This window comes from Xiphophorus hellerii, chromosome 14, assembly GCF_003331165.1.
Source record: "Xiphophorus hellerii strain 12219 chromosome 14, Xiphophorus_hellerii-4.1, whole genome shotgun sequence".
In the NCBI taxonomy this organism is placed as follows: Eukaryota; Metazoa; Chordata; class Actinopteri; order Cyprinodontiformes; family Poeciliidae; genus Xiphophorus; species Xiphophorus hellerii.
The window spans coordinates 18224055-19348272 of record NC_045685.1 but is presented as its reverse complement, the minus strand read 5'-3'; the positions used below and the strand labels follow the sequence as shown (position 1 = coordinate 19348272).

General features: G+C 38.7%; 23 protein-coding genes, 4 long non-coding RNA genes and 8 other non-coding genes across 57 annotated transcripts in view; 20 read left to right on the top strand and 15 right to left on the bottom strand.

The window, feature by feature from the left end:
- The first annotated feature begins 10396 nt into the window (after nucleotides 1–10396).
- Nucleotides 10397–14995, top strand: plin2 (perilipin 2). Its single transcript, XM_032584298.1, has 8 exons — nucleotides 10397–10513; nucleotides 10705–10750; nucleotides 10853–11048; nucleotides 11783–11865; nucleotides 12020–12305; nucleotides 13060–13235; nucleotides 13348–13464; nucleotides 14321–14995. Exons 2-8 carry the CDS (start codon nucleotides 10721–10723, stop codon nucleotides 14783–14785), a joined length of 1353 nt encoding a protein of 450 aa, XP_032440189.1. The 5' UTR covers nucleotides 10397–10513; nucleotides 10705–10720; the 3' UTR covers nucleotides 14786–14995.
- A 412-nt stretch (nucleotides 14996–15407) lies between these two features.
- On the bottom strand, nucleotides 15408–19662 carry cdca9 (cell division cycle associated 9). Its single transcript, XM_032584027.1, has 10 exons — nucleotides 19329–19662; nucleotides 19082–19213; nucleotides 18006–18046; nucleotides 17880–17931; nucleotides 17729–17796; nucleotides 17580–17647; nucleotides 17414–17509; nucleotides 17113–17188; nucleotides 15670–15756; nucleotides 15408–15571 (listed from the first exon to the last, which is right to left on the bottom strand). The coding sequence occupies exons 1-10, from the start codon at nucleotides 19426–19428 to the stop codon at nucleotides 15530–15532; spliced, it is 762 nt and encodes a 253-aa protein (XP_032439918.1). The 5' UTR covers nucleotides 19429–19662; the 3' UTR covers nucleotides 15408–15529.
- Nucleotides 19663–22808: 3146 nt separating this feature from the next.
- Nucleotides 22809–22971, top strand: LOC116733518 (U1 spliceosomal RNA). The gene has a single exon (XR_004342042.1). It is a non-coding gene; the product is annotated as a U1 spliceosomal RNA (small nuclear RNA).
- A 910-nt stretch (nucleotides 22972–23881) lies between these two features.
- LOC116733519 (U1 spliceosomal RNA) lies at nucleotides 23882–24043 on the top strand. The gene has a single exon (XR_004342043.1). It is a non-coding gene; the product is annotated as a U1 spliceosomal RNA (small nuclear RNA).
- A 2440-nt stretch (nucleotides 24044–26483) lies between these two features.
- On the bottom strand, nucleotides 26484–70535 carry dennd4c (DENN/MADD domain containing 4C). 2 transcript variants are annotated; one of them, XM_032583042.1, is made up of 34 exons: nucleotides 70287–70535; nucleotides 52125–52435; nucleotides 47791–48043; nucleotides 47633–47702; nucleotides 45934–46103; nucleotides 45604–45845; nucleotides 45440–45506; nucleotides 43623–43681; nucleotides 43206–43350; nucleotides 41421–41596; nucleotides 41063–41163; nucleotides 39586–39810; nucleotides 38610–38755; nucleotides 38415–38453; nucleotides 37827–37957; nucleotides 36910–37042; nucleotides 36620–36826; nucleotides 36407–36535; nucleotides 36149–36299; nucleotides 35268–35390; nucleotides 35030–35149; nucleotides 34447–34572; nucleotides 33294–34360; nucleotides 32485–32677; nucleotides 32296–32393; nucleotides 32042–32217; nucleotides 31806–31961; nucleotides 31181–31379; nucleotides 30992–31102; nucleotides 30769–30906; nucleotides 30394–30511; nucleotides 29411–29567; nucleotides 29273–29337; nucleotides 26484–28437 (listed from the first exon to the last, which is right to left on the bottom strand). In XM_032583042.1, the coding sequence occupies exons 2-34, from the start codon at nucleotides 52421–52423 to the stop codon at nucleotides 28301–28303; spliced, it is 5727 nt and encodes a 1908-aa protein (XP_032438933.1). In that variant the 5' UTR covers nucleotides 52424–52435; nucleotides 70287–70535; the 3' UTR covers nucleotides 26484–28300. The 2 variants fall into 2 exon arrangements, with proteins under 2 accessions (XP_032438933.1, XP_032438934.1); XM_032583043.1 differs by lacking the exon at nucleotides 38415–38453.
- On the top strand, nucleotides 70336–70694 carry LOC116732704 (uncharacterized). The gene is made up of 2 exons (XR_004341863.1): nucleotides 70336–70469; nucleotides 70546–70694. It is a non-coding gene; the product is annotated as an uncharacterized LOC116732704 (long non-coding RNA).
- A 2028-nt stretch (nucleotides 70695–72722) lies between these two features.
- Nucleotides 72723–80934, bottom strand: haus6 (HAUS augmin-like complex, subunit 6). Of its 3 annotated transcripts, none has more exons than XM_032584300.1 (17): nucleotides 80813–80931; nucleotides 80515–80717; nucleotides 79980–80075; nucleotides 79826–79904; nucleotides 79134–79266; nucleotides 78890–79034; nucleotides 78456–78518; nucleotides 78326–78383; nucleotides 77758–77931; nucleotides 76705–76901; nucleotides 76068–76197; nucleotides 75874–75976; nucleotides 75731–75791; nucleotides 74851–74983; nucleotides 74681–74773; nucleotides 74476–74605; nucleotides 72723–73592 (listed from the first exon to the last, which is right to left on the bottom strand). In XM_032584300.1, the coding sequence occupies exons 2-17, from the start codon at nucleotides 80619–80621 to the stop codon at nucleotides 72991–72993; spliced, it is 2304 nt and encodes a 767-aa protein (XP_032440191.1). In that variant the 5' UTR covers nucleotides 80622–80717; nucleotides 80813–80931; the 3' UTR covers nucleotides 72723–72990. The 3 variants fall into 3 exon arrangements, with proteins under 3 accessions (XP_032440191.1, XP_032440192.1, XP_032440190.1); XM_032584301.1 differs by having other exon boundaries at nucleotides 80816–80927; XM_032584299.1 differs by having other exon boundaries at nucleotides 80515–80934.
- On the bottom strand, nucleotides 75576–75706 carry LOC116733534 (small Cajal body-specific RNA 8). Its single transcript, XR_004342057.1, has one exon.
- Nucleotides 80935–82138: 1204 nt separating the features above from the next.
- plaa (phospholipase A2-activating protein) lies at nucleotides 82139–90530 on the bottom strand. The gene is made up of 14 exons (XM_032583337.1): nucleotides 90278–90530; nucleotides 88876–89069; nucleotides 88684–88784; nucleotides 88208–88328; nucleotides 87126–87293; nucleotides 86208–86343; nucleotides 85942–86111; nucleotides 85714–85865; nucleotides 85417–85636; nucleotides 84403–84468; nucleotides 84246–84317; nucleotides 83498–83605; nucleotides 82966–83136; nucleotides 82139–82830 (listed from the first exon to the last, which is right to left on the bottom strand). The coding sequence occupies exons 1-14, from the start codon at nucleotides 90424–90426 to the stop codon at nucleotides 82262–82264; spliced, it is 2397 nt and encodes a 798-aa protein (XP_032439228.1). The 5' UTR covers nucleotides 90427–90530; the 3' UTR covers nucleotides 82139–82261.
- A 1299-nt stretch (nucleotides 90531–91829) lies between these two features.
- On the top strand, nucleotides 91830–99717 carry zdhhc21 (zDHHC palmitoyltransferase 21). 3 transcript variants are annotated; one of them, XM_032583343.1, is made up of 8 exons: nucleotides 91830–91940; nucleotides 93188–93386; nucleotides 93476–93574; nucleotides 93660–93771; nucleotides 95754–95892; nucleotides 96039–96155; nucleotides 96884–96927; nucleotides 98362–99717. In XM_032583343.1, exons 2-8 carry the CDS (start codon nucleotides 93233–93235, stop codon nucleotides 98492–98494), a joined length of 798 nt encoding a protein of 265 aa, XP_032439234.1. In that variant the 5' UTR covers nucleotides 91830–91940; nucleotides 93188–93232; the 3' UTR covers nucleotides 98495–99717. The 3 variants fall into 3 exon arrangements, with proteins under 3 accessions (XP_032439234.1, XP_032439235.1, XP_032439236.1); XM_032583344.1 differs by having other exon boundaries at nucleotides 91832–91940; nucleotides 93168–93386; XM_032583345.1 differs by having other exon boundaries at nucleotides 91832–91944.
- Nucleotides 99718–114387: 14670 nt separating this feature from the next.
- LOC116732832 (nuclear factor 1 B-type-like) lies at nucleotides 114388–207539 on the top strand. Of its 5 annotated transcripts, XM_032583340.1 has the most exons (13): nucleotides 114388–114539; nucleotides 114622–114732; nucleotides 120007–120538; nucleotides 169689–169745; nucleotides 172211–172279; nucleotides 176738–176858; nucleotides 177952–178070; nucleotides 182191–182325; nucleotides 183358–183542; nucleotides 191004–191142; nucleotides 192323–192405; nucleotides 197759–197847; nucleotides 204521–207539. In XM_032583340.1, exons 2-13 carry the CDS (start codon nucleotides 114715–114717, stop codon nucleotides 204651–204653), a joined length of 1680 nt encoding a protein of 559 aa, XP_032439231.1. In that variant the 5' UTR covers nucleotides 114388–114539; nucleotides 114622–114714; the 3' UTR covers nucleotides 204654–207539. The 5 variants fall into 5 exon arrangements, with proteins under 5 accessions (XP_032439231.1, XP_032439232.1, XP_032439229.1 ...); XM_032583341.1 differs by having other exon boundaries at nucleotides 114389–114732; nucleotides 182194–182325; XM_032583338.1 differs by lacking the exons at nucleotides 114388–114539; nucleotides 114622–114732 and adding an exon at nucleotides 116255–116865.
- Nucleotides 207540–264294: 56755 nt separating this feature from the next.
- On the bottom strand, nucleotides 264295–284760 carry LOC116732067 (B-cell scaffold protein with ankyrin repeats-like). 2 transcript variants are annotated; one of them, XM_032582003.1, is made up of 15 exons: nucleotides 284666–284760; nucleotides 284110–284499; nucleotides 281676–281818; nucleotides 281439–281577; nucleotides 281198–281343; nucleotides 279552–279666; nucleotides 276433–276632; nucleotides 271140–271194; nucleotides 268922–269104; nucleotides 267446–267508; nucleotides 266657–266841; nucleotides 265667–265724; nucleotides 265533–265562; nucleotides 265206–265285; nucleotides 264295–265101 (listed from the first exon to the last, which is right to left on the bottom strand). In XM_032582003.1, the coding sequence occupies exons 1-15, from the start codon at nucleotides 284676–284678 to the stop codon at nucleotides 265075–265077; spliced, it is 1827 nt and encodes a 608-aa protein (XP_032437894.1). In that variant the 5' UTR covers nucleotides 284679–284760; the 3' UTR covers nucleotides 264295–265074. The 2 variants fall into 2 exon arrangements, with proteins under 2 accessions (XP_032437894.1, XP_032437895.1); XM_032582004.1 differs by having other exon boundaries at nucleotides 276433–276629.
- Nucleotides 284761–290721: 5961 nt separating this feature from the next.
- LOC116732205 (serine/threonine-protein phosphatase 2B catalytic subunit alpha isoform) lies at nucleotides 290722–386623 on the top strand. Of its 5 annotated transcripts, none has more exons than XR_004341736.1 (15): nucleotides 290722–291042; nucleotides 334539–334739; nucleotides 349909–350033; nucleotides 350603–350714; nucleotides 352273–352418; nucleotides 352984–353123; nucleotides 360459–360536; nucleotides 361446–361540; nucleotides 372696–372821; nucleotides 374408–374479; nucleotides 376243–376269; nucleotides 377343–377427; nucleotides 378214–378311; nucleotides 378643–380376; nucleotides 384649–384794. XR_004341736.1 is itself a non-coding variant. In XM_032582237.1 (15 exons), exons 1-15 carry the CDS (start codon nucleotides 290982–290984, stop codon nucleotides 384855–384857), a joined length of 1605 nt encoding a protein of 534 aa, XP_032438128.1. In that variant the 5' UTR covers nucleotides 290723–290981; the 3' UTR covers nucleotides 384858–386623. The 5 variants fall into 5 exon arrangements, 4 of the variants coding, with proteins under 4 accessions (XP_032438128.1, XP_032438130.1, XP_032438129.1 ...); XM_032582237.1 differs by having other exon boundaries at nucleotides 290723–291042; nucleotides 380347–380376; nucleotides 384649–386623; XM_032582239.1 differs by lacking the exon at nucleotides 378643–380376 and having other exon boundaries at nucleotides 290724–291042; nucleotides 384649–386623.
- Nucleotides 337450–346166, top strand: LOC116732206 (uncharacterized). Its single transcript, XR_004341737.1, has 3 exons — nucleotides 337450–337460; nucleotides 338380–338386; nucleotides 345933–346166. It is a non-coding gene; the product is annotated as an uncharacterized LOC116732206 (long non-coding RNA).
- Nucleotides 386624–390615: 3992 nt separating the features above from the next.
- Nucleotides 390616–400675, top strand: LOC116732849 (putative protein TPRXL). 3 transcript variants are annotated; one of them, XM_032583380.1, is made up of 11 exons: nucleotides 390616–390862; nucleotides 393762–393809; nucleotides 394865–394897; nucleotides 395085–395195; nucleotides 395632–395766; nucleotides 395928–395993; nucleotides 396247–396333; nucleotides 398048–398152; nucleotides 398259–398283; nucleotides 398365–398447; nucleotides 398983–400675. In XM_032583380.1, exons 1-11 carry the CDS (start codon nucleotides 390808–390810, stop codon nucleotides 398991–398993), a joined length of 759 nt encoding a protein of 252 aa, XP_032439271.1. In that variant the 5' UTR covers nucleotides 390616–390807; the 3' UTR covers nucleotides 398994–400675. The 3 variants fall into 3 exon arrangements, with proteins under 3 accessions (XP_032439271.1, XP_032439270.1, XP_032439272.1); XM_032583379.1 differs by having other exon boundaries at nucleotides 390619–390862; nucleotides 398980–400675; XM_032583381.1 differs by having other exon boundaries at nucleotides 390629–390862; nucleotides 395677–395766; nucleotides 398980–400675.
- A 2225-nt stretch (nucleotides 400676–402900) lies between these two features.
- On the top strand, nucleotides 402901–408423 carry LOC116732850 (DNA damage-inducible transcript 4-like protein). 2 transcript variants are annotated; one of them, XM_032583382.1, is made up of 3 exons: nucleotides 402901–404095; nucleotides 406101–406222; nucleotides 406600–408423. In XM_032583382.1, the coding sequence occupies exons 2-3, from the start codon at nucleotides 406132–406134 to the stop codon at nucleotides 407082–407084; spliced, it is 576 nt and encodes a 191-aa protein (XP_032439273.1). In that variant the 5' UTR covers nucleotides 402901–404095; nucleotides 406101–406131; the 3' UTR covers nucleotides 407085–408423. The 2 variants fall into 2 exon arrangements, with proteins under 2 accessions (XP_032439273.1, XP_032439274.1); XM_032583383.1 differs by lacking the exon at nucleotides 402901–404095 and adding an exon at nucleotides 405581–405864.
- A 7631-nt stretch (nucleotides 408424–416054) lies between these two features.
- spag17 (sperm associated antigen 17) lies at nucleotides 416055–445812 on the top strand. The gene is made up of 48 exons (XM_032583356.1): nucleotides 416055–416264; nucleotides 416832–416975; nucleotides 417721–417780; nucleotides 418142–418270; nucleotides 418412–418583; nucleotides 419708–419911; nucleotides 420000–420160; nucleotides 420280–420426; nucleotides 422224–422302; nucleotides 422422–422543; nucleotides 422673–422876; nucleotides 425599–425700; nucleotides 425898–426048; nucleotides 426148–426336; nucleotides 426410–426447; nucleotides 426562–426678; nucleotides 426913–427067; nucleotides 427306–427406; nucleotides 428141–428205; nucleotides 429472–429720; nucleotides 429819–429933; nucleotides 430060–430200; nucleotides 430828–430929; nucleotides 431079–431191; nucleotides 431326–431458; nucleotides 432673–432830; nucleotides 432984–433071; nucleotides 433150–433304; nucleotides 434365–434482; nucleotides 434570–434841; nucleotides 434923–435096; nucleotides 435656–435786; nucleotides 436949–437079; nucleotides 437191–437321; nucleotides 437396–437572; nucleotides 437661–437774; nucleotides 437937–438106; nucleotides 438182–438232; nucleotides 440413–440506; nucleotides 441491–441629; nucleotides 441732–441771; nucleotides 441848–441912; nucleotides 442160–442296; nucleotides 443878–444056; nucleotides 444176–444236; nucleotides 444373–444508; nucleotides 444621–444753; nucleotides 444842–445812. The coding sequence occupies exons 1-47, from the start codon at nucleotides 416166–416168 to the stop codon at nucleotides 444740–444742; spliced, it is 6135 nt and encodes a 2044-aa protein (XP_032439247.1). The 5' UTR covers nucleotides 416055–416165; the 3' UTR covers nucleotides 444743–444753; nucleotides 444842–445812.
- Nucleotides 421877–421948, bottom strand: trnam-cau (transfer RNA methionine (anticodon CAU)). The gene has a single exon. It is a non-coding gene; the product is annotated as a tRNA-Met (tRNA).
- Nucleotides 422946–423016, top strand: trnag-gcc (transfer RNA glycine (anticodon GCC)). Its single transcript has one exon. It is a non-coding gene; the product is annotated as a tRNA-Gly (tRNA).
- A 2583-nt stretch (nucleotides 445813–448395) lies between the features above and the next one.
- LOC116732840 (transmembrane protein 151B) lies at nucleotides 448396–470523 on the top strand. The gene is made up of 6 exons (XM_032583357.1): nucleotides 448396–449970; nucleotides 460365–460706; nucleotides 461348–461482; nucleotides 462635–462774; nucleotides 462900–462939; nucleotides 464386–470523. Exons 1-6 carry the CDS (start codon nucleotides 449902–449904, stop codon nucleotides 465589–465591), a joined length of 1932 nt encoding a protein of 643 aa, XP_032439248.1. The 5' UTR covers nucleotides 448396–449901; the 3' UTR covers nucleotides 465592–470523.
- trnal-aag (transfer RNA leucine (anticodon AAG)) lies at nucleotides 463851–463932 on the bottom strand. The gene has a single exon. It is a non-coding gene; the product is annotated as a tRNA-Leu (tRNA).
- Nucleotides 470524–531811: 61288 nt separating the features above from the next.
- Nucleotides 531812–910717, bottom strand: pcxb (pyruvate carboxylase b). Its single transcript, XM_032584098.1, has 27 exons — nucleotides 910251–910717; nucleotides 891431–891567; nucleotides 886963–887056; nucleotides 885544–885634; nucleotides 883017–883182; nucleotides 882631–882776; nucleotides 875890–876007; nucleotides 874678–874745; nucleotides 873172–873255; nucleotides 836158–836276; nucleotides 803519–803681; nucleotides 742187–742369; nucleotides 623222–623366; nucleotides 622626–622715; nucleotides 600088–600309; nucleotides 587727–587883; nucleotides 584486–584726; nucleotides 577807–577974; nucleotides 577260–577341; nucleotides 567795–567952; nucleotides 565614–565700; nucleotides 556847–557026; nucleotides 550709–550883; nucleotides 550118–550191; nucleotides 535871–536011; nucleotides 534951–535052; nucleotides 531812–533555 (listed from the first exon to the last, which is right to left on the bottom strand). Coding segments are annotated over exons 1-27 (3543 nt in total). The 5' UTR covers nucleotides 910253–910717; the 3' UTR covers nucleotides 531812–533405.
- LOC116733301 (leucine-rich repeat and fibronectin type-III domain-containing protein 4) lies at nucleotides 658743–712538 on the top strand. 2 transcript variants are annotated; one of them, XM_032584101.1, is made up of 9 exons: nucleotides 658743–659816; nucleotides 660578–661215; nucleotides 684637–684835; nucleotides 685315–685929; nucleotides 686022–686184; nucleotides 689962–690132; nucleotides 690732–690893; nucleotides 691907–692641; nucleotides 709517–712538. In XM_032584101.1, the coding sequence occupies exons 4-9, from the start codon at nucleotides 685341–685343 to the stop codon at nucleotides 710814–710816; spliced, it is 3120 nt and encodes a 1039-aa protein (XP_032439992.1). In that variant the 5' UTR covers nucleotides 658743–659816; nucleotides 660578–661215; nucleotides 684637–684835; nucleotides 685315–685340; the 3' UTR covers nucleotides 710817–712538. The 2 variants fall into 2 exon arrangements, with proteins under 2 accessions (XP_032439992.1, XP_032439991.1); XM_032584100.1 differs by lacking the exon at nucleotides 684637–684835 and having other exon boundaries at nucleotides 658745–659816.
- On the bottom strand, nucleotides 895890–903633 carry LOC116733302 (uncharacterized). The gene is made up of 3 exons (XR_004341996.1): nucleotides 903447–903633; nucleotides 896749–896753; nucleotides 895890–895899 (listed from the first exon to the last, which is right to left on the bottom strand). It is a non-coding gene; the product is annotated as an uncharacterized LOC116733302 (long non-coding RNA).
- Nucleotides 910718–915940: 5223 nt separating the features above from the next.
- On the bottom strand, nucleotides 915941–942907 carry LOC116733379 (transcriptional-regulating factor 1-like). Of its 3 annotated transcripts, none has more exons than XM_032584208.1 (11): nucleotides 942827–942907; nucleotides 924749–926061; nucleotides 923424–923644; nucleotides 921717–921919; nucleotides 920751–920911; nucleotides 920546–920649; nucleotides 920346–920406; nucleotides 919005–919093; nucleotides 918109–918231; nucleotides 917880–917980; nucleotides 915941–916679 (listed from the first exon to the last, which is right to left on the bottom strand). In XM_032584208.1, exons 2-11 carry the CDS (start codon nucleotides 926028–926030, stop codon nucleotides 916154–916156), a joined length of 2871 nt encoding a protein of 956 aa, XP_032440099.1. In that variant the 5' UTR covers nucleotides 926031–926061; nucleotides 942827–942907; the 3' UTR covers nucleotides 915941–916153. The 3 variants fall into 3 exon arrangements, with proteins under 3 accessions (XP_032440099.1, XP_032440100.1, XP_032440098.1); XM_032584209.1 differs by lacking the exon at nucleotides 942827–942907 and adding an exon at nucleotides 929517–929626; XM_032584207.1 differs by lacking the exon at nucleotides 942827–942907 and adding an exon at nucleotides 929245–929498.
- An 11470-nt stretch (nucleotides 942908–954377) lies between these two features.
- On the bottom strand, nucleotides 954378–961344 carry slc3a2a (solute carrier family 3 member 2a). Of its 2 annotated transcripts, none has more exons than XM_032583604.1 (11): nucleotides 961212–961344; nucleotides 959975–960179; nucleotides 959697–959881; nucleotides 957424–957597; nucleotides 957246–957337; nucleotides 957026–957159; nucleotides 956204–956313; nucleotides 955908–956107; nucleotides 955619–955660; nucleotides 955302–955512; nucleotides 954378–954943 (listed from the first exon to the last, which is right to left on the bottom strand). In XM_032583604.1, the coding sequence occupies exons 2-11, from the start codon at nucleotides 960169–960171 to the stop codon at nucleotides 954804–954806; spliced, it is 1485 nt and encodes a 494-aa protein (XP_032439495.1). In that variant the 5' UTR covers nucleotides 960172–960179; nucleotides 961212–961344; the 3' UTR covers nucleotides 954378–954803. The 2 variants fall into 2 exon arrangements, with proteins under 2 accessions (XP_032439495.1, XP_032439496.1); XM_032583605.1 differs by having other exon boundaries at nucleotides 955625–955660.
- Nucleotides 961345–968446: 7102 nt separating this feature from the next.
- trnam-cau (transfer RNA methionine (anticodon CAU)) lies at nucleotides 968447–968518 on the top strand. Its single transcript has one exon. It is a non-coding gene; the product is annotated as a tRNA-Met (tRNA).
- A 1660-nt stretch (nucleotides 968519–970178) lies between these two features.
- On the top strand, nucleotides 970179–976126 carry snx15 (sorting nexin 15). The gene is made up of 7 exons (XM_032582151.1): nucleotides 970179–970399; nucleotides 971094–971250; nucleotides 972026–972141; nucleotides 972755–973034; nucleotides 973115–973288; nucleotides 974044–974241; nucleotides 975642–976126. The coding sequence occupies exons 1-7, from the start codon at nucleotides 970301–970303 to the stop codon at nucleotides 975773–975775; spliced, it is 1158 nt and encodes a 385-aa protein (XP_032438042.1). The 5' UTR covers nucleotides 970179–970300; the 3' UTR covers nucleotides 975776–976126.
- Nucleotides 975446–975527, top strand: trnal-aag (transfer RNA leucine (anticodon AAG)). The gene has a single exon. It is a non-coding gene; the product is annotated as a tRNA-Leu (tRNA).
- A 13781-nt stretch (nucleotides 976127–989907) lies between the features above and the next one.
- prox3 (prospero homeobox 3) lies at nucleotides 989908–1006179 on the top strand. Of its 2 annotated transcripts, XM_032582148.1 has the most exons (8): nucleotides 989908–990481; nucleotides 993972–994043; nucleotides 995803–997472; nucleotides 997556–997663; nucleotides 999751–999863; nucleotides 1000770–1000875; nucleotides 1003566–1003730; nucleotides 1006088–1006179. In XM_032582148.1, exons 3-8 carry the CDS (start codon nucleotides 995805–995807, stop codon nucleotides 1006109–1006111), a joined length of 2184 nt encoding a protein of 727 aa, XP_032438039.1. In that variant the 5' UTR covers nucleotides 989908–990481; nucleotides 993972–994043; nucleotides 995803–995804; the 3' UTR covers nucleotides 1006112–1006179. The 2 variants fall into 2 exon arrangements, with proteins under 2 accessions (XP_032438039.1, XP_032438040.1); XM_032582149.1 differs by having other exon boundaries at nucleotides 989910–990481; nucleotides 1003566–1006179.
- A 3075-nt stretch (nucleotides 1006180–1009254) lies between these two features.
- On the top strand, nucleotides 1009255–1015497 carry tmem179ba (transmembrane protein 179Ba). The gene is made up of 6 exons (XM_032582150.1): nucleotides 1009255–1009341; nucleotides 1010703–1010902; nucleotides 1011679–1011875; nucleotides 1013421–1013555; nucleotides 1014722–1014800; nucleotides 1014900–1015497. The coding sequence occupies exons 2-6, from the start codon at nucleotides 1010804–1010806 to the stop codon at nucleotides 1015077–1015079; spliced, it is 690 nt and encodes a 229-aa protein (XP_032438041.1). The 5' UTR covers nucleotides 1009255–1009341; nucleotides 1010703–1010803; the 3' UTR covers nucleotides 1015080–1015497.
- Nucleotides 1010875–1011772, bottom strand: LOC116732160 (uncharacterized). Its single transcript, XR_004341717.1, has 3 exons — nucleotides 1011658–1011772; nucleotides 1011356–1011470; nucleotides 1010875–1010998 (listed from the first exon to the last, which is right to left on the bottom strand). It is a non-coding gene; the product is annotated as an uncharacterized LOC116732160 (long non-coding RNA).
- Nucleotides 1015498–1021515: 6018 nt separating the features above from the next.
- Nucleotides 1021516–1029215, bottom strand: brms1 (BRMS1 transcriptional repressor and anoikis regulator). Its single transcript, XM_032581977.1, has 10 exons — nucleotides 1029083–1029215; nucleotides 1027600–1027819; nucleotides 1027437–1027527; nucleotides 1025983–1026110; nucleotides 1024969–1025048; nucleotides 1023773–1023869; nucleotides 1023250–1023339; nucleotides 1023106–1023170; nucleotides 1021834–1021873; nucleotides 1021516–1021758 (listed from the first exon to the last, which is right to left on the bottom strand). The coding sequence occupies exons 2-10, from the start codon at nucleotides 1027811–1027813 to the stop codon at nucleotides 1021751–1021753; spliced, it is 813 nt and encodes a 270-aa protein (XP_032437868.1). The 5' UTR covers nucleotides 1027814–1027819; nucleotides 1029083–1029215; the 3' UTR covers nucleotides 1021516–1021750.
- Nucleotides 1029216–1030946: 1731 nt separating this feature from the next.
- On the bottom strand, nucleotides 1030947–1065192 carry ppp1r14bb (protein phosphatase 1, regulatory (inhibitor) subunit 14Bb). Its single transcript, XM_032583070.1, has 4 exons — nucleotides 1064555–1065192; nucleotides 1036012–1036095; nucleotides 1035898–1035930; nucleotides 1030947–1035810 (listed from the first exon to the last, which is right to left on the bottom strand). Exons 1-4 carry the CDS (start codon nucleotides 1064753–1064755, stop codon nucleotides 1035742–1035744), a joined length of 387 nt encoding a protein of 128 aa, XP_032438961.1. The 5' UTR covers nucleotides 1064756–1065192; the 3' UTR covers nucleotides 1030947–1035741.
- A 9286-nt stretch (nucleotides 1065193–1074478) lies between these two features.
- plcb3 (phospholipase C, beta 3 (phosphatidylinositol-specific)) overlaps nucleotides 1074479–1124218 on the top strand; it is a 68334-nt gene continuing 18594 nt past the window's right edge. Inside the window, exons 1-7 of the mRNA XM_032583041.1 lie at nucleotides 1074479–1075009; nucleotides 1092823–1092909; nucleotides 1116986–1117054; nucleotides 1122692–1122826; nucleotides 1122942–1123021; nucleotides 1123401–1123454; nucleotides 1123959–1124031. Of these exons, the coding sequence (XP_032438932.1) occupies nucleotides 1074911–1075009; nucleotides 1092823–1092909; nucleotides 1116986–1117054; nucleotides 1122692–1122826; nucleotides 1122942–1123021; nucleotides 1123401–1123454; nucleotides 1123959–1124031 (597 nt within the window). The 5' untranslated portion in view covers nucleotides 1074479–1074910. The remainder of the gene's footprint in view (nucleotides 1075010–1092822; nucleotides 1092910–1116985; nucleotides 1117055–1122691; nucleotides 1122827–1122941; nucleotides 1123022–1123400; nucleotides 1123455–1123958; nucleotides 1124032–1124218) is intronic.

The following is a 1124218-nucleotide window of genomic DNA, read 5'->3' as shown; positions in this document are numbered from 1 at the left end:
AGCATGCAGTGTGTAATCCCTCAAGACATGAATAGTTTACATTCAGTGCGACTAGCAGTGCATAGGTAAGCTATGCCCTCATGTTACAAATGTTACTCTTAGTGATGGATGTACTCTGTAGGATCACTTGTTCAAAGATCCCACCTGCAGACTTGCAAAATCAACCCTCTCTACCCCCCAAGATGTATTTTTAGACTTTACAAGCCTAAAAAGCATCTGTCATGTCTTTACTCAAGACATATTACAGGATTTCTGTGTTCCAGCACGACAAATAAGAGGTTGAAGCATCGGGTAATGACAGTGATTAAGCTGAGATCTTTTGTTTGACTGCTTTGATGGGCTGAAGGGTCTTTGGCTCTCTTTTCTTTACATGTCCCAGTCCTTTTTTAGAAGCAGAACACTTCAGGAATATAACGAAAAGGGTTTAGATTTCTGTTACTGTGAGAAGAAGTAGAACATGAACAAATTCACAATTTTTTCAAATGTCGACACACAGGTGTCAGAAACCAAAGCTATATGTTCTGAATCTATGACATTTCTTTGTTCAACAAAGATTTCTATCAGCTAAGAATCTTTCAAATCTTTCCTAAAATATTTTTTTTATCTGTAGTTATTTCAGATTGTGTTTTATTTCTACTCCAGTTTATTTTCTGTATCAAATTATTTACAAAACCCCATGGTTCTGGTGCTACGAGTATTACTTGATCAACGTTCACATTTACATTTGGGAAAATGTAAACATTTCTAACCTTCACCAAATGTGATAGATGTAAAGTTCATCTATAAAAACATTTTTATTCAAATAAGAGTCGCAAAACTCTAATATATTTTCACTCAAGTAGAAGTATAAACTATGTAATTTGCAAAAATAAAGTCAAAATTTAAAACTCCTGTGGGTAGTAACCAGTTACAGGTAAATTAGTAAATTGTGGAGTAAATATGTGCTTTTAGGAGTAGTTTCTTTTTACTTTTTCTTGAGTACTATTATTATGAAGTATCACTACTCTTACGTACTACTACATCCACTGTGAGTAACTTTCCTGAATGGAGTTTGTGTTGAAGTGAGACCTCTTGTTTTCTTCACAAGCTTTGTCGTCCTAACGTTATTGCTGAGCCTGGTTTATGAAGAGCCATTAATTTTGGCTGAAATGGCTCTCCATACTGGTTGGAGGTCAAGAGAATATCCAATAAACAGTAGATATCATCACTGGATATACTTTATGCTGTAACATGGATAGATATTACTGTAAGTTTTAATTTTCATGCTGAATAAAATATAGTTGCAAAAGTCTCTCTTTTGCCTACATTTTTATTAGTCGTGATGCCAGAAGTGCATAAAGACATCATTTCAAAACACTAAATTAATGCTATGAACGCAGTCACTCCTTATTTCAGTAATCTCCTTACCAAATACTTTTTCCACTCTTGGATGGCTGCTTTTTACTTTTACATGAGTAAAAATATGAATATGAAAAAAATATTTTACATGAGTACCAGTCTTACTCAATACGATTGGTATTCTAATCACCTCTGGACAAATATTAGTTTTTTATTCTGAAGTTATTGTCTGTCTGCTGAGCCTGTTGTACCATTTGGAAGTCAAGTGAATATTCAATAAACAGAAGGTATTCTTGAATTTCCCATTAAATGTGGCACCTGGTGAGAACTTCTGTTTCTTCTTTAAGGTTCACACATGTGTCCAGAAAACGAATCGTAATTCTGGGTTGTCTGAGTTGCTATTAACTTTCTATTCTCTCACTTCTGGCACTCAAAGGGATGTACACTGACATCACTCATTGGATATTTTCTAACATCTGATGCCCTAAATATTATTTTTTTCCTCTGTAAAAGAGTTTGGTTTTATTTTGTGCTTTTGAAGATGTCTGCAAATTTTACAAAAACAGAAATGCAAAACCAAACTTCAGCACACCGGTGCCACTTCCTGCTCTTCGGCTCACGTGTAGGAACACACAAACAGGCAAGCCTGGGGCCGTGGTATGTACAGTACATGTGTTGGTTTCCTCTGGCTAAACACATTGGAGCAGGCCTGCGCCCCACGCATGAGTAACCTGGTTGTCCGGCCTTAGCTGACTCCAAACACCGCTGTTTGATCAGTGACATCGGGCCTCAAAGAGCCGCTTGTCGAATGTATTCAAAAAGAGGGCAGGAATTTCCCAAATATGTTACCAGGAAGGAAAAACAACCCTCATGGGATACAGAGTAACTTGTTTTTATCGAATGAATCAAAGCAGCTGCAGAATTTCTTTTAAAAAAAAAAAGAAAGGACAAATTAGGGGTTAAACATGTCCATTCCTCTCAGCGCAGCTCAGTGCCACTCGCTTGCCTTTCCTCATCTGTCCTGATCGCCTTCACAGCCCTGTGGAATTTGGCACGCGGGCTGGATGTGTGCGTTTCTGCGTGTGTCCGCTCATGCCTGAGACTCCAGGGGGAAACCAAAGCCCCCGGCCACTGCCGGGCCTCCGTGGCGCTGGATGCCAAGCTCACTGAGGGTACAGTAACCCGACTGTCTGTCAGCTCAGATTCGTTTCAGCTGAGGGCATTACTTTTCAGTGGGGTATATCAGAGCCACCGCTCTGCGTCTGGAGGCTCCCAGCAACAAAAGAGTCGAATGCAGACGGCAGAGAGGACCCTCTCTCGCAATGTTGCCAACGATCAGTCAACTTGTCAGTGAACTCTGGGGTTTTATGTTTAATCTTTCTGCTTTAGAGAAGTGTGGAATTACAGACAAATCCTGGCTCACAGCTAAGATCAATATTCATACAATTGCTTTGACCAGTTAGGTGAATAACTTTGTATCAAAATCTTTCAAATTATCGCTTCAGATTACACAAAATAACCTTGCTCATAATGATATAGTATCTGAGACATGTCTGCCAGATTTTCCAGATAACACAGTTTTGTGCTGTGAAAGTAAAATCGGAGCTGCATTTTAAAAAGGAAATGCAATACTTAGGACTTTTTTTTTTTTTACTTTTAAATCTTGTACAGGCAGAACTTTCTCTGTTGGAGCATCATAAATTAAACCAGTGGTGTCTAACTCTTTGCCATAAGTGAAAAGCTTTTGGGGCCACCAAAATTATTTGTTTCTGAGTGAAAATTTTCAAAAATGCATATGCCCAAAAATGAACTAAACATGCAAAATTGATGTAAAAACAAACAAAAAAGAACTGTATAATATTGTAGATCCAAAACATAATTGTGTCCTCATTAGGACAAAATTACAATTTTAAAATTTTAAGGATTGATTGTTGTTTTTTTGCTTGTTTATTTGTTTGTTTGGGGGGGAAAGATGTATGGGATTTTTTTTCTGTCTAGGCTCTACAGCTAGAGAGCCTAGACTAGTATTTATAAAAGTTTGAAGCACTTTAAAATTAAGATGAATGTAGAATCCTGGTTAATAAATGAGGATTACTTTGTGTTACACCAACGCTTTCATTTTAACAGGCATTCCTAATTTTTATCTGCATGACTTCCTTCACAATCCTCATGATTTGTCTCCTTTGTTTAAAAGGATTGCAAAAAAAAAAGTGGGTGGTAATAAAAAGAACAGAGGGTCGTTGCTGGGCTGCAGAGACCACCTGAGCAGAGGTCCGTTCGGGTGCCCGCACAGTAAGTGTCTGGAAGCTGGAAAAAAGGCCCAGAAAGACGACAGACCGGTTTGGCCCATCTGTCAGTTGCCACTCTGTACTTATTACAGCTTCTCTCAAGTCCAAGAGGGGTTTCTTCTGGTTTCTACAACGTTCTGCAATCCCCCAGGTGATGTTTTGGAGACCAGCTGACAGAAAGAGTCCAGAAAATTAAAAAACGAAGAAAAAAAAAAAAAAGGTCCGGATGGAAAGCAGAAATGAAGTACTGCTCTTTTCCCACGTTGTTCTTGGCTGCCGTCTGCCCCCGAAGACTTAAGCGAACACTTCCAAAACAAAGAGATTGTCTGTGTAGGTGCCCAAAAAGCCGGCCCACGCATGTACGCACACTTGCACAAAGACAGAGCCACACTCACATGCTGAAAAACCTTATTTCAATTGCATCTAAGTGCCTGTTAAAGCAGCTGTTTTCAGTAAACACAGCTTCAACTTAGACATTTGGTTTCAGATCTCTCTAAATTATGGCTTAATCACCAGAACCTGCTGAGGTTGTCAGCAAACAGAAAATATAACAGTGAATGGATGCCCTCATTGCCAGCTCCAACAGCCGGCCTGCTAATCCAGGTTCTGTGAAAAAGCCCTGCGATGGGATCCAGTAGAAGCACCGCAGGGTCATGTGTTGGAACCGCATGGGTCTAATCTTCCTGTTTCACATCTGCCCCTAAGTGTTCAACAACCAGCGCAAACACCTCTGATTCTGCAGCTTTGGGTTTGTTTTGTTCTCTCAAAATGAAAAATTGTTACTGGAACTCATCATTAAGGTGGAACTGGGGTCGAGGCACGATGCCACAGGAATGACAAAGATCTCAATCTTCACAATTTGAACTATGACGGGTTGTTAATTTTTTTTGTTTTTTTAACTCGATACCCACAGCGGGAGACGTGGATGGTTGTCCTTGCTAATGAGCCAAAGTCATTATTTCAGGATTATATCTAACAGGTGCCCAGAGCCCGGATTAACAAGACTTTTGTCTATAAATGTGTGCTGGATACCCCACTAAGCATCTATTGTCTGCACAGATCCTTCTTTTATTAAGGGCTGAAGTCATGATGATTTCAGAATGGTGAGCATCAGGGCATTTCTACATGGAAATGTCAGGCTGAGGCAGAAGCTTCATCAAATTTAGATCCCAAAATATGACAAGGATGTCAAAACTCAGCCAACATCTGAGTCCTGATGAATGTTTCTGAAGTTTTTACAATGTACTTTAAAATTATTTTTAATAGACTAAGACAAGAGATCCTGGCTGCCTGTTTTCATGAGCTGAAATTGTGTAAATATAGCTGAAATTCTCCTCTTTATTTACCATTTTTGAAAATGTATTTTAGCAAGCTGCATATATACATAAAAAGGAGTGGTTACAACACCACAGAATACTGTGCAAAAAATATCCATTATTTTTTCACATTTCCTTTACTTGGGGCAGGACCACAAGGAAAGCACTTCACCCTCTTCCTGCCAACAAACTAGAAAGTTCTGACTCGCAAAAAACCTTCTGACAGTTTTTCTGGTGGAACCTTCATCATGAGATCCCGGTCTGATGAAGCCAATAAGACCACATCATCTGCAAAAAGCAGAGACCCAATCCTAAGACCACCAAAACGGATCCCTCAACACCTTTCCTGTGCCTTGAAAGTCTGTCCACAAAGGCTATAAACAAAATCTGTGACAAAGGGCGATCTTAATGAACGCCACCTCTCACTTTAAGCTGCTATGTTGTTTGGTGCACTTGTTCAACTGCTTGTCAACAAAGGCTCAACCGACCAGGGTAGCAACTTAATGCACAACTCAGAATGAGAAAGGTCAAGAGCCAACAGTAGTTCAACTGTTACAATCAAGCTGCTCATATATTACATTCTCTGAACCATGACATGTTGTACGATGAAGTAGATAGATGGCATCCATCATCTCTAACCAGGCCTTCTATGTTTCATCCACACTTCTATCGGTTGGTGGATATTTCCTCTCTCTTTGCTCATTCTCTGTTAACCAAAGAGTTGGTGCCACTTTCAAAGTCACCTAAATCCTCTTCCTGTCTCATTTTGATACTCAGTCGTGATTCTACAATCAAAGCATTAGTTTACAATTGTTTTCCCCAGATCAGATTTGTTTTTTAGTTAGCTTCTGCTGCGTATGTCACTTTAAGGGTGGATAAAATACATCTACAACAGAGATCGTGTTTGAGGTTGTAACATTTAAACTTAGAGCTGATCATCAGTGAGTCATATTTCTAGTCAGGTTTAAAGCCAGATCTCAGCCTCATTCCCCTGTGATCTTCAAAGCCTGAAAGGACAGCCGCTCTCCTCCTGTCTGCTCCCTGTCTTCCAGCAGCGTCTCTCGCTGTGTGTGATCCTGAGGTGTGACACTTTCCCAGTAGCCCACAGGTATCTGTTACCCAGCCAGGAGGGCTGGCTCACCGCCCAGATCATCTGCCTGTCTCAGAGGGCACAATGGAGCTGATTGATCTCCAGTCCCTGGGGGTACAGACTCTCTTGTACCCGCCATGCCAGCTGCACACCAGCAGAACCCGCAGGAAACAGATACAGGTCTGACTGAATTTCCTTTCATCGTTCAATGCTCCTCAATGCGTTTCTCCTAAAATATGATTCTGCTGATTTAAACCTCCAGAGATCTAGGCGGTCATTCTCTAAAAACCTAACCTTCATGTTTCTGGACTACGAGAGGAAGGCGGAGTACCCAGAGATAACCCACGCAGGCACAGGGAGAACATGCACACTCCATGCAGAAAGACGCCAAGCCAGGATTTGAACCCAGCGGCACCCAGCGGCTTCCTGTGGCAAGACAGAGCAACTGCGGCAACGTGCAGCTCATATTAAAATTAATCTACAAAGTATTACTGTCCTCTATCTAATAGGTGGTAGTAACAAAAATAAAAAGTACAGCTCACTGCAAAACCAACATTTATGTGCTAAAGGTTTAAAACATGAACAACGTATGTAGGTGTTCGCAGAAACCGTCAACATTGGCGCCATCTACTGGATTAAATCTGGAAGTACTACGCTTAACACTGCCGTTTTACTTTATTTGATTGCTAAATTCATTAAAACCCTTTTTCTGGGCCACTTGTTGATTGCGAAATGAACTGTGAGATCAAATAAGCAGCACATTTTCTGGCACATCCTAGTGTTTACCACAGGAATCTGCACCCTGTAAATCTGACGTGAAACGAGAACTGAGACAAAATGAATGTCTTTCTTTGGCTGGACTGTGGCAATGTCGGTGTGATCTGAAGGAAGTCGAGTGGGGACAGTGAACTCAAGTTACCCCAGATAATGTCACTGAGGGTTTTATTTACCTAAGGTAGAAAGTCAAAGGACTGTGCCTTCAGTCTGCATAAAAATGTTGTACAAACAAGGATTAGGAGATACTAAACATCCACACATTTTATAAAGCTGATATATGACGCAATTGCAAACTAACTTTTATAAATTGTGTGAGAAAATTTGCTTGGAAATAGATGTTTGAAGACACAGGTCTGATTTGTTATTTGTTTGCCAGTGAGAATTCATCCAGTGTTCAACTATTTAACCTGAACAGTTCCATGCAGCCCCGTCAAAAAGCTGAGTTTGTGATATAAAAAATTAGATCATAATGAATAAATTCAAAGCAAGTTTTATCCCACACAATTCAACTAAAAAACAAGCAAATATATTTGAAGGATAACAATAAAAAGAAGAATTTATTCTGGTTGCATTAGTAAACTTTGTTGAAATACCTTCAAATTAAATTTTTGTATTTCTGTTTCTTTCAAGACAAACCTCAGATTTTTGACTCGGTCATCCAAAACATTAAATCTTCCCAGTTTAAGTCATTTTTTTCTGACTGTGGATGTACGTTTGGATTTACTGTTATCCTAAAAAAAAATGTATTCATCTTCAGGTTTCGAGTATAGAACTGAAGATTTTTATTTAAAGTTATTTGCAACAGTTAATCTGTTAATCCACTTTGACAAAAACACCAGTTTCAAGTAGAAAGAGGAACAGATCCGTGTACAAGAACAGTGAAGGTCAGAGGTCATGTAAAGTGTGGTTGAAGCTTTGCCAAAATGCAAACAGAAACTTGGGAAGAGCAAAGTAATGACGTGAAAATAGAAAAAGAAAACTTACAATATTAATATTGTCTAATATCTCTGCTGCCAGTCTAATGCAGTTCATTTCATCTGTGATATTTTAATTGCTTCAGTGTCAAAGTGAAAGTTTAAAAAAAAGTAGAAAAAAGTATTAGACCTCTGACCGCTAAACAGAAGTTTTTGAGATCTCACGTCGTCATGCGAATGAGTCACAATCAAGCGCTCTTTGATTCGCATTGAAGCCGGCCCGGGCCATAAAGGGAACATGACGTGTACCATAAAACACGATCCGATCAATGTCCAGTACAACGTGGAGTCACAACCTGCTACGTGTTCATTAACGAGACAGGGGTTCTGTTTTAGATCCTGCAGCAAATCAGAACCAACTTTAAATTTTTGATCCCGACAGACTCTCTGTGGTTTTCTGAAGCCAACATTTTCATATGGGCTTGATTTGATCTACTTACAGGCTAATAAATTGAGCCCAATGGTCCCAGTGCGTTTGCCAGCTGAAGAAGCGAAAATGTGAACGTGTTTCACCATCTGGCCTCCAAATGCAAAGCAACAGTGATTCTGCACAGATGACTGATTCAACTTTTATTAATGTGTATGAAAACAGAAATATGCACCAGAAAGAGGAAAGAGATAGTTTTCAGTGTATTACACAAGTCAAAAAAGTGAATGTGCACCACAGTTTGTACACTTCTCTGTAAGCTACACTGAAATCCCTCCATTCTAAGCAACTGATTATAACCTGAAATAAACCAGATTTCATTCTGTACCGGATGTTACAAAGGGTAATAAAAGACGGGGATCAGACTTGGAACTGGAGCATGAATCATGCTTTTATGTGTTTGTATTGCAGCAGCTAACCTGCTGTCATCCTGGCACGCAGCTTACTGGGCCACACGGACAGAAAAAGGTCATCTGTTATAAACTTTGCAGTCACTGTCCCTTTTATTGCTGATGATTACTGAGATGCAAACGGGATGATAAATGTGTCTTATTATGCCTGACTGTGGAATGTGGACATTTTTGTTACATTACACGCCTAAATTAAATCTGATATAGACAGCTGCTTTAAGAGGTCAACTTTTTAGTTGACAGAGTCCACCTGTGTGTAATTTAAGCTCATTGTGACTGCAGGTGCTCTGTGAAGGCCACGGATGTTTGCTAAAGAACATTAGTGAACAACTAGCATCACTAGCATCAAAAGTATACAGAAGACAAATGAGAGAAAAATATGTGGAGTGGTTCAAGCAGAATCATCTCCACCCCTAACAAAGTATTTGCTGACTAGGTTGTGCAAGACAGAAGAAAACTCTCTAAAATAACATCTTTTATTCTGAAGGTCCAGAGAGCCTCTTGTGGCTCTGGAGCCTCATGTTGCAAACCTCAAATGTACACCACACTTTTCAGAAGTGTTTTGGTGAAAGGGAAACATGCATCATACTTAGTCAGGTTATTAGCTGTATTTGTATGATTCAAACCAGCAATAAATGTGATCACTGGTCATTGCTATGCTATTACTGTTAGTCATAAGTAGAAACACTTAGAAACTAAACTATTATTCACAGAGTATTCTGTCTTAATGCTCTGTATCTGGAGATTTTCGTCTCAAACCTGGGGTATTAGGAAGCTTGTGAGCTCAAACCATGAGAAGAAAATCCCCAGGGGACTAGTTTCCAGAAACTTTACTTATGCAACAGAATCCCAGAATAAAATCATTTGTTACAAATTGTAACAAATGATTGTAACTGAGTTTTAATTGTAACTTACAATTAAAACTCAGTCAGGAAGGGAATGAGCCGAGCACAGCCTTGAAAAAGAAAAAGTTCAAGTGTTTGGGTCTATTAGAGGTCTAGGAGCAATAGATTTAATAATGTAGTTGTAAGATGTTTCATTTGAAGAAGATTAGAAATATTTGATAGATTTCTAATATGTGGGTCAACTAAATAGGGTCTGTGATTTGTGATTCTTTATCTGTCAGAGGTGACAGTGGGCGAGGTAGTGTGTGGGTGGATGGCCGTTTGTCCGGTGTTCCCTGATGACGGACTGTGAACTTTTCCAGGGTAGACCCCACTTTTCACACAGTGACTGCTGGAGAGAGGAACCAATCCTCCAAAGTGAAACAAAGATGTTAAGACATCTGTAAATTTTCATCCATGGATGAAATGTGGTATGCCTGCTTGCCCATGGATAGTATCAGGGACTGAATATGCAACAAGGGTATTTTTATTTATTTGTCTGTTTTATTTATTACCTATAACAGATTAATTTGATTAAAATCATATTCTAAAAATGTATCACATCATTAAAACCTATTTCGACAGGTGTGTGTAAAAATGTAGTAACACCAGTGACTTTGACTTTCAACTATATAAATAAAGGAAAAATTCAACAACAAAAAAAACAAGTTCCTAAATGGATAACACCTGACGTCATGGTTGAAAATTCACATTTTTTAATGTCAAAATATTTCACTTGTCACCGCTTTGAACTTTAGCTGACAGGTGAAAGTTCGTGAAATCAACCTGCTGAATCGCCATTGTTGCCTCATTAGAAATCCCCGACTAACCAACTCCTCTCTCATTCCACCTTCTCGTCGTCACCTTTGTTCTAGAATCATTGCGTCACAGCGCCACGCCTCATCTCGCGATATTTTTTTCAGAGCGAATAAATACAGCAGCCGTTGCTTCGTTCACATCATCCGGTGAGGAAAGTGACGTTTGTGAGTTATCTCTCGCCTTTAATTCGGTAAGTGTTTTGAACACTTTATTGAGAAACTGCCTGCTTTTAGCTGCGGTATTTACAACAGATACCGGAACTACTTTTAAAAAACGCTGTACTGCGGAAGTAACTGCTTATTCCTATAATGGTCTTTGCTTTTGTTTTTGCATTTCTTCAGAAGAAAAGTTGTTACAGTAAGTCTAAATATGTTTTTACAGATTTCTGAGAGCAGAAATGGCAGCAGCTGAAGTTATGCCAAATCAGGTGAGTTTAGTAAAGACAGTAGTGATGCTGTTGCTGTAAGAATCTCACTCGTTCAGTGTTAAGAAATTGGTTGAAATTGTGTTTCTCTATATTTGCTCACAGAGTGTGGTGGAGAGGGTAACCAGCCTCCCTCTGGTGAGCTCCACCTACAGCCTGGTGTTCAGTGTGTATTCAAACACCAAAGACAACCATCCTTACATCAGGAGTGTGTGTGAGGCTGCAGAGCAAGGGGTCCGCACCATCACCTCTGTGGCCCTCACCACGGCCTCGCCCATCATCGGCAAGCTGGAACCTCAAAGTAAGATTAAAGGACAAGCAACACATACTAAAACCTTGAGGGCCATTATGTGCTGTTCAGCTGAGTCACATCACTAGAATATGAAACAGGATGGTTAACCCAGACTCCTGACTCTTAATCCAGTTGATCTTTCACCTCATTATGAGTCAGTGTTACATAAGTATTCACAACTCTAGAATTCTTCAGATTTCGTATTCAATTTGGATTTTTTTTTTTGATGAAACAAGACAAAGTGGGTGGTTTTTGAAATATTAAACAAATAAGCTTGATCTGCACCCCAATCTCTTTACAAGTGTTTTTCCAGGATTGGACATGATTTAGCTACACCCATCTTTTTCACAACAGAAGAAATAAAGCATGCCCACAGCATGATGCAGCCACAACCATATTTAACATTATTGGGGATTGGTGCAGTGTTATTTGTTCTCCACATAAAACCTTTTGGATTTTGGATGTGTTAACTACTTAGATAACAAGTAGTGGCCCTGGGTTTTATTTTTGGCATATCAAAGTAAGCTGGACTAAAATCCAAATGGAAGCTATGTAACTTTTTGCCTCTACTTTTCTGTTACGCACTGTTTTGTGTTGGTCTATAGTGAAATCCCACTAAAACACATTCATATCGCTGGTTATAAAGAAGAAAATGTGAAAAAGTTTAAGGGATGCTCAAGTTATCTTGACTTTTTTGCTTCAGAAAGTCTCACGATAAATTTTCTCTTTTGCTCCATCTACAGTTGCCATTGCCAATGACCTGGCCTGCAAAGGTTTGGACAAGATTGAGAAAACTCTGCCAATCCTCCATCAGCCCTCTGACCAGGTATGGCAACAAGCCCAGTTGCACAACACTGATGTGAGCTAATGTCCTCAAAAAGCATTGATCATGTTGACCCATGCCTTTTCTTCCATAACCTTCCACTTTTGGCTTCAATCATTTAAAAAAATAAAAATTCCCCATCTCTCTTTTCCCCCAGATTGTTTCCAGCGCCAAGGATGTCGTAACCACCGCTAAGGATGTTATGACGGGAAAAGTCTCTGGCGCCAAGGGCACAGTCTCTGACACTCTGAGCACCGTGGTGGAAAAGACCCGGGGCGCGGTCCAGGACGGGATGGAGAGGACCAGGGCTGCCGTCAGTGGGAGTGTGAGCACAATGCTGGACAGCAGAGTGGTGCAGCTGGTCAGCAGCGGAGTGGACACGGCCCTCACTACGTCCGAGAGCCTGGTGGAGCAGTATCTGCCTCTGTCAGAGGAGGAGCTTGGTGAGTGGAAGTTATTGGATAAATGCTTGGAAACCAATATTCAGGCACCTCTATTGTTTTATGTTTTGTCACGTTGCAACCAAAAACCTCCATCTTATTGGGATTTTATGTGGTGGACCAGCATGTACAGTAGTTATGAAAGGGAAAGAAAAATGCAATGTGATTGAGAAGCAAATCAGATGATGTATTGTCAAAACCTTGTTGCCATAGTTATGTATCATAACTGTTCAAAAGTAAAAAAAACTGAGACCAAAAATCCTTCCAGCTGCACAGCATCCAAAACCAGAGGGAATAAATGTCCAAACATGTGACGCCTCAACCAAAAAAAAAAAAAAATCATAAGAACTAAAGTCTTATAAAAAGAACAAATCAGTACTAATGTAACAGAGCCACTTCAACATGCTGCCACCATGAGCAATGCAATTCCAACATTGTAAAGAACTAAAAGAATATCTTGCAGTTACATAAAGCTGCATCATGGGTCAGATATTAACAGGCAGCTAACTTTGGTTCCCAGAAAACCGGGCTTATGAGATAAACGCAAATGTGCATTAGCTGCTTTTTCCCCACCAGCATCACAATCAAGAGTTGTTCAGACTGACACTCTGGTACACTGTGGTCAGAGTTCTTCTCAAGGATTTAAAGCTCAGGCTTTCTAACACTGATTTTACTTTCATGACTGAAAACCTCACATATGCAGTGGCTTGTGGCACCTAAATATAGTGTGTTTTTGTTTCCCCTCGCCTTGTGACAGAGCTGGAGGCTAAAGCCGTGAAAGGCTTCGATAATAAAGAGAGCTACTACGTCCGCCTGGGCTGCCTGTCCACCAAGCTGAGAAAGAGAGCGTACACCAGGGCCGTGGCCAGGATACAGGAGGGCAAGGAGCGCAGCACGGGGTTCATCTCTGAGCTCAACTCCACTGTTGACCTGGTGCGACTTTAACACAGCTGCTACTCTTAGATACTACGAGAATCGATTTAAATTATTCCCTTAAAGTGTGAAAAAAATGCTGATTCTAAGATTTAATCTTTATTCTTTCTAGATTGAATACGGCAGAAAGAACATCAACAATGCTAACCAGATGGTGAACAACAAGCTGAACTCAATGGTCCCGTGGAAATCTGGTAGTCAGAGCCAGGAGAATGGTCACCATGCAGAGGTAATTCGCACAGGAAGCCATGTTTTGATTTGAACAAATTTCTTTCAGTTTAACCAAATCCAGCCAGGTGGCTTAACAGTCGGAGCCTTGAGGAAAAACACATTTATCCTTTTTGGCTTCTCACCACATTAGGACTTCATGTAAAAACTGTACGGATAATTAATGAAACTCTCAAAGTCCTGGCCACGTCTTACATGAAACCATTTATTATGCTGCACAAGACCTTTGGTTGCATCATGAAGGTTTACTAGTCGTTCCAAGAGGATTTAGGTCCAGAACGGGAGGGAGAGCCAACTCCCTCACAGCCTTTAAATCTACCATGTTTGAAAAGGCTTACGTTTAATTAAAGCCACTAAAATTTATTGCCACACCCTTGTAAAGATATGTGAAAATATAAACTAACCTTTTATTGGAGAAACATGATCTAACTGTGAAAACAACATAACATTTATTTGAGATTACCAAAAAATAAAAGTAGAAAAATGTTTTAGTTAACTGATGGCATTATTTTTTGTGGGATTGAGTAAAGACGATATTAAACATGTATTTTCTTTAAAAAAAAAAAAATGCATTCAAATTTTAAATGTTTTTACATTTTCAGTATAACATTGGGTTTTTGCAGTTAAAAGTATTTTAGGGCTAATACACATTTCTGCCTCAGATATTAACTGCTTCCACTGCTGAAGCAGTTTTTTCTTCATACCAGTTTAATATCCGTTTTATGACTGGTTCTCATATGCTAGTTATACATTTGCAAATATTTGTTGTAGGTTTTACTGCAAGGCGATTATTATTATAAAACTGATAAAAGACCAATCAAAAATGTTAATTTTAAATTTTTATCCTCTTGCTGCAGGTGATTGAGTCTCGCACCTTGGCCCTCGCTCGTTCCCTCACCCAGCAGCTACAGACCACCTGCCTCGTTCTGGTCTCCAGCCTGAAGGGACTCCCCAACCACATCCAGCAGGAGGCGCTGTCCCTCAGCCATTCGGCAGCACAGGTGTACAACAGTTTCAGCCGAGCCAAGGCGCTGGGAGACCTGCCGGACAGCGTGTTAACCAGCTGCAGGGTCCAGCTGGGCAAGATGAAGGAGTCCCTGGACAATGTCATGGATTACCTGGTCAACAACACGCCGCTCAACTGGCTGGTCGGTCCTTTCTACCCGAGGATGAGCATTCACACCGAGTCGTCCGCAGCCAGCAGCAAACAACCAGAGAATAGAAACGCCCCGTTCACTCAGCCGCAAACCGAGGAGCCTATGGAGGTGGAGATGGAGTCACTACATTCCCAACAACAATGCACTCCAGATTCAGACAGCTGAAGTAATTTTACTACAAAGTCCCTAATTAGCACTAAATGCTTGATGTCTGAGTATGGAGGTTAAGCAAACTGCACTGTTGCTTTTTTATTCTTGCAGAAGTTTCCCTGTGATCATTTCACTCACATGAATGTCTTTATTTTCAAGCCTTTGGATTTAACTTGACTAATGCTAATCTGTTTAAGCCTTCAGAAAATAAACTGGAACTATGAACTTCTGTGTTTTTCCATTCAACGTAATTTTAAAACTTTTAATCCTATGCCAATGAAATTGAACATTTAAACAAATGGGAGTCATATCTGACCAATAAGTTTTATGTCACTTTTAAGGGGATGTCACTCAGATTTCATCGATACAAGAGAGCCTGCAGGTTTAGATGCAGCTCGTCATTCCCGCAGCATGACATTACCACTACCTTGCATTATTACACAAATATACGGAAAAAAAAAATCTGCCATTTAGTTCATTTCACATTCAAAAATGCAGCACAGCTTTTATGCAGCCCATTTCTGCCCACAATTTCCCCAGTCAGCCCATTTGAAAACAAAAGACTTTCATAATTATTAGCTATTCAGTTTGAAAAGACCTTGCAGGACATTTAGGAGAAAGAAAGATTTCACAATCATACGGTATCACCAGTAAACTTTATTAGATTTTTTTTTTTAAAAAAGCAAACCATGACTGGTTGTGCACAGATGACAGACTTAAAAACGAAGTCAAGCCCAACTGGCTGGTCGAGGTCAAATATCACTGAATGCGACTGCGCTGCGATAAATACTCCATCAGACTCTGAAATTCCCAAATCCAGGAAGAATAAATGATTACTACTAATGCACAAGATTTCAATGCACTCAATGTGGAAATCCTGTAAATCATAAAGAGCTCACCGTAAGCTTCTGAATCTGGCACCAAGCTACATCATCAAGCAACTCCAAGTTGATTTCCTCCTTTGTCTCTTCAGAGAACTGTAACATCTAGAAAGAAGAAAAACTTTGCATGTTAAAATATATATATATATATATATTTCAATTCAAATTACAAAAGAATTGCAATTTAAACTACTTAATCTGAAACAGCATTAAACCTCTGACAATATGCAGGTTAAAAATAAATGTAAACATTTAAAACCCAAAACTACTGGGGAGCTTTATGTCCCTCTTAATACTGAAATCTATGAAAAGACTGCAACCCAAAGATCACAAAAAAAAAAACAAATCTTTGATGATAGCAATTTAAGTGGCTAGCATAAATGTCAGGACTTGCAGTAATCGTTACTGTAAAATGTGATTTTCTCATCGTTTAAAAACAGCTACAGAAAATCTTCCGCCTTAAGGCAGAACAATATATGCTGCTTACTTTCATTTACAAAGAAAAAAAGTTAAATTCTGACATTAGGGTGAAAACTATTTCTAATTGCTGCTATACACTTGCACATAAGGATTGTTGATTTTTGAGAGCATTAAATAAGACTGAAAAAAAATAGTTTTCTAAATCTTCAAGCTCAAATATGTTTAAGATTTTTTTTAGGATTTCAAATGGATGTTACAGTCATTGGGTTAATTACTAATAAATTTTTAATTAATGTTGGAATTGCATTGCTCTTGGTGGCAGCATGTTGAAGTAGCTCTGCCACATTAGTTCTGATTTGTTTTGCACAAGTTTTATCAGCCCTTCCATTAATAGAAAGACTCTAAAAGCAACAAGTAGCCTGGATTCAGGTGCAACAAGATGTTAAGTTACACTTTTTCTTCCTCTACAGCAGGAGCGTCAAAGTCATTTTTATTTCTGGCCACATAAAAATCATGAACATACTCAAAGGGCAAAATTTATTGATAAAACTTCCTCTTAAGCTGTTAAAATAAGAATAGGCGTCTCTGCATTCGACGAGTCCTTAAAGTTAAATAACTTCTTTTCACATTAATGTAATTTGGCAGGATACAGATAAAAGCTGCTTTGGTTAGATTGATAAAATAATTTAGGCACTCAACTGAAGACTCTTTTTGTGCCTGTTTAGAGTCTAAAGGGACACACAAAAACTTATGGTGGGCCAGATTTGGCCCTTGGGCCTTGAGTTTGACGCATGTGCTCTACAGCATTGGTTTCCAATCCTTGTCTTCAAGGGCCCACTGTCCTAGATGTTTCGCTGCTCCAGTATATCTGAGGCAAATGATTACATCATCTCCTCCACAAGGAGGCCCATTAATTACCCATTTATTTAAGTCAAGTGTGTGAAGTCAGGGAAACACAGAAAACATGAAGTAGGCGAGTCCCGAGTCCCGGGATTGAGAAACGCTGCTCTACAGCTGCAAGTAACAAGTATGCACTTTTACCTGTCCCTGCGCCGTCGTCACGGTGATGTGGGCTGCAGATCCTGAACAAGACAGCTCACCAGCAGAGAGAACCGACCTGTAACAAATGGATAAATAATCCTCAAGTTGCCAATAATCTCATTTTGACTGTTATTTTGTTGTAAAAATATTCACATCTTACTGCTTTATTATACATAGGCTTCCCTGTCTTACAGACCATAATTTATTGTCTATGCAGCACTGCAACCAGGAGAACCCAAATAAAGCTCCGGCTCATCAGTGGTAGGTTTCTTTTTCTGCAGTACAGACAATAAAGACAGACCTGAGTTTAGGCGTTTTCTGGTTCTGTACTGGCTGACTGGCAGTTTTGCGACTCGCCACATGGCTCTGGGTTCGTTTGACCATCGCTGAGGAAGTCCTGTAGGAAAAAGAAGTACATGCAACTCTTTAACCTTCAGTCTCTATCTGGTTTAGACAACTGGTCTTACCTGAGGTTTCCAGCGCTGTTGCTGACAGTTATAGTTCTATTTCTTTTTGTGCCTGTTGTTTTGCCGCTCTAAAAAAAACAACAAAAAAAAAAAAAACAGTGAAAAGCCTGTTTGAATCATTGTTTTACATCAAACGATTCACGCGTCACCTTTGGATTCCTGGCAGAAGACCTCTGGACTGGGGAGGACAACACTGACGCAGAATCAGTTGATTTTACTTTGAAAATGAAAAGTGCAAAATCATAATCATAATACAGCAGCTAGTGGAATATCTGATGCATAAAGAGTACAAACAATTACATGGTCCTCTGGGGACTCGCTTGAGGGGTTGAGCCATTTCACGGGATTCACTCTGGGGAAGGGAAAGGAAATTATTTATTTAATAAATTCTTTCATATGAAGCATAGAGGGAAGAAATAGACTCACCTGAATGGCTATAGACACCTCACTGGCTGAGAGGTCCTCCTCTATCACAGAAGACAATAAAAATTAGAGAAAATCCCCCCCCCAAAAAAACAGCAGTTTTGCATGTACTTTTTGCTACAAAAAACCCCAATCAAAATAAAGTACTTGTCTTATAAGTTTTAACAATTACAGGAATAATAAATAATTTTAAGATACTGACAAGACTGAAACAAATAAGTTAAGAAGCTCTGGCAACAGGGAGTATAAATTGTTTATGTGTCCAGCTCATTCTGCCACACCCAAACCAATTAAAACCCAAGCAATTTCCAGGATCATTCCCCCCCCCCCAGCAGTTAGCAGGTAACTCATCTTCCCGTACTCAGCAGGAAGCGAGAGAAACTTACTCCATGCATACAAAGTAAAAATAAACGTGTTCACGTCAGATAGGATTTTATTTTCCAGTTTTTTGGGAGAGAAAAACTGCCCACATACCCTATCAAAAAAATGCTACCCACCAAGGAATCCATTTTCATTTTGTCAAAAAGAAAACAAAAAAAAACAAGACAGGTCAAGAAAGTAGTTCATACAAGCAGCAGTCTTTTTCCAAAACCTGGACTGAAAGTTTCAAAGACTTAATTGATTTTGTCGTAGAAATAGTGAAAATAGATTGTCGTCAGTCCATTATCTCATTCAAAATTAAATATCAGTGTGTTGGGTATGAGCTTGGATTAGAAAGTTTTCAATCACAATGTCTAATTTTGTTTATGCCTTCTATATTGGATGTGAAATTGTTCCAATTTATTTAAACCAATTAAATAAACCCAACTCCTACATTTTTCTCTTTATTCTAGCATTGTTTTTCGTTTTGTTTTTTAACATGCTGGTCATCTTATTTTATCTTTCTTAAAACTTGATACAGTTTAGAGGGAATTACACCAATTCCATTCTTTACTGCCCCTGTTAAACAAATGATAAAATGTACCGCCCGTTATGTCACCAGACTTTAGCAACATTTGGGTTTGTTCAGCTACATCTGCATCAATTTCAAGTATGTACTTTTAATAAGATCAAGTGCAAATCATGACTTAAAGACTTACGGCTGATCAGATCCCCTACGAGAGTATTTTGAAGAGAAGGAGGCATTTTCATCAGCTCCACTTTAAACACTTTGTCAACTGTTGCTAGTAGACTCTCCAGTTTGGACTCCAAGTGCCTCATGCGGTCCTGTGCTGAAAATGCATTAAAAATAAATAATAATAATAATAATAATAATAATAATAATAATAATAATAATAATAAATGTGATGTTCCAGCTTGGTGTTTAACACCTTTGTTGTCATCTACCTTCTTTCTCAATCTGTTGGATAAAAAGCCCATGTTTCTTCCGTCGCATTTCCCGCTTGTTCTCAGTATTTGCTTCAATTTTCGCCCGTCGTTGTGACATTTTGTCTCCTTTTCCTCTTAGAAGTAAAAAAATAAAAAAATCACAAACACCCAACGCCAGGAAAACACACCTGTGCTTCCAGCTGATTTAATCTTCCTCTTTTTTCTTCTTCTTCTGTTGCGTTTTATGGCAGTTTACAGACTTTGTGCATTACCGCCATCAACTGGACGGAGATGTAACTTCAGAAATTAATTTTTTACTATACATCTTCAAATAGCTGATTTAATTAAAGGCTGGGTCCAATTTCAAGAGCCGATTCGCCGCGTCCTTCTTCAGCCACGAAAACCGGAAGTCACCTCAGTATTTATCCTGTTGGCTAGCAACTATAACGATGCTTAACATAATCTGGTCAAAATAAATAAATAAATAAATAAATAAATAAATAAATAAATAAATGGCGCTGGAAATCTTACTCAGGTTTTTTAATCACAAATCATTTAATTATTTTTAAATAATTAGAGGAGTTAATTCTTTTTTCCCCCCAAATGACTAAAGACTATCAACACGAATTTGCTTATTTTTTTTGTACCGACAGATTTTAATATTTAAATGGCTTGAATAATTTGATGAAACAAAAACCTCTAGCTGGGAAAAGACAGCATACTATCACCATGTTTCGTTGTTCTATGCAAAACTCCTGCATGTTTTGTTTTCTGCTGCTGATAAGTTATTTTTAGGCAGCGTTCATTTGACATCCCATAAACACCCAGGTCCAGAAATATTATGTCAACTCCTCAGAAATTTCAGTGACACCAATGTTGTGCAATTTCTTTAATATTTATATGGTATACTGGAGATGGAAAGTATGTTTCCACACTTTTTAAAAGAAAATATTTTTCTGTATCAGTACAAAAAAAAATTTTTTCATAATTTCCACAGTTTGTTTTTGCATTCATATTAACTATAGTCCAAATCTCAAATAACGGTAATCTATTCCTCTCTTACTTAAGCCTTATCAGTTTGTGAATTTAAGTTCTTGATGAGTTAAAATGTCTCGACTGTAGCATGACACTGTTGGTGTAACGTTACTTTTACCTTGTTGCTCAGTTCTGAATCCTGCAGCAAAATACACAGATTATTCCCAATCTGAGCTTTGATTGTTGGAAGAAGTCCTTCTTGGAACACATTTTGATCCTCCAGACAACGCCGTGCTCTCTGGCAGGATTGTGAGCAAGCCCACTCTCTTGGATGAGAAGCAACCCCACACAAAGTGCATCAAGAGGCTTCGCTGTTGGCGCAACACACAACATGGTTTTCCAGATGTTGCAAAAAAAAAAGTGAGTGGCTCTGAGAAAATAACTTAGCACCATTCTTCTGTGTTAAGGTATTTATGGGGCAAATTGATTTATGCACTTTTGCTGGGCTCTTGAGAGAAATGCAACTGGAGTTGTGAAATTGGACATTTTTCCCTGTCCTTCTCAAATACCTCAGACTGAGGCAATGAAAAGTGCTGTGAAATTTCTGCTAAAGGTTATTTGCTGTTGTGCAGACGTCTATCAAATAGATGACTATCAAAGACAAAAAACAGATATTAAAACAATTGACATCTATACTGCTTTGAATGTACAGTTGGGAACCAAAGTCCCTTAGCTTTTTCTTTTTCTTGAATATGTTTATCTGTATTTATCTGTATTTGTTTTTTCTTGAGGCATAACAAATTTTTCACTCTGTCGTTATACAGTGTGTCTGTGAATAAAGGTTTAAAAAAACATCCTCCTCCATCCAACAGACTTCTTGTGGCTTTGATGTGAAGCAGTGATGTCACACATCCTGTCTGTGGCACCACTAGTGACTGTCTTCATATTCCCAGATTCCACAGAGAAATTCATTTGCAGTTTAAGGTTTGACCAAGAAAGGAAAGATGGCAGAAAAAGATTTCTTGTTGAACAAAATAGAGATTTTGCAGAAGAGCCGCGTGAAGCTGCACAAAGAAAACGAGCAGCTTCAGAAGACAGTAGAAAGCCAGAAGAGAAAACTCGAGCACCTTAACAACAGCAGAGATGACGATTTTTAAATTAAAGAACAGAAACATTGGGGGTCGCTGGTATCACAATGCTTGGGGGATAGCGCCAGCAGAGAGAGACTTTGGGGGTCGCTGGCACCAGGAGGCTTGGGGGATAGCGGCAGCAGAGAGGGAAACTTGGGGGGTCGCTGGTACCAGGATGCTTGGGGGTTAGCAGCAGCAGAAAGAGAAACTTGGGGGGTCGCTGGTACCAGGATGCTTGGGGGTTAGCAGCAGCAGAGAGGGAAACTTGGGGGGTCGCTGGCACCATAATGCTTGGGGGTTAGCTGCAGCAGAGAGGGAAGGTTGGGGGGTCGCTGGTACCAGGATGCTTGGGGGATAACGGCAGCAGAGAGGGAAACTTGGGGGGTTTCTGGTACCAGGAGGCTTGGGGGATAGCGGCAGCAGAGAGGGAAACTTGGGGGTCGCTGGCACCATAATACTTGGGGGATAGCGGCAGCAGAGAGGGAAACTTGGGGGTCGCTGGCACCATAATACTTGGGGGTTCGCGGCAGCAGAAAGGAAAACTTTGGGGGGGTCGCTGGTACCAGGATTCTTGGAGGATAGCGGCAGCAGAGAGGGAAACTTGGGGGTCGTTGGTACCAGGATGCTTGGAGGATAGCGGCAGCAGAGAGGGAAACTTGGGGGTCGTTGGTACCAGGATGCTTGGAGGATAGCGGCAGCAGAGAGGGAAACTTGGGGGTCGCTTGCTCCATAATGAAGTTTCTTCCAGACGACCTGAATTGTATCCTCACCCTGCCTTTCAACAGAGGATACGATGTAAGTTTTTGTTCCGCCGCACTACTGAAAGATTTTTGGACACGTTACGAAAACGCTAAGACCCAGTTTTCAGCATTTGAGGTTGAGAAACTGACTGACAACTCCCTGAAAACAGTGATTGTCAGGATGTTCAATGAGACTGTCAGTGCTGAAGATATCTGTATGTGGCTGGGAGTAGTGCAAACTGCAGAAACAGCCAATCAGAGACAGGAGGCGGGGCTTAACGCTGTCAATCACTCATTCAGGTATGTCCTGCTAAATTTGCTAATAGAGAAACAACTTAGAGTTACAGTGAAACCGTTTATCCACGGCCATTCGTGGCTATGCTAACTAGCCTATCATTCATGTCAGGCTATGCTAGCTGTAGCTTAAAGAAAGTTTCTTAAGTTAAAGTTTGAAAAGTATACAATTTTAGCATTTTTGAGTTTTTCTAAATTTCTCATTTTGAATTTTTCATATTTTTATTATTTCTCTGAGTTTCTGAATGTGTTTAGTTAAATGTTAAATCCTAAAGTTACTCAGGGAATATTTTATTTCCCACCGTGAGTCAGGACCAGATGTGTGAAGTTGTTAATCGTCAGTCAGAGGAATGACCGGCATACTTACCTGGCAGGGGTGACTCCACGATCCTGTAGGTGGGTCACCCAGGGTGAGGATCAGCCATTGCACTGCGGCAATCTGACCTCTGTGAATTCTCCACATGGGAGAATCTCAACTGCACAATTTATGGTAGTGGGGGACTGTGTTCGTGCTCTCCCCTGGTATTAATGTTAAATGATAAATTATGAGATACTGTCTGAACTAACCCATACATGATGTTAAAGACAGAATCTCATACTGAAAACTGTCTGCTTTAAATGTTACTTTGAACTCGCTTTATTCTGACAATCAGCTAATTGGTCAAACCAGTAAATAAAGCAGCACTAAGTAACATATTATAAACTTATTTCATTGTCATGTCAGTATAATCTGTAGGAGGCGTAACAGGGCCATCATAGATTAAAAAATAAATTCTGCCAAAATTCTCAAATTTTGAAATTCAATTCAGAAATTGTCATGGCATTTTATTTAAATTCCTTTTTCTTAAAAGTCAAAAATTTCCATTTTTTTTCCAGAAAATTTCTGAGGTTAATCTTAAAATCCGAGCTTAAATTTACTACTCCTTTTTTATTATTATTTCAGCCTCAAGTTGCTGTAATACACCACTGTAAAAATGAGACAATCTGAAATAATCCAGCTGCTCCGCCTACTGCCAGTGCTTTCAGTACAAACAACCAATCAGAACCAGGAGGCGGGGCTTAACGCTGTCAATCACTCATGTTTGTTCTTGGAAATTTGCTAATAGAGAAACAACTTAGAGTTACAGTGAAACCGTTTATCCACGGCCATTCGTGGCTATGCTAACTAGCCTATCATTCATGTCAGGCTATGCTAGCTGTAGCTTAAAGAAAGTTTCTTAAGTTAAAGTTTGAAAAGTATACAATTTTAGCATTTTTGAGTTTTCTAAATTTCTCATTTTGAGTTTTTCATATTTTTATTATTTCTCTGAGTTTCTGAATGTGTTTAGTTAAATGTTAAATCCTAAAGTTACTCAGGGAATATTTTATTTCCCACCGTGAGTCAGAACCAGATGTGTGAAGTTGTTAATCGTCAGTCAGATGAATGACCGGCATACTTACCTGGCAGGGGTGACTCCACGATCCTGTAGGTGGGTCGCCCAGGGTGAGGATCAGCCATTGCACTGCGGCGATCTGATCTCTGTGAATTCTCCACATGGGAGAATCTCAACTGCACAATTTATGATAGTGGGGGACTGCGTTGCGCTCTCCCCTGGTATTAATGTTAAATGATAAATTATGATATACTGTCTGAACTAACCTATACATGATATTAAAGACTGAAAAAAAATTGCTTTCAGTGTACTTCTAAATCTGCTCCTTGGTTGCATCTTTTCAGGCTTGCTACTGCCTCTAGTGGCGTGGGGTGGTAACACAACTAATGTAATTATATTACTAAATCAGAATACCACAAAGTCTTTATTATTTACAGTTAATTTCGGCGCTACTGGCAACATAAAAGATAAATGATCTTATAAAACACCATATTTTTTCATTTTTTTAAGGATGTGGAGCTAATTCAATGACATAAACAATACTTTTATACATTACATATATCTACATATCTCCATCAGTTATAGGAAGAACAAAAGAAATAAGGAGACATGAAAAACAACACAATCAACTATAATGAAAACACAATTTGCAATGTATACGTCAGAAATTTAATTGAGCAAAAGTCAATAACAAACAAATTAATTCTGTACACAGCAGAATAACAACCCGGGTAGTTACAACCAGGGTTGTTAAACAGATATAAGCAAAAATTCACATTTTTGTTTTTACTGTGCCATGTATATTATTTAGAGAGGCATTTTATTGGTAGAGTCTTATATATAGGAAAAAATAAGATGAAACTATTTAGAATATCAACGTGGAAAATTTCCTTCGACTCTAAAATGATCAATCATATTCATAGAATCACATTATGAACAATTTGTGAATAGAGCAAAACACTTAGCACACTATAGGTAAATGTTATCATTTAGGTGGTTAAGAATAATTATTGCACTGTCAATAAATGATTTCTAATAGATGTTCTTAGTTGCCAGAGGAACACAGTAATGCCTTCATGAGCTCAGAGGTTCAAACTGACAAAAAACAAGATGGTGCTCTCTGCTATAATATTCCTGGCATCGTCCATGTTCCTTCAGCAAACAGTTGTGACAGAGTTGTTTTTGGTTTCACCACCATTTACCTGCTACTTTACCTGCCATTGAAAGTATTCTCAAAAGATTGTCTGTTAGTCTGCAGCTCATGTGACCAAACCAGCTGAGGAGATGAAAAGTTCAAACTTGAGTTAAAATGTTGTTTTAACTTGAATTGAGTTAAAACTCAAGTTAGAATGTTAAGTTTTAACATTTTAACTCGACAACCTATACCTAACTACACAACCTCAGGTTGGGTAACCCCAAGTTCACTAGGTCTTCTTAAAAGATAGAGTTCTTAAAGATATAGTGTTTTCAGCAAAGTTGAGCTGACTGTCCAGGAATAACACAAGGAATTTGAAATTTGCCACAGTTTCCACAGGTTGGCCCTCAAGTGAATCTGGAATCTCTTTCAGGTCTTGTTTATCTCATTTAATTAGCTCTACTTCCTTAAGAAAATTAAAAGGTATGTTCTTTTCTGAGGGAATTTATCTTTTACTATTCCAGTAATGCCAGAATTAATAGTAAATAATAGGGACGTTGTGGTATTCTGATTTAGTAATGTAATTAGATTAGTTGTGCTACCACCCCCACGCCACTAGAGGCAGTAGCAGAGCCAAAATGATGCGACTAAGGAGCAGATTTACTCTCTTAAGTAAATAAGAGAGTGAAGTTCAAAAACATACTGAGTGAAAATCCTTCCTAAAGGTGAAGATATATCACATATTTTAAAAGAAGATAAAAACGGGAGACCCCGAATAATATAGCTAATAAAATAGCTCCCCCTTCTCTTCCGGAGTGCAATGGTCCCATTTCCAAATAAGGTATGAGACTGACAGCGATCTGTCCCCGCCCCTTTCTGTTTGCTGCAGCGAGGTGTACTTGGCTCTAACGGAGCCTGAGCCGTTCAGCGCTGCTGTTGCTCCTCCTACACTTTGGACTGAACCATTGTTCTAACAGTGGTAGGGGGGACCTAAAAATTAAAATTCTTATTTTCTTCTTAGATAGATGGCAGATTTATTTCATTTTTTGTTTCTATTGCCTTTTTATATTGATATTGTTTAAATACAAAGACTTAAACATGATTTCTTTGGGGAGGACAATTCTAGACTTTTCCAAGAGATCCAACTTTGCTACAAAACAGCCTAGCAAATTAGCGCTTCCTAATTTATCTGTAAGAAATAATTAAGGGAAAGCTACATGCGCTAAATGTATTCAAAGTTAGCAAAACTGCTAAACAAACAGTTAGCGCCACTATTAGTGGAAGTGGGCTCAAAACAAGTTTTGTCTATAGTGCCCACCACTGAAGAGAAACATTGGACAGATGGAGGAATAAGTTAAAGAGGGATGGATGGGTGGAAAGACTGATACATAGATAGATGAATCACTTTGGGATCTTTTAATCAATAACAATAATATATATTTGTGGAAATTTCTTTAATTTTGCAGAAAATGTATGTGAAAAGTAAAAAAAAAAAATTGTAGGAACCATAGCATTGACAAAACATCTTTGTTTCCAATCAGTTCACAAACTCATTTATTGCAACGCTTTTAAGGACAGACATTCATTTCCTTTCCACAGGATGGTAAGAGATCACTTTCATTTGTTATTTAAAAAAAAAAAAGTCTTCGCTGTACAACCAAGAAAAACTAATTTACATAGTTAGTACAGGATGGAACCCCCTTTATAGATACATTTAAAGGGAACAGGATGCTGTTAGTTATAAAAATTCTACATTACCAAACCGTCTGCAATCCAAATGTGAATAATACAAAAATAAATAATCAAGATTTTTTTTTTTCTTTTTGTTTGCTCTATGATGTGGCTTAATCTTATCATCACAATGGGCTAAGTTCAGATCTCACTCTATGCAGTGCAAATGGAATAATTTACATGATTTCTTCTGTACAAGTCAAGCTCCCAACTCAAATCTAAAAATAGTTCAATCTAAGGCCCATTTCCCAACAGGTCATCACAGCACTAATCTGATTTACCTCATGCTTCAGCATTTAGTGGAATGTCACCTCAGAGTTTCCTGGCAGAGTGTCAGCAGTAATCAACAAGTTCTGGTTTCCGCAGCTACTTTCAAAAAGGGGTTGGACCGACTAAAATGACGTCCAGTCTGTGTGTGAGCAGAGCGCCTGGTGGGAGGATTTGTCTCATCACAACGGCAAACTTAAAATCATTTCATTTAAATGTCGAGTGATAGACCAGCAGAAAGAGGTCATATATGTGAAGTAAAAGAAAAAGGATGTACAGGTTTAATTCAGCTTTAATTTAATACTAATGCAGCAATTTACAGAATTTAATTTTAAAAAAGAACATTTTGAAAACCATGCACCATTTTCCTTCCACTTCTCAATTATGGACTACTTTATGCAAATGTAAAAAAAAAAAAAGAAAAGAAAAGTACAAAGGGTGTGAATACTTTTGAAATTCATTAAATTTTTACTTTAGAAAGACGTGAAGGCTTTATTTGATGAAGGAAAAAGAGAATAGCCCAACTACATATCAGCTCTACCACAATAAGGCCTTCTAGAGCAACTAGTGCAGCAAGTTCCTGTTAAAAAAAGGCAGATATTAAAAGCAAACCAAGCTGCCGTTTAGCTTTCCTTGCATTAGCATGGTTGTGTTGTTTTTGGATCAGTAGTGTGGCACTCCTACGTTGAGGAGTCGGGTGTTGTTGCAGAGATCAGTACTGGTGTAAGACATGCTCCTGGCTGCAGGGTGATCAGGAATGTTGTGAATCCATTTTAGTGATTGATACTTAGTGATTGTCTGTAGCTTCGGTCACTGAAACAAACATGAGCTTGTATATGTACACTTCAGCATCTCCAGGATTCATTAAGACTTGGAAAGAACAAAAACAACAACAACAACAAAAAAGGCAACTCTGGTTTCAGATTTCTCATTTGAATGAAAAATATGTACAAACAGGTGGTGGAGCTCGGTATGTGTGTTATTGTCTGCTTTAGAAAGTGCAAATACAGAACACTCTGGTTCTGCACTCTGGGACATATCTGTCTCATCTGATCTAATCTGGGAGAAGTTACAGGACAGAGGAAGTGACTGCGGCGCGGGCAGACAAAACGTTCTGTTAGGTAACGAGTATTTCTGAACACCACGTGTGAAGAAGCGCGGCTCACGTCGTCCCGGGAGGCAAAAAACATTTCCAACCGAAAGCCCTGGCTAGAAAACATACAAGAAAAAAAAAAAAAAAAGCAGCTTTAAAGTACCATGTTCAGCAAAGGGAGAGGCTTAAAAAGTTCACTGTTCCCCTCTGCTGCAGATGACCAGTGAGAACGCTACGAGATGCAACCGTTGTTCAAATGAAAGGGGCGCCAAAACATTTCAGACACCACTGGATGCTGGCGCTGGGCGGGCGGTCCATGCGGTGCAGAGACTTGAGCTGCTCCGGGCTCAGCTGGTCGTAGGCCTGCCGGTACTCCCTGTCGAAGGCCTCTGCAGGACACAAAGCAGCAAAATCAGTGAAGTTTCTTCAAAAACCCAACCTTTGATTCAAGTAATATTTATTTATTTTTAAACGGGAAAATAAAAACAAATATTCTACAAAATTATTTGAAACAAAAGTATTCATAAAAAATGTTTGACTTCTTCTTTACTTTAAAGAATAGGTTTTCACGGGATATAACCATAATATGAAGGCCAAAATCTCACAAGACAAATGCAGGTGCTTTTTTAAGTAAGACACGTGTGTTTATATACTGCTCAAAAAAATAAAGGGAACACTTTAAGTGTTAAACACCTGTTTAAGTGTTCCCTTTATTTTTTTGAGCAGTGTATTTATAATCCCGAAAGTGGAAACAAGAAAAAAAAAAAGTCTAAATTTAGCATTCACTCTTGCTGATTGCGTTTATAAAAGTCCGTCTGAATGTTATTTGTTTAGATATGTGACTTCATAACTGCATTTAATGAATCACTGCAGCAATGGTCATGTGACCTACATGCTCCCTGTTAATCAACCAGCAATGTAAATATTTATATATAAAGTATTATGTTAATGTAATTAGCGAAAACATTTTGTTACATTACTGAAAATCTTCAACGTTATTGCATTCAAAATGGCAAAAAATTATTAGACTATTCGCTTGCACTGAGTTTTTGGCCATTATTCAATAAATCATACCATGAGATTCTTTTTTTTCACTTATTAAATATACTCAAACCAAAAGTTGGGTTTTTCTAAAGAAAGGCTTTCAATGTCCGTTAAAAGCTACATAGGATGTGATTCAGTTAATGGAAAGTAAAACTCAATTTGTCTGTAATTGTCACTCACCTATGTCAATGTTCTCTCGTCCCAAAGCCACCAGTGAGAGAAACAGAATTTCTCTGTAAATACTCCTGAGAGAAATTCAGAGAAAGTTTACACATCAGGAAACAAACATCCTTAAAATAGAAAAGCGACGAGGCTGACCTTTGCCGTTTGACGCCGTCTGGACGGCGTTTGATCTCCCGCAGCAGCAGGTTGATGGGACCGTAGACGTCGTTGGTCTGGATGTTTCTAACGATGGTGTTGAGAAGGGTTCGGATCTCCTGATGATCTGTTGGAGCTAAAGTCCCCTTTTTCTCCACTAGGAGCAACAAACACCAGAATCTATCAGGAAACAGACTCAGCTCTGACCTCTTCGGCTCATGCAGGAAATTAAAAGGTGAATTTTGTTTTTTTATTTGTCTCTGTAAGGTTTTCATATTGGTGCAAATACCCAGTTAGAATTTCCTTGACAGTGTGAATTTAAATGAAACCTAAAATGCAAAATTCACATTTTGCACATCTTTGCCTTCCGTGTGGGTCTTAAATGTTTCTAAAAACAGCTCAGCTTAAAAACAACACAAACCAAAAATACAAACAAGTAAAAAAAAAAAACACCTAGCTGTTTTTGGAAATAAGTTAACGTTTTGTTGGTATCTGGAAAATGAGCTGTTTCAAAAACCTGCCGATTGTTGAGTCACAATCAAAGGCACTGCTTTGTCACCTAGCAACCCAAGCTGAACTCCGGCAGGTTTGGTCAGCTGGGTTTACCACTGTATGTGCTGTTCATTGGCTGCTGAAAAAGACAAGTGTTTTGTTGTTGACTTACCATTAAGAAATCACTTGCTGCATTGTTGTTGGTTGTGCAGGAGGCTCTACTAATGCTTTTCAAACATGTACGCTTGTACAATTGCACATCTATTTTCAGCCATTTTCATGTGCGAGTGTAAACGTCGAGTTGGGAGTGTGGCCTGCAGCAGCTTATTTGAATCTAAGGTGACAGGAGGCCCTAAAACAGCTCATAAACATCTCATTGTCTAAAAATGATTTTGTATAGCCCCTAGACCTAACTTGTTCAAGGAAGCATTAATAAGAGGTTGTGTTTTAGTGCCCGTTAGTGGAAGCTGTAAATATCTGCATGCACTCACAGAAGGTCCTCCAGAGGAGGTAGAGCGGTTCCTCGGGTTCCTGATGCAGGTTGATGTTGTCCCACAGCAGCTGGACGAAGACGTGCTTACTATCCTGAGACAGCGACGTCAGGGGGAGCTGCAGTAACAACAGCTTGTTAAATAAAATCCACAGCTTATGACTCTTTATTGTATTATTTAAGTCACAAACATTATTTTATAGGGACTTTTCTCACTCTGATAACCCTCAATAAAAACCCAGGGTAAGTCACTTCTAATTAACTTTGCATCGACACGTGTTAAACTTTTAAAATATGAAGAAGTTAAAGGGTTTTGAATACTTTAAGGCTTAGTGTGGTTAAACTGTGACTAAATTCGCAGTAGCTTGTTTTGAACCTGGACTCCGTTGTTGCAGTGTTCAGAAGTCAGGATGAGGCCCGGCAGGTGAGACGGGAGGTCCAGGCGGCGGAAGTACCACACTAGGTTCCAGAAAATAATTGGATGCTGACTGAGGAACTTGTGGGTGTAGATGACCTGGACAGAGAACATCCTGTTTTAGTACCAAGTGTCGTTTCACGATGGATGACACATGAAAAGTGCTGAGAGATTTTAATTGCACCTGGTCTCCTTCGTTCTCCAACAGGGTCTCCAGCTCCTTGCGCAGGACCAGAGGGCTCAGGTACGGGACGGACACTGGCTTGGGATTTGGACGTTTTTTGCCAATGACATCCTGACAAACACAAAGAATCCAACCAATCAGTTCCAGTACAGATGCGACCTTCAGCTGTGTGTTTTAATAATCACTGACCGACACTTCGTGCAGGCTGCAGGGCAGGCTGGTGGTGGAGACGCCGTGTCCGGGTCTCAGGGTGTAGTCCAGGCTCTGCAGCGGACCCCCGACGCTGTTGCTGCGCGTCAGCGACGTCCCGCTGCTTTTCTCCTGCTTCCCTGCTGCCGGGTGCACCAGGAGGCCCAGGGGGTCCGACTGGACCGGCTCCGGAACCAGACTGAACGCGGCACAAAGAACAGAGGAGTCAGGGGGAGGCCTATGAGGGACGGCAGCCATCTTCCACCAAGTTCCTCTAGTTTTGAATTACATAATTACTGTGTCAATGCACAACAGATGTTTCTCCTGAAGTCTATGTGCACAAAACACAAGATGGATGGATGAATAAGTGGAGGGTGGATGGGGAAAATGTAGGATGAATAGATAGATGGATGAATAAAATGAAGGATAGATGGGTAAATATAAGGAGAGATGTACAGATGTAAAATGAAGGCTGGATGGACAAAATGAAGGATGGATGAATAAATTGAGGGATGGGTTGACCGACAGAGGACAGATGAACATGAATGGACAAACTGACAGATGGACATAACAACTAGGGTTTAACACACACGGCTGCATGGATGACCTTCGTATTTCGCTGTACCTCTTATGAACTGCAGGACGATTGTCTGGCGTCTCCTTCGTCTCCTCTGAGAAAGTGATGAGGTCGGGTGTCTTTATGTCGGCCAAGCTGCTGGCTGTGGGCTGAGCGGTGTTGCTGTGAATGCTTTCTCCAGACGCACTCGGATTCATATAAAAACTGAAAAAAGAAAAGTTAAAGTTCAACCTTTGGCTCTACGTTCAAGCAGAAGTAGAAGTATTATCCTACAGGAGTCGTACTCGGGGGTCATGCGGAGGTCGTGAAATTCCACATGCAGCAGCGGAAGGAAGGCTGTCCGGCAGAACGGACAGTTGGTGTTCAGGTTGGAGTCGTCCGCCGTCCAGCCTGCCATGATCTCCTCGTCGTACACCAGAGCCTCGCAGGAGTGGCACTGGGAGCAGCTGGACATCAGCACCTGATGGCGGGAACATTTAGCCGTTACTCCAGACAACGAAGCGTTCTTAAAGCGACAGTGCCTTTCTGTGGGCCAGACCTCCAGAGCGCAGTTCTGGTAGATGCTGGAGGAGGAGGCGTGGTGGGAGGAGCTTTGCTCAGAGTCGGGGCCCCGGCCCGCGCGCCCTGGAGTTACATCTGCAGCCACAAACACACGGCGTCAATAAAAGCCTTCCAAATGAACGAACGGGTCTGCATTTTCCTATCGTTTCTACGGAGCCGTGCTCACGCGTCTGCTGCGTCCCTCGGCCCGTATCGCTGCTGCCGCTGCTGCTGCCCAAGCTGGTGCTGCTCTGGTTAAGGCCATTAGCGACCAAACCGGAGACGGTTCTTTTCTCAGGACTCTCGGCCAAATCATGTGAAGACAACATGTGTTCATCCAGACCGCCAGGGAAACCGCCCGCGCCCTGAGGCTGCTCATCCTGCCGCCAAAAGTCAAAATTAAGACACTTCTTCATGTTGCAATTGGGAGAAAAGATACATTTGATGGATTACAATTTTGTCCAATATCTACTGTAGTTTTTCTTTGACAACAACCATTATAAAACAGCGATAAATCTATTCTCAGGTTTAGACTGTCTTGTCATAAATGGTAAGATGATTTACTTGCTACATAAGAAGGAAGCAGTCACGATGAAACTGCTGTCAAAACCAGAAGAAATGAGTATCAAGTTTCCATTTTAAACCATTTTTAAAATCAAATTTTTTTAAATAGCAAGATTAGTGCAGCTACTATTCAGTGGCTCCCAATCTAAATTTGGTAACACTTTATTTGAAGGGGTAAGACTGACATGAAACTATTATGACATGACATAACACCAGTCATGAACATGAAGGAGTCTTCGTTAATGTTTATAAGTGTTGTCATGAAGTGTCATTCAGTAATCAATGACACTTTTAATGCAAAGTTGCTTTAAAAGTCTATTAAAAGTGTCAACGTTGTATTCAGTGCAACTCTCATTTAAATGCATCCAAATGAAACAAGATGCAACGCGAAGGCTTAAATACCAAAGAAAAAGATTGTTTTCCGGGACTCACCTCGTCATCTGAGTAAGTAAAGGCTGATGCCATGGCCCCCCACATTTTACTGCCCACATTCGCCGCGTGCTTCATGCTCGACTTCAGCACATCGATTTTGGCTCCTGACAGCAATGAGTCCATTTTGATGCCTGAAAAGGTGTTGATGACGGATCCCAGCGATCCCGCCTGCGAGGACTTAACCAGCGCCGTGAGCGAGGAGGATTTAGGGGCGGGGCTCGCTGTAGCGCTCGCAGATGTTTTCATCTTCACAGCAAAAGTCTTGGAGCGAGTGACGGTTTTCGGGCTGCGTTTGGGCGTGTCGGCCGGCGAGCTGCCGGCGCTTTTGACCGGATGAACGGGGAGGCTGGGCCTCCGCTCCAGAGGCTTTTCGGGCTGATTTACGTCGGGGGCGTCTCCCTGGCCCTGCTGCAGCTCCATGCTGGAGGACTTCGACCCCAGTGGGCTCCTCAGACTCATGTACATTTCGATTTCCTCGGCCAGGTTGCGGGATACAACGGTAGGCACAGAGCGCGGGGGATCCTGGCTGCTAATGGACGCTGATTCTTCATTCTCCGACACCATGAGGGAGAGCGGGTCGGCCCCCGCCTTCACATCGGCCCTCTCCAGTGTGGCTCCTCGCGCTCCGGACTCATCCTCATGCGACTCCGTCTGCTTCCTCTCTCTTTTCTCCTTCTTGATCTCAGTGACCTTCACCTTTGTCTCCTCATCTTTAACTTCTCCTCTAGCCTCCTCCTTTGAAGGGTTTTTATCGTCCCCTGACTCTTCCTCCAGGTCTTCGAAAAGTGCTTTGGACTTGCTGTGTGGCGGCGGACTCTGAGTCCCCGAGAGCGCTGCGGCCAGGATGCGGGCGTCTGCGCCCATCTGGCTGGCCATGTGGTCCACACCTTTCTCCAGGAGCATCCCAGCACGGGTTTCGGCGCTGAAGCTGCAGCTACGCTCCAAGAAGGCTTTCTGCCGCTGATGCTGGGACGGTGGCGGGGCGTCCCCCACTGCCAGCGAGGCGTCGGGATCCGGCAGCGACACGCTATCCGTCTTACTGAGATTCCGGAACAGCTTCCCAGGTTCTATAGGGGGCAAACATTTTAAAATTGTGATAATTAAAATAACTTTATGGCTTCAAAGGTTGAAACAGTTTGTAAAACTGACTTACTGGTTTCCCTGCCACCATCAAAGCTTCCAGTGGAGAGCCTAACAATGCTGGGGACGGGTGAAGGGACATCAACAGGACTAAGGGGCTCTGCCACTGCGCTGTCCACTGAGCCTGCAATGTCGCCACCTGGAGGCAAAAACAAACACTGAGGGGTAATGCTGCGCTCCAGTTGAAGTCGGAACTGAGAAATTCTGGCATCCCAGTCAGAGAAAATCAACTCCAAAGTTAGATTCCTAAATGGAAAACTGGGAGCAAAAGCAACTACACCCAGTTACAGCTTGTAAGGTGGATTCCGCGTTTCAATATGGCCACTCCCCGAATCAACAGGAGTTAGTTTTGGTGGAAACATGTTAATTTTACAAGACACACATATGAATGTGTGTCTAAAATCAATGCTACATGTGGCAAAACAGTAACTGGGAAACTGTGTGGATCTTTTGTATTAAAGGTGAGGCAGGGAGAAGAACAAACTCCTGTTTAAAGACTCTGGAAAAATAAATATGTACTCCATGTTCTCTTTCCATACTTAATTCATACTTGAACATCAAAGTTAATTCAGGCTGAGAAAAGCAGCTTGTTTTACCATTAAGGGTCTTTTCATCAGAGTTTCTCTGGCCGGCTGAATGCTCTTCTGTAGGTGAAGGCTCTGCCAGCTCCTGGTGCAGCTCATCCTTAGAACCGTATCCTTGGTCAGACTGTCTTCCTGTTACAAAACACCAGGCTAGTATTTTCATGTTTTTTACGCATTTAGGGGTTGGACAGGTTTTTCTAATTTGCTTCAGGTTTCAGAGCTCAAGACCTTCATTTAGGTGACACTGTACCTGTGTTGCAGCCGTCTGCTGTGTCCTCGTTGTGCTCCTCGCCGTTCACTTCATTGGAGCTGTGAGCGCTTCCGTGGCTCAGATTATCAGCATCTGTGGCTCCGGACTCTTCTCCTGGTGCAGCTGGAGGACACAAAATAGGATACCAAAAATGTCACTTTTCCAGACTCAAATTTCTAGATTCCCCTCTTCCTCCAAGCATTCTGTCGAATATTTGTGTCTGCTTGAGTATGAACTTTACTTCCTGATCTTATTATCTGCATGTCCCACAATGATGAAAAACATGCTTTTACTGCATCCAAACTAACTTAGATCACCTTCATTTCTCCAAAGACTTCTAAAATAGCAGATGTAGTGCTTGTTTAGCTTAAGAGCAAAAGGCAGACTTCAATTTAGTTTTCTAGATGAGAAACAGGCAGCAAAATTATCACTTTTTTTAATGAGTGTTCACTCAGGAAGCATGAGAACCAATTAAACATAAACACAAAATGTTTATAGTTAATCCAGGTGTGATTTGGCAAATGAAAGTTAATGCATCTCCAAATTGATAAATCCAAGTGCAAACAATTGCATTCATGAAAGTTTAGACTTTTGACATTTAGAACAATGAAAAAAACGGAAAGAAAAAATCTGAAAAATCAAACTATAATCCATATTCAATTTTATTTTACTATGTATTCCCAGGCCTGAAAAATGATAGAAGCAGATTAAATTAGGATTACACCTAATGGTTCAGGTGAAAAAACTAATTTAAAATTGCGCCTTTAAAGATCGGTGATCGGTAAGAATACTGCAATCGGTGCATCACTGACTGCCATACTTTTCTACACTGTGGGAACTTTGAGTGCAGACAGGCTGGATGAGAGACGATTGTTTCTCACCTGTGGTCGTTATCGTGGGCGTCTTCTTCTTGGACGATGTGTGATTTTGGATTTGCTTGAACTGGGCCACTCCACGAACGATGTTACGCAGCTTGGTCCACATGAAGAGGCCGCTGCGGTTTCGACTCGGCCAGGGGCTTTCCAGGACGGCCTGAGGACGGAGAGACGAGGATGTTTTCATTTGTCTTGATGTATGAATGGTTCAGCAAAACAAGGAGAGATTTGCAAAACATATGAAGTGTTCTTCAGAAATAAAACCTTGTTATAGTATCCGTATGTGATGGCGTTCGGATGAACTCCGGCTTTTTTCATCTCTACCAGGACTCGCACAGCCATAACAGGGAGACCCCACACACCGCAGAGCTGCATCACCACTCTGTAGCACACCTAACACACAAACACAAAAAGTATCTACATCTAAAATATCTATCTAATTTTTACTATCAAAAAACATGAGAACGGATCAGTTACCTCGTCCAGAATCTCCACCTCAGTGGCCCTCATCTTCAGCAGCACGTTGTAGGCCTGCTGCATGGCTCGGCTCTTGGACTTGGCCAGTCGCACACCTGCAGGCAGGCAGATGAACCACATGCTGTAGCAGTGGCTGAACAGGCAGCGCGCCCACTGCGGCGGGTTGGAGTAGAAACGCTTCGCCAGCTTGTAGGCCAGCTTAATCTCCTGTTAAATAGGGATAAAAAGGCATTCTGAGTTTCAGCAGCCTAGAAGTGGTAAAAGCACTTTAGTGTCTGCTGTGCATGTACCTGCTTGGTTCTCTTAGCCAGCAGTGCAGGGCTGCTGGACAGACTGGCCCCCGCTGCTCTGGTGCTCAGCGCAGGACGCAACTCTCTGGGCCGGTCAAACAGACTCAGCTGCAGTCTGGGGAAACCTTTATATCTGGAAAATAAGAACATTAAAGTCACAAGGGAGGAGGGGAGAAAAGCCTCTTGAAGTAAAGTCTGGCGTGGGCTGGTTTCAAACTTCAAAAGTTACATTTTTTAAAGTCACTAAGCAGAATTCAGTGATTGTTTTTTCTATCAAATCCATAATTCTGTGGTGCCACTTTAGGAATATTTGCATGGAATTTTGCAATATTTTTTCCCCTCATTAAAATCCCGTCCAAAATCTAAAGATAGGAAAAAGAAAAAGAGATTAGGAAATATAACCAGCAGGCAGATCGGACACACAAACATTTTTATTCTCTAAAGAACTTAAGTTGCTTGATTTTGTGTTTCTCGTCATATTAACCAACTTGCAGAAGTAAAAGTAAGAAATACTGCCACCAGCAGGGGGCGTCAGTCACTCAAACCCAAACTTTTAGACTATCTTATCAATAAACTCACATTTATGCATTAGCGCAAAAACATGTAGGTATCTGTTGATTTCCCACAAAACACTGGAGGGACTGAATAAGATTTTCCGTCATACTGTTCCTACAAGTGATAGAGTGACTGAAGTGTTCTCTTGTTGTATGCAATATAGAGTAGCGATCCCCCTCCCCCACCTGCTGCTGCACACCGTCAGTCAGAAAGGAAAGGAAATTCTGAAAAGACTCGCTGGGGAAAATATCTTTTTGCAAAAATGGAGTCAGTCTTTACTTTGACAGAAACCAATCGATTAGTTCATGTCAACATTTTGGTCTTAAACTTTGGTTTTAGTAATGCTAGACTGTAAAGCTTACGTGTATTGAGGGGCGGGTTCAGATCCGTTGTCGGCCAGAGGCTCTGGAGGCATTACGAAAACCGTGTGCTCGCTCTTCTGAGACTCATCCAGCTCCAGCAGTTTGGTGTCCTCAGATGAATCTCCTTCAACCTGCAGCCCAAACAACAAGCAGATCAGAACCAAGAACTCTGAACGTTCAGTCCTTAAATATCAGAAAGATCTGCAGACACTTTTTTTTAATATTTTGCTTTCAATGCTTTTCAATGACCCAGATATTATCCGTTTGAAGTAATCATGAACTTTCTAAAGTCCACATTTGGACTTTAGCTGCCATCTAAGTAATTTCTAATCCATTTTTTCATAGAAGATACCGAATTATTAGCACAACAAAACTTTCTGCGCAGTATTGTCGTACAAAAGGCTTTTGCAATCACTAAAATGTGCATGTTTGATTGTAGTGAGGATTAAAGGATGAAGAGAAAATCAAGTCCAAGCCCCTTATTGTACACATTCACTGAAGAGGAAAATGTAGCATGCTTGTCTGATTTTATGTCAAACCAGTCTTCAAAAAAGAAAACCGGCTGCCGAAAGTGTGATTAAACATTACCTTGGTACTCTTGTCGTTGATTTTATCAAAGGGAAAAAGCTGCAAGAAGAGGAAAAATAACAAAGGCAAAAGAATGAATCAGAGGAAGCTCGATCTCGCCCCTTCCCCAAGCGTCCCAGTGTTATTTTGCCAATAAAGCGACGTCAAACAAAGGCCTCCTGGAAGGAAAGGGAAATACCAGCAGCTGGTTGTTACCTTCTCCACACAGTCATCGAAAAAGGCCAGGCCGGTGTCTTTGTCGCTGACGAAGGTGCATTCCTCGATAAAACGGATGAATATCTGGGTCTTTGTGAGCTGGGAGTAAAACTTCTGATGGGCGCGGTCTCTGCTTTTTAGGAAACCTGCAGGGAGACACAGGAGCTGGTTTCATGATTGCGTTTTGTTCTGAAATACAAAACAACTTCACTGAAATGTTGAGCAAACATCAGCAAACAAATAAAGGGGAGCATATTTGAAGAGACTGAAACAATTAAATTGGTTAATCATGATTAATTGATTATTGAGATAATTGTCAATTAATTTAGTAACCGAATAATCGTTAAGTGGAGTATACAGAGTCAAAAAAATGTGCTTGAAGAACATCATAGTCAGCATAAGACTGATATGACGCTGTCACAAATATGACATAACACCTGTAATGAACATGAAGGAGTCTTTCTGAATGTTTATGGCTGTGGTCATCAAGTGCCATCCGGTAAATAATGGCACCTTTAAGGCAAAGTTGGTTTAAAAGTTGCATTAAAAGTCCATTAAAAGTACAAATTTGGCATTAAACTGTATAAATTTACCAAATAATGCAAAGTTGGCACTTTTAATGGACTATTAATACAACTTTGCATTAAGAGTTTCGTTATTTACCAAATGTCACTTCTTGACAACAGTCATAAACATTCATAAAGACTCCTTCATGGTCATGACAGATGGTATGTCAGATTTATGACAGTGTCATATCAGTCATATGAACACCCCTTCAAATAAAGAGTTATCGCATAATCAGTTTCTAAATTAATCATTAAATGGCAGCCCTGAAGCAGACAAAAGAGGATTCTGTCCTTTGATCGATTAGTGGTTCGGGAAGAGAGAACCAACTGGGAACCATTTTCCCAGCAACGTCGATTAATAAACTCTTATGACACCTGATGGGGCCGGCTGCTGAAGGCCCTCTGCTTACCTTGCAGGTCGTAAAGGGAGTCCGCGGCCGTGGCCTTCTCAGAGGGCGCCTGGGTGATGGGTTTGAGGTAGGAGCGGTAGCCCTTCAGGATGGAGGCCATGAACCGCAGGAAGGCTTCCTGGATCTCCATCTCCAGGGACATCTTCTTCTTGTGCCACGTGAAGTCCGCGTCGATGGGGGTCAGGTCCAAAGCCGAGTCCTCGTGTGGAGTTTGGCGAACTGCCACTGAAAACCCAGAAAGAATCAGATGATGCAACACTTTTACTCGCTTTGATTCAATAGCTTTACTTGGCCTCTTTATGGTTGCTATAAAAAAAAACATATGAATACAACTAAAATTTCACTGTAATTCTGTTTTCCAACAACTGAAGCAGTGAAAAATGTAAATGAACAGCTTTATCAAGAAGAGGAGAATAATGTCCTCATTTATGAGAGAAACGTAATCAGGGGAGATGAAAACCAATTGGTAAAGTGCAGGTTGTTTTGCGGTGGCAGATAAATAAATATGATAAGCTACACATGGTACTATATCATAGTTAATTAAACTCTGTGTAGTAAATATGATTAATGGATTAGAATGAATTCACAATAGGATGTGAATTTGGCTCGGGATGTTAACATTATGAACTATGAACATACATTTATTCTGTTTTAACCTTTGATATGAACTTAGAAGCAGATGTTGTTAAGTTGCACAATAAGGGCCGTGTTATTATCCAGGTTAAACTAACTGACAGACCTCCAGAGGATAAGCAGGTTAAGTTTGACATCTGTGTCATGTTTTCAACTTCTACAATCTCTTCTGTTCTCATGTTGTTTATTTTGTAAATTTAGTGGCCGTTTCCATTGATTAAATAAAAATGTTTACTGATCTAGCACAACAAAAACATTAACATAACGTTAAATACTGTAATTGAAAATCATTGAATTCAACAATGGAGAAATTAAATGTTCTTCTAATTTAATTATCCAAGTATCTTCACAGAAATGGTGATACTGTGTTCAGGTGTAGCAGTCACTCTAGCAAAAAATATAAAGAGGCCTCTGACTGAAGACAACTGCTTTATGATAGTCTCATCACTGTCACGACATGGCAACAGCTCGTTATCTGAGAGGCAGGGATAATATTGCATAGTAAAGTTGATTCCATATGTAAAAACAATACATTGTTGGCATGGTTAACTATAATAAGTATTTGAAAGAGGGAAAAAAAGAAAGCAGGAATCTTTCCAGCTGCTAAGAATTCAAAACCAGAGGAAATAATTGTCCAAAATCACCTAAATATATAAAAGTTTACAGAACAAATTTAGAATAACAGAGCTACTCTAACATGCTGCCATGAGCAACAGCATTTATTTATTGCTATATTTCTTGGACACCGTTGTCTTAAAATACAACAAAAGTTATCAAGTTTTCAAAAGTTTCTTTTTGTCTTTGACCAGTTGGTAAATGATAGGTGCTGGGATGTCATTTGTACCTGTGACCAGCTGGTGGTGCAAGTTGCTCAGCGAGTTGATCAGACTCTTGCAGGGCTTCTTTGGGAGGTACTTCCAGTTGCTGTGTTTCTTTTCATCCGACCTGTGACATTAAATACCACAGAGTCAGCCAGCTAGAAGTAAGAGAAAAGCTCAACGAACATCTGAACGGTGCTCTCCCTTTGATTTTTTATACAGCAACAAAACAATTAAATATGAGCTAAAAACAAGAGCAAGTTGCATAAGAAGATTTTTCTTTTTTTTATTTTTAAAGAAAATTGAAATTGTTCCAAAGGAATCAAAGTGGCTAAACTCGTTGCTGCAGCCTCCTGCAAATAAAACAATCAGAGCTCCACATACAGATAGATGGTGTTGGTGTCCAGGTCCACACAGACAACATCTGGCGGGGGGTCGTACAGGTCAAAGTAGCGCGAGTCGACGCCCACAATGAAAGGACATGGCGCGTTGAGGACGCCTGCCAGAGACAGGGGGCACAGCGGGATGTAGGGGCACTGCCACTGGAAGGGGAAGATCATCTAAAGAGATAAAACACAGGATTTATGAAATCAGACAGCTTTGAAATGTGTTTTTAAACACTATGGTAGAGTGTAAATTTTGTAACATCACTGATTTCCAAACACAACTGGATCAGCATCTTCTTTTAGCAGCGATATTTTTTTAGGTTTGCTTTGATGAAACTGGTTTAAAGCAACAGGTGGGTTTTTGGAGATTGTGACAGTAGTGAGTGTTTTATGTGACGACACACCGTCCTGTCCTGGAACTAGATGGGGGGGAAAAACAACTAACAGGATAAAGGTCAAAGAGCTAAACTGCTACCTGAACATCAACATGTCATTTTATTGTTAAATTAGCTGTATTACTGTTAAAATGGACAAGAATTAAATCGATTAGCTTAAAAAAATGATTGCAGTCTAACATTCGAATAAGTCACAGTTTAAATAGCACCTCTATCTAAGTACTATTTTTTTTATGTGAAAAACATGCAATGAGGTCAACTTGTGTGGAAGCTAAAACACTTTCACAAATGCAGACAAACATGTTCAATGTTTAACTTGCTTGTGAAAAATCAGAATTATTTGAAAGAAAAAGCAACAAAAGGCTACATGTGATTTTTTACAAGGATATCAGCTCAAATTACATATTCCCTTCTCTTAAAAATGCTGGAAACAGCAAAACCGTATGTTCAGTATAAACCATTAAATGTAACTGGCAGGATGCTAAAGCTAACAGCGAGTGGTGCTGCCATGGTGATGATGGAAAGCAGGAGGAAAGTGAGCTAAAAGTGATTTAATTGCAGCTGGTATTGTAACTTTAATATTGAACAATAACTTCAGAGCAGGAGATTTTTCTTATAATGAGCAATCCCTACTAGAGATCCAGAATATTCTTGAATTTGAGCAGCAGCTATTAAAAAAATGTTTTTTCCACTTATTTTTTGAAAACAAAATGTGTTGTTATGCTCCTTAAAACAATATTGAGGTTCAAAATTACCCAAATAAAACTAGAAAACACATCTGTTGATAAAAACTGGTCTCTGAAGTTATGATATACTAATCTTGTGACCATTTTACCCAATAGAATGTGTTCTTTGTTAAGTTCTTCCTTTTTTGTGAATGTAGGAATCACTCCTTTACTTTGACATCACTACTCTGTTTACCCTAATGTTAAAAACATTTTTACTAGTACGCCATCAATATGTAACGGTTACTAACATAATTTAACTTGAACACTTTAAAGTGTTATCTTGTCTACTGTTTCGCGAAACACAAACGTGACATTTTTAATACGCTTTAACCTACATTAGGAAGGTTAAGATGTTGTCATATTGTAATTAATCATATTTTTTTCTCTTAATTATAAAAGCTAAAAACAGAGCACATTTCTTTTAACCATGACGAATATACAGTAGCACTATAAAATAGTCATGTCGATGCTTAAAGTGGAAACAAGATGAGCATAACTCATGTAGTTCAATTCAAGCAAACTGATGCATCAACAACATGTCAGACACATCAGTTTAGTTTTACACTTAAATTTTCTTGAGCTAAATTTCTAATTTTTTCCTCTTGATCTTTTATAAAAAAAATAAATAAAAATAAATAAACAATATGGCAGAGTACTCACAGCTACCACAGCCTCAGCCACTCCGGTGAGCACGGCGGGCCTCAGCGAGTGCAGCAGAATCTTGCTCTCCAGCAGGACAAAGTGCAGCAGCGTGGCGCAGTTTTCTGCACCCAGATTCATCAGCAGAGTGCCGTAATCTGCCCCACTAATGGAGAAAAAAAGAGAGGCCGAGAAAAGAAAAACAAAATAAACAGAAAAGGATGTAAAATATGGAAAGGTGCAGGCAATAATCATACATTTAGTCTGACATACAGCCTGCAACTGAATGAACATTTTGGATTTTTACTCTACTGTAAATTAAATTCATCAATCCAAGAATCCTGCTGTGCTGTCCACCGCAAGAGTCCCTTCACTGGTAATACTGGTCTTATGCTTTTCTCCTGCCAGTTTTTCTGTGAGTGCATACATGTGTCGTACCTGAGGGGTAAGGGAGTACACACGGGCTGAGACAGTATCAAAGTGTCATGTGCTGAGAGCTGCAAAAGAGAAAATGTCAGTATTAGAAAAGTATAGAAATAACGTCAAAATCGCATTTGTGTAGCACAGGTGGCGTGGAGGTAGAGTTGGCACCCCATATACGGAGGCCATTTCCTGTCTGAAAGCAACAAAGGCCACTAGTGCCACAATAGAAAAACTAAAAAAAAACTCGTCTTTGCATTTGGGATCAAAGAAATTAATATTATTGATATACATTTCATTTGAAAACAGAAAGTATTCCATTTGTAGGAATACGATTTGTTCAGCTTTGAAAACAACATATTGCAACACATAACAAAAGAAAATCACTACAATAATAACATTGCTGAAAATGAAAATAAGTGAGTCAAAAATGTGTAAATCAAATAGATAAGAACAGGTTTTTCTAAAGATTCAGTGGTGGGGAAAAAAGAAACTGTGTGGTGACTAGAATTGAATGTTTTTTCAATACTTCAATCAAAAACTAACAATTAGATTTTATTCCCTAATCTGTCAACATTCCATACATCAGGTCACACTGACAACCCTCTTCAGTGTGGACGTAGTTACTGGAGGAAGAACGTTCACAGTCAGCCATTTTTACCATTAATGACATGTTTAAATTAAATTACTGAAGTTACTGAAGCAGTTAGACAGGAAGCTGCTGCAGGGGTACGTCTGCTATTAATAAGAGCTGATACTTTTAGCTTCAGATAACAGGAAGTGTAATGAATTACAGTAAAGTTGGTCCACTTCCTGCTCTTGAAGAGTCCAAACCAATCTACCATGCAACATGCTAAATAGAGATGGACTCATTATGCAGTTATCTTGCTGCAGAAGCTAAATGTATTTTTGCTGCATCACTTCTGCAGTCATGTTTTTGGTTTTAAATCATGTTTACTGCAGAGCTGTGTGACACACTGCTCTCACTCACACAGTGTGACATCTCCTCAGGTTCTAATATAAATAATTGTTGAACATTTTCAGCAGAAAGATCACTCAAAGTAATGAATGGATGATTTAACAGTCTAAAGCAGGGCTGCCCCTGTCCAGTTCAGCTACTATCCTGAAACTTTTAGTTGCATCACTGCTGAACATGCTTCCAAAAGGTGCAAGATAGTAGCTCTAGGCCACTGAAAAGAATCACAGTAAAAGTAAATCAGAGATTTTCTCAAAGATTAAGTTGAACACAGCTGATTTAGTCTTGAACATAATCACATATTTAGTTTGTAGACATACAGACTAAATGTGTGTTGTCTTGCAAGCAAAACACCAATTTTAACAGATTAGATTTCAGGTGTGCAAAAATAATAATAAAGGGTTAGCTGTAATCCATGTACTGTTGTAATTCTTTTTATTATTTTCTTTTCCTATAAGCTGGAGGACTTTCACCGGTCCATAGAGAGAGATGGGTCAGTAACTTTGTTCTTGAGAAATAAGAGTTTTGTTTGAGCATGACATTTTAGGACAGTTATATTTTCCATTTATTCAGAAAATAGTAAAACATCTGTTCTGAAGGAGAGGAAATCAGGATAGGCACATCAGTCTGATTTGAATTTCCAGTGCCTCTCTGCTGAAGAGCTCCACAAATATAACCTCAGGTAGAAGTGGAAAGGGGCAAATACTCCTCTGGATTTCATTCTTAAACTTTGTGATCCAGGTAAGAAAACGTGTCTGAAGGTCAACAGCTTTGGCTTTTAAAGGGCAACCTTGTTTCTTTTTCAGTTATTCTTTGATGACTTGTTTATGATTGAAATCAATGCAAGGAAGTGTCTCACCTGGACAAGGATTCTGGGCCTTTGAGGGGAAGGAAATGACACATTGTGCATGAAGTGCGAGATGTGCCTATGGAGGAAAACATGGAGACGATAAAAAAAATAAATAAATAACTCTGCTTTGATGTGACTAACGACGCCTAAATAACGACCAACAGGACTCCTACTTTTCAATGGGCAGTGGATGTGGGCCTGAGACCGAGAGCTTGTAGATAAACATCAGGAACTTGCGGAACGATTCGAAGAAGGGCCAGCGGGACAGCAGACAGATGCATTTGTTGGTGTTTACGGAGCGGTTGGGGATCATCTTCTTCTCTACAGCGGTGAGCAGACCCAGCTGGATATTCTGCTTCTCGCTCAGAAGATCAACAGAGTACGGTTCGTAGAACTGGATGGCTGATCCGTAAACCTGCCACAGCAGAAGGGACAAATTATCAACAAAATGTGGGGATTTTCTCTTTTGGCATTCTTCATTTCTGCGTGTTAATCTGCACCACCTTTTCACCAGAAGAGATGGTTAGGACAAACGTAGAGAAGACCGGCAGAGGGTCGCGGGTGTTCGGCGCCCAGCATTCGATCTTGGAACCCATTGGCAAACAGAAAAGAGGTACAGACTCCGACAGAGGAAAAGATTCATAGTCCTCTTCAGGGTAACGAAAGATTAAACCTGCAAAAGAAAAAAATACTTGCAATCCTATGATGCAATAACATCATGAAGTAGAACAGCATTGGACAGGGTTCCTCATTCCCTTACAAGATCCAAAAGTACTTCAAGAAAAGAGAAAACAACATCTTAACGCTCAAATGTCTTTACTGTGAGTCATCAAAACAACTATTCTGGATTGATTTCAGGAAATGACTATTGACTTCAACTTCAGTGCTGGGTGAGATGCCATTATGACAAGACACAAACCTTCCTGTGCTAGCATGCAAACACGCAGACAGACCTGCAGGCACTGAGATTAAGGGCGTGGAGGGAAGTGCAGTTGTCTTGAGTAGAATAAACAGCTCCTTCACAGGAAGACAGCCGGCACAGAAAGATAAAGCCGGGCTGCACGGGTGTCTTTGTGTCAACGTTCTTTTATACGTGTGTCGCACAATATAACGTTCCAAAGGGCAAGTTGTTCAGGAAGCGTTCAGTCAGTGAAAATGTCACGAGGGTGAAAACAACAGTGCGAGCTGTAATGAGGAGTTGTGAGAGATAAACAGTGAAAGTGCTGCTCGCTGGAGCTTTGACACAAAAACATCAGGGCGGTTTAATACAACAGAAAAAGCTGCTCCCTTTAACACTAAACCACATTTATTTAATCACCAAATGTATGTGCATTGCAAAAAGTAGGATGTATTACAACAAATTTATTTTTGAAAAAATATATTGTTTTCTTTGAGATTGTTTTCTTTATTTTGTTTATTTTTTATTAAATTCCCCAAAATTAGGTGTTTAAGGATACATTCACACAGCAAGATCTCGCTTTCAATTTTTTGCTGAAATGCGCTTATTTTTTGTACAATAGTTGGTACTTTTAATCAGACTTCTTTGTGAACGGCTTAACACCCCAAAGTGACCTGCATGGACAGAAGAAGAACGTAGACGTCACACAGAAGCACAGTTTGCGGATGTAATAATAGTCGCCGCAGACTGTGGATCAATTCTGAAGTAGAGCAGTGAGTGCCAATAATGTCGTAAAGATCATAAGACAAAGAAAGCTAATAAAAAGAATCGCAGCTAATAGCAACAACATTTTGTGATGCATTGAGTCAAATCCAGGAGGGTAGGATTATGATGTGAGGAGCTTCACTGACACAGACTATAATCCTCAGCCATCGTTTGCATCCGAATTCACTGCGTCTGGCTTATTCTGGTGCTGAATTCTGATGCATGTCTCATGTCAATGCTGAAAAAGTCAGGTTAAATGCAACAAGACCGTTGAGACTTGAGACACTTGGCGGCACAAATCTGATTTTCTTGAGGTGAAAAGGTCAGAATTGCTGCTGTGAAAAAAGGAGAATATGGGCTGCATTTGCCTTCTGTGGGAACATCTATTGAGAGTTAGTTTAATAAGAATTTTTCCAGGTTTGAATAATTACAAATGTCACACTTTACCGAACTCCAAAGCAACCTTATGATCACTACAAGGCACTAACTCCTGCAGGCATATTGGCTCAAACTAAATTTGAGAAATCACAATTACTCACCTGCTTTGTAACTTATAGAGTTGGACGCCGATACCGATTTCTTGTAACACAGGAACACATTGGAACCCCACTGAAAGAATTTAAAACAGAGTTTCCTCCATCAATTCATTTGAGACTTTATTAGCAACGGTTGGCTCAGGAGAAGGTTTGTGACCCACCATGCCACAGTTCAGGTTCCTGTCCACTTTGCAGAAGGTGTGTGGCGGTGTCTCGCCCTTGCTGGTGATGATCACGCAGATGTCCGTCACTGCCAGGGAATTCTGAGGCTGGACCGGAGGGGCTCGGCGCAAAGTGACGAAGATGCGCTGCGAGTTGGCGGAGCTGTTGTTGACGTTGGCGCAGCGTCCGTACGGCGTGGCCTGGATGACCTCGCAGCCCTGGATCAGACGGTCCTTGCCTTCATACAGCACTCTGTAGTAATCAAAATCAGAAAGATGCTTGTGAGTAAGAGGAACAGGCAGTAAACAGTGCTGACCACCACACCACTGACAAACAGGTATTGTGGTTTTTATAAAAAGCAGAGGCAATTTCACACAGTGTGTGCAAAACTAAGTAAGTAAAAAAATAAGAAAAATAGACTAAACTTGATATTTAGCATCTTTACGTGCCAATTAATGTAATTAGTTCAGCTATCACTGCTTTCCTTACTCCAAGACTTGCAAAAAGCTGCAAAATTCCCAAATCCAGGATGCTCCATGTCAGGAGTTGAAGCTCAAAAGGATATAGTAATGTAACCTATTCAAATCAGCGGTAGGAACCGCCACTGATTAAAACGGCGCCAACCATAAAGCACTAATCATAAATATTAGTCCCAATAACACTAAACCACCATATTATCATGGTATTTAGTTGACGCTAATGCTAAAGCACTACATTCAATCATATTTACACCATCAATGTTAGAAAATGTCTGACAACATAGCATATCTATGCATTGTGGGTACAGAAAACATATAATTTCCTGGTGGAATATGTGAGCTGCTGCGTAAACAGTCAAAATGAGAGCCTGAAAATAAACGTCTAGATACTTGATAAGCAAGTATAGATAACAGTCGATAAGCAAAAATCGACAGCTATGAATCCTTCAACAGATGCCGAATTTTCTTCAACTGAAAGTTGAACAAAAATAGCCAAGAAAATGAGCAGTTTTCAACACGGAAGAGTATTTCAGTTTCAGGTGACAAGTGTTCTGGTCAGCATATTAAATCTCTTTGTCAGTAAATTAGCTTTTCCTGACTCCGTGATTCAAGACATTTTTCCACTGACTCATTCAAGCGGGACAGTTAATAGATCCTTACATCCTGCTCATAACAAAACAAAAACTTTAACACCTCCAGCCCAAATATTGTGCATCTCATTGCGTTAATCCATCTTACATGCAGTCAACAAAGCAACCAGAGCCCCACTGTGTTAGATATTTTACATGACTAGAGGGCTTCTATAGCAGCATGCTTTCCATCTGGACAATGCCATGTGGGAGGCCAAAAGATCCTACAGCATCCCTCTTACACCAAGACTAAAACACACTTTTTTTGTCATCGTAAGCCGGCATGAAAGCCAGCCTTGGCAGATATAAAGGTACTGAAATACCCCATTCATCCTGAAAAGAGTGCAGGACAAACCTAAAGAGGCCAGGAAGGAACAGTTGCCAACAAATTCTCATTTAGGCAACAAAAATGTGCTTCTAATGGGCACGGCAGAACGGGATGCTCCAGAGCCCCGGGGCTGGGAACGCTTCCCTCAAAGCAGAGGTAGCAGACGGAGGAATAAATGATTCACCGTCTGCAAAATTTAAACCAACTCTTTTAAGGAAGAACTAGACGGTTTGACAATTGTCAACTATAAAGTCTATAAAACGTAAATTAAAGCAATGAAAAGAATTAGTTTTTGACTATATGCTGCTTCCTCCCCCTGAGTACTCAAATTTTCCTCCCATTTTTCTCTGCCCAGCATTTTCTCTTTGAGGTACAAAACCTTACTGTTTGAGTGAATTATGTCTGGTACCACTGAGAGGGCCACAAATTACACTGTAGTTTGTTATTCTTTTAAATTTAAAATGTTCAGAGAAAAAAAGTTATTGTTTCCAAAAAGAAGTGCAAACTATCACTACTGCAGTTTCAGAGATTAGGCAAATTCATCCCTCAGTTAATTCAACTGAGAGAAATGAGATTGCAAACACCTTCTTAACTGTCAAGTGTCTGTCGTAGCACATTTGAAATAAACATAAAGGGCAACGTTCGGTTGCAAGTAAATAAACTTAAAGATGCTTTTTTAAACAACATAAACTAACCAATAATTCTGTTACAGTGCTTATATTTTACAACATATGTAGAGTAAAATCCAGCCCCATAAAACTCACACACTTTAGGGATCTCAACAAAACAGACAATTGTTACTCAGACCACAGAGTTCTAGTTGCAATTACAACTCAAGGTTCAAGAGCAAAAATTTGTATTTCACAGTGGTGAACACATTTACCCTGATCTGCTAATAGCAGAGCTAATTTTTCATTTAGCACGTTAGTATTTTTGCTAACTTTGAAAAGATTTCGCACACTTAGCTTCTCCTAAATTAAGGGCTTTAGCATTAGCTTCCACTAAATACCTTGTTGGTGTACGGACTGTGTTAGTGGAACTAATGTTTATGATTAGTGCTCAAATAACGTTTAGTTAGCGGTGCCCACCACTGGCAATTCACAAAGCTTACAAACTGAAAGTGGCTTAAAACACATAAATAATAAATCAGTGAGATTTTTTCTTCAGGCCTAAAATTTAAATAATTTTTAAAACAAGCTTAAATTCAGTTAATTCACATTCCTTGAGAGTCGACATTGTTTTATTTTATATCCCAAAAGCTGCAAAGCACACTAACATTTCCAGATAATCCCTAAAATATGGCTTTGATGAGAGTGGCTACCACTGAACACAAGTATCTACACTTCCTTTAAGTGATATTTTGGTTAGACTGTTTTATTTATGCACTCAGTTGTAAGCTCAGTGATATTCCATGAGTGAACAGGGTTTAAAATGTTATATTTGCAACCAAAACTGCTGCTTTCACCTGCAGTGTTATTTAAAAACAACAAAATAGCTATGCAGTTGCTTAATTTGGGAAGTTACTGAAAAGCAAAGACAGACAAAAAATTGTTGACACCCTCCGGGTTTCCCTGGAAAAGGCAGGGAAACCACAGTATGGTAACTACAGTGTGGTAGACTACTCTACTTCCTGAAAAAGTTTTCCACTGAAAAAAAAAAAAAGAAAAATCACCTTTATTAAATCAGTCACAAGAAGTCGGAAATGTCAGAATGACTGAACACCATGACACTTCTCAAAACTGGAAACTCTAGTTTTTGTTAGTGGGACAAACAAAACCTAAGGTGTGGAGAACTTGGATGCCTCCCTCAGGCTGCTGTATTGTCGTTCTGAATGAAGCCCATTGACATACATGTACCGTTCATTCACACCAGTAAGATGCTGAGATTGATACGGTATTTATGATTGAAAAGGTAGAATAAATGTTTTCTCCTTTGTAAGAGGAAATCTATATTTACTCAGGTGATGAGGTTGAACATAAAGTCCCCTTTAAAAAGGCCGATGAATAGGGAGATGGAGGTGTGGCTGCGAAAGAAAAACCTTTGATGAAATCGGAAGGAAATATTAATCTAATCACAACACTTTCACCTGCAGCTGAAAAAAAAACTGCTCTTCTGAATGTGATCTATGTTTCATTGCCAATCTTCCCCCACAATATAAAACTCATGACTCACTTTGATTTTTTTTCTAAAACAGAAAAAAAACAAAATAAGATATTTCAAACTGAAAAAACAACTCCAAACACTGTTGTGTGAACAGATAATGGACTGTCAAACAACCTCCAAATTTTAGTGTTTATTTGTAAAAAGACACTTAGGAATTCTGTACATTTCCCTATAGTGATTGCCGAAGTGTTCGAACCCCTGCAGTTTTTCACATAATGTCATGTTACAACAACAAAACTGCGTGTATTCTGGGGTGTTTTTTATGTGACGGCCTCACACAAAATAACACAAAATTATGCTACTTTATGTGGATGCAGGGCGGATACTTTGTAAAACCACATTTCAAGTGTTTCAGGATTTTGTTTACACATCAATTTGGGTCCTTTGTTCTTTGGAGTCAGTTGGACGGATGGAGAGTCTCTGTGAAGCTTAATTTTTCCAAATCTTGCTGCATATTTTCAGATGGATTTAGATCTGGACTTTGGTTGGGCCATTCTGATACAAATACACTTTGATCTAAACCAGGGGTCTACAACTGCAGTCTATGCTTCTGTCCCAGTAATTTTTCTCCATGCTGGGTTTCCTTTGCAGGAACAAGAGTCAAATCTCAATAAATGAAATTCATGGTTGTAACATGAGAATGTGAAAAAAAAAGATAGCAAGGTATGAATCCTTATGATTGACACTGTACATATATGAACTTTCTAGAACCTTCCAACACATTTCTGACTCACCCTATGTCAATGAGCGGCGGTTTCCCCCGAACCCTTTTGTAGCACAGGAAGAGCTCTGGACTCTTGAGGCTGCCATGGTTGAGGTTGGCCGGCTGGCCACTGTAGGTGGTCTCGATGCAGGTGAAGCCCTCCGGGGCAGTTTCACCGGCGGACCTGTTAATGACAGCCAGGTCGGTGATGGGCGCCTTTGGCCCGCCGGACTTGGTTTCCGACAGGTCCTGCTCCAGGGGCGTGGACTTGTCAGTCAGGCCCGCCACCACAAAGTAGTCGGTCACACGGTGACCCTTGTCCTCGATCATGGCTGGGCGTACCTGAGGATTGAGAATCAGAAAATGAATTGGGTGGGGCAATTAACAAAGCAATATTTTGTCTTTCTAATGAAATAAAACCTCCTCTGCTACAATCTCAGGAAATATTTGAAAATGTATTTTACATCCTAATCTGGGTAAAGCTGCTTGCGTATCACACTGCAGTCCATTCATCGCCAAATACACCTACACCTAGAATATTTGACTCAAAGGTATAGAGGGATTGTTTGTTTGTAAACAACGAATGCACGCAACTTGACTACAGCAAGATATACAAGATATATTTTGCTTGCAAAGGACAAATAAAATATAATAATTTTATCCTATTTTGGTCACAATTTGCAGGAAAATGAAGACATAGCGCCATCCATCAAGGCAGGCAATAAACTAAGCCTTCAGAAATTAAAAATGCAGCGGGTTGAATGGAAGGTGGTGCGACGTACAGAGGCGCTGTGCTAAAAACAAAACTTCTGATAGCTGCAGATGCCTCAAAGCTGCATGGTATAGTTGCGTCGTTCGAAGAGAGGTGATCTGCAATGGCGGCAAGTTGTCAATTATTTTATTAGTCTAATTGTAAATAGTTTAAATAGTTAGAATAATGTACTTTTGGTCTACGTTCTGAAGGAGACATTCGCAGTAAAGTGGCTGCTGACGTGAAACTTAAAAAGCAATGTGCTCAAACCTCAGACAGATGCAAACACACAAGGATAAATATTGTGGCTAAGGCAATAAAAGGATCCCTTAAAACTTTAGCACCACAACAAAGTAAACAAACCAGAACAACAAAAGCAGTGGCAAAGAAACTGGATCTCCACAAACACTCTTGTCACTATATATCACAGAGCCACTCCACACACCAGGAGAGTTAAAGCTTTGGTGGCAGCAGAGAGTCAAGGAAGAGTCATCGAACTGGGAAGAATGCTAAGAAACTTCACTTAGACTTTAAATCACAGGACGTAAAGCAGCTAAAATATGTTATTCAATGTGGCTTGAACAACTGGAAACCACAAAAATATGTTTGTTTTCAAGCTGCAACATTCCTCAAGCCCGCAGTGAATATTTTACTACTACTATAGGAAGTTCCTTGTTCTTAATTAAAACTGATGAGCAATGAGACAAAGCTTCCCCAGCAGTCATGACTCATGGATCAGTTACACAGTTTCCGTCTGAAAAGCAGCATGTTTCAACGAGTTACTTAAATATGAGAGTACATATTTCTATGGCACATAGCACACAGGGAAATATAACATTTATATTGTTGGCATCAAGTTATAAGTACATACTGGTCGCAGTGTTGAAAGAGAAAACCATGATGCCAGTCAATTTTGGAACATTTTAACCAAACATACTTGAACTAATTCATCCTAACAGGTGAGAATTGGGACAACTTAATGTAGTGTTTTAAAAGTTAAATTAGGCTGGAATTATTTAAAATTAATTGGGTTGAAAAGCGATTAAATCCAATCCAATCAAGGTCTAGTATTGAAGGAAACCATTCAACTTACACAAAAAGCTGAAGCTATTCAATATAAAAAGTATAACAAAATGGGTCAGTTTCTGGCTTTAAGGTACAAATATTTTTAAACAGTTAATGTTTCAAAATTACAAAAAATATTGTTAATACTGTTTAAAATCCTTTAATGAGACTTCACAGAAAATGCTGCAGCAACTGGAAATTTCTCCAGCTGTAAGGAGTGTAGAGTAACTACGTTCGTCATATTCTGTAACTAAAACATTACACAGTACTTATATTTACTTAGCAATCCGAAGCAGTCCATGAACATCTAAACAGATTTGTGGCTTCAGCTGAAAAAGCAGCAGGTGATGGTAATAAATGCCAGTGACCACCTGATAATAAACAGGTTTGATGGCCTGGAGAACAGCTACCCAATTTACAGTAATTAGACATACAACACAGGCTAATTTACCTTGCATATATTAACATCCATTTATAATTTTGTTTGTCTATGTTGATATGAAAACAAGTTTAAACAATAAAATCTGTTGTATTTTCGAAAACGACAATAAAGTGGTTCGTCTTAAAAGAGCGCCGCTATTACTTTCTCTTTATTAAAATTAAATACTTCCCATCCAATCATTACATTTATTTAAAACTGCTGACCACTTATTTATAGCCGTTTCTAATTTCTAACAGTTTCTACATCTCCTTTTTGTAAGTGTTACCGGCAATTCTTCATATCGATGAGACTCATTAGAGGCATAAATGTGCATTTCTGCACACTAAATGTGAATTTTCCCACTCTTGATGCACCATGCACGGAGGACTCAGTGAAGATGGATGTGCAAATTATACCTGATAATATCAGTCAGTACTACAGGATGACAAACTGTTTCTTGTTGCACTAAGAAGCCAAATGTGATCAGATAAGAAATGCAACACATTGAAAAATTTAATTGCATGCCATATAGAACAACACGAGTATGACACTTTTATTGTACCACCAGTCCTTCACAGAGCAACACAGAGAACACCCACAACTAGGCGAAATTTGGTGAGACCAGTTGGCCTAACACTGAGTATACCTTAATATAAATGATTATGCACAGTGGAAACTGTCTTTGCATTACCACAAAAGCTAACATCACCACTCTTGGGTGTTCAACCAATCAGCTCAGAGAAAAATAAATGGCGCTACTGGATCGGCTGCTTTGCAAATGCCAGCCAATAAATAGCGTGTTAGGTTATACTTTAGCTTCCCAAACTGGATTTTTCCTTGAATATTTTATTTATACTCTGTGTAAAATAAGTAAATATGCAAATTTTCCCCAAATAAGTTAGAGTTGCGCTCCCCCGAAAAAATCTGTACCGTAAATATTGAACTACGACTAGGAGATGGTCAACAATAACAATGTCAGATACTGACATCGGCCCAAATTTTGATAACTGTTATCAGAAATGAACTGCTAAGTGTATACTGAATATCTATAATGACTTCTGCCCAAAGTCTTTGGCCATAAATAAAAAAAAATGGTAGCAGTTTAAGCTTACTGCCGAATCAGCAACAGTGCATATTAAACAGCCAAGATAGTGTCAAAAAGATAGAAACTAATCAGTTAAACTTCTTTAATTCCAAGAGCTGTCTCTCTCCCCATTTTTAGATCATTTGCAACGAAATCGTTTTGAAACCATGATAAACAGAGAATGACATATGAAAAAAAAAACAATGCACAGACTAAAAAAACATTACAACTGTACTTTAAATCGAAAAAGAGAAGCCAGTGAAACTAGCGAAAGCCGGCAAGAGAAAAGAGAAAAAGTCAAAACGGTTCTACAGAAATAAGTCTACCAAAAAGCCAGCACTTCATTTTCAAAGAGCTTTCAGAACCACCACAGGAAGTTCATTTTTCCAGCAGTGAGTCAGCTGTGGCAGAAGGACAAAAAAAGAAAGCCATTTGGATGGCCACTGCAAGCTCAACACCACAGGCTGCACAATCAGAAAACGGTGACATTTGGAAAGGTGACGAAGTTGAAGAAAAATAAATAAATAAGTAATACAGAAGTCATGAGTAATTGCTAAAGTTGTCTCTAAGCTGGAGACGGGAATGCAGAGGAGGCTCCACTGGCTGATGTTGAGTTTTACTAACTTTGTGTACAATTACTTAAATTTATGCTTCTTTCCTTCGGTCTAGTCTTGGCCACTTGCATATATGCACTTGTCAAATAGATTCAATTGAAGTTGGCTTCATTTTCCCCCCAGCAATTACAGTCGTTAGCCAGAAATAAGCACCTGTTTCTTTCTAAGTCAAAGAAACTCTTAAGAGTGCAATAGATAGATGTATAACAGTGTCATAAAAAGTAAACAAAAACTCCAAATAGCTCCGCTGAAAGTGCAATAGATCACCAGATTCCTTTCACTCAAATTTGATCAAGTTGAATGGAAATCTATTGTTTAGCAGGCATCCTGTCATCCTCTTCTGGGTGCTCCTTCTAATTGACTCCAGATGTTCTTTTCCACGACACAATAAAGAACCCTCTTAGCGACATGCCTCCCACTAATTCTGACTGGCTCCAGCTTTCATTTAGATCGTGATGCACAACTGCAGCTTCGGAGCAAAGACTTGCTGCTCTGAAGAGATGTACTGAATCATATCCATGGTAACAGCTCACCGGTCAAACCCCTATTCAAAAGGAAGCTGCTTGTTAGACCCGTGGTTTTCTCTGAGAAAAAATAAAATAAAATAAAATGGAAGTCCTGTTTAACATCCTTTGACAAATGCTGGATAATTTGTGTAATACTGATCATTTAGGCAGTGAGTGTCTGATCTTCTTTTGTATGTGGGAGAATAAAAAAGTCATGCAGTCAAACAGGAACGGACAGCTAAGTCTAGACACCTGTTACTTGTTGCCTGCAGTTCAGATTTGAATATAGCTGACTCTGATATTCTCATCTGATTCTGAACTACGACTGGCACTGAAAACGTTTTTTTAAAGCTTCAAATAGTCATTCCTGTTTACAGATTTAACCTCTGAACTGGACAATTTTCAGCTCGACTCACCCCAATCAATGATTGACCAATCGGAAACTCAAAGGGGTTATCTTTTTAGAAATTGGTCAAATGTACCACAATAAGTCAGACTGGAAACACCACTGTTTGGTGTTGAAGTTTTTCTTGTTTCCATTGTAAAAGCAGCTCATACAACCAACCGGTACCACACTATTCCTAGGCCCCCTTCAGTTGTAGGTCTGTAGGACGATGGTACAGTAGGTACAGGTTAGGCTGGAGCTAGTGGCACCACACAACACAGTCCATTGACCAGGCTACAGAAAAAACATCAGCCTACAACATAGTGATTCAGATTTGTCGTCGCTGTAGCCTGGCGCCGCATTAGGCGCTTGGGTTTAACATCTCCTTGATCAACCAATCCTCTGTGGCAACAAGGCATAATAACCAACAATTACTTAACTACTGCTGATAATCTTTGCATAGCCAATGACAAGCTATGCAAAGAAATGTGTTGCACCGCAGAATATATTTCATCTGAAGGAGCACAGAGTGTGAAACCAACCAAGGCTGATGCTTTATTTCAGAAATAAAAGGACATTTCTGAATGCCCGTCTGAACGTCATTTAACGCTTTACTTGACATCAGGAGCTTTATCATCCCTGCTGTATGGCTGGGCATTATGCACAAAGAACGGCATCTTTTCAGAGCTTTATGTTTTCTAATAATAATGTTACACCGAATTCTAGACTTGTCGGGAGTATGCACAACCAACATATTGACAGCACTTTTGTTGAGGAAACAAGGTATAGGTTTTTTTTATATGACTAAACAAAAATAAGGAAATATAACCAACACGGTGTTTAATTAATGTCAAGTAGGAAATGTATTCAACATGGAGTATAGGAACGAGACAATCTGTCCATTTTGAGCACCAACATAAATGACATTTCACTTCCACTGCAACGGTAATGTTAATATATATGAAAAAAAAAACATCAGGACTGTGAGTCATCCAGTTCTCTGAAAGCCTGAACACAGCTGACCACAAAGAATCACAGCAGGGGAACAAAGTACATTTAGCAGGAGAAAAAAAAACACACACACACTTTACTAGGCAACAGACAATTCTGTTAGAGCTTGAAGTCTGAAAAACAACTAATAAAAAACTAATAAAACAGAACATACTTAACAAGAGGACATTAAGAAAACCACACAAACCTCTCTTATGCAGGATTTTAATTATATAACCAGATCCACTTGATTTATTTGTGCAATTAAGCTCATATTGACTGAAAAAAAACAAATAATTAAATGTCAACAACTAACGAAACTTTTCATAACACACACAGCTGATGTTTTTGCCTCATCTTAGTTCTACACAATAACAGACCAAACTGCAGGTGTGTGTGCCATCAGTGTATAGAACAGCCTCATGCCGACTCTTAAATAGGGTGGAGGATCTGTGATGCAGTGGGCCTGTTTGTTTTCCAAATATCTTGAGAACCTGGCAAAGAATCAGAAACTACTTAAAATGCCAGGATGATGCAAATAAAAAAAATAAAAAAATTAAAAAAATCAAGTGGCCTCTGGCAGAAGTATAGGTGATCATTGGGTCTTTCAGCAGAATTATGATCAAAAACATGCATTTTTTTCCTTTCACTGAATAGATTAAATTAAATTAAAAGTTGGATTTTAGGACTAAATATCCAGTCTGGTCTGGGAACCCCTTGGAATCTCCCCAGAACGAGCTGGACGATGTCTGCGGAAAGAAGAACGTCTAAGGTTCCCTCCAACATGAAATGATCTAGATAAGCTGAAGAATGAAAGTTGGGTTTTTCAGTGTTTTCAGCACAACATTACGCAGTTGCAAAAAATCTAATTAATTAGACATTTCACACATCCAACAAAATTTATGTACAGGTTTTGCTGAAAAATGCAGATTTGGTCATGGAAAAATAGGATTGTGGATTGATAGTGTTGATGAATATAGCAAAGCTGTTTCATATCCAATAAAGCTGCATTATTGCTAAAACATTATGATGACTTGCATTTTTTCTCTTCTCTTTCTGATCTGTTATAGTGACAAACTAATGAAAAATGTGTAGCTCAGTGAAGGTTCATCTGATCAGCCATCTTTGATCTAACTCAAAGTCGAGTTATGAAACCATCTACCAGAAAGGAGAGAAGGCTTTTTTTATGTTGGTTTTATTTTGTGCACAGAAGTTTTCTTCATAAAATCAAGATAATGTAGGAACAACCCTGAGCATCCTCTTCAAGACACTGTTACAACAACAAAGTGTCTTCGGTCAGAGTCACTGGAACGCAGACCTCTACAGGAGATCGTTCCTACCCACAGCCATCAGCATTTATAACAATTCCTTGAAGAAATTTTGATAATTTGACTTGCAACATTAATTTTTCCCTTTAGAATTAATTCCAATAATTGTCATAAAGAAGCTCCTTATTACTGCATTATTTGTTTGTTTTTAAGGAAGACAATTTGAACTTTTTGCTAAAGATGGATCCTCAGCAGGGACACCTCAGACACGGTGAACTAAAGGAATACGTTATTTGTCATTTGATTCAATCTGACAGCATTTCTTAGTCGTAAAAGGACTGACCTTATACAGAGCTTCCCAATTACCACTCAAAGAGCTTTTATGCTCGAGCCACATTCACCCAGCAGCACTCACATTCACATGAGATGATGGGAGAGGGGAGCTGGAATCAAACCCACCACTTTCTGGTTGCAAGTGTCTCCAAAACTTCACAAATTACCACCACTGCTACTAAAATAAACCGACTCCTGACGGACTTCACACCATCCACCGAGCTGAAAACCCCTCAAGTCTCAACCAGACCCCCCACAACCGTAAAATATCTCTCTCTCTCTCTCTGAGGTAGTCCATGATAAATAAACACTGATGCTGCCATAGCAACCGGCCTCCAACAATGCCAAGCTGCCGGCCCGGAGCAGAGTAGTGTTACCCTACCTCAGGAAATCGATCTCAAAGTTTACCCTTAGCGTAGCTGACGTTCCCAGGCGTCCGCTCTCAGACTCCAAGGACATTTAGACACACTTAGGTTGCAGCTTTAGATGTGTAATAAATAAAATGGTAGACATGGCTTCCTTTAACTATCCACTTATTGTGCAGGGAACAAATAAACCCACAGTGGTTCCCAGAAATGGAAGGGGAATTAGACTTAAAAGCTTTAACAGGGATTGTAAACAGAAGTAAGCACAACATAAGGAGTCACTTTCAAGCCAAAAATGATGAACAAAACTGGGTCAAAGGGTAAAACAATCGAGTCAAACTTGCACATTACATTTCCTGGATATAAATGTCTGTGCTGTAACTTGAGCCGCTGCCTCTAAAGGCTGAAAGGTGGTGTTGTGCTCCTCCTTGGCCATCTGAAAACCTGTTCCTCTGGAGCTGCTGATGATCGAGTGTCACCGTTTTGTCTGGGCTGCATTCAGTGTTGCAGGGTCATGATGACAAACCAACACAACACACACTATGCAGCTTTCATTGAAGTCAACGTTCACCAGTAATCTTCCTCAATATGAAGTAAATGAATTGCTAAAGCTACTGCATTTGTCATAGCACTACAATGATTAGCTTGATGTATATGGTTCTCTATGAGGATATTTTGAGACAATGATCATTTTATTATCAATATCCATTTATATGGAAAATTGGTAATCAAAAATGGATGCATGCATATTTATTTACAGAAATCAGGCAAATCTTTCATTTGAAAACATCATACTTTCAAAAGTTTGGATCCAAAAGCTCACTAAAGATTTCCATAAGATATTTTTACAGTTGTCAGGCTGTAAATATAGAACCAGAAAACACAGACTGTAAAGAATTATGGAACAATAGGCAGTGTTTATTCTCTTTAAGAAATTATTTTAAGCAATTAACAGATCATTCAAGTTTTCAGAGCGAATCTTTATTGCTTTGCAAGAGCTAAGCGTTATCTTCGTCAGCTGAAGCCAAGAGATGCTAATAAAACCCCAGAATTTCCCCCAGAAAACTTGCTAATCCTGGTGCTTGGGGCACTAGGGCAGTCATCCAGCCGGCTGCCATGTTCTTGACTTAAAAAATGTTTAAAGTTGACAAGAAATTTGAAAATATGACTTGATAGTTATGCGTTATTGGGAGACTAGAAGATTAATACCTAAACGCAGATTAAACAGCAATTTAAAAAAAATTAAAATAAATAAACAATGCCAAGTCTGCTGGGGGCACCAGTAAAGCCTGGTGGCCCGCCAGGCTTACAATACACCGTGGGAAACCCTGAAAGCCCCATCAGGAAGTCAACATTTAACTGCTTTGGGAGTCATTTACTGATATCTAAGTATCTGAACAAATAATCCAAATATATGCCCAAGTTGTGTCTTGAAATTATTTATTCAAATTTGTAGAAAACTCAAATGGTAGAAAAAATCCTCAAAAGAAAAAGCATTTAAGCTCCTCCCTGCTCAGCAAAACAAAAACCCCATTTGGAGGAGGCTTGTCTGTGTATCTTAAGATAAAAGCATAGAGGTAATGGGAGGCTCCAACATTAAATAAATCACGACTTCCAGTATAAACAGCTTTTCAGCACAAAAGTAAGGAACTGGTACAGTTGTAGGAGTCATAGGAGTGACCAAACTGTCTGTCTAAGATGTTTAAGAATTGCTGAAGGAACGTGGCGGAGAACGTCGTTCAATTTCTACTTCTAACCAGTTTCTTTCTTTCTTTTTTAATTATTCATTTCCATCAATCCTTAAAAAATATGTAACTGACAAAATAAATATCCTACTATACATTGTAAAAGCTATGGGCAAACTGGTTTGTTTACAACCAGTTTGAACTGCCTTGTTGCTGAAATGTGCTGTCCAAATAAACTTGAACTTTACAGTTATGATACAAGAACACATGGTTACAACAACATGGGTTTATATAATTAATTTACACTGAGGTTCTTTTTCCAGAATTAAGGATAAGATTGTTGTTAAACTATGTAATTTTTTTTCTCCAACAAAAACAGAAAAATTGTGTTTGAAACAAGAAGTGGTACAAAATTTAATTTCCAATGACATTGATGACGTTCTCCGTAAACTTTCTGAAACTGCTGAGAAGTTGTTAACATGCTGAACTAGTGTTAAGATTATGCCTTTTGCATCACTGAATTCCTCAGTTTTCTATTCTAGTGTCTTTCTGATCCTCAAGAAACGTAATTTAATTTGTCTATTGGTTATAAGACAAAGAGAGAAATGATCCTGCAAACCCTCAGGGTAGGAAAAACAATCAGGGAGCCATCTTTAAAATTAGGCTCATCCTTACATGCTTACATTAAAAACTACATTTAAAAATATAACTTTTTTATGTCATTGTTTGTTTTTATGTATCTGGAGTAAGGTCATACTGCATCCCCTCGTGGTTTGCCCCAGGATGATCTCATCCGTTTCACACAAAAGAGTCTGGAGGCTCGTTCCCCAGGCGTGAAAGAGTCTCCCTCTGTGCACAAGCCAGTGTGCAACGCCGGACAACAGATGACGCTGCGCGTTTACGTTATTTCTGCACAATCTCTTGCCATGCACATCTGATCACAGCTTTTCCTTACGCAGCTGCTGAAGTTAACAGCGAATAAGAAAATAAAAAATAATTTTCAAAAAAAAGAAGTATGCAAATGCTGTAATTATGCTGCAGACAGGTTGCTCCATTCATAAATATGCAGCCAAAATGGTTCCAGGATGAGATAGTGTGTAAACCCACAGTCTACTTCAAGTGGCACTTTGTAGCTTTGGGCTTTGCAGGATCTGGAGAACAAAGTGGCGTTCCCTGCCACCTGTCAACACAATATGGTGTCAGCAGCGGTGGCCAGACTTAGTGCAAGCTGCCAAGGTGGCAAAACCCAGATACCACAGACAAAGCGAAGCTCCACCTGGGTGGAAAAAAACAACCAGAAACTGTAGATGTTCCAGACCTGTGGTGAAATAAGCTAATAACTAAACATGTTAGTAAGGCACAACAGACAGCATTAAGACAAAAAGAGTTTTCTGTATATCTGCTTTATGGCTGGGGATAAAGTTGAGTGATATGCAGACATTATCAGCTAAAAACATCAACATTCTCCAGAGCTGAGCGAAAAAAAATGTTTCTGCAAAAAGCAGAAAACTTGTAGTCCACAGCAGGTCTTTATCTCTGCTTTTTAAACCCTGGCAACTATTTAAACCACATATTTTTTATTGCAATTAGAAGTAGTCAACAAGATATCTGTGTTAAACAGAGATAAATGGATAATAATGCTGCATGTTAGGAATTTAAAGTGCCTGGCAAAAAAGTCTTCATACTCCTGCTAAAGAAAAGCTTCCCCACTATGTTTCACTGTGTGTGTGTTTATGTTAGGTTTGTGCCAAAACAAAGTTACAGTGTGGTCTTGTCTGGCCAGAGAACCTTCCGCCACACATTTGCCGTGTTGTCTTCATGGTTTGTCACTGACTTTGGTTTTCTTTCAGCGTTTATCTGAATCTTTCCACTCTTCCATAAATGCCATTAGTTGTGCATCACTAATGCTTTGCATCAGAGCCTCCTAGAAGGATTGTGGATCTCTGCAGCTCCTCCAGAGTTGCGTGGCCCCTCTTGGCTGCTCTAATTTCAGATGATGGATCGAACAGTGTTCATTAAGCTCTTATCAGCCTTGGATATTGCTTTAGAACCATAGCCCTGCTTTAAGCTGCAGGTTCTGCACCATAAACCCTGACCTGTCTGCTGCGTTCCTTGGTCTTCACAACGCTGTTTGTTCATTGATGTCCAATAAACTTTTAGCGAACAGCTGGATTCATACAGATCACCAAGTGAGTTTGACTGCAATTGCGCTGGATTTTATTTAGTGGTGTCATAGTAAAGATGATGCATGTCACACTTTTTGAAAACCATGTATTGTCTTCTCTCCACATCCCAGTTATAATTGCAATTTAAAGAAATGTTTAGCATTTATAATTTCGTACAAAAATACTTGTCATTTCTGCAGTACGACAAACGTTTAAGAAACTTTGCCAGAACGTTTTGCTCCCCTCTGGCACGGGTTTCCTGGTCAATACTTTAGTTCAACGGTAGTTTTTTAAAATAATAGCTCCAAAGCTAAGCGCAGGTTCTCAAAAGCCAATCATTGTCGATGCATGCATAAACTGCAGAGGCACGTGTTTCATGGGTAGGTGTGGTTTCTGAAGCAGAAAATGACGCACTTTAAGCATTTGATGATTTATATCAACAGTCGACGCCTCCACGTAGGCGGCACATGACTGCACAAGGCCAGCACCGAGTCCAATTCGCTGGCTGAAGTTTGCTCTTAAATATAACCTTTTGAAGTGGAGCAACAATGCACCAGGAGCTGCAGAGCGGAGCAGCTACAGCGTGACAGCCCCGGCAGACAGAGAGCATTCTTTCCACTGCGAGCAGGAGAGCCTGACAAGCCAACTTTACTTCTTCCAGCTCAGCCAGAAAACAAGTGAAGCAGCACTGCAAAGGCCGGAGGAGGGAAACCGGTTAGCTAAAAAAGCTTGTTTCCTTTCTTTAGATCACAAGATCCACCTTGGTGATCTCTGGCTAGACACAGTCTGTCTCAAGTTAATATGTATTAGGATGCACTGGACCGTTTCAGGCACGGCAGGAACACAAAACCTCCACTGAAGCATCAAATCTGTAATCTATTTAATCATTTAAGGGTAACAGAATCAGATGATAAAACCTCCTGAAGGATCCTCGAGTCAAACAGCTCGTCTGTACAGGCTGTAAACAGCAGAGCTCAGTACTCATTGATGTAGGAAATGCTAAAAGCACAAAGTAGCAAGACGTTAGCCCATATTTCAGGAAAAAGATATAAAGATTTGCCGTTTAAAACAATAACTGAACATGCTAGCAATCAGCTAAAACACAAATAACTACCAAATTTTAAGAACTGCTAAATTCCTCTTTCTACAAAGTGCTGAACTACTGGAGTATATTATAGAAGCAAATATCAGGGGCGACATACCCAACTCGAAGTTGATGCAGGTGAAAATTTACACTAAACACAATAGTGAGTTTGCAGACTACAAGAATTGAAGTTGAAAATTGTTCGACAAAACTGTTCCGCAATTATTACTATTCAATTGCTATAAAGATTTCTGCTTCAAAACTGGTATCGACCCACATACAACAAACACTTATACTGAAGAGTCAGAAACCTGAAGAAAATGCAAGCAGTTAGCAACACCTGCTAACTCTTGAACATTTCAATAAATCAACAGAAGCAAGGCGAGAGGTTGCTGAAGGTTTTCTTGCACCACATGCCGGAGCAGATATTCCTTTAGGTAAACATTCAAGCAAACTTTTATTTCTATTGAAGCAGCGCAGAAAAAAAAGAAAGTGTGTGGGAGCAGGTGGATGATACTACAGATGGGAGAAATAAAAGTCCTGATCATTTTATGGACGTGAGCGCAAGGATTTACTGTCTGCAGGTTTTATTGTGTCACATACTTGGTGTCGAGTTAATCGTCAAAGAATTTTTAAAGGGAGATGTTCCCTAAAAGGTGAAAAAACATGATTGTTTTGCAAATATGATGATTAAATAGTTTTAAATACCTTGTAATAATTCAGTGTTCTGCTGTACCACAGTACTTTGCTGTATTTGTGAAACGTGAACAGTAAATGCGTACTTCTTTGAGTATTGATATGTCTAATTGTTTAATTCATTCCATAGTTACAAACTTTTTGAATTGACAAAAAAAATTATTAGAACAAAAAATGTGGAATTCAGAAAAATAAAAAAAAAGGGAAAAAGTGGAATATTTGGGGGAGGGAAAGTGCAAGGTTTCCATCTTGTTGTTGTTTGTGTTTATGTGTTTCAGAAAGGGGAAAGGGCTATTTGTCTGGTCATGTGACTGAAAAAGCGATGCAGTTCAGGACTGTGGGGTGTTCAAATGGAACAGAGAAACAATGTCAATGCTGTGACTGCTTTTTCCTCAGTGTCCAAAGGGTAAAGAAATACATATTATATGAGTAAGTATCAGATGTCCCCATTTTCAAGTCAGGGCATCAATAATTACAAACCGTTTCTAAGCAACCACCAAGAAATAACTCATCTGATAAACTTGCACAACAGCAGCAACAAGATATAATAAACTCACTGCAATATCAGTTAAATATCTGGCTTGAAGCTGCTATGAGTACCCAACATCTTCAACCCCGAAGAAACTGAATGCTCAACTCATTACCCAACAATTAACAAGGCACTTACAACTGTTCTTCAAAATCAAAGAGGACAAAATATTACAAAGTCTGAAGGAAATTCAGGAGCTCAGGAATTGTTTGGTTTCAGAGAAAACCACCGATTTGGTGCCGATCACGACCGTGGATCAGCAACACCGTGAACCGTGTGGGATAAGATCTGGTTCTCTGTGTTTGCTAACTCTGCCACCAAACTGGATTCAGTGCTGAATCGTTTTTATTTCTTGCTTACACTCATAACATACGGCTTCAGTTTCCCATGCTCAGTTAATAACATCCTGACTCTTAATTGCAGCTTGTGTTTTGGATTAGAGTCAGCGTGGATTTGCAGAATCAGACAACCTGCTTCTGTGGTCAGATACTTCTTGTTTCCAATCCCAAAAAACTGAACTGGCTACATTCTACTGTCATCAGGGGCTGAAGGTGGAAAACAGAGGCAGACACCTGTTGGTGATTTCTATTAACAATGGCTCACAGTGCCTAGTCAGTGGAATACAAGGTTGTCTGCAATAATACCAGCAATAATCAGAAGCAACAGAGAAGGTGATTTGTGACTCTAGAGAAGCTGAAACTAAATAAAATGAAAGCTAAAACAAAAAAATAGTCAGAAGTCCTGCTTCCAGTTTTCCACAAGATCAGATGAGACACACAGTGGACATCCTGGCCTACATGCTAAATGTCTACACCATTACGCTGTGAGAATACTTCATATATAAAGTTATATAATTCAAGATATTTGGAAAAGCTTGAAGTTTCTTTGTCCAGTCTGACTTAGCCACCCTAAAAACCATTTAATTGTGAACTGGACAATTCTGCGTCACTTTGTGTTTGTTTATCAAATAAAATCCAAAAGAAACTGCCCTGAAGTTTGTGGTTTTGATATAATAAAATATGGAACACTTAATGAATTGGAATATTTAACATGACGTGAGCTGTATATTTATTTATATTAAATCTACTTGGTTTTGAACAGCTGAATGAAAAGAAAAGAGCTGATTAAACTCATATTTCCACAATGAAAAATAAGGGCTTAACAATTCAAAACAGAGCACAGAGATGAATTCGATTTGTTAAGAAATGAATCATTCATTGAATCAAATCAGGAGTTCGGTTTTGTTTTTTTGCAAGAAAGTTAAGGTGCAAGTGAGCATAATAATGAAACCATCATTGCAGTGAGTGCAATAATGGTTTCACATATGCTTGAAAGTCCCTGTTCAAGCACATGCTTTCTTGGTAATGTTGCTTTTACTTTAATTCCCCATTCGATGGTCTCTTTCTGAAGGTAGCTCTTCTTCTCCTTTAAATCTGTAGAAGCTAATTTGGTCTTAATCTCAGTGGTTTGCAACATTTGTTGTTGTTTTTTTACATACAGGTGTAAATTTAGACTTCCATAAAAAAAAACATCTGCAGTTAGATGTGAGAATTGCTGTGGATGCTTTATGCTATTTGAGGGATAATAATTGAGATCTGACTAAAGCAACTGAAATGTGAGTCAAAATTGAAAACCAACCACTTGAAATTCGAATTTGCATCTCATTCTTCCGCAATAATTACCTGTGGCAACTCTCACACTCATCCAGATCCTTATTTGACTTCTGCCTTGGCAACTACTTCTTCTTGCTCCTGCTGCTCCATTATCCAGCACACTTAATTTCCTTAGTCACCTGACAGAGGCTTAGGACAAGCAGCGGCGGTGACAAAGTGCAAGTTCAATGTACACAAAGCCACAGTGCAGCCATGACCCACTTTCCACCTGCAGCCTGTGGCAGAGCGACGCAGCACAACCGTCCCTACGTCCGTCCACTCCTCTTTTCCATCCCCTGTCGAGCCGAGCTGAGGTCGGCTGAGAAGTTAATGCTGTGTGTGTGTGTGTGTGTGTGTGGGTGTGTGTGTGTGTGTGTGTGTGTGTGTGTGTGTGGGTGTGTGTGTGTGTGTGTTTCTACGTGGCATTTGCTCTCCGAGTTCAGCGTTTCTCACACTCCACAATTATCCTGTCAGGATGCAACATTCCTGCAGCAACCTCAGGTGCCAAAGCACGACACATTCAGAAAACCAGGAATGCTTAATGAACATACACCAGGAAGTGGCAGACACACACACACATGAATCACCGACACTATGATGAGGAGGATCAAGAAGGAATCTACCCTTGGGGCTTCCACTCACGCCGGCTGGCATAAACTCAAGAGCCGAGGCACCTTGGCTCTGGATTTAATAGCATTTGTCCTAATTATTCTCCCACACAGTCACAGTTGGGAACAAAAGCTTCCCAAAGACGTATGATTACATAAACTATATGCATTATCAGTGCATATCAGAAGCTCAGACTTATCAGCACGGACATCAATAACTGTGGAGTTTTAACTTCTTTTAAAAATACTTTACTTATCCCAAAGGGAAATTAAATATTGTCGTAACTCATCGTTGCAGAGCTATTGCGGATGGTGATGCTGAGGAAGCAGTCAGTGTTCCAGCAAACCTGAAGAAGCCTCTGACTGCAGACAGTTGTTGTGTGACAGTTTCATGACTGGCTCAATATCCGAGCAGCAGAGATATTATTAGTAGTAACATCTCCTGCTAATCCACCTCGTGTGCTTTTGCCACTTCTCTTTAAATCTCAATCTGGCCGTATGGTTAGGAAGTCAGTCAGGGAGACGTCAGAGGGTCGTTACTCTGTAACCACCATCAATCTTTGTCTCCTTAGTCTCTTTTAAAGTAGTCAGCCTTTTGGCAAGGACCTATTTTTTCAAACATGTTTGGGATTGTGTGCACTGTAGCCATGTACCTCCAGGTTTGGTTCACTTAAATTGATTGCTTTGACAAATTATTAGCTTTTAAAACATACCGATGTGCTTAGGATAATTGTCTGGCTGGATCACCGAACTGTGTCCAAAGATTTTGACCATCTGATCCAAATTGGAAATCTACAATGAAAGGCAGCTAATCAAGAAGAACCAGCGAGATTCAAACCAAATGCTTAACTCCAATAAAACTGTAAACAACACCGTCAAACATCTAAAGTTGGAAGCTACCAACACTGACAAGCCAAATAAATGCCTTATGGAGAAAGTTTTTACAGTCAATTCACAATAAATGACAAGAATTACATTTTGAGGAGTAAATGTGACGATTTAAAGCCTAAGAACATCGCACCAAATGGTCCTATGTAAGGTATGGCAAAGGGCAATTCTTCAACAGAACAAAAACCTAAAATCAACAGCTTGATTAGAAAGTTAGGAAATTACTAGATGTTCAAAAATGAATAAATGTGCCAAACACACAAAAAAATGGTTCAGGAATTAGTTTTTTTAAATGACTTCAATGTCATCTTTATTGACAATTATGGAGCCAGGACACCGTGGTAAAAGATGGAGTCAGAATTATGCCAAGCACATCTTGATGGCACCTAAAAGTGCTTCTCTGCAACAGACTAAGAACCATTTATCCAAATATTACTGGGGTTGACCTTATTGGTATAATTTTAGTACTTGTTTGTGGAAAAAAATCAATAAATTCAAGCTTTTATAAGTCAACCTCTGTTCGGGCAAGATAACTTTTAGCCAAGAGACCAATAGAGCCGCATAAAGAGTGATAATTATCTGGATTAACGCCAGTCGCTCACTTCAAAAGGAAGTTACCAGTTCCTCATCATGTGCACAGCTGCTACCATAGTTAAACATCAACACCTACCTGGCATAAATGGTAAGTTACACAAGGTTGTATTAAAATTCAAGCAGGAAGTTCAGAGTGGGAGCGCGCCTGAGAGCAGACACCTGCGGAGGTTCAGACAGGCAGATTATCAGGCGTCAAGGAGGGCCCGAGGAGGAGGAGGAGGAGGAAGGGCTCCTGGGTTCCCAACTGTTGCATCCGAACCCATAACTAGGTCAACGTCGATGCAGGAAACGCACACCGCCGCGGCCAAAACAAAGCCAGTTTCCTCCTGAGCGGAGATACGTGGCTCTGCCTGTTTCTCTTTCCGCGGTGAAAAGTGGAGACGCAACACCGAGGTCAACCGACACGAGCACAAACAGTCTCCTTAAAATACTTTCGTTACCATTTATAATCCCTGCAATTTACTCCGTTTAGTCAATAGTTGCGCCATATTGTAAAACGTGAGAACTCACCAGCTGTTTACGCTGCAACAGGAGACTATGTTGACATGTAGGCAACTTGCTGTTTCACCGCTTTATGTATTCCGTTTCGACGAGGACTTTGTGCGCAGAGAGAAGTCGATGCTGGTTCTTGTACTCCTATCAAAGTTTGCAGCCCACTTCTTCTCACACTTTCATCTGAAGTTGTCGGCGGAGGTAGGCGCCATGTTTTGTGACTGCGCTGATAGTTTTGTAGGCGATCTTTCTTCCTAAACGCCCCTCTCTCTTTCAGCCTGGAACCGCCCAGCGAAGAGGAGCGGCCACAGCCTGTCCCTACTTTAACTGACACGGGCTACTTGCCAAAACTGTTAGTAAGCCGACGTACGTCAGACCGGGTGCTTCCGGAAGTTTTTTTCAAAATAAAATTCAAACGTTTTCATCGGGCGGGATATTTCTTCCGAATCACCGAACAAATTGTGTATAATTTATTTTAAACAATTTTTATTAGTTTATGCTACATGACTTCATTAAAAGATATGTCTTTTGATCGACTGGCTAGAGGCGGGGTACACCTTAGACAGCTAGTTACTTTACATTTTAAATGTATTTAATAAATTATTTAACATAATATGAATACGCCTATAATTGATCGCATAATTGAAATCCACAATTATTAATTAAAATCTGAATTCATTATGTGCTATCAAAAAATAGTCTAATCATAAATGATCTAATCGTTCTTCATAAGTTTATTATGCAATTTTTTACACTTTATTTATTAATTTTTAGCTTTTGTTCTTTTTGTTGTATCAAGGCCCAAAAGTAACACAATCCTACAAATTCTATTCAATTATTCATAAATATTTTATTGATCGAAAAGGGAAATTAAATAAATCAATGAATAATAATGTGTTGCCTTGAAATAAAAAATGTTTTAGAAGTATTGAATAAGTTACCTAAAATGATATGTCAGTAATTCATAATATAATTAAATGTCACAATTCAATTAAAAATTACATTCATAATGTGCTTAAAATAAAGCTTAATTTCTAAGTTATTCAGTACAAGATGACAAAATTATAGTTGCATAGCTGTAGGTTTACCTCAGTTGTAGAAGTATTTTGGAGGCAAGATCTTGACTATTAGTTGTTCAGATTCGTAACCACTTTGGGAAGGTCTGGACTGTAAGAAAGCCAAAACGTTTCCCTGAGGATAAAGGAAATTTGCTTCAGTTTTCAGGAACAAATTAACCACCAAGTTTCAATCCTACAATTAACAGGAAACTGCTGAAACACTGGTGAGTGTTCAGGGTGAAACAAGCATGGCATTGCTATTAATGACAAGGTGCTGACCAAGAACATAAACCACTGCTACAAAAATGTAGCTCCCTCTAGAGGAAAAGTCTTATAGTCAGACAAGACAAAGACTGGGCTATTCTGGAGAAATCAGTGAGGCTTTTAAACATTAGAGCACTGTTCTGTCAAGAAAGGTGGTAGACCTGTCATGCTGTGGGACTGTTTAGCTTGTTGGTAGCAAAAGGAAAGAGCTCATCACGGTGAAACCTGAAAGGGTCATTTAACCAAATATTAGCTGTTGCATAACAATTTCAACCAAGGAAAGAAATGACTAAATAAAAAAAGAAACTCATGTGTGATGAGTTTTGACTTCCGCTTATCTGCTTCTCATCTTTTGCTCCAAATTTAAATGATCAATTCTGAATAATTTCCGCTGCAGTTTTATTTTTCACATATTACAAATTGTCTTTTAATGCACTTTTTTTTTGTACTTTAATACCCAGTTGCATATTCCTTGGATTGGAATATGCAGTTTTTGATAACTGAACAGTATTTTGTTGTATTTACTGTACACCATACTAATTTTGTTCTATTTTTGTACTTTTGTGTGAACATGTCTTGATTGTCGCTTTCCTGCTGTCACATCCAAACTTCCCCACTGTGGGACAAGGATATATTCCCAAATTTGTAGCGTTTTAGAGAAATATCCTTCATACTCATTTAAACAGCCAGTCCAAAAACTGTAAAAATTCAGTTGTTTTATCTCGCATGTGGCAAATGGGACGCTATTAATTTACAAAGTAGCAGTAACTTTCGCTTAAAGTTCACATCAAAGCCGAGACGAATGGGTAATATAGACTTCCTGTTTTCTCTCGGGTTTTTGCGCCACCTTGACTTTCTAATACGCCACCTTGTTTCTGCAGCTTCTCACGCCCCCATCTTCCAAATTGTGGAACTACAAGAGGAACAAGTATCACGGATTCTTAAAAGTTGCCTTTTTTAACTTTAATTCAAATTTAAGAGTTGGTATGAAAATATTCAGGCCTTCACTCTCATTTGTTTCAGCCTCCCAACCAAAATGAACTTCAGTTCAATAAGATTTTTTTTTTTTTGCAAAGCTTCAACGTTTTCAGAAGATAGTTCAACACAAGCCAACTCAACAAGCTAACACAAGTTTTAAATTTGCAAAGTTCACTTTATTCACATTTTCCTCCACATTGAGCTACTTAGGATGAGAAAGGTTTATAGAAATTATAAATCAACAAATCTGTTTATTGAACTAGTTCATGAAATATTCACTCAGCCCAAATTAGAGCCAAGCCAGAGTGCAACAGATGTTTCATTTTTACAGCTATATACATTTCTTACATATTTCAAGTGCAACACAAATTAGAATAAAGAGTCCAAACTTTTAAAGAGAAGGAGATTTCTCTTAAATGCAGCTAACATTTCATGTCATCTATCGGGGAGAAGGTGATCAGAGTCGGCAGGCTGTATTCTTGCTTCGTTGGCGGTGAATCCGGCGAGTCCAGAGAAAACACCTTGTTGCGTTTCCCTTCTGATGCTGCAGGTTCAGCCAGCCAGCTGTCCTCCACACGAGACGTCTTGTAATCTGGTGAGGTCAGTAAGGTCTGCTTTAGCGTCGTCTTTAAGGTGGGGACGAGCACCTCTTCGTCTTCCTCGCTCGTCAGAGCCACAGCTTCGTCCTCGAGATCCAGACTCTCGCAGCTTGGCATTTCAGGCAGGGTTTCGTAGTCGAGGCTGAACTGAACGGCGCTGCTGCCGGTGCCGCTCGGGCTGTCGTGGGCCTCGGTGCTCAAGGTGTCCCAGAGGGGAGGAGACTTTGGGAAGATGAGCTGTTTGCAGAAAGAGGAGCTGCTCTGATCTGCGAGCGTCTGGGCGGAAGAGTCGGGGATGGCGTCCTGCAGCCGGCCGACAGGACTGAGTCGGTCCGTTATGCTGTCCTGCAGCTCGGCCGACCAGTATGCTTTTTTAGCTTCGTCCTCTTCAACGGCTTTTCTCCAGGAGCTTTTCACATCCATTACTTCAAAAAAAATAAAAAGTACAAAGAAAAATATTTGCTTAAATATTTAAAGAGGACATCTTATGAAGACAGTTTGCCATGCGACAAGATTTCATGACAGTGAATGAATCATAGGAGGTGGCAGCATCATGCTGTGGATAGAGTTCCTTTAGCAGGGACAAAGTCAAGAATCTGTCCTCCAGAATCTGTCAGGACTGGTCTGACAGTCAAAGACCTGAGGCAGAGGTTCAGCTGACAGTGACCCAAACTATAGAATAGTTTGTTTTAAAGCATATTCATGCATTAGAATGGCCTAGTCCAAGGGTCAGAAAGCTTTTCCATTTAAAGAGCCACTTTTTGCCCCCAAACCTACAAAATCAAACTCACCTAGAGGTGCAAAAAATAAAAAATCTAAATATGTACTGCATAAAAATTAATACGAATTAAACTAAAGTGACTCAATTTTCAGGTTTTAGAAAGATTACACAAGAAATTCTAAAAAAAAACAAAAAACAACTTGATTATAATGATGCGAGCCTTTGATAGGTCAGCATAGTACAAAGCTAGTTACTTTTACGTCATTGTTGATATTAAGAGCAGATTTTGCATAGGTGCCTACAGAAAAACTCTGAAAAATGCCAATTTCTTGTTGGATATCAAATCAAAAACCCATTTTCCTATTTTGTAAGAAGTGACGGAATCACCTGTGGTTCTGGAACCACAGGTTGCAGGCCCCTGGTCTAGTCAAAGTCCAGACTTAAAACTAAATTTGTTAAGACTTTTAAAGTATCAATTTCCCTACTTTATATTGGTTTGTCACACAAGTCCCAGGCGTATATATGGAACTCTTTAACATTTTATATTGCAACCAGAGATCAGGAGGAGTAGAGACGTTTTAACTCACTTAAGCTCTCCGGTGTGCGCGGCAGCTGCGTCCTAGCAGTGAAGGGATCCCTCTGAAGGTTGCCGAGGAGACCCTCCAAGCCCCTCACTCCAGCCTCAGGAGGACTGGTCATAGTTACAGCGTCTGCAAACTGATGAGAAACGATTGTACAGCATTACTAAAAAAACGATTTCGTAATCATTTCTGAGAGCAGCCATCAACATACCTGATCAGCCAGGTTTTCATGCTCCAAGTCTAAAATCTCAGTTTTTGTCTTCAGTGGCGCCACCTTCTGATGGGTTGTCTTGCAAATGTTGGCCTTGCGTGAACAATTAAAGACATGATGAAAACACACAGAGTAAATCCAATACAATTGGATTTTTAAGCAGCACTTACCGGAGGCGGCGGCGGGACAGCTGAAGGTTTTTGAGGCGGTGATGCCGGAGTGTCAAAAAGCCAATCCAGAGACGCGTTTGCCCTCGATACTTGAGGGATGACGGGACGTTCAGAGGAACCAGACACAGTTGGACTAAGAAAGGAATTATTTTAAATATATTGTGCTCAAGAATTTCCCCAATTTCCTTAAATCATGCATTCCAGCTCAGGTAAAGTTAAGCTGGTGCAATGAGGCAGCCAGAGAGCAATTATAAATTTATACATTTTGATTGTCTTCAAAACATAATGTTTAAGGTACTAGTTGAAGGGTGTGGACAATTCTGGAAGCAGCACATGTTCAGTTTGTTTAATAAGTTTTTAGTTCATCAGTCTTTGTCTTCAATATTTACAAAGACTGATCTGCCAAATTTGGACATTAACTTTTCTGTTGTCTGAAATAAGGACATTTCTCAATCAACTATGGGCAGATTTCCCAAAATTAAAGAAATCCATCAGTTTACCACAGTTAAATGTGGAAAAAGTTTAAAATTTATGGCATTTTACAGAATCACAACATTTCAAGACATGAATGCTTCTAAAGGCCAAGAAAAAAAAATGGCTTTACAACTGAGCAACAAACAATACACAAGAGCTACTGATGGAAATGGCTCCACCTGATAGGTAAGCTTTCCTCTAACAAACCTAATGAAGGCATTAGGAATGATTAAATTTAAACAAACATGTCAAAGTGTCTGCTCCGTATCTGTCCGTGGCGATTTCTCTCAATTCGCCGCGGTCATCAGAAAGCAAGGATGCTCTGGGGAGGGCTAGTGACGGACAGACCACTGCTTGGGTCTGTCCAGGTATCTGCCTCCCATCAGCAGCCGCTCAGCCGGCTTACCTTCTGATGTCAAGACGCGTTTTCACATCTTCCGTCGAATCGATCTCTGCAGGCTCATCTTCTGAAATCAAGCAATTAAAAACTTTTTTTAAAAATTACAATGAAAGCATGAAACTGATTTGAAGTATTCCAACTCTGCTCACCAAGAAATTTTGCAGGAAACTGATAAAAGACGCAATGGCTATAAGAAGCCTCAGGAGCCGGTTCAAAAGACAATGGAGCCGTCGGTGAAAGGAAACAGAGAGCCTAAAAGAAAAAACAACGATCCAGCTGCAGGGTGAGTGGAACTGGATAAAATGCTAAATTAATCCTCTCAGAGTTTGGAGGGTCAACTCACAGGATCTTCATTCAGGAAAGACACGAGGGGTTTTTCTTTCAGAGTTTGCATCCACCTCTGGTCCCATTCGGCCTGAAGCTCTGCGATGGCACTCCTGACTTCTGGAATTTCCTCTTTGGAAAGTTTCTGCCTGAAGAAATAACACAGCAGAATGCCCAGCTTTCAGATACAGAAGAAGAATATACAAATAAATAAACTTCTGTGACTTTTATAGAGATGGCAGTGGCGCAGTTGGTAGCACTGTTGCCTTGCAGCAAGAAGGTCCTGGGTTCGATTCCCGGCCGGGGTCTTTCTGCATGTTCTCCCTGTGCATGCGTGGTTTCTCTCCGGGTACTCCGGCTTCCTCCCACAGTCCAAAAACATGACTGTCAGGTTAATTGGTCTCTCTAAATTCTCCCTAGGTGTGAGTGTGTGTGTGCATGGTTGTTTGTCCTGTATGTCTCTGTGTTGCCCTGCGACAGACTGGCGACCTATCCAGGGTGTACCCTGCCTCTCGCCCGGAACGTAGCTGGAGATAGGCACCAGCAACCCTCCCGACCCCATTAGGGACAAAGAAAATGGATGGATGGACTTTTATAGAGCACTTTAAAAACAGAAGCTGACTTAAGTGCTTTCCAATTGAGTTAGCAGTGCTGACCTGATGAGGTGCAGGTCCTGCAGCACCCGGGACATCTGGTGGAAATGTTCCTGAAGGCGGTGCGCAGCGGGCGGGGGCTCTGCAGCAGGAGAGACCCGACTCCGCTCCTCCTTCAGGAGCTGCATCGCATGATTCAACAGCTCCATCACACACAGGAGGTTCAGCTGGCCCGCCTCATACACACTGCCTGAAATTAACTGGGAGGCAGAGATGTTTTTAGATTGGAGTACTTTTACACAATATTACAAGAATAGCCCCCAGTAGAACAGAGGATGAAACAAATCTGATAATACTGTAATACTGAAACTGTAAGCACATAAGTTTTAAAATTACAGTCAACAAGACTGATGCCATTTAATAAGTCAGATTAATTTAAGTGCGAAGTTTTACACACACTTTCTTCAGTAGTTCAGTGATGCCAGCCCAAACAGAACCACCATCTTGTATTTAGTTGGACTTTGAATTCAGGTCGACTCCCAGAAGGGATGAATGAAATAAAAGTTCTGGAAAATAAGTACTGTCATCTGTAATTTTCCATAATATTAAAAAAAAGAAAAAAAATTGTCATCATGGTGGTATGCTCCCAGTCATTTTCCCTTTAAAACACAGGTGTCAAACTCCAGTCCTCGAGGGCCACTGTCCTACAGCTTTTAGATGTGCCACAGGTACAAAACACTGGAATGAAATGGCTTAATTACCTCCTCCTTGTGTAGATCAGTTCTCCAGAGCCTTGCTAATGACCTAATTCTATTCAGGTGTGGTGCAGCAGAGGCACATCTAAGAGTTGCAGGACAGCGGCCCTTGAGGACTGGAGTTTGACACCCCTGCTTTAAAAGAACCATTAAATGTGCGCTGGTTCCTTCTGTAGCAAAACCTCCCAGTAACCCAGCCAGTTTCCTCCTAATGTAATGATGAAAATTACATCAAAAATTAAGGTATTCATCCCAGAGTGAATTTGCAAACTTCTTCAAGAAGGTTCTTGAACGGCATAAAGGCTGCATCATGATGCTAATACTAACAAACACAAATCCAGCTATTTACTCCGATTCTCACCTGCTGTGGGAGACGCTCGATTCTGTCCAGCAAACAACGAGGAAGCTTGAGGACTCGGTTTGTCCCATCTAGGACGTACTGGTCCACATCCCCTTTCAAAACGCTTTCCACTGCCGCCTGCTGCTCCTTGATAGCAGAGAGCATTCCTTCGATGGCTGACCACAAAGAACGAACCTTACAGGGAAAAAAGGAGGGCAGGTGGGGCTTTAGTTCAACTTTTCACAAAGTCAAACGCAACAGAGTTTTATGAAGAATTTAAAATAAATGTACAAATCACTGAAATCCTCAGATTTATTCATGCAATCATTCACAGATGAGGAAACACCAGAATGACATCAAAATTCTAAAAATATACTTCCAACATAAAAGGTGATAAATTTAAGCTGGCATGAAAGTAGACACAAGACATTAGGATATACATAAAGAAAAAAAATTCAGAGCCATTTATGGAAAGTTTTTTTGTTGTTTTTAAATAATCACTGCACCTCTTTACGCCTGGCAACATTATGCTCTGATTTAGAAAGGCAGAATCTACAACATGCTTCAGTTGTGAAAAAACATCCCGTACCTTTTTAATCTTCTCAGAGAAGGAATCCGCATCCCAGGGAGCTTCAGAAAGGTGACGCCTGAGAGAAAGAAAACCCTCGTTAATGTGATGAAGAACTAGCTGAAACTTCAAGGAAACAAATTCAACCTACTTTAAGAGCTGATCGTACTTGGAACCATCCACTTTGAGGTCTCTCATGGACTTAACCACGGCCCTAAAATTTAAAACAGAAATAGAAGATATGCATAAAAACAACACAGTAAATAATATCTTGCATAGATAGCGCAAGTCAAAGCTTTAAATCCAAATAAAACAGTTGAAAGACAATCAAGGAAGAGATTTTCCTGTTTTCCAATGCCTGTTGATGGTGAATGGAAAAGGCTGCTGTTAAAAAAAAGTATGTGGGTGGAGTTTGCTGATTGAAAATAGCTCCAGCTGCTACACAGTGACCTCCACCTGATTAAATTATGTTGAACAGGTGAGACAAGAAACAGAAAGTAAAACTAATCAAATTTAAAGAAAAAAAAAAAACAGGGAAATGAGAAAAAAGACAAAACCTCTCTGATGCGAGGTTGAACGACTTACTGAGCTCGTCTTTGGTAGTCATGGAGAAAACGATCCTGATCCACTGCGGCTTTCAAAAACCTGCTGCGCACGAGACTCAGCCTTTCCACTGCTATATGTGGGGTGGATGCAGGCATGGCTGCAGCCTCAGGAGCCCAACTCTTATCTGACCACAATGAGACAGGAAGTTAAAGTTCTAATGGAAGGAAAACCACAAGCTGCAGAGAGTAGGTTAATTAATGATAGAGTTCTCCAAATGCTCTACCTGTGACAAACGTTTTCATGTCCTGATGCATCACATGGGTGGCCAAATAAAGCATCAAGCTGACGAACTTGGGACCACCAGGGGACAGAAACAATGACATCACCACTTTAGATCCAGCGTTGGCCATTTCATCCTGGAGTAAATCACATGGAGCAAAGCATGTGAACAAGGAAATCGCTTCATTTTTATCCCCGTCCTGCGTTGTGTTCAGGCCAACTAGCAGGAAATTTGAAATTAACACATGATTTTTGAGGTTTGATGAAAAATTCAGGGTAAATATCTAATTTGCACCCATGAGAACTCTTCATGCAAAACAAAATGTGATAAAGCTCAAACTGGATGAGCTTTTTCTCAAGAAACTGGATGGTTGGGGCTTGACAAAGTTTGCTTCGTCTGCAGCCACCAGTTTAAAAAAAAGAAATCAAAAAGCTTTGAAGAATCATTACACTGAGAATTAAAAGTATCTTGGTTTTCCAGTGGGGAAGAAACATTTTAAACAAGGGCTGAAAGCTAATGTAGCTTCCATTTGTCAGTGACAAAAATTAAAGGAAGTAAGGCTGAACTAAAAATAACTAAATGAAACTTTTAGAAAAAAAGTTTTAAGTAGAATTCATTGTAAGTTGTTTCCCCCCCTTTTTAAATGTTTTAACATTAGAATTCATATATAATATTATGTAAACTATAGATTTTACCATAATTTCCCGCAGCCAGGTACAAGTAACCTTCCGGAACTCGGTATCCGCTTTGTGATTCACAACAGGCCAGCAGTGCCTAAAACAAAGTACATCGTCTATATTACCAAATTTTTATTGAGCATCAATAACTGATCACATATCCTACCTTTACCTGTACGATTCGTGAAAGCGAACAGGATTGAGTTTCTCCAACAGGAAACGGGTTACCAAGTAGAAGGCCTCTTTGTTCGGTTTGTTGAACATATTCCTGCTCGCCGTAACAGGACAGTAAACACGACCAGAAACATTAAAGATGACAGTTAGCATCCTTTTCAGGACGTAGACAGTTGTTTCTGTTTTTGAAGAAATTATTTAATCAGTGACTCGTTTGAAATCGAAGGTAGTTTTATGACTTAAACTCGAAGTTGCATCAAGAGTGACAAATTTGTCAAAAACACAAAAACCATGATCAACGTTTTATACAGGGCTCCACCGAAAGTTGTCAACATACAACAACAAAAAAAACCGTTTGTATGTTGTATTTTGAGTTTTCAGGAATCACAAGGTCTATTTCAAACCATACACACCATAAAATATGTTTTAAAGAATCTTTAAGCAATGTGCTCAGCTTTAGCCTAAGTTTAACCTGAGCAAAATCAACGACTTTAAGCGTCCTGGTTCTCATCAACCAAAAATAATGAACTTACGGTCCAAGGTTGAGATGTTTGATGTTGACTGGTTGAAATCCCAAACCGAGAAGAGCAAACCAGAGATAATGTCCGTTTTTCTTCTGCATTGGGATCGAGCTGGCCATGGCTCGGAGCTGGAGCAATCTGATTTGACTTCTTTAAGCACCCACAAGCCACGGCTAGCTACCGTGTTAGCTAACTATAACTTCAGCGTTTACTCTCTGTTAAAAGTGAGGTTAAAAAAAACAACATTTAATCCACTCGAAATGACAATAAAACCCAGCACACTATCGATTTTTGCCCCGGTAGCACTCACAACCACTGAAAACAACGTCTAGAAGGCCATCTGTTTCAATCTTTCTCGGTTAGAAACAGGAACAGGACAGCAGCACGAACACAAACCGCCAATTTTTCCAATCATTACCCGGATGTTGTTTGAAAGTACATCCGGTGGTGGAAGAGCTTGTAAAATAAAAGCACCTGTGGAAGTCGGCAGAAAAAGACGGAAATATTATTTGAGTCTTTGTTTTATTCTCTCTGTCTTCCAATCCAAACCAAAATCAGAACGTAGTACTGTACAACCGTTGGTGTCTTCTCACCTCACCTTCTTCCCTTCACAATAAGAGCATACATTCGGGTGTGAAATATATATCTACATCGTATACGCCACACATCTAATTTTCCCACCCCCGCCTTAGTACAAATAGAAATTGTATTAATTTTATATTTCATTCACGTCTTCATTTAGAAAACGTGAACATTTAGAAAACGTGAACAAATGAAAATGTTTTGAAATAATAATTCGGTACTGAAGACAATTAGCGTGGGTTTTTTTTCTTTTAAAAAAAGTGTCATTTTGTCATTTCTGACACCAATTCCGAGAAAAGATTTACATCAGAATTCTGAGTTAAAGTCTGAATTTTGAGATAAAGTTCAGTATTATATTAAAGTCAGAATACATATTCTGATTCTCAATGCCTCTAAAATAAAAGCATCCACTTTTTTTTTTCTTTTAAGTATAAAAACTTAATTTATACTTCACTGGGATAATTTCACAATAAAATTGAGTACAACTCAAACCTTTATTCTGGATATAATAACTCAGTATTGAAAACAATTTATTTTTGTTTGTTTTAACAAAAGCACCAGTGTAATTCTGACACTAATTCTTATAGGTTCTGTACCTCTCCAGGCACCCATTGTGTTCTGATTCACCAACACACAGAGCAACTTCAAACATTCTCTCCATACTTCTACTTTCAAAGAAAATATCACATCTTTTGTGCATTCCTCACACAATCTCTCTACTCCCCATGACTGTATAAACAATCTCATTTTAAAAAAGAGAACACCTCAGTCCCAGACGTTTCCATCCCCCACTCCACACACAGTGGTGTAATGTACTATAAAAGAAGACGGTTACAAAGGGCAGAAATTTCAACACTGAGATGACTCGGAGGACTTTGGCTCCAATATGAATCTGTATTTTCCTTGCACTTCCTGCATGTGTGGTCAAAGTTAAAGTGTAACAGGATAATGGAAGTGGCTTACAATACATTGGAACTTTATAAAATATATCATTATATTTCTTTTATAAATAAAAACAGATGGCAGGCTGTATGAATAAAACACAGACTAAATGTATAAAGAAAGTTTGCTCTTTTTATTGCAGGCCATACAAGTGTAGCATTTCCATCTCAATCAGACTGTATAAGGAGAACAGAGTATCGGAAAGTAGCGCTCCTCTTATCTCTAATTCTTCTCATCATTGTAGTTCTTTTAAAACCAGCTGGCAACACTCGCCCAGCTTCGACGGCTCCGACACTGTGGAATACTTGGAAATCTGAGAGCCGACGCCCAGGGAGCGCGCCAAGTCCTGGGCCGTCTGGTCCGAGGCCACCGTGGTTCCCAAGGCAACAAGCAGCCTAAATATAGCCTCCTTGTCCTGTACCGTCTCCAGGGCCCTGCTGGCCACGGACAGACACTGAGCCTTGGCGTCCAGGTCGGGCTGAACGTGAAAGCAGCCCGCGTAGTTCAGCACCAAAGTCGCCAGGGCGATGTGGATGTTCTTGTTGTAGACGGCGGCCAGGTCGGCGGCACGCGACAGCACGGCTTCGCGCTGCGACACGAGGAGAGCTCGGCCGTGTCTGCCGCTGAAGCTGTTGCACAGGGTGCGCAGCGCCAGCAGCTGGTTGGCGGGGCGACCCTCAGGCCTCATCAGGCTCAGCAGGTGGTTGCACAGCTGGACGCCTTCTGCCTCGCCGCAGAGGCTCTCGTTAACCTGCGGGTGGCGCACCGCAAGCCTCAAGATGTCCAGGACAGGGAACACAATATCTACAATCCACAAAAAAAAAGAAAAACAAAGTAGAACAGAGTTTTTTTTTTGTTTTGTTGTGATGGAAAATAAATGAAAAGGGAACAATATTCAAAATAATTCCTACAAACTAGAAAAAAAAGATGACTTTTTACCTTCAGGCCAATGCGAGACCTTCCAGAGGAGGCTGATCTGCTGAATGGTAGGAGGAGGTTCAGGTGAGTTCGCCCCACACACCGCCAGCAGCAGCTGCTCAAGGCTTTCCATGGTGTCGTCAGAGAGCTTGTGCTCCCGAGGGGCCCCTTCATTCAGCTCCTTTAGCTTGGCTTTGGAAACAGCAAAACAACAACATCAAGGGACATCATTTCTCCTATGAAACAAAATGTGATTATTCACTGAAGATTTATTTAGTCAATTTTCATCTTGAAACTCATCTCTCTGCCTTTATAAGATTACAGGTTAAACATGAAATAAGCTAAAAACTGAGTAGTGCATGCAATATTTCACCTGCACAAAAACAAAAACATAAGGAATATTAGCTTGCAAGTTAAAAATGTGTTTAAATCTCTAAAATACCAACTTTAGAATACTTTAAAATACCAATGTCAGCTGTAATTTAGGTTTTGACTTGACAAATGGCAACAAGAACAGCGACAAAATGTTCACATCTGCATTCAGGCAACTCACCGATAATCTGAGGGGCATTGGCTTGCTCAAAGGTCACGCCGTCAGTTTTAGGGAAGTAGATGTTAGTTGAGGTCTGTCTCTGGGCTGCTGAGGAGTACGCGCCTTTTCCTGCAGAGCGGAGAGTCGGATCCAGTAAGTGCAAAATCCAACTCTGAAAGCAGTTTTCTGATTTATCCTGTTATGCCAAAGCTGAATTACATTTAGATTACTGAGGCTATGAAACAGTTTGTGCAACATGGTTTCTCATGGGTCTGCAAGCTTTTCCAACAAGGTAACAGAGCCAACAAACAAATGACAAACTTTTTTTTTTCTTTTACAAATAAAAGGCCTGAAAGGTTTGGTGTGAATTCAACAACCTTTTCACTAAAACCCCTGGATAAAATCCATTTATGAAAAAAACAAATTTTCTGCAGAAGTCTGCAAGATTGTATTTACTTCACAATTCAATCTCAGTATGAATCTGAGTGTTTTGTGAAAGTCTCAGAGGTTTGTTAGAGAAGAAAAGTTAGTAAAGAAAAAAGAAATCATGAAAACCAAAGAAAGCGTATCAGACAGGTCAGAGGTGAAGATGTGTAGAAGACTAAAGCAGGTTTTGGTTTATTCATTCTATGCCAAAGAACTAAAATTAAGGAAAACCTCAAAGATTTTCTGGATATAAAATAAAAGGTTTACATCTAGTGATTGTTTATGACCTCCTTAGCTCCCTTGTTTCTCATCTTCCAGATGGTCGATCCAGGGAGTAACTCACCAGTAAATGGATCTGCCACACCTGAAGGAGCGCTGCCGTTGGAACTTGACCCTGGGATGTAACGCCCAGCGCCTGTGAGTAGAACAAATAAGGCAGTGGAACCATATTTACCAATAACGCTCATAATGTGAAAAAGCCCAGCAGTGAACAGTCTGACCTGTGAAAGGATCTGCGGCGAAGCCGGAGTCGTCGTTAGATAAGCCAGGAACATATCGAGATCCTCCTGCCACAAAAATACACAAACGGTTTAAAAGGTAAGATTTCAGTCATGAAGGTGAACATGTACAGTACAATGGGCCTCATGTGAAAGACCAGAATAGATTCAGGGTGTCATTTCCTAAAATGAAAAGTTTTATGTAGGATGTATAAAACTGTGTGTAGCCTACTTTTTTGGCAGCATCAGTCAAAATGACAGATCATGGAAAAGTCTAGAACAACCTCTGCTTAGAGCAGGGGTGTCCAAACTTTTTGTCAAGTGTGCCAAAATCGTTGTGTCAAAAGTTCTTGTAGGGGAAGAAAATACAATTAAAATCAGGCCAATAAAGTCGTTTCATTTTGTTTTTGTTTTTATCCTAAACTTTTCTTTCAAAACACTTGCTATATTTAGCCACGTTTAATAAATTAACCAAGATTTGGATGTAGCAAAGTCTCTAGATAGAGGTGGTTGTATGTATTATTTAAGCTTAGTCATAAAAAGACAAACACTTTGTGTTGTACTTAACATTTTCCGTTATATATAAAAATATCTTTAAATAATTTTTTCCCAATCACAAATAAAAAGTTTTCTTTTGCATCAGCCACCAGGTTAAATTTGTATCATTCTTGAACTGCAGTTTGGGGGCCACACTTTAAACACCCTGACTTATAGAAAAAGCAAAGATCTACATTCTCTAGAGAAAACACAAAGATTGTTGTCCCCTTTCTAAAAGGCTGATCCATGATGGTTTTGTCTCTGTTTTATAATAATTGTAAAGCTGTTTTTTGATGTCACCTATGCTTCTAATGTAAGAAATGCACCATTTAGGACAGGAGAAAAAAGAAAAACAACATGGCGCTTATTTCTTACTGTTTTGTAGTTATTGAAGACAAAATGAAATTGGCTAACAAGTCCGAAATTAGACATAAAACTCTCAATCTGGGACACAGAAGTTGAGATCCAGTTCTGCCTCACCTGTGAAAGGATCGCCACCACCGATCTGAGCAGGACCCACCACGTGTCCTTTAGTGTTCTCGATAATGAAATTAGCAACTTGGTCGAGGAACATGGGGCTGAGGTCATTTTTCTGCAGGAAGTTGTGCGCCACCAGCCAGGGGTCGTCGGTCACGTTGTAAGGCAGCTTCATGGATGGCCCTTCCTCGTTCACGTCGATGGTGAAGACGTAGTCATACTCCTGAGGTCAGAAGGCGACTCGTCAGTCAGAGCTCTGGTGCAGCGTTCTTCTCCACAGCGCTCAGCTTGTCGTCTTACCTTTCCTTCGTACACAACGCTCTTAGAGGTCTGCTGGTTGGAGCCGCCGACCACGTCCCCGATTTTCACCCAGCGGCCATCGCTGACGCTCCACTGGTACGCCTCCACCTTCTGTTCGTCTTTGATCAAACGCGTCTGCCCGTCGCGATTCCCTGTAATAGATTTAATGTTAATCTAACATGGGTAAAAAAAATATGCACCGATGCCATCTGATAAAAATATTCCTACCGGGCTCGTTAAGGTGTTCTCTTCCAGGAAGGTCTTCCAGTTTGATGTCTCCAAGATCCCCCGTCTTCGGGTCTATGGTGGCTTTGGCGAGCTCGTCCTCAAAGGCCTGTAGATCTTCGGCGCTCGCCATGCGGTCCTCAGCTTCCGTAAAAATGCGAATAATGCCATCGCTGTGGGCAAAGAGGAAGCATTTCAGAAAATAAAACAGAAGAGCAAGTATTAAAAAAAAACATTCAGAGTGGATTGGATGCCACCATTAACATTACCTGGCACCAACAGCAATGTCGCCATTGGGTAGAACACAGCAGCACCAGACTGACTGGGCCGGGAAACGGATGGTCTGGCAGCACTCCCCTTGCCTCCATATCCTTAACGATCTGTCCTCTCCTGTGCTTATAAAATCTGAGACGAAACCACATCAGCATTAGATTTAGTGTCAGATAGAAGACATATTTTCATAGTAAGTGCTCCTGGATTTGTGTTTCTGTTTTCTCTGAGTCACTTCTCTGGACAGAGCAACGGACAACACATTTAATGTTAATAACTTGGTCTGTTCTTTTTGAGATTTACCCCCCCATAGAAAGTATTCCTCATCCAGAATTACTGCATTATGTTCTTTGTGTTCACATCGCAAGATTTAAAGTTTTCGATTTGATTTTCAAAACCTGAGTCCCCAAAGATAAAAATAAATAAAATCATAGGTGTAACAGGTTTGTGTAAAGCCACACGGCAGATACTACACTGACAAATTTCACTCACAAACATTCGGATGTCAGATGGGAACTCTCACACCAGATAATTTTTTAACACACCACACATAGCAGAAACATCTCATAAAATTATCTTTAGAGACATTGTGACAATCGGAGCACCCTTATCAGAAATGAGAAATGGATGAAAAATCTAAATAATTATCTTGCTGTGTGAACCAGGCATTAGTCGAGACAGACCATCTCTCATTCTGAGCCTGGTTCTGATGGAGGTGTGGTCCTCTTAAAAAAAAGTTGGTCCTCTTTACTGTTGTCACATACTTGATTAGAATAAATGAAGCAATCGCCTAGTATACCATAGCTTTTTACAATCCAATTTAGTCCAAACAATCTCAAATTGAAATGATAATTCAGGCTATCACGTTTGCACGTGAATGGGTCCAAATCTTGGAAACATGGATATAGTAAACAAACCTTGACTATTGGGGAAGACAGCAAGGCTGTAGATGTAGTTGGTGTGACTGTAGTAGACCTGTATGCATTCGCCAGTCACCTGCCACCTTCGGACACTTTTGTCATTGCTGCAGGATAAGAACTCTGTGTTGCTGATGACTGCCAGTCCCCTTACACAGTCCTCATGTCCTAAAGTGAAACACATAAGCTTTGATAAGCATTACACTCCCACAATGCACACGCCAAACTATTCAGTTTCCTTCCACTTCACAGTTAAGCACCAGTTTGTGTTGTTGTGTTACATGATTAAAATAAAATACACTGAATTTTGTGTTTGTAACCTGACAAAATATGCAAGAAATGAATAAGCAATAATAAGCAATTTCAGTCTTTCAGACAACATCTCATCGAATATAATCACTTGGAATTGTTTTAATATGTGGTGCTTTTCATTAATGTAGTTTCATGCGTCACGTTTAAGCATATTTAAAATAAAATTTACTTACAAAAAACAGCAGTTCAAATTGTTTGAACTGCTGTTCAAGCAATTTGAACAGCAGTTCAAATTGCTCTTTGTTCAAAAATTGTTCAAAATTGTTCAAAATTGAACAATTTGAACAGCAGATTGTTCAAATTGTTTTGAACAATTGAACAATCAGAAACAATCAGAAAGTTGCTTTCTGAAAACCTTCATTTTTAAAATGATTTATCAACTACATTCCCAATTTCAACCTTGATTATCTTACATTATCATTATTTGGTTCAGCTGGAACAGTTTGGAAAGTTAGTGTTACAATCGCTTTATGTTCTTAACATTTAACTTGCTATTAAAAAAACCCCACAATGGATTCAGTAGCAAAGCCAAATTTGTGTCCTCACGAACAAAAGAAAAAATGAAAATTAACCTAAGAATAATTCGGAAATGTTTCATTTACAGACAAAAATTTGGAAAATTAAAAAGCTGCGGCACTAATTACTTATAACATTTAATTATTAATATAACTTTATGTTCAGCTATGCTTCTGAGGTGAAATAATAAAAAAAAAAATACAATGCACCTTTCTAGTAAAAGAAAGATGAAGATGGCTCGATAAAAGATTCACCTGTAAACGTTTGCTCACATCGGCCAGCCTTCCAAAGCTTTATGGTCTTATCTGCTGATCCTGAAAGCATGAGGCCTTGTTCAGGTAGGATGATCACTGTCCACACAGCTGCAGTGTGTCCCTGTAGAGAGATCAGCCAGCACCTGATGAGCTTTCACTTTCAAAGCAAACCTTCAACAGGCTGTTTTCAGGTCATCTAATATAATAATACAAAAATATTGAACAGCTCGATCGCATATTAAACTGATCTGTCACTCAATGATAATTAGGACTTAATCAGAGATAGGAGAGTTTAAAATATTCAAATCAAAAGGAAATTAAAAATAACACATTTGCTCGAAGGATATAAAATATCTCTTTTAGCACTAAAACAGCTTTAATCAATTCAGTTTTTCAGAATATTTTCAATGAATTACTGAATTTTCAGTGCTTCAATGAAAAACGAAACTTGGAAAAAAAACAAAACCTTTGCATACCTGCAAAGTCATCATGCACTTCTCGTTGAGCCAGACTTTGGCCGTCGTGTCCCAGGAGCCACTCAAAAGCGTTCCAAATTTCCCAGAGGACAAAGTGCAAACTGAAAAAAAAAAAAAAAAAAGTATATTACAAACTTGAAGTCAACATGCATTGTCAACGTTCTTGATGCAAACAAATTAGTGAAAACGCACCTGTATTTTTGTGACCTTCCAGGGTGTAGAGGGGCTGCGGCCGGTCCAGAGTAAAAACACAAATGTTGTTATCATTCCCACCAGTGGCAATCAGCCCTCGGGGGTACGTTTCATTGGGTGCAATGACGCATACGCAAGATACAAAATTTGAGTGTCCAGACAGGCAATGCATCTCAGAGAATCCTATATCTGGGCTGTTGAGAGGAAAGTGACAAAAAAAAAAGACATAATTTGTAAATAAATCAGATTGTAGAACTAATAATCGCTAAAATATTTGTCACATAAATATAATACATCTTCATTCTGTAAGCAAGTAGTTATCTAAGGGATTACCCACGGATGAATACGTAAGCTGGTTCTCACATTTCTTTACAATATTCACAATGTTATCCATGGCTGTCTGCTGTATTCCTGAATACAAAATGGTTGTTTAGAAATGCCCTCTATCAAACCTCTGAGGCCTTCACAGAACAGCTAGATTTAAGTGACACACAGGCAGATTCCATTTTCTAATTAGGTAAGATAGGAAAACATTTGGTGCCCCTCGACTTTATTTAAGTGCATCAGAAAAAAGCCACAAACCATCTTTCAAATCTTTCACAAAAGAGTTCCGGTATTATTTTTGCAAGGTCCTGCATTTTCATCAGTGTCCACGCCTGAAATGTTAAACCAATGCTATTAAACTTAAGTAAAAACGCACAGGCATTCATCTGAGTCTTTAACTTTCTACATTAATAATATCTTTGAAAGCCTATCCTATATCTAGGCCGGATAAATTGAAAAGTTACTTTTAGAGGCATTATGCCGATACCTGTAGATACGTACATACTTTAACTCTTTATAACCACTTTAATAGTATTTGTCATTACATGAATATTAGATGATGACTATTTTGTTCGTATGCCAAGACATAAAAACCAATTTTAGGACAAATTTTTTAAGTTGTTCGGAACCCAACACTATTATATTCTTACTATTTTATTAACACAGCTTTCGGGGGAATTAGTCCAAATGACATTCACCATCTTTCCTCTCTCCAGAATAATGCATGTTCATGGACCAAAACAGGCGACTAAAGTCAGTTTTATAAATCTGCCATTAGCTACTATTCAGACTCGGGATCATCCACTGAAACGCCGAACTTCTCCGGCATTACCCCGACCACAGACAGGTGCAGCGGAATGAATGACAAAGCTAATTTCAGCGAATGTTAGCTTCCTGGCTAACCGTTACTGAACAAAGAAGATGATAACATGGATGCTTATGAGAGGAACTTTTCTTCTAAATGCCATTTTTAAGTCTCGATGCATTCCTTTGTCCTAAAATGACTTGTTAAGGGGCGTAAAGTGTTAACTTGGCAGCATAGTTAGCAAGCAGGAGGTTAAATGCTAATGCTAGCTACCTGGAGTTCGGTACCCAAACTCTTCCGGTTCGGTCTCTGGACACGGACACGAAAGCTCCCTCTGGAAAAATGGCGGTCGCCAGTCCCCTCACGTCCATCTCGTGGCCCGGGATGGAGCATCTGAGTTTGAACGAGTTAGATGATGCCATGTTTTTGACAACGACAACAACAAAGTGAAACTATGACACCAGTGTTAAAGCTAAGCGGTGTCGCTGTCAACATCCGCCGCTTCTGATTTCCGGAAAGGGAACTGTGTCACGCAAACGACTCGGTCTTTCAAAATAAAATGACTATTCTGTTTGTTTTATTTGGTAATTTGATCGCAATTCAATTCAAATACACTGTATTTGTGTTAAAGGGATATACATGTTGTAGTAACTCATAGCATCCAAGTATCTTCGAGTCGTGGATGGTGATGCCAGGGGCAGGAAGGATCTCCAGTAGCAGTCATTCATGCAACGATTCTGAAGAAGCCTCTGACGAAAGACCTGTATGTCTTATGGCTATCATGACATATGAACAGCTCAATATCCGAGTAGCAGAGACAATAGGCTATACCAAAGTAATATGGTCTGAATGACAACAATCCACCTCATTTACATTTCCCTGTACTTCTTAAATCTCTGTCTGGCTTGGTTAAAGCTGGGCAGAGAGACGTTGGGGTTTGAGATATGATTTTTGCCCATCATAATCAATGGAAGAGATGGTTTGAGTTTTCTCCTTGGTCCTGCTTTGTATCCTTGAAGCCTCCTTTTCAAGTTCTTGGAGTTTGGGGGTCAAGGTTCAGTCAGTATATCAGTTTTTGTGATGCTAATCAACTGCAACCAGCTCATAGTTGCAGCATGTAGTTCTGTTATGTTGGTTCTCATTTTGTATTTTTGGTTGAAGCATATCTCTCTTAGCTTTCTTTTTATAATATATAAACATGGAAAAAACATATGTTTTTAAACTAGGAGCAGCTGATTAGCATATCAAAAGCTAAAATAATATTTGAACTTTACAACCCCAACTCCCTGAGGACTTGAAAAAGAGGCTTCATGGCTGCAGAGCAGAACCAAGGAGGAGAAAGAAAAGGAGGAAGCTGAAACCATCTCTTCCTTTGATCATAATAGGCAAGAATCATATCCCAAACCGCAGTGTATCCCCGCATGTCTTGTTAATTATGCCAGACATAGATTTAAAAGGAAATAGCTTAGCATTGCTTGCCAACAACCTAAAGATGTCATCCAGGACATATTAATGTGGAATAGCATCTCCTGCTTGGATATTACGTTGCTAGCATGATTTAGAAAACAGTCTTCAGTCAGAGGCTTCTTTAGATTCATTGCAAGATTGACTGCTAATGGAACTACTTCCTGTCCATAGCATCACAATCCACAACAACTCTTTAAAGATGGATGATGAGTTACAACAATGCTTGGGTATTTTTGAATTGAATTGAATCGAATCAATTTGCCAAAAACAACATTTTCCCTTTTAAATTCACATGGGTGAGTTTTAAAAACGGCGTCCATGCCTTTAATTTCCTAACCGCGACTCAACCGGAAGCAGTACTGCTATTGCAGGTAACCAGGATTTGTCCAGCCCACACAGAGTCGGATGAGGAAGTAGCCGCTGGGTTGCTACATGCACTCCGCAGGGCAGCGTTAAAGCAAAGAAAAAAGTAAGTCGTGTTTTCTAGCATATAATAATATCATCACTGACACTTCAGGGGTTTAATAGTTTATTCTTACATCGTCATAGCTGAGTGTAATTCCGCTGGGCCCAGCTGTTAGCTAACATTGTTGGGGTTAAATGGAGCCAAGCCCATCACGGTGTCAGGTGTTATCAGTATGAATGGAGATGGAGGAAGCTTACCGTAACTACTTTTCGGTTAAAAATCCAGCATTTTTAGATTTAACTCACTGCTTACACATTATGGGCTTCTGCTGTGGTTTTATCCTCTTACCTGAAAAGATAAGATGAGATTCGTTTGTAAATGTGTCCGAGGTATCCCCAAATCTCTGTTTTAATTGACATCTGCCATTTATTTATAATGAATTTATTAATTGAAAATTCAGGAGACTGGACACAAGATTGTTGATTCTGACGCTCATACAGGTGTTATAGTATTTGCTATTAAAAGATTGATGTCAAACGTAACAGGTTAAAAATCGAGGTTGTGATAAATACAATATTTTTTTAAATCACAGCGTATATTTTTATTTTTGACTCCTTCTATTGCCTCAAGTGTAACAGAAACATTTTAGGCAATATATCTTCCAATTATTTCCAGTTATGATGTTGAAAACGCCATAAAAACAAATTGTGTTTTTTTTTTATTGTTGGAAGTGTTATTTTAGTATTAGAAGTAGTATTTTACTATTTTCTCCACTATTTTTTTTTTTTTTTTTTTTGTGAGTATGTCGATAAATATCAATGCATTTCTAGTGGTCATTGGTTGAGAGGCAGGGTGCACACTGGATGAGCCACCAATCCATGACGGTAACATAGAGACATGCAGGACAAACAACAATTCACATACTTGTATCTAAGGACAATTAATAGTGAACAATTAACTTTTTATGGTCAACATGGACAAATAGTTTCAGCTACAAGTGAAATGAAGTGAAGCACAAAACAAAAGGAGGCTCAAGCATTTCTTGTAACAAACAATGCAGATAGGATAGGACATCGCTGAAACGTCCTACATAGCAACCAAAGGTGACAATGAGCCAGAAAGCCCACAGGATGGCTGGGCGGGTCGGTGAAACTCGTTTAAACACTTTTCGAGTATTTATAAGCCTAAAACTTTCACCAAAGAAGCCTTTCTAACAGGAAACGAAGCACCTTTAGGAACTAGAGGAAGTCATCTCGGTCTAATCTATTGCGGTATTAAATATAATCTCAGGGAAACTTGGTTTGGATTAGTTTCCAGAGGCAGTGGGGATCCATTGAGCGGGAGCAACAGCAGAAATGAAGCTTCGCCTTCACTTCGTAGTGGATCCGATGGGCTGGCTCTGCATCAGCGTGGTGTTTGGGATCTGGCTCTACAACACTTTCTTCGTTCCCAAACTGGTGCTGCTCCCACACTATGACGAAGGGCACATCCCCTGGGCCTTAGTTGTTTGTGAGTGTCGCTGTTTCTCCTGAGGATTTCAGTAGCGGTCCAGTGAATGGCTCTGGCTCATTAAGCCTCACGTCTATATGTATCCACAGGTTATTACCTAGCATCGGCTCTATGTGTGATGGCCCTGCTCAGAGCTTCCACCGCAGATCCTGGACGTCTTCCTGTGGATCCACATATACCTCACTCTGGTATGGAAAGCCTTTCTTTCTGTGTCTCTTTTAGTCTATCATGAAGTATTTGCAGCTCTAAACTATAGATGTATTTGTCTCACAGAAAGAGAACAGTGGGAGTTGTGCAATAAGTGCAACTTGATGAGACCGAAAAGGTCGCACCACTGCAGCCGCTGTGGCCACTGTGTGCGCAGGATGGACCACCACTGCCCCTGGTGAGCATATACGGTTACTCTGATCTCATTTATTCACAAGTGCTTGCTTGACTTTGTTTGACATGTTGAATAGCAGTAAGGGTTTCAGTAATCTACCTTCTGTATTTACTGACTGAAATAGTCTTCGCAAAAGTATTCACACCATCTTGAACTTTCTTGCATGTATTTTATTATTTTACAAGTAAAAATCTGAAAACTATGTTTAGCATCTTCTGAGTCGACACTGTGTGGAATCATGTTTTCACTTACGGCTGTAGGTCCTCTATAGTACATCTCTACCACCTCTGCCTAGCAGCAAACTGAGATTGTTGCTCAATCTTCTTCGCAAAATAACTCAATTTCACATAAGACTGAGGCTGTCAGCTTTCTACAGATTCTCAACCTTAATTGGACCATTCTAACTATCCATCCATCCATTTTCTAACACCCTTGTCCCTAGTTGGGTTGGGAGGGGTGCTGGTGCCTATCTCCAGCTAACGTTCTGGGCGAGAGGCAGGGTTCACCCTGGACAGGTCGCCAGTCTGTTGCAGGAAAACACAGAGTCAAATGGGACAAACAATCACACACACACACACACACACTCACACCTAGGGAAAATTTAGAAAGACCTGACAGTCATGTTTTTGGACTGTGGGAGGAAGCCGGAGAACCCGGAGAGAACCCACGTATGCACAGAACATGCAAACTTTGTGCAGAAAGACCCCAGGCTGGGAATCGAACCCAGGACCTGCTGCAAGGCAACAGTGCTACCTACTGCGCCACTGTGCAGCCCCCATTCTAACTAATGGATATAATTTGATCTAACCCCTGAACCTCCACCGCAGGCTGAGGACTTTTCCATCCTCAGATTTCTTTAAGTATTATCTTATATTTAGCTTAGAGCTGGATGATATGGCTGAAAAACCTATCACAGTATAAGTGTTTCCTATCAGTTGATCATTTTTCATTAGTTTTTGTTTTAAATATCTGTAATGATATTTAAAACAATATTATTATTGTTTTAATGCTTTACCCACATTCTCCTCTCCAGCTGTTGTACTCACTTTCTCCCTTCACTCTTTGCTGCTGTTTATTATTTTTAAACAGTTGAGGTGCGGTGGCGAAACCTGAAATTGCTGCTGCACAAGTTCCTCAACAGGTTGTTGCTAGGTAACGAAAGAGTGAATGAGTTAGTACAGGGGTGCCCAAAGTCGGTCCCTTGAGGGCCGGCATCCTGCATGTTTTAGTTCTTTCCCTGGTGGTAGTAACAACCTTTTCAGCATGTCAGTGTTCTCCTAAAGCCTCTAATGAGCCATCATTTATCCAGGTACATTAAACCAGGGAGAGAACTAAAACACGCAGGATGCCGGCCCTCAAGAACCGACTTTGGACCCCCTGAGTTAGTAGATTAATAGCCTAAAGCCTTTCCTCTTACATCTCCCAAAATGCTTTGTGATTCTGGATTGGAAGTTCAGTGAAGTTATTGAACTTTCGATTGGCCGTATTATCAATGGATACTGATCATGTGTGTGTTGCCGAGCCACAGCTACATCCATCTTCCCACTAACTGTTATCAGCTTCCCTGTTCCTGCTGACAAAGAGCATGCCCACGTCAGCTGCCTGTACTCGTGCAGCTCCATAAGTGATCCCTCTCATACCCTGTGACAGCCAGTTTAAAGGTTCCAGTTCCTTTCAAATTGGATCCGTTCATTTCCTGTCTCTGTTCTGCATGTATATTAAAGTCGCCTCAGTTTTGTATTTTTGTGGATTCTTTTTGTACATTACTTTCAAATTTTTCTCTTGTGTATTGGCGAAAATCAGAAGCACAAACTTTACACATTAAAGGAGAGCTGATTCTTGAAACTTGAAACTTTTTTTTTCTTTTTGAGGTGCCAGGGTGCCGACCAGCCTCACTGTCTCCTCTCTGATGATGTTGTCCAGGAATACATCCATCCTGACGTTCAGAAAAGTTCAAACCCTTACTCCCGTTTCCTGTCTTGCAGGATCAATAACTGCGTGGGAGAAGACAACCACTGGCTCTTCCTGCAGCTGTGTTTTTACACTCAGGTCCTCAGCTTATTCACACTGGTGCTGGACTTTTGCCAGTACTATTATTTCCAGCCCCTGACAAGACTAGACCAGGTGATTTAATGTGTTTGCATCCTTGCCAATATCTAGAAATAGCTTTAACTTGTACATAAATTATAATCAAACACAGCTTCAAGAAAGAAAAACAGAAAATCTGGAGTTGTTTATTGTATTTACTGGGGTTTTTTTTCACCTTTCAGGAAAAGTTTACGACACGTCATGAACTGGCTCTGCTGCGAGTTTCAGCGCTCATGGGCGTTGTCATGTTCGGTGGCATGTCGAGCTTGTTTTACTCGCAGATGGCTGGCGTCCTCTCAGTGAGTACTTTTAAGGACATTAAACTGCTGCTGCTCTGACGTTGCCTTTTCCTGTTATTAAATTATTCTACATACAGCAGCCTGCAATATTAATGGCATCCCAGTGAAGGGGTGTACATATTGACTTGGTGACCCCAACATGACCTTGTTTGCCTTTGAGGTTTTGATTGAATATTAACTTCCTTGTATACTTGTCCAGCTGTGTTCTTCACTGGTCCAGTTGCTTCAATCGCTTTAATTTTTGATCCTACTGAAAATACGAGCAAATTTATGAAAGTGCTCACCATTTCCTGCTTTACTTGAATGACATTTTTTCACATCTTTCCTATTTGCAAAGAGAAGGCTGGCAAAGAGAAATCGGCCTCGCTCCTCACAGAAACAGAAAATTCTGGATTAGAATTTAATTAGAAGTCTTACAAACTGTCATTAGCTTCAGCGAAGAATAAATTATATTATTTATAATTTATTTAGATAATTTATATTATATATTTATATTAAAGGGCTTATGAAGAGCGCCAAAATGACCTGAGTGAAGTTGGTCCCCCACCCTCTTCAAATCAAGCAAGATTGGTGTCAAATGTTTGTGCTGCTATCATTTTAAAAATATTAATATCCAGAGGTCATCAAAGATCAACCAGCCACCCACATTTAAAAACACAAGGTTGCTACTTTTTTGTGATACAGTGGAATAAATAATCATATATGATTTCTTTTGTTATTTTTTGCAGGATATGACCACTATTGAGAAAATGTCTGAGTTCTCCAGTGAAACGTGAGTCTGTTTTTCTTATCTAACGGATGGTTGCAGCTTGAAATTCATGCAAATAAAAAGAGGTTCCATTCAACAACTTGAATATCATTCAAATCATCAGGTTCTATATTATTGTTTCTTCTGTTTGTTTTAAACCTCAATATGTAGGCACATATCAAGCTCCAGGAGTTCATATCATATGTACATTCATAGAGTAAATGGTTTTATAAATCAAAAAAACGTGCTTTAAAGCACCTACAGTATATAGCATCTATATTTTAGGACTCATCCAAGTTTAAGTTGGCTTTATAGTTAAAAAAGGAAAAGGCTGTGGGGATTTTATGCTTTTTACAATAAAGGTTGTGTTAAGAAAATGAATGTTGATTTTTATTAAATGTTATTTGTTCAAGAGAAAATATTGAAACAAATAAATTGAAGTTTTGCCAATGTGATTCTTCAGCCCTGTGTTATCAAGATCAGTCAAGTTTATGTGCACAAACAAGAAGTTTGACTTCAGTTTCCCATGCTCACACTGTACAGATATTAAATATAAATACATAAACATTAAATATGATTAAAAACCAGCTAAAGAACACTGTCAGGTTTTCCCTCTGTGCATTGTCCCTCTGGCCTGGCGGGCCACCAGGCTTTACTTGTACCCCCACTAGGCTAAGCATTGTTTGTTTATATGTTTCAGGTGTTTTGTGGCTTTTATAGTTTGTGTTTAGGTATTGTTAATAATGTCTTCCAATAACACATAATTACTTAGTGATATTTTAAATCTTTTTTTTTTAAACTCAGCAACTGTATAGGCTGCTGAATGACTGCCATTGTGCCCTCACCACTGGGCTTAGCAAAATTTCAGAGGGAAATCCTCACTGTGTTTATATATTTTTTGTAAAAAATAGTACAAATAGGCTTATCTTGTTTTACAGCAGAGAAGCTGACTATGTAATGTGAATGTAGCACAAAATGGGAGACTTCCAAACACAGCTTTAAGTAGATTGCACAATATATTGTGTATATAAATAAAGATGTGTTATTCCTGTTTAGTTTTCTCTATGCTGTTTATATTGTGAGTTTATTGAAAAAAAACACAGAAGCCCAAGGCTGACCATCAAGCATATAACTTTCAGATTTTCAGATAGGTTTCAGATTCTGTTTGGGTTCAGATCAGCCTTTTGATCTAAACCGGCTGTGGTCTACGACAGTTGTAAATTGTGATCAACACAGCAAGGGAGCTTATGCCTTTTGAACATGTTGTAGAAAATAGATTTTGGGTCACAGCTCACACATCGCTATTTGCGCTTTTTGTTTTTAACAAATATTCATGCCGTCCCCGATGCCGTGCCGCTCTGGGCAAGGAGCTAATTTTCTCAAAAGCAGCCACTTAGCTGTATACGTAAAACAAAACTTCCAAATGCTTTAAGGTGATTAAGGTATTTTTCTGCTTAGATATGGTACAAAAAGAACGTGGCAGTGGGCGCTCGCTGAGGTTTGTGGCACTCGCTGGAAACTTCTGTGGCTCCTCCCGCTGCGCAGCAGACAGCCTCTCCACGCCGGCCACCACTACCGCAGCCACGTGTAGCTCTGTGACTCTACATTCCCCTTCCTGCCTGCACTTTCGGTAGAAGTTGCTACAGTTGAACACTCCACATACTCCTAAAACAAATCTGTGTGCACACCTTCACCGCCCTCTTGCTGCGCTACGAGAGCTGGGCAGCAGATACTTGTGTTGTTTTGTTTTGGTTTTTGCTTGGTTTTATTCAGTTTCTCTCCAGGAACAGGGTCACAAACACTATTTTGGAATCTTGTTAAAAAGTTTTGATCACTGTGACTGCTATTTTTAGCATCTGGAAACCACCTTTAATGGTTATTTACATGATGGGGATGGAAGCAGTGGGACATCTCTCAGGTTATGTCATAAAGAGCCTTCACTAGTAATTAGCTACAGACAGAATAACTACAAATCTGTTAGAAGTGTTTGATTTTTGTATAAAGTTTGTGCCTTGTTTTTGTTTTTGGTATTTACCAAATTTTAGAAAAGGATCTGAAGTATGACTATCTTCTAATGATTCATGAATGTTTTCTTTGATTGTTTTACTATGGTTTTAACTACAATGTGTGTATTTTTAGGAGCATAATACCACTGAACAAAGTTGATAGCTTTCGATCTAGAGATGTCATATGACTGCTGAGAGCACTAACGCAAAATCAAGCTAATATAATCACTCCTCGATAGTGACTTTTGTAGTTAATCCTGCTGTTAAATATGAGTTTAATATTCACTGATCAGTAGTTGATGTTTGCTGTATATTATTTGTCAAATTATACTGTTAGAGATACCTTGAGTCATGAAGAGTTCAAGGTACAGTCATAAGATAAAAAAAATCTATCTCTTATACAGTCATGGGAAAAGCTAAGTACACTCAGTGCATAATTTATTAGCTTGTAGAACCACCATTAGCAGCAATAACCTGACTTTATCAGTCACTCAGCATCAGTCCAGTGAGGACTATAGCTCTTATTTATGGCTCATCCACTACACCATATCAATTAGATTGAGGTCAATAACCATAGCAACACATTGATTCTAGTTACCTAATTGGCTAATTTTTCTATCTGTCTGACCTTTACTGTTGGATAGATTAAACTTTGACATACAGAGGAGTTCAGGGTTCTGTGGCTACCAAACAAGCCCAAATCATTGCTCTGATTGTCATATGGTATTGGGGTATTTGTCCTCACAGCACCGTATTTATCAATACGGCGCTGTGTGTTATGGTCAAATATCTCTGCTTTAATCTCAATTACAGTACAGACCAAAAGTTTGGACACAACTGTGTGTCTAAACTTTTGGTCTGTACTCAAAACAGACCAAAAGTTTGGACACACTTTCTCATTGAATTCAATGAGAAGGTGTGTCCAAACTTTTGGTCTGAACTGAGTACAGACCAAAAGTTTAGACACACAGTTGTGTCCAAACTTTTGGTCTGTACTGTATGTCTTGGTGGTTTGTACCATTTTTACCATTCCGGGAATGAACTTTTAACATTTCACATACAAACTGATGGTTGGAGAACCTGCAATTGAGCTCTTGTTTTGTTTTTGTCAATTTCTTTGAGAGTGAACAGTCTGAAATGGAAAGTTTTCTGGGATGTCCACTCAGGAGAATTGTCAACTGACTTAAAAGATTTCCACTCTGAACAATCTTTATCTCTGTAGAGTGAGGAGCTTTAAATTATCCTGGAAGTGTCTCTATAATTCTTCTGAGGTTGACTGATTGAAACAGGTGCGTCTTTCTTCATTATTGCTGATGATTTTGGTCCTTGTCATTGTGTTAAAGGGGCAGTATTATGTATTATTTAGCTTTACTTCATGTGATAATCATATTACCTAATCAAAAACATACCTGGAGGGTTACTTTGATTCTTTCATGCATGTTTGAGAAATCCTTGAATCTCCCATGGCAACCATTCAGCTATGTAAGACGTGTAGTCTCACTGAGTGACGTCTTTTCCGCGCAATTTCCCTATTCAGCTCCTCCGGACTAGCGGCAGCAGCAATTAGCAAACAGCTAGTGGAAGTATGAGTCTGCTGAACTCATCATATGAACTACTTAGCAGTACAGTGCTGCTTAAAACATTGTAATGAGTGTCAGAAAGAGCAGGAACTTCTTAAAGAGACATGGGGCCAATTTCAAGGTGTTCAATTGCAAAGTCAAATTTATTTTAAGTAATTTTTGATGTATATAGCATTTTTCATAATAACAAAAGTTAACATATTTACTTTATTGTGCTGTAAAATGGCACTATGTACCTGAAAAAGACATAATACTGCCACTTTAGCTCAAACCTGTAAGCTTTTATAGAGGTGGTCAAACTTGCTGATGATCAGTTGCAATTACAAAACAGCACCTGACTGCTACTTTTTCTCTAAAATCTAAAACAAGCATCACACTAATACTTAGATTTTTCCCTTGACTGTGCTGACAGTTATGGAAACTTGATTTCTTCCACCTGTGTAAGTAAAATCAGTGTAACAAGTCAGTTTGCTGCTGAATAGATAGAAGAAATATAGTCATTTTCACATTCAAAGAATAAATATACTGACCACATTGGTAATCCGTTATTTTAAATCAACTTGCTGTATTGACCATAGCACTTGCAATACAGAGGATTGGTACAAATAGTTTTCCTGTGGATTTTGAGACATGACATTTGAGTCCTGTAGTCCTGTATTTTTTCTGAATGTTTTTAATTTATAAGTGCATATTTATATTTCTGATAGGGAAGCTCACAGATTAGGATTGTTGTGGAAACATACATAGACAAAGCAGGAACTATACATTTATTTCTAGAAACAGGCATATAAAGGAAAAAATAATTCAAATTAGCAGAGCAAACCATAACATGCTGTCTAAAATACAAATAATATCAATTTCCAACACTTTGTTACTAGACATTCACAAAATGGCTATTTCTAGCAAAAGTGAAGGACTGCCAGTTCAGTTCCAATTTACAACAAAAGTCATTTCAGTTCAATATGATTAAATTTTATAGAATACAAACCCACTCCACTCAATCTAAATTATTCCAGTGAAACCCATTTGGTTCTTTGTAGGCAGGGATTTGTTGTTGATTTATTGTTGTTATGCTTTCTTTTTAAATTTGTTTTAGGTGCTATGTAGCTTGATAATCAACAATCCTATCCCTATTAAGAACTGTTTTCTACAACAAGTTATGTGCTAAGATTTCTGTTCAGTCTTAATGCTTACCTAACTATTCTGTGCTAACAGTTTGCTAACTGTGCCGTGCTTACAGCTTGCTGTTCTATTCTCACACTAAGCTGACTGTTCTTCTTGCTAACTCTTAGCTAACCGTTCTATGCTAACACTTGGCTAACATTTGCATTGTAAAACAGAGCTAACTGCCTTGCGAACAGCTAGCTGCTCTTCTTGCTAACACTTAGCTAACAATTCTGAGCTAACATTTGGCTAACATTTGCATTGTATGAGATCCTTCTGAATATTTAGCTTACTGTTGACGCCTGACAGTTTATAAATTGTTCTGTGCTAAACTTAGCTAACTATTTTGTGCTAACACTTGGCCATCTGTTTAAAAACAGGAACAGTATCTTATTGTAATGAGAAACTTTCTTGTTTTAGCTTGTTAAAATGTGTTTTATGTTTTAACAAGATTTTTGATTTCAATAAAACCAAAATATGTTCTAGTCATAACAGTACATTTCCAACAATGTAGGGTGTTTGCGTTTCATTTAGAGAAAATATTGAAAAGATGGAGAGTGAGAGGAAAACCTTTATGCCTTTTTAAGAAGTGACCTGTCAGCTACGTATTTTTGTAAGTTGATGAAATGAGAAAGTTTATCCATTATAATGAGATATGAAAACGAGTTTTGTTTCTCATTTTGACAGTAAATTTTTTTTGCTTTAACAAGACACTGCTCTTGAATTTATATCCTAGCCCTGGCAGTTAAATTCTCCTGTATTTTCGTGCTAACAGCTAGCATCAAAATGTTGCAAATGCATGTTTTTTGCAGTTTAGGCAGTGGTGTTTGCTCTGCTAACACTGTATAATTTATTTATGATTGTTTTGTTATATCTGTTTGAAACTGCTGGAGACTTTACTGATTTAATTAGAGAAATAGGTCATGCCATAGTTATACTAGCTTTGTGTGAGCAAGTTTCTTTGAAAAACCTGTATGTAAACAAAGCCTATCGTGTGTGGAGAGAATACTATATTATCCAAGTAATTTTAAGTGCCTGTCCAGGCCACCTTTTTTTTTTCTTTTTTTTTTAAATGTTTTTTTGCCATCACTGTACACTCCACACCGACCAAAGATCTGGGAAAATGTTGCAATAGTCAGCAAGCATTTATTAAATGCATGTTTCACCAAGTTTTTGATGGTAGCGGTTCAATAATATGCACTGAATTTTATGCTAGCACACAGTCTGTTTTAATGTGAAGACTTAATTTTAAAAGGAAGATAATTTAAAAAAAAATAAGTCCTCACTATTGGTACGTGTTGAATTTTTTCCGGTTTGAATTTGCATGAGCGTGGTTTCATATGTTTGCTCATCGGTTTTTATAGCTCATGTTCTTGGATGTTTGAAAACTTTTTATCATGATTTTTAGGTGTTTGTGGAGGCAATGCAAGGGAAAATGTATGTTTGATTTTTTTTTTGATAAGTTGTTTTCTTTTTCTTATTTGGTTTCAGATTTTTGAAGCAATAAACATTGTTCATAATTTTTCTTTGACCGCTTTTTTTTTTTAATGTATTATTACGTTTACATTCTGGCTGATGAATTTGGACCTATGTCTGAACTTTAATGATGGCTGCCAAGCTTAACATTACAAGTCACCGCCTTGCACTACATCACTCTCAGTTGTAGACGTGAATATTTCCATCAGGCAGCTGTTACTTGGCATCTCACAGGAGATTGGAGTTTGGACCTTTGGAATTTTTTTTAACTTTGTTCTTTTTAGGTTTCTTAATATTTTGTGTTCAAGCCTTGTTTTGTTTTAAGTCAGATCTCAACACTGGAACATTTGTTTTATGAATGTGTTACCAGTTACTTTTCTGTTTATAAGTCTTATATAAAGTTGCCAATTTATTGCGCTGCAAATTGTGATTGTAGCAAACATATAGGTATTCATATTTGAATAAATTACATTCTGAATATGTTTCTGTCTGTTGCATTTTTTGTTTTACAGTATGTGATCTTTACTTACAATTTTGTGCAACATATTTGCAATTAACAGATTTTCCCCCCATAATTTAATGTTTCAGATTATCAGACAAATGTTAATACCAGAAAAGATTAGCTGAGTGAAAACAGAAAAGCAGTTCTTAAACATTGTTTTTTTTTTTTTTTTTAAAGCTACATGGCATTAGGTACATGATTATGATTAGGAGAAGTCCAAGTGGTATGAATACTTTTGCAAGGCAAATGTGGGTATAAATGTTGATATAATACTAGTTTCAATCACACATTTTTCTAAAAGGCATCATTACATTATAGTCTGAATCTTAAAAACAAAATGTGTCAAATGTTCTGGGAAAACAAAAGTTACAAAGAGTGAAAATATTTCTCAATTTCACTTGAATCCATAAATGTAATATGAAACAAAAAGCAATGCAGTTGAAATAAAAGATAAGAAAAGAAGCCAACTGAATTGTCTTTGGCACCTTTACCTTATTAAAGATATGAGGATTAATCGAGAGAACAGATTTAACTAAACCATGTTTCTTTTTTAAACAAAAATAATTAGCATGAATGTTGCACAAGTGGCCTGAGGCATCAGTTCAGCCGTCTCTAATCGGTCATTGTCCTGACAGCATGTTTTAAGTCTCAGCGATGCGTGCCAAATGTGTGCACAATCTGTGAACACAATCCAAGTGTCCTGTCTAACATGGCTTTATGCTTTTAACATAGTCTGACCCAAACACACACACTCATTGTGCCACCCTCGGCAAACTCGATGGTCCCCAATTGTTCTCAGCTTGAAGGAGGTCATGACACCGCAGCGTGATCGGGAGGATGGGATCAGTTAATCTCTGTGCGACTTTTGTGTTTATCATCCAAGGTTGAGTCATTATATGTTAAACTGCGCTGTTTGACTTTGCTTAATAGCTCCCAATTATTATTAATAATATTTTAGAAAGACCACAAATGGAAGTGGCGTCTTTAAAATGGTTAATAAATGATTTTCTGAAACAAAAAAGGCTCTTATGAGCTTGCTGGGGTTTTAATAAGGGTTAATGTCACAAAAACAAGGGGTTTCTAACACATGTAATTTGTCAGCTTTGTCTCTCATGATGGCGTTTAAGGGATCCAGTGCAGATAATAGCAGTCTACTGCAGTCTGCTTCTAATCTGTTGTAATGGTTGGGTCTGCTGGGCTAATTAGATAAATGACCACCTGCTCTTTCTGTCATCTATGACATCTGGCTGAACAAAAGAAAAATAATTAGCCACATGCCTAACAAACAGCTATGCCTCGAACAATTACATCTCAGATGCATGTTTACCTGTCTGGTATTGGAGTTCTGCGACTTGCCGTGCTTTACTGCTATTTTGCCGAGCTTAGACTCGGATTAAAGTATCTGAATTTATTATTGGGTCGCTAGCCATCAGGACTGTGATTATTTAGTGATTTCTGTCCATGATGGCTGTAGATCTACCTCCAGAGCAGACTATGCTTTAGGTGTCGTTCTCACATTAAGATCCTTCATCTTTCCTTAAATCTGGAAATATTCTGTCATCAAAATAAGGTTGCATTTTAATTTTCTTTCGCACCCTTATCACAGAAGGTAACTGATTTAATGTGTCTTCTCCCTAATAAAGGCGTAATTAGATTTATTAGACCTCAGCAGGCCCCATTCGTGGCAGGTGTCAGACGAGTTCCTCCATTTTGCAGTTCCACATGCTAAACTTCCTGAACACTCGGGTTATTGATTTTCAAATGCTGCGTCATTTTAGAAAGGTGAAATCCAATTAAAAGTTGAAGTTAAAACAGCTAATCCAATCAAGACGATGAAATGTATCGATTCCAACCTTAAAATCAATATCGTGGGCTGCTCTCATGCAGGGACTGAAACATTTTCCATTTTGCTCCCTGAAAGTACGAAGCACACTTCGACAGCCGGAGAATGCATCTAAGTTTTTATTTTTTTAATAAGTGATTCAAGTAAACAAAAGATTTCACTTGGGTTGTCTTCTGTAAACACTTTGATTTGTTCTTTTTTGTTTGGATTCTTTTTATGTTTTATGATGACAATAATGGTACTGCTGACTTGTTTCACTGTTTGTGGTGTACATGAACATTGTATTAAACTATGCTAACATATATTTGATAAAGTAATCAGGTTTATGCATTTCCCTATTAGTCAAACAATCAATCTGATGTGATTTTTTTTCTTTTCCCTCTGAATTCTCTCAATTATTATCGAATAAAGAAAAAAAAAAGTCAGTTTGAGTTTTTTCTTTGCTCTGTAATTTGTTTCTATCGGACAGATGGATGTGTTGCCCAAACCTTATGAGACAAATCTGCTTTAACTTATACTGTATTTACAGGTTTCTATTTATGAAAAACAGCAGATTTAACTGGTGTTCCAACAGTTATTGGCAGGTTTGAGCCTGCCGATAACTACCAGCTCTCTTTTATCTTTGGACGATAGTTTCTTCCAGATCTTGGTGGTGTCGACATATCCAGATAACATCCGCCTCTTCACAGCTGTTTGGACCAATGATCTTTGAATCTACTATAGTTTAGAAATGGCTCCATAAGACATTCCCAACTTGTGTGAATCTGCAGTGCTCCATCTTGGATCATCACTCAGATTTGTGTCCTGAAATGTTCTAATGAGTGCTTTTGAATAAATTCACTTTTACACAGGCAATCATGGTCACCAATAGACCATGAGCTTGTCAAGTTAAAAGACTTTCAACAACCTTTGGCGTCTGTCTATACCCACTTATCCTTGCAGGATTGTGAAATATCCACAATAAATTTAAACGAGCACGCTGGAAAAAGAGCTATTCAAATAAATCAGAAAGTCTCCAAATTGATAGAAAATGTGCTTGTAAACGTCTGACCACAACTTTATTTCTAAAGTAAAGAAACACTTATTTTAATTCGATTCAGCCTTCTTGCCCTCTCATTTCAACCATGTGTGATTACATATGCTAAGTTACTTTTTCCAAGTCCACCCACAGTCGTTGTGGGGAAATCCAGCTGCCACCGAGCGACCGCGCTGAGGAGGATTGGAATGTAGCAGGAGAGAAAAACTCTTTTCAGATAACATTTATGTGCACACGCAAAGCTGCTTAGTTCACAGAATAGAAAAAAAACCCAGCTGGGCACAGATGGTCTTAACATGGTCTCCACCCCGCCCCCGTCTGAACAAACACTTTTACAAATGACTTCTGTTTATATTAGATCACAGAAGACGTTTAATAAAACTATCGCAAATGGAAACTTTCCCACCTGGGCACAATTTGTTCATTGTTCGTCCGACCTTGTGAGGAGCATTAATAAAACTTTATTTTAACAGGTGTTCTTACAAATTCAGGTTCTCACATTTTGTTACTTCACAGCTACAAACACTTTGGGTGGGATTTTATGTGAAATGAAAGGAAAATGAGACATGGTTCAGTTGTTAATGTTTTCCCAAAATAATAATAATTAAAAAATCCATTGGCTTTATCCACCTATCTTTGAAGGGTTGCAGAGGAGCTCGTCTCATAATAATAATCAAGTGCCTTGAGCGGTTGTCTAGTTAGTAAACGGTATGCACTCCTGTACTGCAGGAATAGCTGACTTTATACTGCAATAGACTGGAAAAGAGCATCACCGTCCAACCCAAAAAACAACCCTAAACATATGGCTTAACATTGTGTGTCTTTAATTGTAGATGTAGATGCCACAGATGGTAGCGTACAAGCTGGTATTGGTGTCGTTCCACTGGTTGAAGTCTTACTTTCTGTGGTGGCATCAGGAGGTACTGCAGACGTCATGGCAGAAGGGGGTGCTGTGACTGGGCGCCAATTGTTTTGGAGGTTGCAGAGGTGGGTGGCTTGGAGGTGACATGAGATGAGAGGTTATGAACAGATGCAGGTGGTGGTGTTCAATTTCCCTTCGTTTCCCTGACCAACCTTCAGTATTTCCTCTTGCCGGTTATATCCACAGCCACTTCTTCCTCCATCAACATGTCCTCAACTGAGCCATCAAGCTGAATAAATGAAAAACACAATGTATCAAGCATTTTGTTCTATTTATGGTAAAAGTAGAGAAAACAAAAGTAGGATTTAAAAATGAAAAATAAATTATATATATATATATACTGTATGTACCGTATATAGGTTAACTGGCTTTGCATCCCCAGTGGCGATGACATGCTCTGCTAGAGAAGTGCGACCGAGGTGACCATCAAACAGATCACTGTAGTTTTCTAGCAACCTTAACAGTCCTCCTTTTTCCGCAGAATTTAAGTTAGCTTTGTCAACTTTTTCGTTAAGTGAGAGCTGTGGAGTGTTCTGCACAGTCATCGTTCCACACTCAAGATCAGCCTAATTTTCACAGGGTTCATCCAGAAATGGGGGATTGTCATCCATAATCACTGTTCTGGTTGGAACATGAATTGTTAGTTAAGTGCGAGTCATAAAGTCCATCCCAAGAACTAAGGGGGATGACAGGTCCTGCACTACCACAGATTGTTGAAAGATTGACTTGCCCATAAAGCCAATGGTCAACCAGGTTACTCCTAATGGATTGCAGTCAGTGCCGTTGGCCAGTCTTATGGGTGGGGAATTCCATTGATTCTTTAATGAGATATTTTGGGTCTTTTCAGGTATCAACTCTGCATTTACAGCTGAAAGCGACCCACCTGTGTCGAGTGTGGCCTCCAACGTGATTGAGCATAGGTAGTGAATTTGGGACTGACATAGGCAATGAGGGCAGAGTTACTGACTGGGGGGAGGGTTAACCCTGTGAAAAACTCTCCCCCCCGTGAAGTTTCCCTGCTTCCTACCCGCTAGTTTTGTTTCTCTTGCCACGTTAGTGGTTTCTGGTTCTGCAGTCTGTGTCACAGGATGATAATCTGCAGGTGGAGTTTTTTGGACGCTCTCAGGTCTTGGAGAATGTCGAGCTCCATGATAATCAGTGGGACAGTTCGGGCATGTGCGGGATGTAACACCAGGCAGGGAACATTTAAAACAGTAGGGTCCACCATCAGTTCTACTTTTCATCTGGACTCTTGATGGCTGTAACAGGCTGGTGCCGAGAACAGAATGTAGCTCATGGGCACGCAGCACCAAATCAATTACTGACCTGATAGGTGTTCCATACAGTGCCACTCTGTACTTCTCAACTGCATGTTTACAGATAAGGTCAATCTGCTCTTGCTCAGACGGAGGGTTCCTCAGTCTTTTGAACTCACTGAGCCTGTGGGCCGCAAACGTTGGTAGAGGTTCTTCGGGGTGCTGGAAACTGTCCAAGATACCTCTCATAATATGCTCCTGGTTGTCAGCAGGTAAGAACAAAGTTCTGAAAAGTTCACAAAATTCAGTGCAAGTAGATACATGAGAGTTGAGAATACTAAACCTCTTCCTTAGTTCCTTAGCTAGAAAATGTGGTAATTCTTTGAGAATCTATGTGTCTGTTAAGTACAAAGAGGTCTTGTAAGCTTTGACAGACTGCAGCCATTCCTCTGGGTGAAGACCACCATCATTAGTGAACACAGAGGGTTCTAATTTTGCTTGGTGCAAAGTGGCAGCGAGGACTCTGGTAGTATTAATCAACTGTAGCGAATCCGAATGCAAGGCGCTGGAAAAACAGCAATATGCAATTTTTTTGGTCAGGCATAAAGACTGGAAGGACAATTACTATAAAACACTTCCAGAAAGCAAAGAGAAGCGTTGATGAAGACCTCTTTAAAAGGCTACAATAAAGCAATATAAACTTTCTTTCTCTCTCTGAATTTGCATAACAAGCGTAAAGGAGTTAGAAACGGGGGAAGAAGTTTGTGTGGGAGGATGAGACGGGGCGGGCGGGGGGGATAGTTGAAGGTTGCAGGGTCAGGGGACGTCTAATTACCACTGTCAGGTTCGAGTCACTGGGGTCAATCTGTTGCTGATCCTTTTTTTTTCATTTTCCCATGATGCAGCTTGGCGAAGGACTGGCCTACATGTGGCCCAGCATGCTTCCACTGATGCCCCTTTGATTAGCTGTGTTGTCTCCCACCAGGGCAAGGAGCGCGCTCAGTGATGGCTGGGAATCTGACAGAGAGGTCCATTAAATGGCAGCTTTGTTATGACATGTCGGCCCGGACGTGGTGGATGGTGAGTGGAGATCTGGAAAGATGCGATCTAACAAGCCGTGTAACTCATTTTGTTGTTGCCGTTAGGTTGAGGCAGAACTGATGATGATGTCTGTACACCTGATGGTTTCTGCTGTAGCACTAATGAGAGTCTGTTTTCATAGAGGAACCTTTAAGGAGCACGCTTGGCTCTACGATGAATCCGCTTGGTGATTTTAAACGCTTTTGTTTGGCTTCAGATATTTGAAGATTTTTGAAGATAGACACAAAGCAAAAAAGTTGGACACAAAAAGTGTTGTTTTCTTTTCAACCGAAGGACGAACCCAGCCTGCTTTTAGATGAAGAGCTTTCCTCAAGTGCACCTCTCTTTTCAGCGCCAGCTGTGTTAATTTAAAGCTGGACAAAGAGCTCTTGTCCTGCCCGCGCCTTTCCCAGGCTGAAGAGGCAACGCTGCCTGACATTTCTTTCTGAATATTTATTTACTCGTCTGACTACAGGCGAGCTTTTATCGCGCCCCATCTCCAGGGTTTAAGTTGAGGGTGGATTCTTCGCTCTGGATGCTTGAAGGAACTCCAGTTCCTGCACAAGCTTCACTGCCGGTGAACCCTGACCCCAGCCTGGATATGTCCTTTTGTTTTGGCTACATTCCAGTGAGAGAAAATCAAAATTTGCTTTGTGGGATACATATTTTAGATCACATTTGATCGCTCTGTGGTTCCACAAAGTGAGGTCAAAAGTCTAGATGGGGTCACAAATCAGCACATTTGGGATTCTTTTTTTAAGAAAAAAAAATCCTACTAAGGAAGATAAATAATAGAAACAATGCAAAAATTTTTAGAAAATAAAACAGCAACAGATGGCATCAAAATTTCAGCTGTCTAATCCTCTTTTATATTGTCATTAAAGCTGAAAAGTTTAGTGATCTTTGTTTTTGAAGCAGTTGCAGCTACAGCCCTCTGCAAAAATAATTTAAATAACTTTAAGTTTTCCTGTTTGGTTGCAGCCAAACAATATATGAATTCAAATTAGACTTGTTTCAGCAGGTAGCTTGTATCTGGAAAATATGTATTTAGAAACATGTTTTCTGATATGCATAGGCATGATTATGTCATTTTCAACATAAACTTATGTAATAATATTCCTCAAAGCATTACATAGTGAACTAATATATTACAATAAAACTCTGTAATATTAGTTACACTTCTAAAATTAATATTATTTTATTATTATCTAGTTTATTCGACATTATTATTGTTTAATCACAATAATGAGACATTTGATGAGCACATATGACAAATGTCAAATAAAATACATTAAACATAAAAAATATTTCTCTTTTTGCAGCTTTCTGACTTACATTTCAATGATATGCATTTTTTCCACAGACTAACAATAATAATAATAATAATAGCTTTCTTTAATGAAAATCCATTTTCATTTTGCCTTGTGGTAGCAAGAAAAAGTGCAGAAGGAAAACATCCGTTAAAGCTTAGATTCCTGTCTGCACTGAAGATTAGCTTGGAGTTTCTGCTAACCTAACGCCGGTAACGAACTTCAACAAAGAAAAGTGCTTGTGGGTCCTGATTGACGTGCCGTTGCACCGCAGAGCATTATGGGATTTGTGGTATTAATGGTGCTAGCTCTAGATATTTGGCCAATTTGTTGTTTAGTTAGATTCCTTTATGTCTTGCCATACTCTATTCGGTTCCCTGTATTCATTATTGTCCAAATGTCTTGCCGTAGAAGTCTATTCTTTGTATCTACTTTCTTAATTTACTCTAATCTGTTTATTGTGACTTTGGATTTTGCTCTCTTAGATCAGTGTTACTCTTCTCCCCCTGATTAGATGTTTCTATGAGTTTTAGTTCAACCTGTAGGTGTTTGTCGTTCATCTTCCCTCAGTCTGCCACTTCTTGCTCCCTTCTTCAGCTGTTCCCAGTCAGCTGATTGCCTCGACTGCATCTGTTGTCATTCTCTACTCATCCCTCAGTATTCCAGCTCTCCAGTTTTCTTTGTCCTTTGCTGATTCCTCCTGTCTCGTGATCAGTCTTTTATTACTATTACTTACTTTGGATGTCCGTGTATGCTGTAAGTTCTTCTATGTTTCTTTGTTTGTTATTGCTATGATTTGCGACAGTCAATCTCTACGCTTCGGTCAGCTTCAAACATCAAATAAATATCCATCTAGTAAGATCTTTTATTTTGGTGCTTGTGTTAACAATATTTTTTTTAAAAAAAGAAAACACAGTAGCTACAGTTATATCTACATTTTATCACTGTATATATATTTCTAATATTAATTTATTCAGTAAAAAATAGTAAACCTGGAAAACTGATTCAGTTTTTTGCATGATCTTATCAGCATTTTAAAAGATTTCCTTTTGTTTTTCAACAAAAATGATAAATTTTTATTATTACATGTTGTTCTGATATTCCTACTGAATGAAGCCTCTGGACCAAAAACCAATATTTTTTTTAAGTAAATGGTACAATTTGCAAAGCAAAACATTTTTACATGTATATACCAGAGAAGACATTGTTAAACTTAAGGTATAAAATGTTTAGGAAAACAAATAAAACCATTTTCTGTTTTAAACCAATTGACACAGTATCTTGCTGTTAATACTAAAGGAAAATGTCTCCAAAAGAGCCTCACCACACTAACACCAAACCAAGTTATTTCATAGATATTACTAACTTTGGAAAATAAAGAAATCCGGAGCAACTTGCAATTTTGTTTGCTTCCACATGGTGGCGATAAATCCTCGCTAACCAAACTGACCCTTTGAGATGAATCTTGAAGCATATACAAATTCAGCGGAGTAAAATGAAATTAAATCCGCCTTATTCGCATTAATTAACACAATTATGAAATTATTTAAAGTTAAAACTATTGTAAAAACTTTTTTTAAATATGTTGAAACAATGAACCACGCTGTAACATTTTAAAGATAAATAGGATCTAATTGGCAAGAATAAAGATCAGATAACATCAGTGAAAACTAGGCTGAGCTCTTATCTGTCAACACCTTAAACAGGTAAGTCTACCTCCATAAGGAACTGGGTCCAAATAATAATCCAGCTTGTCCAGCTACTGTAAACGGCGTGTTGGTGTTATAACAAATGCGCTCTGGCGCCTCCATTTAGGTCAGGTGATCCCATTTTTTCGTCTTCTATGATGCATAAAATGTCTAATAGGGGCAGCAACAGGAAAGTTGAGTCTGTTTATAACATTACAGGACATCTGCTACAATATTACTCACCACTGCTGCTTGTTGTTTTTCTTATTTCAATGCAACCTTCTACCGAGTCATAAAATAAATATATTATAAAGAGTCAAGACATGCAAAAGTTTGTCTTTATAGCAATAGGTCATAATAACAATAGTAGTGCATGTCATTATTATTATTATTAGTAGTTTTATTAGTAGTATAGTAGTAGTATTTTATTTTATTTTTTTATTCATTAGTGCGGTGTAATGTCCGCCACCATCCGTCATTGACCTGGCTGTCCAGCAGCGGCTCGTTAAACAGCACACAGCCCGTCAGACGAGCGGAAGTGAGGGGCCCAGGGTACATAGGGTCCCGGGGCCACCGCTGCTGGCCAATGAGCAGCGAGAATGTAAACGCTATTACAAAACAGAGGCTGTGTGAAGCTGCTGAGAAACAGCTAGATAAACGCCAGGAACTAGAACTTTCAAAATAAGAGCTTGAGACAAACCGTTTCACCCACAGAATGAGATATTCATATTTTTTGGAATGTAAAATTTGGATAAAAGTGCAAAATCAATCATTTTACCTTTATATTACTTGCTTAATCTGAACATATAGAGTAATGTTCATTTTAATATTCCACATTTCCCACAGCTGCTTTATATAACAAATATCTGCATGAAATGAACAGTGCATGTGTAGCCGCTTTAATATGTGCACCTTGCACACAAGAACGCCTACATTGATGCTATTGCCAATGAAGATACCGCTCATAAAATAGATTATTCATTTAATTAGTTCTTTTAGAAGGCTGAATGCATGTAAACAAATAAATTGTGAGATTTCTATACTTAGAAACTGTATTGTTAATTAGAAACGGTTTAGAGACAAAACCGACAAAGCTTTTTCACATCAGCTAGCTCTGTTTTAGAGTTTACTTTTTAAACAGATACTTAAAAAGTCATGAGTAGTAAAATTAAGTCTGGATCATCTTACGCATAGGCAACAATTTAAAGTTTTGCCCTTTTATCTTCAGCTTGAGTATTGAGGCAGGATTGCAGTTTTCAACTGCAACCTTTGGCTTACTCTTAATTATTAACCCTCGTTTTACACCCCCAAAACATAAAATGCAAAAGGAAAAAGAAAATACTGGCTGCCCTTTGGGTAAATTTGATCCAGAACCACCACTGGATGCATAGGAAATATTTGGGATTCACTACTTTCCCAATAGCTGCCTTCTATAGTCCGAAAAAATACTTTTAAAACAAAACATTCATAAACAATTTACTACAGTTTTCTATATAATCATAGGTAATCTTTTAATTGGGCTTTTATTTAGAAAAGCCGCCTTATACTTCTTCCGGCAGGGCTTCTGTTTAGCCTAACGGCTGTTCGCTGAGAGCCGGAGGGGCGGCAGTCAGTCAGTCAGACAGTGAAAGTGAAGGCGGAGACCAGCCCAGCGCCGAAAACTCAGCCTCTTCTGGATCGCGTTCAACTCCCCCCCTAAAAAAAAAAAAAAAAAACCCCGATCCAAAAACTGAGACCTGAAGAGGAAGGAAAACAAGGGGAAAAAAAGACGAGGTGCTCCTAACTTCTTTTCACCTCTGTCTGCCAAGAATTGTCTTCCGGTGTTGACTTTTTGTTGTTGTTGTTGCACCGCAAGAGAAAAGGGGCTCCAAACAAAGTTGAGCGTGAGAAATGTGAAGCTACCGGCTTGTGTGTTTCCAACCAGGCTCCAGGACTCCCCCATTAATCCATGCAGTACAGTGCAATGGTACGTGAACATGGGTTATATTACTGCTTTCAAATGTTGCGATAACGCTCTGTGTGTAATTTCCATTTGTATTCATGTGATATCTTTATATGTTGTCCTTTCTGCCGCTGCGTGGCGGAGAACGCAGCAGAAAGTTCCCTGAACTTGGCGCAGATGACCTCCTCATTCCCTCTGGTGTGTGTGTGAACTTTGTGCGGACTGTTGACAGCTCTGTAGGACCCGCAGAAACACGTGCGCGGCTGCAGAGCAACAATGTTTAACTTTAGGTGCCTTTTTGTGCAAAACACAACCGTATGCGTGCAAAAACATGCGCACTACGTGCACGTTTCACTTGATTTTATTAAAAGCAGGGGCGCAAAACAGGGGGGGGCTTTCAAGGGGGCTGTTTTCATACCCCAAAATTAGCAGAACAGGCTGTCTTAAGTGTGTAAACCATTTAAAATATGCAATTACGTAATAAAAATAAAGGTTAAATTAGTTATTACCCCTTCTTTTTCTAGTGGCACCCTCAGCATAAAGCGTCTATTAGAAATGGATAAAACATAAATGTCTTGTTTTTGATCCAGTCACATTTTCTAATTGAAAACCAGTTATTAAAAAAAGCATTTGATTTTGTTTTAAAGTACAACAAATTTAGATTTGAACTAAAACAGCTGAGCAAAAAATTTTAATTTACTTATCTCCAGTTTAAAATAATAAAAACCTGTGACTGTCATATATTTTTGACCATAGGAGGCGTAATTTCTCTTCTACATGTGTTTCCTTTTTATTTCAACAAAAACAAATATCAACAATCAAGAACGTGGGAAATTATTATTTTAAACCAGTTTTTGTTGTATTTTTAAATCGCGCTCTGTAGTGGCTCTCTGTACTACGGACAGTGACGTCACGGGGTGAAGAGTTCACATTCTCAAAACGAGCTGAGGTGGTCCAGGTGTAAGAATATGAGCCATTTTATGTTTTCTAAACCAAAAAAAAAGAAGAAAAGAATACATTTTTGCTTAGAGAAATTAAAATGTGCTTTTACTAATTTATTTTGTATTTCCATACGCAGTTTATTAAAAAAACAAAATGCTTATTTTGGTTGTTTGTTACCGATTTTTACTAATTTGCTTGTAAATGATAATATTAGTAAATTATACACCACCCATATAGGGGCTTTATTAAACGTATCCTACTACTTAAGAACAATAACAAAAAAAAGTGAGGTAATGTCAGAAACCCAGACGTGCACATGAAAAGTTTGCATCAACTTGGGAGCGACCTAAGCTGGGAAAGGAGGTTGGAAATGTGCTTTTTTTTATCCTCTGTGTGGCCGAAGCTTTGGTCCAAAGTCCCCGAAGCTCATAAAATAATTCAGCCAAAGTGAGGGGAGTAAATGAATTGTGTGCTGAAGGAGAGGAGGGAAGGTGCCGAGGGGGAGGTGGATGTGACTGAAGGAGAAGAAGGAGAGGGAGGATGAGGAGGAGGAGGAGGGGTGTGACTGTAATTACGAGAGAGAGAGAGAGAGAGAAAAAGAGAGAGAGAGGACGGGGGTTAGAAAAAAAGAGGGGAGAGGAAAAAAGTTGGATCTGATTTGCTGGAATCGCGCAGGACCGACTGAAGGTGGAAGCGCTCGGTTTCATATCAGCTCTGGCTGGAAGCTTTTAGCAGGGGGCGAACCGTCCCGGCACTCTGCGCCCTGCGAAGCTCCGCGCAGAGAGAGAGAGAGACAGAGAGAGAGAGAGGAAGAGAGAGAGAGAGAAAGGGAACACGTCGTAGCGGCGGAGCACGCACAGCTCCAAGTTGCTTCTCCTTCTACTTTTACATGCCAGCTCCTGCGTATTAAAAACACAAAACCTTTTTTTTTTTCCCCCTCCGCGGTGGCGACAATCTTTGGATCGAGACTCTTCATGGATATTCTTGGATAATTTCCCTTCGGATTGCTGCTCCACACGCGTACACACACCCACACACACACACACACACCCACACACGCGCGCACACACACCGTCTCTCTTCTTGCATGGTGCGCACCGATCGGTCCAGGACGATGGAGTGATCGGAGGAATAAGTCCACCTACAATCACTTTTTCTCTCTCTGTGTGTGCTCAGCGCCGTCTCGACATGTATTCTCCGATTTGTCTAACTCAGGTACTCGTGTCTGTTTCTTCTCATTTCCTTTTTTTATTTTGCTTGTTTTGTAAAGTATGCAGTTGGGGGCGAGTTTGGCACATGTAGGTTGGATACAAGGTCCTGTATGCGCGCTCTGAATCTGCAATGTTGGAAACTCTTTTTATTAATTTCAACAAAAAAAATACCTGAACATGAAGGAATTATTATTGATAAAATATTACCTCGTTACTTTGGGGATTTTATTGTAATTTATATGGTAAAATTAAGGCCAGCACGTCAAAAACAATAACGGCGTTTGACTGTAAAATCAAACACTAATTTATTTACTTACCTTGAATAAAACGCAGGACAAACTGTAATTTATGTCACCTCTCAGTTGTGCAAACCTGGTGCATGTTTCTAAAATAATGCAAAGTTGACTTATTTAGTTCACCTTAAATTAAACTTGCTTGGAGTTTTTTCTTCCTTCCACCAGAATGCATACTTAAATCTGCAGCAGGATCATTAAAACCAATTATCCAGTGCAGAATGCAGCAGCTTTACTGTAAAAGAATCACAAACGGTGGAGTGGCATGCCATTGCCTCAGCAGTGCAGAACCGTCCCGAATCCAGTCGTTTAACTGTTTAAATAACAAACAAATGGCTTTACAGTGACTGATTAGGTCGTAGTTGAAATGTGACTACAGTGCCTGGTGTTTTAAATTCAGCTGTAAAATGAATGTGCTATAAGGCGTCAGTGGCAGCTGAACTGGAAAAATCAAACAGTAATTTCCAGGTTTAAATAAACTGCTTTGAATGATCATTACATTTGCAACTTTTTTTTTTTTTTTAAATTCTTGTTCAAATTAAATCATAATATTTTAGTGAGTAGTATTGAACAGGGTTGTTTTACAGTCAGTGTCATTGTAGTTTACAGCTTTTTCCGAGTGTATTTAGCAGAAGTGTGGATAATTTGCTAGTTTTACTGTAAAAAAATAATAAAATAAAATAAAGTCTCCACGGTGAAATGCCGTATATTACCACAACAATGAATGAAGCTTTGGCAGTGTATCAATTTTAATACTCAAGCAACAAATAATTTCAATCCCTCTTAAAATGATCACTCTAGTTGTGTATTTTTAAAAAAAATCACATCTATTAGTTCTTCAGTTCTTATATTTCTGGATATATATATATATTTCTTTCTTTCTTTATTTTTTTGCCTTATGTGTGAACATGCATGCTCTCACTTACCTCAACCTGCTGCTGTGACGCCTGAATTTTCCCACTGTGTGACAATGCAGAACATTTCTATTTGATTCCATCCTTATCTGTGTATTAAGTTCATTTTTGATAAGCTTCCTCATTAGTTTACTTCCAATACGCACGTTTGCTTCATTTCTCTAACTTTTCACACACTTCCCAGGCTATAACCTGCTCTGCCTTTACGTGTTCCCCCAGCCCCATTCCCAGAAAAGTATGTATTTTTATTCCAATTAAAACCCTCTTCAGTGGTGCTGGGAGAAGATAAAGCCACTTTCTCTTTAGGAAGATCACATGCACCGATAAGGTTGATTCAGCGCTTGGACAGGGGTTGCTGCAGACTGTTTTGGCTGACTCAGTGTGACTGTTTATATTTTACTTGGCATAAGTTAGTGATTGACTGAGATGCGGTTTAGTTTGTGCTTAAGAGGATTGTGCTTTTATGGCTCTAACTGAAGAGCACCGCTCAGGCCCTGGCCAAGTCATTTATCTTCACAGCTTTAGGCTTTGTTAGCCCGCTTAAAGAAAAAATAATAATGATTGTTATTTAAATATTTTAAGTTGCTTCATGAAGAAGAAAGGGGTTTTTTTCTCTCTCTTTTTTTTAGAAAGAGCTTCTTTTGAGGACATTTAGTAGAATTTCAAAGTTTACTTTTGTCGTTTTTAATTGGAGGTGACATAAAAAAAATAAGCTCTGATGATCATTTTTGCAAATGGAAAGCTGCACAGTTTTCCCTCAGCGTGACATCTCGCTTTTAAAAATAACAATCTGCGGGCTTTAAAAAGCCGCTCTCTGCTTCGGCTGACGAATGATTACATTGTGCGATTTGGACGCTGAAGCAAAGTTTGACTGTGCAGAGACGATTTGTGGCTTTCCAGCGGCATGCAGGCACACACACACACACACACACACCCCCACGCACGCACACACTCGTACACCGAGAGTGGATTTCTGTGGTTTCCCATCGCCCGCTTTGCCTGACTGCCTTCAAAAAGAACAATGTGTGGTTTGACTCCTCAGAAGCCTGCTTAAACAAGAGGAGGAGGGCGATGGGGGAGCGGTTGCTGCTTACGCTTATTAAATTTGACATTTTAATGACCTGAAAGCTAAGATAATTCCACGTTTCCGTTTCTCACCTGGAGGAGCTGCAGTTTGTGATCGGATTGTTCGTACAATCCTGACGACAAAGAGCAGCAGTTAATGAAAACTGTGTCAGGATTACTGAAGTCTTAACCTTATTAAGAAAATAAAATAAAAATAAAAAAAAGGTGAAAGGGTTAGTAAATCATGAAATGTGTCCCTTTTGTTTTTAAATAGAATCTAAAGAGACTCGTCAAATGCAAAAAAAATTGCAAAACCATTGGTGTTTTTTTTTCAAAACAATATATACATATGTTTTCGAATCAGAGTTTTCAAAGTATGCCTATCACAGTAGGAAAAGTCACGTAAAAAATGTCGATTTTTTTCTAATCTTGGAATTACTTATTAGAATAAAGTAGCTTTGTAAATATTTAGAAATTATTGCATAGTTTTGTAAAAAAAAAAAAAAAAATTGAGTTTTTGTGTGAAAATGCATAAAAACAGCTGAAATGTTGTTTCCCATCTATCCATGAAGAATCGTCTTACCATCAGACTCTGCAACACCATCCTGTCCAGAAGCTTATCCTCTGTTCTTAGTGAGCGGGATAAGTTCACTGTGGAAGAGGGAGAGTTTGATGAGCGGCCCGCAGCATGACCAGAAAATACAAATTCTGGCATAATTTGGTTTTTTTGTCAGACTTACAGAAAAATAGTTCAACATAAAATAATTTTATTCGTGATCTGACTTCCCTCCTGTTAATTTAAAAAATAAAATAAATTTTTTTTACTGAAATGATTACATTTCTTCCGTCTCTTTTCCCCTCCGACTCCTCCAGGATGAATTTCATCCCTTCATCGAGGCGCTTCTCCCTCACGTCCGTGCCATCGCCTACACGTGGTTCAACCTGCAGGCCCGAAAGCGCAAGTACTTCAAGAAGCACGAGAAGCGGATGTCCAAGGACGAGGAGCGCGCCGTGAAGGATGAGCTCCTGGGTGAGAAGCCTGAGGTCAAGCAGAAGTGGGCCTCCAGGCTGCTGGCCAAGCTGCGGAAGGACATTCGGCAGGAGTACCGGGAGGACTTCGTCCTCAGCGTGACGGGCAAGAAGCCGCCGTGCTGCGTTCTGTCCAACCCGGACCAGAAGGGCAAGATCCGCCGGATCGACTGCTTGCGGCAGGCCGACAAAGTCTGGCGCCTGGACCTGGTGATGGTCATCCTCTTCAAGGGCATCCCTCTGGAAAGTACGGACGGCGAGCGGCTCGTCAAGTCTCCACATTGCACCAACCCAGCACTTTGTGTCCAGCCTCACCACATAACAGTATCGGTCAAGGAGCTGGACTTGTTTCTAGCATACTATGTCCAGGACCAAGGTACGTTCAACCTCAGACTGTGTGTGTGCGTGCGTGCGTATGTGTGTATATATAGAGATGTGTTTGTGTGATGGCTTGGTGAGGTCAGGGGTCACATGTGTTAGTTTCTGACTCAGACTGGGCTGCGGTCATCGCTGTTTGTACCAGACAAGTAAACACCAGAAATGTGAGCAGCAGAACTGCTGAAACACGTTCAGGTTTTTTTTTTTTTTTTTGTTTTTTTTCATGCACGACTCATTATTGAGCAAAAAAACTAAATGTGTTTCCAGTATGAAACATTTCTAACTTAGCTGTGCCGCTGCAGCAGCTCCTGCCCGTGTGAAGCCATTGTTGCAGAGTGTGTGTTTGTCTGCACATGGAGCCACGCTGGCTTGCACAAACCAACACACGCCCTTCAGTTCTGCCTGTCGGGCCGGATAAACACTGACATTTACAGAGAAGCTGTTGCACGAATGCAGGAACACACAAGTGGATTATTTTCTGATTATTATTGGTCAAAATTGCATTTTTTTAAATCTTAAAAAACTCGTTGGTTTTAATAGAAAGCAAGAGAACAACACGAATTAGGACTATTTTTAAAATTGATTATTTCTTCATCTATATATTTGCTGTTGAGAAAACGGCATGAATTACTTTTTAATTTTCAGCCATAAGAATTGACCAGTTTTCCCCTTAAAATGCTCTGACTGGATTTTGGCAGGTCGAACAAACTCAATTCAGTTAAAAAATTTAAAATTGCCTCAGTTGGTAACAAATATGGCCTTATTGCATTTGTTTGAATCCAATCAAACAGACAGATTTAAAATTAGTAACATTAATTCTGATTAGTTCTTATTATCAAACAATTCAGGCAACTTCTGTGGCAATAAAGAGTCAGATCATTTTAATGTAAAGCTGGTTGATTCTGATGATTGAAAACACTAAAATAATGCTGAAAAATATAGATTTTTCACCCCATTCATTGCAATTCTTAAAATTAAGATTCCACATTAATCTTACTCTCTAAACCATCTACACTGGCATGTCCTTTAATGTTTTGATTAAATTAATGTGAGAGACGTTAACGGGAATAATCTTGTAATTTCGTCATTTTCTGTCAGATTTAAACTGCAAACCGTCATCAAAGACCCTGCAGAACAAATTGTAGTCGCTGGGAGGAAAAATACAAGTTGATTAATATTGAATTCATCAGATCTAACCTCCGAAAAAGACTAGAAATCAGGATCAGACAGGATTTTTAAGATATATATTTTTCCATCTCAATTCTTTCTTGATGCATATCAAAACACGTCCATGTAGGAACATTCATGCTGACATAGAAACCTTTAACATTTTAAATTACTACAAGCTCCTCTTGTTTTGAAAAGAAATAATTTGGAAAATAATTATATTTTTTCAATTTTGATTTAGTTTTAGAGATCTGAGTCAGAGTATTTGTAACTGATCTGCTCCGACTGGTTATAGCAGGTAAAATATATATTAAAACCCATGTTTTATTCCTTTTCATTAATTGCATGAAAACTGAGATTTCCCACTAATTTTAGTCTGTGAATGCATCAATCAAAATGTTTATTTTTACGCATTTACATAAAATAATATAAATGAAATAAATGGGAACATCCCTATATATATATATATATATTTTTTGATTCAAAATTAAAATTTTCCGTTGATGAAACTGCAGAACATTTTTTTTTTAGCTTTCATGACAGAAATCTTCAGTATCAGGCAGAAAAAGTCTGATCATCTCAGATGTTTTTGTTCCTATTTCTAAACACACCTTCTTTAGATTTGTGCTGAATTGTAAATTTGTCACATTTTATTAATTTCTTAAAACCTAATTTAAGAGTTGAGTATTTCTACGTATTGCATGTCGTGCTGGAATAAATTTAAATAAGTTAAATTGAAAAAGAAAATATTTAACTTATTAGAGATTACATTTGTAGTCAGATTTAATTTTTCTCTTCAGTTTTCACGAAAGACTTTACTTTTTTTGCTAAAATCTTCTGTGATTTTGCAACTTTGCATGTGACGAGCTGTAATTTCAGCAGCCATCTGAACAAATGCGACTCCTTCATTTCCTCATACCTCATCGGTCTCACTCTTCTAAAGTTCCTTTTCTCTGCTGACGGCACAGGAATGCCTCCCCTCCTGGGTTTGCTCCACGATGAAATCCCCTTTCATTGAATCTGTAGCTGCAGCATCGAAACGCTCTGCCATTGAGAGGAGGAACGGTGGTTTAGCTAGCTCATTACCATCAAATCCTGGGCGCCATTTTGTGTTTGATAAGTGCCAGGGAAAGCAGAAGGCACAGCACGGAGACAATAATGGTTGCCACTGGCACCGGGGTTGGCATCAGACCCTCCTTTTGTGTCCTTTGTAGGATGCCACCGCTCCCCTTGTTCTGCATCTGCTGCGTTTTAACCGCTCCGTGCCAACATTTAAAACACCGCTCTTTTAGTGAAGGTTTTTTTTCTCTCTCTCTCTTTTAACTGTCAATATCAAAGATTTCTCCTAAGAAAGATGTTTGGTTTTTTGCGTGAAGTTTGAAATTTTGATGATCATTTTTAGTGTTTTCACTACAAGAATTGAAAAACATGTACACTTATTTGTTCCACTTGTAAGTGTTTTTTTTTTTGCAAAAATAAAAAGTCTTTTCCCTCTTCCTTTAAGTCGCCAAGCGCTGCCCAAACCCAGACGGCGCAGCCATGTTGTGGACGGCAAGGCGCTGCGCCGCCATTTTGTTCCACACGGTGCCAGGGAGGCAGGGCGGATCGCCGCCCGACGGTTGTTAGAGGTTCGGAGGTTGGCATCAAACCCTCTTTTGTCTGCGTGCAGCGTGCCTTTGATTCGTCGGTTGGCATCCGCAATGCAGTGGGCACACTGGAAAGTTGTTTTTTTTTTTCCCCTCGATGGTGGCAGAATGGAAGCCGCCGCCGCCTTTTGTTCAGCTGCAACTGCACGAAACAAACAAACATACAATCAAACACAAAGAAACCAGCAAATCGGGCTCCGGCTGAAAGAGTATCCACTGTTCAGACTGTGCTTTTAATATATTGTTCTTTTTGTGTCCTGCTCTGCTGAGCTGCGTAATCGAGTAACAGAAATGATTTCGCCTCCTTTATTTTTGTCGTCGGCGTTTTTAAGAAATAATAATAATAATAAAAAAGGGCTGTACGTTTCGAGTGGGTTTGCTGTTAATCCCCGCTGGTTCGTGCCTGAGAAAGGTCGGCAGGTTGGCAGCGAGAGTCCCTGGTGAATTTTGAGAGGGCACTCACAAAAATTCACCCCCTTGTTCTGGGGCACAGACGCGTTTAGCCAGGCTCGGCTGCAGCGCCCATGTGCATGCCCAGATGAATGCCCGCTGGGAAGTAGGCTGAGGGCCTGGAATGAGGGAAGGAGGGGGTCGGGATTCATGGCATCCATTGTGCCAACTGGCTGTTCAAACTGACTCCTAGCTTCTCACACACACACATGTTCTGCACAGTCACTCCGTTGCGCCGTTTTATCTGATTAAACCAGAAGTGCAGTTCTTTTCCCTTCTCTTCTTTCAATCATCTCCTCTCCACACCTGCGCTTGTGTTTTGCATATCCATTTTGACAGCTTGATGGAATAGTTGCAACAAGGCATGCAGATACTCATCGTGTCGGGACGTGTCGCGGGTTCTGTAAGCTTCGCTTTGTGTTTTGCTTCTTCTTTTTTTTTTGTGTGCAGCAACTGTACGTCTGCAGGACGGGAACAATCTTCTCTTTCGTCTAATCCCGAACCCTTCAGGAGGTACGGGGCCATTCTTTTCTGACATCACAGGCAGCACACAAACAAAACGTACATTTTTGGCTCCGTTACATGTGTGATGAGTAGTCTCTCAGATTAGGGAGCTCCAGTCTGGGCACTTTCAATCTGGTGTGTCTTATTGGCTTGACAAGCTCATAGATTACAACAGAATTTGCATCTCGATGACAGAAGAGAATAAACATTTTCAAACGGATCAGTCCAGAGATGCTGGATTGCTAAATTGAAAACAGGGATCCCTAATGGCTTGAGTGAAGCTTAGCAGACTTGGCGTATGTCTTCACTCAGTCTGGAGTTTAGTAGAAAGTTTGCATGAAGGACACGGTCAAACGAATATTTCTACTGTAATTTGTGAGAAAGCAGACTCTGTGTCGGTGAAAAAAAACAAAAAAAAAACAATTTTCCTCAACCAGACCCTAAAAATAAAGCTCTACAGTTGGGACTTTTGGTACGTTTTCAAGTGCGAATAAATAGTAATCACTGTAGCTATAAATTTTAACGCTGAGTTGGGAAGCCTATAGAGGTCGGGGTCAAGCTGCGTTCCCATTACTCCACTGCTGAAAGTTAACACGGCCATAAAACATCATTACCTTGACTTTGCAACTTCTCTTTTTTTCACACCGTCACGATAGTTTTAGTAAATGGATAGATTACCTCTGAATGCAAGCTGACATGTGAATGGAGACCCTGTTTTACGATCACCAGACTTAACCTTTGGCCCCCACGACCACCAGCAGCCCCGTCACTCCCCCCAGTCTCATGGGGTCAGGACTTCTGCGGAGGGATGTGGCACCGCGTCCTCTGAAGTTTAATTGAGCAAAACAGATCGGTGAGAACACGAGTTTCAGGGCACGTGGAGGAGGAAGACTTTTTTTGTTTTGTTTTGTTGTCTGGCGATCCCCTCGTTGACCTCCTCAATCAGGGTCAAACCGCAGCGGTCGAAGGATCACTCATGGTCTTTTGGCAACTGTTTGTCTCCGTTCTCACCCCTCCCACCGCCCTCTCCTGCCTCCTCTTCTGGTCTGGCTGGTGGTCCCTTGGTTCACTGGCCTAAGTGAGGGGGAGTAATAGGCAGCGCTGGCTTCCTCCCACATCCCTCAACCCCTCAGCCAGGTTGCGATCTTTGTGACCGGCCATTGCGCGCTTACCACCCCGTGAGAGCTAGCCGTTTGCATGTTGTTTTCCACCCGGCTGCCTCAGAAGCTGTTGGTCAGACGCTTGGTGGTGAGGTCCGACCTTCTGGGTCACAGCGGAGGTCTGTGACTAAGCACAACATCCAACCCTCCCCTTCCTCCACACTTCCTCTTATCCTCCTCAGCCATCAGAAATCACCCCTGCGGCACGCTGCCCAGCCGAATGACTCTCTCTTTCTCTCTCTCTGCTTCTTTTTCCAAGTTTCTTTTTTTCTTTTCTCGCTCCCTGGCTTCCCCTCAAGTCTGAGTCTGCGACCCATGACAGCTGTCCTAGACCCAGGCGCTTGGCCAGAGAAACAGTGGCTGAGATCACGCCAGGAGCGTGTTCTGAAGACACCGGGGCCAACCTCAAGTTAATTTTTAAATTTGTTTGGAGGGGTTAGGTTTCTTTTTTACAAGCCGAACAGGCTTTGATACTTAGAGATGAATTTTAATTTAGGGAGAAAAAAAGAGTTTAAGCTACAATTCCAGGAAAAAGCCGTATGGAAGAGATCTCCGCAGTGAACTGCGCAACCCTTCCCTTTAGCTTTCCTTCGGTCTTCCTTATTAGTATGCAATAGAGCCTGTGGTGTCTCGCTACGTCTCTCTCAGAGCCATAACCTATCGAACACTTTCTCTCAATCTAATCCACTTAGAACTCCCTCCCAGCTTCACCGCTTGCCTTATTGATTTCCGCTTCCCACTAAATGTCTTCCCGATCCTTTTTCCCGGGAGCTATTTATGTTTTGCAATGCACTCTTTCTTTGCTCGGTTTTCTAATGCCTCCCTACCTTCATCTCTTCTCTGGGATCTTTGGTTGGTTTCTGACTTCCCCCGGCCTCCTCCTCTCCTCTCCTCTCCCCTCCTGCTCCCTCTCCAACACCGACCTGGGTGCAGAGCAGCCAGGTTGCCTGGCTCAGTATGAGGCTTGTGTTATTAGCAGCGGGGCTTTGCTCGAGCAAATACCTCAAGGCTTAAACAGGCCGTGTTACCTCCTTAGCCCTCTTTTGTGTTCCCTGTGTACATAAATTTCCATGGAAACAAGGCAGCCCGGAGCAGAGGCCACGGAGAAATGTGGATGCTTTGCTTCTTTTTTTTTTCTCCTGGCTAAATTTACAACTCCCTCTCCTGCTTCGCTGTGCTGTGTTTAATGTGCTTGGGTCACAGTTTGCCCTGTTGCATCCAAAAATGGGACAAGGACTTTTTTTTGTTTGTTTTTGGCAATGCAAGCTAAAAGTATTTTGCTGGAGAGTCTGTTTCCATGTAATTCAGGAGGAGATGGAGTTTTTGCATTTTTTGGACGCTCTTGTTGAAGGACTGCAGTTCGTGTCATTAGTCCACGGTTAAGATCTCAGCCTCCCAACACTTTCCCAGGCTTTTTCCAAGGACCCCAAATGCATTTCAAATCCCCCTGAGGCCACTTGACTGGAGGACCAGCACCTCCCACTCCCCCCACACCGGATAAATTTCCCACCCCCACCCCCTGTCTGCCAGTCCTCCCCAAATGAAGACAAATGGGTACATTCACCCCCCCTACCCCAGCCACCACACCGTACCTCACTGTCCTTCCTCACAAAGCAGACCCTCTCCCCTCTGCCTGAGCTTCTCCATCCAGAGACTGCCTTCTCTTCTTTTTCAACGGAGAAGCGTAACTGCTTGGAAAAACTTAGTGTTGTCCCATCTGCCTGCAAGACTGATCAAGTAAGGCAGCAGGATCTGGGCTGAAAAGAGGGATAAGAAGGTTCAGACGGGAGACACAAAAGTGTCAGAGAACTTGTAAGAGGATGTTTTTTTTTCTTTTTTTCAAGTTGGTCAGGAGAAAAGGACCCTCAAGTATCAGAATGAGACTTTCATGCAAAAGCCAGTTCCTTTTAGCCCGGACGGAGGCTGCTGAACGACTAATGAAGGGGAGAGAGAATGGGAAGGGGTGGTAGGTGAGGTGTTATGGGGGAACTTTGAGCAGGAACAGACAATCACTTTGGTTTCCCAGGAGACACTGACTTCTCCCTGCATCACCCCCCACATGCACACCCTTCTTTGCGCCGTCAAAGCCTCTTTTCAGTCCAGACAGGGTCGATCCGAGGCTCAGAGTGATGGGTGTCTCTTCTTTTGTCTCTCAGTACAGTACGCCCCATTGCTGCGACGGCTCGACGAGGTCTGGGCGAGACAGAAGAAGAAAGGCCCGTCGTTGCACTGCTGTGCGAAGTGTACTTTAGCCCGAGCGTTTTGTTGTTGTTGTTGTTGTTTGGCCCTTGGGTTGGGTGGGGGTTGTCGGGTTGAATCCCCCAGAGGATTTCTTTTCAAAGTCGATGCAGCAGGTTGTTGAGGGGTTATGGGGTTTAAAGTTTGGGAACGGCCTGCTTGGGACTGATTCATCAGGAACCCCATTGAGTTGTCAGAAGATGTGCGCTCCTCCCTCGCATATGCCAGGTTGACGTCTAGAAATAGTGCCAAGTTTGGAAAACAATTGTTATAGCAGAAGATCTTTGGTTTCTTCAAGCTTTACGTTCATGTTAACACCCTTACCTACTCAAACTTGGAGGACTCTGAGCTTCTTAAGTTGTTGCTCTAACCTGTGGGTCAGCATCCCTTTTAAGAAAATGATGGCTTAACAACAGAGAGACTCACACAACATGTTCTTGGACTGTGGGAATCGGGAGTACAGTGAGAAAACCACCTTATGCAGAGGGAGAGTATGCAAACTCAACATTCAAAGACGCAAGCCAAATAACTTTAAAGCATTCCTATGGTCCTAAAGTGGACAAGGTTTTCTATAACAGAGACGTAGATAGAGTGACATCGAGGTCCCTCACATGCAGCTGTAACATATTACAGTTCCTCCAGGATTTTGCGATTGTTTTTGTGATTTCTTTGCATTCAAAATCACAGGAAATGTTTGCAAGGAATTTTGCAATATATTTTCCTCATTAAACCTCTTCCAAAAGTACTTGTTGCATAATTTCCTGCCACTCTTCAAGAGCAGAGGGAGCCTGCTCCACTGTCCTTTGTGCTTATGTACGATGGTAAATGTGTCTTTTTGTTCCTCGCCCATCAATCATTAACTATAACTTGACATCAAGTAAAGTGGAGGCAGCAGTGTAGTCAAAGTAAGAAATACTGCTAGTTAGTCACTTTTGCAGAAAATATAGATATTAATAAGTCAAGACATCAAGATGAAGACATCTATTAATGTCTGAATGTGATTAAAAAGTTTTTTTATGTTGACCTAACAATCAAATCAAGCCCAATTTTTAATGTGGTTGCAGAGAAAATCCTACTTTAATTGATCAATTATTGCAGGAAAGGTTATGTACCTGCAACAAAACCCAATAAACGCTCCGACGTAATTAGGAAACTACAAAGAAACTACATAAAAATCCATCACTTCAGGAACACCAAAACAGCAGATGTTACAGATTTTCTACAGAACAAATAATATTCACCCTTTCCTAATGAGTCTTTTGTTCTTACATAAACATAATGGGGGGTTTAATATCGGTGTCAGAGATAAAAACACTCACAGCCAACAACGGTAAAACTGTAAAATCTCAATTCACGGCAATTCCATTAGATTTGAATTCAGCATGACAATCAAAACCTTTAATCAAAGTTTGGATTGTTTCTTATTCTTTAAAAATGTCAGTTCGGTTCTGAGTTAGCTTTTAGGCAGAGCTCTGTAACCAGGCCCTGATTTTCAATCGAGGAAGAGAAAAGTTTACCAACCCTGTGCAACTTTGCCTCTAATTCATTGAAATCCCCTCCAGTTTTTCCCTTCTTTCACCAACATCTCAGGGCTCCAACTGGTTAGAACTCTGAGGAAACCTCTCCTTAATTTAAATGCAAAAATGCACGTTAAGACACGCTATTGCTTACATATGCCTTTAATCTTCTGCGTGCAGAAACAAATCGACTTCAAACATTAGATTATTACACACTAGCAGTTTAAAACGTGGCGTTTAGAGTCTGTTAGCGGCTGCTCTTTAGTGCTCTGACATCTGTGAGGGAAAACACGGAAAGTGAGAGTCTTTTAAAAGCTTGTTCCAGATTTACCATGTGTAGATTGTAATTAGGCCTTCAACATGTGTGCGTACCTACAACCGACAATTATGCTGCGGATTTGTACCAAAAAAACAACTCTACCCTTTTATAATGAGTTATCAGGCTAAAACAGTCTGGTACGTGCAAATAAAACACAGATCCTGGCTAATTTCAGGTTTGCTGTGATGTAACAACAGATTTTCACTGTTAACTAGCTTAGCTGTTCTTGAGAAGTTGTTAGAGAAACCCTTCCTGACCTTCAGATGAAGAATGCACAACCTCATCATTTCCCTCCATGGGATCCCAGCCGGGTTTGCTCGGTGTTTCCGGGGAACATCTTCATCTGCTTAAACAGGCCTGTTCTGCAAATGTTTTAGACATTTTTCCTCCTTTTTTTTTCTCCCTCTTCTTTTTGCAAAACCTCTGGCTGTAACTTGGGGTTGCCATATGTGTCTTGTTAAAGGCAGTTATGACAAATGGCAGCAGCTGTACAAACTAATCTCTCTGTAGCTTTCACACATGGCGCCCAATTAACAATGGGCCACTGTGGCCCTAATCCATGGTGCAGCTATCCTCTGGTCCGTCTTGCAGAGCCTAACCGCCCCTGGAGACTCTTTCCCTCCGCGGTCCGACCAGCCAGCCTACCCTTTTTACTACGCTCGGAGGGGAGCTGGTGGTGGCGGTGGCGGTGGCGGCGGTGAGCTGCCCTGGGCCTCTTGAGATGCAGTAGCCATGTTGTTTGTTTCCATCCTGGGAATCCTGGTTCCTGACGCTCTAGAGTCTGGGTTTTAAATGTCACTTTGGAGCTCTTGAGGATTAGGTTGCCTCCCTGTGAAAACACGCCGCTCTTCTAGGCTTTAACTATGACACATTTGGGCGCTTTGACTCCTACATGTGAAGTGATTCGGGTTGTAAGGAGTACAGTGCATGCTGGTAGAGATCGATTTATGAAAGTAAACTGTGGGAGGGGAAGATTTGCTTAAGCCATGTGAAAGTCTTCATATCCCTTGAATTTTATTTCTGTTTTTGTCAGATTTCAACCACAAACTTCAGTGTGTTTTATTGGGATTTCATGTGATACACTAAGACAAAGTAGTTCATATATATTTTATGGTGAATGGAAAAGAAGGGTTTTTATTTCATTTTTTCACAAATAAACATCTGAAAAAGTAGGAAACATTAAATAAAATGGTGTTTTTAGTTCAGAAATTACCTCACCAGTTCGTTCTAGCGTCCATGTAATTACATTTTTAAGCAAAGTCAGATATGGTGATGGCAGCAGCATGCTTTTTTCCTCCAGCCTGTAGAAGGGAGAAGGTCAGAATATTGTTCACAAACATTCTTTGGCCAATTTCATGAAGATTAATGTACTTTATAAAGCATAATTGCAGAAAAATCTGGTTGTAGTGTGACAAATATAAAAAAATTCAAGGGTTATGAATACTACTCCGAGTCACTGTACTTCATTCTCTTGTCTAATGGAACTAAAGCATTGACTTCCTTTACTTAAAAAGACTAAGTAATGTTAGCTGATTGCTGCTAACAAGACTTTTTAACTTATTAAATGACCAAACAACTTTTCATAAATAACTTCATAAATCTGCTTTGCGTGAACGCCTTTAATTTAGTGAAATCTTCATCTCTATCCGAGAGCATGCCAGTCGAGCATTACTTGACTCTGCTTAAGTATCTTCTGTTCAGAGTTAGATTACAGTTAATAATTCAAGATATGTTGGGGTTCAACACAAGAGGCAACTGTTGTTTCCGAATTTTCTTCACCCTGCTTCGAAACAAAGCAACAGAAGGGGGAGTCTGCGACTCGAAAGGCGGGCGCTGAAAGGTTGACGGCCATCAGGAAAACATTGCTGGACACTGCCAAAATCCATGACATGAATGAAACAAATGGACGACGGAAAATGAAAATGGTTGGGGTGTGAGCTCTGGCAGGCAGAACAAAACCAGTGCCAATTGTTATGAATGAGGAAACTGCTGCTGAGCTAATGTAAAAAAGAAAAACAAAAAAACTTTGTTCTTTTTTTTTTTCAGCCACAATTTAAGAATAATTAGGCGAAGGCTGGCCTACAGGGTGGTGGTTAGAAAAAACCACATGTGCAAAGGCAGACAGTGACACACAGAAGACAAACAAAGGAAGTTTAATGGGCCAAATTATCTGATTGTTAGTTATGTTTATGTGTAAAAACACGACACATCAATCCTAAAAGAGCTGAAAGTGGCATTTCTTTACACCTATTTAATTTATTTAATGAATGTACGTTCATTAACCAGCACAGGTGGTAAAAAAGCCTTAAAATAAAATTGGTTGCAGCTGCATATCACACTGAAGAAATTAATGAAAAATCCAACCTTAAGCAAGAGAGAGAGAAAGAGAGAGAGAGAGAAAGAGAAAGAGAGAGAGAGAAATCTTTGTCATTGTTCCAACATAAAATGTGAAGTAGTGTAACAAAATTAGTCTACCGAGCCACATAAGGTGCATAGAAAAATGCTTTGACAACCTCCCTACCCAAAACCTACGCACAAAATAAAATGCACAGGTTAGAGCACAGAAATAGTGCAGCCATAAATAAAATTTATAAAAAACAAAAGTACATGTATGTGAGGTGGAAGCACATTTTGAAAAACAATAAAGCAAACATTTTTTGCTCCTTCCTTTAAAAACTTGTGACAGAAGTGTAGTTATTATTCCGTCTTATTTTTTAAGTTAATTTGGATATTTAGAAACTTTTAAGTTGTTATCCAGAGCATTCTGTTTTCCTGAAGTAAACAGAATACATATGCTTACTATTCAATATAGGAAGCACAAGTAAACATATCATTGAATTAAGTCAGGGAGTTGCTACAAAGTATAGCTAATCATTTAAACTAACCCAGATTTAAACCTGTCTTGCCAACACTCATGGTATGGAGAGGAAGTGAGGCAAACAAAAGTATTGTAAACTTGAATCTAGAGAGCTGCAGAATATTTGTTCTGTTAGACTATGGTACAGCAAAAAGTTACTAATTTAAAAACGTCTTATGCATTTTTACCAGGGGTATGCAAATCTGTCTTAACAAGCTTGTCTTATTTCTTATTTTCTGTTCATGCTAACATTGTTGTTTTGCTAAGCTAACTGGCACTGCTTCATTTCACCCTTTAATCCACAGATCCAAATAGTTTCTGAAAAACAAACATGAATTGTTCTAAAAATGAAGAATTTTAAAAAACTCATTCATCTATGAATTGTTAACGGAGGTAAATGTTTGGAGAAAAAGAGATTGAAGCTCACTTTGGTGTCGTTGCTCTGTGTATTAGCATCTGTATGAATGAAGCTGGAAAGAAACGGCATCATTTATTGACTATTAAAATTTAATTCTGACATAGTCAGCTGATCCTTTCCAGGGTTTCCCACAGTGGGTCACCAGGCTTAAATTGTGCCCCCACCAGGCTTAGCATTGTTTATTTATTTTCATTTTCTTTTTAATTATTGCCTTTTTTAAAGACTTCATATTTGGTGTTTTGGTATTAATCTTCCCGTCTTCCAATGACACATAACTATCAAGTGATATTTTCAAATTTCCTGTCAACTTTAAACATTTTTTAAAATAATAAAGAAAAGAGACTGAAACATCACAGAAAGCAACATACCGTGTCATGACGAAGCAGAACTGTGAATTGCACACCTTTAATCACAGCACAGAAACACTTAGAACAGCACCAACATCAGAGTGCACGAATGTGTAAATAATTGATTATAATGTAAAGCACTTTGGAGTCCTAAGACTTGATAAACTGCTATTCAAATACAGGCAATTTACTCTTCAACATATTAACAGTTTGAACCTGACTGAATTTTTCTAAACTGAAAACAGATTCCTTAACGTCTAGTGATTTATGCAACCTTCACTTTGTGAAGAAGCTCCTAGTTTCCCCCAAAGAAAATAGATGAAATCTCGTCCCATCTCCAGTATTGACTCATAAGCTAAATTTATTGCTTTATACGTTCTGCCAGGTCAGGTTGTTTGGTAATGGAGCTTTTTGGTCTTGTGTTTTTTTTTTTTTCTTATACACACACATAAAGACATATTTTTAAAACTAACAAGAGTTGTGCAGGCAGACCCTTAAAGTAAAACAGACCTGGATTTCCCCAGCTCACCTGTTTTGTTTGCTAGCACTAATGTGTGCTCCTAAAAGTAGCAGTTTTAATATATTTAGAAAGAATAAATTTGAGTTCAAGCCGGCCGAGCAGTCCATATCTTCTCTCTCTTTAGATTTTCTTTTTAAAGAAAACAGCCAGACCAAAACGCTCCACTTAAAAAATAGTAATCCGTTTCAGCCGTCCTTCTCCCGAATGTCCTGTTCTGTACGCGTTTCCTCGAGGCCTCCCTGGTTGTAGTATATATGACATGATGGAAAGTACAGAATAGGGCCCAGATGTAGGTTTATATTTAGGACCAGACAAGAGTACAGCAGGACATGACACCAGGCAGCAGGGTTACATATCGCCTGCACGTTATCACGTACGCTGCAGCCTATAGTGATAAGGACTGCAGTGCATGTACTGTATGCAGAGCAAAGAAAAGAACAGCTGCTAATGGAGCATGATGGGCCAGTCCGTTCCTTCGTCATGCTGCAGGGATTAAAGCTGGAGGAAGGTGCAGAGGCTAATTACAGAAGCCAGAAAGTGTGATTTCGTAAACAGAAACGAACTGTAAAAAAGTAAATAAATCTGAGTTTTCAGTTGTAGTTTTTGGGCTTTGTTTTAGTATTCTCTCACCAAAAATGCCTTCAGGGATCAGCTTTTATTTTAATCCCTTTCGCTCCAGCAACAAAGTTCAGCGATATTCCATTTGTTTTACCGTTTAAACTTGTTTGATTTGGCCTCTTCTGATGCCACAGACTGACAAAGCGCACACTGTTTGGGGGCAAATGTGCGAAACAAAAAGCATTTCCCCCCACTATCTTTTTTTTGTGGGGGGTGGGAATCAAAGCAACCTTATCAGCGATCAACATATTCACACCAGCAGACAGTGAGGAGAAGAATGCCCCATTTACTGATGCTGCCCGCCAGGCCGCTCGCGCTGATCTGCTGAAGAAAAGACCTCTGTGGCTGGCGGACCCCACACTCCTCCCAAATGCCTCCCCTCTCTTTGCCGTCTTCCCTCCATATATGTCTCAATACTCCTTAAGAAAGAGGCGTATGGGGAGGCAGAAGAAAATGCGAGTTGTATTGTCAAGCTGCCGTGGGGTGGGGGGCTCCGTCCCATGCTGGCGGTGTAGCTCGGGTGGGACGGGAGGGGGCTGCCGTCACCTGCCAGACTGCAGGAATGTTAATGCCACGGCTCTGATAATTGGATTTTGTACACACCGTCTATGAGGAACATCCAGCAACTTTCCGCCCCCCTCCCCACCAGCGCTTATTGTTTGACGCGGGCCCCGGGCCCTTCAGTAGGGCTCGTCTGTGTTTATACAAGAACTCATGTCTCAATAAAGACTGTTTACAATGTGTGTGTGCCTGTGTGAGCGAGTGCGCTGATGGATTTAAGAATCAAAGTGCAATTGTGCGTGACTGAAAGTGAAAAGACGGGACTGTGATTGTGAGAAGTTTAGGAGATATGTTTGGACTTAAAGTGGGATTTCTGGACATTTATGCTATAGAGCAGGAATGTTTCCTAGGAAGTATGAACTCACCCTGAACTTTCCCACATATTGTCGTTAAGGCTGAACGATATGGCTGAAAAGTGTATCACAATATAAGCGTTTCACATTAGTCAGTACTGATAATTATTGATTAGTTTTTTGTTTTAAATATCTGAAACACTGCCAAACTGGTGACGTGACTTTTCCTGGTTTATCCAGTTTCCTCTTCCGGTGTTGTACTTATTTTCTCCTTTCACTCCACGCAGTGGTTTTTTATTTTCAAGCGGTTGTGAGGCACGATGGAGAAACATAAAACTGCTGCCGCACAAGCTACTCAACAGGTCGTTGCTAGGTAACCATAGAGTGAGTGAGTTGCTAGGTAACCAAAGAGTACATGAGTTAGTTGATTCCACCAACCTTGCTTAGAAATTGAGTGGCTAAAGCCTTTCCTCTGCCTACATTTCCCAGAATGCTGTGCGGTTCTGGATCGGAGTTCCGTGAAATTATTGAAAATTCTATTGGACATATTTTCTGTTGACATTGATCACAATTCTATCGCAATATTTAATGCTATTGATTTATTGCCCAGCTCTAATTGTCTTCATGTTTACAGTTTGGATTTTTATGTGACAGACAAAGTTGACCAGAATTGTGAAGGGAAATAAAAATTAGACACATTTCCTCAAATAAAACTGCATAATGGATAGCATGCATTTATATTCACTCCCCTTTACTCTCACACCCTAAATGAAATTTATATAGATTTCACCTGTGTGGCATTTATTCTGAGTATAATTCCAGCTGTTCAGTGAACGCCTTACAGGTTTGTTACATTACATAATATGCTAAATGTGTGCAGGAAAACACTGCACATGATCCTGAACACACCATAAAGCATGGTGGTGGCAGCATGCTGCTGAGGGATTCCAGTTTTGTATTCTGAACTTTCACATAAAGAGCATTTACCATTGAATCTTATGATAATTTCTGAACTGCTTTAATGTAGTGGTTGACCAGTAATCCTTTGTTTTGTGTCAATGTAAACAAAAATGCAGCATCTGGTGGCTTTCGTTTGACAGTTTTAACTTAATTCAGTTCAGTTCCGTCATTACATTTTTTTTTGCAGAGTCAAGCTTATTATGTTGAGAAAGATGCTTTATTTGGACTGAACCAAGAAAGTTGTAAATACAAAACTGTTTTGTGCCACCAGGTTGTAGGTTTCTCCAGTAGAAGGATGGAGGTAAATAAAGGATGAAGCTGAATCTGAACCTGCAGCAGAGCAATGATCCTGAACATAGAGGCAACGCTACAAGTTTAGTTTAGATCAAACATATTCAAGTTTTTGAATGGCCTAGTCAAAGTTTTAAGTCTGCTTGAGAACCCCAGGCTGCTGATGAACATATACACGCCACAAAAAGGTGAAATAATTTTCCTGCTTTTTCACATTTATGCACCCCTTTGTGTAGGTCTGTCACATGAAATCGTATAAAACGCACAGATTTTTACAGCTGCAAAACGCGAAAAAGCTCCGGGAGGGTCAATACTTTTACAAGACGCTGCATGTTGTTCAGAAAATGGATGTTTCAACCGTGTTTGAGCCTCACACAGAGTCAGAAAGTGGGCACTCCCACACAGAGGTCAAAGATGAAGAGGAAGCGTTCCTTATTGGTGGAGCATGTGCGAGGCGTACACTGTACATGATCCCAGATCATTAGGGAAGTTATGGCTCTTGTTTGCGTTGGAGTGGGAGGAGGTGAGAGGGAACGGGTGGGGGTGTGTGTGGGGGATTTCTGGAATCGGGCCGGGTGGCTGTGACGCGCTCGTTTCCCTCTCCCCCGGCCTCCCGTGCTATTTCCACCCGGGCCGATCTGGTTGAACGTCTCGGCTGCTGTGACCTGAATTCCTCGCCGTCACCTCAGAAGACCCTGGCCTTAGCCAGCCGACCGTTCGCCCCGGTCCCCGCAGTCCCTACATGCAACGGGCATATGCTTTGTTTGTGTTGAAGGCCTCCTTCCTGTGTTTAAGGAAGCCGCGTTTGAAAAAACATGATCCTATTTCCAGCTGTAATCCCTCTGAGAAGAGCTGCGAGGGACAATGACAGAGGGTTTTTCCTTTGGTGGAATGACTCGCTGCGATTGGATAAACAGCCTCTAATTATGTTTAATCTGTGTTAAAATAAGGCATTTCGAACAATTACTTTGGTATGTGTAACAGACAGCTGCTGAGTGGACAATTTTTTCAGGGATATTATGACTTCAGGTTCACCTCTTTAGTTGGTGGGGAAATAAAGAAAAGTTCTGCATTAATCTGTATTCAAGCTCCAGAAATAAGAACCTAAACTTTACACACAGATACTAGAGCTAGTATCTGTATTTACTCATTACATCTAGGAAACAGGTGTTTGTTATTAAAATCAAATCATAAATCCTAGTGTTACTGTAATTTTCCAGGATATTTTAAATCTTGTTTTTGGCTTGTACAAAATTTCTGATTCACCTGTTGCAAATTTTTTGGGCCAATTTTAAGTTGAAAGAAACTTCACTGTAATGCCTTTAATTGACACCAGTAAATGTGTATTTTTCAAGTTTCTGATTTGAAGTCAGAAACTTGGAGTTAAGGACTTCAGCTGTTGGATAAATACTTAAGATTTCCTCTAAAAACACTTATAACAGCCTATTTTAAAAGTTCAAACTCTAAACATAAATTGTCATTAACACGCAGAGTGGGAACCGTCTTAGCACTTGTGCAGAGGTCAAGATCTATAGTTATCTTCACTATAATAGTTCAACTAATCTGCATAAAGCAGCATTGTGCTGAGATATTTCATCTTCCTAAGCTGTGTTTTTGTTCCAATATTTTAGATATGCTCCACGAAAAAAATCTGCAAATAGTCGAATTTTCCACAAATAATTTGGAGTTAGGTTCCACTGAAAAATCAGCGAATCAATGGGGGGGTTCACTGGATTCCTGTTATAATGACGTTAATTCCCTTTCATTGGTTGCTCATTTAATTTTGATACACAGATGTGAGTTAAAGATATAAAGTTAGCCGTTTCAACAGATCTGAAGCCGTCGGCTTTTGGACGTTAGTTTAAAAACAGGGCTACCTTAACAGGAGCGATGCTTTAGGCAGATTTAGTTTCCACATCATGAGTCTCTGTGCTTTTTGTGGCCAGATACATTTCTCTTAAGTCGGAGAGGGAAAAAGAGTATTAACTTTCAGCAATGGGTGAGGGAGGGGCAGCAGAAGACTTAGACATGCTGGGGGACAGAACATTTTAAGATGTTTGAACACTTTGATACTGGTAATCAGCCCACTCTTAGCATGTAGTAAAATAGTTTTGAATAAAGCTGACGGTGGATTACAGAGTTTTCCTTTTATGTCTGTGAAACCCGGAGCTACTCCGCAGAGATAATCAATAAAATCCCACTTTTATGTGCGTCTCCCATATAGTTATTCTTTTAATTGACCAATACGTCAACATATAAAAATGCAAGTCATAACAAGATGTTAACATAATTTGCAACAGAGTCGGACATAATATTGAAACGAAAGAAAAACATCGACCAATAGAGTGAATGGCAAAAATGGGGGACACTAAAAATGTAGGGATTTCACGGCACTTAGTGCACTTTTTTTTGGAGTTTTAGACTTTTGAAAAAATGTGAATAAGTTCGCAATGTGATAATTTACTGATTTTTTGCCTCAATCAAAAGTCCTGCAGCACATTTTGTGAGTTCATCTCTACATGCAGAAATGCTAAATTATTAAGTTCTCTCGTCTTTAAGTTTTATTACAGCTGCCTGCATTTACTTGTACCTACTTGGCTGCCAAAGTGTTTGTGCGTGGGTTTCAAATTGCTAATCAAAAGGAAAAAAAAAAAAAAACCCAAAAAAGAAAGAAAGTTTCAAACAGCAGCATGTTGGAGCCATTTATCCTCCCCTCCTGTCTTGCTCTTTTCCTTTTTAACCTGGCAGTAGCGTACTGTTGCATAAACAATGGTCTGGACAACCACCTTCAGGCTATTGTGGCCCTCCGCTGGGCTGAACTCTGGCCAAGTGGATGTTGTGGCAGGAGACCGCCTCGCAGGCGAGCGCGCAGGCCAACCAGAGGCGTCCGTTCCTGTAGGCGAGCCCCCAGTGGACGGCGGCGGAGGATATTACACTGTGACGGCCCCTGGATCGTGTGTGTGAGGGGAACGTGACTTTGAAATTTAAACAGCCTGGGAGGGGGACGGCTTGGCCCCGACAAGCAAAATAATCCCATCCCTGCAAATGTCAAACTAAAATTGAAACCCAAGCCACCTTTTTCTCCTTTTTTTTTTATTTTGGACTTGTATGTGTGTGTGCAGCTTGTGTGATTTCACATGCTGCTTGTGTTTAGTATTCATAATGAGGTGTTGCAAAACGCACGCTCTCCGCATATCTTTCTCGGCTCTCGTACCACCTGTATAAACAACAGAGCTGTTGCGAAACGGTTCCAAGAAAAGGCTCTTCCCGGGCTTGTTGTCAGAATGAGGTCAGCGAACACACTACTCTTTTCTCCCTCGGTCTCTCCTTTCCCTCCTTCTCTCTGTCCTTTCAGAGCACCGGAGGAATAAGGTCACTGGAGCGTCCCGGAGACACTTGTGCATCTTTTTATTTGCTCCAATTTGCAGAAATCTAAAGACATTTCGCATCCCAGCAGGCACAGGCCGATTGCGCAAGAATGCAAATACTGTAGCAGTCCGTACAAAAACAATGGGGGGAGATTCGACACGGGAACACCTTGTGTGTTTTCTGCAACGAGCCGCAGCGTGAAATCATTTGACACCCCGCTGATCAGCCGAGTCCGTCCCGGGACACAAAAGCGAGCCTCTGAGACGTAAAGGAGTTCCCGTGTATCATATGTTTTAGAGTCGAGGAAGCGGCCGATCTCCTTCCCAAAGGCACTGGTGGTGGACCGCGTCGTGTCTGGAACACTGAAACAGGATCTCCAGAGAGGAGCACAAAATGGGGACTTTGTGTCCAAGATTTGTCCAGACAAAGCCAGATAAGGAAATCCAACAAGGGGTTGAGCAGGGAGCTGTCTCTCTGTGACTCTGTGAAAAAATAAAAAAGTAGCCTTTAATGTAGGCCATGCATAACCTTCAGTAATTATAATAGTGCTGATAGAAGTAATAAAGACAAGATTCATTTGGTTGCAAAGTTTTGTTTTTACAGTAGACTCAGATTTTTGGGGGGCTTTTAGAATCTCATAATTCTCCATTGACATCTGCAAATGTTAATCTTTCAGACGGGAACTCTGAGCAGAGTCAGTGATGGCCACTTTGCATTCTTAAAACTGGGAATGTTTTAGTTCAAGCCTGCACTCCTGATGAGACTTGTCCACAAAACCTGCAAAACTATCTGGAGAAACAGCTTATCGAGTTTTACAAGTGTCCCGTTCGCGGCAGGATGGCCTCTGCTCTTCCTCGTTGAAAGAAGTCCAAAATGACCAAAAATGATCTCAGTGCTTGAAATGAGCTTCCTTCTTACAGTGGCTGGACTCTACGGCGAGGAACTCCGTCATCTGGGCGGAGTTTGGAGTCGTCTGATATGGTTTGAGCGTCTCAGTAGGGGGAGACTCAAGGGAGAGACAGGAAGACCTTTAGATCCTGTAGAATGAGCTGGAACGAGCGGGATCTTTCATAATGAAATTTTAAAATGTCTTTTTAAACCTTTAAGTCCTAAACTGAGCGCAGGCAATGCAGGCAAATTTGCAGTACTGTAATTGTGCCACACTTTGCGCTATCTGAAATATTCCAACCATTTCTGAAAGTGGAGGCGTTGCTTTCCAAGCAGTATTACGGTAATTTCACCCCCACCGTAGCAGGAAGTGAAATTAATATGAGGAGCGCTCTTTTAATGGACGGTAAATTGTGAAAATAACTTGCTAGATATTGAAAGTACCAGTTGTTATGGATAAATGGGCAAATATATATTTACTCACAAGACATTTAAAGAATTGTGTATAATTAAAATAAGCAAAAAAAGCATTTAAATTTGGGACATAAAAAGTTAATAAAGCTATTTTTTATTAAAGCAGTCACAATTGTATTTTATTTTTAGGTGTTAGAATAAAGAAAAGCATAAAACCTAAAGTAAAGGTTTGTTCTCTTCTATTCGAACTATTTTGAAAACACAGAAAAACTGCTAAAACCAACTGTCACCAGGCGCGCCTTCAGATCCCCCGTTTGCAGACGCCATGTCAAAATATTTTCCAAAGTTTCTGTTTGCAGATGCTCCTCTAAGCTGATGATTTTCTTCTGATGCTGATGAGCTCTCTCGCCTGCAAATAAACTTCTGCCAGCGAGACTTGTTATATTTCAACATCTTTTACAGTAGCAACAAGCCATCCTGGGTGGAAACAGCATCGTGCAGGTCAGCGGAGAACGCGGAGAGCACTGCGAAGACCAGCAACACTCGCCCTCGCTTGTTTGCAGTCAGCGTTCCCACAATGTCTCCCTTGCTGGTAAAAAATCTTAACAAGAGAGGAGGATAAATGTGGGAAAATCATGGAAAAGTCTCCTCAAAAAGCTCAGTGCAAATACTTCGGACATTTCTGTTCTCACACGCCGCTGCTCTGGAACATTCCTGAAACATTTTATCACTGCAGCACATGTGTGAAAATCGCTTTAGTCAGTAAAAATTTTCCCATCTTGCGATTGAGGTTAAGGGTTAAGCAGTAATTATCTAGATTTATGATATCAAAGGATTTTTTTTGCCCTTAAAGGAGAATACCTTATTTAACTCCACTTCCTTGTTGAAATTTGGTCGCTTCTGCCCCCAAAAAAGACAAAACATGGTGACTTTAATCTGATTTTTGAGGCATAAAAGTGGTCGTTCTGACGCTAAAATCCATGTTTTAGCAACATTTGAAGATCCTGCTATCAGTAGGAACATATCTGGATATTCATGCAGAGATATCTATTTATAAGAAGTAAAAGCATATTTTTTTTTTGCCATGCAACTGAATGGTGGGTGAAAACGAAGGTGTTTGGTGCACAGATGGCAGAACAATTTCAACAGCTAAAAGCGTCGAATTTTCACAGAACCTCCTCCACACGTTCTTGCTTTATTTAACACGTGGCTCACCCATATGAACCGAGTGGTTAAGTGAGCACCCTGATTACAGCCGTGGCCTGACAGAGCCTAATTCTCTTAAAAGTAATAATAACTCCCATATATGTCCGCTCATAACTGTGACGGGCCCCCGAGGCTGCATTTGTCTGCCTGACGGTCTCTGCGGAGTGGGTTCTCTGCACGGGACCACATGTGTCTGCAGACCAGAAAACGCTGAAGCCATTACTTGTGAAATTGAAAGCAGGAACCAGTAACAGCAGCAGAAAGAGACAGTTTTGACTGAGCTTTTGGAGGAGAGGAGAGGAGGGAGTGGGGTGTATCGAAGAAAAGCCCCCATCAGATGGTAATGCTCAAGCCGACTTGTTGACTGCAGCAGGCTGCAGACGATTTAGGTCTACTCATCATTTCGGCGACCCCTCCCTGTCACGACCTCTCGGTGATGACGCTCGGCGACGACTCACCGTTTCAAATTTGTTATTGCGACTGCATGTGTATCTGGTTATGGCCAAGGAGAGCCTTCAATTTTATGGATGCTGTGGGAATTTTTTGCATATTTTTCCTGCTGTGAGAGTTGCAGCGCTGTCAATAACACAAGGTTCTGGCATTCTCAAGTCTTTAAAAACCCTTAAAAATTACTAAATTTGATTCAGATAATTTCAAGATCTGAATAAAAGTATTTCAACACCTTTTCTGTTTTGCTTTTTGCACTTAAATCGTCTCAATATATTTCTAAACATGAACAAACAAGACCGCTGTCTCTTTTGACTCCACCAGAATGGTGTAATTTATTTATTGGTTGAACCACAACAACAACCGATTTTAGCCAGAGACTCCACCCTGACTAGCAAAAACATCAGAATCTCTTAAAGAGACAGTAACCCTCGACTGAGAGGAACACAATACACCAGTTTAGAAATAAACACAATCTGTGAAAACATTGAAAAGTGTGAATTATACCTTTAATGCGTCTTTTAAAATATAGTGCAGGTGGTTTCAACCGGACCATCCATGCATTGATCCATCTTTATGTCCGTTCTTCCAACTTCCCATTCAGCCAACCAAATTTAAAGCCTGAGAGCTGCAGAACTATCAGCCATAAACATGTACTTTACCGTTAAGTTTTACTCAATAAGAAGAAATATGGATTTTGAGTGTAGAAAAGTGTCGACTTTTTAAATCAAGAATGTATTTCAACCTTGATTAATATTGAACTACTTGCGTTAAAGTAAAACAATCATCCTTTCAGCCCAGATTTGCTGCCGCCCCGTTTCACTTTTCAGTTTTCCTTTAACTCGCCGCGCTGCTGTTAGCAGGAACCAAATGCATCTATTGCATTAGTTCGGGTTATTGTTTTACATGCCTCACACATGATGCATTGTGATTGTCGGTAATTTATGTGCCGCACGAGACGATTTATAGAAAATATGCTTTTTTTTTTTCTCAGAAGTTCTCATGCTTCAGACAGCTGGTTGGTTTTAATAGTGATCACTTGCCTGTTTTTGTACATATGTACATGTGAGTCCAGGTTTTACTGTATATTTGTCATCTGTTCTGAATTTTCCTCCACAGTGACTCACTTGGAACAAGCTAATTCCTCTGGTTTTAAGTATGATCTCAATGCAGTGCATGTAAAAAGGGGGTCGCTTTCTCATATCACTGCCTTAAAGGTGGGGCTCAGCGCTGTTGTTGGGTGTTTATTTCTTTATTTGGTCGGGCGGCGGGTGTTTCCCCGGATAAGGGCCCGTGGAGAAGACTTATCTTCAAGCGCACGTCTGTCATCTGCTGCTGCAGACAGAGCGCTCTTTCATTCGCTCTGGTGAAAGAGGGTTCATACAGATTTAAGGGCCAGCATTGTTTGTGCTCTGCGATGTTTAATCACTTTTGCTCGGACACCGTATTAAAAACTTGGGCTCTGGATGAGTAGAGAGGCTCTTCGTCGAAAACAATTGGGTGTTTCTCTACAAAAATGGGGAGAGAAAAGAAGCACCGCCGACGCCTCACAGGGTGGGTGACGAGGACAAAGGCACACCTTCGGGGTGAAGCCAAGAAACAGATCAGATCGGATAAGATCCTGAACGTTAGTTGCTGATATTGAATTTTGTACTTTTAAAATGTTCCTGCTTTAAACCCTCTAAGAGGTCTTGCAGCTTTGTCTCCAGTTTCTCATGTTTTATTTACTTTAAAGAGTAAGATGGTGGCTTATTCCTACTTAACTTTCCCACACTGCCTCCCTTCCTTTTGCACTGTATTTCACTTTAGCCACTGATTACGCGTAGTGTTTACATATTCCATAGAGCTCTGTGACAGAGATAAACCTCTCCTGATGCTTATCCCCTGGCCACAATGTGGAAACCACTAAGATATAATGTAAACCAAACGACGCAGCTGCCTTTTCATGTCTCAAGTGCCAGTTTGACTTGCTGAGCGAGATTTTCTTGAGGACTTGGGTCTAAGTGATATTAGTAACCGTAACTCTAAGGCCGTCATGTTTTCTTCCGTCTTTTAGTAACCTTGGAGAGCTGTATTTATGAGTCTTTTCTCATAAAGTCACTGCTTGTGTGAGATGCATTCTTGGTCGACTTTGTCATTCGAGAAACGTTAACGTTAAGCAGTGGGAGTGACTATTTCTGATTTGAAATGTGATTAACGAACCCTGCATCGGCGCTCCCCATAAATTCGGTTGTAGGATTATACTGAGGGCTGCGCTCGGAGGACTCCTTGGCATTAATTGGCCCGACTCTCCCGTGGCTAAGAGTATTGCTCTCACTCTACTCAGCAGACTGCGGTTTGTGTGTGTTATCACTCTTGAGGTCCTTCGCAGTAAATGTGTCACAGGCAAATTGCGTCGGTCTAATAATACCCTCGCATCGTCTCACGTTGCAGAGCTTCTTGGGCTCCGGGCTCTCAGGACTCGCTCCTGGAAAAGTCCCTGCAGTCAGCAGTGAAGTTCAACTCCTGAAACTAAAAATGCTTTGAAATGTTTCCACTGCGGTACCCGGTGTGCACGAAACGCAAAGAAGAGAATCCCTAGTTGCTCATCACCCTCAGTGTGGTTTGTACCTCAATCCTTACGATTTGTGCTTTCACAGCGAAGGTCGGGCAAAATATATTTTATGGTTACCCTTTTAATACTAAACAGTGTGAGCTGCTTTGCAAAAATGTGCATGAATGCAAGTATTTGCTTTCTTAAAATAGTTTCACACAAAAAATGTCTACTTTGAAATATTCTTTTATTTTGGTGAGTTATCTTTCCTTGTCATTGACTTAAAGCAATAATAATAAAAGTCTTAACTAAAAATATGTTGCTGTCATGCCAACCAATATAGTATTTGGTTTGATATATGACTTTTGGCATTAGTGTTGGTTTTTGTTGAAAGCAAACGCACCACTAAGTAAAAAGTTGCTTGCATTAACCGTAAAGCAGTAATCATAAACATAGTTTCTGCTAACGCTAATGCTAATTTCTATTAGAAAACCCTTATGAAAGATGGGAAGTGACGATCCCTTATCAAACCAAAATAACTGCCAGCAGCCAATTGGTGGTAAATATTTTCTGTGTGAATCCTCAGCTGTCACTTAAATTGAAGTGGGTGCAATTTAATGTAAGATTTGTCTTTTTTTACCCCAAAAACATCTGTTATAAAATGACAGAAATGGTGAAGAGTTAAAATTTCCTGGACCACTTACTAATACCTTTTATTGGAGCTCTGTAAAAAAAAATTGTCAACATCACATAGTCGTCGGCGTACAATGCAATTTGTTTTGTATTGTATTTCATTTGAGTAGAATAGCTGTAATATATTTTTACTAAGAATTTAATAGATATTTTTAAAATTATTTCTTAAGATATCAAAGGTCAGACGTATGAAGTTGCCTCTGTTTGACACTTGAGAAAAGTCAAGAATGACAAAACTGTACAAGTACGAAAAGATACAAGGCTGAAATTACCTGATAACTTTGAAGTAAACACACGCATAGTGTTTTTGTCAGAGTTCCAATTTTTATTTATTTTTGTCAACAACAGCTAATCATCAACAAGTTTTTAAGCAGTGTTAAAACAATATTTTAGGTACTACTCTAGAATACATCAAACTAGACGTTCTGTTAGCGGAAATAATTGTGACAGTCAGTTTATAAGTAGTGAAGTATCATACTTCTTAAAGAAGGTCAACAATAACAACAAACAGTGCATTAAACCAGATGTTTTTCTCCTTTACTGACTAGTTTTTGTTTTATTTGGGCGCTAAAGAAGCCCAACAAACCAGCCGGTCCAGATTTTTTGACTGCAAATATTTGTGTAGACGCTGTCTTAGTTTAGCTAAACAACTAAAAATAAACAAATACATAATAAAAAAGGTGCAGTTTCTTTAATAGCTGCAGTAATTTTGAATCCAACAGAAAACCAATTTATTCATCAAACTAGAGGTTTCTAATCTGTCTGATTTTCATTTAATTTGAAACAATGTGCATTCAATAAAAGGTTTTATATTGATGCATTTACAGACATGAAATAAGTGGAAGTTTCTAGCGTTGGTGTATTTAATGAAGAGTATTCATGACTTGACCTGTCACCGGTCAGAACCGGTTACTGGAGTTGTGTATCACTAGTTGAAATGTGACAATAAAATGCTATGGGTAGCATTTTAATTCTTTTTTTTTTTAAATGCAGCGCCCAAAAATGTCCATTTTTAAAGGAAGTCAGGTCACCAAACATCGTCCTCTATATTAGGCATTCATCTGCAAACTTTAGAAATAGAGCAAAGTGTCTGATGAATGGGATGACATATCTTTGGTATTCAGAAAGTGAATCACTGCAGAGCGTTTACTGGAAGGAGGCTCATAGTTGGGATGCATAACCAACTAGCAATGCAAACACTTTCCGATTAAACAAACAAGCGAGAAAAAAAAGGGTAAAGGGTTCAAACAATCACTACGGGAACTGATGTCCTCTTTAAAAAGATGTGCTCTGTCAGGTTGAGCCGGTTCGTTTTCTATTTTGACTGTTGTTGTTTTTTAAGTTACAGATCCACGCAGCTTTGACAGACTCATGGCCTGTTATTGAGCTCCAAGAAGCTAAAAGTAATCCACCAAGCTGGAGCTCATCCCTCTTAATTTGTTTGCCCGCTTTACATCCACTGAGATGTTCTCCAGCTCCATCTAAGCCATCACGTTGACAACCCCAAGCGGCGTCTAATGCTCCAATTGATTCTCCTCTATAGCCGCTTTGATGCTGCTCTTTTATTATGTCGGATGCGGCGGTATTTTTCCCCGCCTCCTCTTGTTTATAAAAGAGTCTCCGATAGTGTAAAAGCGGAAAGTTGCACTCTGAAGCTTGGCCACTTGGGCAGCGCTTTTGTAACCGGCGAGGCACTTTGTCTGGTTTTCTTTGGAAATTAAGCAAGATGTTTTAACAGCGGCAAACCCGTTTCCTTCAATCCGCTGCGTTAAATCACATCTCGAGGTTATTTGTCTGAAAGCAGGTCGAAGTTGTTGTAAAGCAGAGCAGTTGTTCTGTTTTACGAGGCGCTAATGACCTGCCAATTCAAGAGCAAAGGCAGAGTGACCAGTTCATTATGTCTAGTGTTTACTACCTGTTGCCCTTTGACCCCTGTTTGAAGCACAATCCTGGTTGTTGTTTTAGCCTTTAGAGTGTTTGATTCTTTTCTGCCATCTTGGCTCTGAAGTGGCGGTTTAGCATGACAGCTGCTGATCTGATGAGATCCACAGAGTGAGGGCATGATAACAGCCAGGGTTTGGCTTCTGTCCTGTTGTAGATAAAAAGCACACGCCTCTAAAAGGTCTGGGGTTTATGACTCAGCGCCTCTGGCACAAAGTCAACAATAGAAAGACTCTGTGTGCTCGCAGAGATGCACATTGTCCTGCAGAAGTATGCATGCCGCGAGTAAATTATCACTGTTGTGTTGCATCAACAAACTGCAAAACTTTTATTGCTGTTGGCACTGACATCAAAACATGGTTGTTCAAGGGAGCATCAGAAAGAGAAGCACTGTAGGCACGGGGCAACTATGGAGGAGCTGCAGAGATCCTCAGCTCAGGCGTGAGAATCTGTTGACAGCAAGAAGAAAACCATGTAGGGAATGAGAAGGTTATACTCTGTGGTGGAATCCAAACACGGCACGTCATCCTGAACACGCCATCAGTTCAGACGAAGTGTATTAATGTGTGAGAGTGGTCCAGTCAAAGTCTACACCTTAGTCCAAATGAGTGCTTGTGGCAAAACTTGAAAAGTTGATGTCCGATTCTGACTTCGCTTGGACTAATAAGCAAAAGTTTCAAACTGCAGAAGATTTGGAGGTTAAAGAGTCTGACAAATGCACCCCACACTTTTCAGATTTTTATTTGCAAAGAAATCTTAAGAACTACTTGTCAATGTTTCATCTGATTAACAACTACAGACAACTTTTATGTTGGTCTGTCAAAAAAAAAATTGCTGCTAAAATACATTCAAGTTTCTGGCTGTAACTTGAGAAAATGTAGGAAAAAAGCGCAGGCGGTGTTGCCGGGAGAGTCCTCTGGATGCGTATCATTCAATCAGCTAACAGCCTCACGTCTGATGTGTTTACTGGGGCCTTGTTGTCTTTATCATTTCCTCTGGTGATACGGGTGTAAATGGCGGCAGATAAACCGAGAGGTGATTTAGTGTTCGGGTCTCGATGCGGCGAGCTCTGGCGGCCGGCTTCCTACCTTTGTGTGGCGGAGGGCTGTGGGGGGGGGGGTTAGGGGGCGTGGAGGCGCGGCAGCGGATATGCGGCCCGAGCGCCTCCGAGGAGGGAAGGAAACCGGGAGTCAAAGGTGATCGCATGCTGCTCCTGTTATGTGAGCCCGCTGAAACCGGCTTAATGGATTAGATATAAAACGTTCTGCTGCGTGTTATTAATTATTGCAGCATCCAGTGGTAGCCCTGTTGCACGTGGGCTGCTGCCGCCGCTGCAGCTGCATGCCTTCGTCCTCCCGCTCCTCTCTTCACACAGGCCTCTCCTGTAACCTTGAGAGAAGCCTGCTCAGGCCCCCCGAGTTCAACGAGTGCATGAGGCATATTTTCGCTGAGCGTGCTCGGACCGCCCTCTCTAAACCCCTCGACCCCCTGCCACTAACTCACTCACTCTCCCCCTCCCTCCCTTCCTCCTCGCCATACATACAGCGTTTTCCCTCCTAAAGAGGACTCCCTGTAGGCCTCGCCTTTCACAGCGCCTGCAAAGGAAATACATTATGTGTAAAAAGATTTCCATATGGTGTCATACGATCTGTGTAATTCCCCCGCGATTGATAAAAAAAAAAAAAACAAAAAAAAAAACGTACCTTGTACGCACAATCAACCCTTTGTTCAGCTGTATGCGCTGACCTGAAATGCTAAAAACACTGTAAACTGCATTGCATTGAATGCTCGACAGTGATGTCTTTTTTAATTAAAAAGCGCAAACTGAGCACGAGCCAAACCAGCTCAACCGGAACGCGCAGATATAAATAAATCGCTTCCTTCTCCCTCGGTAAATACTTGAGAGTCAGTTGCAGCCAGTATTTTTAAGGAGGAGTGGCTGACATCAGCTGCTGGAGTTTACAGGAAGGCCTGCATGCATGTATGCCTGTCTTGGCTGATGATTTGGAGTTGGTGTGTGTGTGTGTGGGTGTGTGCGTGTGTGGGGGTGGTTTGGGGTGAAGAGTCTGCGGCAGTCCTACGGGCAGGCTGTTCCAGGTGAGCCCTGCCAAGTTCAAGTGGCTTGGACCTAACCCTGCGCCACAGAACGGGAAGTGTTTCTGCAGGCGCTGCCAACCTCTGCGAGAGCTGCGACTGTCAGTGTCAGCGAGGAGATAGTGTTTTCTACAAGCACACGCACGTTCAAGCCCAGAGAGAGAGAGAGGGGAAAAAAAAAAAGTTTGGCAAGGACGCATGTATATATGTAGATGCTTGCCAGAAGGGGGATTACTGGAGTTTGCTCCAGTGGTGGCCCTTTGATGTTCCTTCCAGTTCCCATGATGCAACAGTCTGGCAAGGACGAGGAGATTATTTTTATGACCTTTAAACAGATTGCGCATCAAATTCTGTGCAATTACGATTTGAAATCTCAGAGATCCTTTAAGTTCAGGTCCGTTTTTTTTTTTTTTTCTTCACAAGCCCGTTTGTTTCTATGAATGAAGGTAAAAGGTTTTCACACCTCTTGAACTCTTTAACACTTTTTCGCTCTGCAGCCACTAATGTCAGTGTACTTTCATGGGATGATTTTATGTGATAGATAAACACATACTAGTGGAAAGTGGAAAGAGAACAAAACTTGGTTTTCAAAATTTATTACGAATAGCAAGTGTTAAATACCCTTTACTCTAATATTCCTAAATAAAATCCAGTACAGCTTGCCTGCTTTAGTCACCTAATAAATAAACAGTCCCCACGCGTGAAATTTAATCTTATTCAGCTGCTTTGAGAGGTTTTCTAGAGAACATTAGAGAATAAACAGAATCATGTAGACCGAAGCACACATTAGACAGACCGGAGATGAAGGTGTAGAGAAATTTAACGCAGAATTAAGTCGTAAAATAATATCCAAGACTTGGAACCTCTAATAGAGCCACCGTTAACCTACTAAGAAATGGCTGTTCACCTAAACTGAAAGAACAGGCAAGGAGAGGATTAATCGAAAGGAGCCAACAGGTCCTTGGTAACTCTGGATGAGCTACAGAAATCCACTGCTCAGGTAGAAAGCCGTTGTTGGCAAAAAAAATATGACTAAAAAGAGGTTTTCCACATGGCATGTAGCAAAGAATATGAGTTGCTTAAAGTGATGAAACGTGGAAAACAGTGAAAAACTGGAAAATGTTGGTGGCAGCATCATGCTGTAGAGATGATTCTCCTTAGCCGAGTCGATGCGTAGATGGATGGAGTCAAACACGAGACAATCCTGGAGGAACATTTGGTAGAAGTTGTACAAGCAGCTGGAAAACGACCGGAAATATCAGAAGTTTTTGCACACAGTCAAGAAATTTGACTTAGGTTCACTTCTGCTGTCAATGAAGACATTTAAAATACAAAAATATACAAAAGGCAAAAAAAAACCAAAACAAGTTTTTCCTTTGTTGTAAATGTGTACATATGCTGGAGACAACATTGATTTAGTGTAAATATGCATGATATCAATCTGGTAATTTGTGTCCAGTATGTGTGGGATCTGCAGAGATGATAGCTGCCTTTTTCTTGACCCTAGACCTTTGTAAGTCCTGGAAACATACTGCCAGAGCTACAACAGATCAAATTAGATTTGGGTTACAATGGTCCAGTCAAAGTCTAGACCTCAATCCAATTAAGAATCTGTAAAAAAAAATAAAAAAAATATTAAAATTAAAAATTTCCAGTTGCTTTCTGTCCAGTCTGATTGAGCCAGAGCTTGTTTACAAAGAAGAATGTGCCGAAACCTGAGCATCCTACATGTGCAGAGCTGGCTGAGAGACTTGCCTGAAGACGTGCAGCAGCTTTTGCCGTTTCAGGGGGTTCTAGTATCGACATGCGGTACATTGATGTTTGTGCAGACGGTCAGTGGGATATTTTTATGCAGCTGAACCAGTATCCCTGGGGGGGAATTCAGACGGGGGCAGCTTTTCCATGAATTTGTTCCTTTAAGCTCAGAGATGATCCTCCCAGAAACATGAAACATAAACAGAGCGTTCCTGTCAGCTCTGCTCGCCTTCCTGAGCTGAACCAAGGCAGAACAGGAACTACCTCAGCTATCCTGCAGCCCGCCCACTCTCCCCCTAACCCCCATAACCCCTGATCTCCATGGGTGAACTCTTGGCATCTCCGATAAAGTGAAAGCAACTCTCTCTGATTGTTGGAGGATGGCTGCAGGGCGGGTGTGAAATCCCCCACGATGAGTCTCCGAGTGGACAAATCTTAGCGTACTGAGGAAGTGGAGGAAGGCTTATTGGGGTGTGGGGGTTGTTACAAGGAAAAGCGGCAAGAGGGGAATTCCTGTTCCCGAACCGATGGAAAAAGTGACTGCTGGGCTTCGCTCATGCGGCTCTGTGTCAAAACAGCCGAGCGCAGCCGTCATCTGTGCAAATATTTCAAGAGATTATAGTTCGGGAGCCGCGTGGGAAAAAAGCTGCAGCAGCAACAGAACAACGAGATTTAGGACAGAGAACCCTTCTCATCCGAGCATTATCAGGCCAACAACAAAAAACAATATGCAAAATGCAAGGTACATGGAAATGAACACAATCCTGCCTGGCAAGGGTTGATCATCATCCTAAAGTCTTTGGCAACCACCCAGAAGAAAATAAAGTAAAAACAAACACATTTAAGTTGCTGGCTGGAAAGCCACCAGGCATATCTTCATGCCTTCTGCACTCCTTTCATTACAGTTTCACTTTTGAACATTGTGCAATGTCAGAAGTTCTTATGAATGGCTACCTTTGTTAACCAAATTTGAATGTATTTTTTTCCCTACATAATCTCCCTCGACATAATACTGTGACACTGTTTTAAACACATTGTGTGGAAACACCTTGACAGCGGCATTAAACTGGCTGCAATAAGCTGCTGATGTAATGTTTTCAAACCCTGCAAGCAAACCATTCAGCGGCCTGCTCTGTGGATGCCATTGTTTATGACTCCCAAACAACAAAATGTGAAATTAATTTAGCGCTTCTCTTCTTCCCGCTGCAAGCTGGCGCTGTGCAGCCAAACCACATGTTGTTACTTCCCTCCATCAAGCCCTGGTAGCAGAGAAAGGATTTGTGGATTTGTTGTCTGAGTTTTTTTTTTTTTTTTTTTTTGCCATGAATGTGGGATATAGTTTCTCCCGTTTAGATATGAACATCTTGAGTCAGGTGCTGCTGATCAAAGTTTGCTGGTGCGCTAACACAATGCCACGCTGGAAAGACATCAGCTCTGCACCTTATAGCAGTTGTTTCCAAAGAGTTGGAAGGTCGACATTTAAGATGGTGTTGAATCTTCTCAGAGGTAGATGTCAAAAGGTTAGACCAAGCAACAGCCCAAGAGCTCAGTTTCCAACTATGGAGGTCTTGCTTAGCATGTTAAATCTCCAAAGTTCACGACAGTGTACTTAGAAAAAGGCTGGACAAGAATTGCTTGTTTAGAAATGTTGCTCTTTTCTCTAGAAGACAAACCAGGCAGCTTGAATTTGCATAAAGACGACTAGAACAATGTGCTTTGATCAGACGATGAGATGTTTTGGCTGAACAAAAAACAAAACATAACACAGCATATCAGCGCTAACACTTCATAACACCTGTCAGCTACAGTAGTGGAGGAATGATGATTTGGGCTTGTTTTGCAGCAACAGAACACGAACGTCTTGAAGCCATTGAGTTGAACAAGTTGACTGAAGTATTCTAGAGCCAACGTCAAGAATTGTGCAAGCCGTTAAATCATGGGTGTGCTTCAATTTTTTCATCTCTTAGTTTTTGCCATTTTGGATGAAGTAATGGTAGCATGGATTCTGTTGTGTGGTTTTATGCACTTGATGCAGTTGAGAAAACTTTTAAATCCTGATCAAAACCAGATCATTTCTGGTACTTACTAATATATGAAATGCAATGGTTGGCACACTCCTGCTAATCTGCTAATGTGCTTATAGTGGAGCTGATTTTTCATTTAGCATTTAGAGTACTCTAGCTTTGAAAACGCTTAGCACACTTAGCTTCCCCTAATTTCTAAAGCACTAATTTACTACACAGTTTTGTAAACTTTCAGTTGGATACATTTCGACATCCGTGTTATAGTTGTGGCTTAAATAAACTTAAAACGGTTGACTTTTGTAACGACGCTCCTATTTTGAAGCGTGCAAAGAGTGTGTACACAACAGCTCTGCTTCCACACAGCTAGCGTTTAGTTAGCAGTGCCCACCATTGATTAAAACCTTCAAACTAAAAGCGAGTACTCTTTCTTTTTGCAGTGAGGGATGTTTTGTTGAAAGACACAGTCTGTTGACTGTACACCTTGTTGCTGTTGCCAGGATGTCTCCAGTCAGTCAGAGGATCCACAAGGAAAGAAGGAGCTCTGCTGTCTTTGGAGGACTGCCAATGGCGTGACCTTATGACAGGCACAGAGCCACCGGCCTTTCTTGGGTTACATTAGAATCTGCTTGACGGCACCGTTTTATTACCGACTGGCATCAGACTCACCAAATAAGCATCTACCTGGTGCATGGACTCCAGATGTTTTCAAGAAATCGCTCTTTGAGTTTGCCTTTAAAAAAAAAAACTTCATTCAGGGGTCTTGTGCCAGTGGAGACACCACCAGGCTCCACTCTCCCCCCGAATGAACCCTCCTGCCCCAGAGCCTCTCTCCCCTCGAATGCTTTGATTTGGGCCAGCTCCGACGGGGGCCTCTGAAAGCCCTGTCTCCAGGCTCATTAACAGGAAAGGAGGGGTTTTACTAGCCATGCGGCATGCAGCCGGCTTTTAAACCACCAACCAGCTGAACAGCTTACAGCCTCAGGAGTTAGCACAGCTTTCCATCATTACTGGACCCTTCCAGGTAAGGAGTTGGGCAAAAATGTGGACATTATTAGGCCCTTTAAGACCAGCTTTCTTACCAGCAAGAAAATTAAATTGCGCATTAATCTGAACAATCTGATCGAAAGTTCATATCCCGCTTTCGGTTCTTGGTAGAATAAAGTCAGCAGTAAATGCATTGAGATTTGATACCCAGCTTGATGCATGTTTGCGTACTAAATGAGAAGAAATGATGATACAGCAGCACAGGAGCATGGATAGTAAAGAAGAAAGCACCATTTGCACCTGCTGCTTCATTCCCTACTGGAGTTGTAATGGCAAAAATAAACTGGCTCGACATCTGTTGGCAACGTCAGTAGTCTGTTTTTATGCTTGTAATGACACATTAAACTCTGTGGTTGATTCCCCCCCCCACACACACAAACCCCTCCACCTCCTTCTTCAGTCTATATCCCGTTCCAGAGAAGCAGTGCCAGCAAAATTGTCCGAATGAGTGCACGCTTTGTTTTCTTTGTCTGTTTCGAGCCAAGATTTGGTCTTAGATGTGGTGGCGTTCTACGATCGCATAATTCCTTCCATGTAGCCAAGCTTAAAGGTGTGCGTGGGCGTGTGTGTTTGTGTGCCGCCCGCTTGGCACGGCTCTGAGAGCGCAAACAGCGACGATGGGTGGCAGGGATCCTCGGTGGCCTCAAGCCCAGCTGGAGGAGAGCCATTTTTTTTTATTTTTTTGCCCTCAGTGGGAGCGCCCAGTCGTGGCCAGTGGGAAGTCCTCTTGGCTGAGGCTTGACACAGTCGTGAGCTCTGACAATCAGTGACACATCACAGGCGGAGGTTGATCAGATCCAGTGTGACGCAAGCACAAGCTATCAGACCTTGTCTTTGAACTTGGCCCGTAATCTAAAGGGATTTTCGTCTGCAGCTATAAGTGAAAGCTACTAACAACTTGTCTTTCCACTGTTCTTAGTTCAGTGTTTATTCAACTCCAGAATGCAGGCCGCGTGCTGGTGGTGTGTTAGTGGTGTTGCCTTTCAGCAAGAAGGTCCTGAGGTTGAATCCTTTCTACATGGTGTTTGTTCCCCCCAAAAAGTTGCACTTTTTGAACCCTGTTTTGCATTGACAATCTGTCCAGGGTGTACCCAACCTTTCACCCTTTCAAAGTTACACCAGACATCAGAGCCCCACAGGAAATGAGGAGGTAAAGTGATTAAATGGATTGCCATCATTGATTTTCAGTATAATTTCAAATGATCTACAGTTGCATTTTTGCAGACATGCTTGTTGAAAGCTATCAGGACTTGTGACTGGTGTGAGATAAAGTTGTAGATAAAGCAGCCTTGGCCAACCATTCCTTCTTATCAGTGCCAACCAAAGCACAATTAAACACCTTCTGGGCTGAGTCCTTTCCAACTTAAACACTTACTAATATGTTGTTTTATATATTAAACAGTCATTGCGGTGCAACAATCTTGAGGCATCCCCAAGATTTTGATATTTTGCTTTGAAAAGTCTTGAATCTCTTGTTGTCTTTTAAAGCGGTTTAGATATCAGGGTTTCTAAAGGTCTTCTCTAGACTTTGGCTGCTTTTTCACTCTCTTCCTGTTTGTTGTAAGGAGACAAAATGCCTTTGAAGTTTGACTTAGCTGTCAATTTATGCTCAAAACGTCTCCTAAACCAAAGGGATGAATCAGTGATGTTTCAACGCATACCAGGCAGCTAAGCAACAGGCTTTTAAACTGGAATGTTTAGGCTCTATGTTACTGATTTCACTCACAAATTCACAATTTGCTCCAGTTTATTTGTGGTAATATTTAATAAAAACCAGCTATATAGACCTAAAATTGTATTTTAGCCAAAATAAGGCAATTCCCAAAGAGTTTTAAAATACCAGAAAGAGTCCAAGAATGTCTGTGTACTTGAATACAAAGTCTGTGTGGTTTAATACTTTTGCATGGAACTGGGTGTTTGTAAACCGTATTTATTTCATGCATTGTGTATCCAAAGAGGCTGCGTAAAGTATTCAGTGAAAGTCCTGTTGTCCTTGTTAGCATCGCCACCGGTTTGCCCCTGATCTATGATCTGCGGACCAACTTGTCTCTCCTGGGAGAGGGGGGAAATTCCCAGACCCCAAATATCCCCCCTCTCTTCTCGCCATCCCTCATTCCTTCTGTCCCCCCTCCCTCCGGACCAGTCGAGACGTGCAGGTCTGAACCCTCTCTCTGTGTTTCTGGCCTCCAATGCCCATTGCCACTCAAGCAGCGGGGGTCCAGTGCATTTGTCTCATAATTATCCGACTGGACAGGGGGGTTTCTCTGAAGATGAAAGAGGCGAATCACAGAGCTCCTCTGTCAAAGGTCTGTCTCGCTGACTGGGCGGGGGGGGTACGGGTCGGGACAAGGGGGTGGGTTTGGATCTCTCTCCGCCGTCCTCTCTCATTCGTTGCTACCCACACACAAATCTCCTCAGAGCATAATCGCCAGCAGTGAACGCTCGTGCAAAGCCCCCTCCCTGCTTTCAGCCACCCCACTGATTCATTCACAACTACAAAACTGCAGGAATACCCCCCACTCTCACATCCTGAGACTCCAGTCCCCCCCCCCCCCATAAACTCCTCCCACCATCATCTAGCCACCTACCTCACCCATTTGCCCACTCCCTCATCTGCCTCCTCTTGTCCCCTCCCTTCCTCCACCTTTCTCCTTCTTCTCCTCTTAACTACTGGCTAGGAGTTAATGGACTGTTTTGGCTGGTCTCCAGACGGTGAGTGTCACCTCATTAGCCTATAGCGGCTCGCTCCCAGACTGCTGCCTGTATGTGTGTGTTTGTGTGTAGGAGGAGGACTACAACGACGGAATGTCATTGGTCTGCCCCCTCTGCACCCCTTCAACCACCCCGCGTTACACCCCTCGCCATCGCTCCTTCCCACCGCTACAATGAATGGGAAAACACGCATGCATAATTAAATCCATAGTCTCGTCCTCACTCCACCCGCCCTTCCCTTCTCCCTTAAAAAAAAAAAAGAAATGCTCCTGCTTGGAAGTTTGCCACCAGGGGAGAAAAAAAATGCTTGGAAGTAAGAGAGACGTGGCCAACCTCGCACCCTTGTACGGACCTTACTCCCTTTCATCCAGGCCCGCCGAATGGCAGGGTGGCAACAGCGGGCGAATGTAAATGCCAGCCGGTCCTGCCAGTCAATTACACTGCAACAAAGCTAATTGTTTGTTTGGTGCATACTGAAAAAAAGAGAAAGAGGAGAAAAAAAAAGATGCAAGTCTGGCTGTTGATGGGGCTTTTGTTTCAACACAGATGCAAAGTTCCTGTTTTTTTCTCACGGGCCAGACAAGACGCCGACTGAACGTGTGAATGGTGAGACCACACTTCAGTCGCTCACTCCTGGAAAACGTAAAGACGGATTAACGCGCGCACGCAGTTATTACATTCAAAACCAGGGAATTACTGGAGGATTTAGATAGATTCTATAAAATTTAATTAAAAGTTAAATTTCTCACAACAAGCTATGCATCCGTTTAGTCCTGAGTATGATGATTTAAAGTTAACAGTGTCGGATCAACCTTTCAAAACTGCAAATTAGGTGTACCACAGGGTTCCATTTACGGACCACTGCGTTTCTGTTTCTATGAAAAGTTCTTTCTCAAATCGCAGCAAAACTGTCAGTAGTTTTTGAACCTGATTTTTTCTCAGCTCGCTCTAAGCGAAGCAGGAATATTTAAAGCCAACAAAGTGGCATCATCATAAAATCTGGAAAATGCAACACTTTAAGCACCTTCTCAGCTTTGGTGAGAATTAAAACAGTATGGGCCGCTCTTTTCATTGACTGTAAATTGCGAAAATAAGTTGGTAGATGTTGAAAGTTCCAGTTATTGATAAATGGGCAAATATATATTTCCTTACAGGACATCTAAAGAACTGCGTACAAATATCCAGGCGGAGATTTGTAACTTAGGTCATAAAGGGCTAATTCTGCACTGTCTGGCCTTACACCGTCTCGGTGCTGCCTTCTGTGGGTCGAACGGTGACCGTTGCAGATGAATTTTCCTATTGGTCAAAACGATACAGCTTGGTTGACGTTTTCGTCACTCAGCCCAGCGTTTGGGTATAAAATCATCTCACTTAGACACACATTGATCAATAGCATTTCTAAACTTTTCACATGTGTGATTTATTTGCAGTGTTTGCTGCAGGACGTCTGTGTGAGACTGATTGCCGCGCTGAGGAAGCGATGGAGGCTTACAGCAACTCTCGCTCCTCGCTCAGTCTGGACAGATACTGCAGTTTTATTGTTGCTTTCATCGTCAACATTTCCAGTAACAAAAAAATAAAAAGTTGCTAGATTTGTGACTAGTTGCTTTTTTGAAAAAAGTCACTATAAGCATCTGAAAAGTTGTTTGGCTTAAGTTTAGTGTTATTACTGCTTTAACATAAAGCTGAGTCTGCAAATGTGTTTTCTGCTGGAGGGTCCATATGCTTGACACAACAATTGCTTTTATCTAAATGTAAGATTTTTCATGTAGTTTCTGATGAAATACATTTAAAAATGCGTGATATTTACAGTATACCTAGTTAAGCCAAAAAACTTGACTCACCATTCAGATATATTACAAAAAAAATGTTAAATTTAAAAGTTGCAATCATAAAACTTTATAAACTTACATTTTATTGCTAGAAATACTAGATATGTTTTAAAAAAATATGCATAAAATAAAAGTTTAACTCTACCGTGTGGGTGTAAGTGACCTGCTAAAGAGAAATGTTGCTTGTAAAAATGTTAAATAAGCCCAATGTTAGGCTTTAAAAAGTCTTATTTGGAGTCATAAGCCGATGGGATTCAAGCATAGTGAGGAAAACAATAATTTAAAGTAGCTTGAACAATAAAGCTTTAGAACTGAAGGCATAATATTAATAAAAGGAACCCCCCACTTCCCCCCCTTTAATACGGTCGTCAGGTTCTTGTGAAAGATCGCCCAGTTGGGGCAACAAGCTGAGAGCAAAGTGACAGGAACAGAAAGGGGGAAAAAGAAAGGAGTGTAATAAATAAGCTAAAGGAAAGACCACATTGTGAGAAAAGGGCAAACATAGCGGGAGCGGGAGGAGGTGGAAACATTAAGCGGGGGGCGCGGTGTGCTGACTGGAGACCAGCCTGCTCATTTTTCATCAGACAGATGAGCCACTGTGTCGCGTTGTGTCGCTGCGGTTTGTCTGCAGCCCGCTCGCCGACCGCCCCGCGCCGCGGCTCTCTGCGGGGCGCCCGGTGCGTGCCTCCGTGTGCGCACACGTGTTCTGTATGTCACTGCGTGTACGTTTAATGCGCAAATGTGGCATGACTACATGAATGGAAGCGGCCTTTGAGCGCCGGCGCAAACGATGCGCGCATCTGCTCAGAGGTGGGTAAACTTTACATCCTGAATTGAAAAAGGTGGGGAAGTTGAATTTGGGTGGATTAACCCTCATCTGCATCCTTGGTTTCCCTGCTTTGTCCTGGCCAGGTTTTTTCCCCCAGTCCTCATCCTCGGGGCCGGTGTGGCTAATGATCTGCAGGGCCATTCAGCGTGCCATTCGGGACCCACTCGCCGCAGAATGAGCTCCCTCCCCATCCGTGCTGCTCGGTGACCTCAATGAGGAGCCTGTTGTCCTCCTGGCTCAGTTAAAACGCTCGCCTCTTTTCACTGCCGTGAGAGTTTACGGAGGAGAAGGCACGGAGACTCGGCGGGGGAAAGAAGAAAGAGGGCCCGCTCTTCGCCCGCATTAGTATGCGGTGATTAGAAACAAACGCACACACTGACACTGAGCGTGCTCTTGTCGGCGGGACCAACATGGACGCCGAGAGATACAAGTGAGCTGGGTCACGCACAGTCGACCGCGCTCACACACAGCGCTCTGCTCGGGTCCTCATTGTTCCAGTCTGGGCCGGGATCCCACTTGATTCCCCTCGTCTTCAAACCCTGACAGACGTACAGAGTCTTGAGTGCGCCTTAAAGAAAAGAGCGCAACATTTAATTGTTTGTGCAGACGTTTCAACTTTGCCCCTTCTCACCTTTTTTTCCTCCTCTTTCCTTTTTGTCACGTTCATCCATGTGTTTGCGGTTTTCTCTACCTGCCAGCGGTTACTTGATAGGGAGGCTTTCAGCTGCCGCTGTAGGGCCAATAAGAAATGCCTCCCTTGTTCCAATTATGAGATAATCATTATGGTGTCACAGAGTGTGAAGCGAAGTTGGAGATGACTTAAGATTTCTGCTATTTTCTTCTGCCTGGGCAGAGAGTTTCAACGTCAAGATGTCTCTGTCTTTGGCACAAAGCGCATCCCTAACTGTACTATTAAAATCAAAAGCGAAGAACCAGTTTGTCCACAGGTTCAGAGCTCTCAAGTCATCATCGTCTCGTCCGGTAAATGTTTAAACCTCCCTCTATTGTGTTTTGAATTTCTGCAGAGGATCGCAGCCGACAAATCAAGTTATCTGTCACCGGCTCGTCAGTAGAGCTCATAAACTCTCTTTTTAACAGCAGTCAGGATTCATAAACACCTTCTGCAACAACAGTGATGCCTAATCACAGGATATGACAATGATCTTCAGATTTTTTTTTATCATCAGTTCAGTTTATAAATGCCAATCGTGTTCGTTAATGCTCCCACCGACACTGCGGACAGGATTTAAACACACCCCTTCAAGCAGGAGGTATTCAGAGCTACAAATGACTTTTCAAGTTCGGCTGAAAAAATGTGAATGTAAATGCTGAATACCAGTGATATTTACACAGAAGATGGGGAAATAATCTTTAAATATCAGTATATTTGGGCACTGGGTGGTTCAGTTAGTTGTGCCGTCAACTCAGGTGTCCTGGGTTTAATTCCTGGTCTCGGGCCATTTGCTGCACGTCTTTCTCTTCTTTCCAAGCCCTATTACCTGTCAAAGGTCACTAGGGTCAACAGCTGTTCAAAAATAATAACATATTAGCATAGTTTACAAACCATTCAGTCACTGTTCAGTGTCTCAAATCATGATTTCCAACATCGCCTGAGAACGGGACGATCTGGAATTATAAACTCGAGCCGGAGATGTTGATAGATGAGTCGGGGTTTATAAACAGATCTGCAAATGTCTTCATTTAAGTTCAGTTAGTAAGACAAATTCAGTCTAATGTAGCATCACATTTCAACAAATATCAAGACAAATGGGCCGAGTTCCATCCAAATTTAGTTCAGACAAATCCAGTCACATGTAAAAAAGTGTTTTCCCGATTCCTGATTTCATATTTTTAGGCATGTTTGTCACACTTCAGTGTTTCAGTGAACGTCAAGCCAATTTAAATGTTAGTCGAAGGCGACACAAGTTAGCACAAACTGCAGTTTTTAGATGAAGTATTTCATTATTAAGGGAGCAAAAAATGTAAATGTATATGACCTTGAAAAAAAAATGCGATTGCTCCCTAAACCTAGTAACTGGTTGGACCGACTTTAGCAGCAACAACTTCAATCAAGCGTTTGTGATAACTTGACTTTTGCAAACCCAGAAATGGTTCAATGCAGTCGAAACTCAGAGGTTTAGAAAACACCGCCGGGTAGAAAGTTGCTGGATCTTTGACTCTGCAATAGTCCCTCACACAACACTGATACAGAAAGAACCTGCAGCGTTGTTTTCTCTTTTGTGGTCTGTTCGGTTTATTTATTATTTATTTCACCAGTAGCGACATGTGTAGCCGCATGTCTTCTGGTCTGATTAGGAGAGATGGCATCCGTCCCACTTTGTGGTGACAGAAAACTGGAACTCGGTATCGGGTCCAGCGCAAGCCTGAGCGGTGACTCTCTACCGTAAAGTGGAAACGGCGTGTCTGCGGCGCATTCTGCTCCTCGGTTCTTGATTTATCGCTCGTCGGGAGAGCACCATCTCAAAGATGGCGCCCCCTCCGTCGAACGGTTCGTCTTCCCGTCACCCCTGCTTTCCTTTCGGCCAGGTCAGGTGCCAGCTCGTTGCGGCGATGCCAAAAATTGGCATATTAATGTGTGTGTGTGAGATTTGGGGAGGGGTTGGCGGCGGCGGGGGGCATCGCCAGTTGGCAGGCTGGCACACAAAGGCTGGCACGATAAGATCCTCCCCTCTTCTGCGGGCAGATTTTCTCGCCCATATCTTTTGTTGGGCTTGTTTGGGTTGCAGCTCATCCTGATAAAGGCCACTTTGTTTAGACAACAAAGCGCGAGGGAGGGAGAAAAGACAGAGATAGAGAGACAAAGAGATAGAATGAGAGAGGGACGGGGGTCGTTTAATAAAGGCGGCAAACGAAGGAGGGAGGGGGGGGGGGGGGGGGGGTGTCACCAAAACAGATGGAAACCTTAAAGGGACAAAAAAGCAGATAGGGTCTGAAAATTAAGGAGGAAAAAAAGATGATGTAGCTTGAGCTCTTCGCCAGATAGGATACCCTGAATAGTAGATGTTGGCATGTGAAAAAGATACAATGGAGTCGGGATACAGTTGCAGGCGCGGGGACAGCGATAGGCAGATAGCGAGGAGAAGAAAGAGGGATCTGGGAGAAGGGAGCAGGTTCTGCTGGCTGCCTGGAAGCCGGCCTGAGCGCTGTGAGGTCATCCTCCAAGCTGTGAATGATAGAAACCAGGAGCACAAGAGGACACGAGACAAACACACACACACACATTACATTACATTACATTACATACCAGCACATGTACAGTCAGGGAGCGGCGCGGCCCTGCTGCACACGTGCTCACGCCTGCAGGTTTCCAAGGAAGGACAAACTTTCCGGAAGAGGAGAAAGTCTGTTTGGCCACCTCAAATATTTACTCAGGAGCAGATGTATTGTCGAAACATTACGCATCAGAGCCGCTCCGTAATTAGGTGGATATTTTTCTCCCTGCTTCTCCGGGAGTCGTCCACCCCGCTCTCTCCCTCCACCCCGCCTCCCGCCTCCCCGAGGCTGCTGAAATGCATCTTGGCTCGGGACCCGCGCCTCTGGCAGCCAGAGCGCTATACATGTGCACAGAACCCTGCTCGGCATATAAAATGGCTGCCAGACAGGCTTCTCCTCCTGAAATGTCGACAGCGGTATGCATCTGCAGGGCGTGCGTGGGGCCCGAGCGAGCGAGCGAGCGCGTGCGTGCGTCGCTGTTTCTGAACGTGTCTGCAAAGTGTTTGCGGGCTGCAAAAACTCGCACCGCCGCCATCAGAGAAGGAGGAGGAAAAAAAATATATAGCAAGAAGAAGGAGAGAAAGTTTCCCAAACTATGTGGCCAATTTAACCCACAGTCTCTTCATATGCGTGCGTGCGTTTGCGTGTGTGCGTGTGTGTGTGTGTGTGTGTGTGTGCATATGTGTTCCACGACTTAGTGGGAACAGAATGGGTACAGTGCCAGAAATTGAGGAGGAGGGTGGTTTGGAGCCAGAGTGTGTGAGTGTTTTAGTGATTATAAAATCCAGGCGAGTAACACACTTGGGTGTGGAGAAAACCTCATAAGCACTCAGAAACTTTCTTGCCGAGCCAGATTTCTGTTGCCATTACCGCTAATTGCCCTAATCGTTACAGTGGTATGATAAGTATCCCACCGGACAAGAAGGTGTAAGAACTCGTGGACACATCCAAAAATACCCACAAGCCCCTTCTGCTGCTGCTTTTTTTCCCCCACCCCTTCTCTCTCTCTCTTTTTATTTTTATTTATTTTTTATTGCTGAGTAACAGCAGATAATCTGATTCAAACGCTGTGCTGTTTCTCCCCTTCCTTCGTGAACCGGTTTGTTTATTTAAACAAGTGGCGGGGGAAGGAGGGTGCCAAGAAATGTTGTTTTTGGAAAAGAGCAAATGTGTGTGTGTGTGGGTGTGTGTGTGGGCGTGTGCGGGGGTGTGTGTGTGACTCGGTGTGTCGGGGTGTGTGTGCGTGCGTGTGTGTGTGGCGTCTGGCCTTGCCAAGCTCCCAGGGCAAAGCTGAGGCTCCTCGACCGCAACTGTTTATTTACAGGTTACTCTGCTGTTTATTTGAAGACTATCAGATCGGCTGGACCTCTGCACAGGACACCTTTTTAGATGCAGATAGCCGGGCCCCGGGCCCCGGGCCCCTAATAACCCAGTACTCCACTGTACTATATATGAGCAACCTTATATAAATTTAAAAAAAATTAACAGTTTGTGTTTTATATTTAAAACAAACAACAGGCGCATCTAAATAAATCATAAAAGTTCATTTAGATCAGTATTCTAAAAGATTGTTTCATATTTTTATGTCAAAGATAACCTGAGTAAATACAAACAAAAGCTATTTCTGGAATTATGTTTTTTGTTTTTTTTTACTTATTAAGTAGAAAAATGCTGCAAAAACCCACCGGAATCTATAGTTCGCCAAAACAGAACCAGTTTGGCCCAAAAAGTAACTTTGATATAAAGAAACAGATGAAATCTTTTACATCTTTTAGGGTTACAGAGTCATTTCTGAGCCGCAGTTGGAGCCAAATGGAGAAAACATGAAGCGGTGGTTGGAAATAAACTCATATTACTGCAAGATAATTCAGGCTCATTCAGGAGATCTCAACAGAACAACATCTGAAGAACTGAAGGCCTTACATGGCTCGGTTAAGGTCCGAGTTCACGATTCAACAACAGGAAAGATAGAAAAAAATGGCATATTTGTTGGAGCGCCAAGGCTAAAAGTAATACTGGTGAAAAAGAACGCAAAGTTCGTCTCATGTTTCCCAAACAAGAAGGAAAAAGTGGGACATTTTGTAAGGTTTCTGCCCCGACAGCATTTTAAATCGATATTCTCATACCTGTAGCTAAACAGGGTGGTTGCAGTGTGATATGGAGGTACATTACTGCCATTATTGATGGAGCATTGAATTGTGTTCAATTTGTAAAGAGTTCACTTTTTGATCTCAAGCTTAGGTGCACTTGGGCTGAAAGACTAAAAGAAAACAGCATGAAGGGTTTGCAGTGGTCTAGTCAAAGTGTGGCCTGAAGTTTGATGGAGATGCATGACGTTAACCGGGTGCTCAGATTCATTAACAGCGAATAAAAACACTTGATGTGAGTCGTTTCTGCTAAGGCTCATACCAGTTCCTAGATGCGGGAGGTAATTAAGTTTTCACAGCGCAACAGTTTTTTTTGGTTGACTGCTTTACTTTAATATATGATTTATTTATCAACAGTTTCCTTGTCTTTTGTGTTTTATGCTTTTCTTGGGCATTATTTGCAACCTTTCAGTAAAAACTTGGAGAAAATATGTAAGGGAGCCGACACTTTTATCCAGAAGAGAGTATTTTGCAAATTTCTCCTTTCACTTTTTCAACCTAATTATGACAGAAATTAACCTTTTGATTCTAATACATTGACCTGGACATGTAACTGGACTGTGGCAGGAAGCTGATTTTTAGCCAAAAAAACACTTGAGTGTCACCAAGGGGGTAAAAAAACCCCAGAGAGCCCAACGCTGCCCTTCTTGGGTCAAAGGTAAAATGTAATGCAATAGGGGAGGTGTTCCCGGCTCCGGCTCAGGCCTGGCAGATGTGCCATATGCTTGCATCCCACCTTGAGTCATCCAGGTGGTCTCTCCTGGTGCTACAGCGGGGCCTCATGCTGGAAGATGCCGCCTGCGATCTCTAATTGCTGCGACCATCTGCTCTTTTTGTCATGCCTGCCTGTTCGGCTCACAGAGAAGCAGGAGAAGATGAGAAAAGCACAAACAAAAAAGCAGAAAACTCTGATCTGATCGAACCGAGCCGGAGCGTCCCCCCGTCTCCCACCTTCTGCTCCACCTCTCTTTACCTCGCCGCTGCGCTTTTCTCTCCGCCCGCCTGCGTCGCTCCCTCTGCGCGGCTCCCGGGGAGGAGGCATGGAGTTGGCAGTCGTAACTAGACTGATGGATGACTCTGAAAGTGGAATAGAGACGGGGGGGAGGTGGAGGGGCGGCGAGGGGCGGGCGCACCAAGTTCCCTGCAATCACTTTATGGACATGTGCTACAGTAAATCCACACAAACCTCCACTTGCCCACCAAAGCTCCTTCACACACCACGTCTCCGTGCAGCAACTCTCGATTTATTGATGCAAAACGTCGGATATTAGTTGGCTGACAACCGCTCTGAGCGCGAAGTGAACAACTTGCGCAGATTTTAGTGTCAACGACGCCTAATCTTCTGGTAAATTTGATGATTTAGTTCTCCTTAGTTTTACCAGATTTACAATGGAGCCCTTCCCACAATTTTCTGGACGCAGCTTCTCAGCCCATTCGCATTGCTACTTTTATTTGATTTTATTGATTTACTTTTATATTTTGTAAGGAAAAAAATGTGACAATTTAAATAAATTACTACTAGAAAAAGCTTAAAAATCATGTATGATAATTAATTTCAGGAGCGAAACGTCACGCTGACAAAAGTGAAAATCTCTGAAACAATTTATTAATTCCTATAAAATAAAGTCTAGGAAAGCCTTTTTTACTTCATTGTTTGTGTTTCTAAGTTATTCAAGGAACATTGGATTAGTAATAAGTTTCTGGGATTCGAAAGTTGTTTGGTTAAGCTCAACATAATCAATTTTAAAAGCATTTTCTATTGATTGAAACATTTGAAATGTCGAGGTATAAAAACGATGGTCAAAAGTCACGTTTTACAGTGTAAAACCTCCCGATTTTAATGTGTTTTGAATGAAAAATGCCCAACTCAAATGCCTTCTTTAATTTTTTTGAAGCCTTAGATGTTTCAAGGCTCCAATTTGTAGATTAGTCATTTGTTTTTAAACCTAAGTATACTGAAAATAGAGGATTTTTTTCTTCTTAATGTATGGTCCTCCTCCCCTCCCCACTTTGTCATTGTTGAGCTCCAGCCAAGAACATTCTGTTTTTGCAGTGCTGTTTAATAGTCAAATTTAGGAGCAGGGGAACAAGACAGAGCGGGAAAGCGACACGAAGAGAGAACAAGAAAGGAATAAATCTTTTTGGATTCCCCCTCTCCCCACTAACCCGCTCTCCTTTCCCCTGCATCCTCTCTCTTTTTTAATTTTTTTTTATTTTTCCTCCCTGTAACACAGCTCATAGGAGCCGCAACAGGAAAACGGCTGTTTTTGCAAAGGCGAGGGTATCTGAGTTCACCGTCTCTCCCTCTCTCTTTCTCATGTTAGATCCGTCACATGTTGAAGGTGTAGATGATAATCTCCCTTCTGGTTCCCATTCTGTCTCGGGGGCCATGTGTGGGCCCCGGCCAGTTTGATTCGTCGCTCAGACGCTGCTGCCATTAACCGCCTGGCACGACTCGGTCCGAGTTCAAGGCCTCTCTCGGGCTGAGTCACCGTCGCCGTACACGCCGATTTATGTCTCCGATTCGGAACTTTTACAACTTTTGTGCCGCGTCACATAAAGAGCAGAAAGATCCCGGTACTTGTCCGAAATTGACCGGGAACTAGAGAGGAATCGTATATTTCCCTGCTTCCCACTAAAGGACGTCAGACGCAGCAAATCCTGTAGCCGGTGGAAAGAATTCAACTCATGTTTCCTTGTGTTTCCCCTCCCCTCCCTGTCCTCTCTCGCCTTTTTTGTTTGTTTTTTTTCCTTCTCATGTTCTCTGCTTGTACCTTGCACAGCGGGGCCGAACACATTGTGAATCCCGGCTCCCCTGAAGCCCCTCAGACTCTCCTCCAGCCGCTGTGAAAAATGACGCGCAGAACAAGAAGCGTCCAGGCCCATCCTGCGTCAGACGCCGAGCTCCCCGCCTCAGTTTGCTCTCCCATTAATGATAATACTGTTCAAACAAAGCTGACTTGTTTGACTCTGCTGCGGGTGCACTGGTACAATCAATAAGGAAAAACCTTCGCTTTCTCACCTTGAGTTCATTCAAAGTGAGAAGATCGGTGAAGGTTTCATGACAGCTGCAGGTTTTTATCTGAAAAAGTGGAAGAAAAATCACTCATGCTTACAGATCTTAAAAGTGTGGTGTGTATTTGTATTTAGCATCGTTTACTCGGACACCTTTTGTTTCAGAAGTGACCTACTTAGTAAATTACTATACCATTTTATCGCCACCAATTATTATTTTGCCTGTTCAAAGCCACACGTAGTTTTGTCTGAAGAAAACATTCGATTTTTGTGACCAACTACATGAGTCACACAGATAAATCTTCCTGTGACTTTTTTCGCTGCAAAAATAAGTATTTTTGTCTCGTTCCCATTACAAAAACATCTTAGTACAGTTGAAATGAGACAAAACTAACGTACAAGTAACGTAGAAGCTTGTTTACGTCATAAACATACTCAATAAGTCCTTGCTTCACTGGCAGATTATTTCACCTATACCAGCATATTTTCCCCATGCTATTAGTGAAATAATCTTCCAGTGGAAGTAGCACTTTTTCATCAATATTAAGGAAAACAGTTAATTTTCCGCTGTGAAAACTTAATTACATCCTTAAAACAAGCTTTTATATCTTGCTGAACAGTTACTCTTAAGTTAGTTTTGTCTCGTTTCAAGTGTACTAAGAAATTAGACCAAAACACTTAGGAGGGTTTTGTGTTTTTTTAGTCTTGATGATGGGATTTGAACCCTGACCTTCTTTCTCACACCTGAGCTGTTTATCTCTGCAGCTCCTCCAGAGTCGCCATGGTCCTCTCAAGCTGCTTCTCTGATTTTTGTCATGTTAGCTAGAATGCTGGTTCTCCCTGCGCTAGCTAAAAGCATCGCTGTTCACGACGCTTTTTGTTCACTAATGTTCTCTATCAGGCCTTCACTGAACAGCTGGATTAATACTGAGATTAAATTAAACACTTTGTTTTCTTTACATGTCAAAATTATGGTTCCAATGTGACAAAATGCAATTAATGAGGGCTTTTTTTTTTTTCAGGACACAAACCTCTAGATTACTTCGAAGGTTTTTTGTATTTCTCATCACTAACTCCCCGCCCTTCTCTCTCTGTGTGTCCGCAGACTCGCAGCAGTCAGGAAGTCCGAGTAACAATGAGCCAGGCAAAACCCCTCTTCCAGGTATGTAGAGCGCCGCTCGTCCTCCCGCCCTTCTGTCATCGCCGCATTGTTCCTCTGCGGGGCGCAGCCGCTTTCTCAATCCTGCTTGGGAACGCCGTGACTGGCAGGCGGGAACGGCGGAGCGCCTCTCGGGGCCGCGGGCCTACGTGCAGAGGCATGAGCCGCTGTCAGGTCTGCAGGAACGCATCAACGTGCAGCTGAGGGTTTTGTGTCAACACGCTCGTTGTTACACCCGGCAAATTGACGTATTAAATGTAAATCATGACAATCCTGAGTCGGTACTTAAACCCCGCTGTCATCGTCGAACTGGAAGCGTCAAATACGGTTTTCGGAAAATAGACGGCGACATTTGAAAGTGTTACAAAAGACTGTTGACGTTGTGTATTCTGCGTCTTTTCCCCTGGCCTGACCTGTGCCGTGTCGTCACGGCGATGGAATGCAAATACTTTCAGAAGTATAATTAGTTTTCTACCTCAAGAGCAGGTTCTGCCGATGCCGGTGCCAAGGAAAACACGCAAGCCGAGCCAGTGACTCAGGCCCGGGAGGCCCTCGGCGGGTGGCACAGTTCCTTGCGAAAGAAAAAAAAAAAAAAAGTTGGCTCATGACAGGCGTTAAGCTTCGTAGGTGCCAGTGGAGATATTCCTCCCGTCTTTCTGGCACGGTCTGAGCATGGTCTGAGCGCCGTCGGCCCGCGAATCAAAGCAGAGATCGCCTCGGTCGTCAGGGGCCAAATTCCCCGTTTTTCCTTGACCGACGAAACTCTGGTTACTGTCGCTACGTCCCTGTAGGTCAAACAAGTGCCGCAAATGCATCCACCATGCAGAAATATATGTATATATTTATCAGAGCTAACATTGGTTGAGTCTAAGAGAAGTTTTCTAAAAACAGGAGTGGAAAAAACTGAGGATTTGCCACAGCAAGCTTGATTTGCAGGAGGCAAGTTACATCAGGTAAAATGAAACGAGTTCACGTGATCGTCTCTGTTAAAACTGATGATTCCTGGTATGACTTGAATATTGTGTTTAATTAAATATTGAGCTTTCCTCAGCTGTTTTTACTGGGAGTTGATACTGGTCTGTGCTCAAATAGAGGCAGTTTCAGCTTCTACTGTCGATTTCTAAACAAAAATGAACAAGCTGGAGGAGATTTTGTTTCCAGAAAAACGATTGGTGAAAGATGCAGATACTTAAAATGTCTGTAACTTTGTTCAAATCATTTCTTGCTAAATGAGCACAGGACCTCGTAAAGGCATTCCTATTCTTGATTCAGATTTTGTCATATTGCCCACACAAGTTGATAGAAACTTATAAACGTTAAGTTGATGGAAACTGGAAAATTCAAAATGTTTCCCTCAATGTTGCAAAAGAAGCTCTTTACACTCGCTTCAGGTTTTCGACTCTTTTCCAAAAAAAAGAGTTAATGTGTGAAAGGGAAGATGGAAACATATTTACCAAATTAGTCCGACCCTTCAGCTCAGAAAGGAGGACTTTCTCCGTTTATCTGAGATGTGTGACGCTGGTTTGCAATCTACTTTCTACTTTCTTCACAACCATGCATGGTGTCAACATCTGACAAAATGATTTTTTGTTTCTCCCGGTTCATTCGCCCTGAAACAGCAGATGGAAACTCGTCTAATTCGCTCAAAACTCACATGACATTTGGATGGGATTGTAGCTAATGCATTGTCATTGGGACTTTGATAGACCAACACAAAGTAGAGCATAAATGTCAAGTGGAAGAAAAAATGTTTTCAAAGGTTTTCTACAAATTAAATTATTTTTAAAAAGTGGCCTGCGTTTGTATTCCGCTCTTTTTGCTGTAATTAAAGTCTTTTGTGGCACGTCTGTAACAACTTTGCATATCTTGACACTAAAAATGTTGCTCTTCGTCTTAGAAGTAAAGCTCAGATTAGATGAAGGGCACCTGTGAACATCTTGCCTCCAAACTGTAGCTTTAACATCGGGTTTGAGCTTTGACTAGGCCATTTCGAGGCATAAATATAGCTCAAACTAAAATGGTTTGTTCAGCGTGATCTTCGGTGCTGAAGTTGTTTCGTGTTTGTTATGTAACAGAACTTCAGGTGACATTTTTCAACGATGACTCATGTTCTCTAACAGCCTCTGAAACCCTGACACACCTGCAATTATACTGGGATTAAATTAAACGCAGGTGAACTCTGCTTACTAATTATGCAGCTTCTGAAGGCGCTGTAGTGCAAATGCATGTGGCACTCTTCAGGCTTGTAGTTGTAAAAAAAAATGTAAACCCATTTAGGCACTACTACGTGTTGCTTTGTCATAAAACCTCCACAAAATTGCACTCAGTTTTGAGCTTGTGACAAAATGTGCGAAAGTTGAAGAGGTGTAAATGCATTTCAGAAAACGATCCACATGCACGTGTGTTTTATTTTTATTTCGAAGCGGTTTAACTAATGATGGGTGTACTTCTCACCCTTGTTTCTGCAGTGTATTTGGAAGACAGCTTCATCAAATCAGGAGTTTTCAGTGTCACGGAGCTGGTGCGAGTGTCTAGGAGTAAGTACACGCTTCCTTATTTGTTTTTGCTTGTTTGCTGTCGCTTCAGCACCCTGCCTACCTGCAGCCCGTCTGAGCTGCTCTTTTGTGTTCTGTGGAATTTCACTGACATAGTTGGACCGCCTGCAGACGGCGTAACAGGTGCATCGGAGTTGATGTAAGAATCAGGAAGCTGTCAGCTTGCATAAACTCTCGCAGTCATTAATCAAGTGTAATCAGGAAGATAAACACACCTGCGTGTTTGTGCAGAAACTCGTGGGTTTGGCGGGGTTTTTTTCCCCATAAAAACAGTAAGAGCTGACCCAGAAAAGCCTCGCCTTCGACCCCCACACATGGAAAAAAACAAAAAAAAAACAAAAAAAAAAACCCCGGTTTTCCTTTGTAATCTCTGAGCTGAAATCCCAGCACACAGCACACAGCTGTGCTGCGGAGAATCCAGTTTACCCAGCCTCCTTTGCTTTAGGATAACTCTTGAGTACGCAGCTGTCTTCAGAGCTTCATCTGCATGGACATGTCTCCTCTCCTCCTCCTCCTCCTCCTTTTCCTCCTCCTCTGTAGAGCCGTTGACGGTTGTTCTCCAAAGACTGCCCTGACAGCCAGGGGCACGTCAAGGCACAGTTTACCTGTGCAGACTCTGAGCTGAGGCAGCAACTGTAGCGAACTTGCCTGCGGAGCACAGAGACTCCAGTCACCCCTCCTTTTCCTCTTCCTCCTCCTCTCTAACCTGTGTTTAAGAGAAACAGGCCGATGCTGTGTGGCCTGTGTGTTGCAGCATGCAGCAGTCGGCTCCAGCGGTTCATTCCCGCTCCATAGTCGGGAATGTCAGCAGCTTTCTCAGGACAACCAGAGGCTGCAGCCAGGGTCAGATTTTATGACGGGGTTACGAAATCACTTCCACTGTAAAGATAAAGTCACAGATGCTCCATTTGTTATTCTGGTTTTGTAGAGTAAATGTAACAGAAGCAGTTTTGTATTTTAAGCTTTGCGGGTTTTAATTAAAGCTGCCGTGTGTAACTCTTATAAAAAAAAGTTTGTTGAAACTGTCATTAAGTTATGACGGTAAAAGGTAATCTGTGAAAAATTCTAAGTCCTACTTAGAAACCAGAATCAGAGGCAGAAAGAGGGTCTTAGCGCTGTTAATCACCCCTCGTGTGGTGCTGCTCAGCTCCTCTTGCTCTCTGCTAGCTGCAGCTTAGAAATGAATGCTCAGGCTAGTTAGCATAGCCACTGATGACAGCAAATAAACGGTTTTCCTGTAAAACGGTAGAAGTAAAACATTTTTAAATTTATTCTACGCCTTATAAACTTGTATTTTACGTGCTGATGTTTTATTTAGCCACTTGGACAGAGTTTCAGGAAAGCAGATGCTCACAATGGACTCAAATGGTGTTGCTCAAAATGCTAAAGGTTACAGACTTATGTAAGAACAACAGGAAAGAGAGAGGAGATCGCAGTAACATCGTGCAGTCATAGACTCAAGCACCGACGTGTCTACGTTACTGTCACAAGTCAAAAACTGTTTAAAAACATTAAAAATCTGCCAGAATTATGAATAATCCAATCATAAGATCGACTTTTCTCTTATAACTATGATGAATTCCAAAAATTGACCATTTCTGCAGGGTTTCCTCTAATGTATTGCGGGCCACCAGGCTTTACTTCTGCCCCTACCAAGCTTAGCATTGCTTATTTAAGTTTTTTTTTTAATGTTTACGTTTTTTAAGACTTTATAGTTGGCATTCAGATATGAATCTTCCAATAACACATAATTATCAAGTGATATTTTCAAATTTCCTGTCAACTTTAAACATTTTTTAACTGAAAAACACGGTGGAACCGCTGAATGAACGACTGCACCCAACCACCGGGCTTTCTGGGGGAAACCTTGTTCCTGCAAACAAATCTCAGACTTTTGTCAGTTTGATGGCAGTTCTCAGTTTTTAGTCACCAAAAATAATAATTTGATTTACAGAAACATTCATATTAGACTTTATTGAAATCTACAAAGTCTATGCATTCAATCTGCTGCATATCCAAATATATTCTTCACATTTGCATGCAGAAGAGTTCGGCTAACGTTACAGAAGAGGAAATGTCTGATCTTTTTTTTTCCATCTTAAACCATAAATACTTCTAAAGCCTGAGCCACATTGTCTCGTTTTGTGCTCCAAAAGGCACTAACTACTCCTTTCAGTGCTCAGACACAGAATATCCCTTGGAAGGCCGTGTTTTTGTGTAGTGTTTAATTTGCCCTCTGACCAGATGGCCTCTGAGCCGCCACATTTGCTCTCATGTGACAGAGGCCGGCTTCAGCAAAGCCGAGCTGGAATTTTAAAAAGGTCGCCGGACACACAGGAATTGTCACTCACTCAGCCGGTCGCTCCCTGGGAAGATATCTAAGCAGCCGCTCGTCCGTCATCGCGCTCCTCTCCCGACTCTCTGAGCTGTCGAGACATTCTTTGAAGTCCATCAAAGGGAGCTCCAGAGTTCAAGGCTGAATCGCAACCCGGCGTTTCGACTCATTAATGCAACACGAGCCTCGAGTTCAAGTGTAAAAAATTCATTTTTTTTTCAAAACAAAGCGCGCATGTGCCCAGGCAAAAGAAGCCGGTTGATCTAGAGCACAGAAAATAATTATGTGTGTGGTTTTTTTTCTTTTTACTGAATTAAAGCCAAAATGATTGAATAATTGATCGACAGGGTGGCAGACTGGCACTGCAAAAACTGCGCCACACCAACAGGGACGGCCAGGGGGGGTGAGGGGCTGTCCTAACCAGCGAATCGAGAAACAAAACAACAAAAACAATGATCTGGTATTCAGTGTCTTCGGGCCGGATGCATTCCTCCACAAACAGCCCGGCGTGGGTAGCAGCGGGTAGGGGCCGCTGCCAACGCTGCGGTGGGCTGCCAGGGCGGAGGCTGGCGGATCGGATCGTGCCAGTGGTGAACCTCAGACCACAACAGACGGCGCCACACACTCCATCTTCTCATCCACTCCAAACCGACCGAGCACTCGAGCGGCAGGCGGCCTCACGGGCCACACACTGGTGCGAGGATGGGTGGTGAACCCCTTTTGTTCTGTAAACACAGGCACGGCCTCCCTTGAAACAATATCCTTCACCTCAACCGCAGCGGGGAAAATATCACCTTTTCCGCAGTAAATCATTATCAGAGGAAACGGCAGAGAGTTTTACTGCTGGGTCTTTCTCTGCACAGTGTTTTTTTGGGGGGGTTTCTGATTCACTCAGCATAAAAAGATTTAACCATATACAGTTTTACGATAATCCGTCTAAGTACTTTATGCCTTAAATCCAAGGAACCAGACCTGCTGGCAATTTTTCAAATCGATCTCGATCGCCCGACACTGCAAAAACACAAAATCTTACCAAATAGTTCGGGTCAAATATCTGAGCACACTTGCTGAAATACGTTTTCAGCAAGATATAGGAGCTTATTGTAAGTAAGGAAATCCTTAATATTGATGAAAAAGTACTGGTTCCACTCAAATATTATTTCACTTATTATATATTCATTCCCATGTTATAAATTAAATAATCCGAAACTTGTACTTTTTAATCAATATTAAGGAAAACAAGATCCTGTATTCAGCAGAAACATTATTTGTACGTTTTTGTTTAGTCTTATTTCTACTGTACTAAGATATTTGCACCAGAAACTAGATCAAAAAGTCTTGGTATAATTTTTTGTTTTTGACTTCTTGGCTTTTTTTTTTTTTTTAGTCAGATGTTTATCTCATTCATATTGTGAAAGTAACGTTTTATTGTATGTAAGAGAAGAAGAAAGCATAGATTGGACTTCAGTTGATCCTCTCCTGAAACATCTTGTTGGTGATAAGATACTATTTTTCACTTTAAAACAGTTATGTTTTGTATTTTTCATAGATTCAGTTAAATAAATGGGAATAAATCTTGTTTTTGTGACAGGATGTTGGTAGCAAGTCTATAAAAATTAAATTTGTCAATAGCCTTAAGTTTATGAGGCCTTTTATGACTGAATAATTTATAGGTCAGGATTAAGTGGCTTAAACTATCAAATAAAAAACATCATTGTGGATAATAGACAGAAAATGAATGAAACAGAATTTAGAGAAATGCTTAAAAATACATAGAAAACCTGCAGAACTCTTCAGGATGAAGAAAACCTTAAGAAACTTAAGATCATTCTGGAAAAAAAATGAACAAATGAACAATGACTGAAACCATTTGCAGTGTTAAATAAGACATAAGAAGTACTTAAAGTTTCCTGAGCAAGTTCTCCACATGCAGCGACTTTAGAAACACTCAGTAAATACAAAACACCTTGGACTAAAAAGACAGACACTCCACCAATCATGGTCTGCGTAATAAATCACCTGCTTCTAGATGCAAGGATGGAGATGCATCTCTCAACCAGAAAGCAGAGTAACCTTGAGCTATTTTTTTTGTGTGTCCTCTTCAGTGCCGATCACCCACGGCGCAGCGGTACCCTTCTCCATGGCGGACATGCCCAGCCAGCCCTACTATCATGACCTGAACTCCAGCGTGGCACTACAACGCTCCCTGTCCTCCCCGCCTGGCAGGTCAGTGGGACGCCAGCGAAGCACAATAATCACACAAAGTTTCTTTTACAAATATCCTCTCTTGTTGCTCCATATAGTTGACTTTGTTTGCTGTATTCTTAGGAATTGAAAACATTCTCCATCTTAAAAAAAAAAAAAATATCCCTTTAGACTTGAATTATCCTAGCTTAGCTTATTTTACCTTAACTTATTTAGCCTGTTTTGGTTTAGCTGAATTTATTTTAGTTTAGCATCTTTGCTAAGTTTAATCTAGTAAACTTTAGCTTGTATTAATTTAGCTTATATTAACTTGCCTACATTTTTTAAGTTATATTCAATAAATTTGAATATTACTCAAAAGTTTGTGTTTCAGTACCTAAATTCTCTAGTGAAACACATTATATAGATTACTGTAATTACATACCTACTGTTTTTAAGTCTTCATTTCCAGTTTGTGATGATTTTTTGCTTGCAAGTAAGATTAGAAAATTACATCAAACTAATAAAAAAACAAAATGTGGACTTAATGAAATGTATGTTTATTACCTGTGTAGCTTTAATCTGATAAATAAGCTTTTTATTTATTGTAAATTATTTCGTCTTAGTTTAGCGTACAGTAGTTTAGCTATGCTTATTTGAGCTACATTTTTCTAATCTTATGTTAGCTAAATTTTATTTATTTTCCTATAAATCAGTATATCTGAGCATAGATTAACTGATTTGCAACAAGTTAGTTTGTTGTAAATTAACTTAGCTTAGCACACCTTTTTATTTTTTTCATTTTAGGTTAGCATAGGTCCTTTTAGTGTAGGTTAGCTTAAAGGAGCTAAACTTTCAGCTCCTAAAATAATAGCTTAAAATAATTAAGATATTATTTTAGCTTAATAACTTAAGCTAAAATAACTTAAGTCTGATTTTATCTAATTACTGAGATTATATTATTTCAGTTTACTATGGATTATATTATTTTAAATTAGCACATCTTACTATAGCTAACATAACTTGTCCTATGTTAGCTTAAATAAATAAATATTAGCACCTGTTTCAATTGATATGATTTGTGATGCATAAAACGAATGATTGCATCAAGTAATAAACCTGACTTTGTGTTCAGCAAAAGGCCCAAAACCAACATGGAGGAGAACATGGATACCAGCCCGACGGGACCCGACTTCTACTCGTCACCCAGCTCACCAGCCAGCAGCCGGGCGAACTGGCACGACAGAGACGGAGGTGATTTCCGCTTTTTATTTACTTCTAGCTGCTTTATCTGGTAGTCAAATGTCAGACTGCGACTTCACCATTTCCCAGTTGCTGTTGATCGTTTTGTAGCTCAACTTACCCTTAGCCGTCCAGCCGTCGGCCATTTTAGCAAGACTTTCTGCCTCCTTCACCGTCTGAACAACTTGCAGCGCTTGCATGTTGTCTGAGTCTTGTCTGTCAGTCCGTGGCCTTATGTTGTTCCTTCTGGAAACCCAAAAATTCTGCCAAACAAATGATTTAAAAATAATTGGGTTGTCTTATATTACGACTTCATCCGGCAAAGCCTCGCTGACTCACGAGATGTGTGTTTCAAGATCTTATCACACCCAAACGATTCACAAGATTGTTGATATTGCTAAAATAATCTATAAACTTTCTATTTTCATCCCATGCAAAAATTTTAAAAGTGACTTAGTGTATGTTTTCCTTGGTAAACAAAGTCAGACAACCATGTTGCAAGCTGCTCTGCATTAGTCTTTCCACTGATTGTAACAAATAATCTTCAAGGACGTACTTAGTAGATGGTTCTAAATTTTAAAAGAAATGGCAATCACAGCAAAAAGTGAAGCAAATACTTTGTCAGAGAAAATCCATCAACCGCTGTGCAAAAGTTCAAAATAATCTGAGTAGTTCTTTGAATATAATCTGTATTACGGAGAACCTGAACCCTCATGAATTATTGAATAAAAGCAGGATGGATTCCTGTTTCCATTTCATTTTTGCAAAAATTTTCTCCTCACCATCTGAATATTGCAGTTAAGAAAACAAAAACCCGGATCTGTTATTGTCCAGTTTTATTGATCCTGGGTGAATCGTGACATCAGTTGCTTTCGCCCATTTATTTAAATGTTTATTGTCTGTACTGTGGATGTTAGCAGTAATTATTTGTCCTTCTGCTCTGGAACACAGAGGACTCTTGCTGATTCGCAGTACGGCATTTGCGGATTTTCTGCGGAAAGTGACTCCAAATTACTTGCAGAAAATTAGCTTATCTGATTTTTCCATGTAATATCCTAAATATTGAAAAGAAAGTTCAACTTGGGATGCCGAAATAGTTGAAAAACAATCCAGGATCGACGTTTGTTTTCCTTGCTGTTGATTGACTGAACCACCAGGAGCGGAGATATGGAAATGTCTGGATGTTTGCTTCTGTGGAAGTGCTAATATGTAGTATTAATGCATTTTATTGTATAATTGGTGATTTAACTATTAAAATAGGCAGTTGACCATTTCTAGAAGGGATCTCTAGTATTTGAAGATTTTTAACTTTAGTAAGTTGTCTTCAAAATGCATTGGGTTGCTGCCATGTGATTGTTTGAAGTGGTCGGAGAATGTACTGGACTCCTCTGGTATTAGTTTAATGAGAGCAGAGAAAAAATACAGATGTGTACTTATTTTATGTTCTGCTGCAAAACTAAATCCTGTTTCTGAAACTTTAGCTTGTATTAATTTAGCTTATATTAACACGCCCACATTTTTTAAAGTTATATTCAATAAATTTGAATATTACTCAAACGTTTGTGTTTCAGTACCTCAATTCTCTTAGGGAAACACATTATATAAATTACTGTAATGAAAATCTGTTAATCATTCCCACCCTTCACTCACTCCTGTCTACGTCTTCTAGTCGTATTTTACCCATAAGACCAGGTAAGACACATTTTGGTCTATCTGCGACACACATAAAATCATTGGAAATAAAGCCCTTTTTTTTTTTTTCCTCTCCCTGCACAGTGGTTTTTAGCTCCGGTTTGAACCCAGACCACCTCCTTTTTTTAATTTAATATAATCAGTGGGGAGGCTGCGAGAGGAAAACACCAGATGACACACAGGAGACGCAGCAGTGGTGGGATTCAGCCGCAGCCGCAATGTGGGTACACGAAATTCTAGCGTGTCCCTCTGCACAAGGCCCGAGAGCATTGCACTGCGTAAACTTAGACACTTGGGGTGAGGAGGAAGGGAATGAAGTGGGTAGGAAACTCTCCAAAGACAGCCATTACTCTGTCAAGAGAGAATAAATGAGAAGTGGGCCGATATTAAACCCATATGAGTCCTCCGAAGTGCCAAGGATTTCATTTCTTTCACGTGGTTGTCGTTCAGGCTCTCTGGTAGTGCTCTGGTCTGGGAAAGCATTGAAATGTTGGAGTTTATTACACACCAGCACACATTTACTCAGCCAGTACAAAACAAATCAGTCCTTTAAACATGACTAATAAAGTTTCAAGGCAACGACGCTTCTTTAACTATTCAAAGGATTAATTAATTGCTGTAATTTACTGCAATTCCTTTTTCTCATCCTTGAAAGTCTCCTCTAAGGTATTTCTCTTCTTTGACTGCAACATGAAACGTATCTCCTTTCCAAAATCAGGCTGGGAAATCCCCTTAAATTCCCACCACCTCTCCTCCTTGGAGATAACAAAGTTTTCCTGTTGCTTGTCCGGATCTCTCCCCGCCTCTAGTCAATTCAGGGAAGGAAGTTTAACAGATTTAAATTGCGAAATAACATAAATCCCCCCCCACAAAAAACCCCATCTTTTTCTGAAAGAAAAGAGGCAGATGATGTGAAAGTTATACGAGTGTTCATCGTGGAAAAGGCAGAAGAAGACATAGGCCACCGCCTCTCGCATCTATTTGTTATCACGTTCCCTTCAGACTCCACGTCTCAGCATGGAAAATTGAAAACCGCGCAGCCGTGACAGCAGAGCGTCGCTCTTAAAACTGGGGAGCCGCAATAATGAGCAGCTCGCGTGTTTTTTTTTTTTTTTGTTTGTTTGTTTGGGTTTTTTTTTTTGGTTCACTTTGTGCTCACACGTTCTGTCGTTAGCAACAAACGAACTTCCTCAATAGTTTCCACGTCTTCAGCGGCGCTTTCCTTATTATTCTTGGGGAATTACAGTTTGTAAGGCAGAGAGTGTTGCTCTCTGCTTAAGATTACGTGAAGGTCTTAAAAGTTTTAAATCCTATTTGGGTCACTTTAATCATCTGCTCTGACGTGATAAAAGACTTGTTTTTTTAAGTTATTGAGGAGTTCCGGTGATTTATTATGATTCCAGAAATTGTATGGGATTTCCCCTCAGGGAGGAGATTATTTTCCAAATGCATTTTTCATTGTGTTCTGCGTTTCCTTTTTATTACATGAAGCCCTCAGGATCAAATTCAACCCCATTTTAAATTTTTTTTTCATTAAATGAGGCATTAGGATAAACCTTTCAGGAATTACCTGATTAATTTACGGCAATAATCTGAAATCTTGTGCATCGTTTTGTGGTAATCATGTCCCTTTGTCTTTGTTCGTACATTTGGAAGCAAAATGCCACGACTAGATTTGCATTGATCAGGGTTTTTCTGGCCGATGCCAATTATCGGGTCTCGAATGGCAAATTTAATTCTAAAGCACTTAAAAAACAATAAAAACTGAGCTCAGTACTTCATGATTTAGCCCAAAAAAGCAAGATCTGATCAGCCACTTTTAATCTCAACCTATGTTGATTTTTGTCCTACTAATTAGAATGTCCTGTAGGCTTCATGATAAAGTCAGTAGGTTTGAATTAAAGGAAAATAGTGACAGTTCTTTGTTATTCTGTGTTTAGTGAGAATGAAGGGAAACAAAAAACCTGATTGTTCAGCGTCTGTCCTGCCAATCAGGGAGGAACAGGAAAAAATTGGTCGAGTGATTCCTGCTTTTCTTAAAAGACGCGACTCGTAATATTAAAAATGGCATTTATTTAATCAACGTGAGGTTTTAGGGATTAAAAAATGTGAAAATATACAACAGATATGTGTAGATTGACATGCTAAATATAGAAATTTGAAATGATACACTGACAAGAAATATTCCTGATTCTTCTTTTTATTTTTTTTACAGAAACTCAAAATAAAAATATCCTGCTGTTTCTGACACATCCAACAGAAAATGAAACCCCCTGTTTTCCATCACAGCATATCCTCCCAAACTTTATCTCATTTTTATTATACTCGAAAAAACGTACAAGCTGTACAACCTCTGCTTCTCCTTTTGCTTTAAACTATTAAGAAGAGTTGGACACGGTTTCAGTGACATGCATGGTTTCGTTTTGCTTTTCTCTGCCAGCAGAGATGTCCTCTCCCACAATGAAGAAGCCAGAAAAGCCACTGTTCAGCCCCACTTCCCCGCAGGACTCCTCACCACGACTCAGCACTTTCTCTCAGCCTCACCACCCGGGCCTATCAGGTGTGGGACACAGTGGTGAGTCAAAGCACACTTTTTCTTCATAAACATAAACAAATAAATCGGCGCAAATCTAAGCTTGCGGTCATGATAGAAAGTACTCTCTCCTAGTTCTTGGATCTTAACCAGGTTACAACGTCACTTACAGCTCAAGTGTATAAACAGTTTTTTAGTGCTGTCGTTATTTAAATAACTAGGCTGGGATAAAAAAAAAAACTACATCTGGATTTAAGAGCGCTGCTAATCGAAGCGCTTCCTTATTGATCTTCTGTAAGTTTGACCTCCTCTATAAAATTAGGAGGTTTTGGTCCAGAGCAGAAAAGAGCGTGTCAAAGACGACTGCAGTTATTTCAGAGAAGCAAATTCACATCTCTAGTCAGTGAAGGGTTGGACAGATACTTCCAAACAATTAGAAATCTGCCCTTGTAAAGAGGAAAAAAAAACTTTTCAAAAGTGGAAAACGTTTAGGACGGCCGTCAATCTTTTCCAGAATGGACATTGATCCAAATTTGGAGGAATTGGGAACAGCCCAAAAGCTACATTTTACACTACTACCCTCAGTTAGCAGGTTAAATGTCAAAGTTTGTGTAAAAAAAAAAAAAAAGGAAATAAAACCCAACAGATGCAACTTGTTTGGAAATGTTGGCAGGAGAAAGTCTTCTAGAGAAGAGAAAATGATGGCTGGACAAAGGTTGCATTTAAATGACTAACAACCCGTCTGGAAATCTCAAATTATACCAAAGTAGAGATGCAGAAACTCTATGCGTCAACCATGACTGTGCACCAATGTCTACAACAGAATGGCTCAAAAAGAAAAGGCTGACGGTCCAGTCAAAGTCCAGATGAAAATACTAAAGAGAGCGAGACATCAACGAACTGAAAGACTGTTGTTAAGAATAGATCTGACTTCAACTTCAACTTATTGGTCCTAAATGTGGCTCCAAAAGCCGTTAACCCACTGAGTGAACACTAGACTTTAAAGAGAGCCTCATTTTATCTGAACCCTCTCCTCTCTCTCCGTCTTTCCTGTCTGTGTGTCTTTCCCCACAGTTATATCATCGAGGAGCCCCCCTTCACACTCGCCCCTGCAGTTCTCAGCCTCGGCCATCCTGCCTCCGGCGCCGTCGTCCTACTTCTCGCACCCCACCATACGCTACCCGCCTCACCTCAACCCCGCCGATCCCCTCAAGAGCTACGTGCCGTCGTACGACCCGTCCAGCCCACAGAGCAGCCAGGTCGGTCTTTTTCTGTGTGCCTGCAGGTTTAAAGTATTAGTTTGGGCTTACTCACAGAGCCTCCAGCCTTTGTTCTTTATCTTGTTGGGCTCTGACCTCGAGAGATTAAAGATAAGATAAATTACAGCACGCAGTATTTCATTAATGCCTTCAAGATGCGCTTGGAAGTTGGGAATATGTTCCTGTTTTGCTTGAATTTCCTAAATTAAAAGACATTCCTGTTAGTTATTGCAAAAGTATTCACACCCCTTGAGAGATTCCAGGTTTTGTCCCTTTACAACACGCGTGTCAAACTCAAATCAAAGCAGTTTTTATCTGTTTACTGCCAAATTACGTCAATCAGTCCCTCCACTTTCTTGCGAATTATCGTGGAAATTCACGCAAAATCAATAAATCCCTCCACTTTTTTTGTGCTTAATGCATAATTGTGAGTTTATTGCAGATTTCTGGCAAAAATGGTGAAAAGTATTGGATTTAAGTGACTGTTTACTCCAGCTCACAGGTGGATGTGTTTCTTACTTCTACTAAACATCTACCTGAGCCTTACTTGATTTATAATCCATAATAATACGGCGAATAATAAAAAAGTTGCATTTGCCATCATACATGAGTGCAAATATTTCTGAATTAGTACCACAAACGTTTTTACTGCAAAAAAAATCCCAATTGTGAAATCCTGGACGAACTGAAAAGACATTCAATCTTACTTACGTTTAAGAATGTATGTATATTTTAACAGTTAGTTTACAGGTTTCAGCAAGACGTTCTGGCACAACCGGCCCTTTAAGAGCATTCAAGATCTTGATTTGGCCCAAAATGAAACTGAGTTTGACTCCCCTGCTTTACAATCTCAAGCTTTATTTTACTAGGATTTCATGTGATTTAAAAATACAAACATTATCATTTAACTGCAATAATTGCAAAGTGAGTGGAAACAGAAATCTGAAATGTGTGGCATGCACATGTGCTTTGCTCCTTTGAGGTAGCACGATGCTTTTGGAAGATGGATGCAGTAAATTGTTGTTGCTGTTTTATCTGATAAAGATGTACTATAACACAAAACTCTCTCAGGTTTGGAGAATTCGGTTAAAATGAACTCAAAGTTTATTTTAAAAATTCTCAATACCATTATTACTTCACTCTCCATGCTACAAGTGACGACAAGAGTTGGCAGGAGTTAAGCCAATCTAGTCTAAGATACCATTAAAGGTCACATTTAGGCAATGTCTCATGACTTTTTATGACATTTGTTTTAAATTGTTGCCGTATAAATAAACTGAATCGAATTAAACACAGAATGTTAAATATTCAGTGGGATTGTTAAGATTAAAGTATATTCCTGCGGTAGAATGGACCAGTCAAAGTCCAGAGCTGCACCCAATTAAGAATCTGTGGCACAACTTGAAAACTGATGTTCAGAGATGATCTCCATCCAATCTGCCTGAACTTCACGAGCAAAAAATTTATTTTCTGGATGTGAAAATCGCCCAGAACCTTAAAGCCGCAGTGGCAACAAACGGTGGTACTTCAAAGTATCGACCCGAGGCTGAACACCAGCACATTTTCAGAAACAAAAAGTGTAAAATGATGTATGTGTCATGAAGTGCGGGTGGTGAGAGTGGTGAGGCAGAGGCAGCGGACCCAGGTATGATGAATTATGATGGTTTAATGAAGAAAACTAGTCCAAACAACGAACAGCAGGCACATGGAAACACTGACGACGAAGAAGCTAACATTGACGAGGACCCGACAAGGAACAAGGAACACAGGTGGAGTTAAATACATGGGAGGGTAATCACAGAACGAGACACACCTGGAAACAATCAAGGGGAGGACAGGACAACGAAGAGACTCAAGGACACAGAACACTCTAAATGAACACAGAAAACACAGATCCTGACAGTACCCCCCCCTCAAGGGCGGCTACCAGACGCCCACAAAACAAAAACACAACAAGGGTGGGCGGAGGGCGCCGGACGGGGGGCCAGAGTCCAGAAAAAACAAAAAACAACCCACCATTGTGGGCGGAAACACAGGAAGGGCCAAGAGTCCAAAAACAACAAAAAACTACCCACAGGGTGGGCGGAGGCAAAGGAGGCGGGAACCACGGAGGTGGTCTGGCGGTCGTCCGCGGCGGCGGGAACCACGGAGGTGGTCCGGCGGTCGACCGCGGCGCTGGAGGCGGGAACCACGGAGGCGGTCCGGCGGCCGTCCGCCGCGCTGGAGGCGGAAACCACGGAGGCGGTTCGGCGGCCGTCCGCCGCGCTGGAGGCGGAAACCACGGAGGCGGGAACCACGGAGGCGGTCCGGCGGCCGTCCGCGGCGCTGGAGGCGGGAACCCCGGAGGCGGTCCGGCGGTCGCCCGCGGTGCTGGAGGCGGGAACCCCGGAGGCGGTCCGGCGGTCGCCCGTGGTGCTGGAGGTGGCGACGAGGAGTTCCGGGGGCCGCCCACAGACGGCGACGACGAGCCCCCCGAGGCAGGGTCTCTGGTGGAGAACAGGGGGTCTCAGTTGGAACGCGGGGGGTCTCGGTCTCGGGTGGAACGCGGGGGGTCTCGGTCTCGGGTGGAACGCGGGGAGTCTCGGTCTCGGGTGGAACGCAGGGAGTCTCGGTCTCGGGTGGAACGCAGGGAGTCTCGGTCTCGGGTGGAACGCAGGGAGTCTCGGTCTCGGGTGGAACGCTGGAGGTCAGGGTCTCGGGAGGAACGCTGGAGGTCAGGGTCTCGGGAGGAACGCTGGAGGTCAGGGTCTCGGGAGGAACGCTGGAGGTCAGGGTCTCAGGAGGAACGCTGGAGGTCAGGGTCTCAGGAGGAACGCAGAAGGTCAGGGTCTCAGGAGGAACGCAGAAGGTCAGGGTCTCAGGAGGAACGCAGAAGGTCAGGGTCTCGGTAGGAACACTGGGAGTCTCGGAAGGAACACTGGGAGTCTCGGAAGGTGCGCCGGCTGGAACGCCGGCTGATTCGGCCTCGGGTGCGCCGGCTGGAACGCCGGCTGATTCGGCCTCGGGTGCGCCGGCTGGAACGCCGGCTGATTCGGCCTCGTGTGCGCCGGCTGGAACGCCGGCTGATTCGGCCTCGGGTGCGCCGGCTGGAACGCCAGCTGATTCGGCCTCGGGTGCGCCGGCTGGAACGCCGGCTGATTCGGCCTCGGGTGCGCCGGCTGGAACGCCGGCTGATTCGGCCTCGGGTGCGCCGGCTGGAGGTGAGCCGGAGCGGAGCCTCGGGGCCGGCTGCGGAGGCGAGCCGGAGCGAAGCCTGGGAACCGGCTGCGGGGGCGAGCCGGAGCGAAGCCTGGGAACCGGCTGCGGGGGCGAGCCGGAGCGAAGCCTGGGAACCGGCTGCGGGGGCGAGCCGGAGCGAAGCCTGGGAACCGGCTGCGGGGGCGAGCCGGAGCGAAGCCTGGGAACCGGCTGCGGGGGCGAGCCGGAGCGAAGCCTGGGAACCGGCAGCGGAGGCGAGCCGGAGCGAAGCCTGGGAAACGGCTGCGGGTCCGGAAAGCGACGAGGGGCCGGGTCTGCCGGCGGCTCACGTCGCTGTCTCCGAGCTGGCAGCGGAGGTGGTAGCTCCGGAAAGCGACGAGGGGCCGGGTCTGCCGGCGGCTCACGTCGCTGTCTCCGGGCTGAACGTGGAGGTGACGGATCCGGAAGGCGACGAGGGGCCGGGTCTGCCGGCGGCTCACGTCGCTGACTTCCTGGACGGAGGAATCGACGGGGGCCGAATCCGGGGGGTGCCAACACCAGTCTTGTCCCCCGGAATAGCTCCCGCTGCAGGTCGGCGAGGGCTTCAGTCAGCTCCCTCTCCTCCCTGCCGGATCTCCACCTCGGTCCGCTCCGCCTTTTGGGAGGGAACCTCACTCCAGCTGCGTCCATTTTGCGCAGCCTCACCGTTCGGTCTGGTCGGGTCCTTCTGTCATGAAGTGCGGGTGGTGAGAGTGGTGAGGCAGAGGCAGCGGACCCAGGTATGATGAATTATGATGGTTTAATGAAGAAAACTAGTCCAAACAACGAACAGCAGGCACATGGAAACACTGACGACGAAGAAGCTAACATTGACGAGGACCCGACAAGGAACAAGGAACACAGGTGGAGTTAAATACATGGGAGGGTAATCACAGAACGAGACACACCTGGAAACAATCAAGGGGAGGACAGGACAACGAAGAGACTCAAGGACACAGAACACTCTAAATGAACACAGAAAACACAGATCCTGACAGTATGATTTTCCTTACACTTCACAACGACGCTCTTTGTGTTTGTCTGTCACATAAACATCCAAATAAAACACGACAAAGTTCTTGAAACGCGACAGAATGTGAATGAGATCAAGGGTTTTAAATGCTGCTGAAAGTTACTGTCACTGAATATAATTGGTTAAAGACACTCTCATAAATCCCCACTGCAAAGACTGCAAAGACTATTAGTCTGCTGTAATTTACACCGAGTTATGATAATAACTAAGACGATTATAAACCCTTGAATGTTTCTGTCCATATATTTTCAAGATGACATAACGCTCGGGGCAAAAGGTTATAATACACTTGGAGCCTTATGTTTGCAGTTAATTTAAAGGGAAAAACAACCGCATGACTCCATAAAAAAATTATAAAATCAGCCAAACTCTTGCGACTGCAGTCACATGTATGACACGCAAATCCCTATCAGGACTCGGCTGTAAATCAGACTGCTTTCTGCGCTTTTGTGCGTTTCGGCGAACACAGTGCGGGCCAGTGTGCGCCGCGAGCGAGCGAGCGAGCCCGGCGTCTGTATAGATGAGAAAAGCCGTGTGATATTTATGTGAGTTTTATTTCCCCGCTGTTCTCACTGTAAACAAAAGCCTCGTAGACGACTCCAGCTCCAGAACGGCGGGGGGCAGAGGTGGGGGTGTTGCTCTAGAGAGAGAGAGAGAGAGAGAAAAAAAAAAACCACGGGGAATGATAAAGGTTGTAAATATTTGCCGTTGCCGGGGCCGTGCTCTTGTGCAGAATTAACTGGCCCTCTGCTGGGGTTCTGGAGAAAGCAGAGCTGGAAGACCAGTGGGGGGATGGAGGTGGTGGTGGAGGGGGTTCTGCAAATAACACAGCGCTTATAATCCCATGGACGAGTGCCAGAATGTTTTATGCTTGCTTTAACGCAGATTATATTACACTCTAATTAAACATTCTATTCACAACGAAGGGAACCCTGCGGATTCGATTCTTCTCCGAAAAGGCCTGGTTGAGTTTTGAACTCGGGGCGGCCCCAGAGTGAACGGCCCAGACAGTCTCCAGCCGTCTCAAAGAGCAGCTCCCACTTGCTTCCTTTTATACAACGCTCCCCCACCCCTCTTATATATAGTCCCTCCATAGCGGCGCATTCACACCATTGTAGCGGGTCGCGCCGCAGTCCTCTCTGGCTTTTCATGCCCCTCGTCCTCCTAAAGTCCATTTAATCATTGTGAGGAATGATGTAGGAAATCCATTGTCGTTTACACCTCACCCCCCACCCCTTCGGCTCTTTTTGGGTATTAGTAATAACTGTGACAAGACGGCAAATGAAAGGTCTAAAATCTTTAAGCGAGAGTTTTTAGTTGGGCATTTTAATTCTGTCAGGTCACTTAAAAACAGGGGCCTTAATCAGGGCGAGCTGTTTTGTTAAAATGCAGTGGCATGCTCGTCTTATTTTATTGAGATCGGGCCAAGAGCGCGTTTACAAGCAGAGCCTGGGCTTGTAACCATAAGTCACTGTGCAGAGGATGTCCTCTTGTAATGTTATGGGTTTTGTTAGGAGACAAAACGAGTGTAGTCCTGCCATGTTTATGGTTATGGTACAGCTTCTTGATTCTGAGGTCTTATCCCGCTCCACCGCGCATCATCGGCTAAACGAAGGCAGAACAAGTCATGGAGCTGTGAAGACGTTGTTTGGTTTCGCTTTTGTTTTTCATCACACTTAAATGTTTTATACCATCAGACTAATTTTCATATTAGGCATATTAGACCTGAGGAAATACAAGCTGCATTTTGTAACCGGTTGTGCCACTCTTGCCGTTAAGTGTTTACAATAACTGGTGGTGAGTTTTTCACATTCCTATGGAGGAATGTTGGCCCAATCTTCTTTCCAGAACTGTTTTAACTCGGGCGTACCGGAAGATTTTCAGCCATGAACAGCATGTTTAGGGACGCAAAGCAGCATCTCAATCAGATTTTGGTTTTCTAAAGAGAAGACCTAATGCTTCGATCAAAAGCAGCAAAGCATTCCTCGACAATCACACCACCACCACCGTGTTTTCCTGGTCATTTGATTGTCTTTTTTTTAAAGATATTTTATAACAGATTTAACAAATTACTCATTTTCCAAAAAAGTTCCACACTTGTCCCATCAGTTGACAGAATATTTTTCCCAGAAGTCTTGGGGATCACTAAAATATTAATATGAAAGACATTATGCTTTTTGGGATCTTAATGCCTACTTCATGTTGTCAGGCAGCTTCTGTTTGTGTTTTAGATAATATTTCAGTGACAATTGTTTATGTAGCTGGTAAAATTTAACTCATCGGTCCAAAAAAATGCTATGAAAGGTCTGGGAGATGCATCAACTTCATCGATTAATCAAAGTTTTGGCTTGTGAGGATAAAATTTTTTGGGAACTCTGGATGTTTTTCCACCAATGCACTCCTTGGGTTTCCATGTCCATCTTGTTTGCAACATCAATTTATTTGGACTTTGACTTCAGGTCAGCTCTATGACAGAGTACTAGTATTGTTTAATTACCAGAATAAAGTGGTAGTTTTATGAGAACGTTGGCAAAACATTTAAAAAAATTAAAATAAGGAACGTTGAGCACCTTGTAAAGTTATAGTCCATTTACAGATAAGAAGATACTTAATCTTTTAACACATCAGCATCAAATTATGAAGCAATAGAGCAACGGCTGAGTCTGTTTTAAAGAAAGAACTTTTTTCTCAATAAAACAACTTTTTTCTTCATAATTTTAAGACATTTTTCTGGTATAATTGCATCTTTACTTTGCTAATATTATGACAATATTCTTGCAATTAAGCAAAAAACATCTCATAGCCTAGCCCTTATACTGTCATGCAACTCCCAGAAGGGATGATTGAAATATTTTCTGTAATTTGTCAGAACATTTTTAGAAAAGAAAGCAAGACAAAAAAAATCCATTATAAAGGGAAATCAAATCTGGTTTGAAAAAAAATCTGATATTTTGCTTTTACGCCACTTTACCCACCTCTGTTTTAATGCCCAAGTTGACAAGAGGGCGATTACTTTTTCACACCAGTCCAGATTGGTTTGGGTCCCTGTTTCCTCTTATAAAATTATCATTTAAAAATCCAGTAATTGCCTAATAATACTTGTCTAAAGATCTGAAACTTTTACGTGTGACAAAAAAAGGCTTAGAGGGCAAAATCTTCTTCATAAGTGATTTCTTTATCTCTCCCTCCGTCTGTCTCTGCCTCACATGCAGCCTAACAGCAGTGGTCAGGGGGTTGGGAAGGTCCCAGGCCACTTCACCCCGGTTTTGGCTCCATCCCCGCACCACGGCCCGGTGCGACCCGTCACTCTTTCCATGCCCGACACCAAGCCCATCACCACATCAACAGAAGGTAGGCCGGCGCCGCGTACAGGCATCTACTGCATGCAGCAGTTCCAGTTTATGATTTATGAATATACTGAAAAGATTTTGCCTTGAGTTTTTCATGAAGGACTATCTACTGCAACATTCATATATTTATGGGTCAAAAGATCTGAGAAGTCCTGATTTAATTTCTGACTGAAGTAAAAAAAAATCACATTAATGATGACTAAAAGCTTGTATTGACAACATCAGTACTATTTAACATACGTATCTGGCACTAAATTGTTTTTACTTCCTATAATGTGACACTTTTAGGTGGCAAGAGCATTATATTTTATTTTTAAATATTTTTGTAGGTATTGTTTTTTGTTCTTTTTATATATTTTTTTATTTTCATGCATTTATATATTATTATTATAAATATTAATATTTTAATTTTATTGTAATACTTTATATTTACTATTTCATTTTCATTTTTTTGTTCAGAAAAAAAACTTTATTCCTCATTCCTAAATACAACAATTGTTCACATGGCTCCAGTGATAACATTTAAAGGACATGTTATAATACACAAAATAAATGAAAAGCATTCATTTACTTTTATAGGGAAAACATTACATCTATAATAGAAACATCCATCCATCCATCCATCCATCCATCCATCCATCCATCCATCCATCCATCCATCCATCCATCCATCTATCTTCCAGCACCCCTGTCCCCAGTGGGTCGGGACGGGTGCTGGTGTCTATCTCCTGCTAACGTTCCGGGCGAGAGGCAGGGTACACCCTTAATAGAAACATAAGATTGGTATTTTTCCAAGTTTATGTAGTGTTTGTTGGAATTACTGAAGAATCAGAGTGGGCCAATGAATGAGCCTTGTTGGTCTCCTCTTGTTTTTTTTTGTGTTGGTAGTTTTTTTATTGATATTTCTCACACTAACAGTTGCTATTCTCTCTTAGCTTATTGTAACTATATCATCTCTAAAGACTTTATTTACAACCTATTAAAATGTAATTATTTTAGAAAGTTGTGCTTGAAAGTAACTAAGTGGTCTGACAACTGAGCCCTGTGGGACGCCCCCAGCTCTTTTTCTATGTAGTGCTTCCTGTTTATGGTGGCAGATATTTAATGATGTCAAATTCACTTTTATTCAAAGCTAACTGGACCAAAATTGTCTCTTTTTTTTGTGATAACTCGTCACTCAGGCTACTCAACTCCTGGCACACCAACGTCTAATCGTTTTGTAGGCCTGAGCCCTAGAGATCCCGCCTTTCTCCACCAGCAACAGGTGAGCTGTTATTCTCTGTTTCAGCTTTAAGCTGTTCCTCTTAGTCTGATTATTTTCATCCCCCACTTCTGAAAGATATATATATATATATACATACTGTATATATATTTAAAAAAAGAGCAGATCTGAACAAACTGGCAGAACAGCTTCTTTCGCAGTTGATGTTTAATGAAGCTAAAAACAAACAAGCTATTTTTTCCTTTCTTTTTAATGTCATCTTAGCACAGGTTAAGATTTATATTTAAAAACACTTTGTCAGTGAGAGAGTGTGGCTGCGATTTAACAGGATAGTTTAGAGAAAAGAAAATCAAATCTTTTGCTCCATTTAGAGAGAGAGACACACAAAGGTGAAGGGTCACTGTCTTCCTTGTCTCCTCTGTTTCCTTTACACATTTCTTTAGACACTTCCCCCTTTATTTACAAGCTGATAATAAAAAGGTGCCGTCGTGTTACTGTAGGATGTCCTCGGACAGAAGTGGCAGCCCTTTGTGTGTGTTTGTGTGTTAGATGCGTTGCAGTTTTGGGGCGTTTTCGGTCGAGAAAGAGAGGCTGCTCCCCTCCACCGTGTCTTATTGAAAGAGCTGGTCCGAGGCCAAGGCTTTTCCAACCACAACTAATTGAATGCATCTGCACACGGCTACATAATGATCGCCGGGTTTCTCCCCGGCTCGGATCTTTATGTTTCGTAAAAATCACAAACCTGGCCTCTGTTTTCTCACTGTCTGTCTCTCTCCATCTTTTATTTATTTATCATGGGATTTTGAAAAATGTTGATTTAAAATAGAGGGGGACAAAAGGGGGAGATGTTAGTTTTTTAGTCTGGTTTGGGACGCTTTTATTCCACTCGGGAAAAGAGAGAGAGGAGGAGGAGGAGGAGAGGGAGGAATCACTTGGCTGATGTCGTACAGTTTGTCTTCCACATTTTCTGGTAGCCGTGTTTTTTGTGGGGCATGAAGCGAGCTCAGAACACAGCAGCGATCCGAGTGCAGCTGCTGAATTTCATCCAGCGATTTGCTCTCAGACTCGCTCCAGATTTTAAAGCTCGAATCAGCCAAGATGTATAAATATCCCCCAAAGAAATCCAGCAGCAGTATTATTGACCACAGTTTGGAAAATACCTAAAAATGAGACAATTACAACTTTCCTCAGGATTATTAGCTCGTGTTCCCGAAGGTTTTTTCCTTCCCAGCGACTCGTCTTGTGTCTTCTTGTGTCTGTTTCTGTTTTGGTTGTATTTGAAGACCTGGACTTTGGCCCCTCGGGGCAACAAAAAAAAAGGAGACTCGATCAGAGCCAAGTCTCTCAAGACTAAACAGTTTCTCAAAATACTCCGTCATTGTCTTCATCTGGCAGTGGTGTGTTTATTGTGTCAAGCCCATGAGGTTTTTGCGCTTCGAGATGATAAACTGTGAGCGTTTTGTTGCAACGCTGAGCAGCACTGGGCCTCTTCTCCTCTTTATTTGTGCTCACATCTAAAAGATTTGCGCAAAGACCTTTTTTTTAGATTTCAAAATAAAATAATTGGGATGAAATAATATTTCTTGCAAAAAGCATTCATACTCCTCAGACTTTGCCATATTTTGTCATGTTTCAACCACAAACTTTAAAGTTGTGCCTGTTATGTTTAGCTGCTCAAAGCTTGGGGTATTTTTTGAAGAACCTTACCACACTTTAAACTTCTCCGTAGCTTCATCTCTGAGTTGTCTGCGGAGCTTCTTGTCTTCATGATGACCTCCGAGGCCTTCACAGAACAGCTGGATTTATGCTGCGATTAAATTACAAGACAATTGGTTGCTCTGGATTTTATTTAGCAGATTTTCATTTTTCATTTCTACTCTTACTTTGCCATGTCCATTTAAATTTTCCACTTGTGGGACTAATAACAAATTATCTTATCCTTTTACGTTTTAAAATTACACATTAATAATATTCTTCCAATTCACAATCATGTGTTACTTTGAGATCCCTTGACATTTGTGAGAGTAATGAGACAAAATGGGAGAGGCGCCGCATGTTATTTGTTCAAACTATTGTTATTTGAGCTGGAATTGCTAAATTATTCTAAAACAAACAGATTGGAAGAGTTTTACAATTAAAGGGGGCCCTTAAAATTTACGATAATGATAAATTACACACACGACACATTTGGCTTAAAGACAGAAGAAAGAAAAAAACCCACAACAAAAACAAAACAACAACATCACACCTGCTGTACGAGTCGCAGGCAGCGAGCGTGTGAAAACCCCTCCATTCATCTCCTGCCTTGGTTAACCCCTCGAGGGAATGCCACCGTGGAGCATTCCACAGGGAGAGATCTGTGATCAGATGTCATTTGGTATTATCTAAGGAAGGATCCTAATCCACAATCTGCCCGCATCTGTTTGCTAACGTTCCCCGGCTCCGTCCCCCCCTTTCTTTTTCTTTTTTTTTTTTTTTTTCCTCCTCCTTCTTCTTCTTCTTCTTCTCCCCTGCTGCCCTGCGCCGCCGCTCTGATGTGTTGGTGCCAGCGGACAGATGGCGAGCCCCTCGAGGAGCGGTGGGCACGGAGCGTCTGGCTCAGCCCGCATGTCCTCTCCGAGCTATTGTCAAGCCTCCAGAGTGCGGGAACGACGGTGGGGGATGGAGAGGGGCGCGGGTTCACTTTCCCAACCTTCGATAAACAAAAACACTCTGAATGGAGCAACTTCTCATTGTGTCCTGATTTAGTTCTCCTCAGCAGCTGTTGATTAAAGGGACAAATTTCAGTTTTCACTGCTGCTGTCTCACGTTTAGCTCAGTAACAGACTGAGGATGTAGAGAAACGTCTCCCTGAATAGAAGAATTAAGCTGTCCAGGTGCTAAGAGAGAGAGAAAAAAAAGAAAAAACCAAGAGCACATATCTTGACCGCTGCAAATGGCTCTGAATATTCAGCGTCTTTCTGATTAAATCTCTCTTAAGAGCCTCTGCAGAGCGTCCGCCGCTGCACAAAGAGTGCTAACGGTGCACTTTTTATCCCGATGCATTACTAAATGAATGCGTTGACCACAGGGCAAGGTTAGGTTGGTGTTTGGCAGGGATAGCTCTCAGCTGGATTGCAGACACGTGCGGCCGCATAATGCATGCAGGGGAGACGACGAGGTCTGTGTGTGTGGCTTTTATGTTGCAGTAATTTGTAATCTGTATGTAAGGTTGGCGTGTTTTGAAATGCAAGATGAAGAAAGAGTGGGGAAAGGGAGGGTTAGCAGTACGTGTGAGTGCGGGCGTGTGAGTGCGGGCGTGTGTGCGCGTGTGCGTGCGTTTGTGTGTGTGGTTTAACTTCATTGCACTGTGACCCCAAATCAATAAAAACAGTTAGCTAATGAAAAAATAAAGTCTGCATGCTGGGGGGCATGCGCACTCCGTCCCAGACCGGGGAGAGCGCTCTGCAGTGAGGCGGTGGTTATCGACGGGGTGCATGAGTCGAACGTGTTGCACGGCTTCAGCAGGTGGAGCCCGTAGTGACTGCGCGCAGATGAAACGCAGTGCTTTGCAAAACCGCTCATGCAGCTGGAGCTTTTCCACATTTGGTCACATTGTGACAACCGCAAGATAAAATGGTTTTTTTGGGGGGGGGGAGGGAGCGGGGGGAGTTTTATCTGATAAACCAACACAAAGTGGTGCATAATTGTGGCATAGAAGGGAAAATTGTGGTGAGCATTTTTGTGTTTGGCCCCTTTCACTTTGACACTCTTAAATAAAATCTCATGCAACCACATTAATTCCAGTGTGAGTCCAGCTGTTTTGTGAAAGCCTCAGAACTTTAGTGAGCAAACATGGAGACCAAGGAGCACAGCAGACGACACATCAGGGGAAAAGTTGTGGAGAAGCTTAAAGAAAGAGTAAGAGCATAAAACAATTAAAAAAAGTTTGGACTTCTCACTTTTATCTCAATCCATCGTCTGAAACTGGGAGGTGTACGGTGCAGCTGCAAAGCTACCAGGACATGAATTTAAATCAAAGGCTGGCCAGTAATCAGAAAAGCAGCCAAGAGCCCCCTGACAACTCTGGAGGAGCTGCACAGATCTACAACTCCAAATGGAGAATCTCTTATCCTGAGGACTATTACACTGCAAAAACACACAATTTCACCAAGTATTTTTGTCTAGTTTCCAATGCAAATACCCTGGTACACTTAAAATAAGAAAAAAACACTAGCAAGTAGCTTTTCAGCAAGATATAGGAGGTTATTTTAAGTCAGTGGTACTAGTTCCACTGCCAGATTATTTCACGTAAAAATGTGGGGAAAATGTTTTGTTATAAGTGAAATAATCCGTCAGTGGAACAAATACTTTTTTTAAGCAACATTAAGGAATTATTCGCTTAAAAGAAGCTCCTGTATCTTTCTGAAAACTTACCTGTAAGTCAGTTTTCCCTTATTTCAAATTTATTTAGATACTTGCACTGGAAACTAGACCAAAAATACTTGGTAAGATTTCGTGTTTTTGCAGTGTAGTGGTGCATTTTCTGATTATCGTGAAAAAGATACAAGCAGAAAGCCTCTGGTGAGAGAGAATCTCTTAGAGAGAGAATCATAAGAAGTGGAAAAATGTGATAAGGTCATCTGAAACGGAAGCAGAACTGAACAGCGGAAAACTAACACCTGAACGCAACACCTCCATCTTGAAACACAGCGGCGGAAGCATCATGCTGTGTCGATTCAGTCAAGACTTAAAAATGGACGTTCACAAAGGCTCTCCATCAAATCTGACTGAGGTGGAGATATTTTATAAAAGACGGGAGACCGTTTCAATCTCTTAATGTGCAAAACCCTGAATTAAACCCGGAACAGGTTGAAATTCTGTGACATTTAGACTCGATATAAACTCACATCTCATTCTTTAGACTTTTATTTGTTTAAAACAAAATGAAAGCAAAGCATAAGTTCCCTTCTATTTGACCATTGCTCACTACTTTGTGTTGTAAAATTCCAATAACAAGGTTTGTGTTTATGACATGACAAAATGTGGAATAATTCAGAAAGCGTGAATACTTTTGTAAGGTACTATTTATATATGCCACTCACATTCTCTAACCAACTAACTACGTAAAGTTTTTCTTAACTTCCAGGTTAGCTGCTGCCACTAACTCTAACTGCATGCCCCCGCCCCCTTCATGTCTGCTCTTAATTTACTGTAATCCCCTACTACACCAAATTACATATATATAGAAAGAAAACTACAGTTCATCAAGTACATATGTTTTAAATTTCGGGCCCGTTCTGAGGTCCTGCCCTTGTCCTGCATGCGATGTGTGTATACAGTGTTGAGTTGTAGTGTAATCTGAAGTGGAAGTTGTCTTGGCCCAGTGATCTGACCGCTAGGTTTCAATTGACAGCTGAGGAAGTGTGACTGGAGCGTGACTCAAAACGGCAGGCATTATGGCCCCAGTGCCACTGACGACACTTTGGGGATTGCTTGGCAAAGGTAACCTTTTCGTTCTTTTCATCTGCCGTCTCCCTTCTGTCTCACACATCACATGTATTTACACTTTTGCCCTTTTAAAATTTAATGTCTGCTCTTTATTTTTTGACATCCTCATATAAAACATTTAAGAAAGCGATGTTCTCGCACATGAGTTGCGGCTCCTATTAATGCCGCAATTACTCCATGCATTTCTTTGATGAAAAATCTTTTAAAGTTATTGCCTTTTTTTTTTAAGTGTTTCACTCCCTCCTTTTTGTTCTTTTCTCCCCTTTATTCTGACTTAAGCACTTCCCTTGCAATTATGAAGCGTTTTCTGCTTTGCTAAGTCATGTTTAGAAATGCATTGCTCAGGCTTTTACCGGCGATAAACATTTCCAGTTTTCTTTGAGGTCTGGGCTGATCATTTCCACTGCAACACATGCAAACTCACCTGTGTAGACTTTACTTTAGTTATAAAAGCAATTGCAGCAATCATCGACCATAAAAGACAAAAAGTACTCCATGTTCCTTGGTTGGAGACTACCTCAATCAAGCCAAATGGGAGTACCTTTGGTTCGAATCCAACAGGAATTAGTGGGACTCCCGCTAAAGATGTGTAAAAAAAAAACAACCTTTAAATATAGTAATCATTTTATTACCGTAGCTTAATCTCTCTTCTTTTTTTAAATCCAACATTTAATTTGACTTCATTTACTAAGTGGGAATAAAATCCTGAATTAAGAAACATCTTAACTGAGTTTTTTTATCTAACTCAGCCATTCAGCGTTTATCTGAGTCCATAAAATGTAAGTGAAGCCTTTTAAAATTTAGAATCACATTTTTTAAGTTGATCAGACATCTGAGATTCTCATTCTGTGTGACTTAAACAAAATCTCCCAAAACAAATCTATTCAAGAGAACTGCAGCAAAGGAAAAAAGCATCTTACCGTCACCAGCTCTGCTTAGCAAATGTTTAAAAGCGTCTGCTAACTTTTCATCCTACCATTACAAAGGTAAACGACAGGGGCGACAGAGGCTCCAAGTTTAATGTAAAGCAAGAATGAGGGTGTAGAAAAGCACCACATTGCCACTCTCAATGCATGGTGGAGGATGAGTGATGCTGTGGGCCCATTTCTCTTCCTAAATCCATGGAATTAGAGTAAAAGTTAAAATAAACTCTTTGAAACATGAAACTTTTTGACAAAAACGCTGTGGCTGTTTTCCCGTGGTTTACAGCCTGATCATTATAGAGTGTTTCAACCAAAGCTTAAGGCCAAATCAAGACAGGAATTGGTTCATCAGACACAAAATCAATAATTTGCAATAGCCATTTCAGCCATCAGATCTTAATCCTACAGAAAACCTGCAAAGTGAAATGATTCTATCTTACCTTATTTTCCCCTCCTCCTTATTTTAAGCGTGAAATGACGCTTTAGTGTTAGAAGGTTGATTTATTTTAAGGGTTTTCACGCATGTCCATCAGGTGCCACAATAAACACTGCTGGCACTGACTGTCCCAAACCCTTATTTGATTTGTGGTGGACTTATAATGGTTGGTGTGTTTACCGACCGCTAATGTGGAAAGTTTTGAGATTACTCCATTTAATGAACTGGGGGGGGTCCAATGTTTTAATATTTGTTTGGTGCAGAATCCCTTTAAGAACATTCTCAATTTACACAGAGAATAATTAAAATTCAGCATTAGTGTTTCTGCAATGAAACGGCAAGGAGAAATCATGCAATGTAATAATTTTGCAAGATTTTTTTTCCTCCTTTTTAAACAAAAAAAGCTTCGTTTCAGGTACATAACGGCAGCCATGCAGGAATTATCTGGTCTTTGCTTCATCTTGACCCAATGCTCTGTTGTGTTCAACTTAAAGGTACAGATCACCTCCTCCATCTTGTTTCCACATTGTGTTTCTCTCTCCTCTCTTGGGGGGGGGGGGGGGGGGGGGGGGGGGGGGGGGGGGGGGGGAAGAAATCCTGAATCGTTTTCAGCATGGCAGAGCAGGCGAGAGCTGAGCTAAGCCTTTTCCTGTTTGCCTGTACCTCCTTTTCCCCTGGATGTGCAGACCTATCCGTGTGCAGGCGCGTGTGTGTGTGAGTGTGTGTACAGGTCAGTTTGCATTTGGTGAAGTTATAAACACAAATGCACGCAGCACAGACCCCCTTAACAGGCCTCTTAATAGGTGGGTAGAGGTAGCAGAGAGACATGCCTGCTCTTTTTTATTTCCACTCACACTCCATGTGACTGTACAGTACAGTAATGAGGACAAATCTGTCCTCTGTTTAGCTGTCCAGCCCATGGAGCTGGAATCCATCGGATCTCTCTTTTATCTGTGTCGCCCTTTAAACTGAAGCGCGTCTCTCCAGCACCGTAGCGTCCAAATTGAAAAGGCTGCCAGACTCGCATGTTGCCATTGTGCAGGAAATGGGTCAGCAATCCATTAAGATGCCATTAGATAATCTAATTTAGTGAGCTAATCCTTAAACGAAGCACGCTGTACGGCCGGGCTGTGCTTTGCGAGGTTTGGGAACGGCGAGTTAGTTAGGCTGTCTTAAAGGTTACCTGAGGAAACGCAAACATGGAGGTCGGGTTGCTTGAGTGCAGGAATAGCTTACATATCGCATAATATCGTGAACTGCAATAAACTGGGAGCAACTTAGCAAACCCGTCATTTTCTGTGTCCTTTTTTTCCCCCTCCTAGTTACTCAGCATTTATTTTAAGCCCATTCAAGCTAAGTCACCTCTTGAACTTTTCAACATGTCATCATCTTGCAGCCACAAACCTCAGTGTATATTCTGTGGCAAACCACCACAAAGACGTGCATGACTGTAAATAGTGCAAGACGATACAAGCAAATCTGAAAAGTGTGGTGTGCATTTGTACAAGCCCACACCACGCCAGCGAAAATCTTGTGTTGCCTTTTGAACATAATTAGTGAATTGTGATTTTTTTTTTTGGTTATTTAATCATATTTTAAATCCAGCTTTTCTTTGAAGGTTTCAGAGGTTTGTTGGTGAACATTAGAGACATTTGGCAAGAGTAAAACCCCAAAGGCTACGGCATTACAAGTTCCCAGAAGCCATGTAGGGGAAGAAGGTGCTCTGGGTAAAAAACATGCAAAATGCTGTAAATGGAATTAAAATAACACTGCACATCGCCTTGAACACACCACCAGCATCATAGGGAAACACGGTGGTGGCAGTATCATGCTGGAGTTAATACACCTGCAAAAAACACCTGAGACATGGGAAGAGGTTCACCTTCCAGAAGGATGAGCCTAAATGTACAGCCACAGCTGTTAGAATGACCTAGTCAAAGTCCAGCTATTTTCCAAAGGAGAGTATTATATAAAAAATATATAGATAATTAGGAAAAGACACGCTCCAAGAGATTTGCAATAGCAGCTACAAGTGGTTCTGCAAACTTTTACATTAACCCCAAACGTTTGGAGATTATTTTACGTGTGGAGTATTTTGAAACCCGGCCTCCATGGCCTGCACACGCCAGATCCTGAAGTTTTGTGGATTTAACTTGATGGAATCTGTCAAAGTTTAGGCGGTATGAACACTTTTGCAAAGTGCTGCGCAAGCCTCGGAGGAGGAGCGGCGTAGCTTTTGGTTTATAGGACGCAGATACGGCCTGACAGCCATCGATTTTAATGAGATTAAGAACGATTTGCACACAAAGACCCGCAAGTGCCCTTTTGTAGCTGTGTGGTCTCCCCCACCCCTGTATTAATGTAAGCCATTACATTAAAGAAGTTTCATAAGGAAAGAGAAACAGGGTGAGAGAGAGAGAGAGAGAGCTGCAGCCCCCTGGCCCGCTCTGTGCTCTCTTTGTTTGGCAAGGTAGGAAAAATTTAATCCCTCGTTTCCTGTCCGATGATTTTTGGCAGGGCTGGAGGAGAGAGGGAAGGAGGGAGGGAAGAAAGCAGGAGTAGAAGAGCTGGTCGGCCAGGAAAAAAGAAAAACTGTTAGAGGATTAGCCTTCAAGTCTTTTTTTATTTAACTCTTTGCGAGCTGGAATGTAACAGAGCTCTTGTGATTTTTGCTTTTGTTGTGAACACATCTCCGCTGCTTTCTCGTTCCCGTCTTTTCACTTCATCGTTCAGGCAGCTGGTGTTTTCACGCCCCGAGGTGAATTAAATTTGCACTTTCTTTGTTTTAAGCGCAACAACTGCGGCTAGTGGTTGGTGTGAAACTCAGACAGGCTGAAGAGTTGCTTTTCATGAGACTCTCTCTCTCTCTCTCCACACTCCTTAAACATTTCACTCTTTTTACTTGAAATCTGCGTCGCAGGTATTCTCATCCGAGGCGAGGGTGACGCGTTGGTGCACACTGAGGAAGAAAAGGAGAGTAAAGAGGACGAGGAGGAGAACAGGGGGGGCTAATTATCTGACATCTACGCAGCGCAGCACCCCTCGGGAACAACATGCCGCTTGTTCCCGCTCGCGTTTTCAGTTAGCACCGTTGCTCCCCAGGAACAATCACCGTGTTGTTTTGCCATTAGCGTGAGATGAATAGGGATGGGGCAGCTTTGTGCACAGACCCCCACTCTCCTTTTTTTAACCCCCTCTTCTACTGTGCAGAGGAGCGGGCGCTGCGTCACGACCCTCTCACATGATCCGGGATCACCTCCGCTTAGTTCAAACCAGTCGTGTCACATGTCTTAGTATGCGATTCTCACGGTATTAGTAAAAATACTGCGTTTATATATACAGTACAGACCAAAAGTTTGGACACACCTATTAATTCAATGAGTTTCCTTTATTTTCATGACTATTCACATTGTAGATTCACACTGAAGGCATCAAAACTATGAATAACACATGTGGAAATATGCACTAAACAAAAAAGTGTAAAACAACTGAAAATACCCCTTATATTCTAGTTTCTTCAAAGTAGCAACCTTTTGCTGTGATTACTGCTTTGCACACACTCTGCATTTTCTTGATGAGCTTCAAGAGGTAGTCACCTGAAATGGTTTTCACTTCATAGGTGTGCCCTGTCCGGTTAATAAGTGGGATTTATTGCCTTATAAATAGTCATGAAAATAAAGAAAACCCATTGAATTAGAAGGTGTGTCCAAACTTTTGGTCTGTACTGTATATATATATATATATACATAAAACACAGTATGTATATGACACAGTATGAAAGCAGTAACATGATTGGAGAGAGAAGAGACGAGGTTTCAGTGTAGTCTAAAACCTACACTCAACAATTAAAGCGGTTCTAACGCTAAAAAGTATCTCTTTTAGCATTCTGACAATTTGAGTGGATATTTTTAGAAATTGATAGACATATTTTGTATTGGAGGTGGTTAAATGTTTCCAGATTCATAAAGAAACTTTAAAAAATCGTTTGAAATAGCACACTAAGTAGCAAAATCTAAATTTAGCATCGTTAGCGGCAACTGGTTAGCCTTCTACCTACAAATTCAGATACAGCACCTTGTGTTTCTGTCAATTTTTTAAATGTTCTGACAATTTGAGTGAATGTTGTTAGAAACTAATTCATATATTTTGTAGTGGAGGTCATTAAATGTGTTCCAAATTCATAAAAAACTGGAAAAAATTGTTTAAAATAGCAGCTAAGTAACAAAATTGAATCTTGGCATCGTTAGCAGCTAATTGTTAGCATGCCACAGTAATAGTCAAGAGTATCTACAAATTCAGACACTGCACCTTAAACACACCATAGCCACTGGAACCTGGAGGTAGCAGCATCATACTGAGGGGATGGTTGTTTTCAGCAGGGACAGGGAAGCAACAACCATTACCACCTTTATGTTCCTTATTAATTACTGCGGTAACAATATTGTGGAACATTAATCCAATATACAACAAATACTAAATTTAGCAGTAGTTTTCAAGTGCTTATTCCACAATATACACATTTTCCCATTGCGCTTTTTATAAACTAACACAACTGGTTAGTTATCTGCAGTTAGCTACTTAACAGACAAATCTGCTAGTTGATTGTCAGATTTGTGGCTCTCCTTTAGTTTCCATCTCTTCTTTATTGTTTTTTTTTTTAACAATTTACTTCAGCTAATGCTCCTTCAGTTAACATCAATCATTGTGAAAAAATTAAGCACTTTTTCCCCTATGTCGATTCGAGCTACATTTTTGTAGTAGCCGCTAAGACAACATTGGTGTTGTGACGACTCTACATTATAATTTTAGAGTTGTTAGGAATGCAGTAGCTGTTGGCTACAACATTTAAGCTATCAGGGGTTCATATTTTTCACGCCAGTGCGACTTTCAGCTTGTTGGATGTCGTCTCCTTGCAGTAGATGCCCACAACAATAAGCGAAAGAAAAATAGTGAGCAAAATATGGAGCAAAAGTTTTATTATTAATGTGGTTTCTGCATGATTTTGTAATAACATGCAGCCCTGTTAGCAAAGTTATTTTTTTCTTGAAAAGAAGAAGCGAGTGACAAACATAGCATTCTTCTATCAGCCAGCTGACCGGCAATGCCCTGCGTTACTCAATGCGCCACTGAGCTGGAGAAAACTTGAGTCACTTCACCTTTCCCTGGAAAATAATTAAAAGGATTTGTTAATTTCTTGTTTTTGGTTCCTCATGTTCATAATAACTGCATTAATCTGCAAAAAGGAGAAAGCTCCCAGCATGTCGCTAACCATTATTTCTGTGTCTTTTTGTGTGTTTTCTTTTTCCAGTCCTGGTACCTGGGCGAGCTTAGTTCCATTCCAAGTGTCGAACGGGACTCCGATTCTGCCAACAAATGTCCACCAGAACTACAGCATAAACATCATTGGTGAACCGCTGGTCCCCGCCGAGTCCGGGAACTGAGCTCATCGAGGCTTGACCCACCTCTGCCCTCCCCCCACCCAGGGTGGAAGTGTGGGGCAGAGCTAGCACTACAGGTGTCTGCAGCCATGGATGAAACCAGCAAAGCAGCAGGTGCTGCATAAACCCCCTCCTCATCAATCTCCTCACCTTCGACCTCCCGACCCCCCCAGTCTCACCTCTTCCACCTCCCCGCTCCCACTCCTCCTCCTCATCCTGATGATGATGATGATGATGGACAATGGCCCTGAAGTAAAGATGATGAGTGGACGGCTCAGAGGAAGGAAGAAAAGCTTCAGGTCTGATGTCTCCTCGCACACATCCACCCACCCACCAGTCAGTTGTTGCGTTTGCAGAACTTTTTTCAATCCATCTGAATACTGTGATGTATAGATGCCTTAATGTTTAATTGCATGACACTCTAGACTCTTGGCAGTAATTCCTACTTATTGTTCAACGTCAGAGGAAGGTGAAAACCATTTTGAACGCCTCGCAACACACACACACACACACACACAGTCAACCGAGGGGGGGTCTGCAGATACATCCCTGCCTGGTGGATGGCTAAGAGACTCTGAACGAACGAACGATTCACTGTGTACACCGTAGGAACAAAAAAAAAAAAAAAAAATTGTGAATTCAGAGTGTTTTTTTTTTCTTCCGTTTGATTTCAGTTTACTGTGATACGACTCTTTGTTTTTAAGGAAAAAAAAATGTGTTGACTTTGTTTCTTTACTGCTACTTATTTCAAGAACTAATGTAAACACTTATGGGGAGAGTTGAGAACTCTCGATGCAGTTTTTTTTAAAAAAAAAAAACACTAAATGCTAACAGCTTGACATTGGACCCCTCCTAAAAAATAAAGAAGAAAAACGACTCGCAAGTCCTTTTCAAAAGGAATGTAATAATAAAAGAGGAAGAAAAAAAGAAAAAATTTGCGACAGAGGCAAGTGCAATTGAATTTTTTTTGAAGGGAAGCTATCAGTCTGACTGCCCTAAGACTCTAAAGGAAGGGGGATAGTTATTAAATGTTTAAGAATATGATTTCAGCCACATATCCATCTCTTCGCATGAGTAAAAAGTGTGAAAGGCAGTTTGAAGACAAGCATAAAGCTACCTGTGCAACAGAAAAAAAAAAAAACAGCACTTAATCTGATCTGAGCACTTCCCATCACGATGGGCAATTTCTTTTTTCTTAAACAATCTAAAATAAGTCGAGAAATTACACACACACAAAGTGTGCGTGAAAGAGACATTTTGTTTCAATTAAAAAGTATTTGGCCGTCAGCTTATAAAGCTTATGTGTACAGTTATTATCCATGCAAATGTACTGTAATCTTCATGGGTAAAGCTACAGCTTGTGCAAGGCAAACTCTAAAGTGGAAGAGGGTGAAAACTGAAATTATGAATCCAGGTGGTGGCATATCCCCGAAATCAAGATCTCTGCATGGCAATCCCGCAGCTGTTGCCCCTCCAGTCCAGACAACACACACACGCATATATATATATATATATATATATACACACACACACACACACACGAGAAAAAAAAAATCTCTCCGATACTCCTAATTTTGCACGACGACATATAGTCCACATTACGTGCCTTGCCTTTGAATATAGAGACGTCACTACAGTTGTTTTTGCTGCATTTATCATTATAGAGAGAGAAAAAAAATTAACATTTTTATGATAAGAATTGTTTTGTACTTTGAATGAAATTGTTGATTTTTAACTTCATGTACTACTCTATCTCACAGTTACATTGCATATCAAGGCTGTGTATAGTTGCTGTTTTAAAGTTTGTAATCTACCAGCATTTGGTTTTTTTCCAGTATTTTGGTGGTTTTTCTGATAACCTTTCATCTTTTTGTTTTCTCTCTTATCTTCAATGCTCATTTCCTTCATCTTCCCGTTACTATTGTGGAGGGTGGAATTCAGAAATATGAAAATTATGCAATACCAAGTTTTGCCTATGTAGGTAGTGCTTATAGATGTGTCAATTATTAGAGGCTAGTTTGGAGATAGAAAATATGGTAATGCATTTATTTTGTTGATGTTGTTGTCCGTCGCTGTTGTTGTTGTTGATGATGTTGTTGTTGTTGTTGTGGGTGTTTCCTTTTTTTTTTTTTTTTTTTTATTGACCAAAGTGGGGACTGCTTTCTATGCAGTGTAAGGCAAGGTCTGATTTTTTTTTTTTTTTTTTCCTTGTTTTCTCCAGCATCTACCGAATGACAGTCAGACATGTTTCAGTGTAATATATTTTTTTGGAAAAGGGTGAATTTTTTTAGAAGTATGTATAAAAAACATTAGAATTCACCCTATGTAGGTCTTACTACGGCTGCAAAGTCACTAATTAGTCTGCTGTGACTAGGCATGGGTCGGTTAGCCATATCGAGCTACTTGAAGTTTTTAAAAATTTTCACTAACCGCTTTTGAAAGTTTGAAACGTCTTAACAAGAATTAAAATCAGTTTTTCTCCATCTGTAAGAAGCAGCACTGTCGCTATCCCTTCACAGCTGGTTAACTAGAAAATAAAATCTAAAATACCTTTACTGTACCTACAAAAAACATAAATTAGGCTGTTTGAAAATATTTCCAGTTGTCCAAAAACTCATGAAATGGTAACTAAAGGACTACCCACCTGTCACTTCATTCCGACACGTGCAGGATGTAGCCCGATGAATTAACTTGCTAATAATAGCCTACAATGCTCCGAAAGTGGTTTCAGACATTGATGGAAATGTTTGATAGTCTGTGCATTAAACACTAAAACTACTGGTAAAATTAGAGTATGTTTTTTTATATATATTTTTGCCTATGTCTGCGCATAAAAATAATGCTTAATTAGTAGGTAGCTGAATAAAGGATGCTACATTTACAGAGAAAAATTCAGCTGTTTAGAAACAATTTTAAAACATGAGACAGTAAAACATAATAGTTCCCCAATTACCTTTAAAGTAAGTCAATTATAAAACTACAATTGAAAAACCATACGCTGATGATCTGACTAATTTACTAGCTAATGTTAGCTAGCTATACTCCTCGCCTAATTTACTAGCTATTGTTAGCTAGCTCTACTCCTAGCTTAATTTACTAGCTATTGTTAGCTAGCTCTACTCCTTGCCTAATTTAATAGCTAATGTTAGCTAGCTCTACTCCTTGCCTAATTTAATAGCTATTGTTAGTGATAACTCAAAAGAAAGAAAGTAATTTGTTATATTTAACAAAATAGACAAAGAACTGACACAAATAAGAGTATTGTATATAACTGTTACACATGTCGTGGATTAGCTGTATTAAGCACCAAACAATAATTATTTTCTTAACATTAGCTAGCTCTACTCCTTGCCTAATTTAATAGCTAATGTTAGCTAGCTCTACTCCTTGCCTTGGGTGTAACATTTGCTGCAATACAGTCGTCTACTTGTAAACTAATAAGTTTACTGCAGGATTTTTCTCAATTTTTGCTTAAGTCCACATATCAAAATCAAAATAATAAATACATTTTATTGACAACTTTATAGCTGCAATAATCTATATGTTAAATTGTTTTGGCGGCAGCAAGAATAATTCTTTCTTTTGTTTTCTATAAAAGCAGTCATGTTGCTTTTAAATGTCCCTGTAAATGCCGTAGCCACCGTGGTGTTTTCACTCAAACCCACACCGGCCCATGCCTAACCGTGACTCTTTCTTTCAACTTTCCACCTGGGGTGCTAGCATGTAACCTTTCGAAAGGAGCTCATATATTTTACAGGAGAGACGGCTTGACTTGAGCACGACAATCATTGTAGGAGATCATTTTTTTTCTCGTAGAATCCCGGTCGGTCTCAGATCCCGGAGGGCTTCAGCCAGGCCCTCTTGCTCTCTTTTTTTCTCGGGAGACGTCAGCCGAATGCAATTCCCGAATAGATGCCTTAACGAACACATCAGCTAAGTGGCCTGTGACCTGCGCAACAATCACACACCAACTAATGCTAGTGAGACCTGTCCAAATCAGTTCCAGACAGGCTCAGGCAAGCCTTTAGAGAGTATTTTATACTTAGTAGATTTGTATAAATGTATATAAACACACATACTCCCCCTTGCAGAACCAGTAAAAGTGTGTTAAAGTAATTATTGGACTAGAGAAGAATGTTGTTTTAATGGCCGACTAGAAGCTTAAATAGAATCCACTAGATAAGGAAAAATATATAGCACTTAAATAGAGCACATAGGCAATCATCTTCTTCCCCGTGCAGTGTTCAGAAGTCTCAATCTAAACCTCTCAGGCATATTACAGGGCATTATGTATATCAATCATAATACAGTCGTTAATGTAGAAATCAGAGTTTTCTCTCAGAGAAAAAGCAGCTCTTTTGCACTCTTTCCCTACAATCGTGAAAGAAATATTTCCTTTTCTGAGGGGCGAAATTTTCCCGAGCGCTCTCTGGTGTGAGCAGCAACAAAATGATCCTCAAGTCAAGCTCAAGCTCTTCGTCTTCACCCGGATTTATTATGCAGATCAAAAAATATATATATTAATTTTGAAAAAGTCACCCCGTTCTATGTGCACTGTTCTGTCTTTTTTTGTTTTATTTTTCTTTTTAAAAAGAAAAAGTGCTTTGCAGCCTTCGGCCATCAGAGACCCACTGAAGTGCATTGTCCCCAGGGGTGTTTGTGTGCGGGGTGTGTGTGTGTGTAAGGGTCACTGTACTGTCAGTGTTTGGTAAAATCGGGAGACTGTACATAAAGGTAAATATCCTGATCGTGTTGCTGGCTGCGGTCCGCTGGGGGTTAAACTCTGCCTCTGCAGCTGAAGTGTGCATGCAAGGCGAGAGCGGCTGTGTTGTTTGTGAGCTGGACGTTCTGAGATCGAGTGCCTCCGACGGTACACGAAATAAGAAGATGAGGGTCTTTTTGTTCAAGTAAATAAAACATTTTTTGTTTTTCTTTTTAACATCCTGCCGTAGGACAGGAGTTTGTACACTGTAAACTTTTCTGGGGAGCTCTTCTCTTGAAGATTGTATTTGTAAATCTTCATTTCTGGGGGGTTGGGATGGGGAAAGCAAGTCAGTTCCATTTTAGGTAAAGAAATTAATTAGCATTTAGTTTATTTTTTTATTTTAGATGCTGGATTTGAGTTAGAACTCTCCAGGTTACCCCGAATAGTGTTGTCATCACGTTTGTATTCCTGTATGTAAAAAAAAATAAAAGAAAATGTGGCAGGTTGGAGAGATGTGAGATCAGTAAGAATAAAGAACAACAACAATGAAGGTTTTTTTTATTATTACTATTATTAATGTTATTATTTCTCATTATTCCTAGTGCTTAGATATAACTATTTTTGGGGTGGAAAAACTCCATGAATATTTGAATTGTACTTTGATTAGAGTGGCCATAGTAAGTGTGATGTGACGTTTCTCAAAATTTGTCATTTCTTTTCTCTTTCTTTCTGTTTTATTTGCTTTTTTTTTTTTCTCAAAATGGGTGTAAATTCTTGTTGAACAAGCGAGTGGTGTGAATGTGTTTGTTGTAGCAGCTGGGAGGGTGATGTCACTTAAACCAGTAAAAAGCAAACAACAAAAAAAAAAAGAAAATGTATAAAACAACAAAAAAAGAAAATATATAAAACAACAAAAAAAAAAAAGAAAATGAAAGGCCACAGATTGCATCTGACATTAAACGAATGACGAGCAGGGTAAAATCTCCAGTGACAAACGTCCTAAAAAGAATGAAATATTTAGTTTCCTAATGGAAATGTGTCAATCGGTGCTAGCTGCTGGTCCTTTTGCCCCTTCTCTAATTTGTACTTTTGCAGTTTGGTTGTGCCATGCCTGGGTCTTCCTGCTACTGCGCTCTGCCACGGGACACTTCGTTTAGTTTCGTTCTGGCTAACAGACAGTTTTACACCCACTGCAAGTACATCAAGATGCTCTCATCTGCCTCATGATTTAACTTACCATTTGAAATAAAAACACATTATTAAGATTTTGTGGCACTAGTGGCTTTTATTAATCAGTAGCCCAATTTAATATTTTCAAATTGAAAAATGTTTAATTGTTCCTTGTTTGCGCGTCGATAATCATATCCTGTTTATGTATTTTTTTTCGTCAGAACAAGTGCACTAATCCGTTTTCAAGAATATTCATCTCCACAATAAACCAATGGGCAAAACTTAACAGAACATGAGTAATATATGACAAATTAAACAATAGGCAGGAACACATGTGGAATGGTTTTGTTTACAGGTTTTAAATGGTATAAAAGAAGCAACAAAATGATGGTTCATGTTCGAACTTGGTGTATAAAGTCAACAGCTGACCCAACATGGCGGTTCCCCATTTTGTGCGTTTTGCGATTTAATCCCATCCGACTTCCACTGAATGCCTGTAAGCAAACCGCTTTGTTCTTCAAACATTGCAAATTCACTAAGTTTTATTTTCATTACAAGAAGCATTTTGATGGATATCATTTGTTGGAAAAATAAGTGCATCCAATTGATGCGGAGTCAAAACGAAATGCCCTGTGGTCGTTAAACCAAAACTGCTAAAGCATGAAATGACAAGGGAGCAAAACAGCCAGCACTCTTATCTAATTTTACTGACCAATTTGTGGTTGATCATGGTCAATAATTAATTGTCTTCTCAAGAATGTCCTACAAGATCAGTATCTACACATCAGTCATTTTGCACTTTTCACATGCTTGATGTACTATATAGAAATCCCCTCCTTTGTATAAATTTAAGGTGCTTCACTTTAGGGTACTTTACTTTTACAGCTGAGGTATATATTTTTCTTTTGTTTGTTTTTCAGTTTGAATGTCGAAAACGTCCTGAAACTTTATTAAAAAATAATGTAAACAGTGTTCAATCTGTCCGCAGCATCATGTCAGATCATTATTTTAATTTTTGTCTAAAGTATTACAACTCTAATCATGACAGAGGAACAGGGCAACCATATGCAAGGAGGACCTGTGGCACTCATGCAATACGTGTGGTTTTATTTTTTGTTTTACGTCGAGCGTTCTGAAGGGACTGAGAGGCGTGCAGGCGTAAAGGAAACTTCATTTTCATCCCACTCGAGCAATACACATCCTCCATACTTTTGGCTAGCTGCTAGTCAGTCAACGTCAGGTTATAAAGCAAACATTAAAACCAGCATTTTTACAGGTTGTAAACTCACCAAACGGAGATGAGAAGCTAGCAGTGCCTGTTCAAGCTGTCCAAGTGTCTGTTGTATATAACAGTAGAATGTGATAAAACATAAATTGCGTCACTCAGAGGAGAATGTGGCGTAGTCATCTGGAAAATGTGCTTTTCATTACACGCTTATTGATTTTTTTTTTGTTTTGTTTTGTAATGTTTTCATATTATAAATATGTCAACACACATGTCCACATCAAACTTGTTTAAAATCTAAAATAATCTTCCTTTTCTGGGGAGTCGGAGCAAAGAGGGTCAGTGCTACATTATGTGCAGTGAAAGGATGAAGTAATGTATTTTCTTTTCTCTGCAGAGCTGATTTGTTGTTTATGGATTTGGGGTTTGTTTTTTTTTGTTTGTTTTGTGTTTTTTAAACGGGAGGTGGGTAGTGGGGGTTTTGTGGCACTTTCTCTTCCCTCTGCACACACATTTCACTCTGAGGAACTACGGCGGATTTGTACATAACGAACAACAACAACACCAACAACAAAAACAGTATGTAAGCAGTCTCCAGTAGTGATCGTAGTTACACTGCAAGTGTGTTCAAGGTCTATGTATGTATCTGAATGTATGTTTTAGAGGAATTTTGGAAACCTGTTTTTTTTTTATTTTTTTTTTATTATTTTATCTTTTTAATTTACAGTCTAGGAGCCACAGGTGTCCATTGTGAACTGTATAGCGAAGGCCTTGATATCCCTTCTTTTTATTGATTTTTAGTAATGCGAAGCATTTAGGCAATGCCTTCAAGCTGGTTACATTTGATGCAGGGGCTAAAATTGCCACAAGATTAAAAATCAGTGTAAATAGAGGCTCAACCTTTTGTGATTGTTACTGTTATATCCAGCCTATACTGCTAGCAGCTGTTTTTACTGCAGTCAATTACTGGAAGTGGATATATTTCCTATGCAAAACTGTTTAAACAATAAAATGAGCTATGCTACAAAAACGACTTCACAACTGTGACTCTTTCTTGTGTTTACCTTTAACACGTGATTAATGAAATATCTTATTTCGTTTTTTTTGTTTGTTCTTACTGTATGGCTTGTGAAGGAATGTAACTAAAGGGGCTCCTCAGGGATCAGTGTGGGGCCCACGTAAATTATTTTTAACTTTTGAGTGATAACGTAGTGAAACAAAGTAGTGAAAGTATAAAAGATAGAAAAAGAAAACGGACTATGATAAACGTTTTCTCTGTCCAACTGTCTAAACCCGTTAATTCATTCATTCATCTGTCTATTTATCAATACAGTTGTTTTTCTAATTCACCCACCCATTTCTCCATGCATCCATCTATGCATCAAATTAATCGTCCATCCATTTGTGTTTCCTTCTATCTTTTTTATGTGGACAGTGCTACAATTATTTGTATTCTACCTGTTTTGCATTTTTTGTCATTTACTTCTTCAGTTCACATTTGCATTTTAATGGAAACAAAATCATAACCCATGAGGCAGATGCAAAAGAAAAAGAAATACAAAAATAACTCCGTTATTATTATACATATTTCCAGGACTGGTAGTAACAAATGTGTATTTTCAAAAACATTTTCCAGGTTTTCTCAACAAAAACCTTATTTATGTTTATGTGGGGTCAGTAGGCTTTTCCAAAATATTAGTTTTGGTATAGATCGGGTATTAACGCCAAAGTCCCTGGAGCGAAACATTGGTTTTCTCAACAACATGGCAGCTGAAAATCTCTCTTGCTAAAGAGAATCAAATATTTTATACCATAAGAGAAGACTCAATTGCATATCATTGTAGTTAGGATTAGGATTAGGGTTCTTTCTGCAGTACAGTACAGACAAGTCTTCCAAAACTTGAGGTCAATCTGATTGCACACACTGTTACTCTCCTTTATGTTTATTCCCAGAAATGTGGAGCACTGAATGTTTTGCAAGGTGAAAAAAGGTTTTAAAAGAACCTTAAAGCGGATTTGTGGTAGGAAGGAAATAAGGACAGTATGAGATCAGAGGGGGGAAAAAGTATCTTAGTACAGTAATTGGATTTCCTTTGATTCTCCGAAGTATCTGTCACAGTAAGGCCTGAACGCAAACATCAGTTTATGTCCAGCAGCGATCCTGTAACTCCCCCACACCCATTTTCCATTGTGGCATTACTCTCGCTAATCTGCTGTAACACCCCAAATCCCTGGAGAAAGGGGACACGGTGTTTGGACCTCAGATTTAGTCCATCAAAACACCAGAGTGCCACACCAGGTAACATCCATATGGGTCAGTGGGTCAAGTTTGAGAAGCTCTGATTGAGTAAGTCCTTCTAATGGGATTGAGGTCATTAGAAGGGGCAAACGTCAGGTTAAAGCGGCAATTAAATCTCATTATGGAGCTGTGTGACGGGCTTTTCTGGACAGTTGACGACAACAACAGGAACCGTCGGCGCTGCCCTGCAGGCCAGGTGGCTCATCTGCTGCATGGGTGCCCTCCTAACGGTGATTAAGGCACTACATGTCGCACGCCAACACCAGAAAAGCCCACCTGGCCTCGGGCACAAATCAGACTTTATTTGGCTTCCATTTAAAAGGGACCAACAATGTGGCATGCGGATATAAAATTACTCAATCTATAATGGTAATCATTATGCCATTTATCAAAATTGGCCAGTTGAATCAACATCTGGCTTCAATAGGAAGCTCTTGTCGGTGAGGGTCTTGGCAGCGTCTTGTACCCTACATATTTTCCATTCTCTTTTATCAAGGCCTGCTGTCAGTGATTTGACGAAGCTAAATAGATGATGATTTGGTCTTATTATGTTTCACAGAGCTCCAGCAAAAGGAGATTTGTTGATTGCCTTTGTGTTTGTCCATTTTTCCTCCTCTTCCGCGTACGACTCCGGGGGAAAATAACGGCGCCTCACGGCTGTCCGACGTGCGGCTCCACTGTGTACCGAAGAGGGGGAAAAAGCACAGCGAGTTCTCTCACACAAACCTGTGAGCGCAGAGGCTGGACTGCACCGTTGGAGCCGAGCCAATGCCAGCACAAAGAGCTCTGTCACGTCTTAAGGTTGAAACGGAGAAATATAAAATTTGTCTTGCGTGCTGCTAGAATTAAGCCGGAGAATTAATCCATTTCCTCTTTTGGCACAAAATTGTGACTTTAACGCACTTTATCTAGCAGGAAGCAAACACAGCAGAGTTTGTTCAGATTTATTTTGTTAGTGTTTACTTATGTAGATCTTAAATTTCCAGTATGATTACATAGCATTGCAGCAAACACATTTATGCTGGGATTATGGGAGAAATATACTAATACTTCTTGGCATTGAAGAATAAGTTAATTTACTTTACCAGGAAGCGGCCGAGGCAAAGTTTCGGTTTAGTGATCTCGGCCATATGTTTTTAATAAAGATTGAAAAATTGCATGAAGATATTTTTGTGATTACAAAACAAGACAAATCATTAAAGATCTTGGGAGTAACTCAGGCCGCTCTTGTGTACGTTCACCACTGTTCCATGTTTTCTCCACGTATGTTCAATGGCTCTCGGTAAGTTAATCACATTATTTAACTTGTTGCGGTTTTATTCAGAGTTTCAAGTTGGTTTCAATAGATAGAATCGTGATTTGAAAACTATTTCTTTATTTTATTCCCTGATCATTTTCAGACTAAGACATTTTTCCACATTTCCCCCAGCTTTTGGTCACTGCCGTCACTTTTATCCTACAAGTATGATCGAGTGATTTATTTTTTTTTACTTTTTTGTACTCTTGTCTTGACTGACACCTTTCTAACCTGTCTGCAAACTTTGGCTTCAGCTACAGATTAAGTGATTAGTGAATGTCAGGAAAATCCTGCTAACACAGACAAACTTCTTACAGGTTTAGTGTAAGCTAAAGAAAACTAAATGCTGAAGCTGAAAATAAAGAAAATGCTTCAATACAGCTTTAGTTTAAGGATTTGCCCTTTATTGCCTCTTTTTACTTTTTAAATATCTATTCCTATAGTAAATTTTATTATTTATACTGAGATTGTGACGGTTGCATGTTACATTACGTGTGAAGACAGTTTTGAAATGATTAATTGTGGTCTCATGTCCATTTAATTTACAAAAACGTGAGAGATAATACTGGATATCAAACAACAGCAGTTATCTTTATCTACATGCTGGGTGGTTAATTAATTTAACTGGAGTAAAACCTTTGAATTTCTTTTGTTTTTTTAGACTTGATGTAATACTGGGGCTGTTTAGCATTGTAGTGGAATCCACGAACATTTGACACATCCTGTACGACCTATTTATAGTTTAATACCTAAATATGCATTAATACAAAAACCAATTTAGTGGTACTACAGTATTTTTTTATTTACTCTTTTGGATATACAGCCAATATAAAACAAATGCTACTCCTGGATTGGCTGCTTTGTAAACACCAACCAATAGCATGTCAAGTAGCATTACATGTCAACTTCTCAAACATTTTCCTTTGAATATATTCCGTTTGTTCTACGAAAAAAAATCAGCTGATACTCAAATTTTACTCAAATTCTTCAGTCAAGTTCCACAGAAAAATCCACAAAAACTGAACTGCGAATAAGTTCAGTTTTTGTGATAAGTATTTATCAATCACTTCGTGTCAAATTAATTACCTAAACACAATAACGACAGATTTTTCCCTCTGGGATTTCTGACGAGCACCAAAACTTTCAACTCTAGCGCTTTAATGAAGAGACAACCAAAATCTTATCCTGCATTTGTTCGCAAAAAGAGAGCTTGGGGGATGAAGGAGGGATGTCCAAAATTAAAAAAAACCATCTCTGATCCTAAACGGCACCCTTAGCTCCAGTATTCCCACACAAATTAGCATAAATTTCATAGTCCGAGTCATGAACCGTGGCTGGAGCGTGTTATTAGTCTATCTTTAGGTGGAAGTACAGGCCGATCACGCTGCGGCTCGTTGTTATCTCATTGAAAGCGCCCTGGTATCACACCCCGCGGATTGACGGTGGGTCTTAAGATCGTGGGATTTGCTCACATATTAATTCATGTCTGTTTAGATGCGCAGAAAAGAAACAGGTGTTCGGTGTTTATGTGCGTCAGAGTGGGAAAGGAGTTGTGTGTCATTGTGTTTTTGCTGTGTTGTTTGTTTGAAGGCGCACACGGGACGCCTGTGAGCGCGGGGGTGTGCGTGCGCGTCGGGGTGTTTGTGTGTGTATGAATTGACAGAAGGGTGGGGGTGCTTTATTGAAAAGTGCTCCTCTCCTCCCCTGTTCAACATGCTGGATTAGCACCAGCAGTTTCCCATGGAGCTGTCCTTCCCAGCCCCCCACCCATTTGCATAAGGCGCAGACAGGCGGAGATGTGACAAACAAACCTGGCACACACAGCGCCGGCTGGCATCTTTACATGAACTCTTTCACTCACTCCCACCGTGACGAGAAAGACGAACAAGACAGCGACCAAGGAAACCCACCTGTGCAACTTCTGCAGGGTAAAACGAAAAACAAGAAAAGTTTAACGCCTAGGCTGTGCCACAACTGGGGTTGTAGCCGGATTCAGTGTCATGACAAAGTATCTGCTTCCTGCACGATTTCTTTTGTTTACTTAAATGTTAAAGGTAACCAAATACATTTTAACATCGGTTTATAAACAGACACGCAGACATTCTCCTTCAGGATTAACTACCACCATGTTTGACTGGAGGTATGATGTTTGTTTGTTTTAAATGCTGGGCTACTTCTGTTGTCAAAGAAGTTCTACATTTGTCTTGTCAGTTCACAGACTATTTCCCCAAAGGTATTAGAGATCATTAAGATGATGAGATTTAGTTCTTTTTGGTCAGCAGTTGTTTTGGTCAATCTGATGCAGGGGTGTCCAACTCAGTTTCATTTTGGGCCAAATCAAGATCATGAATGCTCTTAAAGGGCCGGTTGTGCCAGAATGAACTAACTACTAAAATATATATACATTCTCAAAATTAAGTAATATTGAACATCTTTTCAGTCCCTCCAGGATTTCACAGTTGTTTTTAGGATTTTTTAAAATAGAAATCAAAGTGTTTGTGGTTCTAATTTAGAAATATTTGCACTTATGTATGATGGCAAGTGCGACTTTTTTATTATTCGCCGTATTCTTATGGATTATAAATCAAGTAAGGCTCAGGTAGATGTTTAGTAGAAGTAAGAAACACATCCACCTGTGAGCTGGAGTAAACAGTCACTTAAATCCAATATTTTTCTCAATTTTTTCCAAAAATCTGCAATAAACTCACAACTATGTATTAGTGCAAAAGGGATTTGTTGATTTTGCGTGAATTTTCACAATAATTCACAATAAAGTGGAGGGACTGACTGGTGTAATTCGGCAGTAAACAGATAAAAACTGCTTTGATTTAATTGATAAAACAATATTTAAGCACACTGTTATGTGACAGTTCTATTTATGTGTCACTTTAGAGTCTAGAGGGCCACATAAAAGGCCCCTGGGCCTTGAGTTTGACACATGTGCTCTAATGGATGCCCAGCCTCTTTCTAGTTCGGACCTTAACTCAAGAAAGTGAGGCTGGCACAGCTTTCCAAGCTGTTCTTGTGTCTTTAGTGACTTCCTAGATGAGTGGTTGATGTGCTCTTTTATTCACTTTCGTAGTTTGACCACTGTTAGGATAATGGCTCCCACTGTGGTTCACTGAAGACCCCAAAGCCTTGGGAAGTGCTTCGTAATAATTCTCAGACCGATAGACGTCAATAACTTTGTTTCTGATCTTGAATTTCTTTAGATAGGTGCGAGATGTGTTGCTTATTGAGGTATTTTAGCCCTATTCATGTTGAAACACAGGTTCTGTTTGAATCATTTTTGGATTCGACATATCATGTAGTGAAAGAATTTAACATTTTGCATTTTTTGCAACACCCTTTCTATGTCCACATACAGAATGTACGTCTTTGGAAAGCTAAAATCTTGAGATTTCAATAACGTGTGCCAGTAAAAGATACAAGTCATATTTGTAGACACGGTAAATGCTTTCGTCAAACAACTCAGAAATACTAAATGTATTATTTAGTCACCATCCGAAGCCTCTTATTGACAGAACAGAGCCATCTCAAACCAAAAAAGCCAAATTAATGCACTTCAAGAAAAAAAAGTAGACAAGTTTTATATGCACAATCCAACATAACCTACCACTGAAAAAAAAAGTTTTCATGCTAACTTTCATTTTCTTTCATTTGAAAGTGTTTTGGGTGAAATTTAAGAGCTTCTAACAATGTGACATTTTGTTGTTTTTTTTACTCAGGTTCAGATTAGTTTCCTTTATAGATGAAATGATCATTTAAGAACTGCTTTCTTTATTTATATTTGTCAGGGGAAAAAAAACTTTAATTTGATGATCTGAAACATTGAGGTGTGACAAAAAGAAATAAGAAACAGCCTAAACCAGTAACTGACACTGTATAAATAGCCTATAGCCATCACAGCAATCATAGTGATTCACAAGTACAGGAATGCAAAAGGCCAAAGGAGGTGAGACAGGTATTCATAGCTCTGTCATTTACTCAAAAACTCCCCTCGAATCAAAGTATCCTCCCCCTGGCTTTTTTTCTCCTCCACCAAGATGGTAATGTTCACCTTAAAACATCTTTACTGTACCGTGGCTACATAACGCCGCTCTCTGCGCCGCTGTATGGCCGCCAAGTTCCCATCAAGCGCCTGATTTATGGTGCCTGATGCATTCCTTGGCCCTGCCGAGGAGGCAGTTTAGCTGAAATATGAGAGCAGATGCAGAGAACACACTCAAAGTGAATTTGACTTTGGGCCCCGGCCTGTAAAACTGCAAAGCCGGTGCAGAACTTGAAGGTTTTGTTGGTGCAGAAACACACCGCAGAAAGTATTTTGGCTATGTGACATGTGTTTGGTGATAGCAAAAGGAGTCTTTTTTTTACTAGATGTGGAGTTCAGCTTTCGCCCTGTAAAATTACACCAGCATTAAAAAGTACACCTCCTTCCTTTTTCCTGACATTTACATGCACTAAATTGCATACAGGTGGGTATAGGATAAGAGCCCGACACCTTTTCCGTCAGATTTTCAGCAAATAGCTCTCTTGCTTGTACTGCGAAGGCCTGTAATCAATCATTACAACTTCACAAAGCACTTTGTCTTCATTTGGGCCTTAAAGCAAAATTGCTGATAAACTAAAAGCAGATAAACAGAACCAGGCATTAGTGTGCGAGGGAAAAGTCGCCTTATGAAGCGGTTTTCTGCGAGCCTGCGCTGCTTTGTCTGCTCCCAAGTTACAACAGCGTGATTACATGCTTTATTAAGTGCTGAAGTGCTCTCTCTGAGTAAAAGCAGATGTCACCACAAGGTCTGTCACTGAGTCTGGATCTGGGTGCCTGTGGTCAGTGTCTCGGCCCGCTTGCGACTCGCTGCGGTTTCCCTGCAGCTTCAGCACACAGAATCGTCACCGAGCGAAGTGGGTGAAAAACGTTCAGACCGGCAAAAGTTGCTGTATGTTTCAATTTCCTGAGACAAACGCAGTGCAAGGGTACAGAATGAAATACGTTTAACGGAGCGAACAGGCTGAAGTCCTTTAAGGTCTGGTAAAAAAAAAAAAAAAAACCCAGAGAAAACATCAAGATGGTTTTTAATGTAATGATCACCACAAGGCTGCTGATCATTATCAACGTCCTTTTGCTGCCACAAACATTCAGACTGCTAAAAGCATCATGGACCCACCTTTGCACTATTTTACACAATTATCACAAACTTCATTGAGTTTAAATGAGATTTTAATTAGATTTTAGAATCAGAAGTCCAGATCTAAACTCAATTGGGAATTTGTGGCAAGATTCACAGACTGATTATCGGAGATGTTGTCCATCCATTTTGAGGTATTTTGTAATGAAGAATGGGCAAAAACCTTGGTCTCTTGACGCTTCTGCACTTGTTCAAACATACAAAAAGGTGATTTGACAAAGCTTTGATTCAGGGAACACAACATATAATTCCTCCCTCATATCAGTATTTCTTCTATATTTCTTCAGTGAAAGCCTGTACATTTTTTGGAAAACAAATCTTAATGACGTTTATTTCTTTTTCATAGTTCTCCACTACTTTACATTACAGTATTTACCAACCCTGGTCCACAAAGCACACTACCCTGAATGTTCTTCTTCTTGTGGTTGGCAAACAACTAAATGGTGCATTACTGACACCAACTGGTGAGGAGTGTTTATATCGTTGTACAGAGACAATATTTAACACTTAATGAACCTTTTAGAACACAGGTGTCAAACTCCAGTCCTCAAGGGCCGCTGTCCTGCAGTTTTTAGATGTGTCACAGGTACAAAAAGCTGGAATGAAATGGCTTAACTACATCCTCCTTGTGTAGATAAGTTCTCCAGAGCCTTGCTAATGACCTAATTATTCTATTCAGGTGTGGTGCAGCAGAGGCAAATCTAAAAGTTGCAGGACAGCGGCCCTCGAGGACTGGAGTTTGACACCCCTGTTTTAGAAGGAGATACACATCTGTCTAGGTTACAGCAAAACATCTTTAACAGATCTGGAATTGGTGAAAACCAAGTTTAATAATTAAGTACGTAGAATCAAACAGGATCTATTTCAAAATAAATGAATATCTGTTTAGGTCCATCAAACCATCATGGGCCTCCAATAGATGCTTAAATTTCAACCCGCAAATCTAAAATGTCTTTTTGCTGTTGTTTACAAAGACAAACAAAAAATGTGAATATTATGAAGTCTCACTTCATGGTTTCAGCATCAATAAATTACATATTTATTCTGGAAAACTTTTTAAAAAAAATCTTCATAGTTTGGTTGTTGTGTTGCCATGGTTACAATCTGGCACCATGACTTTAACCTTTACTTTTTGTTTGAGCATGGGTTTGCCCATAAGCACATCTCAGCAAATATTAACCAATTATCTCTGATTACATTAGGCTCCGCCCCGTCTGACAGAGGGGGCGGAGCCTAATGCTGTTCTCATCAGTAAATGTACCTTTATGTATCTTTTATTTTCTTCTTCTTCCCATTGGTTCTGCGGATGCAAACTTGATCGTTTGCTCCGTTAGCAAACCTGATTCAGATGATTAGGAACAACCTGTTAATCAGCCATTGATTGAAATCATGTGTGCAGAAGCAGGCGGACGTCTAAAAACACAAAGGGCAGTGTGCCTTGAGAAACTGGCCTAAATTCAATTAGACGTCATACTCTGCAACTAATTAGTGTAATGTGACAAAATCTGAGAAGTTCTAACAGATCGCAGCACACTGCAGAAGGAAATCAATCATGTCTACTGCCATGTTTAGCTGAAGGAAACATGTAAATAATCTGTTTAAGGTAAGTCACTAAAGCTTGTGCTCTCTTTTCTAAACAAAAAAAATCAATTTTCATTCTATTCATGTAAGACACAAATTTCTGAACTAAACTGAAAGAAAAGAAATTTGAATGAAAACAAGTGAGGGAGGATAATAACTGACATGCTGCAGGTGTGATGGCTAGAAACCAGGTGTGTGTGAGTGAAAGGGAAACGGAAACAAAGGAGAGTTAAAATGATTCACTCATTCACTGAACAGTTCACTACAGTAATACCTGCCTCGTTCATAAATAGGATAGAACAACAAGGAAGAAATGGAAATGTATAGCTTTTCACCAAATTTAAGAGTCTCCTAATTTTGGGGGGAAATTATTATTTGAAAAGTTCCTAAATAAACAAATATATCATTTTATTGTAAAAAGCAATCACTGTGAAGTTTAAGTCACACAATGCTCACCAACATGACATAAATTACTTTCTGGCTAAGTTAATTTAGTTTTGGACATTTGAGTAAAATGAAAATTCCCCAAAGTGAAATTATACAGACGCTGTAGAAAAAAGTATTTGTTCCCTTTAAAGTTTTTTTTCTTTCATGTCAAACTTAAATATTTCTGATCATCAAGCGATTTTCAGCGACGAGTTAATTTGGAAAAATCTCCCCAAGCCAATCTGGTCCCATCTCAAAACAGTAATCACAGTATTTGATTTTAATATCACTGTTTTATGCAGATCTGTTTCTGCCAAAACTGTAGACTCAACAAATCATTTAAATAGAACCCGTCTGACTGCATGAAGGAGGTGAAGAGACTGGAAATCAAAATAAAAAAATGAATCAAAAAACAAATAAATCTCAATATTTCAATCATCTATGATTAAAAGAATTTTATGCTAAAGAATATTTACTATGGGGAATGAAAATCTATTCATGGGGGAAAGTATAGTTGTTGTGTTTTTTTCAAATTTAACAGGAACCTGAGTTTAGGTGAATCAGATTTCAGGGTAACTTTCACCTCAGTTGCTTTAATTTTACAGTCTCTTTGTTTATTTTGTTTTTGTTTGCTATGAAAGCTACTTCATTTGATTGATAAAAAGTTAGAAAGCTGCTAAAATTTCTAGAAACATTTGAGCACTAATGTTTTTCTGTCCAAAATTTGAGTATCTTAAGTCCATAACAGATCATTGTAGACATAAAGATCATTTATGGAGGGCTTGAGACCAACTGGAAAATTCTGCCTCCATCTCTGTCTTGGTCTTTGAAGATCCAGTCTTGACTCCATGCCCATTATGACAAATCTTTATGACTCACTCATTGTTGTTTTTTTATATTTATCATGCAACTATTGTGAAACGAAAGCTAATGAATCCGGTTTAGAGATTGCGTACCAATATAAAACTGCATTTAATAACTTGAACTGTTCAGGTTTGTGCTAAAATAAAGTTGCAAACTGATCAGGTTTCCGTAATCTTCGAGCTTTGATAACCACACACACTAAATCCTGACACTAAAGCACAGTAGCTAGGGGAAAAAATGGTTTCAAGGGAAGGAATCAACATTTATGAAATCCCCCCCTCTCTGCCATATGTGCTGCTTGTGGGAGAAAACAATGTATTGCATTTACGTCTCATTATATCAATTAATCGTTGCACATCTGTAAGCGTGTATCCTCATTTCGGGGCCTGTTATGTATGTTTGTGTTACAATGGTACGTTGGTTCTTTGGCACCTGCGCCGCATTACAAAGCTAAAGGCTTGGATAATATGCTGCAGGTGCAGTCCTGGCAAACGGGGAGATGGCAGAGTGAGTGTGTTTGTTTGGAGGCAGGAGGAGGAGGTCACCTGCTGTTGATGGTTGGCACTCAACATTAGAGCAAACGGATGACGTCAACCTAGACCCTCTACCTCCTGTGGACTGCGTGTTCAGAGAACCTTTCATCTCCGGAAACAACACCTCTTCCACAAAGCTGGCCTCACAGAGCCCGACGCAGGAACCGAGGGCTCTTTCTGTCCATCCTGCCTCCCCATCTGCAGCGCTGTCAATAATTATTGAAGGTAATTACGACGCCGATTAGGAGCGTTCTTTTATGGCTGCGTTGGCAGATCTGCAAAGTAAAGATGGGCTGATGGAGGCAATCACAGGAGAAGCATCTCAGAATGACATCCAATAAGCAGTCGTTCTGCTTTGCAGAAATCTAATTATGGGATGGCTGATCTATAGTCACTGGCACGGCGATGTTATTCCGCCCTGGCACACCGTGTACAGTTGCAGTCGAACTCAGTCATATGGTCATAAATCGCTTGTAGATATTTGCACAGATCGACTTTTTCCTTTAGGGATTGGCATCATCGTGGCTAAGAATAACATAAAGCTACAGAAGACACTTTTAAACTACCTAACTCTAATGCCCCTGAATAAAATCCACTGCAAACTTTTCCCTACAGAAGTAGGCTAATTAGTATATTGTGTCAGCTTGAATAATTTAATCTTAAGATTGCAGAAATGCAGGTGTTAAACACTGAATTTTCACAATAAAATTCAGTGAAAAAGATGCGACAGAGTGTAAAGTTTTATTCTTTTGCTGTTAAACTGTCTAGATATGTCCTTAAGGGACGGTATGTTTTATATTTCTATGCATGTTGAAACATTTTTGTGCAAAGTGGTGCCCTCTTTGGGTTAAACAGTGGCTACTGCAGTCAGATTTTCCTATTGGTTACAACCACATAGCTTGGTTGATGTTTACGTCACATCCTGGTATAAAACCATCTCACTCAGACACATGATGAGTCAGGAGTTGGAATAGTGAGCATTGATCGATAGCTTTGCACATGTGTGACTCATTTGCAATGTGGACTCGGAGTAAACTGGATCTCTGCTCTGACTGTAGTGCTTAGGCAGCAGGAGGGGCTCACAGCAGCTGCATGCTCTCTCACTCAGGACAGTTTCTGCAGAGAGATTGCTGCTTAACTTGTTGCCTGAAAAGCCTCCAACAACACAGGGGGGGAAAAAGTTGATAAATTTGTCACTAATTACTTTTTTTCAGAAAGTCACTAAGGGGTCTGAAAAGTTGCTGAATATAGCAACAGTATGTTTCCTCTTCCTGGCCACGCCCCTCTGTGGCTCTTGGTCCCGCCTACTTTGACATTTTTTTAAAATTGTCAGTTGTGCTAAGAGGGTTAGCTACACTTTAAAGCAGAATCAGGTTATGAAACAATAATCTCTATTCAGTCCATCATCTGACAATAAGATTATTATTATTCCAAGATATGAAAGTCTACCTAAACTTGTAGATTAGGTAAGGAGGTTGCTTTGACAAAATGCCTTGTTGAGGTCAGAGGTTAGAGTAGAATGGGCAGACTGGTTTGAGATGACAGCTGAAGTGGTGGTTGCCACTCCTGTCAGCTAAGAAGAGGTTTGAATGAATGCCAAGTGGATCGGAGACTGCTTCAAAAGCAGGAAGCTGACTATGTTGCCAGGAATTCTGGGTAAATGCAACCAAAACAAACTTGCGAGTCTACCGCTAGCAGGAGTAGCGGCTTGATGTCTTTTGCCGAAGACAAAAGAAAAATCCTACAGCCACAAAAATCTAAGGTTTTCATGTCGTTTCCTTCAGTGGTTCTTTGTGCAGCACCTCCACAGACAAGAGGGTGAACAGGCTTTTCAAACGTTGCAATTTTGGTCCCCAATCGAACCGAGCCAATCAGTTGTATCTGGAACAAACTTCCAGAAAACTGTAAAACAGCCAAAACACTGACTTCCTTTAAATCTCAACTAAAAAGCCACCTGTTTAGAGTTGTATTTGAGATGTAATCAATTACGAATGGCAACTGACTTAATGTAATGTTTTGATGATTGACTCTATGTTGTGTGACTGTGTTTATGATGTAAAGCACTTTGAAATGCCTTGCTGCTGAAATGTGTTATACAAATAAAATTTGATTGATTGTAAAAACATCCTAAGGCAGTTCTGTTGGGGAAAGGAGTCCAACCCGGTTCTATCAGGGCGTCTGTAATACAGCAGGACAGTGTGGCCTTACGTCATCCTGAATAGCAGTGTCAAGGGACCTTAAACTGTTGAATTGCATACTCAGCAAAGATGAACACTTAGTGTACTGTACCCTTCAACATCAGAGCTGCTGAATTATAAAGGAGGTGTAATTGAACATGCATCTCTCCTCAGTGGGTCATAGCCTGGTGTAGATTTGCATAAATGCTGTAAAGGCAATGAAGCTGATCGGTAAAGTGAATAACCGTGATTACTTTAGGAAAGGATCTTGACTTTACCAGATTTGCAGAAACGTTTTCCTCTTTTTCCCTGCTAATGACTGAATAGCACAGAAATTATAAGTCTTGAGTGTCTCACCTGCCTAATGTTTTCTCCACTTTCTGTTCTGTTACAGTTTCTGTTAACGACTTCCAGATTACAGCTCGGCTGAAGCGCTGTGGAGGAGAGAGAGAGTCTGAAACTGTGACTTAGTCGGATGTGTTGGTACTGTACGTTTGAGGTGAACCTGACGACCGTTTGTGGTTTTTCTTTCAAACTTCGTACTCTAGCTCTAAAGTGCACTTGCTCTGTAGCCGTCTGTGTTGTACCATCAGCCCACCTCAAACATGTTGTCTGTTAATGAAATGCAACAAAGTGACAAATTTGAAATCCTTGATTTAGAGGAAAGACAGCGTAGGAAGCGCTCAGCATATGGCGCTGCGTCTTCAAACTTGGCAAGAGGCTTAATAATGAAGATTTGCTCTAAATTAAACAAAATCCCTAAAGGGAAGAAAAGGAGAGCCGTTGGAAGTACAGGAAGGAGTAACCTTCACTTTTAGGTGCGCAAGGAAGCTAGCAAAACGAGACAAGGAGACCTTTTTATGTTTAATACATTTTCTAAGGTTTGTTGCTGCATTTAGAGAACAACCAAACGTACATTGAGCTCTTGGATTGAACACCTTTCCATATGGCATATGGATCTGGGAACAGATCGAAGGATGAAATGAGGGGGGAAAAAAGGAGTCCCATGTGTTTTTTTTTTTTCTCTTCATTAGATCCCAGAAAAACAAGAAGCGCCGCAGCAGCTTGATTGAAATTAGAGTTGTTAAAGATGTCAAAACGGGTGCGGCTCATTTGGAGGAGCCCCTGACAACCTGAACGTGGATGTTCGCAGATCTTTACAGGGCGGTGACGACGCTCTGAAAAGCCTGCTTAATTATGCGTAGATTGAAATATTAAGATGTATACATAGACTGCTGCTTGAATTATATACATTTTGCGTCCAACTATAAAATACTTGGGCTGCACAGTGGCGCAGTTGGTAGCACTGTTGCCTTGCAGCAAGAAGGTCCTGGGTTCGATTCCCGGCCGGGGTCTTTCTGCATGGAGTTTGCATGTTCTCCCTGTGCATGCGTGGGTTCTCTCCGGGTACTCCGGCTTCCTCCCACAGTCCAAAAACATGACTGTTAGGTTAATTGGTCTATCTAAATTCTCCCTAGGTGTGTGTGTGTGTGTGTGAATGGTTGTTTGTCCTGTATGTCTTTGTGTTGCCCTGCGACAGACTGGCGACCTGTCCAGGGTGACCCCACCTCCCGCCTGGAACGTAGCTGGAGATGGGCACCAGCAACCCTCCCGACCCCATTAGGGACAAGGGTGAACAGAAAATGGATGGATGGATGGATGGATGGATATAAAATACTTTCTCGTCATCTTTGAAAAAGCCTAACTTTCTGCTGTTTGTGCATTCGTTGCTTTTTCCTTCATTTTCAGTCTAATATCTGACCTTATTAGATGAACCTTTTCTTGCTTATGAATCCACTTGATTTCAAGGGATAAACCAGAATCTGGTTTAGCAAAAAGCCAATTTAGAAACTAGATCTGTAGGCTGTTTGCACCCAGCATCTGTTAGAAAGACCCAACTTGTTTCTTTTTTTTTTTTTTAAACAAATCAAATGAACACCACTTGACAAAGAGGGAAAAAAAACATAATTTTAGCTCCAATAGAAATAGATCATGTTCTTTGCTGTCTGCTCCTGTATGTTTCTTGTTCGAAATAAAGTTACTGGCGAAAAGAGAGAACATGAGGAGAGGAAACGGAACAAACGCTCTTCGCGCACTTCAAAATAAGAGCGTGAAGATGAGCTTTTAACTACTTGAAGAGTTAACAGTGGATAACCAAAACTTGAACACAGATGTCAAACTTCAATATCAATTAAAATGGCACTTTTGAATTTATCTGGAAAAATTAAATTGGGGGAAGCAAAGGGCGCGAAACATTTTCAAGGTTAGCTAAAGCACTGAACAAAAAATTAGCTCCGCTATTAGCTGATTAGCAAGTTAGTGAAAATGTGTCTGCTGACCACTGCTAGCCTTTAATTAATGCTAGAAATATTTATATCTACCTTTTTGAAAATGGTCTTTTACTATTGAAGGACAGTGCAGAGGTGTGACACTTTTCTGGTCAGCCATTTGAGGTTGAAGTAGCTAATATCTATCCTCTTCCTTTCTTTACCCAATCACTGTTAAAGAAAATAAATGGTGGTTTTGGATTGGATGCTTTGTCAAGTAGCATTGTATCTTTATTTTTCAGCTTCCCAAGCTGCAATTTCTTTTATAATTTTTCAGATTAAAAAAAAATCTGTAACTTTGCAAATTTTCCGCAAATAATTTGTGTATTTACCGATTTTTCATTCCATAGAACAAATCTGCAAAGATTGAACCGTGAACATGAGGTGGTCCACTGTACCATTAACACACAAATGTACATAAAAACATACATGCTATTGTTAGTGAGAACTCTGAAAGGGAGTCCTCATTTACCTTTAAACACGTATATGTGCATGCATACTCCCCAAACAGTTAGTTTAAAGACTGCTGAGGCACTGTGCTGTAAATCTGTACAAATCATAAAAACCAGAGGAGATGTAGAGAAGCATTTGGGAGCCAATTTTCTTCTTTCTCTGCTGAACTTTCATGTCACAGTTACACCTACAGTTCAGTATAATCTACCCAAGTGTCGTCTCTAAACTGATCACGTTGGCAAACACAGTTGCCTCTTTATGCGTGAAACGTACACGAAGCAGCATTAGCATTCATGTCGTCTGCAGGAACAGTTTAGGGTTGAAACATTCCTCTGCGGTCTGCATGGCTGAAGCCTCAAAACGTCACGATTCGATGTACTTCTAAACCAACCACTTAGGTTCAATCCATTAATGCCACAGCTCTTTTCCAACCACAGAGCCCCCTCTCTCCTCCTGTTGGTCTAAACAAAGTATCTTTTGTACTCATGTCCTCATTCTTCCCACTACTTGCCTTCAAGACTTCCTCCAACTTAAACTAATTTCTTGAAGTAATCCTATAAACATCTTTTTTTTTTTTTTAAACTAATCAGACATCATGACCTGCTGACTTGACTCCACTTACCTGAGTCATAAACTTGTGCGTGACCTCATTATCCAGGTGGACATTTTCCTCCATAGATATCTGAAGTTGCAGTTATTTTAAGCATAAGACTTGACGTCGGTACGTGAAAAGAATCAGATTTTTAAGGTATATAGGTATCCGCAGCCCTCCTGACCTCACTAGAGGACAAGGGTGTTAGAAAATGGATGGATGGATGGAATTATCTGCTTTTTGCCACATTACAACCACAAATTTTAATGTATTTTATGGGGATTTCCCAAGTAGTAAAGGAAAATTATATCATGGAATTTAATGTTTTGCACAAATAAGCAGTGGTGAGCCCACTTCTAATAATGTGCTAGTGTCAAAACTAATTTCTCATTTAAGGCGCTACCATTTTTACTCACTTTTGATAACATTCAGCGAACTTAGCTTAGCCTAAATTAAAAATTGAAGTGCTATCTTGACTGTTTTGTAAGCTTTCAATTTAATAAAGTTTTAAATCTGAAGTTTTAGTTGGATTGTTAAAAATTCACGTAGAAGTAATTGTAAAACCTTTGTTTGTTTGCCCAGGCAAAATGCCATTACTGCGGAAACGAAAGGCCAAAACATAAGGAAAACATTCGCGTTTTGCTCTGGTGTCGTGTAAATGGGGCTTAAATCTATTGGAAAGGTTGTACTACTTGACGAAGTTTGAGGTTTGATTCTCAGTCTCTGGCCTTTTGCTGTGTTTCTTCTCCCCCTTTACTTCCTGTCTATTTACTGTACAATAAAGGCTGACAGAGCCTAAAAATCTTTTTTTTTTTTTTTTAATTTTTTTTAAAAAGGCTAGTTGTGCCAATCTTACCTGCTTCTGCTGTAATCAGTACATAACCCTAGTGGTGATGAAGAAAACAACAAAAAATGCAGCCAAACCTTGTAGAGACACAACCCAAATGGAGCTAAATAGAAAAGCGTGCCGCACTTTTCAGATTTTTGTTAAATCACAATTTTACATGACATTGAGTTGATTTATTGCACTGAATTCCAGCAAAATATACATAAATTTGTGGCCGTATTGAGAAAAAATAAGTAAAAACTTTGGGGATATGGATAATTATGCAAGGCGTGGTACGCTGGGTGTTTCTGTCATCATGTGAGCATCTTTATCCACAAGTCTCTCTGATTTAGGCCGATATGACAGCTCTTGGGGCCCCAACAGGAAATTCCAGCATCCTAACCCCATCCAGGTCTGACAGCTAAACCCCCCTGCCTCCTATTTTTTTTTTCTCTCTCTCCACTGAAAAGCACATTAGCAATATTTCTTATCATACCGACAGCATCAATTTGCGCACAGCCTCCCCTTTGACACATTTGCCTTTGCCCCCATGAGAGGAGTGGCCATAAATTCACCGCAAGTGTCGACACCAGTGAAATACGCTGTTGCCTCAATTAGCCGCTCAGATCTTGTGTCAGAGCCACGGAGGACAAGAGAGAGAGAGGGGTGGTAGGGGGGAAATGATACGCTGCAGCTGAGCTAAAGTCATTTACCTGTGGGGCCTGGTACTGTCTCGCCATATCAAGGGCCTTTACACAAACATGCCTCTAGCTCTTTTAGCAAAAACCCAACCAAAATGCAGGCCTGGGGCCGGGGAATGAACCTCTCTTACTGGGGTCAAAGCCGACATGGAGCAAAGGAGGGGGAAAGTTACAGCTGATGCGGCGTTAGATATTCTCCAAAAAAGCTCGATTGGAGGAGAAGAAGAGGTTAAGGAGCATTCTGGTGCTGTATCTACGCTCCGGGGCATCCTGCGGCCCGGAGGAAGCGGCGTGGGCAGAAAGGGGGCAAGCGTTTCTCCCTGCTACCCCCTAGCCAGCCTCCTCCAACTGCCATCTGATGTGAGGTAACATGTGAGGGCGAGCTTCCATCTGTCCGCAGTGTACGGCAGCAGAAGGTGCAGCTAATGAGGCTTGATTTGCTGCTGCACCTGCCTCCAATCTGGGGCGGGGGGATTGGTGGTGGTAGCTGAGAGAACGAGATTCTGTGTCTTAGTGTGTGTGTGTGAGCACATCCAATTCCCCCCCCCCATCTCCCCTTCAAGGTGTAATCATTGGTTAGCGTGTATGGGAGCGCCTGCAGGTTGATGGATCCTGGGAATTCATTAGGAAGAAGGTGAGGCCTTTGGGCTGGAAAGACCTTTTGACCCGTCTGCAAACGCTTTAGAAAGCCGAGGACGACTCAAAGGGAGAGGCTCGTCTCTGTTTTAGACGCCTTTTGTTAAAACCCAACATTTCTGTGGTTGTATTGTAGGCTTAGTTGACTCTTCATGAGCCAAAAGTGATCCTTTTGACCAAAAATATATATATGTTGGTAGTATTTTCATGCTTTTTCTTCCCCGTCCCAGATGTTGTCAGGAAGAAGTGGTGCTCACATGTTAAATCAGGCATATTTATCCCCCCTCACTGTTCCCTGTCACAGATACCATTTGACACAAGAGCTCTTCAGAGGCCAGTTATTCCAGGCCATTGAATCCAGACCAAAAGCTTTTTCCATGTGTTTTTTTTAAATGTTTTAGTTTTTCCTTCTCTTTTTCAGTCAGCTCCTTGCCTTTTCCTGAATCTACAGGAGGAAAAATCTCAGACTAGATCTCCAATAAAACCTTCATGTTTTGGGTTGTTATCAGTCAACCAACCAGAGGAAAACCGCTTACACAGCATGATGCTACCAAGAAAAAACAGAATTAGTCCACTAGTGTGTCAGTCTATCATGCAAATGTCAAGTTAGCCAAGTTGCTAATTGTCCTCAACAATTTCTGACAGGGTGGTGGTAGAAAACAATTTTAAAGCATTAATTGGTAGTAAATATGACTGCAAACACTGAAAAAATGACATTATTTAGCCTACATATGACAAATTGACTGGCGGTGTCTTATGTTCTTCAGAGCTGTTGCTGTAATAGCAAAATATAAACTGCAATAAAACAAAAAGCTCGCTGCTCAAAGTCACTTTTCCTACGTGGGATCCTTTTATTCTCCAACTGCCTGTTATGGAAAGATTTGTTGTTTTTAATTAGAATTATTCATTGGAGGGTCAGCACTGTATAAATATACAGAAATTAATTGAAATTGAATTTAGGGGCCAGATCATGCAAAATGTGATCCTTTTTGTAAACTATCAAAGTATTTAATTCTGTTTCTACAAGATAATTATACTCCGTTAAGGCTTTAACAGAAGAAATGATTGTCAAAAATTGGAGATAGTTTAATAAAATCTAATTTATTGGATGTTTTCAGATGTATGCCTCTTTTTTTTATAGTGAGCATGTAAAATGTATAAACCTCAACAAGTTTCTGAGAAAAGTAGCACCTTTGACCTATTATTATTCTTTCTTGAACAGATTAAAATAGGTTTATGGGCTACAGAAAAGATGTTCACTATGTTTTTTTTGCACAAAATTATTCTTGGATGATGAGATTTTAGCCTGGCCAGTTCCGCAAGCAGATGTACATATAAGTCACTGTATATATTTGAAAAGCAGAAGTGGAACCTCATGCACAACCAACAAAATGGGGATTTTTTTCCCCCCCCATCGATGCACTCCTTGGATTTCCATAGTTGAGATTGATGTCAGCATTCTCAAATGCCGCCATTTTGTTTGCTGGACTTTGAAGTCAGGTCAACGCAGACATAATATAAAGGTCTAAAATTTTCTCTTTTTTTTTCTTTTTTCTTTTTTTTATTACAAGAGTAATGCGACCGTATTGGAAGAATATAGTCGTAATATCAGAATAAAGTCTTACTATTACCAGAATGAAATAGTTATATTAGGAGGATGAAGTAGTAATTTTGAGCTATAGCAAACAATATAAAAATAAAATTAATTATCCAAACCTTTTTATTAAAATTACTTTTTTTTTCTAGTAAATTTGCATCTATATTATAACTGTTCTTGCAATTAAACAAAATCTTGTAGTCAGTTTGCTTTCATCAAATCCGTTTAACTGTAACTTGCTGAAGAAAAGCCCCCCCACAGCATAATACTGCCACCACTATGTTTCACCATAGGACTGCTGTGTTCATGGTAATTTGCATTGTTAATTTTCTGCCTTTTGTGACGTTTTGCATTTCGACTACATATTATGATTTTAGGTATTTTGTGAACTTCGTAAACAAGCACTTATTATTATTCTTTTTCTGTCAGATTTTCCCACCTGAGCTGCGGATCTAGTGGCTCCTCCAAAGTTACCATAAGCCAATTGGTTGATTCTGGGATTAAAGCTCCCTTTGTGGCAGCATCATGCTGTGTGAAGGACAGAAAAACTGACCAGACTTGGTGTTTTAATACAACGCACAACAAAATTCACATTTCTTTTATTGGTTCTCAAGGATTTTTTTTAAAAAAATAGTGTTTATGTCTATTTTGCTGCTAAGCACCATCTTGTGTTTATGTAGCACAACGGTCTGCAACCTGTGGCTCCGGTTCTACAAGTTGCTTTTTGGACTTTCTAAAATGTCTCTTAGTAACTTTTGCTAAGGATAATAAATACCCAACCCATGGTTTTCCAGAATGACACTAAAAGTAACAGTAATATCTGTTTAAATATATTTTTTCTCTGACACTATAATGCAAATATTAATATTCCGAAGAAAAAATAAATTATCCATGAGGTGTTTGGAAAGGTTTTTTATTTTAAAACCTACAATTAGAAATAAAACGGTGATTCTTTAAAAGTAACACATTTCCTCTAGTAGATATTTATCAAAAGTTGTTTTTCAAAAGGTGAGGTGACCTTTCTAAATGCGTTTTATTTAGCAGAGCAAATCCTGGTAAAGTGAAGTTTGTGGCTTTAATGCGACAAAATGAAGAAAAAACTTTTGTAGCTCAAGTCACAGATGAGGAAAATGTTTTCAATAGGCCTTTTTGTCCACATTTCCAGTAATGCATGCAAAGTCTGTGACCTGGCAGGGACAATATAAAAAAATAAGCTTTATTAATTGCCATCTAATGCCACCCCGTCTCCTCTTCAGAAGCTTAGAAATGCTGCGATGAATCAGAGCTTAGTCACCAAAAAGAATCAGAAGCTGACAGAGAGGAGCATAAATCTGAGCCCGGTGCTGAAATTACGAGCCAGCTCCATGGGAAAAGAGTTTATGCTGCAAATCTGAGAGCGCTGATCATCCCATCGGGCTCATTTGTTTACTTTCAAATTCCCTCTTTTGTGGGTTTGGAATTAGAGCTGTGTTTGTGCTTGCTTTGGCCCGAGGATGGAGGGGTGGAGGGCGAGGGGGAATCACGAGGGGGAAATCACTCGAGATGTGATTAAGAAAATTTATACTGCCCTCTTCTGGCAGAAGCGATGATCACCTCTCCGTGCAAATGTAAAACTATTACTGCATTCATCAATGGAGTGCAGTGGAGAATCACTAATGTGCAGCTAAACATGACATAAATCTTCATTTGAGCTTTTTCACAGCATGGAGAGGATTGTTTCTTCCCTGCTCACTACGATCTCATGTGCAAGGGATTAATTTCATATGAGGAAAAAAAAAAAGGAAATAAACTAACTCTAAATCCAGAATTAAAACCAAACAATTGTTTGTTTTTAAAGAGGAGTTTCCTGCTCCAAGCAGGTAATTGTCCGTAGCTTTAATGACCGATGCGGGTCGTTCATTAAAGCCCTGCATAAATCCCATATGTCTTCCCTCTTGTGTGTGATGGTGCTCCAGTCTTTGCGGCTGACGTGAGTCGGATCTTCAGGCAGGTGGCTGGGAAACGGAGGCAGATGGGTCGAGTGTACGCCACCGCCGAAATCTGTGAAGTTCTCTCTTCAGTTTCAAGCTGCACCGATGGGCCCTTGAATTATTACCGGGGCCCCCCTATTCATAATTAGCCCGGGCCTGGTGGGGACCAAAGCCCCACTAATGATGCCTTTGTTGCCGCTGATCTGTGCTGCACAATCAACAAGAGGGAGGGGGGATGTATGACTGAGAGGAGCGGTCCCACATTGAGCGATAACGTGCCTTTAGGGCAGCCTCTCTAAAACAATCACGCATGGTTTCAGCTCTCCCCTCGTTAAAGATGAGTGTTCACAAGGGGCGTGAGACTTGGTGCGTGTGTGCGTGTGTGTGTGGGGTTGTGTGTGTGAGAAAGAAAAGCTTGTAAGTCTGCAGATATGCCAGTTCCCACAGGCATTATTGGATATTTGGTTTCACAGGCCTGTGGTCTCTATTTGTTAAAGATGCCTTTAAAAAAACAAACAAAAAAAAACAAGTAATTTCTTTGACTTAATCAAACTTTTGGTTTTCCATCAGAAAGTCTCTAAATCACTCCTAAATTTGCATACGTCTTATTTTTCAAAGCCCAAACGAATCCTGAGTTTTGCTGTTGATTTACTGACCTTAAAGTGAAAGTAGAGTTGGTGTCGGGTTGTGCTTATATTTCTTCACAGTACACAATGTCTCAGCTGGTGACATGTGCTTGAGTGAAAAGGAACTGTTTTAACTTGATACCAGAGCTCAGGTATGCGTCGACGAAGGCTGTAACCTGAGCGGACGGACAGAACAAGAGATTCGTCCTATTCAGTAACGGTTAAATGTATCTGAGTGAGCCGTGTTTAAAAGTGTAAATTAATAAAGTGGAGAAAATGGATTTTATGTGAATGTTAAAGGCAGAATTATAATATGGCGCACCTTCCAGGGTGGCAAGAATGCAGGGGCGCCACAAGTATTATAAAGAAAAAAAAACAGTGGATGTCGCTACAAAGTTTCTGCACATAACTTTTACTTTTTACTCTATAATTGCTCATGGTGGCAGCAGGATCATGTCGCGCTGCTACATTAGTTCTGATTTGTTCTCTTTGTAGACTTTTTGGTTGAGTCATGGATGGATTTTTAGGATGTGTAACTGTGGCAACAAGCTATTGTCTTTACAACTGGGAGCTCATGAGTAGCATCCCAAAAGCTTAGATAACACCTGAACTGTGACCCAAATTCCCAGAGCAGAAGAAAAGCAGAACCAAAGAGCAGAGAGAGGAGGAGGAATAGACACTCATCATATCTCCAACTCCAGCTTTCTAACTATACAGCCAGACAGAGATTTAAAGAGGAATGGCAAAAGCAAGTGAGGTGGATTAGCAGTGCTTTCCAATCATCCAGGACATGATGCTGTAAAATATCATCTCTGGGTGATCTTGAGCAGTTGGAATATTATGACAGTTATGAGACTATCATTCAGCAACAGCCTTCAGTCAGAGGCTTCCTCAGATTTGCTGCGAGACTGACTGCTGCCAGAGCTCCTTTTTGCCCACAGCATCAGCGATTCTTTGAAGATACTTGGATGCCATGAGTTGAAACATTTATTTAATTCCCTGTGCATTTACATTTGACTGTTCATCCAACAACATGGATGCTTCCAGGCAATCTTGCTACTGTTTGGGGTTCTGTGAATCGACTATTAGAAAATACTATTTTCGTGACTGGCAGAACACGAGACGCTGACCATGAGGACGGAAACTGTGGCTATAAAACAATAGGAGTAATATACCGAGTGGCATCCCATTGGCAGGCAGACACTATAAGATTCAAACAGTATCATAACCCTGATAAAGAGAATACCACAGGTCCACTTTATGACAGTCCTTAGGCAAAAGAAAAAACCTCACCTGACAATTGTTAAAATGATAAATAATTTCTAATTAAATTTTTATGCGCAGTCGACAGAAATCTAAAATGAACACGGCTTACCTTAGTTGTAGTTTTCAAGTACTGATTGTGCAAAACAAGCAAATACTAGATTTCATCTGGTTGGGTAGAGCCTGCGTTTGTCTCTGTAACAAAAGCTGCAGCTTTAAAACTGTGCTGTATTCATGAGAATGTCGTTTGAGAGCGTTGCTTTTTCGCATTGTGAAATCTTTCCAAATGCATCTTTCTTTTTTGAAAAGAGGCAGAAGTTCAGTGGTTTTCTTTCAGTCTGCTGACCTGCAGTGTGCAGCAGCAGGCTGCACTGCGTTACTCTCGTCTCCATTCGGCTCCAGCTTTTTTTGTATCTTATTAAAAATATACTTTAGACTAAAATGGGGAAAAAAAACTTTTTACTTTTGAAATTACTACTTTGTTATGAGAACGTAATGAGTGAAAGGCAATACTAACTAGCGAGTAATGCTAATATAAAAACTAATATTGCTCATTAATACCCAGCATGTATGATGATATAATGATAAACCCACCAAACCCAAAAGAAATGCGCTAATTTCTGGGTTTTTATTTGTTCCCAGAGTCTTAAAGAAGTTTATTTATCTCGTCATATTTCTAACTTGGCTTCAGGCCTATTGCTGCCTCTAATAACACCCTCTTGCTAGTAGTGATGATTAAGGCAAAGAATAACCCTTCACCTCATGTTCACTGAATTTATCGGGTTTCCATTTGCTGTGGGTGACAGTTCTTCACTGTCTTAAACGAGCAAATTACTTCTGAAAGTTATTTCTCAATAAATCAGCTAATGAGCTTTTATTATCAATCCATCAGAGCAAATTGTGTTTGCGTTCAATACTACCGTAAGTTACAAAACAATCGAATTAATTAAATAGCAACAGCTTTATCTAAAGAATGTAATTGCCTGCGCATGACTTTTGATTATTGTTGCACTCCACTGGTTTTGGAGCAACAAGTTCACTTTCAAATGAGCTAATCAATGGATTTTGAATGGAAATATTAAATAGTCAGACATTTGCACTATCACTTAAAGTGGTTTCGCAACAAGTTATCTTAAAACGAAAGTTAATAATTAGACTTTTTTAAAAATCGTTGTCAGTTTATGTTTGTAAACTCAAATGGAACAAATATTTAGTGAAGCTTAAAAGCTAAACAGTGCTCCCTCCAGCTGACAAGCAGCATTACATCTCCGAGCGTCGTGTTTACAAACTTCTTAGATGAAATGAGAATTATAACTATTTGGATGAAGGTTGTCAAAGGGGTTTGTTTCAGTCTGTGCTTTTGCACAGTTCTGCCTGTAAAGATACATCAGTGATAGGAGATTTGAAACATATTGGCCCTTTTTGTTCTCTTTGTTCCAAAATGTATTGTTTATATTTATTTTGACAGCAATGGTTTCAGACTCATCTGTTAGCTCTCTGCGCTGCTTTTTTTTTTTTTTTTTTTATTTTACCGTCAATAAAACAGCTCACATTTTTGTCAGATTTCAGATGCATCCTCCCCCTCAATGTGGCAGCCTTTCTTTATTTAAAACACACAAAAAGCAACCCACTCCCACAAAAAGTGCTGCAGCGAGGAAAGGTCACGCTTAGGTTTGTAAATACCTCTTTGTTCCTCCAGGCCATGATCGGTTCTTTTGGTGAAGGCTATTTAAGGTCTTAATTTTGTTTCAGAAAATGTTCTTTTTATGCCATTTCACATTCTGTGTTATAGAATGTTTTCTTGAGATTGTGCACTTGAAAAAATGGCTACTGAAAAGACTACGGGTTTTTTTTGTGTTGTTTTTTTTTGGCAGCTCCATCATGTTGGCAGCACAGTGGCATCGGCATCTGTCTCTGGGTTCACGGTGGTGAGGAGGAGCTGGAGGAGGGGATGGATTTACTCTTTTCTGCAGGATCAGCCGAACGAAATGTCAGTGAAATGTTCAATCTCCAGTGGATCCCAACGTCTCGCTGCGATGATGGCGAGGCTAAGTGCCCCTTTGTTTGCTTCTGAGGAAGTAGATCAAGGATAAGGTGTTTGGTTAGTTGGAGGAGTGCGTGGGAGAGCAAAACGCAGCCGAGGACGGGGACTGTTGAAGAGGGGGGTGCATCCGAGAGTCCAGAAACTTGGCCTGTTTTCAAATGAAAGTGTATTTATGCATTTATTAGTCCGCATTGGCAGCCTGTGTTGAGCAATTGCTCTCCTCCTCCTGGTTAAGTCAGGACTTCTTTAGAAGTCGCACATAGATTTTCGATCGATGAATGCAAAAGTAGTGGATGAATGAAAATGTAATTTATTTTCACAGACGAAGGGGATGTTTCAGTGGCTTTTAAAGGAGCAAAGGCAATAAGAAACTGGCTATTTACGTACAGATGAGAGCAGGATCGGCTTCTGAGGTTCAGCAAGAGATCAACCAGAATGCCTTCTTTTATATTTCATTGAAAATGTAGAAACTATTTTTATATGTATACATTTAAATTATGTTAGTACTCCACCATTATATTCTATAAAATAGAGAGGCAAAGCCCACTGCTAAGCATGCATTTCATTAACATTAGCATGTTTTGTGTTTTTATAAAATACAAAGCCCCCTCACCCAAAAGGCTGATTTCTAATAAACCTAAATACTGGAAGAAATTGTTTTGGTATATAAATTTATGTAGGAATGTTGTTTATAGCACTAGTTAGCTGTTTAACCCCATTTTTAATCTTTATTTGAAACTAGGTGAGAGGGGATTTTTGTTATTTAGCTGCTAATGTGGGTATAAATAAAATATATGCCAGATTTTTGCTGACTATGATCTATGGTATTATTTGCAATTTGATAAAGTGATTAAGTCGTTTTACGTCTAAAATTAACAAATTTGCTCATGTCCAAAGTCTCTATGGTTCACTAATTGGCATGCTTATCATTAAGTTAGCCTTAGCTTCCATTGTGTGTCTTTTTCAATAAATCCCATCATGACATATTTTTAAAAATTTTAATAGTGGGACAGTAGTGATGACTTGGGAGTAATGTTTTTGCAAAATTCTCTGTAAAACTGACACAATGTTTGCTTAGCATTCATTGTTGCTAAAAAAAAAAAAAAAACACTCTTAAGTGTTTGCTATTTTAGTTTAGACCCAGCTAGTTAGCATTTTGGCATTTAGATTTTTTTTGTAGTTTAAGTAGTATGAGTATTGCCCAAAGTTGATTCATGCCTAATCTGCAAAACCCTGAACAGTTCTCTAATTGTAGGGGTTTTTTTCTAGTTAGCAAGCAATGCTAGCACAGTCGCTAGCATTTAGTCAGCACTAGCTAACTACAGAGAAGGGGGTCTATTTTGCTTAGAAATGTGCTTGTAAAAGCTCTGTTTGTGGCCCTGGTTGGCTTCCTAATTAAAATTGTCCCAGATTTTAGGTATTTAATCCTGTGAATGAATACTGGGGATTTGTTTTATTTAGCTTTCAATGCTCTACACATTATATATTGGAGACTAATTAACATGTGTAGCATTTAGTTAGAAGTACCGGTGAGTTTTGTGAGCATTAAATAATGCCTTTATGTGAGGTAACTCATTATGCTTAGGTTTTGACATAAGCAACTCTTAGCTTTCTGCAAGCTCAGCATTTCTGCCGTCTCTAAAATAGTCACTGGTACATTTAGATGATCTAAAACCATTGCTGTTGTTTTTATTTTTAGATTTTATTTGGGTCTTGAAACTGCTTCCCTGTCATGTCGTCCAGGTCATGTGGTCTACTATTTCAGCCTTTTGGAAGGCATCTCGTTTGAAGCCGATTGTTAAGATGTTGTGACAGTTGTGTGAACCCTGTGAAATTAACAATGTCTTAGAGGCACAGCTCACTGATTGCATTGAGACTAAGATGTAGGAAGTCAGCTGTGGAGAAGCCCTTCATGTTTTATTTTTCTTGTGTGAAGGGGCTTGTTGGAGAGGCTGTTTGCTGGGAATTGTTTGAAACCCTGTTGTCTCATAGATCAGATCAAAGAGCACTCAGTGATGCAATAAACTGGTGAAAAGAGGACATTGCTTGGATTTGCAGGATTGGTTTTGATCTTTTTTTTTAGCACAAAATTCCCTCAGCTTTTTATGATACCGGTTCTATTTAAGATCCAGCTTCTCAGGTTTTTATGCTGCCAGTAAAGCACGCACGTTGAAATCTGAAAATTCATAACGTCAAATGTTGTCCTTTTTGTTTCCATACACACACCTTCTGTTTAGCCAGCCTCTGCTGCAGCTAGCAGTTGAGACTCCTCCACTTCTTGCCGTTTCATCCCATCCAGGTGCACAGCGGGAACGCTGCCATGTACGTCCCTTGGTGCACGACAGTACAGCACAGCTGTGGAAGCCACCTAAAATTTGATTCCTCTCGCCGTAGCCTGGCAACGGCGGGTATTAGCGCTCGCAAGCTGGATGGGTGCAGTTCTGGTGCCAGAGGATGGGTAGGATGGGCGCCTGGTTGCAGCTCATTGGCAGATGACATTGAGTGAAAGCTGGCATTCTGAGATTAGGGGATCAGATGCTCACAGTGCTCCACGCAGGAAGTAGTATAAAATGTAAAAATCAATGCCAGGAGGGCTTGACGGGTCCTTGTGTCATACATTACACAGCACATAAACCCACATCACATTCATTTTTTTTAAATTTGTTTAATTTATCGAAGGCTATAATTTCATTTTTGGAAGATTCCCATATCTGGGATGATGAGTAAATATTTGCTCAGCTGAACAAGCCAAAACGTTTCACTCTGTGGCTTGTAAAAGCACTTTAAGATTTGAAGAAAAGCACTGGCATCTTTTTGAAGGTCACAGATTTCACTTTTTTTGTTACTCTCTAATAAAATACTGTTTGAAACATGCCAAAGATTTGGAGTCTAGTACGACTGGTTTAAGTAGGCAAACATCACTAACAACAGCAATTAAACAATGCAAAAATGGTCCAACAGACACAACCACAGTTTTGTCCCCCAGCTTATCTCTGCTGTTTTTAACTACTTGTAACATCTTTAGCTAAATATGCTCTAAGCTTATATTTAACCTGAATTATCAAACTCCTTGTAACATTGCATTTTTTGACTGAATTTCCAGTCATTGTGAGATGCACCTCCGGTGACTAATCTCACAGATTCAGTTTAAATTTGTTGACATCACCTGATCTATTCCCAGGAATCCTTCCTTGTTGGTTTCATCTATTCTCTGTCTATTCATCCTACCTGCAACAACATTGTCAAATAGTTGTTTGACAGTTAATTGTGTCAAAGTATAATTAATGTAAAATATTTATAGTTTTTAAATTCAGAAAAACTGCAATGCCTCTCCTGCACTTTTTATTATATTTTTATTTTATTATATGGTCACTACTACTCAGTTATATGAAGGAAACTATTAAACCTTTCCTTCACTTAAAAGAAAGACAAACATGGTTGTTTGGAAATATGCATGCAAAAAACACAGATGTGATATGGAAAAACTAGAGGAGCTCCTAATAAGTTAAAGGTGTTTCAATAATGGTAAAGTACCAAAATTATATTTATTGTATAAAAGAGACAACTCTGCCATAAGCAGAGTTAGCTTTTAGCTTATACTTTTGTGGAAGTCTATGCATCAAAGTCAAAGTAGGATTTATGAGGTACCACTAATTTAGCAGCACAGGGAAAAATTGTAATGTTTCTATTTCCAAATAAAGGCAAACAGATTGTTTTATTATGGTGATTTAGTCATACTTTCAGATCATAATAATCTGATATCTGCCCATACTGTGTTGCCACATAGCCAAAAATAAATAAAACAGTTCAATAATCATATCCCAATGGATTGCACATCTCTCAGGAAGTGATAACTCTCAGGAATTTTCACTTGCTGCTTTTCTGATCTGCTGTAGCAACGAGCTGTGCTGTTCAAACACTAACTTGGACATAAACAGGAACAACAAATATCAATTTTCAGCTGCATTTTTACATGTATTCCTTTATAATAATGCTCTAGGCTATTAGCATGTCAAATGTGCTTTTTACATATTTAATATTGTCACCATGTTGGGAAGGTATATGAGACGAATATGATTGAGCTCCTCCACCTCTTAGCTAAGCTACTGTTGTTGTTTGAAGAAATGCACCACTCCTGGCCAAAAATAACCAATCAGAGCCAGGAGGAGGGTCTTAGTGCTCTCATCCTCATGTATGCGCTGCTCATCAAATGACTTACCATTCCAGAAAAACTGTTTATCCACAGTCATTGGTGGCCATGCTAACTAGCCTTAGCTTTCATGGCAGGCTCCATTTCGGTGAACCAGCTGTAGCATAGCAGAGAGCAAGGAAGAGCCTGAATGTTGTACATGAGGATGATTGACAGCACTAAGCCCCTCCCCCCACCCCTTCACCTCCTTGACTCTGATTGGTTGTTTCTGACTGAGCGGCATATTTGTTCAGACCACAGCAAGTCCTTAGAGGTAAAGCAGAGGGGCTTGTTTTTTTTCCCTCCCAACACATGATCAATCTCATATCAAATAAGAAAAATATTAAAACATTTTTAAAAACATTTATGATGGTCACATGCTGCTGCTTTAATACTGTAATTTGTTGAAGCTCTGGTAATTTTACTCACGATTCCCAGACCTTAACTGGCAGTCTTATAATTAATAAAGTAGAAGCAAATCTTATAAACAAGTAAAATTTAAATTGTTATGCTAAGAAACCACAGTGGCGACCAAACCCCGATGTAGGGTAATTATCTGAAATTGCTTCTGATCAGCCTCTAACCACAAATTTTGTCTCATAGCTTATGTTTTCAGTTTCACCCACGAAAATACATTTCCTGTTTCGCTTTAACCCACCCTCCGCCTCCGACTCCACCATTTCAAGATAATAATAAAAACAAACAAACAAACAAAAAACACCATGTGGATTTAAAACACCACCAAGTAGCGTCTCTCCACTCGCTTGAGGCCACTGAATGGGGGAAGGCGGCTCTTCCCCCTAAAACGTATTGGCACACCACGCCAGCTTCTGCTTGCTAGAATACCAGATGCCTCACGCCACATGCTTCGACCACTTTGATTTCGTCTCTGTGCAGTTGTTGATCAGATCCGTCTCTGCTTGACACGACCTGCCTCCCGTCCTCCTCGTAACTTTCATCTTCTCCACGCCGGGCAGGCAGGCGGGCGGGCGGCTGCGGCTGTCTTGAGATGTCACACGGTGACGTGCAGTGTCCATCTGGTGCACGTTGTAATGGGGCTGCACGAATGAATGGCCAACCACTCCACTGCTCCCTTTATGAGTCTCAGCAGTGGCGCTGTCCAACTTTGATTCCCCAGTTATTAGGGAATTGAATTTCCCACTGCGGCGACGCCCAGAGGAGAGGAAGAGAAAGAGACGCACAAAAGGAGTGTGAAATCTGTGGCAGTGCTACAGAACATGCTGCACAGCCCACCACTGCTCTCTTCCTGGAGCCTCTTCTTCCTTTGTGAGTGTGTCTGTCAACACTTTTTCACTGCAACCAGCGCTCTGAAAGGAGGTCAGCCTATTGAGAATTGTTCCACAAAAAAACACAAAAAAACAACAACCCAATGAGTACTATAACAATGTTAAGCTGTCATATCAAACCATCAACCACTGTAAATGACTTTAATGTGCACAACTCGACCAGTCCCACTGGAAATAAAGTCTGATCATTTTTGTAGCACTCTATAATCTAATCTAACAATGTCAAAACAAACAGAAAAATGGGGAAAAAAAGGAAATGCATGCATAGATATGTACAGTTAACAAATGTGATGCCAGTTTGAAAGACTAAGTAAATGCAGTTAATGTCATGATGGGAAGGAAATATAAAAAATTAAAGAAGCACAATTTCAAAAATCCTGATGAGTGTTAAAACTAGACCAACAAATGGGGTAAAAAAAAACAAACAACAACAAATAAAATGAAATTCAAAGCTCAATGTTTATTAGTTTTAATAAAAATATTAAGGCAAAAGTATAATGAATAAAATCAAATTAAAAGTGTAATAAAATAGGAATAAATCATCTTGATTACTGAAAGTCAGTTAGAAATCAAACTCTTAAGTTTGCCTTTGAAAACGTCAATCACGCTTCGGTACTCGGGTCAACATGAAGGCAATAATATAATAAATTGATGCCTCACTGTGGGGGTTTGTTATAGCTTCAGGTATCATCAAAATACTTTATTTTCTCAGATGGACAGAAGAAAGTTGACTCACTTACTTGGAAGGATGCTGTGTTTTTCTTGCTGATGTTCGGATCAAACACAGAAAACCAAATTTCACATAAAATGGAGCTGTGATGGGAGCCTGCCAATCAATTTTTATGTCATGTATGGTTTATAAGATGCCATGAGCCTAAAGCTAACCAATCAGAGTTTCCAACTCCACAAAAAATTTACCTTTTTAAATAGTATTTTTCAAAACAAACTTTTGGTGCCTCTTTATGTGAGCTGCTATTAAAACGAACAAAGTTGGATTTTTGTAGAAAACACATGTCTAAATCTTTATAGATACAAAACATAAACAAGGCCCACAGTTTCTAAATTTTGGGGGGTTGATTGTTTCTTCTGATAAGTAATTTTTGCTTTTGAGGGGAATTAAGTGAATATTTGTGGGTTTTAGTTACTCCAAGATTAAGATGAATGAAAAACTTTAATAAATGAACCTAATATTTTCTTTATCTGTAAAATGCGTTGAAAACGTTTCCACCTGTATCAACCACCTCAGGTTACAGGACAGACTTGCTCCATTTAGGCCACCCAAAATCTGTCAGAGAGCCACAAATGGGACCGGAGCCGCACTTTGGGCACACAAGGTTTAATCTATCAGGAAGAATGATTATTTGGAAACTAGATTAATGCTTTACTTTGGCTAAAGTATTGGTTTATTTAGGTTACAGGAGAAAATTAAGCAGCTAATTGGAAGTGGGCAGCAGAGTAAAAAGTCTTTTCAAAGTTCAAGACTCGGTTCATGCTACATTGTGATGCTAAATCTTGACTTTTTAAGGAAAATGAGGACTGAATGCTGTTTAATGAGCAGCGGTTAAGCCAAAATCAACTTTAAGGCCTTGGTGGATAACTCTCTGGGGATTTTCCTTCATCTTTAAAAGTATTGACCGTTTCCCTCCGAATTTAAAGGGCTCCTCCTGGATCCCATCACGAGAGGATTATAGAGGAAAAGGGCAACTGGGATTGCTTGGAGAGCCGACCCCTTCCACTCGAGCCAGCACTCAAGCAGGGATGAAGTGGAGGTGCAGAGACGACCCAGAGGGAGAGAGCACAGAGGGAAGGGAAAGGCAGGGAGGTGGCATACTTTGGATTCCCAATATGTGTCCGGGGAATCCGATGTGAGGCCAGATGGCACGGGCCTGCCGGTCTTTGGGAATCGCAGCATACGGCTGTGGGATGCGAGGCAGAAGGTAGCGAGGAAACGGTGCCGGGGTCAGCTCTTGATGTTGGACGCTCCCCGGAGCTGTTCCTTTCCCATCCCTTTGAACAAGAGAGCATCTCCACACAACTGTGCCGCTTCTCTCTGCTTAATGCGACGGTTTGACTTCAAACACAGCGCTATTCCCCCCTGCCCAGAGCCTCCTGAGTTCCAAACATATGTTATCAGACCTGATGAAAACACCGTGCCAATAACATGCCACTGAGCTCCACGCTCGGGCATATGTGTGCCGTTTTCATCTCGCACAATTCCACGTGATAACGCCAAAACAAACCGATGCAACGCTCGCCGTCCCGACCTGCTTTTCCGTTCAGACGACCAGGATAGGATGGAAGTCAATTACGCCTGTCGACTCTCTCAGACAGATGTCCAGCGTAACCTGGTTAGTGCTAATAGGCAGGTTTTTAAACAAGAGCAATTATTCTTCCTCGCAGACCAGCAAAAGAGACGGATGTTAATATCTGATGCTGAATGTGTGTGACAGGTGTTGCCTCCAATTTCTCCAAGTCTCTCGTGGCAGCCCACTCTGTGAAAACATCCGAAAACAGGCTTTCAGCCAACATTGCGGAGATCGCACACATTTTTAGCACATACTCTTTGACTTCGGGAAAGAAGGGGGGGGAAAAAACATGTGCATGTGTGCAATGATCATCTCTTACTATTTTTGTCTAAATAAATAACAGTTTTTGGAAGCCAAGTGTGGTGTTATGCTTGTTGTTGCATCTCCATATCCGTGTATAGACTAAGATCCTCGTGCTATTCTCATTAATGGTCCATCTGGCATGTTGGCAGAAACACACTGGTATGAAGCTAGCTATGATTAACATTTAATCTATATGATTTTCTAATAAAAGCAAAGGTACCACACTTGGTAATGAGTAATTTCTTTTACTTAAAAAAATAAAATAATAATAATGAGACAAGTTGTTGGTTGCAATTGTCCGTAACGTGAATTTCCTTTGGTGCTTGTTTGCTTGAGTCACCTTTGTGCAGATAAGGTAAATTAAAGCCTAATTAAAATATGTATAACTAAACTCTAGATGATTGCAAGCTCTATAATAATAAACTAAAAATTCAAGTAAAAAAAAAAAGGATTTATTAAGGTTGTTTTTGCTACTAATTGCAAGTGTGGTTCTGTTGGAGCAGTTTAAGTCATTAAAATGACAGAAAATGTCTAAATTAATCAAGTAAGAATGCTTAATTACAATAAATTGGAGGAGGAAGAATAAAACAATTGGGGGAAAGAATTGTATAATGGAAAGAAAAATATAGGCTGTAACTAAAAATCTTGTTGCTACAATCAGTCTAGAGAATTTAATAAATAAATTAAAGAAAAAATAAATTCCCCTGCTGGATGTGATGAAACAAAAGACGGTGGAACTGCAATATTTTCTTGTTTTAAATAGTTGAAATTATTCATCAAACCTACTGAGAGAATAATTTAAAATACATTTTCTGTTCTAGTTACATTAAATTGTATTAACTCTATATTTTCACTTAAAATAAAACTAAAATTTGCCCAGTTTAAGATGAATGCCTTACAGAACAAACTCCACGAATCTTCCTGCACATTTCTATCGCCTTTTACTCGCTACTGTGATTCCTGCCTGAAAACGTCTTTACAAAACAAATGGCAAAAAAAAACAAAATGCCTCTACTTGCTTCAGATTATAGATGCTTTAAGACACCAGCTCCATGTTTACTAGGTTTAAAAGAACCTAGTAACCTTCCATAGACTCTCTCAGACATCTGCTGTGCATGGCAACAAGAACAGAGAAATTGGCTAGGGTTCAAGGCTCAGTGAGCGCCTTTTGTCGGCATACAGGCCTTTGTGGTGGGATAGGAGGATGGTGTTTACGGTTGCCACTACCTCCGTGGCCCCGACACACAGGGGATAATGAGATACAGTTGTTATCAGTGACAGCCGAGGGCCACGAGAAGTCGTATCGGCCGGGTGCCTTCACTCCGAGCCTGCCAACTTAGGAGATGAGATTGGGATGATGCTAATGTCCAACTGAAAGCTCTTTTTAATTGCTTTCTAGTACAAACCAACTCTGGAAGATTGTGTTACCCTATAGAAGATTACTGAGAAAAAAAAAACCCTGCAGTAATATAGCCTCTGCTAATGTTTAGATAACCAAAGTAAATGTATTTGTTCTAAATATCAAGTGGCTACATAACTCCTTTTGCAAATTTTGTTCCTATAGATGAGGAGTGTCAAACTCATTTTCGTTTTGGGCCAAATCAATATCGTTCATGCTCTTAAAGGGCCGGTGGTGGCACAATGTATTGATAAAACCTGTTCACAAACTGTTAAATTTATTAATCAATTGCTAAAATTAAATATTATTGAACGTCTTTTTAGTCCCTCCAGGATTTTGTGATTTTTTGCAATAAAAATTAAAGTGTTTGTGGTACTAATTTGGAAATATTTGCAATATTTGCACTTATTTATGACGGTAAAAGCAACTTTTTATTACTCGCTGTATAGCTCATGGACTATAAGTACAACTGTTAAGTACAAGTAAAAAAGTTTTTGACAATTTTTGAGAAAAAGCTGCATTAAATTTGTTGATTTTGCATGAATTTCCACAATAATTCTCAAGGAACTGAAGGGACTGATTGATATAATTTGACAGTAGACAGATAAAAACTACATTAATTTAATTGATAACATATATTTAAGCACACTTACTGTTTAGTCTAGAATCTAGAGGGCCACATAAAAAGCTATGGCGGGCTTTGCAAGTGACGTCACTCTCTTCGAAACTCCGCCTGCTCCTGTAAAGCCTGTCAAAAAACGCACGTGGTGGCCTAATATCGCTTTTATTTAGTTGATTTCACTTTAAAAATGGTCACATTGTGCTGCGCAGTCGACTGCACAAACAGACAAGGGTGAAAACAAAACTTGTCATTTTATTGTATAACTTTTAACGAGGAAAGATGGACAGCAGCCGATTCGTCATTCAAAACGACTGGCAGCCTTCGGTGTAACCGCGGATTTGCAGCAAACACTTTTTACAAGGTGAGAAGATTAATGTTCATATGCTTTATAAGTAAGGATGATTAGAAAGATTTCAAATATTGCATTATGAAGAAGTTACGCACGTCTAACCATTAGTAGTAACTATGGAAACAAAGCACCGCCATAACATGTACGTATGGAAAAACGGGTTAGCGTCTCGTCTTCTGTACGTTTTTAATGCCGCTACGCTGTAAGGGGAGACGCTGTTTACGACAGTGACATAAATCGTGTGGTGGCAAGTCGGTAAATTGATCAACACATCATGAGGACCGCAGGAAGTACGGGTCGGTTTCTAAGCTAGCTGTTTCAAGCTAGGAAATATCGCACCCAACCAGGTGTGTTCAGAAACAAATTAGCTTAACTCGAACAAGAAGAAGCTATGAATAAACTGACCAAAACAACTTCAGACCCTCATTTCCGACGTCCATCATGGCGCTTTGAATGATTAAGTGACGTAGTTGCAAAGGGTCTATACTTGCCCTATGGCTAGTGTTGACTTCGAATTCTTAAGTAACGTTACATGAAGATGAGCGTAACCATGGAGATGTTAACTGTAGCATATTGTTAGCCTATGAAAGACTTTTAAAAAGAAAGGTAACATTGATTTTTAGAGCAGTTCCTGTACAACAAAAACGTTGGCTAACGAGTCCAAACTGTTGTTGAAAATCAAAAACAAAAATCAACAGTAGTTTCGTTTCTTAAATCCTCCAAAATTGTTATTTTTGCTAGCAGGATTTTTTAGTTGACTTGATTATTCTAGATACATTAGATGTTTGAAACTAGGGGTTACCTTGATATTTTGTGAGGAGTTTTCAAATAATACTAGAGATTTAATTGATTAACTTGGAAGACTCATACCAGATGCTAAATAGTGAATGCTATCTGAATTATGTTTGCTTAGACTGCTGAACATTTCTGACCTGGATATGGAGAACTGCTTGATTTGACATAGTGAAAAATCTGAGTGGAATACACAAAGGAAACTACTGTTATTGCCAGCCAGGTAAGAATATTTATTTAACATTTTTTATTGGTAAGCACTACAAGCCATTAGCATTCAATTTGGTAACCTACTAATCTGTGAAATACAGTACACCAAACCTGAACTCAAGATGTTCTCAGCCACCCTAAAGAATCGACTTGACAGTTTATGTCAATGTGCACGGGTAAGAGATTATTTTAAACAGTGTATGTTATGAAAGTAGATAGCCAATTCACATTTTAAATGTATTGTTAGGCTCCATATCTAATCCAAGAAAATCTTTGTTCATGTATGAAACCCCCCCACAAACATATTTTCCTTTAGGAAATATGGTGGTAACTATATTTATAGAGAATAATCTGATATGATGATATGGTGTTGTAATCAACCACATAAAGCCTCCTGTTCCTCCCTTGCTGAATTAGATCATCTTCATCTTAATAATTCCTCTGTTTACTTATCCAGATTATCCTTTTGAATGATAAAACCTGTTCATTTGATTTCACTGTTTCTGTTTGCAACAGGACAGGTGCTTAATTTACTGTAAAAAAAAAAAAATTGTTTTCTGCGTGACCTCCAGAGTTGCAGACAGGAAATTTGCTGATGTACTACTGCAAACACCCGATAAAATCTGTTCTTTAGCTCATGAATTTGAGAGAAAGAAAAGTCACAGTTTCAGTTAAAAGTGACAAACATAAAATTTTGTTTTTTGAATCTCCCAAAGAAAGTTGAATTTGTTTAAACATTGTAAAAAATAAAATAAAATAAAATTTAAAAAAAGGTCAAAATGTACAAAATTGCTAATGTTGATTTAGCTCTGGTTTCCAAAACCTGAAAATTGCCGGTCTGAATTCTGAGAATGAAAAGAATTAGTTTTAAGAGTTTGTAGGCATTTACAAAAAAATCATACATATTTAAAGTGTTGCATGATGTTACATGTAGTATAAAATGGGTCTCATGGAGCTTTCAGAAAAAGATAAAGAGTATGAAAGAGCACTGACTGTTTTCTGATGTTTGAACAAAAACAACTCTCACAGTAGATAAAAGCTAAAAATAAAACTGAGTCACTTTAAAACATATTCAATTATAATTTAATTAATCTGAACACTAACTTTGTTCCATAAATCCTCAGAGAGACGCTGCATTTTGTCACAATGGGTTGGCGCTATGCTAGTGTTAGCTTAGCTCTGGATAGCAAAACTGAAAACCTTAGCTTTGCCTACGACATTAGTTTAACGCGGCTTTCAAAACTTAGTCAAAACAGTTAACTGAGTAAATGTTTGTAAAATATTTTTAAATATGTCATTTGTAAAGCAATTTGAACTGAATTGTTATTGAAATACAAAGAAACTTGATTAAAAAAAAAACTTGGTTTGTTTTAGTGGAACCGTCTAACAACGTTGTACATTTAATCTGCTTGACTTTTAAAGTATTTTAGTATTTTACATATTAGGGCTTGAATGTATCACAGAAGAACAAAATGTTCTGCCCAAATTTTATGGTTAGGAATATGAAATAAAACAAGTTAGCATTGATTAGTCACATCATTGAAGAGATCTACGCATTTTAGCTCAGCTGTTTATTAGGGGGAAAAAACACACAAAAGATCTTGGGACTTTATTTTTTACCTTTTCTTGGTTGTTTTCCTTAAATACTTCATTAATGTTAGGCAATTAGAACTTTTAGTTATCAAATATTTTGTGTATTGCAATTAATAAAATACATTAAATTTCCATCACTGCGCTTCACAGAAATTTGTACTTATCTCAGAGCTCACACTAAACAAAACCGCTAATTAGCAGTGGCACATATTACCAAAAACTCATCTTAAAACTTAATGGATTTGTTCCAAAACCAGATAAATTGACTTTAAGAAAATTTTTTGTTACATTATAAAGTCTGCACATGAAGCCCAGAGAAACACAGCTTGTACTGTGAAGTCTGACAAGCAGCCATGCGCGTTGTTTGTGAACAAATATCATTGTTCATGGAATTTGGGGTCGACGCTCACGCCCTTATAGATGATTTATGCACTGAGTGAAGGGATGGGGGAGGATAGATGGGCAAATTTCATCTGGCTATAGAGAGCTTCAGCTCAGCAGGCCTTGAGAAGGCTTAAACATAAGCAGGATGGGTGCCAGGTCCTCTCCTCGGCCATTGTGCTTTAATTAACCTACATGGAGCTGACTGCTAAAATGTGCAGTGATAGATAAGGCTTCTTGGATGATTGATTTATTTACCACACATGCTGGTGATTTCCATAAAATTACTGCTCCCATTACGAGCCATATGGACCACAAACGTCATTAATGCACAACGTATGTATGGCCACGAATGTACAAACCATATATATATAAGGCATATTTGGTGGAAACTAGTAATTATGAATCTGGAAAAGCCATCACTGCTTCGGTAATGGTAAATATTCTAAAGGAGGGTGGATGCATGACTTTCTGGGACTTTTCTGGCTTTGTGAAGTGAAGTCTGGCACAGGCCCAGCGCTGGTCGGAGGCTGTGATTGCTGCCGAACATCTCCATCAGAGAGCACTAGAAGGTAACGCTGGGATTAAAATGGGCACTGCTGGCACATGCAGACGGGCAGGGGGCTTCTTTTTTTTTTTTTCTCCACTAGGCCATTGTTCCATATGTGCTCCACCTGCGCCTCTCAGAGCCTCGCGCCAAGCACACGGCCAGCAGGCTCTACCAACCTTGATGATTGGAAGTTGCCATAGCTACGCTGGAAGCTGGTGCTGGAAATGAGTGTGGAAAGGGGGTGAGGCGCTGTAAATCTCAACATGCTATTTTTTTAATTTAGGAAATTGGCAAAGGAAGTGTAGTAAATGAATCGCCGTTAATAATAATTCACATATGGGACAAAACACAATTAGGGCTGTTTTTGGCTACAGGCGAGGAGGAAAGCGGCTCCCTCTAAAATGTGATCTCATCTCATCAAAGGCACTTCAGCTTTCCCAGTAGTCCTGATTGAGGAGATGGAACGACTCTGTCTCCTAATGATGTTTATGGAAATAATATCACTGGAAATTATTGTTGGACACAAAGAGCAGCGAGATGGAGACATCAATCATGCCATCATGACCCATAAGCTGGTTCCTTATCAGCTCATGAAAATGGATGGTAGCGGTGATTCAGTGCGCTGTTTATCAGACAACTAACAGAAAACTCAAATTTATTTTCCCCCCTCTGGGAAGCATACCCTCTTCTCAACGCTGTTTTGTTTCATAAGTCTTTTTTTTTTTCCCCATAAATCGTTTGGAGCGCAGAGGAAAAGGCGAGCAGCAAAGCTCACCCGTAGCTTTTAATAACACGATGGCCACCATCCAGCTTCAGATGAGGCCTGGGATTGGCTGATCTCTTCACACCCTGGCACCTGGAGCAGCTAGAAGACTGTGTGTGTGTGTGTGTGGGTGTGTGTGTAGGGGTGCACTGTCAGTGTGTGTGAGAGGGTGAGGGGAGAGAGAGGGTAAAAGAGGCTTTTATTGGTGGCTGCACTACTGGAGGCGTGACATGACAGGAATCAAAAGGCCCTCACCTGCAACCAAGTGCGAAGAAAAATCATTAAAATGGTTTCAGCCCAAAAGCTTTTTTGCATAAAATCCGGAAAAAAAAAATTCTATAACATTTTCAGCTCAACATTCAAAGTTGGTGTAAAAAACTGTTTGGTCTGTATCGAGTGTTTTCCCCCTTTCTAATCGCTTCTGTTTTTCCCTCCTTTTTTTGGCACAGTCAAGTGTTTCTGATCGTCAAAACATTTAATTTTGGACAAAGATAACCTGAGTGAATACAAAGTTCCCAAATGATTATTTAATTTACCCAGGGAAATGGATAAATTGCAATCCAAGGCAACCTGTTCCGCTATAATATATGTAATTGCTCCCCAAAATGTATTAATTGTACCACTTTAGTGGGAATACCTGCCATCATCATTACAATAAATGGCAATGAATTTATTTACATTGCTGTGGAAGAATACTTGGCCCACTCTTATTTTCAGAATTGTTTTTTTCAGCTACATTGGAGAGTTTTTAAGCATGAAGTGCTTCTATAAGGTCCCGTCAGTCCAAAACTTTACTAGTTCACCCTAAAAGCCTTCGCTTTACTTCATTCGCCTTCACAGAATTCATCAGTTACAGCATGTCCAGGTCCTGAAGCAGAAAAGCAGAACCAGACCATCATACTGCCACCACATTGTTAAACAGCTGGTATGTTCTTTTCTGAAATCCTGTGGGAAGATTTTATACACCATTCGAAAAGTGCAGCTTCTGCCTCAATAATCCACAGAATATTTTCCATAAAGTCTTGGCTCATTAAGATGTTGGTTTTTTTTTTTGACAAATGCAAGACGGTGCATTTCTGTTATTTTTGGTCAGGAGTTATTTTGATTTAGGAATGCCTCCATGACTCCCAATGTTGTCCTGTCTCCTGTTGAATCATGAATGTTGACTAAGTGAGGGTTACCGTTCTTATTTGATGTTGTTCTGGGTTCTTTTTATTGACCTCATTGCTGATATGCTCTTGGAGTAATGTTGGTAGGCTGGACACACTTGGGGAAGGTTGTTTCATGTTTTCTTAATTTGTGGTTCTCTGGAAACTTCAGGCCTTAAGGCCCACACACACCGCTTGCATCCGACTCTTTACACTTGGATCCGACTTTTTTGTCCTGACTCTGACATGACGGTACCTGTACGATTCAACTCACTTGCAAGATCAAGTATTCTTGTGAGAGTATGTACCGGTAGCCTGAACCAACCCCTTGTTCTACACTTTGCTTTGTACAGAGGGTCTGGACCTTTTGACTATTGAGAAACGATTGCTTGCTGGAGATGTGAACTCTGTTTAAGTTTTACCCAATTGCTAACGTTTGCCCATGGCGTATATACTACGTCAGTTGGATGCTAGGAAGCTTACCGGAAATTGCAAACGCTGTACACAACCATCATCCATTGCAAAGAGAGTAGTGTTGAGCCGAACGAGGCGGTTGTTGATGTTAGTTCAATATTTGGAAGCGTGGCCAACATGGACTGAATGACTTTGTTTAGCCATTGCTAACACTACAGACAAACTACGATTCTAAAACAGCGCAGAAAATCAACGTCATCGCTCACAACTTCTTCTGTTCGCTGATTGGCTCGGTTGAAATTCTACAAGACAAATCCACTTCAACGGGAGGAATACCAGACAGAGAACTGAAGAGAGATGAGAATTGGGTGTAATTACGTAGGAAGGCAATGGCCAGGCTAATGTACCAGAAATCTCACCTGCATAAGCACAAACCGGACCGGCAGTAAAAATCAAACCTGCTCAAGTAAAGTTATCGTTTCACTCTTTCATCTTTTTCTGTACTTCTGAGGTCCCGCCATGGATAACCACACTGCTGCTTTTGTGGGTACAAAATCCTAGTTTGTGTTTTCCCCCAAAGCAGATGTGTTTTACTTTGCCACACTCATGACATTCTCGTCAAATTGCTGCCTAGTCGGACAGTCGGAGACGTAGTTGCAGGGAATTGTTGGCGGTCTGCGAGGCCCCATTAACTTTAACGTGGATCCAGTGTGTCTTGGCCTTTAAAATGGCTTTGTAACTCTTTCCAGACCCATAGATGTAAATGTTTCTCATCTGTTCCTGAAATTTTGGGGTTCTTTTTAGACTTGGGTATGTTATGTTTTAAGATCTTGCAGTGGTTTCAAACTGCATTCCTCGACGGCCAGAGTCCCATAACTTTTAGATGTGTCCATTGTCCTTCACACTTGAATTAAATGGTGAAACTACTTCACTAGCATGCAGTCAAGCTTTGCAGGAGTCTGCTAACGAGCTAATATTAGAGCCAGGTGTGGTGAAGCAGAGAAACATATAAAATTTGCAAGACACCAACCCTTAAGGACTGGAGTTTGAGACCACTGTCTTATAGCCTACTTCATTTGGACATAGATGTTATATTTAAGTGATTTTTTTAGGTCTGACAGTAACAAATCCTAATTATGGGAAGTTGTATTGCTCTCCGATTTCCAATAAGATGTGGATAACCAGTACATTTCTGTTTTAGCAGGGCAGAGATCTTGTTGATATCCCCTAAGAAATTAGATCATCATTTAAAAACGCTGTTTGTATTTATTCTGTTTGTTTATGTCTGGTTGTGAAATTTGTTGATCTGAAATTCTTTGGTATGACAATCAAACAAAACCGGAGAAATCTGTAAGGGGGTAAAGACTTTTCCACAGCATTGTGTGTTTAAATGAGACTAACAAATCTGCTCGGCTAAAATAACCCAAGTGTTTGTGTATGATTAGTACCTCTTTCCGAAAGCGGCTGTGCAAATATGATATGTACATTTGCATGCATGTCATCGTTGATTTCGGCATTAATCCATAAACCAAACTGAACTGAGAGCAGACTGGATTGTGTGTTTGATTTGTTCAGCTGGGCATTTTGGGTTACGATCACCACACAGATAAAGGCTGATGTAAGATTTATTTTATTTTTTTAATTCTGGGGTTTGCAATTTTTGCTCCGAGTTTGTTTTTGTTTTGTTTCCTGGTCCGGATGTGACCTTTCCGAGCGATTGGAAATGCAGAGCAGCAACAGACAAACTGACCTGCGGTGGAATTAGCCGCTGCTCCTTTCGTCTCCGGCAAACCCGACAGCTTGAACACGCCTGGGCGCTGCCTCACAAAGGCGCTCTGCGGAGGAGGCCTATTAATCTTCCCAAAGCCTCAAAAAGCAAAGAGGCCAGCGAGGGCCCCCGAGTCTGGTGCCCGGGGCCCACAGACAGGGGTGCTTGGCAGGCTCTGTTTGGTCAGTTTTGACCCACTGTCAAATGGCCAGGGGTCATAGAGGGGCACAGGATGGAGTAGTTATGCCCTTTAGCAGATGCTAGGCTGCGATGAGGTCAGAGGATCATTCCTGGTGTTCATGGCCTTCACATCACTCAGGATGTTTCTCGATCAAAAAGGAGTCAGGAAGTAATCAGGAAACCTGTGTGGCTGTTTTCATCCTTCACTGTCTGTTTAATTAGAATCTACATTAGGAGACGTGTAATGAGTTTGATCTCTTGATACACAAGTAGCGCAAAAATAAGCCTGCCCGCTAGAATCTTGAAATCATGGTAATTGCTTGCAGGCTCATGCATTTCTTTCCATCCATCCATCCGTAGTTACTGGTGTTAACTTGTGTGAATGCAGCAAAAGAGCAAGCCAACCTTAGCTAATTGTTTGAAACTATTTTTTCACTTTGGTTGTATTTTCTCTAACATCCATCCATCCATCCATCACTTTAGTTTAATGGTTTCCAGGTCAGGGCAACACGCAGCGATACACCATTGACATCGTAATGCATGAAGTACACTGAGATGTTCACAATTGGATGAAATCTGTTTGCCTTACACTACTGACTGACTTTTTTAAAAAAATGGCTGAATAAATAATCTCTTCTCAGCAAAGGTACCTGTTGCATGAACAAAGGAAACATACAGGAAGCAGAAAAACTTTGCTTCACAAAAGATTCACAATGGTTCACAAGAGTTCAGATATATCCCAAACTGAAACCCTTACAAGTCATTTGCAAAACTCTCCCACAAACAAACAAATCTGTTACATGGGAAATTTAAAAAGGTGCCATAAATAAGTTGAATAAGCGTAAATAAAACAATGCTGAAGTATCTCTTGGTTCAGTTTCAGCATTCAGTCTTCTTCAGTTAAGCACTCCTGGTTTTCATTATTGGGTTACAGCTGAAGTTTGCAGACAAGTTACCAAACAATCAAAATACTCTCATTGTACAAAAGTAGCTGTCAGATTTAAAAAGCTGCATAACATATTTGTCTCCCTGTCTGATACTGAATCAGACTAATCTTTTCCTGTTTTAGGTCAGTCAGGATTAGCAAAATCATTTCTCTTTGGTAAGTAGAATAACAGGAAAGAGGAGAGGGTTTTAATTTTTTAATCTCTTCAAATTCTGTTCTTCTGTACTTCACAGTTGGTTTTTCTCATCTTCGAAGCGTTCCCTGTTTTTCCTCCACTTCAATTTTAGTTTCATTAGACCATGTCTCCAAATCTTGTATCTAGTGCATATATCTTATTACACAAAAAATAAGACAAAACCAGCTGAAAAGTAACTTATCATCAAGATATAGAAGCTTGTTTTAAGTCAATTCCTTGATATTTTTGAAAGAGTTCTAGTTCCACTGGCAGATAAATTAACTTTAACACGTGAAAAATATCTTATTATAAGTGAAACAATCTGCAAATGAAACTAGTACTTTTTCATCAATATCAAGGAATTATTGACTTAAAATAAGCTTCAATGCACTGATGATAAGTTACTTTTAAGTTAGTTGTGTCTTCATTCAAAAGTACTAAGATATACGCACTAGAAACTAGACAAAGATAGTTTGGTGTTTTTGCAGTGTTCCAGAACCCATCTCGTTGTCTGAATGAGTTTCTCAAGGGTTCAGAGGTGTGGGATATTTTCACAAACACGATAGACTAATGTCAATATCTGTAACCGTTAGACGTTTTGAAGTAGCTTACTATATGCTCAGTGTTTAAAACATGAGAAGAGAACTGCCCTCTTTATGAGAAACATGTAAGCTCTGCATAAATCATAGCTAAAAGCAAGCAAAATACCACAGCTGTCTTAATTTATCAGCGAGGTCCATACTGAAACATTGAATTTTGTCACTCGCATGATGATCTTTCCATATGTGGTTTGGCCACATTCCCAGTTAAATACCAGTTAATAAAGATGCTGCTTAAATTGAGAGGAAGACGACAAATACTAAAATGAAATTTCCTGATGTGTTAATATGCACAGCAAGCGGGAAGCATTTTATTTTCGGTTTCATATCTGCCAAACAAACACCCTGAGACGCAACCATTAAACGACCCTGTTATCTTGTTGGAGCTTCAGCTGGGTCCATTTCCTCTTAAACAAACAGACCTTGCTCAGGCCTTTTTCAGAGTGTGCATAAGGACTTGTCAGAATGGATGTGCCCCGCTGCGGCGGCTGCTCCTTTCACCCCTCAGCCCGCGAACAGAAACGAACAGAGCTCCACTGTGCCTCGGCGGACATTGAAATTCTCCCGGCGTTTGTACAGTGAATTCCATTTCCGTGCCTTTTGATTCATGGGCCCTTCTCTTTTTTTTTTTTCCTCCATGAAGTACCTTTTTGTCCCCTGTTTGAACTTGAGTGAAGAATTGCTCTGCAAATGGATGTTGGGGTCAGAGAAAAGAGGTGCACAGGATGACTTGAGAAGGAGGAGGGGGTTCTGTGAAGGATGGGGCAATGCTACAGTAATAAAGAACATTTAAAGGAAGTCAGTACAAGCTGGCCTCTTATGGCGAAGCTTTTACAGGAAATCAGCTGCCTTCAAGTAAACAAGAAGTAGCTTAAACTTTTGAATACATGCAATGAGCTTTGAAAGCTACTTGCTGCTTTTCTGGTTAAATATTTTCTAACTAAATACATTTGTTTTATTGCCTTATCAATGCACATTTAAACAGCCATGTCTCTCTGCTAATGTCATATAAAGTTAAACTCCGCCTGTGTTGGTAATTGAGATTGTCCCTCTGTGCTTTGTAAAGCTGTTGCAAAATGTGCATACATGAAAACACTTAATCTATCTGTTGATTTATCATCGTGATGATTATTAAAACCATATATTCGTCACCTGTTGTCCACTCATCCCTGATTCATCATCCATTCACTTTCTTCCACGTTTAAAGCCTGTCCGCTGCTACCTAAATTCATATCAAACATTTTGTCACTATTATTTTAAAAACTCTGAAAAGAAAAGAGACTCTGAACTCTGGCAGCTTAGAATTTTAGAAAAATATTTAATTTTTACACAAGGAAATGTTTCTGGCTTTACCGACGTTAGTTGAAGATTGACCAGATTGCAGCTGATTTCGTCTGTTTGAATTCATATGCGTCCCAACGTTTTCTCTGTACTAGCACATCATGAAACTTTTGCAGTCGAAGCCTGCAAGCAGAATACGACACTTATATGTTGTTAGCATATAGGGAAACTAGTCAGGTGGGAAAATACAAATGGTAATTTAATTTTGTCCAGTTTAAGTTCTGAAGATTGTCACTCTTCTTTTCACCAGTTACTGCAACTTTCCTTCGTTGAGGCTCAGCAATCACTGGAGTCAAACTCCACATTAAACAAACAGTTTTGAAACCCTTAATCTGTCTGATCTTCATCATGTTTTCTTCATCAAAGTGGTATTTCTTTGTGGAAATGTCCAAATGAGAAGATGAAAACACTTCAGAAACTGCTTCGGTACGAGTCGAAAGGTGTTTGTTTATTCTTGCACTCTGGTCTTCAGTCACTCTGTAAATATGATTTATTAACTTAGTTCTGTGGCTGTTTTCTTGACCATTAGTCAATTTTTTTAACCATATTGGCACATCATGAAATTGTCAATTGCTTTTCTTTAATGAATTGCACCTCTGAGTTGTATGATCACAGTTTTACCAGTTCAACCTACTGCTAAAATATTAGAAACCACCATTGTTTTAGATGTTTTAAGATTTAATCCTTGCCTCACTTTACTAACTAAATAAATCCAGGAGATAAGAACAATTTGCATTATTTGTTTTTGATCTGGTACTCAACATCTGTACAACTGTACCCATACTGTCTGGAAAGGTCAACTCCAAAAAGCTTGTTCTCATCCCAGTTAGGTTCATCTTGAACTGTGAGCTGCTCGTGGATTAGGGGATGAAAGAATGCCACCGACTGTGAAATTGCCTGATTTTTATCTAGGATGTTGAGGGAGCAGCTGTGCACAATCCTCTGCCCTAATCTCGAGGTTGGAGACAGGACTGGGTGAGGGAGTTTGCGTTATGCTCCTGCAAAGGTGCACAGCACAGTGGTGGTGAAGGGTCCTGTTTATGCACGCCTCTTCAACAGACTACTTATTCCTGATAAGTTAACGAGTGTTTTTTCCAGCAGTATGAAAGAGGTTTAGGATATGAAGCGACAACTTTTGCTTTTTATGTTCCAGCTGATAAAGGCCATCGCCACTTAACAGATGTGTCATAACGTTATTACTGATGCATGAAGCGTTTAATCCTGCCGGTTCCAACCAAAGCCTGAAGGTGGAAAATAGAGATTGAAGGAAACAAATTGAAGAATTTGATCCATTTATGTTTAGAATTTCTGTTCATGATGCAGGACTGTAAATTTAACTTTCATTTAGCTTCCAAAAGCGCTCCCAGCCCTCCATGAACGCAGATAAAAATACTTCTTGACTCAGTTCTTACAGTGTCTTGTAAAAGTATTCATAATCCTTAAATGTTGTCAAATTTGGATCATAAACTTAAATTTGACAGGCCAAATTTGTATTATTGTTTAACTGCAGTTGGGGGCCACAAATATATCAAACTGTTTTCACGTTAAATGATAAGCAATATGATAAATGCCCACCCATAGTGGTAACAAAATAATACAATCTGAGAATATAAGGAGGCAATTTTAGTAAACATTAGTATTGCATTTTGGTATTGAATCTGAAATCTGGTCATCAATTTCTGGAATAACTGAAATTTGTGTGGCCAGCTTAAATAAAAAATGGGATTTGAGGTTCTGTGCTTCAGAAAACATCCTGATATTTGTGTCAAAGAGCAAACAGTACGGGTTTGTCCTGCGTTTGATTTGACTGCTTTTGAACGGCGCTGCCCACATCCAGAAACGTGTTCACCATCGTGCCACGCATGCCAGCTGAAGCTCCCTCTGCAGCTGGGGAGGACCGTCCCTCAAGGTGGATCTTGGATATTTGCATACGCTTCGATCCGAAGCCTCTCTCTCTCTCTCTTCCCCGCTCCCTCCACCGCTTCTGATGCTGAGATATGCTCAGCAGGCGACGGGCAAACATATGCCTGAGATGCCACAGGGTGCTGAAGCCGGATCATCTCCAAAGGCTAACTGGCAGGTCTGAGCGGGGACGGCGTTGATACATATTATTCACAAAGAGCATGGCTGAACAGAAAAATGTGCCCGGCATGTACCCAGCTGCTTTGTTGGCACGAGGTTCAGCCTCTGCCTGGGTTTCAAGACCGGGCTCTGATTTAGCCGCACATTCACCGAATTCCCCATGCGGCTCCCATCCTTTCATTCATTCATTCATTCATTCATTCATTCAGCCACAGGCAGGGCTCCACCAGTGAGCTAATGTTTGTGTTTGTGTGAGAAATCGAGAAATGACGGCAAGCTTGGATTTTTAACACATAGACGCAGTGGAGTCTGATGAAGCACAAAAAGGCCTCTGTGTGTTCAGACCATCCAGGTGGGAGCTGAACACAAAATCAATTCTTTGACCTTTAGGAAAACCCCTCTGTGAGCATTTTTTTTCTTCATCACAGTAAACAAACGCAGTTTTTTCATTTTTCATCTCATTCACGGATTCATTTTGACACGTACTGGCTCCATACAAAGCACAACTGAACACATGCTTCCCGTTTGCAGCCAGACACAGCAAGAAGCTGTTCCCTGATCTTCTCACCCTCCACATGGGTGTTTCTTTCTGTAGCTGTTTACATTCATAAACATGGATGGATGGATTTTTCCATAGCTTGTCTCTTAGCCAACAGGAGGTCAGCAGGTGCTCCTGCGCTCACCAGATGGCTTGTTTGCCTCGACGTCACCGATGAGGAATGTTTAGAGATGTGGCTCCCTCTAGAGGGGAAACTGTGACATTTGCTTAATCTTAAATGTCAGTTTTAGGGCAATAATTTGTGCATAGTTGAATATACACTGTGCACAATTATTAGGCAAGTGACTATTTTGACCATATCATCATTTTTAGGGATTTTTTTTAACTCCTGGCTAAAAAAAACCCTGAATTCTTAAAGCATTGATGTCCAAACTTTTTTTTTTTTGCCAGGAGGGCTAAAATTAAAGTAAAAGTATTTGAGATTTTCAATAGTAGGAATGTGTAATAATAGCGAATTAATGATAAAATGTTGATGAGGTCCAGTTCCTCCAGATAAGGGGCGTGTACTTCGGTACAGTTAGGGACCACTGATTGGTCAAATGGAATGATTGACAGGTGCCAGACGGCATCAAATGGCACATTGGACACCACTTGGTAACGGTGTGGGTTGATATTATTAAAGACGAGCTGGTTAGACCTTTTCGGGTTGAAAATGGGTTCAAAATCAATTTCCAAACCTGCGGCCAGTTTTAAGAGGCAATGGTGCAGGAATAAGTCTGCATCTTTGAAAAAGAGAATATTTTTACGCAGGACAATGATCCGTCACATGCATCCAAGTAAAAGTGTGAATGGAAGGCAGATCACTGTTATTAAATAGAAGAGTAGCTATATTGGTCACTGACTTTTTTTTTCTTCTTTTAATGTCAGAAGTATTTATTGGAAAGTTTGAGGTGTCTGTCTATAATTCTCACTTAAATGGGTGAAAAAAGAAAATGAGATGGAAAATTTGTGTTTTTTGGAGTAATTCTGTTGTCCAGTAATTGTGCAGACACTGTATATGTGACTCTCAAGAGCCAAAACCTTACTTTTACTTTGTTAAACATTAAATGTCAAACATGTTCGACATTTATTAACATTTTGGATGTTGATGATTAACAAAAATAATCCACAAAAATACAACTTGTAGACACAGTGATAACGTTTATTAGATCATTTAACTTCTTAAAGAAATGAATAAACATTTGGAATATCACAAAATCATAAATAAAATAAATTATAATGAAAGAAAATCATTAAATATATGTAAAGTTTTAAGATTGAAATGATGCTTAATTAAATGCCACAATTTATATACAAGGAGACAAACTTCATTAAAATCCATTCAGAAGTCAAGATAACTACTACTGACTTTTCTAACACTTGTAAAAGACATTTAAATTTGACAGAAGAGGTTTATTTTTATACAGCAGCATAAAAATCTGCTGTGCAAAGATCTGTAAAAACTTACATAAATAAAATTACTTTTTTTTTTATCTTTACCTTTACTTGATTTACATAAATACCACAGCTATAGTGAGTTCTTCTAAAATAATGTGACATAATTTAACAGTGGCGGTTTCATCGTGTGCTCTAACCTTCGTAATTGTGACTTCTTAATACTTTTTAAGGACTGTATAGTCATGGTAAAAAATAAGGTATGCCCTCTAATAAACATAGGGTTTGAATAAATACATCAATGGTCCATTACTAGGTTCTGAAATCCTTTAACTCTAACCTAAAGTGTACAAAAAAATCTAAATTCAAACAAATCCAAAAAAACCCTGGATGCATACAAAAAATGTAAAAACTGAATTCAGTGGGGTGTGATTTCCTTTTTCAGAAACTGGCCAATTCCCATAGCATAGAAACTAAAACAGAAAACTTTGGTTTTATTGGATGTTCACATAAAGAAGAGAAGCGTAATTCGGAAAAATATTTTTATCGCGTAAATAATGTTGACATGTACGTTCACTGTTTGTCAGCTCTCCGAAAGCTCTGCAAAAAAAAAAACAAAGCAAAAATTTAAAAATTATAATTTTATTAGTTGTACTTATCAAATCAAATATTTGTAAATAAAACAGATAAATCAAGCTTTTCACCTGCTGCTCTTTTAGTGGCTTTGTATAAAACCCAGAGTCAGACGGTTGGTTTTCTCTGCGACTCTCATTCACCTGATAGCCTGAAAGGTGGGAACATTACTTTGTAACGTGCAGAGGACTGGTCATTCTGGGAAATGAAAAACTCCCTATTATTGCTGCTGAAACTGTTTACATCTAAAGTCAGCACTGAGGATTTGACTAAACAAATCCCCGGCCTTCTCAGAGGATTAAATCCACCCAGCACTAAAACTGGGACTGCAGGAACTACAAAGGCATGCAAACACAGGCCTCCACTGTTCTCCGAGATAAGGCTTTTAAAGGACTCACTTGGTGTAAGGTGAACATTGTTGATTTTATCTGCAAGGGAAAGAGGAAAGGCATTTACTACTTGCAGTTTGGGACGTTAAAGCACGAAGTCTCTCTGTGCTGACACCAAATTTTAAGGAGGGCAGAATATTTACCGTACACACAGTCGTCTCTGTTGTTGATGACGCCGGCTCTCAGGTGACTCAGCTTCTCCTGCGGTGATAAAAAAACAGCATCTTCTCTCGTAATTTTCCTTTTGACACCCTGAAGTGTCTGCAGTGTTTACAGGCTTTTATATGGTGTAGCTGCAGTGTTCTCAAAATGACACTTAATCAACTTTTATGAGTTTTTATTCCGTGTTTAGAGCAGAGCTCAGCATCTTTCAGCTCTGTACTCTTCAGAAGTTAAATGATAACAGAGCAGTTATTCTTTTTAAATATATTTACCATTTACAATTTACCATCAGAATTACACAAAAAATATGTGATACATTTTACATATTTTCATTATGATGATGATGATTATTATTATTTTCATTATGATTATTATTATTATGTTGGGAACTACTTTATGCGCCTCTTTACGTAATTTCCCATAAATATCAACAATATGTAGAACAAAAAGTAGCAAAAGTTTAGTTTTTCTTTATTTGACAAAACTATACATTTAAAGGAAGTTGTTCTTTAAAAATACAACTAATTTCCTCTAGTAAACATTTTCTAAACAATGTACAAAAAATTTAGAGCCACACTACAACATATGCCAATATGACAAAAGGCTTGTAGAAACTGTCTTGGTTAAATTATTTGCTTCTGTTTATTCTGCTAATAGTTTCTTGTCCTGCATTACATCTGTTGCATTTTGTTGCATGTGTTCCCATTAATATTCTATACATTGAGCTCAACTATTTACAAAACAACAGAGTAAGAATAAATAAGTGTAGTAGTTACCTTATATTTCACCTAAATGACCTTTGGTCAAAGCGAAAATGATGTAAAACCGTTTAAATGTTACAAGAGGTCTAACCGAATACACGTAAAGCTTTCTGCTCCATTTTCCAACAATGCCAGTAGTTCTACTGAAAGAGCTAGACGAGGTTATAGATACATTTCTTTTTATCCAGCCGGACTGCTCTGAAGTCCTACCTCCTGCCTGTTAACCGCGCTCTTTTGGACCTGCTGCTGCTGGTCGCTGATGTGATTGAGAGCCTTGTCCATAGAGAGCGAATCGGTCTTTATCCTCTGCTGGAGCTCCGCCAGCTGCTCAAGCTTCATCTTATTGGGTACGAAGGTATCGTAGGTGCCAGAGGCGCTGCCTTCTTGTCTTTGAGCTGCAGTGCACAAACGGGCATCTTTTTCTGACCAGAACATTTCTAATAAAGTAAAAGAGGGTTCTATAAATCAAAGTAAAGTCTCTATTTCAAATTAGTTCTCTCGTATGAGTCCACCATGTTTACAAAAGCAAATTCTGCTATTCTGCGTTTTAGACGCAACTCTGTTGATTAAAGGGCTTTTTTAATGTATTTTTCTAACTTACTGACACCTTTAAGCACCAGTTTCTAAAGTGACTCGTTAAGTGACAGTTCTCCTTACAATTTAAATTCAACAAAATACAATAAATGTTTCTGAACAACCAAGATTGAAGTGTGCTTGAATGTACGTCTGAGACAGAGTAATTAATACATTTGAGTAAGATCAGTGGTTCTGATCCACTAGATATGGATGGAAAGCTGGATGAATGTTATATGTATGGATGGCTAAGGGATTATTGGATGGAAATGTAGTTTGATGAATGGATGGAAAGATGGATAAATCTTGGATGGGTGGTGCAGTTAAAAAAAAAAAAAAAAAAAAAAAATTCAAATAAAAACACAAAAAGCACTCTATTTCTTTCCATGTTAATTTCAGAGCCCTGCTGGGCAACCCATCACTCACCCTGCTTAGATGTAAGTGAATACACATCAGTGTCCCCCCCGGGTATTTTCTTCTTTTTAAACACTGTAGAAAAATAACAAGAACCTGTTTAAAAAACATTGCAGATCCTGTTTTTACTGTAAATAGGCTTTTCATCCACAAGATGGAGCCAGAAGCTACATTTTAAAATAAAGTCTAAGGACAGAAAAACCAATACATCAACTATGTCTGCTAACATATTTGCATCTGGTCTGTATAAGCAGGCACATACAGACTGATACACTCCTGGGTTGAATTGTGCACCAATTAAATTATACTTTTGGTTAGCAGAATGAAAGACTACACTGTTCAGCTGTCAAATACAATGAATCTGCATCTTTGTGACCAATGTTGGATAGTGGTTCCACATCCACACCCTGGAAGATGATCTGACATCATGGCAGCGTACAAAGAAGGGCTTCTTTTACAGCCAAAGGCATAGAAAAGAGGCATTTTTATTTTTAAAAAAAGGCTTAACTTAGATGTCTACTTTTCCATGTTAGTCTTCAAATATCAAGGAAAGTCTACTTCACTTGTGCATCTAGTAACTGGTCTCCTCGCCTAATCCGGGACCAGGCCTCGTCTCTCCTTTCCCATCTCTCGACTGAATCCTCTTGTGGTTTAAAGCTGCACTGTCTCAATAGATGGAAACCTCTCCTTTTCTCTTGTACGCTCTAGGGACAGGCGAGGACGGTGGAAAACATGTGTAATGACTTATTCTGGCTGACTTGGCCTTGGCCTGTTCAAGATTGGTTGCAGATGGTGGTAGCCCCAGTCCTTTTCTCTCTCTCTCTCTCTCTCTTTCTCTCTGTATTACCGAGAGGATGGTTTGGAGACAGAAAATCCTTCCAAACACTCAATTTCTTGTTTTGCTTCGTAAGCTCCATTGGGAACAGAAGTGGCTCAGCAAATGCATGCAAGCTCAATACAAAGAAAATAAGCCGCATGAACGAGAGAGTTTGTCCACTGAGCAATTACGATCCTTACTTATGGGTTCTGCATGCAGGTGAAGGTGAAGAACAGGTGTAATGTTGTTTTGTGGGAGTAAAAATTTATTTTTGAGCATGTGTTTGGATCTGCAAAACAAGTTGGAGCTGATTTAATGATTTATAAGCCTTAATAATACCAGTCACTTCTCAATCTTTCGACTTCATAAAATATTCACGCAGCTGAAATTGAACAGTTAGGGAACATGCAGGCTCTTGACGCAGGCGAACGTGTCTTTGTGTAGCCTCATTCTTGTTTGTTTTGCAACAGGGAGCGACCATGCTCATGTGGTTTATGGAATCAAAGCAAACCACGTAGTACAAAAGGCTCTTCACCGTGTTCGGCAGCACTCCAATGACAATGGTGGTGCAGATTCTAGGCACTTCCTCCCCTCCTGCATCAAACACTCCTTCACAAAAGTATCTCTAAATGCATCTATAAGCAGATAAATCAGGCAACAAAAGGTGTTACCTTGTGCAATGTATGGGGTTCTGCCCTCTTTCAGCTGCATGCACTCAGGCCTGGGTGTGGGTGCTGGCGGACGGTTGGTAAGGTCTAAGGTCTTTTCAGATTTGAAGTTGGAATTCGATTCGTCGTTCACCTCGAGTGGCGTGTAGAGATCCTCGTCCTCCCCCTCACATTTTCTCTGTTTGCCTACAACCATGATGAAGAGAGCACACAATATTTTTGCTGCATGTATTTTGCTTGTGCTACTATTAATTCACACCTGAGCAATTGGTGTGAAATCTCTGTGCATGGCCAATGAGGAAAGATCTCTAAGGTCATAGAGATGAACCTTTGCTGTCCATCAGTCTTAAGCTGTGTTTACATTGCAGCCTGAAGTGACCCAATTCTGTTTTTCTTTGACATAATGCGGCCTGTATCTGATCTTTTCATGACAGTCTGAACAACACAGGTTGGATTCCTTTCGAATGCGACCCAGGCCGCTTGGATATCCGATATGTATCGGAAATGCGACCTATTGTCCAGGTCGCATTCATCCGACCTGAACGTCACTGATACTCGACAAACATCACTATTCTGCGACCTGATTATGCACAAACGGAAAGAAAAACAACAACCATGGCGGACCATAATGAGGATTTAAGTTGTTAACATACTGGCCCAAGTCGGACAACAACTTCAAATGTGTAAGCTATGCTCCACCGTTAGCATCTATGTTTACTTCCACAAACGCTGAGTACTTCTTCTTTTTATGGTGGTTGACAAAACACTGAGAACACTGACGTTATTGTTTCCTCTACTGCCATTGTGGGACACTTTCAGGTCGTTTGCAGCTCACACTAGAGAATACATACAGGGCGCATATATTTGGAATTGTGAACAACCACGGCAAAAAATCTGATTTGACAAAAGATCGGATTTAGGTAACTTCAGGCTGCAGTGTGAATCCAGCCTTAGATAGATTAGAAATTATGTCTCAAATCAGAAATTATTATTTACAAGGCAGAGGACAGTCTTCCTAGGAGTGGAAAATCGCCAAACAGATCAGTCTGCAAATCTATGTCGGATTATTTAAGCCTCTGTTTGAATGTTGGCATGAAAACCACTGAACTAGTCTGGCTGGTTTTGGAAAGCCACAAGGGGACAGGTGGCCTCTGTACATATGAAAATAATACAGCAGCAGCAATTAATCTGAATGAACTGGACCAGTGTCTTTTTCACAGCTAAGACAGAAGTAGAGATTTTTGGAGAAATAATAATTTAAAAAGCCTGAAACGCTTTACTTTGCCTGTACAACATGGAGGTGTGGTGGAAATGGTTTGGTCCTGATTTGCACTCACAAATCACAAATGGGTGCTTCGCAGTAAAATGAGTCAACTGTTGATTCATTTTTAATCTCAATATTCTTTAGTCAGCCTAAGGCCATCTGTATAAGCTGAAGATCAACCCAAACTGGGTCATCAACTAGACAAACAAGAACAAATTAAGAGAATGTCTCAGACTAATACTATGACTGGTAAAATCCTAAACAAAACAGTTAGAGTTGACTCCTGCCTATTCGTGGTTCAGTATTCATAGGTTCACCTATTCACAGATTTTACTGTGTAACACAACTCCAAATTATTCTAGACTATTTTTGTAGAGCACATGTACATTTCTTTTAAAGAAAATACAGTTTGGGATGTTAAAATACTTAGCGGCAACGCTACTTGATACATTATTGGCAGCCAAACTAGGAATAGCATTTATTTTCTTTGCCAATGATTATCTGTTCCCAAAGTAGCAATTTCCCCTTAGAGATCAATAAAGTACTATTCTTCACTAAAAGCAGAGATAAGGGAGACTATAGATGTTAGCATCTGTGATGTTGCTAAGATGATTTCCACTGTGCCCGTTATTGCATATTAAGGTATATTTGTTGTTTGAACTATTAAAATAGGCAGATATGAGCGACTTTAGAGGGAATCTCAAGTATTCACAGATCCAGCTATTTGTGGGCGACTGTGGTACCGAACCCCTGTGATCACCAGGAGTTATGACTGCTGGGAGTATCAGCTGCTAAATCATGGCTGTGCTTGGTTTTTCAAAGTCAGCTTTTCCATTTTGGCTTCGTTCATTTTTAATAAATAACTGTCACATCTCTTGTGTGGTTTCATACTCTTGAGATTAGTTTAAAAAAAAAAAAGTTAAAACCTGGTGCAGACCACTTACAGTCCTCACTTACTTGCATTGCACATCATTTCATACACACTGTTGTCGTCGCCTGAGCCAAGCACCTTCTGCAACAAAAAAAGCAGGAAATAAACTTTATGTCTCTCATAAGTCGCAAAAGAAACAGTTCAAGCGGGGCAGTTTGTGTTCATTTTAATTCACACAAAGCTGCTGTTCATCTCTTGTCTTTGCCATAAGGCTTTTTCAATGTGTTCACAAATATTACACTGTGGGCTCATAATTTTCAGAAGAAATGTCCATTTGCTGCAGCATCTCCCGAAGCCATAAAAGTAGAGAGGGCTGTCCATAAAGCCGGCTGTGCATCCGCACGGTGATGAAATATTCAGTGTTGTCATAACCGTTGTGACATTAATAATTAAGGGTTCTCACTTCCTTGCAGGACTTGTAATTTCAGGGCTGTAACTTGATGTTCAGGAGGTGTACTGCAACGCTGCTCCTGGCTCAGAGAAAGCATGTTTTTTTGGGGGGGGTTTCTGTCTCACTTTGACAACAGAGCTGCTCCAGAGTCGGCCTATTTGCTAATTGCATGCTGAGAGACTGACAAGGCTATGATCAGGGTAATTATGAAATCAGACAATCTTCCCCTTTTAGTTCAAACATATCATTTAGGAAACAACTTGAGGACTGTGGGCTGATTCAGACTGCATCCAGAATTAGAACCAGATTATTATGGGCAATAATTTGCTGCTTTTTTTTCAGCTTCTGTGGACATGAAGCTGTGAAGAGTTGCATCACTGACCACAAAACACACCCTGAGCACTTCCTTTATAATCATTTTTTGAAGTTCAGCAAAAAAAAAAAAAAGCCTATTTTAGTAGTCAAGGTCCTTCTCTAATTTATACATTCCCTGTTCAATAACAAATGGCTGTAGAGATCTGCAAAATTTATGAGACATAGCTCACTTGGATCAAAATATCACCATCCAGCACGCTGAGATCTGTCTGCAGTTTCCAAGCAACACAGCCAATCATGACTCAATTACGACGCCGCGCTGTTCCTAGAACTACAAATGAGCTATTGGCTACCATGAATGCATTAATTGACAGTTGAGATTCTTTGCAGACCCAACAGGTTGAAGGAGCAGGAGGGGGGGGATAGAGTGGCTTATTTACCAACTGCTCCAATGCAGAATTTTAATGGCCCGCCTCAGAACAGCGTGGCATTTTCAAAAGAACAAGAGAGGTATTTATTTACTAACCACAAATGCTAAATCATTTTACAGATGTCTGAGATCTATGGAGCCTTGGGCATTCCATTCAAATCTAGTTTCACTGCTGCAATGCGAGCAGACAAAGCTGAGGCATGGATTTTTGTTACAATGGACAGGAAATCTTGAGAACATTTTGGAGCAAAAAAGGAAAGATGGAAAACCTGGTCAGTTTAAAAGCAAGCTGGTTTTGACTATTAGTGGCAACCTGCTGTTGTTTGTGTGGGTTTTTTTGAAATATACACTAGTGTCGGTCTGAATACACAACTCTGGAAAACATAAGAGCCCACTGCACTGAACCCCACTGAAAACTTCGTAGTTATTCCAGCAAATATTGATTTCTGAACTCTTCCTGCGTTAAAACATTAGTGTTGTTGTGTCTAAATGAATATGAATTTGTTTTCTTTGCTTTATTTGAGGTCTGAAAGAACTGCATCTTTTTTGTTATTTTGACCATTTCTCATTTTCAACAAATAAATACTACATTTTGCTTGGAATTTCAGAGACATGTCAGTAGTTCATGGAATAAAAACGCAATGTTCATTTTACTCAAACATAAACCTATAAAGAGTATAATTACAGAAACTCATCATTTTAAGTAGTCTCTTAATTCTTTCTGCGGGTAGATAAAATTGTGATCATCCACAGAAAATAACCGTTAAACAGAATAAGCTTGCATAATCTCATTTAGATTTTTTTCCAAATATTTTCTATAGAGTTCTCCAAGCTTTCTGGTGGCATTTTCAAGGTTTTCTTTTGGACTTTGGCTGCTTTTTTTCGTTGTTTAATTTATCCCCAATTTGTCTCAGAACTCAGTAAGTTAGATCCATTAATGACATTAGACTTTAGATGAACTTGCTTCACAAACAAGTTGGAAAACCATAAGGATTTCATTATTTCCAAAGAAACAACTTCTAACAATACAGATCGCTTTTGGCAATTCAGTCCCATATTTATGTGTTTAACTGCCAGAGCTAGGACATAAATCCAGGAGAACAATCTCCTTAAAACGAGAAACTTTCCTGTTATGGCAAGATAATAAAAAAAAACTTGCTATGATGAGAAACTTTCTTAATTTGACCATCATTATTACAAGATGCAATACTAGTCATGACAAGATTTATATCTCAATGAAGCCAAAATATATTCTTGTTTAAATAAGAAATGTCATGTCCAAAGGAAACCGAATGAGAAGACAAAGGTCCTTTTTAAGAAGTTGTAATATGTCAGTAGAAAGTTTTTTTTATTTGTTTAAAATATGACACAAACTCATTTTCATTCTAATGACAGAATAATTATACTGTGAGAAGTTTTATTTATATAGCATTTTTTCAGCAACAAGGCAGTTCAAAGTGCTAGCATCAATACAAGTTTCTGCTAGCAAAGCAAACTAACGTAAAAAAAATAAGCTGATGTAGTGCAGAAAAGGAGGCTTAATTTGGTGCAGATCAGTGGAAAATACATTGATTATTTGCTCATTTTAATATATGGCAGCCATATTGAATGAGGAATTTAGGGTAAATTTGAAGACCTCTGACATCAAGAGTATTTCAATTTCATTTTTTGATTTTATTCTGAATAAATCCCTTAGTGTTAGATTTCACATTGGACTCAAATTGTAAAACTTTGCCACTAAGTACATTAGCAAACCAGCGTTAACTGAGTTGCCATGACGATCAAATGCATACAGATTAGATTCAATGGCATGCATGGCACAAGCTTTCAAGTCAGAAGCTAATTTAATCAGTCTAATTCATCTTTCTTTAATGCTCCAAAGATAAATGAATCATCCAGTCTCTTACAGTCTAATCTGGGTGAAGGAAACAGTTTCCTCAAACAGTCATTCAAATAATAAACAAATCTTTGGCGTTTGCCTGGCTGAACAGTGCTGCAAATGACACTGCAAACGCATTATGCATAGCAAAGTCAATGGACTCGACAAGTCCCAGAGGAAGGAGCAGTACTATGGCACCTCATTCGGCTTCCCCTGATTTGGATAGGATTATTCATTGCACAAAGGCTGCGTACTGCACATAAACAGCTGCTTGTTCTCTCTGAGAAACATACAGTTGGAAACTAATTTGTATTTATTGAAAGAGCACAGTAAAAACTCCAACCCTGATTAAACGGCACTCATAAATTTAGGACATAATGTGCATTTATGCCTGTAATTCGCCAAGCATGATCTCGCAATACAAGGACACAAAACATTATGAGTAACAGTGCATTCTCTGTATTTATATTTGAGTTCTGTTCTCCCTGAATAATTCAACTCCCTCTGCCGCCCCCCCGCCGGAGCGGTTCACAGCTAATTAACTAAGAAGTGTGAAGCCATAGTCAGCTAGTGGACGTGACGCTGGGCCCGTGAGTGATTCAGCCTGTGAACGAGGCAGGGGACTGATCCATCTTGGATTTATTGACAGAGCAATGCTCCGCTAGCGCACAAATCACTGACGCATCAAGGGCTGATTAATTGGAGGTTGGGGGAGACGTAGCAGATTGGTTAATGAAAGTGCAGAAAGCTCAGCTAGCAGCCAGGACCCTGAGAATTTTTTGCCAGGATACATACGAGCGTGGACTTGGTGCACAATTTGGGCCGCTGAGATGAATTTTAATCACCCTAATAGAAGATGCGTGCTTGTGCATGTTGACTCTGTTATGCTACAGCTATAGGCTTGTTCGGGTCCCTGTGGAGAGACCTGTGTTTGACTCCAATGCTCCCCTGGCAGCTCATCCTAGGCTTACAGCAAGCTCTCTGCAGCAGTAGTCTGATCAAATCACGTTCAGTCTGCAGTCACTCTCAATTAGCTGTGCTGCTGAGACGATAAGTACATCTCAACAGCTGTTAGGGTACAATTCTCCATATGTTGACTTGAGGCATGAGAGAAAGTCAAAAGTTGTTGCTGGTAAGGATGAAGAAAATGTGTGGTAAGAACAGAGCTTTTGATGTTTAATGAGACAATGTGGCATGCTGTTATTGTTGCAGGCTGAGAATGGATTTTGACAGCTGCATTTAAAGGACTGTTTAAGTGTTGGACACTCAGCCCAGCTAGCGCCCCTTGGAAGTACCGTCCTCACCTCAAGGTGTGAAGATAATCAATGGAGAGCAAGGCAGCACCTGATACTCCTCATTATTGATATATTGATCTTTAGCTGTGAAAGTTTCTGTTGTTTGATTCCGTTCCTATCATAAAATCTATCCACCAGCTAACCCTCCTAGACCAAACGGATCGGTGACCATCCAGCCAAATTTGCAGTACCATAATTCCGCCACATTTTGAGCCATATAAAAAATTCCAACAGTTTATAAAAGGGGAGGCATTGCACTTTCCAGCCAATCTCGGTATTGCAGTAATATCTCCCCCCGTTCCCTCCAGCAGGAAGTGAAATTAATCTGAGGGGCACTCTCTTAATAGATGGTAAATTGTAAAAATAACTTGCTAGATATTGAAAGTTCCAATTGATATGGATAAATATGCAAATATATATTTACTCACAGGACATTTAAAGAACTGCGTACAAATAAAATAGCAAACATATCCAGGCAGAGATTTGAAACTTAGGTATTAAAGGGTTAAAGCTGAGTTATGTAACTTTAATAAGAAATATTTTTTACACATCTGTTGAAACTTTTACTGTTATGATGACAGCATGAGGCAGACAATCTATCTCCTCTGCATTCCCCCAGTGTTAATTAGAAACAACCAATCAGAGCCAGGAGAAGGGCCTTAGTGCTGTCAATCAACAAAATATGGCGCTGCCCACCCCTTCTTGTTCTCTGCTACGCTACAGCTAGCAGAGCTGGTTATGAATGACATTAACAACGGCTTAACGGTTTTTCTGTAATGGTAAGTTGTTTCTCTGAGTACATGAGGCTGATTGACAGCACTAAGACCCTCCTTCTGGCTCTAATTGGTTTTTGAGCAGGAGCGGAGAATTTCTTCAGATGACAATACCTCAGGGAGAAGGTGGAGGAGATGGCTCTTTTCACAGATTATCTGTCTAGTACCACACTGTCACAACAAGTCAATTCCAGATTTAACAACAAGAGACAGGAACTGAGTTTGGAAGGAGTTACCAGCTTCTCCTTTAGAATGACGTGAAGCTCTTTATGGCCGTGACTTTTGGCGATCTCTGCAGGAGTCTGTCCGTGTTGATTAGCCATGCGCAGAGCTCGTTCAGCGCCCGGACACTGCAGGAGCAGACCCGAGACGCTCCTGAATCCATACCGAGCGGCGAAGTGGAGGAGTGAGGGCATGTCCCCATGGTGGACCTCTGCTGTGAGCATTTAAACAGATGTGAAAACCCTTTCAAATCAGCAAAGGAAAGCCTCAAAATGAGCATCTGCTCCTCATCCTATTCTACTTTTAGCTTGTTTTTTAGCAGTAATGTCTATTTGGAGGGAACATGAGGGTGATGTAAAGCAATGTGGTCAATCTGAGACATCCAGGAGAGTCAAAGAAAGATGGCTTGGAGGCACTTTATTGACCTGTTTGTCATGGCAACATCTCCCTCTGCCCTTTTTAACAGAGTAAAAGATCAATCCCACAAGCTGATGAAGCCATCAGTCTTACCACATAATGAGCTGAGAAATAATGGAAAGCCTATTTTTTCTCCCTTATGCTGGATAATGTTGATCATGCTAGAAGAATGTGTTCCCACTGTGCTACATGTTTATTTTGTCCATTTAAATTGGCTTGTGATGTTTTGTCATTTAGTTGTATTATTTCCTAAATAACACCTTATTTTTTCACATTAAAGTATAAATCATTTACATGTTTTGGAAGATTTATACTCCAAAACATAAAAAGAAGAAGCCAAACAATTCAGACAATGCCAAAGGTTCTCAAATAGATCTCAATGTGGACTCTCAATGATAAAGGCTTGAGTTCTTATTAGTCTTATCAAACTTCTTTTAGGTTTTCTTCCAAAGAGCCAGATTTTCTTATAACACCGGTCAATAGCCAAAAAATTTGTCTGGGGTTTTTCCACTGTTTTAGGGTCATTTTGATTTACTGAATCCAAAAATCACATTGGTTTTGCTCATCAGGCCAACTTTCTGGACTATGGATGAAACATCAGCATCAAAATGCATCACTTGTTTGCACATATGGGTCGGTTTCCTGAGAATCTGGGATCAATGAGTGATAATAAGGAGAGATTCCCTCAGGACAGAAAAGAGATGGAGAACTTTGCACAGTGAAGACGAAATGTTCAATTTACATATCCTTACTATTGTCAGTAGTTATTATTCAATTTACAGAAATCCAAGTTTGTAACATTTAAATAATATACTCTGTTAGAAAACTTATTTTTTCTTCACCTAAAACGTTTTTTGGATGAGAAATATTAACGGAAATGAACTGATAATGTCACTAAAATGTAATCAATTTAGTAAAAAAACTGGATTTTTCTAAATCAAATTAGAATAAAAACCTACCCTGATTGAGAAAAATGGCTGTCATTTTTTGATTCAGTGATGCAAAATAGTCCCAATTAAAAAAAAACCCATAACTTCCAAAAATGTTCTTTTTGTAACCCAGTGTAATCTTTTAGCCTATATTGCTAACTTTGCCCATGCAGAAGTGGGAGACAGAACTGTAGTAAATGTTTTCCACCCAATGCATGAAGCTGCAGGTGAGCTGGAGAGCTCCTTCGATGACATCCCAAGTGCACAAAGTTGCATTTAAAGAAGGTGCTTCCTTGGAGTAGTTAGACTTTATAAGCATCACTGTGTCCAACAAACTCAGTGTTTGCATCTTTCCTTCCATCTGCACTGTTATTTGCATAGTTTTATTTATTTGAAATAACATTTCTGATGGTATTTGCACATCTCAGTTGCTTGCAGGGATTTGGTTTCAGATCTTGCAAATAGTCTTTTTTTTAATGCACAAATACACCTGCACCTTTGTATTTTTAAAGTATTTGACTGAATTGCAAATTCAGTCAGATACTGAAAAATATTATTAATGTTATTTTTCATAACTGCCCAGTGTTTTATGTAGTAATCTTGTCTTTACTGTACAGCAGTATTTCAAAAATCTGAATGTTCTTTAAAGGCCAGTTGTGCCAGAATCTATTGATAAAACCATTGAACTGTTAAAATATCAATAAATAGCTGTTTGTTTCAGCATTCAATAAGTGTTTGTTAAAATGAAATAATATTTAACATGTTTTCACACTGATCAGTCCATCCAGGATTTTGCGATTGCTTTTGTGGATTTTTTTGCAATCAAAATCATAGAATTTGTGGTGCTAATTTAGAAATATTTGTAAGGAATTTGTATGACAGTTGTGCTAATGTATGTTGTTAAACGTGACTTCTTTTTTTTTAAATCACAAAATTACAATTTCACATCAAGTAAGGCTCAGGCAGCAGTCACTTAAACACAATGTTTTGGGGCAATTTTGAGAAAAAATTGCAGTAAAATCAGAAACAAATGTGGGGATTTGTTGATTTTGTGTGAATTTTGCGGATTTGTGAAAAACTGGAAGGACTTATTAATGTAATTTGGAGCCTAGAGGGCCACATAGAAAGCTACGGCGGGCCAGATTTGGCCCCCAGACCTTGAGTTTGACACATGTGCTGTTCAGTATATGCCTCTTAATTTTGTTTTGGCATCTTTGTGTGAACAGCCTCGATTGCCTGTTACTTGGAGGCTCTTATGCCTGAATTTCCTCACTATGGGGTTAATGCTAACAGTAGCTTGTATTGGAAATAGAAGATGGTATTGCTACTGTACTTATTTGATACTACTATTTCCAAAAGTAGTGCTTACCAAAACAGTTTAACCCAAAAGAATTGGTCAAAAATTAAATATAAGCAACATCCAAAGAAATAACTGTGTAGGGATTTAGCATTTTAGCACACTTCCTGATGTGGGAAAATTATGTTCCATGTTTCCTGATTCACTCTTTCTTGGCTTGAGCCAGATAAATCCTGACATTGTCATGTAATCTAACTGTGATGGTTGTCTAAAGATATAAAAACTGCTTTCTGCTTTGGTAGCTTCTTAGCAGCTATAACAAAAATAATTACCTCCATCAGGAGGCCATATTTTCTAGTTAAATCCATTTGGTGATTCGTTTTTGGTCACGCAGTGTGTTTTAGAGATTCTTTTGATGTTCAAAGTCTGAATAAAATTTGAAGTCAGTCCTACTTGTCCAGGCTTTTTGCATTGCTAAGCAGTGCTGTACCTCTTTCTTGCGTGTTTTCTACTTGCAGTCCCTGAAAGCCTCCTGTGGGCATCAGCTCTAGCAGCATGGAAGACAACTTCTGATCCAACTTTTCCACAGAGCAAGCCTGAAGAGCCTGCAATGCAAACAAAGTTTAAAATGTTGTGTTGAGTTATGACTCAAAAAGCAACTTTTCTATTAAGGGCAGATGTGACTCCCAGAATAAATCTTGGATTAGATGCACCAACTCATAAAACAGTGGTAGTGGTATTGGAAATCCATTTAGAGAGCAAATAAAAATGCCAACTTTAATTTGACCATGCCAGCATCAAAGTCCTGCCTCACTTTTAGTTTGTAAATTCTTCCTCTTTCATTGCTTAAGTTTGCTGCTTCAGCAAAACTGACCTAATCAAATCAAGTGTTCAACACTGAAAGACAGATGTAATCTGCTCTCCCCTCAATCCAGGAGGTAACAGCACTTTGTCTAAACCTCAGACATATTTTCATTCAATTCTGTTTTCTTTTTTTACTTTCATTTATTTTTTATTTGCATATTTCTGTCGACTATAAATCAGCTGCAAGGGAGTTGTGAAATAGCTTCATGCGGATTATATTGTGTGTGTCCTGCAAAAGTTGTTTAAGATATGAAAGTTGCATTGAATCAACCTCCTGCATGACCAAGCTAATAATTTACTTTGGATATATGAATATTTTTATATGACTTGTGTGTTTGTTTGTGATAAGTTTCAAATGTAAAAAATCAAACAAAAATGTTACTATTGGTTTGATGGTCCAACTATGCATGTTTCACTTCCAGCTCTTAATTTTTAGCATTCAGTTTTAGATCATACTGTACTGGTCAGAATTGTATTAATAAACAACTCCAGCGATTATCTTTTGAGGAAACAAAACAACAAAAAATATATAAGTTTAAGTTTTGATATATACAGCTCTGAAAAAAATCAAGAGACCACTTAAAATGATTAGTTTCTATGATTTTACTTTTTATATGTTTGAGTAAAATGAACATTGTTCTTTTATTCTATGAACTACTGAAAACATGTCTCCGAAATTCCAAGTGAAAATTTAGTATTTATTTGCTGAAAGAGAAATGGTCAAAATAACTTAAAAGATGCAGTGCTTTCAGACCTCAAATAATGCAAAGAAAACAAGTATATGTTTATTTAGAAACAACAAATAAAGTTTTAACTCAGGAAGAGTTAAGAAATCAATATTTGGTGGAATAACCAGGAGGTTTTCAATGGGGTTCAGTGCAGTGGGCTCTTGGACTTGATTGCCCAAAAAACCACCCAAGAAGCCTGTTGCAGATTTTACTAAGTAAGTAAACTTTATTTATATAGCACTTCTTACAAGTCAGAAAGTGCTTTTGCAAATATAAGACGTAAAGACGTAAATAAAGATCTGCTCTCAGTTTTTCCACAACCAGCCTGGACAAAAGCCTCACTACTTCCCCTCAATCCAAGCATTGATAATTGGTCAGACTTAACTATATATCATCTATCAAAAAGCAATATATGGCACAGATGGCATAATTATAATTAAAATAATGCATTGAAATGAAGATTGTGCTTCCAAAATTCTCATACTGGTTCACAGCTAGTCTAAAATTTGTTCTTCTTTAAATAAAAGGCAGTTGAAGGTTTTACCTGACACATGAACTCTACAGGGTCTGCCACACTTGACAGAAGATGGCTGAGTTCTTCAATTCTTGTGTAGTACTGCAGTTTAGAGCTGGTGAGGGTTTTTCCACCACTGTAGATAGTCATGCTTACATTTCCAGCAGGAAAATCAGCTGCAGAAAACATGCAGGAGTAATAACCAGGCAAAAAAAAAAAAAAACAACTGAAAAGTATTTATTCAGTCATGCATTAATCATGTGTTGTCTACCTGGTGTACTGACACACAGGATGCGCTCACTCCAGCAGACAGGCTTCACTCTCTCTATCTTCCTCTCTGCCTTGAACTCGACCTCGCAGTCGCAGCCTGCCAAGTCATTTGTCAGGAGTACGAAAACCTCCGACGAACTCTGCCAGACAGGACAGTATAGGGGATTGCTGTGTTAGTCGGTGTCATGGCTGCTTTCTGAATAAACGCATGTCTTTCCAGAGAAGTGTCTTCTCTCACCCCACAGGGAATCCTGGAGGGAGTGATAAGAACCCTGGATTTGACCCTGTCGGCTCCAGATGACTGCATCTCCTCGTCCCTCTGCTCTGATCCAGATGGTCTGTGTGTCCTGGGGTTCACATTTGCTGCCATTGCTGATCCACCTGTGAAGGATTGGTGCAGAATGTTACGGTTTAGCAAATTGTATTTAGATACCTGGAGCTAATTTGGAGCAGCCCCATGCAAAAAGGGGTTATTCCCTCATAGATGTATATGTTATTTTTATTAGCAGACATTTCATTCCAGTAATATCCATAAATCAGCAGTCAAACGTATTGTAACAAGTACCAAAATATATAGGAAGGGAACAGTTCAGTGATCATTTTCACCCCATGTTTACTTGATAAAAGCTGTCAGAGTTGTAGTTTCTGTTTTATGTTGTGTCCAGATATTTCTGTGGGAATATTAGTTGTTGATTTCTTTTGTTTCTTGAAAGACTGAAATGGACATTTGAAGATAGTCAAACTACTTCATGATTTCTTGACTTTTGAATCACCCTTTAAAGTTTAATGATTTTGTACTCAGAGGCCACATTGAAGAAAGAATCTACTTTTAACATTTTCAAATTGGAAAGTAGGAGATTTATAACAAGCCCTGATGTACAAATATAATGTGGTACACGGCCTGTATTTAATTCTGAGGACACCAAAGTGCTTCACTCTACATTCAGTCATTCACACATTCAAACATTGATAGTGGCAAGCTACTACACTGTAGCCACATCTGCTCTGGGGCAGTCTGAAAGAGGCTAGCAAGCATGTAAAAATAGTCAAATTAGCTTAAATTAGGTAATTATTTGCTTTACAGTGTTTTATATCTCAGTAAAGCAAGGACATATTTAATTCTATCCAGTATTTATCTACTAACATCTTCCTTTAGTGCTTGGATGCATAAAATAATGTACTACCTCTATATTAGCCAAACAGTAGTAGTCACACGTGTCAAACTTTGGCGCTATGGTGTTAGCTTATTGCTGTTAGCATAACTGGACCTGACTGCAGCTTGTCAGAAACTTTACACCAAGAAGAAAAAAAAAAACAAGATTGGTTGCAGAGATTTATAAGAAAAATGATTTTTAGTTCAGTCTGGAGCATGTTAACATTCTGCCATTAGCTTGGCTTACAAGACAAGGAAGTTAATTGCTTCAACAATCACTTATGCTTGTTTTTTTTTACTTAGTTTTTAAACATAAACTGAACAAATATCCTCTCCAGGTACATTAGATATAGTATTTAAAAAACAACATCCATCTGTGTCAAAAGCAGAACTACTCCTGAGTTAATATATAACTGTTCGTGGGCGCCCAGCCTGAAACACTTCACTGTATCACTGCATTGGAGTGAGGTAGAGTGCTATTGAATTTGCATATCTTGCAATGAGTAATCAGTGAAGGCCACATTTGCATCGAATGTTCCTCCTAGCACACCTGTTTAAACACAAGCCCACTCCTCTGTGTTTGGATTTTAGACAAATTGTACTTTGAGGATGGAGAGATTGATGGAGCAGATGAGAACAGATACTGTCTTTTCCCCTAAAAACGCTTCATTCTCAGGAAAAGACATGAATATGTTTCAAAGAGGACAGCAAGAACAAATCATTTGTTTTCAGTGTTTCAAATATTTTATTGTGGCTTGAGTTGCCTGTGTTGCAAATGAAAAACTGATCATCAACAAGCACACATGTCCTCTCATTAATTTACATCTGATTTTATTTGGTTTACATCCAAATAAAACATTAAGTGGCACACAGAGCATTTTAACACTTTTAGTTCACACCAGAAATGAAAAGCAATGCAATCTGAACCTGTGATCTAAAATTGAAATAAACGTGAAGGTAAAATTTTTTTGTTTTTTTTTCTCATAAAATTGCATTTCTTAGCCTCAAAATTATATTTTTAAGACCCAAATAATGTAGAATACAGTTATTAGATTCCTTAAATCTATCTAAAAACTGAGAATATTTAAAAAAAACCTGTCTTTATTTTAAAGATCTGTAATCATGCAAACTATACTTTTCTTTCTTCTGTTGTTAATGAAATCTTTCCTCTCTATCAAAACACAGCTGAAGATTTTTAGTTTTACCTGCATTGTTCATTTTGTTTCTGAAACTTTTACAGCAAGGTAATAGATTGTGATGTGTTTTCTGGTTCTTTTATGTATTGTTGCTATTGTTTTTGCTTTGCACATGACTGATGAACTTCTAAATGCTATTTAAAAATCAACCTAAACTGATTTAACATGAGCATTGAGTAGAAGCAGAAAATGTCAGCTATTTTCTATTGTCAATTACTGGAGATACTAAATCTTCCTACTTACAATTAATCTAAAAAAAAAACAAAAAACCCTATGTTGAGTTAACCAAATTGGAGTAAAGGTGATTGATTTTTGGATCGTACCTTTTTGTATAATATCCATCACATTGCTCACATACTCTGGAGCGTCTTGCTTGCAGGAGATCTGCAGGCACTCGCCACCGTTGATGGGCACCCGGTCCAGCAGCGGGGTCAGACTGTCCACGCCACACAGCAGAACCACCACACAGGCTGCAGGACTCAGCACCCTGGACAGGAAGAAGCGCCTCATGTGGTGAAGACCTTCCAGCATCCCCTTGGAAAGGATCAGCAGCTTGCAGGCGTAGTGAGACAACCTGACAAAGTCGTCTTTTCTGGACGGCGTGTTGACGTCGTAGCAGCAGATGCCATCCTCTGGGATTTGCCCGGTGAAGGCTGACTGAAGGTAGGTGGCCCACTGCTTCGCCTCCGTCTCATAGATGATGAGCAGTTTCTCTGTGGGAATGCCCGACAGTTTCCCTTCATAGTTGAGCAGCATAACCCCAATTATCCCTCACTAACCCGTCATTTACGATCAAGACATATCAAAACATTAATCTTCTTCATTACTTAAGATGTGCTGTAATTGGATGATAAACTGTTAATATGAAAGGTCCTTTACCTGTGCGGCTCATTTCTACAGAGCTGCTCCTGTTGGCAGGTCTCACTTCTCAGTAACATCAGAACAGAACAGCTATTGTTATGTCAGGAGCAGTTCAGATAAGAGGGTGTTTCCTGCTACGTTACAGTGAACTAAATGAGTTTTTTTAGGACAACATGGATCCCTGCCCCTGCCCTGTTTAGTTAGGACAGGCTTTAACACTATATATGTTTTGCTTTTCATTTTATTTTGATTTGTAACAGAGTGGGATGAAATATGTTGCCTCTTTTCCAGGTAATAACGTTAGCAAAATACTGAAATAACTACATGTAACAACAAATACAAGTTTTAGCAGTTTTTCAGGCTTTTTTGATGGAATGATTTTGTCATTAGGTTGGAAACGATGGCATAAATATGGAAACTTCAAAGGAAATACAGGCAAAGGAAATACAGGATTCTTCATATCATTTTCTAAACATATCAACATTGCAATGAAGAAAATGTATCCACCCCTTTACTGCAAAAGTGTTGCATCTTTCTTTTTAAACCTAAAATTGGAAGTAAAATTATGGTTCTTTAAAAGTGAGAACACATTTTCTATAGTAAATATTTATCAGAAATTATAAGCAGTCTGTTTTTTGCAGCTCTAAAATTTTATTTAGCTGGACTGAAGGCAAAATGTCTCTTTTGATTTTAAAGGTTGCAAACCTTTGGGATAGATCATTAATATTCTTCCTCATTTATTCTGATACCCCTAAATGAAAGCTAGTGCAACCAAATGCCTGTGGCCAACTAATGCCAACTAATTAGTTGGCATTAGTTATTTCAAAACAATCCAGTTTTGAAATAATTTAAGATAATGTTTTGGGAAGGGAGTTTTAGTTTCCACTCTACAATTGGTTTGTCCCAACCAAAGAACTGAATCTTGTTGAAAAAGTTAACCGTATCAAACATTTAGCTGTTTCTATAGTTTGAAAAGTTAAATTTCTTCTCTCTGGCAAGTCGTATATTTCCAGGAAATAATCAAATAATCATGACTGGTTGAAAGGAGAGGTGCAGTTTAATGAAAAAGGTTCAGTGTATTAAAAAAAAGAGGATATTTATAAATGAATTTTTATTTCCAACCTAGTTAAATTCAAATACTGAAACTAAAGCCCACACTTACAGCTCTGCTTGTTATTCTACTGTATTTTCCATGCAGACAGAATAGGTGGGAGAGTATGCAAAGAGGGAAGATGGCAAATAACAAAGGTGACTGCCTTTCAGACAACAGGTTACCAGGAAAATAAAGAGCCCGAGTCTCAGTCCAGACCCGAGTTTAATTAAGTTTGCATCCAAAAGAAGCTGAGACGTGCTATAACTAATGATCTGTGGAAAATGTCTCCAGTGCAAGAATAGTTAAAAGGGGACGCCTTGACCCGGACACGCACGCTTACCCTGATTGAGGGAAACGTAAAACTCGGTGCTTCATTAACCGCTGCAGCACCAACGTCTTGCTAATACCAGATTGGCACCATTTATTTATAGTGTGACTGGAGCGAGAGCACAAATGTGAGAGGTGAGGTCTCCTTTACTCAAATCTCTGAATGGTTTTGCTCATCGACCCGCAGCAGATGACAATCCTCCCGTTGCGTGCAGACAACGTCACACAAGGTCCGTCTGCCACGCTGTCACGGTGAAATCTTTAAAGTCTGTGGTGGCTTCGGTTGAACAGATCCCTTCTTGTACGACTTGTAGTCACAGCCGCCAAAGGTGGTGGCATAAAGACAAACATAAATGTAGTGTCGGTCACGGTGTTACCAATGTAAATAGTGAAACTGCAAATGCTGTCCGGAGGGTGGTGCCAGCAGAAAAGATATGGGGGCATTTTGAATCATAATTCTGTTCATGGAACCATGAAAACTGACAAAGCTGTTTTGTGGGTTTGTATTGATTAAAATAGATACATAAAATCACATTATAAAATTTTTATATGTAACAACACATGGTGGCAACATGTTTTTGAGTAGTTCTGTTACGCTAGTCCCAATTTGTTTTGTAGAGTTTTGTTTATTTTTTGGGGGGAGGGTTGGAAGGATTTTTGCTCTAACTTTTTTAATTTCAGACAGTTGCTATAAAGCATACCCGTGGCAACAAGGTATCACTTTTACAAGCAGCTAATGCAGGATATTATTACAGAAATGTCAGCCTGTTGACAACTCATGTGCTGCATGATGATGAGCTTATCTGGGGGGCAAATACCAAGCAGCTGAGGAAGAACATGAAGCAGAGGCTTTATTTCCAGAGGATTCTCACGAATGTTTTACACTAAAGTTGCTCTCAACTTTCTACCGCTGCTCCATTGAGAGCATATTGACCTAATGTAATGTGTACATAGTTCAGCGGCTGCTCAGCCTCACAGAGGAAAACCCTCCAGAGGCTTATCAGGTCTGCAGAGAAACTAATCGGCTGCCCTCTCCCGCCCCGGAAGAGTTCTTGTTGTGTCAGAAAATCCCTGAATATTTTTTAAAAAACCGTAGCGCTCTGTTTCAGCTCCTCCCCTCAGGAAGGGAAAAGTTAAAACTCACAGCACTTGTTTTAAAAAATAATGTTTTAACTGGAAGAAATGACACAAGATGTGCATTACTTGTTACCACGTGATACTAAAATACGTAAATATTTTTGTGTTTTTCAAATTCAGTTTTTATCTTTGTTTTTTGTGTGGATGCAGTAATTTTATTTGGAATGTAATTCACCTGAACCAACCTGCACCGCATGTGGTTGATAACAAGAATAAAGATATCTTATCTGTACAGTATGTGCAGTCAACACTTCTTTTGCATGAATTACATCATGCACAGTGACATCATGGTCATTAAATGGTCATGTATTCACAGTTTTAGCAGTGTGGGCAGGTGCAAAGTCCTGCTGGGAATTAAAATCTCCATAAAGTTTCCCTCTGTTTTATCTAAAACCAGAGAGAAGCTTGAGCTTCCTGATAGATGACTATAGTGAGTTTGGACTGATTTGATTATTTATTTCTATAAATAAATTTGATCTGTTTGCATGTAAGCAATGTAGAAAACTTCCTCCTTCTACACGGCTTTCCTTGTTATGATTATATCAGTCTGTGATCATCTTTTTTTGACTGCAAAAAGAAGGTCGTCAATAATTGCTTTACCATAAGGAGTCTATAGAACATTTCTGTATTAAAAATCTTTTTTTTCTTATATGACCGATCAGACCACAGACCGTGTTGCATCGGGAGTTTTCATTAGATCATCAAAATAGCTGTAGTAAATAATTGAACTACATCACTACAACCACAATAACATTATGAGTATTTTTATGACTATTCCCAGCCTGTTTCTTTTGTTGTTAAATTTGGGAATACTTCTTAAGTTTGTATTTTATGTTCTTGTGGGAAAAGAAGTGTTTTCTTTAAAAGATCCAGGAGAACACGGTCCCATTTCCTCCTGAACCGAAGGTTGGGTGGATAGTTAACTGATAACTACTAACTAAGTAACTTGTAACTAATCTGTGGCACTATTCTAACTAATTGGAAGACCGTAAAAGAACAACATAACTTTTCCTTTTTATCATGTTCTGGTATGTAGCATCAATTCAAAAGAGAATGTCTGCAAAACAAGGTACTGTGACCAGAACTGATCTGTCCTCAAGGTGGTGCTAGAGAGAACAAATAAAACGTCCAAAATTACTACAATATTGTTTCTGGTGTTTAACTTTCTGACGTCTTCTGTGAAATCTAATTTTGTTTAATCAACCATTTAATCCCATCATAACAATTTATTTTGTGTACAATTTTAAAAGTTTGAATTTGACTCTTAAAACATTAGAAATAATTGGATTTATTATTATTATTATTATTATTATTATTGTTGTTGTTGTTGCTATAGTATTAATGTTAGTATTAGTAGTAGTAGTAGTTTGATATTCATCCATTTATAATTTATTTATTTCCTTGTTTAAATTTTGAAATTTTGTTGAATATTTTCCTGAATTCATTAACAAACATGCAAAAAGTTAAATGGAATAAATTAATTTTCAGAATATTTCAAATGTAAAAGTAGTAAAGAGGTAATGCTAAGTATAATAATGATAGTAATGTTTTTTAATTATTTGTGTTAGTGCATTTCTCTCAACATTTGCACAACAGCTAGTGCATTTTCTCAAAACAACTAGTACAAACTGCAAAACCTAGTTAAGAACCTCCAATGTGAGTCACTTGCTCAAAATGAATCGTTCATTCCTCAAAAGCAAGTATTTATTTCAATGAAAGTGTTGGTATCAGGAAAGTCCTGAAATCATTGTTTATGAACAAGATAGTGAAATTCACGTTCTCATTATGACAGTTCACTCTCACAATGTCTTCGAAAGCAAAAATGTTTGATCTTGGTAACACGACCTGAAGATGCTCGAGACATTTCTAAACATTACTTCCACAATCACTTGAAATCCATAGTTATATTTTTCTACATTGCTTTGGTGCATTTCACTGATCAATTAAGATTCCCATAACTTTTAGTTCAACCTCCACAACATTTAGTAATTTGTTCTGATCATAGTAGCCATTTCTAATTCCTTCCAACAGATTGCAAATCCTTTTGGACATGAATCAATTGCTACCATGTAACTATCTACTGCTTTATATAATTTTCATTGAAAAGTGGAAATGAACTACTCTTCTGAATGCTGAATAGTCAACTAACAGTCTTCAGTTCATTGCGCGAGTCGTAACAAACAAAAATATTCCGCTGGTTGTCAAAATGTGTCAGTTTTTTGCGTTTCTTCGTCAGTCTTTCTTGAAAATGTTTCCCTAATTAAACAATTACTGTCAGGTGAACCTCGGCTTTCACCGGTGAGGACGAGTGTGTGAAACATTAGTTGAAACCAGTGATGTCACATCGAGCGAAATCCCGTGAACCCACAGCTGGCGAGCGTATTTGACCTGGAAAAAATTACAGTATGCAATTTATGTTGTATGTACCCATTCAGTACCAATGTACAATATGTTTGTACTTTACTTTTTCACAACATTGTAAACAAATTAGCATTGCAAACATCACATGCTGTAACAATGTGAGACACACAAATTCAGGGTCTTGTACTCATTTACCTCATGATATAATGATAAAGAAATGCATAAAAATGACATTTTGACATGTAGTTCAACATATTTGCCTGTCATGACTCAAGAATTGAAATGAAGAACATTAGCTTTATAGGAAATGACTATTCAGAAATCAGAAGTACGGTTCATTTTGAATGGCATGACTGAAAATGATATAAGATGGTAGAGAACTGCATAGTAGCAACTGATGCATGTCAAAATGGATTTGCAATTTGTTGGCAAGAATGAGAAACTGCTACTATGATTATCCAGAATGGCTCAATGATTTAAAGGTTGAAATCAGAGTTTTAATTCTTATCAAAGAAATGCACCAAAGAGATTGAGGAAAACTATTGTATTACAATCAGTAGCAGTGGTAAATATATTACCTTTAGTATATGTCTTATATAAATTCTGATTCAGTTTGGCTTCATAAAAAATAAAAATAAATGTACATAAATAAAAATAAATTATTTTCAAAATTATATAGGCTACCATATAATATATACCATGAATTACTACAAACTACTACTATAAATTAAATACTATATATATGTACACACAATGTTGCCAATAACAACAGTTATTATTATTATTAAGAAGTTGTAGTAGCTCTGGTAATAGCTACCAAAATCGTTTATTTATTCAATATTATTAGCTGTATTGTATAACTCCTTCCAACTGACTGTTATTTAGAGAGTCGACATTAAAGTCAAACTCTTATTTCACAAATGAACTCAAAACGACGAGAATGCTCTCTCGATAACAACATTCAGAGATAAACGACACTCCTTTGCTTTGTTGGTGTTGAAGTTTATTGCGGGTTATTCGCAGCAGTTGGAAGGATAAAAGAACGAGAGAGGGAGAAAAAAATCTTTCGATAAAAGTGAGCGTGAAAGACAACAGTGGCTCTCCACCAATAGGAAGCCTCTGGGGGCGGGACTTGAGGCGTCAGCACGTTAGAGTGCACACTGCGCTGAGCCAGGCAACTTGGCTCAGAGTAACAGTAAATCAGACAGAGCAGCTCCTAACAGCTCCTCCAGCTCCTGCAGTGAAACTGTAACCCCCCGTTGCAAGTATTTTTGGCCGCTCAGAGGAACCCGGGTGAGATCACTGCGGTCTCTTTTCCTCGGACACACTCGAAGAGTTGTTCGGCAAGAGCAACGCAGGGACCCGTTTTCAGTCTCCTTTCATATTACACATCTTTAAATTCATATCACACTGGAAATGTCCGAAAACAAGCCGAATGATGAGCCCAAGTTATCTACGACGGACAGGGTGGTGAAATGTAAGTGGGATTTATTTTATTTTATTTTTTTATTATTTTTTTTTTATGTGTTACGGTCTCTGCGTGTCTGGAAGAATTTCGTCGCAGCGGCAAAAAAAAAAAAAAAAAATGTAGTCGAAAAATTGTTCGCTGGCTTATGGAGGAAGAAGGGTGTTAGCCGAGCTGTGACAGCAGCTGTAAACTAGGAAGTGAGGAGAACTTCAGCCTGCAAGAATCTCACACATACATGTTTATCTATTATAAAAATAAGAATACCCTCAAATTACACGAAGCGTTTCCATGTGACTGCGCAGCCTACAGGCTGATGGTCTGGATTTATATGTATATATGCATTTGGTGCACAGTATGCATGCAGATCAGGCATTGCAATCAGCACCAAAAGCGATCTCTCCCCCCCCCCCTGTCTTTATTGTGCATGCACCATCAAACAAAGCTTTATCTCTCCCGTTTTAACAATTGCACAATCCTGCTTGCTCGATGTATGTTTGGTTGTGGGGGTTGCTTTCACTGTTCATGCCACATGGGGTGGCTCTTCCTGCCTCTTTCTGTGTTTACAGGTCTGACATTCCACCTTTGCAGTCTACCATAAGAATGCAATAAAGATAATAATCAGTTCGACTCTACCTACCCAGCTCGCCCAGCGTCGTTTCACTTAAAGGCTGCAGACTTTTAACTTTGAGACAATTCATGCACACAGATAAGAGCTATTAATGCGTCACTGAATGACTAGAGCAAAGTAGGATGACAGAATCTGTGTGTGTTTGTTTGATCCAGCTCTAGCTGCGGATCAGTACTCCAGTTTTTGCTCTGTACACCACAACAGGCATGTGCAGGGACCACATTGGGAAAATGAGGGAGATATTTTTCTTATTTGGGCTGAGCTTCATCGATTGAAATGATTTGAGCCAATAGCTGATCGGGAAGGGGAAATTAGTGGCAATCTTGAAGTTTTAGTGGTTGGAGTAAGCAGCGAGCGGCTCTGTTCTGGCCATATTTCTGGTGGAAAGTGGAGGGTGGGTTGGTGGGTGGAGTGAGTGTTGAGAGATCCACAGAATGTCTTGGGTGCTTTTGTTATGAATTTTTTAAGAGATCATACCCGTACAGTCTCCAGCAACGTGAAGGCTAATGAAAAATGGATTTGACAAGATTCGGCTATAAAGAGATGAAATGGTTTCACTGGGAAACTGGGACTGGTCACGTTAGCTACAGTGCTTTGTGAAAGCATTCATGCCTACTTGAACTTTTCCACGGTTTGACCTGATATCATTAAAAACACAAAGTCAGTGTGTTTTACTGATTATTTGCACGCAGTAATCTTAACTCAAGGTGCTGCATAGTTAGGAAGCGGAGAGAAAAACATAGTGGTGGCAGCATCATGCCCTGGAGATACCCTTTTTTCACCAGGTAGACACAGGCAGGAATGAAATATCACAGGTCTTAGCCATAAGAAGTCCTGTTTGTTGTAGGACCGAAATGATTAATCGTGATTAATCGGTTACTGAAATAATTGTCAACTGATCTATTAGTTGTTAACTGGACTATAGAGAGCCAAAAAGAGGCCATTTGCTAAAACAAGAACATACTCAAATCAGCAATTAAGCCAAAAATGCACTAAAAAAAAATATAGATTATGTATTTAAGATGAAAGCTCTTGTCTGTAATTATGTTCTACCCTAAACACCCCCCAAATTCTGTGAAAAAAGGAAAATAATCTCTTATTAAGCAACTTTTGTTATCCAATTATTAATCGTTTAATCCAAAATATTGTCAGTTGATGTTAAGTCAAGCAGAAAGGGCTGAGCTAGTTATTTTAGCATACACTAAAGGAAGGCTATGTTATTGGATTTTAGGCAGTAAAGTGTTTATTTTCTTATTTTAAAACACAATTGAAATCCCCAAAAAATTCATTTCTGTGTCTGGTTGTGATGCACAGTCCGACTCCCTTGACTTTACAATGCTGCAATGCTTAGTAAAGCTCCGCAATTATCTTAATCAGGTATTGATTAGACATTAGCAGCGGGTTGTCAGTCGACATGAGAGCCCGGATCCAAAAGGCGTCGGCCAGAGCTCCTGGAAGTAAACCCATCTTCTGAGTTTCCAGAAGTGCAATGTTTTTTTTGGGTTGTTGGTTTTTTTTTTTTGGTAATGCATCAGTGTTGTGACAACACAGGACGCTGGCTGCTGTGTACATACAAAGCATGAACGTGGCTGCAGGCTACAGGTGTGAGGTAATTTGTTTTCAGCTGCCTGTTTTGCGACGCTGCGAGGCGTCGGTCCAGCTTATCACGAGCGCGCCGCAGCCACCTGTTTTCAGAAGGCATTATCATAACGCTCCTGAAAGCCAGTGCTGCAGAGTAATTACTCCATCCTCTTTAATCAGCCTCGGCAGGCCACGTTGGCGGGGTCCGCGCAGGGGCGGGGAGGATTCTTCATGTTTTTAAACGCTACAGAAATAAATATAGGAGGAAATGTCAGTTGGGAAGCTTTTCACCTTAATGAACTATGTGTAGAAATCTGGCTCAGTGGTGGACCATTACTCCAGCTTTTAAGGCTTACCTGATTAAGTAGCTGCTGGATGGGGATTAGTCTTGACCTGTGATAATCCCTATTATTTTCCCAAAAGTTCTAGTCATCATCATTGTTAATGTGTTGCTAAATGTGTTAGCTGTACTGTAGAGCTATTTCCAGCGCCGATTGATAAATGAATCCAGTTCTTGCCTGGTCACCGACTAGAACAGAAACAACAGGAACTGAATGAAGGTCCGTGAATTACAGTGGATTTAGCATTTGGAAAGTGGCAGAGGATTTTATCGTAAATGTAGATTTAGCTCAAAGTGCAAGCATTTGCTGGACTGAATTCGCTTTAGTTTTACCTCTTCATATTTCCTGCATATTTTCAAATGTGTCATCATCATAAGATGAGTGTGTGGGATATAAATATTGAAAAGGACTGTTTACGGTGCAATGTCTGCAGGGTATTACACTGCTAATACAGCGAACCCCCATCTATTTGCAGTTCAGTTCTCATGGATTTTTCTGTGGATCGTGACTTCAAATTATTTGCCAAAAATCCACCATTTTGTGCATCTTTTCACAAAACATGTCTTATAATATCTTGTAAAGTTCATATATCCTCAAATTATACTTGGGATGCTGAGTTTCAGAAGCTGAGGAAACGTAGAGGGAGCTAGAGACTCCATAGTGGGGTGAAGGCTCATCTTCCAGCAGGACAACAATGACTTGGTCATTGCACTATAAGTATTCACAAGCCAAAAACAAATCCCTTTTTGTAGGAAAGGGATGTTGTAGATCCAAAATGTGAAAAGGATTTTGCACGTTGGCAAAATTCTTCCTTTTAAAAGCATTGTAAACGAAGGGACGCTTTCTTTTAAAACGCTTTCTATACTTAGCCAAGTTTAATAAATTGAATAAATGTTGATATCGGTGCAGTAAAATAGACTTTTCATTAAAAGTCTCTGGATAGACGTCATTCTGCTCATTAATAAACCTTGGTTATAAAAAGACAAACACGGTCTGTGACATTTTCGATTATAAGAAAATTATGTTCGTAATGATTCACACTTGTGTCATTTTTGAACTGTATTTGTGAGCCGCACAAAATCAGTCCAAAGGCCACATTTGGCCCTCGGGCCACACTTTGGACACCCCTGACTTAGAACAAAGCGTGTATAAGTGTTAGATCGATCCAGCCAGGATGTATGACTTTGAAATTGATGTCCAGATTCTCTCCATCCAACTGAGCTATTTTGCACAGAACAGTGTGAAGGAGTTTCAGCATCTAGATGTGGAAATCTGGTATAGAAAACGCTGTAATTCCAGCAGAAACTGGTTCTGCACGCTGCTGAATACAAATGCAGGCCATGCATTTTCCTTCCACTTCAAAACTACGCTCTAACTTAGAAGTTTGTGGTTGTAACCTGTAAAAAAAAAAGTCCACAGGGTATGAATACTTTTGCTTGGGAATGTAGTTAGTAATTTGGTTGCCATGACAGCAGCAGCGCTCCAAAGCAGAATAAGCATAGTAATGATGTTTTTCCATCGCCGTGCTGAGACGCGGGGCCTCCCGCCTCCTTTGGCTTCTCCTGACGCAGCGCTGGGTGCTTTTCCTTCTGAGAGCGGGGGATGGATGACATCTGACATTTGACTTTTCGGAGAGAAGGGCCCCTGCGCTCAGACCCGCGTGGGCAGGAGAGGCTGTGCTTGATGACAGCGGCGCGATCCCAGCTGGACGGCCCGAGTCATTTATAGCACTGGACGCTAAGCAACGCCTCGTATCGTCGGACCTCTTCCTCACCTGCACACCTGCCTCTTGTTTGTATGCCAACAGCAGCGTTTTTTTTTTTGGTTCTTATCAGATCTGAACGCAGCGGTGTGCAGAAATGAAAGAGTTTTCCTGAAGGTCATCTGACACTGAGAAATATTTACTCAAAAGCTTCCACACACACTTTGCGGCACAGTGATTTTAAAACGGGAATTCATAGTAGTTACCTTTAGTTCTGTGTTGATTGTTTTGATGAGGAATTTAGATTTCCCTCCATAAATGTGAACAAATCAGGACGTTAAACCATCTTTTGTTTTCAGGAACAATACTGTACTTGTAGTTCCTCCTTATGTTCAGTTGTAATTAGTTTTATTTTTTTCTAGCAGTTTAAAACACCCAGACAAAAACATTTACATAAATCTGCAGAGCTAGGTGCTCAGGCGGCTAAGTTCTCATAAACCTAGACTTTAATAATTAGTTTTTAAAAATCCCTGAAAGTAGCAAAAAGAAAACTTTAATGATGCGAAAACAACCGCAAGAAGTACGAAATTCAATTTAAACAACCCAGGCTTAAACAGTTTGGGTTGACGCTATTCTAGCTGCATTTCCTGGAGAAATGTCTTTTTTTTTCATGCTAAGAATCTCATGTTTACCAGCTGATGTAGGTTAAACTGTGTGACATGTAAGAGTTCCTATCTACATCATTTTACTGTTGAAAAAGTAAGAGAATTATCAGATGAAAATAAGTTTATATAAACATGTTTGAGTCATCAAATCAGATTTATCTGTAGCTCGTATATTAAAGAGTAAATCTCACTGCTTAAAATTGGTATCAAGATAGATCATTATGCATCTGAGCCTTCATTCACAGGCAAGTAAACAAAAAATCTGAAATATAAATTTGGAAAAAGGACCTAAAAGTAAATCTAAACCACTAAAACCTAGAAATTATCATTCGATGTTTCCTCTATTTGGTGTCGTTTTACTAAAAAGAGGATCTTCCCAATGATGTAATCTGATTTTTGTTGCTGTTGTGGATTACATTGCAGAAAGACTTATATTTTTGAATTTTGCTTGTAGGTGATTATATTTGATTATATTTTCGATGCCCAAAATGTCAATATTGTATTTGGTCAATTGGATGGCTCTTTACAGCCTTGTTCGGATTTCAGTAAGAAAGATGAAAAGGTTAAGAGGAATGGTTGGAGCATTGTGATTTAAAAAAAGACGAATGAGGAAAATGTAGGTTAATTGCAGCCTACTTTGTGATCACATTATCCCACAATAATACTGAAATTGCATGTTTTTCATATGTCCTGCAGCTCTACTGGAAACGGACGCCCTAGTATTACCAGCTTCATTTATAAATGCTATTTTATGGATGCTATTTAGAATCTAGATCAGTATTTCTGCACTGCAGACAGTCCTGCAAAAATGGGCTTCACACAATATTTCAAAAGTGTTCATAAACACTGGCTAATAATGCTAATAATTTTTGATAGATTCAGCTGAAAACAGCAACTGATCTACACTGATGACATCACTGCTGTTATTAAAACAAACAATGAAAAGATGAAATTCAGTGTTATTAACGCAAACTTTTGTGTTTTTATTGCTTTGGTTTTAAATCAAGAAGATAAACATTAATTTTGGAGTTCTAAGCACGACTCTCAGAACATTTGAATTGGTTGTGGATCCGCCTCCAGCGCCGAGCTAACTGTTTCTTTCCTCTGGACCAGCTAATAGTAAAGCTGAGTTAGCGCCTTTTCCACAGTGCCACAGTCTGCTCTTAATGTGAATTTTTGTTTTCTAGCTCTCATTTTGAGAAATTACCTACAGTACACCCACTATTTCAGTTACACTGGATGTTATTGGAAAGATGTTAACTCAAACTGATTTAATTTGAAGGAAGCAGTAATGATGCTTGTTTGCACCTCTGTGGGACTGAGGCAGCTTTAGCTCCGTTTGTCAACTTGTTGTGTGAGATTGTTGTTTTTCCTGCCAAGTGAAATATTAAGCTTGGTTAAGTATATGATTCATGGTTGGTTATGTCTTATTTAGAATATTTCAGTGGACAAATATCTGTTTGGTTACTATGCAAAAACACTTTGCTGTTTTATGTAGCCAGATTTTTTATTTATATTTTTCCATTGAATGGCTAAAGTAACCGTTGCCTCTCCTGTGTTTTAAAAGGGAGCATATTTAATCTGACACTGACTGGTTACACAATTGATTTGCTGCAACAAAGCAGACGTTTTAGTGGCTGGTTGTCGATAACGTTCCCGGTCAAGGTTAATTGTTTGCACAAGGGAGAAAACCTGCAAGATAAGTGTTATTAATTGTGCTGTCATACTCTGCTATAGAAACTTCTTCAGTATACAATGCAGCTTCTAATTTACTTGTAATAGTCAAGTGAAGAATGTCCAGTGTTGTATTTATGAAGGTGTTTCTTCTGTTGACAGCCATCTTCTTGTACAGTTCTTAATAACAAAAAGTGAGGAGTGAAATAAAAATAGAAAAATGTGTATTTACTCTGTGTGAGTACCACAGGATGAATGTAGGAGCTCTTCTGATAATATGCTAATATAAGCATAGCTCTAGTTAGCTTCAGCTAGACTGCTAAGATCACATGAGCAATAATAAGCAAATATACTAACATTTTTATGTTATCTCAGATTACCTAACATTAGCTTCTGTTTTCATTGCAGCCTGTATAACAGGATTGTCCAAAATGTCAACTTTGGCTAAAGTTTGTTAGCTAAACAGAGTAATCATTTGCTAATATTTGAAAATTAGCATGTTAAGTCAGATAAATTTACTCTAGCGACTGTGCTAAAGGCGGTCTATGCATTGGCTTTACCCAAAATGCCAGCCTTAGTTAACGTATGCCAGTTAAAATTGCTGAAATGAGCTAATATGCTGAAATTAGCCTGTTAACTCACGGTATCTTACATTAACTGTTATGTATATTATGGCTTATATATTAGCTTTAATCAAATTTGCCCAAACTTACCTGTCTTCATGACAGGCCAATGCATGTAAACATTTTGGCTAACAATGACTAAAATGAGCAAATATGCTAATAGGATTGATTCATAGCTAATATAAACATGTTAGCTAAGTTTAGCTAACACTTGTTGCTCTGCTTACATCAGTGTGTGTGTCATCAGTAGCCAAACCTTATCTTAGCATGTTACCTAAATTTTAGCTAACATTAGCATGTAAAGATTTTAATTTACAATAATAAACATTAGCTAATGTTTATCATTGTTAAAATATGTTAAAATGGCAACATTAGCATATAGAATACCAATTAAAATTGTAATATTAAAAAAAAAAAAGTAAACAATATTTAAGTGTTTAAAGAAACCGGAAGCATTTAGCTTTCAAATAAGATGTTAGGATGATTTGAAGTTTCCCCCATTATTTTTAGGGGAATAATTGTAAAAAAAAAAAAAAAAAAAAGAGTTAAATACAAGTATAAAAGTTGTAAATGACAGAAGTTGTAGACAGCTGAAAGTTGTTATATTTAAGTTGTTGAAATGACAGTAGTGAATACAAAAAACACACTTTGTACCTTTCACAGAACACGCATGCAGTGTCTCTGCTGCTCCCACTTACTCTTGGTTCTTGATTGCATGACAGTGCAGGTGTTCAGACCTGAGCTGCTACCTCCGTTAAGTTGTTCTTCTGAGATAGAACGCTCTGTGGTATTTTGATCCGCAATAAGTGCACCTTTACTGCTCATTAGATTAAAGAGAATTAGACTCTGTTGTGGATTTGGGGCACAGAGAAAGCAGTGGATTTGGACAGATTAAGATCCATATAGGGGGATAAAGGCAGCTCTGCTCTGGGGTTGTAATCTGACTCCATGCATTAGCTGCTGCTTTTGCTAATTCATGTGAACAAATGGATGTTGGGTGTTGATGAAAGGAAACGGGGGAGTGAAACTGTTTACCTACGCTGGTATTTTTTGATCATTGCTAATCTAAGTAAGCGCGGTTAGCGGCATATTCAAGCCTTGAAGATCATACTGTTGATTTACCTCCCTTATTACACAATAAAGCTGTATTTTTTATTGCTTATGCAATGTGGCGATGGAGGCAAGTTTTCAATGTTACTTTCTACTATTGTCTGTTCATTAAGAATTGTTATGAGTACCACATGGAGCTTATTTTCTTTGTTTGCGTTGGACAAAACAGAGAAATTACACTCATGATTGCTTGTACCCACAGTGGCCAACTATGACTGAGGAGATCATAATGCCCTGCTCTCATATTTCATGAAAATCATCCTGTGTACAAACAAACCCTCACTACTCCCCAGTTCAGATGGCAGACAGGAGCACACAGTTGGGAACAAAAGCCATTTGGAGCAGAAGTGGCAGTTGTGTGTCATTAGATAGCTCTTTAGAGTGGGTCACCCAAATTAATCGATACAGTGTCTGCTGCGCATTTAACCGCGTGTTGGGCAGCCAGTTTGCAAAGAGAGGGGGAGGAGAGGATGACACCGTGAACCGGGAGCAGGAAGGGTTGCTAGTTCGGCTTATGGAGCAGGGCCTTTGGTTCCCACCAGGAGAGAAAGAGAGGGAGAGCGAGCTGCAAATGCACTGCAGTTTGTGTTTACATTAGTGCAATCGTGTTCACACAAACATTCGGGCACGCATGTGTGCACATGGGTCACTTCAAAGCGAATGAGAAAGCCGACGTCTGGGGAAATCAGATACTGGAAAACTGTTTTTTTTAATCAGTTGCTTATTTTAAGGAAGATTTGTGAGACGAATGTATCCAATTAATAGCGACGAATCGATTATGGAAATAATCATCAACTAATTTAGTAATCGATTAATCGTTAACTGAAGTATACAGATTAAAACAAGCGGTTTGTGTCGAGAACAACTTAGTCAGAGAAGTCATTATGCTAAAGCTGTACAAAAAAATTCTACATTTTGCATTTAAGATATAAAAAAGACCTTTGTCTGTAAATATGTTTTACTCAAGTGGCATCATTTAAGCTCCACCTCATTCAAATTCTGTAATAAATATGAGAAAATCTCCTATTGAGCACGTTTTGCTATCCAGTGATTAATTGGTTAAACCAAAAAATATTGAGCAGGTTAGTCCTACACCGTATTGATAAGTTAAGCAGAAAGTATTTATTTAGCTACAAATGCATCTTTTGAGATGAATCATGAAGCGTTCACTAAATAAATGTTACGTTATTGCATTTTAGGCAATAATATGTGTTTTTTTTCTTTAAAAAATTAACTGAATTATTTGTTTATTTGCATCTCTTAACATTGTATAAATTGGCGTAAGTGGTAAAATGAAAAATCTGCAGAATGGACCAGCTTTTAAATCCAATTATTAATCATTAGTTAATGCAGCCCTAATTTTTTGACCAATTTCTAAAGTGTAGTTTATGTAAACCTATGTAAAAACTAACTTCTCATATGCATCATGTGTCTTTCCACATTAAATTGGAGCATCGTCACATTAGTTTGGATATTAACTGTAGGCTGACATTTATTTAACTCCACAGGTTCATACATCCTGCCACACATTTAGACGTAAAAGGGACATTCCCCCGTTTTAGACCTCAGAATTGACTCTGTGGATTGGGACAGGCCCCTGCGTTCCGCTGTGTACCAGATGCAAACACAGACACACTTCTGCATCGTGCCGGGCGGGTATTTGTATTTAAATATGGGCAAAATGAGTAAGCCTGTTTGTGGGCTGCGTATAAATGGTGAATTAGTAGACTGAGAAAAGCCACTGCACAGGAAAAGATGGCTTTGCAGCAGAACAATGTATGGTATCTGTCGGTAACTGTCTGCTCTCACGGCCTCTGAATGTGCAGGATGCGGGGATCCGCATCTTGATTTCTGTTTACAAAATCCAACTTCTGGACATTAAAGTGAAACCTTGACCAGAAATGGACAGAAACGGGAGCAAATCATCTTTTAAATCACCGCACTGGAGCAAATCCCACACATTAACGCCTGATTTTCTCATCTCATTCAACGTGGCACACTCATTATTTATTTCTTTTTTCCTCTTCTGCGCCTGTTTGATAAAGCCAGTCGGTGCCTCTAACTGGATCTCACAGAGAAGTCCCAGTTGTCTTCAGGGCATCGCTTTGCTTTCCACTGTCGGTTTGTTTTGGCGGGAGTTTGGCTTTGGCACATTGCTTAGGAGCATGAACAGCCAAGATGGCAGCATCAACAACGTGCATTCAGACATGCAAACCCTCCCCAAAGTTGTTTCTGGCAGCCGACGAGCTATAGTATTTAAAATCCAGTGACGGATTCACTATGTTTGACTTAATACCGGGGAAGTGAATCATATCAAATGTCTTGTACTTTCCTGTTGTTTTCTGCAATAACTCAGCAACTGACTTAAAGGCAATGCAAAGCTGAATTGGTTTGCCGTTCTGCACTATAATGTGCATTACTCTCAGCAGTTTGAGCCTCTTAGTGTTTCTTTTCTTCCCTCCCACTCCCTTTTAGCTCATATGTTGTCTTTTAACACATTTAAATTCTTAAGAAAGCTGTTTTAAAGCTGTTTTGACCAGCTTTGTGTAATCTTTTAATGTGGTATTTAACGGATAGTTTCCCAGGCTTTCTAAAACACATTTTTTAAATTTAACTATAAGCTTTGGCTGCTTCTCTTCCAACCCCCCACTCATTTTGGGTTGGTTTATCTCAGCAACTGGACAGAAAAGCTTCTCAGAAGAAGGAATGTATTGGCAAATTATTGGTAAAATTGCTCTAATAAGCAACACCACTTACTGGTGGCTTTTGGTTGTTTCAGAGAAGACTTGGTGTGAGTGAAGCAGGTCAGAAACAACTTTCCAGAACTGGGTCTGACCTGAAATGATGTGAATCATCAGCTGTTTCCTTTCTCAGCCTGCAGCTGACTGGCATCTTCCCAGATATGATTTAATATCCCACATCTCCCCAGAGATGAAAGTAATTCCCGGAAAGTAGCCCCTCTGCTACAGTTTCTCTCCCTGCAGAAAGCCACCACAATAATTTATTCTTGTTTGCTTCTTGTTCGCTCAAATATCGAATTACAAATATTAAAATTAGGACCGCACCAATCGTTCAGCTGACCCCAATTTCCTGCATTTCGGGAGCCGATACCGATCTTATCTACCTCTGCAAAGGTCTGAAAATCAACCACTGTCGCCTGATACTAAAACAAGTTTGTATTGTTTCATGGGTATCGTTGAATAGTTTTAGATAAAATAAGATTGGAACATTGGAAGTGAGCTTCGCGAAGCTCTCGATTTACCGGTCGATCTACGTTCCCACCCTCATCTATGGTCATGAGCTTTGGGTCATGACCGAAAGAACGAGATCACGGATACAAGCGGCCGAAATGGGTTTTCTCCGTAGGGTGGCTGGGCTCTCCCTTAGAGATAGGGTGAGAAGCTCAGTCATCCGGGAGGGACTCAGAGTAGAGCCGCTGCTCCTTCACATCGAGAGGAGCCAGTTGAGGTGGCTCGGGCATCTGGTCAGGATGCCTCCTGGACGCTTCCCTGGTGAGGTGTTCCGGGCACGTCCCACCGGGAGGAGGCCCCGGGGAAGACCCAGGACACGCTGGAGGGACTATGTCTCTCGGCTGGCCTGGGAACGCCTCGGGATTCCCCCGGAAGAGCTAGAAGAAGTGGCCGGGGAGAGGGAAGTCTGGGCCTCCCTTCTGAAGCTGCTACCCCCGCGACCCGACCTCGGATAAGCGGAAGAAGATGGATGGAGACATTGGAAGTGTATTGTGAAATTTCAGCACCTGGCTGTATCTGCGTTTCCATCAACCATAAAATTGCACAAATTGAAATTACAGAACTAAATTAATTTAATAGAAATGCAGTAATTAAAAAAAACAACTCACTGTAACAAAGTGGGTTTGAGGTTTAGATTGCAAGAGTCACGTCTTCATCAAACATGTATTTTTCTGGACAAATTCAATGACATGAGCGTTACAACTTAGATACGCCATATATAACATTATTTTTTTGTACTGTGGAAATAACTAATCCAGAAATGTTTACGCTACAACCCATCAGCACTGATAGAGAATCACTCACCTCAGCATGCCAAATGCTTGGAGGACTAAACTCACCCAAATGAGTGAAATTTTTCAGTTAACATTCTTGTTTTATTTTCATTCTGCCTGCAAACATTTTATTGTTTAAAACTGTCATTTGTTGTTGCTTGTGAATTTACCTCACTTATCTGTGTTCCAGGTACAAAAGGAGAAATTGCTGCTCAACTTCCTGTATTCATAGGTTTCTGGGAAGTGATGTCACAGGAGGGAGCAGAAAACTGAAAAAATGACTGAGTTAACTTCAGGGATTTTGTTAGCATTAGTTTTTATTTATGTTTAGTGTAAAAATAAAATGGCTCGACTGCTTAATATTTACTTGTAGGATTTAAGACTCCAGTTGTGTCTGAGTGGCTTGAAGGCATTTAAGTACAACAAGGCAGTAGTTCATTTTTTTTTTTTTTTTCTAAACATTTTTGGTCACATTCTTTACAGTCTTTATTGCAAAACTGCAATGGAGGCATTTTTTTTTTTTGCATCATGCCAGTTTTTTTTTTTTGCATCATGCCAAAAACCCTTTGCGCACATTTGTAATCGTCATGTCGCGATAACAAAATTTACTAGGTGATAAATTATCCCAGAAGTTATTGCAATAAATGATAATATTGTTGTTTTCAGACCATTTTCAATTAATATAACGGTAATGGCATAATAATGCAATAACACATTCCCAAAGATCAATGAACTTTAAATTCTAATGAACATTTTAACACTGGGGCTGGAACACATTTACAACATCCAAAATAAATAAACAAAAACAGAAACAACAAATAAAATGAATCATGAAGTCTCTGTAAAGAAAATTGTTCTTCAGAGAAAACTTTTATCATCCAGTTTAATAGAAAAACGATAAATTATGCAAATGGAAATTATGGATTTTGTTTTAATTTATCATGCGATTAATTGATTTGTTGTTTATTGTGACGAGCCTATGTGCAGCTAGCATCAATTATTTAAAATAATTGGAATCGGTGGGTCAGGCTTCTTAAAGATCAGTGATCCACCAGAAAACTGCATTAAGTGCACCTCTAGTTAAAATTTAGATTTATCTCTACAACAAAAAGGAGTGTTGTAATTTTGTGAAGGACAGTTGTTAATATAAACCACAATACAGTGATGTAGTCAGAAGAATGGGATTCCTTTTCAGTAACAGACCAATCTGCATTTTTTTTCTTGAGGTATATTTCACATTTTTAATGAACCCTGAGGATAAACTCGGGACTCCTTTAACCACTTTCTGCTGTGTGTTGGATTCTCTTTAGTCACACGGCATTTAAATTCATTGTCACACTCCTTAGTGAAAGGCAAAAGGCTATTCTCAGGCTCCTCATGGAACCTTTTTATTACTGCAGATTATATTTATTGCTTAAAATAAACAAGCTTAATTGGAGTAAGCCCTTTCAACAGATGGGTAAATAAGCAGATTATGTGGCATGAGGTTTTCCTGTGTTCGTCCACCGTTTATCCCCAATGAGATAAATTATATTTCTGGGAGAGTTTTCTTTCAGGTGTTGTCAGAATACGGGCTAAAATAGCCAGCGTGAGGCCGAGATAGAGAGAGACTTGAGCTATACAAATACAGCTGGGGGTGAGCTGAGGCCCCAAGGTTTATTTGCACACATTCACATGCGTTAATTATAGCTCACCTGGCTGAAAATTAACCCTCTTATTGTACGTGGTGGTAAATTTGGCGACTGGTTATCTTAGTTTATCGCCGGAGGAAAAGAGCTGTCATTGGACAGTCTATAATTGACCTGACAGGATGTTTAGAGTTTGTGTGATCAGACCTGACAGCCCTGGATGTTTGCTGTCCACGTGGATGTATTAATGACAATCTATGGCTATTTTAGGTCATATTTTTCTGCCTGTGACTAAAGCGGAGAGGTGCAAACAGGCGTTAATGTTTGCCTAAGAGCCGATGATGGGACTCCTCTCCCTCCTACATGGAGAGGTGAGGGAGTGCGACTCGCTCGGAGTGCCCCATGGAGGAGTCGTGACTGTGGGGCTCTGTGTGCGTGTGTCTGGGGTAGACTACCATTAAATTACTTTTTTCCTGAGAGGATAATTGGGGCAAGCTTGTTTGATCTTGCTTGTTTATACTTAACTGCAGAAAGTTGGTTTGCATTCTGAAATATTTGCCTCCACAATCATCAATCTAAAGTCTACAGTGTGCCTCTGTTTGCCAGCTCAGAGATGGGATTGTGTGCTTTGGCTCGGATTGATTCATCGACGTACAGCCTTACATTACAGTGACCAATCGGCTGAACTTTAATGTCACCCCATTTCCTGATGGACCACTGAGAGTACATCCTACTGCATCTTTTCGTTGGTAAATGGACCAGTTGCATTATTGATTGTAAACAGAAAGGTCCTCCGCTGGTTGTGGTTTACATACAGTGGCCTGCAGAAGTATTCACACCTCTTAAACTCTTAACACATTTTGTAATGGTTTGCACTTCAAGGTGTTTTATGTGAAAGGCCTATATAAAGCAGTGCATAAATGTAAAGTTGAAGGACATAATAGCCTTACTTCAGTACTTGGACATATGTCCACATGTACTCCGCCCCCTCTACTGTAACACCCCTATATAAGCACGATATTATCGGCATGGTATTGGTATCGGCCAATATTAGCTGTAAAATTTAATACCGGACATCGGCCATTCTGTCAAAATAACTCGGATATTAAAGGTGTTGTTTTTATTTGACAAACCAGTGTCAATGATGCCTGCAGCACCACACAATGCCAAATCTGCACTGTTTGAGTGTTGTCATTGTATTAGAGAGAGCAAGTGTCATGAATAAATTTAACATTAAACATAAAGCTAGTTAAAAGTGTTGCATCATCTTCAGCCTCCTTTTTAGCTTTTGCATTTGGTAGCAGGCTAAATTGACAAAGATAATGCAGTATTTTAATTCCAGTAGAAAGACTACTCTTTCTCTACTGTGAAAGAGTAGAGTATATTATTGAAAATCTATATTTTCAGGTATAGGTATAGGAAATAAAATATTGGTATTGGTATCGGTTAGTGGCCAAATGAGTTTTAGTATATCGGCATATCAGATATCAACCAAAAATCCAATATGGTGCATCTCTAAGTACAACTAATAGCTTCTAGAAGTCCATGTAAGTATGAATCCATCTGTTCTGTGAAGGGTCTGATTTGTAAGAGAAGTCTGCTGAACAAACAGCATCATAAAAGTTGTAGAGACATTTAAAGCAGGGTTAATACAGCGGACCCTGGTATTTGTGGTGGTTTACGACCCAAGTCGCCTGGAAATATCAAATCCCTCTCTAAAAACATTTACAGCAGCCTATTGTAGTAGTTCACACATTAAATATGCCTTAATATGGATTAATATGTACTACCTGGGAAGCTAACATCTACACTCTTTCTATATTTCGACGTCTCTTGGGGAACAGCCTGTCAGCACCAAAGAACAGGATTGGCTAAATTGCAATCTTCAGCTAATAGCGTGTCAAGTTGCCTTATGTCTAGATATTATTTCCTTTCCAATTTTTTTAATACATTCTACAATAAAATGCATGACCACTTTGGAGTTATATTAAAAAATATGTCCTCAAATAGGTGGATCTGAAAAGAAAATCTTTGTCAACACCTAAAACTTGATGTTCACAGATTTTCCATCCAATCTGACTAAAGTTGAATTGTTTTGCAAAGAAGAAAGGACAAAAACATCTGTCTCTATGTGCAACACTAGTGATACAATAACTGTAACAGAGCAAAAAGTAAAAATGTCAAAGGGAATAATAATTTTGATTAGAATTAGTTAGAAGAATCTCTTGCGCTGACTATCCCTCAGTTTAGGACAAGATGTCCGAGGAGCGTTAAGATCGATTAAAACTGTTAGGCCTATGAAATATTGCGAATCCAAAACTGTTCCTCAGAAATGAATAGCTGCACTATTCTTAGTACGGGTTCAGCTCTTTTAAAGGGAAGGCCATGCCCTTATTTCACCTAAAAATCCTGGGACAGCACCTTCAGAGATTGAATGTTTATTACACAAACAGAACGGCAGATGTGCCCATGACAGTTTCTGTGTGCACAACACATGCAGTGTATTTAAAGCACCTTTAAAAGAAATTCCTACTCCTAACTACACTTTGTCAACCAAATATTCAATGTATTTTATTGAGATTTTGTCCAATAGAGCAGCTCAAAGTAGTGAATAATTATTTGTATTTATTTATTACGTTATAAATAATCAAGCCGTTTGTGACAGTATGTCATTACAAACTTGATATGTTAAAATATCTTTATCAACAACACATAAAGGACGGCTTGGAGAAGCATTGTTGCGATAACATGATGAAGTGTTAGACTTAGACTTAGACTTAGACTTGTACTTTATTGATCCCTTGGGAAGACTCCCTCAGGAAATTGAAGTTACCAGCAGCTCCCAGGCAAAAAACAAAAATAACACACAGTAAGCAAAAGTGCAAAAGAATACAAAAATACAAATTAAATACTAAGGTACACACTAAATGTGAGTAACCAAAACCTTAAATTATGCAAGAAAAACCTTAAATTATGCAAGAAACAAGGAATAAGAATATAGAATATAAATGAATATAAATACAACACAAAAAAAATATAAGAATTTGGCGGATGGATTGACCAGTGATATCGTATTGCACTATGTGGTTTGACCTGATAAGTATGGAGAAAAATACAAGGGGTCACTACTCCTTCTACCCTCTGTCCTGTGTCACCCCCCCCCAATGAGGAATTGTACAGTCTGAAGGCATGGGGGACAAAAGATTTCTTAAATCTATTGGAAAAAGTGCAAGGTTCTTAAAGAAACAGGCCAATTTTAAGGCATCGTACATGGCTACAATGCAAAGTGAAATTTATTATATGTTGTTTTTGATATACACAACTCTTTCATAGCAACTGGAAGTGAGATAGTTCAATCCCTCCAGTTTATTGTGATTCCGTAATCGCAGAAATTCATGGAAAATCAACAGATCCCCACTTTGTTTTGCGCTATTGCATAATTGAGGGTATATTGCAAATTTTTTGACAAAAATGGATTAAAACATTTGGTTTAAGTGGCTAACTCCCACAGTGTTTCTTACTTCTACTACACTGCAGACCCAGCCTTACTTGATGTTAAGTTAAAGTCCCTGATCAATATGGCAAATAACAAAATACAAGCTATTTAAATTACTTAAAAATAAAAGTGTCTGCTTTTTTCCCCCTCATATTCTTTCTTTTATATGTAGTTTTTGGAAGAGGTTTTAATGAGGAAAAAGTGTCTAAAGTAGCACCACAAAATCTGATTTTGATTGCAAATAATCACAAAACAATCATGAAATCCTGGGGGGACTGTTAGTCAGTTGATTGTTGTATAGAAATGGGAGTATGTGCCTGGAAAATACAAAATACTGCTCCTGAAAATGGTTGTTGCCTGAAAAATATGAACAAGTTCAATAGGTATAAGTTGAAGGTACAGAGCTTCACTTATATTTGGTGAATTTGTAGAAACTACTAGATAAATTTTAGTCAAAAGTCTGACTCCTCTATGCCAGGTAAATAGTATCATCGACTGTCTGCAAAGTTATACCTCCTTCATCTTTTCATGTTAGTTTACTTATGGACTTAACTGCACCTTTAAGATCCACTAAACCGAGAGAGAAGGTAGTTTTATTCTTCTAGTGAAAGAGAAATGTGTTTTGACTGATTTTAGCCCAAATCAAACATTACTGTTCTACTCCAGACTCTATCCAGTCTATGGCAGGTTTTATATAACACATTCAGCTCCCTGTTCTACACCTACATGCATGATCTTGCTGCCTGTCACATTCCTGCCAGCTAGGTTGTTTTTTTCTATATCATACAAACTCTAAATGGTGGTCTACTCTCAGAAAAACTGCAGCTCAGTTACTGGAGGTTTATTTTCTGCATCCATGTCAGGTAGTCTGAAGAGTACTTAGGGGAGCAATGTCTTTGACAGGCTCTCTACCGAGGCTCGACACTTACCTCTGTCAGCCTAAAGTGGAGACATACTGTACCAGACCAGTTTTTTTCCCCCTCACATTGACTCAGAAGTTTTCTCTGCCTGTATTTCAGCTTCTCTTGCTTCTGTCTTTACATGTTTGGGTTTTTTTTGTTGTTTTTTTTGACTTCCTCCCTTTTCTTTCAACCACATCTGCAGTCCTTCGTCTGAGCCGCACGGCGTCATTCATTCAGCGTTTCTTTCCCTTTGAGTGGTGTCTTGGCCAGGCGGTGTTGTAAGATCATGTCTCCCTGTATAGAATGTAATAGGACCCCCCTCCTCTCTCTGGAGGAATGTGACGGGCCTTGAGGACGTCCAAATCGAGGTACAAATCAGCTGGCCGCCTCAGCAGACGGCCCGAGTCATTTCAGGCCGGGGCTTTGAGAGCTGTTTGAAGACTAAAATCAGCTCTTTATTTCGGTATGCTGGACTCAATTCACAGCTATATTTAATCTGAAACACCCCACAGAGGTAGTGACGCGAGAACAGTTGTGAGCTGCATTAAACATTTGTTGAGTTTTCTTTGCTTTTTAGCCAGCAGTTAAAAAGGGCAGTCATAACCAGATGGTGTATGCAGCACAGAGCTGGGCAGTTCTGCTTCTTTAAAAAGCCTATTTGCATTTGTTAAAAGTAAATATAGTGTGAGTGTCATGGGATCTAGATAACGTAAACACCCTTTATATGCAACGGTGTGTTTTGTCACTACTATATGCGAACAGTGCAATTATTCAGCAGCTCCTTTGTGTAATGCAAGCAGCAGGACTGCAGCGAAAGAATTTGGAAATACTGACTAATCGCATCTCTGGTCTCCAAGATTTGCATGCGCAGCCAGTGAAGTGCAGCTGAAGAGAGTCGAGATTTCCCCCAGGCATTCAAGCTGTCAAGTGGACTGAGCTTACTCGCTGACCTGTCCTCAACACATGAACCCTTTGCCCCTTAGGGATCGGGGCAAGCCCCTCGGCTGCTCGACCCGCGCAGTACAGACGCTTCCCGGAGTCTTTCGAAAGCTCTGGTGCTCTCGTATCTGTCCGGATTGCGACCGTGGAGAAGGCTTTGGAGTGTGATGCCTTAACTGCCTTTAATCTCACGGCTGCTAGTAAAGCCCGGACAGATGGTGCCCTCAGCATAATACCCCGCTTGTGAATTTTGAGAGTGCTTTCTCTGCAATATGGAGGTCTGGCTTGCAGCAGAGAGGGATGATTTACTTAGCAGTGGCTTCTAGTCCTGAAAGGTTATACGATAAAGGCAACCTCGGGTGGGGGTGTTGTCGGCTGTTCCTGTTGTACAAAGCTTATCTGGAGAAACAGGGCGGTGAGACGAGAAATGTGTTTGAGGTTCATGCTGACTCAGAATTCCTATGGTCTGTTGAGAAGCAATTCCTTTGTTGCCCACCCTTTCGCTTGTGTTGTTTTTTGCTTTTCCGTCTTGGCAGCCGGGTACCCCTGCTGGCACGAGAAGCAACCACACCCCCGCAGTCATGGCCCAGAAACAGAGCTGTGCTTTAGAGATGGGTGTGGGGAAGGGGAAGAGAGCTCTTTGGGGGCCTTGTTGTCCTGGCAAGAGGTGGGAGGAGGCGGCTGACTGGGCCATCCCACTGCCTAGCCACCTGTCCTCTGCAAAGCTACAGTCACTGGGCCAAAGATGCAAACTCTGAGTCCTTGCTACAAGGGATGCACGGAGAAATGGGCAGTGATTTTCAGCTTGTTTGGTACCAGGAGTGACTGGACAGTTAGAAACTCAACAATTTGATAATTGGAGATGTTGCATATCTGTAGAACAAGAAACACCTTGAAGCAACTGCCTGGGTTTTGACTTCTTACCCATTTTCTGTTGGAAAACTGCAATCAATTAAAATGTCATCATCATAATAATTTTACCTTATTTTACACCAACAGTCTGACTCAGCAGCGTTAGGAGGTGACTCACATCATCTTTATCGTATAGCTGTTAAGGAAACATCAGCATACAACGATTCCAATTACAGTTGGCTCACATTTTCCTCACTCTTCTGTCTCTTTCATCACCATGATGTCCCCTCATCATTGTTCCAAAGCTTTAGCACCTTGGTCTTTAAGACCCAAATCAGGTGTAGGTATAAAGGTAATTGTTACGTTTACAATGCATTGCTAGCAAAATTTTTATAGCTCACCATTATTGGATTCAATCACTATGTTGAGGTTTGGATATTGTGCAACTCCAGTTGTAAAAATGGCGATTGAGAGTCGGCCTCAGCTTTCTAATCCATGTATTAATTCTTTAGAAAACATGCCTTCTTTTATGATCAGCTGACACAGCCCTGTTCCTTTGTTACTGCATGCAGGAATGCCACTTCATCCATGTGATGTGGCTATTCCTGTACAGTCAGGAGGGTTTGCCCCAGTCCACAGATCGTTGTGATAGTCAGCAGCCCTCTGTCCGTTTTTAAGTGGAGCAGGTAAATCTTCCGAGCCGGGAGGGGTCAGCGTGGGTGGGTTAATTAACGAGGAGGAGTGTTATCCACAGTTCATACACTGTTTTATTTGGGTCAACCTCAGGTCTGTCGTGCTCCCTTTACCGAACACTGGTGCAAATATAGACTGGCCTCAAACCTTCTGTATGTGTCTAGTAATTGCATTCTAGAAATGCCAACATCAGACTGCCAAGTAGCCCTCCTTGGGAGGTGCGATCACGCCTGTTCAGGCATATTATCTCAGAAGCAAGCTGTGAATGACTACAGAAAACACTGAAGTCACTCGGAGTTTCTGGAACGTGACAGCGTTTTTCCTCCTTATTTATGTTTCATGATGTGAACGGGGATTTCTAATCTGTGCTTCTTTGATCATCACTTATTGGGAATTTTAAACAAAGCAACAATTTCCACAATGTCTTAAAATGGGTAGAGTACAGATTTTTTTTTTCTCCTTGAACTTTCAAAAGTTTGAGGTTCAAGCCTCAAACTTTAATGTGTTTTTTGAGGATTTTATCCAATAGAGCAACACAAATGTGTGCATAATTACAAAGTAATAGAGAAATTATACATGACTCTCAATTATTTTAAATAAAAGTTTTAAATACTTTAAGAATTGCCTTGAGCTGCAAGAAGAGGTGTTTTGAGTTATGCTTCTCCTATCATTGCACAGCTATAAATTACAATTTTATCTATTTTCTTTTAAAAACAGCTGAATCTCAGATTGGGCGGAGATCATGTGTGAACATTAGTTTTTAAGTATTTCCATTGATTATTATCAATCTAAGCTGCGGGTGACCAAACGTTTTGTCAGAGGGGCCAAAATCATCAGGTCAAAATAACTGGAGGGCCAAAACAGTCTTCTGTTGCCTTTTCAACAAAAAAGTAAGTATGCTATACTTTAAACGGATAAAGTAGTCCTATTTGTTGTTGAAAAGGGATGAGTAAATTATTGAAAACTTTTACAACTATTACAAACTGTGTTAATAAACTAAACCTGGACATTCTTATAAGTATCATTTTATAAACCTTTAAGTCCTAAATAGAGCGATCCAGCCAAATTTGCAGTACTGTAATTCCGCCACGGTTTCAGTGGTTTATAAAAGCGGAGACATTGTGCTTTCCAGCCAATATTAGGTTATTACGGTAATTTCACTCCCATCGTAGCAGGGAGGGAAATTAATCTGAGAGGCAGTCTCTTAATAGATGGTAAATTGCTAAAATAACTTGCTAGATATTGAAAGTTCCAGTTGTTATGGATAAATGAGACGCAAATATAAATTTACTCACAGGACATTTAAAGAACTGCATGCAATTAAAATAAGCAAAAATATCCATTAATATCCATTTAAATTTAGGACATAAAGGGTTAATAATTTGCTTTGATTGTCACTGTTGCTTTGCAACAAGAAGGTTGTGGGTTAAAATCCCAGCCTGGTGTCTTTCTGCATGGAGTTTGTATGCTCTCCTTGTGTGTCTGTGGGTTTTTTCTGGGTACTCCGACTTGCTCTCACAGTCGAAAAGCATGACTGTTGGGTCTAAATTACCCATAAGTGTCACTGTGTGTGTCTGTATGTTTTGTTTGCCTTGTGATGGCCTGGCATCCCCCTCCATCCAGGGTTTACCCTGCCACTCGCTCGACAGATGGATCTAAATCTAACACTACATTGTGTGAAACATAATATAATATTTCCCTATTTAATCCAAGACACCTGGAACAAATATTTTCAACAAGCTGAATTTTATTTTGCCTGCTCTCCCCCGAGGCCTACATGCTGTATGAGATATGAGGTTTTAAATATTTAAAAGGGGGGCTGGGAAGTCTGCTTCAGCGTGACTCTAGCTGGTTAACTACTGCAAGCAGTGAGGCAGATGGAAATATATTTAGCTGCAGCTTCAAAAAAACAAAACCAGGTGCAAAATGTAATATTTTTTTAGTGAGCTAACACCCGACAAACATTTCAAAGCTCTCGTGCAGATGTTCCTGTCAAGCTGCCTGCTTTAATTCTGCTGGAATACAGAATTATATTTTGACTTGCCTGACATGTTATCATTATGGTATTTAGTTTCACATGCTTTTGAAGTCAAGATTTCTGAGTGTGTCATTGCAGCTCTTACCCCAGCTGAACTGCATGCCGCGGATCTGTGTCATGTCCAGCCACCCGACAGCATGTCAGCGCTCACGCACAGAACAAGCCACCAACAAGAAGAAGGCTTTGTGTACTAGCTGCCGGTGCGCCTGCAGGGCTCTCCAGGGCTAGTGAGGACATATGGTCTCGATAGACTTGTGTCGTCAGTCCTTCCTAACACAAGCGCGAGTTGACAGCATGATTGAGAGTGGCTGAAGCTCCACACAAAGGTGGTTCTGTACAGTACAAGGCTGGGTTTTGGACCCAAGTTGAATCCAAGCAGTCCTTCTAAATAGTGTGATTTTATGTTTTACCAACTGGGGAAGTAATGGAGTCGTAGCTCAGGAATAATTCGGCACAGATCAAAGTCAGCGGATCAGTTTAATCTACAAACGATTCTTTAAGATGTTGTATTTTGAGGATCGTATGGATGTTCATTCTTGGAGCCAGTTGGTGGGCGTGCACTTTGGCTACGTTCACACAGCAGGTCTTGATGCTCAGTTTAATTTTTTTTTTTTTGTGGTCGTTCTTACTGACCACAATCAGACATCTGTTGGAACAATTTACGTCCCCAAAGCGATCCGCATGCGCAGAAGAAGAACATTGATGTCACACAGCAGCGCATTGTTTACAGGGGTGGTAATGGATGGATTTTAAAATTTCCTGGAAATGTGTGGCCATGTTGCCAGAAGATCATAACACAAAGGAAGATAATAAAAAGAAAGAACAATTAATAGTTAATAATGTTTTTGTGGAGCATTTACAGCAATTTCTGTAGAGAAGTCTGTTCGGATGCGAACCATAAGTGGTCTGATTCCTAATGTGATGCGCTTTAGTGGCTCAGAATTATATCATAAATTCGTAATGATAATTATCAGCCATTGTTTAGGTCTGAATTTACACTGTCTTGCTTTTTCTGGTGCAGAATTATGAGGCATGGCTCACAACAGTGACATAAATGACTATTTAATGTGACATGACTGTAAAAAAATTTATTTGAATGTAACCTATGACCAGCAGACTTCTGGTTTCCCTTGAATCTATAAATAACAGTAAAAAAAATTCTGACTTTTGTTCTGTCTGGAAAAATGGCTGGTGACTGGATTTTCAGCTGTAATTCTAATTCAACCCAAAACAAGGAAGGAAAAAAATTTGTTTTTAAAATTTTTTTCATTAGTGATAAAGTGAAAATTGGCTGAATTTGAAGTACTTCTTCTGTGATTAAATCCTGGTCTGTTTCCTTTTGTTAACAAAACTTATAGATTCATGCTTTAAAATATCAACAACAATTGATGCTGGTCACCTTATCACCCTTCTATCCTGTAGTCTGTTACCCCAACACTGTTATTACTAGTATTACTTGATGAACATGTAATACTAATTAAACTATACACTAAATATGTTGAACACTTAGAAAGTTAATGACTCCATGAATAAGTATTTGTTCTTGACAACCAACAGATGTAATTATGGTCTGTCCTCTTGCAGAGCTGCCATGATTAAAAGTCTTTGATGGGTTCGGGGTCTTTGGAGAGACGTCAGTTAGAGACAATTACATAAAAGTCTTTGAAAGTATTCATTAAAATTTGGAAAGTCCAATGTTGCAATGGACGGCAGCGCATGGAGCGGTTACAGCATGTTTATAAATGCAGTTCGAATTGCAATAATTAAGTTCGTCTTGCTTTTCTTTTTATTAGCAAGATTCTACCGCTGGTGTGGCTTAAATAATTATCACATAATAAACTTTTAAAGAGATAAATCTATCTTTAAATTGATAATATTGCAAACAAGATAAAAAGCTGTAGTTGTGTTGACGCTCCAGACAAAAGTTGCACATCACAGAGATATAGCTAATTCAAAACTTTGCCCGACTTTTTATATTGGCGAAAGGAAGAAAAATATGAGGAATGTTGCCACAGATGCCTTTTGCTGTTAATGTTAAATGTTTCACCAGAAACTCGTCCTTCGGATAAGATTACCTAGTAGTGTCAGGACCCTGAAAGACAAATGAAGTAATTAACGTTTTGCGGCGGCTCTCTTATTTGCTTTCCTAGTCATTAAAGTGATCTTTAAGGCAAGGTACACAACACTGGGGGCCGTGCAGATAAGCTGCAGTGACATTATCTCTGCACTGTGTGCCACAGGTTACCAACAGCCTGCATACAGCTGAACACGGCGCTATAGCCCTCCGTCTTCCTGATCCTTTCAGCCTCGTCCATTGTTCCGTCTCCGCCATGCTCCAAAGCTGATTACAGCACCTCCTCTAATGAAAGCTAATCCTGTGACACGGTATTGTGAAGGAAGAGGGGGAGGAGGAGGAGGGATGGGAGGGGTGTAGGATTGAGTGGGGAATATCTTCTTCAAGACCTGTCAGAGCGGCTTTTGCAAAAAATGCCAGAGTGGTAACGTCTCAGCAGCCGTTGAAATCCATGAGGAGTTTTTGGCCATTTTTCTCCTCTGTTCTGATCTGCTGTCAGTTTAGCTTAGCTTCACAAAAATCAGCCTGTTGGCAGAAGGTCGCATCTTCAAACCCATCACGCTCTGCATGCCTGCCTTGAGTTTCAGTGGTGTAGGAAAAAAGAAACAACACTCCAGCTTTGCCTTGTTATGCATTTGACATTGTACCATGCATAATTTATACACCAGGTAAGGGATGGAGAGGCAACACATTTTGCTGGACGATAAATTGCCCCAGAAGTTATTGCGATGAATGAGAATAGTGCCAATGAGAGTAATCTCTCAAAGATCAATAAACTTTAAATTCCATTAAACATTTAGCACTGGAACTGGAAGACATTTTAGATATCCAAAATAAGTAAACAAAGCAACAGAAACAAAAAATAAAATGAATTATGAATTTCCACACCTGTGAATTTCACTCAATGGCTTCGCAGATCATTTTAAGTCCCACATGTGGTTAAATAATTGTAATTGTGAGTTTCAAAAATATTTTCTTTCTCAAGTCAAAACCCCAAAATAATAATAATAATAAAAAAGAAGTCAAAACTGGATAATTCTGTAGTGATTCTTAAAAAGACTGAATGACGATTGGTTAAACTTTCATATTATTTATAAAAACACAAACAGGAAGGTGTCAGTGTTTTATTTGGCATTAAGACAAAAACAACTGACTGCATTAATTACAGTTTTTATGTTTTCCCAGATATCAGACAGTTTTTAAAGAATCTTTTATGTTTTAAGGACTCTGGTCATGTCAGCCATCGTCTTGGTGTTTACGAGACAAAAAGTAACTTCACTGATTAAAAATACATTTTCTTTATCTTGACTTATAAAATATTCAAATTGTCTGAGAAATTGAATTTGGGGTTTTCATCTAATTATCAAAATTAACAAAAACTAAACAGCATATCCCTCTCTGTGTGTAATGAATCTATTTAAATGGTTTTTTTTATTGGTATTATTAAAATATATTATTTTTCATAATTTATTCAGTTGCACTCATTTGCGATGCAACACAAAGTAACGTCAGACGTGTTTCCTGTGGTTGAGTCATTCTCATTTTGTTGACTAATTGTTCATATCTACTCCAGTCACGTCCGTTTTACCCATTTCCTGTAAGAGTCAAATTATTAGTCTGGAAAGCAAAACTATTACTCGGATTGCGTCAACTACATACATTAGCTCAACGTGCTGCGAGTTACTAAAACCTCAAAGATTCTTTGCAATCTTGTGCCGTAAACAGAAAAAAGCAACAATGTTCACAGCTTTCCTGTACATTAGCTTATGCTAAGTTAAAAACATAACTATATTGCAAGGATTTATGTAACTGTACTCCAGTACAGAAATATGACACTCAGAAGAACCATAATGCATCGCCATTTAGTGCTGCCCTTTCTGCTAAGAGGAGATGTGATAGCTTTTTCTGTTAAACGTTGCTTTTCAGACACTGCGATGGCTGCCATCGGAGCATGACCTATAATTTGCGGTAGACTGTAAGAACTGTAAATCTGCAGGGACATCCCATCACTGCACTGTGAGTCAGGGTGGGGTGTTATATTGGCAGATGGCTGCTCTCTTTTTCTTTCTTCGTCTTCTTTCTTTTTGTTCACGTCCATTTCGATGCATTTTTATGTCGCTGATCGATCGCGTGACTCATGCCCCTCACCTGGACCCGCTCCAAATTACTGCAGTCATTTGCCTGGTGTGATTCGGGTCCCCGGTGGCGGCTCACGGAGCCATTGATCTGCAGCACACACACACACCAAAAGGAAACTCACTGCATGGACATCCCTCAGAAAATACCTCACCAACCCCCACCGCCGCCTACTCCCCTCCATCCATCCTCACATGCATAAACATTCATCCATTCCTACATTCTCCCACGTCAGCCTCCCACGCTTCAGCCCTAGCCCCGCTAATTACTCAGAGAGGCAGGCAAAATGCTCTCAGAGCTGCAGCGAGTTTCCATCTTCTGCTTCTGCATTTATTATCCGCATTTATCTGCTAAAACCTGTTAAGGCGGAATCAGGACTTGCTTTTATTACTTTATCACTCATGCCGTCATCGCGGTCGGCCTTTAAAATCGCGGCTCTGGGCCGTTTCGTCAGATAACCCTGGTGACCAGGATTGTTGTCAGTTATGCTGTTGAGGTATTTAGCACGCAGCCTATCTGTTTTAATAAGCCGCATACCTACATTACTATCATCGACAGGAAGCTGTGCAAAGACAGATGTTAATGTAGCGAACAGCTGTCGTTGCGCCGGTGTCTAATTTAGCACCAGGTAAGCGGAGGACGCACCACGAGAACAAATCCACGCCGAACGCAACGTGCTGGCAGGGACTCACCAGTATTTTGATGGATGAAAGATTAAGACTCCACTGCTCTGTTTCCTTGGCAACCCCTTGACTCACTTTTATCTCTCCTGTTTGTTGATGATGATGTAAAAGCTTACATCTCTGCAGCAGATGATGGCGATGGGCAACAGCTTTCAGAGGCACAGAAATGATCTCCTGAAGGCCTTTGACTGGAGGTGTGCTGGTCTGAAGGGATCTGGTTTATGTGTCGAGTGCTTCTAGACAGAGTCGGGGTCAGTGTGTGAATGGAAAATGACAAAATCTGGCAAAATCAAACAAGGAATAAAGACACTGTTGGTTAATAGCGCTGAAACAATCCAATGAATCTCCTGCAAAATTAAAACTGCAGCATATAATCTTTGATTTCTTGCTTTGCTTTGTCCACATTAGTTTGTACTGTTTACTGTATTATATAGGAGCAACAAGTTTACATTTATTATGTGGTGGAAAAGAACAAGGAGAAAGTTGTTGAAAAAACACCCCCATATGTGTAAAGTTTTCAGCTAAATCAAGCTAAAGACAAAGAATCTTCCCACAGTTGGATTTAATTACCTCACGATCATAACACTAAGTCAATAACTTTTAGCAAACACTTTGCTTCTGCATTTTTAATCCTTCCTTAGCATGAAACCAATAAGCATATTGAACTTATTGAATCATTATATGCAAGCTGCAGTAAAGAATTAACAAAAAAGTTCAACAGAGAGCTGTAGCAATGCATCTAGATGCTCTAAAGGTGTAAAATGTGTTCGGCCTTACAGGGCCAGGTTAATGTTGGACGGAAATTTTAGTGTTTTTACAGTTGACATGAATATTTGAGGACGAAATTTCCATTCTGGTACCTGGAAAGAGACGAAACAAAAAACATTTTCGTACGAAAACGTCGTTTCCACGTGGAAGCCAGACGCAACTAACAACTTTCTAGTTTCAGAGAAAACGTTCTGGTGTTCTGGGGACTCCGAAAAAAGAAAATTAGGAGTTGGTCGACTTTGTAACGTCCAAATATCTTTTATTTAAATGAATAAACTTTGACACTCTTGTCCATGTCTCAGTTTTTTTGCTACTCCTCAAAGACGGCACGCCATTCATGTAATGTTCACTTCATAAATCGGTAAAATTGCAAGAGGAAAATACTGAAGATGTTCCAACCTGCAGTCAAAGCAGCAAAGTTTGTTTAAAATAACTGAGACAGAAAAGGTTGGATGAGGACCAGAGTTTATATGAACCCCACACACGGTGAGGAGGATGAAGGTAATAAACTCTCCAAAGCTCACTGTGAGAGCGCTGCAGCAACCAGGTCTCCATAATTATCATCTAATGTAAGCTTTTTATATACATCTTTACCAAGTGAGGTGATGATACTGCAGTGCCTACATGCAGCATAAAAAGAAAACTTAATCTTCCACTTGTTTGTTTTGAACTTTTCGAATAAAAGGAGTGAAGAAATTACACCAATTACAAAGTTTTGGCAAGCTTTTGGCCTGAATAGTTTAAAAAAGCAGGATGTATTATTTCTGATGCAGAGATAACGTGTGCAGGAATGACGAGCCTCACGTCTTCATGGCTCGATGCGGCTCGGTACCCAGGGTTTCGCTGCTGCGTGCCAGCAGCCTTTTACATTTTTGATTTCCTTTCTGTCTCTTGGAAGGTAGACGTCGGCGTCGCTGTCTTTCCCTTTCCTCTGTCCGTTTCCACAACCACACACGGATAAAATCAGCATACTCAGAGCTTATGCTGCGCTAAGCGCTTCGTTCAGAACTGGCTTCTGTCCCGACTAATGCAGGCTAAAGAAGTTCATGCCAATTTCTACTTGACCTTTTTTATTTATTTATTTATTTATTTTTAATATTTGCCTGTGAGCTTTTTGAATCTGTGGTCTGCTCCGGCTGAGCAGATGTGTCCTTGACGCCCTTTAGGTTAATTTAATACACCTTCATGCAAAAGGAAATGGGAGTGTGGGTCCTTGTGATACTTAGTCATGCAAACTTTGTGCCTGAATTAGGTCAGTGACCCAGAAATATGCAAAGATGTGCAGTGAGGTTTTCAACCTTAAAAAACAAGATTTATGTAAAAAGGAAGAATGGTACTTTAACAGAAAAAATCAATCTAATCTAAGATTAATTACTGATCTTTTATTAGATTATAAAATTATTTAAATTTAACCTTCATCTAAATCAGATCACAGATTATATCAGGTCACTGATTATGCAAAGATGAAGGAATAAAACATTTTTTAAAATCCCTCAACTCCACAATGCGGGTGATAAAGTTACTGAATTGGTGCCACGATGGTAAAGCATTCACTCTAATTAGGCTTTAGGGATTATAATTACAGATTTGATGTTGCTTTAATGTCACTAACACCTTTTGCACATTTATTAAAGTCTTTTACGACTTTTTGTGATGTTACATACATTAACTCTGTAAAATAAAATAAAAACTCTTTATGTGTAGAGGATTCCAACAGTTGGATATATTTCATTGCTTATCTCAACTGTATTTAATCATTTCTTTTCAGATCTTTAAAAGTCTTGCATATTCAAAGATTTCTTTTTCTGAAATTGTGGTTTTCAGTTGCAAAAGATTGGGTAAACAGATTTTGATATTTCAAGGATGAAAAATATGCAGATACTAAATGCTAAATATGAGGGAATAGGGCGGGAAGTTAGTAACTATGTAACATATTTAACTTTCTTTTTAATCAAAGCCAGAAAAGATGCTTTTTAATCATTTTGTAGTTGTAATTTGAGTTAATAATTAAAAAAAAAAACCTGAAGGGCTTCAAGATGATAGATTTGTACAAATGAAGTCCGTGTGAAAATATGGTTTTATAAAATAAATAAATACCAACACTGTGATAATTTTCCTGCTTCATATTTTTTTAAAAATATCATTTTAAGAAATCCGTGTCAATTTTTGATTTAGTTTTTGTGTGTTTGAGCCAAATGAATGAGCATTTATCTCTGTTTACCGCAACGATGTGGAGCGTTTATCACCTTATTTTTCTTTTAGATGAAGCAAAGATATTTTAAAAAGCTAACCTTGACGTTTAGATGTGTAAATGTTTTTTTTTTTTTGTGGCTTGTACATTTAGCAATTTGTTTTCTACTTCAACATATAGAATAGTGATATATTTAGACTATTCCTTCACCTTCAGGCTGTTTTATGCTACATCTGAATTCTCTGTAGTTGCATTTATTGTAGCAATATGACTTAATACACAAAGGTTAATATACCTGCTAGATCTTATAATGTCTATTCTTTTGTTTATGACACTTTGAGAGTAAAGGATTTTAATTTAGTTTCAACATTGCTCCATATGTGACTTGGAGCTTTTTGCAGATGATTTAATCCCATGTGCATATAAAGTCGTGGCAGGTTCAGGTTCTGCGGCTCATCCTCGTCAGGGAATAAAGCCATACGATCTCGATCTTTTGCATAATGCATGACGAGTTAATCAGCTACCCACCATCTGAATGCTGTAATACAAAACACAGCTATGCTGCTGCTGCATCAGTTTTGAAGTTGTGGTACTTTTTGCACAGCCTGTCTTTTCTTTCCCTGCCGCCCACAGAAGCTCGTGCATTCTGCTAATCCTGTTCTCCTGTCCCACTCTAATTCACTACTGTTATGTAATTTAATTAACAAACTCTGGCTGTCAGCGGAGAGAGCTGCACACACAGCGCTGTGCATGCAGCGCGCGCAGAGGGTGGCTCATCACCAAAAGGTGTCTGAACAGAACAACCATGCGGTTTGATTTTCTGTTTTTGGGCAATCTGATGTTATTATGCGCTCGCATTTTAATTTTTCATGTCGAGGTGACGATGGCAAACCATCGGCGCTACGCTCCACTCAATTTGTACCTTTCATGTCAGTTCTTATAGAGATCTTCCCTCTGCTTTTCCTTTGCTCAGAGCAAAACGACAAACGTTTGCTTTTGCATGCTAATGCCTTCTCATGCAGCCAAATTACCTTTGTCGTCCTATACTTTGTATAAAGTGACCTCTGTTTGCTTTTTAGTCCAGGGGTCAGCAACTTGCGGCTGCTGAGCTGCATGTGAATCTTTAAAGTTTTTTTTTTTAAAAACACTTTTTAAGACTGTTGTCATTCTCTCATCATAAAAGTTTTTTTATTTCTTTCTAAATCTAAGCAAGCCAGTTAAATACGATGTTACATTTTTAAAACGTATGGCTTTTTTTGGCGGCTCGTGTCAGTTTGGCAGGTCAAGACATTTGTATCTATTAGCTCAGCTTCTGCAGGGTGTTTACACAAGGAGGCTGGGTGGCTCCAGTTTTTTATGTAGCGACAGAACCGGCTGCAACGATGGGTGTAATTTTCTGACTGTGTGACAACCTGAAATGAAAACATCAGGTTGATATTTTGCATCATTTTTTTAGACAAAATCTGTAACGGGGTCTCAATCAGGAAACCGTTGTTGGCAGCGTTTTCATTTCTTGTAAATAGTTTTTTGCTCACAAATATGCACATTTTGTAAAAAAAAAATGTTTAAGTTATCCTACTCAGTTGCACATTTCTTTGAATCAGAGTATGATGTTTTTAAAAATCACAATATTTTGTTGTCCTGTTGTGATAATGATAAACTTGATATGATGAATTAGTTCTTTTTTATTTTTCTGAATGGCTGTGAACGAACCTCAATCAGGCCTCAAACACAAATACTGTTTGTTTTTTTTAAAACTACCATCTGTAATGTGCTTTTTTAGTAAAAGAAATCATAAAAAAGTGATTTATGTCAGTAAACTTCACACAGTAACTGCATTTAATCATATTTTCAACTGTATTCATACTCCCAGTGAACAAACAGTGGAGAAAATACTTTTTAAAAAAAGCAATCCCGACAATACAGACAGTTTTGGGGGTTTTATACATAATTTAATTGGAATTCATGAGAAATTTCTCACCATAAATGATAAATAATATAAATGTCCTTCCCCAGCTGTAACGTGTTTTTTTTTGTGTGTGTGTAAATATGTCTTAATCTAAGAGTATTTCCACTCTATTCTATTTCATTGAAACAAAAATGACACCTTCAAATCTTTCGTGAGCTACAATCGTGATCTCACATTGAGTTGACACATTTTTATACATTTTCTCATCAGGATTTTTATGCACATTCAAGAGAAATTAAATTAACCTTTGATAATATTCAGATCTAATGAGAAACCTCTCCAGATGATCCGTCCATCCATTTGTTTGTACCTGCTTGTCCTTGCAGGGTCTTGGGGTTTTAGTGCCTCTCTACCGTATAGACTAAATGATGTGAATTTTACCGATTTCTTTTATTTACCAAAAGCGTTTCCTTCTACACCTTCAAATACCGTCGTGCTGATGTTGGTTCTTTATACACTGCCTGGCCAAAAAAAAAAGTCGCCACCTGGATTTAACTAAGCAAATAGGTACAAGCCTCCTATTGGATAAGTACTGCATAGGCGATTATCTTTCAGCTGGCAACAAGTTATTTAACCCCAGCTGATGCAATGAGTAACTCCTCATTTCTTAAACAACCATGGCAAAAGACACATCCTGTGGTCGTGGAAAAGACGTTAGTCTGTTTAAGAAGGGTCAAATCATTGGCATGCATCAAGCAGAGAAAACATCTAAGGAGATTGCAGAAACTACTAGAATTGGGTTAAGAACTGTCCAACGCATCATTAAAAACTGGAAGGATGGTGGGGAACCATCGTCTTCCAGGAAGAAATGTGGTCGGAAAAAAGTCCTGAATGATTGTGATCGGCGATTACTTAAACGTTTGGTCAAATCAAATCGAAGAAAAACAACAGCAGAACTCAGGAGTATGTTTAATTGTGAACGCAAAAGCATTTCCACACGCACAATGCGAAGGGAACTCAAGGGGTTGGGATTGAACAGCTGTGTAGCCGTAAGAAAACCTGTAATCAGTAAGGCTAACCAGAAAAAAAGGCTTCAGTTTGCTAGGGAGCATAAAGATTGGACTCTGGAGGAATGGAAGAGGGTCATGTGGTCTGATGAGTCCAGATTTACCCTGTTCCAGGCGCATCAGGGTAAGAAGAGAGGCAGGTGAAGTGATGCACCCATCATGCCTAGTGCCTACTGTACAAGCCTGTGGGGGCAGTGCTATGATCTGGGGTTGCTGCAGTTGGTCAGGTCTAGGTTCAGCAACATTGTGTGCCCAAAGAATGAGGTCAGCTGACTACCTGAATATACTGAATGACCAGGTTATTCCATCAATGGATTTTGTCTTCCCAAATGGAACGGGCATATTCCAAGATGACAATGCCAGGATTCATCGGGCTCACATTGTGAAAGAGTGGTTCAGGGAGCATGAGACGTCTTTTTCACACATGGATTGGCCACCACAGAGTCCAGACCTTAACCCCATTGAGAATCTTTGGGATGTGCTGGAGAAGGCTTTGCGCAGTGGTCAGACTCTCCCATCATCAATACAAGATCTTGGTGAAAGATTAATGCAACACTGGATGGAAATAAATCTTGTGACACTGCAGAAGCTTATTGAAACAATGCCACAGCGAATGCGGGCTGTAATCAAAGCTAAAGGCGGTCCAACAAAATATTAGAGAGTGTGACCATTTTTTGGTGGCGACTTTTTTTTTGGCCAGGCAGTGTATATTTAAAGCTCACCCAGCTGTTAAAAAGTCGGGAAGCCAAAGACGGACGATGATGTGCAGGAACTGCAGACACCTGAACCGTCAGCTCGGCCCAGTCTCCCAGTTACACTTCATGTTCTTGGGTAAATGAATCCAGGTGCCCTGAGAGCTCTGCAACAGTATCTCACTTTCTCCAATTAAACTGATCTGTCCAGCACCACATAACGGCGCGCCTCCTGCTGTCTCATTCCTCAGAGAAAGGTGTATTAGCTCTGAACTGCAACCAATTTCAACATTTCGAGCTGCCCGTTCTCCCTCCTTTTCTCGACGGTTTCAGCTCGGCGGCTCACCGAGGCGCAGACTTAAAATAAAAAGAAATTCACACCTCAGAGTCTGCTCTTTTATATTTTTCTCCCACTCGCTGCGTGAACAAAAAGTCGGCTGTCATGATTCGAGATTTGAGAGTAATGACCTCAGACTCATCAAATCATTCAAATTTGCCATTAAGCAACTGAATGCAGGATGGCGCGATTAAATAAACTTTAAAGCTTATTTAGCACACCCACCAGACATCCAGAAGTTTTACTGGTCTTAAACCTAATGGCTGATGGATGGTTTTAATTTGGAACTCGGAAATTACAACGCTAATCTGAGACAAATTACCACAGAAAGTTAAATTAGACCCCAGATTTCTTTTTTTTTTCTTTTCCTTTCAGCTGCCCAGACCCTCGGTTTACACTTTTGTCATTTCGCTCTCGTGTTAAATTTTAGGCTTTGGTGCAATTTCCTCATTATGTAACTGAAGGGAACAGGGTAATGATGAAATTAATGAAGGTAATGGAGGCAATTTCTGACTCACTCAAGTTTCAGGCAGACAGGAGAGAGATTTTCTTCAAGTTTTTTCTTGAGGCATGAATGACTTTGATTTGACAACCTCTGACCTGATCTTGATCTTTTCCCCTTTGCTCACACTTTCATTTTTTTGTCATGAGAGTTTTCTTTAGCACACAACCCACCATTACAATGTGCTATGTAATGTTTTTGGCAGAGGGGTGTTACCCTCGTTAATAAGAGGCCTGGTAGAAATTCCTCAGGAGGAAAATTCACAGAGTCTCCATTGTCATGACTGCAGGAAACAACGGAGCGATTCGTTCACATAAACAGCATCTATCCTGGCTTATTGCTGTTGTCAAATATTATTATTTTAGAATATGTAATTTAGGAACGATGTAACGTCTGAAATACAGTGAATGTGACTAAAAGCTGCCCTCTTGTTGGAAACAGTAATCATCTCCAGTCACCTCAACGTTTGCTTGTATTCAGCATGTTATTGTTCATGTTTCTTTTACTTACTGATAATATTTCTTTATGAAAACTAAAAAATCATGGATGAAATTTTATCCCTACATAGTTACCCAGAAGGCAACATAATACAAATATAGTAGCAGTGGTAAAATTGGACTTATTTACTTTAGAATAACATATTTTTGTTCTGCGCTGTCTTGCAATGTGATTTTTAGAAACCAGACTAAACTTTCAACTCAGTAATTCGATCAGCTTCTAAGTCGAGGCGAGAGCTACAATCGATTTTCTAGCTCCATATGATTCAATAATTGAGTTGATAAACCACAGGTGTTTGTACTTTGCATGTTAATTGTGCCAACATTTGTACATTTTACTTTGTAGAGTTTATTTTAACCATTGCTGCTTTTCCAGCAATAAATGCTACATAACACAGATGAGTATTCTCAGTTTTAGTTTACAAAGAGGCGATGGGGAATGTCCAGTGTTAGCTTTGTGAAAAAGTCAGATTTTGGTCTCATGTGACCAGAAACCCTTCTTCCATGGATTTCCTGTCTCCTCTACATGGATTAGGGAAACCTATCATCCTATCCACCCAAAGAAAGGGAAATCTATGCTTGTCTGGCATTGTTCTGTTGCATAACTGTGATTGTGCTCTTCAGTATTTTGGGTTCATTAATTGACGCACACAGTTGCAGATGTTATTTGTATTTTTCGCTCCTTTTTCCTCCTTTGCTATTCTAATGAGTGAGACGGAGAACAGGCACAAGGGGAGGACCACGGCAGGGTGAACATCCACAATTGGCGCCTTTTGAAATTTTCAAATATATCATGGTATTATCACAGTTGGCCAGATGTGTCTCTAGTACACAATCGTCTAAAAGAAACAGTGTGACACAAGTTAATGACTTGTCTCACAGAAGAAAAGAAAGTACCTGGATGCACTTTTCTCTGATGGCAAAATTGATCAATTAAAGTGTGATATTTGTCAGGAGAAATGTGTTATAGGCCTGACTGGCTTCTCAACAGAAAAATGTAATTGTGATACTATTACTGAAAATTGAAATTTCAGTATCAGCTGCGGTTATCTCACTTTAACCACTACCATTACACAATATCTCCACCGCTGTGGTCAGCTGCGAGGTTTATACGTGAGGTTTGGGTATTAAAAGCATTTATTATAGATATGTAAAGTAAATTTATAACACTTGAAGTATTGTACCCTTTCATATATTGCTCCCGTTTATTTTTTTTGCTTTGTGTTTATGATAGTGTACAGCTCTATTAAAAATATATGTAATGAGCCAATTATCTGAACAGTTCTTTGATTGGAAAGTCCAGGTTCTTATCCCATTTCTACACTTCATCCAGCGGTAGTTTATTTATTTGTTTATTTTTAGCTTACATTTATTTTCTGAAGCTTGAAACTCATTTTAAGACATTAAAATGACCTTTAACACCGACATTTTAACACAGAATACTCTAAAGTGGACGTAGCATCCAGAACTCACATTTAGTATGTTTTTGTACTTCCATTTAAGTTTCTACCGCTTATAGAAAATCAGCCTAACGTAACATTTATGGGTTCGGCAGCTAACTGCGGCTACAAAAGCAGCATCAGAAGAGTGTCCTTTAAGGAGCCTGAGGTGTGAAAAAAAACAGGAGGCAGTGCTTTTAGTTTTGGTGAATGTATATTAAGTGATTTGAATAAAAACATACAATTACAGCAACACGATGAGACACGTGAGAATTGACTCAGAATAAATTGATTTCCAAATCATAAACTCCATAGTCCATTCCTAGCTCGCCATCTTTCGACCCAGATGAGGATCTGATCCGACAGGGAGGGGGAAGGGGGGAAACCCGACCTAAAAGGTCAGAAAACCCATTAAGTGTTTTATCAAAAACAATTATGTACAAATATAATACAAAGGAAATAATTATTAAATTTAAGCATCTAGTTTATGCATACTAAATGCAAATGCAATAGTTAGATTCCTAATAATTAGACAAACATTTCAATCAGGTTAAATTAACCATAATTTAAATAAAACAAAACAAAAAATATCATTTCAAACTAATCAATTTAAAGTTAAAGTGCACTTCCAAAATATCAATCAAGAAAAATAAAATAAATTAATCATCAAATACTCAAGCAGAGAGAGGGAAGGGAAAAATAAATAAATAAATAAATAAATATACTGCGCAATATCAACTTAAGTGTAGCTACATTCTGTTCTGATCAATTTTATTTTAAACTTCAGTGCCTCAGCATCAATGTAAACTTGTCAGAACAGGCACAAAATTCAACAAGTTACCTTCTAGAAGAGAGTAGGGCGTACTGAGCCACAATCAGCCGTGACAGAATCCCGGTGATGGTCCAGGTAAACAACGCCAATGATTCTAATAAAGCAACGCTCCAATGAGCAATCGAGCAGAAGTTCCACATGTAAAAGTAATATTGTTGTCAAATAAACTCACCCAGCAATCAAATCAATAGGTTTAAAGATTTTTGGAGGAATTCCTGAGGAAGACGCCAACAGCAAGCCACAATCACAGTGGAAACAGGTGAGGATCTTTAAACTGCGCGCTGGAGGCGGGGCTTTAAATAAGCTAGCAGAGTTTGGGGCAACACAGGAAGTGGCCCCGCAAAAATAAAAGTCCTTAACTAATTGCGGGTTACACTAAGCACTTAAAAAAACTCACCTAGCTGTTTTCTGGCAATAAGTTAATGCTTTTGGTTTCTGGAAAATGAAACGTTTCAAAAACCTCTGGAATGTAACGTTGCAAATCAGTTGGCACTGCCCGTCACCTAGCAACCCCAGCCAAGCCCACCCCGTTCCCTAGCAACCCAATCTGAGCTCCAATACATTTGGTCAGCAGATTTTGCCGCTTTATGTGCTGTACAATGGCTATTTTGTGTAGCCCACAGACTTATCCTATATAGATCATCTTTAATAAAAGTAATTTCTAAACTGACGATTTAAAAGTCTGTTATTTTCTGAGTCACTTTGATATTTTTATTTGATATTTTTAACCTAAATTTACAATATAACTCGTGTTTAATTTTCTTTTTTTTCTGTTTTCAGAATCTTGTAAGAAAGTGCCTTAATGCTGGTTTAAATAACCCCAAATTAGTCATATAGACAGATCTGGCTACTGTTGATCAGCCTGTGGGAGCCACATACGTGACAGTTTACTTAGAGCTTTGATGTTTAAGGAGAGAATAATTATGCCCATTAAAGGGGCTTTTATACAGACATCAGTGTGCAGAACGTCAGCATGCTCTGCCCCCTCTGACCGTGCATCAAACCATACTGCAGCTGAATGCCATCCGGAGCTGGAGCCAGAAACCCTTTATGGGTCAAAACCACCAACAAAGGTGGGGTTGATATGAAATATAATGAACTGAAAATAAACCTGAAAACATAAAAACACCAGTCAGAACTTGTTAAAAATAATGTTACACAGTGGTGTTCGGTGTGTTTGTGGTTTTTACTTGACTTTTCAGTAAAAAAGTCAAGTAAATGTCTAGGGGTATGATTCTCGCTTTGGGTGCAAGAAGTCCTGGGTTCCGATCCCAGACGAGCCCCCAATTGTTATGACTGGCTCAAGGTCATAACAAAAACGGGAGACCATGCAGTGGTTAAAGTGCATAAAGAGGAATATTTATTAACACAAACAACAATGGATTGTGAATGTCAGTATCAGTGGTGTAATGCAAATGCTTGGATGTGATGTATGCGTGCATATGGAAGTGCTGAAGTTCAAAAACAAAGACAAACTCAAATGTGCAAAAGGAGGGGAGCTGAGGCCTGGCAACAAAACACCACAAGCATCAAGAGCAGAGTGGACGCCAAAGGCGACCCAGAAGGTGGAGACGGCCAGGTTTAAATGCTCTGTGCTCCAAATGAACAAATCAGCAGCACCTGTAAAGGGGAGGAGCACAAAGACAGACAACAAGACACCTGCAACCCAACCCATAAGACCCAGAGCCGTAACGACACTACAGTCTTTGTCCTCACTGCACTTTTTATTTTAGCTATCCAAAAAAAGCTATACCAAGTTTAGTTAATTCTAAAACTTGGTAAAAAAAATAATCTTTAATGTTTCACCTCTTATACATGTGGGAACAGAGTTTCTGCTGAGATGAACTCAGACTTTTCTAAATCTGAGATTTGAGATAATAAAATACTATGTTCGAAATCGCTTTCTGACTCTGACATTTTCAAACAATACTTTCTAAATCTCCGATTTCAGGAAAATACTTTCTATGTCCGAGATTTTTAGAAATACTTTCTAAATTTTGAGATCTTTAAATGTGAGATTTAAAAAGAGTACTTTCTAAATCTGCAAGTTTTAGGAGTAGTGTCTAAATCTGAGATTTTTTACATAAATATTTTCTAAATATGAAATGTTAAAAACTCTTCTAAATCTCTGATTTTAAAAATGAAAAGAAAGGCATTTTCAAATCTAAGAAATTTGAAAAACTACATTTCTGATTCTTCAGTGAACGTTTGGGTAGATTTTTATCACAATATTCCTAAACTATACTTTCTGTATTGTCTGTATTGTTTTTAAGAAAATCATACAGCAGAACATGTGCACCTGAAATGCACCAACTAATTAGACCAGAATTAGCCAGCTATGTGATTTTTATTTTTATTTTTTTAATGATCGCTCCTGATTGGTGATCGGCAGATCCAAAAATTGAAATCTGTTTTCCTTTTGTTTTTGTTTTTCCTCGTTTGTTAAGTGCATCAAACTTTCATACATATAATGTTAATTTTGCAGGTTAACAACTAATACGTTTTCAGTAGTTTATTTATATTCTGCTGTCCGGAAATCTCCTTATGCCACTCTAATAAATATTATCTTCCAGCAGGCGGATACTCAGGGTTATTTTGGTTTCATCGGGGGTCATAACCTCTCATATTTCATAAGTCAACCGTCTCATGTGCTGATCAAAATTGCAATTAAAGGAAACGGAGCGGAATACAAACTCTTCAGAGATTTTAATACTTTTTACTATCGTTATTTACCCCCTTAATTTATTAGAAATGCCTGTAACTTGAAAGAAAATAAGCTGATAATGAATAGTTGAGTGCTTTAAAATGGAAAGTATGTCAGTAAAACATATTCAGTTCAGTGTGTTTGGACTCTTAAGTTGTTAAGTTTTCTTTGAACGACAATCACTCAGAAGTTAGTTTTCATACTGATTTTCTAAAGATTTTTGACCAGCTGTCGTTTGTACTTTGCAGGAAAAAGGCCCAACAAGTGTTTTTAAGTTTAGAGAGCATTCACACTGCGTCTCTTCAGCATCTCAGGGGCCTTAGCTTATAGAGATTGTGCTCCTCTAAGGAGTCCAAAGCCCAGCGGCCCCGGCCCCGAGCCGGAGTTGTGCAGCAGGTGCTCATAGGAGGCCAGATCTGGGCCTTGGGTAATTCTATCCAACGTGGGGATAGATCTTGATTTGAGAAAAAGCCATTTTGTAAGACATTTTTTCATTCTCTCTAAGAACATTCAGTGTAATGTGACTTTAAAAGGAAGAGAAACGGTTCTGTTTATCCCCCTCCTTAAACATTTGGGCCACTAAAGTGCATATCTGTGACTGTAGAGAGCTTAGCATGGGATCCAGGATGCAAGCGTGCAACTTCATTAAATATGTAATTCAACGTGCATCCGTGTGGAAGTTCAAATTACTGCAGCTTAGATTGCAAATATTTTCTGTCAGCAAGCGCACTGTGACGCAGATGAAGCGCTGGTGTGATTACATCCGATCTCACCTTTGGGAATGATAGTTGTTAACTACACAGTATTTGTTACTCACTTCACCGACATCCTTGAGTTACAAGCTGGGCCCGAGTGACACGAGGGACATTTTTTCACACTTTGACATATTTTATTGGAGTTTTATGTGACAGAATAGCACAAAGTGGCAAAATGATGCATGCTTTTTTAAATGTGTTTGCAAGTAAAATCTGAAAAGGATTGCATGCATTTACATTCACCCCATTTAATGCTGAGACTGCTTAATAAAACCCAAACAGCTTTCAGAAGTCACCTAATTAGTATAGTCCCTCTGTGTGTAATTTAATCTCAGTATCAACCCACCTGTTCTCTGACGGCCTAAGCAGAACTTCGCCGTACAGCTAAGCCAGATCTATACACCCCAAAGAGCTGTTTCCCCTCAGTCCAGCTAAATAAAACTCATTTAGAGCGCCAAATGTGGCAAAAACTTCCAGGTTTTGATAAATATCTGCTATAGGAATTGTGTTATTTAATAAAAATTACCATTTTATTTACATTTTTAGGTTTTAAAATTAAGGAAAACTCCTAAATTATGGAAAAAAAGATGATAAATAATCTTTTTTTGTAAAAACATATGACAAGACTAACAAGAAAAAGAGATATTAAAAATATTACTGCTACATTTATTGATAGTGAAGGTAATTATTCCATAAAAAACAAGCAAAGAAACTGTTTAAACTTGGTTTATCATATCTTGTTAAAACTTCAAAAAGGAAACGGGGCGGAATATAAAATCCGCCGCGTATTTTATATTATTAACTGGAGTATTTAATAATAACAGTAATTATTTATTTACTTTTGAATAAAAATCATTTGTTTATGTATTGTTCTACAAAAAAATACCAATAATAAAACACATTAAAAAATGAAAGTTGGTACTATATTCCACAAACTAAGACCAAGGCTTTTCCAAAATATTTGTGGCTGTAACTGCAGTAAAAGGTGGCTATATTTGTGTATATGACACTCTTTATAGGTTTATAAATAAGAAAGATAATATCATAAATAATTTTCAGTTATGCTCCACTTCTAAAACATAAAATCCCAACAAAGTACATTTTAGTTTACGGTTGTTTTATATGTGAAAAACTTTAAGAGGAATGAATACTTTAGCATTTATTGATCAATAATGAAGTTTATTTAATTAAAAATATAAGTTTAATGACTTTAAAACAACAGAAAAAGTGATTGTTTCTTATCTGCTGGTATTATTAAAGTGCATTCTGCCTCTCGGCTGTTTCGGTGCATCTGTTGCTTTAAAAGTCGTGCAGTCGATCTGCGGCACGGTCCTTTAAAAGCTCTTATTACTGACAGTAATGGACTGCCGAGGATTTGATTAGTCTTAATTTTTTACGATGCCATCAGTGCTCTCAGGAGTTGAATTAAATTGAACTCCTTGGACCCAGCAGCAGGTCTGCATCTGTCCATTACAAACGCAGAAAACGCGGCGTGTTCGCACGGCGCACACATGAAAGCCATGCGTGTTGTTTAGGCTTCGCCCTCGGGCGAGCGGCTTTTTATGTAAGTAAAACAACAGATGTCTCGGCTCTCTGATTCACTGTCAGAAGTGCCATCTCATTAGCTGTGAATATTGCAGAGCAAATCTGCGGCTCTGTCATAAATATTGAAAATGAAATGAGTCACGGATCACAGCGGCGGTGTGCTAAGTCGTCTCCGAGGGTGAGCTGAAAGCGCAGCGGTGACCTCCTGCAGGGAGTCGAACCGCGGGGAAGATGGAGCGTAACTGCTAATCAAACGGCTTAAATGTCGCTCCTCATCAACGCCGGTTTATCCTCACGAGTCTTTTGTTCGCTGAAATTCATGGCTCTGTAAATACGTTATGAGAGGATATGGAACCCATAGCGCTTCCATTCCCGCTATGGGTTGTTTTGTTGCTTTGTTGTGTAATTATTATTGTTTGTTTTGTTTTTCTGACCCTTCCCTCTCCTTGCCCTCTCTCCTCCTCCTCCTCCTCTGCAGCTGTCCCCTTCCCCCCCAGTCACCGGCTGACGGCTAAAGAGGTGTTTGACAGCGACGGGAAGCCCAAAGTGGATGTGCTGAAAGCTCACCTAACCAAGGAGGGGCGCGTGGACGAGTCGGTGGCCCTCAGGCTCATAGGAGAGGGCGCTGCCATCCTGCGCTCGGAGAAGAACCTGCTGGACATCGAGGCCCCTGTGACAGGTCAGGAAAACACCCGAAATGAGCCCCCCAAATAAATAAACACCAAATCATGAAGCCTGATCAGCAAATATTTAATTTACTTTTGTAAATAAGTGATTTTTCCTTTTACCTTCTCTGCCATGAACTACACATGCAACATTTTAGTTAGTCATTTTTTGAGGTGAGAGGATCTGTAAATCATTGCTGAACACATGAAAACGTTTTTTAGGCTTTTTTTATTAAAACAGGGATGTCCAAAGTGTGACCCGATGGCCATTTATAGGCCTCTGGATTATTTTTTTCAGCCCCTCAGTGTACAATTCAAAAATGGAGCCAATTTGTGATGAATTCTTAACCCTTCTAGGCTGAATGTGTCGACGACGATCCAGCCAATTTTGCAGTACCGTAATTCCATCACACTTTGCGCTATCTGAAAGATTCCAATGGTTTCTGAAAGGGGAGACGTTGCACTTTCCAGCCAATATCAGGTTATTACGGCAATTTCACTCCCGCCGTAGCAGGGAGGGAGTGAAATTAATCTGAGAGGTGGTCTCTTACTAGTCGGTAAATTGCGAAAATAACTTGCTAGATATCAAAAGTTTCAGTTGTTATGGAGAAATGGGCAAATATATATTTACACACAGGACATTTAAAGAACTTCATGCAATCAAAATAAGCAAAAATATCCAGGCGGAGATTTGAAACTTGGGGCTTAAAGGGCTAAAGGGGCAGTGTTATGTATTTTCAAGGCACATGGTGCCACGTTATAGCAGAATCAACCTTCATTTGTTATAAAAATGCCACAAATGGTACTTTGACCAACCCTGGTGTAAATAAATACTAAAATAAAAAGACGCTTCCATACCCGCTATGGGTTGCTTTATTGCTGTTTTAGTTGGTACCAGTTCAATCACGTTACAGTGCCATGCAAAAGTAATTTTTCAACTTATTTCCTTTCTTATTTTTATTTTTTTTGTATCCCGCCAGGGGGTCTTTTTGTGGGCTCTAGTGTCCCTTATTTTTTGAAAGTAGGCTGACAGGAAAGTGGGAAGAAGAAGGGGGAAGACATGCCACTAATGTCGCCGGATCCAGGAGTCGAACCCTCGACGGCTGCGTTGAGGACTCAAGCCCTCCAAACATGGGTCGCGCTAACCACTACGCCACCACGGCACGCCCAACATATTTACTTTTTGTCAGCCATGTGTTTTATTGGGATTTTAGGCGATAACCCAACACAGACCAGTGCGTATTTGTGAAGTCGAAGGAAAATGATTCATGTTTTTCATAATGTGCAGCTCTACTAATAAGTTGTGTTAAATTAGTCTCATTGGTATCGGAGTAAACGGACAAATACACACTGTGCTTTTTAGTGTTATTTATAAAAATATTGGAAATCGTGGATTATTTTTCCTCCCACTTCACATGTACACAGTACTTGTGTGTTGGACTCGTGACAAAATGTGAAAAAGTATGAATACTTTCATAAGGCACCATGGATCACTGTCTCACCCTGTAAAACCTGTTTTATTCTGTTATTCAGTCAGGAAAAGTAACTGCAGTTTCGTGTGTTTGGCAGTTTTATTTTAACGGCTGTTTTACTTTCATTTTCAGCTTTCAGTTCTCAGTTTCAGTTTCCCATTTGGATAGCTTTCTGCTTGCTTACAGTGATTGCCAGTGATTTAGATTGTTGACTGAAGCTGTTTTCACATCAGAAAATATCTGGATAATGTGCAAAGAAATTTGCTTTGAACTTTTTTTTTTTTCCCCCTCTCACAGTCTCTGTTCACAGATGCACTTCGCAGCTGGAGATTTTCCCCATGAGCTGCTTTTTCTGTGAGAAATGCAGCAAAGTGACACTTTTATAAAGGGCACAATAGGACACGATTAGGGCTGTGGACCACAATGTTGTGTTTACAACCAGTTTTTCTTTTCTTTTGTGTTTGGAGATATCAAACAAGGAATGCAACATACACAGGTCTGGCTGCAATCACTCAAAAATGCTCCACAAGATTAGATTTGATTAAAGCAGCGGTAAATTATGACCTGCTTATCTTGTAGCTGATGTGTGACTTTGGAAGTTAAATTACAAAATTTTTACCCATATTAGCTTCTTTTTTTTGTTGCTTTGTTTTACCTGTTTTTCAAAAAATAAAGTCACAAATATCCATAACTAGCTAGCTCTAAGTGTTTTGTATCCTAATTAACCTAATTATGGCCTTAATGCCAAACATAGGCTGTGTAATTAGCCGTAGCGGGCTTGTAGTTGAAGCACAGATGTTTTCTTCAGTTTCACATCAGAATATTTGAAGTTATTACATTTTTAATAAAACGCTCACTTACTATTGGCTTAGAAAACTTTTAAAAGTGTTTTTTGTTTTTATGTTCTGTACTGAAAATCACATTTTCAAACCTCTGATGATGGCAACCAAAACATTTATTTGTTTAAACTATTGGTACCAACTCAAATCTCATTTGGCTCAAAAATGTCGCGACTCAAATCTGGTTTCTTCAAAGAGTTGCTGTGGGAGGAAACGAGCTCCTGTAGCAGTCAGTCTTGCAACAAATCTAAAGAGGCCTCTGACTGAAGCCTGTTACTATATGATAGTTTCATGACTGCTATGACATGCTAACAGCTCATTATCTATTCCACACTAACATGTCCTGGATGACACCATCAGTTGTTGGCAAGGTTTGCTAATCCACCTCATTTGCTTTTGCCGCTCCACTTTAATTGGTGATACGGTTAGAAAAACTGGTAAAGACACGGAGTCGGGGATGTGATCCTTAACCGTTCTGGTCGATGGAAGAGATGGATAGAACTTCGTCCTTCTCTCTCTGCTCTTTGGTGCTGCTTTGCATCCAGTCCTCAACCTCCTCTGGGACTCGGGGTCATAGTTCAGATGGTATCTGATCCTTTGAGATGCTAATCAGCCGCTCCAAGTTGTAAAAACAATACCTCGTTGTTGCCACGGTTACGCATCACTACCAACTGTCGAAAAGCAAAAAAAATAAAAATCAAAAGGAACAGAGTTACTCCAACATGCTGCTGTTCTAGAATAAGTTAAAAACAAAACAAAATCCCCCAAAATAATAATTTATGTTTAACAAGATCACAAATATGTTTCATTGCTTATCTTGCTTGTTTGTCATTTCAGAAGGTAAGAAAGTTAGATCCTCAGAAATCAAGAGTATTTGTTTTATTTTTGCCATTGTTTTTTAAGTAGCACATTAATGGAAAGTTGAGTGGAAGAAAAAACTATGGCAGAAATTAAAAAACATACTCTGATGTCTGAAGATCTCTTTCTGCCACAGTTTTTTTCTTCCACTCAACTTTCCATTAACATGGTTGAACTATTGTGAGTTACCCAGCAGTATTCCCCTAGATTGCAGTGAACATTAAACTTTGTTTTAATAACACTTCTGTATTAAATGTTTGTTTCATGTAGCATAATTATCCAAAATAATAAAGTAATACACTCAACATGTTTAAATGTTTCATTTTTTGAGCTGATTTACTGAAATAAATGAACTTTATTTCATTAATATTGTGATCTAGGTGCAGTTGTGAGCCATCAGGTGACAGATTTGTAAAGCACATCCAATCCTGGTCTCAGGTTGGCTGGAATGACGTCAGTCATTGTTTGCTCGTACACCAAGAGAGCCTAAATGTGCATGCGGTTGTTGAACAGTAGATGCACTCAAGCCTGCAAAATGTTGACACACAGGAAATGCAAATAAGAGTCTAGTCCTTGAATTTAAACACTTTAAGTAAAAATCTTTGTAAAAAGAAAAAAGAAAGTAGAAGTGGTGATAGCTGTTTTAGCTCTAGAAATGATGAGATTTCTCTCTTCCAGAAGTTGAATTTTAGTTGTTTTTTTGTATTTTTTTTAATGAACACGGCGCCTTGAGGTGGTTGCTGATGCATATTCATGCATCCACTGCAGCTATTGTTGTCCTTCTGCCTGGTCAAGTGTGCTGCTCCTCCATTAGACTTTCTGATGAGGCCTCTTTGATGTTGGTGTAATCAGAGGCAGAGGCCTACTCAAGGGATCTATGGTAACCCATCATTTCCTAATACCAGATCATTTCCACAATATGGTCCAGAGAGGCCTGTGTTCGCATTAGGCAGGAAATGCACTCACTTAAATTCATGAATGCATGACCCTTGTGTGCCTCCAGTGCTTATGAAGGCCACCATGATGGGGGGGAAATGTCTCGTCTGGCGGTTTTGAGGCAGCGACGATCAACAGAGAGATTAAAACAAGCTGCATTCTGGTTCTGATCCGTGTTTACGGAGGTTGACGTGTGATGAAACAGAGCTGGATGTGTAATCATTCGGCTTTTGGCGACTGGAGCTCACAGGCTGCTGAAGATAAACACCGATGGAGGCTGGATGGAGGCCAGACGGAGGTTGGATGGAGGCCGGATGGAGGCCGGATGGAGGTTGGATGGAGGCCGGATGGAGGCTGGATGGAGGCCGGATGGAGGCTGGATGGAGGTTGGATGGAGGCCGGATGGAGGTTGGATGGAGGCCGGATGGAGGCCGGATGGAGGCCGGATGGAGGTTGGATGGAGGCCGGATGGAGGTTGGATGGAGGCCGGATGGAGGCTGGATGGAGGTTGGACAAGCTGGGTGCCAGATTCACTTCATTCACCAGAAAATAACGATCTAACTAGTGAGTGAGGAGAGAACTGACTGAGGGCTGAAAACTAGATGGATATATACGGCTTTCATCCATTCATCTTTCTTTTTTCATCCATCCATCCAACCATTCATTTGTCCATCCATCCATTCATTCATCCATCTCTGTCCATTCATCCATTCTTTCATCCATTAATATTACTTTCATCCATCCAACCAACCATCTATCCATCCATCTTACTCTTATCCATCCATCAAATGTTGTTGTTCTTGAGTTCATTCATGTTTATTTCAGAATTTAGCAACAAAAAGGGTTTTTGAATTAAAAACATTTCTTTTGTTTTTGGTGTGTGTTACACGCACTGTGTAGATTGGATTAAAATGTGATTGATTAATTTTAGACCCTGCCATTAACCAGATAAATAATTTTAATCGAGTCCCACCTCTCATAGAAACTTCACAAATTGCAAGTTTTAAAGGATTCCGTTCCCTTTTCCACATAGAAGACGTTCCGTTTCCGGTCGAGCTAAACATCGTCCGATTCCAGAAACCTTTGGAGCGATCGCTGCATCCCTCCCAACAACCTGATCTTGAGCTTTTGTTTTCACAGACACATTCTGCTGACCTTTTCCCACCGGTCGTACTGTCTTTTTAAATTCTGCAAAACCACGTTGTGAAGTCGTCATCCGTTACGATGTTTTATTTATTTATTTTTTAAGATTTCACTACAATTCAAGTGTTGGTTGAACAGGTGAACCTGCCTGCTTTTGTTGTGCTACACCGAAATGCCGGACAGTTTCTGCTCTGATCCTGAGGAGCAGGCGTGTGCGTGTGTGTGTGCGTGTTCATCGGCGTGTGCATGCGAGTGCAACGGCAAAGCACTTCTTGCCCTCCCACTCAACAACCTTGTCTCAACCCCTCTCCCACTCATTAGTCTTTTTCAGCGAGGGCTTCTCTGCTGCTTGTGCTCATTTTCCCGCTGTGTTTACCTCCGTTGTTCTCCTGTTCTCTTCTCTCACTCCTCTAACTTTCTCTCTCTCTCCTTCCCTCTGCTGCCCTCCATTCCAGCATGACACATGGTCAGCAAATTAGTATGTAAATATTTATCGTGGATGCAAAGCACCATGACATGTCAGCTATCTCTCTCTCCCTCTCTCTGCTCCTCACTCTCGCTCAGTCACTTCCTTGTTGGGCCAGATGGCAGGTGGGTTTTTTATTTATTAATTTATTTATTTTTTTGAGAAGGGAGGAGTGTGACAAACGGTGCTGGCTTAGGATGCTGAATACAAGCTGCTCCCGTGGCCTTCGCTCCTCTCTTGCCATCACAGGAGCTCCTATAACCACATCACCAGGCAACGGCAAGCTCTTACATACCTCAGTAAGCCTCTGCAGAGAGCCGGCTCCACCGTGAACGCGCCTCCTGTCTTATTAAAACACAATAAAACACGTTTCCCCACAACTAGTAATACCATTTTTATGAAATCTTATGGTATTACTGCACAATGGACTCTAAAACATCCGATCCACTCGACTACTCTGAGATGTGATGAGGAAATACGAAGACTTTGATTGTTAGACTTCCTGTAGAAAAACCTCACTTTAGACCTTGACGATGACAGTTTAACAAATGTGTAACAAAATCCTCGAATAAACGGGAAATGTACACGCTCAAGTGAGTCCTTTTACTTCTTCTTATACGAATTTGGTAATAAGCATGACCATCAAACAATGCTAGAAAAACGATTTCATTAATGAAAAGAAAGAGGGGACACATCAGCGCACTGAAGCGGCTACAAGCTGCCCGCTACATTTAATAATCAATTGTTTTCCTGAAATCATAGTATTTTACCCGTCACTCTTTAAGTTTTTACAATTAAACAACGAAACAGTCAAATCTAAGTCCATAACCCAGCCTATAAATCAAAAGAAAAAGAAATAGTTCATCAATAATAATAGTCCATCAACAAAGTCCATAATTAGGCAATCCAAAAAAAATAAAGTTCCGTTTGCGCAAAAAAAAACAACGTTGGGGCCCAAAAATATTAATCCGTCTTCGTGCACCAAAAATACAAGAAAGAAAGAAAAAAAAATTGGAAGGGTCTCACCGGGTCGGCGTTTGTGTGCCCGGGCGGTTCCCTTCGTCAGGCCTGGATCGCGAGCGCCTCGGGTCCGGTCAACGCTCCGTGTGGCTCTACCTTGCCTCCAGAAGACTTTTGACCCCTTTGTGAATTGCTCTGGCCACGCTTTTAGTCCAGCAGTCAGTTCTCTCCGGGCTAATCTTGCAAGCTCCTCGGACCGTCGCTCGGCGTCTCTTCCAGCGTGCTGCCACACCCCTTTCTCCTCTCAATCAAGTGTCCTCTGTTCCTTTTATAAGTTCCGGTAAAAGTTGTGACCCAGATATATTTTTACTAAGTGGACTTTCACAAATACATACATACAAGACATCCTTGTATACATATCAATACAACAAAAATTATGTGTATTTTATTAACCTATATTTTATTCTCGGAGGTTAATTTTTTTTTTTTTTTTTGCTTGGGATACCTTATTTCATTGTGATGTCACAAATGTGCAAGTTGAAGCATTTTGCTCCTGTTAAATCACATCTGTAGATTATTATGCAAGACTTTTTCTTCCCATCATCCAACCTTTATTTCATCCATTTATTATTTTTTCTTTCATCCATCCATCCATTTATCCTTAAAACAATTTATCGATCTGTCCATGTTTTCTTTTTTTCTATCATTCATCCGTCCGTTACATTTTCTACTGTAAAAACTGGGGAAAGATTTTTTCTTAAAAAATCTCAATTTGTTTGTAAAAACTATGAAATTTTGATAGGAACATTTTCATTTTTCTTCCTGTGGATGTAAAGGGGCTTGTTCAACCTTTTGTCATTTCAAATCAACTACCTTAGCTCTAACTATTAAAGTGTATTGTTTAATTTCTGCTTTTCAGATTGCGCTCACAAGCACGGCAGACGTTCATAAACAGATTGTAAGCTCCGCCTCCGCCTTTGCATAATGCCGTGCCGTTCAGGATGTGGGCTCTCGGAGAGAGGCATCATAAAACCCCGGGTATTGTTACTGCGCCCCGTCTCAATCAAAACACGATCTGGCACGGCCGCTCAATAAGCTTGGCCTTTCGGAGTGGCCTGTGTAGGTTCTGAAGCCAGGTTGTGTAATGCCCACCACCCACTCAGTAGCTGCTGCCCGCCGATACGCTGCTACTCAGGGGGAATCACTTCAGCACACAAGCAGGAGATGGCCAGAACGAATTGTTTCTCACTCCAGATAATGTACTCCCACCTGCTCTTCTTATGTGGGCTTTGCTTCTCACCTCGTTTTTGTGTGCTGTGTGACAAGAGGGAGGGAGGCGAAGCGTGTCTGTAGGTGTACTGGAGCAGAGCGATGGGGAGGGTTGTGTGTTTGCTGCTGATGAAGTGGAGTGCCGAGCTGGAGGAGGGAGCCGCTGCTTGTGTTTGACTTCCATCGATCAGCGGCGTCCACAGATGCATTGACTGCAATTCAGAGCGACCATCAAATCAAGTCTTTGGCTAGAAATTGAACCGTCAGCATCAGCTTCTCATTTCTTATTGTCCCCTAAAGGTCAGCTACATGTGCACTTCTCACCACACTGTTGGAAAAAATCACCATTTTTAACATTTTGTTCTACATAAATCCTTAAACAACTCTAAAAAATATTCCTGGACGATAAATTGTCTCAGACGTTTTTGTGGTAATATTGTTATTTTGAGACCATATTCAAGTAATATAATGTTAATGGCATAATAATGTATTCCCAAAGATCAAACAACTTTAAATTGTAATGAACATTTAACACTGGAATTGGAAGAAATTTTAAATATCCAACAAAACAACTGAAACAACAAATACAAGTATTTATGAAGTCTATTAAGCACCAACTGGAAGACTTTTGCCTTGCAGTTTTTGGTTGAAAAGAGAAAAACAAAACGTAATCCAAATGAAAGTTATTAAGGTTGTTTTAATTTATCATGCGATTAATTGATTTATTGCTAATTGTGACAGACGTACATGACGCTTTATAAAATATATGACTACCTTTTTCATCAACAGTAGCTGTGGCATTGTGTGATTTATGTCCTTTATCAGGTCAGAAGCAGCCCAGGTTAGTGTTTTCTTTTTGTTTTGTTTGGTTTGGTTGACGCTACCATTATTGAAAGGATCCAAATCCTGGGATGTTTCCATGGCAATAACCAGCCTTAACGCCACAAAAACCTCAGGAGAAACCAAGATGTGAAGCACAATGCTTCGTCATCGGGGTGAATCCTGTGACAAATGTAGTCGGATTATACTAAATTAGTGATATAAATTGGGAAAATATGACTATGCTCACAATTAGAAATTAGTTAGATTTTTTTGTGTAACTTGATGCAAAGCAGGTTGGGATTTTAAAGTATCAGTGCTTTAAATGCTTTTAATGTGATTCTACAGTAAGTGTAACATTTTTTAGACTTCAACTCCTTCCATGGCGTTGCTTATTTCAATTTTTTAATTTCCGTGTCTGTAAAATGAACAAATTACATGAGAATTAACTTGAAAGCATTAAGTTCTCTGCTCCCAGTGTGACATTACAAAGAGCGAAGCGATTCGAAATGGATTTCTGATGATTCAAAATTTTTTAATTAAAGCCACAGCTTCATTCTTATCCTTGGATTTCTCAAAAGATGTAATTAAATGTTGCGTTTCCCAAGTTTTCTTTACAGACGTTTTAAAACCGTAATATAACCGGATCTGGAGTGTATTTGTGAGTTATGTCTTTATATTAGAACTGCAACATTTCAGAAAATATTTAAGGATAATAATGTGTCTGGAAATTGGAAGAACAATGTCTCCACCATTCCCCATGACTAAATACGTTGTAGAAGCCTGTCACAGTAAACAATTGGATCAATTGATCAATTGATTGTATGATGAATTAAAGTGAGCTGAATAATTTCCATTCTGATTATTAATATTTTTAAAAGACAATTTTGTTTGCAGAGACTTTATATTTCATTTTTGGTTTTGGTTTTGTGTCTGTTTTATATTTCTGTTTTATTTATTGTTTTTGTGTCTTTTTGTTTTGGTTGTGTTTTATTTTGGATATTTAAAATGTCTTCCAGTTCCAGTGCTAACTGGAAGACATTTCATACTGTAACAAAGTTAAAAATGTATTGGTCTTTGAGAGGGTGGACTTTATGACGTCGTTATCGTTACTTTAAAATGGTTTCAAAATATCAATATTGTCATCTATTGATGGACAATTGATTGGAGGAAGTTCAAACCATCACAGATATTAAACTGTTTGGTCTTCAGTCAGAGGCTTATTCAGATTTGTTGCAAATTGTTGATTTTTCTGAATCTAATTTATTTGTTTCTAAATTGATATTATTGACAAACAGTATTAAAGCCTGTTGCACAATTGAAAACAATATTTTTGTCCCTTTTTTAATGTTTTTGTAAATACAAACAGTGAAAGGTCAGAGCTGTTTTTAAGAAAATTAGTATTCTTGGTATGTCTGATGCAAACAAAAGAGAATAATTATCTTGCCTAGAAATGCATTGTTTGACTTGATTTTTTTTTCTCGCTGCTTTTAAAAATTACACATTCAATGTCTTTTTTTTTTTAATTCTTCCATTAAAGCAGTTTCCTCTGAAGCTTAACAACAAGTCTAAAATAGGCAAGTGGTGCGTGTGTCGTGGACGCAAATGGAGAGGAAATGAAAAGAATGACGATATCTGCAGAAATCAAACGGAAAATAATAAGGTTCCTTGAAGTCAGTCCCTGCTGTGGATTTAAACGGCGTTACATTGTGGGTTTAATAAAAGACGACGGGTAAAGCAGAGGTTTACGATGCAGTCAAGGAGAGAGGATTCTCAGAGCCGTCTCACGAGTCTCATAACTTGGGATAATTGCTCTTGAACGCTGTCCTCCCGCTTCGTCTAATTGGGTATCACAGCGTCGGTTTTTCTCTTTTCTACCTGAGTCTAATTGTGTTTCTTGCTGTGAGATTCAGTTCGTAAAGCTTTGAGAAACGCAAGTTCTTTTTACAAATTGCAACCAAATCTGTTAACGCTTTGGGAAACGTCTCCGTTTCTCCCTTACGCGTTGACTAGATGACCTTAAAACGTGGAGATATGAAGGATCAACCTCTTGGTTGTTGCTGTTGTCTGTCCAGCTGGTCCGTGAATAAATAGAAATAGTGAAAGGTCAGATCATGATTTTAAGAAAATTATAAATATTGTTTATATTTACATTCGGGTGAAGATTATTACATCGCTCAGGGAGGGGAAAACCTTTTCTAAAGTTGTTGCATGAACTGGGAAGGCTTTATTTAGATCTATTAAATGTAACTGTTGTTTTCAACACTGATAAAGATGACAAAATGAGTCGAATTAGCTGCTTCATAAAAGACAGAGAGCCAAAATAACAAAGATTTACCTGTTTAAATATTTAACTGACTCTTGACTCATGACTGAGGGTCAAGTTTATAAGTTTGTAAAAACAAGAATAGCACTGCTTCTGTTTTAGTAAATATATGTTTAGAGCATAGGTGTCAAACTCAAGGCCCAGGGGCAAAATCTGGCCCGCCGTGGCTTTTTACATGGCCCTCTGGATTCCAGATTACATCAATAAGTCCTTCCAGTTTTTCACAAATCTGCAAAATTCACACAAAATCAACAAATTTCCAATTTTTGTCCTAATTTTACTGCAAATGTTCTCAAAATTGGTCAAAAACATTGAATCCGTAACTGATACAGCGAGTCACGTTTCACATCATACATTAGTGCAAATATTGTTAAAAAAAATCCTTACAAGCATTATTTAATATTCACCACAAAATCTGTAATTTTGACTCCAAAATACACTCCAAAAAACAATCCCAAAACCCTGGAGGAACAACTATTTATTGATATTTAAATAGTTTAATTGGTTTTATCAATAGATTCTGGCACAACCGGCCCTTTAAGAACATTCAGATTTTTGATTTGGCCCAAAATAAAAATGAGTTTGACGCCACTAGATTAGAGCAAGGGTGTTCAAAGTGAGGCCTGGGGACCATTTTGCAGCCCCTGGATTCATTTTGAGCGGTCCCCGACCTCAATGCAGAGATAAATTAGGACAAAACTACAACTTTTAAATTAAAATCCACTGACAAAAATGTCACATGGAACACAATGTGCTCATATTTTCAAACCTTTTTGGTTGCCTTCTACTTTCATAGTAAATATTAACACATCTACTCATTGATTTGTACTCCTGTGTGAACGGTTTACGACCCCAAAGCGACCCGCATGCGCGGCAGAAGAACGTCGACGTCACACAGCAGCGCATTGATTGCAGAAGTATTCACGGATAAAATGCTGACCGTTCGGACTGCAAACGCTTTGAGAACAATCAGATCGGATTTAGTTCCACTTAATGGAAGCGGCACGATTTGGATTTAGTGACTGAAAACCTACAGATTTTCACTTTTATACAGTTAAATGTATATTTACAAAAACTTTAAGTGCGTTATTTCATTCTTCATTTTGATGGCAAGCAGTGTTCATACAGCCGTGGCCATAAGTTAGTACATCCTTTTAGACATGTTTATGTTTAAATAGATAATAAACAGTAATCTGGTCTTCCTGGGGTTCTTGGGTAAATTTTACTTTCAATTATTTAAATATGATGAATGCATAACTCCACTTTATCATTATTATCTATATCAGAAATGCAGCAAAAACAGATGCAGTGTTAGAAGCCTCAAGTATTCTTGTTGAACAACTTGGAAAAATCTTTGAGCTGCATAAAAGTGAAGCAGGTCTCTCTTGTTTTTTTGAAAGTCTGATCACAGATCAGCTGTTTGGGGAAGTGAAGCACAAACAAAGCTGATATCAGGGATGCTGAGATAACATTTGTTGTTTTGTTGTTCAAAATAATTCAGAATATAACAGATGACAAAATCAAACATTGAAGTCGTTAAGCTTGCAGGGAGCATATGTTGCTCTAAAGTGTCTGATCGTTTCTGTGTTGATGCAGCTGCAGTGAAACCTCAGATTGCCTATGCCAAGGTTACGCTATACCATCCCAAAGTGCCCCATTTGGATGGTGATTATGGGCCACTCTGTATATATTTCCCACAGAAATATGTAGGTTGCCAGTTTTTTATCTTCCATGCTCTCTTTCACTGAGATGATCCAGATGCTTCTGAGCTGAAAGCAGTGCAACTTTTCCTCCCATCCTGGATTCTGTTTGCAGAAAAGGAACGTAAGAATCCATGCATATTTACAAATTAAACCAAATTATTGGGGGAGGGGAAACCATAAGGTGATTGGCTCTTGGTGTGCAGTGAAACAGAAAACCAAGGTGAATGCACCACTGTATTTACTTAGACTGTTCCAAGAACTTGCCACAGTTCTTCTGAAAATGTAGGGTGTGCCTCTTCCTTTTCATGCGATCCCAGACGGACTCCGTCCTTATAAGTTCATAGGGCCGTATCATCTGTTGCAAGGCTTTTCATGACACTGCCGGAGATACTTTTGTTATTGCTTCAGTTCTGACGTTATGGCAGAAGTAAACAAAAGTGTCTCGTGACTTTTGTGGTATCAGATGTGTGAATGCCTTGGAACTTTTGAGTGATTTTAACCCCAAGCAGTTTTTTTCTCTACGTTAACGGAGCTGCAGTTGTCATGCAGCAGTAGGAGAAATGTCTGAAAGTAAAAATTATCTCATTTTTATTCTTTTTTGTTTCATTTATATTCAGCAGAATTGGCTTCCCCTAACAATTTAGATTAGTTTTTCTTTTCTTTTATTAATTTTCAGCTCTGCTTAACCCTTCCAGACCAAACGTATCGCCTAATTTGTAATACCGTAATTCTGAAAAATTGCAACGGTTTCTGAAAGGGGAGACGTTGCACTTTCCAGCCAACATCAGGTTATTACGGTAATTTCACTCTAGTCATAGCAGGAACTGAAATTAATCTGAGAAGCGCTCTTTTAATAGATGGTAAATTGTTAAAATAACTTGCTAGGAATGAAAGTTCCAGTTGTTATGAATAAACGGGCATAAATATGTCCTGTGAGTATATTTACTCACAGGACATTTAAAGAACTGCATACAATTAAAATAACCAAAATATCCAGGCAAAGATTTGAAACTTAGGTCTTAAAGGGTTAAGACTAACTGCAACACAACTTCAACATGAATGAGTAAACATTTTGCAGAGGATTTAAATATAATTTTTTTTCTAAATTAGAATCAAAGTCATTATGCAGGAATAAATCATCTGACAGATGAGACAAGCAGAAGAAAAAATAGTAAATTTCGGGATGCCCCACCCTTGCACTGACCTTTTATTGTATCTATAAAACTGGCAGCTGTATGAAAGGCTTTTTAATCAGACGGTTTCATATGCAGCCTGACAGTTGGCGCTGCTGTAAGCAGCAAATCTGCTCTGGCCTTGGCTGCTCCCGTCTCCACAGGGAGTAATAGAGTATAGAATCTCATAATGTGATAGCAAGCTGATCTGGGGTGAATCACTTGTGGTAGCCCATTTCTGACGCAGATGTTTTCATCCCAGAAAGCTCCCCTGGTGGTATTTAACAGCTGCCCGCTCTGTTGTTAGTAACTGTACGTGTTATGTTGAGCAGCCATGATTGCACTGGGATTCCAGGTAGTAACACACTTCACCGTTAACATTGGCTCAATTTTCTGTCGGTAATCGCTGTGACGAACAGAATTTGTATTTAGTTAACACACCCACACCCACAAACTTGCATGAAAGGTTTAGAAATCAATAAAATTGATATCTGTTCTGCTGTCTCAAAGAACAAAAACAACACACGTTTAAGTAAATGCAGAACAGTTACAGTAAAGCATTTATATGGAGATGCATTGTTGAAAATAGATTTGTCGTGAATTATTATTATTTTATATAAACTAGGAAGATTCCTAAAGCTGGTGCTTCCAATGTGTTTCATTCTGTTAGTTTTATTTCTTTATTTAAAATCTTTCTGTAAATGATACCATTGTATTTTTGTCTAAGCTTTTCATACTGAGACAATCTCTTGCTGACTGCACTGGACATGCAATACTTCGATGTGAATCATCCCACATTTCTTTATTTTTCTTTTTATTTATTTTTTTTTCCAGACATACTGTACCGTAATGTTTTAAACTTCTGAAGAAAACTTTTATAATTTTCAGAAATCCTGAAGAAATGTCAGTCAGGGCCATTTCAAAATATGTCTGCTCCTTTGAATTAAAAGCATTTGGAGTGGATTTGTACAGTACTGGACATAAAAAATAAATGTCATATCTAGCCTGAATGAAAACAGGAACAGCAGCATTTAAACTAGAGTTTGTTTTCTCCTCAAATGTACGACTTCAGAAACCTTTCTTATTTGATTCTCAGCTCCTAACTACCAGATGAAACCCGTTGAAACATACAAACACTCTCTCACAATCTTAATGTTATTTTCATCCATTGCCAGCCTTTATACTGACACACTGTTGTCTTCTTCCTGACATATTTCCAGTTTGCGGAGACATCCACGGCCAGTTCTTTGACCTAATGAAGCTGTTTGAAGTAGGAGGATCACCAGCATCCACACGCTACCTTTTCCTTGGGGACTACGTAGACAGAGGGTATTTCAGTATTGAAGTGAGTCTGTTTGTTATTGTTCTTGTGCGGCCGTAATTGAGCATGATGCTCGCCATGTGTGTGACAGAAGCTTGGTTTATTAATAGCTTTCTCTGATCGTAGATGAAATCAGGCTGCAGATATTGCAGTGATAAAACACTTTTATGATCGTTTCAAACGTAGCCTGGATCGCAAATGTCACAGTGGAGCTGAGGATTATTTTTAATATTCCACAAAATACATGTTTGAAGTATAGGACTTTATAACCAATATACAGTATATGTTTATTGCGGCCTTATCTCTGGAAATGCTTTGTTTAATAATAAAAAATACATATATATGAAATATATTTATAGCGTGTGCTATTCTTGTCTGGTCAGGTGTTTCATTTGAATGTGATGTTTCATCTTTCTGTGTCTTGCAAGCCTGAAATGCGCCACAAAATGTGCTTCATTAATATTTCAGTATGAGCAGAGTTACATGCATTTCTGTGAAGCTGACGATGTTTGACATGATAGCTTTTGATTTTAGCATTAGGAAAGATGAAAAGCCAACTGTTCTGCTCTTATTTTTGTTCCTTCTTGTTGCAGTGTGTGCTCTACTTGTGGGCCTTAAAGATCCTATACCCCAAAACACTGTTTTTGCTGCGTGGGAATCACGAATGTCGACATTTAACAGAGTATTTCACATTTAAGCAGGAATGTAAGTAAAGTATTTTTAAGTTTTTTATTGTTCTTAATGTTTCTTTGACAATATTTGGATGAGCTCATTTTGGATATACAACTATCTAGAACTAACAATTACTTGAAGCCATGCTAGCCACTAGCCTGAACCAAGCTAACGGCTAACAGCTACCTGGAGTCAGGCTAAAAGACACCTGGATCCATTTTACCCTAACAGCTACTCTAATCTAGCAGCAGTCCAGAAACTGATTTACATTGATCCAGAGTTGAGCTAACGGATAACCTACGTTGATCAAATAGTTTTCAGGAGTCAATCATACAGTCACACGGAGCCAAGCTAGCAGTTTCTCTAAACCGCGCTAGCAGCTAATCTGAGCATGGCTAGTCAAAACAGGGCTTACAACTAGCTACAACAAAGTTGAAAGTTCCTCTAAGCCAGATTTAGTTATTTATTTTGGAACTAGATAAACAATTACTTGGAGCCAGGCTTTATAGAACCAGGCTAACGACGAACAGCTACTCAGAGTCAGGCTAAAAGATACGTGGAGCCATTTTATCACCCCCTATTGTTTGTTAGGATAACAACTACACTAAGCTAGGCTATTTACAGTTAAGTTAGCAGCTCTCCATAACCTTCTTTACATTTATCCAGAGTCGAGCTAACGGCTAACAACTCTCAGGAGTCACATAGTTACAAAGAACCAGCCTAGCAGCTTCACTACACTGGGCTAGGCTAGTCTGAGCATGGATTACAACTAGCTTGAGCCAAGTTGAAAGCTATTTCAAGCAAGATAAACAATTACTTTGTTCCAGGATTTCCAGAACCGCTAGCAGCTTTTCTTAGCCACGCTACCAGCTCTCAGTTCTAGGTAGCTGCTAGCAATTAATTAGGCTTCTGAGTCATTCAACTTCTTTCCTGGCAGAGACTAAAATATATTAATAAGTTATTTATCAGGGTCAGTGAATGCTTAGCTGTGCAAACATTATATTTAGAAAATATTAACAACTACTTGGAACTAGGCTAACAATTACAATTGTGAAAAACTGTAATGCAAAAGTTACATTTGGAGTAAAGATCATCTGTTGCAAGCAAATGTTTTTACATTAAACTGCTTTAGGGGTGGAAATTTGCTCCTCAAATTCCTCATTTCTGTCTTTGACATTAAAAAGTTGTGACTACTGTTCTCTGCATGTAAAATACTGGCTACTCATAACCACTCTGCAAAACCCTCCTCAAACAACCTAAACTATCACTTTCAAGTCCCTGCGCAGGTGAAGTAATAGTCTCTTTAAAAAAAAAGCCATATTTTACCTTTTATTGGTATTTACCCATGTCAGAGCTGTTTTTATTGGACTCAGTCGCTGCGGGTAGGAAGAGAAAATCAGCATAAATGACATTTACATTGTGTTCTTCTAAAACTGTTTTCGGGAAGTTTTTTTTTTTTTTTTCGCCAGTGTTGAGAAAGCATTTCCATCCCCGACCAGGACACTGCACCAGTATTGGAGAGCAGGTTTGTTTGACTTGGCATGCTGTTTTCTTGTTCCTGCCCTGTGTTCCCCTCCCTCATCCCTGACAGGTAAAATTAAGTATTCAGAGAGGGTGTATGACGCATGTATGGACGCCTTCGACTGCCTTCCCCTGGCTGCACTTATGAACCAGCAGTTCCTGTGTGTACACGGAGGACTGTCTCCAGAAATCACAAATCTTGACGACATCAGGAAAGTATGTGTATGATCTGACATAGTTTTATAGCTGTTTTACAAAGCTGTGACTTCTGTGTTTGTTTAATCAGCAGATGTTTCTTAATTGCTTTAGAAATGGGACAAAGATTTAGTCAATTTGCTTGTAATTCATAAAGTAGAGTTGTGTCTCCAAACTTGGATACGTAGCATTGCTGTCTTTCTTCTAAATGAAAGAAAAGTGGAAGGAAAATAAGTTTCTTCTCTCAGACTAATTCAATAAATCTAAATGGAGTTTGTGGCTGCAATCAGAGGGCATGCATAGTAGCATTTGCTCCAGCAAAGTGTCCATCATGCAGCCCGCGTAGTCACGAACAAGCGTCAGTTTAAGAAAATCATCATTTCCTGAAAGTAAAGACGTTTATGCTGGTAGAAAAAGATTGCCGTTTTTTTTTTTTTTTGTTCATCCATCTCTACACTGCAAGATTGATTTTTTCTTTGACATCCTCTCTGTATATGGTTTAATATTGATTCAACAGCGATTTAATTACGTGCTAAGCTGCAGTTAAAAGGAAACTTTCACAGGAGCCTCATGTTTTCCTCCACAGCTAGACAGATTCAAAGAGCCGCCAGCTTACGGGCCGATGTGCGATCTGCTGTGGTCAGACCCTCTGGAGGACTTTGGGAACGAGAAGAGCCAGGAGCACTTCACACACAACACAGTGAGAGGCTGCTCCTATTTCTACAGGTAGGCTCTCCATCTCCCAGGACGTTTATTTTATGTGTCGTGGTTGTTCTTTCTCTGCCTCTGAACGTTGCCGTCAGGATTTAGAGAGGGAGCCAGTGAGTTAGGAGCTCAATTCTGCTGCTGGTATTGAACTGCTTATGCAAGCCACAGCTATGTTTTACAGTATGGTGAAAAAGTTTAAATTATTCCAATACCCTTTCACACTAGTGTGAATCAGCCAGTCATTTCGAAGGCGTGGTATGACTTAAAGATTCACCCAAATAATTTTTGCACATCTGTGACTCTGCATCTTACAGGGTCACACCAAATGAGACAGATTTTTTAATATGTCATAAAAGTCCTGCTCCTGTCAACACATCCTGTACCACATGTGTCAAACTCGAGGCCCTTGGGCCAGAACTGGCCCGCCATAGCTTTTTATGTGGCCCTTAAATAGTAAATATTATGTTATCAATCAAATCAGTGCAGTTTTTATCTGGTTCCTGCCAAATTATATGAATCAGTCCCTCCAGTTTATTGAGAATTATCGTGGAAATTCACGCAAAAATCAAAAAAATTCCCGCACTTTTTTGCGTTAATAATTGGGATTTTATTGCAGATTTTTCTCAGAAATTGTCAAAAACTTTTTTACTTGTACTAAACAGCTGCCTCAACCTAAATTGATGTCAGATTATAGTCCATGATCTATAGAGTGAGTAATAAAAAGTCACATTTACCATCATAAATAAACACAAATATTTCCAAATTAGTACCACAAACACTCAGATTTTTGGGGGGGAAAAAATCACAAAAAGAATCGTGAAATCCTGGGGGACTGAAAATATGTTCAATAATATTTAATTTTAGGAACTGATTGATATTTTAACAGTTGTGAACAGGTTTAATCAATACATTCTGGCTCAACCGGCCCTTTAAGAGCATTCATAATCTTGATTTGGCCCAAAACGAAAATGAGTTTGACACTCCTGTCCTTTACCATGACTGTCTAAAATTATTTTAAAAATAAAGTTATTTCACTACTTATGGCTCTAGTGGTGCAATAAAATTTTATTCCCACATGATCAAGTTGATTCTTATTATGGAAATAAAATAAAGTGAGAAGGAAAAGTAATGCACCTGGTCATGATTCAGCAGAACACTGTACACTTCACCCCACTGATCTCCAATATACTGAGGCATTTCACAGTGAGGCATTTTAAGACTTCAATTTTGAAGCTTTATAATGTAAACAATACAAAAAAGATAGATGTAAAAAAACCCAAACATTAATTTGACCTCAAAACTTCAAGCTCTATGATGCGGGAAAGTAATAAGCTTTGTTTAAAGAAATTTCTTTCTAGACATTCAATTTTCCACTCAACCCTGTAAAGGTATTCTGCTATTAAAATTGGCTTTTTGTAGTTTTTGGTAATTAAATCAAAACACTCTTGTTATATTATTCACTCTTGGCTCCATCATCATGAAAACATTTTTTATTTGACCTAAAAATACACGTTAGACACAAATGTGTCTAAAATGTAATGAGATGAAACGTCTTAATCAGGCGTTGGGGCGACAAGCCCCTCACACGTGGGAGCGGCTAAGTTTTTGGGAAATCATAGTCACTGATTTTACAGAAGAGCTGTGAATTCAACCCGTTGGAATGACACGCAACATTTTATGAACCGTGCGATGCTGTGAGCGCTGTGGTGGAGCCAGCTGCTCATAGTCAGAAAAAAGCAAAAGCAATTCACCGTCCTACCACTTCCTGTTGTCTTCTTTGTGGTTTTCAGCAGTAGTCGCATCTTGATCTCATGTCTCCATTGCAGTTTTCCCATTCAGCTGAAAAACCACTTCATCCTAGAGCAACAACTTTTTATCAAAAAACCCGTGTGTTTTCAAAATGTATGTGTTTCTATCGAGCAAGTTTATTTTCAAAATTTGAAAATAAATGCTATGATTAATGGCAGTCAGTGATGCTGCGTTTCAGAGGAATTCCTGAGACTTCTCCGACTGTCGACAGTACTTCTGCAGCTGCCGTCGGCTGAGCCGAATAACTGAACAGGCAGAGGAAAAGCTGGGAGCAAGCAGCTTGCACTGTAACAAAATGTAATGAAGTGGCACATTACCACAAGGCACAGTCCTTTCTCTAAATGCATTCCCTTCTCCCTCCACTCCAATTATTGCCTGAGCGACTCTTATTTGCCCTCAGTGTGCCACAGGCAGGAGAAGTAGTGAGAAATGCCTCAAGGCTTTAAATGAGAGCAGACTCTTTTTATTTATTTGATGGCAGGTGTTTTATAGCTGCCTCCCTAATTGTGTTTCAATGTACCTGCTCATAAAGTGACTCATTGTGTGTCGGTTGTGGGCGTACATTGTTGTCTTTGCTTACTCTAAATGAGCTGTTACATTTCAGATCCACAAGTGGTTCTGTTTTCTCAGGAATGTCCATCACTGGGGGGTTTTATGCAGCTGAAACCAGAAAGGAACGAAGGGTATGCAGTCCCCTTTTCACCTCAAACACATCACGCTAATGTCAGAAATCATCCCAGTTAACCCCTCTGACATTTTGGGTGGAAATTCCTCCCGCATCGTGTTTTCATCAGCGTCCGACGCCTCGTCTGCCCAGGGGACGGCCGCTAATTGGCTTCACACTGGCTTTCTGTATTTTTGAGACAGTTTCGGCTCGAAGCTGAAGGAGAGAGACGGAGACGCTTCTTACAGCGCTCCCAGTCAGAAACCATCAGCCTGTTTGGTTGTGACTGTCTTGCAGATTTTCCCCGATGCCGCCGGCTTGCTTCGAACACGTTCACAAATGCAACTCAGGCATGAAATTGCGCATGCTTCTGAAAGACTCGCTTTTTGTTTCAGGCTCCACAAAGCGCATAGATCGGTCAACCTGAAGGAACCTTTTCTTTCTTTTTTTTAAATTCTTTTATTGATGCTATTTAATTAAAGAAAAGAATCTAAAGTGAAATCAGAAATCTGAATTATAGTCCAACAAACCAACATTTGGCTCATGCCTTCTTCTGCTGCTGCAGGAGGATTAGAGAACAAATAACACATTAGTTTCTAATAATCTGCTGGAATCTGCTTGTAGCTCGTTATCGTTTGTTGTTGCTACAAAAAACTCAAATGTTCTTTCGCTGAGATTGTTGATGATTCTTATGCTAATTGAATCAGTTTCTATGGTTAGCTTCTCTACCAATCATGAAAGCTGGCAAAAACAGCCATTTTATATATCTTTATTTATTAATGTGGGCTTGATTTCTGAAGAATTATCTCCACTAAACGACTGCATGAAGAGGAGCAAAATATCCAAAATAATTCAAATTGCTGGAACTTCATTACATTTTGTCTCTGTGCAGCTACAGAGTTTAATGTATTTTACTGGAGTTTTGTACGATAGCTTTAGCTAAACAACTAACGATTGTTTTTGTAATCGGTTATTCTAATAAATTATCATTTAAGAAAAATGTGTACATTCTGCAGATTTTTCATTTAATCACTTTTAAGCTTATTTCATACATTAGGCTACATTAAGAAAAGGCAAAAAAATTATTTAATTCATTTTTCAAATGACAAAATAAGCCTTTCATTGCTCAAACTGCAACAGCATGGCCTTCCTTTAGTTTATCTTGGATCATTTGTAGCATCTGCAGAACATTACAGGCAAAAAAGGTGGGTTTTGTTTCTTAAATGCAAAATGTTTATATTTTTTGTGTAGTTTTAGTATAATTACTACTGAGTATGCTGCTCTTTCAGCAAATTGTCTTTTTTTTTGAGTTTCTGTGCTCCAGTTAGCAATTTATTACTAAATTAGTTTGTTTATTTTCATAAATTAATCAAATGAATCGTTTCAGACCTGTGATAGACCAACACTAAGTTGTGCATGTTTGCATGCAGCTCTCTCTATTGTAAAATACCCCTAACAGAATCGACTGTGAAGCCCCAGAGGTTTGTTAGAAAACATTTGTGAGCAAAACAACATCATGAAGATCAAGGAAGACAGAAAACCGGTCAGGAAGAAACAAAGTTTAAACCAAGGTTAGGTTATAAAGCGCTGCAGCTTTAACAGGATTTAACAGCAGCACTGAGCACTCCACAAATCTGGCCTTGATGGAGGAGTAAAAAGAAGATACCTGCTGTTAACAAGCCAGTTTACCACCATTTATGTTGAGAAATAAAGAATAATGTGTTTTTTTATGAAGGTCTGGTCAAATAAGACCAAAACCAGAAGAAAAAATTGAAACATGTGTCAGAAAACTAATACTTCATTTCACCCTGAACTCACCATTCCCATTGTGAAACATGGTAGTGGCAGCATCATGGTGTGGGAATGCTTTTTTTTTTTTTTCTCCAGTAGGATCAGAGAAGCTGGTCAGATTTGATAGGAAGATGGAGGGAGTTAACTACAAATGAATGGCCTATTCAAAGTAATTTCAACAAAACGGATTACATTTCTTCTCTATTTGATCTAATTGAGCTACTTTGCAAAAAAGAATATACAGAAATGATGTGTAGATGTATGAAGATAGAACTATTAACAAAGGGGTGCCCAAAGTCGGTCCTGGAGGGCCGGCATCCTGCACATTTCAGTTCTCTCCCTGCTGGTACCAACAACCTCTTCAGCAGGTCAATGTTCTTCTTAGGCCTCTAATGAGCCATCATTTGATCCAGGTGCGTTAAACCAGGGAGAGAACTAAAACATGCAGGATGCCAGCCCTCCAGGACTACACCTGCCAGATTTTTCAGATTTTTATTTGTAAAAGTAAAAATTTTAATTAAACCATATATGGTATTCTTTCCACTTCATATTTGTGCACCAACTTGTTGGTCCATCACATAAAATCCCAGAATAACCCACAGGTTTGTGTCTGTGACGTGACGAAACGTGTAAAAGTTCAGTAACCATGAATAGTTTTAAGAGGCGATGCATGTCATTATGAAACCACTGTGTTTTCTTGATTGCAGAACAGGAATTACATTTTAAAAAGCTTCTTTGAAATCAGCAGGATTCGCCGCAGAAGAAAAACGTGCGGCTCGGTCCTGATTGCAGCGTGTGGGAGTTGAGTTCATCTCCGAGCGCCGTTGTTGCAGGGGTGTTTGAGCTTGGATCGCAGAACTTAGTTTTTTGAGCAAGCGCAGCAAATTACTTGATTGAACCACAAAACGTTTTGATATCCGAGGGTGTTTGTGTATTTTTGAGATTTTCCAAGTGGCTATTTATAACAGACACTGAAGTAGAGCCGGTGAAACGAGCACAAAGTGATACGTTTTCTTTTTAGACTAACAAACAGCCATATTTTCAAGTAGCAGCTGATTTGAAATAAAACGTTTTTGACACTAAACACAGTAAAGAAGCTCGGCTAACAACACTGAGTGGCTGTTATGTCATCAAACCAAAGATCACTTGGAGAGACAGTCTCCATTTTTGATGGAAGAAGTTCTTCCACATTCATGTTTTTCAGATGTTACGCAGCACCGTCGCTCATTCATGCAAGCTGCGCTGACTTTATTCATTACAAATGATTCACAAACCCCTGACATCCTCTGGGGGTGTCGATCGTTTTTCTTCTCAGAAACTCCGTTTTTTAAAGTCGGATTGAGACGACATCAAGTCATGCTGTTTGCCGGTGACATTTTTTCTTGTGCTGTTTTTGCTGTGAGCAGAGGAGGCTGCTGCTCCTGCGGGATGAAAGCTGCCTCCACGTGCTCCAGTTTGATTGTTGGCAGTGAGGCTTTTGGTTTTACTGCTCGCAGACTAAACAAGCATAAATCGGCATCTAATAGTTTCCAGAGACGGCTCTTCTTCTTTTTTTTTCCCTTGAAGAAGCAGCCTAAAATGAATCATCTCCCTTTTTTTATTATAATTTCATTGAAAAATAAACTATTTAGCATTTAAGAGGGGTCAAACCTGGTGCTCCTATACAGCATATTTGAAAACGGCAAACATTTTATCAGCGAAAGAAATGTGGGTCTCCTGTTGAGGATACAGTGTATAAAAACACTAAAGCAAACTAGTCTTTTATTGCTGCAGCATAATTTTGCACTAAAAAAAGATATAATCAAGCCAAAAAAAGAAGAAAAAAATGTTTATAAAAATAAGGAAAATGAGAAAAAATATATATTTTTAGACTTTTATGTCCATTTGTAATACAAACCTTTTCTAGCTAGCAAAATATTTTTAGGATCCTTTTGTTGGTAATATGCAACAAATAGATATTTTTTTGTTAGAAAGAAAGGACGTCTTCACAGTAGGAAAGACAGGAGAACATTCTTTACAAAGTAAGTCATTTGTGTGTTGATTTTAAAAGGTCAGAAAATGGCTAAAATACTAGTCTTATTTAGTGGAGGAACACATGTCATGTTCTTATAGCCTAGATTACATCTAAATTGATTTAGATTATTTCTGTATAGAAAACATGTTAGTAGATTTTACTAAAATGTTGTACATTTAGTTTGTTTTTCACAATAACTAATTGATTAGCTAACTACTAGCTAATTACGATTATGTATCGATAAGACAAACAGAAAAAGATTTAAGACTAAAATGTTGTGAATAATGAAAATAAACCAATCAATTCAAAAACTACAAGCAATTCGTATCAGTCAATATCGATAATAACCAATAACGATAATTTTCTCTGCCTACATCTCCCAGAATGCAGTGCGGTTCTGGTTTGGGGTAAAGTGAATATTCTACATTGAATATTGAACATTTTATTTATTAATATTGATCACATGTCTATTGTGATAAATATTGTTATTGATTGACTTTCATTCCCACAACATCAAAAACATTTTCCCAGTCGTATTCACTTGTGGATTAAATGTAGCATATTTTAAATTTAATCTCTTTCATTTTATGAGGCAGTGGTGCAGAAGCTCAACTCTCGCTCTCTCGCTCTCAGCAATGTGTGATTAAGGATAACAAAGTTCAAAGCAAATAACTTTACAAAGCAGTAGAAAAAGTTTAAGTTATTTTTCTTCATATCAGAGAGAAGGCAACTAAAGAGGAATGGTCAGATATCTCTACTTCTGTTTGCTCTAACTCGATGAAATAAAGTGATGTATTGGCAAAAATGAATAAATGTTGTGAAAATGCAGTAGATAAAGATAAATGTATATATTTGTGCAGGATGTTTTGTATATTTTACAGAAAATTCTGGGCTAAATGTCTGTAGGAGCTGCAGTTGGTGCTGGAATAAACTTAGTCTGTTTGTCCGATGTTTCTTTGAGCTCAATCAGTAATACCTTTGGCCTTATTTAGTTTTTGCTATTGATCGTTTTTCTTGGGGCTTTCTGGGATTTTCTTGACGTTTGAGTGAGCTAAAAGTCTCTTTTCTTCAACAGCTACCCTGCAGTCTGTGACTTTCTACAACACAATAACTTATTATCTGTCATCCGGGCCCATGAAGCACAGGACGCTGGGTGAGTGTAGCTTTCTTTGTCTTTTCCACATCACACTGCCACGCAGCCGAGCGGCTCAGGGCAGGGAGTGAAATGAGAAATCTCAGGAGGTTTCTTTAAAGCCTGTCTGGGGAGCAGGATGGGCGCAGTGTGAACTATGCGTTAATCCAAGAAATGAAAATGAATCCAGCTTGGGAGACCGAGCCGGCCACATGTGATGCAACACGAATGAGTCATGTAGACATTGCTGAGCTCTGATTCAAAAAGTTAAGGTTGACGGGAACTCGCAGTTACAGCTGCTGCACAGTGAAAAGGAGGCACAGCAGGACGCGGAGGGAGAGTTTACCCTGCTTTCATACATCAACCAGACTCCACACTCTTTGAAAAGATGAAAAAATAAATAAACGGGTTACTGGATGTGTTTAGCTGATTTTTTGTTTTTTTTTCCTCTGAGGAAGGTGGGAAGGCTCGGCACAAAGTTGTTTACCATTGCACTCCCACTGTGTGGCCACATGGGACGCCTCGCCGCTTCTCGGATATGAATCCGACCGCACGTCTAATTGCACTACTCCGCATCACTTATGTCCAATAAGAAACTCACAAGGGGCCGTTTACCCTCAGGTGTAGCACGCGAGACGTCGTAAGCTGTAGTCGCACTCAGACATTTGCGGCTTTATCGAGAAAGTCTGAACTTGACGGCTAGATTCAGTTACTGCCACCTCGCTTGAGTCGTAACACTGGGATTTGCTCTCCGCGGGGGGGGGGGGGGACGGGGGGGGGGACCAAGGTGTCCACAAATATCAGCTCCGGACAAACACACACCCAACATGTACAAACAAAAGGGCCATAAAAATGTCACCGCCGATCACATCACGGCGGCCCGGTTGTTCTAAGATAAACTAAATGCCTCTCTTTTGGGTGTTTCCCCAGATACCGCATGTACAGAAAGAGTCAGACCACTGGCTTCCCGTCCCTTATCACCATCTTCTCAGCTCCGAACTATCTTGACGTCTACAACAACAAAGGTAGGTTGAGTGACGCTGTCACTTTTGTAGGCTTTGAAATTTCAGGACGAAAATAGGACCTGCTTGTCTAAGAACGTCCCTTGAAAATAGTTTTGCATAATGGCTGATTTGGCTTGTTTTGGACTAAAATTATATGTCAGAATATATTACATTACCATCTGCCTAGAATTGCTTCTCATATTGTGTCATTACTAATGTTTTAAAAGCTTCATAAGGACACCACAATTTAAACGGGGGATATTTTTGTGAAATATTATGGAAACGTATGTTAATAGAATTAGTCTGTTGAAAATAGATATTTATGTTTTTAGTTACTTGCTACAACGTTAAGATTAAGCTAATCTTCAGTATTTGATATAATTTGACAGCCTTTCAGCTGTAGCTGCTTGTCCCATTTTCCCAAATGAAACATTTGCTTCCTTTTAGGATTCACTGAATTTTTCTAATTCTTAATATTAATTGTTGTTTTTTCAGTTCTAAACAATCCAAAGTGTTGAGTTAAATATTATATTTTTGTTTATATGTAGTACTTCTTAACATTTTGAGCATCATATTCAGACTCTTTATGATTTTATTGAAAATAAATCGCATCGTGTCACAATTACAAATTTTTCTGGACGATAAATTGTCCCAGAAATTATAGCGATAAGCGATATTATTGTCATTTTGAGACTATTTTCAACTAACATCATAATGATTATGGCATATTACTGCAGATATACCCTCTTAAAGATTAGAAAAACTCATTTCTGCCGCGGCCCCAGGCTTCCGCCGCGGTGAGCACGGAAGCCTGGGGCGCGAGCCCGGGTGGAGCCGCCGCGGGTGCAGATCTTGGTGGTAGTAGCAAATATTCATTTAACACTGGAAAACATTTTAAATATCCAAAATAAATAAGCAAAACACCAAAACAAAGATAATTAAAACAGATTAGGAAGACTCCATAACCACAATTGCATTTCAAAAAATATTAATTATTCGGCTTAGACTAGGAAAACAGGCTAAAGAGGAAGGTAGTGCAAGCTAATTACTTACTAAAATGCCAGCTTTTCAACGATGTTAAAGGGAATCATCTCTTTATTTATTGTTATTCAAATGGAAATGATTGTTCTCATTTTAGTTTATCATGAGATTAATTGATTTATTGCTTATTGTGAAGAGGCTTAATCATATCCATCGCCCACATTATCATTGTGTTACAAAGTAGCTTTGTTCCCGTTGCACATTCTGGTGCCTTATAAGCTGTGCTTCTGCCTCCAGCACCAAACTGGGTTGGCTTTGTGCTGCAAGTCGGCACCGGCCCCCTCCCATCCGCCCTCCAGAACAGACAGTATCTGCTCTTACTGGACGGGGGCGGATAGAGGGTGGGGTGGACTATGGGATGGATGCGGCGTTGGGCCAAGCACAGGAAATAGAAGTGGGAAGGAAAGAGTGATGGGGCTGGTGCATGCAGTTTTGCAATCCATCTTGTGATGAAATGCCATAAGGCTGCAGTGTGGCTGCTGTGAGGACCCAACACATAGGAGCCGGGGGTTTTCCTTTCTCTGTTTTCCCCTTTCTTTTTTCCTGCCCTGTTTTGCAGGTATGCAGTCTTTAATGTGAGCTTGTATTACCTTCTCTCCATTTTGTTTTTCTATTTATTTTTTCCCCCACATGTTGCCTCCTTCGCAGTACCATAAAGACAGAAATAGCGCAGCTGCCAGGGTCGTTGTTTATTCTTAGGGAACCTTTTTGTTCCATCCCAACTAATCTTCCGATGGCTCGCAGTCAACACAATACAAACAAACACACTTGTGACAGGCTTGTATTGGTTGTAGTTTTGGCTTTCTACCACTTGGAAAAATCCTTTGCATGCTTTGAGCACCGTTTGGAGAAGTTAAAATATCTCATTTTGGCTGCCAACTGGACTGCAGTGATTATCAGATGGGATTGCCGTTTGTGTTTGGTTGTCACTGCTTACCTTTGAAAGGCAAATGTTACCTATTTTTCTTATCTTTTGATGCCTGTCAAAACTTTCTTTTTGGCTGTCTCATAATGACTAGTTTTTGGCTTCCTGTTATTACCAATGTAATTATTTGTTTCATCTGTCTGTTTACTTGACTTGATCATTTAGATATATTTTTCTCTCTCTGTTAGCTCATTGTTTGTCTTATTTTCACCAAGTAAGCAGCAGCAGCTAATGTGTTGTTTTAATCTGTTAGTAAGTGCAGGTTTTCTGTCTCTTCTAACATTTATTGCATAAACATGCTTCACTATTGGAGTTTTTTAAATCTATCACCTGGAAATCTCCATCAAGTGATAGAAGGCCAACTTTGTAATTGTCTTTATGTGTTTCTGAATGTTCAAGTCTGAATCTATCACCGCTCAGAGTTTTCGGGTGTGATCATTAGTTTCTAGCTGTAATAATTGAAGCTGACTCTTGATCATTCCCTTTTTAGGTCCAAAGATAAGTTCAGTTTTGGTTTCCTTCAGCTGAGTTGATTTGTTTTGTGCAGCTTAAAGGGGTTCAGTGTCATTTGGCGACATTATGATGTATAATGTCTATCATCTGCGTAGTTATGACGGCTAATCCTATTTGAAATAATCTGAGCTAGCAGGAACATATAGATGTTGAATACGAAGGGCCCAGAATTGAACCTTGGAGTAACCCGCATGTTGACCCATACTTTAGAGCACATGTGTCAAACTCAAGGCCCATGGGCCAAATCCAAATCCATTATTGTAGAAATTCATGCAAAAATCAACAAATCCCCAGACTTTTTTGTGCTAATAATTAGGAGTTTATTGCAGATTTTTTTCAAGAAGTGTCAAAAACTTTCTTACTTGTACTAAACAGCTGCCTCAGCCTTAACTGATGTCAGATTATAGTCCATGATCTATAGAGCGAGTAATAAAAAGTCACATTTACCATCATAAATAAACACAAATATTTCCAAATTAGTACCACAAACACTTTGATTTCCATTGGAAAATAATCACAAAAAGAATCATAAAATCCTGGAAGGACTGAAAAGACGTTCAATAATATTTAATTTTAGGAATTGATTAATAAATTTAACAGTTTGTGAACAGGTTTTATCAATACATTGTGGCACAACCGGCCCTTTAAGAACATGAATGATCTTGATTTGGCCCAAAACGAAAATGAGTTTGCCAGCCCTGCTTTAAGAGCTTACAGAGGCTTTTTGGCGGTGGGGAGAAAAAAATGCCTTTCTGTGGACTTTTGGGCTGCATTTTTATTAATGTGCACCACATTCAAATATTTTAAAAAATATCCTTTTTGGAACCAAGATGGAGCATTTTAAACTGATTTTCCATCAATTCATACCTGCAGCTGTGTAAGCCTAATAATTTTCTGTAATTTGCATAAGTACATGGTTTATTATTTTCGTGGACAAAGCACCAAAACTGGCTCCAGCCCAGGGGCCTTTAATCTTCTCAATCCGGCCTTGCCTCATGTGATTTTAAATTTTTTTTTGTCTGATAAAACGTTACCTATTGACACTAAGGCGGCAGCCTGACGCCTCTAAATCACTTCACGTTGCCGTTCAGGTCGGCTTTCTATGACGACCCCTCCTACACTGAGGTGGCACTTAATTGAGAAACAACACAAATCGTGAATCCAGATCCACTTTATTTACAAAGCTTCTTTTTTTTTTTTTAAATGTGTTCATCCAAAGAGCAGCACTAAAACGGGTCAAACCAAGACACAAATTATAACTAAATGGAATGAAAACAATAAAAGCAGAACAAAATGTACTACAAAGACAATTAGTGTGTGAGAAACACTCTCACAGTGTCAAAAGTCTCTGAAATTTAGTGTTTTTAAGAGAGATTTAAAAACTGCAAGAGAAGAAGCCTGTCTAATATTTAATAACATCTTGCTCCATTGTTTTAAAGTCACGACTGAAGAGGTCTGATCTCGTCTGAGCTTCAGTTTAGGTTTAGGTGCCACCAACAAAAACTAGTCAGCTGATCTTAGGGCCTTTGAAACATAAGACTGAAGCAGGTCATAGAGGTACAAAGCAACAAGACCATTAATGCATTTAAAATAACAAAAGAAGGATTTTATAAGTCACTTCTTTGGCACACAAATCAAAGGGTTGCAAATCTTAAGTTTGTGTCTAATATTAAGGTCTTAAAATGCCTTAAATCAATTTAAACAGTAAGTTGGTCTTAAATTTCTTGGCAGAACTACTTAATATCTCTGTATAATGGATATTCTTTTTCTTGAGGACCTTTTTGTCAGGCAGAAGTTTGAGTTACACTGGTTGAGGCTATTGGTAACTAATATACCCTGGTATGCTAGCTAGCTAGCTTTTTTGTGTCTGTCATCTAAGTGCTAGTTTATCGCCAGTTGGTTGGAAAAAGTTTGTATGTTTCTGTGGGGATATACAGTAGATCTTAAACTTCATTCATATTGGTTCTATAAAAAGATCTTAAAAAGTCTTAGTTGGCGAAACGTGAAGAAATCCTGAGTCGTGTAGAGCCAAGAATATGCTAACTGGATAGATAAACTACTTGCACTTGATTTTATTTAAGTGTATCGGGGTGAAGATAGAGTATATACAAATGCACAACATGTTTTTTAGTTTGTTTGTTTTGTTTTTTTATTCAATTTGAAAGCTTTTGTCATTTTCTTGCAATTACACACAACTTTGTATAGGTCTGTCTCATTAAATCCCAATGAAATAAGCAAATTATTCAATATTTGTAAGATACAGTTTATGCGGGAGATCTGAAAGTAGATTTCCAAGCACTAACCATCCAAGTTCTCATGTTACAAATAAACAGTTACCAGTCCTGCTGATTCTCCTCCAGTCAGTCATGTAGGTGGTCTTCATCGGTAGAACCCAAACCGGCGTCATGAATCGCAGCGCTCTCCGCTTCGTCCACCCAGCTACGCCCCTGTGATTGATGGCCAGTCGAGTGGGCGCATAAATCTTAACGGCGAAGGAGGGAGGCATCAGCAGCTCCCATCAATCCTGCGCCGGCGGGGGGGTGAGGAATCGACCAATGAGACGTCTCCACGTGGGAGGAAAATAATGTAGCGAAAAAAATCCACCTCCGCTCAAAGTGGGGGAAGCAGGAGTAAATGGAAGTTGTAGCTGAGGCAGAATAATCAAACGAGTGAATGATCAGAAGGATGTGACTCTCTGAAGAAGCCACCTGTTGCTTCTTCACCCTGAAATGTGGAGCTTTTAAATGAATCTGTAGAGTGTTTAGTTGATGGCCGGCTGTCCGTCAGCAGTCCGCTCGTTCCGGCAGAGCCTTGTAAGAGGCTGTTTTAGATGGGGTAAAAAAATGGCTGCAGGGATGTGACAGATTTCCTAGTTTCTTCCTTCTCAGTTTTAAGTCCGGAAGGCTGTGCAGTGTAGGAGGAGAAAGGTCGACAGGTTGAAGGAAATCAACAATGCCTCTTGGACTCCTTTCATGTTTAGTAAAGAGATAGCAACAGGGTTGATGGAGTGGAAATTTACATGAAGGGAAAAAAAGTGAAAGGATGCCAACGCGGAGACGACAGGTATCGGTTTATGCTTCCATTTCCTCGCTGCGTTCGGCGAAATGGAACGGGATGATCGGCCTCCGGCTCCTGCCGCTGGAATACAGAGTAGGCCGGAAGCTCGAGGCGATGAGGATGCAGGAACGCTGCGGGGAATTCATCTCTCCCCTCTCACATCGAAGTGCCAGGAAGAGAAGAAGAATATCCCCTGCCTGCAGATGCCTGTCCATCTGTTAACACTCCGGCCCATTCTGGGCGTCTCTTTCGGTTTACTGTAAACTAAACTTTTCACGTTCAGTCCAACGAGACTAATGAGCAAAAGATGCTGGAAATGCACCAATACATCACCAGTATTATTAGACAAGTATTAAATAAATCAGTTAAAATTCTGGTTCCTATATCGTTGCATTCATTAGTGGGATCAACATTTTGTTGAGTTGGGCTTTATATTGTCACAGTCTTCCGATTTTGTTACACTATAGGCATAAACTTAAATATGTCTTACCTGGATATCTGCTATTATTTAGACAGGGATTAGGGCAAAAAGAAGTTTTGACCTTCATGTAAAGGTTGTGGCAGAAAAATAACATCAATATGAAGATCCATGGAACTAAATACATGCCAATGCTGGAAAAAAACACAATTAAAGGTCAAAAATCAACTCAATGCTGGGATGGAAGGTCACCTTACAGCAGGACAGGAACCTCAAACATACAGCCAGAGCTTCAGTTGAGTGGTTTAGGTCAAGGGTCATGATCGCCAACCCCTCAGGGCCGGTAACATGAAACGTTTAGTTGTGTCTCTGGGTCATCACACCTGGATCAAATGGCTGGATTACCTCTTTAGTTTGGAGTCGAGTTCTCCAGAATCCTGCTAGTGATGAAATTATTTGATCTGCAGCAAGACTTGAAAATTCATAGGTTCATAGTTGCTCTGACACAAGCTGATTTCACTCACCAACATCCAGATGTCAGATGGGAAATCTCACAAAACTTCTTGAGTTCAGAGTAAACAAACATGGCCGACGAGGAAGATCCAATTGCGATAGTTTGTGGACTATTTTTAATAGACAAGAAACAAAACAAATCCGGCGGATTTGTTCTGTTTTCTGGTGCACCATCTTGCTTTCTGATTGAAAGCAAGATGGTCTTGCGTTCTGATTGAAAGCAAGATGGTCTTGCTTTCTGATTGACTGCATGAACATTGAACGGTCTGTATGTTTTCCCTCGAGGAACCAATGCAATCCAACAATATTGACGATGTGAGATCAGAGCGGTCCCGATGTTCTTCCAAGCAGACTATATCTTAGCGCTGCAGGACTATCTCCTTAGATTATCTTTAGAACCATCTACAGATAAGATGGTTCTTATCTCTTGATCGTAGTGTCAACACTATCAAATTGGCGGGAGGTAGAGACAAACCCTCTGACACATTGGTTTCAATTCCAACCCTGGTCCTCAAGAACCAAACCCTGCATGTTTTAGGTGTTTCCTTGCTGATTAACAGGCTACTCCATCCCTCGATGGCATGCAGAGGAGGTCATGCAGTCATTTGAAGAGTGATCCCTGAGGACCAGGGTCGGGAACCACTGCACTGAAAAACCTGCAGCTACAATTGTAGCAACAAGTACTAATACTATTACCCAGATGATAATTTATTTCAACATTTTCAGACAAATTGTACATACTCTGTTGGTTATGATGTGAAATCCCATTAAATTATATTCCAGTTTGTGGATTTAATGGGATTACATGTGAGTAAATAAATAAAGGGGTGTGAAAACATTCGACAGTCACTGCTGGTACAGCATGTTTTGAAAAAGAAACCATCCAAAAGCTTGACTCTGTTTAAATCCAGTGTAAACAAGCGATGAGAGGTGCAGTAAGTCCCTCCCATCCACGTATTTCTCCGCTTCTGTGAGCCGAGGTCTGAACGTAACAAACCCAGAATGCCTGGATGGCCGCCTTTGAATACTAACCAAGTGAAACTTTACACTGCAGGCAATGCAGACAGATATGCAGGCAGCATTTAGTGCTGGGGAAAGACGGTGGGAATCTCCCTATGGTACCCAAACAGATTTAACAGTCCTCGTTACCAGGGAAACCGGCTGGAGGCACTCCCTGTTGAATAATTGATGAGCTGGTGTCGCCTTACAATCTCCCCGTCTCTGAGTTTGTAGCGGATTTGAGCCTCAGTCTGAACCCGAATGCGCTGCCGGAGCAGGAGAGACCTCTAGTGGCTGAAATGTAGAGTTGCAGAGATCAACAAAGCTGTTCTGGAAAGAGAAATGGAGTTGTTTTCTGATAATAAATGAAGCTTCTGAAAAATATACTTTGTTCTTTTGAATGACTGACAGCAGGGGGAACTGACCTTCGTTGTTTTCCTCCATCTGGACTTCAACAGCTACATTCAATCAAGTCGATGTTTATGCGGCAAGTGATGTTTATGCGATGTCTGCCCACGTGTGCAGCTGCCTTCACCGCCTACCCAGAGCTCTGACTGAGGGACGGACGTCAACTTTACGACAGATTCTGTTGGTGTTTTTGATAAAGCTTTAGGTTTGTGCTTGAAGAGAGAGAAGTCACCGCTGTAATGCTCTGATTGTGGCGACTTAACACTATCAGACAAACCCCGTAGTGGTCTGTCCTGATTTGTGTTGCACCCGAGCTAATAAAATGGTTTTGAACCAATCTTAATTTCTCTTTCTGTTTCTCAGGAATCAGACATTGTTCTTATTTTTTTAGAGGTTGACTTTTTGATATTTCTCCAAGCTTCAGAAGGTTTTCCAAGTTTTGCTTTGGACTTAAGATGGTCTTTATCTGCTTATCCATGCAGGGACGCAGTGGTGGTTGGTTCTTATTTTTAGCAGTCATTGGACAAAAATCGCCGATTCATCACAGGGCAAAACAAGAGAAGAAGTCCATTGACCTTTTGTTTAGGCACTAAGGATCGCCATGTACTCATACTATGTAAAAGCAGTTTCCTTCGTAGGATGGCTGGATTGAGCCCAAGTTACGAAGAGACTGTCCATCCTTTCTGGACGGGTCTCTCCTTTGAGGCGTCCGCAGAACGAGCAAGAGAGTTTAGTTGGAGAACAGGATATGTGGGTTTGTCCACCTGGACCCGATACTTCCACAAGCTGATCTTGAGTAAGCAGAAGACAACAGATTGATGAATGAAAAGTGGCTGAGAAAAGACGTATTGAATCTGTAAAACTATGAAAACTGCATCTCATAACAACTTTGATGGTACCAAAATAATATTTCTAATAATCAAACTGTGTTGTCTTTGGTTTAATTTAAAGATCCAGATAAAAAAAAATAGGAACTAATTGTATCTGTGTAACAAAATGTCTAGTTCTAGATTTGCATAAAGCGAAACATTGGTTCTCCATGTTTGATTCATGTTCTGGGTTGCTAAGTTTACGACCTTTTGTTATGTCTGATCAAATCTTGGTTCAGAATTAAGTCGTTTCCACAGCAAACATCTTTCTGAAACCGACCAGGCTGGACTGACGGTGAAAAGGAGAAAAACGCGGAGGACTAAAAACTGCAACACAGCCCGTCTGGTTGGAAGCTTAAAGACAGAAGGGATGACTCAGGAGTTTTGCACGACTTTGTAGCTCCGCGTTTCGTCTTATTTGCTTCTAAAACCGATCCGAAGCGGGAAAGTCCCCCCACGGTGACCTGGCCACACGGTGTCGGCTTTCCTCAGTCTGGCCTTGTGCGCTAGAGAAGCCGAAGCTTCTATATACAGATCAGATATATTTATGTTTGGCAGCTCTCATGTCTGCGCCTCAATCACGGGTGAGCTCACATGCACCAAGCGGTTATCATCTGAAACAAATAAAATCCTGGCTTGTGAAGGGAAAACAATCAGCCAGTGAGAAATGTTTTGATGCTTTGCTTGACACGCCCTTGTTGTGACCTTCAAGCTGCACCACACCCACCTGAGTCCATCCTGTTGCATGATTAATACAACATCTTGAATAATTTAAAGTCGCTGTGTGGATTCTTTTGAATCATATTGACAGGAGAAGCAGTTGTTTTTAATGCTTGTCGGTGTTAAATGTTGAGGTAACTGCTTTGTTTTCTTATAGTTTAGAGGGAAAACATGATGACAGCAAAGTGAGGACCCTCCCGCTAGTTGTTTTAAATAATAGGTGTGAACACGACACTGAGATTTCATGAGAATTTAAGAAAACTTTAACTTGTAGAAAAGGTTCAAACTGTTAAAAAGTTAGATTTTCAGTGTTTTATTTATGGGGGAAAATATTTATTCCTCTCCATCGCATTGTTTATCACTTATGCACAATTTCTTATCACGATAAGAATTTTGATTTATCCTCATGATAAATTTATTGATGTTAAATAAAAAATAGAGAGATGACAGCATGATCTGAAAAGTGTTTTTTGCTCTTTTCCCCGCTGTTTGTTCAACAAGAGCATCAATAAATTTAAAATAATGTTTGCATTTTAGTGATAAAAAGCACACTTTCTTAAGTAAGTGGTGTCCCGAAGAAGCTTGAATGTTTTTCAAGAACAATGTTTGTGTTTGTGGTGCTATGAATGCTATGCCATCCAATTATCACCCTGCAAATCTATTTATTACCTAAAGGATAAGTAAGAGTAATGAATAGTGTTTTTTTATTGATATCTTTATCATTATCATAATAGTACCACAAAATATTGTGACAAAATTAGCCTTTTTTGTCATATTCCAACAATAAAAGATGTATTTTACTGTGATTTTATATGATAAACCAACACAAAGCACAAGTGCCTTTACTCTAACATCCTGAAATAAATAAAATCCAGTGCAAACAATTGTTTTTCCACATTCTGACTAGATACATTCAAGCTTACGATATAATTTTATACCCTAATCTTGCTTTAAAGTTGTGGTTGTAACATGTTTGCTCTAGCTCCCAATACTCATGTATTAATGATAGAAAAGCTGCCATCTCACTCAGTTTTGCACAGTAATATCTGGCGAAACCCACTGAGACTCTGCTTGTTATTCAGTTTTTTAAGAACAAGGTTTTTTTTAAAAAAAAAAAAAAAAACGATAACAGCACTCCCTCCTACTGGGTTAGGCAGGGTTAAACAATAAACAATAAGCAGCAGACACGTTTACTGCTGTAATTCTGATTATTGGACTGTTTGCTAACCTTATTTTTTTCACACCCCAGAGTGTGATTTTTGCACCTAAATTATTTCTGCTGTCAAAGTGAGAGATTGACAAAGACGGTGTGAAACGATTGGCATTTTTATTAATTCTTTTACTTGTTTATTCCTATTTTTGTGCAGTAGTCTATCATGTAGCTCTAATATCATTATCAGAGGTTGACTGACAGAAATCTTGAGCTGCAGCCAGACTCTCCTTTGAATGATGGATTTGGATGCTTCGCAGTTGGACAATTAGTCTGCCAAACAAATATCTGTGGTGCTTTGACTGTTTTCTAATTAAACATAAAGTCTTGTAGCTACTGAATATTCTTTACAACTTGAGAATAATTAATTGAGCCTCTTGGGAAAAGCTTTAAAGGAACTAATAAGTTGAAAAGTGCACCGTTTTAATTCTTCGTTTTGTTTCATGTTATTTCTGCACATTTGCTGATGATTTCATGAAGATTTTTGTCGTTTCCGTCCACAGCGGCTGTGCTGAAGTACGAGAACAACGTGATGAACATCCGACAGTTCAACTGCTCACCTCATCCTTACTGGCTGCCCAACTTCATGGACGTTTTCACCTGGTCTCTGCCGTTTGTCGGGGAGAAAGGTGAGTGCGCAGTCGCAACATATTAAAGGGAGTTCATTTAAATTTCCTAAAGAAATGCAGCGAAGGCTCTGCTAGTTTGTATGAAGCAAAAAGCTGATTGATTAATAACTTGCTGCCGCTTCTTTAGATGAACAATAAAACCAAAGTTTACATACAGATTGATTACTGTCTCTCTGAATGATGAGGGAAAGTCCAGGTTGTGATGTCACTGCTTTGGAGGCTTCTGATAGGTTAGCTGACACATTTGAGTTAATTGCCAAGATATCAGGAAGAGAATTGTGCAGCTGCACAAGTCTGGTTCACCCTTGGAAATGTCCAGCTACTTTATTGTCCAGGAAGGAGTCGGGTTCTGTATCCTAGAGGAGAAAATGTTTTGGTCCAAAATCAAATCAGGCCCAGAAAAAAAGACCTTGCCTGAAGCTGGTGAAACAGAGTCATAATGCACAGTGAAACATGTCCACAACCAACATAAAGAAACAGACTGCAGTTTGCAAGTGGACACAGAGACAAATATCGTCATTTTTGGAGATATGTCTTGTTATCTTATGAAACTAAAGTGGAACTGTTTGTCCAAAATGTCATTTGGAGGACATTTGTTTCAACCTGTGATGGTATGTGTTGATCTGACATTAATTTTTTCTCTTTTTGTGGATAATGCTGATCATTTTTGAGTCTGAAGAAATTAAAAATGCAGTTATCTATATTTGCCAGCAAGTGGCATAACCCGCCTTAAAAATCACAAATAAATTACTACACTGAAAAGTTTTTCTTGTACAATAAAATCTTCACTCTGTAAATCTTTGAAGCAGTTTTTTTTTAATAACCAGTCTTGCATTCACTTACACTGGGTTTCTCACCAGAGTATGACATCTTCTGTCATGACAATGAAGAAATTCTGGGTCATATATCTTCAAAAAGAAAGATTTATATTTATTTCCTTTTCCTATTCCAAGTTATTTTCCCATCAGAAATGGGGCTGCAGTAAAACCATAGAAGAAGAACTGCTAAAGCAGCAGAGAGCGAGGGACCATGATGCAGTAGATTTTTTTTTTTTCCTATTCAGGTTCCTGACGGATTCATATCAGCAAGGTTAACAAGAAGTCAATGCCTTTTTTAGTTAGTATATCCTTTAGTAGCTGTAGTAAAGTAAATAAGAAACATTTTTAAAAAATACATGTATTGTCCTCCCAGGTTACTTTGTTTACAGCAAATGAAATTGAAATTGTTGAAGTTCTTTGTCGTGTGAAAGCTACTTTTTCAGGAGTGAATTAATACAATAAAGTTAATAAAGCTTTTGGCAGTGGGTCAATATGTATCTGATCTTTCTGCACAAAAATCTAAAATGTAGATTTTCCCTGAGTATAGCTGTGCGGTCTCCTTTTAAATGCAAATATGCAACGATTTAAAGAGAATGTCTGGGTTAATTAATAAAAATACTTTGTGTTGGAGCTTGTTTGTGCACAAAGGACCTGACTCTCCTCCTGCTGAAGTTAATCACTCCTAAATAAACGGTTATAAACCTTAGGTTTGACCCTCTTTGTTCTCCTCTGTATTCAAAACCTTTTGTTGTTTTTTTTTATCTTCAGTGACTGAGATGCTTGTGAACGTGTTGAGCATTTGTTCCAACGATGAGCTGACGACTGACGAAGAGCTAGACGGTGAGTGCTGCTGAAGTTTTGCTTCAGCTCCACTAGAGGGAGACATTCTTCCACTCATCTGTTTTCTCAAAACGTAAACTTTCTTTTCAGGTTTAGGTCCAGAGAACCTTTGACTTCAAAATGAAAAGCATTTATTTATCTGTAAAGTTGCTAGTGTTGCGTAGTATTTCTTGGCTGCTGCACGTTTTTTGTCATCATGTCAGAGGAGGTTCAGTTTATCTCCAGTCACATTTTTTCCAGTTTTCCTCTGCCTGCTTTGACCCTTATGGGCAAACAGGAAATGATCTCACCTCCTCTTCCTCCTCGTTTTTGGACGGGGATTCGGCGTTTGGCTGTTTCTCACACCGGTCGCATTTTCTAAATTTCTTAGTTTGCGAATCGAAAATGTTGCTTAGTTGAATGAGTTTAAAGCCTCCAGCAAACATATTCACTTTCTCCTACTTTTACACCTATTGTCACGTTGAAGAGCTGAAAATCGTATGTATTTTATTGAAATTAAGTAATGAATTAATACAAAGCAGTACATTGTTGTGAAGTGTACATAAAATTATGCTTAAACTCCGTTTTCTTTACTCTGATATCTCTAAATAAAATCTATTGTAACCAATTGCTTCAGAAATCACTTGATTGGTGATTTAAATAATTGGTAATTTAAACGCAGTATAAATAAAGCATTTCTGTTGGAGAACAAAGTTTAAAGCAGAGTTTGATTTTAAAATAATGTCCCAAAACATACAGTAAATACCGTATTTCCTGGACTCTAAGTCACAATGTTTTTACTAGTTTTGCTACTCCTGCTCTTTCGACTGATCTGACTTATACTCCAGGAAATTCAGCAAAATAAACTGCATTAGATAAAAGCGTGACTATGTGTTAGCGTGGCCTAGTCAAAGGCCAGACATTTGGTCCAGTCGAGAATCTGGCAAAGCATGAAAGTGGCTGTTCACAGATTCTCTCTAGATGCTCAAAACTGGCAGACATACCACAAAACGTGCATGCCACACTTTTCAGATACTTCACTGGAAAGAAAATCGTAAAAAATATAAATAAATAAAATAAATAATAAAATACAAGAAAAATGGTTGTGACAAAATATGAATAAGTTCCAGGCGTGTGAATACATTTGCATGGCTTTGTAAATCGGCCAGAAAATGTCCTGATTTGTTTTGTATCTGGAGCTTTAATTATAACAGTTTTTAGTATAATATTTATCCACGTTGACTCAGGTAAATTTTATTGGCTTTTATTAGTGTATGCAGACTTCAGATAACACTGTATGAATCAGTTTTTAGCCGTCCTCTAACATCTGTTTCATCGACTCACTCCCTCGGTGATTTCAGACTTTCTCACTTCTTTTCTTTCTTTGCTTTTTTCTTCACTTTCAAAGCCGTTTCAACTCTTTTTCGGTTTCAGTTTTCAGTGTTGCCCTTCAAGATGTTTAATTATTTTCCTTCCTCGCTCACCTCCACCTTTCCAGTTCCCTCATAATCTCTGACCATCTCCTACCTGCTGTTGTTTCCATGATTCCCAGTTGCGTCCTTCCTCACTCCATTCTCTCGCCGCTCTTCTAATGCTGGAATATTATCACTTCTTTGGTTTCACTCATCTAATCTCTTTGTTTCTTCATGTTTTGCAGAGTTTTGCCTTTTCATTTGTTGTGCTTTTTCTCATCTCTCCCTCCGCTCATCTTTCATTCTGCGGCCATCCACTGATCTGTCTGTCCTCTCTCTTTGTCTTCTCTTCTGGGGTTGTTTCATGAGAAGGACAGCTAATATATCCCCCCAAAAAAGGTACAAAACGCTAGTCGAGTCCGTGTGTGTATGCAGCGTCAGCTGAGACTCCTGCCGTTTGTGAACTAACTTCCCTCTCCTAACAATCTGTCCTGAATCTCTGTTGTGGAAGTAGAGGATGTGTAATAGTTGGACGAACCAGTTTCTAGCTAGCAAAACGCTGAAGGTGAAAATCAACAAAAAGGTCAATCAGTTCTCTCATTTTTACTCCACTCCCATCATTCTTTCTTTTTTTAATTTCCCAAAACTGATTCCCCGACGGATTCAAGCTGTTCAACCAAAAAAAAAACAGGAAAAATCCACAGAGCATGGGGTCGTCCAAACATGCCGATCTGACATGTTTAGACACAAACCAGGCTGTTTTTACAGAGGATGCACGCTGCTGCCCTGACTCTGGGGTTTTTAGCAGTTTTTAGCGGTTGGCATGGTTGCACCCAGTGCTGAGAAACACTCAGGTGCTGTGATGTGTATAATCTGGGTTTTGGGAGTTTAAATAACAGCATTATGGTTTTCATGTGTTGCTTTTATTGTTAAAACTAATAGTCCAACAAAACGCTCTTCCTCTGTCCACTGTCTGACGGCACCAGCCAGGTTTTTGTCGGATTTTCTCGTAGCTGCCATTAGCTGCCTTCAGTTACTTATTTTTCATGAAGGAATGAAAACACAACTTATCTTTTTTTTTCTTTACAGACTTTTGATCATTTGTTGATTATATCCAGCTCTGGAAAAAACAAGAGCAACACTTTATTTGAAGGGTTGTGCAAAAGACTGACATGACACTGTAAACATGAATTAGTCTTTATGAATGTTTATGACTGTTGTCATGAAGTGTCATTTGTTAAGTAGTGGCACTATTAATGCAAAGTTGCTTTAAATCAGTTTCGGTCCGATAGTTAACCCAATTGGACAGGAAGAAAAACATTGAAAAATGACACTTTTGGATTTCAAGTCTGACTTCTTGGAAGGAAAACATGTAAAACCAGATTTGGTTTTAGTTTTTTTTTTCTAGTTATCAACTTAAAAGCTGTTGTTTTTGAGCCATTTTTGTGACCTCTGACCTCTGTTTTTTTTAGGTGCCACGGCTTCTGCCAGAAAGGAGGTCATCCGCAACAAGATCCGTGCCATTGGGAAGATGGCCCGGGTATTCTCTGTGCTCAGGTAATCAAACATGCCCAACCTCAGCGCTGCAGGGCGCAAAAAGATGTAATTCTTAAGCGCCCCAGTAGTTTCCTCAATAGTTTCCTCAGTAGTTTCCTCCTGTTTTTTTGTGTTTTTTTTTTTTTTTTTTTTACTGAAAGCTTATCAAACTATCCAACAACCAAGAACTTTGTTTACTCTTCTCCTGCCAACATCAGTTAGAGAGAGGAAGGGAAATGAATCAAGGCGGCAGCGTTTTCCTGCTGTAAATCTGTCGCTGCTGTGTTTACGCTGAAGTTTGAACCTCAGACAGTTTTAGATGAACAGCCAATCAGACGGACAGGAAGAGGCAGGAGGAGACAGGAAGCTGCGATGCCCAAGAAAAAGAAGAAGTCTGATGGTCAGAGGAGGAGAGGAGCGAAACGAGGATTGGTTCCTCATCCATCCATCCATCCATCCATTTTTCATCCATCCATCATAAATTTAAAAAATGTTCAATCTTGAATCTTAGATTTTATGAATTTTTCCATAAACTCAGACTTGAACTTCTGGGCCTTGGTCATGAAAGAGCGCCAGGCCCATAGTAGAACATGTTGGTGGCAGCATTATGCTGTGGGGTTTCATTTCTTCAGCTGGAACACAGTTTCTCTCTTCCTTTGTTGATCTGATGAAGCTCGCCGTCGCTCCGACTCCAAATAACAGAAAAGTCAAACGAGTCCAGATCTGGAGCAGACAGCGGATCCTCGGGTCGGCTCCTTTACTGAACACTGAGCTCAGGTGTGACTCCTGCTCTCCTGTGTGTTTCAGAGAGGAGAGTGAGAGCGTGCTCACGCTGAAGGGGCTGACCCCGACTGGCATGCTGCCGAGCGGAGTGCTGTCCGGTGGCAAAGAGAAGCTGCAGAACGGTAAGACCGCGACCTCCGACCCCCTGACCTGGTCTCAGGACCAACAGAAGAACCCTAACCAGGCGCCAGCTCAGTATTGGAATATCATGTTATAAGTTTAACTGTAGCTTCTCTGAGTTAGTTAAAGAGAATTAAAAGCTGTAATCTTCTCTCCCAGCAGCTACATTCAGCATATTTTCTTTGGTTTCGTTGTTTTCTTCTTGAATGTGTCCTCTCTTAACGTCCGGCGTTACTGCTTCTGTTTTTCAGTCCCTGTTTGCTCACTTCTGCTGGTTTTACTCAAATATTACCCATGTGTTTTCTTTCTCCTCTTTCTCTCTGGAAACTGCAGGTACATTCGGTTGTTGTGCAAGTATTTCACTGTGTTTTGTCTTCAGATGTTCTGTCTTTGGATTTATGTTCACTCTCAGTTTCACAAATTTTCTCTGCAGGCTTTAAGAAGCTTTACGTATAAGAAATCAAAACTAAAATTTTAAGATTATCTATCTTCATAGAAAAAGTAAAAATTACCTCTTTCTCAACTTAAAAGCAGATTTTTGTATATTTACAGCCTCATTGTCCCTCTAGAAAAAACACTAAAAACCAATAAAATACATTTATACAATAATGCATTAGTTTAATCTTACTTTAGAAATAATTGTCGTTCTCAGATGTTTTTTATGTAGAATTGAAATATACATTTATCAGTCGTTAAGCTAATTTTTTGTTTGGCTCTTTGAACTTTGAAAACATTTAGCGCAGTTAGCTTCCACTAAACTAATTTTTCTGGATAAATTCTAAAGCGCTAATTTGCTTGGATGTTTACAAGTAAACTTTATGAAACTTAAAGTTGAATACATTTTGATATCTGCTGCAGTATTTGTTATCGACTTTTAGGAATTCTTCAAGTAGCTGGTCAGTTACATTCATGCTCTTATTTTGAAACCGTTTGAGCAGTTTCCTCTCCTCATGTTCTCCACCTGTGAGGCAATGCAGGAAATTACAGGTTTTCTCTACCCAGAATGCATCAGTATTTATTTTTGTATCGCATCTTATGGTTGTTTTGGAGTCCTTTGTTTTATTTAAATATTTGGTTAAGATAAATTAACTTTGCGAGATTACTAATTAAATGTTTCTGAACTTTTTAGGCCGTCTAAAACAAATTAAAGTATAAATAAACTATTCTTCAGTCATTTAGGTTTCTATAGGGATTTTTAGAGTTGTAATTTCTTTTTCTACTAAGGCTTTGGATTTTTTCCAGAAACATCAGTGTGAAATATGCTACTGCATACATATTTACCATAGTTGCTGATGACATTTTAATAAATCATCTCTTACAATAATATCTTTAGACAGGCTCTTCCTCCCTATTTAACCAGGATGTGTAAAAACATTTGCGTAGCTTCATCAGGGCTCTCCCCTCATTTAGCTGATCACCTGTGATTTTCCATTTCAACCACGTTTTATTTGTGTTGTTGGTTTAGTTTGAGCTCATCCTCCTGGAGCTTTGTGCTGTTTTCTCGTGTCTGTAAACCTCGGCGTCCCTCCTTTATGTTGTGTTTTATTTAAATGTGTAACACTTAGTAATCGGTAAGTGGCTGGAAGGTTTTCTTCCCACTCAGCCAGTGATTTTGATATTTAGCATCAAAGGAGGCTGAACCTGTGTATTATTATCCTGTTGTGTCCATCTGATCCAGTTCTTCATTTGTTTCCAATATTTCTAATCACATTTCTAGCAGAAACAAATGGTTTTCCAACATTTTTGTGTCATATTTTCTCTAAGGATTTTTATTTTTTTTTTACATTCATTCGTTTGACACTTTTTCTTGAACTTTAACCCTTTCTCCATGATATTTGCTGCCACTTCTGCTCCTCCTCTTCCTCCCTTTTTGCTAACATCCTCGTATTCTTTTGTCATGAAATGTGGAGATGCCGTTAACCTTTTGTTGTCGTTATTGGCTGTCTTTGCTGCTCATTGACTTGTTCCTGGGACACAATGACCTCCTCCTGCTCACCTCTCTCGTTCATTTTGCAACCCCCCTCTTCTTCTCTTCAGCTACTATTGAAGCTATTGAGGCTGACGAAGGTAAATGGGTCTAGCCGCCCTCTTCTGTTGCTTTTTCATGGCAATAGACAGTCGGTGGGGAGGGAAGGAGGGAGGGAGGGCGGGTTTTGGCCGGGTTCTTCCATTCATCTCGCTGGTGCTTGAGTAGAGCTGTGGCGTAGTTTAGAGCAAGAAGTAAGTACGTTAGATCATGTGGTCGAACGTTTTAAAGGGGGACCAGCTTTTCATAGCAGAGATTTCATGATCACAGATTGTCACTGTGATTTATTGTTGTTGTTGTTTTTCTTTTTTGTTTGTTTGTTTGTTTGTTTTTAATTAATCGGGTGAGCGCAAAGCAAAAAGACAAGACACCACTGCAGAGTTTGTGACTGAAAATGTTTGCTTTACATTTCAGAAGAATTGCCAAGTGACGTTTATTTTCGAAACGCTGGTTAGCGAGAAAACTGCCAGACATAGTTGCACTTGAAGGAACTCATTTTTCACCCTCACAAAATGTGGAAGGTGTGAATATGTGGGTATTATCAGGTCCTCTGGAAGCGCTAGCGTGAATTTCTGCTGCCTGGAAAACACAGTGGCTCCTTAAAAACTGATTTTGTGCATTAATTATTGCTTTCTTGTGATAAACACAACCAAATAAATGCTTAGGGATTTCAGACATACCCTATAAATTGGGGTTTTTGTTCAAAGAAAAGAGCGCTAGTATAGTCAGAGAAATTGCAATCAATTACAGAACTGTGCAGAAGTTTTAAATCGCAACAAATGTCTGTATTTTCTTTCCACACTGCCAGACATTCTTGTAATTATTTGAAATGTGCTTGACCAACATTTCCTCTGGCTTTCTGAGTTTCTCTTTTGACTTTAGCTGCTTCTTCTTTTTCATTAATTTTCAACCCATTTCAGTGTCAACCCAAATAACGTTAGTTTTGTTTGTAGTAGTGGAAAACTACTACATGACAGTTTTCTGTTTAATACAATAAATAATTCTTCCCTGTGGTTCCATATTTCACATTATTATCCATTTAATGTGGTGCTTTTCTAATTTCAAGTTTAAAAAAAAGTGCATTTGAAAAAGAGTAGAAAAGCTAATAATTAATTTTATTTCACACTCTGAAGCAGAGTTTCCAACTCCAGATTCTCCTGCAACCTTTGGATGCATCCCTGCTCCAACGTACCTGAATCAAATGGCTGAATTGCCTCCTGGTCACTAACCATTTATTTGATCCAGGTGTGTTGGAGCAGGGATGCAAACAAACGGCTGCTGGACAGAGACATTTAGTCCCCTGATCTAGCGGATGTTCTGGACTATCATAGGACCAAATTCTTCTCAGGAGCCCTGTTCGCGTCCAAACGAGTGGTGAAAATGGGAGAAAAAAAATAATTAAAAGGAAAAAATCAAGTCCTGATAAAAAAAACCCCTGAGAATTGATGGTTTTAATGTCAACAGGAGACAAAAAAAAAAACAGACAAAGTCTAAAGAAAAACCCCAAAGAAGTGTCTTAATGACGCCTACAGAAGTGTTGATCAACAGCATTTTTGATGCTTACAAGCATGTCTGTCTTTTTGGAAAACTTTTGCACAACACTATAAAATAAACGCCAAGTCACATTTCCTCTGATGGAGACTCAGCTTCATCGTCTACCTCTTGCGCTGCCCTCACACAAACTTATGAAATCTTGCTATGAAAGCCTCTTAGTGTTTCGTCCCCTTTGAAACGGCTGAAGCAGTTGTGCATTGTTGTTGCTGTTGCATTTATCCTCTAATTGCTTCCGAGCTAAAAACCCAAAGCTCCTGGGGAGAAATCTGCATTAGACTCTCCCTTTTTGAAAAGGATAACAAACTGTTATCTGCATCGCTTTTTCTTGGTTTGCGCAAGAACAACCTCAACTGCGAGCTAAATAGTAGTGCGCCCAGCTGCTATTTACATTGAACCTGTCGGGTACTTCCTCTTGAACCCCACAGAGGACAATCCACTGTAGTGTCCAGACTCTTCTTTGCTTCTCTCTCTCTCCATGTCGGTCTCCTGTGGCCCTGCTGTGTCGTGTTTCCTTCCTGTGAGCTGCTAATAACTTGTGTGTGACCTGTGCTATGCAGCAACACAACTACGCTACCCATCATGCCCTTCTTGTAGAATATGACGCCCCTGCTTCCTCGTCTTAACAGAGGGTCATCTTTTGTTTCTTTTGCGTCATTTTAAAGAGGCTTTATGAGAGGTGGAAGTGATTAAACGTGAAAGTTTTTGCTCCATTTAGGCCTGGTGGTCACTTCCATCCCTCATAGCTCCTGGTAAATCCTAATTGCTGCATGCTCCAAGCAGACGTAGCAAGTCGTTAGCACCGTCAAGTGTCTGTAGTGTTTCAGTCTCAACGTGGTTTCTATTCTGTGGTAGTGTCTCAGTGGACTCCACTCTATTATTTTTTGTTTTCCCCTCCTCCCTTCGTTCGTTCTTTATTTTTCTGTGTCTCTGATCATTGTCTTCTCTCCTTTTCAAACTGTGATGTGACGACAGGGCGATCTGGATGTTTGGGGTCCTCGGGCTTTGTCTTAGAGCCGTGTTTTCTTTTTTTTATACTACCTGAAAACACAAGACTTGCCACGAAACAGAACACAAAAAAAAACAAAAAAAAGAAAGAAACAACAGCAGTGCAACATGTTCTACGATTTTCTTTGTAAAGCATGTTTTGGTGGTAAAGTGAAAACCTGTTGACCCTGATGCCAGCAGCCCCTTGTTATAGATTTAGAAGGATCGTTTGATCCTTTTGTCAAAACCTGTTCCTCTCTTCTCATCTGGTAAATGATGTTAAGGTGATGTCCTGTTAAATAAAATGAGGTTAAGGATGGCATATGTTTTTACAACACATTTAAGCAGTTTTAATTGTGTGGAAGGTTATTGAAATGTTGTAAAACAACAGTTTTGGTAAACGTAGCTATAATTTTTTCTGGATAGAGTTACATGAGAAGCTATTTTGTTAAAAAAAAACACCATATAAACTCACAGGAGCAACAGTAAAACATGCAGGTTTAGCTGTTGCTACGTTACGTAGCACTCATTTTAATGCTCCTATTCACTTTGAATTGTTCTGCACAAATTCAAGTCATAAAGTGATTCATTTTAGTAAAATCCAATTATGCCCTGCAAAAACACAAACTCTTCCCAAGTATTTTGGTCTAATTTATATTGCAAATTAATTGTTTTGAAAAAAGTCAAAATTATAAATAACCTTTTAGCAAAATACGGGAGCTTAATGTTGAATTATTGACTAGTTCTACTGGCACATTATTTCACTTGTAACATTGGAAAAAAGTCTTACTATAAGTGAAACAATTTACCAGTGCGACTTGTAGCTTTTTTTAAATTAATATTAGAGAATCATTGATTTAAAACATTCTGCTATAATGTGCTAAAATGTTACCTGTAAGTTAGTTCTGTCTTATTTCAAGCGTAATAAGATGTTTGCACTAAAAACTGGATAGAAATACTTGGATGTTTCTGCATTGTATAGTCCAATTTGATTCAAACTGTAATGTAAATTACGAAGATAAACAGTTAATGTGTAACTTGATGTGTAAAGCAAATAAATGGCAGTAATCACTGAGTCAATGACCTTTTCATTCAGAGAGAGGAAAAGAAATCAAAGAAGCACTGGAGAGTCAGGTGTACTTTCTAATAGAAAAAAGCAAAGATAATGTCAGCAGCAGCTTCTTCATTGGCTCCATCAAGGAAACAAACATGGCTGCACACAGAATCGCTGGACTGTTTGCTCTTTCTACGGAAAAGCAAATGTGTAATTAAAAGAAAAATAATTTCTATTGCAGTTTGCAAAATAAACCAATTTATTTTGTTTTATCAAATACCTCATTTGATAAAACCTTTTTATCAAAAAATAAAATGAATGTGTTTCCATTAAGCATATTTATTTTCGAAATGTTAAATTGTGACAATGGAAACGCAGCCTGAGGAAATGGCAGCATAAACACAGAGGTCAGGTCAGGTCAGGAAAGATTTAGAGATTTATGAATAATTTCTCATGTAATTTTACCCAAGAAGGTGAACATGAACATTTTTGTAAAGGTGACTTTAGGACTATCATCCTGCGCTCATTATTAGCGCAAGGTTTGGCTTTAGTTTTATTGTTTTATTTGTTTTGGACAAACTCTTGTTTTGATTTCCAGTCTTCAAGCTTACAAACCAAATCAGCTACTTTTATGATTCTCACAATTTCATTCCTCCCCTTTTTAAAACCGCCTCTGATTTCCTCGTCTTTTCCACTTTTCTTCCCCTCCACGTCTCGACAGCCATCAAAGGCTTCTCCCCTCAGCACAAGATCACCAGCTTCGAGGAGGCCAAGGGTCTGGACCGCATCAACGAGAGGATGCCGCCGCGGCGGGACGCGCTGCCCTCGGACGCCAGCCTCAACTCGCTCAACCGGGCCCTGTCCTCGGAGACCAACGGCACGGACTCCAAGGGGAGCACCAGCGCCGGCAGCGGAGGCAGCATCCAGTGAAGGCCGGCAGCAGCAGCAGGCGCCGCCTCGGCCCGCGGGGCTACCTGGCCCCCAGCCTCACCACGGCCCACCACTGCACAGGAGGCGCAGGCGGGTGAAGGGGAGGAGGAGGAGGAACGTTGGGGGGGGCTGCAGTGTGGATGGGGGAGGCAGCTGTGGCTGAAACTTGGGGGGGTCATCTCACTTGCTCTAGTCTTTTAAAATGCCTTCATAATATTAGTTCCTAGTCAAATCCTCTAAGTTATTTGCTGGGTCACATTTCCGAGCGGTCAGCCGGGCCGCGCTTCACATCACAGTCCGTCAGAGAGAAACAGGGAAAAGAGAGAAACCGTAGAGTTTGTGTGTTTTTTTTTTTCTTAAACGACCCTTTTTCTCATTTACACCGAAACGGAAAGTCGTGTAACTTCTTACTAACTATTGTACGTTTACAAGAACACAGCACTAAAAAAGGAAAAAAAAAAAGAGAGAGACAGGGACAGAACATGAGAAAGGCGATGTTTTTAAAGATATGAGGGTGTACAAACTAAATAAGGACTATTTATTGATGACTTTTGTTTTTGCTACTCTTATAAAATAGCTCTGAAATTAATTAGGCAGTCTTAAAAATATATTAAAAAAAAGAATGTTGCAATGTTGTCGAAATGCCAAATAATGGAACGTTTTATGGTTTTTGTACATATTCTGCTTACCTCAGGTTCTTTTGGTGTGTGCTTGAACCTGATTTTTCTGTATAATGGTTAAATAACTCGGTAATTAATACCTATTTTCTTGAGTTTCATAACTGGAATTTACACTTACCTATCTATCATCTGCAGATATGTTTATTTTTTGTCTCTATCTGAACGGTGGGGACTCCAGGTGGGAGGGGGGGGGGGTATTTTATTTGTTGTTGTTTTTTTTTTTGTTTTTTTTTTGTGGCTTGCTGGAATTGAGTGTTAAATTTTTCTCTTTTTAAGTATTGCGAACAAAGTAAAAATAGAGAACCTATATTGTGTAAGAAAAAAAGACAAAAAAAAAACAAACGGAGTATGATAATAAAGTGTCTGCCTATGCATGTTTTATAAAAAATCAAAAGGAATTAGAAAACCTGAATACCTTGGCTGTGGAGGCCTGTTTTGAGATATATTGCGCTTTAGTGAACATATACTGGAAACGTATACTTGCATACTTTGAATTAACACCAAGACGCTCTATGCCTTTGACTCTCCTTTTGTTTTGTAATTGAAGCATTTCATTATCGAAGATGGATGAGAAATCCTATTTTTAACCTGCGCTTGTGAGTGCATACAGTCCAGTTAAGCATGTTTGACAATTCTCGTGGGGTGTGTGGTCACATGTGGATCTCCCAAAAAAAAAAAAATGCATGATTAGCTGTTTGTGTCCTATAAAAGGTGAAAATCAGTTCCTTTTTGTTTTAAGTTTTGTTTGTTGTTTTTTTTTGTGCCACAGAAAGTGTAATTTGATTCCTCTTATAATCTTATTTGGAACTTTGCTTTGTATATCAGTTACAGGTTTGATACTGCTCAATACTTTAAGATGAAACAACAACAAAAATATATATATACATATATACATATACTTAGATCTTTTTTAAAGAACTGCTTTAAGTGCCCAAGTAATTCACTACACGACATGAAGCCTTGCTTTTTGTAATTTAACTCCGAAAACTGTTGGCTGATGATGATGAGGCATGCACGTGCAACTATGAGAAGTATTTTATATAACTGTTCAATAAAAATGTGCATGAATTTCAACATGAAATGAAACCTGTGTTGTGTGTGAGTGTATATGAACTCTTAAGTTTGTTTTAAGTAGAGTTTCCAGGTCAATTTAAAGTATGGGAGAACATTGGTGTCAAATCATTAGTTTGGTAAATTTGTCCTTAGGCATAACAATTTAGTAATCTTTATCTAAAGGTTTTGTTTTATGTTTACAACACACCAAAACATACAAGTTCATCTTGATAACACAGAGTATTACTGTAATACTAAATGTATTTGTCACTATTTCGATACAAAATGTGCAACATTTTATACTATACAGATTTAGTACATTCACTCAATTAAGTTCTTTCTCTTAATTTTGATGGCTATTGCTTAAAGCTAATGAAAACATTCAGAAAATTTCAACTTTACACCTTAGAACATTTCAGCTGTGAGCTTCATTCACAAAAACTGAACCTTATGAACACTTTTAATCCCACATACTTGTTCAATACATGGACATATTGACCAAATGAAGCTGATAGTTCAAGTTCCCTAAAAGGAGTTTGTTAAAAGTTTGACATGTCTGAAACGTCAGAAACAACCAAAAATAGCCTTTTAACCAAAAATGATCAACTTCCTGTTGGGTTATAGACTTTTCTTTCTTGTTTCAGGGGGTTCTGAGTATGTACCAATTTTCAACTCTTTAGCCTATGAAACGTTAGGGGGCGCTGTTTGGCCCCGACTATTTTTTAATTCCATTAAAATACTGACGTTTCACAAGTTTGGTGTGTTTTCCTCCAAAATGGTATAGTGTTGGTGAAAAATAAGAAACATTTGAACCAATAGGCCTAAAAAGTGCTTTTGCTGCTCAGGTTTAAATAGACTTGTACTGTAGAAATGTTAGACTATTGAGAAGATTGTCCATGTATTGTACGGTATACACTAAGTACATGGTGGGGGCTCATTTTGCCTGAATTACTGGCATGGAGGTAATCAGTCCTGTAGCTCTGACCAGGCGTTAAGGAAGCCAAAGTTGCTTTAAACTGGTTTAACTTTTATTTAAAATATATATATATGTTTTTTATGTATTTGTTAAAACTGTCACTATGTTGTGATAGTTTGTTACGAGACAGATAAGCTGTTAAAAAAATTAAGTACATTTTTAACAGATGGGTATTTCTGTAGTTAGCACTGGGAAAAGTGCTAATTGTAATTAGCCTTTTCCCAGCGCTAACTACAGAAATGCACAGCTTGCTCAGAAACAACCAATCAGAGCCAAGAGGAGGGTTTTACTGCTGTCAATCATGACCACAGCTTCCGGCTTGCTCTCGGCTACGTTACAGCTCATTCACCATCACCACAACAGAGGCCGCCGCGGATGCTAACGCTAGTTAGCATAGCCGCCGATGATGGCGGATAAACGGCTCTCCTGTAATGGTAAGTTTTTTCACCATCATTAGCATATTTAGCAGTGTGGGCCAGAGGTTGCCTAAGTCTTCCTCCTGGATCTGATTGGTTGTTTTGGGGAGTTTTTTTTACCTGCAGCGGTGAATTTAGCAACAACAGTAATAGCACTGGGAGAAGGTGGTGAAGATCTTTACACAGATTATCTGTTTCATAATATACTGTAAAGACCTGGGGACAGTTTTAACAAATATGGAAACGCTTTTTTAATATTTTAAAGTTACATACCCCAGTTTTAATAATCACCTTCAGCTCGCTCGCATTGTTAGCTGTGACGTCAACCAACTTCTCCATAGTTTCTCTGCAGACGTCTGCGCTGTCTTTGAACTTGATAAAACACTGTGGACCAATATCACCAGTGCTGGACCTCAATAAACTTATGTGTTTTTTCCACTCTTCCTCCAGGCTTCAAACCCTGACCAAATAGAAAAAAATAAATTTTTTCCTCCTTAGTCAAGTTATTAAGGTTAATGAATCACTAACACAAGAGATGTGGCAGTTGTAGTATCAGCAAACTATATTAAAATAAAAAAATCAAATGTTGTATGAGACGACTGATCAAATTTCAAGCTTGAATTACGCTGTTGAGAAGCAATTTGCTCATGAACTACAACCCAAAATCAATGGGATGAATGTGCTTCTGAAAGATTTTAATAGAAAGCGTTATGTCTTTGGTTTCCCGTTGTGATGAGTATTAAGTTGCATAATTAACATTTTGAAGCAGGACCTCTAAACACGTGTCCCAGATCGCTCTCCAAAGCAAAGACCTTTCTCATTGTGAAGCTGACAATCGGTCCACACATTCTCTTTGTCTTGCTGCAAACCTCGCTCTTTTAAAATATAGATCCCCAAAAAACAGGATGTGAGCGTTCACTTCCTATGATTCGAGTATTGTGCTTTGAACAAAGCCGGAAAAAAAAATAAAACCTGAGAAATTGAACTCCTCTTTACGTCACGGATAGACCACCGTATTGCTTAGGTTTTTCACTTTTGCATAAGATAGACTTGTTTTGGGGAGAACAGGATTGAGGTGTGTGAAAGTATTTGAGTGAAGGAGCGGATATTTGTGATTCTTGCATGGTGGTAAGGTTGTGCATTCTTGGCTTTGTCTTCCAAGTTTAATCAAAGAAGTCACAGAGGTTGATTGGGAGGAAGCACCTTTGTTGAGAACCTGCCAGAGAGCAATTTCCCCTCAAACAAGTCGACACCTACAGTATTTATTCAGTTCAGACGAACGGTGCAAAACAAGGGGAAAAAAAAACAAATCAACACAAACCACAGCTAAAGACATGAGTAGATGATGCGTGAGTTGGTTTGATAGTCAAGGTTTCTGAATATTTTCCTTCCACATCCTTTTCTAGGCTCAGTTTTCACCGATTGTGTTTTCATTGCTGCTTGTAACGAACAAGCTACTGCTACTTTGTCAAACAGTCCACAGAATATCGTAGCAAAAGTCTTCTGGGTTGTTGACATTTTTTTATTCGGCCGACATGAAGTTGCACCAGGGATGAGTTCAGGTGACTGTAATGCAACACAAGACCTAAAGTTAGCAGAGTCATGCTACGGACCGCAGCTATAAATTGATTCAATGTTCAACAACTCTTCTTCTCAGATGAGGCCATCGACATGCAACTCTTGAATAAATGAAGAGCCCACTGCACTGAACCCCACTGAAAACCTCCTGGTTTTTCCACCAAATATCGATTTCTGATGAGTTAAAACATCAGTATTGTTGTTTCTAAATGAACATGAACTTGTTTTCTTTGCATTATTTGAGGTCTGAAAGCTCTGCATCCTTTTTGATCATTTCTCATTTTCTGCAAATAAATACTAAATTTGTGCTTGGAATTTCACAGACATGTTGTCAGTGGTTCATAGAACAAAAGAACAATGTTCATTTTACTTAAACATTTACCTATAAAGTGCAAAATCAGAGAAACGGCTCATTTTAAGTGCTCTTTTAATGTTTCCCAGAGCTTTATGTGATCTCTGTTAATAGTTATAACGACCAAAGAATTCGAATAAGTGCATAAATCTTTCTGCAGCCTGGTTGCTATCAGTACACACAAACGCTAACATAATAATTTTCTCTAAATCTGTGAATGGACATTAATTAGGAACTCTCCGTTTGAATAGATAGCATGTCGCTCAGTTTATTTATTGTTGTTGACTCATTTCTGCAGGCTTTAGTGAGGGATTTAGATGTTCTGGGTTCTACTGGAACCTCCTGGATGATTCGTTTTGAAGTAATTTCAGTAGGAGGGTCCATCACTGTTTCCTGTTTTCTCCATTTGTGGATAATGATTCCCCTGTGGTTCTTCTCTGGAGTTATTAACGGCCTATACATGCAAATAACTTTGTTTCTCACCTTTTCTTGAATTTATTTTTGCTTTTTTTTTTTCAACCTGATTTTGGTTGTCTGGCATGTCATTTTTCAGACTGTCGGGATTCTGCAGGTGTGGCCGACCCATCCGACGTTGTCAGAGCAGGAAAAAATAAACGATGGGAGTTGCCTCAGACTAACGGGTCCAAACTGAGATTATTGTTTAAAAGGCCTGGGGCCGTGCTGCGACTCGCCACATCCACCCACTTTACGTCAGAAAGGGAAGCCGGCGTGTTTCCTCCCCTTCTCTGTGTAAAGGAAGTGCGAAAATAAGCATCAGCGGCGGAGGGACCAGGCTTGGACACCTCTTCTTCTTCTTCTTCTTTTTTTTTAGCTTTCGTCGCAAAGTCCACCCAGCTCCAGTCCGAACAAGTCGGAGGAGATCCACGCCGTCACAATGAAGTCCATCAGGGTTTTCATCCTGCTGCTGCTGCTGGGATCAGCCACACCAGGTAGGGTCTAAATTGGATCAAATCCTGTAGGAAGTGTTACGGTTCAAACTTAATGGCTAAAACAAATTAATTTGAACAAGAAAGTTAAATCTAATGCTTTAATTTGAGATTTTTAGTTGGTTTATGTTAAGACTTTATTTCTCTCGGTGCGATTTAGTTTTGGTTTTCGCCGGGACAAAGATCACATGTGCAAAGAAAAGACTCACACCTTGAGTTTATCTTGTTGGTTTCCAGAAATTTTCAATCTTGTGCAGCTTTCTCAAAGTCCCGTTTTACTGTATTTATTATTTTTGCAACCTCTGTGTGACATCTAGCCTTAAGAATAAGGTTTAACCCGACTGAGGGAGAGAAGAAATGGACTGGCTCCTGGTTTGTTTTTCCTCGCAGCAGCCCTGCGCCAGTCTGATAGGTGATCTAACCTCAGATAACCAGTGGGAACCGGACTGCCCCCTCTGTCACAGAAACAACAGATTATTGTCCTGCGACCAAAAAGGCCCCTGATGGAAACAAACCGACTTCCAGCAGTAAACATCTGGAGGAAACACCCTTGCCGGGGCTTTGTCATGAAACTGTGCAGACTCAAGTTTTGACCTCGCTAAATCAACATAAGCTCAATTCTTTTTTTTCAATCTACCAAGACTTGTTAAAGTAAGACCTCGCAAAAGTATTGATGCGTCTTGAATTTTGTCGGATTAAAATCACAAACTGCAGTGTGGGATTGCAACTAATGATTAGTCTACTATTTACCTCATCAAAAAAATAGCTACATTCTGCAGATTTGTCATTTAACCTCTTCAGCCTTTTTATGCGATATTAGAAATACTGTAAAATATGAAAATAAACAATTAAAAAATTTAATTTTTATAGACGAAAATCAACATTTTCTTGCCTAAAATTCAAGAAAAAGTTGCATTTTTTCCCCCTCAGGCTGATTCAGGGAGAGCATTAATCAGTCGAGAGGCTGGTGGGAACTCTGTCGGAGCTGCAGAAATGAGAATCTGTGGAGATTATAAACCATTAGCAATTACTTTCATAAATCTGGCCTTGATTGAAACATTGGCAAGAAGAAAGCTACTGTTGAAAGTCACAAAAATTCCCATTGAAGGTTTGGCACAAGTCCTGTAGAGAGACGCATGAGGAAGAAGATGATTTAATCAGATAAGACCAAATTTTAACTTTTTGGCCTGCCTTCAAAATGCAAAATGTGTGAGAGAAAGATTTCACTGTGAACACGTCACCCAGAGGTAAAACACGGTGGCGGCAGAGTCATGCTTTGGTGATTATTACTATTCAGAAGAGACGAGGAAGCTGGTCCGACATGGACGCAGCCGTCCTGGTTGAAAACCTGTCAGATTTAAGACTTTTACTTTAGAGGAGGTTCACCACGACCACCAACATTCAGAGCTACAGTGGAGTCGGCCTATTCAAAGTTCACTGTCTGTAGATTTTTATGTGGTACATGGCTTCAAATTATTTGTGGAAAATGTGCAAATTCACAGATATTTCTATAGAACGTAATCTAAAATCAGTGCTGGGCACATTTCCACTACGTGCCAATAGCAGAGCTAATTTTTTGTTTTGCTCTTTTGCTAACTGAAAACGTTTAGCACACTTAGCTTCCTCTAAATCAGCGAGCGTCCAAAGTGCGGCCTGGGGCCATTTGTGGCCCTCGAAACAATTTCATGTGGCCCCCGACTGCAGCTAAAAGAACGATACCAGTTTGGCCCAATAGTGGACACTTTAGTTACTTTTAGCATTAAAATTTCCTTGAAAATTAGATTCTTCTTTAATGGAAATTTTTAGATTTTCTTTTTATAGTCGCATTTGTTTTTATTTTGATTTCATAGCAAGTAGGGCTATAAAAATCTAGCAATATTTTACTAAAAAAATGGACTAGAGAACATTACTTCTTCTACTAAACTTGGTTAATAGAGGAGGGTTTTCTAAAAAAAAAAAAAGTTCTAGTTTTTGTTGTTTGGAATAGACTAAAATTTTTTCTAGACCAAATAAACTAAAAAAAAAGAGAACAAAATAAAATATGCACAGAAGAGATGAAAATATAAACACATGAACCTCTAAGGGCATCTCAAAGTAATCTGAATTATGTTGAGATGTTCAAGGTTTGTAGTCTTTCCAGGGTAGGTGTAATTTGAATTGAAGCTAGCGCCTTAGCATTAGCTTCGACTAACGGGCATGTAGGTGTAGCACTTTAGCGCTAGCGCAACAAACTTTTAAGTTAGCGTTGTCTATAACAAAGAATATTCATTTCTGTGAAAGTCTAGACCTCAAAAAAAGGTCATATGGTATAAATACTCTTGGTTAAATCTTACTTGGGTTAAATGTTTTTAAGGCTATAACCTTCCAAACCGTTGACTGTTTCTGAGTTGCGCTGCCCAGTCTCTTATCTTTATGCTGGTGAATATGAATGAAGTTGTCGCAGACAGAGGTTAAGACAGGAAGCCCGGCGCAGGCCAGGGGGCCGGCAATTGTCTGTCTGTAACAGGATGCAGCTTCTCACTTAGTGAAGAGGATGTCCACCCATAAAACACCAAAAAGCCACGACTATCTTGACTTTTCCTCCCCAGCCTGACAGAACATGCAAGTCTTTGTCTTTGACTTTTAAAGCTCTGCCAAACAGGAATCCCACAGAAAGTGAAGCGCGAACCTTAAAATAGAGAACATGTCATCGGAAATGTCGGACGCATAGAAAGTGGGACTTGAGTTTTTGTGCCAGATTAGTTAGGAGGATGTTGACAACACCAGGATGATCTGGCTCGTGTTAAAACATGGCAATATGTTAAAAACCTTTAGTTGGAATATACTGTACCAGCAAAATCAACTCTTTATTGTGTTGCTCTAGCTCTAGCTTTAGCTCTAGCCATCTCTCTCTACTTTACAGTTTCATCAGCTGATTCAATCACACGACCTCCAGAGAAGACGACTACTGGTGAGTATTGAAGTGAAAAATATAGTCCAGAAAACTTCTCAAGTTTAATAAATTCACGTCATGTTCTTTAATAAGCTCTAACTGTGACGAGTGGCCTTTAATTCTTCCATTCCTAACTTCTCACAGCTTTTCAATCCTATGAACATAGGTACATTGCTTTGACATTAGCCATAGCTTCATAGTTCAGCAAAAGTAGAACTGAAATCTGCAAGAAGTACTCATAAAGTAGCTAAGATGATTTCTACTGTGTGTATTGATGCATATTAAGGCAAATTTGGTGTTTGAACTATTGGGATAGGCACTTATAAGTTCTTCAAATCGCCAATTTTAGCTCTTAGCAAGCAGCTGCGGTCCCTAAATACTCCGATGTATGGATCCGATGTATAGTAACTATCTACCTACATCAAAGAATCAGTAAACTAATTCTTTAAAAAAAAAAAGTCTCACAACCTTTAAACTGCTGCTTTTCTATGCTTATGTTGCAGCTAGCTGTGCTGCAATTCTTACACCAGGGAAAAGTTCAGTTTCAGCAGGTTTTTATTATTTCTGTCCTCTTTTTAAAAACAGAAACACAGATATGAACATTCAGTCATGGTAAAAACACCACACCCTCCATCTAGTTTATACTTTTAATGTCCAAACTATCTGTTTACCAGCGTGTTTAAGTATTTAAAGCTAACCTCAAGTGTACAGAAACACACGTGAAAACTAAATATACCTCAGTAACACTAGATATATTCAAAATACATAAAAACCCATCATTTATATTTTGAAATAACTTTGTGTTTTGATGTGACTGTATATCAGTGCATTCATCCACTTTCTGCCTGGTGTCCTGGATTTGAGCAGAGACGCCCCCTTCCAAATTATCCAGTTTTTCAAAACTGTCCCAGAGATGTAATCTTCCCTTCAAAGTCTTGGATCCAACAACAAAGCATCACTTTGGTTTACATTGGGCAAAATGAAACCTTAAAATCCCAGTAGACGGAGCAAACTATGAAAGCGATGGCAGCTCCCCTCTCTAAGATAACTGTCCTGCTTCTGCTGCTTTACAGGTCTGTCAAATGAATCCACTTCAAAGGCTCCAGGTGAGTCAAGTAGTTAAGATAATTTAAATGTCTTTCCTTCATTTGGTAGATTTGTCAACAAGCACTAAGAAATTGTAGAAGCTAACCTTGTTAAATCTACAGACAATTATTTTTAAGACATTTTTGAAATTATGCGCTTTATGTACTGTTCAATTCTTGATATTTTCTTGTTTTTAATCACTCAAAGTTTTTAATCACTCAACAATAAAAAGTCCAGCAACATCCCCATCTTTAACAGCTGCCAGTGCATCAACTCTGTTGACAGCTACATCTGTTCCCAGTGGCTCAACCCCCAAACGTAAGTTTGTTTTTGAGTCATTCTACACTCTTCCTCCATAATTTTGCTTACTTTCTTGCTCATAAATATTTTTATTCATTTGTAACCAGAGACTGTGTACATTTTGTCATTCGTTTTGTAGTAATATGTCCACATTTTAGGTTCAGTCGTGTTAGCATGAAAGCTAAAAGGCGACCATGTTGGTGACAAACAAGTTTTCTTTCATTAATGACTTTACTCTTGTCAGGTTTCTGACTCATGTTCAAAGCTTGAAATATTGTTTCCAACTTCGAACATTACTTTGTCTTGGTCTATCAGATTGAATAAATAAAAATCTAGACACTCTGGAGATTGGACACCTGATTATTAAAGGAGTTTTTGTGAGAATGTTTGGTTCAGAAAGTGAGTGATAAATATAGAAAACATATTTAGTAAAGCATCCTTTGCTAAATAATAGTAAAGGATGCTTCCCTTTTTTCTTTTCTTCTTTATTTCTTTCAAGTACCGACTGATCCTACATCTTCAACGAATATGACGACTGCTCAACCACCCAGCCAGAGCACAGCAAATAACAATCCAAACATCACCCAAAGTTAGACATTTCTTGATATTTTACTGCTTTTGTTTCTTTAATTTTCTTGCTTTTATTTCTCTACATCTTGTGGCCTACCGCTGATGTGAAAGAACATTTCAACGTGCGATTTAGTGTTTGAAAGATTTGTATCGTCTGTCTTGTTTTTCTGTTTGTATTAGCTTTGACAACAACAAGTCCTGGATCCAAAACCCCGTCTATAACTAACAACACAAAAGCGACTGCAGGTGAGACACGATTCCACCATGAGGAATCGTAAAGCAAAGCTAGATGCAATTTTTGAAGTGTGGCGGCCTGGCTTAAAAGACTTCCTGGCTCTGAAAACATTAATTATTTATTGTGTTCTTTAAAAAAAATCATTTATACCTGCTGTTCACAGATTCAGCTATCTCCACTGCATGTTCTCTTTATATTTGATTTAATTTCTTTCTATAGAATCCCTCATTTTTAAGGTAACATCTGTTTCATTAATTAATTTAGCCACAACAGCAAATGCGATGACCCAGAATACAGAACAGAAATCCAGTGAAAGGCAAGAAAAGGAAGCATCTGAGCAGAAAGCTGCTGGTAAGTTCAATGCTTTACAACGCTGTAGTTAGATGACCTCACTAAGATAACGCTGGTATATCATTTAAATATTCAGACAGACAGTCGGACATTACCGGCCCATTTTAAAAATGTCAGATTCACTTTTAACATTTTGATCAACCTGCTTCTCCTCTAACTTTACAAATATTGTGACATTTTAGAGAAAACTCTTAAAAACACCAAACTTTTGTTTGTTGACAAACCGTATGGCTTTTTTTTTTTCAACGATACAAAATTGGTCTTCACTGATTGGCTGGCTGCCGAGCATTTTGATTGGTTTAATTTCTGAATATTGTGAGATGTTGTCTTGAAGCATTTGCAGTTTACCAATAAAACATCTGGAAAGATGACTGGTGCTGTCAAAAAGTCGTTTTTTTTTGCTCTTATTGCTCAATCTCAGATTAAATAAATCATGTTTTATAGTTAATTTTACCTTCCAAACACCTTGGTTTTTCCCAGAAGTCTTTGGAATCATCCAGATTATTTTGGCTAAATGTGAGACTGTTTTTTTTAGTGCAACCCTTTCCACACTGATGGAGGTCAGGGACTTTGGTTCTCATCTCTTCTTGAGTATTTTTGAATCGGGGCATCATGTGTTGCCTTTTGAGATCCCACTGCCTACTTCATGCTGTCACTCAGGTTCTGTTTAAGTGATTCAACAGATACTGTAAGCAGGTCTGGATGCTGCTAGTGAAACTGAACTACATTAAGGTGGATAATCGCAGCTAATCAAAAATTTTTTACATGAGCTTAGCTTATCTCCCCTAAATCAGACTAGTGTCCTAGTAGAATACATTGGACTGTGGTTGCCACTAAATACATCCTGTATTAATTAGTACCATGTCATTTTCAGTTATTATATATGCATATGTTGCTTTTTTCTCTCTTTCTGCAGGTGTAGAAAGAAACGTCTAGGATATTTTTTTGTATTCTATTTATCCTTCTTTCCTTCCCTTTATCGCCTTCTTTTCCCTTTTAATGTCTTGCCCCTCCTCTCTCCTTGTCTTTATTCTCTTTCTGCCTTTTTTTGGAAAAGATTTTGGTAACACTTTATTTGAAGGGGTGTGCATAAGACTGTCATAAACATAAACTGTTTACAACTGTTGTCATGAAGTGTCATTCGGTAAATAATGACACTTTTAATGCAAAGTTTCACTAAAAGTTGCATTGAAAATCCAGTAAAAGTGTAAACTTTGCATTATTCAGTCAAGAATGAGCCTTTTAATGTAAAGTTCTATGAGAATTTGCATAAAACGTCCTCTAAGTGTCAACTTTCCTTTAAAAGTGTCGTTGTTTACCGATTGACAGTTCATGATCAGTCATAAACATTCATGAAAACTTCTTCATCTTTATGACAAGTGTCATGTCAGTCTTATGCACACCCCTTCAAATAAAATATTACTGAAATTCCTAATGATGTTTCTTATACTTATATTACGTGGCGCATTATAGAAATAGCCTTAACTGGGATTCTCCTTGGCACTCAGACAACAATACTGAGTGCTACTCTACCAAACAGGACACATTAAATAAAGAGGGTTTTATTGATTCAACCCAAGTGGATCCTACATTAGAAGTCCAGCCCCACTTTGTAAACTGTTTTATCTCTTTCCTTGGTTGAGATATTTCTACTGATTTACTATTTGATATCTAAACAGACGTGTCAGACTGGATGGATGTTTTCCTCTTGTAGGTTCAGACAAACGACTGTGGTGGCTTCTTCTGCCTGCTGGCCTGGTTGCAGGTGTAGCCGCTCTTTTCTTGAAATTCAAAAGTAAGAAGATCCACGATCACACAGGTACAAACCAGCTTTTCTCTCAAATACTTCCCTCACTTGATAAGTTCAAGGTTTAATCAGTCATTGCTTCACCCAACGTGTCACTGTCTTGTTTTCTGCTCCGCAGAAACGATCGACACTGGAACTGAGAAGTAAGTTTGGTACTGTAAGGCGTTAATTATGTTTTTAAATGTCTATATCCCAGATACTCATGCATCCTTTTGCCCCCAAAGTGCATCGTTCCAGAGCAGGCCGGAGAGCAGCAAAGATGGAGTCATGCTCCTAGGAGTGAAGTCATCAGGCGGCGAAGAAAATGGTGAGCCGCCGTCCCACTGCTTCCTGTGGCCAAGCGCTTTCTTCCAGTCACAATCTCCCAGTTATTCCAGGGAAGTCACTGGCTTTTAATATCTCGTTGTGCTTCGTTGTGCTTCGGCGGCTCTGCCGGGCAACAGAAGGTGTTTCCTGTGATTTCTCGCCCCCGCCCTAAAACAAGTAGCTGGGATTGAAAGATAGCGACTTCCTTACATAAACACTGATTCTTTTAGACGGGAGCTATTGTGTAGGCCTGTAAATGTCAGCGCAGCCCAAACACTGGAGGAATGTGTCGATGCCTGTTCTCCACCTAAAAAAATTAAATAAATCTGGGTAGGTATCCTACTTCCCTTCCCTACCACTTGCCTTGGCTCAAAGCTGCAAAAGGAAATGGATTCATGCCATAGGAATTTTGCAAAGGAAGAAATTGTTTACGTTGTTTCAAACTAAAGGATGTCTTGAGATTTTTCAGACAACCTCATGTAATTCCAATTCAAGCTTGTTTTCCATCATTACTTCTGTTATCTGTGTTACAGCAGCTGCCAGATAAGGAGAGGAAAGTCTTCGTAAGTCTACATCTGCACCTCCAACGTACTGCTGATCTGAAGCCAACGACTGATTTTGTTTTTTTAATTTGTGGAAATACTTTTGCAAAGTAGGGAAATCTCTGAAAAGTGTAATTCCACACATAGAAAGAGCAAGTTGTGCTTTACAACAGGGACTGTGAGGTTCTGTGCATGTTTTGGTGGATTTTCCCCATGAGAAACCAGCAATAAAATACATTTTGGTTACGTTCACATTCCAGCCCCAAGTGACCCAATCCCGACTTTTGTGGAATCGTTTTTTTTTTTTTTTTTGGCGTGGTCGTGTACTTCCAAATATATGCGACCTGTATGTGTTCTCCAGTGTGAACTGTAAACGAAAGTGTCCCGCATGCGCAGAAGAGGGCGCAATAACGTCACACATAGAGAGCGTGCTCAGAGTTTTTCCAACCGCCATAAAAAAAAAGTATGTTTTTTTTTACCGTTTGCGGAAGTAAACATGGATGCTAACGGTGGAGCGTAGCGTTGCGATTCTGAAGTTGTCCGACTGGAACCAGCATATAAACAACTTAATCCTCATTATTGTCCGCCATGGTTGTTGTTGTTGTTTTTCTTCCCGCTTGCGCGCATCAGGACGCAGAATAGTGACGTTTGTCGCCTATCAATGACGTTCAGGACCGTTAGGATTCAGATCACGTTTGAAAAGGTCGGACAGATCTCAGACAGGGGCCTGGGTCGCATTCGATAAAAATCCGATCTGTGTTGTTCAGACTGCCATAAGGAGATCATATACAGGTCGCATAAAGCGCCCCGCCCCCCCCCTACAATGGATGAGTATAAGTTTAAAAGTGGCTTTTGTTTTCTTGTGAAATGTAATATAAGCTTAAAATTGATATCCTAAAGGATTTGTCAAAGATTTTTTGAAATACCCCTTCACCCAAACACATTAAATTTTAAGCATGTACTTTTATTTTATATATTGTTTTTACCCGGATTTGTTAATTTTTAAACGACTGTTAAAATGCACATAAACGGCGCCTCCTACAGGTTACGGTGTGTCTGGATATGACGCCTGTTAAGGATGAGGACAAACGGACACGTTTTTATTTGTTTAAAACAAGCAAAATTATAACAGAGTAAAAGCTTGTATTTCATCCCAATGTTTTGTATTTTAAGACAAACACTAAATAACCCGTGCTTGCTTTGTGTTGTTTTTGTTTACTGGTTTCTGATAAGAACATCCACCATGATCTCCACAAAAAGCAACGCTTAAATGAGGAAATTATGGTTTATAATCTTTACATTTAAAATGACTATTATTGCTGTAAAGCTAACTTCTGTCTGCTGTGAAGTTCAGTCCACAAACACATTTTCTCTACAGTGCACTTACCTCAGAATCCTCACCTGTTTAATGAAATAAATCACTTTTTTGTTCAGCCTTTTATGTTTTTGCTCTTGATTTATCTCTTCTGGGATTTTTTGTTATTATTATTTAGGTGTTTTTTTTCTGTTTTATTTCGGTGTAATTGTACTTTCCTCAATTTTGATAGAGAAATGTTGCTGAATTTTTCTTCGATAATCAACATGAAGTAACACAATTGTATTTACTTTAAAACTACTGGAACTGCTTTGTGCTTTATGTCATGAACTTTCGGCCACAGTTTCGTCAATAAAAGTTTGGATAACGGTTCATTTGTGCAACAAATGTGTCGTGGTGATCATAAGAAATACTTTTTTTCTGAACGTGTGCTTTGTGCTAATTTTATGTTAAAAGACTTCAAGAGCAAAATGAATCTTTAAACATTTGCTTTGTTTTTTGGCCACCAGAGGGCGCTGGGAGTGAGCAAGTTACTGTATTTGCTGAAGAATTTCATAAGGCTGTGTCACCTGATGTCCCCGTTTGATCTTCACAGAGTAGCTCAGGAAGCTCTGTCAGGTCACAGATATGATCTTACTCCATCTGTGGGCTCTGTAAGGTGAGACCAGAGGAACACTGGGCGCTCTTCCATCAAAACCGAGCGCTCATAAAATGCAACTGAGGCCTTACCACCTGCAGTCTGGGCTCAGTTACTTAATGTAATTGCAGGTTGTTGTTTTTGGAGTTTTTTTCTGTAGCTCTCAGCATTTAGAGTGCAGAAACTAATCTGACCAAATGTTTAGAGTCCTGCTGGAAGGTGAGGATCCACCACACACAGACGAATCCTACAACCAGACTGTAAGCCAGAGAAAATGGACTGGACTGGTTTGTCAGTGGTTGTAACCCCAGCAAAGTTTGCATTTATGTGGAAATCAAGGTCTCAGAGTCTGGGGGAAATTGTGGAAAGGCGCAGAATCCATGTTGCTTGAAGTTCAGCGTGAGGTCAGTGATGGTGCCAAGTCGTCTGCTGGTTCTTGTCCTCCAGATTTCTGATGTCCAGACACAGCCGTCTACCAAGATGTTTTAGAGAAGTTGTATGTAGATACTGATGCCGCCAATAGTACCAAAAGCTAGTTCAATGACCATGATGTCACTGTGTTTGATTGTCCAACAAACTGGTCTGACCTGAACTCCATAAATTGGAGGAAGACGAGAGACTCCAGACCCAAAGCTTTCCATTAGAACCCTTGGTATTTTTCCAGTTTCTCCTGATCTAAACTGATGTATTCAAACTTTTATTTCTATAAATTATGATGATTTTCTTCTTCCAGCTGGTGAAAACATGACATTTAAGATTAGCTGTCAGAAGTGAACAGCATGATGCCATTTTTTAAATGTATATAAGTTTTTCCTCCCCCTAATTGATCCATGTGGTCTTCCAGTTTTCTGTAGATGTTTTTTTTTTTTTTACACGAGGGCTTCCACCTCTCACATGAGCAGCCGTGTTGATGTGTGAGGATCACGTATCACCCAGAGCATCATCTGCAAAGGAAAACAGCTGTCTCTCATTGCAGTTAAGTGCAACTCAGAAAAGGCCTCTGCAAGCGGCACGTTTCACAGAGCAGAGAGGTGCCAGCCGCCATGCCAGGTGTTTTCACATGGACCACAAGAGCTTCATCTGGACTGCGGCTGGTTGGTAATCCGAAACGCAGCTCCTTTCACCTTCTGGGTCTTTCATGGAAACAGTAGGTGGAGAATTTTCAGCTTTGCTGCACAAAGCAAGAACAAAATGTGACATGTGATGGGATGCTTTTATTTCAGGAGAGAAAAATGACAGAGAGCCAAGATATTAAGAAAAAAGATGGATAAAAAAAAGTGTTCGCACCTTTGTTAAACCTGCTAAAATGAGAGGCTTATATGATGTATAAAAACTTACTGGTGTAAATTATTTTCAAACTTTCGCAGCTGAGCGATCAAATTAGCTCTTATGCAATGTGTTTCATAAGTCTGCACACCCTTAGATCAATATTGTTGAAACATCTTTTGATTCAGTCATTTAATGAAGGTTATCATTATGGCTTGGTGATAATTGCCGTCTCTACCTTGCAGACATTTTTTAAAATCTATCAGATAGTGAGGACCCCACAGATAAAAATCCTTCTTCATTTTAGGCTTTTCATAATTTCATTCACTTTGGAAAAGTAAAATCCCAGTTCCATCTGAAGAAAAGGAATCCTCACAGTATGATTCTGGTCCCACCATGTTTTACTGTGGGTTGAGTGTCCCAGTAGTTATTGGCCTGGATGTTTTTCTTAGAATAACAACTTATTCTAAGTAGCCCTACCTTTTTGCGTTGCTCTGTAGTTTTTCCATTTGACTGGTCAGTTGATTTCTTGAATTGTTACCTTTTTCCTGAGAGGTTTACCCACTGTTTGGTTGGTTGGTAGATTGATTGTTTGGTTAGCTGGTTTGCTGTTGATACTTGGTTTGGTTGGTGTGTTTTTTGTTTTGGTTGCTTTGTTGGCTGTTTTTTGTGGCGGTTGGTTGGTTGGTTGGTTGATTAAGTATTTTTCTTGGTTGGTTAGGTTTTGGACAGTAGACAGCTCTTTCTTTTTGCCAGCCTGTTAAGTTTGTGGTTTGTGGACATTTAAAAAAGCACTCTTTTATTTTTATTATATTGTATGTTTAAAGGTCTAGCAATATATAAGATTATGTCTAATGAAGAAATTGTTGTAAATTAGAATGAAGGAGGTCTCCCATGACCGTGCAAGGACAAGCTGTTATAGACAATAGATGAATGTTGGGAAGCACAATGCTAAAACTGTGGATGGGTTTTCACCAGGCAAGAAACGACAAAGAACTAAGTGGCTTAGATAAATATAAGATTAATTTTAAGATATACACACTTTAATAGCAAAAGTGGTGGCCAGATTTGTTTCTCTGGATTTTTAAAAATTTTTGTTTATTTGTATCCTTTACATGTTCAGTTTTAAGAAACGTCGTCAGTTATTTAGCTCACTCACAATGTTTCTATAAATCCAGAGATCTGCTGTTTGTCAGTATTGTCTGTCATAATGACTGCACAGTTAACCCACATTGCAGCTGAATCTGACTACAGATCAGGTTTCAGGCGATGCGTCCACAATCAGTCCCTTTTTTAAACGTCCCTCTTTATTGTATGTCGATGAAGATTTCTCACACGTCACGTAACTGAATGAGCTGATGACGGAAAAACGGTTTTCAGGCTCGTAAAGTTTTTATTTGACGGTGCAAACTGTCCGGGACAAACGGCTGTCTCAGCAGAAAGTGAACACAAGTGAGATAAAAGTAGGTCAGATCTGAACGAAAGCTTTCTCATGACGCAGTGCATTCTCAAGCTGAGCTCTGGTTCAGATGCACGCCCCGTCTCACTCCAACCATTTATTAATAATATCTCCATCAGCAGATGAGATTAATATAATGGAACTGCACTTTTTACCCATTTCAAACATTCAAACTGTTGCTGGTATTTACTCCTTCCTTAAGTTACTTCACATTATATTTGTCTGCATTTAAGGGGGGTAACATTACCTAAAGAGTGTGACTTTTTTCCACTCCCTGGGGAATATTTGTCTTCATGTGACTGGGAGAAAGCTATCTGTCTGAGGCGCCCACTGGATTCCATTACCCTTCATTCAGCAGAGCAGCTGGGGGCAAGTGAGCCAGATCCAGTTACAGCAAGAAAATCTTGGTAACGACGGAGCGTGTTGAGAGGTAAGCTGCTGATGAGACGTACTACTGGGCCTGTGCTGCTCCTGCCAGGTCTACACACACTGTAGACACACATTCACACACGTAACGGCAGCGAAAAGGAGCATTTTAGGGTTCCTTTGCAGCTTTTCATTTGTTTTAAACATACAGAAACAAATTGCGCTATATTTTGATTCTAATGAGCTTGAGTTTCTTGTAGTCTTTTGAAGTGGTTTGTAATAATAGACCCCAGGCTTTCTGAAGGTCTTTGAAGCTTTTTCTCTGTTGTTTTGGTGTTTTGTACCTTACCAGGACAGAATATTGGGCTGGTAATTGTCTAAAAAACAACTGAGGAGAGTAAACAGGTGGAGGATAGAAGTGGTTCTAATAGGGCTCCATTTAGATTAACAGAATCTAAAAGTCATGTCTTTGGTTGTGTCTAATTCTTTGTCATTGTGCTTGCCTTGGTGTATTTACTTGGGGTTTTGGTTGTTGTGATGATTTGGCTAGTTATTTAATTTGTAGGCCTAATGGTTACTTGTTTGTTGGTTGGTTAGTTAGTCTGTTTGGTGGTTGGGTTGTTTTGTATTTCAAATGTTTTTTGTTTTTGTCTTGACTGGTTTCAACAAGGGGTCACTGAGTGGTTTATTGGTTACTTGGTTACACTGTTCATTGATGGTTGGTTTGATTGGTTTCTTTTTTGCTTTGATTTGTTGGTTGACTATTTGGCTTGGCTGTTTTTTTGAAGCCAAAACTAATTGGTTGGTTGGTTGGTTTGTTGGCTCTTTGCTCATCTGCTCCCAAAGAAGCTAAAGACTGGAGGAGCAGGAAGGCAAAGAGAAAAGAGAAATGCTGTCTAAAAATGACTGGTCATTTTATATTTTATTAAAACATTGTGCTTGTATTATTGCTTAGCAAGTAAGAATTTTTAATTTGAAATTGAATATATTCAACTAGATAATTTGGTCCCATGTGACGAACAGTCTGGACATGGCTGAAGTACCATGTACTTAACTAATCACCTCTGTCTGCACCTCAGAAAGTCATCCACAAACTTCAGTTAGTCCAGAACTTAGCTTGCCGTATCATCTCCAGAACCGTTTCACCTGGCACACCACTGGCTCCCAGTCAAATGTCACATAATCCCTCTTCTTACATTCAAGGCCATTCATAACCTCACTACTTCATACCTCAGTGAACTGCTGCAGTATTCCTCCATTCACCTCTCTGTGCCCTTTGCTCAGCCATCTATATATCTGTCTAACCCTCTATACATAGACAGACAGACAGACAGACATATATATATATATACATATATATATATATATATATATATATATATATATATAGCCCCATTCAATAAATGTGTATTTATTATTGAAAGAATCATTTAGAATTTACTAAACACGCTATTTAAACGAATTACAACCAGTGATGTTTCAAGCCTTTATTTCTGTTAATTATATTATTGCTAATGAAAACTTATCATTTAAGATTAGAATACTATATAAAACCGATAAGAAAAAACTTGCGATAGATAGATAGATAGATAGATAGATAGATAGATAGATAGATAGATAGAGAGAGATAGATCAGTTCTTCCACATAGCAACACATATATTTTGTCCACCTATAGAATTTCTAACTGAACTAATCTTTTAGCCAATCAGGAACGTCATACGTTAGGCTTTTGAAAGACGCGTTCTGATTGGTTAAATCCTCTGACCAGCTGAGTTGGTGAAGGTATAAATATTACTGGAAAGTTCTGTTTGCATCGAGTTTGAACGTAAAAGGTACGTATTCTGTGAGAGAAAGTGGCGTGGAGTGTGGCTTTATTTCTAAAAACTTAGTCATTTTTGTGGATTCAAGGTGATTAGCTTGCTAGTACATTTTTTTTCGTTTTATCAAGCTTGATTAAAACCTAATTTTTTAGTTAGGGACTGCGGAAAGTAGCGTCAGTTAGCTGCGTTTTATGACTTAAAAAAAAAAGATGCTGGTTTAACTTAATGACGCTTCCTCTGTTTTCCAGGCAGCTGTATTGTGGATAAGTAACAGTCACCATGGTTGCCACGAGTAAATTAAAGATTAAAAACACGGAGGGTGTTTCGGAGCTGGTTGAAAGGCGGTACGACCAGGTGTGCATCGAGAAAGGTAAGCCTGCTGGCGTTTTCTGTGCGTTTTATTGTTGGCGAACGTGTTGATTATTTCCAGCTGCTTGTTTGTCTCTGTGTGGTGCATGGCTGCAGCAGTGGAAGGGGGAGGGATGGCTACATAGGATGAAGTCATCCCTTTAGCCTCTGTGTAAAAAAAAAAAAAAAAAGCTGATGCTTAACCCCATCTGCCTGTCCTAGAGCTTATAAATTTGCTCTGTTAAGTATTTGATTATTGCATTTTTTTAGTCCTCTTCATGACATACCTGTGCACTGGAGCTTGCAAACTTATCTTACTGTTGCATTTACATGCATATTGTTGAAATGACAACGTCCTGTATTTGATGTGCTTTAACTTCAATCCGTGTGGTTTTACAGAGTTTGATTTCTGGGATCACTTCATGGCCGAGCCCCATGCAGACGTAACGGAGAACAGAAGCTGCCACCAGTTGGCTAAGATGTTTGAAAACTGCCTGTCCCGGGCCAAGAAAACGACGTTGCACTGCTCCTCTGTTCTGGTACCAGAGAAGCTGACCCGGAGGATAGCCCGCGAGGTTCTCCAGCTGGCGTCCTGCGAACCCTGCGGCCTGCGCGGCTGCGTCCTGTACGTCCACCTGGAGCTGGAGAAGGGCTGGAAGCAGCTGGAGCGCATTGCATGCGATGCCTCAGTGGTTCCCACGTTTGAGCTGACTCTTGTGTTCAAGCAGGACGGTTCGGCATGGCCCAGCCTGCGGGACTTCCTCTTAATGGGCTCGTGCTTCGGCCCGACCTTCAGGCACGTCATCAAACTGAGTCCAGGTTTCCGTCTGGTCAAGAAAAAACTGTACTCCTCCTCAGCTGGCACTGTGATAGAGAAGTGTTGAAAGTGAGAAAGTGTCTCCCTGCTGTGAAATGCACTTAAAAACTACAAGTGAGACCAAAGCGGTGTCACGTTTTCAGCTCTTTTGTACAAGTTTGTCACTGTAAGGTTAGGATTTTAAATGCTAAACAAACCAGATACTTCTGACTTCAGCTTCATAGTCCTTAAAAATTCCCTCTTTTTTTCTTAGAGCAGTTCCTCACTCAAGCACAATTTTACAATTTGCCTTTTCAAAATGAATGTAAAAGTGTTCACATTGACATGTTTGCAAGAAACTCTTCTGTTAAAGGCACTAGCCACTTTGTAGATGCATCTGTGTTTCCAGATGCTTTGAATGTTAAGCTGCAGTAACACAATGGGAGGTTTTCTTCCAAGAAATAAAAGCACAGTTTTGCAGTTTGAGAGCAAGGCAATTGTTTTCATGCTCAGATATTGCAGTGCTCTCACTCAAAACTCTGCTAAAAAAAAAACAACTTGTAAGCATACGCACGTTCTGCTCTCACTCAGTATGTTGGGGTTGTTAAGATTTGATGCCTCTTGAATCCTGCCGTATATGCTTGAACCTTTGCTCTTTGGTGCTTTTCCTCTAAGCACCAGACAGAACGCTAATTACATCTTTTGGAATAATTAGCGTTCTGTCCAGTTCCAACCAAAATAATATTGTGGCTTCGACATAAAAAGCCTTCTTTAGGATGTGTGTAACATAGTTGAGTCCAAATTTTACCCACAAGCAGAGTACTTTTTTTTTTTTTGAGCAAGAGGCAATAAATTTCATTGCAGAAAAAAAACTGATTCAAGGACAAGCAGAGAGGGGCATTTTCCCCCCAGAGTCAGCAAAGTTGTGGGTGAGAGCAATAGAGTAATTTCATGAATCTGAGGGGAAAATTGATTGAAAATGTTCTCCTAGACTTCTGAATGGAAGAATTCCCATTAAAGGTGTCCAGGCTTGACTTGCAGACCATTGTGTGGTCTTTAGGCAGCCATATGCATCTAGTTGTGATGAAGTGCAAACATTAAGAGCTGTGAAGATGCTGTTATGGGGGAGCTTGTCACACTTGGGAACGTGGAGGCCTTTACTCGTACAACTGTCTGTCCTGCTCTCTGATCACAGCAATGGGCTGTTCTGTGTGAATGTTTTAATGCATTTTTATTTTTATACTGACAGATGCACCTTTACAGAGCAAGAGTCTTTATGTACAATTAAAAGTTTGGTTCACTCAGTGTTGGAGGCTCATCTATTTTTAATTGTGTACTTTGTTTTATGACGTTCTTTTTCTTTTAATCCTTATTTATTGTGCAAGGCAAGTACTTGTCCATTAGCCAATAAAATATTTTATAATTTTTACTGCCTACGCATTATTTAATGTTTGCTCTTTAACCATTTTTATTTTTGTTCATTTGACTTGAATACTGAACACAAGACCAATATCTTTCAGCAACATTGCTAATCAAACTTGATTGAGGTGCTAAACTTTTACTTTAAATTGGTCCAAATTTTCCATACATGGTTTGTTTTAAAACTCTTTAATGGTTTGTTTAAACCTGCAAGTAACTGGCTTACCATGTACTGGAAGGTGTTGAAGTTAATTTAGTACATTGCAATAAATTATTTGACAGGTTATATTCTGTATTTCAGTTTCAAATGTGAAACTCTTCACTTTGTAGTAATTAGTCTAACTTTAGACTTGCTAAATTTAGTTCTGAGAAATTGCAAAAACTACCAAGATTATAATTGATCCTACTTTTTAAAGATTCTGCACTTGGACGAAATGGCGTGCTCAAGTTAAAGGAAAATGATTTACCGTTTAATTTAAGACTGAAACTGAGGAATCTGCTGTTTCTCAAACTATTTGCAAGAACTTGTGGCATTCCTCAGTTATGAAACTGTAATCACTTTAAAAAGACTGTTAAAACATTGAGAGTAAAAATATTATACTGAGATTTTTCAAGTTCTTTTTTGTTTCTTTCCAAAAAATCTTTTTTGTTAAAGTGTTTGAGCCTCTGGAAGAGCTGACCTCATCTAATGGTCTACCACTTCGTATGAAACTGTAACCAATTAAGTTGTGATGTCATTCTTGCACAAGCTACTGAACAGACTGACACTGTTTTTGCAGTTAATGGAAAGATCACATAAGAATATGCAAGATGCAGTGTCATTGTGAAGGACAAAGAAGCACTGATCATCTCCTGAGGCGCACACAGAACCCCTTGCCCTGCTGCGCTAATGTGGGTCAGGACTATAACCCTCTGTTGTTTAGCCTGTCGAAGTCTACAAAGCTGTGGAAACTCTTAAACATGACATAATTTAAAATTGGACAGCATTTTTGTGCTTTTAACTATTAAAATGGTTTCAATTATTGCTGTAAAAGTTTTTACATTATAATAAACATCAAATGTGCTATGGGTTACGTTAGCCCAACTGCAAAGTTTTCTGATATATCATATGATGTGTGAATAACTAAGTAATTAAAACCTTGTGAATACTGTCTCATTATACTGTTTGGGTAGCTTAGGCTAATCATTTTCAGTTTTGGCAGTCTTTATGCTAAGTTGAGCTAGCTTTAACTTGGCTCCATTTTGGTCAGTTAAAAGATTTGGGAGTGGCAAATTAGCTTCTTATCTAACTTGTGTTCAGCTAATGGTTTAAATGAATGAAAAGATTAGTTCTGGGTTATACAATGTTTAGCCAAGTTAAGCTAACTGTAGCTTGGTCATTGCCTTCCTTTGCATTTCTGCTTGATTCTCATCTCCCTTCAGTGCTCTGTCTGGGCTTTCTCCCTTTGAGTTCGATTTCTATGGTAGAAATTTTCTGATCTCAACAAAGATTATTACAGAGCAAGGAGAAAAAAGTTTAAAAAAAAAGCAATCTTGACTTATTTTCTGGAGATCCTGTGAAAGTTTCTCGAGATTCTGTGTACATTTTGCAGGATCCAAAGGGTCAGTTTTGAGAAATAATGATATAATCACAGCAAATACAGACCCATGGGAGAGATTTATTATTAATTTATGTGTTTGTTTATTAATTCATCCATCTATTATATAACATGCTTATCCTTGCAGGGTCTCCAGTGGTCAACAACCAGGAGGCAGGGTACACCCTGGACTTTCTCATAAATAAAACTATTCCTAAGCTTAGCCTGGCTTAGCTTAGCAATGTGAGCTGGATTCACTTTCAAATGTTTAGATTTTATCTGGAAGATTTGACACCAACGAAATGTTAAACATTTTATTTTGGCCCCAGAAAAGTCCAATTCAGCTGCACTTCCCTGGATTCATTTTAAACTTTGATAAATGTGAAAGTGATACATTAAGTTTCTCCGCCAACTTTGCCAAGAAACTGAAATAAAACATTTTTTTTCCCTCATGATTTAATTTCACATATTTCCAGTTACTGAAATGTTTGCAGCATTTTAAACATACAGTACCTCTCATGGTTTTTAGAAGAAAAATAAATGAACAAATTCAAAGGCATCATGCGTCTCTGCTGAAGAGCCACTCCAACTTAACTGTTGTTAACGTAGGCCTGGTGGAAAACTACTGAAAGTGTTTTCATGCTGCTGAAACCGATATAATGTCAGCTCCGCTGTGCTGGCTTGGCAGCTCATTTGCCAAAGCTTATGAATCTAGCGGGGGCACTTGAGATCCTCGGCGTCAGCATGATTCACCTCAGCTTGCACAGAGAGAGACGGCGCTATGTTGTGCTGCCACAGCCTCGCAGGCTGAGTCTTACTGAGGAGGGTGATTGCACAAGCCCTCTGCCTACAGATGTTTACCAACTTTGAGCCACCTTTCTGTCCCCGCGGGGGCTGACAGGGAGGCTCAAAGTCACAGGATAGGCCTGTTTGTTGTGAGGTCTCAGAGATACGCCTGGCAGGGTTCCATGTTTCCCTTCCTCCTGACCCGTTTTACAGCCTCCTTTTTGGAAGAGGGAAATCTGATAAACTTGGCTGGAGAGTGATTGCATGTCACCATGGGACTCCATGTTGCTTATCTCAGTGTGTTTATCTGCCTGCTGTTAGTTTGTGTATATTTTATGTCAACAATGCGTTTTTTCTTTTGTATTTCATCCTTTTTGAATGTTAAAGATGGCGTTGTTATCGGAGTCTCTTTTCAGACTTGCTGTTATAAGCTTTTTAACCTTCAGAATCTTGACAGCAAACTCATGTTTCTATATAAAGTAAGGAATAAAAATAGCAGTGGTATGCTTCCTGTTGTTTTCCTTTTCTTCACCTCTCTAGCTCCACTTTTAACAACCTTTGTCATACACTGTCCCTCCCCATCTTTAAAACTCCCCAGCTTTGCATCTTTATTTTTGCTGTAAATAAACATGGTGTGTCTCTCTGTCTTCTGGATCAGTTGTAGCTCTTTGGCTGTGTTGAATCTTATTGTTGATGTTCTTGTTGACTTCCTGTTGTGGGCGGAGATTTACACAGGTGGGTGCAATCTGCTAATAAAAGGCCACAGGTTGCTCTGGTGAGCACTGCACTCAGGCCAAACGAAACTGAAGGCTATGTTGTTTTTCCTTCGTCACGACCCGGCATTTCCAGCCCTTTAAAGATGGCAGCGTCAACAGGCTGACTTTTTATCCAGGCCTGTTGCAGTGACTAATGCGACTTTAGGTAAAAACATGGATGACTCTTTCTAGATTTTGCTCAGATATTAGTCATTTAATCCTAGAAATGTTCTTCAGGCAATAGAAGGCCGACTTTGTAATTATCTCTATGTGTCTCTGGACGTTCAGGACTGAGTCTATCAGATTGTTGAGGGAAAAGGTTTGATTTTGTGCTCAGTTGTCATCAGGAGACAGTATCAGTCCAGAAGAGGCGGATCATGTAAGTTGGGGATCAGGGTGTAATCTGTGAACATCGTGCTGTACTCCATGGTGACTCCTCTTTGACCTCATCTATCTCTCGCTCTATCACCTCTGCAAACCTCAAGAGGCTCAGAACGGATCCCTTAACAAATCACATCTCTATCTTTAAACTTTTTGTGTCTCCCACTGCACACCTCACTACTGTCTCACTATGATTGCCTTTCTCTTAAACCACTCACATTAATTTGTGGCTCACCTACCTTATAGATATGCTCATGAAATTTGAGCTATTCTTTTCCCTTTGACTCTCTGATCTAAATAAAGCTTTACTCTCGTTCAAAAACAAACACCATTAACACTCATAAAAGGTGGGATTCAAAGATATTTAAAACATAAAAGCTTTTTTACAAGGAAAGGACTTTAAAGACAATAAAAATGTCAAATAAACAGGACTGAAACAACAGCAACATTACAAAAAAATTCCATTAACAATTCTTACATCTCTGCTCACTCAGATCACTTTAGTATAACCTAAATTTGATCTCTGACCAGGTCATTGTGTGACCTTTAATGTTTGTCAGGTTTAGCAATTCATAGAAATATTTGCTGAAAACTTGATTATTATTGATTTGGAAAGTTCCGTATTGAGGTCAGCTAAAACAAATGACCTTACAACATCTTCAAGTGCCTTCATGGCAAATCAATAGGAACAGATAGCACTAAACATACAAGAACATCCAATCTGATTGCAGATAGTGCACACAAGATTACAGCAGCTCTCTCAATTTAACTTTGGATTATTCAAACTTTTGTTTTTAGATTAGATCGTTTTCTTTCCTCCTGACCAAAACCTCATCTGTTTGAGATCTAAACCACCTTTACTTTATTTTTATTTTTTTGTAGTGGAATTAATTTAAAAGGGTGGCCTTTAGAAATTATTTTCCAGACTAAATAACACCATAAAATTTTAACGTGCACATGAGAGCAAATTTGATTCCAAGTAGGAAATGAGAAGGCAAATTAATCCAAATGCTTACACACTGAAGAACTGTTTTTGACAAAAGTAGCTTTAGAAACCAGAGCTTAATCTTAGCATTTACAGTTTTATTGAGTCCAAAAATACTTTATTAATTAAAAGGGAAATTAAATGCTGTTGTGACTCATATTATCCAAGATTTATATACCTCTCTGGAAAAAATGAAGACACCGCTGCACTGAATCCCATTGAAAACCTCATAGATATTCTACCAAACATTGATTTCTGAACTCTTCCTGAGTTAAAACATTGCTATTGTTGAATAAGAACTTGTTTTCTTTGCATTATTTGAGGTCCGAAAGCACTGCATCTTTTCGATATTTTCACCATTTTTCATTTTCTACAAATAAATGCCCAATTTGGTAACACTTTTTTTGCATGGGTGTGCATAAGACTGACATGACACTGTCATGAACATGATATAACACCTGTCATGAACATGAAGGAGATGCTTATGACTGTTGTCAAGAAGTATCATTCGGTAAATAATGACACTTTTAATGGAAAGTTGACACTTTTAATTGGCTTTTATTGTAATTTTTATTGCAACTTTGCATAAAAAAGTCATTATTTACCAAATAATGCTAAGTTGATACCTTTAATGCACTTTTAATTCACATTTACATTCATGAAGACTCCTTCATATTTATGACAGTGTCATGTCGGTCTTATGCATATCATTTCAAATAAGGTGTTGCCCTAAATTTTTGCTTGTTGTCAGTAGTTCATAGAATAAAAGAACAATGTTCACTTTACTCAAACATATACCCATAAAACGTCAAATCAGAGAAACTGACTATTTTAAGTTGTCTCTTAATTTTTTCCAGAGCTGTAGTTCTAGAACTACCACATCATGTTTGTTAAGTTTTGATAAGTAAAACCCTTCAAGCTTTTGCCAAATAGTTTGTGAGAACCTGGATTAAACCTGATGCTTGATATGAACTTTGTTTAGCTGGTCAAAATAACATTAAACCATACTTGTAGTATATTCGAAAAATAGCATCATGACTTGCTATTCTGGTTTTACACAGTGATGCAGAGCGCCTCCTGGCCTGATCAGATTATATTAACTCAGATACGATACATCATTTTGAGTATCAAGTGGGTGCAGATCTTTAATAAACCATCATGAATGCCGTAGAGTGAAATAAAATATCCCTAACAGGCACATGATGCATGGGTTTCACTGCAGCCTACCCCCAAAAGAACTATGGATATTTTGAGATGTTGCCATGTACCACGCAGCCAGAACAGAGTGTCACTCTGTCTCGCTGCTGTTTGACCTTCGTAGGGCACTGCCTCCGTAACGAATGAACTGCTGGCGTGAAAGATGAATTTCTCTGGCATCTAACAGGTGGGCGTTGTCTTGCTTTTGTGCTTTTATAGGCCTCTGTTGGTAGTGGGTTGTGAAAAGAAACACCCAGACAGCAATGTCCCATTTACATTGCATTTACGCTGGTGAAACTGGTCGGAGGACATTGAATGAAATTTAGTGGGAAACAAGGAAGATAGAGCAGAGAGTCACTGTGATAGGACACAATAACCAGAGAAAGAATATTGAGCGGAGTGCACTTAAGCCTTTTTAGGTTGTATTTTCTTAAAGGTGTAATTGAATCACGTCTTTGGCACTAATTTTGTCCAGAAAATCAAAAAAATTAAAAGAAAGAAGTGCTGCAACGCCATTTCAAAAGTATTGTGAATCCTTTTAATGATAAATAGTGTGTAAGTGCAGCAAAGTGGCCTGAAATGCTTCACTCTCCGTTATCATACATTCAGTGAAGTGTCTTTAATTGTATTCCAGTTGATTATGAGTTTAATTACCATTCAAAACGTTCTCTTTATTTAAATAAAAAAGTGCACATGCAGCTTTCTTTCCATTACAGCACTTCCCTGCTGTATTAGATATAAATATCCTCCCTGTCCTTGCATTGACTCAACAGATGGAACAATATCTTTATTTTTTAGATATCACAGTGTATGTGCCCTGAGTTTGTATTCTTAAAATACCCACTGTCGTTGGTTCTCACACAGATATCAAGCAAAATATATGTCGGAATTTTAATTACAACTTACATTTACTTACATTTTAATGAGCATTTAGAGTAGCTGTGTGTATGCTGGAGCTTTTAGGTTTTACACACCTGATACTGATAAGACAGAAATCCTGAGCCCTGACTGGGTGGAACCACGCAAATAAAAAGACAAGCTTCAATTTGTATTGCTCCTGATAACTATGTTAACAAAAACTTTATCAGAACAATTCTAGTCTTCCTACTGCGGGGTTCAGACTCAAACTCTAGAAACTGGGCCCAATAACAGACAGTTGAATAACACTGAGCACAGGATTAGGTGTGCCTGCTACTGCCATCTCGTGGACAACATTGAATAAAACATTTGGGAATTAAAATTAGGAATAAATCAGATTAGAGATTAAATTACTGTATATATTTTAAAATATAAATGTAGTAGTTTTTCTCCACCATACTTTTTACTTTCACTTAAGTAACTTTATTGTGAAATATCGCAACTCTTCCGAGCTATGATATGCTTCAACCAAAAATACCCCAGACACAGCCATCTTGTTTATACGTAAGCTTTATACACAAGCTTTGTTGTTATTATGAAAAGTGTATATTCTGCTTAATATTTATTTTGTAGTTATGTTATTTATATAAGTTTTATCATTTCAGTCTATAATACCAGAAGTTGCTCCAGACTTCAGCTTTTATGATTTGCTTGAGTTACTCAGTACTTGAGTTGCCTTCTTAAGACATACGTCACTTGAGTAATCTCTTGAACGTCTACTTTTTACTTTTACTTGAATAAAAATATGTGGAAGTAGTGCTACTGTTACTTAAGTACAACTAGTAGGTAGGGGATACTACATTTCATAACCAAATTTTAGAAAACAATCTTAACGTTCTGTGTGTAAGATATACAGAGAAGAATGGCCAGTGCAAATAATCAGAAATTATAACAATATTTAGCTTAGAATTGTGTCTAACAGAGCAAACTACAAATAACGTAGTTGCCTTTCTTTTCCATAATTTAGTTTGAAAGTAAAGCTTTAACGGTACTATTAAATGAGGTGCGGCTCCTTTAAGAACTGTGCCTAACGGTGACCTGGTTGCTAAGGACAACACAAACATTCTACATGAAAACTTCATAGTTTTAACTTCTTACACCTGATTTTTGGCGTTGTTTTGTTAATTTTACACCCCCAAACGTTTTCAAAAATGCCACCGGCAGGTAGAAAAGCCTCTGGTAAGAAAAGTTCCCCTGTTCAACCTTTTAACAAGAACTGGGAGGCTGATCTCATCAAAGCGCAGTTCGAGGTTTGTCATTTCGCCTACTCCTCTTTGTGTTCTTGATACTTGCATGTCACCATCACCGTGTTTAGATAGCTCTATGCCACCATCTTTGAGGTGGCATAGAGCCCATATGTCAATAAATTCCACATCAACTGTCGAATATATTGAGGCTTACTTTTAAGCTTTTACTTTGAAAGGTGGCCTGCAACCGGAAGTTTGTCCGGTTGTGATTAATTAATTAATTCGTTATAAATCTCTTTAATATTACACTCCATTCCAGTTCATGGCGGTAATGCACATCTAAACGCTGCTTCCCAACCGCCATAAAAAAGAAGTTGCCGTAGGCAGTCAGAAAATTTGGTACAGCTAAACTTACTGTAGCCAGTCGAAATGGTAGTTTTTATCTGGTTGCTTTTTATCAATTTAAAGACGTTTTGAGTTTCTTTCCTACTTATTACGCTTTAAGTAATACATTTTATGTATTATGACGGAAACATTCCTGTTTCAGGCCTTAAATCACGTGATAGCCTAATTAGCAGCGATGGCGGTTCTTAAATTAAACGATTTACCCCGGTGTCATGACCTCTACAGGACACTTGGCTTGCCTGTGTGTCTCTCGTGGTTGGAGATGGTCCAGAAGAAGAGGAAGAACTAATCAAGTCTCTGGTTTTGAGTTTTGAACGTCCACAGCGCAAACTTTTCTCCCTCATATCGTGGGACAGCACAGTTGAAAAGGTATCTGTTGTTCTTCTTATTTATTTGACCTGAAAAAAGTGGAAGCCATGATATGTTTGAGCTCTGCGCTGTTTATGAAATCATTTCTCAGAAAAATGTTAGGCATATTTGGTTAACCGGAAATTTCAGCACGGACCTGAAATACACTTTATCCAGGTTTCCCCCAGAAAACCTGCTCGCTCGGTGGTTGGGTGCTAGGCAGTCGTTCATGCGGCCCTTCATGTTTTTGATTTAAAAAATGTTTAAAGTAGACAGGAAATTTTAAAATATCCATCCGTCCATCCATCCATTTTCTTACATCCTTGTCCCTAGTGGGGTCGGGAGGTGCTGGTTCCTATATCCAGCTGAGGTTCCGGGCGAGAGGCGGGGTCACCCTGGACAGGTCGCCAGTCTGTCGCAGAGTTTGAAAATATTACTTGATAATTATGTGTTACTGAAAAAACTGTAACACATAATTTTTTTGTGTTACTATAACATCTTAAAAATGCAAACATTTTAAAAAGACTTAAATAAATAAGCAGTGCTTAGCCTGGTGGGGGCACAAGTAAAGCCTGGTGGCCCGCCAGGCTTATAATACACTGGGGTAAACCTGAAAAGTTACATTTTTTTCTCTCATCTGACCAAAGCAAAAACCCTACAAATTTAAGTTTGTGAGTAATTTTTTTAAAATTATGGTGTCTCTTCCAAACAAGTAGATGGCATCTACTGCATTGTTGCTGCTTCTGATTGATCTTTCTCCTCACAGATCAATAAGCTGGGGAATCCCAAAGCAAAAAAGCCAGATAATCTTCCCTTGTTTTATGAGGTAGGTTTGGGATGCTGGACACTTTAGTTTAATAGTTGCACAATATATTGAATCACCGTCATCTGATGTGAAACATTATGATCGTAAAGAACTGCTTGGTTGTGTTATTTGGCAGATATTTGGGCTGGTGGACAGATGTTTAATTCTTGCATGTTGCAGACCAAGATGTCTAAAGTCATTAAGTGTTGATAATAATAATTATTGACACTCCAATAATAATAATAATAATCCAATAATAATTGCATTATTATTGGATGGTTTCCAAATATTGTGCAGCCTTCATATTTTCTTAGATCCATTGCATCTTAGTTTTCTTTTCTAAAAATATTTGTGTATTTGCGTGCTTGTGTACGTTAATTAGTGTACTGAGCCTGCTAAATTGTTGCTGGATGCCGGAGAGGAAATTCCCATCGATCTGGTGGCAAAATTAGTGAAATTCCAGCTGCTGGAGGTTAAAGCCTGTGATCAAAAGAGACGGGAAGTTGAGCAGGTAAATGTTTTGCTATAAATCTCATTCTGTGTGTGGTAATTCTTTAGTTTGTTCTGTGCAGTGGGATTTAACTGCACAGAATTACTTTAGAGCTCACGTTGTCTACCAATGGTTAGTTTTAATGTTTTTTGTCAATTTCAGCTGAAAAGTGAAGAACAAAAAGGAAAGACTCCACCTCAGTCTGATGGCAAGGGCAAACAAAAGGACAAAAAAGAGAAAAAGGGAAAGGGTCAGGCCGCTGGTTCAGACCTCTCCAAGGACAAGAAAACTAAGCTCAAACGCAGGGGAGATGCTGAGACGCCCATATATATAGGTAAAGAAAAGTCCTGTCAGGAAATCTAGCCATTTATCTAGATGTGAGTTTATTTCTTATTTCATTTTTTTCTGTAGCATATTATTCTAGTGATTACAATGTGTCTAGATACACTTAAAAAGTCTGAAATTTGACTTCAGCAGAGAGAAATAACAGGGTATGAAAAGATATTTGTAATTCCTGGCTTTATTACCTATACCATTGTCTAAATATTATAATATTATCATCCTCCTTTTGTCTGTCCTGCTATGTCCTTCGTAGGTTGCTTCCTACCTCATTTCCTGCCTTCCTTATGTCCCTTCTTTCTTCATTTCTTGTTTTTTTCCTTTCTTTCACATTTAACTGGCTCTCTGATTTTAATTCTCTGCACTAACAAAGTGAGTTAAGGGTCATTATTAAATTTGCAGATGACTCTGTAATTGTTGTTAGGTTCTTTCAAGACAAGGAGGTGGGTCACAGTCCGGTTCATCCAGTGGTACGATAATATTTGCTTGCAGTTAAATGTTTCAGAAACTAAAGAGACGCTGATTGATTTTCAAAGAAGTCGACTCAACCAACAATTGAACTGATGAATGGTGCAGTGGTAGAGATGGTCAGCCAGTATAGATACAGGGGCAACATTTTTGGTGAAAGATAGCAGGCGAGCTCTTTGAGAAAACCTTTCCAGCTCTTAAGAACAAGAGCCACTAAGAGGGCAACATTGACCCTTAAAGACCGAAAATTTACAGATGCCCAAAGAGGTCTTTTATTCCTTTAACTCTTGAGTTTTTATTTGATTTGAGATGAATTGTGCTGGTTGGAGTCCTGATGTAATTTTATAAATGTTAGTTTTTTTGTTTTATTCTTTTTTGTATGTGTTTTGTGTAGATTTTGTAGACTTTGCTACAAATTGCCCTTCAGGGAAAATAAAGTATTTCAGTTCAATTGTGTCTGTCCATCCTATGGATATTCTTTCTTGCTCTGAATCCTTCCTTCCTTTTTTCCTTGGATTAGATTAGTTCCTGTGTTGTTTCTCCCTTACATCCTTTCTTTCTTTTTAACTCCCTACCTTTGTTCCATCTGTTTCCTTCCTTCGTTACTTCAAGGTTAGGATCCTAACTTGTCTCTTACTGTTTTTTCCTCAGATGATGAGCCAAAGGATGGTCCCCAACACTATATTCTGATAGTCGGCTTCTACCAGCCAAACCTGATAGGAGTGCTTAATACCATCGGTGTTCATGTTGCGAATGTCATCAAGTTGTGCTCCAAGCACAAAGAAGTCTCTCCAGAACCAGTAGAGCTGGACGTTCAGGAGGAAGCGGAGCAGAGTTTTCCAGTTGTGCCTGCAGGTTGAAAGTCTCCTACAGACCAGAAATATGAATCTATTATAACGTGTTCTGATATTCACCAAATGTTTCTGTTTTCTCTGGTGTTCAGAGGTTCCAGAAAGTACCAGAAAGCTCAACCTGTTCTGGACTCACCTGAAGTCTGTTTTAGACAGCGGCCCACCAGACTCTAAGCTCCATGATGTGATTCAGCTGAACTACATCGTCCCAGATCTCACACTCCCGTTCGAAATACCGGACCCTCACTCTCTGGTGAGCAGAGTCTGAACATTTTTGTTGTTATTATGGCTTTTACGCATTTAAGACTTTTTTTTCCCTCCCTGAAAATGTTTACAGCTGCTTACTGTTGCATGTCGGTCTTTTGCGTTCAGCTGGAGCTGGGAAGCCGAGTGTTTGACGATGTTGCCAGACTCATCTATGACTGTCTGCAGTGGCGCCGGCAGCATCAGCACTACAGAGACAATGTCCGGCTCATCCGTATACCCACAGCTGTAAAGGAGGATGTACATACTGAAGAGGTGAAACTAAAAGCTAGCATACAAAACTGTCTTTTTCAGAATATTCTGATCGATTTCTATTTATCAGTGGATCAAAAGAGCGAAACTTGAACTTGGTTCGATGTTCCAAATGTAAAATGATCCCTGGCACACATGAAAAGAGGTTTGATCTCAACCACAATATACCCTAACCACAATCTGATTGAAAGATGTATATCTAACTGCTCAGTATTTGTATTGTCTTATGCATTATTGCTATTATTATCAATCTTGCTTTTCAGATATTATTAACAGTTAAATATTTTTTCGTGTGAACCTACATACCTTGACGTTGCTGTAGAACAGTGGTTCTTAACCTGGGTTCGATTGAACCCCAGGGGTTCGATGAGTCGGTCTCAGGGGTTCGGCGGAGCCTCTGCCGCGGAGGTAAAGACACATTTGTGTAAAGTCGTGATGACGCGCCCCGCTTGGCCATCACTTGCTGCAGAGGATCATGTTGTTATTATGCTCGGCCAATCAGGGCTGCGGGGAATTTAGTGCACGCAGTATCAGCGGCTGTCGTAGTTGTACATCGCGTGGTTTCTTTCTTAATATTTTAATCCGTACTAAATATGTCGAGCAAAAAAAGAAGAAAATGAACAGACTTTGCTCTGAAGATGCACTTGCCAAGGTGAAGCCACGCCTCTCTGAACTGGTCTCCCAAAAACATCAGCAGGAGTCACACTGATTTGCAGGTATGTAATTTGTGCAAAACTTTATTCTGGCCCCCAAAACGTATTCAGTGGATTCAAAATGACAAAAAACAAATTAAATTTAAAATTAAAAAAAATTAAGTTATTTAAAAAAAATGTATTCTTTGAAAAAATCCAAATTTATTTTTAATTGGTAAAATAGTAAAAAAATACTTTTGGGGGCTGAAATTCTTTTATGGGGCCAAAATATTTTTGGGGGGCCAGAATAAAATAATACTGTAACTTGCTGTGAGTTCATGGTTTTGTTCTTTGAGCAAGGTGAAGTTCATGCATTGCTCATTTTGTGAACCAGCAAAAAAACATATACATACTGTACCTATGTCTTGAATTTTGAAAAAATATATATTTTATTTATCACTAAAGAAGGGTTCGGTGAATGCGCATATGAAACTGATGGGTTCGGTATCTCAAAAGAGGTTAAGAACCACTGCTGTAGAACCTGAATTTTCCTACTGTGGGACAATGAAGGATATTTCTGTTCTAAACCTATGGCTGAAACTTGCATATAACTTAAACGTGTATTCTCTCAAATGCGTTCAGTCACAATCCTCAGCTTGTTTTTGTTTTTATAATTGACTAACCTACCTTTATATTGACATATACTATTAATTTAGGATTTAAGTTAAAAACAACACATTTCTCTGCTTTCATGTAGCTTGAGTCTGATTTAATCCAAACATTGATGAAACATTTTAAGATTAGAGCCACTAAAATGCTGCTAGCAGAGGATGGTTTCGATCCATCGACCTCTGGGTTATGGGCCCAGCACGCTTCCGCTGCGCCACTCTGCTCTGTGCTGCATATGCAGAACTGTACATTATTTACGGATGCAGGAGATCCTGCTGAGTTCTGCAGATAATTTTTTATTGATCTGCTTTAGTAGCAAAGCCACAGAGCAATCTGCTTCTGCATTCATGGGCTGTTGGCAGTACACCACCGCGGATGGTGAATGACATAATTGCCTCTTGTTAAATTTAGATCAAAGATCCTCCTATACTATCTGCTGAATCGAGTTAGTCTGTTTTCTGTTTCTAGTTAATTAAAGCTTCACCTTGTGTGTTTCCAGTTACGTCGTGAGTCCGTTGCTCCGCTGATGTCTCGCTCTAAAAAGAAGCTAACCAAAGCATCTACCTCACCACCTTCAGGTTAAACCTCTTTATTCCTAACTTATCTGTCCACTGTTCATTCATATCCTTGCTTACTTTTTTGACATACCCTGCTGGTAAGGTCTTCTTTTTCTAAAATCTGTCTCCTCTGTGTACAGAAAGCAAGGCGCCTCCAACTGTACCTGTGAACGTGGACATGCGTTACTATAACAGCCTGTTGGACATGGTTCCCCCTGAAGCCTGTTCTGTACCCCTGATATTGCACTCTATGCTGGAACAGGTATGTGTGCAATGTCTCCCTACATTTTTAGGTTAAATGTTAATTTTTTTTTAATATGAAAGATTTCCCGGTTTCCTCTTTATTTATTGTGGCATAAACAGTTTTTCTTGCACATACATTTCTGTTCAGGTGGTGGTTTCCTCAGAGGTGCCTGTGCTCCCTTTGTTTCACATTTCTGAGGAAGAGGACAAACCTGCCACCGGTCCCTGGTTAGATTGTGATCTGGTTAGTTATATGCTCCAAAGCTTCCTCCCTCTGCTGAACACAGAAGAAGAGAAACATCATTTGTTAGATGAGGCCCTCACTACCGTGGAAAAGGAAAAGGACAAGGAGGTATGGCGACAGCAAATACACACATCAGTGTGTTGAAATCTCCACTTAGATGGAGCTACATTATCTGTAGCATTGGTGGTTCAGTGGTAGAATTCTCGCCTGCCACGCGGGAGGCCCGGGTTCGATTCCCGGCCAATGCAGCAAATGCTTTTTAAATTGTGGTCTTCAGAGCAGGCGTCTCATATTTCAGTGGGCAGGACCGACTAAGAGCAGCCAATGTTGTTCCGCTTTTTGTATGCTGCTTTTAAAGCCGCTGAAGCATCATACACGGAGTACGCCCACTCTGACGTCAGCATCGGGGAGGATCATACGCTTCTATGAGAAGACTCGGCTGCTTTCTTTCCTTTGTTTTTTATCTTGAAGCGTGAAGCCACTTCAAACCTTGCCTAAACATACATTTTCTTTCTTTTTATTAAGTGTTCTCACAAATCAGTCAAAACTGACTGCACCATTTAAAAAGAAGAAACATTAGGCAAATTAGCAGTTTAAAGAAGTGAAAAATGAAAGGAGAGAAATTTCTGGGTTGAGTTGTGATCAACTGCAGAGCTGATTCCAGAACAACAGAGATTTGAGAATAGGGAGCTCATCAGATACTAAAGTTAGTGAACATGCTTTGAATAGTATTTAGACTGTTTTTAGCACTAACGTTTTAGCTAAAATGCTGTCCATAACTTGTGAGCAATCCCCAGCATATTCACTAACACAGCCGTAAGACATTCAGTTTGTAAAGTTTAGTTTTTATATCTAAATTAACTAAAAAGTTAATGTTAGTTTAAGTGCTACTATTACCATATAGGCTATCACTAGCGTGTAAACAAATTTTGACTCACTCTCTTGAGTGTGCTAGAGTTTGCTAAAATGCTGTCAATACCATGTGGGCTATCACTAGCATGCTGACTAATGTTGTCCTACACTGTTTACTAAGCAAACTTTAGTTTATAAGCTAAAATTGGCTAAAATGTACAGGTTAGTTAAAAAACTCTTAGTAGCATTTGGGCAATCACCATCAAGCTAATATTGACTTACTCTATCAAGTATAAGTTCAGCTTTTATATCAAAATTAGTTAAAATTTTAATTTTAGCTAAAATGCTAACATTAGCATGGCTATCACTAGCATTTTGACATCAAGCAACATATTACATCTATTGTGAAAACAAGCATAAAAGCTAAAATTAGCTAAACTACTAAGATTAACTAAAATATGGTCAGTAGCACATGGGCGATCACTAGCATGTTTGATAACAGTAACTTACCCCATTCAGTGTAGTAAGCTTTGCTTTCATATCAAAATTAGCTAAAATACTAATGTTAGCTTAAATGCTACCGTTGTTATGTGGGCTATTATGAGGAAGTTGACTAACATGGACTTACTCCTCTTCAGTAATCAAACAGTGTATGTGGTAAAATTAGCTTGATTTTAGGGTTAGCTTATTACTTTCCTATCGACTAACATTTACTTACTCTATTCAGAATGCTAAAGTGTGCTAAAATGCTGCAAGTAGCATGTGGGCTATCACTTGCATGTTGAATAACGTTGTCCTACTCCATTAAGTATGCAAACATTATTCTGTAAGCTAAAATTGGCTAAAATGCCCATGTTAACTAAAAAGCTCTTTGTAGCATTTGGACAATCACCAGTAAGCTAATAATGACTGACTCTAGGGTTAGCCAAAATCCTGTCAGTAGGATGAGATATTACTTTCCTATTGACTAACATTGACTCACTCTACTCAGTATACTAAGCTTAGCTTTTACAAGCTTATACAAGCTCAGTTTGTATAATAATTAGCTAAAATGTTAACATTAGCATAGCAATGTTAGCATAGCTATGTTAACACTGCATTGCAGCAATAGTCAATATACTACCAGTGTCAATTTGCTAATGATAGCATATCATCATGTATGTTAGCACAACATTGCTGCATGTTATGCTAACATAACATGCAATGTTATGCTGACATTTTTGTCAGCATAACAATGTTATTGATGTTATTCTAACATTGCTAATGATATGCTTAGTATTAGTATATTTACATCTAATATTAAACATTTTTACTGTTCTGCAAGTTAATGTCAGCTGGTTACTGGGGATATCTGCTCTGATTGCCAGCTTGCAGTTGGTTGCCTAAAAGATATCATAGACTCTTAGTTGCCAACTTTAGTTATAAACAGCAACATCTGAATAGGAGTGATGGTGACACTCCTTTAGTTTGCATACCATTACTTATTTCACGAAATGACAATCATTCTATTTCCAAACAACCTTTTAAAAATGGTGCTTTTTAAATGGTTCTCTCTTCCTTGTAAAGAGAGAAAAATTTGACCGGCAGTGCTTATTTTAGCAGTTTTGAAACCGTAATCCCTTAAAGCCTTGTTATACTGTGAAACCAGTAACTGTATGATGCTTTCCAGTAGGTTTATGATTTATTTATTTATTTTATTTAAGGGTTTATGATGGATGCCCCCTCTGTCAATTCAAGGTCTTTTCCATAATCTTAAACCACACACCAACCGATTCCACTCATCAATTCTTTGTCAAATAAAGTGTAAAAGTTAGAGAAGAACTAAGTGCACAATCCCTACCCCCAAAAACAAAACAAGATGCTTAAAATACATGAAACTCTTAAATTTAAAGAGAGTGTTCTTGTATGTTCTTCTGTGATACACTGCATGAACACAGTGCTTTCTAAGATCTCTACTTTCTGCTGTCTTCTACGTTAGAGACTGATGAAGAATTATGGGACAGAGCATGCTCAGAGGCCTGGTGACCCTGTGCTTCTCAGATACCACGACGAGAGGGGAATAAGATTACAGAACATCACCGTGAGGGTTTATTCTCAAACTGTTCAATTTTATGTTTGAAGTGTTTGTACACCTGATTATACATGCAAGATTTTCTCTTTAGTCAGTTATCAGCTCCTTACTCACCACTAAAATTTGTGCTAATATAAATAATTCACTCTACAACTTAGAGCAATAAGCTAGCTGTGTGTTCATCTACATGTGTGTGACCCATGCAGGGGTCTAAGGGTTTTAATCCGGCTGAGATAGAAACATCCATTTTGAAGACTAGTCCAGTCTCGAAGCTCATTCAGTCCGTCGCTGAACAGAGAAACGGTGACACCTGCTGGAGGGGAATGAAACAACAGCTGCAGCACTACTGCACAGATGGTCAGAACGGAGCTCACCAAACCTGTTGCCAAGTTATTATATCTGTTCCCTGTTTTCTCTACATGTCTCACAGTTTCTTAACGTAATAATCTCCTATAGAGGACATGCCCTGGCCCGAGGTGGAGCGGCTGTTTGATCAGAGCGTGTTTGAGGCTATGCCACTGACCACAGTGGATCAGCTGGGTGTTTTACTGAATGATGATGAAACACAGCAGACACAAACCGTTATTCCCTGGGGAAATCCTTTGTTATATGCTAGACAGAAGCTTCAAACCCCGCGGACTATAGGTATGTAAGCATGTTAAATCGGTCAGAGACGCCAGATTTCACCTACGTACCTCATACTGTCACTTCTCTATAGAGCCAACGTTTCTCACTGAAGACCCTGGAAACTCAGAGGTATTGTTTACACATTATTTCTGCTGCCACATCAATTTTTAATGTTTTATTTGAAAGAAAATATTAATTTAAAGATTGGCATTGATTTACTTGCCAGTATTTTTCTTTCTCTAGCACCTGAATGGGGAAATTGGCAGCCAGCTGGATTTATGTGAAATCCAGCACTGGAGACAAAGATGTCTGTTTGACTGGTACTATACAGAACATCACAGTGCCACTGTTTTTCCACAGGTGGGTTTTGTTTATGACTCTTTAATTACAAAAATGTAGAACATCTCTGTTTCTGCTTCACTGATTTCATGAAAATCAGTGAAGCAGAAACCGAGAATCAGGTAATCATTGAGATTGTTTAAAAATCTGCTTTTATCTTTGTGTATTATCTGTTTTCTCTCTAAATTTGTGTAGTTTTCTGAATTTTTCTTCAAAAAGAAACTGGATTTGAGCTTTGCACATGCTCTTGTTTAGGTTCTGCAAAAGGCCTCAGAGGAATATTGTTGCATGGACATCTTCAGAGAAAGCTATGCAAACATCTTATATGTTTTTTGCCACAATCCTATGAATTCTCACGGCCTGTCCAAACATTTCTGGGATGAGGCCCTCCACAGTGATGTCAAGTTCAGGTCAGTACTTCCTCCCTCACTGGACGGTGTTTCGTTGTTTCACAATCAGTAGAATTGGAAATAAATACTTAACAATCTAAAGAACAGAGTGTGATCAAATTGCCAGGGAAAAAAAATTGAGTATTGAGTATGCAAAAGTGTTCAGTTCGGAAATAAAAAATTGTAGCGACTATGTCAGGTGAAGCTGAGATTCCTCCAGATCTGCAGGTAAATATGATTCCCTTGATGTTTACCGTAGAAATTATCTGGAGCATGTTGCTGATAAAATCTACGACTGGACAATGGACGAAGAGGTAAAGAGGGAGGAAATGCTGATGAAAAGCCAGATGACTCCAACAGGTAATGTGTTGGTTTCAGAAAAGTCTGTGTTGCATAAATAAATAAGCTGTTATGAAGACTTAAATCAGCATCTGTATTTCAATTTGCCTCATCGAATCCTCATTCAAGCTTTAGTGACTGGTTGTAATGGGGATTGAAGCTCAGTTGAACAGAAAGTCATGTGATGGTTTCACTTTGCTACCACGAGTGGCGAAAGATTTAAGTTGGTGCAAATTTTATTAAGCAAAAACTCACAAACCGATTTCTACTGACAGTTTGTGCAAGGATAAAATTATATTGTCATATATTTACAACATTTTCCTTTTCTGTATTGATTTATTTCAATTATTCTGTTTGTTCAATTTGGTTAATTTAATATTTATTGTAGCATATTTTCTGAATCTTTTCTTGAGTTGTACAGGCCAAAATGTTTGTTCATATATTGTAGAAAAAGTATTTTATGTAAATATTGTAATTGAAGAACCTAAAGATTTGACTTTTTTACCTGAAAGTCAGAAAATCTAAAATTAAATTCACATTTCTAGTCCTGGATTTTTGTTTAGCAATTGCAACAATTCATTTGGTTGTAAACAGGCAGAATAAATCGGTATTTTTTATTATTTTTACTATACTTTTTAATCCATTTGCCATGGGAGATAAAAATATCAAGTTATGTTTTTAGGGATCTATGGTATAAAGTGCATAACCTCAGTATTAATGCGGTATAAAACCTGCATTTGTTTTATTCCTTAAAGACCTTGAACGCCCCGGAGCGGAGGAAGAAGCTCAGGAACCAGTCATCAGAAAGGAATCCCTCAAAGTCGGTTTCCTCAAACTCAACACTGATCTCACACACGGGCCACACAATTATTCAGTTACAGTAGCATGTAATTAACCAGAGCCTGTAGTGCAAAGCCAGTCCATCATTACCAGGACATCTTTTCATTATGTGACTTTAATATCCGACAAACAAGGTCGCCCTTAGCAGCACTGCATCATGTATCAGCTTCTATAATTAAATCCCAGTTGTCTGATCTACAAGGTTTAAAATGGAGTTTAGTGTAAAAGAACAAGCATTTCTGGTGAGGGATGCAGGAAGGGGAGCTGGTACCATATAAAACGGTGTAAATGAAGAATTATTGCTGGGTTATACTTTGCCTTGCAAAAGTATTCACAGCCCTTTAATTTTTTCTCATTTTTTCCCCTAATTGAAACGGCAAACTGTATTTTATTATGATAAGTTATTTGTGAAATAGAAGTGTTATTAAACAAGAAAACATCTGAAAAGTGTGGAGTTCTTTTAAGCCTTTTAGTCAACAGCGTGAATACTTAGAACCAACTTTTAGCTGCAGTTGCAGGTTTTTCAGTGCCTTTGTCTCCGACCAGCTTCCCTGTCCGCACTGATGAAAAGCAACCCCGCAGCATGATGCTGCCATCACCATGTTTCACTAGTTAAGGGAGTGTGAACAGTAGCTGCTTGAGTGTTGCAGGGCTTATACTCTCATCATTCTAACATCTTTTCACTTTCAGGTGACAAATTCACTCTTTCTCACACATATAGTCGTGTCTCACTAGACGTGTGCGAACTTGCATTTACTTTCATTAATTTCTAAATCTCAACCAAAATATTTTCCCTAAACCTAACCACTTTTATATCTAACAATAGCCTAAAAAAATCTCACCCCTGACCCACAAATGATGTTTTTCCATTGAGTGAGTGCTCAAAATGTCCACACAGCTACATAAAAACATTCACAATACTACCACACACATGATTATATATAATCATCATTACCATCTACTTTGATGCCAGAAAGTAATTGGCGTGCTTCATATTTTAGGTGAGGTACATTGTAGTTTGTGGTAAACAGGTATCAGTACTTTTACAAGATACTGAAGCTATTTTCAGATTTTATAAAACGTTTCATCTGCAAAGAATATTATGTAAACTGTAATACCTTCTCCTTCATTGACATACCAGTCTGCAAATTATTTATTTTAGTCAAAAATAGATGTGGCTCTATTTCACATTCCCAAGCAGAAGCGTCACTTCTCCTTTGAAGTTATGGTTCGTGTTGCCTCACAGGCCTGGAAACTGGAGCAGGAGCGACTGAAGAAAGAGGAGTTGGACAAAAAATTAAAGAAGGAGAGTAAGGGGAAAGGCCAGAAGAAGGCAGACAATGACAAATCGGCTGACAAGAAAGGCAAAGTTTCGGCTGATGATAAGAAGGATAAAAGAGGCAGCACAGCCAAGAACCCCATCGAATCGGCCATTTCCTTAGCATCTGCTGATGCTGAAAAGGGAGACCCTCTTCAGACAGAGGAACCGGACAATGTGAAGAAACACACAGAAAAATAGAAATCATGAAACATGAAGGCACTCTGTCCACCTCCAGCTAATATGTAGGTGTTTATTTATTTTTGTTGCCGTAGAGATTCATCGGCTACAGCATGGACGGACAGCTGATTCACGTGTCGGGATGTGTCCAGCAAATCTACACCTCAGATGGAGGACGCGTCACTGTGGAGAACGTGAACTTTGTGGAAGGTATAGATGATTAAGATCAATCTGCGACCGAGAGTTTCTAACACATTTGGTTGTTTAAAGTGTATTTGGTAGTTTGCATTGGCATTCCTCGGCCCTCACCTGAAGTAAACGATGTTCCATCTCCAGGTTCTACCTTAATAAAAGTAGCGTTGAGGAAGGACGGACACCATTTCTACACACACGTCAACCATGTTGTTACCAAACACCTGAAACCTCCCAGCGAGCCGCAGGACAAAAAGAACATGGAGCTGAAGGGTGAAGTGAAAGGTAATTTGATAGCGTCTCATCAGAAGTTTACATAAACTCAATATCTTCATGACTTTATTGTTTTATTAGGTTGATTGATTGACTAATTGATTTATTTGAATCACTCTCCTTACAAGGTTGAATGATTATCTGTTGTATAATTATTCCACCTTGGGAAAATAACTATTATAGTTCATCATTAACTCTATAAGACCTAACTTTTTTGAATATTTTTGCTTATTTTAATTGTATGCCGTTCTTTAAATGTCGTGTGAGTAAATATATATTTGCCCATTTATCAATAACAACTGGAAGTTTCAATATCTAGCAAGTTATTTTTGCAATTTACCGTCCATTAAAAGAGCGCCCCTCAGATTAATTTCACTTCCTGCTACGGCGGTGGTGAATTTACCGTAATAACTTGATATTGGCTAGGAAGCGCAACATCTCCCCTTTCAGAAATTTTTCAAATAGCGCAAAGTGTGGTGGAATTATGGTACAGCAAATTTGGCTGGATTGTTGCGAACCTGTTCAATCTGGAAGGGTTAAAAAGCCTAGATGACTTAAGTCTATGCCCTTTGGATCTGTTCTTGCCTTAATGTATTTGTATTAATATTAATGAAAAAACCCTCTGTTATTGTGTCTCAGTTTTACAGCCAGGAGCAGTGAAGCTGTGCTCCTTCTCAGCAGTCCTTCACAATCAAATCCACCTCTCATACAGTTTCTATGGCGCAACAGGACAATACAAAGGTTTATTACATAATAACCTGGATAATAACATATTCTCTTGTTTGAGTTGGAAACACCTGAACTGTTCCAAATTGGTGCTCTAAATATTTATCATGGACTATTTAATTTTTTTGTGTGAAACAGAAAATCGTATTTATTTTGAGTTTTAGAGAGTCTTGAGGAGGAGGCGGCTAAGGAGGAAATCCCAAAAGCCTCCCCGGAAGAACCCGTCGCTTTGCCTTCTTCCAACTCTATCTCCATGTTGCCACGGCAGTCCAGTCAGGTCAGACTTCCTGTCCCGATCACTAAACACTGATATAAAACATAAAAACACTGATATAAAATGTAACAGCTTTGATATTAAACTCTGAGATGTTTTGCTGTGGTTCATTAACCAAATTGCTGATATGTTTTAAGGAATGTGCAGAGCAGCCAGCTGAGCCGTCGCCTCAGCCACCGCCGTCGCCTCAGCCACCGCCTCCGTTCAACAGCCTCACCCTTTCTGTTCCCAACGGCCTGCTGCTGCAGTTTCAGCTTGACGACTCGCAAGGTCAGTCTGAGCCGGAGGGAAACTACGGCAACTCGCAAGCTGCTCAATCAGCCGCTTCTCCGTTTCAATGCCTCTCATTTCTTACTTTAAAGAAAACCTTTTTTTGTTGCAAAAATATTAATACCCATTGAAGTTTTCCCAACATTTTGCTACCTTACAACCGCAAACTTTATTGTATTTTATTTGATAAATGTTTAAAATGTGTTTATCTGACATCCATTTGTGTTCATCACTCTTAAATAATCCAGTGCAAACAACAGTTTTCAAAAGTTGCCTGAATAGTAAATACGAGTATGCCTGTTTGTATAAAGCTGTTAACAAATAGCATTTTTATTAAGACCGGAGATTTGGTTAGAAAAAAGATCAGATTTTATTTTTAACTCATATCGCCAAGCTTTACCTGGAAATATAAAATAAATTACGGCATAACTGTAAACCTGCCAAAAAATGACTCTCCACCTAAACCTATTTGATTTGTGGGCCAAAAATCAAGTTGAAACAAGGATGATTTATTTAAAAACGCAAATTATTTTGTAATTTTTTAGTTAATTGGCTCACCAATAAATTAAACATGGAATATTTTAGGGAAACAAAGTGGTCAAATATTTGTGGAAAAAGTATCTGTGAATCATTGTAGATAAAAAGGGTTTTGTAGACTTGCCTTTTTAAAAGAAAAGTGAACAGTTTTCTGTTTTTTAGGAAGAATACGGTTGATTTGTTTTCTTTTCCTAGAAGATGAAATGTCTATTCTCAGCAACAAGAACAGAATTGGGTCACTCTTTTAAAACGCTTTCCATATTTAGCCATGTTTAATAAATCGACTAGCACCCATTGGAGATTTCGGTGGCACTCAGATCTGGTTTGAGTAAAGATGCCTGGATATTTGTGGTTCTACTTCTTATGAAATTAAAAGGAAAGCAGAAAAGACATAACATTTACTATTTCAAGGAAAATAACAGATACATATATGCAGGATTGCCCATTGAAAGTTTATATTAGAGAATTGAGGCTTTAAACATACAGCCAGAGACAGTGGAATATTTTATATCAGAGTGTTAGAATGGCCAAATCAAAGCCTAGACACATATGCAACTGAAAATCTAAACCAAACATGAACATTTTTGCTCTCCCTTCAGTATGATAGCACGTGAGTTGTTTCTAGAAGGTTAATATTTACTAAATTAAGATTCTGCCTGGAACTGCTTTGTGTGCAGGAGAGTCGCCTGAATATGGCGTTTTAATCAGGCAGAGCTTTCCTTTCCACTGTAAACCCGGGCTGGATCTGCCGGACAAATCCCTTTCTCAGGAACTGTATCGCATCATTACCAACCAGGGAGTCGTGATTCGTTACCTGAGAGACGGCGCCGCAGAGGTACGCACACAGTGATGCTGCCGGGTCTTCAATCCGGTGTAAGAAAGATGGTCATCGGCATGTTGTCAACTTTTTTTTCTTCAGATTGATATTAGATCACCACCAGGTGATAACATAAACATAAATCCTAATCTGCTTCTGTCTGTGTTGTAGCTACTGTTTGCAGATGGATCGGTCAGTTTCAGCCCAGGTTCAGGTCCAGGTCCAGGTCCAGTGTTGGTGTCTGATGATGAGCAGATAGGTTGGACTTCTTCATGAGAAACTTTAGCATCACTTACAAAGGAAACTTTGTCAAATGTGTTTTTTTGTTTGTGATCAGAGGAGACCTCAGAGAAGGAAGATGAGCCTCAGAAACGATCGTGGCAGACGACCACTTCAACTGGAGAGCGCATTTGGACCACTGGACCAACATACAGCGTCGTACCCACAACCTCTCTGTGCACCTTCTTGGCCACAGACCCCTTCACCCAGGAGGCAAGTTACTTCAGATCAAGTTACCAAACTTCAGTTTTAAGCAGAAGAAATGTCATAAGTGTGGTTTTCTTAACATAAGAACTAAATTATTCCATTATTGTCTAAGAAAAATTGACGATGTTAAGGAGTAACTTTTTTTTACTTCATTTTCACTTTGTGAGATCAAAAACAGAGCATTCATATACAGGCATTTATTACCACGAGACAATTACTTAAAGTTTCAACATTAGACTTCTGCAATTTTCCTACATTGACTCTGTAATATTAGAAATTCACTAAGTGCACTGTAAAAAATGTTAAACCATCAGTATATCAGCAAATGACTCTCAGAGAGTCAAATGTAACATCACCATCATTAGGTATACCTTCCTAGTACGGAACGTTGCAGCTAAAATCTGCATTAATCAGATGGGTTTTTTCAGTCTTTATCTAATCTCGGTGAGCCGGTCTGAATTAAAGCCTCAGTTTTTTTTTCTTACCAGACGGAAGTAACACCAGTCTTCTGCTGCTGTAGCTCATCTGCTTCACGGTCCACAGTATTTTCCATTCAGAAATGTTATCCTGCACACCTTGAACATGTCTACCTATCCTGCTTTATGCCTCTATCATTTCAGACTCACTTCAGTCCACTTCTCATTCTGAGGCTCCATTTGAACTTTAGAAAGTTGAATTCCCCACATAGAGATGTAGAAATGCACAGTTGCTACCAAATGTAGGTATGCACGCAGACGTGCAAACGATTCTCTGTTTGCATGAATATGCAATTGAATAGGCATACCTAATAAAGTGGTTGGTGAGTGTATATAAAAGTGATGAATCAGTTTCTTGTGGTTTTCTTATCCACTATCTAAAAAAAAAAACAAAAAAACCTTTAATGTGTTTAGAGGAAGTTTGAAAACCCTTCAGAAGGTTATCTGGACCATTTTAGGAATAAAAATAATTAATTATTTATGACTTACAAATCTAAATTTATAAACCACCTTTTCATTAATATAAGAAATGATGCCATGAACTAAGCTTGTTATTCATTAAAACTCCTCGCTACACCTGCTGTTGTCAGGTGATGCTGACCCGGGAAGATCTGGTGGTTACGGTCAAGAGCCCAGATGGATCTATTATCGCCGAGCATGCAGATGGAACAAGGATCACCACCCTCTTTCTAGTCACACCACCTAGCGGTAAAACACACACATTTAACCATCTGACACCACCCAGTTTATTCACACTGATGTCACAAACATGGTGGTCTCTGCTGCTTTCTCCAGAGGAGGTGCCTGATTGTGTGACCAAACCAGATGAGCATGAAGATGTTTGTGACAAAGGAGAAAGGATGAGCGAAACCTCGGAAACCCACGAATTGAACGAAACGGTTTCAAATGATAAGAGTGAAGAAGAAAAAGAGTCGACCAGAGAGCGGGTGGTGATTGTGGAGAAGGAGGGCTGCGCATCAGTAGTGATGTACCCGAAACGCCACACAGCTCACGTGTTTTTAGCTGATGGAACCATCATCACTGGGAACAACCAAGCGGAGTATGAGGTCCGGCTCACTGTTTACGCTTTGGTTTGTGTGTGCAGATTCTTTCATTCATCATTCCCAGACGTTGTTTCTGTGTTGTAGGTGTTCCCGTCTAGAGACGGGTTTCTGCACATCCAGACTGATGGGAAATGTGTTTATACCTCTGACCTCGAGCCAAATGCTTGCTCCCCCTCCAACCGACCAGGAGTTTACACCATGAGTCACACAGACGAAGTGGTGTGTGATGTTTCAGACAAGAACGGAAACCACTTCCAGGTCCGATTCGCAAATAATTCGTCTGTGTTGTCAAGGAAATTCAACATCCTGATTGTCATGTTGTCAAGACTGTGGAAAAAGATACAAGAACAAGTTAAAATAGGACATATAATCACTTTTATGTATTTTTCTTTTAATTTGTGTACATTATATTAATATTAGCTGCAATAAAGAAATGGGTAGAGAAGACAAAAATTTGTACTCAAGTGAGAGTAGCACTACATCTACACATTTTTACCCAAGTCAAAGTAATGACTTTAAAGTCAATCAGTACTGAGTGACTGATCTTAATGCCTGATTGACAGTAAGATTTAAAAATAAGGGAATTAAAAATGTACTCTCCATCTTGGTAGCTCTGACTCGAGATGTTTTTTGTGTTAGATGTTTAAAAATTATGTGCTTGAAGCACAATGAGAAGGCTCATTGTGATTTGCTTCAAATCTTCACACTTTTAGGTCTTCTGCCTCTAAAATTTGACACTTACTCATCAAAAAGAACAAATCAATGATCTATGTTGCATTATGACAAATAGTTTAGATTCTATACATCTGTGTTGCAGGTGGTAGAATATGGACAGACTTTGCTGCTAAATACAAGTCCCGCTCCAGAAACTCCTACACAAGAGGAAGAAGAGAAGACAGACAAATCAAGGGCCACGCTTGATGTAAAACACAAAGATCGTTGTCCCAGGTAGCCACTGACACTCTTCATGATTGGTTCTATTCAACTTCTCTAACCCTGAACACACTGCTTTCTTGTTTGACACTGTGGGAAAGCCAAAAGAAATCAGGATATTAACCAGATATCAGGAAGAGAATTGTGCAGCTGCTTAAGTCTGGTTCATCGTGGGGAATGATTTCCAGATGCTTGAAGGTGCAGCATTCATCTGTTCAAACAATTACACACAAGTATAGACATGGTGAAAATCCTGGGCAGGATGGAGATGGGTTGTGTGTCCCATAGATGAATTTGTTTTGGTGCAAAACGTACAGATTGACCCCAGAACGAAAACCAAGCTCTTGTGAAGATGCTGGCTGAGGGTTATTATCCACAGTGATATCACTCAGTGGTTAGGAAGCCATTCCTCCACAGGAAGGAACTGGTGCACTTCATCATGATGGCATCATGAGGAAAGAACATTATGTGGAAGTTAAAGTTTAGGCACAAATGTGGACAAAGACCCTCAGCAACCAGCCGAAGTGGTAATGAAGTGTTTTAGGGACGAAAAGTCAATGTTTTGGCCATCACAAGATCTGATCTCAATCCTGTGGAGAAGTTGAGTAGATCTGGAGAGGCATGTGAGCGAGGCAGCCTACAAACCTGACTGAGTTACTCTGGTTCTGTCAGGAGGAACCGGCCAGAACTCCTGCAAACTATCGACGAGCTTGTGGAAGGAAAAGCCAAACATTTGACCCGAGTCGTACAGTTCAAACACAGTTCTACCAAATACTGAGGAAATGTATGAAGACATTAATTAACCTGTCTCTGACATATTCTTTCTCTCGTTATTGTGGAATTTAGTAAATAGAAATAACCTGGGTAATTTTCTGACCTAAAACAAGAGACGTCTGGTTTAATTTAACTTCAGACAGTGAGAAAAAAGCGGTGTGTGTCTCTCTTTTTTCAGTTTATATAAACTTCAGATTTCAACCGTAAGCTTGAGTGACCTTTATTTGATAGAGGTCAGACTGGAAAGTGGTTTGTGAGCGAGGGAGAAGACATCGGGTCAGGACTCAAACCCATGATGGCCGCATTGAGGTTTAAGACCTTTGTTTATGGGTTGCACTCTTCACCCAAGCGTCACCCATATATAGACGTTTTTTTCAACCTTTCTTTTTTTTTTTTGCTGCAGGATTTTTCTGGTGTATAAAGACGGTTCTGGCACTGAACTGCTGAACTCTGATATTGTAGAGGAGCAGCTCCAAGAGGCGTACTCTGACCCCACCATCGCACTGCTTAAGGAGCCTCTACCAGACAGACAAGGTGCGCATTTAAAAATGCAGTAATCACTTAAGACCCTGCCTGCATTTCGACCACAACAAGCAGTTGAAATTAGCTCCCTGTGTAGAGTGTTTGCTTCATTGTGTGTTCCAGATGAGTTTGGCGTCACTATCCTGAAGCCGGGCCACCCGAGCGTCTGGTCCAAATGGGTGCTAAAGAAACAAAACCCTGATATCACCCCTCCAAATCTCAGGAACCGCTCTGATGACTTCCATACTGCAGAGGTAACATATATCTAAACGCATTGCACAAGGCCAGCATCAAATGCACAATCCATCTGGGTTTCTCTCTCTCCCAGGTCAGCCCTCCACTTGGTTCTGGCACCAGCGTTGCTCTGTCTCATAGGGAGAGATGCGCCAGTTCCTTAGCACGGCAGCGTATCTGGAGCTGCCCGAGAGTCCTGGAGATCAGGGAACTCTCCCAGCACCGACCCTTTACCACGGTGTTCAGAGACGCTCTAGATTCACGGCTAAAGGTTCACAAAGTTCCTGCAAAAATAATCCTGTTTCCTTTGCCTGAAACTTTTAGAGAGATAACAAACGTGCAGTATAATGTGAATGCAGGACTACATCGAGTGGCTGATACAGAGAGAGGTGCTGGCAGAGCAGATGAAACTGAAAGAGCTCCGCAGTGACGAGGAGACTGCTCAAGCCACAGATCTCCTCAGTCTCATTCTGGTACCAAAACACACACAGAGCTCAACCAAACCTACAGTGTAGTTTGAATATATATTTTTGAAGAAGTACAGACAATCTCTTCTTTTAAATTTGGACTTCTAAAAAGAGTCCACATTTCTTATTCATGCGGTGTTAAAAAGCCACCGGGAATTCACTTTGTAGTCTTTTGCAGAGTTGGACGATGAGAGCCACGGTTCTGATTCCAGGAGCTCAGGTGCAAAAACTAAATCATCTGTAGCGGACTATGCCAGTATGTACAGCCAGGGAGTCAAAGCATCAGTTGACTCCCTTGCTTCAGAAGGAACTGACAACTTGGGTGCTGGTGACATCTTGTATGTATGCGTTTAACGAGTGGCTAACTCCCATATGAAGCCATAATTATTTTAAGACTCCTCTCTGTTTTCCAGTTCTACTGCTAGAAGAGAGTCAAGATGGCCTGAAAAACTTGAGCTGCACAGGTAAACGGAGGAGATGTAGACACTATTTTATTTATAAATTTAGCAAATCTTAACTTTTTTTAACTTAAATCCTTACTTTACAAAAACACATAGCCTCACAAGCACCTCAACAACTGGGTCTAGAAATAAAAAACTATGTACACACATGAACAGCAGGAGGCATCAGATACAACAAAATTCAGTCTATTCAATGTCCATATACAATTTTTATAGCTAATCCATTTGCCCCATTTTTCTTCAATGTTTTGTCCTTCAGTCTTAAGGTGAGTGTAATTTTTTCCATTAGAAATATTTCTTGAACAATATCAGTCCTACTTATTATGCGTGGGTGGTTCAGGTTTGAGCCTTTTCCAAATTACTGCTTTTCTTATTGTTGTCAGAAGTATTTTCACTAAGTACTGGAAACGCCAATTAAAAATAAATAAATAAAAATAAGTTATTGCAATAAAAAAATTCACTTTTTCCGCATGTAACTACTGGCGGAAAAGACGAAGACGACAGGAAGTAATGGCAGTTTTTGTGGCCATGTATTCAGACGGTGACAGTGAAGCGATATTAAATCAAACATAATCTTGTACATGCAGTGTTCATACTTTCACTCTGAATCTTTTTACTCTCTCCAGTAATTTTAAGTCGGGCCTTGAGTTGAAACTCCTGCACGCGCTCTCGTGCTTCTCGCTGGGCTACTTGCGTCACTCCGCGGCGTTGGACGCGTTGCCATGACAACGTTTGAGCCAGACCAATTGGAGCCGGTTTGCCACCGGCGTCTTCATCCCCGCGGTGTCGGGACAGAGAAACATCTGCTGCGTTGATCCACCTGGGCGTCGCCTGCGCTGTTGTAAACTCCGCTAACGGCATCCGAATAAGAGATGTCTGGAAGCCCACGCCGCTCTAATTTAGGATCGCCGCCTTCGCCCGCCCGTTTCTACGCTTTGCGGCGAAGTATCACGTCGGGCGATATAAAGATAAAGTATTTTCGCCTACTGGAATTTTCTCTTGCCAAGCCTGTTTGAGTTGATCAGTATCGACCTAGATGCTGCGTTGGGGTTCGGTTTCAGAGTGAACAATGTTTCCGCTTTTAGCGGCGTCTGTCGAGTCGCAGCCATGTTCTTTCCCTTTAGCGTTAGCAGCACTATCCTGTAGCACTTTCTTTGCTTGAACCCGGCGCCTCTATATCCGGTTTTCCTGTCATCGTTTTGTTTTTTGCTTTATTTCCGCCACCCCTTTGAATAGTAATGAAACTAATATTCCGTTTTAGATGTACGCGCAGTTGATGGTTGATAGTTGATCAAATGATGGCTGGTTGGAAGGCCTAAGAAGAACACTGACATGCTGAAAAGGTTGTTGGTACCAGCAGGGAGAGAACTGAAACGTGCAGGATACCGGCCCTCTAGTGGGACTTTTCTGTAAGATATACATTTGAATCAAATCTTTATTAAAATAAATTAAATACAGATTTGGGTGCTCAAAACATTGTGACATTTTTTGTTTTTAAAAGATCAACATTTATTAGTAACATTTTTTTTTTGTCCTAATTAAGAAAATCAATCTCCATAATTTCAGGCCACCATTTTGCCACAGATTGCCAGTTTGATTTAGTTCAGAATTTTATTATGCCATTTCAACATACATTTTGCTTTGATCTAAACTATTGTAGATATGGTTATATACTCATAGTGGTTGTCCTGTCTGTGCCTCGGTGTCTTCCTGCTCTGGTTGTTACATTTTTGGCGTGTTATCCATACACTAGAGATCAACGTGTCTCAGAAGAAACTTTTTTGAAATGTCTTCTTTGCTTTTAAATACAATGAAATGTCTGATTCATTTGTTTCATACTTTCAAGATCTATATATTGTGTTTCTGGAAGAGATTGTTCTCTTGTTTTTTCACAGCTCTACTGTTTGCAGCACTTAAGTTTTTTATGACTTGCATTCTTTAATACTTGGTCAGAATATCTGTAGAAAGTCACAACACACAGAAAAGCAGGCACAAAACTTTCTACTGTGTAATTTCCTGTATACTGTTGTTCATTCAAATAGAGCTGTTTCAGTCCCATCTCCAGATTAAATGAAGATGAAATGAAAGCAGGAAATTATTGAACCAGCATTATATAAGCTGTATGGGACTGACAGGGCAGTTTATTTATGTTTAATTATTTTCTGCTTGATTATGTATTTCAGACAGGAGATGAGTGAAGACAAGACTTACAAAGAGGCTCTGAGGAAGAAGAGTTCTGTTCCTTATTTCCATCCAGAAAACTTTCATATTTACCAAGTACAATATGTTTTACTACTATACAGTACATTCATATATACCTTTTTAACTGCTCTGTACCTGAATTTACATCTAATTGTACAAAATAATTATTACTTTTGTTTTCCCCTTCAATAAGATGTAAAATTATTAGGGAATATTAATTTAAACATTGCACCATGAGTGTAAATGTAGGTATGATGCTAGTTGGTTGCTCCAATGCAATCAAGGAATGAAACACTGTTTAATCTTAGTATGTAGATTTTTTTTTTTTCACCCTGCTATTTCTCAAACAAGACTTTAAATTTAAGCTGAGTTATGTTTTTTCATCGTTAGTGTTTTAAATACAGGTAAGTTTATTTGGTGTGCAGTCCCATGAGCTCCAAGCCCCTTTTTCGCAAAATGAAATCAGTTACAAATTGAATTTCAACACATATTTTTGAACTAGCCTTGGTTTTCATCCTTCCACAAAATTGTAATTAAACAATTCCTTTTTACTAATTCAGTATTACCTATGATTATTCATCATTATTTATGTTTTTGTAATGGGAAGCAATCCTTTGAGTCAAAGTTTTATTGAAATACATGCACAAAGTTTACAATTTTTACAACTTTAAATATTTCCTAATACTAGAGTTATTCATTCCCATACCTTGTTTGCCTAGCGTTGCTAAAAAGCCTCAAACCAAACATTAGAAATCCAACTCAGATTATTCTGAGTTTTTTTTTATCCATATTTAGTGTGGTCTGCTCATTGCACAGTTCAGATTCCACAAACCAGTTGTAGTTCACTCTCCAACCGCTAGAAAGTACCAACACACTTCCAATAGGATCCTTAGCATGAGACCAACATTTACAGTATTCAATTCACAAGGCATGAAGCTAATCAGCATCATCTGTCCATTGGGGGATTATTGTTAGTTTTCTCAAATTCTAAGAATACTTTTCTATTAAAATTACCTTATTAATGGCAAAAGGAACTTGATCAGCTGCCTGTTTTTCCAGAATCTGCTACAGTGCCAAAGACCCAACATAAAGAGTACATCACAGGATCTTCCACTGCCTACCAAGGTGGACAGTGTTGATAAAAGTACCAGTGTGGACAGAGTTGAGCCTGATATGAAAGATGCATCAACTCAGAGCAGTGAGTTATTTATCATGTGCTGAGCACATATTACTTGTTTTAGTTGAGCTGCAGTAAAATATTTGTTGTGTACTATTTTAAAGTTATTTTTTGTTTCTGCAGCTTCACAACCTTATAACCTACCAGTTCCTTCACCAGAAAGGTAGAACAGAGCTTATGTTTTATTTGCTTCATGTTAAAAAACACAAAGCATCATAACGGTTGTTTTCTGTTTTTAGTCAAGCAGAAGAAAGTGAGAGGATGTCTGAAAGGAGACACTCAGACCTCCCCAAACACTCTCTTGGTTGGTTCCCTACTGTGTCATATTCTAATGAGTCCATAATAACACATTACCTCTTCATTTTAACTAGAAGAAAATTATATAAATTAAATGCAGAAAAAAATATTTTGGTTAAAAACTCATTTTTCTTCACTACATATAGATAAAGAATGCATCAAACTATTTTCTGAAAGCATGTTCTGTGAAGTCGAACATGCTGTTGCAAATGTTGCAGCCATACTTTGTTTAGTTTGTGTTTGATTAATAATAGGTGAAAGCAGTCTGAAGAGCTCATCCAGGCGCTGTAAGTCAGTCCAGGTCGATGTGACGGGACAACCCAGAAGTTCGAAGGTCAGACTGCCCGGCTACCTCCGCGGCTCCAAACCCTGCAGCGTGCCAAACAAACATGTAAATATTCACAAGATATCCCTTCAGTTTCTTAGTTTTTGTTTTAGACCACCATTACTTTCTTTCTTTCTTTTCTTTTTCTATCTGTCTTTTATGCAGCCTGTCTGTCTTTCTTTTCTTTTTGTTTTACCTCCTGGATGAGTTGTCAGTCCTCTCCTCTTAATCCTGGTTGGTCTGCCAGTCCAGAGAAGGGCCATCATTTTTCCATGGTTTCGTCATTTGTGGATAATGGTTCTTATGATGGCGTATTAGGTCCAGGTTAAGAAAGAATTACGAGAATAAAGTCTTAATATTATCAGTGTTATATTGTAGTAGACACATTAGCATCAGGTTGCTATCAGTGGCAGGCTTTGTCATGCTACTTAATAGCAACCTTATGCTCTTCTGTTTAGATTACCAGTACCAAAGTATAACTTCACACGATGCTCAACATTCCTCATTGTACTGCAGCTTTAAGACTGCTTTTGGATTGCGCATAATATTAGAATTTTATTCTTGTAAGAGTTTATTTTTGCAACATTATGACTAATTTTGTAATTTTTGACTTTATTCTTGTTGTTTTATTTTTCTTAGTCTAGCCCTAAAACTCTGTTGTAGGCTCTCATCCTCAAATTGACTTTGTAACCCTTTGCAGACTCAAATGTCAGTGAATTTGTAATATGATTTGTAACTTTTTGAGATGTTTTAGACAATTTGGTGTTGTTTAATATGATTCTTAATCAGATTTTAGGGGGCCAGTTATAATTTCAACCATGGCAAGATTGTTTTGGATAACTTTTTTCTCCTAATAAATTAAATCATTATTCCGTTATTGGTTTATTTCTTCTCCTTACTTTTGTCAAATAGTAAAATGCATTTTAACCCCTAAAAATAACAAGGAAAGCAACAGCAGAAATCTATTAACAGTATGTATACCTTTTCTTAAAGTGGCAGTATTATGCAAAATTGCCTTTATACAGCTTTACATCATGTTATAAAGTTATTCCCTTATCAAAGACATACCTGATGTGTTAACCTGATTCTTTCATGCATGTTTTAGAAATCCTTTAATCTCCTGTGGCAACCATTCAGCTTGTAGGATGCCTTTGGGGACCAAGATGCCTCTCCTTTTGCAGTTTCAGAGCTGCAGTTTCCAATCTACAGAGTTTCCACCTCACAGAGCAGACCTGCCCTGCGACTCCCCAACTTAGCTCCTTCAGACTAGCCCGAGCAATTAGCCAACACCGGGTGGAACTGTGCATTTGCTGAGCTCATTATACGAGCTACTTCTCAGTGCATCGCTGATAAAAACGCTGTTCAAGGGTTAATAGAGGAGTGCTGTTGTAATGACTTCCTGAAGGTGGAGTTTTAGAATGAGCAGGATGTTTTAAAGAGATAGGAGGTCTAATTTCAAGTCGTATTTATTTTAAGTCATAACTGAAAGAAATAGCATCTTTATAACTGAAGGTTGCATAGTGATTTGATTGTGCTATAAAATGCCAGTATATTTCTGGAAAATACATTATACTGCCCCTTCAACAGGGGAAAAGTGATAGATACCAGACTTCTGTGTTCTGTCCAAGTTACTTTCTTCTGTTCCAGTTCCTGAAGGTGGAAGAACCTGTGAGGAGGCATTGTCGGATAGCTACCCTGACTGATCCCGGTGCTGCGTTGAGGGGCTTCCTGCTCAACCCATCGCGTGTTGACTTTGGTACGCAGCAAGAGGGCACCTACGCCACCATTACAGTGGCAATGAAGAATTTGGGAGTCGACCCATCCAGGTACACCATCAGAAAACAAACAAGGGATCCAAGCGGGTAGATGCAGATTTTGGTGCAGCTCCATTTTCCAAAGGAATAATATTCTGTATGCATTTATTTTTTCAATCTGCTACTATCAGGTTCACCGTGAAGCAGCCTCCTCCATCCACAGGCCTCAGAGTCATCTACCACCCTGGACCTGTAGGTTTCCACCTGAAAATCAACTGTCTGTACAACAGCTTAAAAGTCCAGTCCAACTTTTTCAGCATGTTTTGATGATGTAATTCCAGGTTGAATTTAATTAATTTCAAACTAAACCAGTTTAATCACTTTGCAGGTGCCCTCAGGTCTGCAGACGGAACTGCAGGTCCAGCTGTTTTCCACGTGTGATGGAATCGAGCTGAAGAAGTACGTCTCCGAAGACATAACCATCCTCACTGAAGCTGACATTCTCTACCTTCCTGTCACTGCTGATATCCTTTGGAGCGTCCTGCGTAAATAAGTTAAGATGGGAATTTTAACTATTTATATTCAGGTGGTATTAACAACAACAACAACAAAAAAACATTCCTTACATAGCTTCACTCATCCTTACTGAGAGATTTTATGTGGAGAAGTCCATGTGTGCATGCAGACAGGCAGGGGCTGAGTCCATCTGCTCTCACAGCTGGCCAGAAGGTCACATGGATGAGCCTTCAGCGCCCTGATCTATTCTCAGGTGAAAAACATTTTAAAAATCACCTTATCTCTGAGATATTAAAGGGTGTGAACTATTAATAGTCTTTTTTTTTGTTTGTTTATTTCAGGCTACACTTGCAGCACATGGACTCCAGTCTGGATTGAACTTTGAAAATATAGTCCCCAACAAATAATAGTGGTGACTTTGCAGCTTTTTCTCATTGCTGGCAGCTTCTTATTTAGTTTCATTTGATCCCAGGTAGACTGGGAAGAAACTGGAGTACCTGGAGAGAACCCACGCATGCACAGGGAGTTCATGCAAACTAAGAGCAGGATTCTTGCTGCCAGGCAACAGTGCTACCAACAGTGCCACCATGCAGCCGTCAAACAGAAATATAATCCAGTTTAAGGGGAAAACCAAACTGGAATTTTGGGGTTGAATTTTTCTGGCATAATTTGAGAGCACACATTTTCAGTCTGGAAGCAGGATTTCATGTCTTTTGTTCTCAAAACTTTTAAAACTTGTGCTTACATTTTCAGTCTGAAAGCAGGACTTTGTCTTTCTCCTCAAAAATTTGTAATGTTTGTACTCAAAACTTTTGCTCTCTTTAAAATATTCTGACCTCTCTCAAACCTTTTTCCTCAGACTTGTCTGTTCGGATCAAATCTCCACTTACAAACCTCTCTGCTTGCTTTCAAATCATTTTCTGCTCTCTCAAAGCAAAAAGTACCGTTGCCTGGCAATGTTCCAGCCTATAGAATGAAAGTGTTATACTGGGTTGTCCTCAAGGGTGCGTTTGTTTCCTTTTAGAGGGTGTCCCTGTGTGGCCATGTATCTGTCTAGATATCTATCTATACAGACAAATAAGAACGGTTGATCTAGATAGATGGATATTAACCATCAAACTGATACAAATCAACAGCCGTTCTTTTGAAAGCAGGCGGTGACTCTTTAAAGTGTAACTCACCTTTCAAGACTCTCTTTTTGGCCAGGAAACTCCCCACAGAAGCCAACAGCATTGCAGACTCACTCCTAAAGTCACTTCAGAAATGATCTAACTCCTGGTTTTGAACTGGAGGATGTAGACACACACACACTGTCAGGATCTGTGTTTTTCCGTGTTTAGTTAGAGTTTTTTGTGTCCTTGAGTCTCTTCGTTGTCCTGTCCTCCCCTTGATTGTTCCCAGGTGTGTCTCGTTCTGTGATTACCCTCCCGTGTATTTAACTCCACCTGTGTTCCTTGTTCCTCGTCGGGTCCTCGTCTATGTTAGCGTCTTTGTTTCGTCAGTGTTTCCTTGTGCCTGCTTCTTGTTACTGGACTTATTCATAATTAAAAATCACCATACTCATCATTCCTGGGTCCGCTGCCTCTGCCTCACCACCACCAACACCGCACATCATGACAGAAGGACCCGACCAGACCGAACGGTGAGGCACGCGATTTTTACTTTTCACCATGGACCCGGAGGAGTTAAAGGAGCTGACGGACACGATCGGGGAATATAGGGAGGCGATGGCCAAACCGTACGCTGCCTGCAGACGGCTCGGTTTCGCCATCCGCTTGGGGCTCCTACTGGACTACTGGGTTCCTCGATTTCCGCACCCGGGCTTGGTGGAGTTGCAGAGGGAGGCAGAGTGGGAGCGTATGGCGGCTCTAGCCGTCATGGCTGGCGAACCTCTGCCTCCCAAGCCGCGCAGTTTCTCCGCCAGCCCGGATCCAGCTCCAGCTCCGGGACCAGCACCCCCAACCGGTGCGGCCGGCGCACCCGGGGCCGAATCAGCCGGCGTTCCAGCCGGCGCACCGCAGGCCGAATCAGCCGGCGTTCCAGCCGGCGCACCCCAGGCCGAATCAGCCGGCGTTCCAGCCGGCGCACCCCAGGCCGCCCGGAGACAGCGACGTGAGCCGCCGGTGGACCCGGCCCCTCGTCGCCTTCCGGAGCTGTCACCTCCGCAGCCGGTTCCCAGGCTTCGCTGCGGCTCGCCCCCGCAGCCGGTTCCCAGGCTTCGCTGCGGCTCGCCCCCGCAGCCGGCCCCGAGGCTCCGCTCCGGCTCACCTCCAGCCGGCGCACCCGAGGCCGAATCAGCCGGCGTTCCAGCCGGCGCACCCGAGGCCGAATCAGCCGGCGTTCCAGCCGGCGCACCCGAGGCCGCCGGCGTTCCAGCCGGCGCACCCGAGGCCGTTTCTGCCGGCGTTCCAGCCGGCGCACCCGAGGCCGTTTCTGCCGGCGTTCCAGCCGGCGCACCCGAGGCCGTTTCTGCCGGCGTTCCAGCCGGCGCACCCGAGGCCGTTTCTGCCGGCGTTCCAGCCGGCGCACCCGAGGCCGAATCAGCCGGCGTTCCAGCCGGCGCACCCGAGGCCGAATCAGCCGGCGTTCCAGCCGGTGCACCCGAGGCCGAATCAGCCGGCGTTCCAGCCGGCGCACCCGAGACTGAGACTCCCTGTGTTCCTACCGAGACTCCCTGTGTTCCTTCCGAGACTCCCAGTGTTCCTTCCGAGACCCTGACCTCCAGCGTTCCTCCTGAGACCCTGACCTCCAGCGTTCCTCCTGAGACCCTGACCTCCAGCGTTCCTCCTGAGACCCTGACCTCCTGCGTTCCTCCTGAGACCCTGACCTCCTGCGTTCCTCCTGAGACCCTGACCTCCTGCGTTCCACCCGAGACCCTGACCTCCTGCGTTCCACCCGAGACCGAGACTCCCTGCGTTCCACCCGAGACCGAGACCCCCAGCGTTCCGACCGAGACCCCCTGTGCTCCACCAGAGACCCTGCCTCGGGGGGCTCGTCGTCGCCGTCTGTGGGCGGCCCCCGGGACTCTTCGCCACCTCCAGCGCCGCGGACGGCCGCCGGACCGCCTCCGTGGTTCCCGCCTCCAGCGCCGCGGACGGCCGCCGGACCGCCTCCGTGGTTCCCGCCTCCAGCGCCGCGGACGGCCGCCGGACTGCCTCCGTGGTTCCCGCCTCCGGGGTTCCCGTCTCCGTGGTTCCCGCCTCCAGCGCCGCGGACGGCCGCCGGACCGCCTCCGTGGTTCCCGCCTCCAGCGCCGCGGACGGCCGCCGGACCGCCTCCGTGGTTCCCGCCGCCGCGGACGACCGCCGGACCACCTCCGTGGTTCCTGCCTCCTTTGCCTCCGCCCACCCTGTGGGTAGTTTTTTGTTTGTTTATGGACTCTTGGCCCTTCTTGTGTTTCCGCCCACGATGGTGGGTAGTTTTTTGTTTTTCTGGACTCTGGCCCCCCGTCCAGCGCCCCTCCGCCCACCCTTGTTGTGTTTTTGTTTTTTCTGGACTCTGGCCCCCCATCCGGCGCCCCTCCGCCCACCCTTGTTGTGGTTTTTTTTTTTGGGCGTCTGGTAGCCACCCTTGAGGGGGGGGTACTGTCAGGATCTGTGTTTTTCCGTGTTTAGTTAGAGTTTTTTGTGTCCTTGAGTCTCTTCGTTGTCCTGTCCTCCCCTTGATTGTTCCCAGGTGTGTCTCGTTCTGTGATTACCCTCCCGTGTATTTAACTCCACCTGTGTTCCTTGTTCCTCGTCGGGTCCTCGTCTATGTTAGCGTCTTTGTTTCGTCAGTGTTTCCTTGTGCCTGCTTCTTGTTACTGGACTTATTCATAATTAAAAAATCACCATACTCATCATTCCTGGGTCCGCTGCCTCTGCCTCACCACCACCAACACCGCACATCATGACACACACAGCCTGGTTATGAAGCCATTTTCACATAATGTAGTCCGGTATTATGCTGTGAAAAAGGCTCTGTGCTGGAGTAAAACTTTAAAAGCAAATGGTTTTCTTCCCACAATTGGAGAATCAAATAAGTTCACCATTCAAGTTCTTCAATTATATGTATGTATAAGAGCTGGACAGTATGAGGAAAGTATTTCATTGCAATACTGTTGCTGAAAATTGTGATACTGATTTATGATTACCCCCATTTTTCTGATCCTTTTTATTTTTTACAATGTCTCCATAACTGTCTGTATGTCTTTACACACCAGCCACTAAATATAGGCATTCAGTGCATTATTTAGGGCACTTATAGTCCACCCAACAGACAAAAGATGATACCAATATAATTGTGATACTATACATCTGAATTTCAATGATGGGGACAAGCTGTCATTTGCTATTGCATTATTACACACCGATAACCATGTGGATGACTTCGAATTGCATTGTTGCTGAAAATGTGCTACAGAAATTGCCTTGCTTCTTGGATGAGGGACAAAAAGTCTTCAAGATATGGAGAGTCAACATGTCGGGCATGAACCATGAGGATTTAGATTGTGTATTTTGTTCTTCCAATGTGCCTTTATCCCATTTTGTTTGCATTCCTTTCGATTATACTGTATTAAATGTGCTTTACAAATTGCCTTGGAGAATAAGTTCTTGATTTTTTTTGTTCCCCTCCCCCTTTTTTGTCTTGCACCTGCTGCAACCATATGAAAGGTATTAACTGTAGGACTTCAGCTGTGATTTCATGAGATGTAGGAGACGGTTTCTTATGATTTAAATGAATTAACTGCTGAACGTAATACTCTGCTCTCTGGTGCACAAAATTGGGGGTGGGACTGTTGGGGTTTGACGTCAAAGGCGACCCAGCAAATGGTGTAAGATAAACAAAGTTTAATTTCTGTCGTCACCTGGTCGTTTCTCCCGTGTTCCCCCCTCTAACAGGTCAAACGACGGGTAAAATTTTCCGCTTCGCGTGCGTTCACTCTCCTGCGCTGCCGGTCACGCGCCCTCACGTGCCACAACTCGGCACGGAGCTCGGTGAGCTCGAGCGGCGGCCGTTGAGACGGTAAACCGTTTGCCAGAGTCGCGACGACGGGGTCCGACTGCGGCTGCTCCTCCTGGTCTCTCATTTCTTGTTTTATCCTTCGAAGCAGGGAGCCGGAGGAGCTGGGGGGATGGAGCGGGTACCGCACCGTCTGTGAGCGGGGTCACAGCGCCGGGAGGAGGAGGAGACGCGGGAAGGACACCATCAGCATCGGCCGCAGCAGCAGATGAGGCTCATTTGCCGCAGGCCCCGCCATCGTGAAATCGGACACCGACTTGCGGCGGCGGATGGGGTGACCGTGCTCCCTGCTTCTCCGTCGTTACCGCCGGGGAGGCCCATGACTTCGGACGTTACCTGCGTGGGAGCTGCCCGTGGTCGGTTGTAAGGTGGAGGAAGGAGACAGGGAAAGGGGAGGAAGATGCAGACGGAGGAGGAGACGGCCGCCGCAGAAGAGCCCATTTTGGAGGAAGGGTCGGGACGAGAGCAGGTGAGGAAGGACATGCTCTGATTTTTTTTTTTTTTTTAATTCTCAAGTCACGTTTGTTTACGCCTGATCAGAAGGAGTCCTTTAGACCCCCTCCTCCCTTTAAGAAAGCATTGTGTCATCCCTGGTGGTTCCCAAACAACCCCTTATTTCTACATCCTGTAGTATCTGCTCTTGTTCGCTGCTGCTCTTTCATTGACAAAACAGCTATTTTTGCTGTGCTCTCTTCATGCTTGCTGTGGTTTACACACACAAGGACACACAGTAAGACCTTGACTTTAATATGGATGAGTGAAAAACGAGTGGTTTAGGTGAGAAGAATTCAAAATCCACGTCCTTCTGCTGCATGATGTGTTGATTTCACGGAATAGTAATACATGTCATCCATCAGCTGTCACCTCAAAACTACACAGGGGGATTACATCACAGTGAAGCCACACACCCACATCACATCCAGAATTACACCATCACACGTAATGTGAGCGTAATCACAGAATAACACATCCCTCATGTGTTTTGGGGCACAGTGCCCCCCACTGCACTGTGCTTTGTTTTTTACTTAAACACCCAAGTGCTGTAAAAATGTATTTGCACGCATAGACATTTAATTTCCTTTCTCCAGCGACATTGAAATGTTTCAAATCCTTCCATCGTCCTTGGAGGGTTGTTGGGGGGCTGGTGCCTATCGCCAGCAGTGATTGGGCAAGAGGCGGGGTACACCATGGACAGTCAATCCATCTCCGGGACACACCATCATGCACACACACACTCACTTAAAGGCCTTTTATAGTATTAAATAAACTAACAGTAATGTTTTTGGACTGTGGGAAGCCGGAGTACCTGGAGAGAAACCATGCATGCTCAGGTAGAACATGCAGAAAGACACCAGGCTGGGATTCAAACCCAGGACCTTGTTGCTACAAGGCAACTGTTCCACCATGCAGCCCCATGTTTAAAATTATCAAAGAAATTGTAGTATTAGACAAAGATAATTAGTGTAGATACAAAAATCTATTCTGTTAACGATAATTTAATGGGGGAAAAAAGTAGGACTCCACAATGTTTTTTTTTTTGTATTGCATCGCTATGTGCATCTCAAAGAATGGGTTGGAGTGCAATAAGTCTAGCAACTTACAACTTTATGTCTGTAATGTATGTGACACATTACAGACATGTTTAATGTTGAATAAAAAGCTTTGGAAGATAAAGGGTTGGTAAAGTGGTCAGGGAATAAAAAAAACAAACTACAAATTTATTTTATTTTCCAAGACAGCAGATGTTGGCTATAAGCAATATTTCCAATAAAACTTTGCTTAGATGGAAAAAGTAGTTTTATTTATTTTTATGGCCTGGATAGACTACTGATTATCTGGGGTATATGTTTGCCACAAAGCCAAAGAAATTAATATGTTTTAATAATTTCTTTTCCTGTTGCAAGTTTTATTATTATTTAGCATTTTTCCAATATTATCAGACATCCCATGTTTTCCTAATACTGTGCAGCCCTCAACAAGCGGTCCAAATCAACCTGGCTGTAAAATAAATCCCCAAGAATCTGTCTAGTTTAGCAACAGCTGCTAGTGAGTCTTTCACTTTGCTGTGGAGCAATCTGATGGACTCTTCTTTGCAGAATTACGGGCTGTTCAAGCATGAACAGCCCGTTTAAGGGCCAAGTCACAGAATATCAACCAAATTAACTCCAGACTTTGACTAGGCCATTCCAAAACTCAAATTTTAAGGGGCTGTTTTTAAGCCATTCATTTGTGAATTTGCTGAAGGGCTTTGGATCCTTGTCCTCTCACATAAACAAAGTCCACCTGAAATCATGCCATCCAAGTCCTGAAATTGCAAAGCAATAAAACAATCTCACTACCGCCACTGTGTATCATCAGTATCATGTTCTGTTTTCCGTAATGCTGTGTTACGAGGTTTTACTCATGCCTTCCAGGAAGTTCTCCTTGTGTCTCATGACTCAATGACATATTTTCCCAAAGTCTTGGAGGGTCATCAATGCCTTGTTTCCACTGAACGGTTCGGTTCGGTACAGTACGCTATTTTATGGTATTCAGGAGAGCTTCCTGCTGGCATTTGGCAGCAGGAAGCTCAGGGGAGGCGGTGTTAAACCCAAATGCCTACCACACTAGTGTGTCTACCACTTGCTGCAAGCAATGACGTTTTTGTTTTTTGTCTCCCAGTCAATGAAGTGTGTAGTGTCACGCCAGTAGCTCCATCCTAACTGTACTGTACCATCCTGTTATCCTGTGGACTTACAAACCAAAGTGAGCTCAGGAATGGTACGATTTACAATATAGTTTTCTGGCTTATCTCTAACTATGGTTCTGTCTCATCTCAAAACTTTACCATGAAAGAACTAAACTGCCTGATGACTTAAAAATATTTGTATTTTTCTACTTTTGTTGAAACTGCAGCAAAAATCATTTTAAATTTAATAAATAGTACAAAGCCTCTGAGTAGTGTTGGAAGCTACTAATTTATATATGCAGTGTTTTTAGCTCTATTTGGCTTTAAACAGGGTGACTTCAGACCCGGAGAACCACTCTGTTTTGCATCTATAAGAGGATTTTGTTTCTGTAACCAAATATCAAAATCAAGAAAGAGGGACTAGACCTCATTAATGTAAGGCGTCAACATGTAGATGGGGTGTTAAATGCTGCCGTTCACTTTATTCCACCACTTTCTCCTGTCTGTGTCCAGGCCTTCATTGCAGACAGTGCGATGTAATCCAATGATGCAGCCTCCATCTGTTTTCTGCCTCCATTACTCTCATCTTCCCCTTCTCATCTCCTTCCTGTTTTAGATTCGCCTTGTGGAGTCTTACTGCCTCTCTCTCCATTTAGCTCTCCCTTTCAAGCTGCACACTCTTACCTCCATTAACTTTATTTGCTCTCATGTCGACATGGGGTTATGCATGTGTGTTCACATAGGCGTAATTACAAATGAGGCGGAGCTGCGTTATTGACAATAAAATGGTAATTTTGGTACACAGATCCCTGCATGGAACCAAAAATGACTCCTTTCCGCATTGAGGTCTGCTGCAGTAAACCAACCAGTACTAATTTATTGCAAAATAATTCTCAAATCATTGGACTGTTCGACTAACTTTCAAAGTGTTGAAAGATTAGATTTTTGGATGTAAAATGTGCCAAACCACACTTGGAGTTTTTGTCTAAATGTTCTGTTAACTTATTATTAACATATGACACACAACAGGTTTTAAAGTCTTAGTTAAAAATATATATTTCTTAACTAATTGGAAAGTTAACTGAATATATTTTAAAGTTAGTTGGATCTGACAAATACATTCCATCCTCAGTATCAATTGTGTGCAATCGCATAAGGCAGCTCCAACGCATCATTTGGCAGGATATTGAATTTCAAGTCATTTCAAGTAGGTTCTGGATGCAAATTATATTTTTGGCCTGTTAGACAGAATTATTTTAAGTGTATGAGATGCTAAATATCACAAAGTGGCAGAGATGTTTTAACTTTAGAAAATAGTCAGAAAGGGTGGGTTAGTCATCTTGATATTGTCATTGTAATCTTGCAGCTCTATTTTCAGCCTATTTTTGTTCGTCCACAAACAAAAAATACAAATATAAGAAAATAATTCACTCAACTATTGATACCCTGATGTTGGGTTAGTTTCTGTGACCTGTGCAGCAACCAATATATAAAAAAAAATTATGACCTTTCTGTATCATTGATTTGCAAAATTAGGTTGACTTTGCCTTTTCTGTCATTCTAACAACTCTAGAATAACAATCTGCATATTTTTCTACCTTTACAACATTCACAGATAAAAAAGAGACTGGATCGGCTGTTGCAGCTCTATCTCTGTCTGTGTTTTGAGTGCAAAAGAGGCAGAGCTTTCGAAAATAATGAGCATATCTTGGCTACAAGCTGCAGAATTATCAGCAACACAATAATCTCATGTTAAAGTCGACAATGGAACTAAGTAGGCATGGTTTCACTGAAGACTGTTGCTCCATCAGATATGTCTTTAGAAACAAAAGTCTGTCCTGTCAAAACCAGAGTAGGGACAAAATATCTGTGACCGTCAGCGAAAATGGAGCCTGCAGCGTCAACATTATTAGTGATCGAGTTAAGCCGGAGACAATCACAATAGTAATGTAGATCGTGTCGTTCTGACGAAAACAGTGTGTTATTTTATCACTCTTAAAAACCACTAAGTTTTGGAGCATAGCATTGGGTTCAATGCAGTGTTGAACTGACAGCTCTTTATCAGGAAATACTTTTTCTATAATGATTCTGGACAAAAAAAGTCCTAATTGGGATATCGTTAGATAGCGTTGCAATCCTGTTGGTGATTCTATAACTTGACAGAAGTCACCAAAGAATTTCTAGAGCAAGATTATTAACTCCGTTTTGTGATATTAAAAAACCGACAGTGATGAAGGTTGGACTTAGTGGGAAATATTTGTGGATGTAGTGGGAAAAAAATCTAAGCGGCACAATGACCTATTTAAACTGTGTAAGGTGAGTAGACTGCAGCATGAAGAGACGGTCAGCTTATGACTCTATCCAACAAAATGCCTCAAAAAGGACTTTACAAATTATTCAAAAAGCCTGTAAAAATTATGATCAAAACATCTTTTTAGACCCTTATGATGACAGTATGTCTTTTTGTAACGTTTGTTAATATTTTTGTTGGCTGAACCATTACATGTTTCGACAATTTTTCCCTCTGGTTTTGGATGAGGTGCATATACAAGCAGCTTTGTCTTTACTTTTGGACAATTATTTTGATGCGTAATCAAGGCATTGCCTTTGCAAGCTGAACTAACTTATACGCATCTAAAAAGCTCAGGTAATCCCTGAACTACTATCCTAGATCCCAGAAGAGTTGAAAATGAGCTTTTTGGATGCAGAACTGGTCCAATGAGCAGAGAGAGAAGGAGGACGTTCAGACCGTCTTTGGGCATAAGATTAAAGTTTTATGTAGTTTTTTTCTGTTTTATTTCTGTGACATCTACAAAAGCAGTTGTTTTCTTGACTTACCTGCTAATACTTTTGTCGAATTACATTTATAGTGGGAGAATTACACCGGATGATCATTTTCAGGCAGAGGGATAATGTTTGTATCACCGTTAGACTGTGGTGACACATGGCTACCTCAGTAAGTGCTAACAATCTATCTGTTATTGCAGCTTGTAGCCTGACACTCGAGAAGGGCTCAATTCAGTCCCAATAAGAGGAAATGGATTTAAATTGTGCTCTGCAGGCATCAAAAGCACATTTTCCTCACTTCCCTACCTCATTCGCCACCCACGCACTGGGGCAGCTAATTATAGCCGCTCCAGTCACACCTAACGAGCTGAATCAGTTCGAGCACAGAATCAATGTGGGAGAGAGTGATTCTATTAAGCACTTCATGTTGGAAAAGGTGTGTGAAAACAGTGTGTACAGTGGACAGATGGAGAACTATGTGCAAAGAGGGGATTTGAAGTACACCTGCTATCAAAACCCAATTCATCAGTAGTTGTAGTTTGTAATTTGTGAAGTTGAAAGCTAATTGAATGTTTTCTACGCTTTTAGTATGAGGAAATATGTTCAAAGCAACTCAGCAAGCATGTTTATGCATAGCAGATGCATTTTATGGCAAAAATTAGTCTGTTTGCAAGAAGAGTAGATCTGCTGTTTGCACAGACTTGTTAAGAGCTTTCTGAACCTAAAATAAGAACCTGGACTTAAGGATCCAACCCTGACTGCTGTACTCTGTTTAATAAGCTAACTGGTGGTTCAGGCTTTAGATGCTCTGAAATAAATTTGGTACTATAATTTGTTCCATCTAAATTCAGGGGCATTGGGACAGATTCTTCTTATTGCTTGTGGGGCAGTTTGGGAAAAAAACAAGAACTGACTCCCCTGAGATTTGGCTTTGTAGATTGTTCTTCTGTTCTTTACATTATCCTCAGGAAGACTGATTGATCATTGATCACTTGAGGCTTGACTGAGGCAACTCTTACAGAATAATAGAAACCATCTTGTGACGGAAAGTAAGATTCCAAAACAGATTCTCCCAAAAGAAAAATGAAATCATAGTGAAGACTTGGAAACCTTCTGGTTTCAGACCAATCAGGCTAGTTAGCTAGCAGCTACAACGCTTTCACTTAATGCATCAAACTCGTAATCCATTGAAATGATTTGCCAATGTTTGGTGATAATTGAAGCAGATCTTTACTTTAACTCCAAAGTTAAACCGTTGCTAGGGCAGGTGTTGCACCACTTTCTTTTACTTCCAAAGCTGAAGAACCCATTCTGGGACCAAAACTGGTTCTCTAGTAGCTACCCAGTCCTTGCTAGGTCAGAAGAAGGAAACCATTGCCCCTTTTGCACTATAACCTTCAGTGTAGGAATTGAAGGTAAAAAGGGGGGAAATGTGTTCAAACTTCAGAGTATCGGCTAAAAGACGAGCTGCAGCATTTTACCGTCACTGGAGACGAGCTGGATGAAGCACTGTCCTCTACATTAGGTACATTACGGTAATCTAACCAAGTGATAACTAATGCATGGATTACTCCTTCAAAGTGCTGCTTGGAAAGAATTGGCTTTATTTTAACCAACTACTTCAACTTGGAAAATTTTAAATTACCAACTCCAGTAATCTGATCTGTCAAATTCAAGATTAGGGTCCATTTAAAACCCCAGATTTGTGACAACCAGCTTATTAAACCTGTCCAAGGAATCTTAAACACTTTAGGTGTCACAGTGGAGTTACCAAAATCCGTCACTTTAGTCTTAATAAATTTAAAAAAGTCAAGTCTGACTCAGCACACTTGAAACTTCAGCAAAATACGCACTACTACGTTGCAATTACTAATGGTTTATAACTGAGTAGAGCTGTGCTGTCTGGGCTTTATAATGAAAAGACATATTTTTGATCTTGCTTTTTTAAGACATTTTCTGCTGCCAAAGTGTTTAGTACAACACTTTGTCCTTCAAGTTAAGAATTATACTTGTGGAAGTTTCTTAATAAGTTCTAGAACAGTCGCTACATTTTATTATTTAAAAAAAAATTGTAATAGACTTGGTTTTGCGATCGTCGTTTGACTATAAACTAGAGTTGTCCTTGTCGGTGCAAATTCAACTCTTGCTTCTATTTTCGTATACGTTTATTTATATTGTTGGCACTGCTGTTGCTTTGAGACGCAGCTCTGATGCTAAGTGACCCCACACCGCATCCTGTTTTCCCTCCCTGAGGGACCTGGCACCGTAAGTGCCAACACGAATAATTTGACTCCTGTCTTGGGGCAGATTTTTGTCTAACTGGCTGCATTGTTGCAGACTCGTGATGAAATTGTTGGCTGGATACTTGCAGGTGTGAAAGATATTTAGTTAAAAACGTGGAGAGAAGGAAGATGGGGAAGATGTCACCAGACGGGTTTCTTGAGGTGACGTGTAATCTCCTACACCTGCTATTTGTTACATTTCCTGTCCCGCACTCATAAAGTTTAGGATAATTTCTGTCTCACATGCTGCTCACCGCTTCACTCTCTGCTCTGCTCTGTCAGCTCGATCAATCCACTTGGAGACAGAGCTTTAAAGAGGAAATAAGAGAGGAGATGTATGGGTGGGGACAAAGGTGGAGGTAAGAGTCAGAGGTTATACAGTGCCTTGCAAAAGTATTCACAACTTTTAAATTTTTTTTTTTTTTTTTTTTTTTACGTTTTTAAATAAAATGTAATTCAACCAATTGCCTTCACCAACTTAGCAATTAGTCTGTGTGTGTGTGTGTAATTTAAACTGAGTAAGCAGCTGTTCTGTGAATTCCTCTGAGATTTTTTAGAGAACTTAAAGCAACTAACATCATCATGAAGATCAAAAAACACATCAGACAGGCCGGGGAGGATGTTGTGGGGTAGTTTAAATGAGAGTTGGGGTATAAAACTGTCATTGGTGAGTAATCAGAGAAAAACAAAATCTGCTCCTGCAGAAACTAAGCTTATTTCATCACAAAAACACAAAAAATAAAATTTAAGCTAACAATCCACTAAACTTCTTTTTTTAAACGGCTCATCAAACCTCCATTTCAGTTTTAACTCGTGACACCAGGGTTTCCTCCAGTGTATTATAAGACTGGCGGGCACCAGGCTTAACTTGTGCCCCCACCAGGCTAAGCACTGCTTATTTATTTAAGTCTTTTAAAAATGTTTGCATTTTTTAAGACTTTATAGTTGGTGTGCAGGTATTAATCTTTCAATAACATAATTATCAAGTGATATTTTCAACATTTCTGTCAACTTTCAACATTTTTTAACTCAAAAACACAACGGGCTGCTGGATGAATGATTGCCGAGCGCCCCAACCACCGGGCTTAGCTAGTTTTCCGGGGGAAACCTTGGACAGAATGATCAAATCCAGCTAACTACTATACTTTAAACTTGGAATATTCACTCCGAGCATCCAATTAAAGTCAAGATAGAAGTATAGCAATAAATTTGTGTTTCATCTCATACTGTCAGTCTGTTGCTGTGCTTTTATCTTTATGTGATATACTTGCAGCAAGTGCTTTATAGTTGACTTCTAGACTTTCAGTTAGATGTTAAAACCAGACACCCTTAAAAACCTGCAGCTGTAAGTTGTGTGGTTCTGCAAAGTGTTAATGCATATACACCACACACTTTTCAGACTTTAAGGTATACGTATCATTAATGTGTATTTCACAATTATACACTACTTTGCATTGGTCTGTTACATAAAATCCCCAAGAAATCAAAGTTTGAGGATGTAACATGCTAAAATGTAAAAGGAACTGTATATTGGGGAAAACAAAGTTAAGAAAAGGAGAACGATTACAAGAGAACGAAAGGAAGATGCTCTACCAGTCTTTTTTTTTTTAAGTGACTGCTTTTATTAGCTGCTTCGTGGGGGTTATTTTCGTGACGGTGAACAGCTGGTTGAGCGGTCCCATTGATTCTGCCTCACAGCGTTGCCCTTGACGATCAGCAGATACAGGAGAAAAATCTAAAGCCTTTGTGTCCAGCTCGCCATCAAATATCACCTTGTGGTTCAACTGTGCTGAAAAGAGATGAGTGTGCATGAGAGAAGGAGCGAGTGGTAGTGATTGAGGGAATGGAGGCTCATGTGTGAGGTAAATAGAGGGATAGATGCTGACAGACTTGACTGAGAGGAGAGAAGGACACTGGTGTCATCCCATCTGCTTTTCTTTCCCAACTCATCATCTCCTTTTTTTTGTCTTCCCACGAAGTGAAACAGGAAACAAACACTCCTTCGTCTTTATCAGGGATGAAACCCAACGTCTTCACTCTTAAACTGTGTGACACAAGCTTTATTTTTTTGCCTCTCTGTCATTGATGCACACATTGCATCAGCACCGACGCGCTGCTGATGTTGGAGCCGAGTCAGTTGGCAGGGGAACCGTCTAGAAGCATCGTTCTCATCTAAATTATTCACATATTCTCCTCCGGCTGCATTACAATGCTGAGATCGTGCGTGTGGACGGAGAAGGAAGCATATCACACCAGCTATGCTTGTGTATTTGAGTGCGCTGTAAACACTGTGTGCGTGTCTAATGTGCAGCACTTACCCTCCGATGGATATGGAGCAGTTCTAATGCGTTCCTTTGGTCCAGGCCTCCGGCTGCACATTTGGTTGGAAACCTGACACTGTTTACCAAACAGGAAGGTTATTAATACTTTACCAGACGTCATCCTGAAGCACATCCTTATTCCTTCCTTGACAAAAAAAAAAAAATCTTCTTCTCATGATAAAATATTAACACCTATGCATGTTACACCTATGCATGGTGGGCGATATGGATTTATTTTATCGCAATATTTACCGGTACTTTTGTGATAACAATAAAAGTGACAATAAGAATTATTTGTTAGATCGTTTTTAGGTAACTGTGTAACTGTGTGTCCGAGCAATTACAGCCCCACAAACACACGCTTAAAAAAACATTCCCATTTGTAACACCCTTCTTTACGATATCAGTCGCATAAAGAAGTGTGATTTGTGTTACTAAGCTATGCATGATAACTGTATTTTAAAATTTATTGAAAGTACAGGAAAATCAATAAAATAAAATAGAAAAAATAGAAAATACAGTTATCAAATTTATTGGCTTTCATTGAACAAATGGTGTAGAAAATAATAAAACTATCAATCCTGACAATGTGAACAGTTTGGGGGATTTTAAGTCGTCATTAATTGGAATTAATTGGAATTTATTGTGACAACGATAAGTCAAAGCTCTTACCATAAGAAATTTATCACGATAAATGATAAACAACACGATAAATGCCTATCCTGTATTGCAGTTTTGAATATCAGGGTGGATGTTGTGTTGCATAAGGAAACATGTAACAGTTAATATTTGTTTGCTCCCACAGCAAAAGCCCACCCAGCAGTCCCTGGCCTCCTCCCTGTGCAGAGAGTCCCACTGGAAGTGCCTCCTCCTGACGCTGCTGATGTACGGCTGTTTCGCCACGCTGGCCTGGTGCGCTCTCTGCCGAGTGCCCGTCCTCGGCTCTTCCTCCTCCATGCCTCTTGGTGGCGCCGACGACGCCACATCCGCCGCCTACTATAATGACATCCTCCACCTGGAGAGCCCGTGCTCCAGCGGCTACGTCTACATCCCGCTGGCCTTCCTGGCGATGCTGTACGTGGTTTACCTGGTGGAGTGCTGGCACTGCTTCTCTAAGACGGCCATGTTGGCTCACGCTGAATTCCAGGTATCTGACATGTAACTGCATTGTTTTTGGTTCCTCTAATGCATTTTTAAGACCATAGGAGACAAATCTTTCCGAGCGGCTGCCCCTCAGATTGTAGGATGCTTTCATGTTATTTCTACTGATTCTTTAAGAAAATGTTTGAGTCATTTATTCAGACTGGCTTTTAACTACTGTAGTTTTATGCTGCATGATGTTATATGTAATCTGTTTTTGTCTTCTGTGTTAGCACTTTGTGGTAATAAAGACCACGCATTCCTACCAGAATACTCCGACTAAAATAAGGAGTTCAGCTAAAGTACACATAAATTATCAATGCATCATTCTCTTTCCTACAGAAAGCTCACTGTTTCTCCAGGAGAGAATATGTAGACATTTACTCCATCATTTCTGGAAAAATGATTGCCTCATCAAGTAGAAAATGACTTGACCTGACTCAGCCTGGCTGTTGTGTTCTGTAATGAAAAAACTTCCTACTGTAAAATGATTTAGTTGCTTCCAGCAAAAAAAAACAAAAAACAACAATCATTGTGATATAATTAAACTTTGTCTTGTCCGCTGTGGCTATTGTACCGAAACAATAGTTGTCTTGTTCCTGCTGGTCTGTTTTTTTAGGAAGTTGTTTCAGTTTAACCTTTTTCTAGGAAGTGTATGAGCGGGTGCAGAGACTCCAGCAGGCCACTCCATGTATTTGGTGGAAGGCCATCAGCTACCACTACGTGAGGAGGACCAGGCAGGTGACCAGATACCGCAATGGAGATGCATACACCACCACACAGGTGAGCGGGCTCTTTCTTTATTCATTGCTTTTCTGTCAAATTTATAACAACAAGTATAAGTATAGAAATTTCTCATGTCAATATGATTCGATGAATTAGCATTTTCCTTCAGCTGTCGGGAGATCAGACATGGAGAGCACCATCTGTCTCATCTCTTCATGCCCAACCAGCAGGCAGAGTTACCTTAGCAAGCTATGTAAATCCTTGGTTAGCAGCGTCTCCATCAACGTAATGTCATAGTCTCCATGGCAACCACTTTCTACACGGGCCAGTAGGTGCCCAGTTTAAAGTGTAGTGCAGAACAGATTACAGGATTTGTAACAGGGCAGGATGCTAACATGTCGCTCCATTAGCCAATCCAGCAGAGTCACTAGCTATCTTTTCATCTAATATTATTGAGAATTTTGAGCAAACCTTTAAAATGACGCAGAAAAGAAAATTCAAAGATTGTGTTTTCAGCTAAAGTACATATAAATCACTAATCTTTTTGTTTGCCCTACTAAAAGTTTAGTGTTTGTCCAGGGAAGCGTATGTACATTTCCATAGGTAATATTATGTTTCCATGTAATTGTGACGTCAATTTTAAGCAAACTTTTACAATGTTGCAAAAAAGAGAAAAAAAAATCTTATAAGTTGTAATTGTTCTGTCATGTCAACTAGCATCAGCAAAGTTACATGCTGTCCAGAGAGGTAAATAAAGAAATGCAATTGTAATTCTAACAGCACAAACAAGCTGATCAGTCAAGTACGGTAAATGTTTGCTATGTCAGGACTTGTTCTGAAAATATGTTTCTATTCCCATTTCTTTAGTTCATTAACTCTTTCGAAAAAGTTTCCATGAACGGAAAAATTGTTGATGCACATCTTGAAGCTGCATTACTTCAAGATGTGCATAAGAAAACATTGATGGAAGCACAGCAATAGAGTCATAAAAAAACACAGCAGTCGTTCAGGTTGTGCACTTGAAGAAGTAAATTATATTTATTGTTATCTAAGGCGTTAAACATTAACAAAAACATTTGTTTTACTGAAACAAGAATGGCTCAACTGAACAAGGCCTTGCATTTGTTTTACATCTATTTTGCTTATTTAAGCAAATAAAGAGAAGCAATTTTGTTTCTCTCTTTTTTTTAACCTTTCACCTTCCCTCAGGTCTACCATGAACGAGTGAACACTCATGCCTCCAGTTCAGAGTTTGACTACGCCCGCTACGGCGTCAAAGATGTGTCAAAAGAGCTGCTCGCCCTGGAGCGCCACCCTGCTGTTCGCCTCCGCTTCACCAAGTGTTTCAGGTACCAACAGACTTCTAAAGTACTAACAAATCTGCTCTGTAGTTGGTTGAATTAGAATTTAGTTTGATAGTGAAGCTGATCTTTACTTGATTTTTGTTTTAATTTATTACATTCCTGTGCTTTAGCTTCTCCAGTGCTCGAGCTGAAGCTGCTTACCTCACTCAGGTAAGAAGAAAAAAGAAAGTGTGCTAAACTCTTCTTCATAGCTGCTTATAAAGTGCCTTGCAGCAGCAAAGTAGGTATTTTATTTGGTGTTTATGAGCGAGACCAACAACAAATAGTACATAATTGTAAACAGGAAGGAAAAGTTACATGGTTTTCAAGATATTTTATTAAGAAAAGTGTATTGTGTGCAAACTGAAATCTTAGACAAGGTCGACTACCTCCCAAAAGTGCAGAAAACATGAAAGATGGGGCTCTGCTTGGGTGAGACCAAAGTTTTAGTTTTTGTCTATGTGCAAGATACTATGCACTGCATAATGTGAACACGTTGGTGGCAGATTCAGGCTGTTGTGATGCTGTTTTTCAGCTAGTAAGGCTTGATGGTTGAAGCCAAATTTTGATAAATCCTGAAAAACCTCTTGTAGGCTGGAAAAGGCTTCAGACTGAGGCGCAGGTTCACGTTCTACCAGAACAATGACCCTAAACATAGAGATAGAGCTTTAATGAAATGATTTAGATCAAAGCATTATGGTGTCAGAACGGCCTTGTCAAAGTCCAGAGCTACATCCAGTGGATAATCATGGCTATTTATTAAAGAATTACATTTATAGTGCAAAGAAATTACAGACAAGATGACTGATCTGGATTTTTTTTTAGGGGTATCAGTAAAAACATATATCCTTTGCTTCAGACTTTATTAATTTTGTACCGTTTTGCATTGGTCTATCACATAACATCTCAATAAAACAGATGAATTGTGACGTTTTAATGTAAAAAAGTAGATTCCTTTTCACTGCAAAAACAAAATATCTTGCCAAATATATTTGTGTAGTTTCTATTGCTGATATTAATAATAATAATAGGTTATTTTTAGTGCCCTTTGTATCTTGAAATCTCAAGATCTAAAATATCTCTGGCAGTGGTGGGATTTGAACCCACGCCCCCGAAGAGACTGGAGCCTTAATCCAGCGCCTTAGACCGCTCGGCCACGCTACCTCACACCAAAATAGAACCTACCATGTCTTAAATTAAATAATTTGTCAGTGGAACTACTACCTTTTCACACTTACTGAGGGATTTTTGACTTAAAACAAAGTTCTTGTATCTTGCTGAAGAGTTATTTGTAAGTTAGTTTTGTTTTATTTTAAATGTACTAAGATATTTGCTCTAGAAGCTAGACCAAAAATACTTTGCAGTAAAGAGCTGTGTAAAGATTTATTTACTATCCATTAGTAGTTTGATTTGTTTGTACAAATTACAGGTACTTAAGCTAGAGGGCAAAAGTATTTTAAAGGTTTTAGTTTTTAACTGTACAGTTGTCATGATTTTGAAACTATGAAAGTAATTCAAAATAATTGAAGTTTAGGATTTTTATTGGATGAAAAGCTCACAAAATTTGTAACTGAATGTTTTTTTTTAAAATTATTTTTAATTTCTCTGTGATTTAAGCGAGCACGGTTCTTTGGGGAAAATGAAGGGCTGGACGACTACATGGAGGCCCGGGAGGGAATGCACCTAAAAAACGTGGATTTCCGGGAGCACATCCTGGCCTTCCCAGATCCGGCCCGTCAGCCGTGGTTCTCTCGCCACCTGGTGTTCTGGCTGGCCTCGGCTTTCCTCCTGTCATGGCCGCTGCGGGTCGTGTCAGAATACCGCACGGCGTACGTGCACTACCACGTGGAGAAGCTGTTCGGCGAGGAGGAGGACGCCGGCGGCGGCGGAGTCGTCGTGGGAGGACAGGGTGGAGGCGGACGAGGCGCTGCGGTGGAAGGAGGGACTGAGAACGGAATCGGGACGGGATTCGGGCTGAACGGGACCAGCTACAGGGCCATCTCCCGCGTCAACACAGTGGACATGACAGAACTGGAGTGGCACATCCGCTGCAACCAGCAGATGGTGCCCAGCTACTCCGAGGCCCTCCTGATGGACCTGGACTCCAGTGGAAGCACAAACCCCACAGCCTCCACGCCCATCTCTGGACCCCCAGGGGTCACCCCCACCCAAGCCCCCCACCCGCCACCTCTGACTCTGCCTGTGGTGTTCAACTCCGCCTACCTCCTGCAGAGCTGCCCCAGGTGCAGGAGAACCACATCAAGTTCCAGTCTTCCCTCCAGGCTGAGGGCTCCGATGGGGACCACTGCCCTCCTCAACGCCACCGTTGCTGGGATCCGGGCAGCGGCGCCGGGCAGTGGAGGCATAGGAGGAAGGCTGGTGCTCAGTCGCAGCGGGTTCTCTCTGGGGAGACTCGGAGGTGGGCGACAGAACAACTTGTTTCATTCAAGAAGCATAGGAGGAGGACTGGGAGGCAGCAGGGAGGATGGAGGAGGGAGCGGAGGCGGAGGAAGCAGTGGTGGCGGAGGGAGCGGAGGATTCTTAGGAATAGGCTCCAGACAGAACAATGAGGAGACCAGGGGGGTGCTGGAAGGAGAAGGCGAGGAGGAGGAGGAAGAGGAACAGGTGAGGAGACGGGAAAACGGGGGAAGAGAGAGAGACGAGGAGGCAGAGCAGGGAGGAGAAGGTGGAGGAGGAGGAGGAGGAGGAGGAGAAAGTAGGGAGGCTGAGAGGGATCGACCTCCCTCCTACCAGGACGCCTTCTTCTTCCCTGTCCTCATCATACATGGAGAGGAGAGCTGCCATGCTGGCGATGACATGTGAGACAGAAAACGCATCAAGAGCAGGTCGGTTTGAGCAGGAGCTGAAAGAAAACGCTGCGCACACAGGAAGGAGCAGGTTCAGTCAGAGCAAAGAGAGAAAGATGCTGTGGTCTGCTGCAGGTAGAACCAGAGGCCCGGAAGAGGGAGGATAAACAGACAAACGGAGGGAGGGGGTGAGCTCACGCAGTGCATCCTGTCAACCATCAGTTAACACACAAGTTCAGGAGATCAGAGTTGTTCCAGAGTGCAGGCACGAGATAAGACCGAGAGCAAGTAAATCCTTAAAATTGCATGCTTTACTGAAAGGAGGTGAGGATGACGGAAGGCTTAGAAATGTGTGTTTCCAGATATATCTATGCAGGAGCTGGAGTGGGGGGGCTAACAGTGCTAAAGATAGCCACTGAACAATAGAGAAAGTATATTCTTTTTACAAAAGAAACAGCATTAGAGGAACTGGGAGTGGATATCTGAGAGGCCTGAAGCATCGATTAAACGATGATTGTGATACAGCGAGATGAGCTAACAATATTTATTATTTTAAACCACAAAAAGCCAAAGGAGGTAAGAGAAAAAAATCAGAGGAAGTAGAAAACACAATGCAAGTTATTAAACTACAGATGATTCTGATTATTTAGAGCTAATAAACCATATTGTTCCATTTCAAATCATGGATAAAATCATTTTTATGACTATGAACAGCACCTGACCAGCTCCTCTTATAGTAATCTGTGCCAATGAAAGACGAGTTACATTGATTTCCTCCTCGTCTCGTCATGCTGTCTTACTTCACCATTAGCTTCCCGACCACTCAATCCATTACTGCTTTGGAGGAGGAGATTAAAGAGAACGCCATAAAAAGTGGAGCAGTCGTTGCCTCTTCAACTCAGCCCCTCTTTGCTCTAGCCATCTTCTGCCATGTTATCACCTTTTCTCATTCACCCCTTTCCTCCCAGAACGTCATTTTAGGATGCCTCTGGTTTGGTTTATTTGAAGAATATACAACTTCAGTTCAGGCTTGTAGCTCTCAGTAGTTATTTTTATTTCCTTATCTTAAATACACAGCCGAGAACGCAGCTGAAATTCCTCAAAGATGTATAATGTTATGCGTAACACAATAACCACCCAAGACGAAAGTAGTGATGGCACAGATTTCCACTGGAGTGTGGCATCATGACGTCAAGAGTTATGTTTTTTTTCAAATTTTCCTTGCTTTCACTGAACAATGTACATTGGAGACCTAGCAGACTGGCACTCTACGCAGACATTGTGGTGAACTCCAATTTTACTGTAATTAGACTATGAAAAAATTTGATTTTTTTTTTTTTTTTTTTTACAAAAACTGTTATTCAAGAGACTTTTATTCTAACAGCATTCAGGTAGACGTTATAATTTCTGCTCCAGTTCTGACCCACATTGTTGGACAGATGCACTCACATTTTTCCCAATAGCTGTGTCAGCAGAATACTGCTGAAATATTTAACCTGATATTTCCCACTCGTAGTTTTTTATTATTATTTCAACTTGAAAGGTTATAGTGAAGCAGAACTAAAAACAGAAAGCCTTTTATGGCTTAAACCTAATCTAGGTAAGTTTCCATTTTTTATATTAGTTCTGTTATGATCTGTAGTATTTTTCCAATGATAAATCTGTATAATATGAACTGAAAACATCCAGAGAAGCGTCTCTCTTGTTAGCATATATATCTAAATATGTTTAGGCATGAAATATCCCTCCCTTTTCTAAGGCCGACATGTTGGACTGCATTGGAAGCTGTCAAGTTATGCTGGCGTTGTTGATTTTTAAAAAGAAGAAGAAGAAGAAATTGCTGAGAATAATAAAATAACTCCCCGGTTTTATACTGTGTATCATTTTCGGCCATGTAGAAACATGCTTTGGGTAGGTTTAGGTCGAGCTGCTACCTCCTCCTGCTTATGGAGAAACAAATCCTTAATATTTCCTTAATGTGACGTGTCAAGACTTTTGCAGGCATAGAAATGCATGGAAACACGCTTACTAGCAAGGTAGCATATTATAGCTACAATCAGCAAAAATATCAAACAGTAGTGATCAATTGGGATTCAGCGCCAACACAGGGACACAGACAGGAATCCTGGGGGATTCAGAGTTTTGTCCTACTTTCTGAGTTTGTTTTCTTGGAAAATGAACCCAGGAAAGGCCGTCTGCACAGACCGCCATCTGTGCTTTCTTTGTATTTACTCTACAAAGCACACTAAACCTGCTAACGTAGCAACAAGAATTAGTTAGGTAAGCTTATCCTGACCGTTCCTGCTGCCTCTGCTTACTTTTTACACATTCATGAAAAAGCACATAAAAAAAAAAAAAAAACAAAGCTGTGTGAAGAGGACAAATAAATAAGGGTACTGACTGTTCTCTCAGTGCAACTTTCTGGGAAAGTGGAGCGGAGACCGCTGGCCTGGTTAGATGTAGGGGACACATCCTGACACACTTTCCCATCCGCTGAATCTGGTTCATGGTTCTAGCCATATTGGAAAAAAAGACATAAAAAAACAAGCTGAAGTGGGGACAAGGAAGGAAGCTGAACTCAAGGAGACCGACGGAAAGTTAACAGTAACCAGGACAAGACTTTCTGAGCAACTAAAGAGCTGGACAAAACTGAAAATGTGACGACATTAAAGGCAGTTATTTTTACAACATTAATCACTACTTCAGTCTCTGGACTTCTGTGTCTATCATAACCAGAAAGAAGCACTATAAAAAGCACTCAACGCCCTGCTGCGTTCATTTGTTTAGGACAACGTGTTGCTTTCACTGCTCTGTTCATCACACGCAGCTGAAACCTGTAAATGTAATGGACCCTCAACGCAGGAAAACTCACCTCCTTCTGTAAATTGCTGCTCACACATCATCTTCATATTTGTGGTTGTTTAATTAAAACACAAATGCCTTTGTAAAGTTTATTTCTTTTTGTAAAAATTACTGTTTTGGTCCACTGCTTATTTGTTCATTTCTGTGTGTTGAAACGTGTTTAGCACTTCTTGCTGAATATTTATACGCAGTTTTATTATCTTACGTGTCGCTCCAGATGTGCCAAGAGGATTCTTTGCCCATGATGTCTTACACAAACATACGCACCATCATGCCTGTTTGCATGCTTAATCACTGCAGTAAAATAGCAAATATATCAGCCTTTTTTCTTACCTGAATGGAAATACGGCAACCCTAGACATGTAATCATCTCCCTCCCCACACACACACACACACACACACATGCTCCTCAAGCATGGCGTTGTGCAGATGAGGTTGCCTTTAGGTTGCCAACATCTTTTGCTCAGGTTCTTCAGTTAATGTATCCTCTTCTGCAAATTCATCAACACGCCAAAGCAAAAAAAAGCAACAACAAAAAAGCAAAGTGTGAGTGCATACAGATGTAAACAGGTTGTTTTCAATAGTCTGGCCTAAGCAGTAGATTTACAGCAGTACATTTATAATACAGAAAGAAAACACATAAATAGTTAAATCATATATGTACAGAGAGCACTTATCAGATGGCCGGTGTTTCTAACATGCATCGTTTTGTTGTCTTTGTTTATGTTATGTATTTGGCCACAGTTTGTGTGTAAATCCAACCAGAATGTTTTTAACATGTTCTAATGTCTTTGGCTTAATTTGAAAGCTGACGTTTTTGTCCACTAGAGGGCAGCAAAGCCTTAATGATTGTGACGACACTGGCATTATAATGTATTTAGAGAGCAAAGCGAGGGTGAAATAGACCAGGAAGGAAACAGCATAGAGACTGAAGTATGTTTAACATCTGCACTTGTACCTGTCAGTGATGTCACACCAGGTGTGTTCAGTGGCTGGAAAACCACTGGTCGACTGGGTTGTTAGTGAGGTTTTTGTCCTCTTTACTGGTCTTACTTTTTTTAACATAAAATTGCTAAAACAAAATTCCTGATTTAGAGATTTTCACTGAACTTTTTACCAGAAATTAATGGATACTTTCTTGGTACCTACCAGGATTTACTTTTCTTTTTTTAAACTTTCTGGACTTTAAGTGGTACTTTGAAGAGATTACTTGGTACTTTCCAAAACTTCCTTGGACTTCACCTGTTATTTTTCAGCTAAAGTATCGCCAGGTATATTCAGAAAACAACAAGTAATTTCCTTTAACTTGTTTATGAGGTATTTTGTGGAACTTGCCAAAGACTTTCCTTTAACTTTCCAGAAAGAGATTGCTGCGGTCCTTACCAGGAGGTTTGTGGGCCTCAATAAATACTCTTTGGACTTACCAGAAACGTACCTGGTAAGATCTAGAAAGTATCTTCTGAGTCATAAAAGTTATAGCAGAGTCTTGTCCCAGATGCATTCCAGAAGTTGCCTGCAAAGTTCTGGAAAGTAACATGTAACTTTTAGAAAGTGACCTGAGTTAAGAACCAAAGCTTATTTTCCAGAACTTACTTTCCTTCAATGTATATGAAATGTAACAGGTATTGTAAAGAAACATAAAAATTACTTTCAGGAACTAACTCTGTACTTTTCTGAACCCTTTCAGGTACTTACCCAGAACCTAGAGGTTACTTTAAATAACTTGGATGGTATTTTCCATAACTTCAGTCAAGTTTATTTGTATAACAAGTACTTGCGTGGAAAGTAACACATGTGAGTAAAGGGAATATACGTACTCTATGTGATGCTATCTTGTTTTCTTTTGAGTTGTGACTGATTGTTTTGCAAAGCAATGTAGTTCATATTCCTGCTTCTGGCTGGACTTGTATATGTTGCTGAACTTATAATCACATGCAATGGGAGCTTCAATCACTGAGCTGGCAGCACCGTTGGAGGAAGACCGTTTACAGTTTGTGACTGAGCCTCCATGTTCCACAGCGTAACACACTCATTGTCTGGCTGTGTTGATCTATATGACACAAATAAAGTGATAGAGTGGAAGACAGTCGGGGTTGTGGTCCTCGTTTTTCACCCACGTCTGAACTGAAACCGTTAGCATGTTTTGTTGCAACTTTCACAGCCAATCATTTGGTTTGATCAGGAAATCAGAACCACAAACAAACAGGAAAAGGGTAGAATATGATTCTCAAAAAACATTATACATTAGATTAACATTTCTTTTTTATTATTTACATAATTTATTAAAATTAGAAGAGAAATAAATGTTCAATAAATGGATTGGAAGTGGGATGGGAAAAAAAATAGGGGTGCCCTGATTGCAGTTTTTATGGCAATCAAGGATCTCGAAAAATAAAACTAATAGGTTTTCTTTGGACAGGCATCCAATTTGATAATTCTTTTGAGGTTGATTGAATTTTATTTTCCCTGCCTAGAAAAGCTTATAGCTTATCCTAAACAATAAATAGATCTATAAAGTCTTCTTTCTTAAAAACGTGCATCAACCATCTGTGCTGGGAGGCCAAATGGCCCTTGGGCTGCTCTTGGACAGATCTGGTCTAAATAATCTTGAGTTTCAAACTTTCTGAAAATATTTAAAAGTTTTCCTTTGGTTTTTGTGGTTCTTTCTTTAGCTGAATGTTTGAAAAAAAGATCCATTTGAAAATTACTCCAAAAGAAACCCCAAACTTTGTATATCAGAACAATCTTAAATGAACACTAGATTTGTCTGCCTGGCAACAAAGTATAAAGATATCAATATCATTTATAGAACTATCCTGTCAGCAGCAGCTGAGTCTTCATTTTCTGCTCTGAGTCCAGCTGGTTTCCAGTGCGGGTTGGGCTCTGCCCCTCGTTACTGATCCTGTTTGTGGTGTTCATTGACAACATCTGAACCTGGAGTCACTGAGAGGAGGGTCTCTGGTTGGGGAACCTCAGGGTCACATTTTTGTTTTTGCTGGCTGATTTGTTTCTGCTTGACATTTTCATGACCCTTCAGCGTACACTGGAGAGATTTGCAGCCGGGATGAGAGTCAGCTCTCAATTTGACGTCTTAGTCCTCCACAGCGGTGGACTGGTCCTATAAGGTCAGGGGTCAGGGTTTGCCTCAGGCGAGGGACTTGGAGTATCTTTGGTGTCTTGTTTACGAGTGGCGGTGGGACAGATTGAGTCTGATGTGCAGCAAGGCTCCTCCAGTTTGTTGAGGTGAAGAAAGGGCTGAGGCAAAAAGAAAAGCTTGATTTTCTTATTTTCCTTTTGCCTGGTCATGACCAGAGGTTTGGTCGTCTCACCTCTGGTCATGACGACCAAACGAGATCGTGTAGGTTGGCTGGACTCACCCTGAGAGACACTTTGAGGAGGTCTGTCCTCTGCAACAGAGTTCACAAAACTTGTACTCAAGTAAAAGTATCACTACTTCAACATATTTTCACTCAAACAAAAGTTAAAAGTAGCTGTACTCGAGTAAAAAAGGCTACTTAGTACTGACTAGCCAATCATAACATCAGCTTAATATTTCAAATTACATCTTTAAGACAGACGTAATGTGGAGATTTTGGTAATTAAATAACATAGTTACAAAACAACAAGTGAAACATTTTTCCAAATCAATTTCTTTAAATGTAAAATTTGTGAAACTTTAAATAAAAACTGCAGGTATGTAGATTTTTTTCATTCAAGCTTGTTCATTCAGTGAAGTCACTCAGTTGGTAGAATGTGTAGAAATTTCCAATTGACTAAACTCAAATGGCTGGGTACGGCAAATCACAACAAGCAGTAATGACTTCAATCTGATTCTGACAGCCATGTAACACATTTCATGCAAACAAACGAGTTGTTTACAGAAAATACAGGCAATAAATCTGTCAAACTAAAGCTGCTGGTGCCATTTAGTGGTTTAATGCAAAACAGACAGAAGAAATGCAACAGATTTCATAACAGTAAATGATAAATATGTTTACATGTCAGTCAGTTTAAACACATTGTAGTTAGAGAATAAAATTATTCTTCCTCTCTGTTTCAACTCCAAGCATTTTATGTACTGCTTTATTTTCTCTGTAAATATTTAAAGCTGCTGGATGCATTTTGTGTACCTCCCCTCCTTTAATAATCACGTCACAGAGTTGTTGTTGTACACAGTGATGTGTGAGGGCAATAACAGCCTGTCTTGTTTATATGCCGTCTATCGAAATGTCCTCTGGGCTAAAAACTAATAAACAACACATATTTGAAAATGAGATCATCAGTAGAGTTAGTCAGTAGAGCTGGTCCCTTAAAAAGAATATTACTTTGTCTGATGCTGAAGGTGTTAGATTTTTCTAAAAGGAATTCTGAAACTTTTAAGATATTTGGTCAAAAAAAAATACTTTTAGGCTTCTAAAGGAAATACATATTTAGATGTTTGTTTAAAAAAAAATCACAATTTTTTCTTGTCTTTTGAGTCATAGACAAACCATGATGCTATTAGAAAATAACCCTCCAACATTGCCTTCCTTTGGCACAGTAGCATGAATAAATCTATGCACCTTAAATGAAGCGCACCTTATTCTACTTTCTGATCACCGTATTTTCTAGAATATAGAGCGCACCTTACTATAAGCCGCATCTACAAAGTTTAAAAAAAAAAAAAAAAAAAAAACTGGAAAGGTACATATATAAGCCTCCTGGTTCAAAGCATGGGGGAAAAGTAGTGGCTTATAGTCCGAAAATTACGGTAATTCTGTTGATTGTTTGTGACCACTAGATGGCACTCGTTGACTTCGCATATATTAATAAACTTTCAGTTTTGGATGGCAAGGTGAACAATAGCTTTAAAAAAAAGCCAATACCTCACATCAAAACTATTTACTTTGAGGCAGTTGCACAATGTACACTCTTTATCCCAATATACCTGCACTATACACATTACTTTCTGTTTCACCAAAACCTTTAGCATCTTTTAACACTTTTAGTCTTTTTGTCTACTTTCCGTGTTTTACAGCAGTAGTGTCAAACCCATTTTCGCTTTGGGCCAAATAAAGGTCATTCGTGTTCTTAAAGGGCCGGTTGTGCCAAAGTGTATTGATAAAACCTGTTCACAAACTGTTGACATATCAATAAATTCTTAAAATTAAATAATATTATTGAACATCTTTTCAGTCCCTCCAGAATTTTGTGATTATTTTTGTGATTTTTTTGTAATTAAAATCAAAGTGTTTGGAAATATTTACGATATTTGTGCATTTTTATGATAGTGAATGCAACTTTTTAGCCATAGGTCATGGACTATAATCTATATAACAATCAAGGTTGAGGCAGCTGTTTAGTACAAGTAAGAAAGTTTTGAGTATTTTGGAGAAAAATCTGCAATAAACTCCCAATTGCGTTAAAGCAAAAAATTTGTTGATTTTTGCATGAATTTCCACAATAATTCTCAAGGAACTGAAGGGACTGATTGATATAATTTGGCAGTAAACAGATAAAAACTGCATTGATTTGATTGACAACATAATATTTAAGCACACTTAGTGCTAGTCTAGAATCTAGAGGGCCACATAAAAACCTAGGGTGGACTAGAGTTGAATTTGACCCATGTGTTTTAAGGATTGCACTCCACAACAAGCTTTTATGACAGGATGTGAGGACTGGATTGAAAATTAATAAAAAAGTTTTAGAAAAGACTCAGAAAGTCCCAAGAACCACTTATCAAGACAATTTAAGATATTGGCTGGCAAATTATGGAGAAAAATGATCAGTACTGGATTAAAAATTAAAAATGCATTATTTTCTGTCTGGTTCTGTTTAATACACCCTATACTATTTAACCATTTGTTAGTGTAGCTGTGACCCCCATTGAAAACGTTTCTTTAACCTCGAAGGACAACAAACAAATACAGATATAGAACTTAGTGAACACACATTTTTGAAAACCAACAAAACAAAAACACAACATTCACTTCACAAAACCAAATATTGTGCAACGAGGTTTAAGTACTTGAACCTCGTTGCACGACAAAAACACACTCAACCTAAAAACAACACATTATGTTAGACTGAAGAGGCCAGAAAACAGCAGAACCGTCCGTCTGTTCTGTCCTTTGTCTTTGAATCTCAGCTTTTCATGGTTCAAAGGTAAGTGTCCCCATCCTCATCGTATGTTGAAATTTACATCAGGTGTTGCATCATGCAGAAGGTCTTTGTCAAACTTTCCTCTTGTGATTGCTTTCATCTCTTCCATCTTTAGAAACGTACTTTAATCCTCACACACAGACTCTCCAGAGACAGGAACTGAAATCTCAGTGGACCTCACTGGCTGCCAGCAAAAGAAATCTTTTCTGAACCTTTTCTATTCAGCTTAAATGTTTTTCTTTTTTTTTTCTGGTTCATATTTGTGTTATGTGCTTCAATGGGCCACAGTACCGAGCAGAGAAGCCAGATTCAATCCAATCTAAGCTTGAAAAGGGATTATTAATCAGTAAGGAAGCCACTTGTTCAATCTCTGTTGGCTCATTAAATTGATTACCTGGACACCTGATCATCTGAAAGGTTAATTAGTGGATTATACTTTGCGTTATCAGTCCTAAGCTGCAGCATAAAGGATAATTCTGACATTTTTTATGGTTCAAAACCATTGATTTATTTTTACTACACCGTTTTTCTGGGCGATTAGTAATTAACCACTTGGTATCTAGCAGTGATAGCATTTCTTCTTTATATGTATTTCATTTTTTTTTGTCACAAAGAAATTTATTAAAAACATTGAAGTTTCTATTCAAAAATACATTATTTATCCCAAAGGAAATTTAAATGTCATAAAGCACATCAAGTATCTTCAGGAAAGATGTCCAGTAGCAGTCAGTGTTGCAGTGAACCTATCTGCTTTTAGAAGCTTTGAGATGCTAATTAGCTGCTCCCAGTTGTAAAGAAAACAGACACATGGTTGCCACGGTTACGCATCGTAACAGTTGTCCAAACATTTTTTAAAAAGTGAGAGCGCTTGTGGTTTAAAAAACAAAGAATATTACCTTATAAATCTAAAAAGTATCAGAAAAACCAACTTATTCCTTTTTGCTGCCACTTTTGTCTTTTGTCGGGTCCAAATAACATCCCTACACAAATTTACTTTTGAATACAGCTTTATAAAAGTCACAAGTGTTTTTATTTTCACAGTGAGAACTGAAGCTAACTGCACTCATAAAACGATTTAAAGATGTATTCATGCATCTTGTTTTTAATGGCAATTTGGAGAGAATAATCTTTTATGTGCCCAAGCGGCCCAGATGGAGCACAAAAGGAACGAGTCCAGAGGGGCAGGAATGAAAGAATTAGGGCTAACCACTTTTAAAGTGCTTGTTTTTATATTCTCTCCTGTAAAATCTTCTTTCATATAGCTGCTGGAGTCTACATTCTTCATGCAGGTGAAATTTCAAACAGAGAATACATGCCGGTATAACATTAAACATTTGTACTGCTCACAATGTCTGAAAAAAAAAACCCTACAATTTTCTTCCAGGAATGATCGAACAAGACAAATAAATAATAACTAAACATGAGCTGCTGCAGTTTCTAATGTCGGTAAGTGGAGCAGAAAGACTTTACGACCGTCTTCTTGATTGGTTGTAACAGAGCTGGAAGTGACACCAGCATAAACAGCTTTTTGTAGCGCTGTCCCTGTTCTGCAGCTCTGATATCTGCGTCTGTTTGCTTCTTTGCAGCCTCTGAGCTGCTGGTGTTGACAGACTCTTTGATGCTGGATGTTGCTTTACAGATCTGCCTTTGTTGTCTGTGCTCTGCCGAGTTCTTGACAACAGCTGCCGGTGTTTGCCCATCTTCTTCTTGACTGAAAGGTAACGCTGGTAAACGGCAAAGCAAGTCTATTTGTAAAGCACCACTCATCCAGGCACTACAGGTAAGAGCAGCAAAGTGAGATTTGAAACAAATTAATAGGAAATGTTTTACCAAGCAAACGGTTTCTGCTCTTTTCAGATTTTCAGGGAGTTCAGAAGATAAGCTATTAGGTTGGCCTTGTTTTGTTTCTGCTTTTGTTCCATGACCTGATGGGTTTTAATGGTTTAAACGGTTTTAACTGGGATGTATGCAGACGTAACATCATGCAGTGCCTTTTAGGCCGTGTTTAAAATCTTCCTTTTTACAAAGAGGGAGCGAGTATTTTGATTTGAAGTGTAACTAAACCCACTGTGGAAGTAAATAACTACGCCTCCAGACAAACTTGTCATAAAAGTGTCATAAATATGAAAAAGAGAGAAGATATATGAGGAGAGAGTTTGAAAAAAATGAGAAAAAGGTTAATTTATTAGATACCTTGAGGAAGAATTTGGGTAGTAACAAGTAATTATTCAATTTTTAAAGAAAACTAACATGTTTCATAGAATTTGATTTTTTAAAATTCATTTATTATGTATGAATAGATCCTCACGAACCACACTACATACCGGTAGGTGGCGTTAATGCCAAAAGATTTTTGCCAACCACCAATTAAAAGCAACAAGAAGAAGAAGAAGACACTGAGCGGCGCGGCCAACGGTCGGCAGAGTGTACTGTAGGGGTTTGCAGTACGTAACTTTTATAAAGAATATATTTTTTAACATCTTTGTTGAAACTGCCACAGAGCTGTCAGTCACCCTCTTTGTGGCTCTGCTGGTTCCACCTTGCTCTCTGAGCCTGTCTTGGATGCTAAGGCTATTAGTTAGCCTCTCCGTCAGTGACGGCAGATAAATGGGGTTTCTTTTTGTGACGGTATGTAGCTTCTCTGCCATTAGCACATTTAGCCTCGAATACATGAAGCATAGCTGAAAAACACTATTGATTCCAACTTCTGACTCGCCATGCGGCCTTTTATCTGAGTAAGATTAGCCTAGCTACCTGATTGACGACATCAATCAAGCTGTACGGCTGTAGAAAAATCTAACTGCTGTAGCCACTGATCAACCCACAGAGGGCAGCACTGAGACAGTTTTAGGCTAACTTAATGTAAAAACCGATTTAAACAGTCTGTCTTTAAGGTTTAGTTACTGTTGAAGGACTGGTTCAGTAGGGAAAAAAAATCATTGGGTCTGTCCAGGATGGTTGAAATAATCAGACTCATTGTGTTCATGTTTCTGATGTTGAATGGTTAGAGCCAAAACAATAACTTAAGTCACTTGTCAAACCCAAGGCCCGTGGGCCAAATCCGGACCGCTGTAGCTTTTTATGTAGCCCTTTACATTCTAAACACTAAGTGTGCTTAAATATGATGTTTTCAATCAAATCAATGCCGTTTTTATCTGTTTACTGCCAAATTATATAAATCAGTCCCTCCAGTTTCTTGAGAATTATTGTGGAAATTCATGCAAAATCAACAAATCCCCGCACTTTTTTGCGCTAATATTTGGGAGTTTATTGTAGATTTTTCTCAAAAAATGTCAAAGACTTCCTAACTGATACTAAACAGCTACTTCAACTTTAATAAATGTCAGTTTATAGTCCATGACCTATACAGCGAGCAAAAAATTTTTGCATTTATCGTCATAGATAAGTGCAAATATTTCCAAATTAGTACCACTAACACTTTGACTTTTATTGCAAAAAATCACAAAAAGAATAGCAAAATCCTAGAGTGACTGAAAAGATATTTTAATTTTAAGAATTCTTTGATATTTTAACCGTTTGTGAACAGGTTTTATCAATATATTCGGCACTACCGGCCCTTTAAGAGCATTCATGATCTTGATTTGGCTCAAAACCAAAATGAGTTTGACACCCCTGACTTCTGTCTTTTCTTCATTAAGACTTTATTTAATTTCCCATTTATTAATTTATGTATGGACACAGTCCCACAGTAAAGAGCAGTTATCATGTGGTCACAAAGGAATGAGAAGATGGGAAGGGGTGTAAAACTCCAAGCTGAGCGGTTCGAGAATGAAGGCTTGGGGAAACACAAGTTCTGGTCAGTCAACTTAGAGTCAAACCTCCTTAGCAGGAGGGCGGTGAAATAAATTATAAATCTTTCATTTCTTGTGTTTTTATAGCAAGTTGACCAACACACAGTTAACAATCATAAAACCACAAATATGAAACGCAATTAAAATTCAATACGGTAAATAAAGGAAGAAAAAAAAACAACTAACAAGCTCACCCATAAAAGTAAAAATAGGACTAAAATACAAACTGATGTTAGTTTAGACATCATTATATTACAGAAATATTCTCTCTAGTTCAAAAGCATTGACCAAGATAAACCATCTGTATTTATCTCAAGAGATCAAACGTGAAATTATGGACTGATATTGGCAGAAACTCATATTCTTTCTTTGTTGAAAAGCACAGATCACATCCCAAAAGCCAGCTGAGCGGTTCGAGAATGAAGCTTTGGGGAGCCACAAGTTCTGGTCAGTCAACTTGTCTCATTGCTCTTTGTTTTCTTTTATTAGTCGACACAAAACTAGTTCATCTGCTGAGTTCAGAACCTTATTGGGTCTAATTAGTTCGTATGTCACAGATAATTGGGTTAACAAACAACAGTTACACTAATTAATCTGGAAGCAGTCAAGTGATGGATGGACAGTTAGTGAGAAAGCAGCCAAAGTTTAAAAACTCCCCAACAAAACATAACTTTCGAAGACCTCCAGAATATTTTCAGAACGATTGATTAAGACCAATATGAAAGATTTAAAGAATATTTATGGGTGATGATGCAAGACTCCTGCAGAGCAGAGTTATTATTTAGGTTATTCACCATGATATCATGCTGATACCAAACATCCAGAGTGTTTTTGTTTTTTTTTGACAAACGCAAATAACAAACACCTCATTATGTCATCCCAGCTGACTTCCTTTTCAGTTCATTTAACACATTTCAGTAAAAAAGGGCGCGTTTTTACTGTATTTTCTTTCACTCTAGTTAAAATGTCAAGTTATACTTTATTTCTTTTTTTTCTCACCGGTGTGATTCTCACAGCAACATGGTGGGAACCAAGTCAGCACCCCCCCTCCAGAAAATCGTGAAATGAATTGAAGCTGCAGCTGGTTTGGACCCTTCTGACCACTTGGTGGCGCCGCAGCTCCACATCTCGTCAGAAAACCTCCTCTGCTTGTTTGGAAACAAAGGAACCAGTGGATCTCCATGTCGAGGGTACAGCCTTTTTGATTTCTCAAATACCAGAAAGACAAAGCGGATTAGAGCCCATTTGGAGAAGTTTATTTGAGTGAAGCTCTGTTATAATTGGTGAAATTAAGCTCCGTTTCACAGACCCTGAGCCATAACACTCAATGAACTGAACTGAACTGAACTCAGCTTCTGCACCAGCTGTGAATAATGTAATTTCAATAAATATTCAGAAGGATTACTGTTTCTGAAATTTATAGTGTCAATCTTGACAGTAAGCAGGAGGATATTTATGAAGAAATAGAAATTAATAGCATTAAATGTGACAGAGGGGAGAATATTTAGAGTTTATGGAGAGCTTCCAGTCTCCAGAGGGGAACTTTTTATTTTGAAGAAACTGACACAAATCTATGCAGGAGAATATTTCCTTCACACATGCAGGCCGGTTTTCCAAATCGTGCCTTAACCTTTTTCACATTTTGTCACATTACCGTCACAAATTCTGTGTTTTTGTTGGGATTATCTGCAATCGACCAACACAAAGAGGTTTATAATCTGGAAGTGGAGGGAAAATACTCGAGGTCAGCTTTGTCTAATCAAATCATGTTGTACAAGCCAGACCGAAAACAGTTAGCAGGATACATAGCAGTATATGAAATCTATTAATCTGTTAATTATGAATGCTTGAAAACACAAAGTTAAGACAAAGAAGGATCTGAGAGAACAATTTAATCTCAATTCATATTTAAAATGATAAATTTTTTCAATGATTCTTCAGCTCCTTTCACTTTGTTATGCCTCATAAAATCCAGAGCAGCTGACTGTCTTTAGAAGTCACTTAATTAAAAAATGGAACATGGACAAGAGGCAAGGAGAAACCCTCTGTCCAAAGAAAACCACAGACATGTGGCAGAAGGTGCTGCGGTGAGATGAGGCCACTGTTACCCTGTTTTTGGTCGATATGCCAAACAGTGTTTGATACTATAAGGATGCTTTTCTTCAGCAGAAAACAGGAAAGACTGGCGGAGTTAATGAAACAGTGGGAATAACCAGAGCTACAATGGTATGGCATTAAATGCTCACCAGAGTTCATTTAAAATTGGAAGTAATTACTTTATTGCAAAGGGAAATTAAACGCAACTCATGTCATCCAAATATTTTTAAAGATACTTTATGGATGGTGATGCTGTGGGCAGGAAGGATATCCAGCAGCAGTCAGTCTTGCAATAAATCTGAAGAAGCCTCTGACCAAAGACTGCCATGCTAACCAGCTCAATATGGTTGCACAAACTGATGGTGCTTGCCAATACTATCAGTTGTTGGCCAACTCTGCTAATCCACCTCACTTGCTTTTGCTGCTCCTCTTCAAGTCTCTTTGGTTAGAAATCCGGGCAGCGAGACGTTGAAATTCTGGATTTGATCCCTGCTCACTGTGATTGATAGAAGAGATGATTTGAACTTCCTCCTTCTCCTCTCTCTGCTCTTTATCCATGAAGTCTAACATACTTTTCAACTCCTCTGATATTTAGTCATAGTTCAGGTCTTGTTTGACCTTTTGAGATGCTAATCAGCTGCTCACAGTTGTGAAAGTAACACCTTGTTGCTCCGGTTACTCATCATCACAAATGTTTGAAAGTGAGAGGAAAAATCTTTCCAACTGCACAGCATCCAGAATAATTGTCCAAATATCCAATAACTCAATAAAAAAAAGACTTATGGACAAATCAAAGCTAATGTAAAAGAGCAACTCTAGCATTGTTCAATTTTTCATTTCTAAAAAATGTCAAAAAACAGGGATCATTTTCCTTCTACTTCACAATTTAGCATTTTATTCCTGTTGATCTACTACATTAAATATCATTAAAATGATCAAATTAGTGGTTATTGTGTGACAAAATGTGAAAAAGTTAAAGTGGCATAAATACTTTACTTCACAGCAGAAATAGCACACCAAGCAGAGGATGAAGAAGGTTGGATGAAGAGCTGTAGTAGTTTAAGCTTCACACACAGCCAGAAGAGAGAAGGATGAAGTGGAGGAATGAAGGAGTTAAAAAAAGAGAGGAATACACAACAAATGTGAAGTGAGATAACGAGTCATGCTTGGGTGCAGCTCAGAATAACCTTCTGATCTAAAAGGCATTTATCTCTTTAAATGGGTGTTTTGTGTGTGTGTGTGTGTCTTCCCATCCTCAGACTTATTCGTGGTTCTCTGCTCCCTTCTCTCTCTCCTCCTCCAGCAGACCTCGTCTCTCTTTCTAATATTAGCCATAATGTGTTATGGTTGTGTCTCGCTCGCAGCAGCTCCACATCCCTTCTCTCTTTCACTCGTTTTACTCCCGTCTTTCTCGCCTCCCTTGCCTCTCCTTTTTCTATCCCACGTTAGCTCCGTCGCCTCTCTCTCTCTTTCCCCGCGCGCTCTGCAGTTGGTGTTAGCTCCCCACCTCCCGTCTTTCATCCCCTCTATCTCTCACTCCTTCTGTTTTCTGGACACATTGTGTGCATGTGATCTCCTTCTTCACCTCCTCCCACTCTGCTTCTCCTTGTGTTGTTTGGTCCCAAATTCCACACACAAAATCTCTGTCTCTCCTTTCTTTCCTTTTGGTTTTCTCTGTTTCTTTTGTACTCTCCTGCAGGAGTGCGTGCACCTTACAGACTGCCTCCCACCTATTTTAAACACTCATTCTTATGTCTTGGAGTCTGCAAGCCCTCCTCATTATATCTTTGCTCTTGCTCTATCTGAGGCCACGCATGCATGCATGCACGTATGCACCCCCTAAATGTTCCCGTCCTCTTTCAGAAGAGTGTGCACACGCTTTGTAGACTCTCATCTTTTTATTCAAATGAGGCAAACTTAGACGTTATTGCAGCTCGTGCACACAATCACACGAACCCGTGAGGGCTGCCTCAAATGAGAGCGGAAATATTTTCTAGCTTCTTTTCAGTGTTCCCATGTGAACCTCATTATTGTACCCAGGTAGGACATGAAAGAGGCAAGCAGACCCTGAACAACAAGGAAGGGAAGGCTGCAGACAGACGGGCGCTCTGACTGACACAGATGTGCTGCGTCAAACAAGACAAACCGATAATAAAGAGAGACGTTGGATTGAAACCAGTTTTTAATTCTCTATTTGAATACTGCGATGTTTAGAGCGTGATGCAGCCATATTATTGATGGATTTTTCAAACATGATTAAACATATTGAAGTAGAGTTGTGGAAAAAATACAAACACATCTAATTTGGAGGAAGCAGAAGATCTGAGGGTGGAATGCAGTTCATATCAAAACAGCAGCTCTGGGAAGGTTTTCTGACATCCTGCAAAGAAATTCAAGCAGAAACTTTCCACAAACTCTCTAGTTCAATGGATGCAAGAATTGTGCAGGTGATATCAAAGAAGGGGTTCAATGTTAACATGTAACTCGGTCTGTTAAGATGTTTTTGATTGAAATAGCTTTTGATTTTAGTACATGTGACCACTTAATGCTGCACATTCAAAGAATGACCGTTTGCAGTTCCTTCCGTTTGCAATCCATAAAATGTTTAGAAAATCTGCTGTGCATAATAATTTGGAACAGTGCATTTTGAGTTTTTTATTTTTGAAAAAAATACTGTTCTTATGGAGAGCTTTGTTCAGTAAAATTGGATTTATACTGTAATAGTTCATGACTTGAAAATTATACTGACCATCATTTGCATTGACCATTTAAGAAAATCTGAGAAAATATCACTTGCATAAGTGATATACAAATTGCATAATAATTTGGGACATGGTGTAGATATTATTGTTTCTTTTGTGACCTCCTGGATGATTCATTGATTCATCCTTGGAATAGTTTTGGTACTCCAAAAGAAGAAGAAAGAAAATGGCTCTTGCTGTGGTTCGCTGGAGTATCAGTGGATTTAAGTTTCCAAAGCGTCTGATGTCAACAACTTTGTTTCTCATAGGACCTTGAGTTTGTTTAGATTAGTTAATGATGTGTTGCTTTATGAGATTGTTTAGCCTCTGACAGGTTGTATTTAAATGATTTATCGAATATAAAGGTCAGACAGTAATAAGACCTCAGTGTCGCTAATGAAATAACAACAAATAATATCTCAGTTAATTAACAGTTTAAAAGCAATTATTCACATAATATAATTTCAATTATACACATTTGCGTAAAGCTTTCTTTCCTTATAAATTAAACCATTATATATCTATGACTGGTATCAGGTATTAGTTTGATGATCCAAAACAATTAAATTGACCCAAAATAAAAAAGCAAAAGCTGAAGCAGTCTGGTGAATGCTTTTTCACTGTAAGTTGAATTTTCCCTGATGCCTCATTATAACTCTGCCTAAACTGAAGACACGTTGCTTTTTCTAGTTTCTGCTCTAGGAAACTTGTTAATTTAAGGGGTAAAAATAAACAAAAACTTGATTTTGTTGAAGAGAAAATAAAGTATGTTTAATAAAACCTTTAAACACAGTTCAAGACCAATTTAACCCCTTTTTACTTTCTAAATATACTTGGTTTTACTTTTATGTCAAACTCCAGTTATTTTAAATATGTTTTTATGATTTTAAAAAAATGTTTTCATAGGATTTATGGCTCTACTCCAGTGCCTTCTTGTCAGAGGATTTCATCAGTAGATTAACTGGATTGGGAGTTGAACACATTGTAGTTAAGTTTCTGTAGAGAAGAGTAAAAATCTTCTCAATCCAAATTAATAATACTATCCCAGTTTGCTATCAGACATGAAGCTGACCTCATTCTGGCAGTCAAATCCAGCTCGATGCTGCGCACATCAAAAATGTAATGTAATACTGTATCCACGGCACCACATTGGAAAGTATGTTAAAGTTCCCCGCACTCATCTCCTCTTTGCCTGATCCTCCACAGTTCACCCAAAATCTGCCCCAGTTTTCTCGACTTTGCTGTCACCAGAACGTTTTGAGCGCCTGCGATCACTCTGAAGTTGGTGTCAGTTTTTCTGGAAGCTGTGGAAGTCGTACTGTATGCACGCTGTGTGGTGGAGACGGCTTTTTAGCTACATTAATAATGCTGTTTATACGTTTTATATAAATTATTTTGTAGTGTCTTCTTGATAATTCCCAATTAATGGCGTCTAAAAATCCCCCAAATCACCAGGATTGTTGGGATAATCTCATGAGAGCATGAATAAATTCAAAATGTGAGCAGGTACAGGTACTTTGTACAGTTATATAAGTTGTTAGAATCCTGTTGAAAATTATATATATATATTTTTTTATTTTTGTTTTTCTTAGCTTTGACTGCAGTCACTTAATTGCTTAAAATATTTCAGACATTTTAAATATTTTATTGTTATGAAAATGTCCCTGCTGTCTTGAGTACCTGCTTCCTCAAACTAATACAAGCAATGAAAATCTTTTTTTTTATTTACTTGAGTTATTTTAGCCCTTAATGTAGTTTTACTCAAAACTTTCCTGTTAGATATTTTTATTATTGTTAATCTTATTTATCAATTGCCATATATATTTTTTAATATTTACCTTTAACATACAGGCATTCATAAATAAATTAGTTAAATCAATAAATAAAGAAAATCTTATAGTCAGGATTTCCCTCAGTGTATTATAAGCCTGGCGGGCCACCAGGTTTTTCTTGTGTCCCCACCAGGCTAAGCATTGCTTTTTTTTACTTTTTTTTTAAAAGTCTTTTTAAAATGTTTGCATTCTTAAGACTTTATAGTTGGTGGCCAGGTATTAATCTTCCGATCTTTTAATAACACATGATTATCAAGTGTTATTTTAAAATTTCCTGCCAACTTTAAACAATTTTGAACTCAAAAAGACGACGGTGGGATGAATGACTGGTCCAGCGCCCAACCACCGGGCTTAGCAAGTTTTCTGGGGGAAACCCTGATAAGTTGCACAAAATACACAAGACGAAAGTGGAGATGAATATGTAAATTAAATGTATTCATTAAGAATTGTTTCAGTATTACTGATATTTTCAATATCAATAATTATTACGGAAATGTGCATAAAATTATTTTTTTATTTTATTTCATAGTGCCACAGAGAACATTAGCGTTAGCAATTTGCATCATTGCTAGCATATAATCAGTTCAGTTTTCTGCAGGAAACCCTGTACTGTACTTGTGAGTTAGAAACTAGAAACCTTAATTATAAACAAATCTTGTTTTATAGATTTGCAATCTTGTGCAGAGGCAGTGCAGGAACCGAATCCGGTTGGAGGAATCTTTACGAGGCTCATTTCTAAAACTTAAGGATGGGATTCTTGATATTTACGAGGAGATGAGTTGTTCAGAAAGAAGGGCTCGAAGGCAGATTGACAAAGTGGCAATACATTTTAAAGAAGTGGGATCAGCGACTGGCTGACTGCGGCCCCCAGAGGGTCCCAGCAGCGATAAGAGAATCCAGAATTAGAGGAGCTGAAAGTAACGAGTAGCAGCTGGAATTACCTAAACACTGGAGAGGAGGCAGGGCTGCTTTACCTCCTCCAAAAGTCCATTAGGGCATCATTAGAGAAACCCAAGGAGATTTTCTCAGAAAAAGAGGTCAGATTATTCAAACTTAAAATCAAAGCTGCCATAACAGACCTAGAAGTCAGGTTTTAGAGGTAGCCTGATTGATACTACTCGTCCTTTTTAACACAAAAAATAGTCCACAAGTGGAAAATAAGTCACTTACGAGCCACTTTGCTCTGATTGAGAAGCAGGTCCAGCGCCGGAGTACGTTCACGTTGCGGTCTGAATAAACCCTGGAACAGTTTCTTATTGCTCCATTTGTACCGTTCAGGCGTTTTTATAACTAACATGTTCTGCAGGCGCCTCCTTGAGTGTAAAAGGGCCTGCTGGGCCTCCAGTGGTATCTGTGCATGATTTTTAGTTATGTTGATTCAAGTGTATAGCCTGAGTGGACCCTTCTCTGCTTCTCACCTGCTGCACTGAAGGTAAAATGGAGGCTTTTCACCAGTCTGGGAGGCTGAATATCTGATGTGCTGACTTCATTTCAGCAATAAGAGCCTTGAGCTCTTATTTTCACCTTTCACTGTCTTTTACTTGAAGAACTGTGAAGGTTTATTAATGTGAAGAGATAAAACATACTTTCCCACCTCTGTCTGTGTGTATAAAGATTGAAACAATTGGGTTAATCATGATGAATCAAATGTTGAAGTTATCGTCAACTAATTTAGTATTTTCTGAATATGTAACGAGGGATGTCAAACTCTTCGTTTTGGGTCAAATTAAGATCATTCATGCTTTTAAAGGGCCAGTTGTGCCAGAATGTATTGATAAAACTTGTTCACAAACTGTTAAAATATCAATGAATTCTTAAAATTAAATATTATTGAATGTCTTTTCAGTCCCCCCAGGATTTCATGATTCTTTTTGTGATTTTTTTCCCAACAAAAATCAAAAGTGTTCGTGGTACTAATTTGGAAATATTTGCTCTTATTTATGACGGTAAATGCGACTTTTTATTACTTGCTTGTAGGTCATGGATTATAATCTGACATCAATTTAGGCTGAGGCAGCTGTTTAGTACAAGTAAGAAAGTTTTTGACAATTTCTGAGAAAAATCTGCAATAAAATCCCAAAATATGTTTTAATGGAAAAAAGTACAGGGATTTGTTGATTTTTGCATGAATTTCCATAATAATTCTCAAGAAACTGGAGGGACTGGTTGATATAATTTGGTAGGAACCAGAAAAGCTGCATTGATTTGATTGATAACATAATATTTAAGCACATTGAGAGTTTAGTCTAGAACGTAGAGGGCCACTTAAAAACCTATGGCGAACCGGATTTGGCCCACGGGCCTCAAGTTTGACACGTGATATAGACCATTTGCCGGAAAAACAACACATCTAGAGGAGCAATTCAGCCAAAAATGTACTTTTTTTTTTAGTAGGGCTGAAATAATTGATCAAATTATTCATGATGAATCAATAACTGAATTATTGTCAACTACTTTAGTAATCGATTAATCGTTAACTGGAGTTTACAAACTCATAAAATTCAATTTACTGAAAGTAAAAATAGAAAATAGTCAGAGCACTAATTAAGCTAAAATTGTATGAAAAATATACATTTTCTATTCAAGATAAAAACAACAAAAAAAAACTTGCATAGATTTACCTCCACCTGATTCAGATACTAAAAAGAAAATCCTATTAAGCGTCTTTTGCTATCCAATTAGTAATCGGTTAATCCAAAAATTAAAAAATCAACAAATTAGCCCTAGAAGATTTGGTCATGAAGTCTGAAAATATTCATTTTTGTTTTTTTAAATCATTTTGCGCAAATATCATTATCCCATAGGAAAATAAAACAATTATAATTATTTTCAAAAGTTTGATTTTTTTTACTTGATTTCAAACCTTAAAAATAGTACTAAAATAATTTTTAAAAATATATTACTTTGAATTGTAAAGCTGGCCGACCCCCTTCTCTAAAATGACCTAGTCAAAGTCAAGACTTAAATGCAAATGAGATTTTAGTCTCTATGATTGGAGATGTGAAAAGCACAAATCAATTTTCAGATTAATTTTTAAATAATACTCATTTAACGCACATCAACGTTCTGGTTGCATGAAACATTTTAAGGGGTATGAATACTGCTGCACGGCTGTATGAAAAACTTCTTCCAAATCAAAGATATGATGCAGTGAAACTCAAAAATGCCCCCATTTTTCATCAGGAACATATGAAGTCCTGATTATTATTTTCTTTCTGCAGGAAGCCACATTGTTTCCCCAAGCTTTTCATTGCCTTTTGATATTTGGTTAATAATTCCTTAATTTACTTTTCCCACTGAGAAATCCGGGTTCGAAATTTTCTGCACACCAAATCTGCCCAGATTTGATTATTAAAGAAAATGATGAAAAGATTCTTGCCCTTCATTCATCTTCTGAAAGATACAGTTAAAGCTCACTTTAGATTTATTATTTTGTTTTTTTCTGGTAGCAGAGAAAGGATGCCAGCTCCACATCACACTCCTAAATCCTGGATTATGCACAGACGTGGGATTAGAGAAGAAAATGGATAACAGGTACGATTAAAACAAACTTGAAGTGTTTTAATGTGATAGGAACTGTTTACACCAAACTTAACGTTTGATGAAGCTGTATGCATTTTCTGCTTCTGACTAGTATTTGACAGGTAAATGCATTCTTGTGTTTGAAGCTGAATTTAGCCTTTAACTTTTATAATTTACATGTTAATTGGGGAACGCTCAGTGTGTGTTGATGCAGTTCCCTTTAAAAGCTTATCTATGAAATAAGCTTAAAAATATGTAAATATATTATATTTGAGTGGCGTAGTTTTAGCTTCACCTGGTTCAAATATTAAAAAAATATCCTATTAAGTGCCTTTTGCTGTCCACTTATTAATTGGTGAATCCAAAAAAATAAATAAATTAAAATTAACAGATTAGTTGTAAAAAATTTGCCCAAAAAGTACCATTCATATATTTTTATATCATTTCGTTTTGGTCATCAGTTTAGAAAATATTATTTGTTCTTTTAAATCGTTTTGCACAAATATGATCTCATTCCCAAAGGAAAATAAAAAATATATATTTATTTTAAAAAGTTAGATTTTTAAACTTTATTTCAATCCTTAAAAATAGTAATAAAATTAACTATAAATAAGCTTGACAATTTTTTCTCTCCTATATTTATCTCTTTTTTGGCTCGTAGCTTTTTGTCTCACCTTTCTTTTATTCTTCTCTTTTTATTTTTTTTTCATCTCCAACTCCATTGAAATAAACCTAAACCTACTTCTAAAAGTTTTTTCATACACCTCCAGTGGAGCGTTATAGCAAAAGCTGTAAAAAGAAACAACCCTGAAAACAATGATGAATTTTCTTTGCACTTGTATTGGTTTATCACATTAAACCTCAATTAAAAACACATGTTTTTTATAATTTTAAAGTAGCAAAATGGGTAAAGTTTTATTTAAGGGCTTTGGATACTTTTAAATGTTTTGTTTGTTCAGTAGTCATGATTACTGTTGTACATCATCTTTATGTGTAGCAAAGGAAAGAAGAGTGAATTTACTCCACAGAATAACTGAACTGTCTTCCTGCAAAACATAGTTTCAAAGACTGATTGGAAAAGGTTTCACAGCAGACCTAATCAGAGAGCAATAAGCAGATGGATCATCCTCGGTAATCAGGGTCCATCTGGATTCAGTTGGAAAAAATCTCAAACACACATCAAAAGGCAAAGTTTTTGTCCATAAAAATCCACCAGATCTTTAAAAAATGACTAGCAGTTCACCTGATTTAAGCTAATTCAGTTCAGGACGTTTTTTCTTCAGGACACATGAAAAGTTGGGACTGTCAAAACGCTGTGACACTCGGGCGGACCAAACATGGAGTTTCGGGTTGCTCCCTCCTTCAGCTCGACTCGACCTGTCGGAAATGTCAGCTCCTTGTAACAATGGAAACTAAGTGCCTAAAGAGGCTGTCATAGTTCTTACATTCATATGTTTGGCAAAACGAGGTTTTCTGGCGTCTCTGAACTTCTTGCCTGTGTGGAAAGTGAGTTCTTAGTAAGAGAAGCAGAATTTTAAAGTATGTGCCAAATTTTGTGCTGTATCGATGTGGACTCCATGTGAATCTGGAGAGTATTTGAAGTATTTCCAACCTTGTTTATGCATGCCCACTGTGTAGCCCAGCACTAATGCAAACATTATCCTCAATCTGAATCTCCATTTAAAAAACGACCAAGATTTTTTTAATGATAAATGTTTTTAGTTTTTTCCAAACAACTGTTGAAGTCCGAGGAAACCCAAACAACAAACGCTAACTTTCTTGAATTTGAGACTACACATGGTCATTATGAAGATACTGTTATATTGATATTTAGAAGTCTAAATGCTGGAATGAAAATCTCATCAAAAATTTATTAATTTCAAAAAATCTACATGGTTTTATAACCAAACGCAGACACCAAAAAACAATAACTTAGAGCCAAAAACAGCTTGGTGGGTACTTTTAAGCGCTTCGGTTGTTTTTGGAAGCATTTGAGAGCCGCGATGTTTCAAGCTACAATTTTTGTCTCGCCAGAAACTTAGAACTTTAATACTCTTCCACTTCACTTGCCAGCCCACAATGAATCTTGGGATATGGGGAAGGACGCACTGGAGCCGTGGTTTAAATCCAGGGCAAAGAAAGTCACGTTTAGAGGAATCTTAGACAGCCTTTGTCGCATCGCTGTGACGTAATCGACCTTCAAATGCGACCTTTGAAGGGCGCAGCGCCTGAATTTGCAGTTATCTCCATACTTTTAGCAGTCCTATGAAATATTAAATAGATGCAAGCCATAATCATCAAAATTAACAGATGAACACTTAAAATATATCTCGCATTTTGAATCGAATTACTAAAATAAATAAACTTTTCAAATGTAATTGTCGAGTATTCAACAGCGCATTATTTGATAAAGAATAACTAGTATACTCTATTGATGTCACTCATCCATTTTTCTTGTATTAGAATCAATGTCTAATCATTACAACAGCATTTAGGGGTGCACTTTGTTTTTAATTACCCTGTTTGCGTTCCGCATGACGAGGTTGACCTTTTGTAGTTCACACAGCGATTTTCATGCATGGCTGGGACTCTCTTCATGTAGAAGCGACGCGCATCTAATAATTCAGGCAAGAACACAAGTTTTATTCGAAAGAAGAAGCAAAAACAGCAAGGCACAAGTGTGGTTTTTAAATTTAGCCACGCAATTTCATCCACAGCGGGAACAAGCTCTTCATTAATTAGCTTTTAGCAGCTGTTGGCTGCCTGGTGACATTTCACCAGGACAGAAGGCATCATTCAAAAACAGCTAAAAGTGAGTTAGCACGCAATCATGATCACTTTTGGAGCTCATCTTCTGTTTTCTTTTATAATCGTCCAAGATTTCTGTTTGCTCATAACAGATTAAGTCTTTTTATTTCTGACTCATGCAAACGTCAATTCATTTTGATTGCAAGATGACAAGCATTAGTAGTACAAATAAGGTAACAGTGTTTATTATAACCTAAACAATCCTTTTAGAAAAGGTTGACTAAATTGGTAAAATCAAAATAAATTGTATTTAAAACACATTCTTCATACCTTCAACCTTTTATTTATTGAGGTTTATTTGACACAAAGTAATGTGTAATTGTAAAGCAGAAGGAAAATTGTACCCGGTTTGGAGTTAAAAAGTGTGTTTTGCATTTGTAAACAACCCCAAGAGTTGATACATTTGCTGCAGTGAAAGCTGCGAGTCTGCTTTTAGACTTTATTTGAGAAACATTTATTTCACATGTATAAATAAACAACACAGTAGAAATACTGTAGGCTGTTTAGTTTTTATAAATTAAAATAAAATATTGTCACACAGATTGTTTTGCTCCTGGATAGTTGACGTATGCTAAGCGCTACAGTGCTAGCGCCCTCTAGCTACAACAGTAATTTCTGATCAATAAGTGACATTCAGAGCTGAAAGACAATGTGAAAATAACAAGTGGAAATCAAGTTGAGGAGGATAAAGAGGAGAGTTGGCCAAAAAAATTTAATGTTGCTTGGAAATGCGACATTAGTTTTCTTAGCCTCTGCTACAAAGAGCTCCAGTTTCTAACTGTTTACAGTAAACATCTGAGTCAATATTTTTTGAAATATATTAGATTAGTGTGTTGCAAAGACTTAAAGATACTTTATTGTCACTTTAAGCATAAATTGATTTGATTTGATTTTGCATTAGCTCATGCTAAAAGTGCTAGCACTAGCTAACAGAGTTAGCTAGCTAAGATACTAAACAGTAGGTCACAACCTGATGTCGCCTCTTTGATTCAAAAAATATATTTTAAGCTAATAAGAAAATTACAACATACTTAGAACAACATGAGGTATTTGTGGATCCCTGTAAAACAACTGGAGTATGTTTCCAGTCTTTTTCCTTCGTTTTCTGTTTAAAAACTCGCTGTGCTTTCTGGTAGGAGATACTGCAGCTTTTATCAAACCAGTACATTTTAAGGATTACTAAATACATTCTGCAACCTTCTAAAAGGCAACTTGTTTAACAAAAACTTTATTTAGATCTAATAATGTCTCACTGAAATAATTTTAAGCCACTTTAACTAGTAGAAAAACCAATGTGGTCTTCAGGTAGCTCCATTATTCATCTCAGTAATGACGGAAATCTTAAATATTTTTCTGACAAAAATGTATCGGCTTGCTGCCAGTTTTACTGTTGATCATTTTTTAGGCTTGGGGTGCTTTATTCGACCTGATCTTGATCTCTTTCCAGTCATTGTTTGTGACTGAAGAGCGTCAGGTTGTGTGTATCTCAGCGCCTGTGTTTTCTCTACGTTGAGCTCAGAACGTAACTCTCTTGTTTCTGTTAGATTCATTCTGAGCAGCCGTTCGGAGCAAGAAATATCTGAGGTGCTTTTTAAAAATGTATACATACTTTTATGCATTCATTTGATCTTTTCTTGTGTGGATTCTCTTTAGCCTCACAGCCACTTCACCTGCCCATGCTTGTTTATTTTTGTTTTTGATTTATATTCTTTTTACTCTCTTGTTTCCTCTGGGCTCTCCTATATCTTCTGGCATTTTCTGTCTGGTCTTTTTTCTTTCTTTCACTTTATAAAGTTTTTCCATACATGTATGAATCTAAATCTGGACTTGATCATACAATTGACTAAATTTATATTGTTTATCTACTTGGACGGATTCTTTTAGCATGTTCTCTGACAGCTGATGCAACGTGCTGCATCTGAATACACATTTAGCCTGTGAAGATGATCACAGATATAGAAGTTCTGTTTGGTAGAGAAACATCCCATTACAAACAGACCAACACATTTCAATAAAACCAGTATCAGGACATCAAGCATTTATCTGTTTAGAAAAGATTGCAGAAAACATGTTTGTATAATCTTTACGCTCAAATAACATTTTTCTTTTGCAAGTTTTCGAACTGAAAAGGGGTAGCAAGTATTAAGTGCTGTGGCTCCTTCAGTCTGGAATCAGCTCCAGTCTGTACTCAAAATGTCAGAACTGATTTAATTCGATTTATTTTGAGCGGTTCTTAAAAACAGGCAACGAGATTCTATTAAACAGTGTCACTGCTTTAAAATTGTTTTCTATTGTTTTATACTTGTGCTTATGTATTAATTAGTTTTATTTTATTTTGCTATGTATTGCAGACTTCTGCCCAGGTCCCTCTTGAAAATGAGATCCAGATCTCAATGGGGTTCACCTGGTTAAATAAAGGAAATCATAAATAATAATTTATCATTCTTTGACAATAATAATAATAAATTTTAGCAGATTTTTGGAGGTCATATTAATCTGATGGTGATTGTGTGCAGCTTGAAAACGCGCAATGTGGAAAACGCGGACAGAGTTAAACAATAAAACGTGGAATCTCACAGAATCCATTAATATTGGCGATCCGTGAAATCTACAGAGTAGCTTCTGTTGTGTTTCTGCCGCTTCAGCTACAGTTAGCCATGGCGATGAAACTCACTAAGGCGCAGACGTCTTCGAAAAAAAGAGAGAAAAAACTCAAAACTTAGCAAAAATTCACGAATTATGAGAAAACTTTTCTGTATGTTTTGTCAGCACACAGTAACTGGAGCATAAAAACTAAAAGTGAAGAGTGACGTCAGAAACGTGGGGAAGCCGACTAGCTAGCTAGTGGGAGCCTGTCACGCCTGCTAGCATTTGAACATTTAAATAAATCAGTAGAAGCGAGGCGAGAGTTTGTTGAAGATTTTGTGCTGTGGGCTGAAGCAGATATTCCTTTAGGTAGAAAAAAACAAACTTTGCTCACTTTTGGTTTACCAATATATCGTGGACAGAAACACCAGGTTGTATAATTGAGATGTCTCAGACAGATGGAAGAATTAAAAATGAACAGAGGTCCCGATCTTTTATCAAGTGTTCACAAAGTTTCACTGTTTGCAGGTTTCATCGTGACACCTTTGGTGTTGAAATCATCTAAATATCTTTAGAAAGGGATATTTTCTTTTAAAAAGTGGAAAACATGAATTCAGTTTTTTAAATGATGGTGAAATACTTTTAAATGCCTTTAAAAGTCATTCTGTGTTCTGCTGAAACACTTTGCTATATTTATGAAACTTGAATCCCAGTAAATGTGGAAATCTTTGGTCATTGATAAGTGGAACTGTTTCAATTTATAATAAAACACACATTTTGGGTTAATAAATATGGTTAGAATGGAAAAAGTGGAATTAAAAAAAAAAATGAAATGGAAAAAGTGGAATTTGGAAAATCAAACAGATTTCATAGGACCATACTTAATAGTTTTGGTGAAATAGCCTATCGTAATTTTCATTTTTTGGCACAATAGCTATACTTGTGATGCTCTGACAATATATGCGCTTTGATTGCTTTAAAAAAAAAAAAAATTATCACTTGATTTCCATCATAATAAATGCAGCAAAATGTTGTCCACATTTCATCCAAGTTGTAAAAAGTGAAGACTAACATTTTTAAACTTCAAGCTCACACAAGAATATTTCGATGTGTTGAGTTTGTGAATTTTTTTTATTTAATTGACGTCAATACGTGGTACAACTAACAAAAACATTTATTTGAAAAAACCCACCTTGAGCGCAGTTGTAACTTTTCAGAACACAATTAAACCCGACGGTGCCTCGTTGTGCTATTTGTCAAGAAACATCTGCAGAGGCAGCACTTCTTGCATAATTAACCGAAAAGCAATGAGGCTGCAAGCGATGCTTTTCAGAGATTTCGCTCTACTGTGGTAGGCGAAGAAGAACTGCATGTTGAAGACCTCCATAAATTGAAAGTGTGGGCTTCCTGTTTGCAGATTGCTATCTGTAAAGTGGAAAGTGATAGCATGGATGGGGGAGGACCAGATGGGCTGTTGATGGCAGATAAACCTCATCAGCAGCCTGAAACCACAGATATACCAGTATATGATTTCAGAGCAGATAAGGAAAAGGCCAAAGGCTTGTTGTGGCTGATGCATGTTTCTAACAGTTTTTTAGTCCCCAAGCGTGAAGAAAAGTCAAAATTATTTTTAAAAAAAAGGAAAAAATGAATTCCTCATATGCTTAAAGAGCTTTTAACATATAATCAACAAGACACTGTGGAGGAAATTGTAATAGAAACTAATTTTATCTGTTAATTAAATAATTGGTTAGTGATTGTAATTGATCAGTGAATGAATGAATTCAGCATGAAGTGCTTTGGGGGTCATCTGGACTTGATAAAATGCTTCACAAATACATACATCTGTATGGGGGAATTTTTCTGCCATAATCCAAGAGCATTATATGTCTCCTCAAAACTTTTAGTACTTGTCCTTACATTTTCAGTTTGAAAGCAGGACTTCCTGTCTTTCTTCTCAAATCTTGTAATGTTTGTACTCAAAACTTCTGCTCTTTCAGATATTCACTGTGTTTTCTCAAACCTTTCTCCTCGCGCTCAAAACTTGCCTCTGCTCGCGTTAAATCTCCGCTTGCAAACCTCTCTGCTCGAAACATTTTCTGCTCGCGTTTGGAACAGAAAAGCACCGTCACCTGGCAACCTCTCAGCCAATAGAATGAAAGTGATCTACTGGGTGTGTTTGTTTCCTTCTAATGGGTGTGCCTGTGTGGCTATCAATTGTAGCAACCTGTGCTGCGCAGAACGGATAGATTAGATAGATGGATTAGATAAAATAGATTAAATTAGATAGATAGATAGATAGATAGAGAGAGAGAGAGAGAGGGAGAGAGAGAGAGATAGATAGATAGATAGATATCTTGTCGTGACTAAGTTGTAACACGGTACAATCGAAAGTAGCCACACAGGCACACCCAGTAGAAGGAAACAAATGCAAACAAATGACAGAAAATATTTTAGAAATAATAATTTCCTGAAATTTCTAAATATCTGTTGTATTTGTGAATGATGTTTTTAAGCCAGGAACTCTACAGATATCGTTATTGTGAGTTTAAGAAAGTCTCATTTTTCTGCAAAAACACAATAAAATAATGGGTACATGGCTAATTAGACCCAACGGCTCCATATTGTGTAATTATATTTAGTTTGTAGCTGTTTAAATGTTTTCTGCTTCATGTTTCTGTACACATGCAGTGGTTTTTCAGTAGGAGTTTCTATTGCTAAAGAGTAAGGAGAATCTTTACTCCCTCAGGAGTAGCCCCATCATCGTTGTGTTGATGTTAAGTACCAATAAGCTTGTGAGCACAGTTTTATTTTAAAATTGTGCTTACATTTTTTGTTTATTTGTTTAGGACTACTTTTGGGATTTAATAAAATAATAATTAGGAGCCAATTATTGAGGTGGTTCTTTTGAGGAGAAAATCTTTGTTAATAATTCTTGTATAGATCCAAATCAACAAAGAAATGTGAGCTTGACGCTTTTAAGTCACCTTAAAAGTAAGGAACGTGTTGTAATAATTCTATACTCAATGAGTTTAGAAGAACTCAAATGAGTTTATTTGTATAATGATAAAAATAAACACGTTTAGGTTTTTTAAAGGCCGTTAAAACTTTGTTTTCTTCACAGAAACAAGTTGTTCACACTTTCATTTATGTGCTGCTAAAAACAAAAACAAGCATTTTAGCTTCCTTTGTGTTCACCGAGGCAACGTGTTGGCATTGAATTGTTTGTTTTTGGTGTGATTAACTTTTTCACATTAGCGTCAAACTGATTATGAGTTTTAAATGTATTCATACTTCAAACTATTTTGCATCTGGGGTGCAATTATGCATTTCTATTTCTATCGGCATTTCCATTAACCATATAATTGCACAAATTGGAGTTATGGAAATAAATTTGCTCAATCGAAATGCCAATTTGTGGAAAAGCTCAAATTTTATTCTAAAAGATTTTTGTGCTAGGATGAGGTGGCTTTTTGTCCGTATCCCAAAAACTGCAGTGGAAATACTTTTTTTTGCATCATACAAGTCATATGATCAGTAACCAGATGTTACTACTTGTGAAAAAGGCAAAGATGACAGGAAGTCGGAGGATGATGGCGGCCAGGTTTTTTAACCGTCCCTTGGTCCGGACAGCGGGGAAGCAGGGAGGTTGTTCCGTCAGACCGTCAGTTCCCATTACTACACAAAGAAAATTGAAAAAGCGCATGCAGGATAAGTGTGACCCCACCAGAAAAAATACTTGAGGAGTCAAATTGAAGCAAGAGGGTTAATGATGTTGCTGAACAAACTTATTCACATGTAATTTTATTTGCGATTTTTTTTTAATGAAAACAGGAGCATTGCTCAATTGTGTTTTTTCAACATTAGCAGAAAGTTTTGTGCGCATTTATGATGGAAACACAGCTAATGTAGGGTTGACAGGTTGAGTGTCACCTATTTGTTTTGAGCTTTGAAGTTTTGAAGCATCATAATTTCCATGCAGCACTTATTCACAGTTGTGATGGAATTTGTCCATTTAAATTTAAAGCTGAGTCTAATCCCAGTCTTCACAAATAAGACTATGAAATGGACCAAACTGTTCAGTTTGTCCTCGAATGTTTTTCTGGATTTTAAAGTTACGCTGAGGCAAAAACTGCAGAAACCTTTAGATTCCTATGAATTGTTTGGCTCTTACCAAACAGAGGAAATTTTAAGCTGCATCATTTCCATATAAATAAAACTGCATCATATGTCCATTGTCTCATTATTTGTGATTTCTCCAGATGGGCCTATGCTGCATTTATGTATTGCTAGTAATTGCTTTAAAAACACATTCTATAATATGGGAGCATAAATGCAGAAAGTGAGTCTGGATCTAAATGAGTTTTCCTGTATCTGTTTATGTTATTACAGAGCGTGATTTGGTGGTATGTGTATTTTGAGGTAGGCGTTTACTCTGTGCTAGTCTTTTTAGCATGCATTGCAAGCACTATCCAAGCGGAAATGACAGTAATTAACTAAATGAGCTACATCTGCATCTGGGGGGCAGCGAGAGCGAGAAAAAAAAACAAAAACAACCCAGCAATCTGCTTCTGAAAGAAATGTAGAGTCTCTACAGAACGAAAAATTATAAGGAACGATAAGGTGAAGGCAGGGAACATGGGTGAACTGGATTCATCAAGCAGAAGATGTACTGTGCGTGCACACACATACCTCACTCCCATTTCTTTCCCCTCCTCACGCTTTCCATCTTTTTTGTCTCCACAAACAGGAGAGTAGAGGGAGGTGCTGCAGGCCCATTAACCCAGCGGGGGGTCTCTCTTCCCTGTTGGAGCCCGAAGCCTAAACTAAAGGCCACACTGGGCTTAGAAATGCTTACCATATCACATTGGCTGGTGACCTAGAAAAAAGTTGCCAAATGGAAATAATTCCTCCTAAAGCTCTGAATTTTATTTTACTTTTTATGTTTTTTGACACTGAAGTCATGGGGATGTGGGAACTGGAATGCGAAGTGCGTTTCTCTTTAGTGTAAAATCAAGCAGACACCCCTCTGTGCTCCAGGCTACGCTGCTCTCCTTCAAAGACCTGTACTCAAAGTTCAGATGCTTCTATATATTTTTAAAAGCTTCGCTGCTGACATAGTTGGAATTCATTTGTTTATCGTGCACGCTTAGTAAAAGTTATCAAACTTATTCTGCCCCTGCATAAAGCTAAAGATGTCGGATGTTAGTGGTAAAGTTAACTTAAAATAGTTTGCAGTGGTTTTGTTGCTGCAGACTATACACCTCTGCTGTTTGGTTTTCTTTAGGTTGCTCATGCATTTATCATAAAAACTGTCCTGTGAGATCCAATAGAGAAAACAAAAGGAAGAAAGGACCTTAAAGGAATGTTTTTTTTTTCTGATTTGAAGGGACTGTGAGGAATACTTATGAGTATCTGACCTGCCTACAGAAGACAGCAGTCACAGCCATACTCAGAAAAAAGTGGAAAAGTCTATCCAGTATTCAAAGCAGAGCCTTCACTTCTAACTTTCCTGTCCTGAACACATCTATAGCGATGTAGCATTAAAATTTATAGCTTAAGTAACTGCAGCATTAGTAGAAACAATGCATTCATCTATCAGTGATACAAGCATGTTGCTCACTTGGAAAACATTTCTAAAAGTGTCAAAAATTTCTTCCAGACAGTCACTCATGTCAGCATACTGTTAAATTCCTCTGGAAATAAATGAAACAAAAACTTCAATCATCAAACACATATTGTACTGCAGTAATTCTGATTATTTTATGTCTAGGATTTAGAATTTAGAGTTTACTTTCTGGAGCTTTTCTGCAACTAATCGTGTGCTGTTCCTGTCACTTGTCAGATATTTTCCTTTAAGTTTTATTAACTTTAACCTTTCATCAAACCCTTATGGAGCTTGCTTTTCATCTACCAGATAAAATCTTGGAATTTACTACAAGTTTTGTTGAACATTCAAGAAACTTGTAACATATTTTCATAGAACATTCTTGGAACTTGTTAGGTGAGGTAATTTTATTTATATAGCACATTTTCAGCAACAAGGCAGTTTAAATGCTTTACATGAATTAGAAGGAAAATACAAACAAAACCAAAAGAAAGACAGAAAGGTAAAAACTAAATATTGGTTCCCCATGTTTATAATATTAAGTAGTCCACAATTTACAAACTAGTAGGTGTTTCCACTTGTTCTGAGTAAAAACATAAAACTACATATTGGTTTCTTGCATTTAATAAGATGTAGTATTATTATAATAAGAATAAGTAGTCCATATAAACCAGTAGGGGTTTCTCTTGACTCTTGTTCTGGTACAACTAGAATAATTAATAGTTTAATAGTTAATAATTGTTATTAACTTAGAAGCTTCCTTGAAAATTTATGAAACTTAGCCGGTACTTTCAGAGAATTTTAGAATAGAATAGAATAGAATTCAACTTTATTGTCATTGCACTGTCACAAGTACAAGCAACGAGATGTAGTTTGCATCTATCCAGAAGTGCTCTACGAGATATAAATATTTATTTACAGATGTACAAGACTATGTATGTATGGACTATAAGGGGTTATAGCAAAGAGATATAGATATTGTGTATAAATATAAATATAAATATAATTTTTCTCGATCATTCCTGAAACGGACAGACACTTTCATGAACTGCTCAAACCTGGTGTGTTTCCAGAAGGTTCCTTATATTCCCTGCAAAAACACAAAACTTTACCAAGTATTTTTGGTCTAGTTTTTAGTGCAAATATCTTAATACATTTGAAACAAGACAAAACTAACTTATAACTAACTCTTCAGCAATAATTACTGACATAATTTATTGATTTTAAGAGTACACATTATTTCACTTATAGCAAGACATTTCTGCCATGTTATGAGTGAACTGGTACTTTTCAATCAATATTAAGGAATTATTTACTTAAAAAAGCTCCAATTGCTTAGTGAAAATTAATTTTTAAGTTAGTTTTGTCTTATTTCAAGTGTACTAAGATATTTGCATTAGAAACTAAACCAAATATATTTGGTAATATTTGGTGTTTTTGCCATTCAAGTTCCAAAAAATGTCGATGAATGTTCCTGATAAGTTCCAGGAAAGTACCAGACCTTTAAGTTCATATTGTTTTAAAATATCTGTTAAGTAATATCTATGTTTTAGGAAAGTTAGTTCTGGACTCACTTTCGGAGTGAGCAAATATTATTATTGACTTGGATACAATAGCAGTGACAAATTATTTGCGTTTTTTTTTAAAGAAGTGTGGGAATACTTGATGTATTTTTTTTGTTTCAAACTTCAAAATGTTTTTCAGTTGTTAAATAATTAAAATAGTTTATTCACAAACGTTTTCATTAGACATGTTCTCCTAGCTGTCCAGAGATCTGACTGCTGTCTGCTACAGTTATAAAATAATGAAGGTTAATGGAGTTAGTTTGTGCCTCCAAAAATTTGTTACAACTTATAGGAGGAATAAAATTCGTGCTTCGTTAAGGGAAGGCAGAAGTAATTGCACTCTTTAGTCAAGAGAGAAAATATCTTATCATCCTTTTTAATATTTCAAGCAGTTTTCACTGCAGAGTTACCAAACTGTTGAAACAGCTTTAAATAAACATAGCACAGCCAGATGGTGGTGTTGGAGCTTTTGAAGTTGTGAAACTGAGTAGCTGTGGCTTTTCGATGATGATGACCTGCGTCTTGTGTATTTGCAGGATGCAAATTCCTGCAGATGTTCACTGTCAGTGGAAAAAAAACACAACTGGGTTTGTAAATGGTAATATGATGTTTGCCAAGACAGTGTGGATATGGGTTAATGATTCAGACAATGAGATCCACCTGTTCTCTCTTGTGAGAAGATACGGCTTTCCAAACTCTCAGTGTTTGTGAGAGCACATTTATTTGTGTGTTCGCTTTGTAGTCTGCTAACAGAAAGTAAAAACCTGATATTTCACTTTATAACTGTTTTATCTCACTGTCTGATTTATCAAACTAAACAATTTGTTTTCAGTTTAACAAAAGTATGTCTGTTTGCTAAATGACAGAATAATGAGATCAATCTTAGCTTCCTTTAATGTTAAAAGTTTATATACTCCAAACATACTTTGCCTTGAAACAGTTGGTGATATCATAGCTGATAATGACACAACTTTGTGGGCTTTTCATTGGTTAATTAACAGCATTAACACCTTTAGAGCAACATTTCAAACATGTTTATTGTGAAGCTACAATTTTCTAGATTTCTGAAGAAATAATATGCAAAGATAAATGGCCAAAGGGTTACCGATCGGTTTTTGTGCAACAAAGATCAACGTGTTTTGGTGCGAAATGTGTGTATTAACCCCAGAACAAAAGCAACAGACCTTGTGAAAATGGTGGGTGAAGCAGAGCGTTATTATCCACAGTGCAATGAGTCGAGTATGGCTACAGGTGAAAAGACCAGTCTGAGAGGAAAAAGCTACTACAGAGGATCCTCACCAGTATTTACTCCAAATTTGCTTGTGAATTTTTTTGCAGAACATATTTAAGATATTCAAAGGAAAATGCAGCCAATCCAGGATCACCATTCATTTTCCTTGGAGCTGATTGGTTGTAACCCAAAGACCCAAAGATTAGGAAGACTGTTAGCTTCTACAGTAAAGCTAACACAGTTTCCATTGTGCGCATTAATGCATATAAAGTTATATTTGGTGCTTGAGCTATAAAAATATTTAGCTATAGGCATCTTATGAGTGGGTCTCAAGTATCGGTGTATTGTGGCTATTTATGGGTGGCTAATGGTCCCTAATCTCTACGAATACTGGGCCAAATTAACCTTCAAGATTAGATTACAGTTTGGAAATACCCTCAGAAACAAATACTTAATTTGTAGGGACTGACAGATTGGTTGTCGTTACATTGAATGGAAAGATTGGGAAGCTTGAAAACCTGAGATCACCATCCATTATGTGGAGAAAAAGTAACTTTAAGTTGTGTGGGTGTTTCTGCTGGAGGAAGGACTGGTGCACTTCACAAAATAGATCATTTCAAGAAAATAAAGTTTCAAAGCATGATTTTGGAAATGGGGACTGAACATATACCATCAAATTAGTTATGCTTAACATGGCTGAGTTTCCATCCCATCTATAGGTTAAAGGTCGGTACAAACTGGATAAAGTTACTCCAGTTCTGTCAGGAAGAATGTGTCAAAGTTCAAGCAAACTTGTAAAAAAAAGCATGTGGAGGGAAACCAAAAACATTTGATTAAAGTCTTATAAGTTTAAAAAGACAAATATTAAAGAAATGTATCTACATCTCTGACTGGAATGGAATTAAAAACATGTTTTAGCAAATTCCCCTTCATTATTCTTGCACTCAAGAATAATTTTGGTAATTAGGATAGATTCAATGTCTGCCTGAAAAAACAGCTTGTTTTATAAAACCATAGCGACATAATTATTCAAGAAATGCCTTTTCCAGCCAGTGTTGATGCGATGAGTTTCACTCAGTTATTGAGCTGACCTCTGAAGCAGAATCTTTGTTATATATTTGGATTAACCATGGTTTATGAAGCTAAATCCCTGGTTGGTTTTGCATAATGAAGCATCGTTGGTTCACACTTTGTAAGCCTTGAAAGTTCTTCAAATGAAAGAAAATTAATGCAAATCATATCTTCAAAAAGAATAATGAATTCAGTTATTCTGAGCTCACTTTGTTTTACATGTTAGTGGAAAAATCAGTGTGTACCCAAACATTTCAATCTTTTGCTTTGCTTCACAATATTCAGTGATGTGATCGAACGATTGGAAATGCATGAACTTATGACTAAATATTTAACCCATGTTGTTATTCTGGTTGATTAAATATGGTAAGGAAGTTAAAGTATTTTATTGTGACATATAAATACTGCTGGTAAAGCAGTGACATAACCATGAAACAGCTGCTTGTCTTGCAATAACACACACACACACTCAAAAAATCAAAAGACCTTGCCTTTGGTTATGATTTGGAGGTGGCAGCTGAAATATTCTACTTTTTGTTCACATTCTTTGCTCTCCATTTTCTTTAGAAACAACTGATTCCGTTTCCTCAATGTCACGTTAGGTTTTGTTGCTCATATCTTGTTAAATATTTGTTTTATTGCTCGTTACATAGCAACCACAGTTCAAGTTCTTTTTAAAATCTTTATATTTGGTACCAAACAGCAGTACTTAGTGGGATTGTCAAGGATTGTCAAAACACTTTCAAGTTAGGTTTAGTCAGTACTACAAAAAGACATAAAGATACTTATTCACAGCAAAACTGATGCAGACTGATACATTTTTGTTGCACTTCTGACAGTAGCGCTGCAGTAACACAGACAGTATCGGCCTTTTTCCACTGGCGCTGAGCATCTCAACTCGACAGTAATGGTGAGTTCACACCAAACGCAATTTAACCGTCAGGCTCGTCTGGTTTGTGTGGCATACACGAAAAGTAATGGTTTCTGTTATATTATTATTATTAATAATATTTTTTTCTACAACAGCGCATGGTTGAGCAGGGACATTGGGTGACCCTCCTTAGCTACGTTTATGCCACTCAGCTTCAAGGTCACACATCAATAATCTGCAGACTCAACAGAATGTTAAAATCTAGACGCTTTTTTGTTGTTTTTATCAGCCCAGCTAATCCTCATGTCTCCCAAACTCTAACGCCGTCTACCAGAGTATAAATCATTCTTATTCTAACGCGTCCATTCTGGTTCTAGGTTTGTCATCGCTTTGTATTCCTGTCACCTGATCCAGCCGTCTGTCTGTGAAGGCGACTCCTCCTCTCCTGTTTCTATCCGTCTATCTGAATGTCTCTCTCTTCAGGGATCAGTCAGATCAATCACCTGTACCCTCAAGAACTAAAAAATCACTTGTTTACCTCTGGCAGCCCAGACAAGATCATCCATCACTCTCTCATTTAGTGTCAACTTCACGACTTCTATTTTGACATACAGTACGCCGTCATCTCACACTGCAGCTGTCCTCTTATCTCCTGCATGTGCCGTCTGTCCATCCGTCTCTGTCTGCCTCCGAACCCATCACTATGTTCGAGCCTTCCTGCCTTGTAACTCTGCACAGCTTCATTACCACAGCAACAGAAAAACCGTCTCCTTTCATTACAGAGCTTGTTAATGCTGAACGCATAATGACTCACACACAAAAAGCTGCTATTGGAGGAGAACATGCATGTTTGCGCACACATCCAATCGCACTTCAATTGAGGTCAATAGATCGCTCCATGTGTACAGAAAAACAACCTCCCTAACATGCAAAGTACTTCCTCGATTCAATTATTACTTTTATAAATGTGTGTGTTCGACCCTTTAACATGCTGCTGGACACACACCGTCAGTGCTGCAGGGCAAACTGTACAGAAAGGAGCAAATCACAAAATGCAAGGAGTCTCTGAATGGCTGAAAACTGACTCAAATCATCCATAATAATACTAGCATAGAAATAATTACTGTGATTTAAAAAAACCCACATGAATAGTTTTACTATTTTTAAATTAAATTATCATTAAAACCAAATGTGATAGTCGCTATAATGAAAACTCCAATATCTCAACAGAGCGCCTCAGTAAAACAGGAATATTCAACCATTAAAGAGGAACAAATGTAAATTTTTTATTGCTATCACCTTTATTAAACGAAGTGAGTTATTAAGAACAAATTATTATTTATTATAACAACTTGGTGGGAAGGGAAGAACAGAGGAAGATCATCCAGCACACTTTTACACGAAACAACAAACATCAGCAAAACTGTTGAGGTCATAAAACAACAAAAACAATACTAATAAAATATGCATTCAATATTTTAGCTAACAAGTGCAGCGAATGCTAAGTAAGGTAGCATTCAGTTTATTTAAAAAATACTAATACCAAAGGTAGATTAACTCATGTAATCCAAGGTTCTTCAAATAGTCGTTTGTTAATGTCAGGAAGGATCTACTGCAGCAGTCTGTATTACAGCGGGTTTGAAAAAGCCTCTGACTGAAGACACGTTGTTGTGTAACAATTTCATGTAGACAAGGCTTTGAGTTGTCTGTAATTGTTCCTTTATTGAACAATAATCTCCACATGTTTCACAGTTGCTACCAGAACAGAACCAGCTTTTTAATGATAACATTAACGGTAATAAGTTTATAAACACATTCAAGAATATCAGACGCATATTGGATAACAACAGCAGTGTTAACGCAAATCGGGGCTTGAAAGACGCAAATAGCTTGGAATTTTTTTGTCTGTAGCGCCACTACTGGTCATTCAGGGAATTAAACATAAACCTGGAACTCCTTATCAAAAATATGAAAGAAATAAAGAGGACATTTTCATTTAAACAAGTTTAAATCAAAAAGTCACAGCCTTACCCTGTGTTTACAGCCTAATTGATCAATTATCTGCTAAAAATAAATAAAGTTGATTTGGAGTTCAGTTGGATTTTATCGATACATGCCCAATTTTCACATTTCTGACTAACATTGTTTCTTGATGGGACATTTTCAGCTTGAATTAGCTGCTAACATAACTCCAGTAATTTAGGCTGAATAAATTATCAGATAATTATCTGTTTTACATGGAAATTAATTTGTTGATTCAGATTTAAAATATTTTCTCATTTTTATTTGAGAAAATAAACATTAGAACCTTTGTCACACTAAGTCAGGGTTGTGTGATATGGATTTAGATTTCTGTAGCAATATAACAACCTTAGATTTCTATAAAAATCTGAGGCCAGTATTATGAAATAATGCAAAATTATAATAGAAAAATAATTTACTGCTTATTTTTTAGGTGACTGTATGGCTGTTGCTGCATTCATAGCACTATAAACACAAATCCTATTTTTGGAAATCATTCCCATTTAAAATGTGCTTCTTCAGGAAACCACTTTTTTAAAAAAGTGTAATAAATATCTAAACTGAACATAGTAATCGTATAATTTACTGATATTTATCCATGCTCTGATAGAACAGGGGAGAAAATAGTCCAAATGAAATTTTCAGTCATAGTTATTTTTTTTTCCTTTACCATCTGTAACTGAAATTTATTAACTAAATTCTAATTATTAAGGAATATTTTTCACAATAAATGATAAACAACACTTGCCCACCGTACTTAAGTAATAAAATGATCATAAAGAATAAACATTCCTGATGTCAATTTTTAGATTCAACTCCTTACATGCGGTTTTTTGAGTTTTATATTTGCATTATTCTAATGAAAATTGATTAAGCTGCAGACAAAATGTTGACTTGAACTGACAGATGAGCTTTTCTGTGGGAGGTGAAGCGCGATGAGGGTGGATATTAAGCTGATGATACCAGTTTTTACCCAACTCAGTGGTCAAGTCAGTTGTCACTTTTTTTCTCTCCTTTTTGCTTTGCTGGGCAGTGTGAACCCTGCCAAGAGAAATTGGCTTAGAACCGTAGCAAGTGAGATTACAGGTGTCAAACTTACCTCAGCTGGCTGACAGCTGTAACAAGCAGGCTGTCAGGAGAGCTCCAGCTGCCTTAAATCACATGCCTGCAACTTATTTAGGGAAGGTTACAGCGACTTTCCTCTGGGCTCACACCGAAGCATGCAGGTGCAACAGACGAACAAACACGAGAGAAGAAAATGTGAAACGTGCGGCGCACAGGAAGTTAAACTAAAAGAAAATCCTGGTGAAGATGATTCAGATCCTGGCGTTTACCCTGACTAAACAGATTTTGCAGCGATTTGTGATGCAGTTTTGTTTATCTTCTGCTGCTGATTGGGTCACATAATTAAGTCATTTTTACATAGATTAGCTCATAAATTGTTGTTAAAAGCCTGCCCGTTGACCATTTGTATCAAACTCAAGGTCTGGGGGCCAAATCTGGCCCGCCGTAGCTTTTTATGTGGTCCTCTAGGTTTGAATTACATCAATAAGTCACTCCGGTTTTTTCACAAATCTCCAGAATTGACACAAAATCAACAGATATCCACATTTGTTTCTGATTTTTATGCAAATTTCTCTCAAAATTGGACAAAAACATTGGCTTTAACTGCTGCCTCAGCCTCACTTGATGTCAGGTTGGTCTGTGCCTGATACAGCGAATAATAAAAAGTCACATTAAACATAACATAAGAGCAAAAATATCTTAAAAAGTCCTTACAAATATTTATAAATTAGCACCACAAAATGTGTGATTTTGATTACAAAAGACAAAAACAATCATGAAATCCTGGATGGACTGATCAGTGTGAAACGATGCTCAATATTACTTAATTTTAAGAAACATTATTGAATTCTGAAACAAACAGCTATTTATTGATATTTTAGCAATTTAACGAGTTTTATCAATACATTCCGGCACAACCGGCCCTTTAAGAACATTCCGAGTTTTGATACGGCCCAAAATGAAAATGAGTTTGAAGCCCCTAGTTTAGACAAATCTTTTAGAGAAAAATCCAGGTTTGATCTGTAATCGGTTTTGTCATCATTTCCACCTGCAGCTTCCTGCTCACCTCCATCCAGGATGTCAGGAGGAGTTTAACTCGCGTCCTCCTCCTCGCTCTGCGGTTAACATGAGATCACTGTGTTTCTTTTCAGCATCAGCAGCTCTAATCTGTGCTCCGCTAATGTTACCCGACATTAGCGCTAACTTCTCTCTTGTGGCGCTGCGGGCAAGCTAGCATTTGTTGGAAGTGCGTTCAGGACGCTTCTGTAAATATTTTTTTCCAAACAGGAGACAAAATCTACTTTGTTTCTGAGTAGATGCAGCATTTAAGAAGGCAAATGTTCAAACTTTATAGCAAACTCAGGGTTTCCCTCCGTGTATTGTAAGCCTGGCGGCCCGCCAGGCTAGGCGTTGCATGTTTTTGTTTTTAGGAAAAAATCTAAAATAAAAGTTAATGCTTATAATCAAATTTATAAGAAATTCTGTTTGCAATTTCATCTTTAGTCCGAGAAAAAAAAATAAATCAAAATTCTGTTTTTGCACCAATGACGAGGTTTTTGTATTTTTTATTATTGGAGGTAGAAACAGCTGAGGCATAATATTATGACCCAATCTAATAGCATGTTGGTATGGAGGGTTAAAGATTTATGAATGTACCATTAAATAAATAAATACATTTTTTTATGCCAAATCAGATTTTTATCTATTTTTTTCTTTTCTTTAAAAAAAATTACAAGAGAAGCAAAAAATAATTTAGTTTCAATCTTTCCTTCTACGAGTCAAGATGGCCGCCCTGGGCAGGCTGACGTCATTCTGAACTCTAAAAATTAAATCTTCTTTCACAGAAAGTTTGATTAATTGATCAAATCGACTTATCGCCCAGCCCTAAGATAAATGTTTAATCAAATGTTTAAATAAACTATTTAATAGGTAATTGATTAAATATGTTATTAAATCATTAAAATGCAAACTAATGCAGAAAATGTATTAAATGTGTCTTTAATAATTTAATAGTTGCTTTTCTAATTTGATCAAACTCGCCCTTGATTGTTAAACTCAAAAGTCGAAAGTCACTGGAAATATTTCTTTTTGCACTTAATTCAGTTGTTATTTTAATAGCAAATTATAACAAAATACAAAACAGTCACACAATTTACATGTCCATGTATAGAAAAATAAGTTTCTTTAGGGAGTTGATGTTTACAGCAGTTCAGTTTCAATATTATAAAGCCTGGGGGCAAAGAAACTAAAGGAAGTCGGATGAGTTGCCTTCAGAATAAAGGTCAAAACCATTAAGTTTGTGGCTCTTTGCTGCCGTCCTTGTTTGCACTTTGAGTTGTGACAGAAGTTATAGGGAGCTGCCTCCGAACGGCACAGGAAGACGGCGTGATTGTCTTTGTGTGAGTGCAGCAGTGGCCTTGCTGGCTACCAGGGGAAAGCCGGCTGATGAAAAGCCATTTTTTGGACTAACACTGTGTGTTGTTTTTCTGTAAACTCTCTGACGGTGCATTACGAAGTGACGGGCCGGGTTGTGGATGTGTGTCACGGTGTTCCTGGCCTCCTAACGGATTCACACACACAAACTAAAACCAGAAAGTCAGAATATAAATATCATAATTCCTTCACATGCAAATATGTGCAGCGTGAGAGAAAGATGATGGAATCTGTTCCACCCCCACTGTTATTACCGGCATCTATTACCAGCATTGATTAAAGAAAAAAAAGAAAAAGAAAGCTTTAATCATTATTACAGAGGAAAAAAATCAGCAGCCTGTCAGACAGAACAGTTCAATAATTTGTTAAACATTTGTTTTGTTTTCGGTAAGTGCCAGACTCCCCGAGGTACGCTTGCAATCAAATATGAAGGCAGCAACAGTCGCAGCGCTACAATATTGATGCTGTTTACGACTCGGCTTTTCAGATTCAACAGAATCCTTCAAATGGATTTACCTCCAACTTGGAAGGTAATCTTTTAAAACAGAGCGGCTTTGCAAATGTGGAAGGAGGAATCGAAGCGGAGCGGCATTCGGGGACGGGTTTTCAGGTGTTGTACAGCAGCCGTTTGATTCCCTCAAAAACAAAAACATTGACAGGACTGTCATATCTAATGAGGGAATTGTTTTTGAGAAAAACTTTTTGCTCTGACTGGCTGATTGTAAAGTATAATAGAGTGCAGGATTCAGCTTTTCTAAAGCTTCTGCCATTCTAGATGGATGTGATCTTGTTCATAAACTCCAGTAATTGGACAGCCGCTGCTTGCAAAAAGAAACTGTCACTCCTCCACAAGTGGGAGTTTGGTTACTCAACGCTTCTTTTCATGCCTTGCATGGAGTACATTTCATTCAATACATTTCTCATAGTGTGTGTGGGCTAAAGTCTTTTTTTTTTTATTGTATGTGAGCGATGAGATAATGATTTTATCTGAAAGGCATCAGACGAAACAAACAAAGCTCTTATAAAGACAGAGAAAATAGCCTAATGCAACTAAATGAAACCATTTAATCAGTAAAGCTGAATGCTGCATGCAGCGCATCGTAAACGCTTTACACCCACTGAACATTTTCACATTTATCTTGTAAATGCCAGTGTATTTCAAAGTGTAAATACTTTGTAGAACCACATCTAGTGGTAATTACAGCTTGTCATAACATCTAGTTCCTTTTTTAAAAGTGATTCTTTTTAGTAAAATTGCTCCAACTTTATCAAAATGAATGGAGAATGTCTATGAATATGTATTTGTCAAGTCTTGCCACATATTCCCCATTTGACTTCATACCGTTTAAAACATTAACATCAGCTGTTGTAGCTTTGGGCCGTTTTCCTGCTGACAGATGAAGATCAGCTCCTGACACTTTTCTTCTGCAGGATCCAGCAGCTTTTTTATTCATACTCCTAAAGAGTATGAATAAACTGTGGCAATTACGATTTGAAACATAAATACTGTTTGCAGGATATCTGTTGTCGTTTTTTTATTTTATTTTGTGAAAAGTGCTGAGTGAAACGAGCTCTGACCTGCAAACTGTCCTTAACTTCTGTCTGTTGTTCTGAAGGCAACTGCGTTTTATTTATGGGTGTTTTAGTAGTATAGCACAGATTTTTGGCACTCATCAGTTTATTTTATGTTAAAAAGAAAATCAGGGGCGTGCTGTGGTGGCGCAGGGGGTTAGCACGCCCCACGTTTGGAGGCCTTAGTCCTCGACGCGGACGTCGCGGGTTCGACTCCCGGTCCCGACGACCTTTACCGCATGTCTTCCCCCCTCTCCTCACCCTCCTTCCTGTCTACTGTACAAAAAAATACGAGCCACTAGCGCTGCAAAAACTCTTCGGAGAAAAAAAAAGGAAAAAAAAAAATCAAAGACAACCCTTTCCCCTTTGGCATAAACTCCCAGTAAAATGCATAGAAGTTTGTGAAATAAGGCCTGATTCCCCCGCTAGGTGCTGCCACACCGGCTGTACGTTTAGGGTTTTTCCTGTCTGACTCTGTGAGGTCTGCAGAGTCAAAATGTTTTCATCCGGTGCTGAGAGAGAGGACAGTATCTGTTTTAGTCATCAGATCAATCAGTGGTTCCGGTCTGTTCAGGTGGCACAGTCCTGAAGATTGATTCTGTTCAGTCTGGATAATACGATAGCATGACTTTGCATATAAATAGCAAGCCGCTCCGCTCGGCACTTTGCATGTAATTCCAGCACATTTTAAGCTGTTTTTGTGTCAGTTTCCCAGCTTGAAATGACAGGAAATTGCTGTGGCAAAAGTTCAGAGTGCGGCGCTGTTCCTGCCGAGTTTTATGTTGTAGAATGATTTGTTGAAATGGAAGAAAACCTGCAACTCGAATGAGATGAAGCAAACAGAACATTATGGTTACAATGGAGAACTGAGGAATGATTTGCTTTTACCACAACTTAAAATGTCCATTTTTTTCTATTTTTGCTCTGAAATCGCTGCCTGCTGCCTCTTGTTCGGTGTCGTAGAAATGACGACGCCTCTCTGTCCCGCTCACTATATTTTATTGCACTGATTTCTCTGCAGTAATGGAGCGTTAGTGAGGGTCAGTGTGTCGTCATAATTGGCAGGCAGTCGGTTAAAAGCTGCTTATCATTCCTGTAAAGTGGAATGTTGATTGTCGGGCCTTTTTAACATTATCAGTGGGTGATTTTATCCATCGTCTGTCCTGGACCGCTGCAGTAGCGATTTCATCTCGTCAAGCACTCATTTGACTTTTCTTTTTGATAAAATCTTTCACCTCAGAGTGGGAGTAAAGTGTGAAAGCCACAGATACTCTTGCCACACACACTCTTAGCGACAGTCCACAGCTCTGCTTGCTCGGTCATGAGGTTATCTTAACAAGGATGTTTGATCTACCAGAGTCAATAAATGTCTGCAGCAACCTGTGTGTGTGTCGCTGCCAGCAATGGAACATGTCAGCCACCAACAAAGGTGTTTATGCATAGAAATCATACACCTCCAGCCAAACACATTATCATTTCCATGTTTACATATGTATGGATTTTCTATCGCGCTGAGCGGTTTGTATTCAGGTTTTAAGAGAAACAGGGATATGTCGTTGCAAAAGTTGCAGCTATTGCGTTCGAGAAATAACAGAATTTTCCCAAAGAGTGTTAAAGTTAGACATTTATTTAACAGGGATAGTAGCTTTGATGTGGCATAAAGAAACAAGCATTTGGCGCAACAACATGTGCTGTTTTTTTGAGAACATTTAAAGAAAACATTATTTTCCTTGTTACCCCTGGTTATAGCGGCAAACCATTAAAAAAATTACCTGAAAAATTCAACCAGATCTGACTTTAGAAGAAAAATCCCCCCATCAGATTAGATTTGCAATTGAGCAAGCATTATTTATCCCTTTGGCGGATTTAAAATTTAAAAGTTGCTTTTATTCAACCAAAAAGTTTTAAAAATACAGCAGTGCTACTCCCGCTGTAGCAGGAAGTGAAATTAATCTGAGGGGCGGTCTTTTAACAGACGGTAAATTGCGAAAATAACTTGATAGATGTCAAAAGTTCCAGTTGTTGCAAATATATTTACTCACAGGACATTGAAAGAACTGTGTACAATTAAAATAAGCAAAAATATCCAGGTGGAAATTTGAAACTTAGGACAAAAAGGGTTAATGATTTATCTTTGAAAATGAGCAGCAACATTTGCGATAGGAAGGCCTCTGTGCCATCACCCTAATCTTTAGATTATCTGAGATTCAAATCAGGAGTGAGCTGCTAAAAAACTTTTAAATATTTCTTTCAGCTTACCTGTTTATCTTACTATACATTAAAGATGGGTATTTTAAACCAAAATAATAAATAAATATGCAGCTGAAACCAGGTGTTTACATACTGAATAAAAAAATCACATACACTTCCTTATTGTCTGCAGTTAAATCAGACCAAATTTAGCTGTTTTAGAAAACAATGAGAGAATATGTCTAATTTATGAGGATCAAATATTTAGAATTTGACCGTAAATTAAATGCTAAACTAAATTAGACGTCCTATTCTCCATCGCTCTTTAAGTCCCAAAGGTTATATATTTATATGCATTTTGTCACAGATTGCTTCTGTTTATTAAGCAAGATAACCAGGATTTTTAAATGTATCCCATTAAAATAATTGATAAATAAGAGGAAAACATTCAAATAGATTATAAGGAAATTTTTAAATAACACTTCAAGATATTGGCAAGTTGTCTATTTTATCCATTTACAGTATAAAATACACGTCGACATAAACAAAAAGGAGTAATTTGACAAAATAAACTCTTATGTAGTCTTTCTCTTAAAGGTCAGTTTGCTATACCATCAGCAACTAATCATTAACTAATCAAATATGCAACTCTGAAAACCCACAGACCTGGATGTCTAAAAATAATGACTTTGCTGATGGACTGAAATTGAATTGGAGTTTTGTGGCTTTCATACGAGAAAAGATCAGTAGCAAAATGTCGCCTTAGCTTGAAATCTCTCTAAAAATCCATGACTCGGGCAGCCGAGGGATGAAATATCTATTGCACATGCAGAAAAAACAGGTGTCTTCTTAGTAAAGCCGGTCTGAATTTGGACTCGTTTTGAGTTTCCCTCCATCGGAAAATGAGCATAATTTCTTTATTTCCTGACTTCGCTCTGCCTTCGAATGGAGACCATTTGAGGCTTTGAGCTGAAACCAAAGGAGATCTATTTGAGTCAGTGAGCTATTTGTGGATCAGCCTGTACCTGTGCAGCTACGCTCGTCATTCTGGTTACAGAAAACATCTTATTCAGCCTTAACAAAGCCACTCAGACTCAAGTCTGCAAACATTTGTGTGCTGCTTGTTATTTAGTTAGTTTATCAATCAACACAAGTGACATTTCCCTCATACAAACACTTTATGCTTGCCGGCTATAATGGGTGGAAATGTAAAAATACAATTTAATGAGATTTATAAAGCTAAGAGTCAAACAGCCTTTGACAGCTATTGTATCTTTCTGGGTTTGAGTCTCAGTGGGAGCTCTGACTGTATCTGCTCAGACAGCTGCTTTAATATTTTTGTTTCTGTGCCTCCACTGAAGGATGAGGTGTGATGTGATTACCAACAGGAGTCTGTGTCACCAAATATTAGATGCTTCTTTTCAAGTTTTTGTTGTCAGACATCAGAGTCTTCTTATATTTGTAGGAGCACAACTCCTAAATTGCCATTGTTGTTGTTTTTCTTACGAGTGCTGCCATTAGTGATGCAAGGTAGCTGAACAGATGATGTGAAGCAGCACGGTTTTACCGCGCGATGTGTTAAAATCACAGGAAAAGTCTGGACTGGTGTGTTTCAGCAAAATGCAGAGGCAGAAAGACCTTGGAGAAGCAATTTCTGTGACCCATCAAATTGGAAAAAGTCATTTCCAAACTATTTTAAGTGAAAAAGATCTGTGGTAAGTCTAATTTGTGATTCTAACCCATCTATGTTTGTCTCAGCTCCAGTAGGTTGACTTCACAACAGACACATTCAGGTTAATTTATTCTAACAAAAGAGGAAGTAAAGATGGTGGTTAACATCAGTCCAGCAGCTTCTGCCCTACAGTTACAGACAGCAACAGAAAAAGGGGCTGATTGTGATCGTGTAGCGGTATTTAACCTAAATTTAAATCATTAATCCACATAAATAATCTCATCTTTAACATAAATAACAATGAATATATATTTTTAGTACAGGAAATGGAATCACATGTAACATTCAAAGACTACCACAGTTGATAACTGAAACGGTATCAAAAATTAAAACATACCAAAAAAGAGAGGAAATCAAGTTGGTGGTTAACATCAGTCCAGCAGCTTCTGCCCCTGTACATTAAATAAAATAGAAAGATACTAGAACATTTTTTTATAAATGTAAACAGGGCCTGCTAAAGTGTGCCTGTCAACTTTCTCAACTTTCGTTACCAAAAAACCACAACAGATTAACATCAAATATTATTGTTCAAAAAACACAAGATCTCTTCTGCACTTTTGACAGAAAAGTGAAAATGTTTTTTTTTTTCTGTCATTGGTGGTAAATATAAAACAGGCATTCAACAAAAAAATAAAAATCTGATTTATACTTTGTGGCAGTTTACCAGAATGAAACGCTCATTTCTTAACACCAAATTAATAAGTAATATTATTGTTTATAAAGCATAAGCTCTTTTGAAATACTGCTTATCTGCTTAGACACAAGAAATTTACAGTTGGTAAATTTTGCAATAGCAAAAATCAGATGTTTACTTCGTTGGTTACCATAAAAAGGCGCCCGTCTCTTAGCAACAGATTACCAACAAACATTGTTATTGTTCAAAAAACATAAGATTTCTTTTGCTCTTTTGAAATGCAACATATCTTACACTACTTAATAAGAATTGGGCATTCGGTGAATTTGGCAGAAAAGTGAAAATGTTTTTATTTATTTATTTTCTAGATGTTTACTTCATGGCACTTGGTTACCAGAAACACACTCGTCTCTTAGCAACAGATTAACAACAAACATTGTTATTGTTTAAAAAACAAAAGATTCTTCTGCACTTTTGAAATACTACTTGTCTTACACTGTACAAGAATTGTGCATTTGGTGAATTTGGCAGAAAAGTGAAAATGTTTTTTTTTGTTGTTGTTTTTGTCATTGGTGATAAATATATTACAAAACAGACATTAAACACAAAAATAAAAATCAAATGTTTACTTCGTGGCCGTGGTTACCAGAAATGCGCTCATCTCTTAGCAACAGATTAATAACAAGTAATATTATTGTTTATAAAACATAAGCTCTTTTCATTCAACACAAAAATTAAAACAAGTTGTTTAGTTTGTGGCACTTGGTTACCAGAAAACACGCTCGTCTCTTAGCAACAGATTAACAACAAATATTGTTATTGTTCAAAAAACATAAGATTTCTTCTCTTTTGAAATACTACTTGTCTTATATTACTTACTAAGCAAGAATTGTGCATTTGGTGAATTTTGCACAGAAGTAAAAATGTTTTTTTTTTTTGTTTTTTTTGTCATTGGTGGTGAATATTTTATACAGCAGAAATTCAACACAAAAGTAAAAATGCGAATTATACTTCATGGCAGTTCGTCACCAGAAAAACCAAAAGTAAAAATCAGATGTTTGCTTCGTGGCACTGCCAGTCAGACGAATTACTTACAAGTGGAAAACTTTCAAGACAGTACAAATATCCTCATAAGTGGTTCCAGCAAATTAAACCCAAGGTCAGACAGGGAAATGCCCCCTGCTGCTTCTAACTTCACCTATTCTTTGGGTTTTGCGTTGCATAATGATCACTTCACGCATTAGGATGTAAACATTGAGTGCAGCATGTCCATAACAGAGTGAAGTATTTTTAAGAACGCAAGTTGTTTTCGCACCATTAACTCTCCAGAACCTGGAACATTTTCTTCCCCTTTTTATAGCAGGTAATGGGTAAACAGAATCACTTTCAACCAAAGCATAAAAAGAACATTTTACCAGAAAAACAATACATCGAGCTGTGTTTTCTGACTGATTGAACGACAACTTCATCATAGAAATGAAGCACACAACATGAGGCAGGAACTGACCTTCCAACCTTAAAACACACGCGACAGTAATGATTGTGCGAAGTGTGGAGTCAGAAAAAGACAATATTATTTCATCAACTCCAAGACTGTTTCTCTGACGTGTAATAGAGCGTAATCTGCTCTGGAGATCTCACCATGGCAGCATAGGCCTTCTGTATTTATAGCACGTATTAAAAAACAATTTTGGGTGGCTAAAGAGATATGAACACCTGTGATGTGTTGACGGTACTTCCAGGCCAAATTACTGGCTGGTTGCAAATCATAAACAAAGGCTGTGGGGTGTTACGGGTCTGCAGGTGAAGTTCTGATGCGCCTTACAGCATCACCGGATTCCAGTAATGATCCAGGCAGCAGGAGAAACGCACATCAGTCCAGAAGAACCAAGAGAGGCAGGCGAGTAACAATCAGGAGGATGCAATTTCCCAGCATGCACAGCTTGTTTCAGACCCACTCATTACATTTGAATATCATTGAAAATGCTATTTATTATAGAAATGGATTATACAGATTAATTACTCAAAAATGGATGTTGGAAAGCCTTCATTTCTGTTACTTAAGATGATTTTCCACTGACAGATTATTCTGTCAAATTATTTGACATTTAAAATTAGAATATTACATTAGACCAGTGGTTCCCAAAGTGTGGGGCACGCCCCCTAAGGGGGGCGCAGTGCCACTGCAAGGGGGGCGCTGGAAGCGGTATGGATGAATGAAAAAAAAAACTGTTACACAAAAGTGTTTCCCTGTAAAGATGGTTTGTAGTTTGTTTTGTTGCAACCTGAAGTGTGAAATAAACCTCAGTGGAGTTTGAAAACAGAATATGTGTTTAGGTTTGTGATACGTGATTTTTATTTATCGTTTTTGGGGGGGATTTTATTGTAATTCATAGGGGGGCACAGAAAATCTTTGGGAACCACTGCATTAGACCATTAGAAAACATTTATAATACAGAAATGTGGGGCTAATGAAAAGTTATTTTCTTCAGGTATTTTTAATCTGACTAATAGGCTTCATATTACTCAAATATTATAATTTATTTGCATTAAAAGACAGTTTTCCAGGTCAACATGTTGTTTTGCATACCCTCTGTAAAAAAGGAAGATTTTAATCAATATCTCAATGAACAAGAACCATTTCCAACATTTTCACAAGGTTGAGTTTAACTTCATAACTTGGATAAAAATTTGGAGTTTTACTCAAATTAGTTGGAGCAAAAGTTAACAAATCCCAAAATAAACCTTTTTTATCTAGTATTCTGTGTGAGAGCTGTGATTTTTAGGTCATAAAAGCACGTAATGAATAATCTGCCGACTTCTGCAACAATCTCTTTTAGAGCCTGGACGCTGAACGATGCTCCACTTGTCTCTTCTGAGTTCCCCATAAATGTTTGAGTGCTTTTAGATCTGGAGATTTCCGAACTTGATGCACAATTCAGATTTTTTTTTTAAAATTCATACTAATAATTAAATGCAACCAGACTTCTGTGTGAACATTTTACGACCCCAAAGCGACTCGCTTGCACAAAAGTAGAACGGAGACGTCACACAGCGACACATTGTTTACATAAGTAATAACGGACACAGCGTGTCTGGATCAGTTTTGAAGTTGCTGAGCAATTGGAGCCGATCGCATCGTCACATGACGAATAAACCTAAGAAAAAGAAAATAACTATCGCGTCTGGTCGAGAATTATGAAAAACAAAAATCAGATAAAACCGTTCAAACTGCAAATTATTTAATCTACCGAATATGTACATTATTCCACATTGATGCTCATTAACATTATTTTATCATATTTTCCTATTAGAAACAATGTTTTTAGATAAATAAATAATGATTTTAATCCTAAATCTACTTGATTTATAAATACTTTATCTGCTTGTGTATATTTGGTGAGTGGTTGCAGATATCAACAATAATAATTACTAAAATGCTTGAAATTGGCTGCAATCTTTTGATTTAGAGTAGAAATATTTAGCATTTAGGTTTGGAGTGAATTTAAGAAAACAAAGTTAGGTATATTGTTGATTTTGGATCAATTGAAACACTCTGCTCCCTTCAACGTTGCAGACATTGCAGTCTCTGTAGTTTTAGTCAATTATTTTTACAGCTAAAATGAAAAGTTGTCACGATCCAGAAACTAACAGAAGGCATTATAATCCAACATAAACGTCTGACGTTTTTGTCCTTGCCCTGCGACTGCGTTCAGGGAAACTTCTTCATCTGAAGCAACATGCATCATCTGTCTTTGATGACACCGTGTCGCAGCAGCGTTGTGATGAAGTGCCGTAATTTACATTTATTTTTCCTTCTGTAACCACTTGTGCTTCACCTGCTTCCCCTTATGTTGCTGATTTCCCAGGATGGCTTGTGCTCTCAGAGAGGGAACAGCTTTGTTTACCTTTTCCCGTCTAGCTGTGGATGAATGGTACAGTGATGGCTGTAGAGTTTTCCAAGTTGGTGAGGAAAGTTGTCGCAGCGTGACGCATCCTTGTAGATGCTGTATGTGCCGCTGCTCTGCAGCTCTTCAAGGCTGAATGTAAGATTATTTATAGGAATGTTGAAGAGAGCCTCTGTTCTCTATTTGAGTTTATTTCATAAATCCTGTGTGAAGATGTCATCCAAAAAATGACGCCTGCAGTTGTGTAATCTTATAATCTTTTAACGAAGTTCCCAGATTTAATAAGTTTCTTTAAACATACCATATTTTATATATATAGTGCTGTGAAAATGTATGTTTTTTCTTCTCTCTTTGCTTTTTCACACTTTAATGTTGCAAGTCAAACACTTTTTAATATCAGTCAGAGATAGCTTGAATGAATAAAAAAACAGTTTTTAAATAATCATTTGATTTATTATGAGAAAAATGATAAAATCATACCACAATCTAAAATAAGTTATCCAATCTGGATGGGTTTTATGAAGTCTCCAGTGATCAGAGGCTTTGTTCACATAGCTGGTCTTGATGCTCAACTGCAATTTCTGAAAATATTTTGTTTTTGCGTGGTCGATCATACACTAAATAAATATGACCACAAATAGACTTTTCTGTGACAGGCTCAACGCTAAAGCCAGTATTCAAACCAAGAGGCATTTTTTCCACTGCCACAATGCTACCAGCTGCTCCACTATGTAACCGCAACCAGTGGCGCCTGCAGCTGTACGGCTGTCCGCACTGTACGTACCTTCAGATTTTAATTTAAATTAGAAAAAAATAGTTGGATTTTATAATCCACTAACAAAATAGTGGAGAAAAAACGTTATTTTGTGTCCAAACATCCTGTACGTAGCATACGTCTGTTTGAGTCTGTGGAGGCGGGAACATGTCTGGACCAAACCTAAATGTTTACTTTTGTGTATGTGGCGGCTTGGCGCTCTTTGTTTAAGCTAAAAATGAATAATGGTGAGTTGGTTTAATGTCGGGTTTACATTCAACGTCTACGTGGAGGCGTTGTGGCGCGTTTTGAGCTTCTAGCGCGGCGTGATTTGCGTTTTAAACATTTGACGTGTCCGACGCTCCACATAGACTTTGACTGTAAACCAGATGCGCCTGACGCTCAAAATGCTTTTGGTACCAAAAGTACACACACAAACTTGAAACGTCTGACGCATGTAACGCGTTTGGTGTGGACACACCATAAGAGAAGTTTTAACTCTCCCATAGTTCTAAGGGCGGTCGAGCGAACCCCGCCTGAGCATTTTACCGTGTACTCAGTTCTGGTGGGGGAGCTGGTTTACCAACTTTTTTTTTTCTTTTGTGCTTTAGCAAAGTGAAGAGCTGACTGGTCACCTGGTTGACCGATCGTGACATCTGCCGCGCTCTTCCTGAGCGTCGCGCTAAGACTGTGGGTTCAACAGTTAAATCTAGTTGAAACCTTTGCTAAAGGAGTAGAAATTAAGCAAACATTGGTGCTGCACTTCCTCCTCCTCTGGAAGTCTCAGACACATCACCTGAACCTGGGAATCTCCTTCACCCTCCTCGGTGGTGGTAGAGTGATAGTGTGGAGCTTTACTTCTTTGGGACTTAGACAATGTGAATTAATTTTGCTTTTTCACCAAAGAAACTGGCAGGATAATGTTTGGCCATCAGTTTGTGACCTTTATCTCAGGTTAAATTGACAGATTTATGGAACTTAAATCTGTCAATTTTCCCTTTCTGGTGTTGAATTGCTGCACAAATTTAACAAACATCTCTGCAATCTGTTTCCACTTATCACACCCTCAGACATTTCGTGCTTGAAAACTAAGTGTTCAGTTTATGCATGAAAGAGAACTGAGGAGAGAGCCGACGGTCATTCCATCAGAGTTGTTAAAGTCCTCTCCAGAGATGCGAGAACCTGCTGAGAGCTCTCCATCAATCAAGCCTTTATGTTTGAGCTGCTAGTCAGAAGCCTGTCTGAATAATGGACGCACGGCGACCCGCTGTTTGCCAAACAGCGCTAAAAAAGCAACCCTGGAGCCTCAGAAAATCGTTTGTCTGACCTGATGCATCAAAAACTGGAATATTAACATGAACCCAAAGCAATGTGTGTCTGATGCAATCTCTTCCTGTGACAGTGGAAAGCTTCTTAGCAGCAGGAAGAGAAGTCAGCGCTGATGTAGCCTGAGTTAGCCTGCAGAGGCTGATGCTAACAGTGATCCTTAACACAGAGCCAGCAGAGTTCAGTGGTTTGTGACTGATCCAGTCAAAGCCTGGACTGAATGGGATAAAGTTGCATTTTATTCTATTTTCCTTTAGTAAAAGCTAAAATCCACACTACATTTAGTTAGTTAGCATTAGCTAATCTACACTATTCCTCAAATGTTTATTATTGTCTGACTTTTAATGACAGAAATTGCTTTTATTGTCCTACAATGGGGAAATTTCAGTGCAACAGCAGCAAAGTGATTTTTCTTATTAAGTAGAGAATAATCTTCTCTGCTCCAACAGAGAGAAATGAGAAAACTCATGTGCCGTTTCTATCATCACTTTAATGTTGGATGAATGTTTGATTTATAGAGAACATTTACAAAGTCTCCAATCAGCTCGCCTCTTCATCCTCATTATTTAATGACTTAAAAAAGAATTAAAACCATCCATCAATCATTTGTCTATTGGTCCATCCATCATCTTGTCCATCAGGTGTAATTTTAGGGTGTACGAACCTTGACCTCTCTACCAACCCACTGACTCTTGTCACCATACGGTTCTCTCAAGTGGATCCTCGTGAACTCCGCTTTGCCGCTGCTGCACGGCCTGATTTTCACTACAGGTGGCGCTCTCACGCTGCTGCTAACCCAAGTGTGACTTCTCACTTTCTGAGCCCCGATCACCAGCTGTGACTCGGTTCTTGTCTGGACTCACACACAGACCATCTGTCCTCGGACCGCTTTAGGAACTTTCCTCGTCTTTCCAGAAAACTCATCTCATACATGTCTGTATGCAAGACAAGTAGAGAGTCATAAAGAATTTTTTCTCATCTTGGTGGGGATTTGGGGTTTAGACTCATTATACCCTGAACACGCTGTTACCATGGTAACAATGCACTTTTTTTTTGACAGAGAGGTGGAGAATGATGAAGCTGCACAAACACAGATCTAATGACTGTCTGTGTTTCTGTGACGCACTGAGATCTGACGCGTGATTTGGCTCCTTTCCCTTTTTACCCGCTTTCTTTCTCCGCGTTTAATTCCGGCCCGTCTCAGTTCGGTGTCGCAGCCTGAGCCCAAACCTCTCTCTCCCTCTCTCTCTCTCCGTCTCTCTCTCTCTCTTGTCGCATTGAATCCTCCCCCCGTCTGGCTGTCTGCACACCTTTGTTTTGGCTCCTCGGCTTCCCCTCTTTGCTGCAGCGCTTTGATTCAAGTCGGACTCGGGTCACACGTCTACAGACGTACGCACACCTGAAAGCAATAGCATGTTGAAGAACAAGCGGATCATCATCATCATCATCAGTGTGTGTGTGTGTTTGTTGACGTGTGGCCTTTAAGACCACAGAGTCTTGTGTTGTGGAGCTATTTTAGCTCTTAATGAGATGTCTCCTCACACACGGTTTACTCTGTCGCCCTCCTTCCCGCAGCATTTCTTTGACACCAACATTTATAATCACTTGCGTCTACACAGCTGCTGTAGCATCAGAACATGTTGACAGAGCCCAGTTCTGGAGGGGCAACAGGAATTGATCCATTTTTGGAATTGCCTCTCAGCCATCTTTTGACGCATTCATTAGAAATTGAACTTGCCAGCTTGGGCAGCATTGATTTCTCCTGTTAATTGATGTGTACATTGTTAATCTGTCGCTCCTGGTTGCTCATGGCTTACCATGCACCGCTGTGCTGCTGACGGTTATCAATGCAGTCGGATCTGGAGGCGGGAACCACGGCGGCCTGAGAGCCCGGAGGTCGGAGGTCATCCCGTCACCACATCTGACAGCGACGTCTCTGCTTGGACAGGGTTTGTTGTGAAGGCCGGGATGTTTTAGTGCTCCGGGAGCCGGAGAGCGCTCGTTCTCAGACAGGTGGAAAATCGGTCCTGAAAGCAAAGTTTGAAAAATGACGGATGGAGGAAAGATGGGATGAGGAGCAGATTCTGGTCAGGAGCTGAAGACGGGAGGCAGGAATCCTCTGGAGACGATACTGAAGAAATATCTAGACCTACTACAGCTTTATTGTCCATCCATCTGTCATCCACCTGTCTTTCCATCCACCTGTCTTTCCATCCATCGGTTTCTCCATCTATCTGTCATCCGTCTGTCCATCCATCCATCCGTTTGTCCATTCATCCATCCATCCATCTTCCCTTTTGTTTATCCATCTATCCATTGGTATATCCATTCATTTGTAAATTCGTCCATCTTTTTTATTCTTCCTTCCCACCCAATATTTAAGAAATTGTCCTAAAAGAAGCTAAAAGTCTGGAAGTTGACATAAAAAATGCAGGGAACCTTGAACTCTCTACAAACCCAGAGTTAAAGCTTACAGCAGCACTCCTTCTACCTACCAAATTATTGACTTAATATCGACAATATTACGTAAATAATTCCTTAATGTTGATGAAAAAATACTTAAAACAAGCTCCTGTACTGGGTACGATTTAGTATTTCTGTAGTGTGCTATCTTGTTAGCACCAACCATAATGCTCATTTACGTGTCAGATAGAGGAGCAGCATTAGGAGGCATTAATGGGTGGATCACATTGTGAATGTGCTGATTGAAAGGAGGCTCAGAGCCTGACAGAGCCGTCCATCCCTTCTGTCTGAGACACATCCTCCTTGTCTCGTCTCTCTTCTTATTCAAGCAGACGGATTACAGCAAAGAAAGCAGCACAGGAAGAAGAGAAGGATTATGAAACCGCAGCAGAGGGATTAAAGGGGAGCGTTGTACCTCAAACACAGCAGCAGCAGATTCACCATGTGGGAAACTCGTGTTCGGGGTTGGAAAGCTGGCGCCTTGGTCAGCTGCGGCATCTCAACTTTATCACACTCTTACCCAACATCTTAAAGGCACAGAGTTCACTCCACTCTGAATATACGCTGCTCATTTGGACCGCTGCAGAGCGGAGAAAGGGATAAGCTAAATGAGAGCCACAAAGAGGACTTGAACTCCGACCCTCGGTTCCAGATCGAAGCTCAGAGACATGAAGAGTCTGGGATCCAAATTAGAAATGAAGTACGGCGCCTGGAGAGCTAGCCGGATGAAAACATTTACTTTTCTTGTGATGTTCAGACCTCATCAAAGCACGTCTTTGACCCATTTAGAGGCGCAGCGCAACAAAAGGAAGAAAAGCTGGAGAACCGTCAGGTTTTCAGCGAGTGGTGGTAAAAAATTACCGTAAAATGCTGCATTTTTATTGGAGAGACTTTGGTGAGATGAGATTTTGAGGATCATTACATCAAGGCAACCTTAGTTTGGTCGCTAACTTATATATCTGGGATGTTGTGCATCCCTTCAAACAACCATAAAACAGAAATGTTTCGATAATATATAATCTAAAAATGTTTTCCTTATTTCCCTCCCAACTCGACTCCTCACTTACCTTCTCCTTTCCTAAATAAGTCACTTTTTCTCCATGAAGCGCATTTTATTTGTTTTACACAATTCAACCTTTTTTTTATTGCAGCTCAACTGCTGTTTTGTAATAATAATAATAATAATAATAATAAAACAGAGAATGCTTTCAAGTGTGTTTGGCTCAACTTACCCCAAAGCTACAATTTCTACTGTATTTGTGCCCACACCTAAAATTCAGCAATTTTATCTTCGATTTACACCCCATCTCACCAATGCATAGCACAATTCACATACAACATAAATTTAAAAATATCTACTTTTAACACAATTCCTATGAAATTTATGACTAAATTTCCTTCCAAGAAGGAAAACAGTTAAGAAATAAAAGACTAACCACTTTACCCAGGAGGTTTTTACATTCACAAACTTCATTAAATGATGATTTCTCCTAGCTATTTGGTCATATGATCAATATTTTTTACCGTTTCCTAGAAACAAGGGGCTCAACTTACCTCGGTTTCCCCTAAAATTTAAGTCCCATTTCTTCCATTTAAATGCAATGAGCACTGAAAAGTAAAAATGTTGGTAAAGGGTTTTTTAACAAACAAACTCTTTTGCTGTTAAAACAGGGCAAAGATACACACAGTGAAGGCCGGTGGGAATTAAAAACACAAAACTTGCTGTACACATCCATAAATAGCTGCTTAGGAATGCACCCTGCAGTGAGAAGAGCTTTCATAGAAGTGCTGACGCTGAACTTGTCTTAACGTGAATCTACTTAATTTGCCTCAATCTGACTTTAATCGGTCAAAGCTTCCCTCTGCAGGCTGAAGTCTCCGTCTCCTGGGCTTCTTACCTTGGATCAGTTTTACATGCCTGCTTCCAGTCAGTTTTCAGTAATTCGGCTGCATGTGTGTGTTGCTATGGCACAGCTACACGCATCAATTTGTTTTCACAAAGTAGTGCTGAACTGTGCATGGATAGATAAAATGTTTTCCACAATTAAAACCGAAATATGTCGAGTCTTTTTCAGCCTGAATCTAACAGGGTCTTCCAGTTTTAATCTGTGTCCATCTTTCCTTTGGTTATTCCACCAAATATGGATTTCTGAACTCTTCCTGAGTTAAAACATTGTTGTTTCTAAATGAACATGAACTTGTTTTCTTTGCATTATTTGAGGTCTGAAAGCTCTGCATCTTTTACGTTACTCTGATCATCTCTCATTTTCTGCAGATAAATACTAAATGTTTGATCGAATTTCAGCGACATGTCAGTATTTCATAGAATAAAAGAACAATGTTCATTTTACTCAAACATAAACCTATAAAAACAAAAATCTGAGAAACTGGTCATTTTAAGTGGCCTCTAATTTTTCCAGAGTTGTAAATCACAGTAGACACAAGATCAATGTCAATAGATGATACATCTAAAAGAAAAATCAACTTCACTGAACTCCAGTTCAGAACTATCAACTAACTCATTTATTCTTTGGTTACCTAGCAACTCCCTCATTCTTTGGTTACCTAGCAACAGCCTGTTAAGTTACTTGGGCAGCAGCAGTTTAAGGTTTGTAACCATGCCTCATAATTGCTTGAAAATATTAAAAAAAAATAACAGAGTGGAGTGAAAAATGTAGATAAAACAGGAAAGGTCATGTCACCAGTTTGGCATTATTTTGGCTTTTTGAAACAAAAGACTAATTAATGATTATCGATTTCGACTGATATGAAACGCTTATCGTGATACATTTTTCTGTCATATTATCCAGCCCTAGAGGATATTATGTGAAATCTAACTTCTTTTTTTTAGCTTTACATCAAAAAGTAAAGATTTTTGATTTAACTTTGCTTTTAATGATATTTCATCATCAATAACAAGCCTGGAGTGTTGCCTTGATTTTCTCCTGGCAGCCATTTTGGGATACCTAAACGTTAGCTCTCACAAAACAATGCCTATTTCCACACAGCTCCTCCTCTGAGCTGCAGTTCCCAGCCGAGGACAGAACCCCCCCCCCCAGCCTCCTCCCAGCTCCTCTAGACTAGCGACAGCAGCAATTAGCAAACGTCTGAAGCTATTTCTCAGTCCAACGCTCATATGTATGCTTGTAAACGGCATACGACATGACCATTGTTGTGATGACATCCAGAAGTCGGAAAGAGCAGGAGTTTCTTAAAGAGACAGAGGCCTAATTTCAAGGCAATACATTGCAAAGCCATATTTCTTTTAACTTACTTTTCATACAGCATTTCAACAACAAAATAGTTCTATGTGCCTATATAGTCACTTAATATCCACACCACTGTCCCTTTAAGAACTGTAAGTATGTTCGTGTTGATGGCGAAATTTAGAAATCTTCCAACAGAGGTTTTCTACTCGCCTCTCCTCCATAGAAACAGATTCCTGGAGTTCATGACCTAGTTTTGAAGTGGGCAGATTCTCCCACCGGAGCTGTGGATCCTAGCTTCCTCCCTCTCTTCTTCTTCTTCTTTTCTCTGACCTCTCAGTTCAAGCGGGCGGCCATGTTTTGGTACATTTCCAGTTATGACCACACACTTTCCATTTCCAGATGATGGATTGAAGTCAAATGTGTGGCAGTGACAGTTCCTGTTGGTCAGCAAACAGCGAGGAAGGCTCTTCTCCAGTAAGTGTGTTTTCTAGTACTGCAGTGAAAACATTGAGCACAGCAGCAGACCTAATTGGAAGTGCAAAGTTGTCGCTTGTTAAGCAGCTCAAAGACAACCAAGAAGAAAAATGTGAACAATCCCTATTATCAGAAAATGTTATCTGAAAACAGATCAGCCACTTCTGCACTGCAGAGACACAAAATCTTACTAAGTAAATTTGATCTATTACACATAAAATAAGACAAAACTGACTTGTTTTAAGTCACTAATTCCTTAATATTGATTAACCAAAGCAGATTATTTCACTTATAACAAGATATTTTCCCTCTTATAAGTGAAATTATCTCACAAAAAAGCTACGTATCAATTAGTATTTTGTTATTTCAAGTGTACCTGAAGTAACAAGAAACTAGACCAGAATTACTTGATAAGATTTTGTGTTTTTTGCAGTGTGGATGTGGAGTTATAAAGAGAGAGAGAGTTATAGACAGACGGCTTATAGACAGTTTTACCTCTTGGCAGCAGCTTGCTAAAGTTTTCGGAGTCCTGCAGTTGAAAGAAATGTGCAGATGTCATTCAGTGAGCTGGCTGCCTGTCATAAATAATCCAACTTTCCAGAAACAAAAAATTCTTGTTGGAAGATAGGGAGGATTTAGGACAGTAGGGAAAGTATTTGGAGACATAAAAACATATTTACGTTGAATGAAATATGACATTTAAGCTCTGTTCAGCTGCTGGGTGAATACCGATTGGGGACAAAATATGAGCACAACATCACCTCCTTTTAAAATGTCTACTTTATGTAACCTGTGTTACGGAACGACATGATTTCTTTGGAGGCGTCCCTCAGGGCTCTTGGCAAACTGTGGTCTGATACGGAAGTGTTTACAAAAACACCTGGAGAAAAATACCTGGACATCTGTCTTGGTTGTAGTTTTTACAGCAGACATAAACAGACAGAAGCGACAGCTTGTGCTCCTTTGCAGAATTATTTTCCACAAAAGATACAAAAGAATAACGATAAAAAGCTTTTCATTCTTTCTTTGATTTGGAATAGATTAGCTTGTTATTGTAGATTAAAAGGCCTTCCATTAATGTGATCATCAAAGATGCATGAATATTCAGTTAAAACAAATTAATGCTTCGACTACAAGGAAGCCACCGGAGGCCTCATTAAGAGAGAATTTAGGACTCTTTTGTTGTTGTAAATGTGTTTCAATCTTTAATGAACGCCAATCATCAATCAGCTCCAATCAGTTGGTGGAAGCTGCAAGCAGCCACACACGCTTTGCAAAAGTATTCATACCCTGTGAACTTTTTCACAGTTTTACATTACAGCAACACACTTCAATGTGTTCATATGTAACGGACTAACACCAACGTCTGAATCGGAAGGAAGATGGATGAATGAATGGCTTTCTAATTTTTTTGCAATGTTTTGGGGGTATATCTAATATTTTTACTCGTTATTCTTTCCAAAACCCGTCATGCTCAATCCTGCTGGTCTGAGTGTGTCTGCAAAGGTCTAGATTCAAGTGGCCATCAAGTGGCTTATCAAACACTTGACATCACTTACTTGATGTCAAGTGTTTGATAAGGAGATTAATAAAATGTTACATTAGCGTGAAAAATTCCTTACAAGTATTTATAAATCAGCACCACACAATCAGTGTGAAAATATGTCTAATATTTAATTTTAAGAAACACTTTAACACTTCAGTGGGTTTTATGAATACATTATGACGCAACCGGCCCTTTAAGAACATTCAGATTTTTGATTTGGCCCAAAATGAAAGTGAGTGATCAAGAGCTTCAAAAACACCTGGATTTATGTTCAAGTTAAATGACAGGAAGGCGGACTCTTTACTAACTAGGTTATAACGGAGGTAATGGGTTGCTCTGGTTTTCATTTGGGGTATCAAAGTGAATATAAATCACAATTTTAATATTTTTATTTGTAAATAGTTTTAAAAACAGTGCATCGTTTCCCTTTTCAAATACGCACTACAAGGTGCTGCAGATAATTTTTACTTGACTTTATATGTAAAGTGCGTTTCTTTGTTTACTTCATCTTCAAAAGGATAACAGTTCAGGAAGGTGTCTGATTTTATTCACGCCCTGAGAAGAATCTGCAAGTTTTAATCTCCGTTCATCTGAAACTGGATGAATGCAGGCGATGCTTCAGCAAACTGATTCAATTATTGCTTTGTCCCCCGTTATCAGCCAGGCTGCCCTCTAGCTCTCAATTCAGTTATGCAGATCTGATATCAAAGCCGTCATCTTGCTCATTAAATAAATGGGTCAAAACACATAACGTCAGAAAATAGCGGCTGCGCTTCTATCTGGTCCCAATTACACATCAGGATATTGTTCAACTCTGCCTGCGTTTCCTCTCTGAACTAAGAGGTGAGAGCGCTCCGTTTCTAAGCAGTTCCTACTGCAAACATTTGATCAGCTTCTCCACCAAACATTTTCAGCTGATCAATAGTGCCAGTTTAGTGACAGACTAGACTGATTTAGAGTGGGTAATAAGCACCGTATCAGATGATCTCCAGAATTAGCTTAAAGACAACAAGGTGTCAGCAGATCCACATCTGAGCACACAGGGATTCACTAGTTTGGGAACAGCACCAGGCAAAGGAAATCCTTCAGAGACGGATAGAGGCTGAATACTGATGAGCAGGCCTGGTTCCATGACGAAGAAAATTAGCTCCAGCAAGCTGCTTGTAAATCACTACGACAGTAATTCGCATAAAAATGCTCATAGCAGCTTATTCTAATAGTTCAAACACCAAATATAGCCTGGTACGCATTAATACACAGAGTAGAAACCATGTTAAGGGATTGGCACCATCTTACTTGGTGCTAATTAGCATCAGAAAAATGATTGGCTGCTTTGCAAACACCAGCCAATCGCGTGTCAACTAGCACTGCATCCATTTCAGCTTCCTAAACTGCATTTTCTTTGGAATATTTTAAACATGCTGGGCATGCTTATATCTGGGCTGCTTATATCACAATATAAGTGTTTCATATCAGTCGATATCGATCATTATCGATAAAGGTTTTGTTTTAAATATCTGCCAAACTGGTCCTGTGACCTTTCCTGTCTTATCCGCAGTTTTTACTCCACATTGTTTGTTTTTAAGCAGTTATGAGGCACAGTGGTGAAAACTTAAACTTCTGCTGCGCCAGTTACTCAACAGGTTGTTGCTAGGTAACCAAAGAGTGAGTTGCTAGGTAACCCAAGAGTGAGTGAGTTAGTAGATTCCACCAACCTTGTTTAGCTAGCAGTGAGAGATTGACCATCCAAAGCCTTTCCTCTGCCTACATCTCCCAGAATACTGTGCAGTTCTGGATGAGAGTTCCGTGAATATTCTATATATTGAATATTCTAGGATAGAATAGTATAAATTGCGATTCGCTCCACATGTCTATCGCGATATATATCGTTACCGATTTATTGTCCAGCCCTATATTTTGAGAAATTCAGAAACTTTTCCACCAATAATTTAGTCGCTGTTGTTACCTTTAGCTACGGTTTTTAAGAGCCCCTGTGATATTTAGTAGTCTTCAAATTAAGTTATTTCCCAGCTTGTTTAAGACTAAAACAAAAACCTTGAGCATATTTCATAATTTTATGAAACCATTCACATGTAGCAAGAGCGTAGCGATATACAACATCTTTATTTCATAACAGAACCGAAAAAAGTGAAGCTGATTTTACTTTTACTCCAGTTTATTATCTTTCTTTCACAGATATGGGTACATCATGAGAGTGAGGCTGTTAAAGAGCCACTGCTGGCTACGACGTACAGAGTTACGGTACAGTTTACATTTATTGCATTAATTAATATCGTCTTGCATGTGCAAATATCTTGTAAGCAAATGGTTGGGAGAGGAGGGTGAAGACATGAGATAGAGGGGAAGTAAGGAGAAGAGGAGGAGGGAACAAATCAAGAACAGTCATCCTGTCTTCATCTGCTTAAAACAAAAAGGCTGCTGACTCAGCACAAAATGAAGCCTCAGTTTCATGTTTCTGCTTTTTCTCAAAACCTCCTCCTGCTTCACTGTAAACAGTAGAAAAATATGTAACCTCTTTGTTTCCAAACTGTGCTTTAAGGGTGTTTAAACATTCATCCAGGACTAGCTTTAACACCGAGTAACCGACTTTAAGACTCATTCTGTGATTTAATCTCCATGTTTTTACCGGGACACGCCCTCTTCGCAGAGTTCGCCTTTGTTTTCCTCTGATGCGTGCGGCACACAGGGGCCAGCAGGAATATTTTTTGAGCAGGCGCGTGTGTGAGCATGAATATTTCATCTCTGATTTGAATGGGTTTTTATCTCAGGGGGTGTGCTTCTGAGGACTCATGGAGTTCATCCTCAGATTTGACTTGTTTATTCAAACACACAGACATGCCGCGGAAATATAACGACAAGCAGGAGTCTCCAGGGCCTCCTATTAGCCCGGCTAATTTCACATCATCTGACTGACAATTTATTCATAAGCTGGTGGGGGTAAGAAAAAAAAAAGAACATGTGACCCCATTAAAGTGACATGCTGTAATCCTATTTAAACCAAGCATTAAAAATCCCCAATAAAAACTGCTCATTGCTTCCTGGCTGTAAAGTGAAAAGGGCAAAACTTGTTTTATGCCACCAGAGACATCAAACGATACGACAGGTTGGGCGTAAGCGGTTCCGTTTGGGCATTTTAAAATGAATGATTCAGATTTTATTTGGGACAAACAAAAAGACTCCAATGCTGTTACTGATGCAGTAACAGGATGTGTTGGTTATTTGTAGTTGGTTACTTGTTGTGCTTTGTGAATACGCTTCCACCCTTAAACGCTTGCAGTGATTACACATTCCCAGAATGCAGCGCGACCTTCAGGGATTCAAATTCTTGCCAAAAGGTGAGGATAAAAGCATCCATGATATTTGTTAATACGTCCCCAGAGATTGCTGCTAGCTACAAACACCGAACCGAGTCGGTCTTGTCTATGGAAACAGCATCCGACGAAGTGGAAAATGTTAATTTCAAGTTGGCGTTTTACGACCCTGTTAGTGTTTCACCTGGTTAGCTCATCGTAGTTAAGACTGTGCAGTGGAATGTATCGTAGGTTTAGATATAAAACACACTCCTGAAATATTCAATGAGGTTAGTGAAGCTGTTTCTACATCCATCAGGTGTCAGGATATGCATAGAGCTTCACCACTTTGCTAAACATAATATTTACAAACCGAGGGCCGGCTCTACTACTTCCTGTTTCCCCTCTCCTCTTCCCTTCCTCCTCCCCCTCTTCCTCACTCTACTCCTCGATCTCCAGGATCAGGTCGTCTCCCTCCAGGGACGCCTCCGGCTCCACGTGGACCGCCTTGACGGTCCCGCTCACGGGGGAGTTGACCACCGTCTCCATCTTCATGGCTGACAGGACGCACAGCGGCTGACCCTTCTCCACCTGCAGCGAACAACAGGTCGGATCTACGAGTTAGAAAATCACTAAAAATATGATTTCAGTTCATTTTCATAGGATTAGAGCAGCAACTAGCAATTATTTTAGTAATCAATTATTCTGACCTTAGAAATTGGAACAATCTGCTAATTTTTCATTGAACTATTTAGGCCTTTTTAATACAATATTAGAAATTAAGAATGCACCAAAATGAAAGTTTGGGTCAATGATGATATCGGACATTAATATTGTTTTTATGGCCGATAAATTCAAATTCAAAAATACTTTATTGATTCCAAAGAGAAATTAAATAATAACCAATATTATATATATTTCACAACCGTTTAAACAGGAAGACTGATGACTCCCTCAAAGGTTAGCGCTTAAAAAAGCCAACTGTTCAGAGAGTGAGCTATCCAATCACATAAATAGAGAAAGGTGATCAGCCTGTGGTTCTGCTGAAGTGCTAAATGGACAAATGCAGGTTCTACTTTTATAAGCCTTAAATACATTTTGTTGTGTTTTTGGAGTCTTTTAGAATTAAGAAAAGTTGGTATCAGTTGTTTCTGTAGTGTGTCCAGGTGCCAAGTGCTGCTGAAAATGACAAATGTTACACTTTTTCCTTCCACTCAACCTTCCATTAATATACGTGGATGCAGCTATGACCGGTTATGATTCCAGAGGCCAAATATGTTTGGCCTAAGCACATAAAAAGAGAAAAAAATGTTTTGCAGGTTCTTTAATCGAGGTATTAAAATTGAGTTTATCTACTTAAAAGCATCACATCTCCATCATTCAGCTCCAAAAGGGTCATTTAACACATTTTCTGATGCAATCATGAAATGAAAAGGAAGTTCTTACTTAAGATAAATTTGATAAATAAATTAAAAAATATATTTTTTATTTCTAAGCACCAATCTGCTTTTAGTATTTAATTGGTGGATTAATTTAAGAGAAAATCTGACAGATTTTAATCTGATTGGTGCATTTCTAGAGCAGCAGTCCCTACTTCTTTAGGAAATGCCTGGTTGTTTCCAGTCACATACAATATATTGTGTGGTTTGGAAACTAAAGATAAACACTGGTGCAGCTGTGCTGACACTGTGAAAATGTCAGAGTCGTATTGAAAAGGATCACCACGTCAGGAGCGGTGGAGCCGAAATCCTGACATAATGACACGAACTAAAGCTTGAAGTCTCTCTAAGTCGGCCTGAAACGAGAGCTGCTCCTGATCTGCAGGTGACATCTTCCTGAAATACCTCCTCACAACACGAGCAACCCAGCTGGGTACATCACAGAGCAGAACGGGTCCAAAAGCTGCGATTTGAGTGATGAATCGAAGATCGAGGAATAACTCAACCCAAGGTGTCAGAAATCCTGACTGAGCGGTTATGAACTGACCTTGGATCCGACTTTAACTTTAACCTCCAGCACTTTTCCAGGCATCGGCGCTCCCACCTGACCTTTGATGGACTTCTGGGCCTTGGGATGGAACTTCATTTCCTGGAAAAAAGCAGTAAAAGTGCGATTCATCAGTCCGCTCAGTCGTCTAAACACAAATGACTCGTTTATCCTCTCAACTGGGTAAACTGCTGGGCCTCCATCCACACTTCAGATTATAACAATGCATATTAATCAATATGTTAGCATTAAGGATCAATGTAAATATGCAGGAGTTAGCAGAACAAAACAAAGCAGAAAATAACACAAACATCATCTGTATAACAATAGCTTTAAATTACAATAAATATAAAATGCCCTAACACACAAAAAAAAAACAAAGTAATCTACTGTACATATTAGCATTGTAGATTACTTCGTATTTTTGGTCTAGTTTCTAGTGAAAATATCTTGCTATACTTGAAATAAAGCAAAACTAACTTCCAAATAACTAAAGAATAATTCTAAATATGCGTAATGCGATATGCAGTATAGGAACGGCAAAGACGTGTACGTAACTTAAACGTATTTCAAAAATAAAAATGCGATTCTCTATAAAATCGATCTTTTTCTGACCTCCAGCCGAGAGACAAACACAGAGAAGTCGACAGAAGTCCTGCTTTTGTCTCCATGAATAAAAATGAGTGGCTCCCTGCGTCGGTGTGGTTTCATACGGTCAGGCCTCAGAATAAAGAGCCTCCTCCTCCTCCGTCTATTAATAGTTCACCCACAGAGATCTATTCATCTCTCTGCCGTCTCATCTATCAGACATCCCTCATTTATCCTTCCTCCGACCGCCGCCATCCGTCAGCATCTGCGTAAACCCACTGCACCCCCTGGGCCGTTCATCCTGGCCGCCTCCCTCCGTGTTTTCGCCGTACCTTCATGGCCACGGTGTCTTTGACCAGCACCGACCGCAGCTGCCCGTTCAGCTCGAAGAACACCTCCCTCTGCCCGCCCTTGTTCAGGTCGCCCAGCGCCAGAGCCTTGATGTGGAGGGTCTTCCCTCTCTCCAGCTCCACCTGGGCAGAAACGAGAGAGGAGGAGGCAGAAATTAGATCGTGCTGGAGAGCGGGAATCACTGCAACGCTGCAGCTGGAAAGAGATTAAAAAAAGAAGTTAGCAACATGAGAAAAGAGCAATGTTCCCCCTTGGTGGTGGTGTTACTGCTACATGTTTCTCTAATAAATTCTGCTAAAGCAGAAGCAGCTTCTGTGCTGCGTTCTGTGTTTTACTACTTCACAGTGCAAAGTTATTAAAATCCATCAAGCTTGAAGTTCTGTTCAAGTTTAATCCATTCAGAGGATTTTGAAAAATGATCAAACCTAATAATAATAATCTTTACATTGATTTATCATATTTTCCTATCAGAAACAAGCTTTCTGGATGAATATAAATGATTTTAAACTTAAACCTACTAGATTTAAGAATACCTCTTCACCAATTTACAAGATCATAAGATGAGCTAATTTAAAGAAAAGAAAGAACAATTGTGATGTGATGCGTTTAAAGGGCCGGTTGTGCCAGAATGTTGATAAAACCTGTTCACAAACTGATAAAATATCAACGAATTCTTAAAATTAAACAACATTATTGATCATCTTTTCAGTCAATAATGTGTAATAGCTCACAGAACCAAATGGCCAACAGCAACAGAGTTGCTACAGCAGCAACAATGGGGTTCAAGGAAAAGAGTAACCTTGTACAACCTGAAGCACAGAGGCAGAATTATCAGTTTGGGATGTTTTAAATGAAGCTTGAGTTATGAGACGGCATTGATTAAAATGCAACAACTGGATTTCGTGATTCCAGGATTTCGTGATTCTTTTTGTGACTTTTTGCAGTGAAAATCAAAGTGTTCGTGGTACTAATTTGGAAATATTTGCTCTTATTTATGACGATAAATGCAACTTTTTATTACTTGCTGTATATATCATGGACTATAATCTGACATCAGTTAAAGCTGAGGAAGCCGTTTAGAGTAAAAGTTTTTGACAATTTTAGAGAAAAATCTGCAATAAACTCCCAATTGTGATCATTTTTGATTTTGCGTGAATTTCCATGGTAATTCACAAGAAACTGGAGGGACTAATTAATCTAATTTGGCATCAAGCAGATAAAAACTACATAGATTTGATTGTTAACATAATATTTAAGTACACTTAATGTTTAGTCTAGAATCTGGTGGGCCGTATGTGGCCCACGGGCCTTGAGTTTGACACGTGTGAATTAACAGAATGGCCTCAGCATTAAACATGAACATAGTTACATCAGACTAAACAATCACTAAAAAGGCTCAAATGTCGCAAACTCTCCAGATGCAGAGTGTAGTCTTAATAGGAACAGCTGTAAGGAGACATCATGCATCATCCTTGCCAAAACGTTCTAAGTGTTTAGACCCAAAGGCGGACAAGAGTTCAGATTGAAGGATGTTTCAGAAAGTAACAGTGAGAGACGAGAAGATGTTTGCCACCAGATGAGACAGACAAAGAGAGAAAGAAAGAGGCGTAATAAAAATGGAGATCAGTGCAGATCTGCAGCGGGGAGTATTTTTGTCTCTGCACCGACACTTAGTTTGGAATATCAATGGAAAGCAGGCAGCTTGAAATAAACAGAAAGGAGAAGGGTGAGGAATGGCGGGAGGGGGAGGAAGAACAAGCCAGCAGCGGACATCTGATAAAAGAGAAGCTGAAATGGGTCGATGAAGGAGCTCGATAGTAAAGATGTAGCAGAACAACAATGCGGTGACACATGGGAGGACTGACAAACGGCGAGGCGTTCAAACAGAATCAGGAAACGTTTCAGACAGACGCAGAGAGGGATAAATTAAGACGTAAACGTCACGGGGGGGGGGAAAGACCTGCAGCAGTGACCAGAGTCAGAGAGGCAAAAGGTGCATCTTGTGTCAGCACACAAAGACGGAGTATAATCCTTATCTGGGGCGGCGGAGCTACATGTTGAAGGAAACTGTTTACAGATCAGCTAAAGACGAGAGAGACGTTTTCATTTCCTCCAGTCTGACAGTTTCTTTATCTCTGGGATTGTCAGTCTTCCTTTCAGATGTCTTTGTTTGACATCAGAGAGCGGCGGGTAAAAGTCTGTCAGGAATAAACACAGCTATTCAGACTCTGGCGTACGTACAGGAGCATCTCATGAGATGCTTTCAGTTATTCAATTTGTAGCGAAGACCATATGTATATCACACACAATGTGTGTAATGCGTCATTAACCAGTTCATTTCGGTTAATTATGTTTTTGCCTTACAAATTAAAAACTAGAAAATAAAGGCTTCTGCACATTTTCTGCAACACTTTTTCCTTCCACACAACTTTCTTCTTTAGCAATGATTTCATTTGGCTTTCACTTACAGTGAAAAGGATTTTTTTAGATTTAAGACAGAAATATCGATGTGCTGGACGGAGTGAGTACTCAATAACTTTGCATCCTCCAGCTCATCTCCATGGTTACGTCGTCTTTTTGACAAAAATGCATAGAGTCTTTATGCACCATGGGCTTAAAGGATCAGGTTCCTCCTTTACTTTTTTTAAAATCCAAATTTTTTTCTTCCACTAAACTTCCTTTGAAAAGAAAAAAGAGCATCTTTTCTAAACATGACGTACCCACCATGTCAATTACCGTCATCTGCAGGCCATAACATGACATTTCTGTATTGGTCTTATTCTAATAATATTTCATCAAAATTAATAAATACTAGAAATGGGTTTATTTAATCAATCTAGATCAGTCGTGTCCAAACTTTTTGACATCGGGCCACAAAATTTATTAAATTAAAAATTAGTTTCCTCCTTTTTTTTGCCTGCTCAAATATACTTTTTTTTTTATCATTGAAGATCCAAAGCATAAATAGCTTATTTAAGTGTTGCCTTATTGAAAGAAAGACAGATTTATTTTGTGTCATTAATTTTTTTCCTATTTTGTCGGTCAAATTTTTTGCATTCTTGACTTGACAAAATTACTTCAGGGGCCACAAATGGCCCCCGCACCACACTTTGGACACCCCCGATCTTTACAACATGAGCTTCAGTTTCTGAGCTGACGTTTTGAAAGAAACTTTTCAGAGATGCTCTTATTCATTGAGATGCAGCTGAAATCACTCAACATGCAGAGTTTTTGCTCTAATGTGACGGTGAACACAAAGCGTCTCCCGTCTCAGGTGAAGCTTTCGGGAGAAGTTTGCACCCCGTCGCTAACAGACCAGCGCCAGACACGAGTTCTTACAGATGAAACTGGCGGTCTGACGCCCACAGCAGCACTTGACATGTTTTCCTACTGCGAGGGCAAATCTGTCTGTCTGGTTTGATCTCTTTTGAACGTCCTGAAAATCGTGCAGCGTTTCTGATGATGACTAACCCCGGCGATGCTGTAGCCCCGCTGCAGATATGCTAATTACACAGTGCAGCCTTCTGCTTCCTGCATACAGATCAACGCTCTCAGAGTGCAAACAGAGCTGTCGGACAATAAATCACTATTTCTGTGGAGGAAGCAAGCTGACGGAAGTCCTCCAGTCAGGGTTGTTGAGCGGACTTGGGAAGAAGTTAAAGTGGAATCTGTTTCTAGTATTTCATTACTACCACTTCTCCTTTTCTAAAAGTTAATCTGCCTTTCTGCTAAATAAATTGCCTAATGAACCAGAGCTGTATTCCTGAGACAGGCACATTCAGCTACTAGCTACTCACTCAGTAGCTTCTTTTCTTTTCACTTTATACTTTTACTTTTCAAAGTAAATGAATGTCTATCCATTAGCTAAACTAAATAACATTCTCAGCTTGCTATTTTGCAAAAAGTGTACACAAATGTTGAGTTATAAAATCTGAAGGAGAGAGTCCGAGTGCAGCTGACTTAAAACCACAGACAAAAGCAATAACACACATCAGGAGTTATTGATATGCCTTTACATTAGCAATCAGCAGTATGTCGCTGCTAATACGTCTCTGTGTTGCTAATAGCAACCCCAAAAATAAACTGCAAAATACAGAGTTTTGCATATGGGAAAGTTTAGGACTCTGATAGGACAAAAGAAAATATATAAAAAAGCTGAAATTAAAGATTCACAGAGAAACTTTGTAGCCGACTTCTGATTAATTAATTTGTAGTTTATTCCAATTATAGTACATTCTAATTTCTCTATAAAAACCAAAAGTTCAAAGAATATTTATATATATTTTTTAAATTATTATTTTATTTTAACATGTGTCTGCCAGGGTGGCAGTCAAAAATTGTTGAGTGCTGTAAGGAGAAGCTCAATGGGTTTATTACTTTCACAAGTGGAGCATCACGGCTTTGGCTATGACATAAAACTTGATATAAAACTTTATTATAAATTTCTTTGGGTTTATTGCTGTATTTGCGGGGGGAACCAATGAGTAAAGGGTTTGTTACTTTAAAATCAGGGCAAAATAAATGCAGTTTACATTTTTTATGTAATACTCATGGAAATGTTTGCTGTAGCAATGGGTAGAGTATCAACAAATGTTCCTCTAAATTATGCTTTATACTACTATTACTCAAATTAATGTCAATAGTACAGCGTGGTGAAAGTACTCCTAATAGTATATACTTTAAAAACTTACTCAACTAAATGTATCCATCTTTTATTACAAGATGTTTAATACGGTTTAAAATATCAACACTCATCAATTTATTCATGTGTTGAAATATTCAACTGCAAAGCTGCTCTCTCACACAGTGTGACGTCACCTCTGCTCCCAATTTAAATAATGATCAATAACCAAAAAGGCTTCTTAAGGCTCCTTATGTTGAATTGATGTCTAATAGCTGAAGTTGAAACACATTAAACTATCAGATGACAAGAGAAAAGATGGTGATCGTTTTATCATTTGATCTCTTCATTAAATCAGGGAATCATTAATGATTTTAAAATCGCTATGATTAATCATCCTCCAGTTCTTCCCACCTCCTGTTTGTGCCTCCTGACAGCATCATGCATGTTTCGTATCAGTGATTCATCTGTGGCGTCTATATACAAGCCTCACATGCTGGGAGCATTTACCTAAAGAGGCCCCCCGAGCGCCCGGCTCCAATCTGTCACATTCAGCTGCTTGTCTCGTCGCCGAGGCTACAACTTTCCGATAGAGCCTGAATCTACTCTTTGATAGGATTTCATTAATGACTCGCGTCACCTGTGGCAGAGAAAGGCTGCCTTCAGAGTCACGGTGTGCACAAGTCTGTCCCTGCGTCTGAAAGCCTGCGTTTATTATTCTGCTCGTATTGTGAGTCATCAGCATAGCAGTTACAGATGGTTCAGTGATCTTTGTCCTTTTTGTGCGACATGTACACCATGTGTGGGTTAATGATAATGGAGAGGGTTGTCATCAGAGTAATGCAAAAGAGGCGTTGCAGGAATTTTAAATACCTTTGGCTGTTCAGCCTAAAATGCTTGAATCCATGGATGGACTGTTCAGCTACTAATAAAACGATTTGGCTTTAAAATTTTATCGCGAAATTTTGTGGTACAATTGTGATGATTAAGATTATGATTTAAAAAAGAAAATTAATTACTTATTTCTCATGGCATGGCACAGCATTCACAGTAGGGCTGTAACGATTCCTCGAATGATTCAAGTACCTCCATTATTAAAATTCCTCGGGGCAAATTTATCTGCCTCGAAGCTTCGTTAAATTACAATTTATCATCTAGAGCGCCGTGTTCTGGCCGTGTGACTGATTATGTTGCGCAACGTTCTTACTTCCACCTCTGAGTTGGATGTTGTGTTAGCAGCATAACATTGAATTTTTAAGTTCATTCTGGTTGAGATTTCATTGATTGATGATAATGTCTGGGTTTTTATTGTTTTTTTGGCAGACCAATTAGCATCCTTAAATTGATTGGCACGATGCCTGCAGTACGGCAGGTAGGTAGGTAATTTTATTGATGTAGCACTGCAGCTTTTCTCCTCCCAGAGCTGCTGCCTGGTGCAGTTCAGAGCGAATGGCAGGGAAGAGCGTGGCAGGTGTATTTATACAGGTGAGGGGATAAACTGAAAATGGCTGGCTGCTGTTCTGTAGTTGATGCTTAACGCAAGTGTAGCTTTATGGATGAACCAGAAAATAAATTTACCACCTCTATAAGTGTTGCTTTACTATTAAATTGCATATAAGTTCATATTTTTGTGTAATTTTTGTCCTGGTTAACTTAAAAATGGAGCTATTATTGTAATAGGTATATTTTCTAACTACAGAAAAGTAATTGTAGGGATGCACAAATATGAAAAATTGTCTTGATATCCAATATCAATACTGCTGTTATGGTAGAAATGACCAATATTTTACTTTATCAAATTTTTTATTAGATTAGTCGTAAGAACAATCGACAGAATACTCGATTACTAAAATAAGCGTTTACAGCAGCCCTAATCTATAGATCCATAAACACAAATATTGCTCTTGAAAAATATTCCCATTTGAAATGGGCTCCTTCAGGTCGCCACCTACTTAAAATAAAAAGTGTGATTTATATCACTAAGCTTCACAGTAACTGCATTCAATTACAGTTACTGTAATTAAATGCAGTAACTGTACTGCATTTAATGACATGCAGTTACTGTACTGTAAATGCATTTACAGTACATTTACAGTACAATTGTATTCATTTACAATATCAGTAAATGAATAAATATTTACTGAAATGTATTCATGTTCTCTGGGGTTAAACAAGAAGCTTTACAGATAGAAATGCCTACTTTTAAACATTTAGGATTTTCTATTAAACTTGACTTCTAAGAGACAGTCATCTTTTGAATAGATAAGAGTTTATTTTGTTATAAAAAATAAGTCTCAGTTTTCCTGTAAAATGGAAATAAAGCCATTCTGGGTAAAATCATTGGAGTGTGAATCTTTTCATACAGCATATCTAAAATATTAAAAACAAAATGCAGCTTGAGCAGCTGAAGTACCATGAGCAATCCTACTTGACAAAATTTGCTGGTGAATTCAAAGGAGCCAATCCAGGAGCAGTATTTACTTTCCTTTATGCTGATTGGCTGATCCTCCAAGGTCGGACACAAGGAAAACTGTACATGTTAGCTTTTGCTAAGAGTTTCTACTGTGCGTATTAATTCATATCAAGATGTATTTAATGTTTGAACTATTAAAAAATAAGAGATTTTGGAGGGATTTTAAAGTATACATGTTTCACTGTATCCATTTTTACATGTAAACAAGAAAATCATAACCTTTGTTGAAATGACATTTTGACAAAAGAGAGTTCCAGAAATTGAAATTTAAAATAAAGTTTGGGTTTCCTGTAAAACTCTTACCTTTAAAATAGAAAAACTAGAGTCCAGCCTTATTCTGAAAAATGTTTCTGCACTGCAAAAACACAAAATCCTACTAAGTAATTTCGTCTAGTTTCTAGTGCAAATATCTCAGTTCACTTGAAATAAGACAAAATATTTCACAAGATATACTGGCTTGTTTTAAATCAATAATTCCTTAATATTGAACAGTTCTAGTTTATTCATTTATTAAAAGACATTTTTTTCCATGTTATAAATGAAATAATCTCCCAGTAGAACTTGTACTTTTCCATCAAAATTAAGGAATTATTGACTTAAAACAAGCTTCTATCTTGTCTTAAGATATCTGAACTAGAGAGTAAAAATACTTGGTAGGATTGTATTTTTGCAGTGTAGGTATGGTTTTATGTAACCAACTGATTTATTTTGGCATTGTGATAGAAATCTGAGTCATCAATGGGGCCAAATTGGTTAGTTTGTTTTTGTACGGTGTTTGTTGTTGCAGTTTATGTTTATTTGCTTGTGAGCCTAAAGAGGTTTGATCCAACCTGATTTGGCAGAAGGAAGCAGAGATGAGATTTAGATTACTCTGCAGAACCTTTCAGAAATACTTCTGAAATGCGTTCATGCAGCACAAAAACGGAGCAGTCCAGTGTTGAGATTTGAAATGAACTACTGAACGCAAGTAAAGGATTACTGAGAGAGCTTTTTCTTTCTTTACACACAACTCTCAGGCCATAAGCAGCTCCCTGCCTTCACTGTAGTGTGGTGCTTAAAAAGATTTGCTCCTTAAATCTGCCCTGATAACCACTCAGCCTGTCTCGGTAGCAAAGTGTTATCTCTCTCCGTCTGTGCTTTGTCCCGACCTCCTGCAGTTCAACAAATCAGCCAGCGCTGCAAAAGCTGCCACGCTCCGCCGCAGAAATAAACGTCTCTCTTAGGAGCGCCTAATAATTACCCAGGCAACCTGACAAACACCGCCACCTACATGATGCGTCTGCTCACACTCCACTGTCTCGTGAGAGGAAGCCGAGCTGAGCCAGTTGGCCCCTCGGTGCCAGTTAGCTCAGATTAACAGCTTTCTGATCACTGGGTCATCAATATTTAACACGCAGATTCAGAGTGATCAAAATACTGTAAAGAAAAAATGCAGTCAGCGGACTTTGATCCAATATTTACTGTAGACGGATGGACTGCTGTAATTAACTGAGCTTTAAAAAATTATTATAAGACCCTTAGCCTGCAGGCAGGAGTTAAATTATAATTTCATGCTGCTTGTTTTAAACCACATACTGTTTTTAATTTACATTAATTTTCAGATAAATCAAGAAGTCTTAAAAATGTAAAGTTGGTTTTTAGTCATGTGAAAAAAATGTTTTTTTTAAAGATAATCTGACACCGGCAGTGATTTTAATTTCTGTATTATTGAAGATAATAAGTTTAACTACTGATATGTGTTGCTACAGTCCATCTAGCTTCAGATGTGGATATTTTTTCTGGAAATGACTTCATGGCCTACCTACGATCCTGTTGCTCATCAGAAAATAAAACTAGTTTCTTTTAAAGTTTTTGTGCTTTTTTTTTTAGGCGGTGACAACATATTTTGTCTTTTTATTTTACACTTTTAAACATTGCAGCAACATGTTTACTCACAATATTGCATGTTTGACAGATTAAGTGAAATGCAGATCAGATGTTTGGGTTTGGTATTACCGCTGCATTGCCAAAGACGTCACAAACACAAACTAAATGCGTTTAAATCCATGAATCACCACGACTCAGTGTGTATTCAAAGAATATGATGCAATTCAGGAAAAGCAATGATACAAAGCACAGTATGATGAGACAAAATATTTGGTTTATTACACCAAAAGAGAACTTAGCAATATTTCTGGGGAAATTGAAGTTTATTTGTACATAAACTGTTTTAGAAATTAAAAAAATTATTTTGTTCAGGTTTGACTGATCCAAATATTCAGTTTTCACTGCTCAAAGCAATGTAAGTTTTAAAATGCTCAATTTTATCATTTCGCAAACTGTTTTAAAGAGTCCCTTTAAGTGTAGAAACATCCAGTTCTGGTTTGATCCATCTAAATATTCCAGAATGGACAGATTTCACTTTCACTGGAAATATCCTGGTAAATTATTCCTGCGAGTTTCAACACATAAGCTGCTAAAAGTAAAATCTACCAAATAAAATACACATTTATCATAAATACACCAAAAATAAATCTGTGGAGTTTGATAAATCGGAAGCTTTTAGCAGCTCAGCAATAATATATTTTAAATTATGAACATAATGAAGGCTTTTTATACCTGCTTTAAAACTGTAAAATCTAAACTTTCTGACATAATTTGATGAGGTAAACAAAAACCTACTTAATGTTACCATAACTGAGGCTGTGGAGAGGATAAATATTTTACAAAATGTTAATGAAATCATCAAAAGTAGTTCAATCCTTGTAGAAAAACAATCTATAAATAATCTTATCTCGCAAAAGAGTAAAAAGAGACTTGAAATTTTGCGTTATTCTAATAAAGTTGTACAATTTTCGGATATTTTTGACCTTCCAGTTTGTCGGGTCGAATTTCCAAAAATGTCCTCCAGAACGCATTTAGTTTTCTCCTGGTGTAGAGTTCAAGATTTCTTACGGTTATTTGGATAAAATAACCTGAAATCTACTTTAAATTGGTGCAACTGTTAAGAACGACTTTAAAAGGTAAAATGAAAACGTTACAACACAAATATAAAAAACAAATTTTCACGACGAGACAGTTTGAAATTATATTTTTTTCAGAAATACAATCTCTTATGTCGTTTGTCATTCTAATGCTGGGATCCTGTTTTGGACAAAAATGGAGGACGGTGTATTTATCTACAGAGGTGGCCCTAAATTAGCAACACCAACACATAAACAGAGTGGAAGCAGAGCTGCCTCGGTCCTCATAAAGAAAGAATCAATGAACATCAGCCTGGAAGCACTCTGCTGAAACGAGCCTGTAATTAAACACTGTTACCATTCGGTCACTCTGAATAAGTAAAATCTCTCCACGCGAACACTGAGAATATAAAAAAAGAATCAAAGTAAACAGAAAACGTGTAGCTGAATGATGCGCTTTCCTTGGTCGTGTTATTTAATGCTGCTGAAAAGATGAGCTTTCTGAATGTTGTGAAAGGCAACTAGAGAGCAGAAAGGTCATGGCTTCACGTTTCCCCCCACCACCACAAAGGCAGATGGTAATTTCATTGGTGAACCTTTTAACTTTGGTTTAAGCAAAATAAATAAAAATATTCATGATATTACAGCGGAGGGGAAAGGCTGTTATTATTCAACTAACCTTGCAGCCAAATTCAGAACATTGCTTTTTGAAAGATCCTGCTAAATGTGGATTTTAATAACTTGTTTAAACTGAAGTACATGCAAAGAAATGAAAATAAGAAGTAATACATGGGGATATTTATTAATGTTATTTTTATCTTATTAAAAGGTGGAAAACTTCATACTGTAAAGGCCAGATGACCACAAAAACATAACCAAGAGCCGATCCTTGATGCTTTCCCACCTCGATGCAGCACACCTCACCAAATCTCAATATTAAGATTTTTTCATTTAAGCCTTTTTTATGCAATATTAGAAATACATTAAAAGATGCAAATAATAAACTTAAATTTCCATTTTAAATAAAAAAATGCGACAACATAGTATCCATTTAACTTGATTATTTGTAGCAAAGGACGCATCTACAGCTAAACATCTAATATCAACATGTGAAAAGCTCAGTCAATAATAATTCGATAGCATAAACTGTGTTTATTTTTACAGTATTTCAATGACGTGAAGCTAAAACTATACGACTTGAGGAGTTTTGTGCAGAATATATTCACAAATAAAGAAGGTTTTCATCTTAAATGCTAATTTTTACAGTTTTTTTTTATTTACTACTCTGACTGTGGGGTTGTTTCAGCAGTTAACCTTTTTTGAGTCCATACTCCATTTAGAGATTAATAAATACTAAATTAAATGACAACTACAGCTCTGGAAAAAAATTGAGAGACCACTTAAAATGATCAGTTCTCTGATTTTAATTTTTATAGGTATATGTCTGAGTAAAGTTAACATTGTTATTTTATTCTATGAACTACTGACAACATGTCTGAAATTACAAGCAAAGATTTAGTATTTATTTTCAGAAAATGAGAAATGATCAAAATAACAAAAAAGATGCAGAGCTTTCAGACCTTAGATAATGCAAAGAAAACAAGTCGATATTCATTTATAAACAACAATACTAATATTTTAACTCAGCAAGAGTTCAGAAATCAATATTTGATGGAATAACTACGAGGTTTTCAAAGGGATTCAGTGAAGTGGGCTCTTAATTTTTCCAGAGATGTATTTCAATAATCGATTAATCTGATTAATCGTTTCAGCCTACTACTCCAGCCCTCCTTATGCAACACCACATCTCCTCTCTCTGCACTTTCTCTAAAGCTGCAGACACAAAGCTGCTCTCTGGCTTCTCTGTACTTTTCCATCAGCATCCTTAAAGAAAAATATCGTCTCCTTCTTGGCATGAAACCATATTGATGCTCACTTTTGACCTAAACCTCTTCACTGTATGACTCATTAGCTTTATTCCTCTATAGTTGCCCCCATTCTGTACATGTTGTTTTTAAAGCTCCTCACCACAAAATGTTCAGCAATATTGAGCATTTTTTTCAGTATTTTCTCTGCTGCTCTCTAAAGCTACCCCCCAGGACGCCCGTCTTCATCCTCTAAAAACAGAAGTCACTGTTGTCTGTTGCTCAGGCTACCGCCAGCTGTCTGTCTCTGTTCAGCTCTTTCTTCAGTCTGGATTTGAACGCTTCAGTCATAACTTTTTGCTCATCAAACAGCTCTCTGCTGTCAGTCTTGTGAAATGCCCCCCACTGAGCTGCACTTTCTGGTTAACAAAAAACAGCCCAGTTCAGAGAGGAACTTTCTGTCAGAATCAAAAGTCTGCAGAATATTTCTGCTGAGTTCATTCAGTTGTTGGGGTTAAACCAGGCTGGCAGCAGATGCCAATACATCAAGAGGAAAGTTTTAGATTTTACTCCTTTGCTATTTGCTCCTCTATTTATATGCAAAAAGAATTTTTCCTGATATTGTGTCCCTTTTTCAATCTATATTCCACCCACATCAAATATAGAGCAGACAAACGGCAATCTTCAGTCAGTGTAAGTTAGTTTTTTCTCACCCAATCTCTCCTAACTTGCTGTTTCTTGCAGTTTATCACATTCGTGTAATTCTCCAGGCTTCTGAGTCCTTTACAGTGTTATAAAATCTAAAAGTACAAACATTCTCTACAAACTTTGGGGAGATATTTCTCAAATATGACGTAGTGCCGATAGAAAGATGAAGCGCTTCGATTGGCTGAGGTTGTTGTAGATGTACTACACAGATAAAAATAAACTTTGACTTGACAATAAGAGAGAAGAAGAAGGACGGAGACCAGGGAGAAGGAAAGGAGGACAGAAACTGTTGAAGGAAGCAGATGAGGACACAAGGAAAGGAAGACTTGAGGACAAAAGGAAGGACACCAGGAAGGAATCGAGGAAGGAGTTAGATAGGAGAAAGGAAGTATTATATTTTAAGGAAAGAAGAAAAGAAATAAGAGAGTTGGGATGGCAGAAAGGACACAAGGATAGAAGAAGAGAACGAAACAAAGTAAAGAAGGAAGAATAAAGTAGAGATATAGTTAGGAAGATGTACAGGAACAATAAGAGTTAGGAAGGCAGGGCTCCAGAAAGGTCATGACATTTAGACAATGGAAAATGGAAGAAGTCAGCAAATAGTAATACAGTTGAAAACAGAAATTTACGTACACAGAATAAAAAGACAAACGTAATTATTTTCTCACTGTCTGAAGTTAAATCAGACCAAACTTTTCTTGTTTTAGTTATTACCAAAATTATTTCTATTTGCTAAATGCCAGAAAACATGGCAAGAACTTTTTTTTAGAGAGAGTGTTTTGTAACTTTCCCTGAATTCAAAAGTTTACATATATAACAGGGTTTTATTTTAACAATATTATGAATGTGAAGTTTGTCAAAATGTTTATTTATTCTTTGAATTTATTTTGTTTAGTCAGGTTGTTTCTTCAGACATTTATTGGTGTCTTAAGTTCTGTTGCGCTGCTCTTGGCAGTTGGTGGTTACCATAGCAACCAGTAACTGACAGCTCCTCCCCCTTTTTTCTGTTGCCGTCGGTAACTGATGTGTATTAGAATCAGCTCTGTGTTTTCTTTACAAGTATTATATCTTAAAATGTAAGTTGGACAAATTTGATAGTGTACAGTGTTTCATGAGTAAACTTGCTATGTTTTGTTTTTAATGTTGCCTATTTTAGCCAGGTTTAATTTTACAAATACTAACTGCTGCTAAGTGCTTATTGGGAGCTATTGCTTTGTAGTTAGTTTAGGGTTTTTTATTATTTAATTTAAAGGGGCAGAAGCTGCTATTTATTTGTTCGAATACATACAGTAAACCCGAGTGTGTTTGTCACACCTACTGGACCTGAGACGAACATTGAAAGGTTACACGGTCAGCATCAGAGATAACTGTCTTTTAAAATGTATGGCTTGTGTTTGCAGCGCATTATAATTTTTTCAGGAGTGAAAACAATACACTTTTTATCTTAAAATTAAGACCAAAATCATAAAACAGAGCTACACAAGAGAATAAAGTCAATGTATAGCAATGCCTGACGGTTTAAATTCCCCTTCAAATAGAAAATATATGCCTTCATAAGATTTTTATTAAATGTTTTAGCTTGCAGATGATATAACAACTGTGTTAAAATCTAAAAATACCTCAAACTCCTCTGCAATCTTGGGTCCATCCAGGAACAGCCTGGTGCTGAGGCAGTCCACTGGGCCAAAGTTAGCTGAATGAACAGAGAAGGAGATAAAATAATTGGGCCTGAAAGTTTGTATTGTTGTTAGATTACCTTAACATTTACATGGAAGTGCTCATAATCACACAAAGAGGCTGTGAGCAGATGCAGTGTGGGGAAAAAAAGAGACTAATATTATAAACCGGAGGTGTAATTAGCAGAAACTCAGATGAGATTAGTTCTGTGACACTGTGTACATTCTTCAGCAAAACTGTGAATGAAGCACCTCGGGCTAATTATCGAGCCTCGTAAAGGAGCAGCGGTGGTTTATAACCATCAGCGCCGAGCTTCTGAACACTGCAATAAAGCTGGGGTTAATCCAGGTATCTGAATGATACCGGAGCTGCCTGGATTCTTCTGAATCATTCACAAGCGCCGTCTCTAAAATGCCAAACAAAATCTTTTCCAGCCAGTGGTCTAATGTATTTCCAGCTACACTCACAAAACATCAGAACTAAGGGTTGCATTAAAAGCTAAAACTGATCTGGTAGCAGGTTTGCTCACTCACAAGTGAACTCCTTGAACTCCTGGAACACCTTGGGGTACATGGCTGCTGACATCACATCCTCCGGTGTGATGTCATCCCCATGCGCGGCTCGGAGTCCGTCCTCCAGGGTCTTGAAGTCCATCGGTGACAGAGAGGCGCCGGGACGACCTTCGATACGTGGAAGGGACTTCAGCACCTGGGATTAAACACAGTGAGAGGATTTAGGAAAACAAAAAAAAACATACATCTGTTTTCTGTAGAACGCCTTTACAAACAGATGAACCAATACCTTGAATCTGAAACCAAGTCTTCCAGAGAAACTAAACCAACCAACCGATGTAACTCTCTAGTATTACACCGATTTGAATGGGTGTGCATAATACAAACATGACACTGTGATAAACACGACATAACTCTCAAAAACATGAAGGAGTCTTCATGAATGTTTGTCATTCAGTAAATATTGACACTTTTAAAGGAAGTTTTAATGCAACTTTGCGTAAAAATGTCGGCCTTCTATCACCTGAAGAACATTTCCAGGACTAAAGGACTAATGTCTCAATAAGATGTAGAGAAACTCATCCATGCATTTATCTTTAGTTGCATCGATTACTGCAACAGTGCCTTCACAGACCTGCCTAAAAAAAATCTATCTGGTTTTAGTCAGAACGCTGCTGCTGCTGGCACTCTGACTAAAACTAGGACGTTAGAGCACATCACATCAGTTCTAAAGTCCTTACACTGAGAGAATAGACTTTGAAATACTGCTGTTAGTTTATAAATCACTGAACGGTTTAGCGACACAATACATTAAAGATCTGCTGCTGTTGTATCAACCTTCCAGACCTCTCAGGTCTTCTGGTTCTGGTCTGCTCTGAAGAACCAGAACCAAACATGAAGAAGCAGCATTCAGCTTCTAAGCACCACAAATCTGGAACAAACGTCCAGAAAACTGCAAAACAGCTGAAACACTTTAAAATGTTTTTTGAAATGTCTTGTTGCTGAACAGTGCTATACAAATAAAATTTGATTTGATTTGATAATTTCCCAGATGACACTTCATGACAAACATTCTTGTTCTTGTTCGTCTTCTGCACACAGATTCTGCGTTCAGCTGCTCTTAATTTAATTCAGTTTTCGCTCCTTACAGACAAAGCAAATTAAACCATCAAAGAAGATGGAGCTGATTGAAGAAAAGAAATAGTCATTTCTTTATCCTTTCTCAAACTACAGTAGCTGCAACATGTTGCTTCACAGTTTGCTTCTTCGGATTTGCATTCCTCCAACTGATGAGATCTGCTGTGAAATCAAAATCAATATCATCTTTTAGTTTTCAAAATGTTTTATTGAAGGTGGAAGAAAATGTGTCGTATTCATGTGTGTGTATTGCCACGCATACTTGATTGAATCGGATCCAATTTATCTGGACTGCTGGTTAAAAACAGTCCACAATCTATCTTTTTACTGAGACTTTTCTAAGCACTTTGTAAGATATGTGACCTTTGAGAACCACTGCAGATCACCACAGATATTCATATTTCCACATTTTCACTCAGATTTCATAAGCAACTTGGTGTTATTAGGAGACATGACAGTTTATATATGAAATCAAACTGGGTTTAGAGGTTTAGCTGCAAATAGTACTGGTACCTGCTGCTCCCTGTGCTGCATTAGCCTCTATAAACAGCATGATGTTCTAGCTCTACTTTTGCACTTCTTTTTCCTTTAATTGGGTCGATAAAGGGGAAATAAGTCAGAACTTTTATCCTTGAGGTCGTTAGTGTCTATAAACCGAGTCCAGCTCCTGATGAAGGCTATTCTTTGCTCTCGACCAGCTAGGAGTTGGTGTTGGAATCGGTCCTGCCTTATGATGAACGAACTGAACAGAAAGACAAACAGCTAAGTCAGAACTGGTTCTTATCTGCACAAGATCCAAGATGCTTGGATGGAAGCATCCAAGCATAATCAGAAAAGGTTTAGTGGAAGAAAAAAAGAGGGAGTGTGTTAGAAAAATGTCCTCAGGTTAATGCTGCTTCCAGTTTGTTACCTGGATTTGATGTCAGATGTGAGGTAACGGCATTCTAGTTCTAGATGTTGAGATTTCAAAATGGCGGCGCCCATAAACATCGTTAGCAAAAGCTTTCTAAACATCATTTTAAACTTTACTTTCCAAAAGCAAACATCACTTTTAATTTGTTCAGTTTAGAGTTATAAAATTGTGAGTCATGTGAGTCTTGTAAAATAAACAGGATTCCACCACAGACTACTAGTCTGGATGAGAGGAGCGGCCATATTGAAACGTATGGCCGCTCCACTACTCCCAGTTAGAAAGTTCTAACTGGGAGTAGTGGAGATGCTCCAAGTTTCCCAATAGGAAATCCGTTTTATAAGTTAAAATGTCTTGTTCCACTGGCAGATTTCACTTTTAATTAGCACTTTTCATCAATATAAAGGAGTTACTGACTAAAGACAAGCTCATATTGCTCGCTGAAAAGCTTCTTACAAGTTATTTTTGTCTTATTTCAAGTGTAATAAGACATTTGAACTAAAAATTAGATAAATATACTTGGTTAGAGCTTGAATTTTTGCAGTGAAGTTGATGGCTGCTGTTAAAGCAAAAGGTCGATGTAAAAAAAAAGGAGACCAGACCAAGTGTTAGCATTCACCGTTCAGTACATGGACATGTGTTTCAGCAGGATGACATTTTTGTGCTGAAAATCTGATTTCTGTTAGTTTTATGCAATATTCAAATTTGGAGAGAATTCATCAAAATTAGGAGAAATATTTTAAATATAAGCTATACATTGAAGCAAGTTATTTAATTTTCCATTGATATCTTTTGTCGTTTTTTTTTTGTCCTGGTTTTGAATATCTGGAGTTTTCAGCTCGTTTCCAGGTGGAAGCCGGAGAGTGGAACAAATCTCCGTACAATTTAATCTCTCTCCCTCAGTGTTTCCTGCAAGAATCGGCTTATAGCTCACCTCCACGGCTCGCTGTACGAGTCAGATTTAGTTAAACAGAATCGCTGCTAATCATCGCCCCCAGCTCACATACTTTTGTTAATTTTGTGTAAGTAGAGCCGTGTGTGTTTAGATAAAGACTCACACGATGCAGTCTCCTGGGTTGACACTGAGCAAGTGTGTTTGAATATCATTAAAACCGCTGCTGTATCTTATCGGTGGGTGCATGCGTGGGTGTGTGTGTGTTAGCTCGCGCCTTGTGGAAATGTGCAGACAAAGGAGTTGGTGCAACGCCATTAGTCACAGGGCGAACAGTTCAGAGATAGCTGAGTCATTTGTGTTTGAGAGAGACACTTCAAAGATGGCAGGCTCGCTGGAGTCCCTGCTCGTTAACGTCTTCTCCTCCGAGGACGTCTTCCGCTGAAACTCGCTGATTGTTGAAGTGTGGGACACGTACAGACAACGGCAGAGTGTGTGGGTAAGTGCCTGTGTTAACAAATGAACCTCAAATTAAAAGGTATGTAAATTAGTCACAGCTAATGCACCAAAAGATGAGTAGTCACAATCAGATTAATACGAAATGAGGCGCTTCCCTGTTGCTAAAAACAAGTGACGGGGAGGCAAAAACAAGCAAATTTCAGGTGATTAAAAAGTAATTACTTAAACACATCGTGGGAATAAAGACGATGATTTCTGTCTCTCTCTGGGAAAATTTATACTTTAAGCAAACTTTTCAAATTAAATGCAAACTTTTGCTGATATTTATAGTTCAAGATTTACTCAGGAAAGACAAAAAAAAATGTTTGCTTTCCATCTGACGCACTGTTTAAAAATGAATGACTCATCAGGACAGAATAAAGAGCAGAAACAAAACTGGAGAAAATGACCTTTCAAATTCAAAAGTGCATCTAACAGCATTGACTGTTGAACACTGCCAGCAGTAAAAAGATGTGGATATCAAAACCGTCCGCCATGTTTTACACACAGATTCAGAAACAGCAAAGCAGTTAGCTTGTAGCAGTTAGCTTGTAGCAGCTAGCGGCTACAGCAACAGTTCCATGCAGTCAATGCAAACACGTATAATCTCATTAGAATCAAAGTTTTCTTTTAGACACAAACAATAAACCTGAATTGTTTTTATTTTTACTTTAAATTCCACCTGCAAATATTTGCCTGCTTTTTGGTAACCCAAATCAATCAGCAAAACTTTTAGCAGTTAAATAAATTCAAAGTTTCTAATGGCACTACATTTCTTCCATAGTTTCAGAAGCTTAATGTTAGCTAGCTTTATACATTTAAAACCCAGTTTTGATGTGTGCTGATAATCATAATCCTGACTGATTACTCAGCTGTGTTCAAGTTTCCACCATCAAACTCAGATGGTGGAAAACAGATTAGGATATTATGTATAATATAGTATATTATAATACTATAGTACTATATGTATAGTATAACATATTATATGTTAAATTAATTGTTCAAATAATTCATTAAAAGCCTAGAGTTAAGATAACATTCATGCTGATGAGTATAAGTGGATAATCATGTCCTGTCCAGGCTGTAGACTCCAAGGACAGTAAACGACAAACATTTGATCCTGTTACCAGCCAGAATGAGGAGTGGGAGGAATAAATGCCAAGGTCAGCAGGATGACAGGAGTTAGTTTCACAAAAGCAACAAAAACGCAGGGAAACGATTACCTGGAAGACTTGACCAGAAACTGGACAGACAAGCCTATAATGCAGCAATTTAGCAACAAATCAGAGTGAAATCAGACATGAAGCTGACAGGAGAGATTATTAAAATCCTTCAGTTTCTGCAGAGATGCAAAAGTGTTCAAACTGTTGGCAGCCTCAGAGCAGAAAAAAATAGTTGACCTTTAAAAAGAGCAGGTATCGTCTCTCAGCCGATATTTTATATTTTACATACAGCTCAGTGTGTGTGTGAGTGTGTAAGTGGGCAAACCAACAGATTTCTTCTTCTAAAACACTATTTTTCTTTCTGTAAATGTCAAGTTCCCTCAGATCTGTTGGATGGAGTTTGGAACAGCGTGACACATTTCTCTTCATTCACGTGTCGAGCTTCTGCGAGGCTGCCAAACGGGCTTCTGGCTGACGGCCTCTGACGTGCAGCACGAGGCTCTACCTGGCTGATTGCTGACGCGGAGGAAGGAGAACAGACGCGAGGATGAAAGGAAGGCAGAGAGAGAGCAGGGCTTTGTTTCCATCCTCAATCTTCTCTGAAGGACTCCGTCAGATGTAAGCAGAGCGTTTTGGGAGAATTTTGGTTTTGATTTTTTTTTTTATGTCAATACATGAGCACAGGTTTGTAAACATGCGTTTAGGTTGACGTTTCTCATGAAAGAGCAAAAGTGTTAAAGTTCAACAGCTGACAAGCATTTTCATTCAACTTTGGTTTTGTTCAGTTAGATTTGAGGGCTGCAACGATTCCTCCAATGACTCAAAAAATTATCTGCCTCAAAGCTTCGCTAAATTATGTTTTATTATTTAGCACACCGTGTTGCCCCGGGTGATTATTTATGTTGCGTAATGCTCTCACTTCCACCTCTGAGCTGTTGCTAAGTGCTAGCAGCATAACATCTTTACATCATTTTTAAATTTGTTACTCCAGCTTCCTCCCAAAACAAGACTTTTAAGTTATATATTTTTATTAACTCATGGTGGGAAAACTGCTGACTCAGCAGTTGTTCAGCAGATAATTACCAACTCCCTCCAGCAGGAGGTTAAACCACATAAAGTCACTGAAACTGAAGCTGGCTCTTCAATGTGCCATTTCAGTGGATATTAATTGAAAGCTTAGTGGAGGGAAAAAGTTTACCTTTACTTTAGACATTTAGATAGCTCTGTATTAAGTAACTTTTATTGGTCTTCTATGATATTTAAATTTGGGGTTTTCATTTGCAACATAAACAGAAAGAAATATTAAAACCATGTTTGATTTAAACTTTATGAACTAAATTATTGTTTTGATGATAGTTTATGAATAAAATGTACCTGTAGATTACATGTAAATAGTAGATATTCACTTAAAAATTGGTTGTCAAAGAATATTCTGCAGCAGATTTCTGCTTTTTCTACCCAAAGCCGTTCAGGATGAAATGATAACTTCATAAATATAAAATGCAAATGAAATAAATGACCAGAAGCATCCATGGATGTTTGATTCCCAACTCCAGTACCTTGGATCTGAAGGGCTCGGGGAATCCACCGTGCGGTATTCCGACGTGTCCCTGCAGGAACTCGACCACGGACTGGGGGAAGGACAGCTCATCCGCCCTCTCCTCCACCTCCGCCCTGGTCAGGTTGTTCTGCACCATGAACTGAGCCAGATCTCCAACGATCTTGGAGGACGGAGTCACCTGGAGAAAGAAATCAGCGTTGGTGTTAAACAGCCTGTTCTAGGTAAAAGACCTGACAGAACATGAAACAGAGACACATTCGATTATCTATGGGTGGATTCAAGCCAACAGGAGGCGCTGTTGTTTGTCTGTTTCCTGGTAAATAACATAAAATTAACATCCAGGGGAAGAACGACCTCTCAACTGATCGTTTAAACATTTCTAAGGGAACATTCATCTTTTTGCTGTCTTAATAATCTCACTGATATGAGAGCTTTATATCTCAGGAACCTCTCATTACTTGCTTTAGATTGTGGTGGTGGCAGCATTATGCTATGGGGATGCATTTCCTAAAAAAAAAAGATTGTTGTAGCTAAATGCACATACAGAAATTCTGGAACAAAGAGACTTACAGCAAAATGGCAACAGTTTAGATTAAAGCACTTTTATGTGTTAGAATGGTGTCCTATTCAAAGTCAGGATCTGGGGAATCTATGTTAAAACTTCAAAATTAATGTTCAGAGTTGTTCTCCACCTAATCTGACTGAACCTGAGCTACTTTGCAAAAAAAAAAGAAAGCCAAATGTCAACATCAGAGGCCAGTTTGAGACACTATTCAAAAGGTTTGCAGCTATAATCACAACTGAATACGATTATACTGAATGAAAAGGCATGCCACACCTTTCAGATTTAAATTAAATATCCTTTGGCTTATCACGTAAAATTAAAATCCATCAAAGTTTGTGACCAAAACTCAAACTCAAAGGGGAAAAATAATTTCTCAGGGTTTAAAAATAAACCAGAACATAAAGCAGCGGAAAACGAAAGATGAATTAAAATCACAAGCAATATTTTTTATGTTCCATAATTACGGCAACAATTCCTGCTGCACAATGTTGATTAGCTGACGCTTTGCTGGCAGAACGAGACACTGATGGGAATATCGACTGGAGAAATTGCTCTTCTGTTATAATGAAGTAAGAGGCAGATTCAAAGCTGCTCTAAACTCTTTCCTCTGGGGAATCAGAGCTTCAAAAAGGGCAAAAAGGGTCGACTTATCTATAACAACCAGGCTGCACCCTCCGCACTGTTCTCCAGTTTTTAGCCAAAACATCAACTTATCAGTGTAATAAGAAAGATTCGAAGAAAACCTTTTAAACTGAAAACTCTGTGCCATGCAGAAAACTAATAAAAAGTGCCTGAGCAGGTGTGGATTCAGAGAAATACTTCCTGAAGCCGACACCTGTTTCCTACGACATCTGCTGACAAGACGTCCTGAGTGAAACCTGAAGCGTTCTAACTCCTCAGGGATTTCCTCAATCTTCTGGGATTTAGGTGCTTGTTGAAGCATGATACAAATAAGAAATACTCCCTGATAAATGAGGAGAGTGTACTTCGCTGCTACAAAACCTACAGCTTAGTTTGACTGGCATTTGAAAAGATAATGATAGATTTCTCTCCCTTTTGTTTGCAGGAAGGCTTAAGTGATTTGAATGGGCTTTTAAAACCCCTAGAGAGGCCATTATGTTGGTGGAAATGCTGAGCAAAAGTTAATTTCAGAGTTGCTTTAAAATACAGCAGAACCATTTGTCTGCCTTTTTCCTTTCACTGCCATGTTGAAATTGGTTTTTCATGTTTAAAATAAATTTTACAAATTGTGAACAGCGTTTTTACAAGGTCGGTCAGATCTGAAGCCTCAGTGTGGATCAAAGCATTTTTAATCATCATTTCTCTGATTTTATGTCAGATTCGTCACTTTTTCCTCTTTAATATTCAAGCCTCTCTTGTTTCCTGTCTTCTTTTTCACAGCCCAAATATTTAATATTCCTGGATCCACAGTGACATCAAGACTGTTGATGAACCAGACACCACCGACTTTCTGGGAGCAATATCAGATATATTAACTCTGAACCTTCAAATATTTTCTTGAAAAAAGGTAAAAAATATCCAAACTTCCTCTAAAAATCCTTTGTAATTTGAGAGATAGCTGAAATAAATGTTCTTTATAAGCTTTTATTTTGTTCTACATTCTACAGTTTGTTTAAAAGAAAAAGCAGCAGAACTCAACTCCATCTGATCTCAATAACGTCGCACCCAGCAAAACCATCAATCCCAGTTATTTTAAGTACAATTATGAGCAGATAATGGCCTTCGAAGAAAAATGTTGGGGTCTGAGAAAGGAGGCAATTACATGTTTCTGATCCTATGCGGCCCAAACATGAGGGCTCGTGTACAAGAATTTCATTTGAAACCAGTTTTTCAGCTTCATGGTGGCTCTGGAGGAATCTAAGGGTGAATGATGTTTGCTGGGATGATATTATATAAATATAACCTACAGAAGGCTGTAGAAACCTCCTGTGTTTCACAGCTTTTCACTTCAATCAGAGTAATATTTGTTGAGACGCCACCTGCAGGTCCTGAGGCCCACCCTATAAAGCATCAGGTAATATAAAGTCAAATATCTGAAGCCCTTTTTGGACAATAATTGGAAAGAAAAAGGCTAAAAATGAACAAGATCTGAGCTCATTTTTAAATATTGTAATTGTTTTTGATGCAGTCACTTTAAATACTTCGTTACTGTTGCCTACAAAGGTCCTACAGGGGTGGATGTTGGTTATTAGTTATGGCTACAAACACTGTGATGCAATAATTAGATTATCTTGATGTATGTTTCTGTATCACCCTGACTGGTTTCTGTAGTGGACAGGATGATGACCACTGATCACAGGCGTTGAACTCATTTTCATTTTGGGCCGTATCAAAAATCTGAATGTTCTTAAAGGGCCAGCTGTGCCAGAATGTCTTGATAAACCCCATTAAACTGTTAACATATTAATAAGTAGTTGTTTGTTTCAGCATTCAATAAGTGTTTCTTAAAATTAAATAATATTGAACATTTCTTCACATCGTAAGGGGAGTAAGGCCGAGGCAGCCGTCACTTAAACCCAAAGCTTTTGACCAATTTTGAGAGAAATTTGCTGTAAAAATCTGAAAAATAAAAATTGGGGGATCTATTGATTTTGTGTGAAAAACTGGAGGGACTAATTGATGTAATTTGGAGACTAGAGGGCCCCACAGAAAGCTACGGCGGGCCAGATTTGGCCCCCGGGCCTTGAGTTTGACATGTGACTTAGAGGGACTCCGCATAACTCGATAAATTTAGCTGAATGATGAATTGTCCCCAAAGTTACTGTTATAAACAACAATATTGTTGCTTTGAGACACAATAATGCACGTTTGTTTTCTCAAAGTTAAATAAACTTAAATTCACTCACTGGTTGAGGAAGATATTTAAAATTTCCCAAATAAATCAAAAATGTATTTTGAAAACAAATTTTCGGGAAAAAAAATCTAATCCATTTTTTATGTATTTTATAATTTTATTAAATAAAATTGTTATTTTATTTTAAACAAAAATTGCATTTATTTGTTGTTAATAAAATAAAAAGAAACCCTACTGACAACCAAAACCATAAAAAACGGACTATGATTTCTCTCTAGACAAAATTTTTCTCTCCCAAAAATATTAATCATCATTTTAATACGTCATGTGATCAATTGATTATTGCAGCTAACTGATAAAACCTCTTGATAAGAACTTAGCTGTCCATTTAAAGCGTCCCAACTCTTCTGCGTCCGTCTATAACCCACATTTCTCAGTAAGTGGACATGCATGACTCCACATCTGCGAAATTACAAAGCTGTAGCTGCAGCAGGACAGGCAGACCGATTGCGTCTGTGTGTGGAAGAATGGCGGCGATATTGTGTGTGCTTGTATGCCTCTGCATTCTGTGTCGGTGTGCTTTGCTCACATTTGCTTTGAAATGCAACTCTATCCAAACCCGGGCTCCCCTAATGGGAAAAGGATTATATCACTCAGAACGGCGAGCGTGCATCTGCTGGTGTGTGAGGGTCGAGAGGCAAATAAAACACACAGACAATAATGCAAGCCAGCCAAGCCGGGAGTGGAGTGAAGGATGGTACCTGTCAGGAGGAGGAGGAAGGAGAGAGGAGTGATAATAAGAGGCTCAGAGGAGGAGAGCAGGAATGATAGAAAGATTAGAGATACATAAAGGAAGTCTAATCGAAATGAGAGAAGATGGGAGCAATTGATGAGGGAGGAGATAAAACTAAATGAAAGAGGAGAGAGATGGTGGGGATTTGCAGCAAGAGTGAGAAGGAGACATAAAGGGATGGACAGATTAAGAAAGAAAGCAGCAAAAAGACAGGAGCCGTCGACATCTACAGCCCCACAGGCAATACAAGACGTGCTCCACCTCCAAGTGTAACAGACTGCGTGTTCGAGAGAGTGCAGGTGAGTGAATACGTGCCTGTAATTGCAAAAGGAAAGTGGCAGAAACACTGAGGCGAACGAAAAAGACAGAGCAGCCGTACAAAAATATACACAAGTCACATCAAGCTCAGACGGCGACGGCTTCAGCAAAGCCGAGAGGAGGAAGGAAGGGTTGGTGAAAAAAGAAGTGCAGCAGAAGTTTGAGAAGAGAAAATAAACAGGGCCAAGGCTTTAGGAGAGCTGGAAAACCTCCAAATAGACAAGTCAATGCCAATTAATGGCACCCTTCCTCCTGTAATTCACTGAATGGTGCAGCATCATTAGCTCTGTCAGAAATTATATTGTTAAAACTGCACCGCTGGGTATCTGTGCAGGTGAGTTCAGCTTGATATTCCTGCTGTTCAGCGAATGCACCTTCAAGCAAAAACGATATCAAGCAGCAAAAGAGCAGAAAAAAGATCAGTTGTTACAATTATCCTCTGGCAAAGAGGCATTTATACTGCAGCCTCACTCTGGGCAGGTTGTTACAGATTCAGCTGGTTTGAAACAACAAACTGGATGAGTTCATCGCTTTTTAAACAATAACTACTAAAGATCACTACTAATCTGTAACAGGACGGATGGATGGATAAAACAATTTCAGGTTACTATCAGACAGTTGTTCTCTTTAATGAAACTATTTTTAGCAGCAGGTGATGTTTACCCTCAAACTGTTGTTCATTCTTTCCTAAAAATATGAAGTTATGGATGTTGTGACATCTTTGTGATTGGATATGAACAAAAATGCAGGAGTCACACAAGCTATAAATTTCATGTGTGTCCAGCTGAGTTGAATCGTTTATGTTCCAGTTCAACATAAATCCTTATGATTTAATTAGAACAGGAGTAAAAATACCTTCAGCCTCTACCAGCATTAAAGGGGCTTTGATCAGTTCAGTCACAGACGTTTTACATCGGACTGAATCCATCCAGTTAATGATGCAGCAGCCATGCAGTTTGCATGTTCAGTAGTTTGGGACCAATTAGCAACAACAGAGGCTTGATGCACAGTTTCTAAATGGGAGGGGAGAAGTTTGCACCAACTCTGAGGATGATGGTGTGGAGGCTGGAGGCATGAAACGCCGGGTTTATGCTCCTGAGGGCGTCCATTGATCTGAGAGCGATCAGTTCTGCACATTAAGTTGGACAATGGGTGACGTTTGTGTGTGTAACCATGAGATCAGGAGATATTCTGCTGTTTGTAGTGGAGAGCCTCCGGTGGTTCTATAAATCTGTCTTTTTTTAATTAAAATGATCATAACTGAGCCACATTGCCAATGATTTAAGCTTTTAGTTCAGCTAATGTCACTAAATCTGTCTTTATGGTTTGTCTGTTATACAAAAGATCCCAAAGAACAATTATTCACATTTTAAGAGTCAGAAAAATGTATTTTACTGATGCATTTATTACAGCGGCTCTGCAGTCTTTATCAAGACTGATAAGCAGTCTTGATAAGATTTTAATTGCATTACAAGAAAATACAACCAATTTATACAAAAATTGGTGAAAATCTACCTTAAATTTTAGTAGTAATGTTTTATGGTGGGAAGATGCTAAACATTTAATTTATGCCATCATCACCTCCACTAGTCATGTTGTCTTTTGACTTCAAAGTTACACGACAGCAGTTCTGTATTTTTGTCTGGAAACAAAACATTTAGATGAAGCCACTCAGTTTCCTTTCACATAAACATATAAAATCAAATCCAAGAGCCATTAAACGTGTATGCAAGTCATCTCATGTAGCAAACTGTACAGTTACAAAATTTGGGGACTTAACATCTTGAAAAAGACACACAAGTGTCAAAATCTTTTCAATGTCAAGACATAAACGATTTCTGCTAGCAATTCTGGGTCATTAGTGTGGAAAGCCAGTGATGATGAAGTAAAGGCCGTGATGATATCTCTCTTTAGATATACTGTATATATATATATATATATATATATATACTGTATATATGCCTTGACCTCCATTCATTGCTATAAAGGCACCAATTTTAGGAAACAAAAAATGCTCAAGTTGCATCAGGCCTGAATGGGTGTGGATGTTCTGCTGCTTCAAAAAAGATTTAAACCTAAAGAGTCTTTTTGAAACAAATTACTTTTATGCAAATACCTCAGTGATGATTAAAACCTCTCAAAAGGAGCTTCGTTTGCGTTTCATTGTTCTTCAAATGAAAAGTTGTGCAAATGAAGTTCTTTGGCGAGCACAATCCTTCAGCCGCAGCTGCAGACTTCAGACATAGCTTTGAGTTTGAGAGCTTTCTGCCTTAAAGGGTATGCAGGGGACGGTCTGCATACTGCCAGCACATTATGTGGTCTGTCCTCTTTACGTCTACATCTCGTAAGCACACTCCTTCACCGTTATAGACAAAATGACAGGGAGAGAGACACAGGCATTGTCAAGCTAACAGGGTGCAGCAGAGAGCAGCGCAGCACCCGTAGGCACACGGAGCCAACATTGGCTTGTGCAGTGAAGCCCACAGAGTCTTAATTGAATTGATAGAGAACATGGAGAGAGAGTGGGGAAGTTGGGGAGAGAATTGATGAGCAAAACAGAAATGGAAAGTAGAGAGGAAAACGGAGGCATGAATCTAAAAAACAGAGGAGACAAGGAGGTAGATAAATAGATATAGAGCTGACTGAGGAATAAACATTTGCAACAAAATGAGAGACCAGAGACCAGAAAGGTTTGATAAAGAGAGAAGAGGAAAACAATTAGAGTGTGAACACAATAAAAGAGGAATGAATCTATTATGAGGATGGTAAATAATGAGGGAAAACAAAGGGTTTAATGAAAGATAATGAGAAACAGAAAGGCAGGCAGGAGGTAAATTCTGGGTGCAAATCAAACTGTTGAATGGATAATAACGTTTCTCCACATGATAGCAATTAAAGTTTCCTTTAAGAGATCAAACTGTGGACTGGAGGTAGACATCATGAACCGGCCTGAAACGAGGCTCCAACTATAAATGAGAGGATGGATAAAAGTGCAATAACTGCAGTCCTGGCTGCACTGAGGCGTTGTTAGATTAAACGCAATTAATGACTGCTCACTAAACAAAAAGAATGAAAATTAGGTGTAAAAAATCTAATTTTCACTCAGTTTTAGCTCAGGCATAAAGCGACCTACAAGCATCGTGTTAGTGATGTGATGGTTAGCTCAGGGGAACGTGTTAATGAAGACAGAGCAGCTGATTTCTGACTGAGTTAGACGAGCAAAATGGTCGCTTTAAAAGACAGAAGTGAAGCAAATCCTTCTTTAATCCATTGTGGTCGCATCAGAGATAACACAGTCCATCAGAAAAGATTGCTGCTGGTTCATCTGTGTTGAAATTAGCCTCATAGCAACAACATTGGTGAGAAAACGTAGGGTGATTAGGAACTTCTTCTAAGTCCAAACTCCTTAATGGAGGAGCCTTGGTGTGAAGGAGGAGTGCTGGAAAGAGCAGGAGCTTTTTAAAGAGACAGAGGCCCAATTTCAAACCGTTAAATTGCAAAATCAAGTTTTGTTTAATGACACTTTAATGCAAAGTTGGCACTTTTACTGGACTTTTAATGCAACTTTTAGAGCAACTTTTCATTAAAAGTGTCATTATTTACCAAATGACACTTCATGATAACACTCAGACTTTCATACAGGCTCCTCCATGTTCATAACAGATGTCATGTTTATGACAGTGTCATGTCAGTCTTATGCACGCCCCATCAAATAAAATGTTACCGAATATCCTTATAATTCATATATTTTGGATCTAAAGCTATTACCCCCATCACAGAACCTGCAGTACTTCATCTTCTTATGTTTAATTTAAAAAATCCAACTCTGCTGCACTAATAGATACGTTTATTCAAATAAAATCCTCTTTCATCTGTTTTAGATCAAACTAGTGAGGAGTAAACTTGCACAACATTGTTATGCAAGTAGAGCAAGAGGTGTTGTTCATTAGACTCAGTAAATGTGACAGTTGCCGGAGGAAGAATATTAAACACACACCACAGTAATATTTGTCTATGCAGATGAAATTGTGTATTTTGCATTTATTGCTATAAACGCAAAGTCTGCTTGACTTACAGTTGTGGGAGGATTCAGACCTGTTTGCCTCACTGTGCCTTGCATTTAGGGTACAATCTGAAAATTGTAAACAGGATTTTTCTATTTTTGGATGAATAGTGCCAAGCTCTCCATCAAAGCTGCACGCCCAAACCAGGATCATTACATACGTGTTTGCAGTTTGGTTGCTGTTGCCTGGATTTTTGTGTTTCCGTCTCACCTTAATGAGGTCTCCGAGTAGTTTGTTTGCTTCAGCGTAAGCCTTCTTCACCTCCTTGAACTTATTTCCGAGCCCCATACTATGAGCCTGCAATGAAACAGACCACAGCAGGGATGAGCAGTACATACAAACCTTTTATTACCTTCCTTTCTAAAGGACGAAAGTCAAGTAATGTTTGCCCAGTCAGTAGCTTCAAATTGCTGATCTTCAGAAGCCTTAAAGATCAGCACACACACTATTGTTACATGTGATTTGCAACAGCGTATTTTTGCTTCCTGAGGCGGGTATGTTTTTGTTTATCTATTTATTTTGTTAAGTATACAGCTCTAGGAAATAACTTTAAATTATCTAACTGGGAATGTGGAATAACAGGGTAAAAACCAAAGTAATCTGCTGGAAATTATTTGGTCAATCTCTGTACGTTTAGTCAAAACAACCTGTTATGCAACAGAGATGGCTTCCCAGAATCTTAGAAATGTTTCCATGGTCCTGTGGCTGCATACATAAAGGATCGACTTTAGTATAGATGCCAATAACAGTCCTTGAAATAATTTGGACAGACAAGATAAGTTTATTAGGGACGCACTAGCCATGGGGCGTCAAACTCATTTTCATTTTGGACTGTTGCAAAAATCAGAATGTTCTTAAAGGGCCGGTTGTGCCAGAATCTATTGATCAAACCCATTAAATTGTTAAAATATCAATCAGTAGCTGTTTGTTTCAGCATTCTATAAGTGTTTATTAAAATTAAATAATATTGAACATCTTTTCTCTGCGATCAGTTCATCCAGGATTTCATGAATATTTGTGTGTTTTTGTTTTTTTGCAATCAAAATGATTGCCAAGATTTTTGTAGCCAATTTAGAAATATTTGTAAGGAATTTTTTTTACAATATTTGCTAAATGTGACTTTTTATTACTCGCCACATCGGTCACGGACGATGACTTGACATCAAGTCAAAAACTCAAGGTTTTTGACCAACTTTTGAGAAACATTTGCTGTAAAAATCAGAAAACAAATGAGTCAATCTATTAATTTTGTGTGAATTTTGCAAGTTTGTGAAAAACTGGAGGGGCTAATTAATGCAATTTGGAGTTTAGAGGGCCAGATAAAAAGCAACGGCGACCCAGATTTGGCCCCTGGGCCTCGAGTTTGACACGTGCGCTAGCTGATCATCGATCTTTAAAAACACTGACCTGCCAAATCACATTTTGGTTCATACAAACTTAATTAATTAATCTGCAAAAGTGCTAAAGATAACGACATAAGATCAGTTATTCTCCCAGAACTAAGGAAATTGGGAATAAATTATCAGCCAGTTGATTTATTGATGCATCTCTAAGTTTTAGCTACAATGATTTAAAAGAAAAAGATAATCCTTTCAGATTTTCCTCGGCTGTGCATCATATACACATTTCTCAAATCTGCCTCTGATTGGCTGATCGAGCCTCATGACGGCTCCTTCTCTGGAAGCTCTGACTCAGTCATTTAATTTCCCTTTGAGATCAATAAAGTATTTTCAATTCGAATTGAATATTAAAAGATGAAAACCTGACACACCAAGAAAAAACAGTCAATGTGAGACTTGATCATCTTGTAATTATTGACTGGAAGATGAGTTTATGTTTCATAATCTAAAGAACTTTGAACTGGATTGTTGCTGAAATGTGCAAGACATAAACTTGATTGACTGTCAAGATTTGGTTGGATTTTTTATATACTTTTTTGCATTGCACAGTTTTCTACTTTCCACAAATTTTGGGAAGAAATATCTTTAAAAAATCTTTAATTGTACTCAGAATCAATCAGTGACTAAAAAATAAATGGAATTTTTTTTTCTTGTTACTTGGTTCCAAATTCAATGTGAGGAAGAAAAAAACATCCAGCAAAATGAGTCAGAACAGAGATTCCTTTTCAAATAAAGAATCACAGAAAATCCAACTTCTCTCCAGCCGAGAGAGAAAACAGTTTCTAAAATTCATTGCATGTAAAACACAAAATGTCTATTCCCAAAAGCTTACAAAAGTACCAGCATTATGAAATGTGATGCTAAATTGAACTAATACTTGTAACTGAACCGTTCTCTGCAAAAAAAGAGGAATGACATAAAATTCGATTTGCTTTTATATTGAAAATAAAAATCAATCTGTGTCAAGTTGACGACATGAAAGGACACCAACCTGGAAGTGCAGGTTGGTGTACTGTCCTCCAGGTATCTCGTTCTCGTAGACGTCGGCGTTGCCCGACTTCATGGTGGCGGTGCAGTCGAAGGGAGCGTACAGGCCTCTGGTGACCTCCCAGTACTCGCTGTAGTCGAACACCTTCTCCAGAGCGATGCCTGCAACACGAGACGGCAAATCAATGATCACTGCAGAGAGACGCATAATTTGGAAATATTCGCAGAGAGTCTGCAAGATTGTGATGGAAGAGGCAGTTTGTGGTTGAGATCAAGCATAAATCGTAAAATCTTTTTGATGATCTGACACTAACAACTTTGTTTTGAAACCACAACTTTTTAAAAAATTTATCTGATAAATTACAGCGTAAACTAATTTACAATTTCTATTACAATGTCACATTTGCAGTGACAACCAATGTAACAGCTCATCATTTATCAGACTTTATGAAAATGTTTGCCATCTCGCAACACGTGCCAGCTGATAACATTAGCAATTAATTTGAATGCATGACACAATAAACAAGAAATTTCTCAGTATTTAAAGACAACTGAACATCTCAGCATGGGTCTAAATGTTGCTGGTTTCTGTGATAAAACATGGTTCAATAATCACCATGTTTCTCACAGACGATCTGATATATTCAACTTCCTAGTTCTTATTAGCACAAGCTAAAAAAGCTGTTCAGTATTCTTGTCTAGTCTCTAATATTTAGTGAACCGTCTGTTTCTCCTTTGTGCGACATCCTTCTGTCAGTTTACCTTTAATTGGAAAAAGGAGCCCTGGTGCTGAGGCACAAATGGCTCTACAGTTTGTATTTTTGCAAACAACGGTAGCAAAACAAAATAATAATAAAAAGCTGTTGTGACAGAGTGACGAGGTTGTAATTTAAAATTAGAAAAAGAAACACCAAAGTGTTTCTGTGCCTAAATTGTGATCTCGGTGAAGAAATAGAGCGAGTGCGATGTTAATGTGAAATTAATGTGCATGTAGCTCAAACTGCCTGCCAAGCTGGTGGGTAATTGGGTCCATTTCCTTCTCTGCTTGCAAACACATACAATTTTTGGAGGTTTCCTTAAAGCTTCCAGAGTGAAATTACAGCTTCATTTTTACACAGGAAAGAGGCATTAAGATCAGAGAGCAGCAATCTTGAATAAGAGAGAAAGCATTTTTATCAAGTGATCAGTAAAACAATGCAGGGGAGAGTGGGGTAAGACGAGCCAGTGGGTAAACTGACCCACTCTGCATCTAGGCAGCGGTGCACATTTGATGTCATGTTAAAATAAATATCCTCCATTTTGGAGTCCCTCTAATAGGGGGAAGCATATGATAATGTGCTAAAGGTGTTTTATATACAAAAACCCCCCCAATAAACTGTTTCTAGCTTGTCAAAGTAAAATAAAAATATGTATTTTAGCAATAAAGACTCATGTGAAAGCAAATTTATCCAGGTCTAAAAATGTCAAGGTCATTTTATCTGTGTAGCACATTTAAAAATAAAAGCAATCAACCAAAATGCTTCACAATGTACACCAGGAGTGTCAAACTCATTTTTGTTTTGGGCCAAATCCAGATCATTCATGCTCTTAAAGGGCCAGTAGAGCCAGAATGTATTGATAAAACCTGTTCACAAACAGTTAAAATATCAACTAATTCTTAAAATTAAATAATATTGACCATCTCTTCAGTCCTTCCAGGATTTTGTGATTCTTTTTGTGATTGTTTTGCAATATAAATCTATGTGTTATTTGGTAATTTTGGAACTAATTGGGAAATATTTGTGATATTTGGACGTATTTATGACGGTAAATGTGACTTTTTATTACTTCATGGACTATAATCTGACATCAATTAAGGCTGAAGCAGTTGTTCAATACAAGTAAGAAAGTTGGACAAGTTTTTAGAGAAATTAGTAGCGTGAATTTACACAATAATTCTCAAGAAACTGGAGGGACTGATTGATATAATTTGGCAGTAAACAGACAAAAACTGCATTTATTTGATTGATAACATAATATTTAAGCACACTTAATTTAGTCTAGAACTTAGTGGGCCACATAAAAAGCTACGGCGGGCCGGATTTGGGCCACGGGCCTCGAGTTTGACACATGATTTACACCAACCGTCATAGTATAAAACACAGAATAAAATAAGAAAATAAAACTCAAATGTACACCATATGTGATGATTCACCGGCATGTTAAACCACGTAAAAAAAATTAGCTAACGATTAACTCAAACTGCTAAGATAATTTACAGGCTGGAATATTTAATTAGAGTAATAATGAAAGAATATCTTCACAAAGGAATCACCAAGTGTCCAACAGGAGGAGGGTAATAGTGACTAGTTACACTTACATGAGTAACTTTTTGGAAAAAATTTCTGTAGGAGTAATTTCACTAAACCATACTTTTACATGAGCAATATTACTATGACTAAAATTGCTATGAGTACAATTTGTGGATCCTCTACCCAATAGTGGGTAAAAACAAAATGTTTTCACCAAAACATGGACCTGACACAAAACTACAATTTATATTGAAGTGAGACCTCTTGTTTATACACCAGCCTTGTTGTTCTATTGTTATTTTGTATCTGTTGAGGCTTTTGAGCCATTTTGAGATCAAAAGAATACAGTAAACACTATATATCGTCTTTACTTTAACATATATACACATTACTAACTAAGTATTAGTTTCACATATTTTAATTTTAAAAAATTAACTGGAGAGGTGTTTTTTCTGTCTGAATTTGTTATATTTTATGTATGTTTTTTTTCATTATAGTCAATAAAATATCAGAATTTGCACATAAAATTCTGTTTTTTCATTTGATGACAACATCCGTTACTCAGAACGTACTTAATACATTTCCTACTCAAGGCATTTCTTGAATAAGTACTTCAGGCGAGAAGAGAAATGTTTTTTTGAGAAATCTATCCACCTGTGTACAATATAGAACTATGATATCAAATATTGCAAATATAAACTGCGTGGTAAAAATAAGGTTAAAAAATAAGTCAGGAAAAACTCTTCAAGCTCAAACAAGCACAAAGAAAACTTGATAAATCATGTAGAAAACAAATACTTAGAAATAATTGTACATTGCATACACCACATTAGCTTCTATTAACTGACAATGAGTCTAAATTATGTCAGCAGTAAAAAGTTTAGAAAATTAAGCCCAGGAGAAATCTGACTAATGCTACAATGCTCAGGGACACGGAGATGAAGGTTTGATTTCTCCTCGTCTTTCAAAGCAAATGCTGTGAGAAAACAACTTAAAAAAAAATATAAAACAGATGCAGCGTCGCGCATCATTGTCAGATATCAATCACCAGCAGATTAAATAGAGCAAAGATAAATATTAGAAACAAAAGGACGACAGACACAAATCAAAACGAGGAGCTGAATGTTTGTGAGCGAGGATTTCAAACTGGCTCATGACCTGCATCCGTTTTCACTTTACCTCTTAACATATGTAACATTTATGCTTATTTTACAATACATTAGAATAAATTTACTGAAATGTGTTAACTTTTTAATGGTATTCTAATTTATGGAGATGCACCTGTGCTTTTTACCATCATTACATTACACATTTTAGTCTTTGTGTAAATGTTTTAATGCTCTTAAATAAGATGTTTACATGTGACATTTTTAAACCTCATTGTTAGGAGTGCTTTTTAAAAAATTCCAATTTGGTACGCATTTAAGTTTTAAAGTCACTGTTTGATAAGGTCATGTAATCTTATTTATTTAGCACATTTTCAGCAACAAGACATTTCAAAGGGCTTTACATGAATTACAGGAAATACAAACAAAACCAAAAAAAAAAAAAAACTGCAAAAGAAAAAGCAACAAAAGTACTTTACAATTACAACCTGGTAGGAGTTTCTCTAAGGAGTAAGAATAAATACTCCACAATTTACAAACTAATAGTTAAGTGGTAAGTTTTGTTATGCATTAATAATCAAATCAGATTTTAATATGTTCTAAAACTTTAAATAATATAAAACTTACAATCTATAAAGATGAAAAGATCACATTATTTCTTATAATTTAGCTAATCTGATTTTTGTAATCCTAACTGACCCAGAATTTTAGTTTAATTGATTTCATGTCAAAAAAGTCAGGATATATATCTGATTTCAGCTCTTTGTTGTTTACGGTATTTGCTTTGTCTTTGATTTCTTTTATTTTTTTTATTTTTTCATAAAATTTCTGTATAAAAATTGACTTGGCAGTACACCGAGTTCTGATTCTGATTTGTGTGCATTCAACTCCTCCACCTTGACCGACTGCAGCTCTGCGGCATCAATTAAAGCCATGCATGATGCATGAGGGGCGAATGCAGTCAAACACAAGGGCCACTTTAATATGCATCATCATTCAAACTGAACAATCTGTCACACTTAAATTGCACAGGTGTGTGCGCGCAGATTCCTGAGTACACACAATGACATTTTAAACAAATTTTTAAAAGATTCCAGGGCAAAAAAATAATATGAAAATGGAAGAAAATGAGCAGTGGGAGGGATTTGGTAGAAGAAGCTGCTAATGGCATTGTCACAAACTGGGAGAGGAAGGAAGAGGAGGATGTAGAGACAATGTGACAGAAGCAGGTATGAGAGCTGAGGGAGAGAGGGATGGAGACAGTGTACAGCGATGATTACAGGTTTGGAGCCAAGACAGGAGAAAAAGGGAGTGTGGGAGTAAAGGAAAGCAGTAAACAGGCAAAGGTCAGGAAGGTATGCAGGAATCCACGGGAGAGACGCGCTTGATTACAAAAGCGGTGAGGTAGGCAAGACGAGAATGAGGAGGGAACTGGCATTAAGTGAGCCAAAGATGAGAAGAGGAAAGCAGCAGAAAGTGACAAGAATAAAAGCATTAGGTAGTGAGGAGCGAGTCAGCCGGGGTCACGCAGAATGAACACATGTATGAATGCAGAGGCGAAGTCTCTCACCTGAATACCGGCCTCATCTTTTTGGTTTTTCTGGCCTCAATTTGATATTCAGCCATCAAACTGAACCGTGTCTCAGCAACATATCATGCTTCCTGCGTGGCCCCGGCTGATATCAGTTTGCTCCACAATCTGAGCGTGAACCTGCCACCGCCTGCTCTGAGCAAACATGTCGATGGCGAGCGAGAGCAGTGGCCGTGCAAAAAGGTTTTCCACTAAAAAGGCCAAGTCACAGTGAGAACGCAGCGTGTTTTAATGGCTCTGTTGCTGCACGGCTCACAACACTCACAACAACAAACGTTCCTGTTCGTGATGAATTTTGCTTTTTCTGTGAGCGATTGTTTGATTATCTGCAGAGAAAAATCAGACCAGCAACGAAGTCAATTTAGCTGCAAGGACACCTGCCGGGTCAGACTCCACCAATAGTTTATTGGTATATTATGTTTGACAAAAAGCACCACAGTTCCCCTGGGAATATTGACAGGACATCATGTTGTCTGTTTCGCTGTTCATCCACAGAAAAAAGGTTTGATAAAAGAAAAAAATGCCTCAAATGCAAGAAAAGTAACAGTTTTTGTTGGAAATCCTTTAGAGTAATGTTTTAACCTATATGGAGAAATGAGCAACAGTTCAAAACAAAACAAAACACAATTTGCTTCCAAACTTTCTTATATCTTACCAAGATAAGAAGAGCTAACTTATATCTTGATGATAACTTTAAATTAACTTTAATGCTCCTCCATGACGGCATCATGGAGGAGCATTGTCGTGATGATGTGCTAAAGGCCAAGTGTCAGAAAGAGCAGGAGCTTCTTAAAGACACAGAGACTCAATTTGAAGGCGTCAAATTGAGAAGTAAAATTTCTTGGTTGAACATTAAGTTATATTTTTACAACTGAAAGTAGCATAATTACTTGATTGTGCTATAAAATGGCACTATGTCTGAAAAATACATAATACTGGCCTTTTAAAGTTCACCTACCATCACCTAATAAAGTCCAGTACTCTCAGATTTTTCAGTAGAATGTAAAATTTAGCTATTCATAGACTTTTTCATTGAATACACCTAAAATATTCCAAAGAAATGCAAATGAAATACTTCGGTGCAATACTACTTTACACGCTATTGGATATTGGAAATCAGCCAATCCAGGAGGCCCATTTGTTTTCCTTGTCGCTGATTGGCTGTGCCACCAATATTGGATGAGACAGTGGAGGTTACCCTCCGTGGTAGCGCCAAGACGGTTTCCACTGCGTCTTAATGCCTATTAAGGTATATTTGGTGGTAATAACAAATTCGCCACCCTGGATATCAGCCAGTTGTTGTCTTTGTGAAACTCAGAGCATTCAGCCACAAGTTGGTGGAAACGTTGGTCAACTTCAGTGCACGTCATTTCCAGAGAATCCGTGGGCCATGGTCCTTCTCTGCAGCCTGGACGCTGTAGAGGACAGGTTTTCTACGGATAATCTAAAGTCCGCTAGCAGTGCAGCTCTGAGCTCTTCCAGTAAAATGCTAATCTCGTCTTTGGTTATTGGTGTCGCCTGTGCGGGAGCATCTAAGTCTTGTTCGGATTTACCTTTTGACTCTGACATTCTTCGGGTTGTGGGTGGTTAACAGAGGCAAAACATTTTTAAAACTGGGAGTTTTAGGATGTTTATAACTTAAGAGCTGGTTAGGACAGGCTTTCAAGGTAAAACTGTGCAGGAGCAACCCTAAAACACGGTTTTACCAGAAAATGGATAAGTCTACGGTAAGAAAATGTGCAAGTGTCAGAGTTCTACATCGTTTCTAAAAAGTCCCGCCTCAGACACTCCATCTGGCTCAAATGGGAATTCAATGATAACTGAACTGTCACTTTGTGTTTTAAATTGTATCTGAGTGCATCATTGTTGCATAAGCTTGGATAATTAACAGGAAAAGCATCTGATCTCAACAAACACCACAGAGACTCTTTTAATAAAAAGCATAAAATAAAACCCTTACTGGTTTAACTGTGCTAAGTGACTCCAGAAGAGGCTGAGTCAACCTATGATTAAGCAGCATAATTAAATGTTATCCTTATCAGAGCTTACAGAGGGACTTAAACTAAACCAAGTTGTTCATTAATGCATTATCTGCATTAACAAACATTCTGCTCTACCGCAGCAGCAGCAGCATGCTGGACCTTACAGGGCAGTGAAAACGTAAACAAAATTAGCTTCTCGAGGTTCTGAGGAATGGAAATGAAGGATCAGATCGACTTAGCAGAGCAGAGTCGCTTTTCCCAAAAGCATTTCTCCACATAACCATCTATTTTCACATCACTTCCCATTAATTTAAACTCGTTTCATGTTCCTTTAGTCTTTAAAACACATTTTCCTGCTGCCTGTTTTCATATCGCCGCCCCTCGCTGTGGGAGGTGGAGGTCGCCGAGAGCGGGGAGCTTTTTCACGGCCCATGAAAGGTATACACTTCAGAGTCACTGTGGCCAAAAATAAAAAACCCACAGGAGAAAGAGCACATAAATCTATCTCTAAATTTATCTTATGACCTCCTCAGAGGAGCTCAGAGATCTCTGATAAAATCTGGCGGAGCGATACCGGGAAGCAAATAAATAATAATCACAGTGAGGTTGCCGTGGAGACCCAAAAACCCCTGACCGACTCCAGAGAAAGCCACCCCATTGTCAGAGCAAAGAAGGCTGCCCATGGCAACAAGTCTTACTCTGATCAAAATATTTGTATCTAAAAACACAAAAAGGGACTTTTCGTAGAAAAAAACCAGTTTGTTTTATTCCACTTTCAACTAATTCATGAGTTAAAAACATTTTGCTTAGGGCTGCATGTCTTTATCGACAGCCGACTTCTTTCTCCTCTCATCATAACCGCATTCGTTCGTCATTACTCAGCAGAATATGCGGGTCTCCTTCGCTTCGGGGCCGTAATTACAAATGCGTCATTGATCTGCTGATTGATTTTTCTTCCCTCATGTTAAGTAGCAGACTTTCGCTCAGAAAGAATCAAATTATTTCTACGCAACACTGGTGATCTAACAAACTGTCTCATTAAAAACTATGCCCAGTAATAAGAGCATGGGGAGCAAATTTAAAGGTATTGTTTCATAACGGATTTTATCCTGTCAAATGTAATTAGAAGGATGAAGTGACGTGTCTTTATATTATAACTATTATCTACTAAACACACAGCACTTCATGTTGAAAACAGCACTTATCAAACCTCAGTAAAAATAGCTTTTTTGTTAAAGATTATTCAAAATAACTCATAGTGAGCACTGAGATTGCACACAAATATATTTTTAGATTTATAACATCGAATCACAAACATCTCTACTGTCTCTAATCAGAAGTGTATGTTTCACTGTGTGATGAATCCAAGTTATAAACTTTACTTTGTGACATTTGGCAATTATGAATCTGGGCAAACAAAGATCATATGTGGGGTTCCTCAAGGCTGTGTTCTCGGTTCACTTCTTATTCACCATAAATAACCTCTCTGGGTCGGGGAAGAAGTCTTTCCCCAACCGGAGGATTTTAAACATCTCAGAGTTTTGTTCATGAAAGACGGGAAAATGAAGCAGAAGATCGATACGCAGATTGGTGCTGCGTCTGGTGCTCGATTGTTGTAGTGAACAGATGTTTCCACATGAGAAATGTCCATTACAATTACTGAGTCAGAATTTTCTCCAATTTAACACAGAACTGACAGAAATCACAGTTTCTAACTCCAAAAATTCAAGATCAGAGGTCAGTGTGAAACTAGACTCAATGTGCATAAATCTCAGATTGTCAATTTCTGTCAATTTTATTATAAATCAGTAGCTCCTGCGTCCTTTCTCAGTAGGTAAGATTCTCACATCTTCATGATTCTTTATTAAAACCAAATCAGGCAGATGCAGTTCGTCCTTAGCCGGGATCTGGCCAATTTTATGTTTTCTTTTCTTTATATATCAATCAAATTAATCAAATGTTATTTACTGAGCACCTTTCAGCAACAAAGCATTTTAAAATGCTTTACATAATAAAAACACAAAAATACAAAGTCATGCAACAGAATCAACAGTCAAAACAATACATTTAATCAAGTGCCATCATTAAATTCTTCATTGATTATGTTTCAAAAGCAACTCTAAACAGCTGAGTTTTTAGTCTAGATTTAAAAGAACTCAGTGTTTCAGCAGTTTTGCAGTTTTCTGGAAGTTTGTTCCAGATTTGTGCTGCTTCTCCCTGTTTGGTTCTGGTTTTTGTTTTTCAGAGCAGACCAGAAGCAGAAGACCTGAGAGGTCTGGAAGGTTGATACAACAGCAGCAGATGTTTCATGTATTGTGGTGCGAAGCCGATCAGTGATTTATAAACTAACAGCAGTATTTTAAAGTCAATTCTCTGAGCTACAGGAAGCCAATGTAGGGACTTTAGAACTGGGGAGATGAGCTCTAACTTCCTGGCTTTAGTCAGAACGCCAGCAGCAGCTTTCTCACCAAAGGTTTAAATTTCTCAGCGTTTACTCACCGGTGTCGTATTTAGTCCCTTTGGTGCAGGCGACGATGGCCCCCATGCTCGGCTGAGACGTCATCCCAGCCATGGAGTCAACCTACAGGCCAAACAGTTCATATTGTCTTTTTAAAGAAGTTCATTAGACCACATTCATTTTTTGTTGCAATAATGAACTAGTCAATAAATTAACCTGCTCATAAGGGAGTATCTTCAGAATATATTATTTAGAGTGTGATTGTTGCGTAACTCCCAGCTTTCTAAAAAAGAAGAACCTAAAAATGGTATTTTAGGGTAAAGCTTTGTTGAGGTTTGTAATGTTGATGAGAGGAAACAGAAACTGAATGCGACCTAGAAGTTCAAACAGCAGGCCATTACTTAAATGCAGCTGCCCAGGCTGAACTTATTGAACAAAGTGAGGGAAATAATCTCGGCTGCAGCAGTTGTTTCGTCTCGCTTTGTGACATTTCACCAATGAAAACTGAACCAGCTAACAGAAAAAACAACCTATTCTTTACGTCTTAAAGCTAAAACATTCAGTCAGAACTAGCTGGTCAATACTCACCGCCACGTCGACTACATCAGCTCCTGCTTCTGCACAGGCCAACATGGCCGCCACCCCGGCTCCAGCTGTGTCGTGTGTGTGCACATGAATGGGAACATCTGGGAAGCGATCCCTCAAAGCGCCGATCAGAAGCTTGCTGGCCTCCGGCTTCAGCAGGCCGGCCATATCCTGCAGAGAGAAACAGGACGACATGTTGGCATCAATATGAAACAGTCGAGGTTATTATAGTTACGGCCTAAGATTCAAATCTCTGCCTGGAAATTTTTGCTCATTTCAGTTGTAGGAAGTTCTTTAAATGTCCCTGTGAGTAAATATGTTTGGCCATTTCTCTATTACCACTGGAGCTTTTGATATCTTGCAGCTATTTTGAAATTTACCGTCTATTAAAAGAGTTTCATCAGATTAAACTGAAGTAAAACGTGCTCCCTGCAATGGCGGGAGTGAAATTACCGTAATAACCAATGTTGGCTGGAAAGAGCAACGTCTCCCCTTTTATAAACCGCTGGAATTTTTCAGATAGCGAAAAGCATCGCAGAGTTATGACAACATTGGCTTGTAAAAATGTGTCGTCGGTGATACCGTTCGGCTGATAACAGTTAACTAAAACTAATAAGATAATGAACCCTTAAATTGAGAAAACATTTTCATTAAGTGAAATAAAAACCGGGAATTTATGAGGAAAAAACTACAAATAACTGGAACCATGTCATGTCTTTATAAAGCTAACTAAAATCTACTGAAGTTATAGATATAATATCTGTATATTTTGTGTTTATGAAACTATTGGCCTTTCGAACAGATGTGAAATTGATTTTATTTTTTCCCCCACACAAGCAGTTTACGTCAGCAGTCGGCAAATTACGTCACTCCATACTCTACGTCCGTAAAATGGCAACAGCGTCAATTGGTTGTTCAACAATAATTCAATACATTGTTGAAAATGGCAACTTTTATTGAGTATTCATTTTCCAATTGTTGTACACACAATTACAATACAATACTTGGACATTTTTTAATTCTGCACCTAAAAAACAAAGTATAAAAAATCTAAAACAGCTACTATAGCTAATAAAATAAAATTAAAACAAAATAATTTTAAAGTATTGGAAGTAGGGAAACGGTGTGTAATTTACCCTCTAAACCGGCTGCAGGGAGACTGTTTTAATGTAAAAGCTGGTGTGCATTAAGCCACACGTACATTGTTACTTTTCTATCAGGTTACCTGTAATACGAGTTATTTATCGTCGAATAATACATATAAAAAATGTACAGTGAAACAGAGCTGTGTTGCTTCCATTCAGAGGCGTGTCGTCCCTGTCATGGAGGAGATTAACCAGCTGCAGGGACGGAAGCAGACTCTGTCACGTCTCTAATTACAGAAGCAGCAGAGAAAGAGTGCAACTCCTCGGTCAGCCATTTTTCTTCGCCAGCGATTCACCCAGTTTCCAGGTCAATCAGCTGCTGTCCTTTCAGAGGTGCTACTCCCCACTTCTTTCATTTCTGCTCCCAGTTTTAAATCGGATCTTTAGCACAACATCCCGATTTACGTTTTTATAGCAGACTCACCTTTTTGTTTTCTAGACGAAACATGCTAGTGCATCCAATTGGATTGTTACATAACCTGCATTCACACAGCATGTCTTGGTCCTCAATTCCAACATTTCTGTTCATACTACTAATTAAATACGACTCAGAATCAGTAGTAGTACGATTGTGATGTCACAATCTAAATCCATACTTTACCAGTTGTTTTCTAGTTATTTAATGAACTGTAACATTTAACATCCTGCCCGAGGCGTTCAGAATCTGAGGTCTAGCACTTTGGCTTTCTGTAATTTTTGGCAAGAATCGCAAACTCCGACCTTCACTGACACAAATTCTTTCATAATTATTATTTTTAGCCATTTTTTATGTCCAGATTTAGCACATCTGGATTCTTCTGGTGCTGAATTATGATGCATGTTTCGGGTCAGTGCTGTAAAAATCAGACAAAGCAGATACATATCTGATTTAGCATCACACATCGAAGTGAAATGGTCGGAATTGGGCCGTTCAGACCCAAAATGGAAAAGTCATATATGAGTCGTTTGAAACCAAAGTTAAATGTCTTGTTTATGCATCCAGTAACTTCTAATTTCCAAAGTACAAAGTGATTAACTTTTCTTACCCTAGTTTGAAACATAATATGATGGTTCTATAGTATTTTTGTAAACTCATATAAATTGGTAGTATATACTAACTAATTTCAATACAGTTCTACAGCCAAGTTGCACCAAAAATAGATGTTTTTTCATTAGTTAGAGGTTTAATTTCTCAGATAATGACAATGTTACATAAGATAATAATACATAAGATAAATAAAAAGAGAGATGTGTTATGGTCTACCTAATCTTCTAGACTGCTGTTGTCAGTCAACAGGATAATGTGAAAGAATACCAGGTAATCGCTGTGCTCTTTTTCTTTATGGAAAGTATAGTGGAAGGAAAAAGTGTGGCAAAAATGGTGCACCAGTACAAGTGATGACTTTGAAAGGATTGATTATGAATGGTAGCTGAAGTCTGTGATTCGACAGCCACCAAACTGAAGTATCCAGGGGCAACGACTGTTACATTTCTTGGGTTAATCCACTTCTGAACCAGACAAAATGTCAGAACCATCTTGCTTCTGCTGAGGATAAAAAGGACTGAACTTGATTTGTGGTCAAAAGTCCTCTTTTCAAGTCACAATAGTCGACTATCTGGAAATTTTGGAGCTTTATAGAGATGCTGATTTCATTTTCCAGCAGGACATTGCGACTAAAGATACGAATATTACTGAAATTACTAAAATAAATTACACTTTGTGATCATACTGAAATCTATTGACTTGGACCTGACACATAAGGTCATTAAATAAATGTAAGGTAAGGTAATTTATTTATATAGCACATTTTCAGCAACAAGGCATTTCGAAGTGCTTTGCATGAATTAGAGGAAATACAAACAAAACAAAGACAGAAGAAAAACAAAGGAAACAATTATAACCTAATAGGAGTTTCTCTAAAGAATAAGTACTCCACAACATATAAATTAATAGGAGTTTCTCTAAAGAATAAGTACTCCACAACATATAAATTAATAGGAGTTTCTCTAAAGAATAAGTACTCCACAACATATAAATTAATAGGAGTTTCTCTAGATAAAGTACTAGGAATTAGGAAACTCCAAAAATTAGCAGAAGCAGCTTATTGTACTTTATTAACAAACCCAAACTGTCCAAGTTTCTGCAGGAGCAGCTTGTTTTGAACTGCTCCAATCTGAGGCAATTTTAACACAGCGCAACACACTTGTTAGGGAAAAGTCAAGACTGTCCTGTTTCTCATGAGTTTATAATAGCTTTGCTGTCACAAGGGAAATTAATTTCTGTCAACTTTAACATTACCGGTGCAGTGAGGCTGATATTTTCACCTGCTTGCGTTCCTCACGTTTTCACCGACAGCGTTTGTGACGCATGTGAAAACGGTGTGTGATGTATGAGGATGAACCTCGACTCGTCACAGAGAAGCTGTTCTAATGTTACCAATTAGTGACATTTTCCATATGTTTAACCTCCATTTATGAACTTAGAGCTACTAGTTAAACCAGCTTTTTCATGCATTTCCCACAGCTGCATGCCATGATTCCCACACTGCTGCGGCGTGGGAATTACTCATTTCTGCTTTAAAATAATCGCTCATGCTTGAGTAAGAAATTAATTATTTGTTGGAACTATTTGTTTATTATTTTCGATAACAGGCTCAAATATGAGAGCTTTTTCACCTGGAAAGAGCTGGGAAGCTTCAGGCATGTTAAGAAGTCAAACTTTAACAATTTATTACTGCAAAGTCTGAATTTTAACTCAATCACGACAATTTAAGATCGATGTTCTCTCAACAACCAAGTTTGGGAAAATCTCCAGCAGAATTAATGACTAAACTGTTTCCAGCTCCTTTAGCTTTCCAGATCATGACGCCTCCAACGCCGTGCTTCACAGCAGGCATGATATCCAAACACTCAGAACCAAACATGGAGAAGCAGAATTCAGTTTTTAATTCTCCTCTAATCTGGAACAAACTTCCAGAAAACTGCAAAACTGCTGGAACACTGAGTTCCTTTAAATCGTGACTAAAAACCAATCTGTTTGGAGTTGATTAATAAAAACTTATTTTAGTTTTTTTTCAACTTTTCATCGTTTTCTTCCATTTTGCCACTCCACACTCTTGCTCATTTTATGTTTTCATCATACAAAGCACCTTGAACTGCCTTGTTGCTAATATCCATCTTCATCTTTTATGCGAGCCAAACTTTACCAGTTGTTTTTTTAATTGTCAAGTCATGACCTTTAACCTCTAACATCCTGACCCAGGCCTGTAGAAACTCAGATGAAGCGCTTTGGTTGCTCTGACAATTCGGAGGCGTCCGCTAACTGGGAAACCTGCCAGCCATCTTAAACATTTCTCCCTTGAATAGCCTTTATTATTTTATAATAACGGGATCCAAAACGGTCGGAAATTTTCTCAGAACCCCCCATCCTAGACTGAAGCTCCTCCATCTTGGCATCGTGTTACTGCAGCGCAGTATTAGGGCCAGGCTAGCAGTTTTTTTTAATTAAAATAATGTTAGACTATTATGTGAATAAAATCATAATATAAGCCAAATAAAATTAAATTATGAGACATTTTTGTTTGAGCTGAATCTTTAAAGTGATGTTCAAAATAGCAGGCAGGAAAAAATTAGATTCACATAAGAAAATACAAAAATATATGAAAAAATGATTACAAGAACAAAAAGCTTAGTGTTAAGCTTAGACTTAATATAAGCAGCTGTGGAAGTCTATGTGGTTTGCATAACTGTTTCAAATTTCTGCAGCTGATAATATTGATTGACTGATTTTATTTTAATGGCACCGTGCATATTAATGAATGTACAATGTTGTCGTAAATATACCAGATTTAACTCATTTCCATCCATTGTTTTATAAAACCAAACAAGATATAAACATTCATACAATTTCTGACATAAAAATAAGAAATGCAATTAATATTTTGATACTCATTAAAATATTAACTCTTTCCTTGTTTGTAAAACCAATACCAATGCTTTAATGCTTTATTGTGTAGTTCTCATTAAATTACTATTTTACCCTCATATATTACTAATTTGTTCTTGTAACTAAAATAAATAAATAAATAAATGTAAAACAAAAAATCATAATCATGTTAATATTTTATGCCTGGATTTTTATCACTATTCTTGTAATTTAATTTTTTTAAAATGAATTCATAGTTTTGCGTAATAGTCCATTGGATGTTACACATCTGTATGTTTAAAGCAACAAACTGCTGAAAATCCTGCTTTTTTAGTTAGTCGTTCTTACCGATTATTAGTTAATAAAATATATTGAATTCGCAGCTATGTACTCTCCTAGATCCTAGTCAAAGTAACAAAGATATACTTTACTTTTCTCATGATAGCAACTTCCTCAACATATTTCTTTGCCTTTTTATGACAATCCCAATTAATATAACAGCAACTGCTTCTTTTTAGTAGTTCTGGTGCTTCTATTTAAAGAAAAACTTGTTTATTTATAAACTGAAGAAAGAAGCAAATTAATCACCAAGTGAGAATTCATTCCTGCTCTCAGCAGCCACTGAGGCCCTGTTTACACGACAGTTTCTGGCGAAAACAAAAAAGTTTGGTTGTGTTTGTAGTTTACATTTACATGAAGCCACCGAATGTTTTCTCTGACAACGGCACAGATTGAATCCAGAGTGCAATGGTTCTTAAACGTGCCGTTGTCCGTTGTCTTGTAAACAGAATAAATTGATCTTTTCTGTCAGGGAATCCCTAGCTCATGCATAATATGACGCAAAACATAGCTGCTTCCTACAAACCACAGAAGAAGAAGAAACTACCGACAATGCTGGTGTTACTACAATTCGTGTTTCCACATCAGATACGGTTCCCTCAGCGTCTTTTCACCGCTCCGCACCGCCCAGGTGGAAAAACACACGTGATCTTGTTCAGCGCTCATAACAAGCACTCGCTTGTTCAGCGCTCTTATCTAGAGAACTACGGAGACGTGAAAGTTCAAACAACGTGTTTCGGCGAAGTTATCCCACTTTTTTCCAACCGCACCCTAATCAGACGCACATAGTGCGAGTTTTTCCCCCAGTATCTAGGGAACGGTACCTGATGGGGAAACGCGAATCGACGTGCTTTCAAGTAGAACTTTAAAAAAATAAATAAATACCGCGCACTTAGCTTCAAAGAATCTAGCACCAACTAGTGGCTTGGCGAGGGCATTACACCTTTTCGATGTGTACGGTTACTGTGTAAACAAAGGTTGTAATTAGAATGTCTTCATGTAAATGTGTCAACAGAAATGGAACAAAAATTAAATTTTTGTTGTATCATTGTCATGTAAACAGGGCCTTAGTGTAAATCGAAACCAGATTTTTGTTGCTAGGAAAGCTTGGACTCCTCAGATGACGCGTCCTGCTACCTCATTCTTTATGTCTGCTTGTTTTTCTGTGGGCTGACTGACTCACTGGGAAGGTTCTGCTTCTGTGGACTGGGTTTATTTTAGAAAACCTTAGTGGGCTGTTAAACGGCTAGCAGAGCGACACCTGGACGCCGGCGTTCCGCCTTCATTTCCTCACCTTGATGGAGAGGATGTGAGTCCCGGCTTTGACCAGCTCGTCAGCCAGCTTCATGTAGTAGTCCAGGGAATATTTCTGCCTCATCGGGTCGGAGACGTCGCCCGTGTAGGAGATGGCGGCCTCCACCACGCCGCCGGCTGCCCCGGCTGCCTCCATACCCAGCAGCATGTTGGGCAGGTAGTTAAGAGAGTCGAAGACGCGGAAGATGTCCATGCCGTTCTCCTTGGCGACCTCGCAGAACCTGGAAGAGCAATGCATTCACACTAAACACGTGTCTAATGAGCTGTCGACATGCAAAACTGAACCCCTGATACTAATCCCTTCCCATATATTTGCTCATAAACACCGCCGCACCTGAGTAAATAAACTATTCTCACTATTTTCATGAGCGGAGAGCTTAACCAGCCTGCAGGAGCAGGCAATAACTGGAGACAAATGTACAGCGGAGTCATTATCCCAGCTGCTTCTGGTAAATCCCTCATTACTGCCTTTGCCCCAGTATCTTAATCAGGTTTTTCAAAACCGCGATGAGCGCCGACTGCAGACGTGTTACTCTGAATGCAATATTTACCCACACACTGGGAGCTTTTGTTTCGGCCAATAAACGGGAGTGTGGCCGCCTGTTTGTTTATTTGTGCCACGAGACGATTACCAGTCCAATATGTGTGCGAGTCCAGTGTTAACACAATGTGCTCTGTTGGGGGTTTATTTGGGAACAAATCGAAACCACTGCTCTGACTAACGCCTCATATTTAGGTCATTTAAAAAAGAAGAAGAAGAAGAAGGTTGAGCTTCACAGGGAATTGACCCTCCAGGCGGCTTGGAAACAACTTCCTGAATACAGTACAGGAAGTCACATTACAACCAAAAAACTCAAGGTATTTCATTTGGATTTTGTGCGATAATCCAAAATGGGTATTTGTGATGTTTTCTTTTTTTAAAGTATTTTTTAAAACTAACAATCTGAAAAGTTTAGCCTACATTTTTCTTTAACCCCCCGAGAAAAAGTCCAGAAAAGTCACTTAATTAGTAAACAGACTCCATCTGTTAATTAGGTTTAGAGTTATTTAAGCTCCAAACCTAAAAACATGGAGGTGCTTTGTGTTTTATTGTTCACATTCCTGCCAGTCCACAAACAAATCCAACGGATTAAAAACAGATACACGCTGTGTTATTCAATTATACTTAATCTGTCACATAAAATCCCAACGAAACACCTTGAAGTCAGAACAAAAGTGGCTTTAGCACTTCTGCTGCGCCTTAAATGCAGCAGTCCTGTGTGTAAAACACACTTTAAATTGAATCAAATAAAATCAGCCGTTGATTTGATTTAGCTAATGAAGATTGTGCGGGTTACTTGGTGGCGAGCCGTTTCGGGCGAGGCGGTGGCAGAGTGTAGCTGAGGATGGAGAGGGGAGTCAAGCGAACGGATCAAAGCCATTAATCACAATGATGTGCAAATTTTCAACAGCACTCCCCCTTTGGGACACGGAGCGAAGGGAGGGGGAGACAAAGAAAACGGGATGCGTAATGTGGCGAGATGAATGAAAGCTGCAAAAAAAAAAAAAACAACAGAGGAAGGCATCAGGGGAAATAAATAACGACTATAAGGTTAGCGGGACGGGAACGGCGGAAAATAAGGAGGCAGGAGGAGGTCTGTGTGATCCAGCAGGAAGGCTGGAGGAGGGGACAGCGGCATTACTCATAAAGTAGCCACTACTAATTTACATCAAGCCATGGGATTCACATGCTTGAAGATGGAGGTGTGTGAGTGAGGCAGCTTGTGAATCCACTTGGAAAAGAGGTGGAGGAGCGAGCGAGCGAGTGAGCGTGTCAGCCCGGGAGTATTTATGTCCTAAAATGCATCGCTGGCATGCAGCTGCATGAGTGATGTGCAAGTCAGTGAGCGTGGTAAGAGGAAACAGGAACACATCAAACAAACTGACCTGATTAAACACGTTGTAACCTATAGAGATATATTTAGAACAACAAAAGCTTTCATGTCAAATTTATAGTTAAAGATGCCGCCCTGAGAGAGACCAACAACTGTAAACTTCAAAAAGTCGAGCTCAAACCGAACGCCCACACGCAGAGGAGACGTTAGAGGCACTGCAGACAGCGAGGGAAATGGATCTTCTGTTATATTTGTCGATTCAGACTCATGAATAACTGTCAATGTCTCTTCAGTTTAAGAAGCAGGCAATAACTTCACTCATATGACCTTTATGGTAAGGACAAGACCTTCGATTCTTTATAGCATTTAATAAATAAGAAATCTCAGTTCAGCTCTACTAAAATGTGAAGGAATAATATTTGTTGAGGAGCTTTTGTAACTGTAAAAAGATAACTGCATGAGAAAAGCAAAAGAATAATGTATGTAGCTGCTTGTTACATAGAAAAAACCCAGCAGGAGGACATTTCAATACAATCAGACAATAATACAGAACTCAGCAGCTGGCTTTAAGAAACTCATATTCAAGTTGATGTTTTGTAAAAAATTCAATCATCGTTTCAGGCAAAAGAAATGCTGAAATAGGAAACTGATGGAGCTGCTCAGCTGTTTAATGCAGAGAGCTATATGCAGCAGACAAAACAGAAATAAAACTGTGTGCAAGCTGGTCTGGTCACAAGTTCACATACATTCATTATAGCTTGGCTTTGATTGATCTGAGCCAACAAAACTTTAAAGTTTGACTTGCACTAGATTTTCTCTAATCCACAAAAGTTATAACAGTTCAAATTTTCACAGGTACATCTAAAAACAAATTAAGATTGTAACAAAAAAAAAAGAACAAGAAAGTAAAACTCATATGTTTATATAGAGGGGGTTAAGAATATACCTCCGTGTAATTTTTATAAAAATGTTTGGCACTTTATTTGAAGTGTTCATAAGACTGACATGACATAAACATGACGTAACACCTGTCATGAAAATGAAAAAGTCTTTATGAATATTTACAATTGTTGTCATGAAGTGTTAATTGGTAAATAATGACATTTGAGAGACACTATGTCGTGACACCAAACTGTCACAACATAGTGACAGTTTCAACAAAAATTTAAAATATATTTTTTATAGATGTTACATACTGCAACTTTAAAGGGTTAAAGTAGCTTTTAAAAAATCAAAAATTTTTACTGGTCAATTAATATCAACATTAACTGGACAAGGCAAATGTAAACGTAATAAAATTTAGGTAACCAGCTTGCTGGGATGTAAGCGAGTGCAGGAGCGACTCACTTATAGACGGCGTTGTCGGGGTAGTTGGTGTAGCCCACAGCGTTGGCCCCCCTCAGCAGCATCTGGAACGGGACGTTTGGGATCAAAGCTCTCAGCTCCTGGAGCCTCTTCCACGGACATTCGGACAAAAATCGCATGGCCACGTCAAAGGTTGCTCCTGCACACACACACCCACACACGCGCAAGCAGAGAGGAAAACAGGGTTTAGGCTTTCATCTCCATCCTCATCTGTCATCCTGACTTTGATGTCGATTACACAATCAAAGAGAGATACTTCAAACTTATCTCAGGCGCCGCAAACAACACCCACATAGCAGAAATACACAACGATAATGGATGATTGTATAAAATATGATTATGGTTCTTTTCAAAGGAATTTTTAAAATCCAAGAAATGTTGCAGTGAATGAGACGAGGAGAGAAAAAAAACAAAAACCAAGCAATCTCTCATTTTCCTTTCTGTGGGAGCAGATAAGGAATTCCTATACCCGTTTATCATATCAGCCGGAAATATTGAAGCCTCCAGCGGTATTCTGCTGATCCAACACTGTCATCATTAAATTTCATTTTCTGGGCACTCATGCGTAAGAACAGAGAGAAAATACTGAGCACAACTGCTGCTCTTATGAGCACTGCAGAAATAAAGCCCCCTCATACAATTTACACCCCCTCCTAATTTAAATTTCAGCCTACGTCAGCGTCTCCAAAAGCCCTGGATTGGAGCGGAAATCACTGAGCAGTCTGGATGTTAGACATATTGGTATTACCGTTTCGCTGCACGCGAGATATCCCAACATGAGGCAAAGTGGGGAATTCATGCGAGGCGGCAGACTCTACCCTTATGATTTGATAAAGTGAATGAAGACTGACAGCCGGTCCCACAGGCAGGAAACACGAAGCACAGCCTGATTCCTTTTGGACAGGCAGGAAGCCGCCACTCCGCTGTGAACGTGGGCCACAATAAACCAGATGGAAACAAGTGCAATATGCCCATAACAGCTAAGGAAGCAGAGAGGCATTCAACAAGAAAAACAACCTATTTTGGGAGGCTTCGTATGCCAGATGAAGAGTTCCAGGAATAAAACAAGACAAGGGCTTGTAACTTCCATTATTAGGCAAAGACGAGGTACATTTTGTTGACACAAATACAAAACCTGAAAGCAATGTCATAATTTACAACGATATGTTCTATATCCCTCTTTATATCTGAAGAGGGTGTGAAGGCAAGGCGACGCAGTATGGAATCTGGATTGAGCAAATCTTATGCTACGTTCACACCAAACGCGTTTTGAGCCTTTGGTTTTCATTCAAAGTCTATGTGGAGTCGCGTCAAGGCGCGTTTCGCCCGTGTAGCGCTGCACGATTTGAAGCGTTCTGAGCTTTTGTCAAGCTCATTCGACATGTCCAACCCTTAAGTTGGAAAATCTGAACTTTTGCCGCTCAACAAGGAGAAGTCCAAAAGAGAAATCCTGCAAACGCTAAAATCTGATGCCACTCCATCTTTGTTTACATCTTTAGAGGTTTTCGTGTCGTTTCCTTCAGTGCTTCTTGTTGCAGTGCCACCACAGGTGAGGAGGGGAACAGGTTCCTCAATGTGTTTGGTTTGTTTGACACAGTGTGAAAGCGAACTGCACCTGCTGAAAATGTAAAAAATGTTTTAACTTTGGTCCCCAATTAAACCAAATCTTCTGGACTGTCAGATGGGAAAACACCCAGAGATTCAGAGAACTGGGAGTTGATACTTAGTACAAAAAGGAGTAATAATGCAGGTCAGAACAGGAGCATAAATGACTGTGTCAGAGAATATTTCTCCTGAATCCTGGTCATCTTGTATGTTATCACATTTGAGATCAAGACCGTTCTATCATTACCTATTTTTCTTTTGTGACCATTAATGATCAATGATCCATAAAATCAGCATATAGAATTTCTCTTCCTTTTATGTTGTTCTCTATTTCTCCACTCCTCACTTCAAATATGGCCAGGAATACGATTGTGGGCTACAGTTTTGAGCATACCCAACAAAAATGTGTAGAAATCTTTAAATATGTCTTTTAAAGTAAGCATAGTTTCTTACTAGTAAGAAAAATCAACTGCCAATATGTACGGTACATGCATTCCTGAGCTCTTAAACTTTCTTTAGCCAATTATGGAGAGCAAATAAAGGTTAAAAATGACTCATCCAAAAGTCTATCCACTGAGTTACATAAGAAACATCAAAGTATTTATCTCACTTTTTACTCAAATTGCAATTACACAAGCTAATAAATGTGATACTTTTACAGCTGGGTCAATTTCTATGTCATCTGAGATTTCCTTTTGTTGCTCTGGATTAATCGAGCCGCCTTTTCTCTTCAAACTCAAACTGTTTCTGTATGACAAAGCAAAAACTAAAACAATATGGTTTCCTTTACATTGTCTTAAAAACGTGTGCAGCTCAAACAGAAGGAGCTGCATTGTGTGACCCAGTTCATTTTAATGTATCTTCCACACAGCAGCGAGGAACGCTATATCGGGAAGGGACTTAATCCTCAAAGGGCTTTCACAGGCTTAATCTCTTCAATGATTCATTCTGCCTCTAAGCATCTGCAACATGTGAAGGCAATATTCCCTCTCTAAGACCACAAAAGTGTTAAAAACAAAACATCGTTGCATGGGGACACAGGGTTCAATATTCAAAAATTAATCGGTCCCTCGAGCGATCCATTCTGGACACCAGTGAGGCCAGTAGAGATCAGAGACGTTCAGTTTCTCTGATCACTCTCTGATTACTGGGCTGCGTTTAGGGAAATCGTATCACGACGGCTGCAGGATCCAGTCCTCCTGTGGCCGTTCACTGATTTACGAGGGTCTATTTAGAGGTTCTGCTACAAGCCGTCGCTGTGGGGCAACGCGTTCTGGAGATGAACCTTTCACTGCACTGTAGTCTAATTAGTGTTTAGCAAACTCAATGAGGTGGTAATGTTTCCTGACAACTGCTAAATATTAGATCTTAAGGTTTTAAAAGAGAGAATTCATTTTATCAGGTAAAACGAGGAAGAAACCAAACGCTTAGTTTGTTTTCTTGTTGCTGAACAGAAAATAACCTTCAAAAACAGATAAAAACAAGAAAGGAGGCTTTAAGCCAGCAGGCTGAGGACAGCAAGGCAGATCCTGGAGTCTTTACTTAAAAATTAACTTCCAATTTGAAGCAAAAAGTGTCCCATGAGAAATTAAAATGACTAAGTGCAAAGCTGGGATGAATCTCTTATGAGAACAGAACAAAATGATGATGAGAAATTACATTTTGGTCTTGTGCAAACTGAAAGAGACAGAAAACATGGCTTCTCCTAATGTGAAAATAGATGAAAACATAAATATCCGACTAAGAACTGTCTGTCACTTTTAATGACCTTGCAGGGTTTCAGATTTAGTCAAATCAAACTTATCCATGTAGAAATTATCCAGCAACAATCCAGCTGTTTGACTTTACATCCAAACATTCCAGTTCTACCAAATTGAGCAAAATTTTTTTTACTAAAGGTTGGACTTTTTATATTTAATCAGGAACTTAATTATTTTGAAGGTTGTGTTTTATTCCCACAGGTGATTGCATCGTTTTGGGAATACAGGATGACTGAATGGTGAAGCACTCGCCTTCGTTATCAGGTACATGTCTTTACCTGCATGTCAGCCAATCATTGGCAGCATTTTAAAGCCTTTAGCCAGTGAGTCGGGGTTAAGACGACCTGCTGAAATTCAATCGGAGCATCAAAGTGGGGATGAGAGTGGATTTTAGAGAGTTTGATCATTCAGAAACTGATGACCTACTGGGATCTGCAGGTTTACAGTGTGATAAAAATTCCTTGTTTATGTAAAAACTGTTTTGAGAGAATTAAAAGTAGCTCAATTACCTGCTTGATGCATCCAAAGTATGCAGAAATAACACATGAAGGCACAACTTGGGCTACGTTCACACAGCAGGTCAGTTGGGCTCAAATCCAACTTTTTTCTTTTACCATGTCTGATTTTTTCATGGCTGTCTGAACGGCCCAATTCCAATCTTTTCACTTCCCCCCCCAAAAAACTATTAGTGCCACTTCCATATAAGATACTAAATAGGATAAATATCCAATACTTTTCTGCAGTCTGAATGGTCATGTCATGTTTTATCTGACCTGAGAAATGCAACATAATTCTCCACCAGAAGCAATAAATCCAGACAAAACTAATGTGGACACTTTACGATTTTACCATATATGTCCAATATAAATGATTACATACAAATATAATACAGGGGACTTTCAGGTTGCTACAGGCTTGCCATGGTGTGACAATACAGTATAACATTACAATTCAAATCCTTCAGACTTATTCTTATTTTCTCAGACGTTTTTATTCCACTCTGCTTCAGCTTGAAAGCAGCCGAGTTCATCCCAGTAAAGGTTTCCAGTGGAAAACATTTTGAAAACTGGTTTTGACTCTATAATAGTCTCAGTTCATGAGGCACATTTTCAAACATGAGCCTGTTTTTTTAATGTTTGACAATGTGAACATAATTCAAGAAAATATTAACTCTGTGTTCAAGTAATTACATTTTTCTTTCAAATATTTTTTGAACAGGGAGTAAAGCCTGAAATTAATCGGTTTTTTGCACTTATTGAATTGTTAACTTTTGAATAATGTAGAGCTCCTTTTTAAACAGTAAGTTATCAGAGCATTTACATCTGTAAGAAAAATAAAGCAGGCATTTAAATTATATAAATAATAAAATTAGGTTTGAGAGATTGTTTGAAGATTTATAACTCCACTTTAAATGCTTTTAATGCACAAAATTAAACCAGGAAGAGAAACATTGCTTCTTTAAATACCTAAAATTATGAAACTAAAATAAAATGTTGCAGAAAGATTTAGCATGGATAGCTACTACTATCCATCTTACTTTTATAGTAAAAGTTATAGTAGCTTTTGACTCACATGCAGGAAGGGATCATTCCTCAAGAGACCTCGCCTCATTCCTCTTACATTTGTTGTAGCTCAGGAAAACAAATGAATCTGATGCACAAAAGCTCGTAACATCAGCCCTTTGCAGAACTGTCATGTTAGAGTTGTTTACCATCCTCTAACGCTCGTCTCATATCTGAATTCAGCGATGCTCTTCTGCCGTCATATAAGTGGATGTATATCCTGTTTTTCTGACTTCCTCGTGAAGACGAAAGCCCGTTTACACTTCAAGAGATTTCACTGACAAAAGATTTCAGACCCGACACCCAGCACAGTTCAGACACGAGTTCTGTCATAAAGAGGCCGACACAAAGTGAGGTGTATTTACCGTTCACTCGGATGCAGGAACTCGTTAGATTCATGTGCAGTGTGTGATCCCAGCCTTTACCGGTGCAGTTGCTCTCATTAACGCTGCGCAGTCTGCTAATTATTGGGTGGAATCCTCCAAGGCCTGGGCACAACGAGGTTGTGTTTCCATGGATTTTATTGGTGTTTTAGCACATCCCATTAATACTTGATCTGGTTAAAAAATAAAAAAAACTCGAGGCTGAAGGTTCGTGATACTGTTGGGCTGCTGCAGATGTGTGTAAGAAGGACCAGAAAACCAATGAAGAGCACCAGATCAGGGAGATGGTCCCAATTTTTACAAAAGGAAACTGTTTTACTATCAAAATTTCTCTACCGTTTGTGGGAAAGTTTACTTTGAGGGAAGTAGTTTGCAAACTTTTTATCATAAGCATGAACTCAGGAAAACATGTAGTTGTGTTAATATTGCTATTTTCTTGACTTTTTCTTTCCTTTCCATCAACATCTCAATTTTCTGGGAGCTTCAGCATCTTACCCATTAAAAATATACACCTCTTGTGGGCATCAAAGGCAGTTTGAGACCAATAAGCTGCCAAATACATCAGTGGCATGCAGAGTGTTGGTGCATGAAACTTGAAATATAACATTGCAGCCAATGGGAGCTCTAAAAGTAAAATACTTTTTTTTTTCCTTCACATTTTTATTTTTCAAGTCTCATCAAATTAGTTATCTGAAAAGAAATAGACTAAAACATTTGAAATGTTAGTTGGGCAGAAGCCTCATTGGGTCAGACTTACAAAATGAGTATTTTAAAAAACTTCCAGTCCTGTGCAACTGTGATATTGTACTTGCAGCTGCAATTCGATATATATTGCGTAGTTTTTGTGCCAAAGTTTCAAAGAACCACCAGAATGTTGGAAATGACAACACTTGGTTCAGTGACGTGCGATGAGGTTCATAGACTCATCATCATATTTACAAATATAGACCCCCCTGCATGTTATTGTTTACATAAGAAACTTTCGTGCATATGGACATCGCTGGAGGGCAAAAACTATTCTTCTATATGCCATCCATAGCCGCGCTGCCGCCGTAGAATAACTCCGTTAACTCAATCAAACTTGGATATGTAGATATAATTAATTTCGTGCTGTGCTCCACAGCAAAGGGGAAAACCATTAAAGTACAACTCAAAACCTCGTCTTTCTGGCTCTCTGTATCAGCGCAGCTACTGTATGGCTAGCTCGCTGTTTTTTTTTGTTGTTTTTTAAGGTTTTGTTGGCTCTAGTGGCCTTTATTTGAAAGTAGTTCAACAGGAAATGGCGGCAAATGTCACCAGGCCGGGAATTGAACCTGTGACCACCGCCACGAGGACTAAGGCCTCAATACGTGGGTCGTGCTTTGCCCCTACGCCACCACAGCACCCCACTGCTAGCTCGTTGTTACTGTCTCTTACTCTGCAGTTGTGGAGTCACAATGTCTGGGATCATGAGCGCCCCCTGCCATGACGCCAGAGAACTGCCTGCCTCACCTCCAGTCTGTTCTCTGCCTTTCTGATCGCTCCTCAGCACACGAAGCACGTTACACACACAGTTGGTGAAAAATAATAATCCCTACATTTTATACATACGCTAAATTAGGGAAAATCATGCAGTTCATACATTAAATGTTTTTTAGCCATTTTATTGGTGACGTACAGACAGGAGGAACAGGCTCCCATAGAGTGGCAGCCAGTGCAGCTAGCGAGAGGTTGATCAATCCAAGGGGAGGCTCTGCTGCCTCACCGGCTTCGCTTCCGAGCGTTTGAATAGGAAAATGCAAAAATTCTGACATTCTGAAGAAAAAATAATCTGAATTGGTTAAGCTAAATTAAACATAGGTACTTTATAGTACAAACCACAGGATGAAAATAGCAGTATAAATGATCTTATACGCTCTGCCTCACCTGCCTCACCTGGCCGCACGTCACTGAGTTGGTTGTGTTTTATCCCAAAAAATGTGGGATAAAAGCTAAAAAAAAGGCAGATCTTGAAGCGTGTTTGTTTTCAAGATCTGGTTCGATTGTGTTTAACATTAACTCTTAATTTAAGATTTGAGGTTTATAAATTCCGAAAATTGGTAGGCAGTTCCCAAAACCTTTAATTTCTGAGCAGAATGTGATAGCCACCGTTACTAAATGCAGTTCTGAGGGTTTGAATCTCACTAAAACTCTCACACAGAGCCGTGAATGTGATCTCTCTGTCAGAGCCGCTGCTTTTAGGTTTAGAAGTAAATGAGTTGCGGTGGCTCAGTTATCCAATCAGAACGCCTCCTGAAGGTTTCCATATTTATCTGGCATTTCACACAGGGAGAGAAGAAGATGGAGCAGAACCAGAACTGTCTTCTGGTCGGGGAGCAGCTTAGGATCCACTAGGACAGCCAAGCTCAAATACACACAAGCAAAAATTAAAGGCTTACTCAAATTTGATAGTTTCTTTCACTTCAGCTATGTTGGAATTGCACACAAAACCATCAGGCATGATTTTTATGTCTTTGTGAACAGCTACTCTGCTTCTCCAAGCTTCTGCTGTCCAGACAGCGCTGTCTACCATTGGATCAACCTTTACAGATATATGGAACTGGTCCCTGATGTTGAGTTTGGGGGCATTCATACCAACCCTGCTTGGACCTGCTTAGCAACAAACTCTGATGCAGACCAAAAAAAAAACAACCTAGGTCACGATTCTGTTAAAGTGAACTCTGGTGCTGTTTGAATGCATATTTGAATGCCAAATGGACTCCAAAAGCAGGAAGTGGACTATAGCACAGGGCATTCTGGGTAAATACAATTAAAACAAACATTTGAGTCAAGAACTAGCGGGGAAAATGGCTTGTAGTCTTTTACCACCAACAAAAGAGAAATCCTACAATCACTGAAATCTGACGCCATTCAATTTTTGTTTTTATTTGGTGAAGAAGGAAGTTGCACTCATGTCTTCTTCAGAGGATTTTGTGTCGTTTCCTTCAGTGGTACTTGATGCAGCGCCCCCACAGGCGAGGAGGGGAACAGGTTGCTCAGTGCGTTTGGTTTGTTTAACTCACTGCAGTGTGAATATGAACTGCACCAGATAAACATTTAACAAATGTTGCCATTTTGGTCCCCAATCAAACCAAATCTACCAGACTATGAGGTGTGGAAACAACCTTTTACACGTTATATGCCTTAAAATGATAAATTGACGTTATATGTCGCTGAGAAGACGATGTTCTGGGTTCCCTCTCCTCTAAGTGGTTCTACTGCTGCCGAATCTCTGATAAGCAGAAGACAATGAAGAGACTGCTTCAGGAGTAATTCACAACATTTTTAGTACGACGGGATAAAAAGAGCTTCACCACTCTAAGTGAAAGGTGTCAAGGCAATATCCATCTGTTATTGAAATTCAGTTTTTCTGCAGCAGTAAAAGCCTAAAGTGAGACCGGTGGAGAAAATTTTATCCAAATATAAAAAAATCGACAAGGTTTACTCATCTCTTGTTTGAATTGCAACGAAGGCTGAGATAAAAACATTGGTGGGGGGGAAACCTGCTAAATGTCTGTTATCAGTGAAGTAAACCCTCTGATTGGTCAGTGGGAGATTTAGTGCTGTTTTAAAAGTCTCAGCGATCGCTCCATCCTGCTGAGCTTAAAGCCAGAGACAAAGCATTACTGATCCGGGATCCTCCCAGTCAGGTTGCGTTACACCTTGATTCAAAATAATGGGAATCTACATCTTAATGTAAAGATGCAAGATGAGGAAGACTGTAAAAGGTATTCATCTGCCTTAGTCAAAGCAATTCTACCGTTCAGGACTGGTTTACAAAATGTAATGAGGTGCACATCAGTGAGGCTCTCCTGATATAAATTCAGCTATTTTCTACAAGGTAAAACACTGATGTTAATAGTCTCAGCACTCATTCAACCATTTGTGTTATTCTGACTGCTTTTCCATCCTTTTTGAGTGAATCTTATAAGAAAATTGATGAATTTAAGACAAATTTAACTCCAAAAATATGATTAACTATGTATTTAATATCCTAATTACTGTAGTAAGCTGCCTTCTGACATATTCAGGAATGTCAAACTCATTTTCATTTTGGGCCAAATAAAGGGCCAGTTGAGCCAGAATGTATTGATGAAACCTGTTCACAAACTGTTAATATATTAAACAATTCTTAAAGTTAAATAATATTGAACATCTTTTCAGACCCTCCAGGGGTTTTCAGTTATTTTGTGATTTTTTGTGGTTTGTGTTTGTGGTACTACTTTGGAAATATTTGCGCTTATTTATGTTGGTAAATGCGACTTGTTTTATTACTCCCTGTATAGATCATGGACTATAATTAAGACTAACGCAGGTGTTTAGTATAAGTAAGAAAGTTTTTGACAATTTTTGAGAAAAATCTGCAATAAACTCCCAACTGCGCACAAAAAGCAGTGTGTGGATTTTTTGTGAATTCCCACCATAATTCACAAGAAACTGGAGAGACTGATTTATATAATTTGTAAATGGTAAATGAATAAAAACTGCATTGATTTGACTAATAAAATAATATTTAAGCACACTTAGTGCTAGTCTAGAATATAGAGGGCCACATAAAAAGCTATGGCGGGCCAGATTTGGCCCACAGGCCTTGGGTTTGACACATGTGCTCTAAGAGGTGCTTTATGATCTGCTGCCAAAATAAAAATTTGATTTCAAGCATTTTAAGGTAATTTTTTTTCCAACATTGAGTCAAGTACTGAAATAAAAAGCCAAACCAACAAAGGTTGTTGCATAGCTCTGATTTCCATTAAAGCCTTAGAAACAATAAAAGAACAATTCCTCTGAGTTTTTTTTTAGTTTTTTTTTTTAATAATAACTGCAGATTAAATGTTTCAATCTGGAAACTTGTCCCAAGTGTTCGTGGGTTCAAACTGGAGAAAATGCCTGTTTTTCCAAACCTGCTCAAAGCGACCCAAATTCATGTTATAAAGAAAGGAGCTCAAACCTGATGCACACGTTTTCTTTCTGTCCAATTTCAGAGTAATTGCATCTTCTGCTCAGACATGATTGGATTGTTCATGCCTTGTGAAGTTTCATTGACAAGTGAATTTCTGCGATGACTAAAGGCAGGGGAAAGGTATAATCATTTTCTTTGTGGAAACTCACTGGAAAGACTTTTCTGTTTGTTGGGTTGAAAGAATAAAACTAAAGTAGGTTTTAAATGTCAAGATTTTCACAGTTTTGTGTAAAATAACTGAGCTGCACTTAAATTAATGAAGTCTGGAACAGATCCATTGTTTTCCTAATATTCTGAAATGTTTTTCTTACTTCCTCGCTTCAACTTTACTTCACTAGAAAAATAATCTGAACAGACTCAGTAGATTGCAGCTCAGATTAATCGACCAGAGGCCAAAACTGGAATTTTTTTTCTGATGAACCAAAAGGTGATCGCCATTTCACAAACTGAAAATCATATTTTTCTGATCATTAAGTGCATAAAAACCAACAACTTCAATGTTTTTGAGCTGTAAGAATTATAAACATGATGTAACCTGATGCAGTCTGAGGTTAGTAAAGCAATAAAACCTTCAGTTTAGATACTGACTCCAAACTATAACAAAAACAAAGAGCTGTAGTGGACGCCAACGTTCTTCTTCTGCACATGTAGGTCGTTTTGGGATGTAAACCACTCACACAGGACTAAGCATGGTAAATGCAATGAATATAATAATCATAATTAAATAAGAAACAGGTTAATTTAATCATATTTTAATAATAAACAATTGCGATCATTAGTTCTTTTATATATGAGCAACTCACGTTTAGGAATGTGATTTTGATGCAAAATAATTATTTTCTGTTGGATTTAAAGCTTCTTCTACCAAAGACACTGGAGTATATTGTTTCCTTTCATAAACATAAAAAGGAACAATATTTGTATTGCAAGTGGAGTGGTTCTAGCATCGTTTGGTAAAAAAGAGACAAACACTGAACCTCAGTATATTCATATTTTAGACCAATCACAGAACCTTCTTTAAAAACTGATTCCATCCAATTAAACGACTTTATGAGTAGAAATGGGATTTTGTAAGTTTTCCAGTCTGCCTTTAAACGTCGACATGGTGCTGAATCAGCAACGCTTGAAGGTTTTTAATGATGTTAGCGATTGATTCTGGATACTTTTAGGCCTAATGGCATCATTAGATACTGTTGACCAAGCCATTATTTTATCCCACTGGAGGACTAAAGGTGGAGCATTTGGCTGGTTTTGTTCAAACCTGCAGGACAGCAATTCCTCAGAAAACTTTGTTTTTTATTTTATTTTGTTCCATTACTTTATTTATGTAATGTTTTATCTGTTTAGCACTGTATACCACTCTGTTTAAATTGCTTTTTGAAAGGGAAGGATTATGTAAAATTGACTTTTTTTTAGCTTTTATATCATGTTATACTCTCCCTTCATCAAAACTTATTTTTTTCTTTGAGAATGCCTTTAATCTCCATGGCAACCAGTCAGTTTTTCAAAATGTCTGGGTGGACCAAGCTCCACTTTTGAAATGCAGCTCCATTTTCTAAGCTTCTGCCACACAGAAATTTAGTGACTCTCCCACTGCACTCCTTCAGACTAGCCAGCAGTAATTAGCAAACACCTGATTGAACTGTGCATCTGCTGAGCTCATTATGCGAGTAACGCAGGTAGAAACGATGTTAAATGTTAGTACAGGAGCGATGTTGTGATGACTTCCTGAAGGCAGAGTTTCAGAAAGCGCAGGAGTTTTTAAAGAGAAAAACTCCCAATTTTAAGAAGATAAATTACAAAGTCAAACTACTTCTAATTCATATTTCGTACATGCAGCATTTTTATAACAACTGAAGGTAACATAGTTACTTAATTGTGCTATAAAATGATTTTTGTGGCTGGAAAACACAAGATGTGTCTCAAAAACAAAAGGTATTTTGATCCTTACAGTTGCAATAACCTCATGTAACAAAAAGTTTTCACAAAGGAGTTTAAATGTGTTACAGCAGCAAGTTTGACGTCCATGTGTACATGAAGCAGAAGTGAGCTCACCTCCCCAGTTCTCCAGGCTGAACAGGTTGCTAAAGTTGTGGCTGACGAACGGGGAGATCTTCTTGAGGTCGTGAGTGCGAACCCTCGTCGCCAGAAGCGACTGGTGGGCGTCCCTGAATGTGGTGTCCATTAGCAGCAGACCCTGGTGAGCCCGCACCGCCTTGGCGAATCCCTCGGGGCCGTCGCGCAGCAGGACGTCGCGGAAACCCACAGGTGGGTCGCCTGAGAGGGAGACGGAACGAAACGAGGGAAGGATCGAGGTTAACGGAGTGAACAAAGCAGGAAACAGAAAGAACGATCTGTTTACAAACAGGCACTGATAAATAATCTATAATTTAACGTTCTAATAATACACCAAGTGAAATATCGAATAACCTACAGAAAGACTAGTGGGAGGTATCTTTATAAATCCTTACATATAAAAGCAGAATAAAACACTCAACAGATTTATCTGAACTGTCTGTGCATATTTAATGTTAAAGTGTTGAGCTGAGATAACAAGATAATTTTATCAAGATTAATGACGAAGTAATTGAGCATAATGATTATAAGTGTTTTACCCTAAAAATAAACTAACATTGTTACGTTTTTTTCTTCATATTTTAATCAACCATAAGCTTGAGGCATATGACTTACCAGATACACTCACCCACCAATTATAACTATGTTCAGATTGGTTTCAGTGACTCATGTGATGAAGTGGAGAACAGAAAGTAACCAAATGTGTTACTATATACGTTCCAGGTAAAAAGGAATTGGTTCCAGTATAAACACAGACTTCATGCATCTATAAATGGTCAATCTTCTACGGTGGGAAACCGGTTTTTACTCTTCGTGCAGAGAAGAGTTTTGTTGATGAAAATTTCAGCGCTTTCATCCAAAGCTGTTAGTTAGGCCACTTAACTCTGACCCATGAATCACTGCGGCATAAAAAGACTGAAAACAGTATTTAGCACCAAGGTTAATCCCAGTAGCTTTCAATCACGGTCTTCCGGATTTACTGTCATGCACGTTTTAAGTGTTTCCTTACTTAAATAAATGGGTGATTGTCACGTTATGTAGCATACTGAAGGATTATTGCATTAATTTGATTCAGGTGTGCTGGAGAAGGGAAATATCTAAAGTACTGCAGATCAGAAGTAGGAAGAGAGAAAACCTCTCCCATAAAGGTGTTAGCTGAAAATGTGGCATACAGTATATGGTCAACATGCTTCTCTCAGGTTCTGTATCAGGTGTTTAAATAATTTTTGTATGAATTTTAAGAATATGCAGAATATGGTTTGACTTCTCTTAGACTGAAAACCAGCTCTGAAAACCTTCGAGATCATACAGAGAGAGTGTCAACAAAAAGGAGTTAAGAGAACTGCCTAATTCATATTTAATAGCAAGAAAAGAACAAGTTAATAAATCAAAAACTGTGAGCCATATGCTAATTTTAGCATTATGTCAATGGCATTAACCAAATAAATTCATCCACAGAATGTTGTTTTTAATTATTAATTGAGATTAAAGAATCTGAAAGCAGTGTAATCTGGTTTGAGTCATTTAACTGTTTTAGATACAAACAAGAAACTAATAAAATGATGCTAATAGTTGTTAGCTGGTCACTAAGTAGCCTACAGACATATTACAATTCTGTTTGTTACTTTTTTTTTTTACCATTTATTTTTTAATGTACCAAATTCTTGTAAAAATCTATTTTTAAGTGTTGGGACGTTATTTGAAGCTTATTTAGCCATGCTAACTGCTAGTGAATAGCAGTTAGCATTTTGACCAGGTTTAGAGATTCACTAAGTATCAAATCTCTACACATTAGTGAAACTTAATTTATTTTTAACCTGTTAGATGCTTATTTATAAACCTAAGAATGTGAAGATATTTTGTGGGGTATGAGAGTGACACAGACCTAAAATTAGCAAAGTAGCACATTATGTTGTCTAAACTACATATCAGAGTTTATTTCTGTCTAGTGGTGTTCAAAACTTTTAGCCTTAAAATAATGTACAAAACCTTTGTTTTTAACTTTATATCAAGAAGGCTGCCCTTTAATTTGATTCTCTCTTTTCTACCATGTAATTAAATCCTAAACTGAAGCGTTACCTTCCTAGAATCTGAATTTAGCTTTTCTATGGTTGTGTACCATCATCAATCAATTACAGCAGTTAATGAGGTGATAGCTGCCTGTTTAGATGCCCTCCACCTGTCTGTCAGGGAAAACAAATTATCTTCACTGTAAATGAGCTTAGCATAGTATATTTATCCACATAAAACATGAGCTTCAGACATGAGCTCTGAAGCACACAGACATACAAACCCATTAAGATCTGTTAAACAAAGATGGTAGCAAACAATAAATGTTTCATAGCCAAGGCTCCGTTTGTCAATTTTGAGTATTTTTAGCTAAACTGCTTTTTGCTACCAGAGTGGTCTGTGACAGAGAGGCAGTGTCTTGGGACTACAGAGTTTACAGTGTCCTCTGAATGTGAAGGTTTCCTGGAAAACAGTCAACATTTCAGTGCTTTTGTCCTCTCATGGAGTCAAGAACAAAAGAAGCAAAAAAGATACAAGTCCCATGTGGATGCTGCTCTTTCCAACTGACCCACTTACATATAAACACACAGTCTAATTTACTCTGAAAACCTCACACTTCCTTCCTACCCGATGTCTCTGCATGTCATATTTTCTGCTCCGTCTTTTCAATGTCATTCCATCCCTCCGTCCTTGACATTCCTCACAGGGCTGGAGTCTCCGTCTCCACCCTGCAGATCTGTTAAGACGACCCGACAGACGGATGCAGAAGCCCACAGCAATTCCTTAGAAGAGTTTAAAAGAACAGCTCATCCTGCCATCTGCTGAACAAAGTAAATCCGCTTTCCTTTGTGATTTTCTTCATGTTAATTCAATACGGTTCATTAAAACACAGCCAAATTACAAAAAAAACATATCTTAAGGCAGTTTAGAAACTGGTCCAATTCACTTGCAGTTCTATGGACTCAAAATTTGGTCCAAAATCAATAGAAATCAAGCCAATTTATTCTTCACCATTAGATCCGTTGACGTAGAAAAGGCACAAGGGATAAGTGAACTACGCTGCTGCCAACTCTCTCACAAGATGAAGATTTTATTTCTTAAAATTTTTATTTTTGAAGAAAAAAATGAAAAACTAAGAACCCACTGCACTGAACCCCATCGAAAACCTCCTGGTTATTCCACCAAATGTTGATTTCTGAACTCTTCCTGCGTTAAAACATCAGAATTATTGTCTTTAATTTAATACGAGCTTGTTTTCTTCGCACTATTTGAGGTCTGGAAGCGTTGCATCTTTTTCATTATTTAGATCGTTTCTCATTTTCTGCAGTAGTTTAGTCAGTGGTTCATTGAATAAAAAAACAATGTTAATTTCACTCAAACATATAATTAGAGAAACTGATCATTTTGTTGTGGTCGCTTAACTTTTTACAGAGCTGTATCTATGTATATATTATAATTATGGACTATTTAGCGTTTACATTTTATTTATGGATTTAAATGTACCGACAAAAGCTATATAGAGGAAGACATTGTTCTGTAGTTACGTTTGAGTCATAATTTATTGCTGCCAACCAATTCATTTAGCTGCTGGTGTCTGTGCCAGGATCACATTTTATGCACAGTACAGCTGCAAGTCAATAAATTACAAGCGTTATATCCTCCCTTCCCATCTCCAGAGTCTCCCCTGAAACACTGGACTCGTGAATTTCAGACCAAATTACTAAATCAAAGCAATGGCCTCGACTTCATTTACTGCTGTTTATTTGGTAAATGAAATCAAATGGTGTTGAGACACAAACTGTTTTGAATGAACTCCGATATTACAGAACAATTAGAGTTAAACTTTTTTAAACTTTTAAAATTATGTAGCTTTAATGTTATTAAAGTTAAAGTTTAATCAGTAATACTTTTAGAACAAATTTATGTCCGATCATGATTTCTTGGTTAATGTTAAGTTGTCATAAAGACATTTTAAATAATGTCAACTTTGTATTAAAAGTGTCATGATTTACTGAATGACACTTTATGACAACAATCATAAATATTCATGAAGACTTACTCATGTTTATGACGGTGCCATGTTTATGATGGTGTCATGTTTATGACGGTGTCGTGCCATGTTTATGACATTGTCATGTTTATGAAGGTGCCATGTTTATGACGGTGTCATGTCATGTTTATGACGGTGCCATGTTTATGACGGTGTCGTGCCATGTTTATGACGGTGTCGTGCCATGTTTATGAAGGTGCCATGTTTATGACATTGTCATGTTTATGAAGGTGTCATGTTTATGACGGTGCCATGTTTATGACGTTGTCATGTTATGTTTATGACGGTGCCATGTTTATGACGGTGTAATGTCATGTTTATGACGGTGCCATGTTTATGACGGTGTCGTGCCATGTTTATGACGGTGCCATGTTTATGACGTTGTCATGTTTATGACGGGGCCATGTTTATGACGGTGTTATGTTTATGACGGTGTCATGCCATGTTTATGACGTTGTCATGTTTATGACGGTGCCATGTTTATGACGGTGTCATGTTTATGAAGGTGTCGTGCCATGTTTATGACGTTGTCATGTTTATGACGGTGTCATGTCATGTTTATGACGTTGTCATGTTTATGACGGTGTCATGTCATGTTTATGACGGTGTCGTGCCATGTTTATGACGTTGTCATGTTTATGACGGTGCCATGTTTATGACGTTGTCATGTTTATGACGGTGCCATGTTTATGACGTTGTCATGTTTATGACGGTGCCATGTTTATGACGGTGTCATGCCATGTTTATGACGTTGTCATGTTTATGACGTTGTCATGTTTATGGCGGTGTCATGTTTATGACGGTGTCATGTCATGTTTATGACGGTGCCATGTTTATGACGGTGTCATGTCATGTTTATGACGGTGCCATGTTTATGACGTTGTCATGTTTATGACGGTGTCATGTCATGTTTATGACGGTGTCATGTCATGTTTATGACGCTGTCATGCCATGTTTATGACGGAGTCATGTCTATGACGGAGTCATGTTTATGACGGTGTCATGTCATGTTTATGACGGTGCCATGTTTATGACGTTGTCATGTTTATGACGGTGCCATGTTTATGACGTTGTCATGTTTATGACGGTGCCATGCCATGTTTATGACTGTGTCATGTTTATGACGGTGTTATGTTTATGACGGTGTCATGCCATGTTTATGACGTTGTCATGTTTATGACGGTGCCATGTTTATGACGGTGTCATGTTTATGAAGGTGTCGTGCCATGTTTATGACGGTGTCGTGCCATGTTTATGACGGTGTCATGTTTATGACGTTGTCATGTTTATGACGGTGCCATGTTTATGACGTTGTCATGTTTATGACGGTGCCATGTTTATGACGTTGTCATGTTTATGACGGTGCCATGTTTATGACGTTGTCATGTTTATGACGTTGTCATGTTTATGACGGTGTCGTGCCATGTTTATGACGGTGTCATGTTTATGACGTTGTCATGTTTATGACGGTGCCATGTTTATGACGTTGTCATGTTTATGACGGTGCCATGTTTATGACGTTGTCATGTTTATGACGGTGCCATGTTTATGACGGTGTCATGCCATGTTTATGACGGTGTCATGTCATGTTTATGACGGTGCCATGTTTATGACGGTGCCATGTCATGTTTATGACGGTGCCATGTTTATGACGGTGCCATGTTTATGACGGTGTCATGTCATGTTTATGACGGTGCCATGCCATGTTTATGACTGTGTCATGTTTATGACGGTGTCATGCCATGTTTATGACGTTGTCATGTTTATGATGGTGCCATGTTTATGACGGCGTCATGTTTATGACGGTGTCATGCCATGTTTATGACGGTGCCATGTTTATGACGGTGCCATGTTTATGATGGAGTCATGTCTATGACGGTGTCATGTCATGTTTATGACGGTGCCATGTTTATGACGTTGTCATGTTTATGACGGTGCCATGTTTATGACGTTGTCATGTTTATGACGGTGCCATGTTTATGACGGTGTCATGTTTATGAAGGTGTCACGTTTATGACGGTGTCATGTCATGTTTATGACGTTGTCATGTTTATGACGTTGTCATGTTTATGACGGTGCCATGTTTATGACGGTGCAATGTTTATGACGGTGTCATGTTTATGACGTTGTCATGTAATGTTTATGACGGTGCCATGTTTATGACGGTGCCATGTTTATGACGGTGTCATGTTTATGACGGTGTCATGTCATGTTTATGACGTTGTCATGTTTATGACGGTGTCATGTCATGTTTATGACGGTGCCATGCCATGTTTATGACTGTGTCATGTTTATGACGGTGTCATGCCATGTTTATGACGTTGTCATGTTTATGATGGTGCCATGTTTATGACGGTGCCATGTTTATGACGGCGTCATGTTTATGACGGTGTCATGCCATGTTTATGACGGTGCCATGTTTATGACGGTGCCATGTTTATGACGGAGTCATGTCTATGATGGTGTCATGTCATGTTTATGACGGCGTCATGTTTATGACGGTGCCATGTTTATGACGGCGTCATGTCATGTTTATGACGGTGCCATGTCATGTTTATGACGGTGCCATGTCATGTTTATGACGGTGCCATGTTTATGACGGCGTCATGTCATGTTTATGACGGTGCCATGTCATGTTTATGAGGGTGCCAGGTCATGTTTATGACAGTGTCATGTTTATGACGGCGCCATGTTTATGACGGTGTCATGTCATGTTTATGACGGTGTCATGTCATGTTTTTGACAGTGTCATGTCATGTTTATGACGCTGTCATGCCATGTTTATGACGTTGTCATGTTTATGACGGTGCCATGTTTATGACGGTGTCATGCCATGTTTATGACGTTGTCATGTTTATGACGGCGTCATGTCATGTTTATGACAGTGCCATGTTTATGACGTTGTCATGTTTATGACGGTGTCATGTCATGTTTATGACGGTGTCATGCCATGTTTATGACGTTGTCATGTTTATGACGGTGCCATGTTTATGACGGTGTCATGTTTATGACGGTGCCATGTTTATGACGGTGTCATGTCATGTTTATGACGGTGTCATGTCATGTTTATGATGGTGTCATGTTTATGACGGTGCCATGTTTATGACGGTGCCATGTCATGTTTATGACGGTGTCATGTTTATGACGTTGTCATGTTTATGACGGTGCCATGTTTATGACTGTGTTATGTTTGTGACGTTGTCATGCCATGTTTATGACGTTGTCATGTTTATGACGGAGTCATGTTTATGACGGCGTCATGTTTATGACGGAACCATGTCATGTTTATGATGGCGTCATGTTTATGACGGTGCCATGTTTATGACGGCGTCATGTCATGTTTATGACGGTGCCATGTTTATTACGGTGTCATGTCATGTTTATGACGGTGTCATGTTTATGACGGTGCCATGTCATGTTTATGACTGTGTCATGTTTATGACGGTGTCATGTTTATGACGGTGCCATGTTTATGACGGAACCATGTCATGTTTATGACGGTGTAATGTCATGTTTATGACTGTGTCATGTTTATGACGGTGCCATGTTTATGACGGTGTCATGTTTATGACGGTGCCATGTCATGTTTATGAGGGTGCCATGTTTATGACGGTGCCATGTCATGTTTATGAGGGTGCCATGTCATGTTTATGACGGCGTCATGTTTATGACGGCGTCATGTTTATGACGGAACCATGTCATGTTTATGACGGTGTAATGTCATGTTTATGACGGTGTCATGTTTATGACGGTGCCATGTTTATGACGGTGTCATGTCATGTTTATGACGGTGTCATGTTTATGACGGTGTAATGTCATGTTTATGACTGTGTCATGTTTATGACGGTGCCATGTCATGTTTATGACGGTGTCATGTTTATGACGGTGCCATGTTTATGACGGTGTCGTGCCATGTTTATGACGGTGTCATGTTTATGACGGTGCCATGTTTATGACGGTGTCGTGCCATGTTTATGACGGTGTCGTGCCATGTTTATGAAGGTGCCATGTTTATGACATTGTCATGTTTATGAAGGTGCCATGTTTATGACGGTGTAATGTTTATGACGTTGTCATGTTTATGACGGTGCCATGTTTATGACGTTGTCATGTTATGTTTATGACGGTGCCATGTTTATGACGGTGTAATGTCATGTTTATGACGGTGCCATGTTTATGACGGTGTCGTGCCATGTTTATGACGGTGTCATGTCATGTTTATGACGGTGCCATGTTTATGACGTTGTCATGTTTATGACGGGGCCATGTTTATGACTGTGTCATGTTTATGACGGTGTCATGCCATGTTTATGACGTTGTCATGTTTATGACGGTGCCATGTTTATGACGGTGTCATGTTTATGAAGGTGTCGTGCCATGTTTATGACGTTGTCATGTTTATGACGGTGTCATGTCATGTTTATGACGGTGTCGTGCCATGTTTATGACGTTGTCATGTTTATGACGGTGCCATGTTTATGACGTTGTCATGTTTATGACGGTGCCATGTTTATGACGTTGTCATGTTTATGACGGTGCCATGTTTATGACGGTGTCATGCCATGTTTATGACGTTGTCATGTTTATGACGTTGTCATGTTTATGGCGGTGTCATGTCATGTTTATGACGGTGCCATGTTTATGACGGTGTCATGTCATGTTTATGACGGTGCCATGTTTATGACGTTGCCATGTTTATGACGGTGTCGTGCCATGTTTATGACGGTGTCATGTTTATGACGGTGCCATGTTTATGACGGTGTCGTGCCATGTTTATGACGTTGTCATGTTTATGACGGTGTCATGTTTATGACGGTGTCATGTCATGTTTATGACGGTGCCATGTTTATGACGGTGTCGTGCCATGTTTATGACGTTGTCATGTTTATGACGGTGTCATGTCATGTTTATGACGTTGTCATGTTTATGACGGTGTCATGTCATGTTTATGACGGCGCCATGTTCATGACGGTGTCATGTCATGTTTATGACGGCGTCATGTTTATGACGGCGTCATGCCATGTTTATGACGTTGTCATGTTTATGACGGTGCCATGTTTATGACGTTGTCATGTTTATGACGCTGTCATGCCATGTTTATGATGTTGTCATGTTTATGACGGTGCCATGTTTATGACGGTGTCATGTCATGTTTATGACGGTGTCATGTCATGTTTATGACGCTGTCATGCCATGTTTATGACGTTGTCATGTTTATGACGGTGCCATGTTTATGACGTTGTCATGTTTATGACGGCGTCATGTCATGTTTATGACAGTGCCATGTTTATGACGTTGTCATGTTTATGACGGAGTCATGTCTATGACGGTGTCATGTCATGTTTATGACGGTGTCATGCCATGTTTATGACGTTGTCATGTTTATGACGGTGCCATGTTTATGACGGTGTCATGTTTATGACGGTGCCATGTTTATGACGGTGTCATGTCATGTTTATGACGGTGTCATGTCATGTTTATGATGGTGTCATGTTTATGACAGTGCCATGTTTATGACGGTGCCATGTCATGTTTATGACGGTGTCATGTTTATGACGTTGTCATGTTTATGACGGTGCCATGTTTATGACTGTGTTATGTTTGTGACGTTGTCATGCCATGTTTATGACGTTGTCATGTTTATGACTGTGTCATGTTTATGACGGTGTCATGTTTATGACGGTGCCATGTTTATGACGGAACCATGTCATGTTTATGACAGTGTAATGTCATGTTTATGACTGTGTCATGTTTATGACGGTGCCATGTTTATGACGGTGTCATGTTTATGACGGTGCCATGTCATGTTTATGAGGGTGCCATGTTTATGACGGTGCCATGTCATGTTTATGAGGGTGCCATGTCATGTTTATGACGGCGTCATGTTTATGACGGCGTCATGTTTATGACGGAACCATGTCATGTTTATGACGGTGTAATGTCATGTTTATGACGGTGTCATGTTTATGACGGTGCCATGTTTATGACGGTGTCATGTCATGTTTATGACGGTGTCATGTTTATGACGGTGCCATGTCATGTTTATGACTGTGTCATGTTTATGACGGCGTCATGTTTATGACGGAACCATGTCATGTTTATGACGGTGTCATGTTTATGACGGTGCCATGTTTATGACGGTGTCGTGCCATGTTTATGACGTTGTCATGTTTATGACGGTGTCATGTTTATGACGTTGTCATGTTTATGACGGTGTCATGTCATGTTTATGACGGCGCCATGTTCATGACGGTGTCATGTCATGTTTATGACGGCGTCATGTTTATGACGGCGTCATGCCATGTTTATGACGTTGTCATGTTTATGACGGTGCCATGTTTATGACGTTGTCATGTTTATGACGCTGTCATGCCATGTTTATGATGTTGTCATGTTTATGACGGTGCCATGTTTATGACGGTGTCATGTCATGTTTATGACGCTGTCATGCCATGTTTATGACGTTGTCATGTTTATGACGGTGCCATGTTTATGACGTTGTCATGTTTATGACGGCGTCATGTCATGTTTATGACAGTGCCATGTTTATGACGTTGTCATGTTTATGACGGAGTCATGTCTATGACGGTGTCATGTCATGTTTATGACGGTGTCATGCCATGTTTATGACGTTGTCATGTTTATGACGGTGCCATGTTTATGACGGTGTCATGTTTATGACGGTGCCATGTTTATGACGGTGTCATGTCATGTTTATGACGGTGTCATGTCATGTTTATGATGGTGTCATGTTTATGACAGTGCCATGTTTATGACGGTGCCATGTCATGTTTATGACGGTGTCATGTTTATGACGTTGTCATGTTTATGACGGTGCCATGTTTATGACTGTGTTATGTTTGTGACGTTGTCATGCCATGTTTATGACGTTGTCATGTTTATGACTGTCATGTTTATGACGGTGTCATGTTTATGACGGTGCCATGTTTATGACGGAACCATGTCATGTTTATGACAGTGTAATGTCATGTTTATGACTGTGTCATGTTTATGACGGTGCCATGTTTATGACGGTGTCATGTTTATGACGGTGCCATGTCATGTTTATGAGGGTGCCATGTTTATGACGGTGCCATGTCATGTTTATGAGGGTGCCATGTCATGTTTATGACGGCGTCATGTTTATGACGGCGTCATGTTTATGACGGAACCATGTCATGTTTATGACGGTGTAATGTCATGTTTATGACGGTGTCATGTTTATGACGGTGCCATGTTTATGACGGTGTCATGTCATGTTTATGACGGTGTCATGTTTATGACGGTGCCATGTCATGTTTATGACTGTGTCATGTTTATGACGGCGTCATGTTTATGACGGAACCATGTCATGTTTATGACGGTGTCATGTTTATGACGGTGCCATGTTTATGACGGTGTCGTGCCATGTTTATGACGTTGTCATGTTTATGACGGTGTCATGTTTATGACGGTGTCATGTTTATGACGGTGTCATGTCATGTTTATGACGGTGCCATGTTTATGACGGTGTCGTGCCATGTTTATGACGTTGTCATGTTTATGACGGTGTCATGTCATGTTTATGACGTTGTCATGTTTATGACGGTGTCATGTCATGTTTATGACGGCGCCATGTTCATGACGGTGTCATGTCATGTTTATGACGGCGTCATGTTTATGACGGCGTCATGCCATGTTTATGACGTTGTCATGTTTATGACGGTGCCATGTTTATGACGTTGTCATGTTTATGACGCTGTCATGCCATGTTTATGATGTTGTCATGTTTATGACGGTGCCATGTTTATGACGGTGTCATGTCATGTTTATGACGCTGTCATGCCATGTTTATGACGTTGTCATGTTTATGACGGTGCCATGTTTATGACGTTGTCATGTTTATGACGGCGTCATGTCATGTTTATGACAGTGCCATGTTTATGACGTTGTCATGTTTATGACGGAGTCATGTCTATGACGGTGTCATGTCATGTTTATGACGGTGTCATGCCATGTTTATGACGTTGTCATGTTTATGACGGTGCCATGTTTATGACGGTGTCATGTTTATGACGGTGCCATGTTTATGACGGTGTCATGTCATGTTTATGACGGTGTCATGTCATGTTTATGATGGTGTCATGTTTATGACAGTGCCATGTTTATGACGGTGCCATGTCATGTTTATGACGGTGTCATGTTTATGACGTTGTCATGTTTATGACGGTGCCATGTTTATGACTGTGTTATGTTTGTGACGTTGTCATGCCATGTTTATGACGTTGTCATGTTTATGACTGTGTCATGTTTATGACGGTGTCATGTTTATGACGGTGCCATGTTTATGACGGAACCATGTCATGTTTATGACAGTGTAATGTCATGTTTATGACTGTGTCATGTTTATGACGGTGCCATGTTTATGACGGTGTCATGTTTATGACGGTGCCATGTCATGTTTATGAGGGTGCCATGTTTATGACGGTGCCATGTCATGTTTATGAGGGTGCCATGTCATGTTTATGACGGCGTCATGTTTATGACGGCGTCATGTTTATGACGGAACCATGTCATGTTTATGACGGTGTAATGTCATGTTTATGACGGTGTCATGTTTATGACGGTGCCATGTTTATGACGGTGTCATGTCATGTTTATGACGGTGTCATGTTTATGACGGTGCCATGTCATGTTTATGACTGTGTCATGTTTATGACGGCGTCATGTTTATGACGGAACCATGTCATGTTTATGACGGTGTCATGTTTATGACGGTGCCATGTTTATGACGGTGTCGTGCCATGTTTATGACGGTGTCATGTTTATGACGGTGCCATGTTTATGACGGTGTCGTGCCATGTTTATGACGGTGTCATGTTTATGACGGTGTCATGTTTATGACGGTGTCATGTCATGTTTATGACGGTGCCATGTTTATGACGGTGTCGTGCCATGTTTATGACGTTGTCATGTTTATGACGGTGTCATGTCATGTTTATGACGTTGTCATGTTTATGACGGTGTCATGTCATGTTTATGACGGCGCCATGTTTATGACGGTGTCATGTCATGTTTATGACGGCGTCATGTTTATGACGGCGTCATGCCATGTTTATGACGTTGTCATGTTTATGACGGTGCCATGTTTATGACGTTGTCATGTTTATGACGCTGTCATGCCATGTTTATGATGTTGTCATGTTTATGACGGTGCCATGTTTATGACGGTGTCATGTCATGTTTATGACGGTGTCATGTCAGTCTTATTCACAACCCGTGAAATAAAGTGTTACCGAGTTAGTTGATCAAATTTCACCTGGGAAGAAAAGTTAAAGTTTCTAAAAAAGTCAAATAAAAATTTATTTCTCACAAATTCCTCATTTTGAGTAAGAATGTAGTGAAATAGGAAGTAAAGAAGTTAATTTTAACAGAAAAATATCTATAGCAAAACTTCCAGAGCAGTTTGGGTTCACTTTAATGAAATGAAACAAAAATAATTTTTTTTCTATACTTAACTTTACTGTGATGAATAACTTTTTTATTATTATCATTTTTAAATAGATATAACAGTGTTTTTTGTTGTATTGTTGCCTTTGTACCCAGATTTAACCTTAAGAAATATTAATTTCTGACCTTTCTGTACATGGATGCATAAAGAAACAGTTATTCGATATTTTAGAATAGTGTTGAAAATTTAATTTATTTCAGTAACTATGCTCGATACAGAAAACATATGTATATTATTTACACATTGATGTTTTCAAGCCTTTATTTCCGTTATGATAATTTTCTGGTTACAACTAAATAACACTGTTTTTAAGATTAGAAAATTACAGTCCTATAAAAAATTTAAAAAAAACATTTAAATACAGAAATATTCACTTAATAATAAAAAGTACGTTTAACACTTCCTATAAAGTTATTTCCAAAATGTTCTTCTAATCTGACAAATTGAATATATGCAGTACAATTAGTCCGGAATTAAACAGTGCCTGCACAATTTATGGAAAAATTACAGTTTCACTGAATTTAAATAGACTGCAGATATAAGTGTTCATGTTATTAAATCCTAATTTAAAATGAAGAACAGAGCATGCATAAATGCCATTTTCCCTGCAACCTATTTTTGCTCAAGCAGCGGTGGGCTGCGTATGATGGAGTATTGTTGTTCATTGAAGCCCCTGAAGCCCAGCAGTGACTCTCTCACTAGGAAGGTGATAAGTCGGACCTTTTGTGTTTAGGCCTCAAGCAGAAAGTTTAAAGGCTTGCAAGATGGATCACATCTGTCACGACTGATTCCTGCAAATCTTAGAAGAACCGAGCTGCTTCAGAAGGTAATTCTCTCCATACCTCAGCTCAAAAACTGACAAATGTTTCAGAAAACTGGTTTTTAGTCATTATCCTTTCACCTTAATGTATTCCTTTAGATTTTATACATGTAGAAACACAAGTAACATTACAACTTTAAGATATGAGGGCACTAAATCTGGAGCACTGTGCTTTTTACATTTTTTTTAAAATTTCTAATTACTCGCAGTTTTGAGAGATATCCATAAAAAATAATTTAAAACCACATATTAATGTTAGGTCCATCTTCAGTCTTGAGGAGATTTTTCATTTTCAGCTGGTAATATAATCATAAATATGTTCATATTAGCCAGTATTGGTGTTGGTCAGTGAGAAATATTCAACATTCAAACAAATCAAAGCAATCAGGATTCATTCTTCAATTTTGTTCCCTCTGGGATTTTTTGCGAGCTACAGATTTTGATTCTGTGTTGTTTATGATTTTCAATTATTTTGGAAAGCCCATATTTCCTGAGTTTGATCCCAAACACCATCTAATTAGTGGATTAAAGAGAATTAAGTCAATGTTTTGCAGTGGCTATCATAAATATTTGACGCACATCATACAGATCAAGTCTATTAAATGCTGAAAAAAACTGTATTTTGCAAATACAAATAATGTTGGTTATCCTAACTGACCTAAAATAGGAAACGTTTAGTCTGAAATAATGTCAGCCAGAGGAAAAATGTCACATGTCATCTTATACACTTTATGGAAACATTAAGTTTGAACGGTAAGCAGCAGATAAAGGACTAAATATTTGGGATAGAAGAAATTTAAATTTACCTCCAGATACCAGGAGCTAAATGTGAATCATCATAGCGTTGCTCACCAAACATTCAGGTCAACACCGTAAAATTACACAGTCATTTTTCCCCACAGTAGCTACCAAGCAAAACAAATTTCCACCTGAAAAAATGTATGTTTCTCTGTTTTTATTGTAGGATGCAAGCATCACCATAAAGCTGCAGGAACACCAAAGAATAAATTTCATCATCTGGATACCAAAAGCATCTGTTGATGATTACAGCAGTAAATACAGATTTTTTTGTTTGTTTGTTTTAAAGCGATGTATTGCAAATAGATATAAGAAGTGAACCACATCCCATCCATTATGAGTGTTTCAGGGGGAAAAAACAGGATCCGTTCCCCGAGGAAATCTGGGATGGGAATCGCTGAACACTGACCGACCATTTCTAGTGAGCTTCCAACGCTCACATACAACGCAGAACAGCTAAAAGCTTCTGCAGAGAGAAACAGAAACTTCACTTGAAGTCCCGTGAGAAATCCTGGCATTTCCAGTTCATTACAGTTCAGCTTTAAAAACAAACAGCAGACATCGCCGACATGTCTGCATCTCAAACCTTAAGTCAGGATATGAATCCGTTTCTCCTTTAAGATGCAGTGGAAGTGGCCACAGTGCTAGAAATGGGAATTGATAAGATTTGATCAATTTCATCAAATGATTCAATTCCTTATCGATTGTCATATCGATTCTCATTGAATTAGGAGATGGACTCTGAGCTCTAATGGTGCGTTCACACCAAATGCAATGTATTTGGTGTGAACGTACCATGTCATGTCAAAAACACACATGTCAAAAACGCGTCTGAGGTTTCGCACCTAGTGTTTCACACGTCAGGTTTACATTCAAAATCTATGTGGAGGCTCGTCGAGGGCACGTCAAAACCGCTCCAGCCGTTGTTGTCTGTTGCCGGCCGTTTTGTCAGACGTGTTGGAAAGCTTGGCGCCTCAAACGCTCAAAACACTCCAAACGCTTCAAGTCGCGCCACGCTAGACAAACAAAATGCGCCTCTACATAGATTTTGAACGTAAACTACACGCGTGAAACGTGTTTAGTGTGAACGCAACATAAGCTCTCTCGAGTGTCAACGGTGTTGCTAAGCAACATATCAAGCACTTTACATTCATACAAATCATTTGCTTTTCTGTGCGGTCAACTGTTTAAGGATGTTGGCCGTATTTCTTCCTGCTATTGTTATAAAATTTCTGAACGTGTTACTGGACACACATTACTGGAACCGACAAGTGTTATTGTTAAGCAGGCAACTTAACAAGCCCAAAAAACTGAGCTACTAAGAACCAGTTCTCCACTCCCATCCCTACTTTGCTGTAGCTGGAGATCAAAAAATGTATGCAGCAAATATGCACATAGACTGGTTTTGTCTTTTACGTTGTACCCTCTCTCTGAAAACTACCACACTAAACAAGCCGACTAAAGAGTAAAAGGTTTGGTGAGCTCTGAAGTTGTCCTGCTGCTAATAGAAACAGGCGAACCCATCAAGAATACAAGTGTCCTTGGAGAAAACGTGCAGGTACAATGATTAATTCTCATTCATGTAATTTCTTCCTGTGTCACCTCTTGTGTCTGCATGACACTTTTGTCTCAGCACAATAAAGAAGAAAAGGGTTCATATGCTCTGGGACTGCAGTGCCTTCACATACAATGATCTCTATATCTGACAGCATCCCAGAAAACATCAGTAATGGAGTGAATTTATATGTTGCATTAAACAAAATACAACATATAGTGAAAAGAAACAAGTCCCACAAGGTCGCTGTGCATGACAACTGACCCACTTGCACACAAACATCTCGCCTCATTTCCATTGAAAGCCTCTCCAACTCTCACTCTCTCTGTTGCTCTGCGCACACTTCGCTTCTCGTGTCACTTCATTCCTCGCTCTTCCTGACGTTCCTCACCTGTCTGCTGCTCTCCACGCGCTGCAGCTCCACAACGCCCAGAGAAAATAAAACACGATCTCACACATTCTGGGGCATCTGGAGTGACAATAAGCCCTAATGGATGATGTCTCTTTGAATTTGAGTGCATTTTGGGTAATTAATGCTTTGCAAAAAGTCAGATGCATTGAAATAGTTTGTTAAAATAAGCTACACAGGGATGATGTATTACCAAATATATTAAATAACTCCCCTTCGCTGCTAGGGCGTGACCTGGGGAAAACCTTTTCCCGCAATGGGAGGTGTGGAAGAGAGGAAAAAAACAACTAAAGTGAGTATGAATCAGTAGCCTTAGATTTCAGAAAGCAAAGCCTGAAACCGACTCCTTTTTAAGATTTACCGACAATGTTTGGACTGAAGAAAATAAATAAAAAAAGCACAAAGCCAAAGCAAGTGTTTGAAGATAGCAAAAAAAAAAAAAAGGATCCAGAACTACAAAGGAGCAGATAACCACAAAAATAGGTTAATTCAATCTGCTTCAACACCATCGTCAGAATGGAAACAGTGCATTAAATTAGCAGGCGAGGAAAAAAGCGGTTCATTTTTATTAGTCAGTTTTTGCCAAAGTTGGCTTCGAGACCTTTGGTGATTAACCTGGAGATGTTCTCCATTAAATAAACCCCGACAATAATTCGAAGGAGATGTGCAGGAACAACATCCATAAACCTCAAGTCATCAAACTACAGAGGGAACGTTTCAGATCACAAATCCTACTTTGAATGAAATTAACTTTGAGTATTAAACAAGCTCTGTCAGAAAAAAGTAGAACTGAAGTCATCATTTCTAATCTTCTCAAAGGAATAAAGGTATTTCTTGTAATTTATCCGCTATCTCTTCTATTTTTAAGACATTATATTTTATTTCCAAACATTAATCCAAGTTGGCCGAAGGTAAAAGCGAATTTGCAGCTGCTTAGAGGCAGCCTGCTTGCTTAAGGCTTGAATTTAAACAGGGCAGGTTGCAGCGGTAGCACAAAAACTGAAGAAAACCTTCACAGTTTGAAAGTTATGCTGACAGAATCCCGGTTTAACATTTAATCCAAAGTGCAAAATGTTACAAGAGAAGAATCAAAGGAAGTAATGCATGTGACTGTCCAACAAAAACTGTTATATGTACAAATTAATTCATTAGCTGTAAAACAGAAGCTTTCAGGTTTTATTCTATGGCTTATCCTTCAGTCTAAGCAGGCGAAGTATCAATAAATCATTAACAATACATATCCCGATCAATATCAATAGATACATCTGATATAGAAAATTCACTGAACTCCAATCCAGAACAGCAAAGCATTCTGGGAGATGTAGGCAGAGGAAAAGCTTTAGCTGCTCAGCCTATCAGGGACAGCTTAGCACGTTTAGGGGAATCAACTGACTCACTCACTCTTTGGTTACCTAGCAACGATCTGAAGAGTAACTGGCGCAGCAGCAGTTTCACGTTTTGCCACAGTGGCTCATAACTGCTTAAAAATAAACAAGGTGGTGTGAATAAAACAGAAAACTACCACCTTGGTAGAATTTCTGATGTTTAAAACAAAAAAACTAAACAATAATTTTCAATAGAATGACATGAAATGCTTATATCATAAGTTTTTTAGCCATATCCTTTATTTTAAGGATCTACTTATGCTTTGTTTTGGCGAGTACCGTCATATGTTGTTGATATTTTGCCTGATATGTTTTTTTGTTATATTTACCATTTATGTTTTTATTGTCTAATTTAATTTTTAGGCCTTTTAAAGTGAAAACAGCAAACAAAGAACGAGCTGTGGTCAGACAAGACAATATGTGAAACATGGCGGTGGCAGCTTTATGCTGTGGGCGTTTTATCAGCAATGGCATGTAAGCTGGTCAGAGTGGATGGGAAGATGAAGGGAACTAAATACAGAACAACAATGGAGGAAAACTCTTGAGACAGAGGAATGGCTTACATCAATGTTTTTCAATGTGCTAGACTGGCCTAGTCAAAGTTCAGACCGAAAACCAATTGAAAATCTGTCGCAAAGCTTGAAAATTCATATTTGCTAAGATACTATACTGGCCAAGTTTGAGCTAGAAGAGATTTGCCTCGGGCGTGCCGTGGTGGCGTAGGGGTTAGCGCCACCCATGTTTGGAGGCCTTGAGTCCTCGATGCGGCCGTTGCGGGTTCGACTCCCGGACCCGACGATATTTGCCACATGTCTTCCCCCTTTCCTGTCAGCCTACTGTCATATAAGGGACACTAAAGACCCCCTGGAGGGGTAAAAAAAAAAAAAGAAGAGATTTGCCTCCAAACATCAAAGTAATTGCAGCGAAAGGCGGTTCTAAAAACTACAGACTCAGTTAGGCACTATTTTGTGTTCACATTTAAAAACAAATAAAACCCCAGAAAGTTATGGTTGTGATAAACTGTCGACAAAACATATGAAAACAATTTCACCGAACATCTCTTGGTGAATTGATCCATTCCAGCTCCACTGGACCATTTTTCATCCACAGATTAAACGCTGGCGTCTGATTCTCCCATCATAGTCCATTTCTCCTTCCATGTCCCTGTCCTTCCCTCCCTCCACGCCTCTCTAGACAGAGCGTGATAATACAGGCCTAATCCCTCTCTTCTCCCAATCCCTCCGTCAAATGAAAGAAGGGATATAAGCACATTACAAATCTCATTACCAGGCTTTAGGTATGCCTGTGAGCGCCGCCTGTGCTGCATACCGCCGCCTCATCAGCTGCTTACAGTAGGTGAGTGGGGGGTTTGTGCACAATGCTGACGAAGTAATGTTTGTTCATACTGTATCCATTACAGCTCGAGTGTCTTTAATTTGTTCCTATGTGTGTTTTGTGCAACATGTGAGACGGGCAATAAATGCTTTAAACACCAGGAATAATCTGCATATCCAATATGAGAGAAAAACACCCAGCGGAAACACAAACATCGGAAATGATCCCGTCTCGTCTTTCTGCGCTTCGTTCCACTGAGCATGTTTTTAGATGTCAGATACAATTAGTCAGGCTCGATTATGATGCATGTTATTCACATTATTTAGTTTTAAATTCATGATTACGGTGCGTGTCGATGCAGATATTGACCAAACGGGCAGATGTTTGAATTTATTTCAAACTGCAGGACAAAATAAAAGACCTAAAATCCAAACTATGATTCTGTTTATTTCACCAAATTTAAAGTGGACCCTTTGGTATTTACTTAAAAGCAATCTTTAGATAAAATCAAAATTACTAAATCTACTTCAGTTCAGGTGTTGCATCGGATCTTTACTGAATTTTTTCTTACCAACCTTTGCAGCAGGTATTTTTCTTTGTGTTACTATTTATCAGAGGTGGGGACTCGAGTCACATGACTTGGACTCGAGTCAGACTCGAGTCGTTAAAATCACGACTTGAGACTTGACTTGAAAAAATGCTGAAAGACTCGGACTTGACTTTGACTTTCATGCCATTGACTTGGGACTTGACTCGACTTGAAGCTGTTTACTTGAAAAGACTTGATATTTTTTACTCAAAGTCTTAAAATTTAAAACACATTATTTATAAAGTGGCGTCATTAATTAATTTCACTCACTCCGTATCAATATGCGCAGACCGTCACTATGGTTTTCCTCTCTCCTTATGTATGTATGTGTACGTAGCTGCAGCACAACCAATCAAATTAACAGGATTTGGACGTTTAAAAAAACGCGGCAAAGGTGCAGAGCTCAGGGAACGAAATACGAAATAACCGCTCGAATATGCTTCCGCGAGTAATTTCTTTTGGCTATGTAGGTTATGAACTTTCGACTAAAAAACGAACTGCAACTTGTAAAACATGCAAGAAGAGAATATCGGATGGAGATGCCACGATGTCCAACTTTGTCAGGCATTTGAAGCTTCACAGAGATCGGTAGGTGGCACTTTTCTTTTGCTGTAAGATAGTTGACTTTAGCTAACTTCGTGTTAGCATGTGTACTCCGGGTTAAATTGGTTCTGGGCAATGAACATGCACACTCTTCCTTCACTGTTTAATGTGGCCACCAGAGTTTTGGCAGTGCCTGCTTGCAGTGCTCCAGTGGAGCGTGTCTTCAGCTATGGTGGCATCATTTTACGTCCTCATCGTGCACAAATGACAGACAGACTTTTAGCCAGTTTGGTGTTTTGCAAATGCAATGCAGAATAGTTAACTGAAATACAGTATCCTCAATTGCAGATTTCTGTCAATTGTTCAGTTGATATATTTGTTTTGTTTCTTATGTCACTCAAAACATGGACACATAAAAATACATGTTCACTCAGTGACCAGGTCAGAGAAAAGAGGAAAAAACTGCTGTTATGGTTCTTTGTATTGTGCTGTGGAAATGTCAGCATTTTCGTCTTTTTTTTATTGAATATCAAGTTTAACAGAACTGCGCAATAAAGTGGTCCAATTTAAAAATGTTTTTTATACTTTGTGTTCAGCTACACATGTTCTATCATTTGAGATAAATACATATTTTAAAAAGAACGAATGGTCTATTATTTGAATTTTATGTATAATTGCAAATTATAAAAAATAAAATAAAATAAAAACGACTCGAAATGACTTGAAATTAAAGGTTCCTGACTTGAGACTTGACTCGACTTTTGCCTGTCTTTACTTGAGACTTGACTCGGACTTGAGGACAGAGACTTGAGACTTACTTGAGACTTGCAACACAGTGACTTGGTCACACCTCTGCTATTTATACAAAAGAACAAACTCTGTAAGACCTTGCACAAACATTGATTAAACCACTAAAAGAATAGTCAATTTCTCCACAATGAACGTTGCATAACTGTGGGATAAAAAAAGATTTCGTGGTTGGGAAAGAGAAAGAGGGAAGAAAACCCTCAGCGCTGCACTCCAGAGTTGTTAAGTAGCTCAACAAGCTCAAAGAGCGACGCAAGCTCGCCGTCTCTCCCCTCCAAGATGTCAGTTGTGCAGAGAAGGAAGGAAAGTGGAGAACTTCTGCCTTGGAGAACAAAGAGCTGTGATCACTGCTCAACGGAGCACTGAGGGCTAAAACCTTTCCCCTCCCAGAGAGCGAAGCCGGGTTGTTCAGGAAGGCCTCTCTGCCTGCAGCTATCGGACGGCTCGACAAACCCATTTGTCTTTTGGTGGGTGCTTTCCTCCAACGTAGATCTACAAGTCTTTACATTTTTAGCTCTGGCCTCTGGAGAATGAAATCCCCTCACTCTCTATTCCAGCATATCTTTCTTTTTTTTTTTCTTCCGCAGAGAAAATGTAAATAATTCAACAGGGATGATTTATTGTGAAGTGATTGTTTATGATTCAGTGACGCCGTCTTGCATTGCGGCACATTTTATAAATATATTTCATTATACATCGTCATTAGGGGAAATGTGACCGACGTACCCATGGTGACAGGTGGGACGACCGGGTCGGTGGAGGAGGGCTTCGCCTTTACTGGAATAGGTGTGGTCGGTCCATTAACCATCACATGACCTGGATACCAAAATAAGTGAAACATGTTAAGTGCACTCCAACACAAAGCACAAAAACAAACAAATAATGCAAAATGCACATTACTATTTCTCTTTGCATACGCCTCCTTTTGTAGGTTAGAAGTATTCAGCAAAAATATTGAATTCTTTTATGACCCAAGGCTTGCTGCAAGGCATTTTATTTATACCATTGATTTGTTTTTGTAAATCAGGTCTTACTTTTTGCTTAGAAAATATGAAAATCTCTCGTCTATGAGTTTGAAAAGAAATCATGCCTTTAGCTCTTGAAAGTTAATATATTTCACAACTCTGAAGTCACAAACGTAATCACGAACCGATGGCTTTGTTCCAGACGCACGTCGAGTTATTAACCTTCAATTTGTGCTTACAGAAACCTGCTTTCGCTCTGCAATTTGCCCGCTTGAACTACAAACACAGCAAACGCACAATCCTGGTCAGGAAAACTCTAATGTCCTTGTTTGATCATGAGGCAATTATCACACTGACCGAGGTAGTGCAGCAGCTTCTGCGCTCGGTTCTGAGTGGGCTTGAGGTTGAACAGTTCTGGATTCTCGTCAATGAACTGGGTGTCCACAGTGGAGTGCAGGAACTGGTTGTTGGACAGGACATTCTGGAGGAACGGGATGTTGGTCTGGAAAAACAAAAGGAGACATTAAGATGGTTTTTAACAGAGCTGGAACTGATCCGATTCCATTTCAGTTTCACTCTTGCAACAGATATCGGTGGAGGATTCACCCACCAAATAGTTTATGGTGTGAAAAATTGCTACATTACAAAACAATAATATTCTGCAGCAACAGGAAGGCTGAATAATAGAAGTTTTATTTTATTCTTTTGAACTTTCAACCATTACCTGAAAAGCATAAAGGATTTAGAAATATTGGAAGACTGACAGCAAAACTTACAATCTAGAAAACTTCTGTCAAAGAAAAGCTAATCTTGCAAACCACACAAATAAAAATAGTTTAAACCGAAACAAAAATCTCCCTTTAATATGTTTGTTTAGCTACTTGCAGACATAAGTGATTGGAAATTAACGCCAAACACAGTAGCCTGTTCTTTAGCTGCAACTGTGCTAATGATTTAAAAATATCACCCATTATAAAGAAAATTTACTATCTACTATATCTGTCTACATATATTAACTGCCTAAATAAAAATTCCCATAAACAGTTTAGAAAACGTTTCCATCCTCTTTTTGATTTAGTTTCTCTAAAATAAGTTTTTACTTCACTCATGTCTCTACCTAATGACCATTATAGTAGAAAAAGATTAAATCACATCTTTATTACTTTTGCTGCTGAACGTAGACTAAAAACAGGATGTACTAATATTCTACTTTATCTGCTGTTAAAATTAGCAGAGCTAGCACAATGTTAATTTAACTTGTTAAAAACCATTATATGCTAATTTAATTTATTTCATTCAAATATTATATGCCCACTTTATTAATTAATTTTCACAATTTGTCAAATTGAGACTTAATGTCTGAAAATATGTACAGACTGATACTGTTAGCAATGCTCACAGTGAAGAAAAATATTAAAACTTGGTAGTTTAGAAAACAATAATAATCTCAATTTTAATGCAAAAGTAAATTACTTTATTGATCTTTATCCCTCAGGTCGAACATCTAGAAAGTACAAGCAGCTGATACAGTTAGCAATGCTAACTTTGTTACTACACTGTTACAAACACAATCTAATGAGGTTTTAACATTTTCTGCATCATATAATTTGACTTAATTTCACCTACAAAACCACTGGTATGATGCTTTTACAAATATTTAATAATTCATGGCAGAAAGGTTATTAAATCATGCAACCAAGTAATTTTGTTGCTAAATAAATTCACTTCCAAGGTTGTTTATTGTACTAACGTTTAACACACAAGACGCAGGTTAATGTTTAAAACTAATATTAAAATATTTTAAGAAGGCAAATATTCACATCACAAAATTAACACCAGAACAGTACAAAAGCCAGTACCTGTGTGTTTTATTATTATTATTGGCTTCAACACCAGCAGCAAATAATGATTAAGTAAAAGCATCAGATCATGACCCAAAACATTGGCTCTGAATCTTTTCTATTAAAATCCGCTTACAGAGGGATATTTTAAACATTTCTTTCATCAAATCAAGCACAAAAACAGCTCACTGTGAATAAAACATCAGAGAGAAATTATGCTCCTGTTTTGCACTTTAGCCATATGAAAGGTTGCATTTATTAGACAAGAATGCTTCATTTGGAGTTCAAACAAAACATACTCCATCTGCACATTGGTAAACAAACCACAGCTTCACAAAACCTCATTTTAATCCTGACAACTACTGCAGACAAACACCAAACACACAGAACAGAGAACGTCAGCTGTTGAAATTAATTACATTTCATTTCTTGTTGGCTGCAGAATAATCACGGAACCGATTTAAATCTGAATTAACAAAAAGGGAGAATGAGTGAATGAGAGAAAAACAGAGGGCAGAGATAAGTAATTGTTTTCCTCATTACTTGATTTGTTGCTGTAAGGCTTTGTAATTATTGTGGTTAGGCTGCACTTAATTGCTGTTGGAGGTTGAAAGTTGAGGCTAAAGAGAGAAATGAGGGTGACTGAGAAAAAAGGAGAGAGAAAGAAAGAAAGAAGGGATTAACAAGAAGAAAAGCAGAAAGCTGAGTGAAAGGATTTGTAATTATTGGAGCTGCTTTAAATAATAAGTGTTTCACAAACCAAAGTAAAGAGGTAGCGCAAAATAAACCCCGACAGTTTGCTCATGACCTGACGTGACATTTGCAAAGAAGAGCTGTTTTCACACACACAGAGCTCAGCGATAACGACAGAGAGTCCCCGAGAACCCGCCTGGTGTCGGATCAAAAGCCGTTTCTAAGCTCATATACCTTCTGCCTGGACAGAACAACATCATTTCAAGGGCTTTAAGACACGTATGCACATGCAAACAATCACCGCAGGACGCCTGCGATTCAAAGGAAACAGTTGAGCCTTTGTTTCCTTCCAGTGACCTGAAATAACTCGGGGATCTGTCCGTATCCACGAGAAGTTTAGCGATAAACAAACCTCGCTGATCTCATTACAGGAGCAGCGCCATCAGAGAGGAGGGCCGGCTCGACAAATCGATGGGATTGTATGAATAAAACAAACATGCCAGTCACGGCAGCAGCTCCTAAACAAGATACAGAACTACAGACGGGATTTTATTTACAACATTACAGACGAAAACAGACAGAACCGTTTGCAGCCGCTCGCTTTAATGTTTAATTCAGCGTCTTTAATTAATGCCATTAATCCTAGCTGTGGCCTTTTGCATCCATGCATCACTGTCAATCAGATTTATTTATTCATTTTGGTTATTTTTAACCTAAGAAACCCCCAACAATTTTGATAAAAAAAAAAAAAAAAAGCATAAAACAAAACTAAAATTTCTACACACAGTTTAGACCAAAAAAGTGAAGGTAGCATCATAAGTTTATTATACTTTTTCTTTTTTATGCATCAACATCAAAACTGCTGAGTCTTTTCTGTATATTTTTAAAAACATATCTCTTAGGAAATCCAGCTGAGTCTGCAGACAAACTCGAAAAAGAGTCTTAAAGATCAACAGCTTTAAAAAGTGTGAATATTCTTCATTTTTATCTTGTTCCCGTAGTTGAAAGTCCGTTTGAAGAGAGACAAGTCTCTAGTTTTCTCTGACTACCCCTCCCCCACATGTTGCTGCACACTGCTATTTAGATGAGAAAAATGCTCCTATATTTTTCCATCACATGCAAAAAGAACGAACACACAACACCAAGCAGTCTTATACAGGAAGTACAGATATAAAATTAATTTTATGCTTTAACTGGGTATCTGGGAAACAACTAACTACAGGCTGACTAGCTGATCAGATAACTAAAATAATTAACTTCATCTTTAACTACTACTATATTTATCATGTTTGTTTTACATTTTATTCTGAATATCAAAATGAAAACAAACAAATGGCAAATCCACGATGACAACGCTTCACTTCCTCTCTGTCGCACAGCCAGTCATGTAAGATAAAGTATTTCTTAAATCTTGTGATTTATTTACTTTTTTTTTCTTCACAAAGTCAAAAGGTCAGATTTAGACTTGTATGCAGCAAACACACACACTTCATTCATAAGCTTCAGGTTCCACAGTTCATTTTAGCATCAAGATATTCTCGGAAAATGTTAACCGTTTCAACATTTTTTTGACCCCAAGAGAGAAAATGTACTATATGTCAGAAAAAATAAAAACTACCAATAATCAAAGCTCACCACTTTTATGACAGTCTAATTTTTTCATTGCTCTGTCTCAGCAGTGAAAGAGAGCAAGAGTAAGGAAAAAAAGTTTAACAACCCATTTTCTGCAGTTTAATGGGAGTTCACCAAACATGCACTCCAGCATCAACTAATGCTGATTCATCACTGAACCCCACAGACTGTAACTGCTTCCCTGTAGCACATTGAAAACTTGTTTTCTTTTATTTCTGAGTTAATGATGGGTCTAGTTAGGCTTTTCTGTAAGTAGATGCCACTTCCTGCAGTTCGGCCATGAACACTGAGCATTCTTCCTGCTCAATTTACTTCCATTTCTGTTCTTGTGCATTTCCTCTGCTGCTTTCAGTTTTCTGTCCTGACTCTCTGATGCCTTTCTTGGTCTACAGTGACGTTTTCCTACGACATCCTTCCTCTTTTGTTTGTACTTTCTCAGGATTTAAGACGCAGCTGACTAGAAATCAATATCTTTTGCTGTATTTCATGTCGATCCACATTGCTGAAGGAGTTTTAAGATCCTCTGCACTGTTTCAACCGATAGTTTTCTTGTTGGCGCCGTGTTTGCTGTCCGTCAGATGTGATCAATCTTTAAGGTAGTTTAACCTGCAGACTCATTTGCACAGAAAAACCTGTGCAGGTATTAAGATTATGGATCACAGCCTCTTAAAATGCTTAAAACTGCCTAGTTTAGTAGTTCAAACACCAACTACATTAATATGCATCCACACTACTGGAAAAGCCAACTTCAAAAGGCTTTCTTATCTCTGCTCTGTGTTTTACAGCCAATCAGTGGCGAGGAAAGTGAATGCTGCTCCTGGATTGGCTGCTTTGGAAAAGCCACCTGGCTATTTAGTTTCCCAACCTGCATTTTCTGTAGAATATTTTAGATATGCTCTACAAAAAAAAAAAAAATTCACCAATCTGGAATCAAATTCCACGAAACAACTTGCAAATATTAAGGAGTAAGAGTAAAAAATAAAGTTTAACAAAGTCAAATTACTGACTCAACAGCTTCAAAAGTAATAAATCCATATTTTCGTCCAGGTTTGTGCAGCGTAATGAGAATTGACTCACTGTTTTATGCTGAGCGTGTCTGTTTCAGAGCTTTGTTTTTTCAAATCTGCACACAGAAACAACGGCAGCCATTGTGTCACAGCTTTAATAATGCAACATGAAAGGGTGATAAAAAATGAGTATCTCAAATGTAAACATAATGCAGAACTAAGTACAACTGAGAATATCAAATATTTCAGCTGAAGTACAACAACTCTGACGCCACAAAACTGTTATGTTGACGAGTGCAGTATTAACTCATGCATTGAGCTTTTTATTATCACATTATATGCAACAGCAGCCAAAGGAGGATTTAGATCCCCAGCCTGTGTTTGTGGGTTTATTCTCTTGCCCTTAAAATATACTACCAGAAACCATAAAACTCCCAGACCTTTGTTAGAAAATTTCATAAACATGCTTTATTACTCTCTAGATAAAACTACAGGGAGGCGCTGCTTTTCCTGAGAGATAATCATGTTCCCAGCAAGGGAAGAGAGGTTTTTATTTTTTGGATATATAGGAAGAAACAACCAACGCTATTCACAGCGTCTTGCTACGAAGAGGCGCGTAGGAGAGAGAGAGACAGAAAAAAAAAGAAAAGGCAGTAGCTGAGGGATTCAGGCGGCTGTGCTGTTCTGCCAAGCCTGCAGCTACAAACCCTGGACCAAAACAAAGAGATCAGTGCAATAACAGCAGCAACACTTCAAAAACATGGCAGCTTTCTCTGGTATCTGCACAAACTCCCCTTTTCTACGCACACAATGCAGCAACTCGACATGCGGCTATACAAGAAAGCTGCTTTTACAGAAGGTATATTAATTTAAAATAAAACAAAAGAGTCGAGTCAAAGACAAGCCACTTCAGGGTCATGTGGTAATTAAAAAACAAGCTGATTTCAAGCTGACCTTTCACATACTTTGGTCTGCTCTAACTCTCCAACTTGAAAGAAGTGTGTTTATACAAGTCAAAGCATCTCTCATGTCTTTCCTCTAAAGTAAAAGATCAAAAATAAAGACTGTGAAAGGTAAGTTTTGTTGATTGATTGAAAGTGCAGCCAGCTCTAGCAGGAACATTTAATGTCTCTTCCAAGTTAAAACAATGTGGTAGAAAAAGAATTGGATTCCATTTTTCTCATTGGCTGTGTAATGAAACATGGCCAGACATCAAAAATCAGCATGTGCTTTGCAATCCGGCTACTGACATGTCTTTTTTTATTCCTCTGCAGAAGCCGATGGCTGCTGTAGCTCTGCGAGAGCTGACTCAGAGTCCAGGCCAAACAGACAACAGATTAGCTTGTGAGATTCTGGCTGTGATAAATATTTTTGTACATTGTAGTGCTCATTATTTCCATCCTTCGCATGAATTTCCTGAGGATTTCCGAACAGATGTTGGGCTGAAATTCCTTCGCTGGCTGAGCTGAGAGACGAGACAATTTGTTTGACGAGATCCGGACCGATTAGGCATTTTCGTCTTTCTGCAGAGGAACTGATGTGTCCTAAAACTTCGAAACCCTCTTTGTTTTCTCACTCACAAATTCTTGTTTGATTTGACTCAAAGATCTGGATAAGAGCCCTTTCTTTGAGACCAGTAAAACTTTGATGAAAACCTTTAAGCATAGTAGTAGTATTCTTAAAAATAAAAGAACTTCTCCCTCCTAATTATAGAAGTAGGCTGAACAATTAGATTGAGTAGCTTCGGATTACTTTTTATTATTTTCTTAATTTTAAATCATTGGGAAGTGTTCTTAATGGTAAATATAAAGCTCATTAATCTGCAACTCGTTTGACTGGTGATGAATCTTAGCTTTGATAAATATCTATAATCGCTTCTTTAAACCTTTCAGTCCTAAACGTCGCAGCGGCGATTCAGCCAAATTTGCAGTACCGTAATTTCGCCACACTTTGCGCTATCTGAAAAATTCCTACAGTTTCTGAAAGGGGAGACGTTGCACTTTCCACCCAATATCGTGTTATTACGGTAATTTGACTCCCGTCGTAGCAGGGAGGGAAATTAATCTGAGAGGCGGTCTCTTAATAGATGGTAAATTGAGAAAATTACTTGCTAAATGTTGAAAGTTCCAGTTGTTATTGATAAATGGGCAAATATATATTTACTCACAGGACATTTAAAGAACTGCGTACAATTAAAATAAGCAAAAATATCCAGGCGGAAATTTGAAACTGAGGGTTTATAAAGATGTTCCCTAGTGAGATCGTTCATCACATCACTGTCATAAACGTGACATAAACCTGTTATGAACATGAAGAGGCTCCATGAAAGTTTATAACTCCTGTCATGAAGTGTCATTCGGTAAATAATGACCCTAACCTTTAATACAAAGTTGCTTTAAAGGTCCATTAAAAGTGACAACTCTGCATTATTTGGTAAATAATGAGACTTTAATGCAAAGTTAGCACTTTTAATGGACTTTTAATGTAGTAAAATTGTCATTATTTACAGAATGAAACTTCATGACAAGAGTTAAAAATTCCTAAAGACTTCTTCACCTTCTTCAGGTGTTATGTTTATGACAGTGTCATGTCCGTCTCATTCACATCTCTTCAAGAAAGTGTAAACTCTGACTAATTCTGAGACTTTTTATGTGTATTGATATAATTTAAAGTAGCTGATTGCTGCAAAGTAATCAAATTTTCATCCATTTAGATGGGAAAAATGTTTAACTCTTCACATAATAATATGAATAAGCTTAGGTAGGCATGCCAAGTTATGCTACTTGTCTATATTCACTACACAACAGCAATAATGTTATTTTAGCAGCAGTAGCAATAGTTGTTGCTTTTCTGTTTGAATTAAAATGAATTACATCATGTTATGTACATCATATTTTATCTGAAGGCTATCAAACAATCTCCAGTTGACCCAAACCTACATAGTTACCTCTAGAAACCAGTTAGTTTGATAAAAAAGAAAGTAAAACAGAAGCAATATGCATCCAGTAGCATTTCTAAGCCTATTTCATTGTTTAAATTGTGTTTCATGACTATTATCTTTGGAAGCAGCGTTTGCCTCCTGAGTCATTTAACCCAGTGATGCTCTTCTACGAAATCAGTGACAAATAAAGCTTGTTTCTCCCTTAAGCTGGAAAGTAGCAGCAACTGGTAATAACTAGATAAAGTATTTCATTAGCATCCAAAGCGCTTTTAAGGAAAAATGGAAACAACTGGAAGTAGAGGAGAAAAAAAGGTAGCAGTCGTTTCTTTAGAGGCGGACCTCGGGGCATTTTGATTTTTCAGACTTTCCTGAATTTTCTTCTTTTATTTTGAGTCGTCTTCATTTATAATTTACATGTGTGAACAAATCTAATGAGCATAAAGGGAGAAGCAATCAAAAGGTATAAACAAAACAGGACAAGAAATGAGAATGAGATCATTCAAGTCGACGTTGAGGAGACAGAAACACTATTAAAACGTGACGGGTTTGTACTTTTCCCCGTTGCAGCAGATCAATGCGTTAATTAGCATGCTGCTCTGTCTGCCTGCAGCCGTCACGCACACTAACACATACACACACAGTCCCCCAACTTTCCCTCTCTGTTGTCCGTAATCATATGCAGCACACACACTTTGAACTCCCCCTTTCGGACCACTTAGTATCCCTTCCTATTTTCCCCATCAGTCGACGTGCCGCTCTCCGTTACGCCACACAAACACTCCAGGGGCCTCCTCTCATTCGGATGCCACTCTGCTAAAAGAGCTCTGCTAGCAGCATGCAAAACACGCACGCTTTCATGCTCGGGATGATTATGGCTTCCATTTCCAAATAATTTGTATAATATGAATACATGCACATTCACACGCTCTTATATTCACGCAGGAAAGACTTTTCTTTCTTGTCGCAAACTGAAAAACACGCCGCATGCAGATTTAACGCATGCACATCCTCTAGCTAAACAGTTTTACCCCAATTGGAATAATTTCAACTCAAACCCCAGATACTCCTGCCTCTCTGTGCTGGCAGCTCATTAAACTTATCTTCTCTAAACTCCCCCTCAAAAACGACGATCTGGTTGTGTTTGTTCTCGCATAGAAAAGGTGAGTTTTGCTCCCCGTCTGTTTTATTGAGACTCTGCTCACAGCTGTTTATCATTGTTGATGCAATCAGCTTGGGAGGTGATTACTAAAACACGGTCAGCCAAGAACAAATCTCTCCAAATGTTCATTCAACTGCAAACAGCTAAAAAAACTATAACTTTACATTATTTCGACTGGTCACTTACAGTAAAAATAAAAAGTATTACGTGATATTCTGAAGATCAAATTCTGCATCTTAATGCTTTTTGTATTTTTATTTAAAAGGTACAGTGCACATTATTCAAAATAAATGTATGATTTAGCCCTGGAGGCTAATTTCCATCTGCAGTCGCGGCAGGTAGGTTGATGGTTTAGAACAAGATTAAAACAGGATCTATTGAAGTTGCTATAAATCAGTCCTGTTGCCACGGTTACCTCCAAGTAAACCTGCTGAAATCATTTGTTTGCATTGAAGTGGTTTACAGGTGATAATGTTTCTGCTAGTACAATCGACATAATTAATCGAATCATGAAGAACTGTAAGGACACGAGTTCACCAAAAGGGTTTTCCACTATTAACTGGTTGGGTTTAGATTTATCGTGTAATTTTGACCCAGAGTTAAAATTTAGGTCACGTCAGTCTGCAGCCAAGTTGTTGTAGAGGTTAAATAGATATTATTAGGCCTTAATTAGTAAAATGGCAGCAAATTTACTTATTTCATAACTTCATAACCTTCTCTCCTCTGGTCTGTTTAACAGCTCAGACCTCCAGGACTGTCAGCAGCAGAAACAGCAACTTTATACCTGTTGGGGAAAATATGGACTATATTTGCTTTGCATTGTTCCCACATGATGGCAATGATATAGTAGGATCCAATTAGATTGTTGATGAATATGGGTTGTTGCCAAGTTGTTGTACAGAGTTTTAAGATCTTGTTCAATGTGCCCTTTTTTAACTTCGAGCCCCCGCCCCTCCAAAGGTCTCTGCACGGCCCTGAATTTGGAAATATTTCCGTTATTTGTGCTTATTTAAATGCGAGTTTTTATTACTCGCTGTATAGGTCATGGACTATAATCTGACATCAATTTAGGTTGAGGCAGCTGTTTAGTACAAGTAAAGTTTTTGACAATTTTTTGATAGAAAATCTGCAATAAACTCCCAATTACGTTAGCGCAAAAAAGTGCAGGTATTTGTTGATTTTTGGGTGAATTTCAACTATAATTCTCAAGGAACTGAAGGAACTGATTGATGTAATTTGGCAGTAAACAGATAAAAATGCATTGATTTGATTAATAACATTTTAGCACACTTAGTGTTAGTCTAGAATCTAGAGGGCCACATAAAAACCTGTGGTGGGCTGGATTTGGCCCACGGTCCTCCAGTTTGTGCTAGAGGGTGGATTCCCAAGAGTGATTCATTTTCAATAGACGCACCATTTGTAGAACGTCACAGCAGCGCCGACGAGTTTTAGCAGAAATAAAAGACAAAGGCAAACTGAGAAGAGTGTTCAACATACCATCCATGTCCCTCTGTGTCATTTTACTTTTTTAACTCTGGAAACCCCCCAGCTATGACGACCCCACTCACTGGGTCAACTGGAGCTACTCAACTGCAAGAGAAAACAACCCGAACTGTGTAGAAACGAGCCGAGTCAAGCAACACTGCTAGTGCTGGTGCAAAATTAGCCATTAGTGTGATGGTTTATGGTGTTGCTTCTTTTTGCTTGCAGTAGCACAAACATCTCCTGTTCCCACAGAAACCAGTAAACATGGAGGACAGACTGACAGGAAGTACCAGGATTAGACAGCAGAGAACTGAATGAAGCATCCCTCTGACTATTTTGGGCATCTGTCAAAAAGAACTGTCCAAAAATGAAAAGTTGAATGCTAGCATGAGTCTTGTGTCAGGCTGACAGCGAAGCATCTGGACACCCTTCAGGTATTCGGTTGTTTCTGATCCAAGGCTCGGTTTTGGCTAAAAACTCTGCAATACATTAGGGAAAGGGACAAAAGAGTAACTTTCCCCCAACGATCTGTTTTCCCAGCACGCCGGAGTCGAGTGTAACAAAGAAAAGGTCATAATCAAGTGGTTCAGGGTGAAGAAACTCCAGATTTTAACCCCATTAAAAACCCAGTATAAGTTCTGAAAAGCAAGAGAACAAATGGATAACCTCAATGGTTCCCAATATAGACCCTCAGCTCTTACTAAATGGTCAGTACTGAGCTACCACAGAAACAGAATTTCTTCTCAACTTTTCCTCATGGCTGCCGGATTTAAATCTTGATATTTAAATGCAGCATGTACATCTGATGGGGGAAAAAAATTTCACTTGTTTATATTTTCTGGTTTAGCCAACAATCTGTCAGCACAGGAATTGGATGTCATTTTCCAAACACCTGACAGCGGGGGAAAAAAGAGCATGATGATGGGGTGGCTACCCCAGACATCTCATTCATATACGATTAATATTTTACAGGTTCCGAAATGGCAAAATGTCAGCCTGAAGACAGAACGTATCTTGTTTACTCAATAAAAACAGCAGAACGGTAGTTTCACAGACTGGATTAAGTGTAGAGTGTAATTTACGCTTGGTGATTCCAAATCACATTCATTGTCAGAGTCCTGCCTTGCCTCAGTTTGCATTTGCTTCCAGAGAATCGATTTGAATACAAGTTGAAAATTTGTACCTCCGAGCCCCGCCCTCATCCTCTATTTTCAGCTCTTATTTACTGAGACAGAACCGGCAGAACACGAGCTTCAGCTCAGAGTTGAGACCCGGGTCACGCTTTATGCTGCAACCTGTCGATGTTCAACAAGAGAAAAAAAATTCTATAAAGTTCCCCAGAAACAAGTTTGAACAAGAATATCTGCTGTGCAGGGTCATCCAGCCCATCACATTCATGCTTTCAGCACTGGATCCTTCACAAATCACAGAAACTTTGAGAGATAGAGTCTTATTTCTAGACTCAATGTAGCTTCTATACTCCTTAAGGGATCTGCTCTGCCTCTTTTGGCTCTTTTACACATTTTTACTACTATTGTTGCTTCTTTCTCTCTGTCTTTCCATGGAAAGTGCACCTGGTGCTTTTGTGTTTTTTGTTCTACTGGAAGCAGCCATGAACAGGAGGAATTGCTGCAGTTACCTCATTGCTTATTCACTGTTTGCTTGTACAGAAAGTGTTTTATTAAGATGCTCCTTTTTTAGATAAAGTCATTAACTGGACTCTAAATGAAACTTTCTATATTTATTGTTCATTCTAAAGAAAGTACTCTTGGATTCAGTGATTCCAGTTATGGCCGTGTCTCTTTTCTGGACATTATTGGAGCTATTGCTGCCGTTAACAGCCTATCCCTTCATTTTCATCAGTAGAAAACGTTGCTGATCCAACGATTATGAGATTACTGCTGCCATTTTTCTTTCTATAGCAAGTACACCTAGCCCAGGAATTCAGTGTTTAGCTGATCTACTTTCAGGTCTAAGTAACTGAGGAAGATATTGACACTCTTACTTGTGCGCTGGTACTGTCCTCTACAGAAAGTACCCCTGGTCAAGTCATTACCTATTCAGCTTTGTTTTTCTTTCTTTAGAAAGTACTGCTTTACCTGTGCTGTCTTGAGCCATGTTTCTTTCCTGGATGAAGGCATCGACGTCAGTGTTGCTCATCTATTTTTTCCAGCAGAAGGTGCTCTTGGTGCGGCTCTACTTTTTACTCTGCATCACTTTCTGTGGTTTCAAGCGCCGGCCCGTTCGCCCAGACGGCTGTTCGTACTGAGACCGACTCTGGAGAAGGTTCTCTTCCTCACCTGGAGAATAACTTTTTGACATCTGAGTTCAACTAACCTGATTGCTATAATTTAGATTAAATTGACCTGCATGTAATTGGATCTGTAACCGACTACGTGGTTAGATTGGCCTAACATACAATTATTTTAATCACTAGCGAATTAGTTTGTCTTGTAAAGACATTTCACCATGGCCAAGACAAAAATAACCAGTGCTGCTCCTGATCCTTGGTTCTCTCTACTATAAGGCAGCTAAATATGTACAATTAAAAATAGACACAGGTCTGTTTATTACCTCAGTACGTAAAAAAAAATCAAAATAAACAAAATTTTGAACAGATGTAGCTAAGTTTGAGTAAAACATTTTTTATGCACACTTCTTAAACTCATAAATCCTAAAGTGCAAACCTTACATTTCTACCACAGTGCAGACAGTCGGCTAACAAACATCTAAAGTGATCTCAGTTAAATGTAAATATACTCCCTGAAATGCGATAATAAAAACATTCTGCTATTTCTGCACACCGCATCTGTTATTAAGAGTTGAATAGAGGATCTGTCAGGTCATTCTTCTTCTCTCTCGTCTCCTCCTCTGCGTACCCATCTCCATCAGTCATGCCTTAAACCTCCTGACCAGGACACGTAAACAAGAACGACCTGCAAACTGCCTGAGGAGTCGACACACAAACATAACTCAACTACAAATGCACACAGAGACAAGAAGCATCAGAATCAGCTTTTCTGGCCAAGACTGTGTGCAATCGATTACGGTTTCAAGCGCTCTCGCTGCACGGATTTTAAAGTATAAAGAATAAAAAGGAAGATTTCAAACATATGCAGCTATTTCTCTTAACGTGGCAAGTTTTGGTGTTGCAATAACGTTTTTTTTTTCCACAGACAAATAGTTGACAATTCTGGCAGTAAGGTGTTGATCAGAGAGACATTCTGGGGGGAGGAAACTGTCTGTGTCACCTGGCTTCTGCAGCACCACCAAAGTGAAGGTAAAAGTTTGTTTGTGTCCAGAATGTGTGAGGTCTGCAGAGATGTTAGCTGCCCTCTTCCTGACTTTAGACATTTATAAGTCCATGATGGAGGGATCGGCAGCCAAGATATTCTTCTTGGAAATACCTGTTCATTGCAGTCTGGACTTTTTCTGTTTCGTGGACCTGAACATTTATTTTTCTTTAAAGATGTTTTAGGCTGTATCTGTACAGTAAATGGACCAGAAATAGAAAGGACATTCAGACCAAGAATCAAACCCATTAAAGCCACATCAAGGACTTTAACCTCTGCACCAACTGAGGCGCCCAGCGTTCCAGATCTGAACAAATCTTACAAAAAATTCATCTAATTTCAAATAGAAAAATAACTCAATAGTGGGGGCAAAATATTTAGCAAACTAAAAAAAAATTCTTTGCTAAGGCAGAAGGCACCTCAGACTTTCTAAAAGCTTTGTTTAAAAAAAGAAGATGCAAAACCTTGAATGACACACGGAGAAAAAACAAAATATCAAACAGCAAGAAACAAAATGTTCCAACGCAACTGAAGTAGAAAATGTGTTCCTGTGAACTGATGTGTATCATGTTTCAGGGGAAAGACTTAAGAAACAAGCTCTCAACATTTCCACCCTGAAAGGCAGCAGGTGACCAGTCACAACAAAGGTGGAGTTATGGCAGGAAGCCGCAGGGCTCCACTCGTGGCTCATTTCCTGCCCGGCTGGTATTTGGTGCAACAAATGGGGCCTGCTGGAAGCAAGCGGCGTTTATGTCACGAGGGCAACAAACTTCAGAAGGAAAGCATATCTTTGTTTACACAAGTTGACACATGCAGAAGAATCAAGTGTTGGATTTTAACATGTGCCAGCAGAGTGAGAATAACTGGGTTGTGATGAGTTTTCCTGGCTTCAGCGTCAGTGAAGTAGATGTTGGGGAAATGTAATTCGACCCTAATTTAAGGCAAAGGTTAAGCTAAAGCTCCAACATGTGAGAAATAAAGAGGATATAGACAAAGATTTCCTCAGGGAAGTTCTCTGATTCAAGAACAATATGTGGTTTTTCTTTTGCTCTTTATCCTTGCTGAATCACAGGAGTTTGATTTTCCAGCTTGTGTACATTTTAAGGACTGGAAGAAGGACGGAGAAGGTTTTTTTGGAGGATTCTGTGGAAGTATGTAGTTCTTGGGACGCTATTAAAGGTTATTCTTCGGGTCTGCAACTTTACTAATCCAAAGAGCCATTTGTGCTTTCAGTCAAGATAAATAAAAGTTGTCTGGAGCTGCAAATGTTACATAATCTTTGGAAAATTAGATTTTTGACAAATACAGTAGAAAATTATGTTTGTTTTTTTTTAAATCCATCATTTAATTTTACTTTTAGGTTTTAAAATGAAGAAAAACTAAAGTTTTGCAAAACAAAGGATGGAATGTTGTTGGTGAAAAATGTAAAGCACAAAGTTTTGAACCTAACAAAACAGATTTAAACAAATTAGATGTTTTTGCATGATTCTGTTTTGAAAGGTAAATACAACAAATACATTAATTATTTGATGAAAAAGCCCAAAGAACGTGACAATGGCAAGTCTTGTTCATGGACCAGAACTTATTTCTTAAATATATCCAAATGTTTCTTCCTTTCCTTGTTTTGACACAAGCCAGTCAGCTCTGACTGTGACCTTTGCGCTACTGTTCTCATAAATGCATCTTTTCTTCTTCCTCAACATTTCTATTAAACGTCTGTCACACCTAAAGAGACATCTATTCCCATTTGCCTACGTCGCTCCAAGCTGCACTTAAAAACAGACAGAAAGGATAAATGAAAAGCAACAGAGGTCTGTATATTTAATTTTTCTGAGGAATATCACCCCCTCACAAGCGTGCAACATCTGCCCACGCTGGAAAGATAACAGCTTTGTGCATGGCCATTTCATGGTTGCTCCACAAATTAAATCTGGAAACAGTGTTTGACATTTGCCATGAGGCTTTTTTCCCTCCTCCCCATCTCGGCGCAATAAAAAAAAAAATCTGATCGCAGATCTTTCCGGTAATAACTCCTATCACACCTCCATGACAGAACAATTTTCAGCAGTGGGCAGAAAAATTTCCACCGTAAATAAGACAGTATGGTGACGGTGGGGAGGGAGAAAAACCTCTTTCCAGGCTGACATTTCATACGGCTTGTCTCTGAATTTATCTAAACTCCGTGTGCAGATAAACATTACGACTTACTGGTTTCTGAAATACATTTTTTAGTAATGCACAGGGATAGATAAGTGATTTTAAGCTAGAAAACATTCAGATAGTTTTCCACTCATCATCCCTGATAAAAACAGACAAACCCTTTCAACCATTTTTTCTCTCTGCTGCCTCGGTGTGAGCCGGAGCTGTCCAGGGTGCTGAAGCCGGCGCTGATCATGGTGCTTAACTTGCCAGACATTTCCGACTAAGAGGGAAGAAAAACCAAATCCTGCACTTTTATCTCCAGCCCTGTTTCTGGCACAGACGGGATTTACAGCAGGAGACCCGATTTATAAATCTTAATCCTGGGCAGATACATACATTTTAGAGTCAGTTCTTAGAAATTGGGAATGGATCTCAACCTGTAAATGTGAAGGTTAAAGAAAAGACACATTTACATTAGAATAGTGAGCTTTTTTTTGGCAATTTTTACCCAGTGAAGGATTTTATAAAGCATATTAAAAGGCGTGTAAAAACATTAAATGGAACAAAAGAAATTTACTGATAGACCGAGACGAGCTTCGCTAGAGTTATTATCTCTTGTGAGGTATTTTTACTCAAATAAAATAAAATGATATTTTGTAAGAATCTCAGAAAAAAATCCAAGATGGTGGCTGAGTAAAATAAGACATGTTTCTACTAAAAGGATTGTCTGAAACAGTAATCGGTGACCCACCAGATGACCCCAATGGACAGAAACTCATTCGAGTTCAGTGGTACTTCTGCTAAAAACTTGACTTGTCTGTGTGATTTTATCAAACTCCTCGTCCATGAAGTTTGTCGCTAGTAAAGCAAAAATGTTTTGCTTTTGTGTCCGTCTTCTCCAGATTGTTTATATTTTTTTTGCAAAACTCATCCTCGCTTCTAAAACCTTTCGATGGAACAAAGTCAACTAATTTGAGTTTCTATAATCACATTTGTACTTTTCAGGATTTTCTTATTTATCCATGTTTTTATATCCACCTGAATTAATATTCATTTGTATGTTTTATGGACACTGTAAAACATTTGAGACACTAAAACAAATTGCCTAAATTTCTAGATTTTTATGTCATAAATTCCTTACTTTTTCAGACTCTAAATAAGTCCACTCTTAAATAATTTTCCAAAGGATAGAAAGAAAAATTCACTCCAGCACATTTTTCAACGAAGATTACACTTAAAAAGGGAACCAACAAAAAAAACCCTGACCGACAGGTCGACACAAGGATGATGGACAAACTGAAGGAAGCAGCAATGGGTTAGACAGACAGACAGACAGATGGACAAAAATGGACAGCTGGAGGAAAAGACAGACGGAAGCAGGACGGACACACGAAGAGGTTGATTGACAAACATTCGTACGCGCAGATGGGTCAACAGGATGGACAGACAACATTTAGACAGCAGGATAAAAAGATAAAGCTGCGAAATGCCAACATTTTTTTATCCTTCGGAATAGAAATGTTTTGAGTAAAACATTGGATTCATATATTTTACAGATCATGTACCTACTTGGGATGCAAGCAGAATGTGAAATTCCTTAGAGGAAACTTAAAGTTGGAATATATTTTTCATGCCTTTCCAAAAACTTTGAGAATTTGTGTAAAGGAGTTTTAATTTCTCACCAGAGTTGGTGACAGAAAATCCACAAATTTAATAATTTTCTGTCATTTTGTGCCCTAACTACAATGGACTCCCTGTTTTTAACTACCTGTGAATACTTTATTCACCATCCGAAAAGCATATAACTGGTTAATAGCTTGCACTCTAACAATACCTTAATATATTTTGACCAGCAGAAAAGGGTTTTGGCACTATGACAGCAGCGAACATCTTCCTACCTCTTAAGTGTTTAGCCAATCAGTGACAAGGAAAATGGATGGGGCTCCTGGGTTGGACGCTTTAAAAACACAAGCCAATATTGTTTTAAGTAGTTTTTCCCTATTTATTATAATTTGGAGCTACATTTCACAGAAAACCCAGGAATATGTTCAATAATCCTGACATATCTGAAGCTGCACAGTCCATGGACAATACTTTAGAAACTGAAACATGTAAAAAAAATATTTAAATTTTAACCTGATTGCATTCTCAGAGACATTAGAGAGCCTGTTAATTTTAAGGATTAGGCCAACGGTACTTTAAATCTGAGACGAGGAGCTTTCGGCCAAAAAATCTACGAAAGAAAACATGAAAAAGGTGGTGAGACTTAGAGGTCTGACTTCAAACTGCTATTAGTTTAATTTGATCTAAACATGAAAAATGAATAATTTTTCCACCTGCTACTTAAGATTAAAGTCAGCAGATAAGCGTCAGGCGATGAGGTTCAGATCAAAGTCATTTCTGAAGGAGGTTCTGTTGGTCCTCTTCTACTCAGGCCAGCGATTCCTGTTGATCTGTTCAACATAATTTCCATGGCAGCGGCTGAAGTGAGGTTCAACATGTCTTTTAGCGAGAGAAATTTCTCGTTGTCCAGGGACAACAGAGGACAAAAAGCACATTTGCCAATGTTACAGAATCTGGCGCAGTTACAGAAATGTTTATTAATGTCCCTGTTAAATAAATCAAAACATTTAAAATTTCAAACATTTTCTCTTTCAACTTAATTAATTGATTATTAATGAAGGCAGACAAATGATTACAGCAAACCAGATTTGATTCAAGGGATCTTGAGTTTGAAACATTTCTTCTGCTATTGTCTTCTGTAGCCACCCCCACACCATGATGCTGCCTTCACCATGCTTTATCATGCGGATGAGACGTTTAGACCGTTGAGCAGAATTTCATGGCCGTTTTTCCTCCAACTCCAAATCGTACTTCTTAGATCTTTCTCAAAGGTTTTCACAAAAACATGCGGATCTCTGCAGCTCCTCCAGAGTTGCCATGGACATCCTGATCAGTTTAGGTGGAGGACGCCATCTTGATAGGATTGCATTTGTACAATAGAAGACGTGTGAAACATATAAAGCTTGAAATATTATTTCAGAAACTAGCTCTTCTTCACAGCTTTCTCCCTGATCATTATGATGCCGGTTGCTCGCTAACAAACCTCTGAGGTCTTCACAGAAAAGCTGAACGTTTACCACGATTACATTTCTTCACAACTCTGCAATACTTTGTGATGGTCTATCACACAAAACTCCAATAAAATGAGCCGCAGTTTGTGGTTGTAAGGTGAGGAAGCGTGAAAAGCCTCGATAGGTATTAACACATTGGAGAGGCTGGTTTGTATCCTGCTGCTCCATCACAGAAAGATTAAAAATCGACACCACATGTTATTACCTTACAGCTACTTTAGAAGACAGATAAAGCAGAAATAGATAAAATCCAATTTCCGTTCTAAGGTAAATTATGAGTCTTCACCACATTCAGGGTAAAACTGGTACAAAGTTCAATTCAGCATGTTTCCATTTACCATCACCATAATGGCCTAACTCTCAATATGGCTCTGTCAAAGTAATGCATCACGTCTAAAGGGCTCCCTGTGCTCTCCGTAGAGAGAGGGTGATTCATCCGCGTTTCTGTACCAATGAATATTGAGCAAAGAAATCCTATTTAAAAACCCAAATGGAAATGTTGACTCAACGAGCGCACCATATTTAATCCATCCTCCCCAAATATGGCTCAGGAAGACGGCTTTAAAGCTAAAACTGCCGACTTTCAGAGAAACTGGAGCCCAGGACACCCGATGACTAAGAGTCGCCTCCTCTGCACAGTGTGTACTATAACTGTCTGGGTTTTCTCACAGAACATCATGCATTATTTATGGGAATATGTTTATAGCGCTGTGATTGTATCCGACTTGCGAGTCGGTAATTAGTTTTACACATTTAGGTCTTTAATGATCTTTGATTTGGACTCCTGCATCTCCTCCCTGAACAGCGCCTGCAGCTCGTTGGGAGAGCTGGCAGCAGCTACTCCAGAAGTTAGCAGTTTTTCTGGAAGCCTCGTCAGCAAGTGGAGCAGAGGTGAACCGCGGCCATGCCAACTCAGACGCGCCAGTAAGCCGAGCCAAAGGGCCCACTCTGGCACTGACTAACCCACTCCTGCATGCAATCACTTAAACATGCAAGTTGGAACAGACATTTTTAGACTAATGTAAATAAAACTTGCTTATGGACACTGTAATCCAATCACAATTTGATTTTAATATCAATCTGTTAAAACTCAGAAGTATTCAGAGGCTAAAGATTCAGAGTGTTTCCAAATTTACAGGATTTATTTAGATGATTTTGTCTTAAGGCATTCTGAAGGATTTTCTGAGATTGAACTTTGGCTGCGTTTTCCGACATTTTTAGATGAAGGTTGTTCCAGTTGTCAGCTCTTTCCTAACAATTTGGCAGAGAACGGCAGACAACTATCCCATTTCCCAACAGCAGTGTTGTACAAAACAAGTGATGGAAACGAATCAAGAGATTTTACCTTTTTTGTTACATTTATGCACTAAGCATCAATCAGACATTAAAATAGTTTCTACTAAAACTTTCCTTCTGCTATTTTTATCATTTAAAACCAATTCCTGAGTAAGCGCAAGCTTTTCTGACTAATTGGACAATAGAGTAAAGCAGCACAGTCCCTATCCTATATATTGCTGCCTACTGCTGGTCAGCTGGACATCTTTGAGCAAAAACAGTGGTGAAAAGTAATTGTAATATTTTAGTATAAAGCTATACAACGGAGCCCTGATATTGTTATTAGGAGGTTAGTGACCACATCCAACCACAAATAGTTAAAATCTGGGCTCTAAAAACACATTTACATAGTTCAGCATCACTAAATATTCCTTAATACGCATTAATACACAGCGGAAACCATCTGAACACCACAGCTGAAGCTAACAATTAGTCTACCTGTAGCCAGTCTTTGGTATTTCACTTTCCCAGTTGCATTTACTTTTGAAAAATTCAAGATGTAATTTATACGTAAAAAAAAGAAAACAATAATTTAGAGTTGCATTCCTAAAAGAAACTCATTGAATGCTGAGATAGGAATAGTTGGGGGTCTGCTGTACTGTGAAAATCTCATACTTGGCCTACAAATGGATTTCCAACTGTTTCTGCACTCTGATTTAATAAAATCTTCGTCTTAAAGTGGAGGAGTTCAAGCATCTCGGGATCTTGTTCACGAATGGGGGAAGAAGGGAGCGGGAGATCGACAGGCGGATTGTTGCAGCGTCTGCCGTTAAGCGGGCGCTGTACCTGTCTGTCATGGTGAAGAGAGAGCTGAGTCAAAAAGTGAAGCTCTCGATTTACCGGTCGATCTACGTTCCCACCCTCATCTATGGTCATGAGCTTTGGGTCGTGACCGAAAGAACGAGATCGAGGATACAAGCGGCCGAAATGGGTTTTCTCCGTAGGGTGGCTGGGCTCTCCCTTAGAGATAGGGTGAGAAGCTAAGTCAACCGGGAGGGACTCAGAGTAGAGCTGCTGCTCCTTCACATCGAGAGGAGCCAGTTGAGGTGGCTCGGGCATCTGGTCAGGATGCCTCCTGGACGCCTCCCTGGTGAGGTGTTCCGGGCACGTCCCACCGGGAGGAGGCCCCGGGGAAGACCCAGGACACGCTGGAGGGACTATGTCTCTCGGCTGGCCTGGGAACGCCGTGGGATTCCCGCGGAGGAGCTGGAAGAAGTGGCCGGGGAGAGGGAAGCCTGGGCCTCCCTTCTGAAGCTGCTACCCCCGCGACCCGACCCCGGATAAGCGGAAGAAAATGGATGGATGGATGGATTCATCTTAAAATCCTGAACCTAGTTTTCAGTCCAATACAAGTCTAATCTGCAAAAAAAATTTCTTCACATAATAGTTTGGTAAACACCTGTTCTTGCACATTACAACACAAAACGAAAATGTTTCATTTCTGGCCTGAACAGAGAAAACCCGAACACATGCATCGTTTGCACCGTTTAGAATGAAAACATGGCATTTTTCACTTTACAGTCCCTTCATACTCTAGTGAAGCTCACTACAAACTGGACCAGTGACACTATTTTGACCCAGTGGTGTTACCATAGCACCTGTAACACACCTTGAGTTTTTAAATATCAAGTCAGCTGTGGAGCTAATGCTAATCTTCAGCACAGACGTTAGCATTAAGCTAGCAGCCTTGGGGCTAATTTCTTGTAGCGTTATATAAAAGATACTAGTTTTATTGTGAGGTTGTGAGAATCTACTGGAGTGTGTGGATGTTATTAAAAAAGAGGATCATTTAAATGCTAGCTTTGGACAAAACGTTTGGCTCCTTCTTCCTCTTTTAATTTTGCCCGGGACCGGCGAGTGACGTTCTCCGTGGGCGACGTGCAGCGACCGCGTGCTGCTAAAACGAAACAACAACAAAACGTGTTGACGTCACAGATCACGGAGTTTAATCTCATACAAAGCAACGCATGAATCAGTTAACAAAGCTGCAGAGATACAGAGATATACATTTTATACAGACAAGGGGAAACAGACAACACGAAACACAGAGACATACAAAGGCGCCCACGTGGAGAAAAAGATGGAAAAAAACTCAAAACCTCGGGTGCTGACCTGGAATTATAAACTAAAGAGGTGTTTCCCTATTTAATATATGCAAAGAAGGCGTTCTGTTGTTCGACCAATCAGAGACCTGTTTCGGCCCCCCAGAGAACCCCCCGGAAACTCCCCTCATCACAGCTCAGATGTCTGGTTTTTGTCTAGGCAAAAGGGGGGGGGACCACTTCGTCTTGGGCCGTGCCAGGTACGGGGAGAGGCGCCAAAGAGTCTCCTGCTCTATCGGAATGTAAATTTTATTGCTCTGTGTGTCAGTGGGGGAGGAAAAGGCCCTGCTTCCCCATGCTCAACAGAAAACTGTTCCAAACAAGAGCGTTGGCCATCCCTTTACACATGTCGCAAGACTAACTGTATTAAGCATTAAAATCAATCACTTTTTCTTAACAATGTGCATTCATACATGTTTAATGAGCAGAAAATTTGCCACATTAGCAGGAAAACTATATATTCCAGCACCTATTATAGAAACACTGTCCAAAAAAACAACATAGTTCTTCATTGATTTGTTATTTTCCAGTAATTAGGCGGGTGTAAATTAGTTGTTCTCTCTTAGGCACGCATCCCTGCTTTTCCACCACTGAACTAATGCCAAGAAAACAAGGCATATTTTGGGGAGAGCAAACTAAATCCAATTTGAAGCCTTTTTATTTTCCACCTCTCAAATCCGTATTTTGACATTTAACAGTTTTTTTCTAACAGCACATTAAATTTCTGTGCATGGACATTTGCGCTGCACCCCATAAGCAAAGCTAATAGCTCATTCGTGTTTATTTCTATTTCCATTTGTACATTTGGCCACATAATGCATTTAACAATCCACTTTTGGATAGATTCAGCTTGCATTTGCTGATTATGCACCAAATGGCAGGTCCCTGAAGTGAACTCAATTTGATGTCTGACTCTGTCGAGGTTTTAGACATAAAGCCATACCGACAAATGAGGCCATGGATGTTTTGTTCCTACTTCATTTGTTGCAGCTCATGACTGGTACAGCCAGCAGTAACTGGGAATTCATTTGGTGACACTATTACTAATGCAAGGGAAATGAATAAAAGCACAATGACATGAAAATGGTTCCAAGAGCAAAATTACAAGGCAGTGTTGTGTGGCTGTTGTGCACATATGTGGCTGTGTGAGTGTGTCCTCGTCTCTCATTATCCCTCTATTGAGACAAATAGCGGGGAGGAGGTCTACCCTTCGATTCAATCCTCCCCATCATTTACCCCTCGCAACACAGCCGGGCGAGTGTCTGACTGTGGGTGTGTGTCCCAGTAATCCAGTCTTGTGTGAGATGTACGTCTGAAAGTGGGGCGTTTCTGGTCCAATTCTCGTTTATGTGAAGCAAAAATGTGTTTTTTGAAATCACGTATAGTGTGGGTTATTATATGCTGCTGACAGTGTACGTTCTGCGATTTTTATTACTTTGTCTTGGGATTGCTATTTTCTATAGGTATTACATGTTTTAGTTCAATTCAAATATACGTTTTTGATCTTACATTAAAATGAAATACAACTCATTATTCAAGATTCCTTAGAGTTGGTGTAGATGGTAATGGCTGCGGACAGAAAGGATTTCCTGTAGCAGTCTGTCTTACAGCGGGACTGAAGGAGCCTCTGACTGAAGACATCCTCTCGTGAAGAAGATGCTCAGGTTTGTCTGTAATGTTTTTAATTTTGCAAAGAATGTTCTATAGAACAGAACCAGATTTCTTCATGGCCTTTTTAAGTAAACAGTTCACAACAGAACATTTGAAGCATCTCCCTGCAAACACTGGAGAGCTTTCTCTAGTAGCACAGTCTGCTTTGTCCGTTCTTGTCGACGCTTCACTGTTATGTCTCCAGCAGACTGTAGTACAGGGAAAACACCAAATTATTTATAGTATATATACCATTTATTTACACTCCTTCACCAGCTCCACTTCTTCTCAAGTGATGGAAACAGAGTCTGACTTACTCCTGTGTTTCTTGAACTCTACAATCATCTCCTTTCTTTTGTCTAAATTTAAGATAAGATGATTGTTCCCACACTATGTCGGGAGACAGTTTCCTTTTCTAAAGTTGACAAACATACACACACACACATATATATATAAAGCAGTATAGCAGTGGAAAGCTGCCAAAGTCCCGACTTGGCCATTAGTGGGCCACACAAAAGTTATCCAAGATGAAAGTAGTAATTGCATCGCCTGCAGCTCTAATATGAGTGTCACGTGATGAGGATTTATTTGTCAAGTGAGCTGGAAGTTGGGATAAATGTCAGACTAGACAAACCGGCACCCTACTGAGGAACCTTACGCTGAGTTTGCATGGGCAAAAAAACCTGCTACTGATAAAATCACTGATGCAACTGTCACCAAAGTAGTTGAAGGCCAGCTCAGCAGTAGTGAACTGAACTGTAAAGTCTTTTCCACACATCACTCTGACGCTACCTTCAAGTAATTTTCCTCTACAAAGTTGCTTCAAGAAAAGACTCCTCAAATGGTCGAAGAAGTGATATGTGTCATTCATTTGGCTCTGACACAAGGGAAAAAAAGAGCTGCTGCTGCACCTAAATGTCACTGATAAAAGCACAGCAGGTGTGTAAGGAGAAAGCTGTTACTGATTTAATCAGTACAAACATTTTGTACTGATAGAAGGTTAAGTAAAGAGTATAAACCATGGAAAAACGAAGCATTTTGAATCTTCATGCTTTTCCATAACACAGACAATCACCTTAATAGTCCACCTCCAAAACCTCAAGCTCCCAGTTATTTTAAGTATTTTGTTATGTTCCTGGAAGCAAAGGTTAATTTGGTTCATAATCCTCCACCAATTATAGCTTCATATACTATATGTTGAACATGTTGTATCAAAGTTGTGCCTCCAAAACATCAGATAAATGTTTTCTAAAATGTCTAGTCTCCTTTGAAAAACAGCAACTGTCAGATATTAATTATTTATGTTGGCACAGTCACGATTTGTAGCATTTCTGGCACTGAAAATGATATAAATATGCCCTTTAAATTTGTGTTTTTGCACACTGAAACCTACGATTACTCAGCCTGACATGTTTGTGGTCGCCATATTTAGCCAACATTTCTCAAACTTCTGACTCATACCAACAGAAATGTCCACACTTCATTTCGAAGAGGCTAACACCGGGTCGTTCAGTTTAGCAACGGGCATTTCATGGCATTTTTCAATCTCCACCAAAATGCAGAAAGCTTAAGGTATCATCTTTAAAATAACTAAATAAAAATAACCCAGATTCTTTATGCATAACTGCAGAAGCCATGTTTCAATAGATTTAGACACGGTTGGATCTGCCACCTTATTTTGAGATTAGGACCCTGTCGGGGTCACACCATCTGCTGCAGGACTCTTTGCTCTCGTTAAAGATTTGCAGAGCTCCATGTGTGCATGTTTCAGGCTTTCGCTGTACAAAGGAATAATTTTAGGACTGACTTAGCGCTTTAATGCTGCCGCATCCTGCATTAACTGTTCAAAAGGCTTTAAATCTTCATTTTAGAGAGAAAATATGGAAAATTTCAGCCACCTAAACAGAGAGACATCTTATTTTTCCCCTCACACGTGTTTGTGTAAACTTCTCAGTGCAAAACTTTATACTTTCAGTCAAAAACAGCCATGCATTGGAAAGGATATTTCCACAGCCAGACGTACATTTTAAGTCAAAGACCCATCAGTGGTAAATAACTTTCTGAAAGGGCTGAGAGGGGATGAGGGTGTTGGGGAAGTTTCTGCTGATCCAATTGGCTGCTTCATATTTTTCAGAGGATGTGAAAGAGACGACAGATTACAGTTTCTGATTGTGGTCAGGTCGAACTGTACAAGGTGGTGGAGCAGCGATGTTCTGAACCAATTTAAAAACCACTACAACTCTGCTTTAATGTTGTTTGTGCTAATCATCTTTGAATATAGGCATCGCAAAACACATTCATCACGGGTGAATGGGTTGAAATGTTGCGTCCGCAAACAAAAACACCAATTACTCTTGTTTTATAATGAAAAGTAAGCTCAAATAGTGGACTGTAGAGAAGCTTAAACTGGGAGAACAACAAAACATTAAATAAATTTGAATTTATTTAATGTTTCTTGTGCATTTCTTCAAAAACCGAGCTGCTTACAGTATGTAGATTATGCCTCCCAAGTCTAGAATGTGATTAAACGTGAAATCAGACCAAGGAGCCCATTATTCCCAGATTGTTTCAAAGAGGAGGGTCGTGCCTCCTTTAATGAATGTTTTAACTGATTTTATAAATGCAGTTTATTCAACATGAGTAGTTGGGTTTTAATGTTGTCTACAAACCAAAATACCATCTTTCCCTTGCCCTCAAATGAGGGACATTATGTGAAATTGACTTATGTTTTAATGTTTCTCCCTCTGCTGCTTTGATTCTTTCATGCAACTTCAAGGAGTCCTTTAAACTCTAGAGTCTGCCTAATTCAGATTTAGCCTAAAAACTACAACTCCTGAGGATCAGAAGTTTTTGTTTTTCACTTAAATAAGATTAGTGTGTCTTTAAAAATTAATAGACATCAAAATACATATTTTTATATTTCTTTGGAATAAAAAGACCCCACTGTTGTGCAGAGTTCTGAGATTAAATCAACTCTTCAGAAATTGTGACAGTTTTACCATTTATAAATTTTGGTGACGGATCAGTTCCAACTCATCCTTGAACGCCCTCAATAAGACTTACTGCTTCACATTTCTATTGAAAAAAATAATGCAACTATGATAACGTTGACTTTTCTAAAATAGACTCTCTTTTCATACAATCAAGCTTGTAAGAGCTGAAACTTTGGAAGAGACTTTTGCAAGTGATGCTTGTAAATGATTTGAGTTATGTTTGTTCTGCTCTTAAGTCATCAGTTCTCCTTTCTCTGAGGGAGTCGGCTGAAGATCAGCACCTCCTATTTACCCAAAGCTCCTCATTAAAGTTGCGGTTCAGAGCTGAGAAAGCGCCATGAAGGAGCCAATGAGTGTTAGAAGGAGAAGGAGCTTCTTAAAAACACAGAGGCCCAATTTCATGGCATCAAAATGTCATGTTTGATATGTACTGTATTTTCAAAACAACTGAAGGTAACTTGGTTACTTGATTGTGCTGGAAAATACAAAATACAAACTGCTGAAGAGTTTGAACTATTTCTACCCTGAAATGTCTGATTTGGCTCTGCAGTGAAATTTAGGGAAGATGGAAAAACTATGCCACCATGGTTTCTGGAAAACGGTTCCAACAGTTGAGGAAAACCTACAGTGCAGTAAAAACTGTTTACCACCCTGTGGTTTAAAAACTCCACTCTTGTTTCTGAGTAAATCCACGAAGTCCCAGCTTAGCAACATGACTTTCTTGGAGAGATCCACCGATGAGCAACATAAATACTTGTCACTGACATGTTCCTGGTTGATTGACACAACCAGAGAGCTCACCATTACATCAATTTAGGCATAAGTACATTGATCGGCTGTGTTCTGGGTCAGCAGGCCGACTCCCCAGCCGACGCTCACTTTGCAGGCTAATTTGGCCAGAATGAAGTCGAACAGGTCTGTCCTCCTCCTGATTAAGTGCGGCTTCACTTTAAAGATCCTGCCAGTCTCACTGCTCGGCTGTCACTGCTACAGAGAAAACACCCCCCACTCCTCCTGTGTGCTTTACTTTGACTGGATTTATCTGTGGGTCAGAAGCAGGACAGGAAGTCTCTGAACTTCTCCCTCAAGATTTCCAGTAAGAAAAAGTTTCAGCCGACCAACTGTGGGTCGCCCTGAATAAGCTCGCATCTTCATCAATCATCCATCAGGAGGGAGGTCACTTTTTTCCCTCCTTCTCCAAGGTCATCTACTGACAGCAACGCAACTAAAACTTTAACTGTGAATCAACAAAGGAAGAAAACAGAGCGCTGTAAACAACATGCGACTGGATGAAATTATCTATCAAACGTCTCCTTGGTTGACCTTGCTTTGAAGGAGAGTAAAAAAATACGTTGATTGAAGTGCAGAAAAAATAATGGCGGCAAAGATGGAGATGAAAATATCTGATCAGAGAAACCAGGAGTATAAACATCCATGTCAATGCTTTAGAACGTTACTGTAGAGCTAAATTCAAATTAAAAAGTGAAACATTACATGAAATGTTTACACAGCGACATATTTTAAGCCTTTCAGTTTATTTACATCTCTTGAAAAATCTTCAGAAACTTATGATGCAACATCAACCTCATAAAAATATATTTGTTTTTATTTATGTCAACCAATTAAATGCATTTCCAGCATCATGTGGCTGTGCTGAGGTGACCAGGAACCTCAGGTTGTTTTAATAATGGCCTTTAGCTCATCTGCATGGTTGGCTATCAAGTCTCAGGTCAGTTTATTAACCAATCAAGTCATTAGGTCTCTGGTACTTTTGGGCTTTTCAAAGTGTGTGGCATGACCCCCATGTGCAACTTGAGGGGAAAAAAACTGAAAAATGAACTGTGGACAACTTCAACAAACCTTTGCCAAAGACAAAATGTATTTTTTCTACCCAGCGCTACTTTGAGTAAGGTAATAAGAGTCTGGTCTGAGAAATATAAGAATAAAAGCACGAGGAAGTATGAGCATGATTATTTAACCCTCTGAAACAGGCCTAAGTTTCAAATCTCCTCTTGGATATTTTTGCTTATTTTAAGCAAAATAAGTCCTGTGAGTAAATATTTTTGCCCATTTCTCCATAGCAACTGGAGCTTTCAATATCTAGCAGGTATTTTCACAATTTACCGTCTATTAGAAGAGTGTTTCATCAGATTAAACCGAAGAAAAACATGTTCCCTGCAGCAGCGGGAGTTAAATTACCGTAATAACCCGATACTGGCTGGAAAGCCATTGGAATTTTTCAGATGGCGCAAAGTGTGGTGAAATTACGGTACTTGAAATTTGGCTTGTAAAACAGGTTCATCGCTGACACTTCTGGTCAAGAAGGGTTAAAGTTTGGATTCTCGTGGGATGGATCTGAAGATGCTCCACTACCAAACTGCTGTCTGCCAACAGGTGCTAGCTAACGACGCTATGCTACCATTTTAACTCTGACATCATATTGAGACCAAACATTCAAGGTGGATGATGAAGTCTCTGGAGTTTTTCCTTTTTTTTTTGACAGGAGGCTAAATGAGCTGCAATCACAGCAGAAAGCAGTTCACACTTTTAGCCAACTGAACATACAGCTCTGGGAAAAAAAATAAGAGACCGCTGTACTGAACCCCATTGAAAATCTCCTGGTTATTCCATCAAGAATTGATTTCTGAACTCTTCCTGAGTTAAAAAGGGTTGAAGTAACGTAATTTAACTGGAGTGAAAATACTAAATTCGTACTTGGAATTTTGGAAACATGTCAGTAGATCATAGAATAAAAGGACAATGTTCATTTTGCTCAAACATATACCTATAAAAAGTGAAATCGGAGAAACTGAGTGTTTTAAGTGGTCTCTTAATTTTTCCAGAGCTGTATGTGATGCTTTGTGTAGCTAAAGAAAATCAACCCCACAAGATCAGAAACAGAAAATAAACTTTACAGAAATATTAGCAATAATGTAGTCGTTTGTTTCAGATATCTCCTACACTTTAAAACCCCTGCTGTAAAATACTCTGGATCGCAAACATATTTTTATCCTACTCTTTCCTTCCACTAAACTTTCATCATTACATCCAAACAACTCGTTAAGTAAATGACCTCCTGTCACATATCCTCTTTGTGAAGGTTGTCGACGACTGGAAAAGAGTCAAGTCAGCAGTCTTCCACTATAGTGGTGAAGGTCAACAGAGGTAAACAGGGGGCGGTCATGAGAAAAAAGGAAACCTTAGTGAAAACGGAGCTGCATCCAGTGCAACCAAATCTCCACTAATGACGGTTTCCCCTCCCGTTAATTTCTCTCTGATGTTTCATCACCGCTCTGATGTCGTCAGCACACCAAACTCCACGTGTGAATGGTGGAAATGACTTAATTCCAACATCCGACAGCGCTGATGTTATAGGTTCTGCTTCAGTAATGTGACACGGCAACACACCAGCAACCAGAAACGCTTCCCATTAAATGGCCATTTCCAGCAGCTATCGACATGGCGGGGAAAATCAACCACCGTTTGAAGTGCTATCGCCTGCGCTTTTTCGCCCATCGCCTTCCTATCACTCCATCCTTTGCTTCACCAACCTTCCTCCTTTTTTTCCCCCCACTTATCTTCCTCATGGCCTGTAGGGATGCTTGGCCTCTCTTCTCTACCTTTGCCCTCACAAGTTGGCACTTATGCGTTCGCTTCCCTAATCGTCCTCTCGTCCACTCGCATCCTGGTCTGACCCAAGTTTGCTTAAGGCACTTTAGCTTCCTGTCGTCATACCAGCTGACTCTTTAATTCTTCTCATCTCTGCTCTCCATCAGCAGCAGAAGGAAGGCTGCCGCTTTGTAGTGCAACAACACCCTTTATAAGACGTAAAGAAAAATGTTTTATTTTTATCAGTGGTCGCATGCAACTTTTATGCAAAGGCAAGCTGCAATCATTTATGCATTGAATGATAAGGCCTTCAGCCCTGTGTGTGGTTTAAACATTTATATTGCTTCCTTCACACAGCAGCCTGCATGTTGGTGAAAGTTAAACTCTGCCATATCTGAACTTATCGCTTCAGGTCTTTTAATTATTTAAACAACTACTTGTTTCTCTTTCTGGAAGCAATTAAGGGTTAATTATGCATGCATTTCTCAACGGGACTGCCCAAAACTGCATCGTTATCCCTATTTGTATAATTAACTGCCTGAATTTACCCCCGGCTAAAGTCGAGATCAGAATACTTGGCACCTCTAAATTGAACGGACTGAATTTAGCTATAGAGAGATGTAAAAACATATGATTTTCTTTTATAATCAGGATATTTTAATGACAAGAGTAGGGAAGGAAGAATTAACAACCAAAAACACTGCCTGACCAAAAAACAAAAGGTCACACAATCTAATACTTTGTACATTTTTGTTCACAGTATCCATAGTGGCTTCTGATTTGTCACAAGATTTATTTCCATCTAGTCTTGCATAAATTTTTCACCAAAATCTTGAAGGGCTGGACAATATAGCTAAAAACATACAATAGAAGTGTTTCATATTACTCAATATTGATAATTATTGATTAGTTTTTTGTTTTAAATATCTCAAAATACAGCCAAACTGATAGCGTGACATTTTCTCTTTTATCCACACATTTCACTCCTCGCCATTTTTTCATTTTTAAGCAGCTATGAGGCAAAGTGGTGAAACCTTAAGCTGCTGCTGCGCCAGTTACTCAGCAGGTTGTTGCTAGGTAACCACAACTTACTAAACAGTCTGTTGCTAGGTAACCAAAGATTGACAGAATTAGTTGTTGCTACCAACCTGGCTTAGATGGCCAAGAGGTTGAGCAGTTAAAGCCTTACCTCTGCCTACATCCCCCAGAATGCTGTGCGGTTCTGGATCGGAACTCGGTGAAGTTACAGATATCTATTTATATTGATTACGCGTCTCTCACCACATTTACATTGTTGCTGATTTATTGTCTAGACCTAAGATCTTGTATTAATGACTGGAGAGACAGACGGTTGTGCAAAGACGTCTCCAACAAATCAAAAAACTTCCCAATGAGGTCTGAACTCTGGAGGTTGATCCATGTGTGAAAATAATGCCTAATGCTCTAATTAGGAATGCACAATATTATCGGCATGGTATCGTATCGGTCGATATTAGCTGTAAAATGTAATATCGGAGTTTGACCATTCTGTCAAAATAACTCACCGACATGAAAGGTGTTGTTTTTATTTGACAAACCAGTGACAATGATGCCTGCAGCACAGCACAATGTCGAATCTGCACTGTTTGAGTGTTGTCATTGTATTAGAGAGCAAGTATCGAGTAAATTTGACATTAAACATAATAGTTAAAAGTGTTGCATCATTTTCAGCCTCCTTTTTAGCTTTTTCTTTTGGTAGCAGGCTAAATTGACAAAGATAATGCAGTATTTTAATTCACAGTAGAGTAGGACAGTTTTAGTAAGTAGGTAAAGGAAAAAAAACCATCAGTATTGGTATCGGTCATCGGACAAATGGGTTTTAGTATATCGGCATATCAGATATCAACCAAAAATCCAATATCATGCATCCCTAGCTCTAGTGAACCAGTCTTTCACAATTTTAGCCCAATGAAGGTTGTGATGATCATCCTGGCGTAACCCCAAGTCATCAGGGAAGAAATAATCTATTGATTGAATAACCTGGTCATTTTAATGACCTCAAAGGTCAAAGTTCATAATGTTGCTGAACTTCGACCTGACAAACTGCAATAACCACATAACACTGCTCCCACATTAGACACTGGGTGCATCATCTGCCTCTCTTCTGCCCCTGATGCTCCCATCATCCTGGAAGAGAGTCAATCTGGACTCATCTGATCACATGACCTTTTTCCGTCACTCTGAAGTCCAGTCTTTATGCTCTCTTGTGAATTGTAGCCTTTTTCTCCAGTTAGCGTCAATGATTAGCGGTTTTCTTAAGGCTACCCAGCTGCTCAGTCTCACACACTGTGTGGTAATGCTCTAACTTTCACTGATGAGAATAGCCTTGAGTTCTACTGTTGTTTTTATTCAATTCGATATTACAGACTGTTTATTTGATCAGATTATGATAATTCAGGATTATTTTATGATAGCATTTCCTCCTCAAAGACAATGTTTTCCCAATTTCCTTCCAGTTTATAATCATTCGTTGGACAGTTCTCAACCCAGTTTTAGTCGATTGTGCCTCTCTTTAGATGTTTTCCCTTCTTAAACACACCAATATCGTTTCCACAAACGCAGGACGCATCTTTCCACATGGTTGCTTAATGAGAAGCTAATCGTTGCATTATCTTGACAGCTGGAAGACAGTAGTCAATGCAGTAATTATCCAATAGGAAGCTTGAACCTGTTTGCTCGGCTAAATTCAAAGGGCGACCTTTTTTTGGACCATATTATATTTTGTGGAATGACAGCAGAGGAACTTTCTGGAAGGTGTCAGGATCTCTCATGGGGAACGTTTTGCTGACTAGCAGGATGCTTGTTTCCTCTAGGACCAAAACTCATATGAGCAGAAGATAATGGATGTTATGGAACATTAAAAAATCTCATTAAAACTAATCACAATGGCTCTGAATCAAAAACAATAAAACACCTCAGTCCTGCAACGCACTGCTGCATTATTCATGTGTAAATAAAAAACAAGATCAATTCAGGACGCAGCAATCAGATAAAGCTGACAACATAAAAGTATTGATTGTGGGAAAATATGAAGAACAAAGATACTGTATATCACCTGTCAATAACAGAGGAGCAAAATAAGACAAATTCTCACAAACTTTCTAAGATATGTGTCTCAGGCTTTAGAGTGAAAATGTTCTGGGACAAAAGAGCCACTGAAGCTCAGGAAGTGAAGTAGATCTTCATCCTGCAGGGCCCCTGGTGGGGAAGTTATTTAATCTATCAAAAGGAACAAATTAAATCAGCAGATTACCATTTGAAATTTAAATGTGCTGCAAAGAGTTGAGAAAGCTTGGTTTGAAGCGAAGGTCTTGAATCTTTTCAGCAGGATTAGGACCCAAAGCTCAAAAGAATGATAAAAATTTACCAGATCAAAAGTGAAACAAAAACTTTCAGCGCCAAAGCAGCTATGCTCACTTCAATCCATTCAACTGAAAGTTCAAGGTTTCCAAAGAGTTTTCATATCAATATTTTATGCTTTTGAAAGTTTTACAAATTGTAGTCCATTAAAAAGCTTTTTTTGTGGATCAATGTGAATTCATACCAGACTTTTCTGCATTTACTAAACTTTAAAAGTTGTAAAAAGCTGGCAAGAGAGAACATGAGGTGCTCCACTTGGTAGTTTCTCTGCCAGCATAAAAAGGTTTGTTTGCAACATTTATAGGAAGTTAGTGGAGATCTCATGAGGTAAATAGTAAATTTATTCAATCAGGTTTTTTTCTGAACCAATACACATTCAAAGATCCTCAGTTCAACCAATATTAGCTTAGCTTTTAGCTATAGCTTTCCGCTATAAAGGAAAGGAGACCCATTTCGTCAGAGGAAATGGTTTTACTTCATTTCAGACATGTTTGAGTTGTTCCCATGATAACACTGAAACATTTGTTTATTTTTATTACTATGCGTTTCAAACACTCAAGTCTAGCATGAGTTCGAACAGTAAATACTTTTGCTCCAAAACTTCTTCAAGCACCAATGAGATTGGAAGCCAATCAAGTCAAATCCCTTTCAGGGGATTTTTGATTCTGCCCAGTCAATAGAATAATTAAGACGACAACTATCCTCAAATTCTCCAACTTAGGATGCAACCAGGTGATCCAACAGGACAACAAACAGAAACACTTCGTAGGTGGTTCTGGATAAGATAGGGTAGTATTAAGAGAGATGCTTCAAAGAACCGTCTGTACCAGGAACCCGACCGAATTAATGAACTCATGCTTCCATGAAATGAGACAAGAATGAGGATAGAAGCTTGTTGGCGACTGGATAAAGTCTGTTATTGACATGAAACTTGGTAAAGGACATGCAACTAAATATTAGTGGGGATGTATGAGCCACAATTATGACCACGACCGAATAAAAAAGAATCCACAATAAACCTTTCATACAGTAGATTCCTGGTATTCAAGGCAGTTAGAGATAAAAAAGCATGGGCTTCCTTTATCACCGCTCTTGGGGGTTCAGCCAATCAGCTCCAAAGAAAAGAAAAAGCACAACATGATTGGCTGCTTTGCAAATGTCAGCCAGTATCATGTCAAGCAGCATTGCACCTAGTGAATTCCTGAGCTGAATTTTCTTTCAAATACTTTAAATACGCTCTTTAGAAAAATCTCACAATAGGCAAATCTTCTGCAAATAATCAAGATTATTCAAATACATGAATCTGCAAACAGGAACAGGTCCACTGTATCCAATTCATGTTTTTCTTTTAAATCAGTGAAGTTTTTTATTTTCATACTGATTCATTTCAGCCGTTCATAATGTTCCGACCAAAACTGTAATTCTGCCTGTTGACACCTAAATCTTTAGATGTTTCATCTTTATATTTTTTTTTGTCTAAAACCATCAAAAGTTGTCATGTAAGATTTTTAAATGCACGCTGAAGCTCGTAATGAATGTAAATCCAACTCGTTTCTCCAGTAAAAAGTCGAAATTTTTCCTTCTTTGTGTTACTTTTACATTCCTGCAACGTTTCTGTGCCTCACATGACGTTGAGCTCAAATCTTACGTTAAAGGCAAAATGTTAATCTTATTTTCCGCTAACACTTCTTAATTTTGACTTTTATTAATCTAAAGCAACAAAATTATTGTAATTGTGGAATAAATTATCCCAGTAATGTAATTTGCTCCTCTGCTCCGCAGTCTGTTACTCCGAGCTTCAATTTCTCCTCCTCTGAGTCCAGTTCTTCCTCTCACCTAATCTCTCCTCTTCTTCATGATTCTCTCTCTTTTCTTACACCCTCCTCCCCACCCTTCGTCGCCTCGTCCCAGCGTCCCTCATGCTCCTCATCTTCATGCCTCCCTCTCTTGTGCATTCTTTCAGCTTGGTGCTGCGGAGACGGATCACAAATGCCTTTTCTTTGCTCTGACTTGGGAATAACGCTCTTCTTCGCCACATGAGGATGAAGTCAATCAACAATACGAAGGAAAAACCAAGAGGACAGGAAGACGGATGAAATTATAATGAGGAAGAGTAGGATGAAGTTTTGAAAAAAAACCTGGAGAGGGAGAGCGGAGGTTTGTGATTCGTCTGTGTCCCTGTTATTCTCTCTCTCCGTTCTTCGTCTCCTCCTTCATTCAGTACCTGTTCAGTAGGATTAACATGACTTAAAATTCAATCAGCCCACAGCCTGACGGAAGAGCGTCAGTGCAGGCAGACAGAGCGCTGCTGCAGCTGTCGAGACCGACTGAGGGGCGAGAGCAGCGAGGAGGAGGAGGAGGGGTGTTGGGATAGACAGAGAGAGATAGAGAGAGGGAAAAAACGAAGAAGAGGGGGGAGAGAGAAAGTGAGAGAGAGAGATGGGTGTTTTTCTGCGGAGCTGAGATAGAGCGAGAGGCGCGGAGACGGAGAGATGTGACTGCTCCAGGAGTCACGGAGGAATGATCCAGAAAACAAGGTTAGTAATTCCACCTTTTCATCACAGAAAGCCCGGGAGAGCATGTCAGACAGGGATGGAGGGACGATATTATCGCTTAAATAGCTAAATTGGAATTGCCAAAGAGGAAAGTAAGCAAGCGGGAAACAAATGCATCCCAGATTACTCAGTTTGGAGCAGAGAAACCGCACAGATGTAACGCACTTTGCATAGACGAGATCTTTTTATTTTTTTTTAACAGAGCTGGTTTTTGGAAATTGATTGACAGGCAAACAGCGAGGGTGGGAGGCTGTGGGGGACTTTTGAACTGTCTGACATTCATGGAGCTGATCAATAGCTCAGTTGTTTCATTAAGCTGTGTGGGTGTGTGTGTGTGTGTGTGCTGACAGGGAGAAAGAGGCAGCGTGTGTGCAAGAGTATCACTGCATGACTACTTACTGAATGTGGTGGCAGCGACTGTGGAGGTGTGTGAAAGTGTTGCACGACCACGCGTGTGCGTGCACGAATGCATTTGTGCAGCAATAAGCCAATGCAGCCCGCTGAGGAGCATTAAGAGGGTCTCGCAGCTATTGATTGTTTCTGACAGACAGGTGAAAGGGAGCGAGAGGAAGGAGAGGTGAGGAAGAGGAGGAGGTGTGACGGGGGTTAGGGAGGGTGAGGTTGAGTTGCATCCTTTGGGATGAGAGAGGGGAGATGGACAGGAGGGGGAAGTTGGGGTGAAAGATGTGACTGCACATCTTGTTTTCAGCATTTTCACACTGTCCACGCGTCTTTTGTTTCAGATTTCTAACGATACGTCCGTCTCGACAATCCCGCTTCCCTCAATTTCCACCCAAGGTCATGAGGAACGACTAAGTCAGAGTCGGGGAGTAAATGTGCATCGCACCGAGCGGGCAGGAAATCACAGCTGGAAGTGGAGGGGATGAAAGATAAAAGACAAAGAATGAACAGGAATGAAAACCAGGAGGGAAGAAGCAAAGTTGAGCACGGCCAGGAGGAAATCACATCAAGACGCCACAAATCGGATTTTTAGCAAAGTGGATTCTTGGATCTCTTCAAATTTTTGGAATACGGCGCCGGAATCAAGCAAGCAAATCAGGATTTTCCAGGTTTTTCTCAGTCTATAAAAACCTAAGCGGATATCGTGGGATTGGGATTTCTTCAACTCTCTGATTTCAAGAGGTTGACCTACATCAGCCTTTTCCCTTTTTGCTGTGCGGAGGAGTGAGTGGGACAGGTTTCACCAGTAAAAACACAACCCGCCCAGCCCTGGGCTGGCCTCGTATCAGCACAAACACCTGAGGCGAGATCTGTGCTCAACACTGACACACATCCTCATCCACACACACAAAACACACAGACCTAAACCTGGATAACATGTGGAGCTGATTTGGATTATAGAGGCGCACAGACGGAAAAGGTAACGTCAACGGAGCGTCACACACACACAACCTTGAAAAAAGATTCATGCTCTTTCAATTTTTTCACATTTTGTTTTGGATTTCATAAGATTGACCAACATGACATAGTAAATAATTGTGAAATGGAAGAAAAAAGTATAAATCAAATAATTCTGGCATGCACTTGTATCCAGCTCCATTTACTCTGACGCCCCTAAATAAAATCTAGTGGAAAACTTATCAGAAGTCTCCTTATTAAGAACTAGTCATATAACGTGTAATTTAATCTCAGTATGCAAACATCAGAGGGTTGTTAGAAAACATTTGTGAAGAAACAGCATCATGGAGACCAGTGACTCCCAAGGTGTGGGGTGCGCCCCCTGGTGAGGGCGCAGTGCCATTGCAGTAGGGGGGGAGGGGCACAGGAAACACTAGGGATGAAAAAAAACAGTTACACAAAAGTGTTTCACTGAAAAGAAGGCTTGTAGTTTGTTTTGTTGCAACCTGAAGTGTGAAATAAACTTCAGTGGAGTATAAAAACAAAATATGTGTATAGGTTTAAGTCTGGTTGAACGATGTGTGTGCCCAGTTGATTTTTTTTTCTTTTTTGGGGGGGATTTTATTGTAACCTATAAATCTTTATAGATTTATAGAAAATCTTTGGGAACCACTGATGTAGACCAAGGAACACATCAGACTGGACGTTGTAGGGACATTTAAAGCAGGTTTAGATTATAAAGTCCACTTCTCAATCAGAAAATGGAAACCGTATGGAGCATTCATACGGTTTTCATGCTGAAAACAAGATGTGAAGTCACATTCATGGCATGAGAAGTTAACTGTAGAGCATTGATTGGGGATGTGGCCAAGAGGCAGTGGAGGAGGTGTAGAGAGCCACAGCTCGGGTGGGAGAATCGGTTGACATGACTACTATAAGGCTAGACCAGGGGTGGGCAATCCTGGTCCTCGAGGGCCGGTGTCCTGCAACTCTTAGATGCCTCCCTGGTCCAACACACTTGAATCCAACAGCTGAATCACCTCCTAAGTGCAGTCAAGTTCTCCAGAGTCCTGCTAATGACCTCATTATTTGACTCAGGTGTGTTGAAGTAGAGATACATCTAAAAGTTGCGGGAGACCGGCTCTCGAGGTCTGGAGTTGCCCACCCCTGGGCTAGAATCTCACAGCTGGTGAACGTGACCCAAATACGGTTTTTTCACCTGGCTGAAAAGCTCAACGTAATATGTGATACTAAATCAGACAAGTGTACAATTGTTTTCAAGTGCCTGCAGTCAAGTTGCATTTAATCCACCTTGTGTTGTTGGCATGAGACATAAGTGTGCTCCAGGACAAGTAAGACGCTATAAATCTGGACATAAACAATGGTTGAAGCTTTCTTCTTTTTATTAGCTTCCTTTATCTTGTGACAATCCTGTCAGCTCCCATTGCTCAACAATCAACTTCTTCTGTTCAAGAGGGTCGCTTTGGGGTCGTAAACCGTTCACACAAGTCTGACTGAATTGATGGTATGATCAAAAAAATTTAAAAAAAGGAAATCAGAATTTAGCATCAAGACCTGCAGTGTGCATGTAGCCCAAATCTAGAAATGTGTACTTATGGGAAGGGGACCATTTTGGTCATCATGTAAAACACAATCATGTGTTTCACATGTCCCTGTGGTGAAACTTGGTAGTGGCAGAATCATGCTGTTTTGACTGCCAATAGAAAGCAACTCTAAACAGGCAGCCAGACAGCCTAGTCAAATCCAGACTTAAATCCAAGCAAGAATCTCAGACAACACTTGGAGATTGAGGTTCTCAGTTGCTTTTAGTCTAATCTGACTGAACTGAACAGTTTCAGTTCCCAGATGAGCGAAGCTGGTAATAACGCACCATAAAAACACACTCGGCTATAACTGCAGCCAAGGGAGGTCGTCACTATGCATCGCCGTCTTTCCCCTTCACATTTACGTACTGCTTTGTTTATAAATTCTTAATGAAACACATTCTAGTTGTTTTTTTTTAAGTTGAGGGTGTGTACACTTCTGCCAGGCCCTGCAGAAAGACTGAGCACATGTTGGTCCAGCAGATTAAAATCCATATCTGCATGGTTAGTCCTTGTGTGCTGAATCATTAAGTGCATGAATGTGGTGGGCACAGAGGCAAGGGAACCGCTCTGTCTCTCACACAAACACACTCAGGGACTGTGAATAATGAACAGATGTGCATTTGTAGCAGAAGCATAGGAGGCAAACTGAGTGCATGCAGACTGAAGGACGCAGTTTCAAATCTCACATATGGCACAGATGACTGTAAGCTTTCATCACTCCGCCGCGGTTCTGACACCCCTCTTTCTTACCCCACGCCATGCTAACACTCAACTGTGTGTCAGCCAGCTGTCCTGTATCGGATTACTCAATAGGCGCGTCTCAGCGTGGCTTTCATCACCTAGGCCTTCATGTAATCTCACCTGGCGCCTTGCATGTATGAAGGCAGCATGGAGGGATGCGGGGCAGAGGAGCGATTGTTGTGCTCTAACCTCCCTTCATTTCAGGCTCTTTACGTAAGCCGCGTCTGCTCACAAACACAGGCAGATTTGGCACACTGACACATGAGATCAGGCTGACTGGATCGGGAGGAGGATAAGCAAGCGATGAGAAAGAAACAGATAGGGATGAAGAGGGAGGGTTGACATGGGAGTGAGGGTTAAGATTGGGTTGATGAAAGGATGGCAGGGGAGGAGTGAGATTTAGTGAATGGAGCTTCGTCACGTGATAAGATGCAATTTAATGGAAGAAACAGAGGGAAAAGGAAAGATTAGGACAAGATACATTAAATAGTTTTTAATGCTAAAATAAAGCTTAAAGGGATAAAAGAAAGGACCGAATGAGATCTGTCCATCACACCATTGGATACATTTAGTTCTAGATGATCTCAAAGTCTGTTAAAAAGTAACGACAGTTACAGGTTATTAGGAACCAACAGGACGAGGCAGAGAAATCTGAGCTTTATCTGAGAAACTGTTTACTATAAATGGATGGATGGATGGATGGATGGATGGATGGATGGATGGATGGATGGATGGATGGATGGATGGATGGATGGATGGATGGATGGATGGATGGATGGACGGACAGACAGATGATGGATGGATGGATGGTAGGACAGCTTGATGGATGGATGGGCATTACAAAAATTAAAAGACAGATGAATACAGGATGAAGGGCAGCAGGATGGATGGAGTTCTCTTTCTCATTTTGTCCAGACCTGGTAAATACGCTCCATCGTTTTCCTCTTTCACCCCACTTAGAAACCCAGAACCATTCACTCCATCTTTGACTCTTGCTTCAAACCCGAGTCTCTGCAGAAGGACTAGCTGAATCTTTTGAAGTGTGACAAAAAGGCCCCTTTGATTTCCGTTTACCCAAATCATAATCTTAAAACTGCTCTGTGCTCCTGCGCTAATGAGTGCAGCGAGAAAAGAGAGCAGCAGAGAGACTCCTCTGGTTCAAACGGTGAAAGCTCCATAAAAGAACCATTCCCTCAATTATGCTGCAGATGCACCGGGTGGCCTGTTGTTACCAGGGGTGCCCACCTTTCATGGGCTACAGTTGGGGGAAAGCAGCAGATGGGGTGCACACTGTGCAAAGCAGGAGGCCTGCCAACATGAACAGACTGGAAAGTAAAAGAGGAGATGGGTGAAGAAGCAAAATGTATGGGGATAGACAGGATCTGCTGGAAAAAAGACTAAGAGACAAAGCCTGCAATTTCTTTTAGCCTGTAAAGTAAAACGTTTGGGTCCTTGCCATAGAAAATTGAGGCCAATATTCTGCAGATTCATAAACCCCTCTAGCTCAGAACGCTTCCCGCTCTCACGCACAATGCTTCACAGCACATTAGGAAGCCTAATTATTGTTAATTTATGACTAAAAAGCGAAAAAGAAAGGAGGGACAGTCTGATTAAGCGATCAAAAAAGTGTGGCTGAGCACGATGGCAGCGGACATTCGTGGATAATTACACAAAACCGACCATGGCAGACGGGTGATTAGATGTCGGGGATGATGGACGAGGGCTGTGAAGTGTCAGACACCTTCATGAGTTAAGCAGCTTTCAATCAAGGAGGGAAATGGAGGATATTTGAAGCAATGATATGGGGATGCCTAGCTGGAAGCAAATGGTGGGATGAGAAGCGGCTGGACTCTTGATGGCCACATTTAAAGACAACGAGAAGGGGAAACAAAGGGTGGGGAAGGGTCAAAACAGAAAGACAAGGCTAGAGATGACACCTTAGTGGAGGAATGACAAACGGAAATAAGGGAACAGAGGAAGTGTAGTGATAATACATCAGTGAGAGAAGACAGAGACATGGATCAATGTTAAATGATAAGTTAGACCTAAAAATCCAGCTGGAATGAGGAAAGGCATGGCAGAAAACAAAGGACAAGGCCAAAGTTTAAAGGAAGTGAAGAACTGAAAGGGAGCAACCAGGAAGCTCCGCTGTAAACGGCAGGAAGCAACTAGGATGTGTGTTAGCAGAAAGTAAGGGGAAAAAGGATGAAAGGATGAGTAATTAAACTGTTGACAGACTGTTTATGCACAGCGGGCGCTTGATGAGCAGAACAAACCGTAACTACGCAACCGCTGGAGACAGACGGCAGATTGGTTTTAGGGTGGAAGGAGACGTATGAGAGTGAAGAGAAATGGAGGGAGAGCCAAGTGTGAAAGAGAGAGCGAAGCAACGGGGTGTTAGAGGAAGGAAGAGTCGCACAAGAGGAGAGAACGGGTTGAAGGACAACAGGGGGTGGAAAAAGAAATCTGTGATATCTGAAGATTTCTGAAAAGTCCAGATTAGCATATCCTTCAAGAGAATACATCCTACATGGCTGACCAGAATGCAGGTCAGTTAAAACCTTAAAATAATTTGGATTCTGATTCACCTTCAAAGAAGAGAAAACTTGAGTGACTTAGAGACTTCATTCAGTCTTAACTTCTTCAAAATGAAAAATTTAGCTGAATGACTTCAAAAACTCAAGAGAGACTTGATTCTTTTGTTGACCTGTTCTCTGAAAACGTCTGAAATGACTAGGTCTTCTCCTGTAACGATTTAAAACTTAAATTTGATTTGCCCTCTGAAAGATCAAAAACTTGACTCTTCAAAGACTAGACCCTAACTCAGTCATTTAAGGTCTATAAAATGGACTTTATCTTACTTTTACATACTCATAACTTGGATTTTTCTTAATATTTAGACAAAAAATATTTACTTGACTCCCCAAGAGAAACTCCAGACACTTTGTAAAGACTTGAACTTGACTCAAACTCTTCTGTTAAAGCTAAAATCTTGACTTGGACTCCCCCTTTTGTGTCTAGCAACTTGACTCAGACTCACCCTCTGAATGTTGAGTCTGAGTCAAGTTTTTAAACTTTAGAAACTAGGAACTTGACTCCAACTTGATCTTTAAAAAATCTGAAGAAACATGAGCTCAATACTTGGATCAATGTCAACATTCAAAGACTCAAAACACATAGACTTCATAAAGATTTAAAACTTGATTCAGACTCACGTTTTAAAGACAAAGCATGACTCAGACTCGCCCTTTAACGACTTGTATATCGACTAAGACTCGCCTTTTAAAAACCTCAAGTGAGACTTGACAGACGTGACTTTTAAAGGCAAAACTTGACTCAGGCTCACATTAAACACCCAAGAGACATGACGAGATGTCCCAGATAATTGGCAGCACAAAAACTGATAGTTTCTACAGGACACCTAAACAAAGGAGGGGAGAGTTAATAGCCATGTGTAAGGAGACAAATTTAAAGTTATATGCATCTAAATTCTGCACCATACGTCTGGAAGCACATGTGTTCTCCTGCATTATCAACATCAACAGATGTGGGCTGAAGATGCTCGAGTGAATCACGGTGCTGAATGCAGCGTGGGTGACGACTGTCAGAGCAAACCAGCTTGTACTTCGTTTGCCACACTTACAGTCTGAGTCTCCGTGTTTTCTGCTTGTATCAGCAATGCTGAGCATTTGCATTTTGACGTGCAAAAGTCAACAAGCTCAAGGGAAACCAACAACACCGCAGGCTGGATGAACTGCCGCATTGTTTCGGCATTATTATTGTCACAAATCAAGGAGAGAGCAGCAAGAAAGCGTTCTGTGTCGAGTTGCAGTAAAAGTTGTGATTCATTACGGCGGAGGAAGGCCTCCGATCAAACGCGTGCAATGCTAACAAGCCTCAGCCGAGAAATCATTTAGCATGTTTTCGATACAGACGCCACAGGCATCCATTCCCCTCTAAGGATGTTTGTGTTATTCCCAGCTCTTATCTCTGATCTTCTGCATCTCTATACACCCCTTTGTTTCACAGGGAGATGAAAGCAAATGGATGTGAGCAATATAGGGGGAAAAAAAACAAGAAAAAAGAAGAAAAGCATTAATGAAAGGAGGTATACGTGCACAAGTGTTGTTTGCCCATCTGTAGCATCAATCAATACATCCATCACTACAATTCAAAGGCCTGGCTGGTATGTCATTGACCTACTGTGCTAGATGCAGGCTGGTGATTGGGTATTTGTTCTCATGCTCAGGACTTCCCCCTCAGAAAGCCAGGATCCCTGCTGAATCATCAACCTGCGCCTACATACACAAGTGTGGCTGTTGTCAAACGGCGTCCTATCGTGTAAGCCAATCGGGGTCCAGTATGATTGGCGCAGCAGGGTTTCTGAATAGGCGGAAAATGTTGCACAGAGGTGGCCAGTTAGAGTGTTGCCTCTCAACTCGTGTTTGTTGTTTTTGTCCTCGCCTTGGCCAATGCAAACATTCACAGGTGCACACGAGAAACACATCAACAATCACCCGCTGAAAATATGGCAAGGTGGCAGCAAAAGCTGTTAGAAAAGAGTGAGAAGTGACTAGATAGATTTCAGCGCTAAGATAAAGAAGAGAAAACTGAAAATGAAGGAAAAAAATTAGAAAAAAATTTAAGTACCAGATATTTTCCAATAACTTTTTCTGCTTTGCATCTCATCCACTAATGCAGACTGAAAACATTTTCCAAAGTTAAGCATCTTATTAATTTCCACTGGTTTTGCTGCATACCCATTGATGTTATCAGTACAGTTTTCTGCATTTAGCAACTTTCATTTTCCTCAAAATGCCACTAAAAGCTCCAGTCATGACAGATGTTAAAACAATCTGCAGATGTGTGGTGGGTTTTGCCAGGTCAATGTGAATATTATCACCATCTACTGGGATTAGAAAATGGGATTTATGCAGAATTACCATCTGAATAGATGAGTTTTCATCCCAATCAGAGGAAAAACATCAAACTAGTGTAGATGAAGCCTTCATGTTTATACTGCAGAGATACAACTAAGATCAAGAAGAAAGTCTGTCTATTTAAAGTTGGTCTATATTCAGGTTTTAATCCTTTTGAACTCTCAGGATCATCTTTGGTTATATCTGGTATATGGAAAGAGCAAACAACTTCAGAAAGACATTAGAAAAAAGACTGAAGGCTTGATTCATTGTTGTAATCATATCCAACAATGTGATCATTGTTGTAACACCATTTTATTTCCAGATATGGCGGCATGTAAAACAGAAAAATCCTCATTAAAATTAAATGGTCTTTAAGTCTGATGTATTTTCTTTATCTTGAGGAATTCTTTTGCAAACACATAAGAATCATCTTAGGACAAAATGTATTAAATACATTCTTTGTAGTTTTATACAGATAATATTCAATTACACTTTAATTGCAGCTTAAACAAAGTTGATCTTCAATGGAAAGAGGCACCAATATTCACAATGAAGCAAAAACAACAAGAAAAAAACTCCCAGATTTTTTGGGGGGAGATGCTGTGAACTTCTAGGGGTGCAGTGGTGCACAGATTTGAAAATATCCGATAATGCCCTGTCAGTTCGCTATGCACACGTACCAGACAAATACAGCCTTATTTCATACATGAACACAAATTAAATATTTATGTGAGGAACTAAGAGTGAAAAGCAACAATCTGTAGAGAACTTTAAAGAGGTACACCAAAACAAAACAGAAGATTCCTAGCCATCAACTAAACTCTTCCAGTTGAGAATATTCATGTTTCTCATGCAGCTACAGTTGAGGAAGTGGACCGAACCAGAACTTTATGTCAGCTTGCACATCTTTTAACAGCAAATAAAAACGTACCTAGATCGCTTGGCACTAAAGTCAAATTAGACAATGTCAAATTAATTTAGACGTCACAGGAGAATCACATGAAGTCCAAATCCAGCTGCCTGCAGCATTCAATCAGTCCAAAATGTGGCACGGCATAAAAGACGTGGCAACACAGCGATGCATTCATGTTCCTTCTGATCAGACAGGGCTTTATAGTGCATTCAGGTACATCTGGTACACTGGACCGTCTAATTATCAAAATAACTCTGAAGTGATTTAAACACTTATTATTTTTTGTAAAGGTTTGTGTGGCACTAGGGGCCTTTACTTTGAACATTTAAGGACAGGAAATGGACGAAAAATGTAAATATGAAGAAAATTTAATTTTAAAAGTTCAAATTAAATATCCAGCCAGTTAAATAGTGGCCCATTTGTTTCACTTGATTGGAAAAAACTAAAAATTGGATTTTCATGTATCCGATCAACTACACAACACAGTAAATCCACTGCTGCGGATATTAATATTGCACCACTACTGAATCAAATAATCATTTGTCTACAATTTCTTTGCTGTGCAATCTTTGAAATGCAGTAAAAATGCAGGTTTGAGCTGATTTGATTGGAGAAAAACATCCTCCTCTGATGGCTCGCGCGGCTGTTCAACCATCGTCCTAATTGTGGCATACAATGAGTGAGACTACTTGAAATCTGAAAAAGTGAACATTCATCTGTAATAAACTACATATTTCAAACTAATGTCTGACTCATGTTCACTCAAAGCCCTAGAAAATGCCACAAGTATGCAGATGGCAATTCTGAACAGCATTCAATCAACTTGTTCCATACAGTTTTAGCTGATAACGGTTTTATTCTGGGGAGTTAAAATCAATATATCTGGATCGCGGCTGCATCAGCTCAGATGTTGAAGTCTAAGGCAAAAATATATGTAAATGACAGCAATAATGGCAAAAATAGTTTAACAAAATAAGGCTTACACACATCAAAATGACAATCTCTGCAGACACAATATGCAAATTCAAAATTAATCCCCCCCTCCCTCTTTCCATTTCACAAAATACGGCATCTTCATTAAGAGATGAGCATGTGGCAATAACGAAGACTGTCAGCAATTAATTACAGCCTTTTATTGGCTCCCATCTTAAACCACTGTGCAATTTAATCAGATACAACTATGAGAATGCCATCTGGAGTGAGGAATAAACAAAGCCCAACATTGCTGAGACGCCTCTCAATTTGACAGCCATCAACCAATGAAAAATGACTCCACTACAAGGAGAAAAGGAGGAATCCAGGGTGTAGCAGTGTGGCTGGGCCATTTAACACTTTGGTCTGCCGTTTTCTCTCCTATATAGAGGGGAAAACTACGCCTACTGGTCAAACTTTATTCCATTATGTACTGTAGTATCACATTTATTGGTAATTTCTGTTCCAGATCAACACAAAGGATGATGCATGGTTTTATAATTTTGTATGAATGATTAGCTGTGTTTCCATTGCAGATGTGCACAAATCTTAAGTCGATTTGAAAAAAAACACAATTTTGCAATTGCGGTGTTTCCATTAAATAAGAATTGAATTGAATTGTGTGACTTCTGTGATGCGAAAAACGTGTTTCCATAGCAGTTTTGCTAAACACATCTATTTTGATATGGTCAAAAAGCCACCTCATCCTAGAGGAAGAAATGACCAAAATACAAGTTTTTTTTAAATTGCCATCTTTGCATTTAGCAAATTTATTTTTGTAATTTCGATTTCTATGGTTAATGAAGACGCAGCTGCTGTGGTGTGCATTTGACCTTGGAGAAAAACTTTTTGTGGACACATTTCTACCAGTTTCCCACATTTAGACAAATTTTTGCCAACTCTTCTTTGTAAAATATTTCAAGCTCAGTCAGATTGGATGGCTAGCTTCTACAACACTCCAAGTCTTGCCACTGATTCTCAATTGCATACTGACCTGGACTTTGACTGGACCAGTTTGTTTTAAACTACTGTAGCTCTGGCTGTATGTTTAGGGTCAACGTTCTGGTTTAGTTTAAACTAATAAGCCACCAACATGTCTCCTTTCAGGATTGTCCTGTATTTTATGTAAAGAAAAAAAAAATCCAATCAGTTTTTCGACGATTATGACACGCTCCCACTCGGTTTTCCCCTGTGTTACTAAAATAAGACAGTCACAGTCACCACAGCTGCCAATTCAATTTACCTCCCGGAAAATAGGATCCCCAAAGCTTTGCAGCTTGTGTTCGCTCTCTTCCAACGGGGGAAAATTACAGCGACTCATGAAGGGCGGGATATTCCCTGCCACCCTCATGGAGGTGTTAATAACGTTAATAACAGTGTTCAGGAACTGATTTACCTTAGACTGGGAAGAGGGGAACCGTGAAGACGATGCAAACTTTAAATACACTTTGCAACTTGATTGGGGGGAAGCGCCTGAAAAGCGGAGCCATTTGAGGGGTTTAAGCTGCTTATCAGCAGACTGATGAATGCCTGGAGCATTCAAACTAACAAATATGAAGCAACGAGGGAAATCCATCTGAGCTTTTATTATTTAGCTGGAGCTAATTGCTTTGTTGTAGCTGCTAAAGATACTAATTGCAGGAAAATTGGATCTTGATTTGCCTTTTGTTTACATTAACAAGACTTGCTGAATCGTTTGAGATGATGTGGAATCAAGAAAGGGCAAAGATGTGAGTTTTGACTTCAAGTACAAGTTTCTACACGGCGCATAGAGGGGGAAAAACAACATGCATGGTTGAGTGCTCAGAAATGTCTTCAGTATTTCCTCATGGTTCACAGATTCTCGGATAAATCGGAGCACAAGGGTCACGCTGCCTTCTGCTTTTCAGTCCAACGTTTCATACTGCTGTAAAAGAGCTGATGTACTCTCGCCCAAGAAAAAGAAACTTAAGGTAGAAACCAACTTTCATGACTTCACAGTTTGTAACACAGCATTCCAGGTTAATTAAAGACTGCCTTTCTTATCTAAGAAAACCTTAAGAAGGGAAGAAAACTTCAAAGCCTCCACCAGTATTAGGTTTTTACTCCAAACGCAGCATGAAGAGGAAACAAGCTCTTCTTTTAAGAGTTGCCAAGTTCAAAGATTTAAGTCAGAACTTCACTTTAGATAAAGCGCCAGAGACAGAAGTGCCCTAATATCCCACAAACCGACTGATGAAACGCTCTTGTCCTCTCATTTTATGCACATCAGTGGCAAGTAGTTTCATCCAGCTGAAGGAAAATCACCCAAAAACAAAGCTGTCATGGTTTTTAAATGGAGAGGGGAAAAATGAGCACCAGCTTCAGAAAATTAGGTCTTTCTGAGCCTTTTTAATGTTTGAAGTGAATCAGGGTTGGAAGAGGCGAGAAAAACAAAAACATTTTAATATTCTGACTCTGCCGTGCTCCAAAAATAGAGACAATTATCGAAATCTTCCAAGTAGGATGGGCTCCAACAGGATTTAGTGAGACAGATTCACACTTGCTCATCGTACACAAACAGAAACAAGCTGGTTGTTGTTGTTGCCTTTTTCTCCTCACATAAACGGCGCAGAAGGAATTAGCCGAGGATATCAGAATAAAACAGTTTTTGTGGACTCCAGCTGTGGTGATACAGCAGTTTTCACATTCTTAAGTCAATGTTTCTTTTGCCTCAATGACCAACTTTGTCCATTTTTGTGAAAGATGTCAAGGTACAGGCAAGTGAGACAAACAGGAAGGCAATTACATTTTCTGCAGCTGTCAAAAAAAAAAAAGCTACTCATGCTGCATCACTGTTTACGACTGCATCCAGTAATAACTTATGTTTCCTCCCCTCCTTGAGATACATTCCCCAGAAACCAAGCAGAATGAATTTTCAATGCAGAAATCTTATGTCATGGATTTGTTATGGTCTACATAATCAGGAGGAAGACGGACAGCGATGCGATAAAAAGGTCATTGCTACAGAAGCAGGCTGTTCACACAAACATATTCATCTGGAATGGACAACATACCTGCTTTAAATAGTCCTTCTTTAACTTGTCAATATTTATCCCATAAATAAAACTAGACTAAAAGGTTTATTTTCATCTTGTTGCAGTTTGTTTGTGTATCAGGAGGGAAACTGGTTGGTCATGTGCTATTAGTTTAGATATCTGAAGATCAGGAATGGATGGTAGTTTTTTTAGTGTTGAAAGGAAGTATAAAATATTGGACCAAATTTTCACATCTGTGCTTCCCTAATACTAATGGAAAATTAAGTTGAAGGAAAAAAGTGTCATAAAAGATAGGTCCAGTGTAAAGTTAATGCAGTCGGTGATGGTTTGGGGTGAAATGTCACTTCATGTTTCCCTCCGATGAAAAGCTGACCTGAATGCTGCTATCAAACCAACCTGTGCTTCCAGTACACCTCAGCAGAGCCATTGAAGCAAAAGGAGCCCCAACCATGTATTGAGTCCATATACTATGCAGGACATGGACACTGTTCAGCAGGTCAACATTTCAGGAATATAAAAAGTTTTAGTGGTCATATTTAATATCTTAATTTAGAAAGAAACTGATTTTTTTCAAACCTTCCTCTTCACATATACCTCTGGACAAACCACTTAAAATGATCAGATTCTTTGATTTTACTCTTTCTGGGTCTATGTTTGAGTAACATGAACATTATTTTATTCTATGAACTACTGACAACATGTCTCTGAAATTACAAGCAAAGATTTAGTACTTATTTGCAGAAAATGAGAAATGGTCAGAATAACAAAAAAGGATGCAGTTCTTTCAGACCTCAAATAAAGCAAAGAAAACGAGTGTATATCAATTTAGAAACAACAATACTAATGTTTTAACTCAGGAAGAGTTGAGAAATCAATATTTGGTGGAATAACCAGGAGGTTCTGTGCAGGGGGCTCTTCATTTTTTCCAGAGCTGTATATTAGAAATGGCCAAAATAACCAAATAGGTTGTGTTGTTTTCTGAATAAATATTCCCATCCCTCAGTATCAAAGGCATAGATCTGCTGTGAAAACGGTCAACAATCAGACAGAAAACCCAGAAAGATTTTCCTCAGAGATCTAAATCTCCCAAACAAACGATTGGCATGTTTCCAGGCTTTAGGTGAGGTAATACCAAGGCTACAAAGACCTTGAGAATAATTAGATGGATAAGTTGAACAGAGATCAGTCACCCAGGGGAGTGAGCATCAACTCCCGTCATCACTGACCTATTTTAAGTCAAGTGGAAACAAAACCAGATGCAGCCTTGCTTCTCCACTAGGAGTTTAGTTCAAAAGGCCAACAACTTGAAAGAGGACCTTATTTTTCTGCCTCCCCCTTATTTTCCTCCATCAGGATGGCAACACCTTACAAAATCATTTTTAACACAGCTCTTCCTTTCGCTAATCAAATCCACTCTTCCCTCTCACATCCCTCTCTTCCTGACAGTGACGGATGGCGGCCTTCACCAGTTTATCGCCTTTACATATTTCTCTGCCCATCCGCTTAACGACACACATTCATACCTGCTGACTCTTCATCCCTCACTCCTTCCCCATCTTCCTCAAACTCCTGCATTTCACTCTTCCTCTGCTCTTTACACTAATGGCTTTTTATTTTCCTCCATCTTATGCAATCCCCCACCATTTTCTTTGTGTGTCCCCCTACTCCTTCTCTCCATTTCACGCTGCTAAGCTCTCCTGCGTTCGCGCTACGCTTCTATATGAAATTTTTACCCCTTCCTCCTCCTGATACACTCCAGCTGACTAAAGAGGACAATACGGCTAAAGAGCAATAGTATCAAAAGGATGAGTGGGCTTACAGTACACACGACAGATGCAAGAAGAGACTGCGTGGGCGTTCTTTTGTTTCTTGCCTGCAGGGAAGTGTGTGTGTGTGTCTATGCATCGGCCTCCCTATAATTATGACTGTGTGGGAAGACTGTTTTGGTATGCTCCTGGTTGTTTCAGTATGCAAGTGCTCACCTTATATCCAGGCCCTGCAATATGAGCGAGAGTGAGTTTCTGGAAATCTTGGTGCAGCTGAAGCGCTGCCTCAATATTAGGCAGGCGGAGCTTTTTATTTCAGAATAAAACAATGTGACGCTGAAATCCCATCTCGGCTGAAACACAAAACGGTTTTGCTTCCAAGCAACCAGACGTTGTAACTTTCTAAAAGTAGTTGGATCAGTTCTTTGTGTATTCTGGAAGGTATTTCAAAGGTTTTTGTTGGACTTTGACTGTTTTTGCACATTTCCTTGGACAAATCTTTTGTTATCCATCAAAAGGACAAAACAATAGGTGTAAGGCACGATAAGCCAATCATGCAGCAGCAAGTTGGTGGGTGACTGAAGACATCTGGCTGAAGTTCACCTTTATCATCAAAACAAAAAACTGGAAATTAACTTTAAACATTGTGTTTGTGTACAACATGCTGGTCTGAGCGTTTCAGAAGCTGCTGATCTTCTTGGACTTCAAAAAATAGAAACTACCCTGTGAGCTGCAGCTTTGTAGACATCAGAAGAGAATAGGCAGACGACTAATTTGAGAGGATGAAAGCTAACGGTAGCTCAAATAACTACTTGTTCCATCAAGGTGTGAGGAATACAATCTGAAAACAATGAAATTTGAAGATGATGAGCCACAGCTAGACCAGACCATTTACCACTTTCCTCTGCTACAGACCGCTAACTGAGGCTGAAATTCACACAAATCACAGTGAAAATGTTGTAATATTCAGACGGCAGGGTCAGAGTTTGGAATAAACCGCATTAAAAGCATAGATCCACTGGGAAATGTTTCCTTTCATTGTGGTTGGTTTATGATGGTCATGCTCCCATATTCTGGTGTCTTCCTCGAGTAGGACTGTGCACCATGTCACAAACTCAAATCATCTCACAGTTCAGCAAATAAATGTGTTTTAAGAAAACTATTCAACTCAGAAAAAGAAGAAGTCTCCCTGACAGGCAAGGGCAAATCATTCCACAACTTCGGCGCGAGTATAGCCCAATCTCCAACTTTCTCTTTGGATTTACTTACATTAGGAATCTGCTGGTTGCAGATAAAGCTGCGGTCTACAAAGAGCACCCCTCCCTCCCTCAGCTCCTCCAGACTAGCGGCAGCAGCAATTAGCAAACAGCTGGTGGAACTGCGAGTCTGCTGAGCTCGTCTTACTAACTACTTCTCAGTCTGATGCTCCCAAGAATGGCTATAAACGGCATAAATCGAGTAGCATTGTTGTGATGACGTGCTGAAGGCAGAGTGTCAGGAAGAGCAGGAACTTCTTGAAGAGACAGAAGCCCATATCAGGTGCAAAATTGCAAAATTATGTGTATTTCTCTATTGGTCAACACTGACCTGCCTGTTATGTCTTATAGTTAAATTAAAAATATATATAATTTTGGTAGCCTTAATCTTGGGTGAATAGGATTAATTAAAACATTAATATCTTGAGATTAGGAACCTTTTATGATGATTAATTCAAATTCTAATGAAAATCTTTAAACATCCAGAGTCCAAACAAAAACTTTGATTCAGAAAGCAAAGAGAAAATGTTGATCGAGATTTCTTTAAAATGTTGCATGAAAATCTATAAACCTGAGGATGATTTCAGACTTCTGTGCAGTACTTTATGTAATTGAATTAACCAAAATGCAGTGAAAGATTAACTTATTCGGGATGTTTTGACGTCGGGGGTTTCTCTGGTTTTTTGCGGCGCAGCAACCCACAGCCCAATCAGATCTGTGGATTACTGTGCTCATGATAAGTGGGTTTTGAGAGCTAATACAAATCCCCTTGTTTACAAACACCACAACATTCACTAAGTCGATTTAAGTCGATTATGGGCTAATGGCATTTGCGGATGGGAGACTAACTGCACACACAAGCACACATGCAGTTTATTAACATCATTAATTGTGCTCAGCATATTTTGAGGGACTGACATTTATAATTTTCCACGGAGAATTAAAGGCCAACAAGGAAATTAAAGCTACATTAGGCCTTAAATGTGAAATCCAATGAAACTTTCAGGCAAATTAGAGCTTTTAAGTCATGCACGAAGCATCTCTTAATTGCTCCGGTTTGGAATGAGTGTGAAAGAATCCCTGAAAAACACTCAGTGGACATTTATCTTTCTGAACCTATTAGCTGCTACATATTTAGTTGGACTTGGCTGCACAATCAGAGGCCACACCTTCCAGGGGCTGAAATAAAGGTTTGGGTAACGTTAGGTGCAGCAGAGTTGTGCTCCAACTCTTGGGGGGTAGTGAGGAGTTTTTTTCTCTCCTCCAAACCCTTTCACAACACATATTTTTACATCATGCAGCCCTCTCTGCTCTCCATTCGTCCGTTTCTGGCTCTCTGGAGGCTCAAAGCCTCATGCGTGGTGGACTACCTAGAGATTTCTAAAAATAGAAGAGCAAAAAGGAAAAAAAACTGAGGTAGATACAGATATATTGCACAGCTTGAGGAGGTCAGGGCAACAGAAATTCCCCTTTTTACGGTTGTCTTTGTTCAATTTCTGCTCTCTAACTTCTGAAGTGCATCACAGTCTTCAATTAGCCGTTTCATTTTAATCTTTTCCTGTGAAAAAGAGTAAATCAAGTTTCTAGAGGGCTAATTTAGTGCCTACTACTTCATGAGAGCAAGACTGAGAATTTCTCTAACATCCATGTGTTTGAAGATCATTGCAAATTCCTCAAAACACACAGAGGAATTTTATTTTCTGAAGTAAAAGTAAAATGATGGATTCATTCAGGAAAAAAAAAATGTGTAGACAAGTAGCAGGTTGGTTAGTTGATCATTACAAATTAAAGCCAGATGATCTGGCAAAATTTCGCAGCTGTGCGCTCACAGAAACACGGATCCCTGCACCTTCATGCAGTACAGTGTGTAAGACGAGATTTTATTGATCTCAAGAGGGGAAATTCTTACTGTGCAGCAGAACAACGAACACAGCACAGAGGCAGCCAAAGATAAGGGAGAAAAGAAAAGATAAAATCGGAATTAAAAGTTTTATATAACAACCAAGAGCAGTACAGAGGATAGAAAACTGCCGGAAGGAAAAAGGATTTTCAGTGATGTTTCAGATGTGCTGGAAAACTGAAACGGATAACCCCAGATTTGCAGAAGTGTTCAGACCGTGATAAGTTGGAGTCAGTTTATATGAAATCTGATAGCAGGTTTCAAAAATGATGAATGTAGAGAACTACAAGTCTTTGAAAAGTTGCTATAAAATTAAATTATCATGCATGTATAATAGGTTTGGGTGAAATTTGAGAGTTCTTTGGCAACTGTTTAAACTGATTAAACTTGAATTAAATTTGCTATTGCATTTAAATTTAACAGAACAAACGTTTGCATTTTGCAAAATTGCAACAACATGCTACAGCGTAGTTCACCGTAATTGTATGTGACAAACCAACACAAAGTAGTGAACAGAAAAGGATTCACGGTTCAAGAATCACGTATTTCCACAGCAGAATGCTGCCAAATCAAGTGTTACCATGGTTAGGGTGTATTAAGGGTGCAGAGCGCATAGCGTTTTGCATGTTGCTCATGAATTACACTTCTCATACGTTTGTTGAGCCTCCTACATTGCTTAAAATACCGCAAACTGTAAGCTAAAATGATTTTATTGCCAAACAGAAGCTAAATTAAGAACTTAGATGTAATCTCAGTATTTAATATGAAAGATATCAAGCATCACATTGGAAAAACGTCTCTGCTACCAAAGCGGACTGAGTTATGCGTATTAAGCCTATTTTTTGTTATGTGTAGAATATGCATCAACCAGCATTAGTGGCGTAAACACCTAATGTAGCTACATTAGAGCTAAAAGCATTAATTTTGTGACTGTGGTTGAACTTATGGCTTTCATCTTCACACTCCTTCATAAAAAGCAGGAATGCAGTTCGATAGTTGTCCTGTCAAGTGTTTCTACCTGAGCTGTGGATTTGTGCAGCTCCTCCAGATATCGTCATAGCTTCTCTGATTAATGTTCTAATTGCTTCCCCAATCGGTTTGGAGCTGTGCCATTCTCCTTACATGTTTAGATGATATATTGAATGTCAGGGAAATTATTTTAACTTCCCCACCACTTCATCCCTGATTTATCTGCTGTGTTCCTTAATGATGCTGTTTGTTCCCTAACAAACCTCTGAGGCCTCACAGAAAAGCTGGATTTATACTGAGGTTCAATTTCACACAGGAGGAATCTATTTACTAATTAAGTCTTCTGAAGGCAAATAGTTGCATTAGATCAGGGATGTCACACTCCAGTCTCCGGGGAGCCGGTGTCCTGCAACTCTTAGATGCATCCCTGGTCCAACACACCGAGTCAAATAGTTAAATGACCTCCGTGTTATGAGTATAGACCATAGAGTCCTGCTAATGACCTGATTATTTGATTCAGGTGTGTTGAAGGAAACATTTGCAGGACACTGACCCTTGAGAAACAAATAAGGATAATCTTAATTCAGACAAACCTTGACCCTCCAATCAGATAGTTTATACAACAGAAAAGATCAATTGCGACAACAGTTATGAAGAAAATATGAGATAAAGCGGAGTGAGAACAAAGCGAGGTGAGAATGAAAGGGAAAGAAAGATCACATGAAATGAATTGGACAGGTTGTGATCCATCTCTTAGGGTCACATCGATCAGCGAGTGAAGGGATCCCTTACATCCAACTTTGTGTGCACGCCCATCAGAAAGCTTCAACGCTGCACTCACGGGCTGCAAATGAGATCTGAGAGCAATATACGAAGGAGGGAGAGAGATGCAGAGGTGCAAAATGAAACAAAAAAAAAGTCTGCAGGAGTGGGGAAGGGGTAAGGGAGAAAAATGACTGTACAGGATAATCAAGTGATGAGGCAGATGGGGAGAGGAAGTAGATAAATGAAAGGGAAAGTGAGAAAGGATCGCAGGCAGGGCGCAGAAGGGAATACAACAAGAACCTGATGTGGTGCAAGAAGTCGTGCGAGCGCACATCGACTAAAAGTAGGTGCAAGAGGCGGCAAGGAGATGTGGAGGTCAGCAGCCGAGTCAGCAAGCGACACAGAGACAAGACAAAAAGACGAGGGGTGGAGGAGGAGGAGGAGGTGGGAAAAGATGGTGAGGAAGAGCTGTGACTGATAACATTGTCGTATTCAGGTTGCCTCAAGGGCAGACACGAGTGAGGAAAAGAAAAAAGGGGTGAGACAAAGAAATGAAAAAGTGGAAATTTACAGAGGAGCCAGGGGCGGAAACGGTTCTAAGATGGAAGGTGAGTAAGGATGAAGAGACAGGTGAAAGCAACTGCAGGTAGATGGAGGGAAGGGAAGGAAACGATCCATGGCTGCACACTAATGGAGTCGGAGAGGTATGGAGGTTAAAACCATGCGCGGGCATGCCCGGGGCAGATGGATGAGGGCTTTCACAAGGAGGCAGAAATTAGAGACAGTATGGATAAATGTACAGCAGGAAGGTTTCTATACGAGTGATAGGAAAGTGGAGACACAACTTGACCCCACAGTAATGAAAAAACTCCTGATGGAGCTTTTCAGGGACGACTATCAACCTGACTTGATCTCATTTGTCCACGTTACACATTTTGGAGTATGTCTCCACCGGTTTTGCACATCTAAAGACAAAGCTTTACCCATTTTTCTTTGCAATTTTACTCAGTCTTACCCAGACGAGATGGAGAGTGAAGCGTAATTTGAAGTTTTGATTTGCTTTTCGGCTGGTTTTATGTTCCTTTACCAGCTTGAAGATGACAACCTGCATCAACCTAGCTTTTTTTGTGATCTTTTTTTTTTCCACAAGTGCTTCATATTTAGCTTCATCCATTTTTCCATGAACTCTGATCAGTTTCCCCAGTCCCACATAAAGAAAAGCATCCCCACAGCATGATGTTGCTACCACCAAGCATTGCCAAGTTTACATTAAGTTTACTTAGTGTTTTGGAATCAATTTTTAAACTTAAACTTTCGTCCACGATAATGGTGTCCCCTTCATTGCCGGTGGCTAACTTTAGGTAAGACTGGATCTCTGCTTCTACAGAGTTTCTATTGGCCTCCTGTACACTTCTCTGATTTTTACTACATTTCCCTGAACTCTCAACTAAGGGAACGGCCTCATGACGCTTTTTGGTCACTTTGACCATTAAACAGTCCCTCCATGATTTTGCAAATACTTGTATGCTTTTTTTTGCAATCAAAATGCCTGATTTTGTGATGCTATTTTAAAAAAAATGAAAGGAATTCCTCATTGAATCTTTTAAAATCTATATGTTTTATATAAAAAGGTGAGAAAAGAGGAACAAGCAGAAAATCTGACACAAACATTATTATTCTCTAAAGAAGTAGAATATATCTATTTTTGTTACTTGTAATATCACAGACTGCAGGTGGGTGTTAGTCTCTCAAACCCAATGGTTTTGACATTTTTTAAAGAAAATCTTCAACAAATTCACAATGATGCAATACTGCAAAAACAATTGATTTTGTGTAGATTTCTGGAATTGCAAAAAACTCAAGGTACTGAACAGTGTTTTCTAACAAACTTCTGAGGCTTTCACACACATGCTGTGTTTAATCTGTGAATTAATTACAGTCATATGGACTCTTCTCCAATCAAAATAATTTCAAAATAGTCATTTCTTAGAGGTATCAGATTAAAGCGGCCCAAATATGTACATATTCCATGCTTCTCACGTTTTTACTTCTTAAAAAATTTTGAAATCTAATTTATTGCCACAATTATAATTTTTTTGTGTTGGTCTTTCACATAAAATTTCAATAAAAACAATTCAAGTTTGCTTAATGTGACAAAATAAGAAATTTAAAAAAAAATACCTACACATATAAATAACACATTTCTGTTTAATCCAGCATCGGCTGCCCACAGGACCAGCTATCACTGCAGGCATTCATAACTTTGTCCCACGCACACATCCCCACCGTCTCCTGCTGCAGGAGTTTCCTTCCCCTCCTTAAAGACTAATGTCACCAAGCATAAGGAAATGACTGTTGCCCTAAAAACCTTACACACTTCCTGGTATTCTGCACAGTTTCCAAGAATACAAGAGACACTAAATCTTTTAGAGCCAACTAGTGAACAGCAAAAAGAGCCACGCGTTGTCACACACTTGAGTCAGTGAACCATTCATGTTCTGCTCAGCGGATATAAACAGAGCTATTTAATGACTACAATCAAGCTAGAATCCATTTTTTATTCCTCAGTAACTAATGTCCCAGTGGTTAGAAGTTCTGCTGAAATGTTCTGTTTCAAAGGGAAACGCATCCCATTAGCAGGACTATTCATGATCGCTCAAATTAATGGAAGCTATTCCCATCACTACACTGCAGCAATGCTTGCTTTTATTCGTTCACTCTGCTTTAAGTGAGAACATTTAAGAGTGTGAGATAAAATTTATAATCGTTTCCGGCAGAGAGCGTCTTATCACTTTCTTCCTCTTATCTCATTATAAGACGAGTCCAAAAATGGGACGGTTTTATACAGAGCTCACATTTGGAGAACAGAACGAAGCATGGGAAGCATCTGGAGTGGGTGGAGACTTTCACAGCAGCACCGCCTTGGTATCAAAGATGGATTGTAAACCCGCATAGCTTCACATGGGTAGAGCAAAGCTTTAGAAACTATTAAGTAGCAATTTGCGTCAGCCTGTAACAGTCAGGATGATGCATGGCTCAGCCTGGTCGTTACTCAAAGTCTCAAAGCTTGCATGTATTATACTGTACATCAATATGTAATCACCAAGGTCTACGTTGCGTGCAGCACCACCCTAGAGACACGCCGTCCTTCTCCAGAGGAACCTCTTTGTCTTTCCGACTCGAAAATGTCATCCCCACTTTCACCAGAAGTGAGACTGTTACTGTCAACCACTGTCAAACTCTCTGTATCTAGGTTACAGTTGCTATAACAACTGTTGTGCATGCCAATGAGTTTCAGTGAGTCATTCTTGTACCTTATCAAAGCCACAAAACGTGTGTTTACAGGCAGATTTTCGGCACGTCTCAGATGTACAACAGGGTTCTTTGTGTTGGTTTCACAGCGTCGCCCCTTACAGAGACCTACAGTGTGACCTGATTCAGCTCTCAGGCCCAGAGAAAGTGGCTTTTCCAATCCCTTCTTGAAAATTTCTGAGCTGAATGACCATTTTTCAGCCTTCTGGGGGCTTACATTCAGCCACAAAGGCTGTGTTCACTCACTCACTCACTCACTCTCAGGAGATCTACAAAACAGGTGTTTTTGTATTTTGAACAGTACTGAAGTGCTTCATAATCATGTGTCAAGTATCCTCAGTTTTGTGTCTAAATTAACACCAGCAGGATACACAGCAAAACATGCCTAAATTGGATGAGATAGACAGCATAATTTTGTTATTTTTGGCTAACAACAATTTAATTACCATATCTCATCTTCAAAACATTCTTGTGGGAGCAAATCTGCATTCAACCAATAAACATTTCCACTGAAGAGGATAAATTTACATGCATGGACTACTACATCAATGCAATAACACCAACTTCAGTCATTATAATACAATCAGATTTTTTGTAGTATAGGGTAGTTTTTAGATGTAGCATGTCACAATAAATAATTCATAGAGAAATCATTCTAAATTCTGCTTACAGATATCTTCAACATGTTTATTATTGTGACTAAACATTGATTTGAACCTTTTTAGCCAATATAAATAAGTCATTTCAGGTCTTCAGATAAACTGGCAGCTAAACTGTGTAGATGTTTAAGAAATTCCACTTCAGCAATATTTTAGTGAAAGCCATTTTCAGCTGTTTTAAAGTAATGATGTAGACTCAAAGATGAAAGACTGATTTTCTAAATTTACATTTGAAAAAACAAGCATGCCTCCTGATTTTGGCATCTAATCTATGAAAGTAAGAATTTATGAACAGCAGCATTTTCTGTGGTGGTCTTCATGTTGACACACTAATATTAGCAAAAGTATGCACATTTGAGGTGTTTTCTTGCTATATGTTTGACATTAGCATGCTAAAACCTGGCTTTAGTGTGATACAGTCGGCTCAGGCAGTAGAGGTATGTAACAGGGTTTTATTTTAATAATATTATAGATGTGAAATTTGTCAAAATTTATTTATTCTTTGAATTTATTTTGTTAGTCAACAAGGTGTTTCTCCAGACTTTTGTTGGGTGTATTAAGTTTTGCTACGCTGCTCCTGGCAGTTGGTGGTTACCATAGTAACCGGTAACTGACAGCTCCTCCCCCTTTTTCTGTTACCGTAGGTAACTGTGGGGCAGAAGCTTCTGGACTAAAGTTAACCACCACCACTTTGTTTTCCTCTTTTGTGAGAATAAATAAAATGAACCTGAGTGTGTCTGTCATGAAGTCAACCTACTGGATCTGAGACGAACATAGACGGGCTACATATATAGTTTTACCGTAGCAATTTAAAACACTGCTTAGCGGACTACATAGCGACTGGTATGTAATGTGAACATGAAGTTTGAAAATGACGCATGCCTTCAAGTATACAATTTACAGCAATCATTGTAGTACCATTTGAAAATATGGGATATTTCTGCTACTGTGTGAAGAACTAAGTGGATACAACTTCAGAGTGGAAATATGCAAAACAAGTCTTCTTTCCAGTCCTGCTGAGTCAGAGTAAGTGGAAGAGAACAATCCAGACAAAGAGACACTCTATAATCAATATAAATCTTGTTGAATGTATGAAATGTGTGGGAAAATATGTCAACAAGACTGTACGTCTTTCTTTAATATCTTGTGAAACAAAATCATTTATGCTTATATGTGCATTTTAAAAGGACAAACAATAAGAAAAAAAGCACAGAACAAATGCTAATATTTTATGTCATAAAACCACATTTAAGAGTTATAGAAAAAAGATCAATATGGTTCTAAAATGTATGTCTCTTTTTTCTGCTCTTCTGTTTCTGCAGGTCTGTGGAAAGGCAGGCGATCTACCATGCTTGTCCCCCCACCCCTCCATCCCTGCAGACAATTGCACCTGCCCCGTACACAACTCCACCCAAAACAAAAAGCAGAGGGATCAACACTTCCCTCTCTATTCCCTTCATCCATCCTCTCCCTCTCATTTCTCCCCCCTCTATTCATCTCATCACTGTCCTCCTCATCCCACCTCCTCCACTGTGCCTGCCCCAGGACTTCTACCAAACGAACCCTTCCAGAATCCGTCACTTTCCCGGTGTTTCACTGGCTGACGCTGGTCACATGCTGCCTGCTGCCCTCTCTGGTTGGAGCAGGGGAGACGTGGGGCGTCGTTTCGGCCTGCCCGTTCCACTGTGTGTGTCGAAACTTATCGGAATCGCTCAGCACGCTCTGCGCCGATAAAGGCCTGCTCTTCGTACCGCCGCATGTCGACCGGCGAACGGTGGAGCTGCGACTCGCAGACAACTTTATAACAGAGGTGGGCGGGAGTGACTTTGTCAACATGACCGGACTGGTTGATCTGACACTGTCGAGGAACACAATCCACCTGATTCGACCTATGGCCTTTGCTGACCTGGAAAGTCTGCGGTCTTTGCACCTGGATGGTAAGCCATGATCATTTTTCCAAGTTCTCCAGTATAGAATATTAATTTAGTACCTTTTTACAGGAAAACTATTCTGGCATTGTGTTATTTAGGTAACCGCTTGACAACGATTGGACCTAAAGACCTTGCAGGTTTGACTAACCTGCAACACCTGATTGTCAACAACAACCAGCTGGTGAAAGTCTCCGTCGAGGCTTTTGATGACTTCCTACTAACTCTAGAGGACCTCGACATGTCCTACAATAATCTTCGGAGGTAAGATTTTTGTGTTTTTTTTATCAATCAAAATACATTCTCTAACATCAGACTTGTCAATAGTTGTCTCTTCCTAGAAATACTCATGCTACATCTGATAACACCATCTAAACTAAGATAGATTTCACCTTCCACATACAAGAACTTCTTTCCTTAGACTTACTCTCTTAAAAAGACCTTGATCTCGTCTAACTTCTTATGCCTTAGTCTCTAAAATATAATTTTTAACTTAGAGTGTCATGCACAAAACAAATTCAGTGTTTGTCGATATGTGGCAAAGTTCACTTCATGAATTATCCTGTTCCAAGCTTTTGAAATAACCCATAAAGTACAACTTTAAATAAGATTTATGTGTTAAACTCTGCTTAATGAATAGATTGATTAGACATTTGAAAACTTTAAAGAAATGTCAGCTTCAACCATGAAATGGTTTTATCTACAAAGACTGACATCTTTACCAAAATCTCATATTTGTTTAAGTCATGTCTTCTGATTCATTCCCTTAATGCTCCACTTCCTGGGGTTCTGAGATAGAAACACAAATACAACCAAAACCAGGAAATAATTTTACTGGACCAGTTTATTGCACAGCCAGACCAAATATTCAGTATTGAGTCGCCATAAAGGTTTTCCATTGATTCAGATAGTTTATGACAGAACAGACTGAAGTGCTGGTAAAGCAGAAAAGCCAAACATTTCTCCTACTAAGACTATTTACGGATGTAATGGAACCGCTGGAGCTAAAACAAGTGGTTAAAAGAAAGTAAATGGCTCCATCTGACCCATACTGGGCACTTTTTTCCTACACCAAGGTTCGCCGAAAGAATGAAGGTGGTTCCCAAACCTCGTCATGTTCCCACCTCTCATCAATGTGTGGTATCAAAACTCTAGGGAACAAAACTCCTTTTATAAACTCCCGAGAAACCAATAAACCACAAATAAAAGTTAGTACTCAACTTTCTCAACCTTTTGAATCTTCAGTTTACTTAGTTTTGGTGGTTTCAAGGTAGAATCAGCTTAGGCCCATTTTATCTGAGTTTCTTTTTTTCCTTCTATGTCAGAAGTAAATAAGCATGTTTGTCATTGATGGTAAATAAATCTTTGATTAATTTACTTGCTTCTCTACATGTGGAATGTAATTCCCTCAAAGGTAAAGAAAATTCAAGCTTTAGCTGATAAATCTTATTAATGCACATTAGTTTGATGTAATATAGTCTGTCAATGTTACACAATCGACAGAACTAACAGCAGAGCCCACAATGTCTTTTCTCCTCAACTGGGCCTCAATATGGATCCAAAACAACAATAAAAAAGGGTTCAAAACTCCAGAATCCAAAGGCACAATAGCAACAGCCAGTAACATCTGAGTCAGTGAAGACCATTATGAAAGCAAAGTTAAAACTGCTGAGGCCAGAAGATGACTGAAAGCTCAGAAAACTAAATCAATTTTGATGAGGTTATAATTTTCTTTCACTTCGATTCAGTTATGGCTCCAATGAAGGCATTGTGAAGCTCACTCCTCTGAATGACTATACATTACTATGGATATTGTATACGGTTCATACTTGAGTGCACAATGTAATACTTTGCTAAGGTCATTATAGAACAATGGATGATTTTTACAGCTTTGCTATTCTTCAGGGCTAAATAGTTTGGCTGAATAATCACAGTCCTCTCCTCTGTCCAAAGCAGCACACAATGCAGATCATTTTAGCAGCAGTCGTCTGTCGGTCGTCATTAAAATGTTTCAATTGTCTCTCCAAGATGAGCACTACAGCCTTTCTAAGGCCTCTACCAAACCTTGAAAGTGCAGAGTTGCAGTTTTGAACAGAAAAGCAGCTGCTGCTCGAATCACTTGGTGGCTATTAAGGAGTCTATTCTGAGCGTTGAAGAATCCGTGTCACATTCTCCCACAATGGGTAAAAAATACTCTGGAAACGGGTTATGTCACGCAAGAAACTCTTCAGATCTGACTTATCAAGGTCGAAGTTTCACCCTGTGACCCTATTACTTGCCAACTTGATTTTCATGTTCTTGATGCATTCACTTTCAAATGAACAGGCCTTTAAAGAAAAAAAGTCCATTAACAATTTACAGCTTGGGTTTATATGATGGTAATTTGCAATGATATTAGTTTGCTATGTGATGGAAATAACTGCAAAATATTGATGAAAACCAACTCATCTGTACTGCGTTTCTCCACTACCACAAAATGAACTACGAGCATCAATTCAGTGATCTTATTGTTAGCTCAGAGGGAAGTGTTAATGAGGAGAGAGCAGCTGATATCACTCTGTCATTCTGATTGAATTAGAAGAGCAGAATGGTGACTGTGAAAGGAAGCAGTGGAAGAAAACATGTTTGCATTTGCATTAAAACTGCTTCACTGGGAGTAGCACTGCTGCTAATAATATAAGGACTTATTAAATACTCCAGAACGCAAAAGAGAAAGGTACAGTTGGTTTAAAGAAAGAAAGGTAGCAGCTTTTAGATGCTAGCTAGGTGTCAAAAAAGAAGCCAAATCTGTTCCAAAAATCATCAAGTGAATGGACTACAGAGGATTGAAGCAAGGTTATTTTTTCTTTTAATGCCCCTCCAATTTGTTTGGGACATCTGGAAAGGGATTTTCTCAGAGGAGAGAAAGCGAACGCCGCCATTAGTTGTTTGTAGTGGTGACAGTGAAGCATCTAGAGACGTTGCCATGAAAAGAAAAAACTGGGATCAAAACATTTCTCTAGAGAAACTGGATTCATTCCCTTCATACTCAAGATATTAAACCCAGAGATAATTTGCAGCTCTGATATCCAAGGTGAACTGCCAAAGTCTTAAAAAAAAAAGATTGGTAAAATTTACTCTTTGAATAAACTTTATGTACACTCACTGGGCAGTTCATCAAGCATACATTTGTAGGACTGGGTTTGACAATCCAAACAAAGTATTTAAACCTAATACATTGTTAAAATATTTCTCAGTAATTTTAGTCCATTTTGACAAGATGACAATTGGCATCTCTCTTAAGCAGCATCTTTCATAAAGTATATGATACCAGTTATGTGTTTTATTTTGGCAGAAAAGCTTTGCAGTCTCAAAGGTTGTACTGACAAACGTATAATCGGCTGAATTCAGCAACATCAAAAGGTTTTGGGAGAAAAATACCAGAGTACAACATCCTGCTAATGAATTTCTGAACTCGAAGCTAAAAGCAAAATGCAGACTTTTCTCCGAGCTGCCTTTGCCTCTCGTATGTGAACAAAGTGGAAACATTCACAGCTGCAGAACGATGGTGATAATGTGCTGAAGACACTGAGTCAGTGAAAACACCACTGCCTTTGGTCTTTACCAAAATCAGTCCTGTTCATTATCCTTTAACTTTACCATTCTTTGTCATCAAATGATGGACAGCTGGAATAGGCCTAGCTGAACAAAAATTTTTACAGAAAAAATCTGAAAAAGGAACAAAATGTGACACCAACAGGCCACGAACAGCTACCTCCATGTTTTACTGTCTGATTTCTCAGTTGTTAGTCATTCGTTGAAAACATTGAACAGTACTTCTCTGAACCACAGCTGATTTAATCACAATCCTTTAAAAAATTACCATCTTACATTGTGTTAATCCACCCACAAGGGAGAGGAAGCCATCAAGGAGACCAGTCCTGCTTTTAGTTTCAGATAATTTTTCATTTTTTCCCTCTCAGATGAGCATCCATCACGGCAAAGTTTACTTTTTGAAGAGGCCTCTCTGGAATCCCTCTAAAAATCATCTTATTCCTACAGGGTGCCATGGGAGTCTATTCAAAACATGGCCAGTCTCCACACTCTGAACCTGGACCATAACCTAATAGACCACATAGCAGAAGGAGTCTTTGGAGAGCTTTATAAGCTGGCGCGGCTGGATATGACCTCCAACCGGCTCAGAACTCTGCCACCTGATCCGCTCTTTGCAAGGTACATCTTAAGATTTCTATTTTCAATTCTGTAAGGAAAAGGCTTCTGGGGTAAAATACTACTGAGCTACTAATGTGCTTTTTTAAATGTGTTTGCTATGGTGCATCCTATATTGACTTGCAAAGCAAAAACCAGATGAGTTTTAATATTTTATCTTAAAATAAACCATACCATGCCTGGCTGCTTTAAAAGTTTAGCTTGTACATTAGCCAACATAGTTTCTATCACTTTGGTCTTGGTCTAACTGAGCTGCATGTGCTTTTAAAAAAACATTTGAGAATATAGTCACTGAAAGCAACATCTCATTTGCTGTTGAAGGTTTAATCTATATGGGTGCTGCCTAATGCACCCATTTATTGCTTTAATCTAATAAGTTATAATTGATATGGCACTTTTAATGAGTGCATAATTTAAAAAATAAGGAATAAGGTAAATATGGAATTTGATGTAATTTTTTCATTTGCCTCTTTGGAAACCGTAAGAAAGCAACTTTAGAAATTTTCTCAATACCTATCTAACATCCAAATCACCTGGGGACCAGAATATAGTAAGTTAAATAAGAAATACAAACTAATTTCACACATTTTACTTTCCACCAGATCACAGACGGGAGCAATTAGTCCAACTCCCTACAATGCTGTCATAAGCCTGAATTTTGGAGGGAACCCACTCCACTGTAACTGTGAGCTGCTGTGGCTGAGAAGGCTAATCAGAGGGGACGACATGGAGACATGCGCCACTCCTACACACCTGGCTGGAAGGTAGGAGTTAAACACGCCGATGGATCAGTCATGCTGGTTCTAGAACAAAAAACATTTCTGAATTGGCCTGGGTTGGGTTTTCTGTAACCTGAATGGTATTTACATGGTAGTTTCCAAGAACTTTCATAGACTTTTTATGACTAACGGAATCAGATAGTACTTCCCCTGAACTTACCAGCTACTTTTCGAGAACTTTCTCAGGATCTTAGAAGGAATTTTCCAAAAACTCTCTCTAGAACTTAGGTATTTTTAAGGACTCTCAGGAACTTACCAGGTACTTTCCTAAGACTTTCTCTAGAACTCAGCAGGTACTTTCCTAAGACTTTCTCTAGAACTCAGCAGGTACTTTCCTAAGACTTTCTCTAGAACTCAGCAGGTACTTTCCTAAGACTTTCTCTAGAACTCAGCAGGTACTTTCCTAAGACTTTCTCTGGAACTTACCAGGTACTTCAATAAGATTTTCTCGAGAACTTACCAGGTACTTTCCTAAGACTTTCTCTGGAAGTTAACAGGTATATTCTTAGAACTTTCAAGAAACTGAAACTTTTTTTGGGACCTACCCTGCATATTCCTAGGACATTTTCATGAACTTACTTTCCTATGAGTTTCTCATGAATTTATGAGGGGTTTCCTAGTCCTTTCTCTGATCTTATCAGGTATATTTCCAAGGACTTTCTCTGAACATAAAAGATTATTTCAGCAAATTAACTGCTAAGGTCTAGAAAAGTATCTGCTTTGACTGGAAATGTAACCTCCATGTTCCAGGTAGATACAGGGTGTGTTGTAGACTGTAACCTAAAAGTCCGCCATCACCTTTTAGAAAACATAAAAACATTGCAGTTAAAATCAGACGGTGAGAGCAGAGAAAATGAACATCTGTTACAGTCATCTGTTCTTAATTAGCGTTTGCTCAGTGTAGCATTACGTGTTCATACAGCTGGATATTCTTTAACCATCAATATATTAACAACTTTAAAGAATATTCCATTCTCTTTCTTCTGTTGGTCTTCTAGATATTTCTGGTCGATCCCCGAGGAGGAGTTTACGTGCGAACCACCTCTCATCACCCGTCACACCCACAAGCTGTGGGTGCTGGAGGGACAGCGTGCCACTTTAAAATGCCGTGCCATCGGAGACCCTGAGCCAATAGTCCACTGGGTTTCTCCAGACGATCGCATTGTTGCCAACTCTTCCCGGACCAGCTCCTTCAGCAACGGGACTCTGGATATCTTGGTGACGGTCGCCCGGGATGATGGAGCATACACATGTATTGCGATAAATGCAGCAGGTGAAGCTACCGCTACGGTGGATTTGAAAATAATTCCCCTGCCTCACCGAGGCGGGGTCAGTGGAAACACTGGGGTTAACGCCGTTAACGGAAAAAACAACAGGAGTACGACCAATGGGATTTTACGGACAGATCCGGGTTCGTCGGATATCAGCACGGGGAAAAACGGAGGGATTAACAACGGCGTGGGACGCGGAGCAGAGTCCGACGGTGGGAGTTTAGGAGAGGGAGAGGCCAACGAAGGAGAGAGCGGAAAATCCTCTGAGGGAGAGAGGGTTGATGGAGGAAGCATGGAGGATGACGAGGGGGGCGAGGAGGAGGGCAGGATGGTTGGAGTACAGGGAGTGACCTCCACCTCGGCTCAGGTGCGATGGGATTTGGGACGTTTCTCTGAAGCGTACGTTGTGTGGATGTATCAGATACAGTATAACTGCACTGCAGACGAGACCCTCATCTACAGGTAAGTCAGTCTTTATATTCAACAGCAATCAGAGCCTTTCTTCTGGTTTCAGTTTTGATATTTTATGTTCAAGTCAACTCTTGTCAGGCTATCCATAAAAAACATGAACCCTGTTTACCTTCAAAGATCCTTAAATATTTATCCCTTACATTGAAACTGTTCATTTTCTGCACTGACAAGCAGATAGCTCAAGGGACGGATGAATGTGAGCTCAAATGAGGAAACGGAGGCGCAAAGGTGGTAAATAATTTATGCCCATCACTGTGTGACACCAAAACCCTACAGGTGAATAGTTACAGGACATAAATGAGCAAAGAAAGGGATTTACAAGGGGATGAATAATTTAGGAAGGGTGTTTTAAGGTAGGAGAGCACGCAATGGAGTGTGCTCTGCAACATGAAAGCCTCCAGATGCAACCACAGTCCAGAAGTTTTAATATCCACAAATGTCCTATTTAGTCTCATAATTTTGTTGGATTCTTATTTGATAGACCAATATAATATAATATATTTTGAAGTGGAAAGAGGAGGAAAGATGGTTTTAGTTTTGTCAGATGAATTTTAAACAATAAAAAAACGAAAGAATCTATGGCAAGACTTGAAAATTAATGCTCACTTTATCCAATCTAGCTGAGCTTTGACTAAAGGGATACAATTTCAGTAACTTGATGAAGTAAAGATGAACCACAATTGCAATGAAAGGTGGTTCTATAATGTGCTGAAAGTCTGAATAAAAATGTGTGCAACACTAATTTCCTTTTCAGTTTGTCACATGAAATCCCAACAAATAACATTAAATTGTGACAAAATGTTAAAAGTTTCAGAATCGAAATGCGTTGAAAATTAACTGAATGCCAGCCTACCATTTTTTAAATTAAAAAATTTAATATATTTAGTTTAAAAATTGCAAACCTTACAAACCAAAATCTAGCACTAAACAAAAAGACAGAACCTAGATCTGACTCAGGAGGGTGAAGGAAACAAGCACCTAAATTTATAGAGTGGCTTCTAGCTATTTGGTGTACTTACATGTTCAATACCACTTCCAAGTTCATGAATTATGTCCGTGCTCCGAGTTTACTGCCTCTGAATTTACAAGCAGAGCCTGATGAAACTTTAAACTGATGGAACCGTTGTTAGTGGGAAACAGCAGCTGAAGCAGCGAGGAGGGGCGAGACCAACAGTATTCATTTTCTGGATTTCAACTGGCACCATTAGAGGCATTCACTGTTGCTCCCCTTAGGTGTTATAAAGAAGGCATTAAGCAGCAAGCAGTGTTGAGAAGGGGTATGAGGTGGTAACTGCATGACTGGAGGGGGGCAGAGAACACAAGGAATTGATTGGGAATATAAAAATAAATGGAAGAGCAATAATTAGAGTCAGAAGGGACAGTCAGGTGAATATGAGGTAAAAATGAAGGCTGTGAGATCTCAGGGGGAGGAGAAGAGACTGAGGGAGTGAGGCAAGATAGATGACAGGCTATGCTCAAATCACCTTAGGAGAGGAGAGTCTGAGATAAGGAAGGGATGGGTGACAGAAGACAAACTGACAGGGACTGAGGGGAAAAAGAGAGGAGGTGGGCCCAAAACGCTCCTTCAGGACAAACCAAGAAAATGAAGATAGAAAAAGGGAGATTTAAATGCAACCTCCTAAAATAGACTCAGAAAAAGAAAAGGTGTGAACAGATGACAAAAAACCCCAAGGTGAAGAAGTAGGATTTAAACTGGAAATAAAAGATGCCAGAAGATATGAAGCATCTTTAAAGAGGAAAAAAAAAAAGAAATGAAAATGTTGAGTTGTATAACAGGATAAAAGCAGATAAGTAATGGAGCAATAAAAGCATGTCCACTGGGGAGAGAATGGAGGTGAACATGTCCACATGAAATGTCACATTAAAACAAACCAATGATAAATATGAGCCTTCCGGTGACATGTAAAGCAACTCCAGGTAGAATAAATTGAATAAAGGCTTCAATTCCCTTGCCAAATACTGTAACCATTCCCCTAAATTTAAAGGAAGCTTACCTTTTAAAGGTTTGACTTTTTTTAAAAACTACAAGTCTATTATCTTCAAAAATACAATTTTAAAGGATAAAAATGGAAAAACAATCAATATGCAGCTCTAGAAATCCTAAATAATGAAGGTGTGGTTTGTGCAAAAATGCCTCAGACAAACTGAACTAAACGAAAAACAAAGTACAAAGAAATTGTAAAATTTTGGGATTGTATTTATGGAGACAAAATAAAAATGATCAGGCCATCTCCAGGTTCTAAAATCATTTAAAATTTAACTTGCTGGGGTGAAAAAACAGACTCCTCCATATCATTTATTAAACAGCAATCACATTTAGGAGGAGGAATAGCAGCCTGTGTGGTAGCCTGAAAAATACAGGTGTGTGCTAACAACGCCAAGGTGGAGGAAGGTCAACCGTCACCTCCGAAAAGCAATTTTTGCTGCTTAATAAATCAGTGAAGGGTTATAAGTCCATTTTGAAACCATTCAAAGTCCATTGTTTTACAGTGAGAAAGATTATTAACAAGTTGAGCACATTTATGACAGCTTCCAGTCTCCCTGAAGCAATTTTCTTAGTTTGTATGGCTCAGAGGAGTAACAAAACACCCCAAGAGCTCCATCTCAGACTCTGCAGGCTTCAGTTTCTCTTTTAGATGTTAAAGTTTTTGACAGAGCAATTAGCGAAACACTCAACAAGTACAGCTTGTTACAGATGACAGGAGAAAGCCTCGTCTCTTGAAAAAGAAAATGGCACCAGGATTTAGTTTTGAGATGTTGCTTCTAACTGAACCGCAGCACTTATGAAACATAGTGATCTGGACAGACCAAATCACTGATGTTTGGACATATTTGCACAATCCATGTTTTTCAGAAAATCTCACAGCACACTGGCACAAAAACGTTATTCTACCTGGTCAAGCATGGTGGTGGAGGAGTGATTACATGGGTTTGTTTAGCATCTATAGAGAGCCACAGTTTATTGCTGCTACATGCGGTTCCACAAGCTTTGGGATAAATTGGTGGAGACGCCACACACAGCGTCTTCATCAATTCTTTTGTAAACTTGTTTGATTTAAAAAATTACACAACCTGGTAAAGACCAGAATGGTCATTATTTTCTGAAAAGTAAAAGCCCAGCATAAACACAAAAGGTCTGTATCAGTTTTATCATGACTGTAGTTAATCAGGATATTTGGAAATCCTCAAATTTAACGACTCTTTACAAGCACCCAGTAGGTCATTAGCAACCTGCTTAGGTTACATCAAAGCAATGCAAAGTAAAGGTCAACATACGGAAATAATGAGCAAACATTTTACTAAATTGCAAACAAAGGCTATAAAATTGATTGTGAAACATGACCTTGAAAAATGCTCAGGAATTCTGATAATTAGCAAACAACCTGAAAAACGTTTCATTAAAGTCTCATGCCTGCAATTTGCTTCCTCGGTTCTCTCACAAGCTTTTAACTGTCAGGTTTGGCAAAAAGCTAAAAATCCACAAAAGATGTGTGTTGAGCAGGTATTTGTTGAATCGCATCTCCCCAGGCTGAGTTTACCTCTTAAAGACAAAGATGTGTCAAGTAAAGACTTTAAAGGAGCCAGCTTTGGGCTTTATGTGAAGTGATGCCTCAAACATACAGTCTGAAAAAAGATTTAACAAAGATGGCCAGGAAGGGATAAACATGGTGAGCCAAGACAATTCAAACAGAGCAGATATTTAAGTTTAGTAAAGGGGGCATCTGAGATTTAACTAGAAAAAAAGCTCTAACGCAGCACAAACCAGAGAGTTTTCAAAGTAACAGGATAAAGGCTATGTTTTCTCTGGAAAATTGCAAGTGCTATAGTATATGATGATACATTTATCTTGTCTTAGAGCCCACCAAACAACTGCTCTTGTTACAGAGAAAGGGATGGATGAGTGTTGCAAAGAGGCTTTGTTTCCATTTTCACTGTCTTCCCTTCTGCTTTGTCAGAAGCAGTTTGAAAGACATCATGCGTGATGTCACGTCGTAGCACGCAGATTAACACTGAGGTTCAAGTTTTACCACAGCACAGGCTACCTCAGAGTTTCTATCCGCTTTGCTTTTCTAAGTGGTGTGCACAACGATTACTTTAGGGTGAGTGCATTGCAAGCTAAAGGTCTTACGATCTAAAAGACCACTGAATGTGCTAGCGATATCATTGGCATGCTAATAGCTACTGACATTATGTAGCTTAATAGTAGCAGAGCTAACATTAGGATACTAATGTAGGAATTGGTGTTACAATTAGCAATGTGCTGGCAAGACTATGCTAGCATTAGCATAAGACTGATATCTATACTTATATTTAAAACTGTATAAGTATAAGTCTATAAAAATCTGGTGATAAAGAAATTAAAAGCTTAAGTCAGTGGATGTGTGTCGTGGAAAAAATTAGGTTTTGTCATTTGCATAGACATGTTTTTTAATATAATTTTTGTAAAAAATTATTTAATTACCGTATTTTTCGGACTATAAGCCGCTACTTTTTTCCCCACGCTTTGAACCATGCGGCTTATAGCCCGGTGCGGCTTTTCTGTGGATTTTTCTTCAACCACAAGGGGGCTCTTTAGCAGGAAGTGAATCACTGGAAGTCAAAATTGGAAATCAAAGAAGAAATTGCTAATTTTCATTTAGAACAAGCACATGGTAGCAGCAGGCACGACGGAGAAATGTTTTCAAACTCTTACCCCCTCATCATGGAAACAACACGAAGAAGTTCACATGATGCAGTTTTTAAATTGAAGACTATCGATCTGGCAGCACAGATCGATAGCTGCTGCATGTAAGCTCGACGTGAACGAATTCATGGTTCGGCATTGGAGACGCAGGGTTGCGTCCTTAAAGCAGATGTATTTTTGTGGAAAACCGAGAGCAATGGAGATAGCAGCGGCTTACATATGTACGTTTTCAGTTTAAAAAAAAACAACTTTGTGGGTGCGGCTTATAGTGAGGTGCGCTCTATAGTCTGGAAATTATGGTACAATTAAAGTTTTGAGCTCCATTTTTACCAGCTGGTGTTCAGGACTAACGGTTGCTAGGCAACAGAACATACACCCAGGTAAAGAATAACTCTGAAGGCTAGCTCATCCAGTTTCATTGTCGCTTACTTCCGGTCTTAGGCTGGGTTCTTTAGTCGACGAAGAACCCAACCTACGTTGACCAGATTGGTTGGATCCTTCAAAAGATCCAGACCTTGAATTTAAACATATTCCATTTGTTATAAACAATGTGCTGGTGCAGTTGTGGCGCCTGTTGTAGAGAATGTGATGCATAGAGACCTCAGTCCCCGACAAGTTTGAGTCCTGGACCGTTGACCTTCGCTGCATGAGTGCTAATGTTTGTATAAGGGTGCTAGCATTACCAATAGCGTGCTCCATCAGCTCAAGAAGTCATCTGGTCTGTTTTCGGTTCTTATAAACATCATAACAAATTTACTGTGCACTTAAAAGAGCAATAGAAAAACTGCTAGCTTGCTGTACAGAGCACTATATGGTGAACGACTGGATGAAAACAGCTGACATTAATTCTGCACACTCAACGTTACAGCTACTAAAACAAAAACCAGCTTTTTAATGGGAGGATATATGCTCAACTGTCTTAAAATGATGTTTTTTTTGGTTTCTGCTTTGCACTAAGGCATAAAACAAGAGGTGAAGTTTTAAATCGGAACAAGAAGGAAGACATGCATGGCGTTAGGCAAGCATCCAAAAACACCCAGCTTCAAGTACAAAATATATTACCCCTCTTAAAGTTTTACAACATTATGTTACAGGACCATTTTACAGGAAACAGATTAAACGGTAGCTGCCACCAACAAGATAGACAGAAAACGTGACAGACTGGAAGTTTGTATTAATACACAAACTTCAAAGATGAATAAAAAATACAGTTCAAACTGGGGATTAGACAAAGGGATCGACAAAGCAGAAGAAAATAGGAAAATCAGTCTGAACAGATAAAGAGGAAATCAAAGTAGGGACCATTAAAATGAAGCCAAGCCCACTACAATGCCGAAGGGGATTTACAGTATAGATTTATCTCCCGTCATCGATGTGTAAGAGCCAACTGCAGTATTACACAACAGCTGGTAAATCAGAAAAAACAGAAGCCTATGAAAGGAAGACTGGCTTATGAATTGAAATGGAAAGAATAGGACTGAAAGCTTTCTGAAACAGGTTTATAGAGATATTGCTGTGTTGTTTCTGCTTTAGAATGTGGCAAAAGAAACTCAACCCATCTGAATTGAGCAAAGGATGCCCAAGGCACTCAGAGAAAGTGGAGAAAACACAAGGTTTCATAACGGAAAGCAAGGAACAAAAGCAAGTGGCAAGATAGTTTGAGCAAAACGAGAACACTAAGCGTCACGCAGACTGCAGAGCGAAGCAGAGCACGCAGTGAGTGGCGGATTTAATCACTTTTAAAGGTCAGCCTCTTTCTACACGACTCCAGCCTTCATTTTAGCCTGGATTGTGTAATTCTGATGGCATCTGTGACAGACACCTGCTGGACGCCGTTCACCCCGTCACCCCACCACCCTCAATGATGACACCTGAGCTTTCCCTCCTGGAGCTCTGCCACAATGTTATAGCACCACACCTTGGTGGTCCTTGGTCAGCAAAAGAACAGATGGCAATCCCCTGGTTAAATGTAAATCTGTTTAAATGTCCCTCAGTGAGTCTAGACAGATGATTAAAATAGTGGACGGGGGCAAAGCTAGATGGTTTTGAAGGCTTCATATCTGTGGGATATGTATTCCCAGTTACATGGTGCATGAGAACCAGGCGGGTAAAAAGCAAAATGTGCCCAAATTGGAGGGGATCCATTTGAAAAACGCTTCATCTGTCATCTCATTAAAGTCCTTGAGATTTTATAAATGCTTCAGCAGGTGATTAATGTCATTTATTGTAATCTATGTCTACTAAATAGCTAACAAGGCATAGAACAAAGGTTTAACCCTTCAAGACCAAACTTGTCGGCCAAATTTGCAGTATTGTAATTCTACCACACTTTATGCTAACAGTTTCTGAAAGAGGAGACGTTGCGCTTTCCAGCCAATATCAGGTTGTTACGGTAATTTCACTCCCACCATAATCACAGGCAGTGATTATAATAGGCGGTAAATTGCGAAAATAACTTGCTAGATATTGAAAGTTCCAGTTTTTACGGATAAATGGGTAAATATATTTACTCACAGAACATTTAAAGAACTGCGTACAGTTAAGATAAGCAAAAATATCCAGGTGGAGATTTGAAACTTAGGACTCAAAGGTTTAACTTTTAGATCAGGACAATAGCAATGAAGAGCTACGTAGAGTTCACCCAAAACAGGCATATTCCTCCACTTTAAGATTCATAGCAATATTGTGCTGCAAAGCCATATCCTAGGAAACACATTAAAGTTTACCTTATGTGCCACCGACTTCAACCCCTTTGTGTATAATATCCCATATAAAGATGCACTCTGTTGCTTTCTATTGTACTCATGTTTTTTAAGTATGGATATTCTCCTCCAAGCACCAAATGGGAAATAAGATCTGTATCAATTTATATGTACAATCCACTAATAAGAGCAGTTCAAAGCTGGAAAGTCAAATTTTGACTTGGCTTTAATACCCACTTCCATCCAACCAGGAAAGTAAGGGCTTTGACTGTTCTCACAGTTCCTCCCAGGTCTCAACAGGGATCAACCTTCCTGTGGAGAACTCAAAAGTCCTGAGTTCGGGACACAATTTAACGGGAACGATCAGAGCGCTGACGAGAAAGGGGTAGTTGGAGGAGGAATCATGCAGAGTTTATGAAATAATGAGCACATTGGTTCAGACTTGAAATAAAGAGGGACGAACAATTAAAAAGAGCAGGTAGCAAGTTTGACATGCACAGAAAAAGAGCATGCTGAGAGCTAGACGGTGGAGAACAGGGCTAATGAGTCACAGGAGGGGAGGGCATTGAAGGAAATGGAACCTGAAAATTACATGAAATGCAATGCACTCATTTTCTGCTGCTAATTATACAACAGCGAACTAATATTTGGCACTCAGAGTAATGCGTGAGGTTATTAATGTACTAAAAATGCACATATTTGCAAAGCATCTTGGCATGTACAAGTTTCCCCTCATTGCTGAAGCCTTCTGTTTCTTCTCCTGTGACATACAAGACCCTTTAGCGTCCAATGCAATACTACTGGGGATTCGGATACGAGCTTCCCTATTTAGCTGGGCATGAGCCTGGAAGCAAGAACAAGAAGTTATGCAGGAAACACGATAAGTGCATCTGCCGAGGCAAGGATTGACGGAGATGTGTCGGAGAGATAAAACGGTGGGGGAAGAGCAGAGGCATGCAGAGCCAATGATGCAAAAGGGAAAGGAAGACAACCAGAAAAACAACTGATGGAAATGAGTGCAGAGAAGGGGGTCCAAACTGTGGTTAGACGGATCCTATAGGTAGATGTAATTAAGTGTTAAATTATTTTATGAATAAATGTGTCGACTCAAATCAAAAGCTTAAGATGACAGGGGAATGGAGACAGCCAGTTCTCATCTACATGTCAGGTTGCATTAAAATGTAAAATCAGAAAGGAGAAGAGGGATGGTTTAATTTTAAAGAAACATTAAAGATCAGGAATAATAAGGCTCAGAAAAAGATGAGAATCAAGAAATAAATCAGGCCTTGAGCGGTGACACAAAAATTAATCAGGATTAGTGATTAGCCGGTTTGAGATGCTCATAGTAAGAATAAAATGATTTTTTTTTAGCTATATTTGCACAAAAGTCTAAGAAAAAAGTAGAATGACACCAATCAGGCATACCATTATGACAGAAAGTGAATAACACTGATTATCGCCTCAGTGTGGGACCTGATAGTGGGTGGCAAAAAATGGGCAAGCATAAGGATTTGAGTGAGTTTAATGAAGACCAAATTTCATCTGCTGCTACTCTAGTCCAAAGCATTTCCAAAACTGCAGATGTGTGGAGTTTTCCTGGTCAGTATCTGTCAGAAAGAGTCCAAAGTGAGAAAAAGTGGTAGACTGGTAATAGGCGGTTGAGGTTCATTGAAGCACAATGGAAAGGAAGGCTAGCAATGTGCGGTCCAATCAAACAGAAGTTAAGAAAAGCATCAGAATGCCAAATGTGTTTGTACCTCTCTGCATTTTGGTTCATCAAAATAGCTGAACATCATTCAGGCTGTTGATGCCAACAATGGCTAACAGAACTGGGACTCACCAGTGTAAGTAGATTACCTGAGCAACAAGCTAATCAGGCAGAGTGTGTGAAGATTTGACCAATGTTCTGCAGGAAAACTTTGGCTGTTGCGACACATAGGCATTATTGGGAAAAATGCTTATGAAAAACAACCTGTGTTGTCTTTCAGGTGGACAATGTGCAAAAGATGTTCAGGAATAGTTCGAGGTGTACAGCCATCCTCTAAAGTCCTCAAATGTGGACATATAAAGTCCAAATCATGGAGGCTAGGTTCCATGTTAACTCACCCCTTTCACAACACATTACCAAAATGTTAAACCATTTTGTACCCATGTATTTAAGTTGTACCATGGTGTTTTTGGAAGCAAGTATTTTCATGATTTGTTGAGATAAATGGTCGTCTAGTTTGATTCAACTGTATATTATCAAAACTCCACTTTTGTTGCATTTGTTTTGGAGATAATTGGACCTGTTGACTCATGAAAACATGACACCTACTCAAACCAAAAAACCAACAAGCTACAAGATAGATACTTATTGGATTCACTAGACCACATTTTCTTGCAGCAGATTGACTAAAGTCATTTTAAAACACAGGTATCAAACTCCAGTTCTGGAACGCCACTGCCCTGCAACTTTTAGATGTGTCTCTGCTGCACCACACCTGAATAGAATAATCATTAGCAAGGCTCTGGAGAACTGATCTACACAAGAAGGAGGTAATTAAGCCATTTCATTCCAGCATTTTGTACCTGTGGCACATCTAAAAACTGCAGGACAGCGGCCCTCGAGGACTGGAGTTTGACACCCCTGTTTTAAATGTTTGGTTTTCAAAGCAGATTCCAAATGTACCTCAGGTAGGTACAGACTCCTGTGGCACTGTCTCAAACCTGAATACTTTGGGGGCTAAGCAGGCAGCACTTAAGATATGAAAGATTTAAATGATCTGCTGCTATTCATGTTGGTGCTGTTAGGGAGCACAGCAAAACTTTAGGGGTTGAATCTGTTTTAGCAATAAACATGCCTAATCTGTGTATAACTGGAATAACCAATTAATTGAATTCACGTGTTGTATAAGAGGGAGAAGTGAAGAAGCCTTCAGTTGACCAGCTTACTGACAGTGCAGAGCAACAAGTAGAGGAGGGGCAGTGCCGTGTTATTCTGATTTATACAGCACTTTCTCTAGCATCTCCTTAAAAAATAGACTTTAAACCAAAGGAACTTTTCACAATATCGATCTTTCCCAAGAGCAGAAAACAGCCAGAGTGTACTTTGGATCAGAAAAAACCGAATAGACAGGGGAGAACTAAAAGACCTCCCAAAATGAGGTATAAAAGACTGACATTTGGACAGATGAAGAAAAACAGAAGATCTCTGCAGGCTAAATCAAGGAAGACAGCCAATGAAACATTTAGCAGTTCAACAAATCAAGACCCCAAAACGAGAGGAAAGGGTAAACGGACAAAGGAAGTGACATGAGGAAAAGGAAACAGGAGCAGTATAGATGTCAGCCAGACGAGGAGATAATTGCTTTGTTGTTCCTCCTAGACTTGCTCTCTCTCCCCTCTGCTCTGTGGCCCGGTCCTGTCAGGTGTCAGACCACCAGACTCGGCTCCGATAGTGAGGAGAATACCGGAGGAGGAGAAAGACGAGCCAAAACATTCCCCCTTCATTTCCTTGGCTTTAACTCTCTTCCTCTCCTGGATTCAGATGATAACTCACCATCTTCAACAACAAAACAGACTTTCTTCCATCGTGCATGCTTTTTTTGTTGGCTTTAACCAAACAGCAATTTGAAACACAGCATCAGCCCTGCACTCTGTGTAGGTTAAGAGAACAATAAAATCTGCCACAAACATTTAAATAAATTGCTTAATCTGATTTCCGACAAAAGGCGACATTATCATGAAGAGCTCTCAGTATTTAGTTGAGTATCATTTCCTTTAGTCCAGGGTGTGTATGCACAAAACATGGCTGCACGAAAACAACTTGGCTCATCAAAGATGCATGACTTTCATGTATATTTCAATGAAAATCCCTACATTTATCATTGCCAGTATACAGGTTAAAAAAACATTAGCGGAGGGGAGTTTCACAACCTCATAAAAGAGAAAGACGATGTGAAATATGTGGTGACGATGGAGGGAGGATGCAAAGCAAACAGAAGATGAGGCGATAAGATAAAGCGAAGGATGAGAAAGGACTGGGGACACTTAGAGGAAATGATATAGAAGAGCAGAGGGAAGACAAACAGCGCCAGAGTGACCTTGGAGGCTGAATCACGCACCGTGGCTGCTGCTCAGGCTAATAGAGATATAGCACAGTGACTAAAATGAAGAGAAGCTTGGAGGTCAGGAAGAGACCAGTGAGAATTGCCAGAGCATTTAGAACAAGCAGAAATTGAGTCTTTCAATAGAGACACAGAGAAGAAAGAGAGAGAGAGTGGGGAACAAGATTTCAAGGGTATGTAGCCTGAGATGCTTTATATCGTTGGGTTAGAAAAGGATTTTTAAAAATCAGATGAATAAAAGATAAATAAGGGTGAAAATGTTAGGAATTACAATCCACTCTTAATTTTTTGGTAACCTGGTTACTGCTGTTTTTGTTGCAGTTGTTTGAAACTTTAATTATTGCTTTGACTGAATTTTGGGGCAAACTTGGGAAATTCAGGTAGGAGGCATCAATCCACAGCAAGGTTTTAAAACATTGCAGTTTGCCAAACAAATATTTAAAGCGGTGCCGTTCCTATGGCTTAAAACTCTTTTCAATGAGAGCCTGAGAAACCAGACTTTTCTTAGGGTGAATTCACACCAGCCCTGTTTTCAGTCCACTTTAATCAAACTCTAGTCCATCTGTCCAGAAAGTGCGGTTCGCTTGGGGAGATGTCAATGCGTAATCGAACTCAGATGCGGACGAAATAAGTAAACTCTGGTTCACCTAAAACCCTAAGGTTCAGTTCGGTTGAAGTGAACTTGGTGTGGTTAGAAATATATGTAAATGTCAAGCAGACGATAGTGTAGGGCATTCTGGGTAAATACAAATCTATTGATAGCAGGAGAAATAGCTTGTGGTAAAAAGGAAATCCTGCAGCTACTAAAAACTGACGCCAGTCCATTTTTGTTTATATTTTGTGAAGAAAAACGTTGCGCTCAGTGTCTCCTTTATTGGTTTCTGTGTCGTTACACTTAGTGGTTCTGGGTGCAGCCAATTTTTCCATGATCGACAAGTAAAATCAGAGATGCACCAATCCAAATTTTGTGGTTGTTGTCCAATCACTGGTTTTGGTAAATCTTTCATTTATATTTTATCCATTTTCTAGAACCATAGGAATGGATAATTTTTGTTTTACTCAAGCATTCCTGTTATGTGCTGAAAATTACATGCTCTCGCAGTCTGGAAAACCTGCAGACAGGTCTTGCTATGGAAATCAGATAGGGACAAATGCTTCAATGCTTCTGGAATAACTTAAGTTTTGGTGAATATGACTCCACTATCTCTACCAAGGAAGCTGTAGCAGTATTTTTTCTCCTTAAGGTCGATGTTTGTTATTGTCTGTGGAAAGATGATTGGAATCAGTCAAAACCCAAACTGGCAGCTTGGGCCTCAAAGAAAACCATAAATCTATATTGGCCAGTAAAGCCTCGATTGGTGCAACTTTACTCTAAAAGCTTTGCCCTTTCAGTCCATCACACCTGTCAGTGATGAAATAAGGGAGGGTCAAGTATCATGGATCAGTTACACTCACATAAAGGTTCTGGATGAACGGACACCACTGATGTTTTAGAATAAACAGAGGCCGCACCACTCTCACTTCTGACTCTTCATGCTGGAAAACCGATTGAGCACCCGGTCTCTCCACCACTGGGCTTTACAGTGGAAACTCAATCCTGTAGACCGACTGATTGCCCTAAAGTCTCTCAGTTTGAGTTTTCCCAACCATGACACATTAGACGGTACCTCCATGACTTGACAAGTTCTAAAAGCATAACTGAGTCTGTGCTCTATTTTCCCTGCTAATATTAGTTACTCGTCTGATGTTTTGGGCTTCCCAGTATAATTGGTGTCCGTTGTTCCATAGAGCTGCCAGACGATTTGAAGAACAAAAGGTCTTTGTGTAGAGGCAGAGTTGAGGGAACTTATTAATCTAAGAAAATTGAACAAGAGCCACTTTTACCAGTGCTGTTTTGACAAACCAGCTGCTGCATTTCGTCATTTAAAACACGCACATCTTTTCAAAGGCATCGTCTTGTCTTCATGTTTAGTTTTAAATGTCTGCTTTGATCCGGGAAGCTGATTTTCAGGTCAGTGTTTCCTCTTTGAAAGAAAAACGCGTCTCATCTTCTGAGGATTTCTTATGAGAGTTTGGTGTTTAGAGACTGGAGGTAGATATGCTTTCAGGAACATTAATACACTGCGAAACCAAATAATGAGCTTTACCCAGGGCTTCTCCAACAAAGACGTGGTTGAGTAAATTTGTGACTCTACAAAGAGGGAATCTATGGCAACATAAGAAATTTTGGTTTCTTTGAATTTGTTTTCAGAAAATATAACCCATTTTTTATAGCATGATTGAAAACTTTTACTATAAATATACAACAGTTAATTCATGCTTTAAATATTGAAACAAAGAAAAATCAGAGGCCTGGCGGGCATCCTGCAGCCTTCAGATGAGTCTCTTGATTTCTCACAGACAAATAGCTGAGAGGTTAGCAGGAGTTCAGGAGTTTGCAAAACCTGACAACATTCAGGTAATTCAGTAAATTGTTTTCAGGTGTGTTGGTTCAGAGACATTTAAATGTTTAACCCTTCCAGACCAAAGTTATCGGCCAAATTTGCAATACCGTAATTTCGCCACACGTTGTGTTATCTGAAAAATTCCAACAGTTTCTGAAAGGGGAGACGTTGCGCTTTGTAGCCAATATCGGGTTATTACGGTAATTTCACCCCCACTGTAGGAGGGAGTGAAATTAATCTGAGGGGTACTCTTTCAAGAGATGGTAAATTACGAAAAGAACTGTGCATTTAATGGCTAGATATTGAAAGTTCCAGTTGTTTGGATAAATGGGCAAATATATTTACTCAAGACATTTAAAGGACTTTGTACAATTAAAATAAGCAAAAATATCTGGATGGAGATTTGAAACTTAGATCATAAACGGTTAAAAGACACTGAAGAAGTGGAGTTTGATATCAAGGCTTTTGGACAATGGTGTCTGATTGAAGTCTGAAAATACAAATATTCTCTTTAATTTTATTTTCTCAGACTGATCTAGAACTATAAATCCAGACTGATTAGAAACCCTGCCCGTCATGCTGACCATTGAACTCTTAAAATAACATTGTAGTTGTAGTTTAATCTTTTATCAGTGTCATCTGTTTTTAGGTAGAGGCCATTTCGGACTTCCTGGAAAAAAAATTTAACATGCGGTCTACCTGTGTGATAGTTTCTACCCTTTGTACCAGCTAAAAACATTTTCAGGTTTGAAGCCGTAGGAAAGATCGATATTCGTTCCAGAGCCTAAAATCCATGCATCTGCCCTGCAGCGTGCCTGAAAGTAGGCGCCTCTGATTTCCCAGCTACACTGCATTATTAAACATCAAATCCCATCATCCCATCAAGACCAACATAAATATGTATGAGAAGCGTCAATCAGGCCGGTTTCATTTGTAAAACTTGATTACATGAAGGTAATTACACCCAATTTAAAAGCGAAGGAAATCTGCTGCTGTCCTGTCTTTATTTTGAATGCATTTTAAATAGAGTTAGGATGGGGGTATTAAAGGAGAAGCTCCCTGAGCGTCTGAGTCATCCAAAATGGCATTTACGGGATGTAACTCCAAGTCTGAGGAGAGACTTAATGGCTAGAAGCACATTATACAAAATAAGCTCTTTGATGTGGCAGGAGAAAGCCGAGAAAAATAGAGACAAAAGCAGAGGAGGAGGAAAAAAACACTTTTCCCACACAAGAGGGTTAAAGCTGCAGAGGACAAACTCAAACCAGCAACAACACACTTGAGGTGGGCTTCAGTCTCCCACACATACTCATCAAAAAAACACATGCTTATTCTGCTCTTCTAAATACAAACAATAGACCAATTCCCATCCTGAAGCAAGCTAAATACAAATTATGCAAAGTGAGGGCCTTCTGTTCTTCAACCATTCAGTTCACCTTTCTTCCACTCGTTAGCTCCAGCACTTAAAACGAGGACGGGGTCAAACTCTTCTCTCTCTATAAACCCTCCACACTCGAACTCATGCAGACAAAATCTGCATCAATCACAGAGGAAGCTCTGTTTCTGGACATAACATTAACAGCACCGTGTGGACATTTGACTTACAGTCTTGCTTACCAATAATCTATCCTGCTATACATGTCACAGACCTAAGACTGTACAATTGGAGCCCCATGTTTTTCATTTAACCATTTTTGAGGGATTCAAATATATTTGGGTTTCTGTTTGATCACCTGAGGATATTCTACTTGATTTTACAATCCTTTCTCTAAACATCACCCCACTGCTCAGCTGTCTCTTTACGGAGGAGTATTGTTACATTGTTTAAGTGTAGAGCTAAAAGCAATTTAGCTAACCTCTCTCTAAAATACAAATCTTTCACTTAATCTTTTGTCTTATCTTAATTTCATTTTAATTTTTTTATTACATTGAAATTTAAATCAGTTTAATATATCTTTTCAATTTTTCTTCTGCATTCGTCAATTTCTTTCAATACACTTTTTTAAATCTAGAATTACATGCACTTTATGCATCTTGTCTTATAATTCTCATCTTGTCCATTATTTCCTAATTTAATATCTGTTTAAACTTAAATTACTTCAATATTAGTTGTATTTTCATATTTAATCCTTCTCATACTTCTCTCCTTAAATTGTTTAAATTCCTTTTTACTGGTTTATTTTTTTAGTTCTATTTTTTATTATCAGTTGTAATATTTTCTTCATTTTTTTGTTGTATTTACTTTTAGTTGCAGTACTTAATATTTTCTTAATATTTTTGTTGTGATCATTTTTTTTAGTTCTATTATTTCTTTATTAGCTGTACTATTTCTTGTTTTAGTCATACTGTAATATTTTAATCATATTTCTTATATTACTCTATTTTAGTTTTGTTATGAAACATTTTTCAGCTGTGTTAATTATTTTATCTAATTAAAAACAGTATGGGGATCATTATGTGTGTCTCGTGAAAAAAATAGGTATTTCAAAAATATATTTTGTAGTTTAATATGCATCAATACTTTCTAGCTCCTGAAAATCAGATAAAAAAAACAAAAATCTACTTGGACATTATGGCTCAAACACATAATATCGACTTCACACAGAGATTTTAATATGATTGCCAACACCTATAGGCATCAACTACTCTCCAAATGAGCAGGTTTTTTCCTTTATATCCCCTTGTGCATTCGCCAAGAAAAGCCTCATTTTCTGTTCCATTGCTAATAACAGAACCAATCTTTTGCTCTTTTTACACCGCCTTTTACTTTGTTGCTCTAATATTCAACCTCATTACGTTTTTCACAGTAAGCTGAATATTTAGGTCCCAATACGAGCGACTGAATATATTTTACATCTCAGTATGTCTGAAGTAACAAAGCTTTTCTTTCTGAAATCTCTCCACAGGATCCTCCCATCAACCAGCGACCGCTTCCTGCTGAAGAACCTGGTTTCTGGGGTGGACTACAACCTGTGTGTGCTGGCCATTTTTGACGACACAATCACTTCACTGGCTGCAACAAAAGTACTGGGGTGCACCTCCTTCTCCACCAAGGATGTTTACCCGGCGTGCCGCTCGCTCCAAGCCCACTTCTTGGGTGGGACGCTCACCATACTGGTGGGCGGCGTCGTCGTGGTCACCCTACTCGTGTTTACCGTGGCGCTCATGGTCCGCCATCGGGTTTGCAACCACGGCGACCACATGTTCTGTCAAAACGGCAACACGGAGGCTGGAGGTGGGGCCTGCTGCCAGGGTGGAGTGGGCGGATGTGGGGACAAAGGGGGAAACGGGGGCGGGTGTTATCAGTCCAACGGCTCTGGAGACGTGATGATGGTGGTCCTTCCCAACGGCCTGCCCTCTAAGAGAGGAGGGGAGGCGGCGAAAGACAAGGACAAGGAGAAAGACGGAGCCGATTCCGCTTCCCCTCTGCCTCCCAAACTGCCCCCGAAGCCCCGGCCAAAGCCGAGAGTCAACCTGGAGCAGTTCCTGTCAGCGGGAGGGGTGGTTTCCACGACGACAGGGGCGGGGAGCGAGATGGCCTTGGTGGTGAGGCAGAGGAAGGCACTGCTGCACAACCTAGAAAGTGAAAGAACTCCCCTCTACTACTCCCCCTCTCCTTCATCCACACTGCCCCGGCAGTCTCGTTCCAGGGACCGCCCAAATCCGCGCCTGGAGCGAGAACTGACAAACCGAGCCAGCTTCTCTCTGGCTGCCCCCCTGAGAGACTCGGAGCTGCTGGACTGGAGAATCACACCCAGAGGCAGGGACAAATGGAACTCCTCGCAGGCTTATCAGAGCCCCGTCTCCCCTCTGAGCCCCGCCGGTGGGACAGTTGGCAAGCGGCGACACTCGCTCGACATGGGCTCCTCTGTTGCCTTAGCAACCGATGCGGCCGCAACTGTTGCCAGGCGCTACGGCGCCGTGAGCTGTGCCAAGCGTCTGAGCGTGATCTGGACCAGACGGAGCCAGTCCCTGCACGGGATGCTGGTGCAGTGCGCGTCGACGACGAGCGCCGCCTCGTCGATGACCAGCGACGAGGGCGAGAGCGTCGGGGGACTCGGAGGTCCCGATTTCAAACATGGATACATCCACGCCTATAACACCACCAACTCAAACTCAAACACTGGGACGAGCGGTGGGAAAGCAAAAGAGAGGAGTAAGGAGAAGGAGAAAGGTGGTGAAGATCTGGAAGAAAGCGTGGTGTAGTCTGGAAAAGGCAGAGCAGGAAAAAGTTAAAGGCTTAAGGCAGGACGGTGATTCAGGAAGGTGATTAGAGGTGAAATTAGAGGAGCGGAAAATTAGAGAGGTGGGATCAGAATGAAGGAGAGGAGTCAGACTGAGTCACAGCCAATTTATTGCCCAGCAAGAAGTCCAGGAAATTACATAGAAGATGGGAAGGAAAAATTTTAATTAAATACTTTGGGTAAGATGAAAAGAGTAATAATCAAAAATCTAGACAAAGAGAGGGGCAAACAATATAAGAAGTATGCGGCCGCAAAGAAATCTAATCATGAATCATAAAAAAAGCATCAGAATGAAGGTTATGTGGCAGAGTCAGGGTGAGCGAAGCTTACGGCAACAAAGCTGCGGTTCTCCAGAGTCCACCCACCCACCAACTCAACAAGCACCATCAAGTGGATTTAAACTGCCTCAAAAACAATACCGCTGCTTCTGGAGGCTGCTGCATTATTTTGGCTCTCACTTCCAACACAGACCACCTTTCTGAGACGCTTTCCCAAAATAAAAATAAAACAAAATAACTAAAAGAAGCACTGACTGTGAAAGAAGTGTCCGGGTGAGGATTATTAGGCCGTGTGCGCCTCTGGATTATGGGAGTATAAATACAGAGCCTGGTGCAATGGACATGATCAATCGATACGGGGGTGGAAAAGAGAGGCAGTGGGACCACAGATGCTAAAAGAAAAGTATTGGGATCACAAGTCAATATGGATTACAAAATGGAGGAGACGCGGGCCTGATGGAACATGTGAGTGTCCATTTCTGAAAGAAGATCATGCTGCATGTTGGATAATGGAAAGAAAGGAATCATGGTAATGGGTGCATAAGTGTTGGTGGAACAGACTGGATGTGTATTTGCAGACAGGGTCAATCCAGTAACACACCATCAGTTTATAAAAAACAGGAAAAAAAAGAAGAACAACACGTTTAGTGCTTTCTGGGCATGCTGGAGAAAGCAGGAATTTGCACAATTATGATAAGAGGTGTCCTATCCAAACTGAAGTGCAACGTTTAAAGTTCAAATGGATACTTTCGGCACCGTAGCATTGTCAGAGAGCACAAACTGGTGGAAAAAAATCTAATTTTCAAACTCATTTTGTGTGACTTTTAGACTTATTTGTGTCACAAGGGTTCAAAGTTTAAAACCAAACTGCTGAATGTTGAAAAGGAGCCAGAAAAATAATTACAGAATCACTAACATTCACAGAAAGACTCACTTGAGACTCTTAAATGCTTTCAAAATAAAATAAAAAATAAAAAATAAAAATCAAGAGAAAACATGAAAGTACAAAATATATATATATGGCATATATATATAAAAATGTTACTTGTTGCACCGTGTGTTTCTGTTTTTCTGAGGAATGATGTTAGGAGCAGAATTTGAAGTGTGTGATTTATTTTTGTTCCTTTTAACATCAATAATTCATGATTAGAACAAAAAACGTTAATACTTGACGAATAGTAAAGCTCAAGAGGAAAATAAATAAGCACAGAACAAAAACTGGAAAACGCGTACATCCCAGTACACGGCCTCAAACTGATGCCTATAAAAACAGAGCCAGTTAGATTTATAATGTTGACTTTTACTCAACAATGGGTTTTTTTTTTCTGTTTTATTATTTCATTTTTGCCAAAGTCAATATTGTTCTCTGGACTTGATATAAATAAAAATTACATGTATGGAAAAGATGTGAGTAAATTTGTACTTTCTACACAGAATGTGCTTTTTAAAAATCAAATGTATCATTGTGTAATAATATCCTGTAGTGTCACAGAAAGACGATATTAAGCTCTCATGTTAGGTTATACAACTTGAGTGGCTTCAGTGCTGAAGCATTGGAAGGTGCTTGAAACTGTTCCCACATCATTACATCTGTACATAAGGCCAACATTTGATCCATTCTTTCTTAAATTACAGAGATCGAATTGTAGTCTTTATATTATCATTAGTAAGTTAGAAACGCTATTTTTAAAAGCTGTTTCAAAGCAACAATGTTTATGAACAAAGCAAATAGTACTTACAGTATGTACACCATACAAACTGGATTAATTTATACCATCTAGTGACACTAAAAAAAAGTTTATGAACAGAAAAAACAAAACAGCATTTACAAATTCAGCTGTAAAATTACATCTAGAACAATATTATAGCTATAAGTTTACAAATCTAGAACAAACTTACAAAGTACCATCTGCTTAACAATCCTGAACAAGAATCAAACATGGAGAACCAACATTTTGCTTTATATTGTACAAATCTGGAAGTCAACCCGGAAAAACTGGAACAGACATTTGGTTGTGATTCCAAATGCAACTAAGGAAATGGTTGTGATACTATGCAACAACGCCTTTCCTCCATCACTGGCTGTGATTCAGGGCCGATCCACTTCTATACATATCTTATGGGTGGACAACAGACATTTAAGGCTGATGACGACCATGTTACGGCTGCAGGTGGCCACTGCAAAGAAGATATTTATGGAAGGGGATTTGTTTACATTTATGAGAAGCAAACACCGAATGTGACGGCTTCTCCTCCTCTCCAAAGCAGCCACGCTGGTTTTCGAGGGTAGACTAAACAACTAAAAGATCTTGCTGCAAACCAGATAAGAACCTATTTTGAGGCTGGAGGAATTATTGTGAAGGAGACAGAAAATGTGTCTTCTTACCAAAAACAACAAAAAAGAAAATATATGGGAACCATATTTGGTAATATTTTTTGGTTTGTGTTTTATACTTTCCTTGGGTTATTATTTACTTTGGTGGTATTTTAAAAAAAAAATTCTATATTCTTTCTGTGGACTTTATTATTTGTTGGGACCCTCAAGCCAAGCATTGACAGCATAGCTTTAAATTTAATTACAACTGGTAAACGTATTTACCAGTTTAAAATAAAGTTTTAAACTAACAAAATCTGTAATTTTATTAGTTAATAATTATTATAATAGTTATAATAATGAACATAGTATATTAATCAATATGTACTTACAGAATATATAATTACTATAATTAGTAATATAATAGTTTTTAATAATAAGCTATATATAATTACATAATAATTAAACAGGGTTCCTGCCATGCTTTACTAACTGTTGCTCAGAGCTTTTCACTGGTGGAGCAAATTTATTCCTAAAAGATAAGTTTATAGTTTATGCATTTAAAGCTGGAGAGCAGACCAATCACACAGCTGGCGCCCCAGAGCGTTTCAGCCCGTGCTGCTGCTGAATGAGCTATGAAACTTACCTCAGCGCGGATCGCGCGCTCCTCCTTTCACTCAAACTGGACACAGGCTGACCTCTCTGGACATTTACATCAACACCCTGTAAATGGGGATACTTCTTTGGAGAAGCCTACGCTACATCAAGGTAAGAGTTTTAAACAAATCGCGTTAGCTCTGGTTGCGCAGCTCTATGCGAACTCGTAGTCATCACACTGGGTTTATATTGGGGTTTTTTGTTTTTTGTATTTTTGTTTTTTGTATTTTTGTGGTAACACTCCAGTTACACAAAGCACCAAATCATATCAAATGCTTTGTCCACGTAGCCAGAGTTAATGAGTGCAGCTGCGTGGAGATCTGAAAAACTCGTCCCATAAACTTGAGCAACAGTTTCTATGAATATTGTTCTTTCAACTTCTACAAAGTAAACTTGCCTTAAAATTGTACATTTAAATATGAATCAATTTAAAGTCTTTTATTTTATCTATTCTGAAACCATTAAATTAAATTCAGCAGCATTGATACTCTCAAACAAATGTTACATTTGAGAAGTTCTAACCTTCTGTGTTCTTTGTTAAAATATTAGCAATTAAATTGACTTAAATTGAATTAAACAAATAATTGATATTCATTTTAATTGCATTTTTTAAATTGTTGTAGTTGTGGGCTTTTTCCTGTCTACTTAACATCTTTTAATACAAAAACACAGTGGACCGCCGGATGACTGCCTCGGCGCCCCGATAAGCAGGTTTTCTGGGGGAAACCCTTGACAATATCATTATAATGATAATTATCGTCATATTAATAAATATAATTATTAATATTCATATTTTAATTATTTGTATTAATAATAGAAGTAGTAACATTATGTAGCTAGAAAATTTAAATGGGGGTTTTCCAAAGTGTGCCCGTTGTCTCGAACCTGGGATCCTGATGCTAAATATTAGCATCAATGTTGAGCTTAGCTAAAATGTAGCCTGTGGAGAATCACAAGCATGTTGACTAGTATGGACTTGCTCTATTCGGTTTGTTAAAACTAGTGTATAAGCAGTGCACTGCTTATGTTTGTGCTAATGTTAATTCTTATGTATTATGGGCCATCCTTTGATTTCAATAACCTGAAAGAAAAATATAACTAACATGCTTATTTTAGGGAAAAGGATAATATTAGCGTAACGCCTGAGAGAAATAATGAGGCTTTTATTTAGAAATTTTCAGTAAGTTTCATTTTAAAAGGTCTCACTAATCCCATGTTGGGTTAAACCAGTATATAAAGCCCAAAACAGCAATTACCTGATGTGAAAAATGTGAAGGGCTTTTATTTTGTTGGGCATGTGTTGCTCTTATTTCAACAGTCCGATATGGTTGTCAGTTTAGGGGCGTCAAGTTTCATGAGTCACATGGAACTTACTTCCTTTGCTCGTCTGCCATCTTGTCTGTAGTAACTGTTCCGCCATGTCTGTAGTTCTAACCTTCAGCTCCTTCGTGCTCTGTTGCTATGGTAACTAATCCTCTCTGCCAACTGCCACGTGTGAATGAGACACACAGGAGGAAACAGAATTCTGTTTCGAGTCTAACCGACACAAAACAGTGTTGGTTAGAATTTGTTTTGATTTTGGCCCGGGTTTTTTTGTTGTTTTTGTTGCTAATTACATTGCCATGGTTACTCGAAATGCCAAGAGAAGCAACAGTCCGCATGCCGAGATTGAGCCACGCGTTTTGATATATACATTGTGGGCAGGCACGCAGCAGTACAAGCATTGCACTGTTCTCCTATACATTGCTATGGCAGGCCCCAATAATGCTCAATATCAGCTGTACTGAAACATAAGCAGTAAAGGCTAACAGGACAGCCGGCTGTGATTCTGGTGCTTAGTTATTTCAAAGCACATCTGCTGGTTTCAGAATGCGACATGATTTGTTAGGAGATCCTTTCACTGTTACCTGCAGCTGAATTTAACGCTGATCTAGTGAGAAAGCAAGACATGAGCTCGGAGCAACCTGCAACTGAGCGACGCTAATTTAACTTCAAAACATGTAATTTAGCACGACAACACCAGCAATTAGGAGAAAACAAAATAATTATCCGCCTAATCTATCTAGATGTGAGTTTTTGGAGGAGTAATGCTGCATCTTAGCAGGTTTGGAAAGCTCCAGAGATTTTCCAGAACCACAACTGAAATATTATCCAACCTCACTTAGTTCACGTGGGACGGTGCAGGAATATTTCTACCACAGGCTGCATTGGACACTCCTGCAGCGATGAGAAATTAATCTGCTTCGTGTCAAACTCCAGCCTATGACTATTATGGCATTTTATGCCACAAAGCCTTTTGATAAAGCGCCAAAGTATTTCTTGTTTACTGAAGGCATTGCTGCTAAAAAGCAATCTATTTGCAGTTGAACTCAAATACTTATTCAAGGATAGAGTTAACCGCGAAACCTTTAAGCTGTTTATGTGGGAGCATAAAGTAAAAAAAAATGCTGACAGTCACAAAATGCAAAATAGCAAACAATAAAAAACATATGTACAATGTACTGATGTTAAAGCTGGCCTCCGATTAATAGATTACCATTTAAAATTTAAAATCTAAAACACTAATACTGGTTAAACCTGAACTGAATTATTTCGCAGACTCCTTGAAATAATGTATTAGGGTTGTGAGCATAACGCTCAAACTCCAGGACATGATATTGGGTTAACAGATCAATATTTTATTAAAGCGTTGGGAAAAATGAAGAGTTAGAGCTGCAGGATTTTTTAACACATAATGGCAACATTACTGATAAATATCACCAATCATTTTCCTTGATGCTGATTGGCTTAACACTCCAGAGTGGAAAGAAGGAAGATGTAGATGTTATTTCCTGTAGTAGAGCTAAGATGTGTGTTAATACATATTAAAGGATCTTTGGTGTCTGAACTGCTAAACCAAGTAGCTCTAGGCGTTTTTGGACAGGAGCGTTTACTCATGTGTTTGGAGATTTTAACTAATCTCATAACGCTTTGTTCTCGTCAACCTAACATCATATCAAATGTTAAACTACAGCAGCACTCCAGCCCTCAAGATGCAAACACAACACAGTTGTACTCAATCAGAATTTCCTGCTCCTCTTTTCCCGTTGTGTTAAATATGTCAGAGTTAGCAGTAAGATTTCTCACCAGCTCTGATCTCTAAATCCAATATGGCGGCATCACAGATAAACTTTCCCACCTATCCATCATTGGTACTTGTACTGCTGATGTTGGCTAGACTTGACAATGAACAAATTCAAGTAGTTTTCCATTTTGTGAAGATCTATTGTTTGAGGTGAATGGGACATAAAGAGTGACGGTGGGAACACAAGAGATTGACGCATTTCAAGACAGAACAAAAAAAAGAGGAACTGAAGCGTCGTCCTTGTGTTTAGCTTTACTAACAGTGGCTGTACACTGTGCACCATTTTGGTCACACAAGCACTCTGATGATCAAACTGACCACCAAGGACTCAGATGTGTGTTTGAGAAGTGGAGGATAATGTGTGAAATATTTCCAATTACCCTTGAGCTTTAGAGCCGTGGCACCACCCGAGTGGTAGACAGCTTTCTAAATGTGAGACCATCAGCAGTGACAGGGGAAATAAAGGAGAAAGGAGGAGCAGTCTACAGTGAGTGTGTGCGTGCATACGAGTGTGTGTCCTGACATCAGGTTAGAGGGCAATTTGATTTCAAACTCATAAGTGGCCCTATTAAAAGCAAGTCTGAGTGTGCATTGCAGCCACCTTTGAGAGGGAGCTTGTGTGCTCTTGTCTGTATCTGTGCCCTTCTGTGTGTGACCGGCAGGAACAACACAGAGCTCAGCTCCTTCCCGTCCCTCCAGGCCAAACCCTGGCCTAATTTCTGTAATTAAAAAAACTGCTGAGTAACGTGCAAGCGCTCAACAGCTCTGACCATGTGTGTGTAATTGCACTGTGTGTGCATGTTTCCGTCTGCGTGCATCTCTGGAGGCTGAGCCCGCCTGCAGCCAAACTCTCAGACAAGCAGTTATGATCAAGGTATGATGCATTTCCCCACAGTGTGCAGAGCAACTGCTGAATCGAGACATTGATTGTGTAGGGGTGGCTTTAACTCAGGATGCAGGTTGCTTAGTCTTTTATAAAGGAGAAAGAGGTCGTCGCTTCAGTTCACAGATTAAATGTTGATGTACAAGTGTTCAAGATGTCAAATCCCTCTACCGCTACGCAGGGATTTTTCTGCAATTTTTATAGGATAATGAATATTTCAGCACAAAACATTCATCTACAATGTCCTTAAATCACAAGACAACAACCAAAGTATTTCTGTGAAGGGAATCTCTGGTAACCGGGACGTTTTGGAGTGATTTCATAAACAGATTTAAATTCCCAAAGTAGACTTTGAACTCTTGTTGAGGAATACAGGTCCAGCAGAGACGTTGTTCCTCTAAACTGTTCAGTTTGAGATGTTCTAGACAAAATATGGGTGAACCATTTGTACTTAAGTATTAAACTCCATGTTCTGTTGGTATCGTCTCCATCATTGGACATTGAGCCACAGCAATTCACCATTACATTACAGGCCTGGAAAAAGTGAAGAGCCCACTGCACTGAACCCCATTGAAAACCTCCCGGTTATTCCACCAAATATTGATTCCTGAGTTAAAACATTAGTATTGCTGTTTCTAAATGAATATGAACTTGTTTTCTTTGCATTATTTAAGGTCTGAAAGCTCTGCATGTTTTTAGTTATTTTAATTTTCTAATTTTTTGCAAATAAATACAACATTTTAATTTGGGATTTCTGAGACATGCCATTAGTTCATTGAATAAAAGAACAATGTTTATTTTACTCAAACATAAACCTATAAAAAAAATCAGAGAAACTGATCTTTTTACAGTCTTACTATGTTCCAGAGCTGAATATCTTTTATACAATGACAGAGGACTCCATGAAACTCAAGTAGAACCAAACTGGGTTCTGCATCAATTAGAGTGAAATTCACTCTACATATTGTAATAAAAGTACATTCAGTCTGGCTGCTGATCCTCCTTGGTAGCAGTGGCTGATGGATGTGGTCAGTTAGCAGGTCCAGGTAGCTCAGAATATAATCCATCCATTCCAGTGTGTCCTGGTTCTCTTCATGAACTGGTTTCTTGTTTATTTGCTTTTCTTTTGTTACCCAATTATCAGAAAGTTTGGGGTTCACCTCAAATGTCTCAGGAGGTTTTCTGCAACTGAGCAGAGCAGAAGTAATCTCCACTCCCTGAATAGTTAATAAATGTTGCAACTTTTGTTCCCAATCAAACCAAATCAAACCACTTATTTAACTTTTTTCACTCTTAAATTATATGTAAGGAGTAAGGCTGTGTGTAGTTTTTCAAACTCCTACTTAATTTTCACATCCGCTTTGTGGTTTCTGCTGTTTTTGTACATGTTAAGCCAGAGAAGCAAGTACATTTTTACAATTATTTAATTATAGAAAACTGTACTTTCTTTTCAACCATGTCTGCATGCTTTTCTTAATACAAATATGAAACAAATTTACCCAAGAAAACATCAGCCGTTCATCAAGATCTGAACAAAACAGTTTGTCAGAACTAGAACCTAGACATTAATCAGCATGTTATGAGTTTCTTTTTATTCTCTTCACAATTATAGTTAACAAGGCTGCAGAAAAATAAGTCCTGAAATGATAAATACAGACTGTCAGCAGAGGGAGGTTGATGGTCATTAACATTACCTTACATTCAGGTCTGCGGAGGCTATGAAAGGATGTTAATGCACTAATTCAGAGTATTCACAACCTATTACCTGTATGTATCAGAACTGTGGAATAAAAGGCACAAAAGAAGTTGTTTTTAATGTAATTATAAATGATATGCTGTGGGTATTGCCTAATAACTGTTGGTGAACTTCTGACAAAGAGGACTGGAAGTTTAGAGGACAGAAGCAAAAAAAAAAAAGAAACATGTTTCCTAATAAGAACTAATAAAAAGTGAACTTGTGCTGAATTTTGATAAATATCAGGAGCATGGACTTAAAACAGCCCGACACGCTCGGCTGCTGGGAGTTTCATTACAGCAAAGCAGCGTGGGTAATTTGACTATGACATGCACCTTTAAAGGAACCAGTGAGCTGCAATGAAAGAGACAGACGGCGGGCGAGACGACGAGGAAAAACAAAACGGGGGTGGAGGAAATCTGTGTCCAAACTATAAAGGTGTTGGAATGATATAAGACTGAGCTTCCTGCAAGGCGTTACCTTCATGCATCGCTTGTTTGCTCTCCCTCGCTCCTTTCCTGCGCGCACTAATTTAGCTTTCTAATTTTCTCTGCTTCACCTTCAACAACTTCTGAGTCAGTCTTTTGTTCGCTGAATTTGTTCCTCATCTTGGCTACTTTCTGACCTCTGTGCTCTCTTGCTCTGCTTTGGATCTTTTGTTTCGCTGCTTCTTTTTAGACATTCAATTTTGCTCTCCGGACCGAAAAAAATAATAATTCTTCAAACCTCTGTCATCCAGTCTGAGTGTTCAAATTTTAATAATCTCTTAGTGTCAAGCCTACAAACTGCAAGAACCGTCTCAGTGCTGCACGGCTGCCTCAAAAACTTTCACATCCACTCATTCCTTATACATTATATCACGCTACAATATACCAGTGAAGTTCATATTCAATTTATTACAGTCAATTCTCCCCATTTTAATCCTGATTTATTGAAATTTTCTTTTTATTTCCACACCAAAAGACACTGCATTTGAAGTACAGCTGTTTAAATCTCCACCACTGGCTATAAAACCCCTTTAATAGGCAAAGAGCCTTGAAACCTGCAGAAAAACTAACATTTGGCCAACATGGATAGATGATAAGGAGCATTTTAAATACAAAACCCCACTGGCAGCAGAATCATACAGGAATAATTTTCTTCTGCAATGGCAGGGTAGTTGGTCAGAGTTGAAAGGAAGATTTATAGTCAAATAGAGAGTAAAATTTGAAGCAACAAAATTGATACTGTGATTGATATAGAGTCAAAGTTACAATGATTTAGATGGAAACCAAATTTATTTATTTGTTACAATGGCTCAAAGTCAAAACTAAAATCCAGTTGGGGATCTGCAGCAATACTTGAAAATAAGCTTCACAATTTATACGTCAAAATAACAAGCAAGGTTTCTTCCAGTTCCTGTCTTTTCACAGTCTCTGGTCAATGGAAGTAAAAGCATTGTAGAGTTTAGTGATGCACTAATCAATCGGCCAATTATTGAAATCTACCAATTTTCCATCGGTTGGCAAGTCAAATTTTGGAAAATGGAACAAAAAAAACTCAAACATGCACCTTTTCTTTGCTACACTGTTAGCGGTTTATCGGTGCTGGGCACATTCCCACTAATCTGCTAATGTGCTAATAGTGAAGCTAATTTTTCGTTTAGCGCTTGAGTCAATTTTGAAAACGTTCAGCACAATTAGCTATGTTATTTTTTCCCCATCATGTTGCACCATTTTAAATGATTATTAACTTTTTACTAGTTTTTAGATGTACTCTTTAAAAAGCCTATTGACAAGTGCTGCCAAATAGCTTTTGCTGTAAGCACTTTGATGCAAACATGAACTGCTGTTCTGTCCAGTTTGTCTATGTCAACGTCCCTATCAACATAGACAAATCCCTATCAAACTTAAATTAAATTAAATTCAAGTGCACTTATTTATATGGCTGTTTTATTCAGTACCCAGAATGCATTGCTGTAGAACTACAGTCTGTATTTCTACACAGGAGAGGTTAAAATTGATTAATATCCTGCGTGCTTTCTGGCTGAAACCCTGCTGTGGTCAATTAGACACAAATTAGCAACAAAGTTATAAATACTCATTAAGTATAAAACTAAAACGACAAATCTGACCCCACTGAGGGAAACATGATATACGTATTGTGTCATTGAAACATGGTTGCTATCAACATGGCTGAAGTTAGCGCTTTAGCATTAGCCTAACTGCTATTTACAGTTAGTGCTTCAGGGTTAGCTCAACTTGAACTTTTTAGATAGCGCTACAGTTTGCAAAAATCTGAAAAAACTGAGGCCGTATGATTTTATTCATAACTGAGTAATAACCAATTCCTTTAATATCTGTTGGATTCAATTCTACCATCTTCATCAGGAACCTTGTAGCTTTTATCGATGATTTTTGGCAATGTATTTAAATAAAACAAAAAACCTGGATGAGTAAAATAAGGTGCATTTGAAGGATTAACCGTAGGGCCTCCACAAACTGACAGGGCATCTGATTGTTCAGGAGAATTAAATGAATTATTTGAGCTCTAAACAACAAAGCTGACACTTGAAGTTGAAGACACTTGAGAGCTCGTGAGCAGGTCACTATTTGAGCTTAAATCCTATATTCCCTCCTCCATGGACCAAACAAAGCAGAGAAAAACGTGGGTCTGTCTGCAGTGCATCAACTCAGACATTTCCTCTCCATGACTACAAGGCAAAACACAATCAGGATTCATCGCACTTTTCCTCTCAATGCACAAACACTGAATCAGTACATTATCCTGCACTGTTTGGATGAGTCTGGCTACAATGGAGCCACCTCAGACAGTTTGCTGCAAAATTTATTGTCTTTTTAGAGCCCATAAGCACCTTCTTCTCCAGAAAGCACCTTTTAGTGCTTTTAGTGAAAAATGTAGCAGCTTCAGGCTTACTGTCCCTACAGTAGGGACGGTAGAGGAAGAGCTTGTGCTGATGCTTTACCTTTACTATTCAGGCACACTCTAAACACCTGTGTGAATAGTGTAAGCTGGGAACAAGAAGTTGTTCTAACCATATGCAATAATGTGAAGTTAAATGTAAAAACTGTATCTGAAAGATAAACTAGATTAACTACTTTAGAAATGTGTTAAGATCTGTTGATCTTCCATCCTGCATCTGTAAAATCTTTTGCTTGTGTTGTTCAACCTTCCTAATCTGATTACCAGAAGTACACAGTGTAATGATATGCACAAACATTACACACAGTGGCTGTTTTCTAAAACAAACTACAAGGTGAAGGACCAAACCTGAGCAAATACGAATCAGATCCGGACCGAAGTCGCCTCAGAACTTTTAAGTCTCATTCATTAAACACTGATACATGCTGAGTGAATCCTTCATTAATGTCGACGCTCAAACTAACACTGATCCCATTAAAGTCTGCATTAATTGACTGTGACACGATGAAACAAGCTGAAAGCCAAACACTCAAATCGTTATGGCGTTGCTACAGTGAATGCATTAGGAAGTCTTTCTGCCGACACCTGCCTACATCTGCATTCATTTGGAGTTTGAGAAACTCAAGATTGACACGACGGTCTTTCCCAGCGCAATTTCAGTCTGATCAGACGACTAACAGCGAAGAATGTGCTCATATTAAACATGTGCACAAACTGTAAATAAAAAGTATAAAATCCATAAAATGTTAAAGTTTAAATTCCCAAGAATATTTATTACAAATATTTTGGAATATATCCAGGAAGTTCAGGAACATTTCTTTTTTATAAATCCACTAAAAGCCACAGAAAATGGTCAGAATCTCCAAGAAATAATTCTCAGAATTAAAGTCTTCAGTCTTCTTTTAAAAAGTCAAAACAATAACATTAAAGTTGGAAATTTCTTGTTCAGTTTATCTAGTGCTAATTCACAAAAAATGTAATCGCATTCTAATTGATCCTAGTTAGTTAATTATTCAAATTAATTTAAGAAGTTTTCATTGCCTAGTCGCTCCCTGGACTAGATTACTGACTGATGTATTGATGCACTGGGGAAAAAAAAATCTAAATTCTGACTGTAAAGTTTTTAAAATCTTTTTCTTAGTCAGCTTCCTGAGAAAATACTCAAAATTCTTAGATTAAAGTCAGAGTTCTGGGATTAAAGTGTCCCTAATCTTGTTCCGTACCAAACAGCAACTTTTTTCACTAAGACATAATAAAACAAAGTTGTCCACTAGCTTGCTGTTTCACATCTACATGTCTGTATGGAGCCAATACAAAAACTATAAAATTTACTTTCACTTTAACATGAACTTTTTCCAAACTGAAAGATAAAACCTGTGGATTAGATTGAGTCTCATCATGCAGCCCGGACAGGAGCCTACTTCCAGCTGCAGCAGAAATGAGCGAATCAAGTCACATCATTATGAATTCAGTCACTTATGACCCTGACAGAGGTCATCACAGAACCTTTTATTTAATCAAGTCACAATTTGGCCAACTGACATATAAAAAGAAAAAAAAATAGATTGGAGTTTCGTCAAAGAGGAAACTGAGGTTTAAAATTGAGCCTAATTCTAAACACAGTCCAACAAGTTGAAATTTAAATGAAAATGTCTCACTAATTGTCCTTCCAACAAGTAAAACAAGAAAATACATGAAGCATAATAGCTTTTGTGGGATTTTGGCAACAATAAAATACGGTTTGTACAGTAAACAACAGTAGTTAAACAAGGAAAGGCTACGTAATGACTCAAAACTTCAAAAACTCAACAAATTGACTTGATACACCCAGTAAAAGTTAATTTTCTTGGACATTCACTGCTAGAAAGAAACCGTATGTTTCTACTGTAGATAATCCACCAGGTATAGATTTTAAGAATATTTAGTATATTTTATTATTACATCTGAGTGATTTTTGTGATGCAAATAAGGAGATCATGATGATGTCAAATTACTTTTGAGTTATTAGTTAAAGGTTTTGCATTAAAGCTGCAGCTCAGAACCGTGTTATTCGCTCACTAAGTGACCAGGTTTTCTTTTCTGTAAAATAATTAACTTTGATGGTGGACAGAAACAGTAAGAGAAATCTCATCTCCAGCTCTGTTTGCATCCTTGGACACACAGTTGACACAAGAAACCGAAGTGACAATGTGTGGTCACAATGCAGGGAGCTATATTTGGTAAAAACAGTACATCAGCACAAACACCTCACACTGGCTGCCAAGAACGGAGGGAGAGGTCAGGTGATGAGGGCTTTTTCTGCAGCAGCAGCAACAGCATGTGGCCCAAATAAATTCACTGTGGACCCGCCGGTATAATGAAGTTTCTCCGGTCGAACTAGATCAAAATGTCCAGAATCTGGCAGCAAGAACAGCAGAAACAATAAAGAGAACGATGTGGCAATGCCGCTACCAAACAGAGTACCGGCAACTTTACCTTGAAACGCATTAAACCAGGCGCCTGCTACTCCAGTCCTGCAGTTTTTATTTACATTCCTCCTCCAGAGGTGACTAAATATCAAATTTTGTGGTGCAAAGATTGCCAAGTCGCAAAAAAAAAAAAATACCCCTGTATATATGTTTAATAAAATGCTAATAATTTAAGCATGCAACATTTTTACAAAACAAATAAAGTAGCCATTTTTGTGTGAAATCATTTTAAATCCAAAACATAAAAAGGGTTTAGTTGGTGTACCTTATTAAAACAAAAGCACATTTTCTCAAATACATTTTTTGTGGGCTCAGAATAAAAACACCTCAGCAACAAGAACACGATTTGAAAGAAAAATTGTTAGTTTTCCATTTTAGGAAGACTTTAAGTTCCCCTTAAACTGCATTTGTAGTATAAATTTGTGGTCCAATTAGGCCCCCAGTGCTTCATTAAGCTCTGCAGCGGCTTTATAATCAGACATTGGATTCAGGTGTGTTGAACTAGAGGAACTTCGAAAACATGTACGCCCAAGTCCAGACATCCAGAACTGCTCGTTACCAGACCTCCGCAGGGCTGAATGTCTGCTGGTGAAGAGATTCAACTATTTTATTCAGGCGTGTTGGAGCAGGGAAGCATGTCTCCAGTCCTGGAGAGCAGGATGGTTGCTCTCCAGGACTGGAAATGGGCGACCCTGCTCTAAAACATGCAGCTCCCTGGCCTGCATGTCAAAATCATATCACAAATATGGAAAATATTAAAGTTTGCCTCCAAGACAACAAATTGGCACAATTTTAATGTTAGTTACAGCCAAGAAAATGCAAAAATAAGATTTTAAATGGATGCCAATGAACCCAGGAGTGATAAATCTGTGTGTGACCCAGTTAGAAATAATTTCTAAAAGAAAGGAAGTACTGCTAACCAACTTTTTAACTTCTAGTTTTAAATTAAATTAACTAAGCGTTCTACGTCCCAGAGCCTTTCAACTCTAAAGCTCCAGCTTTATTTATTTCTCAGTAATAAACACTGCAGTTTGTCAATGCAGTTTTAATTTGTGTTCTGCTTTCAAGGCTGCAGCGCTGGAACGTGTTCACATCTGAGGAAGGGAAATGTTCAAGAGGGAAATGTTTTGTTTTTATGCCAGGTTTCTTAACTAATAACTAGGGAAACATGAGGCAGAGTTTAACTTTCAGTTAATTTCCAACGTGAAGCAGGAAGAAGATCAGAAAATTTGACCTGGCTCTTGTTTTTACGATTCTCCTTGTTTAGTCCAGTTTTAGCTGTTTGCATTCCCTTCCTTATAGTTTTCACTTTTGCATATTTCCTCATATTTAAGCAGGAAACCAGTGTCACTTAAAGTTTGCATCTCTGCTTCCTAAAATCGTCTCTCCTGAGGACCTTTGCTCCTTTCCCTTCACTGCTGCGTTTGTTCCCTGCATTGCGATGCGTCTCGCTCTAATTCCGACACCTCTCTTCCTTTTTGTCCCAAATGTGATTTTATTGAATTTTTTTGCCACACCACAGGACGGCCGCCGCCATCATTAGCTCCCTCCACATCCTACACTGTGTCCATCTCACCTTCACTTTTCCTTCACAACCCAGAATGAATCTAGAGATTTCCTGCCCTCTTTTCATCATTTTCAACTCCTCAGTGTTTTTGTCCTCCATGTGGCAAAGCTACCACCCACTCCTCCCACTCATCATCCCCCAAAGGCTCCCGTTAAGACTCATGATCAGACGGAGCCAGCCAAATCTTGTAGCTCTTCTCATCTCGAGATGATCCGGGGTTTCTTTTCTGAGACACCAACAGTAGGAAATCTGTGCGTGTCTCTCAGAGGCAGCGACAGATTGAGAGGGAAGCGATACAACTTTTTCTTTTTTTGTTCTTTGAGAGGAAAAATAAAAGGCACCAGTGGAAGCAAAATACTGAGCAGCAAAGGTAAAACAGAAAAGAACAGAGTATAAAATCCCTCTGATCACATTAGAGGAATGAATGTCAATATTTTTAAAAAGGCTGAATTATTAACTTTCCAGTTCTTTAAAAACTAATATTCTCATGTTAAAATCACAAATCTGATGCATAAGACATCTGCAAACAGCAATAGACGATAAAATTAACTAGAGGTTAATCTTTGCTTCACTAAAATGATTTGGTGAGTCTCTGGAAAATATTATATTGTACAAATTGTGCAACAGGTAGTTAGCCTATCGGTAAAGCTAAAAGGCCATTTCAATGCTGAACATGTTGCAGCAGCATCCACATTTTTAAAGATTTTTTTTTTTTAAATGAAGAATTTGTTGAGCTTATTTCTGTTTACGCAAAAAAAACTTTTGAGTTTCTAGGGCAGTGTTCACACATCCAGCAAATGTGTGACCAAAAGGGACCAAAATCTGATTTCCCCCCCCCCATATATATTCGCCCATATCCAGCTTTTTCATAGCAGTCTGAACAGCCTTACTAAAATCTTTTAACTCCCCCAAAAACCCAAATTGAGTCACTTTCACTTCTGAAAGTGAAAGTGATTGAAACAGTCAATGTGGCATGACCGTTTCAAGTCTGAACGGTCATGCCACATTTTAGACACACACAGCAAATCCTGATGTAAACAATGGCTGAAATTTATGGTTATTAAAACTTTCCAGTTTGTGTTGCCACACAGGTGGAAAGATGTGAAGCATATCAATACACTAAGGTGCTGTAGATATAAAAAATATATAATTAGGCCATTTACTGTCTAAACTCTGCAAACCAATGACAAAGAAGCGATTTACAGAATGAAAATGGCTGGAGGTCCAGCGGTTTTATAGCCACCGGGAATCATAACTGAGCCATAATTGAGGCTAACAGCTTCGAAAGGATCCTTTGGCTGTGCAGCAGACAACGTTAAACCAGGAAGCAATTTAGCCCTGTTCCTTATCTACCCATGCCTGCAAGAGAAAAACTGCAGGATATCATTACTTTAAAATATTCTATGGTTAACAGCCGGTGGATTTAATCAGACCTCGACGCGTTGACTGTTGAAACTCAGGTTAAAGCTGGAAGCAAATGGAAGAACAGCAGCAGCAGCTAGGGAGACACCGAGGGGATGTGTTTGTTTTCCGTTTATAGAGTGAAGTGCTGCGTTTATGACCCATACAGGTGCAGCTTTATTACTCAGAATATGATGGATGACAGAGGAAGCAGGTGGACAGCCTTCATAGGTTCAGATAAATTCTGCTGCATTATTCTTTTGCTTTAGGAAAAACAGGTTTAAGTGCAGTAAAAGCCAAAATACGCAGTTATTTTACTTGCAGTCAAAGATTTTATTGCCTCCTGAACAACAGGCTGTCATGTCTCCAGATGTGGGCTGTATTTACAGCATATCTAGGCTGCTTTTTGTCACTTGTTGCATTTTAATTTTCAGCTTAGCTTTTGGCTGTTGACGAGCTGTCAAACATCAGGAACAAATGAAGGGAAGCTTTTGCAACGTCTCGCTGTTCATCAACGCCAAAACGAACGATAGAGCAGCAAATATCTCACCGCAATGAAAACGCAGGACTGACCTACATGCAGAGACAAAGCAGGAAATGTTTTTCTTTGATCGGGTAAACTGGTTCAGTTTCTCTTTGAGACACAGAGGGAAGACGTAGTGACTGAAACGCGTAAAAAAAAACACGTGTAGCAACACAAAACCTATAAAAATTACATGAACAGAGAAGTTAAACACCTGAAGAGGATGAAAATGTTTCATGCCGTTTCTCCTTACCAGAAAAGCTGCAATTTTTAACTGAAAAAGATTTCAGTTAAAGCTGTACATAAAAAACAGTTATTTGTCATTTTAGCATCCAAACTCCAGTGTGTTGTTTGTTTTTAGGGAGAAGATGACGCAGGCCTGCAGCTACTGTTTGTGAATGATTACTCAGCCCAAGTCAGAGGGCAGAAAAATAATCTAATGCCTGTGAAGTCAAATCAGAAAAAGAGAGAAAAAGAAAATAAAGTCAAAATAAGGAGAAAAAGGACAAGAAATCAAGAAAAGACATGCTCTGGCTGTAAATAACAGACACTCAGAGTAAACATGGTGGAACAGTGACTGTGTTCTACACGGACAACGACGAAAGAATCGGACAAGGTAACAAAGACGACGGGAGTTTGGTGTCACTTTAGAGCAGAGATCCGCTCTGGAGGTGGACCAGCGCGGAGACGGATACGTCTAGAAACAATCAGAGAGGCAGAGACTGAATTATTATGAGATCGGACTGCTAATCTGCTTACAGCCTGGATTAGCTGTAGCCTAGCCACCGGCTAACGAGCCGGTGGTAACATCTGTAAACACAGATGTTGTGTTTACGGCGACATCTGAACTTAAACATGATAAATTGTCGTTGTGAAGTCCGCCGTGTCAATTGGTGATTTTGATTGTTGTATTGTGTTTCTATCAGTTAAACTACATTAAACATTAAATAATTTAAACTAGGTAATAAAATAACTTGAATATTAATTTAAATGTTGCACTATAAAGAACTTAAATTAGTTATTTTGTTTATTTAACTTTAATCGCTTTGTGGTTGATTCACAGTGGCTTGCTTATTATTTACGCAGTTTGCTCAGTATTTTCTATGCAATTTGAGTGAAGTTAATTTATGTAAATTAAAATAATACAGATTAGTCATATTTATTTCATCTTTTGGGGTTGTTTAAAGGTTTTTACCTGCTTCTGGAAATGTCCTCACAGACACTAATAAATAAATTTAGGGTAAATGAAGAAAACTGCTTGGTGTTTTGAGTGAAATCCAGTTGATAAAAATCTAGATGTAAACATCCATTTCCAAGTGGGGAAGCTGCACAAACTAAAGGAGGAATCGACAAAGCCTGTCATGAATCAAGAAATGTTTCAACAAGTTTGGGAACAAAGGGAGGTAAGAAAACTGGCTGTGAAATAAAAGATCTGGGTTTGAGTCTGATGAAACAGTAACAGCTCATACAGCTAAATGAAAGGCGCCATCTTAATATTTCCCTCAGCAGACTTCATGTTACAAGTTTAAATTTGTTTTTATGTAAAGCTTTCCAAAAGACTTACCGTTTCTGAATTGTAAAGATAAATTATAATACAAAAAAAGCATTCTTACAAGATACACCCTTTGCATGTCACGTTCTGCCAGTAGCACTGTAATTAATAGTACAATGCTCAATCTGCAGTGAACTGCAGGTTATTTAACACCTGAGGGATGTTTCAACAAGTTCCACACAATCTGCGCCTCAAAAACGCTGCAAACACCATTTTACTCCCACGAAGCCGTTGACCCCGTCCCTTCTGTGCACTTTGAGTTCGCTTTCAATATCAACTCTTACAAAACATAATGGATCCTTCAAACCACACAGAGAAGCTGCATACATGTGAAAACAAAGATTTAATCTCAGCAGCCACGCCAAACTTCATCACCCACACAAATACGGCAACCAAGCAACAAATTAAGTTGGAGATTATAGCACTAAAACCAAACACAAATTCAAAAAACAGAAAACAAAAACAGCAAAGATAGACTAGTGAAGGGCAGGATAATAAAAATAGGGCATGAAAAGAACAGAACAGCAGGGAAACAGTTTAATTACAGTTATTACTTTTTTAAAGATCAGACTGCAGAAGTTAAAGTGCTGCACGGCATCAGTTTGATCATTTAATTAAAAAATGCTCTTCATGTAAATCATCGAGTAAAATGACAGCAACTATGATGAACTTTAGCAACCTATGGATCATCCAGGCGTCAGCATTTAGGTAAAAATAAAATCTCTGATGTTTTCTATTATTTCTGTTCTCACTTTCTTTTCTAAAGAAGTTACAGAAGTTGCAGCATCTCTGAACTCACAACACATTGAACCTTGAGGCGGCTGGGCTACAGCAGCAGAAGACCACACCGGGTTTCGCTCCTGTCAGCTAAAAGCAGGAAACTGAGGCTATAATTATTACAGGCTCACCAGAATTGGACAATAAGAGATCGGAAAGACGTTGCCTGGTCTGATGAGTCGATTTCTGCTGCGACGTCCGGTTGGTCGAGTCAGAATTTGGCGTCAACAACATGAAAGCTTGGATCCATCCTGCCTTGTATCAACGATTCTGGCTGGTGATGGTGATGCAATGGTGTATTTTCCTGGCACACTTTGGGTCCATTAGTACCAACTGATCATTGTGACAACGCCACAGCCTACCTGAACATTATTGCTGACCATGTTCATCCCTTTATGACCACGGTGTACCCATCTTCTGACGGCCATGTCATAAATACTTTTTCCTGGCAGCTTTTGTAACTGTGTAATGCATTGGAAAAACTAGACATTATTATGCTTGTTGTGACAAAATATTTGAGAAAAATCTTCCATAAATGACTTTCTTTGCTCAGTATCTCTCAAATGGCCTCCGCAGTCACCAGATCTCAGTCCAATAGAAAACCTTTGGGATGTGGTGGACCGGGAGATTCACATCACGGATGTTCAGCCGACAAATCTGCTGCGACTGCGTGATGCTATCATGTTAATATGGACCAGACTCTCTGAGGAATGTTTCCAGTACCTCGTTGAATCTCTGCCACAAAGGATTAAGGCACATGGGAATCCAACCCGGTACTGGCAAGGTGTACCTAATAAAGTGGCCGGTGAGTGTAAAGTATTAACATATGGGCAACTTAAATGGTTGAAAAACGACAAAAATTTCTGATGTTTGTTCTGAGCCCCGAGTTGGGAACAGGCGCTTTATTCCCGTTTTAATTGTCAATTAATGAAAACAGACAGCGGCTGATCGGAGCACCTGGCTGAGGGCGAGCCATAATTAAACTCATTAGAATTAGAAAGGAGACTTTTGTTCTCCATCAGCCATTAAAGCAGCCAAAACACAAGGCGCTACGCCAAAGTAGTTTGTCTCTTTGCTTCATCCCTCCGCCTCCTGCAGCACTTTCAATCCTTCACCAACTTTATTAATAGAACAATCACTTCTAGACCTTGGCCTTGCGCTCACTGCAACTACTTCAATTTTCTTATTCGTTGCATTTTCTCATTTTCTCCTGATTACTGACAAAACCTGTATGTGCAAGTCGTTTATGCCACCAACTTGTTTTCCAGAACAAAACAACAGCTTCCTAACTTTTTGGACAGCGTCACGGCTCCTCCGACTGTTGGCGTTTTACGTTTCCCCGGGCAATCTGAATACTCTGCTTCAGCAGATTGTGTTTTCCGAGCGCTCTGGTTTCTCTCCAGGAGCAAGATGGTGAGCTTCTCACAGTTTCTATTAGTTCATCTGGGTGGAAATGAATGGAGTGATTTGATGAAATATTAAACAGCACATGTCAAACCCAATCAACAGATTACTTTTATTCCCCCCTCAGAAGCAAAGAAATCTTTAATCATACATGCAGGGACAGTTGGTTTCTTCAGATGTGTATTCTAATTAGATAAGAGGGGTGTTTGTTTCTGAAATTGTGTTACAGATGAAGCACGTGGAAAGAGGGGATTCATAAAAATCCAGTGAGGTTTCTTTGATCACAAAGAGGTAAAAACGTGTTTTATTTCAGATTGACACCACATACAGACTCCTGGATCTGAAAAGAACTGCAGTAGATTAAGACAAATTTATAAAAAATTATTGAGCTGCTGCAAGTTTTTTTAAGCCGCTTTCTAAACCAGGATAATCATTCCCCCCCCCCCAAAAAAGGTAGTAGGTTTCTGCACCTCCACCATCAGTTTCAGTCTTACTACAAAGGAGGAAATTCTATCTGTATTTTTAACACCAAAGTTCATTGCTTTTTAGCCAGCCAGGTCAAAAGGAGGAACTAATATTAATGTATTAATGTCTCCAAATGCGTCTCATTCAAATTAATATTTATTCAGGGAATAATTCCCATCATTTTTGTAGGTTAATGGTCTTTATGAGCCTTAAATGGGATTTAGAAACCATATTTATGAATGAATGAACACAAAGATGTTTTGTGCTTTGTTTTTTTTGTTTTGTTTTTTTTCAAAATAAAATATTTTACACTTGAACATATTATACCTTTTGACGTAGTTGTAGAGAAATACAGTCCTTTCTAAGTTATAATGGAGGAAAAAAGGCCAAAATTATTTTAAAATGAAGATGTACAAATGGAATTTGATCAGAAGACAACTAGTGACTGATCTTCTGGTAAATTAATGAACCATTTAAATTTTCTCAGATTTTGTAAAAACAAATTCTACTAAACCTCGTAAAGGCGTTGAGGATATTTTGGTTGTATTTTACTCCAGATAAAATTTAGTCGTTTTCTCTTGTAAAAGTAAACCGTTTGCACTGCAGATTCCCAATTAAAACCTGCAAACTTCCACTAAGAGTGAAGCGGTTTGTATCATCTAACCTCAGCTGCAGACCCACACAAAACTCTCCAGTGTCTAAATGTTGGAATTATACTTTATATACTCTTTTAAAGTTCATGACTCCTAAACTTCTCTGGCACGATTCTTTAATTTTTTTAGTCAGTTCCACACTTTAAGGTTATCTTAGTAAAATAACAACAAAAAAACGCTTATTTTAGGGCTACAAATGCTCTGGACTGTAATTCTCTCCTACCTTGTTCTCTCCCTCCATATCGATCTACTACAAACAGACTTGGAGATGAAATGTCAGTCTGAAGTAGTTTGTCCAAGACGGTTGTAAACATGTCCCGACTGCCAGCCTCTGGCTCTAAAGGACCTCAACAAGGTCTTTTGTGAATGTGTCAAGTGGAGAGCTGTTAAAGACAAAGCTGTTTAAAAACCTACAGGAGTGCAGCACGCTGTCCTTCCACCTGGTCTTACCAACCTTTTCTCCAAGCTCAAAGCAAAATTACAAGCCAGATCGTCTAATATGTTTTGTAATGTTACGATACTCTCAGGAGAACAGAGATTTGTAATTTTCTCTTTGACTGAGAGGCTTGAACAGTAATTTACCCAAAATTCAGACTTATGCTAAAACTGATGAGGCTATTAATACTCATCAGCAAACTAATAGAAACTAAAAACATTTAAGAAGTAAAACAAATAACCCTACAAAACCTTTAACAATATGTAAACAAATAAAAAAAACTATTACAATTTTTTAAAAAGAGATCCTAACGCACTGGAACCCCAGTATTCAAACTGGATAGGAACCACTAAACAGCTGAATTATGCAAATACTTGAGATCCTCTCTAAAATGAAAAAAAAGACCAATAACTATTTATTTTAACATTTCAAACACCTATGTTCAATAGCCAGTTGTACTGGTGACATTTACTTCACTGTTTGGGAAAAAGTTACTTATGAGAGTAGTTTTACTCGGCTGTACTTTTTCTGTTACTTGAGTAATATTATTGCTACTCTTCTTAGATTTCTGCTACGTCTGAGCTAATGCTTATGCTAAACTGTGCCGGACTGGTGAGGCCCTAAAAATGGTAAACCTGACATTTTTTGCCACATTTGCTGCAGTTTTCTTTCTAAATCACTGCTGAGAAATAAATACAGCTCCACACCAGAAGAAGAAAATCCCTAAATGAGTTCACCCACAAATGTAGCTTCTATCTTTTGCATGAACAAATTATGTTTTACATATTTAAAAACTGATGCAGCTTTGATGGTCTAACCACAACGGTTGCACCAATGCACCGATGATGGGAAAAGACATCTTAACACGGTAATTATGCATGTGGATTAATGAGACTGAGCCATTTAAAATGGCTTATGAAAGACAAGTGGGATTTTGAACTGAAGAAGCTTGGTCAGACAAGGTGCAGCTCAAATTTACCCATAGAAAAAATTATTCAGAGCCAAAAAAAAAATACCCAGATGTTTCTAAAAGCAAGTAAACATCTGTTATTGTTAATCAAAACATCCTCTGACATCACACTTAGCACTCAAGGAGCAACTAACATTACCGATAAGGTGCTCTGTTTTAATGAGAAAAGGAACATCTGATTATTTAAATTTCCCTGCGAGGTTTTCTGCAAGATGCATAATGCATGCATTTGTTGGGTAAATTAAATTCCAAGCCACATATTAGTGGCTTAGTGAACGCTGCAAGCAATATGAATTATATGAATTGTTTGGAAACATTTTATCCAAACTGTAAGCAGGGCCCAGATAGCCAGATAGTTAAAGAGATATACAAATGTTTACCCTTCATTATTCCACAATAATTGGATTTTTTTTTTTTTAAAGATTGAAAAGCAGACCAGGGTTTTAACTAAAAAGGGCAAAAAATACATTTAACTTGTCAACATATGAAGAAAAACCCAAATTAAAATCGAATGTTGTGAGAATCAATAAGAGATCATCTGCAGTAGATCATTTCCCATTTTTAGAGAGTGAGGTTTTACACATGTTGGATATTATCACTGGGTATTCCTGCACTGCTCTTTATTGTGTGTACTTGTTTAACCTGGGGTGAAAACTGGACATTATTTCACTTCCAGGCGTCAAACATTAATCAGTGAGCGTTCAACAGACGATCACAGCCTTAAAACTTCCCAGGACCGTGTGTTAGAGTTATCGATTATTACAACAGTCACAATAATTAACCGGTGTGCAGTCACACTTTTAATTAAAAACTCTCACTTTATGCACAACTTCCTCTTCTGTGAGAAAACATCCCTCATCTGTATGCACATCAGTGGGCCTGTGTAATCACGACTATGCATTAGAGCTTTGACTAGACCACAAGCGTTCATACCGGCTGAGAGAGCGCGGCCATAATAACTAATGCACCATTAAAACCCGTTCTTCTCTTTGTGTCTGTTACTTTAGAGTAATTCAAGTTCCCTACTCCTGTGAGAGCACTGGAGGTATACGTCATCAATATTTCATTAATCTGGATGAATTAAAATTAATCCCGTTTTACTCATTGCTTAGGGATTTTTATTTATAGAAGAAATAATTCTGTAAATGTAAGCTTTTAATCACTCTGAAATGGAAACACACATGCTTCTGAACCAATGATTAAATAAGTAAATCTAGGCAAATGAATGTAGCTCAACGATCTGCAAACGATGTAGCGCCGGTGTACGGAGAAGTTTTGTCTTTTCGCTCATCGTAGGACTGTTTTATTGAGCCACACTGATTATTCGTGGCTCTGAGTTTTGCTTTGAGGTACAAATCTGGAAACTCGCCAGTTTTTCCAGATTGAGATGAGAGTGATGGTTCTGGCTGCGACTTGCAATATATCAAACTGTTTTTTAGATCAGAATTCAAAAGCCTTCAAGAAATAGAAGTCCAGCTATCTTTGATTTAAGCACTTTTCGCATTCATCTAATTTCTTATAAGGTTTTTATTATTAATTCATAAAGCAATTCAGCAAAAGCTTGAAGGTTTTTGTATAAGTGCAAATTTGTTGCCTTTTTGTTCATTGTTGGTCCTGTTATATAACAACTAAGTCAGACCTTCATCCATCCATTAATTTTATTTTCTTTACAGCAAACAAGGAAGATCCTGCCGCTTCGTTTTTCTTCCGGTGTGTAAATGTACCTTTACGCAATAGGTGAAGCTAAAATAGAACCCAAAAAAACCCTAAGCAACATGTTTGATAGTCGACATCCAGCTGTTCTCTGGGTGGAATTGCATTTGACATTTTCACTGTTTATCACCTTCTCTGCGGTCCGTGTCCATGCACCTGCATGTCTATCATCATATCTGTATTTGCACATGCTGTGAACCTTTTGTCTGAGGGTGCACAGAATGGGCGAAGTGTGTGTGAAGAAGTAAAATGTCATGCAGAGCTACAAAGAACAGGAGGAAGGAGGTGATGGACGGGAAAGAGACGGGACGACATGAGGCAGGAGGGCAGAGATGGACGGAGAGATGAGCAGGGGGGAAGTTACCAAAAGGGCGAGCAAGATGAAATGATGACACCTGAGGACAGGTTTTCACATTTCATACAGGACTTCAGTGATTATACTGCAGAAACATCAGCAAATCAAGATTGAGCTTTGTGTAATTACAGGCTGAAATAATTTATATTTCCAGAACTTTGTGAGTAAAAATGTTTTTTATAGTCTGCCTGGTGATTGAGCTTCAGCTACCTAACACATTTACATAAGCAGGTATTTTAAAAACAATAATTTAAAATGTCTTTCTAAACAAAATAATTTATTTTACCTAACAACACTTTTTATTATAGTCACTGCATTTAACATCTTTTTAAAAATCACCATGATAAAGCGCTCAATAAAAAGCTTAACATGGGATTTAACCAAAAATTAGCTAAAAAAAAACAACTAATTAAAGTGTTTTTCAGATTAGCTCCCGATAGTGAAATGCAACCTGACAGTTTAAAATTATGTCAAAGTTTATTACAAACATCATTAGTTACTAATGAGGAAGATATCAGACGCTTTTCTGGGACTTTTTTCAGAAACAGGAAAAGATTACAGATTATTCAGGCGTTTTTCTTTCTACTTTGTTTGGTGAAAATGATGCAATGATGGGATTTTTTTGTTTAACTACATGTGAGGCAGTGGATGAATGCTGCAGATATTTGTGTTTTATTTTGTTTTAGAGCACATGCGTCAAACTGAAAGTGCATGTGCTCCTTTTTTTGTGGCCCTTTTGACTCCAAATTAGTTCGATTTTTACAGTAAATTTTTCTCAAAATTCGCCAAAAACACTGGGTTTAAGTGACTTGATATCAAGTTATAGTCCGTGATCGATGCAACGATTGATAAAGTCATGTTTAACATCATACATTAGTGCAAATATAAACACTACTTACAAATATTTCTAAATTAGCATCACAAAATCAAATTTTGATCGCCAAAAACAAAATAAAACACGAAAACAACCACAAAATCCTGTATGGACTGACCAGCATGAAAAGATGCTCAATATTATGTAATTTTAATAAAAGCTTATTGAATACCGAAACAACTATTTGACATTTTAACAGTTTAATGGTTTTATCAATAGATTCTGGCACAAGCAGCCCTTTAAGAACATTCAGGTTTTTGATTTGGCCCAAAATAAAAATGAGTTTCACACTCCTGGTTTAGAGGAATGGAGATAAAAGTCTCACCAATATATTAAAACTTAGTTGCAGATAAAATGGCATGTATGAGTCTTGGTTCAGTACAGGCTTTGGTTTTTAGGTTCAGGATCAAAATAAGGGAAAAACGAGACTAGAAACCAAGCAGATAATCCACTAAATATTCCATGACAAGGTTAGTCTTCTGGTATTTCATGCCCTTCTGGCCATGTGTCACTAAAATATCATGGTTTCAAACAAACCTCGACATTTTGGTGTGAAAATTGTACAAAATGTAATAAAAACAAATCTGTCAATCAATTAATTTAGCTTTCATGCAAAAAAAGAAAATCCTGAACATTTGCACCACTTGCTCTGCTTGCTTTTAAACTGAAACTTTTTCAAAATGCACATTAAAGGAAAAGTTTCTTCAAGCTTTTCTCTGAAACTATGACCAGCCATTCTCACATTGCTTTGGTGCGGAGTGCTTTCTATAGCATCCATCAACTACTTCATTAAAAAAAGGCAATAAAATCAGGTCCTTATTCTCCTTTGGGTGAGAGTGGTGATTGTTGGACACTTATGCATTTGACTGAATTCACCATTCTGTGATGTCTGTGCCATGAAGATCTGTGAGCAATCTCAAGCTTTAATATTGAAATTGATATGTTTTTGCAGCTTCTACTCACTTTCCATTCACGGTTTTATGCTATACCTCCATTTCATTTTTATTAGTTTCTGTGTGACTATTGTAACCATAACATTAACCATCTATAAGACTCTTAATTTGCTTTCCTAAAGATGATTTACGACTTGAAACGGCTGCATTAATTCTATAATCCAAGCTCCGAGGACATGTTAATTTATATTCCAATTAAGCCCAAACATAAATCTCAAACAGTTCAGTGCAAATAAATCAGCTGCACACTTCCTTAATGAATCCCAGCTTACCTCGCTTTGTCAGGTTTTGTTTGTATAAAAGTGGGAAAAACATGTAAATGGCAAAACTGTAAACTTATGATGTGTACATCTTTAGGAAAAGCAGTAAAACAAAATAAACATCATGACTTGCTCTGCGTGGGCATTGAGGCATCATTGCAGTAGAAAATGTCTATAAATTGTTGGAGAATCATTTTCTTTAAATATTCAACAAAGCATGTTTTACTTAATTACTTTAAAATGTTTTTATATTTAAGAAAATGCTGAGTTAAATTTAATAAAGTTCAGAAATGGGTTAATGAGCTCACACTTTAGACCATTGTTCAAAAAAGAAATCTATGTACTTATAAGAAAAACAGACGCTTGTGTTTTTTTTATATAAGCTGCATAAGTTCACTCTTTGATGCTAATTCATAGGAGCTAATTCTACCACTTTCAGAAACTTTGGAAACCTTCAACACACTTAATTTTCCCAGATAAATCCTGAAGTGCTAATTTACTTGGTTGTAAACTTTCAGTTGAATGAAGTTCGACCTCTGAGTTGAAATTTTGGTTATTGGCTTAATTATTCAAGTAGCTGATATTTATGTTCATGCTCTTGTTTTGAAGTGGGTGAAGACTGTTCATGCAGTCCTCTCGTTACATTCTCCACCTGTAAAGCGGTGCGGCAAATGACATTTACCCAAAATGCATTGCTGTAGGGCAGGGGTGTCCAAAGTCGGTCCTCGAGGGCCGGCATCCTGCAAGTTTTAGTTCTCTCCCTGGCGGTACCAACAACCTTTTCAGCATGTCAATGTTGTTCTTAGGCCTTCTAACGAGCCATCATTGAATCCAGGTGCGTTAAACCAGGGAGAAAACTAAAACATGCAGGATGCCGGCCCTCAAGGACCGACTTTGGGCACCCCTGCTGTAGGGTTAGCACAACTCACTTTTTAGCTAGTGATGCTCACCACTGCTAACTACCGTAGCATCCAGGTTTTCTTTTAATATCTGGAGATGCACAGATCAGAATTTTGTCTTTCTAGTTTAATTTTAGCCGTTTTCAATTGATCTCTGAACTCTTTTGAAAGAAGATATAACAGCATTCATAACAGCTTTGTTCTTTGTTTTTGGAATTGGTCAAAAAAGTCTAGTAGCAGGTTGAGAAAGAGGACCCCAATAATTGTATTTATTTTAATCAAATGCAAGAAAACAGTTAGCCAATGACAGCTTATCCATGCTAATTAGCTGATTAGCAATTAGCATGGGCAGCATTACTATAATTGTGGTCTGTTTATTCCTGATAAAGATTTCCAAACAGTTAACATTTTAAATGATGTACGTTTCCGGTTAAAGGTCGTATTCCGTTTAGCCTTCCTGTTATCACCTGTAAGTGTTGCTCTTTCAATTAGCCTGAATCAATCGGATGTATAACCATAAAGTTTCTTGCACCTTTCTGGGTCTTTATTTATATACTCGGCAGTACTGAACATCTAACTTTGTGTCTTCCTCCCTCAGTGATGATGAGTGTTGCCATTAGCGACACCTGGTAACGTTTACGGCGCCTTTGAGAAAAACTTTAGGTCTCTGATTGACTCAACAATCAAGGTTGATCAAGATCAACATTGGCAGCCATAAATTAGCCCTTAGATTGTAGTTCTGCATTAAATCAACACATTCATAAAGGACCACAATCCAACATTTAAAGGACAGACGGGAAATCAATTTAATCTCTTCATCATTAAGAGGAATGAGAGGTTTAGATGCACCTTGACCAGGCAGTGCTTTTCTCGCTCTGGTGTTAGACGACGCTCCGTGTCTCGAGGGGATAGGGTTGTCTTTTCTTCATTTCACACCTATAAACAACCACTTACATGGTATTTAATTTCATGAATAATTTACTAATCTTCTTCCCTCCAACCCCTGTGTGTTTGCAAGTAAAACAGGAACGAGATGAGAAAAAGAAGCTGCTTTCATAACAGCTTCATTAGTTTGTTTTCTCCACTTTAATTTCCAGGATTTATCTTTTCTTTAGCTTTGCTGTACATTTAGAGAAACTCATGCGGCAACTCTACAACTTATATTCAGTCCTGTTTGCCTGAAACACAAAAATCAGCACTTGAATTTGTTTTAGTATTGAGCAAATGTAACATTTTAACACACCAAGCAAAGGTCGGAGGTGAAAACGAGGTAAAAGCCTGAGTGGAAATATGAAACCTGATTTTCCAGAGATCTTTCTTCTGTCACGTTTACAAAAATTTGGGTAACTTTCAGAACTTTTCCTTTAAATCCACAACATAAGAGCAGCATATTTATTTAATAAAAAGATAAAAGTACCAACATTGGACTCAAAGGACTGACTCCCGCCCACCTGAATACTCACACCGACTGGTCAGCTAGCACTCAAGGCAATGTTTCCACAAGATGTTCTGAGAGCTACCAGATCAGTGTCAATCTTTTAGAAACTCTTGAATATCCAGCTGTTAGCTTTAATAATAACCCCATTTATACTCTCATTTGTAGCTCACTTTGGATAAAAGTGCTCCCTAAATGTGTAAATAGAGATATTTTAAAAGATTTAGGCGAAGAAGCGGCTCAACTTGAGGAAGTTACGGCTGAGTAGAAAATTAAGTGTGGGAGGCATCATGAATGAAATGTAAAGAGATGCTTGAATAAGGTGTAGGCGGTATAGACAGAGACAAAAGGTAAATAGAGTGAACATTTACAAAGGAAGTGTCAACATTTGCCATGAGCGATCTTCTGTGGCGTGTTGCCTTGAACGAGTTGACGGAGCCGACTCCCCGTAAATGACGAGAATGTTTGCCTTGAACGACTCACAGATCAGCTGACAGGTTTTGTGTCTTACAGCAGAAAGAGCTTAAAAAGCAGAAATGAAATTTGGAAATGGTTTAAAAGTACAGTTCTCTAGAACTCAATAAAAAAGCCTTCAGGTTCAGGACAACGTCTTAATTTCCACAGAGGCAACAGGAACAGAAAACGTAGATAAAAGCACAAACTGAGCTGCTGGCGTACCACCAGGATAAAATGAAACGTCGCTGACGCTCCTACCTTGACCCCTCGCACTCTGAACTCGGCCAGAGCTCGGCTCATCTTGGAGGCGGCCGTGTTCAGGTCCTTCCCGCTGGCGATCACTTTCACCAGCAGCGAGTCGTAGTGAGGCGAGATGATGGCGCCCTGGAAGGCCGACGCGCTGTCCAGACGGATCCCCATGCCTTCGCCGCTCCTGAATACCTGCAAGAGGTCAGTTAGAAATGTTAGACACTTAAATACAATATATGCAAACATTACTGACAACTTGATTCTGATATGAGATGGGCCCATTTTTTCCTCAGTGTGATTAAGTAAACCTAATTCGAAGCAGGAACATAAAAATAGTGTTTTCTGCACATTTATCACAATTTTTTGTGATAATAGGTATAAGTTTGAGTAAAATGAACTGCTGACAACATCTTAATTATCTCATTATTTACCGAAGGACACTTCATGACAGTCGTAAATGTTGATGGACACGCCGCGTTTATGACGGCGTCACGTCAGTCTTCAAAAGAAGTCTTACCGATTTTTGATTCTTAAAATGTCTTTCCGGTTCCAATGTCAAATGTTCATTAGAATTTGAAGTTTATTGATCTTTGAAAATGTTTCATCGGATTGCTATTCCACTGCCGTCATATTAGTTGAAAATGGTCTCAAAACAATATTGTCGTTTATCGCAATAACTTGTGGGACAATTTATCATCCAATAAAAATGTGTTACTGTGACAGGCCTGCAAAATATAAAAATGATCTCACTCATTTTGGATTCCTTTGTCATTGTATTTCATTGTATTCAAGGCCTTTCTCAGGAATAGCAACAAATGCTTGCTGCAGCTTCTCAACTGCCTCTGCTGGTCTGTCGGTTCGTCACTACTTGTGAATTATTATTGAGGTGAATGCAAGAAATCAATCTGTGGGCCAAACATGGTCGCTGGTGCACACTTTGGAAGAACAAGACAAGAGTTTTCAAGAAAGTTGACATGGCCTGGATATTGTATTGGCTGCTGCAGCTGTGTCATGTGACCAGCTTGTGTCTGAACAGGTGAAGCCTGATGTAACAGAGCGATGATGATGATGATTCGTCTGATAATTCTTGAGCTTTAGAAACTGTTGCTATTTGTTCAGTTATTTCATGATTAATTCATATTGGAAATGTATTCTTAACCCTTATAGACCGAACATTTTAACGACACTCATGACTCTCTGCGCTATCTGAAAATTTCAAACAGTTTCTGAAAGGGGAGATTATTGCGCTTTCCAGCCAATCTCGGGTTATTAAGGTAATTTCACTCCCGCCGTAGCAGGAAGCATATTTTTCTTTGGTTTAATCTGATGAAACTCTCTTTTAAAAGATGGTAAATTGCAAAAATAACTGCTAGATATTGAAATTTCCAGTTGAGCCTTTCCAGAAATGGGCAAAAGTATTTACTCAAGACATTTAAAGAACTTTGTACAATTAAAATAAGCAAAGGCGGAGATCTGAAACTTTGTCTTTAAGGGGTTAAAAACATAAAATATTACAGTTTCACTGTACATTTTGAGAATCTGCGCATAACCTCTGCATAATAGGCCATGAAGTGTTTGTCACAACGCTGTTCAGATACTATTATTAGCTTCTTAAGATGACTTTAATGTTTGCACTGCAGGAATGCAAACATCACATCTGTTCTAATCAAACTCGCTTTAGAAGACAATGGCTGCCAGAAATATGAGCAAAAGGCAGAAAACCTGCAGGAGACGAGCGAGGAGCAGGAAGAAAGTAGCTGCGTCACAAACACTTGGCAGGAGAGCAGAAACGAAGGGGGGAAATGAATGTCCAATACTTCAACATATGGAGGCCCTGGAGGGCTGCGAGCGAAAGATGAGTAGAAATTGTAATTATAACAATGTTGTGCCGCACTGATGATATGCTGGAAATATCTTCACACAATGTGAGCTGCAGAGAATTATGATGAGAAACGTTTGTCATGAGCTTCATTTTTTCTTCCAAATTTGCGAGCAAAGATTCAAAATTAACTGACAAGTTAAATGCGAACATAAATGTTGCTTTCTCCTGTCATTTTTATGTTGTGGAGTTGTTTTAGCTCTTAGGATGGGCCCCCAGTATTCACAAGATACCTGCAATCTGCAAATACTTGAGATCTTCTATTATAACTGATCATTTTAATAGTTCAAATACCAAATATACTTTAATATGTATGAATACATACAGTGGAAACCATCTTAGCAGCAGAAGCTAGCATCCGCTATCCTTCGTATCTCCGGTGTTTCAAGGATGATGAATGGTGCCGCTTCTGGATTGGCTGCTTTGTATGGCAGCTGAGAGAGTTAAGTATTTATATTTAAGAAAAAAAAAATCATGAATAGGCAAATTTTCCTTGAATATTTTGAAGTCATAATTCACAAAAACAAATCCATGGATACAGAATCGAGAGGGGACAAACAGATAACCTAACTAAATACTAAAAAACAAGAGATTATAACTCATTTCAGGTCGAGGGAGATTTTCATTCACCACTTTATATTAACGTGGAAAGGGTGGAAAATGTTCAAACTCCAACAAGAATCATAGCATCTAACGTAAAAAAAAATCACCAAATGTCTGCCCAACATCTAAACCAGTGGCTTCTGGAAAATGCTACAGCACCATAAAAACGCGCTAAAACATTCATGACCAATTTTTTTTTCCCCAAAGCTGAACTTTGGACCAACAAGGAAGAAACGCTCACACCTCCAAATTGTACATATAGGCCCCATCTCTCTATGGAGAGCGTACTCAGTCGAAGTGCACATAAAGTTTCAAATGTGCAGCTCACAAACGTGTAAAAATTGGACAATTGGGGGAATAAGTGTTACATCATCGACTTGAGCCACTGATTCATAACTAACTATAACTAACATAACTAGATAAGATAAGATAAGATTTATTTGTCATTGTCATCAACAGATTACAACGAGATTGAGATTTGCTCGACTCGAGTTAAGATGCAGGTTATGTGTATATACATAATATACAAAGATAAAGAAATAAATAGTACAAAATGAGAAATAAATAGACATCAGAAGATGGTTGCAGCGCCTGGAGGTGTCGCAACAGAATTGACATTTTTAACAAAGTGGTGTCAAGAGCAGAAGTTCTTATGCCTTTGAATTTAGTGCCATGATTGCCATCGGGTAAAAACTGTTTTTTAGGCGATTTGTCCTGGTTTTTATTGCTCTGTATCTCTTGCCTGATGGCAGCAGCTGGAAGAGACCATGGCCAGGGTGTGAAGAGTCATTTAAAATGTCCAAAACTTTCTTGTGGAGCCTGGAAGTGTAAATCTGTTCCATAGTGGGGAGGGGGCAGCCTATGGTTCTCTCTGCTGCCCTAACAACCCTCTGGAGCGCCTTCTTGTCCGCGGAAGTGCTACTGCCGTACCAGACACACAGACTGTACGTGAGCACATTCTCTATGGAGCAGTGATAGAAGGATGCTTCTGACAATACAGTGCTTATTGTCATAAGCAATAACTATTTTATGCCTTTTCAGAACAATGTTAAATGTCCAGTTTAAGTATTTTTGCCTTATAAAGACATTGAAGGAGATATTTGTCTGTTCAAATGAGTTTGGTTCTGACTTGACGGAACATAATTCGATAGGATTCACCATCATGGAGAGTGAAATTATTTCAATATTTTACATTTTAAAACTGATTTTCTCACAACAGACCGCTTGCTCTGTGAACATAGGCATATTTCTGCCTTTTAATTCAAAATATACTTAATGCAGTCAGGGTTAGGGTAAAGACTCTGGAGAACTGGGACACACTACGCACCGGAACCTGAGCGGGACGCGCATTTATAGGACATGGTGGAAGTGTGAGTATTCAGGATACCAAGAGTCTTTAGGCTGCAACTAAAATGAAAAATGTTTTCGTTGCCTTGTGAAAGAGAAGCGATGGAAATGGGTTCTAAATAACAAATCCACTTTCATTTTATTCTACTGCTTTGTGAAAACAGAGAAATTAGTGTCTGGGTTTCCAAATGCAACACAACAGACTGATAGCTTTTTAATTTTCCTCCCGAAACAATAAGATTGTCTGCACACAGCTTTTACAGGAGGCATAAAGAAACTGTTTTCACCAGCAGGTGAAATAAAGCTGATAAAAAAAGTTGAAAAAAACTCAGTCAAGATTTACTTGACTAAAGAGTCTGAATAAAAATCCTTCCTGGACTGGCAATATTTTCCCAGCGGTCTTTCACCATCAGTATCCAACTCTCTGCATCCTTTGCTTTCACACTTGTCTTTACTTTCCACTGCTTACTTTTCCTCTCTCCTCATTAGGTGTCCTCTCTGCGTTAGCGGGCTATAAAGCAAACTGCCCTCTGCCCAAGCCCTTTAGCACTGCAGGCTAAACAGAAACACCCGACCAGAGCAGCAGTTAGCGCTGACTGCAGAGCCACAGAGACAGAGTGGCCGACTGCTGCTTCTCCCCAGGGGAAATGGAGGACAGCATTAAACTTTGCTTACAGAGAAACTGATGCAGCTCTTTGGTTCAGTCACTGTTTAACCTTCAAAGACGTTGGCTGGCTGAACAGTGGGGTTGATGCTCAAAGAGGGTTTTAACACTTTTATACTGAGCTTCAAGAAATAACCAAAAGTGGGACTTATGCACACCTCATGTTTAAGATGTAAAGGAATCAGTCAGCTGCTTAAGTGGGGCTCTTTAAAGCCGTTATGAGGTAAATCCACTGCTGCAGAACTGCATCAGCAGCTTCACTTTGATGGAACAAATGAGCTTTGATTTCTAAATGAAAAGCCAAATCACTTTCCCACTAAGGAGCAGCAGTCCAGTTTTTCTTTTTAGACCAGAACCTGAGTTTGAGCCGCTGTTTATGAGAGCTGCAGTGCAGATCCTGGATAAGAGAGAGTACACTGAATTTCTCCAAAACTCAATAAAAAAAAAGTTTAACAAAGAGTTTTGCATATCAAGGCTTCAGTTGACCCCTTTTTCTTATGCTTTTTTTTTTACCACACTTTTTTTCTTCCACTAAACTTTTCAGAAATATGGTTGGATACAGAACAGCTTCTTATGAAGCTTACCCTCCTCATGGAGGGAGTCAATGGCTGTTTAATGGTCTCCTTCACTATTGTGTAGCCTAAAACATATCCATTATTTTTGAAGACTCATTTTTTATAAGGATGTATTTATAATTTTTTTTCTTTGGGATCAATAAAGTACTTTTGAATTTGAATGTCTTCTTTAATATGTTTTTTGTTTCAGTTTTAATCCATAATACTAAAAATGAACGGAAATAAACACTTAATATATAACTGTGAGTAATAACTCTTTACAACTTTTACTTTTTTTTTAAAAATTAAATTTTTTGATAATATTTCTCTTTATTTTCATGGATTTCAACAACTATCACCCTGAAAGATCAAATATTAAACACTAAACGTAACTTCATCTACATGCATATGCAAACTAATAAAACCCATAAAACCCAAGATCTTAGAAAAAAAATCAAAATGAACAAAAATAAAAACTAAATATTTTGTTGTTTGTAATAAGTCTGAACAAGTTTTACTTTTTGAATCATTTTACTGAAATAATTACATTTTTTGCTGAAATTACACTTTATTTTAGTTGACCTTCAACAAATCCCATCCTGAAAGACATAATATTAAAACAAACTAATTTACAATAACTCCATCTACATGAGTATGCAAACTAATAAAATCCATAAAAAAACAAGTCTTTTGTAAATTTTAAATCCAAGATTATCAAAATAAACAAAAATAAACACTAAATATTCTATTCTGTGTAATAAAACTATCCAACTTTTACTTTTTGAATAATTTTATTGAAATAATTTAATCTGTTTATGTTATTTCTCTTTATTTTAATGGATTTTCAACAAATCCCATGCTGAAAGATCTAATATTAAACACAAAAAGTAACTAATTTACAATAACAACATCTACATGAGTATGTAAACTAATAAAACCCATAAAACCCAAGCTTTTTGCACAAATAAAATCATGTATTTTTATAGTGAAAATGGCTGGATCCACCAAAATGAGGGCCAACATTGTGAAAACGGCGCTGCGTGTTCATGTCAGGAGGCTAATGAAATGTGCAGCAAGACAGATGTTTGGCTGTTGCACTTGGCTGAACAAACATATAAATGGGATATGAAGTTAGACAAGAATTCACAACAGTAACACAGTGGATACTCGGTTATTAGAACCACACAGATGGGATTTGTTTTACAGAAAATAATCACTAGAATAAGGAGAAAGTACAACCTGGCAGATAATTGAAGGATTTTATTAATTTTCTCTAAATTAAATGTTTGAACTCATTAAAAATAACCTTGTAGCATTTCTATAATGCTAATAAGGAATCTGGGAGAGTTATTGTGCGAGTCTAATATAATACACTCACTGGCCTCTTTATTAGGTACACCTTGCTAGTACCAGGTTCTTTTGCCTTCAGAACTGCCTTAATCCTTCATGGCAGAGATTCAAGAAGGTACTGGGAACATTCCTCAGACAGTCTGGTCCAAACTGACATGATAGCATCACGCAGTCGCTGCAGATTAGCAGGATAAACATACATGATGCGAAACCCCCGTTCCACCACAACCCAAAGGCTTTCTATTGGATTGAGAGCTGGTGACTGTGGAGGCCATTTGAGTTCAGTGAACTCATTGTTCAAGAAACCAGTGTGAGATGATTGGCGCTTCATGACGTGGCGCGTTATCCTGCTGGAAGTAGCCGTCAGAAGATGGGTAGACTGTGGTCATAAAGGGATGAACATGGTCAGCAATAATAATCAGTTAGACTGTGGCATTGATGCTCAGTTGGTACTAATGGACCCAAAGTATGCCAGGAAAATATCCCCACACCGTTGCATCACCACCACCAGCCTGAACCGTTGATACAAGGCAGGATGGATCCAAGCTTTCAGGTTGTTCATGCCAAATTCTGACCCGACCATCCGAAAGTCGCAGCAGAAATCGACTCATAAGACCAGGCAGCGTTTTTCCAATCTTCTATTGTCAAATTTTTGTGAGACTGTAATAATTATAGCCTCAGTTTCCTGCTTTTAGCTGACAGGAGTGAAACCCGGTGTGGTCTTCTGCTGCTGTAGCCCAGCCGCCTCAAGGTTCGACATGTTGTGAGTTCAGAGATGCTCTTCTGCATTTCTCAGTTGTAACGAGTGTTTATTTGAGTTACTGTTGCCATTCTATCAGCTCAAACCAGTCTGCCCATTCTCCTCTGACCTCTGACATTCCCGCCAACAGAACCAACGGTGACTGGATATTTTCTCTTTTTCGGACCAACAACCATGCCATGTTCAGAGTCACTTAAATCACCTTTCTTCCTTGTTCTGATGCTCGGTTTGAACTGCAGCAGATCATCTTGGTCATGTCTACATGCCTAAATGCATCAAGCTGCTGCTATGCGATTGGCTGATTCAACTGTTGCATTATGGAGCAATTGGGCTGGTGTACCTAATAAAGTGGCCGATGAGTGTATATGAATAGTGGGGTTTAGCTGTGGGGCACACAAACACGAAAATGGTGCCAGAGTGAAGCCACAATACTTTAATCTCATTTTCCCAAGACTGGCTGAGAGGCAGCGCTGCTACAGATCTGCCAGCCAGAAATATGAGTTACTGTACCGACCCAACTGAAGGGGAAGTCAAGTACCGTGTTAATAATTCAAGTCTAGGTGATGGCTTCTTTCAGCCCAGGGCACTGTCAAACAGGAAAAATCACACCTTCCTGCTCCTTCACTCCCACCATGTCATTGTTTCTGTCTTACCTCTTTCTTCATCGTCTCCAGGGAGTCAGAGGCACAAATAATTTAAGTAGTTTGGTGGTTTGACACACATACTGATGCAACTCTACGCAGTCAGGCACTCGGAGTCACTGGAGCCCGGATCTTTGTCCCGCTCTGTTTTGACGGGAGCTTTTAATCTGTAGATACCCACAAACAAAACTTTGCAGCTTCATATTAAATCCGTCTGATAATCTTTAAACACTCTGTCAGTTTATCCACCTGTAAACTTTCACTCTGTTACCTATTCTTCAACATTAACAGCACATTTTTCTACATTTCCTTCCAGTTTCCTGTCAGAAAGCAGCAGTCTACAAGCCCTCCATCCGTTTCCTGAATGCTTCCAATAAATCACTAAAACTCCTCAGTCCCTCTGCAGTGCAGGTCAACATTTCTCTGACTTTGAATGAGAAAAATGTTGCTCCATCATGGGGTTCATTACAAATCACTCACTGCTACTGCAGTCTTTAAAAAAAAAAACACCAAATGTAGCAGCTCTGGGTTCAGGGTGGATTACAGCGAACCGGGTCAGAGTAGTTACTGTCAGCGGATAAATGGGAAAAACTCTGAGCAAAATGGTAAAAATAAATGGATGGAAGGTGGAGGGGGGCCATTTCTGTTAATACGCTGACGTATGATCAGAAGTAGTCATAAAAACTATCAACACTCTAGTTTCTATGATCCGAAAATTATTCTCATTAGATATTAGATTCATAGCTAGAGCCAAAAGTTGAACTGGGTCAAAATGATACATTTGATGTTCGGTTAGCATCGGACTTCTCTGATGCGTTTTAATAAACCTTCAATACAACAGAGAAAGCAAGAATACACAATTTAACCCTTTCATGCGTAGTAGTCACTACAGTTTCATGTTATAAATGCACACAGACCACTGAAGTGGACACAAACGCATCATAAAATACACTATCAACTACTGGCCATCAGCTGCAAATGCAAGAAATTATTTTTGTTAAATCCAATATGGCCGACAGACCAAAAAGCATGCCAACCGACCCGACCTGGTCCCTCCTTCTACTGTAGACGACTCAACTCTGAAAGTATTTTAAACTGGTAGCAAACGACAAAAAGACTCACAATGTTTTAGTGAACTGCAGCAAATATGGCAGATTTCTTTCCTATGTCGGGTTTACTTAGTTATTTAGTCATGTTTGGTTTGGATGTTTAAGATTGAGTTAACTAATTACTTTAAGTTAACAATAGAAGAAAAGTCTTATGGTAATCTGTAATACTAGCAATACTCATTTATTATGTCTAAACAGAAAATAAAAGGTGCAGCTGTGATCTCCACAGTTTTTTATCAATTAAGTCCATCTTTGGTTTCAATGTAGTAGACTTTCACATATTTTTAGTTGAAACTTAACGTTATTTTACAGAAAAGCTGCCCTTTCACAAATTTTTCACACATCTAAAATATTCTTAAGAAAATTCAGCTTGGGAAACTGAAATACCTTCATCAGTCAAACCTTTGGGAGAGCAATACTAGGACAAACTGGCTGCCATCTTAAATGTATAAATACTTCTCACTGAAATCTCACTGCAGCATCACAGTCATTATAATTGTTCTGAAATAGAGTTAAAATTCTTTCCAGACAGACAGGCAGCAACATTTCCAAAGGCAATGGTGTCTTTTCTTCTTGGCATCGTTTTAAGATTTATATCCTCCAGAGAAAAACAGCTAAAACTCCTGCTTTAATAGAGACAGTAAGACGATTTATTAACTCAACCCGCCAGATCAGCCGCAATTTACTCTAAATTCCTCTGGAAGCAGCAAGCGTGAACTTGCATATTTCATTTTCAGTGTTTTTACATGCTGCTTCACCATTTTAGTTTTGTTTTTTAAACTTGCATTTTTAATCTTGTACTTGAAGATAGATGTAAATAATTTTAGAGTTCAGTAAAAACCAAATTACATTCACCAAAACTGTGCTGCATTCATGTGCTGCAATTCTGCCTTGGGCATTAAAGCAAATACAACTTATTAAGCAAAATTAAGTTCACTTGTGCTATTTTGAGTCATTTGAACTGGAGAAGTTTTATATTTTTAGGTAAATCACCTTCTGAACCATTTGTCTCCCAAACTTTCCAATCCTTTTACCAAACTGCGTCTCCTGCTGCTACCAAGCTTCACCTTGTCCTTTGTCAGATTCGCTGCTAATATAGCAACACAAGGCACATGTCTGAAGTGAATGTATAGAGCAAAAGGCTTCAAGACGAAAACACATTTTGAGCAAGCTGTGCATCGGCATAAGAAGAAAAAAAAAGCAGACAAAAACTGACGGCAGTATCTGAGCTCCAACTGATATTGTACCAATTAGAGGAGGAGAGGAGCAGAAGGAGCAGCAGAGCTACAGAAAGTTAAAGAGTAATAAGGAGGAAGAGACAGAATGACAGAGAGGCAGGGAGATGGGAATATAAGTGCAAGTTTAATGGGTAAAATCTACCTGTGAGGATGAATCAAAGCTCAGAAAGCAGTTGAAGGTTTGGAGAAGTGTTAGTGAGAAGAGACAAAAAGAGATAAAAATGTTTTCTTATAATTGTTTTGAGCTTTCAAACACGTAGGATTCATTATCTATAGGTGTTTTTTTTTTATATACAAAAGCCAAGGTTAAAAGGTTTCTGACATTAGAAATGCATAAAACAAGTTTGAGCTGCAGAGCTATTTGTGCCTTCAAACTGATATTTCAGGGGCACTTTAGACAGAAGCAGCAAAGGAAGTCATTACTGGAAGATATTTCTCAAATATTTTGTCACAACCACCATTATAATGTTCAAATGCATTACACGCTGACAGAAGCTGCTGTTGTCTTTAACAAGCACAGGAACAGTAATACAGTAATACAGCCAGGAAGAAGTATTTACAGCCCCGTAGTTCCCCTGTAAATGTAACTCCCAGTTGCCACCAAGTGTTTGGTAGTCGGTGTTTTACATCGCAGTGGAGGCGGTTAGTTTTAGTAGCTTTTATTCAACCACACAGGAAAACATTCACAGAGATGCAACAGCGTCTGAGTCAGATTTACCCCTTTGGATGATTCTCCTAATGTAAAAGAAAAGCCTGCTTGAGCATTAGCTACCAGAATCAAACTTATTCCTTCAAGCTTTTCTGGTAGAAAGCTGAATTCATGGCTCCATGACAGATCATCCTGGGCCTGGAGCAGCACAGCAGCTACTGACCATCACCCAATAGGTTGGTCTTGTTAACCATTAAGATGTTTTTTGGTAAATGTGAGATGGGGCTGAAGCCTAAAACCTGACTTCATCTAAAGCCTGCAGTGCTTTAGATGTTCTGGGTTCTGCTTTTACCTACTGGAGTTAACAGGCAGGGAGCTAAAGCTGTGATTTGAGAGTCAACGTTTAGTTTCTGAGCTGCTCTGAACTTTGGTACAAGCCCTGATTACACAGATGAACATTAATTTTCATAAAGTTTTATGGAGAAATGTGCGTCCACATGACAGCGCTGTAGTATGTATGCCGGGCCAATGGGCGGCGCTGTAACACTGCCAAAGAACAATGCAAAAAAATGTTAGTGAGGCTCATGCAGGTTACAGAGTGAGATGGAGTCAACGTGTTATTTCAAAAAAAGACGCAGGTCACACCTACACACAGAAACGAAAACCATCATTTTAAAATGTACCCACCCTCCAAATGATGGTTTCTGGTGTCTAAAAACACCGGATCCGTGTGGAAGAACAGCCTAAACGACTAAAAACCTTTACAGATACACCTGATGTAGCCTCTGTGTGGATGGAGGTATTTTACAAACTTCTAAAACTTGGATCATGAAAAGGTCCTGAAAAATCAACAGCTTCATCCAGTCAATCTGTCGCTGCCATTTTTGCTGTTAATTTTGGTGTTTTTTGTGCAGCTTCCAGTACTGGCTGCGTGACGGTAATCGATTTTCAGACATTTCATATAGATTCTGAATCACAGTAAATGAGAATTGTGTTTATTATATGAATCTATTTTTTGGCGACTCTTAGATTCAAAAATGAATCTTTGACACTCGTGACAGTTTTATTTGAATATTTCAGATATGCTCTACAAAACAATCTATAGTCAGTAAAAAAAATTAAAATACAGACATTAACTAAACAAATCCTTTGAAAACCAGTGCATTAACCTGAATATACATGTAAGAAAAAAACCTTGACACCTGCCTTTAGCAGAGGGACACGTTGACATAAAACAAAAGTAATGCAGCGTGGAGCTCTGTCAGTTTTCTGTGAGTGAATGTAATTAGTTTTACACCACAAATAGAGGGCAGCCTGTGTGAAAGGAGCTTATTTATCCCAGAGTCTGCAGAGAATTCAAACAGTAGAGGTCATCTTTGCAGCCGAGGGCAGGTTTATACGCTCTGGACATTAATTTACTCATAACATTTGTTGGGCTCTTTCTGTCAATCAGAAGATGCGAGACAGCGTTCCATAAACTACAACATGAAGAATAAAATGTTTATACAGTCATTGCTGTGTGGTTTTCGCACCAATGAATGTTATTAATGCATCGTCTTCAAGAATCATTCACTTTACTCCTAAAACTGATGTGAAACACACTTGGACTTTCTGACTTAAGAGATGATGAGTTTTTTTTTTTGTTTGTTTTTTTCTTTATAGTAACCTAGTTCCACTTGTCCCCCACATGTTCCTGCACATCACTGGTCAGCTGGCTGAAAGTAAGTAAAATGCTATGTTTTCAGATGCATTAAACAATGAAAAAGTTGCTTTTAACAGAAGAATGCTATATTTCATAATTAAATGTTGCAAAAAAACTCAAACTGTGTGGATTTCCACAGTAAATTGTCAAGGTAAGTTTAAAACGTTTTGAGCACCACACTTTGGAGATAAAAATGTACTATTGTATGACATTTATGTCTGTTAATGTCTTGTAAAAGCGTTCTATATAAGAGGAATGAACTAAGTTATAAGAAAATTTTATGTTTTGAAGATTCTCTAACACACCGTGTACTCATTAATATTCTGAGAACAAAAAAAATCCTCAATTTCAGAAACATTTAAAATGTAAGACCACTTTTATGTCAATCAATAACGTATTAGGAATAATAAATATTCATCACACTGAACAAATCAGGTTGTGTTGAGATAAATTACCATTCTGTTCAAATTAAATACTTAAGCATAACAAAATTACTCGACTTTCAGTAAGGATATTTTTCTTTAATATTCAAACTGCGCAATTTGAATTTTAAGACATTTCAAGGACTTTGCACAAAAGTCAAGCCCTTCCCAAACCTTGAAAAACACCTTAAATTTCAGTATTTTCAATGACTTAATGCAGAACAAAACAAATATAGGTCTGCGAAAGTTTAGTGTTTCATTTAAAAAAAAAAAAAAAAAGGGTTGAGTCCAACATTTTCAACACGGCTCAAGTTTTGCTTTTCTTCTGTTTGAGGTTTTAACTTGTTTTGTGTGCCGCCGGCTTCTCCTTCAGTTTTGTCGTTTTGTATTTATTAGTAAAGCAGCGTTGATCCTATCCTGGTCTGCAGAGGTTTATCTGGACCACTGTGGTTTTACACAGACGACCTGCTGAAACTTAATGGTTAAGAATCGAGGCTGTAAATGTCACTGATGACCGCGCTCACACCTGCTATTACAACGCATCTCATGAGCTTAATTTAGAGCTTCCCCACTTGCGATCGAAGTATCCTGGGAGGAAGGAGTGGAGAATAGTTAGTGACCTTTCCAGATGGACTCTATTGCCTGTGGCTGTATGAGACATACACTCAAAGCTCGCCTGCAATCCGCATCACAACCAACCCACCTATATCAAGTCCCCACATTTCCCTCCAAATTCTAGTTCTTTTATAGTCTACAGTTTCTTTTTATCCCAGTGTGAGTCTCCTGCCTCCCACTATGTCCTCCCCAAAGGCATCCCTGGCTTATTTTTGCTTCTTAAATCATTCAAACCCTAAATGTTTCTCGCCCTATCTTTCTTTTGTATTCCTCCTCTCAGCACTCCAGAACAACAGCTGTGCAATTCCACTGCGAGGCACCAAATACATCTGCAGGTGCATGCCCTTCAAGCAACATCAGCGCCGACACCGTCCTACTCAGGCTCTCCGCAGCTCCTTGTTGCCTTTCATCTAAAGAGGCGACTACATTAGCCTCTCAATCCTTCCAGAGCGTGATGATCGAAACGAGCAGCAGAGGATCTCTTCTGCTTCTCAACTTTCCCACACTTCCAACGCTTGTTGACTTTTCTTCAATTATTTCCCATTTTTGCCCCGCCTTTGCTCCTCCTCGAAGCTCGCTACCCGGTTTTTCCACATCTCCTCGTTCATTTTTTCCTCTCTGCCATCGCTCACCAAGCTCTTCACACCTGTCACTGCCTCATTTTTCCAATATCACAGTTCACCTTTTAACCTTCATTTTTATTCCCCTGAATTCATCTCTTTCAAAAAATCTACTTCCAGTGCGATATCTACATATCTTCCACCCATCTGCTATAAGCGTTAAACAAACAGAACAACATCACACACACAAACTGGGAAATACTGGTGCGCAGACACCTGCTGGCCACCCACACAATGCTGCAGTCAGCCTCATATCTAATGTAGTATTAAACATTAGTACAACCATTAGAGTCTGTGGCAACCAGATGTCTGTGACAGCAGAACAAGCTGTTTGGGGCTTTGGAGATAGGAGGAAGTGACAAACAAGCAAATAATCTGATGTACAAGCTGTTGGGAGCTGGATGGACGTCCAGCTCTGCCGGACAGAGGTCCATTTAAGAAGAGAGACGGACGCTAACGAGATGTCGCATGTTTTCGCTCACTGGGCAGCGACATATTAAGATGTTTGAATCAAAGGAATCCAAACTTTAGGTTCTTATTTTGTCTTGTACTAAGCAAAAACCTCAGTGTACAGTTTTGCTGATTCACCTGTGAAACGTGACTCCAAATTATTCGCAAAAAATTCACCCATTTGAGGAATTTTTTAAAGTATTTGAACAAATTGGGAAGCTGAAATACCTAAATAAAATGCTAAAACAGCAAATCCAGGAGCAGCATTTATTTACTTTAGAGCAAATTGGCTGCAAGAAAAACAATGAATGTTATTTTCTGCTGTAGCTACGATAATTTTTACAGTGCATTAATGCAAATTAAGACATATTTTGTGTGTAAACTATTAAAATAGGGAGTTGTAAGTGTTTTTAAAAGGTGGGGTTGTCAATTGTTCACAATAAATGAAAGAATCCACAGTATAATGTCAGCATCACCACAGTTCACAGTGTGGATGCTGGGTGCAGGTTGATTTAAAAAATAAAAAGCAATTTTGCAAAGGTTGGGGTAAAATTTCTCTTTTTATCTAAGATGCTTGATAGCAGATGTTGCCAGTTGATTTTGTTTCTTCGTAAAAAAAAAAACAAAAGCTTTTGGGGTTTTTTCACACGTTATCTTTGCTGGACAGTAAAGCTTAATCTGAAACAAAATATCTAGGAGTTAAAATGAAACAGTCCAACAAGACAGTTGCTTTCTTTTTACACATTTTTCACAACAAAAATAAGCACAACCGAAACATCAAGCTCTTACATATCTAAAAACAGAAGTATTAAACCAAAACTACGGAGCCCAATAGAGGACATGGGGAAAGATGTTCTTTTAAGTTCTCTCGCTATAATGTACTGATTAGTTCATGCGGCATAATTGAATACTGAAAGTCTTTCTTATGGTGGCCACCGTACTTTCTGCTATAATACAAGGTTTTAATAAGATTTTCCCATGTATGTTAATATCTCGTCAAACATGAGCTTTCCATCTCTTTCCGTCTCTTCTAAGATAAGCAAAGTTTCTGTAAGATGGAAATAAATAAATATATCCAAACTATTTTAACTACTTTGGAGTTATTTTCACAAGGTAATAAAGTTATCTGACCGTTTGGATTTTGTGTTTGTAGTCTGATTGGTTAAAGAGATGTTTTCATGTGCAATTTCATCTCTACACAAACATACAAATATGCAGTTAATAAATCAATTTTCAATACGTTTTCTGCACCAAAGAGTTAAGAATATATACACACATTTTCACTGAGGCTCTTTAAATGTGTCTATATTTGAAATTGATACTTGACTGTACACAAAATGTACTTTTTCTCATTTATTGTGAGGTAATGCAAAAGAAAAATGTTTCCTCATAGGGGTCTCCGTACCCTTCAACCTCACCACCTTCCCTTTCCAATTGATTTACATCTTAAGTTGAAAATTCACTGCATCACTTTAGTTTCAATTCATTTTTCTGTAAAATAATCATCAATGGCTATTGCCCATCAACAGACACTTCCATCATATATCTTAAGTCAGTCCTTTTATAAAATGTTGCCCTCCATCTTTGTGGTAAACATCCAGCAGTCCATCCATTTTACATCCTGGACCTTCTTGCTGCAGCTGCATTGTATGGAGCGCCATTTCAATTAAATAGGGGAATAAATAAATAAATTAGTAATTGGCATCTTTATTCCCATTTATATTTATTCATTTATTTATTTCCCTATTTATTTAATTTAGGCTGAAATGGCTCTCCATAGCAGCGTTGTCAACTGCGCCGCTGTGCAGGTGGTGTAAACATGTCAACATTTTCTGCCACAACAATGAAATATTTCCAATCTAAACTGGATTCATCTTCCTAACCGACACCAGCAGTGCACCGTTACTCTTAATCTAGAAGCTAATCTCAAATTAGGACCATAAAACAAATTGTTGAAGATATTGATTAAATCTGACTGGAGAGAGCTGAGGTTAAGACATGTTTGAGATAAAATCAGAGCAAATACTTTCTATGTTTTAAAGAAGTTGAATTGCATTTAAAAACCTTTTTTTTGCACATCAGACCTTCGTCCGCAGCAGAAGCCTGACTCAGCCCTGTGGCTCATCTAAACTCCTCTTTCTGCTTCTGCATCACCCAAAAGTTCAAACTATCGTTCATCTTTGATCACCAATTGGCTCTCCACCTCCTCCAAAGTGACGATGCTAAACACCTTCCTGAGCGCTTCCGTTCGATCCGCCACCCACGCTCCGATCTGACGAGCGATTCCTGTGAAGCAGCTCGGGTTTAAAGGTCACGTCTCCATCACTACATACCTCACTGAACTGCATACTTAAAACTGTGGTTTTAGTCATTAATTCAGCTGAACAAGTAGAACTCAAATTCATTACACAGTAAAATGGCAATTATTTCCATTAGTTTTGACGATAAAGCCTTGTAGTTAATTAAAATGAAATCAATTAAGTCAAAACTGTTGAAACATTTAAAAATCTAACATTATTTTATATACATTTAATACTTTTTCCTCAACTATATGTAATTCACTCCTATTTAAAACTGAATTAATAAAGTTAATACATTTAATTTTTTCTATATACAGTCAAGGTAAAAAGAAAATCACTATTTTAAACTTTAGAGTTTGAATTTTTCTTAACATTTCTGGAGATTTTGGTTTGTAGTTTTTGCAAAAACCTGATGTAATCAAATTAATGTTTTCTAAATTTGATTTTTTTTTTACTTTAGAAGCAGGTAAAGACTAATGACTTTTTTTGGTTATACTTTCTTTTCACCACATCTAACAACAAAGTTGAAGAGTTTCTGCGTAATCCCATTTTCAGAATTATGCAACATGTTAGTGAACATTAAGTTTTGGAAATGCCTGAATGTTATTATCCCTCGTTAAATCTGCTGCTTCAAGTGATTCTGATTAAAATCCAAAATACAGCAACAGCTGTAGATGCGAGCGGATTGTCCGTCTCTCTGATTTGTAATCAAGAACACTAATCAATCTCCTGCTTTACTTTTACAATCACGCCGCGGCCGTAGGGATGTCCAACAGGAAGCGCGACTCAAACTTTGTACCAGAAGTTGGATGGGGAAAAAAACATGAGCCTGTTTGTGCATTTTATTTGTCATTAGATGTAGAAAACGCAGCTCACTTCTCCCTCATGCAATCAGAACAAGCAGCCGTAGCATCGAGGACACGAGTCTCATCCATCCTGAATCGATGCGAATGTTCTGCATGTAAACATTTCAATCAATATGATGTAATTTCGCTGAAGCTTAGACTCCGGTCTTCATCCTGTTGTCTGTTCATCCCTCAGATTTCAACTCAGCTGAATAAATAACACCAACATCCAGTCTTTAAATAGATAGACCTGACACTTTTGGAGTCATCTGGAAATGACTTCCTCGTTTTATTCACCTCGAAACGAGTGCGATGAATTACAGCGGATGAAAACTGACGAACTGGCACCGCTGACACGACGACGAGAGATTTGACTGTAAATGTTTCCTCTCCATTTTGACGTCAGAAAGGGCGACTGGCAACAAAAAACAAGACCTCTCTTTTGATTTTATTGATTAGTTTTGATTAGTTTCTGGTGATAAACTGTTCTCCATTCTTTTAGTGGCTTGTCACAAACCGGACGGTAAAACGTTGAATTACCTTCTCTACATCACAGTCAAAGTTAAACGTTTTAATTAAAATAAATAAATAAACAAACATTCGTATAGGGCTAGGGTTCAGAATTTTTGATGATTTTATTTTTAATAAAATAAAATTTTGTAATTATTTTTTAATAAAATGTTTTATGTAGTTCATGCTACCAATTAAATGCTTTCGCAGTCAGGTTTCTGTCTTAAAGGTTTACGACCAAAGTGACTCAAGTATCTGGAAGAAGAACATGTCAATCAGTAATGCACTGATAATAATCAATTATTACTAAAGTAATAATGGGATTTTACAGTTGTTGAGCAATTAGAGTCAAAAGTATTGACAGTAGATCATTACAGGATGAACAACTGCATGCTATTAACCTCATATATACTCATGAAAACTTTATGAAACTCAGGAAAAAAGGGTTTTATTTTTGGGTAATCCCATGATGGCTTTCTTTTGCCATTCTTCTAAGAAGGTCAGATTTCTGGAGACATGAGCTGCGGATGTCTGCATCTCCTCCAGAGTGAGCCTTGTCTGATAAAGCATTGAACAGATCTCTGTGAAATGCTCCAAGCTTGGGATGTTTTAAACTTTAAATCTGGTTTAAACCTCTAAATAACCTCTCGGTGTTTGTTCACCAATGCTCTCCAACAAACCTCTGATGCCTTCACAGATTTCTCCGACATGAAGCTGCATAAAGGGGATTTCTGTGTACTTAGACAAATTCTGCAACAGATTTTATTTCGGAGTATCAAACTTAAACAAGTTTGCTTATGGAGAAATGGTTATATTTTCAGCTCTACGGTAACGACAAAGAAAACAGGAAGTGAACAAGCAATATAAGAAACACCCAGAAGTGTATGTTTGTGCATATTATATCTGAAGGATTTATGCATTTGCAAAAAAGTAGCAGCATTGTTTATTCCCACTAAAAAAAAAACACACACAACATATTTCCCAGCCTTTTGTCATATTCCTATCTTTTTCTGTCTAGGGAACTTTCCTTCCACACAATGTACCAAACATAGCATCAGACTCTTCCTATGTAGGTCAATACTCTCCACTCTCTCCTGCATCTCTAAGCCATTCAAAGACACAACGTTTAGCTTAACTTCATCTCTGCCTGCTACTCCTCTCCTCTATTTTCAAGCAATTCCTGTTCGTTTTGAAATAATACATACTCTATGTATATTTTGCAGAGAGAAAAGCAATCAGCTGAAGATATATACTTCATAGGCTCCCATTGTTTCGTCTTTCATTTGAATGTCATTCATTTCTCATTATATGAAACCCCGACCGACACGGCAACATGAACCTATTCTGACACAATTAGGAGGTTTCAGCTCTCAGAGCGGCGGAGCCACTAAAACACAAAGCTAATTTTCAACATGTTACATCTATTTAATGTCGTCTAATAAATGTTTCAGCTGGTAAATAAATACAGAAAACCCCACAATGGCTGGCTGATATAATTCAATAATCTGGCAGCTGCAGGTGAGAAATCAACGTCTTTGACTTACAAATGCACCAATCACATCCCTAAAACATTTACAGGATCTTTTTGAGTTTTTAACCTTAACGTTGGTGCTAAAGATTACCATTAGATAGGAATACAATAAGGGAATAAAATTCAAAAGGATCAGTAAAAAGGTTTCTGCAGATTTCAAGGAGTTGTAATCAAGAACAGTCGCTATAGTCTGTAATTTAAAGACAGGTATAGTTGTATTTTTCTCAAATATAAATAAAGAAATGCATCCCCAGAAGACAGGCTTTTTATGTGCTGTAAATATGCCTGACTCTTGGCAGGACCTCAATACCCTTTTTGCCAAACTGTATGAAAAACAGCAATTTTCTCCTGCACGGTTTATTCCTTAGCTTTTATTTTGTAAAGGATGAAAGTATAAAAATGTGGCAGCCTCGCAGAAAAAAGCCCACATCCAAAATAAGGCTATATTTGTTGTTTTTACTATCCAGATCTTTCATCCCTCACCTTTTTCTCCTGCTCTTGTGCGCCACCCACCACATGCAGAGTTCAAGTGTTTCATTGTCAAGCCAAGCCAAACTGGCAAAGACATGAAGGTCTCAAAGGCATTAAAAATACATGACAGACAGAAAAACAGAGCCGAACCGAGGGAGAAGAAAGGAGAAGGTGTAAGGGGAGTCGGCTCAGCGAGAGGACGCCCGGCACAAACAGCGGAGGAGTTCAAACAGAAACAGAGATTTTAAAACAAGTAGGTAGGAAAGGTCATATTAAAATAGGTTCTGATTATTAAAATAGGACAACATGAAGTAAACAGGCCAAAGCAGGTGAAACTTTAAACAAATTTATCCAATTTAGAGGGGAGGAAAAGCTGAGATGTCTGGACACTTTCCAACCCGTTGATTAAATCAGTTCCCAGGAGGAAGCGGCGCTGCAAAATGGAGCAAAGTTCAAGTAGGCAACCCTTCAAATTACGCTTCATTGAAGAGTTATCTGGGGCTGCATGCTTTTTTAAAAACAAATTCTTTAGTTTCATCTGAAAAAAATCCACATTTAAAAGCAAACTGCACATTATGTTGAGCCAAGTGAGGAGTGTGGGTGTGAGGCGTGCAGGTGGGTGGCTGGTGACAGATGATGGGAATAAACTTATGTTCAGCCTACACATGGTGAGAACAAAGCAAGAAACGCAACTTTCTACAACTAAAAAGAGCTTCCAATTTCTAGAAGCTTCAATTTTTTCAGTTTGCGTTTCATTCAGTGAACAAAAGTTTTGACATCCTAATTCAGTAATTGGTTGGATTTGTAGGAGCACAAAGTGCATCCGCAGGATAAAAAGATTTGTAGCGTTACTCAGGATGACATGTTGTGCTCTTAATTTAAACTCTGCAAACTGTTTTAATTATACAGTCTTTGAAAAAACATAAAATCTGCTAATTTGAAAGCAATTTGCCTTACAGAGAGTTCATTAACACTGACAAATTAAAAAGCAGAACTGCTTCCTGTTTATAGCCAAGGTGTGGTTCACACCGTCAGCAGCCGGAGTTTGCAGGTTTTTCGCCAAGTGAGTGACACTGTTATAATTCACACTCTGATAGTGTCATGACATGCAAGACATGCAGGTGGTGTTTGGTGGACTGTTTGGGAAGGAAATAAGTGAGCGAGAAGTAAAAAAAACTGACACTCAATTGTCGACCACAGTGAGCCACAAAAAAAATACAAAATAAAAACATCTTGCTTTTGTCAGCAAAGATTTTACTGGACGAGCAAAGGTCAGTTTAATAAATGTGTTTTGTTTATAGCGCAAGAGAGACTTTATTGGGTTGTGTGATTTGCTCTGCACTCAGATATTCTCCCAGATGAGCCTTTAGCTTTAACTAAACTGATTAGCATTTCAAAAGCTTACATAATACCTGACCTATGACCCCAAACTCCAGAGGAGTTGAAAAGGGGCTTCATGGATGAAGGAAGAAGTTCAAATCGTCTCCTCCATCAAACAGATCTCATCTCTGACTCCAACATCTCTCTCTCCCTGACTTCAGACAGAAGTCAGGGAGAGAGAGATGTAGCAAGAGAAAAGAAGAGAAGCAGCAAAAGCAAATGAGACGGATTAGCAGCGTTTAACAATTGATTGTGTCACACAAGACACAATGTGGAAATAGTCTCTGCTATCTGGATACTGAACCCTTAGCATGCCGTGATGATCATAAGAGCAACAGTCTTCTGTCAGAAGCCTCTTCTGATTGGTTGTAACACTGACTGCTACAGGAGATCCTTCCTGCCTATAATCCGACAACATTTAATTTCCCCTTGGGATGAATCTCTTTGAGTTAGAAACACTGTAACATTTCATCCTGGTGATCTACGGTACCAGTGAAGAGTCAAATTTAGGATAAGAAATGTCAAATTAATCTGCTTTGCATTATTTTGTAGCACCTATTAAATATAAAAAAAATAATTGGTTGTGATTGCTTTGTAATTTATTTCTAATCAATTTTAATTAATATATTTGTACCAATCTTCTCCCAGGAGCTTCCTTTAGCATGTTTGCCAATGTCGTAGAGCGTTTGTGTTTTTTCTCACCTGGCTGCAAATAAAATGTTCCTACAGGGATCGTAATGAAGTGATACTGATGCTGTATAATTTGCCACCAGATGGTTAATAAGCACCACCCGACGTTCAGAATGACAGTGGCGAATGCTGCTAATTTTATTAATGCTCCATTTTCACATTGATATAAAATATTTTGTTTGGGTTTGAGGACGAGGCCGTGCCTCAAGTGGATGAATTTAAGGATCATGGAGTCATTTTTAAACAACTATTACATATTTCTATGTCCGTATTACTCTAAAAGTTGCAAACATTTGTAGAAACATTTTTAAATGGTTTTTATGCTGTTTTTTTTTTTTTTTTTTGCTTTTATCCCCGTCACTGTGTGTATAAATGTGCAGCTGTGTATTATTTAGATTGTCATCTCTGACTTTGAATAAAACATCTATAAATCCGTGTAAATCTGAACAGCTTCACACCTTCCACAGCTCAGCTGATATATTCCTCTGCATTCTGCTCATATCCGCAGGCTCTGCTTTATCCCCTAATCCTCTCTCACAGCTCTATCACCACGTCTCTTTTCTCACAGCGATCATGAAGTCTGTTTGCCTTTTGCCTCCATCTCACATCCGACTTGCCCTTTTCTAAATGTTCACACAAAGAGAAGCCATTTTCAGCTTGAACTCTGCCTCACAGCTCTTAACTCACATTATACTTATTGTAAATATTTCTTTTAAATGTTATTTTTTAGACACACTTGTGAACCTTCCAGTGAAAAGCAGCAACTAATTTCAGTCATGATCAAGCAGCTGGTGAAGCACTGTGTGTGTTTCAGCACTGCGTTTTATACGCACGAAAAGTTTCCACGACAAATAACTGGAATCCGCCAAATATGATCATATCTGGAGGAAAGAAATGTTTTTATTGACATGAAGCTGCAAAGTAAACAGTGTTTCAACTCTATGAACTCATAGACACATAAAGACAAATACAAAGACGGTCTTCTTTGACCTGAAGAACATTTCCAGGATTTAAGAACTAAAGTCTCAGCAAGATCTAGAGAAACTCATCTATGCGTTTATCTTTAGTCGCACTGATTACTGCAACAGCGTTCTACTGCTGTAATCAACAGAAACCCAGTTCTAAAGTCCTTACACTTAGTTCCTGTAGCTCAGAGAATAGACTTTGAAATACGGTTAGTTTATAGATCCCTTTAGTACGACTATACATTAAAGATCTGCTGTTTCTGTATCAACAGCTGAAACTGATTGATATATTTGTGTTTATTTTTAACGATGGTGTTTGTATGATTATGTTTTTTGCTTGTTTCATAATTGGTTACTGTGTTTTAATCATGAAAAGCACTTTGAACTGCCTTGTTGCTGAAATGTGCTACACCAATAAACTTCACCGAATGTTTCAATTACAACCAAAAGTCTCCCATTAAAAGCTTTTTCTTCCACAATCTCATCCATATTTTCATGACTTTTCTCACAATGCTTGCTTCCATCTTTGCTAAATTCTTAACCAGAAATCAAAACAAGAGGAGTCACCGGTAGCTGAACATCCTTCCAGATCCATTTGTAAACAAATGTTCACGGTTTTCCACTCCAAAATGAATTTTCAGAGTGTAATTTTGCTCATGACCCTCTCCTCATCTCCTTGTCACTCTCACACAGATGCGGCGTCTCAACGGAGCTGTGAATTAATGAGCTACATTTTTATCTGTGAAACTAATGAATTAGGCTGTGATGGATAATAGGAAACTGGATATGGGTAATGTGATGCATAAGTGTGTGTTTGTGAACGTTCAGACCTTGATGAAGGTGTGTTTCAGATTGCGCAGATGTCTATTATCCAACAAGGACAAAGAAGCTTTGATCAGCTCAGAAAGCCTTCATCTTCTACGGTGCGACTCATTTCTCAGATCCAAACTAGCAAGTGAAACCGTGCACATCTGGAGCACATTTAGCCCGATTCATCTCTCATGCGTTTTGATTTTCCTCTTCAGTTCTGCTCCAAGCAAAACAATGGATCTACTAAAAGTTGTAGGAGTGAGAAGCCATCACAGTCCTGATTTCCAAGAAGAATTACTTACACTTCTTTGTTGAGGTTTTTCCCCTTCATCTAAATGTAAAATATTTTATTCCTTAAAACTAAAATCTTGTCAAGAAAAACTGAAAATGAAAGCAATAAGGCAACTTTGAGGGTTTTATAACCTTGTAGAAGCCACCAAGTCATTTAATTACAAGCTGCAAAAGATTCATGAATAAGAGATTTTTGTTTTACAAAACTATTTTCCAATGCTGAATTGTTTGAAACATCAAATTAATCCCCTTTCTTTTTAGACCCACACACCTGGGTCCTGAATTATGTCTGGTGCAAAAATGTTTAGCTATGTAGCAGAATGAAGAAAAACCATCAAAACATTAGCCAAGTTTAACCTTTTAATGAGAATTTCATCATACCAGTGCTTTCCAACCCTGATTTTGAACCCCAGAGTTTACCATTGTGTTTTATAAGCCTGGCGGGCCACCAGGCTTTACTTGTGCTCCCACCAGGCTAAGCATTTCATATTTAATTAAGTTTTTTTTAATGTTTGCATTTTCTAAGACTTTATAGTTGGTGATCAGATATTAATCTTCCTATCTATCAATAACACATAATTATCAAGTGATATTTTTGAATTTCCTGTCAACTTTAAACATTTTTAACTTAAAAACCCAACTGGACGCTGGATGAATGACTGCTGAGCGCCACAAGCACCGGGCTTAGCAAGTTTTCTTGCTAAGCCTTGAAGGCACATTTGTTTTAGACGTTTCTTTGCTTCAAAAAGCCTTATTTCTATTAATGTCTGATTATCAGGCTTTCATTGAAGTGAATTATCTGAATCAAGTGTGCTGAAGTAGGAGAAATCCTAAAGCACGAGGGCCAGGTATGGGGAAAAAACTGGCATGTCAGTGTGACTATTTGATGGGATTTAGATTTAAAACTTGTCATAAATGGCCAAAAACTGGACAGAGCTTCTCTTAGCCACTGTGTTTAAATAAAAAATTAAAAAATCAACTGATCCATGAAGACCTGGGACAATTTTCATCCTTTTTTTATTGCCTTTTTTTCTTCAAATGCCTGCTTATTTCTTTTTTTTTTTTTACTTTTGAAAGAACAAGAGTTGAGAAATCAAGACTCTTATAGATTCTTGCCAGAGAAAGGTCTCTGGAGAGCTGTCTGGTGTTTAGGCGGGTTTTGTAGTAGCATAAAAATCCACTCCGGGGATTAAAAGAACCAGGAGGAAATACACTGCACATAAAGGAAACATTGGAAAATGATTATTTTAAAATGTAACTGGAAACCTGGGGAAACATATAAGCACTTATGATGTAGAACTCCTCTTTAACTTGGAAGCAGGTGGGATGGAAGAATCTGGTGAGATTTTTCAGGACGTTTCTGCACAGATTGTCTTTGAGAGCTTGTAGTAAAAAATTTTTAAAAATCCAACTTTGGATGAGAAAAAGTAAGAAACCACTTAGAAGAAGCTGCTATCCCTTTTTCAATTGAAGAGTGGACTAATTTGTGAGGACTTAGTTTGAGAAAAGATGTGGGAAAATAAATCTCACTCCTGTATAAAGGTTTTTTATATCTATCCTTTATTTGTAAGATGTAATTCTCTGTTAAACTGGTTCAGTATTTGTGGGGATTTTGTTTTCCTGTTTAAAGAGAATTGTAAACAGTGCAATTCTCAAATCGCCAGTTCAAATATAACGCAACTTCTAAATAAAAAAAAAACAAAGCTTGCCGTACAAATAAAGTAAACCGAGTCAATCATTTGGTTTATAAAGCCTGTGTTTGCAGCGATTGCAGCTCCTGGGGCCAGTCGCTACCTGCTTTGCACATCTAGAAAATTAACGTTTGAATCCAAATCTTCCCATTGAATCTCTTGTACGTTTAGCGTTATTGTCTTGCAATAGGAGGAATCTCCACCCACCTTTTGCAGTCTAACAGATTTTCTCTCCTCTTTTTGAGCTCAATCTTCCCTGTTTCTGCCATCATGTTTGTTGAGCTATATAAATAGAAAGTCCACCAGAGGATATTCTCTCCGTTGTGAGAACTTTTACTTTCGGTGCAAACTGAACTTAGAAAGAAATCATTTCTGTTTTTTGCTTAAATTTCTTGGAACCAGTTGCAGAAACATAAATCTAAAGGATTCTCTAAATGTTTTTTTCAAGGCTCTTCTTACTGAATTTAAGAAGGAATCTTAAAGTCCTTCTTAAATTAATTGAGGAATCTTAATTTATTAATTTATGATGGTGTAAATTTCTTGTGAGTGTTCTGTAACCTGTATGCGTCGCTGCCTGACTTGGACAGGATGTTCTTACAAAAGAAATAAAGGTTAGTTAAATAAATAAAATTGCTTTGGCCCCATTTTGATTTTAAATTGGGCTTCTTTCAACAATGGCCATATGTGAGAAGAGCACCAGTTTGTGTTGGTCTATCACATAAAATCCACAAATAAATAGAAGTTTGTAGCTATAAAGTGTGATATTCCTACTTTAGAAAAGTATAACTGTGCTGTTATTGGCAATGACGTCGTCTGAAATCATTTGTGGATTGAAAGGTTATGCAAGCTGTCCTCATCTCCCTGTATTGTGTTAAATTATTCATCTATCCTGCTCTCTGTCTTCAGTAATGACATTAGCAGCCACTGCTGCAATGGGTGCTGCTTTGAAATTCTCAACCCTGCTTTTGGCTCGCAGTCTGAGCCAGCATTTCCAAATTTTAAAGCGCGTTTTATATCAGCTGACTGGCCAAACTGAGTAAACAGTCTCCTGCCCTCGAGTCCAGACTCATTAAATCATAATACTCATGTTGTGTGGGGATTCAAGCTAAACACAGAGGCGCTCAGGCAGTCTGCAGGCCAGCTCTTTAAAACATGCAACAGCTCTTATGTAGGCCCCAGCTGGAGGAAATGTTCAGTCATGTCGAATGCAGACGGCTCTCAGAACAGCTTTCGTCGATGGGATCCAAGGTAGGTTTAAGGTCTCTACACGTAGGTATAAATAGATTAAAAAGATAGAGGGCTGTTTATCATGTCTGGACTCCCATCGAGTCATTTATGTTTTATCAAAGCTGTCAAAGCAGGTGGGTATTATGTATAAACAATTCAGACTTGAAGTGTTTACTGTCGCTACAGAACAAGAGGGCAAAACCTGACATTTTGATGCGTTCATAGACGACAATATCAATTAGTCTACTTTCCTCTTGCTAATTAAGATATGATACATTTTAAGGCTCATATAGGAAATGTCATGGTTGAACAATTTACTTTTGTTCAGGCTAAAAACCAAAAAGTTCAACTGTGCCACGATAAGTAAGCATGCTATATGCTAGGATTTAAAATACCAAAACAAAATAAAAATATATATAATCAGGTCTGGATAAAACTTTAAAGTGAGTACATCTTTGTAACTTCCACAGGATTTCATAGGGAGAGTAATAGCTAGCTGCAGCTGCAGGTCATTAAAGAATGTTGTTAAAATGTAGAGTCCATAAATACCACGAGCTTTAAGGATAAAACTGGATCATAAAGCCACTGAGAATAAAAGGAGACATAAAGTGCAACTATACATGCACAACTTTATAAACATCCGTGGTTCGTTTAGCCTGAGACGTACGTTTTTAAAATATAATGCAGATAAGTGTGAATTATACTCCGCTTGAATTTGAAGCACCAGATGCATCTTACCAGGTGCAGGTCAACCAGGTATGACTGGGTATAGAGAAATATGACACACGTTACCCCTCTCTGTTCAGCTAATTGCTGTTGACTGAACTGACCTACATGTTTTTAAAAAGTTATACAAAAAGGTTTGGTACGTTCTTAATTACCCCATAAACAACTGTTTTTCTTTGTAGGACATTTTATTTTTATGTTTTTATAATGTAAAACACTTTGATCTGCCTTATTGCTGACCTGCCAGCAGCTTAAATCCACAAATACCTGAAGCCTGTATGAAGATACTTTAAACCTGCTTATTTTTATATTTCAAATACTAAATATACCTCCGGGAAAAAAATTGAGACCATTTAAAATTATAACTTTTTACAGGTACATGTTTGAGTGAAATGAACATTGTTCTTTTATTCTATGAACTACTGGCAACATGTTGCCCAAATTCCAAGCAAAAATCGTGTATTTATTTGCAGAAAATGAGAAATGGTCAAAATAACCAAAAAAGATGCAGTAAAAATATACTTGCAGACCTCAAATAATGCAAAGAAAACAAGTTCACATTAATTTAGGAACAAGAATATTAATGTTTTAACTCAGGAAGAGTTCAGAAATCAATATTTGGTGGAATAACCAGGTTTTCAGTGGGGCTCAGTGCAGTGGGCTCTTATGTTTTCCAGAGCTGTATAGCTTAATATGAATCAATAGACACAGTGGAAACTGTCTCAGCGCTGCCACACGTTAACATCCAAATATAGAAGTAGAAATTTTTCAAATAATTTGGAACAAATTGCGTTGCAACATTTATTTTTCTTTAAAGATCTTTACAAATGATTCTTCAAAACCTATTTTTGTCAGTTTTAACCTACTGTGACAGCGATTTTGATTCTGAATGTGCAGCGTATCGTTTCATCTCAAACTTCCTCAACTTTACGTCTAAACTCCGCCCCTTTGGTTCGCCAATCCCAGCTGAACGTTCTGAAAGCACACAAGGTCGCCAGGTCAACCATTGTGATATAAAAGATTAATATTTGTAAAAAAGTAGGTATATAGTCACTAAAATACTGGAGGTCTTCCTGAAAACCTTTGCATACTAGAGTTAAATCTAAAACTGGGTGAAAAGCAAGGAAGGATCCTATTTTTCAACAAGAAAATCAGATTAAATGGTCACTTTTAGTTAAAGTCGCAAATAGTTGTTCTACAATGTCGTGAATAACGTTTGTTTCAGGATGGCAATGTGTAATTTGCTTTGCTTTTGTGTGTTTTTGCAGAAACTCATATCATTTAAAAAGCTGCCAACGACCAGATAATTTTTTTCCTAATTGGTAAAATTCTTGTACTTTTTACCTTGACTATATTCCACACACTGCAGCTTTAGAATTATCTCCGAATAAAGAACATAACTAATCTTTCTATTCAGTTCTCTGCAACATCAGGTGAAGACTTAACAATCAGAGAGATGGATTGTGACTTCTCTCTCAGGAGATCTCATCTCGCCAGGATTAAAGTTATGCTTTTTTTTCCTGGGATTTTTTCCAATATTTGATTTGTTGCTTGTCAGGGCTGGAACATTTCCTCAATAAAGACAGAATCTCTTTAAGAGTAAAAAACAGAAAAAATAATTTAACAGCCTCATCATTTTCAAAACCCTAGGGTATTTCTTTTTTATATATCAATATATACTATAAATGTGCAAACCTGATTTATAATGAACAGCAGGGTTTTAATTAAGTTAAAAGCCAAACTGAGGCAATCAAAATTCAATATCCTAAGGCTTTTAATTGTTAAAATCTATTAATATTCCTCTTTCACCAGAACCTAAAATGGGTTAATCAATCTGGACACCACAGGGCTCAGACTGATTAAAACACATTACAGCTAATATTTGGGACACCAGCATAAACAGTCCCCGATTACACTATCGCCCCATGTTTAGCCTTACCTGTATTACATTCAGAGGGCAGAGTACCAAACATTTACTCAAATGTAGCGATACTTCAACATATTTTTACTCGAGTAAAAGTAAAATGTAGCCATCCAAGGAATTACTCAAGAGTAAAAAAATATTTGGTAAAAAAAAAAATATATATATATATCTACGCAAGTACTGAGTAACTGATCAACTTATTTAATATTAAAAATGACAATCAAAATATAAAACCAAGTGGAAATTTGGTATTTCAGGACAAAAATTACAGTAATTCAAATTACTAACAAGAAACAAGAAAAAAAAGGCAAAAAAAAAAATCCCAAATCAGTTTCTTTCAATAAAAAAATTATAAATCTTTAACAAAATTGCAGGTGTGTGTCTGTGTCTGCTGAATTTTTGGTTAAAACGTCCAGAAATTTTACTCAAGAGTAGGAATATTTCAACATATTTTTACTCAAGTAAAGGTAAGAAGAAATTATTTGGGTAAAAAAGTATTTGGTAGAAAGTCTCCTCAAGTACTAGGTATCTGATCAAATTATCAGTCATTTAATATTTCAAATTATTCAAAATATAAAGTTCAGTGGAAAATTTGGTATTTTAAAGACCAAAATGACTAAAATCAGGCTAATGAACATTTTTCCAAATCAGTTTCTTTCAATGAAAAACTTGTGAAACTTCATCCAAAACTGCAGGTATAAATGTTTAACCAAAACACGGTTAAAACATTTCTTTTTCATTCAGTGAAAGGAATCCAGAAATTTTACTCAATTAAGAGCATCGATATTACATAATAAACTTACTCAATTAAAAGTAACAAGTACAGTGTAGTAAAGTAAATGTAATTGACTAAATGTAACTAGCTACTACCCAACTCCGATGACAAGGAGGGAAAACTGCATTGTGATTTACTTTGAAATCATAAACAATCTTTTGCCTCCAGGTTTTCCTAAAGCTCCACTTCCTTCCCCAAACTTCTGAGTAACCTGTCTGAACCCTGCACTGCTCTCTTACACTTCAACAGTAAAACAAGAGAAAATAATGGAGCGTTTTCAGCCCCCATTAGACGTCAAACCTCTACTCTAGTTTAACGTTAACGACCATAATCTTTGGCAAAGTTAATGATCAGCCTCAAACGCTGCAGTTTTGCCAAAAGGTGCAAATTCCCGTCCCAATTTTCAGGCCTTTTCCATCACGCGCTAATGGCCCCACTTTGCCATCCTGTGCAAAAATCACTCAGCTGTCCTCGTTTCCCTCTTTACGCGCTCACTGCAGCTGCTTTTCCTCCCATCTCTCAGTTTTCAGCCACCCTTCCCTCTCCTCGTCCATTTGATATCCCAGGACACCAGCGTGACTCTGCAAATAACCGAGTAGATGGAGGCAGTTCTGCTTGTTTGTGCCATTTTCCGCCTCCTCTCTGCTTATACTCCCAACATCTTCAGCTTTTGTGTTGCTTCAGGACATTTTAAAAACCTTATTAGGTTGCTCTGTACCTGCCCCTTGATGGATCATTTTCTCCTGTTTCTTTTTATTACCCTCTTGTATGACTTGCCCTGATCCCAGTGGTGTCTTTGTGACATTTAGACACGATGTATCTGCCTTCCTTGACATCTCTATTCACTCCTGAGAGCTCTTTAGCTTCTCTGGCTCTTCCCTTTGAATCTTATGTATGTTTTTCAAAAGCTTTGCATCTACAAACATGCAGACACTTTGTACTATTTCTGCAAAACTATTTTCTTTTTCACTTTACTCTTTCAGTTGGGGCTCAATTTCTTGTTCCATCTTTCATTTTCCTTTAACTTCCACTACAGTTCAAAGTAAGAACTGTTTGAATGCAACGCTAATAAGTTGACATCAATTTCCTTGTTGATTAGACAGAATAAAATGAGACTCACAAGCAGCAGCCTTGAATGTGTAACATTGCTTTATTTTAACAACATTATAGATGTGAAGTCTGTGAAAATTTGTTCATTTATTCTTTGAATGTATTTTATTTAGTCAACACGTTGTTTCTCCAGAAATTTATCGGAGTTTTAAGTTCCGTTAAACTGTTTTTGACAGTTGGTGGTTACCATGGTAACCAGTAGCTGACAGCTCCTCCCCCTTTTCCCTGTTTCCGTCGGTATCTGTGGTATTAGAATCAGCTCTGCGTTTTCTTTACAAATATTATATTTGAACATATTTTAGACTAATTTAATACTATAAAGTGTTTATATGTAGCATGGTATACAAAACATAGCAACATTTTTGCTATGTTTTGTATAAGTTTTCAACCGTTGTTAGTGTTGTTCATTTTAGCTATGTTAAACTTTACAAATGCTAACTGTTGCCAACAGCACATTGGGAGATATTGCTTTGTAGTTTGTTTAGGGTTATTTATTATATTTTATTTAATGTATAGGGGCAGAAAAATTTGTTATTGTGGCAGGCTTTATTCCTGTACCTCAGTGGTAAAATTTATCAACATCAAATTAACAGACAAATGGAAGAACATAATGGCACACTATATATTTGACCAAAACAGGAAAGTCCCATTTTTAAACTATACATTTTAAGGAGGCCTGAGTTCACCCTTACTAATTGCCTTTGCTCCAATTAAGGAGGTAAAGTATTGTCAAATTGTAATTAATTTTTTTTTGCTTTCAACAGGAAAGGCTCAAGAGAACGTTCCTCAAAAATTTTTTACATTTAAATAGTTTTCCATCCCAGTTGTGTTTTCTGCATATTCTAGCTCCAAACACCAAAAACGACCATTTGTGCTTTCATTTTCATCTTCCGTTTGCTTTAAACTGATTGTTTGCCAAGGAGTCTCATGAGAGGCTTTCCATCCGTCCATCGTTCTTCCAGCCATTCTTGTTCTCCTCAGCTTTGCCAAACTGAATGTCTTCAACTTCATATCAATTGCCTCCAATATCTGCGCTCTCTCCTTGAGGAAATATGCCACCATGCTGTTTACCCTTCAGAATCCATCATCCCCACTTCAGCTCTTCACCGCGCTCTTTGGCAGCGAGCGACCTCCATCCCGTCCCTCTGTTCCTCGTAGTTCTCATCCTGTCCTCCGAGTCTCTGATGCTTTCATGTAAAAATAAGCAGCGATTACAATCAATCCTCAGGCTCCAACTCAATTTTAGCCTCTTCCCGGCATTTTCCGACAAATTGAGTCGTCTGCTATTAATTTATTTCACGAAGCATGTTTTCATAGGAAATGTAATTGCAGGCTAGGAAGTGCGACCCTCCGTGAAAATATGTTTGGGAGAAAAGGTCAGCTTAGTGCACAAAAAATGAAATGAAAATGCTGGCAGGCTTTAGCTACTGAAACAGTTGAGGGAAAGACTTGTCAGAGATTTTAGCAGGAAAACAATGCAGTAATTCAGTGCAGGTTAATGCATGTGTTCAAGTAGGAAGAAGACATCTTGTGAATGGGTTTATTTTTACTGCACTGCAAAAGCACAAAATTTTAACTTTTTTGTCTAGCTTCTACGGAAGAGGATTAGGGCCAAAAAACCACAAAAAAAGCAGGACTTTTTCCCAGTAGCCCTAATCCTCTTCCGTAAGTTTCTAGTTCAATTACGTTAGTACACTTTAAAAAAGACAAAACTAATAAGTAACTTTCCAGCAAGATATAGGAGCTTGTTTTAAGTCAATATATATATATATTTTTTTAAGAACTTTTTCTACTGGCATTTTTTTCTCATGTTGTAAGTGAAATAATCAGCTAATGAAACCAGTATTTTTTTCTTAGAATATTTAGGAATTACTGGCTTAAAACAAGCTCACATCTTGCTGGAAGACTACTTGTAATTTAATTTTTTTAAGTGAAAAAGATATTTGCACTAAAAACTAGACTAGTCTAACTTGGTAAGCTTTTGTGTTTTTACAGTGCAGTTTTATCCATATTTTGTAAAACAAAACTCCAGTCTGTCGTCCTCTGCTCTTTGCTCCAGTCCAAACAGTTTAGAAATATCAAGCCTGCAGTGGCTGAACAATGAACATTACATACAGCTCTGGATAGAATTAACAGACCACTTAAAATGATCAGTTTTTTAAATTTTACTTTTGACAAGTGCATGTTTGAATAAAATGAACATTGTTTTTTTATTCTATGAACTACTGACAACATGCCTCCAAAATTCCAATCAAAAATTTTGTATTTATTTGCAGAAAATGAGAAACGGTGAAAATAACAAAAAAGATATGCAGTGCTTTCAGACCTCAAATAATGCAAAGACAACAAGTTCATACTCATTTAGAAACAACAATACTAATGTTTTAACTCAGGAAGAGTTCAGAAATCCGTATTTGGTGGAGTAACCAGGAGGTTTTTAATGGGGGTCAGTGCACTGGGCTCTGTGTTTTTTTCTAGATCTGTATATAAATGCCAACCTGTGTGATTTGTTCCCCTAAAAACATGACAAGAACAAGATATTCACACAGGCTAACACACGGTCACAGGACTGCAGACATGCATGCACAGACAGGCCTTTGGCTGGTGAATTAGACACACACAAGCACATCATCAACACACAGGCTTCGAGTGCCACAGCATCGACTTGCCATGTCTGGGGATACAGGATGATTAATCACACACTGTGCAGATGGCCACACTGGGGAGAGGAAAGAGAGGAGGAGGAGAAGAGCTGCCCTTTCTGCTCAGAAGCCATCGAGTTCTTTCTCTCTGTTCCTTTATTTCACCAGCCTCTCTTCTGGTCTCTGCTGACCCCACTCTGCCGCTCCTCTGTAGAGTGCTAGATTTACGAGTGGCTTTCAGAGAAACTGTGTTCTGGCGAGGCTCGGACACGAACCGCCATAATGGCATTCAGTCTGCGTCTAGCACTTTATGAAAGGCTTAATAATAACACCGGGCACAGCGGGAATCAGGATCGGTCCAACTGCATCCGTCACCACAAGCTACTGATGAGTAATTTAAATAATGTTTCCAAGCTCTTTTAGACAACCATAGTTTGAAAATAACAGATTTTCATTGGTTCACTTTATATTTAACTGGGGAACTAGCGTTGATTTATTGAACCATTAAGCTGATCTACACATCAACCAGAACTGAAGTGGAAATACATGAATACCATGTATGAGAGATATTAGCAAAGGAAAAACTATGCCAGGCACTCGCGCTCAAGTCAATTTCATATTGAACATAAAATGTTGCTGCGCAAACATCAGCATAAATGGACCGTTTGGCTTATGATCCACTAAAGGTCTGGTAAAACATTCTGAGAAAACGGCTTCAATTAAACCAAAACTGCATTTTCATTCAGTTTACACAAGGACAGGTTTATGATCCGATAACTGCAGCAGTATTTTAGGTTTGCAACATCCATCAGGAACATTGATGCAGTTTCATGCTGGTACGTTTGCAGAGTTGTGTAGTAAGTATTTACATTTAGTCAATTATATTTGCTTGAGTAACGTTTTTGAAAAAGAAAATTACATTTATGAGGCTTTTTACAAAACTGTACTTTTTACTTTTACTTTATTAATTTTATTATAAAGTATTTCTACTCTTACTTGAGTAAAATTTCTGGATTTTCTAACCATTGAAAGAAAATCATGTTTTAATGTTTTAACCAAGAAACATTAATACACACCTGCAGTTTTTGTTAACGTTTCATAAGTTTTATGTTGGAAGACGCTGACTTGGAAAAATTTTCTTTTGCCTGATTGTTATTTTTTTGTTAATTAATGTTATTTTATCCTTAAAATACCAAACATTTCTACTATATTTTATATTTTGGTACAACTGATGGTGTAATTTTTAAATATTAAATGATTGATAATTTGAACACTCAGTACTTGAGTTGACATTTTAATCAAATACTTTTTTACTCAAGTAATTTATTGGACGGCTACATTTTGCTTTTACTTGAGTAAAAAAACGTAGAAATAGTGCTACTTTCACTGGAGTACAATTTTTGGGTACTCTGCCCGCCTCTTGCTAATTGCTATAGAGTGCAAATATTAAAAGACAGGATGCCAGTAAGTTTCTCAAAAGCACAGAATTATAGTGCAACACCCAGCTTAACAACAGGTATTGAAAAAGTTTTTATTCACCATCATTTTGTTGCTCCTCCTTTAGCTTTGATTACGGCATGTGGAGTCGTTTTGATGAGCTTCTGCAATGTCACAAGATTTATTTCCACGCCTAGTTCGTTTGCCTCTCCTCTTCCCCTGATGCGGCCATCGCTCTGGAAGAGGGTGAACCTGAACTCATCTTGTCACATGATCTCCTGCCGTCGCTCTGGAGTCCAGTCCTTATGCTCAATCACTAACTGAAGTCTTCTTAGCCTTCTCACCGATTCGTGGTTCTTTTATGGCTACACAGTTGTTCAGCTCCAATCCCTTGAGTTCAGTGTTACTATTAAACAGCCCTGAGTTCAATTTGATGTTGTTAAAGTTTTAACTGATCACCGATCACGGACAAACAAAGGTTTTGTTCCACCATATTTCTTCCTGAAAGATGATGGCTTAGAGATTTTATTAATCCTCTGAACAGTTCTTCAATCCAGTTTTAGTAGTTTCTGCATCTCCTCAAACATTTTTCCTGTTTGATGACAATGATTTGACTCTTCTTAAACAGATTAACATCTTTCTAATAACAGGATGTGTCCTTCAAAGTGGTTGTTTAATCAATGAGAAGCTAATCACTGCATCAACTTGGTTATATAACTTGTTGCCAGATGAAAAATAAATCACAGTGCAAGAATAATTCAATAAAAGATTTGCCCATATTTCTTTATAAAATTCACTTTTCTGTGTAAATGTTTGGTTTTAAAGGTTTCTTTTAATATAACATTTTATTTATAGCACACTTTACATGTAAATCTGAAAGTGCTATAAAATGCCAAAGCATAAACCATTAAAGCGTTAGGGTGTCTCCAGTGAGGCTAGTTATTATACATAATTACCAAAAATAACTTCCAAAAACCCCACTAAACGTTTTTCCAACTCATCTACTCGAACAAATATATAAATTTATTTTAATGTCCTGAAACAGCTCTCAGTTTGATTGATTCTACTTTTATTTATAATTTGCTTCACAGCATAGTGAGGAGCTACTTTGCAATGCCTAACCAAACATCTATAAGTCTCTTATTTTTAAATGTTACCTGGAAAAATGCAGTTTATATAAATTTCACTGACTTACAGGTGTGACTTGAAATACTGTTTGCTTTGTGAGGTAAATAGAAAAATAGAAACTGGAAATCTGTCGGCCTGAAGTCGACTAAGAAATAAAATTCTCTCATCCAGATTTGTTCAACGTTTCCTCATTATTTAAATGAAAAATGGAAACTTCCCACAGCCGTGCAGATGGGTGTTAGGCTGTTTAAACTTGAGTTGAACCTGCAGCAGAGCTAATTGATTTTCAGCCGACTCCCTCCTGGTGTCAACAGGTGAAGTTCATTACTGCATTGACATTTAAAAAGCTTGATCAATGCTTTTGCTGGAGCCCAGAGGAACGAGACCAAACTTCCACATGAGTGGGAGTGATTTCACTGCAAACGCACCAGCAAAATTACACGGCTCCACTCAGTAGGTGCATCAGAAAGTCAATTACAAGAAAAGGGATGAGGGCTGAATACACTCTGGATCTTTTTACCTGCCAAGAGTTGTTTCACAAGTACATTTGAAAAGGAAAGATTAACTTTAAAACATGAAATGGCTAACATCGATATATTTTTAAAAAAATGCTTTTACATGAACAAACGTAGGTAATCACTACAGCTGAAACCATAAACAGGAAGGAAGGAAAGAAGAAAAAGAGAATAGACAAATGAGAATGACATGATGGCAGGGAGGGAGGAAGGAAAAAAGAAAAGGAAATGATATGGAGACAAAGGAACAAAGAATGGAATGAAGGAAGGGAAGAAAGGCGGAAGAATGGAAGAAAGAATGGATGGACATGAATGACATGAAGAGAAACAAAGAAAGAAGAAAAGGAAGAATGAGGGAAGGGAGGAAAGAAAGAAGGAAATAAAAAAGTAAGGAAGAGAGGAAGAAAGCAAACAAAGGTGGAAGGGAGGGAAAGAAGGAAGGAAGGATGGACATGAATAATGTGGAAAGAAAAAAAGAAGGACAAATGATATGGAGCAAAAGGAAAGAAAAAATGATTAAAGAAAGAAAGGAGGAAAAGAAAGACATGAATGACATGGAGAGAAAGTGACAGAGGGAGGAAAGAAACACGAGGAAGGACAGAGTAAAGGAGGAAAATCATACCAGAACAACAGAAGGAATTATACAAGGAAGCAAAGAAAAATGGAAAAAAGATGAAAAAACAGTAATGAGTGAGACAACATGAGGGACAAAAAGGAATAAGAGGACGAAACAGAATGGACAATGATGGAAGGAAGTGAAGAAAGAAGGACAAACGAGCGATGAGGAGAGGTGGACACAAAGACAGAAGTACAGCAGGAAATGAAGCAGCAAGGACAAATGAGGACATATTCCCTGTCCCATTACTGAATAAAATAGAGAAAGTCTCCAATGTGATCCAAAATGCAGACGTCAGATTCATATTTCTGCAGCCTGCATCAGAACCAGCGTCTCTCGTTTACTATTGATGAGACCCGCTCCTATAATACAGCAGAGACACACTTGGTTATTTTTTACCATCTCAGGCCATTTGTTTGAAAGAATAAATTGTTGTCCAAAGTCTCCTCAATGTGTTCTCATTGTCTGGACCATCAAGCCTTCCTCCTTCAATCTGAAGTCTGCAAGCTTTCCCTCGGTTTCATGTCCACTTTCAGGCTTCTTCCTTATTTATCGCTCACAGACGGCTTTCACCGTGGTACAGCAAACCTGCTTTGACCTCATCTCTCTCTGTTTTTACCATTTATCCCTCACTTACTTCCTCTTCTCCATCCACTTCCACTCAGTCTGAACTTAATGTCACCTGAGCTGAAGTCATCACTCTCAACACGCCACCACAGACTTTAAATGTAAACCAGACATGCGAAACGCGTTTAGTGTGAACGCACCGTCAGAATAAACCTAGTTTTTTTTATTGTAAAGCTTTGGCTATAAAAACAAATACTTTGTGTTGTATTTAACATTTCGAACTGCAAGAAAATTATGTTGGTAATAATTTTACCCTGATGAAAAATAAAACAGTTTCCATTTGCATCAACCGCCTGTGCTGGATAGATCAAATTAGAATCATTCTTCAACTGCAGTTGGGATGACAATAAAAAAAAGTTATCAATCCAAGGTCAAATGGCCCCTGAGCCACACTTTACACCCCTGCTATACTATAATCCCCCTCTATACGACACAAACATCATCATGCACTCCCAGCTAAGACACCGACCCGTCACAGAACATTTCACGCACAGAAGCCCGGCTGTTTGCGCTTTTAAAGCTGTATCAAAACTTCAAGCCTGTAGTTGCTCCGTCTTCTCGTGTTTTCCTAAACCTTCACCCCTCTCACCCTCTTATTCCTCCACTCCATCCATCTTGGTCCGTTCAATCCTTTCTTTTCCCCTTCAAAGCGCTCCTCTCTTCAGCGGAACAACGGATCAGAGGCCGCGGCCGTCTGCGGGAGCTGATAAAACCCCTCCTCTTACACGCACAGTGAAACAAAAGCAAACCCCAACAAAGATGCAGATGCTCCGCTGAACCTGTAAACAGCCACAGCTCAAAAGCACACTGCAACAGATACACTCCAGTGAATCTACACCGGAGGGGAAGAAAAGGGTCAACACGGCTTTAAATACAAGGCGACACGCAAGCGGAGACGGGGGAACGCAGGACACGCAATGAACTCGTATGGTGCAAAGCAAGAAATAGAAGAAGGGATAAAAGCAGAGGATGCTGGGTAGGAGAGTGGGTAAAGATGGAGGAGTTGAGGATTTCTGAGGGTCAGGAGGGAAAGGAACAAGATATACGAGGGGGAGACAGTGAGGAAGACAGATGAGAGCAACATGGAAATGAGGGATGGACATGCAAGACCTTAAGAGGGGGAGTTGAGACAGGCAGATGAAATAAGAAAGTTGATCAGCATGTGAGCATTTATGGTAATAAAAACAGATTGAGGCTCATTAACGAGCATCTGAGCTGCTTTAAACCCGTAAAACATAAAACCAATGTTGCATCTAAAGACGCATCAGAAGTTTGTGGACGACTGCCCATTTTTGTAAAGCTTTGGCCTCCAAATAACAGCTTTATTCAACTTGGATCTCTTTAAAAGTAATAATGTGAGGAGAGACTTGAACAGTACTTAAAAGATTAATTTGTAATCAATAATATATGCTAGAAGCACCACCAATGTCACGCTGCCTGAGTGAGTAAGCCGTCATGTTAAATCAAAAGATAAAAAGGAAGAAAATGACAAAAACCAAATGGCATTTTGCACAGAAAGCATTTCTAAAGCAGGATTTACTGAATAGTCTTTAGGAAATGTCGACTCTTTAAGCTGCAGGAGGTAACTTTTACAAAATTCAGTTTTTTACATATTTCTCAAAACTGTCACTATATTGTGACAGTATAATATGAGATTAAAAAAGAAAACAACAAGCTTTTCCACAATCTGGCAGTCTTAGTGCTGTCAATCATGAGCTGCTTATACAATTTAACATTAAAAATGTTTATCTACCATCATTGGTGGCTATGCTAACTAGCCTGAGCATTCATGGTAGGCTCTTGTTACTTGTCAGGAAGAAGCAGAAGCATAGCAGAGCATGCGCGTACACGATCCTGACTGACAGCGCCAAGACCCTCCTCCTGACTGATTGGTTGTTTCTGATCGAGCTGCAGTTAGAACTGGGAGAAGGAAGAGGACCTCGATTTTTTCCACAGATTATTTGTCTCAAACTAAACTATCACAACATGGTTAAAGTTTTAATATATAAAAGCATTTTTATAGAAGTTACATGTTTCAGCATTTAACTCAGATTTTTGAAATAATTTCTAAACCTAGCATATATCAGGACGGACAAAGTTTAAAAACTCAGAGGGATAAAACAGAGCAACTTCATTGTGCAACATTTAGCCTTCCTGTTAACAGTTGAATATCTTGCTCTGTAATGCTGATATAATGAAGAATATACAGTTTTCTTTTAAATCTCTGCTTATTTCACCTCACTGATACTGGATATTATATTATGGTTTAAACATTTATGTTTAATTGTAAGTATCCATTTTAAAAATCAGTCAAAGCAAAAGTAGAAAACTAAAGGGTTGTCGCTGCACACTGCCAGCCAGATGGCTAATGTACTTTCCTTCACAACCAAAACAAAAGGCAACATTTAGCTTTTTGGAAATAAATTTGGAAAAAAACACAAGCTATCTTTTTTTTTTTTTTCTAAACCACCAAACACAGTTGTGTGTTAAAGTTTGGCATCAGAGCAGACAGCCCAACTAATCAGCTGATACCTGGTTGTTGCACAAAAGGGAACGACAAATGGATGAAATATTCAGCAAAAACCAGCTTACTAGAGAAATATAGATGTATGTTCTATTTATTGGCAGCAAATTTAATCTTGATGGTGACTCAAACAGGGCATAAGGCTATCCATTTCAAAAAGAAGGTCATGTTTCTCCCTGCAGGCAGCTGGTAGCAACTGCTTGTAATGCATTAAATGGTTTGCCAACCACTGTGATGCTTCTCTAGCTAGAGGTGCCAAGTTCAGCACAACTACCACCAAAAAATAAATACACTCCACATGATCCCGTGTTCATTTCTGCAATCAATTTACTCAGGACAATGGTTACAAGGTGAACACTGCAGCCACAGGTGAGCTAAACCTTTACTCCCACAACACATGCAAAGACGTTCACACTGAACCGCTGGACGGCCAAGAACTAAGGAACGGGCAAAAACCAAAGGGTGAGTTGCTGAAAAAATTCCTTTGAACGGTTTTCAGTAGCAGCACTTGAGGTAAAATTAATAAAGTTTTGGTAATTTCTCAAACAATTTGCATTTAATTAATGTTAATGCCCGATAGATTGTTATATATACAGTACAGACCAAAGGTTTGGACACACCTATTAATTCAATAAGTTTCCTTTATTTTCATGACTATTGACATTGTAGATTCACACTGAAGGCATCAAAACTATGAATAACACATGTGGAAATATGCACTAAACAAAAAAGTGTAAAACAACTGAAAATACCCCTTATATTCTAGTTTCTTCAAAGTAGCAACCTTTTGCTGTGATTACTGCTTTGCACACACTCTGCATTTTCTTGATGAGCTTCAAGAGGTAGTCACCTGAAATGGTTTTCACTTCATAGGTCAACCTGCCCTGTCAGGTTAATAAGTGGGATTTCTTGCCTTATAGTCATGAAAATAAAGAAAACCCATTGAAGTACAAGGTGTGTCCAAACTTTTGGTCTGTACTGTGTGTATTTCAAAACTGATTTTGAAATATTTTAAATTATAAGTGTGTTTGACTGAAAAACACCAGAGCACTGGTGAACCGTTTCAAAACTATTTTATGAAGGCCGCGTAAAAGATATTTCTCCTAAGCAACCTCTTCACGAAACTGTCATACAACAGAATGTCTTCAGCCAGAGGGTTCTGAGAGCAGTAATACTGACTGCTACAGGAAATCCTTCCAGTTTATAGACATGAACCTTTACAACAACCAGTTGAAGAAACAGATAACGAGTTAATGAGTTACAACATGTCATTTCTCTTTGGGATAAATAAGGTAAGAACTGTGATTTGTCAGTCAGGAATGGAAAAATTAACTATTTTTTGAATTAGTAACACAGAACAGCAAACTGCTGCCGAATCAAGCCAACTTTTCTAATTAATTCACAAAGGAAAACTACTCAAAACATTTTTAATTTAAAAAAATCAGGCTTCTAAAAACTGACCTTGAACTACTTTACATTACTGCATACTTTAATTTCCTCCTCATTATGAAGATTTGGTGCAAATTTAACTCTGAAATCGACTGCCCACTGTTGCCACGTACTTGTTCAGAAAGACTGAATCCTGCAAAATCAGTGACTGGAAGTATTCAGTTTGATCGAGAGAAAACTTGACCAATTAGCATCATAAACTACTAATTGCTTCAATGAAAATAAATGCAATTCTACTGGATTCATTTAAATGGATTTAAATGGACATTCACTCAAAATGTAGAATATTTAATACCTGTTTAAGTTTCACATTTGATCAATTTAATATAAGCAGCTTAAATTGATCACTGAATTTGAAACAAAAAGACGACAATTTCTGCTTTAAAGCAGCTGCAAATTCAATATACTACTATTTCTCTCCATTACACACGAAAAATGCTTACTTATTTAAAAAAACTCCATATTCACACGAGCTTCTTCATAAGCTTTTACCAATAGCGTTTTAAGTTGATTCAGTCGTAGGTGAAAAGAAATCTGAAAGCGTTTCCTTTATAGATAAGCTTCAGTTAAATAAAATCATCTTCACTTCACGCTCACACTCTTCAGCTGCAAATAAACTGGCATGTATACTATAAGCAGCAACCTATCCATTAATAATAGAATAATAACATTAGGTGCTCTGGGGAAGCAGTGGCCTATTTGAACCACAGTTCTGTCTAACAGGATTAGATTCCTCAAACAAGCTCAATTAATTCCTGGTTATTAATTCACACTTCTCCTCTGCAGTCATAAGGAAGCCCACCCTGCTGATGGGCAAGCCAGCGCTCACCACCGACGCTGCACTCTGCATTACAACACCTCCTGCTAGAGTCACCGCTTCAGAAACACGGGCATGCTCATGCTCTTGTCTGACTAATGTAGGACTACTGGAGGACACGGGGGAGTTTTTACAATAGCTGCTGGAGAAAATAATCCTCAGAGCCTCCTTTAGCTGCTCTGTTTTGCTATTAGCATGCAGTCACTTGTGTGCCAATCCATCTCTGCAGCCCGGCGTTCTCAGAGGAAACATGAGAGCGTTGTCACTTACGCCATTTAAAAGTTGTGACTTTCCCAAGAAAATGAGGTCAGATTTATGTTTCGATTATGGTTGCTGTTCTGTGTTCTGCTTTGGTAAACAAAGACCTGGTAAGAATCAGCTTCAAAAACACACAGAGCTGAGTTCACTAGTATAATTTATAACAGGTCTGGACTTAACATTCGTTAACATATTTAGCTATTACGTGGTAATTTTAGACTTTCATTAATCAAACACTTTCAACTTAAAAGACATCGACATCCACGTCTAATGAAATTTTAATTTGAATCTTATGCTTTTTGACGTCTTATCGGATGGAGCAGCAATACATGATAATTTGACGCAAAGCATCCTGTAGGTGAAGAAAATATTTTGAGTACTAGCTTCACAAGACAGCAACTATTTGGAGTAGCATAAAAGATTGTTTTTGAACTCCATCCAACTCTTGTTCCGCCACAAATTAGATGGCTCCAGTGTCCTCAAATAAATTAATGAACCTGTCATTCAACTTGTAATGGAGAAAAAACAGGAAAGGGACCAGACTTCCAAACCGGCTGACTGCTTCCACCGACTGTCATGCATATTAAACATATTTTAGGTAAATCACATCCTACAGTTGATAAAACACAGCAAATATGTAATCAGAAGCTTTCCTGAACACTTTCTGATTGATTAATTTTGGCTGTCTTGTGTATTTTGGGAGCAACTTAAATTTTTTTCATGCATTTCTTTCCTTTACACTTAATATGTGTAAATAGAGCAACTTGTGTCTCCATTTCTTTTGGTACCATTAACAACTAATCATTGTGTTTTATCAATCAGATTTTATTTGTATAGCACATTTCAGCAGCAAGGCATATCAAATAGCTTTACATCATAAAAACACAAAGTCATAGAACACAGTCAACATTACATTTTGCACATTGGATTATTGATTAATGTTTCATGGATATGTTTCAAAATCAACTCCAAACAGCTGAGATTTTAGTTTAGATTTAAAGGAAGTCAGTGTTTCAGCTGTTTTGCAGTTTTCTGAAAGTTTGTTCCAGATTTGCGGTGCATAGATGCTGAATGCTGCTTCTCCTAGTTTGTTTCCGGTTCTTCAGAGCAGAACCAGAACCAGAACACCTGATAGGTCTGGAAGGTTGATACAACAACAGCAGATCTTTAATGTATTGTGGTGCTAAACCGTTCAGTGATTTATAAACTAGCAGCAGTATTTTAAAGTCTATTCTCTTAGCTACAGGGAGCCACTGGAGGGACTTTAGAACTGATGTGATGAGCTCCAACGTCCTGGTTTTAGTCAGAATGGCAGCAGCAGCGTTCTGGATCAGCTGATGCAGCTGGAGGATTTTTTAGCTATTGAACACTTAAATTCAAAAGTCAATTAGTCAAGTGTCAATGACTTAATTATGGAAGAAAAAACATTTACTATCAAATAATCCTGATTATGTAGCGGTGGATTTGGAAATGTATTTTCTGAATTTAGACAATTCATACTTATTCATACATTTGCTTATGGATCATTTTCAGCTTAAATTAAATAACTGCACAGCTTAAAATCACCAAAAAAGAGACTTTTAATACATAACCAACAATAAAAACCAGAACAATAATTCGCCATTGAAACACCATGTTACCAGAAGCATTTCTTTGCAGTCAGATCACATTTATTACATTTTTATGGACACATTTGATTGCAATATCTTTTCCTACACATACTTTATATAACTGATGGCAAGCATCAGGTAACTGGATATTATACTGCACAGAAACTGAATCTGTTCTGAGATACCCATGAAAAAATAAATTAAAATACATAAAACATGACTGAGGTTAGATCTGAAGATAGAAACCAGAATGAAAGGATAACAAATAGGGCAGCTTCAGATGAAAATATGACGGTACATTATACAAACAAGAGTCAAGGTATACATCAAGGAGAAAGAAGGAAAAATCCGATTTAGAAAATAAGGGAGGATGAAGGAATGAAGGTCTAGGAAGGTGTAAACAAGGAGAGGGTGTCTATGAAGGCCATGAAAGGAGAGAAAATGAGAGATGGCAAGGATGTAGGAGTGAGAGTCTATAGAAGATGTACAAATAAATGAGACTAGGAGAAAGAATAAGATAAAATGACAGAGCAACAGTGTTAGGAATTTGATGAAAAAGAATGTGAGAAAGAAAAAATGCCCTGCAAAAATAAATCAGTAGCAAGATATGAGGAGCAAAAGAAAAATAACAGGAGGTGAAATCAGTGAGGAAAGAAAAGGTGCCAAAAAGAAAGAAAAAAAACAGACCAGGGACAATGATGGGATGAATGAAATGTGAAGCTTGAACTATCAGATGTGAAAAAGGGAAAGGGCTCACAAGAAACAAAATGAGAAATGACAAGGTGAAAGAAAGCTTGTATGGGAAAATGAAACTAGAAAGGATAGATGGGGTGTGAAAAAACAAAGGTGGAATGATAAGCAGGAGGAGTGAGGATGGATTAGCTGGGAGAGCCGCCTTACCAACATTAAGTAAGAAAGTCAGAGAGCTAGTCAACAGCAGGTACCCAACACATCTACAACACGACTTTGACACATCAGTGAGCGAAGGCAGGCAGAGACAACAAGGCATTGGTACCAAAATAATAGCTACAAAGTAAATTATTCAAAGACACTCATTCAGATAAAAATGGTTAGCAACAGAGTCTGTCCCCCAATAAGATACTCCTGGAAGTTTTAAATTATACTAACATGGCAAGAAAACCCAGAGGAAGAAAACAAAACTTTTTAGTTAGCAAAGCAAACTATTCAATGATGTTTGGAGGTACTTCCCTATGAGGAAGACTAAAAAGGAAAAAGTTAAATATCGAAGGCTAGCGATGCTAACACTACAACACTAATGAAAGAGAGGAACTTGAAAAAGTCAGACAAACTCTTCTATCTGCAGTAGTAAAGTCGTAAACCTTCTGGTTGACTTTAGCTGGTGCTACCTGCGTTTCCATTACTAATGTTCACAAATCTTTGCCAATATCCTGCTAATGTCAAAAAAAAAAAAGCAGCACAATTTTGCAATTGTAGTGTTTCCATTAAGAAAGAAGTTAAATTAAAATCACCTGTGAATAAGCTTGTTCCTGCAATAAGTCATTAAAAATCATGGCAGCGACGGAAAACCAGTTACATAAGATGTGTTAATATTTCAGCCATGGTGCTAGCTGACGCCATCAGAGGAGACGTCAGCGTTTTATTCCTGTGTTGGCGACAAGGCCAACGCAGGAATTGGGAGCGGCTGCCTATGCGGCGTTTCGGGAAAATTGTCAGCAATTTTACAGAAGACCCATGGATTCAAACCATCATCCTCCTACAACTTCCTGTCATATTTATCGTTTTCTCCAGTAGGAACATCCAGCATCGCATGACTTCATTTAGCGCAAAAATTTCTCGAAAAACAAGTTTTTTCAAAATTCCAGTGTTTCCATTGGGAAAATGTATTTTCATAATTTCCATTAGTGCAATACTATGGATAAATGGAAACTCAGCTACTATCCGTTTCAAAACTAGCTTCCAATGACACGGTTCTGTTGGTTTGATCGCCATCAAGATTCGATTCCCTGCAGCAAAGATCCAAGTGCCGCTCAGTGGAAATGAAGCCTAAGAATCTGTATTGACAAATGAGACATCTAAAATCCCTTTGGGAAAGGAGAAATCTTTATTGAGACCATCCTGATGCCCAACTTCACAACTAAATGTGATTTTTTTTTAGGTTTAAACAAGCATTTAGACGTGTCCTAGCATGCACCTTAACAGCAAACACACAAGCAGATAATGGAGCGGAGGATGAAGCTGAAAGAGCAATGAGGGAAATGTCACTTCACATAATTACTTTGGTGATGAACTACAGGCTACATTGTATTGCACTGAATTCCAATGTACCTTAACCTTAAGACTGTGTATGTGTGTGTGTGAGACCACCTTAATGTTTTCATTTCACATAGAGGACAAATGCGACATCCGCATCTTTTCATTTACACAGCAGGAGAATATACAACCACTCTGTGCACAAACACACTCTGCATGAGTAAATCAGCTCACGCTGGAGGAACAGCATGCGTGACCTTCTCAAAGTCAAAGATCGTTTTAGAAATTACGCCCTGTGTGCGGCTCTGTGTGTCTGACTGCTGCAGTGCAGGTGGCTTACCCTCCAGCAGGTGTGTTTGTGGGGTTTAATACCTGCTCAGGGGTCCTGGAGGTTATCGGCATTAGCGGTTAATGCGGTTCTGCCGCATCTCTGGGATATTACATTTATTCACCACTCTTACTTGTCGAACCAAGGAATTAGCACTTCCTGCCCAGGGAGATTAAAGTTTAAAGTAATCTTAATTTTATCGTCCAAATAGAAGTAATGTTATGGTTTTGGAGCAGACTAACCAGTCCTTGAATTTGATGGAGAGTCTGTTAAAGATTAGGGTGATGGAAAGGAGGCCTTCCAATACCAAAGACTTTGAGCTTCTCATCAAAGTTAAACTATTAAAATACGAGAAGAAACATCCAAAAAGCTGGTTGACTATTATAAGTTTTCATTTTCCAATAAACCTGAAGAATGGACAAAACCTTTTCACATGGAAACTAAAATGTTCTTGTGACAATAAAAATGTTTTAAATCTAAAAATTAAGTACTTTCTCTCACAATACTCTTAGCTTCAAATTAATGCTAATTCACCCAAAATATATAGTCTTCCCAATATCATCATCTAGAATCTAAATATTCTAAGAAGTTGTTTTCAATAAATGTTTGCATAAACCCACAAGTCATAAATCCACAGTTTGTGTGCCAATAATAAAGTTAGTCTGCTGGACCATCTCAGTGCAGTCATTACCACTGACACAGGAGACCGGGGTCAAATGCTACAGGTCAAAGTGCTTTGGGAGCATCATGACGACAGATGGCAAAATGGGAGTGAGGACGACACGGACTTATATTATTAAAATATTCAACAAAAATGCAAATAGTTATTCCATTTTGGCAACCCTACTCCCTGGGTGTCTTTATTTGTGTTGGACTTGATTGCAAATATTTTTGATTTTAATACAGATAATTAGATTTTTATGATTATATTAATTTTGCTTACAGTTTTACAAATTGTCATTTTCGCATTCCCTACAGTTTGCACCTCAGTTTGTCACCAACTATAATAATTTACATGATGATTATATAATCCTTTTTTTTTACCTGCTAAAGCTACTCAATATATTTGAATATCAATAGAAACCAGTCAATTTGCAGGATATAACATGTTTGTAATAAAAAGGTTCCATTTTTATCATGTTTTCTTTCACAGATGTCAAATTCAGGCCCACAGAGTTTGAGTTTACTGTAGTATACCTGGTCTGCCAGTTCAAAGCGGATCACATTTGTAATACAAATCCCAGAATGCTCTGCTGCGGCAGTGTCACATCAATAGAAGAAGAGAAGCCTGAAATCCAGCTTGAACTATGAGAGTAGATCAGAAGTTTAGTAAGCTAAGCTTTTATTAATATTTTCTTTATGCATGTTGTCTTGCTGGTCAAATTCCTGGACTCATTTGGTTTAATTTTCATAAAAAATATTATTTTAATCATTGGGGTTTTTAAAAAACAAACTGAATGAGTTCCTCAGATGTTTGACATTTGATTTCTCATTCATTTAAAGTTCAAACCTTTGCCTCTTTTCAAATAAACAGGCTTAGTTATATATTTAAGGGAAAACCTCAATGATTTACAGAATATCTGTAAATCAATTACAGATATTCTTCAATAACTAAAGGCTCACCCTCAAGTTTTTAATTTTGACATCGAGTTTGACATACCTGCAGCGTTTAAAATTAATCAAAACTGAAGCAATGTTTCTTTCAAGAAGCAGTCCTTGATTTACTTTCAGTGGAAGATTAAAATGTAATCAAAATCAGCTTTAATGACCAAGACTGTGAGTACAAACAAATTAGATTTTTGTTTTTTTTGAGACCTCATAGTAGATAGACGCAGACGATTTAAAATTTTTTATATAAATAAAGAACGAGAAGGTTTTAAAACCCACTAGACAATGGTTGGTGATTGGCAGCTTCCTACAGCGTTTGAATTATAGTTTAATAATTCCCATCTCATCCATTACTTGAAGCGGTTTTGCAGTCCTGTCTGCTTCAGACGTAGGCGAAATCTTTTTGGAGATGGATTAAAAAGGCCCTTTAAAGTGCTTTAGATTGTTTTATTCCTCCTTTATATAACAGTAGGTAGACTTTAAAATGTCAGATTTTTTCAAGTGTAGACTTTCATAACAATCTGACATTAAAAATCAAAGGAACCGAGTCCAAACAGAAGATTGAATCAAAGTTTTCAATATACCCAAAGAAATAGAAGACAACCGCGTCTCTTTCGGTACCGATTACACTGCTGACTGACGGCTTTCTTAATGACGATGTGGAAAATGAAAGATAATGGGAATGAAACTGCTAATAGGGCAGAACCAGTGTGGGGTGGAGGATGTTTACGGTGTGCAGCTGAACAGGTTTTTACGATGATATGAAAAACTAACACACTTCCTTTAATTAGGACTCAACCTATTTTCAAACTCAATTATTTGAGAGATGAGGCAAACACTCTCTGAACACCCCGCGCTCACAGCAGCAGTGGCATTGTGAAGCATTAATGCATTGAAAAGGCACATGCAAATGTGTTCCTATAAAAGAAACAAACAGGAGAAAGATGACAGATAGGAGGTTGAAAGAAAGAGACAGATGCGAGTAACTCTGGATGACATTGTGGAGAGAAAGACCCATGATTCACGCTGTAAATAACGGGACGACTCAAACCCTGCTCAGACTGTCAAATCTGGACAGATGGAAGAACGAAAGGAGGGACATGAGGACAACAAAATGAGGTTTGAAGCTGGCCTGGGGCTCAGGATGCAGCAAGGATTTCCTTTCATTCGGAGATTCAGGACAGTGGGAAGTAATGAAGGAAGTGGAGGGGGTGAAGAAGAAAAGAAATCAAATGAGGAGCTAAATAACAGTAGGCGTAAAGATAATAGGAACACTGGGAGGAGACGGAAGCAGATTTGGCCTCATTAGTGTTCTTTTACATCATGAAAAAAAGGCTGGTGGAAAAAGAGAAAGAGAGGAGAGTATAAGAAGGAAAACATGACAGGATGTGAGAAGGTTGAGGCTCAAAATGAGACGGAAATAGGGAAGGAAAATTTAGAGAAAGGACAGATAAACATATGGTCTGTGGTAAGGGAATGACATCTGGTGTGACGGCATTTCTTACTAAAGTAAAGGCTCACTCTAATTCGATTAAAACACCACTTTCAAATGGTTTCTGCTGCAGTAACAGTTGGTACTAAACAAAAAGTATCAACTAGCGATGTCCTAATTAAAATCACAGGAATTGAATCCTTCATCGGTTCAACATAAATTTATAAAATACAATCACATAACACACATCTACAAAGTAAAAATGAAAAAAGTACAGTTTAAGCACAGCTTAAATAATACATTTTTGGTTTTTGTGAGGATGATACCAGCAACACAAACACTGAAATGTCTTTTCCCAACAGGTTTCACAGTTTTAATATTGGATCTTAACTTACTTTTTAAAATCTATGTTAAGAAAATTGAATTAAATTAAGTTTGATTAATTTTAGATGGATATTTTAACTACCCCGGCTTCACAGACGTACAGTTACAACATAATTCTGTCACATATGAATTACCATATGATCGTAAAATCACAAAAGGTACCATTTTTTATTACCTTTACATTAAAAAAAAGTTATATTCTTTAGCTTTTTTGGCAAAAGGTACAAAGATTTACAATGAGGGATCTAAAACGCGGCTCAGGAGCTGCAGGTTGTAGACCCCTAATCTACGTCTAAATTTGACACATTTACAATACATACTGACTTATATTGATTAATGTACACCATTTCTCTTTTTAAATAAGATAAAACCAGCTTTAACCATTTTCCTTTATACCAACATGCCAATATGTGCTCATCTTATCACAGTAGCATGATTTCAACTTCAGTAAATGGCCCGTTAATTATCCTCTTATCACTTAGTGGAAGTGGAGGCTTTTCACTCGTGTTCAGCTTCACAACTTAAAAAGTTTGACTCGTTTTTAGAGAGCTCATTTGCCAAAATGAGGACTATACATTAAACGTGACAAGATGTAAGAGGGGGAAAAAAACGCTTATGGGTGCTTAAATAGTCTCCATCTCACCTTGCCTCCCTGACGCTGTTCACCTTGTTCTGATACCATTTGACAGAGCTGCTGCCAGTGCTCTCATCATAAAGCATCCATCACCACTCATTACTACCTTACTCTCCAAACTCTTTGCTTCTGCTGCTATAGGCACATTTCGTGTGTAACCCTTCTGTGTTCGTCTCAGGTCCAGCAGGTTGACTTCACCACAGACACTATTTATCCTAACAAAAGAGGAACTCAAGTTGGTGGTCAACTTTAGTCCAGAAGCTTCTGCCCCACAGTTGCCGACGGCAACAGAAAAAAAAAAAAGGGGGGGGGGGGGGGGAGCTGTCAGTTACTGGTTACTACGACAACCACCAACTGCCAGGAGCAGCGAAACAGAACATAATACACCACTAAATGTCTGACTAAAAACAAATAAATTGGACAAACTTCACATTTATAATATTGTTAAAATAAAACCATGTTACACATGAATTATATAAAATATCAAATAAATAAGTATTAAACTCTATCTGAGCATTTTTTTTTTTTTTTTTTTGAACTTTATTTTTTTTTATTTTTTACAACACATGTTGAAGGTTACATTCTTCCGTCTCTTACTGACATTTGTCATCTGCATTACAACTTGGCAACAGGAGATGAGACAGTAGGTGTTCTTAACAAATGTAATAATGATTACAGAACAACAAAACGAAATCAACAGACAGATAACAGCAAAATAAAAAAAAATACAAAACATACGATTAAATCCTCCCTGAGTTAAAGTGGTTCCCACCATGGTATTTTAGACCGACCCAAGAGAACACACAAGTGCAAAAGGGCAATCCTGTTATTGTGTCACTGAAATAATAACGGTATGACAGAGCTCCACCTTATATTAACAACTGTTTTTTGAAGCCTTAAGGAATATGTGATTTCTTCCATCAAATGAATGTCCCAAACTTTTTGTATCCATGTGTTATATGTAGGAGGTCCTGGCTTCAGCCATCTGATAGTTATGCATTTCAATGCTGCTGTAAGCAAGATTCTTAGAAGATATCTATCATCCTTCTGAGCTCATCTGAGCATTTTTCACATAAATTAAAGTTTTAACTCTTAGCTTTTGGTTTTCTGGTCTAAGTCACAGCAAAGATTCAGGATTACTTTACTGTTTCTACTTCATCCGCTCGACTGAAAAGCTTCCTGGAACTTATGAATGGGAATCATGCAATTTATGTAAAGAAGCTTTTCAAGAGGGATTTAGTATCTTAAACTGCATAACAAACACAACATAGCATCAATAATATGGAGAGTAAAGAGAGCCAAATTACAATAACATGAAATATTTTAAATGAGTCATACATTTTTTCAAACTGGATATACTGAATTTATTATGTACCTCAATTTAATGTATTGATTTCATTTTAAAAACTACGTATAATTATTTTGTGATTTCCCATGCTGAAGTTTATCTTGAGTTAATATAAAATGTCAAATTGACCAATCACACTAAGTGGGCGGGATTACGGCAGCTTCTAGAGATCTGATTGGCTGATTAAGATTTATCTTTGCTGGAAACTGCAGAAAGTGCTAGTATTAAACTTTCTGTTCTTTTTTAAAGTTCTGTAAGCTTCCCTTTTTATTTATTGAAATAATTTTTTTGTGCTAATCTCAACACAACACAATCTGAGATGGCAATCTGTGTAATGAATCTATGTAATATGCCTTAAGAAAACTGTCTTGTATGTTTTAGATGATTTTCAGTCTTTATACATTTAATAGAAATTGTCTTCGCTACGGTCAGTTTTGGCATAAGTCTGTTAACGTCAAATCAAAGCATCTCCAAGTACCTGAGCTTGGGAAAAAAACTGGTTGTTTACCCAAGAAAAAACTTTTTCTCTTGGGTATTTCAACATTGTCAGCTTCTCAAAGAAGCCAATTTTTTGTCAAAGTGAAATTAAAAAAAAATTTGACAATCCTATCTGACCAGATGTTTAGAAAGCAAAAAGGTTTCTAAAATGCTAAAACTTAAATTAAACGTTTACTCAGAGCAAAATATAAATATTGTACCAGCATGTTTACTTGTAAACTGATCTAACATGTGCTAAAGACATATTTAGATACACCTTACTATTGTAAATTAAAGACATTTACTGGTCGATACAGATTTGGGATTTTCTGCAAAATCCAATCTGACAACATAGCACTCCAATCCATTTGTTTAAACCTTCTGTATTTAGTTAATAAATATGACAAACAGTGGCCATAAAAGATAATTTTCTGCATGTTTTGCAACCAACAGAAAATGAAACCTTTATTACCAACATTAGCTGAATTACATCATATTCTGAGCAAAAAGTGCATCTAAGATTTATGCATCAAATCATTTAAGTTTTGATGCATTTAATGAATGCAGAGCCTGTCTGTTAAAAAAACAAATCCATTTTTTAATCCTGGCTGGTTGCATCACTTTGTATGCAAACACCAAACAACTAACTTGCTTCCAAGTTCATTCTGTACATTTAGCTTCATAATGTCTGATTCTTTTCACAGAAGGGCACAAAACAGTAAGGGTCCCATTACCAAATTCATTCTCCTGCTAAAGCAGCTTAATTAGAAGAAGATCAATGCAGAAAGTTCACAAAAGTTTGCTTGAAAACCAAGTGAAAGAAGTCTAAAGCATGCATGTTCCCTATACGCAGACCACCTATTGGTTTTCACTCTGTTCAAAAAGACTGAACAACCTGCTCCCCCCCATGTTGAGCACCTCCCTTTCATCTCTTTTCCTGCTTCTCTAGAACCCTGACAAGCCAATAACCAGCCTCCCCATCTGTCCTGCCGGCATATTTTCATGCTTTTCTTGGATTGAAATTACCTGATACTCTATCACGGCGCACAAGAGCTGATTTTAGAGCTTTACGGAGGAAATAGCCTTTCCAGCACAGTGTGCGACTCCTGCGATCCCCTGCTGTCACGCTACAGCACTTTTGACAGAGCTGACTTGACAGACAGCGGTTTCAACAGCACCATCGCCACATGAGCTTCAGTCCACTTCAGCTTCACTCCACAGGGCTCCTGCACAGGCTTCTTGTCAAAATACTACAGGTCCCAGAGTCAAATGTCCACCGCTTGGAGTCTCATGTTTAAAAGTTGAACTATTAGAGCTCATAATAAATTTCCTGTAGATATTTCTAAAGGAAACATTATGTGAAAATAGATTAAGCAAGAAGGAGACAGTTGGACAGATGGATTGAATCCACTGATGGATACAAAGACATGGATGGACAGACAGCTGAATGAGCTGACAAACGGCAGGATGGATGAATGGATGAATGGACAGGTATACAGATGGACAGACTGATGGATTACGGAGCGCCAGATGGAGGGGGGAAAAATGGACGAATGGTTGAGCAGATGGACAGATGAGGAAAAGGCAAAGTTTGATAAATGGATGGATCAACAGATGAATGGAAAATCAGACAGATATGATACAGATAACGGGATGGAGGGATGAACAGATGGATAACTAGATGAATGGATGGTTAGACAGAAGGGTGACAAAATGAATAAACCAGCAGATGAAAGAAAGGAAAAATACAAGGTTGGACCAATGGGCTGATGGATGAATGGATGAGCAGATGGACAGATGAGGAAAGGGGCAGGGATGGAGGGATGAACAGATGGATGGTAAGGCGCACAAATGGCACAACAGACAGAAAAATAAGTTGGAAAATAAAAATGGATGGATGGAGATGGATGGAATGGCAGACAGGTGAGACAGATGGATGATGGTCCGGTGGACTAAAAAACAGTTGCATGACTGTATGATGGAGAAAGAGATTGATAGCATCACCTCCTTCATATAAAACCTACTCAGCTACTTCAGACTAGCCAGAAGCAATTAGCAAACACCTGGTGGAACTGGGAAACTGTGGTAAAAATGTTGGTAAAGGGTTAATAGAGGAGTGATGTCGTGATGACTTACTGGAGGCGGAGTTTCATAAAGGGGTTTTAAAGAGACAGATGCCCAATTTCAAGATGTTAAACTACGAAGTCAAATTTAATATATAAAGCATTTTTTAACAACTGAAGTTACTTGATTATGCTACGAAATACCATTTTGTGGCAGGAAGATGCCCAGTACTGCCCCTTTAAGAAAAAGCCAGGTAGCTAAGTTAACTTAATACTGGTAATGTAAGTTACATAATTTTATGTGCAAAACCATTTTTCTTCAAATATACACTGATGAAATCTTATAGTGTGGAGTAATATAGAATTGTTTTAAATAAATGTTTTTGTTTACACTGTCTTTTACTCAGTCACATAAATTAAACAGAATCTCGAGAATGCATTATAAATTGGTTTCTGAATTAAAAATAGTGACCCTAAAAATCAGAATCGAATCAATTGACACTAAAAAATTTGCGTCTTTATTATCCAGATGTGGAAAACACCATTTAAAACATTCAGACCAGAGTCTGAGTATCTACGTTTTTGGCAAACATATTACGGCGAAACAGAATGAGCTTATCCATCTTCATCTCCTTAAGACAATCAGCAAGCCGTGGGCGCCACCAGTGTCTGAAAGCATGCAGAGGGACAACATTCCCATCATGCCCTTCAGCTGCGTTGCCTCATCCCTGACCTCCACTGATCATTTATTCATGCATCCCTCAAATGTGGGAAGCTTTTCCATGTTGTTTGGCTCATTCATATTGCATGGTGATACCGGGGGCTGGGAGGGGACGCTTCCTGATGACCTACGTATTGTAGACGTGCCGCAGCACAAAAACGCGGTGAGCATACTGTGGGAAGGAGGAAGGAGATAACAAGGGGAACAGGAACCATTTAAATGGGTCAAAGGAGGAGAAGTGGGGACAAATGTGATATATGTACAGTATTCTAGGAAGAGAGGTGGGAGGTGAGCAATGCAGAGCGGAGAGAGGTAAAATGCAGAGTGAGAAAGTCCTTGAAGAGGTCAGAAACAAACCCATCACTACGACTGAAGGAATGTTTAATGAAAACCACAACAATGGAGGAGACGCTTTGGAAAGGCTTTTATGGAAAAACAGCAAGAAGAACACTGGAATACATCTGTCTGTTGATCCTTCTCTCCGTCCATCTCTCCTTTTTCTAAATCTCTCTCTCCATCTCTTTATTTCTACATCACTCTTCCCTTCATCCATGCATTTCTATCTTCTCTCCACATCCACATCTTCCTTTCTCTCCATTCAGCTGTCTTCTCTCTCTCAGTGCATCTTTCTCCATCCATCTCTTCTCTTCCTCATTCACCCATTCATCTTCATCCATCCATCCACCCATCTCTCTTTTCTCAACATCTATCTCTCTTCTCTCCATCAATCTGTTTCTCTCTCTTTTCTCCAGCCATCTCTCTTCTCTCTCCGTCCATCCAGCCATCTCTCTTTTCTTGACATCCATCCATCTCTCTCCTCATCCATCTCTCTCCTCTCATCCATCCGTCTCCTCTCTCTATTTTTCTACATCACTTTCTGCATCACTTCTTTCTTGCCTTTCCTTTCTCTATCCACCTCTCTTCCTTCATCCATCTCTTCTCGCATCTCTCCTTTCTCTCTCTCCATCTCCATCATAAAATCCTCCTGCTGCAGATAAAAGCTTCATGTGAGCGGTGCAACTAAAGGTAAATCCAGTTTCGTCACTGAACCCAATAAACTGCTGATAAACTAAAACAATTGCCCCTGGGGGGGTAAATAATGGACTCCAATTCAATTTAAATAAATCCATGTGTCGAACAGAACCATTCATTTTCCACTTGATCAGAACCAGCACACAGATGATGTGTTTAATTGGAAAGCCAGCGGAGCAGGTCCGATTCAATCACATCCAAGGAGTTGAAAATTATTGAGCTAAGGTGTCAGAAATTTTATTCACACCAGATGGAGAGAAAAGGGCTTCATTATTTGCGCTCAGGTGTGCAATTATGACAGAAAACTTGGTTATAGTGAGTTTTTTCTTTATTTTTTGTGGCGTTTAAAACTAATGCCCACGTCTAACTTCTGGGTTAATTTACAGGAGTTTCTTACACCGTCTAAAATCTAATCTGGAAATAATTGCCTCTCATTTCATCTCTATGCAGGTAGACCTCATTAACACATACAGGCCTGTTTCATATAAACCAGCAAAAATCAGGAATATGGTGGCGCAAAACAATGTGTCACTCGACGTGATAGAGCGGAAAGAGAGATTACTACTAATTATAAAAAAAGTATGGTTTGCATATTTTAACACATTTTACCTACTAAATCTACACACAATTAAAGGTTTTCCTCCCTACCAGAGTTTACTTCAGATGCTTTTATTACCTCTCTATAGTTTTCAATGAGCTTTTCCATATTTAGTCTGATCGCTACTAGACAATTCAATATATTTCATATGCAGGGTTTGACATTTTTTATATGCAACTGCAAATACAACTGCAAATATTTGTGAATATTCAGAATTGCATCTTTGCTGATTCAATTCAAATTAAATTCAAGAATACTTTATTGATCCCAAAATTCAATTCAGATTCAATGCTGTAACTCGTTAATTCAGAATTATGATAGAGGCTGATGGCAATTTTTAATTATAATTAGAAGTGAAGCTCAGTCAGATCGAATGGGAAACATCTGTTAACATCAGTTTTTGCACCGATTGCATCGGTTTTCTGGCTGATAAGCGATCTTTAAAAGTCTGACCTGCCGATTCTGATTTTGGCTGATACTTTTTTTATTATTATTCTTTGAAAAGTCGCTGAATATAACAAAAAGCTGCTTAACTCTCTCTGGTTTTTAATTCTCGTCACAAACCTAAATTAATTTAGGTGTGGACTTTGACTAGACCATTCGAACACATTAACAAAATTTGATCTAATTGCAGTTTAGGCTGTAGGTTAAAAAATGTTCGACTGGAAGATAAATCTCTGCTTAAACTTTCTATAATCAGGTTTTCTTCCTTCAATTGTAACTAAGATTTCTAAATTAAATTCAACAAATACATATTTTCTGCTGCACCATTTAAGCAAAACAAATCTCTTAAAGTGAGTAAAGAGGAGTCCTGCTCAAAACGCAGATAACACAAAAGCTTTGGTAAGCAAAGTGACCAAAACCATGAGAGTAATGCTGGTTGAGTTGGATCGATTGTTTTTCTGCACCAAGGACGTCCGCTACAGATCCGCTCCATTAATCCGGGCTTTAAAGCAGAGTGGCCAGACCAAGGCCAAACACAAGACAGTTATTAGCTAAATAAATTAAAGCTTACTTTGGTTTCATGCTGACTAATTATAGGAGTTTTAGAAACTATTTCAGCAGACTGGAGAACTTTTAAGATAAATGTGATTCTTGGCATCATCGGCTCAAAATAATGGTTGTTTACCTTCAGGTCCTTGTCAGCAAAACAGTAAAGCAAAGCAGTGGAGAGTGAGATGAGAAATAAAAACATTGGCACGAGTTGACTATAGACAAAACAATTAAGATTTAATTCAGCACTGGGGCAGATAGAGGGGAGATTAATGATGACAGGAATATGCCTGATGACAAAACTCTTTAAAATAAGTAATTCATGCCAGTCAAAGCCTTGACCTGACCCCAAAAATACAGCTTTGCTTAAGACCTAAAAATGGCAGAACACAGAACCTCTTGATCCAACCTGAAAGAGCCCGAGCGGATCTGAGAAGGAATGGGAGAAAATCCCTGAAATCCAGGTATGTAAATCTTATTACATCACACTCCACCAGGTTCAGAGAGGCTGAAATCACAGCAAGGAAACCTTCAGCCTCAGACGATGAAAGGAGCCCCAATACTTTAACTCAAAATAAATAAAATCAGACCAAATTTGCATATGCAAAACTTTCACATAAAGGCTTTAATGTGGAAAAAAGTGGAGGAGGAAGAGCGCTTGGTTTGTAGACAGAGGTCATTATGAGTGTGTAACCATCCATAGCCTAGTGTTGTGTGTGCTCTCATGTGTGAACGCCGACAGAGGATAGTCCTCCAAAAACAAACACTTACCGCCTGTAGAAGCATCACACAATTACCAAAAAGGACCTACAAACCACTTACCTTTCAGAAAGATAGATTTGCCTTTTTTAAAAATATATATTTTGACCATTTTTACTGTAATTTTATGCAACAAACCAACACAAGGTGGTAAATCATTCTGAGAATAATGTATATTTAAGTCACTTTACTCTTTTACCCCTCATAAAGACACAAAACGTTCAATTAAATTAGGAAAGTGTACAGCTGTGAGTATTTTAATGTTTTAAATGTTTTTTCCATTGGGAACATAAGTTAATGAGGAAACTTAAGATAACAAAAATCATTATTTATTTTCATGTAAAAGTGCCAAAAAACTAAATCCACATCACCAAAAGAACAACCACCGCGAACATAGACATAACCGCCAACACTGACATGCAGCGGCAGGGGCATTTTGCTTTGAGTTATTTTTTACAAAGAGGGAAATTGGTTAAAGTTGGCTTAGGAAACCTTAAAACAGGTGAATCATGAAAGAAAACCTTCAACAAGTTGCAAAAAAACAAGATTCACATTCCATCGGGATAATGATCCTGAACGTCAAGAAGGAACTATAACTGATCGGTTTCTGATTTAATATGATTACTGCAAGTTGTTTCTGGCAGAAAAATGGGCAAAAACAAGAAGTTTCTAGCTACACAAAGCTGGGAAACACAAAACTCAGCAAAAATATCCTTTACTTTGTACACATAAAATCCCAAGAGATTAAAGTTTGTGTTTTTAATGACAAAATGTGAAGATGCTCAAAGGGTGTAAATTCATTTTCAACTCACTGCTTAGCTCTGGGAATACATCACCACTCTGAAATATGACACAATCATATCATCTAAGTTACAAAACATCCAACTTTCCTGTTGCCAGAACAGCTGCTCTAATTTCTAAAGCATCGTTGGGCTGAAGTCACCCAGGAACTGCGGCTTATAAATGGTTTCTTGTTTAGGATATAAAACTAAAAAAGACAGAAGTGGGTAATTTAAAATTGACAACTTCAGCAAATAACCTGCTGTTTCAGCATTACATCTGCTGCATATTTTCAGTACGACTGTTTTCCATAGCTTATGCCCTACTTATTAGAAGAACTTTCAACCAGTAGCAATGATTCTTATTTAATGTTATGGAGCCCAAAAGCAGGACAAAGTAATGAAACCATAAATTCAGTAATGTAATTGAAATAATTCCCAACTTGGAAGAGCTGTAGTGGTTAAATTATGTGACGCTTACCTCGATCCTCCCCGTGTCTGGCTGGAAGCCCCTGGCAGGGTCTTCGGTCGTCACTCTGCACTGGATGGCGCAGCCGTTCACCCTGATCTTGTCTTGTTTCAGGCCCAGTTCTGGCAGGCTGCGGCCTTCGCACACATGCAGCTGGGCATGCACCAGGTCCACGCTGAGGAACAGACAAGAGGTAATTAGCTGAGCAAAGATCGATGAGCACAATGTGAAGATGACCGCTCTAAAAGTCCCTCCGGCGCACATTTAGACGTTTTGGAAATAAACCCTGCTTATTTACATGTGTAGCAGGGATTTTTTTATTTTTATTTTTTATTTTTTTACCCCTCAGATTATCATCAATAACAGGACTTTGAGCTTCATATTACAACTTTATTATGGCTATTCTAGTGATATTAATATTATGACGATTCTTGTATCGTTTCGACCATTACGACTTTATTCTAGTAACACCATGACTTCATTCTCGTATTATGACTTTTCTTGTAATTTTATTTTCTCTTTTTCTTAGTTTGGCCCTAATAGTCCACCGTAGTAAAGCAACATTCAGTTTAACAAACAGGACAGAAATAATCCTTTTTATATTTTAAATTACAGTAGCATATTTGACTCTCACTGCCCTTGGTGTCCATATCTAATGTATATCTTTATAAACTTGATGCAAACCTCAGTGATTGGGGGTGGGAGGGGTCAGATAACAAAAATCTGACCCCAAAAATCTTTAGATGGTTTAGATGGAAACCACCTAAACATGCATTATTCAACAATATCAATCTTTTGTTTCGGTGGCATTGTTCAGCCTTAAATCTCACAAATCAGTCTGCTTACATCTGAGATGTTCACACCTACAAAAGCCTGACAAATTAAAACTAAAGTAGAAGAATCCAATGTTGTGTTTCAAGGATTTCTTTAAAGAATGACAAAACAACTTCACCCAGTAAAGATAACATGTTCCCCTTCTGGCTCATTTTTTGGGATGAAATAAATTCAAAGTCTAAAAGTCTTACATTACTAAGCTGTTCACTTTTGCAAGAATAATTTGCTGTAGAGCTGAGAATGAAAAATGAAAAGAAAGGACAAAGTATAAAGCATGATGCTACTTTATCCAATAAAAAACATCTGGAAATCATTTGTCACATTTATTTTTAATTTGCGTGCACAAGCAGTCAGCAATATGATGGATAAGTCTGTGCTTTATTATTAGCAAACTTAAGAGGGAATATAAATCTACAGCCTGGATAGAGGGTACTCTAATTTTCTTTCGATTCCCTGAGCTTTAACTTCCATCAAAGCTGCCTCATCTGTATGCATTTATTTAAATGTAAGGCTTAAAAGGCCTCCTGGGTTCATCTTCCTGACCTTGCACTCTAATGCACATCCCATTAAAATCCCAATAAAAAAAACTTAACCCTTCTTCAGTATTGAATTCTTTTGAGAATTTATATATAACATCAAAGCTATACATTGGCAGCATATTGAGGTTAAGTCTCCAACAACACTTGAAGTGCCAGGAAACAACTTCATCTGCAAACCAATGCGTTTTGGCTTGTGGAGTTTGTCAGAGTTTGCAAATAAAGTTGTTTTCTAGAACTTGAAGTGTTGATGAGATTGTCACCTTACCAGATTTTTGACCCAAGCATCTTGGGAGTTGGTGAAGTTGTGCCAGAAGTTTTTGGAAAGCAGCATGCAAACTGGCAAAAGAAGCTTTACACTTCTTTTTTGTAAAGATCCCAGTTAGCATTTAGTCACAGTGCCCTCAAACAGAAAAATATCTCTGAATGCCCCAGAAGAAATTGAATTAAACCGAGTTGAAATATTTAATTGATTTTGAATATTTTCTTCTAAAAAGTTGATTTTAGAAAGCACCATGCTACATTTAGCTATACAAAAGTAATCCATGTTTTAAACTGGTTCATAAGAGTATTAACTTAACTTATGTAGAACTTAATTTTACTTCAGACAAGTTTCAAATTTTATGTTTAGCATTTTTCCAAGCTCAACTTTCTAGATTTTTATATTCATTTTCCAGAAATTTGTTTGCATTACATTCGTTACGTTGCTTTTTATCTGCAAGTTTTTCAAATACAACACAAAATTCAATTTGGCATCTGTCAAAAACTTTGAAAGAGATCTGATCTAGGTTTTTCCAAGTGAACGATAGAAAATAATGCACTGATTTCAGGAATAATCCCTCTGACACAAACCAGTTCAAGCCACAAGTTAAGCTTTGTCTGATCTGTGTGTCTATCCTAACAAAATGAGATATTTAGCAAACTCACAGATAGATGGTACAAAATAAGAGCTTATTGCATGCAAAAACAAGCCAGTTTATTGCAGCTGCCACTATAATTTACCAACATAATCACTCGCCCAGCAGCACCGACAGGAATCAGATTAAGCGGGTTCAAAAAAAAATGCGTTGTTCAGAAACAATATGAACATTGTGGCTTAATAATCTACAAAATTTCAAGCTTACAAGATATTTTTGGAACAAGACATTAAAATGCATGTAAAGTTGAAGGATGAAAATAGAATTATTATGGTGGAAACTAAAAACTTCTCATCTTGCATGGTTGCACAGACGATAAATGAATTTGGTCCTTGCTGGCTCTTAGAAACTAGGTCAATAAAACTTCACATAAACCCATCTATATGAATTAGGAGGCTGAGCAGCAGCCAGTAGTCGCTAATCAAATGCACCCAGTGAACTGATAAGCATGTAAACAACTTTGGAAAAGCCCTCATTTGCTCTGGATGATAAAGGTGTCAAAACAGAGCTGTCGAGAAGTTTCCTGAAAGATTTCTGAGCAGCAACGGTTGCAGCCACAAGCAACTTGAAGTTGAATCTATAGTGAGATTATCCAGATTTCCTGAAGACTCCTTTGAGTTTCTAGTCCATGACGACGCCATGGTTCAGATCAAGTTGCTTTATGTCCAATGGGAAAGTTCCAAACATTGCTGGACAAAACGTCTTAAAAATCTATCAGAGTATAAGCATTTCATATGGGTTGATATCAATAATTGATTAGCTTTTTTGTTTTAAATATCTGAGATGTGACCTTTCCTGTCTTATCCAGTTTTCACTCAATGCTCTTTTTATTTTTAAGCAGTTATGAGAGACAGTGGTGAAACCTTAAACTGCTGCTGTGCAAGTTACTTGGAAGGGTGTTGCTAGGTAACCAAAGAGAGAGTGAGTTAGTTAATGCTAAACAACCATTCTTAGCCCCTAGTTGAGCAGATAAAGTCTTTCGTTTGACTACATCCCCCAGAATGCTGTGCGGTTCTGGATCGGAGTTCAGTTTAATTATTGAATAGTCTATCAGACATATTATCTATTGATATTTATCATGTGTCTATTGCAATATACAGTATATTGCTATTGATTTATTGCCCATTCCTAATTTTAGGTGTGTGAAATAAAAACTTCTCTGGATGAGCTTATTGGATAAAAAGTGTCAAATTAGTGTTGTAATCACAGATGAAAGAGGCCCAATGAAATACCTGGCTTTATTTGGCCAGACAGTTTGCATTTCCCAATATCTTTAGTCCAACATGGCGTGTCTGTTTTCAGGCCAGGCCTTAAGGATGCCAGTTTTTGCTTTTTCTCTACTGATACCTTCTGAAAAGCTTCTAATGTCTGTTTGATCTGTGAAAATCTTAAAAGCAAAATGCAGGCCACCAAATGGGTCCAGGAATGAGTTCTTTGAAATACCCTCACCCCATGAACTGACATATTTGGCAATGCACCTAGTGTCAGGGAAATAAGCTTCAGGCTACCTTAGTGTTTGAACAATTATAACATTTGCATTCATATAAACTCTCTACATCCAAATACATGCAAGACAGAAACATAATAGTCAAGCAGAGAAATTATATTTAAAAAAAAAATCAAATGAGATTTATTATTATTATTTATTTTATGGAGAGGAAAAAATCCCTATATATCCTTATGTTGGACAATTGGATGAACAATATTTAGAGGCAACAATTGCCATCCAGCTATTTGCAAAAACTGTCGCCCAGTCTTTGAGGGTTTTCAAGCATAAACATGTTTGAGGTGATGCCGTCGCATTTCTCTAAACACCTAAATGTTTTAGTCAGCAGTTTTTTTGCAGTTGAACTCTCACTCTCATTGTTTAATCATGAACGATGACGTTAACCGCAGAAGCTGATGCCTGCAGTATCTCAGATGTTGTTCTGGATTCTTATGTGATCTCCTGGTTCGGCCAATCTTTGGAAAACTCTTCCATGTTTTCTCCATGTTGAATGTCAAGGTTCACAATGTAGTTCACTAGAATCAAAGACCTAAAAATAGTTTAGTTACCATTTCCAAACAGATCTGAGTGACTGTTTCTCTTCTGTTCTTGAAATTATTTAGATTGAGTTTTAAATATTGCTTTTAGCCTACTTCATGTTGTTGAACAGGTTCTACTCACCTGATTTTAGTCAACATCTCAGGCGACAATCAGAACGAGTAAAGCCAAAGTACTATTATCTTTTACTGGTGCGTTCACACCAAACGCAATTTGAGCATCAGGCATGTCTGGTTTACATTCAAAGTCTATGTGGAGGCGCGTTGAGGGTGCGGCGCGTTTCACGTGTCAAGTGCTGCGTGATTTGAAACATCCTGACCTTTTTACAAGTTCGAAGATGGAGTTGAAAAATCTGAACATTCGCCGGAGCGTCAACCAATCAGAGACTCCGATATATGGCGTACAGCTGCATTTTCTAACGTGATCTAAGAAAAAAACTACGGCCAATAAACTAATCGTTGCTCTCGTCCTATAATTTACAACTAATCAATCGAGACCAAAATAGAAAGGACCCTGCTTGGAAGGAGATTAGCGAGGAAGGTGGAATGTCAGGTAAGCTATAACTTTTACTATTTGAAAATATGTCCCCACATTTGATCTATCCAAATCCATCCAGTAAAAACATTTAATCACGTTAATTAAACGTATTTATTTAAACGAAATATGCAGAAGAGGCTGGAAAAGTTTGAGGGACACGTATGCCAAGGAGTCTTTCAACTTCTGCCTAGAGTGATTTTGACGCATCAAGAGCAAAATATGAAGCGTCTGACTTCACAGTGGACACGGGTCGAACTGGAAGCGTTGGACACGTTTTTTACACATGTAACGTGTGAACCCACCATAATATAGATGGTAGCGTTAGTCCCTTTACTCTATATAACTCATGTCATATTTAATATGGTAAAATGCTGAATGACCTGACACATACAAGTGTAGCAAAAAAGGGAAAAGAAATCAGTAAGAGGGAAATACTTATTTTCTTAACCTTTTTATAAACAGTCCTTTTACAGAACCTGTTAATCTTTTGTGAATCATGCGAATGTACCACAGACAAAAATCCAACTAGAAACGCCAACTACAGCTCAAGCTCATACTAAAGAAATGTCTTAATACCTTTCAAAGTCCACTTCTTTAAAGAAAATTCATTTTCGACCCTTCAATGCTGAAGCTTTACCTTAAAAGTACTCCAAGTCAAATCAGCTCTCAAGGTCTGAACAAACCTTAAACTACATCTGAACCCAGCAGGGCTCCCCCGCAGCGACTTTCAAGATCAAATAAAACCCTTTCATCTGAGGTCCAGGTCAGTCCCATGTAGATATTGTTTATCCACCAGCGCAAAGGTTTTATCCAGTCTGAGGGAAGACTTGACACAATCTGACTAGGGATTTAAGCTGCAGTACAAAGTGGCTGCAATGTTAAACCAGTCGACTTCACAGACTAATTAGCTGCACAATAAAACTGGGAAATACCATTACACACAAGTAAATGGTGGCATTTAATTATAAAGGCTTCATAGAGCGTCGGATTATTCTTTATAAAAACAGTAAAATCTGATAAAAATATACCTGATATTTATAGAAAAGTGGTGGGTTTATTATGAAGCCAATTGAGGCTCTGGAGTAAAAAGTGCAGAAAAGGTTTCATTAGAATGTAATTAGGGTGAAATTATCCAGTCTGCCCCGAATTATACACAGGTTAAATAGCAATGGTCGAGGTCACTGGAGGATGTACAACGTATTGGCCTTTACTAAAGGGTGGAGCACTCGAACGAATGAGAAACACATCGTTTTACATTAAATTAGCAATTTACAGGAAAGAAATGCATCAAAAATACCCAAAGCTTGAACTTTTTTACTGCCTTCACTTACATTAACCAGTTTGTAAAATTCAGCCCTCACAGGAAGCAGCAGGAACCCAAAACTTTGTGCAAAAAACGCCACATCGCCACACACTGAGACCATAAACGCTGAGCACTAATTGCATATCATTTTCAGTCGTTTCACTCATAGCTTGCTAGCCAGGGTAGAGAAGGTGGCTGTGCGCCCAGAACTAAAAGTGGGAGGCAAACAGAAGAAAAAACACATGAGGGAGTGGAGCAGCTTGTTGTGGCCATAAGAGAGGAGGGGACAATGACAAGCTCAGGGGTTAAGAGAATATCCCAGTGTACTCTTGAGATCCAGATGGATGAGGGAAATTGAGAGATGAAGGCTGAATGACAGCCATACTCCCCCTAATCGAGCAAAGAGAGCACCAAGAAATTACATGAGGGGAAGAAGAAGGTGTGGGAGTGTGGATAAAGATAAAAAGCTGGATGAAAACGGAATGAGTGGGAAAAGTGGGTGCGTGGAAAGAGATTGGATTTGGCCTCGCTCAAAAGGAGAATGTGAAAGGAGGTAAAGAGGAGGTGGAGGCACATGAGGGTGGAAGAGTAGAGGAGGAGGACGAGAGATGGGTTTGTAGTGGGAAGCTGAGATACAGTGAATACATGGAAAAGTGTAATGAGTGAGATAAGAAAGAGAACATCCATGTTAAATTGAGATGGGGGCGAAGGTATGGGGATAAGGAATGACTCAGGGCGAGGGTGGATGATGGTGAAATGATGGAAAGATGAGGTGATGAGAACTTCTGCTATTTTAGGGGCAAATAAAGACGGAAAATTGAGTTGATCTACATTTAGGTAAACGACATTAAATCCTCTCTTTGCCGGAAGATGAAAAGCTAAAATATTCAAACTTTTAAACACCTCATCATGTAACTAGTAACTACCCAAACCTCTTACTTCTGCTTACTTAATATTACTTTCTGGCTTTTCAAGCTGCCTCTAGTTACTTCACTGAATGAAGGACAAACATGTTTAACATCAACTGTAGGGAGGAGTCTGATAAAAAGTATTGTTATAAACGTTTGCTGTGAAAAAAACTTTTTTTCCCCAATGTTTTTTAAGTTATCCCATGAAATATCAGAATTTGATCTTGTGATTACAGTATTTTTTTTACAAATTAAACCAGATGTTGAGCTCAAGCAATATCCGAGTAGTTAGAATGAGCTAGATAGAAAGAAAAGGGGGGAGGGATAGATAGAGCTAGCTAGAGAGAGATATGGTTACAGAACTACCAAGAGGGAACTAGCAACAGAGTTTGAAGAGGGAGAGCTAGCTACACAGAGAAATAGAGAGCTAATAAGTATGGAGAGAGCTAGCTTGAAAAAACTAATGAGAGACAGAGAGAAAGCTAGAGAAATGGATGAAGAACTAGCTAGAGTTCTAGAAAGTTAGCTAAATAGAGCTAGAATGATGAGAGAACTAGCTAGCCAGCTAGATAGAGAAGGGAGATGTATAAAGACAGAGCTAGCTAGAGAGAAAGAGAGCTAGACAGAGAGCTACAGATGGAGCTAGCTAGAAAAAGGTAAAGCTAGCTATAGACAGATGGAATTAGCTAGAGTTGCCCAGACAGCTAGAAAGATAAAGAGCTAGCTAGATGGAGGGATGGTGCTAGAGATGGAGCTAGCTAGAGAATGGTAAAGGTAGCTAGAGAGAGATGAAGCTATCTAGGGGAAGATAGAAAAACCCATTGAAAAAGCTTGACAGACAATTAGACAGCAAGCTAGAAAGAGAGAGGGCAAAATAGAGAGGTAACTTCTGAAGCGAACTGGTTGATTACATTTTGGGGCATTAAATGGAAGAGACCCAAATACAAATGTGCTTCACACTTTTAGATTATGCTTTGTATATAAATTTGGAAATTATGCAACTCATTTGTCAAAATCAGAATTACAAACTGTGTTGGTGCAAAGTCAAAATAAAATACAAGTTTGTGACTATGGCATGACGATGTACAAAAGTTCAAAGTGCATTAATGTTCAAAATGCTCATCAACACAAAAAACAAACATTTTCCCAAATTTCAATATCTTCAAAATGAAACAAACCAAAAGAATTGTGTTAGACTTGTGAAAGTGATGAAGCAACAGAATCAAACATAAGACACAGAAAAGAAAAGACCGTCTAATCCCAAGCCCAGATAAAGGAAAAGCATGTCATTATCTGCAGAAGCTTCATACATTCATTGCCTTTTCCTTTATCTCCTTTCCTATTCTCCAAATCTTTCATCTTGAGTCTCAACCCGCCTCCTTTATGTGGTCAAGAAATGCAAAACATTTCTTCCTTTTGAAGTGAATACTTGACTTTATAACTAAGACTTAGCTAAGACTGCGAAGTGCGAGTCAACACAAGGTCAGCGCGAGTTTCTCCTACTCTGCATTTATGTTACTCACGGTTGAACAAGCTGTCTGCAGGAAATATGTTTTTATCAAAGATGCCTTGAAGGCAAGTGATCAAAATGCAGTCTTGGCTAAAACTAAATGAAACTCGTGTAGCTAAGCCTGTAAAACACATGTAAAATACAAATGTAAGCGAACAACAACCGAGTAGTTTTTACAGTGCTGTGTCAAAAAGTCGACACCTCATTAAATATTTAGTCTTTTTCAAAAGGAAAGGTTTTGTTGACGTCGTCATTTTCGGAGCTCGCCCATAATTGGTGAGCGCCCAGGGCGAACTGGACGAGAAAATATGGCTGAAAAACATCATGATATAAGCATTTCATATCGGTCACCAGATAATTATTGATTAGTTTTTGTTTTAAATACCTGAAATACTACCAGACTGGTGGCTTAAAATTTCCTGTTTTATCCACAGTTTTTACACCATGCTAGCTTTTATTTTTAAGCAAGTATGAGGCTAGTATAGTTGCTAGGTAACCACAGAGTGAGGAATTAGTTGTTGCTAGGTAACCAAAGAGTGAGCAAGTTAGTTAATGCCACCAATCTTGCTTTGCTGCCCACGAGATAAATATTTTATCAGACATATAATCTATTGATATTGATCTCAATATATATCACAATATATATTATTGATTTATTGTCTAACCCTATCACAAATGAGACAAATTTACAAGATTAGAGGAAAATATGTCTGTCTAAAATCCCAACAAATTACGTGCGTTAAAATATTCTGAACACTGAATGTCAACTCTGTTGTCCGAAGAAACTTTCTGTGAAATAAAAAAACTTAAATGCACCTGGGGCCCAACAAGAGAGATGCAGATAACCTACGTATAAAGAAAGAAGCAGCATCGATGAATAGTAAAGAGAATGAACAAACAAGAAATCAACAGGGAGGGCCAGAAGAACGGGACTGGAAAGGGAAAAAGAACCCACAGAGGAAAAAAGACAGACTTAGGGAAGTATGAAGGACAGATGGAAAGCAAATAAAGACAGCAGAGGCAGCCGTCTTGTGTGAATTTCATAAGACGTCTTTAGACAGCAAACAAAACCAAAAAAAGGAGCGATGGAAGAAGCAAAGAACAGAAGAGGCAGTGATACGAGGTAAGGAGGAAACATGGATCGGAAATAAGTGTGTTTAAAGCAAAAAAAAAAATAAGAGGGAGACAAAAAGGGCAAAGAGAAAATAGACACTAATACAAATGAACGTGACGGGATTTTGTTTTCATCACATACATTACAAAGATAGGAAAGCAGTTTGACATAAGTGAAACGGGAAAGGGCATAAGGGCAATGAGGGGTGGAGAGGAGACTGAAACGTTAGCCCAGGGGACATCCACACACAAAACAGGATCCTATCTGATTAGATTTCCTTCCCTTTTCAGCTCATTTTCTCCCCCATTTTCTCAAGCCTCACTATTGGCCTATTAATTAAATCTAGCTTTTCTTGTTATGAAGCAGATGGAGGAGTGAGGAGAGGAATGCAAAAACCACCAGAAGGCGGCGAGGACAGGGAAGAGAAAGGCCAAAAGGGGAGCGAGACGGTGCATGCTAATCAGGAGAGGGAGGGTGGACAGAAGGAGACCAAGAACAAGAGGGATAATGTATAAAGGTGACAAAAATCCAGCATTTCTACCAGCACTGCACAGCGTAAAGACCATGCACTGCTGACGTTAAACCTATTTATCTAAAAGCTTATAATTTGTGTGCACCAGACTGGTGGAGATAATCAGCACAACAGACCGGCCTTTCTTCTCACAGCATCAAGTGCACTGCAGCTGCTTCACAGATTCAGGCTGGCCACAAAGTAAAACCCTAAACCATAAACATGAGCCGAAACTCAACTTTTCCACTAAAACAGGAAGTCCTAGAGCTGGATCAATGACAAAGATTACTAAATGACCACTAAAGCCTGGTTCACACGGCACGATTTAAAAATTGACCACTGATTTTCAAAACCACACATGAGCAGATAAAAGATCTTAGTTCTAACGGGTTCGATTGTACCGATTTCCCTCAGAGACATTCCGATTCAAGACAGAAAATCCTTTAAAAACCCACTGTATCACGTGAATTTAGAGTAAACACGGCTGACGATGTGGAAGCAATAGCGATAGTTTGTAAACTTACTTTAAATGATGCAACAAAAAGAAAAGGCATTGGATGAAAGAATGGACGCAGCTCGAGCAGCGGCTCTATTTGCTGCTCTATGATATAGAGGTGAGTTTATCGTCGCCAGCATTCGTTACACTGTGTTTGGGTTGTTTTCTGTTTTGTCCTTTCTTTAAGCTTCATCGGTTAATTGGCATTTGTTGTTTTGATGTTTAAAATTACATTGAGAATAATGGCCGCAAAAAATGACTACAAGTCCAGTTAACTCATTTTAAAACCAGGCCTAAATCAATGTTTCCCTAGTCACAAATACAATCTACCTGCAACGCATGTGGCTAGATTCAGTGTCAAGCCCTGACTGAATGAATAAACTTACCATTATAACCTATTTATTTATGTCACATTAATGATGAATAGCTGAAAAGTTACCGGCTATAGCAAATGTGGTAGCAATTTCGCTCCAACTCCTCTCCTTATTTTTGTTTATATTCCTTGTACGAAATGTTGAACAAACATTCACGTTTAATAAAATAAAAACTGCTTGTTTGTTTCTTTGTTCAGTTTACTGGCTGTTTATTGGCTCTACCACAAAAAATCCCCCAAAAATACATTTATGGGGCGTGCTGTGGTGGCGCAGGGGGTTAGCACGCCCCACGTTTGGAGGCCTTAGTCCTCGACGTGGACGTCGCGGGTTCGACTCCCGGTCCCGACGACCTTTGCCGCATGGCTTTCCCTCCTTCCTGTCTGCCTACTGTCGCAAAAATACGAGCCACAAGCGCCGCAAAAAACTCTTTGGAGAAAAAAAAAAAAGAAAAATACATTTATGTTTGTGGTTTCACTGCAACCAAATGTAGTTCAAGAGTTTATCTTTTATGGGGATCTTATTTTTACAAAACCGTTCATTTAACTTGATCCACATTTTACTTTGTAGGACTGCAGGTGAAGTTTTCTTCCGCTAAATCTGAATCCATACACTATAGATGCAGTTTCTGTCAAGGTTAGGTTAAAAAGAAAAACAGTTCATGGTATAAAAAATAAAGATGACCATGTCAGCCTTGACATTAAAAGTTAAACTTGGACAGTACGAGGTGGATCAATGTTCAAAGGTTGTTTGACTTTTACTTCAACTTCTGACGATGTATCACAGAATGTTTCAAGGCCCTTCTGGGATCTGATGTGTGCATAAATACCCCATAAGGTCTAAAATTGATTCACCTATGTGTCTCTTTAAACCCTACACAGGTTTTGAAGACTTTCACCTTACATCTGTGGATGTCTTCAAACTTTGAGATCAGATTTGGGTTTAATCCACGTCAGTAATATGGTACACAAAGACGGGCAAAATCTAAATCCATCAAACAGAGTCTACCACATCGGAATCCAGAAGTAGATTTCTATCAAAGTTAAAAATTTAAATTAAAAAAAAACTTTAAAAAAGTGTAACAAAAGACGTTCCAGTGCTATTTGACATCCTTCAAATAGCACTGAAGGATGTCTGCTATAACTCGGGAGCACACATTTTCAGTCTGAAAGCAGTATTTCATGTCTTTTGTACTCAAAACTTCTGCTCTCTTTCAAATATTCACTGTGCTTACTCAAACCTTTCTCCTCGCGCTCAAAACTTGTCTGCTCCGATCAAATCCCCATTTGCAAACCTCTGTTCGCTTAAGAAACATTTTCTGCTTGCCTTTGAAACAGAAAAGTACCGTTGCCTGGCAACCTCTCAGCCAGTAGAATGAAAGTGATCTACTGGGTGCATTTGTTTCCCTCTAGTGGGTGTGCCTGTGTGGCTATCGATTGTAGCAACCTGTGCCGCACTGAATGTAGCGAGAAACGACCTCAGCTTTCTGCTCCGTGTTACACCGGACATCCGCCAGCAGTGCTACTGATTGCTAACACCTACTGATCCTACGCAGGAGTTTGTTCACTCAACCAAAGAAAATTGATCCACAGAAGCAACCGTGTTACAACTTAGTAACAACATGCTATCCTGCTTTCAGACTAAGAATGTGTGCTCTCGACGTACGGCAGAAAAATTCCCCGATAGATGTCGAACAGATTTGGCCAAACAAATTACGCTCCTTTGATCACATTTCAAAACAGTTAGCATAGCTAATAAATAAGAGACATCTGTCTCAGCCCAACTCACTGGTGTCACATCAATCAATCAAATGCATTTGTATAGCACATTTCAGCAAACAAGGCAGTTCATGGTGCTTTACATCATAAAAACACAAAAATACAAAGTCATACAACACACAGTCAATTACACTTTGTCTAGTGATATTGTTACACATCACAATGTTGGCTGATGTTTCATTTATTATGTTTCAAAAGCAACTAAAAACGTGGGTTTTTAGTATAGATTTAAAGGCACTCAGTGTTTCAGCTGTGTTGCAGTTTTCTGAAAGTTTGTTCCAGATTTGTCGTGCGTAAAACCTGAATGCTACTTCTCCATGTTTGGAGGTTCTGGGGATGCAGAGTAGACCAGAACCAGGACCTGTGAGGTTTGTAAGGTTGATACAACAAGATAAGAGGCGTAATTTGATTGGTTAAAAACCAATGAACTCCATCCAGTGTCAACTGCTTTGGCTTGGGTCACCAGAAGGTTGCCACAAATGGAAGTGTATGCTTGCAGCTGAATTTATTTCCGGTGAATTTAAAGTAAAAGGTCATATACATCATTGTACAGGATGTCAAGTCAGTGTTACTAATTCAATGTTCAATCAAAAGTTTGATTCTGGGACTGTGATTCTTCCAAACAATTCACCAGAGCTCACCAAAACTGGGCAACACTGGAAAAACAGAGTCAATTTCAGCTGCAACACTCAACCTGCCTTGTATCAACTGTTCGGGCTTGTGGTGTAATTTATTTACACATTTTGAGCCCCCTGCTACCAATTAAATGCCACGGCCTACCTGAGGATTGCTGCTCACTATTTCAATCCCTTTATGACGGCAGCGCATCATCCTCTGATGGCCGTTTCTAGCAGAATGATGCCGCTTGTCACAACGCTCAAATTGTCCCCAACTGCTTTCTTCAACGTGACCGTGAGCTTTAATGGCCTCCATCACCAGATCTCAACCCAACAGGAAACCTTTGGACATTTTATATGCTACAGTTAAGGTTTTTGTCCTATATGCATTTAAAATGTTCAAGTCATAATTCAGCAAATTTACCTTAGCCAACAGAGGAACTAAAAAGAAACTAAAAGTACAAACAAATAGAGTCTTGATTAAACGCTATTTAAGTCCACTCACCTACAAAATTGCACAGTTAAAGTCACAAAGAAAAGATTAGCCAACAGCCCCGTGCAACAGAAAATTTATATGTAGCTAATAATGCATTACTGTCCCCCATCTCACATGATGGAAAAGCACAAGAAAAAAACTGCATTTTCCCAGGAAGCTCGACACAAATACACACATCAAGAAACAAAGCAATGGGTCAGGCAGCAGTGCAGAAAACACACAATATGAATTTAGACAAGATAAATGAAAATCAAAGTAAAACTAATGTTTAGCACCAAATATATGCAATAAATATTAGGGAAGCAGCACCAGAGTGAAGTACACCAGATTAAATAAAACAAACTGGACAACAGAAGAATGAAAATTAATCAGAAGAGCCATTAACATTACAAGAGTCATAATTTACCAAAAAAATACCAGCTTGATTATTCAGGGTCAACCAAAAATTCATTTTAAAATCTTCTTTATACTCCATTATGACACGCTGTTTGTGAACCACAGGGCATCAAACCTTTCTCACATGATGGCTCCTAAAGAGCAATAAAACAAAATCTTGAAAAGATTCTCTCAAATGAGGGGCATCTCTTTCATAGCAACAGATCTACCAGAAAATGGCTGAAAGAGGAAGAATTAAAGCTACATTAGCATCAACCACCTGTTCTTGTAAAAATAATTTTGCTGTTTGTGCTAATTTGTGGAGCTAAAATATTAATGACCCCTGAATCATTCATTAATATATTTAACCCTCTGAGACCAAAGTTTCAAATCTACCTTGGATAGTTTTGCTTGTTTTAATTGTATGTAGTTCTTTAAATGTCCTGTGAGTAAATATATATTTGCCCATTTCTCCATCACAACCGGAACTTTCAATATCTAGCAAGTTATTTTAGCAATTTACTGTCCATTAAAAGACCACCCCTCAGATTAATTTCACTCCCTGCTATGACGGGGGTGGTATTACCGTAATAACCTGATATTAGCTGGAAAGTGCAACGTCTTCCATTTCTGAAACCGCTGGAATCTTTCAGATAGCGCAACTTGTGGCGGAATTACGGTATTGCAAATTTGCCTGTGTAGTCACCAGATAATTTGGTCAAGAAGGGTTAAAATTATAGCAACACAAACTAAAGTCTTTGCTTTACAAATGTAGTACAAACATTTGACACCAATTTTGTTGGATTTGAAGAAGGTGGGGGGTCAAATTCAAATACTCAGTGTTACGCCCCCAAGGTCTAGGGGTTCAGGGGAGGTAGCATAAAGATGTGTCCAGAGAAAACAAGTGGAATGTAAATTGTTTTATTACAGAAGATGGTTTCACAAAACCAAAACACAATACAACTTAACCCAATTAAAACAAAAGAAAAGGACTAACAATTTCGAGAAGTAAGTGCAAATTAAATTACAAAATGTTCAAACAAGTCAGTCTAAAATAACTCAAAACAGCCCAAAAGAAAGGACACAAAGGGAGCACCAAACCTCCAAAGCACGAGCTTCTAGCTTCCATCCATCCATCCATTTTCTGTATACCCTTGTCCCTAGTGGGGTCAGGAGGGGTAATGGTGCCTGTCTCTAGCTAAGAGCTTCTAACTTATGTAAAGTCAATTTAGAGCAGAGTCAAACTGCTTAGCAGATCAAGCAAGAACAAAATAGTTCAAAACTGCCCAAAGCAGTTGTAAACACCAAAGGTGGGGGACAGCTTAGCAAAACCTCTTCCTACTAGCTGCCCCTCTGGAGGAATGGTTTCAGGAGCCTTTTATAGAAAGCAGGCGAGGCTCATCAACATCAGTAGTGCTAAAATGGACCTATTTGGTGTGTTACCTATTAAAATGGGCACTTGTATCAGTTTTTATTAAATCTAGTTTATCTTGGTACACTTATTGAACTTAAATAATTCTATAACCTCATGCAGTTCTGCTCAGTTATATATCCTAACAAATAAAACACCAGGGTTGATAAAAAAAAAGATTTCTTTTCACATCGACTGAAACTCGATCTGTGCTGTAGCTTCATAATAAATCACTATGACATTCCAACAGGTAACCAGACTGCATGTCAGACAACACAGAGAGGCATTATGGCTTCTTTTACATCTGTCTGAGAGAGATTTCATCTGTCATTTCACCCCATTATATTCCACTCACAGCTTTATGACTAACAGGCTGATGAATCATTTGAATGCATGCACTGAAGCTTGGCACTCTTTGCTCGTTAGCACGTGGGAGTGACAAGCCAACTATGTTGACAAGACAAATACAACCTGTGATTGGCTGGTTCAAAGAGACAAAAATTCAAGCACCCACTTAAAAGCTTCAGTGGGTCGAATCTACAGCATGTTATGCAAAGTCAATCAAATCCCTGGCGGCTCATGACCGCGCAATTAAACCAGAAAATAAACTGACAACTTCATTGGTCTCGAATGAGAAGACGAAGCAGCTTTAGCTGGTTCTCTCCAGGAAAATGTCAGGGTTCGGGTTGAGATCCAATTCTCAGGTAATTTGGTGCTTCAAATATTCTCAAACATCTCAAAAAAAGACCCAAGGCGCCGTCGAAGGAAAGCGTGTCTGTACATGTATCAACCTAATGCCGGATTTCCACAGTACTGCCGTGACAACTGTCCCTTTAAAATACATTGACGTTATTTGCAGTCAACATACTGTAGGTTGTTGGTTGCTTCAACCAACAACCATCAGACCAGGGTTAGGTCAGTTGTCTTAATGAGGCAGCAGTGTTAGTGCAACAAACTCTAAAAAGTTAGTTGCACTAACATAAACATGCTAAAGTTCTACACCAACATGGTATTTAACAAACGCTAATGCTAAAGCGCTAAATTCAACCATGTGTCAATGACAACATGGTATATCATCCGCCACGGGATAAAATTTGTTATTGCACATCAACTTATATGGTTTTGCTTTAGGAAATGATTCTTCATAACAAACCTTTCACTCATTGTTTCATTTTTAAAGTTACTGAGTTTTGGTAATTTGGATGATTTTGCCTAATTGACCACAGAAAATCCGCAGGACATCAGTAGATTTTAGGCTGCTTACTGTAGAACAGTGAGGCATTCTGGGTACAGAATAAATGTAATTTGCTGCAGAGGAAATGGGACTGCTGCATAAAGATTCTTTACCCACTTCAAAGTAAGAGCATGAATATAAACATCTAATTAAATCAATTCTTAACAGTCAGTAACCAAAACTTCAACACAGATGTCAAACTTTATTCAACCAATAGTAAACTAAACTCTAGAATTGATCTGGAAAAATTTATTTAGGGTAAGCCAAGTGTGGTGAACATTTTCTAAGTTAGCGAAAACAATGAAGTACTAAAAATGAAAATAAGCTACCCATCACTACCACTGGGCTAACATAACATGCTATTATATAATTTTTATAACAGTATCTCATGATACACATAATGCCAGTAGGGAAAACGGAAATATCCTAAGAGGCCTGAAGATATTTTATGTCTGAAAGTAAATATAATCTGAAGAAATGTAATAAAATCTGAATAAGATTTAATTTTTTGGAGACTTTTGAGTTTTCCTACCTGGTTTTCGGCAACGCCCACCTGTATTTTTTATTTATAAACTTTTAGTACGAGTAAAAGACAGAAAATTCTTCAACATTTTATAGTAGATGGCATTTTAAATATAAAAGTATTGTAAAAAGAACCATGTAAAAGTGTTTTATGTCTGAATGTTACCTTAAGCAAAAGAGTCAATGTGGGGCAACCTTTTGAAATTAATGTCTCGAAGGACATTTTTTATTTCTGCACAGGTTCACAAATTGTATATTTGCTGTAGTAAGGGTCAGGTTATTATCTATAGGCCAGAGTTTGCTTTTACAGTGATGTAGTGGATTATAATTATTATTTTTCATTTACAAATGAATTCAGCCTCATTGTTTATCCTTTAAGAATGAGAGTAATTTCTGATTCTCACCTTTTTGTAGCTCATCGTCACCTTCACCACTATATACAAACTCCTCATGACTATTTGTGATTACTAACCTCTTACTCAATTAAAATGAGGAATTGGGCTGAATTCAATCTGTAAATGGAGGAATATTTGTAGCCAACAGCAAGAAAGTTCAATGTAGAAACCAACAAATTTATCTTTGTTTAAATTGGAAACCAAATCATGATGCTTTCAAACATTACGTTTACCTGCAAACACGACCAAAATTTCATGCTGCCATGGAGATAATAATGGTTCACTGTTGCCTCAAGGCAACTATGCAATTATCTGTACTAGAATGCAGCTGCCTCATGGCAACAGTTGCACTCTAACAAGTTTCCATTATTTATTTAGCCAACAAATTAAAAAAAAAATAAAAAATTAAAAACCGAGGTTCATTCATCGAGGGGTGTGAAAATATTTTCCCAGTCATACAGAAAGGCCAGGAAGTCATGTTTCAGACTTATCTGAGGCACAAAATGGAAATGTTTCCATTAGTCTGAAGAGTTTCAACATATATAATGAAAGATAATTTATATTATATATATATGTATATACAGTATATATATATATATATATATATATATATATATATATATATATATATATATATATATATATATATATATATATATATATATATATATATATTTTTTTTTTTTTTTAAAACAGATCCAAAGAGATGTGTTAAAGCCTCTGAAGGAGAAAAATAATTTTAGAAATTTCAAATAAATGGTTTCATGGTTTATATTTAGAAATTAAATGAAAAAATATTTTAGATAATTCCATAGGGAAATTAAATATACCTCATCCAATATTACCTGTAGATGCTGGTGGCTCAGGAAAAGGATCTCCTGTAGCAGTCTGTAATACAGCAAATCTAGAGAGGCTTCTGACTAAAAACTAAAAACACTTTGTTGCTGAACCAACAGTCTGACGCAGTGATGTTTATTTTATGAATAATCATACAATCATTGCTGATATTCTTTAGAAAGAGATTTATGGAGTTTTCATAATATCTGTGAAAACAAATAGGACCATTGCCAACTCTTTCTGGTATTGGCTTTACCTTACATTTAGAAAACTAGAACCTGGACTGAGATATTCTACAATGTCTACCACAGATTTTATAATCTGTGAGAAGTTTAGTCCAGAGGTCTGCAACTCCAGAATCAAAAAGCTGAATAACCTTCGTATGTCAACGTGTTCTGCAAAAGCATAAAGCATCCAGAGCGTAGAGATCAACTTCAACTGTGGTGCTAAAGTGGTTTCCTTTGTGAATATTGATGAATAATAAAGTAACCCTGGTATTCAACTATTAAAATAAAGAGTTTTTAGATTTCAGCTATTCGTGGGTTATTGTGGTCGATAAATCCTGCAAATACTGGGGGTGAACTGCATGATGTACCGCCTCCTGTACTTTATTTCAAGAGGCCATTCATCCAAGTAAACATCAGACAAGCTGATTTTATCCTTTCAGCTCTAGAACCCAATGGTGCTGATACATTAATAAATCTGGGAACCAACAACATGCATATTTGCTCCAATACCACCCTGGTTTTTTTTTTAGTACTGTACATTTACACAAACTTCTTCTGTAACTCTCACAAGTTTTATTTATTTATATTTGAAATATCTGCTTCAAAGTAAAATTCCTGGCTTGTGTTTACAAACTTGGCCAATAAAACTGATTCAGAGTTTCTAACATATCTCCTGCACCAGAGACTCCTCAATCATAGTATTTGTTTGGTATACTATGGACAACAGAGGACATTTTTTTATATATAGAAGATCAGATTTGTCTAAGTATTCCCAGCAGAGCAAACAGATAAATGGAGTACACAGATGTACACGATTCGCCGGTGGGTAAACCTGCTGTGCTCTTCACAGCCCCAATAAGCAGAATAGTTTCTTTTACATAAGCTGCAGTATCTGATTTTTCCCACCGATCACTTCCAGGTTCTCGTTTGAATGCAGGTAGTAACGCTTCTAACTCTGGTCCAGATGGACGTCTTGACTCATGCAACTTATTTTAGGCTTCGGTGAATTGAACTTACAGAACGTCTCAGTAATTCAGAGCTCAACAATTTATTTTTGACTCCAAGATAAAACCAACGGACCTTCAGTTTGAGTTACTACCATTGGTTGACCGTAACTCCACAGCCGAATACACGCTGGCTTCAACATCAGGAGACGTTTGATGTACAGGTCCGCAAAGCCCTCAAAACCACTTCCATCCCCTAACGTACATCTGTCCCGGGGCCAGGACATGACTCATTCTGATACTTAATCCTTCGGTTTTTTCAATCTGTGACGCAATTTAAAGCCACGGGATCCCCAAGCCTGTGAATAAGACATTAAAAAGGAAGCCAGGGGGGATTATCGGATGAAATGTATGAAAATTACATTTTAATTTATCACGTGGGATATGGTAATTCATGCAAATTGAAGATTTAATTAATTCTGGTCTTGAGTTTATGTGGTTTCTGTCCTTTATGGATGTGCAGCCTGATGACATTCATACATTTAGAGGTTAGTGGTGCAAATTAATGCAGATTTTTTTATTATTATTAGTTTTGGACATTTACCTCCAAGTTCTAAATGATTAGACAAACCGAAGCAATCTGTAATGTTTCAATGACAGATTGATGTTCTGATCAGTTGGCCATTGAATTAAAGGTACGAATATACTTACAACATACCGTTTAATATTAATAAATTCACTGAACAAGTCATGTCATCATATGAAATAAGAAATTGTTGCAACTTTGTTGATATGTCATTGTATAAACCCATTTGACTGGAATAATCGTCCTATCCCTGCTCAACTTCACGTTTCCAACAATGACCAGTCCTCAAAGTTTGAATAAAATGGAGAGAAACAGAAGTCTGGCATTTTCCTTGCTTAAACAAATGCAGTTTTGTTTCTGACACCACAGAATTTTGAACTAAATTTCTAGAGTTTCAGAAAACAAAAAACGATTTTAAAAACTTTTGCCACAAATGAAAAAATAAACTTTTGTGCAATTTGCAAGGACACTTAGAACAAAGCCAGCTGCAGGCTGTATATCGCCGCAGTGTGTAAGAAACCTTGCATCTCAAAAAAATAAATAAATAAATTCTCAGGAAATAAAAACAAAATTTACTTCAACATTTAAATTCCTACTGTTTGTTCAAACCTGTAAACTCTTTTTAATACTTAATACTGAAAATTTATCAATACAACTCAAGGCGGAGTGATGAACAGAAAAACCTTTTTGATTTTTGCATTGACAATACTCAGCTGTTAATCTACAGCTACTTATGAACACTAAAACTTGTGAACTAAATGTTAAGAGGAGGGTCTGGGAAAAACTTATTTTTTTATGGTTTTATTTTCACCTGTGACCGAAATCAAAGCATCCCTTCTTTTGTCTTAAAGCTCCTTCATGTTTTGCTACAAACAACAAAAAAACCATCTCTCTGGAGTTGGGAGCTGTGAATACTCCTGCATGCAAAACCACCCCTCATTCTTATTCATGTGCTTACCTCTCAATCATTCACTGTATGCTCCGCCGCACAATTATAATCACCTTAAAATTATTTCATGACGTGCGCATAAAGCCAAACAAAACTCCTGTGGGTGCACACACACACACACACAAGACTTTGACACGCCCAAACCGAACAACAAACTCCGACTCGATTGTGTACCTCTGTGTTTTCCAGACGTATGCCAAATTTACAAACAACGCACACTGTAACCTAGTGCCTTGGATAATTATCGACTCTCTCCAAGCCTGAGGGAATCCATGCATGTCATATCAACAACTTGGCAGCTTTTCTTGTCAAAGATCATCTCACGGACGCAGAAAAACAGCATGTGGCCACAGGAGAGGCTGTGTTTAGTTTACTGCTACATGTGTTTCCTGGCCGCACCTCAGGGGACACAAACGGACGGGATTATTGAGCGGATTGAGATAGGAGCGCCGGAAAAATCCATAAAATATAACAATTAAGATCCATGGAGAGAGAGAGAGTGAAAAGGAGGACAAATACAGCACAGGAGAGGAAAGAAATGGAAATGATTTTCTTTAACAGAAGGTGGAGAAGAAAAATAGGATATGAGGAAAGCCAGATTGAGCACATTAGGCAGGAACAAATGTAAAATAATCCTGATTGGGACGCTCCCTGGAGCTTTCGACAGGCGTCACACACGCACAGAACGAGAGTAAAAAGGCTTTGCAAAACTCAAGTGGGGAGAAGACAGAGTGAAAAATGCTGATGTGGCCACAAAATCTTTAACATCTTCTCCAACAGATAAAATATACAGCCGACAGAGAGCTGGAGACGCTTTATCAACATTTAAATAGTGAGAAATGAAAGGAAGACAGAGGAGGAAGGAAGAAATACTGCAGATCAAATACATTTCAAGATTAAACTGAAGAAATTAATGATGAAAAAAGAGTCTTACTGTGCATGAGGATCACCATGAAATGCATTAATGCAAGAAAACTGCATATTCAAACATATCTAATCGATGAAGATGTCCAAATGTAAGCTCGTTTATTCTCTTCAGCTCTGCTTGGATTCACTTCGTTTAAATTTCTGTTTCCACAACTTGTCTTGTTTTTTTTTTCCAGACTCGGTTAATTAACCCCAGGCATTGTTTCCGTCATTCTCGACCCACCTCAGTCACTTCTTCCAGCCTGAGGAAGATGGAGAGCGGTCGTTTAACACCAATTAGCAAATCCACACAATTTAGCAAACAGGTGCAGCTAAAACATTTTCATTAAAAACCTGATATGTTGACGCCTGCACAGACTCTGAACAAGAGTAAAATGTGACACGTTTTCTCAAGCACATCAAATCAAGAGCAACAAAGTCAAAATTAATAGTTTTAATGAAACTGCACAATAAATCGCAAATATATCTCCATTGTCAGGCTCCTTCAGCCTGCTGGAACCAGTCTGTCCAGTTGGTGCCCAGAGAGTCGAAGATGCTTAAAATCAAAGAGTATTGGAAAAATTCAAAAAATTAGTAAAAGAAAAGATTTATTGCAACTTGATAATGACCATCTCAGAACTAGACATGCTGAAAAACGGCAACTGGTCAAAGCTAGACTGCATTATCTAACACGATATTTATACTTTAAAGCAGTTTAATATTTGTAAAAACTTTGTGAAATCCATTGAGATTCTTGCTTCTTGAAAACTCAGTATCATTTATCGACTCATTTGGAGAGCCTGATTGTGAGTAGACATTGGTCTGGAGATAAACCATTTGAAGATATATATTTAAAAAATTGTGGCCCATAGTTTTAATGCTCTTTTAAAAGTAAAGCTCCCAGGAATTATTTCATACAGTGGACCTTCGATATTCATAGGGGGTTAGGGACAAAAGCAGCTGGGAAACAGTTAAAATCCAAAAATAATTGAGACCACCTCTAAAAACGCCTATTTTATTGGTTCAAACACCAAACACACCGTAATATGTGTTAATACTTACAATGGAAACTGTGTCTGCCCGTGGGTGAACAGCCAATCAGCTCCAGAAAAATGAAAACTCATTTTGGATTGGATTGGCTGCTTAGCAAATACCAGAAAAAGGTGTCAAGTAGCATTGTGACAAGATATTTCAGCTTCCTAAGAGCTGGAGAGCGCCGGAGTTGAGCCTTTTTTCATACAGTGTCATCAACAGAAAGAGAAAAGGGCAGAAAGAAACGATAAAGCCGATAAATTAAAATGAGGTCGATAATTTTCATTTATTGTGCGATTAATTGATTTATCGTTTATCGTGACAGGACTACAAAGAGGTTTTCCTCATGACATTTGTCCCCAAGATGTGCATCCTCCCACTCAGACCCAGATTCAAAAGGCAACATTTCCTTTCTTTGTTGCCTGATCCACAAAAAGAACAACAATTTACTTGGCCATCTTGATTCTGACGCATACAGCTCAGCGGGAGCCTGGAGGAATAATTACACCACTTTAGGATCTAAAGGACTCCTGACCACCAATCTACCAATTGTCCAATGTCCCATGACAGAATCAGGCCTGCACACACACTCACACTAGCTTAGGGCTCAATCCAGCAGCGAGAAGCACACACAGCGCACAAAAGAAAAGATCATTTACAGACAAATTGCAGACAAATTGAAGCTTGAGAGAGAAGAGGTTCAAAGGCAGAGCTGCATCTGAATGCAGAGGCTGTCTCTCCATTTTCCAAACACTTAAAACATTGGTCTCTCACACCTATAGGGTTTGCTTTTCAGAATAAAAATGTCTATCTTGAGAAATCTCACTTTATATCACTTTATCAAAATCGACTGCTACTTTTTGTAGAAATTCAGAGATGTAGGGGAAAACATAAGCAACAGTTTTAGCACTATTACAAAAGCTAACATTGACCGTTTTCCTCAACTTCATTCTTGGGAGTTCAACCAATCAAGCTAAAACGAATGGCGCTCCTGGATTCGCTGCTTTGCAAACGCCAGCTAATGGTGTGTGACATAGCATTGCTCCGAGATTTTTCAGATTCCCAAGCTGCATTTTCTTTAGAATATTTTACATTTAAATTTTCTGTGAAAAATATGGATTTGCGTTCCACAACAAAATCCAACAATCCTGAACCGCAAAGAGGCAGAGGCAATTCTGATTAAAAAACAAAAGTCTAAAAACATTTCCCTTTGCTTCCACAATGAATAAACCACCATAAAATATTCACTGTTTTAACTACAATTGGAGCTGCAGAGTTTGATACCCTTACCTTTGTCTTGGATGATCATTGTGTCAGGCACTGATGTCTGAATTCAGCGTTTAAAAACTGACACCACTTTTTCAGCTTTGTATCTTGTCGCTTTGTGTCACTTGTGGACATGAAAATGAACATCATTTTGAGCTAGGAGCCTCAACACTGCTGAAAAGAAGAGGCTTTAAAATGAGAGCCACAAGAAGCAGTGACAACTTTGATGGTTTTTCACAGCTATAAGGAAAAAACACTGCCTCATCAAACTACCAGCCCTTTGGAAAACCTTGAAAAGTGACAGGTTTGAAAGAAATACGGTGAGAAGGTGGAGGACAAGCCGCCACCAAAATAGTCTGCAAAAGGGCAGGGGGAGTGGGAACCAGATGGGAATGTAAATGTCAATCTTTAGCACAACATATCGTCAAATATTTCCTAATACAGTAAGCAACTTACAGAATAAAAGATGTTGAAAGTTTGAGGAAAAGGGAAATTAAACCTTGATTAATGTTGTGGTTCCACAGACCATCAGGTTTAGGATGTGTAAACTCAGTGAACGAAATATCTTAAAATACATCTACTGAAATGAGCTGCAAAACAAATAAAGTAACCTTCTTAAAATATGTTTTGTGGAACATTTCCCAGCATTAAAGCCACTACATATTGAAACAGAAATCTGCTCTTTAATCCAAAACTGACAGAACAGGAATCGAGTTCTTTCTGACTTCACAAGAACTGCGAAGGATAAACTGGACAAATCTTTCAAATCCAGGGGAAAAAAGGAAAAGAGCATTCGTTGTGAGGCAAAATCTGATGTGACGTAATTGATGTTTAAATGCAGCTTTCAAAGGACGCAGCACCTGAATTTGGACACATCCTCAGTATGAGGTTTAGCTTTTAAAGGGTTAATTAGATTGAATAAATCTGTACGGGGAAATTTCCCCCGTACAGATTTATTCTGTGCTCTCATAATTCAAGAGCCACATTTCAGTCTGAAAGCAGAATTTCATGTCTTTTGTTTTCTAAACTTAATACTTGTGCTTACATTTTCAGTTTAAAAGCAGGACTTCATGCTTCATGTAATGCTTTTCTGCTTAGTTACAAAAGAGTACCGTTGCCTGGCAACCTCTCGGCCAATAGAATGAAAGAGTTGCACTGGGTGCGTTTGTTTCCTTCTAGTGGGCGTGCCTGTGTGGCTACTATTGATTCTAGAAAATGTAATCACAAGTATTAAAAATTTAGGGAACAAAAAACATGAAATCTTGCTTTCAGAGTGAAACTATCTGCCCTCATAATACTACTGTACTAAAGTTTAGATGTGTAAACAGATTTTTGATACAACATTTTTCAAAAGAGACTATGCAAAACTTTCAATGCAAGTCAAAACAAAACATGAAACAATTTACACATCTTTAAGTTCCTGAATCATCTTTAAGTTCCTGAATCATCTTTAAGTTCCTGAATCATCTTTGTGTTTCAATATTTGTTTCCCTACTGGTGTGTTTGTGTGGGGTAAAAAAAATGTAACGTAACAAAGCAAAAAAAAGAAAACTAGCTAAATTTTGACTTTAGTACAGGGGGGAAAAAAATTAAATTTCTCTCCAAATAGATTCCAGCATTAATAATTATGCAAATGTGATATTTCTCTGTAAATGTCTCAAAATCTGTCATCTGAACGTCTTTAGAGTGAAGGATTATTAGAAATAACTGAAATGGTGTGTTTTAGTCTGCAGCATATCTTCCTATACACCGTATACAGAGAGCAAATCAAAGCTGTACATTTATATTTCACCTTAAATCTCATAAATTAAGAGCATTCGCAGATGAAGAAATGAAGGAAACCTAATAACTCACTCAAAACATTATTTTGTTATTAAACTAAAACCAGACCAGCCTTTTTGACAAAACATGGCTTTTCCTAATAGTCTAAAAAACCCATAATAATTAGTGGTATTGTTCAAACTCGCTTCAAAAGCATAGGGTTAGTAGGACTTCGTCCACCATCCATAGTGATTAATACATTAATGGATGGTGGGAAGAAGGTCAGAAGGAGGGCAGATGATGGTGAAAGAGAGGGCAAGTTCATAGTGGGACAAAGGAAAAATGAGGCATGAGTCAGAGAAGATGAGGCAAAGGTGAGGCAAGAGGAGAGATGAACGAGCAGGGAAACGTTGGAGGGTGAATGTCAATGAGGAAACGACAAACGTTAGACAGAGAGAGGGAGCAGGGGGACTGGCAGAGGGTGGTGGACAGATAGAAAGGAGATGCTGACAGGTCTCAAAGAGCGGGACGGGCTGAAGATAAAGAAATGAATGAATTAATTTGACTGGAGATTGAAGTGCTGAAGGGAGCTGGATGGAGGAGGGGACGGCTCGAGAAAGAGAAATGGGGAAATTTAGGACCAAACGTTCACTTCACACCCCTTCAATAAATCTTTACATAAACATTCAGCTGTTTAACACATCCAATTCGACACTTTATTCAGTTTTCAAAAACAAGACAAATGTTTGAGACATTTAATTGGTTTAAAGGTGATCTATTAGGCTTCCTTGAACAGGTTTTTTTTTTTTTACACAAAGTCTTTAATAAAGAGATTTTATTCAGTTTAGTTTTTATTTTGAGCTCCAAGCCGTTTTAGTGCCTCTTGTCACTTTAAGTCCAGATAAACTGCTGCAGGCCACGACCCCCTACTCAGCATTTACCCTCGCATCTGAAAATGGCTGCAAGCAAATGCACAATTATACAACCGCATACATATGAAAAGCAGAAGTTGAGCCTCCTGCTCAGCCAACAAGAATGCAGCAAGTGGTTTCTGGATGCTACATCAACAAAAAAAACACTTGTCTTTCCCAGCAGCCATTGTAAAACGCCCACAGCGGTAAAACAAGCGGACCAAACGTGCTGGTTGCTAGGTAACGGGCCAGGCACAGCCAGTGTTGCTAGGTAACGGTACAGTGCCCGTGGAATGTGACTCAACCAGGAGGTTTTTGAAATGGCCCATTTCCCAGACATCAAAAAAATTATCAACTTATAGCTAAAAAACAAATGGGTGTTTTTTCTTCTTTTTAAGTGCTTGGGTTGTTTTTATAAGAAATAAAAAATAATCTCCTTTAACAGAATTTTTGTTCGTACTGAGAAAGTTGCTCCTCGTAGTGATGATGGAAAAATGGATCAGGAGGAAATTTGAGTTTTAAAGAATTTCCCTCCAGCATTAAACCATTCAGACCAAAGGTTGGAAACTCAAATGTGATTTGATTAATATTGGTTTAAGAAAACAGATAAGAGACTCATTCCCTCTGGGGAACAGGTGGTAAAATAAGATTCATCCTCTTTCCAAATATCACCAAAAATCGGTGTTTAATATCACAATATTTATTAGGTGGGGCTCAACTTTGCCTATGGGAAAGCCTAAAAATATCAATGTGCTATTAGCACAATAGAACTAATGACACCAACTGGTTTAAAGGGCATAAGGGTCAAATATAAGGGGTAAAAAATACAGGAGATTAATTAAAGTGCTGGATTCTGACCATTTTAATTACTTTGTACCCTGGTTCTGTTAACACCACTGCTGCAAACAGAAACAGAGGTGACAAAAAAAATAAGGCATGGTATTTTTTATGCTTTGTCAATCTCTTAGAGTCCAGTAGTTCTATATTTTAACATTTTAAGAAAGTAATGATACATATTCTGCATAGTATGTGTTCTAGCATAGTAGCTTCTGTAGCTACATACAAAAAACCTTTTATACTTTAAAAGGGGATTAAGATCTGATTAAAGAAACATTGGAAGGAGAGAGAGAAAACTGCAGCAAATGAAAAATAACCAGCCAATCAGAAGGAAGAGAAATGAAAGATTTAAAAGAACAAAATAAATCCCCCTTTATGAAATATCACTGACAAATCTCAACTGCACGAAAACAAGAACGAATGTCTTCAGACACCAGAGACTGAGCGCAGCTGAGTGGAAACAAAGCTCCAGCAGTAATGGGCATAATGTTCGAATAAAACCCCCATGCAGATTCCACTTTTGTCACTTTCTCCCAGCTCTAATAGCCGCCTCTCTACTTCTCTTGCAAAGCGACAAATTTCTCCCAACAAAACGTAGACGGAGGGACACTTTCCTTCCCTTGGCTTGAAACGAAAACCTATTTTGACAGCTACAACTCCAAACTCGTGCCATATCGTGTGGGATGCTGAACAAATTTCACTAACGACTGCACTGTTGCCAGTTTCAATGACCCTCCACAACCCGCATGATAAACTGAGAAATGGCTGCAAAAGAGTCGAGTTTAAAAGGGACTTTGAGTCGGAGCTCAGATGGTGAGTGCAGTGCCCCTCTGGGTATGATTGGTAGGGTTTACGTTTGTGTTGTGACCGCTGGATCCTTCAGAAAAGGTTTATTACAGCTGAGAAATAAAAGGAACAAGCTTGTTTTTGGTTTTCATTGTCATTATGCTACAGCCATCTGGATAGATTTGAGCTAAAAAAACAAAAAAACAGCCTGACTTGTTACAGTATCCAGACCTGTTGGCCACTTTACCCAACCCGTACTCCTTTATTTAAACCTTCAAGCAACAAACATTCCAACCCGAACTTGTTAATGCCCAGTTTGCTGCTTCAAAAACCAAACATTTTACCCAAGGTTTGAAACCAAATTCAGTAAATAAATCTATAGAAAATTGATGCTGACGTTTTATAACTAGAGCTGCACACAGTGTTGAATCACTATCAAAAAGTACTGCTTGGATGAAATATTTGATAAGCTAATGTGCTGTGAGTGCCAGGTACTTATTTTGTTCCTGCAACTACATTTGGCCAGATACATGCTGCATCTCAATAATTTAACTCAAAATTTTAAATTGTAACAGTTGAAGAATTAATTTCATGCATTTAGCCTAAAAATCAGTCACAGAAACCACACCGCTTCCAGACCAGTGGGAAGTTTCCACAGTTTGTGATGATTTAGGGAGTCCTGTCATTTGATGGTGTTTTTTTCCATTGCGTTTTATCAAGAACAAAGTCAGCGCATTATATTTTACGCATTTTTTATGTTCATTTTACTATTATTTTGCCTAAAAGTCCCTTTAGATAAACTTTCTTTATCAAGGCAGATCTGGCCAGTTATTGAGTACATGTTGTACAGTATATAAAATTAAAGCATACAGATAAAACATTTTAAAATTCACTTAAGTGCAAATAAAACATTTTTTAAAAAGTCAACGGCTGGATGAAGTGGCTAAAAAATGCATCACAATCTGAGTCAGTATTGATAATTGATTAGTTTTTTTGTTTTAAATATCTGAAATATGACTAAATTGGAGGTATGACCTTTCCTGTTTAATCCACAGTTTTCAATCTACGCCGTCATTTTTAAAAGATATTTTTAAGCAGTCATGAGGCACAGAGGCGAAACCTTAAACTCCTGCTGTGCAAGTTACTCAACAGGTTGCTAGGTAACCAAAGAGTTACTTAGTTGTTGCTAGGAAACCAAAGAGTGAGAGTTAGTTGATTCCAATCTTTATTAACTGGTCTTAAGAGGTTGAGCAGCTGAAGTATTTCCTCTGCCTACATCCCCCAGAATGCTGTGCGGTTCTGGCTCGGCGTTCAGCGAAATTATTTAATATACTATCAGTCGTGTCATCTATTGATATTGATATTATATTGTTATTGATTTATTGTCCAGCTCTACGTAAGTAAAAGCAAATTTTGAGGATTCAGAAAAGAAATGGATGTGATGAGTTCGGATTGTGTAGCCAGAAAAGCATCATAATTACTGCTTTATTGGAAACAGTAGTTTTACGGTGTGTGACAGGAAGCTGTCATCCCTGTTGCCCAGCGTCTCCCACCCCATGCAGGGAACTCTGACGGCGCTGAGCAGCTCCTTTAGCTGCTGCTGCAGCCACCAGGTGGGGAAAAAGAGACTCAGGTCTTTCCTTCCAAACGCCGTCAAACTCCACAACAAAGGCCTTGCAGCTGACCGCTCACACACAGGCTAACACACACATCCAACACACCACGGTGGCTTGCTGTGTGCAGTATTTGTCTCGAGTGTAATTTCTGAGGCAACATGTGAAATCGGCAGTGTGGAATATTATTATTACTGTTATTACGGGGTGAAATGTTCAATTTATAATGTGCAATTAGAGTGCACCATGCATTATTCTAAACGGTTTTTATTCTGTTTTTAATTTCTTCCCACTTGTGGAACTACTAGTAAATGGTAATTTTATATTTAATTATTTTAAACTTGCAAAACCACGCTTGTCAATCAGTTACATTTTTTAATTAAAATTTTATTTTTGGATTTTTTTTTTGTTTCAATTTTAATGTTTCCAGATTCAAAACTGCTTTTGTTTAAATCCATTTGTCTTTTTGTTTCAGATCTGTTGTTTTTACACTTTCAACTTGGTTTGTTTCACTCACATTTGATCCTAACGTTAAAGGAGTGTCTGGGGAAACGGACGACAGCACAGCTGGAGGGTCTCCCTGCTTTCATGCTGCATTCACCAACAATGGGAAGGTGGATTAACCTTGAATTCACTGCATTTATTTGTCTCCTTGGTAAAAATCATGTTAAAAATCTGATTCTGTAAATACATTTGGTCTTAAAAGTCAATCACAGTTCAACTGCATCGATAAGCAGGAAAAGTTCATCTTCTTGTCAAACAACCTTGTCACATTTGCATCAATCCAATCTTTTGATGCAGAAATATCAACTGCAATTTCTTCTCCATGGAAACAAATTCCTTAATGATGACCAGCATAAATCCTGAAGGCACAGATGGGTTTTTTGCATTTTAAAGCCTAAGTCTGGCATTACTAAGAGTTTCTGCAGGAATCAGTTAATAAATTTTGATGACTAAAATGTACAAGTTTTCCATAAAGTGCATAAGTTTTATTTTAATGTCATTGAAAATAAATGAATAAACTATCAGATTTTTCTTCAGCTGGAATTGCCATTGACCCATTTTCTCGACTGCTCAGGTTTTACCAACCCGCTGCAAAAGGAAATACTGAATCGGTCCCACGTGTTACGGTAATGTACGGTCATTCCTGATGAAAATTCACAAATTCCCCAATGAGCGAGTCCAGCAGAACAACTCAGGACTGCTGAACACTTTTTTTTTTAACTAATGAATTTTTTATGCAGCTGAGATTCAGTTTTAATGCCATTTAAGGCCTTCAATTCAACAAAACCCATTTAATTAATCATTTTTAATGTCCTGAGGAAACCGTGTTGGTATTGTCATTTTTGGGTTTTGGGTAACATATTGTAATTGTTTTATTGACTACACTTTTCTTAACATGAAATGGTACCAAGGTGTTTTGTCTATGTGTAGAAACCCAAACCAGACTTTGACAGAACTGATCCCAGTACCAGCGCTGCTTTATAACCTGAACTGCTTTGGTGACGTTCGAGTTAGAAATTAATTGTAAAACCTTAATGTGCAATGATGACCAAAGATTTGTGGTTGTGGGATAAACTTGAGGCGCTTTATGCGTTTGTGTTTTCAGCTTCTGAACCAGCCTGAGACCCATCTGTGTCGTCTGATCCAAGCAAATCGCACAGATCACCAGCGGAGCAGAGAGTTATTTATAACTTCCATTATACTTCCTGTTGTTTCTCACCCAATCTGACCCCATGTTTCAGCTTCTCAGGCCTTTTTGTTCGGCTTCCCAAATTCAAACAAAATCTTGCTCTACACTCATCAGTCCTTTCCTTTGTTTTCATCCTGTGCACCTCCTCATTTCTCTTTTTTTGTTCTAGTTTGACGCGCATTATGTTGAGTCTGCTCACGACTCCACACCTGCTCCACACCTTCCCCCAGTTTTAAATCACAAATCCTGCAAATTCGCAGAATGGAAACCTTCCTACCTTGAAGTGGCGCACCCGTCAGGGAGAAAAACGACGCCAACCAGACGCTCATGCAAAATGACAATTACGCAGCTGCCCAGAAGCAGAAAGCTATCCTGGCAAACATCTGCCACTTACTCCGTGATTTCCTCGGTGACCGTGTGTTCGACCTGGAGCCGGGAGTTGACCTCAATGAAGTAGTGTTTTCCATGTTTGTCCACCAGGAACTCAACGGTTCCCGCGTTCTCGTATCCCACCTGCAGGACAAAGACAACAACAAAACATGACAGTTTTACCGCCATAAATTACTCAGCTAATACTGCTAGTATTAGCTGTGTAAACAATGAAGAGGCAGCACTCGCTCATCTTAATGAACCATGAAACTAAAGGAACAAAAAAAAAAACAACACGCTAAGCGAACATCGCCATATGAAATGGGTAAAGAATGAGCCGTGCGCTTTATTTGCGTAGCGAGAGAAGGCCACTTTTCATCATCTCCATGTAATGACAAATTAGATCATTAATCAAGGAGGAGTAACTGGAATCTCGCCGTCAAAAGGCAATTTCTGCCCCCACCTCTTGGCTCAATAAATGCAATTAGAATCACAATCGAAGGCAGGTACAATAAATACGCAGGGATTTGTCTCGCTGTCCAGGATGGTAATACCTTACTTAATTGATGGGAAGTGATGCGGATGGGGGGCAAAAAAAATGATTGCACTTATGAATCTGCCATATATCATAAAGAGACACCGCTTTATTGAACTACTTTCATTATAACTTCAACACAATTATTATAGAGCTGCTTGTTTTCAGCATTCATCCTACAGATTTTAATCGCCATTTTGTTTGACCGTTGCTTCATGTACACAACAAAATACTAGATACAGCCAAAAAAATGAAAATGAAAAATCTGCTCCATGAAAAGTAGTGGTAATATTACACAGTGCTTAATTATGACAAGGAAGGAAAATGAAACTCTTTTCATCCAGGATTGTTCTGTATTTGACCATATCCGTCACTCCATCAATGACCTGCTTCCATGACCCTGCTGCAAAATGCATTGCCATTGCATGATACTGCCGCCACCGTGCTTTATCTCAGGGATAGGTTGTTTACTTTTCTGCTCCAAAAAGTTGCATTTTGGTTTGATTAGAGCAACTTCTTCCACATGTTTCCTGGACCAGCTAAATGGCGAGTAAAATTCTTTCCCAGTTACGATTAGGTTTTTGACTGCTTCCCGGATTCATTTTCTATCTTTAACTTTCAAAAATCATTTTCTCCCATTTTCACACCTGAAAAACAAAACAAATGTTATACTTTTATGTACTTTTTTAGGTCTAATAGTAAACCTTTTAGTATTTAAACAGATCATTTTTAAAGTATCAATCTAACCCATAAGTCCAGCTTAAGCAAGATTTTAAAAAGTATTATTTCATTTTACAAGATGAGATTGGGATGCGGTAATCTGGTTTTGCTCTAAACTTCTGATTCAAATTTTTGGCTCCAATCTAAAAGGGGAAAAAGGTTCTTAGACTAGTTTGAATCCAACAGAAAATGTAGAAAAATCCCAACTTATCACTATTTTAATAATATTCCCCTACTAATACTAAGTATTTACATAGGAAAAAAGTTGCAGTTTTCAGTTTCAGTACATTTAATTTAACAGGAATAAAGGACAACTAATGTTTGAGATCTGACCTACAGAAAACCCATTCAGAGAAAATTTTATTATTCCAATCAAAGGATTCAGATATGAGACCAAAGACGGGAGTCTCTCAACTACAAAGACAATGTTGTTTAAACTGATGACAGCAGAAAAACTAAATCTGTTCAGGAATCCTTAAACATGTTAAAACAGTAGCTAAAAACGTCCTGCAGATGACTGAGTGTGTAGCAGAACAGCAGCAGATGTAAGACAGCAAATCAAGCTGCTGACCCAGTGGACCTTGACAATAAAAAGCTGAGTGGAATCAGACGATCATAGCTGTAAAACACGGTGCATGAAATGTCTGTGCAGCATTTTTAAGAGACATGGATCATTGCTGTTCTTTTGTTCATATTTTTTGTACAAAAATGACAAATTATCATGCTGAATGTACAATTAAAATTATATTTTCAGTGCAGACAGAGAAGGGAAATGGCTCTTTCAACATTCTGGTTTGTGGTCTCACCATTTTAGACTATCTTTCCAACCCAGTAGTTGTAATTGCTGCTTAGATTTTATTCTCTTTTGTTTTAACTTATCATATGTTTTCATAAATCCAATTTGAAGCACAATGTGCCCCATAGGTCATATGCTAAAGTATAAAAGTATACCCAAAAAGAATATCCAGATGTATACTTAAGTTAAAGCTTCAAGCAACATAATGCAGAACTGACTCATTTCTACACTCTGGAGGCGTATTTAACAGCACCTATTCAAGGTTTCCCCCAGAAAACTTGCTAAGCCTGGTGGTTGGGGCAGTAGGGCAGTCATTCATCCAGCAGCCTGATGTGTTTTTGAGTTAAAAAATGTTTAAAGTTGGCAGGAAATTAAAAAATATCCCTTCATAATTATGTGTTACTGAAAGATTGGAAGATTAATACCTGAACACAAACTATAAAGTCATACAAATGCTAACATTTTAAAAAGACTTAAAAAAATAAGCAATGCTAAGCCTGGCGGGGGCACAAGTAAAGCCTGGTGGCCCGCCAGGCTTATAATACACTGGGGGAAATCCTCCTTACTAGATGCCACTCTTGTATATAAAGATGCAACCATTTGGCTGTCAGTCTATTGTAGTTGTAGATCACTGCAACATTCTTGCATTGCTTTGGTGTGAAGAGTTTTCAACATTTTCATCTACTCAGTTTCAGTCAAGCCATCTGAAAAGCAATAAAATGTAGATCAGGATATACTTAAATCTTTTTTTAAATGTCTGCACTTTTTTAAGACTTTATAGTTTGTGTTCAGGTATTAATCTTCCAATCTTTCAGTAACACATAATTATCAAGTGATATTTTCAAATTACCTGTCAACTTTTAAAAAAATTTAACTCAAAAACTTGACGGGAAGCTGGCACCACATGTATATTCATTCTCTTCTGGACTACAGTGTAAATGGCATATGATGGGTTTTGTCTAAAAACATCAGACTGGGATGGTTCAATACCCAAAGTACAGGGTTTCACATGTAATACTTACTACAACTAGTGTAGGGTTTATTTGTAATCTATGCCATCTGAATCGATACACACTACACACAATGCGGTTATTTCCTGCCCAATTAAAACGTAACAACCAACGACTTTAGCTTTCCAGGACACCAACTCTTTAAAAAGAACAATGTTTATAAATTGTGCCTCAAAATGTCATGTATAGCTGCTAATCTATAAGTTATTTAGTAGGTTTGAATGTCACTTCTGTGTAAAAACTGCAAATAAATTTTTACCATATTTCTAATGAGGACCAAACCTGTAGAAAGAATTTAGGGAAATCAGTTGTTGTGTAATATAAAGCAAACTGAAGCAATTCAACGGTTTCAAAATAACTGTTTATTTCTACTAGAACAGATGTCAAATTACTATTTGCGGGCATAAAAGTTTCAAGCTGAATCAATTAGATTGCAAGAAGGAAGGAAGCTGCAAAAGACCAAATCTAATTCATCCAGAGGGGCCACAGGGGAAATGATACCACACTCACAAATTTTTGTGTGTAATTTTTGTTTTTCTCTTCATCAAAATACATGGAAATGAAGAAATCTCAACCACTTCCATCAATCCAGTTCTCAGAAAATGCCTCTCAACTCCTCAACTAGTAAAAATAAAAAAAGTCCAACACCCTCAGGATTGCTTTGATTTCCATCCGTCAGGCATAAAAGTGAAGACAAATGAAGAAAAGCCAGCAATTGATTGGAGACACAAAAAGACCTTTAGCTTAAACTCCAGAAAATCGAAGCTGGCAACTGACTCGGTGTTGGGTGTTTTAGAGGGGCAGAGGAAGAAATGCATCAACTCTAAAGCACAGAAACAGGATGTGCCTCCAAGAAAGTCCAAAACTAGTCGATTTTCATCTGATTAAAACCTGCTGATGCACCGTTTATTTTTAAATGTTAGACATGTTTGTCAACCAGCCCCCAAACATAAACCGCTAAATAAAGTAGCATACGTTCCTTTACCCTGCAGTAGGATAGAAAGAAGTAAAACATTTTCTATAAGAAGGCTGCAGGCATATTTAAGTTACCTCTGAATTTTTTATGCATCTCACTTTAAGAAATTTCACTCTAAAATAGTGGAGGGATTTTAAATGGTCTGAGGAAGGGTTGGATAATAAATAAAAAGCCATATATATTGCAATAGACATGTGATCAATATCAATCAACAATACATCTGAAATATTTTATATATAGAATATTCACTGAACTCTGATCCAGAACCGAATAGTATTCTGGCTTTAGCTAGCTATATAAAGTTGGTGGAATCAACTGACTCACTCACTCTTTGGTTACCTAGCAACTCACTCTTTGGTTACCTAGCAACACCCTGCACAGTAACTGCCACAGCAGCAGTTTAAAGTCCTCATGACTGCTTAAAAAAAAAAAACGGCATGGAGTGAAAACTTTGGATAAAACAGGAAAGGCCACCAGTTAGAAAATATTTAAGATATTTAAAAACAACAAAAACCCAATCAATAATTATCATCAACTAATATGAAACGCTTATATTGTGTTATGTTTTTCAGCCACATCCTTCAGCCCTACAAATCCAGAACTTAACCCAGAACAACTGGAACCAACACTTAGGTTTACACTTCTCTAATCCAGAACAAACTTAAGATCCAGAGAAACCCCTAATAGCTTATAAATTATGGATTACTTATTCTTATTAAACACGGGGAAACCAATATTTAGTCTTTACCTATTTGTCTTTTTCAGTTTTGTTCTGTTTGTATTTTCCTTCTAATTCATGTAAAGAACTTTGAACTGCCTTGTTGCTGAAAATGAGTTATATAAATAAAACTATCTTACCAAGTCTGAGCAGATTTCGTAAAAACAAAAAAAAACAAAAAAAAAAGAATAAAAAGGCCAGCCAGTGGTTTGTTTAGCCTATATATGTTTAGTACTAATACAGACTCTAGTTTGGGGAAAACAATCTGTCACAATGTTGCCCATAGATTAAATTGTTATTTAAACGCCTCGATTTTTGACTCCACTGTGTCGTTAATATCACCGACTGGTGCAATAACTGCATTACTGCAAAAGAGGCATCGGGTGATGTGATGGAGCCATCTCCAACTCCATCACCTTTGTTTGTTAGGAACCAAAGCTTCAGACTCTCCTGTGGCGCAGTCCAACTAACAATGGGAACAAGTGTCAAGTATGCAGACACAGGAACAGATGTCTCTTAAGAGAGTCCACGGTGTGCACACACTGACAACACGTCTACAAACTGCGTCCAGGAAGACAGACTTGAGTTTTCTCCAGAGCCACAAATCAAATGTGGGCCAGAAAACACCTTTAAATGCTCATCAAGGGAACATTTCAGCCAACAGCCCTCAATGACCAATGCAGAGTCACTTTCAGATGTCCCTGCTTTAAAATGACCTGGATAAAATAATAAGATCATTAGCAGGATTCTAAAAGGCGATTGGAGGAAATTCAGGAATTTGAATTAAATGTGTTGGATCAGGGACAAGTTCAGTTGCAGGACGCAGTTCCCTGAAGAAACGAGTTTGACACTCTTGTCCTAGAGTACATTTTCCCAGAGAGTCTAAGACGTGTGATCCCTCGATAATTGGAGAACACTTTCTGGTGCACAACATATTTCCACAGTAAATCTCTCACTGAATGATGCAGTTCCTTCGACCCCCAATTTTTTATTTTTTTTTACTTGGTGCTCAATTTAAAATGCATAAACAAGAAATTAAGCATATTCTTGTAATAACTACCTTTCAAATAAATTAGCTTGCCAAGCAGAAATGAATATCACCTTGTAAACGCCCACAAGTTCTACGCATGTATAAATATTCCTGTAAACTAGAGGGAAATTATCTGAATAAAAATATTTATACTGAGCTGAGGTTTCTCTGCTCAGACAAGCCAGTTCTCATTACATGGATTTACATGCACAACTCCTCTCTAAAAGAAAAAAAAACAACAGTTTAAATTATGAGCACACATACACACAACCCAGCAAAATAGACTAGAAAGTGCAAGTATAAACAATAAAGAGACTCCCACACACAGCTCTGCCTCTGCAGAACGAAATAAGATGGAAAATGAGCCAATTAAGATGTTCGCATGTGGCTGTGCATGAGTGCTACCTGTGCTGAGCAATTACCCAGCAGCTACAGCTGCAGTTATTAATGCAAGCTCAATGACCTCAAGAGAATCGCAGCAATCACCTCTGCATACTGTACGCCGCTCATGCACACGGGCGGCCTCATGTATTTTCAGCAGATTCCCACAGAGCACCAAAGTGTGTCGCTTCATTTTGAACTCGTTCTCCCAGCCGGAGTCGGTGAGTGAAGTGGCAGCCCCTGTAACAGATTGAGTGGTCACCGTTTTATAAGGTCTGGCAGCCAAGTCCATGGGAAGTCAAAGCAGAAAGATCATCGGGATGCTGCATGCATGCTGCCACACATTTTCAAAAGTGTTTTCGGAAAGCATAAAGAGTATTTCTGCCTACTGCAGGCCGGAGTGCCTCCGTTCACATTATCCAACGCTGGAGTGAGTGGTGCTTTGAACAGAAAGCAGCGAGGCTGAATCGATAGCATGTCAAAGTGAGGCGGAAAAGGAAACGAAAACGAAGTGCATGTCCCAAAGTTTGCAGCCACATACTGGACTCCAAGCAGAAAAATTGTCTTGGCATGATTTCTAGAGATCAATACTGCTCAATCAAACGACTGACCTGAATAAGAGTATTCCTTTCACAAGATTAAAGGTCAAGTCTAAAATCAAGCTTTGTTTAATGGGTTAGCAGTATTTAAAGACCATTTATTTAAGAAACTGGAACAAATCCAGAGGAAAACAACCTGAAACAGGACCTGAAAGATCCATCGTCCAGTTGATCCGATACTATTACCGCTCAAGGTCAATCCCAACTTAAGCCAGGTTCATATAGTAAGATAATTATGCTGATTTTTGTCCGGATTTACCCCTTCCAACAGTCTTAAGAACGCTCTGATTATCGGGATAGACAATCTTAGGAGATATTCCTGTTCTGTGTGTCCTATAACGTTGTTAAACTTAAATCAGAAACTTACAACCCTTTGACATCATCATCTATGATTCCTAACAGACTCAAAGGGGTATAAAAGCAATATATGTATATTTTAATAAAGTACCTTTACCCACCCAATACAAGAGGAAAAACATTTTATTCTGGTGTTTAGGTAACAGAACATGTTACTAACAGAACAGCCTTAAAAAGAAAGTCGGTCTAAATTTATTCCCAGACAGTAAGAAAAAGGTCAGATGTGGTTCCAATCATGTTTAACAGATGTTTTTAAGTTCCTGTCCCATTTCGTCTTAGATAACTGCACATTTTCTTTACCCAAAGAGACTTATTTTACGTCCATCGATCCATTAGCTTCAGTGTATCCGGGGTCAGGCTGCAGGGTCAGCAAGGAAACTCAGCCTTTACAAAGTCAACATTTTTGTGCTGGGAGCTTTGAAAACAGACCATCAGGTTGGTCAAAAATTATTCTTTTGTGTCAATGCCATGTGAAGGGTTTCTGCAGGTTTCACTAACTCACATCTAAGACTTTTTAAGGCCATTACGAATGGAATATAAGAACCACGTCTAGATAGAAATGTACAAACTTCACCCATCAACTGGCGTCAAATTTGCTCTTATCCATGACAGACACAAAAAAGGTAGATAGCAAGAGAGTATTAGCAGCAAGTTAGCAATAGCCTCAACCGTCTCAAGTGAAAGCAATGAAGATGTCTGAGTGCGACTCAAACTTCTGCCAAACAGAAGAGAAATATAAATCAAATATACAAGATTAAATTGTCCTTTCAAGACAAATTGATTAACAAATTAAAGGCCAACTTAATGAAGACATTTGAAGGCCTTAATTTAAGAGACATGAATTAAGACTAAGATTTTTTTAACCCTTCGAGTCCTAAGTTTCAAACTCTCTGCCTGGATATTTTTGCTTATTTTAATTGTACGCAGTTCTTTAAATGTCCTGTGAGTAAATGTATATTTGCCTATTTATCCGTAAGAACTGGAACTTTCAATATCTAGCAAGTTATTTTCATAATTTACCGTCTATTAAAAGAGCACTCCTCAGATTAATTTCACTTCCTGCTATGGTGGAGATGAAATTACCATAATAACCTGATATTTTCTGTTAAGTGCAACGTTTACCCTTTCAGAAACCGTTGGAATTTTTCACATAGCTCAAACTGTGGCAAAATTATGATACAGCAAAGTTGGTTGGATCGTCAGCGCTACGTTGGGCCTAGAAGGATTAAGAACACGCGAACACCCTGATTTGAGTGTTTGTCAAACTTCCTCCTGATGCACCGTTTTCCCCCGTCCGCAAAGCCACAACCCATAAATCCAGCTTGTATTTTTCACTGGGTGGAAAGCAAGAGAGAACTTTTAGATTTTTACGCCTTGCAGATTCCTAAATGACCTTTTAAACTCCAAGGTGTGGATCCTTCCTTAGCCTTGGACCGGCCAAAAACAGCAATTGATTTCCCGTCAAAGCTGATGCCGCCATATTTCTACCTAAACATGCAAATCCTCCTCCTCCAAGGAGGAGGAGCAGTATTGATAATTCACAGCACGCTGCACACAAAGCCCCACACCTAATCCCCTTCTGCCATCATGCGATGCCGCACAGCCAGAAGGCAACACATTCTGGGTCATGAAAGGTTCAGGGACGGAGTAATGTGGTTCAAAGCTCTGCAGCTTTATGTGCGATGTGCATCAATAAGGCAGAGGGAACAAAAATCAATGGTGTAATCAACAGCAGCAGCCCAACCTGAATGTGTGTAGGACAACATGCGAGTCAGGGACTTTCAGATGCACATGGCTTAATGCAGTTTTATTAAAATGTTATTGCTGTTATTAATCTGGCTGTGCAGGCAGGTCAGAATAAAACATTTTCAGATTATTTCCAGTAGAACATTATCTGTAAATGCATAAAGAATTAATTTATTTACTTGATTTTGAAATGTTATGACAGTCTGTCATTACAAGGAAATATTTAATTCAAGTCAAAAAATTACTATTTTCTAAAAAATAATTGGAAAAGTCAGTCTTTAAATATAAACAAACAAGGTTGTCAAAGTTGTAGCTGCTGTTTTCCAGATGAATCTTTACTAAACAGCCATTTTGTCAACTTATGCTCGACAGTTCTGCTCAAATTAGAGTTTATTCTGATGTAGTTGCTTTATTTGTAAGGTACTAGTAAAGGAATACTGTAAATTTAGCAGGAAGGATTTCCTTGTACACCTCAGTTGTAATCCACTTAGTCTCCAAACCATTAAATCTGGCATTTGTTCAGTTTAGCCACTTCTTCTAAAGCGATCCACTTACTGAAGCTTTATAAAAATGCAGTGTGAATTGTTTACTTGACAGATACAGCCTACTGATTTTTATTTAGACAAGCATTTAAAATTTTTCTGAAGACTGAAATCAGCAGAAACTTACTGTTGGAGAAGCAAGATTAAGTTTTTTTTTTTTTGCACTTAATGTTAAGATTAAAATAATTGAATATTTTGTTGAAAATCTGATTGTTTTCATTTTGTTCTAATATGTAAAATCCTGTAAATAAAAGATGTATTCCTTCATGCAGAGCTGAAACTTCAGTGGAACTGTTATCCCACCTTTATCATATTTATACTAAACTGCATCCTCTTCAGATTTAAACAGTTTTGCTTCAACTCGTCTCTTCATCTCCATCTTCTCTTGTTAGGATTGCAGTTAATCTGGAGCCAAGATTCTCCATAATCTGATCCAATTCCCTTTCAAATTCGCAACACACAAGTTTCATTCAATTCATAGCCGATATCGCCTGAAAATAAACACACGCACACATTCAAACAGATCAGCTCCATTTCAGTGCTGCCACCACGCTAATCCTTCAGCTGCTGGCAGCGACCGAAGCAGCTGAGCTCTCACAATCCGAGCGTTGGAAAACTCACACCGACACAAACGCATGCAGCCGTGCACACTTATCGGACGCGTGCCCACGCAAAACCTACATAAATACAAACATGCAACCACTACAGCTGTATTCATCACAGCTGTAATGGGAAAGGACCAGAGTTCCCCCTCTATTCGTTTTCCCATTTGGTGGATTCGTCCCTTCATTCCAGCCAAACTTGGAGTCTGAAGCTCATTTCTTTCCAGTAACGCTGCCACTTCTAAGCTCTGCCTCGGAGCGGGATTAAGGTCATCCTCACACCTGCTCCATATCCATTAACTATTACCAAGAGCTTCATCTTTAAAAGCTTCCTTGAACAGGTCTGAACGGCACAAACTATTCAAAACATGCTCATTACATTTTTTGCACAAAATCATTCTTTGAGGTTTCAGTCTGCTCGGTTCTGAGCTCCTTTCAGAATGAGAATGTAACTCATTAAGCATCTTCAAAGCGTTATTGAAGATAGTGAAAGATCTCCTGTAGCAGCCTGTATAACAGCGTATCTGAAGAAGCCTCTGACTGAAGTTGCTCTGTTCTCTCAAGACAGTCTCATGAAAAGGATGGTCAGAGTTGTCCATAATTTTCTTGATTTTATGAAGAATCCTTTGCGTCGTCATCTCCACAGCCTCTCCAGAACAGAACCGGTCTTCTTTATCAGGTTGTTTACACTCACACGTGAAAATGGCTGCAAAAAGATGTGCAGTTATACAACTGTACATCTTTGAAAAGCAGAATAAGAGCCTCCTGGCTACCAACAAGACTGCACTGGATGGTAATTCAACAACAAAACACTCGTCTTTTCCAGCTGCTTCTAGTTGCCCAAACATGCTGCAGTTCCACGGGGGCTGGACTTGGCTTGGGTTGCTAGGTAACGGGGCTGGACTTGGCTTGGGTTGCTAGGTAACGGCACAGTGCCCTGACTCAATCAACAGGTTTTTGAAATTGCTCATTTTCCAGACACCAAAATCCATTACCTTATTGCCAAGAACCGGCTCGGTTTTCTTTTAAGCACTGGTGCTGCTTTTAGAAGCAGTAGAGACTCAAATGGGAACATACAAGAATGTGCAAAATTTTCACACAAGTCGCCTTTAAATACTGAGCAAGAGCAAAAAAAAAACAGGCTTGGTCAACTTTCTCTGAAGAGAGAAGACTCAAACACCGTCTCAGATCAATCAATAACACAATCAATACCAATTATCAGTTTAATAACCGGTGTTCTAAACGAGAATCAACATAAATGAACGTTTCACTTGTCGTGTGTATAATTGAGATTGAGTACAGAGACGGGAGAAAGCTCTCCAAACTCAAACTGACGGCCAAATTGGTGACAAACCCGGTCATTAGTGTCGCATCATTCGCTCTTAACCAGTCTGCGATTTGAGACGGGGATTAAACAAGCTCTGCTGAAAATCTGCGGCCTGCAGAGGCTTCTTCTCTCTGGATTTACGCTCTGTTGATCGGTTCAGGACTGAAACCTGATGATTTATACGTTTGATCAGTGTTTAACGTACCTATTTCAGTGGGTTCCACATGTTTCCATGTCAAAACTACCCAAAATTATAAACACAAATTCATAATGTGGCTGATATTTCTATGGATTGATGAATGGATTAATAAGTTTGATTTTACCAGTTCATTTTGAACAAAAATGTCCAAATTAAACTGAAATTTGTTCTTTATTACGCTCGTTTTATATCCTGAATCTTCTCACTAGAAAATAAAAATCCACATTCTCTTCTCCCACCTCACCTTAAGAAGCGACAGCTAACTTTACTGTCACCCACATTTCACCTTTACAGGTATTAAGCGTTAAGCTCTCCTAAATTTTGGAAACTTAATTAAAAAAGTAGGAAGAAAGTGTTGAAAGGGAGCGAAGGTAGATATGCAGATACAGTAGAAATGCAAGAATAGATTAAAGAAGGGAAGCTAAAGTGCATCTGCATACTTTACAGAATAAGTAAAAACGAAGAACAGAGAACAAAACCGAGCAAAATACAGGCCTGGGAAAAAGTATTTAAATATTAGTAATAACCTGATTAAAATAATTAATTTTTAAAGAGAAAAGGTAATCCAAACCAACATGACTATGTGAAAACTTATCTTTGTCTGCAAGCATTTGCCTCAACTTCTCATGAATTTTTCCTTCCTTGTGGAGGAATTATGTCACTCATTGCAGGGTTGGTTTCAACTACGCTGCAAAAACACATAATCTTAAGTTTTTTTGGTATAGCTTTTGTGCAAATGTCTTAGACTAGAAATAAGACAAAACTAACTTACAAGTAACTTATCAGCAAGATATTGTTTTAAGTAAATAATTCCTTAATATTGATGAAAAAGTACTAGTTCCACAGACGGATAAATTTAGTTATAACGAAACATTTTCCCCTTGTTATGAGTTAAACAAGTGGAACTAGAACTTTTACATCAATATCGAGAAATGATTTACTTAAAACAAGATTGTATATCTTGCTGGTTACTTTTAGGTTAGTTTTTCTCAATTCAATCTACACTAGAAAATATACTTGGTAAGATCATGTGTTTCTGCAGTGCAGGACACTCCAAAACAATTTAGTCTCATGTTTTCCAATACCTCAAAAACAAAAAACAGAATGTCCATTTACTTTCAGAAATCCACATTAGACTTTTTAGATAGTAGAACGAGGAATAAAGAGTTAAAGATAAAAAATAAGTAACTTTTCTGAAAATTGGAAAATGCTGAAATCAAAGTTTTCCTGCTAGTACATTGAAACCAATTGTAAGATGGCTGCTAAAGAAAAGTCACAACAAAAAAAGATTTATTGCATATGGTCATAAACTGATTTCTTACGGCTCTCCTGCATCCATCTCACGCTTTCAATAACAAATCAGCCATAATGTTTCCGTGAACAAACAATTTCAAGGGGATTTCACATCAGCTGAGTTGCGTCTAGAAATATTTATGTCCTCATTTCCCCTCGCATTAGCAAGAGATCGAGTGACCTGGGTGGAAGCGGTGAGAGCAGCAGTGCAACGGCAGTGGTGCATGGAGAGGAAACAACGCAACCATAAACTGGAAGCACACCGAGGAGCGAAATGAAAAGCAACAGTGACAGATTTCAAAATCAGAAAACACCCGGCAGGATTTTACGGTTCACATTTGAACACGGCACAGCGGGCTCATAAAATCTGATGGGTACTATCAATTACTTTAGATGAAGAAAAAAAGAGAGAAACGACTGCAAAGTGCAGCTATAACTTTAGCCATACTGAGGAGACGGTGAGAGGGAAAGGCCAAAATAACGCAGGGCGCTTCCTGCAGGCTGATTCGCTGTCAGCAAAGAAACTGACATGTTTTATAAATGCCTTCCCTGGGATATATGTCCAGTATTATTTTATTCCTCCTTCTAAATGTATCCGCCACCAGCACGTCATGCAGACATCAAATAACTTCAATAATGTCAGCAACAGCTCATTAGTGGAAAGTTACATTATGGAAAATGATGAAAACTAGAATGATATATAATATTAATGCATGAGAAGATAAATGTTTGAGCCATTAGGCACGACTTAAAGTGACTCAAGAGAGCCAAGAGAATTAATTTTTACTAAATAACTCAAATAGAGAGGAGGCTCTTAAACATTACAGCCTAAATGTAGAGAATCTTCTTTTCTCCAAAGCTCAAAGTGATGAAGTTTTAATAGTCTTTCCATCTTATTGCTAACCTTTTAAAGAGACTTGTGTTCATTCCTCTGCTTACCCGTCTAAGCTATCAAACCTCAGGCCCAAATTACCTTTTCCTTCTAAGGTCCTGAAAATAATATTTTAAAGCCATTTTTGAGTAATTATGTGAATACAGATGCATTTCAGTTGAAGTTTAATCCTATTATTGACAAGTGAAACTAATTGGCTTCAAAACCTAATATGATCTTGGCTCCAAATGGAAATTAACTGAAGTGCAGAGGAGAAAACTAAAATATATAGTTTAGTTTTCCAGTTGGAAACTGGGAATAATTTATTTTTGTGCGTCACCAGTGAGGTTTCCAAAAGACCTGGTAGCAACAAAATTACAAAACAATTCTTTAAAGTTTTGTTAATGTCAAAATGGCCGTTTAAAATCAGAGAAAAAGCTGCGACTGCATGGTATGCAATTATGTTACCAGCACTGAATGTTTGCCATGATCACATTAAAGGAAACCTATTATACTAAATTCAGATTTTGTACATTTTTATTTTTCTTTCATTTGGGTCTTTAAGCCCAAATGCTTAAAAAAATAAAAATAACAAACATCCTGCTGTTTGTTGGAAATAAGTTAATGAATATTGGTTTTTGGAAATTGAGCCATTTCAAAAAACCTCCGGAATGTAATGTCACAAATCAGCAGGGACTACCGGTTACCTAGCAACCCCAGCCGGTCGCCTAGCAACCCAAGCTGAGCTCCAGGACATACAGCCGTTTTTACGCTGTACAGTGGCTACTGGATTCAGAAAATACTTGGTATATTCTTGTTTGTTGTGCAGGAGGCTCTACATCTGCTACTCAGAGTCCCAACACTTTCTCCATTAAAAGAATAAAGTCACAACATTATAAAAATCTGCCCACAATTCTAGCAGAATAAAGATATTTTACCAAAAGAAAAAAAATTCAATCAGGAAAAAAAAAAAAGCTTAAATAAATTTATTAAAATCTGATTTGACCAGCTCAGCAGGTCCATATGGTTCGTTCTTTGAAACAAATTGTTTTAAAGTCCTGAAACGATTAAGAGATAAAGTATTTCAATATTAATAAAACCAATACCAAATATAACTTCACAAATGCTCAACACTCATTTAATGCAGTGGGAAGACTAGGAGTTCTCATAAAATTACTACTTTTTTCTTGCAATTTTACAACTTTTATATCACACAATCCGCCAATTTTGTTCTCATAATAGTAAAAAACTCCTCATATGTTTTACCTGTAGCATTGTTATGGACATTTTTTGCAGATTTAAAATGGAAACTTTTAAAAACGTTGACATATTTATAAGAAAGCAGCCAATGTTTATGGAGGATCTCTGTTTTACTCTATATCCACCACCTTCTTTCTCCTGGCAGCAACATGGCTCCCTACTCACCGCCAGTCGATGCAGATGATTGCTCATAGTATGCCTGGCTCTGCTGGAGGTCCTTCCAGTCCGGTTCTGTTGGCACTTTATAATTGCTGTTTATATATAAGATTCGTCCGTTTGATTTTCTTAGCTTGTACGGGTGTTACAGGGTTTTATTTTAGCAATATTATAAAGGTACCTTTATTTAAAATGTTTATTTATTCTTTGAATTTATTTTGTTTAGTCAGTTCTGTTACGCTGCTCTTGGCAGTTGGTGGTTACCATAGCAACCTGTAACTGACGGCTCCTCCCCCTTTTTTTCAGTTGCTGTTTGTAACTGATATGTATTAGAATCAGCTCTGTTTTCTTTACAAGTATTATATTTAAACATATATTTTAGAGAAATGTAATAATATACAGTGTTTTAAAAGTCATTTTGCTAGGTTTTGTGTTTGTTTTCAAGTATCAGTGTTGTCCCTTTTAGCTATGTTTAATTTTGCAAATGCTAACCGCTGCTAGCAGCTGCTGATTGGGAGCTATTGCTTTGTAGTTTGTTTAGGGTTACCTATTGTATCTTATTTAATGTGTAGGCGCAGATGCTGCTGGACTAAAGTTAACCACCAACTTGATTTTCCTCTTTTGTTAGAATAAATAAGGTGAACCTGAATGTGTCTGTTGTGAAGTCAACTTACTGAACCTGAGACGAACACAGACGGGTTACACATGTACTGGGTAGCTGCAAACCCATTGTTCTCAAAGGAAGTCGCCACCAAGTAGAACCAACATTTGTCTTTCTGAAGCCAAAGATGGCATTTCAAATACAGGATTACCTGTAATCCAAGCAGATTTTTTTTAACCAAAACTACGTCCTATAAACTGAAGATAAATTTCCAGATGAATTGGAGACGATTAATCTTGCTCCCAAACTCTCATAGTACCTCCAGGTCAGGGCAGCCATTTTCTCAAACACCCCCTATATCTTTAAACTTTGTCTTCCCCCTCTCCCTCTGAGATCTCATTTGACTTTCCACTCAATCTGCTCCTTAAATCTCTAATAACAGATATTACTCCTTGTTTCTGCGCGAGTCAGCTGGTCCTGCCTCCCACATCTCTCTGCCACTTGGCCTTTATTTCACAGTGAATCCTTTTTGTCTCTCACTGTGCTTTCCCCTTCTGCCCTGTCAGCAGTTCATAAAAGCATAATGAGCTGCATGTACTGAGAGGGATGAACAAATACAGCTGCATAATAGTCAAAGACTAAAGCAAAATGCAGTTATACACCCATACTTCATGACTAGGGGAACGCAGAGCTACAATTGACTTATGTTTCAAGTGAAACTGCTGTAAATAGATGCTTTGTCAGTAACTTGGAGCTGAAATAAGACAAAAATAGCTTTTCCCTTCATTACTTTACTTCCTCTCCCAGCAGGTTTCTCAGACCAAGCATCTTTTCCTCCTCCTTGCAGTCCTTTCACATTTACAAAAACGAAGTCGGAGTAGAATTTACACTCGATACGACTGCAGTTGTGAGCCTATGGATGTTTCTGTGTGTGAGACAGTGGGAAAGCGCAAAGGATTTGGCTGTAGTCTGTGTGACAACACCCACACAACAGGATCTGACACATTCAGAGCAGAGAAGAAGTCGAGATGGAGAACAGAGGGAAGAAGAAAAAATAAAAAAATCAGGGAAATATGTCATGTGAAGAAACGAAAATAGAGAAACGAGGACGGACAGCTCTGTTTGTTCCATATGGTTGAAGTGTGAGCTGAATACCTGAGTTTTTCTGCCTCCTGTCACTTCATTTACACATTTTCTAAATTTTATTTTCTACTAGTCAATTTCAATTATAGCCTGCTAGCAACTCTTCGTTATAGATTTCACGCTGCACTAGGTCTGCAGGTTGGATTTCACCCACTCTTCAGGCATTGCAGTCATAAAAACACTGTTCAAGTCTAATGACAATCTCTGCCGTCAGTCAAATTACAAGAAGTTTATTTTGAGGTTTTAAGTCAGTTTTTTCTAAAAATGCATGCTTCTATCTTGGGCTTATGCAAATACAGTCTGTCCATGCATATTGAAATTCATCTTTCTACTAAGATGATTTTCATTCATCTTCCCAGATTGCCCATGTTGATCCATCACTGTGTGGTTTGACTCATCCACCAAACAGAAATTAACAAACAGACCTGTCTGCAGAATATTGACCCTTTGAAAGTGACGTCACTCTCCAGAGCTCCGCCCGCTCCGCCATGACGGACATCAAAAGAACCGGTGTGCTCCTTGCAAGCTTGTCTAAAAACAGACATCTGTAATATCGCTTTTATTTAGTTGATTTCGCTTTTAAAATGGTCATAAAGACCATTACAGACATAGACAAGGACACAAACAAAACTTGTCATTTTATTGTATAACTTTTAACGAGGAAAGATGGACAGCAGCCGACCCGCCATTCATAACGACTGGCAGCCTTCGGTGTAACCGCGGATTTGCAGCGAACACTTTTTACAAGGTGAGAAGATTAATGTTCATATGCTTTATAAGTAAGGATGATTAGAAAGATATCAAATATTGCATTATGGAGAAGTTACGCATCTTATCATTAGTAACCATGGAAACAATGCCCCAACGTCATGTAGCCTAGCATGCATGAAAAAAAAAACTGTCTTTTGTACGTTTTTAAGGCTGCTCCAATTTAAGAGGAAACGCTGTTTATGACAAAGTGACATAAATCATGTGGTGTGAATTCAGGCAAAGTCAGTGATCTGATCAACACGTCAAGAGGGAGGAGGTACGGGTCGGTTTCTAAGCTAGCTGTTTCAAGCGTCTGTAAATATCACCGTCTGTGAGTCCCAATCAGGTGTGTTATGCCCAGAAACAAATTAGCTCGACTCGAACAAGTAAAAGCCATGAATAAACTGACAAAAACAACTCAGGAAAACAACTTCTGTCGCCCTGTTCAACACTCCCGTCCCTCACTGCTTACATCCATCATGGCGCCTTGAATGATTAAGTGACTTAGTTCCAAAGGGTCAACAGAAAACATCTCTGCAGACCCCACACATCCTGGACACAGACTGTTTAGACTTTTACCTTCAGGTCAGAGCGCTATTTATAAAAACCAGTCGCCATAGAGACGGATAGAAGGCTGTCCGGCTCAAAACCATGCGTAATTTATAAATATATACAGTATATACATATTTACAAGAACATGCAACTTTTAATACATTTATATTTTAAACATCTTCATTGAATTGATTCATTTTAGCCTGAACTGAATTCAGAATTAGTTCTTTTTAAGGTTGAACACTTGTCAGTGCAGCTCCAGTTTAACACATTTTTGCTTTTAGGTTTTTTTTTCCTTTTTATGAATACACCTCAACCACAACTGCACTAATTATTGTAGTTGGGTGAATTTAGATAAACATCTAACTCTTGAAGCTGTTTTTGTGCAACTGAAGTGCTAATGTGTGATTAGATTTTTTTTCCTATAAATCTCAGGTGAAGAAGGAGTTGAATAGTTTTGGGTTGAAGTTATACCCAATCTGTCAAATTTAACGTCGCTATAGGTTTTCTCCTCCCATCACTCCTTATAAAATTTGTCTTTTTATTCAAGGCAGCAGCAATAATGGCAACCTTGGTCTCATATCCCCTCAGTCCTCAGGCAGAGCTGGACAGTTTTACATCTAACATTCGACATTTCTGGTCCTCATGTACATAATTAGGATGCCGAGTTAGGAGTAATGCCACACAAGCTAATCAGTACTGTAAAATAAGTCCCGACAGGCAGAAACACCGCGGGGTGATGCTTATTTCATTACAGCCTTAAATGTCTTCGCGAGGCCGTGGCCAAGAAGTGGCCCGGCACTTCTGGCAGAAATCTGGGCCGATGTGTTTCTGGCCCAGGATGTCGCTTGTTAATTTAATTAGAAATTACCCAAATGGTTGGGCTTACCGCCAGCAGTTTGATGTCAAAACATCTCGATACGTTCAGCTGAGAAATGAAGCTCCAGGGAGGACTGGTTACAAATAAGTTAATGAAGGAAAAAAACAAAAGATGTGCGTGCAAAGTTAGTTTAAAAACAAAAGTGCTACATCTTGGCTTTAAAAGGCCAAACTGACAGTTTGACCCATGACCTGAATCATCCTGTGGACATTTTTATCATCGTTGAGGTTCCTGTAGCATTATAAGCTCAACATTAGCTTAAACAAGCAGGCAGACAATCAGAACTGAAATAACAAATCACATCTCAAGCTGATTTACAAGACAGATTTCCTCTTTGTATCATACTGAAAAATCAAAATCACTCCAAATGTAATTTATCCCAAACAAGCACCTAAATTTAATAAATACAAATTTGGAAACATGTTTCCGCATTCAAACTGCAGCAGTTAGAATAGACATTTACAGTTTATGGAGGACTGATCATGGCAAAATTAGCAACAAATAATGTGCCAAATAAAAAAAAAAAGTACTTTCCCAACTTATTTGATTCTATAGGGAGGCAAATTCCTCATTTATTTCAATTAATGTAAGATTATCATTACTATTTAATTTTCTGTTTTACTTCCAATCTTTTGACTTGATCAAAAGATTGGCATGCACAGCACAAAAGATTAAGTGCTGTGCATGCCAAAACATGCACAGCACTCAAAATCACAACTGTTTTTTTTTTTGCCCAACAGAGTAATTAACCCTATATTGCAACATTGCAAACAGTATTATATGGTTAAATAAATAAAAAAAGAAGACAGCAACAAGAAATGTTGGCATCACAGGCATGCCATACACTACATAATAGAATAATTTACTTTATCTAGGCTTGTACTTAAATAGAAATGGATTCAGCATTGCTTTCGGTTAAAAGATATTCAAGGAAGTCTAGCAGATTTGCACACAGTCACTGGTTCTATAAAAAGACACAGTGGCACCAAGGCAGCAGTACTTTCTACAGGAAAGAAAAAGGTTCATAATAATTAATAGCTCTGTCTGTGCCGGAGTTCAAAACAGACACAGTCATTGACCCAGGATTAATTTCTCTGAGATAGAAAAACAGGACAGTGTGAAAGGCAGCAGTAGTTCAGGAAAAAAACAAAGATAAAAAGAAATCATCTTTTAAATATCTTCAACTTAACGTTTCAAATTGTATGATGTTCTGTTCAGTTTGGGTCTCTCGGGCTTCGGTCCATGATTTCATCCAATTGAAAGCTCTTTTACAGGATTCAGCCAAACATTTTTAAAGCTCTTGAATTGCACATCTTGCAATGTGCTATTGTGGAAAACTGCCTCTACCTCTGTGTGTAATCCAGTTAACCTTTAAACATATATGTTTATGCTCATTTAAACACCTTCAGAACTACCCAGGATTGCAACCTTGTACATTTTAACAATTTCTTCCTAGAGCCATCCAATTTTATTCTTCAGCTTCAGAAAATTTCCCCTCAAGCTAGAAAAAAGAATCAATATCTTTTCTTCCTCTGACCTCCTCTCATTTCAGTTTACATCATCTGAACATCCAGACTACAACTCTGCACACGTCTGTTTCTTCTGCACTGTTCTTTCACCATCTCTTCTCTTGGCTTTGCTTTTTCTGCCTTTGTCAGCACCTCTGTTCATCCATACATCTTTGTCTACATCCTGCAAGGTTTCTAGGTCACTGATTTAACACTGCAGGATTATACATTTTCCACCCATTTACCTTCCACTTAAAAAAAATGTTATTCTGTCACAGTTAACATGCAAACACAAATACAAACCTGGCAAAGCGTCAAAGTTGTTGACATACAGAATCATAGTACAATAGGAAAATAACCACAAACCACCGACAGGGAACCCTTTAGATTTGCACGTCCTGTCCAACTCAAAATGCAGCTCAAGTCTTCCTATGGTACCTGATCTGCACAAAAAAAACTAAAAAGAGAAAAAGGCAAAAAAAAAAAAAACTATTGCAGTCAAAGTCAAATATCTGATGGAGATCAAAAGTTTCAGGGGTTTTCAGGCAGCTTGATCTGCTGATTCTGGCCAATACAGATTTTGTCTGAAAAGTTGCTAATTGGGGCCTGCCATGCAAAGCAATGGCAGGAACCTATTACTATTGTCGGAGAGAAGCGTCTCTTTAATCTTTATTTTTCTTCCGTAACCGTTAATGCGGCTCGTACCGCTGGGTGCACACCTACAAATGAGGTATCAAAACGTGCAGAAAATTCACGCCATTGGAGCTATTACTTCTGGTGGGATTTGGGCTTAACGTGGCGACATAATTCGCAAAAAACTACGAAAAAAACCCCATTATAACTCAATGGGAAAAATCCTAGAAATACCCTATTTTTGAGGATTTGCTGTGTCGTCACAAATTCACCTAGAAATGCCATTCAAATTTCATTTTGTAGATACGTCTGTGATCTCTTCGAAAGTGAAGACGGCTCGTCGATACCAGTTACGGTTTGTCCACAATTTGCCTCTAAGCGACCCAAACTTTCTCATTTTTGCTCAAATTACAGTGACAGCCGATCTCGGTTCAGATCTGGGCACAACATTTCTTTCTCTCATCGCTGTAAATGTTCTGAGTGAGGTACAGATATGAATCTCGGGACTATCGCAGAAGACACATTGAACTGTCATACGCTTAAAACGCTTTTCCAATATGTATTACGGTTCCCGAACAAGAAGGATTTGTTTCCAATGCTTTTTTTCAGTAAAGTGTGTTTGCTCAAACACACTTGTGTGTTTGAGAGCTCAGAGCTCACAGCTCACACCTGCTGAGACCATTATTTACCATAGCAACGGAACTCAAGAGGCTATTGGCTGCTGGTTAGGACTACGAATACGCATCACTGTAGTTCTATCTACCCTCAGTTGAAACAGATCAGGACTGAGAACTGGCCTTTAGAACTACCTGCTGCTATCGGCTGTATATAACTGATTTAACTCAGTAACTGTTACACATGGGATTAGTTTTAAACTTTAAAATGAAGCATACTGAAAATTTCAAAATAAAAGCCTTGAATATTTTTACATCATGTAATTGCTCTTTTTGGCTTTATTTGACTTTTTCATCCAAAGCACTGTTACACATGGTATTAGTTTGGCCCTTTGAAATGAAGCTTAACAAAAATTTCAAAATAAAAGCCTTGAATATTTTTACATCAGGAAATTGCTCTTTTGAGCTTTATATAACTGATTTAACCCAGCAATTGTTACACATGTGATTAGTGTGGCAATTTAAGATTAAGCTTGATGAAAATTTCAAAATAAAAGCCTTGAATATTTTTACATCAGGTAATTGCTGTTTTTGGCTTTATGTGACTTTTTCATCCAAAGCACTGTTACACGTGGTATTAGTTTGGCCCTCTGAAATGAAGCATACTGAACATTTCAAAATAAAAGCCTTGAATATTTTTACATCAACTACTTGCTTTTTCAGCATTATATAACTGATTTAACCCAATGACTATTACACATGGGATTAAAATAGACTGTTTTGCATGAGCAGCAGATAGATCCTCTATTGCACATGTGTCAAACTCAAGGCCCGCGGGCCACATGTGGCCGGCTACGTCATTTTATGTCGCCCTCTCCCCCCTACCACCGTTTTACAGCCCCATTGATTGACTTAAAATAGGTTTTGAGCACGAATTGACTACAACCTACATATCCCATAATGCCTTCCGATTCTTACCAACCAACATTACGGCTTCTCGCCACTAGAGTGCAGCAGAGTCACCTCAAGCTGATGATTAATTTTCCCAGCGAATAAAACTGAAAGATCGACAAGCTAACAAGCTAAAGAGCGAAGTCCCGTGATGTTTCAATCGAGGACTTTTACCGTCTACTGCCCCCTGATTTGATGCCACAGCTTCGACTCCATGCAGCTCCTGTGTTTTGTCCACGTTTGGAAGCACCTATCTGTGCGAACAGATGTTTTCAATAATGACTTTAAACAAGACCAAGCACAGATCGCGCATTACTGACGAAAACCTACACGCCGTTTTGCGGATTGCCACAGAATAGAACTAAAACCAGACATCGACGAACTGACCAGGGGAAAACGGTGCCTGACATCCGGCCAGAAAACATTGGTAAGCACGAACAAACTACATTTAAATAGAATGAATGTAAAACCAAAACGCAGTATACTGGAATATGTATATAGTTTATTGATTTTGCTTGTGTTTTGTTTATTTACAGAACACAACGCAATGAGGATGTGTGTGAGTTGGTGACAGGGTGAAGAGGGATCAGCGTTGTGTTCAAGGACAGGCAACGTCACCTCATTGTTTTGTTTTATGTGAAATGCATGTTCGTTGCGTAATAAATAACGAAAAACTTTTGTGAATGAAGTTGAGAGTTAATATCAAAACTTGTTTTTTATTATTTGTCTGCTTATCTTCAAAGCAGACAAAGAATAATTTTCCCAGCGAATAAAACTGAAACATCGACAAGCTAACGAGCTAAAGAGCGTAGTTTAGCAAGGCCCGCGGGCCACATGTGGCCGGCTACGTCATTTTATGTCGCCCTCTCCCCCCTACCACCGTTTTACAGCCCCATTGATTGACTTAAAATAGGTTTTGAGCACGAATTGACTACAACCTACATATCCCATAATGCCTTCCGATTCTTACCAACCAACATTACGGCTTCTCGCCACTAGAGTGCAGCAGAGTCACCTCAAGCTGATCATTAATTTTCCCAGCGAATAAAACTGAAACATCGACAAGCTAACAAGCTAAAGAGCGAAGTCCCGTGATGTTTCAATCGAGGACTTTTACCGTCTACTGCCCCCTGATTTGATGCCACAGCTTCGACTCCATGCAGCTCGTGTTTTGTCCACGTTTGGAAGCACCTATCTGTGCGAACAGATGTTTTCAATAATGACTTTAAACAAGACCAAGCACAGATCGCGCATTACTGACGAAAACCTACACGCCGTTTTGCGGATTGCCACAGAATAGAACTAAAACCAGACATCGACGAACTGACCAGGGGAAAACGGTGCCAGACATCCGGCCAGAAAACATTGGTAAGCACGAACAAACTACATTTAAATAGAATGGATGTAAAACCAAAACGCAGTATACTGGAATATGCATATAGTTTATTGATTTTGCTTGTGTTTTGTTTATTTACAGAACACAACGCAATTTTTAAACTGAGCAGTAATTTTACATCCATGCAAACTCAAATGTAATATTTAAAACTTGAATACATAAAATCAGTTATTTAACAATATGAGGTGTTGTTTAAAAATAAAAAAGATAGCAATTTCTTTTTATTGCAGAGACATTAGATTCTTAAATTTATGGTATTCTTTAAATGTTGTAATTTTGGTTCATTGTAAACTTTACCTGTAAAAAGTTTGTAGAAATCTTTAACATAAGGTCAATATATATTTTTAAACTGTAATATGTTGTGTGTGTGTGCGTTATTGAAAATTTATATTTGTGACAATCATTAGGTAAATGCTAATGAACTGCCTTCCTGCAGTTTATGAGCATTGAACTGTTACTAAACAGTTCAATGCAAGGTTCATTAGCGTTAGCATTTTAGCTTCAATAAGCTATTAGCTATTTATTTTACTTTTTAGCAATGTTTAGTATACTGAATGGAGTAAATCAATTACAGAAAATATCCTAGTGATTTCCCACATACTGATGAAAGCAATGACGCTAACATTAGCGTTTCTGCTGATTTTAGCTGATATACTTACTTTATAATACTGAATGGTGCACGTCCGCCTCGCTTAACGTTCTTGCGATTCTCCGCGTGCCACTGATTACGTTGCGGCGTTCTTTAGCGTCGACGCCGATTTGTAGCGTGACGACGCCGGGCCCATGCCCGACGGGCGCGCCTTGGCAGGCCCCGGCTAAATTTCTTCCGAAATTTTCTAGTTTAGTAACAGCGAGGTGACTATGGACCTTACCAAGCTCCGCCCACAACCGACCTAGAAAATCCCACCTGGCCACAAGTCTCACAAACAAAGCCTCCGCGTTGTTTCTATGTAAACATGGCGTCTTCCACTTCGACTGATCCTCTGCAGTGTATTTCTGACTCGATTAGTGCATCATTTCTACCGAATTTTCACAATATATCAGCTACTAGAATGGACAGAGGAACTAACAAGTTCATGTCATCTCTTTTGGATGAGATCAAGGTGTTTGAGCCACGCGATGCCTCCAACATTGTGCACGTCACAGCAAAATGCTTTCGCTCGATGAGGAAAACGGCAGATCCACACACCCTCTGCATCAATATAGCTGTGGACAAAATCACTGATGCCTACAGGCTGACATGCTTCAAGGTGTAGAAGTTGTATCAGTTCTGCCATTATGCTGTACTTAGCTAACGGGAAGCGTGTGTTTGTGAGACGGCCACGCACGTGGTAGCCGCGCTAAAAATAGAATGGGCATCAGCCAATGAAAAGCGGCCCCTCTGGTAAGGTCCATTGTCAGCACATGCAGACGTGACCTGCTGGGCAGATCTGTCGGACTCTCACAGCAAGGCAAAAAGGGACAGCGGCTGATTTTCACACCTTTCTGTAGGCGGATAAGACCAGTTTCAAGTGCAAGTATCAGCCCAACATTAGGATAGCCATCCTTCACAAGTTGATCTTGATAAACAGTTTTTCAAGCTTTGTTAATTTATTCAAAAACTTTCCAAAATACGGAAAAAAATAGTTTGTAGTAACCTACAGCAGATGATCAACTGATTCTTTTCCTCTCCATTTCTTACAGAATCAATTCTCAGATGTCCATCTGTTTGCAGATGGTTCAAAAGCAGCCAAAATCCAAGGAGAAGTATTGAAATTATCATTAGAAATAATACAGAACTGTTCATAAATCACATTTTGGACTTCCATTTGGGCCTCAACTGCTTCTGAAAAACAGCCTGAGCGCTTAAAACAAAGAAAGTAACAACCAGCGAGGTGTCTGGAAACTGAGCCGTTTCAAAAACCTTCAGAATGTAACGTCACAAATGAGCAGGCACTGCCCCGTTACCTAGCAACCCCAGCCGAATTCCAGCCCGTTGCCTAGCAACCCAAACTCAGCTCCCGCATGTTTGCTGAGCTGGTTTTACTGCTAAATGTGCTGTTCACTGGTTGCTGGAAAAGACAAGTGTTTTATTGTTGATTTACCATCCAGAAACCACTCGCTGCATTCTTGTTGGTTGTGCATAAGGCTGTACTAATGCTTTTCTAAGATTGTACGGTTGTGTAATTGCGAATCTGTTTGCACATGCGAATGTAAACACTGAGTTGGGGGCCAAACCAACAGCAACTGATGTGGATTTAAAGTGACAACAAGCCCTAAAAGAAACTCCAAATAGGCAGAACAGCCCAGAATAAAATCTCATTATCCAAGAATTATTCTGTGAAAAAAAAAATGTAACGAACATGTTTTGTATAAACCATAGGCCTATTCTAGTCCTTTCAAGGAAACCATAATAACTCACCTTTAAAAAAATATTAAAAATCTGCTGTCTTGGAAGATAAATACAGAGAAACTTGGAATTGTTTAAATATTTAGCATCAATTCTTGTAGAGACAAGTTGTTGTTTTGGGAAAGCCAGGGAAGACGCGGCCCGTCTTCATCTCCGAACAGCCCTCTTGTTTACATTACACTGACCACCTCCAGACAGTGTCAGGCTGAATTTGTGAGCCCTTCCCGGGTCTGTTTGCGTCCGTCTACAGGCGACGTGATTTATCCGAGCCAGAGCGTGTTGTCTCTTCTCTCGCTGTCACCAGGGTGATTGACAGCAGAACTAATTCCACATTTAACACCCTCGCTGGCTCCACAGTTGGGCGTGTGTGTGTGTGTGTGTGTGTACACACACAAACAGAGATTTACAGGAGAACGCGGCGCTAGAGGCCTGACTCACCACGCAAGGTGGGAACAAAGACACTGATAAGCCCACCAAGCCTTTTAACACTCCAGTTTGTCCTGGGTGTTCCAGAACCGTCAGAGTCCTTGTTTGGGGATTGTTTTGGAGTCCAGACGGCGCTGATGTTTGATATATTAAGCCACTGGACTGAGGCAATGAGAATGATAAATGGGAACCTTTTCTTCCCCGAATTGAGATTGCATCCTTCAGACGCCGCCATCGCTTCCCGTTAGATATCGAGTGTTTCAAGGTGATAGGAAACCACAGTGCTTAGACAATAAAGCCTTGTCCACTTGTGATTCACGCTGCATGCTGCTGTAAAGAGCAGATAACCGTATCAGGAAGTCAGCGCTGAAAAATACCCTGCCATTCATAACACAAACCTATGTGAGGTTGACAGATGATTTTTTTTAAGGTGGAAAAGTTGGACAGTTCTTTAGTATCAAACCCGCACAAAAGTAGATGTATCAAAGTTTCTTCAGTGAATCTTTTTAAACATGTCTCAGGCTGCTGTCTCACTTGTTTTCACTTGAGTTGGGTAGATCGTTGTGCCTTGAAGCAGCACTTCTCAAGGGACACAGGAAGACCAAACAAGCAAACAAGGAAAATACACAAAATCTATCCTGCCTGTCCTCAAACGCTTCAAACTGTACACAAACAATGCCCAAAACAGCTTAAAGTCTGTCAATAGAGTTACTGTTCAATTCAATAATACTTTATCCTAAAGGGAAATTAAATGTCATAACTCATTTCAGCTCATTTATATTTAGTCGTTATGGATTGTAGTCAAGTCAAACAGCTATTTATCCCAAGAAAGGGCCATTCAGTTCGCAGCTCTCTTCTCAACATAAAAGGAAATACAATCAACCTGTTGCAGCCATTTCCACATCAGAACAAACACAAGCTGCATCTCCATTAGCCTTAAAATTGGGCAAATTGGAATTATGAAAATAAATTCACTAATTCTGGAAAAAATAAATAAATAAAATAGAAGTAGTTTTTGGATAACGTTTTTGTGTTAGGATGAGGTGGAGCAACGGAAACATGGAGTAATTTGATCAACAACCGGATCTTATTACTGGCAGAAAAAACAACAATGATGATGTGGCAGGTTTCTAAATGACTTAACGCTTGAACAAACTTATTCATGTGTGATTTTAACTACGTGTCTTATTTAAACTGCAAAATTTACCTGAAAAACAAAGTTTTGCACATATTTGTAATGGAAACACAGCTAGCATCAGAGCAAGAAAGACTAAAGATACTTGTGAAATTCATAAGAGAGAAAATAAAAAAACTGGACAAGCATAATTTCGAAGCAGAATGGCTGAAGGAGAAGAGGAGTTAGAATAATTATTAGTTTTCTATTGGGGAGCAACATGGCCCCACCATGAGAACAGTAACACTAATTGAGCTCCGTGAACAAGGCTTCATTTGGATTTAGTTTTTATTTTTTAAGCTGTAGGAAGTAAGGACCTCTGGTAGCAGTCAGTCTTGCAACAAAACTGAAGAAGCCTCTGACTAAAGACTGAGATACGATAGTCTGAAGACGGTCATGACTTGCCAACATCTCAATAGCCGAGCAGCAGAGATGGTATTTTTGATTTGGTTTATTTATTTCAAACAAGTTTTTAAAAACAAGCAATCAGAACTAAATAAGTTTTTCACTACATTTCTGTTTGAAAAGGAGTAGGAAGAAGTGAACACTTATTTAATCCTACCCTTAATCTCAATTTAATGAAATATAGTACTTACTGAGTCAATAATTATCAACAATTTGTAAATAAAACCATGTTATAGTTGTCATGTGCCTGTTTGATGAACTGGGCTAAACAGCCAACAAATAAATTATAATTCATAGACAAAATGGTTTCAAACTAACTCCTAAGACAAGAAAATCTACGGAAAATAATAATAGTAATAATAATGACAATTGTGGCCAACAGTACCATCGGTTGCTGGCCAGCACTGCTAATCCACCTCATTTGCTTTTGCTGCTCCTTTTTAATCCTGTAACCATGAAGCCTCAACTTCAACTCCTCTGGGATTTCGGGTCAGAGTTCAGGGATGCTAATCAGCTGCTAACAGTAGTAAAAACAATACCCCTGTTGCCACGGTTACGCATCATAAAAACTGTCCGAAAGTAGAAAAGTACGAGCAAAAATCCTTTGGGCAGCGTCCAAAGCCAAAGCCGGGAATAACTGTACAAGCACACAAAGCCTCAATCAGGATATGAACAAAACAAATCAGAGCTAACATGACAGAGCTGCAACCTGCTGCCAACAAGAGCGACACAATCCAAGACGTCAAGGCTGCGCCGCAACTTCGCTCGTCCTTACCGCCAATTAGAGCACCATGAGATGTTTTTTTTACAACTACGTTTGGCTGCATGTGTCAAGGTTAAAGCGACACAAAATGAGACCCTTTGAGGCGTAACGAGAATTAAAGTTCCCACACATGCTGATGTTGCCAGCATTAATTAGATGGTTGTCCCAGTTTCCCCAGAAATCCACGATTAGGTAGCGTGCATTTAGAAAATAACCATTTTAAAACATTTTCTCCTGCTACTACTGATGCCCTTTCTGCTGGTGTTAATGCAACACTGTAGATGTTTTAAGGTTGGTTGAGGGGAAGAATAATGTGATTCAGTTTAATTGTAGAAGCTCCGGGTGCTTAATTATGTTGGATCTTGGTTTCTCTCATTTGCTCATATTCCCTCGCAGCAGCCTAAAGGCAACAATGGCGTTTCCACCGCAGGAACCTTTTCAAGAACCGGGACAATGCCACACATTTCTCACTGGCTGAATATTCATTTATGAAAACCAAGTCCTCCGCTCAAATTATGCACTTTGTGGAGTCCTGAATGGGTTTATACATCCTCTGTGTGACTGCTGTGTTTCAGGAGAAGCAGATGTGTGGAAATTAAATTTAAAACTCTCAAATAAATAAATAAATGTGCATTTGTACCATTTTGCGTTCTGAAGATGAGAATTGTTGTCGCCGTCGGTCATTTCCGCCTCATTAGCAGTTATCATGTCATTGTGGCTCAAACTTGAAGCATCGCCGCTCGCAGCAAATCACTGGCTGTGTCCAAGTTGCTTTCCTCAGGGGGGAAAAGGCCATTTGACTGGACAGAAATTCATACAGGCGTCTGTCGAAAGCTGCTTGTGTGGCACAGTGTTTACCAAATAAACTCGAGACTTGCTTCTTCGAGTTCATCTTGTTATCTGAGCCATCTAGTGTACAAACCCATTTATTATTCAAATGTTTTATTTGATTAAGGAGGATATTTTCATAAATTTCTACAAAAAATCTCTGGAACAGTTTCACATATTTACAAGAAGATACTTATATATGATCTGATGTACAGTAACAAGAAAACAAAACATTTTTCAATGTTAATTGCATAAATTTACTATAATAAATCTTTGATATTCTGACATGTAAAGTCATACAGTTTTAAGAAAAACAAAACTGCATTTATCAGGTTTATTCTGGATCCTGTTCATAGTAAGTGTTCTTCTGATATAGAAAAATAACCCAAATCTCCCACTTGAACTTTGGAAAATATCCAGATATAATTTTATAAATTTACTACCTCAACCTTGGAGGCCTTAAGGAATCATTTGTCTGATTTATTAATCTCAGAAAACCCCATTTTTGTTTCATGCAAGCTATAATAGTAAGTATAAGCCTTTATTTGTGTAAATTAAATTATTTCTTGCAATTGTACAATAGACAGAAAATCCAATGTGAAATATAAAAATTTCATTTTGAAAAATCTACTCAATCTAGAGTCAAATGCCATTTTTAATCTAAAATTTTATTTAATTAAGAGGGGCAGTGTGCAGTTATCAACATTTGTGAACAACAAATGGAAACAACCTGAATATAATAAAATAATTCATTAAACTCACCAAGATAATATGCATCATATAGTGTAATAACCCCACATTTTGGACTGAATATAATTATATTCTATAAAAAACTCTTTCAGACATCGAGTGATTGACAATCACCGAGCAGAAAGTTTTGTTTAACTTTTTAAATAAATATTTTTATCCTTTATAAGAGTTTTCTAATTGCTTGTATCCTTCTGTGTTCGTCTTATTTGGCTGTGCAGTTGACTCAGACATTTACCTTAAGATTGTTTAATACGATGACAAACATGAAAACCAGTAAACATTCCTTCCCTATTTGGGACAAATGACAAATTAAAAGTCACAACCACTGAATCTTGAAGAGATCCAGTTGCAACAGAAAGTTTTCAACCGAAAAGAAACTAGATGAGGGTGAGTCCTGCAAAAGCAAGTCAGTCATTTTTTTAAGAAATTAGGCGTGGCGCCAAAGGCAAAGCTCACCTGCAGCATCTAAAAACGCTCCTTCAAGGGAAAAACCTGCAGCCATTCTGCCTGATGCAACATAAAAACTGTAATTTGAGAACTGAGCTTGTTCGCTTGTTTTGTGCAGAACAATTTTCATAAAGTCTTTCATCAATTTTAAGGACACAAGCAACGGTAAAAAGAGGAAGTTCATAGTAGAGATAGAATAGAAAACATGGTTAGATGGCAGGAGTTTACTGAAGTCCGACTGCATGCTTTCTGCCTATAAATGTCACTGGTCCAATATGCACTTCAGTTTAAAAGGTGTAATTTAGGGCCTGAGCAAACCACTGGGTGCTGCTTCAGAGCAACTCGAGCCATAAAAACCCAAACTTTAAAGCCACCTTGGGCCGCGGCTGCATGGAGTCTGCTTCCTCTTGTGCACAGCGAGGGGCTGCTGCACGGCATGAAGCAAATTCTGACAGATTTATGTACAGTCCTACTCACAAATGATGCAAGGCACAAACAGAAAGGGATTAGGGAGATCCGATTCCTGTAATCCATCCAGCCAGCTTTTAGAAAATAGAGCAGCCGAATCTTGAAACCAATGTTTTTCCAAGATTGGCGAGGAACCATGTTCATGCTGCCCTCATATGGCGGCAACATGAACACAGTCTTTATGAACCAGATGGAAGAAGAAAACCTGGACTTATTTATATAAACCACCTGGAGTTCTGCTTTAAAACATGCGATCAAGCAGATCGCGTAAAGCAGATCATGAAAAAGTGGTCAATAGACGGTTTTCTTTATTAATATGGCTTTAACTTTCAGTATTGACATCAATTTGTTGTCAAATAGTAAAAGTCACAGATTTATGCACCGGCAGCCAGCAGCACTCTTCTGCTCGACATACAAACATCTTGGTGCAGTCGCTGCAACAATTCAAACTCCAGAACAACAAAATCAGTTCATTTGTTTGGAATTAGAGCTGCTTGAAGCATTTTTTTACCCAGCAGGTTTGTATTGAAAGCTGCTGTGCATGAAAATATCCACTCAAGTGGAAACAAGTTATTCCCTCGTTTGCAAACATCCAACTTAAAGCTTCCACTCCACATACAAACCCAGAAATATTTTTTTTCAATAAATTTGTGGGACGATAAATTCCCCCAGAAGTTATTTCGATAAACGATAATATCGTTTCTTTGATACCATTTTCAGCTAATAAACATCCACCACTAATTTTCTCTAACATTTTAGTTTGATTGTCCTTATGCAATATTTTCCCAAGTATTACTTAAAAATGTTTTTTAAATCTTACATCCCACACTGAAGAACATCCATAACTTTAGACGCATCTTTGAACTATAGTGGAAATCTGTAAGATTCTTACTTTGCTTTCACTTAAACCACATTTTTCTTTAAAATGGGAAAGAATCAAGGCTTCTTACAGAAGAAAATACTTTATTTCCTGTCGCACTCATCTATAGGAGCTGCCTGGTAGCGGAGGTTTAGTTTTCCTTGTACATTTATTTTTCCATTTGTTTTTCTGTTTAATTTGGGTTTATATATATATTTTTTTTTTAAAAATAGAAAGCTCTCTCTAAAGATTATTACACTTCCAAAGTAACAAAAATAAAAACATTCTCCAGCTCAGAGGAGAGCTGGGATGGGATTAACCTGAATGGGAGCGCAGCCTCTACAAACACGCTTCAAAGGAAGCAGTTCCCCGTTGCCGTCTGGTCTCAGGAAAAATGGATGAGGTAATTAAACCCAAATTGATTTAATTAGTCATCACACTGCAAAACGAACAATCACAATTATTCATTTTTGAGGAGAACTGAAGAGTTTTAAGTTTCTTTCTAATATTAAAGCATGAAAACTCAATCTTTATTGAATCTATGCTAACTTTGAAAGAAATGAGCATGAAAACTAAGAGCAGGGAGGTGATGAAGCATCTTAAGCAGTCGGCTAATAAGGCTGCCCTGCACTTGTGTCCTGTAATGAGTTTTAGTGATGGGGTTGGTTGCTGTGTAAAGTTACCACACAATATTTCACTGCAGGACCACACAGCTCATGAAAAATACATGCTGCTTTGCATCATCTCACCGCTATGCACACTATGCATATAGAGGCAGAGAGGAATACGTGCTGCCATTAATCCTGCACCAAGTACCAAAGTTCAGCTCTGCTTTTCTTTAGGGAACAGGTTTTTAAAGCCTGCAGGAAGCTGGGAACGGCTCTGGAGAGGAGGGCATCTGAATGCAGCCGGCACACATCGCAGGAAGAGGCGAGAGCAGAAGGGTAAAAAAAGAAGGAAGAGGGCACCGATAGAGGAAACATGGAGCATCGGGCCGGAAGAAAGTGAGACACCTGCTGATTACATGCAAACGCTGCAGGTTTGATCATTAAACTGTGGGGAAGCTCAGAGAAAAACGTAAATATAGCACATTAAAATTTATTTTAGTGCTTTTCTTTAAATAATTCTCACTGTGTCTTCTTTTGTGTTCACAATTACAGAGTTGTTTGTGAAGAAAATGTTGGTATATCCTTCCAGAGTAGTCTCAAAACCAATTACAAATCCTCACGTCTAAACATTGATGTGGTTCAACGAAAGATGTTTATTCTGTACCCAGAATGCATCACTCTACAGTAAACTATTTAAAATGTACTGATGCTCTACAGTTACTGATAGAAGTCTATCAACTAGGCAAAATCTAGTTAAATATTGCTGCCCAAAGCAACGTTACAGCCTTTTTTTGTTTTCGCATAGATTTTGGTTTTGTCTTGTATAAATTTTGTTTCTTAGCATAGCTAACTATGAGCTGATCATAGTTAAGTGAAAGGTTTGTTGCAAAGAATCACTCCCTGAAGTGCAACCATTCAGGTAAATGTGCAGCGACATATTTTATCCTGTTGAGGGCGATATAGTACGTTATAGAACATGTTGCATTATCGACACATGGTGAGTATCAACATGGTAATTTAGCATTAGCTTCCACCAAAATACCATGTAGATATGGCGCTTTAGCGCTTGCAGAACTAAGGTTAATGATTAGTGCTTTGCATTAGCACAACTAGCTTTTGTGTTAGCGTTGCCCAATGCTGCTAATTTTCTTAGTGTTGAAACTTTTGGATATCAAAGATATCCTACTTTGAATGCAAACCATTAATCAACTTAGGATTAATTGTTGATCAATGGTTTATTATAAAATTAGTTTCAATCGATTAACAACATCTGCTTAGACCTCTCAGTTTTGTAGTTTTTCCGCTGGTCATCCTTAAGCAGAGCTGGTTGATAAAGAAACAAAGATGGCAGGGCCATACCAGAACAGCCTTCATAAATGCTAATAATTTGTTTCCACAGGCCAATGACGCATTACAAATGTTGAGATGATAAAAGTTGCCTTAAGGTGCCTGTCACCAGAAGTGTTTACACACTCGATCTTAAACTCAAGGTTTGCCAACAAAAATGGTTTCCAGCATTTAAAAACAACAAAAGCACAGAAAGTTCAAGAGGCGATGAAGGTGAAATCTGTCCTTGTGTCGTTGAAAGAGGCTGCCTTCAGACTGTGTGTATGCATCCAACTGTGGTGTAATTCAGTCAGTATTTCTGTTGACCTACAGACAATTAAACTTTCCTTTTTCCAAGTTATTCAGCAAAGAAAGAATGGAGAAATTGCCTCCCTGAGGATGAGTTTTTGCACTTTAAAGCAGGATTCACATGATAACACTGCATTAAAAGTTATAGCTAGAGCGAAGGTATAAGATGAGGCTCGCATTAAGCTTCCATCAAGGTCATTTCTTTGCTCATATGTTACTCCTCCCATCTCGCTTGTATCCATTCGTCACCTGGGCCATTAACCAAAAAGGCCATTTCTTTGCATCTTCCCAGAGCAATGATGCTTGATTTTAAAGTGATGCCGTCATACATGAAAAACCTTATAGGCATCAAAAGCAAGAGAAATATTATAAAAACGCAAAAAGAAGGTAAATGGGTGTATTTTTAATGCAAAAGCAAAATAAACGCTCCTAAAGTTTCATCAAATCTTTCCCAAACTGCTCTGACTGTAATTTTGTCTTCCCACCTTGCCAAAACAAATGTTCCCCTCATGTGACTGACAGGTAGAAGGTGCATTAAAATTCCTGGGGAGAATCCAGTTGTCTTGCAGACCAATTATGAGTGAGGGGAATAAAAAAAATAAAAATGGACAAGACTGAGACTTTCCTCTGACTTCCCATGTTCACCCATTGTTTCTTCGGCTCTTGCCAAAACAGCCTTTTCAGTCCCAGAGCCATTTCTCCTCAAGGCTGCCAGCATTTGTTTGGGAAGTAGTGGAAACTGTAAGCGCACATTCAGTATGTAGACACCTGCCTTAACCTGAAATATAACGCATCCTACTGAAAAATACACCTCATCAAGCCAGCACTGCAATAAAATGTTACAATAAAGAATTAATAACTATTAAATTTGTAAATCGAGTGAATAAAAACGTCAATTTATTGAGGCATAATTGAAATTAAATGGTTCAAGTCTGTTCTGTTCAAGCTGCAGGAACCGAAAAATACAAAACGGCAGTATAACAAGTTACATTCCATGTGCACCGCGTTACCTAGCAACCCCAGCTGAGTCCAGCCCAGTTACCTAGCAACATGGGGTGCAATTTCCTTAGTTTTGGGAGATCAGTTATCGGCCGATTTTTACATGTGAAGCCGATCATATCCACCGATGTTATCAACCTCGGCAAAGGTCTAAAAATCAACCACTGTGCTTTTCTTTCCTCCTGGTTTGACTGACAAACCAGGTCATGTCTGCACATTTACAGTTAACAATAGTCACCCCATTGTTGCCAATTCAGCAACTTTCTTGATATAGTGAGCAACATTTCAGAGAAAAAAATGGTATCGACCAAAATCGGAATCTGTAAGTAGGGCTTTTTAAAAGATCGGTAATGGGCGGTCGCCCAGAAAACTGCTATTAGTGCATCCCTACTAGCAACCCAAGCTGGTTTTACCACTGTATGAGCTGTACAATGGCTGCTGGAAAAGACAAGAGTTTTATTATTGCCTTCTCATCCAGAAACCAGTTGCTGCATTTTTGTTGGTTGTGCAGGAGGCTCTTCTAATGCTTTTCAATGATGTACAGTGGTAGAATTGCTGATCTGTTTGCAGCTATTTTCATGGTGAGTATAAAGGGTGATTCGGGGGGCGTGGCCAGCAGCAGCTTATTTGAAGAATTTAAAACAGCTGAAATGAGCTCAAAATAGGCAGAACTGACCAAACTAAAATCTAATCATCCAAGAAAGATTGTCCAAAAAATGTAATGAACATGTTTTGTAGACGTATCATAATCTGTTCAAGGAAGCATAAAAAGTCACCCTTAATATATGGACTTATCGCCTTATTTCTACACACCAAACCTTCAAAACTGTCCTAGATGGGACCCTCTCATTTCAGGTCAACATAAATCTTGTTGGAGCAGCGCAATGTAGCTAATTTGCAGAAAATACCAATAGGACAAAATATCAGTCGCCGTCATGAAGCTGTACTGCAGTATCTAGAACATCGATAGTAAGTTAGGTGGGACAAAATCATACAAATCTAAACCATGAAGCACCAATTAATTCCCAGTCAGACTGGAGCTCAGTAACAAATCTTAACTAATCTGTATCTGAACAGGAAGAGAAACCCGCATCAGTAAGGCAGCAGCTTGAACAGCTTTACCTACAAACAGAGAACCATACCTGTTTGGCCAGGTTGACGGCGTCAGCATGAAGTCTGTCTCTCAGGTGTGGGTCCAGCTGGAAGCCAGGTGCAATCTCCACAACCTTTAAAAAAAACACAAAAAAACCTTAAAGCTGCACTAATTTGATTCAGAAATAAAATACAGCATCTGCATATCAACTTCCCTTGTTTTTAGAGATAATAAAGAGAAAATGACCTTCACTATAGGGGCAGGCTGTGTCATTTTTGGTATTAATAGCTGTGGAAAAGTCAATCAATAAAGTTGTGGGTGATAAAACCAAGACAATGCGTAATAAGATGCTAAAATGCTCTTTGGAGCTGCAGCAGACCTCACAGTTGGTGAATAATTGTTGGTTTATTACAGTTTATTGCCTCTTAGTCCCCTCAAAGCTGCAGTTTGATCCATTGTTTATATAAAATAGCAGCATTTTACTACAGCGCTCATTATTGTTCACCCTAAAAATCACCAAATTCCCCTCGGCTTGCAATAAAGAGAAAGTAAATAGTCAATTTTACCACTAATTATTTCTCTTTTTTCCCTGCTTTACTGCCCTACAGATGCATTAAATAGTTTTTAATGGTGACACTGTGTGTTGAATTTAGCTGCTGGGTGGGTGGAGTACACCATGTTGGAAGCCGATTCATTTACTTCCAAACGAGAATTCAAACACGATCCAAATCTGATCAAAACAGGAAAAAAAAAATCAATTCAATCCCAAAATAAGATCTCTGCGAGAGGATGAAAAGTGACTGAACCGTCCTAAAGCCGCCTCAACACTCGACTATTGTTGGAAAAGATCTCAGATCAGAGGATAAACGCAGATTAAGCCGAACAGAAACCAAAAAAATTAAAAAGTCATCGGTTTTCAACTAGAACAGCGTCGTTAACATGATTATCATTTGTAATTTGATTAAAGCGAAAGGATGAAAGTGCTGAAAACGCACGATTAAAACTGCTTTGAGGTGGCAGTGGTTAATAAAATACATGTTGATCAGCCTCCTCTGGTGAAAGCTTTGCTAATGTTATTCTCTCCCTAATTTGATGTTGAGGCATTTGTTATTTTGACAAATAGACAATGAATTAATTCCTCTCTTCTTAGCAAGTGGATAACGCAGCCACCTGTTAATAAACTTCTGATTCAAGTTGATTTGAAGGATTATGTTGCTTAAACAACTTATTAGAGGCTAACTGGGTATTTTTTTAAATACAGTCTGTGAACCCCCTGCTGCTCAGAGCAATCTGAGGCCCTTCAGGGTTTGCAGCCTGAGTTTATAATCACTTAATGTGACGCCAACATTGGTCTTTCTGCCCAAATAACAAGGGCAAGCAGACGGCGCAGCTCGCAGGCGTGTTTCCTGCTCCGTGACCTTTGCTTCACGCCTACTTACCATTACCATCCACTTCATGCTACTCATTACAACTCAAGAGAAATGTCAAGAAGATAATCTTAAACAAATTCCAGCATTATATTGGAGTAGATTAATTCGAAAATGAGGAACTTCACCTTCTGGTGTCTCCGCTGAATGGAGCAGTCCCTCTCATACAGATGGATGACATTACCATATTTATCACCTGAGGACGGACAGAAAGTAGGTGAGGTGAAAAAGTCGGGGGATAAAGAAGTGATTAGGCTTTGCAGCTCGTCCGGGAGACATTGTCACATTTTCTTGGCCTCCATTTTCTGAGCAGAAACTGCACAAGACACTGCACAAGGTACAAACACTTGACAGAAAATTAGAGGGAAAAAATGAGTGAAAAATCTTTAGAAAGTCTGGAAAAGTATTGTTACAGACCAAATGTGACAAGAGAAAACCAGGAACAACTCGCCAGAGCAGAAACGGAGAAAAAAGAACGGTAAAAACCATCGATTTCTGAGAAAGTATTGATTTAATTTTTTTTGCAAAAATACACCAGTTGAAGTCAAGAAGAAAACAACTCCAAAACAGAAGTTTAGGGTTTAAAATGGTAAACTTTGTAGGGCATCTATTGACCATTAATCAGATAAATATTGGAACATTCTGCAGATTTTCAATTTTACCACTAAGCTTTTTTTCTACATTATAAAAAGATGCATTAACAAAGTTTCATCAAATTACTGAACAGCTTGTTGTGGTTTTTTTCCCCTCACTTTAAGTGGAGAGATCCAAGATCTGATGGAAAGCATCATTTCCATCATCCTAATTTTGTATCAAATTCCAGTCAAAATTAAAAATTCACTTTATACTTTCATAATTTCAGGCTTTTTTTAGTCAACCATTAATTTACTATGAAGTCATTGAGATAGAAGAGATAAATTAAAAAATTTAAGATATGGGTGGGAATTTATCGTATTGTTTATCGTGATAAATGTATCGTCACAATAAATTCCAGTTAATTTTGCTTAAAATCTCCCAACACTGTCTATTCTTGAGATTATTTCTTACCATTTTTGCCACTGTTTGTTCAATGAGAGCATCAATAAATATCTACAAATTAAAATATATGCTTCTTTATCTGACTGGTGTCTTAAAGAAGCGTATTAAAAATGGGAATGTTTTGTTAAGAGTAGTATGTGTTTGTGGTGCCGCGTCATGCAGTCACAATAGCTCACATCATCACTTAGTAACAAAATATTGTGATAAAATTTTAAGTACATGTTGCTCATCTCTAGTTGAAAACAAAACTAAAGTACAAACCAAATATAAAGTTACAAGCGTGCCAAAGTGAGCTAACTTACCGAGGATCTGGACTTCGATGTGTCTCGGCTTTTCAACAAACTTCTCGATAAACAGCGCTCCGTTCCCAAAAGCCGTCAGGGCCTCAGAGTACGCCCGCTGGTAATTCTCCTCCAGTTCCTGACATGAAAAAACAAAACCCATCACTGTCTGAACGAGCGCATCCATTCAAGGCCCGAAAACCTTGAATTTTAAAACAAACCCTCCAACTTTTTCCTGTTTTTTTTAAGCCCTCTTTTTGACATTCGCATGTTTTCTACGTTTCTTTTGGCGCACATGTCTGCAACCCCGATGGGTGAGACGTTCTACACATCGGCTCTGGAAGGTCGCGACCCTACATGTGGAAGGTCACGGCTCAATCTCTGTGTCTGTCGGTGTGTGATGCGTCCAGTCTCTCGCTCTGGGGAGAGGCTGAATCAACACCAGGCCTCCCTCTCCGTCCTTCGCCTCCGAGCTTCGAGACGGTGGAGGGGAAAACTCAAACATGGCCTCCGCTGTCATTCTGCAGCCTTGAGAAGAGATTTTGTTGGAGGGTGAAGCTATCCAACTCCTAAGGGCAGCTGCACACATCGGCGTTGCTACAATAATAACCCAACATGGGTTTCTCTATAAGCACTCCCTCAAAAAGCAATGTGGCAAAGACTTTGAAAGGTCAATAAATTTACCAGCTAAAAATACAAAACAACTGAATTAAACTAAATTTACATGCAAGTAATTGTTTAACACATGAGCTGAGTAAAAAGGAATAATTTATGACATTTAGCAGCAGAAAAAACACACTTAATGTGCTTGAATCATTTAAAGAGTGGTATTTTCCCTCCAGTACATGCAGTTCTCAGGATTGTTTAAGGAGGATTTTTATGGTAAATATTTGTGTAACAGGCACAGCAGTACTTATCGCAATCTTTGCTGTTTGAATTGTTATCTTCAAGAGAAGTGGGAATTTTAATGAGCGTTTTTTTTCCTAATATATCCTGCTGGCAGGGATCACTTTGTATCAAAAAGAATAATCACCTACAGGGAAACGCTGGGCAATAAATCAAAAACAAGCTACATCGCTACAGACACATGATCAATATCAATAGATAATATGTCTGACAGCATGTTCAATATTTTTATTGAACTCTGGTCCAGAACCAGAGGAAACGTAGGCACAGGAATGGCTTTGGCAGCTCAATCTCTAACAGAAAGGTTGGTGGAATCAACTGGCTCGCTCACTCTTTGGTTACCTAGCAACTCATTCTTTGGTTACCTAGCAACAACCTGCTGAGTAACTTGCGACACAGCACTTTTAAGGTTTTGCCACGGTGCCTCATAACTGTTTAAAAATAAACGGCAAGGAGAGAAAACTGAATAAAACAGGAAAGGTCATGTCAGAGAAACCAGAGTTTCAGATATTTTAAACAAAAAAAGTGATCAGTAATTATCAATATGGACTGATATCAACTGCTTATACAGCAATATGTTAGTCAGCCTAGTCGTCCAGCTCTAAATTTAAGCTATGTTAAAATGCTAAAATGTTTTATTAAGCTGTTCACAACTACAATTTGCTGGCTGAAGTTTTATTTAGAGATGCACAAGTATGAAAATATGCACTGGTAGCCGATATTTACTGATTTATACATTTCCCTATCCTTTTACAAAACCAGCTTCCTATTCAAAGCTTCCCCCAGAAAACCTGCTAAGCCTGGTGATTGTGATCCAGCGGCCCAACATGTTTTTGAGTTGAAAAATGTTTAAAGTTGACAGGAAATTTGAAAATATCATTTGATAATTAAGTGTTATTAAAAGATTAATACCTGAACACCAACTATAAAACCTTTAAAAAAAAGCAAACATTTTAAAAAGACTTAAAGACTTAGCCTGGTGGGGACACAAGTAAAGCCTGGTGGCCCGCCAGGCTTAGAATACACTGGGGGAAACCCTGCTATTATATCAGTCAAACATCCCACAATCCCAATCAGATCAAAAATAGCCAACCTGTCCCCCACCTGAAACACGCAAACTGCAGCTACATATAAATATCAGTTAATGTCGGAATAACATCAGGTGTATCGTTTGTCGGTAGATTTAGGTTTGCCCAAAATCTCATTTGTCAATTTTTATTACTTCCAATGTCAGTAAATGAACTCGCTTGTTGTCAAACAGTTTTATTGAGGGAATTTGTCCTCTAACTCGCTTGTATAACCACTGCTCATGTTTAAAACGCATTAAATCAAAACTGATCATATTAAAAACCGGGATGAATTTTCATGATACTTCTCAGATCGTTACAATCCAATCCAAATAGAATCAATTCTTTGCCTCATGTCTGCTTGGACATTTTCCTTTTAAATGTTTCTGATTAAAGTCGAGGTGTAACCTGAAGGCCGACAGCGAGAGAGAGAGAGACAGGAGACTCCTTCACTGTCCACGCACCACTGCTTTTCTTTTTTCTTTCCTTTCTGGACATAAACAGGGTGAGGAGTGAGGCTTTTGCATGTTTGATCTCCACTCCGGTAACCTCTCCTGTTACAGAGCGGGACAGGTGACGTTGCCATGGCGACGGACCCAACGTAAGAGGCGAACCCGAACGTGCAGTGAAGCCGCAGGGAGAGTCTTTAAAATGTCTGCGCCATGTATCGGAAATGCATCGTCACAATATCACTGTGCGCAATTTACACGTCAGAGAAGAACTGCAATAAGTGTGAAATAATTATTCAAATTGGTTTAACTATTAGGTTGATTATCTTCCAGCTGGTAACAAGTTATTTCACCACAACTGATGCAATAAGTAGATTTTAGTTTTTTAGGGTGTTTTCAGAACCGATAGTCCAGTAGGTTCTGTTCGGCTTGGGAACAAAATTGCAACATTTGTTACATTTTCAGCTGCTGTGCTTCACTTTCCTACTGCAATGTGAAAGAGGGCAATCTGTTCCCCTCCTCATCAGTGGGGGCGCTACACCAAGAAATACTGACGGAAATGACAAAAAACCTACGAAGAAGACACTGAACGCGGTTTTCTCTTCACAAAATGTGGAGAAAATAGATTATCAGTTGCAGGATTTTTCTTTCATCATTGGTAAAACCGTTTCTCCCGCTAGCGCTCCACCAGCTAGCAGCAAAAGCTGGCTAGCTAATACCAAACAGCCCTAATAAAAACAGTTTTTATCTGGTGGGTCTTTTGTTACTATTTGTAAGTATTTGTCGAATATAGAGAGACCCAGGTCATGTAGGTGACAACTACGCCTGTCACAATAAACCTTCCTGGACAATATATTGTACCAGAAATTATCGCAATAAATGATAATATTGTAATATATATTGGTAATGGGATAGTAATGCAAGTTTAATTTTGTAAATAATATGCAACACTGAAACTAGAAGTAATTTAAAGAAAAACAACAACCAAGAACATTAAATAAATCTGAAACATAAAACACATACAACCAGATTATGACGTCTAAACAGAATCGCTGTTCAAAAAAATCAACAGAATGGAAATTATTGAGCTAATTTCTATTTATTATGATAAATTTACTGAACTTGTATAGCGCTTTTCCAGCCATTTTTGACCACTCAAAGCGCTTTACACTAGAGTCACATTCACCCAGTCGCACTGACAAATACACACACATTTATACACCAATACGCAGATCAGTAGGCAATTTGGGGTTAAGTGCCTTGCCCAAAGGCGCATCGACATGTGGCAGGAGGAAGCTGGAATCGAACCTACAACCTAAGACGACTACTCTACCAAAGAGCCACAGTCTCCCCTTAATTTATGTGATTAATTGGTTTTTGCAAAAGCCTAAACCAAATATGGAGAGATCATGAAACTGGTCATTCATGCTCACAACACAGTGAAATTATAGAGTGAAATAAAAAACATCTGAAGTGCAAAAGCGACGTGACAGATGCTGTGAAAACCCAAATAAAAGGTAACAGACTTTGAAAAGTGGTCAAATCAATTTTTGAACCCGTCCTTCCTGATCCGACGGAGGAGTTTCTCCAAAACCTAAACTTTGAGAAGTCCATTTGTAATCCTTTCACATCAGTTCAGCCCGTCTGTCGTATTTGTGCCGCTGGAGCTTTGATGCGTGCGGCCTCACCCGTCTTTTCAGGAAGCATATCAACCAAACATACACTGTGGGAATCTGGCAGCTTTGTTTATCAGCAAACACACTCACATCTTGTCCTGTAATACGTTTTCACCAGCTTGGCTGACTTTAAATTACGCATACAAATCATCTGCGAGCCGGCATTAATGAATTTAAAAGGCAAACTACACATTGTTATTTGGAGAAATCTCTTTATACTTTCCTCACATCATATCTGCTCTGGTCTCTCTGGATCCAACGGGTAACAAAAAATGTCAACAACTAATTAATCAGACTGTGCTAGGACTCAGGAAAGGTCATTCATACCAGCGGATCATGACTGCAGAGGCTCCAAGGATACGCAACAAAGCCACACCGATATGTTTTATAAAAACAGGTTGGTTAATAAAGCCGTGTCTGACATTACACTGTCCACAGCAACAACAGAGAAGTAAGTACTGATCTTAACTATTAAAATTCCTCGAGGAAAATTTACCTGCCTCGAAGCTTCGTTAATTTATGTTTTGTTATTTACTGCGTTCTGGCCGGGACATTATTTGCGTTTTGCGGAGCTCTGACTTCCGCCTCTGAGTTGTTGACGAAAGCTAAGCATTAGCAGCATTACATCCAATTTTCAAGCTCGGCCTGGGAGGATTTTATTGATTATTGATAATGCCCGGGTTTTCATCGTTTTTGGGGGACCAATAGAGATCCTGAAAATGACTGGCGTGATGCCTGGAGTATGGCAGCCTTTTTCCTCTGGGAGTTGCGGGTTGAAAGCGAACAGCGGGAAGAGCGCTGTCCCCTCGTCACCACCACCACTCCAAGCCCCCCAGTCCAGACGACATTTCCCGTGTTCTCAAAGCTTGACAGGTACGGGGCAAGGTGAGAATCCAACTATTAAACTGACTGAAGATGAATACATAAACTAAAAGCTGCTGGAGTAGAGACATTTTTTATAAGCGTATTTGTGAGCCTGCCTCTTTATTATTAAATTGAATATAATTTCAGATCTTTGTATAACTTTTCTTCATGTTAACTTAGAAAGTTAACAGGTTAATTATTGTTAACCTAGTTAATTTTATTAAATTTTCTAAACTACAAAAAATATGAAAAATTGGACTGATATTGATATCCAATAGTAACACTGCTGTTATGTCAGATTTACCAAAACTTTATTTTATAATTTTTTTATCCGATTACTTGATTAATCGTTAGAATAATCGATAGATTACTCGATTACTAAAATATTCGTTTACAAAAGCCCTACTGTAAAGCAAGTCTTAACTTTTACTATTTTAAAATATTTCCCTGCATTTGAGCTATCCAAATCCATCCAGCCAAAACGTTGAGTCACACCAAACATTAAATAAGTGCTAAATAACGTTAAACATATTTATTTAGATGAAATATGCACGAGGAAGAGTTTGAGGGACACGTTTGCCAAGGAGTCTCCTCTCAACGCCGCCTAGAGCGATTTTGAAGCAAAATGTCAAGCATGTGATTTCAAAGTGAACACACATCGGATGCACAACACGTTTGGTGTGAACGCACCATAAAGAAACTTTATACGAGTTACAACAACATCTAATTTCCATTTTGGAATTTAATTAAAAATACTTTGAGAACCAAAACCTATTTAGTAAGCGTCAAACTTTCTATATTCCTCCCTCATTTAAAACCTGCCGCTGTGTCACAACAACCCTGATTCTGAAAGGAATGTTTCTCCACTCTGCTTCATAGTTTAGCTTGTTGGGTCTTTCCGCTCACACCGCCCGGCATGAAGGTGACCTTCACAAGGCGGTTGTGCTGCCTGGAAAGCAGACGTGTAATTACAACAGCGACAGAAGTATGACCGAAGATATGACGAAGAGTCGTCACGCAGTTCTGCTACATGGCCATCTGGTCGGCTGACATGCTAAAGCTAACGCGGTTATCAACGTTCCTACGGAGAACCAGCTGCCAGGCGGATCCTTCACAACAGGCGATCCGGTTAAAAAATCATTACAGGGTTAAAGCCTGGAAGAGTTTGGCATAACGGTGGTGAAAGAAAAGATAAAAGGGAAATATTTGTATTTCAAACCTTCTCAAAGCCATCGTCTACTTAGAATTTCCTTTAAAATTAGACACTTGGGATCCCAGGAAGCCAATTATTACCACTGATTTTGGGAATGTCCTTTACTTGGAAAATAAATTACGTTTAACTGAGAAAAACGTCTTTTTGGGTTCAAATAATCAACTGCTGTAAATATTAAAACTAAATATTTATTAGGAATACTAAGAAAAGCAATTACAAAGACATGACTTAAACCTGACATAATAAGTTTAAATGAATGGTTTGACATCATAGGTGGTATATTTGTGATGGGAAAGAATCACTTTCTTAGTTAGACATTCAAACAGATGTGGAAGAGATGGAAAATGTACATTCCCCTGATGTTTCTGTCTGTGTGAATTAAAAATAAAAAATGATTCTGCACAAAGAAAAAGTAATGAATTACTGTCTCGATCCAAACAACTCACGGGATCTAAAGCACAATTTGCACCCCAATTTAAACTTTATTTGATGTAAATGACTCCTGTCTGTTGTACAGATGGACATTACGTGCTTAAATAAAAATAAACAAACAGTGGAGACATTTGGGGTAAGGAAAAAGCTCTTACCTCGTACTCACGGACCACCCTCATGCCTCGGCCTCCTCCTCCGTACGCCGCTTTGAAGATGATGGGGAAGCCGTAGGTCTGGGCGAACGCCTGCGCCTCCTGCAGGCTGGAGATGGGAGAGTTGGTTCCCGGGACCACAGGAACACCTGACATGCAGGAGGGGAGGAAATCAAACCTACAGTTTAGAAATGGTCCTTGAGGCTGATTGAATTTTTATTGTAACTACAGAAGCTGAACCGTTTTCATCCCTCACCGACAACCTGAAATAATTTAAGTTTGTGAATAGATCAGGTTTTAATCATTCAAAGCGGTTTACTGATGAAGCAACGCTTCTCAAAGGTCCTATTTTCATCCAAAGTGATACAAAACTCTGATTTCCTCCTCACCTGCTCCAATTGCCAGCGATCGCGCCTCCACTTTGTCTCCCATCTTGCGGACCGTGTCTGGGCTCGGCCCAACAAACCTGACTCCAGCGTCTGAGCAGGCCTGAGCGAAGTCTGCGCGCTCAGAGAGGAAACCGTAGCCAGGATGGATGGCATCCACGCCGTTGTCCTAAGAAAAGAAATTAGCTCTACATTAGCAATGGAAGCTCTCGAAATGCTAACAGAGCACCGGCGGTGCTACTGCCGCCCTGGACCAGAGGTCGAGTTAACAAAGTATTTTCCATATTTGACCGTTTTTGTTTTTCTTTTACAAGGTGGAAAAATGTGAAGCCCGTCTGTAATTTGACAGGTTATAATTCACACCCTTGACTAGTTCACATGGGCAGACATTACGGACTTCTCTGCCCTGGAGAGACCAGACCAGGAGACCGGACAGAGAGCTGTAGAAGTACTTATCAGATCACACAGTCCGACCAGAGGTACGCGTCATTCATTGTTTCATTTACAACTGCTGATGGCAGCAGCAGCAAAACACCAGCAGCTCCTACGGCCAACTCTCCTCTTCCTCCATTTGGTCCTCCTCATCTTCATCACCTCTTGAGATTTCTACGCTCCCATCGATTTCAACGCTCCCATCGATTTCAACGCTCCCATCGATTTCAACGCGCTCCGGTTCAATTTGAAAAGGCTTAACAACTTCACTCAATGAAGTTTCTAGCTCTGTTGGACCATTACACGTCATTTTCCCAGAGTGCATCGCAGCGAGAACAATATGCCGACGTTCGTGTGACAATATTTTATTAAAACTTCTAAAAAGGAAACTAAGTAAAGTCTATTGTTACATGTAGCCATGGATAAGGTGCTGAGCTGAAGCTCACAGGCAGCCAGATCCAGTGTTGGCCGATCCTAATGGATAAAGCCATCACTGGCGCCGTATGTGCCATCTGCTCTTTTACACGAGGCGGGCTGTAATTACGGACCGTCCTGTTGCTCGGGGGAAACAGCGTTGCCAGGCCAGAGGAGGCATGTTGCCACACACAGGCGAGCAGGTTCAGACACCCACAAATAAAAACGTAGAGAAGATCAAGATGGAGACGGCGGCTGAAAACGAGCTTTCAGACGAGAAATCTCACAGAAGGCATGGAGAAAGACATCGGTATTTCTGTCACACATTAAGGAGTGACGGAGTGAACAACAGGTAAACATACGCCGACATTCATCGTGAAAGAAAACAGACACATCTTCCTGGCATGTGGTGGCGGCGCTCCCAGACAGCCAGGCTGATTTAGAGAAATGAGTTGGACGGCGATGCCTCCCTCGGCTTGGCTGGTCGAACACGTGGAGGAAAAAAAACCCCAAAAAACAAGAAATCACACACCACGAGAGACAGGTCAGAAGAACGACAAAGAACAACTGCAGCTGGTGCAAAGAAAGGAGAAAAAAAGGAGCAGATCTGATCGGTGGGATGATAAAGCTGCAGGAAATGAGGGTGCGGAAAAAAGGAAGATGGAAAACTAGATTGAACAGGAGGGACATGGGACACGCACAAAGAAGTGAACAAAAGACACAGGTGTGCAAGAGAATGACAAACGAGCCAAGAGCAGCCAGGAAGGAGTGTCAGAGCTGACATTTCTCCTCTTTTATAGGTCCAAAAATATGTTTTTTTTTGTGTATAAAAACAATCAGATGTGTTCATTAGGTCAGATTAAGAGCCTCCATAAATTCTGAGCAAATGAATCTGAAGAACGCCACGCCTCTACTGCTACACAGACGATAAGTCGGCTTGTTTTGGGTTGAAGCAGCAGCAGAGATGGAGTAGTTTTAATATGGCAAGCCATTTAGCATTCAATCAAATCTCAACAACAAAAATATCAGTTCCCTAAACAGCAACATAAATACTGGATATCGACCCAACTTTTCATGTATCGATACATCACTAATGGAAATATGTAAACTTATACTAAGCTCTAAAATAATCTACATGCTCCAAATTATATTTATTTTTATATCTTGTTCACTACAGTCCATGTTTTCTTTTCCCCTTTCTGTACGTTTTTTGTTTGAAATAAAAGTTATTGAGGAAAAAAAAAACAGAATGTGGGGAGAGGAAACTGACCTGATGCGTAAACAATCTTCACCCGCTTACAAATTGAACCTCACACTGAATTAAATGTTCACAAAACAGCCAGGTAAACTAGAGCTTTAGCTAAAGTTAGCCGAGTCGCTAACCAAAAAAAGAATTTGCTTCACCATTGGCAGACGTGTTCTTGGCTCTCCGAGTCATTTAAAAAGACATGAAAAAAAGAATATTTGAGGTCATGTCAAGAAGAGATTTTAAAGTTAAACCAATTACAAAAGTTGTTAAAATAAAAACAGAAGCTAATAAACCATAACAACCTTCAACCATCATGCTCTATCAAACTTATGACATTTTTAATATGTTCAGACATCCTCTCCAAATATCATCCATGTTCTGTTTGAGTTTACACGTCACAATTTATAGCTGTACATGTTAGTAAATATCCTTCACCTTGGCCACTTTGATGATGTCTGGAATGTGCAGGTACGCCGCCACTGGTGGCAGGCCCTTTCCGATCAGGTAAGCCTCATCTGCCTTCTGCCTGCAAAGTGCAAAAACAAAACATTGACATGCATGTTAATGTTTTCCTCCACATGTTTTTCCTCCACGCATTCGGTCCATAAAACTGCACCAACAGCAGTTTTCTGGCCGATCTCCGATCTTTAAAAAATCCTGACCTGCCTATTCTGTTGTTGGCCAATTTTATTTTGTCTGAAATGTTGCTCATTATAGCAAAACAAAAAGTGGAATGACTATTAAGTGCAGATATGACCTGGTGGGCCGGTCTGTCAGTCAAGCCTCTCACAGGAAAACGGAAGAGGACAGTGGCTGATTTTTAGACCTTTGCTGAGGTAGATAAGATTTGCTTCACGTTTAAATTGGCCGATCACCACTCTCCCAAAATTAAGGAAATCAGCACCAATAAATTGGCACACCGTTAATTGAGGAGTAATGAAATTACCGTATTTTTTGGACTATAAGCCACTACTTTTTTCCCCACGCTTTGAACCATGTGGCTTTTAGCCCGGTGCGGCTTTTCTGTGGACTTTTCTTCAACCACCAGGGGGCTCTTTAGCAGGAAGTGAATCATTCAAAGTCAAACTTGGAAATCAAAGAAGAGCGAGCTGATTTTCCAATTAGAACAAGCACATGGTAGCAGCAGGCACGGCGGAGAAATGTTTTCAAACTCAAACCCCCTCATCATGGAAACAACACGAAGAAGTTCATATGATGCAGCTTATAAGTTGAAGGCTGTCGATCTGGCAGCACAGATCGATAACCGCTGCACGTAAGCTCGGCGTGAACGAATCCATGGTTCGGCGTTGGAGACGCAGGGCTGCGTTCTTAATATATCCAGCAGATTTATTAAGGATGCTGCCTGCTGCTGCGCCCTTGTGGAAAACAGAGAGGCGGAGATACCAGCAGCCTTTAGCCCGTTGCGGCTTATATATGTACGTTTCCAGGGTTTTTTTTTTTTTTGGTTTTTTTTAACTTTATGGGTGCGGCTTATAGTGAGGTGCGCTCTATAGTCCGGAAAATATGGTGTCCATAACTCTTGGCCAAGTGATATTTACTTGGTTTTTATATATTTAGCCCGCTAACTTTGCGTCCAGTCAGGATTTCCTGTAACTGAGTGAGAATAAAGATGGAGGGCAAACGTAGAGTAACATGTCAACTGGGATTGAACAAGATTTTTTAACGTTTACCCTCCAAACAACTCGACATTTGTTGCCATTTCACACAAAAACCAGCAATGATCAAAGCACCAATGGGGGAAGAGAGGCTTCAAACTTTTCTTTGTTACTTGGCGGTTGCATCATTTGGACAAGACGTGATTTATTTACTGAAGCCTCTGAAGACGGTCGTTACCTGTGCATCTGTCCGGTGTCTTGCTCAGAGTAAACAGCCACGGTGCGAATCCCCAGTTCAGTGCAGGCTCTGAACACTCTGATGGCAATTTCACCTGGAAAAAAATTAAAATTACAGAGGAGGAAAAGTAAATGAAGTCATTCTGCTGTGAGCATCACAACGACTGAGGTTTAAATCATTTATGTACTTGAGGTTTTCCTTCATTTTGTAACCAGTTCCAAGCTTGTATGCATCACTTGTAGGCCTGTCGCGACAAGCAATAAATCAATCGCATGATAAATTAAAATAATATCCATTTGCATAATTTATAGTTTTTCTCTTTTCTCCCTCTCTCCACCAAAAACTTAATGACAAAAGTCAAAAGTCTTCAGTTTGGTGCTTTGTGCTCAAATAGCCCTTTTTTGAAGAATAATAGATAAAAACTTTATTAATCCCTCTGGGAAGAAATAAAATTTTTATCTAACCATTTTGTTTTGTATTATTTTATTTTTTCATATATTTTTTAAGAATAATTTTGTTCACAGAGACTTCATAATTCATTTTATTTGTAGTTTTGTTTTTTATTTTAGGTATTTAAAGAGTCTTCCAGGTCCAATGTTTATTGCTGTTTGAGTTGCTGCATTATTATGTCTTTACCATTATATAACTTAAAACGGCCTCAAAACAACAATATTATTGTTTATTGCAAGGCTTAACACTTATTAATTTAATGTCAGGAAAATGATTTTTTTATAGGTTTTTAGAAATATGAATCAGAAAATGAGGTGGTCCCTTTACTCCAACACCCTTAAATAAAACAGAAGCAGTAAGAAGTCATTTGAAAACGAGCTTGATCATTTATATCTGCATGATAGTTTGTTTTTCTTGTGAAGACAGCACAATTATTTCCAGATTAATTAATTTTCATAAACTTCAGGATACATTTTATTTATTTTGGATATTTAAAATGTCTTCCACTTTTACATGTTAGCTAGAAATTAACGTTTATTATTCTTTGAGTGAGTGAATGTAGTTGCATTACAACTACACCTTATATATTTTTGACTAATATATTACTTGGAAACGGTCTCAAAACAAAAATGTCATCGTTTTTTGCAAAAACTTCTGGAACAATTTATCGTCCTGTAAAGTTTATTGTGCCAATTCCTGAAAATGTCCGATGTGAACGAGTCTGATCCGTTTTATAAAAAGAGGAAACGTGAGTTTGGTAGAGAAAGAGGCGGCTACTGAAGCCACCTTGACTTTTATCGAGCTAAGCTACATTATTTAAGTTTGTTCATGTTTCCCACTGTAAAACTCAAGCACTTTAAGCATTTTCAAGGTAAGTTTCAAACTTTTCCAGCACCACAATTTGGAAATAAAAACAAACTAAAACAGTTTGAAATCAGTTTTATATGATATAATTTATTATTATCATTAATAATTTTATTGTGATAGTATTCCATATTCTACAGCAGAAACAAGTTAAACTACAATGTAACAAAAATTTTGTTTAAAAATGTCGACCAAACCATATACACCCGACTGGTCCAAGAAAGTTATAAAATAAATCTCTAGAAAATGTTCTTGGCCAGTTTTTTGGCATTTAGCAAATAGAAATAAATTTTCTAATTTCAACTAATGTAAAATAGGAAATTTTTAGTCTAATTTAACTTCAGATGGTGAGTAAAAACCGTCTCGTTTCAACTGTAAATAAAGTTTTTTAAATCTACACAGTAAAAATAAATGCCAGCGTTAAATTAATACTGGTTTTTTACCAGTCATGACTGGTCCAAGAAAGTTACAAAAAAATATTCTGGTCAAGTTTTTTTCTCATTTAGTAAATAGAAATAAATTTGCTAATTCCAACTAACTTAAAATAAGAAAATTTCAGTCTGATTTAACTTCAGACGGTGAGTAAAAACTGTAAATAACAGCATTTAATCTAACATTAGCTTACACTTTAATACTTTATTGCACAACTGCTCAGTTAGAATACCAAGCACGTTTAAGGACTTGAAACAGAAATGAAGCACTTTCCAAACCTTATTTCAATGATTTCAAGCCGCCAGACATTTCCATCCACTTCACAACTACGCACCATTTTGTTTATCATGAAATTTCAATAAAACGTACTGAAGTCTCAATAATTGTGAAAGACACCATATGTGATGTGCAGAAAAAAAAAAAAAAGCCATTTGAAAGGTAGAAAGCAGCAAAACTAAAGAGCCCAGCAGACATTCGCTGACAGAAAAAAAAAACACTCCTTAGCGTTCATCTTGCTGTCACAGGAACCAAACGCTCAAAAAAAAAAAAAAAAAAAGCACAGTTTAGTGAAAAATCAACCTCAGTCACTGAAAGCTGGTATGTTTTGTTTTTGTTTGAAGGGGAGGACAGGAGACGGCATTTAAATGTTTGTGCAGCTTTTTTTTAAAAAAGAAAAAAGCAGCGACTAACATCACAAAGGGAAAATTAGTGAGGGAGAGATTTATAGAAAAACAGATTAGACGATTTGAATCAGAGTGAAGGCTGGGGTGACGGGTCCTTTAAAGAAGTGACAATCAAAAACGAGCAGTGTGGCGTCTTTAATGGAGACGCAGATAAGATTAGAGGAGACAAAAGCAGTGGGAGGGAGGAGGTAAATGAGGAGGAGTAAATGAGGGGAGTCACAGCAGGGCAGAGAGGGAGACAACAAGTGGCTTGCAGCAAAAATCACATCTGACAAGAGCTGCAGAAACGAAACGAGAAGAGGAGCAACAAGCATGGAGGAGAAGAAACGCTGACAGAGTGCGGCAGGACTGAAAACCAGAGCGTTTATACTGGGAGTGATGGGTTGATGCAGCACGTGTGTTTAATTAGAGCAGCACCAGATCAACAGTCAGATGTGTGAGTAAGTTTGTCATTTTAAATGGATGATAACAGAGAAACAATCGTCTGTCCGTCTGGACCGGACTTGACAGGAGAGACTCCAATTACTCAAACATCAACGCAGATTTGTTGTTGAAATACGATTTTCTTTTTTTGCGTGGATGATGATAGGACTAGATAAAACTGCAATCAGACTTCTGTTTGGACGGTTTACAACGCTCAAGTGATTAATACACAAAGAACTTTGACGTCGCAGAGCAGCGAACAGTTATGGAAGTAACAGATGGAGCTGATTATGAATCGATTTCAAAGTTTATTCAGCAAAGTTTGTTCTTGTGACTTCTTTTATCATCACAAGATAAAAGACGCTAACGAAAAGAAACCAAGCTAAGAGCAACGGCCTTGTGTGACGAATTTACTGCAACTTCTGTAGACAAGTCTGACTGGATGCGAAGTCAAAACCAGAACAGACTTCATTCATGATTTCATATTTATAATTTTCAGTCATTGTTTACATCCTGATTTACAGAGTCTGGCTTCTTCTGGTGCAGAGTTACGATGCACGTCTCACGTAAATTACCTTACAGACGTGAACAAGTCAGATGTGACTGGCATGGAGTCTGGCGCAAAGTAGACATGCTGTCATGTGATAACCTTGAGTAAAAATACTACAACTACTTGATAAAAAATAAATTAATCACAGTTATAGAACAATCCAACTCCAAACAGTTTGCCAACTGTGGTTTTCATGCAGCATTTCACTAAAACAATTAACAACCCATCTTCCTTTAGTTTCTACACGGAGAATGTTTTGAGTTTGTTGCAAACCGCGACGCTTCCTGCATTTGGTTTTCATGGAGGACAGAACAAACACAGGAGAGTCTCTTTCTGCCAGTTAATCAGCAGTTATGAAAAGTTAAGAGTTAATTCGTACTTCTACCAGCAAACAAAAACCTTAATCCATCCGTCACTTTTTCTTAAAAAAGGACATTTGTGGAAATATTAAAATTTAATTTCTTGAATTACAAGCAGCACATCTACAGCAAAGCTTTTAATCTAAAAATGAAAAGACGCGCTCTGGAATGGGTCGTAGCAAAAAGTAAGCATTTGGGTTCAACATACTATTTTGCCCCAAAACAGATAAAAATAAAATTTATCTGAGCATTTCTTTTCTTCAAACCATCTCGACTCAATCTGGAGATCTCCATGTTTGCTAACATGATGCAGCGCCATGTTGCAAAATAAAAATACAGTAACGACTTGGTCCAAAGATCAGAAAACTGAAGTTTTGAACCTTTATCCAGAAAACTCCTGTAAGAATCTGTGTTCAGATGTCAAAAACAGGAGGAAGAGCAGAACCCAACATGTGATGAAGAGCAGTTTTCATCAATGTTACAGAAGTTCCTCATTAAAACACTCCAGTACGGCCTCCCATCGAGTCTGCTTAAATATTAGCAATCAGAAAAGAAAACTTAATGCAGCACATTAAAAATGAAACGATCTGAGAGTCTTTCTGCCTCAGGAAAACAGTAAAAGTAACAGGATTTTCTTAAATTATACATGAAACAGCGTTTAATTCAACAGCAACACTTGAATATTAGTGCTGGATGAAAAGTTTTACCTCTGTTGGCCACCATGACTTTCTTGATGGGTCGGTACTCGGTCTGTGGGGCAGAGTGGGCGGATCGGGAGAGGAGACACGCCCTCCTGACGGTGAGCAGGCCCAGGCCGCCTCGCACCGCTGCAAACCTCAACATCCTGACAGGGACAGAAAAAAAGAGGAAAACACAAATAAAGGTCAAGTTAAAACACGGGGAAGAAGGTAGGAAACAAGAAAATCAGTGCTAGCTAATCCTCAACTGCTAATTATAAACATTAGTTGGACTAAAGCGCTATTTAGCAGAAGCTAACGCTAAAGTGCTACCTTCAATTCAAATTATATCTGCTGCTGGGAGACTACAACTCCCAAACAACAATTTAATTTTGACATTTGCATACTCCATGATGCTCTTAGACATTGTATTTATATCTTATCTAATATTAGTGTTTTATTTTATTACTCTATGCTTGATTGAAGTAAAATTAATGAGAAAAAAGAACAAAATTAAACAGAACTGCTGCGTAAACTGTGGGAAAAAAAGAGCATGAATCTAAACACCTAACTATTTGAACAATAAAAAGTTAATAACCAAAACTTCAACATAGATGTTTAAGTTCATTCAACAGAAAGTTTACAACCAGCCAAGTATGTTAACACGTCTGAATTTATCCAGACAAATCAACTTAGAAGTTAAATGTGTCAAGCATTTTCAAAGTTAGCTAATATGCTAATCAAATAATTAGCATAGCTATTAGCATAAGAGTTTTGTTTATTTTTTTTACCCCTCCAGGGGGTCTTTTTGTGGGCTCTATTGTCCCTTATATGAAAGTAGGCTGACAGGAAGGAAAGGAGGGCAGACATGCGGCAAATGTCGCCGACGGCCGCGTCGAGGACTCAAGGTCTCCAAATATGGGTCGCGCTAACCCCTACGCCACGCCCCTTTGGTTCCCAACCTTTTTATCACCGCGGACCGGACAGGTCAAGGCTTGGCGATTTTACTGCGGCCCTGGGGCAAGGAGGTCACATGACACAATTTTAAATTTTCTGCCCCGATTTTCCCCTAATGACAATCTTAGAACGTTCCGAGTTCTAAGATTGTCGCTTGTGATAATTGAGGTATAATGAAGGTTATTCTATTTTTAAAAAGGAAGAGATTTGGTAATATGTTTATTTTTGCTTTCATTTTAAAGTCGTACGCAGGGCAACAAAAATCCAACAACTTTTCAATCAAAAAAAAAGCCTTGAGAAAACTCGTTCGATATTTTGGGCTGATAAAAAGTTTTTCCATGACAGTTCTCGTTTTTATTTGCTAGTTTGTTTTTTTACTATAAGCATTTTCTGCAGCAACAACAGAAAATAAAGATCTTTTATTTCAGACATACAACTATTGGTTCTTTTTTTACTTTGTTTCATCAAAATATCATGTTTAGCATGCTGCTCTGAAGGTTAAAGGAAAGTAATTGTTAGATTTTGTTTCAAAAGCTTGGAACATCAATGATTTAATAAAATGACCAAACTAAACATGTAGAGGCAGAATTCCTTGAACTAGAAAAATTATATAGATGATGCAAGAATATCCATCCATCCATCCACTTCGGGCTGCGCTTTGTCTGGTCCCAAACAAAGCGCAGACACCCGGGACCTGTCTGCCTTGGGTGACCCTACCAGGGGCGTAAAGCCCCAGACAGCAGAGCTCCTAGGATTGTTGGGCACTCAAACCCCTCCAACACAATAAGGTGGCAGCCCAACGAGAGGTGATGCAAGAATAACTGAAATAAAACCAAAACGAGCCCCTTTACCCCAATTATCTTTTACTATAAAAGCGTGGCTCGTTATTTTTGACTGAAGCTGCAGGGAGTCGCTGCGCCGGGCCTAAAGAGCCACCAGAGGCCTGATAGCTGCAGGACGGGGATCCCAGGGTTAGTCGAAGCAGAACGCAAAGAAAATATGTTCCTCTGATGGATTCATGCTGCAAAAACAAACATTATGGGGCCTCTTCCCCTTTAAATGAACAATTCATCTGCACAGAAAGGAAATGCATCTCTGCTTCTTTGTTTCTACAAGTGATTTGTGGTAATAAGTTTGGAAAGTCTGTTTTCTTCTAATCAAAACAAGAAAACTGGTTTCTGGGTCGAGCAGCAGAGTTAAGTTTGAGAAGAAGTCAGAAGAAAAATGTTTTTAAAACTCATTTCTCATAAACAAAATCATGAGATGAGGTTTTATTTGTAACAAAACCTGGAAAGTGAAAACTAAAGGCTTCTGCAGTTTGATTTTAATAAAGAACAGGACCTCAGCTGTAAAAACAAAGCGCAGTCCTGGAACGCACAGGCCGCGTTGTTCCCTTACAAACGCTGCTAAAACAAAACTTTACTCTTTAGTTTTAATCTAAAATAGAAAATGTGAAGATAAACAGTATAAAAGCTGATCATGTTACTAAATAAAGTGGCATTTTGCCTTTATAATAGGGCTGCAACTGACGTATTTCAGTAATCAGTTATTCTATCGATTATACCGCTGATTAATCGTATAAAAACTTTGGCACATTCTGCAAATTTTTCATTTAAGCTTTTTTATACCAGAAATGCATCAAAAGATGCAAATAATTAAATTCCCTTTTAAATGATAAACATTTACTGCCTAAAATGTGATGTAGCTTTTCATCAGTGTGTCATACAAAGGATGCATCTGCAGATAAAAATCAAAGTTTATTTGTTCAGCACAGTTCAGCAGCAAGGCGGCTCAAGGTGGCTTGCATAATAAAAACAAAACATTAGAAAGTTATAGAGAAAACACCACACAGTCCACAACTGAACAGACGTTATATTTTGATGAGTGAAATCACCAAAATCATATCAAATCATAAATATGTTGGTCAATGTTTCAACATTTCTTCTCAACATGTGAAAATCTCACATTTCTGCTCTTACCAATACAATGTAGGGCTGATCTGATGATTGTTTTTCTATATTTTTTTATTCTAGATTAGCTTGCATTGAGTTTTTTTTTTTTTACTTTATATGTCTTTAATTTCTGTTACTCATTTCTGTCCACTTTCTGCCATCACAGCTTAAATTTCCTACTTGAGGCTCTACTAAAAGATCATCTTATTAACTGATTAATAATTGGGCAGCAAAAGATGCTCAACTTTTCTACTGAATTTGAACCAGATGAAGATAAAGCCTGAGTTATTAGTACAACATATTTACAAACTTTATCTTAAATGAAAAATTTATCTGTATTTGTAGCTTTGGCTTAATTACTTCTGACTGTGTTATTTCAGCAATTGACCTTTTTTTGAGTCTGTATACTCCCGTTGCTAAATCATTCCAATTATCAATTCATCACGATTAATACGATTAATCGTTTCAGCTCTCTGTCCACCATCCAGGCGGTTCAGATGCGGCGGCTGCAGTCGACCAGGAAGTAAAGGATGTTTGTCAGCAGCAGGAGGTCAGAGGGACAAACGTTTATTACAGCTGACAAGATTAACGAGTATTAATGAAATACGGACAAACACCCAGGCTGCAGTTCATGTTCCGCAGATTTATCGACCATTATTTAAGATCTCATTTTTACCTCAACAGCCAAACTGTTGGGTTTGTCAGCCAAATGGTAAAATATGGGAGTCTGTTGCTCTCAGCAGCGGATCTGAAGGCGGCGTCTGGGGCTCATGCATCGTTTGCACCCTATAGCTTTGGCCATTTTTTATTCCTGCACAACTTCGCCTCACAGCAACCACAAACGCACATCCAGGGTGGGGAAAATCCTTCTGGCATCTGAAATTAATGTAAATATTGACTTTGAGATGCCAATTCGATGTCATCTGCATCTTAAAAGTTCAAATATTTGTAAAGGCAATTCAGTTTCACATTGATTTAATTTTATTTCATATTTTTAGATAATTTTCAGGTTCATCTCCAATGGAAGCATTTACATGAACCATCTCTTTTCTTTCTACTTGGTGCAAACGTTATTTATTTTACCTCATTTTAGTTTGTGTGGGTGTGTCTGCTGTCTAGGGATTTATTTGTGGGTTAAAATCTCCCAAAGTTTTATTGCTATACTTTATATGATTTTTCAATTGTATTATATGTCAATTTAATTATTTAAAAGTGAAAAAAATCTAATAAAATAAGCAACAAAGGGTGAAAAGCACCAATTCGTTTGTTTTGACTAGCTTCCCTAAAAATCCTGCTTTAATTTTTAATTTTTTTTAATCAAGAGCGTTTTTCACTTATTCTGAAGCTTTTAGCACTAAATGTATAAATCAATTAGGCTCTGGGATTTTTAGAGCTTGGAGTCAATTATTTTAATCAAATTATGAGTTTTCAATGAAACTGGGGCTGTTCAATTTGTGCTTCAATTATGATTTTTGTCCCAAATAATCATAAAAAATTACGCAATTCACTTTTTCCCCCCCACACTCTGCTTTCAAGCGTATTGTTATTCACTTCAATGAGTAATCACGTTAAATAATTACGTTTTAAACACTACCCAAAATGTTGTAATTATGATTTTATCCCCAACATAATAGAGTACCTTTAACAAGAAGAAAAATTGTTGGATTAAAAGGGGGAACTACTAAAATAAATTGACTATTTTTTCTCTTTCAATTAAACTGATTTTCTTTAAAGGTCAAAGCAACCTTGCACATAAAAGAGCGGTGCTCAATTAGCTGGCTTACAAGGGTTTTACTATAAAAACACTGCTTAGTCCAGCGTAGTGGGAGGACTGACAGCTATCTCACCCAATAAAATGATTTAAAAACAGGAAAAAAGGACAGTTTTTCCAAGAAGCCATTAACTGATTTTCCTCCCGACATGAAAACCCGGATCTACCAGCTGCAAGTGGGTCTAATTAGAGACAACGAGCTTCAGGTGTGACGCCAAATTACACCAACAACGAAGCCTGCAAATTACACAAAACTTTAAAACAAAACATCATCACATCTTCAGCTTGAGTTGCAGCGATAAAAACGAGGTTAATGTTGGAGTTTGAAGTGAAATAATAACTGAATGGAAGGAGGGGCGAGTTCAACAAGTTTGTCCTGTCAGTTAAATATTCTAAAAAAAAAAGTCACACGGCGGCGCTATTTTCTTTAACAACTTTTTTTAAAAAAAGCTTTAATAAATGTGAATATTAGAGGGGAAAGAGCAGGGAAAAGTGGAAAAACGTTTAAAACTACCTCAACCAGTCGCTCAGCAGCTCATGCGATGCGCAGACACTTCCAGATTCAGAGAAGGATGCACAGATTGATGACGTCTTCTTCTGGGCTGACTGCGAGCCACAGCGCCTCACTAGCAGTCTGTTGCTGCCACCCTGTGCTCAAACAGAGGTACTGCAGCTAAAGAAGGCCACGTTTTAGAGGTGACTGCGCCAAAGTCTTTAATAAATACAAGGTCATAGTTATAAATATTTTTTAAAAGTGAATTCAGTCTACCTGCTGCTGGTTTTAAATTTGAGTTTGCTTGTAGTTGTTTTTTTTTAGTAAATTATTGTGGACTAATACTGTTTTTGTTTTCTGGGGGGGGGGGGGGGTTCACTTGACACTATTTATAGGTTTTAGGTTTAGTTTTTCTGCAACAACACTTATAAAACACTAAATCAAGTACATTTAACACAAACCAGGTGACATTAAGGAAAATAAATAAGTGACTTTGTCTCTGTTTAACCCTTTAACTGGCCCTGAAGAACAGACTGTGGTAAATAAAACCACTGTTATGTCTTTTTGGACTGTATATGTGTTTTGATAACGCATCCAGGCCGTAACAATACACTTTTTCAACACAAAAGCAACAATGTGACACGATGAAACAGATACAGCTTCCCAAGGACAGAAGAGAGCAGGAAAGAAACTGCAGACACTAGCGTTAAGCCTTTGGTTACTGCACTGCGCATTTTAGAAAGGAAAAGTTTTACTGAAGCTAAAGTTTAATTTCTCTCAAGAGCAACTCAATCCTCTACTTGCATGAATGTGAATAATTATCAATAAGCACACTTAGCACCTGGATAAATTAACTCTAAACATATTCACTGTTTAAAAAGGCGTTTAGGTAAACATCATAAAATCTGATTTATATTTGATATTTTGTTTCAGATGTCAGGAAGCTCCCCTGCACACTGGAAACACTGAACCAGAAAATTAAACATCAAGACAACATGGACGATCTCTGCAGTGACAAGAACGCATCAGTGACCTCTGCACTGACGTTAACCTCTGCAGTGACGTTACGGTGGTTCGTTGTCTCACTGGCTGCATTTTCATTAACCATATTACTGCCCAAATTAGAATTACAAAATAAACTCGCTGGTTGTAAATTTTAATTTTGAAAAAAACTCAAGTATTTTTTTTTAAATAAAAAGCTGTTTTAAAATTAGTGTATTTCACAAAACTGGAACATGTGTTTTGCATCATCCAGTTGTGTCATGTGATCAACAACTGGATGTTACTGCTGGCGGAAACGACTAAGAAGACGACAGGAAGTGATAAAATGATAACGCCCCACCATGATTTCTAATAACTTATCATGTGATTTTAATTTGGTTTTCTATTTAATGGAAACATCACAATTGCATAATTGTGTTTTTTTCAACATTAGTGAAATATCAACATAGTTTTATGTACATTTGTAATAAAATTACAGCTATCGTTAGCATGTCAAGGTCCCCAAACAATCAAGAAACATGAATGAAAACATTTTTATGTCATTTAAATTCTTTGCATAATGTTTTGGTTTCTGGTATTATAAGTCATAAAAAAATCTAAGTTTTGCAAAGTTACAATTTTTTAAATGACCACAAAAAACATGTTTATAGTTGAATATGTCTGTGAGCGTATAAATCCTCCTAACCTTATCAAATCTGTACACAGTTGTCGTGCAGAATACAGATTTGCTTTTACCTGGACATTGAAATCTTTCTCAGCTTTACTGGCTTCTTTTATGGTTTAGTGGAAACCAGTGACAGCCATATATGATGAGAAGTGAAAAAGATGAAGATGAAACCAGTTTGCAGCATGGCAGGTTAAATGATGATTCATTTAAAATTTGTTCTTTCATCCCTGATTCCTTTTCATCTTCAAACTATGACAATCTGTTCCCCTGCAGAAGGAAGAGATTTCATTATAGCTCAGTATTAATACAGGTTGTAAATTCTGACTAATTCAAACAATGTAGTTGGTGTCTCTCTGTCTTTCCCATTGCAGCTTAACTTGTACAGTTTTTATGACCTTTTATTTCTGTTGTAAACTTTTGAAATCCAGAACTCACCTTCTTTTTTTGCAGTCAATGTTAGTTTAGGGTAAGCAAATACGATCCAAGAGTGAACATGATAATAAAAGGCAAAGATCTTTTTCATTCAGTCCCCAAAACATCTGTTAAAAAAATCATTTTGTCCTCTTTGGTTTTGTCTTCTACTTTCTTTTCTTCTCACTGCCTTACATAAAGTGTATGAATGTAGCGAGAGTTTAAAGTCTGAAACTGAAGATAAGAATGAAGTTGTGGTTTGGGAAGAATCCTCATTATGCTCTGAGGGTTACAATTTGAGTCATTTTGGTTTTGGCACTTAAGCGTCAGAACCCTGATTTAAATCCTGATAAATCTGCAGACATTTTTGTTCTCTGCAATGGATTTTAACACAAGTATGAAGAGGAAAATTTACATTTTGTTTGCATGTCAACTTTTCACTCTAGCTCCGTTTCCATTGATGTTTCAAAAATAAATTCACTGAATGGCTGTATCAAGATTGGTTTATTTCGTAAAACTGCCATAGAAACATTTTTCACACAATCAACAATTGGATGTCGCCTCTGGCACAAACCACAAAGAAGAAGACAACAGGAAGTAGTAGGAAGGACGCAGCATGTTTAATGTCTGAATGTCCATCAGTTTGTGACCATAAGCACAAGCACACTTTAATTATGCAGCAAAAATAAAACACCAACACATCCACAAAGCAGAAATAAGTTTTGGTTCTAAACTCATAGGCAATGCTGTATGTTATTTTGGTTTATATATCTTTATAATTGAAATAAGTCATGTGCAATAAAATGGCTTCATATCTAGAGGATAAATTTAGAGCTGGACAATAAATCAACAAAATATATATCCTAGTAGACACAATAGATAGTATGTTTGATAGAATATTCAATAAATTAACTGCATTGGTGGAATCAACTGACTCCCTCACTCTTTGGTTACCTAGCAACGACCTGTGGAGTTACTTGGGCAGAAGAAGTTTTTTCCACCATTCCTCATAACTGCTTAAAAATACAAAACAATGGTGTGGAGTAAAAACTGTGGATAAAAACAGTAAGTCAGACCATCAGTTTGGCATAATTTCAAATATTCAAAACAAAAAACTAATCAGTAACCAATAGACTGATAAGAAATTCCTATATTATGATTGGTTTTTCAGCCATATTGTCCACCTCTAGATACATTACACGCTACCAAAATAAAAATCTAAATTATTATTAAACAAGTTCTTGTTTGTCATCCGCTGTATTCTGAGCATGATCAAAGTGACCTGCTTTATCTCACAGTCGGCTCTTGAGTCCCAACAAACATTAACAAACCGTCCAAATCGTCTATCCAAAAACAAGACCAAAGTCCGCTCAACACCAGGCAGACAAAATCACATCAGCTCACTGCAGCGTGAGAGCGTTTCCCAGCCAAACCCAATCAGCTGTGAGTAAAAACTTAATAAATGTAGCTTTGACAGAAACAGGATGAGAATAAATCGTCGCCATGCAAAGACCAACAGAAGCACGTTGTATTATTCAAGTACCGATATGTGTCAAAGTTTCTGAAATGCTGTCTTCATCACGTAGGGATGCTCAAAAACCAGTTACACCAATCCAAACTGTGATTGTGTTACTGGTGACAAGTAGTCTGCGTCAAATATGTAAAATATTAACCCATATATTCACAATCACTGTTTAAACTGCAGATGACGCTCAAACTCATTTACACAAATGAACCAACCAAAGGGGACAAACTAAATAAACCCCTCAGATATGAAAACACCCTAAATTACCATTACCATGGTTAGCTAGCATCCTAAAACAACTGTTAAGGATGTAATCTTAGGCAAAAGCTGAAACCCCTCAGCAAAAATACCATGACTTCTTTCCAACAGGCTTTTAAAGGTCCAGAGGAATGTGACCTTTGCCCTTTTGTTGAATGCAACCAAACATGTGGGACAGAGACGTTGTTCTTGTTTCAGAATTAGGCAAGTTTCACGTCAAAGCTGTTCGTTTATAGCATTATTTTCCAAGATGCAAGTCATGTTTTTCTGATTCTGATCGCCACAACTCCTATAACTCTGGGGTTAGGCCAGTGTCCAAACTGGTGTCCAAACTGGGCCAAAACTAGCAAATTTAAACGACTGGTGGGTCACAAAATTCATTAAGTTAAAAATGTTAAATCATTTACATTTTTTTTCTTTACTTGCTGAAAATAAAGGAGCATTTTTTAAAAAAATTATTAAAGATCTAAAACACGAAAAGGGCTTCGGACTGCTACATTATAAGAAAAACAAAATTTTGGGGGGTCATCGGGTGTTTTCTGTTTTGTTGGCCCAGTTTTTACAATTTTTGACTTGTGGTCAGAAGCCGAATAAAATCCTTTCAACGGCCACAAATGGCCCGCAAGCCACACTTTGGACACCGCTGGGTTAGACGATCTACATTGGAGTTTTCGATTCAATTTGACTAATCAATCTCTATCCAGGTCCTGGTAAATGGACTGAACTTATATAGCGCTTTTCCAGTCATTTTTGACCACTCAAAGCGCTTTACACTAGAGTCACATTCACCCAGTCGCACTCACAAACACGCACACATTAATACACCGATACGCAGATCAGTAGGCAATTTGGGGTTAAGTGCCTTGCCCAGAGGCACATCAACACGTGGCAGGAGGAAGCTGGAATCGAACCTACAACCTTCCGATCGCAAGACGACTACTCTACCAAAGAGCCACAGTCGCCCCAGAGCCACAGTCGCCCTGGTGTCTTTAATACAGATGAAATCTCTCAAAAGAAAAAGAAAATAGCTTATTTTATCAAATATTGAGGAAAGTGAAAACAAACCTGACATTCATTTAAAATCTCTGAACTAAAAAAGGCCCAGTGGTTTATTTCTTAAATGTACAGTATATAAAATTGAATGTCTGCTCAAAATCCTAATTCTGCATTTTTACCTAAGTTTTCTATACTGATAGCTGGAAAGCTACAATCAAACATGGAGCCAGGTACTTTCTGCCAAATGTCCTCCATGACCCACTCTCTCTCTCTCTTTGATCAACTACAAAACAACAGAAAAAGACCAAAATGACTATAAAACCAAGTTAATGAAGCTACGGGAACAGATCTGTCTGAAGTTACAAGCTACTGGGAGCACTGGTTCACACATTAACCTTACAGGGATCAAAGTTCCTAGAGATCAATGCTTTGTCACAAAACCTGTTGCACGGCTTCAACTTTACTCTAATTGGCCCAAACCTGAATCTGGTTTTCTGCCGATGTCTGAACAGCAGACGTCAACCTTTCCTGGATCACAACACTCAGAAATCACCACCATAAATACCAGATATGCTTTAAAATAATAAATAGTAGTGTGACGTTCACACTTAAAGTCAATGAATAGTTGACTGTATTGTTGTGGCTGTATTGGAAAATAAAAATATTAGATCTAGATGTGCAGAGAGCTACAACGTCTGCTGACCAAACTTACTGCAAACACAAAGTTTCATTCGAGACGTACAACAAAATCTGCAACAAAATCTAAGTACACTGAGAAAAATCTAACACTAATGGAGGAAAAATCCTCAGATCATCGCATCCTCCTGCCAACAGCCATCACAATCTACAATAACTACTTTAAGAATCTCAATTAAAATGACCTGCAACAACATTTCATTTCCCTTTGGGATCAATATATTGAATTTGAATCTATGGCCTTTTTATACCAGTACCTACTCAGCATGGCTCGACTCAACTCTACATGATTTGGCGTGTTTTCCATTACAGCTGAGTCACATCCTGGTGGGTTCAATTGTCGTATACTTGAGCGCTCCCAGAATCCGAAAATAGCACGACGTAATCTGTACACGACAAAAACACAACGTAATAATGGAAGCCATGTTGAACATTCAGCTCAGTCTGTGGATTTTATCAGATCCTGTCCACATGCAGATGGTTTTAGGTCCATAAAGGTATTTTATTGTTTATGCACAGAACCGGCGTTTAAGGAGATCAGAATCTAGGGCTTGACGAGATATCACGATAAGTGTTTTATATCAGTCGATATTGATAATTATTGACTAGTTGTTGTTTTTGGTTGTTTTAGATATCTGAAATACAGCCAACTTAATAAAAACTGTTTTAGAAAACCCAGCTTAACCCTTCCAGACCAAACGATCCAGCCAAATTTGCAGAACAGTCCTGTAATTCTGTCACATTTGCACTGTCTGAAAAATTCCAACGGTTTTTGAAAGTGAAGATGTTGCGCTTTCCAGGCAATATCGGGTTATTGCCTTTGGGAGGGAGTGAAATTAATCTGAGGGGCACTCTTCTAATGGACGGTAAATTGGGAAATAACTTAGTAGATATTGAAAGTTCCAGTTGTGATGGATAAATGGGCAAATATATATTTACTCACAGGAAATTTAAAGAACCGTTTACAATTCAAATAAGCAAAAATATCCAGGCGGTGATTTGAAACTTTGGTCATAAAGGGTTAAATCTAGGGCTGGACAACATGGCTGAAAAAACGTAGCACTACATAAGCATTTCATATGAGTCTATCAATAATTATTGATCACTTTTTTGTTTTAAATATCTAAAATACTTCCAATTCAATTCAATTAGATTCAAAAATACTTTATTAATCCCAAAAGGAAATTAAATAACATTTATAAATATAATAACAATGATAAACGTTGTGACATTATCTTTCCTGTTTTACCGTTTCCTCTCATTCATTTCCTCCTTTCACTTTGCGTTATTTTTTAATTCTTAAGAAATTATGAGCAACAGTGGCAAAACATTAAACTGCTTCTGCGCCAGTTACTCAAAAGGTTGTTGCTAGGTAACCAAAGAGTGAGAGAGTTGCTAAGTAACCAAAGAGTGAGTGAGTGAGTTCCTTTGATTCCACCAACTTTGCTTAGCTGGCCTTGAGAGACTGACCAGCTAAACCCTTTCCTTTGCCTGCATCCCCCAGAATGCTGTGCGGTTCTGGATTGGAGTTCAGTGAAATTATTGAATATTCTATCTGACGTATTGATCATGTGTCTATCGCGATATGTCATTGATTTATTGCTTAGTCATACCAGATACGATCATTTTTTTAAACCTGGTCCCAGAGAGGGGAAATTTTAAAGCGGTTTTAGTGAGTACTATGCATGTGTCCCACTGCCTTTTATTCTGAAAAATAAAAAACATGGCACCATTTGGTGTCGTTTGGTGATTTCTGCATCATTCTGCTTTACAGCGCCACCGATTGGCCTGGCATACCCACTACACCATTTTATGCCCAGTAAACGATTTTATCTTTTGTCATTTTTCATAGCTTTAACAACAAATTGAAAGAAACTGTGTCCTTGTGAAATACTGTGACCCAAAATATCCGATTAAAAACTGTTTATCTAGTTTCTTTCACTCATCTCACACAAAGAGCTATGAAGCCGATGGGAGTCCAGTAGCATCCCTCACTCCAGAACATTTTCAATGAAATGCTAACCGGACAGGTCCAGAAAATCATCTCATATCCTCCACTCAGAGTACCAGCCTCTTCATGAGGTCGGCATGCAGACTGAAACGCTTTCCTTCAAAGCCATAAGCAGCAAACACTAAAAAGTAGCTGTAGCTAATGGTCTTCTAGATTTTAGACTATATTAATATGTCTATAATATTAATTTCTCTTATAATGGATCTATTACAGAAGTGTGAATGTAACGTTATGGTTATGGATTTGGGCAAGACAAATTTCCTTTGGACAATAAAGCTTATTTTATCAATAATGGATTCATCCAATTACCTGGGACAACTTGTGTCCTAGAAATAAGGAAACGATATACTGCACACAGGAGTAAGCTGTGACTCAGTCAGTGGTGGTTTTGGCTTACCACTCTCCAAACATGCAAACATTGCACAAGTTTTGTCTAGTTTCCACCTGATTTATCTAAGAAATCACTATTGATCGCCTCTTACTTGCAAAGGCTTGCAAAACACTCACAATACCACAAAACACTTTCAGTTTTGTAGATTCAACAACTAGAAACATTAGTTAAATCAAACTAACGTCTTAACACATTTAGAGATTAGGCACTTATAGAACACTATGGAAAAGTACTTAAACTATTTTCAGTTTCATTTGTTTTACCTCTAGCAAGAGATTAAATGTTTCAGATTATAAAATAAATTCAACATCAGACTGACTGAAATTACAAAAAAGAAGAATTATTGCCTAAAAACGTAGAGACTAGTTGCACCTTTTATTGCACCAACGCGCTTCTGCAACATCTGGCAATGAGTCTGATTGATCAGCGCTGATCAATTTAGTTTTAATTCAGTCACATTTGAGGATTTTGAAATATTTACAGCCTGATTGAGTCGACAGAGCAGCATCTTTCAAGATTCTCTGCTAAAGTTGAACTTATGGATTCAATCATAAAGTCACAGTAAGTTGTCCAGATCCTGAAAAAGTAAAGTAGCCTCACAGCATCATACTGCCTCCACCGTGTCCCACTGACACGCTGTCTTAGCTTTATTTCACAACCAATCTCCAAATCAATCCCACCTCAATGCTGTTAGTCCACAAAATATCAGAGTATATTCATATAGTAACATATTTCCATGTATATGCTTTTCATAATTGTATTTATTTTATATGTAGTTATATTACAGTACTTACAATATCACACTTATTTAAATATTTTTTATATAAATTTTAAATTGCTTATGGTTATATTTGTATTTACAGATATTTAACGCTTGGGGTGGAGTAACTTGTCCATGACTAAGCTGTTTATTTCCCCTTGGGATCAAATAAGAATATCATATTCTATGTATATATTTCTATAATATATTTGGATATTTATCTAATATATATATATATTTGAATATACATTGTAGATTTAATTCAATTCAAGTTGAATTCAATTTGTCCCATAAAGAAAATAAATATTCTTATTCATATCATTCACGTTTCGTGGATGTTGTTGTTGTGGCAGAAAGGATTATCTGTAGCAGTCAGTCTTGCATTCAATCTGAATAAGCCTCTGACTGAAGACTGTTACTGTAAGACAGTTTTATGACTGTAATAAATCAACGGCTTATCATCTGAGCAGCAGAGATGATATTTCACATGTCCTGGATGACACCATCAGTTGTTGGTAAGCACTGCTAATCCACCTCGTTTGCTTTCGCCGCTCCTCTTTAAATCCGGGCAGAGAGACACTTCAGATCGTTTGAACTTCCTCTTTCTCTCTCTGCTCTGCATCCATGCATTCTCCTTTCCAACTCCACTGGGATTTGGGGTCGTAGGTCAGGTGTTATTTGAGTTCCGAGATGATAGTCAACTGCTCCAAGGTGTAGAAACAACACCCGGTTGTCACGGTTACGCATCACAGCGACAGTTATGGTGTGTAATGAGAAAGTAAAGATGTCAGAACAAAAATCCTTCCAGCTGCATCCAAACCCAGACATGATATTTTTAAAAACAATGCCACATGTCAAACAAAGAAATAAAAGTTTACAAAAAACAGACAACATCTAGGATGTTGTTCTACGCTATTAGTTGGCCTCCTGGATGAATCAACATTACACTCAGAGTAATTTTGGTAGACCAGCCACTCCTTAAAAATAGATATAAAGGACAGATACATGTAAAGGACTTTGCTTTTCATCTGTTCTTGAATTTCCTTAAATCAGGTCATGATTTTTAGATCTTTTAGCCTTCTTCATGTTGTCATACGGGTCCTATTGAAGTGATATGTGGAGTCCATAAGTCAGGCAGTCATCAGACTGGGTGCGGCAGTGGAACAAACTTATATTTGTCTGACATAAATATTGATTTAATGATCTAAAACATGTAAGTGTGATAAAAAAGCAAAGAGCGTGGCCTGTGCGCAGCAGGTTCTGTTTGATCAAAGTCGCCCGGCTCCCGCTGGGCTCTGGGACAGATGTTACGCATATTTTCCTGTTTGGCTGCAGAGTAAAGGTTGCTTTGAGGATGAGCAAACACCTGAATGACTCTGACACAACAACATGAAGGATACAGTGAAGATTATTATTAGTGTTTTTAATATTTCCTTGAAATTGCTGAAATTTTGTTAATTCTGTTTGTGTGCTTTGAGGTAAATCGTGACGCCGTTTTTTTTATTGTTTTAAAATGTTAAAGTTGTTGAGGCGGTTGATTTGAATATGTGTTTTGATCTTGTTTGTGTTTTAAGGGTTAAGGATATTTCTTTTTTAGTATTATTTTTTATGATTCTATTGCAATGTTTGTGGTGTTGAATGTTCTGAGGATCAATAAATAAACAAACACAAAAGTTTGGAAATAAAACAATCTGAACATAAGTTGCCATCTAAATCAGGGAAAGGAAACTGAAGCTAATGTGTGGCCTGCACAGATAATAAGCATCTGATGCAGGTTTCAACATGTAAACTGAGACGGGTTTTTTTTTTTAACAACCTTTGGCATTTATTTTGTTTGGAGTGATGGAAGAAAATCCACATTTTGAATGTTTTTCACTGGATTCTGCGTAAAATTAACCAGTTTTATGATTTTGATTATCAGGTTTTAACCAGATCAAGAAAGCTGACATGTATATTTCTGATTTATGTTGTATAGTTTAATCAAAGACACTGAGAGTTATTAATTTTTAACTCACTTTCAGCTTTGCAAAGCATCACTACACCCTGATGACTTTGCATGTATTGATTTTGGCTCAGAAACTACTGATAATTAGGCTGTTGATTCATTTACAGACTTATTACGTTTTTACAAACATCTACATAACGGCTCATATCTAATCACATTTCATGGGCTGCATTTCACTTATTTACTTTGATAGGTTTACTTTTTTTTTATTTAGTTTTTTTAATATCAGACAAATATTTAACAGACCTAAATCACAACAGATTTGGAATATTGATAAATTGTTTCTTATTTTTTTATTTGAAATATTCAGAACTGACATTTAAATGATTCAAAGTTTGACTTTGATCATCAAGATTGTTTTTCTTCATTGTGTGAATCCTCACATTATTGATTACATGTAATAAAAATGTTTAAAGAGTTTCTGCCAGACACTGCGGACAATCAGTGGTTGTTTTTGATATGGGCCACATGGGCAGTTGCCCAGGGCGGTACTGAAAAGGGTGGGGAGTGGGGCGGCTAGATCTTTGAGCCACCAGATAAGAAATTATACTTTTCTCTCAGGTGTGTTTTCAAAAACGTTTTTATTGCTTTTATTTGCAATAATTACACTATAACTTGACATTTGCCAGAATTTAAAATATTTTTTGTATATTGATTGGTTAGGAGGCAGCAGAAGGAGGGATTCATGCAAGAACCGCCACCGCCTGCATTTTTACTTCTTGTAGACTCCACCTAATTTTTATTTAAAATGTTATAGCATTTCAAAAAGTTCATAATCTCATATATTAAACCCAGTGGAAGAAAAGCAGGACCACAGCATCACCATACTTAACGTAGGACTTGAGCTACGTTTCACATCGGACTCAGCAGTAAATATGCAGGGAATGGTTTTGGGGACTTGGTGATCCCATTTTTGTTTTTCTAACAATAAGCTTTGAAAATATTCCTATCTCTCCTCATGACAGAAAGATAATATCCAGTTCTTGTCCAACCTTATAATTGCCTAAAAACCTGGTGACTGGTTGTGCCTTTTATTGCACCAACGAGCTTCTGCAACATCTGGCAGTGAGTCTGATTGATTTTGTTTTAATTCAGTCACAGTTGGAAGATTTTCAAACATTTACAGCCTGATTGAGTTGACAGAGCAGCATCTTTCAAGATTCTCTGCTAAAGTTACTGTCACAGTTCTTGTTGTTTCAAATGTTTTGAAGTCCAGAGTAAAAGCATTCATAATCGTTTTACATTTTTTCCACTTTTTATCATGTTACAATGACAATATTTGATTCATTTTATTGGAACAAAGTAGCGAATTGTTGAGAAGTGGTAGGAAAATTCAACACATCTTACAAATAATAATCATTCAGCCCAAAAAAGACTTGCAGATGTAATCACAGTCACAAAGCGGCTCTACAAATGCACCCCACACTTTTCAGATTTTTACATGAAAAAAATGTACAGACCAGATAATTATAAAATAACTTTCTTTCCGCTTAATCAAAATTAGCTTTATTGGTCAAAATTGAACAGCACATAGATATAAAGTATAAGCAAAAGAAAGGAAATTAAAAAAACAATTATCCATCCATCAGATGCTGATTAGCATCTCAAAAGCTCAAATAAAACCTGAACTACGACCATAAATTGTTGAAAAATGAGGCTTTATGGATGCAGAGCAGGACCAAAGAGCAGAGAGAGGAGGAGGAAGTTCACACCAACCCTGACTCCAACATCTCTTACTTTCTAAACATACAGCCAGACAGAGACTTAAAGACCAGTGGCAAAAGCAAACGATATGGATTAGCAGTGCTTGCCAGTAACTGCTTGTGTCATTACTGTGGAATGTCACTTCTGCTGCTTGGATGTTGAGTTTCTGTCTCATGGTAGTCATGAGGCAGAAATAGTTTTCAGTCAGAGGCTTCTTCAGATGTGCTGTAAGACTGACTGCTACAGGAGACGCTTCCTGCCCACAGCATCACCATCCACAAGGACTCCTTGAAGATTCTTGGATGAGTTAATGAATCAAGCAATTAATCGCATTAATTGATCATTTCCAATCTGATGATTAATATTTTTTTTACTTATTGTTTTTTGTTGTTATGTTTCATTTTGGATATTTAAAATATCTTCCAGTGCCACTGTTTACAAAATTTAAGTTTATTGATCTTTGAGGAGGAAAACTACTCATTTATTACTTGAAAATGGCCTCAAATAGGCCGCTCCCATTAAGCAATAAATCAGTTAATCGCACAATAAATTGTTCCCATTTGTATGATAGATTGATTTTTTTCTTTTCGCTCTCTTTCTACCAAAAACTGGGTGAGAAAAGTCTTCAGTTTGGTGCTTTGGTCTGAACTTGCCCCTTTTTTAAGGACAACTTGTTTACATAAACTTCACAACTCAATTTTATTTACCATCTGTTTTATTTATTTTATAAGCTTAAAATATCTTCCAGTGTAAAATGTTCATTAGAATTTAAAGTTTATTGAACTTTGAGAGGGTAAGCTTGCATTATTATGTCATTACTATTATATCACTTTAAAATGGTCTTGATAATACGCAATAACTTCTGGGACAATTTTTCTTCAAGCAAAATTCATTATTGTGACAAGTCTTTGACTTATTACAACATATAATTTCCCTTTTTTTGAATAAAGTATTTTTAACAGTATGAGTTGATTGCAAATCCAATTAATTAATTGTTTTAGTTAATCAATGTAAAATAAAATGGTAATAGTAGTTTTAAATAGGCACGGTGACACTTTAAACCATGCAGGAAGACCTAGAAGTTGCAGAGTAACAGCTGTGTGGTTACATGTGCTGCTACCACGCTGACAGCTCAGACACATGCAGGTCAGTTAGCCTTCTGGAGCAAAGCTCGGTCCTGGAGCTGAATGCAAACCAGCCTCACGCTCAAAACTCATTCATAAACACACACAACCTCCCGCAGGTACTCACATGCTGCCGCTGATTAGTCGGTTATCGGTAAGAGACGTGGATCCGCTGCCAAGTAACCGGACACCGAGTGTACACAGCCGACAGTCAGGCAGTGTTTATGGGTCCACTTCCTCTATTGCTAATGAGCTTCACACCTTCACAGACACGCTGCTTTGCTGGAAGAGGGAGATATGTGAGCTTGAATGTACACGAACTCTCTCTCTCTCTGTGTGTCTCTCTCCCGCTGTGGGGCTCACGCAGCTTCACGAAAGCAGAAGGAGTCAGTTCGGGACGGCCGAGCTCCGGCTCTCACACTGTCACTCTCACCCTGCTGGCTCACTCCCTCATGTGTTAGTAAAGGAGCTAGGACTCTTGGAGCTAGGTGCTAACTGTCTACTGCGGCTAACGTAGCTAGCAACTGGTATCCTCGTTCTCCTTCTGGCGGATGTGGCGGACTGCCGCTGCGCCTGTCTTCTATTTAATCTCTCTCCCTCTCTCCCTACGCTTTCATCGCTCTCTCCGTTTGGCGTGAGGCAGCTAGGCCACGCCCCCTTCCTCCTGCTCTCAGCCAATCACAGGGGAGGTTGGAGTAGCACGCGGTGAGTTTAAAGAGCACCAAACGTTCCAACATCACGTCGGTCACGTCACGTATTTAGAATAACATTAAAATAAACAATAAGCAGGCACATGCAGAGGGGGGGACGAGCGGGGCTTGAGCCCCTGCCCTTTTTATCCTTGATGCCCCTAGTGCCCTTTTTGAGGGTTTTTTTTATTTTTTTATATTTAATCTGTATGTCAGAAGGCTTGTTTGTGCCCCTCAGCAATAATATTTAGCTAAATATAATAATTTAGTAAAAATAAACCAGTCTGGCTGCCCTCAGTCTGATAATGACTCTCAGAGCCTCCATGTTGTTCAGAACCGGGTCCATGGTGAGGAGGAGGGCAGATCTGTGTCCTCTAACTACCAAATTATGGGCAAGAATATTTTTTCATACACTGGTTTGTGAATAAAAACGTAGGTCTGATGTTGACGTTAGAAGAACTGTTTCTATTTATATTTTTATAATTGTCCTTGCAATGGTGGGAAAAAACCCGCCTCGCCCCTAAACACAGAAATGCTTCGGCTGCAGAGAAAACTTCTGACTTTAACTTCATCATTCTGCTAAAAGCCCGGTTCGCTACAGGCAGCTTGAGTCGGTCCACCGACAGATAAAAGAATATCTGTCTTTATATCAGACATCCTGGTATAAGACACGGTACCGACTGTCACCGCGAGTCGCGACGCAGCTCTGATACATGGGAATCACATGTGATTTCCATGTGTATCAAATGTGCATCACATATTTCCACATGTGGAAATGTGTATATCACATGGGAATCACATGTGATTTTACCACAAAATGTTCCAAAATCACACAAATACATGTGCTTTCACATGTGATTCACATCTTTCACACATCAATCACATGTAAAAAGTTGTGTGAACCACATGTGGTTTTCATGTGGTCACATGTGAAAGTCACATGTGACTTTTTCATGGGATTTTTTTGGTAAGGGTTTTCCCTCAGTGATTAATGTAAAGACAAGCTCTTGTACGCCTTGTGAAAAGGTTGGCAGTGTGTGAAAGATGAGAGCATCTCAGGATCATGAACCAGCTGAAAAGGAGAAGATTTGATTACAGGAGTTTAAACTGATCCTTTGTGCTGCTGCTTTTGAAAGTGGACAAAAGACTATTACGCCTTTATCTCAAAAATCTTGTGATTTATTCCAGCTCTATACGGATTCCTTCTAAAATGAGATTACCATTGTTACTTTCTGGTGTTTGTTGAACAACTGAGAGATTAGGGGAAACCAGGAACAGGCTGGATAAAAACCTGACTTTAAAATGTTTTGGTCAAAGATAAATCTCTCTGATTAGTACAGCCAGCGTGTTACACAGTGTCTAAACAAATAAAGACAAGAATGATTGCTTCTCAACTCCTGTTTGTTCTCTTATCAGCTTTAGATAGGAGTGTATGCGCCACTCATAGGAGGACACTTTCATCTTAGCCAGAGTTACGACACAGACAGAAATAGACGTGAAACATGACCCCTATTAAAGGGAGATGGTATTATTTATTCTCCAAGCACATACTGCTATTTTAAAACAATCAAGTCAGTATGTTACTCTCAGTTGTTATAACTTAAGAGAGATTTGACGTTTCAATTTGATGCTTTGAAACTGGGTTCTGTCTCTTTAAGAAGCTCCTGCTCTTTCAGAATGAACTACATTCAGCATTAGTCTGAAATGTAGTTCATATGATGACCTCAGCAGATGCACCACCAGGTGTTTGCTAATGGCTGCTGCCGCTAGTCTGAAGATTGGCGCTCAAAGGAGGAGCTTTCAGGAAGTAGGCGGAGCTTTGTGAAAGCCTGTTTCCACCATGAATGGTTGCCATGGAGATTAAAGGTTTTCTCAAACATGCAAAGAATCAAAGCAACACTGTTTTTGACAGTATAAAATAATATAAAACTCCAAAAACTCAATTTAAAGTGTAGTTTTTAAATTTTTGTCATAAGTATCTCCATAAAAACAACCTAAACAACTCTTATTTATCCTATTTACGTTATTGCCAAACTTGATAACACGCACAAAGGCTGTTCATGTACCTACCTGACCATTAATCCGTCACGGTGATAAGACCCTATTCCAACTTGTAAGAGGTTGCGTACACTGTGGACAGGTCACCAGTCCATCACAGGGTCAGCACAGACAAACAAGAAAAGCAAACGTACAGAGTCGCTCCACAGGGCAGTGGCCCACTAACCCAACATGCTCCTGTTTGGTCTGTGAGCAGCTGAGACCACTGAAGCCTTTTTACGGTGCTAAAGGCCGAGACGATGGGATTAGTTTAAAAGAATATAACAAGGGAGTTTTTCTTTAAATGCTCTGATTGTTGGCTGATTTTTTTTCTCAGCCTGTTGCAATGTTGAACTTAGCAATAAACTGACATTCATCTGTAAAATTATATTTAGTTTTCTGATTTACAAGATATATTTGAACACATTCTGGCAAGATCTTTGATATTTAACGAAACTATTTACTGGCTTATTACATTAGTAAAACAAAATAAAAATAAGAAATTAAGAATCAGAAAATATTTACCTGTAATAAAGTAGACTGATTCAGGATGTGAGAGTGAGACCTCCTGTTTGTATACAAGCTTTGTTATTTTAAGTTAAACTTAAAAATGCTTTATTTATCCCAAAAGGGAATTAAATGTTGTCATTCGCTGCTGGTCATTGTTTTGTTTTAAAGTCACTAGGTTTGTGGCTGATGGCTTTATTAATAAAGGACTGACAGTTTCCAGCTCAGCTTGTTCAAAACTAGATTTGGGTGGAAAGCCGCCCAGTCTGGCCCCGCCCCTCAAAACATTTGGCTCCGCCCACTTTATTTGGGGGTGGGGCTACGTCACACATTAAGAATCACTGATCTGTTGCTGCAGAAACACAACCGGCGTGATGGTGCCACTCTGATAAAAAAATTATCTATCATAATGAGATAATTATAATTTTATTATGAGATAATATCTCATTATGATAATATAATTATCTCACTATAATAAGATAATGATCAATATAATGATCGAGATCACATATCTGAACGCCAGTCTCTACCCTGAGCTACTCCAACCCGGGGCGCTTGGTCTACCAGGTTTACTATGAAACGATGAGCAAGTCGTCATGACATGAGCAAGAAACAAATAAAATACAACACAGCTTAAAGCTGCAGTATGAAATGTTTAATAAAATATATATTTTTACATATTTGTTGAAATTGTCACCTTGTAATAATCTGTAAAACAACATCAAGGTTCTCTGCCTTCTAGAAACAAATCAAATCCAGGAAGAAGATCTAAACGCTGTCAATCACCCTGTGTGTGGTGCTGCTCATCCCTCCTTCCCTCATATACCCATTGCTCTCTGCTACACCGCAGCTAGCATAGCCTATCACGAATGCTAAGGCTAGTTAACATGACCACCAATGACAGCAGATTAAGTTTTGGTGTAACTTTAAGTTGTTTTTATGCCATTAGCAGATTGAGCAGCGAGTACATCAGATTGATTGACAACACCAAGACCCTCCTCCTGGCTCTGATTGGTTGGTTTTGGTTGGTGCATTTTTTCAGAGAGCAAAGATCGATCTTTTCATAGATTGTCTGCCTCATTTTATCCTCTCACAACATGGTGACAGTTATTACAAACAAGTAAAATTTATTTTTAAAAAAGTTACATACTGCAGCTTTAATATGACGTGTAACATTTGAACTCCGCAGATTTAAAGGTGCATAAATATATTTTTTCTGCATAACATATCCAACAATGTTTTATTTTCTCTAACACTACCTCATGTTTTTGTTTCAGACCCTTAAAAAGGACGCAGATCCACCGTGGCGCTCCATCTCCATGCATGTCACAACAGTAACCTAATTAAGCAGGCATGTTTTATTCACTGTCACCGCCCTGTTCTGGGAAAAATGGGAGAGCAACACATGGGAGACGCTGGGATTGGGCTTTTGGGGCACATGCTCAGTCATTTGGCAAAGAGTTGCTCCCTTTGAAAAGGTGAATGCCAACTGCTCAGTAACCTCTCTGTTCATTCTCTCTCTGGATTCCCACTCGGCTGCTAAATGCAGCCCCCCTCTGTCTGTCAGAAAAGGCCAACACTGAACTCTGCTGCTGCTGTTTCACCAGGTTTCCTCCTACTTTTGTGTTCACAAGAGATTGCTAGCTATCGCTTCATTTTAATACAAAAATCGGCATTATTAAGTGAACACAGGATTTAGCTGCAGAATAAAGGCAGCAGCACTTGATTCGTTCTCTGAACACTGCAAAAAAAACTAAATCTTACCAAGTACGTTTGTCTAGTTTTTAGTGCACTTGAAATAAGACAAAACTAACTTGCCTTAGCTTGTTTTAAGTCTGTAGTTCCTTAATATTGGTAAAAAAAATAAATTAATTAAAAAAATAAAGTAATTTTTCCCTCGTTATAAGTAAAATAAACTGACAATGAATTACCGGTAGTACTTATTAGGACTTATGAACTTAAAACAAGATCCTACATATAAGTTTAACCTTATTTAAATATATTAAGATATTTGCAGTATAAATAAGCCTACAACTACTTTGTAAGATTCTGTGTTTTTGCAGTGTTTAGTGGGAGGTTCACTGTTAGAAAGTGAATGAAAGGAGGGCAGACAAGCTATGTTGGACTTTTGTCAGAGGGAGGGTCTACTTTTATCTGCATACATGCAGATCTGTGCACAGATCATGAATCTATGCAAACACAGTCATCACTTTCTCAGATGTAACCCTTAGAAAGATAAGGTCAAAGGGCACAGAGTGTTTTGCAACACTTCAGCAAGAGCAGAAATGTGCACCCGGTAGTCCAGGAGAAGAAATGCTTTTACGCAACAATAATAAAACCACGTTTTATGCTGCAAGATTCAAACAAATCATGTTCGCACAATAAGAGAGGTTAACCATCAACAGGGTGGTTCTGTTGATGGTTAGAAATGAAAGTTGGAAATGAAACGGTGTGCTAGTGTCAATATTGGCCCATTATGTGGTTCCATGAACACTGAAAACATTGTTCATTCATTCGGATCCCTGCTATTGTTTCACAACCTGTCGACATAAAGGAGCCAAAAAAAACAACGTAAAATAAGAAATAATGAGGTCACATTTTTATTAAAATCTCAGATGAATGACAATGACTTAAATATGTAACAAATTTGAGGACAAAATATACAACAAAATCCCAACATTTAGTTGTTAAAATGTTTTTTTTGTGTGTTTGTTTTAAGTAAAAAAAAAGTCTGAATAAAAAATGAGGTTGAATTAAGCACTAAGTTTGATAGATAATCAGAGTATTGGTAGTAATGCTACTGCCAGCTGAGCGCTTCCTTCCCCTCCACCGGCCCGGCTCCCACCTCCTCCTTCCCGTCTGGGACGCAATAAAAAGAAGACATGTCTGGAAGAAGGAGTCCAAAAGAGCTCCACGGCTGGTGGAAAGGTGCGCTCGGGTCTTTTCGACTTGAATCACACGCATCGATACTGTTCATGGCGATCAGATGGGAGTTTGCAGGAGTGATGTTGCTAAAGGTCACACCTGAGCACGGATCCAGGAGCTGGTTAGGATTGACGGCGCCGCTGTTGGTCATGACGTTGTGGACGCTGTCAAGGTTGCTGATGCCGTTTGCGGCGAGGCCCTGGGTGGAAAACGCCTTGGCTGGAGAGGCCTGGGGTGGGAGCAGGCTACTTCCTGGGCTGGGGATGAGGCTGGCGGGGCGGCTGAGGGCGAGACGCTGCGTGAGGAGCTGGTGCTGCAGCCGCCTGTCGGTCCAGTCCTCCTGAGGCTGCCGGTGGATCTTCATGTGAGCATTCCTGGATTTGATTTTATAGAACATTCTGGAGAAAAGAGAGGACACAGAAGATTTAGAATAAATCTAAACCATGTGTTGGGCTCGCCCTGGAGGCAAAGGCAGGGGTTTTGTATTGGCAGCTTCTTTTAAACTGCAAAAACAAAATCTGACTAAGTATGTTTGTCCAGTTTTTAGCACGTTTGAAATAAGACAAAACTAACGTACAAATAACTTTTCAGCAAAAAATAGGAGTTATTTAAAGGGAAACTATCATTTTATACTTCCATCTGGATCTCAACCGCTTCTAAAAACAGCCTAAGCAATAAATAAAAAATAAAAAAACAACCAGTTTTTGATTAAAAGTTTATGTCTTTTGGTGTCTGGAAAATGACCCGTTTCAAAAACCTTCTGAATATAATCTCACAAATCAGCAGGCACTGCTCCTCTCCTAGCAACCCCAGCAGAGTTCCAGCCTGTTACCTAGCAACCCCAGCAGAGTTCCAGCCCGTTACCTAGCAATCCCAGCAGAGTTCCAAAGCGTTTGGTTTTACTGGATTTAAAGTTACAGGATACTCTGAAACAGCTCAAAATAGAACTGACCAGACTAAAATCTCATTATCTAACAAAAATTTTGTGCAAGAAAATATAATGATCATGTTTTGGAACCCAGAAAACCTACCTTAGCAATTACTTTTTAGATTCCTATTCTCCCAACCCAAAAAAGGAATTAGACCCGAGGATACCTACTTATACTTATCTACCAATCCTGAATAGGAATATCTAGTTTATTTAATTTGGATCAGCATTATTAACTTTTTCTTCTTTTGCTCTTTCCTTTGGTTTGTTATTTTGTTTGTATTTCCTTTTAAATCCTGTAAAGCACTTTGTATTGCCTTGTTGCTGAAAATGTGCTATATAAATAAAATTACCTTACCTTACCTTTGTATATCGTAATCTGTTCACGGAAGCATAATAAGTCAATTTTAAGTAAATAATTTCCTAATATTGGTTTTAAAAAGTACTAGTTCCTCTGATGTTATAAGTTATAACTAGTTTAACTAGTATCTTTTCATCAATATTAAGAAATTATTAACTTAAAACAACCGCTTACATCTTGGTAAAAAAAGTTACTTGTAAATTAGCTTTGTTGTATTTCAAGTGTACTAAGATATTTGCACTGGAAACCAGACAAAAATCTGTGGCAAGATTTGGATTTTTGCAGTGTAATAAAGCTGGTGCTACTCACTTGCCACACAGCTTGCAGGGGAAGAAACTGGCCAGTGAAGGAACAGGAACCGCCTCTTCCAGAGCAAACGGCCTCTCCAGTGGCTGGGAGAGGGGCGTCATCTGTGAAACACAACAACTTATGAGCTGGAAAGCTCCGACTGACTCACTACGTTGCATAATCATAAAGCGCTTCACTCAGTTTCTGAATGCTTGAGGCAAAACCATTTTTACAAGAGTTTTTTTCTTACGCATTTCTGCAGCTCCTCCTGCGCCTCTCTGATCTCCTCCTCTTTTTGCTTCTTCTGTTTGTCCACCAGCTTTTTGCTCAGGTAGTAAAACTCCACGCACTGGGACACCGTCTTTGTCCTCACCTGCAACACGCAGCAGCAGAGTGTCCATGTTGTCAGACTCTGACTGAAATTCAGTGTTTAACAGAAGTTTTCTCTCCAGCTGAACGAGCTGCTATGCTGTGAGCAAAATGCTGAATCATTCACACCTGAACAAGTACGGGCATGAAAAACAAAACCCACAGCCAGAAGAAAAAGGAGGACAAATCCAAAAAATGATGAGCACAAAGTTACATTTAGTTTTGAAATAAAAATGGGTTTTTTATTTTCCTTTTATACAACAAACCTCCGATTGGTGCACCGTGTAAATAAATAAAAAGTTCATTTCCACCAAAAAACTTTTTAAATTTATCCCAGAAATTTTCTAGAAAGAAGAAAATTTCTTGAGTTCCAAAAGTCAAAACTTTTCTAGAAAAAACTCAGAAATTTTGAGATTGATCTCAAAAATTTTAAAGAAAAAAACAGTGAAATTTCTGAGTTTGAAATGTCAAAAAATTTGCTGGAAAAAAAAAAATAAATTTGATATTAATCCAAGAAATTTACTAAAAGAAACATTGGAAATTTGGAGTTTCTCCAACCATTTATTGCTTAACTGGCCTTGAGAGGTTGAGCAGCTGAAGACTTTCTTCTGCCTACATCTCCCAGAATGCCGTGCATTGCAATGAATATTCCATATATATTAAATATTAAATTCTATCAGATGTTTTATCTATTAATATTGATCACATTTACATCGCGACATGTGTTATTGATTTATTGTCCAGCTCTAGTAAAGAATATCAGGGTCATTGTTTTACCGTCTTCTCAATGAGTGGGAAGTCTTTTCCATACGTCTCTAAAGCCACATGGAAGAGATTCTTCTCAGTATCTGTCCAGAAATCACAGCCTGTAGAGAGAATAGGGGGAGGGGACACAGCGCCGCAGAAACAATGAAAATAAATACCACAAGGTCTTCCTATCATGCATGACATGCTGGGATGCAGATGTGATTCCCTGCTGTGTGGAAAAACACACAAAGATATAATTTCATAAGTTTAATGTAACAACTGCTTGAAGACTTTTTTTTTAGCCTTTTTCCTAAACAGATGATGGTCAGTAAATCTGTCAGGAATTTGAGATGTCTAATCACCAATAAGCTGTTTCTTTACGGAGCTGCTCTACTGTTACTTACAGGGAAAATACTCACCTGACTGACACACAACAATGTCTGCCTTGTTCTGGGCTCCTTGTGGAATTAAACGGGTGAGAGGATTGGGTGTAAGTGGGAGGAAATTCAGCCTACAACAATGACTTCTACTGTACAAGCTGCAGAAACGGGTTCCTCTTTTCCACACGCATACCAATTCTCATAGCTGTTGGCGAATGCTTCAGGAAAGTTTTGCTCACCCTAACTTGTTCTGGTAAGTCTTTCCTGTGTTTTTAGTAAACAAAACAGGAAGGACAGCTTTACCTTTTGTCTGAATAAAGCATAAATATCTGGTTAAGGAGTTGGCTTGGTTCATGAAATCAAGCCTGACATCTTTAATGAGGCTAAATCAGTAAATTGAACAACAAACTTGAAATAGACATAAACATGTTTAAATACACCAGAGATTTTGGCTGTAACATAATTAATTGTGCAAAGTGTCAGGTGGTAAGAGACCTTTTGGTAGCTACTGTATAGTTGAAGATAATACACTATTGGTATCTTAAAATAAAATTTTTTATTTAAATGTCTAAGTATAAGACTTAGCCAAGCACATAAAACTTAAATGCACTCTGACTGTTGATAAGGGTTTAGCAGTAGGTAGTTTTCTATGTAGAATTATGAAGATAAACAACCATTTGACTTGCTTGAAAAACAAATGTTTTCTTGTCTTTCCCATACTGAAGAGTGGCTAAGAGTCCATCATGTCAAATGTACACACTTGGAAAACAGAAAGTCAAGTATTGTTAGTTATTTTTAGGGAGTGTCGAAACATTTGTCACTGGTTTGTAAAAAAATATGTATATATATATTTTTTTCTGTGTGCTATAGTTCTTCAAAAACTAAAATCAAACGTTTGATGTCTTACATTTTACACTTTCAGATTTTGGAATTGCAATAAAAGATTAATTTAGCTGAAGTACTGACATAAAGAGGGAGACTGGGAGTTTACCTGAGTAGTGGTAGTCTGCTACTGGTGAGGGCTGTGAAAACAGCAGCATCTCCAAAGCGGCCTGCAGAACAAACAAAAGGAAATTAATAAAAGGAAAAGATGCACAGAGCTTAGGAACGATTCATAAAGAAGGATAAAATGGGTAAAACCTTTAAAAACAAAAAAATCACCTGAGAGACAATAAAACCATCTGTTCTTACCATTGTGTTCCCCTTGCAGTAGTAGAGACAGTGCAGCGCTAGCTCTGTGTTACTGCCCCCTCCTGGTAGGCAGCTGGAACTGCACATAGACAGCAGCTTCTCCACTATAGATAAAACACAAATAAAGAATTAAAATGTAAACTCCATCCAACTGGGGCTTCATTCAGGCTTAAATAAAAGTTGACCAGCAGGTGTTGTAGCTTACCGTGGCACTGAACTTTAGCGCTCTCCTGCAGCTCGTCCCAGGGTTTCCACACCAGCTGCTCTGGAGGGGAGTCGTCCTCCGAGACCCAGGAAGCCGAACACTCACCGTCCCCAACGCAAGGAGGAAGATCGGCTTGGAAGTCTGGACCCACGTTGACATATCTGAGAAGAAAACACCAAACTAGTGACCTCTGAACCTTCAGAGCCACATAAAGGCAGTCACAAAGTCAGCCTTCTATCACCTGAGAAACTTCTCCGGGATTAAAAACATTAAAGAAACATTGATCATAATTTTTTATGCATGTTGGCTTGATGACTTTGGAGATAGCTTTTGAGAAAATGTAATGTTTGTTGCTTGTTTCCTAATTGGTTACTGTATTATGTTTTTATGGTGTAAAGGACTTTGGACTGCCTTGTTGCTGAATGTGCTACACTAATAGACCTGTCATGATTACAAGTTTTACTGGATGATAAATCTTTCTTAAATTATTGCAATAAATGATAACATTGTTGTTTTGAGACCATTTTCAAGTAATATAATAATGTAATGTAATGGCATAATAATGCAAGATCAATAAACTTTACATCCTAAAAAACATTTAACACTGGAACTGAAAATATCCAAAATAAATAAACAAAACAACAGAAACAAAAAAATAAAATGAATTATGAAGTCTCTGTAAACATAATTATTCTTTTAAACATGAGCTAACTGAGTCCAAAGCACCAGACTGAAGACATCTGTCATCCAGTTTTAGATAAAAAGAGAGAAAAGAGAAAAACAATAAATCACACAAGTCTAAATAATTGAGTTTGTCTTAAATTATCATCATTTATTCACAATAAATCTATTGCAACCGGCCTAAATGCAAGTCAACTTGTCTTGTCTGTCGCTGCGCCTCTTCAGCTAGAAAACAAGGTGTGATGTTTTGTAAAGCAGAAAGGCCTGTTTGTGTACTTTACTTACGGTAACCCACATATCTCCTCCTCCTCAGCCCACGCTGTTTCTTCCCCCCTGCGGTGAACAGACGAAAGGGTCGAGAAGAGGCCTGTGGCCCTGCGGGAAGGATCGAGAAGCGGCCGAGGAGTGTAGCGGCTCCGATTCTGAGCCCTTTTGGATCGAAGGATACTTGGAAACGGCCTCCCATTGTAGACGGGTTTAGCTTGTTCCTGCAAAAAAAAAGACGAGGAGTTCACCATTACTGCTTCTTTATAATCATGCAAATGTAACAAACAGAGTAAAGTTAGATTTAGGTCAAGAGAGGAAAAGTAACTTATCTTTGCATCTGAACAAACAAAATCATTTCCTCTCTCTAGAAGAGCAGAGTTAACTTCCCGTTATGTGCCTACATGAGCCTCGTTCCACGGCAGGAACGACATCCCACCTTTCACACTCCATCCTCCTTATTTACACGCCTTATCTGTTAAACACGTCTAAAAATAAGGCTGTGGTTTTGGAATCTGTAGTAAAGTTGAGGCTCCTCCAGGTGCAGCGAGCGCCGCCTGCCTACCTGCTAACCTGTTTACCGGGTTTAGTTGATTAAAAATGATAGCAATATGTAAACATGGGCTGCAAATTTTTAAAATGCAATCTGTGATAATGTTTCTAAAGTCAAACTGAACAATCGCAGTGGCATGTTACGATTTTGATCACTTGCTTTCTGTGTAATAACTGAACAGTAGACATTCAAACTCAAACTGACAGCTTCTACAATGGGCTGCTCCATTCCTGTGCTGCTTGTTTGCACAAAAACGAGTACTGGAAATCTTTAAAACATAAACTTTATACATTCCCCTGTTACTTGTTTTACCTGCCATAATTAGCATTTTCTGTAAAAAAAAAAAAAAAAAGCTAAAATTTATTTTTTCACTGGAGCAATATAATCTGACACTCCAGCTTTTAGAAATACAACTTTTAATTTGAGCAAATTTAATCAGTGGGGAAACAAGAAGCAACTGATTCTTTTAACCATCTTCAAAATGGGAAAGACAAAAGAATCCTATTTGATTGGGGTAAATGTGTTGATCTTCATTACTAGAGAAACTACAACAGAAAAACAACTTTTATAAGTTAAGTTTGAAACAACTGGATGTCCTCAATGTGGCATTCCTCAGGGATCTTTCTTCGGCCTCTTTCTGTTTTCCACATACCTGCTTCTTCTCGAACAACATGTTTAGTTCCATGTCATTCTTTGTTGTTGATATTCCACTTGGCTTACCTAAAGCAGATATTTGTAGTTGTGCTAGTCATTGTATAGCCGTCTTTCTAGAATTAAACCCGGAGAATCTCAAATTCAAGGATCACACTGATTATTTCAGCCGTGTCAGTCAAATAATATAATTTAGGTTGCTAGAAATACAGAAGTTGGATTATATTTTTTTCAAATTCATATTTTATTTTATTATTTACTTATTTATGTATTTTTGCATCATTACATCAAAACAATTTCCTACCCTGTGAACTGGTTTACTGGCAATGGACAGAAAGTGATTCTGATTTTCCAATGAGAACAAACAAATTAGCAAATTTTACAAATGCACCCTCACTATAAAAGAAATCTTTATTTATGCAGCTAAACTAGAAAGTGGATAAAAAAACAAAATCCAATAATTCTTTTAATTATTTTCATTGTTTTTTTACTGGTGCTGATAAAAACACAACTCTGTACTGTACCTGTGGATGCTGTTGGTCCAGACTGACTGGTTCAGTCTTTATTTTCTGGGTCACTTTGTAAGTAGATACATTTTCCGTGGCTTCATGATGCTTCCCGGAGAATGGGTGAAAGGGAAGAGAGAAAGGAGCATTTGAGGATGGACTGGTGGCATGGAGGGATGAGCGATGGGTTGAAGAAGAGAGGGATGACGGTTCGGGAGACTGGAGAACGTCACAAGTGGCTGAGGACATGAATTTAAAAACAAGGAGGGATTAGAAAAAGGCGAGAGAACCCTTGTCCCTCGGAGGCAGATCTGTTCACTCATTTAAATTTTACACCTATTATGCTTCCTTGAACAGGTTAGAAGACGTCTATTGGCTACAAAACATGTTCATTACATTTTTTAGCCTGCTCAGTTCTGCCCTTATTGAGCAGAATGAGCTGTTTTCTGGACCCTTGTCACTTTAAACTCAATTAAGCTGCTGCTGCTGGCCTCAAAGTTTACACTCCAACGTGAAAATGGCGGCAAACAGGTGAGTAATTATACAACCGTATGAAAAGCAGTAGTCTGAACCAAACACTTATCAGCAGCCACTGATAAGTGGGCGGATAAAACCAGCCCACAAAACATGCTGGAACTCAGGTTGCTAGGTGACCGGCTGGGACTCAGCTCAGGTTGCTAGGTAACCGGCTGGAACTCAGCTCAGGTTGCTAGGTGACCGGCTGGGCTCTGCTGGGGTTGCTAGGTTGTCGCAGTCGAATGTCACTTACCAGTCTTTGTGAAACTGTTTTCCAGAAACCCAAAAATGCAAACTTATTGCCAAAAAACAACTGAGTATTTTTTTAAAGTCCTTGGCCTGTTTTTAGAAGCAATAGCAACGCAAATGGACAGCAAATTTGGGTGAGTCTATTTAATCTTTCTCACAACAGATGTTAATTAAACTCTTTCAGAGTTACTTCAACAAAATATTTAGTTATGTTAACACTTGAAGTAGTTAATTTCTTGTTGAAATAATTCTGAAAGATTTAACACAAGTTCTGAGAAGGACGAAACGAACTCAGCACAGAGTTGATTTAACTCTACTAAACGTGCAAAAATGTTTAAGTGTCGAAAAGCAGGGAAAAATGCAACTTTCAACTGAAGTTTTAAAAAATGTCAGACGTGAAAAGCGAAACTGCGATTTGCATGTGGGAAATGGGAAACTTCACAAGCACACCCACAAAAACCCACACGTCCCGTAAATTTACATGTGGGTATTAACCTAAGAGTAAACTCCTTTCATTTAGACCTGGTGCGTGCTCTTCTACATTTTTATAAGTAAAGCATGGCGGTGTATGTTTCTACCTGCAGCGTTCACAGCCTGGTCACCTTGAGAGGACCTCAGGCCACACTTGGAGTCGCTTTGGTCGGCTGCTGGCTGCGGGAAGCAATGCGACAGCAGGGGGAACTTCCAGATCATCCCGGCAGACTGAATGCGAGGTGGGAAAAACTGAAGTCCGCCCAGGGATTCTGCGCCCTGGGTAACCACATGTCCTGCCCCTCCCTGTGAGCCTGGAGAGTCTGCTTTGGAGGGCGACTGGGAGAGAGGAGGCAGCGGAGTGGGTGGAGGACTCAAAACTGAAGACATGAGGTGAGACGACGAGGGTGGGGAGGGGAAAGAAGACGACAAAGAGGAAGAGGAGGGGTGAAGATAGGTGTCTTGGTCGAAAGCGCAGCTATGCTTCAACATGACTGATTCCAGTCCATTCTCCCAGATTTGTCCAGAATCCCTTTCAGGAAGTATTTGGAATCGTCTCCTTCTTTGGGGGAGGAACGCGTCGGAGAAAGAGTCCAATTTCTGAGTGTTGATGCCTACAGGTGATCCCGAGCCCAAGCTGTGGGCGTCTGCCGCTCCTCTCCACCTCCGCTCTGCTGGACTGCCGACCTCTGCCTCCCCTGTTGGTGACACGGTGAGCCATGACCCTTCAGCTTCCGCCGGCTGAAGCTGATCCTCTCCTGAACCACAGCTGGACCCGTAATCTTCTTCTCCTCCTTGGTAACGGTCGCTCAGCTTTGACTCCGTCCTGTTGTAGGACGCAGTTTGCTTACCGAAGTGGCTCGCGCCGACTTCCCTGCTGCAAACGGCTTCTCCTTGTCCATAACTGTTATAGTTTGACCTGATCCTCCACCTGTCTCCCTCTTCAGGAGCGCAGTTCATCATGCAAAACACATCATTCGTGTTGCTGTGGAAGTCATCCGCAGCGCTTTCTCCACTCTCCCCGTCGTCCCAGATCCCCTTTTTTCCGTACCATGAGTCGTCAAAGTGACCGCCATGTCTGTTTTCGCCACCAAAATGTCCTCCCAAACCAGCATCTCCATCCAAGCTACTCCCGCTGGTGGTGAGGAAGACTCTGTCACTGTCGCTGCTCGCCCTCCTCACCCCAGATGAGGTGTTTGATGTCAGGAAGGAGGCCGCGGACTGCTCCTCTCTGCCTCCATACTGGCCGTGGGAGTCCTGGGCGGAGTGTGAGGACGGGTACCCGGCATCAGGGTTCTGAAAGCCGGATACGGTCAGGGGGAAAGAGGTCGGACGGTGACGATGATGCTGGAGGTTGGAGAAGGACTGCGCGGACGAGCGACCCTCCATGGTGATAGTGTGCTTGGTTTTGCTAGAATACCTGCAAGAAACACAGAATAACCAGAGAAATTTAGGGAGAGTTAGGGAGAGCATTACTTCAACGTATTTTTACTCAAGTAATAGTAAAAACGTATTTGTAAAAGCCTACTCAAGCACTAACTGATCAAAATATTAATCATTCAGTATCTTAAAAATACATAATCAGACAAACCAAAAAGTGTACATTTTTGTACCTTAAAGAGCAAACCAAAAATAATTAATCATAATTACAAATAAACAAAATCAGGAAAGAGAAATATCTTTTTCTTAATCAATTATTTTCAATTTAAGACTTATGACATTTTAACACAAACTGCAGGTGTGTGTCTGTGTCTGGTAAATTTTTGGTTAGTACAAGTTTCTTCTTCACTTGGTGAATTTACTCACAGTGGGTAGAAAATCCAGAAATATTACTCACTTAAAAGTAACAATACGTCAATGTAAAATGACTCCAGTAAAAGAAAAAACACAGCGTTTTTCCCAGAAAGTCACTGAAGTAAATGTAACTAGTTACTACCCTGGATACAGATATTTATTGGATTTAAACATGTATATGTATAATTCTTGTAGGAAATCACACTTATTTTTTGTCTGTCCCCTCAGAGTCAGAAAATGCTCATAAATCAATTTTATACAACTTGAGTTTTTGCATAAATGCCTAATGATACAAATATTATTTATTAAGCAGGAGGATATTGCAGCCATTTAGAATATTTCGATTAAAATTTGTACAAATTAATCAAAAGTGTTTGCTTACATTGTGTAATATTTTACATTAAGCTCAAACAAATTGAAGCTTCTAATCTTAACCACGTTTCACTGATTTGTAACTTGACATTAAAAAAATTATTTTTATGGCTTTATTCACTTTTTACAATTTATGTGTGATATTTATTGGTAGAAATGTATTTTAAAAAATTAAAATAAGTTAATATTTTATTCCAGCAGCATTATTTTAAGTTAAAATACATTTTTATCAGTGAGGTGGAGATTTCTTTAGCCTTATTTATCTTCCTCTCCACAGCTTGTTTGCAAAAACAAACTGCAGTTCTCGTAGTTGTAAACCTTCTAATTAATATTACGACTGTATATATATAAATAAATCAGTTGATATCTAGGGATAAGAAATCGGTAGCTAGAATAAAATCACTGCTGGACAATGTCTCCCACCCAATATGCCAAACTGCTGCATCCTATGTGCACAAAGAAGCGTATTGAAGATCCTTCCTCCTAGCAGCTGCTCTTCCTGTACATTTCATTCTTTAAATCACTTCACTCCTCTGTAAACCTTATGCAGTAATTGTGCCCCTATTGTTATTTTTATATCTGCATGCTTCCACCTACCTTTAACCTGCTGCTGTTGCACATGAATTGCCCTACTGTGGGACAATAAAAGATATCTCTGTTCTGTTCTCATAAAAATCATGCAACAGCAACAATAATATAGTTTCATTTATACCCCAAGTAAATAGAAAGGCACATTAGACAACATAAGCAAAAGATAAGTATACATTGAAAAAGTTTGGATTTCCTGAAAAAGTTTCATTCTTTGCTACTGCAATCGAAGATAAATTCATTTTAAAGCTTTTTTTCTTGTACCAGAACTCCCAGCAAATACTGCGTGAAATTGACATCATGTATCCTATTTCTCCAAAAGACTGCAAGGAGTCCCACTGATTTCTATGTTGACTCATTAAACTTCATATCATGCACACAAGACAAGAAGAATGATATTAAAAAACAGACTTTATGTGCATAAATGACCAGTTCCAGTTCTCCACGATGTAGCTCGTCGGTTGCTTTTTAAACGCTTCTTTGACAGCTTAATTTTAGTTACATGAAGATTTGAAAGAGAAGATTGAAAGTAGTCTATCTGAAGTAAAACGTAGTTTTGGTCATCTGTATCATAAAATATTCTCAATGTTTGTTATGTTTTCACAGAAATACACATGTAGCAATGAAAAATAAGCAAAAAAGCCACTAAATAAATATTAAAAGCAGCAACAATAGTGTTCTGGAAAATCCAAGAAACCATGCATAAACATAAACCAAATTAATCTCCGTCTACGGTCAATAAAAAATAAAGTACATCCCCTTTGCATATTTAGCATGTGTGGATGAGGGGTTTTTGTGATTTGAGAAATTTCACGCAAAATTCTCCATCATGACAAAATTGTTTGCTTCAGCTTTGCTTAGTTGTCCTTTGTGTTGTGATTTTTAAAAATAACCTGGTAAAGATTAGATCACATATTGACAGCGGCGTACTTCCTTTTTACAGCAAGTCACCTGAAGTAACTTTCCCATAAAGTTCCCACGCTTCAATTCAGGATCTGGAGCCAAACAGAAGTAATCAGAAAATTATTATTAAACCCTAGGTAAAAAAGGAAAACTTACTGCATTTACCAAAACTGAAAAATACCCAAATTTGTACCTGGTAATAAGCAGGATGTTGAGCGAGTCTTAGAACATGCTAGTGATGGAAACTGAGGGCGCAAAAATCAAACCATCTGGCCAAACGCTTTACCAACCAATGAGGGAGAGACTTAAAATTAAAACCACACAAAGTACAACTGATAGGTCAAAAAGGATGGTTTTTGCTGTTTTCTCGCATTAGAGACAAAAGTTACATTGTGGCCATTAATAGCAGACAATATTGCAATGTCATCTGCAAAAAAATTACTAAATTTCAATTCCAGAGAATTTATAAAATGTATTTATCTAAATGGTTGGCATTGCATTTAAGAGAAAGGGTTTCACTTGGAGTATTTACGCTTTATCAGCTCTTTTTCAAGCTGAAACAGCGAAGTTCAAAAAACTAAAACAAAAGAATCAGATAGTTAGGCGTGATTGTAAATTAAATGTAGCTGTTTACACAAAGTCATGCGGCGGGAAAAGCAACAAAAAAATTTTTTAACAAACATAATTTTCCATTCAGCAAAACTTGATTTAAATATTTTCTTCACGCCGTTTCCATATAAGCAAATCTTTGAGCTGTTAAATTTAAAACATTTGCTCATTTCTTCTAAACATTTAGTTCCTGGCTGTCTTTTTCTTCATTGTCTCTTATGAAACCACATTCTGTTCTAAATAGGACACTGAGTGAGTCAGAAAGAGAAAGAACAAAGTCAGATGAAGCGATGAAGAGACAAATACACTGTATACATTCTGAGCTTTTTCTCTTTACCAGTCCTTGGCGCTTAATTTCCTTTTCGCATATGTTCTCCTCCCGTTGTTCATGTTTTCGCCTTCTCACTGTCCTCATCATCGTCTCTGGGTCCTCAGCTCTTCGCTGTCTCAAGTGATTTTCAACCTTTAGCTTGAGTCCTTCCTATTTGTGTGTTTCACACACACACACCCATCATAATGGATAGAAAACCAACCATAGGCCACACACATCTTTTTTTTTTCTTTTTGTCAGACTGAAACACACACGCACACCCTGACTTTCATACTTACACATTGTTGCAGGTGTCAAAGAGGACCAGCGGGTAGTGATGTTGCCTCTACTGCCTTTGCGTCGTCGTGATAACCACATCCTGAGGAAACAACGCTGACGGATCTCCCTCCTTTTAGCTATCTTTATCTCTCTGCCCCCCACCACCATCTCTGTATATCTTTCCGTTTATCTGCCCGTCCCCACATTGCTGCGTCTCTCTTTCTCACCAAGCGTTTGTTGTCCTCTCTTTCTTCTTCTTTGTTTTTTTTTTTTCTTCAAATCTACGTGCTATTCGGTTTCCTCCAAAATTGACCCAAAGATGCACCAAAAAAAAATCTTCTTTTCCAAATAAAAGTACCAAAAAAATAAAACTTAAAAAAAACAACCAACAACGACTTCCAGTTTGGTGCAAATTATTTGTGCGTTTAAGTCACTTTTCTCGGCACTGTGAAACATCCTGTGATTTATCTCAGTGGGGTAATTTCTCCATCCCTATGTCTTAATTACGCTTAACGTTTTGTGTGTGTGTGGGCGTGTGTGTGTGTGTGTGTGTGTGTGTGTGTGTGCAGAGGCACCAGATGTTTACCAGATCAAGACTCTACCGGGCTGAGTCAGCTGACAGGAAGTGAAAAAGAACGAAACAGGAAGGAAGAAGACGGCGACAAACGATGAGGTTCAGGGAACCCTCTAACACACCCAGTGGTCCCACCCACTCGCCCACCCACCCAGACACACAGCACGCACCTGTAAACACGTTGTCTCTCTGTACTCGTTAAGTCAGCCTTAACAAGCAGAGAAAAACCTTCAAGCACCTACACAGTCAACCTCAAGCTCAACCACCAGCGAGTCCAGATGTACTGGAGTGAATTTGATGACCTTTGTCACAGACATGCAGGTTTACAGACTGGAGACATTCATGTGTTCATCGTTTTTGAGTTGCACTAGTTTTGAAAGTCTGCCCTCATGTCTTTTACAGCAAGAACAAATCTAAAATATTAATAAAATAAAAAATACATTTTCGATTTATTAATCTATTTAAAAGATAAATATGAAAATAGAACTAAATTAGATTTTACTGTAGTATATTTTACTATTTATTTATTTAAACAGTTTTCTACATATATTTTTTCATTTATTTAATTTTATTATAACAAAATATTTAATTCCCATTGCAAAAATTATTTTCTCTATTTAAATAAATAAAAAAAACTTAGGTAAAGTTCAAATATTAGCTGTCAACTCTTCAGATTAAACGTTCCTTTCTTGCTTTACGAGGCATGATGGAGCTGCTCTGAAATCCTCCGTTTTATAGTTGTTTTGTAAACATAAATTATAATTTATTAAGCGTTAATTTGATTATCTCTGCTGCTTGCAGATCAAAGGTCACTGCCAATTATCCTTAATTTCTGGATAACATTAAAACTGTTTTCTTTTATTAACTTTGCTGAGTCTGAACTGGTACTAAATTACGCACATATTTAATATATACATATATTTTTTTTAGACAGCGTTCTCTCACCTGACCATGTCTGACTGATAACCAAGGTGTAAAATTTGCATGTAATTTATGTTCATGTCAAACAGCTGCAACTTGCAGAAGACAATCAGCAGAATTCAAGTTTACCGTCACGCTTCAGTCAGTCACCAGTAGCTTTACTGGCAACAAGTTTTGACCAGCAGAAGTTGCTGGAGCAACTATCTCCAACATTATTGTCCCTTTTCCAATAGGCTAATCCGTAAACACGACACGTCAACGTGACTTTAAAGCCTTCAAGTACACCGATGTTTAAGAGAAAATGATTTGCTATGAAAAAAGCAAATAAAACACAAATTATTGGCTCTGATTTTACACTGTGGTAACAAACGGGGACATTTTTTTTTAAAAAGACGGAATGGTTGACCTCTAATGGAAACGTTGATCGACGTGTCTGCCACTCTAAAAGAGGAAGTCAAAGGATGAACACATTTCAACCAGGAAGAATTATAAATTCTTATACAGAATATACAGAAACCTTTTTTATAATTTTCCTTTTTTAACTGTCAAATCATCTGTAAGTGTTGCAGCATTTGTCTTACATGCAGTGTGAACGAAAATCTTGGTCCCGGTCTCACTTCTTTTCAGTTATTTTGGGGGCTGTATGAAAAAAATCCCTGCATCTTTCAAGTGCCTTGCACAATTACTCATTATGCAGAGAAAAAAAAAGAAGTGTCTTAGACGTAACTCCATCAGTACAGCTCTAAAGTCAGAAAAAATGTTATTTCTAGAGGATATCTGATAGTAAAATGGAAAAATTTAAAGGAAGGAAAATGTTTTTGCAAAGTTGGATGTATGCTGTACCTTTTTATTTATTCTATTTATGTCATTTAGAGAGGAGTATTTTGGATTATGTCATTAAAAAATACAAACATAAAGGCCCAAAATTATGAAGTAACTTCCAAGAGACACGTGAGAAAACCAATCTCAGTCCCTGACGCGTAGCCCGGCGTACAGGTCCAGAAGGTTCTGACTGCCAAACAGCACAGAAATGGCTGCTACTCTGTAGATTACTACTCTCTGCAAGTCGATCAACAACATTTACAGCACAATGAACATTTCTCCTGAACAGTAATTTTGAACATGTATTGTCGACTGATTTTATATTTATTTACTACACATGACTCTTATAAACACAGCATTGATGTTTTTTATGCATTTTTCAGTGAGCTTGTGCAACGTAATTTCATTCTACGCTGTTTGTGGAGGAAATCTGTAAAAATCAGAACAAGTATGCACAATTTTCCTTATGTATTTTTAGGTATGCATAACTATTATCACACCACTGACGAATACATATTAACCGTAAAGAAGGGCTGAGAGTTGCAGCTTAAATGTAACAGCTCACATATCAGGTTCCTCTAAAGAAAGTACTTTATAATTATTGTAAAGTATCGGATCTGCTTTGTATAAATACAATCTTGCTTCAAAGCTTTTAGACAGTGAAGTATTATTGTATGTTCATAATACTGTATATGTGGTCAGTGGTGCCTTTAATGGTCACAGCTAATCTTTATTTTTAGTGGCTGCGATGTGGTCAATGTGTAAGAAGAGGTTTTGATATCATCATCGCAATTCTTACCAACAGCATCACAGTTAAATATTTTCCTCATAGCCTTGAAAGGCTGCATTAAACTCAAAAAATTAAACTCCTAAACATGGTTTAAACTATGCCATGATATTTTTTCTGAGAATTTCACGATACTTCAGTAAATTGATGTCCGTTTCAGGAGTGAACCAGACAATGATCTTTGTGTTCTGATGCAAAACAGACAACACAAGCAGACCCACATAATTTCCCACGTGCAAAAATCTCCATCAACATGACATGAAACAGCCTTCACTTCAATTAATTTCAATAATTTAATCTTTTAGGCCTTATAAATTTAGGCTGTGTATATAAAGATCTTTTTTAGTTAAAGTGATGCATACATAAACAAATTATTTAAATAATAAGTCTTTAAAAGATAAAGTCTTTTAGTGGATATGGAAAAAGCATACATATTTTTGGTGATTTCTCTCTCTTTAGAAGACTTTTTTCAACATAACTTGAGCAAAAGGAGAGAAATTTCTATACAACTGCAAATTATTCATGGAAAACTGGCCAATTTGTGGATTTGTGCCTAAAATATTCTAAACAAAATGCATTTTGGGAAGCTGAAATACCTTGGCTGTACACTACTTGACGCTCTCTCTATTGGCTGGCATTGGCAAAGCAGCCAATCCAGGAGCGGCATTTATTTTCCTTGGCACTGATTGGCTGAACCGTTAAGAGTAGTTGCTAGTTTCTGCATTGAGATAATGTGCTTCCACAAATATACCTTAATATTAATCCATATAAAAGTACATTTGGTGTTTGACCGATTAAAATAAGGAGAATAAGAATTTTAGAGTCTGATCTGAATCTGAAGTAAACAGACATTTATTTAGACATTTATTTGTTTCCAACCAAGTACGGCTCATTTCCATTCACCTGAAATTAGTTCAAAACTCGTTTGGGTAGATAACACAACGCTGAAGTTAGAGTCAAGTTCAAAGCTTTTCAGATAGTGAGACAGAGCTACGAATCAAACGCTAACTTTAGCTCATTAAGACAGCAGAAGATGCTTGACGCTAAAGCCATTTAGCTAAGAAAAAGAATAGAAAAGCCAGCATTCACCTGTAGAAACATAATAAATATATTGTAGGTCAGAGGAGAAAATCTAAAAGTGAACAAATTTATTTGACGCCCTGTTTTACCAACTTTATAAACAAAGGTTATAAGCTGTGGTTTCCAAGCTAACACGATTTTCTTTATACATAATTCATTTTAACAAACACGACACTTATCTTGCTTGAGCTGAATGAAGCCTGTGCAGATTGTTGCTAAAAATATTTTCACATCTTTTTTTTATTATTATTTTTGTAAAGATAAATAACAAGCCTTTTTAAAGTATTCTTGTCTAGTTTTGTCTCTCATTATAATCGTAATTATTATAATCGTAACACAGAGTGCCAGAGACAGCATGTGAACTCCTCTCCTTATTTACGACCCAACACAGAGCACTGCAAAACTGAATCACTTTCGATGTCTGAGCATCAGAGTGGGCGTAAAGGTGACTGTTAATGTTGAGGTCATTTATTCGGTGAGACTACACTCCTGAAAACCTCATCATTAATATGTGTTACAGATAATAATGTGGTGCATTCAGAATAACCTCAAAATTAGCATACGTGATCAGGTTAGACATGTTTACACTTCTGTAACATGTAGTCCTTAAAGGTACAAGCACATTTCTCTGCATCAGATTTAATTTTATATCCTGTTTTTAATCGGGAAGAAAATGTTGTAGATCATAAAAATGTGCTCTCTTATTGTGTGATGTATTAACATATCTCTGGGTAGCCATCATGAACACAGTTTGGTTTTTTCCTGCCAGAAACAAACAAAAAAATAATATTATTTTTAATGACAATTTCAACTAAATTACAAATTGATGGATGACATTACGGCGCTGCTACGCTATTATAATAACCATTTAATATAATCTATTTGGCTCTTTCAAAACAGAAAAGCAAAACTATTTTCCTACTGCTGCAAAAACAACAGAGCATATAGATAACATATATATAAATGTTATACACAATGCGATTTGTGATTGTTTTGATACATAAACAATATCGCTACTTTTGGAGGGAACAAAACGATTTTAAAATCTATAACACTGTAAAATCGTATAAATAGGTTTGCAGGGTGAAAAGATATACAGAAGTGCAGTTAGTGTTAATTTGTTAGGATGGCCTCCATATTTACACCATTAGTCCGTCAATCTTGACCCCAACGTGCCATTTTGACAAGCGAAGACAATTGCTTGCTCCTGTTGTATTTCTAATGACGTTTCTAGCTGTAAAACGCTGCAGTTGAGAAAAATGTCCTACGAGTTTGTTTGATATTTATTCATTTAATTAAAAACAAGACAATTATATAAAATAGAGATGTACAAATCAATAAAATGAAAGGCAGCAGAAAGAAGAAAAAAAATCTTATATCTGCCCCTTTTGTCCCAAAAGTATATTCAAACAATAGGGATTTACAAACATCAACTCAAAAAACAATTTGTATGGATTCATATTATTCTATTTCATAATTTTTCAAAAAACTAACTTTTACCATACTCTTAAATATGTACATTTTTATTATCTCTCTCCAGACCATTGCACAGTTTGATTCCCTGGATTGAGGTTTGCTCCTGCAAACTGGTACGAAACCACAGCTTCACAAACATCAATATTAACTTTCTATCTTAACAAAATTGACTTGAATAAGTGAAATTTGTTACAAAATGTACACAAACCTCTCAGTCCTGGTGGAAATCTGCACCCATCAACTTCTCTGCATCTCCTAATACTCATCTCTCCTTTTGACTGAATGGCAAACATTCATCAAATCTCTTGCAAGATTGATGAACAGTTTTCACCATTAACTTTTACCTACCCACCAACATCTACAGCTTTATTTTAACATTAACTTAGTCCATTTTTAATTATCTACTGCATATTTTTAAATGTATGAGTGTTTTCAGCGCTTCTCTCTTGCACCACGTGTTGTGCAAAGACGATGTAAAGGAAACCTGAATGATTTCTTGTCACAGAGAATAAAAAGCTTTGTGTGTCAGATCCTGGCCCATTTGCCTGATTGTTTGCTTAGTTTATTCAGCTTTAATCAACACCACACAAGTATAATTCTGTAATAAATACATTTTTCGTATAAGTGTAGAGGTTGCTTGAACCACTTTCATGTTCATATGTGAAACCGAGTGTGTTTTGAGCTTCGGTTCAGGCAGCGCACCTGAAATTCGCTGCAGATATTTTTGCAGCGACAGCAAAATGAATCTTTTGAAGCTGTTGATTTCAGAAACGTTGTGCATGTTTGCCTAGATTTGCTCCCCCTTTTCACTTTTCCCCTCCTGTCTCATTGTTTTAGGATGCCCAATTTGCTGCCTGAGCAATATCCAGTTTTCCTCCACTTGCAGAGAAATTTGTCTCTCACGCTGCACGGCAACTCGACCCACCATACAGTTTCCCAAAACTACCAGAACATGACGCACAAAAGAATTGTTCTGGTTTTGTTCATTTTAAATTAGATCTGTTTGAATTCCAATAAAATATTTTGGTGCAGAAAGGACAGCGAATTTAAGCACTCGAAATAGTTATTTGTCAATAAAATGAACACTAAAAAAGCATCAGTTCCAGATATCATTGCTTTACGAAGTCTAAAAATCTAACTGAAAGAGTGCAGGGAGTCTTCTGAAATATTTTCTGCCGTGTTTCAGCACATCCTGCTATGAGTCTCATATTTGTATGAGCAGGCAAACGTTGAGAAAAGAGTCGAATGAAAAATGTGTGAATGAAAAGGATGTGAGAGGTTGGAAGGGGGAGTGCGGAGGAGTCGGCACGGGGGAAAACGTTTTCTGGTTTTCTCTCAAATTCAACTCAAAAACCTGCGGGAGCAGAGGAGGGGGAACGAGACGCTCGCTTTTGGACTTTTTTTTTTTATTTCTCTGGGCTCTAATTTTTTTTTTTTTTATTCTGTCTGCGTCTGTCTGTTTTTCTTCCGTCTCTCAGTGACTGCCGGGAACAGTGGAACAGAATGGAGGATGAAAGTTGTAAACAACAAATAAGACATTGTAAAAAGACACAAGTCGGCCCATGTTTGTTTGCTTAGTTTCCAGCTGTCATCATGGCTACACAACGATGTTTTTGGAATAAACTAAAGTTTTACGTGTAATGGAAGAAACGAGAACGCGGTAACTTCACCTGAAAGTGTTTTTGAAAGACAAAAAAAAACACAAGCAAAACTACAAACCACTTTTCATAAAAAGACAATATAGACAAATAATTTAGGAAAATACAGTTAATGTATTAAAAATAATAAGATTAAGCATTCATTTGCTTTTTAAACGGTAATCTTTCTGTTTAAATAAAAATCTGAACAATTTTATGACTACTCAATATTTGTCTGGACTGACATTATAATGCACTCAAAGTTTATCCATGCATTTCACAGCAGTTTGGAGTAAACATTTCACCTTAATATGTGCAAACAGGCATTAACAAATTTAAATAAAATGCAAAAAGGCATAGCAAAGGTTTGGAAAGGAGTGGAAGTTTCCCTGAAATCAAAATCAAAAGCGAACTTTCTTTAAAAAAAAAGAAGAAAAGCTGCCTAAAAGTAATGCAACGGCTTGTTTGACGAGAGCTTTCGTGTCAGAAACCAGAAAATGTTCAGAGACTCGACCGCTTGCACATTTCTGCAACGCTTCAGAGTCACAAAGAAGTTAGAAGACTTTCATCATTCAAGATTTGTGATTCCTGAGCCAACAAAGGCCAGAACGAGAGAAGAAGCAGCTATCACGAAGTGTGGCGATGTTAGTTCGTATTTAATACAGCGGTAAACGACGCCATAAAAATAAGCAAAACATCAATTTATGCAGTTTGTACAAAGGAATATTAAAAAGTCTCAATCAGATCCACCAAAAATGTTGAATAAAGTTTCAGCGTCCATTTCACAAAAAAAAAAAGATCTGCAAAGCTTAACAGGCATTAAAGATGCCTGTTAAACAATCTTCTGATTGTAAGGCGCAAAGGTAACGATACGGTAAGATCAATTTAAAGTGAGAGACTGAAACACAAAGACCACTTATCTTCAGTCAGGCTGTGATTTCAAAGGGCTGAATGTTGGATTTCTACCATGTAAATAAATATAGGTCACAAAGGTCAACCAGCAGAAAGGTGAATCTGCAATCATGTTGGTGCTTCCGGAGTATTGTGTAAAATTTAACTATTTGATTTAGTAAATTTAGTATTTTTATATGCAAAGTTGGTAGTTTCAAATTTGTGTTTGGATTGATATTTCTTTCTTTATTCAAACTGGCAGCTACCGTGCTCTAAATGTAAAAAAAATAAAATAATTCAGCTAAGTTCCCCACAAAACAATAAAAACCACAAACATTTAAAAACTGTAGGTTAGGAAATCACTATAACACTAATTAGTAATTAAAAATCTGCTCTGTAGCTTTAATCAGTAAGATCCAATAGAAACTAACTTTAAGAGGGCCAAGAAAATGTGAATTATGGGAGCAGAAAGCTGCCCTGCGACAGACTGGCGACCTGTCCAGGGTGAACCCCGCCTCCCGCCCGGAAAGTAGCTGGAGATAGGCACCAGCAACCCTCCCGACCCCACTGGGGACAAAGGGTGAACAGAAAATGGATGGATGGATGGATGGGAGCAGAAAGCCGCCTCTTCATTTTCAACGTAATGCTCAGCGACTTTCAGTCGGGCGCCGATGTTATAAAAGATAACGTCTGGTCCTGAGACTGTTAGCTGTGACTAACTGACGACAACATTGGGTTTGCAACGTTACGTTATATTCATGCACCACAATTAATTTATTGATTTGTCTTAAAACTAAGTTTATGTTCTGTACTTTCCTGGCACCTATAGTAAAGATGTGTAAAAATATTTTTAAAAATTCAACCTTTGGTTTGAGTACATTTATCAAGAAGTGAAAAAAATATATTTTAGCAAAATCGCAAGTGCTATGATTTGTGATGGAACTAAAAACTCTAAATAAATAAATGCAACTTATTTATAATTTCACCTTTTAAAATAAATCTAGACATATTTAATTAGCAATGCCTGACTTCCTGTTTCTTTCAAGAATAAATATGACGTGACACAGTGGCCTCATTTCTCTTAGCCACTCTTCAAAATGGTAAAGAGAAGAAAACATGTCTTTCAAGTAATGTCGACCAATAAGGTACACTTTTAAAAACTCTACAGCACTTCAACATGCTTAAGATTTATATAATGAAATCTCAATCATAAGTCGTGTTCAGTAGAAAAAGTTCGGTGGCTTGCAGGTGTAGATTCTCGCCGCACAGTCAAAGATTCACGATCACAACAAACATTTTCTTACGAATCTTTCACATTAAATTAAAATTGGATTAAGACAGCTGGTAATCACACTGTGTGACCTTTATAAGTTAGAAAATGACAACAAGAAAATTACTTTTTGACCAAAAGTACTGATTTCTAATTCAATAATGAAACATTTTAGAAGAACCGGAACCGTGACAAAAAAAGCTGGAGCTAGATTTATTTTGGAGGATGACGAGGCACGTAAAAGCATAACAAAAACAACGCACAAATGTGCTCCTGTTAAAAAAAAAAAAACATTTTTACCTCATCTTTAGTCTGGAGTCTGTGGAGTCTAATGTATCTTATACCAAGTACTTTTTGTTCTATAAACATGTTATTGTGAAAATGCCAATTAAATAATATCCATTAAGTAAACAAGTCATGAAGCTGGTTATTTAGGATTAAACAAATCATGCAGGCAACTATTATTGTGATGCATTCACGACATTTTAACATGTCGGAAACTAAAACGTGGCCATTTTCAATATTTTTGTTCCTTAAACATTGGATTTTTTTGGTTCTGTTTCCAGAAAACTGGTTGCAAAGTGCTTGATCTTCACAGACAACCACAACTAATAAAACTATTTTTTTATTTGTATGCAGATTACTGAGATTAGATTTGATAAACCTTTTAGTCATCCTCTGCTATGAGGTTGCCTTTGTAAGGTTTCTTTTTTCTTTTTTACTAGGTAGTGTTTGCATGACTACAGCTACACCACAAAGTTACAAGATAGAAACATCAGACAGGAACAACCTAGATACCATAGAGGGACGTCAAGGCATCAGGACTTACATTTTACAACATTTAGTAGTAATTTAGGATTTTCAGTTTCTGGAAAGCATCCCTAAACAGAGGGTAGAAAAAAGTAGGTGGTTTGACCTCAGGGTGTGTAAGCAAAAACCTTAAGCGCCAAAACACAAATCTGTTTTCAGCAAGTAATCATGTGAGGAAGATTTCGAGGGAGGCCGCCGCAGCAACGGCAAGGGAACTACAGGTTTCCATGGTTGAAGAGGGAGACACTGCGCGACTGCTTTCCGGATGCTATATGGCAGAGCGAGTTTACCGAAGCAAGAAACCGCTAGAGAAAAAAAAAAACATCACATGACATGTGAGGTTCGCTTTAGGTGGAACTCATGTAGGAAACGCAGTGGAAAAAAGGTTGAATGGTGTGTCTGAAGCAAAAACCGAGCTTTCCAGTCATTCAGACTTGATAATCCACTGATAGTGCCATGCTGAGGGCCAAACCCGGCTGCTCTAATAAACGAGATTTACGTAAGTGAAGATTAGAGAGTGAGATAAATTAAATTAAATGCAAAGATCTTGTTGTGGTCTGCTAAAGAACATTTCTATTGCAGAAAAGTGCTAACCATCTAACTCAGGGGTGCCCAAAGTCGGTCCTCGAGGGCCGGCATCCTGCATTTTTTAGTTTTCTCCCTGGCTTAACGCACCTGGATCAAATGATGGCTCGTTAGAAGGTCTAAGAAGAACACTAACATGCTGAAAAGGTTGGCGGCCCTCGAGGACCGACTTTGGACACCCCTGATCTAACTAAAATGTAATAAAAAATTTACATATTACAGCTACATACCAATAATTTATGTTTCTGAAAATTAAAAGAACGATTTCAATACAGAAATGTTATGTATGTAATAATGGGGAAGTTTGGTAGTCTGCGACCAAATCCATAATGAAGACAACGCCAAAGAAGTTGGTGTCTCAGAGTGCTGTATTTAAACATATTAATGGAAGGTTGAGTGGAGGGAAAACACACCGGCAATAGACTTGATAGGATTGTTTGGTGGTGCTTCACAAGACATGTTGCTTTAGTCGGTGCTTTAAGAGCCTGCAGACACAGACGATGACTGTGTTAAGCAAATTCTAAACCCCCGAAAACATCAAAAAGGGTATTAATTGGCCAAGTACATAAAAGTAATTTGGAAATCAAGATCTAAGAGAGAAAGGGTGAAGAACCCCTTAATTAGCAAGGTCAATAATGATTTGTGGTGCCAAGTCATCTCCTGGTGTTGGTCCACTTCGTTTCCTGAAGTCAATGCAATCAGAAATATTGGAGCGCTTCCTTCTTCCCTCTGCTGACCAGTTTTTATAGAGATGATTGTGTTTTAGAACGTGGCATCTGCTAACTCTGCTAAAGGTACTGAAATTTGGTTCAATGACAAAATTTTACTGGGTTTAATTGGTCATCAGACTCCTCTGAGCTAAATCTGAAAGAGAGTCCATGGAGTATTGTAAAGAGGAAGATAAAAACAGAAGAGTCAACAATGCAGATGAGCTAAAGGTCACTATTAAAACAAGCTGGGTTTCTATTGCCTCAGCAGAATGATCACATCCATGCTACGTCACACTGATGCAGTAAATCATGGAACAAGAAGCCCTGACGATAAAATACTGCATTGAAAACGGATATACGTTACAATATTTCTGTATTAAAAATCCTTTTTACAGGTCTAATGTAATAGAAAAACTTGAGTTTGGGATTTTATGTGGTGTCAACTATAATCTACATAAAAATGAAACAAAGTATATAAAATCTTTTGAGATGGACCTGCTCATTAGCTCTACAAACAAAAGCAAAGATTAAGAATGTTTTCAAGTTAAAACAGACCCGTTGGAAAAGAAGTTTATGACCAAAACATAACATTAATAATAGTATATCAAATGTATATGCTGCTTTTTAGGGCACTCAAAGACGCTTTAAAAAGAAATGCAACAGAAAACATGTTGCATTTCAACTCTAAGGTTTTTGTGACAGTGACAAAAAACTTTTGTCAGTCCCACATGGTTCTGCAACTCATTAGCATACTGTTAGGTTTTCTCTACCCGAGGTTTAGTCTTACATTACGACAAATAGTTGGACAGCCTCACTCGATTCTTTTTCAACCTTTTACTTGTGATGTTAAGCCATGAATTCACTCGGTACAGATGGTGTTTTAATCTGGGCCGACTCCGACTTGGCACCGACTCCGAAGTTCTACTTCCTAACGTACAAAACACGAACACGGTTGTTGCCCCAATTCCTACTGCAGATGTCAAAGAAGGTCACAAAAGTAAAGGAAGTCAAAAAATAGCAACAGCAGCGACGAAGAAGCCTCCATCTACCGCTTTGTCCACCTCAGCCAGGAGAAGACTTCAACAGATTACAACAGCGGAATCAGTCCAGGAGTTTAAACGGGTCAAAACCTCAGCAAAGAGGAAGAACAAAAGACACACGTCCAATACGTTGAATGAAACATAGGGCTTAAGTAAAGGAGAATAAACCCTAGCTGCTTGACTATATCTCGGTCAGGGGCACACAGAGGCCCTGGTTTATCGTAACATGACATCTAAACAACGCTCACAATGAACAAAGTCAAGCTTGTGGTTTTAAGCCTCTCTGTGTAAGAACTTGTTTGGTGTACACACCAATCGGTTGTGGGTAACAACACTCAAATGCTACAGTAATGTTGAGACTTAGAAGAAAACTGTCACAGTAGAAGACAATTATGATTTTGAAGGGAATGGTTTATATATCTGAGTCAAGTTTATGGGCTATTTGGTGAAAGAATCAAACCAGATTAATAATTATAATCAAAATTATGGCTAAAATAGCAGGAATTGGGGCATTTCAGACACATTATTTTTAATATGTATTAACAAATTATGAAATTTCAGTTTATTGCAAACATTTATAAAGACAAACCAAATGAACCAGGTGCACCTGTCTTTACCAGCCAAAGTAGACAGGTCTCTTCCATGCCAAGTTTATGTCACTACCATAGATTTAGCTTCTGTAAACTATAATTTCATCAAACAATCAGGATGAAACATATTGTCTTACCTGTAAGGTTGTCATTACGAGGAGAGATGACAGTGGAATGTGTTTGGTCTGCTACTTGCTGCACATGTGTGTGTGTTTGAGTGTGTGTGTCTGAGAGAGAGAGAGAGAAAAGGGGAGGAGAGTGAGTCGATGAACTACAGAGAGATGTACTGTAGTTTCATCCAAGATGAGCGGCCCTGTCAATCTTTCACTCTCTCATCCACCTTGTCATAACACCACCGTGTGTGTGTGGGGGGGGAGGGGGGTGCGCACATCTGCATGTGTGTGTTGCAGTCTGTGTCATAATGATGCTGGAAAGAAGAGAAAAACACTCAAGTGTGTAGCATAGGCTTTAAACACACACACACACTTAGACAAACTTTCAGTTTGAGTGGGGGCTTTTTCACTCCCCTCCCCCCCACTGTGTCATCTATCGTTGGTGTCTATTGGTTGGATTGCATTTGAAAAAGGCCACACTCACACACTTATGCAAATTCACCAGCACACTTTCACACACATCCTAGTAATTTACATATTTACATGTAAACTCGTGAAAATACAGAAATGGATGTTTGCCGGCAGGCTGTAAGGGATACTGTCAGAGTAAAAGTGCAGCAAACGTGTTTTCAAAATGCTACTTTTTGCTCTTTTTTTTAATGTTCACAGCAAAGAAAAGTCCCGTTTACTGTTGGTTGTAGAGAAAGCGGAACTGGGGCTGGGCGAAATGGACTTAAAGTTTTATCACAATATTTTGTGGTACTATTGTGATACTGAATAAAGTGACAATAAAACCATTAATTACTTCTTTTTTAGGTAACTATTTGGATTCATGACACAACAATCATAGCCCCTGCTCTTGAAAAACTTTTATAACGCTTCTTCAGGACACCAGTCACATAAAGAAGTGTGATTTGTATCACTAAGCTGCTCACAGGTAACTGAACTTAATCATATTTTTACATTTATTGATACTGATGCTCTTATTGAAGAAACAGTGGAGAAAACAGTAAAACTAACAATCCCAACAATTTTGGGAGCTTTTACATATTTTTCATTGGAATTTATCATGACAATACATGAAAATACTTATATGAAATTTATAATTATAAATGATAAACAATACAATAAATATCGAAGGGACATTATAGCATAAAATTAATGTTCCAATATCTTTGAAGCTTAGCGTCAATGACCTCAACCCCTGATCTCAACAGAAGATTACTTCTTTAGTCTTTGTAGGTTGTTTTCTCTTCCTATGAATGAAACAGATTTAACTATGTACTAAAAGGGTTGGGTTCAGATACATTTAATGTCAAGTGTAGTTTTAAACAATTGAATATGATTTTATGCAATCGCTACAGTTTGATCGTGATGGACCATGAAGAAAGGCAGTGACGATATAAAACTTACTGGAAATTGCCTATGCTGTAAACAACCACTGCAAAGAGAGACCAAGCCAAACAACATCTTTGGCAGCAATAAAAATTCTTAATCATTAATCTTGTTCCGACTTAAACTGCTCAATTATTGGAAGCGTAGCCATTGCTAACACAGACTGAATGCCTTCGTTCACATCCTCTGCCATTGCAAAACTACAATCATAAGCAGACGACATTTCTAAAGCAGCAAAGAAAATTGACGGCATCGTTTAGATCGCCTCCTACTGTTCGCTAATTGGCCTGGTACGGGAGAAATCTCACTCAATAGGAGAAATCCCAGACGAAGCACCTAAGGGAGATTAGTTGGTTGCTGAGGCTAAAGCTAAGACTAGTCTGAAAAGGGCCAAGACCACAGTGACTTTTACCATCTTAAAACAAATCCATTCTCAAAAACCTCATTGCAGTCTATGCAAATTGTACTGTATAAACCTTTAAACTGTTGTCAAGTTTGCGTTGGACAGGTACTTACACAACCCAATGATAACTTAAGGTTATCATTGGTGTGCCAACATATTAACATATAGTATTAAAACTCTGTATACTGTTCTTATTTCAGTCCATGTTAAGCAACCTAAATTGCACTAGTAATCATATTAATATTTTGGAAATGCACTTCACTTCCAGTGTCCTCCACAGTTATCAAGTTTAATAAAGATATTTAAAGTTAATGATTTTAAAGCAGCAGCAGAGTTTTCCACAATGTATTATTATTATTCAGAAAATCCACTCTTGAGTATAAGAACATTTATTCCTTAGGCCTCATTCACTACTCCCTTACTGGTATCACCATGTCTCCCTGAAATTAATTTATTTTATGCCTTGCTCATCTTTAAAATAGTTCCCAATAATTGTGGAATGTGTTGTATTTGAAAGAGTTTATCAAGACTCAAGCAAGAGTCATAATCTTAACGTTTCAAATTACCCATGCTTATTTTTTTCACATTATGTAAACTGTTTTCTAAGAATTTAAATACATACTCAAACCAGCTATGGTTCAGACATTTGAACCATATGCCCTGATGAATTGATACTAGTCACATGAATCAGTTCTAAAAAAAAAAAAAAAGGATAAAAATAACAGCAGACTCACATGATGTTACCAATAATGTGTTATGAACTTCTTGGATGTGTAATTCTGTAGAAAGGAAAGTCAGACAATCTTTAGAGACCGTGGGAGGCGCTCGCACAGTGGAGGAGTAGAAAACCTATAATTCTTCATTTTTTTACCCCAACTTTAAGTACCGTATTTTCCGCACTATAAGGCGCATCTAAAAACCTTCAATTTTCTCAAAAGCCGACAGTGCGCCTTATAATCCGGTGCGCCTTATATATGGACCAATATTGAGCCACAACAGGTCTCGCAACTACGGTAAGCAGCCGCCAACTTCATTTTCCCCCGTAGAAGAAGAAACGCGCGGTGCACGCTGGGTTTTGTGTAAAGACCCCAAAATGGCTCCTATTGAGAGACGCTTACGACGCAGAGTTTAACCTCAAGGCGATCAGTCACGCAGTAGAACAACGGGAATAGAGCAGCAGCGAGAGAATTTAACATGAACGAATCAATGGTGCGGAAGTGGATATAAATTGTGATTGCACTAACGTTTGATTTATCGTAACAGTATCAGACTGTTTTTTACATGTTTATTGAATCGAGGAAAAGTTCCCCTCCACTATATGTTATACCTTGCTGTTGTTAAAAGATAAACTGTGTCACGAAAATACCACGTCACTTACTTTACCTCGGGGAAAATAATCAAACACCTGCTTATTCATTTTGGGAATGAATGGAGTTTTCAGAACGCTGGTTTGTAATCTATTAATAAAGTTTGACTGACCTATATGACTGTTTTGTTGACATTCCCTTTAGCGCAGTTCCATCTAATGGATGCATAACGTAACCCCAGCCTCTACTGTAGCGTCTATTCTATGCGCCTTATAATGTGGTGCGCCTTATAGTGTGGAAAATACGGTACAAAGGATGCTAAATATCTGACAAAACATAATATATTTTATTAAATAGTTTTATAAATTCCAAGAAAAAAACTTCAGACAGAAAAATTCCATTAATAGCGAACATGAATCTTCATGCAAATAAGGTAAAAATATGCCTACATTTTGAAAATCTGTTCTAATGAGCATCCACACATCGTTACTCTGGCCCTAGCAAATTTATATAGGTACTTGTTTTTTTAAATAGCAGCTTTGATTTTTGAACATCTTCCACAGATTTTTTAAAATTAAACTTAAGGATAGCAGATTCTGACTGGTTATTTTCAGAGAAACTAATTTCCACATTTATTTACCTTTGGACAGAACCAGACCAGTTGGTTGTTCAAATTTTAAAAGAAAATGTCAGGACATTTATTGAAAAAATGAGAACGTAACCTTGGGAACAACACCAAACAAAACTTTTCTAGGTTAAATTACAATAATTCTAGATGTTTATGAGTAGAGTTAAGTTTTCAAGATTGTCAAGTAAGTATCTTCACAAAATATTTTGTGAAGAGCTTTTAGCCAAACGGTAGTCAGGCCATTGCCTTCCTACGCAATTTGCTGTATTCTCATCTAACTTATGGCCACAGAAAGTCACTACAAGAATACAAAAAAATTCCCTTTCAAGCATTCAGTTAAGACAATTTGCCGAGTGATGCCTTCAATTCACACCTTGAGACTACCTTTTGGTAAGTCACATCATCAGCAAAATCAAAGCCAAAAGCAACATGAACTAGTTACTATAGCAACATTCTTTGCTTCCAGTATGCAATCAGTGGTGATTAGGGATGGGAATCTCTGATCTCTACCTGGTACCATGCACATCTGGAATCTCAAGCTATGATCCAATACATTTAGGATTCCTTCTCATCAACCAGCGATTCAATTAAATAAAATTTGCGTCCTCATCATGACGCATCTTATTTAAATTAACCTAGTTGAAAATATATTGTATATTGTATTAATAAAAATGAATGAAGCAATTCAAATTTCAATAATTTATTATTAACAAATTCTCTTTTACATAAGGGTTTGTTACAAAAATGTCATATAATCTTTGTGTGGGAAATATTTGAATGTTTTTTTTGGTGTTAGTTGCTATGGCAACGAGTCAGCGCGTAGCATAGCCACACAGAGAGCAGGGGGAAAGAATACTAGTGCTTTTGAGTTATTATTCAATGGTTTTTCTGCGTTATTTTTTATTTGCTGTGGCGTACTGCACCGAATTAATAATACCTGGATTTCCAGGCTTCATTTAGTTAGCGGAATTGTTCTCCCGCGGCAGCGCGGCTATGAACTGCATAGAAAAAAAAAAGTCTTTCTGCCAACCAGAGTTGTGAGCATGCGCGAGATTTCCGGATGTAAACAATAACATGTCCGCTGAAAAAGGATGAAATGCTAGCCTCACCATGCTGAAGGAGCTGAAGGAAGAAGAACGACGTGAATCTGCCTCTGAAGACGGTGAACTGATAGGCGCCTCCATGTTGATTCCATGTATCCATGAGTCTCTATGAGTTATAAGGTTAGTCCAGTGTATTTCACAGCAGCGTAGCACATTTTGGAAAGTCGCTTCTGCTTTATCAAGCTGCTCGTTTCTCTTGGAAAAATCGATAGTGTTGCCAAACTTTAGATTTGCAGTGTGCCGGTGAATGTATCTGTTCCGCTTCTTCCGCCATGTTGCCAGTTGTTGCGGTCACGTTCGCGCTCCTACCCGCACAGCTTCTTCTTCTGGTGGCGATGGGCGGAACCCCAATACTTCGTCAATACTTTGTTTTATTATTTATTCTTTCACATTATTACATTCATGTCAAATTTAACCAATATAATGGGGTAAAATCCCATGTAATTAGAAATTTCCTTTTGACTCGTAGAAATTTAAAGCTGCCTTACCGATGAATTCCTATCACGCATGCGCATGTCGGTAGCTCGATGCCAACCGGCTAATCTTCCCATCACTACTGTTGATGGTTGTTGATCATACAAATGCCTCATACAATTTTCCTACAGGTGATCTAGTTTATATCAGGAAGTCATCCCTGATAGTTTGTAAAATTGATAAATGACAGTACATAAAAAAACTTGTTGGTATGCTAACTTGCTAAGGACAAACATTGACTCTGTGCACTGCACCAAAATCAAAATAAATGTAGATTTTTTTTTTTTACAACTGAATAATGACTCAAGGTAAATAAAGTCATTCTAAACTCAAAAGCAATCTAACTCAAAAATGAACGCACTAATGACGGATCTGCATAATAATAAGTCCACATAGAGTTATCTTATTAGCTTAAGATAACTCTTAAGCTAAGTCATACAAGGTTTTCATTTATAATTTAAATTAATAGTATCTTCATCATAAACAGATGTATTTTCTGGCAATAAAGCAAATATTCAAATTAAGTTCCATAAGATTTGTCCATATACAATTTAATTTTGATCTCACATGTTGTTTCCAAATATTCCCAAACTAAGGTTGTGTGAAAGGAACAGAATAAAAAGTGTACAATGAAAATGTAAAAAAAATATAGGAGGATAGTGAAATATAAGGCTTTTAAAGTTTAACTAACACCCCTTTGAAAATAAATGTAAGCTATGCTAATGCTACTACTCAACTGTCTGGTTACAACATGTATCTTGCATGAAATAAAACTTTGCAGTATTGTCAACTCTTGGTTTTCCATCTCCTTTTTTTGTCTTTGTTGTTTTCCCCCCGGCTTTGACCAACAGTTTCAGAGTGAATTTGTTGTGTTACTTAAGTTTTTAAATGAAGAAAATGTGACATAAAGACAGTTTTATAATTAACAACAATTTTTTTAGAGTACATTGTCTAATTTATTAATCCTTCCATCATCATCTGCGTATTCATTGTAGAACAAGTAATGGATGTTAACAATTTTTTATACATTTATGAATACTGTGTATAGTTTAAGGTACTGTATATACAGAACAAGAAATTTTGAAAGCCTAGAACAGTCTGTTAATTCAGTGGGATTAAAAGTGGATGGAACCGGAATGAACCGGTTTTGTTTCTACGAAGAGCACCCTGACATATCTTTTGTTGATTTAGTTCTAAATATGAGCTGAACTGAAACACATTAAACTGTTTTGAAATGAGGTTGCTGTTGCTAAATTGATGTGGTCTTACATTTTGTGTCAACTTCTAACACCATACAAGAAAAAAAAAAACAGAGACCACTGAAAAGGGAAAAACTTTGTATACGAACTCTAACGTGACGGAATCTTAGGATTTTTATTTTGCAGGATTTACTACAGCAACGCAAAACGTCTATGAGCTTTTTTGGTGACGTATGCATTGTTTTGATTATGATGTGCTGATCATCTTAAATAAAGAGAAGAAAAATGATTAAGGTTTCCGAAATGACTTCATGAGGAGATACTTTTACAATATGTGAGCTAAGTGAACGTCCGATGATAAGTCAATCATACGTTTCGTAAAACAAAGCGTTCCACAAAAGTTGAAAACAGAAAGGCAGACGTCAAGCCTTAGAAGCATTCCCAAAATATCAAAAATGACCAAATAAAGAGCCAGGTAAGATGAATAAATACTGATAAAACAATTTGTAATTAAAAGTGATTGAAAACAATCAATTATACAGAATGAGGAACTGTAGAAACTCAACTATGTAGGATAGGTTAATGACAAAACCCTGTGTAAAAGCTAAAATGATTAAATAAACACAAAAGTTAAGATTGTACATAGTAACATTAACTAATGACAACATATATAATGGTAAAGAACATAAATGAGTACTTGCTATGATTATTATTTACCACTAAAAACGCCCTAAAATAATAAAAATGTAAAGACATTTGTTAAATTTTGAAATCAAATAATACATTATAATAGATAATGAATAGCTATAAACTTCACCTGAAGTTAGGCTGAATTTTATGTACACATGTTGTGTTTATATCTTAAGTACCAGTGCGTATAATGACTTTTTGGTTATTTTCAGGGTGAAGGGACTCCTAGTGGACATTGCCTTCCCTTATTCTGTTATTTCTACGTGTTGTGTGTTCCATGAAAGCTGAAGAAAGGTCATGCATCTTCATGTTTCTGTGATGTAAAAGGTGGTAGTGTATCAGGCTGTCAGACTCAGACTGAGAGTCAGTCATGAGTGTGCACGGCGGTGGTTTGGTTTCGCAGCGGCGTGGGGTGAACTCAGAGGTGCCGAGACAGGCTCTGATTCCCGGTATCGCCGACTTCAAACCTCCCCTGTGATACCACAGTAAAACAGCGGCACCGTATTGTATCAGACCCCGAAACTGTGCTGAGTTATGTCTCACCTGTTAGATGAACAGTTTGACATTTTTATCAAACGTGTAGGATTAGTACAGTGTTTTTTTTTTTGGTTGTTGGGTTGTAATGAGGAGAATTTTTTAAGAAGAGGAATACATCAACTGACATTTTCCCAGTGTTGAAATGCCTTATTTCATTAAGTGCAATATTTTTTTTTGTCTGTTTCCAGTAAAATTAGCTAAGGTTTAAAATTAATATTTGAAAAATCTTCCATTTTCACAAGCCTCGAAATGTAAACCGTATCCAATGTCGTTATTTATATCTTACTCATAAAGAATGAAAATGTTTTTTAAAAATCAAAGTTTTTAAAATTGAAATTATTTGTGTTTTCCTCAATGCCACATTACTATCCGAAATCTTAGAAAATAGCTTGGACAAAACTTTGTGTACCTTTCAAAATATGAAATGAATATTTAAACATTCATTGAAATATTTCAAAGAAATATTTAAATGAATATAATAAGTAGAATATTTACACAAATGCAAGGGTAAGCTCATATTGATTAACCTTATATATCAGTTTATATAGCTTTATTAATAACATTTCATTAGGCGTTTCAGTTACTTATAACCATTTGCTTCCTGTACTGTTAAACTTTCAAGCACCTTTATATCTTGAAAGATGTACTTTCAAGATTTAAATCTAAACTACTCTTGCTAATTGGACAAGAAAATAGATTTAACAAGCACGTGTCAGTAATACTTGCTTGCAGTTTTAATGTATTTGTTTTTGTAAAATCAAACATATTAAGCAAACGTTATTTGTTTTTGTTAAGAAATTTATTTATGGTGAATAAACTAACTCATTTGAACTCTTTAACATCAAGTTGAATGGTTTCTGCAAAGATGATTGTTAATATGCACTACGGTTGATGTTGTGGTTTTATGATACTGTATTACAGTCACAAATTAACAACTAATCAGGGCTTTACTCTTTAAGATATGTTTAATGTAAAACTGTTTATCGCAGGAGTCATCAATGCACAGTTTTGTTGAGCTTCTTTCAGAAAAAGCACGAACGTTGTTACTTGCTGATATACAGAGAAAACCACAAACGCTGTGCTCAAAGATGCTGTACTGTGGTGGTTACGTTAACTATCAGTGTGACCGAAAAAACAAAATCAACGCTTTAGACAAACATGTCAGTCGTACGGCTAATTTACTGAAAATAAAGTATTCGGTTGTTTATCTAACGTAAGTGAACTAGACTTTTTCTCAGATATTTGTCTTTAAGTCTGAGGCAGATTTACAGTTGAAACTTGATATTTACGTACTCTGTGTTAAAGGACAAATAACATTTTCCCTCCCTGAAAGACATTAAATTTTCTGTTTTAGGTAAGTAATGATGACCAAATTTATTTCTATTTACTAAATACTAAAATAATGAAAGAGAGTTCTTTTTTTCCCACTCTGATCCAGATGTTTACATGCATTTCCTTAGTGTTTGGTAAGACAAGCTTTTAAACTATGACATTTTTGGGTTTTCTTCATTGGCTTCTTACAGCTGTTTGCTGGAAATTCGGCCCATTCTTCCTGACAGAAGTGCTGTCGCTGAATCAGTGTTGTAAGCCTGGTTTGCACACTTTTTCAGCTGTGCCATCATATTTTTCTATGTAGTTCCAGATTGGGCCTTTGTGATGGCCAGTCCAAGACACTGCCTTTGTTGTCCTTAAGCTGTTTTGAATGTAATTTAGCTGTACACTTACAGTCATTGTCCATTTGGAAAACCAATTTGTCCTCAAGCTTTAACTTTTGGTTTGATGCCTTGATGTTGCTTCAATATTTCTACATGAGGTTATGCCATCTATTTTTTGAAAATGCACCAGTTCTTTCTCCTGTAACTTAATTCTGCCATAAAGTCTTTATTTCCTTAAAAGTCCTTATACATTATTGTAATTATTTGAGCCAATGAACATTGTACCCAATGATGAACCAGACTAGATCAGGTCAACAGTTCTCTTCTTAGTATCTTGACATATTTTTTCCCTAAATCGTCACCTGAATAAGCAGTGCTTAAGGTGTTTTCTTCAGAAGTTTACCTGAATTTGAAGAGAAAAATAAAAATAAATATCATTCTGGGATTTAGGCTATAGAAATAACTTTTGTCACCCTTCACTTGAATAACTAAAGATTTTCTAATTCAGACCTAAATTTAATGAGTGACTCAGGATTTTTATTCATTTCATTCCAAGGACCGTTGCCATTACTGCAGTCAGATTAGCTGCTAATTAATGATTTTTTATTATTATTATTATTTAAAATGCTCTGACTGTAATGCTATCATTTCCATGGAGTCACCAAAACAGTTTTATTGTGTTTCTTAAAAAAATAAATTTTTAAAATGTAAAAACAACAATGATGGCCGATGAAAGGGGAAAGCAGCAACGCTTTCTGTCAAAATGCTGTACAGTGATGGTATCAGTAGCCGTGAACCTTTTGTTCTCGGCTAATCTGTTGGATAGAAACGTAGTCGTACAAATAATTTGAGAAATCTTTGGGTTGTCTTGTCATTTCTGTTCATAAACTGTTTATAAATGAAATAAACTGGACTCTATAAATATATAAACAAAAATGGGGTTTGTTTATAGTTACATTGATAAAACTAAATGTAAGGCTAATGATATACTAGAATTTTAACATCTAGTCAGAATTTTGTCTTTTTCTTCGGTTAATATACTCTATATGTTAAATCTATTTATATAATCAATGTTAAAATACTTTTTATGAAAACACAGTCATGTCATCCTATTATTATTATTTACATAGTACAAAACTATTAATGTAAAGAGAAAACTAAAAAAAAGTTTAAAAAAAAGAACGCCATTGGTATTGTAGCCTTTGTTCAAAGCAAATGTATTAGATACATAAATGATAAACACATATAGTAAGACTTGCTAACACAATTTTAATATAATAGATAAGTATTTGTAGTGAAAACTGGAACATTTTCCTTTTAATACCTTTTTGAATTAATATGGTTTAAATATTAATTCAATGCCATTACACAAAGTGACAAGTATATAAATAAAAAAATATTTAGGGATTATTAAGATGTGTCATAAAGACGCATTAGTCAGATTTCTTTATTTATATATACTGTATATATATATATAGTCTATACTGGCCTACATGTGGAAAACCACGAAGGCTTTTTTTCCCCCCAAAGGTGCAGCACCATGACAGCAATGCAGTCCTTGTTCGTTTATCGTTCTCAAAAGTTCAATACTTCAAACCAAACATGCTAATTGTAGAGATTTTTACCAAACTAAATGATTTGCTTCAGCTCATCATGTGAATCAAGATTTATGTCCAAACAGAAGATCCTACATTTCTAAACAAAGATTTAACGTGACTGGAGTTTTTACAGATGTAGTTTTGTCCGAGTTCAGTTCCTGAATTTATGTGGTTTATTCAGAGTTGATGTCCGCCATAACGCTTACTGAAACCTCCAGCCGTTTAAATTTTCATCTCCGTTTTATGGTCATAGCATAGCAGAATTAGTCAAACTTACCCAAATTTGAAGTAGTTTTACATAAATCATTTGAGAGCCACTGCCAGATGCTTCAAACACTTTAACGCCATAGAAAGTGAGCTATGCATGCATCAGTGTAGTAAAATACACATCAAGATAACCTCTAAATCTTAGGTTGGTGAGAATGAAGACACGCTACCCCTCAACATCTGTGACACAGTTTCACACACCTGTATATGCTGAAAAACATTTTCTGATATTATCTTTGGCTTAGATAAAAAGACAACTTTCATAAGTGGTGTTGCAAAAAAAAAACACAAAAAAAAAGTGTACACAAGAGTCAGCACAGACCAGTTTACTCATTTCTTTAATTTTGCTTCCACAAGCTTCAGTTACCTTTGTCTGAATCCAAAAATGTTTTCCAGGAGTGAAAAGAAAGAGCTGGAACATTTACTAAAACACTGGTTTAGAAACAAAAACATAATAAAGGAATGTTCAAAAAACACAGATGGAATGTCTTAGACATCTGAACAAAAAGTCAACGTTAAAAAGCATTTTGTTTTTGAACAAAAGACATTTTTAAAAAGCTGAAACTGGCCACTGCTTTCCTCCAAACACATCCTGACCAAACTAATGACTTGTTATGGTAACAAAATACAAATCCTGAATTTTTAAAATGTTTCATCCAACTCCTAAGATTTAGCATTGCTGACTTGAGCTTCTACAAAATAAATCTGATCTGCAGACAACTGTGCTGTAGGTTTGGCGCCATCTTTAGCCTGTAAAGGGGAACTGCAGGATCACTGCTTTTTCAGGTCCTATAGTGAACTTCTCCAGGCTGACGGACGACTGCACTGCCAGATTTTCATCCGTCGACATCTTCACTTCGGCTGTGTCTGGCAAAGTTACACCTTCTGCAGGAGCAAAAAAAGAAAAAAGTTTAATACAACTAGTATTAAACAGTAAGAAAAAGTAGGATTTTACCTTTAATCTCAATTTTGACTTTTGATCTCAAAGTACTAAGTTGGAATTTTGAGGGGGGGAGTCAAAATTTTAAATGAAAAAGAAATTTTGAGGGAGGAAAAAAAGTCAACATTTTAAAGTGGAAAATTTTTTTAAAAAATGTTAATGGTCAGAATATCAAGTACAAACTTAACAAACTCAGCATTTTAAGACTAAAATCACAATTTTTTTTCCCCCCCAGTGGCTCCAATCCTCTCCCCTACAATTTACATGACTGATTTTCTGCATATTATTTGGCCACCAGCTCACCTGAAGGAGGAAGTGTAATTTTTATTTCTGCTGGTTTCTCTCCCCAGTTAACTGCGGTTATGTATCTTTCGCTCTGGTCCCACACACGAAGGAAGGCGAGGGATGTGGCAGAGGAGTTGAGCGGATAATAGTCGCCGTGAAGCAGCGAACGCTCCTTGCCTCGGAGGTCACTGAGGGATTTGAACCACGTCCTGCTTTCCGTCTGGTTAGCCTGCATACCAGAGATGTAAGGATGTTTAAAACAAGTAGCTACTTGAGGACAGCAAATTAATGTCCCTTAAAAAAAAAAAAAAAGTCACAACTGACTGAACACTTACACTTGCGTTAGTTTCCCAAACCATCTTGGGCCAGTTCGTACCCTGAAATGTGGAAGTTAAAGGGTTTTTTTTTGAGTATGAAAATTAATTCAGCTTTTATACAGATTTCCTGAACGCCATTTTTAGGAATTCAGCTTTTTCTTTTAAATTACATGTGACCCAAGATTTGATGCATTTCATAAATGGCAAGAAAAGTTTTCAGACATAAAATGCGGATATTATGTCTGATCAGAGTCAATTAGAGGAAAGTTGTTTGAACATTTCGACACATTGTCAGGTTGGGGCTTACATTTAATTGAAGGCCAAGTTCATCTCCGTAGGTAAACACCGGTATTCCAGGCAAAGTGAAGAGCAGCAGGTGGTAGAGACGCTGCAGGTCTGAGGACGTTGCCGCTTTGGACAGAGGCTCCAGTTTACTGGCTCCGAGACCCCAGCCCACACTGCTCTGCTGAGAGTGGAGGACGTCCACAGCTTTGATGCGCGCCACGCCTGAAAATCCACAGGGAAAAAACAAAAACACAAAATACATCAAAACTCCAAACAAAAACAGAGACACAGTTCTTGGCTCAGACAGGCTAAACCCACCGTTGTCACTGGAGCTGAGGAGGTTGGGCAGAATAATATCCACACCAGTGGTGTTGATCAGGCGGGCCACCTCATCTGCTGAAGCCTCTTCTACCGCACCAATCAGCGCCCTGAGAGGAAGAATGCTAGGTCAGAAACTAAACAGAAAAAAACAAGGCAGAGCTTTTCACTGTAGCTGCAACACAAATAAATTAGGCCTAAGCAATAAATTAATTCCATGAGCTCATTTGAAAGATTTATTGTTTTTCTCTACCAAAAACTGAAAGACAAGACTGGTGTTTTAGTCTGTCCCCTTTTTTTGAAGAACAAATTTAATTATAGAGACTTCATAACTGAAAAACTGAATTTTTTTCAATACGATTACCCAATTAATTATCAAAATAAATCAAAAGACTGAGAATAATTAACAGGTTTTGAATCAATGCATTCCTTAACTCAAAAACTAAATTTAAAAAAAGTCAAAAGAACAAGGAATCAAATTTAAAGACCTACTGAAAATTCAGGATGTATTTCAGGTTTAAAATTAGGTCTAGAGACTAGTTAACAAAAGGTTATGCGATTTTAAAAGGTCAGGATACAACTTCACCACCAGGGGTCACTCTACCATGACAGAAAAAAAAGAGACACTCATTTGTTTTCTTGCTGACCTTTCTCCACTTATTACCTCACACTGGAATGTCTGTGCAACAAATCAGCTGATATTTGAAAGCTCTGAGATCAAACTCATGGAAAAATAACCAATTAGACTGACAAATTAACCTCATTTTCTCCCCTAAATGTATTCCACTAGTTTCTCAGAGGTCAGAAAACGGATTCAGTCACCTCGCTTTGCCGACAGTGTGGTTGCCCTGGACGACAGTCCTCAGTGATTGCCACTCGTTGAAGCTGGAGGCAGACCTTAGGTCTGACACCTTGATGCCATCAACACCCAGGTTTATCCAGCGCTCTGCTGCCTTCTGGAAGAGAGCAGGAACACATCATGTTGGTACAGAACCACTGAAGAAAGCGCGTGAAATTCAGACAAATGTAAACACTGGCTCACCCTGACTTTCTCCATCACCTCATCGTCGATGGCAGAAAACCATGGATTAGCTCCCTCATAGTTCGGAGTCAGGTCAACAACCACAGAAATACCTTAAAAAGGAAACGGGAAAGCACCAAACTAAATAAGTCACTGAACAGTTTTAATTTTGAGCTTTTAATTTAATAAAATAAGCTACCTTTCTTTTTAGCCTTCAGAAGCACAGCCTCCAACTCTTTCTCCGTTCCATGGTTTCTGAGGATGTTTTCAAGATCCAGGGAGTTTGGCTCGTCCTTCTGGACGGCGTGAAATGGACCAAGAACCAGACCTTTGACCTTTAACTGGTTCAGCTGGTCCAACTTCCCCTCAAGACCTGGCAGAGGACAGAATACAGGGTCATAAAATAAATCCTCAGTATGAATTTCACACACAGTACGGAAAACCTAGAACGGGCGTGTAAAAAAAAAAAAAAAAAAAAGCAAACATTTGACAAAGTTTGTCCACTTTTCCCACAGTAAAATTCAGGCAGTTTGAAGGCAAGTTTTCAAAATCTTACACCAGTTTTGAGGATAAAAAAAAACAAAACATAAACAAACTAAAGGCAGTTTCAATTCACCATTTCATAATATTACTGTAAATTAGATCTGGACAGGATGGCTGAAAAATGCGTCACAATACAATCATTTCATATCAGTTGATGGATAAATATTTTTTGTTTTAAATATCTGAAATATTGCCAAACTGGTGGCGTGACCTTTTCTGTTTTACCTCGTTTTTCACTCCGTGCCATTTTTTATTTTTAAGCAGTGAGGAACAAACTGCTGCATCAGTTACTCAGCAGGTCGTTGCTAGGTAACCACAAGTTACTCAGCGGGTCGTTGCTAGGTAACCAAAGAGTTAGTCAGTCAATGCCACCAATCTTGTTTAGTTTGCTGTGAGAGACTGAGGGTAAATTTTCTCCTCTGCTTATGTCCCTGATAATGCCTTATATTTTCTACCAAGCATTTTATTTATTGACATTTATCACGTCAATAAATCATGTCATGTCTATTACGGTATACGATATCGTGATTTATTGCTCTCCCTACAATGCCCACATTGTAGGAGAACATAAAAATAAAATATAAAATTTCGGAAATGTCTCTTTCACACTCCTGACTAAAACAACAACAACACTAATTTAATGAAACATCCCCCAATTTCAATAACTTTGTTTATCATAATTTCCCTTTACTGGGATCAGTAGAGTATTTTTGAATTTGAAAACAAATAAGAATCTTTATTTCAATTACAGTGAGGTTCAAGCACCTGTAGAAACCCTGATTTGTGGAGATCTGAAGGACACACTTTAGGAGAAACAAAAAAAAAAAAAAGTGTGAAACAGACAAGTATTGACCCAAGACAGGAGTGTGTGAAGAACCACATCCACACCCTGTGCCAGCCATGTGAAGTCTGAGCACAAGCAGGGTCTCTATGCGAGAACAATAAAGTCACATGTGGTTTCTGGAATTCCTCCCAAAGCCTGCTGGAAACCACAGTGTGTCCCCCACTAATTTGCAGCAAGTGCAGGACATTCTGTCCTTTTGACCCGTCTCCAAAAAAATTGGAGCAGCTTGAAGCATTTTAATGAATGGATTAAAAAAACAAATAGTTCAGTTAGTAGTTAAGGGTAACTCAGTACGACTTTAAATCTGAATGAGACATGAAAGAAGTGACTCAGTCGTGTTCTACGTCCCTTTGGCCTTTAGTCTCACAGTCCCAGCAGAGTCAGCAGTTTCTTATCCAACTAAGCAAAACTTCGTCACAAGACTACACTCGTGAATCAGCTGGAACATTTAAGACAAGAGAGTTCAAAAAAGAAAGGAAAGAAAGAACTAAAAAGCAAATAAAGTAGTCAAATTTTTATTTTTGGTACAAAATGAATCTTATTTAGTGTAGATTCAAATTTTAAAAAAAGATTTTAAAAGGGATCTAGTCTTTAAATTCTTTTACAAAGAACAATTTGTTACAGCCGAAATAACAAATTGTTCTTTTTGTTCAATGGAACAATTTGTTCTCTTACAACTGAATAATAAATTTGTTCACTTGAGCAAATTATTCAGCTATATTAAGATTTGTGTGACTTTCATTCAAAATGCTTGCTACACTTAGTCAAGTAAAATAAATGAAATAAAAGCTGATTTGGGTTCAGAAAAGTCAGCTTTTCAGTAAAATGTCTCTGGATAAACGAGGGGCTTGGGAGTAAAGAAACTTTGAGTGAATGTAACATTTTCCATTGTTAGAAAGTTATATTGGTCAATTACAAATACAAATAATTACAAATAAAAAGTCTCCATTTGCATGAACCACCTGTGCAGTTGGGGGTCGCATAAAATTAGCACCCCTGATTTAAGGGAAAGTCTTATTTTTGTGCAGAACATTAACACAATAATCAAAGTTAAAGATTTTTTCTAATCTCCAAAAACATTCTACCTTTCAGTCCATCTGAGAAATCCTCAAGGCTGGGGATCTGGTACAGAGGCCCTTCATTCCACCAGTGCATCTCAGGGATGGGTTTGCAGCGAGGAGCCTGGACGATGATCACTATGGCGCCGGCCAGCATGCCGACCCAGCCCAGCCAGAACAGAACCAGCAGTACCCAGCGAGTTCGCACCCACCTACATGTTAAAACATACATGTAAGGTTTGGGAAATGTTTAAGTAATAACCTACAGATAGATAATGACCAAGTTGTATTTTGTCGGCTCTTACCCCGGGGTGCCAGCCACCTTCATCAGCTCCTCCTTGGAGAGGCCGGTGAACGTTACATCCTCATCAGGAATCTTCAGCTTCACGCTGCCGTTCTTCTCTCCAGCAAGAGAGGGACCGTCTCCGGCAATAGGCTGCTTCTCCTGGTCCACCGTGTTCAGCTTCACCTCCTCCAGGTCCATCTCTGTGTCCTTATTCATGGTTGGATCTGATTTATGATCAAATAATGAGGGAAAATGGCCTGTCAAGTTGATTTATGGTCTCCTCTACAGCATTTGAAAAGGTGCAACTGAATATTTAATTTGAATCAGTTCCAGTTTATTCAGGTTTCACATTAAAACGTGAACTGTAGGACAGGGGAGTAAAGTAAACGTTGATAAAGGCTACTAAATTGTATAAAGGACTGCAAAAAGGTTATTTTAATATGCATAAAAATTTTTACATTTTAAAATATCACTAAAAAGTACCAATAAATACATTTATATAGTTCTACATATATTTCACATAAAATTAAATGAAGGTTTTCATATACAGATCGAAGTTGCAATTATATTAATATGATTTTAAAATTTTGATCTAAAACAATTGAGATTTTTTAAAATTGTTGTAGTTTTGGACTGCCATTCAATTGCTAAAGATTATAATCTTATTTCCGCGTTCAACAGTTGTCTGATGAAATCGACTCCCAGAGTTGCAGACTAAGCTAAAACGGTGAAATTTCACAATAAAAGAGCGAGAAATATTTTATTTATTTAAAAATATAAATAAAATTCTAAAACGCGACGATATGATGCCTCCTTTACCTAGAGAATGACAACAATATTAATTCACGCAACTCCTCATGAGCGTTGTAGTCTAAAATAGTCAACCTAAAACCTCGTGTGTCTTAATTTGTTGAGCCGGAAGTGGCTCCAACCGGCATTTAACAGGTTTATTCACTTTAATCGCTTCTGAACTACAAATACAGATTAACAGGGAAAAAAAAGCGAAAACCACTTTATGTTTTATATTGATAACTCAAAGTAGAAATGAGAAATTAGACCAAAAAAACCCACTAAAATAATGGTAATAGTCCAGCTTTTGTCTTCTTTAAAGATGAAATCCACCTACGTCAGGCGCCAGTCCACGTGTTAAAACCTTCCATTTCCTCTCGAGACCCCGTGATATTATATCTGAAATGTAAGCCAACTACACGGTTCTCAGGGAAGAGAAAAATCCCACTAAATAAATTTAGGGTTACCTGTTAAAAGCAGTTAAATGTCCGTCGAGTTCTGCTGCCCCAGTTTGAATGATGTCTCCTCTGATCTCCTTTGAAATGCCGGTTGGAGTGTATTTGTAGCCCAGTTTTAGCCCCGCCCACTGAGAGAGAAATCAACCAATCAGTTGCTTCACTCTCTCTCTCTCTCTCTCTCTCTCTCTCTCCGGCCACGAGGACAAATATGGCATTTTTTTTTTACAAAACTAATTAAATACAAATATAGTTTTTTGCCTCCACGTCGTTGCAGTCAAATGTAATGTGATAGTAGTTAGTTTAAATTCTCGCTGATGTTTCCACTTTTGAAAAAAATAATAATAATAATAATAAAGAAAGTACAAAATGTACTTTTTGAAGATATGTTTAATCGAAATGTTCCTCCACTCTGAAATAGAGAAAACAGTAAAATTAGGCACATCATTGATTACATCATTAGTATAATTAGCCATGATGATTGATTTAGACATCAAACCTTTGATCTTTAAATGATTGGCCTGGTTTCTCACAGGTCTAATTAAATCATCATCTGTGCTAAAATGCTCCCTTCTTCTGTGAGGCACAGACGAGGTGAAAAGAATGCTTTCTCTTTGTTTGTTAAAGGATTTGTTATGTACAATCTAACATGGAAATGACAAAAAAAAAGTGTAGATTTGTGAAAAAGACTTACCCTTAAAAGTATTCACACACTAAAACTACAAAACTTCAATAATAAACCAACACCAAGTAACATAAGGAAAAGAAAAAGGATATGTGCTTTCCAACTTTTAACCAACTGAAAATTTTGCTTTTGTAGTCTGCCTCCCCTGGTTTGATACCCCTGAATAAAATCCAAAGCAACAAATCTTCAAAGAAGAATCCAGTTTTGTGTAATCTATTAACCTTCTCTAGAAGATCAGTGAATAAAGGAAGGTTCCAACCCCAACTTTAAAGCAGGATTACATATTTAGATGGCCTAGTTAAAGTCTAAACCTGAATGTGATGGGGAATCCTTGACTCGTTGAGCTTAAACTATTTTGCAGAGACAAACAGGTAAAATGTAGATGTCTTGATGTGAAAATACTTTCACCTATAAGTCCTGTTAAATGTGCTTTAAGAAAGAATAAAGATAAAGCAAATAAAGCAAACACACTTCACTTGTCAGGTTGTATTTGTAAAAGATCTAGAAAACTATGTTTAAATTTTCCTATTTCATACAATCCCAGTAAAATCCAGTGATTTCTTTGGGTACAAATCAAGTTCAGTACTTGCAAGTCACTGATTGTATTTGCAAATGAAGACTAGGAAACGTAACGGGGGATTCTTTCTTTTTACAGACGCTGTGGGCTCATGTAAACCTGCCATGTTCTCTGTTTTTAGTTTATTTTCCTGCCTCCTAACAATGGACGGGATTTACACAAAGACTTTTCTCGGTAAAGGCATAAAAACAGCTCTTTGATCTCAAAGGTCTGCGTTTCACCTTGCTGTTTTGTTTTCATGTGAACCCTCCTGTTTTAATGTGATCTGATTTTTGCTGATGACTGAAGTCATAATGTCGCCTGTATTACATTATAGTTAATTTAAATGATCTGATCTGAAAAACAACATCCTCCTCCTGTGGCTGCTGTTGCTCTGACACATTTCCCAGCTGCTGCTAACCTTCACTGTACAACATAGTTCTCAGAAAAAACCTCCCAACAGTTTCATGCTCACAGTCCATTGGGGTCTCCAGTGCTATTTGCTTTGTTTACAGTACAAGGTTGTTGCCTGAATATTTGGAGAGCTTCATTATCTGCAACAATAATGTTGAGCTAAACTTTTAACTCAACAATCATTTAAATTATTACCATTAGGTGTAGGGTTTGTAGATGAGAAATAAACATTCTTTTGGCAGTTTCTTTGTAACACAAGCTCGTTGTTGCTTCACACCATGTATTTGATCTGTACCTAACCACTCAGGCTGTTATTTCTGAGTCAGTCTCTACAATTTAAAAACAAGTCAACAACTTTGTGAAGCCACAGAAAAACCAGCAGGAACCAGCTTACCTACTCTGCTCTCACGTGACTGCACCTCTGCATGTAAGTTCTTGCTCTGTTTATGTGTTTGATTTACCCCAGATTCTCTTCACGCTTCCTCTGTAATATTATAGGTCACATAAATCAGAGCTGACCCATATATTCATGAGGTGTAAAAATATAAAGTTGTACTCCAGCTTCTCATTCACCACAGGGTCAGTCTGTCTATTTACGTCTTGGCCTAAAACCTGCACCTATCTATTTCGGACACTGTGACACAGCAACTTTTAGCCTAAGTTATTGGGCCAGACCTCAGACAGTGTCTCACGATCCCATTGAGCTGCAGAAATGTATGCCTTGACCCAGGGCAAATGTTTCGACCCAGAGCAAATGTCACAGCCACCCCCATTGCTTTCCAAAAGTTTCCACACTCTTCTAATTTGTCCATCTTTGGTTGGTTTATTGGGATGACCTCTAATAGACCAACAGAAAGTAGTAGATTAGAAGAATAGTGGATTAAAAGAATAGTGGAACAAAAATGATACCGGATCAGAGATAGGGTTAGGGCAGGATTAACAGTTTTAAAAACAAACATTTGAAAAGGGTGAAATTAATTCAACCATCTTTACCCTGATGCCCTGATATAAAATCTAGTGTAACTTATGTCTCATTTCTACTGATTGATTTGGTTCTACACAACACTTTGTCCATTTCCAGTGTAAAATCGGCCCATACAACCCGTACCACACCATTCCTGAACTTCCTTTAGTTGTAGGTCAATGGACAATGGTACAATACGGTTAGGGTGGAGCTATTCCCGTTTCATATTACAGTCCACTGATTGGGGAACAGAAAAACATCACTGCTTGCAACAAGCACGAGACATACTACTGCACCACTGCCGCTAAGATTGTCGTCAGACTAGCATGATGCCACATCGCCTGCCCAGTGAATCCAATTGGCAGAGGAAATGTCCTGAATTTGATCATATAAGCCCCTGTCTACAGGCGTTGTTTTTGCTCGGTTCTTCCTCAGATTTGTCTGCAGATCCTACTCAGTTCCTTCCCATTGTTTTGGAACCTCCTCAGAGATGGTACAAGCCAGGTATTGCGTACAAGTGATTGGCAGAACACTGCATTCATTGGCCGTGCAGCGTCAGTCAGACTGGGCAACCCACACCGAACATACCAAGAGATTTCAGAGAAACTAACCCGTTCACGTCCACATGGTGATGAACACGCTGCCAATGGAGACACTCCCAACTTGGCTAGAACCGAACCAGACATTATCTGGCTGGAGTGAGAGTTGACACGCGAGAAGGGGATATAGTGTCACCGGTGGCGTACCACTCAGTGGAAATGAGGAAGATCTGCCTTCAGACATCAGCATAATGGTAAAAACCTGACTCATCTGTTAAAGCTTCAGAGGTTTGTTAGAGAAAATAAATGAACATAAAGCATCATGAAGACCAAAAAAACCTCTACCAACCATCTAATCAGAAGCAGACCAGGACAAACATTAGTTGTGTGCTCTACAAATCTGACCTTTATGCAAACAAGGGAAGAAAAAAGCCCGCTGTTCAAAAAATGTTGTAAGAAGTCCAATTTATATTGAGCAACCAGACCGTTCATCCCGACAGAGAGACATGATGATAGCATTACTCTTAAGGGATGCCTTCTTTTGGCAGGCACAGGGAAGCTGGTGAGAGTTAGTGGGAAGAGTGCCTGAACTAAATATAGGAAATTCCTGGAGGAAAACTTGTTGGAGTTTGCAATAGACTTCAGACTGAGGTGGAGGTTCGCCTTCCGGCAAGACAATGACCCTGAATATTCTTCATTTGTTAGTTTATTTGACAGAGACAATGCACACAAACATAGAACAGAACAAGTCTGTAACTTATGGGTTGCATAAAGAGCACAGCTACAGCTAATTTGCAACTCCAGCCACTGGCTGGGCATTTCTACGCATTAAAGTGCATACAATTTATAAATCAAAATACAGTAACAATACAGAAGACTATTTCTGCCTATATATTCGTGTGTTTAACCTTGCAACCTCTAAATCAATGTAATAAAACCTATATGTTAAAGTATGTACAAAATAATAAATCAAGATACAATAAAAATGCATATATTTATAAACAACCGTGCAACCTTCTAATTTATATATATCCTGGTACATCTTCACACTTTCAGCTAATATACTAAAAATTGTAAATACAATACTAACTCACTAATAGATACACTCCCACACATACAACCAGAACTGCAGTGGAGGAGCTAAAATCAAAGCATATTCATGAGTTAGAATAAATCAGTCAGAGATCATACTGTACTGTACATAGGTACAAGCCACACTTTTCAGACAAAATATGTTTTTTTCTTCCTCTTCACTATTAAGACAATAAAATTCACTGACCAAATGTAGGAGAGTTCAAGGGGTATTTTTCTTGATGTGTTAGAAGATGGACCCAAATGAAGCAGGCAAGAAAACATTGAGTTGAGTAAAAGATTTAATGACAAAAAAATATATAAAAAGGGCTCACTAAACTAATAATGAACCACTGAATCCAAAGAACTAAACCCATAAATCCAAGGGAAGGATGGCAAGGAATAGACGAGAGAATCCGGCGAGGAGTGACTGAGAATGAGGTGCTTCAATATGGGGAGGTTGAATGCAGAACAAAAGACCTGGGCTGATGAGCTAATGGGCTCCAGGTGTGAGTGGGGGGAGCAGGAGGCCGACTGAGGAGAGGGAGAGAGAAAGTCCAAAGGGGAACTGGAAATAAATCTAACACTAAAGAACAACTAAACTAAAGAAGCATAGTAAAACTAGAGTGACAAAGAATTACTAGAAACAAGAAATAAACATAATGAACTAGAATCACTAGGAAGAATTGAAGTGGAAACAAGGCAGAGCTAATAGAAAAAACTAAATAACACACAAAAAAAGAGAAAACCCTAAACCCCAGATCCTAACAGTGTTATAGCACTAGATTCTCCAGACAGTCAGATACTCATCGTGAACATCTCTGTGTTCACCCAGCCGCTCCATCTGGTTTTCTTTTTATCTCTGTGTGACGCTCACGCGTTCGCAGAGTCAGGTTGTAACAGAGCTGCCTCATGTGAACACAGTGTGCTGTTGATCTGCAGCACATGGGACAAGATGTAAAGTAGCTAACAGGCTATTCTAACGTTTCCACTCACGTTAGTCCTCTTTCCAGGCAGGGGTATATTGAACAGCAGGAAACATGGTAGAAAAAGTGAGGGGAAGAGATTTGCAGTGTCAGGGGAAGTATGACGGAGGGGAGGAGTCAGAGAAATAAGGGGAAAGGGCGTACAGTGGGAGCTGAAGGAAGGAGATGTAAACATGTTTATGAGATGAAGAGGAAGCAAATATTAAAGTGACATTAACACAATACTGATCTATATTTATGTGTGTGTGTTTCCACTAATGTTATCTGAGCCCTGATCCCAAGAAAGGGAGTACGGTTTATGCATTTAGAGTTTTTCTCTGTTAGATGATGCAGTTCTTTCTGTTTGTGGCTAGAAAGGAGTTAAAGGTTGTTAGCTCTGAGCTCAAAAATGCATGCAGGCTAGTAATTCCTGTTCTCTCCAGTTCAGCTGTCTTTGTACGTTAAACAACACATCAGGTTCAGGGTCGGGGCTTCAACAAAGACAAAATATCCCACTGCTAAAAGAAATGAAAATGTGCAAACCTAATGTCAAAAGGATTAAAAGGAAGGAATGAAAATGAGACAGTAAGTAGTACTTCATTCCAGCTTTTGATGAAAGTGTTTAAGTTGGTTAAAAAGCACAAACAGGCAGAGATTCAGCCTCACAATAAATCCAGGTCTGATCCCCTGTGGGAGAGTTTATTTTGCGAGACGGCATGAGCTCGATGGAAAAAAAGAAAAAACAGAGCGAAGCAAAACAAACCCAGACCAGTTCAGACCAGTCTGTCTAAGGATGCGTGTTTTTCATCTCATTGTTTCAGGGTCCCAACATGCAGACACCCAACAGGCGGATTTCAGGCTCTGAAACAATGAAGGACTTTAGTCTCAGCACAGAACAAAGGCTCAGGTGTTTATTTTCTAAACTTGCTTCGCTGTTCTAGGAGTTTTGACCCGTTTAAGATCTAATCAATCCATATTACTGTATATCTCTGATTTTAAATAAGAACAGGGTGTGAAGTACTCAATAATTTAGTCCTGGACTTTGATTTGTATTGTGCAATTCTTGATGCATCACTGATATGATCTCCATCTTGTAGGTGTTTATTAACCCATAGAGTTGTGTAATCAAGGTCTTCCTTACTTGAAACATACATGTTGGTTTGTTTGAATTAAATACACCAATAATCAGAGGTTGAAGCATTTTATTGTCACTGTTTGTAATAAGAACCCTAGTAACACAACCGTTTAAAGAGCAACTAAACCCCAAATAAACTGGGTTTTTTTAGATAAACTTTCTTAATTGGTTCTTAATGTTTCTGTGTAAATTAAGACATTTTTATGTAAATATATTTAATTCTACAATATTTAGCCTAATGCTGACTCGGTGCTGCCCTCTTTGGGTTGAACAGTGGCTACTGCAGCTGAATTTTCTTAGTTACAGCGGTACATCACAGCTGATATATCTCCTTTTTCCTTCTAGCAATCTTGTATGTATGCATTTGTTTTCAAAATAAAACATTAGGTCACCACATCTGTAGATTCCCTTTAAAAATATGAATATTTAAGAGGTAAATATCTTACCTCTTTTATTTTATTGGGATTTTATCTCATTGGCCAACTCAAAAAGACCAAAAGTCAATGTAGAATCAAAACCTAATTTAATATTACTGACCTTAAGCTATTTTACAAAGATGAATGAGCAGAACATGCTATATATTACTGCAGGTTACAAGAATGCACTATGTTTTGTTGATAAAATCCCATTAAACTACCTTGAAGTTTGTTGTTGTAATGTCACAAAGTGTGAAAAACATTCAAGGGGCATGAATCCTTTTGTAAGACACAGTGTAAGACTGCTAACTATAAATGGTTTACTCGGTATTCATGTGTTGAGCCTCCTTAAATCCTCCTGACTCCTTTGAGCTCCTCTTTGTGAAACTGCCCTGCAAACAATGGCTCCATGTTACGTAAGAAGCCCCTCGCTGTGAACTGAATGTGAAGCAGCACACAACGGTGATGAAGCACTTTTCCCTCCCCCATCAACCCAACGTGCAGCAGAGTGGCGCAGCGGAAGCGTGCTGGGCCCATAACCCAGAGGTCGATGGATCGAAACCATCCTCTGCTATTTTCTGAAAACTTGTGACGTTGGATCTGGAAGAATCGGCTCCGTCGCTTTTCACTTCTGTCCCTGGAGATTCAATGATGCTAAACCAGGCAGAAGGCTGGACAACTTTAGATTAAACATTTACCTCATTTGCGTCTGTTACACATTTTCCCTTCAATTTAACAGGCAATGAGAGCAGCAGCAGCAATCATGAACACTGACCTTTGACTTGCAGTCAGCTGCAAATAAACGCTCTTATAAAAAAGCTTTAATAATGAGGATATTTTACATATTTTACAGGGTTAAATTTGCTTATAAGCCTCCTATTTTAGGGAAAATGCTGGTAATAGGTGTTACACGGCTGCATTTAAGTCTTCTGTTGTTGATCTCGTGAAATATCATCCAGATGTCTGCCAGGTTTTCTAGTTTCAGGTTCCTCCTCGATATATTGCATCTTTATATATTTGATATGTAGCAAGACTTATTGAAGTCAACAGAGGAAAATGTAAAAACAAAAGAAAGAGGTTTATTTCCAACTCCTATTTTCTTTCCGCTTTCACAATAGCTTTTTGTATAGCACCCCCTAGAGGATTTGAGCTCTCATTACTATCTGAAGAGGTTTGAGGTGGAGCCATATGAAGGATTACAGTTTTGTTAGTTTTAAATATCTATAAATACATATACTCAAATACTTAATTTGATTTTAATTTGGATTTATTTCATCACAAAAAAATCCTCACAACTATGTATAGCCACAAACTTGATAATTACTGCAGATATTATTTCTTTTTCTTTTTTAAGAAAGCTGCTTCTGTAACAATAAATAAATACCTCTTAACTCACATCTGCTCTCTAAGTGCCTTTCATTTGTAGATTTTTTGCCTCCTTTATCACCTCTTTTAGCATGTTTTCTGTGTTGTAGCACTATCTGCAACAACATACCCAATAGGAAGGCCTCAAAACCCTTTTCTAAAACTTGATTTTTACCACAAAGAAGCTCATAAAGTTTCAATATTTATTTTTGTAGAAGGCCTGACTAAGACATGAGCATAATCACCTTAATTTTCCAAGGCAGACAAGAAATGAAGTCAAAACGAAGCTCATTTGTCATAGAGAATGTATAAATAAAATGTTGTATATGAAAAAGAAGGTTTAATTTAGCTGGGTCATACCAATAAGGCAACTAATATCGAAAAAGGACGACTAATTTTACGTCCATATCCTTTTTGTACTTTTAGACAAAACCAATCAGCTGACATAAACGCATTTTACTAGCTGAATTAAACACAGTGGGTTTGTACGTTCTCTGTAAATTATTTAATTTCAAGCACAGTGTTTTTTTAAGCTACGCAAACTAAAAGGTCACCATTATTTGTAACACAATCTTAAGAGCTCTATATAAAGCACATAATGAAAAAATATAAAGCACATAATGAAAAAATATAAAGCACATAATAAAAAAATATAAAGCACTTAATTAAAAAAATATAAAGCACTTAATTAAAAAAATATAAAGCACATAATTAAAAAAATTGCTGTACTTAAAATTTAACGACTTGTTTTCTTACGCACCCGTCGGTAAACTTGCCAGCCACAATATGGCCGACTCGCTGACAAATCGTTGCCACGGCAACAAAAGCGAAGCGGCGTCCACTGTTCTATACGCAAGCACGCACTGAACTACGTCACAAACCAGGAAATGTCCACAGAGATAAGTGACTGAGGAATCACAACACAGCAACTCACCGCGGCTGTTTCCCGACGGTTCTAACTCGTGTTTCTGGTTTTAATTTATCCCTGGAAATGTCACGGAAACCCAAAGACGAATACTACCGGTTCTTCTCTGTTACCGACCCACGGAACCACGAGAAGGGGTACACGGAGTACAAAGTGACAGCCAGGGTAAGTTACAGCTCCATTACCGTACTGTTTCATTTATACAAAAATTACTTCTGTTACTGAACAGATGTTCATGTTCCGAAAATATTTCAGGTGCATTTCAATAAATTTGTATATTATTGAAAAGTTTATGAATTCCACTCTCTCCATTCACTAAGAGAAACACATTAAATAAATTAAGTACGGGTTTATTTTTTGCTAATTATGATGATTTTCCATTTACAGTTAAATTTATGATTAATGTAATAATAAAAACATTTTTAATACTGGAATGTCAGCTTAATGAAAAGTGTGTCCAATTTCCGCCTTAAGGTTGTTATTTTCAAACGGTTATTTTACCAGCAAATATTAAAATTCAGTGAGCTGAACCTGTACTTCTGCGTACAGATAAAATATTTTTGTTGTTTTTCCTACACAAAACAAAAACAAAGCATGCAAACGTTGCAAAGTCAGAGAACATGTCGAGATATAAACACAAATCCACCCGGGGGGGATTTTATTTGAGGTTGGGATGCTTTGCTGGTGCTGGAGTGAAACGGGACATGTGATTCTGTTCATGTGCTCCAGCAGCCTTATGACCACTTTAATGCCCGTTCAAAAAGGATTTATTGAGCTCAGATGATCTCTGCAGACACAATAACATGCTCAAAACTCGGATTAGGTGGAACCAATCTATTTTAACTTCTCACCCTTGCAGTTTGTGTCCAAGCGTCACCCGGATGATGTGAAGGAGGTGGTGGTGTGGAAGAGGTTCTCCGAGCTGAAGAAGCTCCACGGAGAGCTGTCCTACACTCACAGGAACCTGTTCAGGAGGCAGGAGGAGTTTCCGGTGTTTCCACGTGCTCATGTTTTTGGTGGGATGTGTAAAAGTTTCCTTCAGATGTAGTTTACTCATCTGGGTCTGAATGATGCTACACCTCAGATAGGTTTACACTATTAGACTTAATGTTGGAGCTGCTGGTTCACATGGTTGAACGTTTGAGTGTTTTTTTTAGTAAATGCTTGTGTACTTCATCACGTATCTCTGGGTTTGTAATTTTTTATTTAATAGCTCTTTTTCCAGGGTTGGATGCTCATGCAACAGACAACTAAAACAATGTTTTGACACAAGAATTAGCTGCACAAGATTTGTTTTTTTCTGCAACACAGGTTCTCCTTTTTCCATAAAAGTTCAGTTATTTAAATAACTGTCATGTCTGCTGCAATGATCCTTAGCAAGTTGCACCTTATCTACACACGTTTTGAAGCTTTTGGTGTAATTGTGGCTGGAAATTTGGAGTCAGTATAGTTAATTTTACCTGGTGGTTCCTGGTACAGACATGACTTTTAATCATAGTGCAGAAATTTTCATCAGAGGTCGAGGTTGGAGTTCTTCCAGAAACGTAATGTAAGACGGATTTATCTAATCCACCATGAATTTTGAAGCGTTTTTAAGATTATTGTTCTGTTAGAAGACCAGTTAGTGTCCAACTTATTTATTTGAGGTGAAACTGAGGAATTTGCCAGCAGTCTTTTTAGTTTATTGTTCCCGTTTATCCAGAGCACCAGTAAGACCAGTAACAAACAGAGCCATTTTATTAAACTTTCAGCATCATAATCAGCTTTGTCATCTTGTTGTGTTCATCTTAGGAAGGTTTGATGAAGCTGTGATTGAGGAGAGAAGGAAGGCAGCAGAGAGCATGCTTCTGTTCACTACCAGTATACCTGCACTATACAACAGCCCACAACTAAAGGACTTCTTCAGGGTGAGGACAAACTGCTATAGTTATAGTTTTTGTTTTGATTTGTATACGTTGTTCTATTTATTTTGCAAATTAAAGCTGTTAGAATTATAATCTTAAAATGCGACAAATTCATTGTTCTTCAAGTTAAAATGAATGACATTTCACAACGTGGTGGATTACTATATTCTGAAAATAATATACATATCAGTACATTTCCAGCATGTTTTCAAAAAAGATTTATTAAAAGAGATAGGATGTGTAGTTTGATCGGATTAGAGCTATTTAAAAACAAAGTCAGAACTAAACAAGTGGAACATTATTTCTATTTATGGAGCATTCTGTCTAAAGAAAACAAAGAGAGTAGATAAATTTCACTTTTAAGAAAATAGTAAAATATACTATCAAGGTGTAATGAAGTATATTGATTTGGTAAAGTTTTGTTCTTTGTCATTATTAGCTACATATATGGATGGTTGGTTGATGTTTAGTTACTTATGGTAAAACAAATTCACTTTTAAGAGAAAGGGTAGACTACATTAGACTTTTTTCATTTAAAACGTTGTTCATGTCAATATGTGACATGTTAATTTGAACTGCAAAAGAATAAAATAAAACATAAATTAATGGATGTTAGGGTGGTGAAGTCAGCAGACCTCTGGATCCATCCCCGGCGTCCTCGGCCGGGCCTCTGCCTCCTCCTCTCATCCCCCTGCCGAAGAGGAGGGCCTCAGACTGTGAACCCGCCGAAGAGGAGGAGGGCAGGGAGGCGCCCACCTTACCTCAAGACCTGGGCACCAACATCAGCTTGGAGGTCGGGGAGCCGGAGGTGGCGGCTGAGGCCTACAACGAGGTCGGAGGAACTCCGACAGAAGAAGAACAGGAGGATCTTGACGACGCAGAACTGGATGACCGAGGTTTAAATCTAACAATCTGCACGCTGTTTCTGGTTTATTTATGTCTTTGTCATCATTTCGGTTCATGTTTCCATCTGCAGTGTCGTCTCCTGAGCTGTCTCTAACAAGACTCCAGCAGTCGGAGGAGACGCAGGAGGAATTCGATTCATTGTTTGACTCGGTGGTTGAAGAGCAAGTCCCGTCTCCCAAGGAGGAAGCTCCTCCTCCTCTGTCTGAAAATGACCTGGCTGTCTTCGATCCCTGCTATAAACAAGGTGAGTTCAACCACAGAATATAAACTACTGCTGCTGGCAGCCTTTACTTATCCTGGACATTGCTTTCCTATGCAATTCTGCTTGATTCTCATCGTCCTTCACTGCGCTGCCTGAGATTTCTCCCATTAACCTGGATTTCTCTGGTAGATTAACAAAGTCTGAGAAAAAGACTGTCTGTGTTTCCACTGACCAATTTTATATTTTGAAAATAAATTCTCTTAATCCTAATTTTGAAAAGAAAAATGATTCTGAACAAAAAGTTTTAGGATAAGGTGGTTTTAGGCTGAAATTGGTTTATTTAGCAAAACTGCATTGGAAACACTTTTTTTGCATCACAAGTCACATGATCAACAACTGGTGCAAACCACAAGGAAGAAGATGACAGGAAGTAGTTGGAAGATGATGTCGCATCATGTTTTTTAAATACTTATTGTGTGAACAAACTTATTCATGTGTGACTTTATTTGTGCTTCTAATTTAGTGGAAACACTGCGATTGCAAAATTGTGTTTGTTGTTTTGGCATTAGCAGAATATTGACAAAGTTTTGTTCACATTTATAATGGAAATGCAGAGATTGTTTCTAGGAAAACCTTTCATCAAGACCCTTCAGAATATTACAAGAAATCTACCTACTTGAACACAAACTCTAAAAATAAATTAGAGATAACTCAAAACTTTGACAGGACTGTTTATGAAACTATTTTCTTTTAAACCTTAAATTAAAAATCTATTGTTTTTTCTCGTTCTGTTTCAGAGAGATCAGATTCCTCGAGTGATCACTCTGAACTGTTCTCGCTGCCGCCGGCCAGTCTGATTGGAGGAGACGCCGGTTACTTGAACCAGGCGGCCAATGAGCTGACGGCTGCCATGGAGCGGGAGAAGGAGGGAGAGTTCGGTTCTGCCATTCGTGGCTACAGGACAGCGGTGGACATACTCATCACTGGAGTGCAGGGTAACATGAGAGACCAGTCAAACCAGTTAATTTTCATCATGATTAGTTTCATCAAAGCTGTAAAATATGCAGATTATAGTACAAATTTTACACCAACTGCACCAAACTGCGCAAAAGAAACAGAGTTTTGAGCTTTTTAAAGGGGACCTAATATGCAAAATTCACTTTTTACACGTTTTTGTTCTTTTGTTTGAGTTTCTACTGCTTCTAAAAACAGCCCAATTGCCTAGAAAAACCACTCTGCCATTTTTCCGAAATGTAACATTACAAATCACCAGGCACTTCTCTGTTACCTAGCAACCCCAGGATGGCCCAGCCTCGTTACCCAGCAACTCTAGCAGAGCTCCGGCAAGTTTGGTCAGCAAGTTTTACTGCCGTATTCGCTGTACAAAGGCTGCTGGAAAAGACAAATGCTTAGTTGTTGACTTACCATCCAGAAACCACTTGCTGCATGCTTGTTGGTTGTGCAGGAAGCTCCACGTCTGCTTTTCAAAGTGTATAATTGTGCATCTGTTTGTAGCCATTTTCTCGTGCTAGTGTAAACAGTGAGTTGGCCAGCTGTAGCTTATTTGAATAAAATGACAAAATGACTTCAGGCAGAGCTGACCTTATTATTTGAATTAGTGAAATAAATTAGCTTGTTTATGGTATTCCAGTTTATTGAGACAAATATATATTTTTGGTTTAATTTCTTCCTGTTTTTAACTCTTGTGCACAGCTTGTTGCATGGGGAGAATGTGCAAACTCCATTCAAGATTGAGGCTCTAACTCAGGATTTTCTTGCTGCAAAGAACCATGTAACCTATGAGGGAATATATTAAGTGAAATGCTTACCTTGTATGTGTACAGTAAGTGCTTAATCAGCCTTTTTAGTGAATATTGTATTGATCTGTGCCTGGGCTGCTGGACCTTGTCCTTTCCCTTACAGCGTAGCTGAGTTGTCTGTGGCGCTAAATTTATAACAGCTTCTCTGCAGGTGTTGGTTTACATCGAGCTGGAGGTAAAAATGCTTCTTACTTAAAATAAAATATGTTTTGTTGCTCCTCTTGCTTATATAAATAGGTGTGCTGTGTCTTTTTGGCTTGTAGTAAGATACAAATCAAACTGAATAAACAAAAAAGGCGCCAGCTGCAGCGCCACAACTCAACAGTGACTCATCAGTTCCTCCTCCCTTCAGTGTAGTTTCTGAGCCAGCAGCTCACACGGTAGCGTGGCCGAGCGGTCTAAGGCGCTGGATTAAGGCTCCAGTCTCTTCGGGGGCGTGGGTTCGAATCCCACCGCTGCCAGGAACATTTTACTTTTCCCTTTTGAAATGTGACCTAAAAATAAATTTAAAAAGCTGCAGTCAGAGCACAGGAAGTGAAGTTTGATGAGATTTTTTATGTCTTCATGTTCTGCAGGAGACCCAGATCCGGTCCGCAGGGAGTCTGTGATGAGGAGGACGGCCCAGTACCTGAAGCACGCCGAGATGCTGGTGGATCAGCACGTTTCACCGGGTCACACAGCTGCTCACACACACACACAGGACCCGTAGACACACACTTCACACACAAAGACGACTTAAAGGCAAAGTAAGCTCAGATTCAAGGCGCTCATGAAGTGTTAACAGGTTTGACAGCTAAAATAAGAATCCTAAACCAGTTTCCATTCCCAGTAACAAACCGTTTCTGGTAGCTAATGCTCCAGTAATGACGCTCTGGGACCTAACAGACGTCTAATCTACAAAACAAAGACAAAGCCTTTAAGTTTATGGATGGATATTTCCTCTGTTTGTTCTTTTCATATTATTGATGTTTGTAATGTTAACATCGCTGTACATCAGTGGCTTTGTATTTTGCACAATGTTTTGTTAATAAATCTGATTTTAATTTAATTCAGAAAAACATTTCAATTTGATTCAAAAATATTTTACTCTATTTATCCCAAAAGGAAAATTAAATGTTGTCGTAACTCATTTTGTCCAAGAATCTTCAACGATATGGTGCTGATCCACCTCATTTGCTTTTGCTGCTCGTCGTATGGTTAGAAAGCCGGGCAGAAGGATGTTGGAGTAGGGGATATGAGAAGATGTTGGAGTAGGGGATATGAGAAGATGTTGGAGTAGGGGATATGAGAAGATGTTGGAGTAGGGGATATGAGAAGATGTTGGAGCAGAGGATATGAGAAGATGTTGGAGTAGGGGATATGAGAAGATGTTGGAGTAGGGGATATGAGAAGATGTTGGAGCAGGGTATATGAGAAGATGTTGGAGCAGGGTATATGAGAAGATGTTGGAGTAGGGGATATGAGAAGATGCTGTGGTTTTCTCCTGCTCTGCATCCATGAAGCCTCCTTTTCAACTCCTCTGGGATTTTGACGTCAAAGTTCAGGTATTATTTGAGCTGTTGAGATGGTAATCAGCTGCTCCACATATTACAAACAAACAACACCCGGTTGTCATGGTTACGCACCTTAATGGCAGTGGTGTTGCGACAGCAGAAAGTAAAAAAAGGAAGAGTAAAAATCATTCCAGCTTCACAGCGTCCAAAAAAACAAAACAAAAATACTTGAGGGAATATTTAACCAAACATTCAGTGACTCAATCAAAAAACTAAACAAATCAGAATGAAGGCAACAAAACTTCAACAACCTGTCGTCGATCAGCTGTTATCTGAGCTTTGAGATGCTAATCTGCTGCTCCAAGCTGTAAAAAACGACACCTTGTTGTCACGGTTACGCGTCATAGCTGTCTGAAAGTAAAGAAATGTGATCAAAGATCCTTTTGTTTCCGTTTTGTATTCTGGAAAAACAAGTTTCCTGAACACGGGTTTTGATAAAACGTTGACAGCTTATGAAAAACTTCAGGTTTTATTGTTGCTAAGCAAATGTTTGGTGTAGCTCCACAACAAAAATACAAAAACAGCAGAATTTTGTGAATTATAAATATTAAACATTAAATTTTGCGCTTTTGATGATTTAAGCTAGGAGTGTCCAGACATTTTTGGGCCAAAATAATTGAGTCAAGGCTAAAGAAAATTAAAAGAAACTGAAATCAAGCAAATAAAATGGTTAAGATTTTTTTTTTCTTAGTAGATGCAAAACTTCAAAATAATTTTGCACGTTTTAAAAATTATTTAAGAAAAATACCTAGTTTTTAAATGATTTTGGGCTCGACTGAGCAAACTTATTTTCTGCTATTATAACAGGATTTGAGTCAAAAAGGTTTCAATATTTAGTCAAATTGAATACATTAAACAGAAGCTGATTTGAAAAGAGAATCCCATATATTTTACAAATATTCTTATTTCAATTTTTAGTGAAACATTTTGCTTTTGATCGTGGGATTACATTTTACATCTAAAGCTTTTAATCCTTACAGTGTTTAGTGAGACGGCACGTAGATTTGTTGTAGTACCTGTTAAATTCCTGTGAGAGTCGCTGCTGCTCATTTTAAGGTTAAAACGCGCTCTGGACTGGAGAGAGAAGCAGATTAATGAAGAAAACAGCTGCTGCTTTTAATAATAAACATGCAGCTTGCTGCAGAGTTAATTTACTTCACATAATCACGATTGTTTGAACTCTCTATGTTTGTTTAAAGACTTTAAAATGTCTTAAATTTGTTTTAAAAAGTTAGTCAGCCTTTAATATCGTCACCTTACTAGAATAGTGGCCCAAGTAATTTTTTTCTAAAAGATGTGTTGGAGCTATTTATTCTTTATTTTTATCAATTTGAATTTTGTTAGTTTATTCTTAGTTTGCTTTATATTTTTTGTATTACTAACAGTTTATTTGTAGGTTAATAATTGTTGGTTTTATTCATTTCTTGTTTTGTTATTTTTGTTATTTGTTAAGACAGAAAGAACGATGGGTCCATTTTCTATAAATGTAGGGACTGGTATAGGACCAGCATGCACTGGGTTTGGAAGGCAGCAGGAAACAAAGAAAAGTTTTATTTTGTTACCAACTGGAGAAAATAAACCATAAAGAGCAACATTTAAGTTTTGGACATTGGACTTCTTTTGTCTGCGTACAAAACTTCACCCAGGATTGTTGATTGAATTTTTACAGGATGTTTGGTTTGACAAACAATCACCACTACAAGATGATTTAGGGAAAAGATAAATCACTTTTGGCAAATTATTAGTAAACAATTATCTTAGTAAGGTGACGATATGCTAATCACAGGTCTTACATTTTGCTTTGACAGGGCAATTTAATCTCATATATTATGTTTTATTTATTTTTTTGCGGGACTTTTCTGTCAGGCAAAAGTTTGAGTTGGACTCAGAAATTTTTGTTACATTCTCTGACTCGCTACCGCTAGCTAGCTGCTAACATAACCTTGCTAACTTGCTAGCTAGCGTTTTTGCATCTATTAGGTAAGTGCAAATTTACCACCAGTTAGACCACCATGTGTCAAACTGGAGGCCCGTGGGCCAAATCCGGCCCAACATAGCTTTTTATGCAGCCTTCTTCTAGACAAAACACTAAATGTGCTAAAATGTGTTATTAATCAACTCAATCATATATGCTAAAATATATCAATCAGTCCCTCCAGTTTCTTGAGAATTATCGTGGAAATTCACGCAAAATCAACAAATTCACACACTTTTTTGTGCTAACAATTGGGATTTTATTGCAGTCAAAAATTGTTAAAAACTTTCTTTCTTGTACTAAACAACTGCTTCAGCCTTAATTGATGTCAGATTATAATCCAGGATCTACACAGCGAGTAATTAAAAGTCACATTTACTGTCATAAATAAGTGCAAATATCAAAATATTTCCAAATTAGCACCACAAACACTTTCATTTTTATTGCAAAAAATCACAAAACAATTGTAAAATCCTGGAGGGACTGAAAAGATGTTAAATATTATTTAATTTTTTTTATTTTAACAGTTTGTGAACAGATTTTATCAATACATTCTGGCACAACCGGCCAGAATTATCTTGATTTGGCCCAAAACAAAAATGAGTTTGATGGATGAAGTTTGTACATTTCTGTGAAGATAAAAGTCTTAAATTTAATTCATAATAGTCTTAAAAAGTCTTAAATATGATTTGCTGAAACCTTCAGAAGCTATTCAAGGGCAAGTGCAAATTTATCACCAGATAGATGAACAAAGTTCATGCATTTCCATGGAGATACAAGTCTTAAATTTCTTTCATAGTGGTCTTAAAAAGTCTTAAATCTTTGTTCCTTTAGAAACCCTGCTAACGACCTGTAGCTGTAACTTCAACCCATTAGTGAACACTAATGCACGGCAAACACCTGAGAGAGATAATCAAACGCATTTTTTTGCATAAAAGTAAATTTTTCTGTAGTTTCAGCGTGGATGGAAAGTGGCTGGTTTGGCATCAAAGAGGGGAGAGAGAGAGGATGGGATGCAGAAAAGAGAAAGCAAACAGCAGAATCCCTTCTCTGGAGAGACGGGGGATGAAAGGAGGGCTGGAAACAGATGGAGGGGTGACCATTTCCCCAATCAGATGAGAAAACGAGGGGTCATGGAGAAAGAGAGACAACAAACGCTGGAGGAGAGGAAAAACGAAGGGATGAGATTAGAGGATAAGCAGAGATGATCCTTCTATTGTTAACGGGGTGGAAAAAAGCAGACCCTCCCTCTTCCTCTCTCCGTCTCTCTCTTTGGCTTTGTTTTGACCACTGTGGGGTGCTTGAAGTGGATGGAGGGATGGCAGCGAAAGAGCGATAACTCTGCTGCATCCTGTTATACATCCCTCTTTCTCTCTACCTTTCAATCCATCTCCTCTTCCCTCGTTCTGGTGCTCCACCTGTGAAATGCAGAAAGAGACAGAAACAAAGAGACGGAGGTGAGGAGGGAGGGGGGCTAACAGCCACGCAACATTAGCATGCTGAGAGTGTCAGCACTCTCCTCTCTTTTCTATCATCCCTCTTTCCATCCCTCCTCCCTCTGTCTCTTTCTCCTCACTGGTCACTGCAATTATACCATCCAAACACTCCAGCCTGAGAGCATAATGGCTTTCCTCCACATGTGTGTGTGTGTGTGTGAGATCAAAAGACACAGATGTGTGTATTAGTGCATAATTTAGAGCCACACGTGACACATTAAGTGTGACACAGAAGGGGCGGCTGTGGGTGTGCAGGAGAAAAACGACCATATGTGGGTGCGGATGAGGGTGTGTGAGTCCTCACGGCTACAAAAACTGCTTCTCCAACCTCTGAACCGAGCCCGCTCTCCAACGTGCTCCGGGAAACTCGCTTCACACACACACACACACACACCCACACACCCGCGCACGCACACACACGCACTCTCGCTTGGACCGTTATGACCTAAATGGCCACTGGGTTGAGGCAAACAGCACACCTGCTTTCTCTCTGTTTTTGTTTTCGTTCCATCAACTTCTTCTTCTTCTCCCCTCTCAACCCATCCTCCTTGTTTTTATTCCACTACACACACACACACCCCTCCTCTGTGAGCTTGTTATCCCTCCCCGGCCAGTCGTTTCTCTCTCTGTCACCTTGCCCCCAGCTATTCCAGCACACTTTCGTCTCCCCCCACCTCATCTCTCGCTCTCACACACTCACATAAAACACACTCGTTGTCTATTTTCTGTCAGCCCAGGGCTCTGTGGCGGCCTGACTCTCTCTTACAGACAGGCTTGACATTTGTTTTCACCCTCCCAGGGTCTGTTTGGTTGTTGCTGTGGGGTTTGATGTTGATTTAAGACTACTACTATCTGAAGTATATGATAAATAAATAAATATATATATATGAAAATACTAACTAATAAACAAGATGCTGGCTGGAGGTGTAAAGAACAGTGAGACAACTTTACTGAAGAAGAAGCCATTTCTCCCAAATTAGCGTGTAAACTCCAGACTACACTTTGCAAATGTAAATCTGATTAAACTACGGGTTCATTCACACCAACCCCGTTTAATCAAACTCTAGTTCGTTCGTCTAGAAAATCCGTTTCGTTTGCGGACTAAAAAAAAAAGCTAAACCTGGTCGCCTACAAACCCCGGTTTCGCTTTGGTCGAGCTGAACTCTGCTGCCGTTTGAATGCGTACCAACGCCAAGCGGACTGGAGACAGCACCAGAAGCAGGAAGTGGACTACGGCGCAGGGCATTCTGGGTAAATACAACCTTAACAAACGTGCTAGCATATTGCTAGTGGGGAACACGGCTCATGTTCTTTTACCAAAATAAAATCCGACGCTAATCCATTTTTGTTGACATTTCGCAAAGAAGGAAGATGAACACTTGTCTTCTTCAGGCGTTTTCATGTCGTTTCCTTCAGTGGTACATGGTGCAGCGCCTCCACAGGCGAGGAGGGGAACAGGTTCCTCAAGGGGTTTGGTTCGTTTGACACAGTGCAGAGTGAAAGTGAACCATAGCAGCTAAAAATGTAACAAATGTTGCAACGTTGGTCCCCAATCCAACCGAGTCATCTGGACTATCAGGTGTGAAAACACTCTAAAACTAAAACTAATTTGCTTGGCCATAATGGCAATTGTTACAGCCAAAGTTTTAGATGTTACATCTGACAATAAGGGTCATTGGATTTTCATAGTGGTTGAATTTCATTCTTGCATCTTTTTGCTGGGCAATATTTATGGTTATAATTCTGATTCTTTAAATATTATTTTCTTAAAAGAGCTGGAGGACACCATGTTTTTTCTTGGTACTAAGTTTCCATCAGCAAAGGTTATTTTAGGAAGAGATTTTAATATGGTCTTTTCCACTCAACTGGATAGACATGCGTCTAGATTTAGAAATGGACAGAACCATCTTTTGGACTTCTCTAACCGGCTACATCTATTAGACATTTGGAGACATCGTCATCCTACTGACATACAATACACCTGGAGTAACAAAAGCTTTTCAACTCAATCTAGAATTGACTTATGGCTTATTTCAGAGGACATGGAGAGTCCAGTAATGGTGGTTAAAATTTGCCCTGCAGTTTTAACTGAAAAAAAACAAAACTGTTTGTTTAAAAGCAAATCTTTCTAATAAGGAGAGTAGAAGAGTGTATAACCACTGGAAACTTAACAACTCATTATCAAATAACATAGAACTTACATCATTCATTCAAAAACTAATCAAACAGTATCAATCAATCAATCAATCAATCAATCAAATTTTATTTGTATAGCACATTTCGGCAGCAAGGCATTTCAAAGTGCTTTACATCATTACAAACACAGAAACACAATGCAACATAGAATCAATAATCAAAATACAGCATTAAGTCAAGTTCCATCAATAAATTTGTAATTGATTACATTTCAAATACAATTCTAAGCAGGTGGGTTTTTAGTTGAGATTTTTTTTTAAAAATCAGTGTTTCAGCTGTTTTACAGTTTTCTGGAAGTTTGTTCCAAATTTGTGGTGCATAGATGCTGAAAGCTGCTTCTCCTCAATCACTCAAAATAATAACCAATTTGGAAAATATTGGGAATTACTGAAGTATGAAATTAGAAGGTATGCCATCCTTCAAAAAGAATAAAGCGCATAAAAAAAGAAAACCTAGAGCAATTAATCAGATCTATCTCAGACATTACTACTAACATGTTAGATGATGAAGTTGTAACACAACTACAGAAACATCAAGAGGATTTAGATGAAATATATAAAGAAAAAGCACACGGTGCTTTTCTTTGGTCGAGATTAAAATGGATTGAGGAGGGTAAAAAAAAAAATAGCAAATACTTTTTTAACATGGAAAAAAGAAACTTTGAAAGAAAATCACTATCCAAATTAAATATAAATAATTCTGTAACAGAAGATTATTCAGTAATTTCAAAATATATATAAAATTATTATAGAGATCTTAATAAAAATGATAACTGCAGAGATAGCACAGATGTATTAAACTCTTTAGTAGAAGTGAACAAAGCTAACGACTCTTTAAAAGAGGATTGTGATGAAATAATCTGTGTTGAGGAAATAAAATGGGGCATCAGTAACTTTAAATCTAACAAGTTACCAGGCAAAGATGGTTTGACATCAGGATTTTATCACAAATTCTCGGCTGAAACTTCAGAATTTCCTCTCGCAGTTTATAATGAATCCATTAACAATGAAGAACTACCCCGTCGATGAAACAGGCTCTTATCACTCTGATCCCTACACCAAATAAAGACCATTTAATAATAGATCATTGGCGTGGCATCACTCTATCAAATAATCACTATAAAATTTTGGCCTCCATTTTAGCTAAAAGACTGAAAAATGGTTTAAATGATATTATACATGAATCTTAAAATGGCTTTATGCCTGGACGCAACATTTCTGATAATATTCGATTAGTGCTAAGTTGATTATAAAGATCTTATTCCTGGTGATCCAATTATTCTGTTTTTAGATCATCAAAAGGCCAAAGATACAATTGGTTACAACTTTATTTTTGGCACATTGTCCTTTTTTAAATTTGGTACATTTTTCATTGAAGCCTTTAAGACACTTTATAGAGATAATAACAGTTCTATAAAACTTCTATATGGCACATCTAGCCGATTTGATATCAATAAAGGGTTTCTTCAGGGATGTCCGGCCTCCTCTTACATTTTTCTGCTTGTTGGCCAAATTCTGAATTATTTAATCAGATAGAGCTCATTTGAGGGAATTAAAATATTTGATTAAGAACTTAAAATTTCACAACTTGCTGATGATACAACAATATTTTTAAGAAATTTTGATTAAATTCCTGTAGCTAAATTCTGTTATAGCTAAATTGTTGTTAAAATCTCCACTGACCACAGTAACATGGGTATTAATTTTACTCCTGTTTGTGAATCTATTAAAAAGAAATTCAACAGCTGATTATCTGGGGATTTAACTATTTCTGGTGGAGAACAAAGCAGAAGGAAAGTCATCACATCTTTTCGCATCATTAGATGTTAATAAATTGTTCTGTTCTGATCTGGATAAATTTCTCCTCAACTTTATATGGAAAAATAAGGCACATAAAATAAAAAAATCTGTTCCGCCAAAACTGCAGTGTCAAAATGATCCGAACCAAACCGCGGTTCTGAACCACTTTGAATTTGAGTTGTTTCATCGTTAGTGAGCAGAACCTGATGTTTCTGTTGTTCTCTTGGTTTGTTGTACTTCATGTCAGATGGATTTCAGAATGACATAGTCGCTCTCTGCGGTGGTAAAACTTGTAAGATCTGCTTTTGCAGGCATGTCTGTGTTGTAAAGTTAAATTATCATGAGCTTTATTATTTGGGTATCAAGGCCCAAATACCCCTCAGCCCGACTCGGACTTGTTCTGCTTGTGTTTGTGCTAATAAACTATTGGAATAATTATTTTTCCCACTTGCAAAAGAATCAGAATCTCATAAAAGTAGAAGAAATTTATAGGGGGAACAAAAGTAACAATTATTTTAGTAATTAATTATTCCAATTAAGCATATAAAAGAAATTGCCACGTTCTCCAGATTTTTCATTTGACCCCTTAAGTTAGCGTTTCTCAAGTACCGACCCCCGGGGGGCGTTCAGGGGACGGCAGGGGGCGCTGGAGGAATTTTTGTAATTTCTGTCCAGTAAAACTATTAATCTATAAATCAATAGACAGGTCTATATAAAGATGTAATCTGTGTTTCTGTCCCATTAAAAGGATCTGGAACTTTTGTTTTTCCACGGAAAGCTCTGGTTTGCACACTAAATGCCATGTGAGTGAAATTTTATGGATGATACTCTGATGTCCTATTGTCCTGAAGGCAGCACAGAGCTGCACCATCAGAAACTGACATAAACACTGAAGAGAAGAAGAGTTATGATTAATATAGTTGCAGTTATATGCATGTTTTAATGTTGCAGAGCTCAGTCTTTATGCAAATAGTTCAAAGTTTAAACTGGCATTGTTGTGCATCTTTTATCTGGTCACTTTGTGCAATATTTAACAACTAACATCAGAAAATAGCACAGACAAGAGTATTTATTCCACTCTGGCTGCTGATAGGCCTACCGATTTTAACTTAAATGTCCATTCATTGCATTTTTCATAGACGCTTGTAAAAATGATTTTTATTCCCATGGCGTTTTTGTTCTCTGGGAGATTATTTTTGATGATAAACACAGAAACAACCATAAAAATCAAAACACCAACAATAGTGATAGTAATATTAAGAATAAAATAACATTCAGTGCAAAGTAGCCAACAGTTTCTTAGATGGGGGCGATGAGGAACCTGGATAATGGACAGGGGGGCGCTGGCCCAAAAAAGGTTGAGAAGCTGCACTGCTCTAACAGTAATCATCATCATCACTGTCGTCTCTTCCTGCTGTTTGTCTCGCTCTCTCTTCCCCTCCCATATTAGTAAATCAATAAACATACACTTTATGCCGTTTATTGATCCATTCACCCCTCCCTTTGTGTCCACTTTGCTCTCTATTTTCTCACTCCATGAATATAAAATCTTGTTTCTCCGCCTGTCTCTTTCACTCCCTCTGCCTGTCAGCCCTTTTCTCTTTATATCTCTCTCTGTGGGATATCCTATTTATATGGCTGGCACCTCCATGCCTCCACTGAAGTGTGTGTGTGTGTGTGTGTGCGTGGGTGGGGGTGTGTGTGTGTGTGGGTGTGGGTGTGCGTGTGTGTGTGTGTTTGTGTTTGATGTTAGTCTGAGTGGTTAACATAATACGAGTCCTCAGAGAGATGATGATGCTCAGGCACTCAAACACACACAGATACATAATTTTAGGCCTTTATTTTTTGGTCAGCCTTTCTGTGAACAATTTGAGTTTTTGTTTTTTTTTGCATCCTCCAAGCTGCGCCGCAGTTATTATCCGTCGCATTCTCCCACTGTCCACACGGATACGCACCTTTGTTCCCCGACCGGCTTCCCAGAATGATAAAACCCGGCATTATCTTTTGTTATTCATTATCGCAGATGGAGCCATCATTTCGCATCCATCCTCCTCCCTCTGCATATGTTTTTATTTATTCAAACCTCTTACTCTCTCTCTCTCTGTTTTTTTTCCATGCCCGTCTCCTCCTCTTTGCATATTTATTCAGGCACATCTCGCTCTCTGTTTTTTTCCCCTCTCCCCACTTTCTGTACCCATGTGTCCAGCTTTTGTTGGCTGCCTTGTTTCCATAACAACTTGCGACATTTCACTCGGTGCATAACCATTTTTAATCAGAAGTAGAGAGAGAGAGAGGGGGTGGATTTGAAAAGGGTAACATTACTCAGGTGATGCTGAAACTGGTGAGAAAAACAAACGAAAGAGAGCGACTGACGCGAGGAACGTAAAGTGGCCTTGGTTCAGTCTGAAACCAGAAGAGTTTGGTTTTGAGTTTACTGCTTTCAGAGTTGGGTAGCAACTAATTACATTTACTCAATTACAATTACTTTTTTGAAAGAATGTACTTTCAGGAGTATTTTTTACTATGCTCTACTTTTTACTTTTACTTGAATAATTTAATTATGAAGTATCTCTACTCTTACTTGAGTAAAATTTCATCCAGTGGATTTTCTACCCACTGAATGAAAAACAAACTATATATATATATATAAAAAAAACCATACAGTATACATCTCACTATGCACACATACTAATCAATACACTCAATACAATACTGACAAAATGTTGATCAAAAAGAAAAATTACAAAATTATAATCCAGCAGTTTCAGCCCTTTTTTTTTCAACACAAAGGAAAGAAAAATTAAACAATAAAACTTAAAAAAAAACAACCTCCCCCTCCCGTCTCAGCTCAAAGTCAACCCGATCCAAAATAAAAAAAATAATAAAAATGTAATTCGTTAGACATAAATACCCCATATTTATAACCAAAACATAAAATTTCTGCGACAGGCACTTTGAGTTGGGCAAAACCTCCAAGTTTGAAAAATAGGAAAGAAAACATTTTGCCATTTTTGGTCAGACGTTTGTGTAGAACCTCGAATGGTGTATTTGATTTTCTCAAGCTTAAAAAAAAACAAACATCATGTTTTAACCCAGAGGGATATTCAGGGACATTTATCAGACTTCCAGTGTAACAGTAAAGTACGTCTGGCCAATAAAGACGTAAAAGCAACAATTTCCACTTGAGCAGAACTTAGCAGTGAAGTGGGCTGAGGATACCAAATATAGCAAAACAAAAATATTTTAACCAACAATTCACCAGATAGACACACACCTGCAGTTTTTGTTAAAGTTTCAGAAGTTAAATATTGAAAGAAACTGATTTGGAAAAAAATATTTTCCCTTTTTTTTTGTTTATTTATATGAATTATTATAATTTGTGTCCTTACAACCCCCAAATTTCCACCTCAGTTTATATTTTGGTCCATCTGATTATGTAGTTTTAAATATTAAATGATAATTTGGTCAGTACTCAGTATTTGAGTAAACTTTTTACCAAATACTTTTTAGTCTTGCTTGAGTAAAATGGAAAATGTTTGTTTTTCAAATGAAAAATGTTTTAACCAAAAATCCACCAGACACAGACACACCTGCAGGTTTTGTTAAAGTTTCATAAGTGTTTTAATGAAAAGAAAATGATTTGGAAACATTTTATTTCCCCTGATTTAGTTATTTTTTTGTTACCTATATGAATTATTATAATTTCCACTCTTAAAGTACAAAAATTTTGGTCCATCTGATTATGTACTTTTTAGATTTTAAATTAATTTGATCAGTTACTCGGTGTTTGAGTAAACTTTTTACCAAATACCTTTTACTTTTAGTTGAGTAAAATATGTTGCTACTCTTAGTTTGAATACAGGTTTTGGGTGTTTTTGCCACCTCTGACTGCAGATTTTTAGAAAAATTGTCTAGTGAATGTTTTCTTCTTTTAGATTATCTATTTCTCATTGTAATGATGCATTTTATTTGTTTTATAAATAACCTTGTAATGCAGTCTTTTTCTACTTGCACCTTCTTGTACTGAGGTCTGTGATTCCCGCTGCAGAATGATGGATTTTAGTTTGGATTGTTTGTAACTCTTCTCAGATTGATGAGTGGCCACAATTGTTTCACTGAGGTCATGGCTGATGTCCTTCAGCCTTGGCAAGGTGTTCACATACACCTGTTGGCCGCCAACCAGCAAACTGAAACAACTCCTGCTTTTATAGAGTTCACATCTGCACCTGGCTCCTGTCTTCCTCTGGGAATCCTATGAAAGCACCAAACTTTTAGGGTTTTTTTTCTTCCAAAAATGTAACAGGTTTTAATCCTTCACATTAATAAATAACAAGTTAGTACTTAAATTTGACCTATTATGTTTTCTTGAACGGGTTAGAGTAGCAATACAGGCTATAAAAACATATTTATTGCATTTTTTGATAAAAAATCATTCATTTGAGTTTCTATCAGAATGAGTTATTTTAGCGCTTCTGTCACTTTAAATCTAAATAAGCTGCTGCTGGCCACGCCCCCTAACTCAACGTCTACATTAGAACGGCTGAAAATACAACTGTAAAACTTCGTAAGGTAGGAAGTGGTTTCTGAATGGTAAGTCGACCCTCCATAACAAAATACTTGTCTTTTCCATCAGCAAAACAAGCTGCAAACTCAACCTGGGTTACCTAGCAACCCAAGTTGAGTTCCAGCACGTTTGGGCTTAACTGGGGTTGCTAGGTAACGGGTTGGGCCTTCTTATTTGTCACGCTACATTCAGGAGATTTTTTGAAACGGCTCATTTTCCCAGACAAACAAACACATTAACTGATGTACCAACAATAGAAATAATATAGAGATAATTTTTCCATGTGTAAAGGGATTTAGTTTGTATTTTTCAACATGACTTTTTAAATATATGCATACATTTTTAGCATGCTAGCTAGGTACTGTAGGGTCTTTAAATAGCCGCTGTGTTTTGTTTGTAATCTTCTGCTCAGAGCTGCAAATGGCGGGGAGGACAGCTCCACTTTTCAAAGGTTAGCTTCATGCAGCAACAAGCTGCGAAGCGGGACAGAAGCTCTTTGTGTCCAGTTTCAGGGCCGGAGCTCCGAAGAGATTCCTGCGGAGAGATAAAGCTGTTAATGTATGACTTGGTCACTTTCTGAGGTCAGTATCTATACGGTAGCATATAGGGGCAGTGTAGATAGGAAAAAAGGCACACAAAAAAAACACACTTCAAATTTTGAGATTAATCTCAGAAATTTTCTAGAAAAAAAGGAGAAATTTCTGAGCTTCAAAAGTTGAACATTAGCGAGAAAAAATACAAAAAGTTTGAGATTGATCTCAGAAATGTTCTAGGAAAAACATGAAAAATATCTGAGCTCCAAAGGGAACTTTTGATCTAAAAATGTTCGAGGTTTTTTGCTCATTTTTGACTTTTTGACCTCAGAAATAAACTTCTTGGTTTATTTCTCAAAAACTTTTCAACTTTCTGAGATTAATCTCAACATCTCTTGAGTTTTTTTTTTTATATTACTGTCAGACATTTTCTGGGAAACGTGGCAATTCAAAAAGTTTCGATTTTTGAAACTTTTTTTTAGAAACTTTTTGAGATTAATCTCAAAATTTCAGATTTTTTTTTTCTATTCTACTTTTTAAAATCATAAATTTTCATGTTTTTCTAGAAACTTTCTGAGATTAATCTCAAAATTTCAGATTTTTTTCTTCTAGCAAATGTTCTACTTTTCAAACTCATAAATTGCAGTTTTCACAAAATTTCTGAAATCTTTAGATTAATCTCAGACATTTTTTAGAAAAAAAAAATTGGAAATTTGAGAATGCCTGACCTTGGAAACCTTTTTCTAGAAACTTTCAGTTTTTTTGTGGGAATGTATTCATTTTTCCATAATGTCTCTAACACCGTTGCACATTATTGCCCTGAGAGTCTCCTGCCATGATGAGTGTGGCAGCAGCTGCTGTTATTAATGGGCAGAGTGAGCTGAGTAAGTTGAGGAGAAGCAGAAATGTTGGTGTTTGTAGTTTCCGTGTGATGTGTATGAGCTCATAGTGGGGGTCATGCCAACATGGGAGGGATCGGACCGTCAAGTGGACAGCTCTGTAGCCCGCCTGCCCGCCCACTGCGCTCCACTCCACTCCACTCCACACCGGGAGCAGCGCGTCAGGGCTGATGCCAGCCAGCCGAACATAGATGGACTGACGAGGGAGGAACAACAAAAACAAAACCTCTACGCAACTAGAATAAATCCATAAGAGCTGCTCGGCGGGTGAGAATAAAACTGTGACGCAGCGCTCTCTTACGGGTCCCGGTCCAGGTCAGAGTCCGTTCTGGAGACAGTCAGAGGCGGACAGTGGAGTGGAAAAAGCTTCGGGGAGCGGACGCAGCTGGAGCTCCTCTGCGTGAGTTATTTCCTCTGAATGTTAAACTTCATCTTTTAAACGAAGCCGCTCTAACAACAGCCCGAACCGGCTGCCGCCGTTCGCTTTCTGCGTGTTTATCTGCGTGTTTTTTGTTTTTTTTAATGCGACATTAGTCCTCACAGCTGCCAATTAGTCACAGGACGCAGGCGCGAGCGCGCGCGCACAGAAACAAACTGACGGCTCGGCGCGCGAGAACGGCCAAAGCGGATTCCTGTCGCGTGACAGAGCCGGCAGATGTTGCCACGCGCCCCGAGGCTTCAAAAAGCTTCAAACGATGGATGGATGGATGGATGGATGGACGGATGGATGGATGGCTGATGGCTAGATAGATAGCTAGATAGCTAGATAGATAGATAGATAGATAGATAGATAGATAGATAGATAGATAGATAGATAGATAGATAGATAGATAGATAGATAGAACTCTTAGACTCTGTATTAATGTTTAAAGTTTAAATATTTTGAGCCAGTGAGAAAGTAAATACTGTGTGTGAGTTAAAATGTTTTACTATTTGTAAGCAGAAATAATTTTTAAATATGAAAATATAACAAAAGCTGAAATTATTTTTGAATTTTTTTGTTTACTGTGTAAATGTCATGAAATAGTTTAAGTTTTTTTTACTTTGAGTTATAAAAAAGAACGTATATTTAGTCAGAGCTTACGTATACTGTATATGTGAATTATATACAATTAGTAACTTAATATATATATATAACTATATAATTTTCACTGTGAATGTTGTTAATACCCCCACCCCATTTTATTATTTTTATGATTTTTTTTATTTTGATTTTTTTTTTTACAATTTTTAAAATGAAAAACATGCATTTCTCTCAATAGGGTGCTTATATTCATCCATCCATCCATTTTCTGACGCCCGTGTCCCCAGTGGGGTCGGGAGGTGCTGGTTCCTATCTCCAGCTAACGTTCGGGGCCAGAGGCGGGGTCACCCTGGACAGGACGCCAGTCTGTCGCAGTGCTTATATTTACTATCTGAAATATTTTTTTTTTTATTATTTTTATATGAACATTTTAAAAAACAATGTTTAGTTTTATTTGTAATGAAAGTTTATTTGTACTATTTAAAATAAGTGAACTTTTACCAGAAATTCTGTTTTGTTTTATATTTAAACTTACAATAATATTCATTGAAATAAACATATTTCCATTTGTAGTTTAATGTAACAATCAAAATTTACTTTTTTGTCTATAAAACCTCTTAGATATTCCCTAAGATTGTTTTATTCAAGCCAGTTTTTGCATTACAACACTGACGGCTCCAGTCGATTTGATAATTACTTTTAAATTTGCAGATAGGGAAGACTTCCCAACATGCATTAGGTCTATTAACAACCCCGGTTTAGGCACGTTAATCACTGTGCTGCCAGTTTTTTCCGCTCCAGCAGTGCCATATTCTTAAACCTAATCTGGTGGTTAATAGCGCTCATATTTGTAGCTCAGGGCTCATATTTTGTGCAGCTTTCCTCTGGCTTTGAAAGGCTAATCTGTCCCTGATATAAGCGCATTGGTCGGCCTGCCATCTGGGCTGTATTATAGCGGAGAGGAGAGGGCATTTGAATAATTGATATTTAGCTATTTATAGGAGGATTATTCTGTTCATGTTGCACCAGGGCGATCTATCTATCTATCTATCTATCTATCTATCTATCTATCTATCTATCTATCTATCTATCTATCTATCTATCTATCTATCTATCTATCTATCTATCTGTCTATCTGTCTATCTGTCTATCTATCTGTCTGAAGTGGATTAAGGGTGTTGCTGTTCACACTGCTCTCACTCCATTTCACTCTACAAGGACAGTTGACCATTGTTAGCCCTCTCTCAAGCCTCTTTCCTATTTTTTTGATGGTGAAAGTGTGTGTGACAATAAACACTCTGATCAAACAGAGCTTAACAACCTGCCCAAACAGATAACACACTGAGAGGGAGGAAAAGAGAGGATGGCAGAGGAAGGAAAAGGGGGGGAAAAGTGGGAGGGAGGTTAGGTTAGCAAAAAACAGAGACGAGGGCCGGCCCTTTGTGTTTAAAATGCTCCGTTGTACAAAGGCTGGTGAGAATAAGCCGATGTTTAGCATTTGGAACATATAAAAACACACATATGTTGTTGTTATTTCCAGTTTTTGTTAGGTTGTGGAGTACGGATTCAAGCATAACAGGAAGTATTGAACGAAACCCGGAGGATGATGTGAGGCAGAGATCATGAGCCAGATGTTACCCAGTGCCCTACCAGCACATAGCCTGACCCCACAGGCTGTTAACCTCTTTCTCTCTGCCCTACATCTGATTTTGGTTCCTCCTGTTCAGCCTTTATAGAAATATGTTGCTTAACAATAAGTATTTTGTGTTGTAGAGGTAGAGCAGGCGTCCATATTTACAGATGCGATAGTTCCCAGCGCAGCCATTCTGGGTTCGATTCTTGACTCTGAAACTTTTCTCTCTTCCTTATGACTGTCAATAAAGGCCTCCAGTGCCACAAAACCCAATTAATATGTTTCATATTTATTCCAAAGTTTAAAACTGAGATTTGAGTGCAACATGTCAAATGTTTAAAGAAGACCTATTTCCCAAATTCACATTTTGCACATTTTTATACTTCCATGTGGATTTCTGCTGCTCCTAATAACAGCCCACTAGCTTAAAAAAACCCCAGCAAGCTGTTTTTTGGTATCCAGAAAATAAGCCATTTCAAAAAACCTCCATATTGTTAAGTCACGACAGGCACTGTGCTGTCGCCTAGTAACCCCAGTGAAGCCCAGTCTGTCACCTACCAACCAAAGTGGAGTTCCAGCACATTTGGTCAACTGGTTTTACTGCTATATACGCTGTACAATGGCTGCTGGAAAAGACAAGTGTTTTGTTGTTGACTTACCATCCAGAAACAGCTTGCTGCACTCTTGTTGGTTGTGTAGGAAGCGCTACTAATGCTTTTCAAAGATGTGTAATGTATGATTGTGCATCTGTTTGCAGCCATTTTCATGTGTGAGTGTAAACGTTGAGTTGGGGGCCAACTCGACATTTTGTGCTCAATTGCAATGAAAATGTTTTGTATAGCTCAGAGACCTATCATATTCAAGGAACCGTTAGGAGACAAAAACTACAAAACATTACCCTCTTAAGCTGTAAAATATTTACGCTTGAAGCTGATAAACATGGTTAAAATTAAACTCAGAAGGACGTCAGCTTTCACTGACACTATGTGACTAATTTAATCACATAGACCTGGTAGAAGTACAAATAATATTCATGATTTGCAATTTTTGTTATGTTTATGCACGTGGCGGCCATCTTGGATTATGAGGTTGGGGTTTGTGGCAAACAACTTAGTTTCAAGGTTGGATGTTTGACTTTATGTGATTCTGTTGGTGATTTCTCTGACTTCATCCATCCATCCATCTTTAAGGTTCCGTTAAGTTAAAGTTCTCCTTCCTGTTTAATTTTTGCAGATCATCATTATAGAGATCCAAGTGGAAGAGGCTGCAGCCTTTGACCGATCAGTGGCCTGTTTTGTTGTCCAGGTTAGTTGAGCATTCATGTTCTGACCACATTATATTGAAATAATAGATTAATTCACCAAATCTCACATTAAAAATATTTTGATTAGAGATATTTTCTTTCACTCAAAGGAAAGGAAATTAATTTGAATGTGACATTGGGAATGTAAAAGACTGCTCTCATTTTGTTTTTGTAAGAATAATCCTCGTAAAAAAAAGTGTCAATGATTTAAATTTTTTGTCCTTTTTATTGAGAGATTCTAGTAGTACAATAAAAAAATTTCTGTTCATCTTTTTGGAATAACTTTGGACCAAACCAAGCAAATAAAGCGCCTTACAGAGATATTTATATTCTATTAACTTTTCCACATGATGTCACGTTTTAACCACAAATGTGGTTTTGTGCAAGTTAGTGCATTTTAGACTAACAAACTATTCAAAAGTCTGAAGTCACTTAATTAGTAATAACATCCCGTTTTCAGGAGCTCTGGTCAGATGACTCCACATTAAAGCACCATTCCAAGGGTGGGACACGGTGGTGGCAGCATCATGGTGTCAGCATGCATTTGTTCAGCAAGAGTTGATGGGAAGGTGGAAGAGAACTTGTTTGAAACGGAACAGACATGGGACTGGGGCGGAGGTTAACCTTTTACCAGAACGACGACATACAGCAAGATTTAATAATTTAGATCAATGTGTCAAAATGTCCCAGTCAAAGTCCCAAAATCCAATAGACCACATGTTTCTCCATCCAATCTGACTGAGCTTGAGCTGTTTTGTCAAGGATGGGCAAAAGACGAATCACTGAATTATCAACAAAAGGTTGACATAGGGCACATGTGTCAAACTAAAGGCCCGTGGGCCAAATCTGGACCACCATAGCTTTTTATGTGGCCCTCTACATTGTAGATTAAACACCAAGTGTGCTTAAATATTTTGTTATTAATCAAATCAATCAGTCCCTCCAGTTTCTTGAGAATTATGGTGGGAATTCACACAAAACCAACAAATGCCTGTACTTTTTTTGCTTTAATACATAATTGGGAGTTTATTACAGATTTTTCTCAGAAATTGTCAAAAACTTTCTTACTTGTTCTAAAGAGCTGCCTCAGACTAAATTGATGTCAGATTATAGTCCATGGCCTATACAGCGAGTAATAAAAAGTCGCATTTACCATCATGAAGAAGCACAAATATTTCCAAATTAGTACCACAAACAAAAAATCACAAAAAGAATCACCAAACCCAGAGGGACTGAAAAGATGTTCAATAATATCACTTAATTTTAGGAATTGATTCATATATTAACAGTTGGTGAACAGGTTTTATCAATACATTCTGGCACAACCGGCCCTTTAAGGGCTGGTTAACACAGTTAAAATGTAAGTAGACCCCTTGTTAAAGCATAAGCCCCGCCCCCTGCCAAATTTAGAAAGTTCCAGGAAGTGGGTGGAGCCAAGAGACACAAAGGGGCGTGGCTAAGCTGGAGTGTGATCAGGATGAGAAGCACTGTTGCCAACTTATCCACTTTATTATTATATTTAGCAACTTTTCAGACCCTCAAGTGGCTTTTATTCAAAAAAGGAATTTTATACAGTTTATCTGCAAAAAATAGTTGATTATAAGTGATTTAGTTAAGCTAAATTACTTATAATATACACTGAAGTTTGCAGTAGTGGATATGAATACCAGTTTGTCACTTTTACATTTTTAGAACAACAAAAACTGTTTAAAATGCAGAGCCAAACTTATCAACACAAATTTTCTGTGTTTTTCTTTGCAGTGATGGATTCACCTACAGACCTTTTCGATGACTCCTCCCCCCAGATACGGACTTTTACTCCCGGTCTCTCCTCCGCAGACCTCCCTGGAGTCCACACCGCTCCCGGCTTCAGACCCCCAGGTTTCCCCCTCATCCACCATCTCCTCCAGCCGGGCGGAGGCCCACGGAGGATCCTGACTGCAAACCAGAACGAAGTGACTGCCACTCAAATGGAGCAAGAAGAGGGGATGATGGAGGGTGAGGACGAGTTGACGGAGGTGAAAAGGAAGTGCAATGACACCGTCCTCATGGCTGAGTGGAGTCAAGACGTCATGAAAGTGAAAAGGATGAAGCTGGAGTGCAGGCAGAAAGATAAGCAACTGGAGGATGGAGGGAAGAGGAGAGAGGGGAGGAGACGGGAGAGGGAGGAGCTGAAGGAGCAGCTTGAGGAGGCCAGGGAGAGATTGCAGGCCCTGCAGGAGAAAGTCTGGAGGGCGTTTGGGGAAAAGGCAGAGAAGAAGGAGAAGAAAAGAAAGCGTCAGAGGTGTGATGGCGATGGAGATGAAGTGATGGTGGAGGATGAGGAGGACGTCACAGGAGAGATGTTTGATGAAGAGGACATCGATGGCACCGAGATGGAGAAGGAATCTTTCTCCCTGCTTTCTGTTTCCCATTTTGACAACTTCCACAAACGGAAAGACGAGTTGCAAAAAGACAGAGAAAGGCGAATAGAGAGAGGAAGAGAAGGGGACATGGAGGGCGTCATGGAGGGATCGAGACTGTGGCTGGAGTGCGGAGGTCTGACGAGGGGAGACTGGGACGGAGGAGCTGAAGACGAGCATGAGGAGGGAGGACAGAAGTTTGCTCAGGCACTGAAGTTGGAGCTGGGCAGCGCCGTGGCGCGAGTCATTGACCGAGTCCTTCGTCTTTACACAGAGATGATGGACCATTCCTCCCCTCCTGCTGCCATCTCTTTCCACCCGTCTGATCAGGCGCATGATGGAGGGAAGGAGAGGGATGGCTGGATGGGACTGTTGACGAGAGGAAGAGTGGAGGAACCGATGAAAGAGAAGGAGGACGGAGACAGAGAGCAGCAGCTCAAGAAGTTGGTTCCTTCTGGTCCAGATTTGGCAATGCCATTGGCCGTTCACAGGTCACCTGACACGCGGAAGACCTTCCCTCTCCTCGGACCGCCGCTCTCCACCAACATCAACTCCTCTCACCCAAACCTCCCCCTTCATCACCCCTCTTTGACCCGACCCACTCCTCTTCCTCACCCTCCACTCTTGCCTCCAGCTTCACAGCCCAAAGAGACTTCCTCCTCCACCTCCTTCCACCCCTCTTCATCGTCCTCTTCTTCCTCCTCTTCCTCTTTCCCTGCACCACCTCCACCACCGCCGCCTCTTCCTCTTCCATTACTCCACTACTCCATGCAGCAGCTCTTCTCCCGCTCGCTCCACCACCCACAACTCCCTCATCTCGCTCCGTCTCGGAAGGACTACCTGAACTCCGACCCCTTCCTGGAGTTCTCCTCTCACGCCTCCTTCCCTCCGCTCCCTTTCCTCGGACACCTGGACCCGTCGCTGACTCGCCACGGAGTCAGAGAGAGGGAGAGGGGGGTGAGGGGAGATGGGAGCATCAGAGGAGGCGGAGGAATGGACGGAGGAGAGCTCTACCTGACCGCCGGCGGGATATCCTTTTTGTCATTTGACGGAAGGAATAACAGAGAGGATTGTGTTTGTTCATGTTTGTCCTTAACCAGTGTCATGTTTACACCCAGGAGGGATTGTCTCCCTGCCATCTGAAGAAAGCCAAGCTCATGTTCTTCTACACACGATACCCCAGCTCCAACACACTCAAGACCTACTTCCCTGATGTCAAGGTAAGTGTGCCTCAATGATCCATCCATCCATAGTCCTTAGTTATCCAAGACAGGGTCACACGGTACAGTACAGGAAGACCAACCAACCAACCAACCAACCAACCAACCAACCAACCAACCAACCAACCAATCAATCAAGTTTGTTTGTATAGCACAAACTTGATTGATTTTCACAACAAGGCAGTTCAGAGTGATTTACATCGTAAAAAGCCAAGAATAAAAAGTCATAAACACAACATACAGTCAACATTCGTGAAAACCAGTAACAGACATTGCATTTTGACGAGCGCCATCATCAAGATCGTCAATACGCAACTCAATGTTTCATTAATTATGTTTCGAAGGAAACTCTAAACAGGTGGATTTCTAGTCAAAATTGAAAGAAACTCAGTGTTTTTGCAGTTTTCTGGAAGTTTGTTCCAGATTTGTGATACACAGAAGCTGAATGCTGCTTCTCCATATTTGGTTCTGGTTTTTCAACCAGAAGACCTGAGAAGTCTGTGAGGTTGATACAACAACAGCAGGTCTTTAATGTATTGTGGTTCTAAGCCGTTCAGTGACTTATAAACTAACAACAGTATTTTAATGTCTATTATCTGAGCTCCAAGGAGCCACTGTAGGGATTTTAAAACATACTTGAACCAACTCTCTCCGTTCCCAAAACAGGGGAGTGGCTGCTCAACGCAATTTCTTCACCATGCCAGACCAGAGCAGTGCTTACTTTACTTCAGACAAGACTCCAATCCGTCTATCCTCCTGTTCCTCAGCTCTACTATCGCTCCTGTACAAGACACAAAATTGATCTATACCTCTGTGTCCTGGTAAAAACCAGCCCCTAGCTCTATGCTTTGCTTCGTACAGAGGATTTGGCTATTCAGAAAATGCTTGGCGTTATTTTACCCAGTTGCTAACTGTTGTTAGCGAGGTCGACAGGTCGATGAAACCTATCAGAAATTGCGTGTGCTGTGAACAACCCTGACATTTTTGCCAGCGATAAAATGTCTAAAACATTCCTCTTGCGCAGAGTTGAATTGAAGTGTATTAGCGTCACTATTAGCATATTAGTTTAAATGTGCCCACCACTGAATAAAACCACCTGAATTTACTGGCCTTATCATGTAAGAGTCTTTCAGTCTCAATCAACGGATGGCCTTCTATATATATTCATTTTAAATGCTCTTTAGATTACAATGTGAATAGACTTAAAGTTCAGAGTCAGAGTCTTAATTCATGTTTGATCCACTGTATAAAACAGAATATTCAGTTACTGGGAGGAAGGTCAATCAACCCAGAGGAGAGTGAATGCAGTATTAAAGTTCAATGTTTGAGTCTTAATAGGAGAATGTATGGTGCTTTCCATCTGGATACATCAACTAGTTTACATTTAGACCAAGTTATTCAAATGTGATTTTAATTGCGTTTGCATTTTATAAATTGCGTTTTTTCCACATTAGTGGAAAATCGACAAAATTTGCACACATTTGAAATGGAAACGCTGACAGTGTTTTGTCTGTCAGGTTTTAAGACGGTGCTGCAAATTAAATGTCAGAGCAATTCTTGCATGTTTTCACAATGTTTAACAAAAGTCTGTACACAAGCAAAACGACCACGCCAACTATATTTAACAGTATGACATAAACATGCAGGAGCACAGCCTCCAACCTTTATTCAACCCCTAAAATAAAGAATGATTTCCAACTATTTTTACAATTTTTTCCCCACTGAATGAATTTACTGAACTTAGACGTTTGGTTTCTCTAGATTATTACGTGTGAGCTGCTTCAATGAGGCAGAATTAGTTTTACACTTATTTAAATGTTCTGCAGAGGGATCAAAGCTATGACCTTAGTTAGTTTTAGGCTTCAGGGTCAGCCAGCGCAGGTGTTGTCAGCTAACCCTGAAGCATCAAGCAGCCACAGCTTGTCCAAACTCAAACTGTACAGACTAAAAATAGCTGCTCTCTGGTTTATTAATTATCTTCAAATAAATTGAAGCTGGATATTGTTTTGCAGTCTGTCCAAGCCATGAAATAAAAATACTATGATATTATAAATAAAGCTAATAAGCATCTTTCTCCTGCTGCCTAGTTTAACCGCTGTGTGACCTCGCAGATGATTAAATGGTTCAGCAACTTCAGGGAGTTTTTCTACATCCAGATGGAGCGATTTGCACGCCAGGCGGTCCGCGACGCTCTCACCCGGTGAGTTACACTCAGCCCCGAATTTACTCCATCTACACTAGAGTCTGCTAGTATTTATTTTAATCTTTCTTACAAATGTAATTATCTATATTTTCTGCAAAAAGGACAGGAATGGAACAATATATAGATTTAATTAGGGGTGAGCAAAGTACGGCTCAGTGACTGCAGTTTGATTTAAATTAGGCCCGTCCAGCACGGTGCATTTTTAGTAATGACAGTAAAATTATTACAGACATAATTTTCTTGAAATGGAAAATTTTAAATACAGCAGAAAGTATTCATCTCTTTCAACTAGCCATTTATAATAAGTAGAACCGCTTTCATCCGTTTTTATTTTGCTGCACCTAAATCAGCTTTTATATGATTTGTTAAATTTGGCTAAATATAGCAAGTGTTTTGAAAGAAAATGACCCAAATCCTGTTTTTATATAACTAAGAATAAATCTGTTTAATTGAACCCAAAAGAATTTGAAAACCAGATGAAACATTTTTATGTTTTGCATCTATGATGAATAACATCAGTTTCCTTAAAAAAAAGAAATTGGTCTACTTTATTTGATTAATTTTAGTTTTCTGTTTTTATATTTTCTTATATTTTATATTTTACTTTTGACTCAACATTTTGGCCCATGTGAAAAAAGTTTGTACTGCATTAGAAGATAATCCTGTTTAAGTGTGTTTAGAAGTAACTATAAATACTGATCAATACGGTATTTATAGTTCTTTTCACTCTCATATTATTAATAATATAAGCAGTTTCACATAGCAATAAATGTAAACAGAAAAAAATTCTTTGTGTTGCTTGAAACTTTGATTACTTTGAGCTCATTTAGATTGTTTGTGTTCTAATTTGTCAATAAATGTTTGTAAAACGGGCAAATTAAGCTGACGATGTTTTTAACGCAGGGATGGCGCCGCTCGTATGGGCCGAGAGAGTCAGCTGCGAGTGGGTCGAGATACGGAGCTGTACCGCATACTGAACATGCACTACAACAAGAGCAACGTCTACCAGGTCAGGACGGGATGCTGCATCAGTACAGACGTTTACATGCATGTAGGCATGCATGTCATGCTAATTTGACTTATTTTAACCATCTTTCACCAGGAGGGAATGAGTGTATAAGAAACAGCCATTTTAAAAACAAAAAGTAGGAGCACAAGGTTCAATTTATAGACATGGACAGATTTTATTGTCATTCAACTGTACATTAAAAAATTTACAAATTGAAATAAATTTTGTTGCAAGGCTCCAATAATAATAATAAATAAATAAATAAGTAATAATAAAAGAATCAATATAAATGTATACATTAAAAGATTGAACTAATGTGAGTTTAGTATTCTTATGGCATGAGGGATGAAGCCGTTGTGGAATCTGGTTGTTCTGCCAAATTTATGCCAAATTCGGTAAAACATAAACATACATACTGTTGTACTGATGCTTGGAACACAGAAATGACATAAATCATTAGGTTTCTGGCATAAATTTGTTAGCCTATTGGATTTACTCTTTAAATTAACTCCATTTAAATGGGTTTAAATTGGCTCATTCCCAGTTTTAAGGGAAGCACATATATTTTCCTTATGGTGGAGAGGGAGTCGTTCCAGATTAACCAGTTGGGATGTGTGTTTTGGATCTGTGTCTTGTTAGAAAAAGCTGATTTTGTCAGAGTTTCAACCAAACTGACCTAAGATGAGCTTTTATTGTCAAATTATATCCAAAATTCACATTTCACCTGTTTTTGTTCTTCCATTTGGGTCTCAACCGCTTCTAAAAAACAGACCAATTGATAAAAAAAAAAAGCATCCAGCTGTTTTTTGCCAACAAGTTAATGTTTTTAGGGGTCTGGAAAATGAGCCGTTTCAAAAATCTCTAAGTTCCATTCAGGAGGTGCTGCCCCCGTTACCTAGCAACCAATGTGAAGCCCAGCCCGTTGCCTAGCAACCCAAAGAAAGTTCCAGCACTTTGCTTAGCTGGTTTTACTGCTGTTTGCACTGCTGGAAAAGACAAGTGTTTTGTTGTTGACTTACCATCCAGAAACCAGTTGCTGCAATCTTCTTGGTTATGCAATTAATGCGTTGTTTTACTTAATTGTAATTATTTTTCAACTTTTTGGGTAAAACAACAAACAGATTTTGTTGCATATAATTGACTTGATAAAGCAATAAAAATGTCCTAGACTTCAGCCTTACTGCAAATCACACAATTTAAATGAAACATCAACATTTCTGTTCAAAAGAGTGGGTAAATATCCTGTCAGAAGCTTGTTTTTCTACAATTTAAGTGGCATTTATCTAAATATTGCTTGCTTCAATATACGCTTGAGCCAGCATGTATAATTTTTACTGGTTTGAATTAGAAAAATTCCCCAATAAAATGAAATATTTGTTTTTAAATGTAATTGAAAATGGGATTGTATTTTCATTCTACTCAGGAAAAAAACATCTCAAATAAATTGTCTGTAATAAATAAACCTCTAACTTCTGACCAAAATATAAATATTACACAGTAGTAGGTATTTTTGAAATGCAGGACACAAACTGTTAAAACTGTTTTTATCTTGTCACAAAATGTACATCTTTTTTTCACCACTAGTCAGCAGTAGTGATCCACTAAATTTACAGCAAAATGTCAGGAAAAGCTTTAAGTGAATCAGGTTGGTATTTAAAACTTAAAGCCAATAACTTTCAAAATGTAAAATTAAAAATAGTGCCCGCTTTTAAAAAACTGTGAAACATGTTATTTTTGTGTATAAAACTATCATAAAAACCTGAAAAGCTACACTGTCTGCAGCAGATTACAGGAAATGAGAGAAAACTTATAGAGCTTGAAGAAGACAAATGGCTAAACAAAGTACAGCACCAAGCCTACAAGAAAATGTGCCCAAGAGTTCAGCACCAAGAAGTCAGTTTTCTTATAAACTGAGCCAATTCACAACAAAACTTTAAAAAAGACATTTAGAAGAAGAAATATATGGTCAGGCCAAGCCAAATATACAGAGAGATTTCCGAGTTTGGTGCCTCTGGTAAGGCCAATTTTAATAGAAACCTCCAGCTTGGAGGGGAAAGCTCTTTCAATTTTTCTTGTATGTGGTTCATGCTAGTTTGCAGCCTTTACTTCCTGTTTATTACAGTCATAAGAAACGTCAAAGTCTAACAAAATTACACATTGACTGGTCGATTTGCTCCAAACCAGTAGATAGAAACACAGCTAATTCACATTTTCTATTTTTTTCTCTCATACTTCACAACAATTGGTTGGAAACCTAGTTAGTGAGTTGATTTTGAACTTCTCTTTATGACAACATGAGACCAAAAGGACAATGATCCCCAAACACAAAGTCAAATCTACAACAGAAGGGCTGAAAAAGAAGAGAATGGAGGTATACCAGCGGTCCAGTCAAAGTCCAGACCGCATCTTGATTAACATGTTTGCAACTTCAACAAACTGAGTACTGAAAATGATTATGTACTAAATAACGACTATTATTGGAATCTATTGTGTGTTTTTTGAAGTTGAGTTTTACTTATTTTTTAACCTTTTCAAATCTAAATAAATATTTTTTATCACCCTGAAAGAGGGTGTACTTACTTTTTTATTTATCATTTGCTGTTTTAAGTAATGATAATCTACTAAACTAATGCTTTGCCTCCTCTATCAGTACGTGTTGCAGACTTTGACTGGTCCGTTTCTGTGTGCAGGTTCCTGAGAGGTTCATCGAGGTGTCAGAAGTGGCGCTGAGAGAGTTTTACTCGGCCATTTGGACTGGGAGAGACAGCGACCCCTGCTGGAAGAAAGGAATATATAAAATCATCTGCAAGCTGGACAGTCCTCTGCCAGATGCCTTCAGGATGCCTGGCTGTCCGGTGGGCTGAGCTCTGCGTTTCTCCTCTACATGAACTCCAATGCATGCTCAATCGCATTCTTATCAAGGTTTAAATAAACTGTCAAGCTGTAAATGATGGGTCAGGTTCTCAGTTTGAGGTTAAAAACCACTATTTAGGACATAAACACAGGACAGACAGTGGACACACTCAGTGCTCAAACGAGAGTCTTGTGACTGCACTTATCTTGGCCATACCGCTGAATTAAAAGCAGGAATTCCTTCTGCAAACATTCCTCTGCAGTCAGGCTGCAAACCGCAGCTTTTCTACATTACACGTTTGATAAAACTCTCCTGAAACCAAGCGCTGAAACAACCTTGTATCGTTTATTCTGCCACAGATTCATAACGAGTCCCTCTGTATGTGTGAGGCTGCGTTTTACTGATGATTAGCTGGAATTTTAGAGAAACATTCGCCGTTATTCCAGTGAAATTTTAATTTAAAGTACCCGTTCAATACTTCATCTACAAACTTCATTGGAATTTTAAGTGACATCAACAGAAAATAGTGTCCAGCTGTGAAGTCAAATGAAATGGTTTTCAACATTTGTTTTTACAAAACAAAGTCGGATATACATTTGTATTCAGCCCACTTGAGTCTAAACGAGCGGTTTTCAAAGTTTTTATAAAGCATTACCACCATTTTGGCAACAAGTTGGACTTTCTTTAGCTTGTTGTGTCATAAAAATTAAACCGAAACGTTCTTTTTCAATTGCACCTCTTCACAGAGGATGTGGTTAAATTCTGGAAATGTGGTTAAACTTTGCAAATAAAAGTCAATTATTCCAGCAGGAGAAAACAGTTAATTTACATTTTGGAAAATGTAAAATATAACACAAAGTATGTATTTTTATAATCAGGTGTTTTTAACATGTAGAATCATGTTTATCCAGTGATTTTACTGAAAAGCCGACTTTGCTGCACCTAAATCAACTTTAATTTAATTTATTAAATGTGGCTAAATATAGCAAGAGTCTTAAAATAAAGTAACCAAATCCTGTTTTTTTTAGCTGAGAATAAATTTGTTCAATTGAGCCCAATGGAGTTGGAAATGTGCAAAACCATTTGCACATCATTGTCGATCCCGTTTTGGTTCCTACAAACAACAAACAAAACAATTGGACTAATTTATTTGCTTTATTTTTTTTTTTTTAATCTTCCTTACTGATTATATTTAATTTAACATTTTGGGCCACTTCACAAAACTTTGGACACCCTTGACTTAAGGGCTCTCCCGTTACAAACTCTCAACGTCACAGATTGTTTGCTTACATAAATATATGCGCTCACATCAGTTTTGCTGACTGATGGAACAAAGACAATGCCACTGAAATTCAGTTTTTAAGCAAAAATGGAAAGTCACAATTTCAGTACAAAAAGTGTAAGAGTTCAAACTCCCACAGCACTGACAAAAGTTTAATATTTTTCTTATTTGACCAGAGTTTTATCTTCCATAGATTTGCTGTGTTGCATAGCTTCATATTTGGTGGCCCTGGATTTTAGCTAGGGGTGTCAAAGATATTTTTATTTGTAAACACAAATGAAAACCACATATCAGATTTCTTCAACTTCACAATTATGCACGACTTTGTGTCGTCACAAGCAATCTCAACAAAAGACAACGAAATTTCTGGCTTCAAGGTTAGAAAATGTGAAAATACTCAGAGGATGTGATGACTTTAGCGGGGAATAACCTGGCTGGTTCTTTTAAAAGCTTAAAAGATTAACTTTGATTTCCTGCAGCTCAAAGATAAACATCTGTTAACAAAAACAAGTCATATTCCTGTGAATCCCTTCACTATCCAGTGGGAAAACACTGTTAACATCCGAGTTAATTTTCTATCAGAATCCGTTTTTCTAATTTCCCTCCATCTGAAGCAGCTTTTAATCTCCATAGAAAATAGTTCTTTATGATGCTGGACCAATCTTTGATTATTTATGAGAGTCTAGAAATTTATTGATTATCCTTCAAAGTGTCTTTGCTCAGAGTGTAACTATTGTACAGCTTTTGTGCATGATAAATAAAAATGTAGTCAACATGAAAATTTGTTCGGACATCTTGAAGTTGACGTAGCTGTATATTGATGTTTTTGGTGTTTCTCTTATGTACTCTTGAAATATTTTATATTCTTTGAATGTGAAGCTGAACTAAATAAGTTGAAATATCTGAACTTTTGTTTTGCAGGATGGTTGTTTTATATTTTAAATCTTGTATGTTGTGGTAGTTTGATTTGAAAACAAAATAGCTTTTGTTGGTGTAATTATTTGTGACGTGAATTCAAGTGCGTATTTCCCAGATTTGTAATTTTTATTTTTATCTTTTTCCTTTACATTGTACAGGATGTGCTGCAGTCTTTGCTGTAGATCTGTGCCTCATTCAGACTTCAATGGATTTTACGTCTTATCAGCTAATTAAAGTAATACCAACCTCATATCATGAAATGTGTTTATCTATATGCAACATAAACACTTTCCGTATTTATTGGTAAAGGTATGTAGAAAGCATTAAAACATGCCCACAGCATCAAGGATCCTCCACCGTACCCAACTTTTTGCTTGATTTATACCAATCGGTGACATTTTTAGTCTGAACTGACTCAATTAAATTCAATAAAAAATACTTTAGCAATTTTTTTTTAATAAATGAAAAAATCCTATTAGAGTTTAAAAGGTCAACATGATTATAGAATAAAAAGCCTTTTTGTAGTTTCACTTTGACTTTTAGTTGTCATTTAATGGTTGTCTTGGCGAACCCAAGACACCAGGTTGTGCCAATAACTGTAGCACCAATTAGTTTGATAAAAATAAAGATTTCTCAATATAAAATCTTAAATTAATTTAAACTAATGACTATTTCTTGAAGTTCCATCCATCCATATTCTTCTGATTATCTGGTGTTGGTTGCTGAGGCAGCAGGGGCGGAGCCAGGGCTCCCTTGGCCAATCATTGGTCACTGCTGCGAAGTGATTGGTTGTTCCCATGGAAACTCAGCAGCAGAAAGCGCCACCACAACAAGCAGTTCCCCTCTAAAACAGCTGGTGGCAGCTTAGACAGCAGGGGCATAGAAAATATTCTGTCTTTAGTTAATTATTTAGAAAATACAAATATTGTGCGCCGAAGTGGCTCTGGCACCAATCAGTTGTTGGCCATCACTGAGTGAGGAACCGTCTGGTATGGTCACCTTTATGATGATGTTCTGGCTCTGCCTCCATCATGTCCTGGGTCTTCCTACGGCTCTTCCACCATTGGGACGTGCCTGGATCACCTCACCATGGGGGCATTCAGGAAGTGTCCTAACCAGAAGCCAGAGCCACCTCCACTGGCTCCTCTTGATGTGGAGGAGCAGCTGCTCTACTCTGAGTCCCTCCAGGATGACTGGGCTTCTCACCAGAAGGGAGAGCCCAGACATCCGGTGGAGGAAGCTCAGTTTGGAGACTTGTATCCACGGTCTTGTTCTTTTGGTTGCTAACCATCATGACCATACATGAGAGTAGGAATGCGGATCGACTGGTTAATTGACAGTCAGTCTTCATCACAGCAGCGCTCACATCACTTTAGACGCCACACCAATCCGCCTATCAATCTCCTGCTCTGACCAGCTCTGACATTGGTTATATAGGATCCTAACAGCCCCTGTCTACACTTCTGGTACCCCATTCACCTGAATTACCCCCAACAAGACTTCCCAACAGCACGAAAAGTCTGTCTGTAAAGGTTATGAACAGAATCTGTGACAAAAGGGAACCGTGGCGACATCCAACTCTCACCAGAAACAAGTCCAACTTGCTGCTGGGAAACCACGCTCTGGCACCAGTCATACAGGATCTTAACAGCCCCTACCTACACTTCTGGTACCCCATTCACCTGAATTACCCCCAACAGGACTTCCTAACACCTTTTCAGAGTCCAACAACACGTAGACCGGTTGGGTGAACTCCCACACAGCCTACAGGACCCTGCTGAATGTACAGAGCTGTTCTTCAAAGTTAAGTAATTTTTCTTTTACACATCCCTTCCGGGTGTGACAGGATTATAAACGGCGTTCCATCTGCCGCCAACAAATCCCAAAATTTTCCTCAATTTGTTAAGTTAAATCAGCTGCCCTTCACCCTTGTGATAGAGCAGCTGATTCTCATTCAGAGGGAACGCCACACACAAAGGCAAACATTTTCCAAATTTAAGGATTAATCCTTTGGCTTGAAGACAATACATTTATTCATTTGTAGAAGAGATGCAATGCTGACAATAATTAGGGATGAAAGAGTAATTTTCTCCCAAATTGACAGAAAACTTGCCAACGTTCCAATGGTCAGTTTTTCCAAATGTTTGATGGATCCGGTTGCTGCCTAAAAACAAAACAGAAGAAATCTACTAACAAGTAGCTTTTTCACAACAATGTATTTAAAAATGTATTGCATTTAAAAGCAAAATACATTTTTCTCTTTATCCTTAAAGCATATGCCAGAAAAGCTGATTCTTTCAGTGTGAATCTTTAATTATCTCTTACACAATTTATTTCCTTTATTCGAAAGCTAAGATCTAAACTTACTAAATTTGAAAATTTTAGTTTTTTAGTTAGATATTTTTCAGTCTATAGGGTAAACAAATATTTCTCATTTAGTTGTTTTATTCACTATTGAACCTTCAGATCATTGCCTTCTAGCTCTTCATTATTTTCCTTTAATTACTCCCATATTTGGTGGAGATGGATCGTTTATAATGTGTTTAATTTTCAGTAGAGTCTATGTTTTCTTTGAATTGCACATAAAAAATGTATTAAAGAACATGTAGAAATTAAAGTACTGAAGTCTAATAAAACTACACAGTTTAGTTGTTTAGTTTCAAGGGCAAGAATTTGAATGACCTGAAACAAGACAAAAGTAACTTACAATTAACTTTTCAGAAAGATATAGGAGCCTGATTTAAGAAAAAATAATTAAGAAATAATTTCTTATTTGCACTAGAAACTAGACAAAAAAAAATTCCCTCTCTTAAGAGTTTGTGTTTTTGCAGTGTAATGAATGAATGAGAAACTTTCTGATCCACTAGCTGATTTAAAATTGTGTCATGTATAGAAGAAAATGACCCGGTCAGATGACAGAAGTCACAAGGTTTGATTAAGCTTTGCGGAGGAGAAAAGGCTCCACTTTCAGTCATCTGCAGCCACGTCTAAATGCCATGTCATGCCTATGAATCCTCAAACGGTCAAACTTATGACAAAGTCTGATCGCCTGACTCTGCATTTGTTATACCGAACCTTAAAGCCAGAGAAGTTCCCAGTGACCCTGGTCTCTGTCTCAGCTTTTAGAGATCATACCTCCCAGCTGGAATCAGTGGGTTATGCGGTGAAAATAGATTTGCTCGCTTTTGTCAGGAAGTGTCCAAATGAATTACCTCCGCAGGGTGACAGACATGATGTCTTTATGTGGGGCTGTGCAGACTGAAAGGAAGAAACTTGACCTCATATGAAAGAGAGGAGCTTGAAGGCTGGAGGACTGTGGCGGTGGAGGCTCCACAGTTAAAGCCAGCGAGCGAAACCGGATATTTATCACTTTTACCTTCAAAATAAAAGGTCGGCACGCCCTGACAAACAGGTGAGTTTATAAACTTGGCTTTATTGAAAGAGATAAGATTTATTTGTCATTGTCATCAGCAGATTACAACGAGATTGAGATTTGCTCGACTCGAGTTAAGATGCAGGTTATGTGTATATACGTAATATACAAAGATAAAGAAATAAATAGTACAAAATGAGAAATAAATAGACATCAGAAGATGGTTGCAGCGCCTGGAGGTGTCGCAACAGAATTTACATTTTTAACAAAGTGGTGTCAAGAGCAGAAACTGTACTGTGTTTGCTTGTATGGGTTTTATGAGGTCTTCCAAAAATACAAAACATTACCAAGTATTTTTGGTCTGATTCCTAATGCAAATATCTAAGAAAACTAACTTCAAAGTAACTTTTCAGCTAGTTATAGCAGCTTATTTTAAGTCCTTAATATCGATTTTTAAAAATAGTAGTGCCACAGGTGGATTATTTCACTTAAAGCAAAACATTTTTCTCATGTTATAAATTAAATAATCTGCCAGTAGAACTATTTTTTAAATCTGTAGTAAGAAATTATTTACTGAGAACAAGGTCATATATTTTGCTTAAAAGCTACTTGTAAGTTTTGTCTTATTTCAAATGTACTAAGATATTTGCACTAGAAAACATAGACCAGAAATGTCTTGTGTGCTTTTGAAGTGTAAACCTTATCAAATGTGGACAAAGCAAATGTCTCACAAAAAATCATTTATGTATTTTTGTGCTCAATGAATATGAGTCAAAAATGTGCTAAAAAAAAAAGCTTATGAAATTTTTAGATAAACCTCAGAATTTCTGAGGTTTTTCACGTGTTAATCTTGAAATTTATGCTTTTTCTAGCAAATGTTCGACTTTTCAAACTCAAAAATTTCCATATTTTTTCTAGAAATTTTCTGATATTAATCTCAAAATTTCAGATTTTTTCCCCCAGCAGATTTGTTATCTCAAAATTTTAGAGTTTATTCTAATATCCATCCATCCATCCATCCATCCATCCATCCATTGTCCCTAGGGGGTCGTGAGGGCTGCAGGTGCCCATCTCCAGCTAACGTTCAGGGCGAGCGGCTGGGTTCACCCTGGACAGGTCGCCAGTCTGTCGCAGAGTTTATTCTAACAGATTTTCAAATTGTCAAACTCAGAAATTTCCAAACCCTTTTCTCAAAAATTTAGATTATCTCAAAATTTCACTTTTTTTTTTTTTTCAGCACATTTAAGTTTTTGTCTAGAAAGCACATGATGTAAAATTCTCAGAGTTTTTTTTTGGCAGAAACTTACTATGCATTTTATTCTGTCTACAGCAGCACTAATTTATCGTCGTGCCAAATATTCCTGAAAGTGTTTCATATTTTCACTAACGGTCGCCTGTAGGAATCAAGCTTTTATTTTTGAAACTCCTTCCCGGAAGTGGTCCCCTGCTCATCGTGGCTGCCTTGACATTGGTCCCTATCCAGAAGCGGGCCGCTGGGTGGATGATGGCGGTGTCGGTGCTGCTGGTGCTGGAGCTGAGCCTGTACACCTGCAGCTTCGTCTGTGGGATCGTCGCCGCCGCCTCCCTCACCATCGTCCAGGTGAGATTCACGGAGAAACCCCGCTTCTACCGGGGCTTCCACCGGGGCGCCGCGCTCTCTCTTCCGGGGGAACTCACTTCTCTGTTCCGGGGAGTGCTAAAAAGTTTAGAAAACACGGAACCAAATGAGAAAGCCTTGCTTAAACTAAACAGTGCCTTTAGCTACTACTGTAGCAACTATTTAACTTCCCCCCCACACAAATGTTTAAAGTTTTGACACGTTCTCACGTGCCTCTAACGGCGTCGTGTACTTTATCCGCGGTGTCACATCAGTAAACTTTAATTTTATTCTGATTCCCATCTTTTAAAGCGTAACAGCTGTTTTATTTATAACTATTATGAAGGAATATTTCATATTAAATGTGCAGCGAAAAAAAAAATCTAATGTAGGTAACAGGAAAACACAAGTTCATCACGGCTGATAAGTGTTTTAAATGTTATGTTCGGGTTTTACCTTAGTGTGTTTTTGTTAGAAATGTTGGAGGAAATGTGAACATGTGCGCCAGTAATAAGCGAGTCTTGTGATCGAGTCGCTAGTCGCGCCCATCCTCTCTCCCTTGTATGGAACTCTGGAAGTGTCAAATGTAGAAATCAGAAAAAAAATAATTTATTGGACATTTGTTAAATGCAAAAAAAATGAAAAAGAATTTTGTCAGATAAACCATGATATGAGATTTTATACGTTTTAATTTAGTAAAGAATGCGGGACTGTAATTGGAAGACATTTTAAACACATCAAAAACTGTGATCTCAAACCTGTCTTTCTCTCTGTGTCAGGGTAACTTCGGTGGTCTGTGCATGCTGTATGGACGCGTCAGCTACAATGCGACAGGAAACGTCGTCGGAGTCCAGGCTTCCACCTCTGCCTCTCTGTGCTACTTTGTGTCGGCCATTTCCATAATGGTGGCGGTGGTGTGTTTCTCCCTGTCTGTGTACTGGGTGTACGCTTTCTGCATGGAGGGAGAAATGAGAAGGTGACGAGAGTCCGTCCTCATGACGAGACATGGCAGGACATGTCCTGTCTTGTCATTTTTATTATTTTAATCACCGCCCAAACCAGAGGAGGCACACATGAAGCGAAACAAGCTAACCTGTTGTTATTCCTTTAAACTTCAGGAACTGGAGCAGTTGTTGATCTAATTTATTTACACATTTTTATGAAAACTATCTGAAAGGTTTTTTTTTTTTGATGGTTTATTCCAAATGAAACAGATCGATAGGCTGCATTTAGATAAATCTGGAAAAATTTGTTTTGGGCGACTCCAGGCTCAACTTTTCTTTCTTGGATTGTAACATTTCTGGAGCTTTCAGCCAATAAAGAAACAACAAACCTGTTACAATAACAAAACTTGCTGGACAATAAATTGTCCCAGAAGTTATTTGCAATAAACAATAACTCTTGTTTTGAGAAACATTTCAAGAAATATACAAGAAATCATTGTCAAAGAGCAATAAACTTAAATTTCTAACAAACTTTTAACATCGAATCTGGGAGACATTTTAAATAAATAACAAATCAATTAGTTATGAAGTCTCTGTAAACAAAATTGTTCTTAAAAAAAGAGTTAATTGAGACCAAAGCTCCAGACTGAAGACTTTCCTCATTCAGTCATCGGTAGAAATAGAGACGAGAAAAAAAAACCAACCATGCAAATGGAAATTATTGAGCTCGTTTTCATTTATTATTTTATACTTAATTGATTTACTGCTTATTGCTACAGGGATAAATAAAATATAAAGCTAGAAAACGCTGAACGTTTTAAAATGTAGAGCAAAACCAAATAGACATAACAAGAAAACGCTGTTTCAGAAATGCAAGCTGCAGAACTTTTATGAATATCTAATATTTGCAATGGGTTCATATAGACTAAATCCTACCAAGTATTTTTTTGTCTTGCAAATATCTTAGCACACTTGAAATAAGACAAAACTAACTTACAAGTTACTTTTCAGCAAGATATGGGAGCTTGTTTTAAGTCAATAATTCCTTAAATGATGAAGAACAAAGTACAGAATCAGAGATGGCGGCGACTTTCTTGCTATATTTAGCAACATTTCAGACAAAAGTTAATTGGTATTGGCCAAAATCGGAATAGGCAGATCAGACTTTTAAAGATCGGCCAGAAAACTGCCGATCTTTAAAAGTCTCAACCTGCCCTTTATTTGAAGGACAATTATGTCTACAGAGACTTCATAATTCATATTGCTTGTTTTCTGTTTTTGTTTATTTATTTTGGATATTTAAAACATGTTTCAGTTCCTTGTTAAATGTTCATAAGAATTTAACGATTATTAATCTTTTGAGAATGTGTACTTGCATTAATATTATATTACTTGAAAATGGTCTCAAAACAACAATATTATCGCAATAACTTCTGGGAAATTTGTCATTGTAACAGGTTTACTGTCTGGTTCGAGTAAATATCTTGTTTCTGCTGTGGTCGAAGGCTCAGCTGAATCCTCCTTTCTCTTTCTCTGCGCCGTTCGTCACGCTCTTCCTGCTTCCTGTCGTCCTCCAGGGAGCGCCTGTGGCTGAACGTGATGGTGTTTGTGAGCGGCATCTTTCTGTTCTTCCTGCTCATCACCGGCTGCATGCTGAAGATCGGCCGCGACTCACTCTGCGACTCCATCCACTCCGTTACCGGGGTCAAAAGGTGCTCACCTTCTCCTCCTCTGGTTAGAAACCAGACAGGGTCAGATATGAACACAAAGTAAACAAAGCTCATTTCAGCTTTTTGTTTCTGAGTTTTCACGGAAAGCTGGATCTTTATTTTTCTGATTTTCTCTGTAAATATCATAGAGATAATATGGGAGATGTTTTCTTTTGATTTTATTTGAACTGGTGCAGTCAAAAAAGCCAAACTTTGCTTTTCCTTCTCCGCAAAAAGACATAGCGTTGTCTGATAAATGACGATTTTATTCCTGTAGCTTTTATATAGAATAGAATTCAACTTTATTGTTATTGCACTGTCACAAGTACAAGCAACGAGATGTAGCTTTAATGTAGCTTTTTTTTAACTCTCCGTTCGGTTATTAAAATTTGCTTAGAGCCACGAATGTTATATGAACTTTTGAAAAGAAAAAAAAAAAGACGTAAATTTCTGATAAATATCTACTTTGGGAAAATTGAAAAAACACTATTTTACTTAAGCTATTACAAGCAGAATGAAATTTGTACTTGTGGAATATTATTTTTTATATATAATCAATTTAGTTCATATAAATCAAGATGGCTGCTAACTTTAGTCCAGAAGCTTCTGCCCCACAGTTACTAACGGCAACAGAAATGAAGGGGGAGGAGCTGTCAGTTACTGGTTGCTGTGGTAACCACCAGAACTTAACACACCAAGACATGTCAGGTGAAAGTAATTTTTTGACTAAACAAAATAAATTTGAAGAACAGACACAAACAAATGTTTGACAAACTTCACATTTGTGATATTGTCAAAGTAAAAACCTGTTACAAATGTAATATTTGAAGATTTTACAATTTAGTTGAGCATAAAGTAATCACATTTTTACATATAATTTTTTTTTTTATCACCAATTAGTGCATATAGAACAAACATTACAGACTAACTAAAAGCAAAAGGAGGTATTGATCTACAAAATAGAATGGAGAATGAATAACAGTAACAAAAAAAACAACAAGGGATGCATTCAAAGCAAACACAAAACATTATCAAATGGTACTACAACAAAAACAATGAAGTTGTTTATCATATGTAGATTAGGATAAAACTACATACTCTTCTATAAAAGATGAGGTACAAATTTCCTTTAGCTTTGTGTCTGAGGTTTTTTTTTCTTTGTTTTCAAGTTGTGACGAAGTTCAGAGCAAAACTTGGGTCAGTCCACTTCAAGGAACGAGGATCTATACCAACCTTCACAAATCAGAGGTATGGATCTCACCACATTCTGATATTCATATTTATTCAAAATACTTGATGCGTATTGATTGTTTATTTTTCCTGTTTTTGTGTCGCGTTGCTCCTCAGACAGCAGTCTGGGTCAACTTCTTCTTCTGGATCATCATTGGGGCGTTGGTGATCGTCCAGAAGCGCCAGAGTTCGGGGGCGAAGCTTGGTCCTACGCCGGCCGGATCCCTCTTCGGCGAGCCGGGGTCGACCGCCGCAGAGACGGAGCCGTTCTTCAACCGGCCCCCGCGGCCGCAGTAATACCCGGTGACCGCTGGGAAAACTGGAGATGTTTCTTATTTTATACTACGTACATTTCAGGTTTTTCTGTAATCAGCAGCGTACTTTAGTGACAGTAATCACAGTTTGTGCTTTTGGCTTTGTAATTCAAAGATTTAAGAATGTAACTAAAGCCAATTTAGTTTATTTGTTTGTATTTTTTAAGTTGTTGAATCAAAAACTTTGTTTTTCAGCCAAAAATTGGGAAACCTTTATTGCTGTAACTTATTTTTCATAATCTTTACCTTCAATTTTGTAAAAAAAAAAAAATCAACCAAGTTTTGTTTCAGTAACACTGAGATAACTTAAGACATTTATCTGATACAGACCTTGTGTCCTTATGTGAGTCAGAAGTGTTTTTTATTCACCTAAATCAAGTATTAAATATCAATATAACCTCTGAAGCTTCAAATGTGAATGTTTGCATTGATATTACTTGATGTTTTTGTGTTAAATCTGTAAAAGAAGCCCTTATTTGAAAAGAAATATTGCTAAATGTCTCCCCCTGCTGGCCAATACTAAAGTCATTTGTACTGGAATACAGCTTCTTGTTTCTTTTAAGATAAATCTTTTGGTTTTTGCAAAGTATATTTTAAATGTTCAACACACACGCACTATAATTTCATGTTTTACTTTAGACAGACATTTATCTTCGTGACCATCCCAGTCTTTACTACTTGTTTTCCTCTCTGTGGTGGTTGTACAAAATGTAAATACCAACCCCAGAACAAAAGCAAACAACCTTAAGAAGGTGCTAGCTTTAGCTAGTAAGAAAGTGCCAGCATCATGTATGGCTGTTTAGCAGTAGGAGGGACTGGTGCACTTTACAAAACAGAGGACATCAAGATTAAAGAACAATTAGAATGAAATATTGAAACTACATCTCAAGACATCATACAGGAAGTTGAAGCTTGCACTAATGAGTTTACTAAACAGGCAGCAGCTGTTTCCATCTGTGTCCTAAGAACAATTAACAGCATAATGGAGGAGCATTGTTGTGATGATGTCCTGAAGGTAGAGTGTCAGAAAGAGTAGGCACTTCTTAAAGTGACAGGCCCAATTCCAAGGCGTTAAATTGTGAAGTCACGTTTCTTTTAAGTGATTGATGTATGCAGCAGTGTAAAGGGCAAACTAAGGAACTATATGTAAACTTCTAAATTAGGAGGAAAATGATAAAGATTGTTTCAGTTTTCTGGCATTTAGAAATTAATTTGGATAATCCTCTCTGACCTGAAACAGGAATGTTTTGTCTGCTTCGTGTCTGACCTGGACTAGACCCTAGGAAGGGCTTAAAGTGGCAGTGGCCCCAATTTTCAAACAATGGTTTCAAATGAATGTGTGTTTTGAAAACATTGTACTTTGAATTAAACTAATAGGCCTTAATCAGTTAAACTGTGTTGATATTTCAGGTTTTTTATAAATATAAAACAACACTCAAGTATTTAAAAATTATGAATTTATAGTACATTTTTTGGTAACAACATGAAGCTAATGGGGATATATTAAACCGACCATGAATCAGTTCATACCTACAGATGTATCGGACTGTAATTTGCTTTAAAAGTATTTTTCTATGTGGATTGGGGACCAAAATTGGCTCCACATCCTTGTAAATCCGGCCCTGTGTCCAGCAGTCAGAAAATTCACTATTTTATAGGGTTTACATAAAGATTTTCTCAGTTTGAACATACTTATTTAGCTTATCCTCATCCTTTTTGCCTGCAGTTAAGTTCTTATTGAGGCAACTGTTGGGATGTATCTTTTTACAGCATATATTGATTAGTAAGCTCCTGAATATAAACCAGGCAGATGAAAATAGAGCAGGAAGAGGGCTTACACGTGCCTCAGTAATGGTTTTATCTGAGGATTACCTGACCTCACTTTGAGCCTGAGGTAGACAGTGACGCTCACTCAGAAAAGCCACCAGCAACAGCCTGGACGAATACTGAAATATCTGATTTGCAGCAGCAAAACTCAAACCTTAAAAAGGATTTCTGGAGTTATATGCTTCTTTTTTTTTTTAGATGTGCAGGAAGTAAATCTGTGAAGTGAGAAAAGCCAGGGACCATCAGACACTGGAGAACAGTGATACGGACCAGGAAGCCGAGTCTCAGAAGGACAGAAGACTGGAGATCAACCTGACCCTGGCATCAATGGTGAGATGTTGTTTAAAGTGCTGGTTAGAAAAATAAGCAGTTAAATTACATAAAGAGATGATGAGGAGAAGAAGGCAAACAAAGCAGTGAGATAAGCCAAGATAAACCTCTGTAATCCACTTCACACACCACAGATCAAATGCTGAGTTTTAGTGTTTTCACACCTGATAGTCTAGTAGACTCTGTTTCATTGGGAACCAAAGTTGCAACATCTGTTACATTTTCAGCTGGTGTGGTTTGCTTTCGTACTGCACTCTGTCAAATGAACCAAAACCTTTGAGAAACCTATTTATCCTCCTCACCTGTGGTGGCGCTGCACCAAGAACCATTGAAGGAAACAACACAAAAACCTCTGAAGAAGACATGAGAGCAACTTAAATGCAAACAGTAATGGAGTAGGACCAGATTTTAGTGGTTGTAGTATTTTTCTTTTGTCTATAGCAAATGAAAACGAGCCATTTCTCCAGCTAGCGATAGAGTAGTACTTTTGTTTTTGTTGTATTTACACAGATTGCCCTGCGCTGTAGCTCACTTCCTGCTTTGGAAGCGGTCTCTCATCCCCTTGGCATTCACATATGCATTTGAACCGCACCAGAGTTCACTTTTTTGGTCCGCATCAGAAGCTCCATTCACATCATTCTTGTTAGTCCATTTTAATTCAACTCTAGTTTATTTGTTTGGGGAGCTTTCAATCAAACTGACTAAAAAACACCAAGCGGATCAAAACCACTCCAAAAGCAGGAACAGGGCTACCAGCATAGGGCATTCTGGGTAAATACAACCAAAACAAATGCATGATTCTAGTACTAGTGGGAGAAATGTCTCATGGTCTTTTACCAGAGACAACAGAAAATTCCTACAACCGCTAGAACTGTAGGAATTGACACCACTCCATTTTGTTTACATTTGGTAAAGAAGGAAGTTGAGCTCCATGTCTTATTCATATTCTGTGTCATTTCCTTCAGTAGTTTTTGGTGCAGCGCCACCACAGGCAAGGCGGGGTACAGATTGCTTGGAGGCTTTGGTTCATTTGACACAGTATAGTGTGAAACTGAACCACAGCAGCTGAAAATGTAGCAAATGTTGTAACTTTGTTTCTCAATCAAACCGAATCTACGAATCTACCGGAGTTCAATTGCGCAGTCACACTTCCCCAAACAAACCAAACTTTCTTGACAAACAAACTAGAGTTTGATTAAGGAAAACTAAAGAAGGCTGGTGTGAATACACCCTTAAAACCTGCCCATCTGTAAATGACCTACTGTTCACAGCTTCCATCTGCCTAGATGCTCGTCAACCAGTTGTGTCCCCTCATCTCTGCAGGAGATTTCCAGCAGCCAGTGCGACTCGGTGGTGGTGAGCGTGGAGTCACTCTTGGGCGATGCCAAGCGGATGCAGCAGCAGTGCAGGGAGCGCAGCGAGCAGCTGTCAATGGCCGCCACGCAGCTGCGGGTGGAGTCGGCCGCCCTGAGGGAGCAGTGCGAGGCCACACAGCTCGACATGGCCCGGATCCGCCGGCAGCTGGATGAGCTACTGGACACCAAAGCAGCCTTTGAGGCCAGGGAGCGTCAGGCCCGTAAACTCAGCAAGCAGCTGTGAAGAGACCAGAGGAGGTTCTAGCTGGAGGAGAGAGAGCTGATGTTGGGACGGTGTTAGTTTAAATGATCCTTTGAAAGGATGGAGTCATTTTTAACAATCATAGCACTACTGTTTATTGTACACTGTATTTCCATTGACCATATAATTGTGCAATCCAACATTTGAAGATAAATTCCCTTAATGATTATCAAAAAGGCATATTTCTGTTTTTTTGTTTGTTTATTTTTTTTATAATGATTCAGTTGTGTAGTTTAATTTCTTAGGACAGAAAAATATTTATGGGGAGGGAAGGTTATTTACTTTTCAGGACAGTTACATTCCTGTAACTGTCCTGAAAAGTACAGACCATGACCATGAGCAAATCCCAATTTGCTCATGGTCAAATCCCAATTTGACCATGAGCAAATTGGGATTACACACATACCAAAAAAAAAAGAGTCACTTAATGGAAACAATGGGGAAAAAAATGTTTTGGTGCTAGGATGAAGTAGTTTGTTGGCCGTATCAAAATAAGTTTATTTCACAAAACTGCAATGGAAACATTCTTTTCATATCACACGATCAAGATGACAACAGAAAGTAGCTGGAGAATAATGGTGCAGCATGTTTGTTAATGACTTTTCATGTGAACAAACTTATTGGCATGTGATTTGAATAGCATTTCTTATTTAATGGAAACTCTGCCATTTCGAAATTTCACTTTTTCAATATCAGCAGAATATTGACGTTTTTGTGCACATTTGTAATGGAAATGCAGCTGTAGAAGTCCTTCTATTTACTGTTCTTAGTCATTCATCTGCTTGATAAATTATTAAATTATAACAATTACCTCTCATGCTGCTTTCCAGCTAATTTTCCGCTTTTGCAATAAAAGAACTGTGAAAAAACTGAATTATTACCCCAGATTTCTTTGTGTCAAATAAACTTCTTGCAACTCCAGTCGTGTGTCGTTTCTTTTCAGGAGTCAGAGGAGTGAGTTAAATCTTGTTGGTCTATATTGAAGAACTCCTGTTAAAGGGTGGGCATTTATTATATTGTTGAATGTTTGTTTATCATTTATCGTTATGATTTTTCATGGTGGTCTATAGAGCAGTACTTCTCTAATTGTACGACGAAAGGACATTATTAATGTCTGTATTCATGGTTTACCGCTAAACTATAGCCTCCGGCCACTAGGGGGCAGCAGTGCTCAAAGTAATCAACATGCTGCCTGCCTGTTCATGTTCAACCAACACCTGTTTACAGCGTAGAGCTGACGGAGGAAAGATGGTGAAGCTTGTGACCCTGAAAAGAAAAACATCGGCAGAATCAAGTAAATACCCTTCAGTTTTATTGCTAACTACCTAAAAACACAACAACAAGGCAAGTAAAGCGAGTGAGTGTAGGTTTTCTATTACTGGATTGGACGGCGCCATTAGCCGCTCTAGCTAGTCACGTTCACCATAGACGTTCAACTGCAGGCGCCATTTTGCATCGAGTCACGTATGTTGTCTACTGAAGCTTACAGGTCCGATGTGGAATGAGCGGGAATCTGTTACCAAAATGATTGTACCGGCCTTATTTCTTATCAAATTTCTTACTTAAATAATGCTTTAAAGCTTAGAAAATGAAAAACATAAAACCTTTGCTTATAGAGAATGAATACATTTTATTCTTTGTGCTTTTGATATTTGTGGTAAATGTAAAAAAAAAAAAAAAAACAATCGCAAGAAAAGATTGATTTACTAGTATTTTGGTGTCATTCGTTTGCAGGAAATCAATGCAATTATTTCTAGAAGACAGAAAAACTGCTAAGAATTCATTTATTACATCTATAGATGATGGTTCTTTATCATCTATAGCAAAAGTTTTTAAGATACATTGTGGAAGGTCCAAAGAGCCACAGATTGCAAAACCCACCGTGTAGACAGAAAATCTGCATAATGTAGTGTGAGACATTGTCACTCTGTTATGGGGTGATTGGAAGCTAATTGGACTAGCATTTGTGTAATTAGCGCCACATGGCGTTGCTTATACGAGTTGTTACCGTCATGTTGTTGTACATTTGGACATGGAAGACTAGCTTAACTGGAGATCAAATCATATAATGCTGCATAATCGGATGTGAAGAGTGGAAGACTGTTATTTAGCAAAGGAAGTGCATTTTAAATGCTTCTACTACCAGGCAGACCTGTGCTATGACATTTCTTTTCTTAATTTTACATTTTGAATTTTTCGTTTTTTTAAAGTTTTCAGCTGTGTTGTCATTTTTTACTTTATATTTTAAATAATTATTTTCTCTTTTAAAGTCTTAAATTTTCCTGTGGGTTATGTCATTTGTTTTCTTTATTAACATTAACATTGTTATTTCTATATAAAATTAATAATTTTTCACTTGTGTTATGTCATTTCTTTTCTTCATTTATGTTTACATTTTTAAAATTCTTTTTATCTTTTTATTTACATCTTAAATTTATTTATTCTTTTTTAAATTCTTAACTTTTACCTGTTATATTATTTCTTGTCTTTATTTATATATATATATTTTTGTTTCTTGTTTGTTTTCTTTATTTTTTTACTTGTGTGCATTTTCTGTTGGTCTCCAACTCTCTCTGATTGTCAGTCTCTTTGTCTCATTTTAATAAGTTTTATTTTTTTCTCTCAAACAAACAGCAAAAGGCCTGTGTCATAAAAGATTAAAATTTTAATCGGCATTATAAATCATTCTATAAATACATGGTTGTCATTTCATTAAGAACGCATCTTAAATAGCAACAGATAACAAACAAGCAGTCGGGTCGGGGGTCAAAAACCTAAACAAAAACAGCAGAGCAGTGTGAGCTGCTGTGTTTCAGTCAGAAACTGGGAATGTGAGTGCCTCGGTTAGGTTTGGTGTCTGCAGCTCGGCTTTTCACGTCATCACCGCTCTGGAAGACATCAGAGGAAACAGATAAATAAATACTTGCAGAATGGCTGGTTTTTTGCAGCTGAAGTGAACTTACTCTCGACTTTCCTTTTTAGTGGGGAGAGCGCTGCTTTTGCCTGGAAGACACAGAAAGGCTTTCATATTAGCGACTGCGATGGATGCACCGACTGATCAGCGGATGACTGGAATCTGACGTTATCCGACACCAAACATCCAAGCTCTTTTTTTCCTGCTCCACAAATATGCTGCAGGTAAATAACAAACTAAATAAAACCTTAACAGCACTAACAAACAATATATGCATGGAAATATATCTTAGAATAGAAAAAGCCTTTATTGTCCCGCACAGGGGAAATTCAGGTGTAACTGAATCGCTACAAGCAATTAATCAATTAATAGCATGATAAATTATCATTTTTATACTGATTATTAATATTTTTTGAAGAGCAATTTTGTTTTCAGAGACTTTATTTTTTACTTAGTTTCATGTTGTTTTAAATTTCCATTTCATTTATTGATTTTGGTTGTTGTGTTTTTATTTTGGATATTTAAATTACCTTCCAGTGACAGTGTTCAGTGTTCTTTACAAAATTAAAGTTTGTTATTAAGCCATTATCAATATATTACTTCAAAATGGCCTCAAAACAACAATCTTAACATTTATTGCAATAATTTCTGGGACAATTTATCGTCTAGCAAAATTTATTGTGACAAGATTAACGGCAGCAGATATAAAGATTCACAGAAAACATTCTTAAAGTGTTAATAATGATATTAATATAATATAGATATACTATAGAAGACGATAACAAAATATATAATTTTGAGAAACTGGGAGTAGAGGAACTTTAATTTTCTTTTTTAAATATCTTATTTATCCACAGACCTCTATATTCTGCTTTCTTATTATAAATAATTTTTATCTGTTAAATTATAATTATTCAGCTTCTAAATCCCGTTCTAGCTGTTAGTTTATCTTAATCTGCTTTTGAAAGATCTCTGGGCGTAATCTCTGGTCAATATTTCATGAACTAATATGGAAAAATGTCAACAGTTTTCAGGTTTTGTCTTATTTCTCATCAGCTTTAATTAAATTAAATTCAGTTTATTCATTTTGCACCAATTCACATCAAATGTCTCAAAGCAATTTACAAAAACCCCATTTTAATTTAATCATGAATGCTTTCCAATTGATTCTAGTTATTAAAATCAGTCTAAGAAGTTTCTGTCTTGCGATAGAAATAATCTTGCATAAATATTCAAACCCTTTTATTGTCACTCATTTTGTTGTAGTTTATTCGGATTTTAAGTGATTAAAATAAAGATCTAGAGAAAGTGGATTTCTGACCTTCTTGATGGCGGTCCAGTCTTCCAGGATGTCGATGTCTCTCAACATGTAGACGATAAACGGCCCTGAAACACGAAACCGGAGCTTTAACCCGACCTGAACGTGTTCGTTCACTGGAGGGTCATTAAGATTTGCTTTTCTTACCTGAAACTAGAGACACTTTCTTCTTCCTGTCTGAGTGGCCGAGCAGGTTCCTCCTTTTGCACTTCTTTCCTCTCATCTCATCGCTCCACTCTGCAGCAAAGAAAAGCAGCAGCAGAAAAAAAACACATCCATAATTAATCACACAGAATATCAAAGATGAAGAAACCAACAAAGTTCTGAACATTTTTCTGTTTCAGTCAGAAGGAAGGAAGGAAGAACAATATAAGAAGAGAAAGGTGAAAGGAGGGATCGAAGTTTGAAAGGAAGGACTGAAGAAGATATCCCAGGATAGATATCCCAGGGAAGGATACATAAGAAGGATGCATAAAAGGAAATGAGGAAGGAAAGGAAGACACAGAAGGAAGGATGAATGAAGGAACTAAGAAAGGACACAGAAAAAGAAAAGACAGATTAAAGATGTAAGGGCACAAGGAAGGAAAGAAAGATGGAAATTTGTCCCAAACATGCTGCCATCTGATTACGACTTCATGTCTATGAAATCGTTTCCATAGTAACCGTTTACCTGAGGTGAGGTCTATGTTCTGCCTGTCCTCCTCCAGTCTGCGAATCTTTTCCAGAAGCTCCGCCTTCATGGCGTCAAACAGCAGGGAGCGCTCGCTCTGCAGCACAAAGACCGTCAAACCTTTAGTCACCTGGAGACTTTAAGGTCCAGACGGGTCAGACAGACAGACGCCACTCAGCTCAACTGAATGACTAAACCACCAGGTGGCGACGTCAACAACACGCTCCAAAAGCCATTCGGATTGGTCCAAGGAAACAACATCAATCGTTCTGATTATTTGTACGACAAGAACCGTTTGCACCTGTACAATCTACTGTACTTATTAGATGAGCTTGAAACGCAACTGGATTTTATTTAGGGGAGTCGGATTAAAAGGAGCTGAATGCCCACCACACTTTTTAGATTTTACACTTCTAGACTAAGATGTGGAAGACCAATACAATTTTTACCTGCTTTTTCTATAAAAACATGTTCTAGAAAACGTTTGTGTTACATAAATGAGACATTTAGGAGGTTCTGATGACAAATAAACTTTCACTGTGAGCGTCTTTTTTTAATATTAAAAAAGGATCAGTCAATATCTGCAGCTCTAGTTTATTGTAGAGCAGCAAGCGGCTCTTTAGACCTTAATAACTTTGGCAAAAAGTAATAAAGACCAACTAATGTATTTAAGTAAACATATAATGACAAATGCAGGTTTTAGCAGTTTTTCAGATTTTTTTTAATGGAGTAATTGCACTAAATATTTACAAAAATGACTCAAAATTCAAAAATATGTAATTTAATTTTGAGTCATTCTTTTGTAGGTATTTAGTGCAATTACTCCACAAAAAATAAAATCAGAACAACTTGTAATGTTCTTGGGTATTTTTCTGTAATTAGGTTGGAAACTATGTGCTGCTTTTTCAGAATAAAAAAAAAAAGTTGTAATTGTCACATTAGGTATAGATGTATAAACCTTAAAGGACTTTTATAGTATTTTCCACCAATATCTGCATCCCATTGAAGAAAATGCATCCACCCACTTAATTGCAAAATTGTTTCATCGTTCTTTGTTTTAAAACTCATAAAAACAAATGATGGTTGCTTAAACGCAAGATAGATATTTATCAAAAAAGACATGCAGCTCTAAAGTTTAATTTAGCTGGATTGAGGTTTAGTGTTTGTGTTGGTTTTGATGCATGAGAAAGAATCACCTCCAGGTGTTGCCTCGCCCCCTGGACTTCACAGTCGTGTTTGTGTTGGATCACCTGCAGACACAGCTCTCTGTAAACTCCTGCAGAGAAAACCAGAGAGGCGCATGAGAGACCAAACATCGATCCGGTCATAGAGGCAGAATGTGTGCAGCGATCTGGATCGCTTTGGTTTAGAAATGTTGGAATTTATATCTTTATTCCACATTTTAATTTGGGTTGTTTCTATAATAACTTGCATCAACAACCTCTGATCAAGTTATTATAGTTAACTAAAACCAACGAAACAACAAAAACTAAAATTCTGAAAATGTTTTCGTTAACTGAAATAAATAGAAACAGTAATTAATAGGGAAAACCTGTAACTGACTAAAACATACTAGAATTAAAAACCTTTGTTCAAACAAATATCAAACATGCTAAAAACTAATTAAATCTGAATTAGACAAACACAAAGTCACAAAGGAATAAAACTAAACTATAATGAAAAACCAGAACAGCATTTACAGCTCTGGGAAAATTAAGAGTCCATTTAAAATGATCAGATTCTTTGATTTTACTCTTTATAGGTTTATGTTTGAGTAAAGTTAACATTGTTCTTTTATTCTATGAACTACTGACAACATGTCTCTGAAATTCCAAGCAAAAATTTTGTATTTATTTGCAAAAAATGAGAAATGGTCAAAATAAGGAAAAAGATGCAGTTCTTTCAGACCTCAAACAATGCGAAGAAAACAAGTTTATATTAATTTAGAAACAACAATACTGAAGTTTTAACTCAGGAAAAGTTTAGAAATCAGTATTTGGTAGAATACCAAATGGAGTTCAGTGCAGTGGGCTCTTCATTTTATTTATTTTGATGTCTGTCTATAAAATCTAAGTTAATAACAGCATCTTTAAGACACATAGTAACCAAATTTGACATCACAATATGTCTGTTTTTACCAATAATCCAGCTTAAGGGAGGATAAAGTTATCAGAGTCCTTGCTTGTCGTCATGGTGGAGGTTTGATTTACCGGCCACTTGTGTTCGTATCTGCATGCTGCTCTGTAGAGCAGCCAGCGGCTCTCTGTATTCTCCAGCCTTCCCAGTCAAAACCTCGTCCAGCTTCACCTTCACCTGGTTCAGCCGCTCACGAAACAACCTGCAAACACCAGGAAGTCGGCCATGTTCCTCTGCTCAATGAGACTGTTTGGGAAAGTAACACTGGGGCGGGTTGAGCAGATGAGAGCTTGAGTCGTTTTAACGAGGTTAAAATTTGAGTTAATTGCAAGTAATCACATTTTAATCAAAAACCCAAACATTGACAAAAGAAACATTTTCAATTCAAAAACCAATTTTTGTGCTAAAATATTGAATAAACAAACATATGAGCTCAACAGTAAAGATATTTATTGTTTTTAAACTAAGCCATCAGATTGGTGCAGAGTGATGTTATATCTATTCGAGTTTTTCAAGAATCTCAGATCATTTATGTAGCTTCCTTAAAAAAATCCTTCTTTAAAAATTTAACTGCGTACGCTGATATTAGCGATAGCGACGTCTGTGCTGCTGCTGCATGTTTAGCACTGAGATGCTACTTTTGGCTTGAATAGCTACGCTGACATGCTAACTACTTTTAGCACAACGGTCTTCTCCAGAGTCTCATCAGATCGTTTTTTGAAGCAACAATTAACTCCAGTGGGCCAAGAGAAGCACTTTGTCGTCTATTATTGCTGTTTCTGGATGTCACTTATGCATCAGGGATCATTTCTGCATGTTCTATAATAAATCAATTAATCAATTAATCACAGAATGCATTAAAACGAGCTCAATAATTTCTATTTGTACGATTTAGTGTTTTTCTCCTTTTTCTCTCTTTCTACCAAAACTGAGATTCAGTCTGGTGTTGTGGTCTCAACTTTTCGACAATTGTGGTTACAGAAACTTCATAATTCATTTAATTTGTTTTGTTTATTTATTTTGGATATTTTTAATGTCTTCCAGTTCCAATGTCAAATGTTTGATAGAATTTAAAGTTCATTGTTCTTTGAGAGGGTGTAGTTGCATTGTTATGCCGTCACCATTATATCACTTAAAAATGATCTCTGACCAACAATATTATTGTTTATCGCAATAACACCTGGGGCAATGTGTTGTGTCAGGCCTACCAGAAACACAATACAAAAGTTTTCAGCTGAGACTTTTGTAAATTAAAAAATACCCCGATTAACTGCATTTAAATTTTTAACATGTTAAAATCAATTTAAAATGAAAAATCTGTAATTGATGAATTGAAACTAACACATTAAAGTGCTGACTCTAATTTTAAGACATGTAGTTTGTTACCTCCAAACTACAAGCACTGTGTTGCTTTGTTTAGGACAGTACATGTGAATGCATCCCAGTAAGTAAGTTAGTAAGCAGTCTGTATCTGTAGTTATTATTTACAGCACAGCATGGACAACATGAACAGAAAAAAGTAAATTACTTCTCTTTGAGTTCCTGGAACTGTTTCTCCAGATCCATCATCTCGTCTAGACACTCTCCTCTTCTCCTCTCGCAGTCCTCATCGTCCATTTCTTCAGAGAGAGACATGTTTCACACCAGCAGTGGTTTCATTCAAGCATTTTTCCTTCCACAAGATTTCCTACCTGAACTCTCCTCTTCCTCCTCTTCTACCTCCTCACTCTCCTCCATGTCGCTGTCCCTCTCCTCCACGCTTTCCTCCATCGTCTCCTCTTCTCCTACCCCCGTCCTCTCAGCGTCCTTCGGTTCCTCCACCTCTCCGTTGGCTTCGGGGAGCTGCGATTCTCCGTCTGCCTCCATCTCCTCCTCCGGCTCCCTCTCAGCAGGTTGGGCAGGCATGGAGGGCTGGAGGGAGTATTTTACATTCAGAGGAGAGAATAATCAAAAATTTTATATTGTTTTCAAACAAGGAAATGGATGACATGGCTTTAAAGTGTCTATCTATGAGTGTGATTTTCTTTTTTTTTAGCTCAACAGATTGACTCTGTGGTATCAGAAGGTATAGAAACTCCTGTTTCAAATATAAAAAAGATGTTCTTCATCACTGAGTTCAGCTGTTTTAAGTTTATCTGCAATTGTTTAACATTTTAAGACAATTTAAAGTTTCAGAATGTCAGTAAATATTAATGCAATAAGTTTAGAACCTAGTTCTCAATCACTGATTCTCAAGTGTAATCTTTCAATTTATATTTAGACAGAATTGAATTTGGCAGCAAAATGTTATTGCTTATTTTTATATCATTAGTATTTTATTTTGTTTGTGTGTGTATATAAATATATACAAAAATGAATGAAGGGCAGATTGTGAGATACTGAGCCACCTTCTAACAGTCTGTGTGTAAGCTACGTAAACATTGGCTTTAACCGGAAGTTAGTATTTTTATTTCTTAAAAAGAAATGGTATGTTGTTTTTTTTAAATGGGTAAACTTTTAAAAATTAATTTCGATTTGAACCAGGTGACAGAAATAATAATAAATAAATAGATAATTCCTTTTAAATGTCCTCGAAAGTTTGTGCAACCGCTCCAAACAGAACTTTATTTTGGTAAAAACCGGAAGTGAAGCATTAAAATCTGGACAGCTTCACTCTCCGTAGCTTCCGTGATGTCATTGAGTAAAAAACGGTAAACGGGAAGAGCGACAACATTTAAACTCAATTAAACAGCCAACGTCATCTTAATTTGAGTTGTATTGAAAGTATTTCTTACTAATAAATCACGAAAGGTAGAAATGAAAACTATTTCCTCGTATTTTTTAAAAAAAAGCAGCGGTAAACGGCCAGTGAAGTCAAGTGCAACACTAGCTAACATGGAAACAACACACAGCGAGGGAAACGCTGTTCGCCGCATTTACAGTCATCCAAACACGCCTCATTTTGTATAAACAGATGCGACGGTTAATGCTAGTCAGTGTAGTAGGCGGGGTGGAGCCGTTTAACAGCGCAGAGAAACACCGGAGCATCTTTTGGACTGATCTACAGGGGAGCAATACTCGGATTAACAAACGCCGTTCTTCCCCTCCGAGTGAGCAGGCAGGCAGCCCATGCTGTTTGTAATCTGATCACCGCCCACCGCATCTGGCGGCAGGCAAGGAAACCCCAAAGCTCACCTTGTCCGGTTGTTGAGCTGCAGAAAGTTTGAAGTTCGGTTTACTTGTTTATTTCCATTGTGAAAAGTACTTCCTCTTCGTCTGGCTCCGTTTCTGTTCGACACTTTGCCGGACTCAACGAGCCCGTCAGCTTAGCCAATCAGCGTCGAGAGGTCCAGTGAAGTTGTCCAATAGGAAAGCCCATCCCGCAAAGGTGTCGTCCAATCAAAATGTAAAAATATCTCACACAAGCCAATCACATAATATAATATAATAATTCGGCATATTTTTACTACAGTAAAAGTAAAGTCATTCAAGAGTAGAATAGAAAACAGTAGTATTTTGTATAAAGGTTACTCAAGTACTAAGTAGCTGATCATAATATGTAATTATTATATCTATTTACAGCCAAAAATATAAAGTAATATTCAAATGTTGGTGCTTTAAAGACTAACATAATGAATATAATTAAATAACATAATGACAGAAAGCAAACTCAGGCAGAGGAAACACTTTTCCAAATAATTTTAATATAGATATCAGAGAAGAGTGCAGTGTAGTAAAAATGCTAGAAGTATTTTTTTTCCCAAAAAGTTAGTGAAGTAATTAAAACTAAATAAATGTAACTAGTTGCTACTCTGACTTTAATGTGACATAATAAATAATTATTATCTTTTTATGAATATTGAACTTAATTACAGAATTTAGCATCTATAACTACAGCGTAACAGTTTTAGTAGAAAAACTCTTTGGCAGAAAACTAACGGTTCCCACTGTGAAACATGGTGGTGGCAGTATCATGTTGAGGGGGTGTGTTTCTTTAGTAGGGGCAGAGCTGAACTGAGCAGTTTAAATCAAACCATATTTTTACTATTTAATTGCTGCAAAAAATATTGACAAAGTATTAATTAAGAAAGGTTTAGGAACACAGATTTTAATTTGTATAAAATTGTGAAAATTATGTATCATTTGCTGTAACCTCAGTTAATATTTTCTTTTAAAATCTGTGTCTGCAATGGGCCAAAATGTGAAAAGCATCACAAGGTTTGTTGGCAATTGAAGACCTCTGTTAATGAGAGGAAATACAGTTTTCAAATATTATATTCTATGAATAATGACATCAAAATAAACAGTATACAAACCTTCTTTTGCTCCGCTGCTACTGTAGAAAAAGTTTTATATTTTCAAGCAGAAAGAAAAGTACTGATAGACATGTTGTAATGTTATTTCCAACCACCAGAAGGCACCAAAGTAACGTTAAGAGCCAACGGTTAAGCAGGTTCAGAACTTTTTCATAAAGTAAAAGGTGCAGAAGATGTTATTGGTGTCCGATGTTGCATTAAACTGTTCCTGCTGTTTAAAATCTTAACTGAGAGATTACCAACTAACCAACATGGCCGTGTGCCCAAAAATAAGAACCTCTAAATAACTGGTTATTCCACTCCTTATAGTGTTTGTAACAGTTAGCAATAAATGACTGTGGATGAATTTTGTCCAACTTGTCTTGAAAGAATCGTTTTAATTCACAACAGCTCAGCTCAGTGGGAGTGAAGCGTCGACTTTGAATAGGACACCACCAAAACTATAATTAGCTAAAGAAAAAATAGGGAATCCTGAATCAAAAATTTATTTTAAAATATGTTAAGTAATCCACCAGTGGAACTAGTACCTAAAAAAATAAAATAAAATCAATGTGAAGGAATTACTTTAACCAAGCTCCTACATCTTGTTGAAAAGTTACTTGTAACTTAGCTTTGTCTTATTTCAAGTGCATTTGTACCAGAAACTCGATCAAAACGTTAAGATTTTGTGTTTTCGCAGCGTTGAGGTCAATCCTGTGACAAATTAATGCTATAAGGAATTGAATTAAAAACAGGGAAAAAAATAAATTTCAAATGTTTTTATTAAAGTTGCATAAAAGAGTAACAAAATTGGGCAAAAAACAAAACCTGTTGTTGATATTGCTACATTTGTTTTTCTAATCATTGTCAAAAAACCCCAAAGCAAAACACCTTCACCATTACTCCTTCTGCATGGTTTAGCTCTTGTATTTAGCATCAATGATAATCACTTGACATTTTTTTTTATTTATTTATTTTTTGCAATTTTCCCAAACAGTAAAAAAAAACCAGACATATCAATAACAGTCTAAGAAGATATATATAATATATAATCCAAAACCTGAATTTAGAAACAAAAATCCACTCAGCTACTAATTGAAGTTGCCTAAAACAATCCGACCAATCAGAGAAGCCGCCGGGAGCTCAGTCTGCAGACGCCACAGATAAAGGCAAAAGCAATCGCACCAGAAAAATGCATCTGAATGGATTTTTTTTGTTCAACTAAATGTTGTTTCAAGGCTTGGCATCAAGAGGTGCGATGATCGAGATAAAAACAGACCAGACTTAAACAGGTCCGTGTGAATAGCATTGTTTACCTAAACAGAGTCGCTTTACAAAGGCCTAAGTATTAAACACTCACTTCTAATAAGAAAAAGAAAACATTTCAATACAAGGAGCGATAGATCAGATTCTCCACATGAAGCAGAGTGTTTTACAAAAGAGTTTAACTTTCCATTTATTCGTGTTACAACCACAAACCTCAGAGTTTAAAAAGGATTTCATTTGATAAACTCAAAGTAGTGGATAATTGCAAAGTGGGAAGAAAATGATTTAGATATCTGCAAATAAAATCTCACAAGTGTGGAATGCATCTGTAAGTCAGCCCAAAATAAAATCCCATTCATCTCAGATCTCTTGTCAACTAAAAAAGGAGACTTATGAAAACCTAAACACTTAATTCACACATCACACTGATGCTCAAATCTGACTCTTTTTCCAAAATCAGATTTTAATTTAGTTTTAAGTGAGTGTTCATACTACTAATTAAATGCAAGCGCAGTCAGACTTTTGGGCACCATCCCAAAGCGACACAACATCAAAATGTTTATGGAAGTAGCAATGGATGGTGCCGCTAATGAAAGTTATTGAACAATAAGAGTCGACAGTATCGTTACAAGATCACAACAAGACAAAGGAATCTAATAAAAAGAAAGCTAAGTGTCGTCACTGTTAGCGTCGGCCATCGTTTACATCCTGATTTACAGAGTCTGGGTTCATCTGGTGCAGAGTTATGACGAAAGTCTTGCGTCAATGACTTAAAAGTTGGATAAAATGCAATGTCACCATTCAGACTGCAAATGCTTTGAAAACGATCAGATACGGTTAATGTGGCGTTCCAGTTACCTGGGAACTCTCAGCAGGGTTTGACGTCAAAACAAAGGAAACAGCCGTCAAGTTAAGAAGCCAGAATTTCAACATGGCGGCGCCCAAACATCATTTTAAGCTTTACTTTTCAAAAGCAAACTCCACTTCTGATTTGTTCAGTTTAAAGCTACATTGATTTTAGACGCAATATTAGAAATGTGTCTTGTTAAATAAACATGTTTCCACCACAGATTTCTACTGTTGATGCGAGAGGCGGCCATATTGCAACAGAAAGTACGCTGTCCAAGTCTTAACTGAGGGGTAGTGAAGTTGCTCCCAGTTTCCCAGAGGGAAATCCGATTTCAGTGGGAGTTCTGACTGGGGAAGCTGGACTTTTCCAGTTCAGAGTACAACTGGAATGCAGCATTAGTACCACTTATGGAAGAGGCACAAATCAGATTTTTCCGCGGTGAAAAGATCAAAATGAGAACGTTGCACATGTCCTAAAATGCAATAGAAGCAAATTCATCAAAAAAGCAGGCAAGTGGGCCATGATAGCTTTGTAGGAGCTGCAGAGGTCCACAGCTCAGGTGGTAGAATATGTTGACTGGAAAACTAGAAACCAGGCCTTTATTAGGATGGTGCACCAAGAAACCACCAGAAGTCCAATTAACATCAATCCATATAGCGGAGACAGGAAACACGTGGAAGATGATGAAGACATCTAAACTTTAAAAGTAGTTCTCCAAAGCAGATTTCCTTACAGTTCATAATTATGCAACACTTTGTCAATCTACGAAATAAAATCCCAACAAACTACAGTGAAGTTTCTGGTTGTAAAAGTCATAAAATGTGAAAACTTTTAACCCATTTTTGCAAGGCAGAGTAGATCTGCTCAGCAACAACAACAAAAAAGTACTCCTGTTTTTCTTTTTTTTTGGTTTGTGTAACATAAATTATACCTAAGGCAACATCTGTTTTTGTTTTTTTAAATTTTTTTTAAGGAAAGTAAATGGAGTAAATGAAGGGAAAAGGTTGAGAAATGGATAAAATGTAGGAAGGAGTGAAATGAGAGAGCAGCAGTCTGAAAATGGGCCGTAGTAGAGAGAAAGGCAGACGGTAAAATGCCGGTAAATGTCGGCGCAGACGAACTGCAACATGTTGATGCTGCCGTTGGCCGGCGAGCGTCGGTCTCTGATCTGATTGGTCGGCGATCAGAAACAGATGGCTTATTCTTTGAGATGATTGGCAGATGCCATGAAAAGTGAAGAGAAACAAAAAAATGTCTTAAAGATGAGAGAAGTGACTGCTCTGTTCAGAACAATGTGACGTTAGGGTGTTGTGGTTTTTAAAAAGGCAGCTTTTTACAGGGTTCCCTCTTTACGACGGTCAGGGTGTGTATGACAACAAGAAATAAGAAAGGAACCAGTCCTTTACCCAAAAAAACCCAGACAACTCTGTCCTACATAACAGCAGAATATACAGGCCCAAAAACACTCCTTACTATGACAGATGTTGCTGTACATTATGTAGCAACATACACTAATAGCAACACAGACGTACATGTGTATGTGCAGGCTGGATTGAGGAACCAAAATTCACATGCAGCCTATAAAAATAAAAAAAGAAAAGAAGAAAAAAACCCACTTCTGGTCTAGCTTCAAATAAAAACAAAAACATTTATCAGAAGGTCTAGACCCGGCCTTGTAGCCAAACGGCTGACCAGTGAGTCTTTCTAAAGGTTCAATCACTATTTCCAGGCATCAAAGTTTCCTCTTCGCTGTACTAAAGATAGATTTACAAGACGCTTTGTGGTCAGAGGTTCAGATTTTCTTCCCCCAAAAATGACACAGTGCTGGGTTTATTTAAAAGGGCATATATCATCATATAATAGAGCCAGAAAACCCTATGAAACATACACACTACATGCAAGTCTTTTCTAAAACTCATTTTAGAAACTCATCACGCCTACTGAAACAGGAAGGCACTACCATATATGGATAACTACAATATGTAAAGTCTGAAAATCTCTCATGGTAATCATAGGACTACATTTTTAAGGATTATGTGGAGAAGGATAGCATGAGTGAGAGATTTTCAAAAGTGTTTCCCTAAAAAACAACCAGAGCCAAAGCGATGAGGAGATGAGACAAAAAGCAGGGAGTCAACAGCCAGACCGAGGTGATGGTTGTTTGTGAGCATAAAGTTTATTCTGTAAGAAAATGCTGCTTTTTTTCAATAACTAACAGAATTTTGTTTGTTTTATCGTTTATAAGTCAAATGAAGGAGAACAGATGGAGTATCTCTATCAACAATCGAGATACTAATAAACGATCTGATGTGTAAGGATGGCAAAATGTGATGTTTCGATTGTTCACTGGGCTCTATGACTTTGTATTTTTATCATGTAAAGCACTTTGAAATGCCTTGTTGCTGAAATGTGTACAAATAACATTTGATTTAATTTTTTTATTTGATCTCAACTTCCCTTCTAGTCACAACTAGCGTAGCATAAGATGTTGGTCAGAACTGAAGCAGTAATTGTACTGGTTCAGATTTTTATCCCAAGTTCTCCACTGTAGTTAATTACAAGAAGACTTCCTGACCGAGCTTTTAAATCCCTCTGAAGTCTGCCGATTTGTTAGATCTCCAGTCTCTTGGATATTTCATTTTCCATGCTGGAAAGAGAACCATATAAATTCTCACTTTATGAACCCAACTTTTACACTCTTCAGCAACTTTCAGCTGCTTTACATTTCCTCTTCCTGTCACGTTTTATTTTATTTTTCACATATTTCTCAATTTTAGTCATGAAATGAATCCAACTATTCTGAGCTGTGAGTCTGGACACAGATGAAGTTGCTAAAACGATGATATATGCCCTTTAAGAGACACCAAAAAGGTTTTTTTGCAGCACTGCCTGTGCTTAGGCGGCAAAAACAGAACCCCAAAAATGTTATTAAAACAGATTAAGTGAAGTGACGATCTCCCTCAAACAGCACCAGGAAAGGGAAAAATCTCAAGTTAAAATATTCACATAATCTCGCTGGTGGAGGCTGAAGTATTTCATCCTCAGTTTTCACTCTGTTTCGTATTTTACATGTTCTTCCCCGCTTTTACAGTAATTATGGGACTCTGCTCCTCCTCAGACAGATGGGAAGGTGGGAGGAAGATGAGGAAGATTAGGAAGAGAAGAGTACAGTAAGGGCAGGAGAGGAAACAGGAGGGCAGAGGAGAGACGAGCCGCAAGGCGAATTATTCATTTCTGCTGATGAAAGAAGTCCAGATCCATCACGGTACACGCAAAAATCAAACAAAACGAAGCGACCGAGACAACTATGATCAGAAACGATTATAACATTTTATGACCCTCAACAGAGGAAGAAGACCTTAAATTAAAAACGTGGGGCGTGGAAGGAAGACGAGACGGAGGGCTGGAGCGGAAGGGAAAACGTGGGGAAAGTTTGGACGCCATCATTTCTTCTGAGGCGTAGAGAGCTTCTGCATTCCTCTGATCTTGTCAAGCAGCTCTGAGATGAAATCCTGCAGGACGACAAGAACAGGACTCACAAGGCGTGAACTTAAACAGGAAATGGAGAGAAAACACAGGAGAGACTCAAACTGCTTTACCTCAGTGGGTTTAAAACAGTCAACCAGTAAGTCCTGTAACACAGAGAAATGTCACACGAGTGGGAAGTTTGTTTTGTTTGTTTTTGGGCGTGTAAATCTGCAGGTTTTCCTCACCTTAACCCTGGCTGCTCGCTCAACGTCACTGGGCATGTCCAGCAGTTCATCCACGTCGATCTCCAGCTCTGGGATGGCTTCCTCCTGCAGCAACCAAAACAATTAACAACCAGAACAATTAGATTAGAGCAATTAGAGAAACAAACTGGCTGAGTTCTGTCAGAGCTGAGTGATGCCCACTTTTAAACACTAGAGGGCAGCGAACATCCACTGAGGAAGGAAAGAGGAGACAAAGAGCTCTATTCTGCCACCATGCTTCCTGAATGTTTAAAAAAGGAAAAACCACCACTTTGACATAAGATAATTATTACTTTTGTATATTTCCGATGCAGACAGGAAGTGACTGCACCAGACTTTCAAAATACACCATTTTTAAAACCAGAAAACACTACATTTTAAAAAAGAATCATACATTTTTATCATCTATAGCTAGGCTTCAAATATACAAAAAAATAAAACATACTGTGACCAAATAAGAAGCAAAATTAGGCCTGTAACAATAACAAATTTAGCTGGACAATAAGTTGTCCTAGAAATTGTTGCAATAACTAATAGTAATAGTGGCATATGAAAGCGAGTTCAACCTCTCCAATATAAAAAAACCTTGAACTGGAAAACACTTTAAATATCAAAAATAAACAAACAAAACAAAAATTAAAACAAATTCTGAAGTCTCTGTAAGAAGAATTGTTAAAAAAATAATAATTCAGTTTAGACGGGAAAACAGGCAAAAGTGGCAGGTTGTGCAAACCAACTACTTTGTTCTGGGTGTCGCAAAATGCCGACGTTTCAATGATGTTAAAGAGGTGCATCTCACATAAACAACTCATTTTAATGTGTCATGTAATTGATAGATTTATTGTGAAAGGTTTTAGGTGGAAATCGATTAAACTTTTTAATTCAGCTAATTTTGAGATCTGTAATTAATCAAAATTATTCATGTTTGAATTCACATTTTCAATTCAAAAAACATTTTCACTGCTAAATTACTGAATAAATAGACATATAAGCTCACCAGCAAAGATGTTTATTGTTTTCTATTTATTCTGTTTTTCAACCATCATATTAGTGTAAAGTGCTGTTTCATCCATTTAACGTACAAATTTATCACCTGTTTTTCAAATAGTGCTTGAATTCAGGTAATTTTAGGCTGCGTTCACACCAGACCTGTTGTTTAGTTCGCTTTAGTTGAACTGTTTGTTTGCATAGAAAGTTTGGTTCATTTAGGTAGGTGTGAACGCACAATCTGACTCTGATGCGAACTAAATAAATCAAACTCTGGTCCGACTAAATACCTCGGTTCGGTTCCAGTGAACTCTGGTGCAGTTTGAAACCGCTCCAAAAGCAGGAAGAGAACTACAACGCAGGGCATTCTGGGTAAATACAACCAAAACAAACACACATAAAGAGAGAAATGGCTTGTGGTCCTTTGCTAAAAACAAGAGAGAAATCTTACAACCACTAAAATCTGACGCCACTCCATTTTTGTTTACATTTCATAAAGAAGGACATTGTGCTCAGTGCCTTCTTCAGAGGTTTTTGTTGTTGGTGCAGCGCCCCCACAGGTGAGGAGAGGAACAGATTTTTCAACACAGTATGGTGTGAAAGTGAACCGCAGCAGCTGAAAACTAACAAATGTTGCAACTTTGGCTCCCAATCAAACCAAATCTACCGGACTATCAGGTGTGAAGAGATAAATTGCCTTCCATGAAGTCAGAAAAATGGCGGCAGCAGTGTGTCCACCTTTTGTGTGCTTCCATTGTCATAATCCTGTTTCTCCATCTTTCTAAGACACACACTGGCTCAGTGTGCTTTCTGCCAAAGCGGTACAACACAACCCCCCCAGAAAACCTAGCAGACACATTCATACCAGCCCTCATTTCCTGCTCTTTTCAGCTGAATTGCTACCCTACACTCATGATGTTCTCCAGGAATCTCGCCGTCGCTCCGGTCCTCCCCCTCGGTTAGAGTTGCCCACACCAGCTGTCTCTGCACCTGCCCGACTAAACCCCCGGCTATCTCACCACACAAACACGGCATCCAGAAGCAGCCGACAGGGAGGCGCAGCATGCCGAGTGTGCACATTCGAGTGTCAGATTAACCCGGCAATCTAGATTTTTTCTTTCCCTTTTTTTGCAGCGAAAACTCGCACATTTCTTCCTCTTTTCCAATGTGAGGCTCAAGGAATTATAAAATGAGCTAAATAAGTCTGAGCTGGAGAGTGTGTGTGTTTAATCCTGCACAAGACGGCCTGGGTGTGTGAGATAGAGACTGAAAGTGACGAACCTCGTGTCAGCAGCGCGCTGCATGCAGACTTAATGTAAGCATCAAAGTAGGCATTAACACATAAGAGCACGAGAGAAATATAAACTGATGCACAAACTAGGGCTGGGTGATAAATCTGTTTTGTAGAATTTTTGGTTTTTGACAAAAAAAAAACAACCCATAAAATATTTGATCAAAAAAATTATTTTATTAAAACGTTTTTGATAAATTTTTTATTAAAATAATTGGTTAAAAAAATCTGGACTTTTCGCCAATGCTTTCATTGTGTTTCCAAAATGCACAGTGATGTCATCGCAAGCAGGGCGGCCATCTTGTTTTTACAGCTTCCATTTTGGACTTTGAATTCAGGTCAAATCTATGACTAAATATAAGAGTCTGGCTAAGACTTTTTTATTTTTCACAAAAATAAAGTCATAATGTTACAAGAATACAGTTGTAGTAATCTGAGAATAAAGTCGTGACAATAAAGCTGAAATAATATGAGAATAAAGTCTATATTACCAGAATACAGTCGTAAATATTAGGAGAATGAAGTAGTAATTTTATGAAAACTCCAACAGGAAAATGATTTAATGATTTTTTTTGTCATTAAAATAACTTTTTCTCGTAATTTGATAAAATTGTTTTTATTCTGCTGGTATTATGTCTATATCCTTGTAATTAAACAAAAATTATTGTAGCCTGGCCCTAATACACGGTCATACAACTGAGAAGGAATGAGTAAAATAAAAGCCTCGTTTTAGAGAATATTTTCTGCCATTTAATTTCTTATTTTTAGTTTAAAAAGAGAAAAAAATTGGAAATTTAAATTTTAAGCCATATTGCTCAGCCTCGGTGCTAACTAGGCCTTTCACAAAAACAAATTTTGCTGGATGATAAATTGTCCCAGAAGTTATCGCGATAAACAATAATATTGTTTTGACACCATTTTGAAGTCATATATTGATATTCTCAAAGATCAATAGACTTTAAATTTAACACTGAAACTAGAAAACATTTTAAGTAAACAAAACAACAGAAAAAAACAATAAAATTAATTATAAAGTCTTCAAAAAAGGGTCTAGTTGAGACCAAGGCACCAGACTGAAGACTTCAGTCATCCAGTTTTTGGTAGAAAGAGAAAACCGATAAATCATGCAAATGGAAATCATTGAGCTTGTTTTAGTTTATCATGCGATTCATTGATTTATTGTGACAGGCCTGTTGCTAGCCCTGAGCTAGCTGAAGTCTGACACAAAGAAAGATCTGCCCAACACGTGGTCTCCATGCACGTCGAAAAGCTTAAAAACGAACCACAGACTGAGCAGAAACAAGGATGCCAACAATCCAGCAGACATGCTATAAGAATCCGCCTTCCTTCCGTACAAATCACAAGTTTAAAGTTCTGGCCAGTTAAAAGATTAAATATGACGCAGCCTCGCAGACAGTGATTTAACAGGCGGTGTTAATCTGTGGAGCGGAGGGGGAAGGGAACGCCGAGAGGAAGGAAGGTAAAAGGTTAAGGAGCGCGCAGAGCTGAGTGGAGCGCTTCTAGAGAGCGAGGGAAGGAGGAGAGAGAGAGAGGGAGGCGCTGCGGAGGGGGGAGGCCGGAGGACAGGCTTCAGAGAGGAGACACAAAGAAAGCTGGGAATCACGAGGGAGGATTTCCAAAACAATCCTCCAGACTGACTGACTGCGAGTCTGAACTGCAGATGAGTCCTGGAATAAAAACTGGCTGCAAGATACTGGCAGGCCGGGATGTGGATCAATTCAGAGAATAACGATGAAAAGGTCGGCCTTATCCTGAAATACCTGCAGAAAATCACATAAAATGAGCTTTCTCTCAACCTTTGATGCTGACCACAGAAGAGGAGAAAGACTTCATAAAACAGAAACAAAAGTTTGAGGTAATTTTTATTTCATCCAGCCAAGAACAGTGGGGCAATTTAAATTTTTTCTTCAGTAATAAACAACTAGGGCTGAAATGATTAATCAGATTAATAGCAATGAATCGATTATTGAAATAATCAACTAATTAATCATTAACTACACCATACAGACTCAAAAACATGGAAAGATGTTGAAAGAACAACACACTCAGAGCAGTAATTAAGCCAAAACTGTTAAAAAAATATAAAAACTTTGCATTTAAGATAAAAACCCATCATTGCCTATGAATTTGTTTCACCCAAAACTCTTGATGCAACTTAGTTTTCATGTCACCTGGTTCAAATTATGTAAAAACTAAATCTAACAAGCATCTTTTACTGACCAATTATTTATTTCATCCAAAAAATAATCAACATTTTAGTCCTACACAAGCAGAAACATGTGGAAAAACTAAATTTTTCACGTTTCTGCTTGTAATGATGTTTGATTATTTCCTACAAATGATCAAGTGTAAACTAAAGGAATGCTGCTACTGCATTTTAGGCACTAAAATGTTTATTTTTTTATTTTAAAAAGGATTTTTATCATTTGATTATTTGTATCTTTTAATGTACTCTTAACATTGCATAAAAATGGATTACATGGTTAAGTAAAAAATTTAGTTGAGCCATTTTTCTTCAACCAATTTTTCTGATTACTGATCAACAGAATAAATGATTACTAAAGTGATTGTTAGTAGCCCTAAGATGAAACCATTCTGGTCAAATAAAAGCTAATTAAACTAATTTGTCCCATAAAACAGCAGAATCAGATGCTGTAGAAGTAATTTCTATAATAAATCCCTTTCTGCCTATTTTTTCCCTGATTAGTTGAACGTATTCGTTGGGATAAAAACTGGCTGCTACCACAAAAGGTTTTCCTGTCCTTTAAGTCGAATGAAATGTGTTTTTAAATGATGCACAGATTCTCTCTTTCTAAACAAATTTATATACATTCTGTGGTGAAAATGAGGAAACATCGCTGCGTGCATTTCATATTTAAGAAATACTTTATTAATCCCAAAGGGAAATTAAGTGACGATTCAAATAAAGCTTTAAAGCCCAGTTTTCATCACAAATTTGTTGTTTGGACAATAAGCATAAAAATATAAACTAAGAAACCCTATTTTCTTTAAAAGCAGAGCAGCCATGTCTTATTTATCACCGCCTGAGTTAGTAGAAAGTTTAATATTGATTTCTAATTTCCCCTTAGTGACAACATCTGTGTTATCTTTGGTTACTGGGTCGTCTCTTTTCTTCGCGCTCAGATTTAATTCTTCAAACAGTTTGACTGTAACTCCGCTTCATCCTCTCCATGTTCTCTAAACGTGAGGATCTAAACCTCTGAATCTTCTCCGTTTCTTGCTTTTCAGCCACGCAGATTTTCCTCACTAATCTGCGGTACTGCTGAAAAAGTCCGCAGCTTTAAACAGATTAAATGTTTGCAGCTTCAAGACACATTCTGGTAAAATCTTACAACAGATCTGAGTCCATTTAGGACTTTAATTTTTTCAATGTAACTATTCACCGCCACAGGATGGGACTCCAAACCCAAAGCTCCATGTGTGGATCAGAGTAACCTGACCGTCTGTGCATGGTGACATCCAGCCTGAAAGCTGCAACCAGACTCTTTCACCTTAATAAGTAACACAAGCAACACATTATGATGTAATTAGGTCAGCATCCTTGTAGAACAACAGTAAAACCTGCTTTGATTTCTGGAAACATCTCTGGATGTTATAAGAAGAAAAGATACTGGAGAAGCAGATTCTCCAATTGGGCTGACTTGATTTATTTTTTCGGATTTGAATAAAACTTCTAAACACTTAAAGTAATTAAGGTTAGTGCACACATAATCCATTAATTTAACAGATTAGAAAATCTAGAGTCAAAAGAAGGAATTTTACTCTCATTACCAACTAAAGATGCAGCGATTGTAGCTTTTTCACACCACTTCCAGATTTTAGTAAACCAGATTCCACTGAGGCTAAACCAGGGTTTCTGTTTCACCGACTCAAAATTTAAACCTTTTTAAGACCTTTTCTTAAAAGCAATATGAATTGAATTTAACACCTGTATCTTCACAGAAATGTACAAACTTCATCCAGCCAACTGGTGGTAAATTTGCACTTTCTCATGACAGATGCAAAAAGGTAGCCAGCTAGCTAGCTAGCAGGGGGATGTGAACATTGAATCACAGAACGCAATAAAGATGTCTGAGTGTGACTCAAACTTTTGCCTGACAGAAAAGTCCAACAAGAAAAAAAATACAAGATTAAATTGTCCTGCCATAAAATTTAAGACCTAATGTAAGGCAAACTTACAGTTTTAAATTAATTTATGAGGCATTAATTTAAGGCTGCAGCCCTTTAGTAAGTTTAAATGTCTGGTTGATTTAAAAAGTTTTCATATGAGCCACATCACAGCTTCATGCAAATTAAATCCTTTGCATTTTCACTTCTGGATTTCCGAATTCCTTCAGGGTGCTGAACCTTTTCACTCAGCGAGCTTTAAAATTAAACGCTGCTGCATCTGGGATAACACTTGATCTGTTGGACGGTTAAATCACTCATCCTTTAATAAGTTCACAAATGCACATCTGGATAATCCTAACTATTAAGTTTATATTCTGCCTGTTTAAGAAACAACAGAAAGGAGGGAAAACATCCATTTTACTCAGCAGTCACTTGACTAAAAAACAACTTATATCTTCCTCTGTCACTAAAAACATACAGGCTGCGTTAACCAAAATCTGATTCTTGACAACCAGATCTGCTGATAAGTGACTATCTATGCCTTCCCAGTATTAACTGTGATCCCTTATTGCTCTGACTAAAGAGGTCTGACTTTAAGTAGGTCAAATATGGCCACCTACAGGGACTACACATCCTGTTTCTGATTCATTTGAAACGATCTGCGTGTCGACACAGAAAGAAACCGCACTGTTGTGTAGAACATGTATAAAAACACAGATTGAGTTTAAAGAAGAGCTGTTAGAAAGATGATGAATAGCCACTTTGGCTGTTCTGCTGCCTCAGTAACAAACTGGGATAAAAATAACCAACTACAGGATGGCTAAATGCCCGTTGTGCAACCAAACACAAACCGTCCTTTGGCTGAGCATGAAACGGGGACAAACACGAGCGAAGGGGGAAGAAAAATGGAGGCAAAGGGGCAACACAGGAAAACAGCCGAGTGCCGATAAACAATAAGATTTCACTTTAATTGCCTTGGATGGCTGCTAGAAATCTGAACTTTTTTTAACTTTTAAAAACTGCTTATTGATATTATTTAAATGTACAAACAGGAAACTCATAAGAGGAAGGCTTTAAATGCATAATGTGCAAGGTTTCACTTCTAAACCATGAATCTATTTTGAGCAGCTGTGATTATTCAGGCGGTATTTGTGAGCGTGATGCATTAAAAGTACAGCCCAGAGCTGTTTGCCTTGGCACAATGAAGCAGGTACACGTTATGTTTGGACGGACGCAGGCACCCAAACACACACCAACACTCTGCACCTAATACGTACCAAATATGTGGCCGATTTACAGCTATCTGACTTCAGCTCTGCAACTAAGCTGCTTATGATAATGATGAAATATCTTAAAACTCTGAATTGTGCAAGTCGAACAATTTTTCAGGCTAAAGGGAAAAATTGTGCAATGATTTTAGCCTCTGACTGAGGCTAAAAAAGCACCTAAAGCAGGTCGAGCAACAAATCTTCACCCATGAGCAGCAACTTATTGAGCAATCACAGATGTGCAATAAAACAGAATTTAGCAAAAATACAAACAAATAATGGTGAGCAGGGTAAGTATTTCTTCACAGTGCTCAGCGTCATCTTCTGACAGTGAAGTTAAGCCAACTTTCATTTATAAGGAAACAGTTGAAACATGTTTGCTGCTGAGCTGACAGGCGAGTAATGAAAATCTGGAAGATTTATGTTCGTCTTCCAAAGCCACACTACTCTTTTAATTTGTCTTTGCTCATTAGTTAAGCAGATTTTCTGGAAGTTTTTCGAATTTTCTTTGATTTTTCTCTCAATTTTTGCTAAATCTTGAAGAAAAGTGGAAGGAGTTTCAGGCGATCTATTTTAAGCCATACAAATATTTCAAAACTGAGATGAAATCCTGAAGTTCACAAGTTAAACCATCTTTAGCAATTAACTCAGCCAAGACTGCACAAAGTGCAGACTCACAACGATAAAAAAAGAACACACTTAGCTTTTTTTCCATTTGGCCTTCCTGTTATATGCTGAAGGCTTGCTCTCGCTCTCTTGCAGCCTGAATGAACCACAGATGTATTTCTAGGAACTTTTTATTGGTAATTTATGACTCTCGGTTTCTCTTGGGTTTAGATGCGACATCTCTCAAGACACTTCTCAAAATTGGAAAGGCAAGAAAACATGTCATTCGTGTAAAAGAGAGATCTGTGTTTCATTTCATAAAATAGAAAATGGCTACAAGAAAATCCCAGCTCAATAAAAACTTCCTGATATCTGGTGTCAGACCAACAATTAAACACATCAAAACAACTGGAGCTGTGACAAGGAGCCACGTATATCGTCCCACCATTCATAGTAGGAAGGGAGGTAGAGGAGAAGTATCTTGGATCACAAAGTCTCTAAGAACAGTTCACTTAAATGATTTGGTACCCATGTTTTCCATGCTTTCAAGTGTTGTAAAAGACGCTGTATGTAACATTATAAAGAAAACGGTTTTTACATATTTGTTAAACTGTCACCATGTTGTGAGACAGATAATCTGTGAAAAAATCAATCTCCTCCACCTCCCTCCTGAGCTACTGTTGCCGTCTAAAGAAATGCAACTCTCCCAACCATAAACAACCAATCAGAGCCAGGGGGAGGGTCTTATCGCTGCCAATCAACCTTACGTAGTCGCTGCTGAATGTGCTGATAACGAAGAAACAACTTACAGACACAGGAAAACCATTTATCTCTGGTCATCAGTGGCCATGCTAATTAGCTTGACCATTTATGACAGGCTACGCTAGCTATAGCTTAGCAGAGAGCAAAAGGGGAAAAGAGAGGAGTGATTGACAGCGCTAAGACCCGCCTCCTGGCTCTGATTGGTTGTTTCAAGATAGCACAGTTGGGATAAGGCAAAGGAGCTGGACTTTTTTTTTTTACAATTATGTTAAAAAATTATTTTTATAAAAGTTACCCTGCATATTTGCAGAGAAAGTTACTGTCATCGAGCCTGAAATAACCTTAATTAAAGCAATTTTAAAATAAAATAAAATTGGGATCATTTGAAGCTAATTATAAACCACTGAAGGCCGCTGCATCTCAAGGTGGTCATTCATAATCAGGAAGAAGATGGTTGAACTGAAATTGATCCAGCTCCCTGTCTTATTTTCTCCCTACTTTGATTCTTTGTTAGCCTTCCCCTTCAGCTGGCACGTCCGGATCCCCCCTGGCAGCCGGGAGGTCAACAGGGGTCCAGGGATTAGCAATGCTCTGTGTCAGTCATCGCCTGCTGCTTTTTATCTCTCATATCTCTTTCTGCCGCATACACACTTCATCAGGAATCTGCAGGGCTTATAGGAACAACACGCTCCTGTCTGCCCTCCTTTGAGGACCTGAGCAGCTACTTCCTGTCTGGGAACAGGACCTTGGAAGATAAGTGGGGAAGTGAAATGATATTGTTTGGCTGTATATGCTAGAGGCTAGACCTGACTGAGCGACATTAGTCATATTGTATGCTAATGTGTCTCGGTAATTATAAGTGGTGGCTGGCATCACACGGCGCCTTCAGCCATAAACCACAGTGATCAACAGCCAATGCAATACACTTAATCCAGCCCAACATCTTGTGTTTGAGGTGAACGTTCAGTTTCTGCAGGCTGCTAATCTTCATCTTTGCTGCCCGTCTAATCAGCTGGATGTACTTCCTCACAGGAAGACTATGATGTCCTGTTTTGAATCAAATGAAAAACAGACAGAAAGAGCAGCAGGCCAAGCAGATTTACCGGAGCGGCCTCTATAACCAGCTTACAGCACAAACAGAAGCTGGAAAATAGCATTTCCTTCATTTAGTCGGCACTAATTCCTTCGTTCTTTCTAACCTTTAGATTAGGATTTTTCTGTTTAACTTAAGACAATTATTTAAAGCTTGCAATTATATAAACAGGAAATTTATTGTCTTTATCTAACCTCCTGCAAGTGTTTTTATCTGTATGGACGATGAAATGGAAACTTTTCGTAGTGTGAAGATGAAGCAGATTAACTCAGAGTCTGATGACAGGACGCTGGGCACGGCTCCAAATGAAACCCTCAACCCTTTGAGCTAAATGTTACACATACAAGGAACATGCTGGATGTACGACGGCATATTAGGGTGATTGTAGAGAGAAAAATAAAAAAGGAGGAGCAAATTTCTGCCAAAAAACTCAGACATTTCTAGAAAAAGGAAGGTAATGTTGAAAATTTGTAAGAAAAACTGAGAAATTGAGATCTCTGAGATTTTCTAGAAAAAGAAACATGCTCATTTTCTGAGTTTCCAAAGTCAAAAAAGGTTTTGACTTTTCAAACTCAGAAATTTCCGTGTGTTTTCTACAAAATTTCTGAGATTAATCTCAGTTTTTGGCAGAATTGTTTTTATTTTTCTATTTACAATTACCCTAATATGCCATAGGACTTATGCAACCAGAGGTTATTCTACAGGATCAACAAAAATGAAATTTTTGCGTCCTTTGTAAAAATGTCCTTTGTAAAACCTCTGCGTACCTACGAGCCATGTTCATGTCAGAAGATAGAGGCCTGACCTGCAGTAAAATGGGCAAAAAACCCAAAACCAAATAGTGACGCTCTGGATTTACTGATTTGTCGACAGATTGAACAATGGTAGTGAAATATGGATCATGACCATTAAAAAGCTGATTCTGGACCAAAATGAGACTCCATAGGGTAGGCAGACGAGCAACAGATCCACAGTCATGAACAAATGAAGGTTCTGTTTACAGACCGGCACCATCTGTACTTGAAAGTTTGGTAGCAAGAGGTTAAAACAGCACCAGAACCTTTTCTGTTCTAGTATGAGCCTAACTGTGGTGCTAAAAGTGCCGAGCTTGAGAAGCTAAAAACCAGGTTTATGAAAAATATGTAGATTTTTGTAGAGGCTGAAGGGAAGAGGTGTAAGAACACAACCTGGTGTTTCTCCATTTCTGATTTAGTTTTAACATAAACCTTGATATTCCCCCTGATAAAAACTCATTCCCCTCAAAAATGACAGGTTTCAAGAGGCTTAACCAACGATTTACATATATGAAATAAATAGCGATAAAACTATTTTTGTCAGTTTTTGGTCTACTTATATAATGTAGCATATTAGGGCCACATTCACAACAACATTAATAGATCTCTTTCCTCCTTATGCGAACTTGTGTTCACACAGAGAAGAGTTTTGGAACAGTTAGTAGGGGAAGCATTCAAAATACTGACTCAAAAGCAGAGATTAGTTGAGGTAAACTTCAATAATTGGATGTTCTGGACCTGGGATTTGTAGAAATAAGTTGAAAATGTTTGTGAAAAGTCGTGATGAAAGATCACAACCATGCCGGATATAAAACGAGGTCTAGAACTGCTGGTTTTTCTCCAGAGGCTCAGTGTTGCTCTTTTAGCTGCAGCCCTGCTGGACTTGAAGAGATGGAGTTGGTGAGAGACTGATTGTTCTTTGTGCTGTCAAAATTACAATAAAACACATTCAGGTCACTGGTGAATTGGTTCTTATGGAGGTGGAACAGGAATTTCTCACTTTTTTGTCTCTCAAGACTTTTCGCGGTTGAAACTGGGTCATCGTTCCCAGTATTCCTCCTTTGCTTTTTTCCACATATTGTTTACATATTTTCTCTATTTTGCCCCTATCCTTTTGTCAGGTAAACAGCGCAGGTTTTACTGCTGTCACTTGTGTGACATACTTTTACAGAAATATATTTGTCACTCCTGTGTTCAAGATTAAAAACAGCCTCCATGTTCATTAAGGGAACAACCAGAAGCTTCATTTCTGCACCAGTGCTCCGAGTTGTTTATATATAAATGTGGCCTTATGCTGAGTTAGTCATTTCTGATTTTGTGGGAAACGGGCTGCAGGTAATCTAAACAAAGCCTCACATGAAACTGGCCAACGCTGATATAATCAGCGCACTGAAGACAAACTGTACTTGTACAATCACAAAACTGACAAAAGCAGTGATTTACAGAAAAACACAGTGATAGGAAGACATCTTACTCAGGGAAAAACCCAGAGTTATTGATAAAAGATGAACTGACCTAACTGATAACAAGCAACACTGTCCTCCATGCGATGAGTCCAGTTCAGTAAACGTAACATTTGCAGTATTTGCCAAAGCATTTGAAAGTTATCATTTTGTGTCAAAATGACATGCTGTCCCAGAAATTATTCAAACAATAATATTATTTTGAGACCATTTTCAACTAATTTGACAATAATAATAATCTGAATAATTAATGCAAGTATAGCCGCACAAAAAAAACACAAACATTTAATTTCTGAAACTGGAAAACATTTTGAATATCTAAAACAAACAAAATAACAGAAACAACAATAATTAAAATGGATTATTATGAAGTCTCGGCAACTACAATTGCATTTCAGACAATAATCATTCAGCTTATGCAGGTAAAACAGGCTAAAGTGGCAGGTTGTGGAAACTAACTACTTCGTACTGGGAGTCAAATGTTTGCACCATTTCTCAAAATGTCGGCTTATCAACAACATTAAAGGAGAGCATCCGAATGAAAATGATTGCTCTCATTTTAATTTATCATTTGTTTGCTTGATTATTGTGACAGACTTACTTCTCAAACACACACATTATACACAAAATATTTCAAACACAGACTAACCGAACCCTGACCTGCCCACCAGCTGTGCAGCAGCCGTGTCTGATCTCTGGACACCTGAGTGATTCACACATCAGCTTGTTTGTGCTTTCTGAACAGGCCGCAGGTTTTCTATGCGTTTACTGGAGACGTCTCTGCAGCAGCTTCTCGGCTAAGATGCTGTGCTGGTCCCTCTGGGAGGTAACAACCTGCCTTAGGTAAAGTGGTACTGCTTTGGCAACCGTGCAGCGCTGCCAGGGCTGGAAATCTGCTGTACTGGCTTCCAACAAGAGCATGAAAGCAGGAATCAGACGAACAGAAGCAGAAATTTGAGAGCGACAGACATAAATATGAGCTCATTCCCTAAAAATAGAGATTTGTCTGATTTCTGATATTCAGTTTTGATCAAGTTTTAGCATCTCATATTAGCAAATAGCCACTGTAAACATCATTGGTTTAACATATTCTCATCATTACTGGGTCAGCACGACATGGAAAACATGGAATTGAAATGAAAACGGTGATTATGATTTGCTCAGGTTGGCACAAACTTATGTCTTCTGGCAGATAACTTTTTCTCCACCAACATTCAGGTACAAAACAAACAAAATGGCAAAAGTTTAAAATGGTAAATAGTACGGCTGAGTGACATAGCTTAAAAATAAAATCTCAAGTTATTTTATATCAAATTTGATTTCTGATTTTAATTCATTTTTATTCCCTCACTTTTCTTCCTTCAAAAAAAGGACAAATGACACTAAATATCTTTAAAAATTGGCTTTTATTTGAATAACTCCTTCTGTGAGTTGACCTGAATTCAAAATTGAAATAAATTGAAATTGTAAGGCATGTCAAACAACACTGTAGTTTCTGAGTGGATTAAAATCACTCTGGAAAGCCAAGAAGTGCACTAATGGGGTGGAAATCCAGTTATTCTCAAAATTAAAGCTTCAAAAACTGAATGAATGAATTTCATTTGAATTCATAAAATCAATTTATCATTCAGCCCTAGTAAATAGTTTTGTTTATGTTTGATGTAGGTACATTTAACAAAGAAATGATCTGAATCAGGCTTATGCTGCTTCTTCAACATTCCCTTCTGTAGCCAATATTCTCCTAGACCCTAGGGGGCAGTGTAGAGCACCTACAGCACTCATACAACACTACACAACATGTTGGCAAGTAAAAAACAGAGTGAATAGTAGCAACATGGCAACACCAGTGAGCTTGTTGGTATTTGCAAAGATCAGCACATTTTTCTACACTGACTGTCCGCATCGCTAGAAAATTTCAAAGGTGTGCGGTGCGGAAAAATTGCTCTGCACAGAAAGCTGTTGTCAGTGAAATGACATAATTTGGCGATCACAGGCTTAAAGCTGAAACGCAACAAACAAGTTGTGATTCCTCCAACTGAATTTCTACTGAAATGTCAAACTATTGAGTTTTGTCTCAGTAAAGCGCCTCTATAGTGAAGAATGTTGCTGTTACCGTGATCTAAAGCTTTGGTATGATGCAGGAAATCGTCAAGTAACATTTGAGTTTCCAATCATTGGTCAAAGTCTATTGAATCAAGCAATTCAGTGAGATTTCTTGGTAGAAATCATCTTAAAGTCCAACGACGATTAAGCTAAACTATCAGTTCTTGGCTGATTGCATTTGAAATATTCCTTCAAGTCAAATCCCAACCCTGAGGTGAACATAACATGACTGTTTGGTCAGAACATTAATAAAACTGTCCCGAAACAGAGGAACACAGGTAATTTAACCACAATAACATGACACTGTAGAAGTTATATTCAAACTGCTGCAGGCAAAGCAGATTCATCTCTACCATCAGATCTATCCCAGAGAGTATTTGCATTGTTACATGTAGAGTACAGGAACTGATATGTGCCTCTGCATGACTTCCTCTGATAGCAACCAACTTATTTGCTGATAAGTTCAGGAAACTTTCAGCTGCATCTGCACAGAAACTCCCCGTCTGCAGTGACACCAGCCGATATGTCACATCCTCTTGGTGATGTCTTCAACTACAACTTCAACGCTCTGCCAACTGCAGTATTGATTATCATTCAGCATGGCATCGGGACTCAATTTAATTGACTTGCCTGTGCTGGATACCATCCAGAGTCACATGAACGATGGCATCTGCTCTGATTTGAAACAGCGGAGAAACAGGAGTCTGAACAAAGCTCAACAATCAAAGGTTTGATTTCTGCGTTGCTCCACAGAAGCAACGCATTGGAAGATCAAGACAAAAGTGAAAAGCTTTCAAAGTTGAAAGAGTTTGTACTGTTCAAATTGTTTCTTTACACAGCAATGACACAATGTCTTATGAAGAAGCTAATAAATTCAGCTTCTCTTAGAAAAAATACTTTGTATTTGAGAATTTCCTGTCTGATGAATTGTTTTGGGAAAGCATTCAAGCCTTTAAACGTTTTACATTTTGTCATATTACAACCAAAAACTGGATGTATGTGAAGGTTTATTTGGATTTAAGATGATTGCACAACTTTGTGTTGGTCTGAGTTGTGAAGTGGAAGGAAAGTTAGTTTTTCTGGCAGAGTTGTCTCTATAAGCTTTCCATAACCAGAGACTGAAATGATGCCTGTTTTCTTTGAAAAACATTCATTTTCAAGTCACAGATTCTCAATTGGATTTAGGCCCTTACTTTGATTGGGCCAATTTTACATAAATGTATATTTAAGGGTTGTTGTCCTGCTGGAAGGTGAACCTTTGCTCAAGACTGAAGTCTTTTGCAGCTTTTATCTGGCTTTTATCTGGTAAGAGATATTTAAGGCGTGGGTTTTAGTGAACATAAAACAACCTGCTCCATGTTTGTTTTACGGTTGGAGTGTAATAAAGCAGAATTTCTTTGAGCATGGCCATCACATTACAAATCCCTGTTGTTGCTGCTGAGCAGTTTGGGGGATTGTCCTGTTTTTAGCTCCGCTGTTCACTGCTCTCCAGTCCCTGATGATGAAAATCATCATCCTCACCAATGTTTCATGGTAAAGGTGATGTTCAGGGTGATTTGCATTGTTAGTTTTCCACTAAATAGTCCAAACACTATTTCAGAAATGTCAGATTTGTGGAGTACATGACTTCTGGCGGCTTTAGCGACAAATTCTGCAACCTGAGTTGTGAAGCTTTGTGGTTTCTCTGATTAAAACTCTCCTGATCACCCTGTCTGTTTAGTTGGACGCCTATTAAGTAAAAGCCCAGTAAAATGCATGGAGGTCTGGGGTTATAAAGTGACAAAATATGGGAAAGTTCAAGGGGTATGAAAATGTTAGCAAAACACAGTAGATTAAGGTAAAAATAATAAATAAATGTATTAATCCCATGATGAATTAAATGAGTTTTATCATTTCCATTTGCAAAATTATTTGTCTTTCTTTACCAAAATCTGGATGACTAAAAGTCTTCAGTCTGGTTCATTGGTCTCAACTAGCCCCTTTTTTGTAAGACAATTGTATTTACAGAGACTTCAGTGTCTGTTTTATTTGTTGTTTTGGGTATTTTGCTTATTTATTTTGGTTATTTAAAATGTCGTCCAGTTTCAGTGGTAAATGTTAATTAGAAATTAAAGTTTGTTGATCTTTAAGAGGGTGTAGTTGCATAATTATGCCATTACCATTATATTACTTAAAAATCACCCTCAGTTTCCTGTTGAGGAGTGGACAGGAAGCACAAACGATTCATAATAATACTGTTTACTGAAAAGCTGCCAAACATGAGCGAGACAAAGAGACATATGCACATGCAGAATACCACTGGAACTGGACGGAAAGAGGAGATTACCTGCAGATTAGAGTATGACTGCATACAAACAAGGATTACTGCAGATTATCATTATGTCACTCTTGGCAAGCCTCGTCATTCTTTAAAAACACTGTTCTTTTTATTCTGAAAATGTTTAACAGGAAAGGAGATCAGGAAAGATCCATCCCTGCGTCTTGTTAATGTGATTCCCATCAGTTGGTAAATAAGGAATATGCTGAGTAACTTTCAACCTTTTATTCAATATTATTGAGATTATTTGTGAACATATTTGTTCATACAGATCAGCTATCAAAGCAGTTTCTGACCTCCTAAACCCTTGCAACACAACAGATAATCTGACCCACTAATGCGCTGTTTGTTTTATATTTAGCCAATGAGAGGAAGATTTCAGTAGATTACAGTGAGTGAATGAATTTAGGTTTTTTGTATAACTGAAACATGTAATGAGCAGATTATTTAAGACAACAGAGGTGAAACTGTCAATTGATAATTGCATTATTTTTTAACTTTTACATATAATAGAAAGACTAAAGCTGTGAAGCAAATATTTAATATTCATTGACATTTCTTTCCCCTGTGGCTCAATCCCTGTGCAGAAACTAATTATTCCCTGGTAGATTTTTTTGCTGCATGTATTTAAAGAATCAAAAAACCAAACCCTGTTCACTGCTGTACAAATTTGAAGCCGATCTTCTGGTCATACATGACCTTGAAACAGTATGCATCACTTACTTTATCAAACATAAAATGAAAGAGTAGTCAAAAGAAGACTAATTGTATTCTTAGGGGAGCTTAGAACTTATTAAGCTAAGTGTTATTTTTCTAACACATGGCGTATTGAATGTAGGCTAGTTATTTTAGCTCATAAGACCCAAACGAAAAAATAGAAACGTTTTTTAAAAAGCTAAACACACCTTAAAACTCCATGTAGAAATAAATCAGTGATTTATTGATTGAATGACAACTCAAAACCGAGTGAAGCGTCTATCACCATCACCTTTTTTCCTCCAATTAACTTCAGCATATTCTCATCACGGCCTTTGGAGCTGTGATTCCACCAATGTTCAAAACAAGTTTTAAAATTGACGGTTGATTTTTGAAACTTGAGACATCATGCATGATGATTAAAAATATTGTAGCTACCACAAGTTTGGTTGTACAGATTGGACAGATTCCTCTCATGAATATTCAGACGTCAGACACGAAATATTGCAAAGCCTCTCGAGACCAAACAAGTTCAGAGTAAGCAAACATGGCCGACGAGAGGGAGATAGATTCTGAACTATATTTAACAGAGAACAAACAATACAAAGACGTCTCCCGGACTTTCTACTTCACCACAGCAGTTGTTTTGTCTTCTGTACCGGGGATTCCCGTCCATGTTTCTGTCATTTCGCTTTCTGATTGCCTACACGGCGCGATCAATAGGCTATGTGATTGATTATTCTTGGAGAACACCAAGGACGCTGCAATATCAGACCAAAACAATCCAATATTCTAGATTTTAGATTGGCGGGGTCACAACGTCCTTCCAAGCGGATCAGATCATTCTCAACACACCACACGGCAGGAATGTCTCTTGAGATAATCTCAGAGCCATCACAAGGAGATTGTCAAATGAAGAACAAGGCTTTAGGTAACTGGCCTCAAAGTCAACCAGTCTAACCACGCTTATTATGAGACTTTACAAATCTGGGTATGCTCAAGACCAATTCCAAGAAACTCTTGGAATTGGAACGCATGGAATTCTGTGCGTTCCAGAATGCGGAACGTTATGCGGAAGTGTGACTCCCCACTCCTATTTCCGGAAAGTTCTCAGAGATGAATAGTTGTCGAAAAGATCATCTCCTCTCTTAGAAGTGAGTAGGTGATAATAATAAAACTTTTGTTAAGATCTGGCAACCTTGTTTATCCCATGTGAGCACCATGCCGGTGCCTCTATTAGATTATTACATTCTGCATAGTCATGTGAAAAGGTTGCTACATTTCACAAACTGTCAGTCTCCATTTTATTTTTGGGGTGGGTCAGGAAGGGATATTGACATCTTGCTGATTATTTTGTTAATGTTCTACAGACTTAAAAACCTTTAAATTATATATATATATATATATATATATATATATATATATATATATATATATATATATATATATATATAACCATGACACACAACAGTGAGACTGATCAAAAATCAGCTATTCATTGGTTACAATAAGAATTACTCCACTCCTCACTTCACACCTACTCGCCAACTCAGCTGTGGACTTGATACCACTGGGAGTTTCCAATGCAGGATAACTTTAGCTCTTGCCAATGTTTGCTGACATAACTCACACCAAGGAGTCAATAAGGAGCGTTAAACAGATGAATCAGGGCAGCTCCTTTTAAATAAATCTAGTATTTTAAAATGACCACCAAACACTACACCCATGTTGTTTTTTTTGCAGTAAATGTTTAACGTCTCACTGACTCCAGAGAGGCTTGTACATCATCTTAATGATGACGCATTAAATCGTTTTAGAAAGTGCTCTCATGCAGTATAAAACTGGCTCTCAGAAAGATACAAGCAGAACAAAGTCAGAGGCTGAATAAAGCCGTAACCTGAAAAGCTCCACTGCTGACAGCTTGACTGATGTCGGCTATGATGTTCCTCCTGGGACAGAAATGCTCTGCTGAGTGGATCGGTGTTACCCACCGGACCAAGCTGCTGGCAGAGGGAGTCCAGACTTATGATCCCTGCCTGCCTCCTGATGCCAACAGAAACAAGTCTTGGACGCTTTGTTGTTTTCAGACGGTTAAAAACAGAGAGGCCAATAAACGCGCTAACAAAGAGTCGCTCGTCTGTCTTCTATAAGTACTTTAAAGAGACACTTACGGTAATAATACACACCTGCGCATCACACGACATCACCATTATACTGCCTTTGAAAAGCCTCATCAAGGTGCTCAGAAACCTTTACAGAACGGCTGGAGAAAATAGCATTTATAGTTTTAACTGAATAATAATTTAATAATTACAAACAGAACTTTGCTGAGGACACAGAAAACACTTCAAACTGAGAATGATTCAGAATAATTAGACAGAAAAACAAAGGGTTTCTTAACATTTCTTTATGTTCATGAATGAAAATACATCATAACACTGACTAAAGTAACACACACTGCCTATAAGTACCAGAAAGGATCTAATCAATAGTCTTTCTCAGGTCGATAAACATGTCATCACTTACTCTCCATAATCTCTAAGCCAACCTACAGTGTCTTGCAAATGTATTCATATCCCTTAAACTTTTCCACAGGTTTCCCCATTACCACCAAAAACTTCAATACACTGGAACCAATGGGACGGTGTGTCTGTGAGCATTAGTTTTGCTGTAAGACTTTCCTTATATCTCGTAATTTTACCATAAAGGCGAGACAAAAAACTCAGAGACTTACTGTATACGCTATTTATGATGTTCTTTTACCTAAAAATAGAGATATTGTGAAGTATTTACAAGTAGTTGCAGGAGATGGTGGTAAAAGTTGTCTCCAAACTCCTCACTTCTAATTTAAGTTTGATCTCAGTTTCAATAAACGCTGTATTGTGGATTTTACCTCGTTAGTTGGTGTTTTTTGACTCATCAGTCAGCAGAATATGGTGGCATCTACAAGTTTTTACTTATAACACAAGAAAAACGTTTCATAAGTTAAATAATCTGCCAGTGGAGATAGTACTTTTTAAAATAAATACTACTGATTATAAACCAAGCTTTTTCTTGCTGGAAGGTTACCTGTATGTTAGTTTTGTCTTATGCAAGTGTACTAATGTACTTACAGTAGAAACAAGACAAAAAATACTTGGTATGTTTTTGTGCTTTTGCAGTTTATCACATAATAACTAGGCCTGTCACAATAAACAATCAATCACATGATAAATTTAAACCATCTCAATAATTTCCATTTGTATGATCTATTGTTTGTCTCTCTTAATGCAAAAACCGGTCCAGTCTGATGCTTTGGTCGCAACCTGCCGTGTTTTTAAGGATAATTTTCATTATTCACTTCACTTCACTATTTGTTATTTTTATTGTTTTGTTAATTTATTTTTGGAAATGTAAAATGTCTTCCAGTCCCAGTGTTAAATGCTCATTAGGATTTTTAAAGTTTATTGATCTCTGAGAATTATTATTCCACTACCATTATTTTTACTTGAAAATGGTCTCAAAACAACAATCGTTTATCGCAATAACTTTCGGGACAATTTATCGTCCAGAAAAATTTATCTTGACAGGCCTAAACGAATGTTTTTGTCTCCGAAAAGAGTGAAAACCTAAAAACAGCCACCTCTTGTGCCGATGTGGACAGTTAATATTAGCTGTTTTAGCGTCACACTCCGTATAAAACATTCTCGATTTACGTGGTTTAAAATAAGCTAAAAACATTGAGCCGTTAGCCTTCCCCCGCTCTGGGGGGTTCTTCAGTTTTAACCTCTTTCTGATTAAACATCTTTCTGCAACAGTTAACAAAGCTATTACTGAACACAACTCTGTTAAAAATATTTGAACTATTTTACTAAGGCTAAAACCTCTCAGCGGTAATAGTTGCAAAAGCCACAGCTGTAGTTTAACCTCAGTGAGTTAGGTTGACTGTGTGAAGATCTGTTGATGAAGTTGGTATTTTTATGAACTGTTTGTGCTTCATTTGACTTCCTGTGACTGAAAGCTTAAATATTCGTCTCAATGACTCAACTCCTGGTTTCTTTATACTCTTTCTCCACTTACTTGTTGTCCTGAACTTCCTTCCCATCTTGCTCACACACAGACCCAAACACATGCTTGGTCTGCCTCGCTCACGATATCCTTGGCTGTTCTCCATCTCTCTAATATGGCCGTACATCCAGTCAGTGTTTAAAAAGAAAAACGTTCAGTCACTGACTGTGTCGAGCTGTGGCTTGTGCTGAGTCACCCCTCCTCCTCCCTCCACACAGACCAACAGAAAAACAACTGTGTGTTCAACATGTAGGACACAAGTAACCTATTGCAACATGTGTGTGCGCCCATCGGGGTGTGTTGGTGTGTGGGGGGAGCTTCCTCAGACACAGTGGAGTCATTTAGTCCCGCTGTGCAACAACCTCTCTTTGTAGTCACCCTCATGTGAAGCAGGGCAACACTGATTGGTATTCAGCCCTTTAAGTTGTGCGCTTTAAAGGAGGATACCACAATGTCTGATGCAAACTAAGATGATTACCACCAGAACAAAAATTTGGCAGTTTGAATTATGATTTGCATGTCGAGACAGAGTTCACGTTTACAGGAAGGAGAGCCACTGTGCTGTTATTTGAAACATGAAGTGATCACTTCAGTGAGGAGCTTCATTTCCTCTTCTGTTGTTGACTCTTCCATAGGAAGAGCTACGTTTCCTTTGGCCAGTTTATTGCAAGACTTTCTGCTAAATATGTGGCATTACCTCACTTTGAAGTGCCTTTCTGTTGGATTTATGACATGTAGTATTTATTGCGGTGGCTCACGCAGAACATTTTGATTTAAGGTACATTAAAAACAATTATATCTTCAGCAGATAGTGGAATCTTGGGGTCAGATAATCTCCATAACAACAATCAGACACCATCTACTTGCCATTTAGTTGTTTGGGAGAACAACAGACCCCTGGATTCACAGATTGACAATCAGTCGCCTGAAAATAGCTAATAACTGTCTATTTTATTAGATCAACCACCAAATATACCTTAATACGGACGAATTCTCACAGTAGAAACTGAATTGGCACCACAGCAGAAGCTAACGTCTTCCTTATTTCCTCTCTTGAGGGTTCAGCCAATCAGCGCCAAGCAAAAAAAAAAATGACACTCCTGGATTGGCTGCTGTGCAAACAACAGCCAATAGAGTGTCAAGTATCATTTCACATTGGTATTTTATCTTCCAAAGATGTTTTTTCTTTTGAATATTTTAGATATGCAACTCATTATCTGGTGTCTATGACGACGTTCACACAGCACGCAAATGCAACCAATATCCGACTTTTTGACCGCAGTTGGAACGGTCATATCGCATTTTAAAGGACTTTTTAGTCTTTCACATGACATAATTCTGCCCTAGAAGAAGCAGACACAATAAATCCAGTTGTAAAAAATGGCTGACAGGCCACGAAGAGACATTGCTATCAGTTGTGTTTTCGTTTTGTCAGCATCCTTCATCTTGTTATGATCTTGTGACAATTCAAAATCCATTCATAGACGCCGGCATCCATTATTATTTCCATAAACAGTGCGCTGCTATGTGACGTCTGCGTTCTTTTTCTGCGGAAAAGACCCCAAAGTTACGACTTTGGGGTCGTAAATTCACACAGAAGTCTGATTGCAGTCGCATGTAATCAGTAATATGACCGAACATGCAAAAGTAAAAAGAAAAATTGGAAGTGAGTGTCAACGTAGACTAATACGCTTTGAGTCATTGTTTTGTTTGTTTATCGCAAGAAATATTGCAAAAATCACCAGTATGATTGCATAGGACATTTTTTCTTAATATGGTATTGTCGTAATATTGACTCAAATTTTCCTCTGATATACATTAATTGTTGAAAATTCCTCTTATGTTACAGAAAAAGCCAAAATGCTGTTCAAAGTGTTAACAGCATGGTTAATAATTGACAAATGTACTCAAATTAAGGCTTAAATTTCCAGTCTGCGGTTATTTAACTGAGTTTTAAGATTGTTTGTAGACAGCAGTAGGTGTTCCTAAATTTGGCCGGCTGTCTGTGCTTCAACATTTACGATCCGATGACTCAAGGCGTGTATTTCATCAGCGTTCAGCTGGGTTTAAGTACAGTGCGCCAAGATTTCAACACTGCCTAATTTCCAATAGCTTTGGTGTTAAGTGATCCTCGTATACACAAGGAAGGACAGAGCAAGGAGATAATCGTTTATTAAAGAGACAAACTAAAGCCCTTTGCCGTACTGGGGCTAAAGGCTCTAACAGTCTCCCTGACTAATGACTCATTTGGGAAAAGCTTGAAGGATAAAATTAGATTTATAGAGACGGATAACGCCAAACGTTCCCGTCTGGTTTCTAACCAAATCAGAAGGACTTCTGCACAGGAAGTTATTTACCGCTCTCCAGAAAGTTTATTTCATTGTGAATAAAATAGGAAGAAACCAAAAAACAAGTATTAAGACGACATGTTTCATAAATATTATTGAATTTGTTCGCCTCTACTGCGCGCTGTCACAGGGTTAAAGAAACCCTTCCTCCCACAGACCTCCAAGCCTCTTCCTACTCCTTTTCTCTCTCTCCTTTTTCCATCCCCTCGTATTCCCCTTCTCTTCCCCCGTCCGTTGCATTCCTGCTAACCAATCCTGCCTCTGTTCTCACTCGTATTCCCATCTGCGACTGTGTGGCCACGTTGGACCCTGGAGATTAGGGCCCGCCCACTCGCTCCACTGTTAACCGTGTAGCTACTGCTTGGTTTCCTGCACACTTACGAAAAAGCAAACGAGTCCTTTTAGGAGAAATAAAAAGTTAATGGGGGAAGTTGCCATGGAAATGATGAGGAAATCTGATTGTTCTGCTAAAAGCATCCCAATGACTGAAGGCCGAAACTCACTTAGCAACCCACATACCAAACCACTAAAAGGGTGGCAACGAAGGACAAAATTTGGACAATATTTATAAACCGGCAGCGTATAAAGAAGCCCTTCCTGCCTGTTATCTCCTAGCTCAGGGTTTCTGGTTTCAAGCTAGCATGGCTGGGTTTAAAAATAAACAGAGAGTTGGGGAATGTGGGTTTTGGAGGCTCTGCTGCAGCTGTTCCCACTCCACAAAACGTAGCACACCTATCAGATAACCTGAGGCACCTCTTCATAAACTGCACCTGGGACGAAGGTCCAAATGGGTTTTGCAGGGCCTTTCATCACCTAAAACAGTTTAGTCACATTACAACCTCAACCTTCAGCATATTTTCTAAGCTAGTGGTGAATAGCTATGGCATAACTAAGGAAAATGAAACACAAATGAAACCTAGAAAGTGTGGTATTAACTTGTATTCAGCCCCTTTTACCCTAAAACAAAAATCCAGTGCAACCAGGACTTTCATTATTGGTATAAAGAGAAAGGTATTCTGATCAGATGAGCCCCAAAAATAAATATTTTGGAAATACTGATTCACACATGGGGAACATATTTAAAAGAAGAAAGATTTTATGAGCTTCTTCTGCTGGAACAAAGAGGATGTAAAAGAGTTCATACCTAAAGCTAAACCACCATAAACAGACAACCACAGCTTCAACTGCACCGATCGCAGTTTTCTGGTCGATCACAATCGCCAATCTTTAAAAAGCCTGACCTGCCGAATACAATTTAAACCAATACCAATTTTCTTTTGTTGTTTGAAAAGTTTCTAAAGACAGAGACATGCTCCAAAAAACAACCAAAGCGAAACATGTTTCTACAACCGGGACCATGCAGCAGATCAGAGTGCAAATGCTTGCAAAAGGTTAAGATTTGTTTGCCAAGAATACTTTGGAGGCTGTGATAAAGTGACAAAACCTAAAAATGTCAAAAGGGTATGATTATTTTTGCAGCAGACTTGAGAAATTTAGGTTGACTAAGCACCAACTAGTTTTAACCACATATCCATCCGTTCACTTTGTATTTCACATGCAATGGATGAAAATATGCTAAAATCTGGATGTGAAACGTACAACCAATGCCATGGATTTGTGCCATGACTCCTCACTAAGTACCCACAGCCACTCCGGCAGAAACCACCAGCATCTTCACTTTGATTATATGAATGTTAAACAGCTCATAACGAACAAATTTCAAGCTAGTTTAAAGGGATTTTTAAATTTTTTATAATATATTCAGGAAAAACATTGTTTTTCCTGAATATATTGCTGGTTGATGTTGATGCTGGTTAAGTGAGTTTGTCTGAAACTGGGGTTCCTCTCCAGTTACTGTTCGGCAGCACGTGCTTCACATCTCCCACTCTAACTGAGCCCAGCGCGCCTCCGTCAGTGAACCGACTGTAAATTAATCTCTTTGTTGTCTAACAGCCTCGGCTCAGACTGGATTGGGACACCGAAGAGGGGGGCAACCACGAGTATGGACGCCACCAAATCAAGAACGTGAGTCCCGAAGTACAAAATAAGGCAACACTGTCACATAAATTCAACTAAAAGCTGATTATGCACATGCAAGGATAAAATATAGTTGACAGTTTCATCCCATATATATCCTATCAGGTACTTTTGGGAACTTTATCTGCTTATAGATTATCAGTGCATTGAAACCTCCATAAACAATGAAAGGTTTGCAGAGGATATTATTGGCAGAAAATCAAAGCATGTTGATTTCCAAATCCTCTTTAGGCCCATTAATCCTCTCTGTTGGCTTTAGAGACAGGATGCACAATGTCAGAGAAACAAAAGGCTGCAGTCTGGACTTTCAGACTGAACGTTTCCCCTAATTACACGATTACTTACAGAAAATAGTCCCATATCTATGTTTAGCATGTTCAAACCAGGCGAACGATCTGAAGGAACGTTTGTTGCAGTTTATTTCTTTACCAAGTCAACCTTTTGTTTTTGTCAGTTTCAATTAATTTGTTATTTATTTTACATTGGCTGTTATACTGATAACTGCACTGACTAAACAAATTAAATTAAAGTTGTTTTTACATGTTTGACCGAGCTTGTCAAGCTATTGGTGTATTTAAGTGTGCTGCTCTGGTGCAGAGTTATCAAATAATTTGTTCTATTGGCTGATACTAATCTGTATTGGTATCAGAAGTGAAAAATGTGGATCGGTGCACATCTATTCAAAATTTAATTTAATGTAGTTACTGCGTGCATTTTAGTGATATAAATAACACTTCTTTAAGCAAATGGCATCGAAAGAAGTCCATTTAAAATGGAAATATTATTCAAGCAGGGTTTCCTTCAGTTTATTGTAAGTCTGGCGGGCCACCAGGCTTCACTTGTCACCCCGCCAGGCTAAATATTGCTTATTCATTTCATTTGTTTTTAAATGTTTGCATTTTTAAGATTTTATAGTTGGTGTTCAGGTATTGAGCTTTCAATAAAACATAATTGTCAAGGGATATTTTCAAATTTCCTCTCAACTTTAAACATTTCTTAACTCAAAAATACGGCGGGCTGCTAGATGAATGACTGCCTGAGCTCCACAACCATCAGGCTTAGCAAGTTTTCTGTGGGAAACCTTGTTCAGGTGCTCTATAATTGCTATGCCATGCAGTCACAGGCATACCGTTACCTAAAAGGGAAGTACTAAATAGTTTTCCCATCAACATTTTTATTATTATCGGTCACTAAAAACCTGGCTCTGTCCTGTCCGAAGTCATCTTCAGGCCCTATAAGTCTCCATACTCTAGAGTCTAGACACTGTGGACAGAATATGGGTCAAAGCCGGCTCAGTGGACCTGACACCAGCTTACCAACGACTGACGCCAGCAGTTCTACACCACACAGCTGCCACTGGGCCGCATCAGAGAAACCGCAAGGACCTGCATATGTCACCGTGACCGAGGGTCTGATGAGGTGAAGGAGGATTCTCCTGACAGCTGCATATCCAGTCATCACTTCGGCTACAGACGGATCATTGTAAAGAGCTGGCTGGTCAGACATGAATGACTGGACCTCTACAGTCAGACGAGGCATTTCAGAACCTTGTTAGGACTCACCTTTGGTTGTGACTAACAGGGAAAGACTGGGAAGTATGGGTTTTAAAGATATGGACCAGTTACAGGTACTAAGAAGAGTTTTCCAGACCAGTTTTCTCCTCCTGATTGGAGGACATAGATTGACTTAATGGTCCTTATTGCCAACTTTGGCCTCTCCAATTATTTCACTAAAGTGTCGAAGTTTTGGTTCCCCATCTGGTTAGGCTTGTCTCAATAATTAATTTTGCTTGACGATAAATTGTCCCAGTAATTACTGCAAGACCATTTTCAAGTAATATATTGACGATGAGCCTGTCGCAGTAAGCAATAAATCAATTAATAGCATAAGTTAAAATTAGCTCAATAATCATTTGAATGATTTATAATTTTTCTCTCTTTCATTTTTTTGTGTGCAAAGTCATTAAAATAATTGTCAAAAACCAGATTTTGTTCCACCATCTCATATACTCACAATAAATTCAGTGCACATGGTAAAATATGTTCCCTAAAGTAATAAAAGCACAAGAATTGGAATTGGAGTAAATGGCTTAAAAACAATGCTAAATGGACACACAATGCCAGGTTTAATTTTTAAAAAAGCATAAGATTAAGAAAATACAGAAAAGCAGGTGTATTTAAATAATGTGAAATAATTCTCATGTGTGCTTTAAGCCAGTTTCAGCCAATCAGAACAAAGAGCCACGCTGCCAGCTTCATGATGAGGCTATAAAGCACCATGTGCCACATTTAGCCAACCTGTAGGAGAGGATGGGAAGTTTCCCCCACATCGCTCCTAAAAACCACCAAAAATAAGAGTTTCAATCATTTATTTTCACTGTTTGTGTCTTTATTACTTTAATTACAAACCTGTCCGTCAGGTTTGTAAACAGTTCTGTCTGAGGAACTAGCAAAGCTAGGCCAAAAGCAACGACCAAGAGGCTGATCGCGTTTCTTTCTTCTGGATCAGGCTGATTAATTAATACGCCGCCCGAATCGACAGGCTCGGTTCGGCTGTGTTACCTCGCAGTCGTAGAGGTCCGTTAGCTGGTCGATGATCCACTCCTCCAGGTTCAGTCTCTTCCTCAGCTCCTTTCGGTCGTATTTGACGGTAACCCGTCCCTGCTTCCTAACGGGAGTCTCCGGTTCCTCCGTGGTGCCGGCCGGCGTCTGGAAATATACCCGCGGTTGAGGGCTCGTCTCCGGGCTCGTTACGGCTGCCATTGTCGCTCTCGGTTAGGGGATGATTTTTCTTTTCTTAAAAAAGGAAAATGGACCCCCCTCCTATCTGGAGGTGTGGAAGTGTAAAAAAAAAAAAGGGAGTGTTGTTCCACAAATAAATAGCTGTGTGTGACTTGAAATCCCCCCCGGTAAGAAAAAAAAAAAAAAAGAAAATAACGGTCGCTGGACCTTTTGTTGTACAAAATGGCTCAAAGGGACACTGACATGGGATGTCCGCTTCCACAAAGACAGACCGACTGTTGCGGTTAAAGTGGACCGGTAACCGGCTTATCGGGCTATTTCCAGCATCCAGACTCCCTGCTTCTGTTAAAAAAAGGAGAAGGCAGCGGAGGCAGAGCCGGCCTCAACTCTTCTGGTTGAGTACAAAGAGGAATCGCACGTCGGTCTCTCGGTTCCGCTGGCCCCCGGGGAGTTGCGTGGTGGGCTTTACGGGTCTTTTCCGGGATCCGACTCTGATGGCTCGGATCTTCTGTGTACGAATTGTTCAAGCATTTATTTTTTTCAGCTTTTTGTGCATTTTTATTCTTCTATTTTTGTATAATTGTGCTGTTGTTGTATTTTAATAGTACAGTAAATAAAGTTATATCCCTTCTCCGTTCCGCCGTTCCGAGGAGATGAGCGTGATGGGCTTTCCGGGTTTTTTCCGGGATCTAATTCTGATGGCTTGGCTCATTTTTCCATCTTTTTGTCTGTTTTTGTGCGGTCACTTGTATGCCAATAATATATTGAATAAAGTTCTGTTCTTTCTACCAAACATTATTAATGCAACCTGGTGCTAGGGCAGATTCTGAACAGGTTATTTCTAACCGGACTGGATTTCTAAAAACAGGTTAGGTGTGATACTTTTTCTGTAAATATTGTATGTTTTTCCAATAAATGTAGTTTTTTTGTATTAAATTTTTGGGAAGGAAGTCGGAGCAGGAAGACAGTTAAATTTATTTGTGGGCAAATAATTTTGCAAAATTGTTGCAGCCTGGATCATTGCTTAAATTAAATGATACAAAAATGAACTCTAAATATAGATAGATAGATATTTTCTTATTATTACATAATAAACTCATACATGACTCATCATTAAAGTTGTTAGCCTTACAACTTAATTTATTTAAATTATAAGCTGATTAATTTCCTTATTTTTCCAGCATGTAAGAATGAGACCTGCTAAAGAGTCTGAAATAATTTAATGTTAGCATGTTTTCGTGCTGCATCGGGCTACATATAGTGAAAGTTTCACACCTTGATCTCATACTTTAACTTCAAAACAGCCCAATAAAACCCAAAGATATTTCATGCTGCTTAAGTTTTCAATAGCCTGTCTCTCTTCCAAGATAACAATATGAACCACGGGTGGAAATCAGCAGGAACAACTGTGTTTTCTGCCTCAGTGTTGGTCTTGAAATTAAACTGATTCACCAGCAGGCGAAGGCCGCAGCGATAAGGTGTTAAAAGGAGAAACGTGTGGCATTTCATCACAGTGGGTCCATTGTGTGGTCACAGCGGGAAGCCTCCTGCCTGGACGGGCAGATTGAAACTAAAGTTTGAATAACAACAGGAGTCAGGGAGGAGGTGCAGACAGGGAGAGTGAATCACAACCACCGTCTCTCACTTCTTTTATTGGTCTGTGTGTGTGTGTGTGCAAGGTGGGGGTGTTCACATCTATCATTTCTTCATATCAATGTGTGTGTGTGGGGGGTGAACACGTGTGTGTCCTACTGGGCAAATTTCACAGACAGCCATGGCAACAAGACATGAAACCTGAATTATTCAGAGAAAGGTCTGAAACTTGCAGTCGAGTAAGCACGCACTTAGACGTGTGCTCAGACATGCACAGCTCTTCACCCACATTTCTGCAACAGAAAAACTCAACAAACACGCTGCAATGCGAACAAACTCTCTGTGTCTTCTGGAGAGAGGGAGAGGCGTTATTAAAACTCATCAATTCTGTCAAAATAATAAAGAAGGTGATGATGAGTTTTTGTGTTTTGGTGAAGGCTGGGGGATACGGCTCCAAAATAAAATCAGATTTAAAAAAAAAAAGCCAAATCGTAGATGCCAAATATTTTCAAAAACTTGCTTTTATTTCAGCTATACCTTCTGGGAAAATATCTGCACTTAAAGTTGAAATAAATGCAAGCTGTAAAACAAGGTTATAACCCCGGGGCGGGCTGACATCACTCTGAGATGCTTTGTTTGGTTTTTGTATGTTGCTCTTTATGTCAGCAATGACAGAATGCAAAACAAACTAAATTGAGCTGAACCTAAAGAGTACATTGATGAAACCCCCCCTGATTTTCCAAAGATTAAATCTTCATAAACAGAAAGTCAGACTAATTGATAAAATCAATTTTAACTCAGCCCTTTATTTTTGGTGCGTTTTTTCTGTCCAAAAAATCTTGTAAAAATATTTAAAACGACACGTTTAATCCAGAGAATCCAGTAATTATCTGCAGGCTACAGTAAACTCAAATCAAGTCAAAGTTTATTTATACAGCACATTTACAACAACCGCAGCTGATCAAAGTGCTTCACAACAAACACAACATCACAGGTAGATAAATGATCAAATAAAAAAAATAAAATTAAGTTATAGTAGAAATAATAAGACAATTATAAACTTGTGTTGGGGTTTGAATAAAAACCAAAACAATATTTAAACAACAGTTACATAAACTCCACATTATTGGGCTTTCATCATGTTATAATGTTATTCCATCATCTGTTTAGTTGGATCTGCGTTAAAACTGTTTGCAAATTGTCTAAAATTCAGAGATTTTACACACATGTTGGGAAGGCTTTCTTCAGAAGTGGTATTTCCTGGACTGGTTCAGAAAGCCAAGAAGCCTTTGAAGCATGAGAGAGAAAAAGATCTGCTACTGATCTGAAAACTCAAGTTTTTCCAGGGTAGCTCATTGCTTTCGCCAGTATGTGACAGAGTGAAGCTGCTCGTTGCATCAGATTCTGTTCTGTTCACAATGTTTACTGTATGAGTTTTTCTCCTCGCTGGCTTTTTTTCTGTTTTATCTTCGAAGCCCTTTTGTCTTCAAGAATTCAAAAACATGGATTTGTATCATTCTAAAGATGTTTTTTGTAGGAAATGTGTCATGATTCGTCACGCCGAAGTGCCTTGAGGCAGAAGACGCTTGACTGAGGACTTACCGAATCGTTGATGCTTCTGAACGGAACGTATTTTAATGTTCCCTGCAACATCAGCGCTGAAACAAGTTCAACTGGGTCTTTAATAGAAAACATTTCTATCATCTTTTTACATGTTTTACACACTCCAGAGCACTTTAGAGCTCCTTCAGTGACAGACATGCTGCATCCTAGGTGCACAAAAAAGCGTCATCACAGATCCTTCCTCCCCTCATTTTATAACCATTTATACATTTATAGCCGTCACTCCTCCCAACAAACATGTTCCTGCTGACGCTAAAGAAATAACAAATAAAATGATGATATAGTCATCATATTACAAGAATGAGCTTGTTCGAGAGTAAAGTCATTATATTACGACTCTATTCTCATACAACTTTATTCTGGTAATTTTATTTTATTTCCTTAGAGTAGTCCTAATACTCACTTGGACATTATTACCGTTATTTCCACTTATGCTAGAAGGTTATGTATCATCCTGAAAGAAAAATGTGTTATTTAAAGTTTTAAATTAACATAACAGCCATCTCTACAGCGTGTTTGTTTGGATCCCCATTAGCCATTACCGTAACAATGGCTTCTCCTGGGGTCCACCTCATAAAAAAACAACATTTATTATAGAAACAGTTACATGAATGCACAAATATAACACTTTATGTAATAAAATAATTAAACTGCATTAGAAACAGCATATTTTCATAAATGTACAATTATAAAACTGTACAGTGAAATAATTAAGCAGAATCTCTTTTAAAAGCATTTGTTTCATGTTTTTATTCTTCTAAAAACAAATCTTTTGTTCAGCCTTCCTGCTGCATGGTGAAAGAGTAAAACATAAATAACAGTTGATTATATAAAACAATCGGTATCTTACATACTACAATATTTCTATTAAAAGCATAAGAAGCCATTTAAATGAGAGGTATTTAATGTTCTCTCCACCAGAGGGAGCTGGTGGTCAGTTTGCGTTTTATTTTTTGCGGTGTTTGGGAGACAATGAGGCAGACCAGACCTCTCTATGTAAATCTCCATTAAAATAAGAAGCTTTCCCCTGCTTGTGTGCGTGTTGTCTTCATCACTCCGTGCATGAGCGTCCTCTGTTTGCACCTCCGTGACTTACTGTGATTTATGTGCGCACAACGAGGATTGATATGTGTGCACATGCGGGTTTACACCCTGCACAGCTGAAAATGGTTCATCCACATTCCTTACTGTTGCACAAACACCGAGCGTCAAACACGGGCGGCAGTTTTGCTCTGCCGCCACTAGATGGCGGTACGTTACTTAATGTGTGCCTCACATCTACCGTGAGAACCAAACAGAAAATTTATGTCATTCAAAACATTTTGGCACGTTTGCAAGAGATAATTGAGCTGTAAATAAATAAAAGACTGCAGTGAAAGCAAATGGTAGTCCTCTGGTCATCGGCATTGTCCTTGGATTGGTGCTCTAAGGGGGGGAAGCTATAATCAGCTCTCAGCCTGGACGCCCACATGAGTGATTTTCTCCAAAACAACCCTGACAATAATCCTGCAGTGTTGTGGAGACAGCTCCGGACTCCAGTAAAAGCTGTCAGCGGCTGCACGCCAAAGTCTCAGGAATCTGATCAAGTTTTTATTGCTACTGTGGACAGAGTCAGCCCTCTCCCATTGAAACCAGAGCATGCACTGGATATGTGTGTGTGCGGATAGAGAGGGCAGTGTGTGGAGGACACAGTGAGCATGTCTGTCTTTTTTTTTTTCTTAACACAATGTGTCTTTGTGAGTCCTTGGCGTTGCGTTGGAGAGAAAAATTTGTCCGTTTGCTGGACAGAGAGAAAGAGAGAGGAAGGAAAGATGAGTGGATGGGAGTTTTTTCCTCTCAAACATCTGTTCATTTCTGCTCCTCCGACCTTTACCTTTGCTCTGTTTTCTTTTATTATTATTATTATTATTGCAAGCTGCGTCTTGACTTCTCTTTTTGTTTTATGTCCAGCCAGAAAGTTGGTTGTTGACTTCCTTGTTGTGCAAAATGCCTCGACACATTCCCGCGTTGCGACCGGTTCCAGTAAAGAAACCGCATTCGCTTTCTTTTCAGAAATCCCTTTCACTTTTCTCTGTGCTGCTCACTTCTGCTCTGATCTGTTTCCAAAAAACAAAGATGAAAAAACAATAGATAGATTGCGAAAAGCTTCTGCACCTTGCAGATGTAACTTTATGCGTTAGAGAAGCAGAAAATTTCACAATGGCTCAAAATAGTGGTTGATAAAATGATAAGCAATCATTTCAAGTTTCAAGAAAACGTCTGCGGGTATTAACCTCAACTTCATAACAAACTATGGAGAAGTTGTCCTGACTTCAGTCAGTAAAAACTGAGCAAAAGTACTTATTTTCCCCCACTTAGTCGTGGATCTCTGAGGCTCTTCTTCAGTTACCATTGGCCTCTCTGTAGTTGTTCTCTAATATAACACTGTTTTAAGAATATCTCTGTGTTTTATTCTCCAGCTGGTTGAAAAACTAAGTCCCCTAAACTATCTGTTCTTGTTTCAAGAGAAGACCTTCATCTTTAACACCATAAATCTGCTGCCAGGGTAAACTCAAACACATTTGATTTGCAGTGCTAATAATGTCATGTGGACGTTTTAAACAGAGATTTTGTTTCTGAAAACCAGCAATATGTTGAGTTTTGGTGTCCGGGTAGAAATAGAGAGGCTGTAAATATGTAACATTTACAACCTTTTCAACCGAAATCCACATTTTGCACCTTTTCGTACTTTCATTTGGATTTCTACTGCTTCTAAAAACAACCCAAGCTATTGAAAGAGGCAATAAGTAAATGTTTTGAGCCGTTTCAAAAACCTCCAGATTACTGGAGCGCACTGCGCCGTTACCTAGCAACCCCAGCGAAGCCCAACCGTTACCTAGCAACCCACGCTGAGCTCCAGCACATTTGGTCAGCTGGTTTTACCGCACTGTACAATGGCTGCTGGAAAACACAAGAATTTTGTTGTTGACTTTCCATTTAAGAGCTTCTGCTTTTCAAAGATCTACGGTTGTATAATTGCTCATCTGTTTGCAATTATCTTCAGAGCGAGTGTAAATGTTGAGGTAGGGGGCGTGGCCAGCAGCAGCTTATTTGCATTTAAAGTGACAAGACGCTCTAAAACAGCTCATTACTCTGGTCAACAACCAAAACATTGTCTGGGGTTTTTCAACTGTTTTAGGGTCATTTTGATTTACTGAATCCAAAAATCACATTGGTTTTGATCATCAGGCCAACTTTCTGGACTATGGATGAAACATCAGCATCAAAATGCATCACTTGTTTTCACATACGGGTCGGTTTCCTGAGAATCTGGGATCAATGAGTGACGATGAGGAGAGGCGAAGACGTAATGTTCAATTTACAGGTATCAGTGTTTATTATTCAGTTTACAGAAATCCAAGTTTGTAACAATTCATTCATTCATTCATTCTGCTAGAAAACTTTTTTTCCCACTAAAACCTTTTTCTGGTTGATAAATATTAATGTAACTGAACTGATAATGTCACTAAAATGTAATCAATTTAATCAGAAGATCAGATTTACCCGAATCAAATTAGAATAAAAACCTGACCTGATTTAGGAAAATGGATGTCATTTCTGGATTCAGAAGTGCAAAATATTTTGAATTCAGTTGAAGAAACATAGAAAACTTCCAAAAAATATTTTATTAAAGGAGATGAAAATACGCAGAACAGAATAAAATCTCATCATCTAAGAACGATTTTGAGCAAAAAATGTAATGAACATGTTTTGTATAGACCAAAGACTCACCCTAACCAGTTCAGGGAAGCATAATATGTCCTCTTTAAATCCAATGGGCAGATAAAATAATGTTTGGCAGCTTGAGTCCATATTTTAGAGGCCTGCGGGTTTCTCTGTGACGGGCCAAAAACAGGTGCCTGCACTTCAGATCCAGCTGACAACACACCATGGTTTGGTCAAAACACATAAAGTGGAAAATGTTTTTTTTATGTATATTTATGACAGAGAGGAGTTGAGGGGGGTGCAGCTGTGTGTGCATCTGATTATAAACCAGCGAAACACAATATTCCTGCCAGCGTGTGTGCGCATGCTGCAGAGTTGTAAATATGCATTTGCTGTGGTGTGTGTGTGTGTGTGTGTGCGTGTGTGGGTGTGTGTGTGTGTGTTGGGTTACGATCTGGTTAATTAACAGTGTGTCTGGCTTTTGTTACGTCCTGGATTCAATTTCTGGGGATCAGATGAACCCAAAAGATGCAAACACGCTCTACAGATTAGAATACGCTGCAGTTTGTTTGCTCTCTCCTCGATTTCGTCGTCCCCTGCATGTTCAGGGAAACACAAACAGAAAGTATGTCCATCAGTCATTCAGTCAGCAGGCTGCAGCATAGCAAACATTCCTGCCTGGTGGAGTTAAGGAGTAGGGGAACAGCCACGGGTGCAGGACCTTCTGAGATGTTGCTCGGCAGCTGGATTTGGTCGGGATCAGAATGCGGGTCCTTTGTTCACACGATCCGCAGCAGGCGACCCGGGAGGAAAAGTTGCTCTCTGGTTTCGTTTACTGTAAAGTCAATTCAATGCAGATTTGCAGTTTATTATGCAGCTTCTTCATGTCGCAGAGGGAATTATTTCCCTCCAGGCCTGTCAGATCAACACTGTGAAGATTATTGTGAATCTTTAAAAAACTTTGGTCAGGTGCAAGCATGTTTCATCAACCAAGCAATCTGTCACTATCAGCAAACTCAAAGACGTAGGTAATATAGAGATTTATTTCCGCTCCCTGCTGTGAACACTGTGAGTTTTGGCCCAGCTATTAGGTATTAGCTTGGCCATTGGCTTTCTTTCTGTATGATTCCAGTCATTTTACAACGCTTCTGGGATTTCTCCCATTAACTCAGATTCCCTCTGGTAAAATTTCTACCGGGCCAATCAGAGAACACAAGGAGAAGTTGCAAACAATGAGGTCGATTTTCTGTGCTGTTAAGTGGCTACATTCACATTAGCTCCATTTAATCCACTGTAATCGAACTTTAGTTTGTCTAGAAAGTCTGTTCACTTGGGGAGCTGTGAGCCAAACCAATCAACCAAAAAAGTGAACCTACAAACTTTGGCCTGGGTTTGGTTAAAGTGAACTCCGGTGTAGTTCGAATACATGTATGAGAGCTAAGCGAACCACAGACCGCTCCAAAAGCAGGAAGTGAACTACAGAGCAGGGCATTCTGGGTAAATACAACCAAAACAAACGCGCTAGTCTAGTGCTAGCTGGAGAAATTACTTATAGTCTTTTACAAAAGACAAAAAAGAAATCCTACAACCGCTAAAATCTGACACCACTCCATTTTCGTTTATATTTTGTGAAGAAATAGGTTGCGCTCATGTCTTCTTTAGAGGTTTTTGTGTTGTTTCCTTCAGTGGTTCTTGGTGCAGCGCCCCCACAGGTGAGGAGGGGAACAGGTTTTAAATAGTTTTGGTTCGTTTGACACAGTGCAGTGTGAACACGAACCGCACCAACAGAAAATGAAACAAATGTTTCATTTTTGTGCCCCAATCAAACCGGGTCTACCAGACTATTAGGTCTGATAACAGAATTAGAATCATAGTCTGCCTGCATTTTAGAAATGGCAGCGGAGAAAGTGAACGAAGCTGCCAAATATTGAACTGACATTAGCTTCATTTCCATTGAATCGTTTTATGGAAACATTCAAATTTAATAACGGATGAGGCGCAGTTTGTAACTTTTATTTAAAAAATGTTTTTTACATATTTGTTAAAACTCTCATCATGTTTGTTATCAGACAGATAATCTGTGGAAAGCTCCATCTCCTCCCTGAAGGCATCTGAGAAAATGCAACATCCCGACCAAAAACAACCAATCAGAGCCAGGAGGCGGGTCTTAGCGCTGTCAATCATGCTACTAAATGTGCTAATGACGGCAAAAAACTTATGATTACAGGAAATATCGTTTATTGGTCCTTCATTGGTGGCCATGCTAAGTAGCTGTAGCATTTACAACAGACTGTGCTAACTGCAGCGCCACAGAGAGCAAGGAGAGGATGAGCAGCACCACACAGAGGGTGATTGACAGCACTAAGACCCTTCACCTGGCTCTGATTGGTTGTTTCTTAGTACTGGGGAAAAGAGAGGAGATCGATTTTTTTCACCTTTTATGTCTCATACTTTACTCTAAAATGACGTTTAAAAAATAATAAAAGTAACACTCTGCAGCTTCAACCATCTGAAACATTTACGTGACAAAAACAGACAAGTTAAGGAAGTTTGGAGAACTAACTGTTGGTCAAGACCGCTTTTTTGCACAATCTTGCACATTGCACAGCTGTTTCAGTCTCACGTCCTCATTGCTTTAACATTGTAGAGACACAAAGCAGCAGAGGAACTAATTTAAACACACCCATTTCACGCAAACTCCGACTCCCCTCTCGCTTCTCTCATTTCTCTGTCACTCAGCGCTATCTGACGCCGCCCTCCTCCTCTCCCTCTACAGCTCCTCTTTCAAAAAAACCTCTCTTTCTGTTTTTTTCCTCACAGAAAACATGCTGGTAGGAGAGGAGGAGGAGAGAAGAAGAAGAAACGCCTCAGAGGCGACAAGAGAGTAAGGAAGCGGGGAAAGTTGTGAGAGGCGACCAGATGGACCGGAGGAGGAAACGCGGGTCTCCAATGCGCTTTTAGGAGGGATCAATAAACAAATAGATGAATCAAAGCTGGTGATTGAAAGAAGACAGGGCGCGTCACCGCGGGTGCGTGGACGCGGACGTTAACAAGACAGCAGCGGCTGTGGGTCCCGTCTCCGTGTGGATCTGGCTCCTCATGCGCCGCGGCAACTTTTAAGGGGCCTCCGAGAGGAAAAAAGGAGGCGAAGAAGCTTTGGAGGAAGGAAGAAGCTGATCGATAAGCTCCCGGGGAGTCCCGCGAGCGCAAGCCGGGGTTTAAGGCGTTGGCACCCGGGCAGGGGAGTCCCTCGTCATGGCCGGGGCCAAGCCGGGAGTCCACGCGTTGCAGCTGAAACCCGTGATCGTCCACGAAGAGCTGAAGAAGGGGAGCAAGTTCATCAGATGGGAAGAGGTGAGGTGCTTTCTGCTGAATCTGCGCTTTCAAACGCATAAATTAGTGATCACCGTGTGTGTGTTTTTCATAACTAACAGCGCAGGTGTGCGTGGACCGTGTCCTGAACAGAGGAGCTCACTGTACTGAAAGTGTGTTAATGTGATACTCTGCCTTAAAGAAAGAGAAAGAAAGTCCCTTATAGTTGCCAGCAGAGTTTTAAATGCGCCGTTTTGTGTTGACTTCTAGTCGAGCCGGTTTTCCCTCACCTTTACGTAACTTCCCCCAACTTCTGCGTCCCCGGAGCACCTGTCTCAGCAGGACGCGTATGAGGGGCGTGGGGCAAATCACGCTCAGGATCTCACCTGAAAATATCATTAAGCTTTTTGGATGGTATTTTCGGAGTCTTTTCGTGCGTCCGCAGATGTGGACTTCTCTGTTTTACCTTCCGTGTGTTTATCTTCGTGTCTGGAAAGCCTGACACGCACCGTCAGTGTCAGCGAGTGACTGTTGCAGTCTTGGTGACTGGTCCGACCCATTAATGATTAACTCAGAGGCTCAAGCTGCAGGCTGCCTGCAAAGTGTTTGTCTCTGTGTTCAGTTGTGACCATAAACGTTTTGGCTCGGAGGGGAATGCTGCTCTATTTGCGCTCTGATTATGATCATGTCTCACAGATACATCAGGTTTGGTCACCTGCAGGAGTTCAAACCTGTCAGATTTAAATATGTACTGTCAGAAACTGAGCAGAACATGTTGTGTTAACGTTTTGGGTTCGACTGTCTTCCATGTTATTCATAACTTTTAACTTAAATATAATCATATTTTCAAAAAAAAAAAAGTTGTATCTGATTCAGGGCAGCGTTTAAATTTCTGTCACCTCCTCAGATTTTACAACATCATAATAATAATTGTAATCATGTTTTTTCCAACTTCAGAAAGTGAGTGTTTTGTATTTCCGTCTTAACAGACAGAAAGCTGATGTTCTGGAAAAAGAAGCAAAAATGCAGCATTAAAGTTTATGTTGTAAGTTTATAATTTGGAATAGAAACAGAGCAATTTGTGTGTTTCCTTCATAAGTTCAGAATTTGTTGCTTAAGAAATTCAACAAGTTCACCTAAAAGCTCCATTTGCTTGTCGGCTTGTAAATAAAATTTCACCACTTTAAAAGAACCTGCAGTGGTTTTTCCACCACTTTTAAAAGTTTGTAGTGTGGAGCATAATTTCTGTCACTTTAAAAGTTCGTAAAGTAAAACATACGGTTGTATTTCCGTCACTTTAAAAGTTCGTAAATTGGTCCATGTGGTTCTATCTCTAATTTAAAGTTCGCAGAGTGGAACATGCAGTAGATTATTTTAAAGTTTATAGAGTGGAAAATATTGTTGAATTTCCATTCCTGTTTAATAGTTTTCTGTGAGGAACGTCGGTTGTTTTCCGTCACTTTTTCACATGAAAATTAGTTAAATTTTGTCCCGTTAGCAGTTCAGATGATGAGAAAATGTTTCTATCATTTGGTCAGAAGTTGGGTAGTTTTCTGGAAGTGAAACTTTGTTTGGATTTCATCAATTTAAATGTTCAGAAAGTGAAAACGACGGTGATATCTCCGTCACTTTTTCAGACGTCCAGAGGCATTTCTGTCACTATGACAGCAGTTCAGAAAATGGACAGATGCTGATATTTAAATCATTTTTATCCCTTTGCTTGTATATTGTTGTCACTTTTTGAGCGCTGTCTGCTTGAAGCTTTGTCTCATCTCTGTAATACTGACCACAGACTAATGAACAGTAATGAACGGTGATCCAAATCTTAAAATAAAGGACGCGCTCAAGCTCAAGAAACCAATTTTGGATTTTTGTCTAGATGACATTAAATTTAATTTGATTTTCACTTGGTTCTTTTTGACAGCAACAATCTTACAAGCAAAAGCTTGGTCCAGATATTTTAACAAAGATTTAACCGAATTATAAGACAAAAAAGCACATTGTCGTGTCATCGTGTGCATCGTATCGTCTTCCAGAGAAGGGTTTTTACTTTCAACTGTGACTGAAATGTGCTTCTATACTTCCTTTGCTTCTCCAACTCTTCCAGTTTCTCTCGGAGGGAATTCACAGGAAATGCTTCTGCTGCTGATTAACTGTGTGAACGTTCAAAAACGCGTACAAAACGCCTCCCTGCCCGTCGTTTAGCGTCTCCGTTTCACTGCTTCATGTCCCTCTAAAGAGGCAGCAAACAGAGGAGAGGAAACAAAAGCACAATGCTCTTTACTCATGATTGTCACTATTTGTTGAAGCGCAGAAAAACAGCCAGACCTTGTGTGTTTTCACCAGGTCTTTTGATTATTTCTGGGGTTTTGGAGCATCTTTTTGTGTTTGTTGTCTGTTATTTTATTATAATTGTTTGATCACATGAATATGGCGCCTTCAGAAAGGATCAAACCGGACCTGTGGAGCTCCTCAGTTTGATTCTTGATCATTTTTCTTTCTTTTTTATTTTTATTTTTATGATTTCAAACAAGGAAATACACCAGCAAGTGTTCCTCATATTTATTCAAACGTGGTAAGCTAATTTACAAATAGAAACCCATGACATCATCATAGGTTTAATATCGCCAATAATTCAATGTTGTTTCTAAAAAAATCATCTTCAACTTCAATCTGAATTTTGTTTGTATTCATAAATATCCTTAAATAAAACAGCTCACATCTAGTAATTTTATATAAAGTACAATGTTGGCAAAAAACACATTTATTAAAATGAATAAATAAATAAATAAAAATCTTTGCCCTCTGTTTGCCTCCCAAAGAAATTGGCGCCCTGGGCTATTGCCCAGATCGGACCTTCCTATAGTCCAGATTACATCCTGTGTTCTCTGACAGGTAATCTATTAGATATTGGCACAAAGTTTGGTTATTTTGGTTTAGGGATTTGTTAAAATGTGATAAGAACTGGTGTCCAGACAAAGTGCCTTGGGGAACTCCTGTCTGTTTACATCTAGTCCTCTCAGTTTGTCTCCGTTTACATGGATCTGTTTCTTTAAACTTCAACTTTCTCTGATAATCTCAACTTTTGGTTGCATTTTCCCGTTTTTGGTTCTAATATTTTCTCTGTCTGTAAAATTCACTGCAGAGTTTCCCAACGGCCTTCAGGCTGTGAGACGAACAGAAAGACACCCTGACTCATGCAAGGACGGGGGAGGAGGAGCAGGAATGCATTCCAAATTGACTCTTTCTTTCGTGTTTTGGCTCGCGTACACATGTGCTCGTATGTGTTTGTGCACGCCTGGTCTTCGTTTCTTCTTTTTTTTTTTTTACTGGTTGTGTGTTGAATGACTTCCTGTTTGAACTTGTTGTGAGGCTCCAGAGCCAAACCATTTTTTCCCCTTGATTCTGTCGCGCTGCTCCAGCCCGGCCCAGTGCAGCCCGGCCGCAATTCAATTTAGGCAGATTCCGACTGGAATACAGTTAAAATTCCTCCCAAACAACCAATTAAGCGAGGCGCTTCAGACTGCTTGTCTGCAACGCAGCTTTAGAGATCCGTCAGTGATTTGGAAGTGAGGTTACGCTGCAGCTGAACTCTGGGATTTCTTTAATTTTAGCGAATTACTCAAGAAGCACAAAATTTTGCTTATTTTTTGTACAATAAAACTTTTCTACCGGTTTGTTTTTTTTTTTTTTTTTTGGTTTGACCAGATGAGAAAAGTTGTGTAACTGATTAGTTTATCCAGTTTAATGTAGTTACTTTAATCTGGACCTGCACTCACCGTCACATGGAATCACATGTTACCTTTTGGAAATCGGACATCCTTTTAACGTCCTGGCTTCTTTTCATATTCATGTTTAGCTAAATTAGGCATGGAGGACCATAAAAACATACATTTCAGGCTTGTAGGTTTTGTGGATACTGAATCAATCCTACAAGCCACGCTGCATTTCGCTTCAAACTTTAATTTTCAGCCAGAAATTATCCTCTTTTTCCTTTATGTCAGTATTTCTGTGTGAAACCAAACTGAAAAACATTCACTGTTTTCTCCAATATTTTAGGCTTTTGCTTTTCTAATTTCCATCATTCAGTCTGAAAGCCTCTTTTTCTTTTTTTTATATAAACAAGCCTGTTTTAGTGGTGCAGACACATGCGTAATCTGGGCCATTTTCTGTTTGTCTCTTAGCGGGTTTTAATCTAAATTACTTGGAGGTCTGCTCAGCTGCAGGGCAGATGGTAATGTAGCTTGTTAAACCCAGCTGCTACAAGTTTAGGTATGCTTTTCATTTTTTATTTCTTGCTTCTTTTGAAAGGATTACAGAGAAGATTGATATTCTCTCTTGTTTGTAAACAAGTAGCTACAATAGCTTGACATGGAGATCAAACACCAGGAAACTGCTGTGTGACATGAAAATGTGAAAAATGCTCAAAATGTCCACAGTGATCCAGTCTGAAATCAAAGCAGCCGCTTTTCTGAGTCTTGTCCAAGTGGAAAACTATTTAAATGCTGCTGTTTTAAAGGTTTACTGTAAATCTGGTTTGGGCTGAATATTTCCGCTGAAAGACAAACAAACAAATTGCATAACCTCCATTATAAAGATAAAGAGGAAACATTTTTACTTGGAATTTAGATGTGGAGCTGATTAGTGACCTATGGTCAATTGTTACCAAACAAAAACAGATTTGGTGATTTTGGTTTACTTTTAAGTTGATCTGAAGCTGTTATTAGCCTAAAAAGCTAATACACAAATTAGATCTTGATGCTCCCGTTAAATTTGTTGCTGAAATCCGATTATTTTATTTTTGTAGCATGTTTGCTCATACTGCTTATGAAATGAGGCGGCAATCAAACTTCTGTGTGAAAGATTTGACGTATTCCTGTCAATGTTTATCCTAAAGTATAGCATAAGCTAGCATTTTGCTACATTAGCTGTCATTAGTTTGTATCTCACTTTGTTTACAAAAAAAGACTTAAATCATAAAAAAAAACACAAACATGTTCAGTTCCTGGAGAGATCTTTCTTCATATAATTTTGAAAATCTGCTCTAATTCTGTTACCTAAAAAAGAACGGGAGCACAATCAATTTAGCAAAACTCAAATCATTTATTTTTGAAAAAGGTAGCTTAGCTTAGCAAAAAGCTAAACCTTCAAAAATGAGAAATTGCTTTACTCTGCGAAATAATTCATATTTTAAAATATATTAATTTATTGTGTTTACATAGACCTACAAATACTTACGCAAACTTTGGCAAAAGATTGATTTAGCTAAGTAGAAAAGAAAATATTACTATACAAAACATACAAAAAAAATCAACATAAATCAAAAACATACAAAAAAAATCAACATAAATAAATCAAAAACATACAAAAAAAACACTTTAAGGTCTATTTTTACAACCTATATGTTATTATCCCTTCATATCTGTGCTCTCTGCAGAAATGTTATTATAAATCATTTTGGTAGGAAATGCTACCAGGTAGCACTTCATGCCAAGGTTAACTTAGCTAACCTAGCTAAGCATAAACACCACAAAAGAAAATGTTAAATTCCCAGTAAGAGGGTTTTTTTCTTAAGTATAGAATTATGAGCCGTTAATTTTATTTCTAGCATGAAAATAATAAATATCGCTCCATCTTGGGTCAAACTTAGCAAAACTGAGTCTTTGGCTGCATGTGGTAGTGTTTGCAACCTGTGTGGTTCTAGTTCTAGTATCTCTTATCTGTTTTGCTTTCAGCCATTTTTCAGTGAACATTAGCATGAACAATCATGCAGAAATCATAAATCAGAGTTGAGCATGAATATTTCCTGAACAGAATGAAAAGACAAATTCCCTCCATGTTCAGACTTGTATTTCTGATTTTATTCTCATGCTTTGCCTATCGACTTGGCATCAGCATGATTATATCATGGCACACTATGTATTTTCACTCAAACTAAAGCCAGTATTTTTAGGTTTCCATTTTAAATGATATATTTTTATGCAAACTTGTCGGTATTTGTGGGATATTCCTGCTGGGGTTCAGTATGGATGATGTGTTGCATGTCGAAGCAACAAGTTCCGATGTTCAGAGATTAGAGCAAAGAAAAAAAGAAGAACGAAGAGAGAATGATGATGTGAATGTGTGACACCAAGTCTAGAAACGCTCCTGACATCTTGTCAGGTTGGTGAGAAACGAGCCCTGGATGCAGGGAGCGCGGGAGGTGAAAGGTCAACCACAGCCACATGTGAAGTGTGGTACTGACATCTGTGCTGTTGGGCTGTGGTAATAATTTGACCTCCATTCATTCCAGACTTTGCTGCTCATGTTTATCTGACAGCTAATCTCTTCCTCATTCATTATTCTGTCATTTCTTGCTCTGTCTTTTCCCCACTCGTTTGCTTCCTGCTAAATTTGTTTCTGGTCGAGCCTCTTTCTCTTGTTTTGTTTGAAAGAGTAGATGATTTAAAAACACCCAACCTAAAAAAGAAAAACACAATAATTTTTGACTTTTTTCTAAGAATTCTGACTTTAGACTCAAAATCAGAATTGTTTACATTGTTTATGGAGAGGATTTTAGTGTGGATAAATTCAACAAGTCAGAAGCTATTTTGTGATTATTTTCCTATACCAACAACATAATTGACATTCCCCTGAGGATGTTTGTTTATTTATTTTTGATTTTGACAGAATTCTGAGGTAAAAGTCTGAATTCAGAGAAAAGTCAAAATTCTGAAAAGAAGTCAGAATTTTGAGCTTAAACTCCGACTTCTGAATTTAAATCGTAAATTCTGAACCCGAAGTCCGAATTCTGCTTTTAAAATCCTGAAGTTCGAATAAAATTCATATTTTTACTTTATTCAACACATTTATCAAATGTATTAACTGTTGAATTAAGCAGAAGCTTATATCTTTTCTGTAATATTCTAATATATCATTTTGTCCTGTAGCGCACTGTCAGGGCCACCTTATGTTGGAGTTCAATTATTATTTGGAAGACACTAGAAGAGTTTATTCTATTTAATAGTGTTTTAAAGTCACTTATAACTCTGTTTTTTTTGCAACCAGAAGATACTTTTTCCTTTTCATTTGTTTTTTGTTTAGCTTGGACAAGCGACAAGCTTGCAGTCATGTAACCCTGTGATTGTACATTTCTGCAACTTATACTGATGTTAGGGAAGAGCTAATGTCACCTTAGATGCTCCTTTAGTATTTTATCTAGAAACCTTAGTTTTTAAAAATAATTTATAATATTTTTATGTTTTTGTCATCTTGAATAAATTGACATAGCCGTTGAAAGAAAGGAGGGAAAACATCGCTAAATGGTTTGTAGAAGACCTAAAAACATAAACTCAACTAAAATCTAAGCAGAAGATGAAACCACATTTGACAATAAGCCAAAACCTGACATTAAGTTCAAGCTTATGAATGAAAGACTTGTGTATACTCTTTATTTAGTTAATAAAGTTTCACATTTTCCATGTGCAAATGACAAGAAAGTAAATTATATTCCTAACAAAATAGACTTTTCCTGATAGTTTCAGGGTATAAGTTTTTTTTATGTAGATACAGACTAGCCCAGTCAGGCTAGCTGATTAGCATTTTGTTGGACTTTTTTGGGTGTAAATTAATCAGAAAAGTGGAAATTGCCTCTATACACACGGTTATTATTGATTGTGCAGAACATCTACAAATTAAGGGGTTCAACTGTAGAAAATACGGCCCGACCAGATGAAAGTTAAATGAGCGGAGTGAAGAAATAAAGTGTGCAGCACGTGCCAACGCAGGGAGAGCAGCAGCCAAAAGTACTCAGGGTGAACACAACCAGACCCAGCTAACAGAGATCTTATCGAGACTCGGCAAAAACTGCCGGTTATTTAGATTAATCACTATTTATCTGGTGCAATCACGATCGTCACCATGTGAGTCTCTTTCTGTTTGGCTCATTTCCACCTCTGCCGCCTTCGTCTCCTCCCTCTTTTCTCGGTGGAGTGTAAAGGTTACCGGCTGTCATCAACTTTCAGCAGATTGCCAAAGCAGCAGCTGAGCTATGCTCACGCAGATCTCACCGCCACCGAGCTCAGAGAGAGGCAGGGCGGACCAAAGGTGCACTTGAAACCGGCCACTTTTATCAGCTTCCACACTAATGGCTTTCTCCTGACTCACACACACTCGCAGGCAAATTAAAGCAATAAAAAAATGGCTGCACTGTTGGAAAGTAATGTGTGTATACTCATTTGTGTGACTGTTTCTGGTACAGTCACTGACTTGATGAAGACCTGTTTACGAGGACCAGACCAGAGGAACCCTCTTTTTAAGGGTTTAGAGGAATGGTGTGAATTAGGTTTGATTAAGGCAAATAATATGTTGGCAAAGATTGGGATTTTATACAAAAAATAACTTTTTGGATATTTTTGTGCTTCCATTTGGGTCTCAACTGCATCTAAAAACAGCCTAGGCACTTAAAAAAACACCCAGCCATTTTGTGGGAAATAAGTTAATGTTTCTGGTTTCTGGAAAACGAACTGTTTGATGGGAACTGCGCTGTTGCCTAGCAACCCAAGCTGAGCTCCAGCATGTTTGGTCAGCTGGTTTTACTGCTGTATGCTGTGTTTTGTTGTTGACTTACCATTCAGAAACCACTTGCGACATTCTTGTTGGTCGTGCAGGAGGCGCCGTTTCTGCTGTTCAAAGATGTATCTGTTTGCAATAAATCAATAGCTATACAAATATACAGTATGTGTACATATATCGCTATATATATATATCTGATCAATATCAAAAGATAATATGTCTTAGAATATTTAATATTCGATATGTAGAATATTTACTGAACTCTGATCCAGAACCGCACAGCATTCTGGGAGATGTAGGCAGAGGGAAGACATTAGCTGCTCAACCTCTCATGGCGAGCTAAGGAAGATGAGTGGCATTAACTCTTGGTTACCTAGCAACCTCTGTTAAAATAAATCTCTTTGGTTACCTAGCAACAACCTGTTGAGTAACTCGTGCAACAGCAGCTGCCTCAAAGTTGCTTAAAAATAAAAAACAAAGGCGCGAAGTAAAAACTGTGGATAAAACAGGAAATATCACGCCACCAGTTTGTCAGTATTTCAGATATTTAAAACAAAAAACTAATAAATAATCATCTATTCACTGAAATGAAACTCTTACATTGTAATAAGTTTTTCAGCCAAATTGTCCAGCCTTAGCTGGCGGCCATGTTCGAGTGTAAACATGCAGTTGGGAGGTGTGACCGGCAGCACCTTATTTGGATTTAAAGTGACAGGACGCCCTAAAACTGCTCATTCTGAAAGGAGCTCAAAATAAGAACTAAGCAGGATAAAATCTCATTATCCAAGAATGATATTGTGAAAAAATCTGATGACATGTTTTGTTTAGCCCATATATCTATCCTAATATGTTCAAGGAAGCAGGATAGGTCACCTTCAAGAAAAATGTTTGGATTAGGAATAAATGCACTTAGTAAAATGAATGGAAGTCGATACAATGTCCTTAAACGGGCAGGAAGACAAACTTGTGTGTCCTGGAAGGGTTGTGATTTTTCAAGAGGTGCTCGTTAGCTGGTCGGTGTACAACATCAGCCCCAGGGTGGTCTCTCCACTCCGTCTCTGGGTGTTTGACAGTGAAGACTAGTAATGAAGATGTTTGTCAGAGGGGGTCGGGACATTAGGACGGATGGAGGGTCCGGAGAGCCTCAAGAAGCCTTTAGGTAGTTTAAGACAGAAGAAATTGATGTAAATGTTTGCAAGCTGTGTGACATGAAAAGGCCAGTATGAGGAAGCAAAACTAGACTTCAGAAAGCTCCTACATGTGGCTGTTAATTAGGGAGTGGGCTCTGATTATAGACCCACCACCCACTGTCACAGAAACACACCATGGGGGTCATGCACAGTAAACAAGGTGTGGGAAGAGGCCATGTTCTATTGATTTTCTTGGACAGGTCTTTTCCTTAGTTTCAGAGGGAGCATCAAGCACAGTTTAGAAGTACACATAGGAAGCATTCACACCAGTTTAGTCCACTTCAATCAAACTCCGGTTGATTTGCCACAAAAGTCCAGTTTGTTGAATACGCAATTGAACTCTGATGCAGACACAAAAAGCGAACTCTGGTCTGCCTAAAAATTAAGATCTGGGTACTATTAAAGTGAACTCTGGTTCGGTGTGAATGTGTATCTGAACGCCAAGAGGACCAGAGACCGCTCCAAAAGCGGGAAGTGGACTATAGCCCAGGAAATTCTGGGTAAATGCAACCAAAATGAACGTGAGAATCTAGAGAATAGTCTTTTACCAACAACAAAAAATAAATCCTATAGCTGCTAAAATCTGACGCCACTCGATTTTTGTTGCCATTTCATAAGGAAGGAAGTTGAAGGAAGACTTGAATCGTAATGCCACAGTCAGTTTAGCTGTTTTGTCAACATTTTAACTGGACAAATAATTCCAGATTTCCTGCATATCGCTTTGTAAAACAACAACATATACAGCAGTGATTGTGTGCGACTACTGTACTGGCAGTTCACTGGGGAGACCAGAACACTGTTCTGTTTACGGGAGGCCAACACACCTGGAAAAAATCAAAATAAAACAACTAAAGTAGATAGTTGAATAAATACAGATTTAATTTTGTTTAGCAGCTGATAATAAACATGTTCACAGTAATTTTTATAAAGGTTTTTAATAATGAAACAACAAATCAGACTTTTGTGACCTGTGAGTACTTCAAACTTGACAACATTGGCCTAATGTAGTTAAACATTTGGATGTCCCTGACATAGAAATATTATTTGCAGATATTCAGTGCTGCAGACAGTGGAAACTCATACTTGGTGACAGTTGTGTAAAATAGTGTTTTTAAAGATTCACTCTGTAATTACACGCAATTAAATACAAAACTGAAAAATGAATTCCTAATTTAATAAAATTCCAAATAATTGGTTTATGTCCAATAATCAATTTAAGACACGCTAAATGTTTTAAGTTGTAATCAAGCAAAAATAATCATGTTTAACCAAATTAACAAACTAAAAATCATTTACATAGCATTTTGGTGATATAAGGAAGTATTGAATGACACTTTTGGATATTCCGATTGAAAACCATCACAAGCAAACAACTGTTGGCTGTAACGTATGTAAAACCGTCCCAGATATCATGCAAAATTGAATCCAAACACAATGATGTGTGTATGCCATAATTTGGATACATGTAATTTTATCCCCCAACCAGTTCTTACCAGAACTTAGTCCAGACATAATAAGGATCAAGTCCATACATCCCACATCTGAGTGTGAGCAATGCTTTTGACTTTGTTCCAACTGGAAATTTGTGACCAACTGGTTGAAAACGGAGTGAATGGAGAACCATTGCAAACACAACATCCAATAACCAAACTGCTGGACAACATGTAAAATACTGTAGGTAATTATCAATAAATGACAACAATTTATAATAGTGTACTAAAAAATAAATAAATAATAAAAATAACATAAATAATAATGTATAATAATAAATAAGGCACTAAAGTCCGAAGATATTTTGCTAAAACGTCACATTTTAAGCTTGGATTTAATTAACTGTTACACTTTCCGTACTATAAGGGTGCATTCACACCAGCCTGTTTACTTTAATCCAACTCTAGTTTGTTTGCCTAAAAAGTCCAGATCATTTGGGGAGGTGTGAATGCGTAATCAAACTCTAGTGCCAACCAAAAGAGCTAACTTTGCTCCGCCTATAAACCTAGGTCTTGATTCGATAAAAGTGAACTCTGGTGGGGTTTCAAATGCAGCATGAATCCCAAATGAACTGGAGACCGCTAGAAAAGCAAGAAATGGATTGTACCGCAGGGCATTCTGGGTAAGTACAAGAAAAACAAATGTAAAAACTCTAGCAGGAGAAATAACTTGTGGTCTTTTGCTAATGACAAAATAGAAATGCTTCAACTGCTAATATCTGACGCTACTCCATTTTTTTTCTTACATTTTGTGAAGAAGAAAGTTGTGCTCAGTGTCTTCTGAGGTTTTCATGTCGTTTCCATCAGTTTTTCTTGGTGCAGCGCCACCACAGGCAAGGAGGGGAACAAGTTTTTCAATAGTTTGGCACAGTGCAGTGTGAAAGCGAACCGCAGCAGCTGGAAATGTAACAAATGTTGCAGTTTTGGTGCCTAATCAAACCGCATCTACTGGACTATCTCTGTTACTTACAGTTTTAAATCTCTGTGCTGCTTTTGTGCTCCATCGTTTCTGCTCACATCATCTTTTTATTTAAAAAATAGATATTTCTCCAACTTGGAGGCCAATCGAGGAGTTGTTGCACCCTTATTTAAAATATTTTTGATCACAAAAGTGTCTGCAATCTGCAGTTGAAACTGAATAAAAAGTGGTTTGTTTTGGGGAAGTAAATCTGTCTCACATTAAGCTAAACTCAAATTGGATTAAAATTGCATTTTTCTTGTAATACTCCAATTTGCTGTCAGTGCCCAAGTGAAGCATTTTGATTTCCTGCACATGCATTTAATAGAAAGCAAAGTTCTGTCAGCAATTATGACGTGGAGTTACTCTGGACAGCTAGCAGTGCTTTTAGCTCAGTTCTGTTGTCTTTAAAGCTTTAGCTCAGTATGCAAAAAGATAAACAAACATGACTGTGAGTCACTCAAAGAGGAGCGCCGCTCCAACGTTTTCGGCTTCCCATCGCCGTCTGAAGGGATCCTCTGACATGAGGTCAGAGCCTTAAGAGGGTAATCACAGATTTGGGACCGTATGGCTCCCCGGTTGTCCCAGTGAATAAACGGAGGTCAGGAGTTCAGTCATTTATAGAGCAGAGTTCACCTTTCATCCCAGTTACGCTCATGTTACTCTGTCAGGGGGGGTTATGTGAAGACAGACCAGAATTTCCTTCTGGTTTTTGCTTCAGAAGGAGATTTGATGTCTTGTTTGTAGCAAATGATTCCCTTTTTTAAAGAGGAAAATTGTTGCTGCTTAGTGCAGCTTTATGATGTTTTCGAAAATCACCAGGGTTATTCTTATTGCTCTTCTAACTCGGGAATCTGTTACAAGTCACAGAGCATTTTATAACGTTTTAGTGCCTTTTTATCAAGTTTTTTCTTTTCCTCTCTTTCTTTCTTAAAATGGAAATTAATGGAAATTGGCTTTTCTTTCAACCATCCTGTCTGTGAGTTGTATGGCTATTAGGGCCAGACTACAAGAATTTTAACTTAATCACAAAAGTACAGTCACAATATTAGCAGAATAAAGACACAAACTTAAAATTTAGTGAAAAAAGTCTTAATGAAAAAAAGCTTAGTTATGATCTGACATGAGCAGCTCAGTTTGTGTGATTTTTTTTCTTCTTCTTCTAAATAGGATCATTTGTTTGTTTAATTGAATCAAGGTCCTTCTACTGATATAACTTCACAAGATGCTCAACATTTCTCATTTTATTTTTTTATTTCTTGTGTTTTAGTTTTCATAAAATTACTACTTCATTCTCCTAATATTATGACTGTGTTCTTGTAATTTTATGACATTATAAAAATCATAGCTTGGCCCTAGTATTCTGTCAGAGTTGACCTGATTTCAAAGTCCAAATAAATAGAAGCTGTAAAACACACTTGTCAACCAAGATGGCCACCGTGAGCACGTTGACATCACTCTGAACTATGGAAAATCCAGTCAAGGAAAATCCAGACTTTCCAAAAATTAAATCTTTAAAAGCCAAAATTTTGATTTATCGATAAAGTCAATTCTATTTCCCAGTCCTACAACTATTTCTGTTCAATTATTTTCATGCTTGTGGTTTTTATGTTAATAAAATGAAATTTAGCACAGTGGAGATTGATCACTGCCAGCAAAAACTAATTTGAAACTATTACATTCTAGCGTCTGCTTCAGTTCTGACCAGCATTATTACTCTAATGCATATTTATCTAAAGAACTGTGCAGTCATGATGCTTTTCAGTTGTTGTTTTTTCGTTTGCTCAGGTATCTGAACAATTAAAAAGCTTCTGAAAACAAATCTCTTCAAACAGACTTTCTGCACTGGTTTAGTGTGAAAAACTGGTTTTTACTGGTAGGATTACTTGTGTATTGTTTCAGTTGCTAGACGGCTTTTATACTGTGTTTTTAGAACTCCATCCATCCATCCAGCCATTTTCTTACACGCTTGTCCCTATTGGGGTCAGGAGGTGCTGGTGTCTATCTCCAGCTAACGTTCCGGGCGAGAGGCGGGTTCACCCTGGACAGGTCGCCAGTCTGCCGCAGGGCAACACAGAGACAGACAGAACAAACAACCATGCACACACACACCTAGGGAGAATTTAGAGAGACCAATTTACCTAATAGTCATGTTTTTGGACTGTGGGAGGAAGCCGGAGTACCCGGAGAGAACCCACGCATACACAGGGAGAACATACAAACTCCATGCAGAAAGACCCCGGGCCAGGAATCGAACCCAGGACCTTCTTGCTGCAAGACAACAGTGCTACCAACTGCACCACTGTGTAGCCCAAGAGTTTTTAGAACTCTTTCTGTTTTATTTTTGATCCAGTTACTTGTAATTCATCATGCTAGACTTGTTTATATACCACCTGTGGAGCATTTTGGTGCATCTGGAATAGTTTTTAAAGTGTTTAAATGGCATGAAGTGATTATGAGGGTCATAATGCAGCTATCAAAACATTGTGCCAAGAATACACTTCAAGTTAAATCCACATATGATATAAATTGACACAAAGACTTAAAAATTGTGTGGATAGAGTGAAAAGTCCTCCATATTTACTTGTTTACTTTAACAAAGATACCAGCGTTTCATATATAGACATGTTTTTGTAGTTAAGTGCTCACTTGGTCTGTTTTTGCCAAGAAAGCAATTAGTGATCGTGCAAAATTTCAAGATGATATGATTGAAGACACCACATGATCATCAATATATGCGAGTACATTCCTACTTAGGGTGGGGATAGAACTCAACCATCAGGGAAACTAAAGTTTTAAATTACTCATCAAGGTTAAAAGATTAATGTTTGATAGTTTATCTTTCATATTTTAAGGTTTTTTGGCTCTAAAACATGATTATTTGTGCTCTTTAAGGCATCCAATTATACTGGTATACAACATTATGGGGATTATCAATTTAGGAGTGATGTACAAATCTGAAACATTTAAAATACTGCTTTTTTAGTTTATTCACATTGAACTGAGATGCCCCGTCAGGTTTTATTCTGTTTTTCTGACTTTGTTTCTTCTTTTTCAACCTTTTTCTTTTCCCTCCCATCCTCCTTTCCGTCTTTCCCCATCTGGTTTTCATCCTCCCTCTCTTCCTCTCATCCTTCTGCCAATCCAAACCTTTGCCCTGTTTTATCTTTAGCCACCCTTGGAGCCTAAAGTGAAGGTACGTTCTTAGTCATAATAGCTAATAATTATACAGCACTTAAGGTTTTATGACTAGCTTCATATTGAGAGTGATTGCCTAAAACCTTGGCACACCTTGACACTGGTATTACTATTATAAATAGTAATTTTAGAGTCGTATAAAGATGTGGTTTGTTTTTGCTTCATTCTCAATTTTGTTTCTTGAAATTATTTCATGATTTTCATGCTTGAATACCTAACATTTAGCTATTCCAGATTACATTTTCGTGTTTTTGTTAAATTTCCACCATTATTGCTGCTCTTTTTCTAGCTGCTTGTGTAACCCCTTTTACATCTCAGCTCCGGTAGGTCGACTATTTCACGGCAGACACACTCAGGTTCACTGTATTTATTCTAACAAAAGACGAAATCAAGATGGTGGCTAACTTTAATCCAGAAGCTTCTGCCCAACAGTTAACGGACAGCCACAGAAAAAAGGGGGAGGAGCTGTCGGTTATCGGTTGCTACGGTAACCACCAACTGCCAAGAGCAGCGTGACGGAACTTAACACACCAATAAATGTCTGGAGAAACAACTTCTTCACTAAATAAAGTACATTTGAGGAATAAATAAACTAAATTTTGACATTCTTCATGTGTATAATGTTTTAGCTACAGTAATAATGCTACAGTAGTAGTGACTGGTGTCCCTGAGACATCCGTCACTTTAAAAACAATCTGCGTCGTCGCTGTTTCCCGCCATGTCTGGACTGTCTAATTGTCTGAGTGTAACTGATGAGCCAGAGCCTTTCTCTCTCACTCTCTCTGTGTGTGTGTGTGTGTGTGTGTGTGGTCTGTTGTATGACTCCATAATGATGATGCCATTGACATGTTGATTTGGGTTCCTATGCCGTCATTATGCTGAATATGAATGAGACCTTCAAGCTGGCTGAGGACCAAAACAAACGTTGCTCAGCATAAACGCATGACACCACAACCGATGTCACCGCTGCTCCACGTGTCGTTTCAGTCACTATTTATCCATCAAATTACTGTTTTTAAATTTAACTTGATTCCTCAAGTTAAATTGAGGAATCAATTTAACTTGAGGAATATCAAATATCAAATATTTGAAGAATATCAAATAAGATTGATATTCTTCTCTTTTACTTGTTAGAAATAAATGCGACAATCTGTGCTGCTTTGAATATTTATGCTTCTGTTGGTTTAAATGTCAGTAAAAATTGTGAGTGAAGTTGCTTCCCACATTGGCCTTCTTCAAATTAAACACAATTGGTGTCAAATGTTTGTGCAGCACAAATGTTTGTTTGTGCTGCTATCATTTAAAATGTATTAATAAATGTTTACAAAGGTCACCAAAGATCAAACAGCCTGTCCACATCTACAGAATAAAACAAAACATGGTGTCAATTGTTAGAGATTTTTTGGTATTAATAAACTCTGCTACGTTTGAGCAGCAAATGTTTTTATTTCTGTCGTTATTTTTAAGATGAAAAAAAACAAAAAAACAGAGGTCACCAAAGACCAACCTGCCAATTCAACCCACAATAAAAAAATCAAACTAAATTTATATAAATTAATTATGCTTCGCTGGTGCAGCTAAAATATTTGCCTGATTTAGTAAAACCCTGAATCAGATCGTAAAATCAAACTAAACCTTTGCTGTCTCAGGTCACCAGTGTCATTTCTCATTACTTTTATTTATTTACTTTGTAAAAAGATTTCTAAGAAATGTCTTCATTCATTCATTCAGTATTTGGTAGAACTGCCTTTTCTTGGTTTTCTATTATTAATAAAATTGCAAAAATCTCAAACTTTTTTTCTAAGTAATCATTGTAAGGTATTTGTGTAGAATTTTGAGAAAAAATAAATTAATTCAAGTTCTGATAAGTGTTTACAAACGTATAGAAACGTATGGAGTTAGTCGCTGCTTCAACCAGGATTTGTTAGCACCAGCTACTCTACGTTGTTTATGAACATGATTAAAATTGTTTAAAAAAATTCAAATAGATTAAAATTGCTCAAACAGTTTTAATCAGTAATGGGTTTTTATGTTCCCACATTTTTCTACTTTCTAGTAGAAAAAAGTTGGCTAATTGATTTCATTGAAATTAATTTTACCAATAACTAAACTAAATCCTCTAAAATTTAAGTACATTAAGCGATGCTTTGTTAAGTAATCTTTTAGCTGCGCTTTAGTTTTATGATTGTCTTATGTTATCAGGTTCAGCAACTACAATCTGTTAGGAAAATTAGCTGATATTTTATGACTGCTACTTAAATATTAGAGATGCAAATGTAATGCACAGTTTTGCTCTATAAAAAATTTAGATTTTCTGAAACTTAATTCTCTAAACCAAGTAACGGCAAAAGAAATGGCATCCACAACCTAAAACAAACCTTTTAAATGTCCATTTGTTAAACCAGGAGCTGTTTTTGTGCTTTGTTTTATATTTGCAGCTTTAACGTCTCGTTTTCTGTCCTCTAGGATTCCACCAACGCTACACCCGTCCTGGGGACCCTGAAAGTCGACGAAAATGGGTTTTACCTGACGTGGATAGCAGGGGGCCAACAGGTAAGACAAATGCAGAGAAAAGCCCTCAAGCGTTGGTTTGAGACTGAAAAGGAAATAATTTTTTTTGCTATCTGAGGAAACAGAAATGGACCTCGATGTGTTTTTAATGTCCTAATATGAGTGAGAACATTTACTTGTCCACTTCAACACCGCTGTATGGGGAAATAGACCGACTTTCTCTGTTTTGTTTTATGTTTTTTAGCTGCTTCTCCTCCTCTGAGCTCCTATAAAGTCTCATTTTGTGGTTTTCCTGTCCATTAGCTCCATCAAAATTGGTCTGTTCAATTTGTGGTGGGTTTCGTGTTTGTCTTCTTCTCTTTCCTGCCGCCTAGTCCCCGATGTAGTTGTGGTCTTTATCAGTCTCGTCTCTTTTGCTCCATCATCACCACTTCCGCACATCCGTCCTCCCCTTCATATCTTTGGTTGGCTGCGTTTGTGTCTCCATTAGTGCCGTTATATTAGATTAGACATTTTGGGCATTTAGCTAATTGGTCGGATGCAATAAGCAGCGGGCTGGTAGGATGCTGCGTTTCCAGATTTTAGTTGCGATTGTGTTCCACAGTATTGCAGATGTGCTTAATCATAATTGGGGTAATTTTTTTTTTTTTTTTTTTTTTTTTTTTAAACTTTATTTTTATTCAATTTTTAAACATACAATTACATACAATCGAACATGAGGGCAAGGGCAGGTGGTATGTATTCACACTGATGGGCATTACAATGTTACAGACATTTCACTGTTTAAAATCACAAATGGAAAGTAGCAAGGAAAACTCCCAGGTGTCTGTCCGAGTAGTGTGGAGTCACAGACGTCATCTGTTACACACCTTTGGCAATAAAATGATCCCATTTTTCCCAGAGTTTCTCTCCTTTCTCCTTCTTGAGCCGTATTGTAAAAGTCAACATTTCCATATCGTGGATCAGGTTTATAATATTCACAAGAAGCTTCAGAGTTGGAGGTCTGGGTTGGAGCCAACATTTAGTAATCGCTTTCTTGCTCGCAATCAAAAGTATCTTCAGCAAGTATGCTTCCCCATTACTGAGTCCCTCAGGAAGTATTCCGAGGTACATAACGGAAAACGAAAAGGCTAAAGTTATACCCAGGATTTCATAGATTACTCGATTAACATCCTTCCAGAAAGTCTTCAACACAGGACAATCCCAAAAAATATGAAAGCAGCCCGCAGAAACCACACCGCACTCCCTCCAGCAACAGAGCTGTGAACCACCCAGCTTTGATCTCTGGTTTGGTGTAATAAAAAATCTGATTAGGTTCTTCCAGCCGAAATCGCGCCATGTTAAGGAATTTGTGGTAGATAGAGTGTTTCTCCAAATATGCATCCAAGCCTCAGGTAAAATTATTACGTCTGCTTCCTTTTCCCATCGTTGTCTAATATAATTAGTTGAGTTCTTATTCATAGATGTTAAGTTTCTGTAACATTTGCCGATGGTGCCTTTTGTATTTTTGCCAGCATATGAATCTATAAATCTTTGTAATATTCCTGGCTCTGTATCCAGGTCAGGGGTTTTGATTTCCTTCCTAAAGAAACTTCGGACCTGCAAATAACGGTAGAAATCTTCTCTGCCCATCTCATAAGTCCGGCACAAATCCTCAAATTTTACCAACTCCCCATTTTTAATTATCTTACATAATGCGGTGACTCCCTGTTTCGCCCATCTTCTATATTTGTGGTCTATCGATGCTGGGAGAAAACGCGGGTGGTACGCAGGCCAACTCAATACTCCTATCTGTTTGTGGAGATTAAACTTTTTAACCACCTCTGCCCACTTTTTCAACGAGACATTCAAACATAAATTTTGTAGTTGGTATACCTGGGGCAGCCCATCCAGGCATCCCAGAACAGACTGTATGGGAAAGTCCAACAAAGAAAGCTCAATGTCTTTCCATTTAGCCTCATAGGCTGGATTACACCAGTACACCAGAGGTTTAATCTGGGCAGACATATAATAATCCACCAGGCAAGGCAGGCCCATCCCGCCCTGATCCCCAGGCAGCTGCAGTGTCGAGTATCTTACTCTTGGCCTTTTATTGCTCCATATAAACCTTGAAAAATGTTTATCCCACTCCCTAAATTGTTTTGCTGGAACCTCTACTGGAAGTGCTGCAAATATGTACAATAGTCTTGGAAGAACATTTATCTTTATTGTTCGGATTCTGCTGCCGAAGTCAAGGGGAAGCAGGCTCCACCTGTCCAGGTCCTCATATATTTTCTTATTTATTCGTTTATAATTAATTTCATATAATTGAGCCAAATTTTTTGTTAGTATAACACCCAAATACTCTATTTGTAGTTGATGCCAATTGAATTGATAACTATTTATTAACTGTTTTGATGGGACAAAATGGAAGGTCAAAATTTGAGTCTTTTGTATGTTGAGTTTATAACCTGAGAGTCTGCCATATGTTTCCAGAATGTTCATAAGTGATGGAATACCAGATTCAGGGTTTTTAATTACTACTAGAACATCATCCGCATACAAGCATATTTTGTTTTCCACATTCCCTATTGTCACCCCCTCCAACCCAGACTCCTCTCTAATAACTTGAGCCAGTGGTTCGATAAAAAGATTAAAGAGTAGTGGGCTTAATGGGCAGCCCTGCCTACATCCTCGTTGTAATGTTATATGATTCGAAAGGCTTCCATTAATTTTAATTCTTGCTTTTGGCGAAGTATACATATTTTTTATACATTGAATAAATTTATCACAAAACCCAAATCTTTTCATTACTTCAAACAAAAACTCCCACCCTACCGTATCATATGCCTTCTCTGCATCTAAGCTGAGAAGGACTGCACTTGATTTTTCTTTAACTATATGATCAATAACATGAACGGCTCTTCTTATACTGTCATGCGTTTGTCTATTACCAATGAAGCCCGTCTGATCCTCATCTATCAGGAAAGGCATCAGGATACTTAATCTCTTAGCTAATATTGCAGCATATAGTTTGTAGTCTATATTTAAAACACTAATTGGTCTATACCCTTTAGGATCCGTTTTGTCTTTCCCCACCTTTGGTATGACCGATATAAACGCTTCTCGCCATGATGGCGGGAGAGCGCCCCCTGCCAGGGTGTAATTGAAGGAAGCCTTTAATAGTGGGAGAACAGATTCCTTCATGGCCTTATACCACTCAGGAGGGAACCCATCACAGCCCGGTGATTTGCTGGCCTTAAGATTTGATATCCCACGGTCAACTTCCTCAGCTGATATTTCTGCCATTAACTTGTCATTTTGGTTTTTTCCCAGAGATGGAAGATCCAAGGAGTTAAGAAATATTTGAATTGTTTGATTATCCATTTTGTCCGGCTGTGTGTACAGAGCTGCATAATACCCTTCGAATGATCTCTGAATTTCGTCAAGTTTATTAGTTATTTTGTTAGTTTTTGGGTTCCGAACTTTATAAATTGTGTTTTCCACCTGTTGTTTCCTAAGCCTCCATGAGAGCACCTTAGCAGCTTTAGGCCCTGCCTCATAGTACCTTTGCCTCATATATTTAAGTTTTTTTTCAATATCCTCACTCAAAATTTTGTGAATCTCCTGCTTAATAGGCCTCATTTGTTCTAGTAAGGAGGAGCATTTGTTAATCGAATGCAGTTGCTCCAGTCTTTTTAAATTTTTCTGTAAGTCCGTTAGTTTTTTCTCTCTAATCTTCTTCAAGTTAGCACATTTTGCAATTATTTTACCCCTAATATAGGCTTTAGCCGCATCCCACAGAATTGTAGGGCTAACTGTCCCATTATCATTAAATTCTAAGTAACTTTTAAGCTCCTCTTTCATTTCTGTTTTGAATGCAGTACTATTTAATAAACTTGTGTTGAGCCTCCATAAAGTGTTTTTAGGATTTCTAGTTAAATTAATTTTCATATTTAACCCAGAGTGATCAGAAATGTCTCTTTGGCCTATTATACAATCTTTCACTCTGTGAAGGTCCCTATTGAACATAAAAAAATAATCAATTCTAGTATGTATGTTATGCCTATTAGAGTAAAAAGTAAATCCACGGTCATGTTTATGGAAGTATCTCCATATATCTGTGAGTCCCAATTCCTGAAGGATTTTATTGAGTTGTTTTTCTAAGTGAGTCTTTCTTCTCTCTCTGCTAGTTGTATCCATTTTTGGGTTTAGGAGTAAATTAAAATCGCCTGCACATATACATGTGCCGTCTGCTTCTGCGGCCACAAGACTAAATACCTCCTTAAAGAAATCTATACTACTACCGGGGGGAGCATATATATTACACAGGGTGATCTTTTCCTGTTCCAACTTCCCCTTTAACAACACAAATCTGCCTTCTTTATCTTTATGTTCTGAAATAAAATCAAATCTGATGTTGTTTGATATAAGAATGGCTACCCCTCTTTTTTTCCCTGATCTGTGAGAAGCAAAATATGTTTTTCTATACCCCATTTTCTTTATTTTCTCATGTTCTTCATTTGACAAATGTGTTTCCTGTAAGAAACCAATGCCAACCTGCTCTCGTTTAAGCTTTGAAATGATCTTGCTTCTTTTAATGGGATTTTTTATACCATTCACATTCAGCGTCTGTATATTATAGCACTGCATATTCTCTAGACACCAATATGTTTTTTTCCACCTGCATGACAACACTCCTAGCCCTCAGAACACACAAAGAACAGAAATACATAATAACAGAACTTGTCATAACAATGAACAGGTCTTCCAAATAGGAGGGTCCCTTATTCCTCTTAATGTAGGGGGAAGTGCCACTAAGTGGGGCCCCTGCCTAGTTGCCTACTTAAAGGAAGGAAACTGAAAAAAACTAATTTAAGAGTCACCTGCATCGGTTCTTCATTACTCCAATTATGAAGGGGGGGGGGGGTCACAGTCCTCACCATACTCCTGCGCAGAGACAGCCACCCCGTGACACACTGGTACTAATCAGATGGTCTGCTTCTCTCGCTGCAAGATGATCGATTGTTTCTTCGGTGGGGGTAAGGAAGATTATTCCACCATAGCAACGTCCTCTCCACCTGGCCGCTGAAACACTTTCAGCTTTTCCCGTGCGCTCTCTCGCAGGCCAGGCGCGCTCCCAACGCGTCGCGGTCCCACTATATCCGTTGACAGAAGATTGTTGATCGCCTCCGCTGTGATGACTTTGGACCTGTTTGCAGACACCGGTCCCACTGTGAATCCACGTCTTCTTAGGTCCAGCGCAGCCTCCTCCGCGCTGCTGTAGATGACCATGCCGGAGTCAAAGTGCACACGCATTTTAGCCATCGGGGTTTGGAACCGGATAGCGTTTTCTTTGAGTGCTTTCTTAACCGGAGCATACTCTCTCCTCTTCAGTTGTATGTTTTCAGCATAATCGTGGTCGAAGAATATGCGTTTTTCTTGTATATATATAGGCTTCTTCCACGCCGCGCGGAGAATTTGTTCTTTAACGTTAAATTTCAGGAAGCGCACCACTGTGGACCGAGGTGGAGCCCCCGCTGGAGGCTGCGCACCCAGCGCTCTGTGGGCTCTCTCTATCCCCAGATTCTTCTCACTGCCTAGATCCAAACTGTCCCCGAGTTCAGTTTTAAGCATGTTTTCCACGTACCTCTGCATTGAGGTACCTTCTGCATTTTCAGGGATGCCATATACCCGCAAATTATTCCGGCGTGAGCGTCCTTCCAAATCCGTGATCTTCTCCCGAAGTAATTTCTGGTCATTTAGCAGCTGGACGATAGCATCTCTCACTCCAATGTCCCATCTCTCTTTCTCTGCCATGCTCTTCTCCATTTCTCCAAGACGCTTACCCATCTCCTCGGTCTTGTTGATAGCGGCGCTAACCCGTTGATTTATTTCGTTTGTCAGCTCGTTCAATAGGACTTTAATTTCCTCCTTTAAGCTCGTTCTCACTTGCGCTAACTCCTTCTTCATTTCTGATTTGAGGTCCCGCATGCCCTCCGCCATTACTTCACTCACCACCTTTCTTAGTGAACTAATTGTAGCAGGCAAGGCCTCATCCGCCATCTTATCTCCTTCCTCGACCGCGTGTGCTCCGCAGGCTTTGCTTTCGTGTCGCATTTCAGAGTTCCGAGACTGGACTCGTCCCTTCTTGTTTTTATCCCCACTCATTCTTCTTGAGAGAGAGTAACTTTTAACACGCTAAACCTTGGATTAGGGGGGGTTTTATATCTAGCGACGCAGGACCTCTTTTCTATGCTGCCACACTGTTCGCCATGACACCGGAAGCATAATTGGGGTAATTTTGATGAACTACTGTAGTTTATTGTAAGGAATTATTTTTGGCCTTGTTGTTTATTTTATTCACTTCCGTTAGATAGAAAAAGCACCTTTGCCGTAATACAAGGTTCTAAATGTATCATTTAATCATTACAAACTGAACAAAATTTTAGTTTACTTTCAGAAATAGGTAAAAGTGGATAGTGGTCTGACTTTTTTTTGGGACATTTTTAGCATTTGGATTGGATAAAATGTTGGAAAATGTAATAATTTTGGAAAATTTAAGAATAAAATTTTATATTTTTAAATTGCATTAAGTCATTCAGTGATTTTTCATAAAAAAGTTGCTCCTTAAAGTTGAAGTATGTCACTTTAAAAAGAAGAAAACAGTTTTTTGTTTTTTTTAGTAAAAATAATCACCACATTGTGACAGTATGGGACAGATAATCTGTGAAAAGATTAGTCTCCTCCACCTCCTTCTGGAGCTGCTATTGTCTGAAGAAATGAACAAAAACAACCAATCAGAGCCAGGAGGCGGGTCTTAGCGTTGTCAATTAATCTCATAAATGAGATGCTAAATATGCTAATGGCAGAAAAACAACTCACCGTTACACAAAAACTGTTTATCCTTTGTCACTGGTGGACATTTTAGTGAGCAGTGCGCACACAGGCATGAATGACAGCACTAAGACCCGCCTTCTGGCTCTGATTGGTTGTTTCGCGATAGCATGAGGAAAAGGCATAGGAGCTTTATTTTTTTCACAGATTATCTATTTTCTAATATTCTGTCACTACATGGTGACAGATTCAACAAATATGTAAAAAAAAAAATGTTTTTTCTAAAAGTTAGATTTAACTTTTTAAATAGTTGTTCTGTAAATCAGATGTGAAAAACTGCTCAAATTAAATGCAGATGATGGAAGAAGTGAGGTTATTGCTGTTTCATGCAGACTTTCTCTCTCTTTTGATTATATAAAGTGATTTCAGATAAAAGCTGTGAAGCGGTCATGTGGTATTTTGACACAATATTCAACCTGAGTTTGGTTTGAAGTGGTATCTGCAGAGGAAGTCGTCCAGAGAAGCATCATAATTAACCCAATCCTCCTCCTCACACCCAAACTTTGTCTGTTTATCCAGTCGACATGTGTGCTACGACCCGTTGATACCAGAAACCTCTCACTATGTTGTGTGTGCGTGTTTCGGATTGTGAGGCCGGGTGTTGATATCTGGGCCAGAGCTCACGCCACCCCGTCAGTCGACACGCGTGTCAGCATGTGGACACAGAGCTTTAAACTCTCATTTCATCCTGATGTGCTACACGTGTGTGTTTGTGGGAATGAGATAATGGGCCATTTGTCGCCGGAGGGGCAGCTGTGACACTGTTTAGCAGACAGAGAGACGATTACGTGTTGGATCCTTTCATAAAGATGAGAGGAGATTTTTCACAAAAATGGCTGCTATGGTGGGAAGTTTTTGTCATTTAGCTGAATGAGACGAGTCTCTGCTGCAGATTGGATGATTTGTTGGTTTCTTTGAACGTGGATCAAATGAAATTAATGACAAATGATCATTATTAGTATTTTTTTATAAATCTCAATGTTACAGAGAGGTAGAGCGCACAAAACTATACTCAAGCAGCACTACTTTAACATATTTTACAAAGTCAAATCGTTTCTATATAAGCAATTAGGTTTGTAAGAGTAAACAAAGCCAGCTAAGTGCTAACGGGTCAGAACGTTTTAATATGATGTAATCAGACAGAAAAACACAAATTTTATCTGCAAAGGTTAATAACAAACTAATAACAAAAGATTTTAAAGGCTGAAATTGTAATTGAAGATAGATCATCCATCCATCTGTCCGTCTGTCCGTCTGTCCATCCATTCGTCTTTCGGTCCTGTCTCTACTAACAATAGTATTGCGTTTTTATTGCTTCCTAATGTGTCGTCCATCTTCTTAAATAACGACCTCGGCTGATTTACTCACTGTTGAAAAGGTCACAAATACTTTAAAAGACAAAATATTAAATTTACAGGAAGATTTATGACTTCCTCTCCTCCTGTCCCAGCTACACTATTAGCAGGACAAAAAAACATCTGGTCATGTTTATCTGTGTTTATTAATCAGCTGACTTGTCTGCAAAAACAAAAAAAAATGTTATTAGTCACATTGTCTGACGTGGGTGAAAGACTGAGATGAGGACATGTAACTGAGACCGGCCTGACATCAAACGTCTCTCCTCCGCGTCGCAGAGAGTGTTATTACAGAGATCCCAGCGACACATTTCAGAGCTAATGGTAGCTCTGTGACAGTGTTTGCCTGTTCCCTGATTACTGCTTTTGATTTATGGTAATGCTGGCATGACTGAGCCGGGTTAGTGTGGCTACTATTCCTGTTCCAGTAGCTGGAATGCGGCTCGGCCAAAGCCGCAGAACGCCCAGACCACCGAAGTGAACTGCTGGGAAATCCGGGAATTCAGGGCCAGGCAGTCAAATGATGTAATTTTATGTTGCTTTGGTTGCGCTAAAAACTAAAGCAGCTTTTTATCCGTTAACTTTCCATAAACTTGTCAATCAAACAGTTTTTTTCTGCCTCTCTTTCTGCAAACTTTGTTTTCTTTCACCCAAATCTCCTCGGCTGCACCTGAATGTTTCGGAGTGTCATCATTTCATCGATCCCAGAGTGAAGTTTTAATTCAGCCTCTGGGCTCCCCAGGAGGCTGGAGAACAAGAAAGAGGACAGGGCAACAGCAGCGATTATTAATGAGAGCAGCTAATGCGCCTTCACACAGAAGACAAGGATATTCTGGATGGAAGCCCATTTCTCTGAATAGAGGCACCCAAAATATTAAACTCTCCGGTGCAGCTTTATTTTTTGCTGCTCCGCTCTTCTTCTTACTGCAAATGTCAGGAGCAGATTGTTCCGGCACTTTTACTTTTGGATTCTGCAACACAAAAAATGTCAAAACTACTTTTTTAAAAAGTGGGAATGGGTCTTAAAGGTGACATTGCATTTATTTACAGCCAGGAAAGTGTTGGTGTTTATTGGGATTCACCTCTTTAATAAATAATTTGCTTTGCAAAATTATTTATTAATTAAATCAATTAATTAATTTGATTAAATCAATTGCCTGTCGCAATAAGCAATAATGTATTGCTTATTGTGACAGGCCTAAGAAATCCTAATAAGTCAAAACTTCTATGTATTTCAGAACCAGCTAAGTTTGTTCACTTTTTGTTCACAAACAAGAAATTTCACTTCAGTTCATTTTGTTCTCAATAAAGACGTTTAAAATATAAATCACAGGGGTTGCACTGATCCTGATTTTGATAGAAACCGTTTTTTTTTTTTACTGAAAGTCGGCTAATTATATGCAGGCCCGTCCGCCAGAGCAAAGGGACACTGGCTGATTTTTAGACCTTTGAGGAGGCAGATGAAGTTGGTTTCACATGAAACAATAATAAAAAATTAAGAAAATTGGGGCCAATTGATCAGCGCACCATTAATAAAGATATAAAAAAGTCTAAATAGCAAAAAAGGTTTCTTTATTGTAACCACGTGTGTGAATAGTTTTACAAAAGAAGAAAAGGTTGAATTGGTGCAAAGAAGAAACTCTCTTAGGTAGCTGGTTTTTAACTGAGTTTGAGCCATTTTACCAAACTGTTTTGCTATAATCGCCAATAAAGACGTTTGTAGGAAGCATAGATTAAACACAAAAGCAAGCCACACTTTCCAGATTTTATTTTCTCTTCCTGCTTCTTCAGGATGATGTATCTTGTGTTGGTCCAGCACCTAAAAAACCCATAAAATACGCCGAGGTTTCTGGTTGCAGCTTGACGGAGAGAATGTGGGAAAAGCTGCAGCTGTGTGAATACTTTCGCAAAGCGCTGTGGCTCCGCAGATTTTAAAGACATAAACTTCAGATTTGGCTCTGACCACTTATGTGTACTTTCTTCTACATCTTCAGAAAACTTTGCATTGACGGAGCGGAGCTGCGGCGAGTTTCTGCCGGATAAATCTGCAGCGATTCGGACATTTCACTGCTCATATGTAAACGACACGGAGAAGTTAAACTGATTTATGGGTAGATGTTTCTACAGGGTGTTACGTTTTAACTCCAAGTCCTTCCTGCTGGCTCCATCCATCATCCTTCAATTAGACACTTTTTGTTCCAATCTGGTTCTGTTTGGAGAACCAACCCTCATATTTCTCCTGCATGTTTTATAACATCTCCTTTGTCTGTCTGCTTTGATTTATGGCTCCTTTCACCTATTTTCCAGCTTTCCCTCCGTCATCCCGTCTTATCTCCATCTGCTTTGTGTCACCGTCTTGTTCTGCTCCACTTTGTTTAACGTTTTACTTCAAATATTTCGACACTTTTGTCTGTTTTCTTTTTCCAGAATTTGTCGTACCTCTGTCCTGTTGCTGACAGGACCGGCCTTCTTCCCACGATTCGTCTATCTTTCACATCTCTCTCTCATCTGCTGTTTCCTCTCGGCAGACCTTCCTCTGGATCTCTTTATCAGCAGTTCTCCATCTTTGCAACATATCTTGACGTCCGGCTTACAACAACCATGACTTTTTCTGAGCCCAGATTTCCTCATTATATCGAGATCATTTAATGTAATCATTCATTACAGATTTTCATATCAAAAACTATGCTTTGGAGATATAAATCAGGGTAAAATAGGGGTTCACACTATATTTTCACTTCAGAAAACTAAATCTTATCAAGTATTTTTGTCTAGTTTCTTCTCTGGTGCTTGAAATAATACAAATATTCTATATGAGCTTGTTTTAAGTCAATAATTCCTTAATATTGATAATTTTTTCACTTACACAGGGAAAATGTCTTGTCATAAGTGGAAAAACATCTGCCTGTGGAACAAGCATTTTTCATTTCATAAACATTTTGTACGTTTTTGTGTCTCTACTTGAAAATAATGCCCATAATGTTTTTGGCAATAAGTTCATATTTTTTGGCGTCTGGAAATGGACCCTTTTCAAAATCCTCCCAAACATTGTCACGCTGCGCGGTTACCTAGCAACCCAAGTCGAGCCCAAACCCGTTACCTAGTAACCCAAGTGGAGTTCCAGCACGTTTGGTCAGCTGGTTTCATGGCTGTATGCGCTGTACAATGGCTGCTGGGGAAAAAAATGAGTTTAGTTGTTGACTTTCCATCCAGAAACCACTTGCTGCATCCTAATCAATCCTAAGTTGAGCAGGAGGCTCTACTTCTGCTTTTCAAACATCTTTTTGCTGTCACTTTCACATGTGAGTGTAAACGTTGAGCTGGGTGGCGTCGCCAGCAACAGCTTATTTGGATTTAAAGTGACAAGACGTCCTTAAAAAAACTCATTCTGACAAGAACTTAAAATATTCATAACTGATCATACTGAAATCTCATTTAGGAACGATTTTGAGTAATGAACATGTTTTGTATGGACCGTAGACCTATCCTAACTTGTTCAAAGAAGCATACTAGGTTGCCTTTAAGGAATTATTTACTTTAAACAAGTTGCCATATCTTGAGAAGCTCTTTGTAAATTAGTTTTGTCTTATTCCAAGATATTTGCACTAAAAACTAGCCAAAAATACTTGGTAAGATGTGTTTTTTTGGAGGTTTTTTTTGCACTGCAGTTTCTTTCAATTTAGTTTAAATGTGTTGGTTTGCTGCTGCATCTCCGAACCCCAGAAGGAATCCAGTTCTGGAGCTACTTCCTAACATTCTTGCTGTGGGACGTGGGATGGCGTCCAGCTGAGGCTTCGCTGTAAACACAAACTGCATGCCAGCGGCCGCAGGTTGTGCAAGATCCCAAAACCAACACGCGCTGCATGCTTGCAGCTTCCTGCGAAACCTTCTCTCCGTGTCTTCTGCCAGTCCTCTTCCTCATCTTGGTATTTGCGTTCGTTGGCGTTGTTGCTGAGAGCTTGCATGTTCTTTCCAACGTTTCTGCAGATTCTCTGGCTTCCTCCTGCAGCTCAGAAACATGCATGCAAGGTGGTGACCCCGTTGACCTTTGGCTGATCAGCCTTACTGATAGGCTTACCAAATTTTGAATAAAGTCATGTGCAAATATTCAGTTACTGAGGAGTTTACTGAGATATCTCTGACAGATCTTTACATTAAACGTCTTTTTCAAAATCATCACTAAACTAAAGCGCTGTAAAAAAAAGTTCAATATCATCTTAACCTATAATTAACTGATTAGTTGCTTGTTGCAATGGCTTTAGCCATTTGGGTTCTGTTTTGATGCTCCCTTGTTGTGTTTGGACCCGTTTATCAGACGTTTCCCTCTCAGGATAGTAAATATTTAGGTTTTGCAGAACAGATAGCTCAAATCTGAATGAGTCACTCAGGTTTCAGAGAGCAGCAGGACCTGGTTTGTTGTGAACACAGAAACCAGGAAGTTGTTGGTTTTCAGAGGTTATCTTGCTGATGTATTTGTTGGTTTAATAAAGTTTAAATTTGGCTCAGTCAGGCTGTCCTCCTCACCTGAACACACTTTTGCTTTCATTTGGCTTCATCTTATTTCATTTAGTCTGCAAACTCGGCCTCAGTTTGTCAGAGTTTCTCATTGTGAGTCCTTGGACAGCTGGTAGCTATCAGAGGGATGAGGCAGAAGTCTCTCCTCTAGTATAAACTAAAACATATTCTTTCCTCTGCTTCTGCCTTTTTTTCTTTCTGTTTTCCTTTCACATCATCGTTTCTCAGCTCTTCGGATTATTTTCTCTCATCTTTTCTCCTCAGGAATTACTGCTGCCTAAAATCATATGACAACAGTTCAGATCGCTGTAATTCAGCCTCTTGGTGTGGGAAAGTGGGCAGGAAGTTGCAGAGACAAACATCGGGGTGCTGGGAAATTTTGTTGCCCCTTTTTCTTTCCTTCTGCTTCTAATTTCCCATTTAAAAAAAAAAAATCGTTTTTCTCCTGATGTCCATCCTCGTGTTTCTACTTCCTCTTCTCGTACAGGTCATGTTCGTATCACCTGAGCTGTTTTTCCTCTGGGACGTAGCGACACCTCTGAGGTGTAAAAGTGATCCGAGATTTAGAAATCTGACGTGACAACGGCTCTGTTCAGATATTTATAGAAGCTTCAGGATTTTTCTTAAATTGCTGAATTCATGGTTCTACATCTCATTTTGAAATTATTTGTTTTCTCCATGTATGAAGACTCTAATTTCACTCAAATTTAATGTTAGGCTTGCACTGTGGCAGTTTCTAGTTCGTTGTGGACTGCAGGTTGGGTGGCTCCTGCATCGTGTTTTGGTCTTTACAATCAATATTCTTTCATCTCAGGGTTTAGAAACAGGGTGTTCCAGCAGGACAAAGGTCCCAAACTGGTTTTGAAAGGCTTTTTGAATTACTTCCACAAAGGTTTGACCTCTACTGTATTGAATATTTGACTACCCTTTCAATGGAGGAGTAAAGTCCTGTTATTAATCTGTAGACTAAAAGCGTTGTTTGTGCTGGAAAACGCTAATCCTATCAAATTAAACAAACTACCAGTTCTACCAAGGAGACTACCAAAAATTAAGTGGTAAGAGTGAAACTTAAACTTCGTTCACACTGCAGCCTGAAGTGACCCAATTCCGATTTTTATGTTGAGTTGGATTTTTTTTTTTGCTGTGGTCGTTCACTTCCAAATATATGCGACCTGAAAGTGTCCCGCATGCGCAGTAGAGGGCGCAATAACGCCACACAAAGAGAGCGTGCACAGTATTTTGCCAACCGCCATAAAAAAAGAAAAAGTGCTCAGGGTTTGCGGCAGTAAACATGGATGCTAACGGTGGAGCATAGCTTACGGTTCTGAAATTGTCCGACCGGAACCAGGATATTAACAACTTAATTCTCATTATTGTCCGCCATGGTTGTTGTTTTTCTTCCAGCTTGTGAGTATCGGGAAGCAGAACAGTGTCATTTGTTGAGTATCAGTGATGTTCTGGTCCGATGAATGCGACCTAGCCGTTAGGATTCGGGTCACATTTGAAAATATCGGTATCGGATATCCAGGTGGCCTGGGTCGCATTCGAAAAATGTCTGATCTGTGTTGTTCAGACTGTCATAAAGAGATCAGATACAGGTCGCATTAAGGCAAAAAAAATATATATATATATATCGGATTTGGGTCACTTCCGGTTGCAGTGTGAACGCAGCCTTACTTATTTAATATATCTTGTTGAATCTATTTAAGCCTTTATATACAGTACAGACCAAAAGTTTGGACACACCTTCTAATTCAATGGGTTTTCTTTATTTTCATGACTATTTATAAGGCAAGAAATCCCACCTATTAACCTGACAGGGCACCTATGAAGTGAAAACCATTTCAGGTGACTACCTCTTGAAGCTCATCAAGAAAATGCAGAGTGTGTGCAAAGCAGTAATCACAGCAAAAGGTTGCTACTTTGAAGAAACTAGAATATAAGGGGTATTTTCAGTTGTTTTACACTTTTTTGTTTAGTGCATATTTCCACATGTGTTATTCATAGTTTTGATGCCTTCAGTGTGATTCTACAATGCCAATAGTCATGAAAATAAAGGAAACTCATTGAATTAAAAGGTGTGTCCAAACTTTTGGTCTGTACTGTATATATATATTTTTTAACAGAAGCTGATCGTTTATAATATCAGGAGTGTCCAAAGTGGGTCCTGGAGGGCCGGCATCCTGCGTGTTTTAGTTCTCTCCCTGGATTAATGCACCTGGATCAAATGATGGCTCATTAGAGGCCTCAGGAGAACACTGACATGCTGAGAAGGCTGTTTCTACCACCAGGGAGAGAACTAAAACATGCAGGATGCCGGCCCTCCAGGACCCATTTTGGACACCCCTGGTTTATATTATCTTTTTGAATTGTGGGTTAAGTGCTGTGCAGATAGATGTAATCCAGATTATCTCTGTGGCTCGTGTCAGTCATTCACTTCGATTTAAGTGGGATCAAACTGGTGACACAACAAGCTCTCTAGTCACTTCTCTGCTCCCAAGTGGGACTCTGCAGAGGAAGTTGAAAGTGACAGTTGATAATGTGACGGCTTCCTCCCTCTTTCCCCTCTTTTTGTTTGGCAAAGTGGACTTTATTCTGCTCATACAATATCATTAATCAATAGAGAAATGTTTATTTTAACTTGCACATATTTAGAATGATGCATATCGACCCACTGTACTCATGAGCAATGTGGAAACCCAATCGCATGGAGAACTGAGAGGTTTCCCGCACTGTGTAGTAGTTCCTGTGGATGTGTGTCCTTTGTTTTTTCAGTAACCTAATGAAACCGTAACCATGTCTGGGTGACTTTTCATACCTTTAATACAGATTAGACACGCTTTTATTGTTAGATTGTCAAAAAAACCAGTTGCATTTTAGTTGGAATTTTAACAATAGAAGCATAATAATACAGAAAGCACCTAATGTATTCAATATTTATTGAAGTTCTAAAAGGTAGAGTTAAAATCAAGTTAAACAATTTTAATATATTGCAGTGAAATGGCTACAATGTAAGTAAAATTATATGTAAAGTGGACAAACCAAATTTCACTCACCTAACAAACAGCAATACTTTGTACTCTTAAGATCAACAGAACAATATTTTGATAAAGCCAAATTAAAAATGTTATCAAATTTATAAGAATAGTAAACAAATGTCTATGTCTGACTCTTTAAATGACTTTTTTTCTGAAATTACATGAAAGTAGTGATGTTTGATCTTTTGTCTGCAATACTGCTAGCATTTGCCGATGTGGAGTCCCATTCCAATACCAAATTAAAATCAAAAGTAAAATAACTACATCCAAGCTATTGGCTATGAGCTGCTTACATGTCTCTGATTAACTGTTAGCTCAACTCTGATTACATCTAAGCTGGACTCCAAGTAGCTGTTTGTTCAACTGTAAGTAGCTGTTAACTTGACTCTGATTAGCTATTAGCTCCACTGATAAACTGTTAGCTCAACTCAAACTAGGTGTTAGTTTAAGAAGCTGCTAGCCTGACTTTAGGTAAATGTCAGCTTGACCAATTAACTGTTAGCTTCATAGATTAGACACTAGCCTCACTTTAATTAGCTGTTAGCACAACATTGAGGATCTCACAGCTCAACTCTGACTAGCTGTTAGCTTGACTCCAATTAACTATTAGTACAACTCTGACTAGCCCCTACCCTGACTCGGATTAGCTGTTAGCTTGACTCTGATTAGCCGTTAACTTGAATAAGCGACTGTTAGCTTGACTAAGTAGCTGTTAGCTTGACTCTAATTACCTATTATCTCAATGCTGATTAGCTGTAATCTTAACTAAGTAGCTTCTAGTTTGACTCTGAGTAGCCGTTAGCTTGACTGAATATTTTAGCTCCGATCTTTATGGCTCTTAGTTTGATTCTGAGCAACTGTTGTTTTTTTTAGTCTTGGTGAATTGCTGCAAACAACTCTTTCAACTTCCAACTCTGGCCCCAGTTTTATGTCCGTTGGCTGCCGGAGGCAGCCAACTAACATGGCTGCCTGGTGTTGGTCTCTGCTGTAAGAACCCCTGATCCATCTTTGTTTTTGTTTCTGGAAATACTTTTTTTGTTTTGTGAGATTTTGTATATACGGGTACTCATTCCAGCCATTTATTTGCACACTGGGAGGCTTGGCATGTGAATATTGTTTATGTGCATGGCTATTTTTAATTGATTTTCCACTTGTTTTGCTGTAGAACCCCTTGTCCCTTCATAGGGGATGTTTGTCATGATCAACATTTATGTTTATGATCATTACTGTCTTATTTTTATGATCTATTCTGCAGAGTTTTTCCTTTTTAGCAGATCATTCATTTTTAGTCAGTCTAGTTGTGATTATAAGAATATGCTTTCTCTATTGTTTGTTCTCCATTAATGTCTGCTTACACTTTTAGCCTCAGTATAAAACATCTGAGATGTAAAAATTGATTAAGAAGGGAAGGAAAAACTGAAATGGAAATAGTTGATGAGAAAACAGTGGAAATATAATAAAATAGAGCTATATCAAGTTTTCCCTCTATTTTCTTTATTTAAACTCTCCTACTGAAATCATAAAATGGTTTAAATCTTCAAATTTGACATATTTCTCTGCTTTTGGTGACCTTTAAACTTCTCCAAACTCCTCCTTACTTGACTTTTTTCTAACTTTTCAATCTGTCCCACCACATCTTAGTGCTCCAGAGATTCAGTTTCTGATTGGCCTCTGTTTTGTTATTTGATAGCAGTTGTAATTGGTCATTTGAGATGTTTTTAGCTAAGGTGATCTTTTAGAACTCACACAGGCACGTCACAGGAAAGGAGTGCCGCTGCCTTGATTGTTTAGTTGGCCTTTTGTTTCCATTTGCTCTTCAGAAAGTGAATGGTGGAAGGGAAGTGGAAAATCAGAGAAATGAAGGAAGGAAAGGAGTATGTGAATGAGGCTCTAATCACAACGCATAAATATTTGCTGTGCTTTTTTTGAAAGGCTAAATATAGGCTGTCCTAATAAGAGGAGGGATTAAAATCACTTAAATCAAATACGCAAAGAAATTCAAAAGGTTAGTTTATAATATGGCTCCTTTTTTTTTACAAGACATACTCCATGTTCCGGTTGTGTCATTATTTTAAGAATCTTTATTACTTTAACTGTAACTGTTAGGTTGACTGTAATAAACACTAGCATAAAGCTAACTGTTAGCCTAACTATCAGCAGTAGTTCGCTTCAGCAACTATTAGCTTGACTAGCATCTTTTGGTCTGGCTTCGAGTAGATACTTATTATATTGTTTTTTTTTAATCAAAAAAGAAAATTATACGAATTTTTTTGTGGTAAAAATGATAAATTACAACTGGCAGAACTGTCTGATATTTATTTATTTTTTTTAATTTTTTTTGTAATTTTCTCTGCAGAACATATAATGAAATTCAGTTACTACGTGGTAGCTAGTGTTAAAAATAACACTACGTTTAGTAACTGGTCTCCTAGAGAAGCCTAGTACTACAAAAAAGATTATATTTTAAGAGCAGTAGTTGTGTATGTGGGGCATTGATTTCTGTACTATGCAGCCACAGTCAGTTACCTAAAGAGACTGCAAAGAAAATCTAAATATTTTTTCCTATATTGTTTTCACAATAGTACCACCAACTATTATGATAAAATAACAAGCCCATATCACTCTCTGTTAGCTTGGCACTTAGCAAATGTTAGCTTTGTTAGCTGGTATCTTCACACTGAGATTAAGTTGTTAGTTTGAGTAGTCGTTAGCTTGGCTCTGAGTAAACGTTAGCTTAGTAATGAGCAACGGTTAAGTTGAGCAGAGGTTATGTGCAGCAACTGTTTGCTTGAGTAGTTGTTAGCTTGAGGCTAAGGAGACATTTGCTTTATAAGGCATACGCTTGTAAAGTTTATATATAAAGCGTGGAGCTGAGAAGTTAACTTTATTAGCTGTTTGTTAATTTGGCACTGAGAAGAAGTTAGTTAGCTTGAGAAGCTGTTGGTTCTGAGCAGCTGTTTGCATTATTCTGCGTACCTTCTAGCCCATCTCTGAGCAGCTGTTAGCATTTGTTCCCTACTGGCCACTATTATCATAGCCCAGGGTCTACTGATCAAGTTAGTAGAAGAGAACACAATTATGAGAGATTCAGCTAATGATAACATAGACATCATGGTTTGAGAGCTTCAATTGATTTAGCAAATTATTGAGGTCTACAACATTTGTACGATACTGCTAGCCTTGTCTCTGGATTTTTTTCCAAGAAGCTATCTATATATATCAATGTCTGACTTATCATCAAACCATTGTATACAGTCAACAAATGCTCTGTACAGTTACTTCAACACAATGCTGGTGCTCTGCTAGCCAGAGAGAAACCAAAACAGTAGAGCAGGTACTTGTGACGTTGCACAGGACTATGGCTGCATAGAGATATTGTGAATGTAAGTGAAGTGCATGTAGTGTTGAATTAAATAAATACGTGGAAATATGGATGTTTACAAGCTGTTTCTGCATTATCTTTATCTGCATGCAATAGTACAGTTTCGGTGATATTGACCTTTGTTTTCAAAGATCAGTCTCAATGCATTAAGCAGTTTCTCACTAGCAGTTCAATTAAACATGGATCTCATTTAATCAGACTTATATACCATGTTAATATTTTATACTAGCCTATCAAATCTGGACTTCTGTAATTGAGTGTAATATGTTTGTTATCTAAACGACTTCAGGAAGTGTTTCTGTATCACTTCTGTCAAATCAAAACCACTAGACCGGTGAGAATGCATTTCGGGTAAAAACAAAGATGTAGTTTGAGGAAATAATTCTGATTAAATTATCTTCTTGACACATAAACACATAGTTCACAGCAGAGTTTAACTTACTGTAGGGCACAAGAAAGCCTCAGATTTTATCTCTCACCTCAGCTGCAGCTGTTTGACTTTCTAGGAAGAGCTGTGAAGAAAACAATGCTACTAGAATGAGTTTCTCTAGATATTGCTGGAACAGTAGTTCTTTAATCCTGGAGATTTTCTTCAGGTAATAAAAGGCTGACTTTGTAACTGATTTTATGTGTCTCGGAAAGTTCAGGTCTGATTTCATCACTACACCCAGATTTAGAGCCTGATAAATTTCCAGCTTCATCGTTCCTCTTTAGACCCGAAGATGATAACTTCAGTTTTGTTTCTGTTCAGGTTTTGTTTCAGTTGTGCCTGTTTGCAACTAGAGTGCGAGTGTAAACGTTGAGTTTGGGGGCGTGGTCAGCGGCCCCTTATTAGCATTAAAGTGACAGAACACCAAAATGGCTCATTCTGAAAAGACTCCAAAATAGACAGAACTGATCAGCTAAATCTCATAATCTGAGAATTATTTTGTGGAAAAAAAATGTAATGGATATTTTCTGTGTAGCCCATAGACCTATTCTAACTTTAAAAAAACCAACATAACAGGTCTCCTTTAATGTAACGTGAAGTAGCTACAGTATATTACTACATTTTTATAATAGTCCATAAAAAGAAAATACTGAGAAATGTGAGAAGTTTTCAGTCCCAGGAGAACATGTAAGCTGAAGGTCATAGCAGCTCTTTATTCCTGCATTCTTCTTGGGAAGCCCTCAGCGCTCGTTGTTTGTAGCCGTAGTAAACTTGAGTGTGAAGAGATGAATGAAGCCATGTTTAACACACTGAGCTGAATGGAGCAGCTCCCAGCTAAACACACACACACGTTATCACAAAGCAGACAGCTGGGATATGTTAGGAATCTAACATCATGGATGTTCACCATATTTCACTTGATACACCTTTTTTTTTCCTTTCTGGGCTCATTGGCCTCTACAGGGTCGATTTGATATTTTTTGTTTCCTTCCTGTGCCACATGTAGTGAGTGTGCATCGACTTTCAAGGGTTTGCCACTCTCACATACACACCCTGTGTTGCTCAACAGGTCAGGATGTTTCACAAGTTTAGACCTGAACGCAGAGGATTGGTTCGTGTGAATTTTGTCACAGGTCTTTGACTGTGTGTGGGTGCGTGTTAAGCGACTAAGATTTCCTTGCCTGCGTGTGATGTAAGAGACTCACAGGGGCCAGAGAGAAAGTTGTAGTCTCATTACTCTCATCTCCAAGGAGTCTCCCTGGCAGTGGCAGAATGAAACCATGGCCTGTGGGAGAAGTGAGGAGTGTGTGTGTCCTACAGACCCAAAAGTCGCTTGTTCCCCCAGGAAATAATTTATTCTCCACAGGCCAATCAGAGGTCAACGTTTGAGAGCGCTTAATCCAATTGGTGCGTCGCTCCTTGACCTTTATTTGTTCCAGCCAAATAAAGGCTCCCCTGGCGGCCTGAGGGCGAGCGGAAAGCTGGAAGAGGATGAAAGAAAATGATGCTGACTGCGACTGCTTGCTATGTATCTTTGAAACGGAAACATGGACGACCGAGATGAGAGTTTGGCACAGTGATGTTTCAGACCAGTTCTGCGCTCTGCAAATGTTGTATTACTGCATTCAGCCGGCTTTGTTTGGATTTTAGGTGCTAGATCAACACTAGTTAGTACATTTTGGAATAAAAGCGATGACTGAAAAACTTATCACAATGATATAAACATTTCATATCAGTCAATATTGATATTTGTCTATTGATAATTGTTGATTAGTTCTTTGTTTTAGATGTCTTTATAACTGGTGATAAAACCTTTCCTGTTCTATCCAATTTTCCTCCGACACTATTTTTTTCTTTTTAAGCAGTTATGAGGCAAGGTGGTGGAACCTTAAACTGCTATTTCGCCAGTTACTCAGCAGGTTGTTGCTAGGTAACCAAACGTTACTCAGCAGGTTGTTGTTAGGTAGCCAGACCTTATTATTATTATTATTATTATTGTTGTTGTTTTCATTTTCTGTTCGCAGCAGGTTGTTGCTAGGTAACCAAAGAGTAAGTGAGTCAGTTGATTCCACCAACCTTGCTTAGCCTGGCCTTCAGAGGTTTTAAACCACTAAAGCCTTTCCTCTGCCTACGTCTTCCAGAATGCTGCGTGGTTCTGGATTGGAGCTCAATGAATAATCTATAAATTGAATATTCAATCAGACATATTATATATATTGATATTAATCACTTTTCTATTCCGATATGTGTCATTTATTTATCGGACAGTCCTAGTGAACACAGCATGGTGTTGGCAGTATCATGCTATATTGGTGTTTTTTTCTGCTAAGGCTGTAAAAGACTAGACATTATGTCAGGGGTTCAACTTCCAGCATCAACCACTCTGCTTATACACCCAGAGTTTAATGTTAAAATGGACTAGTCAAAGTTCAGTCCTAAATCCAAATTAGACTTAATAATTGATGTTCAGATGTGTTCTACCAAATCTGAATTGCTTTGCACACAAGAATGGGAATTGTTTTCACTTTAAGTCCAAAAAAATCTGTTTTTTATTAAGTGTTTTTAAAGTGGGGTTTTTAGAAAGGCCTCAGAAAGTTGCAGAGAAGTGAGAAAAAAGAAATTTAAAAAGAATAAAATTTTTTATAAATTTTTAAATATCAAATCTGATATGTTTTTCTGTAAACATTATAAAATTGAAGTTAACATAAATTATTGAAATATCATTTGCTACGCTCACCCAGTGTTTCGCCCAGTGTATTTTAAGCCTGGCGGGCCACCAGGCTTTACTTGTGTCCCCATCAGGCTAAGCTAGGCTTATTTAGTCAAGTATTTTTAAAATATTGGTGTTAGGGTATTAATTTCCCAATCTTTCAATAATACATCATTATCAAGTGATATTTTCAAATTTCCTGTCGACTTTAAACTTTTTTTAACTCAAAAACACAACGAGCCGCTGAATGAATGACTACCCTAGAGCCCAACCACCAGGCTTAGCAAGTTTTTTGGGGGGAAATCTTGGCTCATCTTTCTGATGGACTGTCAGTCAAATTTAGCTGCTTTGCTCCTACAGCTAGTGTAGCAATTGCAAAATATGCAAGTATTACGCAATTACGTTTCTGACTGGAAAAAAGACTGGTGGATGGATCCACCATCCACCAGTCCTGCAAATAACCCTAAGAAATCAGAAGCTATGAGGCTGCATTTTTGCTAAACAAATGTAATAATTACTATTGTAAACGTTTATGTTTCTTTACATATTTTGTAGCATTTTCTTTGGGTTTGCAAATGGTCGTCCCTGGCCAGAAGCGAATGTTGTTTGGGTGGCTTTAAAGTATTGATACAGGAATGTGAATATGGACGCCACAACTTTCAGATCAAACTTGTGCGTATCTTTTCAAAACGTTTCATTAACGGAGAGGTTTCCCAAAACATGGAGCAGGAAGCTGTAATTTCTAGAACACCTCAGAATGAGCAGAATGGATGGAAGAAATAAGGAGGTTTGTGGAATGAGTGTGGATCTAAACAAATATTTACACAGGACGGAGCATGCATCCTCCCCTGTGTTTATGGTTGGGTTTATGACCGCATCTCCTCCCCAGCCTTCTCATTTTTATCCCATGGTTCTTTTCTCAAGGCAGCTGTGTCCCAGTGGTTTATTGTGCTCCCAACTCCTTAGCCATGAATCTGAGGGGGAGTATCGAGAATATGTCCTAAAAAGAAAATGAAACCTCTGTAGTGTTTTAAGTGGGCTTCTGTCTCTGTTGTCACACAACAAGCCAAACACACACACACACACACACACGTCACTGCTTGCGTTTCATGTCTTGAGGAGGTAAAATGTCCAAGAATTTTAGTGGAAGTAGATAAAAAGCTGCACAGAGTATGTTAGCCCGAGGAATGGACTACAACTTCTTTTATTTTAGTCATCCATCCAAAAGCTGTGTTTTGTACCGTCTTCATCTTTGTTCTATCTTACATTAATGTGTACAGAAATAATGAAAGATCATATCATAAAGCATCACTCTTCCTGGGTTTTTCTATTTGGCTGCAGTTTGTTTCTTATTTTGTCTGTTTTGTTTATCCTCAGTTAAATTTCAGAAGAGGATTTTGTAGTTTTCTGAGCCGATTCACCTTTTTTATTTCTAATTTCTTAATGTTGTGATTGTCTTTCATTCATATTATTTCGTAATTTTTTATTACTATATTGTATATATTGTATATTTGCTCACCCAGACATTTTACTGCCTAAAATTCAATAACATAGCATTCCTTTAGTGTACACTTGATCAACAGTAGCAAAGAATGCAGCTAAGCAAAAAAAAATAATTCTGTCTACTAATCTTTAAAAAAATTTTTAAATAAATGTAGAGCAAAAGGTTTTTAGGATTTTTTTTTAAACAAAATTTGAACCAGGTGAAGCTAAAACTGCCACTTTAAGTGTTGTGGGTAGAACATTTACAGACAGGTTTTTTTTTAATCTTTAATGCAAAATGTATATACAGTATATTTTTTTGTGTTCCAGGAGACCGAAATCATCGACATGTGGACAATCTGTGACACAAGAAAAGGAAAGTACGCCAAGTCACCGAAGGTTGGTAACGTGTCCTTGAGTCTGAGTCAGAGAGAGGGAGACTGAAGTTTTTCCTTCTGCTGTCAGGAACTTTCTATGAATGTGATGTTTAAGTGTTACTGTCAGGGAGAAGTGTGTGTGTGTGTTTCCTCACTCAGCTGATGGTGCTAAGGTGACGGGGTGCTAATGAGGCCGCCGACAGATGGCCCGTCAGACAGGAAGTGATATAACCAGTGACTGTTGGTTGGGAAGTCATTGTGTATTGCGGGTTCATGAGGCTGAGACGCAGATGAAGCAGCGTTTTTGACCTCATCGATGTCTTTGTGTTACTCACGAGTGGATTAATTTGGAAAGAAATTCAAATATTGATTTCTACAATAAATAAAGTTTAAAAAAAAGTTATAATTTCCTATTTTTTACCAATCAATTTAGATTACCAAATATTTTATAGAGGCGTTTCATTGAATTTTTAGTGGGGTTTGTCAGGTATTCCAAGTTATTTAAACTTAGTGAAAGTGAATTTGTATTGGAGACATTTTTATTTCTATTTGAAGGCATTCATATTCAATTTGACTGACAGTTGCAGTGAGTGGAACAGGTTTATCAACAGCATAGTTGTAATCGCCCTCAACAGAACCCATAAAGTTGCTATGGCTGGAACTGCAGCAGAATCTCTGGCTGTTGTCAGACTTTAATGATTTGCAGTATTTGAGACTTGGGCATTATGTACTCTGTGAGGTGATAATCTTAGTCTTTCTTGTTTTACATCTTAATTAACAGGAGATTGGGGTTTTTTTTGTGGTGTTTTTTAGAAAGGCAAACTTCCTCCGTACATTCGGCTCTCCAGAGAGATACCACAAGGCGCTATGTTAGGCCCACAGGCAACTGATTATGTTGTATTGAAAATCTTTGTTTAACCATAAATATTAGATTGCTAATTTAATTAAATCTCTTGAAAAAGTGAAATTTACACCTGCTGGGAATAGACAGACGTTATGATGTGTGACTGTGGCAACAAGGTATTGATTTTACAACTGGAAACTGATTAGCATCTCAAAAGCTCTAATTGGGGGCGTGCTGTGATGGTGCAGGGGGTTAGCACGCCCCCGTTTGGAGGCCTTAGTCCTCGACGCGGACTTCGCGGGTTCGGCTCCCGGTCCCGGCGACCTTTGCTGCATGTCTTCCCCCGTCTCCTTGCCCTCTTTCCTGTCTGCCTACTGTCGCAAAAAATACGAGCCACTAGCGCCTCAAAAACTCTTTGGAGAAAAAAAAAGGAAAAAAAAAAAAGCTCTACTTGAACCTAAACTACATCCCCAAATCCTAGAAGAGTTGAAAAGTTTGTTTTATGAATGCAAAACAGAACCAAAGAGCAGACAGAGAATGAGGAAGTTCAGATTGTTTCCAGTCTCTGCCTGACTGTCTAATCCTACGGCCTGATAGAGATTTAAAGTGGAGCGTCAAAAGCAAATGAGGTGGATTAGCTCTTCAGCTCGTTCGAAAACTAGCTGCTACTGCTGATCCTTTCTGCCCACAGCATTACCATCCACAACAATACTTTAAAGATATTTGAATGAAACGAGTTACAACATTTAATTCACCTTTAGGGAAAAAAAGTATTTTTTATTGAACCTTATATTGAATTGCATTAAAACTCATGTACAGAAAAATGAAAAGTAGTTGCCTCTTAGATTTCTTCTTTATGAAGGTAGTATAATGATCCAGGGCTACTTTATTTGCTTCAAGAGCTGGATAATTTGCTGTAATTAATGGCACCACTAATTGTACCTCAAAATCCTGAAGGAGAATGTTTGGCCATCAGTTTATGACCTGGACAATGATCCAAACCAGGGATTTTTCTAGCAGTTATTTTATTAATCCATTATGACGGCAATGAGTTGGATAAAAATTTTTTGTACATTTTACAAATATTTTATTTAACCAGTTAATCTTATTTAAAATAATATTAGAAAAACACAAATAAACAAATAATTCAGTTCCTAATCCAATGACATTTCCTTTAGTGATTGCTTGATTATTGATTATTTGCAGCAAAGGATGCATCTGCAGCAAAAAAAGAACAACTTTCACATCAATATGTGAAAACTTCAGCCATTGCCAATGGCTGAAGTTTGCTAATTTATAATTGGTTGATGGAAACGTGTTTAATAGATTTTTTTAAATGTATATCTGTATTTTTTCCACAATTTTGTTCTAACTACTGTTTTGAGTGTTCTTTCATCAAATGGTAGGTCATGTGTGGCAAAGGCTCTGGATACAAAACATTTTCTAATATCTGCTGTAAAAAGCTTGGATTGGGGATTTACAGCCAGATTGTATTGGGGATTGTGATTAAACTGTTTATTAGTTCAGGCTGGAGCCAAGTTTGAATTTGAAAGGTCAGTTTCCGCTGTTGCTCTCAGGTCAGACCAGCACAGGAACAAAACAATGGCGTCCGAGATACACCAGCATCACTGAGAATAAACCGATTGATGCTTTGATTCAGCCTGAGACATTCAAGACACGTCAGGGCTGGAGGATCACAGGGTCCGTTCAGCGTCTCTCTGTTGTGGAGGAAAAACAGTTGACAGCAGTCCCAGTCCTCCACATGCAGCCCAGGAGGCAGGCAGAACCTGCCGTCATGAGAGAGAGAGAGAGTGATGGCTCGTCCCACTGAGAAAACTACAGATTAAATCATCCATCTATACATCAGATCATCTGTACGTTCATCCATCAGATCATGCATCCATCAGTCCATGCAACCGTCAGTCCATCTGTCCGTCCATACATCAGTCTGTCCATCCATCCATCCATCCATTTGACTTTCCATCCATCCGTCCGTCCGTCTGTTTGTTCGTTCGCCCATCCTTCCTCACAGCCTGCAGGTTCCACTTTGTAGCAAAAGTTCACCATTACCTTTGTATGTATTCATGAGTAAATACTGGACATATTCAGGTGTATTTTTAATTAAGTAATATTTGTGTCCATGCACAGCATTTCCCGCAGCTTCCTGCATGGCTGTTTGGGCTTCATGTGGTGCATTTGTTTATTCATTGCTGCTTCATTCTCTGTATGTAAATATTTACCGGTGCACCAAACAGCTATGAGCAAATTCAAACACTTTTACTAAGTCATGGAAATGATTCGCCTCTTTTTTACACCCAAAGGAACTACTAGGAGTTGCACTTATCTGCACATATATGTTTTTCTCGACCCACAATGCTTTTTCCTAATCTTCACATATGACTGTTGAGCAGTGTAGATATTTGTATTTGCTCATAGTTAAAATATATTCAAGATTTTATTCATCTGACTTTACAGCTTTAAAGAGGTTTTATTACATTTGATCATATAAGTTGAGCTCAGCACTGGCCAGATGGCGGACATGCTTTGCAGAGCATTTTATGGTCCTTAATGACACTGTTTTTGATGTACGCCCCCATAACTTTACTGTTTTGATTTGCCTTCATTTGGATACCAAACACAGTAGTAGTGTAGTTACTGTGGCTGCTAAACATTGAAATGGCCGCCTCTGCAACACTAAATGCAGGTTTTAAAAGATCAACAGCATCATTTTAGATCAAGGACCAACAATCGTGCCAATCAGGAAGGAGTGTAGTCTTCTCAAAAATACACAACAGTTCAAAATGACAAGTAAAATCATGTTTAGAATATTTTTTAAATAAATCTATATATAAAAAACTATTTAGGCAGATTGGAGCTCAGGTTTTCACTCCAGAACTTGCTTTACTAAACTCAGCTGACTAGAGTACCGGGACGTTATTTAATGGTGAACAAAAAGAAGAGTTGGGAAAATTATATTTGATCACAAACATTATCATTTATTTTAATTAGTGCCGGGACTCTAAATTTTTTAATTGGCTTGCATGCTGCCTCTGTAATTAATTAATCCTAATTAAATTTTTTTCTCCCAAAAATGATATATTGACAAAAGAAGAAAAACATCTTTTGCTGCTAAATTATTGAATAAACAGTTGTATGAGCTCAACAATAAAGATATTTATTGTTTTTGTATTTAATCTCTTATTTAGGTTGGCACAACTTGAACACAACAACAGTCTTTTCCAGTGTCCCATCAGATAATTTTTTTGAAGAAATGTTCACTCACAGTGGGCCAAGAAAAACGGTAAACGATGCACAGGACATCGCTTACCGTGATGTCCTGTGCATCAGATTTACAGATGTACCAGAAATACGCAAATACAAAGGTTCGAAAAAACAGTGATTATTTAATCAAAAATCTATATAATCAAAATTAATGCGTTAGTCCCGTCCCTAATTTTTATTGAATGAAAGCAAAATTTCACAAATTGGAATATTTAAATTAGCAGGTCAGAAATCAAATATATCGTTTGGCAGCACCATTGCCTTGCAGGAAGAGAGATGATGGTTGGAATCTCAACTTAGTTTCTGCATGGAGTTTGCATGTTCTCCCTAGTAACAGCTACTAGGTTAACTGAGTTCTCTAAATTGTCTAGCCAACTTTATAATTACTTTTAAAACGGTAAAAAAAACCGGCCAGGACTCTGCCGTGATCCGCAGCTATAAATGATGTTTGTCCCGTGTTACTACAGCTGTACATCTCTTTACTGTTGGTCTGGAAGAGCTGAAGGTAAAGCTTTATGCACACATAAAAGGGAAACCAATATTTTGAATAAATGTTCTTTGAACTCCCTTAACAGTCCGGTTAATTCAACTCCCTCACATCAGGAAAAACTGTCACCTGTCTCAGGATAAAACCTGAAGTCCAATGGTCCGATTGTGCTGCAATATAGATTTGAATACCTGGCACGTTTCCATGGCGATATCTTTGCATCTGCCTGTCATTTGTTGTACCTGAAATACAGGATCGTCAGCTCATCCATATCAGCTGTTTTGGTTTGAATGTTTGATTGTATGATCTTCACTTTTTAAAAATGACTAAAAAAATAGCTTATTTCTTCTAAATTACCTGTAAAGTTACAGCACAGGTTCTCCTAACTCAATTTGAATATAACTAAGTAGCTTATTTGTTAAATTCAGTAATTCAGACTTAAAAGTGTAAGATTGTCGTTGGTTATTATGTAGATTGTGTATTTTAATTATATATTTCTGTCAGTTTTGATCAATAAAAATTCTTTTTTGTATAGAAATGTTATGTTACTAATCATCGGCAGATGGTCATCGACACCTTCTACCCTCTTTGCTAAAGAAATTTCTGTATCAAAGCATATTTATGGAAAGTTTAGTGGAAGAAAAAAGGTGCAAGAGCAGGGGTGCCAGTCACAGCAGTATTTATAAGATAAGTTTCAGTTTCTTAATTGAATTAGTAAAATAAATGAACATTTTGGTGATTTATGTCATCAAAGTTTGCAATCTTGGGATATTACTCCACTCAACCTTCCTCTGCAACGTGAGACATGACTGAGGAAGAACGATGCTTAATTGTGAGAAAGATGCAAGGTACCACAGGGAGTTGGGCTTAAAAAAGAGGAAAAAGTCATTTAGTTAATTAGTTTAGAATGCAGATCCTCTTGCATCACATTCTTCCTCTCTGGAGAGACAGACACAGTTTGTGTTTGTCCTCAGTGTTCAGATTGTTTGGTTCTTGGTTGTTTTGGGGACGTTGTGAAAATTGAAACAATTCTGTTGTTTTGTTAGGATCCTAAGTTACGGGAGAAGCTGTCCTATGAAAAAGAGGGGTTGGAATCCAAGCTGCTGACCATCGTCTATGGAGTAGACATGGTGAACGTCTCATTCATGTGTTTGTTGGGTTTGGATGAGAAAACCACACAGGTAATCCTGGAGCTCCGCCTCCCTCTGACACACATTAGCTAGTTGTTAGCATTATCTGCCTTCCAGCAGCGATGCAGTCGAGTCACACGCCGTCCTCATGTGCGTTTGTTTCCAGATTTGGACAGATGAGCTCTTCGACCTGGCGACCAACATTCTGTCCAGGAATTCATCGAGGATCAGGCACCTTTACAAAGCGTAAGACAAGTTCACAGTTTAGAGAACTGAAGCTGCTGAAGGGTGTCAACAGGAAACAAAATATTAATTAGTTTTATTTAGTAACCAGGTTGCTGTGTATTGCAGACTTCTGCCCAGGTCCCTCTTGAAAATGAGATCTAGATCTCAACGGGGTTTACCTGGTTAAATAAAGGGGGGAAAAAGGAGAGCGGAAAAGAGTTTACATGTCCAGAATAATTCAATCCATCTGAACATCCATCCATCCGTCCATTCATCCATCCAGACATGCATACATACGGGCTGAAAAATGGGAGAACTCTGTGAATGTGTGGAATCTGAACAGGAAATGTGAAGGACCCAGTTTGTAAATATTTCCAACGATACTCTGGTTTGTTTTCAGGTACACTAAACTAAAGCTTCATGGGAATTCGGATGGGAGGATCCCTATGAAGCAGTGAGTAAAAGCCTTTTCTGCTCCCTCTGTAACACGCCCTCCTCTATGTTGCCTATTCATGTTCTCACTTTGCTCTTCGTCTTAAAAACATGGAAGTTGTTGTCTGTTTTCTCCTTATTTATAATCTACATTGCTGTGGGAAGTGTTTGCTCTCTTATAGATTACTTTTTAAAAAAATATTTTTTTTACTTTTTATACCTACTCTATGAAGAAAACTTGGCCAAAAATCCTACGTAGTGAGTCAGAAGATTCATCAGTCCAGGGGTGACTGATGAATCTTACTTATGAGGCTATAAGGGCGCAATCACTTTTTCACAACGGGTCAGGTTGGTTTGGGAAGCTTTTTTTCCCTTAACATATGAATTCATCTTTTGAAAATTGCTTTTTTGGATTTATAACTTGTGATCTGTAAGACAGCAAACACCTTTTTACCCCAGCGTACGCTAACCTTTAGCTCCAACTTGAACCAAGCCAAACCTAACAGTGAGAGTTTTTGCTTTTCAGCTTTATGAAGTTGTTTTCTGATAAGAAGAGGGTGGAGACTGCAATGGAGCAGTGCAACCTAAACAACAACAAGGTAAGCAATACATGCAATCTCTTGTGATTAACCAAAAGATATTCATTCAAACAGCAACGTTTTCATACAAGGAAATGGAAAAAAACATTTATCACTTGATCCATCAACTTAATGATGAATTTCTGATTTTTATACAATTTTTTTACATTTAATAACTTCCTCTATCTTTAACTTGCTGCATCACAAA

What these genes read in the sequence shown, in the direction of transcription:
- brms1 (XM_032581977.1), bottom strand. Translation starts at nt 1,027,813, where the DNA reads ATGCCTGCCCAACCTGCTGAGAGGGAGCCGGAGGAGGAGATGGAGGCA. An exon ending in GGGCGAGGCAACACCTGGAG is followed by an intron (nt 1,023,870 to 1,024,968) that starts GTGATTCTTTCT and finishes TTTGTGCTGCAG; the next exon opens with AGCGAGCGCTCCCTGCTGTT. An exon ending in GAACATAGACCTCACCTCAG is followed by an intron (nt 1,023,340 to 1,023,772) that starts GTAAACGGTTAC and finishes TCTTTGCTGCAG; the next exon opens with AGTGGAGCGATGAGATGAGA.
- LOC116733301 (XM_032584101.1), top strand. Translation starts at nt 685,341, where the DNA reads ATGCTTGTCCCCCCACCCCTCCATCCCTGCAGACAATTGCACCTGCCC. An exon ending in GCGGTCTTTGCACCTGGATG is followed by an intron (nt 685,930 to 686,021) that starts GTAAGCCATGAT and finishes TGTGTTATTTAG; the next exon opens with GTAACCGCTTGACAACGATT. An exon ending in TCCTACAATAATCTTCGGAG is followed by an intron (nt 686,185 to 689,961) that starts GTAAGATTTTTG and finishes TTATTCCTACAG; the next exon opens with GGTGCCATGGGAGTCTATTC.
- plin2 (XM_032584298.1), top strand. Translation starts at nt 10,721, where the DNA reads ATGGCAGCAGCTGAAGTTATGCCAAATCAG. An exon ending in CGGCAAGCTGGAACCTCAAA is followed by an intron (nt 11,049 to 11,782) that starts GTAAGATTAAAG and finishes CTCCATCTACAG; the next exon opens with TTGCCATTGCCAATGACCTG. An exon ending in AGAATGGTCACCATGCAGAG is followed by an intron (nt 13,465 to 14,320) that starts GTAATTCGCACA and finishes CTCTTGCTGCAG; the next exon opens with GTGATTGAGTCTCGCACCTT.
- LOC116732840 (XM_032583357.1), top strand. Translation starts at nt 449,902, where the DNA reads ATGCAGACGGAGGAGGAGACGGCCGCCGCAGAAGAGCCCATTTTGGAG. An exon ending in ATGCATACACCACCACACAG is followed by an intron (nt 461,483 to 462,634) that starts GTGAGCGGGCTC and finishes ACCTTCCCTCAG; the next exon opens with GTCTACCATGAACGAGTGAA. An exon ending in CGCTTCACCAAGTGTTTCAG is followed by an intron (nt 462,775 to 462,899) that starts GTACCAACAGAC and finishes CCTGTGCTTTAG; the next exon opens with CTTCTCCAGTGCTCGAGCTG.
- pcxb (XM_032584098.1), bottom strand. An exon ending in GGGTGGTCCGTGAGTACGAG is followed by an intron (nt 876,008 to 882,630) that starts GTAAGAGCTTTT and finishes TTTTCATGTCAG; the next exon opens with GAACTGGAGGAGAATTACCA. An exon ending in CATCGAAGTCCAGATCCTCG is followed by an intron (nt 874,746 to 875,889) that starts GTAAGTTAGCTC and finishes GTCCGTCCTCAG; the next exon opens with GTGATAAATATGGTAATGTC.
- ppp1r14bb (XM_032583070.1), bottom strand. Translation starts at nt 1,064,755, where the DNA reads ATGGCAGCCGTAACGAGCCCGGAGACGAGCCCTCAACCGCGGGTATAT. An exon ending in CGGACCTCTACGACTGCGAG is followed by an intron (nt 1,036,096 to 1,064,554) that starts GTAACACAGCCG and finishes TGGTTGCTGCAG; the next exon opens with GAGGAAGCCATCCCAGAGCT. An exon ending in ACTGTTTTAAACCCACTGAG is followed by an intron (nt 1,035,811 to 1,035,897) that starts GTAAAGCAGTTT and finishes GTCGTCCTGCAG; the next exon opens with GATTTCATCTCAGAGCTGCT.
- prox3 (XM_032582148.1), top strand. Translation starts at nt 995,805, where the DNA reads ATGGATTCACCTACAGACCTTTTCGATGACTCCTCCCCCCAGATACGG. An exon ending in TCTACCTGACCGCCGGCGGG is followed by an intron (nt 997,473 to 997,555) that starts ATATCCTTTTTG and finishes TGTCATGTTTAC; the next exon opens with ACCCAGGAGGGATTGTCTCC. An exon ending in GTCCGCGACGCTCTCACCCG is followed by an intron (nt 999,864 to 1,000,769) that starts GTGAGTTACACT and finishes TTTTTAACGCAG; the next exon opens with GGATGGCGCCGCTCGTATGG.
- cdca9 (XM_032584027.1), bottom strand. Translation starts at nt 19,428, where the DNA reads ATGTCACAACGACGGGCGAAAATTGAAGCAAATACTGAGAACAAGCGG. An exon ending in CAGAAAACGCCTAAACTCAG is followed by an intron (nt 17,189 to 17,413) that starts GTCTGTCTTTAT and finishes CATTTGTTACAG; the next exon opens with GTCGGTTCTCTCTGCTGGTG. An exon ending in GCCAGATTCAGAAGCTTACG is followed by an intron (nt 15,572 to 15,669) that starts GTGAGCTCTTTA and finishes TGGGAATTTCAG; the next exon opens with AGTCTGATGGAGTATTTATC.
- snx15 (XM_032582151.1), top strand. Translation starts at nt 970,301, where the DNA reads ATGTCACGGAAACCCAAAGACGAATACTACCGGTTCTTCTCTGTTACC. An exon ending in TCCACGTGCTCATGTTTTTG is followed by an intron (nt 971,251 to 972,025) that starts GTGGGATGTGTA and finishes TGTTCATCTTAG; the next exon opens with GAAGGTTTGATGAAGCTGTG. An exon ending in CGATCCCTGCTATAAACAAG is followed by an intron (nt 973,289 to 974,043) that starts GTGAGTTCAACC and finishes GTTCTGTTTCAG; the next exon opens with AGAGATCAGATTCCTCGAGT.
- LOC116733379 (XM_032584207.1), bottom strand. Translation starts at nt 929,297, where the DNA reads ATGAACAACGGGAGGAGAACATATGCGAAAAGGAAATTAAGCGCCAAG. An exon ending in ACTGCAAGGGGAACACAATG is followed by an intron (nt 920,407 to 920,545) that starts GTAAGAACAGAT and finishes TTTGTTCTGCAG; the next exon opens with GCCGCTTTGGAGATGCTGCT. An exon ending in AGGAGGAGCTGCAGAAATGC is followed by an intron (nt 917,981 to 918,108) that starts GTAAGAAAAAAA and finishes TGTGTTTCACAG; the next exon opens with ATGACGCCCCTCTCCCAGCC.
- LOC116732832 (XM_032583338.1), top strand. Translation starts at nt 116,839, where the DNA reads ATGTATTCTCCGATTTGTCTAACTCAG. An exon ending in CTCCGATTTGTCTAACTCAG is followed by an intron (nt 116,866 to 120,006) that starts GTACTCGTGTCT and finishes CGACTCCTCCAG; the next exon opens with GATGAATTTCATCCCTTCAT. An exon ending in CTGGCACGACAGAGACGGAG is followed by an intron (nt 178,071 to 182,190) that starts GTGATTTCCGCT and finishes TTTCTCTGCCAG; the next exon opens with CAGAGATGTCCTCTCCCACA.
- haus6 (XM_032584299.1), bottom strand. Translation starts at nt 80,621, where the DNA reads ATGGCCAGCTCGATCCCAATGCAGAAGAAAAACGGACATTATCTCTGG. An exon ending in CGCTTTCACGAATCGTACAG is followed by an intron (nt 79,905 to 79,979) that starts GTAAAGGTAGGA and finishes ACTTTGTTTTAG; the next exon opens with GCACTGCTGGCCTGTTGTGA. An exon ending in CTTTCCTGAATGAAGATCCT is followed by an intron (nt 75,977 to 76,067) that starts GTGAGTTGACCC and finishes TTTTTCTTTTAG; the next exon opens with GCTCTCTGTTTCCTTTCACC.
- LOC116732850 (XM_032583382.1), top strand. Translation starts at nt 406,132, where the DNA reads ATGGTTGCCACGAGTAAATTAAAGATTAAAAACACGGAGGGTGTTTCG. An exon ending in CCAGGTGTGCATCGAGAAAG is followed by an intron (nt 406,223 to 406,599) that starts GTAAGCCTGCTG and finishes GTGGTTTTACAG; the next exon opens with AGTTTGATTTCTGGGATCAC.
- plaa (XM_032583337.1), bottom strand. Translation starts at nt 90,426, where the DNA reads ATGGCATCATCTAACTCGTTCAAACTCAGATGCTCCATCCCGGGCCAC. An exon ending in GTTTGGGTACCGAACTCCAG is followed by an intron (nt 89,070 to 90,277) that starts GTAGCTAGCATT and finishes TCCTCTCAACAG; the next exon opens with CCCAGATATAGGATTCTCTG. An exon ending in AGTGCATGATGACTTTGCAG is followed by an intron (nt 88,329 to 88,683) that starts GTATGCAAAGGT and finishes ATCTCTCTACAG; the next exon opens with GGACACACTGCAGCTGTGTG.
- dennd4c (XM_032583042.1), bottom strand. Translation starts at nt 52,423, where the DNA reads ATGATCGAGGACAAGGGTCACCGTGTGACCGACTACTTTGTGGTGGCG. An exon ending in TGATGAAAAGACCCTTAATG is followed by an intron (nt 34,573 to 35,029) that starts GTAAAACAAGCT and finishes TTTTGCCTCCAG; the next exon opens with GTGGCGACATTGCAGGCTCA. An exon ending in TGGAGAACGAAGGAGACCAG is followed by an intron (nt 30,907 to 30,991) that starts GTGCAATTAAAA and finishes TTCTCTGTCCAG; the next exon opens with GTCATCTACACCCACAAGTT.
- zdhhc21 (XM_032583343.1), top strand. Translation starts at nt 93,233, where the DNA reads ATGAAGCTTCGCCTTCACTTCGTAGTGGATCCGATGGGCTGGCTCTGC. An exon ending in CCCCTGGGCCTTAGTTGTTT is followed by an intron (nt 93,387 to 93,475) that starts GTGAGTGTCGCT and finishes ATGTATCCACAG; the next exon opens with GTTATTACCTAGCATCGGCT. An exon ending in ATGGACCACCACTGCCCCTG is followed by an intron (nt 93,772 to 95,753) that starts GTGAGCATATAC and finishes CCTGTCTTGCAG; the next exon opens with GATCAATAACTGCGTGGGAG.
- spag17 (XM_032583356.1), top strand. Translation starts at nt 416,166, where the DNA reads ATGCCACCGGCAGGTAGAAAAGCCTCTGGTAAGAAAAGTTCCCCTGTT. An exon ending in CAGACCCCTTCACCCAGGAG is followed by an intron (nt 433,305 to 434,364) that starts GCAAGTTACTTC and finishes TGCTGTTGTCAG; the next exon opens with GTGATGCTGACCCGGGAAGA. An exon ending in GCCTCTACCAGACAGACAAG is followed by an intron (nt 437,080 to 437,190) that starts GTGCGCATTTAA and finishes TGTGTGTTCCAG; the next exon opens with ATGAGTTTGGCGTCACTATC.
- LOC116732067 (XM_032582003.1), bottom strand. An exon ending in TTCACTTACATCTAAGCAGG is followed by an intron (nt 266,842 to 267,445) that starts GTGAGTGATGGG and finishes TGTGCACTGCAG; the next exon opens with CTCAAAGACAAGAAGGCAGC. An exon ending in AGCCACTAAAAGAGCAGCAG is followed by an intron (nt 265,102 to 265,205) that starts GTGAAAAGCTTG and finishes TTTTTTTTGCAG; the next exon opens with AGCTTTCGGAGAGCTGACAA.
- tmem179ba (XM_032582150.1), top strand. Translation starts at nt 1,010,804, where the DNA reads ATGATGGCGGTGTCGGTGCTGCTGGTGCTGGAGCTGAGCCTGTACACC. An exon ending in CCTCCCTCACCATCGTCCAG is followed by an intron (nt 1,010,903 to 1,011,678) that starts GTGAGATTCACG and finishes TCTCTGTGTCAG; the next exon opens with GGTAACTTCGGTGGTCTGTG. An exon ending in ATGGAGGGAGAAATGAGAAG is followed by an intron (nt 1,011,876 to 1,013,420) that starts GTGACGAGAGTC and finishes GTCGTCCTCCAG; the next exon opens with GGAGCGCCTGTGGCTGAACG.
- LOC116732849 (XM_032583379.1), top strand. Translation starts at nt 390,808, where the DNA reads ATGAAGTCCATCAGGGTTTTCATCCTGCTGCTGCTGCTGGGATCAGCC. An exon ending in TCCAGAGAAGACGACTACTG is followed by an intron (nt 393,810 to 394,864) that starts GTGAGTATTGAA and finishes GCTGCTTTACAG; the next exon opens with GTCTGTCAAATGAATCCACT. An exon ending in CAGTGGCTCAACCCCCAAAC is followed by an intron (nt 395,196 to 395,631) that starts GTAAGTTTGTTT and finishes GCTAAATAATAG; the next exon opens with TAAAGGATGCTTCCCTTTTT.
- LOC116732205 (XM_032582237.1), top strand. Translation starts at nt 290,982, where the DNA reads ATGTCCGAAAACAAGCCGAATGATGAGCCCAAGTTATCTACGACGGAC. An exon ending in GGCTGCTCCTATTTCTACAG is followed by an intron (nt 353,124 to 360,458) that starts GTAGGCTCTCCA and finishes TTTCTTCAACAG; the next exon opens with CTACCCTGCAGTCTGTGACT. An exon ending in TGACGTCTACAACAACAAAG is followed by an intron (nt 361,541 to 372,695) that starts GTAGGTTGAGTG and finishes TTCCGTCCACAG; the next exon opens with CGGCTGTGCTGAAGTACGAG.
- slc3a2a (XM_032583604.1), bottom strand. Translation starts at nt 960,171, where the DNA reads ATGAATAAGGACACAGAGATGGACCTGGAGGAGGTGAAGCTGAACACG. An exon ending in AGGTGATGGAGAAAGTCAGG is followed by an intron (nt 957,160 to 957,245) that starts GTGAGCCAGTGT and finishes GCTCTCTTCCAG; the next exon opens with AAGGCAGCAGAGCGCTGGAT. An exon ending in CACACTGTCGGCAAAGCGAG is followed by an intron (nt 956,314 to 957,025) that starts GTGACTGAATCC and finishes TCTTCCTCTCAG; the next exon opens with GGCGCTGATTGGTGCGGTAG.